This window comes from Tamandua tetradactyla, chromosome 14 (assembly GCF_023851605.1).
Source record: "Tamandua tetradactyla isolate mTamTet1 chromosome 14, mTamTet1.pri, whole genome shotgun sequence".
Lineage (NCBI taxonomy): Eukaryota > Metazoa > Chordata > Mammalia > Pilosa > Myrmecophagidae > Tamandua > Tamandua tetradactyla.
In genome coordinates, this window is record NC_135340.1 from 83,857,302 (window position 1) to 84,789,684 (window position 932,383).

Genomic DNA, 932,383 nt, shown 5'->3' on the forward strand with positions numbered 1-932,383 from the left:
ACACACACACACAGTAGAAGGAATAAATTGAAAAAAGGGAGAAAGGCCATGTGTTTGCCCCAAGGCTGAAGAAGGTTCTGTTGGTCCTTCCTGTGGGTGGCTGTGGAGTGCCCCCAGGGGCAGGAAATAAAGTGCCTCTGGTCTGGAGGGGGAGGCACGGCCACTGGTCACGGGCCCCGAGCCGTGCAGAGAGCTGGAGGGAAGACACTGTTTCTCACCGCTTTGGAGAAGGGGTCTGAGTAAGAGAGACTGAGAGGGTGAGTCTCGGTCCCACCTATCCCCCGTAGGACCCCTCTGAGCCCCAGGGTGAGGCTCCTCTCTGCACCTAACAGCCCCTCCCCCTCCTCTTCCCCCCAGGTAGCTTGGAACCCAGCCCCGTGGGGTGGTACTCCATGCTCAGCCCAGGCGGGAAGGGGAGTGATGCGGGCGATTTATTTCTACCGTATGAAAGGGAGACGTTGAAAATCTGAAGGGTAAATGACTAGCGCATGAGATGAAATTAAGATTAGAAGTTACATTGTAGGACCAGAACTGTATCACAAGTAATTCCTCAGAATTATCTCAAAAGAGACTTCCTTGGCAAATACATGGTCTATCAAATACGTTCGCCTATGAAACGCCCTGGGAAGTCTGGCGTGTAATCCTTTGCGGCAGAACAGATTATCCCCAAACTTGCAACAGAAACATCTTACACGGTGTCCAAGGCACCTTAGCTGAGCTCTGGCCCCGAGTCTCTGGCGACGTTGCATCCAGCTCCCGGCCAGGCTGCAGCCACCGCAGGCTCTCTGGGGCCGGAGGACGCGCTTCCGGTCTCCCTCGCGTGGCTGCTGGCAGGAGGCTGTCCTGCTCCCCGCGTGGGGCTCCCCCCTGGGCTGCTCACAACATGGCTTCCCCAGAGCAAGTGATCCAGGAGCAACACCGCAGTTTTGGTGTCACCTTATCTCCGAAGCAACACGCCATCACGCCCGCCAAGTTCCATCGATCACGCAAACCACCCCTGCTGCGGTGTGGGAGGGAACCCCACAACGATGGGCGTGCCAGGAGGCGGGATGACGGCTGCCCTGGCCTCCAAGGAGTGAACCCCCTGGCTTTGTTGGCACGGCCTCGTTTCCCAGTTACTTGCCACAAGACCTTCCCTGCCCCCTGTAATCCTGTCTCCATACCACGGTGCATGACTGCCTCTGGGCTGCTGCCAGCTGCTGACTCAGCAGCAATCCGCCCTCCCCCTTCTGGTGTGTGCACAAGGCTCGGTGGTAGTGAACCAGGTCCCCAGGCAAAATGAAATAAGGACCCAGTTCCACTGAAGGGCCAAGGAGAGAAGGGTCATGAGACGTCATGCTGGAACTCTGGTCCCCACAGGACAGAGGAGTGGCAAGCTGACAAGCAAGGGGTGCTAGGACAGGGACCAAGAGGCACCCAGTGAGGACAACACCTGGGAAGCCAGAGGGAAATCTCCAGATGCTCAGCCTCTGGAGCCTGGCTGCCTGGGTCCAGTTCCCAACTCTTACAGAGTGACTTCTGTTATGTCTTAATGTGCCCAGTTTTATCACCTCTAAGATGGCGCTAAAAATTGTTCCCACCTCAGAAGTAGGTTCAAATTGAAAGAATCGAGCATGACAATACCTGGTTCATCATCAGAATGTGTGAGCTGTTAATAACACAGGCAGGGTTGCAAAGGCAGTGAGGGGTGGGGGCCTGGAATGCCAGGATGAGGCTCTAGGGTGACACTGGGGAGGCTGTGGGGACGGCGGGCTGGGTTTGGATGGACTTGGTTGGTGATCAGAGCTGGGCTCTAAGACACCCCCTGTAGGAGCATCCCAGGAGAGCCAGGCTGACAGCAGGAATGGGTGGGCTTCCCTCCCGATGAGGAAGCAGCCAGACACCCGACGACGCCTGGACATGGAATGATGATCACAGGCCCCCATTGTCAGGGAGCGAGAGGGATAGGAATCGACGCCCCCACTTTATAGATAAGGAAACTGAGGCCTAGAGCAGGGAAGTGCTTACCTCAAGCCCGTAATCATGTCATGCTGGGTGGGATACAACCCAAGTCTCTTGCCTCCCAGCTGGGAGTCTACTCCACGCAGACTAAATGGTGACATCCTTTCCCTGACTCCCAGATTCCTAGAGGAAAATGACATAGAGTCTTCCTAGAAGCTTCACTGGCCACACTGACCTTCCAGGAAAACTCCTCTGGGTGTCCTGCCAGCCCAGACTATTCCACCCTTTCACGCTGACACCTCCGGACCTAAATGGAGCACAGGGTCCCTGGGCCTCTGCCACCCTACACTGCCTGCCTAGGCTGCAGTCCACTTCTCTGAGCACTGAGCAGACTTGTTCTGAGTGCTCAGGATGGGCTGGAATCGTTGCTGCTTTGTCTTTAAGCCATAACTTATAATACAGCTTGTCGTCTGGGAGCCCTTGCGATGTGCTGAGTGCCTTTTGGGCATCAGCTCATCAAATCCTCACAAGAATCTCTGCATTGGTTGGGTGTTCTCAGTTATTCCCTTTTTACAGATGGAAAAACTGGCACTTGCTTACATTTATGATACTGTTTGCCCAAACTCCCTGGAGTTGAGAATGGGCCTCGCTGCACCCACACGGCCAGGTGACAAGCTTTGTCTCAGATGCCAGCCTGGGGGCTTGCCTAGGTGCCAATTGTGATTGGACTTGCTAGAACAGGTCTGGGGGAGCCTGAGGGGCCAACCTCAAAGCCGCCTTGCTGTGAGCCCCCTGTTTGGGCATTTCAGCGGCCACCCCCTCCCCAAGCTGGACCTGGCCAGCCTGCCCTGACCTGAGGCTGAGAACATCCCAGAGGCCCTTGGGTGGCCACATACATCAGGGAACGGCCCTGTGGCTGGGCATCTCAGGTGCCCCAGATCCCGCTTCTCCGCTCACAGGTGGGGGAAACCAAGCCCCAGACAGGTAAGGCTGACTTGTTGAGGTCACAGCCAACACAGGACCTGCCATCCTACCTAGTCCCCGAGTCATGGTGCTCACCTGTAACCCGGCTTGCAGATCACTACCGATTGGGTCACTCAAGCTCTGAAGGAGGCACTTCCTTCTTTTTTTATTGACAAACAAAAACAACATACAAACACGAACACTCTTAGCATACAAACATTCCATACATGGTGTACAATCAGTGGCTCACAATATCATCGCATAGTAGTATATTCATTACCATGATCATTTTTTAGAACATTTGCATCACTCCAGAAAAGAAATGAAAAGAAAAAACTCACACGTATCATACCCTTACTCCTCTCTCTCATTGACCACTAGTATTTCCATCTACCCAATATATTTTAACCTTTGTTCCCCCTACTTTTTTCTATACCCCTTAACACTTCCTTTCATTGATCACTAGTATTTCAATCTATGAAGGAGGCGCTTTCTAAACAAGGCCTTGGTCTCTGGGAAGTCAGGGGAGAGCTGGGGTCCTGGGGAAGTGAGGTGGGCGGGGCTTACTGCCCCCAAACCCAAGCTCAGAGTGGACGGTTCCCTGGGGGGCTTTCCTACAGCTGACTACGTTTTCAGAGAGGAGTTAGTCTCTCCAGTGTCTCCCCTCCTCTCCATTTTACTCCCCACCCCACCTCCAACCCCTCTTCTGCCTTAGACTCTCTCGGTATGTATATGTGTGTGTGGCAGTGGGAAAGGTCAGGAGGGGGTTGTTCTAGCAATGAGAGAAGCAGAACTGGGAGAGAGACGGGGGTGGGGGTGGGGTGGAGGTGAAAATCTTGTGTTCATACTTCAGATGAGAAAACCTGAGGCACAGAGAGGGTGTCTGAGTAGTCCAAGGTCACACAGCAGGTTCAGGGCAGAGTTGAACCTAAAACCCATGTCTCAGGGCTCCTGGTCTGGCCACTTCCTCTGTGTGCAATCACAAATTCCACAAGTACTCAGTGTGTACACTATTCATCTCTGGGGACCTCTGGTGTACCACACCTCCATGATCCCAGAGTCCCTGGCCCCCAACCCTCCTGCCCTGGAAGCTCCCGTTGCACACATTGCAGGGGACTTGAAATTTCCAGCTCCTTCTGGCTCCATCTGCCTTGTTTTGATCACAACTGTGCCATTTACCAGCTATGTGACCTTGGGCAAGTTATAACCCCTCTGTGTCTCAGTTTCCTCATCTGTACAAGTAAATAATAAGAGTACCTGTCTTTTAGGTTCTCGGGAGGATTAAATGAGTTATTTAAGAGTACTAAGTGCTCAGCCAGCGTTCGCTAGTATTATTATGGGTCCTGGAAGGCAGCTCCGGGAGGTGAGAAAAGTTTCGATTGGGGACTCAGCAAGTATTAGAGCTCATATCCAGACCCCTTAACTTGCTGTGACTTCGGGAAATCACCTGATTTGTCCAACCCCCCATTTCCTCACCAGGAAAGTGGGAGTCAGTAATCGATAGCTATACCCCTAGTGCGAGACATCTCTCCTGGACGGCTGCTATGGATTCCTTAACAGGGCTGCTCACCTCACTCTCACCCCACCCCCACCCCCACCAATCCATTCTCCACTAGCAGCATGAACGGTGGCCTGCACCCAAATCTGAGGGTGCCCCTCCTCTGTGTGAACCCCATTTGGCTACCTGTGCTCCCAGGAGAAAGAATCACCTCTTACCCGTGGCCTGGGAGGCCCTGTGTGAATCTGACTCTGCCCCACCTCTCCCTGGCCAACCACTTTCAAATTCTACACCCTAAGACCTCTGTCTCTCTCTCTCTCTCCCGGGCCTTTGCCTAAACTGTCCCCCCACCTCTGGCCACCCCTCAGCCTGCCACCCCATCCAAGTTCTGAGCACGCTACTGCCCCCTCCCCTGCCTGGAGTCTCCTGGGGGTCAGTCCCATGTGTCCCGTGGCTCAGTCCAGCCCCGTGCCAGGCACGGAAGACGTTTGTAGAGTGAAGGGGTCACAGAGGTCAGGGATGTGGGTGGATTTTATAAACTCTAGAGGATCAAGCAGGCATCCAGAAGGGGTGTGTTTATTAGTATCATGTGTCTCCATGACAATCCCCAGCTGGTTTCCCTCTACAAGTCCCTAAGAACCCTCACCCTCTTTCTCAGGTCCAAGGTTCTAGGGCTTACAGCTTGCAGCCTTATTCCAGCTTCTTGGCAATGAGGTAGCAGGAATTCTTGGTTTGGGGGGGATCCCCTGGATGACTTGGAACACACACTCAGGGAATATCCAAACTAGGAGAGCCCTCAGAGTGTTCCCAGTTTCAACACTACCACAGGACCGAGGACCAGAGAAGGCAGGACACTAACCAGGGTCACATAGTAAGGCAGGAACAGATTGGGGCTGAATCCAGGATTTGAGCTCCTTCTAGAGCCAGCTTTCCCAGCAACTCTGCAAAGGCTTCTGGGAAGCTAGTGTCAGTCTGAGCAAAACAGAAATGAGCCAAGAAAGTCGGGGCACAGGTCATGCTTCTTAATAAAAGGTAAATGCAAAGTTTAAAATTTCCTCACCCTGTGAGTTTGAGCCCTTTCCTGACTTCCAGCAGCTCTGAGAACCCAGAGGAGCCTGTGTTTGGCTTGACCCAGTTAGGGGGACCAGAGGAGTATGTTGAAGAAGTATGCTGAGCACTTAATGCTAGTATGGGGCTTGGTCTAAGCTGACCATCACTCAGGACATGGGCTCAAATAGCTTTTCTGAATGAATTTTGAAGCAAGTAACTGTGATGCTAGTGGGGTGTAGGTAAAGTGCCCAGAATTTCTGAACCTGAGACTGGGAGCCCACAATCTGGGCAGAGAAAAGAGAGAGTTTTCAGTTTCACCCCCTTGGACACCCAGGGCACCAGGGGAGACCTGACTGAGTGATGCTAAGAGAGTTCCCTTCCTCTCTGGGCCTCTGTTTCCCCTTGAAAATGAAAAGTCAGAGCCAGTTGACTCAGTGGTGGCTTCTGGGGGAGACCGTGGGCCTCAGAGAGCCCCTGCCCTTCACCCTAATTTTTTTTGCCAGAGAGAGGCAGCTTAGGATGGACTGTCATGTCGAGCCTGCTGAGAGGAGCTGGGATAGCTAGTTCCAGAACTCTTGTTTTGTTTGTTTAGTAATAACAATAACAGTTGTCATTTACTGAGAAGCTTGTTATGTACTAGGCTCTTTATAGCATCTCATTAATCCTTACCCCTATTTTATTGTTTAGGCTCAGAGAAGTTAAGCAAGTCACCCAAGGTCACACAGCCAATAAGTGTCAGAGCTAGGATTCATACCCAGATCTCTCTGGCTCCAGAGCTGGTGCTCTTATCCCCCACTATGCTGGTGGAGGCACTTCTTAACTTGACTTTCCATAGCTGCATACAGGCTTTGGCTGTTCCTCAAGCGAAGTGACCTTCAGCAAGTTACTTGAGATTTCTGTGCCTCAGTTTCCTCATCTGTTAAAATGGGCATAAGAGGGTAGGCCACAGTGGCTCAGCAGGCAGAGTTCTCACTTGACATGCCGGAGACCCAAGTTCAATTCCCAGTGCCTGCCCATGCAAGAAATAAATAAAAAATAAAATAAAATGGGCATAAGAATAGTAACTACCCCAAAGGGTGGTTTGGGTGATTGAATGACTTAATATTTGTGAAACAGTTAGAACATGGCCTAGCTCATAGTGAGTGGCATTTAAGTATTTGGTGTATTTTTAAAAAGATTATGTTTGTTGCCACTTTTTCTTTTTGTCAGTTCTGTTTGAACCAGTCAATTCATTGGAAATGTTTATTTTTTTGTAGTTTTGCTTTCCATCTCTCATCGTTGAGCAATGGATAAAATGAAGCTTTTGGAATGCCTAGAGAAACAGACATGCAAGCACCACGGCACACACGCAGGCAGCCCTGGATGTGCTTTCATTAACATTTCAACGGGGAACACAGCTATTCATGAGTTTTTGTAGAGGATAAGGAAAAAAAAATCTCTTCAAGCCAAATAGGCCATTCAATGTTGGCCAAGTTCCTGACGTTGCCTAAAATGGGCAGCATTTTAGAGTTTTCTGAGTATGTGTATTAAAAGCAGATCCTTTGGAAGTAGCAACCCCCTCACCCGCATCCCCGTTCCTGGTTCCTTCTTTCCTTTTCTCCTCTATTCACGGAGCGAGGATGCTTGTCATTCCTGGCCCTGATGGATGACTATTTTGATTCTTTAAGAACCCCCTGCTTTGTGCTGTCCAAAATATAATGTCAATGAACATCAAAAACCACATCAGATCCCCCAGAAAGCTGAGTGGCGCCGGCTCTGCCTTGGTGGTGGGGCCTCTGCCGGCTCCTGGGCTCTCTGCACGCTGGAGTTCAGGGGGGCTGAGGTCTGACCCCTGAAGGCCGCTTGGCCCAATCTGTGCCCACAGCCAGTACCCTGCCACGGAACGCTGCGGGGTTCCCCTGCCCCCCAGCAGAGTTGGCAGGAAAGAGCTGGCTTTGGGCTGCACTGGCTTTTAAATTGAGGAACTGCCAGTCCATATGTTTAGGAGACCTCACTTTGTCTGAGTTTGAAGCTGGTAATTCCCAGTAGTTCTCTGCTAAGAAGGGTTGTGGCTGGTCTGGCCTCAGCCTTAGCAGGTGATGCCATCAAATGTCTTCTGTGACAGTTTTTAGGCCTTGGAATAGGCTCCCAGTTGACCAGGAGATACCTTTGAGGAGCGTCGATTCTTAAATGCTCCATGATTTGGGAGAGGCGATGCTGGGGAACTGAAATCTGCAGAGCCCCTGAAAACCACCTTTGAACTGAGGAATTTCCCATTTCGTCCATCGAGCCTTACACACCTGAGCTGTTGCTGACAAGGGTGGAAGCCGGCTTTGGAGAGGAGTCAAGCCTATGGACGGACATAGGTTTGATTCTGGTGCTACCATTTTCCAGTTTGCCTGAACTTGGGCATTTTGGATATTTCCTCTGGGGTTTGGTTTTGTCATATATGAAATGCAGATCATACCCTCTAAACCATATAGGGGTCAAATGAGAAAGCAGGTGCTGTTGGGAGACAATTATCCAAATATCGGTCCTCACATTTCTGCTTGTCTTGCAAGCAGAGGCACTGACTGCTTTTGTTCTCTTTTCAAGGATATTTGCATAGTTACCAGTTGCAGAAAATAAAAATAGTGTTTCCCTCCAGAGCAAAGGACAGGTTTGTGTATAGCTTTGGATGATACAGCAGAAAGGGTAGGCATGCTTGCTTACTACCCATTATAAAAGATTTGGTTTCCTTAAACTCACGGTTCCTCTCCTATAAAGCATCTTATGTGTGTGTAGGTGCTACCTGGCTTTCTTTGCATTACAAGGGAAACTGGTGCCAACGTGATACTTATGCTCCCAGCTCTATCATCAGTAATAACAGTCCTTAGTCTCTGGCACAAAAGTCTCATGTCTTCTGCCAGGACCCACGAAACTGTGGCTAGGTAACTTGTCAGCTGGCAAATGGAGTAAACTCTCTGAGCCTTCACACTTCTTGACAGTTTCGGTGACGAGGCTAGGATGCTGACAGACACTTATTTTTCTGGGAGAGGAAAAACAGGCCTCACAGACCAATTAATGGGGTTTGAGGCAAGTCCATCGGAATTGGTAGGAATCATGTTGACCAAATTGTATGGCCAACCGGGCAATCGATGACCTCTATTTGATCGCCTGTTAATGAAGAGGAATTCGGGAGGTAGTTGCAGGCTGAGAAGTGGGAAGAAGGTTCAAAGACAGCTGAGGGAACAGTGCTGTGTTTGTTACTCTCTTCTGAGTGGGGCTTTGCTCACCAGTCCAGTGGCCAACCTCAACGCCTCTCCTTTGACAAGCGGACAAGATTTTTTTCTGTTTGGGTGGCAGGTGCTGTTCAGAGAGCAGTGACAGAGATGGGTGCCTACCTACACTGAGAGTGAAAGGAGGGAAATTCTGCTATGGGCAAATGGATCTTTAGAACTTCGGCTGATCCACTTGGGAGATGAGGAGTGGGGCACGTAATGCTTGTTAGGAAAGCGTGATACTAACTCGGATGCTCCTGCAGTCTATCATACCAACAGTACAGCCATTCAGAGATGGCAGTAAAGGGTCTCGGAGGCTTTAAAATTTTTTTTTTTTTTTACAATGGCTCCTGTCTGCTATAAGGGAATTTTGACCCTCTTGGGAAGATTTCCCTGAGACAGATAAACTCCCACGGGAAGCCATAAACGAAGTATTGGGTAACATTTGGGCTTATAATGACAGTGGTGATCCACTGGAGAATGAGAAGCTGACCCAGAGAAATCTACGTCAATTCTTGCAGTCAGTTCCAGCACCCTGGAAAACTCTCCTAGCCCTTATGTTGAAACCAGACAAGAGCTTAAGAGATACTATCTTGGTATTGAGCTGCAGATACCCTGAATTGAGTTCCTGCTATGTGAGTCAAACCCAAGTCAGCCAAAGGGCACAAATCCGTGGCTCCAGCCAGAAAGCAATGTGGCTGTGGCTGCTAAGTCAAGGTATCCTTAAAGCCGAAATAGATGGTATCAATAATGATGGCTTTGTTGCCTGATAGTGACTATTGGTTAAGCCATAAGCAGTCACCATGCCACTCAAACCCAAAAGTAAATGTGCCTTGCTTGCTGGCATGGAAGAGCCCTCTCCTTCTATACTCTCTTATCCTTCCCTTCCCGTTTACCTCCTCAACATCAATTGCTTTAAGGAGAAAGATATAAGGAGTGGGGCCAAAATTCTTCCTGTCCACATGAAAACTGATGGTCATATGTTCCCATTCAAATATGCTTGAGACTTTTGTGGAAGAAGGCACTGTTTGGGTTCACTAATATTGCCAGAATGCAATATACCAAAAGTGAGTTGGCTTCTAAAAAGGGAATTTATTAAGTTATAAGTTTACAGTTCTAATGCCATAAAAATGTCCAAACTAAGTCATCCAGGGAAAAATACCTCAACTCAAGAGAGGCTGATGGGTCCAGAACACCTCCGTCAGCTGGGAGGGCACGTGGCTGGCATCTCCTGGTCCTTTGGCTTCTGGTCTCAAGCAACTTCCCTGGAGGAGATATCTTGCTGCATCACCAAATGTCTGGGTCTCATGATGGCTCTAAAACAACTGTTTTCCAGGTATTGGAGCTTTCTCCAAAATGCTTCGCCTTTTAAAGGACTCCAGTAAACTAATCAAGGCTCACCTTGAATGGGTGGGTCACATCTCCATGGAAACAATCCAATCAAGGTTTCCAGCCCACAATATTGAATCAAGATTAAAAGACATATGGCTGCCCCCACAAGATTGGATCAGGAAAAAGGACATGGCTTTTCTGGGGTACATAACTGCTTCAACTGCCCAGAGACTCAAACGTGTAGAGCTCAGGCAGCCAAACTTTTAGATATAGGCAGCCAAATCACCATCCTACCTAGGGTGGGAGGGAGCCCAAAATTCAGCTAATGGGGTTTGGACAGAGTTCACATTGGGGAAGAGAAGCTTGCATAATCCTTTGGGCCAAGTCTGTATACTGCTGCTGTTGCTTCTACTCTTTAAATGAACAATGAGAATTGATATATTATATGCTTGTACTTTCCCATCTCATAAGTGCCAAAGGGAGATTCTCATTGGGAAAAAGCTACGCATAGGGAAGTTCTGGTACCTATGGGGCCCCACAACCCTAATGACCCCTTTGACTACAAGTCTCTGGGATTGATGACTTTGCGAATTGAAGCCTCTGGCAGAAGAAAGCTGCCTTCAGCTTTATGCACTCCTTGGGATTTTGGACTTATCTCCTTCTTGGCACAACCACCAAGTACACCCATTTTTACAACAACTATTTGTTTGCTACTAGATGCTTAGTGAAGTTGAACGCCTAATTGACAGAATCCTGATATTCTCATTTGGGGTCAACTCAGACTCAACATCTAACAGGGTGGGGAGGGCTCAAGAAGCCTCACTTGCCAAATGGAAATGGCATATTCAAGAACATAGGTGGTCTGGCCCCAGTGGCATCTCAATTTTATATCCCTTTGGGGAGAACTTCAGCCCACACTTCATCTCCTAAAGCCAAGTTGCTGGCTCAGAGAGGCCCTTGGTTCGCAGAAGTTCCATTAAGTGCCTTGACCTGGTTTGCTGTTGGTTCAGGAAAGCTGAAACCCAGTGGTGTTTGCTGGACTGCAGCAGCTGTTCAACCTCAGGGGTAGCTCTGCAGACCCCAAAATGGGCTGGTCACTCCACTCAAGGGGCAGAATTCAAGGCTGTTCTCATAGCTCAGGCCAACACTCCCCGTGATGAAGCTTGTTATATTTTTACTGAATCTTGGGTTGTAGCCAATGGCCTAGCTGTTTGGTCTGCCACTTGGAAAACTACAGACTGCTAGAGTACAGACACCGCTTTTGGGGGTCACAACTGTGGAAACTGAACTGACTGGATCATTCCTGCAGACGCCTACAGTAAAGGTCTGTTGTCTGATGAGACCGACGGGCATCCCTTCACGGCCCAGGCTGCACCATGGCTGCCTGCGTCCATCGTTGAACCGGACACGGCAACACATCTCCCATCACAGACTGGTGCAAAGTAAAGGACTCCCTGTTTCTGGTGAACAGGCTACCACTGCATGCCAGCCTTGTGACTCCTGCCAAAAGTTGGCCTTGTTGTCTCACAGTGGGCATGGCCCCTGCCCACTTAGGGCAGATTGACATGAGGTCTTTGATTCCATCTTGCCACTATTGGTGGGTGCCTCACTGCTGTTGACACTTTTTCAGGATATGGTGGTGGTATTCCAATTTGATCAGCCAATTCAAGCCCCATTTCGTGGTCTTTGAAACTAATCTGTGACATGTTTTCAGCTTCCTGGACAACTTAGAGTCTGACAATGGTATGCCTGATATTGCAAAAGACATTCAACTGTGGGCTGACATAGTCAAGACATTTGATGACCTTCCATGCTCCTTGCCATCCACAGGCATTGGGTATTGGTGATTGTTGGAACAGCCTTTCCAAAGATTGAGTCAAAGATTTCCAGCCCTATCTCCATCACCTCCTCCCGGTCCATGTACTTGAGTAAGGTGGCATGTTCATTGGTTGTAGCTGTTCCCAGAAAGTGATCACTGTTCCTGGCCCTCTCCTCAGTGATGATCAAGTTGAAAGGAGTGGAGGGTTATATAGACCTATTTTGAAAATTCAAAATTCTGTCCAGACCATTTCTGGGCATGATAATTTTTATTTTCCCCCAGCAGCAACCCCTGACCAAGCCTGTTTGGTTTAACCTATGGTTGGCAGTCTGACCAAAAGAGGGTGTAGGGTATTCAAGCTGAATTCCGGCAAAGTTTTTAAAAAAATGTCCTTGGCCCTCCTGTACTTGACTCTTCTGAAAGAAAGGTCTGGCTTTGAGTAAGGGGTGACCGGAAAAAAGGCGAAGTCATAGCTGTGGAATAGACCACATTGATTTTATGGCAATAGAAGGAAAGCAACGACCCAGCACCTGGGAAGGGAACACCTTAGAATCCAGGGGCCTCCCGTACAAAGGAAAACACTCTGGTGTAACTCTCCCAAACTGTGGCAAGAGTCTTAAGTTTAAGTTACTGCTGTGTTAACAATCCCCTGCAAGACCAAAAAAAAAAAAGCCAAGACGTCTAGGGCAAACAGCATGAGATAGCCCTAGCACCTGTACCTCCCAGGTGCAGGGCGCCTGTCAACACCTGTGGACATCTGCTTCATCTCCACTCCCATCACTCAGTCAGTCCATGGCACTGCTGACTGCCACCCAGCTGGGAGTGGGGACAAAGAGGACATGTTGGACTGCTCTTAGGCAGTCCCTCCAAAAACAAGATAATTATTACTCAGCAACAGATTCCTAATGCACCATCAATCCTCTTATACCATGCCCTCAGCAATGCTTCATCATCTGTGGGATGACGCCTGCTTTACAGATGAGAAACAAAAACTCAGAGCCACCAAGTGATCTGGCTACAGAGTCTCCTTTGGACTCCTTGGAGTAAATGTTTTTTTTTTATATATATACCCTTGACTCTTACACCCAGAGAAGCCGGATCTGGGGCTTGGGCAGAGGAAACCCAAAACCCTTCCACGTGGGTGGTAGCCCAGAGTGACATAAACCATGTGTCCCCAGGAGGGTTTCAAGCCACAGGGGGCACCCTGGACTTCCATATCATAGTTGGTGACACTGCCACAGCTGCCTCGTGTTGGCTCCCTCCACCTTCCTCCAGGGGCACCTTTTACTCTACTGTCTGTACTGCAGCCATTTGGATCTTCTTAAATGCGATTCTGGGTAAGTCATTCTCCTGCATGAAGCCATCTGATGGCTCCCCATAGAAGTCCAAGTCCCTTATACTGTACCCTGCAACACACACTCTCCCCAGGCTGAACCAGTAATGTTCCCTAGACAGGCCACACTGGTTTGTGACTCCAAGCCTCGGCTTATACTATTCCCTCTTCCTAGAATGACCTTCACCCACACCATTGCTAACTTGTCAAACTCCTCTCTATTCATTTAAAAACAGTGATTCTTATTGAATGTATAATGTATTTATTAGCTGGGAGATACATGCTTACGGGACAAAATTACTGTGCTGGTTCGGAATGATGTATATACCCTAGAAAAGCCATGTTTTAATCCTAATCCTGTTTTATAAAGGCAGCCCTTTCTTCTAATCCCTATTCAGTATTGTATGTTTGAAACTGTAATTAGATCATCTCCCTGGAGATGTGATTTAATCAAGAGTGGTTGTTAAACTGGATTAGGTAGAGGCGTGTCTCCACCCATTTGAGTGGGTCTTGATTAGTTTCTGAAGTCCTATAAAAGAGGAAACATTTTGGAGAATGAGAGATTCAGAGAGAGCAGAGCAGAACGACATAGCCACGAGAAACAGAGTCCATCAACCAGTGAGCTTTGGAAATGAAGAAGGAAAATGCCTCCTGGGGAGCTTCATGAAACAGGAAGCCAGGAGAGAAAGCTAGCAGATGACGCCGTGCTCACCATGTGCCCTTCCAGATGAGAGAGAAGCTCTGACTGTGTTCACTGTGGGGCTTCTCACTTGAGAGAGAAGCCCTGAGCTTCATCAACCTTCTTGAACCAAGGTATCTTTCCCTGGATGCCTTTGATTGTACATTTCTATAGACTTGTTTTAATTGAGCTATTTTCTCAGCCTTAGAACTATAAACTAGCAACTTATTAAATTCTCCCTTTTAAAAGCCACTCCATTTCTGGTATATTGTATTCCAGCAGCTAGTGAACTAGAACAACTACATCTACTGAAAATTGTCCCCTTCCACTCAGATCCCCTGGGTTATCTGCTTGTTGTGTGCCTTTTTATCTTTTAATATGCTTGCTTCTCAGTGCTCCAGCTCAGCTGTCCCTTCTTCTGGGACCCATTGCCTAATGACTCTCCCTTCACCTGGCACAGGTAACTCTTGCCTGCTGAGTCCTCCCTGGGTGTTCCTAGGACATCCCTCCTCCTTCAGGTCTGCAACACATTTTATCGCGATTGGCTCTTGATGGGTCTATTTCTCCCAAGTCACGGCACTTCTTGAGGGTGGTACCTGTGCCGCGTTGTTTCCCATGTTCCCCGAGGGTGGCAGAGGGCCCCGGCACATAGTGGGTGGTCAGTAAATGTGGGCTGAAGGTGCGGCTGGAGGCAGCAGGGCCAGGGCGCTGCTGCACCTCACAAAGCACCCGGGAAGGGAAAGTTTGTTCAATAAGTGGTTGTTTTAATTTCCTGGCTGCTCAAACAAATAGCATGCAGCGGATTGGCTTGAACAACGGGAATTTATTGGCCCATGGTTTTGAGGCTAGAAGTCCATCATGGAGGTGTCAGCAAGGTGATGCTTCCTCTGGGAAGACGGTGGCCTTCTGGGGCTGGCCGCTGGCGAGCCTTGGCACTTGGCTTTTCTGAACGTGGCGGTGTCTTCTCCTTTCTCATCTGAGGTCTGTTGGCTTCTAGCTTCTTCTATTTCCCATGGCTTGTTGCTTCTCTCGTGGCTTCTCCTTCTGTGTCCAATTTCCTTTTTGCTTATAGAGATTTTGGACATACTGGACCGAGGCCACCCTCCTTCAGTCTGGGCACACCTTAACTAATAACGTCTTCAAAAGCACTGTTTACAAATGGGTTCACACCCCAGGACCAGGGGTTGGGATCTGAACATGCCTTTTGTGGGGGACATGATTTGGTCCCCAACAGTGGTGCTGGGGAAACTGGTGAAACGTTGGTTGGAGGGTGGGGTGGGATGGAGAACAGAAAAGCCAAAGCCTCGCCTCACTTTATAGACCAGAATAAATTCCAGATGGATGAGACTTCAAAATGTGAAAACAATGAAATTATAAAATAACTAGAATAAAATGTTCATGATTTTGATCTTTGGATGGGAAGACCCACTCTAAGCACAACAATAATGGAAGAAATTAGAAAGAAAGAGATTTATATATCTGTATACATAAAATCGGAAAGTTCTGTCCATCAAAACACACCATAAACAATATTAAAATAAGATGAAAACACATATGTAAAGAGCACTTACAAATCAAAAAGAAAAAAAATCTAGACCCTCAGTAGAAAAACATGAGCAGTGGACGTGAAAAGAAAGGCAAAATTTAATTGACTAATAAACATTGGGAAAAATGTTTAAGCTCAGAAAGCAAAATGATGCAAGTTAAAAAAAAAGAAAGAGGTCATTTTGCGCTTATTACTTTGGTCTAACTAAAATAAAAAATAAAATAAGGAAAAGATCATGCTCAATCTGACTGAGATACAGCGAAATGAGCATCCCTTTTCTATGCTGACAGGAGCACAAATGGGGGCAGTTTTCAGGAAATCAGCTTTGGAAATATCTATGCCCATTGCTCCAGAATTCTGTTTTGGGGGATCTTTCCTGAAAAATATTCTAATTTTTTATAACAGCCAAATTCTGAAACAGCCTAACTGTCCTGTAATAGGGGATTTCTTATAGAGATGGTGGCACATTTATATGACAGAATATTATGCAGCCAATAAAAATCATGTCTGATTGTTATTAGCAATTGCCTATAGAGAATGGTGGAGGGATCAGGATTTACCTGGGTTCTTTCCCTTTCCACTTTCTATTTTCCTGCACTATCTAAATACCTTACAGTAGGCATAAGTTATTTTTATCAAGAAAAAGACACTTATCCTGGAGGTTATTCTTACGCATTAAGTAGATATCACCTTGTTGTTCAAGATGTAGTGGAGAGGCTGGAGGGAATTGCCTGAAAATGTAGTGCTGTGTTCCAGTAGCCATGTTTCTTGATGATGATTGAACAATGATATAGCTTTCACAATGAGACTCTGTGAATGTGAAAACCTTGTGTCTGATGCTCCTTTTAGCTACTACATCAACAGAAGAGTAGAACATATGGAATAAAAATAAATAATAGGGGGAACAAATGTTAAAATAAATTCAGTTTGAAATAGTGGTAAATGAAAACGAGGGGTAAGGGATATGGTACATATAGTTTTTTTTTCTCTATTATCATTTTATTTCTTTTTCTGTTGTCTTTTTATTTCTTTTTCTAAATCGATGCAAATGTACTAAGAAATGATGAATATGCAACTATGTGATGATATTAAGAATTACTGATTATATATGTAGAATGGAATGATTTCTAAATGTTTTGTTTGTTAATTTTTTTAAATAATAAAAAAAGTTAAAAAAAAAGACACTGTTTTAGAATATTATTAATTGCATGGAAAAAGTATCATTGTAGAGAGGGATGGAAAGATCACAGGTGATGGTGGAGTTATACAGAGAAGATTTAACAAATGAACATGATTGTTGAATCATTAAATCGATATCTCTTTTAGTCTTCAGTATCTTAGAGCAGCTAGAAGTAAAAACCTAAAATTGTGGAATTGTAACCCATGTCAAACTTTGAAATATGTTCTATAACCAATTGTGGTGCTGTGCTTTGAAATTTATAGCTTTTTTGTATACATGCTATTTTTTGGAAAAAAAGTCAATTGTGATGACAAAAAAATATTTAAACCCTCTTGTTTCCTATATTCTGGAGCAGCTAGAAGGAAAAATCTGAGAGGATTGTATGGTAGCCCATGACAAACTCTAGAATCTGTCCTGTAGCTCCTTGTTGAAGAGTGCTTGGAAAACTATTGCTTTCTATTTCTTTGCTTTGTATATATATTATACAATAAAAAAAGTTAGAAATAAGGAAAAGTGTCATTGTATGATGCTTGTGCTGATTTGAAACTGTTATGCACCCCAGAAAAGCCATATTATTCTAATCCAATCTTGTGGTGCAGGCATATTATGGGCGGGAACTTTTGATTAGATTGTTTCCATGGAGATGTGACCCACCCAATTCAAAATGGGTCTTAATCCTTTTACTGTAGCCCTGTATGAAGAAAACAAAAGGCAGAAAACTTAGAGCTCAGAGCTGACACAGAGAGCAGAAAGATGAAACCAAGATGCAGACATCTGGAGATGCAGACGGAGTCGAGAGAGCCGTTTGAACCCAGAAGCAGGGAGAGGACAGCAGATGTCACATGTGCCTTCTCCTGTGAAAGAGGAACCCTGGACATGATCAGCCTTTCTTGAGAGAAAGCATCCTCTTGTTGGGTTGTAATTTGGACATTTTCACGGCCTTAGAATTGTAACTTGTAACTTAATAAATCCCCTTTATGAAAGCCAATCCATTTCTAGTGTATTTTATTCCAGCAGCTTTAGCAAACCGAAACAATGCTGAAGGGAAAAGAAGTAGGTAATAAAACAACATGTATGTAATGTGATATTTCATTTATAATACACACATAAACATGCAGTCAAGCCCTGAATTAGGTTCCTGACTAACAGGCTTGCCCCACAAACCTGCTCTTCTCAACCCACCGGTGGATTTGGCAATGAGGTGGCATTTCCTTAGAAGAACAAAAGAGAAGACCATATTCTGTGAATGTTTTAAGAGGAGCTGCTTTTGGTTCTTTCAGCCACTGGATTCTGTGTGGTTTGTTGCTGGGGTGGTCAGGGGACAAAACTTTCTCTGAGCTCCGGTTCAGAAACCCCTGTTCATACATAGACTAAGAAATACTTTATGGGGAAGAAGTGAAGCATGGTTGTGGAGGCAGGATTGCAGCAGGCATGTCAGCAGTACACATGGATGCCAGGGCATAGAAGAGGGTTTAGAGGGAGAATAATAATAATATTATTAAATTAATTATCATTTGAGCAACTACTGTGCGCCATCTGTTATCTCATTCAACCTTGCATCCTCCCTGTGAAGTAGATGATATTACGCTCACTTGATGGATGTTGAAACTGACTCTCCGAGAGCTCTAGCCATGGCGGGGAAATGGCAGAGATGGAATTCAAATCCAAGTTATTTTCCCTCCTAAAATACTATTCTAAAACGCACCTGGCACATGATATGCTCGATGGGGGTTGCTTGAAATAGATGGATTAAATGAGCACCTACTGAATGCCAAGCCCTGGCATTTGATCTTCCAACTAGCCTTTCTGGGGTATGTTTAATTATTCTCATTTTACAAATGAGAAAATATTTTACAAACGAGGCTCAGAGTTTTGCCCAAGGTCACACTGAGCCAAAGAAAGGCATTTTAGGAAAGCACTAGTGGGGAAAATGAATCAAGAGCAACCTGAACCCAGGGGTTGGGGGCTGAGAGCCAGAGAGGAACAGGGAATGGGGTGGGGGTGGATATTGTTTCCAACATCGGGCAGCGAAGGACAAGGGGCTGACTGTGATTTTGGACATATCATTACCCAAGTCCCAATTTCCTCATCTGAGAAATGGGACCATTGATAACTATTTCACTGGGTGGTCATGAGCATTAAATGAGATAAGAAACATGACCTGTTTAAAGCAATAGCCAGGTCACAGAGGGCGCCTGGTAAATGTGAGGCTGTCTATCCTATTTTACTGGTCTCTGTCAGTTGGTCAACTAGATTCCACTCCTCGGAGGGTCTGTAAAAGCAGCCTGACACTCCTGTGCCCACTCCCCACCGCCCCCCACCCGCCGCCATTACCTAGCACTGGTACACAGTAGGGCTTTATGGAATGAGAAGAAACACTGGAGAGAGCCTGCTGAGTTGCTTCCTGCTGTTGGACCTTGCATGACTCACTCACCCTCTCTGGGCCTCCGTGTGCCTGAACTGCCAGAGAGAACTGGGGGCAGGGTGGGGCAGGACTGCACACACAACCCGAGTGAGCCCCTCATCCTAAGCTCTCATTGCCTGGCCTGTCCCCAGAGCCTGAACACATTCTGCACACAGGAGCCCTGGGGAACGGAGGAGCTGCCCAGTGCCCCAGAGATGGTTCCAGAAGGCTTCTTCCAAGGGATTCCTCCCCAGCATACTCCAGATGACAAACCTATCCTTCTTTCTGCCCACAGCCCCTCCCACCCCAGCAGGGGACAGGAAAGTGACTCAGCCCTCACGGCCCCCTCCTCAGACTCACGCAGCCGCAGCCTTGCTTTGGAAAAAGGGTGTTTTTCATTTCTTTTTCTCTCTTTCCCTCAAGCGCTGTTGCTCACTCTGTCCCTGGGCCTTCTTTCCCATGAGCCTCTGTGATCTGGACCAGGGTCTGCTGCCAGCCCATCTCCATCCTCTCCTGGTGGAGGATCCAGCCATCAGGGCGGGCTCTGTGGCCCTACTGTGCGCGGTGGGAACGAGGTCAGCCTCTGGAGGCCCCAGCTGGCCCCCTATTATATTGGCTTCTTTTAAATCGAAGCGCATAGCACATCTATTACACAATAAACCGCAGCTATTTCATGGATCAAATTAAGTTTTATTTGGGCAAATTACAACCTTTCCTACAGTCGTGCCTTTGTGAGGCCATTCCTTTTTAATAAAAGCAAGCATTTCAGGGGCTGGCACTGCTAGACCAAGGCTCCGTGGTGGGTTGGGGGCTCAGACAGGGGCTGGCAAGAGGGTGGGAGTGTTTGTGTGTGATGGGAATTCTTGGGGCCCCTCTTGGGAATAGATTTGGCCCCAGGGGCTGCCCTCCTTCCTCCCCCTGCCTCCTCATCCCCAGGTTGCCATGGAAATCTGAAGAGAACTTCTCATTAAACAAGAAAGGAGCAGCAGCAGCAGGAGAGGCAGCGGGGAGGCATTTCCCAGAATCCGGGAGGAAGCCTGAGTCACGCAGCCTGCTAAATGCGCCCTGCGTGGCCACAGCGGCCACAGCCTAGAAGGATGGAGTGCGAGACCGGCCTTCAGGACAGGGCCTGGCCCGCTGGCCGTGGAGACACGCCCGCTGTGGGGCTGACGCAGGCTCCAGGAATGCAAACAAAAGCTGGGCGGAGGGGCCTGCCCGCCTGGAGGAGGCCTGCGGACGAGGCCACCCGGTGTCCTTGGGAGGCAAGAAAGGCTCCTAAAGTCCTGGGGTGGCCAGGCCTCGTGCTGCCCGCTGTGGCTTCAGGAGCTGCCCCTATGTCACAGGTTCTCAAAGTTGGCCCCTGGACCAGCAGCATTAGCATGACCTGGGAGTTTGTCAGAAATGCAGATTCCTGGCCCCCAATCCCAGACCTCCTAAATCTGAAGCTCTGGGGCAGGTGGCCCAGCGATCTGTGGTTTAACCAGCCCTCCAGGTGATTCTGATACACGCTCAACTGAAGGATCTGCCAGTGAGCTTCAAACCCACCACTGATTGGCTTCTAAGTCAACAGAGCGAGGGCTGATGGTGCTTAGGTGGTACCTCCCGTGTGCCCATGCCTGGCTAACTGCTTCACAGGTATCAACTCATTTCATCCTCATATTAACCCGTAAGTGTGGGTTCTGATCATTTCTCCATTACAGGTGACATCGGTGCTGCTTTCTGACCAGAACCTGAGTTCCAGGTGCTGGGAGGTGACAGGAGGTGCTGGGCTAGGCTCTTATATTTGGCCCGTACTGGTCAGCAGGTTTCTGGGGCTGGCTGACCTTTCCCTTTTAAAAAATGGCCTTCAGAGTCCACCCCACCACTTAAAAGGGGGCTGGGTGGGAAGAACTCTCACTCCCAAACTAAGAAACACAGAGGCATCAGGCAGGTGGAGAGAGAGAAGCAGGATGAGACCCCAAAGACGTGGAGCCAGATAGAGGCAGAGTCCCACGGAGTCTGGCTACTGCAGATGTGGTCCACGGAGAGGCAGTATCCACGATATCTGGGAGCTTGCCAGCAATGCAGAATCTGGGGACCCAGCCCAGATTTATTCATCCAAATTTGCATTTTAACAAGATCCCCAGGTGATTTGATGCACAGTAAAGCTCCAGGAGCCCTGAGGTGGAGGCACACATGATGCTCTTTGAGCCCCTTCCTGCCCCAGGCAGAGGGAGCAGGATATTGGCATGGTATCAGCTCCAGGCACAGCCCAGCTCCCGTGGGGGCTCTGGCTCCCTCCTGAGCCCAGGCATCCCCTCAGTAAGCCTTGGAACCCAAGAGGGAGCCTCCAGCCAGAGAAGTCCCCACACCCAAACATAGGGTTGGATGCAATTCACACCCTGATGAGTGGTCTCTTCTCCAGGCGAGAGTTTTCACTTCCTTTCCACATCTCCAGGACATGAGCTCTGGATTTAAACCCAGGCTCCACCACTTATTAGCTGTAATCCTTGTTGCTAAACTTTTCTGTGCCATAGTTTTCCTTTCTTGCAAAATAGGGATAATAAGATTTCCTAGATCACATTTTTTTTAAAATATGGATCAAATCAATAAATACATATAAAGCACGTTGAACAGTGCCTGGCACAAAACTCAATTAAAATTAGTTACTTCTGTTCAGTTTTTCCTCCTTTCTCTCCTCTGAGCAACTGTTGGGTTGGCGACTGGAGTGGGATGAGATGGAAGGGAGGTGGTGCTGACCTGGGGTGGGGGTGGACAGCAGCACCAGGATAGGGGTCCTGGGTTGGATCCCAGAGGCAACAGGAGCTCCCCATTGGGGAAAGAAGGAAATGTCTTTGTATGATACCCATGATGTGCCAGCCTCAGTGCCAGGCGTCTTCCTCTTTTCCACAGTCAAACCAGGAAGGGGCCATTCGTTTTCAAGCTTACACAGGAGGACTGAGGGCTCAGTGCAGGGACTGGCCCAAGGGTAAGGGGTGCAGCTGGTGTGGGTGGGGTCCTCACCAGCTGAACTCAGCAGCAGCAGCCGTGCCCCCCACACCCACTTCCCCTGACTCCAGGCTTCTTCCTGCACTAAGCCCATTCCAGCCCCCCAGGGGTAGCAGGATCCGGAGGGCCAGGGCTGCCAGGGCAGGCTAGATGGAGAGAGAGAATGACATGGCAAATATGTCAGTACTAGAGTTAGATGATGCTGGGCATTTGGGTGAGGGGATAGGTTGGAGTTCTCAGTATGGGTTTTATATTATTTTTGCAAGATTCTCATAGATTTGAAACTATTTCAAAATAAAAAATTTGTTAAAAAAAATCATTGGATACTGCAAAAGAAGTGATTAGGGGGGAAATTTATAACCATGGATGCATATATTAGAAAAGGAGAAAGATCTAAAAGAAATATTCTAAGCTTCTACCTTAGGAAACTAGAGAAAGAAGAGGAAGGCAAGCCTAAAGCAATTAGAAGAAATAATAACAATTAGAGCAGAAATAAATGAAATTCAAAGGAATAAATCAATAGGGAAAATCAATGAAACCAAAAGCTGGTTCTTTGAAGGAGTTACAAAATTGATAAACCTTTAGCCAGGCTAACCGAAGAAAAAAAGAAGACACAAATAACCCATATCAGAAGTGAAAAACAGGTCAACCCTACTGATGCCATGGGCATTAAAGAATTAATAAGGGAATATTATGAATAAGTACTCTGTGCCTGCAAAGTGATAACTTAGTGAAATGGACCAATTCTTTGAAAGATACAAACTACCAAAATTCACACTGGGAGAAACAGATCATCTGAGTAGGTCTATACTACCAAGGAATTTTAATCAATAATTAATAATCTTCAAAAAAAGAAAGCATCAGGCCCAGAGGTTTCATTGAATTCTACCAAACGTTTTGGAAGAAATGATACAAATTCCTCTACATTCTCTTCTAGAAAATAGAAGCAGAGGTAAAACTTCTTAGCACATTCTATGAAGCCAGCATCATTCTAATAACAAAATCAGATAAAGATATTACAGAAAAGGAAAATCGCTGGCCAATACCTTTCATAAACATAAATGTAAAAACCTTCAAGGAAATATCAGGAAATTAAATCCAAGAAGGTATAAAAAGAATGATACACCATGATCGAGCAGGATTTATTCCAGCTATGCAAGGCTGGTTCAACATTTAGAACTCAGTGAATGTGATCCATCATATCAACAGGCTAAAAGGAGAATTATGTGGTCATATCAATAGGTGAAGAAAAGAATTAGACAAAATACAACACCTATTTATGATAAATACTCTCAACACACTAAAAACAGAGGGAGCGCTTCCTCAATTGGATAAAACACATCTCTAAAGACCCTACTGTTTTCCTACTTAATGGAAGAAATTTGATGTTTTCTCTCTTAGATCATGAACAAGACAAGGATATCCCTTCTCACTACTGCTAATAATATTGTACTGGAAGTCCTAACTAATGCAATAAAATAGGAAAGGAAATTAAAGATATATAGATTGGGAAGGAAGAAATTAAACTAGCTTTGTCCACTGATGACATGAATGTTTATGTAGAAAACCCCAAAGAATCAACAAGAAAATTCTTTGAACTAGTAAGAAATTATAACAAGGTTGCAGAATACAATGCTAATATATAAAAGTCTTTTTTTTCCCTACATACCAGCTATAATTTATACAGTAGGAATTTGAAATGGAAAACAATACCATTTACATTAGCACCAGAAAAAAAATGAGATGATTAGCTATAAACCTAACAAAATGTGTACAGGATTTAGATGAGGAAAACTACAAAATTCCAGTGAAAAAAAAATCAAAGGTCTAAACAGATGGAGAGACATCCATGTTCATGGATAGAGGACATTATTGCTAATATTGTTGATACGTTGATTCTTCCTGACTTGATTTATAGATTCAGTGCAATCCAAATCAAATAAAAACCTCAGCTGGTTGTTTTGTAGATAATGACAAATTGACTCGAACAAGTATTTGGAAAGGCAAAAGACCAGAATAGCCACTGCAATGCTGAAGAAGCATAAAAGCAGACTTGAAGACTTACTATAAATCTGCATTCATCATAACAGTGTGGCATGGTAAAAATATAGACAAATTGATCAGTGGAACAGAATAAAGAGCAAAGAAATAGACCCACACAAATATAGTCAACTAATTTCTGACAAAAGAGCAAAGGCAATTCAGTGGAGAAAGGGTAGTCTTTTTAGTTTAGTTGTTTTGGGATGGGCAGGCACCAGGATTCGAACCCGGATCTCCGGTATGGAGGCGAGAACTCCGCCTGCTGAGCCACCGTGGCCCGCCCTGGTAGTTTTTCTAACAATGGTGCTGAAACAACTGACCATCTACGAAAAAAATGAAAACGCTCAGAAATCTTACATCATTCACAAAAATGAACTCAAAATAGATAAAGGCCTAAATGTAAAATAGAAAATCATAATAACTCTAGACAATAACATAGGAGGAAATGTAAGTAACGTTGGGTTTGGTGATGAGTTTTTAGATACAGCACCAAAAGCAGTCCATGAAAGAAAAAAAGGACAACTTGGATTTTATTAGAATTAAAAACTTCTGTTCTGTTAAAGACACTGTTAAGAGAATGAAAAGACAAGCCACAGCCTGGGAGAAAATATTTCCAAACCCATATCTGATAAAGGACTCATATCCAAAATATACAAAGAATTATTAAAACTCCATAATAAGCAAACAGCCCAATTTTAAAACAACATGGCAAAAGATCTGAACAGACACCTCACCAGAGATACACAGATGGAAATACAGCACAGGAGAAAGATACTTAACGTCATTTGTCATTAGGGGATTGCAAGTTAAAACAACAATGAGATACCATACATACCTTTTAGAATGGCTAAAATCCAAAAAATGATTGATACTGTATGCTGACAAGGACCTGAAATAACTCTAATTCTCCTTCTTTGCTGGTGGGAATGCAAAATGATAGAACTACTTTGGAAGGAGGTTTGAACACTCTCTTACAAAGCTAAACATAGCCTTATCAGATAATCCAGCAATCACACTCCAAGGTTTCACCGAATTGAGTTGAAAACTTATGCACACACAAAAACCTGTGCGTGCATGTTCTTTAAAACACATTTTTAATCTGTTTTGTTTTTGGCATGGGCAGGCTCTAGGAATCGAACCCTGGTCTCTGGTAAAATACATTTATTTTTTCTTTTTTCTTTATTTTTTAAAATTAATTTTTAAATTAAAAAATATATATAACAACAAACAAACACAAAACAAACATTCTTAACATGTGATCATTCCGTTCTACATATATAATCAGTTATTCACATCATCACATAATTGCATATTCATCATCATGATCATTTCTTAGAACATTTGCATCAATTCAGAAAAAGAAATAAAAAGACAACAGAAAAAAATTCATATATACTGTTCTAGTTTGCTAGCTGCCAGAATGCAATATACCAGAAATGGAATGGCTTTTAAAAAGGGGAATTTAATGTGTTGCTAGTTTACAGTTCTAAGGCTGAGAAAATGTTCCAATTACAAGTCTATAGAAATGTCCAATCAAAGGCATCCAGGCAAAGATACCTTGGTTCAAGAAGGTCAATGAACTTCAGAGTTTCTCTCTCAAGTGAGAAGGCACATGGCGAACACAGTCAGGGCTTCTCCCTCATCTGGAAGGGCACATGATGAACACGGTGTCATCTGCTAGCTTCCTCCCCTGGCTTCCGGTTTCATGAAGCTCTCCTGGGGGTGTTTTCCTTCTTCATCTCCAAAGGTCGCTGGCTCGTGGACTCTGCTTTGTGGCACTGCAGCATTCTCTGCTCTCTGAATCTCCATTCTCCAAAATGTTTCCTCTTTTATAGGACTCCAGAAACTTATCAAGACCCACCCAAATGGGTGGAGACATGTCATCACCTAATCCAGCTTAAAAACCACTCTTGATTAAATCACATCTCCAGGGAAATGATCTGATTACAGTTTCAAACATACAGTATTGAATAAGGATTAGTCTGCCTTTATGAAATGGGATTTAGATTAAAACATGGCTTTTCTAGGGGACATACATCCTTTCAAACCAGCATACACACCATACCCCTTACCCCTACCTTTCATTGATCACTAGTATTTCAATCTACTAAATTTATTTTAACAATAAAATACATTTTTAACCTTTTTTTTTTTCACATAGGCAGGCATCAGGAATCAAACCCAGGTCTCCGCCATGGCAGATGAAAATTCTGTCACTGAGCCACCATTGCACTGCCCAGTAAAACACATTTTTAATTGTGAAATATAACATATATACAAAAAAGCATTAAATTTCAAGGCACATTGTAACAAGTAGTTATAGAACAGATTTCAGAGTTTGGTATGGGTTACAGCGCCACAATTTTAGCTTTCTCCTTCTAGCTGCTTGGAGACACAGAAACTAAAAGAAATATCAATATAATGATTCAGCAGTCACACTCATGTGTTAAATCCTATTTTCTCTACTATAACTCCTCCTTTTCCTTGATCCTTCTCCCACGCATTAGGGGTATTTGGGCTCTGCCCACTCTAACTTTTCATGTTGGAAAGAGATGTCGATACTATGGACTAGGAGGCTAGGATTAATTGAAGTTCTTAGAGAGACTGGCCCCTCTGGGTTTCAGGACTTATCTGGCCTAGGAGCCATCTAGAGGTTGTAAGTTTCTGGAAATTAATCCTAGCACGTGAAGCTTTTGTAGAATCTCAGCTAGAGCCCTAGGTTTTCTTTAGGGTTAAAAGGAATGGTTTTGGATGGGGATTGGTAAACCATGGTAATTAGAAATATCTAGCTGAAGCTGTCATAAGAGTAGCCTCTAGAATAGCCTCTCAACTTCTATTTGAACTCTCAGCTACTGATACCTTATTTTCTTACATTTCTTACCCCCCTTTCGGTCAGGAAGGCATTGTCGATCCTACAGTGCCAGGGCCAGGTTCATCTCTGGGAGTCATGTCCCATGCTGCCAGGAAGACTTTCACCCCTGGCTGTCATGTCCCACGTAGGTGGGAGGGTAATGATTTTCCTTGCAGAGTTAGGCTTAGAGAGAGAAAGAGAGGCCACATCTGAGCAACAAAAGAGATTTTCTGGAAGTAACTGTTCAGCATAACTATCCATAGGTTTAGTTTTTCTGCTACAAAAATAAGCTTCATAAGTGGAAGCCTCTAGATCAAGAGCTTGGCCTATTGACGTGGGAATCCCTAAAGTTTGAGACGGCATCAGGGATTTCCCTAGTGGTAAAGCTTTACAGTTCCATATTTTTCTCCTGTCCCTCAAGGGATTTTGCCAATATTTATTAATTATCTGCCCAACATACTCTGGGATATATCCAGGTATTACATTAAATTATACAGAATTGCAAGCCCTCATTTGGCCCTCTGTGTTTGGGTTGTTAACAGATCTATATGGACAGATTGAGTTAGACTATGTGCTACAGAAAATTTAGGTTTTATGCCAAAATAAACCTCTCTTCCTTTGGTTTCATACAGTGGGTGAAGTTCTAAAATACAGACAATGTCATACTTACCTTTGTATTCTGATTTACCTTAGTTCTGAACCGATCAGCTTCATTCTTGTTTCTAATTGAAGACTGATCTCTTTTTCTGTTTCTTTAAGAGTTGTTGCATGGAGCAATACTAACTATCAGAGCTGCAGAACTCCAGCTCTGAGTGTTAGGTGTCAGCAGGTAGCCAAAGTTCCAGAGAGATATCAGGTTAGCACATATAGCACAGCAAAATCTAGAAATAACACTCACAGCTCTGGACTAAATGTGACTGTGATAAGAGCTTAGAATCTAGGCTCCAATTTTCTTCTAAGTATTTTTTAAAAGAGACCATACAATATTTGTTCTTTTGTTTCTGGCTTATTTTGCTCACGACTTCGTCCCTTTCTGTTGCTGCATGATATTCCATCATATGTATACACCATAGTTTCACCATTCTACTTTTCAGTCAATATATCCTTCAGCCAACCCCATCCGTTGGATAATGTCCAAAGTAAACAATCCATGTCTCACATTATCCTCACTTAGCTGGGAAGGCACATGGCAGCGTCTGCTAGCTTTCTCTCCTGGCTTCTCATTTCAAAATGGCCTCCCCAGGGACATTTACTTTCTGAATAATTTTCATTTATTTCATTTTACATCTCCAAACGTCTCACTCTGTTGGCTCTAAAGATTTCTCCAAAGTGGTTCTCTATTAAAGGACTCCAGTAAGGGACTTCCGGAGAAGATGGCGGCTTAGTAAGGCGCGCGGGTCTTAGTTCCTCCTCCAGAACAACTACTAAAGAACTAGACACAGTACAGAACAGCTCCCGGAGCCACGACAGACACCAGACACACAGCGTACCCCATTCCGGACCGGCTGGACCGGCTAAGAAACTCCGCTGCGGTGAGGTCCCCGAGAGGCACGCGCTTCCCCAGGCTGAAGCAGCTGGTCGCCGGAGCCCCTCCGTCCCTCCTTCCTGGGCCGGCTGGGAGCTTTGGATCGGGTTCCCCAAGCCACGGCGACCAGAGCCCCTTCCACACACGCGGCTTCCCGGGCCGGCTGGGAACATTGGACCGACAATTCCCCAAGCCGCGGCGGCGTTCCCACACGTGGCTTCCCGGGCCGACTGGGAGCTTTGGAGCGGTGGTTCCCCAAGCCGCAGTGGCCGGCGACCCTCCCACACGTGCGGCTTCCCAGGCCAGCTGGTAGCCTCAGAACAGCGGTCCCCCAAGCCGCGATTTCTGGCGACCACAGCCGCTTCCACACATGCGGCTTCCTGGGCCGGCTGGGAGCATCGGATCAGCAGTTCCCCAAGCCGCAGGGGCTGGCGACCCTCCCCCACAGGCGACTTCCCAGAGGGAAAGGAAAGAGTCTCCAACAGTAGTAGAGACTGAGCCCAACCTAACACCAACAGTGGCATTAAGGAACAACTTCTGACTGCTAAAAATAGGCCCTCAGCTCAGGCGAAACTGATCAAGGTGGAAGTCGCCGATTGGGCTAACTGAAAAAGAGGAAAGGGGACGAAAAGAGCCTTCTGCAGGTGTTTCTACGGAGGCTTCGTTGCCTCTGGGCTCAGCACTGGGATTACATAAGTTACAACTGCCCCAAACGCAGAAACAGGCTGCTTTTAGGGCTCTCTACCACCTGAACCTTCCCCGTGGGAAGGGTGAAACACAATTCAGGTGGAATCCCTCTCTCAAGGAATTCAGATCCCAGGACTTTACAATTTGAAGTCATTAAAACCAACCTACAACCTTTCCTCTGTCTCCACCACACACCCAGCAGTGAGAGTCTTCCAAAGTTAAAGGAGCCACAACATCTTTTGCTGGTGGGACCCGCAGATAGACAAGCACCACATACTGGGCAGGATAAGAAAAACAGAGCCCAGAGACTTCACAGGAAACTCTTTCAACCTGCTGGGTCCCACACTCAGGGAAATCTGATTAAATGCCCAGATGCCAGCAAAAAATAATAAATCACACCAGGAAAATTGAAGATATGACCCAGTCAAAGGAACAAACCAATAGCTCAAATGAGATACAGAAGCTGAGACAACTAATTCTGAATATACAAACAGAAACAGAAAACCTCTTCAAAAACCAAATCGATAAATTGAGGGAGGACATGAAGAAGGCATGGGATCAACAAAAAGAAGAAATGGAAAGTCTGAAAAAACAAATCACAGAACTTATGGGATTGAAAAACACAGTAGAAGAGGTGAAAAAACCAATGGAAACCTACAATGGTAGATTTAAAGAGACAGAGGATAGAATTACTGATCTGGAGGATGGAACATCTGAAATCTAAAAAGAAACAGAAACTATAGGGAAAAGAATGGAAAAATTTGAGCAGGGGCTCAGGGAATTGAACGATAATATGAAGCACACAAATATACGTGTTGTGGGTGTCCCAGAAGGAGAAGAGAAGGGAAAAGGAGGAGAAAAACTAATGGAAGAAATTATCACTGAAAATTTCCCAACTCTTATGAAAGACCTAAAACTCAGATCCAAGAAGTGCAGTGCACCCCAAAGAGAATAGACCCAAATAGGCGTTCTCCAAGACACTTACTAGTTAGAATGTCAGAGGTCAAAGAGAAAGAGAGGATCTTGAAAGCAGCAAGAGAAAAACAATCCATCACATACAAGGGAAACCCAATAAGACTATGTGTAGATTTCTCAGCAGAAACCATGGAAGCTAGAAGACAATGGGATGATATATTTAAATTACTAAAAGAGAAAAACTGCCCACCAAGACTTCTATATCCAGCAAAATTGTCCTTCAAAAATGAGGGAGAAATTAAAACATTCTCAGACAAAAAGTCACTGAGAGAATTTGTGACCAAGAGACCAGCTCTGCAAGAAATACTAAAGGGAGCACTAGAGTCAGATACGAAAAGACAGAAGAGAGAGGTATGGAGAAGAGTGTAGAAAGAAGGAAAATCAGATATGATATATATAATACAAAAGGCAAAATGGTAGAGGAAAGTATTACCCAAACAGTAATAACACTAAATGTTAATGGACTGAATTCCCCAATCAAAAGACATAGACTGGCAGAATGGATTAAAAAACAGGATCCTTCTATATGCTGTCTACAGGAAACACATCTTAGACCCAAAGATAAACATAGGTTGAAAGTGAAAGGTTGGGAAAAGATATTTCATGCAAATAACAACCAGAAAAGAGCAAGAGTAGCTATACTAATATCCAACAAATTAGACTTCAAATGTAAAACAGTTAAAAGAGACAAAGAAGGATACTATCTACTAATAAAAGGAACAATTAAACAAGAAGACATAACAATCATAAATATTTATGCACCGAATCAAAATGCCCCAAAATACATGAGGAATACACTGCAATCACTGAAAAGGGAAATAGACACGTCTACCATAATAGTTGGAAACTTCAATTCACCACTCTCATCAATAGACAGAACATCTAGACAGAGGATCAATAAAGAAATAGAGAATCTGAATATAACTATAAATGAGCTAGACTTAACAGACATTTATAGGACATTACACCCCACAATAGCAGGATACACCTTTTTCTCAAGTGCTCATGGATCATTCTCAAAGATAGATCATATGCTGGGTCACAAAGCAAACTCAACAAATTTAAAAAGATTGAAATCATACACAACACTTTCTTGGATCATAAAGGAATGAAGTTGGAAATCAATAATAGGCAGAGTGCCAGAAAATCCACAAATACGTGGAGGCTCAACAACACACTCTTAAACAACGAGTGGGTCAAGGAAGAAATTACAAGAGAAATTAGTAAATATCTCAAGGCAAATGAAAATGAAAACACAACATATCAAAACCTATGGGACGCAGCAAAGGCAGTGCTAAGAGGAAAATTTATTGCCCTAAATGCCTATATCAGAAAAGAAGAAAAGGCAAAAATGCAGGAATTAACTGTCCACTTGGAAGAACTGGAGAAAGAACAGAAAACTGACCCCAAAGCAAGCAAAAGGAAAGAAATAACAAAGATTAGAGCAGAAATAAATGAAATTGAGAACATGAAAACAATAGAGAAAATCAATAAGACCAGAAGTTGATTCTATGAGAAAATCAATAAAATTGATGGGCCCTTAGCAAGATTGACAAAAAGAAGAAGAGAGAGGATGCAAATAAATAAGATCAGAAATGGAAGAGGAGACATAACCACTGACCTCACAGAAATAAAGGAGGTAATAACAGGATACTATGAACAACTTTACGCTAATAAATACAACAATGTAGATGAAATGGACAAGTTCCTAGAAAGGCATGAACAACCTACTTTGACTCAAGAAGAAATAGATGACCTCAAAAAACCAATCACAAGTTAAGAAATTGAATCAGTCATTCAAAAGCTTCCCAAAAAGAAAAGTCCAGGACCAGATGGCTTCACATGTGAATTCAATCTAACATTCCAGAAAGAATTAGTACAAACTCTGCTCAAACTCTTCAAAAAAATTGAAGTGGAGGGAAAGCTACCTAATTCATTCTATGAAGCCAACATCACCCTCATACCAAAACCAGGCAAAGATATTACAAAAAAAGAAAACTACAGACCAATCTCTCTAATGAATATAGATGCAAAAATCCTCAACAAAATTCTAGCAAATTGAATCCAGCAACACCTTAAAAGAATTATACATCATGACTAAGTAGGATACATCCCAGGCATGCAAGGATGGTTCAACATAAGAAAATCAATTAATGTAATACACCATATCAACAAATCAAAGCAGAAAAACCACATGATCATCTCAATTGATGCAGAGAAGGCATTTGACAAGATTCAACATCCTTTCCTGTTGAAAACACTTCAAAGGATAGGAATACAAGGGAACTTCTTTAAAATGATAGAGGGAATATATGAAAAACCCACAGCTAATATCATCCTCAATGGGGAAAAACTGAAAACTTTCCCCCTAAGATCAGGAACAAGACAAGGATGTCCATTATCACCACTATTATTCAACAGCATGTTGGAGGTTCTAGCCAGAGCAATTAGACAAGAAAAAGAAATACAAGGCATCAAAATTGGAAAGGAAGAAGTAAAACTATCACTGTTTGCAGACGATATGATACTATACGTCGAAAACCCGGAAAAATCCACAACAAAACTACTAGAGCTAATAATGTGTACAGCAAAGTAGCAGGTTACAAGATCAACATTCAAAACTCTGTAGCGTTTCTATACACTAGCAATGAACAAGCGGAGGGGGAAATAAAGAAACGAATTCCATTTACAGTTGCAACTAAAAGAATAAAGTACTTAGGAATAAATTTAACTAAAGAGACAAAAGACCTATACAAAGAAAACTACAAAAAACTGTTAAAAGAAATCACAGAAGACCTAAATAGATGGAACGGCATACCATGTTCATGGATTGGAAGACTAAATATAGTTAAGATGTCAATTCTACCTAAATTGATTTACAGATTCAATGCAATACCAATCAAAATCCCAACAACTTATTTTTCAGAAATAGAAAAACCAATAAGCAAATTTATCTGGAAGGGCAGGGTGCCCCAAATTGCTAAAAGTATCTTGAGGAAAAAAAACGAAGCTGGAGGTCTCAAGCTGCCAGACTTTAAGGTGTATTATGAAGCCACAGTGGTCAAAACAACATGGTACTGGCATAAAGATAGATATATCGACCAATGGAATCGAATAGAGTGCTCAGATATAGACCCTCTCATCTATGGACAATTGATCTTTAATAAGGCAATCAAGCCAACTCACCTGGGACAGAACAGGCTCTTTAATAAATGGTGCCTAGAGAACTGGATATCCATATGCAAAAGAATGAAAGAAGACCCGTTTCTCACACCCTATACAAAAGTTAACTCAAAATGGATCAAAGATCTAAACATTAGGTCTAAGACCATAAAACAGTTAGAGGAAAATGTAGGGAGATATCTTATGAAACTTACAATTGGAGGCAGTTTTATGGACCTTAAACCTAAAGCAAGAGCACTGAAGAAAGAAATAAATAAATGGGAGCTCCTCAAAATTAAACACTTTTGTGCATCAAAGAACTTCATCAAGAAAGTAGAAAGACAGCCTACACAATGGGAGACAATATTTGGAAACAACATATCAGATAAAGGTCTAGTATCCAGAATTTATAAAGAGATTGTTCAACTCAACAACAAAAAGACAGCCAACCCAATTACAAAATGGGAAAAATACTTGAACAGACACCTCTCAGAAGAGGAAATACAAATGGCCAAAAGGCACATGAAGAGATGCTCAATGTCCCTGGCCATTAGAGAAATGCAAATCAAAACCACAATGAGATATCATCTCACACCCACCAGAATGGCCATTATCAACAAAACAGAAAATGACAAGTGCTGGAGAGGATGCAGAGAAAGAGGCACACTTATCCACTGTTGGTGGGAATGTCAAATGGTGCAACCACTGTGGAAGGCAGTTTGGCGGTTCCTCAAAAAACTGAATATAGAATTGCCATACGACCCAGCAATACCATTGCTAGGTATCTTCTCAAAGGACTTAAGGGCAAAGACACAAACGGACATTTGCACACCAATGTTTATAGCAGCATTATTTACAATTGCAAAGAGATGGAAACAGCCAAAATGTCCATCAACAGACGAGTGGCTAAACAAACTGTGGTATATACATACGATGGAATATTATGCAGCTTTAAGACAGAATAAACTTATGAAGCATGTAATAACATGGATGGACCTAGAGAACATTATGCTGAGTGAGACTAGCCAAAAACTAAAGGACAAATACTGTATGGTCCCACTGATGTGAACCGACATTCGAGAATAAACTTGGAATATGTCATTGGTAACAGAGACCAGCAGGAGTTAGAAACAGGGTAAGATAATGGGTAACAGGAGCTGAAGGGATACAGACTGTGCAACAAGACTAGATACAAAAACTCAAAAATGGACAGCACAATACTACCTAATTGTAATGTAATTATGTTAAAACACTGAATGAAGCTGCATCTGAGCTATAGTTTTTTTTTTGTTTGTTTGTTTGTTTGGTTTTTTCTAATATGTATTTTTTGTGTTTTGTATTTTTATTTTTTCTCTATATTGTCATTTTATTTCTTTTTCTGTTGTCTTGCTATTTCTTTTTCTGAATCGATGCAAATGTACTAAGAAATGATGATCATACATCTATGTGATGATATTAAGAATTACTGATTGCATATGTAGAATGGAATGATTTCTAAATGTTGTGTTAGTTAATTTTTTTTAATTAATAAAAAAATATATATATATCAGAAGGAGGTGCAAAAAAAAAAAAAAAAAAAGGACTCCAGTAAGGGGGTTGCGTTCACCCCTGCTCCAAGGAGAACTAGAGAAGGGACAGAAAGACCAGAAGAGCATTCCAGGGTCTAGGTGATCTGAGCGGGTCTTCTGCACCACGTGGGAAGGCCCTGATGGATGAAGGTGAGACCGGCCAGCTAGTGCAGACCTGGCATGTCCATTTCCAAACGAAGGCCAGGAGTGCACAGATCGGGAGGCAGGGACAAGGAAGTAAGCCAAGCTTCCTTGAAAGCGCTATTCTCACCCCGCCAGCCTCGCCCCGAGACCAGCGACACCCCCCACACCCCACGTATCTGAAACCCGACATCCACCCCCCACCTCCACTGCACTCCAAGAACCCTGGCCCTGAACCCCCTCCCCGCACATGCGGGTAAACCTGTCCCTGCCCAACCAATCTCTCCCGTGCAAAGCACACAATCTTGTCCCACCCCTCCCGAAAGCCGCTTGCCCTTGGCCAGAGCCTCGACCCCCACTTCCCTCTCCTTGCCTCTGCAGGTGGTCACCTGTGCCACCGGGCTGCAGGCATTCACCTTCATACCCAGGCCACACCTACACCCATCCCACAGAATCGCTCAACCTCTCCTGCCCCTCTCCCCAACGAGCTTTGCATAGGCACACATAAGCCTCCGGCCCCCAGATGTGTGCACACGCAGCTGTCCACTCATGTCATGCACCCTCAGCTCTGAGCAAGCACTGACCTGTGCATCTGGGCCACCCCACCCCCAACCCACGCAGGCACAATCCCACCCGCTGCCCCTGAGCTCTGCACACATACACACCAGGGCCCTGCCCTTCAGATACATGCACACCAGGGCCCTGCCCCCCAGATCCATGCACTGTCATGGCCACATCCTTCCTGCCAGGCACAAACATATCTGTGCACAGATCTCTTGACCCTGCCCTTCCCCTGCCCCACTGCTCCACACACGTCACACCCCTGCCTCACTCCAGAGCACAAGCCCCCTTCTCCCACACCTGGCAAGTGCTCTTGGCACATCTGTGCCACAAAGCCTTCTCCCTGCACAAGTGGGCACCCCTACCTCCCTTCTACACCCACAACCACACCAGGGCCCGGCCTACCCATCATCAGCCACCCCTGTCACACGTCTCACAACCTCTGTGATCTGTGCCCCACCCTACACACTCGCGCATCTGCAGCCGGGTCCCCTCTGGATCCTTCCCCCTGCTCAAGGACACATCTGCACCCTGCCCTCCCTATGCCCGACTTCTGTACCCTGTACTCCACCCCCTGACACCCACGCCCCATATGGGTCATGCACCCACCGGCATCCTCCCCACATACGAGCCTCAGCAGATCCGCTCAGCACCCCCATCCGACTCCCTCCAGGCCCTACCTCTGTGTCCCCACACCACACTCTGTGCCTGTGCTCCAAGCCTGCCTCAGCTGCACCTGGCCCCCATGGCCCCTGCCCCGCATGCTCACAGGCACCAGCGGGGAGCCCCTGACCTGTGCAGACACCTGCGCTGCAACCCTTACCGTACTGCTGTGCCCGGCCCCCCATGCCCCGCCTCCTGCTCCACACCTCTCCCACAAACACAAAGCTTTAGACTACTGAAGGACATCAACTTCCAGAGTAACCCCATCAAGGGGTTTACATGCCTCAAAGACAACAGACAATCACTAAGCATATGTAGATGCAGACAGATACAGCCCAGCCTAATGACCAAATGAAAACACTGGAGGAGGCACAGACTTTGGAACAACTAATCAAAGATGTTCATATAATGCTACTAAATAAAATCAGTGGGACAGCTAATGACATAAAAGAGACAAAGAAGACACTAGAAGAGCATAAAAAGGAATTTGAAAGAATAAATGGAAAAATAGCAGATATCACAGAGATTAAAGATACTGTAGACCAAATAAAAAATATACTAGAGACATGCAACAGCAGATTTGAAGAGACAGAAGAAAGAATAAGCAATATAGAGGGCAGAGCAACTGATTTTTAAACACACAGAAGAGCAAATGACAGAGAAGATGGAAAATTTTGAATTGGATCTCAGAGAAATGATGAACAAAACAAAGCACACAAATGTAAGAATCATTGGTGTCCCAGAAGGAGAAGAGAAGAGTTAAGGGCTAGGAAGCTTGTTTGAGGATATAATGGGGGGAAACTTCCCAACCCTTAATAAAGGATATAATTTGTAAATCAAAGAATCCCAATGAAGTCCAAAGGGAATAAATCCAAATAGGCCTACCCCAGACACATACTAATCAGTCTGTTAAATGTTGAAGAGAAGCAGAAAATCCTGAAAGTGGCAAGAGAAAAGCAATCTACTACGTACAAGGGAAACCACATAAGGCTGAGTTCAGACTACTCAATTGGCACTATGGAGGTGAGAAAGAAGTAGCATGATATATCTAAGATCCTGAAAGGCAAAGGCTTCCAGCCAAGAATTCTGTACCCAGGCAAATTGTCCTTCAAACTGAGGAAGAGATTAAAATTTTCACAGACAAAAAAAAAAAAAAAAAGAAAAGAAAAGAAAAGAAAAATGCTGAGCCAGTACGTCAGCAAAAAACCAGCTCTACAAGAAATACAAAAGGGAGTTCTTCTGGCTGAAAAAAAAGACAGGAGAGGGAGGCCTGGAGGAGGGCACAGAATTGAAGAGTACCAGAAAGGGTAACATAAAGGATAAAAGAGAAGGAAGGGAAAGAACACATAGATCTGACAAATAAAATTGAAAGGATAAGGTGGTGGATTCAAGAAATCCCTTTACAGTAATAACTTTGAATGTTAATGGATTAAACTTACCAATTAAAAGACAAAGATTGGCAGAATGGTTAAAAAGTATGATCCATCTATATGCTGCTTATAAGAGACTCATCTTAGACACAAGGATACAAATAGATTGAAAGTGAAAGGATGGAAAAAGTTGTTCCACACAGCTGTAAACAAAAGAAAGCAGGAGTAGCTATAGTACTATCAGACAAAATAGACTTTAAATGTAGACATCATAAGAGACAAAGAGGGACATTATATATTAGCAGAAAAGGACAATTATCCAATAAGAACCGTTAAAAATGTCTATGCTCCCAATCAAGAAACTCTAAAGTACATGAGACAGATATCGGCAAAACTGAAGGGTGTGATAGACATTTCAACAATAATAGTAGGAGTCTCCGATAGACCACTCTCCTCTACAGACAAAATAACCAGACAGAGGATCAACAAGAAAATACGGAACTTAAAAATTTTGATAAGGGCGGGCCACGGTGACTCAGCAGGTAAGAGTGCTTGCCTGCCATGCCCGAGGACCCGGGTTCGATTCCTGGTGCCTGCCCATGAAAAAAAAAAAATTTGATAAATGAATTAGCCCTAACAGACATGTATAGATCATTACACCCTAAGATGCCAATATATACATACTTCTCTGGTGCTCATGGAACGTTCTCCAGGATAGATCATCTGCTAGGGTATGAAACAGGTCTTTATAAATTTAAAAACATTGAAATTATTCAAAGTACTTTCTCTGGTCACAATAGAGGGAAGCTAGAAATGAATAACCACAAAAGAACAGAGACTTTCACAAATATGGGGAGATTAAATAACATACTCTTAAACAATGAGTAGGTCAAAGAAGAAATTACTAGAGAAATCAGTAGCTATCTGGAGATGAATGAAAATGAGAATACAACATATCAGAACTTTGGGATGCATCAAAGGCTGTGCTGCACGGGAAACTTATTGCATTAAATGCCTATATTTAAAAAGGAGAAAGAGCAATAATTGAGGACTTAACTGCTCACCTGGAGAAACTTGAGAAAGAACAGCAAACTAACCACAAAGCAAATAGAAAAAGAGAGATAACAAAGATTAAAGCCAAGTTAAATGAAAGGGAGAAACAATAGAAAGAAGCAATAAAACCAAAAGTTGGTTCTTTGAGAAAATCAATAAAATTGATGGGCCACTAATAAGGCTGACAAAGAAAAAAAGAGAGGGGATGCGAAAGAACAAAATCAGAAATGAGAAAAGGGTAATTTCTACAGACCCTGAAAAAATAAAAAATATTATAAGAGGCTACTATGAACAACTGTATGCCAACAAACTAGACAACTTAAATGGAATGAACAGATTCCTGGTAACACACAAACAAGCTACTCTGACTCAGGAAGAAATAGATCTCAACAAACCAACCACAAGTAAAGAGATCAAACAGTCATAAAAAATATTCCTACAAAGAAAAGCCCAGGGCCAGATGGCTTCACAGGGGAATTTTATCAAACATTCCAAAAAACTAAGACCAATCCTGCTTAAACTCTTCCCAAAAATTGAGGAAAAAAGAACACTACCTAACTCATTTTATGAAGCTAACATCACTTTAATACCAAAACAGGGTAAACATGCTACAAGAAAGGTAAACTACAGGCAATTTCCCTAATGAACATAGATACAAAAATTCTGATCAAATTATTAGCAATCAAATCCAACAGCACATTAAAAGAATTATACACCACAACCGTGCTAGTTTGAAAGGATGTGTGTACCCTAGAAAAGCCATGTTTTAATCCTAATCCCGTTTTGTAAAGGCAGCCGTTTCTTCTAATCCCTATTCAGTACTGTATGTTTGAATCTATAATTAGATAATCTCCCTGGAGATGTGACTCAATCAAGGAGTAAACTGATCAAGACCCACCCAAATCCAAGAGATGTTAAACTGGATTTGGGTGGGTCTTGATCAGTTTACTGGAAGCCTATAAAAGAGGAAACATTTTCGAGAATTTGAGAGATTCTGAGAGAGCAGAGAATGACACAGCCACAAGAAGCAGAGAGACCGCCAGTCAGCAACCTTTGGAGATAAAGAAGGGAAATGCCTCCCAGGGAGCTTCATGAAACAGGAAGCCAGGAGAGAAACCTAGCAGATGATGCTGTGTTCACCATGTGCCTTCTCACTTGAGAGAAAGACCCTGAACTTCAATGACCTCCTTGAACCAAGGTATCTTACCCTGGATGCCTTAGATTGTAAATTTCTATAGACTTGTTTTAATTGGGACATTTTCTTGGCCTTAGAACTGTAAACTAGCAACTTATTAAATTCCCCCTTTTAAAAGCCATTCCATTTCTGGTATGTTGCATTCTGGCAGCTCCAAACTAGAACAACAACCAAGTGGAGGTTATACCTGGAATGCAAGGATGGTTCAACACAAGAAAATCAGTTAATGTAATACAGCACATTAACAAATAGAAAGGGAAAAATCATATAATCATCTCGACCAATGCTGAAAAAGCATTTGACATAACTCAACATCCTTCTCTGATAAAAACACTTCAAAACGTGTGAATCAAAGGTAACTTCCTCAACATGATAAAAGACATATATGAAAAACCCATAGCCAGCATTGTACTCATTAGTGAGAGGCTGAAAGCTTTTCCCCTAAGATCAGAAATAGACAAGGATGCCCTCTGTCACCACTACTATTCAACATTGTACTAGAAGTTCTAGCGATAGCAATCAGGCAGAAAAATAAATAAATAAATAAAAGCCATCCAAATTGGAAAGGAAGAAGTAAAACGTTCATTATTTGCAGATGACATGGTACAATATTTGGAAAATCCTGAGAAATCTACAAAAAAGTTACTTAAGCTAATAAACAAATTCTGCAAGGTGGCAGGTTATAAAATTAGTGTGCAAAACTCAATAATGTTTCTATACCCAAGTAATGACCTGAGACATCATTTGAAGAAAAAATTCCCCTCAAAATAGCAACTAAAAGGATCAAGTATCTAGGAATGAACTTAACTAAGGATGCAAAGGTACATGGAAAACTACATAATATTGTTTAAAAAAATCAATGAAAATCTAAATAAGTGGAAAGGATAGGAAGGATAGGAAGTTTAAATTTAGTTCTACCCAAATTGATCTGCAGATTCAACACAGTACCAAACAAAATTCCAACAACTTACTTTGGGGATTTGAAAAAGCTAGTTACCAAATTCACCTGGCAGGGAAAGAGACCCTGACTAGCTAAAATCATCCTAAAAAAGAGGAATGAAGTACGAGGATTAACATTACTCAATTCTAAAACTTATTATAAAGCCACAACAGTCAAAACAGCATGGTACTGTCACAAAGACAGAAGCATTGACCAATGGTATCAAATTGAGAGTTCAGAAATAGACCATCAAATCTATGGTCAACTGATTTTTGACAAGGTCTCCAAATCCAGTCAACTGGGACAAAATAGTCTTTTCAATAAATGGTCATGGAAGAACTGGATATCGATAGTCAAAAGGATGACAGAGGAACCCTACCTTACACCCTAAACACAAATTAACTCAAATTGGTTCACACACCTAAATTTAGGAACCAGTACCATAAAGCTCCTAGAAGAAAATATAGGAAAACATCTTTAAGACGTAGTAATAGGAGGGAGCTTCCTAAACTTTACACCCAAAGCACAAGCAACAAAAGAAAAGAATAGATAATGGGACCTCCTCAAAATCAAATGCTTTTATACCTCAAAAGACTGCCAAAAGGTGAAGGGGCAGCCATCTCAGTGGGAGAAAATATTTGGAAATCACACATCAGATAAAGGTTTGATACCTTGTATACATAAAGAAATCACACAACCTAACAAAAAAAAGTACAAGCAACCTAATTTTAATGTGGACTAAAGATATGAGTATGGATTTTTCTGAAGAGCAAATACAGATGGCTAAAAAGCACATGAAGAGATGCTCATTCTCTTTAGCTCTAAGGTAAATTCAAATCAAGACTACAATGAGATACCACCTCACACCTATAAGAATGGCTGCTATTAAACAAACAGGAAACTACAAATGTTGGAGAGGATGTGGAGAAACTGGGGCACTTATGCACTGATGGTGGGAATGTACAATGGTGCAGCCACTATGGAAGACTCTTTGGTGGTTCCTCAGAAAACTAAACATCGAGTTGCCCTATGACCTGGAAATACCACTACTCAGTATATATCCAGAAGAGCTGAAAGCAGTGACACAAACAGACACTTGCACACCAATATTCATAGCAGCACTATTCACAATCACCAAAAGATGGAAACAATCCAAGTGCCCATCAATAGACGAGTGTATTAACAAAATGTCGTATATACATACGATGGAAGATTATGCACAATAAGATGAAATGGCATTCTGAACCACGTGATAAGATGGGTGAACCTTGAGGATATAATGCTGAGTGAATAAGCCACACACAAAAGGACAGATACTGTATGATTCCACTTTTTTGACCATGGTAAAGATAAAATCAGAGGCTTATAATACAGAATATAGGGGACCTAGAGATATATAGAAGCTTGAGATGGGTGAACAGTTTGCTATTGAGGTTGTACTCAATTGTAAGGGAACAGATAGAAGTGAAGGCAGTTCACTGTAGGTCTATAAATAGTATTACTATATTGAAGGTGAACATGATTGAAAAGGGTTGTATAGACTCATGTGTCCCTCTGATTAACACTACAAATATCAATGAGCTCTTGCATGAAGTACTTACTGCAAAGGTATGACTCTTGTACAAGGAGTGTATAATTTTTTTTTGTTTGTTTGTTTTAAAAATTTTTTATTGTAAACCTTAATAAACAAACATTCTTGACATACACGGTGTACAATCAGTAGCTAACAATATCATTACATGGTTGTGTATTCATCACCATGATCATTTTTTTTTGAAATTTGCATCTCTCCAGCAAAAGTCATAGAAAAGAAAAAAGAAAAATTCATACATTCCATACCGCTTACCCCTCCTTCTCATTGATCACTAGTATTTCAATCTACTCAATTTATTTTAATCTTTGTTCCCCCTATTATTTATTTTCTAGCCATATTTTTACTCATCTGTCCACACTATAGATTAAAGGAGCATCAGATACAAGGTTTTCACAATCACACCATCACACTGTAAATGCTATATCATTATACAATCATCTTCAAGAGACATGGCTACTGGAACACAGCTCTACAGTTTCAGGTACTTCCCTCTAGCCACTCTAGTACACAATAAACTAAAAAGGGGGTATCTATATGATGCATAAGAATAACCTCCAGGATAACCTCTCAAAACAAGTTTGAGAGCACTGAATGTTTTCAGGCAGCTATCTTGGGAAGCTAGATTTCTCCATTGGGAGACTGTGCCCAAAAATCTGAACAGGAAAAGATGGGTGAGATGGGTGAGAACCTCTCTGAGCAATAAAAATTTCAACCATAAATTCATGATCATAGCACCCAAGATCGTAAGCTCTTTTCACATATTTTACAAAAACATTCCACATCAGGTGGGTTTGTAAATACAGTAATCCATGACAGCAACAAGTGACAAATAACTAATTGGATATAAAATACACACATTCACAACAGCCTAAAATTGTGATAAGTATTCAACAGGTAGTTTAAACTAAAAAGAAAAAGGAGAAACAAAACTACAAAGATAAAAACTGAGTCTTCGGGAGATATACTTTTGTTTGTTTAAAATCTCTCCACATTTTATTAAACTAAATACAGTATGACTTCCAAATAGTCTTTGGGTCTTGGCTGGTTCATTCTCAGGGACAGCACCAATGATTTGTTTCATTCAGGTCTTGGTTACCATGCATCAGAAACTTCAATGAGCTTGGCAGAGCTGACGAAGAAGCTTCTAAAGTCTGCAGGTGGTCTTCAGCAGCATTGGTGAACTGTATACATGCCATCTGTGGAGACCCAGGGCCCAGGCTCCTCCTCCATATTGAGAGTAAGTTGCTGCACATAGCCACCTCTGTGCCTCCAAACCTCTCTGCAGATTCTTCTCGATAGGTGTTTAAGTACCCATCCACCAGGGTGGTTAGGTCAGACATCATCTCATCAAGGAGTACCAAGCAAAGGGGCAGCAGATAGGTTGCTTCCAGGGCCAAAATTTTCAGCAAAGTAGGTGAAAGAGGTCGTGTGAACCATACTTCTGGATTTTCCCCTTTTGGTTGAGAAGGTTTTCTCAATCTCTTGATGCTAAGTCTCAGCTCATTCTAGGGTTTTTCTCAATCCCTTGATGCTGAGTCTCAGCTCATTCTAGGATTTCTGTCCCACGTTGCCAGGAAGGTCCACACCCCTGGGAGTCATGTCCCACGTAGACAGGAGGAGAATGGTGAGACTGCTTGTTGTGTTGGCCAAATCAGTTTTTGTCTCTCTTCTAGAAAGGAGATACATTTAGGGGCTACTTTAAGGTGTCTGACTAAACTCTCCTGCAAAGTACTGATGCAGTTTGGAAGAAAGCCACCTGTTTCCATGGAAAATTGAAGGACATCTGCAACCTGTGTGTCAAAGACATCATTCAGCAAAACCCCATACTGATGAGAGAGGCAATCAGAAAGCCAATGACAATCATGAATAACCTTCAAAATTCTCTTATCTGCTAATATCATCTGAAGTCCATTGTTGAAAGCATGACTTCCCAGAAGGAAAATGTCAAATAAGTAAATGCAACTATTTGTGGCCACCTGAAGCCAACACAATTTCCCATGACGACACACATTAGCTCCTTCTGCCGCCACACTCAGAACACTCTGCTTCTTGATGTGGAGCATTGCAGCACCAAACTTCTGCTGGAACTGATCGATGACTGTATATGTCACTTCCTCTTCTTCGGATGGGTTATACTTGAAGTCATTCAGCGGAGAGATGGTAGGTGCCTCAAGTGCTGGAGAAGCAGGCTTATTATGTACATTTAGATCATCGTCTTTCATTTTATCCATCCTGGTTCTTTCTGTTTTCAGGCTAACAGAAGATGCCTTTTCTTTCATTGCACCTTGCTCCACTTCATCTAGTAGTTTCACTTTTTAAGTCTGAAATGAGGTATTTGATATTTCCTTGCTTTCCTGGCAGAAGTAATGTGGCTGAAAAGTTTTGCAAATAGAGATGTCCGTTTATATGTTCTCTCTGCCACATGCATCATAAAAAAAAAACATCAAAGTAAGACACAATCATTCAAGAAAATTAATTATAAACAAAATAATGACAGGTGTAACAGGTGGTGTTCCACAAAAGAGAGTCAAGATCTCCTTGGCTGAAATGGACTTCAGTTATTCAAGATTCTCCTCATGGAAAAGTCAATATAAAAAAAGGAAAAAATATTAATCCAATGGTGACAACACTTTCCAGCATCTGATACCCTACACTCTGCTGACATGCGTTAACTCTACTCATGATGATACCACTTATTTCCAATACTGACATATCCATCTTTCTGCATTCATTCACCTCCCGTATTATTGCACTAACTCGAATAGAGGCAGGACTTGAGTTCTGAAGCCAAAATAAATGATTCTGCTGAGAAACATCCTCTTTGGGGTCATGGTTGGTCCCTGAGTGAAGGGTATTCACATGAACCCCTTCATTGTCACTGGTGACAGACAACCAGCACTTGGGGCCATTCAGCAGTTCGTCCCATATCTTCAGTCTTTCAGTCATGGCAGGTGCTTTCTGTATCTCTTCTTGCATGTTGAGGTTTCAAGAGTCACCAATCATGCCACACCATGCAAGCACCCCAGAGGCCAGGCCCTCTCGCTTCCCACCCCCAGTCCTATGGGGCATCTGGATCACCTTGCTGGCCAGGCGACAATCACAAAGGCAGTGGATCGGTTGACGTCTGGATGGTATGGACCCTGGGATGCTTCAGTTCGACTGTCTGTCAGTTTGCCAGGCTCCAATTTTGGTTTGCCTTGGCGTGCCCTGGGTTCACCAAGGGGCTCAATGCACCAGATGCACCAGGCATGAAGCCCTGGCTGAAGGCTGCTGATTCAAATTCTGATTCAGCCAGACTATCTGAATCCCACAGAATAAAAGACCACTTTTGGAGTGTTTTTCTTTACCTGAGAGTTTGGATGCTTTGAAAGTATTGATTTTGTCCTTAATTTCACAACCATTGTCACCTGAGGCCCCGTCCACACTTCTACGCAATAATATCATCTGCATCCATGCTTCACCATCTTCCTCACTTGACAGATCTGCAATCCCATTACCCAAACACCTAAAAGCCTCCCTATGGCACTTTTCTCCAACTGAAAATTTTGCTTTCTCTCGTTTGCCATTTTTGACCTCTGATTTGACATTGTCTCTTCTTAATCATAGGATGCAGACAACTTGATTCATTTTCAATTTCAGTCCCTTTGTCAGATATTACTTTTACTCTTTTAGTCCTGTTGCCAAAGACAGTCCCCCAAAAACCACCAATAAAGGGTATAGATTCCAAAGTTTCTACTCCTCTGACTTTATCACAGGAGTTATTATTCCATTTTCTTAGGTCCCATCACCATTTACAGTTTTTCATAATTTTCTTCTCTCCAATTTCCACTGTTTCCTGAGGGTTTTGTTATTTAAGTAGACACAATTCGGCTGTAGACAGTTCCCATAAGTAGCATAAGGCACAAGGGTCCAGGTACTTCACTTATATTCACAATAGACATCATAAAATATAATATGATTGCTATAACTAGCATGAAGCAAAGCAAAAGCAGTCAAACGAAGATTCTTTGACAGGTAACCTGAATCCACCATTTGCTGAACAATGGAAAAAATAAAACGCAAACAAGCCCCTTCCGAGTTAGAGATGTCCATGGAATTTCAGGTTTGGCTTTGGCAAATGTTGAGTCTCTGATTAAGTCAACATCAGTCATGCCTGGCTTTATGTGACCCATCTTTTTTGTTTTTTGTTTTTTTTTATTAATTAAAGAAAAAAAGAAATTAACACAACATTTAGAAATCATTCCATTCTACATATGCAATCAGTAATTCTTAACATCATCACATAGATGCATGATCATCATTTCTTAGTACATTTGCATCGATTTAGGAAAAGAACTAGCAAAACAACATAAAAAGATATAGAATGTTAATATAGAGAAAAGAATAAAAATAATAATAATAGTGAAAAAAAAGAGACACAAACAAACAAACAAACAGACAAACAAAAAAAACCCTATAGCTCAGATGCAGCTTCATTCAGTGTTTTAACATGATTACTTTACAATTAGGTATTATTGTGCTGTCCATTTTTGAGTTTTTGTGTCTAGTCCTGTTGCACAGTCTGTATCCCTTCAGCTCCAATTACCCATTATCTTACCCTGTGTCTAACTCCTGCTGGTCTCTGTTACCAATGACATATTCCAAGTTTATTCTCGAATGTCGGTTCACATCAGTGGGACCATACAGTATTTGTCCTTTAGTTTTTGGCTAGTCTCACTCAGCATAATGTTCTCTAGGTCCATCCATGTTATTACATGCTTCATAAGTTTATTCTGTCTTAAAGCTGCATAATATTCCATCGTATGTACATACCACAGTTTGTTTAGCCACTCGTCTGTTGATGGACATTTTGGCTGTTTCCATCTCTTTGCAATTGTAAATAATGCTGCTATAAACACTGGTGTGCAAATGTCCGTTTGCGTCTTTGCCCTTAAGTCCTTTGAGCAGATACCTAGCAATGGTATTGCTGGGTCGTATGGCAATTCTATATTCAGTTTTTTGAGGAACCGCCAAACTGCCTTCCACTGGTTGCACCATTTGACATTCCCACCAACAGTGGATAAGTGTGCCTCTTTCTCCGCATCCTCTCCAGCACTTGTCATCTTCTGTTTTGTTGATAATGGCCATTCTGGTGGGTGTGAGATGATATCTCATTGTGGTTTTGATTTGCATTTCTCTAATGGCTAGGGACATTGAGCATCTCTTCATGTGCCTTTTGGCCATTTGTATTTCCTCTTCTGAGAGGTATCTGTTCAAGTATTTTACCCATTTTGTAATTGGGTTGCTGTCTTTTTGTTGTTGAGTTGAACAATCTCTTTATAAATTCTGGATACTAGACCTTTATCTGATATGTCGGTTCCAAATATTGTCTCCCATTGTGTAGGCTGTCTTTCTACTTTCTTGATGAAGTTCTTTGATGCACAAAAGTGTTTAATTTTGAGGAGCTCCCATTTATTTCTTTCTTTCTTCAGTGCTCTTGCTTTAGGTTTAAGGTCCATAAAACCGCCTCCAATTGTAAGTTTCATAAGATATCTCCCTACATTTTCCTCTAACTGTTTTATGGTCTTAGACCTAATGTTTAGATCTTTGATCCATTTTGAGTTAACTTTTGTATAGGGTGTGAAATACGGGTCCTCTTTCATTCTTTTGCATATGGATATCCAGTTCTCTAGGCACCATTTATTGAAGAGACTGTTCTGTCCCAGGTGAGTTGGCTTGACTGCCTTATCAAAGATCAAATGTCCATAGATGAGAGGGTCTATATCTGAACACTCTATTTGATTCCATTGGTCGATATATCTATCTTTATGCCAGTACCATGCTGTTTTGACCACTGTGGCTTCATAATATGCCTTAAAGTCAGGCAGCGCGAGACCTCCAGCTTCGTTTTTTTTCCTCAAGATACTTTTAGCAATTCGGGGCACCCTGCCCTTCCAGATAAATTTGCTTATTGGTTTTTCTATTTCCGAAAAATAAGTTGTTGGAATTTTGATTGGTATTTCATTGAATCTATAAATCAATTTAGGTAGGATTGACATCTTAACTATATTTAGTCTTCCAATCCATGAACACGGTATGCCCTTCCATCTATTTAGGTCTTCTGTGATTTCTTTTAACAGTTTTTTGTAGTTTTCTTTGTATAGGTCTTTTGTCTCTTTAGTTAAATTTATTCCTAGGTATTTTATTCTTTTAGTTGCAATTGTAAATGGGATTCGTTTCTTTATTTCCCCCTCAGCTTGTTCATTGCTAGTGTATAGAAACGCTACAGATTTTTGAATGTTGATCTTGTAACCTGCTACTTTGCTGTACACATTTATTAGCTCTAGTAGTTTTGTTGTGGATTTTTCCAGGTTTTCGATGTATAGTATCATATCATCTGCAAACAGTGATATTTTACTTCTTCCTTTCCAATTTTGATGCCTTGTATTTCTTTTTCTTGTCTAATTGCTCTGGCTAGAACCTCCAACACGCTGTTGAATAATAGTGGTGATAATGGACATCCTTGTCTTGTTCCTGATCTTAGGGGAAAGTTTTCAATTTTTCCCCATTGAGGATGATATTAGCTGTGGGTTTTTCATATATTCCCTCTATCATTTTAAAGAAGTTCCCTTGTATTCCTATCCTTTGAAGTGTTTTCAACAGGAAAGGATGTTGAATCTTGTCAAATGCCTTCTCTGCATCAATTGAGATGATCATGTGATTTTTCTGCTTTGATTTGTTGATATGGTGTATTACATTAATTGATTTTTTTATGTTGAACCATCCTTGCATACCTGGGATGAATCCTACTTGGTCATGATGTATAATTCTTTTAATGTGTTGCTGGATTCGATTTGCTAGAATTTTGTTGAGGATTTTTGCATCTATATTCATTAGAGAGATTGGTCTGTAGTTTTCTTTTTTTGTAATATCTTTGCCTGGTTTTGGTATGAGGGTGATGTTGGCTTCATAGAATGAATTAGGTAGCTTTCCCTCCACTTCAATTTTTTTGAAGAGTTTGAGGAGAGTTGATACTAATTCTTTCTGGAATGTTAGATAGAATTCACATGTGAAGCCGTCTGGTCCTGGATTTTTCTTTTTGGGAAGCTTTTGAATGAATGATTCAATTTCTTTACTTGTGATTGGTTTGTTGAGGTCATCTATTTCTTCTTGAGTCAAAGTTGGTTGTTCATGTCTTTCCAGGAACCCGTCCATTTCATCTAAATTGTTGTATTTATTAGCATAAAGTTGTTCATAGTATCCTGTCCATTGATGAGAGTGGTGAATTGAAGTCTCCAACTATTATGGTAGACATGTCTATTTCCCTTTTCAGTGATTGCAGTGTATTCCTCATGTATTTTGGGGCATTTTGATTCAGTGCATAAATATTTATGATTGTTATGTCTTCTTGTTTAATTGTTCTTTTTATTAGTAGATAGTATACTTCTTTGTCTCTTTTAACTGTTTTACATTTGAAGTCTAATTTGTTGGATATTAGTATAGCTACTCCTGCTCTTTTCTGGTTGTTATTTGCATGAAATATCTTTTCCCAACCTTTCACTTTCAACCTATGTTTATCTTTGGGTCTAAGATGTGTTTCCTGTAGACAGCATATAGAAGGATCCTGTTTTTTAATCCATTCTGCCAATCTATGTCTTTTGATTGGGGAATTCAGTCCATTGACATTCAGTGTTATTACTGTTTGGATAATATTTTCCTCTACCATTTTGCCTTTTGTATTATATATATCATATCTGATTTTCCTTCTTTCTACACTCTTCTCCATACCTCTCTCTTCTGTCTTTTCGTATCTGACTCTAGTGCTCCCTTTAGTATTTCTTGCAGAGCTGGTCTCTTGGTCACAAATTCTCTCAGTGACTTTTTGTCTGAGAATGTTTTAATTTCTCCCTCATTTTTGAAGGACAATTTTGCTGGATATAGAAGTCTTGGTGGGCAATTTTTCTCTTTTAGTAATTTAAATATATCATCCCACTGTCTTCTAGCTTCCATGGTTTCTGCTGAGAAATCTACACATAGTCTTATTGGGTTTCCCTTGTATGTGATGGATTGTTTTTCTCTTGCTGCTTTCAAGATCCTCTCTTTCTCTTTGACCTCTGACATTCTAACTAGTAAGTGTCTTGGAGAACACCTATTTGGGTCTATTCTCTTTGGGGTCGCTGCACTTCTTGGATCTGTAATTTTAGGTCTTTCATAAGAGTTGGGAAATTTTCAGTGATAATTTCTTCCATTAGTTTTTCTCCTCCTTTTCCCTTCTCTTCTCCTTCTGGGACACCCACAACACGTATATTTGTGCGCTTCATATTGTCATTCAGTTCCCTGATCCCTTGTTCAAATTTTTCCATTCTTTTCCCAATAGTTTCTGTTTCTTTTTGGAATTCAGATGTTCCATCCTCCAATTCACTAATTCTAGCTTCTGCCTCTTTAAATATACCATTGTAGGTATCCATTGTTTTTTCCAGCTTTTCTACTTTGTCCTTCACTCCCATAAGTTCTGTGATTTGTTTTTTCAGTTTTTCTATTTCTTCTTTTTGTTCAACCCATGTCTTCTTCATGTCCTCCTTCAATTTATCAATTTGGCTTTTGAAGAGGTTTTCCATTTCCGTTCGTATATTCAGCATTAGTTGTCTCAGCTCCTGTATCTCATTTGAAGTATTGGTTTGTTCCTTTCACTGGGCCATATCTTCAATTTTCTGAGCGTGATCCATTATCTTCTGGCGTCTGGACATTTAATCAGATTTCCCAGGGTGTGAGACCCAGCAGGTCGAAAGATTTTTCTGTGAAATCTCTGGGCTCTGTTTTTCTTATCCTGCCCAGTAGGTGGCATTCGTGGCGCTCATCTCTCTGCGGGTCCCACCAGTAAAAGATGCTGTGGCTCCTTTAACTTTGGAAAACTCTTGCTGTAGGGGGGGGGTCGCCAGCCGAAGCGACTTGAGGGAGTGCCAAGCCAAATCTCACAGCCAGCCCGGGGATCCGTGCGCGGGGAGGGTCGCCGGCCTCCGCGGCTTTGGGGAGCGCCTGTCCAAATTTCCCAGCCGGCCCGGGGTGCCAAGCGTGGTTGGGGCACCGGCCTCCACGGCTTGGGGGAGTGCCTATCCACCATTCCCAGCCGGACCGGGAAGCCACATGTTTGGAAGGGACCCTGTTCGCCGTTCTCTGCGGCTTGGGGATCTCCGATCCAATTCTCCCAGCTGGTCCGGGGGGCCGTGTGTGTGTGGGGCACCACCCGCTGCGGCTTGAGGGGACCGCCTGTCCAATTCTCCCAGCCGGCCCAGGAAGGAGGGAGGGAGGGACTCTAGCCGCCTGCCACCCCGGCCCGGGGAAGCCCATGCCCCTCGGCGATCTCACCGGAGTGGGTTCTCCCAGCCAGTCAGCCGTTCCAGAATGGGGTACGCTGTCTTCTTGGTCTCTGTCGTGGCTCTGGGAGCTGTTCTGTATCGTTTCTACTTCCCAGTAGCTGTTCTGGAGGAGGAACTAAGACCCGTGCGTCTTACTAAGCCGCCATCTTCTCCGGAAGTCAGGAGTGTATAATTTGAGATATAGGGGTGAAAATGCTATTGCATGCTATGGGCTATGTTTAACAGGAAGACATCAGCAGCACCACAGCAATACCAAGGGTACACAATGGGGGGAGGGACAAGAGTTAGGAGGAGGTTTGGATTTTCTATTTGGTAAAGGTGTGTTTATTGGCTATCTGTCTCTTGGGAACAATGAAAATATCCAAAACTGAGAGTGTTGACGGGCTGTTGACTTTGATTGTTATACATGAGGCCCAGTGGATGGAGGTGGCTGAAAGACTCACTGGCTGAGAAGTAGATTAGCGAATGATGGTGTAAACATATCATCAAACATGGTGCTGCTACAAAAAGGAACAAAGTTGTGAGGCATGCAACAATGTGAATGAATCTGTGGGACATTTGGTGAGGCAGAATAAGCCAGTAGGAAAAGAGCAAATATTGTATATCTCATTTAGAAAATATTTATAAGAAAACAGGGGCCTAGAATGTAAGCTTTTATAGCAGTCACATTTAGTCTGGAATGGTGATTGTTATTTCTGTTTTCTGAGGGGCTGTTTTATAATGTATAACCTGGTATTTAGAGATAAGGATGAACCCAATCAGGTTGGGATTAAGGTAATTCAGTATACAGGACTAAGGAAGACATTGCCTGTATTTTAGAACTTCAACTACTCTTTCAGACCAAAGGAAGTAAGTTTTATTATGTCCAGAACCTAAATTTTCTGTAGCACATAATCTAACTCAGCCTGTCTGAATAGATCATTTAAATAATCCAAACACAGCGAACCCAGAATAAGAATGAGGGCCTTTAATCCTGTATATCTTAATGCAATGTCTGGATACACCCTAGAATATATTGAGCAGATAATCAAAAAGTACTGGCAAAATCCCTTGAGGGATGGGAGAAAAATTATGGAACTATTAAACTTTACCACCAGGGAAATCCTGGGTATTATGCCAAACATTAGGGACACCCAAATCAATAGGCCAAGCCCTTGATCTTGAGGCTTGCCTTTGTGAAGCTTCTGTATATAGTGGAGAAGCTTAGCCTACCTATAGGTATGCGTAAGGGTCACCTCCAGAGGACCTCTTTTGTTGCTCAGATGTGGCCTCAGCCTAAGCCCAACTCTGCAAGTGACACCATTGCCCTTCCCCTTACATGGAACATGCATCCACGAATGAAAGTCTCCCTGGTGGCATGGGAGATGACTCCCAAGGATGAGTCCAGCCCTGACACTGTGGGATCAACAATGCCACCCTGACCAAAAGGGGGAAAAGATGTGTAACAATTAAGGTATCAGTGCCTGAGAGAGTTCAAATAGCATCAAGAGGCTACAGTGGAGTTCACTCTTACGCATACTTCAGTTAGACACTGCTACCTATCATAACTTGCCAAGCCCCACCCCCTCAAAACCATTCCTGCTAATCCTAAAGAACACGTAGGGCAATATATAAAATTCTACAAAAGTTCCATGCATCAGGATAACTTTCCAAAACTACTACCTCCAAATGAGTCTTTGGACCAGATAAGTCCTGAAATCTAGAGAGGCCAGCCCTTCCAGAACATCAGCTAGTTCCATCCCCCTGTCCCATACAATTGACAGCCCCTTCCAACATGCAAATGTTAGAATGGGCATAGCCCAAAAACCCCTACAGATTGGGAGAAAGATCAAAAGTGATGGTGGAGTTATACAGAGAAGGTTGGGTTTAAGAAATGAGTATGAGTGCTGAACGATTATACTGTTATTTCTTTTAGCCTCTAGTACCTTAGAGCAGCTAGAAATAAAAACCTGAAATTGTGGAATTGTGACCCATACCAAACTCTGAAATTTGTTCTACAATGAGTTTTTGTGATGTACTTTGAAATGTATTGCTTTTGAGTATATGTTATTTAAAGAGAAGGAGGAGTATAACACAGAAGATAGGATTTAACAAATGAGCATGACTGCTGAATCACTGTATTAATATTCTGTTGGTCTCCAATGCCTTGGAGCAGCTAGAGTTAAAAACAAAACATCATGGAACTATAACCCATATCAAATGTGCTGGATGAAATGATATATGTACCCTAGAAAAGCCATGTTTTAATCCTAATCCTATTTTGTAAAGGAGGCTGTTTCTTCTAATCCCTATTCAGAATTGCATGTTTGAAACTGTAATTAGATCATCTCCCTGGAAATATGATTTAATCAAGAGTGGTTGTTAGGCTGGATTAGGTGGAGATGTGTCTCCACACATTTGGGTGGGTCTTGATTAGTTTACTGGAGTCCCATAAGAGAGGAAACATTTTGGAGAAAGAGATTCAGAGAGAGCAGAGCAAAACGACATAGCCACGAGAAGCAGAGCCCACCAGCCAGAGATCTTTGGAGACGAAGAAGGAAAATGCCTCCCAAGGAGCTTCATGAAACAGGAAGCCAGGAGAAGAAACTAGCAGATGAGGCCGTGCTCGCCATGTGCCCTTCCAGATGAGAGAGGAACCCTGACCGTGTTCACCATGTGCCCTTCCACTTGAGAAAGAAACCCTGAACTTCATCAGCCTTCTTGAACCAAGGTATCTTTCCCTGGATGCCTTAGGTTGGACATTTCTATAGATTTGTTTTAATTGGAACATTTTCTCAGCCTTAGAACTGTAAACTAGCAATTTATTAAATTCCCCTTTTTAAAAGCTATTCCATTTCTGGTATATTGCATTCTGGCAGATACCAAACTGGAATACCAAACTATAAAATTTGTCCTATCACTACTTGTTAAAATGTACTTAGAAATTTATTTCTTTTTTGTATGTATGTTATATTTCACACACAAAAATGAAAACATGAAAATAAAAGGACTCCAATATGTAGCAACCCACCTTGAATGGGTGGAGACACATGTCCATGGAACCACCTAATCAAAAAGATCCCACACAGAAATATTGAATCAGGATTAAAGAACTTGGCTTTTCTGTGGTTCACAACAGTTTCAGACAGGCCCAGGGCATAAGGTAATGGTCTTCTTTTATTCTTTTGGCTGTTGATATCTAGTTCTCCCACGGTCGTTTATTGAAAAGACTATTCTGTCCCAGTTCAGTGGATTTGGGAGCCTTGTCAAAGATCAGTTGACCACAGATTTTGACCACACTCTCTATTTGATTCCATTGGTCAATACATCTTTGTGTCAGTACCATGCTGTTTTGACCACCGTGGCTTTGTAATAAGTTTTAAAATTAGGAAATGTTTATCATCCCACTTCATTCTTCTTTTCAAGATATTTTTAAGTATTCAAGGTCCCTTTCCCTCCCAAATGAACTTAATAACTAGCTTCTGAAAAGTTGGTGGTTGGAATTTTGATTGGTATTATGTTGAATCTGCTGATCAATTTGGGTAGAGTTGACATATTTGAAAATATATATTTTTTTATTGAAAAGCATCCATACATATACAGTCCAAGCATATTATACAATCAGTGACTCACAATAGCATCACATAGTTGTGTATTCTTCACCATATCATTTTTAGAACATTGGCATCACTCCAGAAAAAATATAAAAAGAAAAAAAGAAAAAAGTCATATATCCCATAACACTTACCCCTCCCTCTCGTTGACCGCTAGCATTACCATCTACCCAGTTCATTTTAATCATTGTCCCCCTATTGTTTGTTTTTTTCTCATATTTTTTACTCATCTGTCCATACCCTAGACAAAAGGAGCATCAGACACAAAGTTTTCACACTCACACAGTCACGTTGTCAAAGCTATATCATTCTACAATCATATTCAAGAAACACGGCTACTGGACCACAACTCTACAGTTTTTGGTACCCCCTCTAGCCTCACCAACACACCATAAACTAAACCATAGAGATATCTATATAATGCACAAGAGTAACCTCTAAGATAACCTCTTGAATCTGTTTGAAATCTCTCAGCCACTGAGACTTTATTTTGTCTCATTTCTCTCTTCCCTCTTTTGGTTATGAAGGCTTTCTCAATCCCAGGATGCTGGGTCCTGGCTTGTCCCTGGAGTCCGGTCCCAGATTGCCAGAGAGATTTACATCCCTGGGAGTCACGTTCCATGTAAGGGGGAGGGCAGTGAGTTCACCTGTCAAGTTGGCTTAGGGAGAGAAGCCACATCTGAGTGAAAAGAGAATCTCTGAAGGTGGATCTTAGGCATATTTATCAGTAGGCTTAGCTTCTCTTTTGCAGGCATAAGTTTCATAGGGGCAAGCCCCAATATCAAGGGCTCAGCCTATTGAGTGGGTTGTCCCCACTGCTTGTAAGAACATCAGGAATTCCCCGGATGGGGAAGTTGAATATTTCCTCCTTTCTCCCCAGTTACCCTGAGGACTTTGCAAGTACTTTTTAATTCTCTGCCCAAATTACTCTGAGGTATATTGGGGCATCACACTAACCTGTACAAACCAACAAGATCTCACGCCCTGTTCAAGATTCCATGTAATTATTGTGTTCAAGTAAGCTAACCATACAGGTTAAACTAGATAATGTGCTACCAAAAATATAAATTCTGCACCAAATAAACATCTCTCCCTTTGGTCTCTCACAGAGGTTGAAGTTTGAAATTATGGACTATATCATCCTTTACCCAGTATTTTGATTTACCTTAGTCCTATCGAGATCAGCTTCATTCACATATCTAAATGAAGCTCGATCACTTTCTCACCTTTTAAACAATTGCTGAGTGGGGTAATGCTGACTTTCATAGCTTCAGCACTCTAACTGTGAGTCTCAGGTGTCACATAAATACCTTCAGTTTCAGGGAATGACCAAGCTATATACAAAAAGCTTAATATCTCAGAATTTAGAAATATCATTTACAACTCCTAAACACATGCAACTGCTGTAAGAGCTTACAATCTAGGAAGCTTTGCAATTGGCCACAACCTGATGAACAGTGCTCTCGAGTTCAATTCTCTGAGGTTGTATATTATAGTTAATCCATATGAATGAGACATGATAATACTTGTTTTTGTTTGTTTGTTTCTGACCTTTTATTCAACATATTGTCCTTTAGGTTCATTCACATAGTTGTATGCTTTACAACTTCATTCTTTTGTATGTAAATATCACAATTCCCCCTTAGGCCACCTCCATCCATTAGGAATCACAAACACTGTGGCCTTAAACACCAATGTGCGCATGTTTATTCGTGTCCCCACACTTTGCTTCTCCAGGTATATACTGAGCAATGGGATTTCAGGATCATTGGGCAGCCCCACCCCTAGCCTCCTGTGGAAACACCACACTGCCCTCCAGAGGGACTGCACCTCTCAGCTTTCCCACTGACAGTGAATAGGTATACATCTTTCTCCACATTTTTTCTAGCACTTTTTTTCTCTCTGTTCATTTTTAACCAATTTTATTTGCACATCATACAATCCAACCTAAGTTGAATAAACATGCCCTCTCACCATACTCTATATGAAGACAATTCCTTTTCTTCTCTGTAGAATCCGTACCCCTCCCACATGTCCCCTGCTTGTTGGCATTTAGTTCTGGCATAATGTCTTGTTACATTCAGTGGAAGGATATTACAGTGTTTACAATGTTACTGTTGACTATAGACCCTAGCTAACATTGATTGCATGTTTTCCTGTATGCCATCCATTTTCAACACCTTATAATGCTGACATTCATTTGTTCTCCCTCATGCAAAAACATATAATCACCATCATTGTCCACTGTAGGCACCTAAGTTATACAATCTCAGTCTTTATCCTCTATCTTTCCTTCTGATTTCATATGTGCCCGCAGCCCTTCTCCCTCAATCATACTCACATTCAGCTTCATTCAGTGTACTTATATTATTGTGCTGCCATCAGGTACTATTGTACTATTCATTTCTGAATTTTTACAGTCAGTCCTGTTGCACAGCCTGTATTCTTTCAGAACCAAATGCCCAATCTTGACTCTCTTTCTTTCTCCTGATAACCTGTGTTTTTAACTTTAACTCTCAAAATTCACTCATTAATATCAGTTCATATTAGTGAGACTATATAGTATTTGTCCTTTTGTTTCTGCCTAATTTCTTTCAGCACAATGTCCTCAAGGTCCATCCATGTTGTTACATGCTTCATGACTTTATTCTGTCTTACAGCTGTATAATATTCCATCGCATGTATATACCACAGCTTCTTTAGCCACTCATCCATTGATGGACATTTGGGCTGTCTCCATCTCTTGATAATTGTAACTAATGCTGCTATAAACATTGGTGTACAAATGTCCATTTGTGTCTTCGCCCCATGTCCTCTGAATATACGCCTAGTAATGGGATTGCTGGATCACATGGCAATTCTATACTTAGCTTCCTGAGGAACCGCCAAACTGGTTTCCAGAGCAGCTGTACCATTTTACTTTCCCACCAACAGTGGATAAGTGTGACATTTTTCTCCTTATCTCTCCAGCACTTGTCATTTTCTGTGTTTTTTTTTTTCCTTGATATGGCCATTCTACTGGGTGTGAGACGATATCTCATTGTGGATTTGATTTGCATTTCCATAATAGCCAGTGAAGTTGAGCATCTTTTCATGTGCATTTTAGACATTTGTATTTCCTCTTCTGAAAAGTATCTGTTCATGTCTTTTGCCCATTTTTAAATTGGGTTGTTTGTCTTTTTGTTATTGAGTTGAAGAGTCTCTTTATATATTCTGGATACTAAACCTTTATCTGATATATGGTTTCCAAATACTGTCTCTCATTGCATAGGCTGCCTTTTTTACTTTCCTGACAAAGTTCTTTGATGCACAAAAGTGTTTAATTTTCAGGTAATCTCATTTATCTATCTTGCTTTTCCATGCTTGTGCTTTGGGTGTAAGGCCTAGGAAACCACCTCCTATTACAAGATTCATAGGATATTTCCCTACGTTTTCTTATAACAGTTTTATGGTCTTAGCTCTGATGTTTAGGTCTTTGATCCATTTTGACTTAATTTTTGCATAAGGTGTGAGATATGGATCATCTTTCATTCTTGTGCATATGGATATCCAGTTCTCCAAACACCATTTATTGAAGAGGCTGCTCTGTTCCAGGTGAGTGACTTCATCGCTTTATCAAAAATCAGTTGTCCTTGATGACAGGGTCTATTTCTGAACACTGAATTCAATTCCATTAGACAGTATATCTATTTTTATGCCAATACCATGCTTTTTCATTACTGTAGCTTCATAACATGCTTTAAAGTCAGGTAAAGTCTGGTAGAGACCTCCTAGTTCATTTTTCTTTCTCAAGAAATTTTTAGCTATTTGGGGCACTCTGCCTTTCCAAATAAATTTGATTATTGGTTTTTCTATTTCTGCAAAATGAGTTGTTGGGATTTTAATTGGCATTGCATAGAATCTGTATGCATTTATTAGCTCGACTAGCTTTGCTGTAGATTTTACAGATTTTTCACATATAGTATCATGTCATCTGAAAACAGTGAGTAATTTACTTCCAATTTGGAAGCCTTTTATTTCTTTTTCTTGTCTAATTGCTCTGACGAGAACTTCCATCACAATGTTGAATAACAATGGTGATGGTGGGCATCCTTTTCTTGTTCCTGATCTTAAAGGAAAAGCTTTCAGTCTTCCACCACAAAGAATAATGTTAGCTGTGGGTTTTTCATATATTCCCTTCATCATGTTGAGGTAGTTCCCTTCTATTCCTATCCTTTGAAGTGTTTTCATCAAGAAAGGATATTGAATTTTGTCAAATGACTTTTCTGCATCAATTGTGATTATCATGCGGTTTTTCCTCTTTGATTTGTTGATATAGTGTTTTACATTAATTGACTTTCTTGCACTGAACCAGACGTGCATACCTGGAATAAATCCCACTTGGTCATGGTGTATAATTCTTTTGATGTGCTGCTGTATTCAATTTGAAAGCATTTTTTTGGAGGATATTTGCATTTATATTCACTAAAGAGATTGGTTATTAATTTTATTTTCTTGTAGTGTCTTTGTCTGGCTTTGGTATTAGGGTGATGTTGGCTTCATAGAATGAGTTTGTAGCTTTCCTTCTTCAATTTTTTTGAAGAGTTTTAGTGGGATTGGTAATAATTCTTTCTTGAATGTTTGGTAGAATTCACACGTGAAGCCAGTTCTGGAGTTTTCTTTTTGGGGAGCTTCTTGATGACTGATTCAATCTCTTTTCTTGTGATTGGTTATTGAGGTCGTCTATTTTTTCTCAAGTCAATATTGGTTGTTCATGCCTTTCTAGGAAGTTGTCCATTTTATCTATGTTGTCTAGTTTATTAGCATATAGTTGCTAATAGTGTCCTCTCATTACCTTCTTTACTTCTGTGGGGTCAGTGGTTATGTCCCTTCTTCCATTTCTGATTTTATTTATTTGCATCTTCTCTCTTTCTCTTTTTCTTTGTCAGCCTAGCTAAGGGTCCATCAATTTTACTGATTTTCTCAAAGAACAAACATTAGTTTTGCTAATTTTCTGGATTGTTTTCATATTCTCTATTTCATTTATTTGTGCTGTCATCTTCATAATTTCTTTCCTATTTATTTATTTTGCTTTGGGGTTAGTTTGCTGTTCTTTCTCTAGTTCTTCCAAGTAAACTGTTAATTCCTAAATTTTGTTCTTTCTTCTTTTAAAACATAGGTATTTAAGGCAATAAACTTCCCTTTCTGCATTGCCTTTGCTGCATCCCATAAGTTTTGATATGTTGTGTTTTCATTTTCACTTGCCTTGAGATATTTGCCAATTTATCTTGTAATTTCTTCCTTCATCCACTGGTTGTTTAAGAGTGTGTTATTTGGCCTCCATATATTTGTGAATTTCTGGCCCTCTGTCTATTATTGATTTCCAACTTCATTTCATTATGATCCAAGAAAGTGTTTTGTATATAATTTCAATATTTTAAAATTTATTGAGGCTTGTTTTGTGATCCAGCATATGGTCTGTCCTTGGGAATGCTCCATGAGCACTTGAGAAAAATGTGTATCCTGCTGTTTTGAAGTGTAATGTTCTGTAAATGTCTGTAAGAATAGTTCATTTATCATATTATTCAAAATTTCTTATTGACCCCTGTCCAGATGTTCTATCTATTGATGGCAGCAGGGAATTGAATGTCCAACTGTTATGGCAGTCTACTTCTTCCTTCAGTGTTGTCAGTGTTTGCCACAAGTACTTTGAAAAAAAGCTCTCTGGTTTGGATCATGAATATATATGACTATTACGTTGTCTTGTTGAATTTTGCCTTTTCTTAATACATAGTGTCCCTCTTTGTCTCTTTTAATTGTTTTACATTTGAATTCTATCTTGTCTGATATTAGTATAGCTGCCCCTGCTCTTTTCTGGTTGTTGTTTGAATAAAGTATCTTTTCCCAACCTTTCACTTTCAACCTAATTTGTCCTTGAGTCTAAAATTAGTCTCCTGTGGACAGCATATAGTTGGGTCCTGTTTTTTAATCCATTCTGCCAGTCTATGTCTTTTGATTGGTGAGTTTAATCCATTAACATTTAAAAAATTTTTTATTAATAAAATCAATCAACATACAGTATGAACATTTTTTATCACATAGTTGTATATTCATCATCATGATCATTTCTTAGAACATTTGCATCAATTCAGAAAAAGGAATAAAAAGAAAACAGAAAAAAATTTATACATACCATAAGCTTTACCCATCCCTTTCATTGATGACTAGCATTTCAATCTACTAAATTTATTTTAACATTTGTTCCCCATATTATTTATTTATTTTTGATCCATATGTTTTACTCATTTGTCCATAAGGTAGATAAAAGAAGCATCAGATACAAGGTTTTCACAATCACACAGTCACATTGCAAAAACTATATCATTATACAATCCTCTTCAAGAACATGGCTACTGGAACACAGCTCTACATTTTCAGGCAATTCCTTCCAGCCTCTCTGTTACACCTTAACTAAAAAGGTGATATCTATTTAATGCATAAGAATAACCTCCAGGATAACCTCTTGACTATGTTTGTAATCTCTCAGCCATTGACACTTTATTTTGTCTCATTTCTCTCTTCCTCCTTTCGGTCGCGAAGGTTTTCTCAATCCCTTGGTGCTGAGTCTCAGCTTATTCTAGGATTCTGTCCCACATTGCCAGGAAGGTCCATACCCCTGGGAGTCACATCTCATGTAGAGAGGGAGAGGGCAGTGAGTTTGCTTGTCATGTTGGCTGAGAGAGAGAGGCCACATCTGAGCAACAAAAGAGGTTCTCTTGGGGGTGACTCTTAGGCCTAATTTTAAGTAGGCTTAGCCTATCCTTTGCAGGTTAAGTTTCATATTAATTGATGAACATTTAATGTTATTACTGTAAAGGCAACATTTTCTTCTACCATTTTGTCTTTTGGATTCTGTATGTCATATCTAAATTTTTTTTCTCTTTTTGCCTTTACTGATAGTCTTCATTTCTACACTCTTCATTTCCAGTCCTCTCCCTCCTGCCTTTTCTTATCTGCCTGCAGTGCTCCCTTTAGTATTTCTTGAAGAACTGGTCTCTTAGTCACAAGTTCTCTCAGTGATTGTTTGTCTGAAAATATTTTAAGTAGTCCCTCATTTTTGAAGGACAGTTTTGCTGGGTACAGAGTTCTTGGCTGGTAATTTTTCTTATTCAGAACCTTAAATGAATCATACCATTGCCTCCTCACCTCCATGGTTTCTGCTGAGAAATCCATACATAGTCTTATTGAGTTTCCTTCATATGGACTGGATTGCTTTCCTCTTGCTGCTTTCAAAATTCTCTGTCTTTGACGTTTGACAATCTGATTAGTGAGTGTCTTGGAGTATGTCTATTTGGATCTATTCTGTTTGGGATACAATGCACTTCTTGGATCTGCAGTGTTATGTCTTTCATAAAAGATGGGAAACTTTCAGCGATTATTTCTTCCATTAGTCTTTCACCTCCTTTTTACTTCTCTTCTCCTTCTAGGACATCCACAACACATATATTTGCGCACTTCATGTTGTTATTCAATTCCCTCAAGCCCTGCTTCTGTTTTTCCATTCTTTTCCCTATATTTTCTTTTATGTAGTGGATTTCAGATGTCCAGTCTTCTAGTTCACTAATCCTTTCTTCTGTCTCTTTAAATCTATTGTTGTAGGTTTCCATTGTTTTATCCTTTCTTCTATTGTGCCTTTTATTATGTGATTTGTTTTTTCAAACTTTCAAGTTCTTTATGTTCACCCAACATCCTCTTTATATCCTTCCTTAATTCATTGATTTGATTTTTGATGCAATTTTGCATGTCTATTTGAACACCCTGAATTAGTGTTTCAACTCCTGTATGTCATTGGAAGTGTTGGTTTGTTCCTTTGACAGGGCCATATCTTCAGTTTTCCTAGTATGACTTGTTATTTTTTTGCTGGCATCTAGGCATTTGGTTTCCTTAATTAGTTTATTCTGGAGATTGTTTTCACTCTTTCACCTAGGTTTTCTTGCTGGATAGCTTTGTTCTCTATCTGTAAGTTGACATTCAGTTCAACTTATTGTAGACCTCTAGCATAGTTTCTGTTTAACTGATCAGAATTTTTCAGCTCTTGTTTTTTTTGTTTCTTGCCCCACCTATAAGGAGCCTTTTGTTTGTTTGTTTGAGGGGAGTCTCCTCAGATATTATAGACCTCAGTCAGATTTTCCCAAACCAGGCAGTCCCACATCTCAGGAGGAGAGAGTAGTCTGCACCAGTTTTCCCTGAGGGTGACACCCAGCAAGTTGTCATATTTTCTTATGAAGCCTCTAGGCTCTGTGCTTTTCCCATCCTGCCCAGCTTGTGGTATTTGTCTGCCCATGGCTTCCCATCACATTAAAGTGATGTGGTGCCTTTAATTTCAGCAGACTTTCCCTGCCAGGGGCATGGTTTAGACAGAGGTAAGGCAGTTGGTGGGTTTTGATTGGTTCTGTTTTTCAGCCTCTGGGGCCTGAATTCCTTGAAGGAGGGATTCCACTTGAGCAGGGCACCACACCATTTTTCTTTGGGAAGATCTGCCTTTAGAGAATTAACCCCTTTCACCTGACTAGTTATTTTGTCTAGCAGACATGCCTTAGTTCTGCGGTTGTCTGGGGCAGTGCTGTTTCCTGAGAGTACTTGAAGTTCTATCTAATGAGCAGTTAAAAAGTTAAAAAAAAAAAATCAAAAAAACCTTTTCAGAGCTGGAACCCTGCTCCTTGTATTTGCCAATCAAGAACTTTAATTGGTACGTGCTCTAAGTATCTCCTAGCTCTACATGCCTTCTTTTCTTGGGGTCCAGCCCTTTTCCAGTATTTTGTGCTATCCAGCTCAAAAAGCCTCTTTCTTTTTTTCCATTAATCCCACCCCCTTTCTGCTGGGGTGAATATTCCTAGTTCTTTTAGTGCTTATTCCAGGTTTATCTGTCCTGGGAGCTTATTTTCAGTAGTCAAAACTTGTTAATTAATTCTGCAATTGGTTGAGATATGCCCTTGCTAATAGTAAAGTCTGTCTCCTTTTGCCTTGGAGAACCAGCCTGCTGTGCTCATAGGGAAGGGGCATTGGCCTCTGCAACTTGGGGGAACTTACAGTTCTGTATGAGGTCTCAGCTATTCCACCTTTTCCAGGCTGGCATACACTGTGTGTCCAGTCACCGATGATCCCTCAGCAGTTGTTATGAAAGGTCTTAATGGTTTTATTCCTAATACATTTAGATAGGGACAATAGGAAATGTGCCTGCCCATGGTGTAGGGGTCCTGGCACCTCAGCCTGCCTGCTATGACTGCCAAGGGAGTGGGGGGCCACCCAGGCTCTGCTCTGCCACAGTTGCCACTGCCACTGATTTCCTGGTGAAAACCAAACTCTGGTCATGTTTTACTTCTCAACCATCCTAGAACTGACATCTTAACTACATTTAACCTTCCTATCATGAGCAGGGAATGTCTTTTCACCTATTTAAATCTTATTTGATAGCTTTTAGCAATTTTATGTAGTTTTCTGTGTACAGGTCCTTTAAATCTCTGGTTAAATTTGTTCCAAGGTACTTGGTTCTTTTGGTTGCTAATTTGAATGGAATTTTTTCAATTGTCTACTCATTCAGGCCATTGCTTGTGTATAGAAATGTTACTGATTTTTCCAATTACTCTTATATCTTGCTACTTTGTCGAATTTTTTTATTACCTCAAGAAGCTTTGTCATGGATTTCTCAAGATTTTCCAAGTATAGTTTCATGTGCTCTGCAAATAATGAGAGTTTTATTTCTTCCTTTCCAATTTTGATGCCTTTTACTACTTTTCCCTGCCTGATTACTCTAGCTGGAACTTCTAGTACAATGTTGAATAATAGTGGTGATAGAGGAAATTCTTGTTTCATTCCCATTCTCAGGGGGAGGGCTTTCAGTCTCTCATGATTGAGTATGATATGGGTTTTTCTTATATGCCGTTTATCATATTGAGGAAATTTACTTACATTCTTACTTGTTGAAGTGCTTTTATGAGAAAAGGATGCTGAATTTTGTCAAATGTTTTTTCAGCATCAATTGAGATGGCCATGTGGTTTTTTCCCTTTCAATTTGTTAACATGATGTATTGCATTGACTGATTTTCTCATGTTGAACCATCTTTGCATTCCTGGTATAAACCCTACTTGGTCATGGTGTATAATTCTTTTAATGTGTTGTTGGATTTGATTTGCTAGTATTTTTTGAGAATTTTTGCATCTATATTCATTAGGAAGATTGGCCTATAGTTTTCCTTTCTGGTAGCGTCCTTACATAGTTTTGATATTAGAATGATGTTAGCTTAATATAATGAGTTAGGCTGTGTTCTTTTTCCTTAATTTTTTTGGAAAAGTTTTAGTAGGGTTCTAGTTTGCTAGCTGCCAGAATGCAGTATACCAGAAATGGAATGGCTTTTTAAAAGGGGAATCTAACAAGTTGCTAGCTTACAGTTCTAAGGCTGAGGAAATGTCCCAATTAAAGCAAATCTATAGAAATGTCCAAAAAAGGCATCCATGGAAAGATGCCTTGGTTCAAGAAGGCCGATAAAGTTCAGGGTCTCTCTCTCTCTCAAGTAAGAAGGCATCTGGTGAACACGGTCAGGGTTCCTCTCTCCTCTGGAAGGGCACGTGGTGAATACAGCATCATCTGCTAGCTTCTTCTTCTGGCTTCCTCTTTCATGAAGCTCCCCAGGGGGCATTTTCCTTCTTCATCTCCAAAGGTCTCTGGCTGGTGGACTCTGCTTCTCGTGGCTATATCATTCTGCTGAGCTCTCTCTGAATATCCCATTCTCCAAAACGTTTCCTCTTTTATAGGACTCAAATAAGCCAATCAAGACCCAGCCAAATGGGTGGAGACATGTTGTCACCTAATCCAGTTTAACAACCACTCTTGACTAAATTACATCATCCAGGGAGATGATCTGATTACAGTTCCAAACATACAGTATTGAATAGGGATTATTCTACCATTATGAAATGGGATTTTGATTAAAACATGGCTTTTCTAGGGGGCGTACATCCTTTTAAACCAGCACAAGCAGGATTGGTGTTAGTTCTTTTTGGAATGTTTGATAATATTCTCCTATGAAGCCATCTGGCCCTTGGCTTTTCTTTGTAGGAAGATTTTTGATGGCTGATTGAATGTCTTTACTTGTGATTGTTTTGTTGAGATTTTCTATTTCTTTCTGAGTGAGTATAGCTTGTTTGTGTGTTTCTAGGAATTTGTCTATTTCAATTAAGTTGTCTAGTTTGTTGGTGTATAGTTATTCATAGTATCCTCTTATATTTTTTAAAATTTCTTCAGTGTTCATTGTAATGATCCCCCTCTCATTTCTGATTTTGTTTATTTGCACCCTCTCTCTTTTTTTGCGTTGTCAACCCAGGTAGGGGTCCATCTATTTCACTGATTTTCACAAAGAACCAACTTTTAAAAAAAATTTATTTATTTATTAATTTAAAAAATTATGAACAAAAACATTAACATATCATTCTATTCTACATATATAATCAGTAATTCTCAATATCATCACATAGTTGCATATTCATCATTTCTTAGAACATTTGCATCAATTCAGAAAAAGAAATAAAAAAACAACAGAAAAAGAAATAAAATGATAACAGAGAAAAAAAAGAAAAGATTATACATACCATACCCCTTATCCTTCGCTTTCATTTATCACTAGCATTTCAAACTAAATTTATTTTAACATTTGTTCCTCTATTACTTATTTTTATCCCATATGTTCTACTCATCTGTTGACATGGTAGATAAAAGGAGCATCAGACAAAGGTTTTCACAATCACACAGTCACCTTGTGAAAGCTATATCATTATTCAATCATCATCAAGAAACATGGCTACTGGAACACAGCTCTACATTTTCAGGCAAATCAAAGTGTCTCATTTCACTCTTCCTTTTGGTTGAGAAGGTTTTCTCAATCCCTTGATGCTGAGTCTCAGCTCATTCCAGAATAAGAACCAACTTTCGGTTTTGTTGAGTCTTTCCTTTTTTTGGTTCTCCAATTCCTATATTTCTGCTTAATCTTTTGTTATTTCTGTTTTTCTGTTTGTTTTGGGGTTAGTTGCTGTTCTTTTTCTAGTTCCTCCAGGTGAGCAGTTAAGTTCTCAATTTTTTGCTCTTTCTTCTTTTTTAATATAGGTATTTAGGGCAATAAATTTCCCTCTCAGCACAGCCTTTGCCACATGCCATGAGTTCTGAAATGTTGTATTCTCATTTTCACTTGTCTCCAGTTATTTACCCATTTCTGTAGCAATTTCTTCTTTCTCCTACTAATTGTTTAAGAGTGTGTTATTTAATGTCCATATGCTTGTAAAAATTCTGGTTCTTTGATAGTTATTGATTTCCAGCTTCATTCCATTGTGATCAGAGAAAGTGCTTTGAATTATTTCAATCTTTTTTAAATTTATAAAGACCTGTTTTGTGCCCCAGTATGTGATCTATCTTGCAGAATGTTCCATGAGCACTAGAGAGGAATATATATCTTGGTGTTTTGGGGTGTAACTCTCTAGGTATGCGTTAGGTCCAATTCATTTTTCAAATTGTTTAAGTTCTCTATTTCCTTGTTGATCCTCTGTCTGGTTGTTGTATCTATAAAGGAGGGTGGTGTATTGAAGTCTCCCACTATTATTGATGAAACCTCTATTACTCCCTTTGGTTTTGCCAAGGTTTGCCTCATGCACTTTGGAGCTCCTTGATCAGAAGCATAGACATTTATGATAATTTCTTCTTGGTGAATTGCCCCTTTTATTAATATGTAGAGTCCTTTCTTGTCTCTTATGATGTATTTGAACTTGAAGTCTATTTTGCCTGCTATTATTATTGCTACTCCTACTTTCTTTTGTTTACAGCTTGTGTGGAACATCTTCTTCCATACTGTCACTTTCAATCTATTTGTATCCTTGGGTCTAAGATGAATCTCTTGTAAGCAGCATATAGACGGATCATACTTCTTAATCCATCTGCCAATCTGCATTTCTCAATTGGTGAATTTAGTCCACTGCATCTTTTAATTGGTGAGTTTAGTTCATTAGCATTCAAAGTCATTATTGTAAAAGCATTTCTTGGATCCACCATCTTATTCTTTGGTTTCTATTTGTCACATCTATATAGTCTTTTCCATCTTTCCCTTTTTATCCTGTAAGTTGCCCTTACTCATACTCTTCAATTCTGTGCCCTCCTCCAGACCTCCTTCTCATGTCTTTTTTTGTTCATTTTCAACTGACAGAACTCCCTTTAGATTTTCTTGTAGGGTTTGTCTCTTGTTGACAAAATTTTTTCAGCCTTTGTCTGTCTGTGACCATTTTAATCTCTTTCCTTCTTAGGCTGGAAGTCTGTCTTTCAGGATCTTAAATATTTGTACCACTGCCTTCTCACCTCCATAATGCCAGTTGAGTAGTCCAAGCTCAGTCTTATGTGGTTTCCCTTATAGGTGGTGAGATGCCTTTCTCTTGCCACTTTCAGTACTTTCTGCTTCCTTCAACATTTGACAAACTGATTAGTATGTATCTTGGATTGGCCTATTTGGATTTATTCTATTTGAGGTTCGTTTGGCTTCTTTGATTTGCATATTTTTATCTTTTATAAGGGTTGGGAAGTTTCCCCCATTATCTCCTCACCACATCTTCCTTGCCCATTACTCCTCTGCTCTCCTTCTAGGACACCAGTGATTCTTATATTTGAGTGCTTCATATCGTTCTTTATTTCCCTGAGAGCCAATTCAAATTTTTCCATCTTTTTCTGCCATTTGCTCTGTTGTGCACTTGAATTCAATTGTCCTATCCTCCAGTTCACTTATCCTTTCTTCTGTTTCTTCAAATCTGTTATTGTGTGTCTCTAATATATATTTGATCTACAATATCTTTCCTCTCTGTGATACCTTTTATTTTTCTACTTACTCACTCAAATTATTTTTTATGCTCTTCTAGTGTCTTCTTTATATTCTTTATGTCATTAGCCAACCCACTGAATTTATATAGGAGTGTTGTATGAACATCTTTGATTAGTTGTTCCAAAATCTGTGTTTCCTCTGCTGTTTTAATTTGGTTGTTTGGCTTGGCTATATCTTCCTGCATCCTCATATGTTTTTTATTTTCTGTCGGCTTTGAGGCTTTTTATTATCTTGATAGGGTTATTTTGGAAGGTATTTCTTTCAGGTGCCTAAGGTTTTGTATTTGCTCGGATTTGCATTGAATGTCTCCCCTTCCATTTGGCTCATCAGTAATTCCCTGCCAAACCAGTTAGGCAGTTTGCCAGACTACACTTTCTGTTTCTTCCCAGCATATGGCATTCTTGGGCCTCTTCTTTCCCTCAGACCTGCCTCTTCCTGGCTGTGACAGCTGAATGAGCTGGATGGAGACCTGGTGCAATTCCAGCAGGTCTGCAGGTACTGGTGTGTGCTGAAAGCTACCACACCTGGGGCTAGGGCTGGGCAGCGTGCATCTCAGTGGAGATTCTGCTTGTGTCCCCAATGGGACTGGTTGCCCCCAGGCTCCCTCTTGGAATGATCTTAGGTTGTGGGAGTGGGTATTCCAGCTGCCTCTGTGCAGAGCTAATGTGGAAATGCCTGCTAGATAGGTGTGACACCACCAATGTGGTGTGGGGCACTATGTGAGGCCTCAGAAGCATGGTGGGGTGCATCACAGCATCAGGTAATGGGAGGCCATGTGGTGGTGTAGGGCACAGGGGTTGGGTGGTATTGTGTGAGGGCAGAACACATATGCCTGCGTGCGTGTGTGTGGTGGTTGCAGGGTGCAGGGTGCAGCATAGCTTGCTTCCTTGTCCCCACTGCCCTGTCTGTGCACTCCTAGGGCTCCAGACCTCCGTATGGAAAAGGGAGCAGTAAGCCCTGTGCACTAGCTGGACGGTCTCTATGAGCAGGGAAAGCACATTTACTGGTTTCTGGTTTCCCCCAAGGGAACTCTGGGCTGTATTGCTGAGGGGGCAGATATCCCAAGCTAGCTGTATGGTCAGGCACTTTCCTAGTCAGGGCCTGTTTTCCCTGGTGGAGTCCCCATGGAGCCCATTCACCCCCTTCTCTGCATCTCAATCCCTCAGTTTTTTTAATCCAGGACCTCCTTATACAGTATACAAGACCCTCTCAGGTCACTCACAGCCTGGATCTGCTGTGCCAGCCGTTTTTCTGTCACTTCTCTAGTGGTTCCTTGGAGCAGAGGTGAACTCAGCCTATCCTGTCCCACCACCTTCCCAGAAGTCCCCATGTGAATGTTTTTAGCAGCTTCTTTCATAGTTGCCCATTCTGAAGCAACAAGAAAGTCCTTCAGTAGGTAAGTGGATGGACTGTGGTACATGCATACAATGGAATATTATTCAGTGATAAAAAGAAGCAAGCTATCAAGTCATGAAAAGACATGGAGGAAATTTAAATTCATATTGCTAAGGGAAAGAAGCCAGTTTGTAAAGGACATATACTATATGGTTCTGACTGTACGACATACTGCTCAAGGCAGAAATGTAGAGACAGTAAAAAGATCAATGAGTGCCAAGGTATTGCAAGGATGAATAGGTTAAGAATAGGGGATTTTTAAGGAGTTGAACCTAAATTGTATGATATGTAACACATGGCATTATACATTTGTCAAAACCCATAGATTAGTTGTACAAGAGAATTAACCTAGATGTAAATTATGGACGTTAGTTAATAAAAATGTATTCATTCATTAATTGCAACAAATTCAGTATTCATTCATTAATTGTAACAAATGAATGCAAGATGTTAATAATAGGAGAAACTGCGGGGGCAGTGGCAGGAGGGAGGGAGCATATGTGTGGCAACACTGTACTCTCTCTTCAATTTTTCTGTAAATCTAAAACCATTCTAAAAATTTAAATCTGTTCATTTAAAAAGCTGATAACAAACAGCAAAGCAGTTCTCCAGAGCTCAGTGACCTTTAACTGTGCCCAGAGGTCACACTTGACTTTTGGGTAACATCTAGAGGATGGTCATTTGGCATCTGTTTCCCGAAAGACTGAGGCATCGTTTAGGGAACTGGGCCTCTGAAGCTTGAGGGAACTGAGATAAAATTCAGGCTCTATCACTCACAGGCTGTGTGACCCAAGGGCAGTCATTTAATCCTTCTGAGCCTTAGGTTCCTTATCTTTAGAATGGGGGCAATAAAAGAAACTAGCTCATGGGTATAAGGTATTGCAAAGATGCTATAAGCATTCCATAGAAAATGCTTTAAACACTTCCCAGTTGAGGTAAGACCTCAGTAAACGTACCCTGTTGGTGGTATCAGTAGCCAAGAAGGAACACAATACTGAGAAGTTGCTGTGTACCAGCCCCTTCTGGCAACTCAGACTCACAACACTCAAACACAGCTTTCCCTCCTGGGATGCCTGAAGCTTACAAGCACATGGGGTAGGAGCCCCAGGCTCCCTGTAGATGGGAGTGCCATGCAAAGCAGAGGCATTAGAGGGAGGCACCAAAAGACGGGGATCCGTTCCAAGCCAGTACAGACTGAGCAAGGCTTGATGGGTAAACAAAGCTTGGCAAGCTCCAAGTCTGGTGAGGAGTCTGGCGTGGTTCACTGACCTCAGAGAGGAGCAGGGCTGGAAGGGTCAGGGTGCACAGAGGCCACTTGGGCCCATCATCTCGCTTTGGAGACAAGCAAACCAGGCCAGAGTATAAGGAAGAGGCATCCCAGTTGTCACACTGTCAGATTTGTCTTCATCTGAGGACCTAACTGAACCTGGAGAACGAGTGTTTTAATTAGAGAAGGGTAATGCAGCGATGATGAGGATGATAATGACACTGGTGATGATAGCTTATATCTATTTATTTCTTAATATGTTCTGGTCACTATTCTAAGGGCTTTATAGGGGTTATTTTATTCTTAAGAATAATTCTATCAGGTGGGTACTATTATTCCCATTTCGTAGTTAAAGAGACTGAGGCAGAGAGGTTAAGTACTGACTTTCCAGGATTTTAGCAGACACTGCTCACTGCCTCTTCCCTGCCCGCCCTGCATTTCTCCTTTACTGGCAGAGTAGTGACGCTGTTCCTTTATCCCCCTTCTCCTGCACACCTGGGAGCTTCAGCAGGGGCTAGCTCCAGACCTCACCATTCTCAGCCAATCATGACAGTCCATTCCTTTTGACAGACGTTGGTTCAGCCACGGACACAGGATGCCTCCTGGCCTGTTGAAAGTGGAGGACAGCTGGAGGATTCTGAAAGGGTTTCCTTGATTGTAAAGAAAAGAGAGACAGAAAGAGATTCAAGGAAGAAATGGCCCCTCTTCCACCTCTGGAAGTTGTAGGTTTGCACCTATTGCCAGAACTATGGCAGTCAGTCACCTTAGGTCTTCAAGGGGATAAGTCAGATAATAGGTTGACACACTGAAGATGGGGGAGTGGACGTAGGGAATTAACTGGGTGCTTGAAGAAGTGGTTAAGCTGCTGAATTATCCAACCCAGGATGCCCCTCCTAGGGACTCTCTGACAGATGAGATCTTACATATCTTATTTGCTAAGTCAATTGCATCAGGGTTTTTGTTCTTTGCAACTGAAAGCAATCTTGCTGATGGAAGGATGAACTCCAAAATTCCCTGTGTGGATTCTAGGTAAGCCCCCTGCATCCCTGTTTCTTGTCAGCTGCCTCTGCTCTAGCCAGAGTTGAAAGCGCCCTATCCCAGGGATGGGCCTTGTTCTTTGCATTTCCTGTTTCCTCTGCCTGAAGTGCCCTCCAGCTTATGTTTGTTTTACACACTCCCCCTCTTCTATCCTGAGCCGGCTGCTCTATCACCTTCTTTTCAGAACCATCCTGAATCTTTCATGCCCTTGAGCTGCTCCCTGACTGTGAGTCACCTTGGCTAGTTTATGGTGTCCAGTTCTTTGATCAAATACTAGTCTAGCGGTTGCTGTGCAGATATTTTGTAGACAGGATTAGTATCTGCAATAACTGACTCTAAATTAAGGAGATTACCCTTGATAATGTGGGTGGGCCTCATCCAATCAGTTGGAGGTCTCGAGAGCTAAAACTGAGAGTTCTAGGGATCAGAAGGAATTCTGCCTTAAGACTACACCCTCCACGCATTCCAAGTTTCTAACCTAAGGAATTCAGATTCAAAACTTCAATAGCACTTATAAGAATTTCAGCCTCCGGCCTGCCCTACAGAATTTGGACTAGCTGGCTCCCATGATCACATGAGCCAATTCCTCATACATCGCTCGCTGTATGTATGTGCGTGCACACTTGTGTATGCATATATCCTGTGGGTTCACTAAAACACTGATAAACTGGCTCCAAGGCCCCATGGCACCCTCCCGTGTGTCACCCAAATTCTCGCTTGTGGGTTTATATATCCTCACCTTTGTCACCCAAATTCTCCCTGGTGGGTTTATATATCTGCTTCCTTTCCTGGACTGAGAGCTCTGAGCTGAGGGCAGACTTGGTCAGTCACTTCTGCACCCTTGCCCCCCAGCACGGAGCTCAGTCCATGGCACACTGCCTAGGTGGCTGGGGAGAGGACACAGGCGTGGGGCCACCTGGGTCCCTGGGGCTCACAGGGTCTGGGGAAGGCAACAGTGACAACAGCAGTTACCTGAATTACTCACTCACTATGGGTCAGACGCTTGCCACACATGATCTCACATACTCTTTATCATTCAACTATTATCTCATTTTATAGGTGAGGAAACTGAGGCACAGAAGGATGAGACAACTTGCCTAGGACTGGGTTTTAAACCTAGGTTTGTGGGTTGGTTGCTTGCTAGGTGAAAAAAAAAAACCCTACTGAACTGTTTACTGTATTATATGATTGAGTGTATTTGCATTTGATTACAACATGATAGTAGAATATTAGCAATGTACTTTTGCAGTTTTTTTTTTCAAATTTTGTATCAGAAGCATACTAGAGAAAGTTAAGAATCTATAGTGAAAGGTTTCGAGAATTAACATGAGGCTGGGGCATGTGTCCTGCAGATTTCACTTTCTTAATGGCTCCTATAGTGGGGAGATGGGGACAGAAATAATTCTGTTTTTCCAAGATGTAACCTGAATAGCAAATGTTGACATTTCCTGATGCTCTTAATTTCTATTCTCTGCTATCGTGAGTTTGGGGGAAGTTTCCATTTGTTTTTGGTTTTTCTTTCCCTTCCTTTCTTCCTTGCTTCCTCCCTCCCTCCTACCCTCCCTCTCCCACCCCCCATGCCTCACCTCTCTCTCTTTTTTTTGCTAGAAAGTAAGACTAATGAATGAGCACTGCTTAAATTTTTTGTAGCTCAAGGTGAAATCATGAGATTGTTGGGGTGTGGGGGGGGATGTGGGAGAAGATTCATCTTCAAAAATATACCCCCTTTCTTACATGGAACTTTGTTCTGAAGGCTTCCTGGGGGGCAAAAAACAAAAAACAAACAAAAAAACCCACAAGCCGGCCACAGCCTTCTTCTCTCAGCCCATCCCCCAACTCAACCCTTGGTGGAGCCCCAAGACAAAGGTCTTGGGGGACACCAGGAAGCTGGGCCAGATCCAAGGAGGGGGCCACCCGGGTCCTGGCTTAGATGTCCGCAGAAGCAATTGGAGTGGGTGGCCCCGGTCCCCTCATCTGTGACGCGCTGGGAGGAGCCCCTGGGATGAGCCAGCGGGAGGGAGGGGCCGGCTGGGGCAGGGGCTCAGCAAGCGTGGGCTGAAACCAGTCCTCCAAGAAGGACCTGGGCGGAGGGGGACGGACCTTCTGCTTCCCCCGCGGCTGGTCTCCAGCAGCCAGGCGGTCCCCTCCACGTGGGCGCCACCAGGCCCCCTGGCGCGCAGGGCAGGCCCGGCCGGCGTTTCCGAGGCTGTGAGCACCTGCGGTGCGGTGGCGGTGTCCGAACCCGCAAGTCCTCCTGGTGTCGCGGGGAAACTGCGCAGCGTCGGGCTTCAGTCTCCCGCGCCCAGAAACGGGGCGTTTGGACTAAATATCTTTGAAGTAAGGGCCTCACAGCTTTACAGCCCCAAAGCGCCTGCTCCCTCCGGAGCCCCGTGATCCCGGCCCCTCTCCCGGCCAGGGTTCCACGTTCCGGCAGCTACCGCTTAACCCCGGCCGGATGCGGCCCTTTCCCAGGACGCCCTCGGCAGCCTTCCTCCTTGCAGGCTTTCGGGATATATATATATATACTGGTTTTTTAATTTAATTTTTTAAATACCAAAAAAACCCTAACAAACCAAACATTCCTATTTTGATCATTCCATTCTACATATATAATCAGCAATTCACAATATCATCACATAGTTGCATATTCATCATCATGATCATTTCTTAGAACATTTGCATCTATTTCAGAAAAAGAAATAAAACAAACACAGAAAAAAAAATTATGCACACCATACCCTTTACCCCTCCCTTTCACTGATCACTAGCATTTCCAACTAAATTTATTTTAACATTTGTTCCCCTTATTATTTATTTTTATTCCATATGTTCTACTCCTCTGTTGACAAGGTAGATAAAAGGAGCATCAGACACAAGGTTTTCCCAATCACACAGTCACACTGTGAAAGCTATATCATTATACAATCATCTTCAAGAAACGTGGCTAATGGAACACAGTTCTGCATTTTCAGGCAGTTCCCTCCAGCCGCTCTGTTACGCCTTAACTAACAAGGTGATATCTATTTAATGTGTAAGAATAACCTCCAGGATAACCTCTCGGCTCTGTTTGGAATCTCTCAGCCACTGAAATTTTATTTTGTCTCATTTCACTCTTCCCCCTTTTTGTGGAGAAGGTTTTCTCAATCCCTTGATGCTGAGTCTCAGCTCATTCTAGGGTTTCTGTCCCACGTTGCCAGGAAGGTCCACACCAGGCTTTGGGGATATTTGAAACTCCAGAGTTTGGCGCCAGGGCCGGAGTGGAAACCAGAGCTCCGTGACGCGAGCACACGCGCTTCCCCTGGGAGGAGAGGGCCAATGGCCGCAGAAATGAGAGGGGAGCCCGAGGCCGCTGGTTTTGGGGGGTACACCTTTGTCTTCCCACCTGGGAGGGTGTGTGGGAGCTTCAGGGAGACAAGTCCCGCCCGCTCGGCCAGAATGGAGGGACTGAGCTCGGTTGCCTGTGACCAGAGAGCAGGCAAGGGACGGGAGCCCCGGCAGCAGCTGCTCTGGGGGGACGGGAGCCTGATGGGAGGGCTGGAAATTACCCAGGAACCGGCTTCTTCACCAATGCACTACATCTGCCAGACAAAAACCCTTGAAGAAGAAAAATTCCATTGAAAGGAAAGGACCCCTCAGGCAGACTGAGCAAATTAAGTTGCACAAATGAATGGAAAATGGCCCTAGAGTCACTGTCTGTAAGACACCCCAGCTTCTTTCACTGCATTGAGTAACTCTGGGCCAACCCTGCCATGTCCCCAGCCTCAGATGTCCCATTCACCAAATGGAAATAAGGATCCTCCCCTCCTGGGGCTCAAAGATGCGCATAAAAAGGAGCAGAGCAGATTCAGGAAAGGTAAGTCAGTGTCACTCCGAAATGACAATAGACTACATCCTCATTTCCCATTTTGGAATAATCCAAGACCATCATAACCGCCCATCAGCGCTTGTGGTCAGCAAAAATGACCAAGACCAGCCCCGCCCACAGCCCTGGGCTGAGGCGGCGAGCAGGGCCAGCTTCACAATTAGGAGCGTGTCTGCGCTCCAGCGGTAGTTGGGATGGGGGCCTGAAAGCTGCAGACCCGCGGGGCCCCAGCCTGATCCGAGGGCAGGACAAGCCATTTCTGCCGCTCCTTCCAGGCTGGAGGCTCAGGCAGGGCGTGAGCGTCCACACCTGGGGATGCTCTGGGCTGCTTGCTTGGCTGACTTGCTTGGCAGTTTCGCAGCCTCAGTTTCCCCATATTGTTGTTATGGGGGAGGTAGGGGGAGGAATGACCAGCCAGCTTTGTTTTGTTTTAACCTTCTTTTTATTGTATAATATAACATATATACTAAGCAAAGAAGGAAAAATAGCAATAGTTTCAAATAGTTTTCAAAGCACTCTTCAGCAGGACAGATCCCAAAGTCTGTCATGGACTGCCATACAATCCTCTCAGATTTTTCCTTCTAGCTGCTCCAAAATTGAGGAGGCTAGAAGGAATAAATATTTTTTTTATCATCACAATTGACTTTTTTTTTTCTTTTTTGTGTAAAATAACGTATATGCAAAAAAGCAATAAATTCAAAGCACAGCACAGCAATTAGTTTGTAGAACATATTTCAAAGCTTGGTATGGGTTATAATCCCACAATATTAGTTTGTTACTTCTAGCTGCTTTAAGACACTGGAGACTAAAAGAAATATCAGTATACTGACTCAGCACTCATATTCGTTAAACCTACCCTCTCAGTATAACTCTATCATCAGTTTGATCTTTCTCTCACTCTTTAGGGGTGTCTGGGCTATGGCCATTCTAACTTTTTCATTTTGAAAGGGGCTGTCACTAATATGGGATAGGGAGATGGAACTATCTGATGTTCTGGAGAGGCTGGGCCCTCTAGGTTTCAGGACTTATCTAGTCTATGTGCCCATCTGGAGGTTGTAGGTTTCTGGAAAATTATCCTAGTGCATGGAACCTTTATGGGATCTTGTATGTTGCCCTAGGTGTTCTTTAGGATTGGCTGGAATGGTTTTGGTTGGGGGTTGGCAAGTTATGATAGGTAGCAAGGTCTACATGAAGCTTGCATTAAGAGTGACCTCCAGAGTAGCCTCTCGACTCTATTTGATCTCTCTCTGCCACTGACAGTTTATTAGTTACACTTCTTTTCCCCCTTTTGGTCAGGATGGCATTGTTGATCCCTTGGTGCCAGGGCCAGGCTCACCCCTAGGAGTCATCTCCCATGCTGCCAAGGAGACTTTTACCCTGGATGTCATGTCCCATGTAGGGGGGAGGACAGTGATTTCACTTACAGAGATGGCCAGTTGGTTTTTGTGGAGGTAAGACCTCAGACTTCAGGGAGCCAAAGAACTGGAGTGCAGAGTGACTAGTACCCAGGGAGATCACCTCCTAGGAGAAGGTGCACATCTGTTCTCCGCTGGGTGCTTCATGTCCCCTGGCACAAGGCTGCAGGAAGAGAGCAGGTTCTCGGTAAATTTAAGGTTTGAAGTTGGAAAGGGATTTGAGTTGGTAATTGACCTTGTAATAGTTGAGCCACCCTGGCCAAAGCTAATGAGGCCTCTTCTTCCTCTGCCACCCCACACAGGACCTCCACCACCCTTCTAGGGGACACACGTCCTTTCAAACCAGCACATTCACCCTCTGGACCCTGAAAAAGACATGTTTTCCCAATATACAAAATTCACTCATTCCATAACAACATCAGAGAACCTTAAATCATTTCAGTAGCAATGTACGTGAAATACAGAGTTAGAAACATACAAACTCCTATCAAAGTTAGTTACAGGCGTGGCCTGTTCTAAGGCAAAATTATCCTCTGGCTTTGGACCTTTGAAAACTCCTAACAAGTTATTTGCTGCCAACGTACAAAGGAGGAACAGTCATAGGATACATACACACGTTTCCATAGGGAGGAAGGAACACAGGGGTCACTGGACCCATAGTTTTGAAAACGCACAGGGCAGAGTCCATTAAATTTCGAAGTCTGAAAATCATTTAATCTTCTGGGCTTTAGAAAGCAACAGTCCCACCCTTTCCAAGGGCCTACACAGAGGCCTGCCTTTCTCCTAATGCAACCTTGGGGGATATTGGGGAGACCAACTTTTTCTTGGCTCCACCCTCTCCAAGCATTGGGTTGCACCAGGCTCTCAGCCATCTCCGGGGCACACGCTCAACCCCACCACGTGGTGGCAGCCAGGCTCTCCCCAAACCCCAAGGAACGTGCTTTACTCTCTCCAAGGCCTGAGGTGGAATGACTCTTCCACTGCAACGAGGCGGAAGGCCCATCCTCTGCCTTCGGGGCAAACTCATCTTCTTCACTGTCTTGGGTGGGTCTGCTCTCCTGGCCGGAGGCTTCTCGACTTCAGACCTCAGCCTCCATGGTTTTGCCTCTGAAGTTGTATTTCCTCCAATGTGTCCCTTCTCTGAACCCCCCAGTCCAGACTGACAGCAGCTCTGTTTATACAGGTCCCACAGCACTCTCGTTGGCTTTCTATGCAGTAGCCTTGGATCATGCTTATCAGACATAAGGAGTTCCTTATCCTTATGTTCCTTATCCACAAATCCTTCCTGGATATCTCCATGCCCAAGCCTGGCTTTCTCTGAAATGGCTGACTGGCTCCACATTTGGCCAAATCCTCATGTGGGGCACTGTTCTCTGGAATCTCCCTTCCAGGAAGCCCAGAATTCTCCAGAACATCAACTTCTGGTTTCTTTGTACCCAAGAGTTCAGTTCTCAGTTTATCTCTTTCCTGTCGCATTTTGCTATAAGCTGAGAGGAGAAACCAGGCTACAATTTCCACATTTAATTTGGAGATCTCTTCTGCTAAATATCCAAGGTCATGGCTTTTAAAATCTGCCTTCCAGCCAAAGCCATTAGTCAATTTTGCCAGATTATTTGCAATTTTAAAACAAGGCTCAGTTTCCTTCCAGTCTATAATAACACGTGCCTCATTTCTGTCTAAGGCTTTATCTGAAGTACCCTTAGGGTCCACATTTCTACCAACAGTCTCTTCAAAGCATTCTAGGCCTTCTCTATCAAGCTTCTCCAACTCTTCCAGATTCTTTCCCTTATCCATACAAAAAGTCGTTCCAACATGTTTGGTATCTGCAAACCGCAGCAGAGCCCCACTCTCCAGTACCAAAATCTATTCTAGTTTGCTAGCTGTCAGAATGCAATATACCAGAAACAGAATGGCTTTTAAAAAAGGGAATTTAATAAGTTGCTAGTTTACAGTCCTAAGGCCGAGAAGCTGTCCCAATTACAAGTCTACAGAAATGTCCAATCAAAGGTATCCAGGGAAAGATACCTTGGTTCAAGAAGGCTGATGAAGTTCACAGTTTCTCTCTCAAGTGAGAAGGCACACGGCGAACACAGTCAGGGCTTCTCTCATCTGGAAGGACACAAGGTGAACACAGTCAGGGTTTCTCTCTCATCTGGAAGGGCACATGGCGAACACAGCATCATCTGCTAGCTTTCTCTCCTGGCTTCCTGTTTCATGAAGCTCCCCGGGAGGCATTTTCCTTCTTCATCTCCAAAAGTCGCTGGCTGGTGGACTCTCTGCTTTGTGGTACTGTAGCATTCTCTGCTCTCCGAATCTCTCCCTCCAAAATGTTTCCTCTTTTATAGGACTCCAGTAAACCAATCAAGAGCCACCCAAATGGGTGGAGATACGTCATCACCTAATCCAGTCTAACAACCACTCTTGACTAAATCACATCATCCAGGGAGACTATCCGATCACGGTTTCAAACATTACAGTATTGAACAGGAATTATTCTAACTTTATGAAATGGGATTTTGATTAAAACATGGCTTTTCTAGGGGGTGTACTTTCTTTCAAACCAGCACAACTAAGGACTGACTTCGTGAAGACCACTCCTTACTATTGAAATTAACTCATGGGATCCTCACCATGTCCCTGTGGAGTTGGTACCATTGATAGTTCCATTCTACAGAAAATATTTCCGTATTTCAGATGCACAGCTAGGAGGGTGGAGCTGCAGTGTGTGAATACAGGAGTGGGGCTCAGCTCTTTGCCCCAACCTTTAAGCCTCCACCTCACTATGCCAGGGAGAGGGACCTCAGGAGAGGTACTTCCAGGAATTGGCTTTTCAACTGAGACCTGGTCAGATGAGGTAAATAGGACAAAGGAAGCGTAGAAAGAAGAGACTTTGGGCGTGAGCTGTCTAGGCTGGAAAGAAAGGCAGGGAGGAAATGAATGGAGAGAGTGAGAGAAAGGGAGAATTGAGGAGAGGTGCTCAGCGAGGGCTACAGCATGGTGGCTTCATGGGCCAGAGGGAATCTGTGTCCCTCCTGAGTGGGACTGGAGACGAGTTTGGGGTGAGAGCCTGGACTGCTGATGAATGGCTAACTATACAGTGGCACGCATCCCAGGAACTATTAAGGCATTTCCTTTAGGGCAGGCTTCTCCCTTTCTCCCGTTTTCCTCACAAATGAGGAAACTGAGGCTCTGAGAGGAAGTCAAATATTTTTCTCAAGGTCACAGAGATAGGAATGGCTGTGTTCCCTGCCTCTTCTTCATCCACCAGAATCCAACAGCGTGAGATAGAATTTTTAGCCCAGTGAAGAAAACTCAGTTCTCGAGGAATGAATACAAATTCCAAGGGGGATGACAGACATTGTGGTAGATCAGTTCCATTCATGGCCGCAATCTTCGTCCTGCCTAATCACCTCCTTCGCCAAGTTACCCTGCAATGCCCCTCTTACACTGGCTGGAATGTTCTCCCAGCCCTTGACTCTGGGCTCAGCCCCATGACTTGCTTTGCCTGATGGGACATTAGCGAACTTGACACAAGCCAATCCCTTAAAAAAGCATTTGCACATTTCCCTTTTGCTCTTCTCTTCTGTGATGGTTCTGCGAACCTGCCAGGCTTGCTTTGCTGAAGGACTAGACATGTAACACAGACTCAAGTGGCTCCTGCCATTCCAGCTGAAGCCATTATAGATTAGTTCACCGACCCTCATTTGTGAGCAACCCCAGCCCAGAACAGCTGAACTCATGAGCTAAATTCATGAGCTAAATAAATATTTGCCACTGCAATTGTGGGGTTGTTTGTATTACAGCAATATTATGGCAATTGAGGATGCATGTAAATTCATATACAGCGAATTTGAATGCAGATTACACGTGGAAGTCTGCACAAAGCAGGGGAGGAACAATTAATTCTGAGCCAAGAGGTCTGGGAATGCTTCTCAGAACAGATAACTCGAGGGTGAAATCTCAAAAAATTAGAAGGCATCCCTGATAGATGAAATAGGTAAACGCGTGAGAGTGTACAATTGAAAAGGTCAAGGAATGCAAGTCACCCCCTATGGCTGGTTCATGGAGTTTTAGTTTTAGTTTGCTAAGAATGTTTTAGTTTGCTAAGGCTGCCCAAATGCAGTATACCAGAGATGGACTGGCTTTTATAAAGGGAATTTATTTAGCTACTTACTAAAGTTTACTGATTTGGGAAGTTTACTGATTTGGGAAGGCACATGGCAATGTCTGCTAGCCTTCCCTCCAAGCCTCTGGGTTCAAACAGCTTTCTCCTGCATCTCCAAATATCTGAGTCTGAACTCCACTGAGCTATACAGAGCTGCAGTGTGCTGAACTCCTCTGAGTTGTGCTGAGCTGTTTCTCTCTCTTCTGATTTCTGCTTTTAAGTCTCACTCCTTGCAGAAGGCACTCCCCTTAGCTGACTGCAGACGTAATCTGCCACAGATGAAATTCACAAGCTGATAACTGAAGTCTATAGCAACGGAACAACTGGGCACCATCACCTAGCCAAGTTGACACCCGAACCTAACTGCTACAGAGGGCAATGTGGGAAATGAGGCTGGACTGCCCAGTAAAGGAGCCTGATCATGGAGAAACAGATGCTGGGCTCAGGAGCTTGGGATCTCTTCCATGGGTGATGGTGAGACATTGAAGCCTGCCAAGCAGCAGGTCAGGCTGTTTTTTTTTTTTATTTTGTTCATCTAAAATCAGGTTCCAAAGTCCTGCGTACTTGGTCCGTCTTCTGTGCTCCAACCCCACCTTCCTGTCCTAGTTCTCATCGTCATCATTTCTCACAAAGGCTCCTGCTCGGTTTCCAGCCAGAACTCTAGAGCTGCCCAACAGCCCTTCTCCCAAATAAGGATAATTACCACTTATGTATCCTAGGAACCTATTTCCGGAGTTCCTCCAGGTCAAGACTTTTCAGCTGGGGACACCGTGACCTTTGAGGCTGGGTTCAAAGCTGCATCACCACTTATTGGGGTTGTGACCTGGGGGAGCTATTCCCCTCTCTGAGCCTTAATTTCCTCATCGGTTAAACGGAGTCAAGAACACTTGACTCTTTAGTGCTAATGGCTGATTAAGTTGAGTATCTGGGTTGGGGAAGGGGTATGTTTGAGGTCTATGTATTGTTTCTGTATTATTTTTGCAACTTTTTCTGTAGGTTTAAATTATTTCTATATCAAAAGTTAAACCACACACACACACGAATACTTGACTCTTAGAGCTGTGGTGAGGGTAACAGGAGATGGGAATATGTGGGACCTTGATGAGTGGTGGTTTTCCTTCTGGAATGAGAATGAAAGATGACTCACTTGCCAGCAGGAGCTTATGGTGAATTCTCCCCATCAGAAGTTCCCTCATTAGTTTGTATGGCTTTGGAGGTGCCTACCGGGACAGGGTTGTCTAGTGGATCTGATTAGGGGGTTGTGGCTATTTTTTTTTTTTTTGCCAAAAAACTCCACGAGAAAGTGGTTTATTGCTTTTAGAACAAAATAAGATGCTCTCAGAACTTTCTTCAGTGAAGAGAATACTTTTAGAACTTTTTAGAACTTTTCTCAAACACTATCCTGTCAACTGATGAAGCAGGCACTTCAATATGGAAAATTTCCCACAGGAGAACGCCTGGACTGGATGGGAGTTTGCAACTGTGTGGACCCGAGCTGCCCTATGGACACAGTGATGCCTCAGAAGCAGGGCTTGTGCGTGTGGCCGGTGTATTGGGCGTCAGACCTGACCTGCTTGCCCTGACATCTACGTCACTCCTTCTTCTCCAGGACCCAGTCACGGCTCTTTCTCATCACTGCGCACCTCGCAATCTTGTACGGAACCCTTTCATTAGTGAACGTGGATCCCCTCTCCTTGCCTCCATCCGGACACTCATTCGGTCCCTTTGGCAGAATGCTCGAAGGTGTGGCTATTTTTATAAAAAGCACAACCAAATCCTTTCTCCCTTCTTGCCAGAGCAGAGTGCTCAGCCTAAGTGGCTGATGGGCTCAGATGCTGCCAGGCTCAGGGGCTGCCACACTCCAGGGAGGGTCTCCCCCTGCCTGCTGGTCCCACCACAACCCGCTGGCCCAAGGAAGGTGGGATCCAGGCACTGGGTTAGATACTCTCCTACACTCACTGCTTTGCCTCACTCCACTCTTTGAAACTGGTACCCTTGAACCTCAAAAGCTCAAGACTAGATTGTGTCCCAGGCAGGACAGGGCCATTCCGTACCAATCTGCCCAGTTGCCACATCCTTCTCAGACTTCGTAAAATCTGTGGGGTGCAACAAAAGAAAAAATAGATAAATGGAACCTCATTGGAATTACAAAACCTCTGTGCCTCAAAAGACATTATCATGAAAAAAATGACAACTTACACAATGGGAGAAAATATTTGGAAACCACATACCTGATAAAGGATTAATATCCAGATTATATTAAGAAATCCTCCAGCTTAACAACGAAAAGACAAACAACCCAACTGAAAAATGGATAAAATACTTGAATAGACATCTCTCCAGAGAAGATGAACAAATGGCCAGAAAACATACGAGAAGATTCTCAACATCATTAGTCACTATGGAAATGCAATTCAAAACCACAATGAGATAGCATTTCACACCCATCAGAATGGCTACTGTTAAAAAATGGAAAATTACCAATATTGGAGAGAAAGTGGAGAATAGGGGCACTCATTTATTGCTGGTGGGCAATGTGAAATGGTGCAGCCACTGTGGAAGACAGTGTGGCGGTCCCTCAGGAAGGTAAGTATAGGGTGACCATAAGACCAGCAATCCCACGACAGAGTATATATCCAAAAGGATTGACAACAAGGTCTTGGCCAGATCTTTGTACTCAGATGTTCATAGTGGCATTATTCACAATTACCAAAAGAAGGAAGCAAACTAAGTTGTCCATCAACCAATGAATAGATAAACAAAATGTGATATATAGATACAATGAGATATTATTCAGCCATAAAAAAAGGAATGATGTCCTCATGTGTGTGACAATATGGAGGAACCTTGAAGACATTAGGCTGAGTAAAATCAGGCAGACACAAAAGGACAGATATTGTATGACCTCACTGATACGAACTAATTAGAATAAGCAAACTCATAGAGTCAGAATCTAGAATAGAGGTTACCAAGGGACGGGGGGGGGGGAACAGGGAATGGGAAGTTAAGGCTTAAAAATGTTCTATTTGGAGTGATGGAAAAGTTTTGGTAATGAATGGTGGTGATAGTAGCACAACATTGTGCATTTAATTAACAGTAGTGAAGTATATATATCTGAATGTGGTTAAAGGAGAAATGTTAGGTTGTACATATGGTAATAGTATAAAAATTTTTAAAAATCCATGGAACTGCACTACACAGTGAGCTCTAAGTTAAACCATGGCCTATAGTTAATAGTACAATTATAAAAATGTGCTTTCAAATAAAAATAATCTTGTGGGGTGGAGTGGTAGTGCTTTAGTTTGTTAAAGCTGCTGGAATGCAATATACCAAAAATGGAATGGTTTTTAAAAGGGGGTATTTATTAAGTTGCAAGTTTGTAGTTCTAAGGCTGTGAAATTGTCCAAATTAAGGCACCGACAAGAGGTTACCTACACTTAAGAAAGGCTGATCCCATCTGGAATACCTCTGTCAGCTGGGAAGGCACATGGTGACATCTGCTAGCTTTCTCTCCTGTCTTCTTCTTTCATTAGGATTCCCCTGGGGGTGTTTTCCTTCTGCATTTCCAAAGATCTCTGACTTTGTGGACTCTTTCAGCACTGAAGCTTTTTTCCAAAATAATTCCCTCTTAAAGGGCTCTAGTAAGCAACCCCACCTTGAAGGGTGGAGACACATCTCCATGGAAACCATTAATCACCAGTTACCACCCAAAATTGGGTGGGTCACATCTCCATGGAAGCAATAAAAAGAATCCCACCCAGCAATATTGAATGAGGAATAAAGAACATGTCTTTTCTGGGGTACACAACAGTTTCAACTGGCACATTCCATCCTCTGGACCCTAAAAAAAACACATTCTTTCCATAAGCAAAAGACATTCATTCCATTACAATATCATAAAGCCTTGAACCATTTCAGTATCAATACAAATACAACACAAAGTCACAAACAGTACAAAATCTCATGAAAGTCAGTTGCAGGCATGATCTGTCCTAAGGCAAAATTCTCGGGCTGTTGACCTGTGAAACTCAGAACAAGTTATCTGCTGCCACCAGACAAAGGAGGAACAGTCATAGGATAAATGTTTCCATTTCCACAGGAAGAAATTGGAAGGAACACAGGAGTAGTTGGACTCAAACCATTCTGGAAACCTGCAGGGCAAATGCCATTAGATTTCAAAGTCTGAGATTCATTTATCCTCCGGGCTTTAGAAAGCAACAGTCCCGTCCTTTCCAAGGGCTTAAGCAGCAGCCCGTTCTCTCCAAATTCTGGGGTGAGAACTGCAACCTTGAAGAACACTGAAGAGACCACCTTTTCCTCAGCTCCACCCTCTCCAAGCACTGGGGTAACACCCGGGCTCTTTGCCATCTCCAGTGCACACGCTCAGCCCCCTCAGAACAATGAGATATCAGCAAGGCTCTCCCCAGTCCCCAAGAAATGTGCTCCACACTCTCCAGGGTCCGGAGCACTGAAACTCCTGCCATTTCCCTTCAGGGCAAACTCATCCTCTCCAAGTGCATGGGTGGGTCCTCTCTTCTGGCCCGAGGTTTCTTGGCTTCAGACCTTAGCTTTCATGGTTCTACCTTTGAAGTCATTTTTCCTTCAATGTGTCCCTTTTCTGTCCCTTTTTGTCCAGGCTGGCAGTGATTCCACATATAAAGATCCCACAACACTCTTGTTGTTTTCCTAGGCAGTACACTGGGATCATATTCATCTGACAATAGGATTTTCCGCATACCTCTTCTGGAGAGCTCCGTCTCCAATCCTGGCTATTTTTGAAATGGCTGACTGGTTCCATGTTTGCTTAAACCCTGATATGGGACCCTATTCACTGCGCTCTCACTTTCTGGAAGCCTAGAATTTTCCAGACCATCAATTTCTGTTTTCCTTGTACTCAAGAGTTCAGTTCTCAGCTTATCTCTTCCCTGTCACATTTCTGTATATAAATGCAAGCACATAAACTATAAACTGCAAGCATAAACCAGGCCACACTTTCCACATTTAGTCTGGAAGTCTCTTCATCTAAGTATCCCAGTTTGTGGCTTTTAAAATTTGCCTTCCATCCAAAACCAGTAGTCAATTTTGCCAGATTATCTTCCATTTTAAAACAAAGGTTGCCTTCCTTCCAGTCTGCAATAACGCATTCCTCGTTTCTGTCTAAAGCACCTCATGAAAGCATTCTAGGCCTTCTCTATCAAGATCCTCACAATTCTTCCAGAATCTTCCTCTTACCCATTGAAAAAGCCATCCCAACATGTTTGACATTTGCAGACTGCAGCAGCATCCCACTCTGCCTGTACCAAAATCCGTTTTAGTTTGCTAAAGCTGCCAGATTGCAATATACCAGAAATGGAATGGCTTTTGAAAAGGGGAACTTACTAAGTTACAAATTTACAGTTCTAAGGCTGTGAAAGTGTCCAAATTAAAGCACCAAGAAGAGGTTACTTGCACACAAGAAAGATGGATCCTATCTGGAATACCACTGTCAACTAGGAAGGCAAGTGGCTGGTGTCTGCTGGGGTCTTTGGCTTCTGGACACCTCTGTCAGCTGGGAAGGCACATAGTGATGCCTGCTAGCTTTCTCTCCAGGCTTCTCACTTCATAAAGATTCCCTGGGGGTATTTTCCTTCTGCAACTCCAAAGGTTTATGGCTTTGTGGACTGTATCGGCACTGAAGCTTTTACCAAAATGGTTCCCTCTTAAAGGGCTCCAGTAAGCAACCCCACCTTGAATGGTGGAGACACATCTCCATGGAAACCACCTAATCACAAGTTACCACCTACAACTGGTGGGTCACATCTCCTTGGAAACAGTAGAAAAGATCCCACCCAGCAATATTGAATGAGGATTAAAGAACACGGTTTTTTCTGGGGTACACAACAGTTTCAACTGGTGCAGTTTTATTTCTTGTAAATATAACCAGGGCCCTGAGGACTGGCTCCTATGGTTTCCAGATAACTGGCAAGGAGTGTCCTTCTGTTTTTTTTCTTGCTGAAGAGAAGGGAATTGGGTGGTTTCCCACATCCCATTTGCTGAAGGATCTAGGACAAGAATGACAGACAAAGAACTTGGGCTCTGGGATCAGATTCTTAGAATTTAAGTCTCAGCTCTGCCAATTTCTACCAGTGTGACCTTGGGCAAGGTGTTGAATCTTTCTTGCCTCAGTTTCCTCATTTGTAAAATGAGGATAATGCTTATGCCTATTTCATAAAGTTCCTGTGAGAATTAGATGAGGATACATATGCTTTATATATACCATATGAAAACTCTGGATGGCTGACACAAACAGGTAAGTTGCAATACAGAAGGATAAAAATAAAAATAGGAGAATGGTCAAGTCTTAGAGGGTTTATTCTATTCAAGAGTTAGGAAGGCTTTTTGGAAGAGGTGACAACTGAGCTAGGTTTTGAAGACTAACCAGGAGTTGACTGACTTTATCAGTTAAGTTTAGGTTTGTCTCTGAGTAAAAGCAATGACTCTTACTGCCAAAGACCTGAAAATATAAATCACAAAAATAACAGTACCTTAAACAAAATAGAAGGTTATTTCATTCATTTTTTAAAAATTTTATATTCCTTTTATTTTGATCCAAGACCTGGGAAATTGATCTTAGAAACTGAACTTGCTCATGTACTCAATGTGTATGATTGTATGAATTATAATTATACAAAGTTAGTAACATTCTAAAATAAATATTTTTAATATTCTCTCTATATATTTTCACTACTAATAGCAAATACTCAATGATGTTTAAATATAATACTTTATTATGATGATAATGAAAACTGGCTTATATCTTTGTATCAAATTTCTTTTCAGAATGAAGTTCGATTATTTCACTTCACTATCTAAACTGTACGCTTTTACTTTTTCAATATTTTTAATTGTGAAATATAACATATATACAAAAGAGCATTAAATATCAAAGTACATTGTAACAAGTAGTTATAGAACAAATTTCACAGTCTGGTATGGGTTACAGTTCCACAATTTTAGGTTTCACCTTCTAGCTGCTTCAAGATACTGGAGACTAAAAGAAATGTCAGTATAATGATTCAACAGTCATACTCATTTGTTAAATCCCGTCTTCTCTGTTTTAACTCCTCCTTCTCCTTTGATCCTTTCCCCAGTCTTTAGGAGTATTTGGGCTATTCCCATTCTAACTTTTTCATCTTGGAAAGGGTGTAATAATATGGAATGGGGGATGGAACTAGCTGATGTTTTGGAGAGGCTGGCCCCTCTGGGTTTCAGGACTTATCTGGCCTAGGAACCCATCTGGAGGTTGTAGGTTTCTGGAAATTAATCTTGTGCGTGAAAACTTTTGTAGAATCTCAGATAGAACCCTAGGCATTCTTTAGGATTGACAGGAATGATTTTGGCTGGGGTTTAGCCAAGAATGCGAAACAGTAATATCTAGCTGAAGCTAGCGGAGAGAAGCCTCCAGAATAGCCTCTCAACTCAATTTGAACTCTCTTAGCTACCGATACGTTATTTTGATACATTTCTTTTCCCCCTTTTGGTCAGGAAGGCATTGTTGATCCCATGGTGCCAGGGCCAGGCTCATCCTTGGGACTCATGTCCCATGATGCCAGGGAGACTTTCACTCCTGGATGTCATATCCTGTGTAAGGGGGAGGGCAATGATTTCATTTGCAGAAAAGAGAGTGAGGCCACATCTGAGCAACAGAAGAGGTTTTGGGGAAGTAACTCTTAGGCATAACTATAGGTAGGCTTAGCTTTTCTGTTACAGAAATAAGCTTCACAAGAGCAAGCCTCAAGATCCAGGAGTTGGCCTATTGACTTGGGAGTCTCTAATGTTTGAGACAGTATCCCTAGTGGTAAAGCTTAATTGATCCATATTTTTTCTCCTGTTCCTCAAGGGACTTTGCCAATATTTATCAATTATCTGCTCAATATACTCCGGGATGTATCTGGGTATTACTTTAAGCTATACAGAATTACAAGCCCTCATTCCCAATCCAGGCTCCATGTCTTTGGGTTGTTTAAATGATCTATCCAGCTATGTTGAGTTAGATTATGTGCTGCAGAAAATTTAGGTTTTGGACAAAATAAGCCTCTCTTCCTTTGGTCTCATATTGCAGGTGAAGTTCTGAAATACAGACAATGCCATTTTTACCCCTGTATTCTGATTTACTTTAGTCTTAAACTGATCAGCTTCATTCTTATTCCTAATTGAAGGCTGATCTTTTTTCCGTTTCTTTAACAGTTGTTGGTTGTCACAGTGCTGATTTTCAGAGCTGCAGAACTCCAACTCTGGGTCTTAGGTGTCCCAGAGGTAGCCAAAGTTCCAGGGAGCTACCAGTTAGCATATACAGCACAGCATCTCAAAATCTAGAAATAACATTTACAGCTCCCGACTAAATGTGACTGCTGTAAAAATTTTCAATCTAGGCCCAAATTTTCTCATCTTTAAAAAGAGACCATGCAATATTTGTTCATTTGATTGGGGCTTCTTCTGCATCACATAATGTCCCCCCAGATTCTTTCACCTCATTGCATGCCTCACGACTTCATTCCTTTCTGTAGCCTCACAATGTTGCATCATATATATACACGACAGGTCACCATTCTACTTCTCAGTCAACGTATCCTTCAGCCACCTCCAGCCATTGGCATCATGGATAATCCCCAAAGGCAACAATCCATGTCTCACATTTTCCCAACTTAGTCGTACGATCATCAGCAGTCTCAATTTTAGACAATTTTCATTGCTCCGATGAGAAAAATAACTGATAATCACACCCTCACCAAATAGAAAATCCAAACCTCCTCTTAATTCTTGTCCTTACCCTCCCCCCACCCAATTTTTTATCCCTGGTATTGCTGCAGTACTGTTATCGTCTTCCTGTTAAATATAGACCATGGTATGCAGTAGTAATTTTCCCTCTAAACCCCTCTATTATGGGCTTTTTGCACAAGTTGCATAGTTATGTCTTGTATAAGGTTTGGGAAGTTTTCCCCCATTATCTCCTTAATTAATCTTCTTAGCCTTTTACTCTTTTCTTCTCCTTCTGGGACACCAATGATTCTTATATTTGTGTGCTTCATGTTGTCCATCATTTCCCTGGAGACCTGCTTCAAACTTTTTCATATTTTTTTTGCCATTTATTCTTTTGTACATTTGAACTCAATTGTCTTGTCTTCTAGTTCACTTATTCTTCCTTCTGCCTTTTCAAATCTTCCGTTGTGTGTCTCTAGGTTATTTTTAATTTGGTCTGCAGTTTCTTTTTTTTTTTATTAATTAAAAAAAATAACTAACACAACATTTAGAAATCATTCCATTCTACACATACAATCAGTAATTCTTAATATCATCACATAGATGCATATTCATCATTTCTTAGTACATTTATATCGATTTAGAAAAAGAAATAGAAAGACAACAGAAAAAGAAATAAAACGATAATAGAGAGAAAAAAATTTTTTAAAAATTAAAAATATATAATAATAATAATAATAATAATAATAATAAACTGTACCTCAGATGCAGCTTCATTCAGTGTTTTAACATAATTACATTACAATTAGGTATTATTGTGCTGTCCATTTTTGAGTTTTTGTATCTAGTCCTGTTGCACAGTCTGTATCCCTTCAGCTCCAATTACCCATTATCTTACCCTATTTCTATCTCCTGATGGTCTCTGTTACCAATGATATATTCCAAGTTTATTCTCTAATGTCACTTCACATCAGTTGGACCATACAGTATTTGTCCTTTAGTTTTTGGCTAGTCTCACTCAGCATAATGTTCTCTAGGTCCATCCATGTTATTACATGCATCATAAATTTATTCTGTCTTAAAGCTGCATAATATTCCATCGTATGTATGTACCACAGTTTGTTTAGCCACTCGTCTGTTGATGGACATTTTGGCTGTTTCCATCTCTTTGCAATTGTAAATAACGCTGCTACAGACATTGGTGTGCAAATGTCCGTTTGTGTCTTTGCCCTTAAGTCCTCTGAGTAGATACCTAGCAATGGTATTGCTGGGTCGTATGGCAATTCTATTGTTCCTCAAAAAGCTGAATATAGAATTGTAGTTTCTTTCTTCACTGTGATATTTGTACCAAATTTTCTACTTGTTCTTTCAAATTCTTCTTTATGCTCTTCTAGTGTCTTCTTGATATCCTTTTTATCATTAGCCAAGCCATTGAATTTATTTAGGAGAGTTGCATGAACATCTTTGATTAGTTGTTCCAAAATCTGTGTCTTCTCTGGTGTTTTAATTTGGTCAATTGGCTAGGCTATATCTGCCTGCATCTTCGTATACTTTGTGATTTTCTGTTGGCTTTGAGGCATTTGATTATCTTTTTATTTTTAACTTTTTTAAATTTTTATAGTATTCCGTGTATACAAAGCAAAGAAATAAAAAAGCAATAGTTTTCAAAGCACTCTTCAACAAGTTATTACAGGACAGATCCCAGAGTTTGTCATGGGCTACCATATGATCCTCTCAGATTTTTCTTTTTAGCTGCTCCAGAGTATAGGAGGCTAGAAAGCTTAACTATTTTTTTTATCACCACAATCGAGGTTTTTTCTTTCTTTTCTTTTTTTTGTGAAAAATAACATGTATGCCAAAAAGCAATAAATTTCAAAGCACAGGACCACAATTAGTTGTAGAACATATTTCAGAGTTTGAGATGGGTTATAATTCCACAATTTTAGATTTTTTCTTCTAGCTGCTCTAAGATACTGGAGACTAAAAGAGATATCAATTTAATGATTCCGCAATCATATTCATTTGTTAAATCCTATCTTCTCTGTGTAACTCCACCATCACCTTTGATCTTTCTATTCCTCTCTTTAGGGGTGTTTGGGCTATGGCCAATCTAACTTTTTTATGTTGGAAGGGACTTTCAATAATATGGTTTAGGGAGCTGAACTATCTGATGTTCTGGAGAGGCTGGGCCCTCTAGGTTTCAAGACTTATCTGGTCTCAGGACCCATCTGGAGGTTGTAGGTTTCTGGAAAGTTACACTACTGCATGGAACCCTTGTGGAATCATATATATTGCCCCAGGTGTTCTTTAGGATTGGCTGGAATAGTCCTGGTTGATTATCTTAATAGGGTTTTTTTTTCTTATTTTTTTTAAACATAACAACACACAAACATGAACATTCTTACCATATGGTCATTCCATTCTTGGTACATAAACAATAACTCACAATATCATCACATAGTTGTATATTCATCACCACGATCACCTCTCAGAACGTTTGCATCAATCCAGAAAAATAAATAAAAAGAAAAAAGGAAAAAATTTGTACATTCCGTGCTCCCCTCCCCCTTACCAATCACGAACATTTCAATCTACTAAATTTATTTTGACATTTGTTCCCCCATTATTTATTTATTTTTAATCCATATGTTCTACTCGTCTGTCAACAAGGTAGATAAAAGGAGCATCAGACACAAGGTTTTCACAATCACCCAGTCACATTGTGAAAGCTATAGCATTATGCAATCATCATCAAGAAACATGGCTACTGGAACACAGCTCTACATTTTCAGGCAGTTTCCTCCAGACTCTCCATTACACCTTAACTAAAAAGGTGATATCTATATAATGCGTAAGAATAACTTCCAGGATAACCTCTTGACTCTGTTTGGAATCTCTTAGCCATTGACACTTTATTTTGTTTCATTTCTCTCTTTCCCTTTTTGGTCTTGAAAATTTCTTCAATCCTTTGATGCTGAGTCCCAGCTCATTCTAAGATTTCTGTCCCACATTGCCAGGAAGGTTTATACCCACGTAGAGAGGGGGAGGGAAGAGTCATGTCCCACGTAGAGAGGGGGAGGGAAGTGAGTTTGCTTGCCATTTTGGTTGAGAGGCCATATCTGAGCAACAAAAGAGGTTCTCTGGAGGTGACTCTTAGGCCTAATGTTAAGTAGGCTTAGTCTATCCTTTGTGGGGTTAAGTTTCATATGAACAAACCCCAAGATTGAGGACTTGGCCTATTGCTTTGGTTGTCTCCACTTCTTGTGAGAATATCAGGAATTCTCCACATGGGGACGTTGAATTTTCCCCTTTCTTGCCATTCCCACAAAGGGACTTTGCAAATACTTTTTTGTTCACTGTTCAAATCACTCTGGGATTTATTGGGGCATCACTCTGGACAAACCTACAAAATCTCATGCCCTACTCAAGGTTCCATGTACTTATGGTGTTCAATTAAGCTGTCCACATAAGTTATATTAGGAAATGCCCTAGTCAAAATATAAATTTTGTACCAAATAAACACTTTTTGCTTTAGTCTCAGACATAAGTTAAAGTTTTAAAATATGGCTTACCATCTATTTTCAACACCCTGCAGTATTGACATTCCTTTGTTCTTCCTCATGCAAAAACATTTTAAAATCTGTACGTTTAGTCACTATCATTATACACTCTAGGCATTCCTAGATTATGCCATCTCAGTCTTTATTGTCTATCTTTTCTTCTGATTTCATTTGTGCCCCCAGGCCTCCTCCCTCTATCATTCTCACATTCAACTTCATTCAGTGTTCTAACATTATTGTATTACAGTTACATAGTATTGTGCTATCCATTTCTGAACTTTTACAATCAGTCCTGTCGCACAATCTGTATCCCTTCAGCTCCAATTGCTCAATATTTACCTTATTTCTATCTCCTGATGGTCTCTATTCTTAACTGAAATTCTCCAAGTTCATTCACTAATGTTAGTTCATATCAGTGAGACCATACAGTATTTGTCCTTTTGTTTCTGGCCAATCTCACTCAGCATAATGTCCTTAAGGTCCATCCATGTTGTTACATACTTCATAACTTTATTCTGTCTTACAGCTGCATCATATTCCATCATATGTATATACCACAGCTTGTTTAGCCACTCGTCTGTTGATGGACATTTGGGCTGTTTCCATCTCTTGGCAATTGTAACTAATGCTGCTATAAACATTGGTGTGCAAATGTCCGTTCGTGTCCTTGCCCTCATGTCCGCTGATTAGATACCTAGCAATTGTATTGCCTGATCATATGGCAATTCTATACGTAGCTTCCTGAGGAACCACCTGTTCTAGTTTGCTAGCTGCCAGAATGCAATATACTAGAAATGGAACGGCTTTTAAAAGGGGGAATTTAATAAATTGCTAGTTTACAGTTCTAAGGCTGAGAAAATGTCCCAATTAAAGCTAGTCTATAGAAATGTCCAATCTAAGGCATCTAGGGAAAGAGACCTTGGTTCAAGAAGGCCGATGAAGTTCAGGGTTTCTTTCTCAAGTGAGAAGGTACACGGCGAACACAGTCAGTTTCTCTCTCATCTGGAAGGGCACATGGTGAACACGGTCAGGGTTCCTCTCTCATCTGGAAGGGCACGTGGCGGGCACAGCATCATCTGCTAGCTTATTCTCCTGGCTTCCTGTTTCATGAAGCTCCCCAGGAGGCATTTTCCTTCTTCATCTCCAGTGGTTGCTGGCTGGTGGACTCTGCTTCACATGGCTATGTCGTTCTGCTCTGCTCTCTCCAAATCTTTATTCTCCAAAATGTTTCCTCTTCTATAGGACTTCAGAAACTTATCAAGACCCACCCAAATGAGTGGAGACATGCTTCTACCTAATCCAGTTTAACAACCACTCTTGATTAAATCACATTTCTGGGTAGATGATCTAATTACAGTTTCAATGATACAATATGGAATAGGGATTAGAAGAAACAGCTGCCTTTACAAAATAAGATTAGGATTAAAACATGACTTTTCTAGGGTCCATGCATCATTTCAAACCAGCACTCTGCCAAACTGCCTTCCATAGTGGTTGTACCATTTGACATTCCCACCAAGAGTGGGTAAGTGTGCCTCTTTCTCCACATTCTCTCCAGCACTTGTCGTTTTCTGTTTTATCGATAATGGCCCTTCTGGTGGGTGTGAGATGATATCTCATTGTGGTTTTGATTTGTATTTCCCTAATAGCCTGGGAAGTTGAGCATCTTTTCATGTGCCCTTTGGCTATTTGTATTTCCTCTTCTGAGAAGTGTCTGTTCATGTCTTTTGCCCATTTTGTAATTGGTTCGTCTGTCTTTTTGCTGTTGAGTTGAACAATCTCTTTATGTATGCTGGATGCTAGACCTTTATCTGATACATCCTTTCCAAATATTGTCTCCCATTTTGTAGGCTGCCTTTTTACTTTCTTGACGAAGTTCTTTGATGCACAAAAGTGTTTCATTTTGAGGCGTTCTTGATGGGGCTATTTTGGAAGTTGATTTCCTTCAGTCATCTAAGATTTTGTATTTGCTTGGGTTTGCATTGAAGGTCTCCTTTTGCACTTGGCTTGTCAGTAATTCCTTGCCAAATTAAGACCTGGACCTCATGCAACACTACTTGAGGATCTGTTTGAAGCTAGACAGATAGAAAGTTTGGCAGATGACACTTTCCCTTTTTTTCCCCAGAAGATCATGCTCCTGGCCCTCCTGTCCCCCTCAGGCCTCTCTCTTTGGCAGCCAGGTCCACTGGTCCCAGTGTGCACTGAAAACCGACTGACCTGGACCCCATTCTCTGCATCCCAATTCCCCAGCTTTTTCATCCAGGACCTCCCTGTATAGTGTAGAAGACCCTCTCAGGTCACTTACACCCTGGACCTGATGTCCTGATCATTTTTTCAGTCACTCTTCTAGTTGCTCTTTGGAGTAGGGGTAAACTCAGCCTATCCTATGATACCTATCTTCGGAAGCTTGTTTTTGACTCATGTAGAAATCTCGTTGTGGAAGGACCACTTCTCATTGGTTGCTCCAAGGTAACAGGCACCCAGATGCCTATTGTCATGCTTATCTTGCATAGTCTCCATTCCCTGGTCTCCTCCTCATCCAGTGGAGTGACTGTCACATCTCCAGCAACCCTGTCCCTTTAAAGATACTCCTGGAAGCTGTATACTCTACTTATAAGCTATTGACCAAGACTTTATTATATGACCAATCCAGGTGCAAGGAGGCTGAGAAACTTTCTTTTTTCTTGGTGGCTATATGCCCAGCTAAGAAAGGGGTTTCCATTACTAAGGAGAACTTGGGGAACAGATATATTGGAGGTCACAACTGGTCAAATGTACCATACTGAGAAAAAATGATTGGGAAGGAATTCCCCATTGATGGAACAGCAAGTGCAAAGGGCTGGAGGATTGGCATTGTGTATTTTAAACATTTGGAATGGCTGCTCCTATCTCCACAGGGTTTTAAAAGATTTTCATTCCATTTCTCCTGAGACCTTCTCTTCAACTTGACTACTTCTATGGATTTGCCTGTAGACCAAGCCAGGTAAGTATGTTCTATTCTCAGCTCTCCTGTTGCTCTGGACTCCCTCCTAGAAAGTGTTTTTCCCACAGGAGAAACTGAGAAGTTAGGGAACAGGTCCTTGCCCTTGAGATGCTTGTGGTCACCATGTAGATGGAGGAGTTACAGAGAGAAGAGTCAGAGCTCTTTTCACACTTCTTACCTTGGGCCTAGACAGCTGGTGGTGGGAGCCCAAGAAAGGCTCCATATCAGGGGAATGCTACAAGTACAGACCAGGAGATGGGACTCAGGCCACTTTGGGGACTTTGAGGAGAGTTGTCCTGCTAATGGTGGGGGCTGAGGCCTGATGGGTGGGACGCTTGACAGGTGGGAACCCATGTACCTTATAGATCACAGCACATGGATATGCTAGTCGTGGCTGTGACCACAAGGTCAATGCTGTCCAGGGAGGAAAGGGAGCCACAGGGAGGCTGGATCTTGGAGTGAGCAATGGAAATTACACCTTTCATTCTGAACTTGGTGACAGAGAGTGAGGATTTACTGGCACATGGTCTTAGCTTGGAATTCCAGTTCTACCTTGGATAGGCTGAGCAACTTTAAGCCTCAGTTTTCTCATCTGTAAAGTGGCAGTCTGCTTCTCAAGAATGGAATGAGGGAGGAAGATCACAGGAGTGAAAGGACTTTATAAGAGCTTGAGCGCTGTGCCTAGGTGTGGTACTGTGGAGAATTCTGAAAGAAGGAACTCCCATAGGGCCACACCTCCTTGGACTCCTCATGGATCTGGGTTTTCAGCCTACAAGGCCCACATGAGGCCTTGGCTTCTTGGGGACCCATCCCTGACCACCCATGCACCCAGCTCCCAGAGCAGTTCTGCAGCCTCTGATAGCCCTTGGCTCTGGAAAGTGAGATCCAGTAGTCTCAGCCCTCTGGTCAGAGCTCCTAATATGGGCTCCAGTTGGCAGTCTGAACTCCATCACCAGGACTGCACCCCATGAGCCTGGAGATTTGGGCTGGGATGGCCTGGATGGCTAAGAGGCCCAAGTGCTAGTGGAAATACTCACCTAAGCAGAAGCCACCTGCCCACAGGGCCTAGGTGGGTAGGAAGTGAAGTCAGAAAAGAAGTGTAGTATGCACCTGTTCTAGTTTGCTAGCTGCCAGAATGCAATATACCAGAAATGGAATGGCTTTTAATAGGGGGAATTTATAAAGTTGCTAGTTTACAGTTCTAAGGCTGTGAAAATGTCCACATTAAAGCAAGTCTATGAAAATGTCCAAATTAAGGCACCAACAAGAGATTACCTTCAGTCAAGAAAGCCCGATGAAGTTCAGGGTTTCTCTCTCAACTGGAAGATGAGAACACCATGTCGAACATGGTGACATCTGCTAACTTTCTCTCCAGGCTTCTTGTTTCATGAAGCGCCCACAGAGATGTGTTCTTTCTTCATCTGCAAAGGTCTCTGCCTGCATGGACTCTGTGATTTTCATGTCTCCCTGGTGGTTCTTCTTCTCTTTCCAAAATGCTTCTTCTTTTAAAGGATTCCAGTAAAGTCATCAAGACCCACCTGGAATGGGTGAATTCACATCTCCGTCTAATCAAGGTTAATACCCACAACTGGGCAGATCATATCGCTGTGGAGATAATGTAATCAAGTTTCCAACTTATAGTGCTGAATAGGAATTAAAACAAACGTTGCTCCCACGAGATTGGAACAGGATTAAAACACGGCTTTTGTAGGGAACATGAATTCTTTCAAACCAGCACACCACTCAACTAAAATGAAATGCTTTTATACACTGTAATCAAAGCACCATACTGAAAAACAGAACAACAGGTTAGAGACTTCTTGTTTTTCGCAATCACAAATGTCTGCTCTGTATGTGCTGGAGGGGGAGGGGATATCTTAAATCAAGGGAATAAAATCAGCCAGCCAGGAAAGGAGAAGAAGTGTGATGGAGGGTGGGGTGGGGATTAGGGTATAATGGTTATCACTGGGTGGGCAGAACCCAGTGGGTACAGGAAACACCTATTGCTTTGCTTGCCCAGTGCACTCCCTTTGCTCAGAACTTTCCATCACTCATCAGCCACAGCATTTGCCACGTGTGTGACCACTTCTCCCCAGGTGATTGGTCCAGGCCTGAGTCCATGACCCATACTGAGCCAGTCAGTGTCTTCCCAAAGAATGTAGACTTAGAACCAAAAGACCACAGCTCAGTCTGGCTGTCCTCATATCTGGAGCCGTGACAACTTAGGAAATATTGACAACATGCTTTCTACTGCTGACTGGAGGAGTTGGCAGAGCCATGCCTCGGTGAGGAGAGAAGGAAGAGACAACAGAAAGAAGGTGGGTGAGAAGGCAGGGCGTCCAGCCCTGATTCTATCCCTTCCTGAGCCAGCTGGCATCCTTGTCTGGGGCCCTGGTCCTTTGATAACTTTTCCCCGCCACCGGATATTTTTTTCTTGCTAAAGCTAGTTTAGATGAGCTTCTGTTGCATGCAACTAAAATAATCCCAGCTGGTAGGTGAAGACAAGCACAGCGAGATCTAGCTTCATAGGCTACCATTCATTGAAACAACTGCTTCACCTGTGTTATTTCATTGAATCTTTATGATGACTCTGTGAAGAAGGTTTGCTATTATTTCCATTTGACAGATGAGAAAACTGAGGCCCTGAAGGGTTTGAAGCAACCTGCCCAAAGCCATGCAACTGATAAGGAATTTGAGTCTGGGATGGTTGATCTTAGAAGCCAAGAGTTTAACTTCTCAGATACGCTTTTCCACTCTGCTGTAGAGATTCGCATAGAAAAATAATTGGCCTAGGGCATCTTTCAGGCTTTACAGAGTCCTTGATTCTCTGTGTTCATTTGACTCTGTTCTACTACATAGAGTTGTACATCTTGAGAAAGAGCCAAGCTAGTCGGGCTTTAAGTTTTCAGGGCTGGGCCGGAGACAGGCCTCCTTGGAGAGCCCAGCCAAGCCCTGGCCGAGCCCCCAGACCAGGCTGGCCTGGACGAGGCTGACATCATGTCCTGCCACAACTCTAAACCTGCCTGTGAGTCATGGGCAAGGACAAGGCTGAGGCAGAAATGGTCCTTCCCCAACCACCAAGCCTGGGTCTAAGGCACCCTCCAGAGGCCTTTCAGGGCGCCGGTGGCTGTGATCTGCCTTGTTTTGACCTCGCTGACACTTGCTTTTACCATGGCCACATCTGAGGACCCTGGATCTCTGGGTTCTCCTGGTTAGAGAGCCATGCAGGACAAAACTGAGACTTGGGGTGAGGCTTGGCCACTATTCCCTCCAGGGGTGGGTGATTATCTTTGGGGTGTCAAATGGAGAGCTGAGCCAGTGGGAATCCACGGGGTCCAAGGAGGAATAGCAGGGGTCCCATGACTCCGGGAGGCTAGAATACTCTCAGGTATAGACAATGTGGTGTGCAAGTGAGCTCCAAAGACAGGCCAGCCACCCTCCTCTAAGACTTTAAAATACATCTTGGTGCATTCATTCCATAGAATACTATGCAGCTATTAAAAGAATGACATGGAATTATTGGTGTGCAATAATCCAAGATATATGAGATAAAGCAAGCTGCACCATGGTGGATGCAGTAAGCTACAGTCTGTGTAAGGACAAAAAGCATATACTTGTATGTACTAACAAAGGTTGCTTTGGGTGGGTGGGGAAATGGGAAGGGAGCAAGGGATTTTGCCTTTGTGCCATGTGTATGGGATCCTACTTAATGAACTACATAATTTATGTTTGTTATAAATAGAGCACAAAGTTCTTGGGGAGGCTGAGGGAACCCCAGGATTTGGACGCTGAAGAAAGAGGGTAGATGTGAGCGAGCATCGTCTCAGGGAGAGAGGAAGCCTGGGTTGCCTGCCTGTGGCTTTCACTGGGGGCCCCGGAATCCTCAGCACCCCAGACACCTCCTACCCGTGGGCTTTTCCTCCAGGCCCTGCCACCCCTCATGCCTTCTCCAGGGTTGTGCTTTCTGCTGAAAAGGCCTCCCTCCATGTTTCACCTAAGGTCCTACTTGGCTTGGAAGGCCCAGCACAATTTCCATTTCCTCCCCATTGGTGCTTCAAGTCAGAGGCCTCCCTTAGGCCACAGCATCTCCTCCGCCCAGGATCCTCCCTCTCCTGCAGCGGCAGGACTGTCCCTCTGCCTGCCCGGATGCGGAGGGCCATGTGCGAGTGTGTGCGTGTACATGTGAGTGTGAGTGTGAGGGCTGTGCGTGCATGCACAAGGGTGCATGGGTGTGTGCTTAAGCATGGCTCAGTGTGTAAATGGGAGAGCGCGTGAGTCTGTGTCCTTAGAGAACTGCCTCTCCCCAACTCGATTAGGCGCCCTGAGGTCCGAGGCAGGGCTCCCGGAGGTCAAGAGGCCTCAGGCCCCTTTGCTTTCCTTTTGAGAGTCCCTGTATTTTTTTTTTAATGAAGAAATGCTAAAACAAAAGGCAAAATGACTATTTATAATATTTTTAAACTTTTCCTTCTGAAACTATTTCAAACTTGCAGAAAAGTTACAAAAATAATAGAGAGAACTCCTGTATAGTCTTTACTCAAATTCCCCAATGTTAGCTGATCACATATTTTGTTTTATCACATTCTCTCCTCTCTCTCTCCCTATATATATATACACACAAAAGTATATCTGTGTATGTATGAGTATGTCTGTATATAAAATACACATAATAATATATAACATATTATTTTTTTCTATACGATTTGAGAGTAAGTCAAAGACGTCATGCCTCTTTACACCTAAATGCTTCATTGTGCATTTCCTAAGAACTAGCACATTCTCTCACATAACAGTACAATTATCAAAATCAGGAACTTTAACAATGATACCGTAAATATTATCTAGTGCAGGGGTCAGCAAACTTTTTCTATGAAGGGCTGGATTGTGAGTATTTTCAGCTTGTGGGCTGCAGGGTTTCAATGGCAAATGCCTAGCCCTGCCCCTGTCCCGCAGAGGCAGCACGCGCACGGTGGAGCTGAATGGCTCGCCTGTGTTCCGAGAAAACTTTACTGACAAGAACATGCTGCAGGAGAGCTGTTGTTTAAGGGGAGGGGACAGACGGTTCACATTCGGATTGGCCCGATTGATCCAATAATGTCCTTTTAGAGGAATATTTTTTCCTGATCTCTGTACAACGATTTTATCAAGAATGTATAGATTTTAAATGTTTGCTTTCAATACACTTATGCTCTTAATCTCCTAAAATATGATGGAAAATGATTGCACTATTCACAAAGCTATCACAGAGTTTGCAAATGTCTGAATTCATGATGCAACCCTGGAGACAGAGTCCTTGAAGGTCACAGGTTTCATGTTGTGTGTCATTGCCTTCATCTATTTTTTTTCAACTTTTTATTTTGAAATAATTTCAAACTTACGTGACAGCTGCAAAGACAATACAGAGAACTCTGACACATCCCAACCCCCAGATACCCAGATGTAGCAATTTTAATATTTTGACACCTATACCTTGTCATTCTACCTATCTGTCCATCTTTCCATCCATCCATCAATCCGTCCATCCATTTCCTGAACATTTGAGAACAGGTTGCATACATCATACTCCTTGAACACATAATATGGCTATGCACATTTCCTAAGAACAAGGATATTCACTTATGTATGCATCTTAAGTGTGGATATCAAGTTCAAGAAATTTAACGTTGATATAAAGCTTACAGTTTATATTCCATTTTTTTAATATCCCAATAATGGCCTTTTGAGCCTTTTCTCCTCCATTCTTAGATCTCTTCCAAGATCATGTAATATATTTAATTACCATCATCTCTTTAGTTTCACTAAATAAATTTTCTTTAATTGTGGAAACACACATACAACATAAATCATCCCGTCCCTCATTGCTGGCAACCTGTGCTGTTACTTTCTGTCTCTGAGTTTGCATATTCTCTGATATTTTCTTCGTTGTTATCATAGGGTTTAAACATAACATCCTAAACCTATAAAATCTCAATTGGTTTGGTATCAATTTACCTTCAATAGCATAGTATAAACTATATTCTTATACCTCTCCATCCCCCACTTTTATCTAGTTCTTGTCACAAATCACATATTTATACACTGAGTCCAAATCCATTGGTTTATCATTGCATCCTTTTGGTTTTAAGGATACTGGCATTTACTATTGGCTATGTTTAACAGGAGGACATCTGCAGTACTGCAGCAACACCAGGGGTAAATAATGGGGGGAGGGACAAGAGTTAAGGGGAGGTTTGGATTTTCTGTTTGGTGAGGGAGTGTTTATTGGTTATCTTTCTCTTGGGAACAATGAAATTATCTAAAATTGAGAGTGTTGACAGACTGTGGACTTTGGACATTATACATGATACCTAATGAATGCAGGTGGCCAAAGGATACACTGACTGAGAAGTAGATTGGCGAATGATGGTGTACACATATGATCGAATATTGTGCTGCTACAAAAAGGAATGAAGTCGTGAGGCATGCAACGTTGTGAATGAAACTGTGGGACATTTGGTGAGGTAAAATAAACCAGAAACAAAAGAGCAAATATTGTACGGTCTCACTTAGAAAATACTTATAAGAAAACAGGGGCCTTGATTGTAAGCAGTCACATTTAGTCCAGAACGGTCATTGTTATTTCTGGGTTTTGAGATGCTGCTTTATATACGAAAAACCTGCTATTTAGAGATGAGAATGAAGCTGATCAGGCCGGGACTAAGGTAGCTCAGAATACAGGGGTAAGGAAGACATTGCCTATATTTTAGAACCTCATCTATTCTTTGAGACCAAGGGAAGAAAGGTTTATTTTGTCTGGAACCTAAATTTTCTATAGCACATAACCTAGCTCAACCTGTGTGGATAGATCATTTAAACAACCCAAACACCGGGAGCCTGAGAGTTCCAATAGAGTTGAGAGGCTACTCTGAAGGTCACTCTTTCATAAGCTTCAGTTAGACATTGCTACCTATCATAACCAGCCAAACCCCAACCAAAACCATTCCTGCCAATCCTAAAGAACACCTAGGGCATCATATAAGATTCTACAAAGGTTCCATGCGCTAGGGTAACTTTCCAGAAACCTACAACCTACAGATGGGTCCCTGGACCAGATAAGTCCTGAATCCCAGAGGGGCCAGCCTCTCCAGAACATCAATTATCCCATATTATCGACAGCCACTTCCAACATGAAAAAGTTAGAATGGGCATAGCCCAAATACCCCTAAAGAGTGGGAGAAAGATCAAAGGGGATGGTGGAGTTATACAGAGAAGGTACAGGGTTTAACGAATGAGTATGATTGCTGAATCATTATACTGGTATTTCTTTTAGTCTCCTGTATTTTAGATCAGCTAAAAGTAAAAACCTAAAATTGTGGAATTGTAACCCATTCCAAACTCTGACATCTGTTCTACAACTAATTCTTGTGCTGTGCTTTGAAATTTGTTGCTTTTTGTAAATATGTTATTTTTCACAAAAAGAAAACTACAGTTGATTGTGATGATAAATGTACAGCTATATGGTGGCATTGTGAACCATTGATTGTATACTTTCGACGATTACATGGTATATGAATATATAATATACATCAATAGAATAAATTTTAAAATACTGGCATTTATACACCAGCATAGGTGATCTCACAAATATAATGCTGAGTAAAAAAAAAAGAGCAGAATGAAAACAATATGCCATTAATATAATGTTAAAAAACACACGGGTAGATCAGTAGTAGGATGCTTGCATTTCATGTGGGAGGCCGGGGTTCAATTCCCAGGCCATGCACCCCATCCCCCTCAAACAGCCCACAAAACCAAACAAAACATTCATAGGTTAGTTCTGAAAGGTGGGAAAAGAGAGAGGTATCAAATGGTATATTTTTCAAGCTGGATGGTGAGTACATAAATGTTTATTATTTTTTATATATGAATGTTCATATGTGCACATTAACATATTATATGTTCTTTTGCTCCTATGAGGAATTTCACAATAAGGATATTTAATCTAAAAAAAGAATATGGATTTACAGTTTGTCATATGTGATTTTGGTATTCCAGAAACATCTCAACTATTTGGACTTCTTTAATTTCACAGACAGCTGTTTTTGTAAAAGCTTTAATGGAGTCTCTCTACATATGTCTTAACCTCACCATCTGACAGGAGGTATTACTGACAGTGTGTTTTAGTTTGCTAAAGCTGCTAGAGTGCAACATACCGGAAATGGATCTGCTTTTATACAGGGGAGTTATTAAGTTACGAGTTTATAGCTCTAAGCCTTAAAAATGTCCAAACTGAGGCATCCAGAGAAAAATACCTTGACCTGGAAGAAAGACTGATGTCTGCCCCATGGGAAGGCACGTGGCTGGCATCTGCAGGTCCTTGTCCCTGGTTCCGTTGCTTTCAGCTTCAGATTCCAGTGGCTTTCTCTCCAAGCATCTGTGGGCCCTCACTTAGTTTCCCCGGGGCAAAGCTCTGGGCTTCATCTCTCAGCATCTCCAAATGTCTATGGCTTGATTTCATTTCTCTGTCCTCTGTCAGTGATCCAAGCATCTCTGTCGGCACTCCAAGCATCTCGATGTGCATATTGGTTCTGACTCTTTCTCTCTCTGTGAGCTCTCTTAAAAACTCCAGGAAACTAATAAAGACCCACCCTGAGTGGGGCAGAGTCGCATCCCCATCTAAGCAAAATGTCACACCCTGCAATATTGAATTAGGACTGAAAGAACATGGCTTTTCTGGGGTATACAACAGTTTCAAACCAGCATGCAGCACATTTGAATTTATTCCAAAATTCATCTATGCTTTTATCAAATTGTGCCACGTTATCCTCTATCATTATGTAAGACAATGCTCCGTCACTTTCTGGGCAGGCCTGAGCATCTACCTTCCTCACACCAGACTTTTACCTCCTTTGGTAAACACCTGGTCTCTAGGCCCTTCCCTTTCAATCTGCAGAACTCCTTTTAGCATTTCCTGTAGGGCAGATCTAGTGGTGATGAACTCCCTTAGATTTTATTTATCTGGTGATGTCATAATGTTTCCCTCATTCTTTTTTTTTATTTTAACATTTGTTCCCCCTATTATTTATTTTTATTCCATATGTTCTACTCATCTGTTGACAAGGTAGATAAAAGGAGCATCAGACACAAGGTTTTCACAATCACACGGTCACATTGTGAAAGCTGTATCATTATTCAATCATCATCAAGAAACATGGCTACTGGAACACAGCTCTACAGTTTCAGGCAGTTCCCTCTAGCTTCTCCATTACATCTTGGATAACAAGGTGATATTTATTTAATGTGTAAGAATAACCTCCAGGATAACCTCTCAACTCTGTTTGGAATCTCTCAGCCATTGACACTTTGTCTCTTTTCACTCTTCCCCCTTTTGGTCGAGAAGGTTTTCTCAATCCCTTGATGCTAAGTCTCAGCTCATTCTGGGAATTCTGTCCCACGTTGCCAGGAAGGTCCACACCCTTGGGAGTCATGTCCCATGTAGACAGGGGGAGGGTGGTGAGTTTGCTTGTTGTGTTGACTGGGAGAGAGAGGCCACATCTGAGCAACAAAAGAGGCTCTCTTGGGGGTGACTCTTAGGCCTAAATTTTAAGTAGACTTGACCTATCCTTTGTGGGGTTAAGCTTCATATGAACAAATCCCAAGACTGGGGACTCTGCCTACAGCTTTGGTTGTCCACACTGCTTGTGAGAATATCAAGAATTTAACTTGGGGGCGTTGAATTTCTCCCCACTCTCACCATTCCCCAAAGGGGGCTTGCAAATACTTTTCCACTCACTGATCAAATCACTCTGGGATTCATCAGGGCATCACTCTGGACAAACCAACAAAATTTCATGTCCTACCCGAGATTCCAAGTACTTATGGTGTTCAATCAAGCTATCTACATAAGTTATATTAGGAAATGCACTAGTCAAAATATAAATTTTGTACCAAATAAACATTTTTTGCTTTAGTCTCACACGTAAGGTGAAATTTTAAAATATTAATTACTATCTATTTTCAGCATCCTGCAGTTAATGACATTCCTTTGTTCTTCCTCATGCACAAATATTTTTTAAACTTGTACATTTAGTCACTATCATTATACACTCTAGGCATTCCTAGATTATACCATCTCAATCTTTAATGTCTATCTTTCTTTCTGATTTCATTTATGCCCCCAGCCCTCCTCCCTCTTTCATTCTCACATGCAGCTTCATTCAGTGTTTTAACATAATTGTATTACAGTTAGTTAGTATTGCGCTGTCCATTTCTGAGTTTTTATATTCAGTCCTGTTGCACAGTCTGTATCACTTCAACTCCAATTACCTAATATCTTACCCTATTTTTATCTCCTGGTGGTCTCTGTTACCAATGAAATATTCCAAGTTTATTCATTAATGTCAGTTCATATCAGTGAGACCATACAGTAGTTGTCCTTTTCTTTTTTGCTAATCTCACTCAGCATAATGTCCTCAAGGTCCATCCATGTTGTTACATACTTCATAACTTTATTCTGTCTTAAAGCTGCATAATATTCCATCGTATGTACATACCACAGTTTGTTTAGCCACTCGTCTGTTGATGGACATTTTGGCTGTTTCCATCTCTTTGCAATTGTAAATAATGCTGCTATAAACATTGGTGTGCAAATGTCCGTTTGTGTCTTTGCCCTTATGTCCTTTGAGTAGATACTTAGCAATGGTATTGCTGGGTCATATGGCAATTCTATATTCAGCTTTTTGAGGAACCGCCAAACTGCCTTCCACAGCGGTTGCACCATATGACATTCCCACTAACAGTGAATAAGTGTGCCTCTTTCTCCACATTCTCTCCAGCACTTGTCATTTTTCTGTTTTATTGATAATGGCCATTCTGGTGGGTGTGAGATGATATCTCATTGTGGTTTTGATTTGCATTTCTCTAATGGCCAGGGACGTTGAGCATCTCTTCATGTGCCTTTTGGCCATTTGTATTTCCTCTTCTGAGAGTTGTCTGTTCAAGTCTTTTTCCCATTTTGTAATTGGATTGGCTGTCTTTTTGTTGTCGAGTTGAACAATCCCTTTATAAATTCTGGATACTAGACCTTTATCTGATATGTTGTTTCCAAATATTGTCTCCCATTGTGTAGGCTGTCTTTCTACTTTCTTGATGAAGTTCTTTGATGTGCAAAAGTGTTTAATTTTGAGGAGTTCCTATTTCTTTCTTTCTTTCTTCAGTGCTCTTGCTTTGGGTGTAAGTTCTATAAAACCACCTTCAAGTATAAGATTTATAAGATATTTCCCTACATTTTCTTCTGTTTTATGGTCTTAGACCTAATGTTTAGGTCTTTGATCCATTTTAAGTTAACTTTTGTATAGGGTGTGAGATATGGGTCCTCTTTCATTCTTTTGCATATGGATATCCAGTTCTCTAGGCACCATTTATTGAAGAGACTGTTCTGTCCCAGGTGAGTTGGTTTGACTGCCTTATCAAAGATCAATTGTCCATAGATGAGAGGGTCTATATCTGAACTACTCTATTCGATTCCATTGGTCAATATATCTATCTTTATGCCAGTACCATGCTGTTTTGACCACTGTAGCTTCATAATATGCCTTAAAGTCAGGCAGCATGAGACCTCCGACTTCATTTTTTTCCCTCAGGATACTTTTAGCTATTCGGGGCACCCTAACTTCCAGATAAATTTGCTTATTGCTTTTCCTATTTCTGAAAAGTAAGTTGTTGGGATTTTGATTGGTATTGTGTTGAATTTGTAAATCAATTTAGGTAGAATTGACATCTTAACTATATTTAGTCTCCATCAACACAGTATGCTCTTCCATCTATTTAGGTCTTCTGTGATTTCTTTTAACAATTTCTTGTAGTTTTCTTTGTATAGGCCTTTTGTCTCTTTAGTTAAATTTATTCCTAAATATTTTATTCTTTTGGTTGCAACTGTAAATAGAATTCGTTTCTTGATTCCCCCTCAGATTGTTCATTACTAGTGTATAGAAACACTACAGATTTTTGAATGTTGATCTTGTACCCTGCCACTTTGCTGTACTTGTTTATTAGCTCTAGTAGTTTTGCTGTGGATTTTTCAGGGTTTTCAACATATAATATCATATCATCTGTAAACAGTGAGAGTTTTACTTGTTCCTTTCCAATTTTGATGCCTTGTATTTCTTTTTCTTGTCTAATTGCTCTGGCTAGAACTTCCAACACAATGTTGAATAACAGTGGTGATAATGGACATCCTTGTCTTCTTGTTCCTGATCTTAGGGGGAAAGTTTCCAATTTTTCCCCATTGAGGATGATATTAGCTGTGGGTTTTTCATATATTCCCTTTTTCATTTTAAGGAAGTTCCCTTGTATTCTTATCCTTTGAAGTGTTCTCAATAGGAAAGGATGTTGAATTTTGTCAAATGCCTTTTCTGCATTAATCGAGATGATCATGTGGTTTTTCTGCTTTAATTTGTTGATATGGTGTATTACATTAATTGATTTTCTTATGTTGAACCATCTTTGCATACCTGGGATGAATCCTACTTGGTCATGATATATAATTCTTTTAATGTGTTGCTGGATTCAATTTCCTAGAATTTTGTTGAGGATTTTTGCATCTATAATCATTAGAGAGATTGGTCTGTAGTTTTCTTTTTTTGTAATATCTTTATTTGGCTTTGGCATGAGGGTGATGTTGGCTTCGTAGAATTAATTAGGTAGCTTTCCCTCCTCTTCAATTTTTGGAAGAGTTTGAGCAGGATTGGTACTAATTATTTCTGGAATGTTTGGTAGAATTCACATGTGAACCCATCTGGTCCTGGACTTTTCTTTTTGAGGCGCTTCTTAATGACTGATTCAATTTCTTTACTTGTGATTGGTTTGTTGAGGTCGTCTATTTCTTCTCGAGTCAAAGTTGGTTGTTCATGCCTTTCTAGGAAGTTGTCCATTTCATCTACATTGTTGTATTTATTAGCATAAAGTTGTTCATAGTATCCTGTCATTATTTCCTTTATTTCTGTGGGGTCAGTGGTTATGTCTCCTCTTCCATTTCTGATCTTATTTATTTGCATCCTCTCCTTCTTTTTGTCACCCTTGCTAAGGGTCCATCAATCTTATTGATTTTCTCATAGAATCAGCTTCTGGTTTTGTTGATTTTCTCAATTGTTTTCATGTTCTCAATTTCATTTATTTCTGCTCTAATCTTTGTTATTTCTTTCCTTTTGCTTGCTTTGGGGTTAGTTTGCTGTTCTTTCTCTACTTTTCCCAAGTGGACTGTTATTTCCTCTATTTTTGCCCTTTCTTCTTTTTTGATATAGGCATTTAGGGCAATAAATTTCCCTCTTAGCACTGCCTTTGCTGCATCTCATTAGTTTTGATATGTTGTGTTTTCATTTTCATTTGCCTCGAGATATTTACCAATTTCTCTTGTAATTTCTTCCTTGACCCACTGGTTGTTTAAAAGTGTGTTGTTGAGTCTCCACATATTTGTGAATTTTCTGGCACTCTGCCTATTATTGATTTCTGACTTCATTCCTTTATGATCTGAGAAAGTGTTGTGTATTGAGACTTGCTTTGTGACCCAGCATATGGTCTATCTTTGAGAATGATCCATGAGCACTTGAGAAAAAGGTGTATCCTGCTGTTGTGGGGTGTAATGTTCTATAAATGTCTGTTAAGTCTAGCTCATTTATTGTATTATTCAAATTCTCTGTTTCTTTATTGATCCTCTGTCTAGATGTTCTGTCCATTGATGAGAGTGGGGAATTGAAGTCTCCAGCTATTAATGTAGATGTGTCTATTTCTCTTTTCAGTGTTTGCCACATGTATTTTGGAGCATTCTGGTTTGGTGCATAAATATTTATGATTGTTATGTCTTCGTGCTGAATTGTTCCTTTCATTAGTATATAGTATCCTTCTTTGTCTCTTTTAACTGTTTTATATTTGAAGTCTAATTTGTTGGATATTAGTATAGCTACTACTGCTCTTTTCTGGTTGTTATTTGCATGAAATATGTTTTCCTAACCTTTCACTTTCAACCTATGTTTATCTTTGGGTCTAAGATGTGTTTCCTGTAGACAGCATATAGATGGGTCCTGTTTTTAAATCCATTCTGCCAGTCTAAGTCTTTTGATTGGGGAGTTTAATCCATTAACATTTAGTGTTATTACTGTATGGGTAGTACTTCCTTCTACCATTTTGCCTTTTGGATTTTATATGTCATATCTAATTTTCCTTCTTTTTACCTCTTACTCATAGTCTTCCTTTGTACACTCTACTCCACACCTCTCTCTTTTGTCTTTTCGCATCTGTCTCTAGTGCTCCCTTTAGTATTTCTTGTACAGCTGGTCTCTGTGTCACAAATTCTCTCAGTGACTTTTTTGTCTGAAGATGCTTTAATTTCTCCCTCATTTCTGAAGGGCAATTTTGCTGGATATAGAATTCTTGGTTGGCATTTTTTCTCTTTTAGTAATTTAAATATATCATCCCACTGTCTTTTCACTTCCATGGTTTCTGCTGAGAAATTTCCCTTGTATATGATGGATTGCTTTTCTCTTGCTGCTTTCAAGATTCTCTCTTTCTCTTTGACATCTGACATTCTGATTAGTAAGTGTCTTGGAGTACGTCTATTTGGATCTATTCTCTTTGGGGTACGCTGCCCTTCTTGGATGTGTAATTTTAAGTCTTTCATAAGAGTTGGGAAATTTTCAGTAACAATTTCCTCCATTAGTTTTTCTCCTCCTTTTCCCTTCTCTTCTCCTTCTGGGACACCCACAACATGTATATTCATGTGCTTCATATTGTCATTCAATTCCCTGAGTCCCTGATCATATTTTTCCATTTTTTCCCCTATAGTTTCTGTTTCTTGTCAGATTTCAGATGTTCCATCCTCCAGTTCACTAATCCTATCTCCTGCCTCTCAAAATCTACCATTGTAGGTTTCCATTGTTTTTTCATCTCTTCTACCGTGCCTTTCATTCCCATAAGTTCTGTGATTTGTTTCTTCAGATTTTCCATTTCTTCTTTTTGTTCACTCCTTACCTTCTTTATATCCTCCTTCAGTTCATTGATTTGGTTTTTGATGAGCTTTTCCATGTCTGTTCATATATTCTGAATTAATTGTTTCAGCTCCTATATCTCATTTGAATTGTTTGTTTATTCCTTTGACTGGGCCATATCTTCAATTTTCCTGGTGTGATTTGTTATTTTTTGCTGGTGTCTAGACATTTAATTACCTTAACTAGTTTATTCTGGAGATTGCTTTCACTTCTTTTACCTAGGTTTTTTTGGCTGGATGAATTTGTTGTCTATCTGTTCTTTGACATTCAGTTCAGCTTTTTCTGGACCTCTAGCTTAGGTTTTGTTTAACAGAGGAGAAATTTTCAGTTCTTGTTTTCTTGCTTCTTGCCCTGCTTCTATGGTGCCTTTACCCCCCACACACACACCCTTAGGAGGGTCTGCGTAGGTATTATAGACCCCAGCCAGATTTTCCCAGACCAAACTGGCCTCCTATCGGGGGAAAGAGTCACCTGCGATGGTTTTTCCTGACGGTGAGACCCAGCAGGTTGAAAGACTTTCCTGTGAAGTCTCTGGATTCTGTTTTTCTTATCCTGATCAGTATGTGGCACTTGTCTGCCTGCAGGTCCCACCAGTATAAGATGATGCGGTCCTTTTAACTTTGGCAGACTCTCCCTTCTGTGGCCGTGGTGGAGACAGAGGAGAGGTTGTAGGCTGGTTTTAATGGCTTCAAATTACCAAGCTTTGGTGTCTGAATTCCTTGAGGGAGGGATTCCTCCTGAATTGGGCTTCACCCCTTCCCTGGGGAAGGCACAGGCCCCAGATAAGCCCTCAAATGGCCTTGTTTCTGCCTATACCTGGGGCAGTTCAGCCTGAGAATTCCTGCCGCTGTATCCAAATGCAGTCAAGCCTTTGTAGAAATACAGCCATAAAAACCTCTGTTTCTTTGCTTTTTTTCTTTTTCTGTCATCCCAATGAGTGACCTCCGCTTTGACCAGGTTCACCTGAGCTGGGGGCCTATTTTTAGTTGTCAGAATTTGTTACTTAATGCCACATTGGTGTTTGTCTGGTTCAGCCCCTGCTGCTGTTAAAGTCTCTTTCCTTTCCCCTCTGGAAAGCAACCTGTGGGGGAGGGGCACTGGCCACAGCAGCGTGGGGAACTCATGGTTCTGGAGAGACTTGCAGCTGATCCAGCTGGTCCAGACTGGGGTATGCTGTGTGTCTGGTCACTGATGTGGTCCCAGGAGAAGTTCTGTACTGTTTCTGGTTATTTAGCAGTTGTTGTGGAGGACGAACTGAAACACACACATTGCTAAGCCACCCTCTTGGCCCCTCCTCCTCCCTCATTCTTGAAAGACAGTTTTGCTGGATATAAAATTCTTGGTTGGATGTTTTTGGCTCTTGGCACTGCTTTATTGCCTTCTTACCTCCATGATTTTCTGGTGAGAAGTCAGCATTTATTCTTTTTGAGGTTACTTGTACATGACATGTTGCTTCTCTCTTGTGGCTTTCAAAATTTTGTCTTTATTTTTTGACAGTTTGATTATAACCTGCTGTGGTGTGGTTCCATTTGGGTTTATTCTGTTTGTAATTTGTTGAGTATCTTGAGTATGTATATTCATGTCTTTCTTAAGTTTGTGAAGTTTTCAGCCATTATTTCTTTAAATATTCTCTCTACCCCTTTCTCTCTTTCTTCTCCTTCTGGGATTCTGATGAAGTGTGTATTGAGATGCTGGATGTGTTCCATGGGGCCCTTAGGCTCTGTTCATTTTTCTTCAGTCTTTCTTCCTTCTTTTCCTCAGACTGGATTATTTCAGTTGCCTTATCTTCAAATTCACAGATTCTTTCTTTTGCCAGATCCAATCTGCTCTTGAATCCCTCTAGGGAATTTTATATTTCTATTACTGTGGTCTTCAACTCCATTTGGTTTCTTTTCATAATTTCCATCTCTCTATTGCCTTTCTTTTTGTGTTCATCTATTGATTTTCTTTAGTTCTTTGTCCATGTATTACTTTATCTCCTTTAGCATATTTAGGGCCATTTTGTCTCTTTTTTTCTTAGTGTAAAATATATGTATTTACCAAAAAAAAGCAATAAATTTTAAAGTACATTGTAACAAATAGTTATAGAACAGATTTCAGAGTTTGGTATGGGTCATAGTTCCACAATTTTAGGTTTTCCCTTCTAGCTGCTCCAAGACACTGGAAACTAAAAGAAATATCAATATAATGATTCAGAAGTCATGCTCATTTATTAAATCCTAACTTTTCTGTTATAACTCCTCCTTATCCTTCGACCTTTCTCCCAATCTTTAGGATTATTTGGGTTATTCCCATTCTGACTTTTTCATGTTGGAAAGTGCTGTCCATAATATGGGATAGGGGGATGGAATTATCTGATGTTCTGGAGAGTCTCACACCTCTGGGTTTGAGGACTTATCTGGCCTAGGAACCCATCTGGAGGTTGTAGGTTTCTGGAAAGTTACCCTAGTGCATGGAACCTTTGTAGAATCTCAGATAGAGCCTTAGGTATTCTCTAGGGTTCACAGGAAAGGTTTTGGTTGGGGTTTGGTAAACAACGGTAAATAACAAAACCTAGCTGAAGCTAGTATAAGGGTAGACTCCAGAATAGCCTCTAGACTCTATTTGAACTCTCTCAGCCACTGATACCTTATTTTGTTACAATTGTCCCCCCTTTTAGTCAGGCAGGCATTGTTGATCCCACAGTGCCAGGGCCAGGCTCATCCCTGGAATTCATATCTTAGGGCCATTTTTAAAAGTCTTTGCCTGGTATGTACCAGGTCTGGTCCTCCTCACTGGTGGTTTCTAATGCTTTAGTTTCCTCCTTTATCTGGGCCATCACTTTCCACTTCTTTGTATGTTTGTAATTTTTGGTTGAAACCCAGACATTTTGATATTTTAATGTGTTATCACTGGATTTTGGACTTGATGGCTGCCTGTTCCTTAAGCTTGACTCCAACTAGTGTTTTGACAGAACTTTCCTTGAATACCAGGAGCTTAAAAAAGAGGGGGCAGGTTCCCGGCCTGCAACGCCGGTGTCGGAGCCGCAGCCGCTGCAGCCTTTCCTCGTTTGCCCAGAGGCTGAGACGCCGCATCCACTTGTGCGGTCCTGGCCGTGGGGGTGGTCAAGGGACCCGCGTTGGATCGTGGAGGAGCTGGAGGTTCAGTGAAAGGATCTGTACAAAGCACAAGGGATTGATTGAAAGAAGAAGATGAAGAAGATCTGAAGAAGATGAAGTAGATGACACTGAGGTTTCTGGTGGACAAATGAAATTACAGTTGGACGGTAAAGGAGTTCCAATCTGTAAAGAAGAGAACCTGAAATTCTGTTGGCAGAAGCAGCATTTTGAAGAAATGAAAGGTTTGCTACAGATAATCACATCAAATGGTTGACTTAGGTTTTATAAGAGCATTTTTGTAAGAAGGAAAAAAATTCAAGTTTACCTCTTCCCTATCTTTCCTTTAAAAAAAAAAACAATTGACTTCTGGAGAAGATGGCGGCTTAGTAAGACACATGGGTCTCAGTTCCTCCTCCACAACAGCAACTAAAGAAACAGAAACGATACAAAACAGCTCCCGGAGCCACGACAGAGGCCAAAAAGACAGCGTACCCCATTCTGGAATGGCTGAACAGGCAGGGAGAATCCGCTGCGGTGAGATCACCGAGGGGCGCGCGCTTCCCCGGGCCAGCTGGCGACTGGGGTCCCCTCCACACACGTGACTTCCCGGTCCGACTGGGAACGTTGGATAGCAGGGCCCTCCCGCCATGCTTGGAGTCTCGGGCCGACTGGGCAATTTGGACCGGCACTCCCCCAAGCCACGGTGGCTGGCGCCCCCGACTCCACGCGCGGTTTCCTGGGCCAACTGCGAGGCTCGGATTGGCATTCCCCAAGCTGCTTCGGCTGGAGACCCGCCCCCCCAGCGAGAGTTTTCCAAAGTTAAAGGAGCCACGGCAGCCTTTACTGGTGGGCCCCGCAGACAGACGAGTGCCACGAGCGCCACCTACTGGGCAGGATAAGAAAAACAGAGCCCAGAGATTTCACAGAAAAATCTTTCAACCAGCTGTGTTCCACACCCAGGGAAATCTGATTAAATGCCCAGACACCAGCAGAAAATAACGGATCACGCTCGGAAAACTGAAGATATGGCCCAGTCAAAAGAACAAACCAATAGGTCAAATGAGATACAGGAGCTGAGACAACTAATGCTGAATATACGAGCAGAAATGGAAAACCTCTTCAAAAACCAAATCAGTAAATTGAGGGAGGACATGAAGAAGACATGGGCTGAACAAAAAGAAGAAATAGAAAATCTGAAAAAACAAATCACAGAACTTATGGGAGTGAAGGACAAAGCAGAAAAGATAGAAAAAGCAATGGATAACTACAATGGTAGATTTAAAGAGACAGAAGCTACAATTAGTGAACTGGAGGATGGAACATCTGAATTCCAAAAAGAAACAGAAACTATAAGGAAAAGAATGGAAAAACTTGAGCAGGGGATCAGGGAACTGAATGACAACATGAAGTGCACAAATATACGTGTTGTGGGTGTCCCAGAAGAGGAAGAGAAGGGAAAAGGAGGAGAAAAACTAATGGAAGAAATTATCACTGAAAATTTCCCAACTCTTATGAAAGACCTAAAATTACAGATCCAAGAAGTGCAGCGCACCCCAAAGAGAATAGACCCAAATAGGCATTCTCCAAGACACTTACTAGTTAGAATGTCAAGAGGTCAAAGAGAAAGAGAGGATCTTGAAAGCAGCAAGAGAAAAATAATCCATCACATACAAGGGAAACCCAATAAGACTATGTGTAGATTTCTCAGCAGAAACCATGGAAGCTAGAAGACAGTGGGATGATATATTTAAATTACTAGAAGAGAAAAACTGCCAACCAAGACTTCTATATCCAGCAAAATTGTCCTTCAAAAATGAAGGAGAAATTAAAACATTCTCAGACAAAAAGTCACTGAGAGAATTTGTGACCAAGAGACCAGCTCTGCAAGAAATACTAAAGGGAGCACTAGAGTCAGATACGAAAAGACAGAAGAGAGAGGTATGGAGAAAAGTGTAGAAAGAAGGAAAATCAGATATGATATATATAATACAAAAGGCAAAATGGTAGAGGAAAATATTATCCAAACAGTAATAACACTAAAAGTTAATGGACTGAATTTCCCAATCAAAAGACATAGACTGGCAGAATGGATTACGACCCAGCAATACCACTGCTAGGTATCTACTCAAAGGACTTAAGGGCAAAGACACAAATGGACATTTGCACACCAATGTTTATAGCAGCATTATTTACAATTGCAAAGAGATGGAAACAGCCAAAATGTCCATCAACAGACAAGTGGTTAAACAAACTGTGGTATATACCTATGATGGAATATTATGCAGCCTTAAGACAGAATAAACTTATGAAGCATGTAATAACATGGATGGACCTAGAGAACATTATGCTGAGTGAGTCTAGCCAAAAACTAAATGACAAATACTGTATGGTCCCACTGATGTGAACCGACATTCGAGAATCAGCTTGGAATATATCATTGGTAACAGAGACCAGCAGGAGTTAGAAACAGGGTAAGATAATGGGTAATTGGAGCTGAAGGGATACAGACTGTGCAACAAGATTGGATACAAAAACTCAGAAATGGACAGCACAATACTACCTAATTGTAATGTAACTATGTTAAAACACTGAATGAAGCTGCATCTGAACTACAGTTTTTTGTTGTTGTTGTTGTTGTTTGTTTGTATCTTTTGTTTTTGTTTTTTTCTTTTTCCTTTTTATATATATATATTTATTATTATTATTATTATTGTAATTTTCTTCTCTATATTAACATTCTATATCTTTTTCTGTTGTTTTGCTAGTTCTTTTCCTAAATCAATGCAAATGTACTAAGAAAGGATGATCATACATCTATGTGATGATATTAAGAATTACTGAGTGCATATGTAGAATGGAATGATTTCTAAATGTTGTATTAATTTCTTTTCTTTTTTTAATTAATAAAAAAATTAAAATAAAAAAAAGAGGGGGCAGAGGCAGGGAGAGAAAGAAAGAAGAAGAAGGAGAAAGAGGAAGAATAAAATAAAACACTTTTCCTAGTCTTTGCAGATTGACCTGTGCCAGTGCTTTCCTTCAGGGCTTATCTATACAATGAGTTTAGAGAATAGCTCCAGGACAAAGTAGGGGCCTCCCTGACCCTTTCTGCACATGCATCTTGTTTTGGGAATGCAGAACTCTGGAGTTTCCCTGTTAACCAGAAGTGAATGTGCCCTCTTCCTTAGGAAACAAGTTTCCTGTTCCTAGGCCCACCCCCCCCACCCCCCATCCCACCCACCGCACTGTGTGTCCTACAGCAAGCAATCTCTTTCCCCAGGCAGCCACAACTTGACTGCTCTCTCATAGTGCTCTGTAGGAGTGCTCTGTGAGCTCCCTTCTACATGCAGAGCAAGTGCTGAGATGCAAGCCCTTGAGGAGTGTTATGGGTTGGTCCTTCAGCCCACCGACAGAGAGATTAGCCAGAAATCCATGCTCCCAGTATGTGCATAAAGGTTACTTGCCTTCCTCTGGAACCGGGACCAGAGCTATACATCCAGCTGATGAGGGGATGCTGGTGGGGCCAGCCAGGCTACCGGAAGATCCGACTGCAATTTTTTTTTTTGAGGGGGGTGTATGGTCCAGGAATTAAACCCGGGTCTCCCGCATGAAAGGTAGGCATTCTACCACTGAACCACATCCTACTGTCTTTTTTTTTTTTCACACAGGCAGGCACCAGGAAGCGAACCTGGGTCTCTGGCATGGCAGACGAGAACTCTGCCTGCTGAGCCACCCTGGCCCACCCCCCCGATTGCTTTTAAGTTGCCTTTTTCTTTTCTTTTTTCTAACTTTTCCACTGTATAATATAGCATATACACAAAGCAAAGAAACAAAAAAGCAACAGTTTTCAAAGCGCTCTTCAACTAGTAGTTACAGGACAGATCCCAGAGATTGTCACAGGCTACCACACAATCCTCTCAGAATTTTTTGCTTTTAGCTGCTCCAGAATACAGGAGGCTAGAAGGCTAAGTATTTTTTATCACCACAATCAGCTTCTTTTCTTTCTTTTTTTGTGAAGAATAACATATATACAAAAAAAACAATAAGTTTTCAAAGCATAGCACCACAATTAGTTGTAGAACATATTTCAGAGTTTGACGTGGGTTACAATTCCACAAGTTTAGGTTTTTACTTCTAGCTGCTATAAAATACCAGAGACTAAAAGATATATCAATTTAATGATTCAGCATTCATATTCATTTGTTAAATCCTATCTTCTCTGTATAACTCCGCCATTACCTTTGATCTTTCCATCCCTCTCTTTAGGGGTGTTAGGGCTATGGCCATTTTAACTTTTTCATGTTGGAAGGATCTGTCATGAATATGGGGTAGGGAGATAAACTATCTGATGTTCTGGAGAGGCTGGGCCCTCTAGGTTTCAGGATTTATCTGGACCAGGGACCCATCTGGATGTTGCAGGTTTCTGGAAAGTTACTCTAGTGCATGGAACCCTTGTGGAATCTTATATATTGCCCTAGGTGTTCTTTAGCATTGGCTGGAATGGTCCTGGTTGGCAGGTTATGATAGGTAGCAAGGTCTACCTGAAGCTTGCGTAAGAGCAACCTCCAGAGTAACCTCTCACTGTATTTGAACTCTCTCTGCCACTGATACTTTACGAGTTACATTTCTTTTCCCCGTTTTGGTCAAGATGAAATTATTGATCCCATGGTGCCAGGGCCAGATTCATCCCTGGGAGTCGAGATTTGCATCACTTTTTAAAAATCAGTCAGGAAACTTTTTGAAGGGAGAATGACTAGAGGTGGATCTTGAAAGAAAATGCAAGTTTTGCAGAGAAAGAGGAAGAGAATTGATGGGGTTACAATTATAGCTCCTATGCACAGAGGAATCTAAGATTCACAGAGGTAAAGTGAATTGCCCAAGATCACACAGCTAGTAGTGGTTTAGTGATGGATGAAATTTAAACCGACATAAATGCAATTCCAAGCCCATATGTAGTCACTTATGCACCACCTCTGCCTTTTTCTTGATCCAGCATTCGCTCTGTTACTGAAATCCTTTTACTGTTTTCTGCAGCTTTGAGAGAGATGTTTCTGCCAGTTCTTGCTGGTTGTTCAAAGCTCCAATGGGGGGATAGAATTGAAGCTTCTTACTCAGGCTTCATTGGGATGGGCCTTTATCTCTTAAATGCTCATTTAAAGGTTACAGCAAAAGCCTAAATTGGAAGTCCTTTGTGGAGGTGACTCCTGCACCAAATGGGTCCCCTGGCGTTACCTGTGACCCTAGACCCCTCCCCAAGGACAGGGACCAGGTCTGCTCCCTCACAGAGTCTTGATCTAAGATCTGGTCACTTGGGACAGATACACCCGGGTCTAACTCACTGTGGCAAATCGTTTCTCCTCACTGGGTGTCTCGTCCCTCTTGTTTGTGAGGCTCTTACACCCTGGGACATAGCAGTAGAGATAAAAAAAAAAAAAAAATCCACACAGAACCAGGCGGCAGAGCCAGTTGAGTCAAGGGCCACATGACAGTTTGCTACAAAAGCCTCAGAAGCTGAGCAGATCCAGCTATGAGAGCTGGAGAAGGCGGGAACTACAGACCAAGAATTTCAGGCTCCCCCTCCCCCAGCCTTTCTCAGGCCAAAGGCCTCCCTGCTGCCCAAGACTTGCTTTTTCTCTCCTTGTGTGGGGACAAAGGGCCGCCGGCCACAAATATGCACTCCTCTAACCACCTCTGAGAGAGCCCCACAAGTAACAACGGGATTGTTATGCCTCCAGGGACCCTTTTGCTGGGGAAGGGATTGGGTTATATATATTAGGATGCACGTTATGGATCTTGGGAAAATTCCTCTTTTTGTACCAATAAGGAAATGGAGGCTCAGAGATGTAGTCACTTGCCTAAATCTTAATCTATTTATTCTGCTTTGCCCCCAGGCTGCCCATCCCCAAGAACCTAGCCATAGCTGCCCACAAGCTATGGATAAAAGGACCCGGGCTCCAGCCTCGACTTTTCTACCGACTCATTGCTCTGTGATCTGGCTAAGTCTGGCCTTACCTCTGAGTCTCTCAAGGGATCCTCTGGCCAGTCCATGGGGGCTCAGGGCTCAGCTGGGTGGTCCAGGCCTGGGACTGCAAGGCAATAATTAGCTGAGAGCAGACCAAGCTCTTCTGGAATGTTAAGTACCCAGCGTTGGAATGCAGCTCTTGTGGGCTGCAAATTCCCTTGCCATCAAACAGACCCTGCAGTGGAGATAAAGATCAGCCAGGGTGGGCAGGCTCTGGAGGCCTTGTCTTAGGAGTCTGCCACCACGCAACGCATTTATCTGACCTTTCCCCAGAGCCTCCCTGTTTCCCTCTGTGCGAGCTTACAGCTTTTCTCAGAATGAGGCTTGGCTCATGTGCCAAGGAGCTTCTAAGATGGTTTCCAAGGACCCTGCCTCGTGGTATTAAAATGCCTTCAAGGAAGCCCCTTCCCTGAGTGTGGACTGACTTAGCCACTCACTTCTAACATCTGAATACAGCAAAGGTGATGGATGTCACTTCTTATAGTAGGTTACAAAAATACTGGGGCTTCCACCTTGGCCGCCCTCCCTTGCTCTCCCTGAGAAACCGGCTGCCATATGAGCTGTCCTATGGAGAGTTCCATGTGGCAAGGAGCTGAGGGCAGCCTGTGAGGCCCCCAGTCCCACAGCCCACAAGGAACTGAATCCTGCCAGGAACCAGGCAAGGGAGCTTGGAAGCCATTCAACCCCAGTCCAGCAGTCAGATACCGAGAGTCCTGGCCTGTGAAAGATGCTGAGACAGAGAGCCTAGCGAAGCCATGCCTGGATTCCTGACCCACAGAAATGGTGCAATAATAAATGTTTGTTGTTTTAAGCTGCTGACGTTGGGGGTTATTCGCTAGGCAACAATAGATCGCTAATACAGCATCTGTCAATCAAGGGCCTACAGTGCCCCTGACACTTTCCCATCATTTTTACCCCTGCCATCCCTGGGAGGTCAGTCCACTTCATAGACATGGAAAGTGAGACTCAGGAGGCTCTGTGACCTGCCTGAAGTTATATAGCTGGAGAACAGTGAAGCCAGAATATAAATCCAGGCCCAGGCTTTTTTTTTTTTTTTAAAGGAAAGACAGAGAGAAGGAAGGAAGGAAGGAAGAAAGGGAAACATCTTTAAACATTTTCTTGTTTTATTGTATTCTGTTTCTCCGTTTTTGTTACATGGGCTGGGGCCGGGAATCGAACCGAGGTCCTCCGGCATAGCAGGCAAGCACTTTGCCCGCTGAGCCACCGCGGCCCGCCAGGCCCAGGCTTTTTAACTTCAACCTCTTTGGGAGACTTGAACTTCAACCTCCTCGGGATATCTTATTTCAAACTTGGCAAAGCATTTTAACCTGCCTCAGTCCCCTTGAGCTTCTAAAGTTAGGCAGATGTTTGATCCCATTGGCCAGATGAGGAAAGTGAGGCCCAGAGAAGGAACTGACTTGTCCAAAATCTTACTGAATGTTAACTACAAAGCTGTGGCTGGAACCTGGGGTCCTGAGTTCAGGACTCACACATGGTTGTCTCCCCAGTCCAGATCTGCTGAGACACAAGTCTGTGGATTGCAGATGAAAAGAAGGGAAATCTGTGATTCCGAGATCCACTGTCTAGTTTCTTTAGGGCTTAAACCGGGGAAGCACCCATAGGGAGGGCACAGGTTTTGTCTAATGCCTGTTCTTTGGGGTCTGAGACCCAGAGCCTGGGCCCAGCCCCTATAGAAGCCTAAACAGTTTCAGGGTCAAGAGAGGGAGGTTGTGACTCCTGTTGATCCCGGCTAGCTGAGCCTCGCGATCCTGAGGCCCTCATCCTCAGACCAGAGGAGGACGCACCCTGACTGTTCTCACATATTCCAGATGGAGAGCAGGAGTCCTGGCCAGGACGAGATGGCAGAGAGTTTCCCTTACCTAGTGGGTCAGAACAGATCTGGTGTCTTGCTGTCTCTATCCCCAGGGAGTGGGCCCAGGACTGACATATCTGGGGGGCTCGGCAGAAAGGCAGAAACATGGATGATGCCATCAGCCTCATAGGAAACCCGCCAGACAGAAACACAAACAGATTCAGGTGTGCACGTGTCCCAGATGGGTACCAAGACGCCTCTATCCTTCTTCTCAGTCATACAGCATCCTTGTAAGGACAAGACTGCATGATTCCTGCTGGGGGGAGCGAGAGTTCCTGTCCTTGCCCAAGGCTGATACACTTAAGAAGACCCCAATGTAACCCCACTTTCCACATTCCAGTCTCTGGAATGCCTTGGAGTAAGAGACTCTCCCTCCAAAAAGGGCACCCTTCCCCGCTTTGAGGCTCAGTCCTTCTGGCCCTTTCCTGACCCAACAGACAGGTCAAGAGACCACTGAGTCTCCGAGCGGGGAACGACCCTGAGGGCCATCTGGCCCCCACACAAGCTCCCAGTCTTTACCCCACCGTTTTACAATGAAACACACAGAGGCCCAAGGAGGGCAGTTCCCCAAGGAGCGCGGACTCGCCCGAGGTCACAAAGCCTGTGAGTGCCAGGTCCAGAGTTAGAACCAAGGTTTTCTGACTCCTCATCCAATGTCCGGTGCCCTAGACTAGTGGCTCTCAAACTTCAGCTTGCATGGGAATCATCCGATGGGCTTGGTAAAGCACTGACGTTCTGGACTCACACTCACGCTCCTGTTTCTGTCGTTTGCATTTTTGACAGTTTCCAGGGTGCTGCTGATGCTATTGGCCAAGAACCACATTTTGAGAAGGACTGCCCTGGACTCTCTGTCTCCCAAATCTCAATCCTGATGGTGTCCAAAGCACAGCCCAAGGGAAGTCTGCAGGGTTCCAACGTGCCTGTCTTGACATCAGCTCTTTTGAAGAAGTGGAGCGTGGTTGAGGAGGCATTGCAGACACTGTATCTTATTCATCTGTGACCCCACTGAATGCCTAGTGCAGTGCCCTGCACACAGTAGGTGCAGCATGCCCGCACGGAGGAAGCAGGAGGTTGGAATGGAGGGAGTGAAATGCTCAGGGGAAAGGAAAGTGGTGGCAAGCAATACCAGAGAGTTCCCTAAAAGATCCAGCCCAGCCCACCTCCTCTGGAAGCCTTCCCAGACCTTCCCCAGCTCCCAGGGGAAGGGCTCTTGTTTTAGAATCTCTAACTGCTTGCTCATTTGGAACCAGCGTGTGCTACTTCAGTTTGTTTCGATTCAGCAATTACTTACCAAACAGCTGCCATATTTGCTCACCCATATGACCTCCTAAATCAGACACCCTAATATAAGGAAACGTATTTTTTAAATTCATTTAATTTCTTTTTTTCATAATCAAAAATGAAAGTAAGTTAACAGTATGTTTGTAGGTGAAATATTTTATTTTGTTCAGGTAAACTGAGTATAATACGCAGTAATATGTGTGGCTCCGTCTGCATAGACGTAGATGCAGCTGCAGATGTGGATGCTGATAGAAAATAGATGTAGATACAGATACAGAGCGGCTGCGTGATTTGGGAGTGGGGGGGATGCCTCTTTCATGTTAGCATTTATGGCACTTCTTCCCTCAGGGTTTCATGCTATTCACAGGAAGAGGCATGGCCCTGCCCCCTTCCCTCCAAGAACTTATAAATCCGGCAAAGAGTAGGTGGAGAGAGGCCACCGACCCAAGCCCCCCAAGGGTGGGGGGGTCTCCACTATAAGCTTAGTACCAAGAGCTCCGGATAGGGCGAGATGGGTGTTGACTAAGAGGACCGTGGCCAGCTTCTTGCAAGAAGGGAACCATATGAAACGATCAGAATGAATTTCAGAGACCCCAGCTCTGATTGCATCATCCCCCATCTCTCCTGTGCCTATAGAAAATAAAAAGTCTGCAGCCTGCAAAGCCTAAAATATTCACCATCTAGCCCCTTACAGAAAAAGTGTGTTGATAACACTGTTCTACAGTGTTAGAGGGTTTTGTTCTGTTTTGTTTTTCTCCTCGTATGGGCTGTCTATGCAAAGACTACATTCCCCACCCCCCCTTGCTCCTAACTGGGCCACGCGATGGAGCTATGCCAACGGGTGTGACCAGAAGGGAGGGTCCGACCAGAAGGGAGGGTCCCCAAGGAGAGAGGACAGCCTCACATCTCTCTTTCCCTCTGCCCAGAGTGTGGATATGGAGGCAAGCCAAACTCAATACTCCAAGATGGCAGAGCAACAAGATGGAAGGAGCCTGGGTGATGGACAGTCTCGTGGACAATCTACCTCTGGTTCATCATATAAGAGAGAAGTAAATGCCACTGTAATATGGCTTCAATTAAGGCATCACACATGGGCACACACACACACACACACACACACACACACACACACACACACACACACATACACACATCTTCCCCAAGGGAAACCTCCTTTCCCTACCCCACCCCCTGCCTGCTCTCACTGGAGTTCCCAGGGTAGGAGCACTTGAAATCTGGCTCTGCTCCCTATTGCCCTAATACATGGTGGCTCATATCAGCTATTAATTTTCCGAAATCTAATTGTGTCACCTCCCATCCTGCTGATAACCATTTAGTAGCTCCAGGTTTCCCTCCCGATAAACTCTAAACCTCCAACCGTGAGCTGCGAGACCCTTCTATGCACCAGCCCCTACCCACCTCCCCAGCCTCATCCTTCATACTCTGAACCACGAAGACAGACGAAGTTGCCCTGGCATCCCGTTTTTCACCAGGGTTGTCCTGAGAGCAGAGTGCAAAGTGAGAAATGCGCTGAGACCAAATGACGCCTGGAAATGACTCCAATCGCCCATACCCAGTGCCTCTCAGTAAGGCCGCCACAGTTTTCCAAGTGCAATTCCCCTGCCCCAGCATTAGCACAGAATTTGGCACCCACAAGGCGATGGATGCTTGTGGAACGAATGGTCCAAGGAGTAGATGGTGCAAATGGCCAGTGATGCCTTTGCTTGGCCAGCGGGTCCCCTGGCAGGGAGGTGGGCCCAACACTGCAGGCGCCTCCCAGACCCTTTCCCTACCCAACAGGGCGCCACTGGCCTGTCCCACACCCTCTCCGCCGCCTGCCCAGTGACCTAATTATTGTTTTTTCTTCCAGCCCCGCGGAGGGGAAAACAGAAATTCCTGGTGGATGACACAGGCTCGGCGGCGGGCCTGAGAGCTGAGCACGGGACCGGCTGGGCCGCCCTGAACCCGCCGCCCGCCCGGCCATTAGGGCCGCGGGAACCGGTCATCAGGCTAAGTACAGGGCGGGCGGCCCGGGGAAATTGCCGGGTCCCGCTGACCCCGCGGGGCCTGCGGGCGCCTCGGGTCTGGGGGCGCGGGCCAGGGCGGCCCGGGGGCTGGGGGAGCCTGGGGGGGGGGCGCGGGTCGTTAACACTGGGCCGGGCTGCGCGGGGGAAGCGGCCCTTGGCAGCGGCGAGCCGGCTCGCGGGCAGTCGGGGGCGGGGGCCCGGCGGGGAGGCGCCAGGCCCGCGGGGGTGGGGAGGGAAGGAATTCCGACCGGCTCGGCCGAGGGTGTGGCCCGCGCGGGGGAGGCCCGGCCTGGGGCCCAGCGCAGCGTGTGCCCAAAGGGCTCGGGGTGCTGGCGGAACTGGGGACTCCCCCTTAACCATTCTGAGCCCTTATAAAGAGCACCGGGCCTGGAGGAGGACGGCCCTGGGGTCTGCCCGCTGCAGTTCCCCATCCCCGGGTGAATTGCTCACCCTGCTTCTTCGCACCGTGGACCCTCAGTTTCCCCGTCAATGAAATGGGCAGACTACAGCTGCGGGCGCAAGGAGATGTGCATGGTCGACCTTCTCCGCTAGGCCTAGGGGGTCCCAGATGCTCCATTTTCTTCCACTTAGTAGGGGAAAAGGCAGCGTTTGTTCATGCCTTTAGTCAACAAATACTTTCCATGTACCAGACATGGCACTAGGTCCTGGGTTACATTCTTGCAGAGGGAGACAAACAACATACAAATAAATACAGTGATTCCCATAGTGGTAGATCATGCGGGGGAAATTAAAAGGGGAAGAGGGAAAATTGGGGGTGGGGGTTGGCTGGGGGGTTCTAGTTAGATGTGGTGGTCCTGGAATAGAAGCCCCTGGAGGTAAGTGCACTCTAAGCCGGGACTGGAGCGAAGTGTAGGGGGCAGCAAGGAGATGATTAGGGGAAGGTGCTTTGGATAACACAAACAGAAGGTGCAAAGGCCCTGGCTCCCCGTTCCTGCCCCTTTCCGGCAGAATTAATTTCTCAGGCTCTGGGCTCCGACCACAGGTGGCTCCCCTTTCTCTGCCCACCCCACAGGAAGGAAGTAGGCAAAGCACTAAGTAGCAGATCTGGAGTCAGACAGGCCTGGTTTTAAATCCTGGCCCTGCTACACACTAGCCATGTGACCATGCACAAGTCCCTTCCTTTCTTCAAATCAGAGAATGATGGCATGTTCCTTACAGGTTGGTTTGAGGATGAAATAAGGTAACAGCGACATGTCACAAGCACATACCTGGGCACATTGTATGGGCTTAAAGGAATGTGGAGTCCCTAAGAAGACCTCAGTTTCTTCATCTGAAAATTGGGTCTCTCTGAGTCTGAGTGGAACCAGGACCTCTTGTTCTCCCGTCCTGGTGCTGATGGGGAGACAGGTGGGCGTGGAACTGGGAGCAGCAGGCAAACTCTGGAAGAGGAGTCCCAGCTGGGGTCTAGTGTCCGTCAGCCTCTGGAGCTCAGAGCCTGCTTACAGCCCCTGCCTTGCCACCTGCTGACTCTCCAAGGTCCCGGCCAGGCATTCAGCGGGTCAGAGAGGAAACCTCCAGTGGGCCCAGGTCAGGGCAAAACTGCGACACTGGTGAAGTTTGTCTTCCATGTCCTTGCCGTCTTCGCTCTGCTCCCTCTCCCCTGGCTAAACATGCCCTTTCTTGGGAAAGGACAGGAGGTCAGTCACTCACCCCTGAGGGAGAATTCCTGTGGGAGAGAATTTCAGCCCTTGGATATCATCCTGCCATACTCCTTTATTTGACACAGGGGGAATCTGAAGCCCACAAAGGGGCAGGGCTTTGCCAGAAGCCCCGCAGCTTTCTTGGGGCCTGAAAATTCATGCCAGCACACCCTTCATCTATGCCCATTTCTCCTCTGTACTTCATGGCCACATTCCACCCATTTTACAGAAGGAAGAAACTGAGGCCCATAGCTGTCAGTGACTTAGCAAAGGCTTCCCAGGCCTGCAAGTGGCAGTGGGGAATGAGGAATTGTCTTAGGCAAGGGGGAGGGGGAGGTAGTTACCTTCCTGGACCCCTAAAAGAATTCTTAGTCCCTCTTGAAGATGAGCCCCGACTGTGGGAAATGTATTTGGGGAGCTGTGTGCTCATTGGTTCCCCTTCCTCACCCGGGAATTTCCAGTTCCCCCATCCTGCCTGGTGCCTTTTGTCTGTCTGGCTCCCATGAAAGCCAGTGATTATTGCCCAGCTGTGGCAGTGCCCAGAGGCCACCAGGGTCAGCCTGGTACCGTCTCACCCGCCTGGGCCAATGCCCTGATTGGAGCTTTGTCTTGGAACTTGGACATAACAGCCGGGTCTGGCACCGAAAGCCTCTCCGCAACCTGCTCCAAGGGGTTGGTCCTCATATATTCATTCATTTATTCAACAAATATTTCTGGAGAGCCTGCTAGGTGCCAGGCACTGTCCCACACATTGGTTATGGTGCAGCAAATAAGGCAGGTGAGGCCCACTCCCCGGAGATCACTTTCTGGGCAGTAAACACACATGCACAGCGTGTAAGTTCACAGGGAGGTACGTGCCGTGAAGAACATCTTAGTAAAGTGAGGGGAGAGTGCAAGATACGGAGAGGGCTGTTTCAATTAGGTGATGGAGCAGAGGCCACAATCAAGTGGCAGATGTGTCATGTGAATGTCTGGGGCAGGAGACGTTCAGAAAGAGAGAACTGCAGGTGCACAGGCAGTGAGGCAGGGAGAGTGCTTTGCAGGGTGGGAGGGTGAGGAAGGCAGTGTGGCTGAGGGGAGGGATGGGGAGAGGGTCAGACATGAGACTGGAGAGTGGGGGGTCCAGACTGTGGTCCTTACAGTTCAGCTCTGCCTTCCCCAGCAGCCTGGGCATGCCTGAGAAGCAGATCACAGAGTCGGGTCACCCCTTTGCTTCTCTCTTCTGGCTCTCTCCACCCTGACATCCTCTTTGCCTGCTCTAAATAAAGCAGGGTTTAAAAGAGCAACGAGGAAGGTTGAGGGCCCTGAAAAGACTTTGGAAGCAGAAATCCCTGAATTCTAGATCAGCCTCCACTATTTTGCAGCTGTATGAGTTTGGGTGAGCTATTTAAACTCTCCAAGCCTCTGTTTTCATATCTGTAAAATGGGGCTAACCATGCCTACTGCCTAAATACCTACGAAGGCTAAGCATGCGCCCATCTCTGATGCGCCACACTCCTAGATGACACTCAAGAGAAACAAATGCAGTTGTCCAAAAGACACGGACGGTGGTGTTCAAGGGGACCGTTTATAATGGCCCCAAACAGATCAACGCAAATGTCCATCATCAGAAGAATAACTCAGTGAGTGAAGGCATATAGCCATGCAATGGAATATTGCACACGCACAGCACAGATGCATGCATAACACAGATGAATGCCTCATTTGAGAGAGTGGAAGAAGCTAGAAACAAAAGAGTAGGCACGTGTGATGAAGTTCAAAAGCAGGTAAAGTCAAACCCTGGTGAGAGAGGACAGGATAGTGGTCATCCTTGGGGGGTGGGCTCCCAATTGGGAGGAGGCTTGAGGGAGCCTTCTGGGCTGTTGGAATGTTTTATATATTGATCTGGGTGGTGTCACATTCTTACACTTTATATTTCAATAAAAAGGTAAAAAAAAAAAAAAAAGCCTACTGTCGAGAGAGTTGATGAAGAGTCAAAGAGATCCAGGATATAGATGTGCCTGCCTCGGGGTTGGCTCTGGAGAATGTCCCCTGCCTTCCCATCACCATCAGCATCCAGGCCCTTGTCCAGCCTTGTCCTTCCATCGCCCAGCATCACTTGAGCACCAGCTAGGGCCAAAGGAGTCTGTCAGAACTGAGTAGTGGGGTGGGCTGGGGGTTTTTGCTTTTGGGTTTATTTGTTTCATTTGCTTTGCTTCGTGATGAGAAAATTATAGTCCTTTACCATCATTTAAGGTGGCAACTCTCTGGCGCTTGGGTCCTCAGCCTGGTGTGTGGTGGAGACCCATGGAGTGGGGTCTGGGACCCGTGGAAGTAGCACTGGTGTGCCCCTCTCCCTTTGCATTTGGGCGGGAGTCCCTGAAGAGGAGGCCAGAGGGCCTCCAGCTCACCCACCTCCCTCTGGCCTGCATCCAGCATCTCCCCAGGATCCGCTGAGCCCGGGAGAAGCGCTCTGCCTTCACCCCTCCACCGGCCCCGGAGTCACCTCCCCAAGCCCAGCAAAGCAGAGTGCCAGCCAAGCGCCTACCTCGTGCTCGTGGGGGCAAGCCCATTCCTGGGCAGAGGCCACGCGTCTCTGCTCCCCTCCTGCTCGGAAGAGAGAAGACACCTCTGAGGGGAGAGGGCTTTTCTCATCAGCTTTGGCACGGGGAGTGGGCTTCTCCGCCAGGCACTGTGCAGTCCAGCCCCGTCGCCTTAGCCCCCCTGCCGTGGGATCACAGTCTAGGGTGGGCCTCCTCTTCCTGCCACTCCTTTTCTTGCCCCCAGCAGAAATATCTCAGACTGTCCCTGTTTTCAACCTGGGTGATCTCATTTAAATACACCTGTCAGAGTGCTAGGTATGAGGTGGGGGTGGCCTGGGGGAGGGATCCAGAAGTATGACTAAGTTCAGGAATTGAATAAGAACTGGGTACAGATATTTCTACAGGAGTTAGCCATCCCCCCCTTCACCTGCCCCCTTCAGGGCTCAGCTTCAGTGACACCTCAGAAACGTCTCCTCTGGCTGCCCTTCCCTTACCCATCCCGGGATTCCCTCCCATCGCCTGCTGTGGCTCAGCATCACCCTTGCGCTCATTTGTGGCTATCTGTTATTAGTGCCGTCCTTTGTTACGTCTGCATTTCCCCGCGAGACGGTAAGCCCGTGCAGGCAGGGGCTGTGGCTCTGTCCCTCGCCGCGGGATCCCTGCTACACAATAGCTGTTTGAGGAATGAACAAATGAATGAATGGGTAAGAACCACTCTGATGTGGAACGGGGTGAGGGGGTGCCGAGAAGGAGAGGTTGGTTCTGGGGACCTATGTGGAGGACCAGTGGGCTGAGGCTGCCTGGTGGAGGAGGCTTCGGAGGTCGCTGGCTGGGTACGGTCTGCAGGGGAGGGCAGGAAAGCCTGGAGGCCGCCTGGTGAAACCCGAACACCTGGGGACCCCAGGCCCGCCCTCTATCAGCCAGAGGCCCGAGACTGTGCGGGCTCCCGTGTGAGGGAAATGGCAGCTCCGGTGCCCACAGATGCAGGAAACCTGGGTCTCCGCTCTCCACCCTCCATGGGACCTGAGCCAGGGAGACATTCTCCTTGGGGAGGGGAAACAGCCCAAGCCTTCTCCTCCAGGCACATCCCCTCCACCCCCACCTCAGGATTCCCCCTGGGACATCTACCCCCAGCATGCCCCAGAGATCCTCTAGCCCAGCCCTCAGAGAGGGCCAGCAGCCTGCCTGGGTCACACAGCAAGGGAGAGGCAGAGCTGGGATTTACCCCAGGCCGGGCACCTCCTGCTCCCCACCCCCCACCTGCTATGTGGAGGGCCACAGAGCAGGCAGCCCAGACTCTGGATCCCACTCTCTTTGTGGGTAAACTGGCAGGGGGCATCCTCCCCCTTCCTCGTGCACCTTCTGTGTCAGGCAGGGTCACTCTGTAGGGGGAATCTTCCAGCCCCCTCCCCAAGGCTCGTCCCCCCACCTGCCCGGGGTCTCGTGGTTATGATCCACGCCTCGTTTATCCGGTGTCCCCTGCTCCTATCCTGGAGGTCGGCACAGAGTGGGCTCTTGTGACGTGAAGGAGATGTGCAGAAGGCGTCTCGGGGTGTCATAGGAGGGACCCCAGAGAGAAGCTCCAGGCCACCCAAACACCTCACCCCCCCCCCATCCCTTACCGTCCCCAACTCCCCAGGAGCCACAGCCTGGAATTCCACTGAGAGAGACACATTCCTTTATATTTTCTTCCTGGAAATAAGTCAAAGGATTAGTTGATTCCACTCTAGGGCCCAGAGGTCTTAGGAAGATATGGGGTGGGGGTGGGGTGCTGCCGGCCCGGGGCCTGCCAGCCTGTTCCTCGGGCTTGGACAGGACAGGGCCGAGGCCCACCCCCGCCCCCGCCTCCCAGGGAGGGGCTGAGCTCCGGAGACAGGCCTGGGCGGCAGAGGCCCCTGGGACCGGTGGGAACAGAGGGGCCCGTCTGGGAGGGAGCCTCTGAGATCCGCTTTATCAGGCTCTGTCGCCCGTGTTATCTGTGGCTTCTCAGTACTCCGCCGCCCGCCCGGAGCCCGCCAGGCCGGGAACCAAGCTGCAGCGTCAGCTGGTGGCCCCCCGGCGGCCTCGTGGCCCACGCAGGGTGGGCAGGGGGGGCAGCCGGCCTGGCGGCGGCGGGCAAGGACTCGGGGGCGGGGGGCGTCCCAGCAGACAGACGGGCCGTCGCCGGGACCCCCCCCTCCCGGGCCTGTATTCAGGATGGGGACCGGGCACGGAGTCACACGGGCCCCTCCAGGCCCAGCTGAAATGTCAGCCACAAAGGACGGGGACACAGAGGGGTCTGTCCGGGAACAAGGGCCAAGTGTTGGCGTGGGACGAGGGCTGGGGCTGGGCTGGTCAAATGTTTACTCGGAATGGTTCGATTGTGCACCCTCAGGCCACGGGGGCAACTGGCGCCTGGCACGGGGCCCCTCCGCCCACCGCCGCGGGGCTCGGTGACGTTCCGGGACCCTGCACATTGGGCCGGAATGCACGGGCACTCCGGGGGGCTGCCCGCCCAGACCCTGGCGCCCCCGTGCACTTCCAGACCTGCCCACGTAGGAGCCCGCGGGCTGGGGGGGAGCCAGGAGGGCTGACCCGGCCCCCCTTGTTCAGGAAGCATCTGTTTCTTTGGGGTCCTGCGGGGATGCCGGGATGGCTGGGCAGGTTGCATACTACGAAACGGCACCTGGTCACTGAGGCAGCCGGGCAGGGGGCTGCATCAGGCCAGGCAGGGCGTTTTCCATCTGTGGGTGGAAAATCGGGCACACGAAGGTGACGACAGGGTCCTTTCTGTAGGGGCTCACAGCCTGTTTGGGGTAGGGTCGCCAGATAAAATACAGGATGTCCAGTTGAACTGCAGATGAACAACCCGTCGGTTTTTTATGAATACGTCCCATGCGATCTTGCAGTGTCTGAAGTGTCATGTGTCAGGGCGTCAACACGCAGGGCCGTGAGGTCATGGAGGAGATGGACAAGACCGCAGAACAGGCAGGCTGGTGTGGCCGGAGAGGGGCAGCAGGGGTAATCGTGCCGTGGCGCAAGTCTGGGAGGTGGCGGTCAGGGCCCTGGCCGGTACACTGAGTGAGGTTTGAGCAGGGGGACTCACGTGGTCACAGGCTCCCTCTGGCGGCCGTGTTGGGAACAGGCAGGAGGGGGCAGGGGCAGAAGTGGGAGCCCCGGGGAGGCTGTAGCAGAGAGAGCCAGGTGACAGGGGCTGGTGGCAGGGAAGGGTGGTGAGCATGGCACAGAGAGAAATGGCTGATTCTGGACATATACACTTTTTTTTTTTTAATTTTTTTATTAATCAAAAAAAAGAAAAGAAATTAACACAACATTTAGAAATCATTCCATTCTACAAATGCACTCAGTAATTCTTAGTATCATCACATAGATGTATGATCATCATTTCTTAGTACATTTGCATCGATTTAGGAAAAGAACTAGCAAAACAGCAGAAAAAAATATAGAATGTTAATATAGAGAAGAGAATTAAAATAATAATGCTAATAATATATATATATATATAAAGGAAAAAGAAAAAAAACAAAAACAAAAGATACAAACACACAAACAAACAAACAAAAAACCATATTTCAGGTGCAGCTTCATTCAGTGTTCCAACATAGTTACATTACACTTAGGTATTATTGTGCTGTCCATTTTTGAGTTTTTGTATCTAGTCCTGTTGCACAGTCTGTATCCCTTCAGCTCCAATTACCCATTATTTTACCCTGTTTCTAACTCCTGCTGGTCTCTGTTACCAATGATATATTCCAAGCTGATTCTCAAATGTCGGTTCACATCAGTGGGACCTTACAGTATTTGTCCTTTAGTTTTGGGCTAGACTCACTCAGCATAATGTTCTCTAGGTCCATCCATGTTATTACATGCTTCATAAGTTTAGTCTGTCTTAAAGCTGCACAATATTCCATCGTAGGTATACGCCACAGTTTGTTTAGCCACTCGTCTGTTGATGAACATTTTGGCTGTTTCCATCTCTTTGCAATTGAAGATAATGCTGCTATAAACACTGGTGTGCAAATGTCCGTCTGTGTCTTTGCCCTTAAGTCCCTTGAGTAGATACCTAGCAGTGGTATTGCTGGGTCGTAATCCATTCTGCCATTCTATGTCTTTTGATTGGGAAATTCAGTCCATTAACTTTCAGTATTATTACTGTTTGGATAATATTTTCCTCTACCATTTTGGCTTTTGTATTATATATATCATATCTGATTTTCCTTCTTTCTACACTTTACTCCATACCTCTCTCTTCTGTCTTTTCGTATCTGACTCTAGTGCTCCCTTTAGTATTTCTTGCAGAGCTGGTCTCTTGGTCACAAATTCTCTCAGTGACTTTTTGTCTATAAATGTTTTAATTTCTCCTTCATTTTTGAAGGACAATTTTGCTGGATATAGGAGTCTTGGTTGGCAGTTTTTCTCTTTTAGTAATTTAAATATACCATCCCACTGTCTTCTAGCTTCCATGGTTTCTGCTGAGAAATCTACACATAGTCTTATTGGGTTTCCCTTGTATGTGACAGATTGTTTTTCTCTTGCTGCTTTCAAGATCCTCTCTTTCTCTTTGACCTCTGAAATTCTAACTAGTAAGTGTCTTGGAGAACGCCTATTTGGGTCTATTCTCTTTGGGGTGCGCTGCACTTCTTGGATCTGTAAATTTAGGTCTTTCATAAGAGTTGGGAAATTTTCAGTGATAATTTCTTCCATTAGTTTTTCTCCTCCTTTTCCCTTTTCTTCTCCTTCTGGGACACCCACAACACGTATATTTGTGCGCTTCATATTGTCATTCAGTTCCCTGATCCCCTGCTCAAGTTTTTCCATTCTTTTCCCTATAGTTTCTGTTTCTTTTTGGAATTCAGATGTTCCATCCTCCAGTTCACTAATTGTAGCTTCTGTCTCTTTAGATCTACCATTGTAGGTATCCATTGTTTTTTCCATTTTTTCTTCTTTGTCCTTCACTCCCATAAGTTCTGTGATTTGTTTTCTCAGATTTTCTATTTCTTCTTTTTGTTCAGCCCATGTCTTCTTCATGTCCTCCCTCAATTTATTGATTTGGTTTTTGAAGAATTTTTCCATTTCTGTTCGTATATTCAGCATTAGTTGTCTCAGCTCCTGTATCTCATTTGAACTATTGGTTTGTTCCTTTGACTGGGCCATATCTTCAATTTTCCGAGCGCCATCCATTATTTTCTGCTGGTGTCTGGGCATTTGATCAGATTTCCCTGGGTGTGGGACCCAGCTGGTTGAAAGGTTTTTCTGTGAAATCTCTGGGCTCTGTTTTTCTTTTCCTGCCCAGTAGGTGGCGCTCGTGGCGCTCGTCTGTCTGCACGGCAGTCGGCCTGGGAAACCGCGCATGGAGGTGGGGGTTGCTGGCCGCCGCAGCTTGGGAGAGTGCCGGTCCTAATTGCCCAGCTGGCCGGAAACGCCAAGCGTGACGGGAGGGCCCCGCTATCCAACGTTCCCAGTCAGACCGGGGAACCACGTGTGTGGAGGGGACCCCAGTCACCAGCCGCCCCGGCCGGGAAAACGCGCGCCCCTCGGGTATCTCACCACAGCAGATTCTCCCTGCCCATTCAGCTGTTCCAGAATGGGGTACGCTGTCTTTTTGGTCTCTGTCGTGACTCCGGGAGCTGTTTCGTATTGTTTCTGTTTCTTTAGTTGCTTTTCTGGAGGAGGAACTAAGACCTGCGCGTCTTACTAAGCCGCCATCTTCTCCCCATATACACTTTTTTGTTTTAATTAGAGAAGCTGTGGGTTTACAGAAAAATCATGCATCAAATACGGGGTTTCCATACACCACCTTGCTTTGGTGTGGGGCAATTGTTATAATTGCTGAAAGCACATTTTTATAATTGTACATTCAATCATAGTCCATGATTTAACTTAGGGTTTGCTGTTTGAATTGTGCATTTCCATGGATTTGTAAAAATATTTTATTCTTTTATCATATATACAACCTAAAATGTCCCGCTTTGAAGCACATTCAAATATATAATTGAGTGCTGCTAATTATGTGCACAGTTTTTTAATGGAATGGAAGATGTCAGACATGTACTCGAGTAGAATAGTACAAAGAACTCCCATGTCCCCATTACCCACTTCAACAAGCATCAATTCATGGCCAATTTTATTTCATTTAAATCCCTCAACCCTCCTTGCAACTGGATTATTTTGAAGCCAGTCCCAGACATCATATTATTTCCCCCGTAAATACGTCAGTATGTAGCACTGAAAGATAAGGCCTGGGTTTATTTTGAAGCTGGAGCCGCCAGGAATTTGCTCAAAGATCCCCAGCAGCTATTAAGAAGGAGCCCTGCAGAGCCTGGTTCCCTAGGCTTAGGACTATCTCTCCTGAAGCTTTCCAGTTTTTCCCTTCCCTGGGACGAAGCCCTAGGACTCCATGTCCTCTCGCCCTCCCCTCATCTGTGCACACTGGGAAGCAGCAGGCTCACTCCTAGCCTGTGGTTTTGGGCTTCGCTGAAAGCTGCTCCCTTCCCCTAGGAGCTCACAGCTCCTCTTCCCCCGCCCTCTATAACAGGCTTGTCCAATACCTGCCACGAAGGCTCCCCCAGCCTTCAGAGAAAAGCCAGAAAATGCAGGGGCTCCCGTGGACTGTAAGGGAAGCACACGGGAAGTCACAGAATGAGGTACCAGGACACAGATTCAGACATAAAAACCCTAATAAGTGCAGGATTAGCTGCTTGCTTTCCAGAAGGCCACGTCCTCCAGGAAGCAACCTAACTCAGCCCCTCATTTGCTGTGAGACTTTGGATAGGTCATTTCCCCTCTATGGGCTGAGAAAGGGTAAAGGCCAGGCAGGGCTTCCTCTCAGAGTCCCTCCTGCCCGATGGGCCATTGCAGGTTCATGATTTGCCTCCACCTGAGGGATTCTCAGGGGCCACCAGTCCCATTCCAGGCGTGACCAGGAAACAGACTCCCATTGCCTCTTCTCTCGGCTTTAGTTCAGGTTTGGCAAGCATTCTTCTTCACCTCTCCTCCTTGCCACTATTTCCCATGTCCAACCCAGGTCCAGAGGTTTTTTTTTTCTGGGTTGCTGGGTCATGGAGACAAGATGCTGATGAGAGCAAGTATTACTCAGCTGCACACTGGCTTTTGCAGGGGCTGTGCTGATAAGTGTAACCTCCAGGACCCCCAGGTCTGTATGATCCCGGCTTACAGAATCACAGGCAAAGAAGCTCAGTCCGCAATCCAAGATAATAACTTTAAGAAATGTACATACAGTAAAACTCACTTTTTTGGGTAGACATATGTAAATTTTGACATATGCAAAGAGTTGTGCAACTAGCAGTGCAATTAGAATACAGAACGGTTCCCTCACTGCAAAAAAATTTCCTCTTGCTGCTGCTTTGCAGTCAGACTCTCTCCTCATCCGTCATCATTTATACTGCTGTATAAATGAAATTATACAGTATGTAGCCTTTTGAGTCTGGCTTCTTTCATGTAACATAATGTTTTTGAGATTCACCCTTATCGTTGAATGTTTCAGTAGTTTGTTCATTTTTATTGCTGAGCAGTAACCATTTTTACAGATCCTGGAGTTTCTTTATCCACTGAAGGACGTCTGGCTTGTTTTCAGTTTTTGATATGATGAATAAAGTCACTAGAAACACTTATGGACAGGTTTCTATGGGCCCATACATTCTCAACTGGATCATAGGGCAAGTGCATGTTAAACTTTATAGGAATCTGCCAAACTGTTATCCCAAATGGTGACACCATTTCTGAAGTCATAATAACCATTTTTAAAGTCTAAACTTTAATCTGAGTGTCTTGACAAACGCCAGGAGGAATCCCGTTCCTAAGTGGAAGCATCACTCCTGCTACTTGCTGACCTTCCTGGTTCTCAGCCTTCAAGCCTCTCTCTCCTCCTCCCCTGCCCTCCCTCCCCCCCTTACCAGTTCACCCAGCGGGGCGCCTGGCTTCACTGATTCTTCTCTGATTTTGCATCTCCAAAGTCCCCGGGATGGGAGGGGCCGAGGGGTAAAGCCTGGGGCAAGGCTACTAGGCACCCATCAACTTCTGACCCAGTCACACCCACTAAATCCGCGGTGCACTTTGTAGGAGAGGAAAGCCAGGTCCGAAGAAGGAAAGGAATTCGTCTAGGGTTTTGCAGACAGGGTATTCAGGACGTGAACCCACGGCCAAACGGCTCTAGGGTGAAGTGCCTCCCAGGTCTTCGAGGCCCCACCCCCGGGGCAGGACCCACCTCGGGAGGCGCCTTGTATGTAGCTCCGCGGCCGAGGCGCCTGGCGCTCCTCCCAGCCTCCTCCCGCAGCCCTGCGAGGCCGGCTCACCTTCCTAGTCCTTTAACCTTCACGCTCCGAGCCCCTCCCGTTAATCGAGTGACATGTTACTCCCATTTTACGGATGTGAAAACTGAAACTCAGAGAGGTGCAGGGACCTACGCAAAGCCACAGATCTGCAGGAGAGGAGACGGGATCGAAACCTGAGTCCTCTGATTCCAGGCGCTCTTTCCACCTCTTTCCAAGGACTGGCTCAGCACAGTAACAATCCGATGCCATCTGCCTGCCCGGCTTCGGGCACACCTGTTGCAAATGACTCTCTTGCCTTGTTTCGCTTACACGATCACACTTGATCTTTCTAACAGCCACGGGAGGCAGTTACGACGATGGCTCGGCCTGTACAGGTGAAGGGCACACGTGCCGCGCCCGGAGGAGACCGTGTTTTGAAACTTCCCGCAGCCTTTCCAGTCTTTTCCCCGGGCTGCCGGTCGCCCGCGGCCGCTCACGTTCCTCTGGCGCCCCCTGCAGGCGCTACGTCGCGCTGCTGGGTGATCTGGAAAGGTTTCCGCGAGCCCCTCTCCCCCTCCCCGCCCCCACTCCACCCCCGCCCCGGCCGCCGCCCTCCACGCGCTCTCTGCCTGCCGCGGGGGGTGGGACGCCCCGAGCCCCTCGGGGTGCGAGCCGTGGGCTCCCTCTGCACAGACAGCCCTGCTCGGAGCCCAGGGGAGCCCCGGGGAGACTGGACCCGGGCAGCTGGGAGCTTGAGCCCTCCCGACGGTGGGGTGAGACCCCAGGAAGCGGGAGCCTGGGACTGGACATTCACGGTGTGGGAGCGGTACAGGGGAGGGGGAGGGGAGGAGAGGAGGCCAAATGACGTCAAAGGCCCTGTGGTCTCCTCGTCTCCACCCTGGGGGTCCCGTGGTCCACGGGCCACGGCCTCCGGGTTCCTTCCCTCCGTTTATCCATTCATCCAGCGTTCAACTGAGCACTTACAATGAGCCAGATTTTTTTTTGTTTGAGGTATAATTTACAAATTATAAAATTCAAACCTTTTTAGTGTAAAGTGATATGAAGTTTGACAAATGCACGCAGTTGGTTGGGTAAGAACCACCAGAATCAAGATAGGGAATGTTTTTATTGACTCAGAAAATTCCTTCCTGCGCCTTGGTGGTCAGCTATTCCTTCCACCTCCTGCTCCTGACAACATCTGATCAAATTTTTAATTTTTTGTCTCTATCATTTTGCCTTTTCCAAAATGTCGTATAAATGGAACATGCAGTATGTTACCCTTTTTTTTTCTTATTGAGAAAAAACCTTCACATACATACTTTCTGTACACGGTGCACTATCAATGGCTCACAGTATCATCACATAGTTGTGTATTCATCCGTGATCATTTTTTAGAACATTTGCATCACTCCAGAAAAAAGAAATGAAAAGAAAAAACAAAAAACCCATACATACCCCTTACCCCTCACTTTCATTGACCACTAGTATTTCCATCTACCCAATTTATTTTACCCTTTCTCCCCCTATTATTTATTTATTTATACCCCTATTTTCACTCATCTGTCCATACCCTGGATATAAGGAGTGTCAGGCACAAGGTTTTCACAATCACACAGTCACATTGTAAACGTTCTATCTTTAGTATGTAACCTTTTGAGTCTGGCTTCTTTCACCCAACACAAATGCTATTGAGGGTTACAGCCTGTAGTACTAGTTTGTTCCTTGTGATTGTGTTCCATCGTGTGGTTATATCACATGTATGTATTTATTCACTGGTTGATGGATATCTGGGTTATCTCTGCTTTAGAGCAATTATGAATAATGCCATTGCAAACATTTGTGTGTAAGTTTTTGTGCAAGCCTGAGTTTTAATTTCTTTGCAGGATATATCTAGGAATGGGATGGGTCACAGAGAAATGTATGTTTAACTTAATAGGAATCTGCCACACTATTATCCAAGCTGACGGTACCATTTCCAAAGTAATAATAACCTTTTAAAATCAAACTTTAATTTGAGTGTCTTAGCAAACACCAAGAGGAATCCTTTTCCTAACTGCAAGTATCACTTTTTGTGCAAGCATAAATTTTCATTTCTCTGGGGTAGGATTTAGAAGTGGGATTCCTGGGGCGAGGGCTAAGTGTATGTTTAACTTTATACAAAGCTGCCAAACTGTTTGCCAAAGGGGCTATACCTTTTCACATCCCCACCAGTTATGTATGAGTTTAAATTGTTCCACGTCCTAGCCAAGTGTCAGTGTTTTTTTTTTGCTGTTGTTGTTTGTTTGTTTTTTAATGAAATTTTCAAACATCTACAAAAGTAGAAAGAATAGTGTGCTAGATTGAATTATGACTCTCAGTTTAGACATGTGATTAATTTTGATCCACACTCCTGTGGGTATGGACTCATTGTAAATACAATCACTTGAAGGTGTTATTTTAAATGAAGGTCAGGCTCACCTGAATATAATTAGGTCTTAATCTGGATTATCAAAGGCCTTATAAAGAGAAAGAAACCTGGAAGAGAAAGGAGAGGACCTCACCTTGTGAAGTGAAAGCCAAGGAACTCCAAGCATTGCCTGCTGCTAGTACCGGGAGAAGGCAGTCCTTACCAATAGCTGGAGCTTGGACTTCTGCTAGTCTCAGGACTGCGAGTCAATACATTCTTGTGGTTTAAGCCAAACTACTGTGTGGGATTTGTCATAACAGCCTGGAAAACTAAGACAGCATAATGAACTTCCATGCCCTCATCACTGGCTGCGGCGATGACTGACTCACATTTATCTCATTTCATCCCCCGCATCCCTCCCCTTTCACAATGGCCAAATTATTTTTGAAGGAAGTCCCAGATGTCACAGTATTTCATTTGCGCGTATTTCAACGTTATCTCTAAAAGATAAGGATCTTAAAAAAAAGTTACCATTATCATACCTAAAATTTGTATCACAATCATACTTAATATCATCAAATATCCAGTCTGTGCTCACACTTCCCTGATGGCCTCCTAAATGTCAAAATTGTGCATGTGTGTGTCACACGCATTTTTTACAACGTTGTTTGAATGAGGATCCAAATAAGCTCCACACATTGTGATTGATTGATGTGTCTTTGCTTTATCGTACTTGAAAGTCATTTGGAATCGTTCTCTTTGTGGTTATACTATTAATTCTGTGTACACATTTATTTGCTTCGATTTGCTTTGGAGTTTTAGGAATTTTAAGAATATAAAATTTTATTTATGCTTTCAAAATAAGGTACATTCAGAAAGATCTAATTTTTATTTGTATCCCCTTCACCAATTATCTACCTGCCACAGATAACTATGCTTAAAATTTTATGGTGTATCCTTACGTTTATATGTGTAGGTACTTATCCCTTCCCTATGTTCTTAGAAGATAGGAACATACAATCCCACTTCCCTCTGCCTTGCCTTTTTCTTGCACACCCCAGCTCAGCCACTTCTCTAGAGCATAATATCACTCTTTCCCTGCTTCCTTTTACAGCTGCAGAGTTCTCCATTAAGTGGAAGGGACCTGATGACCCAGTCCCTTCTGATAGATATTTGCCCTATTTCCAGTCTTTTGCCATTCCAAATAGATTTTCAATGAAAAGCCTTGGGTCTACTTCCTGGGGCATTTTTGTTCATGTGTCTTTGGCGTAGATTCCAGCAGCGGGATTCCTGAGTCGAAGGTTGAACACGAAGGCAGTTTTGCCAGCTGCTGCCACATTCCCCTGCAAAGGGCTCCACCATTTTGCATTCCCCTTGGCAATGTAGGCAGGGACCTGCTTCCCCAAGCTTCCCCAGCAGGGTGTGCTGTCAAACTTTTGGATTTTTGCCAATCACATAGGTGGGAAGTGGTATCTCCCTGCAGTTATTAATTTGCATTTCTTTGGTTTGAGTGATCTCAATCATCTTTTCAAATGATTACGGGCCATCTGCTTTTTTTTTTTTTTCCTGTGAATCATCTGTTAATATTTTCCACCCCTTTTTCTATGAGATTGTTGGGTTTTCCCTTCTCTATTTTTAGGGATATTAATTCTTTGTCTGTGATATAGACTGCAGTTATTTTTCCCAGTTTGTCATTTGCCCTTTTTATTTGTTTGTTTATTCATTCATTCATTTATTCACCACTCTTTAGCCGCTGGGCACTGGGGATCCAGCTGTAAGCAGGGTGGCCCTGAACTTGGACTGGTCCCCCCCACTCCTCATTCCACCTTTTCCCCTGCCATCCTTTCTGACCCTCTCCTGTCACCCAGTGACTGCCTTTCCCACATCCTGCCCTGTTCAGGCCCTCAGCAGCTCCCAGTCTGAGCTCAGTGAGACCCAGAAACCAGCCTGCTTATCTCTGCATCCCATGATGTGCCCAGAATCTGGTACTGACCACTGAGGTGTGACTCAGTGGAGGAGTGAAGGAGTGAATGAATGAATGTCGTGAGGGAATACAGCCTCTCAGCCCAGGAAGCCAAGTCAGAGCCGCTGGAGCCCAGTCAAGGTTTCCTTACCCCTCTCAACCTCTTTCAAACCTAAGTGGGAGCTGGCGGCGGGGCAGGGAGTGGCGTGGAACAGCTCCTGGGGCCACGACAGGGAATGGACACACAGCGTACCCCAGTCTGGACTGGCTAGTCTGACTGCGAGACTCGGCTGCGGTGAGATCCCTGAGGGCGCGCGATTTCCCGAGCAGCGGCAGCTGTGGCGGCCGGAGCTTCTCCCTCCCTCCTTCCCGGGCCGGCTGAGAGTCTCGGAGAGGCAAGTTTCGGCGCCCCTCTTTTGCGGGCGGCTTCCTGGTCCGGCTACGAATCTCGGATCAGAGGGCTACCCAAGCCGCGGTGACCCTCCCCCGCGGGCGGCTTCCTGGTCCGGTGGCGAATTCCCCGGGCCCGCTGCGGCCGGTGACCGACGCCTCTCCCCCGCGGGCGACTTCCTGGTCCGGTGGCGAATTCCCCGGGCCCGCTGCGGCCGGCGACCAGCCACAGGGTCCCCTCAAGCTGGGGCGGCTGACGCCCCCACCACGCGTGGCCCCCCGAACCAACGGAGAGAATTGGATCAGAAACCCCCAGGCCGTGGAGATCGGTGACCTGGGGGATCCCTTCCAAACACGTGAGACAAACGTGTGCCACGAGCGCCACCTACTGGGCAGGATAAGAAAAACAGAACCCAGAGATTTCACAGAAAAATCTTTCAACCTTGTTGGGTCTGACACCCAGGGAAATCTGACTAAATGCCCAGACGCCAGCAGCAGAAGATAACGGTCCACGCTCAGAAGATTGAGAATATGGCCCAGTCAAAGGAACAAACCAATAGTTCAAATGAGATACAGGAGCTGAAACAACTAATGCTGAATATACGAACAGGAATGGAAAACCTCTTCAAAAATGAAATTGATAAATTGAGGGAGGACATGAAGAGGACATGGGCTGAACATAAAGAAGAAATAGAAAAACTGAAAAAACAAATCACAGAACTTATGGAAGTGAAGGATAAAGTAGAAAAGATGGAAAAAACAATGGATACCTACAATGATAGATTTAAAGAGACAGAGATAGAATTAGTGATTTGGAGGATGGAACATCTGAATTCCAAAAAGAAACAGAAACTATCGGGAAAAGAATGGAAAAATTTGAACAGGGTATCAGGGAACTCAAGGACAATATGAACCGCACAAATATACGTGTTGTGGGTGTCCCAGAAGGAGAAGAGAAGGGAAAAGGAGGAGAAAAACTAATGGAAGAAATTATCACTGAAAATTTCCCAACTCTTATGAAAGACCTAAAATTACAGATCCAAGAAGTGCCCCAAAGAGATTAGACCCAAATAGGCGTTCCCCAAGACACTTACTAGTTAGAATGTCAGAGGTCAAAGAGAAAGAGAGGATCTTGAAAGCAGCAAGAGAAAAATAATCCATCACATACAAGGGAAACCCAATAAGACTATGTGTAGATTTCTCAGCAGAAACCATGGAAGCTAGAAGACAGTGGGATGATATATTTAAATTACTAAAAGAGAAAAACTGCCAACCAAGACTCCTATATCCAGCAAAATTATCCTTCAAAAATGAGGGAGAAATTAAAACATTCTCAGACAAAAAGTCACTGAGAGAATTTGTGACCAAGAGACCAGCTCTGCAAGAAATACTAAAGGGAGCACTAGAGTCAGATACAAAAAGACAGAAGAGAGAGGTATGGAGAAGAGTGTAGAAAGAAGGAAAAGCAGATATGATATATATAATATAAAAGGCAAAATGGTAGAGGAAAATATTATCCAAACAGTAATAACACTAAATGTTAATGGACTGAATTCCCCAATCAAAAGGCATAGACTGGCAGAATGGATTAAAAAACAGGATCCTTCTATATGCTGTCTACAGGAAACACATCTTAGACCCAAAGATAAACATAGGTTGAAAGTGAAAGGTTGGGAAAAGATATTTCATGCAAATAACAACCAGAAAAGAGCAGGAGTGGCTATACTAATATCCAACAAATTAGACTTCAAATGTAAAACAGTTAAAAGAGACAAAGAAGGACACTATATACTAATAAAAGGAACAATTAAACAAGAAGACATAACAATCATAAATATTTACGCACCGAACCAGAATGCCCCAAAATACATGAGGAATACACTGCAAACACTGAAAAGGGAAATAGACTCATATACCATAATAGTTGGAGACTTCAATTCACCACTCTCATCAATGGACAGAACATCTAGACAGAGGATCAATAAAGAAATAGAGAATCTGAATATTACTATAAATGAGCTAGACTTAACAGACATTTATAGGACATTACATCCCACAACAGCAGGATACACCTTTTTCTCAAGTGCTCATGGATCATTCTCAAAGATAGACCATATGCTGGGTCACAAAGCAAGTCTTAACAAATTTAAAAAGATTGAAATCATACACAACACTTTCTCGGATCATAAAGGAATGAAGTTGGAAATCAATAATAGGCGGAGTGTCAGAAAATTCACAAATACGTGGAGGCTCAACAACACACTCCTAAACAACGACTGGGTCAAAGAAGAAATTGCTAGAGAAATTAGCAAATACCTAGAGGCGAATGAAAATGAAAACACAACATATCAAAACTTATGGGATGCAGCAAAGGCAGTGCTAAGAGGGAAATTTATTGCCCTAAATGCCTATATCAAAAAAGAAGAAAAGGCAAAAATGCAGGAATTAACTGTCCACTTGGAAGAACTGGAGAAAGAACAGCAAACTAATCCCAAAGCAAGCAAAAGGAAAGCAATAACAAAGATTAGAGCAGAAATAAATGAAATTGAAAACATGAAAACAATAGAGAAAATCAATAAGGCCAGAAGTTGGTTCTATGAGAAAATCAATAAGATTGATGGGCCCTTAGCAAGATTGACAAAAAGAAGAAGAGAGAGGATGCAAATAAATAAGATCAGAAATGGAAGAGGAGACATAACTACTGACCTCACAGAAATAAAGGAGGTAATAACAGGATACTATGAACAACTTTACGCTAATAAATACAACAATTTAGATGAAATGGACGGGTTCCTGGAAAGACATGAACAACCAACTTTGACTCAAGAAGAAATAGATAACCTCAACAAACCAATCACAAGTAAAGAAATTGAATTAGTCATTCAAAAGCTTCCTAAAAAGAAAAGTCCAGGACCAGACGGCTTCACATGTGAATTCTATCAAACATTCCAGAAAGAATTAGTACCAACTCTCCTCAAACTCTTCAAAAAAATCGAAGCGGAGGGAAAACTACCTAATTCATTCTATGAAGCCAACATCACCTTCATACCAAAACCAGGCAAAGATATTACAAAAAAAGAAAACTACAGGCCAATCTCTCTAATGAATATAGATGCAAAAATCCTCAATAAAATTCTAGCAAATCGTATCCAACAACACATTAAAAGAATTATACATCATGACCAAGTAGGATTCATCCCAGGTATGCAAGGATGGTTCAACATAAGAAAATCAATTAATGTAATACACCATATCAACAAATCAAAGCAGAAAAATCACATGATCATCTCAATTGATGCAGAGAAGGCATTTGACAAGATTCAACATCCTTTCCTGTTGAAAACACTTCAAGGGATAGGAATACAAGGGAACTTCCTTAAAATGATAGAGGGAATATATGAAAAACCCACAGCTAATATCATCCTCGATGGGGAAAAATTGAAAACTTTCCCCCTAAGATCAGGAACAAGACAAGGATGTCCACTATCACCACTATTATTCAACATTGTGTTGGAGGTTCTAGCCAGAGCAATTAGACAAGAAAAAGAAATACAAGGCATCAAATTTGGAAAGGAAGAAGTAAAACTATCACTGTTTGCAGACGATATGATACTATACGTCGAAAACCTGGAAAAATCCACAACAAAACTACTAGAACTAATAAATGAGTACAGCAAAGTAGCAGGTTACAAGATCAACATTCAAAAATCTGTAGCATTTCTATACACTAGCAATGAACAAGCCGAGGGGGAAATCAAGAAACGAATCCCATTTACAATTGCAACTAAAAGAATAAAATACCTAGGAATAAATTTAACTAAAGAGACAAAAAACTGTTAAAAGAAATCACAGAAGACCTAAATAGATGGAAGGGCATACCGTGTTCATGGATTGGAAGACTAAATATAGTTAAGATGTCAATCCTACCTAAACTGATTTACAGATTCAATGCAATACCAATCAAAATCCCAACAACTTATTTTTCAGAATTAGAAAAACCAATAAGCAAATTTATCTGGAAGGGCAGGGTGCCCCGAATTGCTAAAAACATCTTGAGGAAAAAAAACGAAGCTGGAGGTCTCGCGCTGCCAGACTTTAAGGCATATTATGAAGCCACAGTGGTCAAAACAGCATGGTATTGGCATAAAGATAGATATATCGACCAATGGAATCGAATAGAGTGCTCAGATATAGACCCTCTCATCTACGGACATTTGATCTTTGATAAGGCAGTCAAGCCAACTCACCTGGGACAGAACAGTCTCTTCAATAAATGGTGCCTAGAGAACTGGATAGCCATATGCAAAAGAATGAAAGAAGACCCATCTCTCACACCCTACACAAAAGTTAACTCAAAATGGATCAAAGATCTAAACATTAGGTCTAAGACCATAAAACAGTTAGAGGAAAATGTAGGGAGATATCTTATGAATCTTACAATTGGAGGCAGTTTTATGGACCTTAAACCTAAAGCAAGAGCACTGAAGAAGGAAATAAATAAATGGGAACTCCTCAAAATTAAACACTTTTGTGCATCAAAGAACTTCATCAAGAAAGTAGAAAGACAGCCTACACAATGGGAAACAATATTTGGAAACGACATATCAGATAAAGGTCTAGTATCCAGAATTTATAAAGAGATTGTTCAACTCAACAACAAAAAGACAGCCAACCCAATTACAAAATTGGGAAAAGACTTGAATAGACACCTCTCAGAGGAGGAAATACAAATGGCCAAAAGGCACATGAAGAGATGCTCAATGTCCCTGGCCATTAGAGAAATGCAAATCAAAACCACAATGAGATATCATCTCACACCCACCAGAATGGCCATTATCAACAAAACAGAAAATGACAAGTGCTGGAGAGGATGCGGTGAAAGAGGCACACTTATCCACTGTTGGTGGGAATGTCAAAGGGTGCAATCACTGTGGAAGGCAGTTTGGCAGTTCCTCAAAAAGCTGAATATAGAATTGCCATACGACCCAGCAATACCATTGCTGGGAATCTACTCAAAGGAATTAAGGGCAAAAACTCAAACGGACATTTGCACACCAATGTTTATAGCAGCGTTATTTACAATTGCAAAGAGATGGAAACAGCCAAAATGTCCATCAACAGACGAGTGGCTAAACAAACTGTGGTATATACATACGATGGAATATTATGCAGCTTTAAGACAGGATAAACTTATGAAGCATGTAATAACATGGATGGACCTAGAGAACATTATGCTGAGTGAGTCTAGCCAAAAACTAAAAGACAAATACTGTATGGTCCCAATGATGTGAATCGACATTTGAGAATAAACTTGGAATATGTCATTGGTAACAGAGTTCAGCAGGAGTTAGAAACAGGGTAAGATAATGGGTAATTGGAGCTGATGGGATACAGACTGTGCAACAGGACTATATACAAAAATTAAAAAATGGACAGCACAATAATACCTAATTGTAAAGTAATCATGTTAAAACACTGAATGAAGCTGCATCCGTGCTATAGGTTTTTGTTTTGTTCTTACTATTATTACTTTTATTTTTTTTCTCTATATTAACATTCTATATCTTTTTCGCTTGTGTTGCTAGTTCTTCTAAACCGATGCAAATGTACTAAGAAACGATGATCATGCATCTATGTGATGATGTTAAGAATTACTGATTGCATATGTAGAATGGTATGATTTCTAAATGTTGGGTTAATTTCTCTTTTTTCCGTTAATTAATTAAAAAAAAGAGAGAGAGAAAACCGGAAAACAAAAAAAACCAAAAACCTAAGTGGGTCTGAATTCTTACTCTCAAATTGTTTGCAGACAACGTGTGACAATCTGGTCTTTTCACGATGTAAAAGAATGCCTGCTTATTGAAGAAAATGCAGAAAATACAGAGAAGTGCAATGAAGAACATAGAAAATATCCATTAATCCATTACCTAGAGAAAACTATTGTGGGCATTTGTTTTGTATTTTCATTCTATTTTTTTCTGTATATATATTCAGCTTCCCCCAACCCCACCCCACCCCATACTCATTTCCCCACAGCATTAAACTTTTACATCATTGTAATTTTAAATGGTTGTGTAATATGCCATGAAATGAAAGTATCATATCCTAACCCTACCACTGGACCTCTCTCTGCCTCAGTTTCCTCCTCTGTAAAGTGGGGACAAAACTAGCTCCCCTATCCTAAGTTTGTTGTGAGAGTTAGAAGTGATGATGTGCATAAAGCACAATGCATTGTAAGCACTCAGTGAGTATTAGCCATGGTTATTGTTGGTATTACTACCGCTACTCCTGGTTTCTAATTGATGATATGTAAATTCCAATTTTATGCTATCGCAAATAACACTGTAATGAACCTTCTGCTCAGGGGAGTTTTGTGGGGGATTAGAGAGGAATGCCGGACAGCCCCAGGAGTTCTCGGAGAAATCAAGACCTCAACCAAGAGCTGGTGCCGAAAGGATTCTCGATGCAGTCGCAGGAAAGAATTCAAGGACCGATCAGTGTGTTCAGCCAAACCGTTCATGCATCCTGAGGCCGGACAGCCCCAGGAATTCTCGGAGAAGTCGAGACCTCAACCAAGGAATGACACCGTGCAGGTACTTGACTCAGCTGCAGAAAAGAACTCAAGGATTAGTCAGCGTGTCCAGTCAAAGAATCCAAGGACTAGCCAGGTGTACGGCCCTAAACTTGAATGCACAATGCAAGTACATGCTTGGAGAGGGTGAGTGCCGGCGTTCTTCCAGGGAGGAGACGCCCTCTGAGGTCGGGATCCTTGCATTATAAGGATCCCCTTGCCCCTCTGGTTATGCTCATGAGGAATCAATGAGCTGCACTTTTTAATGGTGCTTCTCCAGTGCTGACCTGAGTGAGGGGCTAAGTGTGCGGGCACCAAGAGGAACTTTTTGGTGTGGGTCTTAGGGTCACCTCCCCCTTTCCTTCCCCATCTAACCTGCCTCGATTGGGTGCTCCACTGCTCCCCCAAATTAAGCACAACCATGAGGAAGGTATTCTGGGGTTAGGTGGCTGGTGTGCACCCCTGGGAGCCCAGGGAAAGGGCAGTGCAGGAAAGGGGAACAGCATTCGCAAAGGCCTGGAGGCTTGAAAGAGCAGGGTGAGTTTGAACGGGGCTGGTAAAACAGGGCGCTCTAGTCTCTATCTTACCAGTGGGGTAGATGAGGCCCAGGGAAGGGAAGCGACTTGGCTGATGACAGGGGTGGGAACCAGCTTGAGCCTCCAGATTCCCCACCCAGAGCTCCCCACGTGCCCACGGGCTGTTCTACCCTCCCACAAAATAACCAGTGTGCTTGCTGGGAGGACGAGAAGGAGTTTGGGGCTGGGGGAGCCTGCATGCCTGTGTGCGCCCCACCCGCCCAGTAGAGGCCCAGCTGTCCCCCAGGGCAACTGAATAGGGCCTGAGAGGGTGAGACCCGCCGTAGCTCTGCTTGCCTCCCAATCTTCACTCTGACACCTTCCCAAACTCAGACCCCCCCCAGCTGGGGCCTGGCAGGTCTCTGGAGGCCCCACCCTCAGCTCTCACCCATTCAACCCAGGGGCTAGATTGCAGCCCTGTCAAGTTTCCACGCCCAGCACATCATTAAGTTGTCCTGTGGTTGTTTAGAGGAGGAGTGTGACCATGGCATCCAGTGCTTCTGCCAAGAGAGAGGTGCCTGAGAGGGCCCGAAAGGTCTGCAGGCGCGCATGGCACCGGGTTCAGGTTCTTACAGGTCGGGTCAGCCTGAGGCACAGGCACTGACAAAAGAAGTTTGAGGGTTCTCCAAAATTGTTCCTTGCTGCCTGTTACAATTCAGGGTCCACCGTTAGAACTGATTCTGCAGAATCTCAAAGAAATGCAAACTTACACTTCTTGGAAGGAGTACCTCGACTATTTATGGTCTGAATCCCAGAGCATTGTCTGCTATCGCAGCCTCATTGCTGCACTCGTCCAGGCATCTCTGTGTAGCTCTTTCTCGTCCACTTACTGAGGAGCTCCTGCCCGCTGCTCTTTACAGGGGATGGCAGTCCCACCGTGGCGAAGCACCACGCTCCAGGCATTTGGAATTTATCTACCAAGAGAATCTGCCGTTTCTGAACAACTGTTATGCGCGAAACTTAAGACTGAAGGTAGGAGTGGGAAGGATTGGCGCCTACACCACTCCGCGTAGGGAGATCTCAGAGAGGGAAAGGGACTTGGCCACGTCAGTTGGTGGCAGAGCTGGGCTAGATCATAGGTTTCCTGATTTCAGACCCAACTCCCTGGGCGGCACCTGCTGTGTGCCAGGCTCTGAGCTGGGCTCTACAGTGTGACCATGGAGAGCTCCTAGAAGCCAAGGCCGAGGACAGAGAGCCATGTGAATCCGCATGTGTAGAGGGCCAGCGGGGGTGATCCAGAAAGCTGCAGAGAGACACCTGGAGAATTCCCAGAAGGAGTTAGCATGAGAGGTTGAAGAATGAGCAGGACTTCTTTTCCAGGAGAGCAAGGAAGAGGCGTCCCAGGAAGAGGAAAGAGCAGGGGCAAAGGCAGAGGAGAAGGGGGCTGGTATTTCTGCTCCCAGGTTGCCAGGAATCCCCTGGGGGTTGAAACCAGGATTCCCAGTGGCCGCCTCTGGGTCCAAGGGTGCCCTATAACCCTTACGGGCACATGTATTTAAAACGAGGTTGGTTGGAGGTGGTGTATGTTAATCCACAGGAGAGACTCACCCAGGCATGGTGACAAATGGTGAGGAATTGCAGCTCAAGAGCCATCTGCTCATGTCTTACTGTTGACATGGGGCCACTCCCTCCTTCACTCACCTTTTCTGAGACTCAGTTTCCCCACATATAAAACGAGACAGGTGGACTAGTTTGTCTTTAGGGTCCCTTCTGCCTGGGATTGGTTTAAAAGCCCAGAGTCTCAGGCTCTCCTTAGGCTGTGGTGTGGGCATCGCCCTCTGGTGGCCAAAATTGACCGCGCAGCCTGGGAACGGGCTCCCTGCTTTGCCTCTGAGAATTTGTGAACACGTGTGTGCACGCTTGCGCGCGCGTGTGTATGTGTGTGTTTGTGTATTGGAAGTGATTACACGGGAGCAGGGCACACAGAATGCAGAGATTCCCTATCTCTCAAACCCTGATGAAAATCAGAGAGAGAGGTGCGAGGATATTTACAACAAAAACAAAAGCTGGCAAAATCTCCTTTCTGGGGTCTGCCCAGGACACCAACGACTGCAAAATGCTCTGGGCCACCCATCTTGCTAATATAATATACTTTGAGAGTGTCACTCCTGTGCTCAAAATCTTACCCCATCGCCCCTCTACTGAACAGGATAAGCATCAAACTCCTGGCTGTGGTGTTTAGGGTACTCCAGAAGCTGAGCCCTGCTTGGTAACCCCTGTGACATTGGTTCTCACTCTTCTTCTTTCCTTTTCCACTCCAGGTGAAACATCCCATGCTTTCACATCTTCAGGCCTCAGCCCATGCTGCTTCTTTTCCCCAGAGTGCCTCCTCTCCTTTAGCCCTCAGAGCATCCTTCAGGGCTTGGCTAAAATGCCACCACCTCCAAGAAGCCTCCTAGATTTTTCCAGTCGAGTATAAGCTTCCCTTTCTCTGTACACCCTAACCCTTTGTCTACATCTTTCTCCTGGGACATAAAGGATTTAGCACTTACCTAGGCACCTCAGGTCAAAGATGTGCTGTGCCCCCTCCCTGAAGACTGGCTCCATGCCTGTTTCATATGTAGGACCTTCGCCAAACCCTGAGCCTCCCCCCTGGCATCCAGGCTGCCCTCTGCAAGATCCTGTCCTGCACTCCTCCCCTCTACTTGCTCTGTGTCATAGACATCAGCCACAGGGGCTGCTCTCATGGAAGGGGATTGTGGAATAGAGGAGAAAGCCATGAGCCTTGGACCAAACTCCTATTGGACCCTGCTCTTAAGCAGACAATGGCTGCCCAGAGCCCAGGCCCCTTCTGCTCAGCTGTATATGGGAAACTGGTCTCCAGGTACCCAGAATACAGGGACAGACCCAGGTCACTGCTTGGCTCCTTCCTTCAAGGTTGGAACTACTAACTAAAGTCCTGGTAGTAATAAGCCTGGCTATTTGTAGAAGACTGCTAGTGCCAGCTCATTGTGCCATACACAATGAATTCCTCACAAACCCATTTATAGATGTGGGAACAGAGCTCAGAGAGGCTGAATAACTCACTGAATATCACCCAGCTCTGAATGTGAGTGCTCAAACTCAGTCCTTGCTTTCCAGCTGTCTCCGCACCCTGTGCAGTTCCTGGAATGCCCTGGTGTCACTGTGTCGTGAACATCGAAGGTGCTTGATGAGTTCCTGGCTAATAAAGGGCAGACATAAATGAAGACTTAGCTGTCTCTTTCTGCTGGAAATGCTAGACTTCCAGCCTACCTCAGGGTCACATGCCACCTCTGCATGTGGCAGGAGTCCCAGGGAAGGGATTAAGAGGGGAACAGCTCTGGCCATGGAAGGGGGAAGGTGCCAGCTGGGTCCCAGAAGGGGTGAAATTGCGTCTGGGTGTTGGGAGGTGATGGGCTCTGGGCGTGGCAAGGACCTGCAACCACTGGTGCACCGTCCCACCCCCGGAGGTCGTGTCTGTGGTGCTGGGGTCTGTGGACACGGCACTAGCAGTGTGTAACGTTAGGTGGCACCCTCTTGCCAAGCGGGTCTTCTGAGTGGGACACCCGGAGGCTCCACGAAGCCAGGAGCTGGTCTCCTGCGTATCTCGGTGCTCAGGGCATTCCACCGCCTTGGCCTGCCCTGCTGCTGCCCACGCAAGAGGCTGACCCCTGCTGGCCAGGACAGGCACTGCGCCCACTCAGTGGCTGCCACCCCAGGGCAGGAACTTGGGGATCTGTCTCCCCCATGAGAGCCCCACGAACAGCCCGGACTCTTGTCTTGGGTTTGGGTGTGGCCTTCTACTAATTTGAGTAATTCTCTTCCCTCCTTGGGCCTCAGTTTCCTCATCTGTCAAATGGGATCATCGCACTGAGCTGGAGGGGGAGCATGACGTGGGGAGATATGGGGCTCACCTGTGGAGCTGCGGGGAACTCCAGCTTCTCCAGGTGCTCACTTTGTGACCCTGGGAAAGTTACTCAACTTCTCAAAGCCTCTTTCATCATGTAGAAGATGAATCATGGGAATGAAGAAGAATCTTTCTTTTTTTCCCCCAAAAGCTAAAACGTGAGGATTAAATGACAGAATGCAGGAAAAAGCGTGCGTCTCTACAGCACCTGGCACATCGTGGCGATGTGGTTATGCGACATGCGGGGGCTACACTCGTCCACCTTCGTCCTTCACTTGTCCCCAGCCCCCACGCTCACCTCGCCCTGGCTGTGGGCCCAGCAGTGAACCGTGTCTGCTCACAGTAGCTCCTCAACCACGCATGGAAACTGGAATCGCACTGCACATCTCCTGCCCCGGTGACCCTTACCTCATTCATTCCACAGTTATTGAGCACATTTCAGCACCAGGGCGGGTGCGTCCTGCTGTGGAGATCCTGGCTTGAGAGGATGTCTGGACACCTAGATTTCAACCCATCTTTGCATGCAAAGACAATAAAATATTTGAGGAAATAATACCAATAGAATCGGAATTAGACGAGACATCTCCAGGTAGGGGATTTAAAAGAAACTAGGATGTAAGAGATGACTCCCAGGGATGAGCCTGGCCCTGGCGCTGGGATCAACAATGCCATCCTGACCAAAAGGGGGAAAAGAAGTGTAACTAATAGAGTATCAGTGGCTGAGAGAGTTCAAATGGAGTTGAGAGGCTGCTCTGGAGGTCACTCTTATGCAAGCTTCAGTTAGACATTGCTACCTGTAATAACTTGCCAAACCTCAACCAAAACCATTCCAGCCAATCTTAAAGAACACCTAGGGTAATATATAAGATTCTACAAGGGTTCCATGCAGTAGAGTAACTTTCCAGAAACCTACAAACGCCAGATGGGTCCCTGGACCCATTTTAGGACCAGGTAAGTCCTAAAACCTAGAGGGGCCAGACTCTCCAGAACATCAGTTAGTTCCATCCTCCATCCTATATTATCGACAGATAATATAGGAAATCGACATCCTATATTATCGATTTCATGGATATCGATTATCCATGAAAATGTTGGAATGGGCATAGGCCAAATAGCCCAAAAGAGTGGGAGAAAGATCAAAGATGATGGAGAAGTTATACGGAGAAGGTGGGGTTTAACAAATGAGTATGATTGCTGAATTATTATATTGATATTTCTTTTAGTCTCCAGTATCTTAGAGAAGCTAAGAAGGAAAACCTAAAATTGTGGAATCGTAACCCATACCAAACTCTGAAATCTGTTTTACAACAAATTGTCGTGATGCTCTTTGAAATTTATTGCTTTTTTATATACATTGTTTTTCACAAAAATAGCACATCGATGAAAAAAAGAAAAAGAACCCAGGAAAATGTAGGAGGGAATGGATATATATATAAGGTTAAATCTCAATGAAGGACCACAGTGTGATGAATAATTTGTGACTGTGCTGGTTTCAAACTATTATGTACCCCAGAAAAGCCATGCTCCTTTAATCCAATCTTATGGGGCAGACCTGTCGTTGGGTGGGACCTTTTGATGAAGTTGTTTCCATGGAGATGTATCTCTACCCACTCAAGGTGGGTCTTAATCCACTTACTGGAGGCTTTAAGAGGGAAACATTTTGGAAAAAGCACAGATGTTCAGAGACAGAATTGTCTCGGGAGATGCCAAACAAGGATCCACAGAATCTCAGAGAGAGAGCTGCTGGAATCAGAAGCTGAAAACAACACAGCCCTAGAATGAAGGATAAGGAAATGCCAGCCATGTGCTTTCCCAGCTGACAGACGTGTTCCAGATGCCAGCAGCCTTTTCTTCAGAGTCCAGGTATCACCCTGCTGATGCCTTACATTCAGACATTTCATGGCCTTAGAATTGTACATTTTTAACCTAATAAACTGCCTTTATAAAAGCCAATCAATTGCCAGAAACCGGGGTTTGATTCCTGGTAACTGCCCATGCAAAAAAAAAAACAAACAAAAAAAGAAGCCAGTCAAGGGTGCATGGATGGTCCAGTGGTAGAATGGTCACTTTCCACGTGGGAGACCTGGCTTCCATTCCTGGTCCATGCACGCCCCTTCACACACAAATCCAATTAATTTCTGGTGTGCTGCATTTTGGCATTTTTTTAGCAAACTGAAACAGTGATTTTAAGAGGTATTCTTGAAATAAAGAAAGCCACACTGTAAGAGAAACCTCTTAATAGTCAGAAATGAAATAATCTAAATCTATACTGTCCATTATGGTAGCTCGTAGCCATATATGACTATTTCATTTTAACTAATTAAAACGACATAAAATGTAAAATCCACTTCGTCAGCTGCACCAACCACATTTCAAGTGCTTGGTGGCCACGTGTTGGTGGTGGCTCCTGTACTGGACAGAGAAGACAGAGAACACTTCCCCCACTGCAGACAGTTGAGTGTTGGTTTAAAACCTAGTTCTTTTGCTGTGGACATGAGCCGATGGCATGTGAACCTCATCTGTCATTGATTATATCTGCAGTCGGCTAGGAGGCTGCCTGCTGCGATGAATGATGTTGGATTTAATTGGCTGGTGCTTAAATGAGAGAGCTCAACATAGCGCAGCCCAAGCAACTCAGCATACTTCATCTCAGCACTTGCAGCTCAGCCCAGGCCTTTGGAGATTCAGAAAAGAATCACCTTGGGGAAAGTTGTTGGAACCCAGAGGCCTGGAGAGAAGGCCAGCAGAGATTACCCTGAGCCTTCCCACGTAAGAAAGAACCTCAGATGAAAGTTAGCTACCTTTCCTCTGAAGAACTATACATTTTTTAACTAAATAAATCCCCTTTTATTAAAAGGCAATCCATCTCTGGTGTGTTGCATTCTGGCAGCTTTGGCAGACTAGAACAAGTACTCTAAAGTTCTTCGGAAAGGAGAGGTGAGAAGTGAGCCTGCAAAACCAGCAGCAAAACTGAAAAGCAGAGTATAACGTCTAAATAAACATGGGGTGATGGGGTGGTGAGATTTGAAATTAGGAGTAAAGAGAAACTTGGCTAAGCCAGAAAGAGGGAGAAAGAAATAAAATAAACAATAAATGTGAAATCAGATGGGAGGAAAAAACTACACTTATCAATTACCACAATGACTGTTATTAGGACAAACTCCCCTATCAAAAGTCAAAGATGCAATTTCCAAGGACATGGTGGAATGGATCTGTAGAGAAACCTCCCCTAAGGCAGAACACCTAAAAATGTTGGATAATGTATTTTTTAATTCTTTTAAAAATATAAGCTGAGATGACAGAAAAGTTACGTGTTCAGAAGCATCAAGAAAATCATGAGCCCACAGAGGCAAATGCATTTTTAGAGCCAGGCATACCTTATGGGCAGGTGATGGTTTGAGGCTGTATTTACCCTGGAAAGGATCATCTTCTTAAAGCTAATCCATTCCTGTGGTGTAGGCCTATTACGGGTGAAGCCTTTTGATTAGGTTATTTCAGGGGAGGCATGCCCAAGGTGGGTCCTAGCCCTCTTATACTGGAGTCCTTTACAAGAGGATGGAATTCAGAGGAATATACAGATGCTGGGAAAGACAGGTGCAGATGGAAAAGCCAGAAGCTGAAAGCAATGAAACCTGGGAGAGGAGGGAGAGACCAGCGGCCCACCATGTGCCTTGGTATGTGGCGGAGGAGCTGATGGTCACCTGCAGCCTGTCTTCAGAGACCAGGTATTGTCCTGATGATGCCTTGAAGTGAACCTTCTCACAGCCGCAGAACTGTAAGCTGGTACGTTAATAAATCTCCTAATAAAAGCCAACCCACTTCTGGTATATTGGCTTTCACCAAATTTAACAAACCGAAACAGGGCACCTGCCCATCTCTGTGGCCCAAAGTCTGGATTTTAACAGTCCCCAAGCTCGTGGTACAGGAGATAAGGCCTGGGACCCTGGCAAGGTGGGCGATGAATATAGGACCCCTGCATAAAGTGGGGGTCCCAAAAGGCTATGCTTTCAGTTGGTAAACTGGAAAAAGAAAACACCCACAGAAGAAGATTTGTCTGCTTCAGTCTTGACTGTTGTTGGAGCAGAGAAAAGAAAGGTCTTTCCTGACAATTTCTTAGACACACTCAGTCTCAAATGGATGTGGGGCCAGATGCATGCTGCCTGCATTGCTGTGCCTTCTCCAAAAGTGTTCCCCAGATGCCTGATGAAGGAACCGCATACCATCCCTGGAGGAACACACTTTAAACAGAGGCTTCAAAGTATTTTCACAGATAAATATCCAAGGACTTGGGGCGGGGGGGTCACATTAAAAAGTGCATGTATATTTCAACACAAGAGTTTATTTCACAAGTAAGCTATGCGAAATGAGTCAGCAGCACCAGCAGTGCTGAATCAGACCTACAGCAATGGAAGGTATTGGAATGATCTGTTATAGAACATATAATAATTATGTTTGTTTTATAAAAAATTTAAAGAGGTGATTGAATATGTGACAAAAGAATGAGAGACCATCAAAACTGAGCAGGTGACTTTTAAAAAGAACCAAGTAGAATTTCTAGAAATGAAAGATATCATTGAAATTAAAATCCAGTGGATGAGGGGTTGGTTCTGAGAAAGCATGAGTCAGCACACCCTATCTTGTATCCTACTAAATGCATTTATAAAACTTGGACTCACACTACCCAATTTTAATATTTACTATAAAGCTACAGTTATCAAGACAGTGTGGTATTAGCAAAGGAATATGCACAATGATTATTGAATGAAATAGAGTTCAAAAATGGTTGCAGAGATTAACAAATGACATTGAACACTGGACATCATTTACAAAAAAGCATGAACTGCAACCTAAACCTCGCATTTTATATAAAAACTCAAAATGGACCATAGATTTATATATAAATGGAGAACTATAGAACTTTTAGCAGAAAACTCAGGAGAACATCTTTATAACCAGAGATTAGGCAGAGTACCTATATCTGATCTCAAAAGCTTAATAAAAGAAAATTGATAAACTGAGCTTCATCAAAATAAAAAACTACTGTTTTGTGAAAGACATTGTTAAAGAAATGAAATGACACGCTGCAGACTGGAAGAAAATATTTGAAAATCTATATCCAATAAAATATTTGTATTCAGAAAACAATAAAAACCCAAACTCTTAAAACTCAATAGTAACAAAACCCAATTCTAAAAACAGGTAAAAAGACTTGAATATATACTTCAGCAAAGAGGACAGATCGATGGCAAATAAGCATATGGAAAGATGCTCAACATCATTAGCCATTAGGGAACTGCAAAGTTAAAACCACCTTTTGGAAGGGCTAAAAAAAAATACTGACAATTCCAAGTGCTGCCGATAATATGAAGCAACTGGAATGCTCATCTGTTGCTGGTGGGAATGCAAACCATTTGGCAGTTTTTGACCAACTTAAATATATACTAGATACATGACCCAGAAATCTCACTCCTAGATATTTACCTTAGAGAAATGAAAATTTACATTCACGAAAAACCTGCACATGAATTTTCATAGCAGCTCTATTTGTAATTGCCCAAACCTGAAAACTACCTGGATGTCCTTTAATGGGTGAAGAGATAAACAAAATATGGTCCAGTCACACAAAGCAATAAAAAGAAGCCAACTGCTGATACATGTAACAACCTGGATGAATGCCAAAGACATTAAACAGAGTGAACGAAGATAGTTTCAAAAGCTTATACAGTATGAGGTTGAGTCCAAATATACATTCTTGCAATGGTAAAACTATAGCGACTCAGAGCAGTTCAATACATTGCCAGTGATCAGGGGTAGGAGTTAGGTGTGACTCCAAAGGGCAACACAAGGGAGTTTTCTGTGGATGATTGAATTGTTCTGAATTCTGATTGTGGTGGTGCTTGCACAAATCTGTTAAAACTCATAAAACCGTACACAAAAAGGAATCAATCTTTCAGTACTGAGTCTTGAAAAGTTTTATTGTATTTTCTCCTGAGACGACAGAGTGGCAGTGAACTTAAGAATGAAATCAAATGAGCTAATTTGTTCCACAACTATCCGACAACTTTGTGAACTCAAAGCACCCGAGGAAACAATCCTATAGCAGGGATACTAGGACAGGGGCAGCGGGCAGGGTGTGTGCCGCCCTTCTCACAGCTTGGCTCAAAGGGAATGCTAACAGTTACAAGTTCTTTTCCTCAGGTAGCAGGCTGCGGGTCCTTCTCTACTCCTCAGTGGAAGCCAGGTGCCTGCTTCCAATAGTCCCGTCACCTGATAGTACAAGGCAAAGAAGTCAAGTAGATAAGTAGAGGAAAACTTTCCATCTTTTCTAAAATTAATCTAGATTCGCGTGGGTCATCTGAATTGAGGAATCTAAAAGAAAAGTAACACTGTGTCCAAGCAGTTCAAAGTGGCAAACACCTTCTTAAAGTAGAAGGAAACCACAACTTTTAGAGCAGAAATGAGGATGGTTATGGGATGCCAGGACGAGGCTCTGTCCACATGCTATGATGAGAATGCTATACATTCTCAATCCTGGGAAAACATCCCTGGTGTTGCCAAGTATGCATGTGCGAATATTTATGGCTCTATTTTCAGAGCTCAGATGGTCACTTCTATGCAATGAGGCAAGTTCAGGAAACCCCTCCCCCCAAGGGAAAAGCAATATACTTTGTAGCTACAGTGGGCTTTAGAAGCAGGAGACCTAAAGCCCTCTCTAGGCATCTTGATCTGCAATAATAAATAAATAAATAAACACAACTTATAGAAGCTGAAGTTCATTTTGCAGCACTCTTATTTCCATTTTCTGTTTAGGAGCCTGTGGAAGAGCAGTTTTAGGACCACTTGGCGGTTCTCCTGCCCACTCAGGGTCCGAGCAGTGGGAGCGGCAGAGAGCCTTCCAGTGGTCAGCCCTTCCAACAGCTCCCTTGTTGGAATGGGTGCGTGCCTCCAGCAGCAGTTGAGTAGCAGTAAATTCAGGAGCTGGAGCAGCCAATTCACCCTGAGATTTTTCCTTAGTCACAGCCTGGCCAGCAGGGGCCTGCTTTTCCTTTTCAATCTCTTCAGCATCTCTGTAGAAGAAGACATCTCCGTGGTGGCCCATGGAAGATGGCGCGATGGAAGCACAGAACTTCCCAGGCCAGCATCCACTATATCAGACCCCGTGTGAGCTCCCTTGTTCTTGCATGGAATGGCGATGTCCACACAGTGCAGAGGGGAATCTGTGTTACAGAGAATTGTTGGCAGGTGTTCTAGTTTGCTAGCTGCCAGAATGCAATATCCCAGAAACGGAATGGCTTTTAAAAAGGGGAATTTAATGAGTTGCTAGTTTACAGTTCTAAGGTCAAGAAAATGTTCCAATTAAAACAAGTCTATAGAAATGTCCAGTCAAAGGCATCCAGGGAAAGATACCTTGGTTCAAGAAGGCCAATGAAGTTCACAGTTTCTCTCTCAAGCAAAAAGGCACATGGTGAACACAGTCAGGGTTTCTCTCTCATCTGGAAGGGCGCATGGCGAGCACGGCGTCCTCTGCTAGTTTTCTCTCCTGGCTTCCTGTTTCATGAGGCTCCCCGGGAGGCGTTTTCCTTCTTCTTCTCCAAAGTTCACTGGCTAGTGGACTCTCTGCTTCGTGGTGCTGCAGCATTCTCTGCTCTCTCCAAATCTCTTTCTCCAAAATGTTTCCTCTTTTATAGGACTCCAGTAAACCAATCAAGACCCACCCAAATGGGTGGAGACGTGTCATCACCTAATCCAGCTTATCATCCACTCTTGACTAAATCACATCATCCAGGGAGACGATCCAGTCACAGTGTCAAACATACAGTATTGAACAGGGATTATTCTACCTTTATGAAATGGGATTTAGATTAAAAGCTGGCTTTTCTAGGGGGCATACCTCCTTTCAGACCAGCACAGCAGGTTAACATGTGACTCCCCTACGAGAGGCTGGTGATTCGTCCGAGCATTAGCCACCACCACACACGCAGCTCCTGGAATCTGGTTAGCGAAGGTTCTAGAAGGGACGTGCCCCGCAATAGGAGTAGCTCCGGTGGCTCCAGCAAATTTCAGCGCAGCCCAGCAGCCTGTATTCCCAGAGGATATGTCACAAACATCAGTTGGGTTTTCAGTAGCAACAATGGCACAAGTTGCCAGCAGAAGCTTCTTCCAGGGGCTTTTCAGATTTATGATGTAGATGCCACCACTTTTCCTTTTGTAGATGTGCTATTCAATTTGGAAGTCAAGGTTGGAGCCGCCAGAGTGGGTTCCTGCTGCAAGGCACTTGAAGACATCCTCCTTCTTAATCTGCAGGACGTCAGGGCTTCAGACATTGATTAAGTTTCTCTTTAAGTTGTGACAGGAACCCAGGATAATGCCGTATGGACCCCCCAATGGGTAGTGCAGAAAGGCAGGAATCAGTTTTAATGTACATTAGTTGTTTTAAAAAATTTATTTATTAATTAAAAAAATTAACAACAAACGAACCAAAACATTAACATGTGATCATCCCGTTCTACATATATAATCAGTAATTCACAGTATCATCACTTAGTTGCATATTCATCATTTCTTAGAACATTTGCATCAATTCAGAAAAAGAAAAAAAAGACAACAGAAAAAGAAATAAAACGAAAACAGAAAGAAAAAAAAAGATTATACATTCCATACCCCTTACCCCTCACTTTCATTGATAACCAGCATTTCAAACTAAATTTATTTTAACATTTGTTCCCCCTATTATTTATTTTTATACCATATGTTCTATTCGTCTGTTGACAAGGTAGATAAAAGGAGCATCAGACACAAGGTTTTCACAATCACACGGTCACATTGTGAAAGCTATATCATTATTCAATCATCATCAAGAAACATGGCTACTGGAACACAGCTCTACATTTTCAGGCAGTTCCCTCTAGTCTCTCCATTACATCTTGGATAACAAGGTGATAACTATTTAATGCGTAAGAATAACCTCCAGGATAACCTCTCGACTCTGGAATCTCTCAGCCATTGACATTTTATTTTGTCTCATTTCACTCTTCCCCCTTTTGGTCGAGAAGGTTTTCTCAATCCCTTGATGCTGAGTCTCAGCTCATTCTAGGATTTCTGTCCCACGTTGCCAGGAAGGTCCACACCCCTGGGAGTCATGTCCCACATAGACAGGGGGAGGGTGGTGAGTTTGCTTGTTGTGATGGCTGGAGAGAGAGGCCACATCTGAGCAACAAAAGAGGCTCTCTTGGGGGTGACTATTAGGCCTAAAGTTTAAGTAGACTTGACCTATCCTTTGTGGTGTTAAGTTTCATATGAACAAACCCCAAGGCTGGGGGCTCAGCCTATAGCTTTGGTTGTCCACACTGCTTGTGAGAATATCAAGAATTCAACTTGGGGAAGTTGAATTTCTCCCCGTTCTCACCATTCCCGGAGGGGGGCTTTGTACGTTAGTTTTGAAAATTAAAAAAAAAAAAGAAAGAAAAATGCAATGGATGGGTTGAATAGCATATCAGAGGGAGCCAAAAAGAGGAATAGTGGGTTAGAAGATGAATTTGAAGATATTACCCAGAACGCCAAAATAAGAAATTGAGAAATAGGGAAGAACAAGTAAGATATGTCTCCTTGGAATTTTGGAAGGTGAAAATAGAATAGTGTAGAGACAAAATTCAAAGCAAAATAACTGAGATCTTTCAGAACTGTGGAGAAATTCCAAGCCTCAGTTTCAAGGCACTCCATGAATTTCAAATACGAAAATAAAATAAATGTACAACCAGACATATGAAATAAAAAACAGCATAACTCCCAAGATAAATAAATGCTCTTTTCAGCAACGAGAAAAAAGAGAGTGCTGCCTACAAAATGTGATATAAGACTGGACGTTGATTTCCCCAATAGGAATTAAGGAGACAGGAGAGCAGAAAAGCATCACCAGGGTACCGAGAGGAAAAAAAGGTCAACCCAGTCTTGTGGTCCCAGTGAAATTATTTTTGAAAGATGTGGGCGTAATAGAGACTTCTCCACACAATCAAAACCGGAGGGAGTACATTCCCAAGAGATCCTCACTAAATTAACTTCTAAGAGATACAGTTCAGAAAGAAGAAAAGTGGCCCTAGAAAGAAAATTTAATATATGAGCAGGGATAGAGTGCACAATAGAAAGCTTGTGGATAAATATAAATCAACATCGAGAGCGTAAAACAATAACAATAGAAGATAATTACTGTGGTTAAAACGAAACTAAAATTCTAGACAGAAACATCATGTAAGAAAGTAGGGAAGTATTTAGAGATTCAAAATCTTTAGAGGTCTTAGTATTATTTAGGACAAGGCTAAGATGAAGACAATTTAAACTTTGTACAAGATACATATTTGTTAAAGTTTGTAGGCTAGAACTGAAAGCACAGAAGTAGAGTTATAGGAAAAAAGAGGAATGAGAAAAAAAGAAACTCAAGCATTCTAAAAGAAGGCAAAAATTGTGAAAATAATATTAATACAAAGAAAAAATGGACAAAAAACAGAAAAACTAAGAGGCTAAACATAAAACCAAAACATATCAGTATTCACAGACAATAAAAATTGTCTAGTAGGAGACAAAGATTTTCAGACTGGATTTAAAAACCCAACCCAGCTGCATGTTGTTTAAAAGAGATTTACCTAAAACATAAGGACACAGAAAGGTGGAAAATAAAAGGATGGAAAAAGATATATTGGGCAAATACTAACCAAAGAAAGGCTGATAGAGCCGTATTATTGTCAGACCAAACAGGCTTTAAGGTGAAGACATTACTAGTAATACATTTTTTCACTACATATTGTTAAAAGATTTGTTATATACTTAATAGCATAAAATCAAACTATATAAAACAAACACTAATAAAACACACGGAGAAACTGACAAGTCTACCTTCATGGAAAGAGACTTTAATAAATCTCCATCCTTAATTGATAGATCAAGCAGACATAAAATACTAAAAATCCAGAAGATTTGAACAACAATGAACAAAGTTAATCTAAATAACATTTCTAGAAAATTGGATCCATTACTGGAGGGCCATATGTTTATTAAATCACACAGAGAACATTTGGAAGATACGACCTCATTATAGGGCATAAATGAAGTCCCAATGCATTTCAGATATTTTGTATCATGCAGAAAACATTTCCTGCACATAATGTAAATTAAATTAGAAATCAATAACAAAAATAACTTTGAAATCAAAACATTTGGAAATTAATAAGTTCGCTTCCAGATTGTGCCTGTTTGAAACAATGTAGAAAAGTCATGTCTTAATACTAATCAATCTTATGGGAGCAACAGTTTCTTCTACTCCCAATTCAGTACTATAGGTTGGAAACTTGATTGGGTTACCTCTATGGAAATGTGACTCAATCAATTGTGGGTATTAAACCTGATTAGATGGAGGTGTGTCTCCACGTCAATCTACACGGGTCTTGATTAGTTTACTGGAATCCTGTAAAAGAAAAAGCATTTTGGAGAAAGCTTCAGAAAGCCGCAGAACCACGAAGCAGAGAGTTCTTTTTGAGAATGAGGAGAAAGCAGGCAGATGCCACCATGTTCGCCATGTGCCCTTCCAGCTGAGAGAGAAATCCTGAATGTCGTCAGCCTTCTTGAACCTAGGTATCTTTTCCTGGATGCCTTAGATTGGACATTTCTATAGACTTGTTTTAATTGGAACGTTTTCTGGGCCTTAGAACTGTAAACTAGCAACTTATTAAATTCCCCATTTAAAAAAGCCATTCCATTTCTGGTATATTGCATTCCGGCAGCTAGCAAACTAGAACATAAATAACTCATGGTCAAAGAAAAAACATCATGGAAATTAGGAAATGCTTAGAACTGAAGGTAAATATAAATACTACCTATCAAAATGTGTCAGATGCAAAATAACAAAAAGAAAAACAAAACAAAATGTGTGGGATGCAACTAAAGGGATACTTAGAAGGAAAATTGTAAACTTAAATGTTCATTTTAGAAACTAAGAAAAGCTGAATGCTATGAGCTAAGTATCAAATGCAAGAAGTTAGAGAAAGAACAACAGAATAAATATAAAGCAAATATAAAGAAATATTAAAGCAAAAATTAATGAAATAGGAAATAATCTAATAAAGAGGACTGACCAGCCAAAAGTAAATAGTTCTTTTTCTTTTTTAATGACTAATATAATTGGTAAACTTTGTTCCTGGAGGATAATGGCAAGGACTTAAATCCAAATCTCTCCATATAGCATCCAAAAAACATACATATTTTCAAGAACAAATAAAATGATCTTGCACCATAACTAACTCCACTATATATTAGAGTAGGGACACAAACATTTGAAACCAGCAGAGCCAGCTCCAGAGACCATGGCAAACCAATCAGGTGGAGACTGCTGCTCCTGAAAGTAGGGGGAGGATTGAAGTAGGGGGTCCAATGGTGGTGGGGTCCAAATAAGGTCACTCCAGAATGTAGGAGTCTTACCTTTAGTGGGGAAATATTGGTGGATCAGAGCATTGTCTACTGAGGAATTGAAGAAAAGGGCTTGAGAGTGTGTTGGGTTAGAAGTTGGCAGTCTTGTAAGGAATCATTTGTGTGTGTGTGCAAGAGATGACTTGGAGAGGGGGAAATTCCTGGGATATTGATGGAGAAGGAAAATAAGGGAGCAAGTGGTAAAAATTAAGGGTCCTACATAAACAAAATAAACTTTCAATTAAAACAACTTCACTTCACTATGCCAACAGAAGAGGACACTATTAAACTAAGAAACTTACTGAAACGTCCAAATCCTGTACTCTTGCCCACATAGAGTCACCTGTAATTGCTTGTTTAGAAAAATATAAGATATTAAAAATAAATGGAAAATGGCAGACAGCATCTACATTGTTCTAGTTTGCTAGCTGCCGGAATGCAATATACCAGAAACGGAATGGCTTTTAACAAGGGGAATTTAATGAGTTGCTAGTTTACAGTTCTAAGGCTGAGAAAATGTCCCAATTAAAACAAGTCTAAAGAAATGTCCAATCAAAGGCATCTAGGGAAAGATACCTTGGTTCAAGAAGGCTGATGAAGTTCAGGGTTTCTCTCTCAAGTGAGAAGGCACATGGCGAACACAGTCAGGGCTTCTCTCTCTCAGCTGGAAGGGCACATGGCGAACACGGCATCATCTGCTAGCTTTCTCTCCTGGCTTCCTATTTCATGAAGCTCCCCGGGAGGTGTCTTCCTTCTTCATCTCCAAAGGTCGCTGGCTGGTGGACTCTCTGCTTTGTAGTGTTGATCTCTCTGAATCTCTTTCTCCAAAATCTTTCTTCTTTTATAGGACTCCAGTAAACCAATCAAGACCCACTCAAATGGGTGGAGACATGTCATCCCCCAATCCAGTTTAACAACCATTCTTCACTAAATCACATCAACCAGGGAGATGATCTCATTACAGTTTCAAATATACAGTTTTGAGTAGGGATTATTCTACCTTTATGAAATGGGATTTATATTAAAACATGGCTTTTCTTAGGGGGCATACTTCCTTTTAAACCAGCACATACATGAACTCACTATAAAAAGAAAACAGAAAATTAGAATTGAAGTATTTCAGCTGATAAAATTCTCTGTCCAACCCAATGATGATCTCATATCTCCCTCCCAGTAATGGTGTTCAGAGGTAAACCAAGGGGAGCACAAGACAGAAATTGAGTCACTGAATCTCTCAGGATTCTCTTTCCAATTCTGTTTGACAAATAGCACAGGAGGCTTTTCAGGTCATCAGATATGATGAGGAGGCTATTGGACATGTCAACATCCAAGGTCATATTCATTTGCAACTTCAGTATCCTTGGGTTCATTTCTAGAATAGCTCCTAGCTGGGGCTCCAGTACCTTGATCTTGGAAACCAGTTTCCCCAGTTGGCAATTTGTACTGATGTTATTCTTCTGAGAGACCACAGGGCAAAAGGGGCACAACAAACCCTCCCCTTGGGGCTCCTACTGCAGTGATTTGATGCAGTTGAATCAGCAGACATGTCCACATTTCAGAGCCATGAGGTTTTCAAGATAAGCCAGACAGTGTCCAGACACAGCCACTGTCTCTACAAGATCCTTCTCTTCCCTCCACTCTTTCCAAAGGTAGTTCAATTCTACGGGCTCAGTTTTTATCACAGTTACTGTGCTGGTTTGAAAGGAAGTGCGCCCCTAGAAAAGCCATGTTTTAATCAAAATCCCATTTCATAAAGATGGAATAATCCCTATTCAGTACTGTATGTTTGAAACCGTAATCAGATCGTCTCCCTGGACGATGTGAGTTAGTCAAGAGTGGTTGTTAAACTGGGTTAGGTGATGACATGTCTCCACCCATTTGAGTGGGTCTTGATTGGTTTATTGGAGTCCTACAAAAGAGGAAACATTTTGGAGAATGAGAGATTCAGAGAGAGCAGAACGACATAGCCATGAGAAGCAGAGTTACCAGCCAGCTACCTTTGGAGATGAAGAAGGAACATGCCTCCTGGGGAGCGTCATGAAACAGGAAACCAGGAGAAGCAGCTAGCAGGTGATGCCATGTTCATCATGAGCCCTTCCAGATGAGAGAGAAACCCTGACTGTGTTTGCCATGTGCCCTTCCACTTGAGAAAGAAACCCTGAACTTCATCGGCCTTCTTGAATCAAGGTATCTTTCCCTGGATGCCTTAGATTGGACATTTCTATAGACTTGTTTTAATTGGGACATTTTCTTGGCCTTAGAACTGTAAACTAGCAACTCATTAAATTCCTCTTTTTAAAAGCCATTCTGTTTCTGGTGTATTGCATTCTGGCAGCTAGCAAACTAGAACAGTTACCAACTCAGAGTTGAATCCCAGTGGCCTTTTTGCCTCCATGGTTTCCAATAAGAAATTAGCACTTAATCTTATTGAGGCTCCTTGTACATGGCATATTGCTTTTCTCTTGTGGCTGTCAGAAGTCTTACTTTATCTTTCAACAGTTTGATTATAATATGCTGTGGTGGAGTTTATTTGGGCTTATCCTGTTTGTAGCTCCTTGAGCATCCTGAATGTATATATTTATGTCTTCCATTAAATTGGGGAAGTTTTCAGTGATTACTTCTTTGTATTTTCTCTCTGTGTCTTTCTCTTTCTTCTTTTTCTGGGATTCCTCAATGCTCATATTGGTACACTCAATGTGTCTCACAGGTTCCTCAGGCTCTATTCACCTTTCTTCACCTTTTCTTCCTTCTGCTCCTAAGACTGGATTATTTCAGTTGTCTTGTCTTCAAGTTCATGGATTCCTTTTTCTGCCAGCTCTAATCTGCTGTTGAATCTCCCTAGGGAATTTTAAATTTCTGTTACTGTGATCTTCAGCTCTTTTTAGTTTCTTTTCATAATTTCCATTTCTCTATTGATAGTCTCTTTGTGTTCATCTCCAGTTTTTAAAAAATTTCCTTTAATTCTTTGTCCATGTTGTCCTTTAGCTCTTTGAGCATGTTTAGGATCATTTTTTTTTTTTTAGTCTTTGTCCTGTATATCTCAGGTCTGTCCTTCTCATTGATGGTTTCTAATGCTTTAATTTTCTCTTTTGCCTGGACTGTCACTTCCTACTTCTATGCTTTGTTAACTTTTGGTTGAAGCCTGAACATTTGTTATTTTAATGTGTTATCTCTGGAATTTAGGCTCTGAGTCCTCTATTCCTTAAGCTTGTATCCAACCAGTGTTACCACAGAACTTTCCTTGAATGCCAAGAGCTAACAAAAAAAAAAGAAAAAAAGGAAAAGAAAACACTTTTCCCATTTTTTTTTCAGATTAACCTGTGTGAAGGCTCTCCTTCAGAATTATCCATACAATGAGATTGGAGAATAGCTTGAAGCCCACACAGAGGGACCACCCTTTCTGCATATCTTTCCTATTTTGGGCATAGGAAAGATGTGTGTGTTATGGCCCTAGTTGTTACCCCTTTTACACAGTTCCAAATAGCATCTCTTCCCTCGGAAACAGTCGCCTCATCGTCCCAGGCACGGCAGTACATGTCTGACAGCCAGCAACCTCTTTCCCCAGCAGCCACTTGACTACTCTCCCACAGCTCTTTGTAGGAGAGCTTGGTGAATTGCCTTTTACATGCAGGACAAGTTCTGGGACAGCGAGTCCCTCAGGCCACTACCACACAGATTGGGTCACAGATGTACACTCCCAATATGCATATGAGGGTCACTCTGCTTCCTCAGGAGTCAGGGCTAGGATCCACGCCAGGGGTGCAGGTGTCGGCTCAGCACCAAGCTGAAGGGGGGTGCAGGACAAGGGGTCAGCCAGGGCACCAGGAGATCTTACCATTTTTAAGTAGTATTTTCCTTGATTCAAAGCTCACCTTGTTACTGCAGTCTTCTGTCTTCTGGAGCTTTGAGAATCATGTTTGTGCCATTTCTTGTGGGTTCTTTTCATAGAAAGTTTTTTTTCCTTCTATGAAAGGATGGAGCCCTGATGCATCTCGGCTCTATTTGAACTCTCTCTGCCACTGATACTTCATTAATTAAATCTCTTTTCCCCCTTTTGGTCAGGATGGAATTGTTGATCCCATGGTGCCAGGTCTGGATTCATCCCTGGGAGTCCTCTCCCACGTCGCCAGGGAGAATTTCACCCCTGGACGTCATGTCCCACGTGGGGGGAGGACAATGATTTCACCTGCAGAGTTGGGCGTAGAGAGACTGAGGCCACATCTGAGCAACAACAGAGGTTCTCCAGAAGTAACTCTTAGGCATGCCTATAGGTAGTCTAAGCTTCTCCGCTACATACATAAGCTTCACAAGAGTAAGCCTCATGATTGAGGGCATGGCCTACTGATATAGACATCCCTAAAGTTTGACACAGTATCAGGGGATCCCCTGATGGTAAGGTTTAATAGTTCCATATTTTTCTCCCTTCCCACAGCGAACTTTGCCAATACTTTTTGATTATCTGTTTAATATACTCTAGGATGTACCAGGCATTACAATAATCTATACAAGATTAAAGGACCTCTTTCTTATTCTGTGCCCCTGTGTTTCAGTTGTTCAAATGAGCTATACACATAAGTTGAATTAGATTATGCACTACAGAAAATTTCAGTTCCAGACCAAATAAAACTTTTTCCATTGGTCTCAAAGAGTATGTATGGTTCTAAAATATAGACACTGTCTTCCTTACTCCTATGTTCTGAATTACTTTAACCCCACCCTGTTTGACTTCATTTTTATCTCTAAATATCAGGTTTTACATATATATATATATATATATATATATATATATATATATATATATATATATCAGCCTCTCAAAATCCAGAAATAATAATCACCACTCTGGACTTAATGTGTCTGCTCTAAAAGCTTACAATCTAGGCCCCTGTTGATTTATAAGCATTTTCTAAAGGTGACCATACCATTGTTCTTTTGTTTCTGGCTTATTTTGTCTCACCAAATGTCCCACATGTTCATTCACAGCGTTCCTTTTTGTAGCAGCACAAAGTTCCTCACGACTTTGTTCCTTTTTGTAGCAGCACAACCTTTGTTCATAAGTATACACCATCATATGCCAATCTACTTCTCCATCAGTGCATCCTTCAGCCACCTGCATTCATCGGGCATCATGCAGAAGGCTCAAAGTCCACAGTCCATCAACGCTCTCAATTTTAGATAATTTCATTGTTCTCAAGAGAAAGAAAACCAGTAAAAGCACCCTCACCAAACAGAAAATCTAAACCTCCTCTAAACTCTTGTCCCTCCTCACATTATTTACCTCTACTGTTGCTATGGTAGTGCTGATGGTTTCCTTTTGAACCTAGCTCATCGCATGCAATTGCAGTTTCCCCCTGTGCCCTGGATTTAAATACTCTTTATACAAGAATCACATCTTTGAAGTAATTCTTGCAAAAATTCATATATCTAGTGTTAATCAGTGGGACACATACGTCTATACAACCCCTTTCAATCTTGTTCCTCTTCAATATGGTAATATTACTTACAGACCCACTAGAGAACCACCTTTACTGATGTTCTTTGGTGGTTTTTGAGATCCAGCTTCATTCTATTGTGATCAGAGAAAGTGCTTTGAATAATTTCAGTGTTTTAAAATTTATAAAGACCTGTTTTGTGCCCCAGTATGTGATCTATCCTGGAGAATGTTCCGTGAGCACTAGAGAAGAATATATATCCTTGTGCTTTGGGGTGCAATGACCTATATATGTCTGTTAGGTCTCATTCACTTATCAAGCTATTTAACTTCTCTATTTCCTTGTTGATCTTCTGTCTGGTTGTTCTATCTACAGAGGAGAGTGGTGTATTGAAGTCTCCTACTATTATTGTTGAAATATCTATCACTCCTTTCAGTTTTGCCGTTGTCTGTCTCATGTACTTTGGAGTTCCTTGATTGGGAGCATAAACATTTATGATTGTTATATCTTCTTGGTGAATTGGCCCTTTAATTAGTATATAGTGTCCTTCTTTGTCTCTTATGATGTCTTTACGTTTAAAGTCTATTTTGTCCAATATTAGTATAGCTACTCCTGCTTTCTTTTGGTTACAACTTGCATGGAAAATCTTTTTCCATCCTTTCACTTTCAATCTACTTGTATCCTTGTGTCTGAGTCTCTTGTAAGCAGCACATAGCTGGATTATGCTTCTTAATCCATTCTGCCAATCTGTATTTGTTAATTGGTAAATTTAGTACATTAACATTCAAAGTTATTACTAAAAAGGTGTTTCTTGATTCCATCATCTTATCTTTTTAATTTTATTTGTCAGATCTATATATTCTTTTCCCTCTTTCTCTTTGTATTCTTTAAATTTCCCTTAGTGGTACTCTTCAATTCTGTGCCCTCCTTCAGACCTCCCTCTCCTGTCTTTTTTTTTCAGCCGGCAGAACTCCTTTTAGTATTTTTATAGGGACAGTCTCTTGTTGACAAACTCTTCCAGGACTTCTTTGTGAAAACCTTAATCTCTCAATTTTTAAAAAAATTTTTAAATTGTATAGTATAACATATGTACAAAGCAAAGAAATAAAAAAGCAATAGTTTTCAAAGCACTCTTCAACATGTAGTTACAGGACAGATCCCAGAGTTTGTCCTGGGCTACCATACAATCTTCTCATATTTTTCCTCTGAAACATAGGAGGCTAGAGGGCTTAAATATTTTTTTATCATCACAATCAACTTTTTTTCCCTTCTTTTAGGTGAAAAATAACATATATACAAAAAAGCTATAAATTTCAAAGCACAGCACCACAATTAGTTGTAGAATATATTTCAGAGTTTGACATGGGTTACAATTTCACAATTTTAGGCTTTTACTTCCAGCTGCTCTAAAATACTGAAGACTAAAAGAGATATCAATTTAATGATTCAGCATTCATATTCATTTATTAAATCCCATCTTCTCTGTATCACTCCACCATCACCTTTGATCTTTCCATTCCCTCAATTTTGAAGGACAATTTGGCTGGGTACAGAATTCTTGGCTGAAAGTCTTTCTCTCTCAGGATCTTGAAAATATCATACCACTGCCTTCTTACCTCCAGGGTGCTAGTTGAGTAGTCTGAACTCAGTCTTATTTGGTTTCCCTTGTATGTAGTAGATTGTTTTTTTCTTGCCACTTTCAGGATTTTCTGCTTCTTTTCAACATTTATTCTGTTTGGAGTTCATTGGGTTTCTTAGATTTGTATGTTTATGTCCTTTATGAGGGTTGGGAAGTTTTCCCACATTATATCCTCACTACTCTTTCTAGCCTTTTACTCTTCTCCTCTCCTTCTGGGACACCAATGATTCTTATATTTGTGTGCTTTGCTTTGTCTATCATTTCCCTGAGTTTCAGTTCAATTTTTTCCATCTTTTCTTTGCCATTTGCTGTTTTGAGTCTTTGAAGTCAATTATCCTGTCCTCTATATCACTTACTCTTTCTTCTGTCTCTTCATATCTGGTGTTGTGTGCCTCTAGTGTGTTTTCTATTTGGTCAACAGAATCTTTAATCTCTGTGCTATCTGCTATTTTTCTATTTATTCTTTCAAATTCCTCTATATGCTCTTATATTTTCTTTTGATCATCTTTATGTCATTTGTTATCCTACTTATTTTATGAAAGAGAGTTGTGTGAACATCTTTTTTTAAATTAATTTTTAAATTTTTAAAAAATATAACAACAAACACAAATATTCTTAACTATGATCATTCCGTTCTACATATATAATCAGCAATTCACAATATCATCACATAGTTGTATATTCATCATCATGATCATTTCTTAGAACATTTGCATCAATTCAGAAAAAGAAATAAAAAGAAAACAGAAAAAAGTTCATACATGCCATACCCCTTACCCCTCCCTTTCATTGATCAATAGTATTTCAATCTACTAAATTTATTTTAACATTTATTCCCCCTATTATTTATTCTTATTCCATATGTTTTACTTGTCTGTCAATGAGGTAGATGAAAGGAGCATCAGACACAAGGTTTTCACAATCACACAGTTACATCATGAAAGCTATATCATTATACAATCATCTTCAAGAAACGTGGCTACTGGAACACAGCTCTACATTTTCAGGCAGTTCCCTCCAGCCTCTCCATTATATCTTAACTAACAAGGTGATATCTATTTAATGCGTAAGAATAACCTCCAGGATAACCTCTCAACTCTGGAATCTCTCAACCATTGACACTTTATTTTCTCTCATTTCATTCTTCCATCTTTTGGTCAAGGTTTTCTCAATCCCTTGATGCTGAATTCCAGCTCATTCTAGAATTTCTGTCCCATGTTGTCAGGAAGGTCCATACCCCTGGGAGTCATGTCCCACGTAGAGATGGGGAGGGCAGTGAGTTTGCTTGTTGTGTTGACTGAGAGAGAGAGGCCACATCTGAGCAACAAAAGAGGTTCTCTTGGGGGTGACACTTAGGCCTAATTTTAAGTAGGCTTAGTCTATCCTTTGTGGGGTTAAGTTTCATATGAACAAACTCCAGGATTGGACTTAGCCACTGCTTGTGAGGATATCAAGAATTCTCCACTTGGGGAAGTTGAATTTTCCCCTTTTCTCACCATTCCCCTAAGGGGACTTTGCAAATACTTTTTTATTCACTGTTGTATGAACATCTTTGATTAGTTGTTCCAACATCTGTGGCTCCTCTGGTGTTTTAATTCGGTTATTAGGCAGGGCTTTATCTGTCTTCATTGTGATATGCTTAGTGATCTTCTGCTGTCTCCTGGCATGTAAATATCTTGATTGATTTACTTTGGGAGTTGATTTCTTTGAGTAGTCTAAGGCCTTGTGTTTGCAGGATGGTTGTACAGCAGGGAGCAGGGCACAGGGTGGAGCACTCAGCACGGTGATTTGTTTCAGGGCAGATATGGGCACAGATTGGGGATGTTACACTGATGCTTGTGAACATGGATGCCCAGCAGCTAGGGAGGATGTAGCTGTGTGGATACATGGGTCTGGGGGGCATAACTCTGGTGTGCACTTGTCTAAAGCACGGGGCCCTTTGTGCTCATGCATAGAGCTGTGGCAGCAGGTCAGCATTACATCTTCATGGATTGGGGACAGATGTGACCTGTTGCATGGGTTGGCACTTTCTTAGAGCTGGGAAGTGAGACTGAGGGCTGTGTGCATGCACAGTTCTAGGGCTGCTGTAAAGTGCAGTTCCCAGAACTGAATAATGTGACTGGGGGCCCGTGCACATGCAGGGGCCTGGGAGTGCCTTAAACGGATGCGCTGAGCTCAGGGAGGGCAGGGTGTGGCTGTGCGGCACTAGGGGTAGGGGGGAGTATCCTAAGTATGGAGGTTAGTGCCTGCAGCCTTTATGCACTGGCGACAGCCTGCAGGGAACGGGGAGGGGGAGGTAGTGCTCGGGAGGGGTGCAGGAGAGGTGGGTTGGGCTGTACTTGGGGTGGGGGTGGGGGGCGGGTATGCACGCCAGGGGCTGGAGGTGTGGGGGCAACTGGAGCACGGGGAATGGGAGCAGGTAACGGGGTTCAGGTGTGTGGGGTGTGGGGTGAATCGCCAGTCATGGGACTATGCTGGTGAGGGTACCGCACCCAAGGAACGTAGCCTGGCTTACTTCCTAGTCCTGTGCTCCTGTCCATACTCTCCCTCGGGCTGTGCACCTCCACTCCAGGCTCCAGCTTTCTGCCTCTCAGTCCCTCGGTCTCTGCAACCAGGGCTCCCCTGTGTGATGCAGAAGGCTCTCCCAGGTCAGCCGCACTCCTGAATTGCTGCCCCAGTTGCCTTCCTGTGCCTTCTCTAACTTTTCCGTGGAGCAGGGCTAATCTCAAGCTACTTTAGTCAGCTGTCTCCCCAGAAGATTTGGTGACATGGAGTAGAAAGAGCAGGATCCTCTGGTAAGATGGACTTTGGTTCAAATTCTCACTCTGGCCCATTCACCCGTCTGTCCATTCATCTACCTATACCCTCATCAAATATTTGAGACCACCCTACATGTCAGGCACTGTGCTAAGCTCTGTGGACATAGTGGTGAACTGCACAGACCCAGGGTCTACCCTCAGGGGGCTGATGTTCTAGCAGGGAAGAGAGACATTCAACTAATAATCACCCAAATGTATTATTACAAACTGTGGTAAGGACTGTGAGGAAACATGCTAGATGCTGTCAGTGTGGACTGAGGTTGAGAATGGGAGAAGCCAGGGAAGGCTTCCTGGAGAAGGTGACATTTAGGCTGACAATGGAAGGATGGGAGGAAGTAACCAGGGGAAGGGTTGGAGTGGGCATTCTTGGCAGAGGGGATAGTATGGGCCAAGGAATTTGTGGTCAGAGGAAGTACAAACCTTTGAGAGCAATATGGCAGGAGCTAGAGGCCAAGTGATGTGAGAATGTAGGGGCTAGGTCCCATCATCAGGACTCCTTCTTTCTCTAACAGCAGCAGGAACACATTGAAGAGTTTGGGCCTTCTGTTCCCCAGCCCACTTTAGGAGTGGCTATGATGGGACTGGAGTGTAAACTTGGGTTTTGGTGTGGCAAAATCAGGCTCTAGATTAGAAATGCACGTGGGGAGAGTAGCGGTCCACATATGGGATAGGAGTGGGACCCCCGGGATATGCCCCCATCCCCATTGGCCGAGCAGTGTTTTTTTTTTTTTTACGTGGGCAGGCACCGGGAAACGAACCCGGGTCCTCGGGCATGGCAGGCAAGCACTCTTACCTGCTGAGCCACCATGGCCCGCCCACCGAGCAGTGTTTTTGAGGCTCAAAGCTGTTCAGATCTCTTAGAAGATAACAAAAATGAAAACTTTATCTTCAGGACTGTTATTTCCGAGGGAAGTAATAGGTCATTTACAACAGGGATCCTTCTCTCTCTTTCGCTCTTTTTACCGCATCATGCTTTTTCAGGAACATCAAATTTATTCCAAGCTCGAACTCATTGAGCCCCAAGGCAGTTAGAACCAGCTTTAAAAATCCAACCCCATCCCCTCCCACCCCCACCATCTACTCACATTGTAGGAGAACGACAATTGCAACAACCATTGCTCGCATGCAAATGATCTGCATGAGAATCTTACATGGGCTGAGAGTTTCACAAGCCTATCTTTTTTCCCCTTTTAACTGAGGTTTAATATACATATGGTCAGGTGTAACATGTGCTATAACCTTATGTGCACAGCTCAATGACATTTTACAAATGTAACTACCACCCTAATCAAAATCTAGAATGTCTGCAGCACTCTAGTTTTCCTGTGTCCGCTTCCCAGTCAGTACCACCCCTGCCCCAGAAGTTACGTCTAATTTGACTTCTATCACCATTGATTAGCTTTGTCTGTTCTTGAATTTCAGATAAAGAGAATCTACAGTATGTGCTCTTTGGTGTTTTGCTTCTTTTGCTAATCTAACGTCTGTGATATTCAATCATATTGTAAAATGTTGTCGTAGTTTTTCTTCATTGTTATTTAGCATTCCAGGGTATGGATATACCTCAATTTATTTATCCATCATCCTGTTGGTGGATGTGTGGGTTGTTTTCAGTTGGGGGGTGTGCTGATTTGAAACTGTTATGTACCCCAGAAAAGCCTACGTTCTTTTAACCCATCCCTGTGGGGGCAAACGTACTGTTGAACCTTTTAATTAGGTTGTTTCCACGAACATGTGACCCAGCCCATTCAAGGTGGGTCTTAGTTTGTTTGCTGGAGTCTTTTAAGGGAGAAACATCTTGTTCTCAGACTAAGAGAGCTTAGAGAAGTAAAGAAAGTAAAATCCCCAGGAGAAGCCAGGACCCACAGAAGCTGAGTGCCCTTCTGAAACCAACCCAGGAATAAGGGCTAGCAGACATTGCCATGCGCCTTCCCAGATGACAGAGGAACCTCAGATGCCATCAGTCTTTCTTCAGAGTCAATGTATCTTTCTCTGGATGCCTTAATTTGGACATTTTCATGACCTTAGAACTGTAAACTTGTAACTTAATAAATACCCTTTGTAAAAGTCAATCCATTTCTGGTATATTGCATTCCAGCAGCATTAGCAAACTGAAAGAGTGGCTGTTAGAAATAGTGCTCTACTAATACTCTCTGTCACATGCCTATAGGTGTAATACATGTACTTATTTCTATTGGGCAAATACCCAGGAATAGAATTGCTGGATCATAGGGTAGGCTTTTGTTCAGCTTTAATAGACGCTGCTGAACAGTTTTGCAAAGTGGTTGGACTAGATTGTATTCCCACCAGCAACTAAGTGACAAAATACAGTTCAAACAAGCTCAATCAAAAACTGTATAGGCTCACACAACCAGACCTGGGGCAATGGAGGGCGCAGCTGCCTCAGGTTCTCTCTGCTTCTCCGTGCACATCGGCACCAATCTCTCTGACTGAAAGCTGGCTTCCTCCATGTACCACCCTGGCATCATATCTCACAGTTCTGCTATCATAAAGCTATACCTCCTCCTCTTTTAATGTCATAAAAGTTCCAGGGAAGGCCATTGGTTGGCCGAACCAGGGTTCAAGCTAACCCTCGAGGACCTGTGATTGGCATCCCCATTACAACCCCATTGTTAGAGCAGGGAGAAGCAATTCCCCAAAGACAGGGAATTCTGTCCCCACAATAGGTGGAACTATCTACCGTAAAGGGGGAAGTGCAGTTCAGTGGTGGAGCCAGATGTCCGAGCTTGGCCCCTGCTCAGCAGCATCTTCCTCTTAGGTGAGTGATCCTGGGAAAGTCACTTAGCCCATCTGATTTTAATGGGTTCCTAATGGGTAAAATGGGACAAGTACTACCTCACAAGGCTCTTTGTATATTAAATAAGTCATAGTACCTGGAGCTCATGACCATAGCAGATGCTTAATAAACTTCCCTCCCATGCCTGCTGCTCCATTAGAATAGGAGTTCTAAATTCACAAATCTTAGAGCCGTGCTCTGTACCTAACAGCTGCTCCTCCCAGCTGGCTGAGAAAACAAATGATTGTAGATAAAGGGTCATCACCCTGGGCTACAGAGGTGCCTCCCGGTGGCTCCCTCAGGCTGGTCTGCACCGGATTCAGAGAGGAAAGAGGTTCAGATGCTGAATCAGGTAGGAATAACGTTCCTGATGATCCCCCAGCAGCGATTTATTTTTTAAAATATTTTTATTAGAAACAATGAGCAAACATACAAACATTCTTTTTTCAAAAAACATTTTTATCGAGAAAACAAATATAAAAATTCTTAACATGAACATTCCATACTTGGTGTCCAATCAGTGGCTCACAATACCATCACATAGTTGTATACTCATCACCATGATCATTTTTTTGAACATTTGCATCTCTCCAGGAATAGGAAGAAAAAAGGAAAAACTCATATATGCCATACCTCTTACCACTCCCTTTCATTGACCACTAGTATTTCAATCTACTCAATTTATTTTAACCTTTGTTCCCCCTATTTTTTGCCAAATAGTGATTTTAAAAGAGGATTTCTTTTTCCTTTCTTTGATATAAAAGAGAGCTGGAGCTAGGCAACCCAGTTCTGGGACAGTGGTCCTTGCTGCCAGCAGGGGCTGTGACAGTTTGGAGCTGTAGGTACTCCCAGGAAAACACTGGAGGTGAGGTCAAGACCAAGTCAGCAGAGGTTGGCAGTGTCCTCAGGGTAATTTTGGGAATGTCGTCTCAGGGTGGAGAAAAGCTGATTACTGTGCAGAACACATTTTCCCTTCCTGGAGGTCTGGCTAAATGGACACACAGAGCAGCTTGCAGTAACAAAGCTGATGGTGTCAAGGTTAGATAGGCAATCAGTAGAGAGAAAAGCCACCTGGAGGGAGAGTCACTGACCGGTCCGGGGCCCCAGGCAGTACCCAGGGAGACCACACCCAGGCCCCTTCTAAGGGAAATGCCCATATGCTGTAGATGGCCAGATCTGTCCCAAGTAATCCTGTGTCACCCCTTTCCCCTTGGTCTTAGCTGAGTGGATTAAAGAAAGGCACCTAACCTACTGGGCAGCCAGACCACAGGCTGGCCAGCCACCCAGGCCCTGGCTGAAAAAGTCTTCTAGGATAGTCACATTGCCAGTTGCAGGAACTTGATCTGGCATTGTGGAAAAGATTTTGCAGGTGGGAGCAGAACCAAAGGAAGCAGACACCCGGGGAGTGCTCTGCCACTTGATGCCTGGGCTGGGCTTAGATTCTGTGCTGTCTCTGAGTAGCCCAGCTCATGGGGGCTCCAGGAGCTTTTCTCCTAGCTACCAAGGGAGCCAGTCCCTGCACACACTCCCCCGGCTTGGGCAGGTATGAGGGCCTCCGTTCCCTGCAGCCAGCATGCCGACCCACGGGGCAGTTTTAAATCAAGGTCATCATCACTGCTGCTTGGCCTTCCGGCTGAGATCAAGTGTAGGATCTGTTGTTACCAGTTGCTTCAGACAGAAAATCAGCTCATTCCAATAGTGGAATTAAAGTCAAGCTTTTGGAAGTTCATCCTGATGAGGGTGAAACATCTGACATTATTGCGAATGCTCTTGTAGATTCAGTTAAAAAGTTCAACATTGAAGAAAGATTATTTGCATTTGCAGAGAAATTATGAATGTGAATTTTTGTAGAATGCAGCAGCGTGGTAAAATAATATTCATAACCAATTAGGAAATCAATGGAGCAGAAACATACTTGGAATTGGTGTGCACATATAATTCACAACTGTGATAAACAAGCTGTGATGGTATATCAGTTGAGATAGAAATAATAGTTGCCAAAATATAGAGACATACAGAATAACTGTATTATGATATTTTTGTAACTGAGCTGATGTCAAATATAAAACATATTTTGATGTGGCTGTAGGGCAAAAAAAGGGTGAGGAGAGTGAGGCACTTGTTCCAGGAACAAAATTTAAAGGGTACCTAGGTAACTTTCCAGAAGCCTGCAACGTCCGGATAGGTCCCTGGACCAGATAAGTCCTGAAATGCAGAAGAACCAGCCTTTCCAGAACATCAGCTAGTTCCATCTCCCTATCCCATATTATTGACAGCCCCTTCCAACAAGAAAAAGTTAGAATGGACATAACCCAAATACCCCTAAAGAGTAGGAGAAAGATCAAAGGTGATGGTGGAGTTATACAGAGAAGGTCGGGTTTAACAAATGAGTATGATTACTGAATCATTATGCTATTTCTTTTAGTCTCCAGTATCTTAGAGCAGCTAGAAGTAAAAACCTAAAATTGTGGAATTGTAACCCATACTAAACTCTGAAATCTGTTCTACAATTAATTGTTGCAAGGGGCTCTGAAATTTATTGTTTTTCTGTATATATGGTATTTTTCACAAAAAAGTCGATTGTGATGAAAATGCACAGCTATATGATGATATTGTGAACCATTGTACACTTTGGATGATTACATGATGTGTGAATATATAATACATATCAATAAAAATTTTAAAAAGTAAAAAAAATTTTAAGGGGTGCCAAAAACTACAGTAATCAAGATAAACAATATTTTACTGCAATATTTAATAGAAATAAAAATTAATGAAAAAAAGCCATGGCTAACAAAATATCAAATTTCCCAATAAAGATATCAGTATTATGGATATTTCCTTTTCCCTCATGCTTCAGTTCTGCTCAGCAGAACACTGCATGACAGTACACATTTTCTCTCTTTGCTATCTGTCATCAGTTGAATTTTTAAAATGTTTGACTCTTTGAAGAATTCCTTTGTACATCATTTTAAATGTCTATATTTTAAGTGGCATGAACGTTTTGCAAATGAGTCCTTTAAATTTCATACAAAAGCAATTGAAAAACCTTTATGGTGTTCAACAAATTTGCCAAAAAATTAACTTTTGAAGCTTTCATATAATTTCAGGTGTTGAAAACAAAGCTTTTCGGAGCTTGCAGTTTATCGAACACCGGAAAATAATTAGAGGCATTTTTTCAAAAGCAAGGAGAAGTTGAACAAATTAAGTAACATGATTTATCAGTGTGATATTGACCTTGACACCTGGCTGAGGTAGCACAGCATTTGTCAGGTTTCACCACTGGAAAGATACTCTTTATTTTCCCCCATTGCATGCTATACTCTTCTGGAAGTCATTATGTGCAGCCCAAACTTAAGGAGTGGACAGCTGTGCTTCACCTCCTTGAGGACAAAGTTTCTACATAAATTATTTGTAATTCTTCTGCATGGGAGATTTGTCTTTTCTCCACCATTTACTTATTTACTCAATCATTTATCCATATTAGTTCTCATGGATATTTATTTTATACTGTGGGTTATAATCTTAAACTACCTTATTTATTTTGTTGTTCTGTCTGTTCCAGGTTTGGCCACTGAGAAGGCATTCAGTGGGCTCCTGTGCCCCTTTGACATATCCCCTTCATTGTGGCACTTATCTTGGTTTTGTTGTGTGTGTTTTCTTTTTTGAGCACTTCCGTCCTCCCTGGCACTATAAGATGCTCTGGGTTCATCTTGTATATTTCCCGACTCAGTCCTAGATTCAGTAATTTCTCCAAGGAACCCTGGTTCCTTTCATTGGAAAATGGTATTAGAAACCAAGATCTGGGTTCTCAGTGTGTCCGTTGTTCTGAGATGTCACTGCTTGTAGGCGCTCTCAGCGGACAGAGCAGGGAAATACATGTGTGTGTATACTAACCTGTGTATATATACCTCGCTATAAATATTTCTATGGTAACTGTATAGATAGTAAACTAAACATGAGTTCTTACTGATAACTCCAACTCTAATATATTACACATGGATCATTCTGGCTTCCTCCCCTTTGTTTATCTGTAAATTTCCACTCAACAGTGAGAAATCTGAGTCCCACCATCTGGCATACATTTACTCAATTGTTCCATTTCAGTATATATGTATCACAGTATCAGATTTGTCAGCCCAGACCACTATGGAAAACCTTATCAATTAGAGTACAAGCTACGTGCAGTTCCTTTACAGTTAGTCTTACAGATTCCACTCAGTTCCAAAGTTACTTAGGTCAGCACCAGTTTTTCCTGCCTCCATCAGTGGCTGTTTCATCCATTTTTGATGCAGTTATATTCTTTCATCAAGCTGCAGTCCATCCTGGAATCCCCTGATCTCCTAAGTGTTTTTGTTTTTTTTAAATTTACATACATTAAGATTCATTTTCTGTGCTACAAAGGTCTATTTTAGGTTTACAGAAAAAAATGGAAGTGCGCATAAGAGAAATAAGCAAGGGCTCTGATCATAGGAAACCTAGACCTGACACATAGTAGGTCCTCAAAAATAATTTGTGGGGCTGGATCATTGCTCCCTCATCTTTTTTTTTCACATGGGCAGGCACCAGGAATCGAACCTGGGTCTCTGTCATGGCAGGTGAGAACTCTGCCTGCTGAGCCACTGTGGCCTTCCCTGCCCCCTCATCTTAGAACACCTCTCCCCGCCACATACATATCCACATTGCCAGGCATTCAACACTCCCTTTCTGTCCAGGGTCTGCTAAATTGCCACCTCCTTCATGAAGCCTTCCCTGATAACTATAGTCTATTTGTTTCTCCTCAGGTTTACACTTACCCATGTTCATGGCTTGCCTTGTCTACTAGGCTGCGAGCTTCTTACTTATGATAGATTCATCTGGGCCTGACTTATTTCCAGCTCTGAATCCTAGATCTGCACATGGTAGGGCCTTAGTTAATATTTGTTACACGAATAGAGTAAATGATGCTTTTCCTGGCCAGGCCCACGTGGTTGGGACCACCCACCCCTTTCTCCTGGGGCTGCAGTGTTCAGCAAGGCCAACCAACTTCCACACCGGAGTCTCATCAGACTGCTGCAGGTGACTCTGAATCCTGGAAGATGAGAAGGTCTTTGGCCCTGGGAAACTTCAGCTGACCCCCATGTGGTAACCAACAAGAACACAGATGGGCAAGATGACAAGGGTGGACAACAGATGTTTGGAGTCATAACTGTGAAGGACAGGACCTTTCAATAATATCCCTGGAGAGAAAGAAGCTGTGGGCAAGTTGAGCAGCTGTGTCGGTGGCCATTCACATCTTCGACATCCTCTCACCTTGACTCTGTTCCCCTGTTCCTATCTGCACCCCTATTCTTTGCTGTGGCTTGTGGCTCTGCCCCCACGTGGTTCCCAGCAGCTTGTCATTGCTTCCTAGTATCTTCTTGGCCATCCTTCCAATGCAGCCTCTGACCTCATACCCTGAACTCATCGATCCATTTATTGTCCATCTACAATTCTCCAGTTCCAACTCTAAGCCCCAATCCCAGTGCTCTGCTGCGACCTGAAACAAGTTAATGCTGATGCAGTAAAAATCTGGTTGAAGAAACAAGGCATACACAGGTGAAAACTGAGTCAGTGCCACCAGGCTAGTTGAATATAGAGTAGGCACCATTAGATGATCCATGTACCCCCACCCCATGACCCCCAGGGATCACCCCTTGCCTGGAAAGTGCTTCCCAGGGCCACTTGGAGGGCGAAGGGGCCACACTGTGTTAGTGACCTCATTGCTGGCCATAGGTAACGGACCTGCAGTGGACGTGTAACTTCGGATGGGTTATCAGATTCCTTCCCAGGGATGACACGCTGTGGCACAGATCCCTTGGGGGCCGCACTGGTGGCACATAGATTTGGGGACACAGGGTGGCTGAGAGCTCCTGAGTTTTACCTCCTGGGGCTTCAACCATTGGAGGAAAACTGATCCTCTCGGTCTAATCCGAAAACTTCTGTTAAGGACTGTGATTGGCCCAGCTGGGGTCCGCGGGCCAGCCTTGGCTCAGTCGCCCCAGGCCAGAGTTGGGTCACGTGTGAGCGCTGGCAGCTGCTGTGCGTTTGATATCAGCCAGTGAGCACACCTGCCCTTTGCTGGGGAGGATGTTACCTCATCCCTCAAGCTTGTCCACTCCCACACCACCTGGAGAAATGGCTTGGACAAAGAGTGGCTGGGACCTTGCATTCTTGGTCTACCCTGTGAGAACACACAGTGCCGCTCAGGTTCCAGCAAACTTCCTGTGTAGTAAAGAATTTGGCCCTGCCCAAAGAGAGGTCTGGCTTTTACCCTTGGCTTCTGGGAGGGGATGCCTGTCACTTCTGACCGGAATGGCGCTGTTTGGAGTGCGGGGTGACCACAGAACCTTGAAATCCTCCCAGACTCTGCCCCATGTGTGTCTTCCTTTGGCCGATTTTAATTTGTGTCCTTTCACCGTAATAAAGTATAACCATGAACCATAGTTGCTTCCAGTGTGTTCTATGGGGGCTTCAAGGGAATTATCAAAACTGAGAGTGGCCCTGGGGACCCCCAAACTTGCATTTGGTGCCAGAAGAGAGGACGGGCTTGTGGAGGATGAGGCCCACACACAGTTTGCAGTTTGGCTACCTCAGGACACCTCCCAACAACCTCAGGAGGTAGGGATTCTTCTCCCAGCCATGTTTCAGAACAGGCAGCCGAGGCTCAGAGCGGTTACGTGACTTGCCTGAGTGTCCTCATCGCTGCTGAGTGGCTCACTCCCTGTTGGGGACGCTGAGGCAAGAGGACTGGACACCACTGAATTCTGTGACAAGGTCCTGGATTGACTATTCTGGAGGACCAAAGAAAGGCCACTGACAACTTCAGCTCAAAACAATGGAAGTCATTGCTAACAAACTACTTAAAATCTCCTCTTCTTATTATAAAAGTAACATGCTCATGGTGACAAGCTCAGGCAGAACCACAAGGCCTACTCTATCAGACCCCCTTCCAGCTTCCCTCCCCAGGGATCACCACTGTCTGGGTCCAGTGAGGTCTGCTAAAGAATTTGAAAAGACTTTAAGCAAGTGGAAATCGTAGTCCTTGTTTCAGACAAAATATCGGCAAGAATGTGGGAGCATTTGGACTGCAGCATTTTTAGACAGCTCAGAAATTGCATTTGATACTCTCATTTATTTGTTGATTTGTTTTTTGGGGGGTGGGGTAGGGGGAGGTGCATGGTCCAGGAATCGAACCTGGGTCTCCCGCACGGAAGGCGAGCATTCTACCACTGAACCACCCATGCACCTGCCATTTATTTGTTTTTAAGGAAAGAAAATTAGGTGTAAAAAGTCTCTGGCTTGAGAATACTGTTTATCCTTGAAAGTTGCCCAGAGACCAATCCCTCGGGCCGAGACCCTCCTCAGAGAGTTGAAGGGACAGGAGTGGCCTCCCCAGTAGGCCTCGCTGGCCACAGCCCTGGCCAGAGCCCTGCACAGTTGGCCCAGGAAGGCCCCAAGAGCCCAGCGAGTCCAGCTCCCCCACTTTAGAGTGAAGGGCTGAGGTCCAGAGGGGAAAGCTCCTTCCTCAGGGTCGCCCGGCTCAGTGCCCGGCACCCAGCCAGGGCTTCCCCCAGCCAACAGCTATGTTGAAAACTTAACACTGACACTGAAAGACACGCAGGCCCTGTTCCAAGCCAGGCAGTGCTTGTCCCTCCTCTAGTGCAAGGGCATGTTTTAGAGGAGAGCTCCCAGAGGAAACCAGGCTGGCACTAGGAGAATGGATCCATATCGTGGGGAGCCCACTACTCAGGAGGTCTCCTCTCAGACCTGTGCCTGGGGGCAGTGTGGGGTGCTGGAGGCTTCTGAGGCCAGCCAGTTCTGCTCACTCACTGGTCCCCAGGACACTCACTGCAGGACTTTGGACAAGGCCCCCAATCTCACTGCACCTCAAAGTCTTAATCTGTGAAATGGGGAGAGTCAGAATCCCTCCCTCGTGAATTTGGTATGAACATTAGAAGAGAGAATGTGTGCAAAGGGGCTGTTTTGGTTTGCTAAAGCTGTTGGAATTCAACATACCAGAAATGGATTGGCTTTTTTTTTTTTTTTGGCATACTGTATGGCATGTCACATTTCATTATTTTTCTATCTGAGTTTCCCATTACTGCAGAGCCATTTTTTGAATTTTTGTTTGTTTGGTTTTTGTTTGTTTGGCTCGTTTGTTTTTTTCAGGAAGTGCATGGACCAGGAACCGAACCCGGGTCTCCTGCTTGGCAGGTGAGAATTCTACCACTGAACTACCCTTGCACCCCCCTGAATTGGCTTTTATAAAGGGGATTTATTAAGTTACAAGTTTATAGTTCTAAGACCATAAAAACATCCAAACTAAGGCATTCAGAGAAAGATACCTTAACTCCAAAGAAAGTGCAGGATTTCTCTGTGAGCTGGGAAGGCACATGGCTGGCGTCTGAGTCTTTGTTTCCAGTTCGCTGCTTTGCGTTTCTGATTCCAGTGGCTTCCTCTCCAAGCATCTGTGGGCCCTCACTTAGCTTCTATGACGCAAAACTTGGGCTTCTGGCTTGCCATGACAATGTCTACTGGCTCCTCTCCCCAATTCTGGTTTCAAATGGCTCTCACAGATCCTGTGGGTCCTTCTGGCATTTTTCTCTGCATCTCCGAAGGCCTGTGTCTCTATCGGCTCTCCACATTCTTTCCCTGAGCTTTCTCCAAAATGTTGCCCCTTTTAAAAGGACTCCAGTAAACTAATGAAAACCCACCTTAAATGGGCAGAGTCACATCTCCATCTAATCAAAAGGTCACACCCACAATTGGGGGTGCCACATCTCCACTGAAACAACCTAATCAAGAAGTCCCACCCTGCAATATTGGATCAGGATTAAGAGAACATGGTTTTACTGGGGAACGTGACAATTTCACAGCAGCACAAGGGTTTAGCCTGGTGACATGGTAGTTAAGAGGTACAGGCAATAGTTTGTTGCTACCGTGTTTTATTATTACTAACAAACTAAGGTGCACCTCAGTTTCAAAAATAAGTGATGTAATCATAAAGGCAGATGGATTTGCAATTTTTAAATCTGGCCGAATCAGGATAGAGAAAGGTTGGTGGTGCCCAGAAATGAGGCCAAATGGCTCCTTGTGAATGCCTGACGCACCTGCCTTAGCATTACTTGCTGGGAGAGTCCATTAAGGAGCAATTGGACGAATGATCATCAAGGGTGAGCCGGGGCCGCCTCTTGGCACCCAGGCCATCCATCTCTCCAGGAAGGGCCCTGGGCACTGCCAGTGCCAGCACCTGGCCCCAGCAGGGAGGGAGCAGGCGACCTGGCTGGCTGCAGCTGGGCTGTAAAGGGACAGTCGCAGATGGCAGCCACCTGCTCGGCCGTGCCAGAATGCTGTGAGCAAGGAGGAGCTTTAGTTACCAATGCACGTGCATTCAAACACACACTCTCTCATCCACGAGCCTCCGTGCACTCACTATCACACTGTGCTGGACAGAAGAATGGCCCGTCAAAAACAGTCCACATCCTAACCCCCAGAACCTGTGAATGTGTCGTCTTAGTTGGCAAAAGGGGCTTTGCAGGTGCGATGAAAGATTTTCAGGCGAGGAAAGTATCCTGAATTTATCCAGGTGGGCCCAGTGTAATCGTGAGGGTCCTTATAAGGAAAAGAGGGAGGCAGGAGAAAGAAAGAAAAGAGCTGCAGATGCTATGCTGCTGGCTTTGAGGATAGAGGAAGGGGTGGTGAGCCAAGGACCTGGGTAGTGGAAAATGGAAAAGGTGAGGAAGCAGATTCTCTCCCAGAGCCTCTGGAAGAGCACAGCTCTGCCAACCCATTTTGGACTTCTGACCCCCAGACTGTGAGATACTACATTTCTGTTGTTTTAAGCCACTAAACTTGTGATAATTTGTTACAGGAGCCACAGGAACCGAACACACACGTGTAGTCCTGGCAGCAGGCTCTCAAACCCTGCACACAGGTTTGCAAACTCACATCCAAGCACCGGTCTACACACCCTCCCCAAGAAACGTGGGATTGTGTGCACATAAGACTGTTCACATGTGCAATGGCACACATGCCCACACCTCCTCACACAAGCAAGTACACACACCTATTCCAGTGTGTTTACATTCTCCCTTCAAGTCATACAGGCATACACACTCCTTAAAGGAAGCCTCACCCGCTTGCTAGCCAAGCCGAAAAGCCCCATCATTATTCATATCACGTGCTGGCACTTCATGGGGGACAAATGCTTGCAGGTAGCTGCTGAGCGGAAAAGAAGGGGCTCCTCTTCTGAGTGAAGCGGCTGTTTCTGCCAAACCCCTCTGTCCCCCAAAGCATTTGCTAATCGTGATTTCAAAATAAGCGCTGGAGCTGTTGGAAGCTGACCCCGCAAAGAACAGAAAAGGGAGGTGTGCTTCAGTTGCAGCAGGAGGGATTATGGTTAGACTCTAAGTGTCTTCCTGACAGGTTGGCTAGCAAGCCCAGAAGCTATGGTGTCTTGGAGCATCCTGGAGGAGCGGCGAGCCTCTCTCCTATCCTCAGATGTTTGGCATGTTTTGGGGGTTTTTAAAAATATTTTTATTAACAATAAACAAACATTCTTGTTTGTTACAGTGGTTCACAATATCATCACATAGGTGTGTATTCATCACCATGATCACTCTTTTTTTGGACATTTGCATCTCTCCAGCAAAAGAAAGAAAAAAGTAAAACCTCATTCATGTTTGGCATGTTTTTGAGGAGTTGTTTCTAAAGATGCCAAAATGGCAATAATGCTTGTTTAGGATTCTCTCCAGGCTTCACCCCCAGTCAGCCAGGACAGGTGGCCTGGGGAAGTCGGGCTAGATCTCTCCAGGTGAGAGGAGCTGACCTGGATTCTCTGGAGACCGAGGCTGGGGTGCGGGTGGGGAGTTGGGGTGGGCCCGGGGAACCACTCTCCTGACTTCCAGCACCATAGTTTAGTTTTGCCTATTTTTGAGCTCTTTAAAATGAAATCATGGAGTGTTGTACTCTTGGGTCTGGCTTCTTTCACTCAGCATAACGTTCGTGAGAATCATCCACACTGCTGCATGCAGTTGTAGATAATTGCTTCTCATTGCTGGGTAGTCCTTTGTGTAAATGTACCGCAAAGCATCTATTCCTTTGTTGGTGGCCATTCTGATGCCAGTTTGGGGTTATTACAAATGGCGCTGCTGTGAACATTCTAGTACATGGGGTTTAGTAAACCCAAGTATGCATTTCTGTTGGATATCTACCTAGGGGTGAAATTTCAACATCAGAAGGCAGGTAGATTTCAGCTTTAATAAATACTGTCACATAATTCTCCAAAGGGACTGTATCATTTTGTGTTCCCACCAATATGAGATTCCCAGGTGCTCTGTTTCCGTGGCAATACTTGATACTATCAACTATTTTGTCATTTTAGCCATTCTGGTGGATATGTTGTGGCATCCCATTAGGGTTTTTATTGTGCATTTTCTTGATGAGCATGATTTTGGCATTTTTTCATATGCTGATTGGCTTTTTGGATGGCTTTTTTCATGAAGTGTCTGTTCCAACCATTTGCCCCCTTTTTTGTTATATTGGTGTTTAGATTTGCTAAAGCTGCCAGAATGCAATATACCAGAAATGGATTGGCTCTTACAAAGAGGATTTATTACGTTACAGATTTACAGCTCTAAGGCCACCATGAAAATGTCCAAATGAAGGCATCAACGGAAAGACACCTTCACTGAAGAAAAGCCGATCACATCCAGGGCTTCTCTGTCATTTAGGAAGGCACATGGTGACATCTCCTGGTCCTTTTCTCCTGGGTGGTTTCAAAATGGCTCTCTCTGCTCATGTGGGTCCTACCTGATCACTTTCCAGGGTCTCCAAGCATCCAAACATCTGTGCTTTCTCTAAAATGTCTCCCTTTTAAATGACTCCAGTAAGCAGATTATGACCTGCCTTGAATGGGCAGGGTCACATCTCCATGGAAACACCTTAATCGAGAGGGCCCCCCCAACAGTAGGTCTGCCCCCACAAGAATGGATTAGAAGAACATGGCTTTTCCGGGCTGCATAGCAGTTGCAAACCAGCACAATTGGGCAATCTGGTTCTTTTTTCTTAATACTTTGTAGGAGTTCATGAAATATTCCGGACATGAGTCTTTTGTTAGATATACATTAAAACTTTCTTCTCCCACTCCATGGGTTGCCTTTTTACTCTCCTAGTGGTGTCTTTTGATGAAAAAATGTTCTAAATGTACTATAGTCCAATTTATCATTTTTCCCTTTTGTGATGTATTACTTTCCTATTGTGGCCATAACAAATTACCACAAATTTAGTGGATTAAAACAACAGAAATTTATCATCCTAGAGATCCGGAGGTCTTAAGTTCCCAAAGTGAGTCTCCTATAGTCAAGGCGTTAGTGGGTCCACGTTCCTTCTGGAAGCTCTAAGGAAGGATTTGTTCCCTTGCCTTTTCAAGCTTGCAGAGGTGGCCAGCATTCCTGGCTCATGCCTCTTCTACTCCATCTTCAAAGCCAGCAGCTGTGGGCTGAGTCCTCATGCCACCATCTCTCTGATCACCTCTCATCTGCCATTTATAAGGACCTCTTCCATTTACATGGACCTTTGTGATTACATTGGCCCCACCTGAATAATCCAGAATAATATCCCCATCTCAAGGTCAGCAATTAATTCCGTCTGCAACTTTAATTCCACTTTGCCATGTAACCTAACATATTCACAGGTTCCGGGCGTTAAGATGGAAACACCTTTAGGGGGCCATTATTCTGCCTATATCATATGGTTAGCACATTTCTGTCCTACCAGAAGAAATCTTTGCCTTCTCTGAGGTCATGAAGGTATTCTTCTAGGTCACCTGTGAATATCTTTACCGTTTACCTTTTGCATTTAGAGAAATTGTTCAGCATTTTAACAACCAGCATGGCTGTACCAGGGTGTACTGACTGAGTAGCAGCCTGAAGACCCCACTTTAGTCAGTCAGCAAATAGCATGTGTTTAGCTTGAGTATGTGGTGCCAGGAGTGGAAGGGACGGAGATGGGGCCAGGCAATGCAAAGTCTGGGACATTGGAACTTTACTGAGGAAGCAATAGGGAGCCATTGAAGGTTTGGGGGTTAGACAGCAATACTAGACTTCTGGTGCAGCATTGTCGAGCAGGGAAGAGATTAGCCTAAGCCAGCCAAGATGGAGAGATCACTTAAAGGCTACATTGGCCATTCTGATAAGGGACCCAGGCTGATTGGCAGCATGACACAGACATGACCAGGGAGCATTATTAAACTGCCTGAGATGAAGGAGCCTTCAAGATCAACTTGCCCAACACTTTAGTTTCAATGAAGGTTCAGAGAGGGAGAGTACATGTCTAGAGTCAAACAGCAAGTGTGGGGCTAAGCCAAGACTCTCAGGCCACCTGTCTAAACCACAGAGGTGCTTCCCAGAGCACAGTGGAACTGACCCACCAGGGGACCACCTCCTGCTGACATAGCAAGAAGAGCAGAACTAAGGTCCAAGAACCCTTTGCCATTGCTGAGACCAGGGATGAGGACACTGAGGTCAGAAAGATGGCGCCGTTGCAACTGCCACTCAAAATCCACAGGCTGGTGATGGACGCTAGAAAAGTGCTAGAAAATCCTAGTTCTGGAAACTTTTTAGCTACAGAGCTTGGGGTGGGCATAGATGACAGCTTTCTCTCCCATCTCCTTTCAATGGGCCTTCCTGCAACACAGCAGCTGGACAGCAGTTTGAATACCCTGGGAGAAGTTTCCCAAACTCACCTAACACCTCCTGATTTTTGCCTCTTCTGCATACATGCCATCTTCAGGATTTTGCCGATGGATATTTGCTTAATTTATTTGCTTACCATTTTTCTAAAAATATTTACACCTTTACTTTACTATACTTACTTTTAAATAAATCTTCTACCACTTCTAAAATTGAAAAACCATCATTATGAATCATAAATAGAAGACAAGTACAAAAATAAGTACAATGCGCTGCTACAAAAAGGAACAAAGTCGTGAGGCATGTAATGATGTGAATGAATGTGTGGGACATGTGGTGAGGCAAAATAAGCCAGAAACGAAAGAACAATTATTGTATGGTCTCCTTTAGAAAAGGCTTATAAGAAAATAGGGGCCTAGATTGTAAGCTCTTACAGCAGACACACTTAGTCCACAGTGGTAATTATTATTTTTGGATTTTGAGAGGCTGTTTTATATATATATATATAACCTGGTATTTAGAGCTAAGAATGAAGTCGATCAGGTGGGATTAAGGTAATTCAGAACACAGGGATAAGGAAGACATTGTCTATATTTTAGAACTTCATCTACTCTTTGAGATCAAAGGAAGAAAGGTTTATTTTGTCCGGAACCTAAATTTTCTGTAGCACATAAGCTAACTCAACCTGTCTGGACAGATCCTTTAAACGACAGAAACACAGGGAGCCCAGAATAAGAATGAGGGCTTTTAATCCTGTATAGCTTAATGTAATGCTTGGATACATCCTAAAATATTTTAAGCAGATAATCAAAAAGTATTTGCAAAGTCCTTTGAGGGATAGGAGAAAAAATATGGAATTATTAAATTTTATCACTGGGGAAACCCCTGATACTGTGTCAAACTTTAGGGACACCCCAGTCAATAAGCCAAGCCCTTGATCTTGAGGCATGTTCTTGTGAAGTTTGTGTATGTAGCAGAGAAGCTTAGCCTACCTGTATGTATGCGTAAGAGTTACTCTGGCGAACCTCTGTTGTTGCTCAGATGTGGCCTCACTCTCTCTAAGCCCAACCCCTCAAGTGAAATCGTTGCCTTCCCCACTACGTGGGACATGACATCCAGGGGTGAAAGTCTCCCTGGCAGCGTGGGAGATGAACCCCAGGGATGAGTCTAGCCCTGGCACTGTGGGATCAACAATGCCATCCCGATCAAAACAGGGAAAAGAAGTGTAACAAATAAGGTATCAGTGGCTGGGAGAGTTAAAATAGAGACAAGAGGCTACCCTGGAGGTCACTCTTACACAGCTTCAGTTAGACATTGCTATCCATCTGTGTTAGTTAGGGTTCTCTAGAGACACAGAGTAACAGGAAATATCTGTAAATATAAAATTTATAAAGGTGTCTCATGTAACCACAGAAATGTAGAGAACAAAATCCGCCCAGCAGGCTGTGAAGCTGATGATTCTGATGGAGGGTCTGGACGAACTCCACAGGAGAGGCTCGCTAGCTGAAGCAGGAAGAGAGCTTGTCTCTTCTGAATCCTCCTTAAAAGGCTTCCAGTGATTAGACTGAGCATCACTCTTAGCAGAAGACACTCCCCTTGGCTGATGACAAATGGAATAAACTGTGGATGCAGCTGATGTGATCATGATCTAATTCTATGAATTGTCCTCATTGCAACAGACAGGCCAGCACTAGCCCAACCAAACAGGTACCACCACCTGGCCGAGCTGACACAGGAACCTGACCATGACACTATCATAACCTGTCAAACCTCAACCAAAACCATTCCTGCCAATCCTAAAGAACACCTAGGGCATTATATAAGATTCTAAAAATCCTCCATGCACTAGGGTAACTTTCCAGAACCCTACAACTTCCAGATGGGTCTCTGGACCAGGTAAGTCCTGAAACCTAGAGGGACCAGCCTCTCCAGAACATCAGCTAGTTCCATTTCCCTACCCCATATTATTGACAGCCCCTTCCAACATGAAAAATTTAGAATAGGCACAGCCCAAATACCCCTGAAGAGAGGGAGAGAAAGATCAAAGGTGATGGTGGAGTTATATAGAAAAGGTAGGGTGTAACGAACAAGTATGATTGCTAAATAATTAAACTGATATTTCTTTTAGTCTCCAGTATCTTAGAGCAGTTAGAAGTAAAAACCTAAAATTGTGGAATTGTAACTCATACCAAACTCTGAAATCTGTTTTACAACTAATTCTTGTGCTGTGCTTTGAAATTTATTGCTTTTTGTATATAGGCTATTTTTCACAAAAAAGAAAAAAATGTCGATTGTGATAAAAAAATTATTCCTTCTAGCCTCCTACATTCTGGAGCAGCTAGAAGGAAAAATCTGAGAGGATGGGTAGCCCATGACGAACTCTGGGATCTGTCCTGTAACTACTTGTTGAAGAGTGCTTTGAAAACTATTGCTTTTTTCTTCTTTGTTTTATATATATGTTATATTATATAATAACAAAAAATATGTACAAGGAAAAAAAAACTGCTACTGAGTTCCAGCGAGGTCATTCCAGCCATTGGAGACTCTGAACTTGAGGGCCTCTTTATTAAAAGATTAGCAAGTGTCTGAGAGGTTTTAAACACTTGCTAGCACCAAGCCCAGGCTTCCTCTTGTTTCTAATCATAAGGATTGAAAGATAAATGGGAAAAGATATAACTTCAAATAACTCTATTTAATGCCAAGTCTGCATACCCCTTACACTTGTCTCCTGGACCACCAACATTTATGCTCTTGAAAAAGTGCAGGCTTTGTCTGCTTTCTCTCAGAATGACCCACAACTCACTAGCTGTGTGAGTTCAGGTGGGCGACTTAACCTCTCTGAGCCTTAGTTTCTTCATTGGCAAAGGGAGGAAAACAGTACCTCCCTTTCAGGGTTATTGTGAATGTTAACAAGGTCCTAGGTGCAAACCCTTTTGGTACAGCTTGGCCCGTGGGAAGCCCTCTGTCAATGGCTGTTGTTTTTGCTATGAGCTGCTTCTGCAGGTCAGATTCAAAGCGGTGAGGTTATTGCTTTCAGAACAAGGTGCTAGGAGGCCAAGTGACTGGATGAGTGTGGAAGTGTCCAGCACCAAGTTGGTGCTCCGTGCCTTTGTCGAATTTGAGTCAAATTTTCTGCAGCACCTTTAATTCAGTCCTAAGAAGCCCATGCATGTGTCCGGTCCTGTGCCAGGGATGGTGGAAGATCCTGAGATAGGAGGGCAGAGGGGAAGCTGGTGGGCCAGAGAGTCATGTGCTCCCTGCAGTTATCAGGTGCAGAGCCTGAGAGCACTGCCTCCTTGTGCGATGCGTCCGAGGCACTCCTGTTGCCTCACCCTGACCCTGGCCCTGGCACCCACCTCATGGCTACTCTGGAAATTCAGGCTGAGTAGAGAAAAGCTGGGCACAGTAGTTGGATTTTGTTTGGAGCAGAAGTTTGTGGAGTGTGACTGTGTTGAGAGCGGAGAGGGTTTGGGGACAGCAGCTCTGGAGATTGCATGGAGGAGGTCGGTTAGAAACAAGGCAGAATGCTGTGAGGAGCCTGCGTGGTGGGTAGAGAGGGTCAGGAGAAGGCAGCTGCTCAGGTCACCCAGGCCTTGCAAAGTTGTATGTTTCTCCTTGTTCGGTGGCTGTGGAGCCCCTGACTCAGGCGGGAGCAGACAATGCAGTGGGCACTGCTCCCGCCCCTGGGGCTTCACCTGCCAAAGCTGCAAAGCATGCAGGGCTCCTCAGCTCTCACCAGCCATTCCTCTGTTCACTAAATTTTTCATTAAGGAAAATGGTCACCAAAGAGTGGCAGCTGGGTAAAGTTTGACCAGCTCTCACATGGGAGATTTAAAAACCAGACACAGAAGTGGGATGGTGCCTGCCTCCCTCCTCCGTCTCTCCTGACTGCTGGTGCACTGCCCCCACCTCCAGGCGTGCAGGAGAACACCCCTGAGGACACACTCATGTCCACAGGCACACATGGAAGTGCACAGTTATGCCAGCACCGTTGGATGGATGCATGGCATGTAACACACAGGTATGCAGTGTACCAACCCGCAGGTGTACAGAGGACACAGTGTAACTCAGGGTGAGGTGCATGGGCTTTGGGAGTCCTGCAGCCTGGGTTTGCATCCCAGCTCTGCAACTTACTAGGCAAGTTGATAAGCCTTCCCCAGCCTCAGTTTTCTGGGGATTATAATAGACCCTCCCTCATGGGGCTATTGGAAGGTATGCTATTTTGAAACTGGGTTGTACCCCAGAAAAGCCATGTTCTTTTCCTAATCCAATCTTGACGGAGCAGACCTAGGGCTGGGTGGAAATTTTGATTAGATTGTTTCCATGGAGATATGACACACCCAATTGTGGGTGTGACCTTTTGATTAAATGAAGATGTGACTCCACCCATTCAAGGTTGGTCTATTTGTTTACTGGGGTTCTTTAAAAGGGGAAACAGTTTGAAGTTGCTTTAAAGCCGAAACAGACAGAGACATTTGGAGAGGATACCATTGACCTTTTTTAAGTCCAGGTATCCTCTGGATGCCTTAGTTTGGACATTTTTTATAGTTTTAGAACTGTACACTTGTAACTTAATAAATCCCCTTTATAAAAGCCAACCCATTTCTGGTGTATTGCATTCCAGCAGCTTTAGCAAACTAACACAAGAGGGTCGAATGAGGCCCTCCATATACAGTGCCCACCATGGGGCCTGCGCCACGGGCAGCACTCCATCAGCGTGTGCTGTCATCACCTCTCACTGAGCACGCAGACAGACACCACGGAGATATGCCCCAAGAGATCCTCCTTCTCAAACGCTTGAATCTCTTACTCACACCCCCTTCACTGCCTTTATGTGGTTGAGCACCTGCGCTGGTTTGAAAAGGTTTATGTAATCCTGAGAAGCTGTATTTTAATCCTAATCCATTTTGTGGGAGCAACAGTTTCATCTAATCCCTATTCAGTAGGTTGGAAACTTGATTAGGTCATCTCCATGGACATGTGACTCAATCAATTGGGGATATTAAACTTGATTAGATGGAGATGTGTCTCCACTCATTCTAAGTAGGTCTTGATTAGTTTACTGGAATCCGATAAAAGAAGAAGGATTTGGGAGAAAGCTTCAGGTCACCTCAGAACCATGAAGCAGAGAGTCTACCAGCCAGTGACCTTTGGAGATGAAGAAGGAAAACGCCTCCCTGGGAGCTTCATGAAACAAGAGGCTTGGAGAGAAAGCTAACAGATGCCACCATGTTTGCCATGCGTCCTTCCAGATGAGAGAGAAACCCTGACTGTGTTCGCCATGTGCCTTCTCACTTGAGAGAGAAACCCCGAACGTCATCGGCCTTCTTGAACCAAGGTATCTTTCCCTGGATGCTTTAGATTGGACATTTCTATAGTTTTGTTTTAATCGGGACATTTTCTCGGCCTTACAGCTGTAAACTGGCAACTTATTAAATTCCCCATTTAAAAAGTTATTTCCTTACTGGTATATTGCATTCAGGTGGCTAGCAAACTAAAACAGCACCTTAAGGCCATCTGAGCAGTTTTTGACCACTTCCTCTGAAATTGTGCTGTATGGGCTGTTAATTTTTCACTTTGGTAAGGGTGTATCTATCATCTTAGGGTCTCAGCAAAAACGTCTACATTACAATCCTACAGAGAGAGGAGAAGGAAGCAGGGGGCAGAGATGAAGGGGAAGGTGTCCCGTTCTGGTGCCAGCCCTGCCTGAGGTCCAGCTGCTTCTCCTCCTTGACCCCTCCTCCTCAGCCACATTCATGGCCTTCCGGCAGCTTCCCCCTTTTGATTAAGTTGGCTCTAAAAGTTGGTTTCTGTTACTTGCAGCCAAAACCAAGTCAGAGCCAGGGGGAACAAGATGTGATTCCTCCCTTCCTGGAACTCAGCCCAGTGCAGGGGCCAGGCAGGCGAGCGGGCCCTGGCAGTCCCGTGGGGGAGGTGCAGGCGTGGGGGGTGGGCAGAGCCCAGGGCTGCAGAGCCAAGCTCGGGTGGAGGGGAGAGGGATTTCTCCGAGGCAAGGATGCTCTGAAGCAGGATGGGAAGGGGAGGAGCTGATAGCCACAGCAGGGGAAACAGCTCCTGCAAACACACCGGCACCAAAGGCCCCTGGTGGATTTGATGCATCAGCAACAACAGCTACAGTCCGTTCAGCAGGCAGAATGTCACAGTCCTGTGCTGCCTTTGTCTCCGTGCCCATGGGTGGGGAGAGTGTGATCCCCCCAGTCCCAGGCTCAGGCAGCTCTGCCTTTTCCCTCCAGGAGATCCCAGGAAGTACTGAGAACCTCGAGCCCCAGGCTGAGGCTCCTGGAACACCCATCTTTGAGGTCATGGAGAGAGGGGGAGAGGGAAGCACCTGTATCCTCCACAGGGATAGTAAGGACCGAGGGGGTCCCCGTTCTGGAGAGGGAGGATGGGGTAGGGGAAGTGGGGAGCAGGCAGCGAGTGGAGGGCAGAGCTGGGGCTGTACTGCATGCATGGCAGCAGAGTGGGGACAGCTAGGGGGGGCACCCCCGGGCACTGTGGGCCTCTGGTCTGATACACCACACTGGGAGGTGCAAACAAGGAACTCCGATGGCCTTTTGCACTCACCCAAATCTGTACAGCTGACCCTAATGTAAAATGACTTGTATTCACATCCCGAGAGAGAGAGTGACAGAGACAAAGAGGGCAAAGGTGAGCTGTGACTCTGTGCCAGGCACTTCCTAGGTCCATGGTGCTATCTCATTTCATTGTTTCCCCCAGTCTGGGGGCAGGGGGGGATTGGGATTCGTATGCTCATTTCTTGGGGCAGTGGGCCGCATGCCCAAGGTCGCACAACTTTGTTGGCAGAGTCCCCGTGTTATGGTAAAGACATTCCAGTCCACCGTCTCCTTGCCAGCAGATGCACTGTCTGGGGCCCAGCCTTGTTGCAGAAGGAAGCAAGCACCTCCGCCAGCAGCCAGGAGATGTCATGCACCCGTCTCTTAACAGCAGCTCCTGGGCTTCACCTCCCGGCTCATCCTTGCAGCGACCCTGAAGTATTATCCTAACTCTTCCCCTCCTTTCCTAGACACTCCACCCCCACCCATTTTATCCACTCTTAGTTTACGTGGGTTTCTAATAAGTGGTATGGTTTAAAGAGCGCCAATGGGTCAGAAATCCTAAGGCAGATCTATTGGCATGTCTCTGTTTCTCTGCCTCTACCCGGAAAATTGAGATTAAAAACAGGTGTTTCAGGACTGAGGCTGTCCCAGAGCAAAGAATCTTAAAATCATTATGTAATTGATTCCAAAAGACAAAAAAGAAAAGAAGAGCAATTTTATGGAAGAAAATATGACTACATATTGTATCTGCAAGATACTGCATTTTAAAAATAATACACATAGAATTTAAAATCAAGGAAACGCCTCCCTTTAATGTTTTCTCCGTGAACCGGGGAAGCCTGTGTGTACAACAGGAGGGCACACGGGCCAGCTCGTTGCGCAGGTGCTGAGTTTGGAAACGGCTGGCCTGGAGATGGGAGACCGGTGCCACCTCCCTCCAAGCCACCACCCTACTGGGACATTGGACACGTCCCCACCCTGTTCTGGGCTTCCGTGTCTCCCCAGGTGCATTGAGGGGATGGGGGTGGACCAGAGAACATCTGAGGTCCTTTTCAGCTCCAGCCTTCAAGGATGGCTCAACTCCTGCATCTCAATGTCACGGTCAGGACCCCCGGGCCAAGGTCAGATGTGACATCACCCCTCTCTCCAGTTCCCCATCTGTGCCCACACCCCCGCCCCATGGGAAACCGCGGGTGGGAATTCTTAGCCAAGAAAACGCTTCTCCTTCCTCTCACAGGGGACCCCCATCTTTCTCTGGCTCCCAGGCCTCAGCCTCAAGCCCCCAAACATTTGTCTGAGGGGGATCCAGGCTATTAAAGTAATTTACATAGTAATTAACAAGGTTCCATTAGCTGCCTCTTGGAGCCAGAACACTCTGCCTCTATTTCCCTTTAGGGGTCCACCAGCCCGGGCTGGGACTGCAGTTTGGCTGTTGGAGCGGCGAGGGGAGGATTCTTCCCTGTTCACGTGTCCCGGCTCCACGGCCAAGGACGAGAAACAATGACGGCAGAGGGCCCCAGCTGGCTGGGTAATGAGGTCTGAGGCCGGGAGGCGCCGTGCGAGCACTTGGGCCTGAAACCCCACGAAGAAAGGCAGAGGCGAGTGTCACAGCCGCGTGTCTGTTCAGCAGGCCTGACCCTCGTGCCTCCACGAACTCCTCTTTCGAGATGACACAAAATTTCTCATGTCTTCCTTGCCCGTCTAACAATAAATTATGTGTGACTGTGATAGGGTGCAAAACTATCCGGGTTACTACTTTGACTTTCTCAGCAGCCCTGGGAAGGAGATATTATTTTCTTGGAACAGAGGCGGAAATTGAAGCCCAGAGAGGTGAAGTGACTTGCCCAGGGTCACACAGCCTGGAAGTAGGAGAGTGGAACTAGAGTCTGGGTCCTCAGACACTATCTAATTTCTCCCCACTGGGTCAGTGGTTTTAAAACATCTTTGTGAAGTCCCCCGGGACTCTAGGTAGGGCTTTCCTCAAGGATAAGGGATTATTGGGAGAACTGGCAACCCTTCCCCCATACATACAACCTCGATTTCAACCAGAGCCAGAAACCAGCATTTAAGTGCAAGTAGTTCATTTGGGAGGTGATCCCAGGGAGCACCCATAGGAAAGTGGGGTAGTGAGACAGGGAAGGAAGGGAAACCGCCCAGGAAGTGTTGCAGGGCACTGCTGTGGCGACTGGGGCTGGGCCTCTCTGGGGACCGCCGGGAGGCTGGGTGAAACGCCTTCAGAGCCACCCATTCAAGGAGGGAAGAAGTGGGGTCTTCATCCCCCACCTCCTATCTGTCTTCTGTGGAGGGCTGCTTGTGGGGGTATAAAGTCCCTGGCGTTTCCACCCTGCCCCCATGTCCAAGTAGCATCTCCCTGCAGCCAGGGATGTCTGCAGGATGAGAGTGGCAGGGTCTTGTGGTAAGAAGCCACTGGTATGTAGGCAACAGTGAGTGCACAAGGATGGGTTCTGCCAAAGGGTTGGTGACATCCATACTGCATGCTTCAAATACCCTATTTCTGGGTGTTTCCGAAGTGACTCTCCCTGGCACACGCCATGAGTCAGCAACAGCCTGAATTGAGAGGCCAGGTCTCCTGACTTGTTGACCAGCACTCTTTCTGCCCTCACACCCCTCCCAGCCCCTGACCCTACCCCTCACAGCCCCCCACTGTGTGGTCCCGTCTCACAATCGTCCCCACCCCGCCTCCCTCACGGTGATTCGGCAAGGCCTTGTCAGAAGCAAACCTGAATGTGTCTTGGAAAACACTAAATGGTGCAAATTTACAAGACTGAGCCTTTCATGAAAGAAACTCAGTACCCAGCACACAGTAGGTCCTCAACACACCAAAGATGACCTGGGATTTTGGCTTTTCGCTGTCTGATATGGGGCAATCCCTACCCCTTTTTGGATCTCAGTTTCTGCATTTGAAACTAATGCTCTGCCCACTTCTTTGGGCTTTTTGTATATTAGGCGTGGTGTATGGCACCTACTAGGTGCTCAACAAAACCTGCACCTATGAAGAACATTTGGGAAACTGCCCAGGGCTCTCACCCCAGAGGGAGCGGGTGGCCCCATGGCGAGCTGGCAAGAATGCATTGTGAGTCAAAGGAATCCAGCTACCCCCCAACCCCGCGTCCGCCTCGGGTTTCGTCTCACCCCCCCGAGCATTCCCGTGCCCCTGAAGTTCATGAGTCAGGTTTTCCGGCTCCTGCTATTTCTCAGCTCCCTGCCAGCCAAACTGTTTTGCAGACCCAAGTCAATAATGACAGATTCTTCCCTCCTGGCCCTCCACTGGCGAAACCGCGGAAAGTATGTGCAGCATGCAGCCCGGGAATGTGCAAGCTTCCATTCGCTTGGCTTGGCAGGGGCCAGCGGTTTCTCAGCCAGAGCTTTTGACTAAGGCTTCTGCAGCTCCGGTTTCCAATGAGCTTGTCGGTCAGCTCAGTTTTCTGACAACGTTCATACCTTTTTTTGCACCCCTTTGGAAAACCCTGAAGCAGGCTCTGAGTCATACCATCGCCTGGAGCAGGGCTCTCTCTCGGTTGGAGACGTGGTTGCAGATGCACTTCAGGAGAACTGGCCTTGGCCTGGGAGGGGTCTGCTGCCCACCAGAGGCCCCAGTGGAGTGAATTCAGAGGATTCTTTGCTGAAAGGGACACCCAGAGTTCTTCCAGTCCACCTTCTGCCTCCAAAAGGAACTGATTAACCCATTCCTGGCCTCTGAAACTGTGTTTTTTTTAGGGGAGGGGCAGGGTGGTGGTGCATGGTCTGGGAAATGAACCCGGGTCTCCCACATGAAAGGCGGGCATTCTAACCACTGAGCCACCGATGAAACTCTGTTTTAAAAATAAATGGAATGAGGGATGAAAGACTCCCAGGGATGTGGGAGACGACTCCCGGGGATGAGTCTGGCCCTGGCACCATGGGATCAACAATTCCAACCTGACCAAAAGGGAAAGAAGAAGTATAACAAGTACGGCATCAGAGGCAGAGAGAGTTCAAGTAGAGTCGAGAGGCTACTCTGGAGGTCACTTTTATGCAAGCTTCAGTTAGACATTGCTACCATCATAACCTGCCAACCCCCAACCAAAACTATTCCTGCTAATCCTAAAGAACACCTGGGACAATATATAAGATTCTACAAAGGTTCCACGCACTAGGGTAACTTTCCGGAAACCTACAACCTCCAGATGGGTCCCTGAACCAGGTAAGTCCTGAAACCGAGAGGGCCCAGCCTCGCCATAACATTAACTAGTTCCATCTTCTTACCCCTTATTATTGACAGCCCCTTCCAACATGAAAAAGCCAGAATGGGCATCGCCCCAATACCCCTAAAGAGTGGGAGAAAAAGATCAAAGGTGATGGTGGAGTTATACAGAGAAGGTACGGTTGAACAAACGAGTATGATTGCAGAATCATTATACTGATATTCAATAGCTTAGAGCAGCTAGGAGTAAAAATCTAAAATTGTGGAATTGTAACCCACGCCAAACTGTTCTACAACTAATTGTGCTATGCTTTGAAATTTATGGCTTTTTTGTCTATAAGTTAGCTTTCACAAAAAAGAAAAAAAAAGTTGATTGTGATGATAAAAAATATATAACATATATACAAAGCAAAGAGGAAAAAATTTATTCCTTCTAGCCTCCTATATTCTGGAGCAGCTGGAGGGAAAAATCTGAGAGGATGGTATGGTGGCCCATGACAAACTCTGGGATCTGTCCTGTAACTACTTGTTGAAGAGTGCTTTGAAAACTATTACTTTTTTCCTCTTTGCTTTGTATATATGTTATATTTTACAGTAAAAAAAATAAATGGGATGGAGGGAAAGAGGGAGGATAGGAAGACTGTGAATTCCACCTAGATGTCAATTGTACATCTGCTCTGACTCAATTTCCTGCTATTATTGTAAAATAGCAATAATGATGCTTGCTTCCAGGTTGCTGTGAGTTTCAAGTGGCAACACATGAAAGTACTAGTACAGTTCTTGCACACAGTACATGCACAATACTTTTTCCTCTTTCTTATTTCTTTTTTTAAAATTCTTTTTAAAAAGCAGTTTTATTGAGATATATTCACATACCATACAATCCATTCAAAGTATGCAATCAATGGTTTTTATTATTGTTCTAGTTGCTAGATGCTGGGATGCAATATACTGGAAATGGAATGGCTTTAAAAAAGGGAATTTAATAAGTTACCAGTTTACAGTTCTAAGGCCGTGAAAATCTCCAAACTAAAGTAAGTCTATAAAAATGTCCAAACCAGGGTACCATCAAGAGGTTACCTTCACTCAAGAAAGGCTGATGAGTTCAGCGTTTCTTTTTCAACTGGGAAGGCACATGGGGGACCCGGGGGCATCTGCTAGCTTTCTCTCTCAGCTTCTTGCTTCATGAAGCTCCCTGGGAGGTGTTTTCTTTCTTCAGCTCCAAAGGTTGCTGGCTGGTGGACTCTGCTTCTCATAGCTATGTTGTTCTGAAACTTTCTCCAAAATGCTTCTTCTTTTAAAGGATTCCAGTAAACTTATCAAGACCCACATAGAATGGGTGGAGACACGTCTCCATCTAATCAAGTTTAATACTCACAATTGATTGAGTCACATCTCTGTGGAGATGACCTAATCAAGCTTACAACCTACAGTACTGAACAGGGATTAGAAGAAACCATTGCTCCCACAAGATTGCTTAGGATTAAAACATGGCTTTTCTAGGGTACATATATTCCACAATTTTAGGGTACATAAATCCTTTCAAACCAGCACAAATACATTCACAAAATTGTGCAGTTATCACCACAATCAATTTTAGAATGTTTTCATTACTTCAAAAAAATAAGCCACATTAAGAGCCCCTTAGCAGCCACCTCTCAATCCCTCTATGCTTCCCCAGCCTTACACGACCACTAATCTATTTCTGTCTCTGTACATTTATTTATATTTACATTTTATATGAATAGAATCATACAATAGGTAGTACATTGTGTTTGGTTTCTTTCAGTATAATGTTTTTTTTGTTTGTTTTTTTAAATAATTATTATTTTTTGAATTAAACAAGTTGTAGGTTTACAGAAAACTCCTGTGAAAAATACAGGGTTTCCATACACCTCCCTATTGTTGACACTTTGCGTTAGTGTGGTTACTGTTGTTATAAATTGATGAAATAATATTAAAATAGGACTATTCTCTATAGTCTGTAGTTACATTAGGTTTATTTTTCCTCATATACCTCCTGTTCTAGTTTGCTAGCTGCTGGAATGCGATAAATCAGAAATGAAAACAGCTTTTGAAAAGGGGAATTTATTAAGTTGCAAGTTTATAGTTCTAAGGCCGTGAAAACATCCAATATTAAAGCAAAGTTATAGAAATGTCCAATCTAAGGCATCCAGGCAAAGATACCTTGGTTCAAGAAGGCCAATGACGTTCAGGGTTTCTCTCTCAACTGCAAGGGCACATGGCGAACATGGCAACATCTGCTAGCTTTCTCTCTAGACTTTTTGTTTCATGATACTTCCCCAGGGGTGTTTTCCTTCTTCATCTCCAAAGGTCTCTGGCTTCATGGGCTCTGCAGTTCTCCTGGCTCCCTCCAAAATGCTTCCTCTTTTAAAGGATTCCAGTAAACTAATCAAGACCCACCTGGAATGGGTGGAGTTGCGTCTCCTCTTATGAAAGGTTAATGCCCACAATAGGGCATGTCATATCTCCATGGAGATGATCTAGTCACACACCTACAGTCCTGAATAGGGATTAAAAGAAATGACTGTTCTCACAGGATGAATCAGGATTAAAACATGGATTTTCTAGGGTATATAATCCTTTCAAACTGGCACACCACCCTATTATCAACACCTTGTATTCGGGTTGTACATCTGTTATAATTCATGAAAGAACATTCTTATACTTGTAGTATTAGCCCCAGTCCGTCATCCACAACAGGATTCACTGTGTTATACAGTCCCATATTGTAACTTTTAACTTCCATTCCAGTAACATATTCAACCCTAAATTTCCCCTGTCGGCCATATTCACACACAGAATTAATTACACTCACAAAAACGTGTTACCATCACCACCATCCATTCCCAAGTCTTTACAGTCAGTCTAAATAGAAATTCTGCACAAATTAAGCATCAGCTCCCTATTTTCTACCTTCAATCTATCCCCTAGCAACCTATATTGCAGATTCTAAACCTCTCTCTCTATATGTCTACATATCAGTGAGATCACACAATAATTGTACTTTGCCTCTGGCTTATCTCACGCCACATAATATCCTCAAGGTTCATCCATGTTGTCACATGCATCAGAACTTCCCTCCTTTTGACAGCTGAATAATATTCCATGGTGTGTGTGGACCACAGTTTGTTTATCCATTCATCAGCAGAAGGACAATTGGGCTGCTTCAAATCTTTTGGAAATTGTGAACAATGCCTCTATGAACGTCGGTGTGCAAATATCTGTGCCCATCCTTGCTTTCGTGGGTATATATCTAGCGGCAGCATGGCCAGGTTATTTAGTAATTCTCTATCTGGCTTCCTAAGGAACTGCCAAACCTGCTTCCACAGTGGCTGTACCATTTTACATTCCTGCCAGCAATGAATGAGCGTTTCTATTTCTCCACATCCTCTCCAAAACTTCTAATTTTCTGTTTCTTCTTGAATAGTAGACATTCTAATGGATGTGAAATGCTATTTCATGGTTTTGATTTGTATTTCCTTAATAGCTAGTGATGCTGAGCATCTTTTCATGTGCTTTTTTAGCCATTTGTATTTTCTCTTTGGAGAATATCTATTCAGGTCTTTGCCCATTTTAAAATTGTTTTGTCTTTTTGTTGTTGAGTTATGGGATTTCTTTATATATTCTGGATCTTAAACCCTTATCGGCTTGTATTCCAAATGTTTTCTCCCATTGAGTAGGCTGTTTTTTCAATTTTGTGACAAAGTCTTTTAAAGATGCACAATTTTTAAAAAATATGTTTATTGATAAAACTGAACATGCAAACAGTCCGTACATGGTGTACAATGAATGGCTCACAATATCATCACATGGTTGTGTATTCATTGCCATGATCATTTTTTTTTTTTGAACATTTGCTTCACTTCAGAAAAGGAAAGAAAACAGAAGGACTCATATATAAAATACTCCTTGCCCTTCCCTCTCATTGACCACTAGTATTTCAATCTACCCAATTTATTTTAACCTTTGTCTCCTCTGTTATTTGTTTATTTTTATCTATTTTTTTACTCATCTGTCCATACCCTAGATAAAAGGAGCATCAGACACAAGGTTTTCACAATGACACAGTCACATTGTAAAAGCTGTATCATTATACAATCGTCTTCAAGAAACAAGGATGCTCTTTGTCCGCCGGCCCGGCGCGGCGCTCATGCCCTGCCAGCCAGCCGCCCTCCTCTCCCTCTTCCCCCTTCTGCTCCGGTGGCACTCCATCCGCCATCTTATCCTTCCCTTCCTCCTCCTGCTCCGGCGGCTCTCCAACCACCACCGTGCCCTCTTCCGCCATCACCGGCTCCTCTGCCACCAGCCTCGACACCCTTGCCACCCTCACCTTTCCTCCTCCAGAACAGCTACTGGGGGAGTGGAGACAATACAGAGCAGCTCCCGGAGCCATGACGGAGATCAAAGGGATGGCGTACCCCATCCTGGAACGGCTGACTGTCTGGGAGAACCAGCTCCGATGAGATCGCTGAGGGGCGCGGGCTTTCCCGGGCGGGATGGCAAGCGGCCGGAGTCCCTCCCTTCCTCCTTCCCAGGCTAGCTGGCAGAATTAGGCAGGCGGTCCCCTCGGGCCGCGGTGACTGGCGCCCCACCACGCGAGGCCCCCCGGATCAACTGAGAGAGTTGGGTCGGAAATCCCCAGACTGCGGAGAACGGTGACCGGGGGGTCCCTTCCAAACATGTGACTCCCCGGTCCGGCTGGGAACAGTGCACTCTCCCGGGCTGCAGCAGCTGGCGCCCTCCCACCACGCTTGGCGCCCTGGGCTGACTAGGAAATTCGGTCGGGCGCTCTCCCGGGCTGTGGCGGCCGGCAACCCTCCCCGTGTTTGGACCCCCGGGCCTGCTGGCACTCTTCCAAGCCGCTTCGGCTGCCGAACCTCCCCCACGGCGAGAGTTTTCCAAAGTTAAAGGACCTACAGCAACTTTTACTGGTGGAACCCTCAGACAAACGTGTGCCACGAGCGCCACCTACTGGGCAGGATAAGAAAAACAGAACCCAGAGATTTCACAGAAAAATCTTTCAACCTGTGGGGTCCAACACCCAGGGAAATCTGACTAAATGCCCAGATACCAGCAGAAGATAACGGATCACGCTCAGAAAATTGAAAATATGGCCCAGTCAAAGGAACAAACCAATAGTTCAAATGAGATACAGGAGCTGAAACAACTAATGCTGAATATACGAACAGAAATGGAAAACCTCTTCAAAAACGAAATTGATAAATTGAGGGAGGACATGAAGAAGACATGGGCTGAACAAAAGGAAGAAATAGAAAAACTGAAAAAAACAAATCACAGAGCTTATGGAAGTGAAGGATAAAGTAGAAAAGATGGAAAAAACAATGGATACCTACAATGATAGATTTAAAGACACAGAAGATAGAATTAGTGATTTGGAGGATGGAACATCTGAATTCCAAAAAGAAACAGAAACTATCTGGAAAAGAATGGAAAAATTTGAACAGGATATCAGGGAACTCAAGGACAATATGAACCGCACAAATATAGTGTTGTGGGTGTCCCAGAAGGAGAAGAGAAGGGAAAAGGAGGAGAAAAACTAATGGAAGAAATTATCACTGAAAATTTCCCAACTCTTATGAAAGACCTAAAATTACAGATCCAAGAAGTGCAGTGCACCCCCAAAGACATTAGACCCAAATAGGCGTTCTCCAAGACACTTACTAGTTAGAATGTCAGAGGTCAAAGAGAAAGAGAGGATCTTGAAAGCAGCGAGAGAGAAGCAATTCATCACATACAAGGGAAACCCAATAAGACTATGTGTAGATTTCTCAGCTGAAACCATGGAAGCTAGAATACAGTGGGATGATATATTTAAGTTGCTAAAAGAGAAAAATTGCCAACCAAGACTCCTATATCCAGCAAAATTGTCCTTCAAAAATGAGGGAGAAATTAAAACATTCTCAGACAAAAAGTCACTGAGAGAATTTGTGACCAAGAGACCAGTTCTGCAAGAAATACTAAAGGGAGCACTAGAGTCAGATACAAAAAGACAGAACACAGAGGTATGGAGAAGAGTGTAGAAGAAGGAAAGTCAGATATGATATATATAATACAAAAGGCAAAATGGTAGAGGAAAATATTATCCAAACAGTAATAACTCTAAATGTTAATGGACTGAATTCCCCAATCAAAAGACATAGACTGGCAGAATGGATTAAAAAACAGGATCCTTCTATATGCTGTCTACAGGAAACACATCTTAGACCCAAAGATAAACATAGGTTGAAAGTGAAAGGTTGGGAAAAGATATTTCATGCAAATAACAACCAGAAAAGAGCAGGAGTAGCTATACTAATATCCAACAAATTAGACTTCAAATGTAAAACAGTTAAAAGAGACAAAGAAGGACACTATATACTAATAAAAGGAACAATTAAACAAGAAGACATAACAATCAAAAATATTTACGCACCGAACCAAAATGCCCCAAAATACGTAAGGAATACACTGCAAACACTGAAAAAGGAAATAGACTCATATACCATAATAGTTGGAGACTTCAATTTACCACTCTCATCAATGGACAGAACATCTAGACAGAGGATCAATAAAGAAATAGAGAATCTGAATATTACTATAAATGAGCTAGACTTAACAGACATTTATAGGACATTACATCCCACAACAGCAGGATACACCTTTTTTTCAAGTGCTCATGGATCATTCTCAAAGATAGACCATATGCTGGGTCACAAAGCAAGTCTTAACAAATTTAAAAAGATTGAAATCATACACAACACTTTCTCGGATCATAAAGGAATGAAGTTGGAAATCAATAATAGGTGGAGTGCCAGAAAATTCACAAATACATGGAGGCTCAACAACACACTCTTAAACAACAAGTGGGTCAAAGAAGAAATTGCAAGAAAAATTAGTTAATACCTAGAGGCGAATGAAAATGAAAACACAACATATCAAAACTTATGGGACGCAGCAAAGGCAGTGCTAAGAAGGAAATTTATTGCCCTAAATGCCTTTATCAGAAAAGAAGAAAAGGCAAAAATGCAGGAATTAACTGTCCACTTGGAAGAACTGGAGAAAGAACAGCAAACTAATCCCAAAGCAAGCAAAAGGAAAGAAATAACAAAGATTAGAGCAGAAATAAATGAAATTGAAAACAATAGAGAAAATCAATAAGACCAGAAGTTGGCTCTATGAGAAAATCAATAAGATTGATGGGCCCTTAGCAAGATTGACAAAAAGAAGAAGAGAGAGGATGCAAATAAATAAGATCAGAAATGGAAGAGGAGACATAACTACTGACCTCACAGAAATAAAGGAGGTAATAACAGGATACTATGAACAACTTTACGCTAATAAATACAACAAGTTAGATGAAATGGACGGGTTCCTGGAAAGACATGAACAACCAACTTTGACTCGAGAAGAAATAGATTACCTCAACAAACCAATCACAAATAAAGAAATTGAATTAGTCATTCAAAAGCTTCCTAAAAAGAAAAGTCCAGGACCAAACGGCTTCATATGTGAATTCTATCAAACATTCCAGAAAGAATTAGTACCAACTCTCTTCAAACTCTTCAAAAAAATCGAAGTGGAGGGAAAACTACCTAATTCATTTTACGAAGCCAACATCACCCTCATACCAAAACCAGGCAAAGATATTACAAAAAAAGAAAACTACAGACCAATCTCTCTAATGAATATAGATGCAAAAATCCTCAATAAAATTCTAGCAAATTGTATCCAACAACACATTAAAAGAATTATACATCATGACCAAGTAGGATTCATCCCAGGTATGCAAGCATGGTTCAACATAAGAAAATCAATTAATGTAATACACCATATCAACAAATCAAAGCAGAAAAATCACATGATCATCTCAATTGATGCAGAGAAGGCATTTGACAAGATTCAACATCCTTTCCTGTTGAAAACACTTCAAAGGATAGGAATACAAGGGAACTTCTTTAAAATGATAGAGGGAATATATGAAAAACCCACAGCTAATATCATCCTCAATGGGGAAAAATTGAAAACTTTCCCCCTAAGGTCAGGAACAAGACAAGGATGTCCACTATCACCACTATTATTCAACATTGTGTTGGAGGTTCTAGCCAGAGCAATTAGACAAGAAAAAGAAATACAAGGCATCAAAATTGGAAAGGAAGAAGTAAAATTATCACTGTTTGCAGATGATATGATACTATACATCGAAAACCCGGAAAAATCCACAACAAAACTACTAGAGCTAATAAATGTGTACAGCAAAGTAGCAGGTTACAAGATCAACATTCAAAAATCAAAAATCTGTAGCATTTCTATACACTAGTAATGAACAAGCCGAGGGGGAAATCAAGAAACGAATCCCATTTACAATTGCAACTAAAAGAATAAAATACCTAGGAATAAATTTAACCAAAGAGACAAAAAACCTATATAAAGAAGACTACAAAAAAAATGCTAAAAGAAATCACAGAAGACCTAAATAGATGGAAGGGCATACAGTGTTCATGGATTGGAAGACTAAATATAGTTAAGATGTCAATCCTACCTAAATTGATTTACAGATTCAATGCAATACCAATCAAAATCCCAACAACTTATTTTTCAGAAATAGAAAAACCAATAAGCAAATTTATCTGGAAGGGCAGGGTGCCCCGAATTGCAAAAAACATCTTGAGGAAAAAAAACGAAGCTGGAGGTCTCGCGCTGCCGGACTTTAAGGCATATTATGAAGCCACAGTGGTCAAAACAGCATGGTATTGGCATAAAGATAGATATATCGACCAATGGAATCAAATAGAGTGCTCAGATATAGACCCTCTCATCTATGGACATTTGATCTTTGATAAGGCAGTCAAGCCAACTCACCTGGGACAGAACAGTCTCTTCAATAAATGGTGCCTAGAGAACTGGATATCCATATGCAAAAGAATGAAAGAAGACCCATATCTCACACCCTATACAAAAGTTAATTCAAAATGGATCAAAGATCTAAACATTAGGTCTAAGACCATAAAACAGTTAGAGGAAAATGTAGGGAGATATCTTACGAAACTTACAATTGGAGGCGGTTTTATGGACCTTAAACCTAAAGCGAGAGAACTGAAGAAGGAAATGAATAAATGGGAGCTCCTCAAAATTAAACACTTTTGTGCATCAAAGAACTTCATCAAGAAAGTAGAAAGACAGCCTACACAATGGGAGATAATATTTGGAAATGACATATCAGATAAAGGTCTAGTATCCAGAATTTATGAAGAGATTGTTCAACTCAACAACAAAAAGACAGCCAACCCAATTACAAAATGGGAAAAAGACTTGAACAGACACCTACCAGAAGAGAAATACAAATGGCCAAAAGGCACATGAAGAGATGCCCAATGTCCCTGGCCATTAGAGAAATGCAAATCAAAACCACAATGAGATATCATCTCACACCCACCAGAATGGCCATTATCAACAAAACAGAAAATGACAAGTGCTGGAGAGGATGCGGAGAAAGAGGCACATTAATCCACTGTTGGTGGGAATGTCAAATGTTGCAACCACTGTGGAAAACAGTTTGGCGGTTTCTCAAAAAGCTGAATATAGAATTGCCATATGACCCAGCAATACCATTGCTAGGTATCTACTCAAAGGACTTAAGGGCAAAGACACAAATGGACATTTGCACACCAATGTTTATAGCAGCATTATTTACAATTGCAAAGAGATAGAAACAGCCAAAATGTCCATCAACAGAAGAATGGCTAAACAAACTGTGGTATATACATACGATGGAATATTATGCAGCTTTAAGACAGGATAAACTTATGAAGCATGTAATAACATGGATGGACCTAGAGAACATTATGCTGAGTGAGTCCAGCCAAAAACTAAAGGACAAATACTGTATGGTCCCACTGATGTGAACGGACATTCGAGAATAAACTTGGAATATGTCATTGGTAACAGAGTCCAGCAGGAGGTAGAAACAGGGTAAGATAATGGGTAATTGGAGCTGAAGAGATACAGACTGTGAAACAGGACTAGATACAAAAACTCAAAAATGGACAGCACAATAATACCTAATTGTAAAGTAATCATGTTAAAACACTGAATGAAGCTGCATCTGAGCTATAGGTTTAGTTAGTTAGTTTGTTTGTTTTTGTTTGTTTGTTTTTGTTTTTTTGTGTTTTTTTTTACTATTATTATTACTTTTATTTCTTTTCTCTACATTAACATTCTATATCTTTGTCTGGTGTGTCGCTAGTTCTTCTAAACCGATGCAAATGTACTAAGAAATGATGATCATGCATTTATGTGATGATGTTAAGAATTACTGATTGCATATGTAGAATGGTATGATTTCTAAATGTTGGGTTAATTTCTTTTTTTTTCCATTAATTAATAAAAAAAAAAAGAAACAAGGATGCACAAAAGTTTTTAATTTTGATGAGGTCTCATCTATTTTTTCTTTTGTTGCTTGTGCTTTGGGTATAAAGTCTAAGATACCATTGCCTAGCACAGAATCTGGAAGATGCTTCCCTACATTTTCTTCCAGGAGTTTTACCGTCCTGGTTCTTATATTTAGGTCTTTTTGCCACTTTGAGTTAACTTTTGTATACAGTATGAAATAGGGGTGCTCTTTCATTCTTTTGCATAAGTATGTCCAGTTCTTCCAGCACCATTTGCTGAACAGACTATCCTTTCCCAATTGTGTGGCCTTGGCAGCCTTGTCAAAAATAAATTGAAAAAAATAAAAAAATAAAAAAATAAATTGGCCATAGGTGTGAGGGTATATTTCTGAACTCTCGATTAAATCCTATTTGTCAATATATCTATCCTTGAGCCAGTACTAGGCTTTTTTGACCACAGTAGCTTTGTAATATGCATTAACATCAGGAAGGAAGAAATTTGTTCTTTTTCGAGATGTTTTTGGCTATTTGGGCCCCTTACCCTTCCAAATAAATTTGATAATTAGCATTTCCATTTCTGTAACATAGGCTGTTGGAATTGTGTTTGGGATTGCATTGAATCTGTAAATCATTTTGGGTAGAATTATCAGCTTAATGATATTTAGTCTTCCAATCTATGAACATAGAATGTCCTTCCATTTATTTAAATCTTCTTTGATTTCGTTTAGCAATGTTTTGGAGCTTTCTGTGTATAAGTCCTTTACATCCTTGATTAAATTTATCCCTAGTTATTGATTCTCTTAGTTGCTCTTGTAAATGGATTTTTTTTCTTGATTTCCTGTTCAGAATGCTTATTACTAGCACATAGAAACAATACTGATTTTTGAGTGCTGTTCTTGTACCCTGCCACTTTGCTGAAATTGTTAATTAGCTCTAGTAGCTTTGTTGTCAATTCTTTGGGACTTTCTATATGTAGGATCATGCCATTTGCAATTAGTGAAAGTTTTATGTCTTCCTTTTGAGTTTAGATGTCTTTAATTTCTTTTTCTTTTCTAATTGCTCTGGTTAGAACTTCCAGTACAGTGTCGATAGCAATAGTGTCGATGGGCTTTCTTGATCTTAGAGGGAAAGTTTTTAGCCTTTTATCATGTTGAGGAAATTTCCTTCTATTCCTAGCTTTTTGAGTGTTTTATCAAGAAGGATGCTGAATGTTGTCAAATGCCTTTTCTGCATCAATTGAGATGATTATGTGTTTGTTCCCTCCCTTTTATTTTGTTGATGTGGTGTATTACATTAATTGATTTTCTTATGTTTCATATCTGGGATAAAACTCACTTGATCATGGTGTATAATTCTGTGCCATAGTATTCAATTTTCAAACATTTTGTAAGGATTTTTGCAACTATATTCATAAGAGGAATTGGTCTGTAATTTCCTTTTTTTTCAGTGTCTTTATCTGGCTTTGGTATGAGGATGAGGTTAGCCTCATAGAATGAGTGAGGTAATGTTCCCTCCTTTGAAATTTTTTGGAAGAGTTTGAGCAGGATTGGTTTTCATTCTTGGAATGATTGGTAGAATTCACCTGTGAAACCATCAGGTCCTGGGCTTTTCTTTGTTGCCAGGTTTTGATGTCTGATTCAATCTCTTCTAATTGGTCTGTTGAGTTCTTTTATATCTTCTGGGGTCAGTGTAGGTTGTTCATGTGATTCTAGGAATTTGTCCATTTAATCTATTTGCATTTTCTCTTTCTTTTTTCTTTGTCTAGGTAAAGTTTTGTCAATTTGATCTTTTCAATGAACCAAATTTTGGTTTTGTTAATTTTGTCTATTATCTTTTTTAAATTTCTATTTCATTTATTTCTGCTCTAATCTTTGTTAGTTCTTTCCTTCTGCTTGCTTTTGGGTTAGTTTGCTATTCTTTTTCTAGTTCCTCCAAGTGTGCAGTTACATCTTTGATTTTAGCTCTACTGTCTTTTTTAAGATAAGCATTTAAGTCTATTAATTTCTCTTTCAGCACTATCTTCACTGCATCCCATATGTTTGATATGTTGTGTTCTTCTTTGCATTCGTATCAAGATATTTACTGACCTCTCTTGAAGTTTCTTCTTTGACCCAAGGATTGTTTAAGAGAGTGTTATTTTGCCTCCATATATTTATGGATTTTCTTTTCTCCACCTGTTATTGATTTCCAGCTTCATTCCATTATGGTCAGAAAAGATGCTTTATATGATGTCAATCTTTTGAAATTCATTAAGATTTGTTTTATGACATAACTGTGGTCTTTCCTGGAGAATGATCCATGTGCACTTGAGAAGAACATATATTCTGCTGTTTTGGGGTGAGCTGTTCTGTAAATGTCTTTTAGATCTAGTTCATTGATCATATGATTCAAATTCTCTGTTATATTATTGATTTACTGTCTTGACATTTGATCTCTTGATGATAGCAGTATACTGAAGATTCCAACTATTACTGTTGAGGAGTTTATTTCTCCCTTCAGTTTTGTTGTGTTTGCCGCATATATTTTAGCGTCCTTTGATTAAGTTCATAAATACGTATTGTTGTTATTTTTTCTTGGTAGATTGCCTCTTTTATTACTATGTAATATCCTTCTCTGTCCTTTATAACAGCTATTGGCTTAAAGTCTATTTTCAGGTATTGGTAGAGCTACCACAGCCCATTTTGGTTACTATGTGCGTGGAATATCTTTTTCCAACATTTTACTTTCAACCCGCTTGTGACTTTGGATCTAAGGTGAGTCTCTTGTAAACAAGATATAGTTGGGTCATGCTTTTTTATCCGTTTTGCCAACCACATCTTTTGATTGGGGAGTTTAATTCATTAACATTTAGTATTGTTACTGTAATGGCAGTACTTACTTAAGCCATTTTGTCCTTTGGTTTTATATGTCAATTTTTGTGTCTCTCTTTTACTTTATTGCAACCTCTTTTTCTGTATAGTTGATATTTTATGATGTATCCAACTGATACTTTTTTCATTTCTATTTATTTATATATATAAATTTTTTTTTAATCTTCTTTTTTTCTCTCTTTGTATACTGTATGGCAGGGGTCTTACTTCATTCTTTTTCCATGTGCGTATCCCTTCATTGCAGCACCATTTGTTGAATTTTTGCTTGGTTTGGTTTTTTGTTTGTTTGTTTAGGAAGTGCATGGGCCAGGAATTGAACCCGGGTCTCCTGCAGAGCAGGTGAGAATTCTACCACTGAACTGCCCTTGCACCCCCAGTTTCTATATATTTCTAAAGTACTTTCTTTGTGGCTACCCTGGGGCAACCTACATATATAACCTACTACTTTGAAAAGATAACAACTTAGGTTCAATAGCATACACATTCTCTGCTCCCACATCTTGTTTCCTTTCTTTATGTTGTTTTTGTCCCACTTTAACATTTTATATTTTACACATCTGTTATCAGGAAATATGCCTTTCTCTTGTTCAATTATATTCTGATTCTTATATGAAGTAAAGAGTAGAGTTGTATATTGAATGTACAGGACTATTGAGTTTTGTATTTACCCTTCTAGTCATGTTACTGACTGTGCTGGTTATAAGCTGGTATGTACCTCAGAAAAGCCATGTCCTTTTTCCTGATCCAACCTTGTGGGAGCAGCCATATTTCCTTTAGTCTGATTCAATATTGTGGGGTGGAAACTTCAGATTGTTTCCATGGAGTCGTGACATACCCAGTTGTGGGTGTGATCTTTTGATTAGATGGAGATGTGACTCCACATATTTAGGTGGGACTTCATTCGTTTTCTTTAAAAGAGGAAACATTTAGGAGTTGGTTGAGAGCCCACAGAGACGCAGACATTTGGAGATGCTTGGAGTGCCTACAGAAAGAGCAGACACCTAGACACAGGTATTTGGAGATGCAGAGCCCAGCAGACATTGCCAGGTGCCTTCCCATGAGATGCTAAGCAAACCAGAACCCAGAGTTGTGTCCCAGAAGAGCTTAGTGAAGGTCCATAGATGCTTAGAGCAGAAACCACTGGCATCAGAAGCTGGAAGCAAAGGAACTGAGTACAAGGACCAGCAGACGCCAGCCACATGCTTCCCATGTGACAGATATTGGCCTTTGTTGAGTCAAGGTATCATTCTCTGGATGCGTTAGTTTGGACGTTTTTATGGCCTTAGGACTGTAAGCATGTAACTTTATAAATTTCCTTTTTAAAAGCTGTTCTATTTCTGGTATATTACATTCTGGTAGCATTAATAAATTAAAACACCAATGATCTTTTTTTTTCACACCACTCCAAGCCACTCTCTCCCATCTTTTCCTTTCAACCTGCAGAACTCCCTTTAGTAATTCTTGTGGGGCAGATATTTTGTTGATGAACTTTCTCATTTTCTGTTTATCTGTGAATGTTTCAAAATTTCCCTCATTTTTGAAAGACAGTTTTGCTGGATAGAGAATTTTTGGCTGGCAGTACCTTAAATATATCATGCCACTGCCTTCTCACCTCCATGGTTTCTGATGAGATATTGGCACCAAGTCTTATTGAGGATCCCTCATTTGTGACAAATTGCTTTTCCCTTGCTGCTTTCAAAACTCTCTTTTATCTTCTGCATTTGACATTTTGATTAGAATGCATCATGGAGTAGGTCTATTAGGATTTATTCTGTTTGGAATACATTGCACTTCTTGTACATGTATATTTATGTCTTTCATAAAAATTGGGAAAATTTCAGCCATTATTTCCTCAAATATTCTTTCTGCCCCTTTTCCATTCTCTTCCCCTTCTGGTACACCTATGACATGTATGTTCGTTCACTTCATGATATCACTCAAGTCCCTGAGCTACTGCTCAATTTTTAAAATTCTTTTCTATCTGTTCTTTGGCTGTTATGATTTTGATTGTCCTGTCTTCTAGTTCACTGACTCTATCTTCTTCCTGTTCAAAAATGATATTGTATGTGACTCGTCTATTTTTAACCACTGCTATTGTGCCTTTCATCCCCATAATTTGTTGTTTCTTTTTATACTTTTTGATCACACATTGTCTTCTTAATGTCCTTTATCTCTTTATGCATATTTCCTTCATCTCCTTGAATTGATTTAGGAGATTTGTTTGAACATCTTTACTTAGTTGTTTCAACTTCTGAGTCTCCTCTCAAGTTTTAATTTTTTCCCTTGACTGAGCCATATTTTCCTATTTCTAAGTATGGCTTGTAATTTTTTGCTGATATCTATGCATCTGTGATTAACTTAATAAGTTAACTCTGGATGTATGTTTCTGACTTTTGTCTAGGATTTTATTGTTGATTGACTTTGAGTTAAGGCTCTTAATTGATGCTTGGTCTAACTTATTCTAGACCTTTAGAATAGTCTGTGCTTAACAGTTCAGACTTCTTCAGCTCTTCATCTGATTCTTGTTCTGGATTTGTAGTGTAATTTTTAAGATTGTCCTTTTTGTGCAGTTGTTTGACCTCTAGTTGAGAGCTTCCTTTCTTCTATTCCTTTTCTAGGAATCTTGATCTGCTCTGTTTGTTTTCATGCAGATTTTTCTTCCCAGCTTCTAAGATTTGTTTAAATTCTCTCCCTCACTCAGTGCCCTGCTTTCTTTTGCTTTTCAGTTCTGGAAACTGTCCTATCTTGCAGCAGTGCAGTTTAACTCCACTTCCATTTTTTTCCCATGAGGTTTTCTGCCTCCAGTTTCTCCCCTGCTGTGGTATCCCACCCCAAGGAGCCAGATGGGACAATCCACAAAGATGGATCACTTCAGAAAAGTCCATTTTGACTTTCGGTTGTCCAGCTGACTGAAACTGGGTTGAGTGAGGGCACAACAACTCTTACCACCATTTCTATTGCATCCCTCTCTCTTTTTCCTCCCTGGGGGCCCTTTTGTACGCAGTACTCCCCAGCATCTTGTGCTCTGCCTTGGTCTCTGCAGACTTATGTCCCTGTGCCTGGATATGTGTGGAATTCTAACTCGCTGCTGTGAGTCACTCTACAGCCTCTGTCCCCATGGGAGGCACCCAGGCAGTGCTGCCTCAGTGGGACCTCAAAGTCACACAGGACTGAGCCAGGCAGAGGGAAATGGGAATAGACCGGTGGACCAAGATGGAATTTTCCTACTTAACATTTTTTGTTTCTTTGATTCAGTGTTTGTGGACTCCTTCTCCAGTCTTTACCATCCTCCAGAGTTCTAAGTAAGTAGGATTTGTTCTTTTATTTGCTAAACCTCTGGGGAGGCTTTTTTCAGGGAATTTCTTATATTGCCATGTTGATGATGTCACTCTCTTCCTCATTTCTTGGTCACTGATTCCCCTGTCTCATTATAAAACTGCTTGGTGAATGAACAAATGAATGAATGAGTGATTTTCTAAATACCTTCTGCTCTTCATAACCTCTTCCTCCCTCCTCAAGTCCACAGTCCAAAGCCGTGGAACAAATATTCACTGAGCATCGATTCTGTGCGTCATGCCGCGCTAGGCCCCCTGGAGCCACATTTCCTGTTATACGGGACTTTCTGGTACCATGGGGAAAATGACAGGGTGGAGAAAACATCAACTGGAGATATGCTCAGAATCACCCCTCAACAGCTCACACATTCGCTCATTCCTGCAAAAATAAAGTTTTGTGGCAGGGGGAGGATCCATCACCCCTCATCCTTGTGGCAGTTTCAGGGGCTCTCAGAGCAAGACCCTCAGTTTTACATCCTTGGTTCTATTTGTTGCCAAGTGACATGTGAGAGTGCTTTGGAAATTAAAGAGCACATGATACTCTCTGCCTAGAACACCCTTCCTACCTCATCCACTTGAGATCTCAGGACTCAGTGTGGGCTCCCCTTTTCTTAGACATCCTCCTTAACCCCCAGAAGCATATTTAGCTCCTTCCTCTCTGGGCCCCACCACGCTTTGATCCCAGGGTGGATACACACCCTCACCTGACCTGACTGTGTCCATGCCTGCCAGTCCCATCCCCAGACAGGGACCTCCTCAGTGCCTGGCATGTGGTGAGCACTCACATGGACTTCCCACAGGGTGGTTCTCCATCCATCCACCCATCCATCCATCCAACCAACACAGACGCTTCACGTGTCCACACATGCCAAGCCCTGCATGAGGCACCGCCAGCGTGGCAGGGACGAGGCAAACGCGGTCCCTGTCCTCCTGAGGCTTATAGTCTAATGGGATCTTGATAAATATCTGTGAAATTAAATGGAAGTGCTTATTTTTTCATTCTGGTTCCTGGGCTGCTGGGCGTCACCGTCATCGAGGCTTCCTGCCTCTCTCTCCCAAGGCCCCCAGCGTGTTCTTCACCTTCTTGGAGACATATTTGGCCATGGGCCACCTTTCTGCTTTTCCTATAATATTTTGGGGTCTTGGGGCTCTGAATGTGGTTATAGGTTCAGGAAGAAGGAAGAAATCAGAGCTGAGAGAGACGAGGCATCAATGAGCTGTTCTCATTGTCTCCCAGGAGCAGGGGTGGTGAAGTCTGCTCTGGCCAGATCCCTCTGAGTCAAGTGGCACAAAGAGAGCAGAGGAATTAATTTCCTTATTTTGGGGTTACTGAACCCTTCCCGAGGTAAGCTTTTACAATAACTTGTGGGGGAAAGTGCCATTGTTATTATCTCAAACTTAACAGGTGAGGAACTGAAGCTAAACGTGAGACGATGGCTCAATTGGCAGAGTCAGGTCTTAGACTCGTGAATTCCAACACCCTGTCCGCACCCTTCCCGCCGTCTCCCTGCCCCCCAGCGCAGATGCTTCTCAAGCCTGGGACTGTGACTAACCCTCCCTTACCTGTGCAGGCAGCTCCCACAAATGTCCCATGCCAAGGGTCTCTGCCCACCTCTCCCTGCCCTGCCAACTTCAGCCACATCTTGGTGCAGAATCCTGCTGCTTTAGATCCCCACAAAGTCTGCATTTTCATCTTCCAGCTGGAGGAGGGTCTCCTCTGCCCTGTCCCATGCCATTTTGAAACCAAAAGGGCAGCTTAGTGTCAGAATGAATCCCAGCTTCAGCCTGATCCCACGGGGAGCACGCCCCTTCCATCAAGTGCACAGTGTACCCCACTGCTGTTTAGGCTGCTGGCCGAGGGGGCAGGTGGGGATAACCTCCCTTCTGGGCGAGCGGCTGTGAGCTTTAGCGGCCAGCTCTCCCAGCAGACAGGAGGGTGCCCTGGCCACGTGTGGGGGGGTCTGGGTGGGGCACCCACAACACCCTCTGCAGGGAGCAAGGGAGGATCAAGAAGGACAGCCAGGACTTTCCCCAGGCCTTTTCCAAGTTGCTGCGCAGTGCTCTGCGGCTCTGTACTCCATCTTTCCATGGGGAAGGGGCAGAGAAGATCAGCAGAAGCGACCTGCCTGTGAGTGGGGGCAAGACTGGGTCCCAGGTGGGTCTGAGCAGACCTTGATGACAGGGTAAAGGCCTGGAGGGGCTGCAGGGAGAGAAAGGGTTCTGCTTCTCACCACTCAGCCCTCAACCTTCCAGGCCCCCTGTTCTGCAAAGCACTCGTGGCCTCTCTCCCCCACCTAGGCCCAGCGACCCCTCCCTACCTCTGAGTGCCCTCTGCACTTTGAACCCACAGGTTAACCAGAGTGTCAAGGTCTGCTTGCCACCCCGTGAGCTCTCATAAGCGAGGGCTTCACGTCATTTTGGTTTTCCAAGTGCCTTGGCATTTAATAGGTGTTCAATAAATATCATGCAGCAATAGATTCCTTAATTTATTAACGAAGTGGGGGAAAGGGTCAAGACCCCCTTTGATTTTCCCCCTTCACCGAGGGCTGCACAGGTGCACGGGGGGGGGGGCCTGCTGGCCGTGCCCCCTCCCACCCCGGCACCCCCAGCCCCTGCAGGCGAGGTGGCCAGTGGGACGCGGCAGGGACTTGGGCCCCCGCTGGCCTGCTGCCCCGGCTCCTCGGCCTTAATTTATATGAAATGTGACTACATCACTCAAAGCCTCGCGCCTGGCCTCGGTCGGCACAGGTAATGATGATATAGGCTCATTTATGCAAGATTATCCTTTTATCACATTTCCAGACTCATTTATGAGGCTCATGTTTCCCCCCGAGGGCGTCATCAAGCAAGTTAAGTTGTACTATTTCCCTCCCGCGGTGAACTGGCGGGAGCCTCCCTCGTTGACGGATGAGGCCCGCTGCCTTTGCCAAATAGTGTCGGCGTGATGGATCTCTTACTTGTGAATATTATAGCTGGAAATTAGCATGTTTATTGAGGTAGAATGTGTTTGTTTACATTCCACTACCCATGGCATTACCTCTTATGACCTGACTTATTTAGTTGAGGATAAGCACAAAGGATCCGCGTTTTGGCACCCGCAAAAAAATTAATGAACTTCCAGAGATAGAAAAATCCAGGCTTAAGTAAACGGGCCGGCGAGGTGGGGTGGGGGACAGCGGGGCCCCGGCAGGGCTCTGGGGGTTGGGGTGCAGAGGGAAGTAGACCCGTGGCCGGTGCTTTGGCACTCACCTGGGAGGGGCAGGAGGTCAGGGGACGGAAGAAGGACCCGGGCTCCCCGTGCAGGACGCAGGGCCAGCCCCCAGCGGGTTTCTGGAGGTTTCTGGCCCAATGGAGAAGCAGGGAGAGAGGTCGAGGATGAGGACTGTGAACCACTTTCCGGGGATTCTCCTGGCCTTACCTCTGCATGGCGGACACGTGGGTGAAGCAGCCGGGTCAGGTTTACGGGCACAGGCGGCCAGGGAGGCTGTTCGTGCAGGTGAAGGGATGGTAGCACCAGCGAGGGGTGATGGGGCCCCAAGAGGCCAAGTTGTCGCCTCCAGGCTGCTCGGTCTCCTGAGCCCTCTCCCCCACTCCCCACTTGCTAGCAGGCAGCGTGGGCTTGGGTGAAACACCGGCTAACCCAGCATCCTCTTGTTTTAGAGGAAGAAACTTAGGTCCAGAGGAGTGGAGGGAGTTGGCCAGGGTCGTGGAGGCAGAGGCAGGGCCGGAACCCAGGGCCCTGGACACCCTGACTGCTTTCCTGGTGGCTTTACACCCGAGGCCTGTCTTCTAAGAAGGGGTGGGGGAAGGACCCGCTAGGATGCTGCTTCAGGGACCCGGGAAAGCCTTGTTCCTAGGCCCGGCCAGCCGAGGCCTGAAATTCCCTCTGTAAAACATGATGCCTTTGTAGTTAATCACCTTTAAAGAGCAGAGTCCCTTGGAGAGGCCTTAGTTTTTCGTTATTGCTCCCTCAGTGTGCAGAAGTGGCCTGGGAAGGTCTCAGGGAAGCAGGAGAGATCAAGGCTGAGGGTCAGAGCCCCAGAATAGCATGACTGGAGCCCCAGGGACAAACTTGTCCCCCGGGATTACTTTTCCAAGTCAACAAACCCGTTCTCATTGTTCCCTGTTCTGAGCCCCTGAAACGGAGATGGGAAATGCACTGTGGACCTCAAAATCAGACCTGGGCTCCGATTTCACTTCCTAACTCTGTGACCACTGCCACCTCGGACAAGTCATTTAAACCCTGGGATCTGCATTTGCCCGGCAAGGAGACGGGGGTGGGGGACACTGCGACACCTGCCATCCAGGTTGTGGTTAGGTTGAAAGAGGCCGGCATGTAACATGGTCAGCACGGGAGCAGCCCCTGGTAACTGCCCATGAACTAGTGGTCATTTTATTGTCACCATTTTTCCTTCCCAAATGCTACAATGTATCCCAACGCTGAGACAAGTAGGGATTGGTGGAGGGAAGTGAAAGGGATAGAGAGAGAAGGGGACCAGCTGGTACCTCCGTGCTCCCCATCTGGCTGCATTGGGAACCTCGATTTGTCTCTGAGTTAGCAGTGGGCCAGCATGATGTCAGGCAGACACGAGGCGCTCGACGCTGGCTGGCTGATGGACACATAGATTGGTTGCTACAGATCTGTGGTCTCCAAACTTTTTCTGTAAAGGCTCAGACAGTAAATATTTTGAGCTTTGTGGGCTACCTGGTTGCTGATGCAACCACTCAACTCTGCCGCTGTAGTGCAAAAGCAGCTATAGACGGGGCATAAATGAATAAGTGTGGCTGTGGTCCAATAAGACTACTTTGATGGGGCAGGTCATGGTGGCTCAGTGGCAGCATTCTCGCTTGACATGCCAGAGACCCAGGTTCGGTTCCCGGTACCTGCCCATGCAAAAAAAAAACCTTTAATGATGAAAATCAGGAGGCAGTTGGATTCGGCCCACAGACCCTAGTTTCTGGGCCCGTGATACGTTTGAGTATTCTGAAGTTTTGGCTAGGGTCCTCAAAGCAGGAGTCACAGCAACTCATCTCTGGGAAGTGAGGCCATGGTGGGCTCTGGAATCAGGTAGCAGGGCACAAATCACAGCTCTTCCACTCTTTAGCTGTGTGGCATCGGACAAATGTCTTAACCTCTCTGAGCCTCCATATCCTCATCAGTAAAATGGGGTGATACTAATAGTGCCTGTTTCTTCGGATGCTGGTGGGGATGAAGAAAGGCAGTGCTCATGAAGAACTTAGCACAAAGCCAGGTACATAGTTAATGCTGGCTATTATTATTTTCAGCAACATAGACCCTGCATATAGTAGGAGCTCAGAATATGTTCAAGGAGGAGAGGAAGAAGACGAAGCAGAGGAAGCAAATGGTGAGTAGAACAAAGACAGGATCAGAAAACAACATAGATACATGGGTCAAGAGAGTGGATGTAAAACACAAAATTGGAAAGCATGTGCATTTGGGCCTCTCCCCCAGCACAGCTCTACTCAGACACCCCTTCCTTACACACACACACACACACACACACACACACACACACCCCTACCCATGCATTCCTGCCCACTGCAGTGCAGGGGCTTTGGTGGAATTCTTCTGGAAGCACTGTCTCCGTGACAAGTAAAATTGCTTTGGGGTCCTGAGCACACCTTGCACAGCTCCTTCCTCACGCTCTGTCTGGGGGAGGCAAGGAGGAAACTCAGATCGCTGCAGAAAGTTTTTTCTCCTACCCCCCCCCCCCCCACACCAGTTCTAAAGCCTTGGGCGGGGAGCTGACTTAGATTCCGGGCTTTGCGGAGAATCTTTTTCTGCTCTGTAGGGCAGAAACTGAAAACATAAGTCAGTTTAGCCAATTAGGAAGCACCAGCTGTATGGACTATTCCATAGTTTAGAATCGCTTTACTCCAGCTCCTTGAAGGTGGGGACAGTGCCTTCTCCTCTTCTGGCTTCCCTTCCCCGTCTTGGCTCAGAGAAGGGGCTCAAGAAAGACTGGAACACCTGCTCAAAAGTAGTCTCTGGCAATTTAACATCTCCTGACGACTGTACCATGCTTTTTAAAAAAAATTTTATTAATAAAATCAATCGACATACACACGAACATTCTTTTTTTAAATTTTTATTAATAAAACCAATGAACATACAAACATGAACATTCTTAATGTATGAACATTCCATACGTGGTGTGCAATCAGTGGCTCACAATATCATCACATAGTTGTGTATTCATCACCATGATCATTTCTCAGAACATTTACATCACTCCAGAAAAATAAATAAAAAGAAAAAAGAAAAAACTCACACATATCACATACCCCTTACCTCTCCCTCTCATGGACCACTAGTATTTCCCTCTACCCAATTTATTTTAACATTTGTTCCCCCTATTATTTGTTTACTTTTAATCCATATTTTTTACTCATCTGTCCATACCGTAAATAAAAGGATCATCAGACACAAGGTTTTCACAATCACAGTCACTTGCGAAAGCTGTATCATTATACAATTATCGTCAAGAAACGTGGCTACTGGAACACAGCTCTACATTTTCAGTCAGTTCCCTTCAGCCTCTCCATTACACCTTAAACTGCAAAGGGGTTATCTATATAATGCATAAGAATATCCTCCAGGATAACCTCTCGACTCTATTTGAAACTGTTAGCCATTGATGCTTTATTTTGTCTCATTTCTCTCTTCTCCCTTTCAGTTGAGAAGGTTTTCTCAATCCCTTGATGCTGAGTCCCAGCTCATTCCAGGATTTCTATCCCATGTGGTCAGAAAGGTCCACACCCCTGGGAGTCATGTTCCACGTAGAGAGGGAAGGGCAGTGACTTTGCTTGCCATGTTGGCTGAGAGAGGCCACATCTGAGCAACAAAAGGGTTCTCTGGGGGTGACTCTTAGGCCTAATTTTAAGTAGGCTTTGCCTATCCTTTGTGGGGATAATTTCATATGAACAAACCCCAAGATTGAGGGTTCAGCCTATTGATTTTGTTGTCCTCACTGCTTGCAAGAATATCAGGACTTCTCCATATGGGAAAGTTGAAATTTTCCTCTTTCTCACCATTCCCCCAAGGGGACTTTGCAAATACTTTTTTATTCACTGTTCAAATCACTCTGGGATTTATCAGGGCATCACTTTGGATAAACCTACAAAAAATCCCTACTCAAGTTTCCATGTACTTATGGTGTTCACTTAAACTGTCCATATATGTTATATTAGGAGATGCATTAGTCAAAATACAAATTTTTGTACCATGTTTTTTGATAATACAATGCATTTCACCACCTCTTTCAAGCCTCACTCCTCCTACAGAGTGGGGAGAGGGTCATTATTATACAAATCCTACAGAGGAGAAAACCAAGGTCCAGAGAGATTTCGAGACTTTCCTAATATCACACAATCAGTAAGGAACAGAACAGGGATTAAAATCAGCAATTTCAGCAACAAAGCATCAGATCTGTCATGAATAAACCTACCTCCCAGCCTGTCTGTCCCAACCATAGGCAATCAGCAAACAGAATTGCTGTAAGGGCCCCTGGGAAGTAGGCGGGCCAGAAACCCGATCTCTCAGAGAGAAGGGGCTACTTTTTGTCCTTTCAAGTTTTGAGACTTACAGTCCAGAAACATGGGGGTCTTGGATCTGTCAGTGAAGACCCTAAGCTGAGTGAGTAGATTGGGGCTGGGGTTGGGGGTGACATTGCTGTAGATTGTGGTCACCCCAAGGGATCCCTCCTGGCCAGAAAGGGATGGGTGGGCCATTATGACCAGCTCAGAGATCGAGCTTTCTATATTCTGATAATGCAGGAAGCCCTGAACCAGTTAGGAATAGCATTTGGCTGCAAGTAACCAAGACTTGAAAGCCAAGGCTTAAAAACAAAAACCAAAAAACAGAACACACAAAAGACGGGACCTATTTTCCCCTCATGTACCATGAGATCAAGGGGTGAGCAGGGCTGGTAGAATGAGGCCAAGATGTCATCAAAGATTCTGGAAACTTCTAACTTTCTGGTATGCCATCCTTGGTAAGTGCTTCTATCCTCAAGGTCACGTCATGATCACAAGATAGCTGCTGGAGCGCCAACCATCAGGATCACATTTTAGGCAGGATAAAAGAGGAAAAGGGAAGGTAAGAGAGGGAGCCATAGAGTCAGCTCCGTTTGAAAGGAGGATTTTGGGAACCCACCCAAGAAGGGTACAACTGCAGCTTTCAAGTCATTGACCAGAGTTGTTCATGTAGCCAGCCCTACCTATAAGGAGGATTAGGATATATATGTATATATTAACAAAACAAGCTTGGGAAGCCTTTATCACAGTACCTGGCGCACTGTTAATGCCAGCCCTGATACACACACGCACAGGTATTTTTTTTTTAAGCTGATACATTGCTGCCTCAATCAGGGTTATGTCAATAAGGAAGAAGGGGAGATTGGATATAAGGTAGGTAAACTTCAGTCTCTGCCTCTGTTCCCTGATTTGCTAGGTGAATACACTAGCGCCCAGAGAGGGATAAGTAACTTGCCCAAGGTTGCACAGCTAGTTAGAAGTATACCTGAGACCAGACCCTAAAGTTTCTGACTCTGAGACTGGTTTTTCTTCCATTGTACTATACCCATTCACTCCACAGTCACAAATTTAACCCCACATAATATCATTATTATGTATTAAGCATTAACTACGGGCCAGGTACTGTGATAAAGGCTTCCCAAGCTTGTTCCGTTAATTGAACAGCAACCATTTGAGGTAGGCATTTCTGTTGCATCCATTTTACAAAGGAAGAAACTGAGGCTCAGCTAAGTTAAGTAACTGCTGAAGGTCACAGATAAGTAAGTGCTGGAGTGGGCTTCAGATCCAGGTCTCCAGCCCAGGAGCAGTTGGGGACTCAGGGACATCCTCAGCAAGTCGCCGAGTCGAGGTGACCCTGGGAACTTCTGGGAATGCCTTCAGACCGCCCCAGACAGACAGCAGCCAGCCTTCCCCCAGCCAGGGGGCTCCCGCTCCCCACCCCACCCACCTGGCCAGCCTTCCTCTCTGTGCCTCCTCATTCCAGCCAATTACTCCTAATGGAGTGATATGAAATGTAACTAACTTGGGGAAATATCTGTGTACTTTAATTAAATCAGTTCGCAATTAGCCATCTGAGTAATGAGGCTAAGGTGTTTTATCTCCCTGTGAGCCAGCGGGCGAGGGGAACCAAAGGCAGAGGGATTTTGTGCAAATGATGTGGCCCCAGCATCGAACTTCCTCAGGGATATGGCAGCAGGTGCTGGAAGCCCCAGGAGAGGGTTTGGCCCAAATTTACCATGATTAAATAAACATGGCACTCCGAGAGGAGCTACTAATTTGTAGAACTGAATTTTTAATGGCTACAACATGCTTTTCTTATTAAAGAAATACCAGGGCTTTTAAACCAAACACCTCATGGCAAAAGGCTAAAAATTACATGTGTCCACTCTGAGCCCCCCGAGACTGCAGTCACGCAGGTCGGGACTAGGGTGAGAAAAGTGAGGCATGTGCCTCAGCTGCAAAATGTAAGTGGGTGTCCAAACTCGGTGATAAAATCACATTTTAATGCAACATTTTCTTTGATTCTTCTTTTCTTTTCTTTTTTTTCATGGGCAGGCGCTGGGACTCGAACCCCGGTCTCCAGCATGGCAGGCTAGAAGTCTACCTGCTGAGCCACCGTGGCCCGCCCTATCGTTTTTTTTAAATGCAACATTTTAAAAAAATCAAAATCAGTGCAAAAAATCCACAATGAACAAAATTTCAAAGTTTTAAACAAAGTCAGGATTGGTAACAGTGCAATGCTGGGCCTCGTTGGAGCCTAAGGCAAAAGGAAAAATCAGTTATATTGATCTTGTCTTTATGTGAGTTTTTGGTCTTTTGTTCAGCATGGAATTTTTGCATTAATTTTAATAAATATATTGTATTAAAATGTTATTATAAAATATTTTTAATTTTAAAAAATATTGTATTAAAAATGTTTAAATATTATATTAAAATTGCTACTGAACTTTTTGGTGTCACCTTGAATGGTACGCCCGAGGCAAGGGCATCTCTCCCTTCCTCCTGGTCCCAGCTCTTGCCCCCTGGTTGAGCCTCAGAGTTTACGTCTCCTTTGGTAAAATGATCATCTTGTGTGTCCCCTAGGGGCTCTGAGTGGCAGACTTCCCCATGGCTGACAACTTGGGACCCTTGACTGGGAAAGCAGGAATCGACATTATGATTGCTCCAGCAAGACTCAGAGACAAGAAGCAACTGGCCTGAGCTCACACAGCTGCAGATGGCAGAGCTAGAGCTAGGACTACGATCTCTTGAGTCCCAACAGGGCTATTTCTTTTTAGAGGAAAGACTCAGGGTGTAAGCCTCCACAGAGCGGCTGTCCACGCTAGGAGGCCCTAGTAAAATGATTCAGGGCAGATGATATGGCCAGGCTGACCCAGCTCCCTCCCCAAATCCCTTCTACCTGGCTGGCTTCCTGTGACAGGTGCAGAGGGGACCACATGACCCAGTTCTGGCCATGGAGACATAAGTGGAAGTCATGGGATGGGGCTAATGGGAACAGGCTCAGCTGACTTCTTTCATCTTGGGGCATTTCCTCTTTCTGCCCTGGACTTGCTGTCCATGCCTGGAAGCGAGCAGCAGCCTCCTGGCCATTAGGATTCCCATAATCCCTCTGTTCAAGCCCTGACTGCCTACCCTGACTTCTTTTCCAGCGAGTTAAATGAATGCTTGCTGTACAAGTCACAGGTAGCTGGATTTTCTGATGCTCACAGCTTGACTGCAATCCCACAGCTCCATCACCCCGAGTGAAAAGGGCAGGTTTTGGTGAAATTCATTTGATAGGCACATGACTCAGTCCCTGCTTTATTCGGGTGTTTGCTCTTTGCCACCTTCTCAGGGAAGCCTTCCCTGACTACACTATCTAAATTGGCAACTCCCATCACATTGTCCCTTTATCCTGTTTTTTTTTTTAATGGCCTGTATCAATCATTACCTGACCTTATGTGATTCTTCGTTTATTTGCTTTCCCCACTGGAATCGCTTTTTGCAGGTGGGGCTTTTTTGTCTTGTTCCATGAGTGTACTCCCCTGGGCTGAAAACAGCGTGGCACATAGTAGGTCCTCAATACACATGCTTTGAACAAATGAGCAAACTCTGAGTCATTCGGTCACTGAGCCTGCACTTCTGCCTCTGACTCCTGCCAGCCCTCTCCTAATTCATCCCTGGAATTAAGATTTCCCTTCTAGCACAGGCTGTTAGTACCTAATGAATTCCATTATTGATCCTTTTCTCCCCTGCACTGGACCCAAACGGACACCCAGATCCCAGCCGGCTTGCCCATGGGCTCTGCCCCTCCCAGCTCTGTCTCACTGGGCATCCATCTCCCACCACTCCCAGCGCAAGTGATTGCTGGACGCCCCTCAGTCGGGGACCCCCCTTCCTGTTTCTTCTTTGTCCTCATTCCCCATGTCATCATCACTAGGGGATCCCAGGCTGGGGAGACGCGGTGTGAGGACCCCCCAGCTTTCCCACGGACAGTTCCTCAAAAGCCATGATCTGCTGGTTCTGATTTCCAACATGGAGCACGCCTCTAAGAAAACAAAACAAATGGGTTTGGTGTGCCAGACTCCATTAACTGGCTACCCGAACTAATCAACGCAGGAATTCAAGGAAATTGCTGGAGCAAATTGAGAAGCCAAATGATTTGGGTTTCTTGATTGAGACTGGAAGAATAATTGTTTGAGGGTTCCATTGAATAAACTCTGTTTCCTAACCCCAGATCCTGTTTTGATATTTCTGCCTCTATTAGTGGTGTGACGCCACTAAAATATATCATTCTGATGGGATCGCTGATAGGAACATCAGCACTCATCTACCCCAAACCTTTCATTTTATAGATGGAGAAAATGAGGCCCAGAGAGGGAAAGGAACTCCTCCAAGACCCACAGGGATTAGATTTTCATCCAGGATGCTTCCACTTCTGAGAAAGCTGGTGGGAGAGTCGTGTTCAGAAGGTGTCCTTCTGAGATGGGATCTTTGAGACATTCCAGTTGCCTAAAGCAGTTGGCTCCTCACCAGGAAAACTTCAAGCAGATATGATGGAAGGGGATCTTCTTTGCAATGCAAAGATGGCTGCACCATAGATGCCCCTTCTGCTGAGACCCCGGTCTTTATCTTGTGATTATGACAATGTCACAGAGCCAGAGGGTTCCACAGTATCACCAGGTGTAAGGGATGGACTAGACACCCTACTGTGGGCTGGAGAGGAAGCAGGGACTGTTCAGGCGCTCAGCAGCCAGGTCTAAACTCCGGGTTTCCAGAGTCCCCACTCAAGTGCTGTTCCCTAACCCACAGCATCCTTCCCCCAGCATCAGGCCGTGGGGCTGGGAACCAGCAGGGTAAGTCCCTGACAGCCGTCCTTAGCAGATGCCCCTCTGGCTCTCCAGGGGAACTGGGAAAAGGGGCATGGAACAGTGGGTGAACTGGGGAACCAGAAGAGGCTGGGGCATCATGGTGGTATGTGGCCAGGGAGGTGTTGAGATGGAAAAGGAGAGGCGAGTGCACTTGAAGAGAGAGTAGAATCCAGTGCACAGAGAGATATTTGTGATCAGGGAACCTGAATGGAACCAAGGTGCATGAGAGATGTTCAGAGGAAATTCATTCATTCTACACATTTTGTTGAGCCTTCATCATATGCCACTTCTACTCCTAAGAACTGCCCTAGGAAGGAGACAGTAGGTTTTTTTCCATTTGGTAGTTAAAGAAAGAGGTTCAGAGAAGTCAGCAGTTTGCCTAATGTCACACAGGAAGTGGTAGAGAAAGGATTTGCCCCCGGTAGTGGAGGTCTCGTTCCACTATAGGACATGTAAACTACTGCTATCTGAGTCCCACGAATGGGCTCTCACGGAAAGGCACTTGGATGGGCTCACAGGAAAGGGGGCTCAGCATGCCAAAGACACCTGTGCCCCCATCTCAGCTGGGTCCTGGCTCCATATTTCAAGTGGAAGTCTTTCTAGTATTCAAAGAAAGCCTCCTGACCCCTCCAATCAATTACGCTTTCATTCTCTCCACAAACATAATCGATAGCATCTCTAAATCAGGTGCTAGAGTAGACGGCGGTGATACAGGGAGCAAATGGGATGTGGTCCTTTCCCCCAAGGAATTCAGTCTAGATCTGTGTCTGTTCTTCTCTAGCTCAAGCATCACTCATACGAATCGACTGCATCATCCCTGGCCGTGTGGGCCGCTTGCCCCCGGCCTCTGGGCTGCAGTGCCCCTACCCCAGCTGTGGTTTGGCAGGCGCTGTTGGCCATGAGTCTATTGCCACCTTCCCTCTGTTCTTCTAATAATGCAATTAATGGAATCCAAGCTGGCACTAGTTCTTTTAGCAGCCACATCACATCTTTGGTTAGGAATTAGTTTGTGGATTAATAAGAACCTGCTGTCAAGCCCAGTATCCCCCATCCTATGCTCAGGCAAATGTGAAATGGGGAACTTTACATTTTTCTGTCGTTAAAGTTCACCTTATTGCATTCAGCCTATTTTTTTGTAGCCTATTAAACACTTTCCAATCCAGATTTTGCCACTCAAGTACGGCTGCCATGCCTGGAAATGCAAAAAGAATCTGTTCCTAAAGTTTTCATTTGAGGCAATAAAATGCAGAAGAGTACAGAGATAAAGATGGGCCCTTTAATGTTTCACCAGAGGCCTCCTTCCACTCAATTGCTCCATATTCTTTGTGTGGGGTTGATTAACCAGCTGTGATTCTGTGAATCTGAACTCTCGTCTTGCCCTGTCTCTGTATTTTGTTCACGAGGCTAACAAGAAAGACTTACAAAATGCTTTGCGGAAATCAAAATGCATTGTCTAAAACACCCCACCCGAAGGGAAGTGAGGTGAGTTTGGCATGAGTTTTCTCCATGAATCTCTACTAATTCCTAGTGGTCACCACTTCTTTATTTCTTTTTCTTTTCCTTTCTTTCTTCTTTCTCTCTTTCTTTTCCTTCCTTCCTTCCTTCCTTCCTTCCTTCCTTCCTTCCTTCCTTCCTTCCTTCCTTCCTTCCTTCCTTCCTTCCTTCCTTCCTTCCTTCCTTCCTTCCTTCCTTCCTTCCTTCCTTCCTTCCTTCCTTCCTTCCTTCCTTCCTTCCTTCCTTCCTTCCTTCCTTCCTTCCTTCCTTCCTTCCTTCCTTCCTTCCTTCCTTCCTTCCTTCCTTCCTTCCTTCCTTCCTTCTTTCCTTTCTCTCTCTCTCTCCCTCCCTCCCTTTCTTTCTTCCTTCCTCTCTTTTTCTTAATTATTAATAAACTTGGAGGAAAATACTAGTTGCAAAAGAAAGTTCTGTAAAACGAGGCAACAACTTTACAGGTCAAGGATGACATGATTCCCTGGCGGCAGGAGACTCAGCTTCCCCCTCTAACAGCAGGAGGAGATGCAAACACGGGAGAAACTAACAAGAAAGCTGCCTCAGAGAGGACATGCTAGGAACAAGGCCGCAAGAGGTTTCCCATGAGAGAACAATTTAGAAGCTGAATCTGGAAAAGATGGTAGAGGCATTATTTGGTCTGGCCCTGGAATTGAGGCCACAGCAGAGAATGGCCCATGGTGGACTGCTAGAGCTGAAGGCTGCACGCAGCCTGGGACTGGAGGCAGATTCTGTATAAGACATAGTGCACCATTTGTTCTTCTGGGAGCTGAAGGTACGAGAGGGAGCTGTGGCAGCAAGCAGAGCTGTGGGACATCTCCAGGAGCCCTTACTCTTGCTGTCACTGAAAGGACTGGCTTTTTAAGACAGGTGTGGCCCTTAAATCCTGGTTAATTGCCCTTAGGTGTCCTGCCTGCAAGTCTCACTGCAGCCACCAGAGGTGTTCATCATTGAAATAGATTGGGTTTTCCAAAGCCTGCCACCTGATGGCTGCTATTGTAATCACAGGACCAACGTGCTGGGAGCAGCTTTGGGTAGGAGAACCAGGCAACGGTAAGGCTCTGAACAAATCGTTCAATCTGCAAGTGAGTGTGCTGATTTGTTTTAGCATTTTTTAAAGTCGCAGGAGCCAGAAACAATTGAAGGCGGTGAGGAAAACACTGAGGGAGGGGAAACAAAGAAGAAAGGCCAAAGGAAAGAGATTTAATAGGAGTACTTGAGTGTTGGGGATAGATGGAGGGAATATGTCCAGACAAGATGGAAGACAGAAATTTAGAAGAAAATGACATTACCTTGATGAAATGGAGGCGTACCTGACCGGTGCCTTAGACCTCAGCACTCTCACACACTTCTCTGGCTTAACCACTTAATTTGATTCAACCAGCCTCTGCTGAAGACAGAAGTGCTGGAAGAGAGGTAGCCGGGCCTGAGCAAGCAGGAGCAGCTTTCTTGCCTCTTCATCTAGCTGTCCAGAGAGTCTGGCTCCTGAATTCTGCAGCACACTTGGGGCCTCAGGGAAGATGTCTTTCTGCCTCATGCATTCTTGTGAGGACACACCATCCCTACTTAAGGCAAACACAAAGGCCTCCAAGGAATGAGCACTGGAAAGTTCCCAAGGAGTGTCCCCAGGTGGCCAGAAGGGCTTGGATTTTCCCAATTTGATGTTTTGCCTATCTCCCTCACAGCTTCTACCACGAATGTGATAGCAACCAAATACTTCAGCGAAATTCCTCTCTTCCAAGTCTAGCGCAGACAAGAGCCTAAGTTTCCTCCGTAGCAAGAATCAAAGGAGGCGAGGGCCAAGGAGTAAGTTGGGGAGCACTGCTCTCTGTCCCCAAGAAGCCGAGTCCTCTTCCATGGGGGACTTGGGGTCCTCATGGAAGACTGATCTGATATGCAGAGAGATGTTGAAGGAAAGGCTCACAAAACCATACTCTCCTTCTTCCTGACATCCTCTGCCTTGCTAGAAAAAGGACAACACGTCTTGGAGCAAAAAGGACACTAGAACCCAATTTTGTCACTACTCCATGCCACCTGCAGGGGGCATCCTGGCACAGAGGAAAGTACAGCTTTGAAATCACAGAGCCCAGGGTTGAAATAATCCTTTCTCGGATGCTTCCTGGCCAGAAGACCTTGGATGTGTCCCGTGACTTCTTTAAGACTTACTTCAAAGTCCACAACCAACCCGGAGCCTGTAGCCTTTTCCACTTATTGTGTAAGGATCACATGATATGGGAGATGCAGACGCCAAACACGGGACCAGAACTGGGGGGAATCTTCTTCCTGATTCTTCAATCCTTTCTGTAATATGGACTTTGATCATATATCCCCCTTCCCTCTCTCAACCCCAGAGTTTCCACCTCTCCAGGCTGTCAGGTCCAGTCTTGGGGGGCTGTTCTTACCAACAGTGTCTCCACCTTTGATTATTTTAAGTGGGAATCTTGGTCACCAGACTTAGCTCAGGCAAGACTTCCTTGGGAGACCACCCTCTATTGGAGCAGATTTCGAGGCAAGGTCAGTGCTTTTTGCTCCTTCGTCTCTCCTGATTGCAGACCCTGCGTGAGGGGGGGGGGGGGGCCAGCCAGCCCTGCCTTGCCCGGCTTTTGTTAGATTTTGTTACAACCTTAGCGTTACTTAACTGTAGAGGACTTTGGAATGTGTGTGTTCGTGTGTTAATAGCAATTTGTGATAGATGCCTTTGGCGCCCACACATTCAATAACACCCACACTCACCAAAAAAAAAAAAAAAAAAGAAGAAGAAGAAGAAGGGGGGAGGGGAGGCGCTTTTATGGGAGATAACATAACTGCTTGCAATTTGGCTATTCATTGTATCTTTGGCATTTTATGTACTGCATTAGCAGAGGCAATTTCATGCATATGGATATAATGCATTAAGTGGAGGCATTTAAATATAGTGAAACTAATTTTATGATGATTAGTTGAAGGAAAACATTGCATTCGTATCATCTATATAGAAGCCAATTTGCATGAAAATGCCCAAAGTTGCTATGCCAACATTTTCTGTGCTGCTGGTCGGGGTCGTCTCCGAGTCAAGACTTTGTATTAAAAATCGGTCTCCAGTGCCCATGTCTTTTAATTCATTGCAAGCTGTAGGCCATTTGCTCACAAAGCGCTCGCAGTAAAACAAATGAATAGCTAAAATACTCATTTGCATGATTCCCATTTGAAAACGATTCCCCTGAAATTAAAAAAGCGTGTTCCTCGGTTGTGAAGATGGATGGGCCAGGGAGGCGGGCAATTAATATTTTCGGCGTTCTCTTTAAAGCCCTCCCAAGACTGAGAGCAGCACATGCCAGACAAATTGGGCCCCACAACAGTTTCAGAGCCTCGGCAGCAGCAGCTTGCTTCCACTGTCTCCCCTTTATTGTCTCACTTACATTATGCAGTAATTAAAACTATTTACCATTCCTACTTATCCGCCATCTGCTACCATGGAAGGTTCCTCTCCTTTAGAAAGCCTTCTTAGAGAGCAGCAAGGAGAGAGAAGCAGGCCTGGTGCCGGCCGAGGCGGGGGCTTTGCGGGGAGGGCTTCCCCTCCCCCTGCCGCGTCCGCCTGTCGTTCCACGAAAGGAGCTATGGAGGAAGGCACCGGGTGTCAAGTTGAGTTTCTGAGCGAGTTGGTTGTATACAGGGTGGAGGGATGGAGAACAGCTTCCTTCATCTTTTGGGAGGCGTCTTGGCTTAGATCTGTGGTGATCCATGTGTCTTATGGGTGCCTGGGCCTGGATCCACCTGGACGGGGTGTGGGGGGCTTTGGGCAGGTTGCTGGGGTCTGAGGCAGAGCCGCCAAGGGTGGTTGTGCACGATTGTGCACGCTGCCCGCTGCACAAGTGGGCCCAGGGCAGGGGGCCCTGTGGAGGCTGAAGCCCATCCGCCTGCGTGAGGTCCTGCAGGGGCTGTGTGCACCCCACGAGGACATCTTTTTTCTAATTCACACAAAGGCACCCCATGGCCTCAGGGAGGTCTTGGCCGAAGGAAGCCATTTTGAAAGCCACCGAGTTGCTACCCCTTTTCTAGAGCAACTTCAGACTGGATATGCGGAGGGACAGGCCTTGTGCAGGCTTAGCGTCTCGTCTGCCTGCAGACACTGCGCTAGGATGTCCAAAGAGCAGGCTCCTCTGTGAATAGTTTCACTGCCTCCTGGGCCCAGCACCCAAAGCCAGCACAGACCCGAGGAAAAAGAAGCCACACTCGGCGGGAAATGGGCACTGCCTCTCTCCCCAGGGCAAGGGTGGGCCGCAGACGCGTGGCAGACAGAAGGCTCTGTCAAATTTAATTGACAGTTGATGCTCAGCCTGGATATCACTGCCCAGCCCTGATGCCTCCCTGGAAACTTCACTCACTCACCGGTGCCTTCTCATTTTAATTGTCTTTTCCTGGTTCAGAGCCAGAGGGTCGGTGTTAGCCTAGAGCTGAGCCCTTTAGCCAGGACTCTCTCCCGAGGCCCCAGGCCATGCACGGCTGTGCACTATGTCTGCCGAGGCCTGGAATTCTCCTGCCCTGAGTCCTCGTGTCCTCTACCTCTCCACCTCTGAGGAGGTGGCTCCTTGCTTGCTCCAGTCCACAGAGACGCCCCCTTGGCCTTACCTGCCTTGTCTGGGTGTGCCTTGGCGCCTGGTACGACGATGGCACCCTCTCCCTCAGCAGGTGGCCTTGTCCTCCCAGCGGCCGGCAGAGCAGAGAGGATGCGGGGCGGCTCAGGATGAAGTGACAGGGCTTATTCCTTGAGCCATGGAGATGTTAAAGGGAAGGTGTCAGTCCAATACGAGGGAAGATGCATTTCAAACTGGAGCTTTGCCCAACAATGGCACGGACTGTCTCCGGAGGTGGCGAGTCCTGCATCGTCGCAGCAAAGACGCGGTGGCACGTGGGAATCACACAGCAGAGTCTCTACCCCTAACACACAGGTCCCGTCCAGGAACCGAGAGCCCTCCTGCCGCCTAGGCTACCCAGAAACTGACTCCCACTAGAGGGACAGAGAAGGAGCACTCATGTGCTGTGGGGACCGCGTAATTAAAACACAGACTCACGTGGGCTAAAGCTACACTCAGCCTAGAGGACAGCTCTAAGGTCCAGCCACGGTCCGGAGGGACGTGATGCAGTGGCCTCTCCAATGCTCCCGCAGAGACAGCTGCTCACACGGCGTCCAGGAAACAGGCTGCCCACCCACGCCTCGGCCACATGCTCCCTGGAACCCTTCAACCAGCCAGGCTGCCAGGGGCGGCCCGTGCCCTGGAAAGGACACTGACCTCAGAGTCCGTAGCCCTGGGTTGGACTCTCTCCTCTGCCTTTGACCATCTGTTTCCCCCTAGGTCAGTTAAAAGACTCTCTCCTCCCTAGCCTTAGTTGTCCCATCCATTTAATGGGCTCATGCCTGCCTGTGCTTCAGGCTTGTCATGAGTCCTTTAGTTAATAAACAGTATTTCTGTGGCCCACTCTGTATCCCCAGAGCAAGCTGTGCCCTCCAAAACAGAGGGAGGCCTCTTTGTACACTGCGAGGAGCTCTGAAGCTATAAGACCGCACCCAGGCAAAGCCCGGTCTGCAATTGAGAGTCGGGTGCTTGAAAAAGTGGGGCGCGCTCATTCCCCTTGCTGATGAAGGGGAATGATTGCGCCCATACCCAGCACTGCCCAGGGCCTCCCTACGCCCAGCCCTGTAATGCGGCACCTCCCCTCACCCCAGCACCCATTCTCTGAGGTGGGTGTTATTATCCTCGCTCCCGGGTGGAAAATTCGGGGTCTGGAGGGTGTGGGTTCAGTCCCAGAGTCCAGCGCTCTTTGCCTCACTCGCTGTGTGAGCCAGGGTAAGTCCCTTGCTCTCTCTGAGCCTCCAGCGCCTCCTTTTCACCCCACGTCCCCGGCAGTTCTCCATCCCGCCGTGCCTTTCAAATCCTCTCCTGACTGCTAAGCCTGCATCTCTTGGCAAATCACTATTATGATGATAAAGCTATATTATTAAGATTTGAGTGAGGGAGTGTTATTCCCAACTGCTGAGGAAGAGATTAATAAAAGCAAACCAGGAAGGGAGGGGAAAAAAAAAAAAGACAGGAAATGCAAAATCAACCCCATGGAAACCTTCACCTGCTTTGTGTTGGAAGCGACTGGCAAGAGGAGACGGGAAAGCCACCTCACTGCTTAGCAACCACCAGCAAAGTCCGATACTGGGCCAAAATAGAATCCCATGCAGGAACCCACCCATGCTTCACAGCCCTGGAAAAAAAAATTTTTTTTAGCATAGAGAAGCCATTTAAAGCAGAAAAATATTTGTATGTAAAAGGAAATATTTTCGGTAGGAGTTGAATACCAAATGATTTTGGGTCTCTGTGGGGAGTAATGAGGCATAGCAAACACACAATTCTATATGCATGTAATATTATCATCCCACGCCTCGGAAAGCTTTTAAATCACAGAAATGCAGTTAGGGACCATTGTACAAAATAAACATCCCACTTGGTGTCTTGCCTGCCCTAAGTTCCTTGATCTAAAGCAGCACTGCCAGATTTTTACAGCCCCGTAAATTAACGTGGTGCTGATTTGATTGAGCTAAATTAATAAGACTTGTGCTTTGTTGCAAAATAACTATTACAGTATGTTGTGGGGACACACTGCCGATAAGGAAATTGCAGCCTTTAACAATCCCACTGAAGTTTCATGGAGGATTTCAAAACCGATTTTAATTAAAACAAAAGCTGATGTGTGGCAATAATGTGGGTGTTAAGGGGAGAAAATGCAAAATGTCTTTTTAAATCCATTTTAATATGTCTTAAGGACTGGATGATGAATGGGGTAAGAGCCGGCGGCTGACACGGCGCCGGGAGGCTGCCTGTGCTCCCTGCTTTAGCATCCTTGGCACCTCGGGCCCACCCTGCAGGTTATCTCGACTTCTGGGTAAGGGGTTATCTCCCGGCTTAGGGACCCAGGGGCAGGGGAGCTTTTCGGGGCCTTTCTCAGGGCCAGGAATTGTGGCAGAAGCCGAGTGCCGTTGTCCCAGCCCCTCGGGTTGGAGCAGAGGCCGGCAGTGCCTGCTTGGGGCCTGGAGACCTGGCTGATCCCTGCTTCCCCCACTCACCTGTGATCAGCTCCCTGGCTGCGGCCAGCTTTCCAGACACCAGGTGCCTCTAGGCACTCTGGGGGTCAGGAGTTTTAATAAGCAGCAGCTGGAGTGTAGTGGTACCTCAAGGAAACTGAGGCAGAACAGCCACGCCTGTTGGCCCTGGGGATTCAAACTGGAATAACAGGGTGCCCCCCAGATCAGAGCAGGGCAAGCATTGGTGTGGGGTTGTCTGGACGGCCCTCAAGACCGCCCCTAAGTCTCTGTCCTAGTTTGCTAACTACTGGAATGCGACACACCAGAAATGGAACGGCCTTTTAAAAGGGGGAATTTAATAAGTTGCAAGTTTACGGTTCTAAGGCAATGAAAATGTCCCAGTTAAAGCAAGGCTCTAGAAATGTCCGATCTAAGGCATCCAGGGACACACACCCTGGTTCAAGAAGGCTGATGATGTTCAAGGTTTCCGTCTCAACTGGAAGGGCACATGGTGAACGCGGCGACATCTGCTAGCTTTCTCTCCAGGCTCCTTGTTTCATGATGCTCCCCCAGGGGCGTTTTCCCTCTTCATCAACTAAGGTCTCCGGCTGCCTGGTCTCTTGTGGTTTCCATGGCTCTGAAGCTTTTTTCCAAAAACACTTCCTGTTTTTAAGGATTCCAGTAAACTAATCAAGGCCCACCTGGAATGGGTGGAGCCACATCTCCCTCTAATCGAAGATGAACACCCACAACTGGGGGCGCCACATGTCCGTGGAGATGACCTTATCAGGCTTCCAACCTACCGTCCTGAATAGGGATTAGAAGAAACGGGCGCTCCCACAGGACTGGTTAGGATTAAGCCAGGGCTCGTCTAGGGCATATAATCCTTTCAAACCAGCACAGTCTTCATCTCCCATTACCTCAGTTTCCCCTAAAAAGCTGTAAAATGGGAACGATGATGGAATTTATCTCCCAGCTGGTGTGACAATTAACTATGGTTAGGGCCTGGTGCGTAAGTACCTAAAAATGTTGGTGACTGTTAAAGACAATACCAGTGACAACATCTTCCCTTTCACTTGTCATGTCTGTAATCAGAGACACTTAGTCCTTCCTGAGGTTCTGCTAGATAATATGAAAAATAATAATATGGCTAGGTACCAATATCTTGCTTGCATTTCTGCGATGTGCCCAGGCCTGTCCCGAACAGCTCGGCCTGTGCAGGGTCTTATCGGTTCTCACCGCAGCCCATGAGGCCCTGAGGCCGTCTCACCTGTAACTCTGGGCTGTGTAATTGTGCCCAGGGTTACACAGCGTCAGTAGCCCTGGGATCCGGCCGAGACTTGTAACTCCAAAGCTCTGCTCTCCCAGGTCAATGGCCTTCAAACGTCTTTGAACGTGGTCACAATGGAAAAATACATTTTTCCATATGACCCGGTGTGGCAACTATATATATATACACACACATATGTACACACATACACAGAAACTTATAACTAAAGTAGAAGTTTCACGAAACAATACTCACCTGCATTACATATGGTACACTCTGATGTTTTTATTCCATTCTATTTCCTTTTTAAGAGATATTGCTCATGACCCCTTAAATTATTTGCGACCCATTCCTGCATCCCTCTCAAGCCTGTTTGAAGAACGCTGCACATACACACCACCCCGAGCTGTCTAATTCAATCATCTCAGCTGCCCCCCGAGGTTGGCAGCGGTGAGTGCACTTTTTTTTTTTCCAGACAGGGGGAGGGTGGTGAGATTGCTTGTTGTGTTGGCTGGAGAGAGAGGCCACATCTGAGCAACAAAAGAGGCTCTCTTGGGGGTGACTCTTAGGCCTGAATTTTAAGTAGGCTTGACCTATCCTTTGTGGGGTTAAGTTTCATATGAACAAACCCCAAGACTGGGGGCTCAACCTATAGCTTTGGTTGTCCACACTGCTTGTGAGAATATCAAGAATTCAACTTGGAGAAGTTGAATTTTCCTCCTTTCCTTTCTCACCACTCCCCGAAGGGGACCCGCAAATACTTTTCCACAGTGAGTGCACTTTATAGGCGAGGAACTGAGACTCAGGAAGGGTCATTTCCCCTAAATCCCCACCCTGGTGCGGACTTCACTAGCTGCGGTTGCCGGGTGTCTTGTCTGCCCCTCCACCCCCACCCCAATAACCACAGAAGGCAGTTCTCGGCCCATCGTCTCCACCAGCCCGGGAGCGGGCTGAGCTCGGGCACCAGAATGCGGGCGTTCTGTAGCCCTGGTTGAAGCCTGAGGGCTGACGCTGGGATGGGGGTGGGGGGCGGGAACAGGTGCTTGGACTGGACACCCCGAGCCACGGGGGGGCCGTCTGAAGGCGCTGAGCGGTGGGAGACGGCATCAGAGCAGTGTCTTAGAATGTCCTGGGAAGGAAGACAGCAAGGAGGATGGATTAAAAGGGATGGGACTCCTTAGGAGGCTGTCCAGTCCTACAGAACCGAGGCTCCCTTCCCACAGGGAAATTTCCACCTCCCTCTGCCACGGAGTCCAGTCCCTTGGCTGTTCCTTCCTCGGGTTTTATCCCAAAGGGGCTGCTCTGCCCTGTGGTGGAAGATTCCATTTGCCCCATGCAGAGGAGACTGCAAAGGGACTAGGCGGCACCTGGGACAGCTGCACACACATACCCCACCCCCCGGTAATAAGGTCTGGCCGCCCTGTCCATGCCCTTGCACACTTAGCTGCCTCGTTCTGTGTACCCAAACACACCTACACCAGCGGGGGTACAGGGCAAGCATCACTCCCACCGAGACGCCCACAGCAGAGCCGTGAACCCCACGAGTTTGGAGTCAGACAGCATGGGTTCAAATGCCAGCTCTGCAGCTCGTGCAAGGTGACCTTGGGCAAGTCATTTCAGTCCTCTGAGCCAGTCTATAAAATGGAGACAATAATAGTACTTGCCTTATGGGGCAATTGTGAGGATTAACTGAACCCATTGCAGAATAAGTGACGGCAGCTGGTAAGCATTTGACAAGAGGTGGCATTACTACGTATGCACTAAGCAGTGTCTCAGCAAGGCCCGCGCTGGGGTGTGGGCGTGGGGGGCTGGGACAAAAACCCACTTTAGTCAAGGACCTGCCTTCAAGATGCTGAGGGTCCAGGAAGGCAGACAGACAGCGGAGAGCTGGAGAAAGCCCTACTTGCAGACGTGTGCTCATGCCGCAGTGTGTGGCTGGGTTTCTTCCCAGGTGGTCACCACAGACATTGATGGTCTGGAGACATCACGCACAAACACACCCACACACACAAACACGTGCACACACCCCACCCTGCTGAGCGGCTCTCATTTTCTGCTTGCCTCTGTGTTCTCAAGTCTCAGAGATTGGAACCCAGCTCTTGGGCCTCCAAGTTCGCTGCTTCCCCAAAAAGCTACAAAGCAAAGCTCCCCATTCTCCTACTTGCCTCTGATACCCTCGTGTCCCAGAACATCAGAGCAGAAGGAACCCTGAGCCTATCAACTGGCTCCACTCACTTTACAGATGAAGCGGAGGTCTGATCAGGGCAGGGCTGGCTTGAATCCCGCAGGGATGCAGTCGGGTCAGCTGGGACCCAGGGATCTCGATTTCCAGAGCAGGACTCCCTTTACCACCTCTCAGCAGACACCATGTGCCCCTTCTCTGCTTGCTGCAGCCAGGAGGGCCCAGAGTGGAGAGAGAAAGGGGGTTCCTGCCCAGGCAGATGCCTCTACTCAGGAGCTCTTAGGGCCCATATTGCTAGCCTGAAATTAAATGGATTTTTAAATTTTTGTTCCCTAATTTCATCTTTAAATCACCCTCTTCCCCCCCTCTCATATATAGGTTTTTATCATGAACCTCACCTTATCTCACATCCCTTTTTTACCCCCTTCATCAACCTTCCAATTTTTTTCATTTAAAAAAATTAGTATTAGTACAAGTATAAAAAATGTTCTTTCATGAGTTGTAACAAATGTACCACACTAGAAAAGAATTATCAGTTTTATTTTTTAAATTGGAACAGCTCTTAGTTTCTCCAAATGAATGCCTCTTACTCATATATTTTCAGATTTTTATTTCATGGGTTCTAATATTTTATTTTTAAAATCCAATTGATTTCATTATCTGCAAACTCATTAGTGTTGACTCGAATTCTTTTTAAATTTTGCTGTTTGAAAATTTTCTCATCTTTCATTTTTAATTTTGATCTTTTATGATTCTTCTATCCTGCCTTTTTTTATCTGACTCTAATCTTCTTTACTTTCTGGGGGAAAAGGATGAATAGGGGAGTCATAATGAAGAAGGGCCCCGTCCACCCCAGGGATGGTGAGCACTTTGCCCGCCCCCCCCCCCCCCCGCTGTCTCAGTGGGGGTCAATCTGGCATGGCCATTTAAGGAAGGGGCTTCAAGTCACTCACCCAGGGAATCTCACAATCAGCTCTTTCCAGGACGCAATTCTCAGTGTTGTCGTGGGACTTATTCATTGGAAACAAGTTGACTTCTGGCCATTCAGTCAACTGGGCCTTAAGAGAGAAGTTGCACTTTCTAAAAGCCACAGTCTTCAGTGTACCAAGTTCATGGACGTGGGATAACCAAGTCGGTAGCATGACACTTGTTGATGTTGCCTCCTAAATTCACTCAGACTGTCCACCTCTTTCCCTCTCAATGATGCCAGTCCAAGCCAACATCGTCTCTCACCCTGATCTCTGCAAAAGCCTCTTTACTGTTCCATCCAAACCTGCTGTGACCATCTCCAATCCTTCTTCAGCAGCAGCCAAGGCTGTCTTTCTTGGAGTGACATCTGTTCGTGTCATCCTGTGACTTAGAAGCCTCCATGGGTGTCAGCTTTAGTCTCCCTCTTTCCACTTTTGTGCTGTTTTCTCCTACTATGTCTCCTGAAGTTTCCCTCTCAGGACCCCGGGAGTGTCTGGCCTTGGGTTAGGTGCAGAAAATGCAGTAAACATTCAAGGAGCCTCTGCTCAGAGAAAGGCCCTGAGTTGAACACTACAGTAACTGGGAAGGATCAGACTTGGGCCAGACCCTCAAGGGGGTTCACAGTCCCATAGTCCCAAGAGCAGACATACCCTTCTCCATAGCCCTCAGGAGCAATGGAAGAGCGGAGAGACTTCCTGATGTCAAGTGGCAGCTCCATGGAATCCCAAGGTGTTAAAGACCAAAGCAATAAGTGTTAAGGGACATGTACCAGCAGGAGAAACCTAGCCAGAGATGGAGACCTGAGGGCAAGCAGGCACTGGATGTGGATGTCAGAGTATATAGGGCAGGGACTGGGACCAGGAAGAGGAACTAAGATAGAACAGAAGGATGTCACCAATTTGAGTGAGGCCAGGCAACAGTGGGAGGTCAGAAATATCAGGACCATCTTCCCTCAAGATCGCTGACAAATCACTCAGGGGCCTGGGCAGGGCTCATGTCCAGTGGATAAGGAACCCCCCCATCCTCAGCAGGATTTTTTGCCCAATAGCCACCACTCTATTACCCTCACCATCCACTGGACTGAACTATCCCACCTCCCTCTTTGGTTTCTCCAATTGAGGGGGGAAAAAAACCCCACGAATCTGTGGTTGTGAAAAAAACCCAGAGCAGACTTCCACTTCCAATAGCATGACAAGTTGGGTTATTCACATCAACCCTCATGGTAGAAGCAGTGGGAAATGCTGGATAAAATTTAAAATATCTTCTTAAAAGTATTAAAAATCTGAAAAGACAGTAAGAAGTTACTAGGCCAAATGAAGTGAAAGCAAGAACACGGCCACATGTGCCATGTGGGCATTTGCTCAACCAGCAAGCTTGAGCTTTAGTTTGACATCAGTGGGGGAGTTGAGGGACAGAAAAATAAAGTCCAGGGCCCAACAAAGATGGGTGTCTAATAGGAAATCCTCTGTCATAAAGATGGGGCCCCAAAAAACAAACCCTCAGGGTGAGCGCAAACCAGAAGGAAAACGATTTCACTCTTTCTACCCCCAGGGACTGCAGGAAAGTTGTCTTGTCATTGCACAGAACAGAAGGGAAAAGAGTCATTCATGAAAGATGGATTTGTACTCCAAATTCACATCACCAGAATGGTCAAAATAAGCTTAACCTTTAACCTTAAGGTCAAAATTTAAAGTAGTCTTGGATTGGTAATGCCTTGAGGTACCTGGCAGAAGCAAACAGAGATCTTTTTATCCTATACCTCAAATAATTATCAAAAATAATTTTCCAGGGAAAACGAACAACTCCCAGACAAAAAATAATTAAATAGTCAAGGAAATAAGGTACCAAGAATGAGAAACAACAGCCAGCAGAAACAGATCTTCAAGATTTTAGTTATTGGAATTATCAGATACAGAAGATAAAACAATGAATGTTTTTATTTGAAAGGAGAAAAAAGACAAGATTGATAATATCTACAGGAAACAGGAAATGTAAAATGTAAAAAACAAAAAAAGCATATTTTAAAAGAACATATTACATCTGGAAACTTAAAATATACTAATTGATGTAAAAACTCAGTGGCTGTGCATAACAGCAGATTAAATATAGTTGAAGAGAGAACTATTGAACTAGATAAAAGCAGTCAGAGAGAAATAGAGATGGGGAATATGAAAGAGTGGTTAAGAGATATGGGGGAATCCAAGGAAGAGATTTAATATACATTAACTTAGAGTTCTAGAAGAAGAGAGAGAGATAATTGGACCGAGGCAATAATCCAGGCAATAATGACTAAAATTTTCCAGACCCAAAGAAAGATGCCAATCCATAGTTTCAAGAAGCTCAACAAATCCTCTGATGATTAAAGAAGATGACATTCACACATAGATTCATTGTAGTGAAACTGAAGCACACTAAGATCATAGAAAAGCTTTTTAAAGTTTCCAAAAATGGGGGAGGGGGGATTACAATCTATTCAAAGTAAAAAAAGTTAGATTAGCAGTAGACTTAAAAAAAAATTTTTTTATTGTATAAAATAACATATATATAAAGCAAAGAAAGAAAAAAGCAATAATATCAGAGCACTCTTCAACAACTAGTTACAGGACAGATCCCAGAGTTTGTCATGGGCCACCATACCATCCTTTCAAATTTTTCCTCCTAGCTACTCCAGAATATAGGAGGCTAGAAGGAATAAATACATTTTTATCATCATAATCAATTTTTTGTTCTTTTTTGTGAAAAATAACATATATAACAAAAAAGCATTACATTTCAAAGCACAGTACAACAATTAGTTGTAGAACAGATTTCAGAGTTTGGTATGGGTTGCAATTCCACAATTTTAGGCTTTTACTTCTAGCTGCTCTGAGATAACTGGAGACTAAAAGAAATATCGATTTAATGATTCACAATCATATTCATATGTTAAACCCTACCTTCTCTTATATCTCCACCATCACCTTTGATAGTGGTAGACTTTTTAACAGCAACAATGGAATCCAGAAGATAGTAGAATATGTTTACCTTGTACTAAGTAAAAATAATCACTGACCTAGAATTTTATAGCTAGTGAAAATGTCTTTCAAAAATGAAGGTAAAAATTAAGACCTTTCAAACAAAAGAAAGAGAGAGAGGAAAGGAGAGAGAGAGGGAAAGAAAGAGAGGAAGAAAGAAAGAAAGAAGAAAGAAGGAAAGAAAGAAGGAAAGAAGAAAGGTAGGTGAGGGGAAGGAAGGAGAGAAGAAACAAAGAAAAATTTCCATAAGCAGTGCCTCACTGAAGTCAATGTCTAAAATTGTACTAAAGGGAGAAGAAAAGTTATCCCAGGATGAAGAGTCAAAATGCATAACAAATAAAGAATGCAAAAAACTGGTAACAATATAGGTAAGACAAATTAAACATTAACTGCTTTAAAGAATACTAATAATGTGTGGGATTAAAAGAAAAGGTGAAATCTGAAATATGGAGACAGCAACATATAAGTCAGGTGTTAAATGATTTAAAGCACTCTGAAGTCCTTGATTAGTCCAGGAGGAGGGTAAAGATATTGATTAACATTAGCCATTAATACATTTTTAATACATGTTTTAATTTCTAGGTTATTTATTTAAAAATTGAAAAAGAGGGATAAATTTTGAATGGTCAATAATATTCTACTAATTCCTAAAGAGGCAAGAAAGTATAGTAAAAGAAAAATAGAAAAGGTGGGGCAAATGGAAAGTTCAAAATAACATAATAGTATATCAGAAATTATATTAAATATAAATGGAGTAAATGCTCCAGTTAAAAAATGAAGATTATCAGTCTGGATTTTTTAAAAAGATAAACGTGAGGATACATACTAGCGGATGAAAAAAGGCATATGTGCAAATAGTTACTGAAAGAAAATTGATATATCTATATTAATATTGGGCAGACTAGACTAAGTCAAAAATAATTATTAGAGAGAGAGGGCTGCCATTATACAACAATGAAAACGAACATAATACAGCTACATGCAAAAACATAGATGAAAATGACGCACAAATGAAGAGTAAAAGAAGCAAGGCACTGAAGAAGATATCAGAATGATTCCATTCATATTAAGTTCAAAAAACAGGCAAAACTAGACTATATTGTTTAGGGATTCACAACTGGTGGAATAAAATAAAAATCACAGAAGGCAGGATAGTGGTTACATCTTAGGGAGGAAAAGGAGTTATGACCAGCAAAAGGCACACAGGAGTTTCTAGTTCTAGACCTGGGTAATGATTCTGTTTATAATTATACTTTATATAGTATGTGTATATTTAATGCATGTTTATGCATTTATTATCTATTTCACAGTTAAAAAAATTAAGATCACAAGGCAATGAGCTGAATAATCTTAGTTCTAGACCCTTATTCATCATGTGGTGTCTGTAAATTCTCTGATACTCTTCCTTCCAAGAAGTGGAGCCTAACCCCCCTCCCCTGGAACATGAGCTGGACTTGACTTGACTAAATCCACATGGGCAAGACTTGGCCACATGAAACTGTCAGAGAACATTTCAAGCCCACACATATGCACCATGCCTAATAGTTTATGGAATGACTGCATATACCCCAATAGCTCTCAAATTGTGGTCCCTAGACCAATATCACTGGAACTTGTCAGAAATGCAAATTCGCACACCCCAACCAAGACCTATTGAATCAAACGCCCTAGGAATGTGGCCCTGGAATCTGCATTTTAATAAATCTTCCAGATGATACTGGTGTACGCTCAAGTTTGAGAACTGCTGCTGTAGGAATGTCTGAAATTTGAGCTGAATTGTAAAGAACGACTGGAATCTGGAGAGGCAGAAGAAAGGACAAAAGTGGTTTCACATAAGGGCAATGGTATGAGCAAAGGAAGAGAGAAGAACCGCTTGGCATGTGCTGGGGATGGTGAGGAAACAAGCTGGATGGAATGGAAGTCCAGTGTTGGGAAGGGGCAGGAGCTAGGGTTCCATCAACAGGGCCTCCAATGCCAGGCAAGGAGCTTGGCCTTTGCAGAATAGGCCACCAGGAGCCATGGCAGGTGTTTGAGTGGGAGAGTATCAATAATCTGGCATATCCTTTAGACCCAGCAACCAGAGTTCTTTTTCTCTGGGCTTTAACTCAGCCGAATGCCTTCACTCACTCATCCTTCAAAGCTGCGAGACCCTGCTATGAGGCGAGAAGGGGACGAGTTGCAGCAGCTTCACGGGCCTGTCTCCTGCAGAGGACCTCTGAAGCCCCCACCCGACATACGCTGGAGCTGCCCCAGCAAGCACAGGCCTTGCACAGGTATTGAATTATGGATGGATGGAGCCCAGAAATAATTGCAAACATTATTGCCCCCCACACGTGTGTAATCCGCAGGGCTGCAGCAATAGCTTTTGTTGCTTTAACTCTCCAGGGTCATTATAAATTAGAGCTATCATGTTAACAGTGGGGCAGGAGACATGGGGAGAGGAAATCCTGTTTGAAGGCCCAAAAAGAGATGGACCCCTCAACTGTGCGCGTTGGTTACCCTCAAGTTTTCCTTTCGTTTGATCTATTCCCCCCATCCCTTTTAAATAACTAATTATTTAACATCTTTTAAAGCTTTGTTATATATTAGAACAGGCAGGACACAAATGAGTGCTTTTAATAATATAAAAGCCCATTAGCTTCATTTACTGTTAATGTTAAAATAAACATGAGGCAATTTAGATCTACTATTCCAATTTCACGGAAACTTTGATGTTTTTCTTCTCTAGTCACATAATTAAGGGAAAAACTACTAATGATATTAAGTTTGTACAGTGTTAATGACAGAATCAGGCACAAGCTGAAATTGCAGCCATTAATATGAAAAAAATAAAATATTTAACAGGGGAGATAGATGAGTGCAATTTTAATAAACCAAAATGAAGAAAATTAATTTTAGAAAGTTCCACAGTCTTTCACATGCTACCATTGCACAACCTGTCTAATGTATTATTTTTGTGGTCTGGATTATTTATTGATGGTCCAGAGGAATGGCCTGGTTTTTGCGTATTGCTTTGTGGATGATGATTTTGCCTTTATTTTTTCCCCCCTTTTCTCTTCTGTCCACCTCCAGCCCCCAAAGGGAAACGGCTTTATTTATAACATGGGATTTGACAGACGGTCCTTCCAGCAGGGTGTAGGTGAGGTACAAGGGATCGGGTATAGTAACCTACTGAGGAAATCCAGCTGTAGCCACTGGCCACCAGCAGCTAAGTGGTCACGGGAGCTGAGATGGTGGGGTGGTCTTGGAGGGGACAGCTGGCCCCAGAAGGAAGAAGCTGTCTCGGTGGTGACAGCTACCACTCTGGATCATCAAAGAGTTTCCTGGAAGACAGAGTCTCGTTTCTTAGCTTGCCGCACGGTAAGTTGAATAGTGTTGCCCCCAAATTCACCCAAAACCTCAGAATGTGACCTTATTAGGAAACAGAGTCCTTGCTGGTGTCATTAAGGTAAGGGTGAGATGAGATCATACTGGATTCAGGGTGTGCCCGAAATCCCATGAGTATGTCCTTATAAGAGACAGAAACAGACACCCAGGGACAGAGAGAAGGAGATGTGAAGATAGAGGTGGGTTGCAGTTGTGCTGCCACAACCCAAGCAACGCCTGTGGCCACAAGAAGCAGGAAGGGGCAAGGAAGGAATCTTTCCCAGAGCCTTCCCAGGGAGCACGGCCCAACCCACACCTTGACTTCAGATTCCGAGGCTCCATTACTGTGAGAGATCGCGTTCCTGTTGTTTTAAGCCACCCATCTTGGGATACGTTGTTATGGCAGCCGTGGGATACTAAGGCACCCCTGAAGACCAGTAAGGTGGAAATGAACCTCCCCGACCCACCACTCGGAAAGGCCATGAGAAGGTTCGGGACCCGGGAGCAGCCCGGGCTGCAGGGAAGGGAGCAGCGTGTGGGAGCAGGGCCTGACCCCGCCGTAGAGAAAGAGGTGTGGGTGGGGAGGGCCCGGGCACCTGCAGCACGCAGAGCTCACGGCAATGGAGGACGGGCGGGGCAACAGGAGGGCGTGCAGATGGCTCACGCCAAGGAACAGGAAGGGGGCACCCTGGGGGCCGGGAGGAGGTACTAGACAGGCTACTGAGCCCAGGGAGCTAAGCTGGGGCCAGTGAAACAAGCGCAGGGTGGAGCTGGGTTCTCGGGAGCCAAGCCAAAGTCCATTTATCAGAACAGCAGCGTGTGAACTGATGACCCGATAACAAGCGCTAAAGGCGTGCTGGCTCCGCGTGGGGCACTCCACGGGGACCTTCTCCCCTAACCCTCACCACAGTCCAGCGAGCTAGGTGCTTATACGTCCCCATTTCATAGAGGAGGAAAAGGGAGGTTTAGAAAGGTGAGAACTAGCCTGAAACGCCACCCCTAGGGAGCGAGCAGGACTGACAAGCTGGCCGCTGGCCACCGCGCTCGCTGCAGGGGGAGGGAGGATGGGGGCGTCACCTGGCAGCCCCATCCTCAGGCCTGCAGGGAAAACAGAGCCGGACAAGACAAGGCCGTGTGCATAGGGGCAATAGGGTAGGAACAGAAAAGCAGACCAGGAGTCACGTACACACTAGGGACATTTATTTTCTCTCATAACAAGAAGTTTAAGGTGGGAAAGCTCCATGCATTTGTATTTCAGCTGCTCAGAGACGGCTTCCAGGATTCAGGAGCTCTCCACCTGTGTCAATTATCAGGCTAGCCTCTCCGCTCCAAGCACACCCTTCTAAATTCCGCATTGATACCCAGGGCGTAGGACCCCAGGAACCGCTTGTCTGCTTTGCCAGCTGCTACCAGCTAAGCTCCACCAACAGGGGGCTGTGGATCCCTCCTGCAAGGCCGGAGGAGGGCTTCTTGCTCCCCGACAGCCTCACTCCAGCAAAGCTCCTTCAGGCGGCAGAGGCAGCGCCTGCCAGTAGCGCAGCTGAATCCAACTTGCTGCTTTTCCACACTCACAGATCCAGCCTCCTGACACCCCCTCCTTGGAATCTGATTCCCGGGCCCACAGGGCTCAGCCTCCAAACCGTCAGCTCCAGACCCCTTCTCAGAAGTCTGCATTTCAGCTCCAGGGAATGTCTCCTCTAAGTGAGTGTTGATCCTTCCAGCCTCTTTCCTTTGTTCCCCCAGCCCTAAAAAGGGTGATATTAGTGTTCTCTTTTTACCCATCCCATGACCTTGTAACCATCCTTTATGCATAGTTAGCAAATCTTCGTAATGTAGTCTTCTTGTTAACACAGCTGATACGGTCCTTGACTCCTGCTGGGACTCTCCTTGATAACACAGCTTTGGCCCCGTCATCTTAAACAAGTCGGGGATGTTATTTCTCAAGGTCAAAAAGCCACTGCAACGATTCCAGCGGACAAATGCTGATGACCAGACCCACAGGAAGAAAGGGATCGCTTCCCTTTTTGTCCCTGGCCCGTGTCTTTTTAAGCACAAAGAAACTTTATTGGCATATTTCCCATCTCATTTCATTGGCCAACATTAGGTCACATGCCTCCTCCTCAGCCAATACCTGAGGGGATATGGAATGGAGAATGGGATACTGTGACTGACTTAGACAAATTAGGGCTGGGCCCCTGCCACGCCCCTGGCCAGACAGAAGAAAATCAACTGAATGAAAGAGGCTCTGCAAGCAGGGGGGATGGAAGGGGAGTGGGTCCCCGCGGTGGTGCTGCCCCACCATCCCACCCTCTAGCGGGAGACGGAGGCAGTTACAGATGGGTGCGTCAGGGCTGTGATGGGGAAGGCAGCGCAGGGCGGAGGGAGCGGGAAGCCCTGCAGAGATGAGGGAGGCCTACAGAACAGGTGAGGTGGGCTGAGACTGGGAAGATGAAGCAATGGGCAAGGCAGGCCCTTCTGGACAAAAGATGTGGCCCCGGCTAAGGTCAGAGGATGGTGAGAATATGGCACAGCTGGGGAACCGGAAATTGTCAAGTGTGATTTGAGCAGAAGAGTACACATAGGGGAGTGGCGAGCTGTTTTAGTTTGCTAAAGCTGCGGGAATGCAATATACCAGAAACAGAAAGGCTTTTAGGAAGGGGAATTAATTAAGTTGCAAGTTACAGTTCTAAGGCTGTGAAAATATCCAAATCAAGGCATCCGGAGAAAGACACTTTGATTCAAGAAAGGCTGATGGGTCCAGGACACTTCTGTCAGCCGGGAATGCACGCAGCAATGTCTGCTAGCTTTCTCTCCTCATTTCATAAGGCTTCCCTGGGAGTGTTCTCCTTCTGCCTCTCCAAAAGTCTCTGGCTGTGTTGGCACTAAAGCTTTTTCCAAAATGGTTCCCTCTTAAGAGGATGCTAGTAAGCAACCCCACCTTGAATGGGTGGAGATGCCTCTCCATGGAAACAATCAAAACTGAACCCACCCAGCAATAATGAATGAGTATTAAAGAGCATGGCTCCTCTGGGGTACATGACAGTTTCAAACCAGCACACGAGCGATGTGTGGCCTTTAAGGGCAGCAGGATGTGCAGGGAAGACCTGCGAGGGCTCCCTGAGGCCGGGGCGGTGTGGCTTCAGTGCCTGCTTCAGCTCCATGGGGCAGGGAGCCGGGCTGTGGCCTGGAGAGGTGAGCGCCAAGGCAACAGGGAACCAGGAAGAGCTCCTGCCCCCACCTCTGTCCTAGTGGGCCCTCCCTTCCGCCCTCCTCTGCTTTCCTCACAAGCACTACCCTTTATAATATCACTGAACAGAAACCTAAGACGTAGGAAAATGCAGTCCTGGTCTTGCCCACAAGGAACACACAGCTTAGGTTCTGAGTCCAGGCAGACCCATGTGAAAATGAACCAATAACAGCAGCTGAAATAACATCAAAAACCAGGGGGCAGGGGCAGGGGCCAAGCAGACTGTTAAAAAGAGAGCTATGATCAGCAGCCCAAATGCTGTTATTGGAACTTGGTTTCTTTCCATCTCTCAGCTCTGCCCTCACTGTGTTGGCTTAATTTTCATTCTCCACTTGGCAGTTCTCTAGGCTTGCATTCTCCCAAGTTGTATTTAGAGTAAAGAGCACATTTTCCCAATACTTCCTAAATATGTCCCTGGATTTGTATTGATTGAATCAGTTTGGGTCACCTCTCCACCCCTGATCAGCCAGACGTTAGTCATATGAACCACCTCTGGGGAAAGGAATGGACCCCACCCAATCCACAGTCCAGATGGGTTGAATTGGGGAGTAAAGGTTCCTCCAGGGAAATTCAGGGTCCTCTGACACAGAAGAAATGCGAATGTATAATGGGTGACCAAAACAGTAAATGTTGCCTACAGATGTTTAAACTAAAACTGAATTAACTTTCAGCTTCAATATTTGAGAGCTGGATTCAAGCAAGGGTAGTTGTGGCATCAAACCCTTCAGGGTAGTTGTGGCATCAAAGCCTTCCTCCCTGGAAAGCAAGGGAGGGTCCTAGAGCTCTGGCCAAGGAAGATGCTCCAGGAGCTGTGGAAAAGAGTACTACCTCCCTGGTTCCTTCCAGAAAACATCCTAAAACTCCTTTAGTATCAGTTACCCCTCTGTGTTCAGAAATTTCACTATTAGTGTAATTGTCAGAGCTGCCCTGTTGTCAGCCCCAGCATCTGTGTCTGGCTTGATGGCCTCAACTTTCACTGAACTGGCCCTTGCTACTTTCAAATTAGTTCACTGATGTGTTTATTTTTGTATAACCAGCAGGACCCAGGAAAGCCTATATTTATGAAATGTTCATATTTTTGTTTTAAACACATCTTGAAGTGAACAGTAAATCAATTTTAGAAAATTTGAAAAAAAAAAGGGAGAACTGTGTGAGGCTTGTGGGCAGCTGAGAGGTGGGCACCTCAGGTGCAGGAGGGCCTGGGAAGGGAAAGGTACCCAGAGAAAGCGTGCCTCGTTACCACCGCTGGAGGGGACTGGTGGCAGGTTGTGAGTGTCTTTTGAGGCAGGGAAGGAGGCCATGACTTCATAGGCAGAGCCTGGCTCCTGGGGCTTTGTCCCCAGGCAGTGTCCCCACCTGCCCTGCCACCCACCCCCCAACCCCTTCTCCACTTAAATTCTCTATGCCTGGCTCAGAATCTGGTGTTTATCAGAACCTTAATGTATGTTTGTCAAACAAAGGATGGAGGGATAGGTGTTAGCTCCCCCTTTTACAGATAAGGAGATTTGGAGTGGTGGGGGGGGGGGGGGACTGTGGGATCGTATTCCAAGGAATTGCCAGCCAGGCCTGGGTTTTTCGATGCTGAGTGAGTGCTGAGCCTCTCCACCGCCCCCTCATTTCTTTGCTGCACCAATTCTGCAGAGCTCCTGGGAGCAGCCTAAACCACCCTGCTTCCTCCCTCTGCCCACTCCCTCAGCAGGCTGAGCAAAGCACCTGTGCCGGTTTCCCCACGCCCACGCAGAGAGTTACAGGAAATAATTAGGCAAACCACTTTCACTTGCACGCAACTACTTGTTTGGGGGTCTCGGCATTTGAGAGGGTTCGAGAGCGTGGAGGCCCCCAGCAGCTCCGGTGTGGGCACAGACAGAGGCACCCATTTTCTCCCTTTTCCTGCCTGTGAGCGGAGCCTTTACCTGGCAGGGCTGGCGGTGTCGCCGAGGCATTTAAGCTGTAATGTATGACAGGGCATGCTGGCGCCGCCAGCCCACAGCCACAGAGATGGATCCGCAAACCAAAGGGAAATGCATTAACCAATTTAACTGTCCGGAAATCCTGCATAATGAACATCCAAAGGTGTCTTATTACTAGCGCACTGTTGCTTGCCTTTATTTATTTGTTAGCATTTAAATTTTTCTTAAATTAATTCTTGGGTAGGAATGTCTCCACAAATGCAGGGCTGGGAAAAGGACTCAGAGTCTCTCTCAGTGAAGGACTCCAAGTCTAGCAGAGTTGAACCATTTTTTGCAAAACCAGTTGTTTGCAAAAGCAGTCACCCCCGTCAGACTGTTCTTATCACTCCCTGTGGGGAGGTGGGGGCATTTTGAGACCTAACAGGGGGCTGGGGGACTGTGAGGGGCGTGTGGAGAAAGAACTGTTGATTGCTTTTCAGGCTATGGTGCTAACTCTTGGGGTGACCCAGGCAAAGTGGCTTCACCTGCTTTGGGGCTTGGTTTCCGTGGCAGGCGCTCTCAGCACCCCACCCACACCTCCTGGAAGTACTGCTCCCTGGTTTGCCCACTGCAGGAGGTGTTTCCCCTTGGCACTGCTGACATTTAGGGCCGGAAACTCTTTCTTGTGGGGCTGTCCTTTGCACTGCAAGATGTTTAGCAGCTTCCCTGGCCTTTACCCCCTAGATGCCAGCAGCACTGTCCCCCACTCCCAACTGTGATGACAAAAATATCTCCTGACATTACTAAATGTCACCTGGGGGCAAAATCCCCCCACCCCCGCCCAAGTGTGAGAACCTCTGCTCTGGGTCTGATCCCTGATCCACGGGCATGTAAAGCCAACCCTGACATTAGGTTCACTTCTTTGCATTGAGGCACTCAGAGCCCCAGTTAGAATTCAAGACTGTGATCTGGAAGTCACGGGCAATAGGCTGTTGTCACCCATGAATACCCTGGTCCGAGCAGGTCTGGGGGATGGCTCCTGTCACCTGCTGGCATCCTTCCAGGCTTAGCGGAATGGCATCCTCCACCATGAGTGTCCCCGGAGGGTTTAGTGTGATGGCTCCCCTTCTCACCTCTTAGAGCCTAGAGGGAGTGAAACCTGTAAGTTAGGGTGTGCGTGGCTGGCTGTAAGGCAAGACCTGTAGCATTTACAGTGCTTGGAAGGTGTAGCCCAGTGGGACTGTGCCCTGGGGACTGAGTCCTGAGCAGCTTGGGCGTGCACAGTCTGGCATTGATCCTGAGGGTACCCAGTGGGTGTGCTCGATCCAACCATCATTACTCAAAGCGCAACTGTTAGTTCTAAATTCTGAGATACTGAGCTGCTTGTTTATAACCTGGTCATTCCCAGAAACTTCGGGATTTTTATGTGACACCTGAGACTCAGATTAGGGCTCTGAAGCTATGAAAGTCAGCAGTACCCCATACAGGAACTGTTTAAAAAGTTGGAAAAGGGATCTGACTTCAAGTAGAGATATGAAGGAAGCTGATCTGGATGGGACTAAGGTAAATCACAACACAGGGTGAAGGGTGATATTGTCCATATTTTAGAACTTCAACTTCTGGGTGAGACCAAAGGGGGAGATGTTTAGTTGGTGCAAAATTTATATTTGGGTAGTGCATTTCCTAATTTAACTTGTATGGTCAGTTTAGTTGAACATCATAAGTAGATGGAATTTTGAATAGGGCATGAGACATTGTTGGTTTGTCCACCTTAGTATGATGCCCCGATATATCCCAGAGTAATTTGGGCAGTGAATAAAGTATTTGCAAGTTTCCCTTGGAGGAGTGGGGAGAAAGGAGAAAATATTCAACTTCCCCATTTGGTGAATTTCTGATATTCTCGCAAGCAGTAAGAATAAGCCAACCCTCAATCTTGCGGTCCGTCCCTATGAAACTTATTCCTGCAAAGAATAGGCTAAGCCTACTTAAAATTAGGCCTAAGAGTCACACCCAGAGAACCGCTTTTGTTGCTCAGATGTGGCCTCTCTCTCTAAGTCAACTTGGCAGGTGAACTCACTGCCCTCCCTCCTATATGGGACATGACCCCCAGGGCTGTACCTCTACCTGGCAATATGGGACAGAGCTCCTACGTTGAACTGGGTCCTGGCATCACGGAATTGAGAAAGCCTTCTTGACCAAAAGGGGGAAGAGAGAAATGAGACAAAATAAAGTTTCAGGGGCTGACAGATTTCAAATAGAGTGGAGAGGTTATCCTGGAGGTTATTCTCATGTATTCTATAGCTATCCCTTTTTAGTTTATGGTATATTGGAGTGGCTGGAGGGAAGTACCTGAAACTGTTGAGCTGTGTTCCAGTAGCCTCAATTCTTGAAGATGACTGTATAACAATATAACTTTTACAATGTGACTGTGTGATTGTAAAAACCTTGTGTCTGATGCTTCTTTTATCTAGGGTATGGACAGATGAGTAAAAAATATAGATAAAAAGTAAGCAGATAATAGGGGGGACAAAGGTTAAAATAAACTGGGTTGATGGAAATACTAGTGGTCAATGAGAGGGAGAGGTAAAGGGTATGGTATGTATGAATTTTTTCTTTTTTCTTTGTATTTCTTTTTCTGGAGTGATCAAATGTTCTAAAAAATGATAGTGGTTATGAATACACAACTATGTGTTGACATTGTGAGCCAATGATTGTACACCATGTATAGAATGTTTGTATAGGGTTTATCAATAAAAATATATTTAAAAAAAATAGCCTAGGAACCAGTAGCATCAGCCTCACCTGGGAGCTGGTTAGAAATGCAGGCTCAGGCCCAATGCCAGCTGTATTTAATCCAAATTTCCCCAAGAAAATCTTAAACAAGATCCCCAAGGATTCATGTGCATTATAAGGTTTGAGAAGCACAGTTTTAGAAAACAAGAAATGTATATTTATTTAGGAAGGCCTGTGCTGGTCCTTGAAGAGGATACGAAGTGGGGCAGGTGCATCTCCCCATTGGTGAGGAGATGAATCCCATGGCCCCCTCCTCCAGCAGGGTCCAAACTCCTTTGTCACTACTAGCACTAGACAGTCAAAGCCTCCTCTCTCGTTCCAGACCCTTCTTCCACAGTTCCCTTGCCGGAATGAACAAGCACTTTCCCCAGCATACTCTCTGCCTTCCAGATCCCGACTCTCTTGGTTGTTGAAGTGGTCCCCTCAGCCTGCACAGAACCTTCCTGAACAACCAGGGGTGAAAGTCTCCCTGGCGGCGTGGGAGATGACTCCCAGCGATGAGTCTGTCCCTGGCATCATGGGATCAACAATTCCATCCTGACCAAATGGGGGGAAAGAAGTGTAACAAATAAGGTTTCCGTGGCTGAGAGAGTTCAAATAGAGTCAAGAGGCTACTCTGGAGGTCACTCTTATGCCAGCTTCAGTTAGACATTGCTACCTACCATAACTTGCCAAACCCCAACCAAAACCATTCCAGCCAATCTGAAAGAACAGCTAGGGCAATATATAAGATTCTACAAAGGTTCCATGCACTAGGGTAACTTTCCAGAAACCTACAACCTCCAGATGGGTCCCTGGACCAGATAAGTCCTGAAACCTAGCCCAGTCTCTCTAGAACATCAGCTAGTTCCATCTCCCTACCCCATATTATTGACAGCCCCTTCCAACGTGAAAAAGTTAGAATGGGCATAGCCCAAATACCCCTAAAGAGTGAGATGGAAAGATCAAAGTTGATGGAATTATACAGAAAAGGTAGGGCTTTACAAATAAATATGATTGCTGAATCACTAAATTGATATTTCTTTTAATCTCCAATATCTAAGAGCAGCTAGAAGTAAAAACCTAAAATTGTGGATTTGTAACCCATACCAAACTCTGAACTCTGTTCTACAACTAATTGTTGTGCTGTGCTTTGAAATTTATTACTTTATGTATGTATATTATTTTTCACAAAGGGAAAAAAAAGTCGATGTGATGATCAAAAAATATTTATTCCTTTTAGCCTCCTATATCCTAGAGCGGCGAGAAGGAAAAATCTGAGAGGATGGTATAGTAGCCCATAACAAACTCTGGGTTTTGTCCTATAACTACTTATTGCAGAGCGCTTTGAAAACTACTTTTTTCTTACTTTGCTTTATATATATTATACAATTTAAAAAGTTATTAAAAAAAATAAAAACCTTCCTGAGTCTAAGTCTTCAAGGATCACCTCCTCCTAGAAGCCTCTCCTTGCACTGCAGCAAAAGCGAGCCTTTCCCGTGTGACCTCTTTCTAGCCCCTTGCCTCCTCCTGTCTTAAGGACAGCATTCTCTCTCCCCTGGACTTAGCCATGTCCACAGTTCAGATCGTGGCAAGACAGAAACCTCCTTGAGAGCAGGAGTCAAGTGCAATCATTCCCAGGTTATACGGCACAGAGGGGAAGCTGTGAAGGTTTGGTCACTGCCCAGCAGACTGACCACGGGCGGCAACCCACAGAGGCAGGGGGGGCCCATGGGCAGAGGAGAAAAGAGGATGGAAACTGACGTTAACTATGTGTTAAGCGTGTAAATATATTATCCGTGTTCATCCTCATGGTAATTCTTTGGGGCCTGCTATCATCTCTGATAGAAAAGCAGTGTAGTTTCAGAGATATTAAGTAACTTACCTGAGGTCAGGCAAATAGGAAGAGATGGGGATGGGATTCAAACCTCAACCTCTCTGGTTCCAAAGTCCATGTAAAACTGTGCGATGAACTGGTTTCAGAAAATCCACAGTTCTCCTTGCTAGCATGTAAGTCATTGGAAAACTAAAGTTTATGGGGCAAAAGATAACTTTAAGGTCATCTGGTCCAGCCACTCATTTTTACTGAAGGTAAACCAGGACCCAGAGCAGGGAAATAGCTTGCCCAAGGATGAGGTAGGGCCAGGACCAGGTCCAAGGTCTAGTGACACCAAAGCCTAATCCCTTTGCTCTGTACCAGGTTTTGGGGAGTGGAGGAGCTCATCACCTCAGGCAATCAGGGAAGCCATCCTGGAAGAGGAGCCCTACGACCAGGGTCTTAAGAGGGAAAGGATTCAGTCAAGCTATCAAGAGGGGCAAGGACCCAGCAGATAGGAGAAGGACTTGATAAAGGCCTGGAGATGGGCCTGCATCTCCATGGACTCCCTGGGAGACGATGAAATCAGTCTGTGTGAGAACACAAGGAAAAGCAGAGGCCCCGCTGCAAAAGTTAGGTGCTGATTTGCACCTAAGTTGCATATTTGCCAAATCCCTTCCCTGCATTCTACTCACCTCACTTTCCCCCCAAGGACAAGGACAAGGGAAGGGGACTTTTACTGGGTTTCCATTTCATGCCAGGCAATAAATATTATAAACATAAACACATGCCATCTCATTTAATCCTCACAACAACACTTTGGACCAGCTCCATTTCACAATGTTAGGAAAAACCACCGGATTTCTTGAATAACGCACCTTTTCTGGGGTATCTGTGCCTTTCGTTAGCTTTGAACTACTTTACAATTCTATCTTAGAAAACTGATAGGAATGCAAATAATGCTTGTCCATAGAAATGCAAATAAATTTTGTCTGTTGGCATGCAATTAGTTATTATTTTTGTTGTTTTTTGCTTTTAATATAATTTTTTTACTAGACAAGTTATGAGTTTCCAGAAAAAGCATGCAAAAAATGTAGAGCTCCCATATTGGCCCCCCATTATTAACACCTTGCATTAGTGTGCTACCTTTGTTACAATTGATGAAAGAATATGATTATAACTGTACTATTAGCTATAGTCCATGGTTACATTAGGGTTCACTGTGTTGTACGGTTCTATGTTTGTTTGTTTTTTATTTTTATTGTAGTAACATATAAACAGCCTGAAATTCCTCCTTTAAACATATATTTGAATTTAAATACATTCAAATATATAATTCAGTACTGGTGATTATGGTCATAACGCTACATCACCACCATCCATTACAAAACTTTCGGGTTTTTTTGAGTGATGTTCTTTTTATTTAAATTTTTATTGACCAAACAAAACAACACACAAACATGAACATTCTTAACATATGAACATTCCATACATGGTTACAATCCACGGCTCACAATATCATCACATAGTTGTATATTCATCACTATGATCATTTTTTAGAACATTTGCATCACTCCAGAAAAAGAAATAAAAAGAAAAAACTCACACATACCATACCCCTTACCCCTCCCTCTCATGGACCACTAGTATCTCCATCTATCCAATATATTTTAATCTTTGTTCTGTCCATTTTTTTCTATACCCCTTACCCTCCCTTTCATTGATTACTAGCATTTCAATCTACTCAATTTATTTTAACATTTGTTCCCCCTATTAATTATTTATTTTTAATCCATATTTTTTACTTATCTATCCATACTAAAGATAAAAGGAGCATCAGACACAAGGTTTTCACAATCACACGGTCATGTTGTGAAAGCTATATCATTATACAATCATCTTCAAGAAACAAGGCTACTGGAACACAGCTCTACCGTTTCAGGCACTTTCCTCTAGCCTCTCCAATACACCTTAAACTGAAAAAGGGATATCTATATAATGCTTAAGAATAACCTCCAGGATAACCTCTAGACACTGTTTGAAACCTCTCAGCCACTGACCCTTTGTCTCATTTCTCTCTTCCCCCTTTCGGTTGAGAAGGTTTTCTCAATCCCTTGATGCTGAGTCCCAGCTCATTCTAGGATTTCTGTCCCACCTTGCCAGGAAGGTCCACACCCCTGGGAGTCATGTCCCACTTAGACAGGGGGAGGGCAGTGAGTTTGCTTGCCGTCCATTACTAAAACTTTTCCATGACCCCAAAAAGAAACCCTGTACCAATTAAGCATTAACCGCCCATTCCTTACCCCCCACCCCCCAGCCCCTGGTAATCTGTATTCTACTTTATGACTCTATGAATTTACTCAAATTTTTTCACATCCATAAGATCATATAGTATTTGCCCTTTAGTGTCTGGCTTATTTCACTCAACATGGTATCTTCAAGGTTCCTCATGCTGTTACATGTATCAGAACTTAATTCCTCTTTATGGTTGAACAATGTTCCACGGTGGGAATATACATTTTGTTTATCCATTCATTGATTGATAGACATTTTGGGTTGCTTCCATCTTTTGGTAATTGTGAACAACGCCACTATAAGCGTCGGTGAAAATATCTGGTGAAATCCCTGTGTCAATTCTTTTGGGAATATACCGAGAATTAAGATTCCTGGGCCATATGGTAATTCTATACCTAACTCCCTCAGGAAACACCAAACTGTTTTCCACAGTGGCTGCACCATTTTACAATCCCAACCAACAATGAACGTGTGTTCCTATTTCTCCATGTCCTCACCAATACTTGTAATTTTCTGTTTTTCAAATAGTAGCCATTCTAGTGGGTGTCAAATGGTATCTCATTGTGGCTTGCATTTCCCTAGTGGCTAATGATGTTGAGCATCTTTTCATATGCTTTGTGGCCATGTGTCTCCTCTTTGGGGAGATGTCTATTCAAGTCTTTTGCTCATTTTTTTAATTGGGATGTTTGCTTTTTGTTGTTATTGTTGAGCTGTGGAATGCAATTGATTATTACCTTGTAAATATTGATCAGTTTTAATACTATTTGTAAATCAACCTCAGATTGTCTATATATAATATGTGTGTGTGCTTTCATTCGCCTTTGTATAGGTTTTTAACACTCTACTGTTTTCCTCGTTAATTGGGTTAAATAAAATATTTGATACTTAGTCATTCTTATATTTGATATGAAATTGATTATTAACTTAAAAAAATCTATTCACATAGATGATGAAACAGAAACTCATACAATTTAAGTACCTTGCCCAGGTCACATTTTGTAAGAGCCATAGTCTAATTCCAAACTTTGTGTTCTTTCTACTCCCCACCCTTGGGCCCAGCTTTACCTCCTTCTTCTTATAGCTTTCCATTTTCTAGGAATATGGCTGTGCAGTTGTTTTAACCTCTTTGAGCCCTGGTTTCCTCAATTATCAATGGGGTATGTAAAACCTCCCTGCTCACCTCAGTTATTCAGATGGAATCATGCATGTAGAAGCACCTTGAGAAGGCTGAAAGCCTCTGCACCTCACCCCTCATGAGTGAGTGCATTAGAATAAAGAGGGAGGGCCCTGGCCTGTGGACTTAGGTCTGAGCGCAAGTTCTGGCTCCACCACTCACAGCTTGTGACCTTCTTCAAGCCAATCAATCCCATCTTGCCCGCCCCCAGCCCATGTTAAAAAAAAAAAAAAAAAAACAGCTTGCTGGCCTCACCCTTTGAGATTGTGATTGAGAGGGCCTGGGTTCTCAAGTCTAGATTTTTAAAAGCTCCCTAGGTGATTCTGATACCTAGCAGCTGGGTTTGGAGCCCCCTGAATTTGATCATCTCTGACTGCCCTTGACCCTGAAGTTGCACCGCCAAACGAGGTTGCCCATTTTTCAGCTCCTGGCTCCATCACAGGGTATTCTGAGATAATGGGTGTACATGTGTGTTGTAGACTGTAAAGTGCCATATGGAAGCCTGGATTATTGTCATCGCTCCAACGACTGTATGGGGAGGTGTAGGGAAATTCGAATGCAGGAGCTCCTGGCCCCTCTCCCCTGGCCTCCTCCTCCAGAGACAGATCTGGGCTGTTAGGAGCAGGGGCTCTCACGGGAACTATCTTCTCCCCTGTCCTCCTCTCCACATCCCTCAGCCAAGCTGGAGTGGGAGCGAAGCCACTGTCAAGTCCCCTTCATCTGGAAGCACTGTGCCAATGAGAGGTGGGTGGGGCACGTTTCCCCAGGCTCCCAGACACTCTTCTCAACCAGTGCAGATGCTCCATGATAGGTTCAATGAAAAAACCCTGGCATCAGTTCACATCCACCCCACAGTTTACTCCTGATGATTCTGGAGTCCCGTACACTTGGACATTTCCTGAGGCAACATTTCACCAGGTACAACTGACTTAAGCTCAGCCAGCTAAGCGGGTGAGGACTTCCTACCTCGTACTCATTTGAAGAATGGAAGGAAAGTCTGGTCTCCTACTCTTTCCCTCCACCAGAAGAAAGTATCGTGCAACTTCAGGGTCAAGGGCAGTCAGAGATGATCAAATTCAGGGGGTCCAAACCCAGCTGCTAGGTATCAGAATCACCTAGGGAGCTTTTAAAAATCTAGACTTGAGAACCCAGGCCCTCTCAATCACAATCTCAAAGGGTGAGGCCAGCAAGCTGTATTTTTTTTTTTTTAAAAAAAACATGGGCAGGGACCGGGAATCGAACCCGGGTTCTCTGGCATGGCAGGCAAGCGTTCTTGCCTGCTGAGCCACCATGCCCCGCCCCAGCAAGCTGTATTTTTAAAATCTCTGTAGGGCTTCTGATGCCCAAGAGCCCAGCCTGGAAACCACTCTTCCAAAACAACCTTTTTACTATCAGCAAAGAGGAGCCCAGGGGTGCACAGATGGGTCAAGGTCACTCAGGTCAGCCTACTGCACATTTAGATGCATTGTACCAAAAGGATGGGGTTTTAGAGGGTCAGCATTACCTTGGAGGGAAGCTGCTTACAGGAGCTGCGCAGGGGGGTAGAGGAGTGGGAAAGGAGCTCTTTGCTGCATTCCAGAACAGATCAGGCTGTGAGCAAACGAGAAGGAGCTTTAGTAAGCTGAGCTGAATGCATAATTAAACAGATAGCAAAATGGAGTGCAGTTCCACACACCTCCCGGGAGCCGGCTGGGGGAGATAATATGCTTTCCTGTCGTCAGAAGGCACAGGAGGAAAAACAACTGGGCCTGGCCGTTGGCCATTTAACAATATTGCTTTTGTAAACAAGTTGAAAAATCCAATAACTGTAAAACTTATGGCATGTCCTTAAAAGCCTATCGCTGTTTTCCCCATAAATGGATGAGCATTTCCGACTGAAGGTGTTCTAATTAAACAGTCGCATCCCCGGGGGCTGCGAGGTCGTCCTCGGGGAGGAAGGGTCTGACATCTCCTGGTGGCCTCAGGGTCAGGCATGGGGGGGCGGTGGGCACAGCTGGGGGGTAGCCACAGCAGTTTTTTTTTTATTTGTTTTGTCAGTAACCGTGTTATATTCAGCTCCACAACTCTCCTCCTTCTTCCTGTGGTCTTCAACTATCAGTACCCCCAAGAAAAGAACCATCTAGCAGAAACTGTAAGATGGACCCAGAGAAGTGAGGACCCAGTAGCGGCCTGCTGCCCTTCGTGCTGGGAAGAAAGAAAAGGCTGTTTCTTTCTTTGTGGCTGTTTCGTCCACAAAGAAACCCTTCAGTGGTAGAAGCCACGAAATAGTAGAAGGTCTGGTTCCCAGCCTGGAGGAACTCACAATCCTGATAGGAAGAAGATGAAAAGAGACCTGAAGGGAGGAAGCCAAGTACCTAGTGGAAAATGCAGGAGGGTCTGTGCCTGCTGTAGTGGTGGGGAGTGGTGAGGAGGGGGGAGGTGCTCTGAGAGCTGAGGGTAGGGGTCTTCATGGAGAAATCACAGAAACTTACATCTGGGCAAGATTCCAAAAGCCATTTGGTCCACCTCCCCATTTAAACTTGAGTTCCTGCCATAGCCTTCTCACCAGCCTCTGCTTTCACACCTCTAGCAATGGGGCACTCACTACCCACCAAAGCATCTTTGGAAGATTCTGGCTTTTCACAATCCTCACAACCGTCACAGACATGTAATGAATGTCACAGTGCGCCGAGTGCTACACCTGTTGAGCTCATTTACTAAGAGCAGCAGTCCTATGACGGTGGCACCAGTGGGCAGCAGGTGGTGTGCGGGCAAGGAAGCCAGAGAGGGAGGAGCCCAAAGAGGCCTGTGGGGCTGTCTCCACCACCCAGCCCACTCCCCCCATGGGGCTTGGGGCTGCCCTTATGGGCTAGTTATCTAAGCCTTTGTCCTTCCTCAGGAATGCCACCTCCTCCTCATCCCCATGGTGCAAATGGGGAAACTGAGGCATGAAGCAGTTAAGTCCTTTTCTCAAAGATACATAGCTAGGAAGTAGCAAAGGGGGCATTTGAACCCAGGGTCCCTGACTCCAGAACACAGGCTTTAACCACTGGGTGTTACTGCGCCTGCACCCCACTCCCATCCGCTCTACACAGAGGGCAGCGTTCCTTGTGAGAAGCAGTCGGTCTTCCTGAGCCTCCAGAGTGACCCTGAGCAGGCGGCTGCTTCTTCCCCCTGGTAAGAAATGTGAAGCCCCCTCTGGGGTCCCTCCCAGGCACATGTGGCCCCGGTCGTGTCATGCCCCTTCTTCATGGGGGACAGCGGCCCTTCCCCACCGTGCTCTCCTCCTCTGCTGCTCACAGAGTGGAGAGGCCACTCTGGGCTGGCTGGAACCGAGAGGGAGCCCCTGCCTTCTGCCTCCTGCCTCCTGCCTCCATGGGGATCCTTTGGTGGGAGTGCACTGCCGAAGGTGGGTGCGCTGGGGATGGAAGGGGGAAGAGGGAGGTGGCTTCCTACGGGAAGGACAAGGGCCCTGAGAAACAGCACCCAGCGGTGGGTGGAGCCAGCCCCACGGGCCTCTCTGGGCTCCTCCCTTCCTGACTTTCTCCTCCCCACCCCTGGGGCCCACTGGTGACTCTAGAAAACATGCCCCTCCTACTCCTTTCCCACCCCAGAATCCCAGCCAACTCCCACTTCCTGCCTCCCCTTTCCCCGTCTAAGCATTCCTGCCCTGATCTCCTGCTCCCAAGGGCCTTCCTCGGAGACCACTCACCTGATCACTAGGGAGCACCCAGGGGACCTGGTTTGGGGCCTGGACCCTTCACTGAGCTCCATGCGGCCTTGGGCAAGTCACCTAACTGCTCTCCAGGGCACGAATGTTTATCTGTTCCCTGATGAATCTCCAGGAACAGTCCCTGGCCGGGAGGTGCACCCCTGTTCCTCCAGCATCACCCAGCTCAGTGCAGCCAGGTGTTCAGGGAAGGGACTCCACCCTGATTGGTTTGAGCCAATCAGGGTAAGCCTCGCCTCCTTTGCCAGCAATTGGTTAAGGGAGGGACATGTGACCCCCCCTCCTGACCAATGAGATGTGAGAGGAGGGAATGCCTTGCTGCTGAAAGGGATGCGTGGGCACAGACAGCTTCGCACCTTTGCAGATGGGCTCAGCTGTGCGGTCCCCCTGCAGGGCGTGGGGAGGGAGCCGGCGGGCTGCGGTTGGCCGGAGCCAAAGGAGAAAGGGAAATCCGTGTCTCCCTGAAGGCGTTTTCCAGCGGCTGATTCACCAGCCCTGGAGCTGTCCCATCCCTGGACTTTTTTAATGGTGATAATAAATTCCTTTTAGTGGGCCTGTTGGGTCAGGGTTTTCTGCTCCTTGTAGCCAAAGCATCTTCACGCAGGGGTTTTCAAACGTTTTCAACCAAACCCCATAGTAAAAAACATTTTACATCGGAACCCAGTACTCACGTTCTTACGGATAACGCAAAGAATTCACAAAACAGTAGTGCCTGGGACACGTTCTAATATTTTCTATTCTATTCTAGTTTTTTTTAATTGTTCGTCACAAGTCAGTAAATTGATTACATGGTCCCCCAATGGTCATAACGCACAATTTGAGAAATACTGTTCCCCCACCTCCCCCCCAAAAACCACACACACACAGAAATACAGATGCCAGTTAGCGAGAGAACAGAGAATGAATTAGAAGACAAGAATCAAGCGAACCCAAAATAAGAAAACTCACACTCAACACTGAGATGTATGGCAGTGAGCCCAAAAGAGAGGGAGGGGGACACGGGGGAGGGGTCAGAGGCAGAGGGAGGGGGATGGACGGGAAGAGCCAAACACAGATGCTGACATGTCACCCCGAGAAGGCCAGAGAAGGAGACAGGGGAAATCAGGTGGAAAGCACAGGGGCCCAGGGACAGGGATTGGAGAGAAAGAGACATAGGGAATTAAAAATGAGCTGCAGAGGCAGAAACACAGACAGACTAGGAAATGGAGATGGTAAGATTGAAAGCCAAAGGAGGCACGCCCCAGGCTGAGCCGAAGGAAAAGGAGGGAGACAGTGTCTGGACAAAAAGCACTGTTTGAGTAATTGGCTGTGTGGTCTTGGCCGAGTCACTTCACCTCTCTTGGCCTCTTCTTCCTTTTTTGAAAATTGGGGCTAATAATCAATCCCTCCTTCACCTGAATGTGGAGAAACTTGTGCTGGGCGCCCTAAAACGTCACAATCTCCACAGTGCTGTGCTCCCAGACCCTCCCTGTACCTGGGCAGAGGGTCTTTACCTCCCCCCTCCCAGCCAAGACAGGCCCACTGCCCCGTCCACAGCAGTTCCCTCCTCCCACTCCTCTGCCCAAAGGAGGGAAACCCATTTCCCTGGGAACAGCTGTGTTTCCTCAACAAACAAATGTTCCCTTAAAACGTTTCAGAGGAAGAGCGGGTGGTAATGAGTGAGCATCTGGCTGATCGGCCCACTTTCTTTTTTGGCAGCTCTGGAGCCCGCCAAGTGACTATTCCCTAATGTTCACCGCATCCCAGCACCTGCTATTCCCAATCAGGCTTGTACCACTACGCCTCAATTAAGAGCAGATGCGGGAAAACAAACACCTTCCCCTAGAACCCTCCGTACTGCTCAAAATCCAGAGAACCAGTAAAAGTACCAGCTTCCGCCTTGGCATAGCATTCGCCCATTCGCTCACCCAGCTACCTGGGCCACGGCACTGGGGACACAGGCCTGAGCAGCCCATCCCCGCCCTCACATTGTCCTCACTCTCCCAGACAGACGCGCTTCCTCCTTAAAATGCAGGGCCTGACAAACTTTTTCGGTAAAGGGCCAGATAGTAAATATCTGGCTTTGCAGGCCATTCGGTCTCTGCTGCAACCACTCAGCTCTGCCGTTGCAGCATGAAAGCAGCTGCGGATGATCACAAATGGATGAGCCTAGCTATGTTCCCATAACATGGTATTAACAAAAGCTGGTGGCCGGCTGGATTTAGCCCACAGGTCGTAGTTTGCTGATCCCTGCTATATTGTAACAGCCTGGTCACATCTTGGGGTTTCTGTCTTAACTGTCCCTCCAGCCCATGGCACTGCATGAGCCCTAAACCCCTGCTCCTGAGCCACCACCCCCCCCGCCCCCCACTCCCTCCTTACACTGTTGGATGGGCCAAGGTAACACCTGACCCACGCTGGGCAGTCAGCATCTCTCCCTGGACTGAAGAATTGTCCTAGGAGGTTTGGGGTTGAGTCTGGAACTGATGCGCTCTGAGAGCACTTCCGGGGCAGAGAAGCCAAGAAAGGTGGATGCAGAGCATGCAGGGTGCAGGAGCCCGTGTGGGGAGAGGCTGTCTGCGAGCCCAGGGCCCTTCTGGTCTCTTCTACCGCTTCCTGAGCCCTGCTACCCCCAAGCCCTGAGCTCCCTGAGCTCCCCCTGGATCCTTATTTTAAAATGTGCTTTTCAGTTTATTCCGACTCAAGTTGTTACCTGTTTCAGTAACCAAGAGAGGCGTCGGAGAGCCGCCCTCTGCCTCTGGGCCCCATTCAGTTATCTAGCATTTGCGCCAGGCCTCGTCCCACGGGAGATACAGATGCCAGTGAGACGTGACCGTCCCCTCCAGCCCCTGCAGGTCACTTGGCAGGGGAGACGCACGGACGCCTGTGTGCCTGCCTCTGACAGGACCTGCTGTGCGCTGATAAGGGTGAGGGGTGGAGAGCGGGAGGTGGGGAAATCTGGGAGGGCTTGGCAGAGTTTCATTGGGCAGAAAAACAAGGAGCGGTGGCATGAGTGCAAAGCAGCATCTCCCAAACCCGGTTCATAAAACACCGATCCCCAGAGGGGCGACGGTGGCTCAGTGGCAGAGTTCTCACCTGCCATGCCGGAGACCCGGGTTCGATTCCCAGTGGCTGCCCATGCAAAAGAAAAGGAAAGAAGCCACTGATCCTAGGAGGGGTTTGCGGGAGATGTCCATCCCTTCCTCCCATGCAATGTCCATTGTCTCCTTACCACAGACCCCTGATTCCAACCAGGTGATAATGTGCCCCTTAAAAATACTCAGTCTCCCAGGCTACTCTGCAGCCAGCGTGGTCCTGTGGCAGTTCTGGCCGAGGAGATGTGATCAGGTCTGCTGAGTGGAGCATCCAGGATAAAACAGTTGACACTCAGCTGGACCTCGGCTCTGCTGTTTGCCTTTTTTCCTTCTTCCTGCTTGGAAGTGCTCAAAATGGCCACAGTCATTTCGCAGCCACGACAACAGCATCTCCGAGCCACCACATCAGTCCTGGACTGATTTCTGTCCTTCTGGATTCCTGGCTACTATTGGGGAGGATGGGTCTGTGAGTTGCAGCCAAGCATATTTCTGACTAATGCACTGTCACACGAGGATACTGTGGATCAAATAAGTTTGGGCATATCAATTCCCACTCTTAGAAAGTCACAAAACATATTAGATTGTTACAGATTCTGAGGAATCAAAGTAAAAAGAACTCTTTAACTCAGTGTTTCCCCAAATCTTTGCCCACCTGCTACCCTCCCCTCTTTTTCCCAGGACACCAATGGACATCATGCGAAACACACTGTTGGAAAGAAGGAAGATCTGGTTTGGAAAGCTGTGTGGCCTTGGGCATGTCACTTAACCTCTCTGAACTTGAATTTCCTACTCCATAAAATGAGGGAGGGTCATATAGATAAAGACAATCCAGGTAGAGTACCTGACACTGTACCCATTCCTGGTCGGCCACCAATTAATTTTCATTAGCTACTAGGATCATGTTTCAGAAATAATGTGGCATTAGAGAAAGAAGACCCTGGCTGGAGCTCTGACTCTACCACTTTCTTCCTGTATGACCCTGGGTGAGCCACTTTACTTCTCAATGCCTCCATTTTCTGAACTGCAGAGCAGAGATTACGACAGTCACTTGGAAGGCAGACTTGGGCAAGGCGAGGTATGTGAAAAAGCTGGGCACAGAGAAACTGCTCTCCCAGTGTCCATGGCTCTCTCTCTGAGCCCAGAGCTCTGTCCACCAGACCCTGTCATCACAGGCCAGATCATACCTCCTGAGAAAAACCTAACACCCGAGCATTTTATTTAGCACGGAGAGCTGGGCAGGATCCGCTTCCATGTTTTATTTCGTCAGGTATGTCTTCCCTCCCAATTCTTCTTTCCACCTTCCCTCGGGGATCGCTCCTGGGACTCCCCAGTGCAGAGTGTCCACTCCAGCCAAGCCTGTCACCCTCACACCCGAACTGCAGAGCTCCACGCGGCCTCCTGGGCTTCGCTTATGCGGGGCTCCCCACCCAGCGCAGCAGCCAAACCACGAGGTTCCAAAAAGAGCAGAGACGTGTGCTCTGAAGACCCAGGCTGGAGCCTTGGCGCTGCCCGCCTCTGGGGCCTGGGGAAAGCGCCTCCACTGTGAGCCTCAGTCTCTTCCTCTGTTGAAGGAGGGGATGACAACATACAGTCTCAAAAAATAAGAGTGAGGAGATGGTGTGGCTTGTTCAGGGGAAGATTAAGGGCAGAGAATATATAGATGTGTTTATAAGTGACCTGTGATGTTCACTGGTTATTATTTATCTTTTGTCTTCCCAGCTTCACTTTTGAAAGGTCACTAAGGACATTTCATTGTCCTCTCCCCTTTCAGAGCCCAGAACTTTCCTTCTTTTGTAACATGTATTAAGCGTTAACTTATGTGCCGGGCACCCTACTTGTACTAAATCATTTCATCCTCCCCCAAATTATATGAAGTAAATTCTCTCTTTTTTTTTTTAATTCTCTTTTTATTCCAGTTTTCCAGATGACCACACTGAGTCTCAGAGAAGCTAAGTCCCTGGTCCAAGGACAAATGGTAGATCTGTTATTCCAACCCACATATTCTGATGTTAAAGCTTGTGCTTTTCATAAACGCAATTTAAAAAATATATATTTTTGTTGAGAAATCTTCACACTCAGTCCATACATGGTGTGCGATCAATGGCTCACAATGTTATCACATAGTTGTGTATTCATCACCATGATAATTTTTAGAACATTTGCATCACTCCAGAAAAAATAAATTAAAAAAAGAAATAACTCATATATCCCATACCCCTTACCCTCCTCTCTCATTGACCACTAGTATTTCAAGGATATTTTTATCCTTATTTTTTTAACTCATCTGTCCATACACTAGATAAAAAGAGCATCAGACACAAAGTGTTCACAGTCACACAGTCACGCTGTAAAAGCTGTATAGTTATACAACCATCTCCAAGGATCAAGGCTACTGGAACACAGTTCAGCCGTTGCAGATACTTCCTTCTGGCCACTCCAAAATACCATAAACTAAAAAGGGATATCTGTATAATGTGCATAAGAACAACCTCCAGGATCACCTCTTGACTCTGTTTGAAGTCTCTCAACCACTGAAACTTTATTTTGTCTCATTTCTCTTTCTCAATTCCATGATGCCACTTCATCCTGGGAGCTCTGTCCCACGTTCCCAGGGAGATTTACACTCCTGGGGGTCATGTCCCATGTAGCGGGGGAGGGCAGTGAGTTCACCTGCCGAATTGGCTTAGAGAGAGAGAGGCCACATCTGAGCAACAAAAGAGGTTCCCTGGGGGCGACTCTTGAACATAATTATAAGTAGGCTTAGCTTCTCCTTTGCAGGAATAAGTTTCCTAGGGGTGAACTCCAAGTTTGAGGGCTCAGCCTATTGAATTGGTAGTCCCTACTGCTTACAAGAATATCAGGAATTCCCCAGATGGAGAAGCTTACTATTTCCTCCTTCCTCCCCGGTCCCTCAAGGGGACTTTGCAAATACTTTTTATTCTCTGCCCAAATTACTCTGGGATATATCAGGGCATCACACTAACCTGTCAAACCAACAAGATCTTAAGATTCCATGTAATTATGCCATAAACACAATTTTTATTGTAGTAATACATACACCACAAAATTACCCTTTTATAACTACTTTCATGCACCTATTCAATGATATTTATTACATTCATAATATCATGCTGCCGTCACTCCTGCCCATTACCAAAACCTTTTGATCAGCCGAAACAGAAACTGTACCTATTTAAGCAATAATTCCCCATCTCAATTTACTCCTCGACCCCACAAATCCCCTCCCCCAGTCCCTGGGAATCTGTAATCTGCTTTCTATCTCTGTGAATTTGCTTGTTCTGGGTATTTCATATAAGTGTAATCGTAAAATTGCCATTTTGTGTCTGGTTTATTTCTCTCAGTATGATGTCTTCGAGGTTTCGTCCATGTTGTGGCCTGTATCAGAACTGCACTCCTTTTCAGGACTGAGTGATATTCCTTTGTAGGCTTACACAACATTTGGTTTATCCATTCATCCGCTGATGGACGCTAAGGTTGCGTCCATCTTTTAGCAGTTGTGAATAATGCTTCTATGACCATTAGTGATACAAATATCTATTCACGTCCCTGTTCTCAGTCCTTTTGGGTATATACCTAAGAGTGGCATTGCTGGGTCATGACTGTTCTTTGTTTAACTCTCTGAGAAACCGCCTGTCATGGTCAGGTTCATGTGTCAACTTGGCCAAGTGGTGGTACCTGTTTGTCTGGTTGGGCAAGTGCTGGCCTGTCTGTTGCAATGAGGACATTTCATAGAATTAGATCATGAGCACGTCAGCTGCATCCACAGCTGAATCCATTTGTAATCAGCCAAGGGGCATGTCTTCTGCAATGAGTGATGCTTAATCTAATCACTGGAAGCCTTTTAAGGAGGAGTCAGAAGAGACAGGCTCTCTTCCTGCTTCGACTGGTGAGCCTCTCCTGTGGAGTTCATCCAGACCCTCCATCGGAGTCGGCTTCACATGCTGCCCTGCGGATTTTGGACTCCGCATTCCCACGTCACGTGAGACACTTTTATAAATTTTATATTTGCGAGTGTTCCCTGTTGATTCTGTTTCTCTAGAGAACCCTAACTGATACACCGCCTAAATGTTCTCCACAGCAGTTGCTCTATTTTACATTCATACCAGCAATGTATACGGGTTCCTATTTCTCCACATCCTCATCAGCACTGATTTCCTGTTTTGTTTTGCTTTTCCCCCCCCAATACTGGTCATCCTAGTGGATTTGAAGTGATATCTCATCGTGGCTTTGATTTTTATTTCCCTAAAAGCTAATGATGTTGAATGTGCTTTCATGTGTTTAGTAGCTATTCATGTATCTTCTTTTGAGAAATGTCTAGTCAAGACTTTTGTCAATTTTAAAATTGGGGTTGTTTGTCTTTTTGTTGTTGAGTTGTAGGAGATCTTATTATATATTCTGGATAGTAACCTCTTATCAGATATATGATTTCCAAATATTTGTTCCTTTCTGTATGTTGTCTTTCATTTCTTGATAATGCTTTTTAATGTACAAAAGTTTTTTATTTTGATGGGGCCCAGTTTATCTGTTTTCTTTGCTCTTTTTAAAATCCATTTTTGCTTTCTGTTTTGTTGTTGCAGTTGTTGCCCAGGCTTTTGGTGTCACGGCTAAGAATAAAGGTCCCGCAGACTTTCCCCCATGTTTTCTTCTAGGAGCTTTATGGTTTTAACACTTACATTTAGGTCCTCGATCCGCTTGGGGTTAATTTTTGTATATGGTGTGACGTAGGGGTCCAATTTCATTCCTTTCACATGGATATCCAGTATTCCCAACACCATTTGTTGAAGAAACTATTCTTTCCCCATCAAAAATTAATTGGCCAGAGGGCAGTGTGATGGTGGCTCAGTGGCAGAAATCTTGCCTGCCATGCCAGAGACACGGGTTCGATTCCTGGTGCCTGCCCATGCAAAAAAAACAAAAAACAAAAAAACAATTAATTGGTCATAGATGTGTGAGTTTATTTCTGAACTTTCAATTCTGTTCCATTGATCTATTTGTCCATCCTTATGCCGGCACCATTGCTATGGCTTTGTAGTAAGTTTTGAAATTGGAAAGTGTGAGACCTCTAATTTAGCTCCTCTTTTTCAAGATGGTTTTGTCTCTTCAGGTCCCCTTGCCATTCCGTATGAATTTGATCATTTGCTTTTCCACTCCTGCAAGAGGACAGCTGGAATTTTTTTCAGAATTGAGTTGAATTTGTATATAAATTTGGGCAATATCAACATCTGAACCATATTAAGTCTTACAAACCATGAACACGGAGTGCCTTTCTATTTATTTAGGTCTTTAATATCTTCATCAATGTTTTGAAAGTGTGCAAAGGCTTTTACAGCTTTGGGTACATTTATTCCTAGGAATTTTGTTCATTTAGATACTATTGTAAATGGGACAGTTATCTTGATTTCCATTTTGGATTTTTCATTACTGGTATATGGATTATTGTGTGTTGATCTTGTATCTTGCGACTTTGATTAACTAGAACTTGTGCTTTTAACTATGATAGTATCTTACTAAACTGTCATCTATCAAAATCTGTCTTCAGGGACAGCTCTTATGCCTAGCATTTATTTGCATGTCAGTATAAACTGGTGCCTACTTTCTGAAATTCTTCCCTGACCCATCTCAGGCAGAGGTGTTTGCTGCCTCCTCTCTGCTTGCATTGTCCTTTTTTTTTCACAATATTTTATTGCATACCTCTGTGTACCCGGCCTAGGCTGAGGATTCTTCTCATTTCATCTGTCCTGTCCACAGGCTGGCAAAGCAGATGCCATCCTGCTCATGTTGGGCAGAAACTCAAGTCTGAAGCCTGGAAAGAAACTTGCTGCAAGGCTCACAGCCACCCAGGGGTCGAGCCTGCACTCAGACTTGGTTTGTGTCTCTGGGCCTTGTGCTCCAGGCTGCCTCTCTGCAGGCCATTGTGGGAAAGCATTTTTTTCTAATTGGCTAACTCCATGGGGAAATTTGGGAGGGGGGTGTTTTGGGGCAAGTAGGTTCTGCTGCAGGAGAGGGGTGGTGGACTTGACTCCATCAAGGGGACCCAAGGCCAGGACCCCCCGTGATGCTGCCTCCCAGGAAGAGGCAGCAGAGGCTGTGGTTAGCAGGCGTGGCTCCCTGAAAGCAGGTGTGGAGGCTCCAGTGAGGCGGGCTGAGGTCTCCGGTCTCTGTCCCATCGTCCTGCTTATCCCCCCATCATCCACATCCTCAGGCTAGGGCTGGGGCTGTGGAGAAAGGAGGGTTCCTGACCTGTGGAGCCCTGGAGGCTCCTTGGGGTTTGGGCAGAGTTGAGCAGAGGAGAGAGAATGAAGGGGGCCCAAGAGGGAAGGAAACCTGTCCATAGCGATGCCCTGTGGTCCCCCACCTCCCCAGGCCATCTCCCCGTTCTGGTCTCTTCTTTGCCCTGAATGGTGATGACCCATATCTGTCATCACCACTTACCCCCAGGCCATTTGCTTTGGTTCCGGCCTTAGATGGGAGGGGCCAGCCAAGCCCTGCCAGGCCTGTGTCCAGTGCATGTGAGGACGGATGGGGGACAGAGGGCCAAGAAGACATGGTCGCTGGAGACAGGCAGCTGCCGACATAGCTTCCCCACCTCAGCTTCCCAAAGAGCCTCAAACTGCGAGGTGAGTGCAGATCCATTTGGGTGGGATGCTGAAGCTTCCTGTTAAGATGCAGCGGCTGCCTTGTTACAAGAGGGAGGAAGCCTCTCAGTCAACAGTGTCCTCACTTTTTCTCTTTAAACTATTTTATTTAAAATAACATCCTTATGTTCTGATTGCACTCGTATCTACTGGGCACCCACCAGCTGTCAGGCTTCTTGTACACTGCAATGCTTAGTCTTCCTGAAGGGCTGGGCAGTGAGGCCCCCCGAGGTGGGGGGTGCCCCAGGGTCACCCCAGAGTCACTGCTCTGTACTGCGGTGTGGACTTGGCACCTCCACTACCCATTCATGCTCAGGAAGTGGCCTTCTCTGTAGAGTTCAAGATGCAAGATCTGCAAGAGGAAAACGAAGTAAAGGGCCTGGGGACAGGCCGGTGGCAAACACACTCAGCCTGTCCTCACCCGGTCCTGTTCTGTGTCCAGCTCGCCATCCTGACTTTGGCCTGCTGACCCCAGTCCGGGTCACCGCAGTAGACTCCCCACACCTCTCTGAACTCTTCCTCGGAGGTCCCATGTGACAGCCTGGCGTGCAAAGCTCCTCGGGTTCCCCACAGTGCAGACCCACAGACACTCAGTGGGACGTGGCTCCTCCCAGAGAGGCCGGGGTGCGGGAGCCGGAGCAGACAGCAGATTCTAGCCCCGATACTGCCACCTGCAGGAGCTCAGGTGAATCACACCCATCTCACACACACCCACTGAGAGCCTCAGTTTCCCCATCTGGAAGTTTCTGAGGATAGTCATTCTCTATAGGATGGTCGTGAGGGTTTGAGATCATGTCTTCCAGCACCCCACCATGGAGAGCGCAAATCTGGGTATGTGATGGCAGCTGAGTCCAGCTTAGGTGGCTGGGTGCTGGGCTGGTAGAGACTCAACTCTTTCTCCAGAAGCCCAGGATCCCGGGCAGGTAGTTTGGGTGCCAGGGTGACTTGCTGAAAAAACTATTTATTATTGCATTTTAATGGTGGAGGGAGACAAAAGAATCTCTCTCCACCCTCTATCTGGAAAGGGAGCCCAGGCCTTGCCTTCCTCGGTTCCGTGATAACGGCCTGGGAGGTGAGGGAAAGGTGGGTGGGGTGACAGCGCTTGTATGTTTCAGGGGCTGTCACTCAGGTTTGGTGCATCTTGGGGGTGCATCTGGCTTTTCCCAGCAGGGAGGACTGGGGGCTTGGTGTCTTGAGGATCAGAAAGGGATAATGTGGTGCCTGGAAGATGGTGGGTGCCCCCCAATGCCCCAGTGGGAGGACGGAGAGGGGTTTGTGAGCTCTGAGGTGGGGTCCTGTGCCTGCTCCCTACGTGGTAGGGCCTTGATGGGCCGGTGGGGGGCTCAGGAGCTGAGACAAAGGGTGTGAGGCGGCTCTGGGTGCAGCCAACAGAGTGGGGAGTCTCAGCAGCCAGCACCACACAGCAGGGGCTGGAGGAGAAGGACCAGCCGACAGGAGATGGGGACGAAATGGTGGAAGGGCTGCGGCAGCGTCAAAGGCTGGGCTGGATTGGAGCTGTTATGTACCCCATGAAAGGCCATGTTTTGGTTTTGTTTGTTTGTTTTTTGCATGAGCAGGCACCGGGAACCAAACCCAGGTCTCCGGGATGGCAGGCCACAACTCTGCCACTGAGCCACCATTGCACCGTCAAGGCCATGGTCTTTTAACCCGTCCCTGTGGGCTGTTATGTCTTGAGCCTCAGTTTCCTCATCTGTAAAATGGGGAAGGGGCTCTCTGCCAAGGTGAAGAATGGAAGGTGATGCAGGACGCCTCAGAGACGCCCCCTGCTTTGTCCTTCCTGGTGCTTCCTGCAGCCTCGCGTGCTGGAGGGCCGTTGACATGGGGCCTCTGCTTGTGTCAAGTCTCTCTTTGGTTTTTTTATTTTTTCTTTGCTTGAGATTTTTAAATTAATTTTTTATTTTTTAGAGCAGTTGTAGATTTGTAGAAAAATCATGCAGAAAGTAGAGAATTCCCATGTACCGCCCTGACACATGCAGTTTCCGCTTTATTAGCACTTTTAATTCGTGTGGTATGTCTGTTTCAATTGGAAAACCGATATTATTATACTTATATTGTTAACTAAAGGCCATAGTTTACATTGCAGTTCACTCTTTGTCAAGTCTCTTTTGATGGCAAATGGCAGACCCCCGAGAGCCTAAAGGGGAGATTGGAGGACCGACACCCAAAGGACACACGTCTGTCCTTTCCCTACGCATCCCCTCTGCCCTTCTCTGCCTGCTCTGCTCTTCCTTGATGCTCAACTGGCAGGGACCATCGTCACCCAGGCCCAGAGTCACCCTGTCCCAGATCTAGGATCTGAGCAGGTGGAGGGGCTTTTCAGCCCCAGCATCAGTGGGTGGCAATGCCAGGGAAGAGCCCTCGTTGGTCTAGAAGGGTCCCGAGTGTGAGTCATTTTCCTTCCCTGGAACCAAAGGGCCGGGACCCTGGGATGCGCAGCTGCTCTGAGACCACGTGGCAAGGCTGTGGTCACTTTAAGAAAGCGGGGTGATGGGCGGACAGCTGTGGGCTGCTTTGCCCTGGACTGATGTGCTAAGGGTGACACTGCGATGAGTTTGTACTCACTACACCCGCAAGCATCACGTCCAAAGTGGGAGGGTAGGAAAAAACCACAGAGGCTCGGAGTCCTAAGGACCTTCAAACATCCGCTGGGAAGTGAGGCACAGTAAGCAGACGGCCCGTATAATTTATTACTACTTCGCAGTAAGTCATGATATTCTTTGGTAAGGAACAGAATGATTCATCATCTAAACTGGGACCCTCCTGATAGAGGTGGGGGAGGGTCCTTAATAACCAGGCCAGGCAGGGGGTGCAAAGCAGGCTTCCCCAGGCCACCCTGGGCCCACAGTCACCCCCTTAATTGGGAACTGGGATCAGCTTTTTAAAACATTTTTTTGACGAAAATATAGCATCTATGCAAAGCAAGAAATAAAAAAGGTTAATTTTCAAAGCACACTTTGACAAGTAGTTACAGATCAGATTCCAGTGTCCGTCATGGGCTACCATTCCACCATCTCAGATTTTTCCTTCTAGATGTTCCAAAGCACCGGAAGCTGGAATGAATATAGTGATTCAGCAGCCATATTTCTCTGTTGAATCCTTTTTTCTCTGTTTTGCCTCCTCCTTCTTCTTTGATCCTTCTCCCATTCTATAGGGATCTTTAGGCAATACCTGCTCCAACTTTTTCATGTTGAGAAGGGGTGCCCACACTGAAGGAGAGGGGGATGGAATTAAGTGATAATCTTGGAGAGGCTGGTCCCCTGGGTTTCAGGACTGATCTGACCCAGGAAGCCCCTGGGAAAGATAGGTTCCAGGAAAGCAAACTTAGTGCATGAAGTATTTATAGAGTCTCGGTTCGAGCCCTAGGTGTACCCAAGAGTCAACAGGAGCGATGTTGGTTGGGGTTTAGCAAACCGTGGCAATCAGCACTCTCTGACCGAAGCTTGCATAAGAGCAGCGTCCAGAATAGTCTCTCGACTCTGTCTCTCATAACCACTGATGCCTTGTTTTATTACACTTCTTTCCCGCCTTTTGGTCCAGAAGGCATTCTCGATCCCACAGTGCCAGGTCCAGACTCACCCCTGGGAGTCACGCCCCACGCCCCCAGGGAGACTTTCACCCCTGACCTATGTAGGAATGTCATGTCCCACATAGAGGGGAGGGGAATGATTTTCCTTATAGAGTTGGGCTTGGCTTAGAGAGAGAATGAGGCCACATCTGAGCAACACAAGAGGTTTCCTGGAAGCACCTCCTGGGCCACGTTATAGATACTCTTAGCTTCTCCACTATAGAAATAAAGTTTCATAAGGACAAGCCTCAAAATCAAGGCCTCAGGGCAGGCGATGGTGGCTCAGTGGCAGAGTTCCCGCCTCCCATGCCAGAGACCCAGGTTCGATTCCTGTTACCTGCCATGCAAAAAAAAAATCAAGGGCTTCGCCTATTTTCATGGGAGCCCCCAGTGGTTGAGGGCACTCGGGGTTTCACAGATGGGAAAGCTTAATAGTTCCATATATGAGATGTTTAGATACAGAATTAAAAGGCCTCGTTCCTGTTCTGGACCCCAGGAATTTGGGTTGCTTAAATGAGCTATCCAGATAGGTTGATTTAGATTATGTGTAACAAAAAACTTAGGTTCTAGCCATAATAAACCTCTCTGCCTTTTGTCTCATACAGCAGCTGAAGGTCTAGAGTGCAGACACTGTCATCTTTTACCCTGTATTCTGGTTTATCTTAGACCCAGCCAGACTGGCTTCCTTTTTAACTTTAATTAAGGCCTGATCTCTTTTTTGGTTACTTTAGCTGTTATGGTATGGAGCAGGGCTAACTTTCAGGGCTGCAGTGCACCGTTTCTGGATCTCAGGTGTCACAGAGTTACTCAAAGCCCCAGGGAAATACCAGCTGCTATTCATATAATTCAGTGTCTCAGAATCCAGAAATACACTTACAACTTCGGTCTAAGAGTAGCTGCTGCAAGGGCTTGCAATCTAGACTCCAATTTTCTTATAAGCATTTTCTAAGTGATCTTAGCATATTTGTTCTTTGGTTTCTGGCTTATTTTGCACTACACATTTCCCCAGGGTTTATTCGGTTCATTGCATGCCTCTCGCTGTCCTTCCTTTTTTGTAGCTGCACCATGTTCCATCATATAAATGTATCACAGTTCGCCATTCTGCTTCTGTCATTGTACCCTTCAGCTCCTTCCCTCTATTTGGCTCTTACGACTCTGGTAAAGATAATCCAGAGGTTACTCTGTAGAATATAGCAGACCTAGGGGTACACAGCTGCTAAAGACAAAGGAGAGGCCACCCAAAGAGGTTGAACGGATAGAAGTGATGGTAACTAAATAGCGAGGTTATAAGTAACAATGCCACTTTGAAGGTGAATATGACTGAAAGGGGATGTGCTGTGCCATGTAGCCCACTGATTACATCTATAATTATAAATAAGTTCTCCCATGAACTACTTCAAAAGTTGAATACTGGACAAAAAGTCAATAGGAGAGGGGTATGGGGGGAAACCAGCAGTTTTCAGCAGTGCCACAGCACTACCAGGGCAACTAACTGGGGGCCGGGTGATGAGTGAAAAGGGGCAGTTTTGACTTTGATAGTTGGTGACACTGTGTTTGTCGGTTCTTTGTCGTTATGGACCAATGACAATTGTCTAAAATTGAGAGTGCTGCTGATTTTACAACCGAGCGAGGACACTGCAAGACGTGGCTTGTTTATTTGGGACATTATCCAGGATGTACTATTTTTTATCTCATTAGCTTCAGTGAAAGTCCAGCAAGTTGCATCAGCTCCTATCTGCAGATGAAGAGATTGGGGGTGAGAGCGGGGAGGCATCTTGTCCAAGGCCAGGCAGTGGTGAGAGGCAGCCTCTGCTTCCTCTCAGGCTCCAGCCTCTGCCACCTCTGCCGCTGGCCCATCGCAGCTCACCTGTTTGTCCAGGGATCCAACAAGGGACTCAGTCTTCAGGAATCTCTGAGGGTCAGGACCAGAAAGGAACATTTCTGGAACTCTGAAGGCAGAGGAGAGGGCTGTCTTTATGATTTGGGTGAGAAAAGCCCTGGTCCGAGGCAGGGGGCTGGATGAGTTGACCTCTGAGGACACCTACGGCTGTGGAGGGTTATGAAGTCCCAGGCACCGCCGAGTACTGCATTGTGCTTTGGCAACCACAAGAGGGCGCCCTCGCACCAACAAAGACAGACGCCTTGACACGTTCTCCAAAAGCTGGAGCCAAGAAAGGGCTTTCACTTTCGTTACTTGCTGTTTGTTTTCGTTTTACATATTCTTTATCATTTTGAAACAGTTACATACTTTCAGAAAACTTGCAAGTGCAGTACGAGCAGTTTTTTCTTCTGGACCATTCAAAGTAAGTTGCTGAAAAGATTCCCTGACTCCACCCAAGTCTTTACAAACGAGGACACAATCTAACCAGACCACACCACAGCCATCACCATCAGGAAATTAACGCTGAAACAGCACTGCCACTTAGCCTTCAGACCCCATTCAGGCTTGGCCAGTTTTCCTCATAAGGTTCTTTGTAGCCTCAGTACCCAGACGAGAGTCACGCTTGCGTAGAGTTGTCAGTTCTCTTTAGTATCCTTCCAATCTAGAGCAATTCCTTCGTCGCTCTTTGATTTTCATGACCCTCGGGCTTTTGCAGACTGTCCCTCGATATGGGATTGTCTGGTGTTTCTCATGACTGGATTCCGGTCTCGCATCTCTGCCAGGACTGTTCCAGAAATGAGGCTGAGTTCTCGATGCGTCGTTATCACACGCTGCATGATTTGGGTTTGACCTGCCCCGGATGGTGTGGGCTTTGATCACTCAACTAAGGTGTGCGGGGGAGACTTCTCCACCGTCGCCATCCATTTGCCCTCTGTGATTGTTAAGTGTTCTGTGGGAGGTACTTTAACATCATGTAACTCTCCCGCTCAGTTTATTATTTAATTAAGTATGGATTCACGGTTTCTTATTGAGTCAATGGGCTATAATCCGTTGCTGACATTATATGTTTTGGCACTCGAATGGTACCATACTTCCCCAATGGGAGCCCCTTCAGCGCGGCACCTATGTCATTTTGACATGTTCCCCCCACTCTTTGAGCACTTCCTTGTATTCTGCTACCACAAGATGTGCCAGGCTCATCTCGTACTTCTCCCTGCACCAGCTGGGAATCAGCCAAATCACTTCTCCAAGGAGCCCTGGTTCCCAGAGTGGAGAAAGGTATTTAGAAGCCAAGGTCTGGGCACTAGGTGTGCTCATTGCATATGGGGGGTCACTGCTCCCAGACCCTCAGTGGACAGAGCTAGGAATTGTATTAATATAAAAATACATGCACACACATATGTGTTTACATCTACGTCTATCTATCTATCTATCATCTATCTATCTATCCAATCTCATGTATTGCAGATCATGAGTTTAATCTGAAACTTCTAATTCCAGTCCAACATCACAGTTCAAGCTAATTCTTTTCCTTTCCATATTTGTAATTCCCTTCTCTGACAGTAAGAAATCTGGCTCCTATTATCTCTATCATGCTTTTCATTTCATTTATTTATTTATCATGGTCATTATTTACTTTCTTGGTCAGTCCTGTTCATAACCAAGCCCCCATCTCTCCCACACCCCTGACCCTGGGGATGCTTTCCCCAGCCCACAGGGGCTCTGACTCCACCACAGCTGCCCTCCTCCCCAGGGAGGCAGCCTCCCTGCTCAGCCCCCGCGCCAAGCTGCCCTGCAGCGGGCAGGCCTGCCTCACCCCACCCGGGCTGGGATGCCCCCTGCACCCTCAACCCCCTCTCTGCCCCCCATCCCAGACCCCACCCCAAGAGGGCATCTTTGTTGTGCAGCCCCACGAATGGCTTCTGAGCTGCTCAGGAAGGGAGGGGCACTGGAGGGTAAAGAGGAAGAGCTGTTCTAATTAGAAATAAACAAAACAGGAAAGCCACCTTTTGCTGGTCCTGCATCTCCCCATGTGCCTCCTCATGCATTTCACAGGCTGTTCAGAGGAGTCACGTTTCCCAGTCCCAGGGGGTCCTGGAAGTCGGACAAAGGAGACTCAGAGTTGGTTGAGGCCGATGCCTTCATTGGACAGAGGGGGGACCCAGGCCCAAGGAGGAGAGGGATTTGCTGAAGGGCCCACACAAACCCAAACTCAAAAGGCCAGAGCCTAGTGCTCTGTCCACTCCCTGCACCACCCATCCCAGCAGGCCTTGCTCTCAGGGCTCCTCCAGCTCAGTGCAGCCATGCGAACCATGAGCTAACCTGAGATGGCCCCTCTGCCTGCTCCCCGCATCTGCGTTGTTGACACTTCTGCTGCCACAAGGCTGAGCACAGGCCCTGGGCCCACAGTAGCTGCTCAGGAAATGCCTGCAGAGTGGATGTGGGGACTCCTGGGCACCCCACAAGGCGACTGGGCTGGCGCCCTGACGGTCCCTGTTTGCACGGCCACCTTACCCTTTGTGAGCCTGCCTCTCTCTTCCTCCCCAGCCCTCTTCACCACCATCCCCACCACGAGCCGGCTCCACGCCTTCTCCCAACAGACCTCTGTGCCCGGCCCTCCCTCGGGCCACCTCCACTGCCCCGCTGACCTCCCCAGACCTGTGACCCACGTCCCCTGTCCACTCCAGTGTTTTCTTTTCCTCTTATTGGAGCAGTCACAGGTTTACAGGAAAGTCGTGGGGAAAGCACAAAATTCCCATGTATCCTCGCACACGCGGGCAGCTTCCACTACAATGGTTCGCATTAATGTGGTATCTCTGTTACAGTGGAGAAAATGTGTTATTGTAATTATACTAGTTACCTACAGCCCAGAGTTGATGTCACGGTTCACTGTTTGTGTTGTACAGTCCTATGGTTTTCAAGGCTTTTTCTTTTCATCCTCTATAAGAGCACATGGTTTAGAGTGACATCAGTGTCGAGGGCTTGCTCTGGCCTCTGCCCTCCCGTCCCCTCTGTTTATCCCATGACCTGCTTGAACTGTGACTTCTTGACTTTTCCCATTAGGCCTTATCTGTTGGTTTGGCCTTGGGGAATTCCGAGGCGGACTGGGCTCCCTGGGTAGCAGAGTGACATTGTTATGACTATGTAAATGCTTATTCACCGCCTGGCCGTACAGTAAGCCGTGAGTACTTTTCCTTCCTGCACACCTTTTGGCTTTTCCTGGAGTTAATCATTGTTTGGGGTTTGTTTTCCTTTGCTTGGTTGTCTATGTCGCCACATAAAAAGGTCCCACAGCTTAGTGGTTAAACAAGGGGACTCAGGAGCCGGCTGCCTGGAAACCCGGGCTCTGCAGCTCCCAGCTGTGCGACCCTCTGTGAGCTTCAGTTCCCTCAACTGTAAAGTGACATGACAACACCTACCCGAGGGTGCTTTGGAGGCTCAGGACACACGTACATATAGTGCTTACTATTACTCTCTCCATTCAACCCCAGACTCGTTGCCATCATCTAAATCTCCCATCCAGGCTGTCCGAAGGTATTTCCCCACTTCATCTTCTCCAAGTAGTCTCTCCCAGGAGCTCCGCTCTGGTTGCCCTTTCCACCTGGGACACAGCTTGCATCTTCCTTCAGTCACCACCAGAGCAGGGTCACAGCTCCCCTCTGTCCATGAGAGGTCACATCTTTCCCATGTGCTGGGCTTTCCCTGCATTTGGTTGACTCTTATTTTGGTGGAGGGCTCCTCCAATGGCTCCTTTTTTTGGGAGGGTGATGCATGGACCAGGAATCGAACCTGGGTCTCCCATACGGCAGGTGAGAATTCTACCACTGGACCATGCTTGCACCCCTCCAGTGGCTTCTAGAGAAAGGGTCCAGGGCAGATATATTTTTGAGATCTTGAAAGTGCCTTTATTCTATCCATACATTTGATTGACAATTTGTCTGGAGGTAGAAATCTGTGTTGAAAATCATTTTCCTTCAGAATTTTGAAGGCCTTTTCAGTGTCCTCTTGAAGTTTAAAGTTGCTCAGATCTTGACTGTGTTTTTACAGCCTGGGTGCTTGTGGCATCTTCTCTTTGTCCCCATTTTAATTTTACAATGATATGCCTTGAGGTAGGTCTAGTTTTACCTACAATGATGATGTGAAAAAGAAGTCTGCAAAGATAAGTGAGGGACAGACCTTGTGTAGGCTATGGAAATGTAAGGGTCTCTTTGTTACTGCAGCATAACCTAGACTCCCTAACTGATACAACTACATAGAGTTGTGAGAATTCAGTGGCAACATATGTGAATGTGCACAGGGCTCTGCCTGGCACACAGTAGGTCTCAATATGTGTAATCTCTTATAAGTAAGAGCACAGAGATGGGACCTAGTGTGGGTGAGAGTGGGCATGGAAGGACACAGAGACAGACTATGGGGACTGGAGGGTTTGGGGTAAAGAGGATGGGCAAATGTCCACAGCAGAAGGGCAGGGACCTGAGAAAGTTTGGGTGTGTAGCAGGTCTCACTTGAGGGAAGAACATTCTTCTTGGCTCCTGACCTGGACCTCTCAGGCCAAGCATCTCTACCACTCCCTCCCTCCAAGGGACATGGGCAACTTGCTCCCTTTTTATTCCATTTTATGTTTGCATGACCTGGTTCACTTTGCAACGCTCCTTCCCATCTGCAATGGATGCAATCTCTCTTCTTCTTGGCTTCATCATATGAAGAACACAGAGGACCTGGAATTTAAGCCCAGGCTCCACCACTAACTGGCCATGTGACCCTGGGCCTCAGTGCCCTCATCTATAAAATGGGGATAGTACAAACAATGTGCTGCCTATACCACAGGGCATCTCTCAGATGGGAGAATATGAATGGAAGGGCTTAAAAAACTTGGCAGTCCTTTAAAAATGTAAGTTTATTTCTTATAGTTAAATCTTACCCTTCCCAGGAAGCTAGGCAGAGCAGATAATTCTATCCCTACTTTAGAGACTAGGAAACTGAGGCACAGAAAGGTAGATGACTTATCCAAAGATCCCAAAGCCAGTAAGTGGCAGAGTTGGGGTCAACATCCAGGTACCATGAGCCTGAGCCTGGTCTCTGCCTCACCAAGTCACTTCCCTACAAAACCTGCATGGAAAGAAAAATCCTCTGGGAGCCGATACCCTGGAGTCAATGCTTTGAGAGTAAATAAGCAGGTAAAGTGCTGTCAACAGCAAATACAAGCAAGAGGATATGCCTCTATCCAGCCTGATATGTTTGAGTTCAGGGAACTGAGTAAAGCCAATGAGGAGACCACGGCTGGAACCAGGTGAGATGTGGCAGAGCCAGTTAACTCAGCTGAACCTTCTAGCAGGGTGAGGCCCTTTCAGTTCATGAGACAGGGTTTCCCATGCCAAGGGGCCAGGTGAGTCACGGAGCCCTGGGCCTGCAGTTATGAAATATGACACCTCTGCATTTGCTCCCCAAACTCGGGCCCTGTGCACCCACCTGTGACTAAACCCGCCTTCGGTTGACAGCAAGTTGCCACACTGGGCGGGGGGGCGGGGGGGGGGTGGGGGGGTGGGGGGGGGCGACTGGATGGGTGGAAGCCATCAAGGATGTTGGGGGCTGTGCTTTCCTGGCACTGAGAGCAGGATGACTAACAGAGGCATGGCTAACCATGGGAACCGTTCCTCCTACGTGTGCTGCCTGGATTATCTTCAAAACACTTCTGTCCACGTGATCATGTTGATCCCCGCAGCTATTTAGACAAAATCCGGGAAGGCAGAACCATGAACCCTAGGGCACAGAGAGGCTTAAGAGTGTAGAGGTGGCCAGCACACGGCATTCAGGCAACTCTTCCACTCCCCCTGCTCATGGCAGACATCACAAATCAATCGTACATTTCTTCCACCTCATCTGCGGTGAGGTGTAGGAATCTGTCTCAGGCAGCCACTACCGATCTACTGGGGCTCTCCATCCCTGGTGTAGTGGAAGCAATTACCTGCCCAGGTGGGCGACTGTGGGCAATTCTGGTCATATGGCAGCCTTTCCCCATCTGAAAGCAGGTAGATGGACCGGAAGTCCAGTGTTTCTGTGCAATGGTCTACTGACAAGTCCTGCCTCATGCTTCTCTGCGTCCTCTGACACCACCATATCTCAGCCTCTTATTACCTCCACGGTGACTTTGTTAAGAGCTGAGCTGGGCTCCCAGGGATGAAAGGTAGACAGTTAAGACAACAATCGAGTCAAAACGCAAATAATAGAGAAGCTTTGACCCCTTACTGTGGTGGTATAAGTAAGAGGTTAACCTGGGGAAACCCCTCCTTCTTCAAGTGTTCCCCCTTGGTACGGCACCACCAGGTGAGGGCTGGATGGAGCAGCACAGACAAGGGACCGTCCGTCTACCAAGGGAGGCCCCAACAAAGGCTCCTGTTCTTTTATGGATCCAGGGGTTGGGGGCCGATCTAGGGAGCTGGGAGTAGAAAAGTGCTGGGAGAGCGGAGAAGAATATCTTCCACGTCTCCCCAGCAAGGAGGAATTGGAAGAGTTTCCTGAGGAAGGCCCCAGGTTAAGAAGGCAGATCGGGTAAGACCATGGACCACCACGGCCTGCCCCCACCTGCCACCCCCCACAACGAGGCTAGGGCAGGGGAAGTACTCTTGTCTGCCGAAGCTGCCGGAATGCAATATACCAGAAATGGATTGACTTTTGCAATGGGGATTTACGAGCTTACAAATTAAAATGCCAAGGCCATAAAAATGTCCAAATTAAAGCATCAACAGAAGGATACCTTCACTCAAGAAAGGCTGATCACATCCAGGGTTTCTCTGTCAGTTGAGCAAGCACGTGGCTGGCATCTCCCAGCGCTTTGCTCCTGGGCTGCATTGCTTTCAGCTTCTGATTCCAGTTACCTTCTATAAGGCTCTCCAAGCATCTCCAAATGTCTGTGTCTGGGGTATCTGCCGTCTGCCAGCTCTGAGCGTCCTATTTTCTGCCTTTTTTTCTCTTCATATAGGGCTCAAGTAAAAGGATTAAGAACCACCTTGAATGGATGGGGTCACATCTCCATCTGATCAAAAGGGTGGGCAGCATCTCCATGGAAATAACCTAGTCAAAAGGTTCTACCCAAATAATAGGTCTGCCCCCCACAAGCCTGGATCAAAAGAATATGGCTTTTCTTGGCTGCATAACGGTCTCAAACCAGCACATGGTGCCTTTGTGTTACCTGTGGCCAGGTCTGAGAAACCACACATGGGGTTTTGGCGGGTCCCTGACTCCTCAGGCCTCCTCTCTGGGCTCCCGTGCATTGTGGGAACGATTGCTCACGTGCTCTCCCTTAGGGTCTCAGCTAAGAGCTCTCCAGCACTCTTCATGGCCTCCCCTAAGAAGGACAATACAGAGCAGCCCTAATTTGGCCTTTCCCCTCATCTCCAAACTCAACTCCCAGCCTCCTCTTCACCCATGTGTGTTTTGGCCAAAGTGAGCCCTTCTTTGTCCTGTGCACAGGCCACATCTCCCCGTCTCTGGGCCTTTGTCCACGCTGGCCCCATGCCTGGAGTGCTTGCTATCACCATCATTCTCCCGTTCACTTCTCCTAACCTTCCCCATCCTCTAGCCCATTCTTTCCAGATGCTACCCGCCCTTGACATCTTTCACAGAATCCCCACAGGAGGAGGCATCTCCCTCCATCCTAAACGATGATTAGTGCATCATTTTTCTTTCTTCCTTTCCACGTGTTTGTCTCTACTCCTCCCCCAACCTTCTGAGTTACTCAGGAAATTCCAGGTGACTCAACCCCAGCAATCTGCACAACAAGCCGGGGCATCACCGGGTCCCTTAGTCTTTACCCCCTCCCCGTCAAATAGAGGTCACGATGGAGGCATTTGCTGAGAGACGCTAGGTGTGGGGGGCTCAGGGGCCTCCTGGAAGGTGCTCTTGCCACTGCCCCTACGGCCCCCTCCCCACTCAGGAGTTCCTTCCCCCTAGAGAGAGGTGCAGTGTCAGAGCGCTGGCTTCTGTTCCAAAAAGGGAAAGCTGCCTGTGAAGGGATGGGCCCCGTGGTGGCCCAGAAGACAGCTAAGGCAATCAAGAGACACAGCTTCTCCTTTCTCTCTCTTCCCCACATTACTCATACGCACTCACTGAGCCCTTATTGGAGACACAGTGTAGACCTGGTTCCTGCCCTACATATGGGGCCAAGACTAACAGACACTTGTCTGCCTCTGCGCCTGTGCCCCGCTGTTTCCACCATTTGGGTTCCACTTCTGCTCCCAGCTCCCAGTGCCGTCTAGATCCCTCAGCTCAGTGCTACCCCTTCCTCCAGGAAGGCCTCCTGGTCACCCCCTACCCCCAGATCACCCCACTCTGCCTGACAACTCCCTCTGCCCTTTAACTGTACCTTGGTTGGAGTATGCAGCAAGCCCTGCCTCCCACTGTGGTCTCTCCCAGTTTATTGGGACCTGTGGGGCCAGGGTCTGATTCTAACTCCCCTGGGGCTCAACATGTTGCCACATTGGGCCTACCCACAAATATCTGTGCATGGAGTGAGTAAGTATCAGTCATTAAGTGAGGACTCAAGAGAATAAGTCATAGGATGCCTTCTTCCAACAGGTGTCTACTCCTTACCCCACCCCCAAAGGATGAAAGAGGCTGGTAAAGCAAGCTGGACCCCAGCGAAAAGGCAAGAGAGATTTTGGCACTCTCTCTCCTGCCCCCACTGGTTGAATACCTTCATGCCAGATTCAAGGGTGTGATAATAAAAAACAAAACTCCCTTGAGTTATTTCTAGGCCCAGAGCCAGGAGCCAGCTGGCTTCCCCCATACCTGCCTTCTCACCTGTGACACTGAGGGCCTCAGGGAGTTTTGCCTCCGGTACATATGACTCATGAAGGTGCCAGATAAATCAAATCGGAAGGGCTGTGAGGTCCCTTTGGGGGAAAAAGGGAACCCTGGATTCAAATCTTGGCTGTGACACTAGCCAGTGATGGTAGGCAGGTGGCCCACTCTGAGCCTCAGTATCCTCTTCTTTAAAACAGAGCTAGTCACAGTTCCTACCTCATAGATTTGTGTGAGAATTAAATGAAATGATCCTCTCAATTGTCCAGTGTCTGGATTGGAGAGGACCCTTAATGAATACTGTCCTTCTTTCTCCCTGTCCTTTTCCCTAAGAAAGGCGCATTGGTTCCTATGCATGGAGCTGCAGTGAGTGTTAGAATAATGCTCTAGCCACACTGCGAGCTGCTCCAGGAAGAAGGGTTGCAGTGGACGGCAATGAGCCCTACAGAGGACCGAGGCGGTGTGAGCAGAGGCTGGTGCAGCCCCATGCTGCGGTGCCCGTGGCCTCTGACTTAGTTTTTCAACCAAGGATTTTGGCATTTCTCTTATTTTTTCACTGTTTTTTTTTCATACTTAAAGTTTTAATTAGAGAAGTTGTAAGTTTATGGAAAAGTCATGCAGGAAATATATATTCCCATATAAATCCCCTCATGTGCACACCGTTTACCCTAATATTAACAATTTGCATAAATGTGATAACTTTGTTTTAGTAGATGAAACCATATTATTATAATTAGACTATTAACTAGAGGCCAGAGTTTACATTAGGGATCACCGTTTGTATTGCGTAATTTGTTTATTTTAATTTTTATTCTAGCAACATATATACAGCCTAAAGTTTCCCCTTTTAACCACATTCAATATATAATCCAGTGCTGCTCATTGCACTCGCAGTGCTGTGCTACCATCACCACCGTCTATTTCCAAAATATTTTAATCACCCCATCTAGAAAATCTGTACCAATGAAGCATTAATTCCCCATTTGCTACTTTCACCCCAGCCCCTGGAAAACTGTATTCTAGTTTCTAATTCTATGATTTTGCTTTTTCTAATAATTTCATATCAGTGAGATCATATAATTATTGTCCTTTTGCATCTGACTTATTTTATACAACATAATGTCTTCAAGATTAATCCGTGTAATAGCAGGTATTAGAACTTCATTCCTTTTATGGCTGAATAATATTTCATTGTGTGTGTATATATCACATTTTATTTATCCATTCACCTGTTAATGGACACTTGGGTTACTTCCATCTTTTGGCAACTGTGAATAAAGCCACTATGAGCATCAATGTGAAAATGTCTGAATATTTTTATTCGTTTTATTTTAAAACTGAATCCCGGTTTTAAATTCTCTTGGATATATACCTAGAAGTTGGAATGCCAGGTCATATGGTAGTTTCATACTTAACTTTCTGAACAACTGCCAAACTGACTTTCACAGTGGCTGCCCCAGTTTACATTGCCACCAGCAATGAACGAGTGTCCCTATTTCTCCACATCCTCGCCAACATTTGTAACTTTCCTTGTTTTTAATAGTAGCCATTCTAGTGGGTGTGAAAAGATATCTCATTGCGCCTTTGATTTGCATTTCCCTGACGGCTAATGATGTTGAGTATCTTTTCATGTGCTTTGTGAACTATTTGTATATCTTTTCTGGAGAAATGTCTATTCAAGTCTTTTGTCCATTTTTAAATGGGGTTGTTTGTCTTTTTGTGCTTGTGTTGTGGGATGTCTTAACCTAGTCTGTATATTAAACCTTTATGGGACATGTAGTTTCCAAATGTTTATTATCTTTTTATTTTCATTATGAAGTCCTTTGATGCACCAAAGATTTAAATTTTGATGAGGTCTCATTTATCTATTTTTTCTTTTGTTACTCATGCTTTGGGTATAAAATATAAGAAAATATGGAGTAATACAAGGTCATGAACATGCTTCCCTATGTTTTCTACTAGCAGTTTTATAGTTCTGGTTCTTATGTTTAGGTATGTGATCCGTTTTGAATTGATTTTCATATATGGTGTGAGGTATGAGTCTTCCCTCAATCTTTTGCATATGGACACCCAGTTTTCCCAGCATCACTGTTGCAGAAACTATTTTTTCCCAATGGAGTAGACTTTGCACCCTTATCAAAAATCAGTTTGCCATAAATATGAGGGTTGACTTCTGCACTCTCAGTTCAATTCCACTGGTTTATATGTTTGTCCTTGTACCAGTATAGTGCTGATTTGATTATCGTGGCTTTGTAATAAGTTTTGATATTGAGAAATATGAGATTCCACCAATTTTGTTCTTCTGTTTCATGATGACTTTTGCTATTCAGGACCCCTTACCCTTCCATATAAATTTTATGGTTGGTTTTTCCATTTCTGCTAAAATGGCTGTTGGAATTTTGATTGAGATTGTGTTGAATCCATAAATTGCTTTGGGCAGAATTGACATCTTATCAATATTCAGTCTTTCAATCCTTGAACACAGAATATCCTTCTATTATTTAGGTCTTCTTAGATTTCTTTTAGCAATATTTTGCAGTTTTCTATGTGTAATTCCTTGGTTAGATTTATTACTAGATATTCAATTATCTTAGCTGCTATTGTAAATGATATATTTTCTTGATTTTTTTTTTCTTCAGACTGTTCAATACCAGTGTACAGGAATGCTACTGACTTGGAGGTATTGATCTTTTACCTGCTGCTTTGCTGAATTCATTCATTAGTTGTTGTGTGGCTTTTTCAGGATTTTCTGCATACAGAATTGTTCTAGTTTGCTAGCTACCAGAATGCAACACACCAGAGACGGATTGGCTTTTAATAAAAGGGAATTTATTTTGTTAGTCCTTCAGAGGAAAGGCAGCTAACTTTCCACTGAAGTTCTTTCTTACGTGGGAAGGCACAGGATGGTCTCTGCTGGTCTTCTCTCCAGGCCCCTGGGTTCTGACAACTCTCCCCAGGGTGATTTCTTTCTGCATCTCCAAAGGCCTGGGTTGAGCTGTGAGTGCTGAGATGAAGAATGCGAAGCTGCTTAGGCTGTGCTACATTGCGTTCTCTCATTTAAGCACCAGCCAATTAGTCAAACATCATTCATTGCAGCAGACACGCCTCCTAGCTGACTGCAGATGTAATTAGCAATAAATGAGGTTCACGTACTGTTGGCTCATGTCCGCAGCAACAAGACTAGGTATGCTCACCTGGCCAAGTTGACAACTGAATCTAACTAACACAAGAATCATGTCAACCTCCAATAGGAAAAGTTTCACTTCTTCCTTTCCAATTTGAATGCTTTTTATTTCTTTCTCTTCCCTAGTTGATTTAGCTAGAACTTCCAGCACAATGTTAAATCACAGAGGTGACAGTGGACATCCTTGTCTCGTTCCTGATCTGAGGGGGAAAGCTTTCATTCTTTCACCACTGAGTATGATGTCATATGTGCTTTTTATCATGTTGGGGAAGTTGCCTTCTCATCCTAGTTTTCTAAGTTCTTTTTGTGTGTGTGTCAGAAAGGATGCCCTTTCTGCATCAGTTGAGATGATCATGTGTTTTTTTCACTCTTCACTCTATTAATGTGGTATATTACCTTAACTGATTTTCTTATGTTGAACCACCTTTGCATACCTGGGATAAATCCCTCTTGGTCATGGTGTATAATTCTTTTTAATGTGCTGTTGAAAAAATTCAATTTGCTAGTATTTTATTGAGAATTTATGCATCTATACTCATAAGGGATATTGGTCTTTAATTTTCTTTTCTTGTGCTATCTTTACCTGGCTTTGGTATGAGGGTGATGTTGGCCTCATAGAATGAGTTATGAAATGTTCTCTCCTCTTCAGTTATTTGGGAGACTTTGGGAAGGATTGGTGTTCATTTTTGAAATGTTGGTAAAATTCACCAGTGAAGATATCTGGTCATGAGTTTTTCCTTGTTGGAAGGTTTTTGATGACTAATTTAATCTCTTTACTTGTTATTGGTGTGTAAAATCTTCTCTTTCTTCTTGAGTCAGCATAGGTAGTTTGTGTGTTTCTAGGAATTTGTCCATTTCATCTAGGCTATCTAATTTGTTGGTATGTAATTGTTCATCATATCCTCTTATAGAAATTTTTATTTCTGTGGGGTCAGTAGTAATGTCTTCCCCTTCATTTCTGATTTTTATTATTTGCCCTCTCTCTTTTCTCTTTTGTCAGTCTAGTTAAAGTTTTGTTTATTTAATTGATCTTTTCAAAGAGCCAACTTTCGGTTTCAGTAATTCTCTCTTTTTTTTCTCTTCTCCATTTCATTTATTCTGTTGTAATGTTTATTATTGCCTTCTTCCTGCTCATTTCTGTTTGGTTTACACTTCTTTTCCTAGATCCTCCAGTTGTGAGACTCAGTGTCTGATTTGAGATCTAAAGCCCTTAGAGCTTTAGATTTCCCCCTCAGAACTCCCTTCACTACATCCCGTAGGTTCTGGTGTGTTGCATTTTTTTTTTCATTTACCGCAAGATGTTTCCTAATTTCCCTTATGATTTCTTCTTTGACCCATTGTTTTTTTTGTTTGTTTCATACATTGTGAATTTTCCAGTTTTCCTGTTTTGTTTTGTTTTAATTATTTCTCTCATCATTTCCTTTGGTCAGAGAAAATACATTGCATGATTTCAATATTTTTACATTTATTTAGATTTGTCTCGTGACCTAACATCTATCCTGGGGAATGATCCATTTGCACAAGTGAAGAATGTGTATTCTGCTACTGTTGGGAAACTGTTCTATATATGCTTATTAGTTCTAGCTGATTTATGGTCTCATTCAAGTCTTCTATTTCCTTATTGATCTTATGTCTTTTTTTTTTTACATGGGCAGGCACCAGGAATTGAACCCGGGTGGTCCTCCAGCATGGCAGGCAAGCATTCTTGCCTGTTGAGCCACCGCGGCCCGCCCTGATCTTATGTCTTATGTTCTATCCATTATTGGAATTGGTGTACTGAAGTCTCCTGTCGTTATTGTGGAGCCATCTGTATCTCCCCTCAAACCTGCCAATCTTTACTTCATACATTTTGGGGCTCTACAGTTAGGTGCATATATATTTATAATGGTTAATTTTTCTTGCTGAATTGATCCCTGTATCAGTTATATAATGACATTCTTTGTCCCTTGTAACAATTTTTGTTTTAAAGTCTATTTTATCAAGTTTCAGTATAGTTACCCCAGATCTCTTTTCAGTTACTATTTGGAAAGTGTATTTCTTCTGTTCTTTCATCTCCAACCTACTTGTATCTTTGAATTTAAGATCAGTCTCTTATAAATAGAATATAATTGTTTCAAGCCTTCTATCCATTCTGCCAATCTTTCCCTTTCGACTTGTGAATTGAATCCATTTACATTTAAAGTAACTACTGCTATGCAAGATTTTCTTCCACCATTTTTTTAGATTTGTTTCGTGTCCTAACATCTATCCTGGGAAATGATCCGTTTGCACAAGTGAAGAAGGTGTATTCTGCTACTGTTGGGAAACTGATCTATATATGCTTGTTAGTTCTAGCTGATTTATGGTCTCATTCAAGTCTTCTATTTCCTTATTGATCTTATGTCTTTGTGGAGCCATCTGTATATGGTCTTTCTTACTCACATCCTCTTGTCCCTTTTTGACTTCTGTTAGTGCTTAATTTGATATTTATTTGATTTTTTGTGTGATATCATTTTGAGTCCCTTCTCATTTCATTTTACATGTACTTTTTATATATTGTCTTTGTGATTATCATGGGGCTTAAATTTAACATTATAAATCAATGACAATCATGTTTACTTGATATAACTGAATTTCAATAGCATACACTGTTTCTATACCCTTTTATCCCCCCAACCATTTTTTGTACTTGTTACAAATGAAATCATTATACAGTGTATGTTAAAATAAAACTGTAGATTTATGATTACTTTTTATAAACTTACATTTTTGTATCTGTAAGAAGTAAAAGTGAAGCGACATGCTGTTTTAGTTTGCTAGAGCTGCCAAAATGCCAAATACCAGAAATGGATCGGCTTTTATAAAGGGGATTTATTATGTTACAAGTTTACAGTTCTAAGGCCATCAAAATATCCAAACGAAGGCATCCAGAGAAAGACACCTTGACTCCAAAGAAAGGCCAATTGGTGTCCAGTTGTTCTCTGTCGTAGGGGAAGGTATGTGGCCAGTATCTGCTGGTCCTTTCTTCACTTCTCCAGGGCAATTCTGGATTTCTTCTCTTAGCTTGCCTTGGCTCTCTCCATGTTTGTGGCTCATGGAAAGCACATGGTGACATCTACTGGGTCTGGTTCCTGTCTCCCTTCTGTTGTTTCTCTCAGCCCCTGGCGTCTTGTGGGGCTTCTACATTTCCAAACATCTGCGTCTCTATCAGCTCCGACCTGTCTTCCTTTCTCTAGTAAACTAATTAAGAGGAGCCACACCTCCATCTAATCAAAAGGTCACACCTACGATTGGGTGTGTCACCTCTCCACGGAAACAATCTAATCAAAGGTTCTACACTATACCATTGGGTCAGGATTAGAGGAATCTGGCTTTTCTAGGGGTACATAACAGTTTCAAACCAGCGCACATGCCACAAACAATATAACAGAGCTGGCATTTGTATTACCCACATTGTCACCCCCGATGACAAATGCAAAGGGTCTTTATTTCTTTGCATTCCTTTGACCCACTCTCCACTGCTCTTTCCTTTCATTCTGAAGAACTCCTGTTAACATTGTTTGTTTAGTAGGGATGAATTCCTTCAGCTTTTTGTTTTTCTGGGAATGTCTTAACCTCTCCCCCATTTTTGAAAGACAGCTTTGCTGAATATAAAATTCTTGACTGGCAAATGTTATCACATTACCTGCTTGCCTACATGGTTTGTGATGACAGATTGGCACTTAGTCTCTTTAATCTACCTTGTACAAAACACATTGCTTTTCTTTGCAGTTTTTAGTACTCGCTCCTTGTCCTTGTCATTTGACAGTTGACTACTACGTGTCTAGTATGGTTCTTTTCTAGTTTATCTTGTTTGAAGTTTGTTAGGATTTTTAAATGTGCATATTCATGTCTTTCATTAAATTTAGGACGTTCTCTGCCATTATTTCTTTAAATATTCCTTCTGCCCCTTTGTCTCTTTCTTTTCCTTTTTGAACTCTCATGGTACATGTATGGGGATGCTTGAAGGTGTCCTGCAGGGCTCTGAGACTCGGGTCACTGTTTCTTTTCTTTCTGCTCCTCAGCCTGAATCATTGCGATTGTCTTGCCTTCAAGTCACCAATTCTTTCTTCTGCCAATCCGTCTGTTGTTGAAACCTCCTAGAGAATTTTTATTTTCAATTATTGTGGTCTTCATCTCCATATTTCTGTGTAGTTCCTTTTTAAACTGTCTATCTCTTTATTGAGGTTCTCATATTATTCATTGTTTTCCTGTTATCCTTTAGATCTTTTCTGTATTTTCCTTTATTTCCCTGATCATACTGAGGATCATTTTTTTTCCATCTACCCAGATTATTTTACCCTTTGTCCCCCTTATTATTTATTTATTATCCATATGTTTTTTACTCATCTGTCTATACCTTGGATACAAGCAGCATCAGACACAAGGTTTCCACAATCACACAGTCACACTGTAAAAGCTCTATCATTATACAATCATTGTCAAGGATCAAGGCTACTGCAACACAGCTCGACAGTTTCAGGTACTTCACTCCAGCCACTCCCCTCCACGATAAACTAAAAAGGGATATCTATGTAATGCATGAGATAACCTCCAGGATAACCTCTCAACTCTGTTTGAAATCTCTCAACCACTGAAACTTTATTTGGTCTTATTTCTTTCTCCCACCTTTTGGTCAAGAAGGCTTTCTTAATCCCTTGATGCTGGGTCCTGGCTCATCCCGGGAGTTCTGTCCCACATTACCAGGGAGATTTACACCCCTGGGAGTCATGTCCCACGTAGGAGGGAGGACAGTGAGTTCACCTGCTGAGTTGGTTTAGAGAGAGAGGCCACATCTGAGCAACAAAAGAGGTTCTCTGGGGGTGACTCTTAGGCCTAATTTTAAGTAGGCTTAATCTATCCTTTGTAACAATAAGTTTCATAGGGGCAAACCTCAAGACTGAGGATTTGGCTTATTGATTTGGTTGTCCCGCTGCTTGTGAGAATATCAGAAATTCTCCAAATGGGGAAGTTGAATATTTCCTTCTTTCTCCCCAGTCCCCCAAAGTTATTTTACAAATACTTTGTTATTAGCTACCCAAATTATTCTGAGATACAGCAGGGCATCACACTAACCTGGACAAACCAACAAAATCTCATGCCCTATTCAAGATTTCATATGCTTATGGTAGTCAACTAAATTGACCATACACAGTAAATTAGGAAGTGTACTACCCAAAATATAAATTTTTGCACCAACTAAACATCTCTCCCTTTGATCTCACACAGAAGTTGTAGTTTTAACATACTGTTGATATCATCCTTTACCTTATATTTAGATCAGTTTCATTAATATCTCTACTTGAAGTCTGACCACTTTTTCAACTTTTTAAACAGTTCCTGTGTGGGATACTGCTGACTTTCATAGCTTCAGAGCTCTAACTCTGAGTCTCAGGGGTCACATAAATACCTGAAGTTTCTGGGAGTGATCAGGTTATATACAAACAGCTCATCTCAGAATCTAGAATCAACAGTCACACCTCCTGCATATATGTGACTGCTGTAAGAGCTTACAATCTAGGGTCCTTTACAATAGGCCCCAACCAGATAACCCATGTTCTTGACTTCAGTTCGCTGAGATTTTATATTATAGCTAGTCCATATGATTGAGGCATGATGATATTTGTCTTTTTGTTCCTGACATTTCATTCAACATACAGCTCTTAAGGTTCATTCATCCAGTTGCATTCATTCCTTCTTGCTGTTGTTCAGTAGTCTGGTATGTGTATACACCGTAATTCCCCCTTCCATTCCTCAGTCATTGTACCCTTAGGCCACCTCCATTCATTGTGGACCACAAACACTGCTGCCATGAACACCAGTGTGCAAATGTTCATTCCTGTCCCCACACTCAGTTCCTCCAGGTATACACTGAGCAACAGGGTTTCAGGATCATATGGCAAACCCACCGCTATCCTCCTCTGGAACCACCACACTGCCCCCCAAGGAACTACACCTCTAGTTTCCTTACTGACAGTGAATAGGTACATCTCTTTCTCTGCATTTTACTCTAGCACTTGTATCTCTCTGTTCATTTTCAAAAATTCTATTTGCACATCATAAAATCCAACCTTAGTATATAGACATTCACCACCATAATCTAGCTGAAGACATTTCCTTTTCTTCCACAAAGTGTCCATACCCCTCCTCCATGCCCCCTGATCTGTTAATATTTAGTTCTGGCATATTGCCTTTGTTACATTCAGTGGAAGCATATTACAATAGTACTGTTTACTGTAGACCTTAGCTTGCATTGATTGTACTTTTCCCATATACCATTTGTTCTAGTTTGCTAGCTGCTGAAATGCAACATACCAGAGACAGATTGGCTTTCAATAAAAGGGGATTTATTTAGTTAACGTATAGTTCTTCAGAGGAAAGGCGGCCAACTTTCCACTGAGGTTCTTTCTTACATGGGAAGGCACAGGATGATCTCTGCTGGCCTTCTCTCCAGGCCTCTGGGTTCCAACAGCTTTCCCCAGGGTGATTCCTTTCTGCATCTCCAAAGGCCTGAGCTGAGCTGTGAGTGCTGAGACAAGGTATGCTGAGCTGCTTGGGCTGTGCTACTTTGCACTCTTTCAATTAAGCACCAGCCAATTAAATCCAACGTCATTCATTGCAGCAAGCGTACCTCCTAGCCGACTGCAGATGTAATCAGGAACAGCCGAGGTTCACATACCATTGGCTCCTGTCCACAGCAATAGAACTAGTCACCTTCACCTGGCCAAGTTGACACCTAAACCTAACTACCACACCTTCTATTTTCAACACCCTGCAATATTGACATTCATTTGTTTTCCCTCATGAAAAACATTTTTTTATTTGTACATTTAATCACCATCATTGTCCACTCTAGGCATTCCTAAACTACACCATCTCAGTCTTTATCCTCTATCTTTCTTTCTGGTTTCATACAGGCCCTCACCCCTCCTCCCTCAACCATGCTCACATTCAGTGCACTTACATTATTGTGCTACAATCATGTAGTATTGTTCTATCTATTTCTGAATTTTTACAATCAGTCCTGCTGCACAATCTGTATTCTTTCAGCACCAGTTGCCCAATCTCTACCCTATTTCTATCTCTTGATAATCTGTGTTCTTAACTTCAGTTCTCCAAGTTCATTCATTCATGTAAGTTCATATTAGTGAGACCATATAGTATTTGTCCTTTTGTTTCTGGCTTATCTCACTCAGCATAATGTCTTCAAGGTTCGTTCACGTTATTACATGCTTCATGACTTTACTCTGTCTTTCAGCTATGTAATATTCCATTGTATATATGTACCACAGCTTGTTTAGTCACTCGTCCATAGTTGGACATGTAGGCTGTTTTCATCTCTTGGAGATTGTAAAAAATGCAGCTATAAGCATTGGTGTACAGTGTACATTTGCGTCCTTACCCTCAGGTCCTCTGAATATTACTTAGTAATGGAATTGCTGGATCATATGGCAATTCCAAATGAGGAGCATTTTTTAAAAAGTCTTTTTCCAGTATGTCCAAAATCTGATCTTTATTGATGGTTTCTAGATTTTTATATCATTCCTTTGGATGGGTCATCATTTCCTGTTGTAATCTTTTGTTGCACACTTTGATAATTTGTTATACTTTAATATTTTAATGTGTTGACTCTGGGATTTAGTCCCTGGGCTGTCTGTTCCTTAAGTATGTACCCAGCTAATGATATGACAGATTTTATTCAGTGCGAGGCGCTAACAAAAACAAACTAATGCAAAAAAACACCACTCAAAGTCTTTGTAAATTGACTCTATGTAGGATGGGTCTCCCCTCAGAGTTTAGACTTCCTATCAAGGAGATCAGCCTCAGGCAAATGTGAAGTGTAGAGTCCCCTCCTTTTCTGAACCTATGTCTTGGACTTGTGCTTGCTCACAGCCTTAGGAATTCCCCTGCTTACAGAAATTTGAATGCCCCATCTATTTCCTAGGAAAGAGATTTTCTCCCTTCCTGGGTGCTCTCTTGTATGATGCAAACCGGGTAACCTTTTGTCCTGGGCTGCTTTGACTTAATTGTTCTTACTTACACTGATTTAGGTGTCTGAAAATTCCCTGCCTGCAGGGCAAGCTTTAGAGGGCGAGCCCAAGAGGAATTTCTTGGTTCAGTCTTTTGGGCTGCCACCATATAGATTGGTGCCAATAAATAGGCACCCCAGTATTTACACTGGGTTTCCTCTGCTCCCTCCAGAATTAGACCAGAGACCCACAACAGGAGCTCAGGATAGCTGCACATGGTGCCTAAGGGGGTAGGGGACGAGATAGCAAGAGCAAATTAAGCTTCAACTCCTACCATTTAAAAAAAAATTGTGTGTGTGTGCCGGATGGCGGGCTCACATTTCCTTAATTTTCCATGTGCATATCCTGTTATTGCAGCATCATTTGTTGAATTTTTGTTTGCTTGTGTGCTTGTTTGTTTGTTTTGGGGGGAAGTGCATGGACCGGGAATCAAACCTGGGTCTCCTGCATGGCAGGCGAGAATTCTACCACTGAACTACCCTTGCACCACTTACCATTTTTTTAATGTTATTTTTATTATAGTAGATCCACAGTTAAAATCATTACACATCAAAATTATAACTTTTTGCTTTGCATATGTAAATGAATGTGTTTATCTCTGTGTAAACCTGTATATCCCAGTTTTAAAAAAAATAATCATTTTAAAAGGGCAAAAACCATGAACAGAGACTGACGGGAATAACATTTAATCTTCAATTCTGTGATGAAGGCTCTAGATTCCATATCACTCGTTTGTCAAGTCACTTTTAAAACTTCATTTTCATTGTTATTAGATAAATTTTTATTTCCTATCCTGATATTATTTGCGCTGATACTTTAAGAAACAAAGACAGTCAACATAATTGTTTATCAGCCACAGCAATAGCGTTTTAGATTAGAATTTATAGAATACTGAGAAGAGAAATAGATCACTCCTACCATGTTTCATTTGTTTATTATTAGGGAAGTTGTAAGTTTACCAAAAAATCATGCAGAAAATACAGAGTTTCCTTACAAAACTACATTAACACCTTGCATTAGTGGGTTACATTTGTTACAACTGATGCAAGAATATTTTTATACTCTTATCTTATTATATATACTAGTATACTTTTTTTATTAATTAAAAAAATTAACTAACACAACATTTAGAAATCATTCCATTCTACATATGCAATCAGTAATTCTTAATATCATCACATAGATGTATGATCATCATTTCGTAGTACATATGCATCGATTTAGAAAAAGAAACAGCAAGACAACAGAAAAAGAAATAAAATGATAATATAGAGAAAAAATAAAAATAAAAATAAAACATACAAAAATATATAAGAAAAAAAACAACTATAGCTCAGATGCAGCTTCATTCAGTGTTTTAACATAATTACATTACAATTAGGTAGTATTGTGCTGTCCATTTTTTTTTTTTTTTAGAAATCATACCATGCTACATATGCAATCAGTAATTCTTAACATCATCACATAGATGCATGATCATCGTTTCTTAGTACATTTGCATCGGTTTAGAAGAACTAGCAATATAACCGAAAAAGATATAGAATGTTAATATAGAGAAAAAAAATAAAAGTAATAATAGTAAGAACAAAACAAAACAAAACAAAAACCTATAGCTCGGATGCAGCTTCATGCAGTGTTTTAACATGATTACTTTACAATTAGGTATTATTGTGCTGTCCATTTTTGAGTAGTATACATGTTTTGCATTAAGGTTCACTGTTTGTGTTGAACAGTCCAATGGTTTTTAAAAAATTAATTTGAAAATTACCATTTCTAAAGCAGTGCTTTCTTGATTTGGCACTTGCCCAGATACTGAATCCCTTCGACTGTTTCCCAGAGTTTTGAGGAAGTTCGCTCTGCCCGTTTTCACTAGTTGTTCAAAGATTCTGTTGGGAAACCACACTTCCGATTGTCTTATGCTAGGCCGAGTGGCCTCTGGGTGGTTTCTCACCTGCCCTTGTCCCTCCACCATCCTGCTCACACCTGGGCACCTGCCCCCCCCCCCCCCAGCCCGCCTCCCCACCACGTGTCCTGAGCCCCTACCACGCGCCTCCCCAGGCCACACTGCCCAGTGGGGCTGGGCCCCCACCTCCCAGGAGCTCCTGGCCTGGTCGAGGGGAGCAAGGGAGGAAATGAGAAGAGAAACAGTGACGACAGATGACAAGCTACCACATTTAGCACAGCTCAGGCACCGGGGAGGCCCCGGGATGGGGGGCAGGCTAGGGAGAGGAGGAGCAAGATCAAAAGGAGAGTGGGTGGTGAGGGGCGAAGGTGAGGCAGGGATTGGGCAGCCACGGTCCCTTCTCTGAGCCTGTTGGCTGCTCTGACAGATGATAACATCTCCTCTTTCAGGGGATGTTAGGATTGTAAATGACATAATGCAACAATGTGCCTGGGACACAGAGGACCCTTAATGAATGGCAATTTATATAGTTTATTAGTTTTTGAGTGTTCAGTAGTGTGTGTGTGATTTGTGCAGTACGAGAGCATGTCCAGTGCCCACCTCCCTCCCTCGGGGTGCTGACATCCTCCCTGGGGTGAGGCATCTTGCAAATTCTGTTCTCCCACTGCCTCCCCCAACCCTGTCCTTTCCCTTGGCCAGAGCAGACACAGCCAGGTCGAGAACCTACAGACCCAGGGCCCCAGAAGCCCTGTGGTGCCCCCCCGGAGTTCCCAGCCCTTAGCTGGCCTCCCTTCTTGGACAGTGGCCTGGGGAAAGGGTGGGCGGTACGTGGAGTCGCCAGGACCCTGACTCTTCAGCCCCGGCCTCTTTCCTCAACCTGAGAAAAGCCCCTCTGCCCACTCCCCACGCAGTGTCCTGGCTCGGTTCCCCCTGCCGCCCAATGTGGCTGGCAAGCTTGCTCCAATTCCCGTCCCCAGGGAATTCACTCAACTCTAGGAAGTTCTCAGGAAAGAGGAAGCCTCTGATGGTTGTCAGAAAGCGCTTTAGACGTGATCACTTCCCAGGCGCAGGCATTGGCGTTCCCTGGAAGCCAACGCAGCGAGCGCTGACGTCACCAGTTCTCGTCTGGCTCCCTGTGAGCCTTCCAGAAGGGGAAGCCCAGAGGCTCGGCCCAGGGCGGGCAAAGGTTCCAGTGAGCTGGGGAGGCAGGACAAGTCCCAGAAGCTTCCCATCTGCACGAGGACAGCGATAATCATAACAACCGTGCAGTAACCACAACTGCAATCATAAGGAAAAAGAACTGACGTGTGTGCCTCCACTGTGAGTCAGAAAACTGTTCGAAGAGCATTTCCAATAGATGCTGCTTTTATCCCCATTTTACAGAGGAGGAAACTGAAGCTTGGAGAAGGGAAACCAGAGCCTCATAGCTGGCGATTCAAGAGCTGGGATTCACATGCAAGTGGATAGGGCCCCCATGAGCCAGCACGTGCAAAGGCACTGCGCAACCATAAATAGGAATAATTAATAAAAAATGAGTCTCCCTCCCCAGATTACCTCAGAAGCAAACAAAACGAAACATTGTTTTCTTCCAGAATAGTCAGCAAGGTCAAACCTCCCCAGAAGGAGGCCAGGAGAAGGATAGTTTTGGTGGGAACTGTTTCAGAGGTGTGGAAGGAGCAGGCAAGACAGAACCGGCCAGGATGCATTTAAACCAGTCGGCCTTGCCTTCTTCTGGACAAGACTGGTTTATTCCAGTTAAGCCTAAGCCAGAACCAGTCGCAATCATCCCGAATCGATTTTAAAAGGTCTAAGGTGGCGTGATCCGGTCAGCTCATATTAGAACCAGTTTGCATCCTGGTCTGGTCAGAAACAAAATCAGTTAGAAATACTGGGAGTAGTTAGAAGTGGTTTGAGCCGGTTGTGACTGGTTTGAAGCAGCCCAAACCTGTGTGCCATGGTCATAACCACTGGCTCTGGTTTTATAAGAGAAATTTCGATAAAGTATTAAAGGCTAGAGTGCAGTGACCTCCAGTGTCACACAATACATAACGCTGCAGAGGGCTGCACAGGCCACAGGCCTGTAAATCAATTAGCCACTCACCCAGCAATTAAGGGGAGAGAAGCTTTCAGCTCTTGTTCCGGGTAAATTATTGCATATGGAAGCATACCTTTGATTTTATGAGCTCTTGCTGGAGCATGAAATTTCCTGGAGGAACGTGGAGCCCCCACCTTCCCTCTCCCTCGCTCACACACCCCACTCCCTGCTTCCACCTCGCCTGTCCCCTCCCCCATCCCACCGTCTCCCCCCACCCCCCATGCCTTGTCTTTCCTGGAATCTCTAATCGACCTTCCCAGGCTGATGGGCTCTCCAGGGCTCAGGGAAGCAGTGGTGCCTGCCCACCTTCTGTCCCTGGGAGGGTTCTGTAGACCACAGGTGCGATGGAGAAAGGAGAGAAGGCACGGGACACAGGCTCCTTATCACTGTCCAGGATGAGAGATAATCTCCCAAGGGCAGCGAGGGGCCAGGTCACTCCAGGGGCTTCCCTCAGAGGCTGACCTGCAAAGCCGTGAGTGGCTCCAGATAAGAGTTCAAGGTGGAAGCCCAGACAGTTTGAAATTCTCTGGAAGAGCCTTCAGAGGGCAGCTAGACCAGACTCTGCTTTTCCCCAGAGTCCCTGAGCGGGGAAGGTGGGCTCTAGGTCCCAGGGCCAGGCTGCCCTAGTGCCAGGGCAAGACGCTGCCCAACCCCAGTCCACAGCTTGGCCTCTTGGGAGGAGGTGTCTGCCTTGAGGGTCCCACAGCTGGACCAGCCTGACCCTCTCAGAGCCCGGTGTAGGCTCAGACCACCAGTGTGTTCAAGGGGACAGTCCCTGCAGGCACAGAGCCAGACGAAGGGTTTGTGACCCTGCTTCACCAGCCGCATGACCTCAGGCAAGAGTCTTCACCTCTCTGAGCCTCAGTGCACTTGTCTGCAGCATGGGCTAACACCGGAAGCCAGCTCACAGGTTGCCAGGGAGTTTAAATGAAATGATAATGCAAAGTTCATATACGGTACCTGATCATCACCCACTGTTCGAAAGAATAATACTTATTGTTAGCATTCACGATTTACTAATGATTATTGTCATCGTCAAGCCCTCGGCCGTGATCGTGAAGACGCTAGATAAAGACTCTGAGGTCCTAGGTAGAATCCCTGCTCAGCCACTGACGCATTCACTGTGCGCCCTCAGTCTCCCCATTTGTATGGTGGGAGTAAGTACCTCTGCCCTGCTTGTCTCCTAGGGTAGGTGTGAGTATCCATAGATGTGAAAGTGACTTGGAAAATGAAGAGTGTCAAACCACTCAAAGTGCTCTGGTGGGCCTGGAGACCACCGTCCCCATCCACTTCCCAGGATGTCCTCTCTGCTTAGAGCACGGCCACAGCTGTCAGCTCCTTCCGGGTCCACCCCGGCCAGAGGCAGCCACAGCCAGGGGCTGAGCAAGGCCGGACTCACCGTGGGACTTCCTGAGGAGCATTACTAGCCCCCAAGTTCCCTGCAGGTTGCCCAGGAATCAGCCTTCAGCTTGTCCCTTTACCCATCCCTCCTTCCTCCATTCCCTCCAACGGGCACTGATCCCTCATTAACATCTGGAAGCTTTAACTTCACCTCAGCATCTGCTTTCACAGAACCCAACCTGCAAAAGCTATATAAGAAAAAGGTCTATAACTAGCCACATCACATAGAGAAGACAGCCTCCAGGGCCTGAGCCAACCCATCCCTTTAACACCTGGCTCAAACTCTTAAAAATCTGGAAATACAGTTGACAGGGGCTAGTTCAGTTTGGATGGAGTTTCTCCAAGTAAGTTTTGTTCGAGTTGCAGGGAAAGATTAAATGCAGGATGGAAGGCCAGGAGAGCTACATACCTGAACTCTCAGTTCTTTCTAGAAGGCCCCTAAGGAGGGCACCACCATTGTGAGAGCTTTAGCACAGTGATGACCTAATACTTGGTGGTCCACTAAGACCAAAGGCTCTCAAACACACATCTTCACTTTTGCTAGAGGGCAGCCAAGTTTTCACAGTTCACAGTAAAACAAGAAACATTAGGATTACAGAGTGAATTTTAGGGAAGTGATGCTGCTTGTCAGAATTGTTTGCTTTTAAGATGACTGCATAATGCTGATTATAGAGGGTAGGTACTTTTTTCTTTTGAATGTCCTTCATTGGCAAAAGAACAAACCAAAAAACTCTGTACTCTGGTATCCGGGCCTGGGGATCCCTGACAGCTTTCACTATGCACCCAGTGGATAGTTCTGATGCAGGTGGGGTCTCATGCCCCTCCCTACCCTGTGCCTGGCCTTGGCCCAGCTGGCCAGCTAGTCCCTCAGGGCCCGTGGACATTCCTGGCACAGCTGTCAGCACGCTAACTGTACTTCTCAGGCCTCAGCCCCTCTGTGGGTTGGGCTGGAGGCAGAGGTAACCTTAGCCACCTGTCTGACTCTAAGGTACCCATGGTGACGTTCTCAGCTCTTTACAAGGAGGAGAGGCTAGTAAAAGCAAGCAGCTCCCAGCTCCTTCCTCGGGTCCCACCAGAGAAGGTAATAAGGGCCCGCGTGGGCCAACAGCACCACCACCCCCCACCCTAAGATAAGCTATGGGCCCCGTTGTCACTCCTGAGCTAATCGCCACCCACCTGCCAGGTGCCACCATGTGTCTGCAGCTCTGGGGCCACCATTAACCGACATTTGCAGCAGTTTTACAGTGCGTGGCTCACAACAATTTTACACCTCATTTGATTTATGTTTCTGGCTTCGCTCCTCTCTGAGAGGCTCCCTCCCTCTGGAGAGACAGCTTAAGCCAGCCACCCTGGTTCCCTGTGCTCCCAACAGAGCCAGGGCTCTGGACTGGGAAGGGCTGGCCTCGGACAGGCTGTAGGTCCTGCCTGCAAACAGCACCCAGTTCTGGCCCTGCCTCCCAGCCTTTCTCTCAAGGAGGGTTCCCTGAGCTAGGAAGTCTGGGACTGAGGCTTCCGCAGATGGGCTCAGTGATGACCTGGAGATTCCTAAGGCAGGGAAATCCCTTGGAGATTGGTCACCACCACCACCACCACCCCCATTTTACAGATGGAGAAACTGAGGATTGGAGAGAGGCCTTGGGACCCTAAAGATCTTTCCAAAGGTCACACAGCCAGTCTGGGGTGGATGCCTGTCTCCCATCTCAGTAGCAGAGAGGGCAGAGGTCTGCACTGTCCTTGCTAGGCCAGCCTCCCAGGACCTGCTGGAGTAGACCCTTTGTTAGGGCAGTGACCTTGACTTAGGCTGAGGAAGGGCCAAGCTAAATGACACTTTGGCCCACCTGCCTTATGGTAAAGGGAGAGAATGGAGGTTCAGAGAAAGGAAATGATTAGCCTGAAGGCACACAGTCAACTGGATGCAGAGAACCCCAGGATTTTATCATGGTCTCCTAAGTAGGAAAGTCATTTCCTTGAACAGATCCTCTCACTCATCTATTTATTGGATGCCTCCCAGGAGCCAGGCTTGGTGTTGGGTTTGGAGGATATGACAGTGAACCAGAAAGGCTCAGGCACTGCTCTCACAGGGTCACAGCTCTGTCCCGAGGTCCAGTACGCATCTGGCTATAATGGTCCAGGGCGATGAGGTCATGAAGGCAAGTGCTGGCCCCGGCTACCACCCCCTTCCCATGTTTGGGAAACTCCCTCCCCCCTCTTATGAATCTTGGTTGAAGGCCAAACTCACGTCCCACTACAGAAGCTGGAAAGGCCAGATGCTCCCTCTGGCATGGGACCTAGATTTGGCCATCAGATGCATCCATCCCCAGTTTAGACCCTTGAGGATAGGCCACCAGGGCCTTCCCCGTGGCCGCAGGGTGGGAGCAATTGCAGTGAGGTTGTGTGCCCAGGGTCAGAGGCAGCGCCCGTGGCATCAGGGGTGCAGGCCACACAGCCCAGTGCTCAGCACTTGCCTCAAGATGTCCTCCCAGACCGGTTCTGGAGCTTGGGTGGGGGGATGCTTCTGGCTGTGTCCCTCAGGGGCAATGCCCCAGCCTTCTGGGGGGGTCTGCGAGGTTCTCAATATCTTTAAAACAAACAACCTTTTTATTCTGGAGACTTTCCAACATATGCCAAAGCGGAGGATGCCAAGCGCTCCTACGTACCCCTCATCGGGCCTCAGCAATCATCAGCGTCCCGTCGCTCTCCTTCCTCTTCCTTTTACCCATCCCCCACATGCATTTTTTTCCTCAAGTGTTTTTTTTTAATTAATAGACTTCATATTTCAGAACAGTTTTAGCTTTACAGAAAATTTGGCAGGTAGACAGAGAGTTCCCTTACCACCCCTGTATTAGTGTCTCCCATTAGAAAGTTAGGTTTGTTACGATTAATCGCCAGTATCGGTAGAGTAGCATTATCTGAAGTCCATGTTTCATTCAGATTTCCTTAGTTATTACCTAATGTCCTTCCTCCGTTCCAGGACACCACATGACATTTAATCATCGTGTCACCCCAGGACTCCTTTATGTCATGCTGGTCTTTCAGACTTTCCTGAATTCTATGCCCTTGACAACTTTGAGGAGTCCCGGAGTGCTTAGTTAGACCTGAGAAAATTGGGACTGTGCCACATTAACCAAAATAACCCTTTACACGAGGTTAGTTGAGTTTTGGTCCCTCCCTAGTCATAGGGCTTGCTTTGCTTACACGTTTTTGCCCTACAGAGAAAAATGCGCGAAGAGGAATCCAGGCCTCATGTCAAGTGTCCTGGATGTTAGAAGCTGGACATCACCAGGACCGGGAGGTGGACTTGTCCATGCTGACTACAGGGAACTCCTCTAGTGGCAAAAGAGCTCACTCTTAGATATAAGGGGTCAGTAGTCATGGTTTCTGCCTTGGGACCACTGATGGCCCAGTGTCTGAGTCATTGAGTGGCTATTCTCAATAGGAATTCTGAGATATTTAGGCATATTCCTTTAAAAGAGTACTGCAGCATTACAATTGCCATTAGGGAGCTCATTAGGAACCCCACAATAAGGCTATGTGGGGAGAGATCCACCTGTGAGGGACTTAAGAGCTATGCTAAGACTAGTGGGAGACTCGATGACTATTTCTGGCAGAAGCTGTCCACTCGGGGTGTCCCTGGAGGACAGTGGTGAAGGGAAATCCTCCCAGTGGGCAGAATTTTGAGCAGGTCACATGGTTGCCTTTTTGCCTGGAAGGAAAGATGGCCAGAGGTTCAGGATCTGTGCTTGATTCATGGGCAGTGGCTAATGGTTTGTTCAGGAACACAATTGGAAATTTGATGACAAGGAGATCTGGGGAAAAGATATGTAGACTTTTGCAAGAAGTGAAGACATTTGTGTTCCAACTGAATGCTCTTTAAAGAGAAATCTCTGCAGAGCATGACCTTAATAAGCAGATGGCCAAGATGACCCATTCTGTGTACGCTGATGGATTCATAAACGAAGTAGCCATGACAGCAAGAGTAGAGGTTTTGCATGGGCCCAACAACATGGATTTCCACTCCCCAAACCAGTATGGATACAGCCACTGCTGAATGCCCAACCTACCTACCAACACTTGAGCTCCCAATAGGGTGCCACTCTCCGGGGGGGGGGGGGGTCAACCTGGTGGCAGGCTGATTACTTTGGACCACTTCCATTTTGGAAGCAGTAGCCCTTTTTTTCACTGGAACAGGTACATATTCTGGATATGGTTTTGTCTTTCCTGTCTGTAATACTTCTGCCCGTTTACCATTCATGGATTTGCAGAATGTCTTATTTACTGTCGTGGTATTGCACACAGCATTACTTCTGACCAGGGAACTCATTTCACAGTAAATGAACTGCAGCGATAAGCCTGTGCTCATGCAAGTCACTGGGCTTACCATGTTTTCTATCACTTAAAAGCATCGATCTAATAGAATGGGGGGGAATGGCCATTTGAAGCCTCAGTTATGGGGTCAGCCAGGTAGAATTCTTTGCAGGGATTGGGTAATATCCTTTGGAATACAATATATGCTCTGAATAAGTGTCTAAAAGATAGTGTAATTTCTTCTGTGTCCAATATTCATAAGGTCCAGATATTTCAAAGTTGAACTGGTAATGACTTCTCTCATACCACTTCTAGCAATCCACAGGAGACATTTTTGTCTCCTGTCCCTGCAGCTCTTGGCTCTCCTGATTTAGAGGGCCTAGTTCCCATGGAATTCACAAATGAAGAAATATAAATGGCTAAATACATGTGAATAAATGATCAAATCACCAGAAATCAAATAAATGCAAGCTAAAGCAACAAACATAATTTTAAATGATAGTAATACCTATTGCTGATAATGGTGGGGAGAAACCATTTGTCTTATATACTCTTTCCAGAGGAAAATATCTTACAAAGCCCTTAAAATGTGTATGTCCTTGATCAAGTAATTATCCTTTGGGAATCTAGTTTAATGGGTCCAGCCTGGTTTAAAGCCCAGGACTTACCACAGGTAGATGTGGATGTGCCTTTGACCCATTTATCTTGTACCTTTAGGAAGCTGGATCTCTGTTTCCAGAGAGAGCTCACAGTCAAAAAGTGGTAGCTATTCATTCCCAGAGACTTAAACTTTAGGGTGTTCATCAGAGTGTTATTTTTAGTAGTGAAAAATTGGAAGCTACCTAAATATCCATTAATTGAGAATTGTCTAAAATTATGATGCATCCATTCCATAGATTACAGTATATCCTTTAAAATGCAATAGAAAAGTATTTAATGAAATGGAAAGATATTTGTGACACTGTTAGCTGAAAAAAGCAAGTTATGAAATAGTATATGCTTATGATGTCATTTTTGGTTTTTTTTTTAGATATAGGTCACACATAGAACTAATAATTAAATGATATGAAGTATCTTTATTTTCTCTCAGAAAAGGGAAATTGGGTGATTTTCATTTTCTCCTTTTTGCTTACCCATATTTTCCAAATTTGTCTTAGTGGATAAATATTGTATTTGTAACAACAACAAAAAAATACCCAAAACCCAATGTTTTTTATATAAAATGGCAGAGAGGGGAGCCAGACGAGCATGCGATACACCATCTCAGGCAGGCTTCTCCTGCCTCTGGGAGGAGGCTGGCTGGCTGGAAGGAGACTTCAGCCACATCCTTTCTGTTACCTCCAAGTTATGACTGCTCCTTGGCAGGACCTCATGCCCTGCCCCGACCCCTCACCCCCCAGGACTCCCATTATTTTCATTGAACTGGAACACCAGGGCTGCAACCCAGGGAAAGCCAAGTGCACCCAGCAGTTGGGAAAATCCAGTGGATGTAGCTCAATCCCCAAATTGATGCTGGGGCTGTAATGGCAGGGAGAGAATTCCCTGACCTTCCCTACGAATGGATGGGGAGAATGTCACCACAGCCTCCGTGTCTGAGGCCAGGCTGGCCACGTCCAGGGCACCCGATGGGAATGTGGCTGCTTGGGAGAGACGGTCCTGGCCCTGCCCCTGGACCTGCATGTATTGGCTGACCTTCACAAAGATACCGGACGTTACTCCAGCAGACTGAAAATATTTTTCAGTGGAGCACCAGTATTTGACTGGAGAAGCAATACTATTCCTTCTCTGGATGTCAAACATCCGGATAAACAGAAGCCTTTTTTTCCACCCTCTCTCTCTTGCCCTTGCATTACAAAGGATGCTCTGACATAGGTTTTTGGAGGAAACTCACCGGCCTTGGTGAAGGCCAGCTTGTGCCACAGGAAGTGCTTATTTTTGAAAGGAGGGGGAAATATGTGCAGGTTTGCTCAAAGGGCCTGGCTTCCTCAGGAGCGAGGGTGTGAGCTAGTGCAATCTGCCTTCTCCAGCCGGGAAGACCCAGAGCAGTGCAGAGGGTGGCCGCAGCCGTCTGGCTTGGACCTCCATGCCTCTCCCATGGCAGGCAGTTGGGGTAGACAGGGCTGGGGCGGAGCTTGGTGGGGAGAACATATCTCACCCAGAGCTACGGTCTCGGGTGCGGCCAGACTCAACGAGCATGTCGGGTCAGGAGTAGAGAGGGAGATAGAAGGCAGACATTAATTCAAGGACTCCCATTATTTCCAATACTCCCATTATTTTCATCGAACTGGAACACCAGGAGTGCAACCCATGGAAAGCCAATCGCACCCAGCAGCTGGGAAAATCCAGTGGATGTAGCTTAATCCCCAAATTAAACAAATTCATTCCTAGCAATTCCCTATGCCTCACTAAATCTTACTGTCATTCGGGGGAGCTGCTGGAGAAATTTCTGGGAAAGAAGGTGGAGGGGAAAATGACTCAAAATGAACCATAAAAATCTTCCTCATTCCTTGGGCTCCTTTGACCAGTTCATCCAATGACCTCTAGGCCATACCACTCTCCACATCAAGGGAACATGTGTACCCTGCTCGGCTATCAGGGTCCCTCTCCCAGAGCAGGGCAAAACACACACTTTCTCCTGGTCTGCTTCATCCTGACCCAACTGGCCACACTTTTCCTTTGATGAGACACAGTGGCCTGACCCATCTCACTATAAAACCCCCATAACAGTCTAAAACTCTCCAACAGTCGGGCAGGCCACGGTGGCTCAGCAAGCAAGAATGCTCGCCTGCTATGCCAGAGAACCCGGGTTTGATTCCCAGTGCCTGCCCATGTTTAAAAATTCAGCTCTCCCTAGAGAATTCTATCTTAGATGCTCACAATGAAGACTTCACTGATTTGACTTGATAGGGTCAACTTGAGCCTCTTGCCAGAAGTTCCTGGAAAATCCAGTAAAGTGTCCTGTTCATACAAGCTGGATTTAGTCCAAACCTCAGCAATATACAGAAATCTCGACGACTCTGCAAAGACTCCATCACTAAGCCTTATTGATTCTACTGCCAAATGTCATCACCAATCCGTCCCTTGCTCTCCACCCTCACTGCCTCCCTTGCTTCAAGTCACCTTTATCTCTTTGGCTGAATCTTTGCTTCCACTCTGGTCTGTATCCTCTTCCTTCACTACAGAAGAGCAGGTGTAGATTTTTCACGTGTAAATCAAATCACATAGATCCCCTGCTTAAAACTCTCCCCTGATCTACCATCGCCCTCCCCAAACAGTCGATATTCTTCACCAACCGCCCTGCAATCTGCCCATATCTTGTAGCTTGTCTTTATCCATAGCCCCTGTGCATCCCTGCTCCAGCCGCACTGGACTTCTTTCTTTCTTTCTTTTTTAACACATTGATAGCTTTTTATTTAAACAGAAAAATCAAAACTTTAAAGTTGTACTTTAAAAATCATCATTCATGGGGCGGGCCGCGGTGGCTCAGCGGGCAAGAGTGCTTGCCTGCCATGCCGGAGGACCCCGGTTCGATTCCCGGCCCCAGCCCATGTAAAAAACAAACAAACAAACAAAATATAATAAAATAAGAAAATGTTTAAAGATGTTTCCCTTTCTTCCTCCTTTCCTTCCTTCTATCCTTCCTTCCTTCTCTGTCTTTCTTTAAAAAAAAAAAAAAAAAATCATCATTCATGGAAATAATTAAAGCAATGTTTCACAGATTCCAAATTCTTTTGTGGAACACCACTAGTATTTCTGCCACTGTCATATGCATGTGCTAAAGATTTTACCACTGACTTCCAGGTCAGGTGTTCCACATGATTACACACTGGACTTCTTTCTGTTCCTCTATGTGCCAAGAACTTTCTTGCCTCAGACCTACTCCAACACTGTTCCCTCTATCTGGAACACCCTTTCTGCACTAGGCTGGGTCTTTCTTAGCCTTTATCCTTCAGGTTGCAGCTTCAAAGAGGCTTCCTCTGACTGTCCAGGCCAAGAAAGTCCTCCATGACATTCTGCTCTTTCTCCTTATTGGAACTCACCACACTTTAGCGTGTCCGTGTGTGACATCTGCACTGCTCATCTCTTTGTGGCATCATCCACACAACAGATACACAAAAATAAATTCCTAAGTGAGTAGGTAAATGAAAGAGACTGGGGTGCAGCAGGCAAAGGGCCCCCGGAAGCAGCATGATTTAAAAACAAGAGGGTAGGCGGCCCACGGTGGCTCAGCAGGCAGAGTTCTCACCTGCCTTGCTGGAGACCCGGGTTCAATTCCCGGTGCCTGCCCATAAAAAACAAAGCAAGAGGGTGCACCTTGGAGTCAGACAGTCCTTGACTAGCTTTTTGGCTCAACCACATTCTAGCTGTGTGACCTTGGGCAAATTACTTAACTTTGCTGAGCCTCAGTTTCCTCATCTATAAAAAAATGATTATAATACTTTCCTCACTAGATGTTTTGAAAATTAAAGGTAACGTATTTAGGGTGTCTGACCCAATGGCTGGCACCAAATCGTTTCACCCGTTTAGCCAAAAAACACATACAGTGTGCCAGACCTGTGCTGGAGGCCAAGGGCTACACAGACCCTGCATTCAAAGGGGCACCGTTTAGAGGCTCTATAAATTGCAGCTATTCACAGTAATAACACTATTACTACTACTAATAAACAAAATGTTAGGAAATTCTCTAGCCGGAGTGAATAAGCCAAGCCACGTGGAAGCCCGCCTGGGAAAACCAAGGAGATGAGAGAAGGGAACAGGGTGTGAAGGAAAAATACAGGAGCGAGTATGTGGTTTCCTATAAATTGTCCTTTGATCTTTCTTTCATGGTTGGCTTAGATCTTCCATTTAATTGAATTCAAGAATTTTCTGACTAAAAAGGTATTCATTCAAAGAATGGGTATTTCTGTGTAGGGTGCTTTCAGGTGGGAGAAGTTGAGAGGGGAATTTGACATGGTCTCTGCCCTTGAGGCATACAGGCTGATAGGAGAACAAGATGTGTACACACACACACACACACACACAAACACACACACAGTTTTCCTGGGAAATTTGACAGCCCTGGGACCATGAAACACCTCTTGAAGTTTTGGTGCACGTCACAGCAAATTCCTCCTCTCCACTATCCTCCCTTTGCAGTGGGAAGGAAGATTTCCTAGACCTGAGGGCAAGTGGCTAGTGATGGCGGTGGGTGACAGTGGTGTGGCTATGGTATGACATCCTGCCTGGTTCACTGCTCCACACCCCTCCCCTCCACCCAACCCATCTGAGATAGACCCGGCACTTCCCGAAGTCCCAGCCAAGGGAATTTCAGGAGCCCTAAGCTGGGAACCAAGAACCAGCATGGGCCAGATTTCCAGATACCAGTGGGCAATGAATGACAGGCATGGAAGAAACTGGCTTGCTGATCTCATAACCCATTCCTTCTCCTTCCTGGGCACACAGCTGTGTTACATGGACCAGCCTCCTTGCGAATAGACCTAATCAGTGAAATATGAGAGGTGTGTACTCTTTCCAGGTCTGACCAATAAAACCCTCCCATGCGCTTTCTCCTACTCTCCTACTGTTAAACTGAGACAGTGATCACCAGCATGACTTTGGAAGCCATTTTAAAGATGGTATAGCTACATTTAGCCAAGTTCTCTGAGAGACTGCATGGAAGACGATACCCCCACATTCCCCACACCCGACCCCTAGCCTAGAGCTACTCTATACTGTTGCATGGGCAAGAAATAAATTTCCATTATGTTTATCCATTATAAGTTACATTATAGCAGCAATACCTAACTGATACATCAGAGTAGTGGTATCTTACCTGACAGGGACCAAAGCAGGAAGGGCCAAAGGAACAGTTCTCAATCAGCATCGTTAGAGAATGCAAGATGTTGTAACCAAGATGTGTAAATACCAAACACAGTATCTATAGGTTGTAAATAGAGGTAAGGGTTAGATCTTACAACAAGGTGAGGTCAGAAATAAAGGCAGATGGGCCACAGGTGGCTGTTGGGTATAGTGCCATTGGGCCCAGCCTTTTCTTGTGGGTCTTGCTGATTTGAAGGTTGGAGCTGATACTCTTGTAGTTGGCACTGCCTCATACTTGGGATTTTACCTCCTGCCCTATATCCAACCCCTGCTTCTAACCCCAGGCCCAGTAATGGGGACCCCATGCCATCCCTGAGAGCCTGAGCCCTGACTTATCTCTGATGCTGAGCCCATGGCCCAACACTGCTTTACAGATGAAGAAAATCAGATTCAGAAAAAAATGAAGGGACTAATTCATAAAGCCCAGATTGATCTTTCCACCTGGTCTTGGCCAAGGGAGCACAACTTCCAGCAAAATCCTGCCTCTTTCATGCCCTGGCCAGAGATTCTCCAAAAGGACCGCTTCTCTCTCTTCCCTCCCTTTCCCCTGGCAAGCTAGTTTCCAAGTCTGTCCATTGAGAATTAAAAGGAACTGGTTTCTTCTGGTCCCAAAGAAAAACAAGCCTGGTTAATTTTCTGTCCATCCCAAGGTAGGTCTTCGCTGTCCTGGAGCCAAAGAGACACTGGCCAGTCAGTGCAGCACCCGCCACGCAGTGATGACTTCTCGGAGGACGCTGGCCTCGGCTCAGACCACTCTTCCCAGGCTGGCGAGGAGAGGAAGCCGAGGAGAAAACTGTGCTTCTCGTAAAGGTCTCTTTCTAAAAATACAGAGTTACCTAGTGAGTGTCTGCAGGGATGCTTGTCTGAGAAGAGAAGGAATGGAGCAATTCAGAGGTTCCTAAGAAGGGCAGTCAGGCTAAGAAAAGAGAGCAGAGTGAGACTTCTCCCAAGAGCTGTCCTCAAACAAGATCAAAGATTTTCAGTTTCTGAAAAATCTGTTAGGATAAAGAAGGTTCCAAGACACTGAAAACTAGTCTCAAGTCGAGTTAAACAATTCAAATAATTTTTTGGATCTTGAACCTGAACATTTCAGAAGTGTGAACTTCAGGCGAGGCTTGCTCCAGTGTCTCACGTATGTTACCAAGAACTCAGTCTCTTTCTGTCCCTCCTCTCCAGAATTATTGGAATTATTGGAGTGCCAGATTTAGCAAGAAAAAAAAGTGGTGTCTAGTTAAATCTGAATTTCAAATAAGCAACAAATCGTGTTTGTAGTTTTTAGTATGTCCCATGCAATATGGTGTCCTGTATTTTATCTTATAACTTTATTGTAAGATTACTTTAATGCATTGTTACAGGACAACTCCCAACTGAAGCTCTATGCGTCCTCACACTTGTCCTGCAAGAAAGAGAATGTATCTCTTTATTGCTTCTTCTTTTTTTTTTTTTTTTTTTGGCAGAAGAGAGAGAACAGTTATTTCTCAGAACCTCGAAAAAGTATTTCCTTCCATCTTCTTGGCCTGAGATGCCTATTCTGGAACCAATTTTTATGGCCAGGGGATAAGATGCAGTGATTGTCTTGGTCAGGAGGCCAAAGGCCTTCAAGGAAAGGAGAAGGGAGAGAATGGATGAGCGGCAGGGGTGGGTGAGCGCCCGGAAGATCTCTATGACCCAGTATCGGTCACGGAATCCTAGCTCCTCATGATCTGATGAGACCCTAGAGATTGCTCAGCCCAGTTTGCCCTATGATGCTTGAGCCTCCCTTATAATCTCCCAGTCTTTGTTTTCACATCTCCCCTGACGGCGAACTCACTCCCTTCCAACTCGCATTCCATTTTTGCTCAGCCCTGACTGCTGGAAGATCCGGGCTGAGCTGTTTCTTCCTTTTGTCTTTCACTCACTGGTTCCAGTGCGAACCCGAGGGGTCCACAGGGCAATTTCCTAAACCAACTCCAGATGAGTGAGTGTCAAGTCTCTGACAGGCACTGGGCTACTGAGAAGCGTGGAGGCTGAGGAGAGAGAGGGTCTCCAAGCCTGAGGAGGTGGGAGGGGCTCGTGGCCCAGCGGGGGGAACAGGTGGGATCAGTAATTACAGTGGCAGGTGACAGGGGCTGAGAGTCTGCTGGGGGGACGGGGAAAGGCCAGGGAGCAAGGGCAGCTGTCAGCAGGAGGAACAACCCAGAGAGGTAAGTCCTGGCGTTCGGATGGTAGAGGATTAACTGAGAATCTAGTCGTACTTGGTTAAAAGACTGCACACATGCAACGGCAGCATTATTCTCGCTGGCCGGCATTGCTGACCGCACCGGGAGGCTCTGCGTTTCCTTCCTGAAATGCTCTCCATCCATTGCAACAGTTTGAGGATTCATTCCTGCAGAGGAAACAGGGTTTGGGCATTTGAGAACCTCCTCAACCAGCAAAGGACGCAGGCAGTTCACACAAAGGGAAACGTGGTGAATAAACAAACTTGAGGAGACTTGGTCAGCCTAGCAGTTTAATCAAAGAAATGCAAATTAATACAATGAGGCACATATTTCCACCTATGAAACCGACAGCTGCAGCCAAAAGGTTTTAATGATGATGTTCAATGCTGGTGAGGTCTGAGGGAAAGTCATAGCTCTGGTTGTTGTCAGCGGCAGGACTGGCTCCATTACTCTGACACCCTAGTACGAAATGAAAACAGGAGTGCCTTGTTAAAATATTATTAGGAGTTGGGTGGTGCTATGGTGGCACGGTGGCAGAATTCTCGCCTGCCATGCCGGAGACCTGGGTTTGAAAAAAAAACATATATATATGTTGTTAAGAGCTGCAAAATGGTGACAGCAGAGCATTAAACCAAATGCTGGGCCCTTCTGAGCCCTGACTGGAGGTCGTATGAATGGGTGCAGACCGGTTACAGGAGAGGAGAGGGTTGTCTTCTCGCCAAAGTCATCCCCTTCACCTGTCTTCAGACTGCATCTCCTCCGGCCTTCTCAGGGGCCTCATTATCATCATCCATTGTCGCTTCTCTCTTGACATTCACGCCCCTCCTCTGGGACGCAAGCCTTCCTGTCAGCCTTCAAGATATGTACAAGTCCTCCTTTCTGAAAAGGCAAAAAAAAAAAAAAGAAACCAAAAAACCTCTCTCTCCCAAGCCCTCACCTCACCTTCTCCAGCTATCCTCCCAATCGTCCTTCTCAGCCGTGCTTCTGGGAATTGCTGCATAAGCTTGCCATTCCTTATCCCTCACTCATTTCCCCACCTTGCCTGGCTCTCCATCCTTCAAGTTCTCGCCAAGGTCACTATTGATCTGAATCCATTTTGCCGGTACGTCTCGGCAGTGTCCGACCCTGATGACCGCGCTCTCCTTACCCATACTTCCCTTGGCTTCTGAGCCCTCGTGTTGTCCTGGCTTTTCCTCCCACATCTCTCTCAGGCTCCTTGGCCACCTGTCTTCCCCTGCTTGGCTGTGAAAGTGGCAGTTCCTCTCTTTCCTGGTCTGGACCCCGTCACCCCAACCTCTCTCCCTAGACCAGCTCCCCCATGCCTGTGGCATTAGTCGCCATCTGCATGCTGGAACTGACCCGCAAGTCCACGGCTCCAAGTCTCAAACTCTCCTCTGAGCTCCAGGCCCACACCGATTGCTCACCTGGCCACTCCTTTTACCTACCTCAAAGATGCCTCAGATTCCTTTTGCACAAAATTGCCCTACTCCTGGCGCTCGTCCACTGTCCCCTCTCTGTGGCTGTGGATGGCCCCACTTTCACCTGCCTCTTATGTCAAAAGTCTAGGCATCATCTTCACATTCTCTTCTCCTCCCATGTCCCCATCCATTGAAATCAAATCTGCTACCCAAGCCTTGTCAGTCTGACCTCTTTAATATTTCCTAAATGGGGTTAACTCCATCTCCATCCCCTAGCATAGCCTAGGCTACCCTCATCTTTCATCTGGACTGCAATAGCCCCCCAGCCCCACCCCACCAATGGCTACATCTTCTCCATGCTCAAGCCCTTCCCCTACATAGTACAGCCAAAGTGGAGGTTTCAATACCCGGGTCCAGTTCAATAGGTCACACTGCTCTCAGGATAAAGACCAAAACTCTCACCATCCCCTGGGGGGGTCTTGCCCCATGCTTCCCCAGTTCTTGTGCCCCAGCTGTCATGGTCTTCTTGCAGGTCTGTGGACTCTGCCAAAAGATTTGGCACATGCTACTGCCCCTGTATGGAATGCTGTTCCTTCCCTCCCACACTTGGCCTGGTTAGCTCCTGCTCACCCTTAAGCTCCTATCTCAATCATGTTTTTGCTTAGGAAGGTCTTCCATTAACCATGAAAGTGGAATTCTGCCATTAAATACTCTTTTTTTTTGCATGGGTAGGCACCGGGAATTGAACCCGGGTCTCCGACATGGCAGGCGAGAACTCTGCCTGCTCACCCACCATGGCCCGCCTGCCATTAAATACTTTTATAGCTCCATGTCTTTCTCTTTAGTGACACTTCCCATGGCTATAATTCTAGCCATCTGCATGATGACCTGATTAAGTCTGTCTCTCTGTCTACACCGTGGGACCCATGAATGTAGACTGTGTTTTGTCCTCACCACTAAAACACCAACACTTAATCAGTGTCTGCAAGGAGAAAGTTCTCAATATGTATTTGGTGAATGAATGGATGGAAATCTGCTGACAATATATATTGAGAGCTATAGAAGTGTTCGTATGTTTTGATTCAAAAGTTCCACTCCTAGGAATTTATTGGTGATGAAAACACAACTATGTGACGATATTGTGAGCCACTGATTATATACCATGTATGGACTATATGGATATGAAGATGTGTCAATAAAATTTTTTTTAAAACATTTAATTGTACGCTTCAGTGGGTGAATTTTTATGGTATATGCATTTTATCTCAATAAAGCTGCTACCAAAAATGTGGTTATTTATTAGTTAGGGGTCTCTAGAGAAACAGAATCAACAGGGAACACTTGCAAATATAAAATTTATGAAAGTGTCTCATGTGACTGCAGGAACGCAGAGTCCAAAATCCATAGGGCAGGCTGCAAAGCCGACGACTCCAATGGATGGCCTGGATGAACTCCACAGGAGAGGCTCACCAGCCAAAGCAGGAATGGAACCTGTCTCCTCTGAGTCCTCCTTAAAAGGCTTCCCATGATTAGATTTAGCATCACTAATTGCAAGACACTCCCCTTTGGCTGATTACAAATGGAATCAGCTGTGGGTACAGCTGACGTGATCATGACCTAATCCTATGAAATGTCCTCATTGCAACAGACAGGCCAGCGCTTGCCCAATCAGATAAACAGGTACCACAACTTGGCCAAGTTGACACGTGTCCCTAACCATGACAGTTATTAATAGGTTCTACCTCTCAGTTTTTTAGTGAGGGTCAATGAGATAAAGCACTGCATCTAGTAAAAAAAAAAAAAAAAAAAGAAAAGAAAGAAAAAAATTGTTCATGAACCTAAATGTAGGATCTAAAACTATAAAACTTATATAATAAAACAGAGAAAAATCTCTGTGGCCTTGGATTAAGGAAAGCGCAAACTATAAAAGCAAAATCTGGTGCATTGCATTTCATCAAGAATTTTCAAATTTCTTTAAAAGACCATCTTATGTAAGGAAAGTGAAAAGCCAAACTACGAACTAGGAGAAAATATTTGAAAACATCTGATAAGGGACATATCAGAATATGTAAATATCTCTTATAACTCAATATTAAAAAAAAACTCAGTTTAAAAATGGGCAAAAGATTTGAACATACACTTCACCAAAGATTATAGACAGATATAAAACAAGCCCATGAAAAGTCTTGGCCTTATTAGTTATTAGAGAAATTCAAATTCAAATAAAAATGAGATATGACTACATGTCCATTAAATTGTCTAAAATTAAAATGACTGATCATACTACAGGCTGGCAAAAGGTAAAGCACTTACACGCCACCAGCATTTATACACTGCTGGAGGAAATGTAAAATGGTACACACGCTTTGGAAAACAGTTTGACAGTTACTTAAAAAAGTTAAAAATACAACTATCACATCATCCGGCCATTCCATTCCGAGATATTTACCCAAGGAAAATGAAAACATATGTCCGCCACAGACATATACGCGGATGTTCATCAAACACCATTTAAATATAGGGTATAATTATCATGAGATCTATTTTAAAAGCGGTTAATAAGGGCATTCTAAAATAGCATTATTTATTAGGCATTTGTAACTCCACTGTACAGGAAATCAAACATAACTAGTGTACTTTGATGGACCCTTAGCTTAACATGGCTGTTTTATTTGACCCACAATTGCTAGATGAAACTCACAGACTACATTAAAGTATTATTTGTGCAAAACCAGTATTATAACTACACTAAGAGAAATAAAAGTGAAATGGAAAATTCAACCGTGGCCTACTTTTTAGACAAATCAACATGTATTTTTCCTTGTTCCCATCTGGTACTTGCGTGCATGCATAAAATGTTTTTACATAGTTATAAAAATTCAATTTTGCATTCAGCTTTAGAAAACCAAGTATAATATTTTAAACTGTTTTCCATATTGTTACTTAGTCTACATAATTATTTTTAATGACCACATCATTTTACTTTGTGGATCTGCCATTTTTTAACATTTCCCCTATTGCTGGACCTGAATTTTTTTTTTAACATGTCTATTAGAAAAATACTAGTTTATATCTTCCACGGACAAAACATTTTCTTTCTTTTGGATTACAGCCTGCCCTATGGATTTTGGACTCTGCGTTCCTGCAGTCACATGAGACACTTTCATAAATTTTATATTTGCAAGTGTTCCCTGTTGATTCTGTTTCTCTAGAGACCCCTAACTAATAAATAACCACATTTTTGGTAGCAGCTTTATTGAGATAAAATGCATATACCATAAAAATTCACCCACTGAAGCGTACAATTAAATGTTTTTAAAAAAATTTTATTGACACATCTTCATACCCATATGGTCCATACATGGTATATAATCAGTGGCTCACAATATCGTCACATAGTTGTGTATTCATCACCATGATCATTTTTAGGATATTTGCATCATTCCAGAAAAAGAAATAAAAAGAAAAAATTCATATATCCTATACCCCTTACACCTCCCTCTCATTGACCACTAGCATTTCAATCTACTCAATTTATTTTACTCCTTATCCCCCTACAATTTGTTTATTATCCATATTAGTTTACTCTTCTGTCCATACTCTAGATAAAAGGAGGATCAGACACAAGGTTTTCACAATCACACAGTCACATCGTAAAAGCTATATCATTATACATTAATCTTCAAGAATCAAGGCTACTGGAACACAGCCCTATAGTTTCAGGTACTTCCCTCCAGCCACTCCAATACCATAAACTAAAATGGGATATCTCTATAAAACATAAGAATAACCTCTAGAATAAATTCTCGACTCTATTTGAAATCTGTCAGCCACTGAAACTTTATTTTGTATCATTTCTCTCTTTCCCCCTTTGGTCAAGAAGGCTTTCTCAATCCCATGATGCTGGGTCCTGGCTCATCCCTGGAGTTCTGTCCCATGTTGCCAGGGAGATTTAAACCCCTGTGTTCTAGTTTGCCAGCTGCCAGAATGCAACACACCAGAGACAGATCGGCTTTCAATAAAAGGGGATTTATTTAGTTGACATATAGGTCTTCAGAGGAAAGGCAGTTAACTTTCAACTGACGTTCTTTCTTACATGGGAAGGCACAGGATGGTCTCTGCTGGCCTTCTCTCCAGGCCTCTGGGTTCTAACAGCTTTTCCCAGGGTGATTTCTTTCTGCATCTCCAAAGGCCTGGGCTGAGCTGAGAGTGCTGAGAGGAGGTATGCTGAGCTGTTTGGGCTGTGCTACGTTGAGCTCTCATTTAAGCACCAGCCAATTAAATCAAACATCATTCATTGCAGCAGGCACACTTCTTAGCCAACTGCAGATGTAATCAGGAACAGATGAGGTTCACATGCCATTGGTTCATATCCACAGCAAGAGAACTAGGAACCTTCACCTGGCCAATTGACACCTGAATCTAACTACCACATGCTGGGAGTCATGCCCCATATAGGAGGGAGGGCAGTAAGTTCATCTGCCAAGTCAGCTTCGAGAGAGAGAAGCCACAACTGAGCAACAAAAGAGGTTCTCTGGGAGTGACTCTTAGGCCTAATTTCAAGTAGGCTTAGCCTATCTTTTGCAGAAATATTTCATAGGGGCAAACCCAAGATCGAGGACTCGGCCTTTGATTTAGTTGTCCCCACTGCTTGTGAGAATGTCAGAAATTCTCCAACTGGTTAAGTTAAATATTTCTTCCTTTCTCCCCAGTTCTACAAGGGCATTTTGCAAACACTTCTTTCTTCACTTTCCAAATTACTCTGAATATAAGGGGCCATCACACTAACCTGGGCAAACCAACAAAATCTCTCACCCTATTCAAAATTCCATGTTCTTATGGTGTTCAACTAAACTGATCACACAAGTTAAATCAGGTAATATGCTACCCAAAATATAAATTTTGCACCAACTAAACATCTCCCGCTTTGGTCTCACACAGAAGTTGACATTTTAAAATATGGACAATATCTTCCTTTACCCTGTATTCTGATGTACCCTAGTCCTATTCAGATCAGCTTCATTCATCTCTCTAGTCATGACCCATTTTTGAGTCAGTTTTGTATTTGGTTTGAAGTAAGGGTCAAAGTCTCTTTTTCCTTCAAGATATCCAACTTATTTGTTGAAAATATGATCCTTTCTTCATTGAATTATATATTAGTCAAGGTACTCCAGGGAAACATGTAAATATTATGAGATTTATTATAGAAATTATAATAAATTTCTATACACAACGATGGGGATTGGCAAGTCTGAATTCTACGGGGTAAGTTGCCAGGTGGGAACATCGATGAAGGAGTCAATGAATTCCCCAGAAGAAATTCATGTAGCGGTAGAGATAGAACTTCTTCTTTCAGTGCTGACATCATCAATTCTCCCTTATAGGTCTGAACTGGGTAAGACTTGTCTCATTGTTGAAGGCAATCTCCTTTGTTGATTGTAGATGTAATCAACCATAGATGCAGTCAACTGACTAATGACTTAAACCCACAAAATATTCTCACAGTAACCATCAGGCCAGCGGTCATTTGATTAAACAACTGTACACCATAACCTAGCCAAGTTGATGCTGAACTTAATAAATTGCTTTGGAATCTTTGTCAAAAATCAGTTGACATGGGCAAAGAATCGTTTTATTAAAAAAATGGCACTGGAACAACTAGATATCTATGTGCAAAAGAATGAATTTGGAACCCTGCCTCACAACACACAAAAAATAACTCAAAATTGATCGTAAATATATTGATCATGGTCTAGAGATGAAGCTGTAAGAACGAAAACTATTAAACTCTTAGAAGAAAACAGAGGAGTGACTCTTCATGACCTTGGCCTAGGAAACAATGTCTTAGATATGAAATCTAAAGCATAAGCACAAAAGAAAAAAATAGATATATTGGACCACATTAAAATTTAAAAAGCTTTGTGCTGCAAATGAGGGTACCAAGAAATTAAAGTGATAACCCACAGAATAGGAGTCTTATATCTGATAAGGACTACCACAATTCAATAATAGAAAAAGCCTAATTTAAAAAGCAGACAAAGGACTTGAATAGACATATCTCCAAAGAAAATAAGCAAATGGTCAATAGGCACATGAAAATATGCTCAACAGCATGTGCTTTAAGCTACTAAATGTCAAGGTAATTAGTTACAAAGAGATAGTTAACAAGTACAGATTTTGGTATCTAGCAGTGGGATGCTGCTATAACAAAAAAACAAAATTTGGGAATGGTTTTGGAATTGAAGAATGGGCAGGAGATGAAAAGACTTTGACAAGACTGTAGATGAGGACTTAAAGGGAGAGTGAAGAAAACATTAGAAACTGGAGAAAAGGAGATTCTTGTTATGCAGTTGGAGAAAGTTTAGTAACACTGTCACTTGCACTTACATGGAAATGCACCTATTAAACTGGACTAATGGGCTTTAGAGATTTCCACCCCGATTACTGAACATGCTTTCTGGTTTTTTACTAGCTAGAGTAAAATGCTAAAGAAGAGAGTTAAGCTTAAGGAAAGACTGCTCATATTTTTAAAAAGAGACACATCTTGCTGTTCATGAATATTCCCCTCTATCCAGATAACAAAAATGACTGAAATTAAGAAATGGCTCTCAACAAGATAAAATCCAAGGCCCTCTCGGGAAATCGTGGTCTAGAGATGAAGCTGAGGGCGAGTATGATTGCAAAATGCTTTGCTGACACCAAGACAGATCAAAGACGATGCCACAGAGTAATATTCAGTCAGACTATACCTCTAAAGATTTTAAGGGTGTGAATTACTAGAAATGAGCAACTAAATGAGGCAAGATTCTAGAGCCAGACAGCTAGATGATGTGGCAAGTGACACCAAGGGAGATGTGTGGAACAGGCAAACATTTCCAGGGACTGACAATAGAGTGGAGTGGTGTGCCCGGGAATATAAACTCTGGTTCAAGCCCAGTTCTGCCATTTATTGGCTGTGTGACCTTGGATAAGATACTTTGTCCCCCAGTTTCATCAGCAGTAAAATAGGGATCATATTACATGTTTATAGAGTCATGTCCTACATAGCGGGGAGCAGCAGTGATTTCACCTGCAGAGTTGGTTTAGAGAGAGAGGCCACATCTGAGCAACAAAAGAGGTTCTCTGGGGATGATTCTTAAGCATAGTTATAAGTAGGCTTAGCTTCTCCTTTGCAGGAATGTTTCATAAGGGCAAACCTTAAGATCGAGGGCTTGGCCTATTAAATTGGTAGTACCCAATGCTTGAGAGAATATCAGGAATTCCCCAGGTGGGGAAGTTTATTAGTTCTACATTTTCCCCCAGTCCCTCAAGGGGGCTTTGTAAATATTTTTATTCTCTGCCCTGATTACTCTTGGCTGTATCAGGGCATCACAGTAACCTGTACAAACAAATAATATCTCACTCCCTGTTCAAGGTGCCATGCAATTATGGTGTTTGGATAAAGTGACCAAATAAATTAAAATTGGATAGTGTGCTACAGAAATATAAATTCTGCATTAAATAAACATTTTTTCCTTTGGTCTCACACAGAAGTTCAGTTTTAAAACACAGTCAACCAGGTTTGATTTCTGGAGCCTACACAAGCCAAATAATAATAATAATAATAATAATAACAACCTTCTTTTAAGAGATAACAAATTAAAAATAAATAAAAATAAATTTTTAAAAAAACAGGAAAAACAAACACAGTCAAGGGGGTGCAAGGGTAGTTCAGTGCTAGAATTCTCCCCTGCCATGTGGGAGACTTGGGTTCGATTTCCAACCCATGCAGCCCCCCCAAAAATTTCAACAAATGGTACTGCAATAATGGGTAGTCACATGGAAAAAGAATGAAATGTGACCCCCCACCATACAGCATACAAAAAAAAAAACCCACAGTCAATGTCATCCTTTACGCTGTATTCTGATTTACCTTAGTCCTAACCAGATCTGCTTCATTCATATCTTTTATTGAAGTCTGATCTCTTTTTCAGCTTTTTGCTGTGTGGGGTGATTCTGACTCTCATAGCTGCAGAACTCTAGCTCTGAGACTCAGTGTCACACAGGTAACCAAAGCTCCAGGCAATGAGCCGGTTATACACACAGGATCTCAGCATCGCAGAACTTAGAAATTTGCATTACATCTCAAGAACAGATGTGACTGCTGTAAGAATTTAGAATCTAGGAATCCTCACAATAAGCCTTCCCCTGATAACCTATGCTCTCGCATTCAATTCTCAGAGTTTGCATATTAAAGTCAGCCTGTATTAGTGAGGCATTATGCATGTATTTTATTTTCTGGTTTGTTTCACTCAACATACTGTCAGGATCCATTCACCTAGCATGCCTCACAACTGCATTCCTTCTTGCAGCCACTCCATATTCTATTGTATTTATAGACCACAGTTCACCCTTCAGTTCATTAGGTGATGTACCCTTAGGCTCACCTCTATCCACTGCAAATCGTGTCACAGGCTCTTGAGGTCAAGTCATTTGGTAGTAACAATGTGACAAATGTAAGACTAGGCCCCAGGGCTTTTTACCCTAAGTTTTTATTTAGAAATCATTTCAAACTTACAGGACAGTTGCAAAAATAATTCAAAACCAATACAGAGAATTCCAGTATAACCCTACTCAGATACACAGATTTATCAACTTTTTACGTTGTGCCTTATTTGTTATATGATTCTCTACCTTCTCTCTTTTCTAAATATTTGAGAGTAAGTTGACTACCCCTTGAAAACTTAATACTTTCACTCTATTTCCCAAGAACAAGGATATCTACTTACATAGCCTCATTAAGTATAATTACCAAGTTCAAAACATTTAAAGCTGACACAAAGTATATAATACTTTGTATATTCCTTTTTATTTTTAGTTCTCAATAATATCTTTTTGAGAATTTTCTCCTCCATCATTAGATACAGTCCAGGATCATGTATTGAATTTAATTACCATTGTTTCATTAGTCTCTCTCTTTCTTTTATTGTGGAAGCATATATACAACATAAAATTTCCTATCATAACAATGCCCAAGAATAAAATTCAATGGGATCAGTCATATTTACCATGCAGTTCTCCTTTCACTACCATCACTATTAAAACTTTTACTAAATCCCCACTTCCCCTTCTGCCTTACTCCTGGTAATCTGTCATCTACCTTGCATCTCTATAAATTTGCTTATTTTAGGTATTTCATATAAGTCAAATTATACAATATCAATCCTTTTGTGTCTGGCTTATTTAACTCAGCATGGTGTCTTGAAGGTTTATGCATGTTGTAGCATGTGTCAGAACTTTGCTCCTTTTTACAGCTGAATAATATTCTCTTGTATGTGTATACCATATTTTGTTTATCCATTCATCTGTTGGTGGACATTGGGATTACTTCCACCTTGAGGCTATTGTAAGTAATAACGCTATGAATATTACTGTACAGTTATCTGTTTAAGTCTCTGTGTCCAGTTCCACGCATGAGATTTCTGGCTGACATGGTGGTTCAATGCTTAATATTTCTAGGAACTACTAAGCTGTTTTCCACAGGGGCTGTACCATTTTCAGTCCCCACCACCAATGTACTAGGGTTCCAATTTCTCCACATCCTTGTCGGCACTTGACAAAAACTGAAAATTGTTCATATTTTAAATAATAGCCATTCTAGCAGGTGGAGGGTGGTTATCTCATCATAGTTTTGGTTTGCATTTCTCTAATGGCTAATGATGCTAAGCAGGTTTTCATGTGCATATTGGCCATTTGTATACCTTCTGTTGAGAAATGTCTATTCAAGTCCTTTGCCCATTTTTAAATTGGGTCCTTTGTCTTTCCATTGTTGAATTATAGGAGTTCTTTTGTATATTCTGAATATTAATTCCTTATCAGACATATGATTTCCAAATGTTTTCTCCTATTCTGTTGATTGGCTTTGCACTGTCTTGATAGTGTCCTTTGATATACAAATGTTTTACATTTTGATGAACGTTTATTTATTTTTAATTTTGTTGCTTTTGGTGTAAAGTATAATAATCCATTGCCTAATGCAATGTCCTGAAGCTATTTCCCCATGTTTTCTTCTAAGAGTTTTATATTTTTACCTGTTCTTTAGAGAACGTTGATCCATTTTTAGTTGATTTTTTATGTATGGTGTGAGATATAAATATCCATTCCCTTGCATTTAAGTTCAACCTGACTGGGTAGCATTTCCCCATCTCTAGCTTCTCTGTTTCTCTAGGTCTCCTACATTCTACAGTACGATCTCAAAGACCACCTTTACTGGAGTCATAATAGCAAAATCATACAGTATCTGTCATTTTGTGTCTGACTTATTTCACTCAACATTCTGTCCTCAAGTTTCATCCACTAATTTTAGTATTTTTTAACAGTAGTTTGCATTTGTTACAAGTGATGAAAGATTATTAAGTTAGTACTTAACTATTGTCCATGGTTTATGTAGGGGTATTTCCCCCATATTCCCAACCTATTTTTTTTTTTCATGCATGTCTTTGTTTTATTACTCATCTACCCATACTGGATAAAGGGAGTGTCAGTCACAAGGGTTTTACAATCACATGGTCAAACGATAAAAACTATATAGCTATACAATCATTATCAAGGATCAAGGCTACTGAATTACAGGTCAACAATTTCAGGTATTTCCTTCTGGCAATTCTAATACACTAGAAACTAAAAAGAACTATCTACAGAATGACTCAGTAGTCATAATCCTTTGTTAAATCCTAACTTCACAGTCACATCTCCTCCCTGTCATTCAATCATTCTCTCCATCTTAAAGGATATTTGGGCAATGACCATTCTGACTTCTTGCTGGAAAGTGGTATTGATTTTATGGGGTAGAAGAAGGAAACTGGTTGATGTTCTTGGAGAGACTGGTACCTCTGGGTTTCAAGGCTTATCTAGCCTAGGATCAATCTGGAGGCCTTAAGTTTCTGAAAAAATTAACTTACTAAGTAAAACTTGTATAGAATCTTAGCTAGAGCCTGGGGTATTCTTTAGGGTTTTCAGGAATACTGTTGGTTGGGGCTTGACGTGTTATGGCAATGTGTGATATCTGGCTGAAGCTCACATAAGAATAATCTCCAGAATGACTTCTTGACTCTGTTTGAAATCTCTTAGCCACTGAAATTTTTTTTTTCATGGGCAGTCACCAGGAACTGAACCTGGGTCTCAGGCATGGCAGATGAAGCTTTATTTTGTTTCATTTCCTTCCCCCCTTTTGGTCAAGAAGGCATTCTCAATGCTATGATGCTAGAGCCAAACTCATCCCTGAGAGTCATGTCCCACATTGCTGGGGAGACTTATATATGCCTGGGAGTCATGCCCCACATAGGGGGAAGGGTAGAGAGTTTATTTGCAGGGTTTGGCTTAGAGAGATAAAGACCACATCTGAGCAACAAAAGAGGTTCTCTGGGGTGACTCTTAGGCAGAATTATAAGTAGCCTTTGCTGTTGCAGAAGTAAGTTTCATAAGGGCAAGCCTCAAGATTGAGGGCTTGGCTTATTAAATTGGTATTCTCTAATGCTTGAGAGAATATCAGGAATTCTCCAGGTAGGGAAGTTTAATAGTTCCATGTTTTTTCCCCAGTCCCTCAAGGGGACTTTTCTGCCATGTTTTACTAGTTGTTCAGAGCTTCTGTGGGGGATGGATTCCTGAAGGTCCTCACTGCACCGTCTTGATTGTGGTGGGGCCAAACAGTGTTTGATTGGAAGTTTTTTATTATTGATTCAACCCGTTTACTTGTTATTGGTCTGTTGAGATCTTATGTATCTTTTTGAGTCAGTTTAGGTAATTTGTGCATTTCAATGAATTTGTCCATATCCTCTCAATTATCTAGTTTGTGGGTGTGCAATTATTTGCAGTAGCCTCCTATAATCCTTTTTAATTCTGTAAGGTTGGTAGTGATGTCCCTCTTTCATTTCTGATTTTTATTTGTGTTCTCTCTTTTTTTTTTTCTTTTTTGGTCTAGCTAAATATTTATCAAGTTTACTGATCTCTTCAAAGAACCAACTTTGGGTTTCACTGATCCTCTCTACTGTTTTTCTATTCTCTATTTCATTTAAATCTGTTCTAATTTTTATTATTTCCTCCCTTCTCCTCACTTTGGGTTTAGTTGCTCTTCTTTATCTAGTTCCTTGAGATGTGAGTTTAGGTTATCGATTTGAGATTGTTTTTCTTATTTATTTATTTATTTATTTTCGCATGGACAGGCACCAGGAATCAAACCTGGGGCTCTAGCATGGCAGGGGAGAATTCTGCCACTTAGCCACCGTCACACCTCTTTCTTCTTTTTAAAGGTAAGCATTACAGCTATAAATGTAAATTTCCCTTTGTGCGCTTCCTTTGCTACATGCATCCCGTATGTTTTGTTTCCATTTTCATTTGTTTCAAGATATTATCTCATTTTTCTTGTAACTTCTTCTTTGGCCCATTGGTTGTTTAAGAGTGTATTGTTTTCCTTAAAGAGTGGGAGAAAGATCAAAGGTGATGGTGGAGTTATACAGGGAAGGTCAGGTTTAATAAACGAGTATGAGTGCTGAATCATTATACTGATATTTCTTAGTCTCCAGTATCGTAGAGCAGCTAGAAGTAAAAACCAAAATTGTGGAATTGTAACCCATACCAAACTCTGAAATCTGTTCTACAACTGATTGTTACATTATGCTTTGAAATTTATTGCCTTTTTGTATATATGTTATTTTTCACACACAAAAAATAAAATCAATGGTGATAAATGCACAGCTATATGATGATATTTTGACTCATTGATTGTCTACTTTGGATGATTACATGGTACGTGAATATATAATATTATATCAATAAAAAAATGAAAAAGAGTGTAGTGGTTTTATTTCCATTTATCTCTGATAAATTATATTTTATAATTATAAATTATAAATTATAATTTACAAGTGGCCAATGAATAACACCAACAAAGAGTTGAGGAGTGAAAAGGACAGAGAGGTTTCTGTGGTCTGAAAACACTTAGATCATCAGAGCTGGAAGGGATTTTTGAAGGCTTCTCCAACCTCTTCATTCTTTTGTCAGATAAGGACAGAAGCTTGGTGGGGAAGCAACACAGCTAATAGTGACAGGGCTGGGTTGAGCACTAAACAGCTTCCTGTTTCCTGGTGCCTGCAGTATATAGAAGTGGGCCCTGGCTCCAACTCCTCTCTGTACAACCAGTCTGGGGAAGGCCTGTCAAAAATGACTGGTTCTCCCTTGAGTTTGTCTTAGAGAAACCTTATCTTTTGAAAGTTATATCAAGTTTACCAACATAATTTCAATTCACTTTTTTATAATTTTTTTATTATATAATATAACATATATACAAAGCAAAGAAAGAAAAAAGCAATAGTTTTCCAAGCACCCTTCAACAAGAGTTACAGGACAGATCCCAGATTCTGTCATGGGCTACCATACCATCCTCTCAGATTTTTCCTTCTAGCTGCTCCAGAATATAGGAGGTGAGAAGGCATAAATATTTTTTATCATCACAATCAACGTTTGTGTGTGTGTGTGTGTGAAAAATAACATACATACAAAAAAGCAATAAATTTCAAAGCACAGCACAACAGTTAGTTGTAGAACAGATTTCAGAGTTTGGCATGAGTTACAATTCCACACTTTTAGGTTTTTACTTCTAGCTGCTGTAAGTCAATTCACTTTTTTTTTTTTTAACTTTTATTGCATAGTATAACATATATATAAAGCAAAGAAAAAGAAAAACAATAGTTTTCAAAGCACTCTTCAATAAGCAGTGACAGGACAGATCCCAGAATTTTTCATGGGCTACAATACCATCCTCTCAGACTTTTTTTTTTTTTTTTTTATAGCTCAGATGCAGCTTCATTCAGTGTTTTAACATGATTACTTTACAATTAGGTATTACTGTAATGCTTTACCATTTTTGAGTTTTTGTATCTAGTCCTGTTGCACAGTCTGTATCCCTTCAGCTCCAATTACCCATTATCTTACCCTGTTTCTAACTCCTGCTGGACTCTGTTACCAATGACATATTCCAAGTTTATTCTCGAATGTCAATTCACATCATTGGGACCATACAGTATTTGTCTTTTAGTTTTTGGCTAGACTCACTCAGCATAATGTTCTCTAGGTCCATCCATGTTATTACATGCTTCATAAGTTTATCCTGTCTTAAAGCTGCATAATATTCCATCGTATGTATATACCACAGTTTGTTTAGCCACTTGTCTGTTGATGGATATTTTGGCTGTTTCCATCTCTTTGCAATTGTAAATAACGCTGCTATAAACATTGGTGTGCAAATGTCCGTTTGTGTCTTTGCCCTTAAGTCCTTTGAGTAGATTCCCAGCAATGGTATTGCTGGGTCGTATGGCAATTCTATATTCAGCTTTTTGAGGAACCGCCAAACTGCCTTCCACAGTGGTTGCACCATTTGACATTCCCACCAACAGTGGATAAGTGTGCCTCTTTCACCGCATCCTCTCCAGCACTTGTCATTTTCTGTTTTGTTGATAATGGCCATTCTGGTGGGTGTGAGATGATATCTCATTGTGGTTTTGATTTGCATTTCTCTAATGGCCAAGTCAATTCACTTTTAATAAGATGCTTTGTATTCTAGCATATGCATATGACAATGTCAATGTAAATACTCCATGCAGTTGAATTGTAATATGAATATATTAACATTATGGAATAAAAAAAATCTGTTCCTCACTGTCAGAGAAGGGCTGAAATAACAAGAAATGTTAATGTAATGTTTTCTACTTTTAACTAGCATTTATTAAGATGTTATTATGTGCTAGTCACAATTGTAATTAGAATGACCCATTTTTGACCTATAAAAATGACAATTTCTGATAGACCAATCTAATATATTAATCATGATAAAACTCTATGATATATATACTATTATTATCCATTTTCCAGATGAGGAAACTGAAACACAGTGAGGTTAGGTGACTTATCCAAGGTCACACCACACAGTGGTAGCATCGGTTTGTGGATCCAGGGGCTCTATCTCTAGAGCCCATGCTTGTGAGCCTGTCCTCACAACCTTTGGGGGCTGGACCTGGAACCTACTCCCCACCCCACCTCCACCCCTGGAATCAGATAATCAGCTTCTCTTAGGGAATCAGATCATCCCCAAACCTCCTGGGACCTTATCACAAACAGTACATGCTGGACCAGCCCTGTGATCTCATGCTGATGGGGCTGCAAAACAATGGAACAACTTATGAGCACCAGACATCACAGTGGAGGCAATGTGCTTCTCCAAACATCAGCCAGCAGAATAACAAACACCGCTGACATCCACAGCACCAAAGTCTAAATATTGAAGTGGAGCATCTGTACCTCGCCACGTGTAGTGATATTTTAGTGGAAAAAGCCAGCAGTTGCTATTGTCTGGATTCCCCAGAGGGACTCTCTGGGATGTTTCCCTAGTTCTGCAAGATTTCTGCAGCCTCCCCAGGCCCCAGCCTGAAAGAGGGCTTATTTGATGTGAGTCAGACTGGGGACCCAAACACCCTACAGTGATCTTCACTAGTCTATAGAAACCAAGAGGATAAGTAGGTGGAGAGTTGTTCCTAAAGCTAACTTTATCCCATTTGAAGAATCCTATTTATGAAGCATAGGATTCCTTTCTTGTGGCTCCTCCCTTACTCTCTCTGAGAGTTGGATCCATCCTCCCCTCTGTACTTGGCAGCATCCTCTTCTAATGCATGCTCTTTGCACATGGCTCTGGTAGCTTCTCCAATCCCAACTCTGCTTTCTGGCCTTTCAATTTCAATTTCTGCTCTTTGCCTCATTCTCTCAAATTTCTTTGCTCACATTCCCCTGAGATAAGCTATCTAAATGCCTCTTATTACACAAGGTCACGCTATATCCAGCTGCTGGCAAGGCCATAGGACCCAAAACATGGCTGCCCTTTGAGCACATGGCAAGAGTGGGCCAGGGCCTCTGAGAAAGGACTTAAAAAGCAGGTACTAAGATTGATATGGCTGGCATACAATTCCAATTCTGAGATTTTTGTACCAAAATTGCATTTCTCAGCCCATGAAGGTGTCAGAGTCAGGAAGGTCCACCTGAGATACACAAGGGATATTCGTTATTTCTCCCTCTGCAGAGAGAGGAAGCCAAGGGTCAGGCTCACACTAAAAGGGCAGGGTTTAGTGGTTACTGAGACAGAGAGAAAGTCACAGATTCAGACATATTTAGGAAGTAAGACCAGTAGACCTTGGTGAATAACTGGATATGAGGGATGAACAAGAGGAAGGATAGATGGTGGCACCACTCACTGAGGAAAAACACAGGAGAAGAGCAGGCTTGGTGAATGAAGGAGAAAAGGTAAGTTCCTTTCTAGCATGTTGAGACATGAGACATCCTACTAGCTTAACCAAGCGGAAGTTGGCTATGTAAGTGTGATGTTTAGAAAAGAAGTCTGGGCTGGGATGTAGATGTGAGAGTCTCTCACATGGAGGCAGTTGAAATAACATAGCGGATGGCTTCTTCCTGCCAGAAGCAGAGTGCTTAATTGACACTTGATAAACACTTGTCGGATGAATGAGTGAATGAATGAACAAATGAATGAGTGACCTGTCAAGACTTGGGCTTTGCTTGTGTTTCATTCCTTCCTAGGTGATGAAACCACTCACTGACACCCCGTGGTCTGAAACAGCTGAAAGTAGAAAGAACATGGACTTTGGAAGCGATACTGAGTTCAATCACAAGGTTGGAAACTTAATAGCTGTGTGCCTTTGAACTTTGTCCTTAGCTCTTGCAGCCTTGGTTACCTTGTCTCAAAACGGGTGTGATGATATTTAACTCACCAGGCTGTGGCAAGCACTAAACAAGGTAGCAAGAATAGAGTTCCAAGCACAGGGCTTGGCATGCGTAGTGGGAATTTAACAGATGTCGTCAATTCCTGCCTTCCTCTGAACAAAGCTTCGAAACCCTGGAGAGCATTTTGGGTAGGAGCATTATGGATATTCTGGGAATGCCAGAACCTTAGCCAGTGGCCTCTCAGGTGGACCCACTGCATGTGTAAATAATCCCAACTGGAGATAATGTCAAGAGTCTAAATTTGAGACCTGGGCCAAGCAACCCTCTGCCTCTGTCCCCCTACACTCCCTGCAAGGGCCCTCTGTGACAGGCCGTGGTGATTCACTTCCCGTGGGTGCCTTTCTCTTGTAGGACTCCTACAGTTTCCAAGGATCTGCTCACCTCCAAACCCCATCTCCCAGGGACCCTTCCTCCATCTGCTGTGCCTATCTAGGCACCTGCCACTCTCCAAGGTGGGTGTCCAACTTCCCAGTCTTTGACCCTTCCAGCTGCCCATGAGCCACGCGCTCCCATCAAAACGCACATCCCAGTGCCAGACAGATGGACAATACAGCTGGAGAGGAGGTTATCTTCTCCTAATGATACACGTTAACTACTTGCGCATTAGTCTATTTCAAGTTATAAGATTTATTCAAAGAAGATCATAGAACCCTATTGGGAAAAGTAAAGGTAGATGACAATAATTGGAGAACACACCCACTCTAAGCTGAAAGACTAGAGACAGAAAAGGCAGCAATTTTCCTTGCGTTTCTATGTAGATTTAGTGCACTACCTATTAAGACTCCTAAGGAATACTTCGTGAGAGCTTGACAGATGAATAATGATGCTCAGTCACCAGATTAAATGGGTAAAAGCATTGAAGTTTGCTTTTAAAGGATATGGTTGTAAATTTAGCCCACCAGATTTCATAGCATATTATAAAATGACAATGATCCAAACCGTGTGGTAACAATGAAAAAAAAAGATGAGTGGAAGAGATTAGACAATCCAAAATCAATTCATTATGTAATAAAACCAGAAATAATCCAACAACAAGGAAAGTAATTACTATATAATATTTTAAAGGGAACTATAATTAATGTGGAGAAGAATTATACCATCCACTATTTACTGCAATAAATTCCAGATGAGATTTTGTACGTGTCTGAAAAACAAACCATAAAAAAGACGAGAAAGCACAATTCCACATTTATTGTGTTGGAAGAGAGTCCAACATCAGAGACAAAAAATATTTTCTAATGAAAACGTAGGAACCCTTTGTTGAATAAACTAGAGAAAAATCACAAGAGGGAAACAACCGCCTGGAAGAAACAATAAATCACTGGTACATCTAAAACATACCATTTGTGATACCAAAAAAAGTGAAAACCAATGCTCATACTCCACTCAATAAACACCAAAGGAGATGCACAGTTTATAGAGAAAGTACAGATGGCAAATCAAAACATGAAAAAGCACATAACTCTACCAGAAAATGAAAGAAATGCAAACAAACTGGCTCTGAGGAATCAGCACACACTTATCGAACTAGTCAAAATAAACTAAAATGATAAAACTCTATTGGTAGAGCTGTGGGAAACAGACAGGAGAGAGAAGTTCAAAGCACGGACTCTGGAGCCAGATTGCAGGACTCAATACTGGCCCTACCATGTGCTATTTCTAAGATTCTGAACTAGTTCCTTAATCTCTGTGCTGTTTTTCTCATCTGTTAAAGGAGGTTTAAGTGAGTTAACATATGTAAAGAGCTTTGAACAGTGTCTAACACATGTTGAGTGCTATATACATATTAGCTATTATTATTTTGGGGCGGCAGGGTGTCTTCTTCACCATCTTCTCTCAATTAAATAGAAAGGATCTGAACTAGAAGCCACAAGATCATTTATTCAACAGCTATTTACTGAATGCCTGATCTAGGTACAAATCCATTAATTATTAGTGAGGCAACTTTAGAAAAATTGCTTATGATCCTGAATCTCAGTTTCCTTCATCTGTAAAAGGGATAATAGATTCCATTGCTTAGTCTTGTTGGGAGGTGCAATGAGATATTGCCTCTATATGGGGACTGGCTTGTGGGAGGTCTTTAATGAATATGTGATTCCTGATTCCTTCTCCGGGAACTTCAACCCCACCGAGTATCCTTCTTATCTCTCCGGGGTCATGGGGTTTGCTCTCAGCTGGCTGTCAGCTTGACCCCTACTGGGATTTTTAGACACCCCCCCCCCCCAAGTCCTGAAGCCCACTTACTATGTGATTTGGGCTTAACTTCTCCAAACCTCTACCTTTCATTAATCCAGCAACAATTTACTGGGCATTATTCAAATGTTTTATTGTTGTAATATCTATACAACTCAGAATTTCCCACTTGAACCCTTTGCAAGTATACAGTTCAGTGGTATTAATTACATCCACAAGATTGCGCTACCAGCATCACCACCCATTACCCAAACCTTCTCATCCCTTTCTGAGTATTTTGTATGTCCCAGATTTACCTCTCTAGACCTCGAGTCTCCCCACTGGCAAACGGATATGGCTGTCATCGTGATGCCTGCCCGGCTCTACCCTTGTGAAAGGACTGAATGAGGTCAGAGAGGAGAAAGGACTTTGACGAGGCCTGGCCTCAGCTTTTCCCCTGCATCCACTGGGGAATCTGGGTCCTGCTGGGCAGGCCTCGGGGCCCCGAGGGGAAGACAAAGCGGAGCTTCGCCCAGCTGCTCCGCGCCCTTGGGAGCCCCTCCGCCACTGGCCCATAACCGATGACTTCACCGGCTGTGTGGTTGAAATCCGAGCTGCTAGCTCCCTGGCGTGGGGCTGAGCAGGAAGTTTTTTTCCTGCGGTGGAAGCTTTTGTTCTCAAAGCCTCGGTCGGTCGGTCGTGGGGCAGAGGAATTTCCAGCCAGCTGACATCAGCCTGGACTCGAGCCCAAGTCCATCGGAACTGCAGGGGCACCTGAGGGCGGGCTGCTTGCAGGACAGAAGGTGCAGGCAGGAGGCTATCCCGTGCCCCTCCTCTCCCTGCTTTAAAGCCCTTCCTCCCCCAGGATCGGCTCCCCTCCGTGCACTCAGGAGGAAAGCCCTGGAGAAGCTCAGTCACCCTGAATGAAACTACAGAGGTGGGTAGAAAGTGGTTCCAAATTCTGGTCCAGCCACATATTTTTAGCCTAGTGCCTTGGGCCAGGAACTTAGCCTCACTGGACTCAGTTTCCTCATTTGTAAAATGGGAATAATAGTAGTACCCGCTTTGTACCTCCTGGAAGTGGATATTAAATGTAAAGCACCAAAAACTGCCTGGTACATAGAAAATGTTCAGTAAATATTAGCCACACGTTTTGGCTGGGCCCAGGAAAGGGTCCAGCTCCAGATCAAATGCTCCAGGAAGATCAGTCCCCACCTCAGTTCCCCCTTCACATACCCTTCTGCTACTGGAATCCAGCTGTGCTATTCCTCCCAGAAACACAGACGGTCATCCCCAAAGACAACCTAGGGGAGGAGGCAATGCTTGACTGAAAAGCGCATTTCGAGTCTTCGGACACCAGAATGAGAAGACAAATTGGAGTAGAAAAACCTTCTTGAGCCTGCCAGATCCTCCCACGGGGGCAGCTGCTTGGGCTAGCAACCGTGTCCAGTCCTAACAACACCAGAACCTAGCTGTGGAGCCCAAATGGTTGCATTACTTATTTCCCACTCTAAATCCCCTGTTCTCCATTCCACATTTCATCTGCCAAACTCTGGTGTGAAATCTGAGATATCCCAATAAAGCTATGCCATCCTCCACTCCCTTGGCAGTAGAATGGGGTAGAAGGAGCACAGGGTAAGGAGTGCACTGATCTAGAGTTGTAGTTTGTTCACTTGCTGTGTGACCTTGGGCATATGACCTCCCTCTCTGTGTCTCAGTCTCCTCAACTGTAAAATGTGAGTATATACCTGTGTAGGGGGAGGATGCAGGAGAAGAGTCGGGCTCTGCCGCTCCAACTGGAATGGAAAGGGCCTCTGGACAAAGCTGGCACGTCTTCCTGAATGTCCGTTGCACATGAAGCAAAACGATTTAGAACATAATTTAAACAAACAAACAAACAAAAACCAGATGAGTACATCACAAAGTGAAATGCAAAATTGCCCGAATTTTTAAGCGAAAAGGAAACATGAGGCCTTAGAGAACCACTGGGCTTCCAGTGGTTGTTCCGTACTCGACCCGGGCCCCTGATCCCTGGGGCGTGGGCTCTTTCCTGTGCGCCAATAGGGCGTTTTCACTGGAAAGACTTGAAATGCTTTGGACTAGTGTTCACTTAGACCCTCCAGTTGAGATTCCAGAGAGCTTTGGATTCCGAGCTCCGCCCAGCACGGTGAGACTCCCAGGCCACTACCATCCATCGCCGAGTTAGAACCACCTCTTCACTGCACAGGCGATCGCCAACACAGGGCAGGAGGTCTGCCCCCGGCAGAGAAGCCGCGCTGGGAGAGGAGGCGTGCAGAGGGTGGGCTGGTGGCGAAGGAAGCGGGACTGACCGCTGGAGGAAGCAGTCTCCGGCCGCTTTGTGGGGGAATTATCTCGGGGCTTCCCCCAACTTCCACTTCCCCTGCTGGTCAAAATGGCAGGAATTTGAAAGTGAGAGCCTGTCTTTCCCTCAAACTCCAGCCCCCTGTTCTCTGGAAGTGCTGACACTGCTCCCCTCCCACTCCCGGCTGTACCTGCGCCATTCTGGCTTCTGCCCCCAGCACCCCCTGAACTTGTGCTCCTGCTGAGGCCCCCAGTGCTCACTCCCCAATTCTCCGCAGACACTGGCTCTCCTGCTGCGGCTTTGGGGGTACAGCCTGCCCTTAGCTTTCCTCCTCTCAGGCCTCCCTGCAGCTTCTTTCTCTGGCTGCTCCCGTCTCCTGACCCCGGAGCTCAGTCCTTGGCCCTTCCTCCTCTTGCACACGCCCCCTGCGCTCCCACCTGCTCCCACAGCTCCAAGCACACCCTTTACCATCACGGTCTCCGTTCTGTCTCCACCTCAGACCCCAGAGTTCTGCCACCTGGCTTCCCCCAAACGCCTCGTGGGCCTCTCAAACTCAGCAGGGGTCAAAGGGAGCCATTGCCTTCCGCAGAGCGCTGTCCTTCCACGTGTCTTCAAGGCACCGACACCAACTCACAAGCTTTCCGTGGCTTCTCCTTCCCCTCCCTCTGCCTCTCATTTTGTGCACAGATGAATTGACTAGCTTCAGCCTCATGCCCTTACCTAGATTCTCACCGCCCTGAGGTCACAGCTTGTGAATGGCCCCTCTCGACATCGCCCCCTGAGCCTGGCACAAAGTTGGGTGCACAGTGAGAGCTTCATGGGTGCGCGTGGCTTGCTCCAGAATGACTGCGTTGGGGCCAGGTTCTGCAGAATCTTTTCTTCCACATTCTGGGAAGAACCGCGAACAGGAAGGAGGTAGAGTGCGGTGATCCAGGGCCCTGGGGGTGGGGGCGGGGTCTTGCTTCTGCCTCTAATCATCTGTAGGATTCTGGAAAAGCCGAGGCCTGTCCCTCTGCCTGTTTCCAAAACAGTAACGTGGAGAAGGAGGAGGGGATTCCTTCTCAATGAGGGAAGCACAGAGGGCTGCAGGGGCTGGAGCCACACCGCCCGAAGTGGGAACACACGGTCCTGCTTTGCCCTGAGCCAAACGGGCCTCCAACTCACGTCAGTCCATGGGCAGCAGGAGGAATCATTTAAAAATACAAATCTCAACAGGATGCCTCTGCTAAGACTCCCCCAAGGGTCTTGTCTCCAGAATGAAATCTGAAGCTTGGCAAGGTCTGAAGAGCTTTCACCGTCTCCATGACCCACCCTCTCTGTCTTGGCATTGCCAGTCACGGTCCCCACAGCCCCCTGCCCTCCAGCTGCTCCTCCGAATTCTACAGACTCATCTTTGCGCTGCTGTTTCTTTGTCCGGGGATGCCCACCCCTGAGGCACATCCTTTGAACAAACTTCACGCTTGCTGGCCCAGAGACTTTGCACACAGGGAAGACACACCAAGCGGGGCAGGATAAGTCAAGGGCCGTCGATCTAGATCTGACTGAGAAAAACCAGCCAGTAGCCCAGGACTTAGGTCTAAAAACCCCCACCTCATCCGCAGTCTCCCAGCTCCCTGCTCCTCTAGACTTTGGTCACCTGACCGCCAGGCAGACAATCCACCTCCACCCCTCCCCTGCAATAAATAAGCAGGCACTGGCTTTATCAAACCGGCCTGAAGCTGGGCTGGGAGCCGTTTGTTCCCTGGGTCTGATTACTTCTCGATGACCTAATGAATGGGATTTTTAAGCCTGCAAAGCCGAGCCCCTTGTGAAGAGCCCCTTGTGGCACCCCTTTGTGAGCGCTGTGGGGTCTGCTGTGTGCAGCCACCTTGAGTCTCCCTCTGGGATGTGTCTCTAGTGCCACACGTGGCACCATCTGTTTCAGCTCTGCTAGGCAGGGCTTAGCACTTAAAAGCGCTGGCTGTAGAGCAGGGGTGCTTAACTGGGGGTGATTTTGACCCCGGGGCTGGGGAATATCTGGCAAGGTCTGAAGACATTTTGGGATGTTACATCTTGCGGGGGCTGGGGGCGGGCACTGGCTGCTAGCACGCCACTTCCTGCAGTGCCCAAGAGAGCCCTCCCCAGCGAAGAGCCGTCCGAATCCGCTGCCCCCACGTGTGGGTAGCGCTCAGGTTGAGAAACCCTCCAGCAGAGTCAGTCTGCAGGGCTCTGTATCCCAGCTCCACCTGGGGCGACTCGTGTACCTTCCATGTGCTTCCGTTTCCTCAGCTTGTAAGTGGGTGTGGTATTTATAGCTACCCATAGGGCTGTCCTAAAGAAGAAATGAGATACCATATGTAAAGCACTTGGAACTGAGCTTGGCATACAATGAGCACTCAAGAAAGTATTATTATTGCGGCTATTATTATTATTTGTGGGACATGTGGGTCTTAACTGGATGCTTTCCAAGGCAGCTTGGATGCTAGTCCACTCAGATTAGTACCGTTTGCATCCTGCCACCACACTTGTCAGACTCCGGTCGTTCCCATGTCACTGTAGGGTCTTGGCCCCTGACAGACAATGGTGCTTCCCTGGGTTGTTCTGCTCACTGGGCCATGGCCCTGAAACCTAGAGAGGCAAGGCTGACAGCCCTCCCCCACCCGGCGGGCCTGGGCAGCTCCTCCTGCGGCTCCCCGGGCTTGTCCTCCTTGTCTCCACACTCGGACCCCGATGCTGCCCCAGACTCTATGCTTTGGCTCTCCCCACCCCAGCAGCTGAGTCCCAGGCTGCTCCGAGGAGCCCACTGGCTGGCTGGCACCCTGGCCTTAGCTTCCCCCAGTGGGGTGCTGACTGCTTGCCTGAGTGACCTCAGTAGGCTTTCTACCCAGCGAGGGCCTGAGCAAGCAATGGGGAGCAGTATGTTTCTATTTTCTAGTTTTCAGTTATATCTGACCTATAAGACTTGGGATTCTTCAAAATGCTCGACAACGAAAGATAGCAGTGGTGGAAAAGTTGTGAAAATGAAAGGAGAGGTAAGAGGAGCATTTTAAATTTCCTGAACTGTGAATATATATACACCTTACTCACATCAAAGTATATTATTTATTCCCTGAAACAAGCTTTAATTATTTAGGGAGTGGGGTTGGTAGGGGAGGCAGGGGAAAGAAGGGGAATATTAAAAATTCTAGAATTGGTATAAAAGGAAAACCAGCACTTGCATGGGAAAAGAGAGAGAGGGAAAAAACATAGCTTGTCTTTCCTTTTAAGGAGAAAGGTATGTCTTTCAAACGAAGAGATTAAAATGTGCTGTCACTTAGGGAGCAATTAGCTTTAAAACAGGTCCCACAGGAACTCACTCCTGGGACTGCTGCGGTCAGGGGGGTTGGGCCGGCCCTGCCCTGGCAGGCTGCCGCCACTGAACAGCTCGGCAGTAAATTTGAAGGAGAGATGCACAGTCCTGCTCCAAACCTGCTCCTTCTTTCGCCAGGACAGATGGGCAGGTTTGCTGCCGCTGCTGGTTGTAAAAGGCTGGTCTTTTTCTTCCAAACTGACAGTTCCTCTCTTTAGGAAATGGAGCCTTTATTGGAAGAGGCTTCTCTCACCCCATTTGAATCTGAAGACAGGCTAAGTGCCCATTTTGTCCCTAGCAAGCCTGTTAGCATGATGCTCAAAACGTAATCATCCGCAGCGTGACAGACTGACGCTCTGCTTTGTCAGACTGGGGTTGAAGAATAGCTGTGGGAGGGATGAAGAGACAGCTTTCCCTGTGAGGTCATGGAGTAGAAGGCCCCAAGGCCTTGGCCTTAAAGGGGTTGGAGTCCTGGAACTGGGGCCAGCTTTTTCAACTCCAGGATAATGGGACTAAATCCTCCTCCTTCAGGTACAACTTCCTTCATTCAGCAAATATTTATTGATTCTCCACGATGAGTCCCAGGCAGTATTCTGGGCTCTGGGGATATAGCAGAGAACTTAACAGTATGCCCCATGCAAAAATAAAGTAAAACAGCATACCCTCGTGGAGCTGACATTCTACTGGGAGGGAGACAATGATAAATAAAATAAGTGAGAGATATAATCTGTCAGGTGATGGCGAGAGCTGGGGAGAAAAATAAGGTAGGGGAGAAGAAGTGGTGCCATTCCAGAGAGTTCTAGGAAGAACTCACTGAGATGCTGATGGTTGAATAAAGACCTGAGGTTTAGGGGTGTGGAATGGTCGTGTCACGCAAATACCTGGGGAGAGAGTACTCCAGGCGGAGGGGACGGCCAGTGCAAAGGCCCTGAAGTAGGAGTGAGCCTTCTGGAACAGAGTGCGCAGGGCAGAGGGGGTGTCAGATCAGAAGAGTAGGGGGGGGGTGGGGGGCAGCTCCAGCAGGGCCTCAGGGGCCATTGCAAGCCCTTTGGACTTTCCTCCATCTGAGCTTAGAAGCCATTGGGGGATGTTAAGCAGATGAGCGACCCACATTTTTATAAACCGCAATGAACTCATCCTCTCAATTGCATTAGTATGTTACGCCCATCCTAAAGGTGGGCAAACTGAGGCTCACAAAAGTTCGAGGAATTGCCCGCAGGCACACAGTGTGAGTGGCCAGGACTCTAAATCTGACTTTTCTCCCTTCTAATCCAGGGCTCTTTCCACTCACGTGTGTAGTTTCCAAATCTGCTGACTTCTTCTCCCGTCTTGAAGCAGAGGCCAGAGCCTTGGAGCCAGAAAAGGGGCAGGCAGGCTGGCTGTTTTTGAAATGCTGGGCTCATTTGAGAGTGCTCTGAAAATTTTCATATGGTGCAGAGAAGAGTGTTATAAGAGATTATTAAGAAGCTCCCCATTACTTCTCCCAAGTCCCCTGTGTCAAACAGTTCTTCACTTGAGCTCTGTTAGTAGCTGCTTTCCTCCAGGAGGCCCTCCGTGCCAGCTCCTGCTGCTACCTTCCCTACTTCCCACATGCGGCCCACTGGTTTCCCCTGCAGGCCCAACCTCACCTGGCTTCACAGCTGGAGGCAAGAAGACTTTAGCTGGATAGCAATCACCCTTGCTATTAGGCTGCCCAGCACTGTACCTGGCGCACAGCAGGTGCCACACAGTCCCACTGGGCACTGGGCCTTGCCCCCCTGTGTGGCCCACAGCTGTCGGCTCCTGCAGCCTGGTCAGCCTTGCTTATCCTGTGGGGGCTGGGACTGGCCCTTGAGCTGCCCTTGCCCAAGGCCTTTGGGTCCTGCTGTAAGGAAACATCCCAGCCCCATTCTGCCTGTATCCTAGCAGGCCAAGGGTTCTGGGTGGGGGTGCGGGCGGGGGTTGGCAGCAGCTGGCCCAGCAGAGGGAAATGCTCCATCTGCCCTGAAAAGAGTGCCCACCTCGCCTGGTGGGTCAGTTCCTCCCAAAATCATTGCCAAAGGGTTTTCTTCCCTGTGTGGATTCCATAGAGGATTGCATCTGCCAACCGAGGGCGGCCAGAGCTTTGAAGGCCTTGAATACCCTCTAACCCATCGCCTCAAAGTAAAAGAGGAAGAGAGTGAGAGAAGCAAAAAATAGAAGAAAAGAAAGACTGTAAAAGTTAAACAAAACCACCCACAAATAGCCTGGAAAAAAAAAAAAGACTACCATATCATAGCAATTGTGGACAGTTTGGCAGCTGAGCCAGCAATGACTCATTCCTAGGCTCTGGTTGCATAATCCTCCCCAGCCCAGGCAAGAGAATGAAACTAGGAAACTAAATGCAGTGACATTTAGTAGCAGAAAGGAAGCCCACACAACATTTGTGCAAGGCCATCCAAAAATAGCCGGCTCCTCGATGCTCGGGTTTGGAAACTATGCATTTCACTTAAAATGCCTGACTTGTGGCATATTTTTCTAGGGCCGTCCACACCCTAATTCAGTTCATTTCAACTGAACAAACATTTACTGAAGGCCTACTGCGTGCCAGGCTCTATGCTAATCATTTGGGAATGGGAGATACAGGGATATGGGAGATAACTACGAGGGAAAAAATATGGAGGGAAGAATGAAGGGGGTTGGGAGCCAGAAAGTGATGGAGTCAAACCTCAGCTTGTTCCCTTACCCACTCTGAACCTCAGTTTTCTTGGCTGGGAAATGGGGACAGCAGTGCTCACCTCATTCAATTGTGTGAAGGTTAAATGAGATGCAGTCTATAAATCCCCAGCACACGCTGATTGGCATACTGCAGGTCTTCTCCATATGGCCCCTATTCCTGCCACCCTGGAAATGTTCTCAGCTAAAGTGTGTGTGTGTGTGTGTGTGCGCGCGCGCGCATGTGTGGTGTTCAAACACTGATGGACTACTACTGAAGGAGGCCATAAAGGGGCTCAATGAAAGATCTAGTCCAAGCAGTCTGGAGGTCCAGCCTGGAGGAGGAGTCCTTTGAAATGAGCCTTGAAAGTGGCAAGTATTTCTTCAATGCCAACTGGGTATCAGGCCTGGTGCCAGGCCCTGGGGATACAAGAACAAAGGAGATAAACTCACTACCAATTAGCAATAATTATAACAAAAAGATAATTATATAGAGAAGCAGTTTGGCATAATGGTTGTTTGTACTGGTTCCCTGTGTACAAATCCCAGCTCTTCTGCTCACAGCTATGAGGCTTGGGCAAGTTATTTAACCATTCTACACCTTAGTTTACTCATCTGTAAAATGGGGGTAAAAAAGTAGGATCTTCCTCCTAAGGTTGTTAATTGAAATAATGCTTGTAAGGCATTCAGCATAGTGTGTGGCACAAAAGAAGTGGTCAATAAAGGTGAGCTACCACCATTTTCATCACCATCATCATCATCACACATCACTGAAGAGAGGACAGTGTTCTCTGGGAGCAGCGAAAAAAACGGAGAGTCAGGGTATGCCTCAGAAATGAATGGTTAGTCTTGAGATGAGTTTGTTCCCCAACTTTCTAATTTAAAAGATTTTTTTTTTATTAGAGAAGTTATAGATTTACAGAAAAATCATGCAGCAAATACAGAGTTCCCATATACTCCACCCCCCCATACATATAGTTTCCCCTGTTGGTAACTCTGTACAATATTACTATAATTGTACTATTACAATTACATTTGTAATCCAGGGATTATATTAGGGTTCAGTATTGCTTTGCATAGCTCGTTGTTGTTTTTAAATTTTTATTCTAGTAGCATATCTACAACCTGAAATTTCCCCTTTTAAAGACATGCAAATATGTAATTCAGGACTGTTGATGACATTGGCAATGTTCTGCTTATCATCACCACCATCCATTACCATAATTTTGTCACCACTCCAAACAAATCCTATACTAATTAAGCATGAATTCCCCATTCCTTATCCCCCCCTTAGCCCCTGGTAACCTGTATTCTAGGTTCTGACTCTATAAATTTGCTTATTCTAATTATTTCATATCATTGAGATCATACAATACTTGGCTTTTTGCATCTAATTTCACTTAATGTGATGTCTTCAAGGTTCACCCATGTTGTGTATGCATCAGAACTTCATTCCTTTTTACAGCTCAGTAATATTCCATCCAAAAAGATACCACATTTTGTTTATCCATTGTATCCATGGAAGGACACTGGGTTGCTTCCAACTTTTGGCAACTCTGCGTAATGCAGCAATGAACATCAGTGTGCAAATAACTGTTCAAGTCTCTGCTTTCAATTTTGGGGGGTATATACCTAGTAGTAAGATTGCTGGGTTGTATGGTAATTCCATACTTAACTTTCTGAGGAACCACCAAACTGTTTTCCATTGCAGCTACACCATTTTACCTTTCCACTAACAACAAGAAGTGTTCCCATTTCTCCACATCCTCTCCAACATTTGTTATTTTCTGTTTTTTTTTTTAATAGTTGCCATTCCATTGAATGTGAAATAGTAACTCACTGTGGTTTTGATTTGCATTTCCCTAATGGCTAATAATGTTAAAAACAACTTTTCATGTGCTTTTTAGCCATTTGTATATCTTCTTTGGAGAAGAGTCTATTCAAGTCTTTTGCCCATTTTTTAATTGGGTTGTTCATCTTTTTGTTGTTCAGTTGTAGGATTTCTTTATATATTCTGGATATTTTGGATTTATATTCTGGAGGGACGTGTAGTAGCTTGCCGGGAGAAATGTGGAAGGAAAAGACATTCCAGGCAAGGGGATGATCTGAGAAAAAAATCATGAAAGCGCAGGAGATAAATGTTCAGGAAGCAGGAAATGGTTCTGGCCGAAAGCCACGCTGAGACGCTGACCTGTACGGAGGGAGAGGGCAAGCAGGAAGGGAGTAAAAACCCTTCCTTTCTCGGCTTTTTCCAAGCATTCTCCTGGCACACATCAGGGAGTCAGGAAGTTCCAGGCCTGGACGTAAGCATGGCTCCTCAGAGAGCCCTTTGCTCGCTCTTGGCTTCTTTCCAGGGGAAGGTAAGAAGCAGCCTTATGGAGAATGCAGCCATGGTTTTTGTCACATTTTTACTTAAAACACCATCCTTTTTGTTGCTCAGAGCTCTTCGTGTAAGGACCCTCAAGATAAATTCATTTTAGAATTCAGCCAGAAAAAAAATCTTTTGATAAAAACCATCTCTAATATATACTATGTGCCAGATTCGGTTTTAAGTGCTTTACATGTGTTAGCTTATTTAATTCTCATAACAATTCTATGAAATGAGCATTATTATTTTCCCTGTTTTACAAATAGAGAAGCTGAATCACAGAAAGATTAATTAATTTGCCAAAGCTACATAGCTAGTAAGTAGCAGAGCAGGGACTCAAATCCTGTGAGTCTGGCTCCAGAGGATGTGCTCCTATCTCCTTTGTGATAGGGAAAACGGTTCCTGTTTGTGTTTCTCTTTTCGCCTTGACTACCAGGAAGCTCAGCTAAGTTTTGTAGTAAAGCTCATTAACTTTTTTTAGCCCAGCTTGTCTGGCATGACTATTTTTTTTCTTTAAGGTCCTCCAGTCTCCAGATCCAAAAGCAATCCAGTTTTTCTTTCCACTCCATTCCTCTTTGTAATTTGGGTTCCAGATGGATTCCTCACCTTTTCCATCTTGCTTTGCATCATCATCTCTCCATGCTTTGTTTATGCCAGTCCTCCCACCTGGGATGACTTTCTACTCTCATTCTCTGCTTAGCCAAACACTAGATCTTTCCAGGAATAGAGCAATTCCCACCTTCTGCTTAAAGCTTTCCGTGCCCCCAACCTAATGCCTGGGCAGAAATGATGGCCCCTTCCACTCCACCTCCTCACCACAGGGGCTTCTGTGTGTCACTAATATCATTGTGTTGTAGAGGCCAAGTGAGCAATCTTTAGGACCTTCGCATTCCATGTTGACACTTGCTAGCAGTATAACCTGTGGCAAGTCACTTAAACCTATCTGTGTGGAAAACGGAGATTATTTCCCTTTCACAGAGGAGGAAACAAAAGCCTACAAAGGTTAAGAAGCTGACATGAGATCCCAAATCTGGTAAGTGGCAGAGCACATTTAAAGCAGCAGTATGACCCTAGAATGCACAGGCTTAACCACTGTACCATGCTGTCTCCCTAAATAGTAACCACCACTACTATTTACTGATCACTGATTGTGTAACAGGCTCTAAGATAGGCACTTGATGTGAAAACCCATTTAATCTTCATAATGAGCCCCATAAGAAAGTTTATTATTATCCCATTTCACAGATGCAGAAACTGAGGTCCGGAGAGATGAAGTCATTTGCCTAAGTCCCTCAGCAGAGCCAGGATTTGGTGACTCTAAAGAGTGCCTTCTTATTCACTACGTTAGGCAAAATTGTTTAATTTTTCAAGTTTATTGTTAAGGGCTAGAAAGGTGAGTGCAAACAGTACTTATGACAGAAAAGAACAAGGCTTTAAGAGTTCAAAGAAGGGGATGCAGCAAGGACTCGAGAGTACGGAGAAATCTCCACAGAAGAGGTGAGGCTGCATGAGCCCTTAAGAATGGCAGTGGGGGGGCCTTGTCCTACCCTGGCCCAGCAGTTAGAGTTGGAGAGTGGCGGGGGGCTCCCTCCTGTAAACTGTCAGCTCTGAGGTAAGAGTTGTAAAGCTGAAATGGGGCCTCGGTCTACTGCCCAGGAGAGCGGGCATAAGGCCAAAGCTTAGGCAGAGATGGCCAGTGTTAAAAAGGCGCTCCATCCTGGAGATGCCAAATCAGAGTCAGAGGCCAGAGGCACATCCCGATGTCTGACCAGGCGGCAGGGGTGGGAGGTGGAGGGCGTCAAGGAACGCTCAGTGGGCCTCCCTGCTGGGATCACAAGGCCTCGCTCCTGAAAGCCTAAAGCCCCTGCCTCTGTGGGTGCCCTGGCGGTAGCTTTAGTGGCAACTCCAACCGGTGAGATAAAGGGACGCATTCCAGGAAGACAAAGGCTAAGGGGTGAGCAAAGGCTGTGATGTGGAAAGAGTGCGAGGCCAAGAGAGAGGGGAGGAAAGCGGCTGAGCGCACAGAGGAGGGATGGAAAAGCAGTTGTTTATTTACAGGAAGTCCGCGTCACCTCTTCCTAAAGCAGCTTCCCCGCTCCTGCTCATCGACGCTTTGCCGGTCTGGTTCGGATTGTGGCTTGAAAGTAACGTCGCTGCCTTTCTGAGGAAATGTTTAGTAACTCGGGCCCCCTGCATAAGACAGCCTGGCCTTCCCATCCTCCTGTTCCGTCTTTCCAACCCCCAGGGTTTTCCTGGGGTTGGCACTCGGTGAGCACTCACTATGTCATGTGTTTCACAAGAGATCTCTACAACTAAGCACTGGGATTTTGTGGGTTTTGGGGTTTTTTTTTTTTCCATAGAGAAGAGGAATGATCACGAATAACAGCATTTACTTCTACTATTTTTTAAGCCGTTCCCTAATCCAGGACTGGCCACAATCCTCACAAAACCCCATGAAGGAGGTACGATGATTAATTCATTTTACAGTTAAGAATTGGCTAAGCTGGGATTTCAGCCCAAAACTTCACTCCCAAATCCCTGGGGTCTGGGCAGGGAGTGGGATGAGCGTTGTCTTTACCGATGAAATCCTCAACTTCTACTCATGATGTATCCCATCATTCCACTTGTACTTTACGCCAGGAATTTTACTAAGTCCTGGAGATGGAGAGAAGCTAAAAAATAGACAAACATAAACTGTGGTGACAGGGTGCTATGGCAGCTCCAAGGGTTACTCGGTCCGGGCTGAGGGGAGGACTTTACAGGCTCCTTCGAGAATGGAACAACTAAGCTGGAACTTGAAGGATAACCAAGAGTTCATCACGTAAAGAAAGTGAAAAAGGTATTTAGGCAGAGAGAACAGTTTGTGCAAAGTAAAGGTGTGGGATGCTGGGACTTGTTCAGGGACATGCCAGTGATTTGGTAACGGTTGGAACTGGTGAGAGCTGCAGTTGGTGAAAGCAACATGGATTTATCTGTCCTTCTAAGGAATCTGAACTCACTGTGACGCGGTGATAGGGAACAATTGAAGGATTTCAAAAAAGGAAAATGACAAGTTCAGAATCTTGTCTGAGTTGAGCACTGCTCTTACAGAAAAAACAGTAATTTTCAAAGCACACTTCAACGAGTACTTATAGAACAGACCCCAGAGTCTCAGATTTGCTACCATTCCACCATCTCAGATTTTTCCTTCTAGCTGCTCCAAAACACTGGTGCTCTCCTCACTTTCAAAAAGGCAGCTGTGACATTGTAGACAATGCATGGATAAGCCACAGATGCCCTGAAGCTTGATACCAAATGTGACCTCGGGCAAATCCCTTCCACTCTTGGGATTCAGATTCCCCGTTTGTAAAAAACTGAAGAGGTAGACCAGATGGCTACAAGGACCCCTTCCATCATTCATATATAAAAACAACTCTTCCTGGAGAGGCAATCAGATCACCAGATCTCCTTCCAGATTTCAGATTCCTCTAGCATCTCCTACAGAACCCAGAAGGCTGTTGGATACAGGATATTGGAGCTCTGGAGAGAAATCTGATTGAACAGAGAAATTTGGGAGCTCTCCAATATAGATATTTAAGGCCATGGGACTGAAGTACCAAGGGAGTGAGTGTTGTCACTTTACAAATACTCTCTGAAGTGGGGTCACAAGAGAACCCTCCTCCTAGGGTTGTTGTGGGGAAGAAACAGGCTGATGCAGGGGTGGAAGGCAATAAGCTCTGCGGGAAGAGCCAAAGGAAGCACGTCAGGCAGGGAAAGAGAAACCGCCAGTGCTGAAGAGCCACAGAACACTGGAATGTAGCTGGGACAAGGTAAGCATGAGCAAGCAGGATCTGGATTTTGCTCTGTTAGGGCTGGGATGTCTAGGCCTCTCTCTAGCTGAGTTCTGGCTGCATGGAGTATTTGATTAAAAAAAAAAAAAGCCTGAATTAAAAGATCAAGGCCCACAGTGCCCCTGGGAATTATATCTCTACAGAGAAGGTGACTCCATTCAAAGAGGAGCAGTGGGTAGGTTTTGCCAATTGACACTCTATGTTGTAAAATCTCCCCTTCTCAAGGTCTCTACAGCTGCCCGCAGACACCCTTCCTTCCTGAGCCTCCCCTGTGCCCACTGTAATAACTAAATTTTAGATACCAGGCACCTAAGTTCTGCCAGGCTAAGGACCTAACATTCACTGTCCATTCCATCCCCACAACAGCCCTACGTGGATGATTCTCATAACCCCACTTCAGAGAGGAGGGGTGGAGTGACAACATCTGTTGCCTTGGCCACCTCATTCAGTCCCATGGCTTTAAGTATTATCTACACCGAGGGCTCTCAAGTATCTCTCTCTAAGCAGATCTTTTTTCTGAACTCCAAATTCACATATCCACCTGCCTTCTGAACATTCCTACTTTGATGAACAATAGACACAACAAACTAAATGTGTCCAAAATGAAAATTCCGATCTCTCTATCCCCCATACCAATCTGCATTACTCTAGTCTTGCCCCATCTTAATTAATGGTAACCCCATCTTTCTAAAGCTGTTTAGGTGAAAAATCTAAGCATCTAGATTTTTAGATCTAGAAAAATCTAACCTTGACTTTATACTGTAGCTGTCATATTCCATATCCAATCCAACCTGAAATATATAAAAAATGTCTCTATCACTGCCACCTGGTTTGAACGACTACCATCTCTTACTGAATTAGTGCAATCACCTCCTGACCCCATCCTTGCTCTATCATGGTCTATTCTCAACACTGCTTTTTATAATATAAGCCAGGTATATCACCCCTCTGCTCAAGACCCTCCAATGGCTTTCCTTCTCATTCAGAATAAAATCCAAAGCCTTTAGCCTGACCTACAGGGCCCTCTATATTCTGCACCCCCCACTTCCTCTCTGATCTCATCTCTTAAGACTGTCCCATCATCTTCCTTCAGGCACCCCTCTCTGAACTCCTGCCTCAGGATCTCTGCGCTTGCTGCTCTCTCTGCCTGGAATACTCTTACCAGGTAACTATGCTGTTTGCTCCCTAACTCCTCTTGGGTCTTGGCTAAATGTCAGCTTCTCCAAAAGGCCTTCCCTGATTGCCCTAAAATAGCACTCCCCCACCATTCTTTTCTGTCCCTTTGCTCTGCTACATTCTTCATCTTAACATTTATCCCCATCTGATGACCGTGTTTATTTACTGTCTATTTCCCCATCTAGAGTATCAGTTCTATCACTCCATGGACCCTGTCTTTTTGCTCACCATTTTGCTTCCAATGCCAAGAACATGGTAGGTTCTCAGGAGGAAGTGTTTTCCTATGGATCAAGCAAACTTGCCCAAGGTCACATGTCTAGAAAGTGCAGCCCACAGATCTGAGCCCAGAACCATCTGCTCAAAGGCTGCTGCTGAAGCACCACGCGCTCATCGGCTTGAGCGGGCGGCGCCAGCTCTTGATTCCTATAGTTAGAAAACAAGGGGCTGGGGCGTGAGGGCAGGAAGACAAGGTCCCCAGTGTGACTTCCCAGGCCCTCCCTCTGCTCTTCGTGGGGTGTGCTTGGTTTTAATGGTGGCGGCCACGGGGTCATGGGAGGGGGGGGCAGCAACCTTGCGGGAAGATAGGGAGAAACAAAATCAAACGGAGAATGGGCAGCGGTAAATATGAAGGGACTTTCCTGTTCCCTGGGCCCCGCGGAAGTCACAGGCTACCGTGCGGGAAAGGCACGGTGGGGTGGGGCGGGGGTCGCCAGCCCCCTTCCCGGAGAAAATTCCAAGCCGGGAATCTGGGCAGAAGAGCCCTAATGGGGGTACTCCTGGGGGGGGGGGGAACCAATGAGAAATGATATAAAGAAACGACGCGAGAGGAGAAGGCTGGGCCCCTGCACGTGTCCTCCGTGGAGGGAGCGCACACTGGCGGCCTGGGCCTGGGCGGGGCGCCCGGGAGGGAGCGGGTCTGCCCCCCGGGACCGAGCCCCGAACCAGGCGTCCCCCGGCCCGGGCTTGTGCAGGGTACGCTTTCTCGCGGTAGCTGTCGTCCCTTCCTCAGCGCCTGAGGGTCGTAAGGACGAGCCGGCTCTTGCTGCTAGAACCGGCCTCGGCACCCGCGGGCCTCCGCAGCGCGCTCTACTGGGCATGCGCGCCGGGCCCCACCCCACACCCGGCTCCCGCCTGCACGGGTGCTACCTGCGCTGCAGCTAGGGGAGCTGACGGGCCCTGTGCGCAGTGGAAACTGTGACTCTGGCCTGGTGCGTCGTAGAGCACCCACGAAGCCAAGATTCCATTACTCTGGGGTCTCCTCTTTGGCTGTAGTTGTCAGGTGACCTTTGCAACCTTGATAAAAGGTCGTGCCCTCTGCCCTTTTGGCAGGAGAGGGTGCTTCTCTCTGTCCTAGGAAATCAGAAGGGCAGAGGGCCTGCTTTCTTTACCCCTGGGTGAGGAAGTAGGTGCGTGTGGAGCTGGGAAAGGCTCAGTCTGGAAGTTGGGCACCTGGGATTCCTGTCCCAAACCTGCCTCTCACTTACTGTGTGACCTTGGGTAAATTACTCACCATCTCAGATTTCCTAACTTTAAAGCAGGGATGTAGATGAGATGATCTCTGGTTGGGTTCGTGTATTATTTATTGTTTCTCATGGCCCCTGAATTGAGAGATGGGAGAGTACATTCAGTTTAAGGGTGATTGTCTCGACTGTAACATATTCCTGTTGGGATGTGTGTGTGTGTGTGTGTGTGTGTGTGTGTGTGTGTGTGTGTGTGTTATTTGAACCAGATGTTCTCATTCCATGTGCAAAGTTATAAATGGCCCCCATTGTCCTGCAGCTGGGGACACAGAGCAGAGATTTCACACAGATGCCAAATGCATCTTAAGGTTCAGTTAAACCCCAAGCTCGAGGGGCCAAACCACAGCCTTCTTGGCCAAAATAAAGCTCCCTTCATGTCCTACTTACTGCAAACTTCCCTGCACCTTTGAGGTGAAATGATACACCAGAGTTTGGATCTGCCCCACCCCCTCGTGAGAACATAAGGGACGAACCTCAAGGTTAAAGGGAGGGGGAGTGAAGAGCAGGCTGTGTGGGAGTCGGGGTGGACTTGAATGAAGCCCAGATTCTCAAGACAGAGTCTGCATAGTGGGGAGTGCAGGGGATGTAGGTTTTCACAACTCTTGATGGAAGCCATCTAGAAAGCAGTGCACTTCACATCTTCAGCTGCAGCTGGCATTTGTAAGGACCCCTCCAGTGCCGGGATGTCCAATATGTCCAATATAAGGCTGTACTGTTAAAGTCATCTGCTGTGGGCAAAAGGCAGGCTCAACTCAGCTGGACCCCCCTGAGAAGTATAGATAAGGCCTCCCAGATTCCTTTGAAACTGAAGTTCAGAGAAGTTAAATAATTTGCCCAGTGTCACACAGCTGATGAGTGAGTTATCGACCCGGCATGGATTAGAACCCTCTGTCTTCAGAGCCCATGTTCTCTCCACATTACTATGGACCATGTGTCTAGTTAGGGCTCTAATTAGCCCAGGACTTTGGGTCCATCACCTAACCTCTTTGTGGCGGCAGCTCAGTCTCTCATCTGAGCGGGAATGAAGATCTCTGTTTGCTTCACTGCCAGGGGTGTCCGGAAGAGCCAGAGGGAAAAATTACAGGAGGTGTGATTCTTCAGGGGTGCTCACTGAGTGAGGGGAGGGAAGGGTTATCCTGATGGTTGCAGAGACAGAGAGAAGTGTAGAGCCTGCCTGAAAGGAGACCGGGAGGCCAGACTACCCACCTACCCCAACCCTTCGCCACCCCCCCTGCCACATGTCTCCCCAGGCCCCCTTCCCCCAAGTCTGATTACACCAACACCTGGTTTGCATCATGTAGTTCCTGACTGCTGGGGGGATCCTCTCATAGACACCTTCCCCTCCCAATCACACAGGGCTTTGTACCCTGCCAAGCTTTCCCAATCATTTTTTATTTTGATCCTCCCACACCTTGAGGTGAGCAGGAAAGGTCCCTACGTATCGCAGCCCAGCCCCCTCTCTTTGTAGAGGACGACAGTGAGGCCCAGAGTGAAGGCCCTCGGCCAGGGACACACAAGTCATGAACAGCAGAGCCGGGACAAGAAATCAACTCTTCCACCTCACAGGTTCTTGCCGATATGGTTTGATCCAGGTGTGCGGAGCTCTGGGCCCTCCTTGGAAGTTGCTATTTAAAACCAATCCCCTTAATGGTATTTCCCCCAACATCTGTCTTTTTCTCATGAAAGTCAGGCGTTTAGGCAAGAAAATAGATTGTACCACGATTCTGAGCCTCTCCCTGCACTGGGTGGTGTGAGGGGGAGGGGCAGGTAGGGGGTGAGGGAGAGGTGTGGTAGCAGCCTGCCCCCATGGGTGCCCTGCGGCCACGTGGCTGTGGTGGATGCGTGTCCTTCCCCTTTTCCATCCCCTCCTGCAGTCTCGGCCTGTGGTTATTGGTGCCCACAGTACTCCTGTGTGGTCTGCAAGAACCCTATTTGGCAAGGACCCATTTAATCACAATTGGAGGGCAGAAAAAGCAGACTCAGACATTTTTTTAATAAGCAGCAGCCACAAAGAGGACTGAAACAAATTGAGTTTTATCAACAGAAACTTCCATTACCCAGAAAATTTCATTACCCTGCGTCTCCCACTCAGTGAGCTTTCTGCTTAATGGAGGATTGACTGAAACATGCATTTCCAAAGTCTGGTCTCAGAGGAGTAGAAAGGGAAAAACCCAAATAATTCAGAAATGCAGAAACTTCTTGCTTTCTTTTGCTTGCTGAAGTTTTACTCCCTCTGATAGGTTTTGGAGGGATCCTGGAAAAACAAATCAGTTAAGCAAGTAAAAGGCTGAGCGCCAGTCTGAAGCAAAAATGTTGTGGCTGAGCTATAAAAATGTGAAGTGTTTAAGGGTTTATCATGGAAAACCCAGTGGAGTTTCAACTACCAGCTCAAACAGGGGCTGCTACAGTTCCATGGTTCTCTCCAGACCTGGCCAGCTGCTGGGTCTTGATTCCCAGCCGGAAGAGTGTGTCCTCACGCTCTGATCCAATTGAGAAATTCCTCTCCCATGTTGTAATTAGAAATCCTTAAAAACTCATCCCTTCCTCTCATTATCCATGTGTGAGAATGGACTCACAACTGACTCATCATATCCACACTATCATAGTAAGAATGTTAATTACTGCCCTTTGGGGTAACCAGGCAACCATCTTGAGCTCAGTTTTCCTCCCCCGTATGATCCTGAGTATTCAATGGCTCCCCATTGCCTTTAGGAAAAAGCTTACATTCGTTTTATTTTTTTTTTAGAGAAGTTGTAAGTTTACAGAAAAACCATGAATAAAAAATGCAGTTCCCATATACTCCCACCTACTATTAACACTTTGCGTTCATATGATGTGTTACAATTGATGAAAGGGTATTATTATAATTGCACAATTAACTATAGTCCATAGTTTACATTAAGGTTCATTGCTTTGTAGTTCAGTCCTATAGTGTCGCTTTTTTTTTTAAATTTTTATTCTAGTAACATATGTATAACCTAAAATTTCCCCCTTTAGCCACTTTCAAATATATAATTCAGGGTTGTTAATTACATTCACAATATTGTGCTACCCTCACCACCATCCATTACCAAAACTTTTACATCACCCAAATAGGAACTCGGTATAGTTTATTCCCTCCCCTGGCCTTTGGTAACCTGGATTCTGGATTCTGACTCTGAATCTGGAAAACGTAGACTTCTTAGCGTGGCATCTGGGATCCTCCCAAATTAGGACCCAAGTTTCCAGCCTCATCTCCGCCAACTCCATGTCACATTCAAGGTGCTAAGTCTTCCTCGTCTCTATTCAGATAGGGCCAGAGGGCCCCAGGAAAAAGCACTCAGTCTCGGTGAATCCTTCCCTTTCCTTCCCCAGTTCACAGTACCTGCAACACTGATGCTACAGGTGTGACCAATTTAATCCATCATCTGTGTATGTCCGATGTCTCCAGTCGGATAGTGAAAATACTGAACTGGCTGAATGAATGGACGCGTGAATGAATTTGTAAGTGAATGAATTTGCCCTTCACGAACACTCCATGGCACGTCAGGGTCTGCAGTGCAGTGTTCCACACACAAGAAGGCAAACTGTCTTAACAATCTATTAGTAGCCTAGAGGTTAGCTCATTTAACTGGCCAGCTCCATTACGGGTTGTTAGCACATCAAAGCAGCGTTTATTGAGCCTGGCAAAGTGTCAAATCGTGCTTGTATTCCTCAAACTTCTCCAGAGCTAGGTGATAACATCTGCTTGCTTTTCAGGGTAAAAATAGTTTCCTTTCCCTGAATACGCAATATCTTTGTTCCCTCTGTTGACTAAGATGTCAAGCTGCCTTGAGTTATTTAAAGAGAAAGAAAATGTGCTTGTTCCTCGGTGATGCTCCTTTTCGATTCCTTTCACTGATGAATGACAAACATCTCCCCCGCTATAAGAAGTATTTGCTTGCTTTTAAAAGGACACCACTCTATCCATCTAAGCTCCATTTTCTGGTTGCCATTTTTGCTTGGGATTGCTGTGGCTCCCTTAAAGATGTGTCTGTGTCTGTTATACTTCTCCTTGGATGTCGATAGCGGAAGACACCAAGCTTATGTCCCTTTCCCTGAGAAAAACCACTCTCCTCTTTTTAAGGGCTAATAACTCCATTTCGCAAACATGCCATTTAAGACTCAGCCATTGGAAACCAAAAAGATGCGGCTGCTTTGCTAAAATCAGATAAATGGTGGCTTCCCCGGTTACTGCGGAGACAGAAGCACAATTCACCCGATAATGAAGGCCACATTTGGGAGCCTCGGATCCTTGACTCCTCCCCTTGCTGGGAGCCTCTTGTTTTCTGTTCAAACAGGAGTGGAGAAAGAATAGCAAATGGCAGATTTCTAATTTTGTGGAGGCTCAGTGGGGGATACGAGGGGATGGAGCATTCATCTGAGATACGTCTGGTCTATCGTGGGTTGGGGCCTGGGGGCCCGGGCGCTCAGCCTGGCTCAGCCTGGTTGGGTGACCGTGAGCAGATTGCCTCAGTTTCCCCAGCTGTACAGCGAGAAGGTTCATTAACTACTCAGTGTGGGTTTCCCCCGAAGCTGGTGTTGAGTCAAAGATGCAAATATAAGTAGTGTATTTGGGAGGTGGTCCCTGGAAACCCGGGTCAAGGGGTATGGAAGTGAGACAGAGAAGGGAAGGAAGCCCACATCAGGCGTGGCACGGAGTAGGTCACCACAGGGGGCCCGGGAGCCCGGTCACACTGGGTGACTCTGGGAGACAGTATGTAGAGAGCACACCTCAGGGTGTGAGGAAGCTGAGGGTGAATTCTTGGTCACTTTGGGCTCTGCCCATACTGCCCACGGGCAGCCTCCAGGGTGCAGGCGAGTGCTGAGGGGCAGCTCCAGGCCGTTTCTGCTCCACTGTGACCTCTAAATTCCCTCCAGCTCCCCAAAGCTGTGGTGTACACTGGGGCAAAGTCAGTGGGTTGGGAGCCTTGGCGTGAAATGCAGAGTGAAAGGACGGCATCCTCTGTAGTCAGTGACCGCCTCCTACCTCCTTCCCCAGGATTCAGGGTCTCTGCGCTGTTCCCAGGGGCTCATACCAGAGTTCACCTCTAACTACTCTCAATCGTGCGTTCACCCACGGGCCAGGGAGAAGGTTCTTAAAAGTTCCATCCCACCGTCCTCTCCTACCGCACCCGGCATGATGATACATCTCCAAGCCTGGCTTCCAAAGCTTTTCAGAGTCTGGTTCTGAGATACCTTTCCAGCCTTACTTTGTTTGGCTTCCAACACAAACCACTCATTACCATCGGATACCCCAGAGTATCTTCCATCTTACTGGCCAGTCAAAATTCTAAACATTCTTCAAGGCCCAACCCAAATTTCTCCTCCTCCAGGAAGTTCTCCATCCTAGGGTTGGACATATCCTCTTCTTGAGCATCTGCTGCCTGTGCCACTCCCCTAGACCTTATCAAAGAAGACTCCAGCATTTCTCAGAGACATACCTAGACTGTCTCAAAGGCAGGGCAATCTCCTTTTTACCACTTAGATGTCTGTCTTTCCAGACCCAGCAGGTGTCTTGGAGAAAAGGGGAATTAAGAGAAACAATGCACCGATTAATTTGGTTCAGCAAGGACTTATTGAGTGCCTGAGTTTATAGAGGCTGTACCAGGAGAAATGAGGTAACTCAAATAAGCAATGAGGTAACTCAATGTGGACTTCAAGGATTACAGAGTCAAAGTTGTCCTAAGTAAGAGAAAATCAGAATTGGAAAAGATGGCCTTTGGAATCACCAGTTCCAAATCTCACCCTTCACACATGGGGAATCACAGAAAAGATATGACTTCCCTAAGCTCACACAGCTAGTAAATAGTTTCACAGTTATTTATGAACTATTAATAGAGGGTCCAAGACTTTCTTTCCCATCATTTGTGCAAATTTAGAGACCATTTTCTTTTCCTTGGTCTTTTTTTCCCCCATTTTGAAGGAAAATCAAATTTAACTGCTATCTTCCTGAAGGGCAAGGAATAAAAATACCCAGTTACATAATCGTCATTTGCCTTAGTCACGCGGCCCTGCCAGAATGCCATTGGAACAGAGAGTTTAAGTGAAACCCTGCATATTTATTCCCTTGTGGTCACCCTAATTGGTTCTGCTGCTATAAGTGACAGGTTATTTTCATTCAGAATGAGCTGCGATTCTCTGCTGGCTGGTAGAGGTGATGTTGTTCCCAGAGCCCAGGCTGGCAATTGTCCAGATGCCACAGATGCGGGTTGGTGCCCTCTCGAGGATGAGAGATGGGCACCCAGCTTAGCTGGGGGGAAACTGGGTTTGCAGTGTGAGGCTGTGTGAGCCTGGGCGTGTGCGCTTAGGGCCTCGGGGGGTGGGGTGGAGAGGACAGAGGAGAGGGAAGCTCGGTGTACTGTTTCAGAGGGAGCTGGTTGGGGAGGAGCTAGGGAAAATTTTCACCTAAAATAATCCTAAATTAAGGAATTTATCCTGAGGCCAGAAAGAGCCTTGAATGGCTTGGAGCAGAGCACTGGAGACCATGTGGGGAGAACTTTTTGCCTAGAGAGCCATCTGTACTTTTTGTCTATTCCAGGTAGCCACCTCTTCCCACCGCTGCAAACTGCTCTCCAGAGTAGGAAGAACATAGAACCAGCGTTCTTTAGTAAACTGCGGCCCCCGCCACCTACACACATCCTTCTTCATCTTTGCACACAGCTCAGCGCCTCCCCCTGTATGCGTGCTACGGGGAGGGGAAGGTGTGGGCAAATGCTCAGAAACCCAGGGGATGTCTCCCGAAGTGGGCGGGGGCGATGCCGACGCCCTGCGGTGACCGCATGTGTGACCTTGGAGATCATCTAACCTTTGAACCTCAGAGTCCTATCGTCTATATGTCAACATGGGGTGACCATCATCTCTGCCTGCCCCTCATGAGCTTGTGATAAGAATAATCTCAAGGAATAATAACTGAGCACATACAATTTACTGAATTCTGGATTTAATGCTCTCTGTGCCTGAGCACATGTCATCTTTACAGTACTATGGAGAGAGCACTGTTAGTATCACCCATCCCTTACAGACAAGGAAACTGAGGCTCAGAGAAGTTAAATCATTGTTCTAAGGGCACCCAGCTCATAAACGCTGCAACTCAGCAGGCTGACTCCAGCCTTTGTCTCTTAGTATTAAAATAACACAGCAGAAAGAACATGTTGAAAACACATTTGCTAGTTATTTAACCTCTGACATCATCCTTCTCATCTGTAAAATGGGAATAATATCCATCTCGTGCGGTTGTTCTCAGGAATCAGTAAAGCACCTAGCACAGGGCCTGGTCTACAGTAGGCATTCAATAAATGTCAGCTCCTTCCTTCCCTTTTACTTATCCAGAAAACTCAGCCAACTCTCCTGGAATGGGAAATTTCCTCTATGGGTTAATCTCTGAATAAAGAGACGCAGGGCATTGAACTCAAAGCAGGGAGTGGCTGATGGCGGTGGCCTAAGCAGGCCCCCCTCAGCAGCCCAGGTCGAGAGCGAGAGCCCAGCAGAGTCCAGCTGCTGCCCTCCTTCCCGCCGAGCACTCGGGGTGGGGGGGCCGAGGAGGCCGGCGCTGGGGCCGGCTGAGGAAGTGAGGTCAGAGCTTCTGACGGCAGTTCAGAAGTTGGGAGAGGCCTGCCAGCCCCTGCCAGTCGCGGGGCCTTCCCAGAGCAGTTGTTTCCTACAGTTCGCCTGGAATTTCAGGCAGGAATGTTCAGCAGACGGCAGCGGGGCAAGTGTAAATTCCGGAGGCTGAAGAGACGTTTTGCAGAGGCGTTTTCTCCCTGTGGAGTGGGAAGTGCCCGGAGCTTTGGAGCGGGGCCAGGAGTGCTTGGGAAGCCGCTTCTCCCGTGGCCCAGGGGAAACGATAGGTGCACCTACTGTGTGCCAGGCCCCTTTACACAGATGTGACCGACTCACGTTCCAGCTGGACCAAACAGCATGCAAACAGAGGTCAGCTTCACTTTTTGTGTGTCCTTTTGAAGCTGCTCTCTGGACTCATTTCCCCACCAATCCCCTCCCCCCACCCTCCCAATAGAATGCCAAGCAGGTATTGTAGCTTTTCTGGGCCCTTTCCATCTCCAAGACAGTCTCAGTTCAATAAATAGGAAATCTAATCTTGTTTCGTATCAAAACTCCAAGCTCTTATTCAATGAAAGCTTCTCTTCTCCTCTATCTTGGGCCAGCTCTAGGCCTATGTCCTAGCAGAGGGGGCCATGGCAGCTATTTTGCTTTCTTCGCACCACCTCTGCCCGGCTGGTCTCTGTTTCCCTGCAGGAAACACAGCACAGAGGTGGAGGAGAGGCGAGGGACAGCAGCGGTGTCCTGTGCCCGGTCGGGTGGCCCTGTGGATTGTAACTGACTTCCTGATACGGGTCCTTTTGTGGCCCCGACGGAGGGGTCCCTGCTCCGTGTGGTCCATGCCCCACTCCCAGCAGCTGCTGACCGCCTCCCTCAGCCCTGGGCCTTCAGCCGAACACTAGCCCTGTTGGAGTCCCCACCCCGGGTCCAGGCATCTTCTGCAATGAATCCAGTTTGGGAGACCCCAGCATCTGCCCTTGACCGACCACACTGCGGGGCCCCTGCTCTTGCCTGTCCAACCAGCTTCCTGCCTCTAGATTTCTCAAACTCTGCCGGACACCTATATCCTGTGTCCCTTAAACTCTGGGGTGGATATCAAGTCTCCAAGTGGCCTCTTGCAGCACCTCCTCCTCTTCCTTGTATGGGGAGCTTATGACACACTTGCAACTCTCATCAAAGAATTTCTTACAACTGTCCTCTTTCACTTGCACCCTGTTAGTCTGGAGATGCTGGCAGAATGTTCCACAATCTATTAGCATGTCCTACGCAGATGGGCCAGTCCCTGGCTTTATGATGTGGGGGTTCTTGACACTTGTATTATTCTGGGGCCTTGGGAATGTCAGCTAAGATACAAGCATCCCATTGTAGCATGTGGTTGCTAGAGTTCCCTAAAGTAATTATCACGATGAGGGGGCACTCATGCTTCTTGAGTTCAATGTTATATATGACAGCCACTACAAAAGGAAGTTCAGATGCATTATTTTAGAGCAATCACCATTTTACAGAAGGGAAAACTTAGACTCTGAGAGGTTAAATGACTATCCCTAAGACTACAGAGCTAGTTGGGAGTAGAGTTAGATGGACCTAATCCCATGTCCAACTTTTTCCACCTCATCACTGACATTCCTCTCCCTTCCACCCTTAACTGACATGAATCCTCTGTTCCAGCCACAACCTCTTTCTCTCTTTGTCCCCTGAGCACTACTTCTGCTTTCTCATTGTCCACTCTGTGCTCCTAGAATGATCTCCCTCCAAAACATGTATTCCTTACCGTCCAGTTAAAAACCCACCTTCTCTATGAAGCTTAAGATCATCTCCTTACAAGGCAATTCCTCCCTTCCTGCATAACAAGCATTCCTGAATTTAGTCATTATCCTGAACTTAGTAATTTTCATTCTCATGCACATGTTACAGTTTTGTAGTTTTCAAATCAATATATCACTTGCACTGCATGGGACATGATGTCCGGGGTTGATGGTCTCCCTGGCGGCGTGGGAGATGACTTCCAGGGACGAGTCTCGCCCTGGCATTGTGGGATCAACAATTCCATCCTGACCAAAGGGGGAAAAGAAGTATAACTAATAAGGTATCAGTGGCTGAGAGAGTTTAAATAAAGTCAAGAGGCTACTCTGGAGGTCACTCTTATGCAAGCTTCAGTTAGACGTTGCTACCTATCATAGCTTGCCAAACCCCAACCAAAACCAATCCAGCCGATCCTAAAGAACAACTAGGGCAATATATGAGATTCTACAAAGGTTCCATGCACTAGGGTAACTTTTCAGAAACCTATAACCTCCGCATGGGTCCCTGGACCAGATAAGCCCTGAAATCCAGAGGGGCCAGCCCTTCCAGAACATCAACTAATTCCATCTCCCTACCCCATATTATTGACAGCCCCTTCCAACATGAAAAAGTTAGAATGGCCATAGCCCAAATACACGTAAAGAGAGGGACAGAAAGATCAAAGATGATGGTGGAGTTATACAGAGAAGGTAGGTTTTAACAAATGAATATGATTGTTAAATCATTAAATTGATATTTTTTAGTTTCCAGTAGCTTAGAGCAGCTAGAAGTAAAAACCTAAAATTGTAACCCATACCAAACTCTGAATTCTGTTCTACAACTAATTGTAGTGCTGTGCTTTGAAATTTATTGCTTTTTTGTACATATGTTATTTTTCATAAAAAAGAAAAAGAAGAAGTTGATTGGGTTAAAAAAATATGTTTATTCCTTCTAGCCTCCAATGTCCTGGAGCAGCTAGAAGGAAAAATCTGAGAGGATGGTATGGTAGCCCATGACAAACTCTGGAATATGTGCTGTAACTACTTGTTGAAGAGTGCTTCGAAAACTATTGCTTTTTTCTTTCTTTGTTTAGTATATATATTATGTTATACAATAAAAAAGTTAATAATAAAAAAATACATTATGCCCCCCTGTGCTGGTTTGAAAGGAAGTATGCCCCCTAAGAAAAGCCATGTTTTAATATAAATTCCATTTCTTAAAGGTAGAATAATCCCTATTCAATATTGTATATTTGAAACTGTAATGAGATCATCTCCCTGGTGATTTAGTTAAGAATGGTTGTTAAACTGGATTAGGGGATGACATGTCTCCACCCATTTGAGTGGGTCTTGATTAGTTTCTGAAGTCCTATAAAAGGAGAATGAGAGATTCAGAGAGAGCAGAGAATGCTGCAGCACCACGAAACAGAGAGTCCACCAGCCAGCGACCTTTGGAGATGAAGAAGGAAAACGCCTCCCGGGGAGCTTCATGAAACAGGAAGCCAGGAGACAAAGCTAGCAGATGACACCGTATTCGCCATGTGCCCTTCCAGCCGAGAGAGAAGCCCTGACTGTGTTCGCCATGTGCCATCTCACTTGAGAGAGAGACCCTGAACTTCATCGGCCTTCTTGAACCAAGGTATCTTTCCCTAGATGCCTTTGATTGGACATTTCTTTAGACTTGTTTTAATTGGGACATTTTCTCGGCCTTAGAACTGTAAACTTGCAACTTATTAAATTTCCCTTGTTAAAAGCCATTCCGGTTTTGGTATATTGCATTCCGGCAGCTAGCAAACTAGAACACCCCCAAATTTAAAAATATAAATAAACAAATGATAATAATAATTATAAAAGAAGAAAAGATATCACTTGCATAAAGTAAAGTGCACAAATCTTAAGTATACAGCTTGATGAATTTTGTAAATGAATCCACCGAATTAACCACTACTGGATATTTCCGGAAATCTCAAAGCATCCATCATGCTCCTTCTCAGTCAGTACCACCCCAAAGTATCACTGCAGATTAGTTTTGCTGGCTTTTGACCTTCATGTGAATGAAATCATACAATGTTTCCTCTTCCGTATCTGGCTTCTTTCACCTATATGATGTATAGCAGTAGGTCATCTTTTTTCATTGCTGTGTAATATTCCATTGTGTGACTATGTCATAATTTATCCACTCTACTGATGAGGGACATTTTTGTCATTTCCAGTTTAAGGATATTATGAATAAATGAATATATAGACAATCTCATGTAAGTATTCTGGTAGACTTAATGCCTCATTTCTGTCCAATATATACCTGGGAGAAGAATTTCTGGGTGGTGTTTACATATGTTCAGTAGCAGCTGCAGTCAGTTTTCCAAAGTGCTTGTATCGATTTACATTCCCACAAGCAAAATATGGGAGCTCTGGTTGAGCCACATACTTGGTCGTACCTGATGTTGTCAGCCTTTTAAATTTTAGTTATTCAGTGAGTGTGTAATAGCATAGCATTATGTTTTATTTTAATTTGGTCGATAATTAGTGATGTTGAACACCTTTTTACATGCTTATAGGTCTTTGGATATCCTCTTTTTAAAAATGCCATTCAAATGTTTTGCCCATTTTTAAAACTCAAATTGTCCTTTTTCTCACTGATTTGTAGAAGTTCCTTTTATATGCTGGATATAATATAGGTCCTCAGTTGGATATGTGTGTTTCAAATATCCTTTCCCACTCTTTGTCTTGATTTTTATCTCTCTTCACAGTCTTTTCTTTTCTTCATACACAGTTCTTAATTTTAATGAGGTCCAATTTATCACTCTTTTCTTTTGTGATTAGTTCTTTTTGTGCTGTTTAAGTAATCTTTACCTACTCCAAGGTCGTGAAGATATTCTCCTTTGGTCTTTTCTAGAAGCTTTACTATTTTCCATGCACACCTTCATAGTCTATGTATGTGTATCAGTTCTGTATATTTTAAGTCTTATATAATACCATGTAGTACATATCCAACTTGCTTTTTGCACTCAATATTACATGAGATTAATGTTTGCTGAGATGTATAGTTCTCTCTCATTCACTTTCACTTTAATAGTTAATCACAGTATATAAATATATCACCATTTATTTACCCTTTCTCCAGCTGATGGACATTTAGGTTCTTTCCAGTTTTCATCATTGTAAACAGTGCTCTGTAAACACGTGTGCATGTGCCTCCTTGCGTGAGGGCCTCTCCGGGGCGTATACCGCTGTGGTTTTAGAACTTTAGAAATCAGGGCTCTGAACATGTGCCTTGGGGGCTGCTGAGGAAGAGCGGGGAGAAATGGAGAGAAAGCCTGGGGCACGCTGTCATCCTGGCTGGAGGGGGGGAGGACACTTCTGTCTCAGCCAAAGCAGATTTGCTTTCATGTTTTATGGCCTGGGGCTTGGTTTAGCTCTTTGTTTGAAAACTGGATTCCGCTTTAGAAAACGAAAATGGTTTGAAAGCAAGTAAGTGGCTTAAGGCATCGTTCTCACAGTGTTAGAGTTAAGATAGGACTCTGCGAGGTTGTCCTGAGATAGGATTGGGAAGCCTGAGCCAGTCACGCTTCAGCCCTCAGTCTGCTCAGCTCCACTACTTCACTAACTCACCCGCTTGTCCTTTTGTGCAGCTTCCGTCCCCTTTCTTCCCAGCTAGACTTTATTCCCATATCAACTGTCCAGCTCAATAAGCATTGGTTGATGGGTTGATTGAAGAATAACCTTTGGAATAACTTTGTCATCTCACGTTTGTACGTTTTACCATCCACAAATTGCTTTCATATCTATCCTACCCTGAAAGTCAGCCGGTAAGGAGCCTTGAGGATTAGGCAGCGGAGGGAATTACTCTCCCACCTCACAGAGAAGAATCCTGAGGCTCAGAAAGGTGAACCGACTCGAGGCCATATGAACTAGTAGATGTCAGAACTGGGACTTTGAACCCGGGCCTTTAAATCCTGGCATTATGCTGATTCCACTTCCACATGGCCTGAAAACAGGGCTCCAACCCAGATCCGGTTGTTAATTAAATTTAACTGCTATTAATTAATTAATAGGAATATTAATTTAATTAAATGAATTTGCAGGTTACAAAATGCTTTCCCTTACATCATCTCTTTTAAGCTTCGCAAGCCCTCTGGAGGGTGGATCTCATATCATCGTCACACCCCTTCTCACAGAGGGGAAAGCTAGTGCTCAGAGGGTTGAAATGTCTTATCCAAGGTCTTGCAACTAGCGAGCGGCAGGGCTGCCCCCTACCCAGCTCCCTGCTTTCTCATCCCACTGTCCTCTGCTCCTTCCCTCGCCTGTCCTCCCCTGGGACAGGCTGACCCTGAGACAGCCAGGGCCAGGTGGGTAGTGACCCTCCAAGTCCACGGGCCGTCAGCCTGAAAGTCCGGCACTTCTGGGCAGGCCCAGGAAATGGTGTTGGCTCTGTGACACTGAGCAGCCCCTCCCATGAGGCCTGGGGTTGTTTCTTATCTAAACAAACGCTGCACAAACATGGCCATATTACTCATGTACAAGTTATTTGCGATAGTGTAGCCCAGAGAGGGGGAAATTAGTCCACACTCAACTGTGTCCCTCAACTCGGTAAAATGAATGGGGAAATGGAGTTTTAGACCAAAGTAGGCAAAATTCAGAACCTACTTTGCTTGCACGGCTCCCTGTCCCTTCAGTCTCAAGCCCAGGGGACACTTCTGCTCCTTGTCACACCCCCCTGTGGGCCCCACTGGAGGAAAGGCAGACTCCACCTGGCCTGGGGAAGAGGGGTGAGTACTCCCCAAGGGGCAGGGCCTCACTTCTTCGCTCGGTCTTCGCTCGTTCTCACTGGCACACTTACAGAAAGAAGGAAGACAGACCCACCAGAGCAAGGCAGTTCTGCTTTACTCTTTTTTTCTTTTTTACATGGGCAGGCACCAGGAAACGAACCCGGGTCCTCTGGCATGGCAGGCAAGCATTCTTGCCAGCTGAGCCACCGTGGCCCGCCCTCTGCTTTACTCTTGACTCAGGTTTTTTACAAAACAAGTGCTGAAATCCATGCCTGGTTCTTCTCCTCACATTTAGCCCAATTCCTTCCACTTCTGGAGCTGGATCTTCAAGGCCGTGGGATTGGGCGGAGGGTGGGGTGGGGGGATGGGGGTGGTTTGAGGAGATATTATGTAAATGAGGATGTGTATAACTTAGCTCAGTGCTTGGCATATTATCGTTGTCAGAATTATAGTTGAAGAGGTAGGTGGATGGGTGTGTGATAAAAAACAAAAACAGAAACAAATTCTGCCAAGAGCAGTTTATCTTGACCAACCATCACATACATTTTCAAAGGCTTTCACATCTACTCTTTCAGGTGTGTTTATCGCCCTAGTTGACAGGTGAGGGCCTGACTCAGAGAAGTTCTACGCTGCACTGGAGACGCAGTCAGTCTACTATAAACTACAGAAAGTGGGGTTTGGGTTTGCAAAGGAATCAGATGTAAGATCTTGATGGAAGTCCTGGCAGAGCTGGGAAAAGAGCCTTGGTCCCCTGACTCTTAGATCAGTAGATTCTGATTTCAACAGGGTATTTCCCGGATGCCCAATTGTAGTCCCTGAACGCATTCACTTAGGTGCCAAGGAGCCCAGGTGCTACCTAAGGCTGGTGTCCCAGGGTTCTGGAATGCCCAGAGATTACTTGTTTGGTCTAAAGATTGCTTTAGACCAACAGAATTGAGATTAGAGAGGCTGGCGTTACTGTCCTGCGTGGGTCTTGCTTTGGAGACCTCGTCTGATTCAACTGGGCGCCGCCCCAGGGTCTGCCACCGGGACAGGGCTTGGCTGAGACTTTAGATGTCCTTAATCCTAAAAGATAGAGCCTCCCACATGGGAAATTCAAACAAAAACAGTTCTAACTCTGAAACAGTTCTAACTCACGCGTGCTGAACTCAAAATAGAAATTCTGATTGCAAAAGCCTGGATGAATGCATTGAAGCAGAACTTTTCTCCTTAGGCTGCCTGTGGGGCAAGAGGAGAGCGGTCTTGCCATTGGTCTAAGCACCACTTTGCTAGGCTTCCTGGATCACCCAGTCTGCCAAGGCGGCCTTGCAGATCTAGGGTGCCTAGCCCAGGTCTTCTAATTGAAGGAGGTGTGCCCACTTCCCAGACGAGGACTTAATCCAGTGCAAGCACGACGGTATTGGGGTGGGGTGGGGAGTCTGAGCCAGCAGAGAGAAAGGAAAGAGGGAATGCATGTGGGTTCAGCAACCCTCCTTAATCCCAGAGCAAAGGGACAACAGGAGAAAAACGTGTTGGTCCTGCCATAACTGGTGCATTTGGACTTCCCACATCTGGCCAGGCCTCTCTCCCAGGGCTGGCAGGTCCTTTGTGGATGAGGTCCCCACAGAAGGATCAGCGACTAAGCTCGAATCGAACGTCTGGAATGCTGGGCCTGGAACCCCAATTTCCACAGAAGATGCAATTTCACAAATGAATTTTAGAATTTCCTGGTGCAGCCCCTATCAAATGTCTTTGTATGGGTTTTGCATTCACACTCACTAGATCTGCTTAACAAATAATAACAACGGCAAAATTCATCCATTAATGAATGTGTAACACACTGCAAAACCTCAGAAAGTGGGGTTTGGGTTTGAGAGGGAGAGTATAATTGTGTGTGTTTTAGACATTAAGTTAAGGTAACCTGGCCTCCCTTGGAAAAATCTGGAGGGGAGGAAGGAGGGAATTGTGAAATATGGGTTCCAGGCTGGCTGGAAACACAATGCCACGCTACCCAGCTAAGCAGAAAGGATGGAGAGTGTTTGTTTATTGGTGTATAGAGACATTTGCTTTCCACTCATTCATTCAAATATCTATTGAGACATGCTTCGAGCTGGGCACTGTTCTGGACATTCGGCAACCCAGACATTATTTAGTTAGATCTGAGTTTCCCACTGCATCTACTCAAGTCAGTGGGAACAGAATTTGTATTTTCTGCCTCCTGCACTAAACTATATGCTACCCAAGAGCAGGAGGCCAGACTATGCCCTTGTAACATTTCTTCTACAAAGTGCCCTGAACTAGTGAATCTGTGGTGGATGATCCGGCAACCATCCAGTGGGCTCACAGATGAAAGTGAAATCATGTGTCCTGACATCATGGTGGCAGCTGGGCTTTCTTTTTTTCTACCACCTCCTTTACTACACTTCTCTCCTGGGCCTCCTGCTGGCTCTGGTGGGATCAGGCCCTGGGATTTGGGCTGTTGATTAAAGCTGACAAGACCTGGAGTTCTTATTCTCCTGCAAATGTTTGTATCTACACCGGGTGGTAGTGGTGGTGGGGGGGTGTCCTAGAGGCCAGAGGAATGTGGCTCTATCAGTGGAATGAGAAAGTCAGAAAATCAGCACTAGAAGAGTCTCAAAGACAAACTGATTTCAGCTAAAAGAATTCTAGCTCAGTGGCAGAGTTTCAAAGAGGGTTCCAAGACAGGCAAGAATGCAGTAATCGATTAATAATGTCTGCTGTGGGTGCTGCATGGGAGGGTAGTGGTACTTGAGTTACGAGCTTACAGTAACCAAGGCCAGTCCATTCCTTCAATTTGACAGATAGAGAACAGACTTAGATGTAAATAGCGTGCAAATTGGGAGCAGGTTCGTTAATAGAACCAGACCATCCAGAACTCCCAGGCCCTCCAGTTAATTAATTCTCCTGCTGCTTAATCAGGCCTCAAACACTTCAGACACTTTGCAGGTGAAAGGCATTCTTTGCCAGCTCTCAGCCACCCTCTTCATCTGTGAGGAAGGTCAGCCCTGATGGAGAGCTGTGTGTCATCCTGCACCATGCGCCTGTGTTTATTTTGGTCTCTCGTTTCCTAGTAATTATTTGAAGGCAGTAAAATATGCAACTGATGCTGCATCCACAACAAAAATAGCAGGACCGGGATCCAGGTTATCTGGATTTTAGCAACTGCCACCTCAAACCAATCATCACTTAAATCCTCCGTGCACACCCTGCTGTTTAGGCTTTCTGACATTCCCTGACCCAGTGGGCCCAATGAGCACTGGACTGAGAGCCTGGAATGTAAGTCGGGATGCCATACTTTAGTTATGACACTTTGTACAAGTCCCTTCACCTCTCTGGGCCTCAGTTTCCTAATTATTCTTACATTCACCCACCAAACATTTCTCAAGCACCGCCAATATGCTCAGGCATGCAGCGAGTGTGGGGTATAGAAAAAACACAAAGTCCCTGATCTTAAGGGGCTCAGAGTCTAGTAATGGATCAGTGAAGTCAACAGGTAAATGCACTGATGGGTCTGAACAGGATGGAGAGGGAGCTGGTTCCAGTGTGGGAATCAAGGAAGAAGGATTTCATGAATGGGCTGGTGCTTCAGCCTCATGTTGAATGGAGAGTTGGTGTTCACCCCACTGAAGAGGTGGAGTGTGGGGATAAAGGATGGAAGAGGCATGAAAGGCAAGAGGGAGTGGCATGAACAGAAGCACCGCGGCATGAAAGAATCAGGAATATTCCCGATTTGGCTGGAGCAGAAGGTGTGATGCAGGCACAGTGAGAGAGAGATGAGGCCAGACACAGGACAGGTCACGTCACTTAGTGACTTCTATTCCACATTAAGAACTTTGGACTCTCTTCTATAGACTGCCCTGCCTGCCCACTGTCCGTGGTAGCCACTAGCCATGTGAATTGAGACACCGTGCAAAATACGCACCGGATTTCAAAGGCTTTGTACAAAAAAAGAGAATGTAAGATATCGATCATTTTAAAATATTGATTGCATGCTGAAATGACAATGTACTGGATATATTGGGTTAAATAAAATATTTCATTAAAATGAACTTCACCTGTTCCTGTTTCCTTTTTTCAAACGTGGCCTCTAAAGAAATTAAAATTACATTTATGGTTCACCTTACATTTCCCTTCGATGCCATTGCTGTAGTCAATGGCAAACCACTAAAATTTTTTTTTTTTTTTAAAAAACAGGGGTTGCGGATTAGATTTGTACTTTAGAACGTTTGCATTGGCAGCAAATAATGATAAAGTTATTGTAATAATCGGTGGTAAGTGATGACATGGGCCTGAATTAGAGGCTGGAATATTGGGGAGGTAGATACCACCGGGTTCAGTGGCTTAGGAGATGTGGGCATGAGGGAAGGAAGAGGTCTCTAGGCTGCTGGCTGGGGTGACTGTGGACGGGGCGATGTCCCTGGAGGACAGAGGACAAAGGAGGAGGTTCACGGGGAAAGCTTGTGAGTTCACACCTGAACACGGATCCTGAGTGCCTGTGGGGTCCTGTGGGGCGGATCTGCTGGCAGGAGGACGTGTGACACTGAGCTCTGGAGAAAGGTTTGGGCTGGATCTGTAGATTCAGGAGTCAGTTTACAAAGGTTAGGAGAGACTCAAGGGTGAATAAAATCACCCAGGGAAAGTCACTGAGCCTGGGGAATACCTTCACCTGTGGGAAGGCAGGGGAAGAGGTCTAAAAAAATATAGCCCAGGCTTGCTGCCAACAGGGACGGCCTATGGCGCCTCAGCAGAAGGCAGGCAGCTCTCTGTTGCATGCTGACAGGTCTTTCAGCAGAAACACTTTTTCATTTGTTTGTTTCAGAAGAAGATGTAAAAAGTCACAACGGACGCTGAAGCCCGTCATGTTGGACGGAGCTAGGAGGACTGAGACGTGCCATCTCACTAATAAACCTGGTGAGGAAAGGATAAGCTTTTCAGGGCCAATTTGGTAATGGATTCAAAAATAGTAATGCTCTTTCTAGAAACTTAGTCTAAGAAAATAATCCGAGATATACACAAATGCATATATACGAGAATGTTTTAGGCAGTACTTTTTTAAAAGTATCAGATAAAACCGGAAGCGATGAAATGTCCAGTCGTGGGAAACTGGTGTAATAAATTACGGTCAATCCATGCAACAGCATCCTGTACAGTCATGAAAAATCATGTAGTGAAAGTATGTTTATTGACATGAATGTTCACAAAATGGTAAAAGTAAAAGCTGGTGACTACGGTGTGACTGCACCCAGTTAGTGGTTGGTATGTGACCTCATTGTTGTTGAAAGCAGGAGATGTTTGGCAGGCCATGTGGATTGTCTGCACAGAGCCACGCGCGGACTTCACGCCATGGCTCCGTGTCCTTTGCCGTGAAGCGGGGATGACAGTTACATCTGCTGCAGACAGCTGTAAAAGCTAAATGAGTTCATCTACTCCACGTAAAGTGCGTAGAACATGGCCGGGGGAACGCTCTGGAAGACTGCAATACATGTCAGCTTTTATGATCATTTATAAAAACAACTTTATTGAGATATAATTCACATACTGTCTCAGTTTCCTAGGACTGCAGTGACAAAGGACCACAAACATGGAAGGTTGAAACAACAAAGTTATTGTTTCTCAGCTCTGGAGGCTAAAAATCCCAAATCAAGGAGTCAGCAGGGCCATCCCCTTTCTGAAATGTGTAGGGGAGAAATCTTTTTTTTTTTTTTTTTTTTGCCTCTTTCTGGTTTCTGGTGGGTTTCCAGCATTGCTTGGTGCACCTCGGTTTGCAGCTGTGACACTTCAGTCTCTGCCTCCATCATCACATGGCCTTCCCTCTGTGTCTGCCTGTCTCTAGGTCCAAATTCTCCCTTCTTATAAGGACACCGGTCATATTGGTTTAGGGTCCACTCTAGTCCAGTTTGGCCTCATCTTAACTAGTCACATTTTCTAAAACCCCAATTTCCAAACAAGGTCACATTCGAGGGGCCGGTAGTTAGGACTTGAACATATCTTTTTGGGGGATACAATCAAACTCAGAACACATGCCATACAATTCACCTTTCAAAGTGTACAATCCAGTGGGTTTACTATACACAAAAGATATGTAACCATCAGTGCAATCAATTTTAGAACATTTTCATCACCCTAGAAAGAAATCCCATGCCTGTTAGAAGAAGGCATTTCCTGTCTTTCATTCCCCAAATTCCTGGTAACCACTAATTTTACTTTCTGTCTCTAAGGCCTTACCTATTCTGGACATTTTATAGAAATGGAATCATACAATATAAGTCTTTAGTTTCTGGGTTCTTTCACTTAGCACAATGTTTGCAAGGGTCATCCCTGCCATAGCATGTATCAGCGCTTCATTTCCTTTTATTGCCAATGCCTTTATTATTGATAGCATTATAAAATTTTCAAAATTTCCCCCAAATGAAAACATTTTGCTTTGATCACAATAGCTACTGTCACCACATTTATCTATCTTTAGACGCGTGTCCCTCCTCTGGGTTAGGTTGAGTGGTTGGGGAAAGGAATGGCTTTCCCTTGTTTCCTTAATTTTTATTTCCTTCCCTCAAAGTCTGAGTCAACACAAGGTGTTTCCATGGGCAGTAGATGCTGGAATATGTAGAAGATGCAAAATATTCTATAGCTGCTTGCTATTTTCAGGGATGAGGACTCCACTCCTTCTGTCACACACCCAGTGCCTCACTACACAAAGGTAATAACAGGTCTCCCTTTGAGGGTCAGCAACCACCCAGACCTGCCACACTGTCCTTCTCACCATTGCCTTGTTCCCTTCCACTCTCTGCAGTCCAGATTCCCCACGTTGGAGAGACCCAACTCCACTTTCACCTGGAGAGACCCAACTCCACTTTCACCTGGAGAGACCCAACTCCACTTTCACCTGGAGAGACCCAACTCCACTTTCACCCAACACATTGTTTTCTTTCTTTCTTTACAATCTATTTTTAAAATAAGGTATAATTATATAGAGCATGCTGAATTCATTTTTTAACATTTTATCTTGTAAAATATAACATTCATGCAAAAAAAGCAACACATTTCAAAGTACATTGTAATAAGTTGATATAGAACAGATTTCAGAACTTGGTATGGGTTACAGTTTCACAATTTTAAGTTTTTCCTTCTGGCTGCTCCAAGACTTTGAAGACTGAAAGAAATGTCAATATAATGATTCAGCAGTCGTACTCATTTGTTAAATCCTATCTTCTCTGTTATAACTTGTCCTCCTTTGATCCTTCTCTTAATCTTGAGGGATATTTGGGCTATGCCTATTCTAACTTTTTTAATATTGGAAAGGGGTGTCCATAATATGGAATGGAGGATGGAACCAGTTGATGTTCTTGGAGAGGCTGACCCCTCTGGATTTTAGGACTCATCTGACCTAGGAACCCACTCGGAGGTTGTAGGTTTCTGGAACATAATCTTAGTGTGTGAAACTTTTGTAGAATCTCAGCCCCAGGGGTTCTTTAGGGTTGGGTGAATGGTTTTGGTTGGGGGTTGGCAAGTTATGGTAGGTTGCAATGTCTAACCAAAGCTTGCGTAAGAGTGACCTTCAGAATAGCCTCTCAACTCTATTTGAACTCTCTCTGCCACTAACACTTTATTAGTTACACTTTATGGTCAGGATGGAATTGTTGATCCCACCGTGCCACGTAGGCTCCTGTTTTCTTATAAGCATTTTCTAAAGGAGACCGTACATTAATTATTCTTTCATTCTGGCTTACTTTGTCCCACCACATGTCCCACAGGTTCATTCACATCGTTGCATGCCTCACGATTTCATTCCTTTTTATAGCAGCACAATGTTCGATCATATGTATCCTCCAACGTTTGCCAATCTACTTCTCAGTCAGTGCGTCCTTCAGCCGCCTTTACCATGGTCATAAAAGTGGAATCATATAGTATCTATCCTGTTGTGTCTGGCTTATTTCACTCAGCATTATGTCCTCAAGGCTCATCTATCTTGTCATGTGCTTCAGGATGTCATTTCGTCTTACTGCTGCATAATATTCCATCATTTGTACATACCACATTTTGTTAATCCACTCGTCTGTTGATGGGCATTTGGGTTGTTTTCATCTTTTGGCTATTGTGAATAATGCTGCTATGAACATTGGTGTGCAAATGTCTGTTTGTGTCATTGCTTTCAGCTCTTCTGAGTATATACCAAGTAGTGCTATTGCTGGGTCACAGGGCAACTCAATATTTAGTTTCCTAAGAAACCATCAAGCTGTCTTCCATAGCAACTGTAGCATTATACATTCCCACCAGCAGTGCATAAGTGTCCCAATTTCTCCACATCCTCTCCAACATTTATAGTTTCCTGTTTGTTTAATAGCAGCCATTCTTATAGGTGTGAGGTGGTATCTCATTGTAGTCTTGATCTGCATTTCCCTTATAACTAATGAAAACGAGCATCTCTTCATGTGCTTTTGAGCCATCTGCGTCTGCTCTTCAGAAAAATGCCTATTCATCTTTATCCCATTTTATAATTGGGTTGTTTGTTCTTTTGTTGAGTTGTATGATTTCTTTATGTATACAGGATATCAAACCTTTGTCTCATGTGTGATTTCCAAGTATTTTCTCCCATCGAATTGGCTGCCTGTTCACCTTTTTGACAAAGTCTTTTGAGGTGCAGAAGCATTTGATTTTGAGGAGTTCCCATTTATCTATTTTTTCTTTTGTTCCTTGTGCTTTGGGTATAAAGTTTAGGAAGCTACCTCCTATTACTTGGTCGTGAAGATGTTTCCCTGCATTTTCTTCTAGAAACTTTATGGTGCTAGTTCATATATTTAGGTGTCTGATCCATTTTGAGTTAATTTTTGTATAGGGTGTAAGAGTCCTCCTTCATTCTTTTGGCTATTGATATCCAGTTCTCCCAATGCCCATTTATTGAAAAGACTATTTTGGTCCAGTTCAGTGGATTTGGGGGCCTTGTCAAAAATCAGTTGACTATAGACTTGGTGGTCTATTTCTGCATTTCGATTTGATTCCATTGGTCAATACTTCTGTCTCTGTGCCAGTACCATCCTGTTTTGACCACTGTGGCTTTAAAATAAGTTTTAAAGTGAGGAAGCGTTAGCCCTCCACTTTGTTCTTCTTTTTTAGGATGCTTTTATTATTGAGGGTCTCTTTCCCTTCCAGATGAATTTGGTAACTAGCTTTTCCAAGTCTTCAAAGTAGGTTTTGGAATTTTGATTGGTACTGAATTGAATCTGCAGATCAATTTGGGGAGAATTGACATCTTAACTATATTTAGCCTTCCTGTCCATGAGCAGGGAATGTCTTTCCACCTATCTAGATCTCCTTTGATTTCTTTTAGCAATGTTATGTAGTTTTCTGTCCTTTATGTCCCTAGTTAAGTTCATTCCTAAGTACTTGATTCTTTTAGTTGCTATTTTGAATGGAATTTTTTCCTTACCTAACTCCTCAGCTAGATCATTGCTGTGTATAGAAACGTTACTGATTTTTGCACATTAATTTTATATCCCGCCACCTTACTGAATTTGTTTATTAGCTCAAGTAACTTTGTTGTAGATTTCTCAGGATCTTCCAATCATAGTATCACGTCATCTGCAAATGATGAAAGGTTTACTTCTTCCTTTCCAATTTGGATGCCTTTTATTTCTTTGTCCTGCCTGATTGCTCTAGCTAGAACTTCTAGCACAATGTTGAATAACAGTGGTGACAGTGGGCATCCTTGTCTTGTTCCTGATCTTAGGGGGAAAGTTTTCAGTCTCTCTCCATTGAGTACGATGCTGGCTATCTGTCTTTAATATATGCCCTTTATCATATGGAGGAAATTACCTCTGATATCTATCTTTTGAAGGGTTTTATCAGAAAAGGATGTTGGATTTTGTCGAATACTTTTTCAGCATCAGTTGAGATGATCATGTGATTTTTTTCCTTTTCAATTTGTTAATGTGTTATATTACATTAATTGATTTTCTTGCATTGAACCATCCTTTCATTCCTGGTATAAACCCCACTTGGTCGTGGTATATAATTCTTTTAATGTGTTGTTGGGTTTGATTTGCTAATATTTTGCTGAGAATTTTTGCATCTATGTTCATTAGGGAGATTGGCCTGTAGTCTTCTTTTCTTATAGCATCTTTACCCGGTTTTGGTATTAAAATGATATTAGCTTCATAAAATGAGTTAGGTCATGTCCCTTTTTCCTCAATTTTTTGGAGAAGTTTGAGCATCATTGGTGTTGATTCTTTTTGGAATGTCTGATACAATTCTGCTGTGAAGCCATCTGGCCCTGGGCTTTTCTTCGTAGAAGGATTTTTGAAAACTGATTGAATCTCTTTACTTGTGATTGGTTTGTTGAGATCTTCTATTTCTTCCTGAGTCAGTGTAGTTTGTTTGTGTGTTTCCAGGAATTTTCCCATTTCATCTAGGTTGCCTATTTTATTGGCATATAGTTGTTCATAGTATTCTCTTATGATTTCTTTTATTTTGTCTGGGTCTGTGGTAACACACCCCTTCTCATTTCTGATATTGCATCCACTCTCTCTTTTTCTTTGTCAGTCTTGCTAGTGGCCCATCAATGTTATTGATTTTCTCAAAGAACCAACTTTTGGTTTTATTGATTCTTTCTATTGTTCTTTTATTCTCCCATTCATTTAACTCTGCTTTAATCTTTGTTATTTCTCTTCTTTTATTTGCTTTGGCGTTAGTTTGCTGTTCTTTCTCAAGGTGAGCAGTTAAGTCCTCAATTTTTGCTCTTTTTTGTTTTTTAATATAAGCATTTAGGGCAATAAATTTCCCGCTCAGCATAATCTTTGCTGCATCCCATAAGTTCTGATATGTTGTATTCTAATTTTCATTTGTCTCTAGATAGCTACTGATTTCTCTAGCAATTTCTTCTTTGACCCACTGGTTGTTTAAGAGTTTGTTATTTAATCTGTATTTGTGAATGTTCTCATTCTTTGGTGGTTATTGAGATCCAGCTTCATCCCATTGTGATCAGAGAAAGTGCTTTGAATAATTTCAACGTTTTTAAATTTATAAAGACCTGCTTTGTGTCCCAGCATATGATCTATCCTGGCAAATGTTCCACGAGTACTAGAGAAGAATGCATATCCTGGTGTTTTGGGGTGTAATGACCTATATATGTCTGTTAGGTCTAATTAATTTATCAAGTTGCTTAACTTCTCTATTTCTTTGTTGATCTTCTATCTGGTTGATCTACCTGTATAGGAGAGTAGTGTATTGAAGTCTCTTACTATTATTGTTGAAACATCTATCACTCCTTTCAGTTTTGCCAATGGCTGTCTTATGTAATTTGAGCTCCTTGATTGGGAGCATAAACATTTATGATTGCTATTTCTTCTTGATGAATTGTTCCTTTGATTAATATATAGTGTCCTTCTATGTCTCTTATGATGTCTTTACATTTAAAGTCTATTTTGTCTGATATTAGTATAGCTACTCCTGCTTTCTTTTGATTACAACTTGCATGGAACATCTTTTCCCATTGTTTCACTTTCAATCTATTTGTATTTTTGTGTCTAAGATAGGTCTCTTGTAAACAGCATATAGCTGGATTATATTTCGTAACCCATTCTGCCAATCTGTACCTTCCAATTGTAAGTTTAGTGCATTAACACTCACAGTTATTACTGTAAAGGCATTTCTTGAATCCACCGCCTTATGTTTTGAGTTTGTTGAGCTTCTTTGACTTGCATATTTATATCCTTCATATGGGTTGGGAAGTTTTCCCCCATTATATCCTCAAACAATCTTCCTAGCCCATTACTCTTCTCTTCTCCTTCTGGGACACCAATGATTCTTATATTTGTGCGCTTTGTTTTGTCCATCATTTCCCTGAGATCCAATTCAAATTTTTCCATCTCTCTTGCCATTTGCTGTTTTGAGTATCCCAAATCAGTTGTCCTGTCCTCTAGCTTGCTTATTCGTTCTTCTGCCTCTTCAAATTTGCTGTCGTATGTCTCTAGGATATTTTTTTATTTGGTCTACAGCATTTTTAATCTCTGTGATATCTGTTATTTTTCTATTTATTATTTCAAATTCCTCTTTATGCTCTTCTAGTGTCTTCTTGATCTCCTTTATGCCATTAGCCATCCCATTTATTTTATTAAGTAGAGTTGTATGAACATCTTTGATTAGTTGTTCCAATGTCTGTGTCTCCTCTGGTGTTTTAATTTGGTCATTAGGCTGGCCTATATCTGTCTGCATTGTGATATGCTTAGTAATCTTCTGTTGCTTTTACAGAACTCAAAATCTTGATTGGTTTACTTTGGAAGTTGCTTTCCTTCCATAGTCTAAAGCCTTATATTTGCGGGATGGATGTGTAGCACAGTGCAGGGCGCAGGGCAGGGCACAATAGTGTGGCGATGCGTTGCAGCAGGTATAGGCGCAGGTTGGGGATGCTACGCTGGGTGCTTGTGAGTGCCGGCGCCTAGCAGCGAAGTAGGATGTGGCTTTGCAGGTGCATGGGTCTGGGAGGTGGGCCCTTTTGTGTGCTGGTCTAGGGCACAGGGCCCTTTGTGCACATGTGCAGAGCTAGGGCAGCGGGCTGCGTTACCCCTACATGGGCTGGGGCGGATGTGACCTGGTTGCGCAGGTCAGCGCTTGCCCAGTGCTGGGGAGTGTGACCGGGGGCCGTGCGCATGCGTGGATCTGAGCACCGCAACCAGATATACCCGTGTGCAGAGCTCGGAGGGGGTGGGGTGGGGCTCCATGACTGGGGGAGGGGGTAGCCTGGGTATGGGGGTAAGTGCCTGCAGCCTTTCTGCCCTGGCGACAGCCTGCATGGGGCAGGGACTGTGAGGCAGGGCTTGGGAGGGGTGGGACAAGACTGTGCTGGCGCCGGAGAGGTGGGTTGGGCTGCGTTTGGGATGGGGTTGTGGGCTGGGTACACAGGCGAGGGGTTGGCGGGCTGGGGGCACTTGGAGTACGGGGAGTGGGGGCAGGTGACAGGGGTCGGGTGCGTGGGGTATGGGGTGAATCGCGGGTCGCAGGACTGCGCTGGTGAGGGTATCATTCAAGGAACACGGTTGGCTTATTCCTAGTCCTGGTCTCCCCATCCGTGCACTCCTAAGGGCTCCGGGCTTCCTCTTAGGCTGTTTGCACCAGCTGGATGGTCTCCGGTTCTCTGCGTCTCAGTTCCTCCGCTTTTACAACCAGGGCTGCCCTATGTGGTACAGAAGACTCTCCCAGGTCACTCACACCCTGGAATTGCCATCTCAGTCACCCTTCCGTCCCTTCTCTATCTGTTCCTTGGAGCAGGGGTGAACTCAATATATCCTATTCCACCACCTTCCCAGAACTCCCTCATAATGCATGGGTCTTAAAAATAAATGCAATGAGTGGGAGAAAGACCAAAGATGATGGTGGAGTTATACAGAGAAGGTGGGCTTAACAAATGAGTGTAAGCGCTGAATCACTATATTGATATTTTTTTAATCTCCAATACCTTAGAGCAGCTAGAAGTAAAAAGCTAAAATAGTGTAATTGTAACGTATACCAAACTCTGAAATCTGTTCTACAGCTAATTGTTGTGATGTACTTTGACATTTATTGCTCTTCTGTTCATGTTATTTTTCACAAGAGAAGGAGGAGTATAAGAGAGAAGATAGGATTTAACAAATGAGTGTGACTGTTGAATCACTTTATTGATATTTCTGTTGGTCTCCAGTGTCTTGGAGCAGCTAGAAGGAAAAACAAAAAATTGTGGAACTATAACCCATATCAAACTTTAAAATCTGTTCTATAACTACTTGTTAAAATGTACTTGGAAATTTATTGCTTTTTTGTATATATGCTATATTTCACAAGAAAAAAAAGTTAAAAAAAATAAATGCAATGATAATGACCAATAGTTTTCCAACTATTATATTTTAGGTCTGCATTGCAAACTGAACTCTGGACTGAAGGAGGTTCTGGGCCGGAGCCATGGATGCATTTGTGACTCGTGTTACTCCAGAAAATGGGCAAGGGAAAACACAATGATCTCTACAAACAGACATACATAAAACATGCAAAGACAAGAACACGTGGACCCCTTTCACTTCAATAAGTAGTTCCGGGCTCAGTGAAAGAACAAGATTTGAACAAGAGAGATCTCAGAACTGTGGCCAGACAAAAACATCTCACACACAGATAGAATATAGGCAGAGAACACACACCTGATCCCAACAACACCCTCGTATACGAGAGAGTGACTAACACATCAGAACACATACAGATGGTAAAATCACACACACACACACACACACACACACGCACACACACACACACACACACACAGTGGGATCCCCTCCTAGCTCCCGACTTCCAGACTTGCAATTCCTGGAGGCTGAGAAGGAGCTCCTGCAGGAGAACTCACCACAGCCCTGTGAGCCCTGTCCTGGGCCCATCTTGCCCCCTTCTGCTGTCCTGGCCTCACCCCGTGGGTGGCTGTGCTGAGCTCCCAAACCAATCTCCTGCCACAAATCCTCTTTCTGAGTCGGTCCTGGCTCCCTCTCAGTACCTTCCTTGGATAGTGTCTATACCCTATGCCTTGGCCCTTGCCAGAGGCCCATGCTGGGGTGGCAGTCCATGAAAGTAAGTAGGGATCCTTACTTTCATTTCCACATTCCAGAACTGAGTAGAAGGACTGTAACACTGAGGGGCCAAATAAATGCTTATCTAACTGAACTGGACTCCCTCATCCACACCATTCTGAAGGCGTTTGCAAAGGCCCCAAGATGTCAGTTCTACTCCTTTCTGACACTTGACCCTTTGCAATTTACATTAGATTCCCACAACCTTCCTAGGAGGTTGAGCGGAAAGCTATTTCTAATCCCATTTTGTAGGTAAGCAAATATTTCTTGCGGTGTCACAACAGTGCACCTGTGTAAAGGACTTTTGTTTTGCAAAGAGCTCTATCAATGATGTCGCTTTCTTCCACCACTCTGCAAGGCAGCTAAAGAATGCGGACTGAGGCCTCACAAAGCCTGGCTTCAAATCCCAGCTCTGTAGTTTGGAACCCTGTGCAAGCATTGTCATCTCTCTGTGCTTCCAGTTCTGGAAGCCAGTCCAGGTTTGCCCACAGCAGCTGAACTCTGTATCTCTGGTTCCTCCTCTATGAAACGACAGTAGGAACAACCATCTTGCGGGACCTGTGCAAACTTTAACCAAGATCAATTCCCTGGAATCCGTGGCCTGGAGGCTGGCATAGAGCAGACCCACGGGCAGTGCTAGTGTCCTGCCCCTCAGTGCCCTAAGCTTTCAGGTGGGGCAGCACCAAAGCCTATATAAGTGTAGGGGCTGCGAGGGGCAGGCATTTTTAATACCTTCTACTGGTTCCTCTACATACAAGATATCATCATCATTGGCTGTCAACTGCTGGAAGTTAAAGGTTCTGTCTTTTGAACAAACTAGGAAAACTGATATAATGATTGACATGTATTGAGCACTTTTTAGCTTTTTAGTACTGCTGTTTTAAAGCAGAGGGTTAAGTTCATCATACACATCGGTACACAGCGCATCATCATTACAGATGTACGAATTCATTTATTTTCCCCTTTGAACCTCGCCTGCCATTCCCAGATACCCCCCTGCAAACACCTATTGTGTTCAATGTGTATTGTTTTGCTTGTATGCGTTCTTTCAAAATGTATACTGTGCTTTCCTGGGTGTATGTATACATACATACATATATATATATATTTTACGTAAGTAGCACTGTTATTTAATTGTGTCTTATTTATTCCCCTTAGAACAGTTTTTAAGATCCATTCATTTGCTTTGGGTACGCTAAATCCATTGCTTCTAACTTCTGCATTGTATTCCACAACAGGCATCAACCACATCTATGTATATGAGAACCGACGATATGCTTCGTGCCAAGCTCTCTACGTGGGTTATCTCGTGGACTTCTTACAGCAGTCCTCAGAGGTAGGTGTTATTATTGCCATTTTATGGAGGAAGAAACAGAGACATAAAGAGTTAAGAACAAGCCCCAAATCACAGAGCTAGAAGGGACAGAGCTAGAAGTGTATGTAATACACATCTGTTTGGGGCCCTAGGAGAGCTCACAAAGTGCTACAGTGGGCTGTAGAGAGAGGTCAGGCTGCAGACAGAGGCTTTCTTAGGTGAGGTCCTAGCAGCCTGATGAAAGTTCTACTCCTGAGCTGGCTACTCACCTCCATAGAGCAAATCATCTCTCTTCACCAGATGTCACTTTCCATCTGTGTAAAAGGAGGGGCTTGCACTGGAGGAGAGTGATTCTAATGCTCTTTCTAGATTCATAATCTGTTGATAAATACCCTTTGGCTAATGGAAAAAATAATCAGAATCGAAGTCAGTTTTTCTTTCCAGTGTTCCACCTGGGAGCCACTCCAAATACATGAAAACCTTTTGGCACGTCTACTTATGAAGTTCCTCCCTGATAGGACTAACCATTCCCAGGGAAACAGAGTCGCTGCCTCCACCCCCATCCCACCTCTCTTGAACTTTGCACTGACCATGATGAAAAATTAACTGGGCTAATGTTTCTCTTCCAAGGATGACCTTTGCAAAAGCAGGCCTGGCTGGGCCCCTGGAGTCCAGGCGCCAGAACGGAGTTCCCAACCGTCCAGAGCCACCCACCCATCCCCACCAAAAGCAAAGAGAGCACGCAAGGTCCTCTTCATACTAGGGGGAATCAATTCTTAACCCCTGCTCAGCACCAGGTGAAACCGGACTTATTCTCCCAACTCTGAGAACCTGAGGCCAGGGCAGAAAGAACGAGCCCAGAAGCCTCACTTGGACTCACACAGTCCAGGACTGTTTTTCTGCATGCACAGCAGCTGTCCCTGTCATACGGATGCCGGCATGTTGAGGGAGGAAGCACAGGGAAGCATGCACGGTTCAGCCACACTAACTAGCTATCCAGTAGTTTTTTCCTCCTCTCAGGAAAATGAAAAAATGGCTGAACGAGGGCCCCTTCTGATGCTGTGATTTTAGAGGGAGCTCCCAGAAGGGGTAGGTTCATGTCAGGCCCTTCTACCATGTTCAGATCCTCTGCACAGCAAGTACTGTTTGCTCCATTCTTACAGCTCAGAGAACGGACACTCAGTAAAGGGAGAGAGAGAGAGCCAGGATCCAAAACCAGGTTAGTGGATGATGGAGCCTCAGCTCCTTTCACTTTACCTGGCTGCCTCTCAATAGTCAGACCTGTTTGATTTGATGCCAGGTTAAAATGAACATTTTCCTGGGAGATGGTTATTGCAAAGGCCTCCCTTTTGCCCATCCTTGCCAACTAAGGAACTCCTCACTCCTCATGCTTCTCTAGACCATGAGCTCCCTGAAGTTAGGGACCCTTACTTTCATTTCCACATTTCAGAACTGAGTAGAAGGACTGCAACACTGAGGGGCCAAATAAATGCTTATCTTACTGAACTGGACTCCCTCATCCACACCATTCTGAAGGCGTTCGCAAAGGCCCCAAGATGTCAGTTCTACTCCTTTATGACACTTGACCCTTTGCAATTTACATTAGATTCCCACAACCTTCCTAGGAGGTTGAGCGGAAAGCTATTTCTAATCCCATTTTGTAGGTAAGCAAATATTTCTTGCGGTGTCACAACAGTGCACCTGTGTAAAGGACTTTTGTTTTGCAAAGAGCTCTATCAATGATGTCGCTTTCTTCCACCACTCTGCAAGGCAGCTAAAGAATGCGGACTGAGGCCTCACAAAGCCTGGGCTTCAAATCCCAGCTCTGTAGTTTGGAACCCTGTGCAAGCATTGTCATCTCTCTGTGCTTCCAGTTCTGGTTCTGTAAATTGTGAAGATTATTAAATCAGAGGGTAGCTCTTGAGTCACCTGGAATGAAGAAAGCAATCAGTAAAGGCTGATTGCCTTCCTTCTCTTTTTGTATGGGGAAACTGAGGGCTGAGAACGAGGGAGTGGAACCTAAGAGGACAGTGATTGTCACAGGGTTAGCAGGAGGGCCAGCCAGCAATGTGAACCAGGCTGCAAAGCCTCAGTTGGGAGCTCAGGGCTTCTCCAAGCAGGTGGGGAGTAGGGAGGAGGGGGGGCAAGAGTGTAGAGCTCAGGAGCAGCTGCTGACCGGCTTGCGGAACCCGCAGCTCTTGGGCTGACTTTGAGGATTCGGCCACACCTCGCTGGGCTTTGTAACTCCCCACCTGCTTGAGGGTTTGCCGCTAACTTTTTTTTTTCTCACCACGGGGGTTTCCTGCTGTTAAAAACAAACAAAGGCTATGAGCCTGATAGGGGAAGCACAGAAGGAGATAGCCTTGGGGAACCGGGGTAACTCCTGAAAGCAGCTGAGGGGTCTGTGGTCAGAGGCCCCTGAATTCTGCTGGTGAGGAGAAAAACCCCAGGTCTCTCCAATACCTCCGGTATTTCTCTGCTTTCCACTAAGGCTAACTCTGAACACATAAACTTCTGGAGTACTCCCCATTTGCCCCACTTCTTATGACTTCAGGCTTTGGAAACAAAGCTCTTTCACCCTCTATTTATTGGGTGTCGAATTTCAGATCTTTTTTTTTTCTCTATCATAAGAGCTCACAACGACCTGTAATGTGTACTTTTTTTTTTTTTATATCAAAACTAAATTTCAAAGCGCCCCCATTCACTCCTTCATGTACTCGATACATGTCTTTGAAACCCATTTTCTGTCTGGCACTTGGTTCACAGGGTGCAAGGAATCCCTGGCTCCTGATAGAGCCTAGGGAGTCACTGGGTTCCCCAAATCTCCACTTGCAAGAGTCATCTTCTACCCCCCTCAACTACCGCCTCCGCACACAGGCTTAGGGCTCTCACCCGGGGTGACCGAACCCGTGAGTGAATTTTAGAAGTTCCCAGCCTGCCTGCGAGGCCCCCGACCGTGGTCAGCCTGGCTGGCCTAGTGCACGTCCTGACTTCGCCGGCCTCAGCCTTAAGTGCGCCCCCTCTCGGGCCCGGGTCTCCAGGGGTGCATCGCCAGCCCCGGGCCAGACGGCGCTAACTTGAAGCGGGTCTACTCCTCCCCCGGCCGCAACTTCATTTGAGCTTCCCGGGAGAGGGTTCCAAGAGCGGACGCCACGGCCCTCCCGCCTAGGGCCCCCTCTTGTTCCTTTCCCACGACTTCCTACCCGCGCCCGCCCGACCTCGGGTCGGGGCCGCGCGGACTGCCGCGCGCTCCAGCCCCGGGCCGCCGCGGTCCCCGGCCGCCCACGTGGGCCTGCTCGGCGCGGGGCGGGGGCAGGCCGGCAGCCCTCCCCGAGCCAGGGGCGGGCAGGGCGCCCGGGGGAGAAGGCGGCGGGGCGCGGAGAAGGAGGCGGGGAGCCCCAGCGGCGAGGGGGCGGTGACAGCGTTTGGAAAGGAGGCTGCACGCGGATTTGCATGAAACACAGACTGGGAGCGGGCGGGAGCGGGAGCGCGGCGCACGCACCGGGCCGGCCCAGCGAGCGAGCGAGCGAACGAGCGAGCAGGGAGGAGGAGGGAAACTGGGGAGGCGAGGCGCGAGAGACCGAGGGATTTGCGCGTCAGAGCCGGCGAGGAGAGCAAAGTTTGGCTCAGGGGTCGGACTTTTCCTTCCCGGAGGCGGCACCCAAACAGCCACCCCGTGCGGAAACCCAAACTTTTTTCAGCCACTCGAGTCTCCAGGCCGATTCCTCCGCCCGGCGTTCGGGGCCTGCCCGACCCGGCGCCGCTGCCGTCCTCCTGCCCGCCTCCTTCCCCTTCTGCCAGCCGTGGGAGCCGCTTGGGGCGCACGCCGAGTCCCGCCGGCTGCAGCGCCGCGCGGCCCAGCCCGGCGCACCAGAAAGTTCGCCCGGAGTTGAGGAGAAGTTTGGGCGGCCGCGGCCGGCCGGGCAGAGCTCCCCTCTGCGCCCCCGGCGTCCCGCCGCGCCCAGCCCCGCCGGGGGCGCCCCTCGCCGCCCGCGCCCTGACCCCCACCCAGCCTCCCCTCAGCCATGTCGTCCATCCTGCCCTTCACCCCCCCGATCGTGAAGCGCCTGCTGGGCTGGAAGAAGGGCGAGCAGAACGGGCAGGAGGAGAAGTGGTGCGAGAAGGCGGTCAAGAGCCTCGTCAAGAAGCTCAAGAAGACGGGGCAGCTGGACGAGCTGGAGAAGGCCATCACCACGCAGAGCGTCAACACCAAGTGCATCACCATCCCCAGGTGGGGGCTTGGGGGGCCTGGGGGGCGCGCCGGGCCCAGCCCCCTGGCGCGGAGAGGCCGGCTCTGTGGGTTTGGAGAGGCATGGTGTGTGTGTGTGTGTGTGTGTGTGTGTGTGTGTGTGTGTGTGTGTGTGTATGTGTGTGTATGTGTGTGTGGGGGGGGGGAGCGAGAGCGCGGACAGGAGGGGGGTGGGATGGGGGACCCCCAAGCAAAACCCTCTCTGAATTTGCAGTTATTCAGAAATGCTTTCAAACGGCACTCTCGCTTCCAGACTTCACGTGCGCTTTTCGCCGCTCAGAAAGTAGGGGTTGGGGTGGGGGTGGGGCTGCTGGCGTTGACCGCCCCCACCCCGGATTGCTGCGGGCTGGAAGTTGAGGCCCGCTTTGTTCGGCTCGGCGGGCCCGAGCCCCTCCTCCGCCGCCACCGCCGCCGCCTCCCGCCCCGCGGCCCGCGCTCGTGGAGGTGGTGGTGTCTCTCCCTTTCTTCCCCTCAGTCCTGTGCCCCCTCTTCTTTCCTGCTTAACAGGAATGTAGTCCGTACAGCTGGGGCTGTGGGTGAGGAGCGGGAGCCTCGTGATTGACAGATTCCTTCTTCGTTCTCTCTTTGCCTTCGGGATTAGCATTTTTATCGAGTATTTTTAGACTCGGTTGTGCCAGCCTCCCGCCCCCTCCGCAAGCATGCACTTTTAAGTTGCAGTGCAGTGCTCTGACTTTCAAATGGGAGAGACAAGTGGCAGAGAGTAGGGGCTTCCTGTCCTACCCTCTCCCATCCCGGACTGCTTTTGCTCTCCTTTTCAGTCTGAGATTGCGGGGTGAAGCAGAACACAGAGCGGGCTAGAGCCGGTCAGATAACAGAACGCAACCCGAAGTGGGCCTCCATCGGCCCTCGCATTCCTGCAGAGCCCTCCTTCCCAAAGCGCTTTGCCATCTGTTTGGACCTCCTTTATCCCCCGCATCGGGCAAGCTGGGTCGGGCGGGAGCTCACAGATGGCTGATAGAAAGGGGTCAGTGACTTCTCTCCTCTCCCCACGACCTTCCCTTTATCTATGCTAGGCTGGGAATTGGGATGGGGTGCTGGGGGCCACCTTGGCCTCCTGTCTCTCCCTCCCAGACCCCTTTGAAATCTTATTCTGAACCAAGGCCAAGGGAGTGGAGTGCAGAGGAACAAGTTGAGGAGCCCCAGGGCCTGATTCTGGGAGGGATTTTCATCCTTGCTCCTGGGCCTGGAGTGGACTCCATCCTTGGCCACCTGCTTGGGGCAGCTGTGCAGGGGCTGCCAGCCGGGTCAGGCAGGCACAAAGCAACATCTGTCCAAGGGAACCCAGGACAGGCCTCCTTTGGAAATAAATGCCACATATGGTGGGAGTGCTGACTTTAAAAATAATAATTTTTTTAAAAAAACTGGGTGGATCCAGTCAGTAAAGGGGGAGGGAAGGCGGTGTGCTGTCTGGAAGTGCGCTCTGGGTGTGTGATTGGAAGTTAGAATTGACTTCAGAGGAGGTGGTGTGATGTGATGATCAGAGCCACCTGGGTTCTGGCCTCAGCTCTGGTTTTTTAATTCCTCTTTATTCCTCTGATGGGATTAGATATCATCCTTCCCCGACCTAGAGAGGGGTCTGCAAAACCTGCTTTCTCCTTACTTGTGGAGGTACATCAAGGACAAATGCTTTATGGGCTACAGCAGAGAAATGATGTCAGTTGTAACAACAAGCAGCTATATAAAGTGTTTCACAATTTACAAAGCACTTTCACATGGTTTTATGAGGTTCTCGGAGAAAGAACCCTCTGGAAAATAGATAAAGCAGTTATGCTTAAGATTCTCATTTTTAAAGTTGAGAAAACTTTGGAGGAGAAAGGTGAAAAGGTTTGACATAGTGGGCAAAGATATCTGGTGCTCTTTTGCTGCCTTGTACTCTGAAGGTTCTGAATAAATTATTTGCAGAATGCTTAAATCACTGTTATGCGTGTACGTGGGGGGTGGGGGGACTGAAGGGGGGTTGGTGCTTCCTTTAATAAGGGTGCTCGTGTTTAATCTTCGGGCAGGTTGCAGTTTGGAGAAGCAGCCTGGCTTTCTCTTGCCTTGGTGAGAGTTTGTCCTCTGGAGAGGCATAGCTCTGGCCTGCCTTTTCTTTTTCCAAAGCCCTCCAAAGCTGAGCCGTGTCAACACTTGGTAGTTCGGGCTAACCTGCTCCTGAGCTTTTTCCTTCTTAAGGACTGGGGCACCTTTTACCTGCCTGGCAAGGATCTATTGCTAAGGTACTTTTTTATTTTATTTTTTTTTTATTTTTATTGTTTATCCTTTCCCAGTTAGGGAAGCCCAGTTTCTTGGTTGGATCCAGACAGAATGGATTTCCATCCGCGGATTTCATGCCCGCGTCTCTGGGTCACCTTGTTTCCCTTGGCAACAGCTACTGCTGTTTTGGTCGTGGGCAGAAAACTAAAGGCCACGTCTTGGGTAGGTGGCTGGCGGCCTCGTGCTAGTGATACTGGAGTGTCTGCTAAGCCCCTTAGACGGTGGAGCTGCTTGTCAACTTGTCTGCGTTTTTCACGTAGCCTCTTCAAACTCGGGCTTTGGAAAGTAGACAAGGGGAACTGTTTAACCTGGTCATCCCGCTTGTGGGGGCACACTCTGCCATCTGGGCCCGGGGTTGAAGGAGCCCTCAGACCAAGGGGATTATGACAAGCATACTTTGGCTAATGTGTAATCGCGAGCAGCCACAGCGTTTGGCAATTATAGCCGTATGCTAGAGGCTTCCAGAACACATGCTCCTTTCTCTGTTACTGCAGCTCTCACCTGTTTCAATTATCAGGAGAGCTGGAGTGATACAGGCTTACTAGATGTCAGGAATATAAAAGGAAGCCGTGCCAAGGAAGTGGTAAGAGCTCAATCTGGATGTACCGACAAAGGGGTTATCAGGAGACCCTGTGGCCTGGCAGGAGGGGCTGAACTTGGACAAGTTTTATAACCACCACTCACCCCTCACCTGTTTGAGGACCGGTGTAAAGCAGCAGGTATCTTCATTTCCACTTTATAAGAATGGGGTTGTAGCATTTGCGGATGAAAGGAAGAGAGATGTATGCAGGTTATATCAGTAATAAGATGCCAAGCCCACCTAAAAGTGACTTAACTGGTATCCCATTGACGGGATCCATGGGTGGGCCCTGTTGTGGGTAGCTGGGCAAAGGCTAAGGCCTGGTTTGTTTGGAAGGGAATGTGGGCGCTCTCATGTCCAAGCGCCAAGTCCAGGGGAAAATTGGGCCAAACACCAGGAATGAGCACAGCATCTCCTTGTTTTCCATGCAATTCTGTATTAAGCATTTAGTATAGCTTTCTCCTGTTGTTCATTTGAACTTGGCCAGGCTACCCTCACCCCAAGAAGAAAGGGAAAAGATCCTTATCTTCAGCATTCCTTTCTCAGACTTCTAGGGATAGACCTGTTACCAAGGCTGCAGGAGTGGCCCCTACTCCCTGTTTGGGCACCTCTCTTTGCTGCTCAGAGCACCATTCTGATGTGGCTCCTTGGAATCAAGCCCACTTCCGCTGCCGGGGGTGGGGGCGGGGGGGGGGGGTGGCCTTTCCTCTTTCCGCTCCTGCTGACCTTGATGAGGTGAGTTCCACCCAAGGACGGAGGAGGGGGCTTCCTGCAGGCAATCGGTAGCTGTTTAGGGGGCAGGCTCAGCGCTGTGGCTGAAACCAGGAGCCACTTGACAATCCTTGACATTCGGAACCAAGGGCCATTTGCTGTTTCTACCCAAGAGTTGATTGTTTGGGCTGCTGCGTTTTGTAGGCAGTTCTGTGTCATGTTTCTCAGACAGAGCTGGATTATGTTCGTTCAACATATTTATTGGGCCCATCCCATGTGTGAGTCCCTAGGCCGGGCACTATCAGAGGGATGCAGAGATAAATCAGAGATGACCCTTGCCTGTGAGGAGCTTACACCCCGGTCAGGAAACAAGAGAAGTGCATTGTTTGAGCATCTAACTGTTATGTCTTTCTGATTCCCAGCCGTTAGAAGAAATATGAGATCTAGTGTGGTGTGACTTTTTTTGTCTTTTTTTTTTTTTTTAAGGGATTCTGCCATTTTACTGCCTGGATGGATTTGAGGGGGGGGGTTTCCTTAATGTCTCAGAGCCTTCATGTGTGCACCTGTGAAACTGGAATAAGGAAGAACTGTGCAAGTGCTTTGTGAGCCTGCGTGCTTAACAGATCTAAGTGTGTATCCTCTGCTGCCTTCATTCTTTCATTACTGGGTTGTCCAACTATTTATTGATGACCAAGATGAAGAAGGGTGCTTATATTCAGTGAACTCACCATCTGGAGTAGGTGACAGACTTGCACACAGGCACAGGGCATGGGCTGCAGCGAGGGATGTATAGGGTGCTCAGGGACAAAGGGGGTGCACAGTTGGTTCGGTGGGAGGAGCTAGGGAGAAGATGGGGTCAGTGTGAGGTGGAAAACTAATGCCGGCACAGGAGTTGTCATCTGAAGGAGGTTTGGGGACTGCAAAATGAGTGTGGGAACTTTATGGTATAAGCTGATAGCTGCCTGCAAGAATGAGGACATCTTTATCATCTGCCTCTTTCAAATCCAGGTGCGGCTGTGAATTTGTCATCTTACAGTTTGCACGGAAAGGGCTAGTAACCTGTGTAGTGTTTTTCTCCACTGTAAAATGTTGTCTTTGGAGTAAAAAGTGATTTGGTGCTGCAAATCTGAAGTTCAGGTTTCCTCAGTAGAAACAGGACTTTAGAAATATTAGCTCAGAATATGATAGAGTATTGATAAAAAGTGGACAGTTTGGAAATGATTGTTGATGCTTAGAATGTCAGGGTTTTGGTGTGACTTAACTTTTCATTTCTCTGGTTAACTTGTTCCTGCAAACTTGGATTCTTGAATGGACAGCAGAGCTTTTAGTAATTTTTAAAAAATTCTTTGCAAGGACATCAACTTTTTAGTGGCAGTTTTAACAGCAGGAGAAAAAGTCAGTGAATACGGTAGTCATTTAGTTTTGATGAGAAATGCCAAGAAGTTGATGAAATCAAGAGTATTTGGTTCAAGCTTATCACATCAGAAATCCAATTAAAATGAGTTTTTAAAAAATAAATATTGGTTTAATAATGTAACCTTGTGATGGCTATATTATTATAATGGAAATAAGATTAACAAGGTGTAATGGACTGAGCGACACTTAATTTTTACTTTTTAATATATTAGGAGATATTAATACCATTTGATGTACTCTACAGCCATTATTCTACATAAGCCCGTTTATGTAATAAATAGATCCAAGCGGATGTGATTTAAATTGAAATCAGATTTTATTCCTGTTACCTTATTCTTACTCCTCTTTTGTCCAGTCCTGCCCCCGTTCCTCCAACCTCCTTATAAGTTCAGTTAAGTTCTCTGAGGTTGAAATGCAACTTTCTCAATCAACAAGGCTCATGAATAGTCCTCATTAACTTTTGTCCTTGTCTCCTTTGATATTCTGCCCTGTTTTTTAAAAAAAGAAAAATCCACTCTGTCCCCTTTCCCAAATCCACATCTGAAGGTGTTGGTTGGCTGGGAGGGGAACTGCCTAAAAAGGCTGCTGTGGAGGCAGCCACTGGGCTGGGCATGCAGTGGGACTGGGAGCGGCGGGGTTGGGGAGGGGGTGTAGCATGGTGGGGGGGCGGTGTTACCAGCCTTTTGCAGAAGAGAGTGCTTGGTACAATGTTGGATGGGGCTAATGCCTCCCTAGGGAGGACCTGGAATATTCTTTTGGCTGTTGGCAGGTTCCTGGGCCATGGAACTTTCTGTCTTCCTGTCTTGAAGCCTAATGGTTTCTGCAAACAGTTGGAAGCTGATATACGAACCCTACCCTGAAGAAGTTGGGTTTCTAATTTTATTCTATTCCAAGGTTTAGAACAAAGACGATCCCGAGAAAATTTGTGCAATTCATTTTCTGCTTTTCTTCAATGCACCTCTCAGTTGTGAAGCCCTGAGCTAATAACAGGGACAAAATAGTGAACCGGGCAGACCTACACAGGCCCTGCCCTTCTGTGGCTTCTAGTCTGCTGGCTGCTGAACTGGGTTTCTTTAGAGTAATAATGATAGTATCTGTATTCACTCTTTAGCTGATTTGTAAATACTACTTCTTGGTGCTAGAAAACTAAATCCTCCAAATTCTGTAGTTGATTGATTCCTGCCAAGGGTAACATTTGCGTGTGTGTGTGTGCGCGCACATAGCATTATTCTTTGTTTTGAGTTAATCAACTGTTTTAGAAATAACTAATCTATGGCACAGTTCACCCTATCCACTGTTGATTATCTGAGGTCCCTGCTGTAAACAGTAGCCTCCAAAAGTGGCACATTGATGCAGAATGTTTTGACAGTGAACCTCAGTTTGAAATAAAAACACAGTAGAAGCCTATTAATTAAGAAGCTTGGCTAATTCTGGACTAGGCTGAAGTTTTCTTAGCAAGCTATTTCCCTCCATTAATACTGTCAAAGGAAAAATGAGTAATAAACAGGTCTGTGGTGGAAGGACATTTTGGAAGTAGGAAGCAGCAGTCCAGGGTAGATTTTGGACCTAGCTCTGTTTCAGATTAGCTGTGTGACTCGGGCAAGTCGCCCAACCTGTCTGGGTCTTAGATATTCTCAAGTGAAAAATGGGCTCCCATTTGTGTGCATCCAGTTAATCAATGAATCACCGATCTTCCTTAATCATTAATTTCCTGGTGCCAATTAATTTCTATGAGTGAAAGTAATAAAGCTACTACAAATCCAGTCTTTAATTTTGATTATCTTCCTCTTCTCTCCTCCCTGCACCCCCTCCCCCCCACACTGTGAGTCTAAATCATTGAAGTTTAACTACAAAGGAATATAAAAATAACTGAATACTAGGATAAAGACTCTGAGGCTGTGTGTCTTGATGCAGTGAACAAGTTTTCTTCTTTTGTTGCTGTTTTTGGCTATTCTTAGAGCAGGAAGTTTACTTCAGCTAATGACCACAAAGCCCTAAAAATGGTTAAATGTAAGAGGTAGGCATTATAGAGGATACCTGTGGAAAATGTTTGCTCATATGTCAAAGTTTACCCAGAAAGCTTCCTTTATTTATTTTCAAGCATCTATATAAAGAAAGACTGCACTTGATTGCGTAAGTATGAGCCTTTTGTTAGGCAGTGTGGAGGTTACAAGTTTAAACCTCAGCTGGGAAATGAAAAGTGAGTTTCCCCCAAAATAGTACTTCTGTATCACATGGCTTTCCTTGCTTACATATGGCAGGTTTTTCTCCTGAGCGCTCTGCAGGAAGTTCAGTACTAGAGTATTGTTTAAGAAACACTGTATAAAGGCTTGCCTTTGAAACCTACAGAGTTGTAAATCGGTTTGCTTTTGCTGCTACATATTGCATCACAAATTGCCAAGCCAAGTTGTAGCTTTGAGATGTCACCATTTTTTTTTTTTCCTCCAAACTGGACTTTCGAAAATAGTAATGCATTTCGGGTGTGTGTTTTTTTAAAAGTCTGTTTTTACGCTGTCACAGCTCAAAAATGCCAAAAGGCATTTTTTCCTTAAAAAATCACCTCTGGGCTAAGTCCAAATGTGGAGTAATGGGTCCAGAGAGGATTTTTTGAGTAGTTACAAGTGGCTGAAAGCAGGCACAGATGATGGAAAATGGGATTTTCCTTTTGCTTCAAATCTTCCCTGTTGTAAACTTGCTCTTACCTTCGTTGAGTTGTCAGACTTAAGGTATGCCTTGTTTCTGTGTGTTCATGGAAGGGGGGAAGGGATACGATTTTAAAAACATTGTTTGCATGTAGCCATTTATCTCTGCCCAAATAGATTCTCGAAGTATTATCTGGGGAGGTGGAGTGCACTGTGAACGGAAAAGAGCAAAGGACCTTGCCATCTGAGAGATCTGGGTTCAAGTCTAACACTTACTAGCCACGTAACAACCCTTGGGTCCATTTGCTTCAACTTAGCTCCTGTTTCCACATCTGAAAAATTGGGGCTGGAACCACTTCCTTAACTCGTATTAATCAGTCTGTATGAGAAGACGTGGATCAAGGACTCGGCCGATATCTGGAGTTCACGGCACACAGTGGGTGCTTGGTAAATTCTCATTTTCCTTTTCAAGGGGGAAGTTTCACCGGGGGTGGCAGAGGCTTCCAGTAGAGGCACCCCTTCCTCAGCCCTCCCTGTCCGAGCTCAGCGTTTGGAGAGCCTCGGTTCACGTGGTGGCAGGACCTCCTGCCAGTGGTGCCCACGGAGGGCATGTGACCATCCCACCTGTTGGTTTAGGGCTGGGCGGGCTGTTGAAAGAGACACAATTCATATTCTTAGACCGGCCTGTCCCACCCCACCCCCACCTTCTCAGTGGTCATTATTTTAAATTGTTTGGCCAACTAAAAATAATAGTATTGAAAAACAAACTTTGATGAATCAGTGCTCGTGGGGTGGGAGGGGGGTGAGATCCTGGAGAAGAAACACCGTGACTCACGTCCCTGTCACTGATAGTCTTGTGGGGGGGCACGGACCTGTGTAATGTTTATGGTTGCTGGTGTGTTTTGAGGCCCTGCTGGAAGGTACCTCGGCTTACCATGAAGCACCCCTCATGGGTTGACTCAAGTGAGAATGATCGACTCCAGAAATGACCTGGAGACGGGCTGTGATATCCTGTGCTGCCCTTAGACATGAGTGAGAGGGGCCCATGCTTAGAGGACCCTGCTTTGGCCCTCCTCTGGCTGTACCTCTCCTCCTGGAAGTCTCTGAGGCCGAGGGACAGGCCCACGCAGAGTCTACACCTACCCCTTCCGGGCCATGCTCTGTGTCCCCAAACCTGCAGTTCCCGGTCCCTGCAGACCCGTAGCCTCCTTCCAAGGCCTGCATGGGTCTGTTCCTTGTGTCCCTCTGCCTGTGGGCCGGCTGCACTGGCGCTGGACAGTGGGCCTGAGGGCTGCATAAGGGGTGCAGTGGGACCCAGGACCCGGAGGGAGCTTGGGCTCGTGCCTGAGGTGCCCACCTGGCTGTGCATGGGGCCCCTCATAGAGGGGGATGGTGCTGGGGGCAGGAGCGGGGAGGGGGTGGGCCCTGGGCCTCTGCAAACCAGCGTGAAACCAAGTTTGTTTTAAAGTATTTGTCAAGGGCAGTGCACCAGTGGCTCAGTGGCAGAGTTCTCACCCGCCATGCCGGAGACCCGGGTTCGATTTCCGGTGCCTGCCCACGCAAAAAAAAAAAAAAAAGTATTTGTCAAGGTAGGAGGATAGAACACATTCTCTTTAACAGTTTATTACCTTGATTTCTGCCTTTTAAATATGGCATGTGTGTGGCCCTTCATAAGTACTTTATGTGTAATCCAAATGTTAGGAGTAGAACTATTTTTAGCAACATCCTCCCAGTGTCCACAACTTGAGGCTCAACTCAGAGGAGGGGGGCTGGCATCATTATATGGACAGGATTGTGAGGACTTTCACCGGAATTGACTTCTCTCACCCCGAGCTGAGGTCAGAGTAGATTACATGCAGATCACGGAGAAGGTGATAGATATTGCAGCTGCCTCTGCAGAAAAATGGAGCACAGAGCTGGAGAGCTGAATAGTGCATTTGTTTGTTGGACAAATTTATTGAGCACTGACTTTGTGCTGGGCATCACGGATATAGACGTGAAATCCTGTCTCTGAACAGCTTGGGGTCAAAAAGGGAACGCAAGTAACCACAGTTACCATGGGTTCCTGGGAGAGACACTAACCAAGGTTGAATACATGTTTGGGAGCCCAGAGGAAGAGCAGTGCTCTTTCTGGGGGAGTCGGAAGGCTTGGTGGAGGAGGTGATGCCCGAGCGGGACCCTGAAGGATGATGGCAGTGTGGGAGTGGGGTGGGAGGCTGCCTGGAGGACGTGGGTTCTCAGCAGGCGGTGCGGTGCTGGGCAGACAGAGCGTGGAAGAGGGGAGTAGCCAGAGAGGCAAGTTGCCAAGGGCTATGGTAGGCCAGGCTTGGCTTTCAGACTTGGGGCTTAGTGGGTGTCCACGGGATTTTTCAGTAGGGGAGGGACATGACTAAAGACGCCATTCATATTTCATTTCCTTCCCCCAGCCCGTGGCCGGTAACAGCAGGTTTTCTGCCTGAATTATCCAGGTCAGAGACATAATCCCTTATACTACCATGTGGGCAGCTTTAGGCGCTGTCTGCACCGGGTGAAAATGGTGTTTTGTTCACTGGCAGGGGAGAAGATGGGTTGTAAGCCAGGAGGGCTCTGGGAGCCCGCGTGTTCAGGTAATTAGCCAGTGAGTCATGGCAGCCTCCACTCGGATTCCTCTGGAAATGAAGCGGAGTGTTGCTGGGCTCCAACGAAGAGGCCCAGACACCCAGGCCGAGCCCTCACGCTAGGTCTCCGCGGCTGTCTGGGTCTTTGCTGGGCCTAGCTCGGTGCCTCTGTTCTTGTGTCTTTGGTCAGTGGTTGTCACTTCTTCACTGATGGCAATTCCAGTCCTGCCGCCAGAGGGATTCCCAGTTCCCCTCCACAGACTATAGAATGTTTCAGGCGAGTTAAAGACGCTCTAGTCCTAACTTTACTCTCTTAGAAAAAATGGGAGTAAAATAGTTTGTGGAAACCAGTCTTGTTCATTTATTTTAATCACTGAAATCAAACAAAAAGCGTGTTGACCATTTAGAGATGCACCTTATCTGTTTAGTCAGGATTTGTTGTTAATATAAGTTTATAAATTTTTAAAAGATAAAGTTGTGTGTCCATGGACTGATTCGAGTACACACATCTTTTTTTAATCTTTGCTTTCAAGAATCTCTCTGTTTTAAACAGCTTTATTGAGATACAGTTCTATACAATTTGCCCATTTAAAGGATACAATTCAGTGGTTTTGGGTATATTCACAGATTATGCAACTGTCCCCACAGTCAATTTCAGGACATTTTCAAAATCTGAAAAAAAAAAAAAAATCCCAGTGGGAGATGACTCCCAGGGATGAGTCTGGTCCTGGCACTATGGGATCAGCAATGCCATCCTGACCAAAAAGGGGAAAAGAAGTGTAACAAATAAGGCATCAGTGGCTAAGAGAGTTCAGATGGAGTCGAGAGGCTACTCTGGAGGTTCCTCTTATGCCAGCTTCAGTTAGACATTGCTACCTGTCATAACCTTCCAACCCCTAACCAAAACAATTCCATCCAATCCTAAAGAACACCTAGAGCAATACATAAGATTCTACAAAGGTTCCATGCACTTGGGTAACTTTCCAGAAACCTACAACCTCCAGATGGGTCTCTGGACCAGAGAAGTCCTGAAACCTAGAGGGCCCAGCCTCTCCAGAACATCAGCTAGTTCCTTCTCCCTACCCCGTGTTATTGACAGCCCCTTCCAACATGAAAAAGTTAGAGAGGCCATAGCCCATATCCCGCTGGTATAGATTGGGAGAAGGATCAAAGGAGAAGGAAGAGTTATGACAGCGAAGTTAGGATTTAACAAATGAGTATGCCTGCTGAATCATTATATTGATGTTTCTTTTAGTCTCCGGTATCTTAGAGCAGCTAGAAGTAAAATCCTAAAATTGCGAAATTATCACCCATACTAAACTCTGAAATCTGTTCTACAACTAGTTGTTGAGCTGTTTGTTGAAATGTATTGCTTTTTTGTGTATATGTTATTTTTCACACAAAAAAAAAAACCCAGAAAAAAAGGGATGATTAAAAAAATATATTGCTTCTAGCCTCCAGTGTTCTGGAGCAGCTAGAAGGAAAAATCTGAGAGGATGATATGGTAGCCCATGACAAACTCTGGGATCTGTCCTGTAACTACTTGTTGAAGAGTGCTTTGAAAACTATTGCTTTTTTCTTTCTTTGCTTTGTATATATGTTAGATTATACAATTAAAAAAGTTAAAAGAAAAAGAAATCCCATACCCTTCAGCTATTACTCTTCATCTCCCTGTCCCAGCCCTAAGCAATCACTAATGTACTTTCTGTCTATAGATTTCCCTTTTCCTGGACTTTCATATGAATGGAACCATTTAATATATATTGTGACTGGCTTCTCTCACTTAATATAATGTTTTCAAGATTCTTCCAAGTTGTAGCACGTCGGTACTTCTTTCCTTTTTATGGCCGAATAATATCACAGATCATTTTTTAAAACACTGATAGAGACCTGATGCTGAAGATGAGACAGAGGGGCTCATGCTGCAATGGAGAGCCCTGGGGTTACATTTGGGAGCCCTGGGTTCAGGTGCCTGCTCCCACACTTCCTGGCTGGGTGACCTTGGGCAATTCTTTGAGCCTCCCTTTCTTCACCAGAAAATGGAAAAAATAGTACCTCCCTCAGTAATACAGACCGTCTTTATTTAGATGAACTATGCATTAAAATCACTTTGCAAACTATATAAAGTTACTCACTGTGATCTACAGTTTCTTGAGAAGCAAAACTATACCGTATTGCTAAAATCCTTTTCCTACAGAGATGTAGTTAAGTCTTCCAAATTCACACCCAGATTTTCATCATAAATAATGTGCATAATTCACTAGGAACATGACTTCAGGCGCTTACAGCGAGAGAACCTCTGATGCCTCATCCTGGAAACTGAGGTGAGCTGGTGCTCTTGGCTTTGGCTAAGGTTTGGAAGGCAGCTGATGGTTGAAAGTCATCTGCGGGATCCTCATGGGGTGGGGGTCACCTAAGCCCTGTCACATGGGGGCTGACCCTGGTACCTGCTGGATGGACAGAGTGCTGACTCTATGCCGGATACTGGGGTGCATAGTTTAGGACTTACCTTTGTTATCTGCCTCCAACACTCTGACAAGGATGAGCTGTCCACATTTACAGGAGCAGAGGCTGAAGCTTTGAGGAAACAGCAGCAGGAATCTGAACTCAGGTCTCTGACTCAAGTTCTCTGCGTTCTGCCCTAATGTCCCCCCAAGAAAGGGCTACTATCCTCATCCTCATAAGAAAATCCACGAAATTGGTATTATTATACTTGTCTTAAAAGTGAGAAAAACAGAGTTCAGTTTACTTAGGCAAGTTGCTTTAGGTCTCATCAAAGGAGGTGGGTCTAGATTTGCCTCCAAAGCGCTACCTCTTCTGTAATCTAGGGTGAGTAGATAATTTATTGAACAAACCAGGATATTCTGAGAATGAAAAAGGGTAGCTCGAGCAATAATCATTATGCTCAGACAATGGGCATAAGTCTGGACTATCCAAGCAAGTCGAGGTAGATGGTCACCCTAAGTTGCACGGCCTCGGAACCAAGGGTGGCAATCCCTGAGCTACTGATGTGTGTAAGTGTAAGGGACTGTCTGAATTACTCCTGTTCTAAGAAAGTGACTTATGTAAAGTCGTTCAGCAAGTTGGCAGCATGGTATCTTTAAAACTGAGTGGGGTTTAGAGATAACCTAACATGGTAAAGTCAGTACTTTGAGCACTAGAGCTTAATTAACTGGATTTGAAGTTAGGGAGCATTTAGCTGTGCTGATGGCTTCTCTGAAGAGAGGGACAGAGAAGGTGGTGGAGGTGGAGTGTGTTTGGGGAGGTGTAGGAGTGGGGTTAGTGGGGCCATCCAGGATGTCTGGCTCTAGAATGTCTGCATTCTCACCAGGCCGTGTCTCTCTGAAGCCCAGGAGATGCCACCACACTCTTCTAGGCCCTGTGCAACTAGGGTGACTCTTGATGGCCAGGAGCAGAGACTTCTTTTGCGAGCTGACCTCCCCTGCACCTGTGCTCCATTTTAGCCGAGGCCTCAAAGATTCTACTGGCTAGGAGCTGGTGAAGGTTTAGTGGATAATCCTTCTGCTGAAGAATTTAGAAGGCATTGAGGAAGGAATAAATATAACAGTGGGCATGCCTTCTCTCTCTCTATGATTGGGGTACGTGAATGGAATGTGCTGGGGTCACTGTGGCCCCTAATAACTCTCTGCTAATTGCATTCTGTAGACAACAGGTAAAGACTTTGAAGTGTTTCACTCCTGCTCAGTGCTTTCAGGATTTGTCTTTGTGATCGTCTGCGCCTCATCCTTCCTTCTTCACTTGCCCCAGATAATTTATTGGGAGTCTGGGGAGGGACTTGGATTCTCTAACTTCTCCAGCCAAACTGTTGCCATGGGCGAGGCCCTGTCTGATGAGCTCCAAGGAGAGTAACTGGAGTGACAGAAAGGAGGCTGAGAAAGCGAAATTGTAAATTCAAGCCCTCTTGGAGAACTTCAGATGGTACTCTGGTGTTCCAGTCCTCAGGTTTTGTGGCTCTGCTGCATTTTCTAAATAGAGCAAGATGCATTTCCCATCTTTTTATTAACTCATAGACACAAGTAGGCATGTGTGGGTGAGTGGGTAGGTACGGGCAGGGAGTATTAATTATTTATGCTTCAGTTCATCTGACAGTCATCGTGGGAACTGAGCCCCGGGCTTCTCGGAGATGACTGGGCCATCTGTGGGTAAGACTGGAATCCCTTTTGTGCCTCTTGAATTCCATTGCTACCCTCTCCTCCATGGCCAAGACCCTCGGTCCCTCCTGCCTGGATTACTCAGCCAACTAGTTGGCCCATCCCTGTCTGATCCATCTCACCCTCTGTATTGGGCCAAGCTGGCTGTATCAGGATGTTTTTGGCTGCAGGTGACCTGAAACCCAACTAACAGCTTCAACAGTATAAGAGGTTTAGAGGCAGGGAGGTTTCTGGCATCAGTAAGGACTTGGAAGCCCTCCATCTTTGTGCCTTGCCTTCTTCAGTCTGATGGCCTTTTGTCTCCAAGCTTGTTCCCACACGCTCCAGAGATGGCCACAGCCGCTCCAGGCAGTTCTTCATACAGTTGCATCCGAAGCAGAGAATGGTCGTTTCTCCTAGGAGGTCTCTTTATCAAGGAAGAAAACCTTCTCCTTGAGGCCTCCTGGTATGTCATTGGGCAATGATGTGTCACAGGCTCACAGCTAAAGCAGCTGATGGAGAGATAAGTGATTATAATTCGCCTTTTGAGGTCACGGCTCCAAGGCTATTTCTTTGACTCGGTATGGCGCTTAGTAGAAGCCCTTGGTAAATTTGAATAAACACTTGTTGGCTGCTGTTTTCCCTCCTCTTTTTCTGGGTGAGACTCCTGAACGCTTACCATATATGCCTTGCTGATTTTTAGAATATGGTGGTAAACCAATCAGAGACCTGTTCCTGCCCTCAGAGAGCTTATAGTCTAGGCATAGAGATAATTACGTAGTTATAGTTGGAACATCTAAAGCGGGGAGATTGTGGCAGTCTGCCATGGAGCAGCTTTGGGACAAGTGTCAAAGTAGGGCTCAGATGGAAATGACAGAACAGAGCAGAGATTCTTAAGTCCTCTAACTATGCTGCCTGAGGATAATTTATATCTTGTGACCCAAGCTGGGTTGTTTTGAGCAGTTCGCATTTCTGTCTCCACTCCTCTGCCGGTTTTGTTTTCCTGTTCATAAAATGAAGATTAAAAACTTGCCCTTGAGTATAGTGTGGGGGCAGGAGGCAGGGCTAAGAGCCTCCTCCCCCTAGGGGAAATTTTCTAAAGGTCCTTGTGGTATTCTAGTTTCAAAACCATAAGCAATTTAATGGTATGTTGAGTGTCTTTTTGTGTCTCGCTCTTTTTGAATCTGCTGGAAACTTTCTCTGAAAGCATACAGCTGAAGAAATAAGAATTCTATAAATGTATTGGTTAAAAACAAAGTGCTGGCTGATTTATGTAACTTTTGGTCATTTTTCTGGTGGCCCTTTCTGCAGACATGGAATACCCTCGAGTCGTCCTGTAACCCTGAGCTCATCACTGCCTTCAGGTCTGCACATACTTTTTTCCTACCATTCAGAGAACTAACGGAGCCTGTCCCAAGGCCTCATGTTTTATTTTGCTATTGATCTAGGAACTGGGGTTTAACTTGGGCCTCCAAGGAACATCTCAAAGCTAATTAAAGATGTTTGTTTGAGGTTTGCCTGTTTGTCCTGCTTGCTTGAAATAGTTGCAGTTCATGCTTTGTTGACAAAAACATCCATCCCCACAACCAATGGGGTGGAGGGTAGGGAGGGATTGCAGGCTTCAGTAAACATACACTGTTGTGGCCCAGTACCGAGAGGGACCTTTGAGCACTGGGCCTGGACCCAAAGCAGCTGCTTTCCTTGAAAATTCTTGAGTTTCCAGGAGTCGTGGCCAGTGAAACCCAACCAAGTTTTCCCAGTATGAGGCTGGTTCTCTTTGGTCAGCTTCGGTTCTGAAGTTCGCGGGCAGGTTCTCCACTCCTAGAGGGGGAGTCCACCTGTGGGGAGAGGGGGCCCCCCGCAGCCATTCCAGGATGCCCCCAGCCCTTTGTTCAACCACAGCTGTGGACCAGTGGTCTCGGATGTTTACCTTCGCCTGTTTATAAGAGGGAAGTGTGGTCATATTTCTGTCTCTCTTGTGAGCTGCACGCTGCCTTCCTGGGGCTCATGTGGGCAGCGGTTGCCATTAGGAGGAGGATGAAATAACAGGCCTCCCAGAGGGGCTTTGATCCAAGGAGCTTTGTCAATGTCACCTCTAAAAAAAAAACTGTCTACTTCTTGCCTATCCGCCTTAACTTCGGTGAAGAGAAAACTGAAGCTTCTTCTGCTGGACATCATTCTGCCCAGTGGGGCTGAGTCAGAATCACAGTTCAGACTTCTTCTCCTCTCGCTGGGTCTCATAGATGACCATTGAGGGGTGGGGCAGCTTCCAGATCTGTAGTTCTCCAGAGCTGGAGGCCCTTGGCTCCAGCTGCTCTCTGGACATCCGTCTTCCCAGCAACACCTCACATTCTGCATCTGACACTCAGGTTGCGTCTTTCTTCCTTTTCCAGCTTGCTCTAGTCTTCGTCTTCTTCATCCCTGGAATGTTCAAGTCCATTAAAATGTAGCATCAGGGAACCAGCAAACCCATGAACACATGAAAACTGAGATTTAGCTTCCTGTTTTTCTGATGTGGCTGGAACCCCTTGACCTCACTCTCACTGGTGGAGAGATTGGCTTTGTGGACTTTGGGAAAATCACCTTGGCTTTTCTGGTCATCGGTCTTCTCATCGACAGTGAGACATGCGAAGAAAGAAATCTCAGAGGTCTCTGTCAGCTCTTATGGTTCATGCACCTCTCTGTCCCCTCCTCCTTTGTCCAGTTCTTGCCTTTTTGTTGTTTTCTCAGTGCAACCGAATCGAGACAAACCTAAATGTTGTGGAGCAAATCTAAATTTTCACCCTCGGAGGTGGCCCTTTCCTTTATGGCCTTACATCGTTCCATTATAGTCACTGTTGAATTCTGCAGGTCTTTCCTGAGCATCCTTAATTGCTGTCGATGATGGTGCTGCCAGGTTCTGTGCTCCAGGGGCTGCAGGTGTCCTAGTGATTTGAACAGTTGCAGCCCTGCTCTCACGGAGCTGACGGGCTCCCATTGAAATGGGGGCCTCGTCTGAGAACCTGTTCCCTAGGACAGGGGATATCACTCTGCAGACAAAGAGGAATCCTCACTGGGCCCAAAGCGCAGACTTCCTGTGCTTCCACGCTCCAGCTGTGGTGCCAACGGTGGTGCCGTAAAAATAGGGGAAGGAAGCGAAACGTGTTCACAGGTTGGTTAGAGATTTTGAAACCAACAATCAGCTCTCTCTCATCCACAAGAAACTAGAATCCACTGCCGACTTTCCGTCTCTCGGACCTGCCGTGCACACAGAGTGCCCTTTCAAAGCGGGGTTAGACTCTCTGTGCTAATGGCTTTTTCCGTGAACCCCACACAGCCAGCAAGTGTATTCTTTGATGGTTGCAACTGGACCAGTGCATTCAGGAATCTTTAAAGAGAAGCACCATCTTTGCCCTCAGTTGTTGGACTTTCAGAGCTGGAGCAATTAGATGGCCTCTGAAAGCATTCAGATAAGTCAGCAACTGGCCATTCCTTTCATGCTGCTTTTTTGTGTGTGTGTGGGCAGTTGGTCACCAGCGGGGGTCCTCTGTGATGTGGAGGAGAGGGAAGTTGAGGCAGAGTTCTAGGCTTGGCTCGTTGTGCATCAGCTTTGTGACCTTGGGTGTGAGTCAGTTTGCTATTCTGGCCCCTGGTTTTCCTTCTCTTAACCAAAGAGGTTGGCTTAGCAAGATTTTCAGGTTTCTTCTACCTTAAAAATTCTACTCCCTGCACTTGCATTCAAAGAAATGACTGTGTTACTCATTCGGATAGTTTCAGAATCACTGTATGATCACTTTGGGGGCTAGAAATTGGGGCCTGCAGTTGAGGGCGGGATGGAAAGAGGTTTGGGGTTCAAGGTAAGCTGTGGTAGCTGAGAATCCTGCTTCCTCATGATTCACATTTGGTTGGGGTCATCAGAGAAGAATGTTAATGCTGATGCCCGGACCACACCTGAGACCAATTAATTCAGAACTTCCACAGGCCTCGCCCAGGGTGTCGGTATTTTTAAAGTACTCCAGGCGATTCTCGTGTGCAGCCAGGGTTGAGAATCACAGCCGCAGATGCTTAAGTAAAGCTGTGGTTCAGTGTATGGCATCTGTTGTGATGGAAAGTGATAGTGGTTGGTTTAAACACACACACACACACACACACACACACACACACTCATGCATACAGAAATAACAAGTTCTAGATTCTAAAAGTGTGATGATTTGGTAATCACAGCTGCCGTTGGGGAATAGACGCCCTGAGGTCTGGAGCCCCAGTTCTCTCATATCTCTCGGTCAGTGGTTTTTCAACATCTTTGAAGTAGTGGAACCATCTGTAGTTGGTTATTCCTGCCCAGGAAACTCAGAGTACTAAGTGAGGGGTGGAGCTGGGGTTTGGGGTGGAGCAGGCGTGGATTCAAACAGACCATTATGTACACCCACGCTTTTTCATAAAACCAAGAAAGAGGCCTTGGTCGGTGATGCTGGCAACACCTTAGCCTTGACAAGGCCCCCCCCCCCTCCCCGGTGGATTCTCGGGGCCGGAAAAGGGGGTGGGAGGATGTGTTGTGCCCTGGGCTTTGGCAAAAGCGTTCCTACCTTTGGCTGAGAGCATCTTGCCACTTCATCAGCTGCAACATCTAAACCCTCCTGGTTGTGCCTCGGCTGTCATGTTCCCCTGCAGGCAATCAGTTCCTAAAGCTGTGAAGTCCATGGGGCACAGCTGTCCCTACCAAAACAGGGATGGAAATGGCCAAACTGGGAAAGGGCTGCAAAATTGGGTATCTCATTCAGGTGGTGAGTGGGCAGGTTTCAGTGGTTAAGAGTGCAAAGGGGGAATACTTAAATGGTGTGAAGTGAACATTAGAAGTGTAAAGAACTTGTCAGTTCTGATCAGCCCAGAAGGGTTTCACGGTGAAGGGGGCTTTGAGGAGCTTTGTAAGCCACAGGGTTTGGAACGCACTGGTCAGACCAGTGATAAGGGGCTGACCAAGGCACTGAGAGAATTGGAAGATCTGGCCCCTGCCCTCAGAGAGCTGACGGTCTTCCTGGGGAGCCATAGCATTGAAGTCTGTCCTTCTGTGCCACACTCACTGGTGAGTGCCACAGGGCTGCCGAAGTGGGGGGTATTGGAAGGTGGAAGGGAACGAATGCTTCCAGGATCTGGAGCTGAGCCAGCGAGAGGGAGACTCGCTGGGGCCCGCCGGCACCACCCCCTTCCTTCCAGCATGAAGTGGGTCGTGTCTGTGAAGCAGCCCTGACGGGCAGCGCGTTGCTGGCGGGGCCGGCTTTAGGACCTTGCCCTCTGCTTGCAGGAGTACGTTTTCCGTAGCTGTGTTTTCTTTTCCTGCAGGGGTGGGGGGTAGTCTTTGCCCAGTCCCTGCTTTGATAACTGGCGTCTGCCCATCTTCATTTCCTGCATCGTTTCCCTCGGATGGGCTTTTCTTTCTGGGTCCCCAAGTCCCGTGTACTGTGGCTGTTCTTGGTTTCACGAGCCACGTGGCACCCTCTCAGTGGCTGCGTTCAGGTATGGGTGGGAGCGATTATCTCTACTTCAGAGAATTCGAGATTGTCCTGTGCCGGAGATGTGGGATCCTCAGCAAATGCAGGACCTTGGCTGTCATTTCTCTGTGGGTGATTATTCCAGATTGCAGGGTCACGAGCTGGGCATAATCAGGGGCAGATAAGAAAGCCGTATATAGAGCAAAGTACATACTTCTGAAGGTGGCTGGCGGAGGCATTGTATATATATATAGAACACGTGTGTGCTTGTGTGTACATGTTTAAAAAAAGACCTGTATTTTCTGGGCAGCGGGCCTGAAGTTTCCAGTAAACATCGCCTCCCTCTTTACTTTTTAATTTTGTGTTTATGGTCTCTGTGCTTTGAAATTGTTTTGCTGTCACTCCAGCTCTGCCTGAAACAGGCGGGATAAGCCAAGCCCTTTGAAAGCCATGGTTTAAATCAGTTCTTCGAATTACTCTGGCCTGGCTGATTCCATGGCTCAGACATGATTACTCAAGCTCATCTAGAAGAATAAAAATAGAAACCTTGTGCATGAGGGTCGTGGGAATATGCAATTATGCGTTTATCCTCCACTTTGATGGCTGGAGGAGCCTCCTGCTGTGTGAAGGGTGGGGTGTGCCGACTCTGCTCTCCCTTTTGCCTGTTTTGAGGTCTCTGCTCTGGGGAGCAGGACTGCCCTGGAGCCCCCAACCTGAGAGTAAGTCTTCGGAGTTTGTGGCTCGGAGGATGCACACACTAAGTTTAGGCATTGCTAAGTGCAAACGGCTTCTCCTAATAGAATCAGTGCATGACCCTGTCGTTCTTGGCTTCCCTTGTTGGGTTGGGGGGCGGAGGGGAGGAATAGGGGAGCGGCTGGGGAAGCCCACCGTGGAAGCACTGGGGCGGGGCGGGGTTAGGGGTGGGCTCTGACCGAGTCCAGGTGGATCACCTCGGTGAGTGTGAAAACGGGGGTGAGAGAGAGAAGGTGGAGAGCAGGAGGAAGCTTGGGGAGGAGAAGCCACAAAAGCCGCAAAGCTGGCCAGGGCCCGTGCGGTGGGGGCGGTGGCAGAGGAAACACGGGCTGTGTTTTTCTTCTTTTTTCACTGCCACTTTTAGTCCCACACTGCTAGGAAGGCTATTTTGGAATCCTCTCATTGACCAGGAGCAGCTGTTGTGGAGTAATGAGAGAAGGGCATCCTGTAGCTGCTCTGCCTGGAGCCTCTCAGTGCCAGGGGCATGCGTGGGGGAGGGCTGACCTCATACCTTTGTCAGGGCGACCTTTCTCTAGACAAAGAGACCAGTGACCCAGAAGGGAGGGGCCCTTCCAGAGGGGTCCAGGGCACTCTGACCCGCAGAGTTCCCCAGAAGCCACAGATAAAACTTCTGACAGAGGGCAAACAACCCTGAGTGTGAGCACTGCATGCAGCTTTTCTCTTGCAAATTCAGGGAGCTGGCGGGGGGGGGGGATGTGCAACAGCTTCAGATGACTGATTCTGAAGAAGCCAGGGTAGGAGACCCCAGAGGGATGACAGAGACACCCTAAACCTGCATTCGCCCTATCCCACCTCCAACCTGGTCTGCAGGGCATTGCTGCCTTGCCGTTACCTTAACAAAACTTTTCTTTTTTTTTTTTCCCTCATTTAATCTCTTGGTGATTTTGAATATGAGGAAAATAAACCAGATTTCCTTCTACCTGTGATATTCTTCAGCCTCACGGTGGGATGATGTGTAGCCTGGTTTATAGTTTGCGGCTTTCCCGTTATTTTGTCTTTATAGCGGCCCTGGCTGGAGATAGGCCACGTGGTCTTATCCCTTATTTGTAGGTGACACATGCAGGGACAATTCATATGCTAGTGTGAAAACAGGGAGTGAGACTTGTCCCCCAGGTCTTTGAGTGCTTTACCATGCTGTAGTGCCTCACTTGGGATGGTTTGTAGGGTGTCTGAATATATCTTTAAAAAATAGCATTAAAAAAAGTCAATTGCATAGTGTGTATGTATACACATGCACATTTTATGGCACGTTCTCTATGCTTTAGAAAATGATGGTTTTTTTTCCGACTGCTTGTCTTTGAGAACCACTGTGACCTTTCCTATGTACAACAGTTTACAGAGCACTTTTGTGAAAGGGATTTCATTTCATCTCTGTGACAACCCTGCAGGTAGGGGTTAAGTGTGGGCCCTGAGGGCTGCATGGGGATGGCTGGAATCGGGGTGCACTCTACTCAGGGTGGAGCCTTCCTATTTCGCATATACCTTGGAAGGCACGGCTGAGACTCGGGGCCCCTCTCCTGGAGCAGAAGGAAGATCGGGGCGTCTGGAGTTGAAAATTCCAACTTTGCCCCTCATAGCTCTGGGGTCTTGGCGCAACCATTCCAACTCGCTGAGCCTCGACTTCGGGGTACGAGTCTTTCCATCAGAAGCTGTGAAACGGCACCCTTTCACCCCGGGTGGATTGTATAATAGTTACTCACCTGTTTGGAAGTGACTTGAAATTATCTAGTTCAGCCTCCCCACTCCCCACAGATGGGGAAACTGAGACCTGGGGAGGTGCCGTGACTTGCCCAAGATCCCACAGTGAACTGGCAGCAAAGCTGGATCTCTTCATCCGACTCCTGGGTTTTTGTTTGCTTGTGCTTTGCCTGATTTGGGGGTACTTGTTCTTGTTAGTTCACAGCCTGGCAAATAGCCATTCCCCTACTGTGGTTAATTGTTTTCAGGAGTGAAGTCAGCTAGCGCCCAGGGATGAAAGTGTGAGGCCGCAGATGTAAACTTCCTGGGGAAAGGAGAACTGAGAGAAGAATGGGCCAGGGCAGTAAACACTTTCTGAAGCTTGCTCACAAAGCCTGATGTAGACCGATGCAGGCTGAATCAGTTTTCCATGTGCCTGATGATAAGTGTGCTTTGCATGCTGAGACATTCCACTCGAGACTTTGGAAAGTAGGCTGCCTGTTTTCCCTGAAGCCCCCGGTGCTTTTCTCCGCCCCACCCCCATTTCTCTAGGGCTTTAAATCATCTTTGGCTGGGGTTTGAAAGCAACCCACCACAGGGTTTGTGCAGTGTAATCAGGCTAAAACATTATAAACAGACCACCAAACCATCGTTGGTCTGAGGCCAAGAACCTTTCTAACATTTGATTATCTGCCCACAGTATTCAGTCTTGAGTTCAGTGGAGGAGACACTTTATTTCAGGGTTGCTAGAGATCAAGTGCAGGAATCTGGTATAATTTGTCTTGTTACCGTCTGGTTTCATGGAATCAGTTTCTTTTGGCTTTCACTGGGCTCCTTGGGAGAGGAAAACCCTCGAAATGGTGGAAAAAGAAGACACACCATCTCCGCCTCCCTGCTTCCCCGAGGGGCGTGCATTTGGCTCCGCAGCGTGCAAGTGGCTGAGCAAAGTTCTTTCCTTCGAACACCCTCAATTGCTAATCCTGCCCCGACAATCTCCGAGTCCCTGTCTCTACTCATGGGTTTCCCAGATGGGTTCCAGGCCAGAGGCTGACAGGAGAAATGGCCGCTGTCCCCAAAGTAACGTGGGACTGGAGGTGGTTTGGAGAGTTGCCTGGCAACCTGCCCCTCCCCGATGGCCGATGACCCAGGATAGTGGTGATCCTCAAGTGACCTCTTCAACAAGTGAGTCACTCACCCCCAGATAACCACCCAGTACTTTCAAGGGAACTGCTCGTGTCATTGTGGCCGTGGCCACGGGTTTCCGTGAAAATGAAAGTAGAGGGGTTGGTTGCCTTAGCGTTTTTTTTTTTTTTGTCATGGATTCATGACTCCCCAGTGTTTTCCTCATAAAGGCTTCCTTTGATTTCCCTTACAACTTATGCTTGGCATCAGTTTTATCTGTTTATAACAATAAATAATTGACATTCTTCTAACGTCTTTGGCAAAAAAGGAAAACCTGTCCTGATTTTTTAATTTTTCCATAATACTTTCTAGGATTGTCTGTGGGCATACATATTTTTCTATAGTGGTCATCAGAATGTACCAGTGAGAGTCTGAACAGGAAAATGGACTATCTTTAATACAGGACCTTAGTTACACTGGCGATAAAGGAGCCGTGAAGCCAGCCGTGGAAAGGTGAGGCTTCCCAGAGCTTAACAGCAGGAAGCTGCTGTCACTATTAGGAAATAGGTGGTATCTCCAAGCCCGGATCGGGGTCACTGGAGGAGGTGCAGCTGCCAGAAGGCCCACCCAAGATAGAAAGGGGCAGGGACGAAACACCTGGTCCCCACTTCCTCCCTCCTGTGCTACCCCGGGAGTGCTCCCAGTTGCCTGAACCCTACCTGATGTCACCTGCCTCGGGGCCTGGAGAGTCAGGGGCCAACCCTGGGGCATCCAGAGCAGAGACTGACAGATCCAGGAGTGGACCTGGGGGCAAGCAGGACTGGGCCAGCTCCGCGGATGAGCCTTGCACTTTAAACTGATACTATCATAAGCCTTTCCTGTGTTTTCCCATGCTTTTCATAGTTGTGCATGATACTTCATCAAGTGGCTTGTGAACCTAACCGTTGGCCAGCAGTGGAGTGAGTGCTTTAAATGATTATAAATCTGCAGTTCTCAAAGTGTGAACCCCAGCTCGGCAGCATCCTCAGGGAACTTGCTGGAAGGGCAGAGCTTTGAGGCCTCTTCCCAGATCTTCTGAGTCAGAAACCCTGGGGTGGGGCCTGGGCAATCTGTGATTTAACAGGCCCCCCAGGGGATGCTGATACACGCTCAAGGTGGAATAGCACTGTTACAGGGGGTGCTGCTCTTTTCATGGGAGGGTGAGCGGGGGTGCAGAGGGGCTCCTAAGAGCTGGAGGGCTTCCAGAGCAGTGCTGTGGCAGGGAAGGCACAGGACTCCAGCACTTCACACTGCTGGGGTCAAGTCTTGCCTTTTCTCCTAGTCTCCTTGGGGGCTTTTCCTTCCTCTTTTGTTAAACAATTAAAAATGTCCAACCTTGGGACTATATAAGGATTAAATGAGATAACATGCATGGAGCTTTCGGGGAGGAAATGCACCTCTGGGCCATGGGGAATGGATGCCCGTGCTCATACCTGAGGTGTGTGGTCTGAAAATCAGTGGCACCTGCGTTGGAGGCCCCCAGGCATGCTTTTAAGTCCATAGGAATATTGGCCTGAGAGTTTGCTATCTAGAGCCAAGCTTCCCCAGCCCCCAGCCCCGCTTTTATGAATGGGACTAACCTCACCCTGTGATTGATTATCATATCCTTGTTTGGCCAGTTGGATAAGGGGAAGGAACTCCAGATTGAGATCCGGGACCATGGGCTTCCCACACCACCTTTGTGCCCCTCCCTGGGCATGACACAGCTTTTCTGGGCTTTCCCTTGATTGTCTGTAAGACCTTCTTTGCCTCCCTTGCTGAACGTTATTGCAAATTAGATGGGGTGATGGACGTGAAAACTACAAAGCCAGTAGGGTCCACGCTTCTGCCACAGCCCACTTGCCTCCTGTGTAAGCCTCTCATCTTCCTGCTAGCCCAGGAGCTGCTTGATTTTCACATTTGTCAGTGCAGACAGGGATGGTGGGATGGCTGTCGGCCTGATAGTGACCTGTGCAGCAGACACCAAACCAGGGGCCATATACATATTTTACTCCTTTTTTTTTTCTTGTATGCTGGATGGCAGGTGTTCTAGTTTGCTAGCTGTTGGAATGCAACACACCAGAGATGGACTGGCTTTTAATAAAAGGGGATTTATTTCATTAGTTCTTCAGAGGAAAGGCAGCTAACTTTCATCTGAGATTTTTTCTTACATGGGAAGGCACAGGGTGGTCTCTGCTGGCTTTCTCTCCAGGCCTCTGGCTTCCAACAACTTTGTCCGGGATGATTCCTTTTTGCACCTCCAATGGCCTGGGCTGAGCTGCGAGTGCTGAGATGAGGTATGCTGAGCTGCCTGGCCTTTCCTACATTGAGCTCTCTCATTTAAGCAACAGCCAATTAAGTCAAACGTCATTCATTGTAGCAGGCACGCCTCCTAGCCAACTGCAGATGTAATCAGCAACAAACAAGGTTCCCGTACCATTGGCTCATGTTTGCAGCCAAACTAGGTGCCTTCACCTGGCCAAGTTGACAGTTGAATCTAACTACCACAGCAGGATCACATTTCATTATTTTTCCATCTGAGTATCCTGTTATTGCAGCACCATTTGTTGAATTTTTTCTTTGTTTTGTGTTTGTTTTGCTTGTTTGTTTTTTGGGAAGTGCGTAAACTGGGAATCGAACCTGGGTCTCCCGCATGGCAGGTGAGAATTCTGCTGCACTACCCTTGCACCTCCACATTTTCCTCTTTTAATCCTTCCAACTACCCTATCGAGTAGGGAGTCTTACAAGATATAACCAGGGCTCAGATAGCTTAGGAGGAAGGGTGTGAGCCAACCTGTTCCTGAAGGGGCAGGCGGAGCCTGGTTTGCTCTGAGCCGCCCGGAGTTGTTGCTGCTAACAAGGGAAAGAAAACTGGGTAAAATGTTCTTGCTGACTTGCCAGGCTAGGTTGGGTCTGTGAGTATTATCATGGGTGGAATTAAACATCCCTGGAGGGCTCACCGGGACACTGCTTACCGGAAAGAAACAAAGGCAATCATTTGTTCCATCTTCCTGTCTTTGTGGACCAGCTACCACCCCACTGTAGATGTCTTTGAAGTTGACAAAGTGTCTTCACTTACCTCATTTCATGCTTCCCCATTTAATGGGTGAGGAAATTGAGGCTCAGAGAAATCAAATGGCTTGCCTGGGGTTACACAGCAAGGAATTTGAACCCAGATCTCATTCTTGCTCTCCAGGGCTCTTCCCTGACCAAGGCATGGGCTGCCCTTGCACTTTTCCCGTTCCTCCTGGGGAGGGGTCTGCAGGGTGGTCTGTCATGTGATGAGTTCGGAGAAGACAGCCTGAATCTTGGGCAGGTCAGAAGATGTCCTCATTCTCCAACCGACACACATTACCGAAACATTTGGGTTGCAACTAGAGCTGACATTTAGGTGGGAGGCATAGCCTCTGGGATGGAGAACTGGCCTCTCCGTTCATCCTGTATTTATCCTGTATTTGGGCGTCAGGGGATGGGGTCCCACCCAGTGGCTGCTCCTGGGCAGGGCTAGGGGCGTTCACCTGGCCTCCCTCTAAGGCAGACTCGCAGAAAACAGTCTTATCTTCAAGCTCTACTCAAAATTGCTACCCTGAAGAGAAGGCTATGGCGAGGCTGGGTGTGATCGCTGAAGCTCAGGGCCTGCCTGGGCAGGTCCTAATGACTGTAAATAACTGTGTGAGGCGGGACCTACCCCGAGCCTTCAACTTAATAAATATACGTGATTTCTAGTGTAGCCAGGGAAGGTCTGAGGATCCTAATTACCAGAGATCTGCTTTACAAGCATATAGGACAATGTGGGCTGCCCCACCTAATGGAAGTGTAGGGCCATGTCCATTTAACAGGTGTCACAAAGAAGCTTTGTTCCAATTACTTATTAAGAAGTTATTTAATTATTTAATCTAGTTGCACCTGATTTGCCAAAGTGACTGACTTGATGTGTCAGGACTTTTGGAATCCTCGCTTTTTCCTTTCCTTTCCTGGATTTAAATGCCCTTGAATCTTAACCCAGCTCCATACCACTTGGCCCCTGGGAAGGCTGCAGGGCTGCAGGAGGGGGCTGCATGGGGAGGTGTGTGGTGTGATAAGTCCAGAAAAGTCGGCCTGAGCTGGCTGGGCAGGTCTCGGTCAAGTCACTTCACTTCTCTGAGCTTCAATTTTTACATCAATAAAATGGGGCTAATGATACCCATCTCTTAGGGTTGTTGTAAGATGGAGTTAATGTGCTTACAAAGCTGAGCCCAGTGTTTGTCAGCTTGATGAGAGCTGCTAAATAGTTGGTTGATGCCTTCTCTCTCTTGGTTCCTACCCTTCTTTTCTTCTCTTGGTGTTAGCCTGCTACAGGATAGCTGATTGCTCACCTAACTTGCTTTACTCCATTGACAAATGAGCTATTACGTACTAAGGCAGCCTCAGAAAGGTTTAAAAATGCCAGTGAAGTCTTGTAGTCCATTAGGTGCTAAGGTAGGTCCTTTGTTGTGTTTCAGGATTGAAGGCTCTAGGCTATAATTCCTGGTCCCAGGACCTGTGAGTTTTAAGTCCGGAGATCATTTGGCTTCAGACTGACTAGCCAGCAAAGGAGAGGGCAGCTCTGGGAGCATGTCTTCTTTCTGTCCTGGACACAGGTGTGGCTGGCATCAGGGCTGGCTCCCTGGCATGGGGCACATACAGTCACACAGGGGCCCATGTCTTTGAACTTGTGTTTTATAAGTAAAATCCGATGGGGATTGGAGCCTTTGTGTGGGCAGAGGAGAGACATGCCGTGTCCATGTTCCCTGCTGCCCCATTCGCATAGAGCATTTGCTACACCATGGGCACTGGATTCCGGTGGACCCATGATGTGTGGGAGTTGAGTGAGAGTCAAAGTACGTCCAAGATAAGCATGTTGTATCTACAGTTGAGTAAGTGGGTGGGTGTGGGCTGACAGTCCCGAGAGGTCACACTTTCCATTTGAACCAGGGCCTGTTTTGAATGCAGAAGGAAGGTGGTGGTGTTCCAAGAAAAGTGAAAGACCAAGGAACCCCATCATTCCCTTGCTTACTCATGGTCCTTCCCTGTTTTAGCCAAGCCCTTATGTCAAAAATGATGACACAGAGGAAAGGGAAAGGTCGGTCAATCCATAGTTTCTTTTCCTTTCGGTCCTTCCTTCCTCATCCATAAGCAGATAGTCGAGAGTGTTGGTAGAAATGTGTACATAGAAAGAAGTGAGGTAAAAACAGTTGAACTATTTTTATGCAGCATTTCTACTATTTTGGTAAGAACGAAATACATAGGCATGTAAAAGCTATGAAATACAAGTTGTAATTATAATGACTCTAAATACTAGTTGCATACTTTTATGTTTATGATTAAAACTGGCATTGCATGATACAACAATGAAAAGTAAACTCCATGCTGATAATTTAAATTTCTGTTGTTTCTTAGAATGATATTAAATAGCAAATAGGAGCCACCATACAAGTCAAGAGAAAAATGGGTAGGGGGGAGCTTTATATTTTAGTACTGTAATGGTTTTTTTTTTTTTTTATCTTTTTGAACATAGGGCCTCATATTTTCATTTTGCTCTGGGACCCACAAGTAATGTAGCTGGCCCTGGTTTGCATCCTGGGGTTGGAGGTCTCAGGCCAAACCCATTTTTCTCACACTGCCCTCTGGGTTGCAAAGCCAAAAAAATAGCCCATAGGCAAGTGAGCTGGGGTGCTTGCTTTGAAGGTTCCAGGCTGTCACAGCTGATGATGGGTCTGTCAATAGAGGTCACAGTTGAGGAATTTCAGAAACTACAAAAATACCCTCGTTGGGGGTGGTTTTTTCTCTGAATGCTTGGGTCGAATTTCATCTCTACCTCTTAACTCCTTGAGTGACTTGAGCAAGTAGTTCAAGCCTCTTAAAGCCTCAGTTTCCCCATCTGTATGTGGGGATAGTGGTAACCACCTTATATGGTGGTCGCGAGGATTAAATGGTACAGAGGAAGCAGTTAACATTGGGTCTTGTTACATGGTGTTGAATAAATGCAGTGGTCCTGATGGTGAAGAAGGGAAGGAGGGAAAAACAATTCTTGAAGGTGAAAGGACCAAGCTAATATCATCTGGGGACCCAGCTTTTCACTGCTAACTTGAGAGCTTCTATGACGACAAGGGTCCAGGGAGCCTCTGCCTTAGATTTCTGAGCTCCTCTTCATAATGTTTTAGTAGTTCCAGAAGGAAAAAAAAAGTTTAGTTTGGAGTTTGCAGAGTTGTCTGTACCCTCTGCTGCTTGCAGGTCCTGTGACCTTGACAGTCCCTTCCCTGCCACACCTCGGTGTCGTCAGCAGGGAGTGGTAATGGGTCTGCCTGCTTTATAGGGTGAGGCTGAATGGAGAGGACATACTGTAGAAATCTTTTATAAACTTGAACACAGGTTGCTAGTGTTAGGACTCGATGGTGAATCTTCAGTATTGACTTCACTCCTGCCGTGGAGTCTGTCCAGAGAGGCCTTAAGAAGCTGTTACTTTGTTTGGGCCTCAGTTCCTCATCGGTGAGATGAGAGGCCAGGACTTTGATCTCCAGAACTGCTATCGGCCCTGATGTACCATAAACTAGCCCCTAGCAGGTTAAGGGGTGGGGGCCGAGAGAAAGCAAACCAGCAGAGTTTGGAATTGCTCCCTAACTGGGCCACAATGGCAGGTTTCAGGGACTCAGGAAGGGGTGCAGCCCAGCCTTGTGGTCTGAGAAACATCAGATGATGGGAAGAGAAAGGTCCATGTGAATGTAACAGGGTTTCTCTCTACCCCCTGCCTCCCAAACCCCGGTGGCTTGTTACTCTCCAGCTAACAGCTTGGCAGCACAGAGGCAAACCACAAAGTACATTTGAGGCCCGGATCTACTCATTTGGAGGGTGGGGCCGCGTTTCTCTCCCGCCACAGTGAGCTAATTAAAGAAAACAAGCTTCTGGGGTTGGGAGAGAATGGGCTGCAGGGCGCTTGGGGAGGACTGCTTTTGGTTGTGGAGGCCTCCAGAGCTGGGTGGGTGGGAGTGGGTCCAGGGCCGCCCCCCCCCCCCCCCAACCCAGCGCTTCCCCAGTGTAGCTCCCCAGGAGGTGCTTTGTTCCAAGATCTGGGTGAGGCTGAGGGCAGGGTGGTCCCCATGTGTAAAGGGACCCATGTGGCTGAAGATGGGGAAGGTGTTTTTGAAATGCTTCCCAGGTGTGACCTTTGGCCCCATATTGTGGACAGAGCCGGTGTCCTGAGAGCCAGCCCTGTGAGTAGCCGGACAGTCCCTCTCTCTGTGGCATTGTCCTTTGGATTCACACACCAGCTTCAGTGGAGGTGGGTGTGACTTCTGTATTCCCTGAGAGTAAAGCGACCCTCAGAGTAGCTGTTTTTGTTCCAAGTCACAGGACTGGAAAGTGAGAGAAGCACTCAGGACTTCAGCCTCCGATCGAGTGCGCTAATTGTGTGGGGCAAAGCAGACCCCGATATCAAACCCTACTGTCTTGTAACCATCGTGGCTGTCCAGAATTAGAGCCCAACTCACAGCTGCATACTGTTTTATGGAGAAGACAGATTGCTGAAACATGGATTGTGCAAATTGAATTATGTTTTAAGCGTATCGGAAAACCCATTTAAAGGAATCCTGTTGTGATTCATCTTGAAAAATGAAGAATCATATTGCCTCCCTGACAGTTTTCTATTTTTGTAGATTTCATGTGGCAAGACCACTTTCAAAAGGTCCCCCAGTGTTTTGCTAGCTTATGATTGTCCCCCCATGAGGATGGTTTACTACTCAGGTGCTCAGAAGCTGGGGTTCACATCTGCTGGGGAGCCCAAGGAATATGCAGGACCGGGGCAGATGCATTTTAATTCGTGTATTCAAAGAAGTCCGGAGCCCGCTGCAGCCTCGGGGGTCGCTCAGGCCAGGTGTCGTGACGTGCCATGAGGGAGGAATTTTTGTTATCGATGGTGGTGGTGACAGTGGAACTGTTGCTGACTGGGCCGTGTGCCCACCGCCTCACATAGATTATCTTGTTTAATTATTGTGACTAATAATTAATGGCGATGAAGTTCGTGACTGATTTACCTATACTAACTCATACAAACGTCTGTTCCTCGAATGGCCCCCTCTCACCAACTCGGGTTCTGATGTGCTTTGCTGTGCGGGCGGGAGGGAGAAGTGTTATTTATCTGTGCACTGAGGCGAAAACAAGGTTGGCACTTTCTTTTCCAGGCCCTCCCCTTCATGAGAAACCAGAGACCCAGGGATGGGTGGTGACAGCTCAGGGACGTGGAGCAAGGCGGGGATTTTGAGTCCAGCCTCCTCACTTTCTTTCCATTAGGAAAATCACAGTGGGAAGAGTGGGTTTTTTTTTTTTGTAACTTTTTAAATTGTGTAGTATAACATATATACAAAGCAAAGAAAGAAAAAAGCAATAGTCTTCAGAGCACTCTTCAACAAGCGGTCAAGAGTGGTGTTTATAGCCCTTTCTTGTTGCTGTGTAAATTCCAGGTTGCTGGGGTTCAGCCATGTCCCGCCTGGCGTTTTGTACCTCCCTTGGGTGCCTGGGGAAGCTGTCTGTCCCGTGCTGGGTGGGTAGCTGTCTGTCTGTCTGTCCCGTGCTGGGTGGGTAGCTGTCTGTCTGTCCCGTGCTGGTGGAACAGCCGCTCAGGGTTTACTGCACCATCAGGAGGCCCTGGGGCCGTGGAGTAGAAGCAGGCGAAGGCCTCTGCTGGGTCCCCATGTGTCTAGAATAACTCCATTGGCCCTTTTAGCAAAAGGAGCCAATTATGGGTAAGTGTATGCATTTGGTGTTTGAGACGCATACCAAGTGATGCTGCTGCCGCTTTTCTTTTCTTTTGACTGTGAACCTCTGACACTGTAGGAAATAAGAAACTTTCCCGTACTTAATTTATGCTTACTCTGCTTTCGAACCCTCTTGGCCCCAGCACAGGGTAAATGAAACTGAAGCTTATATTAATATTTATGTTTGGGAGTCAATGACCTGTTTAAATGCTTGGATGTCAGAAAGAAGTTTCCAGTTGAGCCAGTCCCCTGCCTCTCCCACCCTCTGCTTAGGCAGTCGGTGGGCCTGCACACTGGCCTAGATGGTGCCCAGAGAGTAGTGGCGATGTGGAGGCTGAGCTGTAATTGAATTACATGCATTTCTGCTCCTTAGGAGAAGCCAGGTAAAGTTTCTGGATCTTGGAAGGGTAGTTAATATTCTTGATAACTAAGTTAAAAGATCCAGGGGGAAGGAATTTCAAGACTGGAATGTATCATTTGCTGTGCATCCTTGGGAAAGGGGCCTCCCTCCTCTGAGCCTTGACTTCCTCATCTTTAATTGAGAATAACATCCCCGACCCCTTGTAGCTCATGGAGTGGGTGTGGATATTAAAGTGCTTTGTTAGCTGCCGAGGCTCTCGCCGAGGTGATTTCTGACACTGAGGGATGGGCAGGACAGAGGGGGGTAATGAAGAAAGCACGCAGGCTGGTGTGTGCTGGGAGTTGTCTTTGTGGAATAGATACTCGACTTCATTTTCAGGGGCGCCTCAGCTGTGGGGAGCAGGAATTGGAGTACACGGATATTTATTCCTGCCATCAAGCCAGCAGGGTTATGAGGCACCTGCTCTGTTTAAGACCCTGTGAGTAAAATCCCAGTTTCTGCCCTCCAGGAGTTCACGGTTTAATTGTGTTTTCATGGGTCACCTGTAAGGCAAGCATGTTGAGAGTGAGAGGAATTGACCCAAAGAATCCTCCAGGGCCCCAGGCTCTCTGCGCTATTTAAATGCGGGAGAGATGTGGCTTGTCTGTGTGTATGTGTGTGCGTGCGTGCGTGTGCATTTCACAAGGGCAGAATTTTTATAGTGACTTATATTAAGTTATTTATATTAAGGATGCGTATGAGTTTGTGTTGAGAGGGAGGGAAAAAAAGCCAGGCTTGTAAAGATGAGTCAGATCGAACCACTGTTTTTTCCCTTTTGAAACTCGTTAGGTTTGCACACACACAGCAGTCATGCACTTGCTCAGAAATGTGTGAAAACCACTTAAAATGTGTGAGATGTGGCCCTTTTGAAAGTATGCCTTACGTTCACATTCCCTTGAGCAGTGGGATGGATTTACGGATGTTCAGACAGATCTGTCTTCATCTGCAGGAATTTTGGGGTCCACCCAAGTTGACTCTGGATGTGTGTGTAGGTTCTACTGCATGAGATGCGCTTGGCCCCCAGGACAGTCTGCTAGCCAGGGGAGCTCTGAGCTCCTCTGGGTCCTGGTTGGTCAGTAGGCGGGAGTGATCCAGGAGGCTGAGAAGAGGTGGGCACACTGTATTTCTGGAGGCAGGATATGGATGTTCAGGCCCCTCAGGCTGACATCTAAAGGCCTCCAGAGCTGACCCCTTTCTGGATTTACCTTCCCTTTGAACCTTCTCCATCTGTAAGGTGAAGTTCACCTGCTCTTTCCACTACCACTGCCATGCTGTTTCCTGGGATGTCTTCCCGGATTCTTTATCTTACTGTGTCTAAAACCCATAGTAAGTCCCATTTCTTTTGTCCCTTTGTTCTTGACTATTCACTGTGAACCCTCCCCCATTTTACTGAGTGGTCCGTTGAATCACTTCCTGGGTCTGGCACACAATTCATGCTCAATAACTATTTCTCAATGTATTAATTTGGCCCATCTCTGTGAAGGTCACTCATCTGTATATCATTCATCCTCTTAAATTTGATTGTCGGCTTTCTAGTGCAGGGGCTATGTCTTATGCTTGATTTTCAACTCCCCTTGTCCCACCATCGTAGGGGAAGAGCAGTAGATATGGCCTCTCAAGCCTGGGCATTGATCCCCGTTTCATGTGGCTTCAGACAAGGCACACTGACTCCCCTGGATTCGGGACTTGTTTAGCATCACATGAAATGGGATATTAAGACCCACTCTGCCGACACCAGAAAGAGTTTTGGAAAGCAGCAAAGCACTGTGTGTACATCAGTTACTAAAGGTCTCGTGCATAGATTGTCAGTACCTGTGACCCCACCCAAATGCTGGCCCGGCTTGGGATGGCAGGCCTGCCTAGGTGGAGAACTGCTGTGTGTGAAACTCTGAGTTGCAGCTGCCCTCCCTGGCCTCCGTGTCCTCCCGCTCCACTGCCCCTTCCAGCACTGACAGTGGTGGTCATGCAGCTATAGGGCCAGGTGTGAACTCCCCACACCTGTGTCACTCTCTTAAGTCCCGCTCAGCAGGGAGCTGGGACTTGGCTACAGTTGGGAGGGTTTCCTTCAGTTGTTAGTGTTCCATGGTTGACCTTTCAGCTGTGACATTGCCTTGAGTGACCATCCCTTAGGTGGCCACGCTGGGCTCTTTCTTTGCTGGATCTCCATAAACACTTGCTTTGATTGGAGAGTGTTTGTACTGTGTCGGGTGGCAAAATTATCTCACCTTTTCCAGAGATGTTGACATTTAAGATTAATTGGGCTGTACTGAAGGGAGGCAGGAAATCTGAAGGAAGGAAAGGGGCCTGTAGCTGGGAAAGGTGAATTACAACAGGCCCCGACTTTAAAAAATATCTGCCCCCTCTGATTTGTCATGGTGGTGTCCAAAGGCTGGAGGAGAGAGAAGATAAGATTTCAGGTTACTTACACCCCCCAACCCTGGATCCTGGTTTTTGATGGCTGAGAGCTTTTCCAGGGCAGATAGGGTAGGGACAAGGTATTTCTCAACTTTTGTAACCCCCATGTCTAGCATAGTGCTTTTGTATTTCACAGGTGCTTGATGAATGAATGAATGGTTTTCCAGTTCTTGTCAAAGTAGCAGGGTGTCCGTGTATACATAAAGTCATGGTCAGAAAAGGTTTGTTGGGTTAAAAAAATACTAATCAACGTGTCTGATGCTATTAGCAGATGGAGCTTCTAGGAAGAAAGCATTGCACGGTGTTCTTCGAAGTGACCCTCTCTGTGTCCCATCGTTCTGTGTTTTGCTTTCGCTCTTCATTATTCCCAAGTTCAGGAACATCTGTGAAAGGCCCTCCTTTTCCTCTGTTCCCAAAAGGGACTTTACTGTGCTCTGCACACAGTAAGTCATAAATATTCATCCTAATTGTGGGCAATGTCCTTTTTCCAGCTGGTTTCCCATTAATCCCCTCCACTCTGGCAGGTGGCTGAAGGCAGATGACTTGGGCAAGAGGCTTGGCACAAACGGCAAAGTTTACGTTGGATCGCCGTGTTCTGTGCCATCGTGTTATCTCATTTCCTCGATGGTCATTGTCACACAAGAAAGTGCTTTCTCTGCAGGTTTTGCCCAGCCCTCTTTCCCTTTATGGAGACGATTGGGCATAGATACATCCATAAACTGCATTGCACGAACAAAACCACTTCTCTTAAAAGCTGAGTCTGGCTTAATTAAAGATCCTTCTCTGAGAAGCTCCCAGTTTCCCAGGAATCTCTGGCCTGCCTCCTGGGGCTCAGTTCTCCTTCCACTGTTCCTGCTGATGCGTGCTTCCCATGTGAGAGTGATCTGGGGAGAGCCGACTTGCACCCCAGGTGCATCGTCTTTGAGGGTTTGATCTTAGGGGTGTTTCGGTGCCACCTCTCTTGACCTGGCTCCCCGTCTTCTCCCGGGGGCCCCCTCAGTGTCAGCATGCCCAAGGGTCCCTCTTGCCCACCTGGGTGGCTGGCACCTTTGGTGAGGATGCTCTGCCGCCTTTAAGCCTGTAGTCAGGACCCCAGGGAGAACCCTTGATTGGAGCTTTTATCTCCGCTCTGCTGTATGACGTCAGGCGTTTCGCTTGATCTGCCTGTCGGAAGATGAGAAGGTTGGACAAGGCGCTCGCTGCAGGTCCTGCGGCCCGTGTTGGCTTTGGGACCAGCCCATGGAGGGTCCTGAAGGCCGCAGTGGAGACTCTGAACCCTGACCCGAGAGAGCAAGTCCAGGATGCCGCGGGCACGTCGAGTGGGCAGAGCCCCGCGGGAAGAGGTGTGTTATTCCGCTCCCGGGAATGCCGAGGCGTGCCTGAGCTTGGGCAGGGCTGCCGAAGGCTTGCGGCTCTCTCCCTGGGCAGGATTTCATAGCCCTGAAGACTGGCTCCTGCGTATACCAGTGATAAGTATTAGTCACCCGGGCAGAAGGAGTTTCCTGTGCTGGATTTTGGCACTCGTAGAATAGGTGCGATCCGCCGATCGGCACTTCTGGACAGGGTCCAGGCGGAAGAAACGGGAATGTATCCCTGGGGGGTCCTGTACCAAGAAGTGCTTTTACCCCGGTGCCCTGGCCGGAGGCCTCACAGGGTCGCCAACCGCTGGGGCCACTCATGGGCTGCAGATGCACAGGGCAGGTGTGATGCCTCCTGTTGCTGTGGGGTGAGGTCAGGGCCTGGGAGGTGAGGGTCCACTGTTTACATCTCTGGTGGAGGCCCTGTTTGAGTATGTACTAAATTAAGCCTTGCTCTGCCTTCCCTACTGCCTGCCTGTCCTTCTCTGTCTGCGTCTTCTCAAGGAGAGCCACCACTGTCCGCTCAGGAAGTCATCCTTGTCACCTTCTGCCCCCACCCTTAATCCAGCTCATCCCATGCCCAAGTCCCATCAGCTCTGCCTCCTGAATATCCAAGTCTGTCTCCCCTGCTGCTTCCCTCATCTAAACCCACTCTCTCTCACCCCCTCCTAACTGGTTTATGTGCCTCTCTACCTCTGAAAAAGGTACATCCTGTCATGTGGCTCATCTGCTCAGAACCATTCAGAGGCTTCCACTTACTTGAAGGTGAGGTTCCAGATCCCGTAACACAGCTGTGGGGCCTGACTTCTAGCTGGCCCCCCAGCCCCGTTCCGACTTCCTTCCTTTTCCTTCCTCAGGGCTGTCGTACATGCTGTTCCTTCTCTCTGGAGTGCTCTTCCCCACAATTTGCGAGTTGGGTCTCAGCCTAAATTATCATCTCTAAGAGGGTCTTCCCGGATTCTCCCCTCCATGTAATCTTATCCCCTGATATATTCTGTCATGGTACCAAGTACTTTTCCTTCAGAGACCTTAACTCAACTTATAGTTATAAATCCTAGTGCTTGTTTGTTTACTGCCTGTTTTCCCTTCGAGAGCAGGCACCCTCCCTTTCGTTCTCTATTATGCCCAGTGCCCTGGACCGAATTGATGAGTAAATATTTGAAGGTGTAAATTATCTGTGGACACGGTACCTACCTGTGCTGCCATCGCCCTGGCGCCTCGTCCAGGCGGGCTCTGTCCTCGCCGAGTGGCCTCTAAGCACCAGCTCTTCCTGGCTTCGTTCCTTGGCATCCAAACTTATCAGTCCCACATCCCGGCCTTTTGCAAGGTGACACTTCATCTGATTACCAAATTCACACTAAGGTGTTAATGGTCCTAATGGCAGAGTGTTTATTACCCTAGGGGATGCAGAATGCTGGTATCAAAACCTACCCTTCTCGGGTGGTTTAAAACCCTTTGATAACTTCCCAGTACAGCCAGGGTAGAGCCCAGCTCCTTACCTGGGCTTCCATGGTGTGTGCACAGTTGGGCTTCTTTCTCTTTCTCCGGCCTCAGCATCCCAGGCCTCTGGCATCCTCCTCTCCCACCCAGTGCCTCAGTAAATGTTTATTAAGATTTTAATGAATCTTAAATAATTTAAGAGTTTAATGACTAATGTTTTGATTGAGGCTTTGAATGCGGTTCATCAGTCTTTGGGCCTGGGATGCCAGATGAGTGACACATGGTGGGAGTTTCAGGCACAGTGACCCTGGTAGCACCTGCACACCAGAAGAGAGGTGGCTTTACTTGGCTGTCTCCCCACTTACCACGTGCATCACACCACAAAAGCAACTTGTCATTCTGTCCAGGATGAGGCTTATCAATTCTTTGCCTTTTGAGGTGCTGGAAAGTGGAGAGAGTCTTGTCTCTGTGTCCTCCCACTCGCCTGATGCAGTTTTGTGTTATCTGTAGGGTGAGGCAGGTGAGGCAGCAAAGGGACAGAATTAATCCCTGAAAGGTAAGCACCCCTTCCCCAAGCTGTCCCAGTCACTGCCTTGGCTGTTTTGCTCAAGTACCTATCTGTCTGTGGGATGGCACGGGCAGGGACTCTGTCCCTCCCCTGCACCCCTCTCCCCACCCCCTCTCTCCCTCCCCCTTTTCTACCTCCTGTGGGTGTGGGGTGGCCAGGGCCAGGCAGAGAAAGGAGGAGCCAGTCGGTTTTGTTTGCAGAAAACCCTCCTTTTCAAAAATATGTTTTTGTGTTGAGAGCAAAGAGGGTGGCAACTGTTGTTGAAAATGGGTGGGTTTAGGGTTTAGTACTTGGAAAGGAGGATTATCTGGGGCGCAAGGCTTCTGTGATACCCACCATCTGGTAAGGAAAGTCTCCCTCACCTGGATGGCCCAGCCCCCCCTCCGGCCTGCCTTGCATCTACTCTCCCCACGTGCTGGAGCAATCTTCCTAAAACACCGGTACTGCCAGGCCCTGCTTAGAACCTGTCAGTGGCTCCCAGTGAATCTCTTCTTTGATCCTCTTTCCCCCACCCCCACCCCCTAGCCTCCAGCCCCTGTGAAGTCTTGCATGCACCTCTATACCTAAATCTTCTCTATCTGGGTGTGTCTTCTTGGTCCCCAGCAGTGAGCCCCTGGAGGGCAGGGTCCCCGGGGACTGATATCTGGGTCGGAGGCTGGCAGGGTGCTGGCACCTGGGTCACTCATTGCATGTCTCTTGGCCACAGGGTGGCCCCTGCTTTGTTGAGACGTAAGCTCCATTCTCTCCACTACCACGGCTCTAAAACTCAGCATCTGGGCCCTGCATCCTGCCTGTGGTCTGTGACAGTAGATTGAAAAAGACAGTTGTGCTTCATCTTCCTTTGGGGAAACAAAACAAATAGTGGAAAGCTGGAAAGTTCACTGATTTGAAGGTTGCAATAAAATCATGAAGATCAAAGAAGGCTTATTTCCATGGGTGGTCTGTTTCTCACTACAGGGTTCTACAGTGCTTCACCTCTGTGTGTCCAGAGCCTAGCACAGCGTCCGATAGAGTGTGGTCACTTAAATACTTTTTGAATGAAGGCGTGGGATGAATATGCATGTTGGTATTTTTAATGCGTGGTGATTAGAAAATTCCCATGGCTTGTTAATTTGTAAGACATGATTTCCATTGTAAATTCTTTGTCTGTGTGGGAATGCTTTTCGTATGGAATGCTTGCCTGGACTGAAAAATGTTTGTGGTAGCAGTTTTGAAAAATTGAGTCATTTTGCCCTGATGGGAGCTGTGACTTTGTGCAAGCCAGTGTAGCATCATCTGAAAAAAATGGGTGAGGGTGAAGGTGGACCGGGCGACTGCTGAGAGCCTCCCACTCTGATGCGGTGATTCTCACGTCCTCCTCTTTGGTGATTGGACACCGGCACTTTCCCCAAGGGTGCATGCACGGAGCTGGAGTTATTTGACTGCTCTCCAGTGGGGAGAATGCCTTGTTTCTCAGTAGCAGTGAGAAATGTTAACGCAGGGTTATGAAAGCGAGCCAAGGGCCGCTGGATAATTAAAACACACACGCACACACAGAGGTGGGGGGGGGGGCGCGGGGAACAGCGCTTAATGGACAGGGGATGAGTAAAACCCAATGGTCTGAGAACACCCCAGAGTTGAACTTAGCATGACCCCGCGTGCTGCCTGCAGTCCTCGCACCCTCGTGCCCTCCCGCGTGCCCCCTGCACGCCCCGCTGGAAGCAGGGGCTGCCGCCTGCCTCTTCCACGGCCCAGCTCCCACCCGCCCATGTCCCCAGATTACAGGAAGCCATGGCTCCCAGGCTAGTGGAAACCAATGCAGTGCTTTTCCAAAAGCAAAACCCTGATCCATTAGTGATGCAGAGGCAGGGAAGAGTTGACCAGGAAGAATTTTTGCTGCCTGAAATCGGCGTGTTTCCTTTTAAGGGTGGTACGAACTCGTCGTTTCTTAATTTCTCTAGGTCCTCAGTTAATGAGCTAATTGATTAGCTCATTCATTGCTCTAGTGTATATTTAAGACCTTTAAGATCCTGCGGGTATAGGAATAAATGGGATACGGGCTGGGCCATGGGAGCTCCCTGCTAGTTGGAGAAGAGAGGCACAGTAAAGGCTCAGACCAAGGAGTGTGCAGGAGCCGCGGCACACTTGAGCCTAAAGCCAAGACTCCCCCCTTCCCCAATCTAGTTTTCCGAACAACCGCCCCCCGCACCCCCCCCCCCCCCCCCCCCGTACGCTGGAGGATCTGGATTTAGAAGGCGGTGGGTTCGGCAGAGCAGAGCGCATGCGTACAGATGGCGCCACGTGGAGCGGCACCACCTGTGCCCCTTCCCCTGGGCGACAGCACCCAGCTCACAGCGTCCCCGCGAGACTCGGATTGGGAGAGAGGAAGGAGGTCAGCGCTGCGCGGGTCCACGTGTTACTCCTTGTGGGTGCAGCCCGTGGGGAGCGCCAGGGATCGCGTACCTGGTGGCTGTGCTGCTGTGGTGTGTCCCGCCTGCCTCTGAGCAGCTGAAGGTCCCGCAAGGGGAGGTAAACTGTAGTGGTGTAAGCCTAGTTAAGTAATTATGTGATGGCTCTGCGATAAACTTTTTCTTTAAATAAACTTTTTAATTTAGAATAAGTTTAGATTTACAATGACTGTAGATCCCTCACCCAGATTTCCCTAATGTGCCAGGGTGCACTTGTCAAAATGAAGAAACCAACTTTGGTATGTTAATATTAACACAACACTCCAGATTTTATATAATCAGCTGTTTTTTTAAAAAGAGCCCTATTAGTGTATCATTCACCTACCATAAAATTTACCTTTTTAAAGTATATAATTCACTGATATTTAACAAGTTTATAGAGTATGTAGCCATCACCAATAATTTTAGAGTATTGTTGTTGCCCCAAAAAGAAACCTCAGGTGGGGCAGTGTGATGGTGGCTCAGTGCAGAATTCTTGCCTTCCATGCTGGAGACCCGGGTTCGATCCCTGCCCATGATAAAAATGAACAAAAATAAAACCTAAAAAACCCTACCTCAGGTCTGTTAGTAGTCATTCCCCACTTTCTCCTCACTCTAGCCCCTGGCAACCTCTGATTTACTTTTCGTCTCTGTGATTTCACCTATTTTGGACATTATTAATATCAGTGGACTCATGTGGCCCCTTGAGTCTTTCACCTTTTTCACTTGGTATAATGTCTTCAAGCTTCATCCAAGTTGCATTTATCAGTATTTCATTCCTTTTTATGGCTTAATCCTGTTCCATTTTGTTCATTCCTTAGTTGATGGACATTTGGGTTGTTCCTCCTTTTTGATTATTATGAACAGGCATCTCTGAACTTTCATGTACAAGTTTTTGGGTGAAAATGTACTTTCCACCTAGGATGGGAGCTGCGGTGTAATATAACTCCGTGTTTAACGTTTTAGAAATTGCTCAACTGTTTCCAAAGTGGCTGCACCATTCGTCATCCCACCAGCAGTATCTGAGGGTTCCAGTTTCAACACATCCTCACCAGCACTTTTTATTGTCTTTTATTTTATATATTTTTTATCCATAGCCCTCCTGAGTGTGAAGTGTTATCTCATTGTGGTTTTGATGTGCATTTTCCTGAAGGCTAATGATGTTGCCCATTAGTATTTTGTCCATATCATTTTCATATTCTTATTGGTCACTTGTATGTATCTTCTTTGGAGCTCTGTCTACCAATTCTTTGCCCATTTTCAATTTCTGTCTTTTCCTGTCTTTTTATTGTTGATTTGTAAGTTTTCTTACGTATTCTAGGTACTAGACTTTTGTGTAGTATTTTATCCCATTCCACAGATTGTCTTCACTTTCTTGATGGTATCCCTTACGGCACAACATTTTAAATTTTTATGTGGACCATTTTACGTATTTTCTTTTTTCAGTTGTGCTTTTGTGAATGTTAACAAAAAATCCATTGTCCAACCCAGAACCATGAAGATTTAACTCCTGTGTTTTCTTCAGCTTTTTTTTAATAATAGTTTCAGCCCTTTTTGTTGTTATTGGAAGCACATTTTTATAATGCTGCTATTAACTATAGTTCATGGTTTAACTTAGGGTTTACTGTTGGTGTTGTGCAATTCCATGGAGTAAAATTTTTTTTTCCAGTAACATATATACAACTTAAAATTTCCCCTTCTAACCACACTCAAATATATTCAGTGCTGTCAGTTGCACTCACAATGTTGTGCTACCATCGCCACCACCCTTTACCAAAACTTCTCCATTGTCCCAAGTAGAAACTCTGTGCATTTTAAGTCTCCCATCTCCCTCTCTTTTGAAAAATTGCTTTAGCTTTTACATTTGTTGGTGAGCCATTTTTAGATAATTTTTGTGTATGGTGTGAGGTAGGGGCTCCAACGTCATTATTTTACATGTGTATAACCAGTTCTCCCAGCTCTATTTGTTGAAGGGACTCTTCTTTCCCTGTTGAATGGTCTTAGAACCTTTATTGAAAACCTGCTTACTATATATGAATACATTTATTTTGGACTTTCAGTTCTATTCCATTGATCTACATGTCTGTCCTCATGAGAGTACCACACTGTCTTGATTTCTTTTGCTTTGTAGTATTTAATCAACTTTTTATTTTATTTTTTAAGTTTTTTTTTTGCATGGGCAGGCACCAGGAATCGAACCCGGGTCTCTGGCATGGCAGGCAGAGTTAGCCACCATGGCCCACCCTTAATCAACTTTTTAAATGCATTTATCTTAAACTGTCTTGTTCCCCCATCCCTCCCTTGCAAAAAAAAAAAAAAAGAAAAAAAGATTTGCCAAAACTCTCAGAAATACAGTGAATAAAAATAGCTAAGGAAATTAGAGGAGAGGACAAAAAGGTAGGAAATAAGATGTGGCCAGAGGTAACATTAATGCATAATACTGCATAATATAAAGTTTTGTGAGCTTGTTAAACGTGGCCTGAAAATTTGGCCCTGAGCTTCCTTGGAGCCAAAAGAAAAAGGGAAATATGACTTCTGATAGATTAACATGTGTCCATAAGTTTATTGGGAGAAATCCAGTCTTTTCAGTGGTTACAACATGAGAAATATTCGTGTGGGTCCTTAGAACAGGAGTTTCTTCAGCACATAATTGTTTCATTCATCTTAATTCTGTCCCTTTCGACTGATAGCTATTTGAAGGCAAGAACTGAGTGTTATTTCCCTCATATATCTCCAGAGTGCCTAGGACAGTGCATGGGAGGTGCTTCAAAACTCTTGATTTAATTCTTTATAAAATTCTGAATGTTTATGATGTGCTTTGCCAACATTTCTGCCACCAGATTGAGGTTAATTGGAACCAATTTGGAGGTAGGGAAGTGGCAATGACTGCCTTTCTGGCTGTGTTTTAGAAGTTCCTTCTCATGTTCAGCTTCTTGAGCACCCACTAAGAAGTGGTAAACATCAGGCAGTGTGGGCCTTTGCTCTGAGCGATGGCAGTGACTTTGGAGAGATGGAAAGCGGGGGTGCTTCATGTACCTTGGAGCCCACCCACCTCTCCATCCTCATGTTGCTGGAGGGTCCTCTCTCTTGCTCACTTTCTCTGACATGCCTTCCAGCTTCCCTGCTTAATGGAAAAAACCAGCCTGCGAGAGGGAGGTCCTGGTCCAGAATGGACAGCTTCTCGTGGAATCGGGGCCACTGCCACCTGTGGTTGTGCTTGGCGCAGGGTGGCCGCTCGGCAAAGAGGCCACCCAGATGGGCTCCCTCACCGGGGAAAGGACAAGCCTCCTTTACTTGACTACATATGTCTTGCTGGGTGGCCCTCCTTGTCTCACCCCCAATAAAAGGCGGCAGTACTTGCGGGCAGCATTTTTTTTTTTCCAATTAGATTTGGATACCAACCCAGAGGGGAGGTTATCATTACTTCCCGATTTATAGAAATGGAATCTCAGAGTGGTTAAGCCACGTGTTTCAAGTCACAGGCCTCGTGAAATGCAAAGACTTGACTCCAGCCCAGAGAATCCTAATGGTGGCCTCGTCCTGTCCCTCTTCCACCTGCTGGCTTCCAGCCTTTATCTAATTTAGAGGGGGTGAGGGGCCAGCGTTCTTTCTGTCTTGGGCCCCTTTGGGCAGGGATGTGCAGTTTCCTTTACAGTTACATTTGCCCCCGTGGGGTGGGCTGTCCACTAACAGCCTCTTGGGGAGCACCTTCTCCATCGTGGGTCGTGCCAGGGCTGTGGGTTTACAGGAGAGCCGCACTGATGACCCCGGGTATCCCATCACTCATCTCACACCTGCTCTCTCACTGGAGGCTGGCCACAGCCCTGAGAGGAAGGCAGGGCAGGTGCTGTCATCCCCGTTGTCCCGTAGTGACACTGATGTGCCCAAGGACACCCTGTTGGTTGGGGCCAGGCCAAGGCAGGGCCCTGACTCCTGGTCCTGGGCTCTGCCCCAGCCCTCCGAGCATGTGCTTATCACATTGCCCAGACAACCTGGAATTCCTGGAACTCAAGCGGCCCCCAGTGCTTGCATTTCCTAGATGATGAGACATTAGGAAAGTCTTCTTTCCTCCCACGAAAGTGAAGCCTCACCCACATCCTCAGCTTTCTTTGTGTCCTCCAGCACCTTAGCGGTATTCTTGGAAAACAGCCGTAGAAAGAATTAAATTGCAAATGGAGCATGGAATGGAAATGTGACTCTAAACTAAAAAGAAGCCCCCAAACAAGTTATTTTGGCATGACCTCTGAGGTCATTTGGTTGCTGTTTCCATCTACTTGGGTATCCAAATCAGTCAACATCTGGGGAATTTTTGCTGTGTTCTTCGTACTGTGCTAGAAGCAGAAGAGTCCAACAAGAAGCCATGGCCCCCCTGTCATGGCCTTGACCATGTCCCTGACCCCCGGTGAGAGACCTGTGCCTCCTGAGCTGCATCTTCCTCATCAGTAGAGTGGGGATGATAATGTCTGTTTGGCCTCCCTCGTGGAATGATGATAAAGCGGAACTAGGATTTAATGGCTTCAACTCATTCATTCATTCATTCATCCAGCAACATGCCAGCCTCCAGGTCTAGTGGTGAGCAGAGATATAGTGCCCGCCTTGAGGCGCTTGCAGCCTGGGGAACCCACTAATCCCAGATGTGGTATTACAGACTATGGGAGTTGTGAATAAGAAGTTTAGGGCCCCTGGGAGCTGCAGCCAGAGAGACCTGATTCTGTTTAAGGAGGGCTTTCCCAAGGAGGTGACATTGGAGTTGAATTCAGAAGGGTGAGTAGGAGTTCACCTGGAGAAGTGGGTAGGGAGTACCTGGGCAGAGGAGACAGCAGGTGCAGAAGTCCTGAGGTGAGAAGAAGTGGACACATTTAACAGAGAGGGGAAATCCACCTCATAGGACTTTACATGTCTCTCTCTAGCATCTTCTGTTCAACTCCACTCCATTCAGCCTTTCTTGAGCATCGTTAGGTGCCAAGTGCATCACGAGGAGCTGGGGGCATGGAGCTGGCAGCGCTCACAAGCAGCTCCCCAGTAAATCAGGCGATGATAGTTGATGGGCTGCTTCCAGCTAGAGAGGTTGGCCCTCGGGGGTGCAGCCTTCCTGTCCTCTCCTCCACGGCCACCGGGGGTGCAGCCTTCCTGTCCTCCCCTCCACGGCCACAGTGCCTGCCACACGACGGCCGGAAGGATTGGACGTTGTGGCCATAGGATGCAGAGCCATACCTAACCTGGAACACGTCCTGGCCATCAGAAGGAGCTTAGAAATCTTCCCTGCAGACTAATCGTGTGGCTGGTGCAGTGGGGGAGAACAGAAGCACCCACCTCTGGGGGTTCTGCGGGCCTGTTTGTGATAACAGCTGTGACTTGCTGAGCCGTTGCCTGGCTGGAGCACCGCGGGAGAGGGAGCTGCTGAGCGCTACTGTTGTGACTCCTTGCAGTCCTGTGATCACTCTTGAGAGCGAGTTCCCCAGGCCCTGTGAGATCTAGGTGGGCAGAGAAGGGGGAGTGTTCTGGCTGGAGGTGGTAACCATGCCCCAGGAAGCCAGGAAGACCCTCTGCAGTGGAGACACCTGTCCGTCATGTAGAAAATGTCTGTGTGCTCAGTGTGCTTGGCCGGATGGTTCTCAGCCTTTGGGAACTACCCAGCCAGCTCTCTGCTTCCTGATCTAGTGACTGGAGACAGGGGCATGCCACATTTGTCAGGCAAGGATCGGGAGGTGAGAAAATGGGTAAATGCAATGCGTATCTGGAGAAAAAAATTGGGAACTACTTGGAAATCCCCACACTCTCCTTCTTCCAGAAAGCCTTCTGGACGAGCCCACGTGCTGTCATCCTTCCCAGCACTTGCATGCACATAGACTCAAGCACTTGTCCAAATGTCATTTATCTCCTTGTCTCCTCTGTTGGAGGGTGGGCTTCTCGAGGTCTGGGACTGGTCTGCCTAGCAGAATAAATGGGGATGGTTATGCTCCATTCTGAATGTATTATCCCCGGAGATGGATGAATAGACAAAGTTTGTGGAGATCTCACAGGTCGGAAATACTAATTAGGACGTAGATGCAGGACGCTAACTGCAAACCCAGGTGTTTCCCCAGCATCCTGCCCTTACTCAGGGTGGCGACCCTGACTTATGCCAACAGAGAACTGGCTGGCATGGTTTGTTCGGTCAGGCTGGGAAGGTAGAAGAGAGCTGAACGGCCTCGGAGCTCCAGCTCCTTCATTTTGCATAGGAGGAAACCACAGACCCCACAGCAGAAGTGGTGGGGCCAGCCTGGGTTCGGATACTCTGAGCCCCACCTGGTGTGGCCCCTGCCCTGAGGCCTGGCTGGTTGCTTTTGGCCGGAGGAAATCACCAGGTCCCCCCCCCCCCCCAAGCCCGGGGTGGGGGTGGGGGTGGGGGGTTGAGCAGGTGGCGCTGAGCGTGAGACTCTCGTGGGAGGATGTTTCCCTTCCTGCTGGGAATCCCTCCAAATGCGTGCGAGAGGCAGTCGATCTCCAAACTCTGTGGAGAGAGCTATCTTTAACTAGAAAAGGTCCAGAAAAGTGATCGAGTGGTGATGATTTAATGATAACATAGAAAGCAAGTCATACTTATAGATGCTGATTTATAGTTGAGGAGTCTTGAGTCATTCATTCAGCATGCTTCTGTTGGGAGCTGGCCACGGGCCTGGTGTCGTGCTGGGGTCTGAAAGCGAGCAGCCTGTGCCCTCTGACTCAGAGGAGCGGGGGAAGGCGGTAATTGTGGTGGGAGATGTACTCGGGGCATCCGATAACCCCATGAGGGGCTGACCGGCCTGACTGAGAGGGGGTCAAGGAAATAGGAGGAAAGGACAGAGCTCCTCTCTTCAGAGCTTTCAGGGGTTAGGGCAAAGCAGATCCAAATGTATTTTCAGCCAGTAAATGGCAGTTCCCATTTTGTTTGAGTTCGGATACCTTTGATAGTTGCTCAAAAGATAATACCCCATCACTGAGTGAGGGTGGACCTCGGGTCAGCAGACTTAGCAGAGAGGTGTGTCATCTTTGTACCAGAACTAGAATTTTGGAGGGAAACGATCAATTTTGTCTCAAAAAGTACCTAAAATAGTGCTCTACATAGGAAATTCCTTTCTCCAAGGGTTTTTCTCCAACATGGGATGCAAAACACCAGTTGTTTTGCAGGTGTGGCTTTGGGCTCTCCCAACATGATGTGGAGAGCTGAGTCACGAATACCCCGTGGGATACAAGTGCTGGTTTTCTGAACTTTCTTGCAAAATACAACTCAAATACCACTTTCCTGGTGGTGCTTCCCTTGGGAGCACCAGACAAAGGTGGGCCTTTCTCTGAAATTCCATAGCATTTTATCCTCGCGTCTCCCCTGTGAGTGCAGGGACCTGCGTCTCCTGTAGTGTCCAGTCCAGAGCCAGGCACGGAAGTAGGTCTTGTTAAGTGCTGGTGGGTGACAGCAAACAGTGATGTGTTCCCGTTATGTGCAACATAAACCAGGCAGCTGGAGAGATGCGTTTGGAATTCTGGGGAGAGGTCTGAGCTGAGCTATGCGTTTGAGTCATCATCTTGTACATGAGGCCAGGGTTGGGGAGAAGAGAGTTTTCTAGACTGGCCCATGAGAAGCTGCCACATTGAAGGGATGGAAAGGAAGATTGGAGAAGCAAGATGGTACATGGTGACACTGAAGCCCAGGGCGATGAGACCCCTGTGGTAAGAGGGAGTAAGCAGCAAATGCTAAGTGTCAGTGAGAATCACGGATGTTACGGCCAGAAGAGCGTCCATTTTGGGTTTTGTAGCTTGTAGGCCACTGGTGACCTTTGTGAGGGCAGGTGCAGAAGACACTGGGGCTGGAGCCCATTGCAGTGGGTGACATGGTGAATGGGAGGTGAGGAGGTAGAAACAGGGTGTAGGTCACTCCTGCCACAGCCCATTTGTGCTGGGAAGAGAGGCACGTGTGGGAGTCAGAGAGGGAGCTGGATATGGGTGACTGAGTGTGGGGGGTAGGGTGGGGAGAGGCTCAAGAGCTGTCCTAGGCAACTGGGATTGTTTGTTAGATAGATGGATGGACCCCAGCTGAGTTGCATTTCAGACTTGCCAGAGACATGCATAAAATTCAGATCTGTTCAAAGGGGGAAACAGGGCAAACGGATATATTTTGTAAGATGCTTGCCATCCAAAAGTAAAATGGCTGAAGAGAACTCGAATGAAAAAAAAAAAGTCGAGGCAAGTTTGTTTTTAAAGTGGATTACATGAATTGGATTTAGTAAGCCTCTTGCATCTCACTAGGAATGGGCTTCAAGGATGTTCTCCCCACCCTCCCCCTCCCCCTTTTCTCTGCAGCTTGCCTTTTGCTTCATACTTATCCACGAGCCCCCTGGAGTACACAGGGTGCTTTAGGCCTATTTATATATGTCCCCACGCTGCTTAATGTGGCAGCTCTGAACAACCTGCCCTGACTTGGAGTTGGAGGCAGGGAGACAGGACAAGGACAGTATGTCTTATAAGCATTCTGGGCCTCTCATCCTGGGCACCCCCTTATCTTACAGGTCAAGGGAGGGTACAGGAATTTCTGGAACTCGGTGACAGTTCCAGGACTTGAACTCAGACCTTCCTTCTCTAAGAACATGCATTTTGTTATTGTAAGAGGGACCTTGGGTCCCCACCTGTTGGGATTTGCATGCTTTCAGGAGGGCACGATTGTATCTGTCACACAATTCATCATCTTTAAGAGCTTGCCTGTCTTAGTCTGTGCAGAGAGATCGGCGGCCTCTGCTTCCTGTGCTGGCCCCGCTGTGTCCTGGCCCAGGGGGTGTGAGGGCTGCTCTCTGGCCAGCCCTGCTGAGTCACACCCCGGCTTGGAGCCCAGCGGGGATTTCCACGCGGCCCCAGCATTGCCTTCTCCCCGTTTCCTGTTGGGCTCGGCCGCAGGCGGGTGCTGGTGGGTGCGCCCGACCCGGGCCTCTGCCAGCCTGCCTGCCTGGAGAATCCCAAGGGCACGGGGTGGGGGCTGCTCTTGCCCCACAGCTGAAGTGCCCCCGCAGGGTGTGTCCTGCTGCCTCTGTGGGGCCGGGCCCCTGGGGAGTGCTGCAGATGGGCCGTTGGCGGCCACTGCACTGGGAGGAAGGTTTTGTTAGGAAGCGAGGGTTTGCTCATGGGCTGTGCAGTCTCCACTGGGCATTCAAGGTTATAAAAACCTATGCTGGCCTCAAATGACACTCTTTATCTAGTGCCAGAACATTTGGGAAGAGAAAAGACAGCAGCCTTTCAGCCATTCAGTTTACATACTTAAGGGAACAATTTCAACGGTATACCTAATTGCCTTAGGTCGTTCCAAAATAGTCTCGTCTCTGTCTCTCTGCAGGCTTCTAAATGCCTCCATTTCTCAATACTTGGTTTTGATTTTTATATCTCAACTGATAGGAACATGGCACATGCATGCATTTTTTTTCCTCCAGAACTTAACTGCGCCCTAGGCACTGCACAAGGCAATTTGCAAATGTTGGTTTATTTCATTCTTACCACAGCAATCTATAGTTGCGTTGTGTAAATACAGTAGCCACTACCATGTGTGGCTATTTAAATTTCAGGTAATTAAAAATGAAATAAAGTTCAAAATCCAGTTCCTTAGTCATACCAGCCACATCTCAAGTGCTCAGTAACCAGCTCTGTGTGGTTCATGGCATCACATTGGGCAGCACAGAGCAGGACGTTTTTGTCATCACAGGTCATGTCGGACAGCACAAGTTCAGAGTGTGGATTTACATCCCCATTTTATAGATGAAGAAACTGAGTCCAACAGAGCTTGTGTTGACTTGACCACTTACAGCCTATAAGTGGCAGAGCTAGAATTTTAATACAGTTGTGCCTCATTCTAAAGCCTCTACACCTACTTTTTTTTCCCCAAATAAATTTAATGGGTAAAGTATATATTGAAATACCCCATAAGAAATTAAGTTACACTTCAAAGAGTCTACACCTACTTAAAAAAAAAAAAAAAAAAAGCAAGATAGCATGATCCCAGTAACACTTTAGTGGATTTGCATACCAGGCCTTTGAGCAAATGAAAATTGCATTTTACAAATGAGGAAACTGAAGCTTATGCCCTTTTTAACTTCTTCACACAAGAAACATCGAGTAGGTTTCAAAGACTGTGCAGTTATGCTGGGGTGTGGTGAGGCCAGCTCCTCTACCCTTCCCCCTGGGCCCATCAGCTGTGGGTGGCAGGTTTCTGTTGGTTTCCTTGCCAGAGTCTGGGAGCGAGCCCAGGAGGGCTGCCTCCCTGCAGTATCTCCTCTGCTTGTTGCTATCTGATGATTTATGAGCGTTGGTGACCTCTTTTCTGGATGTTGGTGACCTCCTGGGTTTTTTGTTTTTTTTGGCTTTTTGCTAGAGCTAAAAGGGGCCTCAGAAAATACATACTAATTTCATAGCCAAGAACACTGCTGAGCCCTCTCACTCTATTTGAACTCTCCTACCCATTGATACCTTATTTTGTTACATTTCCCCCCCCACTTTTGATCAGGAAGACATTGTATCCCATGGTACAAGGGGCAGGCTCTCCCCTAGGCATCATGTCCCATGTAGCGGGGAGGGCAGTTACTTTTCTTGCCCAGTTGGGCTTGGAGACAGAAATGTTAACTGCTTTGTTTTCAAGATTAAATGTAACATGGAAGAGATTTAACGCAACTCCTGGCATGGTGTAAATGCTCATTAAATGGTAGCTATCAATATTATGATGGAAACCTCACCCTTCCCAGTCCTCTGATTTTGTAGCACATAGTAGGCGCTTAGATATATCTGATGTCCAAAGTTATGAAACATAGGAAAAACCTACTTAGAAGACAGTCTTTTACTTATACATTTCTAAACAATAGGCTTAGCATTTTTCTGCAACCCTTGGACTCCTTTTCGGGTGATGGGCCTCTCGATTTAGAGCAAGGGACCTAACTGCTAACCTGAAAATGTATAATAAATATATTCCAGACCATCCAGAAAATCTAGTAACAGAAAGTCATGTATCCTGTTTTTTAACTCTTTAGATACCCTGTAGTATAAGACTGAAACATCACAGGAAAATAAACCGCGATCGATTTTATTTTAAGACTTGTTCCTTTGCAACAAGGCATTGCTGGCGATTGTTCTGGGGTGTCTCAGGGCTGCGTGCCTTCCACCTCTGCAGCTCCCACAGTCTGTTCATCTCGGCAGGAGGACTCACCTTATAATCCTGGCCTCGGGCTGGAAGGATCCTCAGTCTTTAGAAAAAGAATCTATTATACTTTGAAAAAAAATAAAAATAAAAAACGAACTTGTTGAGGCAGAAACGTGGATAGATTCTTCCTGGAAATATTTTCAACAGGAATTGTTGGGGGACTGGAGAGGAGGTTTCTGGTTATCCTTTAGTTAACTAGAACATTCGTAAGTCAGAGTTGCCTCCTTCCTTCCCTCAAATCACAGTTGATCAAGACCTCAGCTGTTGCCAGGTTGGAATAGAAATTGTTATTATTTATTTATTTTTGCATAAAGGGGAATCGAACCCTAGTCTCTGGCATGGCAAGTGAGAACTCTGCCTGCTAGAGCCACTGTGGCCAATCCTTTTTTATCTTTTCTTTTTTTTTGGAATAGAAATTAAACAGGGCTGAAGGTAAAATTTCAGGTTTTAATTTCAGGTTTCTAAGTTGTACCCAGGGGTGACCTTGAGGGCACCTCGAAAAGCCTTGCAGCACTGTGCCCAAACGAGCGGGCATCTGGAGGAATTTTGGAAGGAAAGATTTGACCTAGGGACAGCCAGGGAAAGGCTTGTGCCTAGAAGGCCTCAGTAGGTGGCTCTGACTTGGTGAATTTACCTGGGACCTGGGCCTGGCCTTGGAGACACAGAAAGTTTGTTTTGTCAGCCTTAGGGTCAGGATGGCTGACTGCCACAAACTAGCAAGAGGCTAAAGCACAAACTGAGCCACTAGTTTATTCATGTATATTAAGAAGTATAACTACTGTGAGGTCATATTCAGGGCAGTCCATACACATGGGCACCCCACCCAGGAAGCCAAAGGGTCAATGGGTGGGTCAGAATTAGGGGAGAATGGAGCCCCAGCAAGCAAGTGTGTTGCGTGGCAGCGGGCCCTGAGGACTGGGTGCACCCCTGCGTGTGCCGGCCCCCCTGCCGCTGGGCACTGCTGGCACGGACACGGCTTCTATCTGCTGCTGTAGCTTTCTCTCTTCCAGCTTCTGTTGCTGACCACCTCCTGCCCAGCGGATACCTTCTTTCTTTAGAGATAAAGAGCTGCACAGACTGTGTATGGTGTGGCTGGCCCAGGAGCCTGTTTGATATGACCTTGCGACCCTCTGCCTGGGTCCCTGGTGGTGTTGGTAGCTTTAACTCTGAGGACACTGCCATTTTCTTCCATTGGAAGCAGGGGTTGGGGATTACACTACCCTGCGAGGAATTGGCTTTTCCCCTTCCTGGGTTCCCATGAATGTATGAACCCCTCATCCCATTGCTACTGGCCACCTCGGGTATCAGTCCCGTGACAGCCTCAGGCTCACTCTGTTTTTTTTTTTCTTTTAACAGCTTTATTGAGGTCTAATTGATGTAAAAATAAACCAAATCTATTTAGAGTTTGCAATATGAAACATTTTATACGATCTAAGTTCCCACCAGAGAAACCAACTCCAAAATCAAGATATTGAATATACCTATCACCCCAAAATTACCTCGTAATCCTTTGTAATTGTTCCCTCTGCCCCTTCCCCAGCATCCCTTGCCCATACCCAGGCAATGACTGATCTGCTTTATATTACTATAAATTCGTTTGCATTTTCTAGAACTTTATATAAAGGGAATCTTACGGTATGCAGTCTTTTTCATGTCTTGCTGTTTTTAGTTGGCATACTTATTTGATTCCCTTTTCTTCTTCATTGCCCCTCCAACTCCCCCACATTCATTCTTTCATCAAGTTCTATAACATCTACCTTGGAATCCATCTACTTTTCTCTATCACTGGTATCATGCTACTCCACACTACCATCATCCCTTCCTGGACAAACATGAATTGACCACTTTTTAGGCCTCCCTGGGCCTTTTCCTTTCAATAGCACAACAGAGACATCTGTGCTGGCTTCCATCCAGAGTGTGTGGTATTTATTTTTGATTTGAAATATGAAAAGCACTTTTTTTTTTTTTTTAAACAACAACTGACTCCTCTGAGTCATGCCCGGGGGAGCAAACAGCCTGAAATGTGAGCTTATACTTGCCGGAGAGGATAACAGAGGAGGCTGCTGCTGACTTAACTAGCGCAGGGGTTAGGTCACTGCTGGGATGAAATGCCCTGACCATAAGAGCAATATGTGGGCAAAAGCCGCTGGCCGGGGAGTCGTTCGTTGCAGCCACTCTGCTTAACCAGGAACCCCACAGGCAGGGAAGGTGTGCCCCTGTGAGCGCAGTTCCCACAGGAGGGGATGGCTGCAGGGAAACCCACACACTGCCCCGCGTGACACAGCGCGCTTGAGTAAGAGTTATCTTATTGGGCAGGGCGGGTTTGCCATCAAAAAAACGTGTGTTGGACTGACAGCCCCTGGATCCCTTGTAGTTGCTTTTTCCCTTCTTTTTTTCCTAGGTCTACTCTTACCACAACCTGGTTTAAGAAAGTACATAACTCACATTGCTTGGTCCAGCCCTTGACAGTTTACTTCCATAGTGTCCTTGAGTCTCACAGCCACCCTGTGAGGGAAGTCATCATGCTTAGCTTGTAGTGGAGGAAGTTGAGGCACGAGCTGTGGCACTTGTCCAGTCTTGCTTGGGGAGTGCTGGGGCGAGACCCCACAGCACTGTGCCTGGACCCCCTGGCTGCCCGCAGCTCTGGACCGCCTTCCTCCTACCGCCTGGCCTGCTACTAAAGATGCAGGCTGCTTGGCCTCGCTCTGTAATGTCTGATGGGATTCCTGGGCTGCAGTCTGGGGAATGGGCAATTTAGACATTCTGTTCAGTAATTCTCATGGACCCCCAAGTTAAAGTGACCCAGTGCCTGGCCCTGCTAAAACCTCTCCCATCAGACACGAGACCTGTGTGCCGTTTTATTACTTACCACCAAATGAAATTACCTTAACGTTTTCCTTCTCTATTTAAGGCCCGTCTTGCTCATGGAGTGGCAGCTCTCCGAGGGCAGGGACCGTCCTCCTGCTGGCCTCAGCTTTATCCCAGGTGCCTCGGACAGTGCCTGGTCCCCACTGTAAATGCGTATTGAATGAGCAAGCACTTCCCCCAACTCCATGGTGTACAGGGGAGAGCTCAGACCACAAAGCCTGACCGGCCTGGTTCTGGTTTCCCTCCTGCATTACCTGGAGTCAGTGGTGTGACCTTGCTGTGGTTTTGCTCAGTTTCCCGTAGGTGTAGCGGAGGCCGGGTGCCTCCCTCGGGGCAGCACGCCCACACGGCTGGCCGGGCCAGCACACGGCGGGCGGGCGGGCGAGGAAGCACCGCTGCACCGCCCGGTGTCTGGGCATGCGCGGCAGGGTCACCGTGGCCGTCAGTTTTTCCATTGCCATCAAACGGGACCCATTTAGCTCGCAGACAGACAAGGTGCAGGACTGGACTCTGTGCCTCGAGTCCAAACCAGACACCCGCGTAAACCCAGGTGACCCCAGTGGAGGGCGCTCCCCGAGCCAGGCTCATGAATGGACGAGTCAATATTTACCCTGTCTGAGGTTAAATGTGAGCCGTCTAAGCGGGCGGGCGTTTTGTTTTCCTCTGTCTCCTCCCTCTCTGCCTGGCGCCCCTCCCCCTTTCAGTAAAGGGAAAACCAGAGGTCGAGAGGTTAAGTGACGAACTGGACACAGCCGCCCATCGGAATGTCCCTCCAGCCGCGACTGCTCCCCCTTCAGAGGTGTCCTCGCTGGAGCCTTCCCGAGTGGCCGGGCCCACCTGGACCTTTCCCTGCCCCGTGCTCCAGTCTGCTTAGACCCACAAACTCACACGGGTTAGATAAAAGGGAAAATTGTTGGCTCATCCTCTCCTTGACGGATCATACTCATTTGGCACTTAGCTGTTTGCAGCATTTCTTGCACTGTCTTTCCATGTCTCATGTCCTTTTGTGCCCTGTCTTGGGAGTTCCTTAAGACTCAGGGCTGTATCTTATGCACCTTTAAAATTGTCCCCGTATTGGCTGGTTGGACGGTTGGTTCATCATCTACCCCCTCACCCATCCAACAGTATCTATTTATGACCAATATGGGCTGTGCCGGGCTCGGGGCCTTCTCCTGGAAGATTCCAGACCAATGCGTGTCTGAGGCCAGAGTGAAAGGCTAGAGCCTGGAGGAGGGCTTTGGGTGTGTGTTGGGGTGGGGGGGGGGCAGGGGCGGAAGGTGACCGGGAGGCTGTTTTTTAATGGAATCGGCAAGAGTTGAGCTTCTGTGACTTGGAAATACTCGGCCTTCTTAATGAGTTCCTCCTGAAAAAATACCTTTATCTGGCCCTCTGCTGCTCACCAGTTCTTTATTTCCTAATTCCCTCCTGCAGCCTGGCCATGAAGTTCATAGGCAACAAAATAAAATTCACCTTCCCTATCACTCACCCCTTTTAAAATGTGACTAATTCTGAGCTAACCAAACCTTGGCCAGACATGAATATGGTTATGCCTGGGCTCTGTTTTGTGGTTTGCATTTCTTACTTGCTGGGAAATTCTTTGGCTGTATTGGTGGGGGTGGGGGTGGGGGTGGGAATGAGCAGCAGAGGCTCTCTGGGGCTGGCGTTCTTCTAGGATGTTTACAATTTAGAGGGCTCCATGCAGACAAGGAGTGTGAGCTGCAAAGTTTTCTCATGCGCAGTGGAGAAGAGCCTGGGCTTGGAGTCACGGGGTCCTGGGTTTGAACCCCAGCCATTGCTACTGACCATCGAACACCTTGGGCAAGTGGTTCACTCTTTCTGAGCCCCCATTTCCTTATCTGTTAAATGTGAGTAATTAAAGTTACCTCCCAGGTTCTTGCAGGGATTTAATGATGGCACACCGGCACAGTTCCTGGCACACGGTGAATGCTGGTAAACTTCTAAACCCTTAAGATTCTATTGATAGGATTCCTAAGAATAGTTTGCCGTGTGCTTTCCATTATGTGCTATGGGAAGAATAAAGTAGGAGCTAGCAGGAGTCAGGAAGGGAGTTGCAGGCAGCTGGGGTGGGAATTATGGCCACAGCAATAACTGGCATTTGTTTTAGTGTTCTAGAGCAGTGCCGACTGATAGAAATAAATGTGAGCTATGTTTATAATTTAAAATTCTCTAACTATGTTTAAAAAAAAAGATAAAATGTATCCTTTAAAATTTTATATTTTAATACATCTAAAAATATTTCAGCATGTGATCAATATAAAAAATTATTGAGGTGTTTACATTCTCCTTATCATACTCATTGTTTGAAATCAATGTGTACTTTACACTTGCAGCCGAGCTCCAATTGGACTGGCCACATTTCAAGTGCTCAATATCCACATGTGGCTGGTGGCTATCAGTTGGATAGTTTAGCTCTAGGATTTCCTTGTTAGATCAGCTGATGTTATCTGCATTTTGGAGGGGGCTAAGTGCTCACCGAGGCTGTAATTTGCTTGGGTTGCACAGCCAGTAGAGCTTGGTCAAGAGCTTGAAGCTTCTTTTCACCAAGCAGTAAGGCGAGGTGGTATTGCTGGTGTCTGCTGAGTCCCAGGGTCTACACTAGACACTTCTTTTTAATCCGTTTAATTCTCAGAGCAGCCTTATGGAGTTATTGAGGTCATGTACATTTTACCTATGAGGAACTCGGGATTCCGAGAGACCAAGCAACTTACCCAAGGCCTTGCAGGCAGAGATGGAGTTGGAATCTGGAGCAGGGCCTGCTGACCGCAGAGCCAGGCTTCCATTACCCCTGTCCTCTTTACCCTACGCACGGGGGAGGGAATTCCTTCCCAGCAGCATTGGTCGAGTACTTGAGGAAAGTTCCAGGGGACTGCAGGGGCACTGTGAGCTGTTGAGCCTGTTCAACAAGGGCTTTGGGGTCACCTGCTCAGAGGTCTGGGCCTGCTTTGATTGAGGTGGTGTGTGTGTGTGTAAGTGTGTAAGTAAGTGTGTAAAAACAGCCTTCCATCTAATCACAGGTTCTGTCGGAATGGCAAATGAGTTACACCATTGGGGCAGAGAGGCTGATGATAGCTAGTTGGGAGTGAGTGGGGGAGAGGGCCATAGGCAACAATTATACAGGCCAGAGAGCTGGGCCCTGCTCCCCCCTGCTGCCTGGAAACTTGGGGCATCTCACGAGCCTCCACGCAGCTGAAATTTTCTGCTTGGGGAACCCCCAGGAATTCAGGGAGGCTGGGGTTGAGCAAGTTCTTGAATGTATACATGCATTTATGCAGTTACTCGCTCAGCCAACAAATATTTATTGAATACGAGCTCTGGGAGAGAATTATTGCTTTTAAAAATAGTGTCCTTCGTGACATTGCCTTTACTTCTGAGGATGCTTGCCATTTCCCACTTGCTAGTACAGTAAACCTCACCCCCACTCTTTGAAGACTCAGCATTCTGAGTGCTGGAAGCTGAGACTCAGTTGAGATCCCCTGTGGGAGGTCAAATGGCTACTTGCTGGCAGATATAGGGCCTCAGAACTAAGGGTTTTGACTCATTCGTCCATCTGTCAATTTGTCCAGCCATCCAGCCAGCAGATAGTCATTGCCTTCTATTTGCCAGGCATTGTGTTTGTTTAGTTTTATTTTTAATGGCAATCACAGTGCTGCCGGATGTTGGATAGTAGCTGATGTTTATTGCATGCCAGGTGCCGGGGCAGAGGCGGGGTGGATGGTTGCTGGTTACAGTCTCCTTCAGGGGTTCTTTCAAGTCCTGGCATGTTGCTTTCTGAATGCACAACTCAGGTAGAGCCCAGGCATTGGGCCCAGCCTGTATCTTCCAGAGCCTCGACTTAGCCATGACATCTTGCTGCCTTTCTCGGGCCTGGGTGGGGCACTGGTCCTGGAATAGGCCCAGCCTTGCCAGAACTTCTTTATGAGGGCCTGGACAGAGCTAGTCTCTCATCTGTTCTTCACTGTTTCTGCTGCAATATGGGAACAGGGGTAGATTTTTCTACCTTCTACTGTAGAAATCAGACTACCTAAGAGATGAAGCTTCTTTAGGATACTGCTGGGCTAGAGTACTTTATTAACAGGAGAAAGGGAGAGGGAGCCCCTTAGGCCTTCTCTTTGTTCCTTTGATTTATCCCTCTTCCCCTATCAGTACAAGGCAAGCTCATCCCCCCTCGGTGGGGATGACCCTTGAGTGGCCATCTTCTGTGGAACTGACTGCCTTAGCAGACGCAGACTTGGAGAACCCAGTCCAAGCTGATGGCCGCCCAAGAGGGCCTACCCTTCAGAGACCCGAGATCTCATATCAAGAAGGGACTCGAGAGAAGATTAGAAACCATTCACTCTAGAGAGTTGGAAAAGCCATGTCCTAGAGAGATTGACCGGATAGACTTTGCATTGTAGATTCTTGCGTCTTGGGTCTTAGCTCCCTATCTGAACAGTAAGCTCCAGTGCTGTGAACCTTGCCCTACCCTTCCAGTACTTTATGGGAAGTGGATGTTGAGAAATAAACACTTGGGAATGAGCAACCCTGGCCCCTCTTCCCATTGCCCCTTTGAAAGGAACCACTCACTTTGCCATTTTCTTAGATGGAAAATCAAGGAACATTCCCAACACATGGTGCTAGGTCCCAACGGGAATCTGCGTGCCCTTCCCCTAAGCGAGGTCAGGATGGACAGCTTGTGTTTCTTGCCAAGGGGTAGATAGAACTTGCAGTGCCAACCCTCTGATCCAAGAGGTGGTAATTCCAAGGCTCTGGGATAATTGGGCAAAAAGCACTGGGCAGAGGTCCGGGTTGACCACTAAGTCTCATGTCCATTGGGACGTTTTGCCCTGTGCACTCTTCCTTGCGAAGCAGCGACAGTTTTCTATCTGTTCCTTCTTTGACCCATGTTTTGCATCCCCTCACCTTCCTGGTCACTCCCCTGTAAGCATTTGTCCAGCTTATTGATCGCTCATCCAGTGTTATACTCAGGACAGATGCAGCAGCCCAGCCATGACCCCCCCGGCACGGGGTCTATGCCTCTTCTGCAGGCAGCCACTAGGACAGTCTGACTCTATGGAAGGATCGACTTGATGACATTTGCTGAGCTGATGGGGGAAATGGAAAAAGCCCGTTTGGACCACTCATCTCTTCTCTTGCCAGAGGAAAGCTGTGTCCCATTCTGCCCATTTGCACACTTTCATCCTTATAGCCATAATCCTTCACGCTGTAACATAAGTTTGCCCCAGATGCCAATATTGTATTGCCATTTTTTCTGAAAAACTTAATTGGAATTTTTAATGATTTTAGGGGGATGGGCTGTATTTCCATTTATCTCTATAAAAACAATCAGAAGGAAAACAAAGTGATCTTATTGCCAGAAATTATGGAGCCAAATCTGAAATTAATTTACAAAGTCATTAGTATTTTCCATTTGTGAACCCAAAAATGAATGTAAGTGCAGTTCCTTGTAATTAACTACAAATTAGAAAAGAGTTGGGAGAACATTTTAGGGACCAGCACACAAAACTCCAGCAGTAGCAGATAAGAAGGGGGCACCCAGGAGTTGCTTTGGTTTTCATTCAAGTCTGTGACTTTGGGACAATAAGACTGATGCAGATATTCCCCCAGAAAAGAGCACTTTTCTAGCAATTTAAAAACTGGCAGCGATCTTAGGAATGATCTGTTCCAGCCCCCTTGTTTTATGAATGAGGCAATCGAGAGATTCAGGGAGGGTAAGCAACTTGCCTAAGGTCACACAGCCAGCAGGGTCAGAACTGGGACGCGAGCCCAGGCTTCTTACTACACCACCTGCGTTCCAGGTGCTCATCTGCTGTGCCTGTCATGGTTAGCACTGGAAATGTGCTCAGAGGATTCTGGATGCTCGTATCTAAGGTAGTACAGCTTTTTTGAGTAGAAGAAGTAGAACGATTTGCTTAAAAGTCACCCTTGTCTGTGCATCAGGGGTTCAGAGGTGCTGGTGTGTGTGTGTGCTGCATGTCATGCTGGGTAAAGAGAAAACAGAAATTTCTCCCTTCCTTTGAGTAGTAGCCTGGTTGTTTCTAAAGGTCAGCCCCCCCAAGCCAAGTGTCCCCTCCCCCTTCACCCCCAACCCCTCCCCACTGAACGCTGAGGCTGCTGTTCTGTGAGTGGAGTCAAATTGGCCTGTGGTCAACTAGCAGTGCGTTGTGTCACTGTCCCAAAGTTTGCAGTGTGAGCTTACTCTGTGATTCCCTAAGCTCAGATGAGCTGGGGCTTTAAGATGCCATTGTGTTCTCACAGACAGGCAGAGAAGACCTTTTGAAATGCTGTTTCCCTGGCCCATGCGGGGTGTAGACCTGTGATGTCATTTCCCCGGGGTGTGTCTGTGTGTACCTTTGTGATAGACATGGACCCCAAGTTGGCAGAGCATGGCTAAGAAAAGCCATCGCCGAGAGGTCAGACCTTTCCTTACTGACAGAAGTCTTCGGGGACTCTGAGGAGCCCTGCCTTCAAGTTCTGCCCTCTTCTTTCCTTGGTAATACTGGAGACCCACACTGACCCTCGGGCTTGCTTTCTTCCACATCTGACACCAGATGCTGTGAGGGTTGAGAAATTAGTAAAGGCACAATTCCTGCTCTCGAAGAATCTTAGGTCTAGTTACTGGGGGGAAAAAGCCCTGTAGAACATGGAGCTGTGAAGGACCATTATACTGGTGATGAATATTTGCAAGCAACTCCGTGCCAGGCCCTCTCTGAGAGCTTTATGTGTCTCATCTCATTAGTACTCGGTGTAACCATGTGAGACGGAGAGGTAATCTTTATTTTATAGGCAAGGAAACTGGGGTTTGAAGAGGTGAAGCTTGGAGAGCCGGTGAGGGGCATGGGCGGGATTGGAACGGAGGCGGGCTGCCCTTCAGGACCTCCTGGTGTCCTGCCAGGGGGACATGTGTGTCCCGGGCAGACACTTGTTCTAGGAGAGCGGAGGTCGGTGGGGCTGCAGGGCCGGGTGAGCTATGGAAGCGGGGGAGGTGCTGCGGGTGGAGCTGGCCTGGTTGTGGAGTGGCAGGAGAGGAGACGGCATGGAAGGGCTGTGTTTTGGGAAGTCTCCTTGTCTGTCCTAGGCAGCGGCCATCTGGGGCTCTGGCACCGTGGGGGTGAAAGGTGGGTTTGTAGAGAGCAGAGGTGACCCCACAGAGGGTAAGAAGGATTGGCCCCAGTGAGTCCCTCTCCCCCCTAGACCCCCCTTTAAGCCAGAACACAGCCGTTCCCGGCAAAGCCCGTGGCTTCAACCCCACCCAGGGGCTGGTGGGCCGACAGGTGGGCTTTCCTAGCCCCTCTGACCCTTGCTGGTTGTGTGACCTTGGGCCCTGTGGCTTTGCCCTTTGGAGGCTCAGTTTCCTCACCTGGGAGAGGAAGGGGTCATGACACCCTCATGCCAATTACACCCTTGTCGTTAGTGCTGGATGAGCTGATACCCGCCAACTTCCCTGGGACCACGTAGGCTGCTCTCTAAATGGAAATTTTCATTTTCCCTTCTGCTGACTTGTTTTAAAATTAACTCCTTTTTCTCTGTTATAACAATTTTAGAAGACAGAGACAAGCTAAGGTGTTGGTGCATATACTCTCAGGCCAAGAATTTCCCAAGTCTTTGCATACCAAAGTACTTTGACTTTCTTAGCTGGCTTGATGCTGGTTCAGACACTTGCTCCAAGGCATCAGAAGCGCTCCTCTGCCTCAGCCCATTGTTACTGGGGCTGCACATGTGTGTTTTCAGCCATATCGTAACAAAAAAAAAAAAAAAAAAGAAAGAGTAGAACCTACAAGTTATAGGTAAATTATGACAGCCACATACCTTCCGCCCAGGGTTAACAGATGTTAATATTTCTCCATGTTTGCTTCAGATATTTGTGATGTTTTATTTCCTTACTTAAAAAAAGTTTCTGCTGAAGGCCTCTTTGTTCTCCATCCCCTTCCCACAAGTATTGACTCTGTTGAAATTACTGTGTCCTTCCCAGCCAGGTTTTTTGTAATGTATTGTTTGTAAAGCCAGATAACCCCATTGGAATGTGTTTAAACCACCAAAACAAATGATCAGCCTTGCAGAGAAACAGCCTGGATATCCAAGGCCAGCAGAGTGACTTCAGATAGCACAATGGGTCTACCGACCCCCAAGTTGAAATTCCAAAATTATACGTGTATTGTCTTGAACGTAAAACGTCCCCGAGCTGAAGTAAATTCGAGATTGTGCCCTCTTGAGTTTCCAGTGTCATCTGGACCTTTTGTGAGTCATTTATCGTAGGGTTCCTCCTTAGAACAAGACCTCTGGCTTTTTCTTTCATTCTGTTTCTCCTTGATCACAATTTAATATATGCTTACTACAGACAATTTTGAACATGAAGAGACGTAAAGACTAAAATCCCCCCCCACCTTCTGTTCCAGGGCAGAGGACTGGGGGTTCTTGGGTCCTGGGATGGGGGGAGGGGACACCATGGTCTCTTAGGGTCTCCGAGGAGGCCCGGCCCCAAGGTGGAAGAGGTAGCACCGGTCGGTGGTCCGGGCTGGGTGCAGAAGGCTAGTCTCCTGGCCTCTGAAGGTCTTTGCCCACCATGTGTGGTCAGCAGCTGGGGCCTCTGCAGGTGCCTCTTCCTGATCTAGGCTTGGCGACAGTGGGTCAGGTGCCCTTTTATTTGCTGCTTGCTTTTGATACTGATTTTTACTTCTGCCAGTTTGGAATTTTTTTCTTTTGTGCCATTATTTCTACCAAGTCTAACTTTCCTGGGTAAAAAAAATTCCCTACCTGAGCTTTTCAGTCGAGACTTTTACTCTCTGAAGTTTTAGCCATTTGGTTTTATTTTGTTGATATTTTCTATGAAGTTATTTTTTTTTTTCCTGGACGACTCTTAGTTTTTTTTTTTTTTTTTAGTATTGCCAAAAGATGTGATTCTTCAGTTCGCTTTTAATCTTCAACAAAAAGTTTATGTGGTGTTATTTCAGCTGTTACTAGTTGTTTGGGGTTGATTTTTTTTTTTTTTTCCTTGCAAGTCTCAGTTTTTCCCCTAGTAATTGGGTCAGAATTGCATATCAAAATGTCCTACTGCCTGAACCATCCCTTTGCGTTTCTCCTTTCCTGTGTTGCCAGGGCTTCCTCCCGGGTGGCAGAGAAAATGGGAGGTATAAGGGATCAGGCCTGTCCTAGGAACTTATCAGATTCCCTCCCTTCTGCCCTGTGACCTCCCAAAGTCACACTTAACACTTGAACTCTGAGCAAACATCAGGAGGGGCCGCTCCAGTGGGTACCTGGGGCGGCCACCAGGACACAGGACTTAGGGTCCCCACTGTTGATAGGTTTTCTTTGGCCAGTTTCCCCAGAGGGCCGTTAACATCTGGCCTCAGCATTCTTTCGGGCAGGTGAGGACCTTGGGAGGTGAGGAAGCCACTATCCCTGTAGTACCCCCCCACCATGTGGGTGAAGCCTAAGTGTTACTCATGGCCCTTTGCTCGGGTCCAAGTCCCCAGCATCCTGTCCCTCACAGGACATCAGGGCCCAGGCTGCCTCTGCTGCAGAGGCATGCAAGGGTCCGCGATACGTGGTGAGAGGCGGCTGGCACGGGGAGCTGTTCTTTCCAATCATCACTGCCCAGAGTGGTTCCCTGGGACAACTGAACCCCGGGGAACTGAACTCATCTGTGTAAGTAAACATCCATCCCCCTTAAAGGAAGAGCCGCTGCCCAGCCTCGTGGGTGGCTGGAAGGCTACTCTGGGCTTTTTTTTTTTTTTTTTGTCCCTCTGTTCTTTCTTCCTTTGATTTTTTTCCAGTCTCCTTCAATTAGGCTTACAACAGCTTTCAGATAGCTATTTGTATATACAAGCCATGCCAGGCATCGTGATTTGTGTTCGTCTAGATCAATAAAAGCAGCCCTTGGCCACAGTCCAGCTGAGAATTGATAAATAACTGCCAATGACACCCCTCCCCAAAAGATGTTAAAACTCGATGCCTTTAGCCCTGCAAACCTAAAGCTGTTGACTCGATAAGGGAAGAGAGAAAAATATAATTTCTTTTAATGTGTTTTCTCTTTCTCCTTTTTGTGGAATTTGATCAGTGTTTAAGCAACTGTAGCTGATTCCCAACCCACTTCAAAGCAAAAAGCCCTTCTCTGCGCCTATTTACAAAATTACCTTTGAGAGATTGAAGCGTTGGAAACACATTTAGACACAGATTGTGCCTTATATTAGCTCTCCGTTGCCCAATAAAACGGGCTTGGCGTATCTGAGGCAGCTACCAAAGGAAACTTAAAAAGAAATTCCGGCTGAGGCAATTCTTGTATGATAGTCTTGTTTTGGTTTAAAAAAAAAAAAAAAAGAGAGGGCTAGGGATTTAAGTTTGCATGGACCGTAATGATTTTAAGAAGTAGACTTTCCTCTTTTGTTGTCATTAGGGTTAAAAAATAAACGTCAGATACCCGGTGATATCCAGTTCCATCAGGTTCTCTTATAAAATGTCAAGACGGCAGTAGTTGACTTCCTGTCTTGCCTTTCTCCACTCCCATACTCTCTGTTTTTGCCAGCGTCTTTATTAGGGGGAGGGGTCCTTCTGCTGTCCTCTTCCCTCAGTAAGAATCATTCCTTCTCTGGTCTTTAACCCTTTAAAGACTGAGAAGGGAGTAATTTGATTTTAGAGTTAACTCTAAACCTTCTCTATTGACCTAGGACAGATGAAGGTGTATTACTAGGAAACACTTAAGACTGCAGCATCTCCTGTGTGTTCTGGAGCTGGCTGGTATTATGTGTTCGGTATGAAAAGCAGCTCGTGTTACCTGCTCCCCTTCTCGGGCTGTATCACCACACACCCCTCTAAAGCTAGATGGTGCCCGGCTATGTTAAAAGGCCAGGGGAATGGTAACTGATTAAAAATGTTGGGTAACTAGATTTTGTTTCCCCTACAACCCATGCTTTATTTTATTTTATTTTATATTTGTATTGGGATGTCTTTATGGATTATACAGTCCATCCAAAGTAATACAATCAGTGGTTCACAATATCATCCCATAGTTGTGTACCCATCATCATGACCATTTTTAGAACATTTTATCATTCTTTTTCAGAAGAAGAAATAAAAATAAAGGAGAAAAACCCCATACATCCCATATCCCTTCCCCTTCCCTCTCATTGACCCATAGTATTGTAATCTACCCAATTACTTTTTACTTTTTATCTTAAACTATTATCTATTTTTGTCCTTAATTTTTTTTACTCATCTGTCCATACCCTGGATAAAGGGAGTGTTAGCCACAAGATTTTCATGATCACATGGTCATACTGTAAAAGCTGTGTAGTTATACTGTCATCTTCAAGAATCAAGTCTACTGGAATACAGTTCAAGTTTCAGGTATTTCCTTCTAGCTATTCTAATGCACTAAAAACTAACAAAGGATGTCTATATAATGCATAAGAATTATCTGTAGGATAACCTTTTGACTCTATTTGAAATCTCTCAGCCACTGAAACTATAAATAAAGTTTAGTGAGACAAAATAATGTCTCATTTCTCTCTTTCCCCTTTTGGTTGAGAGGGCTTTCTCAATCCCATGATGCCAGGAGTTATCCCCAGGAGTCATGTCCCACATTGTTAGGGAGATTTACACTCCTGGGAGGTGGGGGGGGGGGGGAGAGGCAGTGAGTTCACCTGCGGAGTTGGCATAGAGAGAGAGGCCACATCTGAGCAACAAAAGAGGTTCTCTGAGAGGGGCTCTTAGGCATAATTATAAATAGGCTTAGCTTCTCCTTTGTGGAGTAATTTTCATAGGGTTTAACCCCCAAATCAAGGGCTTGACCTATTAAATTGGTTGTCCCCAATACTTGTGAGACTATCAGGAATTCCCCAGGTGGGAAAGTTTAATAAGTTCCTTTCTTCCCAGTCCCTCATGGTAACTTTGAAAATGCAATTTTATTCTCTGCCCAAATTACTCTGGGATGTACTGGGGTGTCATATTAACCTGTACAAACCAACAAAATCTCACTATCTATTCAAGATTCCCTACAATTCTGGTGTTCAGCTGAACTGACCATACAGATTAAATTAGATAATGTATTACCCAAAAAATAAACTTTGCACCAAATAAATAGCTCTTCCTTTGGTCTCACATAGAAGTTGAAGTTTTAAAATATAGACAATATCATCCCTTACTCTGTATTTTGATTTACCTTAGTCCTATACAGATTAGTGTCATTCATTTCTCGAGTTGAAGTCTGATCACTTTTTCAACTTTTTAAATAGTTGATGAATGGGATACTGCTGACTTTCATAGCATCAGTACTCTAACTCTGAGTCTCAGGTATCACACAAATACCCGAAGTTAAAGGAACTGTCAGGTTATACACAAATAGCTCAGCATCTTGGAATTTAGAAATAAGTTACAGTTCTGCAATATATGTGACTGCTGTAAGAGCGTATAACCTAGGACCCTTTTACGACAGGCCTTAACCTGATAACCCATGCTCTCGAACTCAGTTCTCTGAGTTTTTATATTATAGTTAGTCCATATGATTGAGGCATGATAATTGTCTTTTTGTTCCTGACATTTCATTCAACGTACAGTCCTTAAGATTAGTTCATCCAGTTATAAGTCTCACAACTTCATTCCTTCTTGCTGCAGCTCAGTAGAGTCCACTGTATGTATACACCATAGTTCCCTCTTCCGTTCCTCAGTAGTTGAACCATTAGGTCACTTCCATTCATTATGGATCAGGCATACTGCCACAAGAAACACCAGTGTGCAAATGTCCATTCCTGTCCCCAAACTCAGCTCCTTCATGTATATACTGAGCAACAGGGTTTCAGGATCACCTGGCAACCCCACTCGTAGCCTCCTGTGGAACCACCACCCTGCCCTCCAAGGGACTGCACCTCTCAGCTTCCCTACCAACAGTGGATAGGTACCTCTCTCTCTCCGCATTTTCTCTAGCACTTGTATCTCTGTTCATTTTTAAACTTTTTTTATTATGAAATATAACATATATACAAAAAAGCAATAAATTTTCCAAGCACATTTTAACAAGTAGTTATAGAACAGATTTTAAAATTTGGTATGGGTTACAGTTTCACGATTTTTTATTTTTTCTTCTAGCTACACCAAGACACTAGAGACCAAAAGAAATATCAATATAATGACTCAGCAATCATAGTCACTCGTTAAATCCTGTCTTCTCTGTTATATTCTTCCTTCTTTCTCTGTTTTTTTTCTTTTTACTTTTTTGTAAAAAACTTATACAAAGAAGCAATACATTTCAAAGTACATTTCAATAATTAGTTGAACAGATTTCAGTGTTTGGTATGGGTCACAATTTCACAATTTTAGGTTTTTACTTCTAGCTGCTCTAAGGTACTGGAGACTCAAAGAAATATCAATATAATGATTCAGAAATCATATTCGTATGTTAAACCCTACCTTTTCTGTATAACTCCACTGTCACCTTTGATCTTTCTCCCACTCTTTAAGGGTATTTGGGCTATGCCCATTCTAGCTTTTTCAAGTTGGAAGGGGCTCTCTGTTCAATTTTAAACAGTTTCATTCACGTATCATACAGTTCAACCTAATTTAAAAAATCAGTGGTTTCTGTATAATCCCATAGCCATGCCTTTACCACCACACTTTGTATGAGGACATTTCCTTTTCTTCTGCAAAGAACCCCGTGCCCCACCCCATACCCCCTGCTTACTGATACTTAGTTGTGGCATATTTCCTTTGTTACATTCAGTAGAAGCATATTACAATGTTACTGTCAAAGGTAGATCCTAGTTTGTGTTGATTGTATTTTTTTCCTGTATAGCATCCCATTTTCAACACCTAGCAATGATGACATTCATTTGTTCTCCCTCATGCCAGAGCATTCTTATATTTGTACATTTAATCACCATCGCTGTGCACTCTAGGCATTCCTAAATTATATCGTCTCAGTCTTTAATCCTGTCTTTCCTTCTGGTGTCATCCATGCCCTCAGCCCACGTCCCTCAACTATAGTCACACTCAGCTTCGTTCAGTGTACTTGTATTATTGTGCTACCATCAGATAGTATTGTGCTATCCATTTCTGAATTGTGACAGTCCTGTTGCATATTCTATATACTCCTTCAGTACCAAATGCCCAATCTCTGTCCTCTTTCTGTCTCCTTATAGGCTGTGTTCTTAACTTTGACTCTCAGAGTTCACTCATTAGTGTTCATATTAGTGAGACAATACAGTATTTGTCCTTTTGTTACAGGCTGATTTCACACAGCATAATGTCCTCAAGGTCCATCCGTGTTAGTACATGCTTCATCACTTTATTGTTACAGCTGTGTAATATTCCATCATATACATAGACCACAGCTTGCTTAGCCACTCGTCTGTTGATGGACATTTGAGCTGTTTCTGTCTCTTGGCAAGTGTATTGCTGCCATAAACATCGGTGTTCTAATGTCTATTTGTGTTCTTATCTTCAGGTGCTCTGAATATAGACCTAGTAATGGGATTGGATCATACGGCAGTTCTGTACTTAGCTTCCTGAGGAACCACCCAGCTGCCCTCCAGAGTGCCCATAACCCATCTTTAATCAGTTAAATTTTGACAAATTTGTCACCAGGCAAGGGGCAGGGATGGGTGGAAGCTGTGCCCCTCGCTATGATAAGTGAACATGTTTGACTCAAGAAGGCAGAGCCTTCTAGAGGAGACCCCTTTGTCCTTCCCCAGTAGGTACTGAGTGATGACTTGCCTTCCCACAGAAGTCACCGTCCTATCTTATCTGTGGGTTTTCCTTTATCCCCACTGAAATCCATGGAGGCCTGTGTTCTCTCCTTGGACCTCAAACAAGAGGAATGATGCTGGATAGACAGGACTGATAATTCAGGAGACCCCTTTTCACACATACTCTCTCTCTACTTCTGTCTCTACCTCTCTTTCTCTCTTTACTTCTACCTACCCCCAAATATACTGTATAATCCTGCCCCTCCCTCCTTTCCTGGACACTCAAGGCTGTAGACCCTTTGGGACTGGCCACTGCCATGGCCTGGAGAGACCACTGAGGCTCCATTTGAACTGTGCAGGCTATGTAAAGGTGTTCTTTGTGGAGCGGAGTGCAGGAAGTTTGGAATCTTCAGGTTGAGAAATTAGGCAGAGAGCAAATGGCCTTCTGAGGACTTGAGTGCAGAAGCCTTGGTGTGAGCCAGGCTTGCTGGGTCTAGGGTTGGTCGAAGTTCAGGGTGGCCACACAATTTATCACCTAAACTGGGACCCTGGGAGTGAAAGGGATGCCATTCATACATAATCACACCAGGACAACAGGTGTGAATCAGACTGTCCCAGCAGACCAGGGACAGGCCTTTGTAGGGCCCTGGTTTCTTTGTAGGAAGCCTGAGGTTAAAGCACAACTAAGTAAACAAAGGGCCCAGGTATATATTGCCCCAGTAGATCGTGTCAAAGGTGTTGTCCTCTGCTCAGCAAATTCTAAAAAAAAAAAAAAAAAAGCCAATATTTAAACATTAACGTGCTATCTTCACATGTTGTTTAAAAAGCGTGACAAACACACCGCAGATTTCACTGAAAAGGTAGTTATGGCATATCTTCTACATTAATGTCTTGGTTATTTTATGTTTTATGCAAAAAAATAAAGACAAATTTGATATCTGATGACTTGAAAAGAGCCGTTGGTTTGTAAACTGTCCAGGTTTACAAAGCAAACCAGGGCCCTACCAAGGCCTGTCCCTGGTCTGTTGGGTTCCATTTTGTGTTTGTAAGAACTGCACCTTCCCCGTTGAAAGCCTAGGCCGAGGCTGCAAGTTCAAATGCCCCCTACAGGGCCCTGCAGAGCTGGAGTCTGGCCTAAAGAGAAAGAGCAGAACTGAAGGTTCCTTCCCCATCTAAGGAACCTTGGCGACTTGGCACCCACCAGGGGCCGAGCGTTGCCAGATCTGAAATTTTTTTATTTTCAAGAGAAGCCAAAACTCTAGATTTACTTATGAACGCTCAGCTTTTAAAAGCTGGTGCCTAATTTGAAATTTTAAAAAACACTAGAATGGCCAAGCACAACATCTGTGTTTGAACCTCTGGCACGGACCCATTAATTGGTGGCCGTCTTTTGTGTCTCCAGGTTCCGGCAACGGGAAGTTTCTTGAGGAAGTTGCCCTGATTGACCACTGGAGCGATGGGGACTAGGAGAGAGAAGCTTGACTTGGCTTCAGTTGATCATTCATTCGTTCAATAAATGTGCATTGAGCGACTGCTACGTTCAGAGCACTTTCTCTGTGTGCTGAACTTTCTGTTTAATGTTTTGGTATGAGCTGTCTTATTCTGTGCCAGACATGCACTGCTGTGGTTCTGTGCCTCTCTCCTGGGATTCGAACCAGAGCAGGTGCTGGGGGTGAGGTGGGGAGAGCAGCTCAAGAGCAGACGAGGGGAGGGAGGACCCGGGGCCCAGTTCTCAGACCCCTAAAAGTGCATTGATGTTAGCTTGGCACTGCAGGAGTCTGCAGGAGAAGGTCATCACCTGAGGAAAGAGCCTGGAGTGGAGGGGCCCCCATTAAAAGGACTCTTGTCCTGCCTGGTCTCTGCTGTTGATCCTAGGACCAGCAGGTGGAAGTCACTGAGAACAGACTGCGTTCAGCCCCATACGTGGTGGGAATTTTTAATTGAACGTTGTACACTGGGGTGGTTGGATTAGAGGACCTTTAGATTGATCTTTCATTGCCTGGACGGTCTGATACCTCGAGGCTGCCACCTGCATATCCAACGTAGCCTTGGGCCTTAAACCCTCTCTGGTTCATGGATCTGATTTCGAAAGGGCTCCCCAGTAGGTGCTGGCTTCTTTGTGCCCTTCTGCAGCTGAATTTAGGTGCCCCCCAGAAGTCAGGAAAACACTGATCATAGCAGACTCAGTTGCCTGGGTGGGATGGAGTGGGCTGGGGGAGAGAGCCTCTCTCGTAGAGGCTGCTCTGGATGGTATGGAATGCCATTTACCTGATCTGATGCACCATGAATTTTAAATTGAGACTAATAATTCTTATCTCACAGGATTGTTTCAGGCAGCTGAGGCACAGAGAGCTTAAGTAACTTGCTCAAAGCTACACAGCTAGGTAACCAAGAGCTGGGTCCTGGACTAGGAAGCATGGCTTCCACTGCTCTATTCTAAACTGTTGGGTTTTTTTCTCCTTGTTTTGTCCCCTTTATTGTTTCCCTGTACAATTGGCCAGAAGTAGGAATTCATCACCATCTGCGAAGGTTTACTGACCTTCCATGGTTTATGTGGAATTATATGAGAAACACTTGACCCTGGGGCTGCCTTGGCGACAAACTAGGTCTTTCTGCAGAACTTTTGAGGACAAATCACCAACGGGTCGGGAAGAATTTCCTTCAGGAATGGCGGCACTTGATTTTTCACCTTGTTAATGCTGTTCCCCACCTTTGTTTTCCCCCCCTAGTGTCAATTTTAAGTGTGTTAAGTGCTTTTTCTGTTCAGTGTCCTAGATAGGAAGTTTCCAAATGATTGTCCCCCAATCTGTACCCTCCCCCATCTCTGGCTTCTTGACGGAGAGGGGGTCAGCCTCTGCTCTGTTCTGGAATGAGCAGCTGGAATAGGGGAGTCCAGAGGCATGAGTGACTGCAGAGGCTGCCAGCATTGCAAGATGTCTGAAAACCACTCCGCTAAATAACTGGGAAGCCGTAGTGACCTCAGAATTCCCAGGAGAGGAGCTTCCACAGTGGATTTGTCATGGTCGAAGGGGCCGGGGCAGCTCACGGGGGGAGGGTACCACATTGATCGGAAGCAGGGGGTGAGCCCATGTGTGGGGGAGGGCTTGGCGCCTGGCACACATCCATCAACTCAGGGTTGGGGACCTTGCTTGCCACTCCGGGGTTTGCACACCCTCCTTGTTTTCTCTGGCACATCCTTTTGCTCGATGGATCATTCTAAGTCAGGCCAGACATCTGTGTGGGAGAAGCCAGTTCCCTGGGCACTGTTCCTGAGACCACTGAGGAAGGGGTGGCATTCCTGTGTGCAGCTTATTTTCTAGTGCCGATTTGAAATTTGGTGACCCACTTTGGGTCCTTTGGGGCATTTCATTGATGAACAGTCATTTTAAGCAGTGTCAGCCCAGAGTGGCTCTTTTCAAGTCATCAGATATTGAATCTGTCTTTATTTTTGCATAAAACATTAAATAGCCAAGACATTAATGTAGGAGATATGCCATAACTACCTTTTCAGTGAAATCTTCGATGTATTTATTTGTCACGCTTTTTAAACAACATATGAAGATAGCGTGTTAATCTTTAAATATTGGCTCTTTTTTTAGAATTTGCTGAGCAGAGGACAACACCTTTGACATGATCTGTTGGGGCAATATATACCTGGGCCCTTTGTTTACTTAGTTGTGCTTTAAACTCAGGCTTCCGATAACCTGCTCTCAGATTTTTAAGGAGGAGTTTTTTTATAAAAACATTTTTTATTAAGGTGTGATTGAAATACAATGACCTGCACATATTTAAGGTGTGTGGTTTGACGTGTACATCCGTATGTATGCACCATCACCACTGTCCAGGTAATGAAAATGCAGACACCCCCAAAAGCTTCCTTGTGACCCTTGGTTATCTCCACCCCCCACCTTTGTTGCTCACCCCACTTCCCGAGTCCCCAGGCATCCACTGACCTGTTTTCTGTCACTGTGCATTCGCTTACATTTCCTAAAATTTTATATAAATTGAATCGTGCAATAGGTTCACTCTTCTTGTCCTGTTCTTCCACCAGCGTAATTATTTTGAGATTCATCTGTGTTTTTGCATGTTTCAATGCTCCTTTTCATTGCTGGGTAACATTTCATCGTATGGATATAAAGAGAGGGAGTTTTGAGCTTCAGGTTTTAAGCCAAGAGCTTTAGATAAAAACATTAGAAAAAGGTGATCTATTTAAAATAGTATATAAACAGGGTTCTTGTATACTTGTGAGGTTTTTTTTTTGGCTTTTTATTTCTATTTTTAAAGTTTCTTAAGGAAGAGCATATTTTGGAAATGTGCTTTAAAAGAGCAAATATTTGCTTAAAACACATTTTGCCGTACATTTCCACAATTAATTAAATCAGTAAATATTTAATGAATGTCTACTATGCGTCAGGCATGGGTGTACTTGTGGGAAGTAGAGAGAAGAAAAGATTTGACATCCCAGCCAGGAGGTGATTTGCTTATGAGGTTTTACCAGTAGGTATAGTGGTACCACATCCTACATGGGATAGAGTTGCATTTTTAGACACACATCCTTTGCACAGATGTTGAGATCTGGCCTTCCATAATATCCTCATGTAAAGACACTATTTTCTGATTGTGCACAACGTCACGGCAAATATCCCTTCCCTATCCCTGCATTCTTTCATGGCCCAGAATGGAGTCTCAGAGCTGCAGTTTCTGGGGTTCTCTGATTCCTGCCCTTGGGGACAGCTGAGTTGCAAAGCCTTGGGGGTAGGGGTGGAGTGTAGGCAGGAAGTCAGCCTCCCGAATTCCCTCATCCTCACAAAACCACACAAAAGGGGGTGGGTCACCACGGGAGTGGTGTTCCTTGCGTTTGGAAGGCCTCCAGGGAGCGCAGGACTGCTGGGGTTGCCAGGGAGTTGGAGATGTGTTTCCTCTCCCATTGTTCAGTGACGCGCTCCTGGAGGGAGTCTCCCGTGTGTGAGAAGTTCAGCCAGTGAGCCTGTGATTAACAGTCACCAAATGTCAGAGAAGGGACCTCGGACATATCCGGTCCAGCCTGCCCATTTTATAGATGGAGAAAGCTGAGGCTGAGAAGGCAGAAGTGGCTTGCACGTAGTCACTGATAGCCGAACTGGGACTTGGGAAGCGCAGGCACTGCTCGAGACGGCCGCTCTCGCAGTCTGTGAGGGTGGGAGTTTCAAGGCTCGGTGAAATCTGGTGAGCCTGGGAAGGGTTTGTTCATCTCTCAGCTTGTGCTTAAAGCTGCTTGTTCTATGAAAAATTAAAAAGGTATCATATAAATTGTCCCCAGATGATGTATCTAGAATGTTCTCACGTTTCACAGTCTCCCGATCTTGCCACTAACTAACCTGTGGCGGGAATAACTTCAAAATTCAGGGGTGGATGGTCAGCAGCCCTCTTGGGCAGACTTTTCTGGCACAGCAGCACCTTACATCCGTGTAGTGCTTCTCAGTTTGTGAAGGGCCTCCATGTGCTGTGTCTCATGTGAACCCCTCAGTTGTCTGCCCAGATAGCCTCTTTGGAAACTGGCCCCTGAGATGGGAGACCGTGAGGCAGGACATGGAGCCAGTTTTGGAATCCAGGTCCCAGTTCCAAGTATCATGTTGTTTCCACCCTGTCCCCTCACGGGGCAGGTGGCGTGTGCAGGGCAGCAGCACGACATAGTGGGAAGAGACTGGACTTCTGTATTTGGAGTTCAGAGCTTCTCTCTTCTCTCCTTCCGGCTGTGTGACCTTGTGGGAGACCCTTAACCTCTCTGAGCTTCATTGTTATCCTTTGGGAAAACTGGGGACTTGTCTTACAGAATTAAAGTCTACATATATAGAGTACTTAGCCCAGAACTTGCTCAAAGAACGCAATTAGTAACTGTTACTGCTTTGCAAAGGTGGGGCAAGTGTGGGGAAAGAGGCTTGAAGGGGAATTTGTAAAACAGAAATGAGGACAGACATGTACATCCCCATGGGGTGCCCTTGGCCCCGCACTTCTTGCACACAGAATCATAAATGTTTCTTGGCTTGGTCCATTAACCTTTGCTGCCTTAATTTTTGATTCCTTGTAAAGGAATTCAAGAAGGCCACAGCACTTGCGCATGGAAGGCCTCACATAGATGGATGCTGGCTGATCACACATCCTCCCAGCTGATGGTTGCTTGGAGCAGCAGAGTTCACATACCTGTGCAGACACAGACACACACACACACACACACAAAATAAAATAGGACAAATTCCTTCCTGGCAGAGACCAGATTGTGAAGGTGGTAGATATTCAGACACAGGGCAGGTGGCCGGGGCAGCCCCCTCTGCCTGGGGGGAGGGTGTGGGGTCTGCAGGAAGGGGAGCGGCCCTCAGGTTAGAGGCAGCTGTACTGCAGCCACCTCTTCTCAGGCTGAGGTGGGGCCTTTCTTTCGGACAGGAAGATGGAATCCCATCACCTGTGCCTAGCCAGCTTCCTCTGGGTTTTGCATTTTTCTTGGAGGACATCACTGGCACAGTTGGTGCTCTAAGGGGACAGAGGGGAAACTGAGCCCGCTCCCTCTGCAGGGAGAGCCAGCAGCCTCCTTGTCTCAGGTTCAAACTTTGTAAGGGGTTGGGAGAAAGTTGGGTGAGCGTTCAGAGAGGGGCTCCTCCACGCCTCTCTCTGCCTTATAGTGGGAGCAGAGAGTACCAGGGTAACTCAGGAAAGAGCCGGTGTGATTCAGCAGTTAGATAACTCCTGACTCATGAAGGTGCTACCTGGTCGCAGAGGCGGAGTTGAAGGGCACCCGCTTTGGGAGTGAGAAGTGGACACTGGTGCGAGTTTCACATACGCACCGGGCCACGGGGGCTCAGAGCCCCCAAGCTCCCCGTGCACGCCCGATCTCTCTGCAGCCCCTCCCGCCTCTTCTAGCAACTTCCAAGGAGCCTGAGCCCGTGATTCACTTCCCGTCTTCAGCCTTTGTTGACTGGTCCCCTTCATTGTCACCAAGCAGTCCAGCCCCGGTGGTGTGCGGGAGGGCGGGGAGGCGGCCGCAGCTGTGTTCAGAGCACTGGGGACGCGTCCCGGCTGGAAAGACCCGCCGAGACTGTGCGCGCGTGCCGGCAGCCGGGCGGCCCGGGGCTGGGAGACGTGGCCTTCGCAGGCGCCGCTCTGCCCTCCCCGCCCCTGCCTGGGTCGCGGTCTGAGCCTCTTTGTTCCGTGATGCCGGCAGCTGAGCTTTCCGGCGTGGGTCACAGATAGCATCGAGGCCATGGACTCCTGGAGGAGGAAATAGAACACTCAGGTTCCCGCAGGAGGATCCTGGGAAGGGGGTGCGCACAGAACGGCTGATGTTTAGAGGCCCCTCCCACCCCGCCCCTTCCCCCCAGCTCCAAAGACCTGTGATTCCCGATCCTGAAATGTACCACCGAGGGTCATTTGTGTTCACTCCTGGTGTCCGGATGAATTGCACCAAAGCCAGCCGGGCACGTGGGCCGGACCGTGACCTGTCTCCTTCCTTCCATTATCTCTGATTTTTTTTGAGGTCATCAATTCCACAGCCTCCCTCACCTTTCTGGGTTGAAACAACTTTCTCTTTCAGGAAGATGTTTGATGTCGTTTGTTTGTTTGTTTGTTTGTTTTGTTTTGTACAGGCAGGCATCGGGAACTGAACCCGGGTCTCCTGCATGGCAGGTGAGAACTCTGCCGCTGAGCCACCATCGCGCTGCCCTATATCATTTAAATTCTTCTATAGCACATTACAGCTGTGATTGCTACGGTTTTGCTGATGTTGATGTGGGTTTGTGGTTGTTTTTGTTTTTGTTCTTTTGCAGCTAACCGGTAGAAAAGGTCTGAAGTTTTCTCTCTTACTGTGTTTGTTGTTCCATTTATGGTACAGGAGAAAGGAATTTTTGTCAGTAGTCAACATTCTTGATCGTTTATTTGCTCTGCTCTTAATGATTCAGGTTTGTTTTCTCGAAGCCCTGCAGGCAGTAGGCATGGCAAGTGTAGACATGGATGACTTTAAGCCACTTCCCTCCCTGGGTGATTACACAGGTATATGGAATGTCACTGCTAGAAGGCAAGGAGACACTAGACACCAGGTTGAACCCATCTTCTTTAGAGGGGATGACCCACACCTAGAGAACCTCTGTTTGTCAGAGTGAGGACCACATCCCCAGTCTCCTAAGCAGTGCCCCGGTGCCTCAGTCTACCCCCCAGGACAGTCCAGATGGCTGCATGCCTTCTCTTCTGGGAAAGCCAGCCTTGATAAATATCATCTCCATTCAACAAATATTCATCAGACACATTTGTTGCAAAGCCCTCCATCTAATATCACCCTGCAACTGTAGCCACGCATGGCTTTGTTCTCTCTGGTATGACAAGTGAAGTGGGCAGAACTTCCTCATTCAAAAACACTTCGGCTTCATGCACTTCCCCGCTGGCTACTTTAGCATTACTAACCGGTACCTGTGGCTCAGCATCACCCCCCTGCTGTTTTTAATTGTGCCTCTTAAGACCAGATGATTGCTTAAAGAAAACTTCTGGTCTTGGGTCTCTGGCAGTCACGTGTGCATCTGTGAATTCCTGCCTGCCCTTTGCTACCAGCCATGACTTCTTGATTGGGTTCAGAAAGCTGTGGTGCAGCATGAGGTTTTTGTTTATTTCCTACATCTGTTGATAGATGCTGCGGCATTTAGCCAGTTGTTAAGGCACAGAGCAATGATTTCCTTATCATCACCTACTTCTGAGCAAATGAAACATGCAAGCCCCATGCTCCGTCTGGGATGCAGGAAAAGTTAAGTTGGGTTTCTTGGCCCTCAAGGAGTAAGTTGGCCTTGTTGGGAAGGGAAGCCAAGCCAGAAACACAGGAAAGTTACTTAACTGTTCCCAACCTTTGGTGCTGAATGCTGATGAGTTTGCGTGTAGGAAGGTCAGGACTGTAAGACTTCAGGGAAGAGGAAAGAGGAGGGCTCATTCTAACCAGAAAGGGCCATAGAACAGGATCTTTTTTGGGGGAGGGTGGGGGGAGAAACATGGTCTGGGAATCGAACCCAGGTCTCCCACATGGAAGGCGAGCATTCTACCCCCAAACAGAATAGGATCATTTTTGAGCTGGAGGAATAAATTGGCCTTTGTCATAGAGCTGGAGAGGGCCTTGGTAACCACACATCAGCTCGGCATGCTGCTATCAGAGGACCTCTGGCTTGGGCTCTGGAACCTACCTGGGTTCAGATGTCAACACTGACTTGGGTGGGTTTAAGCGTTTTGAGCTTCAGTGTCTGTTCACTGGGCCTCATGACATGTGTCCACCATCTTGAAAGTGGGGACCCATTGAGTGGTTGGATGGACAGGTTCTGAGAAAATCACGGCTTGGGGCTGGTGGGCTGGAGATGGGAGAGTTGTAGGCATTCAGGACCCCGGGGGAGGGATCCCTACCTGGAAGCCTTTGTGCAATCCTGCTTGTAGCTTTTTTTTGGGGGTGGGTGGGGGGGGATGTAGCTGTAGCCACAAGCCCAGTTAGTTGATGAGACCAGCTTAAGCCCCTGAGGCCTGTTGCCACCCTACCATTGTGAGTACTGGCTTGTCTCATGTTCTCCCTTCTTGTTTATTTGGAATTCCTACCTTCCTGCCCACAGGGGTTCTTGGCTGTCTTAGGTGAAATTGTCCCCAGTGAACCAGAACCTTTTGTTTAGGTACAATAGGAAGTCTGTACCTTAGACAGGAAGGAATGCTAACTGGCTGCAGGACACCCACTCCTTCTTACCATTTTGATAGAAATTGCTTATGTGAGCTTGCAGAGCTTTAGTCTAGAAATAAGCAGAGTGTTTGTGGAATACTAGTGATTGGTAGCCTGAAAATGCTGCATTTTCTGTGTGCAAAGGTAAGTATTTAACATCACGGTCCTTAACCTGACTTCTAGAAACGTAGTTGTTTCCTATCCTTCCGTTACTTCCAGCTCCTCAACTTTCACCTAGCAGTGGCTGAACTGAAAGCTTTGAGAATTCCGAAGACTTTGGGGGCTCTTTTACAAAGCAGGGGAAGAATTGTAAATGTGGTAAGAGCAAAATGCAGGCATATAAAATGTACCTTTCTCAACCCACATTCTATAGTATTTTGCTAGAAATTGTTGTAAAATATGAAGTTGTGTGAACTCTTGCCTGGAAGCCTTGCCTCTCAGTTCCAGTGTTGCTAACTTGCCCAGTTCACCCTTTTCCTTTTCTGTAGCACTTTTGACGTTACTTTATCTCTCTGGCCAGTGACTCATAATTAAGGAAGTCAAAACTGTGCAATTAACACGAAACTTCCTCCTTTGCCCTCTTCACCTCTCCCCCCCGCACCCCCAACTCCCCTGGTCACGAATGCTTGCCTGACATTTTTCTTAAATCTTTGGAAACTTAAAGATTTGTTTTGATAGAACAAGGCGATGGGGTTATCATTGCCTGATTCCACTTGTTTAACCCCAAAGGTCTGTGAGGAGCTTCTCCTAAGAAAAATAAAAGAAGACAGAAAATCCCACCCCCAAACGTGCAGTCAGCCCATAGGAAGTGATTCATGGTGTGCAGATTCATGCAAGCCTGGTGGGGGCAGGAGATGTGGGAGGCTCGGAACTGGGGCTGGGAAAAGAGAGCCAAGCCTGGATACTGAGACCTTAATGGTTTCTGCTTTGTGGAAGAAAGTGAAAAACAGAGTGACTAAGAGTCCTGTAATAAGAATTGTTTGTTTAGTGAAGGGAGCAAATATTGAAGTTCACCGGTAGATAAGACAGGAGAAATTGCAGTTGTTGGGAAGGTGACTTTTGGGTGCCCTGGCCCTTTTGTGTTATGAGGGAGTGCAAAGATATTTCTCAGTTCTGAGGCATTTCTTGGTAGATGGTCGAGATCTGTATTTTGATCCCACCCTGCCCCCTCTCAGCCTCAGTTTTTTCTTATGCACAGAAGGAGGTCTAAGATGAGATAACTGTCTAACAGTCTTCAATGCCTCTTTTCTCCTCCTTTTTACCTTCCCCTCTAAAGCCAGACTTTTAAGGTTGACAAAGAGCTTTCCCTAAATGCTCAATTTTGTTTCTCTACGTGGCGCATCACGTTGTCATGGAGAGAAGGAATCCTTCTTATGTGCTGCTACATAATCAGGTAACCCATTTCTCTAAAGCAGTCTGTAAACAGAGAATCTTTAAGTGCTGCGGAGCTGCCCCCGGTGAGGCGTGGGCTGCCCAGCCCGGTGAGAAGAGCCCTGGGAAATGAACTTTTACCTTCAGCTCATCAGAGCATTGTCAAGGGCTGTCGACATTCTAAATATTCCAAGAGTGAACCCTTAAAAAATAAACAATCCTCAGCACCTCGGCATTATCTTCTCTCCGAGGCAATGTTAACCAGCAGCTTTCCAGCAGAATGAAACGGCCATCTGAAGGTTCTGCAAAATTCTGGCAACTTTTCCCTTCTTCCAATAACTGGAGGCCAACCCAGAGTGCTGTAGCATTTTCCCTTTGCAGCTTGGAGACTCTTATGGTCCTGCTGATACTCGAGGAAAAGCATTCCCTGTCAACTTGATGCTTTGGGGTGGGGTGGGGGGGCGGGAAATGTTGTGAAAACCAAATTTGTTAAATCTCCCCCTGCCCCCTCCCTCCCTCCCTCCGTCTCCCCTCCCCCTTCTCCCCCTCTCCCTTTTTTAATTGAATCAACCTTCTTTGCAAGGGGGAAGAGAGGAGAGAAGGACAGTGGTCTCACCAGAGCTGGGAGTGGGGAAACGGGTCGGGGACTCTGCTGGTTCAAGCACATTGTGTGTTTTGCAGTCAGAGCTGGGTCAGGAATGCAATGCCAGGGTCAAGGCCTGGCCGTGTTTCCTGCTGCTCTGGGTCGCTTCAACATCATCTGGACGTTTCATCTGTTAAATGGGCATAATGAGACCCACCTCACGGGATTGCTGTGTCCAGTGAGATAATGAGTGACATGCTCTGTAGGTGTAAGTTGCTTCTGTTTTCTTCCTTCTGTGCCTGCTCCCGAGTAGTTCCCTTAGTCAGTGTTTCCCAGGGAAGAGGGGAGGATAGCGAGGAGTGAATTTGTCCTCTGTGGGACATTTGGCAGTGCCCAGGCTACCACGGTTTTAGCAGTCACAACTGGGATTGGGGACGCTAATGGCACCTGGCGGGTAGAGGTCAGAGACGCTGATAAAAGTCCTGTAATGCAAAGAATACCCCTCTACTCCCCAACACAAACCCCAGAGAATTATCTGGCCCCAAATGTCAGTAGTCGCAAGATTGAGAAACCCTGGGTCTTGCCTTACTTGAAGTCTGACATTGAAAAGTTCCCAGTGTGCTTTTACAAAGGATTGTAATCAAGTCGAACTTTCTCCATAAATCTGCCTCCCCCGTTTCCAAAAAAATACATCCTCTGAGCTCACTCCAGCCCTTAGGAGATGGGATGCCCCGAGAATCAGGCATTCACCCTGCTTCATGCGGGGTCCGGCTCCCCAGGGAGGCAGGATGAGGTGTTTACCTGCCTTTCTCCTCCAAGGGTTCACCCAGGAGGTTCCTGCAACCCCTGGGGCCTGTGCCTTATACTCTGCCTGCCTGAGCAGACTCTCTGGGAGAAACAGCCGGGGAGACCTGAGCGCCTGGGAAGAGTGAGGAAGAGACTAGCCTGGCTGCTGGCCTGGAGGTCAGCTCAGGGGGCTTCAGCCTGGCGTTTTATTTGGTTTTCCCCCACGTGGGCAGTGCTAAGGCCTGAGGCCCTGGGCTTGGTCTCTGCAGGTTCAGGTGGAAGTTGAGTTGCTCGTGGTTCAGTAACTGGTTTCAGGGCTTATGAAATTCTGTTTTCCGAGTCTGACAGGCCAACCTGAACTGGAGCCTTGGAAACATGCTTAGCGTACTTACAGAACTTATTGGGAACACTTAGGAAACTGGGGTGAAGGACTTGGACACCATGGGAGAACTCGGTGGGACCTGTGATCCACAGCCCAACCACAGGCATCACCTAGCTGAGGCTCTTCTTGGGGACACGAAGTGAGCAGAACAGGCTGATGCTGGAAATAGAGTTAAAAAAAAAAAAAAAAAAACCACTTTGAGAGTTTCTGGGAATCGTATGTTCAGGTACATTCCAATTTCTTTTTTTTTATGACTTTTATTTTAATATAATTTCAGACCTCAGAAAGTTGCAATTATAGGACTAGGGACCACAGTATATATCCTTAACCCAGAGTCAACAGTTGCTCAGTCCCATTTATTTAAACAGCTGTTGTCCCGAAGAGTGAGACTTTCAGACAACTTAAGATTCAGTATAACGAAGAAAAAGTTGTTTCGTTGTACTTCACGTATCAAGGCAGAAAAGTGGGCTCATGGACCTTTTAGAGACGCTCTCAGCATGGTTCTAGGGACGCAGGACTCAAGACCCTGGCGTTCGTTTTGTTGGTACAAGTTGCTCAGTGTATCGGCGTCTTTTTCCTGAACCACCAAATGAAGAGGACGCACCAGGTGCTCTCAAAGTTTCCCTACATTCCAACTGTCTGCGCTTCTACAAAGTGGCTTGTTGGGAGGGCACTTAGCTTCCGCTGACCAGGACATTTTGTTCCCTGAATGCTGGGCCACTGTGGGTCACCGCCTACAGCCAGGGAGAACCTGTGCCCAGAACGAAGGATGCTTTGGATTTGACTGTGTTTATCAAAAGGAATTGGATGCTGGATGAACTCTCAACTCAAATGTCACTCTTGGCAGGTAACATTTTCAGGGCTTTCATATTTGCTATTCTATTGAGTAGACGTCCTGGGGCTGTGCATTGCATGGAAGAAATAAAGGCATGTTCTCATATTTGCGTATTAAGGAGCAGCAGAAAGAGATTTCAGTGTGGACCACGGTAGCTCAAAGGCCAAACAGAACAAATGTAAGGGACCTTTTCAAGTCTCTAGCAGATTTTTTTTCTGTCTTCCTAGAAGAGCTGATAACTGAGAACCCAACCCAAACTTGATGTCACTTAGGCCTTTCTTTCATTTTAGACCACAAAAAACAAAAAACAAAAACAAAACACAAAATTTGAAGAAGAGAGGAGTATAAAGATACCATTGTAGGTGAGGGAAAACAGTGTAATTGGATTGTTGTCAGAGGGAGAAGTGAGGACTCTACTAACGTGAGCGGGGAGACGGGCGAAGCTGTACCATGTGGGTTTGGGGCAGTATGTGGACGTGGGTGTGTTTGTGGCATTGATCGTCAACCCCCTGTTTCTCATGCTAAAACATAGCAGATGTCAGACAAAATGTAAAGATACGAAATAAAATGAGATGAAATGGATGCCAGAGCTTTTTTAAAAACATTTTTTATTGTGAAATCTATATACATAAAAGCAATAAACTTTGAAGTACATTGTAATAAGCAGTTGTAGAACAGATTTCAGAGTTTGGTATGGGTTACAGTTCTATAAGTTCAGGTTTTTCCTTCTAGCTGCTCTAAGATACCGGAGACTAAAAAGAAATATCAATATAATGATTTAGCATCATACTCATTTGTTAAATCCTATCTTCTTTTTGATCCTTCTCCCAATCTTTAGAGGTATTTGGGCTATGTCCATTCTGACTTTTTTCAAGTTGAAAAGGGGTATCAACAATGTAGGATAGGAAGATGGGACTAACTGAGGTTCTTGGAGAGGCTGGCCCCTCTGGGTTTCCGGACTTACCTGGCCTACGAAACATCTGGAGTTTGTGGGTTTCTGGAAAGTAACCTTGATGTGTGAAACTTTTGTAGCATCTCAGATGGAACTCCAGGTGTTCTTTAGTGTTGACAGGAATGATATTGGTTGGGGTTTGGCAAACTGTGGTAATTAGCAATATCTAGCTGAAGCTTGCATAGGAGTAGCCTCCAGAGTAACTTCTCCACTCTGTTTGAACTCTCTTAGCCACTGATACCCTATTTTGTTACATTTCTTTATCCCCCTTTTGGTTAGGAAGGCATTGTCAGTCCTGCAGTGCCAGGGTCAGGCTCATTGCTGGCAGTCATGTCCCACATTGCCAGGGAGACTTTGACCCCTGGATGTCCATGTCCCATATAGGGGGAAAGGGTAATGATTTTCCTTGCAGAGTTGGGCTTAGAGAGAGAGAGAGAAGCCACATCTGAGCAACAAAAGAGGCTTTCTGGAATTAACTCTTAAGCATAACCATAAGTAGGCTTAGCTTCTCTGCTACAGAAATAAGTTTCCTAAGAGCAAGCCTCAAGATAAGGGCTTGGCCTATTGACTTGGAGTCCCAGTGTTTGAGACAGTATCAGGGGTTTCCCTGGTGGGAAAGGTTAATAGCTTCATTTTTTTTCTCCAGTGTTTCAAGGGACACAGGTTTGTTTTTTGAATTAATTGCTGCTTGGACTCCTTAAAAAACTGGGTATGTGTTGAATTTTGCACAAGTCCATATTTTACCCAACTTGACTCTGAAAGCCTACAGATAGATATATTGTTCCCCTTAAACAAAAACTAAGCCCCTCTGGAATAGTTAGGTCTTATCTTGAAGGTCAGGAAATAATGGTATATATCCCATTTAGAGTTAAAGAAGAGAGTGTGACTCACAGCTAGGCTCACATCCTGCCTTCACTTAATACAAACTCTGGGGCCTTGGGAAAGTTGGGTAACCTCTCAGACACTCAATTTTTCCATCAGCGTATGAAGATACTGATACTTACTAGTTTATTGGGAAGGCTGGTGTTGCAAGTCAGTGTATCAGTTAGCTACTGCTGAGTAAGAAAACATCCCCAAAGCTCATCAGCTTAGAACAGCCGTTGTTTATACTTACTCATGTATATGTGGCTTACCTTTAACTTGGCTCTTTGCTGCAAGTTTGGCTCAGGTCTGCTCTGTGTGTATTCATTCTGAGGCCCAGGCTCAGGGGCAGCGGTAGGAACTCTTGTGGCCGTAACAGAGGTGCAGTGAGCAAACAAATACATGGTGGTGCTCTATCCCTTCCGTCCACATTCCACTAGCCAAAGCAAGTCAGTGGTCTTACCCAAATCAGGGGACTGGAAAGCACACTACACCCACTGTGAGACGAATGGCAAAGCAGTATGGCAGAGGACATGGGCATGGCAGGAAGGACATGGGTATGGCGGGAATGTGTATATGTGTGACAAATTGAGGCCACTCATTTAATCTGTCACAGTTATAAAGGGACTGACACTGCTTGTACATCATGGTGGTGATTTCTGCCATTGTTATTACTACTACTCAACAGGCAAGCCCTCCCTGAAAGAGGACAGAAAGTTTAGTATTGAATACATGTGTATTAACTAAAATTGGTTTCAACTGAAATATGTCAGTGCTAACAAATCTACTTCTTTGTCCCTGGAAACTGGCCTGGTGCTTGGGGTGTGCTAGGTGTCCAGTAACTATTGGACGATCGATAAAAGGCCAGTTTCCCTGCTTGTGATGCAGCATGGGATAACAGAAAAAGCCCTGTCCGCTCTGTTTCACCCCCAACCCCTCCCCATTTTTCAGCACTCAGCTAAATTTGAGTTTTGGCTTTACCTTTTATAGGTTGTATGACCTTGGACAAGTCCCTTTAGTTCTCTGAGCTAGACGAGTGTGGGGTCTACTGGGGTTTTGTTCCTTTCTGCAGGCTCACATGGCAGCCGTGTGCCTGGCATGGGCTTGTGCTGAATAGGTCCCGATGTCTTTCTGGAGTGTATCTGCTCTGCTCTCATGTCCAACCCCCATGTCCAAACTCACTGGTATTTTGTGTCCCCGGATGACTGTGGGTGGCTGATATTGGTAACAGAGGGAGTGAGTGGCATTGGGTATGACATGTGCCCCAGAACCCCTCCCCTCCTCCTAGGGAGTCTCTGGCAGGCGCCACCTTCACCATTGGCTTTGGCCTCTGGCACGTCTTTATTCGTGGTCATGGCTCCCACCACCAGTTGGGATACTTTTTGGGTCCCGCTTGGAGCTAGTGGGAGGAAACTTAATTCCTTCACCACAGGAAATGGTCCTGCTGGTGAAGAACACATCTGATTAAAGCCTTCTGTCAGAGGAGCTCGAGGGCACTTCTGGAGAAGGACTTTTGGGGGTCTCTGACCAGGAAGCCACTGGGTGTGGGGAGACATCTCAGTCCTAAATGGGGAGGAGGCCCAAAGGCAGCAGGTTCTTTGGACTGAACTCTTAGCCCCAGCAGCTGGTCTTGGGCTAGGAGAAAGGGCTGGGTTGGGGAGAAGAGTGGGTCATAGATGGACCCTCTTCTGCAGCCCAGCATGTTTATGGTAACATCAGCCTAGAATTAAACTTATTTATTGGATTTACTTAAAATGGGCCTGGTGCCCTGCAGGCTTGGGAGGGTGTGTCCCAAACACATCAGCTAAATTGAGTCCAACAGCCAAAACTCCCAATTCACTATTATTTTGGTAAGCATTGGAGAGTATTTTGAGTGAGACAGGGAAAAAGAAGGAATAAGACCAGGGCTGGCTCTGGGCAGCCCAGAGTCTGAACAAAGAGGAGTAATTACTGACATGTAGGGAGAAGCAGATGAGATGCTCTCCCTCTCGTGAGTTGGGGAATCATGCAGCCCACAAGCCATACATGGGCCGGATGAAACACCAAGCCAGATGGTGGTCACGTGCTCGTGGGCAGCAGGGCGGGCGCATGCCAGTGTCCCTGCGGTCATCACCCAGCCCTGCTGGGCTCTAACTGCAGCCCTGCTGCATGCTGCCGTGTGATCCTGCCATGTGAGCTTGGCCTCTCGGGCCTCCTGGGTCCCCAGCAGTGAGAGGAGGTATCACAAGGCTTGTGTTATTAGCCACACAGCACCATGATGGGCATGGTCTGAGATGAGGGCCACAAAAGCCTTGCAAGAATTAAAAGCACCGGGCAGACATAAGGCCTCATTGTGACCTGCCCAACTGTGTACCCAGATCACCGAAGCAGGGAGGGACTGGTACTTTTTATTTATTTATTTATTAAACATAGCATACAAACACCAACATTCTTACATTCTTACCATATGATCCTTTCTTGACATATAATCAGTAACTCACAATATCATCACATAGTTGTATTTTCATCATCACGATCATTTCTTAGAACGTTTGCATCGATTTAGAAAAAGAAATAAAAAGAAAACAGAGAAAAACTCATGCATACCATACCTCTTGCCCTGCCTTTCATTGATCACTAGCATTTCAATCTACTAAATTTATTTTAACATTTGTTCCCCCTATTATTTATTAATTTTTGGTCCATACGTTTGGGACTGGTACTTTTGAGGTCCTACTGTGTGCCTGATTTTGCTGGGTACCGTCATAGGAATGGAAGTAGAAGGAGAGACCCAACAGTAATGACAATAGATTGCTGCCATTTTCTATTGAGTTCCTCACTATATACCAAGGGCTTGTGGCACGGACTATCATTTAGTCCTCCCAGCTGCCCAATAATGGGGCTTCTGTTTCAGATGAAAAAAAAATTGAGACTGAGCTATGCGATTTGCTCAGGGTTGTACAGTTAGCACACACAGTCGGGATTTGAATCTGGATTTATCCAAGCCCAAAGCCCTTCCCCTTTCTTTCTTTCTTTTAAATTTTTTTTATTGTTAAACATAACATATATACAAAGAAAATAAAAAGCAATGGTTTTCAAAGTACATTTCAACAAGTAAGCACAGAACAGATTTCAGAGTTTGTTATGGGTTCCCATTCCGCTATTTCAGATTTTTTTCCTTCTGGCTGCTCCAAAACGCTGGAGGCTAGAAGAAATTTTTTTTTTCCTTTTTGTGAAAAATAACATATATACAAAACAAGAAATTTCAAAGCACATCGTAACAATTAGTTGTAGAACAGGTTTCAGAGTTTAGTATGGGTTATAATTCACAATTTTAGGTTTTTTCTTCTAGCTGCTCTAAGATACTGGAGACTAGAATAAATATAAATTAAATGATTCAGCACTCATACTCATACCCCGACCTTCTCTGTATAACTCCACCATCACCTTTGATCCTTCGTCCACTCTTTAGGGGTATTTGGGCTATGCCCATTCCAACTTTTATATGTTGGAAGGAGCTGTGAATAATATGGGATACCTGCCCCCCCTTTTAATTAAGGTATAACTTACATGCAATAAACTGTCCATATTTTTAAAATTTTTTAATATTTAAAAGTTTAGTATATGTAGACACTTGTAAAACTACTACTGCAGTCAGAATGTTACACATCTGTTACCCCCCAAAGTTTCCTTGTGCCCCTTGATAATCCCTCACATCCACCCTTCCCCCACCACCTCCATCTCTAGGCAACTACTGATGATCAGCTTTGGGTCATCATAGATTAGTTTGTATTTCTTTACTTTAAATTACTTTCTAACTTTACATAAATGGAATCATACAGTGGGCATTCTCTTTTTGGTCTGTTGTTTTTCCACTCATAATTATTTTGAGATTCATCTATATTGGTTTCCTGTATCAATAGTTCATTTTTTCTGTTGCTGAGTAGGAGTCCATTGCCTAGATATACCACAGGTTACCATTCAGCTGTTCATGAACACTGAGTTATTTACAGTTTTGGGGTATTACATATAAAGCTCCTATGAATGTTTGTGCCCAAGTCTTTGTGTGGCCATGTACTTTTGTTTCTCTTGGTTACATACTTAGGAGTGGGATGGCTGCTAGATCCTATGGTAAGTATAAGTTTAACTTTTTAAGAAACTGGCAAACTATTTTCCAAACTGGTGCTACCAGCAGTGTGTGAGAGTTCTAGTTGCTCCACATTCTTGTCAACATGTGGTATAGCCAGTCTTTTAAATTTTAGCCTTTCTAATATTTGTGTAGTGGTAGCTCATAGTTTTAATTTGCATTTCCCTAATGACTAATGATATTGAGCAGTTTTTCATATGCTTATCTGCAGTCTGTATAACTTTTTTGTGTAGCATTTGTTTAAATAATTTGCCTGTTTTTTAAAAAAATTCTTTTGTTTCTTTTCTTAATATTGAGTTTTGGGAGTTAAAGAACAGATTCTGGAAGCAGATCCTTTATCAGATGCATGCTTTCATAATATTTTCTCCCAGTGTATGGTTTATCTTTTCATTCTCTTTCAAAGAAAAGAATTAAATTGCATTAAACTCTCATGCAATCCAATTTGCTATTTTTTCTCCTATGGATTTTACTTTTAGTGTGGTATCTAAGAAATCTTTGTATACACCAAGGCCATGAAGATTTTCTCCTGTCCTTTCTTCTAGGAGTTTTATAGTGTAAGGTTTTACACTTAGTCCATGATTCATTTTCAACTCATTTTGTATATGTATAGACTAAATTTCATTTTTTTTGCATATGAATACACAATTGCTCTAGCACCATTTGTTGGAAAGATTATCCTTTCTTTACTAAACTGTCTTTGCACCTTTGTTGAAAATCAGTCACCCATTTATGTGTGGGTCTGTTTCTGGACTCTCTTGTTCCACTGATCAGCTTGTCAATTTTTATGCCATTACCACACTGCCTTGATAACTGTAATTTCCTTACTTGAAAAAAAAAACTTTTATCAAAAGTATTCATGTGCATAGTCCTTGATTTTGATTCTTGAACTTATACGACCTTACTTTTAATTTCCAATATATCTTTTTTCCCACTGCTCCCTGCATTGTCTCATACTTGCTCTTTGCCATGTGCTGGGTCTCTGTTCTCCTGTTAGAGGTTTTCCTTCCTATAAGCAGCTGGGGGTTCTTGCCTGTGCATTCATCTTTGAGAGCCAGGTGGTAAAAGGTTGCTCGGATGCTCTGTGTGTGGGGAGTGCAGGAATGGGGGTGGGGGGAGCTTTTGTAGGGGATCCCCCAGAGGTCACTGCTGCAGGGCTTTTCTCCAGGGCTGGGCTGTTTCCTTTCTCCACAGAAGACAAGAGGAGGCGAGGGCTGTTCCTGGGCGCCACTGTCCTGGGCGCTGCGCGAGTGAGGGAGGAGTGTCACGGACTCCTGTTTCAGCTCTTGTCTGTGCTGGAATCTTCCTGTCTGTGCCCTGCGATGCCTGCCAGGGCTGCTCTCTGGTTCATTTTCTGTTGAGAACACGGGTTTGGGGAGGTCGTCTTTGAGGGGGGGGGGGAGGAGCTGAAGGAGGGCATCTGGGACATGATGGCCTCTTATCTAGACATTCAACCGGGTCTCCAGTTGTCAGCCTTTTCTCAAAGTGTGGGGTACCCCAGTTCCGAGTCTGAGGCTCCGAGACACAAGTGGAATGATTTTTGTTGGCCTCCGACAGGCAGTTGGTTTCAGCGCATTCCCCTCTGCTAAATCTGTCCCCGGTGGGCCATCTGCTTTCTCTTTTCCAGTGCTAGGTTGACATCTTTTGTCTGCTTTTTTCCTCTTTTCTCCATGTCTTTTTTTTTTTTTTTAAAGCCTTTGGTTTTATTCCTTTTTATTCTTTTCCTAACATTTTAGTGGTTTTGGGAGGGAAGGAGATAAATGCATCTGTTCAGTTTGTTGTGTTTGACTGGACATTTCCTGCCTCCCTCTGCCTCTTCTGCTGAGTCCCCTGGCCCTGCTTTTCTCCCTCCCCCTTCCCCTCCCCTCTTCTTTTGCTGTGGTTTCTAAGAATCTTTGCCTACCCCGGGGTCACAAAGACTTTCTCCTGTGTTTTTTCCAGAAGCTCTCTGCTTTTAGGTTTTACATTTAGTTCTAGGACCTCGTTTCAATTAATTTTCAATCCCTCTCTTTTTCCCTCCCCACCCCACCACGGCCCTTTTGTCTGTCCTTTCCCTCCTCCTCTGCCTGGCCCTTTCTGCCTCCCATCGTTCTTCCTTTGACAGCCCAGCACCTCAGGCTCCAAGAGGAAATAGCTCCCGTAACCCAGAAGGGGTTGGATGAGGAACCTAGAGGCTGAGGTTCTTGGCCATGAGGTGGGAAACCTCCTGTCCTTCCTTGCCGCCTCCTTAGTTCCCCCTCCCCCGACTCCTACCCGGGTCGCGCCTAGCGTGGGGCTGTGTGAGTGGTGGGAGACAGACCCCACGGTTATACTGGCTGCGTGTAACCGGCACACGGGGGGGAGTGGAAACATGGGGCTGCAGAATGAAGCTTCTTAGACCTTTCAGAGGCTTCTTAGACCTTTGAGAGAAAAGGCAGAAATCTTCCTGCTGGCATCCAAGGCTCTGCAGGCTCAGCCCTGCCTGCCACTGGGGCCTCTTCCACCTGGCCCTTTCCCTCTGTGCCCCAGCCCCTCTGGCCTTCCTTCAGTTCCTCCAACCTTATGGTGTTCCTTGACCTCCCCAGAATGCCCTTCTCCCGCACCCTTTGCCTAGTTAGTCCTTCCTTATCTTCAGACCTTCAGATCAGCCATCACCTCCTCAGAGATGCCTTGTCTGACCCCCCCAGCCAAGTGAGGCCATGGTCACTGCTTCCCTGAACTCTTCCTTCAGAACACTTTTTGCCATCTGTAATTGTAGATTATTTGATTCATATCAGGCTTGTTCCAAGGGATCAGGGGCCCAGTCTGTTTCTTTTACCACTGTATCCTTTGCCCAGCACACAGTTGATGCTCCCCAAATATTTGCTCCATCATTTAACAAACTCCTGAGACTCTGGGTGGGTGGAATCGCCTCCCCTGTCTAAAACTGAAATCATCTTAAATTTCTTATCCTTCTAGAAGCCTCCCTACCTCCCTACCTTACTGTTAGCTGATTATGCTTTCTGCCACTCCTGAGCTCCTCAGATGTTATGGTCTGGAGAGGCGATTAAACTTTATTGGCATGCAAATCACCCAGGCATCTTATAGAATGAAGATTCTGATTTAGTAGGTTGGGGTTTCTCTGAGAGTCTACATTTTTACAAGCTTTCAGGTGCTGCCCATGCTGCTAGTCTAGTCTACATATGTGGAGCGACACAAGTCTCTCTTTTCATGGTCCTCATATTTATTAGAGAGATCGTATACTAGGTGGGAAGGAAACCAGACTATACGTGTCAAAAAACCTGTGTCTCCCATTAGCTCAGCCACTTAGAACTCAGTGATCTTGGCCAAGACAGGAACCCCCTCTGCTCTGGAGCCTCAAATAGGGAGACTCAGGGTGGAGAAGCTTGTGCTTCCTCACAACATGGCCACTGGGTTCAAGAGGGACCATCGCGAAGAGAGCAAGGTGGAGGTACAGAGCATTTTTATGATCTTGCCTTAGAAATCCCACGCATTATTTTCTCCATTCTTTGTTGTCAAGGTCCACCGAGACTCGGGGAGATTATGAGCTGGATCTGCCACCCAGGACGGGGGGAGTGTCAGGGGTGCAGCGTAGGAGGAGCGAATGGGACGGGAGAAAGTGTTGCGAGGATCTTTGGAAAATACAGTCCAACACTACGGTTTAGTATGGGATGGAAACATTGTGGCCGCCACATGGTTTAGTGACATAGATAATAATTATTTTTCTGGACTAAAAAAGTTGCCTTTTGCCTGTATATACATGTAATATTACATGTATAGATTGTGGATATATAAAATATAAAACTATATGCTAGCTTTCACCTTTGGGTCACACACTTTATCGAAGCGTCAGTGACGGGGTGACCCTGCAGGGTAACTCAGTGGGGAAAGCACTAGGCCAGCACTTGCGGTTCTCTTTTATGTAGCCTCCAGAAACGAACTCAGAGCCCTTGATTGGCCCTTTTCATCTACTGCTTTACAGCTTTTACATACAAGTTACTGGGCCTAATAACTCCTTCATCTTCAAAATAAGCCTTATTCATTAAATGAGACGATATGGGGTAGATGCAGTAACTGGTACCTAATAGACTCTCAAGAGATGGAAGTTTCTCCCTCTTCGGCCTCTGAAGGAAGCCTCCTTGGTGGGCTCGAGTTCTCATGTCTGGGAGGGACAGGTGGCCTTCTCCAGACTTCGCCAGCTGCTGAGTGGCCCTGGGTCACCTCTGGGTCCAGCAATGCTTTGGTGATGGGATTTTGATGTTTGGACAACTTTTAGCTTTTACAGTGAGAGTGGGGTCTCTCTTGGTCTTGCTTTAGAGCTGCAGCCTCACAACCTGTGTTATCTATGTGTGTGTGTGCGTGCATGTGTGTGTGTTGGGAGCCATCCTGGCAGCTCACGTGGCCTGGCCTGAGAGATGAGCATCAGGTCACAGCTGCTTGGAAGCCTCATGGCCACAGAGAGGACGTTGCTTGCATGAGAACAGGCACCGGGTAGCTGTGGGAGTGCTTGGCCCCAGGCGCGGCTGCAAAATGAAGCCTGGCATGGAGCCCGCCGCTCTCTTCTGCCCACTGAATGCACCTTTCCCAAGTCCCTACACTCGAGAGTCTCCAAATTATGTGATGGTGTGGGTGGTGATACCTGGGCCAACCTGCAAACAACTGTTCTAATGAAAGGAACTCTGCAGCCTAGGCTTTTACCACTTTAAATCCCCTAAACGTTCCTCTTTCCCTCTCCGCTTTGCCTAAAATAACAACTAAAAAGGAGGGCTTCTCCTCTTGTTCTGTACCGTGGAGGCTTCAGGAGGGAGCACCGGGTTGGGTGCCCATGAGCGTGCTCGAGGGGGCCCCTGTGCCCACCGCATACTTTGTCCTTCTTAGTGTCGCTGTGGTCCTCGCCAGTGTGCGTGAAGAACTCGCATTTTCTTGCCACCATCCTGTCACCCTGTACACCTCCTTCTGGGTTGGGACCAGACCAGCGCCTCCTGGATGCTTTCCGTGTCCCTTCCTATGGAGCGGTGCTCCCTTTGGAGCAGGGGCTGGTCTGGAGCCCTGCTTCACCGGAGACCTTCCGAGCTCCCCGGCCTTCCCTGGTGGGCCTCCCCTTCCTGCCTGCAGCCCCCTTCCAGCCACCCCCAGTTAGTAGTGACTCTCTGCTCTCCCCCTGTTCCCTATCTGAGCGAAATGAGGGGCTCTGAGAGGGGAGCTCTCTGAACCTCTGCCTGGGGAGGCTGGGAGCCCGCTGAGGCCGGACCTTGGAGAAGAGCCTGATCCACGTTGCTCTTTTTGCCCCTCCTGGCGGGACAGGTCCCTGGATGGCCGGCTGCAGGTGTCGCATCGGAAGGGTCTGCCCCATGTCATCTACTGCCGCCTGTGGCGATGGCCGGACCTGCACAGCCACCACGAGCTGCGGGCCATGGAGCTGTGCGAATTTGCCTTCAATATGAAGAAGGACGAGGTCTGTGTGAACCCCTACCACTATCAGAGGGTAGAGACCCCAGGTATGCGCCCGGCAGGTGGGCGGGCGGGGGGCGGGGGCCGGGGGCCGGGCGGGGGCGGCGCTGACCCGCCTCCGCTCTGTCTCCTCTGGGCAGTTCTACCCCCTGTGTTGGTGCCGCGCCACACAGAGATCCCGGCCGAGTTCCCCCCGCTGGACGACTACAGCCATTCCATCCCCGAGAACACTAACTTCCCCGCGGGCATCGAGCCCCAGAGCAATATTCCAGGTACGCGCTGTGCGCGGGGCACCCCCTCCCCCACGGCCACCGCGGTCACCCCATCTCTGCACGCTGCTGCAGCCCGCGGGGGCCCCTGACTCAGAGCCGCAGCCCTGTTGGGAGAGGACTCGTGGCCTCAGCTCCCCGCGCACTAATGATGCTTTCCTTGGCTCCGAGGAGCGGCGTGACCCTTCCGCCCGCCCGCCTCGGTGCAGTCATTTATTTTGGAAGCGGAAATAGCAGCGCTGTGTTTCTCCCGCCGCCCTCGCAGGTCTGGTGCTGGGCTCAGGCAGGATCCCCGACGGTCTCGGGGCCTGCAGGGGTGGCCGTGAGCCCGCAGAGGCAGTGGGGGGACCCGGGGTCCTGGCAGCACCTAGCCCTGTGAGCAAGGCCTCTGGCCCTTTTGCCTGGCTGCTTGCCTTACCACTGTTCCCTAGGGGGAAGGGTGATCCACTCGCAGAACAAATGTTTTTAGAAGCCTCTCATTTACATGCAAATAACGCGTGAATCACCAGCACTCTCCCTAGGCCCGGGGAACTGGGCTTTAGCAGCATGTGGGCTGCAGCCTTACTTTCAGAGCGTTCCCACTGAGACCTGCCTTTCACCCTGAATTAGTTTAGGGGGATGAGGTTGGGCTTAAAGCCTGAGGCCTGTCCTTGGGTCACAGCCCTTTTGGGATCCTTGGCACAGGTCGCCCTGATCCCTGGGGATAAGCCACCCACGCCTGTGCTCATTCAGCCAGCCAGCCCGAGCGCTCAGTCACCCTGGGGGGGTGGGGTCAGGGGAGTAGATGGCAGGATCCATGCCAGCCTTGAACTTGCAGCCTAATTGGGAAGCTAAGCTACATCCCCTAAAAGACAACAAATAATAAGAACAACAGATCCGCATAGGAGCTGACGGGGGTCTGTTGCTTCTCAGAGACAAAGATGAGTGAGGGCTGAGGCAAACCCCCACCCTCCCTGGAGCTGTTGGGGCTTTAAACTTGACCTTAAAGGATGGAAGAAGTCAGCCCGGCAGAGGTTCTGGGAACAGGCATTTGAGACTTGGGGGTCAGGGAGGGTGCATCCTAAGGGGTCTGTGGTCCAGGGCGGGGGGCCGGGAGATGAGACGGGAACGGGACCAGCAGAATCCGGGTGCTGGTGCCTGGGCTGGGGGGCACCGCCGCTGTGCCTCCCCCCGCCTGGAGTCCCCCCCATGCTCCGTGCTGTCGTAGAGGTGTAGGTGTGCCGTGAGACCCCACAAGGGAGTTCAGGACCCTAAACCATGGAGCTATTTAATGAACCACTTTCTTCTGATTCCCAGAAACCCCACCCCCTGGTTATCTGAGTGAGGATGGAGAAACCAGCGATCACCAGATGAACCACAGCATGGACGCAGGTGAGCAGCAGGCAGTGATGCATGCTGACCCTTAACTGAGTGGCTTGCCCTCCCTCCCTCCCTCCTTCCCTCTTGTCTCTCTAGCCAATGTTTAGGGCCACCACTATGTGCCAGGTGCTGGGGATAGATAGGGAGCCGGAGCTGATCACAGCTTCTGGGGGAAACTGACAAGATAACCAGGAGTTACCCTGTCGTTTCATATAGTCCCCGATGGAAGACAGCATATGGCATCAGGGGCACGAAGCAGGGACACCTAGTCCAGCCTGGCGAGGAGGTATTGGGAGCAGGGCAGAGCCTTGCATCGTAGGATTTTCCTGAGCTGTATCTTGAAGATACGCAGGCAGTGACCAAGCTGTCAGGGCGGCCAGAGGGTGTGTCAGGCAGAGTGGGGTGTAAGCAGGAGAGCCAGGTGCCTCCCGGGAATGGTGTGAGCTTGGTCTGGAGCCCAGAGACTATACATCCCACGCGCTTGGTGTGTGGCTGGTCTCCAGAGGAGAGATGAAGCAGCCTGTCAGACAGGGCTCAGGAGCCCTGTGGCTGGTGGGGTACTGCTGCAGGATTTAACCAGACCTGAGCCTTTGTAAGATGTTGCTGGCAGCAGGGTGGAGCGTGGGCTGCTGGGGCAGTGAAATAGTTGAGGGGAGAGAAAAGGAGGACCTGAGTGGAGGCAAGGTCTTTGCCAATGGCCAGTGAAGACCCCTGAAGCAGCTCTCTGGTGACCAAATGTGATCCACGTGCTCCTGCCACGAGGGACCCGGCCCATTCTCTCCAGCCGTGTCTCCAGATGTCCCCACGTAGTGCGCAGTGGGACCACATTTGCTCCAAATCAGCAGCTTCTTGAATTGAACCGCAGCTGCCACATAGAGTGTTCACTGCCCTGTATGTAGTTGGCCGAGGAGGAAGGGAGAAGGCCATGCACGTGTTCCATCCCTGCCCCTGCACACAGCCCAAAAGAGATTGTGCAATCCCTGAAAAACGATTCAGAGAGACTTGCATCTGTCTTGTAAAGGCGGTTGGATGAAATCTAACATGGGCATTGTAGTGCTTTGGTTTTTTGCACCTCCCCCCTGCCCCCTGACACACACATGCTCTCTGAGTGGCTGGCAGAGGGAACCCATATGGAATGCATCGAAGACCTTCCTGTATCTGATGCCAAGTGACCACTGCAAACTTGCAGCTCTGAAATGCTGGCATGGGAAGCGGGCCAGCTAAGCAGCATTTCTCCAGATGCTGTGTTTCTTCTCACCCTCCTTTCTCTCTTCCCTCTTGGCTGCTCTTCATATTTGTGGAATGATTGCTGTTATAAAAGTAAACATGCCAAAGGAGAGGGTCTGTATTTGGACAGAGTGGTCACGTGTTCAGCCTCTCGGTGCTCATTTCTTCTTCCCCCTTTTCCTTCTTTCTCTGTCCCTCTCCCTTCCCCCCACGCCTCCCATAAGTGGACCAGCCGGGCCCTGCTGTGAGTGTGAGCAATTGATCTCAAACGGAGATGGGGTTCCATGGATCTAGCCAGCCCCGGGGGGAGGTGGTCTCCTGTTTATTTTCTGTTTTCCACTCAAAGTTGCCCATTTGGAAAGCAATCCAGTTGTTCCATGGCTTGGTTGCCCTCCAGCCGAGCACGGCTGTGCCCCTGTCATGGCTAGAGGATCACCTTATCCGTCCTGTATCTCCCATGACACCGCTGAATAGGAAACAAGTGCTTTATTGAATGCCAACTCTGTCCTAGCCAGGGGGTGAGCGTTTTTATATGCATGATCTCACTTAATTTTCACATAATATTGTGTAATAGATTGTTATAATCCACATTTTATATCTGAGGGGAAAAAATGGAGGCACAGAAGTTAAACGATGGCCAGAGCCACACAACTGATGAGTGGTGGCATGTCTAGAACCATGACTGGTTCCGAAGATGTATTCCTTCCAGTGATTATCCCACACCCCTCCTGGATTAGGTGCTTTGGGGGAGCATAAATAGTCCGCGACTCATCGCTTGCCCTCAAGGAGGTTACAGTTGAGTTGGGAAGGAGAGCTCAAAGTGCATATGCTTTTGAGGCCAGAGGCAGGGCCCAGCCAGCAAGGACTGGTGATACAGGTCCATTTCAGGGGGTGGGCTCTGAGAGCTGGTGGAGTTGGGTGGCCTGGTAGGGCCAGCACCACCAGGCTGTTTGTAAATGAATAACTCTCCATAGCCATGTGGATACCAAGAATAAATGAATGAGGGGAGCTGTGCATTTGAGGAGGAGGAGGGGGAAAGTTGGCTGATGCCATGCAGGTATTTTCCTTTTGTTTCTGGGGTGTGGGGTGGAGAGAGGGTTATAGAGGAAGAAGAATTGGTAGTTTGGGGCTTTTCCACACATATAAATACCTGTCTTACGTGACGTCAGCCTGGGTGCTGAGTTGCGAGATTTCTGGGGTAGGTTTGTGAGCATCCTGAGACCTGAGGAGAGGGCTGGAAATCCGTATTTCCAGGTGCTGCTTCATTGGCTTGAGAGAGAGAGAGAGCGCGCACAGGGGCCGGTGTGTCTGGGGGGGCCTCAAGCCCCACCCGTCTGGAAGGGCCAGCTTGCCGCTGCCCGGGTGTTTGAGCAGCTGGGAACAGGGGCTTCCCAGTCCCCTTCACTGTCCTAGAGGCATGAGAGCAGGGCAGCGTCCCCCATCTTAGTTGGGAGCTCAGCAGCCTCATGGTGTGGGTCTATGGTTAAGATGAAAAAAATCCAAGTTGTGGAGAAGGGCTCCGAGGTCAAGCCCCCAATCCATTCATTTTAGAGGAAGAAACTGGGCGTCGGGGAGGGAAAGCACAGGCAGGGTTCTGGGGGCTGGCCTTCTCCCGGGACGTGGCGTTTCGGTTCAGAGTCTCTTCCTGCCGAGCCGAGCTGCCCTGTCCTGATGTAAGGGTTCAGTAATTTGACTCTCCAGGCCAAGAATCTTTTATGAAGTCTCATGACGCTGTCTCGCCTCGCAGGTTCTCCAAACCTGTCCCCGAATCCGATGTCCCCAGCACACAATAACCTGGGTAAGTATCTCGTGATCCAGATGACTGGAGCCCCCTTTAGTTGCAGCCCTGGCTGGTGGCCAGCGGTGTGTGGGGGGGGCGCTCTAAAGGGGGGCTCCCCCCGCCCCCATCGGCTCGGCTCGGGCCCGCGGTTTCTGGTTACAGTGATCCTGGGGTCACCCACCGAACGGGAAACCTGAGAACCGCGGCGGCAGGAAAGGCAACCTTACACCCGGTTTATATCCCTCCTGGGTGGTGGTGAGACGTGAGTGGCTGAAAATCCCCCAAACCTGGTGCCCAGGAGACGGAGGCTGTGGTCAGCCGGGCGGATGTGTGCGGTTCCAGACGAGTCCAGGAGCCGCCGGGCAGCCCCCGCCCCCCGGGTTTCGTCCCCGTGTGCCAGATATACTTATTTGGACTTTTATCTGAGCCCTCCATCGAACAATTAATTATGTTAGTCTTTATTCAAACAGTAACATCTGAGGAGTTTAAAAAGCAGATAAGCCCATAATCCCATCGATTTAACACAACTCTTTTCGTTTTATCATGTTCCTTCTTTTTCTTTGTGTGTGGAATAGGCATATATAGCCACACCTCACCCCTGCAGCCACTGTGTGCATCCAGTTTTCGTTTTTTTTCTCTTTGTACGATTTCGGGAACACATTTCCCTGTCCCAGTTATCATTCTGAGTTACTGTATAATGTTTTTGAGCAGTCGTTAGACCATCATTTCCACCATCGCCTTTCAGATGTTGGACTTCAGGGTCAGTGTTTTAGAGATTCGTTTTTATAATCCAGGCATGTCCTTCAGCTTGCTGGCGTGGGAGGGTCTCGTTCCTTTGTGGCATTGGCATTGAGCCTGCCAAAAAGGGCTTTAAAAACACATGAAATATCTGTCCAGTTTTTATTAAGGAGAATTTTTTTTATGTTGTAGTCTGGTCGTGTTAGAAAATGTAAGTTTGATTTTGGTTTGGCCTTTACTGCTGACACTTAATTTATGGCTCTGGAACAGTGACGGTTACTGTTTGAGCTCGGTGAATAAGAGTGGACGGACTGGCTTTTGTTCCCCGTTTGTTTCTAGCCCTTGACTGATAGCATTTGATGAAGAAAATCGTCATTGGAAATATCGGGGGATGCTTGAAAACCCTTTAAAAGAGGCTGTCAAGTGGAGAGTGTGAAATGCGAGTTTGGAGCTCTGTATTAGCTTCTTTGTAAAATATTATCACAGTGAGTGTTGGGTTTTTCAGAGGGAAGGTCAAGTTCTCAATGTGAAAGGACTGTCTGATTATTAAAACACAAACTCTGTAGGGTGGAAGCTATGTTAACAGTTGAGAAATTAAAGGTCATGATTATGAACTTGACTCGAAGCTTTTAGCTTTTGAGATTGACTGCTGAGAATCTATTTCTGTGCTGTTTTACCTGCCGCTGGCCCAGGCAGCACTTTTGGTGGACAGACTTTGGAGCAGGCACTAGGCTTTGAACCCCTGAGCAGCTCACGAGTCAGCGTGGGGGTGGCTTTCGCCTTGACTCAGTGGCTCACATGGAGTTGTCCCAGGGAGAGGCGTGCTGTGACTTCCCTTCTAGACCGTGTGAATGGGGATGACAGGATGGGTTCTCGAGCTTGGACTGGAGGCAGAGTTGCCTGTTGACACAACTCTCCATCCCTACTGCTTGCCCAAGAGATGAGAATACTCAGGTCATTTCTTCCAAAGGAGGGAACAGTCCCCGGGCCTGGCAGAGAGCGGGTGCCACTTCACACTGGTCCCCTTACACCTCTGCCGGGAGCTCTGAATCAGAGGACGAGTCAGTGGTCAGGGTAGGGCTAGGACTCCTGGTGAGACTCTGGTGCCCGCAGGTCTGGCTTCCTCTCTGCTTGATGAGCCCTGACATTCCCACTTCCCACCCTTTCAAAATCTTTCAGCTTCATCCCTCCTCCCAAATCTCAGATAGATTCCTGGGGTTATAGTTGGCAGGGAATGAGGTGGTGGTGCTGCTGATGGCAAATGTTAGTAAAAATTTATACTTACTGAGTATTATTCACAGTGTTCCATGAATGTTAACAATCTTTCTGAACAGCCTTATAAGGTAGTAACATTATAATTTTTCATTTTATAGATTGGGAAACCAAGAGACAGGTTAATTAACCCATTCCAGGTCACACAGCCAGTAAATGACGGGGCCAGCTTTGGGATCCCGAGCACGTGCTCCCATCCACAGCACATTGCCTTGCTGGAGCATTTAGACCAGCCTGCCCCCCACCCCCTTTTACTTATTCAGATTAACAAGGCTCAGAGATGGACATTTATTAACTTCCAGTTAGGGACAAATATCAAATTGTTGCCCCTTGTGTCCCTTGTAGCTCCTGGGCAGGGGCCATTCCTGCTTGTCTGTCTGCTCCTCATTCATTCATTCCACAGGCACTTCTGGTCCAGTCACTATATGCCAGTCCAGGCTGGGGGGGGGGACTTGAAGAAGAAGCACAGACCCTGCCATCAAGAGGCTTATGGCCTTTTTGGGATAAATACAGCAGGATTATAAATAATCATAAAAGTAGTACAGATTAAGTATGCTTGCTGATTGTTCAAACAGTATTTCAACTGGGACATGCATCTGGGCTGTCACTCATTTACGTAGGCGGCATTGGTTGAGTTCCTAGTATGTGTGATGCTGAGGGTACAGATCTGGGGAGAACATGTAGACGTTTGCTCGAGGTGTCCGTGTCCACCTGTGATGCCAAGGAAGCAAGTGTAGAGGAGGGAGCGGTTGCATGTGCCAAAGAGGAATGTTCTGGTTGGAGTGGGGAATATTGCAGAGAGGTTGTGACTTGTATGAGCTGGAACTCAAAGGACCAGGTGGGATATTGAGAAGCAGAGGAGGAGGGAAGGACATTGCAGATGGAAGGAGTGGCCTGAAAGGGTAGGTGTGCTCTGAGTACAGCTGGCCTTGTGGTTGGCTGGTGTCTGGAGATGACACTGGGGAAGGTGAGGCTGGAAGGGCCGGTGGGGTGTGGAGTGAAAGCCTTGAATGTCATGTCTTGTCCCCCTCTTGCCTACAGAATAAAGTTGTTGGTGGATTTTGAGTGTATGTGTGACAGGGTGGGGGTAGGTGTCTTGTGATTGCTTCGTAAAGATTAAGCTGGCCACTGTGTGGAATCTAAATTCAAGGGGGGAAATTCCTGGAGATAAAACAAAACAAAAATCTTGTAGGAAGCTGTCATAATGAAGAAGGCTGAGGTGAGTGCTTTAGAGAAATGGTAGCAGTGCTGGGTGAGGGCATCTGAGAGATGTTCATGGGCCTGAATCAGTAGGATTTATGGACCCATTGGGAACATGTTGAAGGAGGAATCTTCTGCTTTAACTGGGAAAATGGTGTGGCCAGGACACCCAGTAGTTGGATGATGATGGTGAGTTGCCTATGTTTAGATGTGTCCAGGAAGCAGCCAGGAAGTCAGGAAAGATACTGGGGTGGAGTACAGATTTGGAAGCCAATTACCATGTATGCCTCTGTTCCCGAAGAGGGAGAAGATAAAAAGAGTTTTTGATCAGTTGACTTTGGAAAGCCTGTATCGTATATTGTCCTCTTGGAGCCCTCAGGACACTCGCAATTAAAGTCTGAGAAGTCTAGTGAAAGGAAACCTGCTTTATCCAGCATTTCTCCCACCATGGAACATTTCTCTTGTAATCCCATTGGCCAACCCATAGATCTCTCTTTGGGAGACACTGATAAAAGGTTCACCTGCGGTTGTGACTGGATGAATTCAGCAGAGACGGAGACCCAGATCAAGAAGGAAAGAGAGCCAAAGACAGATCCATGGGGCTCCCATGGGGAAGGAGTGAGCGGGGGAAGAGGCTGAGGGCCAGGTGGAGAACTGGGAGCCACAGCAGACAGAGGGGAGGGAAGCTCCAAAGACCGTGGTCAGCCAGCAGTTTCTGCAGAAATGGAAAACGAGATGCAAGAAGAGGTCCTTGGGTTTGATATTGAGGAGCTCAAGGGCAGGCTTCAGAGAGCAGCTTGCAAAAAGCGGTGGAGGCTGAAGCTGGTCAGCAGCAGGCTGAAGGGCTGAAGGGTGGGGGAGCAGGAGGCGGCTTTTGTATTTCTTCTCCAGGGCCAGCCTTGTTCCATACTGGTGGGGTGGAGACCAGTCCAGGGAGCACGTCCTAGAAAAAGACAGGGGCTTTGCTTCAGGACATCTGATTATTTCTTTAAAAGAAATTATTATGAAATTTTTATATGAAAAGAAAGCATAAGACATCTGTCTCCTTCTCTCATTTCCTTCCCATTCCAGGCATTAGGCTCAGGGCTCAGGAAGGTAGAGACTCCTGCCGCTGTAAAGCCTCTTCTCAGAAAGAGTGGTGACTCGGGAGCCAGTGACTGAGACCCAGGTCAGCATCTGGCCCCAGGCAGGCTCTCGGGAGACCCTCGGGGCTTGGCTTTGCAGGGCAGGGGATGTGAGCAGGTGATGTTCCTGTTATTACACGTCGCGCTGGGTGAGTCACCTGGAATTTCCTAAGCATTTAAGTCAGAGAATTGGGCAAATGGAGGAGAAGGAGGTAGAGAGAGAGAGGCAAAACAGATAACGAGCTGGGTCCTGCCGGGTGAGTAAGTCGTTGCCTGCTTTCAAGTGAGACATTTGGGTGGGGCCTTGACTGAGGACAGTAAGGTAGCAGGGGGTACCCTGGAGCAGTGGGTGAGGTGGCATTTAAGGAGGGGGAACATTTCCCAGAGTGCCGCGGGGCCCGGCGGAGCTCCCCCCCTGCCGGGAGAGACGGGCAGAGGCTGCGGGACGGGGGTCCGGCTCCCAGGTCCATCCCGGTTCAGGGATCTCCATGCTGCTGCCCAAGGCTTTTCCCCAAGGCCACCCCCCTCCTAAAGTCCCTAAGCCTGTGAAATCGCAGGCAGATTAGTGACAGCAAGTCAGCCATGGGCTGTGCTCGCACACTCCCAAGGGGCCAGCTCTTAGGGTTCATCCCTTAACTGGTCCTGTACAAAAGGAGTAAGGGGCTCTTTCTGTGCATAGTCATGGTTTATTGCTTTAGTCCTTAGAGAGGTTGGAATTAGTCCTGGGATGAGGGATGCAGAGCTGGGCCAGGACACATGGGGAATTAACCCTCTCGCACAGGAAGGGCAGGTACCCAGCTGGCACCGACACAGAGGCTAATTCCGCTGGAGGATGTGGGGGGATGTTTCACAGACCCATGAACTGGGCTTTAAAGGTTGAGAAAGCACCATACGCGAGGGGGAAAGACCTTCTAGGAGGAGGGAACCCCAAGGCAAAGACGCGGCCGCAGCATGAGCCGGCAGAGGGCCTGGAGTGTGGCTTCTCCCAGGCGAGATGGCCCAGATCAAGCCCATGCATGTATGTTCTGACCTTTGGCCTCACAGTGTCAGCGCTGCTGGCGTTTGCCTGTTCCCTGCTTTCGGTTTATAGTAGAAAGTTAGTTCTCCCCTCTTCCCTCCCCGCCCTCCTTTTCGCTTTACCAGATTTGGATCTCTTGCACATGTTTTTAATAGGCGTCCCTTAATCCAAGTGTTGCCTTCTGGGTTTTATTCTGTTTTCTTTCCCTTAAACAAAACACAAAGTCGATGCCAGCTTGGAACGGGGCTCAAAACTGAAGCCAGCCAATGCATGATGCTGGCCTGGGGCCAGTAACGAATTAAGTGCCTATGCCACTTGAGAAGTCTGGCTGACACCACGTCCGTCCGGGCAGGGGCCTGGAATGCTAAAGCCTGGAGGCTTCTGCATCTCAAACAACTCTGCTTGAGGGAGAGAGATTAGCAAAGACTCAGGAGTCTGGTTGGAGAAGGGCTCTTTAAAGGGCAGGCTCTGGGTCCTAGCCCTGGGGAGCTAGCCCCCTCTCTCTCCACTGGGGCTGTGCTACCTTAACCCTTCCAGAGCTGACTTCCATAGGGGCTTCTCAATTCTGTGTCTTCAGTTCCATCTCAAGAAGCAGCCATGTAAAATTGCTTCTGCATTTGTTGGAAAACCACATACTGGCAACTACTACTTGAGAGATGTCTTTTATGATTTACTGTCAGGACAAGCTTTGTTTCCCCTGGAGAACTAAGAACCATTGTCCAACCCACCTACAAAGATCATGTAGCATTTTATGATAGCTTTTCGCCTTGTCTGCTAGGAAGCTCAGAGCCAAGCTGGGTGCGCTTTCAATAGTTATAACTTTAAGGTTATTCTCTTTACAGCCTTCTCTTTCTAACGGTGTCCTGATTTTTTATTTCTCTTGTTCTGATCATGGTATGGATAAGTCCTTTGATGCAAAATAAATGAAGGCTTATATACAGTTTTTAAAAAAGAAAAGTCCCATTTCAGGAAGAACCCAGGCTGTACTTTTTGGTCTTTGAATCCTCTCATAGAAGTGCCTTGAGGTGGCGGCTGAGAGCTGATGGGAGGGAGGGGGATGGCAGGGAAAGGTGGGGCTTTTTGGTTGCTTGTAGAGAAGAGTGGATGCATGGCTGGGGTGCAGCACCAGCTCGTTCATTTCTCTGAACGCAGGTCAGCGCGTCTAGCATCACTCTCTGAGATGGCAGTCTTCTGATGCTGCCTTTGACTTGACTACACAACTCCCCCAAACTGGTCTCCTCCTAATTATGTGTCAGGCTCCTGCATCCAGTGCTTTCCGGGACATGGCAAAACACTGTCCAGGGCATCTCTGCGAGTTCCAGGGATGTTTGGATAAGGGCTCAGCTCTCTGCCTGGGAGGGCCTCTCTCATACTAGGACCCTAAGCCTGTCTCTGTCCTGAGACTCCTTAAACATGGTTCTGGTACCACATTGCCCAACAGGTGGCCTGCTGGCATTTCTTATTTTCATGGATGTGCCATGTCGGTGTTTCTAGGAGTTCAGTGCACTCTCTCTTTTTTGTTCTCTCTCTGCTGCTTGGACTAAACCCAGGGGATGCTGGACAGGGCTTTATAATTTGGGGGTAAGAATCTTTGTTGTTGTAGACTTTGCTGAGTAAACCAGGAACAGCCCAGATCAGCCAAAACTGCCTCTTCAGACTGCCCGGTGCCAGGAGCACAGTGGCCTCGGTCTTCTGCTTCTGATGTCTCCGCGTGTGCTGCAGTCATTGTGCCGGCGTGGGAGCTCAGCCCAGAGTGGTCATTTCCCCAGGGTCACACAGCAGCATCCGCTGACGTCCACTTTGAGTACTTGGATTGCATTTAGATTTCTTGGATTTTTTTTTTTTTTTTAAGTTTCAAAGCCACACAGCTCGCATGCTGGTGACCACATTCTTTAGAATATAGCTTATCTCCTCTGAACGGTGATGCGCCGTGCAGCGCCGGCGCCGCGTGCGGTTGAGAGGCCCAGCCCACCCTTGGGGTCCAGGGCACAGGCCACAGCTGCTCCTGGCCCTGGGGACGTGACCCTCGGTCAGATTCCTGCTCTTGTCGTTGCTTCTTTTACCGTTAAGTAGCTGCGATTCCCTGCCTTTGTCATCTTTCCTTGTTCTACCCGAAAAGAAGATTGCGGCAAAGAGGTACTGCCCCTGTTGAGTTAGAGATGGAAACAGGAACAGGATGTTCTCAGGTTCCTGTGATCAAGGTTGTAATTACTGACACCATTTGTTGAGGGCTTGATGTGTGTCCTGCATTGTCCTACGTACTTTCTGTGAGTTGTCTGTCTGTCCACAGACAGCCCCAGGTGGTAAGGAGGATTCCCCGTATGGGTGGCTGCAGGAGGGCATGTGAAAGCTGATGCTTTCTGTTCGCAGTTACACAGCTCGTCCGTGCCTAGCAGAAGTTGATCTCGGCCCTGCCTCACTTTAAAGCTGGTGTTCCATGTTGTGGGTAAACATCCAGGGCAGTGGTTTTCAACTAGGGACGGTTTTGCCCCCCGCCAGGGGCCATCTGGCAACTCTTGCAGACTTTTTTGGTTGTCAGAACTTGGCGTGGGGGCAGACAGGAAGGGGTACTTCTAGGATTAGTGGGTAGAGTCCCAGGATGCTGCTAAAATGCGAGGGACAGCCCTGACAGCAAAGAATTCTCCAGCCCCAATGTCAGTTGTGGTGAGATTGAGCCACCTGATTTAGGGTGTCCTCACTCCCCAGCTGACAATTTTCTGGGTGTGTCACGTGCGGGGATGGTCCTGGTCCGCGTCTCCTACGTGATAAGGTTCTCTTTACCCTTAGAAGGGACCCTGTGCAGGACATCAGGGCTGCTGTGCTCTGCCTGGGGGCATCCAGGCCTCTCTCTGGGGGGTCGGACAGCTTCTGAGTTTTCTCTCTGGGGCTCACATGTACCTTAAAGGTCTGGGGAAGAGGCCTCTGGTAGGTTTTTGTCCCCAGGGGTCGGCTGGCATGCAGTGACCTGGGAAAGCTGAGAGGGGGGCCAAAGGCAGGGGTAGGGTTTTCAGGGTGGTCCCGAGACTTGGGCTAGCAAGGCATTCCTGTCCCTCTCCCATTCAGAGCTCTGTGCTGAGGGTTGAAGTGAGAGGGGAGATGTCATTCTGGCCCCCTTGGGCAGTCAGGACCTCCACAGAGACACACCCAAGGTAACCACATAGCTCCAGATATATTCAGGGGCCAGAGTGAGGGGTCCAGGCTGAAGGTAAGAGTGGAGGGGTGTAAGGTAAGAGAGACTCCCTGATTTTTCAACAGATGGGTGGGATTCGGATAGGTGGAAAGCCGGGTTTGGCAGGACGAGGCCCGGCTGGGGTAGGATCAGGGTGAGGGAGGTGTGCTGGTGGCCGTTCAGGCAGGTGTGGAGCCCCGAGGTGAGAGGGGGGCATGCGGGTCACAGGTAATCAAAGTGGAAGGCGAGGTGGGATCATGAGAGGGGGGCATCTCTATATTAGGGGTTCCCAACTCTTCTAAGAAAGATCCAACCCCTCACCACATGGCAGTCTTACTTTGGGAATTCCTTGATTGAGACTACAGACTGAGAACTGTGAACAACTCAAAATTTCTTTTAGGTGATTTTGTGTCTGAGCCACCCCAGTGGCATCTAAAAACACTTGGAACATCGTTTCTGTAGTAAGAGCTGTTAACACAGGTTCATGTGCAAACCATGCGGGCCATACATACGGGTTCGCAGACCCTAAACAGTTTGGAACCCAGTGGGTTGGTGCAGCATTTTCATCTTACAGGATTGGAAACTGCGACTTAGCCAGCCAAGGGATTTGCCCAAGGCCATATACGGCCAAAAGCCTAGAGCCCTTTTGGGGGCAGAGATGAGTAGGGTTGCTTTGGTGCTGGGAGGTGGCCTGCATAGGTGGCATGGCCCACCTACAGTGAGAGTGTGCCGCACCTGCCTGGCACACTGGCGTTTGGCAGGTCTGGCTTGGCCCCCCTTGCACACTACTGCAACCCAAGATAAGGCCAAGGTGGGTGGGGCAGTGCCTTTGTGAATCAAAACAAATTCATATCAGTGGCTCCTTGAAACACACAAAGTGGCAAGATGGATGGAATGCTCCTCCAGTCACTTATGCATCTTTTCGCATTGGATCCTGTAAGTTTTGCACAATAAAAAGGCTTGGGGGTAGAGATATTAATCACTGCAGAGAGGTGGGGAATCTGCGTCTTCTGAAGCATCCAAGGGCTTCTCCAGGCAGTGGGGGCCAGGCTGACCCCCTGACCCAGAACCTCACCTACCTTTGCAGACCTGCAGCCAGTTACCTATTGCGAGCCTGCTTTCTGGTGCTCCATCTCCTACTACGAGTTGAACCAGCGTGTGGGGGAGACATTCCATGCCTCACAGCCATCCATGACGGTGGACGGCTTCACCGACCCCTCCAACTCGGAGCGCTTCTGCCTCGGGCTGCTCTCCAATGTCAACAGGAATGCTGCCGTGGAGCTCACCCGGAGGCACATCGGTAACCAAAAGACAAATCCCCGTCTGGACCCTCCCACTCTGTCCCCATGTCCAGCCCCATGCAGCCTCCCCAGTGAGCCTCCAGCTCTGGCTGTGCTGTACTGTCTGGGGGCTGGGGGCCAGGCTCGCTCCCTTGTCCTTGCTCTCGGGTTCCTTGCTGCTCTGTTGAAGGCCAGAGTTAAAGTTACTTGATCATTCTCACTCGAAGAGATAGTCTCTGCAAAATTGGAAACCACAGAGGAAAAGACTTCATTAGGGGGCAACAAAGGGAACCCCATGAGAAGACAATATATGCAGTTCTCTTAAAAATATCTTTAAGTACATGGATTAATAGATAATCGTTCATGCGTGTCTGTTGATTTGGACAAGAGTGGCTGGATACCAGTGTTGGCTTCTGCCTGCTAATGTGCAGAACTTAAGTAGAAAAATCACTCCCGGAAGATGAAACTGTTACAGAGCACTTGGTTTGCTCACAAAATCATCATGTTAAGGATGTTCATACTTTTATGATATGGAATTGTAGAATGTGGGAACTTAAAAAGGCTGAAGCGATAAGGAGGTAGGGTGGTCTCGACCATCAGCCTGGTGCTTGGACACCCCTGCACTCCCCCACCCCGGATGGAGCTGGGGGCAAGGGCAGGAGCTGGGCAGGGCAGCAAGAGGGGGTCCGCCCCACTTGAGCCCGAGCCCCTCTGCTCTCGATTGTTTTATGTTAGGCTTTCCATAGATTTTATTTGAAGAGAGGATTTTATAGTTTTAAAAAAAGTAAGTTTGGAAACCTCTTGTCCAGGTCAGTGCCCTCATTTTCCAGGAAATAATCAGATGCTGATGGGCCTGTACAGTTTAGCTCAGTTGCCCTGCCCTCTGCCCTCTTCCCCGGGAGGAGGAAGGGGCTGTTCCCCACGCAGGAGAAGGACACTTCCCATGGCTGAGCAGAGAGCTCATTGTGAGAGCATTTACGTAACTTTTGATTACAAAGTTAATTTAAAAATAAATTCATCCCTAACAGACAAATTAAGAGATGAATTAAAAATAAATGGTATACACTTACGGAATTTTTAGAAAGATGCATTGAGGGGAGAAAGGCACAGGGGATGGCATGAAACCATCCCTGTCGTGAAGGGCTGCTGGGGCCTGCTGCCCCGGGAGGAGCCCTGCGGTTTACTGAAAGAATCTCTGAATCTTGGAGACAGAAGGAACCAAGTAGTAATAGGAGTAATGGCAGCTAAGCTCATCAGGTCCTCACTTTGTGTCTCACAGCCACCCTAAGAGGGAGGTACTCTTCTCTCCATCCACAGAAGGGAAGCTGCAGCGCAGAGATTGAATAACTTGCCTGAGGCCCGAGGCTAGTCCATAGCAGAGGGTCTCTTCCCTTCTCATCTGCCGTCTCCAGCTGTGGGAACCCAGCCTTGTCCGTCATTTTCCTTCTGGGGTATAAGTTATGAGTTCTGGGTCCTGTTTGCCTGGTGAAGCTGGCAGACTGCCAGTCCCGAGGCCCAGCCACTGAGGCTCTGCCTCCCTCTGCTAGCCTCGGCTGGGCCCAGGGCCAGTGGGTGAGGGTGGGGGTGCCCTGGCCCAGCCTAACCCAACTCTCTCCAGGGAGAGGCGTGCGGCTCTACTACATCGGAGGCGAGGTCTTTGCAGAGTGCCTCAGTGACAGTGCCATTTTTGTCCAGTCTCCCAACTGTAACCAGCGCTATGGTTGGCACCCTGCCACCGTCTGCAAGATCCCGCCAGGTAACAACCTCCACCCTCCCCACCGCGCACGCCTGGGACGCTGGAGAGGTTTCACCTTGCTTACCTTTTTCTCCCCCTCAGTATTTGCGTTGTCAGCTTGGAGCTGACTTTGCTCTCCCTGTGCCTTACTCTCTTTCTGTGCCTTCCCTGAACCACCAGGGAGCAGCTGCAGCGTCTAGCAGACCTGCCTTGTACTCCGGGGTAACAACTTGCCCTGTGCGAATGAGGCAGCATGCCTCCTTCCTCCCACCCTTCATTCCACAAGGATTCCCAGCCCATGGCAGCGCCAGGCCAGGTGCTGTGGGGAGAGGGAGAGGTGGATGAGGCGCTGATCCTTCCTGCACACAGCTGTGGTGTGTATAAGACAAAGAAACAAAGTTGAACACAAGGGAGAGTGCCAGGCAACAAGTGAATTGAGCAGCAGAGGGAAAACGCGCTGGGGTTCAGGAGAGAGCACATTAAACTGTAGGGACGGATCAGGGATGGCTTGGTGAAGGCATTTGGGCCTTGAAAGCTGGGTAGGTGTCAGGCACAGGGTGATGGGGGTGGGGTGGGGTGGATGGTGAAGACCTTCCAGGTCGAGGGAACAGCATGGGCAGAGGCCCAGAGGTGTTATGTGGGCAACAGTGAGCAGCTCACTCAGGCAGGAAGAGGGGATGTGTAAAAGAGAATAAAGGGAAATGTTCAAAAAGCATGACGGGAGCAGGCCATGGCAGAGCTGATGAAGCCGACGGGTCCGCCAGGGTGTGCTGGCCCTCCCAGAGGGTGGTTTGGACAGAGCCGGCAGTAAGACTAAGCAGGAGGCTGATCCCGTCTAAGGTCTCTTTCTTTAGAAAACCCAAGCAAAAGGCCCAGCCAAAGTCTGCCTCTCCCCCAGCACAAAGACACTGAGGATGCAGCCTGCAGAACACGGTCTGTGATGGCTGGGACAGCAGGTGGCCAGAGGCCAGGCTGTCATCTTCAGCACGCATGTGTTGTAACTTTCCTGTTCGTTGAGTAGCAGATGGTAGAGGCTTGGTGGGCCATGGGCAGGGTAAACTCAAGAATGCAGCAAGTTGGAAATAACGGTGCTCCAAGTCCCCTGGGCACTGGCTGTGTGGCTGCATTTACACACTGCATTTTATATCTTTATAGCTACATTCATATCTTTTATATTAGATCTCATCTAGTCCTCTCTAGGTATTCTGGTTCTGTAAGGGAGGAAACAGCTTCAGAGAGGTTAAGTCACATGTCCAAGGACACACAGTAAGTGGCTGAGCCAGGATGGAGCCTGGGACTCACTTCCGGCTCTAGTATTCTTTTACCTCTTGGCTCTACTGGGTGTGGGAGCATGGTTTCGGCCCTGCTCGACCATACTGCCCCTGGGAGAAAGTGAGAAGTGATCTGGGCGTTCTGGGCATCCTGCCCACACCCAACCCAAACCCCAACCCCAACCCCACTCCCACCCACCTCTCTTGGTGAGGGCTGCGTTGGTTCAGGTGTGGTTTGTGAACTCACAGAATGTCAGAGGTGGGAGGTCCTCTGAGGCCAGCCCCTTGTTTTACAGAGACACAGGCGCAGGAAGAGAAAGCGACCAGCCCAGAGTCACACAGAGTAAGACCAGGACCCCAGGGGTGGCCCATTAATAGGCATCACCTCAGCTGACCTTGTAGGCATTTCTGGCATGTGCCTTTGTCATTCTTTTTTTCTGGTTGAAACATTCCTGGCACTCAGAGAAAACACAAGAGGTTTTCTTTTAAACTTTGTGCTTGTCTTTGGTTTTACTGTCTAGAGAAACAGACATACACCTTCACTATGCTGTGTCTCCCAGAGCCGGCCTCGTGCCCAGAGGTCAAAATGTAGTCCAGAATGTTTGCTTCCTCTTGGACTCACAGGAAGAGTAGCCTTTTAGCCGCCACTCCCTCTATCCATGGCAAGGGGATTGGCCATCCTTGCCCAGTCTCCTTGTCTCTCTGGTCCCTGGAGACCTGCTTTGGCTCCTCTGACCCGAGGCAAAGCCCCCCTCCTCAAACCATCTCTCATTCTCACAGCCTGCCTTCTGCCTTCCTCCTCGGCGGTGTCACAGCTCTACGAATGGGTGCCACAGGCCTCATCCTCCACTAACCTGCATCTCCCCAGTGAGGTGGTGAAGGAGTCAAGGGACCGAATTGGCCCGTCCTGAGCATAGGGCCTTGAACAGTCACATGCCATGGCAGCCCTGTGCAGGAGGCTGTTCTGGGTAACCCAGGGATGATGTCAGTAAGAACAGACGCGTCAGCCCCACCGTCCCCACACGTTCTGTTTGCTTTGTCGGCAGGATGCAACCTGAAGATCTTCAACAACCAGGAGTTTGCTGCCCTCCTGGCTCAGTCTGTCAACCAGGGCTTCGAGGCTGTCTACCAGCTGACGCGGATGTGTACCATCCGCATGAGTTTCGTCAAAGGCTGGGGAGCGGAATACAGGTCAGGTCTGCATGCTGCGTGCACTAGGGCGTCCTCTCCGGTGACACCGAGCAGAGTGGGGCTCCTCGGAGCTGGGCGCAGCCAGCCCTCATGGTGCACAGCAGACAGGCTAGGGGTCAGAGAGGTCGTGGCAGGCAGGAAAAGCAGAACAGTGTTCACCTAGCACTTAAAGCTTTAAACACACATTCCATTTTATCCTCAGCCCAGCCCTGGGAGGGGATGTTGGTATCATCCCCATTGTACAGATGAAGGAACTTGTTTTAGTTTGCTAAGGCTGCCAGAATGCAGTACACCTGAGATGGACTGGCTTTTATAAAGGCGATTTATTTAGTTACAAATCACTAATTTGTGAAGGTACATGGCAACTTCTGCTGGGCTTCTCCCAGCTTTTGGGTTCAAACAGCTTTCCCCTGGAGCAGTTCCCTTATCTCTGAGTCGGCTCTGAGCTGTGTTGTGTTGGGCTGTGCTGGGCTGGGCTCCTTTTCTCTCTTCTGACCTCTCCTTGAGCAGGGCACTCCCCTTGACTGACCACAGATGCAATTAGCCATAGACAAAATTCACATGCTGATGATTTAAGTCCACAGCAGCAGAACAGTCGGGCACCATCACCTGGCCAGGTTGACACCTGAACCTAATTACTACAAAACTAAAGTCCAGAGAGGGAAAATGACTTGTCTCAAATCACATCATCAGTGGAGAAGCTGAGCCTGGTAATGTGCCCTTTTGGCTTCTTCCTCATTATTCGTTTTGAGCAGACGGTTTTGGAGTGAACCTCTCCAGGAACTGAAATCTTCAGCTCATTGTTTCTTCCCTTCTCAGACTCAGGGACTGTGATGATCCTACGCATCGAGTATATGAAAACTGGGAAGCAGGGGAAGGGAGGAGATTTGGGCAGTCCTAAAGGCACAAGGGAAATACGTTTACTTGCTCAGAAAAAAAATGTTTTGTTTTTTTTCCAGACTTACAGGGCCTAATTTTAATACAATACTGCTAACAGTCAGGGGTGCACCTGGTTGAGGCTCGTACAGTTCTGGTTTTGGTTTGAAGGATCCAGTCCTTTTCTTTGCACACAGACAGGAGGTTCCCAAGAGGCAGAGCTGTGCCCCCTCCTTCTGGGCCCACAATTCCCTGCCTGCCCAGCTCCCATCTCCCGTGGCAAACGTAGGGGTGCCCACACACCAGCTGGAGCCAGCACCTTCAAGTTCCTCTCCCCTTCTCTTCATTTTTCCAGATGTTTGGAATCCATTTTGTTTTGCAGTCATTCTGCACCCAGGCCAAACCCATTTCAATATTGGCTCTGGGCCACCATTTATAATGAAATCCAGATGAGCATGAGCGTGACTTATGGAAAGTCAGATCCTCATTAGAGGATTTCGGTCCGTAAAATCCCCCTCCCATTTACCGTATTTTAGCTGTTCTTCCTCTACGTTTGTCCTGTGCTGCCAGGGAACATAGTACCTTGGTCTCTGGGGTCTTTTTGAAATCTAGGATGAGTGACCAATTGAGTAAACAAAGTGGTCAAACCTCATGAGAACTTCCAACCCAGTTATAATGGCCTGAAGAGATTAGCTCCGGCCCAAAGGTACAGCCAGTGAAATGTTTTAGTAGCCAGTTTTTAGCCGCGGCTTAGATCACTTCCGGAACAAGAGTGAAAGGTTAGAAAATTAGTATTTTTTTTTTTCATGGGGTGGGAAGTATTGAAAGATGGACATAAATAGAAAAGAGAAAAGGTGAGGTCCGTTTATCCCTCTTACATCTGGACTGCACGGGACCAGTCTCTGTCCTGTACGCACTCCATTAGCAGGGAAGCAGCCCAGGGCCAGGTGAGTAGATCCATTCCTCAACACCCCCCACTCAGACAAAGTGTAGGTTAAGCAAGGAGGGCAGTGCTCTCAAGGCAGTGGCACTGGACGTGGTGCAGCAACATGGCCTTCCAGCTCTGCGTCCTGGGAGGCAGCTCCTTGAGGGTGGAAGACATTTCCCAGGGGCACTGTATCACCATGCAGGAAATGCTGCCAGCACACCCAGTCCTGTGCAGGCCACTGCATCATTGTCACCTGGCAGAGCTGCACTGTGGCCTCATTGGCGGGTACAGCCCCTTCCCAGAAGTCTTGCCCTCCTCCTGCTTCCTGGGCCAAGAAGAGTAAGGTTTCAGCCCTTCTCTCTGAGGTGGCCGAAAGCAGATGCCTCTCACCTCCAGCTGGCACCAGTGATTCCGGCCTCAGCAGATAGCCTTTGCTCAGTGGAAGTCTCTGGGAGTTTGCCTGTGGGCTGCGTCATCAACCAGCCTGAGTTTAGACAAAGTGCTTTGGGAAAAGAAACGTGTGGCGCGCCTTGGTTTTTTCCAGTAATTGTTCCATGGCTCGTTCTGCTAGTAAGATTTTCCAAAATAAGGCCATAGATGGGAATTATATCAGTACATTGGGAACCAATGGCATGTGGACTTTGCTTTGTAAAACACCCTCCTCGGTCAGACCCACGTCATCGCGGCCTGCTGGGGCTCAGTCCATGTCTGGAGATGAGGGGGCTGCAGGTGCCCATTTGTCTAGATGGAGCCAGGGAGGCTGTTACTCATGCTGGAGGTTTTGGGTACCTTCGAATCTGCCTTCCATGTTTAATTAATTCTATGTCATACTTTTCTTTCACTCAGTCTTGGGCTGGGAGAATTGGCCTGTTAGTTTTAGCAAGGGCAGGGTCCAGCCAGATGGGATATTACATCTAGGTTTAGAAGCAGCAAAAGGTGCTCTGCCTAGTATGCATGTTCCTCTGGACATTTTAAAGCTGCCCCAGCCTGACCCCTTCTGCTGTTTCTTGTAGGAGACAGACGGTGACCAGTACCCCCTGCTGGATCGAGCTGCACCTGAATGGTCCTTTGCAGTGGCTCGACAAAGTCCTCACCCAGATGGGCTCCCCAAGCATCCGCTGCTCCAGCGTGTCTTAGAGACATCAAGTGTGAAGGGGTAGGAGAGGGAGGGTGGGCTGGGGGAAAATGGCCGTAAAGGAGGTGGATAAAATTGGAACTCTGCTCAGTCCGCTATTGTCAAGGAATTAAACGTTCCCCCACCCAAAGTGGCACCAACCTGTTTTCTAAAACACAAAGGCAAACCCAGAGATGGATTTTATGGACAGCTGTCTGCTGAACAGATTTGCCCTTTGGACCCTGGTTTGAACAGCAAGAAATGATTTCTGCTCTGGTGGCTTGAGTGACCAGGTAATACTTCAGTTCCTGCCCTCTCCCCCCTGTCCCCTTCTGTGTAATGACAGCAATCTGGGTTGTCACTGTCCATTAGGAAGTGCTCCGCTGGCTAGGACTGGAACGTGGAATCTACCTTAGAAGGGTATCCTTGGGGGGAGAGAGCCTGCCATGGACACAAGCAAACCTTGTGACCCAGCTCTCCAGCCCTTTTAACAAAGGCCACTTGGAGGGGGCATTCCTGAGCCCACCACCCTGGCAGACTGTGTGCCTTATGAGCTGGACTGACGGAGGGGTAGGGGCAGCCTGTTTCCTGCCCCTCATAACCTCATTGGCATTAGTATTTCAGCAGAACATGCACAAGGGGACAGGGGAAAAGTTGGTGACAGCCTCCTCTTCTTTAACAACTCTTAAATTTGTCCTTTCTCACTTTGAAAAGTTGGAAGGATCGGTTGATGCTTGGTGTGTATGCAATGTATAGTTTATATTATCACATTAATCTCAAAGAGATTTGAATCACATGAAGTATTTACATAAAGCAAGGGGCGGTGGTCATGTGACGGTGTTCGGGCTAAGGCAGCACCGTGTCCAGTGGACCTCCGGCCCTCTGTAAGTGCTCACTCAGATGCCGATGCATATGGCTATATTGTTTTATGTAGTCAGCTGCATTAATTAAATGGACTTTATCATATGCTTTTTACAATGTTTGTTTTATATATAAAAAAAAATATATATATATGTATGTATACATACCGGGCTGGCGCAGTGAATGGGAAAGCAGAGTGGGGCCTGGCCCACACTTGGCGCCCTTCTCTCTCCTGAGGTGAAGCTTTTGTAAATTGTTTGAGGAGACACCTGCCAAGTTTGGGAACTGAGATTAACAGAAGCAAATTCAACAGAAGGGAAAATGTCAGGCCAACATGAGCAAATGAAAAGGGCTATTAAGAATTTATTTTACACCTTTGAAAACTGCAAGCTTGGTGCAAAGAGGTCTGGCGTCCCTCCCCTGGGAGCTAAAGTTATCTCGCTCCCAGCGGAGATGATCAGTGGTAACAACCGCAGTTATACTGTACAGTAAGTACTGCTCCCAGTGGCAATTAGTGAGAAAACTATTATAAATTATTTCAACTGGAAAAAGAAAAAAGACACCCCCCCCCCCCCCTTTTAAACTCATGTTTTGCAGACTACAGCAGACAGAATCACCACCTGCAATCTGGTACTTTACATTTTGCTGCTGATTTTGTCTGAAATGACTTATCCTGTTTTTTGCATGGACTTATACCAGGAGAAAGAAAGGAGTTTCCTATGGAAATCCTGTCTTATTCCAGGTGAAGGGGAAAAAGTGTTTATTTCTAGCAGGTATAAACTTCAAATGTGATGAAACTTCTGATGCCACATGAAGATGCTGGGGCTTCCTGGGGCTTTGCCTGCAGGATCCCGTGCAGCTGAAGCTCCAGCCTTGAGCTTTCCAGGGAGAAAAGCTGCTCCTTTAGCCTCCTGAGCACAAGGAAGAGACTGGAGAAGCACCTCACTGGACTTGTCTGAGTCTCCTTGCAGGTGTGTTCACGCAGAACCTCTCACTCCACCCAAGTGCAGGCCTGAAGTCTGTGTCTGGTGTGAGATGACCTGTGGGCGGCTTGAAAATCCAGGAAGCCCCTGAACCTCCATACCTCAGTCATGGTCTGCTGAGGAACGAATATTCCATTGTGGCTTCTGCTGGAGCAACTGTGGTACATCTCCTAAAAGCCACAGACAACGGTTTCTGAGGGTCTGCAAAGCTCTCCTTGTTGTACTATCCCATGGGGGTCTCCTGTGGCACACAGCTGTTCTCCAGGTACTTGGGAAATGTCTTCAGGTACAGACTAATTTTGGTGATCCAGGGGGTCACGTTTGCTGCATTTGAATGGTGTCCTAGAACCCTCAACGTTCAGATTTGAAGGCTACTTCTAGGAGGATGAAGTTTTAGTCTTTTTTCCAAAGGCTACTTGACCCATTTTCTTTATAGAATAGACTGTGCAGGAGGATGGGTGAGGAAATTGTAGGTAACCCTACCTTTGGCATCACTGAAAATAAATACAGTTTCCCTTAGAGGTTAGGAAATGGTGCCGTTTGCATCAGAGCACTATGTAGGTGCTCTGGGGAATGTGTATTAGTGTCCTTTCTCCAAGCCACTAAACCAGATTTCTAGTCTTAAAATCTTGCTATATGAATGGTATTCATGCACTTAAAAAAAATCTTTTTAGAGGACAGTTGAAAGAAGCAAGAGGAAATGAGAGCCATTCTAGAGCTGTGACTCTGGCAGTTAGACTGCAGTTTTAAGTGGAATTTGTCCTGGTACCATGATAGGTATGTTGTCCCCTGCCCCAGCCTCCCCATGTGGGACCATCTGGCTTGTGCTAACACTGACCCGAGTAGCTAGCACTGGGGTATCTATCCTCCCTGAGGGGCAGACTTTTATTCTTTTTCCTCGCCTGCTCCTCCTCCTTCCCAACTTTTAGTAATTTAGATCCTTCCAGTGCAAATGTAGGTAGCTACCCCAGCCGGTTTAGATTACAGGCCTGTGCTAGATCATCTCAGTTGGCCACCTTCCTGGCAGGCTGTATAAGAAATGGCATTTTAAGACAACCCTAGAGTCAGGAGCAGGGACTTTGACTCTTACACACGAGGGCAAGGCTGCTGGCAGACTTTTCCACTGTCTGTACATTCTGTTTTTTTTTTTTTTTGACTGGTGATTTTTTTTTAGAAAATCTTTAATGTATTGAAATGAGCTGCAGCACATACGTTTATTTTGTTTGTCTCCATCTTCTGTTGGCTTAAGAGTTTGGACATACTCCAGGGCTAAATGCTTTTAATCAAACCACAGAAAAAGGTTTTCTTTAAGTAGTTATACATGTCATACATGTGTGCACAGTCTGGGAGAAGGCAAATATCTGATTTCAGGCTTAGCCCCAAGCTGCCATTTCCAGGGCGTTCTCTGCAGGACTAATGCACATGCTCATTTTTCAAAGGAGAGGTGGTGAAAGGAGGGCACAGACTGCTCAAGGCACTATTTACGGGAGGGTTATCCATAGCAAGAGAGGGCACAAGTTAACTGGACTCTATTTCTTACTGTGTAACTGTTAAGTGGCAGAGTTGGGAGTTTTCCAAGAATATAGATGAGTCCTCATTTTAGTAGAGGGAAACCTAAATTAACACAAATAAATGGTACCATTTTTCTTTGTATGGCATAAATGTCCCCTTGTAGGACCTTTTGAAAGTAACAGACTTCACAATGTTCCTCACTCTTTAAGGGAAGAGTGGGTAAAACAGAACAATTTAAATAAGAGATTACAGCTGCAAAAATGAAGATAGTATATCTCTGAGGAGAGGGTGTAAAGCAGTAGCAAACTGATGTACAGACAACTTAAAAAAAAACATCTATCACATAAACTCACCTATTGTGTAAACTGGATTGTGAAATTCTCAATGATTCTGTAACTGATTTTCCTTTGTTATGCTGAGGTAATGTATACTCTAGCATCCTGGTGTTTTTATATTTATATAATAGTTTCTTAAACAATGCAGACAGATAACTATTTAATTTTTTGAAGAAAGCTGGAAAGGTCTCTCCCCCCAAGGACAGTGGCTGAGAAGAGTCGGGGGCACAGCCAATGCTGAATGTTGCTTGAGGGTATAGTGACTTTTTTGGCTCAGCATCCAGAAACACCATGCCAGGCTGGCGAAAAAAGCAGCACCATGTAAAAAACAGCAGTTCTTCAACAGGGGACCTCTGAACCAAGCCCCCCACCTCACCCCACCCCCTTCTAGGGGTGAAAATTTACACACGGATGGAGCCACCTTTGTCCAGGAAGCTGTTCCTCACCCTCACTGCTGCTACTGCAACCGGGCTGTTGGTGACTCTTGTTTTGGCGCTTAGGGGAAGCAGGCTGTGGAGGATGTTGAGTATACCTTCACTTCTCAGCCAGTGTGACCTTTTAATACCTTTGTAAAAAGCATGTATGTATTTAGAATGTTTTAGATTTTTCTAACTTTTGTACTTGCAGAGCACCTGTTTAACATTGTACCCCTACTGTTAAAGATCTGTGTTCTCTCTTCCCTTCTCTCCCCTTGTAAGTGCCCTTCTAATAAACTTCTCATGTAAAAGCTCCTGTGCCAGGAGCTCAGTTTGATTCTTGCTGCCATCTCTGGCTGGAGAAAAAAATTTTAAAAGGGAGCCCACCATGGGTCCCAGGGGCTTCAGGGGAAAATGTCTACAAGCCCAAATGTACTTTAGGCCAGGCCACATTCGGTCATGGTCTTCACGTAGTATCCCACCCCCTCATTCACTCACGAAGGGCAATATGCAATACCAGGTAATCCTTCAATAATAGCAGAAGCAAAGGTCAAAAGTTTCATAGTTGGTACATTTCCCCTGCTCACCACATTGAAGCACTGTACAAGTTCCATAGATGCTATCTTAGCAATACCATTTTGCATTATTTCCCCCTGTACCGGAGGCCTTTGGCAAATGACTGACTACCACCACCACCCCCTCACTTCAAGCCCTGCTACTTTTTGCTTCTGGCTTGTCCTCCCCAAGCTCAGTCTCTTCCATGCTGTTGCTGTGTCCTAAACGGTACCAGGTTAATTTTCCCACAGGCATGGAAATAGATTTTCAGATTTGTAAGTACTAGGTTTCCATACCTTACAGCTCAGAAAACCTCCTCTATTATTAGTTCCTGAGAAAGTTAATTTTGAAATAAAAAAACTATCAAGGAGAAAGGGACTTCAGAATTGCTTCACTGGCTGAATCTTACACTGACCCAACAATGTGGAAGAGTTTGAATAAAGAGAATTTGGAGGATTAAATGGAGGCCACAAGAATCCTTTAACACGGGCCACTTCTACAGTATTCCTTCTGAGGACCTCACCTGAGTCCAAATACCTCCCCTCCAGGAGAGGGCAGAGTTCACAATAAGGCCTTCAGATTTGGCCTCCAAGAACTGTTCCTTATTTTATTTGGTTATTCTACCCTCTTACCTCTAAATGACTCTCAAATCAGTACCTCCAACCCTACCTATTCCTTGTACTTTACACCTTTAAATTCCAACTGCCTGTTAGACATGCTCCAAAATGTAACACCCTCCAAAATGAATCATGTCCCCCACCTGACTCCTGTACCAGTTTCCTTTATTGACTCAATTTTTATGACTAGCCCCACCATTCTCCAAGCCTGAGCTGTTAGATGCATTTCTTTTCCTTGCTCTCTTTTACTAGAATTGCTCTTGCCATTCTAGTAACAGTGCAAAAGCCCTCATAGTTGCAGCTGCCCCTCTTGATCAACACCCATTCCCACTCCCGCCTTTTGGAAAGGCCCTGCTCCTTTAGATAGGACCCAGTTCTCCTTGGCCTCCTTGTATTTTTCTTGGATCAGTTCCTCCTCTTCTGCCTACTTCTTCAGTGTTGGTGTTTTCAGACCCCTGTATGTACACTTGACATTCTTCCGAGTGATCTCATCTGCCCTCATGATTTCAAACCATATATATGCTAATGATAACCCAAATGGGTATTTACAGCTGAGACCTCATGCCTAAACTTCAGACGCATGCCACAGCCTGCTGGATACTTGTTCATGGAAGTACCACAAGTACCTCAAACTCAATTTAAAAATCAAAATTCATCATTTCCCTTATTAAATAAACCATCTCCCTTTCCTCTGCCCTTTAACTCTGTATTTTGAAATTACTTATTTACACAGCCTACATCCAGGGAATTCATATTCCTACTCGATTTCCTCGTTCCCCACAGCCAGTCTCTCTACTCCAGATCCACTTTTACTGCCCTAGTTCAGCATGCATCAGAATCATCTTCCTAACCAGTCTCCTACTAATGCTCAACCTTCTTTCCTTTAAATGCATCACCCACTCTGCCCCCAAAGACCTAACAGACAGTACATAGCACAGATTCAAAGGTCTTTCACATAGAACATTTGATCATTATAATTTGGCCCCCATTCAGCATTCATGGCTCCCTGCCTTATACTTTGCAACCTAGGACCTTGTAGTTCCTTATGAACCATACTTGCCCATGACTGCTCATGGTTCTTTCTGCTTGGAATGTCAACCTTTTCTCCAATCTACAACACTCCCCTCAGCCCACCCTCAAAGGGTTTCTGATACATGACACCAATTCACCTGGCCAACTTTTACTAATGCTTTGAAACTTTGTTCACACATTTCCTGCCTTTTGTGTAAATATCAATAGCCACAGTCTCTTCAACTGTTAACTGTACCTGTCTCCTTCTCTAGGCTGTGAGTACCTTAAGAGCCAGGTTTACGCGTATTCTTGTATCACTGGCTTCTTTTATCTGTCACATATTTTTGCTGAATAAATGAGTCAATTAGTAGCCATATCTAGTAGATTCTACGTAGGTATCTTTTGCATCCATTTCCACTGTGCTATCTTATAGTAAATCTTTATATATGATTGAACAAATGCTGATTACTGCTTATCACAGCAATTCCAGTAGTCTCCTAATTTCTCTTTTTCTAGACCAGGGATAGCAAATTTGTGACAAAATTACCACCATTTTCTACTTCTCTGTCCACAGCAAAGCCACTAATCACAGTGATAGATCCATTCTCAGCCTCAATCCTTAACAGCTCCCCAGATATTTACAATTAGTGTTGGCTAATATTGCTGCCAGGTTTTCCTGGAATGCAATTATGGTTAGATGCCTTTTCTGCTCAAAAACCTTTAGCTCCTCAATTACCTACAGAGTCGGTACAGACTCCACAAGGTAGTATTTCAGGGTTCCCTATACCACCACTCCGTTCTCATCCACCACCATTTCTCTAATTGAACTACTTCGGCTTTTCCCCCAGCACAATCCCTTTCCTTCTTATCTCCATACCTCTGTTCACACCCTAACTTCCACTAAAACTTTTCTGCCTTCCCCCACATATCTGTCCAAATTCCTATCTTTGTAGGTTCAACCAGAGCATCACTTTCTCTAAGTCAGTGGTACTCCAAGGGTGATCACTGGAAAAATTAGTATCAGTGTCACCTGCGATGTTAGAAATGTAAATTCTTAAGCCCCACCCCAGACCTACTGAAGTAGAAACACTGGGATGGGGTCTTCCACGTGATTCTGATGCATGCTTAAATTTGTGACCCATTGCCCTAAGATGTACCTTATGCTCTCCCCAAGCATAAGGTTCTGTTCCTTCCTACAGCAGTAAGACTGCTCCCAGGCCTTCTCATACTCTTCCTAGCATTTTATCTTTTGTAACCCTGCCTTGCTAAACCTACTTCTACCTGAGTTGGACTATGAGCATACAGAGAAGAGAAACTGAGTCCTTACTCAACGCTATATCCTCTGCCAACCTTGCTCAGGGTGGGCTGAACCCAGAATCCTTGTTTTAGCTCTACTAGGATACAAGGAACAAAAGTTTCTTTTTCTCAACGAAGTTAGAGGACTTCTAACCTTATCACCTCTTTAGTGGGAAAGGCAGGACTGGTGCAGACCATGTCTTTGGGCTTCAGATGAAAAGAATCTTCTCTCTCCTAAACTATGCTGTCTTTACCATCAAGTTCCTACCCTCGGCCTTATTTGGCCCAGATTTTTTGTAGCATTAAAGCCAGATGGTTGATAACAGAGAAGGGGCAGCAGCAATGACTGGTCACTACCTTCACAGGAGAGAACCAGAAGTGGCTTCCTCGTCAGTAAGCTGGGCTTAAATGGCTTTGGGCCTATTAACAGATCATACGAAAGGATTTAAGAAGAATTTAGAGCTTTTTCCTTTCTGTTTTTAACCAAGTCTGTGATCCAAAGATGCAGTAATAACCATTAGGGCCAGGTTTTGAATCAATACTTTTCCAGCAGGAAACAGGGTGGAACTGTAAACCATTAAGAGCTGGATGGGGCTAAGTAGTGGTCCAATAAAAGGCCCATGCTGCTACTTTTACCTTTCTTGTTACTTCTTTCCACAAATCAGAGAAACACTTCAGAATCAAGCAAGATACATCCTTTACTAGTGACTTAATATGCACATTAACTCTGAGTAAAGGTATCTACATTAAAAGCAAGACTTGTGATGTTCACGTTGGGCATAGGGAATGCCCAAATCAGAAACTTAAAGAATTTCTAAGCCTTTTCTATAAGCCCTTACATGCCAAAATACAAGGATGGGCCAATAAACTAACCCCCAACTGGAATCTAAAGGAAGAACAGGAATTCTGCCCTGCAGGTTCAGCATTCTACTTTTATGAAATATACAAGTCATGGGAAAGTTAATAGCTAGGGTGTTGCTTTTAAACAGACCCTGTACTAGGGCAGTACTAGGGTCAATACGCTTGACCAGGTATTTCACACTTTCTCCACAGAGTCCTCTAGTAAGAAAGAACTGGTATTCAAAGATACAGTGCGGTATCTAAAATGTCATGTTAAAATTTATGGGGGGAGAAGGGGAAGAGCAGGGGGCCAATCTACCTCTTAAAGCATTTGTTGGAACTCTGTCTCCATCAATCAGAATGTTCAATGAATCAGAACCTCTGACCATACCAGACACATGTTTGCTAAATTTAGCTTTGCATCAGCAAACACTCAAGCTCAGAATAGTTCATGGGGCTCTCATCTTACCCTTAGACAGTGATTCTACTAAGATTGTTTTTCCACAGCACGCCAAGACAGGGCAGGGGGCACTCCACGTGCTCTCTCAATAACCATAGTTAAAGAGATTGGCCCAAGGTGAAAGGAATCCAACCATAGCAAAAATGTTTATCCATACCACTCTGCAGTGAGAGCACGAAATGAGCCATAAATCACATTTTACATGTTAAAAGTAGGTTGCAGGAATGGCCTGGCTTGCTCTATGGTCCTTGAACCATATCCCGTATTACTCAGCCATCTAAGTCTAGATTCCCTGAATCTCTAGGTTCTCTGAATCAGATGTGGCCAAGTTCTATAAATAGAGAGCAAGCAAACTGGTTCTGTCAATCTTCTCATACTCTGGCAGGGTAGCAGACTTTAAAATTATAAAAATATCTATGTCTTCATCATTTTAAAATGATTACATAATAAAGCTTACACAGAGAAAGAAGTTTATTCTTCTCACTTCCTACCTTATGACACTTACGATCCTTAAACTCTGTGATCATATTCATCAAACTATCAAATAAGGGGCCTACTGTGTGCCAGACACTGTGTTAAGCAAATAGAGAAATGCTGAAGAACTAAAAGTAAAGTCTCTTTTATTATTTTAAATCCTAGACGGATGGTCCATAACAATTTGTGCTGCTACATACACAGGCCACCTTATATAGACTGCCAACTTTTATTGCAGTATTAGCTGATAATCACTCCTCTTAACATTCAGTAAATACACCATTAGATACCTTATTCCATGTGTCCTCTAAAAGGGTGTCAATCTCTTCTGACAGCTGGGGTCTTGAAAATGTGAGTTGACATTATACACATTTATTGTGGATACCAAAACAGTCTGGCAAATTCTTAGACTATTCAGTATTCCATTCACACTACCTACTACTAAAAACAAACCAATAAAAACAAAATCGGAATAATACAACTTAGAAGGCTTTATAAATAAATCACATTTTAATCACCTGGCTTTGTTCAAGCCACAAAATCAGTTCACAGTTTTTCTAATCTGTCTTCCTCAACCATGTGGCCTAATGTATTTTCTAAAGCCTTCCATGTTCCACCTTTCATTTTGCAACCCCAGAGCTAACTTCCCTTACATTCCTCATTAATGGCTAATGCAGTCACCTCAAAGAAACAGTGTTGGAGCAGTGATGAACTATAGCTACCAACACCTTCAGAACAATAAAAAAAAGAAAAACAAAAAGTCACCAAGCAAGTTAGCGTCCAGAGCCCCTAGAATGCCTCTTCCTGAATGTTCCAATCAACAAAACTTTGCCTCTCTGTGGTTACTATGGTCCTGTACTTGTAGCATTCCATTTCTTCTGCCATTCAGGGGCTACCAAGTTCATAAGGTGGTCCTCAGAGGGAGTATGAAATGTTTTTATCCTTAGGACCTAAACTGTGTTTCTTTCACACTGGGTGAGTGAGTAAGTATCCACATTAGCCCAGAACGTGTCCTCACCCTGTGTTCTGGCACCATCCACACTGCTCTGGTGCCAGTTTAGAGCCTTGGCATTAACCATAAGGGAAGGTTAATGACATGCACTAAAAAAGTGTCATCATAAAAAAACAGAAGTAAGGATTTTTATTTGCTGAACTTTCTGCTCTTCCTTTGGAAATGTTCTCTTTGGTGATCAGTTCCCCCAAGGTTGACCCCCTCAGGCTTGCCCTCTCAAAGGATAAGGAACAAAGGCTCCTGCCTTGGGACTGCACCCCCGGGAGGTCGGAGAGGAGCAATTAACCACCAAGATGCCCAGGAATTCATTATCCAACATCTCACATCCTTCCCCACCTCTCCCACTCCTTAGTGTCACTTCCTTGGCAGTGACCTCTGTTTGGCTTACAAAGAGAAAGAGGGGAAATCAGTTTGAGGGTATACTTTGTGACAGCACAGCTCTGACATCTCAAGAAGCAGGGGAGAACTCTAAGGGAGAAGAGTTTTTTCATGATAATGCTACTATAAAAATCTTGCTGTATGATCACATACTGTTTCCATGGCCCATATATGAATTTTTTAAAGTTCTCTCTCTCTCTTTTCCACACACACACACCACAACTCAGTAGAGGGGTTTGTTTTATCCCTACCAGAGAAAGATTCACACTGGTTTCAATACTTTCTAGCATAAGCTCAGACACTGTACCTCAAATGAAAAGCCTAGAAACATTTTTGTTGTTGTTACAGACTAACCTGTGGGCCACCGACTTTGATCCCACCTATGCTATGCAGCAAATCAAATCTGTATTGCCTTCTTTCCTCTCATCAAAAGCATCATAAGTCAGAAAAGCGTGCTCCTTGAAAGCAGTAAAGCAACAGTGCAACCAGAAAATCCAAAACATTCAGGAAGAGTGGCACAAGCTCCAGTTCTGCAATATCCCAGTTTGAATCCAGGGAATACTATTTAAAAGGCTGACTGGGAATGGCTTAGTGGTCTTTTTCTTCTTTAACTTGACAAATCATACAGACCTGAGTCTCATTCTACTCCCATTCCTAGAACAAAAATGTGTATCTGAAAAACTGTCACTCCTTATTGTCATTTTACTCCCTAGTCCATTGTAATATACTCAGAAAAGATTTAAATCTCTACTACAATCTAAAATTAAGGAAACCCTATAAACAAGTCAGATGGTTAACATGATGATGGGAATTTCAGCAAAATGTAACTGGGGTGAGTAGGGAAGTATCCTCTGAACCCAGGTAAAGGGGGTTACCATTTTGTTTAGTCAAACCCCAGAATGAATAATTCAGTTTTCTTCATCAGACGAAAGGCCTTCAATTTCATCTCTGTCTCCCCCAATTGCCATCCAGAATGCTTTGGCCACCTGTGGACAGAAGCATGCAACAAGTTTTAGGCAACAGCTATCCTTCTGCTCATGCCACATGTCACACTTGGAATTGATTAAGTAAGAACTAAGACAATACACCTTGCCCTCCAGCTATATATATTTATAGATAGATAGATAGATATCAAAAGCCTTGAATACCTCTTGACCCAGTACTTCTACTTCTAGGAATTTATCCCAAGGACTGTAATCAAAGATGTGCACAAAGGTGATATGTTTAACATTATTTATAAAACAAACAAAAAAAATGCATACGGCCTAAAGTGTACAAAAGGGAACTAGACAATTATGATACATTCATAGAATGAAATACTATAAACCATAGAGTTTCCTGCCAAGAACATGTGTTGTATTGGTTAACAACTAAACAAAACAACTAAAGTTTCCCAGCAAACATGAAAGGCAAACATCCCGAGACCCAGTGAAAGTTCTATGTCACTCAACATACATTAGAAAAATCTTGGTTTAACTGCAGCAACTAAATTACTATTATATAAATATTCAATTAGTTATTTTAATATATAATGGAAAGCTCACATTAAGACCCTTTAGGAGTAAACAAATGTGCTATATAATCTTAATAGCACTGGACCTTTTGTTGGTACTGAATAAAATACCTGGCTGATGATCTCACCTTTTCTGCATGCAACTTTCTCTGCTCATGAGGAAGCGTCGCAGCCTTGTCTAGGGGGAAAATATATTTTAAGAAATTCACCTAAAAGCACAGGAAAATCTGGAGAGTATGAATGTTCTAACACTAGAAGATGGGAGATGGGTTACAAAGACACATGTTTATGGTGTAATCATCACAGCTATTAGGAAGTTTAAGTCTTCTAAATATTCCAGATGGTTACTGATGTGAGTAAACTGGTAGGGATCCTACTGATTCCATGCTAATGAGACACACTGAGAGAAACAGAGCTAGGCAAGAGAAGAAGGAAGAGCAAGAAGAAAGAGAATGAAGGAAAGGAAAATTTTCCCCGGGGAACTTTTGTCTAGGATGTCAGAGTCCCCTGAATAGTTAAAGTTTCTCAAGATAGCTGAGATCAGAGTAATTCAGTAGTTATGAAATAAAATCCTACTACAGAAGACAGATGAGTATCAGTATGGGAAAATGTTAAGCCGCAAGGGATCTGATTACCTTTCATTTCTTTTAACTTTGAAAACAGTCTTTCAAAATTCTCCATATCTCCTCCTCCAGTAGTAAGACTGGCTAATTCTTGAATATCCAGGTCTAACATGGGATCTGAAATAAGCATTTGCCACATTATTTATATATGTGCTAAATACACAGACTCCTGAGGCAATCACTACTAGCTTTAATGCAAGTGACCACTGATTGAGTGCCTAATGTGCACCAGCCTCCTAACTCAAGGGCATCACCGTGCCAGCCTCCTAGTGGGTTCTCACAAATAAACAGTCATTTACATTGCACTTATGACACTGCAGTGAGGTAAGTTATTTCCCATTTAGAGATGAGGAAACTGAAGTTCAGATTTGCTCAAAGTGGAGCTGTCTTCAGACTCAGGCATTTCCAACTCCGAAGTCCACACACTTCCCATTAAGTTACACTGATTCAACAATCAACGATTAAAATGTATGCCATATTTTACTGTACAGCAAATATTTTTATGTCTATTAGTGACAACAACCATATAAGGTGATTAGGACAGATATCACATTTTACAGATGAAGAGACCTGGGCTTAGAAATGAATTCATTTAGGGTGCACAGGTGGTTCAGTAGTAGAACGCTCGCCTTCCATATGGGAGACGCAGGTATGATTCCCAGACTATGCACGCGCACGTGCGCGCACATACACGCACAATGAATTCATCTAAAATTTCAGTTATTCAGAAGTAGCACACACCTAATTCCTATTTTTATATTGTAAATCCTATATTAGCATGTTGCCTCCTTTTCAAAGTTTGTTTTCAATTAGAATTTTTATTAACTCTCCACTCCAGGACCACCACCTCTAAGACGTATCCCTGACCCTCCCAGTTCCTCAGAATTCTTCCCACACTTGCAACTTACTGAACTGTCTTCGTATTTGTGTATGCAACTTTGTATTCTAACATTTCTTCACCACTACCATATAACAAATTCTGTTATAGTAAGAGAGTTTATTTTGTACAACACCACTAAGAATTTTAACTTACCTGATTCCATTTCATCTTTGCAATAGTCCTATGGAGAAAGATTTGCTATCCCTATCTTACAAAAAAGGAAACCAAGACCCAGAGGTTAAATTATACATTCAAATTCATATCACTACCAGTGCTAGAGCCAAAACCCAGGAGCAGAGGACTCCAAAGCCCAGGAGCTTAACCATTACATCAAGACTCCTGTCTCTACATTGTACTGTAGGCTCCCTGAGGACAAGAATGATGACTTAAAATTCTTTGCATCTACCACAATGCCATAACAGATAATTTGGTGTTAAAAATGCAGTTTATTTAATGAGTTTGCTTTAGTAGGCAGTTGATATATAGGGCTGGAGATAAAATTCTGTGATTTATCTGTGTTTCAGTGGTAAGTGAATTGTGGCTGTGGACAGAATTCCTTATTGCTCAGACACAGATTTAGAAGAGGAATTTAGACAGAGCCCAAAGAATGGTAATATACAAAGGTGGGGAAAGGAGAGTACTCCACCCAAGAAAGAGGAGTAATAATCAGAGAGACAGCAGGAAAACCAGGAGATGTCTTGGGTGAGTTAAATGAAGATAATGTTGCACGGGGAATAATCAATGATATTGAATGCTGCCAAGAGGTCAACTTAAGACAACACTAGTTAAATTCTGACTAGCCTTAGTGGGGTGAAGGTTGGTGATGGCCTTAACTAAGGGCTGTTTTGATGGGGGTAATGAAGACAAAAGCCAGATGTGAAGGAGAAGAGCACCAAAAGGGAGGTGAGGAATAGACTTAAGTTTAACTAAGGTTAAGGAGGGAGACAAGGAGTTGAGGAAATTATTTAGCTTGGGTTTGTATTTCACTTTTTATTTAGAAATAATTTTAGTCTTACCAAAGAGTTGCTGAAGTACTACAGAGAGTTCCCATATGCCATTTACTCACCTATCTCTTGTGTTAACATCTCATATTAACATGGTACAATGATAAAAACCAAGAACTTAATGTTGGAACAATGCTCTTAACTAAGCCACAGATTTTATTCAGACTTCACTAGTTCTCCCACTAAAGTTCTTTTTCTGTCCCGGGAAATAATGCAGGATCCTGTGCAGAATCTATCAAATCTCCTTACATTCTTCCAATTTGTGGAGTCCTAGTCTATACTTGTCTTTTATGATCCCGACACTTTTGCAGAGTACTGGTCAGTTATTTTATATAATGGGATTGTTTTATGTTTTCTTATTAGCAGAGTGAGGTCATGTACTTTTGACAAGGATACTACAGAGGTGATGTGCCCTTCTCAGTGCATCATATCAGGGGGCAGGGGAGGATAATCCCTCTTTCCTGGTGATATTAACCTGGATCACTTGGTTAGAGTGGTGTCTGCTGGTTTTTCCCATGTAAAGTCATTATTTTTCCTTTGTAATAAATAAATATTTGGGGGGAGAAACTTTTAGATTATACAAATATTCTGCTTCTCCTCAAATTTTTGCACACTTATTTTAGCAGCCATCAGTGGTTCCTTGCCTGCAGCAATCTTTTTATTATGGTATTTGCCTAATGGTGTTTTCCATTTTCTTCATTCCTTCTATATTTATTAATTGGAATCCTGCAGGAAAGAACAGTCTTTTCTCTTACATTTATTTATATATTCAATTATTTATATTAGTATGGAGTCATGGATAGTTTATTTTATGGATTATAATCTAATATAAAGTATAATTTATTCTGTCAAATTGACCCTGCTATGGCCACTGGAAGCTCTTTCAGGTTAGTCCCTGTGTCCTTTCAATATGACCCCATTCTTTATGGATTCTTTTAATACTTTAAGTACCACAAAATCCTGTAAGCTCATCTTTCACTTTTCCTCCCAGCCTTGGAACCAATCATCTTTCTAAGGAGCCTTGGTTTCTTTTATTGGAGAATGGTAATTAGAAGCCAAGATGTGAGAGCTAGTTGCATCCATTACTACTGGGGTGTTGTTGCTTTTAGATCCTTTCAGTGGAAAAAGTGAGGAAATATATGTGTGTGAACTATCAACACATGCATCCACATACGTCTATATTTATTTTTCTATCATTCTAACTGTAAGACTATTTAAAAATCCATGAATTTGCATTGGTACTTTCCATTTATTAAGTAGAATTTAGTAATTATGTTGTTCTTGCTGTCTTTAGTTTATAGTACCCAGTCAGAATACTGTTTTCCAAATTTACTTAGATTAGTTCTTGTCTTTTCTACTCCTTTCAGTGTGGTTAATGGTTTGTTTTAATGGCAGAGACTTTAGCAGTTTTAGCAGGTTTAAAAGCCAATAGGAAGGATCCAATTGAGAGGACAAGGTTGAACAGACTGAATAGAATAGGGACTTCATAGAACTTTTTCTCCTTTATATGTTTCTATAATAACTTAAGTTTTCTACATGTATTTTATAATCAGAAAAAAGGAGCTTAAACATTTATTATTACTTATTGCACATGTACCCTATAAAGAGAAAGCAGGGATATCAGCAGCTCCCCAGAAGAAGTACACATTTACATCTACTGTCAGCTAAACTTTGTGGCTTTCTAGTTGTTCAACAGAATGGATTCTAGTTTTGATTCCAGGACTTTCTTGCTACACGCCCTTGGACAAGTTATTTAAATGCTCTGGGTTTCAACTTCATCTCCATAAAGTAACTTCCCTGCCAAACTTCATTTCCAAGGGAGAAAGTGGACATAAAATAGCTTTAAAAGTATGCAAAGGAGATTAAAATATAAGTTGCACTATTCTTATCACCATCAATTCTGACTACTGTTAAATACTATTAAAAAACTGCATAATATGAAGATAAAAAGCTGTTTCACCACCTGGTTCCATCTATCTTAGCTAAAATGATCTGAATCAAGATCCTGTCAAAAGAAACACAAGAGAAAATGATGTGTATGCATTTGTTATGTATTTATTCTTCCTCCTTTTCCCAAAAGAAATCTGTAAGGTTCATACTCTTTTGGGGGTGCACTATTAAGTTTCTTACCTTCTCCACGTGTAGTCAACTTTCCACTAATGATTTATGCCCAGATACCTATTCTACGTCCCAAAGAGCAGTAGCCAAACAAAGAACTTACCTGCAGTACTATCACCTTGGGCGTCTGCTGTGTTAGATGCACCACCCTGATGATCCAAGAGGGATTCAGTCCTATCTGCTGCTGGTAAATGGGGCTGCTGTTGAGGAAAATATGCACAGGTAATAACTTAATAATAGGCTTCTGCAGAGCTAAATCCAAAAGCGCATAAATTTTCACTTCCTGGTTGGCTTTATAGAAAGGGAAATAGGAGTTAAAGGCAAGGAGAAGAAGAGGGATTAATACCACATTAAGAAATAAAAGAAATAATCTTCTTCTAGTTAATCAAGATGGTAGTAAAGATGCTCCAGGATGCCATTCCCCCACAGAATCTTTGAACAACTAGTGAAAATGGGAAGGCCATCTTTCTCACAACTCCAAAAGGAAGTTAAAGGGCTGCAGTGACTGGGGAAGGGCTGCATCAAGAAAACACAGCACTCTCCCAGCACACTGTGGAACTACCCTGTGCTCCTACTGTGGACTCCCAGCCTGGTTCTGGAGAGGGCAGAGTAATCACTATGCACATACTAGGATGCTTAAAAGGCCATAACAATCTGTCCAGTGGCAGCCTGAAAATCTAGATGAGGAAATTCTTCTTCAACGTGTCCTCCCTGGAGGCAGAAGCAGCTTTCAGACAGCTGAGGAAGTGTAAGAAATAATTAAGTCTAAGTGGCCTGGGGAATAGGATTATCAGCTTTAAGACAAATAATTGAGCACCTAATAAGTGGGGAGAGTCTGTCATAAGGAATGGAGGGGATATTCAATTTCCTGTAGAGTAGGGAATTCCTAAGGCCAAAGTGAGCACCAGCCCAGGACAAGACAGAGAACCTTGCACGTCACATTCACCTCAGACTAATCTTGATAGGAAGGCTAAACTCTGAAGATCATCAGGCAACAAAGAGCCAATTTGCAAAGACTGTGAGAGGTGTTTTTTTGTGTTGGTTGGTTGTTACCTCCTGCCACTCGAGGAAATCTCTATCACTAGCTGGATGCAAATTTAAGGAATAGAAAGAGCTTAGGGAAAAAAATCAGAGTTAACACTAAAATATTAAAATGTACAGTCATGACAATATATTATAAGACAAAGAATAGGAAATAATGGCTTTGTCAAAGAACAAGATACAAATCTAGAAATCATCAATGAAAAAGACCAGAATTTGGATATACCATAAGACTTTTAAAAAATGATACTAACATACTCAAGGAGATGAAGGAAAACACAGAGAAAGAATTTAAAGACAAAAAAAATTGAACAATATGAGAATCTCAATATAGAAAGTTTAAAACGAAGCCAAATAGAAATCTTGGAGTCTGAAAACTACAATAACTCAAATGAAAAATTTCCTAGAGTTTCAACAGCAGACTGGAGCTGGTAGAAGAAAAAATCACCGAACTTGAAGATAAGACACTTGAAATGAGTCAGCCTGAGGAACAATAAAGACTTAGAATGAAAAGAAATAAACAGAGTCTAAGAGATCTGTGGGACACCATCAAGCATACCAATATATACAAAACGGCAGTGCCAAAAGAAAGGAAGAAAGGGGCAGAAGAGATAGTCAAAGAAATAACAGCAGGAAACTCCCTAAATGAAATGAAAGACATGGATACACACAATCAAGAAGTGCAAGGAACCTCAAACAGGATTAACTTGAAGAGAACCACACCCAGACATAGAACACAGTCAAACTGTTCAACGCCAAGGACAAGGAAAGAGTCTGAAAGCTGCAAGAGAAAAGCCACATGTTATATACAAGAAAGCCCATTAAGATAACTAGCTCATTTCTCATCAGAAACCATAGAGGTAAGAAGGTAGTGGGATAAATTACTTAAAATGGTGAAAGGAAACAACTTCCAGCCAAGAAATTCATATCTGGTGAAAGTGTCTTTCAAAAATGGGGTGAGGGGAGGGCAGCAGGGAATGAGGGAGAGAGTAAGACATTCTCAAATGAAAAAAAAAGCTGAGAGAGTTTGTCACCATTAATCCTGCCAAACAAATAATGCTAAAGGGAGGTCTTCGTTTTGAAAAGAAAGGCACTAGGTAGTATATCGAAGAAGCATAAAAAAATAAAGACCTGGGCTAAAGATAACCAAATGGATTATTATAAATCCAAGTACTATTGCATTATATTGTTTGGTATGTGTGCTGGTTTGAGATTGTTGTGTATCCCAGAAAAGCCATGCTCTTTCAATCCTAATTCACATTTGTGGGGGCAGACCTATTGTTCAGGATGGAATCTTTTAGATGAAGTTGTTTCCATGGAGATGTGACCTACTCAATTGAGGGTGGAGCCTTTTTTTTTTTTACATTAAAAGATGCTTAATTTTATTAACTATTAGAGAAATGCAAATTAAAACCATAATGAAAAAGAGAAAACAAAAGAAAAAAACCATAATGAGATACAACTACGTACCTATTAAAATGGCTAAAATTTAAGACTGACCACACCAATTATTGACAAGGATGTGGAGAAACATATACTGCTGGTGGGAATATAAGATGGTACAGGCACTGTGGAAATTAGTTTTGTTTTTTTCTTATAAATGTAAACATATACCTCCCATAACACTTAGCCATTCCATACGCAGTTATTTATCACAGAGAAATGACAGCATACAAATGCCAATATAAAGACACGAATGTTCATAGCTGTTTTATTTGTAATAACCTCAACATAAATGTCCATCAACTGTGGTATGCATATGATGGAATACTACTCAGCAATAAAAACGAATGAAGTAGGTACACGACATTACAACATAGAATATAAAAAAAAAAAACTGCTAAATGAAAGAAGCCAGATTAAAAAAAGAGAGAGAGAGGGTACATATTGTGTGATCTAATTCATCTAAAAGTCTTGAAAATGCAAATTAATATATAGTGACAGAGAGCAGATGAATGATTGTCTGGGGACAGAAGGGTAAGGAGAAAATACAAAGGGACACAAGAAAACTTTTGGGGGTGATGAATATGTTCACTATTCTGTGAGGGTGGAGCCTTTTGATTAGTGATTTCCATGGAGATGTGTCTCTGCCCATTTAAGGTGGGTCTTAATCTGTTTACTAGAGTCCTTTAAAAGAGAACCATTTTGGAAAAGGCTCAGAGCCAGCACAGACAGAAACATTTGGAGATACAGAAACAAAATGCCCCCAGGGAAGTTCTTTGAAACCAGTAGCCAAAGGACCACAAGATGACAGCCACATACCTTCCCATTTGACAGAGGTGTTCCGGACACCATCAGGTTTTCTTGAGTCAAGGTATCGTTCTCTGGATGCCTTAGTTTGGATGTTTTTATGGCCTCAGAACTATAAACTTGTAACTTAATAAATTCCCTTTATAAAAGCCAACCCATTTCTGATACATTGCATTTCTGGCAACATTAACAAAATAGCAGTATATGACTTCACTTCTTACCTCATACAGGTTTTAAAATGCAAATGTATACAAAGTAATGATAAATCTAAGCTTTTGGACATATAATATTTAAAAATATAATTTGTACAAAGTAAAACAGAAGGTAGAGGTACAAACAGGCATAGACAGAGTGCATACATATATGTGATTGAAGTTAAGCTGCTATAGATTTAAGATGTTAAAATTTAGCTTTATGGTAACCACACAAAATATGAAAAATATAAACAGAGGGAAATGAGAAGGAACTCAAAATAGCATACTACAATAAATAAATAAATAAAATAAATACGAGAATAGGCATTAACAGAAGAACTGAGGGACAATAAAAGATATAAGACCAGAAAGACCAAACAGCATATTGGTAGGAGAAAGTCTTGAATTATTAGTAGTTATTTTAAATGTAAATAGATTGAACACTAAAGTCAAAAGGCAGAGATTGGCAGAATGAACAAAAAAGAATAGCCCATCTACATGCTGTCTATAAGATACTCACCTTAAATTCAAAGACATAAATAGGGTGGGAATGAAAGGTTGAAAAAAAAACATACCATGCAAACAGTAATCAAAGAGCTGGGGTAGCTATACTAATAATAGATAAAATAAATTTTAAGTCAAAAACAGTTACAAGAGACAAAGAAGGTCACTAAATATTGATAAAGGGATCAATTAAATAGGAACATATAACAATATAAATATATATATGCACCTTGCAGCTGAGCCCAAAAATACTGAAGCAAATATTGACAGATTTGAAGGGAGAAACAGACGGTTCTACATTAATGATAGGAGACTTCAATATACTACTTCCCATAATGGACAGAACATCTAGACAGAAGATCAATAAGGAATCAGAAGATCTGAACAATACTATAAACCAACTAAGCCATATATAGAACACTTCACCCAACATCAGGGAATACATATTCTCTAGTGCATATGGTACAGGTCCAGGATGGACCATATATTAGATCACAAAACAAGTCTTGATAAATTAAAAACGATGAAATCATACAATGTAACAATAACAGCAGGAGAACTGAGAAATTCACAAAAAAGTGGGAACTACAGACTCCTAAACTACCAACATGTCAAAGAAGAAATCACAAGAGAAATTAAAAAATAGTTTGAGGGAAATACTAATGAAACCACAGCATACCAAAACTTATGAGATGCAGAAAAAGCAGCACTGAGGGGAATTTATAGCTCTAAATACTTTACTTACATTAAAAAAGAAGAAAAATCTCACATCAGAGATCTAATATCACAATGGAAGGCTCTAGAAAAAGACAAGCAAGCTAAACATAAAGTAAGCAGAAGAAAGAAATAAAAATTAGAATGGAGATAAAAGAAATGGAAAATTTAAAACAAAAGAGAAAAATCAATAAAAAACAAAAGTTGGCTCTTGAAAATATCAGTAAAACTGACAAATCAATTTTGCTAGACTCTCAAAGAAAAAGAGAACACATAACTAAAATCAGAAATGAAAAAGGGCATGTTACTACTACCCTCTCAGTTATAAAAAGGATTAAAAAAGGATACTATGAACAACTGTACACCAACAGATTAGATAATTTACACGAAATGGACAAATTCCTGGAAACAAACCACCTGTACTGACTCAAGAAGAAACAGATCTCAATAGAACAATAGTAAGAGATTAAAAAAGTAATAAAATTCCTCCCAATATCGAAAAGGCCAGGACCAGATGGCTTCACAAAACATTCTAAGAAGAACTAACCACCAGCCCTGCTCAAGCTCTTCCAAAAAACTGGAGAGGAGGGAACACACCCTAATTCATTCTATGACGTCAACATACCCTAAAACCAAAGCAGATAAAGATACCCCAAGAAAAGAAAATTACCGGCCAATATGTCTTATGAATATCGAAATAAACATTCTCAATAAAATACTAGCAAACCTAATCTAATACTATATTAAAATAACGACATACCATGATCAAGTGTGATTTATCCTAGGTATGCAAGATTGGTTCAACACAAGAAAATCAATTACTGTAATATGCTACATCAATAGAAAGAAGGACAAAAATCACATTTCTCTCAATTGACGCTAAAAAGGCACTTGACAAAATCCAGCACCCTATCTTGATTTTTTTTAAAAAAGGTAGAAAACTAGGAATACAAAATCAACATGTAAAAAAATGAGAAGTGTTTCTATACACTAATTGTGCTGGTTTGAAATGATGGATGTACCCTAGAAAAGCTATGTTTTAATCTTAATCCCATTTTGTAAAGGCAGCCGTTTGTTCTAATCTCTATTTAGTATGTATGTTCGAAACTGTAATTAGATCATCTCCCTGGAGATATAATTTGGTCAAGAGTGGTTGTTAAGCTGGATTAAGGGGAGGCATGTCTCCACCCATTTGGGCAGGTCTTGAATGGTTTACTGGAGTCCTATAAAAGAGGAAACATTTTGGACAATAGGATATTCAGAGAGAGCAAAGCAGAACAACATAGCCACAAGAAGCAGAGTCCACCAGCCAGCAACTTTTGGAGGTGAAGAAGGATAATGCCTCCTGGGGAGCTTCATGAAACAGGAAGCCAGGAGAAGAAGCTAGCAGATGCCACCATGTTCACCATGTGCCCTTCCAGATGACAGAGAAACTCTGACTGTGTTCACCATGTGCCCTTCCACTTGAGAAAGAAACCCTGAACTTCAGTGGCCTTCTTGAGTCAAGGTACCTTTCCCTGGATGCCTTGGATTGGACATTTCTACAGACTTGCTTTAATTGGGACATTTCTGCAGTCTTGGAACTGTAAACTAGCAACTTATTAAATTCCACTTTTCAAAACCCATTCTGTTTCTGGTATATTACATTCTGGCAGCGAGTAAACTAGACTATCTGGGGAGCTTCATGAAAGGAAGCGAGGAGAGAAAGCTAGCAGATGACGCCATGTTCGCCACATGCATTTCCAGATGAGAGAGAAACCTTGACCCTGTTTGTTATGTGCCTTCTTACTTGAGAGAGAGATCCTGAACTTCAGCGGCCTTCTTGAACCAGTATACCTTTCCATGGATGCCTTAGATTGGACATTTCTATAGACTTGTTAACTGGGACATTATCTTGGCCTTGGAACTATAAATTAGCAACTTATTAAATTCCCCTATTTAAAAGCCATTCCATTTATGGTATATTGCATTCCAGCTAGCAAACTAGAACACTAGTAACAATCTGAAGAAATCAAGAAAAAAATCCATTTACAACAGCAACTAAAAGGCTCAGATATCTAGAAATAAATATAATCAAGAATATAAACGGATTGGACAAGGAAAACCAGAAAATGCCACTGAAAGAAATAAAAGACCTAAATAAATGGATGGACACTCTGTGTTCATAGATTGGAAAAGCTAAATATTGCTAAGATATCAATTTTACCCAAAGCAATTTACAGATCTGATGTAATCCCAATTAAAATTCAAAAAGTCCAAAAATAAAGAAATAAATTCCCAAAACCTTCTTTGCAGAGGAGCCAAGATGGGGGCTTTGCGAAGTGTAGGATTCAGTTAGTCTTCCAGAGCAGCTAGGAAATAACCAGGAACAGTACAGAACAACTGCTGAGGCCATGTCAGTGACCGGACACACAGCGTAGCCCAGTCTGGACCAGCTGTGAGTCCACCCAGAACTGTGAGTTCTTGAAGCCACCATGGCCAGCACCCCTCCCCCACACGCTGCTTCCCAGAGGAGAAAGGAAAGAGACTTTACCAGCAGTAAGGGCTGAGCACAATCAAATGCCAATTGTGGAATTAACAAATTCTGATAACTAAAAATAGGCCCCCAGCTCAGCTGAACCTTGAGTAAAAAGGGAGGTCACTGGTTTTTGTCCCAGTGCAGAGAGGGAAGGGTTGACAGAAAAAGAGAAAAAAAAACAGGTTTTCTGGATCTGAAAAGGTCTGGGCCCTGCAGGAAAGGAGGGGGCACAAAGAAACTGGAGATACAACATACCAACTTAAGCTCTTGATTGGCAAACCTGAGAAACGGGGTCCTGCTCTGAAAAGGATTTTTCTTTTTCTCTTTTGGGGCTGTGTTTTTATGGATTGATTACTCTTTGGATACAACTGGGAGGCTTTTCAGGCTCCACTGCCCCAGGCATAGGCAGAAACAGGCTTGTCTGAGATATTCTATGGAGCCTGTACCTTCCCCAGGTGAGGGGTGGGGCCTAGTTCAGATGATTCCCTCCCTCAAGGAATTCAGACCTCAGGGTTTGGAAAAGGGAAGCAATTAAAGCCAGCTTACAACCTCTCCTCTGTCTCCACCATGCCCCAGCAGGGAGAGTTGGCTGAAGTCAGAGGTACTATATCACCTTATGCTGGTGGGACCTGCAGGCAGAAAAGCGCCACACACGGGGCAGGAAAGGAAAAATGGAGAGTCCAGAGACTTCAAAGGAAAGCCTTTCAATCTGCTGGGTCTCACCCTCAGAGAAAACTGACACAGTTGACTCTTTCCTCCTGAGAGGAGACCAGTTTGGTCTGGGGAAATCTTACTGGGGTCTATAATACTTAAGAAGACCCTCCTAAGGGGTGGGGAAAAGACACCATACAGGCAGGGCAAGAATCAAAAAAACAAGAACTGAAAAATTCTGATCTACTAAACAAAACCTAAGCTAGAGGACTACAGTAAGCTGAATTGAATGTCAAAGAACAGATAGACAACAAAGTCATCCAGCAAGAAATTCCTAGGGAAAAAAAAAAGCCAAAACAATCTCCAGAAAAAACTAATTAAGGTAATTAAATGCGTAGACGCCAGCAAAAAATAAGGAATCACACTAGGAAAATTGAAGAAATGGCCCACTCAAAGGAACACATCAACAATTCAAATGAGATATAGGAGTTGAAACAATTAATTCAGAATGTTCCAACAGACATGGAAAACCTCATCAGAAATCAAACCAATGAATTGAGGGAGGATATAAAGAAGGCAAGGAGTGAACAAAAAGAAGAAATCAAAAGTCTGAAAAAACAAATCACAGAACTGATGGGAATGAAAGGCACAGTAGAAGAGATGAAAAAAACAATGGGAATCGGCTCGATGAGCCGGGAGAACAGCTGCGGCAGAGCCGCCGTCGCCGGGTCCCTGCCTACGGTGTCCCCCCTCTCTCTGCCTTCCCCTAGGGTTTAAAGACCAGTATCCTGTCCGCTCAGTGCTGTCCGCCCTGGAGAGCTGCCCGGATCACCCCAGGACCAGCAGGTGGTGAATTACTTATTCTGCTGGGAAGTAAAAGAATAGCCTGTGAGTAAAAAGTATGCCTCCCAAGTTCAAGCGCCATCTCAATGATGATGATGATGTCACTGGTTCTGTGAAAAGTGAGAGGAGGAATCTTTTGGAAGATGATTCGGATGAGGAAGAAGACTTTTTTCTAAGGGGACCTTCTGGGCCAAGATTTGGACCTAGAAATGATAAAATTAAGCATGTTCAGAATCAGGTGGATGAAGTTATTGATGTCATGCAAGAAAATATTACAACGGTAATTGAAAGAGGGGAGAGACTAGATGAACTACAGGACAAATCAGAAAGCTTATCGGATAATGCAACTGCTTTTAGCAACAGATCCAAACAGCTTCGAAGGCAAATGTGGTGGCGTGGATGCAAAATAAAAGCCATAATGGCGTTGGTTGCTGTTATCCTTTCGTTAGTGATTATCATTCTTAGAGTTGTGAAATACCATACTTAATTTGATGGCAGAGATCTTCATTAAACAAGATCTGGGACAATAATAATAATAAAAGATTGCTGCATAATTTAAATGAAACCTATGTATATAACTTTCAGAACTTCTTTTTCAAGAAACTAAGAGGCAAGTTTCATTTCAAACTGGAGCATTGAGAATGTCCAATTGTCTTCTTCGCTTTGAACAAAACCTGCTTTTAATAATTTATGTTTAAGGCAAAAATAACCAGCCTCTATTTTGCCATATTCCAAGGATCTAATTTGGAACTAGATACTTGCCATTTAATTATTTATGTATATAGTTAAAAACTGATGATAATATTTCATACTATTATTGTAATGGCATAAGGGTTTAAATTACTGCATCAGGCTGGGGGTGTCATGGTGGTGGTGAAAGAATCTATGTAGAGCACTGAATCCTTATGCTAAAAGAGATATGCAGCTATTCAGTCAACATTTGAAAGGATATCATTCTTACATTACAGTTACTCTGCAAGCAATCTCCATGTGTTTATAAGTTGTAACAAAAACTAAATGTAAATGTTGCTGACTTCAGCTATAACATTCCAGTAATCCTGTTTTTGGCTGTACAAGGAAATGTGTAATTTTTGGCATTTGGATTATGGAAATGGTGAATATGATGAACACTGTGGAAAATACAGTATGCCACTATAAAACTGAAGATAATGAAATTAATAAATAATGTCATTGGAAAGGTTGAAAATGACCCATATATAGCTACAAATAATAATCCAGACTGTTTTCAGTTAACCTCCAATAAGGAGGGACCAGTGATAATGTGAGAAAATGAAATCCACAGGTAACTTAATTCCCTAATTTTATTTTGATTAATAGCTTTCCTCTTTAACTTCAGCTTGCCCTTTCACCAGAAGTGCTGAATGTAACAAAATCATCTGGTTAGAATGGTATACTTTCGTCTCGCCTTGATCATCCTCTGGGAGGTGCATATTGTGTCAAATCAGTCAAGCTAATGAGAAATCAAAAGTCAGGAACCTAGATAAATCTAATAATGGCATTCAGTAAGTAAGTAACCAAATACTAGGTGGTCATGTTCATCTCAGCCTCTTTTTATAACTGTAAGATGTGCCACCTGTCTTGTGTTGTTTAAGCAAGTCAGAGTGAAAATACATAGTTCACTATTGAATGTGGGAAGGAAGCTTTATAATAAAATTGGAAATTCTGCAGAAGCTTGTGTATGTGGACATCTTTAGAAAATACATAACTCCCTACATTTGAAATAAGGTTAGTAGAAAATAGCAGTATTTAAATAGAAACAAAAAAAGATCCTGTATAGGTTTTATTTCTTTGGTCATTTGAATTCAAAATGTTTGAAATTAGAATCTTTTTTTTTTTTTTTAATTCTATAGGAGTAGTACTAAGAATCAAAAATGTTCTGTTTAGAATGGGAAGAAACTTAAAGGGAGAAAGCCAGTTAAAAAGATGCTCAAGACACCTGCAAATTATGAAGATCTAAATATAATCATTAAATTTTATGGTTTGTTGAGAGCATTAAAAATAGTCTCTTCACTCTTATAGATATCAATTAATATAAACAACTTCTGGGCTACTAATAAATTCTTGACAAAATAGGATTAAAACCCAGGAAAATGAGTATTTTTAGAATTTCAGTAGCTGAAGTTGAACAACAGCAGAGATGTTTTAAGTAATTAGAATCAATACTAGTGTATGTATGTATGTCCTTTATTTGATATTGCAACTAGACCTATAAATGGTTAATTTTCTATTAATTGGCGTGAAAATCAAGTTTCTCCCTAATATATATTAGTGAAGATTAAGAATATTTCGCAAAAACAGTTTCAGCCAGAATCCACATTTCTAGTTTCTTTGAATAAAGAAAATATATCACTTTTAAAGAAATAACTATAAAAAAATGAAAGAAATTATAAAATTTCTTTATAATTTTAATCATAAAAATAAAGGAAATTTTTATATGAAAAAAAACAATGGAAACCTACAATGTCAGATTTCAAGAGGCAGAAGACAGGATTAGTGAACTGGAGGATGGGACATCTGAAATCTGACAAGCACAAGAATGTATAGGGAAAAGAATGGAAAAATAAGAGCAGGGAATCAGGGAACTGAATGACAACATGAAATGCACAAATATACGTGTTGTGGGTGTCCCAGAAGGAGAAGTGAAGGGAAAAGGAGGAGAAAAACTAATGGAGGAAATGATCACTGAAAATTTCCCAATTCTTATGAGACTTAAAATTATAGATCCAAGAAGTGCAGTGAACCCCAAACAGAACTGATCCAAACAGACATACTCCAAGACACGTACTAATCAGAATGTCAGGTGTCAAAGAGAAACAGAGACTCTTGAAAGCAGCAAGAGAAAAACAATCCATCACGTACAAGGGAAGCCCAAAAAGACTATGTGTAGATTTCTCAGCAGAAACTATGGAGGCGAGAATATTTAAGATACTAAAAGAGAAAAACAGCCAACCAAGAATTCTCTATCCAGGAAAACTGTCCTTCAAATGTGAGGGGTAAATTAAAACATCTGCAGACAAAAATTCACTGAGAGAATTTGTGACCAAGAGGCAGGCTCTGCAAGAAATACTAAAGGGAGCACTAGACACAGATAAGAAAAGACAGGAGAGAGAGGTGTGGAGAAGAATACAGAAATGAAGACTATTAGTAAATGTAAAAAGAAGAAAAATTAAATATGACACAAAAAATCCAAAAGGTAAAACAGTAGAAGAAAGTACTGCCCGTACAGTAATAATGCTAAATGTTAATGGATTAAAGTCCCCAATCAAAAGACATAGCCTGGCAGAATGGATTAAAAAACAGGACCCATCTATATGCTGTCTACAAGAAACACATCTTAGACCCAGGGATAAACACAGGGTGAAAGTGAAAGGTTGGGAAAAGATACTCCATGCAAATAAGAATCAGAAAAGAGCAGTAGTAGCTATACTAATATCCAACAAATTAGACTTCAAATGTAAAACAGTTAAAAGAGACAAAGAAGGACACTATGTATTAATAAAATGAACAATTCAACAAGAAGACATAACAATCATAAATATTTATGCACTGAGCCAGAATGCTCCAAAATACATGAGGCAAACACTGAAAAGAGAAACAGAAACATCTATCATAATAGTTGGAGGCTTCAATTCCCCACTCTCATCAATGGACAGAACATCTAGACGGAGGATCAATAAAAAACCGAGAATTTGAATAATACTATAATTGAGCTAGACTTAACAGACATATATAGAACATTATACCCCACAACAGAAAACTTTCTTCTCAAGTGCGCATGGATCATTCTCAAGGATAGACCATATGCTGGGTCACAAAGCAGGTCTCAATAAATTTAAAAAGATTGAAAACATACAAAACACTTTCTCAGATCGTAAAGGAATGAAGCTGGAAAACAGTAATAGGCAGAGTACCAGAAAATTCACAAATATGTGGAGGCTCAACAACACACTCTTAAGCAACAGTTAGGAAGAAATTACAAGAGAAATCAGTAAATATCTTGAGGCAAATGAAAATGAAGACACAACATATCAAAATTTATGGGATGCAGCAAAGGCAGTGCTAAGAGGGAAACTTATTGCCCTAAATGCCTATATCAAAAAAGAAGGGCAAAAATAGAGGAATTAACCGTCCATTTGGAAGAACTAGAGAAAGAACAGCAAAATAACCCCAAAGCAAACAAAAGGAAAAAAATAATGAAGATTGGAGCAGAAATAAATGAAATTGAGAACATGAAAACAATCGATAAAATCAACAAAACCAGAAGTTGGTTCTATGAGAAAATTAATAAGATTGATGGACCCTTAGCAAGGTTGACAAAAAGAAAAGGACACAAATAAACAAAATCAGAAATGGAAGAGGAGACATAACCACTTGACCCCACAGAAATAAAGGAAGTAATGAAGAATACTATGAATGACTTTATGCTAATAAATACAACAATGTAGATGAAATGGACAACTTCGTAGAAAGAGATGAACAACCGACATTGGCTTGAGAAGAAACAGACGACCTCAACAAGCCAATCACAAGTGAAGAAACTGAATCAATGAGTAAGAAGCTCCCCCAAAAGAAAAGTCCAGTACCAGATGGCTTCACGTGTGAATTCTACCAAACATTCAAGAAAGAATTAATACCAATCCTGCTCAAACTCTTCAAAAAAATTGAAGAGGAGGGAAAGCTACCTAATTCATTCTACGAAGCCAATATCACCCTCATACCAAAGCCAGACAAAAACATTACAAGAAAAGAAAACTACAGACCAATCTCTCTAATGAGTATAGATGCAAAAATCCTCAACAAAAATCTCACAAATAAAATCCAGCAGCACATTAAAAAATTATACACTATGATCAAGGGAGGATTCACTGCAGGTGTGTAAGGATGGTTCAACATAAGAAAATCAATTAATGTAATATCCCATATCAACAAATCAAAGCAGAAAAATCACATGATCATCTCGATTGATGCAGAAAAGGCATCTGACAAAATTCAACATCCTTGCCTGTTGAAAACACTTCAAAAGATAGGAATAGAAGGGAACTTCCTCAACATAATAAAGGGAATATATGAAAAGCCCACAGCTAACATTATCCTCAACGGGGAAAAACTGAAAACTTTCCCCCTAAGATCAGGAACAAGACAAGGATGTCCACTATCACCATTGTTACTCAACATTGCGCTGGAAGCTCTAGCCAGAGCAATTAGACAAGAAAAAGAAATACAAGGCATCAAAATTGGAAAGGAAGAAGTAAATCTCCACTGTTTGCAGATGATATGATACTATATGTCAAAACCCCAAAAAATCCACAGCAAAACTACTAGAGCTAATAAATGAGTACAGCAAAGTGGCAGGTTACAAGATCAACACTCAAAACTTTGTACTGTTTCTATACACTAGTAATGAACAATCTGAGGGGGAAATCAAGAAAAAAATTCCATTTACAACTGCAACCAAAAGAATTCAATATTTAGGAACAAACTTAATTAAAGATACAAAAGACCTATACAAAGAAACTACAAGAAATTGTCAAAAGAAATCATGGAAGACCTAAATAAATGAATGGCATACCATGTTCATGGACTGGAAGACTAAATATAATTAAGATGTCAATTCTACCTAAATTGATCTACAGATTCAATGCAATACCAATTAAAATTCCAAAAACTTACTTTTCAGAAATAGAAAAACCAATAACCAAATTTATCTGGAGGGGCAGGGTGCCCTGAATAGCTAAAAATATCCTGAGAAAGAAAAATAAAGTTGGAGGTCTACCTGATTTTAAGGCGTATTATGAAGCTACAGTGATCAAAACAGCATGGTACTGGCATAAAGACAGAAATACTGACCAATGGAATTGAACAGAGTGTTCAGATATAGACCCTCTCATCTACAGACAACTGATCTTGGATAAGGCAGTCAAGGCAACTCACCTGGGACAGAACAGTCTCTTCAATAAATGGTGCCTAGGGAACTGAATATCCATATGCAAAAGAATGAAAGAGGATCCATATCTCACACCCTATACAAAAATTAACTCAAAATGGATCAAAGACCTGAACATTAGCTCTAAGACCATAAAACTGTTAGAAGAAAATGTAGGGAGATATCTTATAAATCTTATAATGGGAGGCAGTTTCTAGACCTTACACCCAAAGCTCACGTACTGAATAAATAAATAAATGGGAACTCCTCAAAATTAAACACTATTGTGCATCAAGGAACTTCATGAAGAAAGTAAAAAGGCAGCCTACACAATGGGAGACAATATTTGGAAACAATATATGAGATAAAGGTCTAGTATCCAGAATATATAAAGAGATTGTTCAACTCAACAACAAAAAGACAAACAATGCAATTACAAAATTGGCTAAAGACTTGAACAGACACTTCTCAGAAGAGGAAATACAAACGGCCAAAAAGCACATGAAAAGATGCTCAACTTCCCTGGCTATTAGGTAAATGCAAATCAAAACCACAACGAGATATCATCTCATGCCCATCAGAATGGCCATTATCAATAAAACAGAAAACGACAAGTGCGGGAGACAAGGTGGAGAAAGAGGCACACTTATCCATTGTTGGTGGGAATGTCAAATGGTACAACTGCTGTGGAAGGCAGTTTGGTGGTTCCTCAGGAAGCTAAATATAGAATTGACATATGACCCAGGAACACCACTGTCAGGTATCCACTCAAAGGACATGAGGGCAAGGACACAAACGGACATTTGCACACCAATGTTTATAGCAGTATTATTTACAATTGTGAAGAGATGGGAACAGCCAAAATGTCCATCAACAGAAGAGTGGCTAAACAAACTGTTGTATATACATATGATGGAATATTATGCAGCTGTAAGACAGAATAAAGTTATAGAGTATGTAACAACATGGATAGACCTTAAGGACATTATGCTGAGTGAGATTTGTTTGGAGAATTTCATTGGTAACAGAGACCATCAGGAGACAGAAATAGGGTAAGATATTGTGCAATTGGAGGTGAAGGGATACAGACTGTGCAACAGGACTGAATAAAAAAACTCAGAAATGGACAGCACAATACTACCTAACTGTAATACAATTATTTTAAAACACTGAATGAAGCTGAATGTGAGAACGATAGGGGGAGGAGGGCTGAGGGCACAAATGAAATCAGAAAGAAAGACAATAAAGATTGAGATGGTATAATCTAGGAATGCCTAGAGTGTATGATGATAGAGACTAAATGTAAAAATTTTAAAAATTGTTTTTGCATGAGGAAGAACATAGGAATGTCATTACTGCAGGGTGTTGAAAATTGATAGTAATTAATATTTAAAAATTTTAACTTACATGTGAGACTAAAGCAAAAAATGTTTATTTGGTATAAAATTTATATTTTGACTAGTGCATTTTCTAATGTAACTTATGTAGACAGCTTAATTGAACACCATAAGTACATGGAACCTTGAGTAGGGCATGCAATTTTGTTGGTTTGTCCGGATTGATGTCCTGATAAATCCCAGAGTGATTTGAACAATGAATAAAAAGAATTTGCAAAGCCCCCTTTGGGGAATGGTGAGAAAGGGGGGAAAATTCAACCTCCCCAAGTTGAATTCTTGATATTCTCACAAGCAGTGCAGACAACCAAAGCAATAGGCTGAGCCCCCAATATTGGGGTTTGTTCATATGAAACTTAATCCCACAAAGGATAGGTCAAGCCTACTTAAAATTAGGCCTAAGAGTCACCTCCAAGAGAACCTCTTTTGTTGCTCAGATGTGGCCTCTCTCTCCAGCCAACACAACAAGCAAACTCACTGCCCTCCCCCTGTCTACGTGGGACATGACTCCCAGGGGTGTGGACCTTCCTGGCAACATGGGACAGAATCAGAAATGAGCTGAGACTCAGCCTCAAGGGATTGAGAAAACCCCTAGAATGAGCATTAAGGAACTGAGAAAACCTTCTCAACCAAAAGGGGGAAGAGCAAAATGAGACAAAATAAAGTGTCAATGGCTGAGAGATTCCAAACAGTGTCGAGAGGTTATCCTGGAGGTTATTCTTACGCATTAAGTAGATATCACCTTGTTAGTCAAGATGTAATGGAGAGGCTGGAGGGAACTGCCTGAAAATGTGTAGCTGTGTTTCAGTAACCATGTTTCTTGAAGATGACTGTATAATGATATAGCTTTCAAAATTTGACTGTGTGATTGTGAAAACCTTGTGTCTGATGATCCTTTTATCTACCTTATCAACAGATGACTAAAACATATGGAAGAAAAATAAACAATAGGGGAACAAATGTTAAAATAAACTTATATTGAATGATCTAAGTGATCAATGAAAGGGAGGGGTAAGGGGTATGGTATGTATGATTTTTTTCTGTTGTCTTTTTATTTCTTTTTCTGAATTGATGCAAATGTTCTAAGAAATGATCATGATGATGAATATGCAACTATGTGATCATGTTGTGAATTACTGATTATTCATGTAGAACAGAATGATTACATGTTAACAATCTTTGTTTTTATTGTCATATATTTTTAATTTAAAAATTAATTAAAATTTTAATTTAAAAATTAATAAAAAAATTTGTTTTACATCTTCTCTGCTGAATGGAAATTCACTCATCAAATTTCCATGAAAGGATAAGATGCTCTCAATAGCCAAAAACATCTTGAAAAAGAAGAACAAAGAAGATTCACAATTTCCGATATAAAAACTTATTATAAGCCTCTGTAATCAAAATAGCATGGTACTTATGAGCAAAAAACATGGATAAAAAATAAATAATAGCAGGGACAAAGGTTAAAATAATTGAGTAAATGGAAATACTAGTGGTCAACGAGACGGAAGGGTAAGGAATATGGTATGTATGAGTTTTTTCTTTTTTCTTTCTTTTTCTGGAGTGATGCAAATGTTCTAAAAAAATGATCATGGTGATGAATATACAACTATGTGATGATATTGTGAGCCACTGATTATACGCTATGAATGGAATGTTTGTATGTTAGGAAAGGTTTGCTTGTTAAGATGTATCAATAAAAATAGGAAAAAAACAGCATGGTACAGGCACAAGGACATATAGTCCAATGTAACAAAACCGACAGTTCAGAACTCAAACCTCATATTTATGGCCAACTGATTTTTGATATTGGTGTCAAGTCCACTCAATCGGGAAAAAATAGTCTCTTTAACAAATGGTGCTGGCAAAAGAATAAAGGTGGACCCCTATCTCACACCATATATAAAAATTAACTTAAAATGGTTCAAAGACCTGAATACAAAAGCGAGAAGTATCAACCCCCTAGAAGAAAGCATATTGAAGCATCTTCAAGACCCTGTGTTAGGTAATGGTTTCTTAGATTTTCTACCGAAAGCACAAGCAACAAAAGAAAAAACAGATACATGGAACCTCAAAGGACTTTATAATGAAAGTAAAATTAAGACTCACACAATGGGAGAAAATATTTGGAAACCACATATCTGATAAGGGTTTACTATCCAGGATATACAGAGAAATCGACAACTCAATAACAAGATGACAAACAACACAATTTAAAGATGAACAAAAGACCTGAATAGACATTTCTCCAAAGAAGATATATGAATGGACAAAAAAAAGCATGAAAAAATGTTCAACATCATTAGCCATTAGGAAAATGCAAATCAAAATCACAATGAGGGAGCAAGAGTAACATGAGATGGTGATCACCACAGGTTCAGGAGTAAAAGTAGCTCAGAAATTCTGGCTGCTGGAAGAACCCAAAGAAAGCCAGAAAGGAGTAGAGGTAGCACAGTCAGTTGGGGTCGAGAAGATGACGAAGATTTAACACTTAAAAGATGGACACAGATGATAATAGGCCTTCAAGAACAATATATGAAAACCCAATATACAGCCTTAAAACAGAATGTGGGAAATGGAAAACCTGAAGGATAAAATGGTTGCAGTAAGTACTACCTTTACAGTAATCACACTGAATATTAATGGTTTAACCTTCCCAATCAAAAGACAAAGATTGGCAGAAAGGATAAAAAAGCTTAACCCGAAGATATGTTGTTTTACAGGAGACTCACCCTAGAACCAAAGACACATATAGGCTGAAAGTGAAAGACTGAAAAAAGTTATTCCACTAAAAGAAGTGACCAAAAAAGAGTTGGGGTAGCTATATTAATATCAGACAAAACAGACTTTAAATAAAAAATGTCATAAGAGACAAAGAAGGACATTCTATATTAATAAGAGGGGCAATCCACCAAGAAAAAATAGCAATCATAAATATTTATACACCTAACAAAGGTGTTTCAAATACAAGAGGCAAACACTGGCAACACTGAAGGGATAAAGACATCTCTACAATAATACTGGAGACTTCAATATACCACTTTTATGAAAAGCAAGAATATCTAATCAAAGGAGCAAAAAGAAAAGAGAATTTGAATAATATGATAAATGAAGCAGAGACCTTTACAGAACAGCACACCCCCAAACAACAGGATACATATTCTTTTCAAGTGCTCATGGATAATTCTCCAGGACAGACCACATGTTGGACCACAAAAAAGGATTCAATAAATTTTAAAAAGGTTGAAATTATACAAAGCTTTTTCTCTGATAATAAAGTGAAGCTAGAAATCAATATATTAGACAACTAGAAAATTTTACAAACATAGTGAGGTTAAACAATACACTTAAATGATCAGTGAGTCAAAGAAGAAATTACAAGAGAAATCAGTAAATAACTTGAGACAAAGTAAAATGAGAACACAACACATCAAAACGTATGGGATGCTACAAAGACAGCACTATGAGGGAAATGCCTACATTAAAAAAGAAGAAAGAGCTAAAAACGAAGATCTAACCGCATACCTGGAGAACCTACAAGAACAGCAAACTAACCCCAAAGCAAAAAGGAGAGAGAAAACAAAAATTAGAGCAGAAATACATGAAATTGAGAATATGAAAACAATAGAGAGAATCAATAAAACCAAAAATTGGTTCTTCCCAGTTTTGACAGCTGATCAAATGGTATCTAAGTTAGTGTTTTAATACTTAGAATTTAAGAACTTTACTATCTGAATTTGTAGATTTCTTTTCCGTTTTTTTTTTTGCACGGGCAGGCACTGGGAATCAAAGCCAGGTCTCCCCATGGCAGGCGAGAATTCTGTCACTGAGCCACCATCGCACCACCCTGTTGCTTTAATTTTAAATCGGTTTATGAAACTTGCTGCACAAACACAGGCTTTTACAATGATTATATGGTACTTTATCTAAATATGCCCATGGTTAAGCTAACTAAGATATCCATTTTTGGAGGTTCTAAGTATATTGTTTGTTTTCTTAAATAAAATTTTTTTTTAAAGTTGGTTCTTAGTGAAAATCAATAAAATTGACAAACACTTACCCAGACTGACAAGGAAAAAAAAAAGAAAGAAGATGCAAATAAATAAAGTCAGAAATGAGAGGTGGGACATGACTACTGACCCCACAGAAATAAAAAGATCATCAGAGGATACCATGAACAACTGTTTGCTAACAAATGAGGCAATTTAGATGAAATGGATAATTTCCTAGAAACACATGAACAGTGACTTTAGGAAAAAAACAAAACAGAAAACCTCAACAAACCAATGCCAGTAAAGAGACTGAAATGGTAATAAGAAACCTCCCCTAAAAGAAAAGTCCAGGACCAGATGGCTTCACAGAGAATTCTACCAAACATTTCAAGAAGAATTAATATCAATCTTGCTCAAACTCTTCCAAAAATTGGAGAGGAGGGAACACTTCTAACTTATTCTGTGAAGCTAGCACTGCCCTAATACCAAAGCCAGATAAATACTACCAGAAAAGAAAATTACACACCAATTTTGCCAACGAATATTAGATACAAAAATCCTTAACAAAATCCTAGCAAACAGAATCCAACAGGACATTAAAAGAATTATATATCATGATCAAATGAGATTTATCCCAGGTATATGCAAGAGTGCCTCAACATAAGAAAATCAATTAATGCAATACACTGCATTAACAGAACAAAGGGGAAAAAATGACATGATCATCTCAAATGACAAAGTCATCTGACAAAATCAAGCAACTCCTCTTGTTAAAAACTAGGAATAGAAGAAAAATTCCGCAACATGATAAAGGGCATATATGAAAAACCCACAGCTAACATCATACTTAATGGTGAAAGTCTGAAGTTTCCCTCTAATATCAGAAACAAGAGAAAAATATCCATTGTCACCACTGTTATTCAACATTTTACTGGGAGTTCTAACCAGGCAGCTAAGCAAGAAAAAGAAACAAAAGGCATCCAATTTGGAAAGGAAGAAGTAAAATTTTCACTGCTTGTAGACAACATGATCCTATATATAGAAAGTTCCAAAAAAATTTACAAGAAGGCTACTACGGCTGAAAAAACAATTCACCAAAGTGCTGGGTACAAGATCAACACACAAAAATGAGCAGTGTTAATTCCCCACTCTCATCAATGGACAGAACATCTAGACAGAGGATCAATAAAGAAACAGAGAATTTGAATATTACAATAAATGAGCTAGACTTAACAGACATTTATAGGACATTACACCCCACAACAGCAGTATACACCTTTTTCTCAAGTGCTCATGCATCATTCTCAAAGATAGACCATATGCTGGATCACAAAGCAAGTCTCAACAAATTTAAAAAGATTGAAATCATACACAACACTTGTTCGGATCATAAAGGAATGAAGTTGGAAATCAATAATAGGCAGAGTGCCAGAAAATTCACAAATACGTGGAGGCTCAACAACACACTCTTAAACAACGAGTGGGTCAAGGAAGAAATTACAAGAGAAATTAGTAAATATCTCGAGGCAAATGAAAATGAAAACACAACATATCAAAACCTATGGGACGCAGCAAAGGCAGTGCTAAGAGGGAAATTTATTGCCCTAAATGCCTGTATCAGAAAAGAAGAAAGGGCAAAAATTCGGGAATTAACTGTCCACTTGGAAGAACTGGAGAAAGAACAGCAAACTAACCCCAAAGCAAGCAAAAGGAAAGAAATGACAAAGATTAGAGCAGAAATAAGTGAAATTGAGAACATGAAAACAATAGAGAAAATCAATAAGACCAGAAGTTGGTTCTATGAGAAAATCAACAAGATTGATGGGCCCTTAGCAAGATTGACAAAAAGAAGAAGAGAGAGGACGCAAATAAATAAGATCAGAAATGGAAGAGGAGACATAACCACTGACCCCACAGAAATAAAGGAGGTAATAACAGGATACTATGAACAACTTTACGCTAATAAATACAACAATGTAGATGAAATGGGCAAGTTCCTAGAAAGGTATAAACAACCAACTTTGACGCAAGAAGAAATAGATGACCTCAACAAACCAATCACAAGTAAAGAAATTGAATCAGTCATTCAAAAGCTTCCCCAAAAGAAAAGTCCAGGACCAGACGGCTTCACATGTGAATTCTATCAAACATTCCAGAAAGAATTAGTACCAACTCTCCTCAAACTCTTCAAAAAAACTGAAGTGGAGGGAAAGCTACCTAATTCATTCTATGAAGCCAACATCACCCTCATACCAAAACCAGGCAAAGATATTACAAAAAAAGAAAACTACAGACCAATCTCTCTAATGAATATAGATGCAAAAATCCTCAACAAAATTCTAGCAAATCGAATCCAGCAACACATTAAAAGAATTATACATCATGACCAAGTAGGATTCATTCCAGGTATGCAAGGATGGTTCAACATAAGAAAATCAATTAATGTAACACACCATATCAACAAATCAAAGCAGAAAAATCACATGATCATCTCAATTGATGCAGAAAAGGCATTTGACAAGATTCAACATCCTTTCCTGTTGAAAACACTTCAAAAGATAGGAATACAAGGGAACCTCCTTAAAATGATAGAGGGAATATATGAAAAACCCACAGCTAATATCATCCTCAATGGGGAAAAACTGAAAACTTTCCCCCTAAGATCAGGAACAAGACAAGGATGTCCATTATCACCACTATTATTCAATGTCGTGTTGGAGGTTCTAGCCAGAGCAATTAGACAAGAAAAAGAAATACAAGGCATCAAAATTGGAAAGGAAGAAGTAAAACTATCACTGTTTGCAGACGATATGATACTACATGTCGAAAACCCACAAAAATCCACAACAAAACTACTAGAGCTAATAAATGAGTACAGCAAAGTAGCAGGTTACAAGATCAACATTCAAAAATCTGTAGTGTTTCTATACACTAGTAATGAACAAGCTGAGGGGGAAATCAAGAAACCAATTCCATTTACAATTGCAACTAAAAGAATAAAATACTTAGGAATAAATTTAACTAAAGAGACAAAAGACCTATACAAAGAAAACTACAAAAAACTGTTAGAAGAAATCACAGAAGACCTAAATAGATGGAAGGGCATACCGTGTTCATGGATTGGAAGACTAAATATAGTTAAGATGTCAATTCTACCTAAATTGATTTACAGATTCAATGCAATACCAATCAAAATCCCAACAACTTATTTTTCAGAAATAGAAAAACCAATAAGCAAATTTATCTGGAAAGGCAGGGTGCCCCGAATTGCTAAAAGTATCTTGAGGAAAAAAAACGAAGCTGGAGGTCTCACACTGCCGGATTTTAAGGCATATTATGAAGCCACAGTGGTCATAACAGCATGGTACTGGCATAAAGATAGATGTATCGACCAATGGAATCAAATAGAGTGCTCAGATATAGACCCTCTCATCTATGGACATTTGTTCTTTGATAAGGCAGTCAAGCCAACTCACCTGGGACAGAACAGTCTCTTCAATAAATGGTGCCTAGAGAACTGGATATCCATATGCAAAAGAATGAAAGAGGACCCGTATCTCACACCCTATACAAAAGTTAACTCAAAATGGATCAAAGATCTAAACATTAGGTCTAAGACCATAAAACAAGTAGAGGAAAATGTAGGGAGATATCTTATGAATCTTACAATTGGAGGTGGTTTTATGGACCTTAAACCTAAAGCAAGAGCATTGAAGAAAGAAAGAAATAAATGGGAGCTCCTCAAAATTAAACACTTTTGTGCATCAAAGAACTTCATCAAGAAAGTAGAAAGACAGCCTACACAATGGGAGACGATATTTGGAAACGACATATCAGATAAAGGTCTAGTATCCAGAATTTATAAAGAGATTGTTCAACTCAACAACAAAAAGATAGCCAACCCAATTACAAAATGGGAAAAAGACTTGAACAGACACCTACCAGAAGAGGAAATACAAATGGCCAAAAGGCACATGAAGAGATGCTCAATGTCCCTGGCCATTAGAGAAATGCAAATCAAAACCACAATGAGATATCATCTCACACCCACCAGAATGGCCATTATCAACAAAACAAAAAATGACAAGTGCTGGAGAGGATGTGGAGAAAGAGGCACACTTATCCACTGTTGGTGGGAATGTCAAATGGTGCACCCACTGTGGAAGGCAGTTTGGCGATTCCTCAAAAAGCTGAATATAGAATTGCCATATGACCCAGCAATACCATTCCTAGGTATCTACTCAAAGGACTTAAGGGCAAAGACACAAATGGACATTTGCACACCAGTGTTTATAGCAGCATTATTTACAATTGCAAAGAGATGGAAACAGCCAAAATGTCCATCAACAGACGAGTGGCTAAACAAACTGTGGTATATACATACGATGGAATATTATGCCGCTTTAAGAGAGAATAAACTTATGAAGCATGTAATAACATGGATGGACCTAGAGAACATTATGCTGAGTGAGACTAGCCAAAAACTAAAGGACAAATACTGTATGGTCCCACTGATGTGAACCGACATTCGAGAATAAACTTGGAATATGTCATTGGTAACAGAGACCATCAGGAGTTAGAAATAGGGTAAGATAATGGGTAATTGGAGCTGAAGGGATACAGACTGCAACAGGACTGGATGCAAAAACTCAAAAATGGACAGCACAATACTACCTAATTGTAATGTAATTATGTTAAAACACTGAATGAAGCTGCATCTGAGCTATAGTTTATTTTATTTTTTTATTTTTATTTTTTCTATTATCATTTTATTTCTTTTTCTGTTGTCTTGCTATTTCTTTTTCTAAATCGATGTAAATGTACTAAGAAATGATGATCATACATCTATGTGATGATATTAAGAATTACTGATTGTATATGTAGAATGGAATGATTTCTAAATGTTTTGTTAGTTAATTTTTTTAATTAATAAAAAAAAAAGAGCAGTGTTTCCAAAAGGACAAATATTTTATGATCTCACTGATATGAAATAATTATAATATATAAACTCATACACATAAAATATAGAATTTAGGTTACCAGGCTATAGTATGAGGCTAAAGAAAGGGAAGCAGTAGCTTAATATGTGCAGAATATCTAATGAGGGTGAACTTAAAAACGTTTGGAAATCGACAGAGGTGATGGTAGCATGTTTTAGTGAGAATAACTAACAGTGCTGGTGAGTGAATGTGGTGGACAGCGGAAGGTTAGAATCACGCATATCAGCAGAAGGAAAGGTGGAGGTTAAAACATGGGAATGCATAAGACGGGGAATGTTGTGGTAGAAAATGTCCATGAGTAACTGTACAAATTAAAAATAAAAAGTTCTTTCATGAACTACAGCGGACAGACAACACTGTTATAACGAGTTAATAATAGAGGGGTATATGGGAAAAACGTTATTTTCTGGAGTAATGAAACTGTTCTAAATTTAATCATGGGGCTATATGCACAACCATGTGATGATACTGTGAACCAATCATGCTGTGTGAATGTCAATAAAATTGCATTTAAAAAAATCAGCAGTCGTTCTATAAACTAGTAAAGAGCAATCTGAGGAGGAAATCAAGAAAAAAAATCCATTTACAATAGCAACTAAAAGAAATATCCAGGAATAAATTCAATCAAGGCTATAAAGGACTTTTACACAGAAAACTATAAAACATTGCTAAAAGAAAGCAAAGAAGACCTAAATGAATGGAGAGACATTCTGTGTTCGTGGATTAGAAGACTAAATACAGTTAAGATGTCAATTCTACCAAAACTGAGTTGCAGATTTAACCCCATCCCTATAAAAATTCCAACAGCCTACTTCGCAGAAATGGCAAAGCCAATCATCAAATTTATTTGGAAGGGTAAGTGGTCCCAAAAAGCAAATATTTTGAGAAAGAAGGATAAAGTTGGAGGGCTCATGCTTCTATTTTCTAAAAAAACTTTTTATTGACAAATCTTTACACACATACATTCCATACATGGTGTACAATCAATGGCTCACAATATCATCACATGATCATCTGCATCACTCGAGAAAAAGAAATAAAAAGAAAAATCTCATACATACCATACCCCTTTACCCCTCCCTCTCATTGACTGCTAGTATTTCCATCTACCCAATTTCATGCTTCTATTTTAAAGCACATTACAAAGCTACAGTGATCACCAACAGCATGGTATTGGCATAAATATAGATATATTAATCAATGGAATTGAACTGAGAGTTCAGAAATTGACCCTCACATCTATGGTTATTTTGACAAGCCTGTAAAATCCACTCAGTTGGGACAGAACAGTCTCTTCAACAAATGGTGCTGGGAGAACTGGATACCCATATCCAAAAAATGAAAGAGAACCCCTATCTCACACCCTCTACAAAAACTAACTCAAAATGGATTAAAGATCTCAATATAAGAGGGACCATAAAACTCCTAGAGAAAAGGTAGGGAAGCATCTTCAAGATCTTGTGTTAGGAGGTAGTTTCTTAGACTATACACCCAACGCAGAAGCAACAAAAGAAAAAATAAATACATGGACCTCCTCAAAAGTAAATGCTTTTGTGCGTCATTCAAGGACTTCACCAAGAAAATGAGACGGCAGCCTAGTCAATGGGAGAAAATATTTGGAAATCACGTATCCGTTACGGGTTTAATATCAAGAATATATAAAGAAATCCTACAACCCAGCAATAAAAAGACAAACAACTCGATTAAAAACTGGGCAAAAGGCTTGAATAGACAATTTTCCAAAAAGTAAATACAAATGACTAATAAACACATGAAAAGATGCTCAACATTACCAGCTATTTAGGGAAATGCAAATCAAAACCACAATGAGATATCATTTCACACCTAACAGAATGACCACTACAAAAAAAAGAAAACCGCAAGTGTTAGAGAGGACGTGGAGAAATAGGAACATTAATTCACTGCTTGTGGGAATGTAGGACAAATATTGTACGGTCTCACTAATTATAATGAGCAAATCTTGGAGTTAAAATTTGACATTGTATAAGTTATCAGGAGACAGAATGAGGGCAGAGAATAGGGAGCTGATGCTTAATTTGTACAGAACTTTTAATAAGATTAATTGTAAATGTTTAGAAATAGACAGTGGTGATGGTAGCATATTACTGCAAGTGTAATTAACAGCATTGAATTATATGTGGGATTATGGTTAAAAGGGGAAATTTAAGATTGTGTATGTCACTAGAAGGAAAGCTAGACGATAAACATGAGATTGTATAAATGGTGAACCCTGTGGTGGACCATGACTGTGGTTAACTGTATAAATATAAGAATGTACTTCCATGAGCTAGAACAAATGTAGGAAACTATTGCAAGGTATTAGTAACAGGGTGATATATGAGAAAAAAATACAACCAATGCAAACAATGGACTATGGTTAGCAGTAACACTGTAATATTCTTTCATCAAATGTAACAAGGGTACTACACCAATGTCAATAATAGAGAAGTTTAAGGGGTATGGGATTTTTCTTTTGGGATCAATAAGAATGTTCTCAAACTGACTGTGGTGATGAATATACAACTTTGATTATACCAAGAACCAATGATGTGCATTTAGATGTTTTAAAAAAAACAATGTGGACCTAAACACCCAGAAGCATCCCTTTTGTAAGATTTGTAACAAAAATTAATATAAATGGAGTTCATAGTTATAATGGAGTTATGGACCCAAGAGCCCTACCAGTGCTAGCACAATTGCAGAATTCATATGGCATCAAAGATGTCCTGTAAGAGCTTCGGCGCCTAATGATGCCTAAAGAAAATACAAAACTCCCTCAGCTGTCTAAAGGACGATGTTACAGCAACTAATCAAAAAGAAAACCCATAGACCCTGCCTCCACCCCGACTCGATTCAAGAAGTCTTCATTTTTCATACTAGTAAATTTTCTAGATATGTCTTGTGGACTTCAAAGTACTGGAAAGGAAGCTACATTCAAAGGCATTTTATCTTAAGATACTGTAAATGATTCTAATTTTTTGTCCATTTGAAATATGTAAGTTGTGTGATAACAAATCATAGAGTCTAATATAATCAATGTCCACATAGTTGAACTTCTGGGATCAAGAAAGTATACTTAGGGCGGTGCAATGGTGGCTCAAGGGCAGAAATCTCACCAGCCAAGCCAGAGACCTGAGTTTGATTCCCGGTGCCTGTCTATGTAAAAAGTAAATAAATAAAGTGTATTTAAACTGGTTCCCATCATAACCGATGAGGCACTCCTAACTCAAATGTGAAAAAACACATCAGACAATCACCTTGCTGCTGCGTACATGGCCTGGGGTTTCTGCCTTCTCCCCGTCCCCTTCCCCTTGCTTTCTTTCTTCCTTCTCTCCCTGCAACAGCCTTCCAGTTGGGGTGGCTTATTAGAACAGATGTGAAGGTTTCAGGCTGCAGTCTGTGAAACTACTACTGGGTATGTGTGTGTGCTTCATCTGTACCTCCCAGTATTTTTTTTTTTAACTTTTTTTTAATTGTATAGTATAACATATATACAAAACAAAGAAACAAAAAAGCAATAATTTTCAAAGCACTCTTCAACAAGTAGTTACAGGACAGATTCCAGAGTTTGTCATGGGCTACCATATGATTCTCTCACATTTTCCCTTGTAGCTGTTCCAGAAAATAGGACCAGAGGCTAGAGGACTTGAATATTTTTTATCATCACAATCGACTTTTTTTCCTTCTTTTTTTTTTGTGAAAAATAACATATATACAAAAAAGCTAGAAATTTCAAAGCACAGCACCACAATTAGATATAGAACATATTTCAGAGTTTGACATGGGTTTCAATTCCACAATTTTAGGTTTTTACTTCTAGCTGCTCTAAGATACTAGAGACTAAAAGAGATACCAATTTAATGATTCAGCAATCATATTCATCTGTTAAATCCTATCTTCTCTTTATTCCACCATCACTTTTGATCTTTCCATCCCTCTCTTTAGGGGTGTTTGGGCTGTGGAATTCTAAATTGCACCCCCCAGTTTCTTTAAGTCTGAAATACTGCTCCCTTCCAAGCCACTGATCCTTGCCCACTCTCCACTACCACCCTTGGCCAAAGAACAGACTGTCACCCTGAAACCGGCCTTTGGTGAGGAGTTCTTTCAGGTTTTCTTTACCCTTACTGCTCCCTCAACCCACCCCTTAGTGAGGGGTACTACTTTTTCCTCCTTGCTCCTGAAGTCCCTTCCTGCATCATCATCACCCAACACTTTCCATGATACTTCCCTGCTTCGATGAGAAGCCATCAGGTAAGGCTGTCATCTCTGACATCCCTCATTTACTTTTAGAAACACATTTCTTTACTCTCTACCAGTCTGGGAAATGAAAATTGGGTCCTCAGTCCTGCCACCCTATGTTTTCATCATCAACTAATGCATTTTTGGCAAGGTTGATATGGTGAAAAGAACAGTCACCAAGGTTACTGAGACATGTCAGCTCTCAAAGTCCTTGATGTTTAAACTTGGAAAAGGCCACAGGAAGACACTTGTAAACACACATAACCCCTCTGTATGAATTGTTTTCTTTTCTTGTAATTGCTTTTGCTTTTAAAAATCAAAGAAGATTTAAATGTACAAGCAAACAGAAACCTGCAATATGACACCATATCATGTGCAATAGAAGGGCAAGTTTTTAAAAAACAGGAAATTACAAGTGTTGGTGAGGATATAGAGAAACAGGAACACTTGCTCATTGCTGGTGGCAATGTAAAGTGGTGCAGACATTGTGGAAGAGAGTTTGGCAGTTCGTCATCAAGTAAAGTATAGAATACCATATCACCCAGTAATCCCACTTCCAGGTATATACCCCAAAGAATTGAAAGCAGGAACTCAACAAGATGTTTGTACACCGATGTTCATAGTGGCATTATTCACAATTGTCAAGAGATGGAAGCAACCCAAGTGTCCACAATAGATGAATGGATAAACAAAATGTGGTCTATACATATAATGGACTATTATTCAGTTGTAAAAAGGATGGTGTTCTAATATGTGACAACACGGATGAACCTTGAAGACATCATGTGGAATGAAGTCAGACAAAAGGACAAATACTGTATGATTTCACTGATAGGAAACAATTACAATAAGCAAATTTATAGATTCAAAAACTAGAATACAGTATACCAGGGGCAGGGGAGGAGGGTGGGAATGGGGAGTTAAAGCTTAAACAGTACAGAATTTCTGTTTTGGGTGACAGAGAAGAGTTGGTAATGGATTGTGGTGATGGCAGCATATGATTGTGGATGCAATTAACTCTAATGAACTATATATTAGAATACAGTTAAAGGGAAAATTTTAGGTTGCATATATGTTACTAGAACACATTTTTTAAAAACCATAAGACAGTACAACACAGTGAATCCTAATGTAAATTATAGACTACAGTTAATAGTATAATTATAATAATACTGTTTTATCAAGTTTACCACAGGTACCACACTTATACAAAATGTTAATAATAAGGAAGACCGTGGGGGAGAGGACAGGGGGTGTTATGTGGGAACTCTGTACTTTCAGCATGATTTTTTCTGTAAACTTACAATCTTTCTAAAGAAAATTTTTTAAAAAAACAGCTTAAAATTTACTAACCCAATTTTTCCCTATAAGAAAAACTGGACAAAATTATAATTTTTCTAAAGACTATTAAAATGTTTTTGTTTTAAGATCCACGTTGTATTTAAAAGGTGAAAATGCATCAAGAGGCTGATGGAAAGTTCCCTGTAAAGATAAGTTTCTTTTTGGTTCCAGCATGCTGTTCAAAGTAAACCTGAACTAAAGTCCTAGAAGACAGAGGGTTGAAACAGACTGTAAGTTCACTGAGGGCAGGGACCTTGCCTCAGATTTGAGCACAGGGCCATATTCATAGGAAGTACTAAAAAAAGAACCATCCTTTTTTTTCTTTTGGTACGCTGTATGGCACAGTCACATTTCATTATTTTTCCATGTGAGTATCCTATTATTGCAGCACCATTTGTTGAATTTTTTTCTGTTTGCTTGGTTTTTTGGGGGAAGTGCCTGGGCGGGGAATCGAACCTGGGTGTCTTGCATGGCAGGCTAGAATTCTGCCACTGAACTACTCTGGCAATCCCCCCCCCAATCCATTTTATTTTATATTTTAAAAAGTTCTAGAGGAAAACTGATGCCTCAAGCAAATCCCAGCATATTTTAAAAGCCCTCTAGCAAATGAAAACATCTTTAAGGGAGCTTACTGCTTTAACAAGGGCTGAACTAGCCTTCTCTCAGCAGTTACCAAGCACAAAAGGGCTGTTTTAGATTCTCCTTTTATCTACTATTTTCCATATTCTTTGCTTCCCATTAAATGGAAAGAAAAAATTATAAATGATGTACAGATTCAAAATGACAAGGAGAAATTAAAACCAAAGAGGAGAAAAAAGATCCAAGAAAAATCTTTACCTCTGAATGACAGATCTCTGCTGACCCAATGGTATGGTTTGCTCCAGCCAATGAGCTAAGAAGGCTAAAGCCTTGGTTCCTATCTGAAAAGAAGAAATAGTCACTGATATTATTTCATTTACATTTTAAACTGTTATAAAATGACTGATGATGAGATAATAGATATTTCCTTATTATCTAAGTTCCAACTATTAAAGTTTGTTACTACCATTTAATTACCACCATATACTCTCAATATGAATTTTTAAAAATCACAGAATATTAGCATAGGTCAAATATAATGGCAGATACATGGGACGTGATTTTCAGGGATGTAAGTCTCCATGGCAACATGGGACATGACTCCCAAGGCTGAGTCTAGCCCTGGCACCACAGGATTGAGAATGCCTTCTTGACCAAAAGGAGGAAAAAAAAATGAAACAAAATAAAGTTTCAGCGATACCCCTTTTCAACATGAAGAAGTTAGAGTGAACATTGCCCAAATATCCCTGATGACTAAGAGAATGATCAAATGAGAGGGAGGAGTTGTAACAGGATTGGATAGATGATTATCTGTACTGAATCATCATATGGATATTTGTTTTTAATTTCTAGTGTATTAGAACAGGCAGAAGGAAATTTCTGAAATTTTTCTGTAACCAAAACTATACCTTGAAATTTTCTCTATAATTACTTGTTAAATAGAATTCTGAAATTTATCATTTTTCTGTATATATGCTGTATTTCACAACAAAAAGTTTTTTAAAAAAATAAAAAATATAATGGCAACAAAACAAAAAAATGACTCGTAAATAGTGATTCTGTGTGTGAAGACTGAAAAAAAGCACAGATGTTTTAATAGTCATTATGTACTAATATTCCAATGTTTTAAACCATCAACGCATTATCATCAGGTGAGACAGAGCCTGCATACATTTTGAAATAAAGCATTGTTTGATACATTGATCAATCACTATAAATGGCCCATTTTGCAGTTAAGGCTCCTAATACTCTAGATGTCTGTGTTTACAATAAAGGACAAATCTGCAGTAGAACTTCTAGAACTGATAAAAGTATAAATACCATCCCTGTTCTAGAGGATCACAAGGGGCATATATTAAAACTACACCAATGACCCTACCTCAAACTCACTGAATCAGAATCTCTAGGACAGAGAGGCCAAGGAATTTGAACTGATAGCAAGTACTCCAGGAGCCTTGGGATCGGGGAGGTTTGAAAAACACAGCTTTAGATTTGAACACAAAGCCCACAATCCAACACTTGAACAGCACAGAAACTAAACGACTTCTCTCTGAAAAAGACAACTTCCTCTCACCTTGCCTCTTCTCTCTTCACCTCCTCCCTGAACCCATTCTTCTCTCTAGTTCTCTAAACCACTTACAGGCTTCCTGCATCTTTTCCCCTGCCAGGTAAATCCTGTTGTCACAGTCACATGGAGGTGATCAAGAAAAAAGCAAAGTCTGCAGTTTCCCCTTCCTTCATTTCACTTGGGGAGATTTGCCTTTTAAACAAGATGAAGCTCCAACCTTAGAATACTGGGTTTTAGACTGCAGCTTTTTTTTTTTTTTTTTTAACCTTTTGGCAAATGCTTTTATTTTCTTACTAATTAGGTGAGAATTGAAAAGAAAGTAGGTTAATTTGGATACTATGAGAGACATGTAATTTACAAGTACAAGATTAACGCCTTTATAAAAGAAGAAATTTACAGAAAACACAAATCAGCAAGATCAGTAATCCCATTTCAATATCACTTTTTTTTTCCAAGCTCTAAAACCTTATTCATTTATTCAACTTCTATCAGGCATTTACAACTCATTCAGTCATTCCACAAACACTAAGCACATTAAATTCTTTCATTTACTCAATAAACTTCATAAGTACCAACAATGTCTCACTGTTCCAGGAGCTGAAGATTCACTCCGAGGACAGTCCACACCCACTATCAGGAACTTACTTCCAGAAGAGGAAAGATGGAAATAACTAAACAAAGAAACAAGGTAACTTTGAAAGGTGGAATAAAACACTACTGGGTCAGGGACTACTCTAGATGGGAGGGGGTACTGTCTGATGGGCTCTGCATGAAGAAAGCGCACCTGCCATGGGAGACTTAGCAGCCTCCAGGCCCCTGGCACCAGGTGTGATGACGAGCCAGGCTGACATGCCTAGCAGGAAAGCAGGGATTTGCCAGTGGGCAAGGAGGAATCTGCTCTTATAGGCTTTACGAGCTTGTCCAAGACAGTGGTTCTCTCCCCATACTGCACATTAGAATCACCTGGGGAGCTTTTTTTAAAATTTTTTTTATTAATCAAAAAAAAAGAAAAGAAATTAACACAACATTTAGAAATCATTCCATGCTACACATGCACTCAGTAATTCTTAGTATCATCACATAGATGTATGATCATCATTTCTTAGTACATTTGCATTGATTTAGGAAAAGAACTAGCAAAACAGCAGAAAAAGATATAGAATGTTAATACAGAGAAGAGAATTAAAATAATAATACTAATAAAAATATATATATATAAAAAAGGAAAAAGAAAAAAACCAAAAACAAAAGATACAAACAAACAAACAAACAAACGAAAAACTATATTTCAGGTGCAGCTTCATTCAGTGTTCCAACATAGTTACATTACACTTAGGTATTATTGTGCTGTCCATTTTTGAGTTTTTGTATCTAGTCCTGTTGCACAGTCTGTATCCCTTCAGCTCCAATTACCCATTATCTTACCCTGTTTCTAACTCCTGCTGGTCTCTGTTACCAATGATATATTCCAAGCTGATTCTCGAATGTCAGTTCACATCAGTGGGACCATACAGTATTTGTCCTTTAGTTTTTGGCTAGACTCACTCAGAATAATGTTCTCTAGGTCCATCCATGTTATTACATGCTTCATAAGTTTAGTCTGTCTTAAAGCTGCATAATATTCCATCGTAGGTTTACGCCACAGTTTGTTTAGCCACTTGTCTGTTGATGGACATTTTGGCTGTTTCCATCTCTTTGCAATTGTAGATAATGCTGCTATAAACACTGGTGTGCAAATGTCCGTCTGTGTCTTTGCCCTTAAGTCCTTTGCGTAGATACCTAGCAGTGGTATTGCTGGGTCGTAATCCATTCTGCCATTCTATGTGTTTTGATTGGGAAATTCAGTCCATTAACTTTTAGTATTATTACTGTTTGGATAATATTTTCCTCTACCCTTTTGGCTTTTGTATTATATATATCATATCTGATTTTCCTTCTTTCTACACTTTACTCCATACCTCTCTCTTCTGTCTTTTCGTATCTGACTCTAGTGCTCCCTTTAGTATTTCTTGCAGAGCTGGTCTCTTGGTCACAAATTCTCTCAGTGACTTTTTGTCTATAAATGTTTTAATTTCTCCTTCATTTTTGAAGGACAATTTTGCTGGATATAGGAGTCTTGGTTGGCAGTTTTTCTCTTTTAGTAATTTAAATATATCATCCCACTGTCTTCTAGCTTCCATGGTTTCTGCTGAGAAATCTACACATAGTCTTATTGGGTTTCCCTTGTATGTGACAGATTGTTTTTCTCTTGCTGCTTTCAAGATCCTCTCTTTCTCTTTGACCTCTGACATTCTAACTAGTAAGTGTCTTGGAGAATGCCTATTTGGGTCTATTCTCTTTGGGGTGCGCTGCACTTCTTGGATCTGCAAATTTAGGTCTCTCATAAGAGTTGGGAAATTTTCAGTGATAATTTCTTCCATTAGTTTTTCTCCTCCTTTTCCCTTCTCTTCTCCTTCTGGGACACCCACAACACGTATATTTGTGCGCTTCATATTGTCATTCAGTTCCCTGATCCCCTGCTCAAGTTTTTCCATTCTTTTCCCTATAGTTTCTGTTTCTTTTTGGAATTCAGATGTTCCATCCTCCAGTTCACTAATTGTAGCTTCTGTCTCTTTAGATCTACCATTGTAGGTATCCATTGTTTTTTCCATTTTTTCTTCTTTGTCCTTCACTCCCATAAGTTCTGTGATTTGCTTTTTCAGATTTTCTATTTCTTCTTTTTGTTCAGCCCATGTCTTCTTCATGTCCTCCCTCAATTTATTGATTTGGTTTTTGAAGAGTTTTTCCATTTCTGTTCGTATATTCAGCATTAGTTGTCTCAGCTCCTGTATCTCATTTGAACTATTGGTTTGTTCCTTTGACTGGGCCATATCTTCAATTTTCCGAGCGTCATCCATTATTTTCTGCTGGTGTCTGGGCATTTGATCAGATTTCCCTGGGTGTGGGACCCGGCTGGTTGAAAGGTTTTTCTGTGAAATCTCTGGGCTTTGTTTTTCTTTTTCTGCCCAGTAGGTGGCGCTCGTGGCGCTCATCTGTCTGCGGGTCCCACCAGTAAAAGATGCTGTGGCTCCTTTAACTTGCCAATCCGAATCTCGCAGTCGGCCCGGGAAACCGCGTGTGTGGGGGGGGTGGTCGCCGGCCACCGCGGCTTGGGGGAGTGCCGGTCCAAATTGCCCAGCTGGCCCGAGACGCCAAGCGTGGCGGGAGGGCCCTGCTATCCAACGTTCCCAGTCAGACCGGGGAGCCACGTGCGTGGAGGGGACCCCAGTCGCCAGTCGCCCCAGCCGGGAAAAAGCACGCCCCTTGGGTATCTCACCGCAGCGGATTCTCCCTGCCCGTTCAGCCGTTCCAGAATGGGGTACGCTGTCTTTTTGGTCTCTGTCGTGGCTCCGGGAGCTGTTTCTTATTGTTTCTGTTTCTTTAGTTGTTGTTCTGGAGGAGGAACTAAGACCCGCACGTCTTACTAAGCCGCCATCTTCTCCGGAAGACAGACTGCAGCTTTTTGTGCCCAACCTCTCATCATGGAGACAGGAGCCTAGACCACCCACTGCAACAGTATCAGCCCACAACCTGTGTTTTTAGGGCCTCAAAGGCAGCACTAAAGAACCTGCTGCTGCCCTACTGCCCTTTTCACTCCCAACGTCCACACTGACAGCATGGCCAAAGGTGCACAAGAAATCCTGGAATCCCCTTTCACTTACTAATTCAACTTGCTCACTCTCAGAGGAGCTCTCCAGGCCAAATGTTTGTGTGTGCCCATATCACAGACAGGCCACCAATGCTTTAGCAAGGTAGGATGGGGAGGCTCACAGGCCAGAGAAAAGCATATCTGTGCAGTGACAGATTGCTTCACAGAGCCTGAGGATGTTTATTCAAATGTCAACATAATTCTTTCCTTTTGGCCAATTTGCTATTAATTTTAGAACAGTTGTAAGCATCATGCAATACTGAGGGATTTTAACATGGCATTAGGATACAAGAGAGCTCTTATAATATCCTTGCAGGCTACTTGTACAAAATTATCTTAGCAATAGAGTAATGCTGCTAGAGAGTCCTTACTTCTATTAGTGGAAATAACTTGGGTTTTGGGTAATTTTCCAGTCCAATTAAAAAACCTCTCCATATTCCAATTCCATGGTTTACTTTTTTCCTGTTAGGCATTAACTAAACTTGGCAGGCCAGATTGTAATTTATGAAGAATAATGCAAAACAGTATCAGTTTATGCATGTTATTAGACTAAAACAGTCTATTTAAAATGCCACATTCTTCACAATGGCTGCCTCCAAAGAGGGGAACTAGGACGGACAGGAGCTAGTCTTCTCACTGCATACTTTAAATCTTTTTGTGCCTTTTGGTTTTGTTCCATGTTCATGTACTAACGATTTAATGAGATTTTAAAAAATTTAATGTCTCAGTTCTAATAAAGTATAAAATTATGAAATAGGCAGAATGGTGGGAAGAGAACTAAGCTAGTGGTCAGAAAATCTGGACTTCGCTCCTAGCTCCGCCTTCCTGTGTGATTTTGTATAGAATCATTCAATCTCTGTGCCTCAATTTTCTGATCTATAAAATGAGATGATTGCTATAACTGGTTGTTAAGGTCACTTCTCTAGAAGTTCATGATTTTGTGAATTCAATAGGCATTCTATAGCTCTCTTGATAGTAATTTGGAATTAGCTAGGTTTACCTTTTTTTTTAATTACATAACAGAAAATTAAGAACCTGAAATTTCAGAATCTTTTTAAGGTACACAGATGACTATGAGTTTATAATGGGTTTCAGGCTAATTATAATAAGCCAGAAAGCCTTTTGCTCAGTATTTTCTTATAAACAATGGAAACTGTAGTCAACTAACAAATAGTTCATACTGCTTACATTTTAAGGAATCTAGACACTTACACATTTACACAACTAGAGAAATAATTCCTTTTGATTTATTCAAAGCAGACTGTTTGCACATTAATGTTGCTCAAAAAACCGTGGATGAAATTTAACATATCTATGGCTTGAAAGAAACTCTGTTTTGATTGGTTCAATGTTTATCAAAATGCTGCCCATGTGCACCAATGTGAAACTATTCTTCTTATGGTATAGAATTACATACATCTTTTCCAGTTTGCTAGATTTTTCTCTCTAGCATTGAGAAGTGGAAATGTCACCCTATTAAGAAGGATTTATTTCTTTAGCAGGCAGTTGCTGAAGTTAGTTCCAACATTTATGGTTTTATTGATGTCAAAAAATCCTAACCTAGGAAGGAACAAATGAACCCACCTACTCAACTGGTTCTTCTAGAACTTCAGGGTTGCAGAAAGAAGAGGGTGTTTAGTGATATAAAATAAGTTATTCTGGAAGGCATAGTAAGTATATTAAATTCTTGTCCTAAACACATCTAATTTAGTTTCAGTAGAGTAGTAAGTTGGCACCAGTAGAATGATAGAGAAAAATGATAATATAATGGGAAAAAGTAGTGGTGTTGGTCTCCTAGTTCTTTCTGAGAAGAGAAAAAACCAAAACTATAGCCTGTAGAATAAAGATTTAAAATGAGAAATTCTCAGGTCTGTAGAGCTTTTTTTTCTTAGAAGTTTCAAGAAAAGTTGGAATATGTGAAATTGTGTTATCTTTGTAGATATCTCTTTATAAATACACACACAGTTACTTTAGAAACATAAAATGTACTTCACATAGTAATTTTGACTAATATTACAATGAGACTAAATTTAGAGACTTAAAAACCTAGGCAAAAAAAGGAAATTTATTATGGGTAATGGAAAAGAGTAGTTAAAAAAAAAAGTATCTTTTCCTTTTAATTCTTCTGCTCTTCTCCCACTCCTTCTATACTACTTTATCAAGGCAATATGATAAGCATGTGAATTTGAAGATAAAGTCCCAGATTTGAATCCTAATTCTACTAGTGGTTTTATATAAGCTATGCCCTTCAGTACCCTAGTTTCTATGTTTATACAATGGAGATAACTGTTACCATGTTTATATGTAAGGGTTAACAATAATAATAGCTAACATTTACTGAGTGCTAAGTGCAAGGTAATGTTCTAAGTACTGAGCATACAATACCTCTTTAACTCTCACAACTTAATGGGGTAGGCACTTGAATTATCTTCTTTACTGAGTAAACTAAAACTCAGAAGAGGTTAAGTAACTTACCCAAAGCAGCAAAACTGGAACTAGAACTTGAAATCCAGGTCTCTCTCTCTTTCTCTAAATTCCAAACCTTTACATTAAGCCAAGAGCATTTGGTAATATGTAAAGAGTTAAGATGGTCAATGCTTGTTGTCAAATACTGGATATAGCACAAACTTGAATCAAGTACAAAAAAAAAAGTTTTCATTCATAATTAGTTCTCTTTTGTCAATAATTCATTATGTCCCACTTTTAGATTATGATTTTAACAGAATTAAGCTAAACTGCTCAAACCTGAATAATTAATGCTACTTCAATGCTCCTCATTAAATAATCCTAGCCCAGCCTCACAACTCCCACAGGCCTTGGTCATGGAAAGGCGGTCAGATGGACAGGTGTTTGGGCCCCACTGTGCCTCTACTGTTCTTCAAGGACACCTAAAACCAGTGTTTCTCAATCAACCTTTGGGCTAGACTATTCTTTGTTGTGGGCACTGCCTTTCGCATTGTGGAATGTTAGCACCATCCCCAGCTTCAACCCACACGATGCCTACAGCACTGCCAAGTGTCCCATGAGGCACATTCACACAGGTTAAGAAGCACCGATACGAAACTACTAATTAGGGTAAGAAATATTTTAGCAAATTTCTCAGGTTTTAAGTCATTTTTTAAAAAAAATTTAAATTTCAAAAAAATTTCCAATGAAGAAAAGAGAATATAGACTCAATTTTTACCTTGTCATGATTAGAAATATCCTCTCCCTACTCTGGGAAACTATACTAGTCAGGGTTCTTTAGGGAAACAGAACCGACAGGAGATATCTGTCACTTCTCCTTTTAAAGCCTTCGACTAGAAGAGAGGTCTCTCACTATTGAAGGCAGCCTCCTCAGTTGGCTGCAGATATAATCAGCCAGAGATGTAATCAACTTAATGATTTAAGTCCACAAAATGTCCTCCACTAATAAGGCTTGCTTGACCAAAGAATTAGACACAATTACCTGGCCAAGCTGACACATGAACTTAACCTTGACAGAAACTTCTCTAGATGATTTTAGCTCTCTAGATGATTTTCTCTCCCTCAGTGCCATTTTTCTTTGTTGTCCTTAGTATTCAGTTGGCCATTTAGATAATATGCTAGTATAAATACCTATTTTGGGTGTATCTGCCACCCTCAACTATGGTATAAGCTCCTTGCAGACAGGAACAATAGCTAATGATTCTTCAACACTCCACAGGTTCTGGCATAGTGCTGAGAATGCATATGGGGATGCTGTAATATCAGCTGAGAGCCTGATATGACTGTCAGGCAAATTCTGCAAACATTGGCTAAATTATAGAAACCAGAGAAGTTTTCACTTCAAATTTATAAATATTACTCAAATATCAGGAATTTCTATGACCACACCCCTAAAATGCCTTAAGTGACCTGTTACATATTTTCTGTGTTATTTTAATTTTTATTTCTTCAAATGATCAATTATTTGGCATTATCTTGAGAAAAAGTTTTTTCCATATTTTAGTTTTCTCCACATTCCCCGCCCCTCCTCAGGATATATTCTTTTTTTATTATCAGTATGCTCTTTTCCAGACATGTAATAAGCATGAATAAATTTGCTATAGCCAAAACTGAGATATTTCAATTTACACAGTTAAACTGTACCTATTTTTGCATGACATTCTTCAATCACACCACATCATTTGGGCAGAAATTATCTGAAGAAAGCACTTCATCAAAAATGATTCACTAGTATTATGGAAAGAAACCTACACTTTCATGTTAACATTTCATTTCACTTCTGCCTGGTAAAAATGAAAGAGTTTTTTAAATCACGAACTGATTTGCTCTCTTTCACTAAATACTGCTTTAAAAGGCAAAAAATTGAAATATGTTATTGAAAACAATACTTATTTAAAGAAATAGGCTTAACACCGTATCTGGCTCTACCCACACTGCCTTTGGATTCAGAAAAGGGAATCTCTGGATTTCCTTTGGCAATGTAACATCTATCTGCTCAAGGGTCAAGAAGTGTTTCTAATACTTGAAAATATAATGAACACAGCCAGGAAAATAATCACAGTATATTTCTCCTCCTCTCCTGGTTATAAACCGCACGTCCATTGTTGAACATCTGGAAATAGATAAGCGTACAGAGAAGAATATTAAATCACTAAACAAGGTTGCCAATTAACACCTCGGTATATTTTCTCTAATCATATTTTTTTCCTTTGTGCACATAAATTCTTAATGAACTTAACCAGACATTGGAATGAGTATCACATTTTCCAAAGTTGTAATGGACACTAATTCCAAAAACAATTCCACTGTAAGGTCCTATCTTCAGAGCCTAAAACACACTCTTTGGAAAATCCTTAAAGGAATGTTTTGAATCAAGTAAAAAATGATTCAGTGTCCATATTTCAAAACCTCAATTTCTGTGTGAGACTAAAGGGAGAGATGTTTATTTGGCGCAAAATTTATAGCACATTACCTAATTTAACTTGTATGGTCAGTTTAGTTGAACACTGTAAGTAATGGAACCTTGAATAGGGCCTGAGATCTTGTTGGTTTATTTATACAGGTTAGTGTGATGCCTCGATATATCCCAGAGCAATGGACAGTGAATAAAAAAGTATTTGCAAAATCCCCTTGGGGGACTGGGGAGAAAGGAGGAAATATTCAACTTCTCCATTTGGAGAATTCCTGATAGGCTTGCAAGTAGTGGGTACAACCAAATCAAATCATTGCAGTTTGCCCCTATGAAACTTACTCCTGCAAAGGATAAACTAAGCCTACTTATAATTGTGTCTAAGAGCCACTTCCAGAGAATCTCTTTTGTTACTCAGGTGAGGCCTCTCTCTCTAATCCAGCTCGGCAGGTGAACTTACTGTCCTCCCCTATGTGAGACCTGACTCCCAGGGGTGTACATCTCCCTGGCAATGTAGGGCAGAACTCCCATGATGAGACAGGACCCAGTATTAAGGGATTAAGAAAGCCTTCTTGATTAAAAGGAGGAAAGAGAAATGAGATAAAATAAAGTTTCAATGGCTGTGAGATTTCGAACAGAGTTGAGAGAGGTTATCCTGGAGGTTATTCTTATACATTATATAGTAACTCATTTTTAGTTTATGGTGTATTAGAGAGGCTGAAGGGAATTACCTGAAATTATTTTGAGCTATGTTCCAGTAGACTTTATTCTTGAATAATGATGTAATGATGTAACTTTTACAATGTGATTGTGTCATTGTGAAAACCTTGTGTCTGATACTCCTTTTATTCAGAGTATGGACAGATGAGTAAAAAAAATAGATAAAAAATAAATAAATAACGGGGTATAAAGGGTAAAATAAATTGGGTATACATATACTAGCGGTCAAAGAGAGGGAGGGATAAGGAGTATGGGATGTATGAGTTTTTATTTTTTCTTTTTCTGGAGTGATGCAAATGTTCTAAAAATGATTGTGGTGATACCTACACAACGTTGTGATGACATAGTGAGCCACTGATTTTTTGTACATCATGTATGGGCGGTTAGATGTGTGAAGATTTGTCAATAAAAATATTTTTTTAAAAATCATTCAGCCTGATGCTGTCTTCATTAATTATTCTTCCTTTCACCAATTTGATGCCATTTTATTTTTTTTATAAAATGACACATTATTTTATATTTTATAACATAACATTTTAATAACAAGTTAGATTCAAGCTTTCATTTAACCACTAACTTTTAGTTAAAAATTTTATACTAAAGAGCAATAGCCATCTACTTTCTCAGATGCATATCTCTGGTATTTCAAGTAGGCCTCCTATTTTTGGTACTCATCTCTTACTACTGCTTTGAATATCAGTTACAAATGATCCCTTGAACTAGAATCTAAGATTTCTGCCACAATATTTTGTTATCAAGTAACATTTAGGGAGATACATATTAATAGATGATCAATTCTTTATATTCATAATGGGAAAACACAGAAAACTGACAAGTAAAAGAATTGTTTCTATTATTAAAATCCCACTCAATCCTCACCTATCTAAAGCTATAAAAGATAAGATGAGAGTAAATCCAAGGCTTTTGAATTCTGTCTTTGTAATTATGGCTCATCACTAGGGGATCAAAGTCACAACTTTGTAACACTTGTTTAGTCTAATCCTTTCTTTACTGATTAGAAACAGCAAAAGATTATGAGGTGTCCCTTCCTTGCCCCTCACTGTGGTGATAACTTGGTTAAAGCCCCACCCAAGAGCCATGGGTGCAGACTAAACCTTCTGTGGCACTCAAAAGGCCTTGGGGTAACGTGCAACTGATATTTTAAACAAGGACACTATATAATGCTACCTACCTCCCTATGTGCAATAGCAAAGTGACAATTCTGTCTGGGGGAAAAAAGTCACCAGGCTTCTAACCATCTTTTTCTCCTTGTCCTTAAAATGGACTATTATTTACTGAGTGCCTCCCAGTGCAAGGCACAGTACCAAGCATCATGCCTAGATCCACTAATTGGGTAACAAAGTGCTTTCAATCATGATAATGATAATAAGGGGATATTATCAAAATATAATAGGCAGGCCCAAATGGTTAGTTTCCACACCATAAACCAGGCTCTGACAGAGACCTGTGGGTAACTCAACCAGGAAGCTGAGATTTTATATACATTCTTTCCTTGAACTACAGGTCAAGGAAATTAAAGGCAAAAGCTGTATGGGAAAGGTTATACAATAAGCAAGTTGCTGTAGAATGAGATATTTAGAAAGCACAACCCAACTGTAAAGGCAGTCCTACCCACTACATTTTCTGGGCCATTTGAAATCATGTCTTTAATGCAGAGTGAAACTGTAACTTTCCTAGAAGTTTGACTTTATAACCAACGCAATGGTATCTGGGGATTTCTTCTAGGGAAGAACTTAGTATATACAAGTGAATCCTTTAGTTCCATGTTTCTCAATCTTTTTTTCCATTAGTGCCCTCCCTAAGGAGTCATTTAGATATATTTTTCCTAATTGCAATGGCTTTGAGTTAAAATTTTAATATACAGAAGCACTACACATATATTTATATACTTTATGTATATCTGCGCTTTAGACATATAAAGAGTAAGCTTTTTTGCCCCTCCCCAACAAAGTTTAATCCTCTTGGGAAAGATAACACCTTCATTAAGAATGAATCATTTAGTTTATGAAACAAGAAACTGGTAGAGCCAAGGATATAAAACTAAGTTATGATAAGTTAAGAGGAAAGTTATGTCTCTATATCAAGAGATTTATAATATCCCTCTAGAATAATAATAATGTGTCTACAACTGTTGTATTCTAATTTATCCTGTATACTCTTCCAATCCAAATTTAAGTAACGAAAATATATTAACTGAGCATCAACTATGTACAAGTAAGAGTCATAAGTCAACCTAAAGAGAATAATAAATTTGCTGTGGTGCCAATTACAATAAAGAAAATTAAATATAAACTAAACTTCAACTCACAAATAAGGCGTAAGTATTTATTATGCTACCTATCAAAGACCCTTAACAGTAGTTCAGATTAAGTACAGAGACAATGGGATAGAATTAATATCAACACCATATTAGAAAGTCTTTTTTGAAGGATTATTGAAAGGAAACAAGCAAGGGCTTCTGGTTGACTAAGATGGTGGTAGAAGATGCTCTAAGTGCAGTTATCTCACAGAATTTTAGAACAACTAGCAAAAACTGGCAGGACTGGGGGTGCAAGGATAGTTCAGTGGTATAATTCTCAGCTACCATGTGGGACATCCAGGTTCAATTCCTGGTCCATGCACTTCCCAAACAAAACAAGCAAACAAGCAAAACAAACAAACAAATCAACAAAAACAAAAATTCAACAAATGGTGCTGCAATAATGGGATACTCACATGGAAAATTAATGAAATGTGACCTAGCCATACAGCATACAGAAACAAAAAACTGAAAGGACCATCTTCCTCCAACTCCAAAATACAATTAAAGGGTTGTAGTGACTACATTGCAGTGACTACGAGTGGTGAATCAAGAAAATGCATCTTAAAACATGGTAGGCGACATCAGGGAATGCACTGATACTGTGTCAAACTTTAGGGATATCCAAATCAATAGGCCATGCCCTCGATCAGGAGGCTTACTCTTGTGAAGCTTATATAGGTAGTGGAAAAGCTTAGACTACCCATAAGTATGCCTAAGAGTTACTTCTGGAGGACCTCTGTTGTTGCTCAGATGTGGCCTCAGTCTCTCTAAGCCCAACTCTGCAAGTGAAATCATTGTCCTCCCCCCTACGTGGGACAAGACATCTAGGGGTGAAAGTCTCCCTGGCAGTGTGGCAGAGGACTCCCAGGGATGAATCCAGCCCTGGCACCGTGGGATCAACAATTCCATCCTGACCAAAAAGGGGGAAAAGAAGTATAATTAATAAAGTATCAGGAGCAGAAAGAGCTCAAATAGAGTCGACCTTGCTACCTATTATAACCTGCCAACCCCCCACCAGGACCATTCCAGCCAATTCTAAAGAACACCTAGAGCAATATATAAGATTCCACAAGGGTACCAGGTACTAGATTAAGTTTTCAGAAACCTACAATCTCCAGATGGGTCCCTGGTCCATGTAAGTCCTGAAACGTAGCCCAGCCTCTCCAGAACATCAGATAGTTCCATCTCCCCACCCCATATTAGTGACAGACCTTTTCATTATCAAAGATTTAGAATTGCCATAGCCCAAACAACGCCAAAGAGACATATGGAAAGATCAAAGGTGATGGTGGAATTATACATAGAAGATATGACTTAACAAATGAATATGAACACTGAATCATTAAATTGATATCTCTTTTAGTCTCCAGTATTTTAGAGCAGCTGGAAGTAAAAACCTAAAATTGTGAAATTGTAACCCATGTCAAAGTCTATAACATGTTCTACAACTAATTGTGGTGCTTGCGCTTTGAAATTCAAAGCTTTTTTGTATATATGTTATTGTTCACAAAAAAAGAAGGAAAAAAAGTTGATTGTGATGATAAAAAAGTATTTAAGCCCCCTAGCCTCCTATATTCTAGAGCAGCTAGAAGGGAAAATATGAGAGGATCATATGATAGCCCATGACAAACTCTGGGATCTGTCCTGTAGCCACCTGTTGAGGAGTGCTTTGAAAAATATTGCTTTTTACTTCTTTGCTTTGTATATATGTATAATATACAATAAAAAAGTTGGGGGAAAAAAAACATGGTAGGAGAAGCAAGTGGAATCCTTTCTGGTTCATCCCTACCCCCACAATTCATGGTGTGGAACCAATCTGTGCTCCCATTTTTGGTCTCTGGCTCTGATCAGGAGGGAACAGAGGTATCCCTACATGCACACACACACTGGGGTGACTGTGTGTCCATGCCAAAATGAACACAGAAAATCTCTTCTACAATGCCCTCCCAGAACTTGCCTTGCAGGCAGAAGCAACTTACAGAAGCAATGAAAGATATATGAGATATATACCAATGGGTATACCAGAAAAAGACTAAAAAATGATACTCAATGAGATGAAGGAAAACAAAGAGAAAGACCTAAAGAATATAAGGAAAGCAATATAAGAAGTTCAATAAGGAGGGAGAAATTTTAAATAGGAACCATAAAGAAATATGGGAGTTGATGACCACAACAGTTGGAATGGGAAATTCCCTAGAGGGTTTCAACAGTGGAATGGAGATGGCAGAAGAAAGAATCAGTGAACTTGAAGCAAGGACAACCGAAATGATTCAGGCTAAAGAGCAGAAAGAAAAAATGATGAAAAAAGTGAACAGAGCCTACGAGACCTGTGGGACACCATACCACTATACACATTATGGGAGCCCCAGAAAGAGAAGAAAAAGGGGTGAGAGAATATTCAAAGAAATAATGGCAGAAAACTTCCCATATTTAGGGAAAGACATGAATATGCACATTTAAATAAGTTCAACCAACTCCAAAGAGCATAAACTTGAAGAGAATCATGTCCAGACACATGGTAGACCAACATTCAAATGCCAAGGACAAGGAGAGAGATTGGAAAACTGCAAGAAAAAAGCAATGTTTAGGTACAAGGGAGTCCCAGTAAGATTAAATGCCAATTTCTCATCAAAAACCATGGAGACAAGAAAGCAATGAGATGAGTTATTTTAATGCTGAAAGAAAACAAATGCCAACCAAAAATTTATATCCAGCAAGAATGTCTTTCAAAAATGAGTGAAAAATTAAAGACAGTCCCAGATCTAGGATTTAACAAATGAGTATGACTGCTGAATCATTATATTGATATTTATTTCAGTCTCTAGTGGTTTAGAGCAGATAGAAGGAAAAACCTAATTGTGGAACTGTAGCCCATACCAAACTCTGAAATCTATAATTAATTGCTACAATGTACGTTGAAATGCATTGCTTTTTTGGTATATATGCTATATTTCTCTATAAAAAAAAGATAGTCCCAGATAAACAAAGCCAAGGGAGTTTATCACCACACGATCTGCCCTACAAGCAATGCTAAAGTTCTTCAGACTGAAGGGAAACAAACAGTAGAAATCAAAGAGTCATTAAAAAAAAAAAAAAAAAGATCTCCGGTAATTATAAATGCAAGAACTGCCATACTGTGTTGTTTTTGGTATGCGACACCACTTTTTATTTCTAACAGATTCTAAAAAGCAAATGAATATTTAGTAATGACATATCTAAGGTTTGGGATGTAGACTGTATAAAAATAGAATTTGTAACAAGAACAAAAAGATGAGGAGGGAGTGAAGGGGTGAAGAAACAGTGCATGCGTATGCTATCAAAGTTAAGTTGGTATCATACGAAATATGATTGTTACAGATTTTAGAATGTTAAATTTTAGTCCCATGGTAACCACTACGGAAACATAAAAAATATATACAAAGAGAAATATGAAGGAGCTAAAAATGGTACACTACAAAAAAAAATTAAATTTGAAAATAGGTATTAACGGAAGAATTAAAGGACTAAAAAGGCATACAACTTACAAAGACCAAATAGAAAATGGCAAAAGAAAGTCTTGCACTATCAGTAGTAAGGCAAATGGATTAAACTCTCTGGTTAAAGGAAGAGATTGGCAGAATGGATTAAAAAAAAAAACAGCATGACCGATGGTATACTGTCTACAAGAGACTCACCTTAAATTCAAAGATCCATGTAGGTTGAAAGTGAAAGGATGGAAAAAATATACCGTGCAAATAGTATCCAAAAGAGAGCAGGGGCATCTATACTGATAGGAGATTAAAATATACCTTAAGACAAACTGTTATGAAGAACTAAGAAGGTTACTATATACTGATAAAGGTGTCAATTCAACAAGAACACATAGCAATTATAAACATATATGCACCTAATAGCAAGGGTCCCAAATTCTATGAAGCTAATATTGACAGATTTGAAGGGAAAAACAGTTCTACTTTAATAGCAGGATACATTAATACAGCCCGTTTCAATAACGAATAAAACATCTAGTCAGATGATCAATATGGAAGTACAGGACTTGGGTGACACACTAAACCAAGCAGACCTAACAGACACCTATGTAACACTGTACCCGATACAAACAAAATACACATTCTTCTAGACTGCACATGGATCATAATCCAGGATAAGCCATATGAGTCACAAAATAAGTCTTAATAAATTAAAAAATACTGAAATCATACAATGTATATCCTCTGGCCACAATGGAATGAAGCTAGGAATCAATATAACAGAAGGAAAATGGAAAACTCACAAATATGTGGAAATTAAAAACATACTCTTAAACAACCAAAGGGTTAAAGAGGAAATCAGAAGCAAAATTAGGAAATATTTTGAGGTGAATGAAAATGAAAATAGCAGAACTTATGGGATGCAGCAAACGCAGGGCTGAGAGGGAAATTAATAGCTCTAAATGTTTATGGTAAAAAAGAAGAGAGGACGTGCCACAGTGGCTCAGCAGGCACAGTTCTCACCTGCCATGCCGGAGACCTGGGTTCGATCTCTGGTGCCTGCCCATGCAAAAAGAAAAAGAAGTGAGATTTCAAATCAGAGACCTATCTTCAAAACTAGAGGATCTAGAAAAAGGGCAATCTAAACCCAAAGTAAACAAAAGGAAAGAAATAAAGATGAGACTGAAGATAAATAAAATAGAAAACAAAAGAATAGAGACAATCAATAAAACCAAAAGTTGGTCCTTTGAAAAGATCAATAAAACTGATAAACCTTTAGTTAGTGTGCTGGTTTGAAAGGAAGTATGCCCCCTAAGAAAAGCCATGTTTTAATATAAATCCCATTTCATAAAGGTAGAATAATCCCTATTCAATACTGCATATTTGAAACTGTAATGAGATCATCTCCCTGGTTGATGTGATTTAATCAAGAGTGGTTGTTAAATTGGATTAGGTGATGACATGTCTCCACCCATTTGGGTGGGTCTTGATTGGTTTATTGGAGTCCTATAAAAGAGGAAATATTTTGGAGAATGAGAGATTCAGAGAGAGCAGAGAATGCCGCAGCACCACAAAGCAGAGAGTCCACCAGCCAGCGACCTTTGAAGATGAAGAAGGAAAACACCTCCTGGGGAGCGTCATGAAACCGGAAGCCAGGAGAGAAAGCTAGCACATGATGCAGTATTTGCCATGTGCCCTTCCAGCTGAGAGAGAAGCCCTAACTGTGTTTGCCATGCGCCTTCCCACTTGAGAGAGAAACCCTGAACTACATCGGCCTTCTTGAACCAAGATATCTTCCCTGGATGCCTTTGATTGGACATTTCTATAGACTTGTTTTAATTGGGACATTTTCTCTGCCTTAGAACTGTAAACCAGCAACTCATTAAATTCTTCCTTTTAAAAGCCATTCCGTTTCTGGTATATTGCATTCCAGCAGCTAGCAAACTAGAACAGTTAGAATGACAAAGACAAACAGGAGAATACAAATAACTAAAACTAGAAATGAAAAGGTAGATATTACTACAGTCCTATTGAAATTAAAAGGACTATAACAGGTTACTATGAACAACTGTATGCCAATAAATTATATAACCAGATGCAATGGACAAATTCTTAGAAACACAGAAACTACCTACAATGAATAAGTCATTGTATAAGTCATCAAAAGCCTCCCAATAAAGAAAAGCCCATGATCAGATCATGTCACAGGTGAATTCTACCAAACATTCCAAGAAGACATAACTCCAGTTCTGTTCAAACTCTACCAGAAAACTGAAGAAGAGAGAATACTCCCTAACTCATTCTACTGGGCCAACATCACCCTCATACCAAAGCCAGCTAAAGCTATCACAAGAAAAGAATATTACAGAACAATATCTCAAGAATATAAATGCAAAAATCCTCAACAAAATACTTGCAAACTGAATCCAATGGCACATTAAAAGAATTATACACCATGATCAAGTGAGTTTTATCCCAGGCATCCAAGGGCATTTCAACATAAGAAAATCAATTAATTTAATATCTCACATTAACAGAATGAAGTGGAAAAAGCCACATGATCATCTCAATTGATACAAAAAAAAGGTATTTGACAAAATATAGCACAGTTTTTAGATTAAAAAATATATAAATAAAAAGGAATAAATGGAAACTTCCTGGATACAATAAAAAGTATGTATGAAAAGTCCACAGCTAACATCCTACTTAATGGTGAAAGATGGAAAAGCTTTTCCTCTAAGATCTGGAACAAGATAAAGATGCCCAATGCATAACTGTTATTTAACATTGAACTGGAAGTTCCTGTCAGAGCAATGAAGCAAGAAAAAAAATTAGGCATCTAAATTAGAAAGGAAAATATAAAATTTTTCCTATTTGTAGATGACATGATCCTATACACAGAAAATCCTAACAAATCCACAACCAAGGTGCCAGAGCTGATAAATGAGTTCAGCAAAGTGGCAGGGTACAAGTTCAACACTCCCAAATCAATAATGTTTCTATAAGTAAGCAATGAACAATCGGAAAAAGAAATCCAGAAAAAATTCCATTTGCAATAGCAACTAAAAGAATCAAATATCTACGAGTAACACTAACCAAGGATGTACAGGGCTTGTATACAGAAAACTACAAAACACTGCTGAAAGAAATTAAAGACCCAAATAAATGGAAAGGACGTTTTGTGTTCATATATTAGAAGACAATTATTAAGATGTCAATACTACACAAAGCAATTTATAAATTCAATGAAATCCCAATAAAAATTTCAACAACCTTCTTTGCAGAAATAAAAGAGCCAATAATCAAATTTAAATGGAAGGGTAATGAGCCCCAAATAGCTAAAACCATCTTGAAAAAGAATTAAGTTGGAAGATTCACACCTAGTGATCTTAAAACTTATTACAAAGCTACAGTAATCAAAATAATCAAAATACCATGGTACTGGCTGATGTTAAGACATACAGACCAATGGAATTTAACTGAGAGCTCAGAAATCAACCCTCACTATACAGCCAATAGATTTTGAATAGGTAGCAAACATCACCTGATTGGGAAATACAGTCTCTTCAACAAATGGTGGTGGGAAAACTGGATCTTCATTTGCCAAAAAAAGAGATCCCCTACCTCACACTAAATACGAAAATCAATTCAAAATGGATCAAAGACCTAAATATAAGAGCCAAAACTATCACCTCCTAGAAAAAAACACAGGGAAGCACTTTCAGAACCTTGTGTTAGGCAATCATTTCTTAGTCTTTATACCCAAAGTACAAACCACAAAAGAAAAATAGATAAATGTGACCTCATCAAAATTAAAAAATTCGGGGCCTAAAAGGATTTTGTCATGAAAGTTGAATGACAACCTACACAACGGGAGAAAATATTTGGATATCACATATCTAATAAAGGTCTAATATCCAGAATAAATAGAGAAATCCTTCAACTTAAAACAGACAAATATTCCAATTAAAAAATGGCCTAAAGACTTTATAAAATAGATATCTCTCCACAGAAGACATACACATGGCCAGAAAGCACATGAAAAGATGCTCAACATTCATTAGCCATCAGGAACCACAACTTCAAACCAGAGCGAAATACCATTTCACACCCATCAGAATGGCTGCTCCTAAAAATAAAAGCAGAAAATAACAAGTGTGAGAAAGGATGCAGAGTAACAGGAATACTCATTCATTGCTCATGGCAATGTAATATGGTACAGCTGCTGTGGAAGACAGTTTGGCAGTACCTCAGAAAGCTAAGTATAGTACTACCATATGACCTGGCAATCCCACTACTGGGAATATACCCAAAATAAGTGAAAGCAGATATATTCACACCAATGTTCACAGTGGTATTATTCACAATTGGCAAGAGATGGAGACAATCCAAATGTTCATCAGCCAATGAATGGTAAACAAAATGTATTATATACTGTACTGGTTGGAAATGATGTATGTACCCTAGGAAAGCCATGTTTTAATCCTAATCCCATTTTGTAAAAGCAGCAGTTTCTTCTAATTCATATTCAGCATTGTATGTTTGAAACTGTAATTAGATCAACTCCTTGGAGATGTGATTTAACAAGAGAGGTTGGTAAACTGGATTAGCTGGAGGCATGTCTCCACCTATTTGGGTGGGTCTTGATTAGTTTCTGAAGTCCTATAAAAGAGAAAGAAGGAGATTCAGAGAGAGCAAAGCAGAACGACACAGCCATGAAAAGCAGAGTCCACCAGCCAGCGACCTTTGGAGATGAAGAAGGAAAATGCCTCCTGGGGAGCTTCATGAAACAGGAAGCCAGGAGAAGAAGCTAGCAGATGATATCGTGTTGGCCATGTGCCCTTCCAGATGTGAGAGGAACCCTGACCATGTTCACCATGTTCCTTTCTGGATGAGAGAGAAACTCTGTGTTCGCCATGTGCCCTTCCACTTGAGAGAGAAACCCTGAACTTCATCAGCCTTCTTAAACCAACGTATCTTTCCCTAGAAGCCTTAGATTGGACATTTCTATAGACTTGTTTTAATTGGGACATTTTCTCAGCCTTAGAACTGTAAACTAGCAACTTAATAAATTTCCCTTTTTAAAAGCCATTCTGTTTCTGGTATATTGCATTTTGGCAGCTAGCAAACTAGAACACATACAGACAAAAATATCACTTAGCCACAAAAAGGAATGAAGTCCTGATACATGTGCCAACATGGATGAACCCTGAAATCATGTTAAGTGAAATAAATCACACACAAAAGGACAAATACTGTATGATCTCACTGATTTGAAACAATTAGCATAAGCAAACTAATATAGTCAGAATGAAGAATATAGGCTACCAGGTATTCTAGTTTGCTAGAATGCAATATATCAGAAACAGAATGGCTTTCAAAAAGGGGAATTTATTAGGTTGCAAATTTACAATTCTAAGGCTGGGAAATTGTCTAAATTAAAACAAGTCTATAGAAATGTCCAATCTAAGGCATCCAGGAAAGATACCTTGGTTCAAGAAGGTCGATGACATTCAGGGTTTCTCTCTCAACTGGAAGGGCACATGGCAAACATGGCAGTGTATGCTAGCTTTTTCTCCAGGCTTCTTGTTTCATGAAGCTCCCCCAGGGGTGTTTTCCTTCTTCATCTCCAAAGGTCTCTGGCTGTGTAGGCTCTGTCATGGCTCTAAAACGAACCAGCAAAATGTTTCCTCTTTTAAAGGATTCTAGTCAAGGCCCACCTGATGGGTGGAGTTACCTCTCCCTCTAATCAAAAGTCAATACCTGCAATTGGGTGAGTCACATCTCCAAGGGAAGAATCAAAAAGCTACCAGCCAGCAATATCAAATGAGGATTAAAGGACATAGCTTTTGTGGGGTCCACCACAGATTCAAACCAGTACACTGGGGGATGAGGTAGAGACAGAGAATGGGAAGTTAAGGAGGCTTAAAATGTACAGGGTTCTGTGCCGGTTTGAATTTGCTGTGTACTCCAGAAAAGCCATGTCCTTTAATCCTGATTCAATATTGCTGGGTGGGATCTTTTTCATTATTTCCATAGAGATGTGACCCACTCAATTTTGGGTGGTACTGTTTGATTAGATGGTTTCCATGGAGATGTGTCTCCACCCATTCAAGGTGGAGTTGTTCACTGGAGACCTTTAAGAGGGAACCACTATGGAAGAACTTCCGGGAAGATGGCCAAATAGACCAGCTTGAGCTTAGCCCTGCTCTTAGTCTGAGAAGTGACAGGAGGGCAACTGAGGTGGTGATTTGGGAATGCGGCTGACCTGGGAGAGCCTTCTACACCACATGCAGTAGCCCTAGTTGCAGAGGCCAAGGAACTGAGAGGCAGAAAGCTGGAGCCTGGCACAGAGCCACAGAGTCCACGGGAGTGTGCAGACGGACGGGAGCCTGGGACTAGGACGTAAGCCAGGCCACATTCCTTGGGCGTACTACCTCACCAGCGCAGCCCTGTGACCGATGCACCCTGCACCCAAACCCCATCACCCATTCCCATTCTCCATGCTCCAGGCACCCCCACCCCACTAGCTCCCAGTGAATGTAACTGCCCCACATCTCCAACCCAAGTGCAGCCCAACCCACCTCTCTTGCATACCTCCCAAGCAACACCACCCCCTCACTGTTCCCTATAGGCTGCTGCCAGTGCATAAAGGCTGCGGGCACTAACCTCCATACCTACGCTACCTCTGCACACACACCCCCCTTCCCTGACCACCATAGTGTTGCTCAGCCTCATTCCAACCTGCCTAAGCTTTGTGCATCTGTTTACGGCACTTCCAGGCCCATGCACACGCACGGGCCCCCAATTGCATCACTCAGTTCTGGGAAATGCACTTTACAGCAATCCTAGAACCGCGCATGTGTGTGGCCCTCAGCCACTCTTCCCGGCTCTGAGAAAGTGCTGACCTACACAGCTGAGTCACATCTGCCCACAATCCACAAAGGTATAACACCGACCACTGCCACAGCTCTGCGCCTGTGCACAAAAGACCGTGTGCCTTAGACCAGCACACACCAGGTTTAAGCCCCCCAGATCGACACACCTGCACAGCTACATCGTCCCTGGCCATAGAGTATGCACATTCACAAGCATCAGTGTAACATCCCCAACCTACGCCTATACCTGCTGGGCTGGTTTGAAAGGAAGTATGCCCCCTAGAAAATCCACGTTTTAATCAAAATCCCATTTCATAAAGGTAGAATAATCCCTATTCAATACTGTATGTTTGAAACTGTAATCAGATCATCTCCCTGGATGATGTGATTTAGTCAAAAGTGGTTGTTAAACTGGATTAGGTGACAACATGTCTCCACCCATTTGGGTGGGTCTTGATGGTTTACTGGAGTCCTATAAAAGAGGAAACATTTGGAGATGAGATTCAGAGAGAGCAGAGCAGAATAACATAGTCACGAAGCAGAGAGTTCATGAGTCAGCGACCTTTGGTGATGAAGAAGGAAAATGCCTCCCAGGGAGTTTCATGAAAATGGAAGCCAGGAGAGAAAGCCAGCAGATGATGCTGTGTTCGCCATGTGTCCTTCCAGCTTAGAGAGAAGCCCTGACTGTGTTCGCCATGTGTCTTCTCAGCTGAGAGAGAAACCCTGAACTTCATCGGCCTTCTTGAACCAAGTTATCTTTCCCTAGATGCCTGTGATTGAACATTTCTATAGACTTGTCTAATTGGGACATCTCAGCCTTAGAACTATAAACTAGCAACTCATTAAATTCCCCCTTTTAAAAGCCATTCCATTTCTGGTATATTACTTTACAGCAGCTAACAAACTAGAACACCTGCCCTGAAACAAATCACCACACTGAGTACCCACCCCATGCCCTGCTCCTTGCTGTACAACCATCCTGCAAACAGAAGGCCTTAGACTACTGAAAGAAATCAACACTCAAAGTAAATCAATCAAGATATTTACATGCCATGAAGACAGCAGAAGAACACTAAGCATATCACAATGCAGACAGATAGAGCCCTGCTTAATGATCAAATTAAAACACCAGAGGAGACACAGATGCTGGAACAACTAACCAAAGATGTTCATACAATTCTACTTAATAAAATAAGTGAGCTAGCAAATGACATAAAGGAGATCAAGAAGACAGTAGAAGAGCATAAAAGAGGAAATTGAAAGAATAAATAGAAAAATAGCAGATATCACAGAGATTAAAGACTCTGTTGACTGAATAAGAAACACACTAGAGGCACACAACACCAGATTTAAAGAGACAGAAGAAAGGATAAGTGATATAGAGGACAGGATAATTGACTTCAAAGACCCAAAAAAGATGGAAAAAACTGAATGGAACTCAGAGAAATGATAGACAAAACAAAGCACGCAAATATAAGAATCACTGGTGTCCCAGAAGGAGAAGAGAGGAATAAAGGGGTAAGAAGAGTTGAGGATATAATGGGGGAAAACTCATCAACCCTCATAAAGAACATAAATATACAAGTCAAAGAAGCCCAAAGAACTCCAAACAGAATAAATCCAAATAGGCCTTCCCCAAGGCACAAACTAAACAGTCTGTCAAATGCTGAAGATAAGCAGAAAATCCTGAAAGCAGTGAGAGAAAAACAATCTACTACATACAAGGGAACTCAAATAAGACTGAGTTCAGACTACTCAACCAGCCATCCCGGAGGCAAGAAGGCAGTGATATGATAGATTCGAGATTCTGAAAGAAAGACTTCCAGCCAAGAATTCTATACCCAGCCAAATTGCCCTTCAAAATTGAGGGGGAGATTAAAATTTACATGAAATGGACAAATTCTTAGAGACACACAAACAAGCTACACTGACTCAGAAAGAAATAGAAGATCTCAGCAAACCAATCTCAGGTAAAGAGATTCAATCAGTAATTAAAAATCTTCCTACAAAAAAAGACCAGGGCCAGATGGCACGACAGGGGAATTTTATTAAACACTGTGTAAAGAACTAACACCAATCCTGTTCAAACTTTTCAAAAAAATTGAGGAAAAAGGAACTCTACCTAACCCATTTTATGAAGCTAATATCATTCTAATACCAAAACCGGGTAAAGCTGCTATAAGAAAGAAAAACTACAGGCCAATCTTCCTAATGAATATAGATGCAAAAATTCTCAATAAAATATTAACAAATTGAATCCAACAGCACTTGAAAAGAATTATACACCATGACCAAGTGGGGTTTATACCAGTAATGCAAGGATGGTTCAACACAAGAAAATCAATTAATGTAATATAGCATATAAACAAATCAAAAGGGGAAAACCAAATGATCATCTCAACTGATGCTGAAAAAGCATTTGACAAACTTCAGCATCCTTTTCTGATAAAAACACTCCAAAAAAAAGGAATCAAAGGTAACTACCTCAATATGATAAAGGGAGTACATAAAAACCGATAGCCAGCATCATACTCAATGGAGAGAGACTGAAAGCTTTCTCCCTATGATCAGGTACAAGACAAGGATGTCCGCTGTCACCAACATTGTGCTAGAAGTTCTAGCCAGAGCAATCAGCCAGGACAAAGAAATAAAAGGCATCCAAATTGGAAAGGAAGAAGTTAAACTCATTATTTGCAGATGATATGATACTATACTTGGAAGATCCTGAGAAATCTACAGCAAAGTTACTTCAGCTAATAAACAAATTCAGCAAGGTGGCAGGATATAAAATTGATGTGCAAAAATCATTAACATTTCAATACACAGGCAATGACCTAGCTGAGGAGTCAGTTAAGGGAAAAATTCCATTCAAAATAGCAACTAAAAGCATCAAATACTTAGGAATGAACTTAACTAGGGACATAACGGACTTGTACACAGAAAACGTCATAACACTGCTAAAGGAAATCAAAGGAGATCTAGATAGGTGGAAAGATATTCCCTGCTCATGGATAGGAAGGCTAAATATAGTTAAGATGTCAATTCTCCCCAAATTAGGGATCTACAGATTCAACACAGTACCAATCTAAATTCCAACAACCTACTTTGAAGATTTGGAAAAGCTAACTACCAAATTCACTTGGAAGGGAAAGAGACCCCGAATAGCTAAAAGCATCCTAAAAAAGAAGAACAAAGTAGGAGGAATAACACTCCCTGACTTTAAAATCTATTTTAAAGCTATAGTGGTCAAAACAGCATGGTACTGGCACAAAGACAGATGAATAAACCAATGAAATGGAATCAAGAGTGCAGAAAAAGACTACCAAATCTACGGTCAACTGATTTTTGACAAGACCCCCAAATCCTCTGAACTGGGACAAAATAGTCTTTTCAATAATTGGGCATGGAAGAACTGGATATCAATAGCCAAGAGAATGAAAGAGGACCCCTATCTTACACCCTACACAAAAATTAACTCAAAGTGGATCAAACACCTAAATATGAGAACTAGCACCATAAAGCTTCTTGAAGAAAATGTAGGGAAACACCTTCAAGACCTAGTGTGTTAGTTAGATTCAGTTGTCAACTTGGCCAGGTGAGCATACCTAGTCTTGTTGCTGCAGACATAAGCCAGCGGTACGTGAACCTCATCTGTTGCCAATTACATCTGCAGTCAGCTAGGAGGCGGGTCTGCTGCAATGAGTGATGTTTGATTTAATTGGCTGGTGCTTAAATGAGAGATTGCAACATAGCACTGCTAAGCAGCTCAGCATTCCTCATCTCAGCACTAGCAGCTCAGCCCAGGCCTTTGGAGATGGAGAAAGAAATCACCCCGGGGAAAGTTGTTGGAACCCAGGGGCCTGGAGAGAAGACCAGCAGATACCACCCTGTGCCTTCCACTCCTAGTAATAAAAAAAATTACTAGCTTAGCTTCTTAAACTTTACACACAAAACACAAGCAACAAAAGAAAAAGTAGATAAATGGGAACCCCTCAAAATCAAATGCTTCTGTACCTCAAAAGAGTTTGACAAAAATGTAAAGAGGCCGCCAACTCAATGGGATAAAATATTTGGAAATCACATATTGGAGAAAGGTTCAAGTTCCTGTATACATAAAGAAATCATACAACTCAACAACAAAAGAACAAACAACGTAGTTATAAAATGGGCTAAAGATATGAATAGGCATTTTTCTGAAGAGTAAATACAGATGGCTCAAAAGCACATGAAGAGATGCTCATTTTCACTGGCTATAAGGGAAATACAGATCAAGACCTCAATGAGATACTACCTTACACCTATTAGAATGGCTACTAACAAACAAACAGGAAACTATAAATGTTGGAGAGGATGTGGAGAAACTGGGACACTTATGCACTGCTGGTGGGAATGTATAATGGTGCAGCCACTATGGAAGACTGTTTCATGGTTCCTTAGGAAACTAAATATCAAGTTGCCCTACGACCCAGCAATAGCGCTACATGGTATATACCCAGAAGAGCTGAAAGCAAAGACACAGACAGACATTTTCACACCAATGTTCATAGCAGCATTATTCACAATCGCCAAAAGATGGAAACAAACCAAATAGACATCAGGAGACGAGCGGATCAACAAAATGTGGTATATACATACAATGGAATATTACGCAGCAGTAAGACAAAATGACGTCCTGAAGCACATGACAAGATGGATGAGCCTTGAGGACATAATGCTGAGTGAAATTAGCCAGATACAAAAGGACAGATACTGTATGATTCCACTTTTATGACCAGTATAAAGGTATAATTATAGGCTTACAATACAGAATACAGGGAACCTGGAACTTAGAGATACACAGAAACTAGAGATGGGTGAACCGTTACCTAAGGAGGTTGAACTCCAATGTGAGGGAATAGATAGGAGCAAAGGTGATTCTCTAGTGGGTCTAGAAGTAACATTACTATATTGAAGATGAACAAGACTGAAAGGAGTTGTATAGGCCTACATGTCCCATTGATTCACACTAGAAATATGAATTAGTTCTCCTAAGAATTACTTCAAAGATGTGATTCTTGTATAAAGAGTGTTTAAGTCCAGGGTACAGGCGGAAAACTGCTACCGTATGCCATGAACGATGTTCAAAAGGAAACCATCAGCACTACTACAGCCACAGCAGAAGGAAATAATGGGGTGAAGGACAAGAGTTAAGAGGAGGTTTAGATTTCTTATTTGGCGAGGGTGGGTTTCTTGGTTTTCTTTCTCTTGGAAATAATGAAATATCTAAAATTGAAAATGCTGATGGACTGTGGACTTTGGGTCTTCTAAGTGATGCCCAATGAACATAGGTGGCTGAAGGATGCACTGACTGAGAAACGATGGTGTGTAGTTACGAATGAAAGTTGTGCTGCTACGAAAAGGAAAAGTCTTGAGGCATGCAGTGATGTGAATGAACATGTGGGACATTTGGTGAGACAAAATAAGCCAGAAACAAAAGAACAATAATGGTATGGTCACCTTTAGAAAGTGCTTATAAGAAAACAGGAGCCTAGACTGTAAGCTTTTAGAGCAAGACACATTAAGTCTAGAGTGGTGATTAATATTTCTGGATTTTGAGAGGCTGTTTTATATATATAACCTGATATTTGTAGATAAGAATGAAACCGATCAGGTCGGGTTTCAAGTAATTAAGAACATAGGAGTAAGGAAGAAAGTGTCTATATTTTAGAACCACACATACTCTCTGAGACCAATGGAAGAAAGGTTTATTTGATCTGGAACTGAAATTTTCTGTAGTGCATAATCTAATTCAACCTATCTGTACTGCTCATTTGAACAACTGAATAAGAAAGAGGTACTTTAATCTTGTAGAGATTATTATAATGCCTGGAAACATCCTAGAGTATATTAAGCAGATAATCAAAAATTATTGGCAACGTACCCTGAAGGAGGAGAGAAAGAATATGAACCTATTAAACCTTACCATCAGAGAATCCCCTGATACTGCGTTAAACTCTAGGGATACCCAATCAATGACCATGCCCTCAATCATGAGGGTTACTCTTGTGAAGCTTATGTAGGTAGTGGAGAAGCTTAGACTACCTATAGGCATGCTGAAGACTTACTTCTGAAGGACCTCTGTTGTTGCTCAGATGTGGCCTCAGTCTCTCTAAGACCAACTCTGCAACTGATATCATTGTCCTACCCCCTTCATGGGACATGACCAGGGGTGAACATCTCCCTGGCAACATAGGAGATGACTCCAGACCTGGCACTGTGGGATCAACAATTCCATCCAGACCAAAAGGGAGAAAAGTATAATTAATAAAGTATCAATGGTAGAGAGAGTTCAAACAGAGTCGAGAGGCTACTCTGGAGGTTGCTCTTATGCAAGCTTCAGGAAGACTTTGCTACTTATCATAACCTGCCAACCCCCAACCAGCACCATTCAAGTCAATCCTAAAGAACACCTAGGGCAATATATAAGATTCCACAAGGCTTCCATGCAGTAGAGTAACTTTCCAGAAACCTACAACCTTCAGATGGGTCCCTGGTCCAGAGAATTCCTGAAACCTAGCCCGGCCTCTCTAGAACATCAGACAGTTTCATCTCCCCACCCCATATTAGTGATAGATCCTTTCAATACGAGAAATTTCGAATGGCCATAGCCCAAACAACCCCAAAGAAAGTATGGAAAGATCAAAGGTGATGGTGGAGTTATACAGAGATCGTAGGATTTAACAAATAAATATGAATGCTGAATCATTACACTGATATCCTTTAGGCTCCAGTATTTTAGAGCAGTTGGAAGTAAAAACCTAGAATTGTGAAATTGTAACCCATGTCAAAGTCTGAATATATGCTCTACAACTAATTATGGTGCTGTGCTTTGAAATTTACAGCTTTTTCGTGTATGTTATTTTTCACAAAAAAAAAAAGAAGGAAAAAGTTGATTGTGATGATAAAACAATATTTAAGCCTTCTAGCCTCCTATATTCTGGAGCAGCTAGAAAGAAAAATATGAGATGATCATATGGTAGACTATGACAAACTCTGGGATCTGTCCTGTAACCACTTGTTGAAGAGTGCTTTGAAAATTTGCTTTTTTATTTCTTTGCTTTGTATATATGTTATACTATACAATAAAAAGTTTAAAAAAAAAAAAAAAAAAGGAGGGAATCATTTTGGAAAGATCCACCAGAGCCAACATAGCCAGAGACCTTTGGAGATACAGGAGGAAAACGCTCCTGGGGGAGTCTTATGAAATGAGGAGAGAAAGATAGCAGACATCGTCATGTGTCTTTCCAGCTGACAGAGGTGTTCTGGACCCACTGGCCTTTCTTGAATCAAGATATCTTTCCCTGGATGCCTTAGTGTGGACATTTTCACAACCTGGGAACTGTAAACTTGCAACTTAATAAATTTCCCTTTTTAAAAAGCCATTCCATTTCTGGAATATTGCATTCAGGCAGTTTTTACAAACTAAAACAGTTCCTATCTGGAATGATGGAAATGTTTTCGTAACGGATGGTAGTGACAGTAGCACAAAACTGTGAATGCAGTTAACAGCACTGAAATATATATCTGAATATGATTAAAAGGAGAAATGCTAGATTGTATATATGGTAACAGAATAAAATTTAAAAAAAAATCCATGGAACTTGGGGGTGCAAGGGTAGTTCAGTGGTAGAATTCTCACCCACCATGCGGGAGACACAAGTTGGATTTCCAGCCCATGCCCATTCAAAAAAAACCTTCAACAAATGGTGCTCCAGTAACAGGATAGTCACATGGAAAAAGAATGAAACAGCATGCCAAAAAAAAAAAATCCATGGAACTACCCTATACAAATAGTAAACCTAAGTTCAATTATGGGCTTTAATTAATCGTACAATTATAAAAATGTGCTACCATCACTTGTAACAAATGTCCCACATCAAAGGAAAGTGTTAACAATAGGGTGGTGTATGGGAATCCTGTATTTTATGGATGATTGCTCTGTAAACCCATAACTTTTCTAATAAAGAACAAAAAAATTGAAGAAAAAATAATAAATCAGGGACTATGCAGAGTTAGACAAACAGCAGAGCACAGATTACCAGTGATGAGGAGCAAGGGAATGGGGAGTTAAAGCAAAATGATTGTGAAGGAAAAACAGGGTGAAGGGAAAGTTCTAGTAATGGATGATCATTAGGGTCCTGCAACACTGACTGTGCTTAATTCCACTGAAGAGTATGCTTGGAAGGGTTTGGATAGGAAGATTTTATACATGATCCCACAATAAAAAAGAAAGAAAGAGATTAAATGACAATTAAATACAATATATGACACTAGATGGGATCTAAGAATGGAGAAAAGTCTCAAAAGGACATTACTGAGATATAAAATACTGGAATTTAGAGTGAAACTTTATATCAACCTTAAATTTCTGAAACTTAAAGTGATTACACAAGTGAGTATCCTTTTTACATACGTAATGTACATAGAAACATGAGTTAAAGGAATATGATGTGTACAACCTGCTCTCAAGTATTCACAAAATAGATGATTGATAGAATCATATAGCAAAGGTGACAAAATGTTAAAATTGGTGGATTTAGGTATCTCAGGAGATTAGCAGGAATATGATGGGATTTTCTGTATGTGGAATGCATTATTTTTGCAACAGTCCTGTAAGTTTGAAAACATTTCAAAATAAAGTCATCGCTGTTTTGTAAAAAGGGCAATAAGCAAGCAAGCCCAATATCTCAGATATAATCATTACTTCCAGTCAGTCCCATTAAATTCTCACTCATGCCAGAAGCACTTAGGCTGGGAAGGTTCCAAAGCCAATGAATTCATCCAGCTCTGCCACTGATTTCCAGTGCAACCTGGGTGAATTATTTAATAGCTCTGTGCTCAACTCTCTAACTAGCCAATAATGTAAGTCAACACCATAATGGAAAAACACACAATCCCCACAGTCAAGAGAACAGCCCTCTGGCCCCACCTCACTGTGTAAATACAGGCAAGTCAATCATCTCTTCTCTCTGGAGCCTAATTTTCCTCATCTGTACAACAAAGAAGCTATACCAGATTCATGCACACAGATCCTATGTTCACATATCATGTATGCAGGGCTCTTTACATAGCCAAATGTGGCAAGGACGAGTGACAACACAGATGTATGAAAGAAAAATGTATTAGTACTTACAGGTCCTGGAACAAAGAGGGGCAGCACACCTTGCAGGATCACAAAGGGAAACAAAGCAGGAATGTAGGCTCAACTAAGCAGACGAGGAGGAAAAGTTCCAGTGGACCTGGGGACTACACCTTTATATTGCTACATGGGTGGAACAGAAGCAGTTGGTCAAGCAAGAATGGGGTGGGGGAGGGGGGTGTTATACTTGATTTTTGGCAATACAAGCCCAGGTAGGACATGGAGAAGAGAGGAAGAAGCTTTTTATCTTGTATAAGCAGGTGTCAGGGTGGTCACTAAAAGAACCTGAAAATAGTCTCACATGAGGAAACATTATAATAATGCAAAGCCCCTCATGGTACTAACAATCGTGGAAATGCCAGGACAGGACATTGGTGTGGAAAAAGTCCCTGCTTTATTTTAATTCACTGTACTCAGCTAACACTTTCCAGTTCTGCTAGAACTTTTAGTAAGAGGACAGAAACAGGGGAAAATAAAGCATTGCAGACAGTTTTCACCACTGTTCTCAGCTCTATGACACAAAGTAAAATAACCATCCTTTTCCCAAACTACCAGCATAAAAAAATACTTATTGACTGACAATTAATAGGACATTTCTTTGTATTTTCTATGCAACTAAGTGCTTCTCAGCCTGCTTCACAAGGTATGGAGCTACTGTGATTTGAAGCATTTAACCAAAAAGAGCAGATGATCATCTGGCAAGGATGTTATAGAAGCCATTCCTATAGACTAGCTCAATGAATTAATTAATTCATTGCAGTTGAGAGATAATGATATCCTGATATCCTTTCAACCAAATTGGCATACTGGCTTACTAATTAAGTGATTCTCAATGGGAACCAGGCAAATCAACATCTTGAGAGGATATGTGTAGCATCTGATAGGTACTCCTCTACCAACAGTGGCTCTTGGTTGAGAATCATTGGATTAAATTAACCTAAAATCTCCTCTATAAGGTCTACTGATATTCTCTCAAAGATTAATTTTACTCAAAGGCAAGTGTCTAGGATATTTTGCTAGTCACCTAAAAGTTCTCCTAGTCATTCCCCCTCATTGTGTCACAATTTTAGCTACCAGTTCACTGTCATTTTTCTCCAGTACTACTCCTGCCTTAATTCTTGATAAGTTCAATATACATGTAGACGATCCTTCTAACAATCTGAATCACTGTTGACTGAACTTATCAACAGTGATAAGTTTCACTGCCCCCACTTTTAGCCATGCATTCCCATGGTCAAATTAAGACCTTATTAGTACCAATAACTACTATGCCTCCATAATCACAATTTCACGCATCCCACTCTCTGAACACCACCCATCTCTCCAGTTCACTCCTTCCTTCTAGTATCTCATCCTAACTATTCCACTCCACTGGGACCTCAAAACTACCACCTTTTCATTCACCCTCTCCCCATTGATTTCCTCTCTCCTTTCTTACCCAAGTTAAATTCCATGGTCATTATAATTATTCTCCTGGGTATTATCAAATCCCTTGCCTCTCCCTTGCTATGATTCACTCACTTGGTAAAAACCACAACTGATTAAATCTAACTGACTAGTACAGGCTTACCCCCATGCAACTTAAGGTGGCTGTGGAAAACATGCTCACACACACACAACCATGCTGCCTGGTTTCACTGTGAATTTATAACCTCAAATTTTCAGTGGGCTCCTTAATGCTGACCAGCAATCCTACTGTATATCCCTATGTTCACTAACTCTCCTAGATGACAATTTCACATTTTCTCCTCTCGTCAAACCCTAACATTACTTCATTATTCTGTCCTCTCAGTTAATAACCTGACTTTCTACTTCTCTCAGAAAATTGAAACGATGAGAAGAAACTTCCAGATTCCCATATCACATTTTACCACACGGCGACATTTGCACCCACGAGCTCCTTTTTTGTCTTTTAGCACAGATTGACTTTCCTCTTTCTAACCAAAGCCAATCCCTGCACATGCACACTAGATCCAATGTTCTCACACCCACTCAAAGACCTCATTCCAGCAATTCTACCCTCTTTCCTACTTCAACAGTTTTTCAATTTCTACCAGCTCTTTCCCATCAACCAAAAAATATGCTGCTAGTGTTCTCATCTTAAAAACAAACACCTTTTGGGTGGTGCGATGGTGGCTCATGGCAGAATTCTTACCTGCCATGCCAGAGACGTGGGTTCAATTCCTGGAGCCTGCCAATGCAAAAAAATAAAAATAAATACCTTTCAACCTTCTCAAGAAACAGGCAGCTCCTACCTATTTCTCTGCTCCTCTCTGCTGTAAGGATTTTCAAAAGAGTGCTTCATACTTGCTGTCTGCAATTTGCCTCCTCTCAATCTCTCAAACCTACTTCACCAAAACTGCTCCCTTCAGTCACTAATAACCTCTACACTGCTAAATCCAGAGATTCTCAGTTCTCATTTTACTTGACCCTTTAGTGTCATCTGGCAAAACTATTACTCTTTCCACCTTGAAACACTAATTTCAAGACTCTATATTCTCTTGATTTTCCAAACTCAAGAAGAGTCTCGCTTGCTGGGCTCTGTTCTTCTCCCTATCCTCTTGATGTGGGAATGTCCCAGGGCTCAAAGCACTTGGTTCTCTTCCTTAACTACTATACTTACTCCCTTGGTGATCTCATCCAGGGTCAGGACTTTAAACACCACATATGTGCCTCACTACCCAAACTCCACACCTACATTCAACTGCATAATTCCACATACAAGTCGAATAGCCATCACAAATTTAACATGTCCAGATGTGTATTCGTGTTAAGCCACCTCCCCTGCCTCCAAATTTGCTTCATCTATAACTTCTTCATTTCACTTGATGACAAATTACCCTTCAAGTTGTTCAGGTCCAAATTCTGTAGTCACCCTTGACTCTCTCCTCTCACATCTCACATCCAAACCATGATGGCTCCACCTCAAAATTATCTAGAATTTGACTGTGTCTTTGCCTGCTGCTGCTAAAACCCTGATCTGACCCACCACTATCTCTTACCTGGAGTACTGCAATAACCTCCTAAGAGGTCTCCTTGGTTCTTCTTTACCCCCACTGTTTATTCTCTATGTAGCAGGTAGAGTGAAATTTTTAACCTTAAGTCAGATCACACCAATCTTCTATTCAAAGCCCTGCAATAGCTCCCTAGTTTATTCTGAGTAAATACGAAAGATACTATAGTGGCCTATAAGGCCTAAATGATCTGCTCTTCCATTCTCTAGTTGCCCTCCTCTCCTTCTCAGCCAGTGAGTGCTTTGATAATCTCTGAACACTTCAGGCATGCTCCCACCTAAGGTTCTTTGCTCTAATTATTCCTTATGTTAGGTACACTCATCTCCTAGATACCCATGTGGCTAAATAGCTTATCTCCTTGCTCAAATCTCAGGCTCTCAAGGAGACTTCCCCTGACTACCCTATATAATATTGCTATCTATCCAGTACTCTCAATGGCCTTAATCTTGCTTTATTGCAGGCCTACCTCATTTTATTGTGCTTCACTTTATTGCATTTCACACATACTGTATTTTTTACAAATTGAAAGGTGTAGCAACCCAGAATCAAGCAAGTCTATGGCGCCATTTTTCCAACACTATGTGCTCACTTTGTGTCTCTGTGACACATTCTGGTAATTCTCACAATTTCAAACTTTTTCATTATTATATTTGTTACAGTTATCTGTGCTCAGTGATCTTTGATGTTACTATTGTAGTTGTTTGTACTATAAATAAACTGTACCCATATAAGGGGCAAACAATCTATAAATATTTTGTGTTCTGACTGCTTCACCAACTGGCTATTTCTCCCACCTCTCTCCCACTCCTCAGGCCTCCTTATTCCCCGAGATACAATGAGACTGAAATCAGGCAAATTAATAACCCTACAATGGCCTCTTAAGTTGTTCAAGTGAAAGAGAAAGCCCCACATCTCTTACTTTAAATCAAAAGCTAGAAATAACTAAGCTTAGTGAGGAAGGCATGTTGAAAGCTGAGATAGGCTGAAAGCTAGACCACTTGTGCCAAAAGTCCAGTTGAGATTGCAAAGGAAAAATTCTTGAAAGAAATTAAAAGTACTGCTCCAATGAACACACAAATGATAAGAAACTGAAAGAGCCTTATTGCTAATCAGGAAAAAGTTACAGTGGCTTGAACAGATCAAACCAAATACAACATTCCTTTAAGCCAAAGGCTAACCCAGAATAAATCTATGAAAACTGAGAGAGGTGAGAAAGCTGCAGAAGAAAAGTTTGAAGACAGCAGAGGTTGGTTCATGAAGACCGAGGAAAGAAGTTGTCTCCGTAAAATAAAAGTGCAAGGTGAAGCAGCAAGTGCTAAGGCAGAGGCTGCAGCAAGTTATCCAGAAGATCAAGCTAAAATAACCGATGAAGGTGGGTACACAAACACATATTTTTCAATGTAGAAAAAAAATTCTCTTGGAAGAGGATGCCATCTAGGACTTTTAAAGCAAGAGAGAAGTCAATGCCTGGCTTGTAAGTGTCAAAGGACAGGCTGACTCTCTTGCTAGGAGCTAATGCTGGTGAAATGCAGTTGAAGCCAGTGCTCATTTACCATTCCAAAAATTCTACAACCCTTGAGAATTATACTAAATCTATTCTGCCTGTGCCCTATAAATGAAACAACAAAGCCTGGGTGATTGCTTATCTGTTTCCCTCTATTGAGACCAATTGCTCAGGAAAAAAAGGGCAAAGTAAATTGAAAATTTTCTGGAAAGGATTCAACATTCTTGAGGCCATTAAGAACATTCCTGATTCACGGGAGGAGTTCAAAATATCAACATTAACGCAAGTTTGGAAGAAGTTGATTCCAACCCTCATAGATGATTTTGAAGATTCAAACTTCAGTGAAAGAAGTAACTTCAGATATGGTGGAAACAGCAAGATGTGTCTGAACTGCTACAATTTCATGATAAAATTTGAATTTGCTTCTTATGGTTGAACAAATAAGTGGCTTCTTGAGATGCAATCTATTCCTGATGAAGATGTTGTGAACATGGTTGAAATGACAAAGGATTTACAATATTAAATAAATTTAGCTGATAAAGCAGCATTAGAGTTCGAGAGGATTAACTCCAATTCTGAAAAAAGTTCTACTATAATTAAAATGCTATCAAACAGCACTGCACGTTACAGAGAAATCTTTTATGAAAGGAAGAGTCAATTGAGGCGATAGGCTTCACTAATTTAAAAAAATTGCCACAGGGACCTGAACCTTCAGCAACTACCACTCTGATCAGTCAACAGTGATCAACACAAACCAAGACTGTCCACCAGCAAAAAGATGATGACTCTGAAGGCTCAGATGATGGTTAACATTTTTGACAATAAAGTTTGTTTGTTTCTTTTATATATGCTGTATGGCAGGGTCACATTTCATTATTTTTTCACATGGGTATCCCATTATCGCAGCATCATTTGTGGAATTTTTGTTTGTTTGACTTGCTTGTTTGTTTTTTGAGAAGTATATGGACCAGGAACCAAACCCAGGCCTCCTGCATGGCCAGTGAGAATTCTATCACTGAACTACCCTTGCACGCCCAGCAATAAAGTATGTTTAAATTAAGGCATGACACTGTTTTTAAGACATAATGCTATGTACCCTTAATAGACTATGGTATAGTGCACACAAAAGTTTCATATGCACTGGACACCAAAAACTTCAGGTGAGTCCTTTATTGCAATATTCGTTTTATTTTGGTGGTCTGGAGCCAGACTCGCATTGTCTCCAAATTCTGCCTGTATCTTTTTTCCATATCACTTGTCATCTTCTAACATAATGTGTAACTTAGCAATTACTTGTATTGAATACCAACTCCAACTTCTCACTAGAATGAAAGCTCTACGAGGACATTCATTGTGCTCACTGATATATCCCAAGCAAACAAACCAACACCTGCACACAGTGAGAGCTCAATAAGTATTTTCTGAATGAATGAAAAAACACTTGAAACTGGAACCTAAATTATGGACCAGAAAGAGATCTGAGACCCACAGAAAAAAATTCAAATAGTCTGATACTCCCAGAGACTAGACTGTGTGACAACTAGCCACTTATGAAGGCTATATTATTTCTTTCAGATCTTGTAGAGAATTATTTAATACAAGCATTAATGACCTTTTCATGATGCTAGACCATACTAGAAATGGGTACAAAGGAAGCATGGAGGACAGTGCCCACAATTTTCACCTCTGCTTTTTAGTGACTCTATGTTGGGCACAGCTTTGTCTCCTTCCTCTCATTTTGGAAGTCACGGGGCTCAAAGATAATATATGATTTAGAAAAAAAGAAAAAGCAGGTCAGTCAAGCAGCTAATGCAGCTTTCAAAACACCTAATTTACTTCCATGGATTAAACATAATTTTTTTTTTTTTTTTTTTTTTTGCATGGCCAGGCACTAGGAACCAAACCTGGATCTCCAGCATGGCAGGTGAGAATTCTGCCACTGAGCCACTGTCGCCCCATCAAAGCATAGAATTTTATAAGTTAGAAGTAGATGACTATCATTTATGTCTGGTTTCAGCCATGGCCACATATTGGAATCCCTGAGGCACTTGAAAAATATTGCAGCCACTCCTTTCTAATGTAAATGGACTGGGTAAGGCCCAGATAGTACAGTTTTCAAAAGTTCACCAGGTGATTTGAAGACGCAGCCTGGGCTGAGAGCCACTGATGGAGATCAACTACATTTTACAGATTAAAATAAAATCTAAAGAGTTTGAGATCTACCTAAAGTCATATAACTAACTGAGTGGCAGAGATGGAACTGAAAGCCATCTCTTGATTCTTTGAAGAAAGAGCAATAAATGCGGGAACTTTATTATAGTATCATAATTTATAAGGCTTTGTGTTACAATAGCTAAATGTATAGGTTTCAAAACCAAACATCTAAGTTCAAACTGGAGCTCTGGTAGTCAAAAGTTCTTATTAGTTAGTTCATCAACTAACTTTCCCTTTTAAAAAACTTTTGGTTTAAAAAAAAAAAACTAGGAGAGAAAAGGAAAGAGAGAGAAAGGGTGAAAAATAAAAAGTAGTAGAGAAATGACACCTCCAAAACAAACTAGTCTAAGCCTCTGCTGGCAGACAAAATTCAAATATTTAAGAAAAGCCTATTGAAGGTTCAGTTCATAGGGACGCCGAGAGGCCACCAGCAAAGCAAGGCTCTGCAAAGGACACAGGAGGCAGGTCACCCTGAAAGAGTAATACACCCACCATATGTTCACACAAAGCTTCGTCTGTAATGCATGATGGGGCTGTACATGAAGAATGTCCTTCATGTTTCCTAAGACCTGTGTTGCATCCAAACATCACTATATTTCCTCATTTTCTTCCTGGAGAGGAGATAGTTTTTTTCATATCATATAGGCCAGGATCTTTTGAACCATGGAATTAAACTAATGACAATATTTTGGTTAATGGTAAACCAATAAACCAATATACCAGTACTGTATAGAGAAAAGAAGAAAGGAAAAACATTTCAGGGCAAAGAACCATGAAAGATCCATAATATGCCTTTTTGCTTTGCAGCTCTTCTGTGAATATTATTTTGTGTCTAAAACAAGTAGAATGGCATTTTTTCAGAAAACTCCTGATACTTCCAAAGTATTAAAATATTTCCAGTCCAACTTCTAAATTTATAGTCATATAAATTACAAGGCAGTACTTCTTTGATGTATAAACTGGAGGGGTGGAATTTTTCAAAAGCTGGTAGAAGCCAAAGAAACATTTCTAAAAATACTTCTCACAAATATAGCAAGCACAACTGAATATAATTTTATTCTAATTCAATTCAATTTATATACCATATCTTAAGCTTATTTTTCTAGTTTAGACAGTCTAGAACAATGCCTTACTATGGAAAATGTGCAACAAGGATTTACTGAATGAATGAATAAGAAAGAACTGAGACTTAATCTGAGTTTGTTTTGGTAATAGGGTATTGACAACATGGACAACATGACAACAATTCCCTGATTCCTCCTAGATCTATTAGAGCCTTATTCTGATTGCTACAGCAGAAGAATAAAATCAAATATCTTTGCAATTCAATATAACAAATTGCATTTCCCTTAGAATGAAAGAAGGGAGAAGGAGGAAGGAGATAATAAGGGGGAGAAGAGGTAACTTACTGTGCTAGAAGGAGCTTCTCCTAAAGACAACAAGGGTTAGGTAAGACCTCAGGCAAGCTAAAAGGACCTCAGTCTTACTTAACTCTCAAGAGTCTGCCAAAAATTGAGATGAAATATTTTACTTCTTCAAATCTGATCTTTCACTTGCCCCTGCATCTCAAGGAGAATGGGGTGAGCTCACTGTAAAGGAAGACTCTTTTTCATTCCCTTGTGTAGTGTTTCACCTAGCACAGCATATTTGATGAGGCAGCCAAGTGCTGCAAGAGGGAAAAAACCACCATGTAGAAACCAATTCCTAAAGGACTGTAATAGGCCAGCATACCCCAACTAGGCTACCCACTTCAGACTGCATTTATATCCAGCCTTCCACCCCATGGCCACAGCCACCACATTAGCCCAGGTCCCAGTATCTTACTCCTGAGCTGCTATAACAGCTGCCTGGTCTCCCCAGTTTCAGACTCTGCTTCGACCTGCTTCAAATGCCAAACAACCCTGCAACCCCACCATCACATTAACCTTTCAAAGGTGCCAATTTCTTTCCATCACTCCCTTTAAAAAATCTCCAGTGACTCATCGATTCCTATACGAAAAAGCCCAGATTCTCCCAGCCAGTATCCAGATCGCTCAGCTAGCTCCAACTGCTAGGCAAGATTCTCCTAGTGACGTTAGAACATATGGCCATGATTCTTGATGCCAAGTTTCCTCCCTGCTTATATTCTCCCCTTCATCAGCCCAAATATTGTCCAACCTGAGAAGACTATCATCAAGGCCCACTTTCTCTTTTAACCTCTCTCTAGACTCAAGCCGACAGCAACAGCCATTTCTCTGACCTCTGTGCAACTAAGCTTCTATCAGTCATCCTGCATTCATCACAGGCTGCCTTGAAAAGTTATCTGGCATTTTAAAAGTACATGGTTGATTCCACATCTAGACTATATATTCCATGTCTTTCAATTGTGGAGGTATTTCTCAAAGCCAAAGACAATGCTGGCACATTACAGGCATGCAATAAATTCTTACTGAATTAACTATAAAACATTTGGCTCTTCCTTCAACTGAGGTGTCAAGAACTGGAAAAAAATCTACAGATTTCACATAATCCTAATGGTTCCACATATATAAGAAAAATTTAAAACTTACAAGACTAGGGAAAAAAAAAACAACTTTTAGTCCCAAATCACTCACCATTCTTCATCACTACATTGGACCAGACATTGGCATTCAAGGCTTGTACAATTCGCTTTACTCCTGTAGATTCTGGGAAGTCATCTAATCAAGGAGAGGAAATAAATATATTTATACACACATCATACATACATATATATATATATATATATATATATATATATATATATATATATACTCATACATGTGTATATATATTCACCAAGACATATTTTCAAATAACAATCGCTTAATTTTCTCGTTTGTTTAGTTGTTAATCTCATACTATAGTTTATATAATGAGGAAATGAGTAAAGCTTACAGCTCTGGATAAGAATATTTTAGAAACTAAAACAATAAAGAGTTTGTATAATAAAGCCATCCCCATTATCTCACAAACGGAATCTACTCACATTCTCCTGAAAAAGTAAGTTTCTATTCATTACATAATCCTGAGATAGTCAGAGATACCTATTATTGGTTATTTATAGAGAGTGAGTTTCCCAAAGACAGAAATGGTCCTCTTAGTATGTTATAAAATGCTGTTAATTCCCCATCTTTTGTTGGGAAGCATACAGTAAAAATTATTATTTATGACAGATGTCCAGAGAGCTTCTTGGTCAGAGAAAGACAGGTTAAAGTGGGAAGTGAAATTACTATAACCGTTAAGTATAAGAGACAGGGATAAGTTTATTTAAAAAAACAAAACACTAAACTAAATATTAGTACTATCTGCTTCTGGAATTTGACTGATACTACCAAAAATAACAGGGCAATAATCCCAATTAACATGGCAATAATAAGGAGGTATACTTAGCTACAACACAGGTATGACTATGTACAAAAGAAATGGAAATCCTTCAGGTATTGAGGATTATAAGATGTGTATGGAAAGTAACAGCAGGAAAACAGAACACAGTCTACCCCACAGATCCAGTCTCTATTAGACAAGCCACCAATATCACCATGCTGTGCAAACCTCTCCTAAGGGAAAGATGCTTCTGAACTGGGAATCTGCTGTAAAACTCTTCTGTCTAGACTAGAAACTACTTGAGGGCAGGAATCATGACTTTTACTTGAGTTCATTATTCCCAGTGCCTACCACAGTGTTTGAAAAACAGCAGACACTCAGCAACTGTTTGATGGATTGATGATTTAAAGAATACCATCCTAACAGAAATATGGTGAGGATTAAACTGAAAATAATCTACAGAGTTGAGTTAATCATCATCAATATTTGGATGAAGACATAAAAAACAAGTCCATCATAATTATGAAAAACTCAATTATTGAAAGAATAGCCAATACTTTAGGTGAAATAATCAGGAATGAAATATATGGACTGAAATGTAGAGCTAAATCCAACAAGATGAAATTTAATACAAACAAGCATAACAGCCTATAATTTATGTTCAAATAATACATACAAATAAAGAATGAGAGAATATGGTGTGGGAATAGTTTCTACTAAAAAAAATTCTAGGAAAGTTTTTTACCTTATCTAAAATATTTCAAAATAAAATCCATCTCAAAATTCAGTCGAATTAATACAAGAACATTATTCACACAGGAAGCAAAAAATGTAGGTAATATGAAGGAGCAGAGATTACAAACTTAACAGACTTAAATGACACAAATATTGATTACCAAGGACAATACGAAGAAAATAAAAATTCTAGTGTCAGAAATAAGCCATTACACATATGCTCACATCCATAAAAGGGACCTTGAAAACCATGGAAAGGGAAGCTGCATTTGCTAATTGTTGGTATTCTTAGAAATCTAAAGGGAGAAAAATTAGTCCTTTTATTTCATTTTTGTTCTCTTCCTCCCTGGTAGGGTTTCATTCCTGAAGGTAATAGCAATTTGGAAAAATTCTAACATATATTCATGGTGATGACTCCTTACGTATTTTGTACTTTTTTTTTTCTGGGCGCATGAATCGGAAACCAAACCTGAGTGTCCCATATGGTAGGTGACATTCTACCACTGAAATACCCATAAACCCACTTTTCTATGTACTTTTATTCATACTGGTTGCCCCTGCCCAGTACACTTTAGGAAAAGCCGGCATCTTCCCAATGCCACGTCCCCACCAGTCCTCTAACTACAAGTCTAGTGCCCTTTCCTCTTCTTCCTCATGGAGTGGCTGACATGTGAAGAGTTAATGGTCCTAATGCATTCCCTAAACTTCTAAACAGAAATAATCTCTCCTGTCTTGACATACTTACGACACTTAGGATATTGCACGTGGTAAATGAATTATTTGTACACATGTTTTATCTCTTGTACCAGATTATGAGCTTTTGGCAGGCCAGAACCCATAGATCCTACGGCAGCTACTGTGGGTATACTTGGCAGGAAAATAAACTAAGGAAAATGGAGAAGAGGGAAAGAGGAGGAGTAAAAAGAGAGGGTTTGTAAAGTAGTGGAAGCCAGTTTAGGGCAGAGTTACCCCAAGGAGCCATTCTGAGTCTATTTGTGGTTTCAAATGTCCCAAAGACACAAATAGGTCTGACATAGCCCTAGAGTTCCTGGGAATTCAGCCTTGGGTTACTATGGATTCAAAATAAGGAACATAAACCTGTCTAAGAAAATAGGACTATTTTTTAAAAATTGTCCTTTCTTGGTAGTGTGGAAAGACAAAGGATTGGGGAAATGACAATGATTTAAACTAGATATCCTCTACCTTTATCCATAAGAAAACAAAGAACATCTTAAAAAGTACTAAAATGGGGGCTGAAACTAAATAAATAAAGGGACTTTTAAACTAACTGTAAGATCACACCATTGAACTATGCTTTTACTTTTTCATATAACGGGGGAAAAATAATGTGTTTCAATTTCACTGTGATCCTTCTTCCTCACTGGTTTCTACTGAAATAAAAATACATACCATCCTCCTCAGGCAACTCCTCTGGACTAAGTTCTACCAATTCAAAACCATGCTTAATGCACCATTCTTGAGCTTTTTGCCGGTTTACACCTAAAACAATACGCAAGAATCTTTATAAATAAAAATAAAATACAACATGCATACCCTGCCATACGCTCCACAAATCTCAATTTATTTCCCTTAATGTCAATGCTATTCAAAGGCCTCTAAAATAAAGTGACATAGTAGAAATGATTTCTCAAGCCCAAAGTGTCCATTCTTAAGAAAAAAAAAGCAAATACTAGAAGATTCCAAAGAGAAATAATGGGAAATATTTTGGTACACTAACAGTCTTTAGCACATGATACGTATTCTAAGGAAATAAATATACTCTGCTTTCCAAGGAATGGCAAACATACATATCAACTATCGTTCTACCTGAGTGCCTTACCATTTTCTGACACTCTATCACAGACCAAGATCATCACCTCAGGTAACCATGCTTCTGCCAGTGGAAGCCATGAGGAGACACTATCAAGACCAGATTTCTAGAGGGGGAAAAAAAACCAAACATACGAACAAACAAAAACAGAAAAAAGAAAAGACATTAAGAAGAGAACCCACAGGAAATGCGAGTAGGGGGAGGAGGTAGGAAAGCACAAGATAACTTCTTATTTAAGGATCCATGAAAAAAAAGTCTTACCTGTGTGCTGTCAAAGTATATCACAAATGCTTGGACAGACTCTGCAATCTCTGCAGTGATGAGAAATTTGTTTGGTACCACACATAGATTGATATCTGCTGAATAGTATTTATTATCAATAGTCCAGGGATAAAATCTCACGGCATCACTGGAAGTCACTTCTGCAATAAGATCTTCCGTTCCAAGGATATCTAAATAAATGACACAAAATTACCATGAAAAGTGCAGAACCAATATACTTTGGTTAATTTTTCCATTATGTTACTAGATTAATTTGGTACTTTGGCTGCTCCCCTTTATGCAAGGACTTTAAAGAGCCTTTCATTTATTAGGGTATTTTCTTCTCTGATCATTTGATTATAAGAATAAAGGTAAGATATTTAAGTCATTGGCTTTTTTCTTTAAAGACACAACATTTATTGTGGCTAGAGCACATAGTAGTAGAGAATAAAACAGTCATTTAACCAAATACATAGAAAAGAAGAAATAGGAGAGAAAGAATGACAGCTATATTTATTTTAATGCTTACATATTTTATGGAAAATGGAAGATTATAATAAACTTCAAGAATTTGTAACTATTTTGTACTTACTGCAAGCTAAAAGATTACATTAATGAAATAAAGAAGCCATATATATATTCCTTGGGTCAAATGCTTAGACATTAATTAAACTAACGAAATGAAAGAGCAGATACTGGGTGGGCAACAGTTGCTCAGTGGCAGAGTTCTCGCCTGCCATATTGGAGACCTGGGTTCGATTCCCGGAGCCTGCCCATGTGAAAAAAAAGAACAGATACTGATAAATGTCCCAATTCCACCTTATATTCCAACTTGCTTTCATTCCCTGAAAGCCAACACAAATTCTTGTTTGACGAAGGCACCTTTGGCAAATTTTAAATGTATAATAGCCATTCAAGCAAAAAAATTTAGTTAGAACATAACTAAATTTTCTTTCAGAATTCCACATACAGCAGGAGTATAATAGGTAATCCCTTATAATAAAAGTCAAGTCAATGAAAAAAACAAATAAAAAAGCGGTCACGGTACCATGGAAACATTTTGCTTCCACAATATCATATGATATTTAGAACAGGAAGAGACATTAGAACTTTTTCTAACTCAAACTCCACCTCTTACACCCATATACCCCACAACCTCCATTTTACAAAGATATGGAAAATGAGCTCAGAGAAGTAAAATGATATGACAATTATTTAGTAAGAATATTAGAAATACCCCAAAATGGCCACAAACTCCCTTACTATGCATACTGACATGAACATATAAAATATTCCTCAAACTTACAATTAGCAGAACACTATCAACTAGAGTTAAAAGGTAAACTCCACATCTAAGATTAAACATTTGGAAAAGTGCCAGTTTTTTGCTCAACATAAATATATAGGGAAGTAGGTGCAAGGGTAGATCAGTGGTAGAATTCTCACCTGCCATGCAGGAGACCCGAGGTTGATTCTCAGCCCATGCACTCCCCAAAATACAAACAAGCAAGCAAAACAAACAAACAAACAAGCAAAACAAACAAGCAAGCAAAACAAAAACAAATAAACAAAAATTCAACAAAATGGTGCTGCAGTAACAGGATACGCACGTGGAAAAATAATGAAATGTGACCCCAGCCATACAGCATACAAAAAAAAAAAAAAATATATATATATATATATATGTACATATAGGGAAATTATTTGACCCAGAAGACTGCTAGGAATAATGTAAAACAATATACAAAGTGTGTGTGTGCACCTTTATGCATGCACATTTGTATTTTTTTCGTTAGTAAAGTTTTCTTATGTAGTTATTAAGAAGGATTGGTCTTCTGAAAAATGAAAAGCTCTTTTTAATGAAAAATATAAAATTTAGAATAAACTTAAGTCTTTACCTTTGATTTGAGATGCAAAATGAAACCTTTTAAAAATTTTTTACCAAAACCAGAATCGTTTCTCAAATTATTAAGAGAATGTCTGCAATAATATTTTAAAAATTGAGTCATTCCCATTTCTTTAAGAAATCAACAGTTCTGTCCGCTTAATTTCCACCTGAGGTCATAATGTTTTAGAGTCAATCAATTCCACAGCAACCAGCTGCAAGGTCCGTCATGGAGTATTATGAGAAAGTGAGAAATAAGCAGAAAGAATAGAGGAGTTATTAAAATCAAAGATTCTATTTTCATGTAAATTTCTCAGGGAAAAAAAATCCTAGATCAAAGTCTATGTTGCATTCAAAGCAAATTTTCCAAACTTTGAGCAAGTGGCATAGCAATAATTATAGCTATGTTTCTAAGAACCAAATACTGTACAGCCAGCATACATACACAATATACCAATAAAAACACATATGGAAGAAGGCAAACTAAACCGAGGAGAGCAGCAAAAAATTATTTTTTAAAGGATGGGAGGAGTCACGACATGGAAGCAGTCTTCACTTATAGGTAATTTTTTAAAATAATGAATTCACTTTTTTTTAAAGGGGAAGTACAAAGAGTAAAATAATGAATTCACTATTTTTAAAGGGACAAAGTACAAGGAGCATGAGACTAATACTTCCATTCACATTCAGTTTTTAAACAAGAACCAAATCTGGGTTATGCTGGAGTTATACAGAGAAGGAAGGGTTTAATTAACAAGTATGATCGTTGAATCACTAAATTGATATTTTTCAGTCTCCAGTATCTTAGAGCGGTTAGAAGTAAAAACCCAAAAGTGTGGAATTGTAACCCATACCAAACTCTGAAATATGTTCTAATAGTTGTGATATGGTTTGAAATTTTTGGTTTTTTGTACACATTATTTTTCACAAAAAAGAAAAAAAAAGTCGTTGTGATGATAAAAAAAAAAATTTATTCCTTCTAGCCTTCTATATTCTGGAGCAGCTAGAAGGAAAAATCTGAGATGATGGTATGGTAACCCATGGCAAACTCTGGAATCTGTCTTGTAACTACTTGTTGAAGAGTGCTTTGAAAACTATTGCTTTTTTCTTTCTTCACTTTGTATATATATTTTTATTAAACAATAAAAAAAGTTAAAAAAAATCTTAGGTTATGTTTATTTCAAATTAGTGTCCTTTACTAACATAAAAAAAGAAGTCAATTAAAATGTCATACACTTACCAAATGCAATTTAAAATATTTAGATACATTAAGAATAGTTCATTTTATTAATCACCGTTTAGAATACAAGAGAACAAACCAATCTTTGTTACTCAGAGCTCTTAAAACTTCAATTTTATGCTGTTCTTGATACTTAAATAATTAGAATATTTACTTAACACAGAGAGAAACAATTTTTCTCTTTTTTCTATAGCTAGATGAGAATAAAATCAATAAATCTGGAAAATGAGTTTCACATTTCAATTGCTTTTAATAGCTACTGTTTTTTTTCTTCTCCATGCTGCCTAAAATAAGCTGCTACCTCAATTTACTTAACAGATTTCTTGTTTTAACATTTTATGTCTAATCAGACACTTTGAGCAAAGCTGCATATGGATTTTACCATCACATCTGTTGCGTATTAGAATTAGGGAGAGAATAGTGAAGATCGTCTAATTCTAGTTCTTATCAATATTATAAAAATGTAAATGTCTACATTAAATATAGCTTTCCTCCTTTATCTTAACATCAAATTTATTCTTTTCCAAATTAAAAAAAGGTCACTCAAACATTGGTACATATGGCTAAGAGTTGCCTGAGATCAATTAGTACAATTCATTTATTCCACAGATGAAAAAAAGTGAGAGCCAGAACAAAGAAGCCATTTGCCTAACAGTAGCAGACCCTGAAATGGAATTCAGGTTACTAGCTTTCCCCTTACATGTTACAGTTTGCAGCATCTGAGCTAAATCAGTCAAATGTCACGGTTATTAAGCCAAAACTGAACTATGGGTCTAAAGTATCCTTGGCCCTTTTATGAATACCAAAAAATATAGCCAGAATCAGGGTACAAGATATGAACCAGCAGCACAATTACCCACCAAAAAACTGTCTTTGGGGTGGGGTATTGATATTTTACAAGTAAGTCACAGTGACCATGAGGGGGTTTTGCCAGACATTCTAGAAAAATATAGAATAGTCTCCCTTCCTTGCCCTTCAGGAAACCAACTTTTGATGTGGTCCACCCTGATATGCACAGGAAAGGTCAGGAGCAGCTCCACTGTCCTGGTGGATGCCAGCCTGTCTCATTCACATTGCTGGCAGCCATCTGAGGGAGCTGAACACATCATCTTTAAAGAGACAGAATTAGGTGAGCAATTGCCAGGTTTGTTACTACAAACTTGATTTCATAGATTAAAATAGTTCATTTATAGTGCTTTCAGGTGAGAAGCTAGATATTAACCTAGTTCCAGTAGCACGTATAAACATTTTCCATTTAAGGAGAAGTTGTTTAACAGAGTGATCAATTATCCAGCAATTCCTATTTACTTTCTCATTTCCTTAGTGAAATATTTTCCCTGTTTGATTACACGAATAGGGAAAATATTGAAGAACTACTGAAGAAGAAAAAAAAGGATCAAGAGAACTGAAGAAAGCTGTACGTAAAGGAAGCAAGTCAGTTTAGTAACCCAACTCTTCATCCTGCCTGCTTTATATTGCTCCCTGGTATTCTAATGCTCCTCTTCACCCAGAGAAAGTATAAATTAGGTAAGCAATCAAGTGAAAGAAAGACACCTAGTTTTCTATGGGTCATAATCAACAACAGGTGATTTCATTTAGCATGATTAAGAAGCAGTCATTTTCATTCATAAATGTCCATTTTCTCACAAATACACACATCTTTTTTGGATGGGGTGGACAGCTGAGAAGGTAAGGCTAATGTTATGGGTATGTACCCACAACAATATGTGTATATAAATGTATATAATAATTACTGTATTAATTTAAATTTATTCCACTTATCCACTCTTGCCAAATATACTGTTTGGATTACTCATATCTCCTTCAGTAGTGGGATAATTAAGGATACTTAACACCAATAGAATTAATGCATATTTAACTAATCCTGACATTCTTTGTGAAGATAAGTTGTTCCATGGTTAAATCATATTATCCATGCCCTGAGGGAAGTGACAGCTGCCACCTCAAATCAAGATGATCCTTCCAGAAACTAGCACTCTTTGCAGAACACAGTTGGTTTTATTCTTGCTCACAGAAATGAAACTACCCTTCACAGCCAGCATCATAACCTCCCACCTCAGATACCAATGGCTTTCAGTTATCCACTCTACTGGGGACCCAAAGTTCCTCTCCCTCGCCTTTGTGATGGCAGCACACACCAGAACGGAAAAGACAAATTACAGGACCAGCACAGACCTGGGGTCAAACAGATCTCCATCCGGATGCTGGCCTCTGTGAGAACTTGGGCCTATTAAACGCTATGTGTCTCATCTGCCACACCTGAAATGGGGACAAAAAAACTCCAACGTTTTCTTGAAGAGTAAATGAAAGGGCATACAAGAAAGCCCATAGGAGGCCCTAGGCAGATGTGCATTCCCTTCTTCACAGCTCAGTTTTGTGCACATGTCGCGGTGCCCCTGACTAGAGGTAGTGAAGGAAACACTGAGTAGCATTAGTAAGATACAGCACAGCCAAGGAATAATAACCACCTCCTTTAATTTGCTCTGGTGCCTCCCCTCTATCCCTACCCACCCCCGAAATATGCCTTCTCAATTTTTTCTTTTCCACTGTCGAGGCAAATACTGAAGAGAAAGAAATTATGAAAATTAAAGGTGGCAGGATCTAATATCAGCTGAAGGGGAAAGTAGCTAATATGAAGGAAGAGAAGTGAACAAAATGTGATTTGGGGAAAAATACAAAACCTAGAGCTTTCATTAACCAGCAAAGATAGGCAAAAAGGACCTTTAAAAATCTTAATGGGTCCATCTAATTGCAACCACTTACAATTCCACAGCCACAGGTGCATGAGTATATTACCCAGGTGCTACCCTGTCAAATACTCTGTAGTAGTTACTCCCAAGGACTAGGAACAGCTCATTTGCTGCAATGTAAAGAGCCTTAGTAGACTGCGTGGCATTTAAAGGTTAAAACTGTGCAGTGTATAGTTGGGACTTTACATATAAATACTGGGAAATTCATATCTGTGATTCCCTGAGTAACAACAATCCAGCTCCTGGGGCAATTACATGCAATATTTGTTTCAGTGTATATGATAGATCAATCATTAGAACAGTATTAATTTGTCAAGGGAAATATAATCAGACTGAGTTAAAGCAACAGAGATTCTAGCTTGCTTTTAGAACACTTAATTACCCTTCCCTCACACCCCTCTCCATAGTCACACTCTAAATTCATATTTTCCCATGTTCACGGGCTTTTTATATCAGAGTGGAAAACTTTTAAAAGTTGATGCAGAGGATCCAACTCAATCCTTCTCCTTTTTCTCAAGTTTACTTTCTCCCAATAGCCATCTGAAATTGTTCATCACAGCTCAGTCTTAAAATAACTGGGCCAGGGGGCTGTAAGGGGGTGGGAGTGGGTGGGTGGTATAAGGAGTGGAAGGATGGTTTCTGCCTGTCCTTAGAAAACCTCACAAAGCAGTGAAAGACAAACATGATACAAGAACATAAAGAAGCTGGAGAAAGGGGACAAATTTGGAGGAGTGCTTAACGAGGGCCACACAGGAACACCACCTCTAAGATCAATGGGTTGCACACTAAGACCTCTTTACAACCCCACAGGCACGGATGATGGACAATTACTACCCATGTTTTTTGGGGAAAGGCAACTTTTGACATCTATTACAATTAATCATTTATTCAAAATCACAATTCAAGTTATGTACCTAAAGCAGTTCTCTACAGGGAGGTAATTTTGTCCCCCAGGGGATATTTGTCAATATGTAAAGGCATTTTTAGCTATCACAAATGGGGCAGTGATACTGACATCTAGTAGGTAAAGGCCAAGGATGCTGCTGAATTTCCTACAATATTGTGGGACAGCCCTACACAACAAGGAAGTATCTGTCCCAAAATGTCAACAGTGGCAAGGGTGAAAAACCCTGATCAAAGCAAAAGAATCTGGTGGAATTGACTTATCTGTATTCACGAAACAAAATTAAAGCTCTGGAATGAACACTCTGGTAATATTTATCTCGCGTGACCTCCGATTATTTTAACCATAAAAACATTTGTCAATTAATCTTAGATGTTTTGAAAATAATTGATGAATGATGGTTTCTGGAAGAAAGACTGCAAAAATGTGTCAATTTGAAATTGTTGTATGCCCCAGAAGAGCCATGTTCTTTAATCTTCATTCAAATATTGCTGGCTAGGATCTTTTTGATTAGGTTGTTTCCATGGAGATGTGACCACCCAATTATGGGTGGAACCTTTTAATTAGGTGGTTTCCACGGATATGTATCTCCATCAATTCAAGGTGGGGTAGCTTACTGGAATCCTTTAAGAGAGAACCATTCTAGAAAAAGCTGCAGAGCTGACACAGACAGAGAAGTTTGGAGATACAGAAAGAAAATGCCCCTGGGGAAGCTGTCTGAAGAAACCAGGAGAGAAAGCTAGCAGACACTGCCATGTGCCTTCCCAGCTGACAGAGAAATCCTGAACCCATAGGTCTTTCTTGAGTCAAAGTATCTTTCTCTGGATGCCTTAGTTTGGACATTTTTATGGCCTTAGAACTGTAAACTTGCAACTTAATAAATTCCTCCTTTAAAAACCAATCCATTTCTGGTACGTTGCATTCCAGCAGCTTTACCAAACCAACACAATAAGTGTAAACAGGACAATCATGAGGTAAAAATAATTTTCACATTCAAATGGTAATCTTTAGTAAACAAATTAGCACCCATAATTACAAGAATTGTCAGCCTCTGCTCAGAATGATAATAAGTACATGTTAAATAAGTACATGTAAGTACATGTTATTTTCCAAAACAGAGTAAGTTTAATGAAGGATATTTACTCTGTAGTTCCTATGTACAAATACTGAAAATAAGGCTATTTCATTGGAAAGCTTCATAAAGCTTAGCATGCAAAAGATAAAATCACCATTGGGTAACACACAGTCAAAAGATCACAGAAAAAGAAAATAATTTATAAATCGGACTTCATTAAAAGTAAAAATTTCTGCACTTCAAGAGACACCATTAAGAAAGCTAAAAGACAAGACACAGAATGGGAGAAAATACTTGCAAATTAGATATCTGATAAGGGATTTGTATCCAGAATAAAGTACTCTTACAAACCAAAAAAAAGGCAAATAACCCAATTTTTGAATGGTCAAAATATTTGAATAAACATTTCACCAAAGATATATAAATGGCCAATATTCACATGAAAAGATTCTCAGCATTATTAATCAATGGGGGTATGAAAATCAAAACCACCAGACACTACTTCACACCCACTAGAATGGCTATAATAATTGTTTTTAAAAGACAATAAAAAGTATTGTCAAAGACGTGGAGAGGAGACTTCCTGGAAGATGGCGGCTTAGTAAGACGCGCGGATCTTAGTTTCTTCTCCAGGACACCTACTAGGGGAGTAGAAACGATACAGAAAGCGCCCAAAGCCACAACAGAGATAAAAAAGACAGCGTACCCCATCCTGGAACGGCTGGCTGGCTGAGAGAAGCAGCTCGGGTGAGATCGCCGAGGCGCGCGGGCCTTACCGGGCGGGGTGGCAAGCGGCCGGAGTTACTCCCTTCCCCCTTCCCGGGCCGGCTGGGAGAATTGGAGAGGCGGTCCCCTGAAACAAAGACGGCTGGCGCCCACACCACGCGCAGCCCCCGGACCAACTGAGAGAATTGGATCGGAAACCCCCAGGCCGCGGAGAACGGTGACGGGTGGGGGAGGCCCCTTCCAAACCCGTGACTCCCGGGGAACGTGCACTCTCTCGGGCGGGCCGCTGCCGCTGGCGCCCTCCCGCCACGCTTGTTGCCCAGGGCCGACTAGGAAATTCGGACGGGCTCTTTCCCTGGCTGCGGCGACCAGCAACCCTCCCTGCGTTCGGACCGAGGGCCGGCTCAAGCCGCTTCGGCTAGCGAACCCCCAGGACGGCGAGAGTTTTCCAAAGTTTAAGGTCCCACAGCACCTTTTACTAGTGGGACCCGCAGACAAACGTTTGCCACGAGCGCCACCTACTGGGCAGGATAAGAAAAACAGAACCCAGAGATTTCACAGAAAAATATTACAACCTTGCTGGGTCCAACACCAAGAGAAATCTGAATAAATGCCCAGACGCCAGCAGCAGAAGATAACTGTCCACGCTCAAAAGATTGAGAATATGGCTCAGTCAAAGGAACAAACCAATAGCTCAAATGAGACACAAGAGCTGAGACAACTAATGCTGAATATACGAACAGAAATGGAAAACCTCTTCAAAAATGAAATCGATAAATTGAGGGAGGACATGAAGAGGACATGGGCTGAACATAAAGAAGAAATAGAAAAACTGAAAAAACAAATCGCAGAACTTATGGAAGTGAAGGATAAAGTAGCAAACATAGAAAAAATAATGGATAGCTACAATGATAGATTTAAAGAGACAGAAGATAGAATTAGTGATTTGGAGGATGGAACATCTGAATTCCAAAAAGAAACAGAAACTATAGGGAAAAGAATGGAAAAATTTGAACAGGGTATCAGGGAACTCAAGGACAATATGAACCGCACAAATATACGTGTTGTGGGTGTCCCAGAAGGAGAAGAGAAGGGAAAAGGAGGAGAAAAACTAATGGAAGAAATTTTCACTGAAAATTTCCCAACTCTTATGAAAGACCTAAAATTACAGATCCAAGAAGTGCAGTGCACCCCAAAGAGATTAGACCCAAATAGGCGTTCTCCAAGACACCTACTAGTTAGAATGTCAGAGGTCAAAGAGAAAGAGAAGATCTTGAAAGCAGCAAGAGAAAAACAATCCATTACATACAAGGGAAACCCAATAAGACTTTGTGTAGATTTCTCAGCAGAAACCATGGAAGCTAGAAGACAGTGGGATGATATATTTAAAATACTAAAAGAGAAAAACTGCCAACCAAGACTCCTATATCCAGCAAAATTATCCTTCAAAAATGAGGGAGAAATTAAAACATTCTCAGACAAAAAGTCACTGAAAGAATTTGTGACCAAGAGACCAGCTCTGCAAGAAATACTAAAGGGAGCACTAGAGTCAGATACAAAAAGACAGAAGAGAGAGATATGGAAAAGAGTGTAGAAAGAAGGAAAATCAGATATGATATATATAATACAAAAGGCAAAATGTTAGAGGAAAATATTATCCAAACAGTAATAACACTAAATGTCAATGGACTGAATTCCCCAATCAAAAGACATAGATTGGCAGAATGGATTAAAAAACAGGATCCTTCGATATGCTGTCTACAGGAAACACATCTTAGACCCAAAGATAAACATAGGTTGAAAGTGAAAGGTTGGGAAAAGATATTTCATGCAAATAACAACCAGAAAAGAGCAGGAGTGGCTATACTAATATCCAACAAATTAGACTTCAAATGTAAAACAGTTAAAAGAGACAAAGAAGGACACTATATACTAATAAAAGGAACAATTAAACAAGAAGACATAACAATCATAAATATTTACGCACCGAATCAGAATGCCCCAAAATACGTGAGGAATATACTGCAAACACTGAAAAGGGAAATAGACTCATATACCATAATAGTTGGAGACTTCAACTCACCACTCTCATCAAGGGACAGAACATCTAGACAGAGGATCAACAAAGAAATAGAGAATCTGAATATTACTATAAATGAACTAGACTTAATAGACATTTATAGGACATTACATCCCACAACAGCAGGATACACCTTTTTCTCAAGTGCTCATGGATCATTCTCAAAGATAGACCATATGCTGGGTCACAAAGCAAGTCTTAACAAATTTAAAAAGATTGAAATCTTACACAACACTTTCTCGGACCATAAAGGAATGATGTTGGAAATCAATAATAGGCAGAGTGCCAGAAAATTCACAAATACGTGGAGGCTCAACAACACACTCCTAAACAACGACTGGGTCAAAGAAGAAATTGCAAGAGAAATTAGCAAATACCTCGAGGCGAATGAAAATGAAAACACAACATATCAAAACTTATGGGACGCAGCAAAGGCAGTGCTAAGAGGGAAATTTATTGCTCTAAATGCCTATATCAGAAAAGAAGAAAAGGCAAAAATTCAGGAATTAACTATCCATTTGGAAAAACTGGAGAAAGAACAGCAAGCTAACCCCAAAGCAAGCAAAAGGAAAGAAATAACAAAGATTAGAGCACAAATAAATGAAATTGAAAACATGAAAACAATAGAGAAAATCAATAAGGCCAGAAGTTGGTTCTATGAGAAAATCAATAAGATTGATGGGCCCTTAGCAAGATTGACAAAAAGAAGAAGAGAGAGGATGCAAATAAATAAGATCAGAAATGGAAGAGGAGACATAACTACTGACCTCACAGAAATAAAGGAGGTAATAACAGGATACTATGAACAACTTTACGCTAATAAATACAACAATTTAGAGGAAATGGACGGGTTCCTGGAAAGACATGAACAACCAACTTTGACTCAAGAAGACATAGATGACCTCAACAAACCAATCACAAGTAAAGAAATTGAATTAGTCATTCAAAAGCTTCCTAAAAAGAAAAGTCCAGGACCAGATGGCTTCACATGTGAATTCTACCAAACGTTCCAGAAAGAATTAGTACCAATTCTCTTCAAACTCTTCAAAAAAATCGAAGTGGAGGGAAAACTACCTAATTCATTCTATGAAGCCAACATCACCCTCATACCAAAACCAGGCAAAGATATTACAAAAAAAGAAAACTACAGACCAATCTCTCTAATGAATACAGATGCAAAAATCCTCAATAAAATTCTAGCAAATCGTATCCAACAACACATTAAAAGAATTATACATCATGACCAAGTAGGATTCATCCCAGGTATGCAAGGATGGTTCAACATAAGAAAATCAATTAATGTAATACACCATATCAACAAATCAAAGCAGAAAAATCACATGATCATCTCAATTGATGCAGAGAAGGCATTCGACAAGATTCAACATCCTTTCCTGTTGAAAACACTTCAAAAGATAGGAATACAAGGGAACTTCCTTAAAATGATAGAGGGAATATATGAAAAACCCACAGCTAATATCATCCTCAATGGGGAAAAATTGAAAACTTTCCCCCTAAGATCAGGAACAAGACAAGGATGTCCACTATCACCACTATTATTCAACATTGTGTTGGAGGTTCTAGCCAGAGCAATTAGGCAAGAAAAAGAAATACAAGGCATCAAAATTGGAAAGGAAGAAGTAAAACTATCACTGTTTGCAGACGATATGATACTATACGTCGAAAACCCGGAAAAATCCACAACAAAACTACTAGAGCTAATAAATGAGTACAGCAAAGTAGCAGGTTACAAGATCAACATTCAAAAATCTGTAGCATTTCTATACACTAGTAAGGAACAAGCTGAGGGGGAAATCAAGAAACGAATCCCATTCACAATTGCAACTAAAAGAATAAAATACCTAGGAATAAATTTAACTAAAGAGACAAAAAACCTATATAAAGAAAACTACAAAAACTGCTAAAAGAAATCACAGAAGACCTAAATAGATGGAAGGGCATACCGTGTTCATGGATTGGAAGACTAAATATAGTTAAGATGTCAATCCTACCTAAATTGATTTACAGATTCAATGCAATACCAATCAAAATCCCAACAACTTATTTTTCAGAAATAGAAAAACCAATAAGCAAATTTATCTGGAAGGGCAGGGTGCCCCGAATTGCTAAAAACATCTTGAGGAAAAAAAACGAAGCTGGAGGTCTCGCGCTGCCTGACTTTAAGGCATATTATGAAGCCACAGTGGTCAAAACAGCATGGTATTGGCATAAAGATAGATACATCGACCAATGGAATCGAATAGAGTGCTCAGATATAGACCCTCTCATCTATGGACATTTGATCTTTGATAAGGCAGTCAAGCCAACTCACCTGGGACAGAGCAGTCTCTTCAATAAATGGTGCCTAGAGAACTGGATATCCATATGCAAAAGAATGAAAGAAGACCCATCTCTCACACCCTATACAAAAGTTAACTCAAAATGGATCAAAGATCTAAACATTAGGTCTAAGACCATAAAACAGTTAGAGGAAAATGTTGGGAGATATCTTATGGATCTTACAACTGGAGGCGGTTTTATGGACCTTAAACCTAAAGCAAGAGCACTGAAGAAGGAAATAAATAAATGGGAACTCCTCAAAATTAAACACTTTTGTGCATCAAAGAACTTCATCAAGAAAGTAGAAAGACAGCCTTCACAATGGGAGACAATATTTGGAAATGATATATCAGATAAAGGTCTAGTATCCAGAATTTATAAAGAGATTATTCATCTCAACAACAAAAAGACAGCCAACCCAATTACAAAATGGGAAAAAGACTTGAACAGACACCTCTCAGAAGAGGAAATACGGATGGCCAAGAGGCACATGAAGAGATGCTCAATGTCCCTGGCCATTAGAGAAATGCAAATCAAAACCACAATGAGATATCATCTCACACCCACCAGAATGGCCATTATCAACAAAACAGAAAATGACAAGTGCTGGAGAGGATGCGGAGAAAGAGGCACACTTATCCACTGTTGGTGGGAATGTCAAAGGGTGCAACCACTGTGGAAGGCAGTTTGGCGGTTCCTCAAAAAGCTGAATATAGAATTGCCATACGACCCAGCAATACCATTGCTAGGTATCTACTCAAAGGACTTAAGGGCAAAGACACAAACGGACATTTGCACACCAATGTTTATAGCAGCATTATTTACAATTGCAAAGAGATGGAAACAGCCAAAATCTCCATCAACAGAAGAGTGGCTAAACAAACTGTGGTATATACATACGATGGAATATTATGCAGCTTTAAGACAAGATAAACTTATGAACCATGTAATAACATGGATGGACCTAGAGAATATTATGCTGAGTGAATCCAGCTAAAAACTAAAGGACAAATACTGTATGGTCCCACTGATGTGAACGGACATTCGAGAATAAACTTGAAATATGTCATTGGTAACAGAGTTCAGCAGGAGTTAGAAACAGGGTAAGACAATGGGTAATTGAAGCTGAAGGGATACAGACTGTGCAACAGGACTAGATACAAAAACTCAAAAATGGACAGCACAATAATACCTAATTGTAAAGTAATCATGTTAAAACACTGAATGAAGCTGCATCTGAGCTATAGGTTTTTGTTTTGTTTTGTGTTGTTTTGTTTTGATTTTACTATTATTACTTTTATTTTTTTCTCTATATTAACATTCTATATCTTTTTCGGTTATGTTGCTAGTTCTTCTAAACCAATGCAAATGTACTAAGAAATGATGATCATGCATCTATGTGATGATGTTAAGAATTAATGATTGCATGTGTAGAATGGTATGATCTCTAAATGTTGGGTTAATTTCTTTTTTTCCGTTAATTAAAAAAAAAAAAAAAAAAAAGAGAAGGGATAATTGGAGATGAAGGGATACAGACTGTACAACGGGACTGGATATAAAAACTCAGAAATGGACAGCACAATACTACCCAATTGTAATACAATTATGTTAAAACACTGAATGAAGCTGCATGTGAGGTATAGGTTTTTTGTTTTTGTTTTTTTTGTTTTTTTTTCTTTCTATTATTGTTTTAATTCTTATTCTGTTGTCTTTTTATTTCTTTTTCTAAATCGATGCAAATGTACTAAGAAATGATGAATATGCAACTATGTGATGTTATTAAGAATTACTGATTGTACATGTAGATTGAAATGATCTCTAATTGTTTTGTTAATTCTTTTTTTAATTAATAAAAAAAAAAAAAAAAGACGTGGAGAAACTGGAACTCTCAAACACTGTCATCTCCTAAGTGTGGCCACTTAGGAAAACAGTTCGGTAATTTTTTAAGTATTAAACATACATTTACAGTATGACCAAGCAATTCCACTACTAGGTATCTACCCAAGAAAAATGAAAATATATCCATACAAAAACTTGTGCAAGAATGTTCACAGTAAGTAATGTTATTGACAAGAACCACAACATAGAAATAACTTAAATGTCCATCAACTAATGAATGGACAAATAAAATATAGTATATACATACAATGGAATACAAAGTGTTGATACATATTACAACATGGATGAACCTTAAAAGATACTACGCTAAATGACAGAAGCTAGAACAAAAGACCACATACTATATTATTCTATTTATGGAATGTCCAGAAAAGGCAAATCTATAGAAACAGAAAACATTTGTGGTTGTCTAAAACTGAGGATGGGAATGGGAAATGACTGCAAATAGGCACTAAATTTCCTTCTGTGGTGATGGAAACATTCTAAAATCAGATTGTAGTGCTGGTTATACAAGTAAGTAAATATATTAAAAACAATTGAAATGTATGTACACTTAAAATCAGTAGATTTTTGGTATTTAAATTATACCTCAATAAAGCTGCTACCAAAACAATCATGGAAGCTGGAACAAAATCCCTTTTACTCGAGAGGTAAGTGACTGAGACACATGATGTTTTAGGTACTTAGAGCAATGGATGGCACATATTAAGATGCTTAGTAAATATGGAATGAAAGTTAACTTGCTCAAAGTCAGATCGCTAGGAAGAGTGTATAATTCAGTGCTGAATATACAAAACATTTCCCCCCACAAAAATCCCAAACAACCCTCGTAGAATTCAGACAGAAACATCAACTCTCTTCTGTCAGCATCTCAGTGCTGTTTGTTACCAAATGATCACGTTTTCCTATCCTGTGCGTACTGATTCTGATCCAAGCACGACACTATTTTTCTCCACCTCTGTGCAGAACCAGCCTTCAGGTCTGTGTGGAAAATTAAACCCTAAAGAAGTTATTTGTTACTGAACCTAAGGCATCATAAAGGCTCTTTAAGAGTTTCACAACTGTCTCATCTGTCTTAACTTACATCAGTCTTGCTTCCTGGATAAGTGATTATTAGAGATGTGTTTGTGGCAGCTGTGGGCACTGGCTCCAACATAAATACTATATCATATACAGATTATCGTTTTTGCCAGGAAAATTTAAAACAACTTTCATACTTCAACCTTTTAAACAAGTTATTTCATATCAGATTTCATTATTTATTGAGTGCCATTATTTGCTGAGGAATTATACAAGGCAAAAGGTGGCAAGTTGTTTAAACTAAATAACCACTGCATACTTTCTAGATGTTTTACTTTTTGCCACACAAAATCAGGCAGTTAAAAGGCCCAGAAATAAAGGTCTGTGTCTAGACACACGCTCAGTGCCTTCCAAGATAATATAATACTCTCCGTATCATAAATGGCTTTATGTAATATAATGCATAACACTGTTCTCCACAGTGTTTCTCTTCCTATTCCCCAAATACCAAGAAGAAAACCATTTATTGGAAAGACAAACATCTTATGATTGTTATTAATCAGTAATATTAAAAGAATAGTTTACAATTTCACACAAAAACTCAAATTCTCTACTCCATAAGTAAGGAAACAAATTAGGGACTGTTTGAGTCACCTTCATTTATTATTTAACTTAACATAGTTCAGTTATTAAGGCTCTAACTACCGTGAAACATATTTTGAGCCCTAAAATTTCTCACTTTAGCAAAAAATCTACTGTAATCTCTCTCCTATCCCTACCTTCACCTTGAATACTTACAGTTCTGAATACCAAGAAGTTCACTATATTTCACAGGTACAAAAAGACTAGAACTGAATTTTGGCTCCCTAACTGTTATGACCCAAGTAACCTTGGGAAATCATAACTTCTCTGAGCTTTAACTTTTCTCCCCCACTCCCACCCCTGCCCTCTCTCTCTCTCTCACACACACACTCCAAACATGTACTGGAACATAAAATGGACATGTTTTGCCCCTTGGGTCTGGAGAGAATATAAGCTTGTATTTAAACACTCCCTCCTTAGGTCTTCAACATCCTGTTCCAGCCTACCACAGCCCCGAGACCAAAGAACACGCTAAAAAGATTACCCATGAGTTGAACGAGGGGCTTACAGACAGGAGGCACATTTTCCCTTGGCGGCCAGTTAGGAGATGAAAGTCTTGTCCAAAGCCAAAAGAGGAAAAGGAGAGAAAAGGGGACATGCCTGGGAATGGCTTATAAAGTTTAATAGTCTCGTGAGATTTAACTATTAGGGAAGGGGGTTTTACATTCTTTGAACTTTAAGGTCTCTCCAGGTCACATAGGTGGCTGACTTGCTCTCAAAAGGGAGGAGGGGACAGGGCCCAGGTCTTGGGTCCTTACACATCCCTTTTTTAATGAACAACAACAACAAAAATCTTAAGCCCTCTTAAGGTTAATTAAAAATTGAAAAATTTATTAAGATTCAAGATTGACATCTTGTATGATAGCTTGAGGAGCTCCACTGACCCATGCTCTAGTGAAAACTATATTAAAAAAAAAAAACATTAAAGCCTCTGGAAATGATCCAAAAGGGCAAACAGCAAATAAAGAAACATCTATTCAAGAAAATCTATGAAAACGTAGTAAGAAAAGTGAGAATCTGTGGTATTTAAACCAAAATCACTCCTTCCTTTCCCCCTCCACTTCAGGCTCTTGTAGCTAAGAATACAGGGAGAACCTCGACTCCCAGCCAGAGGACTTTCCTCCTGGGAGGAGCAGCTCATCCTACCCCCTAGCTGCCTTCTGGTAGAGGCTAAGTCCTGGGCAAGTGTGGTGTCTCTACCTTGGGCATGGCACACTGAGAATACTGGATCGAGAGCCCTGCCCCCAGCTCATGAGGGGTGAAACAGTGGTTCCATGGCAGAACAGACAACCCAAAAAGACCCTCGGCTGCTACCCCTCTCCTCCACTGAACACTCAGCTCTTATGACAGGGGTGTTACTCAGAGAAATATACATTGTCCCCACCCCCAAACTCCAGAGCCCCTGGCTCAGAGATTTTGTCTGAGAAGAGAAGCAAGGCCATGAAAGAGATAATATCTAATTTCCTCCCAAAGGAAATGACTTCATAGAGTATGGAGAAGTTTAAAACTCAAGATGCGCTGAAGAATTTGGATGCTGTGGTGAAATGCAATTGATAGGTTTGTGGAGCTAATGAAGATTCACCCTAGACTGTAGGCTGCCTAATTTGCAGGAGAAAATCAGAGGAATAAGATAGCTAGGAGGAGTCCTTCTAGCTTCAGAACTAATATCCAACACTTTGACCTCAGAAATTAAGGGTGGAAAGAGTCATATACTTTGATTGAATTAGTTTGTTGGGGAATTTATGACCCCAACATTGTGGAAAACAATAGAGCAATTAGGGGATGATTAGCAGAGTTTAGCAGTGTGGTATGGTCAGGAAAAGAGTGGATAACAGCCCTGCAGTACTATGGTCATCCCAGGGTGACTGTGGGCATCCCTGCAGCCCACATCAAGGACTTAACACTGCAGGAGAGAAGCAGACTCAAAAAAAATCAATGTTACCCCACCCTCACTACCAGTCGAAATCACTGATTTAGTCTGCCCACCCTACCGAATCATTCTGTGATGACAACCATAGGCCCTTGCGGTAGATTTTGCTAGCCTGATCTTTCCTTTGAAGAAAATAAAGACTTGGAAATATGGAATCCAATCAAAGGCAGAGTCCTCCTACCACAACAAAATAAGCAACTTTGCTTAAGCAAAAAGTATTATTTCTTCCCAGAGCAAACAAAAAAGGCTACACTTAGAATACCTCAAGCAGCTGCAAAAAATGCAAATTAAAAGACCAAAGTTTTTTCCCCTATTCTGTTGCTAAACAAAATTGACTAAGCTGTACAACATCCTCTACCATGTAAATAAGAATTTTTCTCCTTGGTAAATGACTTGGAAATCCTTTTGTAAGTATAGGAATCCAAGAGACCTAAAAACAACTGTCAGTTTTAAAGAAGAATGCATTTTTGCCCAAGAAACAATTTATAAATGGTGGCTGACTTTAATTCCCCAAAGCCTAGTTTACCTATCACATAACTGAGCTATCCAGTTCTACAGTTTTAGAAACCTAATGGCTGAAGGGCTATTTCTATACATAAATACACTCGAATTCCAGATATAGTAAGTTAAACTCTCTACTCCACAATTGGTTGTCTACTACAATTAAACACTTGTAGACAGAGGCTGTATTCTTCAGTATTAAAAAAAATAGTGTGTGACATCAAGATGGCAGGGTAAGACACGCTGTTGAATATCCCCCATCCCCACCCTACCCCACTAGAAAGAGCAAAAAAAGTTAGAATAAACTTTCTCAAAATTCTGGATGACGACTGAGACTAGAGAACTCAACAAAAAACTGAATCAAAACAAAACTAAACACGTAAAAACAGTAGGAGAGTGACGGAACAAATTTACTAGTCCAGGCCTCTCCCCCACTCTTAGCTCGGTGCAGCAGTTTGTATAACTCATGGTAATGGCTTGGTAACGTACATACATTCAAGCTGGGTTCCTGACGCCCAATTCACCCACAGCAATAGTTTGGTGGCCCACTCGCATTCCTAGCACAGGTTCCTGGGGCTTGATTACTGATGCACCCAAACAAAAATATCAGGTGTCTTTGTCACTAGACCCCAACTTGGCTCCATGGAAGACAGACTCAAGGTATGGGTCTGAGTCCCTTAATTCTAAAGTCACAGGGGACAGAAAAGGGGGCACAGAAAGGGGGAGCTAAGCTATAGAGACGCAGAGCAGACCCAGTACTGAAAGCTGGAGTAAAAGCACAGACCAGATGTGAGAGTAGAGCTATGGTGACTGCAGCTGCCAGGGAGATCAACTGCAATAAAAACAATAAGCACACCCCAGCACTCTTGGAGGAAAACCTTTCTTGGAAGGGAAACAGTCTGACGCTTCTTGAAAGTTACTACACATGCCCAGGGCAAGACACAGGCTCAGAGAGACCTGAGAAGAACCAATCAGTTAATCATGTGCTATTTCTACAGGTTCACTATAAACTGGACTATGTACTGAAGACGACTCTCAAGCTATACTAAAACCTTCAGTAAGCCTAAAAATCTGACCTAGAGAGTTAGCATATCAAAATACTCAAATGCCCAGACTTCAACAAAAGATCATAAGACATACAAAGAAACAGGAAGAACTGGCCCATTCAAAGGGACATAATAAAACAACAGCAGAAGCATAGACACTGAAACAACTAATCAAAGACCTGCTAAATACGTTCAATGAGCTAAAGGAAAACATGATCATAGAACCTAAGAAAAGCAAGATGATGATCCATGAACAAAAAGAGGAATTACAAGTTCTACAAAGGAATCAAACAGAACTTCTGGGGATGAAAAACAGAATAACAGAGGTTTAAAATACACCAGAGGCATTCAAAAGCAGATCTGAACAAGGAGAATAAGCAAACTAGAAAAAAGAGATCAATGAAATCATCCAATCTGAAGAGCAGATACAAAAAACAATGAACAAACTCAGCAGTGACTAAAGCATCGTGGTACAATATGAAGCATACCACATTCACTTTATGGGAGTCCCAGAAACAGAAAAGAGCAGAAAGAATATCTGAATAAATAATGGCTGAAAACTTCCCAAAATTGAGAGAAGACATGAATATACATGCGAAACAGGATAAACCCTAATAGATATACTCAAAGATAATACCACAATCAAAATTTCAAATCCCAAAGATAAAGGGAGAATTCTGAAAGCAGCAAAGAAGAGCAACTCATCACATACAAGGGAACCTCAATAAGACTACTGATTTCTCATCAAAAAATATGGAAGCAAGAAGACAGTGAGAACATTTTTAAAGTACTGAAAAAAACATGTTCTTAAATGTAATCCATTCCTGTGAGTGTGGGCCCATTGCAAATAGGACCTTTTGATGAGGTTACTTCAGTTAAGGTGTGATCCACCCCTATCAGAATGGGTCTTAATCTTACTGGAGTCATTTATAAGAGAATGAAATTGAGATCAAGAAAGAAAAATCCCTGGAAGTAAGAAGCTGAACCCAAAAAAACCTGGAAGAGATGAGAGAGACCACCAGATGCCACCATGTGCCTTGTCATGTGGCAGAAGAACCAAGAATCACTCACAGCCATTGTTGAAGAAAGCATTGCCTTGATGATGCCTTGATTTGGACTTTTCCAGGCCTTAAAACTATAAATTAGTAAATTCCCATTGTTTAAGCCAAGCCTCTTCATATTATTTGGTGGAGCAGCCCAGGGAACTAAGATACTCTCCAATCAAAAGACACAGATTCGTAGAATGGTTAAAAACCATGATCCAAATACACACTATTTACAAAAAAACTCACCTTAGACCCAAAGGAACAAAATGGTTGAAGATAAAAGGAAGTAAAAAAAAAATATATATATATATATATATAGACTTCCGGAGAAGATGGCGGCTTAGTAAGACGCACGGGTCTTAGTTCCTCCTCCAGAAAAGCAACTAAAGAAACAGAAACAATAAGAAACAGCTCCCGGAGTCACGACAGAGACCAAAAAGACAGCGTACCCCATTCTGGAACGGCTGAACGGGCAGGGAGAATCCGCTGCAGTGAAATACCCAAGGGGCGCACGTTTTCCTGGCCGGGGTGGCTGGCGACTGGGGTCCCCTCCACGCACGTGGCTCCCCAGTCTGACTGGGAACATTGGATAGCGGGGCCCTCCTGTCACGCTTGGCGTCTTGGGCCAGCTGGGCAATTTGGACCAGCACTCCCCCAAGCCGCGGCCAGCGACCCCCGCCTCCACACACGGTTTCCCGGGCCGACTGCCCCGCAGACAGACGAGCACCACGAGCGCCACCTACTGGGCAGGAAAAGAAAAACAGAGCCCAGAGATTTCACAGAAAAAACTTTCAACCAGCTGGGTCCCACACCCAGGGAAATCTGATCAAATGCCCAGACACCAGCAGAAAATAATGGATGACGCTCGGAAAATTGAAGATATGGCCCAGTCAAAGGAACAAACAAATAGTTCAAATGAGATACAGGAGCTGAGACAACTAATGCTGAATATACGAACAGAAATGGAAAAACTCTTCAAAAACCAAATCAATAAATTGAGGGAGGACATGAAGAAGACATGGGCTGAACAAAAAGAAGAAATAGAAAATCTGAAAAAACAAATCACAGAACTTATGGGAGTGAAGGACAAAGAAGAAAAAATGGAAAAAACAATGGATACCTACAATGGTAGATCTAAGGAGACAGAAGCTACAATTAGTGAACTGGAGGATGGAACATCTGAATTCCAAAAAGAAACAGAAACTATAGGGAAAAGAATGGAAAAACTTGAGCAGGGGATCAGGGAACTGAATGACAATATGAAGCGCACAAATATACGTGTTGTGGGTGTCCCAGAAGGAGAAGAGAAGGGAAAAGGAGGAGAAAAACTAATGGAAGAAATTATCACTGAAAATTTCCCAACTCTTATGAAAGACCTAAATTTACAGATCCAAGAACTGCAGTGCACCCCAAAGAGAATAGACCCAAATAGGCGTTCTCCAAGACATTTACTAGTTAGAATGTCAGAGGTCAAAGAGAAAGAGAGGATCTTGAAAGCAGCAAGAGAAAAACAATCTGTCACATACAAGGGAAACCCAATAAGACTATGTGTAGATTTCTCAGCAGAAACCATGGAAGCTAGAAGACAGTGGGATGATATATTTAAATTACTAAAAGAGAAAAACTGCCAACCAAGACTCCTATATCCAGCAAAATTGTCCTTCAAAAATGAAGGAGAAATTAAAACATTTATAGACAAAAAGTCACTGAGAGAATTTGTGACCAAGAGACCAGCTCTGCAAGAAATACTAAAGGGAGCACTAGAGTCAGATACGAAAAGACAGAAGAGAGAGGTATGGAGTAAAGTGTAGAAAGAAGGAAAATCAGATATGATATATATAATACAAAAGCCAAAAGGGTAGAGGAAAATATTATCCAAACAGTAATAACACTAAAAGTTAATGGACTGAATTTCCCAATCAAAGACATAGAATGGCAGAATGGATTACGACCCAGCAATACCACTGCTAGGTATCTACTCAAAGGACTTAAGGGCAAAGACACAGACGGACATTTGCACACCAGTGTTTATAGCAGCATTATCTACAATTGCAAAGAGATGGAAACAGCCAAAATGTCCATCAACAGACGAGTGGCTAAACAAACTGTGGCATATACCTACGATGGAATATTATGCAGCTTTAAGACAGACTAAACTTATGAAGCATGTAATAACATGGATGGACCTAGAGAACATTATGCTGAGTGAGTCTAGCCCAAAACTAAAGGACAAATACTGTATGTTCCAACTGATGTGAACCGACATTCGAGAATCAGCTTGGAATATATCATTGGTAACAGAGACCAGCAGGAGTTAGAAACAGGGTAAGATAATGGGTAATTGGAGCTGAAGGGATACAGACTGTGCAACAGGACTAGATACAAAAACTCAAAAATGGACAGCACAATAATACCTAAGTGTAATGTAACTAGGTTGGAACACTGAATGAAGCTCCACCTGAAATATGGTTTTTTGTTTGTTTGTTTGTGTGTTTGTATCTTTTGTTTTTGTTTTTTTATTTTTCCTTTTTATATATATATATACTTTTTTATTAGTATTATTATTTTAATTCTCTTCTCTATATTAACATTCTATATCTTTTTCTGCTGTTTTGCTAGTTCTTTTCCTAAATCGATGCAAATGTACTAAGAAATGATGATCATACATCTATGTGATGATACTAAGAATTACTGAGTGCATGTGTAGAATGGAATGATTTCTAAATGTTGTATTAATTTCTTTTCTTTTTTTTGATTAATAAAAAAAATTAAAAAAAAAAAGTAAAAAAAAAATATATATATATATATATATATTCCCAACAGATGGGAGCTGGGGTTAGGTACACTAATATCAGACAAAATAGACATTAAGTTAAAAGATATAACAAGAAACAAAGAAGGGCTTATATATTAATAAAAGGGTGAATCCACCATAGAGATATAACAATTGTAATTGCACCTAATCACAGAGCCCCAAATATATGAAGAAAACATTGACAAAACTGAGAAACAGTTCTATAATAATAGCTGGAGAATTCAATATACCACTTTCAATAATGGATAGAACATCTAGACAGAAGACCAATAATGAAACAGAAGACTTGAACAATATTATAAATGAAGTAGACCTAACAGACACATACAGAATACATTACACCCAATGATAGCAGAATACACATTTTTCTCAATTGCACATGAATCATTCTCCAGGATATACCACGTTAGGTCACAAACGTCTCAAAAATTTTTTAAAAGACTTAAATTATACAAAACATCTTCTCTGATCACAATGCAATAAATAAATCAATAACAGAAGAAAACTGGAAGATTCACAGATACGTGGCTATTAAACAACATACTCAAACAACCAATGGGTAAGAGAAGAATTTACAAAGGAAATGAGGAAATATATGGAAACAAGTGAAAACGAAAACAAGACATACCAAAACTTATGAGATGCAGGGAAGTCAGTGCTCAGAGAAAAAGGCATACTTATGAAAGTCTCTGTTTAAGAAGAAGGGGGTTACAAGGGTAGTTCAGTGGTAGAATTCTCACCTGCCATGCAGGAGACCCAGGTTCAATTCCCAAACCATGTAATTCCCAAAAACCAAACAAACAAAAATTCAACAAATGCTGCTGCAACAAAAGGATACTCACATGGAGAAAGAAAAAATGTGACCCCCACCATACAGCATGCAAAAAAAAAAAAAAAAGGAGAAATAGCAAATCAATAATCTAACTTTACATTAGAAGGAACCAGAAAAAGAAGATCAACCAAACCTGAAGTGAGTAGAAGAAAAAATAATAAAGATTAGAGGAGAGATAAATGAAATGAAGAAAAACAAACTGAGAAAAACAGTTTAGAGAATCAACAAAACCACAAGAATCAATAAAACTGACAAATCTTTAGACTGACCAAGAAAAAAAGAAGACAATTAAAATCCAAAAGAAAGTGGGACTATTACCACAAACCTTCTAGAAATTAAGATTATAAGAGAATCTATGAACAAACGTATGCCAACAAACTAAATAATCTAGAGAAAATGGACAAATTTCTAGAAATGCACAAATTACTTAAATTGACTTAAGTAAAAGCAGACCTACAACAAGTAGAAACTGAATCACTAAACAAAAACTTCCCAACAAAGGACAGCCCAGGATCAGACAGCTTTCACTGGTGAAGGCTACCAAACATGCCAAGAAGAATCAACATCAATCCTTTTCAAACTCTTCCAACACATCGAAGAGGAGGAAACTCTTGCTAAACCATTCTATGAGACCAATATGACCCTAATACAAAAGCCAGATAACTATATCGCAAGAACAGAAAACTACAGAACAATTTCCCTTATGAATAATGAAGCAAAAATCCTCAAAAAAAATGCTAGCAAATCAAATTCAGTAGCATATTAAAATTACACACCAAAACCAAGTAGGAATTGTTCTGGCTATGTAAGAAAGATTCAGTGTAAGAAAAATCAATGCATATATCACATTAACAAAATAAAGAAGGAAAAATCACATGACCATTTCAATCACACAGAAAAGTCTTTTGACAAAATCCTATACCCTTTCATGATAAAAACGCTCAAAAAACATGAACAGAAGGTAACTTCCTCAATATGATAAAAGGCATGTATGAAAAACCCAGAGCTAACGTTCTGCTCAATACTAAAATACTGAAAGCCTTCCACCTGATGTCAGGCCAATTTCATTACTACTACATACAGCATTGTAATGGAAGTATTTGTCAGAGCAATTAGGCAAGAAAAAGAAACAAAAGGCATCCAAATTGGAAGGGAGGAAGTAAATTTGCCTCTATAAGCAGATGGCATGATCCTTTATATAGAAAATACCAAAAACTCCATAAGAAAACTACTAGAATTGATAAACAAATTCAAGAAAATTGCATGTACAAGATTAACATGAAAAAAATCAATTATGCTTCTATACATCAGCAAAGAATATTCTGAAATGGAAATTAAGAAAAAAAAAAACTTGTTCCATTCACAATAGTTCATAAAAGAATAAAATACCTGATAATAAACTTAACCAAGGAGATGAAGGATGGGTACACTGAAGACTACAAAACACTGCTTAAAGAAATTGAAGGCCTAAATAAATGGCAAGACATCCTGTACTCATAGATAGGAAGATCTAATATTATTAAAATGTCAGTATCACACAAATCTACATATTCTACGCAACACCTATCAAAACCCCACTAGTGAAGAGAGTCCAAGATGGTGGCTCAGTGAGGTGTGGGATTTAGCTCCACCTGCAGAGAAGCTAGTAAATAGCTAGGAACAGTACAGAACAACTGCTAGAGTCACATCAGTGACTGGACACAGCATACACCAGTCTGGACAAGCTGGACCAGCTGCCATCCCACCCAGAACCATGAGTCCCCCAAGCCGTGGAGGCTGGCGCCCCTCCCCAACAGGCTGGTTCCCAGAGGGGAAAGGAAAGAGACTTTACTAGCAGCAAGGCGCTGAATTCAACCAAGTTCCAATTGTGGAATTAATTAACAAATTCTGACTACTAAAAATAGGCTCCCCACTCAGCAGAATCTCCAGTAAAAGCTGAGGTTGCTGGCTTTGCCCCTGTGCAGAGGGGAAAGGGCTGATGGAAAAAGAAAAAATAAATAAAAAAGAGGTTTTTTTTTTTGTGGGGGGGGAAATGAGGGGCACATAGGACCTAGAGATACACAGAGCAATGTACCAATTTAAGCTCTTGATTGGCAAACCTGAGGAACGGGGGTCCTGCTCTGAAAAGGATTTTTTCTTTTTTTTGTGGCTGCGTTTCTACGGCTTGACTGCTCTTTGGATACAAGTGCAAGGCTTCTCAGGCTCCAACTGCCCCAGGCAAGGGCGGGATAAGGCTTGTCTGAGAACTCGTCAGAGGGTGTGCCTTCCCCAGGAGTAGGGTGGGGCTCAGCTCAGGTGGAATCCCTCCCTCAAGGAATTCAGACACCAGGGTCTGGAAAACTAAAGCCATTAAAGCCAGCCTACAACCTCTATTCTGTCTTAACCACGCCTCCAGCAGGGAGAGTCTGCTGAAGTTAAAGGAACCACATTACTTCATGCTGGGGGGACCTGCAGGCAGACAAAGGTATATACTGAGCAGGACAGGAAAAACAAAGTCTAGAGGTCTTTCAACCTGCTGGGTCTCACCCTCAGGGAAAACTGACTCAGGTGACTCTTTCCTCCTGAGAGGAGGCCAGTTTGGTTTGGGAAAATCTGACTGGGGTCTATAATACCTAAGTATACCCTCCTAAGGGGGCAAAAAAAAAAAGGCACCATATAGGCAGGGAAAGAAACAAGAAAATAAGAACTGAAAAATTCTTATCTGTTAAACAAAACCTAAGCTAGAGGTCTAGTATAAGCTGAACTAAACAGATAGACAACAAACTCATTCAGCAAGAAAATCCCAGGTAAAAAAAAGTGAAAACAATCTCCAGAATAAATGAATTAAGAAAATTAAATGCTACACACCAGCAAAAAATAATGAATCATACTAGGAAAACTGAAGATATAGCCCAGTCAAAGGAACAAACCAACAATTCAAATGAGATAAAGAAGTTGAAACAATTAATTCAGGAAGTTTGAACAGACATGGAAAACTTCATACAAAATCAAATCAATGAATTGAAGGAGGATATAAAGAAGGCAAGGGATGCACAAAAAGAAGAAACTGAAAATCTGAAAAAACAAATCACAGAATTTATGGGAACGAAAGGCACACGAGAAGAGATGAAAATCAAAATGGAAATCTACAATGTTAGATTTCAAGAGGTAAAAGATAGGATTAGTGAACTGGAGGATGGGACATCTGAAATTGGACAAGTAAAAGAAAATATAGGGAAAAGAATGGAAAAATATGAACAGGGATTCAGGGAACTGAATGATAACATGAAGCACATAAATATACATGTTGTGGGTGGCCCAGAAGGAGAAAAGGAGGGAAAAGGAGGAGAAAAACTAATGGAAATTATCACTGAAAAATTCCCAACTCTTATGAAAGACTTAAAATTGCAGATCCAAGAAGCACAGCATACTCCAAACAGAATACATCCAAGTAGACATACTTCAAGACACTTACTAATCAGAATGTTAGATGTCAAAAAAAAAAAAGAGAGAATTCTGAAAGCAGCAAGAGAAAAGCAATCCATCACATACAAGGGAAGCCCAATAAGACTATGCAAAGATTTCTCAGCAGAAACCATGGAGGAGAGAAGACATTGGTAAGAAATATTTAAGACACTAAAAGAGAAAACTGCCAATCAAGAATTCTATATCCAGCAAAACTGTCCTTCAAAAAAAGGGGGAAATTGAGTGCACAGGTAGTTCAGTGGTTAGAATGCCTGCCTTCCATGCAGGAGACCCGGGTTTGATTCCCAGACCATGCACCGCACCCCTCCCCCCCAAAAAAGTGGGGAGAAATTTAAAAATATTTTCAGTCAAAAAATCACTGGGAGAATGTGTGACCAAGAGATGGCTCTGCAAGAAATACTGAAGGGAGCACTAGACACAGGTAGGAAAAGACAGGCGAGAGAAGTGTGTAGAGGAGTGTAGAAATAAAGACTATCAGTAAAGGTAAAAAGAAGAAAAATTAGATATGACATATAAAATCCAAAAGGCAAAATGGTAGAAGAAAGTACTGCCCTTACAGTAATAGCTCTAAATGTTAAGGGATTAAACTCGCCAATCAAAAGACACAGACTGGCAGAATGGATTAAAAACAGGAGGAGACACATTTTAGACCCAAGGATAAACACAGGTAGAAAGTGAAATGCTGGAGAAAGATATTTCATGCAAACAACAATCACAAAAGAGAAGGAGTAGCTATACTAATATTCAACAAATTAGACTTCAAAAGTAAAACAAAAGAGACAAAGAATGACACTATGTATTAATAAAAGGAACAATTCAACAAGAAGACATAACAATCATAAATATTTATGCACCAAGCCAGAGTGCTCCAAATACATGAGGCAAACACTGAAAAGAAAAATAGGCACATCTACCATAATAGCTGGAGACTTAAATTCCCCGTTCTCATCAATGACAAAACATCTAGACAGAGGATCAATAAAGAAAGGGAGAATTTGAATAATACAATAAACAAACTAGACTTAACAGACATTTAGAGAACACTACACCCCACAACAGCAGAATACACCTTTTTCACAAGGGCTCATGGATCATTCTCAAGGATAGACTATATGCTAGGTGACAAACCAAGTCTCAATAAATTTGAAAAGATTGAAATTATACAAAACACTTTCTCAGATCATAAAGGAATGATGTTGGAAATCAGTAATAGGCAGAGTGCCAGAAAATTCACAAATATATGGAGGCTCAACAACACACTCTTAAACAACCAGTGGGTCAAGGAAGAAATTACAAAAGAAATCAGTAAATATCTCAAGGCAAATGAAAATGAAAACGCAACTTATGAAAATTTATGGGATGCAGCAATTGCAGTGCTAAGAGGGAAATTTACTGCCCTAAATGCCTAGACCAAAAAAGAAGAGCAAATTTGAGGACTTAAATGCTCACTTGGAATAGGTAGAGGAAGAACAGCAAATAAGCCCTAAGGAAGTAAAAGGAAAGAAATAACAAAGATTACAGCAGAAATAAATGAAACTGAGAACATGAAAACAATCGAGAAAATCAACAAAACCAGAAGATGGTTCTATGAGAAAATCAATAAGAATGATGGACCCTTAGCAAGGCTGACAAAAAGAAGAAGAGAGAAGATGCAAATAAATAATATCAGAAATGGAAGCGGAGACACAACCTGCAGAAATAGAGGTGATAATGAGAGGATACCATGAACAACTTTATGCTAATAAACCAGACAATGCAGATGAAATGCACAACTTCCTAGAAAGGCAAGAATAACCAACATTGACTTGAGAAGAAATAGACGACCTCAACAAACCAATCACAAGTAAAGAAACTGAATCAGTCATTAAGAAGCTCCCCAAACAGAAAAGCCTAGGACCAGATGGCTTCACGTGTGAATTCTACCAAACATTCGTGAAAGAATTAGTATCAATCCTGCTCAAACTCTTCAAAAAAAACTGAAGAGGAGGAAAGGCTACCTAATTCATTCTATGAAGCCAACATCAACTTCATACCAAAGCCAGACAAAGATACTACAAGAAAAGAAAATTGCAGACCAATCTCACTAATGAATATAGATGCAAAAATCCTCAACAAAAGTCTAGCAAAATGAATCCAGCAGCACATTAAAAGAATTACACACCATGACCAAGTAGGATTCACCCCAGGTATGCAAGGACGGTTCAACATATGAAAATCAATGTAACACCCCATATCAACAAATCAAAGCAGAAAAACCACATGATCATCTCAATTGATGCAGAAAATGCAACTGACAAAATTCAACAGTCTTCCTTGTTGAAAACACTTCAAAGGATAGGAATACAAGGGAACTTCCTCAACATGATAAAGGGAATATATGAAAACTCCACAGCTAACAACATCCTCAATAGGGAAAAACTGAAAACTTCCCCGTAAGATCAGGAACAAGACAAGGATGTCCACTATCACCATTGTTATTCAACACTGTGTTGGAACTTCTAGTCAGAGCAATTAGACAAGAAAAAGAAGTACAAGGCATCAAAAGTGGAAAAGAAGAAGTAAAACTCTCACTGTTTGCAGATGATATACTATATGTTGAAAACCCCGAAAAATCCACAGCAAAACTACTAGAACTAATAAATGAGTACAGCAAAGTGGTAGGTTACAAGAGCAACACTCAAAAATCTGTAGTGTTTCTATATACTAGTAATGAGCAACCTGTGAGGGAAATCAAGAAAAAAATTCCATTTATGATTGCAAAGAAAAGAATAAAATATTTAGGAATAAATTTAACTAAGATTACAAAAGACCTATACAAAGAAAACTATAAGACATTGCTAAAAGAAATCACAGAAGACCCTAACAAATGGAAGATTGATGGACCCTTATCAAGGCTGACAAAAAAGAAGAGAGAAGATGCAAAATCATTTTAGGTAGAACTGACATACCATGTTCATGGATTGGAAGACTAAATATAGTAAAGATGTCAATTCTACCTAAAATGATTTATAGACTCAATACAATACCAAATTAAATGCCTAAAACTTACTTTTCAGAAATAGAAAAAATAATAACCAGATTAATCTGGAAGGGCAGGGTGCCCGAATAGCTAAAAATATCCTGAGAAAGAAAAATGAAGTTGGACATCTCACACTACCTAACTTTAAGGCATATTACGGAGCTACAGTGGTCAAAACAGCATGGTACTGGCATAAAGATAGATATACTGACCAATGGAATCAAATAATCTATTCAGATAAATCCTCTCATCTATGGACAACTGATCTTGATAAGGCAGTCAAACCAACTCACCTGGGACAGAAAAGTTTCTTCAATAAATGGTACTGGAAAAACTGGATATCCACATGCAAAAGAATGAAAGAGGATCCATATCTCAACAGCCTATACAAAAATTAACTCAAAATAGATAAAAGACCTAAGCATTAGATCTAAGACCATAAAACTCTTAGAAAGAAATGTAGGGAAATATCTTATAAATCTAATAAGAAGAAGTGGTTTCCGAGATCTTATATCCAAAACACGAGCACTGAAAAAAGAAATAGATAAATGGGAACTCCTCAAAATTAAACACTTTTGTGCATTAAAGAACTTTGCTAAGAAAGTAAAAAGACAGCCTACACAATGGGAGACAATATTTGGAAACAATATATCAAATAAAGGTCTAGATTCCAGAATATAAAGAGATTGTTCAACTCAACAACAAAAAGACAAACAACCCAATTACAAAATGGGAAAAAGACTTGAACAGACACTTCTCAGAAGAGGAAATACAAATGGCTAAAAGGCACATGAAAAGATGCTCAATTTCCCTGGCTATTAGGGAAATGCAAATCAAAACCACAATGAGATATCATCTCACACCCACCAGAATGGCCATTATCAATAAAACAGAAATGACAGGTGCTGGAGAGGATGTGGAGAAAAAGGCACACTTATCCACTGTTGGTGGGAACCTAAACTGGTACAACCACTGTGGAAGACACTTTGGTGTTTCCTCAGGAAGCTAAGTATAGAACTGACTTGATCAGACAATACCATTTCTAGGCATCTACTCAGAAGACATGAGGGCAAGGACAGAAATGGACATTTGCACACCAAGGTTTATACAGCATTATTTGTAACTGCCAAGAGATGGATACAGCCCAAATGTCCATCAACAAAAAGCTAAACAGGCTGTGGTATATACATACAATGGAATATTATGCAGCTGTATGACAGAATAAAGTTATGAAGTAAGTAATAACATGGATGGACCTTGAGGGCATTACGCTGAATGAAATTAGCCAGAAACAAAAGGACAAATACTGTACAGTTTCACTGATATGAACTAACATTAACAAATGAACTTGGAGAACTAGCATTAATGAATGAACCTGGAGAATTTCAGTTAAGAACAGAGGCCATCTCTCTCTCCAGCCAACACAACAAGCAAACTCACCACCCTCCCCCTGTCTATGTGGGACATGACTCCCAGGGGTGTGGACCTTCCTAGCAACGAGGGACAGAAATCCTGGAATGAGCTGGGACTCAGCATCAAGGGACTGAGAAAACCTTCTCAACCAAAAGGGGGAAGAGAGAAATGAGACAAAAGAAAGTGTCAATGGCTGAGAGATTCCAGACAGAGTTGAGAGGTTATCCTGTAGGTTATTCTTATGCATTAAATAGGTATCACCTTTTTAGTTAAGGCGTAACAGAGAGGCTGGAGGGAACTGCCTGAAAATGTAGAGCTGTGTTCCAGTAGCCATGTTTCTTGAAGATGATTGTATAATGATATAGCTTTCACAATGTGACTGTGATTGTGAAAATCTTGTGTCTGATGCTCCTTTTATCTACCTTATCAACAGATGAGCAAAACATATGGAATAAAGATGAATAATAGGGGGAACAAATGTTAAAATAAATTTAGAGTAAAATGCCGGTGATCAGTGAGGGGGAGGGGTGGGGGTATGATATGTATGAACTTTTTTCTGTTTTCTTTTTATTTCTTTTTCTGAATATATGCAAATGTTCCAAGACATGATCATGATGATAACATGCAACTATGCGATGATATTGTGAATTACTTATTATATATGTAGAATGGAATGATAAAAAATTATGAATGTTTGCTTTTGTTTGGTGTTTTTTGGAATTTTTTTTTTAATTTTAAAATTAAAAAGAACAGAGGCCATCAGGAGACAGAAATACGGTAGATATTGGATAACTGGAGTCAAAGGGATACAGACTGTGCAACAGGACTGCTTGTAAAAAATTCAGAAATAGCACAATAATACCTAATTGTACTACAAAAACAGTACACTGAATGAAGCTGAATGTGAGAATGATAGAGGGAGGAGGGCTGGGGGCACAAATGAAATGAGAAAGAAAGATAGACGATAAAGACTGAGATGGTATAATCTAGGAGTGGGTAGAGTATATAATGATAGTGACTAAACATACAAATTTAAAAATGTTTTTGCATGAGAAAGAATAAAGGAATTCAATATTGCAGGGTGTTGAAAACAGATGGTAATTCATATTTTAAAACTTGAACTTAGGTGTGAGACTAAAGCAAAAAATGTTTTGGTACAAAATTTATATTTTGACTAGTGTGTCTCCTAATATAACTTACATGGACAGCTTAACTGAGTACCATAAATACATGGAACCTTGAGTAGGACATGAGATTTTGTAGGTTTGTCCAGAGTGATACCCCGATAAATCCCAGAGTGATTTGAACAGTGAATAAAAAAGTATTTGCAAAGTTTCCTTGGAGTAATGGTGAGAAAGGGGAAAAATTCAACTTTCCCATATTATACAGCTGTAAGAAAGAATAAAGTTATGAAGTATGTAAAAACATGGATGGACCCTGAGTGAGATTAGCCAGAAACAAAAGGACAAATACTGTATGGTCTCACTGATATGTACTGACCTTAGTGAATGAACTTGGAGAATTTCAGAAGGGGACAGAGACTATCAGCAGATAGAAATAGGGTAGATATTGGGTAATTGGAGCTGAAGGGATACAGATTGTGCAACAGGACTGATTGTAAAAACTCACAAATGGATAGGAGAGTACTACCTAACTGTACTATAATAATGTTAGAAAACTCAATGAAGCTGAATGTGAGAATGATAGAGGGAGGAGGCCTGGGGGCACAAATGAAATCAGAAGGAAAGACAGATGATAAAGCCTGAGATGGTATAATCTAGGAATGCCTAGAGTATATAATGATAGTGACTAAATGTACAAATTAAAAAATGCTTTTGTATGAGAAAGAACAAAGTAATGTCAATCCTGCAGTGTGCTGAAAATAGATGGTAATTAATATTTTAAAACTTTAACTTAGGTGTGAGAATAAAGCAAAAAATGTTCATTTGGTACAAAATTTATCATTTGACTAGTGCATTTCCTAATATAACTTATGTAGACAGCTTAATTGAACACCATAAGTACAAGCAACCTTGAGCAAGACATGAGATTGTGTAGGTTTGTCCAGAGTCATGCTCTGATAAATCCCAGAGTGATTTGAACAGTGAATAAAAAAGTATTTGCAAAGTCGCCCTAGGGAAATGGTGAGAAAGGGGGAAAATTCAACTTCCCCAAGTAGAGAATTCTTGATATTCTCACAAGCAGTGGGGTCAACCAAAGCAATAGGCTGAGCCCTCTATCTTGGGGTTTGTTTGGATGAAACTTAACCCCACAAAGGATAGGCTAAGCCTACTTAAAATTAGGTCTAAGAATCACCCCCCAGGGAACCTCTTTTGTTACTCAGATGTGGCCTCTCTCTCTCAGCCAACACAACAAGCAAACTCACTGCCCTCCCCCCTCTACGTGCGACATGATTCCCAGGGGTGTGGACCTTCCTGGCAATGTGGAACAGAAATCCTAGAATGAGTTGGGACTCAGCATCAAGGGACTCAGAAAACCTTCTCGACCAGAAGCGGGAAGAGCAAAATGAGACAAAATAAAGTGTCAATGGCTGACAGATTCCAAACAGAGTTGAAAAGTTATCCTGCAGGTTATTCTTACGCATTATATAGATATCATCATTTTAGTTAAGGTATAATGGAGAGGCTGGAGGGAACTGCCTGAAAATGTAGAGCTGTGTCCCAGTAGCCATGTTTCTTGAAGATGATTGTATAATGATATAGCTTTCGCAGTGTGACTGTGTGATTGTGAAAACCATGTGTCTGATGTTCCTTTTATCTACCTTATCGACAGACAAGTAAAACATATGAATTAAAAATAAATAATAGGGGGAACAAATGTTAAAATAAATTTAGTAGATTGAAACGCTAGCGATCAATGAAAGGGAAGGGTAAGGGGTATGTTACATATGAATTTTTTTCTGTTTTCCTTTTATTTCTTTTTCTGAATTGTTGTGAATGTTCTAAGAAATGATTATGATGATGAATATACAGCTATGTGATGATATTGTGAGTTATTGATTATATATCAAAAATGGAATGAACATATGGTCAGAATATTTGTTTGTATGATATGCTTAATTAATTAATTAACTAAAAAATAAATTCAATTTCCCCATTTGGAGTAGGTCTGATATTCTCACAAGCAGTGAGGACAACAAAATCAATAAGCTGAACTCTCAATCTTGGGTCTGTTCATATGAAACTTATTCCCACAAAGGATAGGCTGAGCCTACTTAAAATTAGGCCTAAGAGTCAGAGAACTTCTTTTGTTGCTCAGATGTGGCCTCTCTCTCACCCAACACGGTAAGCACACTCATTGCCCTCCCCCCCACCCCACGTGGGACATGACTCCCAAGGGTGTGGACCTCCCTGGCAATGTGGGACAGAAATCCTAGAATGAACTGGGACTCAGCATCAAGGGATTGAGAAAAACTTCTCCACTGAAAGGGGGAAGAGAGAAATGATACAAAATAAAGTGTCAGTGGCTGAGAGATTTCAAACAGAGTAGAGAGGTCATCCTGGAGGTTATTCTTACACATTACATAGATAACTCCTTTTTAGTTTTTTAGAGAGGCTAGAGAGAAGTGCCTAAAACTGTAGAGCTGTGTTCCAGTAGCCATGTTTCTTTAGGATGATTGATACAGCTTTTTCAAAGTGACTGTGTGATTGCAAAAACTTTGTTCCGATATTCCTTTTATCTATGGTTTGGACATACAAATAAAAAATATGGATTAAAACAAATAAATAATAGCGGGAACCAAATGTTAAAATAAATTGGGTAGAGGAAATACTAGTGGCCAAAGAGAGGGAGGGGTAAGGAGTATGGTACGTATGAGGTTTTTTTTTCTTTTTATTTCTTCTTATTTCTTTTTCTGGAGTGATGTAAATGTTCTGAGAAATGATCGTGGTGATGAACACACAACTCTATGATGATATTGTGAGCCACTGACTGCACACCTGGTATGGAACATTCATGCATTAAGAATGTTTGTGTTTGTATGTTGATTGGTTTTATTAATAAAAATTTTTCAAAAAATCCCACTAGTCTTTTTGAAGAAATGGAAAAGGTGATCCTCAAATTCATCTGAAATTAGAACGTGCCCCAAATAGCCCAATCAATTTCTCAAAGGAGAAACAAAAAGTTGGAAGTCTCACATGTCCTGATTTCAAAACTTCCTGCAAAGCCACAGTAAACAGTGTGATATATGCATAAAAATAGATATATCAATCGATGAAGTAGAATTGAGAGTTCAGAAATAAACCTACACATGTATGACCATATGATTTTTGACAGGTAATTGGAGAGAGATTAGTGTGTTCAACAAATGGTACTAGGAAAACTGTATAACCACTTACAAAAGAATGAAATTGGCCCCCTCCTCATATCATATACAAAAATTTACTCTAAATCAGTCAAGGACCTAAACATAACAGCTAGAATCATAAAACTCTGAGAAGAAAACATAGGTGTGTGTGTGGGGGGGGAGGGGGTTAGGAACCTTCATAACCTGCCCCAGCTGCTGGATGGGGAAACCTTCCTGTAGTTGACATTGCCCACTGGGAGCCCGTAGGTAGACTGCATCACCCACCACAGGGGGCTAGAGATAGCCGGCCTCACAGGCATAGTGACTGGCGGGCCACCAGGTGCTAAGGTCGATTGAGTGCTAAGGGTCAATTGATACCCCAGGCACTGATTGGTTCCCCTGTCCTGAGGGCTGGGTCCTGCCACTGGCTGCTGCAGGCCAGGACCAGCACCCCACTGCCTCTGTGCTTGTGGTCTTTGAACCACTGTCGTCCAGGAGGGGCAGGCCTGAGGGAGGAGGAGTCGCAGGTCCACCACCTGCCAGCGGGAAGTGCTAAGTGCAAGCCTGCTGCTTAGTGGGGGAGGGGGGAGCCTGAGGTGAGGAAGTGCCTCGGGATCACCACCTGCTGGGGAGAAGCGCTAAGTACAAGCAAACTAATTCCCTAGATGCCTAGGTTTGATTTTGTTTTGTTTTTTGTTAATACTCTTTTCTCTTTTTCCCTTTTCTTAAATACCTTTTCCTACATATTTTTTTACTAGTAGTATAATGGTTTTTTATTTTTATTGATATATTTATAATTCTATTTTTATAATTTTTATTATTCTATTTTACTGCATTTATTTTTATTATTATTTGTTTTGGTTTTTTTTTTTACATTTTCTCTTCCTTTGGTGGACACCACTCTCATTTCACTCCCAATATATCTTGGGCTGCCTCCTTCTAACTATGGGGCCTACTATATGTTGAGGCATGTTTTGTTGTTGTTCTTTTTGTTTTTTCATATTTTTACTATATAGTTATTTTTTAAATTATTTTTGGGGGGAGAATACATGGGCCGAGAGTCAAGCATGAGTCTCCTGTGTGGTGTTCAACCATTGAACTACCTGTGCACCCCAGCCCAACTTTAAATAGACCCTCAAGTTGAAAAGTATCCCCTACATAAGATCCAAACCTTGGTTTGGTGGGGAATAACTGACAAACCAAGTGCAAATGCAAACCTTCAAAGCCCAGCTCTGCAAGTGAAATTACTGCCTTCCCCCTATGTGGGGCATGACATACAGGGGTGAATGTCTCCCTGTCAGTGTGAGAGATGATTTCCAGGGATGAGCCCAGCCCTGGCACCATGGGAGCAACAATGCCATCCTGACATAAAGGGGAAAAAGAAGTGTAAAAAAATAAGTGGCTGAAAGAGTTCAAATAGAGACAAGAGGCTACTATGGAGGTCACTCTTATACAAGCTTCAGTTAGACACTGCTACCTATCATAGCTTGCCAAACCTGAACCAAAACCATTCCTGCCAATCCTAAAGAACACCTAGGGCATCATGTAAGATTCTACAAAGGTTCTACGCACTAGGGTAACTTTCCAGAAACCTACAACCTCCAGCTGGGTCCTTGGGCCAGATAAGTCATGAAAGGCAGAGGGGCAAGCTTCTTCAGAACAGCAACTAGTTCCATCCCCCTATCCCATAGTACTGACGGCCCCTTTCAACATGAAAAGTTAGAATGGTATAGCCCAAATACCCCTAAAGAGTGGGACAGAAAGATCAAAGGTTATGGTGGAGTTATACAGAGAAGGTAGGGTTTAACAAATGCATATGATTGCTGAATCATTACACTGATATTTCTTTTAGTCTCCAGTGTCTTGTAGCAGCTAGTGGTAAAAACCTAGAATTGTGGAATTGTAACCCATTCCAAACTCTGAAATCTGCTCTACAACTAACTGTTGCGATGTGCTTTGAAATTTATTGCTTTTTTGTATATATGTTATTTTTCAGGGAAAAAAAAAGATTTTAAAAAGTCAATTGTAATGATAAATTCATAGCTATATGATAATATTGTGAATGGCTGACTGTATATTTTGGATGACTACATGGCATATGAACATACTATATATCAATAAAATCAAATTTAAAAAAAGGAATGCTTCAACACAAAACCAAATAATACTAAACTTTAGAGGAGTTAAGGAAACCAACTTGCAAAATAACCTTATTAAGATCAAATGCCCCGAACACCAAAGAAAAGCACATGAAGCTCCAAGCAGAAATTGCCCAGTCAAATAACCAAATGAAAATTCCAGAGGGGACACAGAATAAGGAATGTATAGATCTGACAAATAAAAACAAAAGGATAAGACAAGAGTCAAGAACTACTTTTACAATAATAACTTTGAACGTTAACAGACTAAACTCACCAGTTAAAACATACAGACTGGCAGAAAAGATTTTAAAACATTATCTTTGCTTACAAAAGACACATCTTAGACTTAAGGACACATTTGGATTGAAAGTGAAAGGATGGAAAAAGATCTTCTATACAAGATGTATTAGTTAGGGTTCTTAGAGAAACAGAATCAACAGGGAATACTCACAAATATAAAATTTATAAAAGTATCTCACGTGACTGCAGGAACGCAGAGTCCAAAATCCACAGGGCAGGCTGTGAAGCCGACGACTCCCATAGAGTGTCTGGACGAACTCCACAGGAGAGGTTCACCAACTGAAGCAGGAAGAGAGCCTGTCTCTTCTGAATCCTCCTTAAAAGGCTTCCAGTGATTAGACTGAGCATCACTCATTGCAGAAGACACTCCCCTTGGCTGATTACAACTGGAATCAGCTGTGGATACAGCTGACGTGATCATGATCTAATTCTATGAAACGTCCTCATTGCAACAGACAGGCCAGCACTTGCCCAACCAGACAAACAGGTACCACCACTTGGCCAAGTTGACACATGAACCTGACCATGACAGTCCATCCCTTGTCAACTTGGCAGCTATATGTATCACCTTAAACCATATCTAATTTCTAAATAAAAAACATTAAAACACACATTTTTTTTCTTTCACCTAACAATACTCAACTGTCCTGCATATACCTGGAAACACAGCAACTCTCTCCAGAATAGGGTACAAGTCCTTGGGTAATATTCATTCTTAAACTTGATATCTTACAACTTAAATAGTATAACAGGAACAAAACAGCATCACAGTCCTCGTTTCTGTAACTGATCACGTGGTCATAGTTTATATTTATCACGACCTTCTTCCACTACCCGTTCCATGTTCCCTTTACCCTCAGCAAACATTTCAGCTGGCCGTGGTTCTTTGCCTGGTGGAGTGACCCAAACCTTCATTCCTGAAGTTTCAGAGCCATCGGTAGTCCATTTATTTTAATCACAAGGCATGGTAGTACTAAAAAACTTGGAAAGAAGTACTATCCTAGGGGATTTCCTATATTCCTAAACTCCAAGAAAACTCTTCTTTACCTCCATTGTATAGTTGCAGTCCTACTTCCCCCTGATAGTCAGGGCCAATCACCACAGACAATAATGCAATCCCCTTCTTGGCTTGTTGAAGCCCAAAGTGACCAGGTGGCAGTCTTAGATTCCAGTTCAATGGAATCATTGTTTCTCCTGGTGGAAGCACTCCCCCTTTTGGAACTAAAACCTGTAGATCAGCAGAACTCAGGGTCGCAGGGACAGGGAGGAAAAATTTTCCTAATGGATCACTAGAGGTAATAGTGAGTGGCACCACTCCCATTTCCACCCTTGGTTCCTGGACCCATGGATCCCGACTATCAGAGAAACAGCACCATACAGCGTATGCTGATTCAGAACATATACAGCTTCCTGGAGAACACTACTGCGGCTTTTCAAGGTATTGCCACCTAGTAGGCACCATAACTGAGTTTTCAAAAGGCCATTCCACCATTCTATCAATCCAGCTGCTTCTGGATGATGGGGAACATGGTGAGACCGGAGAATTCCATGAGCATGTGCCCATTCCCGCATTTCGTGTGCTGTGAAGTGTTTTCCTTGATCAGAAGCAATGCTGTGTGGAATACCATGACTATGGATAAGGCATTCTGTAAGCCCATGGATGGTAGTCTTGGCAGAAGCACTGTGTGCAGGGAAAGCAAACCCATATCTAGAGTATGTGTCTATTTCAGTTAGAAAAAATCGCTGCCCCTTCCATGAAGGGAGTGGGCCAATGTAATCAACCTGCCACTATGTAGCTGGCTGGTCACCTTGGGGAATGGTGCCATATCAGGGGCTGAGTGTAGGTCTCTGTTGCTGGCAGACTGGGCACTCAGCAGTGGCTGTAGCCAAGTCAGCCTTGGTGAGTGGAAGTCCATGCTGCTGAGCCCATGCATAACCTCCGTCCCTACCACCATGACTACTTTGTTCATAAGCCCATTGGGCAATGACAGGAGTTGCAGGGGAAAGAGACTGACTGGTATCCACAGAACTGGTCATCTTATCCATTTGATTATTAAAACCTTCCTCTGCTGAAGTCACCCTCTGGTGTGCATTCACATGGGACACAAATACGTTCATGTTTTTAGCTCACTCAGAAAGGTCTATACACATACTTCTTCCCCAGACCTCTTTGTCACCAATTTTCCAATTATGGTCTTTCCAAGTCCCTGACCATCCAGCCAAACTATTAGCAACAGCCCATGAGTCAGTATACAAACACACCTCTGGCCCGTTTTCCTTCCAAGCAAAATGAACAACCAGGTGCACTGCTCGAAGTTCTGCCCACTGGAAAGATTTCCCCTCACCACTGTCCTTCGAGGACATCCCAGAAAGGGGTTGTAGTGCTGCAGCTGTCCACTTTCGAGGGGTACCTGCATATCGTGCTGAACCATCTGTAAACCAGGGCAGAGTTTTCTCTTCCTCAGTCAATTCACTGTAAGGAACTCCCCAGGAGGCCATAGCTCTGGTCTGGGAAAGAGAAGGTAATATGGCAGGAGTGGAGACCATGGGCATTTGGGCCACATCCTCATGTAACTTACTTGTGCCTTCAAGACCTGCTCTGGCCCTATCTCATATATACCATTTCAATTTTACAATAGAGTGCTGCTGTGCACGCCCAACTTTATGGCTTAATGGGTCAGATAACACCCAGCTCATGATAGGCAACTCAGGTCTCATGGTAACTTGATGGCCCATGGTTAAGCGTTCAGTCTCTACTAAGGCCCAGTAGCAGACCAAAACCTATTTCTCAAAAGGAGAGTAGTTATCTGCAGCAAATGGTAAGGCTTTGCTCCAAAATCCTAAGGGTCTGCATTGTGATTCTCCTGTAGGGGCCTGCCAAAGGCTCCAGACAGCATCTCTATTTGCCACTGACACTTCCAGCACCATTGGATCTGCTGGATCATACGGCCCAAGTAGCAGAGCAGCTTGAACAGCAGCCTGGACCTGTCCCAGAGCCTCATTGTTCAGGTCCCCAGTCAAAATTAGCAAAATACATGTGGTAGTTAGATTCAGTTGTCAACTTGGCCAGGTGAAGGCACCTAGTTCTGTTGCTGTGGATATGAGCAAATGGTACATGAACCTCATCTGGGGCTGATTACATCTGCAGTCGGCTAGGAGGGGTGCCTGCTGCAATGAATGATGTTTGATTTAATTGGCTGGTGCTTAAATGAGAGAGCGCAACGTAGCACAGCCCAAGCAACTCAGCATACCTCATCTCAGCACTCGCAGCTCATGCCAGGCCTTTGGAGGTGCAGAAAGAAATCACCCCGGGGAAAGTTGTTGGAACCCAGAGGCCTGGAGAAAAGGCTAGTAGAGACTACCCTGTGCCTTCCCACATAAGAAAGAACCTCAGTTGAAAAGTGAGCTGCCTGAAGAACTAACGAAATAAATCCCCTTTTATCAAAAGCCCATCTGTCTTTGGTGTGTTGCATTCCGGCAGCTAGCAAACTAGAACACAAGCTACAACCAAAAGAAAGCAGGAATAGCTATACTATTATTAGATAAAATAACCTTTAATGAAAAATATCATTAGAGACAAAGAAGGACACTTCATATTAATAAAAGGGACAGTTCACCATAGGAAATAATCATAAATGTTTACACTTCCAATCAAGGAGCCCCAAAGTACATGAGGCAAACATTAGCAAAACTAAAGGGAACTATAGATCTAATGGGAGACTTCAATACACAACACTTCACTGTAGGTAGACCACCCAGAGAGAGGATCAAGAAGGAAATTAGAGAACCTAAACAATGGGATAAATGAATTACACCTAACAGACATATATATATAGACCATTATACCCCAAAACACCAGGAAATACGTTCTCCTCTAGCACACTTTTTTTTATCCAAAGAGAAGATTTTAACTGTGATTGACAATATTATATAAAGCGGTCAGAAGAACTACAAAAAATAATACTTTGAATAATATTTTGCTCATATGGTTAAATTTAGAATTGGTTTACAGTGTAGTTTTTTAAAAATATTTTTATTGATAAAATCTAAGACATAAACATACAAATATTCTTAACATACAAACATTCTATACATAGCATACAATCAATGGCTCACAAAATCACATAGTTGTGTATGCATTACCATGACAATTTTTCTGAACATCTGGATCATTCCAGGAAAAGAAAAAAGAAAACACTCATACATACCATACATCCCTTACACATCCCTCTCATTGACCACTAGTATTTTCAGCTACCCAACTTATTTTAACCTTTGTTCCCCCTATTATTTGCTTATTTTTTATTCATATCTTTTACTCATCTGTCCATACCCTAGATAAAAGAAGCATCAAACACAAAGTTTACACAATCACACTGTAAATGCTACATCATTTTACAATTATCTCAAGAAACAAGGTTACTGCATGCCCTAGATCCTGAGGCTTAACTCTTGTGAAGCTTATGCAGGTAGCAGAGAAGCTTAGATTACCTACTGGCATGCCTAAGAGTTACTTCTGGAGGACCTCTGTTGTTGCTCAGATGTGGCCTCAGTCTCTCTAAGCCCAATTGTGCAAGCGAAATCATTACCCTCTCCCTTCGTGGGACATGACATCCAGGAGTGAAAGTCTCCCTGGCAACCTGGGAGATGCCTTCCTAGAAACACACGAATTACCTATACTGACTCGAGAAGAAATAGATCTCAACAAACCAATCACAAATAAAGAGATCCAAATAGTGTTCAAAAATCTTCCCACACAAAAAGAAACCCAAGACCTGATGGCTTCACAGGAAAATTTTATCAAACTTTTAAAAAAGAACTGACACCAATCCTGCTCAAACTCTTCCAAAAAATTGAAGAAAAAGGAACACTACCTAACTCATTTTATGGGGCTAACATCACCCTAATACCAAAATCGGGTAAAGATGATACAAGAAAATAAAAGTACACACCAATCTCCCTAATGAGCATAGATGTGAAAATTCTTAATAAAATACTAGCAAATTGTATCCAATGCCACATTAAAACAATTATACATCATGACCAAGTGGGGTTCATACCAGGAATGCAAGGGTGGTTCAAGATAAGAAAATCAATCAACATAATACAGCACATTAACAAATTGAAAGGGAAAAATCACATGATCATATCGACTGATACTAAAAAAACCTTCCACAAAATCCAGCAACCTTTCCTGATAAGAACACTTCAGAAGTTAGGCATTGAAGGAAACTCTCTCAACATCATAAAGGGCATATATGAAAAACCCATAGCCAGCATCATACTTAGCGGTGAGAAATTGAAAGCATGCCCCTTGAGATTGGGGACAAGACAAGGATGCCTATTGTCACCAATATTATTCAACACTATTAGAAGTACTAGCTGGAGCAATTAGACAGTAGAAAAAAAATAAAAGGCACCCATAAAAGAAGGGAAGGAGTAAAACTTTCATTATTTGCAGATGACATGATCCTATACTTAGAAAATAATGAGAAATCTACCATAAAACTACCTGAGCTAATAAATTCAGCAAAGTGGCAGGTTACAGCATTAATGTACAAAAGTCAGTATTGTCTATACACAAACAATGACCTATTTGACGTTAACAACTAAGGAAAAAATTCCATTCAGAATTACGACCTGAATAATTAGGTATCTAGGAACAAGTCTAACCAAGGATGTTAGAACTTATACACTGAAAATTATAAAAAATTGCTAAAAGAAATAAAAAGTGACCTAAATAGATGGAAAGTAATTTCATACTCATGGAGAGTGAGTGTTCTAGTTTGCTAGCTGCCAGAATGCTACATACCAGAGACGAATTGGCTTTTAATAAAAGGGGATTTATTTCATTAGTTCTTCAGAAGAAAGGAAGCTAACTTTCAACTGAGGTTCTTGTTTATGTGGAAAGGCACAGGGTGATCTCTACTGGCCTTCTTTCCAGGCCTCTGTGTTCCAACAACTTTTCCCAGGGTCATTTCTTTCTACATTGTCAAAGGCCTGTGCTGAGCTACAAGTGCTGAGATGAGGTATGCTGAGCTGCTTGGGCTGTGCTACATTAAGTTCTCTCATTTAAGCACCAGTCAATTAAATCAAACATCACTCACAGCAGCAGATACACCTCCTAGCCGACTGTAGATGTAATCAGCAACAGATGAGGTACACACGCATTGGCTTATGTCCACAGCAATAGATCTAGGCACCTTCACCTGGCCAAGTTAACAAATGAATCTAACTACCACAGACAGGAAGGTTAAATATCATCAAGATGTCAATCCTACCCAAATTAACCTACAGATTCAATGCAGTACTAATAAAAATCCCAACAACCTACTTTGAAGACTTGAAAAAACTGGTTATCAAATTTATTTGGGAAGCAAAGAGACCTCTAATAGCTAAAGATATCCTAAAAAAGAAGAGTGAATGGGGAGGTCTATCACTTCCTGACTTTAAAGCTTACTATACAGCCACAGTGGTCAAAACAGCATGGTACTGACACAAAGACAGAAGGACTGATAAGTGGAATAGAATCAAGAGTGCCAAGATTGACCACTAAATTTATGGACATTTTATCTTCAGTAAGGCCCACAAATCCACTAAATTGGGACAGAATAGTCTTTTCAATAAATGGACATGGGAGAATTGGATTTCAATACCCAAAAGAATGAAGAAGGACCCCACCTTACACCCTATAAAAAAATTAATTCAAAATGGATCAAAGACCTAAATGTAAGACCAGTACCATAAAACTTCTTGAAACAAATGTAGGGAAACATCTTCAAGATCTAGTAACAGGAGGTAGCTTCTTAAACTTTATATCTAAAGCACAAGCTGTGAAAGAAAAAATAAACAAACGGGAACTCCTTAAGATTAAGAGCTTCTGTGCCTCAAAGGAGTTTGTTAAAAAGGTGAAAAGGTAGCCAACTCAATGGGAGAAAATATTTGGAAATCACATATCAGATAAAGGCTTGATATCCTTGTACATAAAGAAATTATACAGCTCACCAACAAAAGAACAAACAACCCAATCATAAAATGGGCAGAGGAAATGAATAGGTACTTTTCTGAAGAGCAAATACAGATGGCTAAAAAGGACATGAAGAATTGCTCATCTTTATAGGCTATAAGGGAAATGCAAATTAAGATGACAATGAAATATCAACTCACACCTATAAGAATGGCTGCCATTAAACAACAGGAAACTATAAATATTGGAGAGGATGCAGAGAAATTGGAACACTTATTCACTGATGGTGGGAATGTAAAATGGTTCAGCTGCTGTGGAAATCAGTTTGGCAATTCCTCAGAAAACTAAATACTGAGTTGCCCTATGACCTGGCAATACCAATACTTGGTCTATACCCAGAAGAGCTGAGGGCAGTGACACAAATAGATGTTTGCACACCGATAGTCACAATGGCAGCATTCACAACTGCCAAGGGATGGAAACAATCCAGATGCCCATCAACAGGTGAGGAGAGAAACAAAACATTGTAGAGACATAATAATGAAATATTATGCAGCATTTAGACAAAATGATGTCCCAAAGCATAAAACAAAGTGAATGAACCTTGAGGACATAATGATGAGTGAAATAAGCCAGATTTCAGACAAAAGGACAGATACTGTATGATTCCATTATTATGACTCTGATAAAGCTACAAGTGTTTTTGGAGCAGCTAGAAGGAAAAAGCTGAGTTGAAGGCATAGTAGTCTATGACAAACTCTGGGAACTGTTTTGTAGCTGCTTGTTGAAGTTACTTTGAAAATTATTGCTTTTTTTTCTTTGTTTTTATTGTATATATACATTATGTTTTACAACTAAAAAACAGTTTAAAAAAAACAAACTATAGGAAGTTACAGTAATATTAGATAAAATAAATTCCTGAAAACAAAATTTGAAAGTATTAGTAACATAGTTCACTACTATAGCAAAGTTGATATTTGTAATAGCTTTTTACTTGATATTTTGAGAATGCACACAGTTTTGATAGTCAATCTAATGGTATGTAAGATACTGTTCAATATTTAGAATTGAAGTAACTCTGATATCTGTATTTATAGACTTTTTTCCTTTCTTTAATTCTAAATTGGTCTATGAAACATATCATATAAACAGGCTTTATGAAAAATACTTAGGTAGACTTTTTTAATATACCTATGGATAAGTTAATTTAGATATCCATTTTAGGTGGTAAAGATTTCTATATGTTAACTGTAAAAATATTCATATCTTCACATTTTCATGAAATCAGGAAAACATTTAATACATAGGTCATTAACTATAGCAATGCAGATATTTGTAAGAACTATCCACTTGACATTTCGAGAACGTTCACAGTTTTGACGTGTGATCAAATGGTATCTAAGTTAGTGTTTAATACTTAGAATTTAAGAACTCTGCTATCTGAATACATAGATTATTTTCCTTGTTGTCTTAATTTTAAATTGGTTTATGAAATTTACTGCGCAAACACAGGCTTTACAATGATTATATGGATACTTAATTTAAATATATCTATGGTTAAGCTAAGATTTCCTTTTGTTGGTGGTTCTAAGTGTACTGTTTGCTTTCTTAAAAAAATTAATAAAAAATTTTAAAGTATTGGCAAAGTCCCTTGAGGGATGGCAGAAATAACATGGAACTATTAAACTTTACCATGGGGAAACCCCAGAAATTGTGCCCAATATTAGGGATACCTAAATCAAGAGACCAAGACCTTGATCTTGAGGCTTGCTCTTGAGAAGCTTATGTATATAGTGGAGAAGCTTAGCCTACCTGTAGGTATGCCTAAGAGTCACCTCCAGAGGACCTCTTCTGTTGCTCAGATGTGGGGTCAACTCTCTCTAAGGCCAACCATAAAAGTGAAATCATTGCCTTCCTTGCTACATGGGACATGACATCCAGGGGTGAAAGTTTCCCTGGTAACATGGGAGATGACTCCCAGTGATGAGCCTGGCCCTGGCACCATGGGATCAACAATGTAATCCTGACAGAAAGGGGGAAAAGAAGTGTAACAAATAGGATATCAGTGGCTGAGCAAGTTCAAATAGAGTGAGAGGCTACACTGGTGGTCACTCTTAAGCATGCTTCAGTTAGACACTGCTACCTATCATAACTTGCCAAACCCCAACCAAAACTATTCCTGCCAATCCTAAAGAATACCGAGGGGATTATATAATATTCTGCAACGATTCCACGCACTAGAGTAACTTTCCAGAAACCTACAACCTCCAGATGGGTCCCTGGACCAGACAATATGCAGAGGAGCCAGCCTTTCTAGAACATCAACTAGTTCCATCCCCCTATTCCATACTATTGACAGCCCCTTCCAATGTGAAAAAGTTAGAATGGTCATAGCCCAAACACCCTTAAAGAGTGAAAGAAAGATCAAAGGGGATGGTGGAGTTGTACAGAGAAGGTCTGGTTTAACAAATGAGTATGAATGCTCAATCAGTGTACTGATATTTCTTTAGCCTCCAGTGCCTTACAGCAGTTAGAAATAAAAACCTAAAATTACGGAACTATAACCCATACCAAACTCTGAAACCTGTTCTACAACTAATTGTTGTGTATGATAAGCTTTAAAATTTATTGCTTTCCTGTATATGTATTATTTTTCACATAAAAAAGAAAAAAAAAAAAAGAGGAGAGAGTGCAAGATTGGCAGCTTAGTAAGGTGTGGGATTTAGTTTGTCCTCCAGAACAGCTACTAAATAGCCAGGAACAGTACAAAACAACTGCGGTGGCCACATCCGTGATGGACACACAGCGTACCCCAGTCTGGACCAGCTGTGAGCCCCCCCAGCACCGTGAGCTCCCCTAGCCACAGTGGCTGGCGATCCTCCCCCACAGGCTGCTTCCCAGAGGGGAAAGGAAAGAGACTTTACCAGCAGCAGGGGCTGAACACAACTAAGCTTCAAATGTGGAATTAATTCACAAATTCTGACTACTAAAAATAGGCCCCCAGCTCAGCTGAACCTGGTCAAAGTGGAGGTTGCTGATTTCTGCCCCAGTGCCAACCACGCAGGGCTGACAAAAAAAAAAAAAAAAAAAAGTAGAAAGAAAAAAAAAGAAAACGGTTTTCTGGATTGGATAGCACATAATACTTGAAAGGGTCTGGGCCCTGAAGGAAAGGAGTGGGCACATAGGATCTGAAAGGACACAAAGCAACGTACCAACTTATGCTCTTGACTGGCAAACCTGAGGAACTGGGGTTCTGCTCTGAGAAGGATTTTTCTTTCTTTCCTGTGGCTGTGTTTCTACAAAGGCTTGACTACTCTTTGGATACAGTGGCAGGGCTGCAACTGCCCCAGGTATAGGCAGAAACAAGTTTGTTTGACAGCTTGTCTGGAGCCTGTGCCTTCTCCAGGAGAGGGGTGGGGCCCAGCTCAGGTGGAATCCCTCCCTCAAGGAATTCAGACCCCAGGGTTTGGAAATTTGAAGCGATTAAAGCCAGCCCACAACCTCTGCTCTGTCTCCATCCCACACCAGCAGGGAGAGTCGGCCAAAGTTAAAGGTACCGCATCATCTTATGCTGGTGGGACCCACAGGCAGACAAGCACCACATACTGGGCAGGATAAGAAAAACAGAGTTCAGAGACTTCACAGGAAAGTCTTTCAACCTGCTGGATCTCATCCTCAGGGAAAACAGACGCAGATGACTCTCCTCCTGACAGGAGACCAGTTTGGTCTGGGAAAGTCTGGCTGGGTTCTATAATACCTAAGTAGACATTCTGAAGAGTTGGGGGAGGGGGAAGGCACCATACAGCCAGGGCAAGAAACAAGAAAACAAGAACTGAAAGATTCTGCTCTGTTAAACAAAACCTAAGCCAGTGTTCAGGAATAATCTGAACTGAATGTCAAAGAACAGAAAGACGACAAAGTCATCCAGTAAGAAAACCCTAGGTAAAAGAAGTGAAAACAATCTCCAGAATAAACTAATTAAGGTAATCAAATGCCTAGACGCCATCAAAAAATAATGACTCACATTAGGAAAATTGAACATATGGCCCAGTCAAAGGAACAAACCAACAATTCAAATGAGATACAGGAGCTGAAACAATAATAATTCAAAATAATTTAAAATGTTTGAAAAGAAATGGAAAACCTCATCAAAAATCAAATCAATGAATTGAGGAAGGATATAAAGAAGGCAAGGAATGAAAAAAAACAAATCAAAAGTCTGAAAAAACAAATCACAGAACTTAAGGGAATAAAAGGCAAAGCAGAAGTGATGAAAAAACAACAGAAATCTACAATGTTAGATTTCGAGGGGCAGATGATAGGATTAGTGAACTGGAGGGCAGAACATCTGAAATTGGACAAGCAAAAGAAAATATAAAGAAAAGAATGGAAAAATATGAGCAGGGACTCAGGGAATTGAATGACACCATGCAGCACATGAAGTTACCAGAAGGAAAGAGAAGGGAAAAGGAGGAGAAAAACTAATGGAGGAAATTATCACTGAAAATTTCCCAACTCTTATGAAAGACTTAAAATTGCAGATTCAAGAAGTGCAGCGTACCCCAAACAGAATTGATCCAAATAGATGTACTCCAAGACACTTACTAATCAGAATATCAGAGGTCAAAGAGAAAGAGAGAATCTTGAAAGCAGCAAGAGAAAAGCAATCCATCACATACAAGGGAAGCCAAACCAGACTATGCATAGATTTCTCAGCAGAAACCATGGAGGCGAGAAGACAGTCGGATGATATATATAAAAAGAGAAAAACTGCCAACCAAGAATTCTATATCCAGCAAAACTGACCTTCAAAAACGAGGGAGAACTTAAAACATTTTCAGACAAAAAAATCACTGAGAGAATTTGTGACCAGGAGACCAGCTCTGCAAGAAATACTAAAGGGAGCACTAGAGACTGATACGAAAAGACAAAAGAGAGAGGTGTGGAGAAGTGTGTAAGAGTAAAGGTAAAAAGAAAAAAAATTAGATATGACATATAAAACCCAAAAGGCAAAATGGTAGAAGAAAGTACTACCCATACAGTAATAACATTAAATGTTAATGGATTGAACTCCCCAATCAAAAGACAGACTGGCAGAATGATTAAAAAACAGAACCCATCTATATGCTGTCTACAGGAAACATCTTAGACCCAAAGATAAACATAGGTCGAAAGTGAAAGGTTGGGAAAAGATATTTCATGCAAATAACAACCAGAAAAGAGCAGGAGTAGCTATACTAATATTCAACAAATTAGACTTCAAATGTAAAACAGCTAAAAGAGACAGAGAAGGATAATACGTACTAATAAAAGGAACAATTCAGCATGAAGACATAACAATCATAAGTATTTATGCACTGAACCAGAATACTCCAAAATACATGTGGCAAACACTGAAAAAAGAAATAGACACATCTACCATAATAGTTGAGAGACTTCAATTCTCGACTCTCACCAATGGACAGAACATCGAGACACAGGATCAATAAAGAAACAGAGAATTTGAATATTACAATAAATGAGCTAGACTTCACAGACATTTATAGAACATTACACCCCACAACAGCAGGATACACCTTTTTCTCAAGTGCTCATGGGTCATTCTCAAGGATACACCATATGCTGGGTCACAAAGCAGTCTCAATAAATTTAAAAAGATTGAAATCATTCAAAACACTTTCTCAGATCACAAAGGAATGAGCTTGGAAATCAATAATAGGCAGAGTGCCAGAAAACACACAAATATGTGGAGGCTCAACCACACACTCTTAAACAACCAGTGGGTCAAGGAAGAAATTACAAGAGAAATCAGTAAATATCTTGAGGCAAATGAAAATGAAAACACAACATATCAAAACTTACGGACACAGCAAAGGCAGTGCTAAGAGGGAAATTTATTGCCCTAAATGCCTATATCAAAAAATAAGAAAGGGCAAAAATTGAGGAATTAACTATCCACTTGGAAGAACTAAAGAAAGAACAGAAAACTAACCCCAAAGCAAGCAAAAGGAAAGAAATAACCAAGATTAGAGCAGAAATAAATGAAATTGAGAACATAAACACAACTGAGAAAATCAATAAAACCAGAAGTTGGTTCTATGAGAAAATCAGTAAGATTGATGGACCCTTAGCAAGACTGACAAAAAGAAGAAGAGAAAGGATGCAAATAAATAAGATCAGAAATGGAAGAGGAGACATAACCACTGACTCCACAAAAATAAAGGAAGTAATGACAGGATACTATGAACAACTTTATGCTAATAAATACAACAATGTAGATGAAATGGACAACTTCCTAGAAAGGCATGAACAACCAACTTTGACTTGAGAAGAAAAAGACAACCTCAACAAACCAATCACAAGTAAAGAAATTGAATCAGTTATTAAAAAACTTTCCAAAAAGAACAGTCCAGGACAAGACGGCTTCACATGTGAATTCTACCAAACATTCCAGAAAGAAATAGTACCAACCCTGCTCAAACTCTTCAAAAAAACTGAAGAGGAGGGAAAGCTACCAAATTCATTCTACGAAGCCAAAATCATCCTCATACCAAAGCCAGACGAAGATATTACAAAAAAAGAAAACTACAGACCAATCTCTCTAGTGAATATAGATGCAAAAATCCTCAACAAAATTCTAGCAAATCAAATCCAGCAACACATTAAAAGAATTTTATATCATGGCCAAGTAAGATTCATCCCAGGTATGCAAGAATGGTTCAACATAAGAAAGTCAATTAATGTAATACACCACATCAACAAATCAAGGCAGAAAAACCGCATGATCATCTCGATAGATGCAGAAAAGGCATTTGAAAAAATCAACATCCTTTCCTGTTGAAAACACTTCAAAGGATAGGAATAGAAGGGAACCTTCCTTAAAATGATAAAGGGAATATATGAAAAACCCACAGCTAATATCATCCTCAATGGGGAAAAACTGAAAACTTTCCCCCTAAGATCAGGAACAAGACAAGGATGTCCACTATCACCACTACTATTCAACATTGTGTTGGAAGTTCTAGCCAGAGCAATTAGACAAGAAAAAGAAATACAAGGCATCAAAATTGGAAAAGAAGAAGTAAAACTCTCACTGTTTGCAGATGATATGACACTATATGTCAAATACCCTGAAAAATCCACAGCAAAACTACTAGAGCTAATAAACGAGTACAGCAAAGTGGCAGGTTACAAGATCAACACTCAAAAATCTGTAGTGTTTCTATACACTAGTAATGAACAATCTGAGGGGGAAAACAAGAAACGAATTCCATTTACAATCGCAACCAAAAGAATATTTAGGAATAAATTTAACTAAAGCGACAAAAGACCTATACAAAGAAAACTACAAGAAATAGTTAAAAGAAATCACAGAGGACCTAAATAGACAGAAGGGCATACCGTATTCATGGATTGGAAGACAAAATATAGTTAAGATGTCAATTCTACCTAAATTGATTTACAGATTCAATGCAATACCAATCAAAATTCCAACAACTTAGTTTTCAGAAATAGAAAAACCAATAAGCAAATTTATCTGGAAGGGCACGGTGACCCGAATTGCTAAAAGTATCCTGAGGAAAAAAAATGATGCCAGAGGTCTCATGCTGCCTGACTTTAAGGCATATTATGAAGCTACAGTGGTCAAAATAGCATGGTACTGGCACAAATATAGACATACTGACCAATGGAATCAAACAGAGTGTTCAGATATAGACCCTCTCATCTACAGATAACTGATCTTTGATAAGGCAGTCAAGCCAACTTACCTGGGACAGAACAGTTTCTTCAATAATATTTAGAATATTTAGAAACGACATATCAGATAAAGGTCTAGTATCCAGAATTTATAAAGAGATTGTTCAACTCAACAACAAAAAGACAGCCAATCCAATTACAAAATGGGAAAAGACTTGAACAGACGCTTCTCAGAAGAGGAAATACAAATGGCCAAAAGGCCCATGAAGAGATGCTCAACATCCCTGGCCATTACAGAAATGCAAATCAAAACCACAATGAGATATCATCTCACACTCACCAGAACGGCCATTATCAACAAAGCAGAAAATGACAAGTGCTGGAGAGGATGTGGAGAAAGGCACGCTTATTCACTGTTGGTGGGAATGTCAAATGGTGCAACCACCGTGGAAGGCAGTTTGGCATTTCCTCAAAAAGCTGAATATAGAATTGCCATATGACCCAGCAATACCATTACTAGGTATCTACTCAAAGGACATAAGGGCAAAGACGCAAACATATTTGCACACCAATGTTTATAGCAGCATTATTTACAATTGCAAAGAAATGGCAACAGCCAAAATGTCCATCAACAGATAAGTGGCTAAACAAACTGTGGTATATACATACAGTGGAATATTATGCCGCTTTAAGACAGAATAAAGTTATGAAGTATGTAACAACATGGATGGACCTTGAGGACATTATGCTGAGTGAGATTAGCCAGAAACAAAAGGACAAATACTGTATGGTCTCACTGATATGAACTGACATTAGTGAATAAACTTGGAGGATTTCATTGGTAACAGAAATCATCAGGAGATAGAAATAGGGAAAGATATTGGGTAACTGGAGCTGAAGGGAAACAGATTGTGCAACAGGACTGATTGTAAAAACTCAGAAATGGGTAGCACAATACTACCTAACTGTAATACAATTATGTTAAAACACTGAATGAAGCTGCATGTGAGAATGAAAGAGGGAGGAGGACTGGGGGCACAAATGAAATGAGAAAGAAAGATAGACGATAAAGACTGAGATGGTATAATCTAGGAATGCCTAGAGTGTATAATGATACTGACTAAATGTACAAATTCTAAAAAGTTTTTGCATGAGGAAGAACAAAGGAATGTCATCACTACAGGGTGTTGAAAATAGATGGTAATTAATATTTAAAAATTTAAACTTATGTGTGAGACTAAAGCAAAAAATGTTTATTTGGTACAAAATTTATAGTTTGATTAGTGCATTCTGTAATATAACTTATATAGACAGCCAAATTGAACACCATAAGTACATGGAACCTTGAGTAGGGCATGCGATTTTGTTGGTTTGTCCAGAGTGATGCCCTGATAAATCCCAGAGTGATTTGAACAGTGAATAAAAAAGTATTTGCAAAGTCCCCTTTGGGGAATGGTGAGAAAGGGGGAAAATTCAACTTCCCCAAGTTGAATTCTTGATATTCTCACAAGCAGTGCAGACAACCAAAGCAATAGGCTGAGCCCCCAATCTTGGGGTCTGTACATTTGAGACTTAACCCCAGAAAGGATAGGTCAAGCCTACTTAAAATTAGGCCTAAGAGTCACCCCCAAGAGAAACTCTTTTGTTGCTCAGATGTGGCCTCTCTCTCCAGCCAACACAACAAGCAAACTCATTGCCCTGCCCCTGTCTATGTGGGACATGACTCCCAGGGGTGTGGACCTTCCTGGCAATGTGGGACAGAAATCCTGGAATGAGCTGACATTCAGCATCAAGGGACTGAGAAAACCTTCTCGACCAAAAGGGGGAAGAGTGAAATGAGACAAAATGTCAATGGCTGAGAGATTCCAAACAGAGTCGAGAGGTTATCCTGGAGGTTACTCTTACGCATTAAGTAGATACCACCTTATTCAAGATGTAGTGGAGAGGCTGGAGGGAACTGCCTGAAAACGTAGAGCTGTGTTCTAGTAGCCATGTTTCTTGAAGATGATTGTATAATGATATAGCTATCACAATGTGACTGTGTGATTACGAAAACCTTGTGTCTGATGCTCCTTTTATCTACCTTATCAACAGATAAGTAAAACATATGGGATAAAAATAAATAATAGTGGGAACAAATGTTAAAATAAATTTAGATTGAAATGCTAGTGACCAATGAAAGGGAGAGGTAAGGGGTATGGACATGCAAATGTTCTAAGAAATGATCATGATGATGAATATGCAACTATGTGATGATATTGTAAATTACTGATTATATATGTAGAACGGAATGATCATAAGTTAAGAATGTTTGCATTTGTTTGTTATATTTTTTAATTAAAAAATTAATAAAAAAGAAAAAAGAAGGAAGATACAATAGAAAAGATGGGATTTAACAAATGAGAATGACTGCTGAATCAATATACTGATATTTCTTTTGGTCTCCAGTGTTTTGGAACAGCTAGAAGAAAAAATGAAAAATAGTGGAACGGTAACCCATAACAAACCTTAAAATCTGTTGTATAACTACTTGCTAAAATGTACTTGAAAATTTATTCCTTTTTTGTATATATGTTATACTTCACAATAAAAAAAAGTTTTTGAAAAAAATGAGGCTATTCTGAAGACTGTTTCTATGCAAGCTTCAGTTAGATATTGCTAATTGCCATGGTTTGCTAAACCCCAATCAACATTACTCCTGTTGACTTTTAAAAATGCCTAGGGCTCAAACTGAAACCCTATAAAGGTTTCATGGACTAAATTTGCCTTCCTGGAACATATAATTCCTGAAGGGTTCCTAGTTCAGATAAATTCCAAATCTCAGAGAGACCAGCCTCTCCAGGATGATCAGTTAATTACATCCCTTTGTCCTTTATTTTGGACACCCCTCCTCAACTGAAAAACTTAGAACAGGCATTGCCCGAAACCCCTACAGATTAGGAGAATGAGGTATGACAAAGAAAACAGGATTTAACAAACAAGTATGGCTGCTGAATCACTATATTAATATTCCTTCTAGTCTCCAGTGTTTTAGAGGAGATAGAAGGGAAAATCTGAGAAGATAGAATGGTAGCCCATGACAAACTTGGGATCCATTGTGCACTACTTGTTGAACTGTGCTTTGAAAATTATTGCTTTTTTTCTCTCTTTGCTTTGTATGTATGCTATATTTTACAATTTAAAAAGTTTAAAAAAATACATCCTACAGAATGGGAGAAAATAACTGCGGATCACATATCTGTTAAGGGTTTACTATGCAGTGTATATAAAGAACTCTTAAAATTCAACAACAAAAAGACAAATCACCCAATTTAAAATAGGCAAAAAGATTTGATTTCTCTAAAGAAGATATACAAATGGACAACAAGCACATGAAAAAATGCTCAACATCACTAGTCATGAGGGAAATGCAGATCAAAATCATGAGATACCACTTCATACCCACTAGGATGGTTAGTATTTAGAAAGCAGAAAATAATAAGCATTGGTGAAAATATGAGAGAAATAGGAAGTTTTACACATTGCTGGTGGCACTGTAGGATGGTGTAACCATAGTAGAAATCAGTTTGGTGATTGTTTAGAAAATTGAAAATAAAATTACCACATGCCCTGGAAAGAAGTATATACAAGAATATATACTTCTTGTATATATCCAAAGGAAGTGAAAGCAAGGACTTGAACAGATACTTGTATATCAATGTTTATAGTAGCATTATTCACAACAGCCAAAAGGTAGATACAGCTAAGTGCCCATTAATGGAGGAATGGATAAACAAAACGTTTTATCTTCACACAATGTGTGCTGGTTTGAAAGGATGTATATCCTCTAGAAAAGCCATGTTTTTAATCTAAATCCCATTTCACAAAGGCAGAATAATCTCTATTCAATACTATATGCTTGAAACTAATTAGATCATCTCCCTGGAGATGTGATTTAATCAAGAGTGGTTGTTAAGCTGGATTAGGTGATGACATGTCTCCACCCATTTGGGTGGGTCTTGATAAATTTCCGGAGTCCTATAAAAGAGGAAACATTGTGGAGAACGAGAGAGATTCAGAGAGAACCAGAGAAGAACGACATAGCCACGAGAAGCAGAGAGCCCACTAGCCAGCAGACTTCTGACATGAAGAAGGAAAATGCCTCCCAGGGAGCTTCATGAAACAGGAAGCCAGGAAAAGAAGCTAGCAGATGACGCCGTGCTTGCCATGTGCCCTTCCAGCTGAAAGAGAAATCGTGACTGTGTTCACCATGTGCCACAGTCACTTGAGAGGGAAACCCTGAACTTCATCGGCCTTCTTGAACCAAGGTATCTTCCCCTGGATGGTTTTTGATTGGACATTTCTACAGACTTGCTTTAATTGGGGCATTTTCTCAGCCTTAGAACTGTAAACTAACAACCTATTAAATTCCCCTTTTTAAAAGCCATTCCATTTCTGGTATACTGCATTCCGGCAGCTAGCAAACTAGAACATAATGGAATATTATTTAGCCACAAAAATGAAGTTCTGATGCATGCTACAACATGGATGAACCTTGCAGACATCACATTGAGTGAAATAAGCAGACACATAAAGATAAATACTATGTGATCTCATTTATATGAAACACCGAGAAGAAGTAAATTTCACAGAGTCAAACAGTAGATTATAAATTACCAGTGGGAGAGGGTGGGGGAAGAAGTTATTCTTAATGGATGCAGTCTCTGTTTGAAGTAGTGAAAACTTTGTGGTAATGAATACTGGTGATGGCAGCATAATATTGTGAATGTAAATACTACTACTGAATTACACTTAAAAGTGGTTAAAATGGGAAATTTTGAGTTGCATGTGTCACAAAACAAAGTTAAAAAATAAAATAAGTTTTTAAAAAATTAAGAATGCCACGGTAAAGTTAAGAAGCATTATATAACATAATAAGTAATTAACACTATAATTCAGAATTTTAGATCTGGAAGGGATGTTGGAAAGGATGTATTTTTTCCTTTGGTTACAGCAGTCAAAACATTAATAATACAGAGTAGGAGTGACTAATAATATCTCTATGTTGAGGGCACTCAATTGAGAAAATAAAAATCCAAACATTGTTAAATACTATCAGGTATGCATAATGCTCTTTTATAAATACAGGTTCTATAACCAAAAGAGGGAAAACAAACATAACAAAATAAGGTATCAGTGGCTAAGAGATATCAAATAGAGTTAAGAGGCTATTCTGGAGTCTATTCACATGGAAGCTTCAGCTAGATATTGCTAAATTGCCATGGTTTGCCAAACCCCAACCAATATCATTCCTGTTCCTAAAGAACTCCCAGGGCTCTATCTGCAATTCTACAAAAGTTGCAAACACTAATTTTACTTTTCAGAGACCTAAAACTTTGAGATGGTTCCAAGGCCAGAAAAGTTCTGAAACACAGAGGTGCCATTCTCTCCAAGAACATCAAGCTGTTCCATCCCCCTACCCCATACTGTCAATACCCCTTTTCAACACAAAGTTAGAATGGGCATAACCCAAATAGTCCTAGAGACTGGGAAAAGAATCAAAGGAGAAAGAGGCGTTACAACAGAGAAGTTGGGATTTAACATGTAAGTATGACTGCTGAATCATTACATTGATATTTTTTAGTCTCCAGTGCCTTGGAGCAGCTAGAAGGAAAAACCTGGAATTATGGAACTGTAACCCATAACAAACTTTGAAATCTGTTCTATAACTACTTATTAAAACATACTTTGAAATGTACTGCTTTTTTGTTATACATGTTCTATTCCACAATAAAAAATGTTAAAAAAAAATGCAGGTTCTCTGGGCTGAACTTTTTTCTCTCCAATCAGAATTAAGATTTTAATCATTCTGAAAAGGATATGAAGTGGGCATATTTTAAAACCTTCTTTTAGGGGTTAATCTTTTCATTTTCCTTTGAAAGTCTACATTATAAGTTAATAATGTTCCTTTTATCTAATGTCAGACATCCAACCAGAATACTGCAAACAAGGTCTTTGAGTGGGGCCTTCTTTTTTTCCCCTAAAGAGAATAAAAAGGTTTCTCACAAAGTCCATGTAGGCACTTTATCCTTAGATAGCAATCTACTGATTTTTATTTTACACATATATTTCTAACGAACTTGGTTATCTGATTGTGCAATATTTCCCATTATTGGGAAATTAAAAGCAGCAAAATATATCAGGCATTAGAAGAAAATAGAAACTGGAGGAACCCTGAAGGTTCCTCTTCCTGCTGTATGGAAAGAAACCAAACCTATTCAAAAAGGTAGATATGATTCAACCCAAACCCATACTATGACTTACTATAACTAAATACTTGAAAAAAAGCATTCATTATGGTCTTCTTGCCAAAGAAAAAACTGAACTGGACACTGAAACAGTCATGGATGACTTGATTCATAGTTACTATGGTAGGGGAGAATGGAACTCAACTGCTGAATCAAAGGATGGCACGTTCCTAAAGGGCAGGGAATGGGTTGGTGGATGGAAGTGAGAGAGAGGGGTAAGTGATTTATTGAGGGTTCAATTAGGACCACATAGCTTAGAATGTTTTCTTTTGTAATAATTAGGCCACCTGGAGAAGAGAACGCATGATGGGGAAGTGGGGGGAAGCAACTAAAGTTGATAACTATGAAATAGCTAGCATCTGACTTGTTTTTTCCCTTTTATTTACCCCCACCCCTCCCGGTGTCCCAGAGCTGCAATATTAGTTTCAAGGGAGACAGGGCCAGGGAGGGAGTGGATAGGGGCATGCAAGGAGAAGGGCCATAGCCTGGTGGAGCGATAGAAGTCTTTGTCAGTCTAAACCTTTTATCCCAAAATGAGATTCAAATGAGTGATCTAACTCAATCTTTAATGATGGTAACATAGAGTGAATGCTCAACAAATACTTCGTTCTAATGCTTTCCACCTCTACCCTATTCTTTAACCTTGGAAGAAATGGTAAAGCTCTTTTTTTTTTGAAGGGGGGGCGGGGGTGCATGGGCCAGCGTCTCCCATGTGGCAGGTGAGCATTCTACCACATAAAGCCCTCTTTCAAAGTTCACTTTTTCTTACTCAAGTAATCTGCTCACTAATTGCTCTATTTTTTTTTTTTTTACCATGGAGCACTAACACAATAGCAAAGCAAAAATCACCTAAGTTTAACCTGAGTTGGCTTTCAAGTTATCTAAGAAAGACAAAAATAAAGTGGATTATCTTACAGTTTTAATTGTACCTCTAATGATTCTAATATACTTTAGAGATGTATAATGTTTCTATTCATCAAATGCAGATAATGAGCACCTTCAAGGCAGTGACCATATCTGCCAGTTCTCCTAAAAGTATATGATCTAATACCATGGTCATCATGCTTCTGAGATTGACATTGACAGGATTTTCATATAGCATATGGGAACTTAATGGAAATAAGTGTTTTGGAGATATAAATATATAAAGAGTTTTAAGACTCTTCAACAAATTCAGGTATGTTCACTAGGTGTAATTTATGATAGAAACTAACTTTATGATGTAATGCTCAGTGAGAAAATCAAGAAAAAACTGTAAATGAAAAGCAACTGCAATTTTTTTAAAAAAACTATACATTAGGAAAACTATGCATTAGGAAGGAAATGCACGAAAATGTCAACAGTATTTATTCTTGAGCAATGAGACTAAAAGTAATGAGACTACAATTTCTTTTCTCCACGTGAAACTTTATCTATCATTTTACAATGAAACACTAGTGTTTTAAAAAGGGGGGAGGGGAGAGAAAAAGAAATAGAAGCACCGTTCAGAGGTAAGGAAATCTACAATTAGAGTGGTTAGTTAACAGTAAGTACTGTAATTAAATTTTTACCCTAGCAAGGAACTTTCTAAGTGATCACAAATGATAACTAAGTCACAGAATATTTGTGCTGGAGGGACATCATGTCTAATTCTGTCATTTGATGAGTGCAGAAAAAATATATAGCTGTATGATGCTCTACAGTTTAAAAAGGGCTTCCAAAAAATATTGCATCACCTACTAAGGATCAGAGAGGGAATGTGCTATAATAGACTTACCATTAATCAAATGCTTACCATGTGCCAGCCACTGGATTAATTATTCCCATTTTACAGTTAAGAAAACTGAAAGGCCTATAGAGGTTAAGGACTTGCCCAGTATCACACAGCTAAGAGCCAGTGCTCTAAAACAAAGCCATATGCGTAAAACAGGTGTCTTCAGTTATAATCAACTTCACAAAGCTCTTTAATGGCAGAATCGAGCTTGTGACCCAGGCCCATGCTCTCTCTACAACTGTCTCCTCGTCTAGAGTTTCTTTTAAAGGTTACTGAGTTTGACAGTCACTGTGATGGTCCAGAAGCAAAGGACTTAGGCTCAGGCATACAAAAAATTGAAAAAATACTGGCAGTGAGCCTATGCCTCAAAAGGAAGGTAAAGCAGAGAATAACTACCGAGAAGAGAGGACAAAACTCACAAGTCTTATATACATCAAATGGTAGCCAAGTAATTTAACATACATGAAATTCAGAGAAAACATACTCTATCTCAAGAATAGGAACATCAGTCAAAATTACAGTATCAAAATTCCTGCACCTCATACTCGCTCAAGTACAGCTTCCAGGGTGCCTTTCGGTTATCTCACTAGATCTTTGTATCAACCGGTGGGGTGAGGTGGAGAGGACTGGGCGGGGATTAGTTCCACTTTACAGAAGAAACTGGAAGTAATACAGTAGTGGGCCGGACGGGCAGAAAAGCAACCAGCTTAAGAGTTAATGTGGGGCGGCGGGTGGCTGGGGGCCTCGACCCGGGAAGCGTCGGGCCAGCACTGGGTGGAGAAAGGGCCCAAGGCCCGTGGAGGGGCAAGGCCCAGGCAGAGGCCGGGTCCTGGGACTTTCGCCCGCCGAGGCTCAGGAACCTTGGGGATGGGTCCGACTCCCTTGCTACTCACGTTGAACCAGACGGTCCCCAGTGAAGGTGGAGGAGCAGCTGGTGACAAGCGCACAGGGGACGCCCGCAGCCATCGCCGCGCTTTGCAAGCCGGTTCCGTCTGGGAGCCGCTTCCGCCTTGGACTGCACCACGGCCGCCACTGCGCGGGGGAGACACGCCAGCTAGAGCGCATTCTCGGAATTCACCGGCTGCCCAGACTCCCCCCTCCTCCCTCTCTTCCGCTCCCGGCGTGGTATAGGCCAGGCTGCGCTTGGTGTTGCCATGGGGATGAGCATCCCTAGTACAAGGTGCAGTGCCTGAAGACTGCGCCTCCGCGAGAAGGGTAATCCTCTCCAGCCTTAGCCATGGCAGAGGAGACTGAAAATTACGACCCCATCGGATCCATCTTAATCCAGGTGGGAAACCGGCCTCCTTCAGCGCTGCCCAGTTAAACACTTACGAGCGACGCCCAGCAGCGCCGATTCACTCGCTCAAGCCCATTTCGGGGCCCGCACTGAGACTGCCTTCCACCAAATGAGGGACTCCACCCCTCAGAGAACTGCGAAACAGGCTCACCCAGATCTCGCTCAGGACCCAACACTCGCCACAGCCGTCCCTCTCCCTTCCCCACCCACCTCCCCACACACTTTCACTGCCCTGCCTTAACCTGGAGGTTGCGCTCCACAGAGCACGACAGTTCAGGCTCTGGTAAAACTCGTAAGACCTAACACACGTTTCATCGCCCTCACTTGGGAAATTTTACTTCAGAAAAGTCTATTTTGCTCTGCGGTACCATTTAAAAATGTTATGTTCTGAAAAATTTGCACCCATGACGTCGGGGGTGGAGGACACAAATCCGGCAGCTTGGGGATCTGGAGGGAGTCCCATGCCTGGGAATACACACTTAGGAGAATACGTTAAAGATAACTTGCGTTGAAAATCAAGCTAACGTTTTCAATATAGAAATGTGATAAATTTTAAAACTCAGGGAAATTTTTTTTCTAAACTGAGGGGGAAATATCAAGAAAGTCCTGAATTCTCCAGTGTAACCCAATTTTGCAACATTTTCTGAAATATACCTGTTTTCCCAGGTATATATCATAATTACAAAATTGTTAAACGTATTATCACTTTTAACTCATATTTAGCTCTATTTGCCTAAGGCTTGATGTGATTTGCCTAATGTCACTTTATCAGGACAGTCACCCAGATCGTCGATGGTCTAATTGATCTTCATGTCAGGATTTTGGTCTCTTACCTTCCATTTAGCAGAAACTTTCCTAAACTCACCTTTTCCAAAACACAAGCCCCAAAACTCAACCATTTTAACCCCATTATGAATCATACCTACATCTTATCTCATCCTTTTTCATCCTTTCTTTCACTCCCCACCCTCTAAATCTAGGGCCCGTCTTTACAAACGCAGAACAGTTGAGACATTAATGGCAACTCCTACCCAGAAAGAACAGTTCTTCCCCTACAGTATGCCTCATACTGTCTACAGAAACACATTTCTCCTTAGTTTCCTATGTTTCTCCAGACCTATGAGATCTCCAAAAACTGTTCAGAATCTGGGGAGAATCTTCCTAAAGCCTCCTTGTGCCGAATTATCACCTACTCTTGATAATTCTATATCCCAAAACTGTTCCCATTGTGATTTGGTATAGTGTAGAACAGAATGTTAACTGAAAAGCCAAAAAGAAGCCTTTTAACCTCGAAGTGGGATCCAGAGGGAATCATTTAATCAGCCTGCTAATTTGAGTTGACACTGAATTGAACAATGAATCAGAAGAGCTAAGAATAATCAAGGTTCTTGCTAGTCAGCAGTCCCGCTTGCTAGTTAGAGAAAGGGAGCCTATATGTTAACATGATTGAGGCTTACTGTGCATATAATATAAAATTCTCCTTGTTAATATGTATAATATTTATAATGAGGAAATTTGTAAGGCAGATAACTTTCAACTAAGGTTCTTTCTTACGTGGGAAGGCTCAGGATAATCTCTGCTGGCCTTCTCTCCAGGCCTCTGGGTTTCAACAACTTTCCCCAGGGTGATTTCTTTCTGCATCTCCAAAGGCCTGGGCTGAGCTGCAAGTGCTGAGATGAGGTATGCTGAGCTGCTTGGGCTGTGCTACGTTGAGCTCTCTCATTTAAGCACCAGCCAATTAAGTCAAACTCATTCATTGCAGCAGGCACGCCTCCTAGCCGACTGCAGATATAATCAGCAACAGATGAGGTTCACGTACCATTGGCTCATGTCCGCAACAACGGAACTAGGTGCCTTCACCTGGCCAAGTTGACAACTGAATCTAACCACCACACCCTGGCTCTAATATTCCCCCAGGTGGATAACTTTGGGCTAGTCACTTCACCTCTCTGGGCCTCAGTTTCCTCTTCTGTAGAATACATAGCTTGGATTAGTTCCATTTCTGACTAAATTGACCCAGTTTCCTCAAAGCTACATGATTCCTCTTTATTGTAAAGTACACTCTCTTTATTGTTAGCTTAGGCAATCAAATTGTTTCTGGCAATTATGTGTGCATAATTATATATACATGATTGCGTATAAATATGTGTGGAAATGTTGCATATATATATATGTATACATATACATGATTGCCTATAAAGCAAAAAATACTCTGTCACCATTTGTTTCACCCTAATGTGGTATATTAGGTCTGTGTTTCATCATAGACAGTAAGTAACTCTTTAGACCAGTGGTTCTCAAAGAGGTCCCTAGGCCAGCATCATAAGTACCATCTGGGAACTTGTGAGAAGTATAAGTTCTCAGGCCCCAACCCAGACCTACTGAATCAGAAACTTCAAGGGTGAGCCCAGCAAACTTTTTTTATAAACACTTCAGTTAATTCTGCAGCATGCTCAAGTTTGAGAGCCATTACTTCAAATTGTAAAATATAATCCACAATACAATTTCAAAGAAACGTAATAATAAAGCTAACATAGCATTTACTATGTATCATGCACTACCCTAAGTGCTATATATATTTTGGGGGGTGGGGGTGGGGGTGCATGGTCTGGGAATGGAACCTGGATCTCCCACATGAAAGACAAGCATTCTAACACTGGACCACCCATGCACCCCTAAGTGCTATATGTCTTTAAACTCATTTAACCCTTACAACAAGATTCCTAAGTAAGAAATATTATTATCCCCATGTTATGGAAGGGAAACTGACCAGAGATATTAAGTTACTTATTCAGGGTAACCCAGTAAATGGTAGACCAAGGAGCCGACCCAAGGCAGAAGGCTCTAGACTCTGTGCTTTCATCCACTGCCTTTCATGAGTATTGTGAGTAGGCCAATGTACATAGAAAATGCAAGCATTCTTCTCAACCCTTTTCAATTCATCATTCTGGTATAAAAAGAAAATTTCCTCTTGCAGCTTTGCACTACACTGAATATCTAAACCCTGCCTTTTCCACTAAACTTTCACCAATTTAACTTTATATATGAGGTGCTTATTAGCATAATACGTCTTTATTCTGAGAAAGAACATAATGGTTAAGCATGAAGGTACTAGAGTCAGACTACCTGAATTTGGATAGTTCTACCAAGTAGCCAAATATGTTAACTTGCACTTAACCCCTTTAAACCTTAGGTTCCCTCAAGTATAAATGAAGATAATAATATTAAATCTCTCATAGGAATCTTGTAAAGATTAAGATGTAGGCTAACATATACAGTATAATGCTCAATAAATGTTAACTGTGAGGTCTGGTCTCTTGCCCTTTTATGTTATGTAGTTCTCTGTCTTTTTTAGGTTAGGGCTGCATTTTACTCCTAAATTTCTGGGAGATGAGGAAAAATTGATTTCTACTTGTCTTTTTTAACTAGAATTACTCCATTCTTAAGTGGAACTTTATTTGTAGGTGTTATTTAGCAACAAGGTGTGCCTTATTTCCTTCTTAATTACAAGCTGGATTTTTGGATATCCCATTATTCCAGCACAGGATTAGGCAATAGATAATGGATAGTTGAATAATGACCTACTCATTAATTCAGTCTTCAATAATTTATGTTAGGTTCAAAAATGAATGGAGCTATGCTGATATTTACCATTATCTAGAAAACCTTTTTTTTCATAGATGGTACAAATTAACTGTAAAAGCAATGTTTTGAGAAAATATCTAAAATACTTGAGAGAAAATCTTTAAATACAAATAATCAGTATTCTGATTATAAACTCTTTTTTGTGACTTATGAAAATATGTTCCTTATGTTTGGATTTTCCAGGATAGTTCTGATTGTGTATATTTTGTCTCATTGTCAGATAGTGTATCACAGTGCATGTTTTCATTTTTGGTTCAGAAAATGTGATCACCCTATTTATATAGAGTTCTACTAGGCAGCATTCTGTTAACTACTTAACTTCTATCACTTTCAAGTCTATAAATCAGACTTTTTACAATTTTAGCCAGCTCTTTTCTCTACTAATTAGAAAGAGTGAGGTTTTATTATAGTTATAATCATCATAATTAAAATAGTAGCCAACATTTATTAGGAGCCAGACACTGTGCGGAGAGCTTTAGATTGTCTCGTTAAATCCTAACAACAATCCTATCATGCAGAAATTATTTTTAGCTCTATATATAGAAAAAAAAACTAAGGTGCAAAGAAGAGGTAAAGTAACTTGCCCAAGGTCATACAACCACTGTGTGTTGATCCTTAATAGGTTATGGCATGTATGTAAAACAATCTTGAAGAAACGTGATAGTAGTCCCAGGGAGGTTTCCTAGGTGCTTTCTTTTATTAGTGGCTCTTAGAGGCTTTGTGTTTATTCTTCATTAGTAATAATATGGTATCTTTTTTAATATAACTTTACAAATGCTTGCTTGTCCCAACTATTAAACATATTTTGGTGCAACAAGAAGTACCTAGTCTTGCAATCAAAATTAGCTTATTGATTAGTTTGGAAATCTTATTTAAAAAATCCAGGTAATAGGTTCATACCAACCGTGGAAATACTGGATCTCATTGACAATTTAATTTGATATCAGTCCCTCTGCCTGGTTTGCCTGGAACATACAATATAAAAACGAATGAAGCTAAAAATAATTAGAAGTGATGAAAATGACTCAACCAAACTCTATATTTAGCAGAAAAGAATAAAATGAAATTATGAGGCTGCTTCTAATAATAAGGAGCCTGTTTTCATGGTGCTTTTGAATTCTAGAGCATATCTTCGCTGCATTAAATCTTTCAATTCTTTATTAAGCAGCCCTGTCCCCAAACTGTCAAATAATCTTCCTCCAAGTAGGAAATATACGGAAAGCCATGTGTTTAATGATCACGGAGATGATGGGTAATGTGTAAAATTTCAATATGATAGATTGAATCTATTTGAAGAAAGAACAGTGATTTAGAATTTAAGATCTCTTCTGCTACCCAAAATTTGTGAAACATCTTCTACAGTACTTGCCTTTATTGCAATTATACAGGCAGGCACATGGGTGGTTATTAAGGGGGGAGAAGGAAATATTTGGCAAGTAAAGTAAAAAGTTCTTCAGTAAGATTAAAGAAGCAGTTCAGTGAACACTTTACTGAGCACCAGTTTTGTGCAAGAAGGTTCACTGGGTTTACAATTCAGGAGAGACTTAATATTTATGGAGTGCCCTCCTAGTACTGTATAAGCATTTTACATACTCTAACTCATTTTATTCTTACCACCATACTGAGGTAGATATCAATAAAACCTCATTTTCAGATGAGATAGCTAAGCCTCTAAGAGACTAAGTAACTGGTTTAGTTCCTTAGGCTGCTCAAGCAAATACCAGGAAATGGGTCAGGTTAAACACTGGGAATTTATTTGCCCATGGATTTGAAGCTAAATCAAAGTCTAAATTGAGATGTCATCAAGGGGAGGCTCTTTTCCCAAAGACTGGGTTCTGGTGCTGACTGCTGGTAATCATTAGTCCTTGTCTCTTCTGTCACATGACAATGCATATGGTGGCCTCTCCTGGCCTCTCTGTTCTCTTCCAGGTTCCATTGAATTCTAGCTTCTTGCTTCTGTGGCTTGCTCTCTCTGTCTGAATTTCATTCTGCTTATAAAGGGCTCCATTAATAGGATTAAGACCCACCCTGATTGGGCTGGGCCACACCTCAATTGAAGTAACCTCATCAAAAGGTCCTGTTTATAGTGGGTACACACCCACAGGAATGGATTAAATTTAAGAACATGGGGCGGGGGGCGGGGGGCCCTACGTACAGCTCCAAACCATCACAGTAAACTTTCTCAAGATCATTTAGTAAAGAAGGAAGTAGGATACCAGTTAATATTTGCCTGATTCCAAAGCCTGTATTCATTCATTTTCACATGCACTACCTCATTTTCATTCGTCAGTTCTAAGAGGTAGAGTAATTATTTTGGTTTTTATCCTTGATGAAGAAATTAAAGGTTCAGAAAATTTGGATACCATTCATGGAGATCATGTGACTCATAAGTAGTAGAGCTAGGAGTTCTTTTTAGCTGCCTTTTATTCAGCTGGTACTATGTATATCATCATCACAAAGCTCTATACAGAAGTATTATTTTCGCACAAGGCAGATGAAGAAACCAAATCTTTGTTTCTCTGATGAGCGCTGTTTTCACTCCCCCAGAAGGTGACAGACATAATTGTAGAATAACACACAGAGCTACAAATACTAGAAAAGGGAAATTCACTGCATTTGAAGGAGGAACCAAATTATGGACCTGGAAGTGGGACTTGCCCTGGAACTGTCTCTTTGTACTTTCCAAATGTCTTTAGATAATAAATGGTAAATCAGCTTGCAGCAGTAATTTGGACAAATTAATGGAAAGAAGTACATCTTCATCCTTGGTGCCTACAAGAAAGCAGTAGGTATGTTCAGATTTCAATCTGTGAGCCCTGAAGGCCTTACATGACAATTTGTGCAACGTACAAATGACCAGATGTGTCTGCTAGTCTGTAATGCCCATTGGTGAAAAGATGCAAATTCTGTCTTTTGAGTACTTGACTCTGTGGCAACATTCTAGAGTAATCAATAACGTAGTTTGGATCAATGTGTGGGGCCAGCTATACTAAGAGAGAAAAGGTAACTATTTCAAAATGCCTTTAGCAACCCAGTCTGCAGATTGTTATTGGTGTGACTATTGCTGAAACAGGTGTTGGGTTCATAAATTTGCATAACAAAATGTTTTTCTTGTGGCAGCAGCCCATACAATAATTGGTGCCATCTGTATTTATCTGTTGAAATTTATTTCCCAATATGAATATAGAAACCCTTACACTGTCTAATTTCATAAGGCCCATTTTATTCTGAGGGTGCTTGATGTTTAAGAGATGTTCATCTCTATCTGAGAAAAATAAAAATTGAAGGAAAATGTTAAAGTAATAACATATGTTGCTTTTTCTTCATGGATTATTTTCATTTGTGACTACATAAAACAATAATAAAGCCACAGCATCCAGCAGGAAGTAAGCAGGGAAGATAGAGCTAGGATGGAAACCAACAGGTCCTATCAGCATATTTAGAATATTCTTTTGTAAGCCACTACTTCCACTACAGACTCCCTTTGCTGGAAGTTTTCTGTTTCCTTACCTTTTAGAACCAAAAAGACAGTCCTTTTCAATGAATGCCATAAAATCAACTTTATCTCTAACAGTTCAAATATGCTGCAAACCTTTAAAGTAAGTAACTATTATAGGTGGCTATTTATATATGTATTTTCTCAATATTTTATATTTTTATACCTACAGGTCCATGAAGACCTTTATCAGTTAAAGGAGAAATTAACAAAATTCCCACTCTCAGAAAAAGGAGACACACTAGACATTCAGAATCTTGAAACAGCAATCAAAAGGACTGAAATGGGATTAAAAGTAAGTAGAACTTTAGGTATTAAATAATATATTGGGAGGAGACAAAGATTCCTCTAAAAGAGAATAATTTTGGTTCTCATAAGACCCTGTGTCATTATATAACTGAGATGGACTTAGGATAGTCATTAACATTCTCTTTCTTTTCCTTTTTAAATAATGATGATTATTACTGATTGATTGATTTACATCCTGTCACAGCCTATAAAGAATTTAAGTAGATGTTGATAATGTAAATTTATGCACTGACAATCCCTAACATGTAGTTTGATGAAAAGTCTTAGAATTTTTTTTTCCATTGCTTAATCTTTTTTTTTTATTATTAATTAACGGAAAAAAAGAAATTAACCCAACATTTAGAAATCATACCATTCTACATATGCAATCAGTAATTCTTAACATCATCACATAGATGCATGATCATCGTTTCTTAGTACATTTGCATCGCTTTAGAGGAACTAGCAACACAACAGAAAAAGATATAGAATGATAATATAGAGAAAATAAATAAAAGTAATAATAATAGTAAAAAAAAAAAACCTATACCTCAGATGCAGCTTCATTCAGTGTTTTAACATGATTACTTTACACTTAGGTATTATTGTGCTGTCCATTTTTGAGTTTTTGTATCTAGTCCTGTTGCACAGTCTGTATCCCTTCAGCTCCAATTACCCATTATCTTACCCTGTTTCTAACTCCTGCTGGACTCTGTTACCAATGACATATTCCAAGTTTATTCTCGAATGTCCGTTCACATCAGTGGGACCATACAGTATTTGTCCTTTAGTTTTTGGCTGGACTCACTCAGCATAATGTTCTTTAGGTCCATCCATGTTATTACATGCTTCATAAGTTTATCTTGTCTTAAAGCTGCATAATATTCCATCGTATGTATATACCACAGTTTGTTTAGCCATTCTTCTGTTGATGGACATTTTGGCTGTTTCCATCTCTTTGCAATTGTAAATAACGCTGCTATAAACATTGGTGTGCAAATGTCCGTTTGTGTCTTTGCCCTTAAGTCCTTTGTGTAGATACCTAGCAATGGTATTGCTGGGTCGTATGGCAATTCTATATTCAGCTTTTTGAGGAACCGCCAAACTGCCTTCCACAGTGGTTGCACCATTTGACATTCCCACCAACAGTGGATAAGTGTGCCTCTTTCTCTGCATCCTCTCCAGCACTTGTCATTTTCTGTTTTGTTGATAATGGCCATTCTGGTGGGTGTGAGATGATATCTCATTGTGGTTTTGATTTGCATTTCTCTAATGGCCAGGGACATTGAGCATCTCTTCATGTGCCTCTTGGCCATCCATATTTCCTCTTCTGGTAAGTGTCTGTTCAAGTCTTTTTCCCATTTTGTAATTGGGTTGGCTGTCTTTTTGTTGTTGAGTTGAACAATCTCTTTATAGATTCTGGATACTAGACCTTTATCTGATATGTCGTTTCCAAATATCGTCTCCCATTGTGTAGGCTGTCTTTCTACTTTCTTGATGAAGTTCTTTGATGCACAAAAGTGTTTAATTTTGAGGAGCTCCCATTTATTTCTTTCTTTCTTCAATGCTCTTGCTTTAGGTTTAAGGTCCATAAAACCGCCTCCAATTGTAAGTTTCCGTAAGATATCTCCCTACATTTTCCTCTAACTGTTTTATGGTCTTAGACCTAATGTTTAGATCTTTGATCCATTTTGAGTTAACTTTTGTATAAGGTGTGAGAGATGGGTCTTCTTTCATTCTTTTGCATATGGATATCCAGTTCTCTAGGCACCATTTATTGAAGAGACTGTTCTGTCCCAGGTGAGTTGGCTTGACTGCCTTATCAAAGATCAAATGTCCATAGATGAGAGGGTCTATATCTGAGCACTCTATTCGATTTCATTGGTCGATATATCTATCTTTATGCCAATACCATGCTGTTTTGACCACTGTGGCTTCATAATATGCCTTAAAGTCCGGCAGCGCGAGACCTCCAGCTTCGTTTTTTTTCCTCAAGATGTTTTTAGCAATTCAGGGCACCCTGCCCTTCCAGATAAATTTGCTTATTGGTTTTTCTATTTCTGAAAAATAAGTTGTTGGGATTTTGATTGGTATTGCATTGAATCTGTAGATCAATTTAGGTAGGATTGACATCTGAATTATATTCAGTCTTCCAAACCATGAACACGGTATGCCCTTCCATCTATTTAGGTCTTCTGTGATTTCTTTTAGCAGTTTTTTGTAGTTTTCTTTATATAGGTTTTTTGTCTCTTTAGTTAAATTTATTCCTAGGTATTTTATTCTTTTAGTTGCGATTGTAAATGGGATTCGTTTCTTGATTTCCCCCTCAGCTTGTTCATTACTAGTGTATAGAAATGCTACAGATTTTTGAATGTTGATCTTGTAACTTGCTACTTTGCTGTACTCATTTATTAGCTCTAGTAGTTTTGTTGTGGATTTTTCCGGGTTTTCGACGTATAGTATCATATTGTCTGCAAACAGTGATAGTTTTACTTCTTCCTTTCCAATTTTGATGCCTTGTATTTCTTTTTCTTGTCTAATTGCTCTGGCTAGAACCTCCAACACAATGTTGAATAATAGTGGTGATAGTGGACATCCTTGTCTTGTTCCTGATCTTAGGGGGAAAGTTTTCAATTTTTCCCCATTGAGGATGATATTAGCTGTGGGTTTTTCATACATTCCGTCTATCATTTTAAGGAAGTTCCCTTGTATTCCTATCTTTTGAAGTGTTTTCAACAGGAAAGGATGTTGAATCTTGTCAAATGCCTTCTCTGCATCAATTGAGATGATCATGTGATTTTTCTGCTTTGATTTGTTGATATGGTGTATTACATTAATTGATTTTCTTATGTTGAACCATCCTTGCATACCTGGGATGAATCCTACTTGGTCATGATGTATAATTCTTTTAATGTGTTGCTGGATTCGATTTGCTAGAATTTTGTTGAGGATTTTTGCATCTATATTCATTAGAGAGATTGGTCTGTAGTTTTCTTTTTTTGTAATATCTTTGCCTGGTTTTGGTATGAGGTTGATGTTGGTGTCACAGAATGAATTAGGTAGTTTTCCCTCCACTTTGATTTTTTTGAAGAGTTTGAGGAGAGTTGGTACTAATTCTTTCTGGAATGTTTGATAGAATTCACATGTGAAGCCGTCTGGTCCTGGACTTTTCTTTTTAGGAAGCTTTTGAATGACTAATTCAATTTCTTTACTTGTGATTGGTTTGTTGAGGTCATCTATTTCTTCTTGAGTCAAAGTTGGTTGTTCATGTCTTTCCAGGAACCCATCCATTTCATCTAAATTGTTGTATTTATTAGCGTAAAGTTGTTCAGAGTCTTAGAATTAACAAGTAATTACTATCTGTCCAACAATATACCTAACCGAAAAGGATTCATACCAATACATTGCAGTGGGCATCTACCAGATTCACCTGGATGTTAAAAATATAAAAGTTTTCTTTTCCCTAATAGCTTAAATATTCTGAGATTATTCATTCTTATAATATTGTAATCCAGTGGGTAAAACTAAATAAGTACACCAATTTTGAAATTGAAAAACAAGTAGATAGAAACTTCATCATTGTAGTTGGATCTCTAAGGGTAGGGAGAATCCAGTCTTCACACTGGAATAATATTCGCTTATGAAATAAGGATACATTAGCTAATGAGGTCCACCTGCATAGGCCTCTTACTGTCAACTGTCCCTGCTCTTGCTTGCTTCAGACTTCCAGTCTACTGTGCTATCAGCTTCACTTCTTCACTCCTGAGGCTGTGAGAAGTGTGAGGTATTTTGTAGTCTCATCAGGTCAGCATATCATTGCCCTATATTATCTGATAGTGAGAGGACTGGACTCAGTTGGAGTCTTTGGATTGGCCATTTTAAAGAATCTCTTACCTAAAGGCCAAATTCTTTCTTCGGATGCTTACTTGAAGTCCCTGTAAGAGTAAGACATTGTTCCATGTCTGTATCGCCTAGTAAATTTACCTGAATAAGCAATTTACTGACTATTATATACAGTGTCATTTGTGAAGAGTGCTACAGGTCACTTAAGCTTTGAGTCTTAGTTGTTTATTATGTTTTTTTGGATAGTTAATTTGGCCTTCAGATGCTTAATGAGACCTTAGGCATGTAATAAACACATAGCATGTTGTGTCTTTTGGCTTAATTACACGATTCAGAGTGTTAACCTAATGAAATGGAATAGATTAGCTGAGTATCTTAAGTCCACCATAATGGCCTAAACTTTGACTTTTCTGTAACAGATTCACATCGAAAAGTATTTAAGTGTTGTAAACCATCATGTGCTAACGACTCCTGTTAATGATGAGACCTTATTTTCTCCTCGGGCTTCCAAATGGTAAGTAAAATAGCCGTTTTAGAGCCCAAAGTAAATACTATAAAAAATAACTTTTCTCACTCAGGTGAAGTGACTGTAAGGGCAAAATTCTCTTTGCTTTGTTCACATGCATTCTACTAATTTCAGTGGAAGTTTCACATAAGAAGTTAATGACTGAATTTGGACTTTAATGAAGTTTATTCTAGTGAGTTCTAATATATAACAATTATTTCTGGGACTTGAGTTTAATGTTACTTTTCTTTTTAGTTAAAAGTATTTAAAATTAGACTCCTAAAGAAAATATTTTAGTGTACATCAATGTATGCTACTTCATTTCTAATTTTTGGAATGTCTTATGTGTGTTATTGTAAGAGATTGTTTATTAAAATTAGAATTTGAATTAAAAAGAAATAACCTCTTACCTCACTTTGGAACTTCTTATATAGGCCTCCTAAATTTGAGTGAATATGTTAAGCTAATGTATTAAACCTAAAAATCTTGTGACCCTTATTTGTATTTTATATACAAATATATATATCCAGCATTAGTGAATAATATCAGGCAGTGAAGTCACGTTTCAGAAATAATATACAAGGAATCCTGGAAAGCTAAAGACTCAGCCAAGTCCCTCTCAGTAGCAGGAGGCAGAGTCTTGTGCTTACATTGTACCTGCCTCTCTTTCCCCCACCTAAAGATAGTGCCACAGGCATCCATCATCCCTTGTTATTGGCAACCTGTCCTGGTCTCTACACTTCTGCCTGGACTTTTTGCAAACATAAAGCTCTGTCATCTCAGGCTCCTCTATTCATCACATTTCTATCACTACTGCCTAGAAGGCATTTGTATTAGTTATCTATTGCTGCATAATAGGTCATCTAAAACGTAATAGCGTAAAACAACAGATACTTAATATTTCATAGTTTCAGTGGGTCAGGGATCTGGACACAGCTTACCTAAGTTCCTCTGGCTCAATCTCTCACAAGGCTGAAAATAAGTGTGTTGGCAGGGATGGTCTTATCTGAAAGCTCAGTTGGAGAAAGGGAGTGCAATAGAGTTCTGCTTGCCAGCCCACTCACATTTTCACTGGCTGGTCTTGCTTCCTTGCCATATAAATCTCTCTTAGGCCACCTGAGTATCTTCAAAATATGGCAGCTGATGATCTGAGAGAGGCCCGGAGAGTGAAAAAGAGCTCCCCAGATGGGAAATCAGTCTTTTTGTAATGTGATCTCAGGAGTTATAGTTTATCTGTTCTGTTCATTAGAAGTGAGTCACTAGTTCTAACTCACGTTCAATGGGTAGGCACTATACAAGGGCTTAAATACCAAGGGTTGGGGCTTATTGGGGCCCATCTTGGAGACTTCTAAGTCTTCTCCTTATCTTCATGGTTCAGCTGGGGTCCTTCTTCTCTATTATACTTTTCCTCAGTTCCTTAAGCTATTTCTCAATTTTCATAGCATTGATTATCTATAAAACTTATTTGGCATAATCATTTACTGCCTTATACTGGTGATTACTTTTTCAGTGTCCTAAATAGGCATACCTTTAGGTAATCCCAGTTTACCATAATGTCTTACACATAGTAAGACCTCCACAAATGTTTGTTTTTGATGATAATATTTTATCCTTTACACATATGATATCTGAAGCAGATTTATATATACTATCTCATTTGATCCTTAAAATAACCATCTCATATTCTTGATGAGTATTATCCCTATTTTATTTTATAAAGCTATAAAATGAGGTCATAGAGTTGAAAGGACTTGACCAAAATCTTAAAGTTGATGAATAGAACCAATACTAGACTCCAGATCCCTCAACTCCCAATGTTGTTTTTACTAATTGAAATCTTCTTTGTACATATTAGAATAATTAGCCAAAGTCGATGAATTTAAACCTGTGTCCTGTATGTGACACTCAGAAGGTAGGAATGGGCTTTGTGTGACTTAATACCCTTGTCTCTCTTAGAAAGCTGGGAAGTATTTTAGAAAGCTGAGAAGAATTAGAAATAACTAACCTCTACCTTCCTTGGAAATTATTAGCATATGATTAGAGGAAATTCACTACTTGGGGAATGGGAGAAAAGTCACTCCAGAATGCCAATCTTGAGCTGGAAACCTGGAGAAGCAGGAATACTATCTGTCATCATTATTTCTTTTTTGGCGTCAGCACACTGACTCTCCAGAGCTCTATCAAATTCTGGGAGTATATAAGTCTGAAACCTATCCTCTTACCTTCCCGTTTGTTCCCTACTTTAGCATCCTGAATTAGACCACCTTTTCAGCCCATATTTAATTCAAACCAGAAAGTATTAAATGAATTTGTACTATGTGCTAGTACCATGGCTGGTATGATACAGAATTCAAAAGAAGCTCCCTTCCTCGAGGATCTTACAGTCTAGTCAGACAAACTTACTCTATGCATACAGATGAGCCAAATTCCATTGCATGGTGGCATATGATTAAAAGGTGATTGATCAGAGCATTGAAAGATTCATTTGGGCTGCTATAGCCTGAAAGGACATTAAGGGAAAAATTGCACATTTTTACATGCTTAGGCATGTAAAAGAAAAGGAAGAGCTTTCTAAGAAGGAAAAAAATAGCACGAATGAAGAATCACATAAGAAATAAACAAGGCATGTTTTTTGAACTGTGAAGGCCATTGTGCCTGGATGAGAGAAATAAGGGGAAATGCAATATTTTAAGTGGGAACATAGTGAGCTAGATTTTACTCTAGATAGTACAGTTTAAATTTATCTTCAAAGGACTTAGGTAGTCATAGAAGGTTTTTATGTGAAGTTGTGACATGATGAGAGTAAAATTTTATAAAGATTAATCTGGAAATATTGTATAGAGTGCATTAGAAAGAATATAGTGTAAACGTAGGAAACCAGTGGATAAAATTACCGCAATTATCCAAGTATTCATGTATTCATTTATTTATCATTTACTTAACAAACATGTTTTGAACAGCTTCTCTTTACCAAGCACTGTGCTAGATACAGGGGAATTTAGTCACTAGCCTTAACTTTGCAACTAAAAGTCTGGCCTGAGGTACATAGACCTGGCCGAAGTTGACGGCAGAGGGAGTAAAAGGAAAAGATAGCTTTGAGATATTTGAAAAGACTCTCAATGAAAATGAGATTGGATATAAATAGAATGATTGAGACTCACAAATGTCCCCAAGATTGGGCACTGATCTAAAATAACTAAGAGGGGAAGTGATCTTAAGGAGAAAAGAGCTAATTTTGGTTTTGGCTTTGTATTTGAGTTTACCTGGAAATTTCTAATGGAGATGGGAATGGGTTTTGGGTAAGACTGACTGAGCAGGAGATAACGGGCTTTTATTGAAGTTTTTTTTTTCTTTCTTTTTTTAAATTTGTGGTAAAATATAAATTATGTAAAATTAAACATTTTAACCATTTTTAAATGTACAGTTCAATGGCATTAAGTACTTTCACAATGTTGTATGACCTTTACCGTTATTTATTTCCAGAACATTTTCATCATCTCAAACAGGATCTCTAGACTCATTAAGTAGTAACTCCCCATTCCCACTCCCTAGTCCCTGGTAACCTCTAACCTACTTTCTGTCTATATGAATTTCTTATTCTAGATATCTCATATAAGTGGAATCATACAATATTTGTGCTTTTCTGTCTGGCTTCTTTCACTTAGCATAATGTTTTCATGGCTTATCCATGTTGTAGCCTGTACAGAATTTCATACCTTTTTATGGATGGATAATATGTTTATACTGCATTTTATTTGTTATTTTATCTGTCAATGGATACTTGGGTGCTTTCTGCCTTTTGACTATTGTAAATAATACCGCTATGAACTTTGGCATACAAGTATCTGTTTGAATCCTGCTGTCAATTCTTTTGGGTATATACCTAGGAATGTAATTGCTGATATATATTATAAATCTATGTTTAACTTTTTAAAGTAACCCCAAACTACAATGGCTGCATCATCTTACATCCTCATCAGCAATGTGTAAGAGTTCTGATTTCTCCACATCCTCACCAACACTAGTTATTTTCCTTTTAAAAAAATTAATAATACCTATCCAGTGGATGTGAAGTGATTTTGATTTGAATTTCCCTAGTGACTAATGATGTTGAACATCTTCTTATGTGATTATTGGCCATCTGTATATTTTCTTTGGAGAAAAGTCTATTCAAGTCCAAAGTCATAAAGACTACAGAAACAAGTCATAAAGACTACAGAAACTTCTAGTCTTTCTCTTCTTGACCAACTTCTATATGTCTTACTAATAGAAGATGGTCTTTCCAAGTTCTGTTAGTATTTCAAAATTCTTTTTAAAAATCATGATCACTGTATAAAATTTTTAAAATTTGCTCTTGACTTGACTTAAAAATTCAATGATATAAAAGATGCTAGCCATACTGATTAAATGTTCTGGTTTATTCATTTGTATATTTGATTTTTAAATTTAGGAACAAAATATGACTTGCAAATAGGTTAATATACATAACTTAAAAACAAGTAATCTGTAGGGAAAGTATGAAAGGAATTCTTGGAGAAGAAAATATTGGAGGTAAGCAAACAAACTTATTTTGACTCTTCATATATATATATACATATATATATATATATTTTTTTTTTTAACATGGGCAGGCACCAGGAATCGAACCCAGGTGTCTGGTATGGCAGGTGAGAACTGTGACTGCTGAGCTACTGTGGCCTGCCCTATTGATTCTTAATTAGAAATCAGAAGAGCCCAGCAGGGCAAAATGGGGGACCTTTATGGATGGCAACCAGATCTGTGGTAGTTGGAGAAACTGTGATTAAAAGATCAAGAATATAAGCAGCAAGTAAGAAAACCTCAGAGTGGAAGGGGTGGGGAAGAGGAAACAGAAGAATTGTCTGTTTCAAACTGTAATTAAAGAACTCAATTCTTAGGTTCTTCTGTTTCCCATCTCTAGCTTTCTCTTTGCCCTCTCACCTTGACAAAAGGTAGGGAGTTTGGCCTATAGGTTTACAGGGGATGAAATCTGAGGAGCTAACTAGGTAGCAAATTATAGCTACAAAGATAAAAACAGTTTCTGGTGGAGATCTTTTCTGGTACAGTTCTTCTGCCTTACAAAAAAAGTGACCATGTGCTTTTTTAGGAGTCTGCAAGAGTGAAGGAAGACATTGATTGGGACACTGAGTTGGCTCACAAGAGTGGTTCTTGAAGCATATTTTTCTGAGTCAATACAATAGTATAATCATTGGAAGCTTGCCAAGTTTGTATGGGTCCTGCATGTAGGTAGTAGGACCATCCCTCAGTCATAGCTGTGGATGTGTGGTGCTAAAGAGACATGGAAGTTGAAAATGAAATGTGATAGCCCAAGTCAGAAAACTGGAGAAAAGCCCAATCAAGGCCTTCAAATTAAGGAAGCCTACAGCAGTTCCTGGGAGCCAAAGCATAAGTCACAGAGAATGGCTCAAGGAGAAAGAAGCATCAGAAGTCAATGAAAATGGAAAATAGGAGAATCCAGGAAATCAGAGACTGTTGCCCGTGCCTATCATTTTCTCTGCATCCAATAATCACTCCTGGCCCTGTACTTGCAGGGATGCCCCAAGTACTGACTTGGCTTCAGAGTCTGGCATGTCCTGGGAAATTATGAATAAACTGAGCCCAGAACTTCTTCAGATTCTTATGCCTAGAAAGAGAGGGATTGGCCAATTCATTGCATTTTTCTTCTGAGGTTCCATGATGAAGTCCTTATACAACCCAACTACAAAGGTGTTTTTTCATTTACAGATGGCATAACTCTCCAAGAAACAGGTTGTTTAGTCACAACATTGGTCCAGAAGTTAGAATGGAGTCTTAAGTTCATGAAAGTTCTGATCCAGGTCAGAAGTTGGATATGGTCTTTAATCACACACAGATGTCAGTCAAAGAATTTGGACATGCACCCTTTCTATGTGTATTTTAATTTATTAAAAAGTTGTGTATCTCGTATTACTGTACTAATATAGTGAATACATTATAAAAATAGACCAACATGGGAAATTTAGTGACATGAAGATGAAGTATTTTTTTAATTTATTAATAACACAAAACTTTTTACTCCTGCTAAAGATATTATTAATTATGATGTTATGGTTGTTAATCATATTAATCATGGTGGCTTTGTACTAGCCATAATATCCAAGACGTATACTCTTCACTTATGTGAGATTCATCATTGGTAAGAGTCAGATATAAGTCCATATTTCAGTTGGTCTTCTGGATAGTTTTTAAGTTTGGAGTACTTTTCTTTTTGCATTTTCTAGGGCTGAGTTTCTGTATGTTCATTTGGCTCATCTTTTTTTTAAAAAAGCTTGTTTTTCTTTTTTTAACAATGTTATTGCAAAAGTTTACAGAAAAGTCATGCAGATGTTACAGAATTCTCATATATACCTCCTTTTACAGAAAAACCATGTAGATGATACAGAATTCTTATATATACCTCCTTACACATGCATTTTCCCCTATTATTAATACTTTGCGTTAGTGGGATATCTTTGTTTCAATTGATGAAACATTATTATTATGGTTATACAATTAAACATAGGCCATAGTTTGCATTGTGACTCACTGTTTGTGTTGTACCGTCCTATGCTTTTTTTTTTTTTTTTAAGTATTCTGGTAATATATATACAACCTAAAATTTTCCCTTTAAGCACATTCTGATATATGGTTCATTGAAGTTAATTACATTCTCAATGTTGTACTACTGTCACCATCATCCATTAGCAACACTTTTCATCACCCCAAACAAAAATTTTTCTGTACTAATTAAGCATCAACTCCCATTCCCTACCTGACACTAGCCTCTGTTGTACTGTTTTCTAGTTTCTGACTCTATGAATTTACCTACTATAATTATTTCATATCATCCTTTTGTGTCTGGCTTATTTCACTAAACATAATATCTTCAAGTTTCATCCATGTAGTCACATGTATCAGACCTTTATTCCTTTTTATGGCTGGTAATATTCCACTACATGTATGTACAGCATTTTGTTTATCCCTTCATCTGTTGATAGGCACTTGGATTACTTCCATCTTTTAGCAATTGTGAATAAATGCTGCTACGAATACTGGTTTGCAAATATGTGTTCAAGTCCCTGCTTTCAATTCTTTAGTGTATATTTCTGGAAGTAGGGTTGCCAGCTCATATGATAATTCTATATTTAATGTTCTGAGAAACTGCCAAACTGTTTTCCAGAGTGGCTGAACCATTTTGCATTCCCACCACAAATGAATGAGTGTTCTGTTTTCCATATTCTTTCCGACATTCGTTATTTTCTGTTTTTTAAAAGTTGCTATTCTATTAGATGTGAAATGGTATCTCACTGAGGTTATGATTTGTATTTCCTTAATAGCTAATGATTTCATCATTTTTTCCTGTACTTAATTGCCATTTGTGTATCTTTGGAAAAATGACTGCTCAAATCTTTTGTACATTTTTTTAATTGCAAAATCTTCGCAACCATACATTCTATACATGGTGTACAATTGATGGCTCACAATATCATCACATAGTTGTTTTTCCATTACCATGATCATTTTTTAGAACATTTGCATCACCCTAGAAAAATAAATCATAAAAAAGAAAAAACACATACATACCATACACCTTACCTCTCCCATGCATTGACCACTAGTGTTTCCATCTATCCAATTTATTTTATCCTTTATCCCCCCGTTATTTATTTATTTTTTATCCATATTTTTTACTCATCTGTCCATACCCTGGATATAAGGAGGATTAGACACAAGGCTTTCACAATCACACAGTCACACTGTAAACATTTTATCTTTATACATTCATCTTCAAGAATCTAGGCTACTAGAACACAGCTCAACAGTTTCAGGTACTTCCCTCTAGCTACTGCAATATACCACAAACTAAAAAGGGATATCTATATAATGCATAAAAATAACCTCTAGGATAACCTCTCAACTCTGATATCTCACAGCCACTGAAACTTTATTTTGTCTCATTTTTTCCCTCTTTTGGTCAGGAAGGCTTTTTCAATCTCTTATTGCCAGGTCTCAGCTCATCCCAGGAGTCCTGTCCTACATTGCCAGGGAGTCATGTCCAAATTAGGGGGGAGGTAAGTGAGTTTACCTGCCGAGTTGGCTGAGAGAGGCCACATCTGAGCAACAAAAGAGACTCTCTGGATGTGACTCTTAGGCCTAATTTTAAGTAGGTTTAATCTATTCTTTGCAGGAATAAATTTCACGGGGTCAAATCCCAAGATCAAGGGCTCAGCCTATTGATTTGGTTATCACCCCTGCTTTTTGCAAGAATATCAGAAATTCTCCAAATAGAGAAGTTGAATATTTTCTCCTTTCTCCCCATTATCCCAAGGGAACTTTGTAAATATTTCTTTATGCATTGCCCAAATCACTCTGGGATTTATCAGGGAATCACACTAACCTGGACAAACCAACAAAATCTCACACCCTATTGAAGATTCCATGTACTTAACGGTGTTCAACTTAAATGACCATGAAAGTAGAGTAGGAAGGACAGTACCCAAAATATACATTTTACACCAAAAAAAAACTCTTCCTTTAGTCTCACACAGAAGTTGAAGTTTTAAAATGTGGACGAAATCATCCTTTACAGTCTTAGCATGGTATGGCATCCTATACCAGTCTTCTGATATACCTTAATTCTATTCAGATCAGCTTCATTCATATCTCTACACGATGTCTGATCACTTTTTCAACTTTTTACACAGTTCCTGTATGGGGTACTGCTGACTTTCATAGCTTCAGAGCTCTGACTCTGAGTCTCAGGGGTCACATATACACCCAAATTTTCTGCGAAAGACCATGTAATATACAAACAGCTCAGTATCTCAAAATTTAGAATTAACAGTTATACCTCCTGAATATATGTGACTGCTGTAAGAGCTTACAATCTAAAACCCTTTACAATAAGCCCCAACCTGATAACCAATGCTCTTGACTTTAGTTCACCAAAGTTTTATATTATAGGTAGTCCATATGATTGAGGCATGATAAGATTTGTCTTTTTGTTCCCGACTTTTGTACATGTTTAATTGTGTTGTTTATCTTTTGTTATCAAGCTGTAAGATTCCATTTTATCCTGCATATTGAGCCCTTATTGGATATTTGGTTTCCAAATATTTTCTCCCATTCTGTAGGTTGTCTTTTTACTTTCATGATGAAGTTCTTTGATATACAAATGGTTTTAATTTTGAAGAAGTCCCATTTATCTATTTTTTCTTTTGTTGCTCATATTTTTGGTGTAAAGTCTAAGAAACCATTGCCTGACACCAGGTCCTGATGATTTCTTCTATGAGTTTTATAGTTTGGTTCTTATATTTAGGTCTTTGAGTCACCTTCATTCTTTTGCATATGGGCATCTAGTTTTCCCAGCACCATTTGTTAAATAAACTCTTCTTTCCTTTTGAATAGACTTGGTCCCTTTGTATACAACCAGTTGGCCATAGTTATGAGGGTTTATTTTTGAGTTTTCAATTCAATTGTCTATATCTCTGTTCTTGTGCTGGTACCCTTCTGTTTTGATTACTGTAACTTCGTAAATATATGTGTTTCGTTTTTTTTTTTTTGCATGCTATATGGTGGGGGTCACGTTTCATTCTTTTTCCATGTGAGTATCCTGTTATTGCAGCACCATGTGTTGAATTTTTTGTTTGTTTGTTTCTTTTCTTCTTTGTTTGCTTGGGGAAGTGTATGGGCTGGGAATCAGACCTGCATCTCTGGCATGGCAGGCAAGAATTCTACCACTGAACTACCCTTGCGCTCCTTGTAAATATGTTTTATATTGGGTCGAGTGTCCTCCAACTTCATTCTTTGTTTTCAAGATAATTTTGCCTATTCAGGGCAACTTATCCTTCCATATAAATGGGATAACTGACTTTTCCACTATGCAAAAAAGGCTATTGGAATATGATTAGGAATGCAAGGAATATGTAAATCACCTTAGGTAGAATTGATATCTTAACAATATTTATTCTAACAATCTATGAACATGGTGTGTTATTTTGTTTAATTCGTTCTTCTTTTATTTCTTTTAGCAATGTTTTATAGTTTTCTCCATCATTTTGAAAGATACCCTCACCAGATTTAAATTCTTGGCTAGCAGTTGTTTTCTTTCTCTTTGAATAATTTGTCTCACTCCTTCTTGCCTCCATGGTTTCTAATCAGAAATCAGGTTTCATCCTGTTTTGTTTTGTTTTTTCTTTTTTGGTATTTCATCTTTTCAAGACTCTCTTGTAGATAACACATTGCTTTTCTCTTGCAACTTCTAGAACTCTTTCCTTGTCCTTTTATTTCAGCAGTTTAATTACTAGTATATGTCTGGATGTGGTTCTCTTTGAGTGTATCCTGTTTGTGGTTCGTTAGTATTCTTGAGTATGTATGTTCATGTCTTCATTAAATTTAGTAAGTTTTCTGCCATTATTCCTTTGTATTCTCTCTGTCCCTTTCTCTCTTACTTCTCCTTCTGAGACTGCCATAATGTGTGTAGTGGTATGTTTGTTGGTATCCCACAGGTCTCAGGCTCCATTCTGTTTTTTGCATTTTTTTGTCTGTATGCTCCTCAGCTTAAGTCATTTGAATTGTCTTGTCTTTTTTTTTTTTTTTTTGCATGGGCAGGCACCAGAAATTGAATCCGGGTCTCCAGCATGGCAGGCGAGAATCCTGCCTTCTGAGCCACCAGGGCCCGCCCTGAATTGTCTTGTCCTTTAAGTTCACTGATTCTTTCATCTACCATCTCCAATCTGCTGTTGAAACCTTATAGGGAATTTTTCATTTCAGTTATTGTGGCCTTCACCTCCAATATTTTTGCATGGTTCCTTCTTAAAATGTCTATTTCTTTTCTAAGACTCTCATATTCCTCATTCATCATTTTCTGGATATCCTTTAGTTCCTTCTCTGTGTTGTTTTTCCTCCTGAGCATATTGATGATCTTTTTTTTTTTTTTAAGTCTTTGTCTGGCATGTCCAAAGTCTTGTATTCTTCATTGATGGTTTAGGGATTTTTATCTTGTTCCTTAATGGACCATCAATATATCCTTTGAAAAGTGTATGAGTGGGAGAAAGAATAAAAATTTAACTCTTGAAGGTTCCAAGGGTTGGCCCAAATTAATAAATCAAAAAAGAAACCAAAAATTACATACCCACCTGTTCTAGTTTGCTAGCTGCCAGAATTCAATATACCAGAAACTGAATAGCTTTTAAAAGGGGGAATTTAATGAGTTGCTGGTTTACAGTTCTAAGGCCGAGAAAATGTCCCAATTAAAACAAGTCTATAGAAATGTCCAATCTAAGGCATCTGTCCAGGGAAAGATACCTTGGCTCAAGAAGGCCGATGAAGTTCAGGGTCTCTCTCTCAAGTGAGAAGGCACATGGTGAACACAGTCAAGGTTTCTCTTTCAGCTGGAAGGGCACATGGCGAGCATGGCATCATCTGCTAGCTATGTCTATCTTGTGTAGAATGGATAAATAATTCATGGTATAGCCATATAATATATTATCCACAGCAGTGAATCTGAACAAGTTTCACACAGTAACATGGATGAATCTCCTAAATATAATGCTGAGTGAAAGATATAAGAAATGAAAGAATGTAAATTTATCGCATTTTAAAATTCACACAGAATTGAAAAAAACAGACAAAACTGTATTTTCCAGGGAAGAATAAACAAGAACATTATTATCAAAAAAGTTAGGGTATTTTTAGAAACTCTGGCAGGGAGAGGGGGCTTGATATCAGCAAGGAAAACATGGCAGGGGTGCTTCTAGGGTACTGGACATGTTCTGCTCCTTGACTTGAGTGGTGGTTACAAGGGTGTGCACTCTATTATTATTCAAAATATGGATATAGACCTTATGCACTGTTTGTCCTGAAAAAGGCTGACTGGCATTTCTGTTTTCCAGCCAATGGGATGTCACCATGTGGACAATATTATTAGAAAAAATATTTGCAAATTGCTTAGTCTGCCAGCTTTAAAATTAAGTGGGTTTGGCAAATTTTTAAGTTATGGAAAGTTCACATTATTTCACATTTTGTGCATTATAAATATTCAAATCTATAAATTTGCATAATTCAAATTGACAAATTATAACTCTTCAGTAATTGTATTTGCACAGCAAAGCATCAGTAATAGTAATAGCGATTGTGTCTGAGTGGTGGATGTAGAGATGATGTTCTTCTTTAGAATTTTCTATTTCTTAAAGTTTTTACAGAATAAATATACTACTTTTATGATCAAAGGGTACTATTAAAAGTTAGCTAGGTAGTTGATAACTAGTTAATAGTTAGAAAGATGAAAATAGCCATATTTCATGAAACGCTAAACCAGAGCATTGGACATCGGATGATGTGGCACATGCACACATGTTGGATGTGGCCATCAGAGTAGAATCAAGGGATCAAGTTATTGGTGGTTGAGTTTTATTAACTGTAATTCTATAGACCATTTTAAAGAACTAGAACCTGCTTCCAAATTAGTTTTTGTATATATAATGTTGTACACATATACTAATTCTTCCAACTTTATTTTGTTTTACACTGCTCTCCCCATGAAACTGTCCACTGCTCAGTAAGGAATATTTTTAACTACCTTTAATCCTGAAGTCTTTTCAATTATATAAAAGAGCAAAGGTTTAAATAATCTTAAGTAGAATTGTTTAGGGACCATCATTTTGAATATACTTAACATTTGCCATCCTGTGATTTGATTTTTGTTAAACCAAATATAGCATTATATATTATTCTTTACCAAGAAATTTTTAATAGTACATTAATCCTGTCAATTGATAGTCATATAAACTCAGCCAGAGATAGAGCTTAATATTCATGCTATAATGGTCTTATCAGACCTGGAAGTTCTTATGCATAGTAGAACAATTGTAGTTTTATAGCAGTAAAAAAGGTTGGAGATTTGTCTAAGTTATTGTAATTACCAACAGAATATTTCCTATAAAGCATGATCTTAATTTGGAAGCATTGTTTTAAAATTACAATTTGAGAAGCTTTTAAGATAGCGAATTTGTATTTGAAATTCTATTTCTTTTTACTTAGGTTACTTCCAACTGTAATTGATCAGAAATCTTTTATTTTCCCTCTGGAATCTGGAGATAAATTTTGGCGACCCCAAAGGCAGAGCAGTTCATTTCCACATTCCATTCCAAGAGTAAAGGTAGGAATAGCAAAATCTATTAAAGTAGAAAGTGGGTTCGTAATTGCCAAGGTTTGGAAGGATGGGAGAATGGAAATATCTCCTAGCTGATATGAGGTTTCTTTTAGGGGATGATGAAAATGTTCTAAAATTAGATAGTGGGATGATGTACAACTCTGATTATACTAAAAAACACTGAATTATATACTTTAAAAGGGTGAATTTTATGGTATGCAGTTATTATATCTCAGTAAAGCTGTTATAAAAATGTTTAATAGTAAATGTAGAAAATTTACTTTGTCTTCTAAGTTTGAAAATGGATATAGATATATAGGTCTTTTTCTACAATTTTATGAAATTGTTGGGTCAGAGGTGCTCATGGTATGGTCAGTTTCTATCGCAGAGCTTTCCTCAAAAAGCAAAAACTAAAAAAAACCCTAATGCCTTCACAATTTTTTTTTAACAAAGCCCTAGAAGAAAAATTTCCAAGTGGCAAGGAATATTTCATCTCTATTTGGGATTTTCTCAATTTGATTCCTATTTCTTCCCTGACTCTCCAGTAGTAATAATAGCTCACCTCTTTTGGGTACCAGGTACTGTTGTCAGTGTTTGGGGACTATTAATCTATCTAACCTTCAGAATAACCCTAGAAGGAAACATTATCTTCATTTTATTACTGTAAAAAATCAAGGTACAGGGATGTCAAATAAATACTCCAAGGGAATGAGACTAGCAAATGTCAGAGCCGGAATTACAAACCAGAAACTAGAGGAACAGAGCTGGACTGTTCAACAGTTTGCTACCCATTTTTAAATAATGGCTTTATTGAAATATAACTTGTATACCATAAAATTCACCCTTTTAAAGTGTTCAATTCAGTGGTTTAGTCTATTGACAAAGTTTTGAAAACCACATGGTCCCCTCCCCTTTTTTTAGTAGTTAGTATATGCTTTTTTTTTTTGACATGGGCAGGCTCTGGGAATCAAAACTGGGTCTCCGGCATGGCAGGCGAGAACTCTGCCACTGAGCCACCGTTGCACGCCCAGTATATGCATTTTTAAACATTTTTAAATTAGAGAAGTTGTAGGTTTACAGAAAAATCATGTAAAAAATAAAGTGTTCCCTCCTACTCCTCCCCCACCCCAGTTATAAACATTTCCATCAGTGTTGGTATCTTGGTTACAACTAATGAAAGGATATTGTAATTGTGCTATTAATTGTAATTCATAGTTTACATTAAGGTATATGTTCCCCCATATACCACCCATTTATTAAGATCCTGCATTAGTGCAGTACATTGCCACAGTTCATGAAAGAACATTTTTATAATTGTACTATTAACTATAGTCCGCTGCTTACAATAGGATTCAGTGTATTGTACAGTCCTACGGTTTATCGTTTTATTTTTTCTAGTAACATATATACACGACCTAAAATTGTCCCTTTTAAATACTCATGTATGTATTTATATATGTATTTCAATATATATGTATTTCAGTGCAGTTTCACGCACAATATTGTGCTACTATCACCACCATCCATTTTCAAAACTATACAATCAACCCAAATAGAAATTCTATGCATATGGTGTGAGATAGGGTTCCTTTTTCATTCACATGGAGTTAGGTCTTTGATTTTAGTGCTTCTTTTTAAATGTAACTATTTAGGGCATATACTTCCTTCTCACCACTGCCCTTGCTGCATCCCATAAGTTTTGATATGTTGTGTTCTTATTTTTATTCATTTTTGAATTTGCTGATTTCCCTTCTAATTTCTTCTTTGATCAATTGATTATATTAAGACTGTGTTATTTATCTTCCATACATTTGCAGATTTTACAATTCTCTACCTGTTATTGATTTCTGGTTTCTTTCCATTATGGTCAGAGATGATGCTTTGTATAGTTTCACTCTTTTTAAGTTGATTAAGATTTATTTTGTGACTCCACATATGGTCTGCCCTGGAGAATGATCCATGTGTAGTTGAGAAAAATGTCTATCCTGCTGTTTGAGAGTGCAATGTTCTGTATATATCTAGCACATTTATCATATTATTATAGTTCTCTGTCTCCTTATTGATTCTCTGTTGAGATGTTTTATCTATTGTTGAGAGTGGCATATTGAAGTCTACAACTGTTATTGTAGATATACCTATTTCTCCCTTCAGTATTGCCAGTGTATGCCTTATGTATTTTTTACCACCCTAGTTAGGTGTGCAAATATTTATGATTGCTATTTCTTCGAAGTTGATTGCCACTTTTATTAATATATAATGCCCTTCTTTGTCTCTTTTAAGATTTTTGCATTTAAAATCTGTTTTTTCCAATATTAGTATAGCTACCTCAGCTCTTTTTTTATTACTATTTTCATGGAATATCTATTTCTAATCTTTCACTTTCAACCTATTTGTGTCTTTGGGTCTAAGGTGAGTCTCTTGTAAACAACATCATTGAGTCATGCTTTTTTACCCATTATGCCAATCTGTGTCTTTTGATTGGAGAGTTTAAACCATTAATATTCAGTGTCTTACTGTAAAGGAGGTACTTATTTCAGCCATTTTGTCCTTTGGTTTTCAAATGGCATATCTTTTTTTTTTTTTTTTTTTTTGCCTCTTTTCCTTTATTGTACCCTCTGCTTAATATAGTTGATCTTTTGCTATGTATCAGGCTGATTTATTCTCACTTCTGTTTCTGTATATATTTTTAGATATTTATTTGTGGTTACCCTGGGGTTTGTATTATACAACCTACATTTATAATCTACTCATTTGAAAAGATAACAACTTAGCTTCAGTAGCATACATGTTCTCTGCTCCCATATCCCTTTTTCCCCCTCTTTAAATAGTTTTTGTCCTACATCACCCCCTTTATGTTCTGTGTGTCCATTATCAGGAAGTATGCCTTTTTCTCATTCCATTGTATTCTGACTCTTATAGAAATTAAAGGGTAGGGTTGTGTTTTAAGGATACAGTACTATTGGGTTTTGCATTTACCCTTTTGGTTACCTTTACTGAAGGTCTTCATTTCTTCACTCTACTCCAAGCCACTCTCTCCTGTCCTTTCCTGTTAACCTTCAGAACTCCCAAGTAATTCTTGATTAACTCATTCCACTTCTGTTTGTGTATGAACATTTTAAACTCTCCTCATTTCTGAAGGACAGTTTTGCTGGGTAAAGAATCTTTGACTGGCAGTTTGTCTCTTTCATTACCTTAAATATACCACTGCTTTCTCACCTCTGTGGTTTCTGATGAGAAATTGCACCTTAATTTTATTGAGGAGTCCTTGTATGTGGCAAATCACTTTTCTCTTGCCGCTTTCAGAATTCTCTTTTTATCTTTGGTATTTGATGTTTTGATCAATATGTGTCTTGGAGTGTGTTGTGCTTTTGTACAGCTATATTCATATTTTTCATAAGAGTTGGGAAATTTTAGGTCATTATTTCCTCAAATATGTCTGTCCCCTTTCCTTTTCTTGTCCTTCTGGGACACCCATGCTGCATATGTTTGCTTTATGCGCTCCTTCAAACCCCTGACATACTGCTCATTTTTTTCCTATTCTTTTTCTCTATTTATTCTTCTGACTGTATGATTTTGATTATCCTGATTCTTTCTTCTGTCTGTTTCAAATCTGCTGTTTGGATGCTTCTGGAATATTTTTAATCTCCATTATTGTAACTTTCATCCCCATAATTTCTGTTATGGTTCTTTTTTAAACTTTCAAATTCTTCTTTATGCTCACTTACTGTCTTCTACTGCCTTTTAGGTCTATATCTATATTTTCCTTCATCTTCTTGAATTGATTTAGTAGATTTGTTTGAATTTCTTTGATTAGTTGTTCCAAATCATATGTCTTTGAAGCTTTAATCTGTTCCCTTGACTAAGCCATATCTTCCTATTTCTTTATATGGCTTGTAATTTTTTACTGAATCTGGGCATCAGATTATTTTGATGAGTCAACTCTGAAGATCAGTTTCTCCCTCTTGTCTAGGGTTTTATTATTGACTGACTTTGTGTTAAGGCTCTTCTTTGATTCTTGGTCCAATTTATTCTAGAATTTTTGAGAAGCCCAAGTTTAACTGTTCAGATTTTCTCAGTTCTTCCTTATCTGGTTCTTGCCCTGGATATGCATCACACTTTTTAAGAGCGTATTTTTTGTGCAATTGTTTCACACTTTTAGGAGAAGCTTCCTTTCTTCTGTTTCTTCTCCAGAAATCTTGGTCTGTTCCATTTATTTTTGTGCAGAATTTTCTTCCAGCTCCAGTCATTTGTTTAAATTTTCTTCCTCACTCAATGCCCATTTTCCTTACACTTTCAGGTTCTGGGACCTCTCCTATCTTACAGCAGCCCAGTTCCCATTGTTAAATTGTGAGGGTTTTTTGCCTCTGGTTTCGTCCCAATTAGGATGTTCTGCCCCAGGACCAAGATGGGGTCAATCCAGAAAGGTGGGTCAATCCAGGAAAGTCCGTTTTGTGTTTAAGTGGTCCCATCAACAGAGATTGGATTGAATTCTGCTGTGGTCTCTCTCTTTTTCTTCCAGGGACCCTTTTGTATATGGCACTCCTCAGTGCTTATGCTCTGCCCTGGTTCTCTGTGGACTTGGATCGCTGTGCTTGGCTATGCATAGGGTTCTAACTTGCTTCTGTGAATGGCTCTATAGTTTGTATCCACAGCAGGAGGGGCCTGGGCCATGCTGTCTCTTTGTGACTCCCAAGCTACACAGGACCAAGTGAGGGAGAAGGGTCCAGACTGGGGAGTCTGAGAAGAAAATCTCCTACCTGATCTTGGAGATTGTTTTACTTTTTCTTCAATTCAGTATTTCTCCAGTCTTTATCATCCTCCAGAGTTTCAAGCAAGAGGAATTTGTCCTTTTATTAATAAATTCTGAGGGACCAGAGGGTGTCTTATGTCATCATGTTGATGACATCACTTTACCCAGTTCTGTGGTACCCTTTTTATAATTGTTTCTACTTCTCTATATTTTTCCTTCATCACAATTGACAGTTTATAATTAAATATTGAATTATATGTGGTGATTTTTGTTGTTGTTGTTGTTTGGTACGTGGGCTGGGAATTGAAACTATATGATCTTTTTAAAATATCTGTCTTCCCACTAGATTGTAAGCTTACTGAGGTATCCATATCAGTTTATTCATTGCTATTTAATGTCAGGGGACCCTCAATAAATATTTGTTCAATGAATAAATGAAAACTGCCAGTTACTGCTAATGTTGTTTGCCCTCATGTGAAATATCAGTCCAGTTTTCTCTACACTCTTAAAGCAGCCTGCCCCTGGCTCTGCCGTTGTACATTTTATATTGGATTCCTCCATCCATAATCTGTCCAGTCCTTCTTATGTGCCAAGGATGGTTGAGTCACCTTGGGATGAACAAGACAGACAGGGTCGTCTAGACTAACAATCAATAAGAAAATACCAAGTAATAATAAAGGCCCCAATTGAAATAAAGTAGAATGCTGTGATAAAAGGATATAAAACTTCTTATCTTGCTTACTATTAAGTACCTTCTTCAGTTAAATTTAAATTTTTTATTTTTTTACCAAGAATCTCAGGAGGGCCACAGTTGCTCAACAAATAGAAGATTGGAGGTCTTTCATTTTTAAGGAAAACAAAATAAAATATCTAAGATTAGGACTACTGAAGAATATATAGTTGCTATTATTGTTCCAGAGAAAAAAAATAAAACTATGGTTAGAAATGTATTTACCCAAAAAAGTTTTGAATCCTGGCAAATGATCATAAAGATAAGGAATCTTCTATACTAATTATAACCCCCCTGTTCTTTTAAATGCTGTAAGCCTGGGCAAGCTTCATTTAGAAAGGGGCATGGACTATTTCCCTCCCTGACTTTACCTCTGGGGCCTGGATCCCTATTGTTGTTTTATCGCTGATATCAGTGACACCTGCTTAAAAATGCATATCCACTGACACAAAAGATAGCTCTAATTTTGCATTATAAAGTCCATGACAAACAGTGCTGTTTTGCCAGCTGTTCGACATACCTAGTACATCAACATAAAAGCTTGTATTATTAAGTAGTTGTGAAATCCAACTGGGATATTACTACCTTTAATTGCATACTTACAACCTTTTAAACTAGGTAAACCCCAGTTGCTTCTTTAAACTCTCTTTCCCCAAAAGTAGATGGCTGTTTTTTTGGATTCTGTTTCACACCAAAAAGCTTAAATGTCAAACAATAAGGAGTTGCTCAATTGTAATTAAGAATTGCAATTAAGAATTGATTATTAAGCTTCTTTTACAATTGGAAAAGCACACCCAAAAACATTTATAATTTAAAAAATAAAGTTTGCACTAATCTCACTTTTTTAGGGTTTCCTTTAAAAAGAAGTAGAATTGTGGTAAAATATGTTGGAATAAAAATGTTATTTTCAGTACTTGCAGATAACTATGAAGAATACCAATATAGATTCCATTTTTGCATTTAGAAATATTCATTTGCTTTTTTCTCCATTTTTTTTTTTTAGCATGTTCTCTATTCAAGTCTCTACTGGCTCTTTTTTTATTATTAATTAAAGAAAAAAAAGAAATTAACACAACATTTAGAAATCATTCCATTCTACATATGCACTCAGTAATTCTTAACATCATCACATAGATGCATGATCATCATTTCTTAGTACATCATTTCTTAGTATTTCTTTGTTGGTAATACATATATAGAATGATCACGTATGCAGATGTATAGGAGTCAGGTTGATTTGTAAATGTTTTTGTTTTTACTAAAACAGGTTTCATTACAACAAACTCCTCAGCTAATCCATTGGGGATCTCTGGAGTTGGGATGGCCCTTAAGGTCATCCCAAATTGAGACAAGAGACTAGGCTTTGTTCTCTGCAGCAACCAGTCATCAGATGCGCCCGCCCCTGGGGGGAAGGGTAATCTTGAGCTGGGCAGCCCCCTTTGGCACAGGGCCTGGCTACCAGCTAACACTCCTGGCAGTTGGAGGAATGAGTGCTTCAGTCTTAAAGGAGGGATCTGAGCAGCACACTACAGCGTCCTACTGCACCGCTCCCTCACCTTCACTCTTTAGAGCTAGAGTTTATTGTGTGTCCTGTTATTCTGGTGTCAAGGGTTCTGTACTGTCTCTTATTTTCCTACGTCCTGCTCTCAGCCTGGGAAATAATTCTATTATGAAATTCTCCTCGAATAACCTAATTTGAATCATTTGCTTCCTGCTCAAACCCTAATACCCTATGCAATTAATGGTCCAGTTTTAATTGTTTCTGTGAAAAACTAATTTCCCCAAACTTGTATGATTTCTTATAGCAGTAACCCCAAATAGAAACAAAAGTTTGTGAATCTTTTTTTCCCCTATTTTAGTGAGCCACACATACTTCTAGTTACTTGAGTCATAATTTAAACCTTATCCTTGACTTTTCTCTCTCGTTATCCTCAGATACTATTGATGCTACCTCCTAAATCTCTCTCCATCCCCTCACCAGAAAACTCATTTGTCTCACGTTCCCCAGCAGATGTAGGCATTAGCTGTGCAGGGGATGTGGGGATGAGTGTGACAGCTCCCCTGTCCTCTGGAAGCTTTCAGTCAGCAAAGAACCGGGTAAAGAAAGAAAAGTTTATGGGGAGGAGGCAGAACTCCAGAATAGTGAAGCAAGCTGCCCAGGATCAAGCCGCTACTAGATGGCAGATGGAGGTCTTGGTTGCAAAAGCTGAAGAATTGAGACAGAGAACCTGAGACCATCCAGCCAGTATAAACAGCCTGACGTTTCCCTTTTCAAAGGGAAGCCAGGAGCCCTTAGGAGTGTACAGACAGAGAGACAGGGACTAGGATATAAGCCAAGCCATGTTCTTTGAATGCGCTACCCTTGCGAGCCACCCCCACCCTGGCATACATCAGTGGGGGAGGCATCTGCATATGTGTGCACTTGGCCTCACCCCCAACTCTGGGCAAGTGCATCCAGGCCACACCTGTCCACAGCCCACATAGATGCAACTCTGGCTAATTGCATCTGAGCTCTGCACATGTGCACATCAGGGCCCCACCCCCCAGACTCAGGCTTGCTCCCAGGCACATCCTCCCCGCTGGGCGCCCACACATCCATTCACCAACCTCTTTACCCCTGCACCCCAAAACCCTGTCTGCACACTTGCACACCCTTGCCTCAGCCCTGGCACAAGCACCCTGCTCCCACACCTGGTAGGTGCTCACGTGCACATTTATGCTACATAGACCCCACCCTGCACATGCATACACCCCTGCCCCAAGCTCCCCACCCCCCGCACCGGCGTACCAGTGCCAGTGCCCTACCCACCCTGACATTACCTGCCCTGACTCATGTCCTATAACCCCTGAGATCTGTGCCCTACTGCTACACACTGGTATATCCCCATCACGGTCCTACTGAACTACTCTGCCCCATGCAAGGACACACCCATGCCCTGCCCTCCCTGTGCCTTGACTTCTGCACCCCGTACCCCACACCTTGATACTCATGACCCCCACGCTCCACACACCCACCCACATCCTGCCTGTGCACCAGCCCCATGTGTCTTCCTCTTCACATACCACTGCACCCTACCTCTGTGTCCCCCATGCTGCACCCTGCTCCTGTGCTCCAAGGCCTTCCTAAGCTGCACCCCACCCCCACAGCCCTGGCACCGCACCCCCACAACCCTGTACCTCACTCCCCATGCTCACAGGCACCAAAGTAGCCTCCCTGATCCATGCTTACACCTACACCTCAACCCGTCGCAGCGCTATTGTGCCCTGTCTCACGCCCTGCATCCTGTTCCACAGCCAAATGCAAAGCTTTGGATTAGTGAAGGAAATCAACTTCCTTCACTATCAAGTATTTACATACCGCGAAGGCAACAGAAGATCGCTAAGCATACCAAGATGCAGACAGATATAGCCCAGCCTAATAACCAAATTAAAACACCAGACAACACACAGACTTTGGAACAACTGATCAAAGATGTTCATATAACTACTAAATAAAATCAATGTGATGGCTGATGACATAAAGGAGATAAAAAAGACAGAGGAAGAGCATTAGGAGGAATTTGAAAAAATAAATAGAAAAACTAGCAGGTATCACAGAAATTAAAGATGTTGTAGACCAAATCAGAAATATACAAGAGACACATAGTAGCAGATTTGAAGTGGCAGAAGAAAGAATAAGCCTACTAGAGGATAGGGTAACTGATTTCTAACACACCAAGGAGCAAATGGCAAAAAGGATGGAAAAATTTTCATTGGATCTCAGGGAAATGATGGACAAAACAAAGTGCACCAAATATAAGAATCATTGATGTCCCAGAAGGAAAAGAGAAGGTTAAAGGGCTAGGAAGATTAGTTGAGGATATAATGGGGGAAAACTTCCCAACCCTTATAAAGGAATAAGCCAGACACAAAAGGATAAATATGGTCTAATTCCACTTTTATGACCATGGTAAAAGTAAAAGTAGAGGCTTATAATACAGAATATAGGAGACCTAGAGATACATGGAAACTAGAGATGGGTGAAGAGTTAGCTAATGAGGTCGAACTTAAATGTGAGGGAATAGATAGAAGTGAAGGCAGTTCACTAGTGGGTCTATAAGTAATATTACCATATTGAAAATGAACATGATTGGAAGGGGTTGTATAGATCCATGTGTCCCACTAATTAACACTACAAATATAAATAAGTTATTGCATGAACTACTGCAAAGGTATGAATCTTGTACAAAGAGTATATAAGTTTGGGGCATAGGAAGAAAACTGCTATTGCGTGCCATGGGCTATGTTTAACAGGAAAACATAACAGTGCCCCAGCAACACCAAGGGTAAATAATAGGGGGAGGGATGAGAGTTAAGGGAGGTTTGGGTTTTCTATTTGATGTGGGTGTGTTTATTGGTTATCTTGCTTTTGGAAACAATGAAATGGTCTGAAATTGAGAGTGTTGATGGACTGTTGTCTTTGGACATTATACATGATGCCCAGTGGATGCAGGTGGCTGAAGAATGCACTGACTGGAAAGTAGATTGACAAATGATGGTGTATACAAATGATCAAATATTGTGCTACTACAAAAAATAAACAATGTTGTGAGGCATGCAGCTTTGTGAATGAACTTGTGGGACGTTTGGTGAGTCTCATTTAGAAAATACGTGTAACAAAACAGGGGCCTAGATTGTAAACTCTTATAGCACTCACATTTAATCTGGAGTGATAATTGTTATTTCTGGATTTTGACATGCTATTTTAGATATGTACAACTGATGTTTAGAGTTAAAAATGAAGCCAATCAGGTTGGGATTACGGTAATTCAGAACATAGGTATAAGGAAAACATTGTCTATATTTTAGAACCTTATCTACTTTTTGAGACCAAAGAAGAAGGATTTATTTTGTCCAGAACCTAAATTTTTCAGTAGCACACAATCTTAACTTGTCTGGATAGATCATTTAAACAATCCAATCACAGGGAGCCCAGAATAAGAATGAGGGGCTTTAGTTCCATATAGCTTAATGTAATGCCTGGACACATCCCAGAATATATTAGGCAGATAATCAAAAAGTATTGGCAAAGTCACTTGAGGGATGGGAGAAAAAATATGGAACTATTAAATTTTACCAATGGGAAAGCCCCTGATATTGTGTCAAACATTAGGGACTCCCAAGTCAATAGGCCAAGCCCTTGATCTTAGGCTTGCTCTTCTGAGGCTTATGTAAGTAGTGGAGAAGCTTAGCCTACCTATAGGTATGCCTAAAAGTTACTTCCAGAGGACCTCTTTTGTTGCTCAGATGTGGCCCCTCTCTCTCTCTCCTCTCTCTCCCCCTCCCTCCCTCCCTCTCTTACCCCAGCTCTGCAAGTGAAACCATTGCCCTCTTCTGTATGTGGGACATGACATCCAGGGGTGAAAGTTCCCTGGTGGCATGGGAGATGACTCCCAGGAATGAGCCTGGCCTTGTCACTGTGGGATCAACAATGCCATCCTGACCAAAAAGGGGAAAGGAAGTTGAACAAATAAGGTATCAGTGGCAGGGAGAGTTCAAATAGAGTTGAGAGATTATTCTGAAGGTCACTCTTATGCAAGCTTCAGTTAGACATTGCTACCCTCCATAACTTGCCAAATCCCAACCAAAGCCATTCCAGCCAATCCTAAAGAAGACATAGAGCATTATATAGGATTCTACAAAGGTTTCATGCACTAGGATAACTTTCCAGAAGCCTACAACCTCAATGTGGGTCCTTAGACCAGATAAGTCCTGAAATGCAAAGGGGCCAGCCTCTCCATAACATCAACTAGTTCCATTTTCCTATCCCACATTATCGACAACCCCTTCCGACATGAAAAAATTAGAATGGGCATAGCCCAAATACCCCTAAAGAGAAGGAGAAAGATCAAAGGAAGTAGTGGAGTTATACAGAGAAGGTAGGGTTTAACAAATGAGTATGATTGCTGAATCATTATATTGATATTTCTTTTAGTCTCCAGTATCTTGGTGCAGCTAGAAGCAAAAACCTAAAATTGTCTAATTATCACTCATACCAAACTGAAATCTCTTCTACAGCTAATCATTGTGATGTGCTTTGAAATTTATTGTTTTTTTTGTATATGTTATTTTTACACACAAAAAAAGAAAGTCAATTGTGATGATAAATGCACAGCTGTATGATGATATTGTTAACCATTGATTGTATACTTTGGATGATTCCATGGTATGTGAATATATAATATATATCAAGAAAAATTTTTTTAAAACTCATGGATTTTTATATATTTGAAGTGTTTCAATCCATTTCAGCCATTATTTTTTGGCTTGCAGTTGCCCCTTCAAATTAAGTTTATAATTTGCAAGATACTGTTACATTTGTCATTTAAACCTAACCTCCAACCCTGTCAGGGTAGGTATTATTATTCAGTTTTATAAATGAAAAATCTGAAGCCTTAAGGGTGAAATGACTCAACCAAGATCATATGGCTTGAAAGTGGAGAACAAGGACTTGATATCCATTGTTCTTTCCATTAAATATAATAATGGTTGAGGGGATCAGAGTGTTAAAAGTGACAAGATTTTTTTCCCTCTGTTTTTGAGATTAAACAGCAGGTATCTTTAACCAGTGGGAATATGATATTAAGCAATATCCACTTTGGAAGGCATTACTTGTAGCAAACACTGTTGAGAATAATGTCATGTTGATAATACTGTAACTTAGTAAATAGCCTGCCTCAACTTTGTTTGTGAAGCATTTCAATTTTGATTACTCTGTGTGGGATCTACTGCTCATATGTGTATCATTTTATGGTCTGCCCATGTCTGGGGAGTTAGCACTATATGTTGCCTAGTGTTTTTAATTCAGAACTTCTACTAAAAGAAACCTTAGCCTCTTATATTCAAACCGTAGTTTTAATAGCACAAGCTATTTCCTTCTTATGTAGCTTTGTGGGCATAGTGATAAAATAAATACCACAAAATCACTGATGAGATGAAAATTGAGCTCCCTGCTTCTGTGCAGCCATGTAGGTAAAACAGTAATTGGTTCTGATAATAACTTTTGTTCTTACAAACCAAAGTCTAAATGAGAGTCACATTTGATATATCTGCTTGTAATTACTATCAAAAGGAGAGAATACAAAGTTTGGATTCTTTAGTGACTCAAGACAGATTAAATAAAATACTTTCTTTGACCAATTTAGGAAAAATTTCTGAAATTATTTCTGATATTTACCTTACTTTTGGTAAAAAAAATGACCATCCTCTAGAGCATACTTTTCTGCTTAATGGAATGATTAATTTTGTTTTTGTATTTAAATCTATCATTGTTTTTCTTGAGAAATCCTCTTACTGAATCTGTTAATATAGCTTATGCTTATAAATATTTTTCTGTTCATCTATAGAAATTTAAGTTTTGAATGTATTTGGTTGTCAATTTCAGTGAAACTATTTGGCATATTAATATTATTCAAATTTAGAAGCCTTTCATGTTTTTCTTTTCTTTCTCTGTGTCTTTTTAAAGGTGAAATTAAATCATGTTTTCTAAATATTATTATTTTGGTATACACATGCTTTGATGCCAAAATAGTAAATATTAGAAAATTAATAATTTTAAAAACCTTTCCCATTGTTTTAGAAGCCAACAGTAAAGAATTTATATTATCAGCCATCATTTCTGTTGGATTTCTATTTACATACTGATTTCTTTTTTAAAATATCTGTATCCAGTGTCGCAGAAATGTAAAAGTGGGCAGAAAATGACTGAATTCTAATTCCAGTTTTAACAAGGATACTATATCTGATCATTTCCTCCCTGTACCAGTCCTATAGCCACACAAAGTTGATGGTGTATAATAAAACTAAGGAAACTACTGTGGTCCACTGAGCCAATGATCCCAGAATTAAAAAATTTCTAACAAAGCTTAGACATGATAGATAGAGCTATTACTATCAGTTGTATCCAGAATGCAATTAAAAAAAAACACCCTAATTACAGGAGCTAAATCCAGTCACCATAATACATATCAGCAATTTCCCGATCCTTGGTAGAATGAAATTATTCTGGAAGTTTAATTAAGAAAGAAAAAATTATGTTCAGGTATTAATTTCAATAAAAGTAGCACTCAGCTTCCATTCAGAAAACCCAGAGTAGTGCTGTGAGTGTGGTTTACCCACGGAAGTCAAGCCATTTTTAATTGGGCCCTACATTATTTTTGTCACTGCATGTACTTCAAGGAAAAGGGAATAGACATGCCATATTTGCAACCTGTGTGCCTGCATGAGTTAAATAAAATGGATAGTTGAGGACAGTTACTTGGAGATTTGGTTAAAAAAAACTGAACTGCTATTAAAAAATAAAAAGTAGGTTTGGAGCTTGTGTTAAGATATAGCTTATCAGCATAGCATACATTCCTCAGATATTTTTGTAGCATCCCCTTCACTTTGATCTTAGGCATAGGCCATTTATGAATGGTTATTATAAAAGAAATATCTGGTTCCTATAGCCATTTTAACAGTTGCTTCAGATCACCATCAAAACTAAGACGCTTAATTTAAAGGAAATAAGTCTTTGAAATTGCTTGCAACACCCCCAAGCTCCCAAAAATAAGTCACAGAGGCCACATATTATATGATTCATTTATGTGGAATATCAAAAATAGGCCCAAACCATAGGCGCTGGGGAGATTGGGGAATTGAGAATGACTGCTAATGGGTATGTGCATTCTTTTGAGGGTAATGAAAGTGTTCTGGAATTACACAGTGGTGATGGTTGCATAACTTTGTGAATATACTAAAACTCACTCACTGAATTGCTCACTTTAAAAGGGCAAATTTTATGGTATGCTAATTATATATCAGTAAGCAATAGTCACAGAAGGCTTTAGAAGCTCTTGGTAATACTATATTCCTTAAGTGCCAACTTAGTTTTAGTTTCAAATCCTAGACTGTCAAAGCTCGGGGATAAGTTCTCAAGAGGCCATCAGGTCTAACTTCTGCTTTTAGCAAATAAGAAAATTGATTTCCAAAGAAATGACCTACCCAACATCACACGCAGGTGGTCCAGGGTAGAGCAAGAGCTCATGATGCCCACCCAGGGCCCCTTTCTTACCTTCACTGTGGTGCCTGCTCTGGTTGTTCATTTTTAAGCATTTCAGCAGCTTCTAATTTGAATCATTTAAGATGAGAATTAATGGTTCAAACTAAATGTTTTTATTTTTTTCGATCAAAGCTTAAGTTACTCTTAAAAATAGCAAAATCTTTGTGAAGGAGTACATACATTTGTTGTGAATTTACCGAGTCCAAACTGATATTTACCTGTAAATGTCCCCTGCGAAAGCTGGCCATATTAACAGACCAAGGGGGCCCCCTACCTGTGTGTTTGCAGAATAGATTACATTACAAAATCTTTGACCTGGAACGCTAAATAAGTCAAGACCATCTATTCTAGGCCTTTATCCACCTCTGTTGGCTTCTAGCATTATTTCTTAGAAGAGGAATTGTCTCTGAGGATGCATTTGTGTGAATAGCGTGACACATGGAGGAAGATCTGTGGAAAGTTCCTTTTCTGTGAATAAAGTGACCAATTAACAACCTAAATAAAAGATCCAGATATATGTTTTATTAGTGAGAATTACATTAAAATAATCATTTTCAGAAAACTTTGTACTCCTTTGAGGGTAGAGAATATTAGTAAGCATTTTTGTTCATCCAGCATGAAAGTTTCATTGTTTCTTTGTTTCAGCAAAAGATAGGATTGAATGTAAAAATCATGCAGGATCCTGAAAACACCCACCACAGAGCTGCTGTAAATGCAAACTATGGAATCAGTTTGCCATATATTAATCAGAGAAAAACATGTGTAAGTAATGACTGCTTTAATGAGCTCTTAATTTTTTTTAAGAATTAAAAATCATTTATTTAGTAGTGTAAGATTAATATAGATTTTAAGAAAAGATGTGATCCTTTTGTCCTTGGAATTTTGGGGGGTGATAAAAAATGGAGTGGCTTTTATTCTGTTAATAATTAGAAATGATTACTAAAACTTAAACCTATTTTAAAAGATTTTTAGCATATTTGAATTTCTCTCTATTTATTGATATTCTTAAAGAATCTAGTACCATAATTTTAACCAGGAGGAATAATTTAACAACAAAAACAATTAACAGAGAAATTTTAAATGTTTTCTTTCTTTGATAGTAGGCTTACCACTAGAAATATCAAAAGAAAACTATGGTACAGCATTAGCTGTAAGGATGTATATTTACACAATGTGTAAAAATTTAGGAAAATTGTTCTAAATCTGCAGCAAGCAGGGATTACTAATCCTTCATGTCAATAAAATGATGAGAGGGGAAAAATAATCAAATGGAGACTGACATTCAGAGATCTCAGAGTCTGTGCCTATTTTTGCCATTGACTTGCTGCTAAAGTCCAAAGCAAAGATTTTGTTCCCTCAATGTTGTGTGATTTTCATAGGAGAATTAAGAGTGGTCTCCAGTTCAGTTGGGAAACTATTTTATTTGAGTTCATTTCTAATACTGAAAATACACATACTTTAAATTACTGAGGTCACATGTATACATTTTTAAACTTTGGCTTCTCTCAACAGCTTAAATTTATTCTTCAGTGAAATCAAATTTAATTCTACGATTAAATTGCAAAGCCATTTCTAACCAGCTTAATAGTCTTTTAGATTAATCTTCCAAATTTCCTACATGGGAATTTTCAACTGCTTACTTGCTTCATGTCACCCTGAAATACATTTTTGATTTCTTTGTGTATATTACGTTATTCTAGCAGGTTTGGTTTAAGAACACTTTATCACAGAAATACTTTTACAGCCTAACAAATAACCAGAAAGTTAGATATTTTTATTCCTGCTGAAACTTTATTTAAAATGTTACTGTAAATAATGTGAAAGTGTTTTTATCTGTTTCCCATGAGCGTGAAGCCCTTGAAATAAAAATATTATTTCTCTGGCTGTAAAGACAGAAGCAGATTTCTCCTTTGTCATTGTTGGTTTTCCCCTTCAATCTAGAATTAATATTGGCTTAGCTGGTGGAGTGCAGAGGCTTCGTAGCCTAAGGCAATTGCTGTATTTCATACAAACTTTTTCTGATGAGTATTGAAGTTTTAAAAGGCATGCCTTTAGATTTAGACAGGATTATGCTTTGCTTTAATGAATCCAAGTGACGATTCAGATATAGAGAATTCAAAATTATATCCATATTTGCCATTTATTATGTTTATTATATTTTTTCTAATTCCCAAATAGAATGAGTGCCTTGAAACTGTGCTCATGTATTTTAAGTACAGAGGATTTGGGAAAGCACTTTGCCTTATATGACATAAAGATAATGAATATCTCATTTACTTTAATAAAGATTCTTTTTAAAAACAAAATTTGACTCCGTAAAATCTACATGAGAGCACTTTAAAATTATGTCCATGATGTCCATTTTGCTGAAACTGACTCTTGGCATTTCATTCAAAATGGCTGACCTATCATTTTATGTTGATATCGATATATATTAGAACTAACAGAAAATGGTATTTTCCTTTTGGATTTATAAAATAGAAGAATAGTGCAAAAAGTCCTATGAAAGAAATATTTGGGTGTTGGTCTTTAACAGTCGTGTAGAGTGTTTCTGAGTAAATATTTGTGACTTACTACCTATAAAAATTGTCTTCTAAGCACTTACCCAAACTGAAGCCATGAGTCTAGCCTTGTGATATATAGTCAATTAGAAGAGGAGCATCAATGCTAATCATTTCTTAGAATCACTCTAAACCCTCAAAAGCGATTATAATTTGATGGATGAGGGTCATGTGTTTCCTTTCTTCTTATGAAACTTGCAAAGTTTGTCAAAAGCCTGTAAATAGTCCTAGACATTTTGTGACAAAGCAAATTTGAACATGTAGTCACCTTATATTATTACCTCTTAGAAGTTGGTATTTTCTCCATGTCTCTTAATAATGAGAGGCGGATACAGGGATTTTTATGCACTGAAAACACCTATGCCCCATATATACACATACACATATAAAACACTCAAATCACAAAATTGCATTCAGAAATTTATATCTTGTAACTCTTGTGTAAAATAAATTTACAGAAAAATATTAAAAGTGAAACCTCACTAATAATTTCTTGAAATATCTTAAATCTGCCAACTAAAAAACCAACAGCCTTCTAACATGTTTTTGAGCAGGTCTTTATAAGCATGAAGAGACAAGAAGAAATCTCTGATATTGTTCATACCTGCCCACTGACATTTAGTTCCAGTTAGACTGTGTAATGCAACACAGTGAAAGATCTATAGAAAATTTGACTTTGATTTATTTTTGTTAAATAAAAAAAGTCTCTTAAAAGGCTTGAAACATGTATCTGTTAATATGAATTTTAAAAGAAAGATTATGAATGCATTAACAAAACAGCCAAGCAAAACATTGCTTGGAGCTGCTGCACAAATAACTCTGATTATAACTGTTATGACCTAGAAAAGAATCATAAAAACATTTTTCTTTTTGGCAAGATATGAGTTGCTGTAGAATTATACCAGTTCTTTGGTCCCACTTTCCAAATAAATAAATATATAATGTAATGTAAACTTAGAATCTTTTATTTATTCATGAGGTTGGATTTAATACTATTATGATTTCTAGGTTTTATGAGTCATATGTTATGCCGTGTTTTTCACTAACTTAGTTGGGTAGCAACCACACTTCACAAATCATAGTTTCGTTCTTCACTGTTTCACTTGCAGTGTACATAGTAATCTCTCTCTCACTGAAAGCACATTCATTTCTCAAATGATAAAGTAATGGAAAGTGAGGCAATTGTGTTAATGTCAAATGATTAGAAGATGCACCAGAAGTAAGAGGTGGGGGCAGGGAAGGGAGAGATAGAAGGACAATTTCAAAACATGATTGTGTTTTAAGCCCATGCATATGGCCACAATTACAGTCACAACATAATTTGGCAACGGTAGCAGAATTAGATTTAAACAAATTGATGTTACACTGCAGTAATTCAGAATGAGCTTGTTGCATTTATAAACCATAACAAGAAGCAGAATGAATTAATAAACCCTTCTTGTCACTAAAAATAAAAAAGGGAATAATTGCTGAGATGGAGTTAACTTAACAGATGACTATAGTCAGCATCCTTTCAGCCTAGATATGGGAAAGTGAAGGTCACCCCCATCTCAGATGACAAAGAGGGAACATTTTGTTGGTAAACAAATTAATCTTTTGAAAGGTCGCCATTTGTTTTAGGTTTTTATCCAGTTCTTGTCATCTGGAATCAGAGATTGACTGTCACTTCACTAGGCAGGGGTGCAGTCGAAGCAGACAAAGCTGCTTCTGTACATATCAGCATTCCTTGACAAAACTCAGTGCCTGATTGTGATGCTATGGGCTGCTGGTTTACAGCTGTCTCCGGACAAGAATGGAGGCCCACCCCTGAATTCCAATAAGATGGGCCTGTATATTCCTCCTGCTGTAAGCTGGCCCTCTGCCCACAAGTAAAATGTATTGTAGTTCAAGCCAGCAATTATCTCTTTTACTTCCTTCTGTGCTGCTTCTGTTCTCTTTTTCCAAAAAACAGATGTGGGTATTCATTCAAGTTCTGCATCTATTCTTTCTCACACCTGCTGGGGCAGAATTTTGACAGAGGTAGAGTTTGGGGAAGCCAGCAGACGACAATCACATGTAATTTCTTTGAGAGCAGCTAAAAAAAAATGTTGATTTTTCAGGATGTGTGGAGTCAGCATCTTGGTCCCCCCCCTTTCTCAGGAGCATTTGGTAAATTAAATTAATTGAACAAAAGCAAATAGCTTTAAGGACATTCTGAAATGCCAGATCCTATTTATGACACACAGTCATTACCCAAGGACTGCGATGACATGTACAACATCCCTGCTTCCTTCATTGAAAGAGAGCTTTCTCTTCAGGTTACTTAGAAAGGGTTTTCAAGAAAAAAAGCGATGACTTCATGTTCCTCCCGATTGACAGACTTTTATAAAAAGCATTCCACCAATATGGTGGTGTATTGCATTTGTATGTTGTTGATGTTCAGAATTTTAATTCTTTATTGTTTTGGAGCAATGGAAATGCTGAAGAGAGTGAGTGATGTTATCATTGGCTGGTGTGTAGTTCTCTCACAAAAACCAGTTATTATGCAGTTTTAAGACAGAATAAACTTGTGAAGTATGTAACAACATGGATGGACCTAGAGAACATTACGCTGAGTGAGACTAGCCAAAAACTAAAGGACAAATACTGTACAGTCTCACTGATATTAACTGACATTAGTGAATAAACTTGGAATATTTCGTTGATAGCAGAGGCCATCAGGAGATAGAAATAGGGTAAGATATTGGGTAACTGGAGCTGAAGGGATACAGACTGTGCAACAGGACTGGATACATAAGCTCAGAAATGGACAGCACAATACTACTTAACTGTAATACAATTATGTTGAAACACTGAATGAAGCTGCATGTGAGAATGATAGAGGCAGGAGGGCTGGGGACATAAATGAAATCAGAAAGAAAGATAGATGTTAAAGATTGAGATGGTATAATCTAGGAATGCCTAGAGTGTACAATATAGTGAAATGTACAATGTACAAATTTTAAAAATGTTTTTGCATGAGGAAGAACAAAGGAATGTCATTATTGCAGGGTGCTGAAAATAAATGGTAATTAATATTTTAAAATGTCACCTTATGTGTGAGACTAAAGCAAAAATTGTTTGTTTGTTACAAAATTTATATTTTGACTAGTGCATTTCCTAATATAACTTATGTAGATAGTTTGATTGAACACCATAAGTACTTGGAATCTCAGGTAGGACATGAGATTTTGTTGGCTTGTCCAGAGTGATGCCCCGATGAATCCCAGAGTGATTTGATCAGTGAGTGGAATAGTATTTGCAAAGCCCGCTTTGGGGAATGGTGAGAACGGGAAGAAATTCAACTTCCCCAAGTTGAATTCTTGATATTCTCACAAGCAGAGTGGACAATCGAAGCTATAGGCTGAGCCCCCAGGATAGGTCAAGTCTACTTAAAATCTGGGCCTGGGAGTCACCCCCAAGAGAGCCTCTTTTGTTGCTCAGATGTGGCCTCTCTCTCCAGCCAACACAACGAGCGGTCTCACCACCCTCCCCCTCTCTGTGTGGGACATGACTCCCAGGGGTGTGGACCTTCCTGGCAACGTGGGACAGAGATCCTGGAATGAGCTGAGACTCAGCATCAAGGGATTGAGAAAAACCCTAGAATGAGCTGAGAATTAACATCAAGGGATTGAGAGAACCTTCTCGACCAAAAGGGGGAAGAGTGAAATGAGACTAAGTGTCAATGGCTGAGAGATTCCAAACAGAGTGGAGAGGTTATCCTGGAGGTTATTCTTACGCATTAAGTAGATATCACCTTGTTGTTCAAGATGTAGTGGAGAGGCTGGAGGGAACTGCCTGAAAATGTAGAGCTGTGTTCCAGTAGCCATGTTTCTTGATGATGATTGAAAAATGACATAGCTTTCACAATGTGACTGTGTGATTGTGAAAACCTTGTGTCTGATGCTCCTTTTATCCACCATATCAACAGACGAGTAGAACATATGGAATAAAAATGAATAATAGGGGGAACAAATGTTAAAATAAATTTAGTTTGAAATGCTAGTGATAAATGAAAGCGAGGGGCAAGGGGTATGGTATGTATAATCTTTTTTTTTTTCTGTTGTCGTTTTATTTCTTTTTCTGTTGTCTTTTTATTTCTTTTTCTGAATCGATGCAAATGTTCTAAGAAATGATGAATATGCAGCTATGTGATGATATTGAGAATTGCTGATTATATATGTAGAATGGAATATGTTAATATTTTTGTTTGTTTGTTGTTAATTTTTTTAATTAATAAAAAAAATGAAAAAAAGAACCCAGTTACTCTAGGAGTGGACAGGGTCAATTAATGTTCATATTAAAAATCTAGCTGTAGTGAGTTCCCCAACTTCTTTAGAATGCCATTATTTCTTTGGCTTCTCTGCTGACATCCTATATGCATTCCCACACCAATCCTATGCTGAACTCAAAAGCACTTTTTAGCTCTTAGTATAACAATTCTGGGTCAGTCTGTGTATTGCAGATTCTTAGTAGACCTCCTAGAAAAAGTCTCCGTTGCTTCATGTGTAAAATAGTGATCATCGTATCTCAAAGGATTTAATGAGATTTAAATGAGATCACACAAAGCAGTCTGTAAAGGTCCAGGTACTTAGGAAGTGCTCTGCAAATGTCACTTAATAATATTCACATATTGTGCCATGCCGTGTTTTATATCGTCTTTAAAACTTACATTGTAGTAGGAGTCAGGGGAGAGAAACAAAATATTGCTGAGCTCTCTTCCGAGGATTCTATTTAATAATAATTCATATGATTATGCCTTCTTTCTCACACAGATATGAAACCAGAGACCTTGCTGTCTATTCTGTTTGTTTCAAATCTCCCACCATAACACACAGTGTTTTGCGCATAATAGGTAATCAGGAGAACACTGATTTGTCCAGTCTCTGCATTGAAGCTATATAGCCTGATTCTGTTTAGAAGTGAAGATTTTTTGCCGGCTCTCCAGTAGGTTCGGTTGCACTGGGTTCATCTAACAGGATTTACCTGGTGAAATATCCTGGCTCCTGGTTTCTTGTTACAATTCTGTCACTAGCTAGCTGTTTCCAGGAGCAAATTACTCTATCCCACTGATTCTCATTTTCCTGGTTTATAAAATGGGGAGAGTCTAAATGGGAGACAGTCTAGTGTGGTGGGCGGTTTGGAACTGAGTAAATTAGAATTTGGGTCTTATCTCCGCCATTGCAAGCTGTTAACCCTAGGTGAGTAAAGGAAGGTCTGGGGTCCTCAGTTTCCTCTTCTATGAAATCAGGATGTGCCTCCTAGGCAAAGGCGTTAAGAGAATTTCTGATAATATATTAACATTTCTGGTCTATAGGACGTGTTTAATAAGGTTCTTGGTTTTCTGAAAAGTGAGTTAATATTAAAAATCCCAGACTTCCTTCTCCATTCTTCATCCCAGGCTTTCAGAAAAGGATCTAATTTGGCCCCTTTTTTACTCCAGTATAATTGAGCAATAGTGCTTAATGCTGTGGTTTTTTAATTGAGCCAGAGAATCCCAGATGAGCTTCAGGGGTTTTGCAAGCATTTAACTAAAATTTCATTTTTTTAATTTCATTTTTATTATATACATTTAAACTATTTTAAAATGTAACGAAGGACAGTACATACATACTTAAGTTAGACACCAAATTTTAATGCACTGGATACCATGAATGGATTAATTTGTTCTCTCAGATTAACTCTATTATATGTGTGTGTGTACTTTTGAATTTCTTTTAAAGATGGTTTTAATTAGATAGGATGTAGCTTTGTACTACTCATATTTTGAAATTCATGTAAGCTCACATGCACTCTCCTAAAAATTGTACAAGGAAATAAGTGAAGATTAAATGAGCTAATACAAGTAAAGTGTTTAAAACAGTGCCTGGCCCCCTAGTAAGCACTCTATAAATGTGTTACAACATGTGTACTACCAGCAAAAGCAAGTTCCCTGGTGCATACTTTTGTCATAGCATAATAGACAACTGTACAATAACAATAATACATGTCACACCGTGATGATATAACATTATAGATAGTTTCAGATCTCATTTTAAGTTTGGCTTGGTTCTACCTGATTTGAAAGGAACTCCACAATCTCCATTTGGCAATGCACAGTTGCAGTGTTACTTTGTTTAACCTGGAGATAAAAGGTCAGCAATAATGCATGATGTTGAAATTTGGACTCAACACGCAAAACAAAATTAGACTGAAAGAGAAGAGTGTTGGAATATTTCAAAAGAAATTTAAATAGGACGTGATTGAACATCTTAAAATGTCACATGACATATTTGAAAACTACTGTTGACATTCACCCTTCATTAATAATAGCATTTATTAAGTAATCAGATACTATTCTAAGTGCTTGATGTATGTTACCTTATTTTACCCTTAAACCTATAATGTGGGTGTCATTACTACCATCATTTACAGATGAAGAAACTGAAATTAAGATTAAGCTACTTGCCTAAGATTATGCAGTCAGTAGGGGGGATAGGAGTCAAATTAATTATGATGTCTACTTGTCAAATTCCCTCAAATTGAGTACTGACAAATTAATCCATAAGTATTAAGGAACATGAGCTGTCGTTGGATATTATTAGTGATTCTATTTTGAAACAAAAAAATTCCTTACTACCTCAATTTTTTTTTTGTATGCAGTATGGCAGAAATCGTATTTCATTATTTTATCATGTGAGTATCCTGTTATTGCAGCACTATTTGTTGAATTTTTGTTTGTTTGTTTGTTTTTTGGAAAATGCATGGACCGGAAATCGAACCCAGGTCTCCCACTTGGCAGGCAAGAATTCTACCAGTGAACTACCCTTGCTCCCCCTACCTTAAATTTTAATTGAAGAAATCCTAAAATGGCATGTGATGTAAGGAATTGTTATCTATTTGAAATTATTTATCTGATTCCATGGGGATTTTCTGCATCTTGTGCAGACAAAATAAAATGTAGAAATAAATTGTATGTTGTGATGGACATAAGGCCACATTTATTATCTATAACTCTTGATTTCATAATGTGCTTCATCAAAACAGCCTCATTGTTTCCAGTGTTGAATTTGTTATATATAAAATTGAACATATAAAAATTATACTAAATTCCTATAAAAACTTGTATTTAGGTATCAGCTTTCTATTTAAGCCTGAATTTGGAAAAAAGGTTCTATTGCTGAAGAGAAATTTCAAAATCTTTGGCATAGAGCATTACCTCTCCCACTGGTATTTGCTTTTTAACAAGAGCAAATCTTCTATTTAATTAAACCAAAGGAGTTAAGCTCTAATAAGGGATTTCAAGCTTGAGTGGACACGAAGAAGAGAGATTTGGGGAAATCCAAGAACAGAATCTTTGCACTGCCCTGACATCATCCCAGGTCAGCGTTTACCTGCTAACAGGTCTAGCTCTGCTCCCTTTTATGATTCCGTTGCTGTTCACTTTGTGACTTGAGTTTTGTGTTATGCATTTTTAAAAATGTCATTCTGAAAAGGGTCCTTAGATTTCACCAGACTATCAAAAAGGGCCATAGTACCCCTTTTTGCCCACCTTCCTCCAAAAATTAGAACTCTCTATGATAGGAGATCTTTTCTTCTATCCAGTGTGGGGGAAAATATGTATCAGGACAGAGAAGTACCCTAAAAACCCTCCTGTATTCTTTATGGATGAAATAGTTGCTTCTCTTAGTTGGTGATATAGAAAACCTACCCAAAAATGGACAATATCTAAACTGCTGCCCCAGATTTTCATAAGAATTCCATCTCCATGAGTGAAAATATAAACACCATGCTTTCACCTAAATACTGTTGCTTTTTTATTGCAAGGAGGAAAATGGAGCAGCTACAAAAATAGTAATGCTTGCAACTTTATATTAAGTGTTTTGTTTAAAACGAAGTAAAAGAAAAATACTATCACAGATAGCACAAAATCATTACCCACAAGAGAAGTGGACCTAATAGAATTGTTTTTATCATAGCCCAGGTTAATTATCTACTGAGAAGTACTTGAGATGAATAAATACTATTGCTGTGTTCTCCAGTATGCTAACCCATTGTACCTTAAACTGTACTTGAATTCAAGTGTACATTCCTAGCCTTTTAAAACCTCTTTGGTAGAGTGAAGTACCCATAGACTAGAGAAACTTATCCCACACTTTCTTTAAAAGCATAGTCTCTGAACAGAATGTGTAATGTAAACCCACAAGGGGTTATTTGGAGAATATCCTTCTTATTAAGCTGTAAAGTTGGGACAAATTGCCCCCCAAATTCAAACTCATAGAGTCTTCTGATTTCCACCTCTGATTTCAATGATGGCCTGAATAAATCTTACAGTTGGCAATGACAGGGTCTGAGAGCAGCCATGTACACTCTACTGGGAAGAGCCATAGATGAGAGGCCGAGGACTTAGGTTTCAATCCTGCCTTTGCCTCTGCTATAGCCAAGTTATCTTAGTTATGTCACTTAATCTCATTATTTTCAATAAAGTCTGAAATTTTTCATTTGTATGCTAAGGAGATTAGTTGGCTTGCCCAAGGCCAGAGCCCTGATCATCATCCAGATCAATGCTGTTCTGGTGCCTTTCAGTGAGACAAAGTAGTGATCAGTGTAACCGAGGGATGGAGGCAGGTCGTAAGGTAGGCCTTAGTGAAAGTGATGGACGTGGCTAAAGTAGAAGGCACTAGACGCAATATAAGCAAAGGCAGAGGCAGAGAATGATGAGAGTAAGGAGGATGACTTGGGGCTTTGCCTAATCATCTTGATTTTTTACAAAGGAAAAAAATACAAGAGATGTGGTTGGATGTGAAGAGCCAATTGATGGATGACCTTGAATGGGTGACTGAAATCTAATTGTATGATCTCAGTCTGGATCATAAAAGGAAGGGCTTAAAACAGACAGCTTCTGAAATTCAAATTTAGAATTCTTCTGAACTATCTCTGTCCCTGGATGTGTTCATTGGTTATTAAATTTTATTTCCTTTTGCTTTGGCTATAAATTGATAGTCCTTTTCTGAATATCTCCTGAACTTGTTAGATGTCCTCTTCACTGCCTAATTGTAGTTCTACAGGCAGCACCTCTCCCTGATCATTTACATACTACTCTCTGTCCTTTTCCTATGAATGGCCACTGTGTTGGATTAAATAATGTTCCCCAATTTAGACACGTTCTTGATCTTTACCCTCATTCCTTTGGGTATGAACCCACTGTAAATAGGATCTCTTGAGGATGTCGTTTTAGTTAAGGCGTGGCCAACCTGAATGATGGTGGACTTTAATCTGTGTTACTGGAGTCCTTTATAAGCAGAAGAAATTCAGACATAGAGAAAGCCACAGGGAGTAGCTAGAGGTCAGAAGTTAATGGAACCCAGAAGAGAAAACAGATATCATCATGTGACAGCCGGAATCAGAGGTACAAGCCAAGGAACCCGAGGATCACTGTCCAGCCATAATGCTTCCGACCCCAGGAGAAAGCAAGCATTCTAGTCACCAACTTGATTTGGACTTCTGGCATCTGAAACTGTTTGAGCCAATAAATTCCCATAGTTTAAGCCAAGCTGGTGTGTGGTATTTGTCGTAGCAGCCTGGAAAACTAAAACGGCCACTGAGAACTAATGAGCTGGATAGCTGGGATTTCCTCTAAACCCTCTTTCTATCCTAATGCTGAATAACCAGGACACTACCTGTGACTTATCCCTAACCCCCACGCCATACCCCTCTCTTCATATCAATCAAAAGCGGGGCTTGTTGGGCCGAGAGTAGTGGTAGCAACAGAGAAATAGGAGTAAATCGTAGCAAATAGGAGTGATTGGCTCTTCCCTCAAAAATACTTTCTGCCCTCTACATCTCCATTGCCAACTCCCTAACTTCAGCTCTAGAAATATGAGTCCTCTCCCCCAATCTCATCCCTTTCCACTTCCTGTCATCTCATCTGCTTATGCAAAGATTTTGTTTGGACACCCAGAGTTGATCAGTGTCTTGGATGCATCTGAACTCACAAGAGACTAATGTATAAACTGAAATGCCATTTTATTTATTCTAAGGAGAGTTCTAATGGTAAAGCAGACCTGAATGTTCAAATCAGCCTGGTGAGCATATTGTATCCCTATCAGAAAGCTACATGGAAAGCCCAGTTAGAAGGCTTTTTAGTAGACAAGGAACTAAGGATAATTAGTTGGATGATCTTCATGGTGTGTAACTCCACACATTTATCATCTGATGCATCCATCTGTGAAGCTGTATCTGCCAAAAAAAAAAAAAAAAAAAAGAAATACAATGAGGAGAAAGAGAAGTAAAAGAAAAGAGGTGAGAGGGAACGTGTACTAATGAGAAGTATTCTTGGGGAATTTTTTGTCAAGATACCCTGTTTTCCTTATCTCCCTGTGTTCCCCAAGTGACTAGTAGCCACTTAGAGCAAAATAATTTCTTTTTTTCCATGTCTGGTTGGTGAGAGCCTCCAATATACTCAATGGTTAGGTTCAGTTATATTAATATCTCACATTAGCTTTCCCTGGAGGCCTAACCACTTTCTTTAATACTGTTCTTAAAAAAAAAGATTTTCCTGGGTTGAGCTGGAATCTGGCATCCAAGGATTGAGAAAGCCTTCTTTACCAAAAGGTAGAAGAGAGAAATGAGACAAAATAAAGTGTCAGTGGCTGAGAGATTTCAAATGAAGTTGAGAGGTTATCCTGGAGGTTATTCTTACACATTATATAGATTTTCCCTTTTTAGTTTATGGTATATTGGAATATTTGGAGGAAAGTACCTGAAACTGTAGAGCTGTGTTCCAGTAGCGTTGTTTCTTGAAGATGATTGTATAATGACATAGCTTTTACATTTTGACTATGGTGATTGTGAAAACCTTGTGTCTGATGCTCTTTTTATCTAGAGTATGGACAGATGAGTAAAAAATATGGATAAAAAATAAACAAATAATGGGGGAACAAAGGTTAAGATAATTGGGTAGATGAAAATACTAGTGGTCAATGAGAGGTAGGGGTAAGTGGTATGGTATGTATAGGTTTTTTATTTCTTTTGCTGGAGTGATGCAAATATTTAAAAAATTGATCACTGTGATGAATACACAACTATTTGATGATATTGTGAGCCATTGATTGTACACCATGTATAGACTGTTTGTATGTCAAGAATGTTTGTATGTTTGTTAAGGTTTTACAATTAAAATATTTTTTAAAAATTTAAAAAAAGGTTTTCTGAGATCCAAAATGCTCTTTTCCATTTCTAACCTAAAAAGGGTTATCAGATGGCTATCAGAAGTTTTAAAGTGAAAACTGGCACTCACCCATGAAAGATAATCAATGACCAAGAAAAACATCGTCCTAACATCCTAGTCTCCAGTCATTTAAAGATGTGAATTCTATCTAATATTCAGTTACTTTAACATGACTATTTTAAGGGGATGGAGGATTGACCTTTTGAGCAATGGATTTTCAAAGCTATAACCCTTTTGCTGATGCAATTATTGCTCCAGTTAAACATTGAAACCCTGAGGGATGGCACCATCTTTCCATAGTGTTGATTTTATCATTCCATTTACCCATAGTTTTAAGTCTGGAATCGAGTCTTTAAGAGAAGGAAATGTAATTCTTCTGCAACCTCCATTTCCTAGTCTTGAACAATTGCAGAACACCTTTCTGTACTTCTGCTCCAGGTCTCACTTTAAAGCTGAAATGTCACGTCACTCATAGCATATCAGGAGAAGTAAGTGGAATATTTTCATTATACTTCCCTGGGAATGTATTTGTGCACAGATGTATCTGGGAATATTTTTTGATAGCCAGGTGAGGTAATTAGCCTTCCAGTGGAGTTGGCATACACCATAGATGAGGAAAGGAAATATAGTCACATTTTAGGATAGGTAGATGAAACTTCAGGATGAATTAGTGAAGGGTGGGGAGTGGAATGAGAAGAGGTTTGAACACTGTAGATCAGATGGAAGCCATCTTGGGGGAAGTGGCCAAGGCCATTACTGTTCAGGAAATACTGCATACGTGTGAAATCATAACTAACATCTCTGAGTGCTTCTCTGTGTTGGGCATGGTGTTAAGCATTCTTTACATGCATTATTTCAAGTATTCTTCACAATAGCCCTATGAGATAGGCACTGTTGCAACTTTCATATAAGGTAGATATATATAAGATAAATTGTAGAAACTGAGGCACAGAGAGGTTAAATAACTTGCCCAAAATTGAAGGGTCTTAATTCAGTCAGTCTGGCTTCCCAGTAGGCATTCTTTTTTGTTTGTTTGTTTTACCCTTTATCTCCCCCTATTATTTATTTATTTTTATCCTTGTTTTTATTTATTTATTATTATTTTTTTTTACTCATCTTTCCATACCCTGGATAAAAGGAGCATCAGACAAAAGTTTTTACAAGCACACAGTCACGTTGGAAAAGCTATATTCTTATACAGTCTTCTTCAAGAATCAAGGCTACTGGAACACAGTTCAACAGCTTCAAGTACTTCCCTCCAGCTACTCCAATACACCATAAACTGAAAAGGGATATTTATATAATGCATAAGAATAACTTCCAGGATAACCTCTCAACCCTGTTTGAAATCTTTAAGCCACTTAAACTTCATTTTGTCTCATTTCTCTCTTCCGCCTTTTGGTCAAGAAGGCTTTCTCAAAACCATGATGCCAGGTAATGGCTCATCTGTGGGAGTCCTGTCCCACATTGCCAGGGAGATTTACACCCCTGGGTGTCATGTCCCATGTAGGGAGGAGGACAGTGAGTTCACCTGCCAAGTTGTCTTAGAGAGAGAGGCCACATCTGAGCAACAAAAGAGGCTCTCTAGGAGTGATTCTTATTCCTCTGCAGGAACAAATTTCATAGGGGCAAGCCCCAAGATTGAGGACTCGGCCTATTTAATTGGTTGTCCCCACTGCTTGCAATACTATCAGGAATTCAAGTGGAGAGGTTGAATATTTCCTCCTTTCTCCCAAGTGTCCCAAGAGGACTTTGCAAATAGTTTTTTATTCTCTTCCCAAATTGCTCTTGAATACATTGGGGTATCACACTAACCTTTACAAACCAACAAGATCTCACGCCCTATTCAGGATTCCATGTAATTATGGTGTTCAAGTAAACTGACCACACAAGTTGAATTAGATGATGTGCTACCCAAAATATAAATTTTGCACCAAATTAACCTCTCTCCCTTTGGTCTCAGACAGAGGTTGAAGTTTGAAAATATGGGCTATATCGTCCTTTACCCCAGTATTCTGATTTACCTTAGGCCTATCCAGATCAATTTCATTCATATCTCTAGAGGAAGTCTGGTCACTTTTTAAAAACTGTTGCTGCATGGGGTAATGCTGAGTTTCATAGCTTCAGCACCTTAATTCTGAATCATAGGTGTCACATAAATACCTGAAGTTTCAGGGAATGACCAGGTTATATACAAATAGCTCAGTATTTCAGAATTTAGAAATATCAGTTACAACTCCTAAGTATATGTGACTACTGTAAGAGTGTATAATCTAAAAACCTTTACAATAGGCCCCAACCTGATAACCCATGCTCTCAACTTCAGTTCTCTGAGTTTGTAAATTTTTGTTAATCCATATGAGTGAGGCATGATAATTTTTGTCTTTTATTTTCTGACAGTTTATTCAACATACTGTCCTTAAGGCACATTCACCTGGTGGCATGCCTCACAACTTCATTCTTTATTGTAGCTGCTTAGTAGTCCATTGTATATAAACACCACACATCTCCCTTCTGCTCCTCAGTCATTATACCCTTAGGCCACCTCCATCCATTAATTACGAACACTGCCGTCATAAACACCACTGTGCAGCCATCCATTTGTCCATTCCTCAGTTCCTCCAGGTACATACCTAGCAAAGGGGTTGCAAGATCATATGGCAACCCCACCCTAGCCTCCTGTGGAACCCCTACATTGCCCTCCGAGGGGCTGCGCCTCTCAGCTTCCCTACTGACAGTGAATAGGTACATCTCTTTCTCCACATTTTCTCTAGCACTTGTTTTCTCTCTGTTCGTTTTTAAATAATTTTATTCACACATCATACAATCAATTCTAAGTAAATAGACGTGACTTTGCCACCCTAATCTGTATGAAGACATTTCCTTTTCTTCTGCATAAAATCCATACCATTCCCCGATGCCGCACCCTCCCTTGTTGACTTTTAATTTTGGCATAATGCCTTTGTTAGATTCAGTAGAAGCATATTACAGTGTTACCGTTGACTATAGAGCCTAGCTTACCTTGATTGTGCCTTTTACTGCATACCATCCATTTGCAGCACCTTGCAGTATTGACATTCATTTGTTCTCCCTCATGCAAAAACTTTTTTAATTTATACATTTAATCACCATCATTGTCCACTCTAGGCATTCCTGAGTTATATCGTCTCAGTCTTTATCCTCTGTCTTTCCTTCTGGTTTCATAGGTTCCCTCTGCCCTTCTCCCTCAACATTCATCTTCATTCAGTGTCCTTACACTACTGTGCTACCGTCAGGTAGGATCGTGCTATCCATTTCTGAATTTTTATAGTCATTCCTGCTGCACAGTCTGTATTCCTTCACTACCATATGTCCAGTAGACATTATTTTATTTTCTTTTTAATTTTTATTGATACAACAACATACAAGCACATACATTCTTAACATACAAACATTCCATACATGGTGTACGATCAATGGCTCACAATATCATCACATAGTTGTATATTCATCACCATGATCACTTTTTAGAACATTTGCATCACTCCAGAAAAAGGAATAAAAAGAAAAAATTCATACATACCATACCCTGTCTTCCTTCCTCTCATTGACCTAGTATTTCCATCTATCCAATATATATATTTTTTAATTTTAACATTTGTTCCCCCTATTAATTATTTTTAATCCATATTTTTTACACAACTGTCAATACTATAGATAAAAGGAGCATCAGACATAAGGTTTTCATAATCACACAGTCACATTGCAAAAACTGTATCATTATACAATCATCTTCAAGAAGCATGACTACTGGAACACAGCTCTACAGTTTCAGACACTTCCCTCTAGCCTAATATACCTTAATCTAAAAAGGGGATATCTATATAATGCATAAGAATAACCTCCAGGATAACCTCTCAACTCTGTTTGAAATCTCTCAGCCACTGACACTTTATTTTGTCTCACTTCCCTCTTCCCTGTTTCAGTCGAGAAGGCTTTCTCAACCCCTTGATGCTGAGTCCCAGCTCATTCTAGGATTTCTGTTCCACGTTGTTGGAGAGGTTTACACCCCTGGGAGTCATGTCCCACATAGAGAGGGGGAGGGGGGTAAGTTTGCTTGCCTGGTTGGCTGAGAGAGAGATACGTCCCAGTAGGCATTCTTAATCCTTATTCTATACTACCTCTCAGGTAGTTTGAAGTCAAGAATTGTGACCTGTGTCTGAGGGGTAGACCTGGGACTCTGAGCCAGAAATTGCTTTCTCACTGACCAAGGAATTTGTTGGAGAAATTTCTGTGTCCTGGTCTGGGAACAGAAGGAAAAGATCAGACTACTTAGTAAGAGGCTGCTGAGTAACCCAAGGACTAGAAGAATAGAAGCTGGTGGCTTTAAGATGGAAACTTCCTTCATCTAGATTGTAAACCCCTTTGAGGGCAGGAATCACATCTCTATTGCCAGGCATTGTGCTGGACCTGGTCAGAATCCAATATCAAATTATGGTGTGAATGTGGTTAATGACTTTGAATAACAACGTATTAAGGAGCTGTGTAATTGAGTTAGGCTGTGTTAAGTAATAAAATATGTACCTCTAATTTGCCTACATTTGTGGAATATTCCTTATTTTGGTCATAAAAACATCTTTGTAGAGGAGGATTGTGGGAAGATGGTAGAGTAGGGGACTCCAGGACTCAGGATTTCCACTTAAACAGCTATTAAACAGGCAGCAACTGTCTGAATCAATTATTTTGAAACTCCAGAGGCCAGGAGAACATACAAGGAGGAGTGGGAGGAAGAGCCTGATAAATTATGGGAGAGAACAGAAAATTGCTCCCTCTGTGAGACTGTTATTTGTGCCCATCTCCCCCTCTTGTGGCAGGCTGCCATAGGTCCGAGCCCCTTGGCTACTTGCTGGTGACAGAGGGACATAAATATCCTTTACACCAAGAACAGGGGTAGGCATGGTGGATCACTGGTCATTGCTTTCAGATAGTGAATTTGGATCACTGGGAGTCCAGCTCTGAGGACAGCCATTGTTTCAACTTGGCCTGGACAAAGATGGTGGCAGCCATTGTTTCAACTTTCCTTGGACAAGAGTCAGCAGCAGAGGAGACTTAAAGACACTGTGCTTCCTCAGTGCTGAGGCAGACGGGGGTTGAAGGGCAGCATTTGCTGGAGACGCTGGGAAAGCTCATCTTTGGGAGCCATGAGAGAAGCTCTAGAAACTCTTATTGATCACCTCCCCAGAACACTTTGGAGCTGTTCTGTGCTCCCTTTGTGGGTCCCTGGTCCTGTTTTTTTTCTGGGAAACATAAATTTATCATTGTGTTTAATGATAACTTTCCCATAACTTGGGAAAGTTGTCTCCATTGTGCCCCTCCTCCCAAGATTTGCTCTCCAGGCAAAGGCAGCTTGAGGCAATGAAAGCAGTGTAAGAAACCATAGAGGGGGACAGTCTGGGGCAAAAACTTGTTGGCTTCAAATACCCAGGAGAGGGAGCTCGGTCTTCTGGGAAACCAAGAGGACAACCAAACTCCTGTAAACAGGGAAATCCAAAACAACTAACCAGCAAATGCCCCAGGAAAAGACTGGGAAAACCTGCACACTGCATTCACCTTGGGCAAACCTTCCTGGTAGAATGGCAGAAGCTCAAAAATCTCTGTCTTATTACCAACTGGGTACAACATCAAGAAACAGACATCACAGGGAATAAAATAAAATATTTTAAAATATTAAAATGTATAGTACAAAAAAATGTATAGTGCACAGCAAAAGATTACAAGACAAACAAGTAGGAAATGATGCCTCATCCAAAGGAAAGGATAAAAATACAGAAAACACAATGAAGAAGATAAGGATGTGAACATCCTGAACAAATCCTTTAAAAAATAATCTTAAAAATACTCAAGGAGACAAAGGAAATGCAGAGAAAGAACTAAAAGGTATCAGGAAAAGAATGAATGGGCAATATGAGAGTCTTAGTAAAGAGATAGAAATTTTAAAAAGGAACCAAACAGAGCTACTGGAGTTGAAGACCACAATAACTGAAATGAAAACTGCACAGGGGGTTTCAAGAGCAGATTGAAGCTGGCAGAAGAAAAAATCAGTGAACTTGAAGACACTTGAAATGAGTCAGACTATGAAGCAGAAAAAAAAGAATGCTTAAAAGCAAAAATACCCTAAGACAGATCTTCAAGTGCACCAAATACACTTTATGGGAGTCCCCAGAAGGAAAAGAAAGAGAGAAAGGGGCAGAAGTTTTATTCAAAGAAATAATGACAGAGAACTTCCCAAAAGTAGCAAAAGACATAAATATGCACATCCAAGAAGCCCAGAGAACATCAAGCAAGATAAACATGAAGAAAAATACACACACATCAAATGCAAAGGACAAGGAGAGTGTTCTGAAAGTTGCAAGAGAAAAGTAATATGTTAAGTACAAGGAAGACCCAATTAGATTGTGTGCTGGTTTCTGATCAGAAACCACGGAGACAAGAAGGCAATGGGTTGAAATAGTTAAAGTGCTGAAAGAAAACAACTGCTAGCAAAGAATTATATACCTGGCGAGACTTTCTTTCAAAACTGAGGGAGGGGGGTGCAAGGGTAGTTCAGTGGTAGAATTCTTACTTGCCATGTGGGAGAACCGGGTTCAATTCCCAGTCCATGCACTTCCCACAAAACAAACAAGCAAAAAACAAACAAAACAAAACAATTCAACAAATGATGCTGCAGTAACAGGATACTCACATAGAAAAATATTGAAATGTGATCCCACCATACAGCATACAAAAAAAAAAAAATGAGGGAGAGATGAAGACATTCTCAGATAAATAAAAGCTGAGGGAGTTCATTGCCACTAGACCTGCCCTAAAGACAATGCTAAAGGGAGTTCTTCAAACTGAAAGGAAAGGGCACAAGATAGTGTATCAAAGATGCATAAATAAATAAAGATTTGTGTTAAAGGTAATCATTTGCGTAATTATAAATGCCAGTATTATTGTAATGTATTGTTTAGTATGTAACTCCACTTATTATTTCCTATGGGTGCTAAGATACAAATGTACAAAATGTAATGATAAATCTATATTTTGGGACATACAGTGTACAAAGATACAAGTGGCTACAAGTACAAAAAATGAAGGGACCGAGGGTGTAGGAAAAGCATATGTGCATGCTATTAAAGTTAAGTTGATATCAAACCATATATGATTGCTGCATATTTAGTATGTTAAATTTTAGCCCTTGGTAACTACAAGAATAGATTAAAAATGTATCCAGATTGAAAAGAGAAGGCATTCAACACAAAAAAAATCAACTAAATATAGAAGTAGGCATTAATGGAAATGAGGGACAAAAGGTATAAGACTTACAAAGACTAAATAGCAAAATGGCAGATTAAACTCCTGTATTAATAGTAGTGACTTTATATTAAATAGATTAAACTATGCAATCAAAAAGCAGAGATTGACAGAATGGATAAAAAAAGCATGATCCAACTATATACTGTCTGCAAGAGATTCACCTTAAATTTGAAGATACAAGTTGGTTGAGGATGAAAGGATGAAAAAATATACCATGCAAGTAGTGAGAGCTGGGTGGCTATACTAATAGTGGATAAAATAGACTTGAAGTAAAAAACAGTATGAGTGACAAAGATGATCATCTACTGATAAAGGGAACAATTCAGGAATATGTAGCAATTATAAATATAAATGCACCTAACGGCAGAGCCCCAAAATATATTAAACAAATATTGACAGATTTGAAGGGACAAATTGATGGCTCTACATTAAGAGGAGGAGACTTCAAGACACTACTCCCAATAATGGATGGACCATCTAGTCAGATGATCAGTAAGGAAATACAGTGCTTAAATGATACTCTAAACCAACTAGAGCTTAATAGATATATTTAGAACACTTCACCAACAAAATAAGAATACATATTCTTCTCAAGTTCATATAGCTCATTCTCTAGATTGGCTGTATGGTTAGTCTCAAAAAGGTCTCAATAAATGCAAAAATATTGAAATCATATAATGCATAGTCTTCACCCACAACAGAATGAAGCTAGAAATTAGTAACAGAGGGAAAAACGGAAAATTTACAAATATGTGGAAATTAACAATATATTCTTAAGCAACCAATGGGTTAAAGCGGAAATCAGAAACAAAATTAGAAAATACGTTGAGGCGAATGAAAATGAAAATATAACATACCAAAACTTATGGGATGCAGCGAAGGTAATGCTGAGAGGGAGATTTATAGCTCTTAAATGAATACATTAAAAATGAAGAAAGAGCTAAAATCAAAGACCTAACCTCAAAATTGGAAAAACTAGAAAAAGAAGAGTAAACTAAGCCTAGAGCAAGTAGAAGGAAGGAAAAAACAAAGATTAGAGATAAATGAAAAAGAAAACAAAAAACAATAGAATCACCAAAACCAAAAATTGATCATTTGAAAAGATCAATAAAGTTGACAAATGTTTAGCTAGAATGACAAAGAAAAGAAAAGAGAGAGAGGATACAAATAACTAAAACCGGAAATGAAAAGGGGAACATTACTACCAACTCCACTGAAATAAAAAGGACTACAAGAGAAAACTATGAACAACTGTATACCAATAAATTAGATAACCTAGATGAAATGGACAAATTCTTAGAAACACACAAACTACCTACATTGACTCAAGAGGAAATAGAAGATTCAACAAACCAATTACTAGTAAAGAGATTGAATCAGTAATCAAAAACTTCCCAATAAAGAAAATCCCAGGACCAGGTGGCTTCACAGGGGAATTCTACCAAATATTCCAAGACTTAACTCCAATTCCGCTCAAACTCTTCCAAAAAAATTGAGTTCATTATATGGGGCCAACATCACCCTCATACCAAAGCCAGATAAAGATACTACAAGAAAAGAAAATGATAGACCAATATCTCTTATGAATATAGATGCAAAAATCCTCAACAAAATATTAGCAAACCACATCCAACAGCATATTAAAAGAATTATATACCATGATCAAGTGAGATTTACCCCTGGTATGCAAGGGTGGTTGAACATAAGAAAATCAATTAATGATTTAACAGCACATTAATGCAATGAAAGAAAAAAACAAATGATCATTTCAATTGTTGTTGAAAACACATTTGACAACATCCAGCACCCCTTTATTGATAAAAACACTTAGAAGATTAGGAATAGAAGGAAACTTCCTCGACATGATAAAAGGCATATTTGAAAAGCCCACAGCTAACATCCTACTTAACAGTGAAAGACTAAAAGCTTTTCCTCTAAGATCAGGAACAAGCCCACTGTCACCACTGTTATACAACATTGCTTAGAAGTTCTTGCCAGAGGAATTAGGTAAGAAAAAGAAAAAAAGCCATCGAAATTAGAAAGAAAGAAAGAAAACTTTTCCTGTTTGCAGTGGACATGATCCTAAATTCAAAAAATCCTGAAAAATCCACAACAAAGTTCCTGTAGCTAATAAATTAATTCTTCAAAGTAGTGAAATACAAGATCAATACCCAAAAATCAATACACACAAACAATGAACAATCAAAAGAAATCAAGAAAAAATTCCACTCACAATAGCAACTAAAAGAATCAAATACCTAGGAATAAATCTAGCACAGAAATAAATCTAATACAGAAAACTACAAAACATTGCAGCTTTAGTTTGCTCATGCTGCTGGAATGTAATATAGCAGAAATGGAATGGCTTTTATAAGGGGGATTTAGTAAATTACAAGATTACAGTTCTAAGGCCATAAAAATGTCCAACTTAGGCATCCAGAGAAAGATAGCTGAATTCAAGAAGGATCAATCTAAGAAGACACATGGCTGGCGTCTGCTGGCCTTTTGGCTTCTGGTTTCACACAGTTTCCTTGGGGGCATTTTTTTCCTGCCTCTCCAAACGTCTCTGTGTCAGCTCTGAAGCTTTTTTCCAAAATGGTTTTCTCTTAAAGAACCCCAGTAAGTGACTCAACTTGAATGGGTGGAGACACATCTTCATGGAAGCCACCTAATCAAAAGGTCCCACCCACAATTGGGTAGGTCACATCTTTATGGAAACAACCTATCAAAAATATCCCAGTCAAGAATATTGAATCAAGATTAAAGAACATGGCTTTTCTGGGTGCATAACAGTTTCAAACCAGCGCAATTACTAAAAAAAATCAAAGAAGATCTAAATAAATGGAAGAGCATTCCATGTTCATGGATTGGAATATTGTTAAGATGTCAAACCCCAAATGGAAGGGCAAAGGGCCCCAAATAGTTAAAGCCATCTTGAAAAAGAAAAATGAAGTTGGAAGACTCACACTTCCCAATCGTAAAACTTACTGTTACAAGGACAGATATATATATATATATATGCTCTTAAATTTATAGCCAACTGATTTTTAACAGGTGCCAAGTCTACTCAATTGAGAAAGAAGAGTATCTTCAACAAATAGTGCTGGGGAAAGTGGGTCTCCGTATGCTAAAAAATAGGACCGTTATCACACAGCATATACAAAAATCAACTCAAAATGGATCAAAGGCCTAAATATAAGAACTAGAACTATCAAACTCCTAGAAGAAAATGTAAGGAAGCCTCTTCAGGACCTTGTGTTAGGCAATGATTTCTTATACCTAACACCCAAAGTACAAGTAACAAAAGAAAAAAATAGATAAATGGGACTTCATCAGAATTAAAAACTTTTGAGTCTCAGAGGAGTTTATTGTGAAAGTAAGACAACCTACACAATGGAATAAATGATATGGAAACTATATATCTGATAAATGTTTACTATCCAAAATATATAAAGAAATCCTTCAACTTAACAACAAAAAGACAAACAGCCCAAATAAAAAATAGACAAAAGACTTGTTCAGATATACAAATGGCCAGAAAGCACATGAGAAGATGTTAATAATGTGGTTTGGAAGTACCAAACCACAGTGAAATACCATTTCATACCCATTAGAATTGCTGCTATATACAAAATGGAAACCAGCAAGTACTGGAGAAGATGCGAAGAAATAGGAATACTTATTCACCACTACATTGCTGGTGGCAACGTAAAATGGTGCAGCCACTGTGGAAGACAATTTGGAGGTTCCTCAGAAAGCTACAAGTATATATTTGAAGTATATATTTTATTGTGATTAAATAGGTGAAATATTAGTTTGTATATGTGGTGGTAACAGAATAAATTTTTTTAAAAAAATCCATGGAACTACACTACGCGAACACTAAACCCTAAATTGGTGATAATGTGGTGCATGGGAATCCTGTATTTTTTTGTATGATTGTCCTGTAGACCCACAAATTCTCTAATAAAGAAAAACAAAAGAGAAAAAAGTCTTCTCAGATATTTTCAGACAGAATTCGTTTTTCTTTCCCTAGATCATCAGAGCATGCTTTTAAAGAACTGGCATGCTCTGCCTTGAATTGGAAGGGATTTTGTTTGTATCCATTGCTAGAGCTCCTCTGTGGTACCTAACAAATGCCTCATGCACAGCAAGTGCTTAATACATGATTAATTTAATATAATCTAATGAAATGAAGAGGAAGATTTCTGAAGAGAAGTGAAAAGGTCTGGGAGAGTCTAGTCCCTTGGACATGATTTTGAGAATTACTTTCCCGCTCCCTTCCCAGGAGGTAATCATGTTTTTCATTTTCCATTTATGCATTTAACACAGCATTCATTGAGTGCTTATTAAGTACCAGATCCTGTCCTACTCATTTTTCCTTATTACTACGTTTAATACTCAGAGCATGTCAGAGATATTGCTGCCAACCAGATCATATAATTAATATGTGGCTCTATAAGAATTGAGATCTATTTTTTCTTTTGAAAATCTGATTTGGAATCAAAGAAAGTTATTCCAAGAGAAATTGTGTTAAAAAATCAAACTCTTCTACACACACACACACCTGTTATCAGATTATCTAATACTCCCTGTGTTCTAGTTTGCTAGCTGCCAGCATGCGATACACCAGAAACAGAACAGCTTTTAAAAGAGGGAATTTATTAAGTTGCAAATTTACAGTTCTAAGGCCATGAAAATGTCCCAATTAAAGTAAGTCTATAAAAATGTCCAAATTAAGGCGCCAACAAGAGGTTTCCTTCACTCAAGAGAGGCCAATGATGTTCAGAGTTTCTCTCTCAACTGGAAAGGCACATAGGAAACATGACAAGACTAGTTTTCTCTCCAGGCTTCTTGTTTCTTAAAGCTCCCCCCGTGAACATTTTTCCTTCTTCATCTCCAAAGGTCTCTGGCTGCGTGGGTTCTTGGCCTCGTGGCTCTTGTGGTTCTGAACCTTTTTCCAAAATGTCTACTCTTTTAAAAGATTCCAGTAAACTAATCAAGACCCAGCAGGAATGGGTGGAGTCACATCTCCCTCTAATCAAAGGTTAATGCCCACAATTGGGTGCATCACATTGTCACAGAGATACTCTAATCAAGTTTCCAACCTGCAGTGCTGAATAGGGATTAAAAGAAACAGCTGCCTCCACAAGATTGAATCAAGACTAAAACATGGCCTTTATAGGGTACATAATCCTTTCAAATCAGCACACCCTACAAATCACTTTCTTTATTAAATGAGTTAATATTGTATTAAAAAAATTTTTGTTATGGTGATATATATATATATATATATATATATATATATATATATATATATACATATATACAACATAAAATGTGCCATTTTGATCACTTTTAAGTATACAATTCAGTGGTATCAACTACATTCACAATTTTGTACTACTATCGCCACCCCATTCATTACCAAAATTCTAAGTGTATTTTTTAAATGGACTTAGTTTGTGTTTGGGGCCGATTGCTTCACTGACTTAAGCAAAAATACCTGAACTGTAAGCACTCCTAGCTTTCCTTCAGGTTTTCTTAGGCATCTCTTTCACAGACTTTACTGATGCAGCATAGAAATTATGGCAAAACCCACGGGAGTCATTGAAGTAAAAGTCTCAATACTGCTCAGGAAGGGATGCCAAATTAAATAAAAAGAGCCCCAGCCGTTCTGTAGCTGCGTGCCAAGTCAACTGCTAGTATGAGGTAAATGAAGACCAAACTTCATTTCACTGATGACCCCAGCCGGTATTTAAACAAAACTGCCTGGAGACTGGCATACAGTTCTAGGGTAAAAATAGCAATAGCAAAAATAAGTATAATAAATGACAAAATAAGCTCATTTACAAAGTCTTCTTTAGTTCTCAACTGAAAAGCCTACCATTTCAGTTCATTTCTATTCATGTGGTCCCTAATAAAGGTTGACACAGTAGATTCTGTATCAGAATCAATTTGTAATATGTTGCCTTAAGTTTACAACTGTCTAAGAAAAATTATATAGTTAGAAGAGGTTACCTCAGTTGTTCATCTCCTTTCCATATCTTGTGACAGTGTTTGAGTGGGGATGTATTATGCTATTGATGACATGTCAAAATCACAAGTAAAAGCAATATGGTCATTCTATTTCTTTTGTTAGATGTAATAGTTATGTAAGTTAAATAGCCAGTACTTTATTATTCTCTAGTGATTACTTTTCCAGATTAAAAATTCTATTGACATGCCGCAACTACATGTTATTCAATATAGGGAGAAATAATAGCAACAGAAATCATTAAAGTTTTATTTCTCAGTCTGAATCCACTAGAAAAGTCCAGTGTGTTCCAAGCTCCTTTGAAAAATGGTATTAATACGTTAAATCAAGGTATCACATATCCTTTAATTTTAAAGAATTGTCTAATATTTATAAATCCTTTTTTTTTTTCCAAAATGCATTCCAAAGAATACTGGTTCCTTGGAATGCAAATATATTCCATGAAAGGAGAGTTTTGTGGTCCCATAAAATCAGGAAATACAAGGTTAAAGAGACTCAGAGTGATTTTTGTAGTGTCAGGTCACCTGGACTCACTAATAGGCAGAGATGTGTATTATTAATTTTTAGGAGAAAGGGGGTACAGTTAGTATGTATTATTTTCTGAACTTCCCCAGAACCCTTTCCTGCAGAGTGGCTCACAGAACTATATTCTGAGGAACACATTTTGGGAAATTTTGCTTAAGTGCTGGATTTTATTTGAACTATTTTTAATGGAAAAATTTCTAGACTATATTACATACTTTCCTTTCTTAGTCATATTTTACTGGAATTTAATATTTTCTTGTAGACTTGGAGGCATCAAAACAAGCACCACTTTTTTTTGAATGATGTGCTGTACCAGGCCTGTTGAGGTGTGCAGATGCATACATCTCAGACTATTATGTGTTCAAAATGGTATGCCTTCTGAAATCCCCTTCATTACCATGTCTCTATTCAATACATTCTTTGAGTCTCTGTTCACAATCTCCATTGCCATTTCTCCCTTTAAGTATCCATTTCTAATTCTAAGACCCCATCAAACTCTAAAAACTATGCTCCCCCCATGTGACTTTTTGAGGAAGAAGGGTGATCTTTTCTCTTTCCCTGAAGCCCTTTCTGCCCTCTAGACCTTGACAACAGTGTAATTTGACTTTTATTAGAAACAGACATTGGAATTTCTGTTTTCTCCAGGTGTTGAAATCAACCAATCCCATTTCACGGAGTTCTCATTTCTATTCACTCATAGAAGAAGTTCCATATTCATATTTATTCTGTACAGTTAGGAGCACCGAATATCTGAAAACTGAATAACTAGAGCATTTCTGTATTATAGTTTTCCAGTCTTGCCTTTTGAATTTATTTTTCTATGTAATGAGATTCCCAAAGGTTTACATTTGCCTTTCTTTTTTGAAATCTATTTCTGTTTTTATTTATAGTACCACATATTTATTGATTTCTGCATAATTTTCCTTTATGCAATACCATGCTACTTAAGCAGTCTAGGGCTATTCACATTTACTTTTTCACCATCTCTCAGTTTTAGCAGTTGTATGTGTTTCAATTTGCCTGTGTCGTCTAATTTGTTGAATGTATTGACATACAAGTTGTCAAAATACTCCCTTTTTATCCTTTTGTCTGTGAAAAACATAAGTACTAGCCCTCTTTTTTCTTTTTTCTGGATCACTCTTGCTAGAGTTTACCCATTTTATTAATCTTTTCTGGAAACCAACTTTTGGCATAATTAATTTTACCTATTATTTGTTTTCTAGGTCACTGAATTTCTCTTCTTGTCTTTTTTATTCCCTTTCTTCTACTTGTTTTGTACTTATTTTTTAAACCTTTTTTCTCATGTAAGTAATGAAACCTATTAAATTTCCCCATCAACAGTGTTTTAGCTGCATCCTACAAATTCTGATATGCTGCATCTTCATTATCATTCAGTTCAAGGTTCCCCTTGGCTTTTTTCTCCACAGTTGTATATGGAAGTATTATTACTCTTCCTACAATGATGAAATTTTTCATATTTGCCATTTTTTAACTTTTTTATTGTGAAATATAACATATATACCAAAAAAAAAAACATATTTCAAAGTACATTGTAGCAAGTGATTATAGAACAAATTTCAGAGTTTGACCTGGGTTACAGTTCCACAACTTTAGATTTTTCTTTCTAGCTGCTCCAAACACTGGAGACTGAAAGAAATGCCAGTATAATGATTCAGCAGTCATACTCATTTGTTAAATCCTTTCTTCTTTGTTGTAATATCTCCTTCTCCTTTGATCCTTCTCCCAGTCTTTAGGGGTATTTGGGCTATGCTCATTTTCATGTTGAAAAGGGCTGTCAATAGTATGGGATGGGGGGACGGAACTAGTTGATGTTCTGGAAAGGCTGGCCCCTCTGGATTTCAGGGCTTATCTGACCTAAGAACCCATCTGGAGGTTGTAGGTTTCTGGAAAGTAATCTTAGTGCATGAAATTTTTGACTCTTTCTTTTTAATTATACTTTGCATTATTTTTAGAAGTCACTCTAGAGATTATAATTTACATCTTTAACTTAAAATATCCTTGGAGTTATATTGTACCAGGACACATAATATGTAAAGAACTTGCAACTATAAAATTCCATTTACCTCCCCAATCCTTTGTACTATTCAATGCCATCATGATGTTCACATAATTATAAACTGTACAATGTGATGTAATTTTTTTTTTTGCTTTAAATAACTGGTTGTCTTCTAGAAGAATTAAAGCAAGAAAAAATATATATGGCCTTCTATGTTTACCATGTAGATAGATATGAGTCTCCATCTTATGTCATTTTCCATCATCCTGAAGAATTTCCTTTAAGCATTTCTCATAGCTCAGCTCTGCCGGTGACTCATTCAGTCTTTATTTTGCCTTCACTTTTTTTTTGGGGGGGGGGGGTCAATAGTCCGGGAACTATTTTGCCTTCACTTTTGAAAGATATTTTCATTGGATATAGAATTCTGGATTACCAAGAATTTTTCTTCTTCAATCTTTAAAGTTACATTGCTTATGATGATAAGTCAACCATCATTTGTATCATTGATCCCCTCTATGTAATGTCTTTTTTTTTTTTCTGGCTGCTATTCAAGATTTTCTCCTTGTCTTTAGCTTCCAGCCGTTTGATTATGATGTGCCTAGGAATGGTTGTCTTCTTGTTTATCCTTTGTGTTTATCCATTGAGCTTCCTAGATTTGTAAACTCATGTTTTTCACCAAACTGGGAAACATTTTGGCTACTATTTCCTTAAATATTATTTTCCACAATTTTGTCTCTCCTCTCCTTCTGGAACTTCAATTACATACAACTTATACAGCATAATATTGTCCCACAGACCACTCAGGATTTTTCAAAAAATTTTTTTCTTTCTGCCTTTCAGTTTGGGTAATATCTTTTGGTTGCTCTTCATGTTTACTAACTCTCTCTTCTGCCCACCCCAATCTGCTATAAAATATATACAGTGAATTTTTCATTACAGATATTTTACCTTTCAGTTCTAGGATTTCCATGTGGTTCTTTTAAATAGATATTTTACTTTTTAGTTCTAGGATTTCCATGTGGTTCTTTTTTATAGTCTTCACTTCTCTGCCAAGATTTTTCATCTAACTCATTGTGACAATATTTTCCTTTATGTTCTTATGCATATTTATAAGAGCATTCTTTAAAATCTTTATCTGCTAATTCCAATCCTGAACCATCTTGACTGCTTTATCTCTTTTAAAATGTTGTTTTTATTAGAGAGGTTGTAGGTTTACAGGAAAATCTTGCATAAAATACAGAACTCCTATATACCATCCTATTATTAACACCTTGCTTTAGTGTCGTATATTTGTTACAATAGATGAAACAATATTATAATTGTAGTATTAACTATAATCCATAGTTTACATTAGGGTTCACTGTGTGGCATAGTTCTTTTTAAAACTTTTTATTGCAGCAACATATATACAACCTAAAATTCCCACTTTGTAACACATTCAAATATATAATTCAGTGGTATTAATTACATTCACAATTTGTACTACCATCGCCATCATCCATTACCAACACTTTTCCATCACCCCAAATAGAAATTCTGTGCAATTTAAGCATTAACTCCCCATTTTCTATGCCCACCCTGACCTCTGGTAAATTATGTTCTAGTTTCTGGCTCTGTGAATTTGCTTATTCTAATTATTTCATATCGGTGAGATTATGCAATGTTTGTCCTTTTGTGTCTGGCTTATTTCACTCAACATAATGTCTTCAAGGTTCATCCATGTTGTCTAATGTATCAGGACTTCATCCCTTTTTAAGGCTGAATAATATTCCATTATATTTATATATTATAGTTTGTTTAGCCATTCATCAGTTGATGAGTACTTGGATTGCTTCTGTCTTTTGTCTATTGGTAATAATGCAGCTATGAACATTAGAGTGCAAAAATCTGCTAGAATCTCTGCTTTCAATTACTTGGAGTTTATATTGAGTAGAGGTATTGCTGGGCCATGTAGTAATTCTATACTTAGCTTTCTGAGGAACTGTCAAACTGTCTTCCACAGCAGCTGCACCATTTTACATTCCACCTACAATGAACAAGTGTTTTTATTTCTCCACATCCTCTCCAACACTTGTAATTTTCCATTTTTTAAATAGTAGCCAGTCTTGTGGGTATGAGGCAGTATCTCATTGTGGCTTTGATTTGCATTTTCCTAATGGCTAATAATGTTGAACATCTTTTATGAACTTTTTGGCCATTTGAATATCTTCTTTGGAGAAATGTATATCCAAGTCATTTGACCAATTTTTAAAATTGGTGTGTCTTTTTGTTGTTGAGTGTAGGTTTCTTTATATATTTTGGATATTAAACACTTATCGGATTGTGGTTTCCAAGTATTTTCTCCTATTGTATAAGTTGTCTTTTTACTTTCCTGATGAAGTCCTGTGATGCACAGACATTTTTCATTTTTATGGGGTTCTATTTATCTATTCTTTGTTGTTACTTGTGTTTTGGGTATAAAGTCTAAGAAACTATTGCCTGACTCAAGGGTCTGAGGACACTCCCCTATGTTTTCTCCCAGGAGTTTTATAGTTCTGATTCTTGTATTTAGGTCTTTAATCTATTTTGAGTTGATTTTTGTATATTGTGTGACATATGAGTCCACCTTCATTCTTTTGCATATGGACATCCAGTTTTCCCAGCACCATTTGTTGAAAAAACTATTCTTTCCCAATTGAATGTATTTGGTACCCATATCAAAAATCAGTTGGCCATGAATGGAAGAGTTGATTTCTGAACTCTCAGTTCAGTTCATTGGTCTATATATCCTTGTGCTAATACCATACTGTTTTGATTACTGAGGATTTTTAAATAAGTTTTAAGATCAGGGAATGTGAGTCCTCTGATTTTGTTCTTTTTCAAAATAGCTTGGGCTAGCATGAGTCCAGCCCTGGCACTGTGGCATCAACAATGACATCCTGACCAAAAGGCCAACAGAAAATGTAACTAATAAAGTAATCAGTAGCTGAAAGAATTCAGAGTTGAGAGGTTCTCTGGAGGTCACTCTTAACGCAAGCTTTAGTTAGACATTGCTACCTATCATAACTTGCTAACCCCCAACCAAAACCATTCCAGTCAACCCTATAGCACACCTAAGTTAATATATAAGATTCTAAAAGGTTCCATGCTCTAGGGTAACTTTCCAGAAACCTAAAACCTCCAGATGGGTCTCTGGACCAGATAAGCCTTGAAACCTAGAGGGGCCAGCCTCTCCTGAACATCAACTAGTTCCATCTCCCTACCCCATATTACTGTCAGCCCCTTCCAACATGAAAAAGTTAGAATGACCATCACCCAAATACCCCTAAAGAGTGAGCTAAGAAGATCAAAGGTGATGCTGGAGTTATACAGAGAAGGTAGGGTTTAACAAACAACTATGATTGCTGAATCATTAAATTGATATCTCTCTTCGTCTCCAGCATCTTAGAGCAGTTAGAAGTAACAACCTAACATTGTGGAATTGTAATCCATGCCAAAACTAATTGCTGTACTGTGCTTTGAAATTTATTGGTTTTTTTCGAGTCCCGGTGCCTGCCCATGCAAAAAAAAAAAAAAAAAAATTATTGCTTTTCGAAACATATTATTTTTCACAAAAAAGAAGAAAAAAAGGCTGATTGTGATGATAAAAAAATATTTATTCCTTCTAGCCTCCTATGCTCTGGAGCAGATAGAGGAAAAAATCTGAGAGGATGATATGGTAGCTCATGACAAACTCTGGGATGTGTCCTGTAACTACTTTTTGAAGAGTGCTTTGAAAACTATTGGTTTTTTTTCTTTGCTTTGTATATATGTTATATTATACAATTAAAAAAGTAGAAAAAAAATGGCTTGGGTTATCGAAAGCCCCTTACCTTTTCATATGAATTTGATGATTGGCTTTTCCATTTCTGCAAAGGAGGCTGCTGGAATTTTTATCGTGATCGTGTTGAATCTGTAAATTGCTTTGGGTAAAATTAACATCTTAACAATGTTTAGTCTTCCAATCCATGAACATGGAGTGTCCTTCCATTTCTTTAGATCTTTGATTTCTTTTAACAATGTTTTGTAGTTTTCTGTGTACAAATCTTTTAGATCCTTGGTTAGATTTATCCCTGGATATTTGATTATTTTAGTTGCTATTGTACATAGAATTTTTTGTCTTGATTTCTTCTTCAGATTGTTTAGTACTAAAGTATAAAAACAATATTAATTTTTGGGTCTTGATCTTGTACTCTGCCACTATGATGTGTTCATTTTTTAGTTCTCATAGCTTTGTTGTGGATTTTTAAGGATATTCTGTATATGGAATCATGTCATTTGCCAATAAAGAAAGTTTCACTTCTTCCTTTTCAATTTGGATACCTTTCTCTTGCTACTTGCTCTAGCTAGAACTTCCAGTACAATGTTGAAAACTGGTTTCTGTGGGCATCCTCAGGGAAGAAGTCCAAGGCTATCAGGGTCATTCAAGTTTTGGCTCCTTCTATCTTCCTGATCCATAATCTCCTCATTCCAGTGATTGGAGGACATTCTCATTGCAATAGTTGGAGCTGCTCCTCCCCATACCCACATTTCAGCCCACAGGAAGGATAAAGATTGCTCAGGATAAGCACTTTAAAGAGATGACCTAGACGTTCTTCTACTTGTAGCCAGTTGGCCTGAATTTGGATATGCGTACACATTTAGCCACAGGGAAGCTGAAAAATGTAGCCTGTAACTGGGTAGATATGTGCTCAGCTAAAACTCAGGGTGTTCTATTCTAAAAGGAACCAGGAGAGAATTTGTAGTTAGGAACCACAATATAAAAGCTAAAGATGAAACAACATTTAAGGACACTTGGTATCTGTAAAATAGAGAACACTGCAAATGGATGAGAAGATGTATTCAAACGATACATCTAAATGATACAAATAAAAAATTCCAATGTGAAGAAATAACTACATCTGCAGGTGGAAAGGAAATACTGAATCCTTGGAAAATTTTATTTAGCATATTTATTGTAGACGTATCTCCTAGTTAAATATCTGAACTTTAAAGACAAAAAAATTCAGACGTGGAGGCAGAAAGAAAGAAAATCACCTACAAGGGAGCAAAATCAGACTGGCTTCAGATTTCACAGAAATATTTATTATAGACAACAATGGTGCAGTGTCTGCAATGTTTTGAGGAAAAAAGGATGACCTCAGATGCAATCCAAGTATAATGGCATGAGGAAATTACCCATGAACACTTGCAGAAAAGAACTGCTTGATAATGAAAGTTGACCAATTAAGAGATCAATCAAAATACAGAATTCAAGTATTGGGTATACTATCCAAGATAAAATAACGTGGTAAAAAAAAAAAAGTAAATGTTTTTTCACAACCATATTTATTTAACTATAGAGCAGGGGTTGCAAACTACTACTTGAGGAGTGGCCACCTGTTTTTTGTTTGTTTGTTTGTTTGTTTGCAAGGGCAAGCACCAGGAATCAAACCTGGGTCTCCAGCATAGCAGGTGAGAATTCTGCCACTGAGCCACTGTCCCACTGCCCTGGCCACCTGTTTTTGTAATTAAAGTTTCATTGGAACACAGCTATAATCATTTGTTTACTTATTGTCTATGGTTGCTTTCATGCTACAATGACAGACTTGAACAGAGGCTGTAAAGTCTAAAATATTTACTGTCTGACGCTTTAAGAAAAATTTACCAATTCCTGCAGAGGAATCTTTTTTTAACTTATGATCTTGTGGTAAAATATTTATTTATTTATTTGAGGCTTAATAATGTGTTGGTTTTAATTCAACCTTTTCTCTCATTAAATTCTTGTAAAATTGCATGCAATAATGTAATATAAATTTTTTTCCATAAAATTATATATCAATCATTCCAAAGATATCAGGGATGATTCATCACCTGAAAATACTTGGCAGGATTTCTTAAACTTTCACCTTTGTGTTTTCTACCTTGCTTGAAATGTTGATAATGAGCACATATCATTTTTACTAAAATAAGGAATCTTTTTTCTATTTGAAAACACTCATGGTTAATTCTGTCTGATGAGAATATGATTACTGTTTTCTTCTTTAAGATTTTCTATATTTTTGAAATTGCCAAAAATTTTAAGCTATTTTAGAAGGTTTATGCATAAAATAAAGTTCTGAATTAGAGTTTAGTTTTGGAAATGTAATGAAGGACCAGATATAAGGGACATTGTTCTATTTATATATGATTTTATTATAATCTGATATTTAGTACTCCATTATACAAAGCAAAACATGGTTCCAATGCAAAATATGATATGAAGTATGACATAAAGGAGAAACCAGAAGCAGATGATATTAGAATTCTGTTATGCAATCAGCACATTCCTAAAGCTGACTTCTTTATTTGCATTAATCTCAACCTACCTTTCCAGCCTCATCCCCCAACCTACCCTACCCCATTCATATAGGACTATTCACCTTGGGTAAAATCTTCATGCATTTCTTTGACGCCACCATTCTTTTTACCTATAATTGCATCCTCTTCTGCATCTGATATAATTCAGTGCTTCCTTTAAAACACAATTCTACTGCAGACATCTCAATGTTGGCTGCACATTAGAATGCTCTGGGGAGCTTTATAAAAATCCTGAGGTCCAGGCCCCAGCCCAGCTATTCTGACTTAATTGCCAAGGTTGGAGCCCAGGCAGCGGTATTTTTATTAAGCTCCCTGAGTGATTTTAACATACAGACAGGGCTGAGAGTCACTGATCTATTGTAAAACCTCTTCAGTACCTGTAGACAGAGTTCATGACTCCCTCTTCTGTACTTTCATAGCTCAACTTTTTCATTGCTCATGAAATTTAATGCTCATTGTATTAAAGTTCATGTTATATAGTAAGTGCTCAGTAAATGCTGAAGGTTGTTAAATTCCCTTTCCTTTCAAACAAGCATGTGCAGAAGTGGCTGTCTTTACCATGGCAATGGAACAGCAGATTGGACTGATATTTATATCTAGTGACACTGTCTTTGGGCTTTTTTTCTGTAAGATCTTAAGGAGCTCACCTCCTGAGGATAACTCTCCTTTTTTGCCAGTACATACATGCGTATATGTGCGCGCGCACACACACATGCACACACACCATCACTCCCTTTGTGTTATGGTCCTTGGGTTTGGTTTTTACACTGTTGAGATTAATGCAAATTAAAGAAAGCAGCATTATGAATGTGCTAATTGCTTGACAGAATACAAATAATATTTGTATTATCTGCTTCTGGTTTCCCCTTTGTGTCATACCTTACATTATGTTTTATGTCGTTTCTGCTACTTTAGCTTTCAAGAGCAGGCTGTCAGGTGTACTTTGTCAAAGGCTTTTGGAAAATCCAGATAAGTTATTCTGTATGCCCTGAAACTGCTAAACTGGTATTTTATATCTTCACAGTACTTGACAATTTTATTTAAGTTGAACCTTTCTTACGTGCTCTGACTCACCTTTGCCTCACTCATCCTGACATAAAGCAGATAAGTGGAGACCCTGCATTTTTGATATGGGCTGTTCTCAGCTATGTATATGTCATCTCTGGAGTACAGTATGTTGGGGTGATTGCCTCAGCTTCCCTAATTAGTAGGAGATCCTGGAAGCTACTCAGTGTTTGGAGGTGAGGTAGGGGACAGGAAAGCAGCGGATGAGGGAAAGAGATCAAAGTAGATTAGCAAGACCTGAGTTTCATAATGATACCATCTGCATATGAATTCCTCACTATTATTTAAGGTATGACATGTAGCCTTTCTTCTTTCCCCTTTGACTCTCCTTGAAGATAACAAATTGCACTCACAGTCTACTCTTTCCTGTTAAAAATACTATTTGTGATTATTTCAAATAATTATCACCAATATTAGAGGGTTCAGTGTTCATGGGGTAGGGTGGTAGCTGTATTGTAGATTCCATTTTAAGTACTACATCCTGTCAGTGGGGAGCCTACCACTTTGTTCACACATATTTCTCAGCTAATACATACTTGTTTTGTAAAGTGACTTTCAACCCCTAATCTTGAAACTTTCTCCCTTCTTTTCTGTTAAAGTCACCATGACCTTAATGAGCAATTAAGTTTGGTACAATTGAGTACAGTTGCAAATTTCACTAATGTAAAGTCAGATGAATCTTAAAATTGAAACCCTGTGTATATTTACTATATTGTGTGGCCTGAAACAAATCTATTAACCTTTCTGTCTCAGTTTCTTTATTAGTTAAATAGCAAATTGTTACCTAATTCCCTTGGAAGTTATACAGATTAATTAATGTTCGGAAAATGTCTTGAAAATTTAAATCAGTCTATAAATACCAAACAGTAGCATCTTCCCTGCTGAGTGAGCCCAGGTAATTCATAGCCTCCTATAATAAAGGTAAAAATAGTATACTTGGACTATACAATTAAATGTGATTTATATGTAATACATATCATCTTTAAAATCTAAAAACTGTTTAATAGAAACAATTCATATTTCATAACTATAATAAGAGCATTGTATGACTTTAGTAAAACTAATCATCTACTGTGATGATCTAGGGCCTGTGTTTTTAGCCATTTCTAAGATCTTCAAAAGGGTCTGCCCAGAATTCATCTGCTGATTTATTTATCTTTAAATTCTCTTACAGCAAAGAAAGAGGGGTTTATTTTGTCCAAAACCTAAATTTTTTGTTGGTTTGTTTTATTCTCATTTTTTAATTGGGCCTCAAATTTCTCATCTGTCCTTTGACCAGGGTCACTATTATGTTAGGTTAAACTACAGACTTCAATCCAAAAACCCCCTTTATACCCCAACTATTGTCTCTTCAATGTAATTTTTAAAGAGACTGAAGTTGGGGTTATTTTGCAGGAATCAAACTTAGCATCTGGCTCAGGTACTGGTCCTTTTACTCGAGTGTAGTGGGTCCAGCCCTTCCCTGCTGTCTGGACGGCTGTCTAAGTTGTTACCAGAACTTGGTAGGGTCCTTCCCAGGATGTTGGGAGTTTGGACTTTTTTCACAATTTGATGAGGACCCAACTGCAGGGCTGGTGTTGATGGACAGAGGTGCAGCCTGGGCCAGCAAGCCACGGTGCCTATTTATTGAACATCTGCCTACTGTCCGGGAGGACCCATCTGCCATGACTGTCTGGGCTTGCTCCCAATTGTTCCAGTTCCTTTATTTCCTTCTCAGAGAATACAGGGACCTCAAATTCTCTTGGTCCATGCAAAGAGCTGCCTGGTCACTTCCTCTTTCTCATTCACAATCAGTGGATTCAAGTTTCTGATCTCTGGTCTCTCTGGCTGTGAGAAGCAGGCACCCAGCAGTAGAGTTTGAGACCACTTAATCAGTGGGGCGCGCCTTCCTGTTGTCCTCCCCTGGGGCCCTCCTCTGAAGCCTTGGACCCTGGACGAGCCCCCAAATTTGTTAGAAAGAAGGCCGTACCTGAAGGATAACAAATGCCTATCTGATTGTGGAGGAGAAAACAATTTATTCACGCTCTTGCAGGAATGGGTGTCTAGCCGAACACAAAATGGTGGTTGTCTGGCTGGCACCCCAAACCTAAGTTTTTTGTAGCACATAATCTAACTCAGCATGTCCAGAGAGCTCATTTCAACAACCCAACACATGAAGCCCAGAAAGGAAATGGGGGCTTGTAATTCTGTATAGCTAAATGTAATATTGGATACATGCCAGAGTATATTAGGCAGATATTGAAAAAGTATTGGCGAAGTCCCTTGAGGGACTGGAAAAAAATATGGAACTATTAAACTTTACCACCATGGGGATACCTCATATTGTCTCAAACATTAGAAACTCCCAAGTGCATAGGCAAAGTCCTTGATCTTGAGGTTTGCTGTTATGAAGCTTATTTCTGCAGTGGAGAAGCCAAGCCTCCCCATAGTTATGCCTAAGAATTACTTCGAAAAAACCTCTTTTGTTTCTCAGGTGTGGCCTCTCTCTCTATCTAAACCCAACTCTGCAAGGAAAATCTTTACCCTCCCTCCTATGTGGGACATAACAGCCAGGGTGAAAGTCTCCCTGGCAATGTGGGACATGACTCCCAGGGTAAGCCTGGCTCTGGCATCATGAGACCACCAACGCCTTTCTGACCAAAAGGAGGAAAAGAAGCGTAACAAAATAAGGTATCATGGCTAAGGGAGTTCAAATAGAGTCAAGAGGCAATTCTACAGGCTACTCTTACTCGAGCTTCAGCTAGATATTGCTATTTACCATGGTTTGCCAACCCCCAACCAAACCATTCCTGTTAACCCTAAAGAGCACCCAGGGCTCTGTCTGAGATGCTACAAAAGTTTTGTATACTATGATAACTTTCCAGAAACCTACAAATTCCAGATGGTTCCTAGGCCAGATAAGTCCTGAAACACAGAAGGGACATCTTCTCCAAGAACATCAACTAGTTCCATCCTCCTATCCCATATTATCAACAGTCCTTTCCAACATGGAATAGTTAGAATGGATATAACCCAGATACCCCTAATGGTTGGGAGAAGGATCAAAGGAGAAGGAGGAGTTATAATGAGAAGGTAGGATTTAACAAATGAGTATGACTATTGAATCATTATATTAATATTTCTTTTAGTCTCCGGTGTCTTGAATCATCTAGAAGGCAAAACCTGATGTGGAGCTACATGTAACCCACACGAAACTCTGAAATCTGTTTTATAACTACTTGTTACAATGTAATTTGAAATTTGTTGTTTTTTTGTACATATGTTCTATTTCATAATAAAAAATTTCTCCTAGTTGTTTTTTTACCACAAAACTCTAGTATTCATTTCCTAGAAAATTTGTTTGTACAAAACTTTGCAGTATTCAAAACCTCCTCTGTCAAGATTTAGCACTTTTATATTATAGTCATTAAAATTGAACAAAATCTTAATAGTTCTTTTATTAACTACTATACTGATTTTGCATAGTGGAAATCACAACATGTTAATTGGATTTAATTAACTATTTTAAATTACACTAACTCATGACAGTAGACAATAGCACAGGGTACTCATGAGCATGGAGCTGATATTGCTACTCTATTAAACCTTAATGAAACTATTCATAATCTTATTTATTCTTTACAAGAAGAAAACTGTGTTTATTATGAAAGCACAATTGTCTTCTGAAAACGAATTTTTGATCTTCTAGGTGAAGGTTCAGAAGGTAATAAAAGGGTCCACCATTTCCAACCTTACTGTTCTGCCACCTTCTCACCGCATGGATCCCTATTTCACCCCTATACCAGTCTTACAATCAGATGCCAGTAAAGGTTAGTGATTCAATTACTATTTTATGTGTTTAGGAATGTAAGGGAAATAGCATTAAGTTGGGATTCAGGGCCTGAGTTTGAATTTTGACTCAGCCACTAATTCTCCCGTGTGACTTCAGGCAAACAAATCACTCACCTGAGTTTCTTTTTTTATAAATCAGAAGGTTGGACTAGACATTGCTAGATTCCCTTCCACCTCTAAAATCCATCATTCTATGAATTAAATATTGATTTAGGTGTTGGTTTTATTAGGGATTAAAATTGTTGTCTTTATATGATATTAGACTTTATCAAGCACCTGAGCAGATAGTTTCTTATGCTATTCTGGTTGCATATTTTTAAAATTTTTAATGCAATTTTATTGATATATATTATTTATTCACATACGATGTAATCATCCAAAGTATACTATCAGTGGTTTACAGTATCATCATATAGCTGTGTGTTTATCATCACAACTGACTTTTAAAAACTTTTTTGTAAAAAATAACATATATGCAAAAAAACAATGACTATAAAAGCACACCACTACAGTTAGTTGTAGAACAGATTTCAGAGTTTGGCAGTGGTCACAATTCCACAATTCTGGATTTTTATTACTACTCCAAGACACTGGAGACTAAACGAAATATCAATATAATGATTCAGCAATCATACTCATTTGTTAAACCCTGCCTTCTTAGTATAACAGAAAGAATGACTAAGGACTGGATGTCATAAGTGTAATCCTCTCTATTTTTCCCTGCTACTTAATTTAATTATGGAAAGTCTTATAGAATACCTAAATGAGTCCCCTGTCCTATCTCAAATTTAATCATGTGAGTGGTCCTCTTATTCATATCTCACTATCTATCTGTATTTTGGATTATTTGGGGTCTAGGGTTGCATCCCATTGGGATTCTGGTACTTGGAGATTCAAAATCCCCCATCTTTTAATTACTGTATCCTCTCAGTGTCTGCTGAGCTGTTGGTAGAAGTATGGCAAAACTCAACAGAACCCAGGATCATTAATTTGTAAGCTTTGTAATTATTACCTTCCTACCATTATACAAAAATATTTGTAACATATACTTTATATTAAAAGACACATAAACACAGACTATAACTAGCAAAATAAATAATTTGTATTGCAATTTTTGCTAGTTTTGTTCATCTGCATAATATTTATTCTCTGGAAATACTGAATAACAGCATCAGTGTTTCTATTTCTTGTTTTAGTACCACCTTACATTCTTCCTGAATAGACTCGGGAAGAATGAATGAATCCAGAATCAATCAGTTACTTTCTCAGACACTAGGAACTCCCAAGTTAATAGGCCAAATCTCTGATCCTGGGGCTTGCTCTTCTTAAACTTATTTCTGCGGTGGAAAATCTAAGCTTACCTATAAATATGCCTAGAAGTAACTTCCAGAAAAATTCTTTTGTTGCTCAGATGTGGCCTCTCTCTCTCTCTAAGCGCAACTCTGCAAGGAATATCATCAACTTCCCCCCTATTTGGGACATGATGTCTAGGGGTATGAGTCTCCTTGGCAATGTGGGACATGACTTCCAGGGAAACCTGGCCCTGGCACAATGGGATCGATAATGCCTTCCTGACCAAAAAAGAAAAAAAAATGTACCAAAATAAGATATCGGTGGCTAAGAGAATCCAAATACAGTCAAGAGGCTATTCTGGAGGCTACTCTTATGCAAATGTGATGGTTGGTTTCAGGTGTCAACTTAGCCAAGTGTGGGTGTCCAGTTGTCTGGTCAGGCAAGCACTGGCCACTTACTACAACAATATTTTGTGGCTGCCTGACAAACCAGAAGGTTGGTTATTAAATCATCAGTTGATTGTATCTGTGACTAATTACACCTGCTATCAACTAAAAGTGTGTCTTCCACAAATGAGAGAATCCAGTCAGTTGGATTTGATCCAATCAGTTGACTTTTAAGGGAGAAGAGAATTTTCACTGCTTCTTCAGCCATCCGGTCTCTCTTGTGGAGTTCATCAGGATCCTTCATTGAAGTTGCCAGCCCTGTGGCCTGCCCTACAGATTTTGGAATCTTGCACCCCCATGGTTGCATGAGACACTTTTATAAATCTCATATTTATAGATATCTCCTGTTGGTTCTGTTTCTCTAGAGAACCCTAATACAGCAAGCTTCAGCAAGATATTGCTAATGGACACAGTTTGCCAAATCCCAACCAACGTCATTCTTCCTAACCCTAAAGGACACCCAGGGCTCTATCTGAGCTCCTACAAAAGTTGTATACAAGAAGTTTACTTTTCAGAAACCTGAAACTTTCAGATGGTTCCTAGGCCAGATAAGTCCTGAAACCCAGAAGTATCAGGCTCTCTAAGAACATCAGCCAATTCCATCTCCTTATCCCATAATGTCAACACCCCTTTTTAACACAAAAAAAAATTGGAATGGGCATAACCCAAATATTCCTAGAGATTGGGAGAAGGATCAAAGGAGATGGAGGAGTTAAAACAGGGATGTTAGGATTTAACAAGTGTGTATGACTGCTGAATCATTGTATTGATATTTCTTTTTAGTCTCCAGTGTCTTGGAGCAGCTAGAAGGAAAAACTTGGAATTTTGGAACTGTAACCCATGCCAAACTCTGAAGTCTGTTCTATAACTACTTGTTAAAATGTACTTCAAAGTACATTTATTGCTTTTTTGTATATATATTTCACAAAAAAAAAAAGAATCAATCAATCAATCCTTGCTTTAGCAGTAGACACAATAAAAAATTCCTACAAAGCAAAGATAAATCTAGGATCATGGCAACTTGACCCCTTACAAAAAAATCACATTTTCATCTTTAAATTATCTTACAGAGAACACATGGCCTATCATAATATTTGTAATTAATCAACCAATTAATCAACAAATAATTATTGAGTTCTTGCCATATGTCATAATATGAGTGTCAGGAAGGCATGAGCCATAGAATTGTAGACAGCTTCTAGAATTCTTTAGGTGTGCTCAATTCCCTTAAATGTGATTTAAGCCTCACCCCAAGTCTACAAAAGTCCAGCATGGAGTGAAAGATTAATAACCACCAGAAAAGACAATCATTTTAGAAAATGCAGGGTAACCTCTACTTTTTTGTGAATTCTCTGGCTAAATCCAAAAAAGGAAGCTTTTTAAGTTGTTTTTGCCCCCAAAATGCTGAAAAATGCAAGTTTCACAGTATACAGACCAAAGTTTAAATGCTGGTTCTGTATAACCTTGGCCAAGTTGCTCTCTGATCATGGAATAAATTCTAAACTCCATAAACACGGCACGCCAGACTTGACCTCAGCGTCATCATCATTCTCATCTCACACCGCTCTCCTTCTGACTCGACGCTCCAGCCACAAAGGTCTTCTTGTCAGACCACCCATGGCCTCACATCAAGTCCTTTCACCTTCTGCCTGTAGAAGTCACATCAAGTCCTTTCACCTTCTGCCTGTAAAAGTCACTTCTTCCAGAACCTGCTTTTTCCTTCATAGACGATCACGATCTGTAGGTACATATTCATATATGAGTTTATTTAATGTCTTCTCCGCCATTAGAGGTTTCCTAGGGTCTCTTTGGTTCACTACTGTATATACAGCCCCCAGAACAATTCATGGTATTAAAAAGGCACTAAACAAACATTTGTTGAATGAGTGACAGAATAAATGAGCTTCCATTTCCAAATAAGCCAACCTGATAAAATTATTAGGAGAAAGTAATGAGATAGTGGTATTAAAGCATAATTTTAAAAAAACAGGTAAGTCATGACTCTCATACGAATAAAATGAACAAATGTCAAAGATTTTATTCGACTCAATTAAATGCAGGAATTTGCAAGTTGTTATAACCAGTTCAAAGGACAATCCAAAGAACATATTTATAGGTAAGTACATTTTTAGATAAGGAATTTTGAAACAAATTATCAAATAGAAGCAAAATTGGCTTTTCTATGGAGAGGAGATTCCCTTTATCAGACAGAATTTATTCGCATATTTAAAGATAAGAATCATTTGCATTATCAGGTTTTTTTTACATATTAATCTTGATCTCTACAGAGTTATAAAATAGCCTACTTAAAGACCCTCCTTATAGGTGTTGCGCGAAAAGAGGGACAAGGCTTTAAACCTCCTGGAATATTATATAGAAATAAAATAAACCAAGTTGAGGCTCCAAAGTTTCAGGAAGTAGGTTTTATTTTCTGTGGCCATAGGGCACAGCTGAGTAGCCTCTGAAAGTCTGAGCCCCGAACAAAAGGCAACCTTAACTTTTATAGACTGTATTACATGCTAGAGGTAAGGTAAGCTTAATATGGCAACTGGCAATGTTAAAGGACAAAGAATTGGTCAGTTTAAGGAGCAAGCAGGTTACAGAAGCAAATGAGCTGTTAGGGGAGGGCTCCCATCCCAGGTGTCTTACCTCAGTTGCCTGCAGTTTTACCCATTCCTGAAGGTCAGGAGAGGGGGTTTGGGGCTTTTCCACAGAGAAGGCAGCTGAACCAGAAGAAAAAGGGAGGGGGGGGGGGGAGCAGCCTGCCTGCTTAAAAGCCTGCTTGCTACATTTCCCCCCTTTGATGCTTACCCCGACTTATAGGGACAGGTTATAGCATCTTTTATATTTCGTTCATTTTTTTTTTTTTTTTTTTGCTGGTATGTCCTGATCTGAGCTGGGCATGGCAAACAATGTAGCCATGCAGGGTTTAGGCCCCTTTAAAATTGGAGGCGGGGTGAGGGTTTGTGCCCCTAGTCTGTTGGCCTCAAGTTTTCTCCTGATGGCCCCTTTGCGACTGTGCCTGTCTTAGGTTGTTCCTTTCCTGAGGAACCTTACCTGTCTTTGGCTAACCAGCCATCTTCTGGGGCCAAGTAAGGTGATGTGAGGTGTGCAAGTGAAGGAGGGGCAGTGTCCCCTGAGAGGGTCCATTCTGTCTCTTTGACAGTTTATGCCCCTGGCCTCTATGCCCAACACCTGCTTTGGGATTCCTTCACCTGCTGGTGGAACATTAGCTTTGGTCAAATGTTTTCGGGAATGCAGGGTTTTTTTGTTTGTTTGTTTTTGTTTTAGTGAGGGATTAGCTCATAGCTTTGGGCAAGAGATAAAGTTAGCACCAGCTCCAGGAGGTCTTCACAGTTTTGTCATCCTAGAGTAGTGAAAACAGCATTATTGAACCTGGCAAGGTGGGATTATGGTATACTGGGGGAGCTTTCTTTAGGGTGCATACAGAATACTTCAAGTTTGAGAACTGCCCTGGCATGAATACTGGTTATAGTTTTTACCTTTTTCCAACATAGGTAGTCTTGAGGCATGCCTGGCATGCATTATTTCCCTTGGAAGTGCTTATGACTGTGCCAAGCAGAAATAGAGGAGTGAGGCAAATGGTGCTTGTTATGGGAAGTGCCACAACACGAATGTACAATTAGCCTCAGGGAAGGAATGGAGACACATACTCTGGGCAGCAGCTAGGAAGGGGGGAAGTTACCTGGGTAAGAGGGATTCCATCAAATTAGAGTAAAGTTGGTTTTTGGGAAGAATTCCAGGAGACCTGTTTCCAGGATGGCTGAAACTGCTAAACGAAAGACAAATGCAAAGAGCAAGAAAAGACAATCCATCCACAGACCTGGCAGGCCAGGATATCCATGGGTTGATTTTTTAAATTTTCGGCCGTGCTTCGATCAGTCAGCTGCCAGGTAACTGAGGCAGGGCTCTGAGGTCTCCCCAGGCTCCAGCCGTGCATTGACTAGCTGCTTCTGGTGAGCTAGAGCAGGGCAGTGATGGTCACTCCGGCCTCAGTCGTGGGCTGGTCAGCTGATCTCACCTGCAATGGAGAAGGGTGCAGTGGCTCTTAGAGGAGGATGCGTCTCGGGTGTTCAGGGTCAGGGGCGCACTCCCAGGAGTGGTCTGCAGTGGCCCTTTTGACCTGAGAGTGGTGAATTTGTAGGATGATCTTCACGGCTTTGACGGCTGTTGGGGTTACTAAAACAACATGGTAAGGACCTTTCTATTAAGACTGGAGGGAGCCTCTCTTTTTTTCTTCAGGTTTTTACCCATACCATGTTTCCTGGCTCAACCTCAGTAAGGGAGGGTAGATGCTAAAGAGTTTGGGTACCGTTTTTGATACCTTTCCTTTTAGTTCCTTTAAAACTTTTCTTAACTTTGACCATAATTTCCCCTCCTCAAACCTTTGATAACTTATTATATTCGTTCAGGCTTAATCCCACATTTTTCATTCTGCAACAGCCATTCATTTTATGTTAGGACAAAACTATTCTCTTTTTCCTCTCAGTGAAAATATATCCTTTATATCCTTCAAACTCAAGTCACCACCTCAACCAAACATTTCATCACACACAATTATTATCAAAATCAAATTTGTTAGAATAATATTCAATACCCAAAACACTCCAGTTAATGCACATCCAAAATTCCAATATACAAAATTTTTTTTGCTTTATTTTGGCTTTTCCTTTCCCTGTATTCCAGTCTCCCATGTTTTCCAGCTTTGCCATTTTATGAAGTGTACCAGAGTCAATTATTTTGTGGCCACATAGTGTCAGCAGGGCATTGCTTATTACACTTTTGTGCAACCAATGCCAGAAAGATAGAACTTTTTCCAGTTTGTTGATTATACTTTTAAAAAGCAGTCTATATGAAGGGGTTGATGCTAATTCTTATAAATTTCATGCAATCTGCATAGTCCAGCACCACTCCCCCAGCCCCTGAATCAGCAATTTTGACCATCCAGATAATTAATGGCAATTTTGACCATCTAGATAATTAATGGCTTACCAAGTTTTTTTTTCTGACAAACCTTTTAAAATATTTTCATTTTTTCCATTATCTGCTTTATTCTATACATTATCATCCCACTTATCAGGGTTTTGATCAGCAGTGGCAGTGGTCAATACCACATGTACTTTTCCTTTGTTTAGTTTACCTCATCTTTTTTATATTTATAGTGGGTTATACGGACTGTGGCCCTCTCAGCTATTGATTGATAATTAAATCAATTTCTTCAAAACAAAATTTTGATTCTGCAGTATGGACAGTTTTTCCTGTAATTCTGCCAATTCTTTTTCATAATTCAATTTTCTTTTTTCAGAGATTGCTCGATTTTTCTGTTCATATACATTTCTATATTATATTAACATAGCCTATCCTTTTTTTATACATTCCAGTTATTTTTTCCCTTTTTCTAATGGTATGCTTTCAAGACACAGAACAACCCAAATAGGCTTTTCCTGTTTAATTTTATTTTCCCAATTTTTACAAGGTCCTGTGCATTTTGCTCATTCCTCATTATCCCATCCTGGAATTTCTTGGTTCTTTATTTTGAGCTTAGAGGACCTTTTTTCCTAAAAAAAAAAAGACATTATTTCTTAATCTGTGTTTAAAGCTTATGGATTATTGTTAATTTACTTTAAGTAAATTTTGAAGAGGGGCTATTGACTTAAAAATTCCCAAATGTCTTAAAGCATTAGAAAGTATAACCCAGGAAGACAAAATATTTAAATTTAAAACATTCTGTATATAAAAAGATAAGAAACAGGCAACTTTAAATTTATCAAGAATGGTCCTAATTGTATTTAGAATAACATACTACACATTTTCTGCACAAATTTTTAAAGCATGTCTTGTTGACCTTTATCACTATGAAGCCATGCTGAAATGCGAATCCTGCCCCCAGTGCCAATTTTGTGCATAAAAGACAACGTGATATTTGAGGCCATTTAATTTATAGGTTCAGATTCGTGGACAACACTGACTTCAGTGATATAAAAACAGATTTTATCAGTAAAGTAATTAAAGAAAAGAAAAGATGGCCAGTAAAAGAGTCTTCAGAAATAGAGCATAGTTACATCACCAGATAAGATGGCATTACCACCTGAAGAGAAGTGCTGGAGAATTTCAGAAGCAGCATTTTAACTGTCAATAGTAAAAATCCGTAGCAATTTTGGGGACAGCATTCAGAGTCTCCTTAGTTAAGATACATAGCAGAGCATAAGATTTTTGATGCGGTGCTGTCCCTCTCTCATAAGACTTTTTTTCTCTTTCCTCTTTTTATCATATCTTCACATAATAATGGACATATTCCAATTAGCTTATGTGAATGGGCCCAGTTTGGTCCTCTGGGAACTGGCTAGGGACCAAGAGGAGCTTCCTGGGACCTAGATATTTTTTTTTAAGTACACCTCCTTCTGGGAGGATAGCCAGTCCTCCCAGCTAGGGTGCACATTTTAACTTTCGTTTGTTTGTTTTACCAAGGTCATGCAATGGCAACATTAATTGTACAGAACAGATTCTTTTCATGAGATCAATTTTAAAACCCTTATGCAGATGTTTTCCTCTTACTCTGAAACGTGAAAAATTTAATTTAAAAGACAGAGTAATGATAAGCTGTAATACAAGAAAATTTCTTCTTTTTATTCTTCCTAAAAGTGGTCCACTTTAATTCATACAGTTTCCTAAGTCAGTCAGGGATCGGCTTGATTCCCGTCGTTAGTAAGAGCTTTCTTAAAATTAGAAATCATGCACTGCAATGGTGTCTCACTGACTTCCCCTCTCACTTCTGTGGCACCAGTGATTAGTGGGAGGGCTTACATACAAACAGCAGAGGCTTTTGAATAAACTGTGGCTTCCTTCGTCCTGGCTGCTCCCCTATGGGGACATTGGGCACCTAAACCCCGGCCAGCCCCCCTTTTAGGATTGCTCACCCTGAGCCATATGAGGATTGCCACAAACTTGCAGAATCCAAACTCACTCGTGGCCTGGTGCACAGCCCAGGACTTCTTTTCATTCACACAATTCCACACACAAACACGACAACATCCCTCCTGCACCGCCCTTCCAGACCTGAACCTGAAGACTTCCGTTTTCCCTGGCCCTCCAACTGGAGAATGGTACTCGGAGAGTCTGTGGGAGTTCCACTCAGGCTCCCCCAGCCTTTTACGAGTGGGCTGAAACTGATACACGCGGGTGCTTACCAGTCAGATGGGCGGTGCTCCCAGAAACCTGGTTCCAGAAACTGTCCCGGATCCGTCGCCGCTCCGGTGGTGACAGGCACCCCTCCCGGGGATGCTAGGAATCCAAGAGACGGGGAAATGCCCCGCTGCTGGCACTGGATTCCGTCGGGTGTCCGGTCGAGGCGCTGCCACCGCTGTGGGTGAGGGAGGTGAGAATACACCCGCCTCATATCCTGGACGAGCCCCCAGAAATGTTGTGCGAAAAAAGGGACAAGGCTTTAAGCCTCCTGGAATATTATATAGAAATAAAATAAACCAGACTGAGGCTCCAAAGTTTCAGGAAGTAGGTTTTATTTTCTATGGCCATAGGGCTCAGCCGAGTAGCCTCTGAAAGTCTGAGCCCCAAACAAAAGGCAACCTTAGCTTTTATAGACTGTGTTACATGCTAGAGATAAGGTAAGCTTAATGTGGTGACCAGCAATGTTAAAGGACAGACAATTGGTCAGTTTAAGGAGCAAAGCAGATTACAGAAGCAGATGAGCTGTTAGGGCAGGGTCCCCATCCCTGGTGTCTTATCTCACTTGCCTGCAGTTTTACCCGTTCCTGAAGGTCGGGAGAGGGGGGTTGGGGATTTTCCACAGAGAAGGCAGCTGAACCAGAAGAAGAGGGGGGCGGGGGCGGCCTGCCTGCTTAAAAGCCTACTTGCTGCATAGGTTCAGATAATCAATGGAGACTCCAGCATTCCATTGAAAGGATATCCAGCAATCTCTCTTGCTTATTCCAGAGTCATAATTTTTTTCCTATAGTCCTCTCCCTTTTCATCAAAATAATTTAAAAAATATATTTTATTCTTAATCACAAAATAAAACTAGTCTCATTAGGTTTGCCTTGATTATTTATATAGGTACAGCAAGAATCTTAAGTTTGCTTTAACTTAAAGTGCTTATATGAATCTCAGACTAAACTTTTATAAACTTCTGTAATTTGCTATCCTGAGGCTAGGAAATTAAGCCAAAGAAACTGTCTCCACCAGGTTTCACCTGCAGTACCTAAAAATTTGGGTGAATTCCTCACTTCTTGAATGCCCCAAATATTCTAAGATTATTGGACTTGCCAGGAAATAGTTGTTTTTACTATGTGTAAGAATAAGAATTCTATAAACCATGTACCAGGCCAATTTTCCTGGGAGGGCTTTGTAAACATAAATCGCAAAATCAACTTTAGTTCCTTAAAAGTGACTTGTCAAACCTGATTAAATAAGTATTGTTCTCAAATATGACATTCCAGGCAAGGCCTTGGTTATATAACCTACTGTTGTAATTATACTGTGGTAAAAAAAAAGGAGAACAGATCCTTTTTGAACCTATGTAAATAACTATACTTCCATGAAAAGTAAGGAGACTCAATGAGAGTTTCTGAATTTGAGAGCTGATGGGAATACATTTAAAGTATTAAAAGTTCAATGCCCTATTTTCTGGGAATTTTAGGAGTATTGAATTTATATGTACCATAAATAAATTCATATTTATCTTTATAAACGATTCAGAATAGAGTTCTCTAATTTAAGAGAATTTACAGTTTAATTTAATACCATCTGGAGACAAAAATTACATGCCCGCAATAAAAGGTCAAGGCCTTTCTAAATTACAGATGCATAAATGTACAGATTCAGAAAAAGCATATAGTCTCAATTCTACAGTATCATTTAGAGGTCAAGAATAAACATAGAAACCCAAAAATTTACCTGTCCAGATATCAAAGAGCTGTTATCCTTCCTTGTGTACATAAAATCCCTAATTGAATTTGATCTCAAAAAATAGACAAATGGACAAACAAAAGATTAACCAATGAAATTCTCTATTTTCTCATCCATCAGAGATTAGATTGCTATAAACCATTAATCCATTAATAGAGATCACCAAATGGTTGGACTGTAAAACCAAATTTTCAATTAGCTGCCAACAAGGAATAAATTATTGGCCATAAATGAACCAAAATCAAAAGTAATAGAGTAAAATTAAACTTAGAAAAAACAGAGTCAGCAAAGTTCTGTTGTCACTTTGGATTCATCTGGGAGCCAAGAAAAGATGCTCTTGAGTTTAAGCTGTCTGTGAGTTGCTCCATTTCTGGTGATGAAGTTTATCCAACTCTGCCTGGTGAAGCCCCTGGAAATCATGGTGGGACCTCTAAAACTGTTAAGGAGTAATTTTTTTTTCAATAGTCATATAAAATGAACATGTCATAGAGCTCATTAATTAAATGAGGCAACAGATAAGATGGTTACAATTGCATTAAGGGATAATCCAAAGAACAGACACATTTATAAAAAAAAATGTTTGAAATAAATTTGGAAACAAATGCAAAGCCTGCTTTCTGGAGTTAGGGTGGAGTGGAGGAAGGGCTGCCCCTCCATTGTACAGAATTTCTTTGTACGTCTATAGACAAGAATGATTTGAATTGCTATCAGTTTTCTGTAATTAACCTTAATCTTTAAAGAGTTGTAAAGTAACCTAATCAGAGACAAAGTTTTATAGTCCTATAGCGTCAAATAATGCCCAAACGTTCCAGTATTCCAATGAAAAGATATCTAGTAATCTCTTTTGCTTATTTCAAAGTTTAAACTTTTTCCTTACAGTGGTAAATGCACACACAGGAGTATGTCTAAAATTAAACAAATATCTTCAATCAGTATGAAAGCAAGGATTTAAAAGGATGCTTGTATTCTGTAGAATTCTTAGACAATGAAATTGACCCTGGAAGTGGAAATATATTGAATTATAAGGAGACTATGGTTTTCAAATCTGCAAGACAGAGATATTTCTTAATATTTTAAAGTAGTTAAGTGTAGCAGGCTTGACCTGTTGTGTTCTGAATCAGTAGTTCTTAAATTTTAGTTGACCTGGACTACTTACTTAAAATACAGATTACTAGGCCCCACCTCTAAGGGTTCTTAAACTTGAATGCACATAAATAATGCAGGGAGCTTCAATAATGCAGATTCCCAGGCCTTGAGCTTAGGGGGTTGAAAGATCTGGGTAAGCCCAGGCATCCACATTTTTTAATAAGAAACTCTCCCCAAAATGATTTTGCAGTAGGTAAACTGCAGATCTCTGTTTGTAATCGTTTCACAAGTATTCTTCTGTTCTTCAGTCCCTCAGCGTTCATTCTTCTGAATTCCTGTAGCACTAGACTTTGGCATCCTTGGTAGCAACACGATATAGTCATAGTGGCCATAAGGCAAGTGGAAATAATATTGTGTACTCTTAGAATGTGTGCCAACATTTTCAACTTAGTCCAGCCTTAGTACACAGTTTTTATACTAGGATTTCCTAGAAACCCAGAATTTTTTCCCTGCTCTTACAATATATGGGAGCAACAAGAAGCTGAAGCCCTGTCACAAGTTTATTCCAAGTACTTCCCCAAATTTCAGGGTTTCTGGCTTTAACACAATAGATCTACCTTAATGAAAGTTTTGCCTTTAAAAGCAGGCTTTGTTAAATCATTCATTCATTCATTCATTTACTGATTGATTCATTATTTTATATATTTAATAATATCTCTTAATCCTTAAAGCATGTCACCATCATTCTGACACATGCATTCTAGCAATTATTAATTAGTTGTATTAATATAAACTATGTTGCCTAGTTATACAAAAATAATCTTTTTTGGGCAACACACATTTTTCAGTGATATGAAAAATGTTTAAAAATAATTCCTTCTTCTATATATAAAACATGAGAACTTATAACTCAGAAGTTATATAACATGAGGCATGGCTTCCAGTACACAAATTTTCTTTCTTTCGAAAAGAGGACCTCCTAATTATTACGAATACATATCTTATGTCTCTGAATTTGAAAAAGAATAACAATAGTATTAATTGAAAATGACATAAACATAAAGAAGTAGTTTGTCTTGAAATTATGCAATGCCATGTTTCCTTGGGTTAGAATACAAAGCTTAAATGAATACATGCTGTAGCTACTTTTTGTGCGTTCAAAAGATTAAAGGGACTATATGTAACCTCACAAATAAAGTGATGAATAGAGTAGGATATACTTGTGAAGTCTATATAGCTCAGATTTTGTGGAAATACTGGGAGTTAAACTCATTCTGTTAACCTTCCTTTTTAGGGATTTTAAGTATGATGGAACGAGGATTGATTCCACCAACAGCTAGGATTACCTTTCAGAATCCACCCATTAGACCCAGACCAGCTCCTCTACACAGTTTTAATGAAGCACATAAGATTTCAGCCTCAGGTAAGACACTCTTGTTTATAAGCTTAGTTGGTGATACACTTAACTAAGTAAACTAAATTATTGCACTCCTGAACCTAGCCTTCTAGTATCCAAATTTTATCTTCCGTAATAGGACAAAATGAAAGTTGTAATGATCCTGAGTTTGACTTCACTGAAAAAAGTAACTTTAGCCATCTTTGTAAAATATTTATTGAAGGTTTGTGCTCTGTGTGTTCTTAGAATATTGGTGTTTTCAAGGGGCTTACAGTTTGATTGGGCATCATGTCAGATATAATAAAGATACATAACAATACAAAGTAGCATAGAATAAAAGCAAAATGAATGTTAAAAGTCTAGTGCTAGTTGTTCAGAGGAATGGCTGCTGAAGGGGAAGATGGGAGACTTCAGAGAGGAGGCTGGATAAGATGGGGTGTGCTATATAGAAAAACCCTAGAATCTGTTAACTAGTTACAGAACCTCAGAGAAGCCTTTTACTTTCTCTGGACTAGCTTTCCCAGTTATGAAATGACAGGTTCAGGCTAAATTAAGTCATCAATTCAACAAATATTTGTTCAATGCTTGCTTTATCCAAGACACCATTTAGATGCTGGGGATCCAGAGAACAAGGCAGAAAACATTTCTGGTCTCATGGTGCTTATACTCTAGTGGGAGACATAGATAATAAGCAAGAATAATGAGAATTAAATAAATGAGAATTAAAGGTTACAAATGAAATAAAATGGGTTAGAGTCTGGAGGAGGGTCAGAGACTGTCTCAGAAGAGGTATGATGCTTAAGCTGAGATTCAATTAATGAGAAGTAGCTAGTCACATAAAGCTCCATGGAAGAGCATTCCAGATATAAGACAGTACCAGCACACAGACACTGAGGACTAAGGAGCAAGAAGGCCAGTGTGGCTGGAAGGCCATGAGCAAGGAAAGAGAGGGAGGAAATGAGGCTCAAGAAATAGAGGGATAGCATGACGTAAGCTGGAGCAGAGATTTGAGTTGCCTGCAATGTTTGTTCATCCCTATATACATAGAAATAGAGTTTTTGACAGGCACATGGCAACTCAGCTGAAGACATTTCCCAGACTTCTTTGCAGTTAGGTGTGGCACGTGACCAGGTTTGAGATGATAGGAACTTAAGCAGAAGTGGAGAGGGAAACTTCTGGGTTGGCCCGTTAAGAGATAAGGAGAATGGCCTCCCTTTTTTCTTTGCTCTCTCTGGCTAGCTGGGAAGCAGATGTGATGAGGAACTCTGGGGCAGTCACTTTGGGGCCAGAGATGGAACTCCACGTTGAGTCTGGCAGAGCTGTCCTGCCAATGCTAGCCTATTCCCTTTGGACTGTTGCACAAAAGAGAAATAGACTCTTAATTTATTTAAACCAATATATCTTAGGAACTTTCTTTTAAAATGTCTTAGACTATGCCAGAACCAGCATGACAACCTTTCAAATCATGGAAAAGTATTAGATTTTTTTATAACTACATAAAGAATTCACTGAAAAGTGAAACAAGAGGGTGAGGTGATCTGATTTATGCTTTAAAAAGACCATTCTGACTGCTTTGAAAATAATCAGCCATAGCGTAGCATGAGTGGAAACAGGAAGACTAGTTGAAAGTCTGTTGAAATAAACCAGGTGAGAAATGATGATAGATCTGAGAAAGATGGAGTCAGTGGAGATGAAGAACAGTGAACCAAATTCAGATTATGTTTTGGAGTGGAGCCATGAGGACTAGCTGATGCATAGGGAGTAAGGAAAAAAGAGGCATCAATGATGAGTATGTATGAATGTACAAATGGAGATGTATGAATAAGCCACAATTTTGTATCTATTCTACTGTTGATGGGAATTTCAGTGGTTTTTATTATGAAGCTATTATGAATAATACTGCTAAGAACATTCATTCTTATACATGTCTTTTAATACACGTATGTATGTGTTTCTCCTGAGTACATATCAAAAAGTAGATTTCTGGATCACAGGCTATAAATATGCTCAGGTTTAGTTGATACTGCCAAACAGTTCTGCAAAATAGTTATACCGATTTATGTTCCCACTAGATGCAATTTGAGAGTTCCAGAATGTGTTGACATCTTTGCCAACATTTAGTATTTCCATTTAAAAATTTTTAGCCATTCTGAAGAGTCTGTAGTGGTATCTCTTTGCGGGTTTAATTCCTATTTCCCTGATGATCAAAAGGTTGAACAGTTTTTTAGTATGTGTATTGGTCATTTGTGTGTCCTCTTTGGGAGAAATGATGTAAGAATTTAATATATATTTTTTTAAGTTGGATCGTCCATCCTTTTCTTAGCTATTTCTATATTCTGGATGCTAAGGTTTTATCAGCTTTGTGTATTGTAAATACTTTTTTCAACTCTGTCACTTGGCATTTCACTCTCTTAATGGTCTTTTTAAATGAAACCTTTTATTTTGAGATAATTGAAGATCCATATGCAGTTCTAAGAAATAATACAGAGATATCCTATGTGTTCATTATTCAGTTATCCCCAAGGGTAACATCAGGAAAAACTATATACAGTATCACAATGAGGATATAGATACAGTCAAGAAACAGAACATTTCTGTCACCACAAGGATCCCACATCTGCTTCCCTCACATCCCACACCCCTTTAACCTCTAATCAGTTCTCCACTTCTATAATTTCGTCATTTCAAGAATTTTATATAAGTGGAATCATGCAGTATTTAACCATTTGAGGTTGGCTTTTTTCACTTGGCATAATTCATTCAGGTAGTTTATCAATAGTTTGTTGCTTTTTATTGCTGAATAATATTACATGGTATGGATTACCACAGTTGTTTAACCTATTCCTCAGTTGAAGGGTATCTGGGATGTTTCAGTTTGGGGCTGTTATGAATAAAGCAGCATAAACAATTATGTACAAAGTTTTTATGTGAACGTTATATTTTCATTTCTCTAGGATAAATGCCTAAGAGTACAATTTCTGGGTCATATAATAGTAGCATGTTTTAGTTTCTCTTTAAGAAGCCACCATACTATTTTTAGAGTGGCAGTACCCTTTTTATATTCCCACCATCAATGTATAAGTGATCCAGTTTCTCTGCATCATTGCCAGCATTTCATATTGTCACTATTTTTTATTTTAGACATTCTGATAGGTTTATAGCAATATCTCATTGTGGTTTTAATTTGTATTTTTCTAATGGCTAATGATGTTGATCATCTTTTCTTGTGCTTATTTGCCATCTGTATATCCTCTGGTGAAATATTTCTTCATGTCTTTGCCCATTTTCTAATGGGACTGTTTATTTTTTACTGTTGTGTTTTGAGAGTTCTTTAAATGTTCTCGATACTAGTCATTTCTTGGATATATAGTTTACAGATATTTTCTTCCAGTCTGGATCTTGTATTTGATCCTTTTCAAAGAGTCTTCACAGAGCAGTAGTTTTTAATTCTCATGAAGGCCAATATATCACTTTTTCTTTTATGAATCATGCTTTTGGTGTCAAGCCTAAAAACTCTTTGCTTAGTCCTAGATCCCAAAGATTTTCTCCTATGCTTTCAAAAATAATAATTTTAAGAGCAGTTTGAGGTTTACAGAAAAATTGCACAGAAAGTACAGGAACGTTCCCTATACCTTCCACACATATATGGTGATTTAGTTTGCAAAAGCTGCTAGAGTGCAGTATACCAGAAATGGAACGACTTTTAAAAAGGGGCATTTATTAAGTTGCAAGTTTATAGTTCTAAAGCCTTGAAAATGTCCAAACTAAGGCATCTACGGAAAGGTAACTTGAGTCAAGAAAGGCTGATGGGTCCAGAACAGCTCTGTCAGCTGGAAATGCACATGGTAATGTCTGCTAGCTTTCTCTGCTGGCTTCTCATATCACAGGAATTCCTGGGGGGTCTTCTCCTTCTGCATCGTAAAGGATCTCTGGCTGTGTGGGCTCTGTTGGCTCTAAAGCTTTTTCCAAAACGGTTCCCTCTTAAAAGGCTCCAGTAAGCAACCCCACCTTGACGGCGTAGAGACACATTTCCATGAAAACTACCTTATCAAAGTAAACACACACAATTGGGTGTGTCACATCTCCATGGAAACAATAAAAAAGATCTTACCTGGCAATACTGAATGAATATTAAAGAACTTGGCTTTTCTGGGGTGTATAACAAATTCAAACTGGCACACATAGTTTCCCCTATTATTAACATCTCGCATTAGTGTAGTACATTTGTCATAATCAATGAACCAATACTGATACTCTATTATTAACTAAACTCTATAGTTTGCATTAGGATTCACTCTTTGTGTTGTACGGTTCTATTAGTTTTGACAAATGCATAATTTCCTGTATCTACTTTTACAGTATCAAACAGAATAGTTTTACTACCCTAAAAATGCCCTATACTCCATGTATTCATCACCATGCCCAGCCCCCCAAGCATGTGGCAACTATTGATCTTTTCACTGTCTCTATAGTTTTGCTTTTTCCAGAATATCATGTATTTGGAACACTATAGTATGTAGGCTTTTCAGACTGGTTTCTTTTACCTAGGAATGTGCACTTAAGGTTCCTTTGGGTCATTTAGTAATGTTTTGGGTTATTTCTTTTTATCACTGAAAAATATTCCATGATGTGAATGTGCTAGAACTTTTATACCTATTGAAAGGCATGTTGGCTGCTTCCAATTTTTAGTAATTATGAATATAGCTGCTATAAATGTCCATGTGTAGGTTCTTGTGTGTGAACATAATTTTTCAACTCCTTTGGATAAATACCTAGAAGTGCAGTTGCACTTACCATGTGGGAAGCCTATGTTTAGCTTTTAAGAAACTGCCAAAATCTCTTCCAAAGTTGCTTACCATTTTATATTCCCATCAGCAATGAATGAAAGTTCCTGTTACTTCCTATGCTTTTTCTAAACATTTTATTGTTTTATATTTTAAATTTAAACCATGATCATTTCGAGATAAGTTTTGCATAAGGTATGAAAGGTCAAGGTTCTTTTTTCAGAGTTCACTGTTGTGCTGGTATGAAAGGATTAGTGCACCATAGAAAAGCCATGCTGTAATCCTAATGCAATCTTGTGGGTACAACTGTTTCTCTTAAACCCTATTCAGCACTCTATGGTGGAAACTTGATTAGATTATCTCCACAAAGATGTGACTTGAGCAATTGTGGATATTAAGTTTTGGATAGAGAGAGATGTGACTTCACCCATTCCATGTGGGTCTTGATTAATTTACTGGAATCCTTTAAAAGAGGAAACATTTTAGAGAAGAGTCCTTTTTTTAGAATGATGAGAGTGCCATGAGGCCGAAAGCCCATGCAGCCAGAGACCTTTGGAGATGAAGAAGGAAAACGCCCCTGGGGGAACTTCATGAAACAAGAAGCCTGGAGAGAAAGCTAGCAGAAGTCGCCATGTTCACCATGTGCCTTTCCAGTTGAGAGAGAAACCCTGAACTTCATCAGCCTTTCTTGAGTGGTGCCTTAATTTGGACATTTTTATAGACATGATTTAATGGGGACATTTGTATGGCCTTAGAACTGTAAACTTGCAACTTATTAAATTCCCCTCTTGAAAGCCATTCTGGGATGGTGTGATGATGGTTCAGTGGCAGATTCTTGCCTGCCATGCCGGAGACCTGGGTTCAATTCCTGGTGCCTGCCCATGCAGAAAAAAAAAAGCCATTCCATTCCTGGTATATTGCATTCTGGCAGCTAGCCAACTAGAAAACGGTCCTGTTAATCTGTCCCTTTACCAATACCATAAGGTCTTGATTACTGTGGCTACATAATAAGTCTTGAAATTGGGCAGACTGATTTCTCCCACTTTATTTTGCTTTTTCAAAACTGTTTTAGATATTCTAGTTCCTTTGCCTTTCCATGTAAATTTCCATATAAATCTTGTCTATATGTACAAAAAATTTTGCCAGGATTTTAATAGCAATTATTTAAAATCTGTATGTCAATTTGGGAAGAAATGACATCTTTACTATCTGGAGTTGATCCTTAAGTATGGTATTTCTCTTCAATTATTTAGATATTCCTTGATTTCTATCAATAGCATTGTATAGTTTTGAACATAGAAGTCCTGAACATATTACATTTATCCCTATTTCATTATTTTGAGTGATTATAAATAATACTGTACATTTCATTTTGGTGCCCAAATGTTTGTCGCTAATATATAGACATACCATTGACTTTGTATGTTTATTTTTTATCATGTAACCTACTGAATTAACTTGTTAATTATAGCAGTTTTTGGTAGATTCTTTAGGATTGTCCACATAGACCATCATATCATCTGTAAATAAGGACAGTTTTATTTTTTCCTTTCAATATGGATGCCTCTAATTTCCTTTTTTTTTTTGCCTTGCTACACTGGCTAGAACATCCAGCAGTGTGTTGAATAAAAGTGGTGAAGGCAGACAACCTTGCCTTGTTCCTGATCTTATGGAGAAAGCATTCTGTTTTTCACCCTTGAATATAATATTATCTATAGTTTTTTCATAAATGGCCTTTATCAAGTTGAGGAAGTTCAGCTGCATCCCTATTTTTATGAAACATTTTATTATGAATGGATGTTGAATTTTGTCAAATATTTTTTCTGTATCAATTGAAATAGGCAATTTTTCTTAGACAGTTTGACTATAATGTGTCTTGGTATTGCTTGAAGTTCATTTAAATATATAGATTCACATCTTTCATCAAATTTGGGAAGTTTTTAGCCATTATATCTTTCTGTTCCCCCCTCTCTCTCTTCTCCTTCTCAGACATCCATAATGCATATATTGGTCTGCTCTCAGGTCCCTTATGCTCTGTTCACTTTTCTTTATTCTTTTTTGTTGTTGTGGTTCCTAAGACTGTATATTTTCAATTGTCCTATCTTCAAGTGCTCTGACTCTTTCGGCTGCTACCCAAATCTGGCTGTTGAACCCATCTAATGAATTTCTGTCATTTCAATTATTGTAATTTAACTCCAGAATTTCTATCTGATTTCTTTGTATAATTTCTATTTCTTTATTGATATTCTCATATTGTACATCCATCATTTTCCTGATTTCCTTTAGTTCTTTGTACATGGTTTCCTTTTGCTCTTTCAGAATTTTTAAAACAGTTGATCTAAAGTCTTTCTCTAGTTAAGTCCAGTGCTTCCTCAGGAATTATTTCTGTCCATTTTTTTTCCTTTCAATGTGTCTTACTTTCCTATTTCTTTGTATGCCTTGCGAATTTTTTCATTGAAACTAGACATTTAAATATTGCAATGTGGTAACTGGAAATCAAATTTTACCCATTCCTCAGTGTTTGCTGTACTTGATTGCTGAAGGCTTTTCTTGTGTTCAGCTAGTGTTTTGCAGAGATTTCCTTAAACATTGAGAACGTCACCTGTATTTCCTGCATGCTCTTAGCATAGAGATCAGCCACTGATGAAAGCTTAGGGTCTTCTCAGGACTTTTCTGAGCATGTATCCTACACTGAGAATGTATGTGGCCTTCTAAGTTCCCCAGTATACACAGGTTCTGTTGATTTCCCTAATGTCTAGAAGAGCTATCTCCCAAACTTTTCCTCCCAGGCCTTAGACAGTTTATTGTATGTCTCAGGTGGCTGTGAGTTTTTCATTTGCCTTATAAGGTTTTGAGCAATACCCACCACTTTTCCACTCAAAGTGGGTTCTGAATTAGGTGAAACCATTAGGATCACCTGTATCTGTCCTTAAGCTAACCCTCAGACCAATTACAATAGAGAAACACAATATTTTGCAAATAAGGTCTGCTCTTTTCCTTCTAGAACCGGGGATTAGAATTCCACACTGGGAATGCCAGTTACCATTTCAAGACTGCCAAAGAGCTGGGGAAAGGGTGGGGCAAGGAAAAGTAAAACTGCCAGTTTTCCTATAACTTTATTTTTAAACTTTTTAGATTGTAAAATATAACATAAATACAAAGCAAAGAAAGAAAAAAGCAATAATTTTCAAAGCACACTTCAACAAGTAGTTACAGAATGGATCCCAGAATTTGTCATGGGCTACCATTCTGTCATCTCAGATTTCTCCTTCTATCTGCTTCAAAATGCTGGAGGCTAGAAGGAATATTAATATAGTGATTCAGCAGCCATACTCATTTTCAAATCCCATTTTCTCTGATACACCTCCTCCTTTTCCTTTAATCATTCTCCCCTTTGGGCAATCCTATTATGACTTTTTCATGTTGAGAAGGAGTGTCCACAGTAGAGAACAGGGAGATGTAATTAACTGAAAAACCTGGAGAGGCTGGTCCCTCTGAGTTTCAGGATTTGTCTGACCTAGGAATCCTCTGGGAATTATATGTTCCAGGAAGGTAAACCTAGTGCATGAAACCTTTATAGAGTCTCAGTTCAAGCCCTAGACTCTTAAGAACTTAAGAGTCAATGGGAGTGCTGTTGATCGGGGTTAACAAACCATGGCAACTAGCAATATCTAACTGAAGACTGCATAAGAGCAGCCTTCAAAATAGCCTCTTGACTCCATTTGATCTCTCTTAGCCACTATGCCTTATTTTATTATACTTCTTTGTCCCCTTCTGGTCAGGAAAGCATTGTCAATCCCATAGTGCCAGGGCCAGACTCACCTCCAAGAATCATGCCCCACTTCACCTCTGAATGGCTTGTACCATATGGGGGGAGGGCAAAGATTTTCATTGCAGAGTTGGGCTTAGAGAGAGAGAGAGGCCACATCTGAGCAACAATGAAGCTTCCTGGAAGCAACTGTTAGGCCTCATTATGGCCTACCACTTAATTTTAACTTTTATTGTGGAATACATAACATAAAATGTATTTTATAAAATTATGAAATTTTGTAAAATTGGCCATTATAATCATTTTTAAATGTACAGTTCAGCATACTTTTACAATATTATGCTACCATCACCAATATCCATTACTAAATCTTTTCCCTCACCCCAAACACAAACTTGATACCTATTGAGCAACAACTCCTCGTTTCTTCCTTCTCCAGCCTGTAGTTACTTCTAATTTATTTTCTCTTTCTGTGAATCTGCACCTTCCATATATTTCCTATAAGTTGAATCATACAATATATGTCATTTTATGTCTGGCTTATTTAATTTAGCATAATGTTTTCAAAGTGCATCCATATTGTAGCACATGTCAGCATTTCATTCATTATTTATGGCTGAATAATATTCCACTTTATATATAGCCACATTTTGTTAATCCGTTCTTCTGTTGATGGGCAGTTGGATTGTTTTCATCTTTTGATTCCTGTGACTAATGCCTCTATGAACATTGCTGTACAAATACCTGTTTCAGATCCTGTTTTCAATTATTTTGGTTTTCCATAATTTTTAAGTTGTCTCTGTCTTTACTCAGTATTTGTTTAGTTGCTGTAAATCTTTGACTATCTTCTAGCATTCTAGAAAAGTTGGTTCTGTTAGTTTCTGCTTCTTTTTAGGTGTTTTTATGCAGGGATAGGAATTTGGAGCTGCCAACTCCACCATTTTGCTGACCTCTTTCTTTGTTATTATCCTTTTGATGTTGACAGGATCTGGAGCAATATCTTATTTCATTTCTATATTAGCAATTTGTGTCTCCTCTCTTTTTATTTGTCAGATTTACTAAAGGTTTGTAAATATTACTGATCATTAAAAAAAAAAACAGCTCCAGTGTATCATTGATTTTCCCTGTGTGATTCTATTTTTCAATTTCATTAATTTCTTCTCTTACCTTTATTATTTCCTTCATTATACTTACTTTGGATTTATCTTGCTTTTCATTGTCTAGGTTCTTGGGAAGATGCTTAGATTATTGATTTGGAACTTTTCCTCTTTTCTCATTTAGTATTATAAATGCCCTCTCTCGACACTGCTTTAGTGGTGTCCCATAAATTTGAATCTGTTGTTATAATGGTTTGAAACTGTTATTTACCCCAGAATACATGTTCTTAAAGCTAATCCATTCTTGTGGGTGTAAATCTATTGTAAGTAGGATCTTAAGATGAGGTTATATAGTTAAGGGGAAGCCCAGGGTAGGTCTTAATCCTTTTAATGGAGTCCTTTATAAATAGGATGAACAGAGAGGGGGGAGAGGGAGCCATAGTACCAAGAAGTTGAAATAAACAAAAACTGGAAGAGAAGGGAGAGACCAACAAATGCCACCCTGTGCTTTGCCATATGGCAGAGACACCTAGGATTGCCAGCAGCTAGTTGTCAAGAAGAAAGTGTCACCTCAATGCTGTCTTGATTTGGACATTTTCCCAGACTAACTGTAACTGAATAAATTCCCATTGTTCAAGCTGAACCATTTCATGGTATGCTACTTTCAGCAGCCTAGGAAACTAAAACAGATTTTGGTAACAGGTGGGGGTGTTGCTATGGCAAATACAAAAAAAAAAATGTGGAAATGACTTTCTAATTGGGCAATGGGTAGAGGCTGAAAGAATTGTGGGGTGCTTGATAGAAAAGACAGATTTCTTTGCAGAAACTGTTGGTATAAATATGGATGCTAAAATATTTCCAGTGAAATGATGAAGACATCATTGCAAACTGGAAGAAAGGCAACCCTTCTTTTAAAGTGGCAGAGAACTTGGCAAAATTGAGTCCTGATATCAAATGGAAGGCAGAATTGAAAGTGATGAGTTTGGATATTTAGCTGTGGAGATTTCCAAACTAAAGTGGAAACTGCAACTTGGTTTCTCTTTGTACTAATAGTAAAATGCAAGAGGAAAGGGATAAACTGAGAACTGAACTCCTGGGCACACAAACAAACAGAAATCGATGCTTTGGAAAATGCTGAGCTTCTGGAAAGCGAGTCCCCAGAGAATAGTGCTCCATATGAAGGTTTGACTGAACGTGGATCCAACCAGCCATTTCGGTGCAAGTCAGGGTCAGAAATGCAGTTACCCAGAAGGATCTGTGGAAAGTACTACTGTCCGATGGCTTAGACCCCTGTGTATACATGCAAACGAGCAAGTTTTTTATGAGAACTTTTTGAACTGAATCACTGCCAACCTGGACTAAGAGGGACAGATTGAAGAAAAAATTATTTCAAAAATAGAACCATGGAAGCTGAGATCTGGATAAAGACATCTCCTTGGTCTAAATGAGCAAGCCCACCCATGTGTGTGGAAAGGGTGAATATGCCCCAGTATTTGGAAAGGGTAAACCTTCCACCCTGTTGTTCAGAAGGAATGCTACTACCCCAGTTTTCTCAAATGCCACGGAGAATGCAGAGAGTCTAGCCACCACCCGTGTTTGATGAGGGTGGAGCCTGGAGTCTGGCCACTACTCTGAGCCTTGATAAGAGTGGGGCCTAGAGCCTGGTCACCATCCTGATAATGTAATCTTCACCCCAGTATTCAGGGAGAGCAATGTTGAATGAGCTAGAGATAACAGATAGTATCAACTCATTCCCAAACTTTCAAAATCACCCACTATTAGTGATGTTTACTGCTGGTTTTCTGTAGACTCACTCCAGCAGGTTGTTTTCTATTCCTAGTTCACTAAAAGATTTTCCTTTGTTTGTTGCATCTTGGTTTTAATTACAAATGAGCGTTGAGTTTTTCTAAATGCTTTTTTTTCACCTACTAAGATTATTGTATATCTTTTCTCTTTTAATTTGTTAATGAATAGAATAACACTGATTGATTTTTTCTTGTATAGATTGACATGTTTTTTTTTAACTTTTTAATATAATATGTATAATATAACATATATACAAAGCAAAGAAAGAAAAAAGCGATAGTTTTCAAAGTGCTCTTCAACAAGTAGTTACAGGACAGATCCCAGAGACTGTCATGGGCTACCATACAGTCCTCTCAGATTTTCCCTTCTAGCTGCTCCAGAATACAGGAGGGTAGAAGGAATAAATATTTATCATCACAATCGACTTTCTGCATGTGAAAAATAGCATCTATACAAAAAAGCAATAAATTTCCAAGCACAGCATAACAATTAGTTTTAGAACAGATTTCAGAGTTTGGTATACAATTCCACAATTTTAGGTTTTTGCTTCTACCTGCTCTAAGATACTGAAGACTAAAAGAAATATCAATTTAATGATTCAATAATCATATTAGTTTATTAAACCCTACCTTCTCTGTACAACTCCACCATCATCTTTGATCTTTCTATCCTACTCCTTAGGGGTATTTGGACTACACCCATTCTAACTTTTTCATGTTGGGAAGGGCAGTCGATAATATGGGATGGGGGATAGAACTAGCTGATGTTCTGACAAGGCTGGGCCCTCTAGGTTTCAGGACTTATTTGGTTCAGGGACCCATCTGAAGGTTGTAAGTTTCTGGAAAGTTACCCTAGTGCATAAAACTTTTGTAGAATCTTATATATTAGCCTAGGTGTGCTATAGGATTTGCTGGAATGGTTTTGGTAGGGGGTTGGCAAGTTATGATAGGTAACAATGTCTAACTGAAGCTTGCATAAGCGTGACCTCCAGAGTAGCCTCTCGACTCTATTTGAATTCTTTCAGCCACTGATAGTTTATTAGTTACACTTCTTTTCCCCCTTTTGGTCAGGATGGAATTGTTGATCCCACTGTGTCAGGGCTGGATTCATCGCTGGGAGTCATGTCCCACACCGCCAGGGAGACTTTCACCCCTGGATGTTATGTCTCATGTAGGGGGGAGGGCAATGGTTTCACTTACAGAGTTGGGCTTAGAGAGAGTGAGGCCACATCTGAGCAACAACAGAGGTCCTCCAGAAGTAATTGCTGGGCATACCTATAGGAGTCTAAGCTTCTCTGCTACCTGTATAAGCAGAGATTTCCCTGTAAAATGCCTAAGTTAGATTTACCTCAGTTTCTTCTGCTTAGGACTCTCACTGTGTTTCTTGAATCTGAGGCTTCAGATCTTTTGGTCATTGTGGAAAATTCTCCTCCATTATTTCTATTTCTTTGAATAATATATCTACCCTTTTGTCTCTATTCTTTCCTTCTGGAAATAGTATCAGAAATGTTATAGATCTTCTAATTCTGTCCTTTCATAGTTACCATTTCTTTATCTCTTTCTGTTTTCCCCTGAGTAATTTCCTCAGATTTATTTTCGGTTTCACAAATTTCCCATTAAGTTTTAAATTTTAATAACCGTATTTTCCATTTCTGGAAGTTCTGTTTGATTCTTTATTAAAGCAGCTTGTATTTTTCCATATTGTCTCTTCCTTTGTTATACTTTAAATAATTTTAAACATACCTATAATGTAGTTTCTTTGAGATAGCTGTTTTATCTCAAATTCTGGGATATATTTCTGCTCTTTGTTGTAGTCTCTGTTGACTTGTTCAAGGTAGATTGTCTCACCTTGAATTTTTTAATTCAATATTTATATAAATTTTAATACAATTAAATATTGAATTTTAATATTTATATAAATTCAATATATATTTTAAATATCTGAATTGTTGATCATCTTTGGTGTGAATTTCTTCCCTGATATGCCCTTGTGGTCTTGACTTTAAGGTAGGTGACTTTCCAATGTAGTTTTGCATTTGTTTCTGTTAGAGGCCCAGGATATCACCTTGGTTTAGGACAAATTTTCATGTCATTTTCTCAGCTTGGGGTTTCTGACACAGATGAGTAAGGTAAATTTTAACTTTAAACTGCATAAAGCACCACTCTAGAGTTTTGAATTCTTAAGAGATTTTACCACCGCAATAAAAATGGAGTCTGGCAAAGATTGACAAGCTTCCTTGTTATCCTCCTGAGCTACTGGGTAAAAGTCTTCCCAGGCCAATGTTCACTGGGAAAAGTCCCACTTTTTGCAGGGGTCCTAAGGTCTTATTTCATGTTCATTAGTGAACATTAAAACCCATATCTCTAGCTTAACAGAGACTGGCAATATCCCTAAGCTGGCCACAGAATCAGATCACGCGTTAAATTTCTACTTCATTTCTGGACCCAGGGATTTCCTTTTCATTCTTGTTTATATGGCCAGAACCACCACTGCAGCAACATTTCTAACAGTGAAAGTGGAAGAAAAATAAAAGCTAAATAAGGGAATGGATAAATGAAAACATGGTGTACTCATACCTTGGAATGTTGTATAGTAGTGAATTCACGTAGATCTGTAGATACTAAGATAGCTCTCAAAAACATTATTTTAAGGAAAAAGAGCAAGTTGCAAAATGTTCCACATAATATAACATTTAGTAAAAATTATAAAACTCACAATATTTGATATTAGGTTCTCAGGCTTAGAATATAAAACAACAATGTTATATATTTCAAAAAAATAAAGGAGACACTCAGAAATATGAGTCAAAGGCAAGAAAATTTGAAAAGGAACTAAAATGGCCTGTGAAATTGAAATGTAGAAATTGAAAATGTAATATACAGTTTACAGATACCTGTAAATGAAGCAAATATTAAAATAATGGATTGAAAGACTACCTTTCAAATTCATTATAATGGTTGCCTTTGGGGAGTTAGGACTGGGAGAAGACAAGTTTATTTGAAATGTTCTACAAATATTAACATTTGTTTGTCTGGGTTGGTAAGTATTTGCTTTATTGTTTTTGAAACTCTTTTATAGTTTCAACATTTAAAATCATATTGCGTAGTTCTTAGTCGAGATGATGGAACAAGCACACTAAACATTTCTCCCTCTTTTTAGACTCATAAAAATGTAAGACAAACTATTTTTATAAAAAACACAGAGTTCCTCAAAAATAAAAAGAAAATATCTATAGAGTAGAAAGTGATAAGAAATCCAGAACAAAGAGTGGGAGCTGAAGCTTGGGGGTTCATGGAATACAAGACAAGATCCCATTAGTGTACATGGAAGGTTTCAATGCTTGCTCCACAATAGGGCTCAGCTCACCCACTTATGGGAGGAAACCAGAATCAGGCTCCCTTGAAGACCAATACTCTTATCCCCTGAACATGAGTTGAAATAGTTCAGTCTAACCACCTGGGATTATGCTGATTATACATGGCTAGAGAAGGAGATAGAAGCAAGTGCCACAAGACACTGGAAACTGGCTAGTACCACACATAGGTGTGGCTTCTGGAATTGAATTAAATTTGTTGGTGAAGTGATCAGAACAGGTAACATAAGGTCTAGTTAAAGTTGTACATCCCTAAGAGCTAGGCTGAAGCAACTTCAAAATGAGTTAATTTATTGGGGAGTAGGACACTTAGAATAAATCCCTAAGCTATATATATATATATACTTTCAAACAAAATTACACACAGACATTTATGTGATAATTGATAGACTCAGTGGTTGGAGGTGGGGGAAATAGGAAAGTCACATCTGAGGAAATTATGATAACAGAGCAATCTAAAAAGGTCATTAAAATTAGTATTTTAAAACCCCCAAAGATATTTTTAAAAGGGACTAGCATCTATAAATCAAGACCAGTAGATTTTGAAACAAGAACCAAATATTAAAAAATAATAATACACAAATATTAGAAATAAAAAACCATTATTGAATAAGAATTCTTACCTGATAGATAGTTGATTGGAAATGCAGAAGAATTTATAAACTGAAATACTGAGAACCAGAAAAACAGATAAAGAAATGTAAAATATGAAAGATAAGTTAAGAGAGATGAAAAGTAGATCAAGAAATTCAGCATACATCTAAAAAGTTTCCAAAAGGAAAACCTAGACTGGATAATTGCTTACTGAGATAATTGCTTAGAATTTTACATAGATGAGAAAATTGGATTGAAAGCTAGTTTTAAAAATAAATTCACATCAAAGCACAATATACTGAAGCTACAGACATCAAACATAAAGAGAAAAGTCTATAAGATTAAACCAGAGAGAAAAGGCACCTTACCTACAAAGACAGTAAGATTTATAGCATTTTTATCAATAGCAACAAGAGATGTCAAAAACAGTTGTGGTTGGATTACATGGTATGTGCATATATCTCAATGAGAATTGCAGGGAAAAACCACTTGTTTGTTGGAGGGAAAATAACTGTAATCTTAGAATTTGGTTCTAGCTTAATTTGTCTTTCAAGGTTGAAAATTAAATAATGTTATTTCCAGGCATATAAAGACTAAAAAGTTTCATCTCCATTTACCCTTGCTGGAAGAATCCCTTCACCAAGAAGGAAAAAAATGTTTTAATAAATTTAAATAAGTATTGACTATGCATATGATAAAAATTGTATATTAAAAGAGCTGAAACCTAAATTCTAACAACAGCAGAGAAATTGGGAGGAGTTGTTCAAAGGAAACTTAGAATCCACCAATGTCTGTGACTTATCTAGACAAGGGTAGAGATACTAACTGTGCCAGTTGGAAACTCTTATGTACCTCAGAAAAGCCATGATTTAATCCTGATCCAATCTTGTGGGGTAGCCCTTTCTCTTAATCCTATTTTAATATTGTAGGCTGGGAACCCCTTTGATTAGATTATCTCCACAGAAATGTGATGCTCCCAGTTGTCAGCGTGGCCTTTTGATGAGATTATCTCCATGAAGATGTGGCATGCCCAACTGTGAGTGAGGCCTTTTGGTTATATGGAGATGCAACTTGATTAGTTTACTGGAATCCTTTAAAAGAGGGAACATTTTGGAGAAAGCTCAGAGCTGATGTTGACATTTGGGGATCGAGACAGAAATAGCTCAGATGCTAACTAAGCAAGGACTCAAAGAAATAGCCAGAACCTGAAGGGAAGAAATCTCCAGCCCTGGCAGATGCTAAGCTAAGAGATGAAATCCAGCGTTTTGCCTTTGAGCAGCTAAGTGAATGCCCATAGATGCTTAGAGAGGAAACCCTGGTATCAGAAGCGGGAAGCAATGTACCCAGGAATAAGGACTAGCAGACGCCAGTCATCTGCCTTCCCAGATCACCTTTCCTCAGGCCAAGGTATCTTTCTCTGGATGTCTTAGTTAGGACATGTTTATGTAACTAAATAAATCCCGCTTATAAAAGCTGATCCATTTCTGGTATATTGCAATCTGGCAACTTAACAAACTAATATACACTGACTAACCCTTGACTTGTCTAGAAAAATTTAAATTTAAAATGCATGCCAAACACTTAGGGGTAAAAAAAAAAAAAAGAAAAAAAGAAACAAACAGAAATTTAGCATGTAGCAGTAACCACCAAAAGAATAGAAATACAATGTATGCTTTCCAAGTTAATGAAGGGGAAAAGGAAGGATGGTTATACTAAAAAAACTGATCAATATAACACAAGGCAGAAATGGAGAAAATATACAAAATAAAAAACATGGCATATAGAAAATAAAATGATAGAGACAGATAGAAAGTTATCAGTTATTACAATAAATGCAAGTGGATTAACCTCATATATTAAAATACAGAGACTCACAGATTTCATTTTAAATCTAGTGATATGCTATTTAAAAGAAATACATCTAGGGTGCACGGGTAGTTTAGTGGTTAGAATGCCCACCTTTCATGTGGGAGACCCGTGTTTGATTCCCAGACCATGCACCCCCCCCAAAAAACCAAAGAAACACATGTAAAATAAAACAGCACAGAAAGGATAAAGAAAAGAGAAAGATGTACCAAACAAACACCAAACCAAAAGTTATGTAGTGTGAGAAATAATGATATCAATCTAATTAAATTCAAGATAAAAGCCTTACTAGGAGATATATTACATATTGATAAAAGAAATAATCCACAAGGGAGCTATCATAATTATAAATATGGTATATATCTAACAACAAAACTTCAAATTATATAAATACAAAACTGACTGAATTTCAAGGAACAATTAAAAAATCCTCAGTCATAGAAGGAACTTTCAACATACTTCTCTCAGAAGGTGATAGATCAAGGACCCAAACTGAGAAGAAGGACCTTCAAACACAACTGACAATCTTAATCTACTGGACTAGAAATAACTGCAATCAATAACAGTATACACTTTCTTTTCAAGCACACAAAGTATATTTACAAACGTCGTGGTTCAAAATCCCAAAGAATTCCCATACACAGACCATATTCTGTGACCACAGTAGAATTATCAATAGAAATGACTGTATACTGAAACTGAAAACCTCACTTTTTAAGTAATGTATGGGTTAGAGAAGAAGTCTAGAGGTGAAATTCTGAAGTGCTTTGAACCAAATTACAGCTAAAGTATTGCATATCAAAATTTGTGGTATGTTATTAAAGCAGAACTTAGAAAGAGACATACTTTTACATGCATTTAATAGGGAATAAGAAAAATTGAAACTGATTTAAGCTTAGCTAAAGTCAAAAAGCTAGAAAAGAAAAAGAGAGAACTGCAAAAAGTGAAAGAAAGGAATTAATGAAGATAAAAATAAACATTAAAAAAACAAAAGCAGTAAAATAGTCCCTCCAAGAGTGAAAGCCTTACAGCTGCTCAGAATAGGCTTTCAGTTAGTAGGTATCCATGGCCCAAATGGAGCAAACTAGGCAGGATTGTTCAAGGCTGTGTAATCATGCCTCCAAAATTCTCCTCGAAGGCAGCAACATGGGAAGGAAACTGGGATAACGTTGCTTCTGCCTACCTCCCTCCTCAGACACACATCTTATTTCCCAGTTGGGAAAATGACCCAGAATCTGCCCAGCACACTGTCTGTTGTATGGGCAGTCGGTGCCAATTTGCCCCCACCCTTACACAGAACTGCTTTCGGACATTCACGTTGTGCCATCACACAGCCCAGAGAGGAAAGGATCAACTTTTGTACTCAAGCTATGGAGTCGAAGTTCATTCCATTCTTGCCAGACTGTTGTAGAATGACATTAGATGACATTGACTTGTGCCATTCCTCACCAGGAACCACCAACACTAAATCCCTTCTCCTGGTGCTGCTGCCTCTACCTTGAGTCTCACCAAGCCCAAAGTCCAGGCCCAGGGACCTCATTTCCTACAAATTAAGATAACTCATGTCTTAGGCTTCTTTGTGGTCTCTTTTCCCATGCTGGGGGTGATTTCCATCTTTTGGATCTCAACTCTCCTGTCACTTGACTTTTGTCAGAGCAATCCTAATTTATCCTGCATTTTTTAAGAACATGAAACCTGAAAGGGGAGGCAGTTCTGCTGACTTGTATGTATAACAAAGTATTTAAAATAAGACCTCCCCTGTTTCCTGAGTGCTGGCTAAGGCTTTAGAGCTTAGAACAAAAGATTTTTGATGTCCAACTATGCTGAGGAGAGGTAACTTGCTGAAGGGATTACCGGAATTGGTGTGGTAGTCCTGTGCCTTTCACCCACATCTCAGGTATCTAAAAGAATCCTATGCATTGAAGAGGAAAGAAAGGATTTCCTCAAAGGGAATTTTTGGTTTGCAGAAATGTTTATTCTCCCCCTACCCATGCTTTCTCTTCATTTCAAGCATGTAGGAAGGGCTTTAGAGCTAACCTATGACCCTTGGGCTTTGGGGAGGATACTTAATGACACAAGACAGCACATTCATTATCTCACAGTTCTGTAGGTCAGAAGGACAGTTATCAAAAGTGTCGGCAGGGCTGTGTTCCCTTCTGGAAGCTCTAGGGAACAGTCTGTTTCCAGGTCATTCAGGTGGTTGTCAGAGTTCAGTTCCATTTGGGTGCTGGATGGAAGTCCCTGTTTCCTTGACAGTTGTCAACTGGGGGCTGTCTGTGGCACCTAGAGACCTCTCTCCAGCCCTTAAGAGTTCAGAATGGCAATGGTGCGTGAACTCCTTTTCAAGCTGCCACATTTCTTGGCTTCAGTGGGGAAATATTCTTCACTTTAAGGGCTGATGTGATTAAACTGGGCCCACCTGGATAATCCAGCGTAACCTCTCCATCTCAAGGTCCATGCCCTTAATTGCACCTGCACAGTTTATTTTGTTGTGTAAGATAAACTATGTTCAGATTTTAGGGGGTAGACATCTTTTGGGAGCCAATATTTATCCTAACACATAGAGACTGTGTGCTGGTTTAAAACTGTTGTGTACCCTATAAAAGGCTATGTTTTCTTAATCCATCCCTGTGGGGGCAGACCAATAGTTGGGTGGGAGCTTAAGATTAGGTTGTTTCCGAAGAGGTGTGACCCAGCCCATTCAAGAACTTCCCTTGTTGGAGTCCTCTATGAGAGAATAAAACTCAGAGAAACACACAGACATTTGGAGGCAGCCATTGAAACCAGAACCAGAAGAGAAGTACCAGCAGACATCGCCATGTGCCTTGTCATGTGATAGAGGAACATCAGATGCCAGCAGCCTTTTCTCAGAGAAGGAGGCATCTTCCTCTTGATGCTGTAATTTGGACATTTTCATGGTCTTAGAACTAAATTTGTAACCTAATAAAACCCCATTGAAAAAGCAAAAAAAATAATAATAATAATCCCTCAAAATAAGAAAAAGTAGTTTCTTGGAAATAATAATAAAATAGGCAAATGTCTGGCAATAGTGATGAAAACAGGAAGAGAGAAGGCAAAAAACAACCAATACTAAAATGAGAAAAGACATATAACTACAGATAAAGTCACATTTCAAAAAATATTTATGCCAATACATTTTTAATTAAAAATGTAGTTTTATTTTTATTTCCTTCTGATTCATTACATTGATTTCATACAATACAGGCACTTTTGTTGATCTCTGTATTCTCAGAAGCTCGGTGAATGTGTGAAGAATAAAGTGAATCAATGATTGATAATGTTCAAAATAATCCATGAAATTTTTTCCCATAAACCACACTATTTATTAACACCCTTTATTAGTGTCATACATTTGTTACAATTCATGAAAGAACACTTTTATAATTTTATTATTAACTATATAGCCCATCATTTACAATTGGGTTCACTATTTGTGTTATACAGCCTTATGCTGGTTTTTTTTTTTTGAGAAATCTTCACACACATACAGTCCATACATGGTATACAATCAGTGGCTCACAATATCATCACAAGTTGTATATTCATCGCCATGATCATTTTTAGAGCATTTGCATCACTCCAGAAAAAGAAATAAAAAGAAAAAAATTCATACATCCTATACCCCTTACCCCTCCCTCTCATTGGCCATTAGTATGTCAATCTACCTAATTTTTTACCCTTTGCCTCCCTATTATTTATTTATTTTTTATCCTTATTTTTTTATTCATCTGTCCTTACCCTGGATAAAAGAAGCATCAAACACAAGGTTTTCACAATCACAGTCACATTGTTAAAGCTATATCGTTATACAATCATCTTTAAGAATCAAGGCTACTGGAGCACAGCTCAACATTTTCAGGGACTTCCCTTCAGCCACTCCAATACATCACAAAATAAAAAAGGATATATATATATATATATATATATATATATATATATATGCATAAGCATAACCTCCAGGATAACCTGTCTACTGTTTGAAATCTCTCAGCCACTGAAACTTTGTCTCATTTCTCTCTTTCCCCTTTTGGTCATGAAGGTTTTCTCAATCCCATAATGCTGGGTCCTGGCTCATTCCAGGAGTCCTCTCCCACGTTGCCAGGGAGAATTATAACCCTGAGAGTAATGTCCCATATCGGGGGGGGAGGGCAGTGAGTTCACTTGCTGGTTTGGCTTAGAGGCAGAGGCCACATCTGAGTAACAAAAGAGGTTCTCTGGGCTAACTCTTAGGCACAATTATAAGTAAGCTTATCTTCTTTGCAGGAATAAGTTTCAAAGTGGCAAACCTCAAAATTGAGGACTCAGCATGTTGAATTAATTGTCCCCACTGCTTTATGTCAATACTTTCTTAACTAATAGATTTTATTTTTTAGAACACTTTTAGATTTATGGAAAAACTAAACAGATAGTACAGATAGTTCCCATATACCCTCTGAAGTAATACCCCCCTCCCATACACAGTGTTTTTTTTTTTTTTTGGTTGTTAATATCTTGCATTATTGTGGCACATTTGAGTTAATAGATGAACCAATATTGATACATTATTATTAACTAAAGTCTATAGTTTACATTAGGATTCATTGCTGGTGGTGTACAGTTCTTGGGTTTTGACAAATGTATGTTGTTTATGTACCATTACAGTATCATACAGAATAGCTTACCACCCTAAAAATCTCGTGTTCTACCTATTCATCCCTCTCTCTCTACCCTGAGCCCTTGGCTGCCACTGATCATTTTACTGCCTCTATAGTTTTACCTTTTCCAAAACATTATATAGTTGGAACCACACAGGATGTAGCCTTTTCGCACTGGCTTCTTTCTAGATCTTAGCAACATGCGTTTAAGTTTCCTCCATGTCTTTTTGAGGCTGAATAGCTTATTTCTTTTTATTGCTGAATAATATTCCATTGTATAGCTATTGCTAAAATATGCAATGAAAATTTTCCTGCAAAAGATCTATATTACCAAAATTAACTCAAAAAATAGAAAACTTAAAACAATACCATTAAACAATTTGAATTGAACACATATATACATATGTGCACACATAAACACACACAAACATATACCAGAGGAAAGAAGGCCTCAGGCCTTTCATAGGCTAGTTTTATGGACAAACTTTAAAGGGTCAATTAATTCTTATTTTATACTATTCCACAGAACAGGAAAAGAGGGAAAGCTTACCAACTGATTTTATGAAGCTAGTGTAACTTTGGTACCAAAACTGGAGAAGGTCAGTACAAGAAAAAATATACACAAAGCAATCTCACCTAGGGACATAGATACAAAGAGTCTAAATAAAAGTTAGCAGCATTTTTTAGTATTGATCATGATCAAAAAGGAATGTAAGGAAAATTCAACATTAGAAAAATCTGATGATATAATTCAACATATTAAAAGATTAAAGAACAGACTTCCGGAGAAGATGGCGGCTTAGTAAGACGCGCGGGTCTTAGTTCCTCCTCCAGAAAAGCAACTAAAGAAACAGAAACAATACGAAACAGCTCCCGGAGTCACGACAGAGACCAAAAAGACAGCGTACCCCATTCTGGAACAGCTGAACGGGCAGGGAGAATCTGCTGCGGTGAGCTACCCGAGGGGCGCGCGTTTTCCCGGCCGGGTCGGCTGGCGACTGGGGTCCCCTACACGCACGTGGCTCCCCGGTCTGACTGGGAACGTTGGATAGCGGGGCCCTCCCGTCACGCTTGGCGTTTCGGGCCAGCTGGGCAATTAGGACCGGCACTCTCCCAAGCCGTGGCGGCCAGCGACCCCCACCTCCACGCGCGGTTTCCTGGGCTGACTGCTGTGCAGACAGACGAGCGCCACGAGCGCCACCTACTGGGCAGGAAAAGAAAAACAGAGCCCAGAGATTTCACAGAAAAAGCTTTCAACCAGCTGGGTCCCACACCCAGGGAAATCTGATCAAATGCCCAGACACCAGCAGAAAATAATGGATGACGCTCGGAAAATTGAAGATATGGCCCAGTCAAAGGAACAAACCAATAGTTCAAATGAGATACAGGAGCTGAGACAACTAATGCTGAATATACGAACAGAAATGGAAAAATTCTTCAAAAACCAAATCAATAAATTGAGGGAGGACATGAAGAAGACATGGGCTGAACAAAAAGAAGAAATAGAAAATCTGAAAAAACAAATCACAGAACTTATGGGAGTGAAGAACAAAGAAGAAAAAATGGAAAAAACAATGGATACCTACAATGGTAGATCTAAAGAGACAGAAGCTACAATTAGTGAACTGGAGGATGGAACATCTGAATTCCAAAAAGAAACAGAAACTATAGGGAAAAGAATGGAAAAACTTGAGCAGGGGATCAGGGAACTGAATGACAATATGAAGCGCACAAATATACGTGTTGTGGGTGTCCCAGAAGGAGAAGAGAAGGGAAAAGGAGGAGAAAAACTAATGGAAGAAATTATCACTGAAAATTTCCCAACTCTTATGAAAGACCTAAATTTGCAGATCCAAGAAGTGCAGCGCACCCCAAAGAGAATAGACCCAAATAGGCGTTCTCCAAGACACTTACTAGTTAGAATGTCAGAGGTCAAAGAGAAAGAGAGGATCTTGAAAGCAGCAAGAGAAAAACAATCTGTCACATACAAGGGAAACCCAATAAGACTATGTGTAGATTTCTCAGCAGAAACCATGGAAGCTAGAAGACAGTGGGATGATATATTTAAATCACTAAAAGAGAAAAACTGCCAACCAAGACTCCTATATCCAGCAAAATTGTCCTTCAAAAATGAAGGAGAAATTAAAACATTTATAGACAAAAAGTCACTGAGAGAATTTGTGACCAGCTCTGCAAGAAATACTAAAGGGAGCACTAGAGTCAGATACGAAAAGACAGAAGAGAGAGGTATGGAGTAAAGTATAGAAAGAAGGAAAATCAGATATGATATATATAATACAAAAGCCAAAATGGTAGAGGAAAATATTATCCAAACAGTAATAATACTAAAAGTTAATGGACTGAATTTCCCAATCAAAAGACATAGAATGGCAGAATGGATTACGACCCAGCAATACCACTGCTAGGTATCTACTCAAAGGACTTAAGGGCAAAGACACAGACGGACATTTGCACACCAGTGTTTATAGCAGCATTATCTACAATTGCAAAGAGATGGAAACAGCCAAAATGCTCATCAACAGACGAGTGGCTAAACAAACTGTGGCGTATACCTACGATGGAATATTATGCAGCTTTAAGACAGACTAAACTTATGAAGCATGTAATAACATGGATGGACCTAGAGAACATTATGCTGAGTGAGTCTAGCCAAAAACTAAAAGACAAATACTGTATGGTCCCACTGATGTGAATCGACATTCGAGAATAAACTTGGAATATGTCATTGGTAACAGAGTTCAGCAGGAGTTAGAAACAGGGTAAGATAATGGGTAATTGGAGCTGAAGGGATACAGACTGTGCAACAGGACTAGATACAAAAACTCAAAAATGGACAGCACAATAATACCTAAGTGTAATGTAACTAGGTTGGAACACTGAATGAAGCTGCACCTGAAATATGGTTTTTTGTTTGTTTGTGTGTTTGTATCTTTTGTTTTTGTTTTTTTTTTCTTTTTCCTTTATATATATATATATATATATTATTAGTATTATTATTTTAATTCTCTTCTCTATATTAACATTCTATATTTTTTTCTGCTGTTTTGCTAGTTCTTTTCCTAAATCGATGCAAATGTACTAAGAAATGATGATCATACATCCATGTGATGATACTAAGAATTACTGAGTGCATTTGTAGAATGGAATGATTTCTAAATGTTGTGTTAATTTCTTTTCTTTTTTTTGATTAATAAAAAAATTAAAAAAAAAAAAAAAAAAAGATTAAAGAACAAAAACTCCACAATCTCAATATAGGCCCTAAAAATCGTTCAATACAAAACAACATTAATAAGAAAAACCCTCTGGGCAAAGTAGAACATTTTCTGAACTGATAATATCAATCCAAACCCCAGAGCAAACAATATTCTTAGTAGGGAAACTTTAGAAGCATTCCATTTCTCTATTAAAAGCAGGAACAATAATGGATGATCACTGTTGCCACCATTATTTGACATTGGATCTGAGGCCCTAACACAAAGGATGGAAAGAAGGAAAGTAGGGAGGGAAAAGGGAAGGGAGGAAGGGAGGGAATGAAAGAAGGAAGACCAGTCAGAAATGCATGTGGCTTCAAATATCTGGAAACCTAACTACTGTGGCCTAAACAATGAGGAATCTATTTGTCTTACTTGCAAGAAATCTAGATGTAGGGGTCTAGGGCTGGTGCTATTATGGAGGGTCATCAGGGAGCACTTTCAGCTTCCCTCTTTAGCTTTCCCTCATGTTTGCCTTCTTAAAAGGTGGCTCCTGCAGCCCTGGATCTTAGGTAAACATCACAGGCAAGAGGAGGGGGAAAGATATGTTGCCAGTTTCCTCCCATGGGTGGAATTCCCTTACGTCTCCCGGGTCACATGGCCAATGTTAGCTGTAAAGAAGAATGGGAAAGTGAATATGCAGATGTAGGTTTAGCGTTAGTACTAGGGACATACTCATACTAATACTTAGTAAGAGAAGTGATGCTTGATCTAAAACACTTTTGAAAATTCTGTTCCTCTTGCACATTATATAGATTTGATATTTGAGACATACTAAAGTAGTTATTTATTTGAAATTCAAATTTAAATGGGTGTCTTTAATTTATTTTTTATTTTATTTTATTTTTTTGCTAAATCTTGGAAACCTTAGGACCTAGGCATATGGTCACCCTGAAAAAATTGGAGTTTTATTAGCAAGAAAGAAAAGGGGATGGTTACTTGGCAGGCACGTATCGATAGTACCACAAGCAAACAAGTTGACCAGAAAGACAAGTTTTTTTTTCCCCTGACATTAATTCTGGCAAAATTTATCATAGATTTTTCCAGAAGGATAATCAGCTAGCAAAATAGGCAGTGCCTTAGAATACAGTTTTGTAAATGATGCAGTCATATTCTTTAAACGTATGTACACCGTAAAATTCAAGGCTACATGAAGGTATAATTTAGTGATAGTATTTCTGTAGGAAACTAAGAAAATATCATCCAATTATCTTACTTTATTAACTTTTTTCAAAGGTTAATAAGAGGTAATTAACTATGGATTATACATGTGAAATTACAAATCTTTGTGCTCTCTATCCTGTTACACCTTACTAAATTTATTAAATGTTATTAGAATTTTATTAAAAATCTTTAGAGTTTATTTCTACTTGAAAATTGTCATCTGCTATTTTGTTTCAACACAGGGATTTAACCATATATCTCACTTGTCTGTAGGAATCTGAAAGTTAAACAACAAACATACAAGGTCTGGGGACAATAGAAATAGGTTTTCCTGGTGAGTCTGTGGGTTCAAAGCATCCTGGATGCAGGATGTAGGCCAGTCCCCAGAAGAGAGAGAACGAAGTCCCAAATGGACAGCAGGGTTGGGCCACTTAGAAGTCAAGGCAAAAATGTCTAGGCTTAAAATTGGGTCTTCACCCACTATAGTAAACTGGCTGGACTTTGGGAGGGTGATATATGACAAGCCACAGGCAGTCTCAGTCAGGTGGTCAAACTTGATTGGTCAGATGCAACAGCTGACAACTGGTGGAGGTACTTCATTGATAAGACTCTGATATTTCTGATACTTCTAAAGAGGTGACTGAAAATATGCCTGCAGCCCATTTGAGGCACTCTGAGAGGGACTGAGTCCTCAAGGTGAGATTCGAAATTGTGTACTAATATCCTTTATAAACATCTGTCAGTTCTTTCTAGATTGTTAATATAGAACTGACAGAAAGGGGGTGTATAATTTGCCCCAAACCTAAGATTTTTTAGCTCTTGGGTAAGTGATTGTGTAACATTACTTCCATAGGCTATATGTAGATTATTCTAATTTACAAGGGGGTAAAAACAAAAGGGGAGTTTAAAGAAGGCTCACGTCTTTTATTGAATTAATTATAGTTTTTATACTCTTTCTTGGAAGAAGTAGTGTAATCATTCTTTTTCCCTTGGAATGTCAGTCTTTAGTTGATGCTGCCTCCCAAGTGTTGGCTAGCATTAGATCCACCCCTCTGTGGACTACGATATCCTCCAGAAGTTGCTGTTTATAGATTTAATTAATTTCGAAAATAATCTTTACAGTATTTTTCACTTGTGTCATTCCCCCAAGTCATTTAAATTCTTTAGAATTGTCTTTTAATCACTATACAATATATTTTTCATCATATATAGCTATATTAATTACCTTTTAAATGAACTTGGGTATCTATTTAAAGAAATCTTATAGCAAAACATTTTTTTTTTTTTTTTTTAAAGGAAAGACAGAGAGAAGGAAGGAAGGATAGAAGGAAGGAAGAAAGGGAAACATCTTTAAACATTTTCTTGTTTTATTGTATTCTGTTTCTCCGTTTTTGTTACATGGTCTGGGGCCGGGAATCGAACCGAGGTCCTCCGGCATAGCAGGCAAGCACCTTGCCCGCTGAGCCACCGCGGCCCGCCCAGCAAAACATTTTGTAAGACAAATATTACTCTCAAATTTGCCTACTTTAAAAATTTGCCTTTTCAGGTAGGCAATTTGCGTAAGGTAGGTTGACCTTATATTCTAATGGAACTGTTGCCCCCCGTGCTCTTGACCTAGAAATCCTTTCCTTCGGAAAGCAGTGATCACAGTTGTTTCATTGAATTGATACAGGAAAAACTAATAGTGAACTATCAGTTTGACAGATACCATTTGACAGAACCATTTGACTCTCAAGGTGTAAACCCAATAGTGGGTGGATCCCCCTGACTCAGCCTCTCTTGTTGAGAGAGGTAACGTTGCATCACCTCCATCCACAGCACCTTTTGTTACATCTCAGAAACCACCATCAGCAGAAGTGAAGAAGGGCCCTTCCAAGAAACGAAGACCAAAGGTATTCATATTTCTAGTGAAAGAAAATTGTTATTTACAATATTTTCAGTGAGATTTTTTGTAACACTCCCATATTATAGAGTTGTAATGTTCACGTAGAAATAAATAATATTTCAGCTGCCATTGGGATGCATTTGCTTTTTAAAGGGAGTTTGTTGTAAAAGTTAACTAATGACACCTTCATAACATCAGTGGGATCTAAAACAAATTGAATCATGTGGCATCATTGTGAGGTTAACGAAATGACTAGGCAAATCTAGCTAGTCAGGACTCCAGGATTTGGGGATGCAATAGCTATTTCTTTATATCCATATTTGTGTTATATAGGGTATGTGTTATAGTGAGGCTTTACAATATTTCATTTGTCTTTAAATCTAGGATAAAAGGGTAAGACCTCTAATATTGAACAGAATACCTTAATGAGAAAGAGAAGGAATTCTGAATTATCTAACATTAGGACTTCTCAGCGCAATATAATTTACTCTCATGGAGATTCCCCATTTAAAGCTAGCAGACTTGTGTAGCTTGGTGTTACTTTCTTGTGTTTATGGGCCATAGACAGACTTGTGATAATTGCAACTTTTCACCATAGAAAGGAGACAGCTGGCAGTGTCTTTTTCTGGGCTTACCCTGTGCAGACATCGTGTTTGCAGCTGCTCCCAAAAGAAAGAAATGTTGAAAAGTGGCACTGAAGAAATTAATGCTACTGTGTCTACATAAGTAGACTGTTACCTGGTCTTGCAGACCCTTGAGCTTTTAACGCCTCAGTCTTCCAAAAGATGTTTTCACTGCCTTTTCAGCACTGGTGGGCTGTTTCCCTTTAAGAGATTTTCCAGGCTGTTTATTTAGCAGCATGTCTTGTGACCCCCTCCAAGTTGCCATGGCAAATATTTGTGTTTCACGAAAATGTGGGTGAAAAAAAATCAATGTAAATGGCCAAATCCCAAGACAGACAGCCCTTCAGGCAAGTGTTTGGCCTACACCGTTCGTTATTGTTTCAAATCCAGCTGTTTAACAGGCTGTGAGAAGGCTATGTGCACAATGGGAGCAGTCCGAGGCACCTGTTTTGTTTCTCACTGTTCAGTGCTCTCAGGTCCTAAAGTTTTATAGATAACAGATCTATAGATAACACACATATTATGACTAAGTTTTAGCCAGTAAGTGGCCTACCTCAGAAAAAAAAAAATTTATTTTTTAAATAGTGACCTATTTTCTGAGGACGAATTAGCCCTGGCTTTAATTTCCTCTCTGTTGAGTTCACAAAGCTTTCCCCTACGCTACAAGCAGTGATATTTAAAGGCCATCTCTTGTGGTCCCCGATTGAAACAACATTTCTGAATTCATTCTTCAGTGGTAAATGTAATTATTCATATAGTTTTTGAAAACTATACTGGGCAGAGAAGTTAAAAGACCCAGAGACTGGCTGCAAAATGCCTACCCGCGTGATCCAACCAGTACAAACCTCAGTCAGTCTCCACCACCAGACTGTGTGGTGCCTCCAGAGAAGCCCTTTCTTGTTCATCCTTCTTCAAGTGTCCCCTAGAACTGTGACTTGGCATCCTATTATATTCATTTTGTAAATATTTTGTGACATTCCTTATTCAAAACAAACTGGACTGTTGACAAGCAGAATGTCATCGTCTGGGTGTGAGAAAGGTCTTTCTAATTATTAGCTCCTGTGTGCATGGAAGGAGGGAACAGGCTGACCCAGTGGGGGAAGCAAAGGAAAACTCGGCCCCTTCTATTTGTTTTGTAAATTTGCCCATGAGAGTCATTTTGATTTAAACTGTGTCTCCTTCTTCATTGTAGGGGAAAGGCAAAAGGTCAAGAGGACATCCTGATAGGAAGGTCTGTAATGTGTGTGACTAGTTGAAATTTGGGGTCTGTCACCTGATGTCCCTTCCTTTTTCTGCAGGGCAAAAGTATGGGAGGTGGGTTTGACAGCTGGAAACTGCAATGAAAGTTCTTTTGCTCTTCCTTTATAAAGGAAATTAGATCATGTTTTCAGAAAAAAAGTGAAAAAACATTTTTTTGCCCCCTGTTGGAAGTGAATTACTTCCCAGGCTTTGGTCCAAAAAGGTGACTTAATATCCTCGAAAATTGGCTGAATAACTTCAGCTTACACCCTCCATCTAAGATTTCCATCTTTTACAAGTATATTTAAAAAGAAATAGAATGTGGGGCAGTGCAACAGTGGCTCAGTGGCAGAACTCTTGCCTGCCATGCCAGAGATCTGGGTTCATTCCTGGAGCCTGCCCATGCAAAAAAACGAAAAGAAAAAGAAAAAGAAATAGAATGTGAAACATAAATTCTCTTGTCCCCCAGCATGTGCTTGTCTATGTGTGCACATACATGCACACACATGCACACATCAAATGTGGGATGTAGTAGATAAGGGTATGGGATTTGGAATGAAGTTGATCACAACAAATAAAGTAGCAAAAAAAGTTGGAAAAAATGAGATGGTCCCCACAATATGACAGAATCATGCCAGCAAGAAACATTCCGTAGGTCCATGTGCGGGTAATAAAAGCCCTGAACTTGAAGCAGGAATGCACTGAATTCTCCTCTAATTAGTACTTTGAGAAAGTCACTTAAATTCTCTGCACCTTAGTTTCCTCCGCTGACAAATAAGTATAATGTCTTTCTTCTCACAGGGCCGCTGTCAGGATTCAAAGAGTTAGTCTGTGTGAATGTACTGTGAGAACTAGAAAGCACTTGTTATTGTAACTCATCCATCATTTTTCAGAGCATTTTCTGGGCCTCCCTTTTTCAGTGGTCTTACCATAAGAATTTCAGAGGGTGCTTAACCACCCCCTTACAAGAAAAAATAGCCCACATTTTGCATTCCTTATACTTCCGCAGAGTTGTGCCTGCCATGCCTGTATATACAGCAATGATTGCGCACAGTCCTTCTGAACCTAGACAAATTGCTCTTTGTTAAAAACCCAGCAATGAAATTAGGTCCGTCCTCTCACATCCCTTTACTTGCTTACTGTGAGGAAATAGTGAGCTTGCTTCTGCATTTAAAAAACAGAATATGCTTTAAGAACCCTAGGTATTATTTATCTGGAATATTTATGGCAGCTTATATTGACTGAGCATATCCTGTGTGCATGGAACTGAGGACCTTCCATACCCACTGAACCCTCCCAACAGCCCCAGACCTCTGTACTGTTGTTGCCCCCGCAGTCCAGCAGGTAAATGGGTGGGGAGGATCCTGCTGGCCGAGTGGGACCCCAGAATCTGTGCCCTTTCCCACATACGAGCCCAGGAATTCTTCCACATGGACAAGTTTTCCAAACACTGCTATTACCACTACTGGCTAACATGTATTGAGTGCTTACTCTGTACTGGGTTCCTGTGCTTTAAGTATATTATCTCACCTCATCTTCACATCTCTATGTTGTATGTATTAGTATTATCCCCATTTTACCAGAGGAACTGGATACAGAGAGGCTAAGGTTATCCAACTAGTAAATGACAGAGCCAGAATACAAAACTAATCACATGACTACCAAAGCCCCAAAGCATTAGAAAATTTTTATAATCTCAATCATTTTTGATGGGGATCTTTTAAAAATATATTACCTCTCTGCCTTCCTAATGTAATTTAGAATTTTCTCTAATCATTATCATGTATAACATGCAATTTCTGTATCTTTTTGTTTATTTCCTTCAATATCAAGACATCACTTGGCACCTTTGCTTGTCTGGCATGTCTGCTTTAATTGGCTCTAACTCACTTCTAGATCAGTTAACCAAATAACCAAAGCTCCAGAAGTTAAGTTCAAATCAGTCAGGCTGTGCATAAGAGAAAAATAATAAACCAAAGTGAAGTTTATAGTAGATATTTCAGGAAATCTGAGACTTTTATCTTCAGGAATCTAGTTCAAAGTTTTGAAATTGGTAAAATTGCCTCCCTCAGCAAATAAATCTTATTATCACAAGACAGATATAATAACAACCATGTTAAGATCCACTTAAATATTTTTTTGCATGGGCAGGCCGGGAATCGAACCCGGGTCTCCAGCATGGCAGGTGAGAACTCTGCCTGCTGAGCCACTGTGGCCCACCTGATCCACTTAATATTTTGACAATAAAAAGCTATTTTCGTGGGTAAAACAAGAACTAAACAAATATTTATTGGACTATAAAGGTATAGATTAAATTCATAAGGGTGTTTGATTCTGAGAAGGGAGAGGACGAGAAATGGGGCTGAGAAGAAATGCAGAGAGGACTTCAATTTTACCTAATATGTAGTCTCTTTCCTTTAAAAAGCAAAAATCAGAAGCAAAGAAGAAAAGGTTGACGTGCCCATGGTAGCTTTTTATATTATTCTCTATGCTTTTTTGTGTTTTCAAATTTTTTCCAAATTAAAAAAGAAAAAACTCTCCCTATTAAAGAAGAAAAAAATTAAAAACCCTATTTTCTAAACCATACCTTTATTATAGACCTCCATTATAAAATTTTCTTTGGAATAGAAAGAATAGGTTTGGGTGATAACATTTTTTTATTATCATTATTTTATTTATTTATTTATTTATTTGGAGGTGATAACATTTTCATCTCAAATTTGGGGTCTCACTTCTCTTAGTCACTTTGGATGTTGTTACTTTCTTTAGTATTTTCCCAATATAAACTCTTGCTCCACTTCTTAGAAAACTGTGATTATTTTACAGGTGAATCAGCTGAAATACTTGAATCAAGTACCATGTATGGCATTGAGCAAATCACTGCCTCTATTTGGTCTCGTATCCCCCCATCTGTATAAGAAGGAGACTGAACCACAGGAGTGTTTGCAAGAAGCTTCCCTATCCCGACAATGCTCGTCCCAGCCCCCTACCCCATCCAGGGAAGAGAGAGAAGTGGGAGTTCCCAGCAGGTGGGGCTCTAGGCCCTTCACATGCAGAGAAGCTATGTTGTCTATTTTACCATCAGGTTACATTGTGTTTAAATAAAGTGTTCCATGCTTAAAAATAAAAACTTGGAAAAGCAATAGGTGATATCGAGCAGCAGTTTTGGCATTAACTTGTTACATCACATGGGGGAATGAGTTTGCTTTGTGAAGAATGCAAGCTGTCTCCCTGGTCGGCTTTGTGCTTTTAGTACACCTTTTTTGTCTTGTCCTAAAGGGTTAAAGAAAATGTGGGTCTTATTTTGACAAGAATTAGAGCTCTGCTACCTGGAGATACATGAGAAACAAAAAGCAATCTAAGGCTATTTTTTCCTCTCTTTTAGGCTTGTTTTCCTTCATGAAACTTCATTTGACTTACAATCTTTCCAAGCCTATCACATATGAAAGAATAATAGGTCAAGGCCAGCAGTTCTCAGTTGTAGTAGGCTATAATAAAGAAAGCTGAGCAAGGAGACAACGGCTTAATAAGGGGCTACGTAGGGAGTTCTGTGTAGATAGGGCTGTGGGCATTGGTGAGGCAGAGGTGGCACCAGGCAAGGTATAGAAAACAGCAAAAGGGAAGAGAAGGACCAGATAACAAAGACAAACTTCATCCAGTATACTTCTCCTCCTTCCCTTTAGTTGTATATAGATTTGGGATATTTGGAGGCAAGATTTTGTTTGATAGCAACAAAATTCTATAGTAGAAGTTAAGACCCATCAGTTAGCAGTTTGACCTTGGGCAAGTTGCCTAATTGCTCTGAGCCTCAGTTTCCTCATCTGTGGTAATCAGACCAACTAGGAGGCAGGCACTGAGAAAAGATCTTTACATGTGTTATCTTCAGTCTTCACAGCAACACTGCAGGGACTTCTCATTTTTACAGATGAGAAAATTTAGATTAAAAAAGAATGAGAATTTGCCCAAGAGTATGCAGTAAATAGTGCCAGCGCTTGGACTTGAACCCAGGTTAGTCAGACTTTAGAGCCAAGGCTTGTTTCTCTGGGCCAGTAACAGCCTATTGATGAAAAAGGCAAGGCCAAGTGTCCTGCAAGTTCCCTCATACTCTAAAATTCAGATCTGGATTATGCTGAATCCCTGAACCCCAATCAGGTTAGCTATTGTCTCTGAATATTGTATGGCTCTTTTGAACAATTCTAGCCAGCTGAGGTCCTGATGTCTAATCTGTACAAACCTCAACACATCAGGGACCTTCAAAAAATATTAAAACCAGGGTTAGACAAATGGTATCCCTTGTCTTCAGGGAATAATGAAGACTCCATCTCTGAAGGCAATCCATTTATATTCTGAATCTAAGCTCTCATTTAAAGTCAAAAGTAAGTTAAAGGAAATTACTCTTTTTTTCTTTTTTCAAATGAAATTTTCTGGGCTAATTACCAATGGATACATTTGGGTGTTTGAGAAACTGAATATCAGCTCATAGATTCTAAAGTAATTTAGTTTATACTTCTAGGCAGAGAATGGCTATCATTCTCTAATGATGATATCCATGTTGGATTATCCTAAGCAGGAGGATTATAATCCATTTACCACCAGGCATTCTTTATAAAAAAAAAAAATTTTTATAAAGACATTCAGCTTAAGGATAGTTTCTTTTTTTTTCCTGTTCTTTTTCTTTATGACAGTTATTTTGAAATTTTCGAATGTAATACTGGGGTCTTTTTTGCTTCATAACTATAATTTACTGACACATGTAATCATATGTTTTCCAGTTTTGTTTTGTTGTTGTTGTTATTGTTTTTTAGATTAAAAATTTCCCTAAATAACTGCTCCCATAACTCTCAAAGTTACCAAATTAGTGCTTATACTTTGCAAATGAAGGACATTCCCCAGCTAGTGGACTGAGCAAGATGCTGATAATTAATCTAGGGCCACAGGTTTGGGCCCTGTGTGGGCCAGTTAGTGAATACAGGCATTTCACAAAGTTGTGACCCTGGTCCCAAGAAGGACTAGATGAGAATGTGAATGTCTTAACACAGACCCATCCTTGCTCTAAGGAAACAATTTTGCTATCAAGTCAGTAACATCATATTGGGAGTGCAGCACATCTTAAGCAAGAAGGAAGAAAGAAAGCAGAGGGTAGGAGGAGACAGAGCGGGGGCAGACAGCAGTGAGGGGGGGGGGAAGAGAGAAGAGAGAGAAAGAAAAAAGGAAAGAAGAAAGAAGGAGAGAAAAGAAAGAAAACCAACAAGTAATAGTAGACAAGTTCATGGAGATAAATAGTAAAGGAATAAAAACAGAAGGAACCAAAACCTGAAGCATGGCGTGACCTTTAATCAGGACTCTTATTCCTAGCAGGCTGTGAAGCAGCTTTGTCTTTACCTGCTCAATGGATCTCACAATGCTGATGCACTGCTTTAATTTGGGAAGCCTTTCTCTTGAGAGGAATGTCTTTTCTTGCTCTAAGTCTAAAGTGCTCCCAAGTGTGGCATTCTTCGTGACAGATGTACTACAGTTATGCTTTAGCTGACTCCAAACCCATAGCTTCCCAGTGTCTGAGTGGTCTATTTGGTGTCCAAGAGTGTGTTTCCTTTGAGAGCAGGTCTTTACTGGAATATCATCCTAGAAGGTAAGAAGGTTCAATCCCTTTGTTCTAAATCAGCAACTGGTAAACTCTGTAACTTCACCCCCCACCCCAGGGATGTTCCCCCACCCGCTCCAAGATATAAAATGTATTTGCTGATTTACTCAAATACCCTAGACCTACCCATGGAAAGGCACTCGAGTCCTTTCTTTCTGAGCTCCTCCCAGGTTGCCCCATTTTCATAGATGGTCCCAATTCCACATAAGCCTCTGTAAAAATAAGGAATTTTTAAAATGTTTGAACATCTACAAAGGAGACCAGATTATCTGGCAAATCACCTTTCCATATCTTTGCTTCTTACAGAAGTTTCAGGGTCTTGTTGATAGGCTCAAACACGTGACTGGAAGGGCCAGCCAGCTCCATCCATCTCCATCTGTGATTATTTTGCGTGTCTGTTTCTCACTGATGAAGCGCTGCATTCTTCTCTGAATTCTAACCTTCCCACCATCAGAACCAACCCTTGAAAGGAGGCAAAATATAGCCATAGGCCTTTTTTGTTAGAAAATGTGCCACTTCTTTTCCACCAGGACTTGCAGCTCCTCCTGCCAGCATGATCTCTACTAAAGAAAGCTTTGCTTCTCTGACTCTGCTCTTGCCTGTCCAAGGAGAAGGAATTTATTTCCATCTTCCAAGCAGCTTGCATTCTCTTTGATTAGAATAGCAAGGCCTAGAGTCTTGGAGAAAAGACTCTTCCCATTGTTCTTATGCCTTACAACAGCTCTTAAAAGTAAAGAAAAGCTCACTGCTGTTTAAAATCTTCCTCTAAAGTTAAAGGAAATTCCTACTCTGGAGTTAACACTTCTTTTTCAGCATTTCTAATTGAGATGATAATCTAATTCTTTAATTTCACTGCCCAGAATCTTAGAAAAGAAAAGGAATATCAAGTGTCATCTTTTTTCCTTGTGTTTGCTTATTATTGCTTTTATTGTAAATATAACTCATGGATTACTTTTCTCTCAGGTAATTTTCTGCCTTGAATTTGTTAATGAATATCAGTTAACATGAGTTTAGTAAAGGAAAGACTAAGTATAAACAGTCTAATGTTGGAATACTCAACACAGTGCTGTGGCATAATAGTTACTGATAAATTTACTGGGTTGTTTGTTTTTCTCTGATTTTTTTGCTTTATGAAAATCTTCAATATGCAAAGAGCAGTATAATCCTACAATTTGGTAAAGATGGGCTTATACATCTGAAAACGTTGACATACTGGAAACAACCTGTTCCTTAATTCCCTAAGCAAGAAAGTGTAATCACGGAAGGTTGATACCTGGCTTACTTAGGAGAAGGTAGGGCCTGAAACATGTCTCTCCCCACGCCCCAGGTCGTGGAGACACAGACCAGGGGATAGTGTGCCTGTTTTTCAGGTGCAATAGGTTTCAATCACTGAAATACAGTAGTTTCACAGTGGACAAAAATGCAACAAAATTTCCTTTTTTTCTTAAAAGGGGGAGGGTATTATAAATTGCTGTTGTCATCCAAACCTCTTCTGATTTTATTTTTTTAAGTAGCATTTATTAATTTGTAATACTAAAATGTTAAAAAAAATTTTTTAATGTATAAAGAAGTGAACAAAAGCCCATTACCCCTCTTGACATTTAAAAATAAAAGTAGTATATTTTCATGACTTAAAAATTCAATTAATACAGGAACAAAATGAAAGGAAATGCTTACTTGGTTTTATTTTTTATGGCATTTCTGATTCTAACCTACTTGGGGTCAGTCTCAGATATGTCCCTAGGAAGACCTCAAACTTAAGAATAAAAGAACGCTTGTCAAAAGAAACCTAGAATATGAAAAAGATGATATCACACAACCTTGTCAATGTTGTAAAAATCACGCTCTGTATTTTAAAAAGTGGCAGAAGAATTCTAAAACTCTACAGAGAGATGACCTGTTAGGAAGTCAACTTAAATTGGCATATCTTAAGTTATCTTGAAGACTGCAGAGAAAGGCTTCACTCTGTTTATCTGTATTGGTGGATACATTATTAACAAGGAAGCAATGACACGTTTCTCTAAGACCACCTATACTTGTGTATAAAATAAATCATAGAGATTATGGGGTCAGCCGACCATATCAAAGTGAACTAAGTGCATAACTTTTATATGATCAGTTTCCTTGAACAATTAATAGTCTTTTATTAAAATGTTAATAGCTTTGAGTGACCCCTAAAGTATTCTTCTGGTAATGAGTTTTATGATATATACTGAACAGATTTTCTTAATGTATGTGTTAAAACAATAGGATCCATATCTTCTCAACATTAAGCAGTAAATGATAGTTTGCATCTTGACCACTCACTTGAAGGAGATCAAAATTATATTTCATTTCTGGCAACATTTTATTTCCACAGGCTGTGAAAGTTGCAACACCTTCTAGAGTTCTGAAAGCACCGTGGAATTATGACTTTTTTATTTATAATGGTATCATAGACAAGACAGCCCCAGACTTCTTAGCATTCAAGGAACATTTTAGCTTAGCATGGGGAAGTATTTTTTCTCTCTTGGAACACGTCGAGAAGTTTCTCAAGGACTATGCAATACCAGAAGTCAAAATAAAAGGAAATAATTTGGTGGCTCTCCTTCCAGACTTTGAGTTGACGAATAAACTTACCAGATACGACTTTCTCTCAGTGTTAGAGAACCCAGCTCCTGTCCACATGATGTTAAATCTTCCAGGTCAGAGGTACAAGGGCCAAGATGGAAGATTAGGGGCTGTCATCAAGATTCAAGCCACATGGAAATGCTACAGGGCAAGAAAATTCTTCCGCACATATCGCCGGCAGAAGTGGGCATCAGGTGTGATCGCCATTGCTTGGCTTTTACATTGCCATAAGACTCGACTGAAGATGATCCTAAAGGAATCACGTCAAAGACACCTGGAGAATTTCCGCATTCGAGCCAAGGTACACAAGGCTGCCAGCTGTTAAGGAAGACCTCTTTTTCTAAACATTTTTTGCTTGAGTGATTGCAATAAGTTGTCTCTTTATCTTCCCTTCCTCTCTCCAACTACCCTCCCTCTCAGCCTCTGTTGCCTTTCGCTCTCTTCCAATCATACATTTATCCGTGCCTTATATTTTAACCCTAATCAGGAATCTGGCTTTGTAGCTGCAAAAGCTGTTGCAATTTTTTCTAAAGAAAAAAGTCCCTTCACTTTGACTATGGTAGTTCAGTCAGAAAATCAATGTTTTTACTGCATTATGTTTTCTCCCTATATATACCTTCTGGCACTTTAATTTGCTAGGAAAAAAAATTCTCTCTTGTCTATGTCGCTGTCACCACTTTGTCAGAAAGTATTTAAGTTTGTAGACAGCCTTTTAATTAGTGCTCACAATTTCATTTATGTTTGCTTTCTCTTTTTTTCATTCATATTCTGTTAATTAAGTGAGCTGCCTCTAATCTTCCCCTGCCAGTAGCATCATGTAGCCACCTAATTAAATTAATTGGGGAAGATGTTTTAAGTATGTAATTAAATCAATTAATATAATTTATGCCTGGCTTAACTGTACAGTGGAAGAACAGCTGAAGTTTGACTAGATGAATCCACTACAGCTTCCTGTCACTGATCAATGCTCTTCTTGATTTTTAGCATCTGGCAGCCAACTGGAATCGCATCAGGACCTCCAGGAGGACTATTATCCATATCCCATCATTAGGTATAACACTTTTGCCTGCAAATCTATCAGCAACCTCTATTACCCACCACATTATGGCTCCTTGATTGAGTTCAAGGAAGGCCCCTTGTTTTATTCAAATTGGTCTCGGCAGGAAAATGTTCTCGACATGATGAGAGTAATAACACAGGGCCCTCGCTCGAAACGGCGTTTAATTTGGGGATTAAGCAAATAAAGTCATTATGTGGGGGCTGCTATTCAGTGGAGAGGTGATTTGCTGTAATTCGCTTTCATCTGTATGAAATGAACTAAAAAGTTGTATTTTTTCCCCCTGAAATAACAGATAATGTTTTCGATCTTCTTTAATGATAGAAGAACACAGGCTTGTGTGTGTTGTTGCTGTTACGCCAGTAAGCCAGGATATTGCTTGTACACTGTTTTTAATCAAATGTGCAGTCAAAATGATAAGCTACATTCTCTGAAATTATTTAGTTCTAATTACGAGCAGATGGGATGCTTTATTTGCACCTAGGGCGCCTGAGCAAAAGGAAATGCTGTGTGAACAAGAATAATTAAGAAGTTGAATAGTGTTTTTTGCGCTTAAATAATCTGCAGTTTCATGTTAATTAGCACTAATGTAATTATTTAATTACATTTATGAATTGGGGAACTTAAAAGCTGTTGTCTACAACACAGTGGTAAAATAGGTATACCAAAATGACATTGGGAATTTCAGAAATTTGCATCGGAAGTTCTTTTAAAACACGAGCTGCTGTCAAAATGTTTGAGATGTTTCTTTGCTTGCTTCCTTGTTTTGTTTTGCTTTGTTTTTTATCTACCTAGTGTGTTAATTTTCCTCCACAAATCCGAAGTTCCTAAGATTTGCTAGAATTTTGAAGAACAGCAAAACCCGTTGGATCTCCATATTATATATTATCCCCCTGAAAAGGCCTTTTAAATAGAGCAATGCATCAAATGATCTATTGTAATAGAATTCTGGAATGCAGTTTATTTGTGTCCATGTGTGAGTATATGTGTTTGTGTACTTATATGTAATATAGAAACATAACACATTTAAACAGCAATGTGAAAAGCAAAAAAACAAAAACAAAACATTGAAATTATGTAACTGTAATTAAGATTATTTTTAAAGTTAGTAAAATAGTAATAGTAACCAAGTAATTTCCATTTTCCTAGATTCTAGAGTACTTAGAATATAAGTACTTGTAGAAAAGTTAAGAAAATACTTGAGTTGCATAGAACCATTTAGTTTTAGTTTCTTTATGGCTCAAGGAGGAAATTAGTTCCTTCATAGAATGTTAAGTAAGGTAAGACAGATTTGAATTTCATTCTAACTTAGTTTTTTGTTTGGGTGGGCTACTTTTTTTTTTTTTTTTTTTTTAACATGGGCAGGCACTGGGAATCGAACCCAGGACTCCAGCATGGCAGGCGAGAACTCTGCCTGCTGAGCCACCGTGGCCTGCCCTGGGTGGGCTGCTTTTGCACACAAAATTAGTTCACACACAGAAATTGTACTTGTAATTGATTGCAACAAGAGAGGCTAATTGCAGACCCAATTAACTGACTCAAGTCCTTAGAATAAAGTGCCTTAGTATAAGAGCCTTTGCCTTTGCAGCTAATTGGGGATCTGGACTGATATTATGTGGAAAATTTTGTTGTGCTTTGTATCCATTATATTCAAAACAAGGAACAGAAATATAGCCCTCATATTGCAATCTCTGACTCTTGAGAACCCCTTATACAATCAGCCCCGCAGAGAAGCCCAATAGAAAGGAGCCTCCAAAAACTAAAATTTTTGGAAGTCATGGTCTGCAATTTAAAAGGGTAATAAAAAGTAATTTTAAATGAAAATGTCTTATTAATGAAATATAATAACAAAATAAAATCTAACATGATTCATGGCAGGAATAGAATTCTAGGTCTATTTTTCAATCTATGAGACAAATAAGAAAGAACTGCAATAAAGAATCCTAATTCCTTAGAAAAATCAGAGGTCTTTAAAAAAAAAAACACTAAAAACTAATTCTGCTTCCAGTTTCTTTAGCCAAGTTTATCCACCACTTTTAATTTAACCCCTGTGCTCCTTTATTATAGTGCGTCATTTGGTGCTGCACTTAAACTCAGTGGCATTTTTAAATATGTTGACATTAAGTATAAGGCTCTGATGCTGTGAGCAGGTATATGAACAGCTCCCAGCCAATTAAACCCCCAGTGATTAGTTTCCCCTCTCAATTTTCTTCTTCTTGTAAAATAAAAATAGGTGATATTGTTTTGAGGTGGGATGTTTTTTCTTGCCAATTGATTTAATGGCTAAAAGAAACATATATATGTATACTTAAGCTTCATTTTTTCCCCTTCTGCATCATTTCAGTTAATTAACCTTAGTGATAAAACAATTCGTGGTCTCCAATATATTCCATTCCATAAAATGTAGGATCCTATTATTGTGAGGTTCATGAAAAACATTTTCAGCTGGTCTGTACTGTCACAAAAGTCTAAAAGCAAAGATAGAAAAACTTACTTTTGTACACAGCTGACCATACAGAAAGCCCCAAAAGCTCACAAAGCAATTGTTTCCTAACCACACTCCCTTTTCCAGGAGATAGGAATTTGCACTCACCTCCATTTGTGAATGGAGGGCAGGGTGGAGGCCGGCAGCAAAGAGTGTTATATGTGAAATCACATTTTTACTGCAGTGCAAAGCACATTGGCACCTTTTTACTTTCGCATCTTTGAGATGACAATTCAAAGACAAGATAGATTCTGTTTCTTCTACTTCTGCCTGGGAAATCAGGACTTTCAATCGAATCTCTGCAGTGTTCATCTATTTTGGCAATTGGTATTATGGAATTATGGTGTCACACTAGATCTTTCGGATGGGTATACTGCCATGATCTCCCAGATAGCATTTCCCAGAAATATCTAGATCTTTGGGGAACAGAAACAATATTAGGGCATATTAGGGCTGTAAAGCCCAAACTAAAATTAAACATACTATATTCATCCAAGTAATCCAAATCAATGCACAGTCACTGGGTAGATCAGAGTTGGTAACTGTGACCCAGTGATATTAAATGATCCAGGTGGTCCTAAGCTATCTGATGCTGTACAATGCAAAACAGAAACAGCATTGAACTGGGTGTCAAGTGACACAAGATTATTGCCTTTTTGTGAAATGGATTAATATTAGGATATGCTGTAAAAAGATCCTAAAGATCTTACATTAACTGAGATAAAATTATAATATTTGTCATTTCCTTCCTTCTCATCAAAAAATATTAAAAGGTTTGTTCAGCAGTTCTCAAAGATTTTTGGTCTCAGGACTCCTTTACACTCTTAAAAAATTATTGAGGACCCTAAAGAGCTTTGGTTTAAGTGATTTGTATCTATTGATATTTACCACCCTAGAAATTAACACAGATTTTTTTTTTTACATGGGCAGGCACCGGGAATCGAACCTGGGTCCTCAGGCATGGCAGGCAAGCATTCTTACCTGCTGAGCCACCGTGGCCTGCCCCAACACTGAGATATTTTAAAATATATTTCTAAATTTAAAAAAATGATAAAACAATCAATGTCAATCTAAATAGCTTATTTTTATACAAATAACTATTTTCCAAAACAAAAAAATTGATAAAAAGAGTGACATTGTTTTATAGGTTTGCAAATCTCTTGATATCTGGCTTAATAGAACACAATTGGATTCTCATATCTGCTTCTGCATTCAATCTTGTTGTGATATGTTGTTTTGGTTAAAGCATACAAAGAAATTCCAACCCTACACAGGTAGGTAATTGGAAAAGGGAAACATATTTTATAGCCTTTATAGATTACTGTGCATATTCTTCTTTGATACTACAACAAAACTTGAAACTGGTAATTCTGAAGTATTAGTTGCCATATGGAATCTTAAATCAGATTTATTTCAATAAATGTTTTGTATTTTGTAACTTGTGTGATTGAATGTGAAATTTCAATAACATTGAAAAGGGCAAATAACATCTTAGTATTATCTTGAAAATAACTTTGACCTTCCTGACCCCCTGAAAAGGTCTCAGGGATCCCCCCAAGACCTCCAGACCCCAATTTAAGAATCACTGGACTTAGCTGAGTGCAATGCTGTGCCAGTCACTGACAAAGAGGTAGTCCTCACCCTTTTGAGAAGGGTTTCAGAACCATAATAGAATCCATTTTACCCCATTTGACTTGAGAAAATTTTCAAAACTCAACAAATGCTTGAACGTGTGCAATGTTTTCTATGTCATCATAAAATTCCCTAATCCCTCTCAGCAGCCCCTCAAAAACAACTATCAGTTTTATATTCATCAAATTGAATCTGGATATATTATATATAAACCAGAGAGACCCCTCTCATTCTGTCTTTTGCGTCCTACTCTCTTGCTCTCTCAGTATCTTGTGCTTTCACACATGCAGAAGTGATTAAAATCTGAGTATAGCATAATGTCTGGATCAAAGTTCTCTAGGTTATTACAATATGCTGATGTGCAATCTAAACTTTTAATATTAGAGAACAAGGCTTGCTAATAGTTAACTTTTTTTGTGAACTGGAGCAATTCAAGATTATGTCCCTCTAGTATCACTCTTGCTCAGCTTTCATCAAGTATGCTTCCTTGAGTAAAAGAGAAAGGGATATTGTTACAGCTACTGCTATTATAACCCTGCTTATGTCCCTGTCAGTTTTCAAGGCATTAGAACATTACCCATCATGTGTTTCAAAATGGGAAAAGGGTTTGAGAACTACTGCTCCAGGCCATCAAACTGAGACATGGAGGACTACCATCTCAGACCAAGGTGATGAGACGAATGGCAACTACTTGATAACCAGAAGTCTATTGTCAACACCTTCTCTGCCTTGAATATCATTGCCAAGGAATAGGACTTGGAGACAAAAGAAACCAGGAGTCAACCACAGTGTCATAAGCAGGATGTTCAAGAACCATGGTTCTCCTGCAAAAATGGGCACGCACCAGTTGCAAGGAAGCATTGCTTTGCTCCTGTTCTTGGATTTCTGTGGTTGCAGTGAAGGAAAAGCCAAACCCAGCAGAGCTAGATTACCAGATACAACGAGGCAATTAGCATCTCTGATTGGACTGTATATGGGAGTGGGGATAGGGATGGGAAAGGAGATAAAGGTAGAAATGAAGATGGAGAAATGATTGCCAGTAATCTTTAACGGACTTCACAGAGGCAGCTCTCAAGTACCCTTCTTTGATATATAGGGAATAATATTTTGCAACTACTCATTTAAGATAAGATGGAACTCTCTGTCAAATTATGAATATTTTGCAGGTGGGATGAGAATGGCCATAAGGAAAGAAGTTTTGTTCATGTTTAGAGTGATGAGGAAGAGCGCATTCCTTCAGGCCCGAGCTGTTTTATTCTATACTGATGAAGATCTGAGATGAGCTATAAATCCACTCACCATTCTCTGAATCTCCAGAAGCTCTCAGCATCAGAGAACCTAATTTTAGAAGAGTTGAAAAGGAGAGAATGATAAGAGCACATGGGGGGGAAGGGCTTAAGAATTTAAAAGACTGATTCTTTGAGTAGGGTCTTGTTCTAGTTTGCTAGCTGCCGGAGATGGACTGACCTTTAATAAAAGGGGATTTATTTAGTTAAAAACATATAGTTCTTCAGAGGAAGGCAGCTAACTTTCAGCTGAGGTTCTTTCTTACGTGGGAAGGCACAGGGCGATCTCTGCTGGCCTTCTCTCCAGGCCTCTGGATTCCAGCAACTTTCCCCAGCACGATTCCTTTCTGTATCTCCAAAGGCCTCGGCTGAGCTGTGAATGCTGAGATGAGGTATGCTGAGCTGCTTGGGCTGTGCTATGCTGAGCTCTCTCATTTAAGCACCAGCCAATTAAATCAAACATCATTCACTGCAGCAGGCACGCCTCCTAGCCGGCTGCAGATAGAATCAGCAACAGATGAGGTTCACATGCCATTGGCTCATGTCCACAGCCATAGAACTAGGCACCGTCACCTGGCCAAGTTGACACCTGAATCTAACTGCCACAGGTCTACAGACACGTTTCATTCACTTACTGAACTGGGAATATCAAACATTGCCTGCTGTAATGGAGCTTACAGTCAGTTCACAAGAGCCAGCGTGGTGCAAGAGACAGGAGAGACAGAAACAGGTAAGTAAACAAACAAGCAATCTGTAATGGCAAAGTGAGAAAAGCATAGTGAAGAAAGGGAGCGAAAGAACGACAGCGAGATGAGCTGAGGACCCTCTTAGGAAAGTCAGATCAGGAAACGCCTGGTGGTAGTGAGGGACTATTGTTTGCATAAACTAGAACTGTAGCATGATAGCTCAAATAGTTTTGTGCTTGTAATAATATTTTCCTTACATTTTAATGAAGTTCCTTTTGAAAATTTCAATCTAGCTCAGCTGAAGTTAGGGAATAAATAATAATAACAATAATAAAAACAGTACTAATAAACGCTTATCATGCATTCTTACTTCGTGCCAGGGATCCTGGCCCACCCCATCCTTCAGTCACAGGTGAGAGGGAAGCAGACTGTCTGAAGGGATGAGCTTAGTGGGGTGGGGGTGCTGAGGGGAGGGAAACAATTGTATTAGTTTTATATCTCAGCTGTAACAAATTACCTCAAAATTAATGGTTTAAAACAACCCAATTTTTTTCTTTTACAGTTGTGCAGTCCAGAACGCCTGGAAAATGGGCTAAAATTGAGGTGTTCACAGGGCTGTGTTCCTTTCTGGAGGATCTAGGGGAGAATCCTCTCCCTTGCCTTTCCCAGCTTCTATAGACAGCCTACATTCCTTGGCACACGGCCCCCTTCCTCCATCTCCAAGGCCAGCAACACTTCATCTACCTTTGCCTTTCTTCCATAGTCTCTTCTTTCTCTAACTCACTACTCTTCCGCTCCCCTTTTCCACTTTTCCTAATGATTATATTGGGTGCACCTGGCTAACCCTGGATAATTTCTTTATTTTAAGGTCAACTGATTAGCAACCCTAATTCCCTTTGCAATCTTATTTCCCCTTTGCTATATAACCTAACATATTCACAGGTTCTTGGGATTAGGTCATGGACAACTTTGGAGAGCCATTGTATCCCTACCACAACAATGAAATATAAATGTGAAAAAAGAGTAAAAGATTCTTTGTACGCTCAAGTTCTTCTCTGTTCACACTTGGAAAGTCTTTCCTTTCACTTAATTTACAAAACAAAATTTGTCACAAGAGCAGCTATGTAGTATCTGGACTATGTACTAACTTAAAGGTTTATGTGATTTTGCACAAGAAACAAGGCACTTATTCTAAGCTTCCTTGTCCATAACGCATTCCCCAAACGACTCCAGTGTTAAAAGTCTGACCTGTGAAGAGGTAGAGAAGTCCACAAAATTACACCAGTGTTAAAAATCTGACCTGTGGAGTATCCATGTCTTTGTAGATTATATTCCAAAGCAAGGTATCTCATTGCCACTGGGCATGTCTGCTGAACCTCCAAAGCTACGATATCCGTGCTCTTAGTTTCCTGGTTAATCAAATTTAATATATGCCACCAGCATGATGGCATCTTTTCACCAAGGGGTCAACACATATACCTGTTAGATGCACAAAACGTAAGAATAAATCAAACTTAAAAAACATTGACTCCCAGCTTCTGCTCAGCTGATGGTGACATATTGTAGCACATCGTGTCCATGTAGAACAGTCTGTTACTTGTCACAGAAATTGTTGTTTTCTGCTTTGGAAGTATACATACCTCATAACATTAAAATACCTTATGGTTATCAGCACTTTACAGTTTAGAAAATGTTTAAACCTCTGTTATTTCATATGATCCTCTGTTACAATGCTCTGAAGTGGTTAACCTTCAGTTCTTTAAAATGGGCATGTCTGTAGGGTTAACTCAATACCCCGGTCTATCATGATTCCAAGGAAACATTTTTATGCATCCTTGAACAATGGTAACAGAACTACCAAGAAATCTGTTGGAAAACGGACCTCAAGTTCTTAATTGAAACACAGACTTATTCACTCACATACTGCAAATGCGGCAACGAAGTGATCAGACGTCTTTTTTTAAATTTTAAATTGGATATCATCTTAATGAGATGTCTTACATCCTCTTATCTTTTTAATATATTTTATCTTTTGAAAGGAAATGTGTTCATGAATGCTCTCAAGCACTTTTTTAATCATACTTCATTCTTTAGACATTTTTCTGCCACCTTATATTCTTGATCTACAAGTTATTCACATACTTCTATCTTTCTAAATATTTCTCTGAATCCAGACAAGATTATATTTATGCAAGATCCCAAGAGTTATAATACTGCAATCATGCAGACAGACAGCATTGAAATTGTAGCTCTCCATTTTAGCTTTCATATGTAGAATGGTTCCTTAAATTATTTGAGAAATTAATATTTTTCAAAAATAATTCACACAACCCATTTATCCTTCTGCCTGTTTAGTTCTTAAGTTCATATGGATAAAGCAAAAGAGAGACTTTTAGATGGATTGTAAGCTCATTTAATTTCCAGACGTTGTCTGGTGTTTAAACACTGACATCAAAGCACAGAGCCAATTATCAGAGTTCATTTGATCTGAAGCCCTGTTGGCTGAATTGCTATAGTTTTCCTTATGCTGAAAAGGAAATCTGTGTCACATCTCGAAGATGTAGTATATAAAATCGCTTTATCCATAGCTCTATAGCAGTTTAACTTGAAACGTGGGCTCACTAACCACAAGGAAGCATTGAAGCATCTCTTCAAAATGTGAAAAGCAATTTTATTAAAAAAAAGAGTTGCACTTATAGTTGCTGTATTTCATATAAGCAATTATACCTGCTTGTAAAAATGCACGCCTTTTAAGTTCATGTTTTGATCTACTTTTTTTCTTTTTGAAAGACCAAAAATAACAGCAGAAAGTGTTGCTTATGTTGTTTCTCTTTTGGAAGATATTTGGACAATAGTAATTTGGAATTTTTCCTTCTGCTCTGTTTCCAGAAGAAACGAAGGCAAACTTCAGGGCTTTTATTAATACTGACAAAGTAACTGCATTAACCTTTCTTGTCCTTTGAAGGTTAAAACTTCTTTTGACTGTGAAAAGAAGCATATTTATTTAATATTCATATTCAGCATCATTTAAATACATACTCCTGACATCAGGGGGTTTATCTGAAATCTGCATGTCGGTTTAGAAAGATTCTGGGACATGTTTCAAAACACTGTCAAGGAAGTATAAGTATAAAAAGCCAAAACAATATTTTTTAACCTGTGCATGATTTTTTATGTGCCATTTTGAACATTCATGTTAAATGTCATAAATTTGCCCCATGTTTTAATAATCCTGATTCCCGGCAGTTTAGATTTGAAAAATATGAACCTCTCTGCTGCAGAATATGCTACTTAGCTTACCTTCCAGAATAATGCTCCTCTAAGAAGCAAGGATCTCATTCTCAGGAGTTGTATTGCTTCTGGAGAGTTCAGGTGAATATTCTTGTCTGGAAATGAGGCCTGTGATGCTTTGGAATTATAGTGTGTCATCTTGCTATATTGGCTTGTTCTTTCTGGGTTTTGATACCTTGTTTGTCTTTTAGGATATTCCCAGCCTGTGCGAAAATATATTGCTGATTTGAACACGCAACAGAACATGCAGCTCGGCAGGCTGTGTGACATTTTGGGTACAGTAGATACTTTTACACAAATGATTCTTTGTAAGTTTTATCAGTGGATGTTGATGAAATGTTTTTGTTTTTGTTTTTTTTTTTGCACTGAAAAATGCAATGCACAGACTAATTCTTTAATTTTTTCTCTACAAGGAAAAAGTTAGGATTTTATTTGCAGGGCACTGAATGTTTTGTTTTAAGGAACAGATGTACAGTAAAAGCAAACTTGTATTTTTAAAATGACGTTTTAACTATCTTACTTGGACAATTTTCTAAATTCTTTTTGCTGCAGATTTGGATAAGAATTGCTCTCCAAATCTTCTCAATTTATTGGATCTTGCCGTGAGCAAGGTTAAAATGTTATATCTGTGGGTTCATTTCCTGGACCATGCACCACCCCCCAAAAAATGTTTTATCTGTTCAATGTTGTCTACTACATCATCTTGGGGATGAGTGGAATTTTATATCAGAAATGAAGTATTGAAAAGGGATACTAAGAATTAAGAGGGAAAACAGATTTTTCAAAGAAAAATTTATTGAGATACACATCATCTAATTATGGAAAAACAAGAGGTGACTATGTAGGGGGATTTCCTAGAAATACAGACTTTGTCTGAATGATAGGTATCTCTTTGTAAAAAATCCAGCTCTGATGCTTGTTTGACAAAATCAGACACTAGTCTAGAGTTAGAATAGAAAGATACATAAATGTGGTAGCTGTGGTGATACTGTTTGAGGCCAGGGTTCAGGCTATGCTTAAAGAGTATAAATTGCAGAAGTTAAGCAATACCTTTGAGTATTTGGGGGATATTGGCCAAAAATCCAGTGTTAAATGAAAACTAGGCATTTATTAGTTATCGAATAAAGAACTTCTGTTTTGATAATTTATAATTGTTTTGGCCCTTATCTAAGCAAAACAAGAAAGAATTTTAAATTATCAATGATCAACCTAGCTAGCTTTCTGAAATGACATACTTTACATGATTCGTATATATTTCATCATCATTATTATTTCATAAATGCCATTTGGTAGAGAAAAATACATCAGTACTAGAAATTTACAGTGTCCTAAAATAAAAATAGTATAATTGCTTTAATCTATTACCAAGGCACTAATATTGTTTTTCTGTATTACTAAAAAAATGTTTTAATGACTTGAGATTGATTTGTTAGTGCTGAGCTCTTTCAACCAAGAACTTGACTGGGTAGAAACCACTGAAGGTGCAGCAGAGGGCAGACTTTGCTCTCGTTTATTTGAATTAACTTTTTTCTTCAGCTTTTTGTATAGCCTTCTATGTTTAGTACAAACCATTACCAAAGAATTTCTTTACAAAAGGCTCTCAATATTGGAAAAGACTTGAAAGTATTCAGCTTCTGTTTTAAATAAGTCAGTAATTCAGTCTATGTCTACCTGCAATGGAAAATTTTGCTAATATTTCTGGGATATGAACCCAATGTCTTTTCTTGGTATACTATCTTAATGACATAGGAAGGCAATCATAAAACCTCTTTCAGGGCAGACGGGTAGTTCAGTGGTTAAAATGCCCACCTTTCATGCGGGAGACCCAGGTTGGATTCTTGGACCATGCACCCAAAAAAAACAAACAACAAAACCCTAAGAGTAGTAGTGAAGGTTTAAAAATAGTAGTTAGAAGGAAGAAAACGGATTCAATTATGAAATAAAAATATGAAGAAAAAACAGAAAAATGAATAGGAATTTTGTGGAAGAACAGATTATTCTTTTAAAGTTTAATTTCTCAGAAAGGGTGCTGATTTTTCTGCTTATTCAGGGAAGCAGAGATAATCTAATTACATTGGTAGGCTTTATCATTCCAATATTGGTTTTGAAGTCAGGGGTCAATTGGAGACCTCAGTAGCAGGTGCTATCTATACCTAGATGAACCAAGCAAGAGAGTGACTCATTGACTATTGACTAACAATCAAAGCAAGTTTCATCCTCATATTTATTCCTTTTCAAAATTACCTGTCAATTAATTTTGAATATTTTGTACATCATGATCAAACCACACCAACACTGGGTACTAGTACTAGTTATGCATACTCCTTTGCCAGAAATGAATAAGGTGAAAATTAGCAAAATGTTATTATTTGTAACTATTTTAGTTTGCTAAGGCTGCCAGAATGCAGTACACCAGAAATAGAATGACTTTTATTAAAGAGATTTATTTAGTTACAAATTTACTGATTTGGGAAGGCATACAGGTTGTCTGCCAGGCTTCTTTCCTGACTCCTGGGTTCAAACAGCTTTCCCCAGGGCGTAGCTTTCCTGCATCTCCAAAACGTCTGAGTCTGAGCCAGCTCTGAGCCCTGAGCTGAGGTGTGGGGCTGCTGATCTGTACAACTCTCTTCTGACCTCTCTCTTTTAAGCCTCGAGCTAATTAAATTAAATGTCACTCATTGTAGAAGGCTCTTCCCTTAGCTGACCACACATGTAATCAGCTGTAGATGGAATTCACATGCTGATGATTTAAGTCCACAGCAACATAACAACTGGGCACCATCACTTGGCCAAGTTGAAACGTGAACCTAACTACTACAGTAATCTAGAAATTTCTTCCCAAGAAAAATCTGTTTTTCTTTTGCTACAGAATCTCTGTGTCTTTTTTTAGTGTCTGCTTTTTTTTTTTCCATTCTGTTCTTTAATACTTCTTTTTATAAAGCAAGTTTTGTTTAAGAAAAAAAAACACTTGTTTGGAAGGTGCTAGTCTCTTTTTAAAACACAGTATTTGGGATAACTAATTTGATTGTTCAGCAGTTGAATATGTTCTTTAACTACTGTCTCCTCTTTTAATGTATTTTGAGGTTTATGTGGCAATTAGGTTTCAAAATTAAATAGGAGCCACAGATACTCACCTCCAGAAGGTGAGATTTCTCCTGCATGCTATTGTGTCAGACTCTCCACTTTCTGATTCTCTCAAGTCCCCTAAATCTTTGGTTATCCCACAAATATCTATCAAGTGGTTCTTATGTGCCAGGGATTGGGGGAATATAGAAGAGTATGAAACTTGCTCCTTGCCTCTGAGGAGAGACAAGATCAATACATTTGAAGCAATAGGATGGAACAACAGAAGACAGTACTTAATCATGTTAAATCTTGGGGCACTTATTAAAATGTACACCACGGTGTGGGGCAGAATGAAGAGTCATCATTGTCTGGCCTAGGCCTGGCAGGCCATGAAACAAGTTCAGGCATCTGCACCATTTGTTGAGCGCCTACTTTGTGCCACATACTGCACCAGGTGCTTTATGTATATTCATTCATTTAATATTTTCTCAGATGCTATGCAGCAGGTAGTTTTATTCCAGTTTTATAGACAAAGAAACCAATGCTTAGAAAGGTCATAAAACACACCCACAGTCCGCGAGAAACTGAGACAAGATTTAACCAGTTTATGCCCTGTATACTCTGCCAAACTGAACCAAGGAGTCTTAAACTGCCCTCTCGGCCCTACCTGACAAGGAAACTTTTTACAGGACTCCCTTCTCTGAAATTCCGCAGGTACCTGTCTGCACATTTCATTGTACCCCACTGTTCTCTACCTCATTTTACAGTTGTTGTGTGTATGAAATTATTGCTCCTCAAGGGCAACTTCTCTGTCATTTTAATTGATGTATTTTCCTTTGTGCTTTGTCCCTACTGATCCATCAGCCATCATATGAATGAATGAATGAATAAATGAGTGAGTAAATGAATGACTCCAGCAGCTGCTGATTTCTTGTCCATATTCCTTAAAAGATTGGCAGCATGGAGTGGGTAATCTTTTGTCACTATTGCATTTGCATGAGATATTTAATTAGGATTTCTTTCGATGTACATAATAAGGAGCACATCTTAAAAAGAACAGTTAAATTAAGACAGGGTTTCCTTTAAGTGAAGAATCACTACATATACTATTTAAGTAATATACTCTTCTTTGGGAATGGAGCAGGCAAAAAGGTTGTTTCCTGAAATAATCATTGCTATGCTCATAATCAGACCATTTATTTAGACAGGACATTCCCTGAATTGACTCTGTCTAGTCCAGGCAGAATAAGAAATTGCAATTTCATCAACTTTCTAAAGTTAATAGCTCTTTTTCATAATTTATTTCTGAAGTTAACGGGATAAATTTTTAAAGCAGTATACAATTTCCATTGATGTTAATGGGAGTTGTGCAGCTAAATCCCTTTGTATTATTTGTAAGTGCACTTGCGTGGTACCTCACCACCCTCCTTCTGAAGAAATCATTGTGTGTATTTTGTTGGTAGTGTCATTTATCTTTTCTTTAGAGAAATGCTCAAGTGCAGAAAAGCCGGTTAAATTGCTAAGATTTGTACAAAAGCAATCTAAATTAACTTCAGTGTGGCCTTTGGATCTGCTCTTTATTTTAAACTGCTCAGCATCAATCCGATGCCAAAGTTCAAAATGTCATTTACCTTTTTCCCGGTAATTAACATTGTGCCTATTGTTTTTAGATGCCAATGTGAACGTCATCTACATCTGCTCCCATCAGATGGATGATGAGTTACTGCTGTATTACCATAAAATCCTGAGTCTACAGGCAGCTGTCAAATCAGGGAACCTTGAGGATATAAGTGACCTGCAGGATAGGTTCAAAATTATCACCCCTGAAGCTATAAACATCTTCACTGTGAGTTTGTCTTCTAATTACTACGGCTTCAGGGATGCAGTAAAATTAAATTGGAAATTTTATAACTTGCAATGCTCTGGTACACACCAGTGAAATATTATTGCAAGTTTAACAGCTTTACTGATTAGACTACTAGTTGGACTGTAGGAAATAAATATCTCAGTTTAACTTTCAGACTTAGTTGAGCTACTCCTGCCTAGTTTCTCTGTAGCTGAAAGCCTGATTGCAGTTATTCGGTGGCACCATGAAGTAGGTGGATTTATAACATGTAAGATTGCTTTTTCTTAATTTTATAAGGAAGACACCTAGACAGAGAAAAGCTAGACCTGCCCAAGGTCACAAAGCTAGTTAGGGACAGATTCTAGACCAGGACCCCTGTTTGCTGATTTCACTATTCCATGATTTTTTTCCTTAAAGGAATGTGGCCTGATTTACTAAATCACATGGTTTACAATCAAAGTTCAGGTTTAAAAAAAATTTTGAACTGATTTTTAATGGATGAAATGAATTCTTTTGTAATCCCATCCCCAGACAAGAGCCTTTGAAATACAAATAGGACCATGAGGGCAGCGTTCAAAAATAGGGCAGTGCAGAAGATGACTTGAAATAAATGTCTCTACCTTTTAACAAGAATTTACACATTCTGTTTTAAATGAGCAGCATATTTACTACCTAATGGACTAAGCAATTTTGAGAAGACTTTTTTGCATTTGTTTTATTTTAAGGTCTCTGAATTTGCTGATAAAGATAGCTTTTTCCCCTCACAAGTGGAATGCACGAAAGTCAGCTCTCTATCTCTATCCAGAGAAACTGATTGCAGGTTTCGTATAGGAAATATACGTGTTATACCCATTAACACCTCAGCTGCACTATGACTTGACAAAAAGGGGACTGGCCTAGTGCTGATCAAAGGTCTGCCAGGACTGGAGAAGAGTTGTTGACCTCATCTGTACTTTGTATACTCTGTGAATTGCCATAAGGTTTTGTTTTCCTTAACAAGATGAAGATTCCATTTTTCATAACTGGAACCTCAGTATTCCCCCCAAATTCCTCTGCTCTGTTTCAATGGCACCACTTGACTATGGAAGAAGAAGGCAGGAACAGGGGCAAAAGGGAAGCAAGAGAAAGAATGGGGATAAATCATCACTGCTTGCTTATATTCTTGGGAGCCTCTCAGTATCCACCACAAGGATAAATTCCCAGGCCCCGGTGGCACAGTTACTGTGGACACTAGGAAGCAAGGAAGAAAAAGAACTATTAGGGTTTAGTTAATTTCCTGATTTTAATAACGAGTTTATACACATCTAACAGGTCCCCATACGTTGAAAAGGCATGGAAGGGAGAAGGGGCCCTAGATTTTGGAGAAGGAAAGTGAGTGAACTAACATTTATCAAATGCCCTCTATATTAGATGCTAAGCATACATATTCTCATTTGACATCTGGAACAATACAACAAGGCAGGAATGATCAATCTCCTTTTATAGCTGAGGAAACCAAAACTCGTTTGCTAGTCAAGGTTACTAGTGAGACAGAGTATGAACCAAAACCTGTGTGGGCCCAGAAACACTGTCGTGAATTCAAATGACTGCTTTGCTCCTGGATGACCTTGTGGCCTTGGGCAAGTCCCTTTACCTCTCTGGTCCTCTAGTCTTCATCTACAAAATGAGGTGATGGATTAGATAATTTTAAAGTCCTTTCCAACTCTAATTCTATTACCTGAGAAATTTACCCTTTCCAGTCTTCTTTTCGACTTCTAAGTGGGCAACAGGTAGTTAGCATGCAGAGAGGCCCTGAGTTACATTCAGGGTTTAGGGTTGCATCTTTATGAGCAGAAACAGCTAGGGAATATCTTAAGTATGAATTACTTTTCCTCGTAGTCTAAGTTTAAATTATTTGAATAATTTGTCACTCACAGATGATTAACTTTTTAAAATCCAAAAATTAATACTCTCACTTTTAGTCAGTTCCTGGTCATTTAGTTATTCTTTTCATTATTATTATTATTCAAGAGACTGTGTCAGTGCTGATTTTCATTCGAATGGATGGCTTTGAGGGGATTTTTTTAAAGCATGTCAAAAACCTGTTTTTACATCTCTCGAAGTGACTGCACAATGCCTGAATTTGTAATAGTAATATGTGCTTCTATAAAGTCACCATGTCTATTTTTGAACATTTGAATGTTTATGAAAAGAAACTAAAGAAGTACCTTTTGTCTCAGGTAAAAAAAATCTCAGTGGTGATGAGATGCTATGTCATTTATCAAGAATATTTTAGAATTTGTCATCTGTGCTAATCCACTGCCTGGATCTAATGGTACTGATTTTCTCTAACTGGTCATACATGACATGTGGTCAGTAATGTGTTCTCTGTCAATGCTCAGTCACATTAAAATCTTTATTAAACACACCCTGAACACAATAGTAGGGTATCACCTTGCCTGAAGAATAAAAGGCATGCCCACAGATGACAATAACACAGAGTTGGGTAGAGGACTTGCCAACAGAAATAGGAAAACTTAGAGAAGACAGAAATCCATCTGCTGAAACTGTGCTCAGAACTTTAACATTAGGTTCTATTACTGCATCTGCCATCCCCTCATCACTCCCCATACACACACCAGACTATTACAATTCAATCTGTAACATGGGAGATTTTGTGGTAGCTGTGGCATGATAGGAAAAGTGCTTACCACAGGGTTCTAATTCTGCATTTGGTGTTAGCTGTGTAACTTTGGGTCAATTGCTTGAGCATCAATTTCTCGATCTCCAAAACAAAGACTGTTAATTGATATAATGATGGGTGGTTATAAACAGAGAATACATGTTAAAAGGCTTCTCATGTGAGAAGATTTCCACCTTTGAATGTTCTTCTGGGCACCTTGAATTGCCCACTACATACATATTGACTCAGGTCACCAGTACTCTCAGATATTTAATTTTGTTACATTTTCTCATTGGAATCATTTGTGGGAAAAGAGCAAAATACGCAAGGGGGAAAGGCAATGATCCACCAGATGGAAGACACAAATACGCTAGGTGCCTAAGAAGTACCAACTGCTTTGTTACTAGCCATCATCTGAAGAGACATAAGGTTTCCTAGAACTGCATGCTCAGAAGTAGGATTTGAAAATGGATTTAAATTGTGATAGAAATGGCAGAACATGTATAGGTCTAAGGAGCTTGGAACTGAACACTTAATCTGAAGGAAGGACCCAATAGGGCAAATCCTTTAAATCCTCTCCTTGGAGGAGCTCTGTTTATAAAGGGAATGTTATTTCAGAGCTGGAAGAAACTTTTGGGACTTCCAGTTCAACCCCTCGTGTGCATATGGGGAATAGAAGCTCCAGTCTTGGGGAGGTAGAATTTCTCTATCACCTAGCAAGTTACACGTTCAGGCAAGACTGAAATCCAGGGGCTCTCCCTCAGTCCAATTCTTTCTCCCATTCTCTGAAGTTATTAGACTCAACAACAGTCTACAAACTAATGCAGCTGATGTTTCTGGAAATGATTGTTTGGCATTTCTCCACATGTTTATTCAAGTTAAGTAGATAATTATGGCTAGAGTCAGGGGAGTAGGTACTAGTCTACAAAAATCTCTTGTACTCCCTTAAGACTCTGAACATCTTTGAGTATATTATTTCCTGACACTTTAATGACTTTATTTTCAAAAGGGGGGTTTCTCTGAAATAATCATTACTGCCATTTATTGAGTATTGACTCAGTGCCATGCATTATACTAGGTGTTTTACATTCATGATCTTATTTTATCCTTAAAGCAAATGGGTATTATATTTCCATTTAACAGATGGAGACACTTAGGCCTAAGGTGTCGAAGTCATTGCCAAAGTTCATCTAGCTTATAAATTATAGAACTGGATTCAAAATCAGATTGTATGATTTCAAAGCCCTAGAGCTTTCCAGTGTACCCCACTATAGTCTTCTCTGAAGTAAGTGAACACAGTATTGGGCTCTCATATTCCATTCTCTAGTAACTTCTTTCTCATGCCCAACTGCACCTGATAAGATTTTACCCATCCTTCAAAACTTACCTCAACCTTCATGTCTTTCATAATAATAATACTAGCTAACATGCATTGAGTGCTCATTGTATTCAAGGCACTATTATCTCATTTACATGTATCATCTCATTTATTCCCCACATCATCCCTATGAAATGAGTGTTATTATTATCTTCATTTTGCATATTAGGAAACTGAGGCCCAAGGAAAGTGAGTACCTGGCCTTTTCAACTTTCTCCACCAGCACTGAGCCTCCCTCCTCCATGCCTCAAAGTCACTCTGTGGCTCTTTTGGCCCTTACCTGCCTGATAATAGTTAGGCATTCACTGTGTTCTTATTTATGCCTCCAATCCTTGAAAGCAGAGACATGGCTGTATTAGTTTTGGCATGTGCAGACCTTGTCCTTTGCATATATTAGAAATGCCAGAATTCTTTATTTATTGAATGCAGCAGTTAAGTGTATTGCTAAGCTGGGTCTAAGTAGTCAGAAGTAAAATAAAAAGAGTTTTTCATTGGAAAATGAATTTGAGTCTTGCTGAAAAATTCAAAATATTTTCCATTTGTGAACCTTCTCCAGAGTTATTGGTTTGAACGCTGGTAATCATTGTAAAAGTGCATATTCCCTAAAACAGACTTTGTGGTAGATTTTTGGAAAGAGGGTAGCAAGTCACGTGCCTTTTTCCAACTGAATCCTCTATAGAGTTGCCAGATTAGGAGTCCTATATAGGACTTCGTTCTTCATTTTTTGTATTGATTTCCCAGATGCTTTAGTGTTAAACCAAGTCAAAAGTGTTGCAGAGATGAATCACTATTATCCAAAGGCCACCAGCCTCTTTTCCTTCTGACAGAAGGATAATTCCACATGGATCAAATAAATACAGATGTGTAGTAATTAGTTCTATTCCCAGTGAGACGATTTCCAGCACACTAAAGATGTGAGCGATTATGGAGTCTCACCCCAGCAGCTTTTATAAATTTAAACTGCTAAACGACAGTATAGGTCATAACCCAGCCTGCTATTAATAATGTATTTATTGTGTGTAACATTACAAATTAGGTGTGTGGACTAGAAAAATAACACCTTTTAACATGAATAATATGATCTTCCCCCAGAAGCATCATATGTGCCTGGCCACTCACCTGATGTACAGTCCCAAGGCAATCAAAAGAATAAAAAATCTCATCCAAGGAAAAGAGGCCTACATTGTCGGCGGGCTCCTCCACAGAGATGATTTAGCCGTAGCCGATATGTTAGACATACCCATCCTGGGCCCAGAGCCTAAACTAGCTCATCTTTATAGTACCAAGTCTGGAAGTAAACGGGTCTTTGACAGCGCCAATGTGCCAGTCCCTCCTGGAATAGATGGCATCTATAGTCAGCAACAGGTATGTAGGGCGGACAATGAAGGCTCCGTGCACATGCTTCACATCCTTTTGACCTCGTGGCACCTTCAGGTCTAATGGCGCCAACTTGTCCCAATGAAAAACATGTTTAACACTGTAGTTTCTTTGAGGGGATCTACTGTGGGCCTTCATGTTTCAAATCTTTTCCTATTGGCCTTGCAGAAATTGCAAGTATTCCCAAAATATTTACTCAGGCAGATTAAGACACTGAAGACCCTGTTAAAATATGTATGTCATTTGAGCTAATACACTAACCTATTAACAATATTTGTGCCTTAGCATGCATTGGTTCATCAGCTAGCCAGACATTCAGTAGCACCCTAAGAAATATGAGAGTTAGTTTTGACCAAAAGGAGCAGATTTGGAAAGCTCCAAGGAATGAACGAACCTCTCTGAAAGGCCAGAGAGCCATGGAAGCAGAGAGCTGTAGACATCCCTGGCTCCATAAAAAAAAGAAAAAAAAGAAAAAATCCCTTGGCTCTTCAGAAAGGGGCCATAAACAGAGGAGGGGAAAAAAAACAGAACGGGAAGTGAAGCAGCTCCAGGAATAAAACTATCTGCATCCAGATTTTGCCTTGGCTTAAGCTCTGTGGTTATGCATTCTTCTAGCACATAGTTAGGGTCCCAAATATCTGGAGAATTATAGTATTAGCCACAGAAATGGTATTCTCCATTTGAGTTAGTCCTGGCAGGTATTCTCCCATTCAACTGTCATCTGTTTTCATAATAAAGGAAAGAAAAGGACAAATGGCTGTCAACACTTCCTAACCTCCATTTCGGTACATCTTTTGACCCTTACTCTGAACCAATCACAAATTATCCAGCCACCCACTTCTTGGGAAAACAAAGAACCATACACAATTAGACAGTTTATGAGACCCCCTCGTGCTCAGCATGCTCTGTGCCTTGTTGCTGCTGAGCCCAAGAATCAAGCTTTTCAACAAATTATATTTTTCAGATACTAGTTTGAAGATACTATGGCTATTAAATAGCCACTCAGTCTTGCTAGAGTGTTCTTCCACAATCCACGAGCTTATGAAGTATATTGCTCTTAAAGGTAGCAAAGTCTGGGAAAGGCACAGGCAATTCTGGCCAGAGTAGCAGAGAGATCTCCCTGTGAACTGGTGCTTTCCTTCCATTGTTAGTGACCACCACTGGAATTTGAAGATAACAAGATAGATTTGCTTGACTCTGCTTCCTAGTAGGATATTTGGCTGGTGGTCATCATAGCAAGTGAAATCAAGCACATGCTTAAATAATACAATTACACACAACACACATTCCATTAAACAGTCTTCAAAACTTTAAAATGAATGTGCATTATTTATGTTGAGTCTTGCTTTCATCTTCACTGATGAGAACTCAGGCAATCTTTGCTCTGTAATATTTTAGAACTTTGTATGTTGATTTTGTTTAAAGATGCAGGCACATTTAATGCTGTTAAATTTCCCTCTAGTGCTGATATTTAGAAGTAGGATTAAAAACTTCCACACAGACAAATCAGATTTGAGGGATGTCGTTTCACCCATGCTATGTTCAAATTGGTATAGCAATAAACCAAGGAATAACTGAGTTCTGCTCTACTCATTTGGAAAATATATGTCTGAAGTCATCAAGATCTAAATAAAGGTCTCCAGTGAGACTTTTCTAGGCAGTGAGTAGCCTACCTAATCTATCTTAGGGCATTAGCATTTTGAATTTGCAGATGGTGATGAATCAATACCACTGGCTTTTTACCGATGTGCATCATAAACTTAAAGTCAGTGAAAGAAAGCTGTGATTATTTTAACTTAGGTTAATAAATATTCTTGACTATCAGTTGGATTTTAGCAGTAGTCATTTTTCTACTACTGCTCTTTACCAGGATGAAATGAGTGGCAATTAAAAAAAAAAAAGTATTACATCTTTGGAACAGATAGACTCAAACAGAAAATGATAAATGTTGAAATAGCATAAAGTCATTTGGTTTAAGATTTTTTTTTTCTACCATGAGCATAGTGAGCATTTCCTGTTTTGAGCCATAAAGTAACCATGCAAGTTCTGTTTCTGGCATGTGCTCCATATGAAATATTGACAGCTTTGGTTAAATAATCAAAAAATGGCGATGCTATTTTAAAGCACTGTTCAATTTTCTCTTAAAGATAGCACATAATTCTTTCCAGTAGTGCAGTCTTTACAATACTATTGATCCTTTTCATTACTGTAGGGGATCCAGCAACAGAAGCCCATTTATAGGAATCTCAGAAGCAACAAATAACAGGATTTGAAAGAAACAGATAATAATTCTGTTAGTAGTTGAAACCTCCAAACATACAATTTGGAATATTGCAGAGGCTATGCCAGAACACCTTTCCTTAGACTCTAGCAAAAGAATTTTATTGGATATGAATAGACCAAAAGACCATTTCTACTTCTACAAAGAATAATCATAATGCAGCAAAATGCAATTGAGTTTAGAACTATCTTCTTAATGCTGGAGAAGAAATGATGCAACTTTGGAAGGCATATTTGAAAACCTTCCTAGGTTGTGTTCATGGCCATATGGTGTGTAGACCAGAGTACTTGCCATTTAAACACCCAAATTATCCACAGACATTACTCGATAATTACAGAGCTAAGACAATCCCATTTTCACCCTAATTGTATACTCCATGGTACATCGGGGAGTTCTAGGGATCTCAGGTATGGCTATTTTGATATCACTTCCTTACTGCCTGGTGTGTTCTTCTCAACTGAAGAAAAGAAACTCTAGATAACAGACTTTGTCTTTAATCAAAATAATTTTAATACAGCTATAGACTTCAACAGGACTATAAAATCTTGAGTCCATTCACACTCTTTAGAAAAAATATATATATCTATATTTGTGGAACTTATCAAAAAAGAAGAGACTAAGAGTGTTGTAGAGACCATATGAAGTACAGGAGACCATACCCAAGAACAGCATGTGGTAGGCCCAGGAAAGAGAGTGCTTAGTATTATTTTGTTATTTTCTGGGAAGTATAGGCTGGAAAGTTTGATGAGAAGATAAGACTGAAAAAAATCATCTTGTGGGCTAATGAGTTACTTTTCTCCAAGAGGACGGTATAACTTATAATTAAGTGATCTTGCTACAGATTTTTGTCTGGCTCAAACTCACCACAAATGGTTTATTGACTTTAAGGAAAGTTGCTTTTCTTGCTCCTCTTCCAATTTCCACTCCATCTCTGCAGGTAGAGAGAGGGAGCATAGTGGAAAGGCAGTGAGCAGAGGTCTTGGAGTCAGAGCAGCCTGAGCTGAATCTCACCTCTGCCACTCACTGCTGAGTGATCTTGAGTAGGTTATTTACTTCCATGTGAATGAAGCTGATCATAGTTCTTACCTCATAGGTTATTGTGAGCATTAAATGAGAAAAGCCATTTAAAGAGCTTCGCTGAGGGCCTGTCTCTTTAGTGAGTGTTCAGTAATGGTAGCTACTGTTAATTATTTATGTTATTGCTACTATTATTTTTTGTCATTATTACTATTATCATTTTGATGTCAGAACTCGGACTTCTGTCCCTTAAATTTCCATATCTGAATCCAGTTCTTGAGGAAATGCTTTTTAAAATGAAATGTAGGGTAGATGTCTATTCCAAGCAAGTTGCTACCATGAGTTTTTTTTAATCTCCTTTATCTGTCTTGTGTATTATATGGTCAACTGGCAAGCCAAACAAATATATATATGTAATATATGTTAATTGAGAGAAAAATAACAATGTTTTCTAGGTTATAACATTTAAAATTTCAACAAAAAAATAAAAAACAAAACAAAACAAAAATTAAATTTTTTTTTTTAAAAAGGGTGGTGCAATGGTGGCTCAGTGGCAGAATTCTCACCTGCCGTGCCAGGTTTGATTCTTGGTACCTGCCCATGCAAAAAAAAAAAAAAAAAAAAAATTCAACAAAGCTCCAGACAGTTATAGTCATTTGAGGAATCAATAAGTAAACATAATTTTATGAAAAACAAAAAAAGAAAACAATACCAAGATCCAATTACAAATATTCAAAGTTTCTTTATTTTGCTTACACAAGCCAGCAAAATGATGATTTTAGAATTTCTCATAAATAAGACTGTACTTTTGAACATGTCTTTTGGTCCCTTTATATATATATGTCCCTTAAAACCTCTCCCAATCTATCTCAATAACTAAAAGATAACCATGTGAAGTAAAGACATATAAGAAGTACAACTATGTAAAAACATTAAAAATGGAATCCCAGGAAGCTAGCTATATTAAAAGCTACTGCATCCTTCACCCTACAGATGATAGAACAGCTGGGTCAGCTAGTCACCGATAACCTGGAAATCCAACGCTGGCTCTTTAAAATAGACGATGAGTTTGGAGGAAATGGGACAGCATTTTGTGACATTCCCTCTTACTTAATGTGCTTCAAGTGGATCCTAAAGGAGAGAAGCAGATATGGCCAAGAAGAATGGAGCAAGAAATGGGCACAAGTGAGTATTCAATGATGATTTATATCCACAGTATCTGTGAACAGTTAGGAGATGAGCAAAAGGCTCAGCGAGGAGATGAAAGAACTTTCTTCTAGACTCAACTCTGTCACCTACCTGCAGTGAGACCTTAGGCAAGTCAATTTGCCTCTCTCGGGCCTTACTTATATGCAAAATGATAGGGTTGATTAGATAATTTTGAATGCCCCACCTTTGGGCTCTTCATTCATGTTTTCAAATTGATTTGAAATTAGGAAGTTTGTTTTTTTTACCATAATCAGATGAGATTACAGATTTCATCATTTGCTCTGAGTCTTGATCATATTATTATTAAGCTAGCTGTATTTTATGAGAAATTCTATTAGTGAATAGTTATCATCTGGAAGCTAAGGTATAATAACATTCTGTCAGCATTCATGTTTTTGAAGACAGTTCAAGGAAATTTATGCAAGTCCTGGTGCCTGTCAGATACTGAGAAAATAGTATCTCAGCCAGATAATCTCCCAACAAAAGCTGAGCAAAAGGTAGAAAGTCTTAACTATATGAGTAGATATGTTAATATGTGTAGATTTTCCTTATACATTAATGGAAGGATGAATCGTACCCCTCTCAGACTGATCTACATTTACTTAATAGTTAAAATAATTTTATATGGTTTAATGTATGAATTAAAGCCGCTATTTTAAAAGCTGCCTCAGTTTGTGTCCAGAGGCCTACATTTGCCTGGCTTCTCTTTATCCCAAAATTCTGTTTTGGCTGACCTACTAGTTAAAGCAGAACTGACTGGGAAAGTACGGAGGCAACTTCCCTTAACTGGTTCCTTCCCTACCCATATATGTAGCGGTGAGCTATGCGTAGTGATTTGCATCTGCTTTGAGCATCCCACTGCAGAGGTATATGAATCAAGACACAAGTCATGGAAAAGGAAGAGTACACTAGAGGGAATCACATTATTCTTGTGAAAGTGAAATGATGAATAAATCTAGAGAACAGTCAGAAGAGAGAATTCCCTTTGACAAATGTTTCTCCTCTCTCTGTGATCTATTCAAGGCCTCCCCACCACCCCGCCATCAGTGAATGAACTAAATGCAGTACCTGTCACTGCCAGCTTTTTACATATTATTTAAAGGATACCAAATGAATTACTCTTCTAGAAAAAAATAAAACAAGGAAATGTATTTAATTTTGAGGCCCATAGAGAGTTCCCTTGTATTCTCTTTGATCTGAATTTTATTTCATATTGTCTAGAATTTTATTTTTAAGTGAAACTTTGATATTAAACCATGGAACTATGATTTTGTTTTAATTTAAAAACTTGAAATGTTACTGTGACGAGTGCTTGCTAGTCTCAGGGTTTCAAACAATAATTTTTAAAGGATTCTCCTGACAGCAGACTATTATAAATTTGAAATGTTTGACTTTAATTAAAAAAAAAATTAATACTGACATTTGACTGAATTGTACTTAGAAATCTGGCTGTACATTATCTAATTTCAATTATTATAAACTATACCATTTAAAATTATCACCAAGTACATTTGACATTATTAATGTTATTAAATGTGAAACTCTTGAATAATTAATAGTCTATCTAAATCATTTTTTGAAACTTAACAAGGGTAAAATAATTACTCGAGAATCCTTTTATACTCTGAGGCCTGTGCTTAGAGTGGTGAGAACCCGAAAATTAAAATAAAAAATCATTCTAAAAGCTTTTTTATTTTTATGTTTTTGTAGAAGATTATTGACTTTCTTTTGCCTTCAAAGTTAAATTGCTTTCAGAGTGGTAGAGAACTACAGTCCCCATTGAGTATAGCTTTTGAGAATTTAGGATTAGGATTCTCCTTTGTTCTAGAAGATCGCTGTAATGGTGTACATTTAGACATCAAAGCATTACTTTATGAGCACAGGCATGTTTTAATGTCCTATTACAGTTTGTAGACCTGTTTCTTTTGATAATGAAGATGTTGTGTCATCAAGCCTCGCCTGGCACATACAAAACATATGCTGGCAGGTTATTAAAAATTTCAGCTTCTTGATGAAAGACTATCCTGCAGGCTAAGAGTCCAGAGAAAGACTCCATTCCAGGAGAATTATTAGAAATGAGAATATGACTGTAAGCAGTAAATTATGTTAATACTTACAAATAGCATCATTTGCATAGCAGTTTATGACACGATACCATGAATTTTCTCATTGGTATGTTGTAGGCAACAGATTAAAAACAGTGCTGTTTATGTGAATTTGAACTGTTTTAAGACCTCTTGCATCTTATGCAGATATTGATTTTAGATGTAGGCATTATTCGGTGTAGACTCAAGTATCTAATATAAAGATTATCTCTTTTTGCACCTATCTATTTTAGAACCAGAGTTATTTGACTGTTTGCAGTTGAGACTTGAAGCAGGTCATGGAGTCAACAGAAGCTAAAATGCTGTAGTCATATTTGAAAAATCAGTATAGACATGTAGGTAATTTGAGGAAAAGCAGAATGTTACCTGATGACCACAGTGAAAACAAAGCATGACTCTCATTTTTTCTCGGTGGCTTTGTCCCTTGAGTTGATCAAAGTGGGAGTGCCCAGTTGATAGCATTGTCTCTCCTTGAAAATTCTCCAGATAGAACGAAGTCATGGAGTCAATCACCGTCAATGCCATTTTGCAATGAAGATAGGGCTATCCTTAGATTAAAAATTATACTTCCAGATCCTGCTCTGCCCCCTCTCCTTCCTGAACCCTTCTGCCTTTTGAGGAAAACACCCTCCATACATAGAGCCTTTGTGCTTCTTTCACTATACCAGCTAAAAAACCACCTTCCCACAAGAGGTTCCAGTAAGCTCATTCACTTAAGTACTCAATGCTTGTTGAGGTTTAATGAATCCACACACTTACACACTCTCCATTCTCCCCATTCCCCAACAAGTGGCATTTATTTTGATTGGGTAGGACTGAAGGTTTATGGGCTTCAGCATAGGAAGACAGTGCAGGAAGATCCAGGTAGACATTTGTTGGTGTACCAGTCCTTGTGGCTAGTTTTACCACAACCTCATCAGCATTGGCTATTATTAACTATTTATGCTTTTATTTTAGTGTGCAAATGCATCTTCTGGCTACTATTATTTGATTACTAGCAAGGGATATCCTTTTTTCATGTCCTTATTTACTACTTGTATTTTATATTGAAAACACAGCTTCTTGGTGGGGGCATCAAAAAAATCTAGGGTCACATTTTTCCTTATCATTAAACTATAAATATATATGATTACTTGTTTGTGTTTTTTTATTTGTTTATTTTTATGTCTTAAAATCTTGACATTCTTAAATTAATCTTTTTTAATTTAGTAGTTGCCAGAATACTGGCCTACACATTACATTAAACATTTTTATAGATTCATGGATCCACTGTGAGGACCTTGACATTTCCCTGTATTTCTCCCTATTAATAATAATGGTAATAATAATAATAACAACCACATCAGTTATAAACAGGGGAAATACCTATTAGGTGCCAGGCATTGTGTTAAGCACTGTACATTAATTTTCTCATTCAATCTCAGAAAACGCCTGAGATTTTTATTCATTTACTTCCACGTCAGTTTGATAAGGCAGGTATCATTATCCTATTTCCAGATGAAGAAATTGGTGCTCAGGAAGTTAAGTGCCTTGCCCAAGTTCATACAGCCCATAAATGATGGCACCTAACTTTGAAGCCACATCTTCTGACTCCTCCTAGCCCAGTGCTCTTGCCACACCAAGCTGATTCCATTTAGAAAAGACTCTTGTTTGAAAATCCCAGAGAAGATTACTCCCTTAGATCCCTGACTTCGAGACTCATACTGTGGGCCGCCTTTGTGGCAAACATCCCTCAATGCAGCAGCCATTGCTCTCAAATTTATCCCCTTTCCTGAATGACAGCGGAGCTAGCAAAGCAGCAAGTTTAGAGGAGGGCAGGGGGTTGGTCAATACACACAGCTCAGAGCTCAGAGGAAGAGAAGCCCTGTCTGGCGGTTCCTGGGATTCAGCTTTTGCAATCTACCTTCCTCACCTGCAGGAATTTTAGACATCACCCTTTTGTTTGCTCATGTGGTGAAGATTTCAATGCTTTCTCAATTTAATGCACTATCATCATGATCATTTTAGTGAGTCTGTTATTCCCAAAAAAGCTTTGTGTTACCTATCTTCACAATCAGACGTAGCATTAAAAATATGGTTAGCAATTAAAACCCCGTTCATTGGATAGGCAAGCAAATACTTTGGTTTTGTTTTTCAGTCTCCTGTTCCAGGTTGACTTGGTAAACTCCCTTTTAAGCTGAATGGGTATTGGAATAGGGTAACTGAATGTTCGACATAACTGAAAGGTCATCTGGCTTCCTGGTCAGAAGCTTGAACGGTAAAACCAGGCGCACCTAGGTTAGACTGCCAGACTCTCCAGGGGGAGCCATGGGCAAATCACTGCACCATTCTAAGTCCCCGTTTCCTCATTTGTAAAACAGGAATAATATTGGTACCTACCTCACAGGGTAGTAATGAGAATTAAATGAGATAATGCTTGTGAATTGGCTAGCAATGTACTTAAAAAGGCTTCAAGAAAGCTACCTGCCACTTATTATTAATATTAACCCCCCAAACTGTATTACAGTAAAATACAGGTAACACTGAACAAGTACATAACAAATTAACCTTTCTTTGGTGCTTGAGAAGATCCTTTTGGGTCTTCTAAGCTTCCAGGATATCGTTCAGTGCATCAATTATCATTATATAGGATGTAGTTGTTGAAAGTACAGAATGTTGATCCAACTGTGTATCTACCATATAATTTACCCAGATAATGCCTTAAAAAACAAAAGCAAGAAAAGAAAAAAAGAAAAACCTTGCTAGCAGCCTGTTTGTTATCATTTGAAAATAGAAAACAATTCCAGTTCTTTGAATTTTCTACGTGTTGAATAAAGAGGCATTGAATTGATAAAGGAGAAATTATTCTGACCAAAAGATTGAGACCCAGTTGCTTCATTTTCTGGTTCCAGTTGGTGTCTTTTCTAATTAGTGTAGCAGCACGTCACCACCGTCATTGGAAAGCCTTAATCATTTACATATTTTTCCTTATTTCTGAGAATGGCTTAGAATGTTTTCTTCCAGTTCAATGGTTATTTTCATGATGCTGCCAGGATTGAGTTTGAGGTGCTTCTCTGTGCCTGAGGAAGATGACAGAAGAACGAAAATTGCCTCCCTAAGTTAAATGAAAGCCAGGGTACCCTTCCGAGGACCTATAATAATCAGCTATACAAGCTGTTGGTTTGTGTGTCCTATTGATTTAATATGCTTCTAATCAGTACATAAAGCTATGGGCCTGCAGTGTTAATTTTTCATATGCTTACAAAGTACCCTTTGATTTTCTGTCACACGTTAATTACAGCGTTTTGCCATTAAATAGGAAGCTTTGTGTAAACTAATTACTAGGTAATCATTGTCTACTGCAAGCGTGCTGTTTGTACCTTTTATTTTATTCTAAAAATGCACAGATCTCACAGTCTGAAAACACTCTACCTTCCAGCCATTAGCTCTCACTAATTCATAGCATTATTGTGGTGAGAGTGTAGGAGTTGTAATTGTTGTGGTATCAGAGCTGTTAATTACCGGAGTAAACAGTTGAAATGGTGCCAAGGTCTATTGTACAAGGCAGAGAAAAGGAGGTTTAAATGGTACTCCCACCATCTGGGGACTGAAGGAGAGGCAAATGCTCGAAAACAGCAGTGAGGCGCTCTCGCCACTTCAGCTCCAGGGTTGGCGGCCATATGGATCCAGAATATTTTGAATCAATTGAATTTAACTGCCAGTTTTTCGCAATAACAGCATGGAAGGAAGGAATAAAGCAAAAGATGAGAGGAACGAGAATTCAGTTAGTGTTTTCACATCTAGGAAGTCCCCGTTGAGCTCTTTTGGAAATATGTGCTTTGCTAAAAGCCACAGAGCAGGCGTGTGTATTTGGAACAGATTCAAAATGAGTTTTATTCTCCTCTAACGGCGTCTGTGCCATTTGCTTCTGGTCATCTGTCCTCGGTGCCCCCTCGGTGAGAGAGGGATGCCCTTGAGAAGACGCAGCTTTCATGTAACTGTGCCAGATTTTTAAAAAATCCTCTTTCTTTGGAATTTATTGATTTATTATCCAGGTATTTTAATGCTCATTAATACTACCACAACATTTGCCTCAAGTATACATATATCTGTGGGTGTGGTGCAATCAAAGAAGGCACAGCCCTTTACTCTGGTTAGGAAAAGTTGCAGCTTGCACATTCCTTTTGTGTAAAATTATAATATAAATTCTCCTGATAGTCTTTCAACTCATCCCTCTCCTCCATCTCTTGAATGAAAAATCAAGTCCATAGTGCACATGTGTTTTCTTTTGTTTTTAATTTTCAATTAAAGAGCTTTAATCAGCATATGCAATTTTCTCTGATCAGCAGTGCTATTTCTTTAACTAGAAAGAAAGAAACCTATTAGTTGTATTAATGTATCATTACATTAAGTATGAAGTAGTATGGCTACTTCCACTTATGGCTGGTCTTAAAATTGTGTGGTTTCTGCTTTAAAATACTGCATGATACATGAATAAAATACATGAATATGTATTTATTCGATGTCATTCTTATATTTAATATAATTTCCTTTAACACCATTTTCCATTTTTAAAACATCAGCCACTTGCTGTTGTAACTACTTTTTAATAACATTCCAAAAACATGAACATATCCTTCTTTTTTTAAACCACCCTGGATTATTTATTTTTAATTGTTCTTTTAGCAGATGTTGAAATGATTCAGGGTGTAGTATAAACAACTCCTTTAAAAGAAAGATCAGAACAGCCACATGCACCTGGAACCAAGTGTGGTGTGTGGCGGGCTTTTATGATGGCAGTTTTGGCCTGGGGGGGAATTTTCCTGCTTTTGTGCATGTGCAAAGTTCAGTTAAGAATTTCAAGAAGCGCTTAATCTTTATCTATTGAAACCCCCAGCATGCAGCGCGACAGAAAGAAAACCATGGCCCCTGTGGTGAAGGGAAAAAAGAAACAGCAGTTTAAGTGCTGGAAAGTTGAAAAGGAATGAACCTTGTAGTGTTTCTGGTCGGGGGGCAAAGCAGTTGTTCTGAGCTTTGGAATGGAGGCACAACATATGTGCCTTGGTTGGACAAAACGCTTCTCAAGTCAAATCAACTGTGAGGCCTGCATGTTGGTGCAAGGTGGGGACCTAGATAATGAGGGACACACTCCTCGAGGAGCAGCGAGTGGATAATGCTACATAAGTAAGGAATTATATACCGCATTTTCACCATTCTGTTTAATGAGAGCTGCCACCGCAGCGAATCACTTGCCACACAGCCGAAATGGGCCATTAGCTATCAAGGGAAAATTGTCTTTGCCGCTTTCAGCAGATGGAGCAAATATTTTACAAAGCAATTTTACATACCAAAAACATTTGTGTGCCTTGGTAATGTTGGCTGTTTTACATTATGTTACCTTCTACAGCAGCATAATTTTCCATCTCATCGAAGGCAAAGTTGGCATTTTTGATTTTTAAATCTCAATTAACAATTAAACATGGATTATTAAAGCAGTCCTTAAACTTTAAGTAGGTGTGGAAAGTAGTTTATGACTTGCTGAAGACATTTTCATTTTTTCTTCATCCTCTCAGCATATTTTTGCACTCTAAAGAGGGACTATTTCTAATGATCTTAATGGAAAGGAATGAGTGAAAACATCACTGCTGATTGCAGAATAAGAATAACCGCTACGGAGAGTATTTTAGAGAATTTGTTGCTTAAAATGTCCATCATGGATTATGGGTACAAAGTTTGGCCCACTGATTTCTGTCAGTTTAAAACATTTAAGCTTCAAGTAACAGAAACCCAACTCGAAATGGCTTTTATTTATTTATTTTCTTGGCTAACTGAAAACCCAAAGATAGGTCTGGCCTCAGACAAGGCTTAATCCAGTGGCTCAAAGATTTCACTAAGGAGCCAGTTACCTTCCATCTATCCACTGAGTACTTCTCATAGTGTCTGCCCCACCCTAAAGGCTGACTGTCCTCATGGTTGCAAGATGGCTGCCAGCAACTCCTGGAGAACTTGTCCTTGGTCAAGGCAACAGGAAGAGAGAAACTCTCACTGGGTAGCATTCTCAGAAGAGCAGAAAGCTTCTTTCTCAGGAGGTCCCAGCAAATGTGATTGGCCTGAACTGTGTCTTCTGTCCATCCCTAAATGAATCATTGTGGCCAGAATATTGCTTTAATAATAATGGGCCCATCCTTGAAACTGAGGATAGTCACTCTCAGCCAACGTGAATGACCAAGAATGAGTTAGGGGCAGTTTCTGAAAGAAAGGATATCATTACCCTGAAAGAGGGGACATAGATGGGCAGCCAACAATAGATGTCCACGCTATCATTTTTTCATAAATTTGTCAGCACAGATTTAGCATTGCAAGTGAATGACTTAAATTAATCCCAATTAACTGTTCATGCCCATCAATGGCAATTAAAGAGACAGATTCCATTGCAGTATGGGATGCTGATAGCAACTGGAATTAAATCCCAGCTTTGCTACTTTGTGACTGTGTTGTGTCCCTACCTTTCCAATGGAGATGATAATACCTACTTCAGAGAGTACTGTGAAATAATAAATATTAAACCCCTGGCACGGTGCCTGACACATTGTCAGCTTTTTATAAATGGGAGCTATTTTGTCTGAAATATAACTGCAATGATAACATGTATCCTGTGTATAGCCAAATAGCCTTTTTAAATCCACCCTCAAATTTGGAATCCCTCTCAACTTTCCATCTCTGTACTACTAGGCAATTCAAATCCTAAGCACCTTTAATGGTGCCCCATGCTTTTCTATACCCTCATAGAGACAGCAGGGCTGGTGGAGGGCACTCACCCAACAGTCCGAAGGCAGCTGAGAGCCCCTGTGTTTTCCCTGGGTGACTGTAGAAGACCCCATTCCCTCTGCTGTTACATGAAGCATTTGTCCTAGATTGTCCATATGGCCCATTTAAATGATGAATCTTGTTCACTTCTTCAGGTCAGTATCTTGTCCTATTGACCTTATGTCACTTTCCATTTCTCCTTTGAGGGATATTGGAAGCCTCTATAAAACAAGACCACATAGGCATGCTTTTTTGGTGTTTTTTGTTTGTTTGCTTTTTAACGCCATCTAACAGCATCTTATGTGGGAAATTGAGGGTGATTAGCCAAAAAATTATTTTACTTAACTTGCCACTGCAGATTCATCAAAGAAAGTCCTAACATCCAGTATGCGTTTGGGTGGTATTGATATTTAGAGCATTCTAATTTGTATTCCTTCTTCCTCTTCTCCCATCCTCCCCAATGCACACATGTACAAACACATATATACTTGAAATTTATTTGACTGGGAAAGCTAACTCTCTGGAGTTTGAAGTAGTTTTAGTCATTGAGGGCAGTATTAAATTGGATATGTGAGTGGCTTCCCCTGAGACAGCCTGAATTTCCTTCAGTCAAATATTTCTTCCTTCAAATTTATACTTTCTTAATAGAAAAAGAGAGAGAGAGCTAAGAGGCAAGGTCCATGCTTGATAGACAACCCCAAGATGTGTTGGTCAAGCTGATGGAGACTCTATGCCTTCTGTAGAAGTCTCAAAAGCTTTTGGAAGCTTTCAAGGTCATGGCTGTTGTTGATACACTCTGAGGGGTAAGCGTAGGCTGTGGAAAAAGACTAAACAAGCATGTACAGTGGTGAAGATGGGGCTGACCTTTTTTTCTAGATGGGAATTACTCTGGACTATCAGCTTGTCAAAGGCCAGCAGCTAGTGTAATTGCTAAAGCCAGAGCAATTGTGATGGAATGAAAATCTGGAGTTTGATTTTCGTCAAAAAGTAAAGTGTATAGGGGTGCCCGGGTGGCTCAGTGGTAGAATGCTCGTCTTGTATGCAGGAGACCCAGGTTTGATTCTGGACCATGCAACCCTCCCCCCAAAAAGTAAAGTGTGTGTGCATATATATATATATATATATATATATTTACATATGTTTACCATTTGCAAGGTGTACATTTTCCCTTCCAGAGCTCCAGAGTCATTAGCGCTAAATGATCTGTGTAGTGTGGTTGATAGGATCTCTGAAGCACCTCTGTGTTAATCATCGAAGAGAAACTTTCTAACTATTACGTTCATCAGTTTTTAAGAAAGAGACGATGCCCCCCCAGGTACTGTTTCATAGCAGACTTTCATTATATTTATATACTTTGGGAGGGTAAAAAAGAAAGAAGAGAGCAAGCTAGCCAAGAGTTCTCCTAACGCCATCACTTTTTGCCTTCAATCATGTGTTGAAAATCACCCAATAAGAGAGCCCAATAACTCAGCAAATGATCTTAGACAAACCTCCTTACTCTAGGCTTCCCATTTGTAAAGAAGGACAGAGATGGGGAAGGTGGAATAATACTGTGCTTGCCTAACTGAGAATGTTGCTATAAGAGCCAAATATGTGAACCTGCTGTGACAAGATAAAGTATTTTGTAAATACTGTTGTAATGATTCACATGAATTTAAGGGTTTGTCTGGCATGATTTTATACGTGTGTGTTTGTGTAGTTCGTTTTGGATGAAATAAACATGAATAGCTATAAATCTTCCTTTATCACTATCTGCCCTTAAAGTTGTGGTAATTGTTTAATGTAAATGCAAAATAATAACAACTGCAGCACAGAATCTCCCCCAAACTGAGCCCTTGCCTCTGGCATCAGTAGCCCTTTGTGGCAGTTGGGAATTTGTTGCTTTTAAGAGAAGGCAGTGTTCTTAACTTGTATACCTCTGTTGTGATGGAATTCTTGGGTCCCAGATCTGAGCTGTGACCTAACTCACCAGTTCACAGGCAGGTTCTGAGTCCCCAGCAGAAACTGTTGAGGACTGTTGTTTTGTTGCTGTGGTGGTGGTTGTTGTTTGGGGGGAGGGTGCTAAAAATCAAGCTCTTATATAGAATGTTACTTTGCTGCCTATTCATGAATGTGCAGCCTGCAAGTCTCTCATGAGAAGATATGACTCATCCTCCAGATTCCTGCAGCACACTTTTCTCTAGAAAATTTTACCCTCGACTGTGGCTTTGTGCTTGGCAGAAATGCTAAGTGTCAAGGCAGAAGGGTTCGCTTTGCAAGCAGAGGCAGTGGCAGAAACCTGGCAGTGTCTGGATGCCTCATGCAAGCAGCATCCTTATGAGTTAATTCTTTGCCCTCTCATACCGTGTTGCATCAGAGGTGAGACTTCATAAATGTCACCTCATTAATCTTCTCAGTGCTCCTCAGAGGCAGGGGATACCATAAAATAAGCCCAGAAGAATTGGTGGTTCTTCAGTGGTCAAACCCCCAAGTGATTCCTGGGTAGCAGGAAGGGAGCCTGTAGAGAGTTTTCACATTTCTCTTATTCTGTGACTTCCACTGTTAAGGGTTCAGTCCTTGTGTTAATCACCATCATGATTCATTCCACAAACATTTAGTGTCCCTTGTGCCAGGCACTAGGGAGACTGGCCTCAAAGCTACTGTCCATGCCATTAAGGAGCCCTGAGGGAGCTGGAGAGCACTGAGGACACCTGACCAGGGTGGCACAAAAGGCTTCCTGGAGGGGGTGTTATTGGAACTAACTCATAAAGGATGAGGAGTCAACCAGAGGAGGAAGAGGAGGGAGTGGAGGAAGAAGACTGCTCAAGGGCAGTTTAGGAGAAAGCTGGAGCTGGAGAGGACAAAGCTGAGGCTACGTAAGGAGTCAGGGGCCAGCTCAGGAAGAACCTTCTCATGTGTCCTGCTGAGGAGTTTGGACTTGATTCTCAGTTGATGGAGATCTATTTCAGGATTTTGGTAGCAAAGCTTTTACTGGCTCCTTCACTGCTTTCTCTCCATCCCCACCCCCCAAAAGATATAAGCATTCTTTCCCCCTAAGACAGATACTTAAAAGACCTGATATTCTGTAATTTTAAAATACATGGATAAACAAATGAATAAATGAATGAATGATTTCTCTTTGGAGGGTCTTGATGTGAATGGCCATGTGGCAGGTAACTGAGTAGATGGTTTAGCATCTTTCAAAAGTAGGCAGGCGAAAGGCTCTTCAATGAAGGCAGAACAAAGAAGCAGCCTCCACTTTCCTGGGAGAGGCTAATCGGTAAGGCTTCCTTCCGCTGACACTCGGTTTTCCCAGAGAGGTGAGATGTCTAAGGCTGTGCTTCTTCATTCCAGTTTTGGGGCTCTCTTTATACTTGTCTTCTTTGATTGAGTAGGAAGGTTTTAACAGAAGTAAAGTTAAGACAAAAAGAAAGATGGGCTTGGAGGACAGTGCTCAAAGAAGGAACAAAGAGGAGAGGACCCAGGTGGTTGAGGCTCTGCCTTTCTTGGGCTTCTTTACGATTCTGATGCAGAGTTTTGGGGATATCAGGCAATTTACACTAAAGATGAGAAAAAGCAAGTACACTGTGTAGGATACGGAGTTTGGGAAAGGCCTATTGCTTTCCTGACCATCTTCCTCGCCTCCACGTCCCCAGCCCAGCTAGGCTCGCTCTACAGGAGCCTCTTCCATGCCCTTAACAGACCTCCTCCCACCCACAGTAAGTCAGCCCGAGCTGCCTGTGGGCCAGGACCTCATGGCATTTTCGTTTGATATGTCAGGCGTTTTCTAAGCTAACTAATAAGACTCTCCCGCTAGGATTTTCTGGATATCTCAGAAATTATTGAGATTATTTGAACCTGCCTAAAGCATACTCTCAGATGTTGCCTTTTATTAGATTTTCAGAGGGTGCTGGACTCAGAATGGACCAGATGTTCCAAGGAATGGGGGTGAGGAATCACTTTTTAATGTTAGGGAAATTGGAGATAAATGGGTATGCAGATGATTATGCAGATTCCTTCCAGCCCCATCCCCCAAAGCTGTTGCTTTTCCAATTCCTCCAATTACTAAGTGTTCACTCTTAGAGTCACAAGATCCCCTGAAACCCAAAGAAAGTCTGAGATTTTTTTTTGGCAGTGTCCTATATTTTCAATACGAATACTGCCCATGGTTTGGTCTCCAATGCCCTGCCCCACTTTTGGCAGAAATAAAATCTGAAGAGATGGCTTCTATTTGAACATTTTTATAGACTATCTAAGTACAAGAGCACTATAACCTGTGACATAAAAACAAAAACAAAAACAAAAAACTGTCCTGACAATCCAATGCCTTTTATAGCAAAAGGCCAAACTTCTTATTCCTTAAGAGTATTTCCTGTTTTTATTTTGACAAGAGACTCTGTAGGGCAGAGGTGAGAAATGGGGAGTAATGCTTCATTTTTATAAAGATTCTGTTTGGGGTGATGGAAAAGTTTTGGTAATGGATGGTGGAGATGGTAGCACATTATGAATGTAATTAATACCACTGAATTGTACACTTGAAAGTGGTTAATGGGGAATTTTATGTTGTATATATATGTTACCAAGATAAAAATTCAGAAAATAGAAAGAGAGAGAGAAAGACTCTGTAGTCTTTGGGTTGTTTTACTGATGATGTGGAACCAGACTTAAATCTGGACAGATGAGTCTGTGGCCTGGTGGGAGGATTTCAGGCAAAGTGAGGACCCAATTCCCCTCACCACCCCACTCTCGCTATGCCAGCTTTACAGCTTCCACCCACGGTGTAAGGCTTTGATACCAGGTTCTAGGATGCAGAGTTCCACCATCATGGCAGAGAGGGCCTAGATGAAAGAGATGGAGGTGCCAAAGAAAGACTGTGCCAACTCCATAATTTCTCCCAGGGTCAGCCCTGTTAGCATCATAAAATGAAAAACAAACAAAATGCTCAGATCTGAAGGATCTTAGGGATCTTAAAGACAGTTAACCCCACATTTTACATAAAGGGAAACTGAGGCCCAGAGTAGGGTGGCACACTGCCCAAGAATGCTCAGCTGGTCAGAGACTGCAATGGATCTGAATCCTGGATTTCTTAATGCCCAGATAGAAGGCTATCTTTCAGAGACAACAGGCACTATTAGAAATTTTGAGGGGGCCAAATCACTTTGAAATTAGAACACTGAAAATGGCTGGAAAAGTAGAGAAATTTTTCAAAATGGCTTTCTGACTCTGGGTAAACAGTAACCACATTTTTTTTGCCTGTTGGAGGCCTGGTTTTTAATCACTCCACAAGCAGTTTTCATTTCTGTAGTAAAATTGCTTGTGGTTCTATTTAATTTGTTTCTGCAGGAGCCAGCTTTGGTGAAGATCTCCCAGGAGCTGGCGGGCATTTTAGCACAGCACGCACAGCCAGTCAATGAGAAACGGTTCCCGACGTGGGGGAAATTCCTCCGAACATTTCTCAGTCAAGGTAAATAAGACTATAAAGTTTCTGTTGAGGATTAGTTGCTACACAACCTTGAATTCTAGTTTTGGGTCAACCTGGAGCCAATTTAAATACCTCTCGTCTCTTAATGTTGGTTTAGAAGAGTGTTCCTATGAGCAGACTTTTTCCTTTTGAAATGTTGCCTAAATATTTATCTTGCACCCAGCCTCTTAAGTAAGTAGGAACTGAGCATACCAAGCTTAGCTCAAAGTTCTGGGCCCCTTTTTTTTTTGTGTGCCCTAGACTTCTGAAACGTGGGCTTTGAAATCAGATGAGCTGAGTCTGGATCTCAGCCATGACCTTGAACAAGGTTCTTAAGCCATTGGAGGTCCAGTTTCCTCACTGACCTCATACCAACAGGGCTGTTGGGAGGATTCAATGAAATATAGATGTGAATATCTCTATCATAAAGCCTGATACAGAATAGGTCTTTAACAGATGTTAGTTCCTCTTCCATTTTCTAAGAGGGAGAAATGGTCTCATTTCCTGTTATGAAGGTAGAATTTCCAAATAAGGGTCCTCCACAGTCTAGAAACAAACCAGCCTCCAATCTTGTCATCATCATGCTCGCATCCTTGTTTTCTAATGACATTAGAACATCCACGAGTGGGCACTAAATGAAGTGAACGAATGTTTATTTACAGTCACAGAGATCCCCGTGTGAGTGCCACAGAGAAGCAAGCCTAAGCAGTACCCCCTCTCTCTTTAGGAAGTTGCAGGTTAGGCAGATATTCCTATCAAGAATGAGAAGAGAGGGATAAGAACACAAGGAGTTATCTTTCCACTCCATTCACTCCTGTCCACTGGCTCCACCTTTTCCAAACTGCTGACTCACTCAATATGCCTCCAGGAAGGTACAAGTAGGTTAAGGGGCTAAACCCTCTAAGGAGGAGTTCAGGAAACAGCATAAATGGCTTTGTTTTTTTTAATTAGAGAAGTTGTAGGTTTACAGAACAATCATACATAAAATACAGGATTCTCCTATACCACCATATTATTAACACCTTGCATTGGTGTGGTACATTTGTTACAACTGATCAAAGCACACTTTTTATAATTGTACTATTAGCTATAGTCCATGTTTTAAATTAGAGTTCATTGTTTGTTTTGTGCAGTTGCATGGATTTTTTAAATTTTCTTTTTATTTTAATAACACATATGTATAGCCTAAAATTTCCCCCTTTAACCACATTCAAATATATACATAATTGGCTTTTTAAATGACAGGGAAGATCCGATAGCAGCCTCTCAGGTTTAAATGAGCTGTTAAGTGATAATTAATACTAATAATAATAATAGAAGGGGAATTAAAGAGCTTTTAGATGAAAGCTACAGCAGCAACAACACAATGATGATGATAGTAGATAGCACTTATGTGTACCAGGCACTACTCTAAGGATACATATATTAACTTATTTAATCCTTCTAGCCATCCCATGCTATTACCCTCATTTTATAGAGTAAGAAACCAAGGTACAAAATATTAAGTAAGAGCTAATAAAGTCTACCTATAGTGTTGCTCCAGGAATCTTGGCCAGAGTCAGTGGGTGTATTTATCAAGGAACATATGTTAGCTCAGTGTATGCGTATTGGACAGGATAACTGTGTCAGTTGTAATACACTGGCATGGTTATGAGGGGAGTGGAAGAGTGTAGTGAAAACCTTATTAAATAATTATTTAAGCATGGATTGGATGACGAGAGTATTGTTGAAAAGGGACTCTTCATTGGGAGGGGGTCATGCTACATGACTTCCAATGCCCTCTGAATCCTAAAATTCTGTCGTTCTACAAATTTGTACATGAGTACCATTAGAAAATTAAGAGAGTCAATCCCATGCAAAAATGTAAAATAAGGTACCTACAACAAAAATTGGCCAAGAATAAGGGATTTTTTAAGATGAGAGGGAAGACCACAAAGATCTCCAGGTCCAAATGTTGGAAAGTTTCCAGATCTTACAAGCTAAGCCTGCAAAGCCTTCCTCTAAAATATTTATTTTCATATAAGTTTTGTGGATTAGAAAGGGTTTCCCTGCCACTATCTCACCTGAGCAGTATAACCACAGCCAAGGCTTCACCTCTGCCTCCTGTTCGTCTCTATCCTTTCTTCTCAGGCGTCTTGTTGATGTCATGCTTATTTATGGGAGGCAGTAAACAAGCCTTATTGACACAATTTCACAGATTGAGGAAATTTAGAGCTAGGAAGTGACTAGGGCAAAATCACACAACAAATACATGCTGAATGGGAAGTGCAAAGCTAGATCTTACAATTTTAGCATGCCTCCAACTTCGATTTCTGGTCAGTCCTGAGTTTGCAAAGCCTCTGCTGGTCCTGAGCCCAGCAAATCCATCAGGCCTTGCATGAGTGTTCACTGAATAAGCTGGGTCATCCCTCCGGGTTTCCTGACTCTAAAGCCACCATCTCCCACCATCTTCCACTGTTGCCTCGTTCATTCTATTTCCATGATCTCAAGTGTGCTGTGGCCACAAAATGTGCTACAGATTTGATTTCCACATCGCCATAGGATTATGTCAAAGGCCATACATTTTTTAAAAAGAGAAATAACCTCTTTGAAAGGAAAAGATTAATAGTGAAAAAAGGCTCTCACCATTATGCTGAGAATACAGTACAAATAAGATAGTTTGAAATAAATATCTAAAGTAATCTTGTAAGTCCTAAAGGATAATATATTTCCATATAAGTACTCTCTTTAAAAACATAGGTGATGTAAAACCCCCAAAGATAACTGAATCCAGAAGACTCACTAAGTTTTCCTGTTTGTTTTTTTTGGTAGATTTTCACTGTTATTTGTTTAGTTGTATTTACCTTGCTTTATTTACCTTAAATCTGTATTTAAGTACAGGACACAGTAGTAGGCCTCATGGGAAGAAAATCACATTTTGAATTAACCAAATAGATTAGGGTTGAAAATGTTCAATCCATTTTCTTTCTGAAACTCAGCTTTCTTTAGGGCCAGCAAAGACCAAATTCATAGACTTTTAAGGAAAGCACCTTTTGAATAAAGTGACAGATAGCTGCATTTGAGGATCTCAGGATTTACCCTTATATGTTGTTCAAGGCCTGTGGCTTACATTTGTGGGCAGAGATCACCCCCCAGTGAGGTTGTGAAATCCAGTCCTAGTTTATCTCGATACTATCAGACTCCAGAGGTTGCCCTGTCTAGGAAGCACTTAGTTGTTTTTGCTTTTAAACTAGCGTAACTAATTCTTTACCAAGAGAATTAAAGGGTTTGCCTTAGTTTGCCAGCGCTACAATAACAAAATACCACAAAGTGGCTGGCTCACAGTTTGGGCATGGCAGATCCAGAAGCTGAGCCCATCTGCCAAAACCTGTGCTCTTTCCTCCTCTTCTAAGTGGGCAAAATCCTGGTGAACACATCCTTTCATCTGCTCCACGCTTTTCCCACCAGGGGGCGTGATCGAAGCATTCCCACCTGCAGAAAGTATCACCAACCTGACGGTGGACATGCTCATAGAGCCCAATGGAGAAATCAGGCTGCTGTCAACCGGGGACCAGTTTCATGCAGACGGCCCCTTGATCTCCTCTGGTACCACCGTGCCTCAGACCTCCGTGGATCCCCAAGTGCTCAAGTCCTTGTGCCTCCAAATTGGAAATGCCTGCAAAATGAGAGATGTGGTTGGTTACTTCTCTATAGACCTGGTGACTTTTATAGATCCAGTCACCATGGAACAGCAGGTAAGTTAAATGGTGCCACATGAAATATCAAAATATATAAAGACTCCATACCTTCCATGCCCATGCAACAGGGTGTATGAGGGAGCTTCTAAATTCACTGCTTCTCTGATGGGCTAACTCTTTAAATTCAGCATTTACTCAGTTAATGCCAACCTATGTGAGACCAGACTTTATGTCTGGAAATACAGGGCCAGAATCATCTCATTCAGGTATAGTTGGAGTTGAAATGACATAAACACAGGTGGGCCATGGTGGCTCAGCAGGCTGAGTTCTCATCTGCCATGCCAAGGATGCGGGTTCAATTCCCGGTGCCTGCCCATGCAAAAAAAAAAGATAAAAATGATGTAAATGCATCCCACATAGCTCTGTCTATTGGGTCCTCAATTCTGGACATGAGTGCTATGCCTGTATCTTATCATGAAACTGTCTGTGTCACCCAGGGGTTTAACCTATCTGAAACCTGTGCTTAAACAGAAAATCAATCACAAGAAAGGAATTAAAGAGTCCTTGTTTCTGTTCCTAACCAGTAATTCACCAGGAACTTAGTTGTCAAATATTTCTTTTTAAAAATGTATTGGATCCAAAAGAACATTTGTATCTCAAACAAATAAAAATCTGGGTCCTTTGAAAAAAAAAGTATTGGAAAATATTTCAGAAATATAAAAAAGGTACAATAAAATATTGGATATTATGTGCCCTTACCCAGCTTAGGAAATAAAGTGGTGTCAACACCAGTTCCAGCCCTGTGTGCTCCTTCCCAGCTGAGGTAGCCCATGTCTCATATGTGAGATTTCAATTCACGTATCTTTACACTTTTACTACACATGGATGTAGTCATAAATAATGTATAGTTTCATTTTGTGTGTTTCACAACTTTTTGTAGCTTGTTAACACCCAGTATATTGTTATTATTCTACAGCTTGCTTTTATTTATTCAATATTATGTTGGTAAGATTCATCATGTGCATGTGTGTGGCTCTAATGTAAGAATATTCCAGATAAGTGATTTTAAACCTTGTTTGCTTTGACTTTTTCAAAATTATGATGTTTAAATTTGTTGCTACATCACAGGACTCATATTATTAAAATGTTCAGTTGCTACTCTTCTAGTGTTGGGAGACCAGACCTCCATCTAAAGAAAGCAACAGCTTCCTGCCCCCACCTCTCTCGATATCCTCTGACCTTCCAGCATTTTAAATATACTTTAGTTGTTTTATATTCATTATTCTCAGTTTTATGGTACTCCATTTCAGTCAACTAATGGTTTCAAAGTGAGAGTTTTTGTTTTTGGCAGTTTTCAGCTTGCTTGGTAATCATTTTTCTATTTGCCTTCCTGTGCCCTCCATGGTTTTTTCATTCTGTTCTCAACCCTGCACGTTAAGAGAGAAAAGGACAAATTGAAGGGTGTTCAGCAATCTCTCTGGGGTCAGGTGAGAACAGAAACAACACTTCCCTAGTGGAGGGAGCTGAGTAGCAGGGAAGCAGTAGAGAAAAGGCTGGTGGGGGCAGCCCTCCCCAAACATTTGTCATGAGAAAGAAGGATTAAATCTGTGGTTTCCTGGAGTTGGAAGGAGGATGGAACTACAGGGCCAATTGTAGTTCTTATTTAGGTTTAATATACGGAGAATCGCACACAGCAATGAGGGGAGGGGGTGGCTCCTCTTCAAACACAGACGTCCTGTCCCTGGTCTTCTAGGATAAAGTTCCCACCTTCACTTGGCTGGCCCCAACTACCTGTCAGCCTTGTCTCACCTCCCCTTCCCCTCTTTTTCTATCTTCTCCAGCCACACTGGCCTCTCTCAGTCTCTCTTACTCATGCTACCCCTCTGCCACAGGGACTTTACTACCCCCCCACCCCTCACCTACAATGTTCTCGCTTCTTCTTTCTACCTAGTAACTCCCTTCTCATCCCTGATATTTCAAGTCAAGCCACACTTTCTAAGCGGAGCCCTTCCTGGCCTCTCTGACAAAGTCAAATTTTCCTACTTTAGGTTCTCACCAAGAGTCTTCCTGGACTTCCCCTTGTCCATGCTTAAATACACCTTCTTCAGCAATGAGAAACCGGAGTCTGTTTATCCTCAATGTATTTATTTATTTGCTCAGAGAAACCAATCCCCCAACCATTCTGGTTGTCCCTCTTGCCTGCAATCTGTACCCTGTCCCCGCACCCATGTCCTGGAGTGTCATGTATGTTTTAACTTTGTTTGTAATACTCTTCATCACGCTTAAGTTTTGTATAGTCAAATCTAGCTCTGTTCTAAATTACTATCTCACTTTGAGCTTGTCACTTTCTTTGTATGCTCTTCAGTTTTTTTATCTATAAAATAAGCAGGTTAGCTTCTTTGACTTCAGAGGAACTTTCCAGTTAAAAAAATTATGTACTTCAAATACACTTTCATATTTATATTGCAGTATAATATTTTTATATTTATATTCAGTATCAGTGAATTAAAAATTCAATAATTATAATAAGAATCCACTTTAAAAATTTATCACAGGAAGTAATCACAAAAATTTATGTACGTATCTGCTAATCACAGTATTACTAAGATAGCAAAGAAATTCAAAAAGCCTTAAATTCCAATAATAGAAAATCTGTTAAATAAGAGAATTGATTACTATGAAAATATTAAAAGTCATGTTTTTTTGAAGACATGAGGAAACAATTCACAGAATCATGGAAGAGTGAAACAGAAATTACACAAACAATATATGCAATATGATAACAGTTGTATAAAAAGAAGAAAGCCGAAAGAAACTAAAGATGTGTACGAAGATCTAATAAGTCATTAATTCTGGATAGATAGAGAGTGTGGCAGGCAGAATAATGGCCCCCAAAGATGTCCACACCTTAGGCCCCGAAACCTGTGAACATGTTACCCCTTGGCAAAAGGGACCTTGAGATATGATTAAGTTAAAGATCTTAAAATGGGAAGTTTTTTCTGGATTATTCAGGTGGACCACTGTAATCATGAGGGTCCTGATAAGAAAGAGGCAGGAGTAGGAGAATCAGAGGGTTTTGAAAATGCTTTACCCTGATGTCTTTGAGGATGGAAGAAGGAAGTCACAAGACATAGGAAAAGGCAAGAAAACATATTCTGCTCCAAAGCCTCTAGAGGCTGACACCTTGATTTTGGCAGTCAGACTTCTGACCTACAGATCTGTAAGACAGTAAGTTTGAGTTGTTTTAAGCCTGTAAATTGGCGGCAGCTTGTTACAGCAACAGGAAATATACAGAAAGTGATTTCTATTTTGTTCTTTATGCTTTCTGTATTACATTTTCAAAAGTAAACATGTACTATATTTGTAGTCAGAAAAAATATATGAATAATGATTATCATAAAGTTGTATAGAATTTTATAGTTTGCAAAGCACTTTTACATACATCATCTTACATTCACATATGTCCTGAAGTAGACATGGGAGGCAGAAACCAGAGATGACTGCATCCATTTCAAATTTCTGTTCTCTGGCCCTAGCTAAACTCCGATAATTTATCGTGCAATGGTAGAAGCCAAGGGAACAGGGAGCTGAGGAAAGATAGATAAAATGACAGTGGTACCCCAAGAACAGGCCCACGATTATAAACCAACTCCAGATAAGAGTGTGAAAAGTCTCACCCAGACCTAAAGACATGTCAAGTTCTAGGGTAGCAGAATGGAGGCACAGTTTTGGAAATGTAGGATTTAAATATTGGGATATCAGAACAGCATTGTTCAGGCATGAAAGGAAGCCAGTCCTGGGAAATGGAGCTGATAGGAACATGGTACAAAACTGCTCCATCAGTGCACTAGGGACCAGATTCCAGTACCCGAGGAGTGGGGAAATTCAGGCTTTCAGTGACTCCATAGAGAATACATGGAGGAGTACATGGGCGGTTTGTGGTAGAATGTTTGCCTTCCATGCAGGACACCCAGGTTCAATTCCAGGACTGTGCAACCCCCCCAACCCCCCCCAAAAAGAGAATACATGAAGCTACAAAATACATGGGGCCACACAGTAGCCGTGTTACTGTCCTGGCCTTCAAGTGTGAGGAGAGGGGAGAGGCTCTGCCCCATATTACAGTGAAGGAATCTGACTCTTAAACAAAGAGCAGCAAAAACTAATTCCAAACCCTGATAGCTCCTGGAGCCTGATGGACAGGTATTTAGTGGGTTCCAAGAGGGGTCTGAAGCATCTACCAGAGGTTCACTACAAACAGTTGAAATGGGGCTTTGGATAGAGGAGGGACTGACACATTCATTTAGCAAATACCTTCCAAGGGCCTACGCTGCCCTATGCCTGGTGCTGAGGGGACAGAGATGAACAAGACATGTTCCCTGCCATCAGGAAGCTCATTTCTTATCCATCATCCGGTTTCAGTTGACACATATGCACACAATTGTATTGTACTCTTATTGGTTCTTTTGTTTTGTTTTTGTTTTGTTTACTTTTTCTCTTATTGGTTCTTAAGCATAAATATTGCCTGTATAAGATTTATTTTATTTTCGGGGGTGGGGAAGGAGTGCAGGCGCCGGGAATCAAACCTGGGTCTCCTGCATGGCAGGCAAGAATTCTACCACTGAACTACACTTGCAGCCCCCGCCTCTACAAGATTTTGAAATCCTTATGAAAATGCATTGAATTTTGTTCTTTTTACTTCTTCATGATGTCTGACCCAATGCTGGGCACATTACAGCCAGCCACCTAATCAATATTTATTGATTGATAGACTTTTAGAACTTTTAAAAGATCCAAATCGCTTGAGCTTATTTATTCACTTTTGGGAAATTCTAAGAGAAAGACAGGAGTTTATTGAGCTTCTATTATGTACAAGTCATGATACCAGTTGCTAGAGAGACTGCAAAATGCAAAAGACGTGGAGGTGCCTGCCCCTCCAGAGCCCTCAATCTAGTTGGGAGACAGGCTTGAAAAATGAATTACAAGAAAAGGCTTAAGTGACAAATACATAGAACAAAAAAAGAGACATCAAAAAAGTAATGTCAGTTAAACTTAACATTTAATGTCAAATGATTTGCTACATGAATTCAGAGAAGAAAAATATCCCTCCTATTTGAAGCAATTGAGAAGGGTTTTTATGCAGTTGATGGGATTTGAGCTGAAGGGTAATTAGTATTTGGAGGAGTAGAAGAAAGAGCGTATTACAAGAGAAGAAGATGGTATGAAGGGTGGTAGAAAAGCCTAAGGCACTGATGGGTGAAAACTGATCGAAGTCTCCAAAGTATCACATCTGACTTGCCTCGCATAAATATGCACTTATACATCCTTCTCTAAACAAATAGATTGGAAAAGAGGCAGTCTGTTGAAACCCTCAGATTAAAAACTTGTTTGCTTCTGGATAGTTGTTAACTTTTGAAACAACTATATCTGTTTAAGCATTGATAGTTACTACTTTTATCTAAAAATAAAAGAAATCCAATCTTTAAGAAAAGTTTAAGTGAAAAATAGCCGCAGGTGACTAGTATTAGCCCTTCCTAGATACACAAGGTAGCCGCCAAAGGAAATGAGGCCTGCTGTAAAGTTCAAATTGTTGGGTAAGACAAAAATGAGACTTTTCCGTATCTCAGAACGTATCCTGTATATCCTGAAAACTGTTTCTAAGAGCTTCTAAATACAGATATATCAGCCTTAGAGAAAAGAGACGTTTGAAAATATTATCATTGTGTGGGTGGTAGGTTCTGGTCCCAGCCTTTCCACTACCCAATTGTGAGACGTTCGACAACTCGCTTTACCTTCCTGAGTTGTGTTTTTTCATTAGCAAATGGTGAATTCCTGCCCTCCTTCGCAGAGGCTGTTCTGAGAGGCTGAGCAGATATAGGGTGCTGTTCTTATTAAATCAAACGGCATAACCACATGTAAAACTGTCACAGAAGCCCTCAGCAGGTTCCCAAACTGTGAGTCGAATCTGAATTGAATTAGCATTATTTTTAAAAGTCAGTGAACATTTTCATCATCTCAAAGTGATATATAAGCATCAAAAATGAATACAATTATTTCCAAGAATGGAAAAAAATCTACAGAAATATCATAATTCCATCTTGTTCACTGTTGTATCCCCAGCACCCAGCACCGTATCTAGTATATAATAGACACTCAATAAATATTTATTAAATGAATGAAGGAACACTTCTTCCTAGTCCCCCTGCAATACTCTCATTTGCAAGAGCTCCCTATCTCTATTTTCAAGATTTACAAGGTATTCACCAAGGGAGCTCAATGAGATTTACTTTTTCTTAGGGAAGTTATTTTATTTATATATAAAAAGGTTAGCAGTGTATATCTAAATTAAAATTTAATAGACCTTTGGTATAAACAGAAGTGTCTATTATAATTCAGTATTTTAAAATGCTATAATAGGCACATTGTTAATCATGAGTTAATACCTAGCGAAGGGAAAATAGATCCCAAAGGGTTTTGAAGCATTTAAGTAAAAGACCTGTCCCTTTAAGAGGTCTGGATCTTTGAGTCAGTGAGAGACCCGTAACATACAAGTAATAGCTATGATGATGATGATTGTGATGACTCTTTAATAAGCGCAACGATGCCAATAAACTTTACAGTGAAAATTGCGATTCTGTTTCTTATCACTGATAGAGCAGATAAACTAGTGGCCAACTTTGCCATACATAATATTACCATATGTGACTTTTCTTAAATGTTTGGTTAACCCCCTTACATTGTACACCTCTGTATTCAGGGAGATTGAACCTAAGCCTGATATCAACTCCTGGGTAGGACTTTGGTTGGTCCACATGATTTCTCTCCAGTTACCCCACTCATGATTCTTCAGATACCAATTCTTGTCGTGGAGATCTCTGTTTCCTTACAAATGAAATCCAGACACCTTTCTCTGGACTTTGAGGCCTTTAACCAACTTTAATCACCAGAACCATTGCGAAGGTAGGGAAAATCTGGGCACTCACACTGCATCCCGTGTGTGTCAGGTGCACCGTGGTTCTGCAGGACTCAGGAGGGCCGCAGGCAGGGGCGAAGGAAACGGCTCCCTGCTAATGCTAGAAGGACTGGGGTTACAGTCCTTCCAGTCCTCTCGCCTGCCGTGCGAGAGCCAGGTTCAGGTTGGTCCCAGCATCACAAAAACAAAGCTAAGAAGTCTTTTCCTACTTCCAGCTGTCACCCGCGGCCAGGACTTTTTGTGTGATAAATTTTCCCATGCAAAGTTGCCCTTAACATTCTTTTTAACTTAATTTTACCTGTATCATAATGTTGGGGTGACAAAGTGCAAAGCAAGTTGCTCTAGGCATTACCTATCTCTTAGAACAGCCCTGAACCACCGCCACCACCTCCCACCAAATGGCCCTCGTTTCTTTTCTCATGTGTCTCACCCACAGGATTCTCCAGGACAAGCAAGCAGACCTATTTTGTGGCTTCCACATTCAATAAGTGCATTCTCATCTCCAGGCTTTAAAATATATCACCTTCCTCCTCACAACTCACCTTTCCTTCCTTTTCTGTCAATATCCAACTTCCAAAAAAAATAGAAAGGCTGTATAACTATATAGCTTTTACAGTGTGACCATGTGATTGTGAAAACACTGTGCCTGATGCCCCTTTTATCCAGAATATAGACAGATGAGTAAAAAAAAACATAAGGATAAATAATAGGGGGTGATAAGGGGCAAAAGAAAATGGGTAGATGGAAACACTAGTGGTCAATGGGAAGGAGGAGTAAGGGGTATGGGATGTATGAGTTTTTTCTTTTTTCTTTTTATTTATTTTCTGGAGTGATGCAAATATTCTAAATATGATCATGGTGATGAATACACATTTATGTGATGATATGGTGAGCCACTGATTATATACTTTGGATGGACTGTATGTGTGTGAAGATATCTCAATAAAAACACATATTTTTTAAATCCAATTTCCCCTCCTTCGAAACATACATCAAAATCGGGGGAGGTGCCAGGGTAGCTCAGTGGTAGGATTCTCACCTGCCATGGGAGAGACCTGGGCTCGATTCCAGGCCCATGCACTTCCCCCAAACAAACAAACAAACAAAAATTCAACAAATGGTGCTGCAGTAATGGATACTCACATGAAAAAAAAAAAAAATGAAATGTGACCCCACAGTACAGCATACAAAAAAAAATTTCAAAATCCAACTCCTCAAGCAAACCCACTTTAATCCATTTTCAACCGCCTCGTCATCCACTAGCCTGTAAGAGCTGAGGTATGATTTTGAGGGTCAGAGGGATTATTAATGTTGATATTAACTATTTATTGAGTTTTTGCCGTGTATCCGTCACTTTGTTTTTTATATGAAGTCTCCGTAATCCTCCCATCCTGAGAGGTGGGAACTATCCCTAATTTACAGATGAGGACCCTGAACCTGGAGCGACTTGTTCAAGGTTACACAGCTACAAAGTGGCAAACCCAGGGCCCAGACCGTGACTCACCTGACCACGAGGCCCGCCTCCTTCTCTCACAGCAAGTGCTGACTGCCGGGCTGCACTGGGTACAGGGACTTCCTTTGTCAGTATCCCCCTCCTCCTACACAGGAAAATGCCTGCTTCTCTTGTATAGCCTCAATATGCTTGTTGAATTGAACATCTTAGAGCCAGAAAACACATCTCCTGTTTTTTCTTAATATATTCCGTCCTTGTGCTCGGCACATACGGTAATCGTTAAATGTTAATGACTAAGCGAAATGGAATAACATCGTTGTTGTGGTAGCCATTTGTAAGCTTTAAGAGTTGAAATGTGCAGCCCATACACAGCACCACAGCTGGGAGTGCCATATTGCCATTAAGCCAGAAGGTGGATTCACGGGACGGGAACATTGAAAACAGACATCACAGGGATGGTTAAGTCAGTTTTCCAAACCACTTTCTACAAGTAGGTACTGCTTTCTCCTCATAATAATTTCACAATGATTAGCCTGCTAGGTGAGAAATCCCAGGCAGAAATCTGAATGTCAGAGGAGTTTAAAACAACTCCTAAAGAATTGGGTCAGTATTTGAGGCGATGTGGACAACAGGTAGGGTCATTTCTATAGAGCTGGTCAGAAATGTAGGAGAACTACCGTCTAGATTTCTATTACGGCGTTATCTTTTAGGATAAATGCCCTTGTGCTTATAATTAGATTGATGAAAGGCAGTCTCATATTCCAACACTATGGATATCAAAATGTGTATTTGGTGAGGAATAGTGTCTTATTACCAAATTCTACTTCCTTTTGCTTTCTTTTCTCATAGCACATTTCCTACTTTTTGCCAAAATCACACTATGTCACTTTTTAACTTAATTAAATATATAGGCAATTACTGACACCATCTGTCTTCATAGGAAAAGAACAAGAAGTGACACAAAAGACTGGAATTCTGAAGGGAGATAGTTAGCAAACAAAATCTTCTAGCTCTAGTACAGTAGTGATGATTTTATAGGAGCCCTTCCGTTATCTTAAATCATAAGTTTTTTTTTTTAATAATGAATTTGAGCTATACTTAAAGTGTGGTAGTTTTTGGTATGATTTTTTAAAAAGAAAATATGAAGCAATCCATTGCTTTTTCAGTGAAGCAAAAACTTAAACATGTCATTGAACATCTGTTACTAGTACAGTCTAACACAGCACTTAAAATCCTTTAAAACCCTGAAAACCTTTATAAAGTTACATGAATCTTTTGCATAAATAGAATGGTTTCAACAATACATATATTCCTTTAAACATTTATTTTGCTTTCTTAAACATAATACTCTTTGTGTTCCTTGTGGTTCCTAACCCTAATGAAACAAATGGAATGGCTCTCCCCTCTGAAAGCTCCTCCCCTATCATGCCACGTTCCTAACCCATCTTAGCTATGTCTGTTTTGCTATGTCTATGTTTTTAGCCTCTTTAGATTTTTTCACAAATGTCTTAATATCAGAATGATATTAAACTTGAATCCGCTGAAACTTGATCAGGGTAAATAGGGACCAGTATAAAGTGCAAGTCCAAATAAACTAATGAAATTTACCCTGTATGGGGGAATGTAGGCAGGAAATACAAAGGAATTAGACAAAAGTCACACACGGCTACAAGAAGAGCATGGGATCCCCCTCACATTGGCAGCTGCCACCACAGAGGAGGACACTGCCTTCCCCTGCAACTCTCCCCTGGACTAGAAGGAGCACAAGTTGAACCCCACGTGGCAGCAACTGACTGTGCTACCCTGTGAGCAGGAGAGGTCTATAGGACCAGAAGCATCTCTAAGGAGGCTCAAAATAAAGACACTTTTTAAAAAAATTTATTTATTAATTTAAAAAAATTTAACAAACCAAATAAAACACCAACATATATAATCAGTAATTCACAATATCATCACTTAGTTGCATATTCATCATTTCTTAGAACATTTGCATTAATTCAGAAAAAGAAATAAGAAAAGAGAAAAAGAAATAAAACGAAACAGAAAAGAAAAAAAAAGTTTATACCTACCATACCCCTTACCCCTCGCTTTCATTGATCACTAGCATTTCAAACTAAATTTAAAATAAAGACACTTTTCAAAGGAATAGTGTGATAAAATGTCCATTCATATTAAAGACTCTATGGTATCCCAAAGAATTTGCTACTCCAAGTGTTTTTTGAGGAAACATCAATATACTTACTTTGAATTTCACATTTTTCTCCTTTTAACTTCACTTGTCGATGCAGGGAATATGAAGAAAGTAATTATTATGTTCTACAAATTGCCTTTACGACTCTGTGTAAAATGCTTAGCAGATTCAAATAAAAGGGGTAGAATGAAGAATTTGTACTTATCTGCTGTGGCTTTGGAGTCTTCTAGTACATACTCTTGAGAGGAAGCTGATGTTAAACACTGAATTGAAATTTAGATGAAAAGGAGGAGAAGGCGGAGGGAAAGGTGAAAGAAAGGGCAAAAATGTTGCCTTCTCTCTTAATGTTGTTTATTTCCTTTGCCAGCAGTTGAACGTAGGGAAAACTGGTATCAGAGACGGTAGGTCAGTTCAAAGCAATCTCTAGGATGGAGCTCAGCAGGACAGAGGCTGAAGCCAACAGCAGAGCCCAGCAGGTCAGTCAGGAGAGAAGGAAACTTACACAGGGGAAACTACAAGGGGATTTTCAGTCCGCAGTTACTCAGTTGAAATTGTCCACAGCACCCTAAAGTTTCACCCATGTATTTCTGGAAAGTGTCATCGCAGGTAGGAACCTTGGCTTTTTGCCTATGCTAAAGGACACTATTTCTTTGTTCTTACGCAGCTCTTTTGTTAAAGGCTCTCAAAGTGCTTTACGGACAAATAATGGGAAAAGTGAGGCAGAAAGATGATGTGACTTGCCCAAGGTCCCAAGGTAATTCACAGGCTTCCCCCTGGCTTCGGAATCATCTAGCGATACTTAGAGCTTCTTGGTGTGACTACCAGCCTCATGGTGACGCACTCACATTCCACCAAGCATCTGTTTCCCTTGCCGGATTGAAAATATTCTCCACAATATAGCACGGTAGAAGATACCTGGGTTTCAGAATTAAGCAAACCTGGATATTAATCCTAGCCCTGCCCTTAGCTGTGGAATTCAGGCATGTTTCTTCAGTTCTTTGAGTTTCCATTTCCACTCGTATAAAATGTTAATATTAATACCGACCTCACAAGGTTGTTGGGAGAATGACATGAAAAAACAGATAGGAAAATACTTTAGCACAGTGTAGTTCCTCTTCCTTTTTCCTTCCCCAAGTCTCCCTCCTAGATTATGTCCTGCATGCAGTTAAATAGGGATCTTTCTAAATATTGCACTACCATCAGAGTTGGCACATCGGCTAGCTAAGGCCCCAAATATTTCAAACAATAGTGTTTACAAAGGCAAAGTCATAGAATCCAGATTCATCTCTCAGATACCTGAATCCAAAAGGTTCCATTATGATGAACGTGTACTATCTGGGACTCAGCCTTACAATCACCATATTAGTCAGGACTGGCTTATTGGATTAGCAGAATGGGGCTGAGGAAGTGTCCCTGTGGGAGGCACAGGGCTTGTGGTGAGCCCCGGGCCACAGAAGGTAGGCTGAGGCACTGGGGCCCCCAGGGTGAGCTGCGAGAGGGGAGAAAGCAGATGGGGTGTCTAGGGCCAGCCTTTCCTGTGTCCCATGCCCGCTTGCCTGGGACCAGCCTTGCCTCTCTTCTGAACTTGACCATACCTAACCCCACGCAGTCCAGGGGCTGATAACAAAATAAAAGCCTGCGATGGGGAACAGGAGGAAGTGCACTGACTTTTAGGAAAGTGACACTGCAACCTCAGAGGGCAGTTTTTTGTGGCAAATGCTTCCAGCCTATGACTGTCTACTGAGCCCCAAGTATTCCCCCTTGCTGGACACTAGTTTGCTTTAGTGTATGTAGCAGGTCTTTTTTACCCACACATGGTAAATCTTTTTAAGGTCTAGACTTGAAGAATAAATTCAGAGGGCAGTTTGTGAGGTGATTGACCACATGTTTTCTGATTCAGTCAATATTTACACAGTCAACTAGATGCAGACAAGTAGCCATACAAGTTGTGTAGGCCTCTGTCCTAGAGTGGAATTCCTAGAGACTGGGTTGTATGTGAATGTGTGTGTGTGTTTAATAGCTTTGTGGAGATATAATTCGCATAGCATGAAGTGTACCCTTTTAAATGGTACACTATAGTAGCTTTTAGTATATTCACAGAGTTGTGGAAGCATCACCATTATCTAATTTTAAAATATTTTCCTCACCCCAAAAAGAAAGCCTCTAATGGTTATCAGTCTCTTCCCAATATCCCTTCCTCCAAGGCCCTAGAAACCATTTTCTGTCACTATGGATGTATCTGTTCTGGACATTTTATATGAATGGATTCATACAATATGTGACCTTCGGTGTCTGCCTTATTTCACTTGGCACAGTGTTTTTAAGGTTCATCCATACTGTAGCATGTGTCAGTGCTTCATTCCCTTTTATGGCTGCATGTTGTTCCACTGGATGGATATGCCGCATTTTGTTTATACATTCAGCAGTTGATGGACATTTGAATTGCTTCCGCTTTTAAGCTGTTATGAACATTAGTGTACAAGTTTTTATGTGGACTTGTGTTTTAAATTCTCTTGGTTATATATCTGGGAGTGGAATTGCTGGTTCATATGGTAACTCTATGTTTAACTTTTAGAGAAAATGCCAACCTATTTTCCAAAGTGGCTACACCATGTTACAGTCCCACCAACAATGTATGAGGGTTCCAGTTTCTCCACATTTTCACTAACACTTGTTACTGTCTCTCTTTTATATTATAGCCACCCTAGTGGGTGTGAAGTGGTATCTGGTTGTGCATGTTTTAAAGGAAGGTTTTTTCCTTTGTATTGTTTAATTGAAATACTAAACAAATACTTATTGATCTCTGCTTATCTCAGGAGTGCTGCATAGGATGATGATATGAAAAAGAGAAGTCCCTGTTCTTAACCTAACTCTCTCTAAGACTTTGCCAAGTGTGAAAAAAAAAAACAAAAACTTGCCTTGGAATTGAAATAAGAGATCTGAACTTGGGTCTAAACTCTGCTACCAATCGTGTCTCTTCCCATCTTGAAGCTTTGTGCCTCTTTTAGGGATTGAGGGGACTGGACTAGACCAACTTCATGGCCATAGTTCCAAAAGCCCAATTTTTTGATTACACATTTTGTAACAAAGATTGTTCTTTACAGAACATTCTGGATTACCAGAGTTGTCAAGGAAACAGGAAGGGGAGGCAAACTCTGCTGTCACACATTGCAGTGATGGAGCCGAGGCTGTGTGCTCATCCTCACTGAGGGAATGCATTGCTTTTTTATGACAGTGTTCCCTGTCCACAAGGATGACACACAGGAATTTTCCCCAGTAAGGAGGCTGTGAGCTGAATGGGTCCCAGTTTGGACAAGCTCTTGGTCTTGGTCTGCATCCTGGCAGGTGTGGACTCATTATAAAGAAGCTCTCTTCAAGATGTGACTTCAGTCACGGCGAAGCTCACCTAGATCAGGCTGGGCTTTCATCCAGCTTGCTGGTTACCTTCCTAAGCAGAGTAAAAGTCAGGTGGAGAGAGAAACCACAGGGAGCAGCTAAGAGAACCCAGAAGAGAAAGGCAAAGACGTCACCCTGTGATAAAGAAGCCAAGGACCAAGGACCACCAGCAGCCAGTTCCAGAAAGCCACAGTCTTCTGGGAGAAAGCATAGCCTTGTTTTCTCCTAGCCTCAAAACCAGGAGCCAGTAAATGCCTGATGTCTAAGACAACCCATTGTGTGATAATTGTTTCAGCAGCCAGGAAACTAAGAAAGAGATTACAGAACAAGACTCTTCTGCTTTGAAAACCCACACAAAAGCCTTTTAGATATCATTTATAGTACGAAAAAAAGAGTGCTTCTGAACTAAACAAATCATTCACCAGTCCTGACATTTACAGCATGGAAATTAAAGAAGAATGACTATATACAGTATCAGATTACTATATTGAATTGCCTGGGAAAAAGCATATATAATTACTTTAGTCCTGGAAACCTATAATAGGTTATAAAAATTGGGTTTTCATGTTTACTGTAGTTTGGTGCTTAATACCAAAATAAGAAATTGGCCTTCTAAAATTTCATAATAAAAAAGTAAGGAAGGAGCGGGCCACGGTGGCTCGGCAGGCAAGAATGCTTGCCTGCCATGCCAGAGGACCCGGGTTCGTTTCCAGGTGCCTGCCCATGTTAAAAAAAAAAAAGTAAGGAAGTACTTTTCTGAACTAAAAAGAAATAAGTATGAAATTCTGTAACTTTAAGAACATAAACAATATTATTTAGGCCATCAATCTTCAAGAGTAGTGGAGGGAGGATCAGAAATGTATAAAGGTAATGGAAACAACTTGGAAAAGGAAAGCCATAGTAAATTAAAAGATTTGTGATTTTTTTTAAACTTAAATGAAAACATATAAATACAGCTGCTGATTTTGGTTTAACTTTCAAGATTTTCCATTTTGGATCCCCAAATTAATTTTTAATATTGTTTCTGCGCATCCTGAAAGAATGTCCAAAGTTACAGAGTAGCTTTTGGCGCTATGAAGAAATTAGGCTCTTAATGCCAGTAATGAGATAGGAGCCGTGGAAACAGCTGAACTGGGAGACAGGAAACTTGGTTTTTGGTCTCAGCTATTCCCTTAATTGTGTGACCTGAACAAGTCATTTCACCTCTCAGATCCTCGTGCATAAAATGAGGAGGTGGGAATGATGGAAGTTGTTCTACGTCGACAAGGACAGGCTAAGACCTCTCTGGACCCTGGGTATTTTTAGTTTAGAAAGTCTTCCCACCCTGTGACGTGTCAAACCTACCGAGATGCACCCCCATCCCGCATAGGATGCGAGTTAGACATAAATGTATGAGTTGGGTTGCACTTGACTGACTTGTTCCATTTTGTGGACAGTTTCTCAACATGTGGTAATTATAATTTTGTGGTTTTCTTTTCATATTTGGGAGCCTGTAATACTTTTTTCAGAATCCAAATATTTTGGAGGCCGTTGAAAATCATGGTGGCCCCAGACATGGTCGCCTTCCTGGCGCTGCGTGCTCCTGGCCCCTCCAGAGGCCGTCTAAGGTGGGTGGTGCAGAGCGCGGAGCTGCAAGTTAAGCCATGCCCAGAAGGTTAAACAGGATCAGTAGAAACACAGGGGAAGGCCTCCGACTGTTGTGGATCAGGGCCCAGGGTGAGTGCCCAGACAGCCCTACTTCACCTCTCTAGGAGTCTGGGCCATCCCAGCAGTCCCCACTAGGTGGCACCACACCAGAGGCTGCAGCCTCCTCTATTGATTTTTTACGTAATGCAAACAACTTTCACCAAATAACATAGTCAAATAAATATGTTACTAATTGAAGCCTTTTATAGTGCAGTGCACCAACTTCTTTAAAACCAAGTATCAGGTATATTGTTTGCCACAGAGGGAGAGCTCAATGCTGCCTGGCTAGTCAGTGATCAAAAGAGGGAAAAAGATGTCATTTACTAACTGCCTATCAAAGTATGTTCTTTATAAGAAGCTGAGATTCTGGAGCCTGTTTGTAAACAGCACCTGAGCAGATGTAAATGTGCTCCCAGTGTCTGAGAAGCAGGCAAGACTACTGAAGACAAGAGCTAAGCAAGAGAGTTCCTACACCTGCTCCTGACTCTGCTCCTGGCAAAGAGGGAAGAAAAAGTCAGAGATTTGTTTCTGTCAGTCCCCAGCACTAACTGTCTTACACACCATTTCGTATAGTTACTGAATTCTTACAACAGCCCTCAAAGACAGCTACCACCAGGTCTGTGTTATAATAGACAAGGAAACAAGGCTCAGAGAAGGAAAGGAAATTGCTTAAGATCACACAGAGACAGCAAATTACAAGGGCAGCTAAGTCCTATAACTCTGGTCCAGTGCTTTTTCCATTCCAGGGAAGCCACTTGCCTCCCTCAAGGCACAGCCCTCTCTATTCCCCATTACCTTTGGGTTCTTCAGAGAAACAAAATGAACAGGTGTGTTTGTGTGTGGGGGTGGGGGGGAGAGAGATTTTAAGGAATTGGCTGACACAATTGTGGGGCTGGCAGGCTGTAAATAAATTCCAGTAAGAGTGATTTTGCACTTTTGAAATCGAAATCCATAAGGCAAAGCCGGCAGATTGGAAATTCCAGGGGAATTTGATGTTGCAGTCTTGAAGCTGAATTCCCTTCCCTTCTTAGAACCTTCAGTTCTTTGTCCTTAGATGATTCCAACTGATTGGAGGAGACCCACCCACCTTATCAAGGGTAATCTCCTTTACTTAAAGCAACTGATTGTAGATGCTAATTACTTCCTTGAAATACCTGCCCAACAACATTTGGGCCAGGCTAAACAACTGGATACCACGACCACCTCAGTGGACTCATGAAATTAACCATCACAAACCCCAACCTTTTCCTTTGCCAAGCTGCTCCTGTCCTTCTCAACCTTGTTTCATCTTGCCTTAAAAATGATGGAGGGCGGGCCGCGGTGGCTCAGCGGGCAAAGTGCTTGCCTGCTATGCCGGAGGACCTCGGTTCGATTCCCGGCCCCAGCCCATGTAACAAAAACGGAGAAACAGAATACAATAAAAACAAGAAAATGTTTAAAAATGTTTCCCTTTCTTCCTTCCTTCCTTCCTTCTATCCTTCCTTCCTTCTCTCTGTCTTTCCTTTAAAAAAAAAAAAAAAAATGATGGAAAGCAGAAACAGCTGCCCCTTCCTGTGCCTTCTAGGGAAGTTCTCAGGTCCTACAGACATCCTCTCTCCCCACCCAAAGACAGTCTTGAATCTGAAGCCCAAAAGTAGCAACAGGGAAAAAAAACGAAGCTGGAGGTCTTGCACTGCCTGACTTTAAGGCATATTATGAAGCCACAGTGGTCAAAACAGCATGGTATTGGCATAAAGATAAATATATCGACCAATGGAATCGAATAGAGTGCTCAGATATAGACCCTCTCATCTATGGACATTTGATCTTTGATAAGGCAGTCAAGCCAACTCACCTGGGACAGAACAGTCTCTTCAATAAATGGTGCCTAGAAAACTGGATATCCATATGCAAAAGAATGAAAGAAGACCCATATCTCACACCCTACACAAAAGTTAACTCAAAATGGATCAAAGATCTAAACATTAGGTCTAAAACCATAAAACAGAGGAAAATGTAGGGAGATAGCTTATGAATCTTACAATTGGAGGCGGTTTTATGGACCTTAAACCTAAAGCAAGAGCACTGAAGAAGGAAATAAATAAATGGGAGCTCCTCAAAATTAAACACTTTTGTGCATCAAAGAACTTCATCAAGAAAGTAGAAAGACAGCCTACACAATGGGAGACAATATTTGGAAATGACATATCAGATAAAGGTCTAGTATCCAGAATTTATAAAGAGATTGTTCAACTCAACAACAAAAAGACAGCCAACCCAATTACAATATGGGAAAAAGACTTGAACAGACACCTATCAGAAGAGGAAATACAAATGGCCAAAAGGCACACGAAGAGATGCTCAATGTCCCTGGCCATTAGAGAAATGCAAATCAAAACCACAATGAGATATCATCTCACACCCACCAGAATGGCCATTATCAACAAAACAAAAAATGATAAGTGCTGGAGAGGATGCGGTGAAAGAGGCACACTTATCCACTGTTGGTGGGAATGTCAAATGGTGCAACCACTGTGGAAGGCAGTTTGGCGGTTCCTCAAAAAGCTGAATATAGAATTGCCATACGACCCAGCAATACCATTGCTGGGAATCTACTCAAAGGAATTAAGGGCAAAAACTCAAACGGACATTTGCACACCAATGTTTATAGCAGCGTTATTTACAATTGCAAAGAGATGGAAACAGGCAAAATGTCCATCAACAGACGAGTGGCTAAACAAACTGTGGTATATACATACGATGGAATATTATGCAGCTTTAAGACAGGATAAACTTATGAAGCATGTAATAACATGGATGGACCTAGAGAACATTATGCTGAGTGAGTCTAGCCAAAAACTAAAGGACAAATACTGTATGGTCCCACTGATGTGAACCGACATTCGAGAATAAACTTGGAATATGTCATTGGTAACAGAGTCCAGCAGGAGTTAGAAACAGGGTAAGATAATGGGTAATTGGAGCTGATGGGACACAGACTGTGCAACAGGACTAGATACAAAAACTCAAAAATGGACAGCACAATAATACCTAATTGTAAAGTAATCATGTTAAAACACTGAATGAAGCTGCATCCGAGCTATAGGTTTTTGTTTTGTTTTGTTCTGTTTTGTTTTTACTATTATTACTTTTATTTTTTTCTCTATATTAACATTCTATATCTTTTTCGGTTGTGTTGCTAATTCTTCTAAACCGATGCAAAGGTACTAAGAAACGATGATCATGCATCTATGTGATGATGTTAAGAATTACTGATTGCATATGTAGAATGGTATGATTTCTAAATGTTGGGTTAATTTCTTTTTTTCCGTTAATTAATAAAAAACAATTTTTTTCACACACACACAAAAAAAGTAGCAACAGAAGGAAAGATACCTCCAATGAGAGACTGATTCTGTTTTATTCCTGCGACCCAGCCAAGCACATCCTCCATGAGAACAGTCGAGAAAGGAGAAACGTGTCTGAGGTCTAGTTCTCAGAGCTGCAAGTCTTAGAGTTGGCTTTGTTGGAGGATTTATCTTTTTAAAAAAAAATTCACCAAGTGGTAAATCTTCCAGGTTCTTGGTTAGCTTCATAGATACATCTGACCCTAGCTGAGGGAGGGTCCATCAGAACTATTATTCCCAAGAATTAGTCATGGGAAGTGTGGCCCAGAGAGGTGACCGCCTGGGATCGAGAGTGTCTCAGACCGTGGTACCAAGAGCTGGGGCTTTTAGCAAATCACTTAACCCTGGCGGGAGCCGTGTAGACCTCTCTTTACAAAAAAAAAAAATTAGAAGAAGAAAAACCTTGAGATGCATCTGCAAAACAGCTATGGTTTCCTACAGCTCTAAAATTCTTCAATTAACATTATTTAATCTTATAAATTAGTCTGTCCATCCTGTATCTACCTGATGATCAGCAGAGAAGATTGACAAGAACAAACCCTTTGCACCAGAAGTTTACTTGCCCTTGGAGATGGTCTCAGAGTCTAGGGCCAGAGCACATCTGCCCACATCTGCATGCTCTGTCACCCAGCCATGCCTGTCATGGGGCAGAGGCCAACGGTACAGGGAAGAGCAGGTGGCCTCCGTCTGTCTGCCTGGACCACCTGAGCAAAAAGGCTCAGTACTGGGCCTCTATCGCACCCCTCCCCACCCAGAAGCATGCAGTTGTCTTTCATCCCAAAGCTTGTGGCAAAACAGAATTGGGAACCTGGGAACACAGCAATTCTGGGCAAGCTCCCCTCTGCCTGATCCTGTTTCTGTATCGCACACGTTTGTTTAAATGTCGACGAGGTGTTCGTTTTCCCTGTGTTCTGCCCCAGGTCTCCCCACGAGCTTTGCTCTAAGCACAGTACCAGTCATGGCCATGGAAAGCTGGGTGCCCTGCAACACTTCCCCCACCCACCCCTACTAGCCCTACCCCTTTGCAGAAGTTGCAGTGAACTTCTTTGTAACCAATCCAACAGAAATATAATATAAGCCCCCAACACAAGCCGGCTTGTAATTTTTAATTTTCAAGTAACCTTTATTTGAAAAGGAAAAAGAAATGGGTAGAATGAAATTTTAATGATGTTTGTTTGGCCCAACATAACCATAATGTTATTTCAATGTGTAATCAATATAAAAATTATCAGTGCGATATTTTACGTTCCTTTTTATGTCCAGTCTTTGAAATCTGGTGTGTATCTTCATTTACATCTTGTCTCCATTCGAACCAGCCGCATTTCAAGTGCTCAACAGCTTCACGGGGCCAGTGGCTACCATGTTAGGTAGCGCGGATCTAGAATATATTTGCACGTCTGCGTATAATTGTACTTAATATAATTCTGCTAAGGTTAACTTTAGCATTTTGCTATATTCTCATCTGGTCTTTTCTATGTACAATATTATTTTTGCAAAGCTGAAGTCACATTGCTTATATAAATTTATAGCCTCCTTTTGCTATTTTATGCTTCTTCCTTCATCATCAAGAGTTATTCACAATAACCATCTGTAATGATAATATCATAGACCATCTCATCGCTTGGATGTATCATGATTTTTTTACCCACTCTCCAAATATTGGACAACTGCAGTTCATCAATATCAAGGATAATGCTCAGATGAATATTTTTGTGTTTCTTGAACTTTTTAAGGCCTTGATCTAAATCTCTCTAGTAATCTAACCGTTTTTAACAAATTGATTTTTGAATGCCATTAATCAAACTATCTACAAGTGACCTATGACCAGAAGCTGAGGCATCTTAGGTTCTTGTCCAGCCCCTCTGATTCGTGGTTCTGAAACCTAGGGCAACCACTTTTCATCTCACACCAGCGTTTGCTGCATTCAAACATTAAGCATTGTACTAGATGATTTTTAAGAGTCTTTGCAGCTCTAACCCTCCGTGATGTTTTCCCCTCACTTTCACATCTAATAAATTAACCTGTCAAGCGAGTCATTACAAGTCCTGCAAGTCATGTTATAGCCATCTCCTAAAGATTTTAAAATCCATCCACTTTTCTCCTTCCCCATTTGTCCTGTCTTTGTACCAGCCACCATCATTGCTTATCTAAATGGCGGTGGGAATATGCAGTGCAGAGAGAGATGAGATTAACATAGAAGACCAAAATCAAGAATAAGATTAAATGAGATAATATATGCAGAAGCATTGGGCTGGTCAGAGGAGGTGCTTAATGAATATTGGCTAGATTTGAATCTGAGACCAGCTCTAAGACCCCCACCTGACCCCGTTCCTGAAATGTTGCAGAGGAATTCACAGTCAAGCATTAGAGACATGCATCACCGATGTGCCCTGCTGCGTGCCAAGTCCTGCCCCAGACTTTAGGTGCTGCGGGAAGACAAAGACTCAGAAGCTTCCCTTAAAAGGCTGACAGTTTTGGGGGAGGGTGGGTGGGAGCCCCTTTACACAAAACAAGCGTGCCTCAGGCAGCATCTTCAATGGAAAAACCAGATGGAGAGCAGAACAATTATCTGAGCAATACAGACAAGCCTGCTGTTGTGAAAAAGGCTTAAGGAAATTTGTTCTACTGTTTCCTTTGTGAACCAAGGGGTTTGGACATCCTGGAGAAGCAAAAGTATTCCTGTTCTAGAAAAGATCAGCATTCTGGTATGTGCTCTCTGATCTCAGGCAAACCGTGAAGCCTATCTTTGCTCCTCGGTATCCTCGTGGGTAAAATGGGGATAGGACTCCAACCTAACCATTTACATTCATTGAGTTGTGAACCTGAACACAATGATGTATGGGGAAAACAGCCATTAAATGGAACAATCCAATATTCCACATAGACAGCTGAAAAATGTGCCTCCTAAGATTCTACTTCTCTAAAATGAAATGGTTAGTAATCATAAATAACATTCCTATTGAACTTTATTAGGCACTTTTATATGCACTTATTTTGTTTTCAAACCTGTGTGTAGTAGATATTATCATTTGTTCCTTTTACACGCAAGGAAACTGAGATTGAGACAAGAGTTTAAATAAATTGTTCAAGATTATACTGCTTGTAAGAGCCAGATTTAGGCATTCTTAACTCCTTGGTTCTTACTCTTTCCCCTTCACTGTGCAGCCTTTCTATTAAAATTCTTATCACCAAAACATTACTATTTATAAACATAAATATTTGTCACTTATATTTCACTTTTATCAGGGACACCGAAGTGTCAAAATAGAAGCTCTGAAAAAAAAAAAGCCTGGATTTGAATCTGACGTGAAAAAACAGCATGTTCACTTTCTCATTTTAAGGAAAAGAAGCTGTCCCCATCTGATTTGCATTTTATACCATACAGCAGGAAATATTTAAGTTGACAAATAGGATATTTACTACTGCAACAGACACTTGGCAGTTAGTTTTTAACAATTGTTGTAAATGTGATTTATTTGCTATTATAAAAGGGCATTACTGTGCGAATATGACTCCTGAAATTAGCTTCAGTTTAGCAAGGGGCCTTGACAACTTGACCCCTTAATATCCTTATAATGATGCCATTTACATTCAATGCTTACTCAAGTCACTCACTGCTAGATTTGTTTGAGCGGAGTCCACTCTAGGGCAGATGTATTATGTATTTTAACAAACCGAGTTGGTGTAGGGGGCACATGTAGGCCTTCTAAGAGGGAAAAGTGTTTAATCAAGTCTTCATGAAAATGTGTTAGTTTCCAACTTCCTACAGTGAAAAGGCATTACTGCTAATTACAGCATACTCCAGAAATACAATACTTCATGTATTCTCTGCATGACATTTCCATGGCATGGATTCTATTAAACAAGAACATGTTTTGGTTCTCCACATCTTTAACTTCTAATTCATGGGAAACTGAGACAGGGTGAGCATTGGCTGGGCCAGAATCAGCAACATCTCTTCCAGCAGAGAATGGGAAGAGGAGGGACTCCATCCATGGCCAGTAAGTCCCAGCACCCCCACTTCCTAGCTGTGTGGACTTGGGTAACTTTCTAAGCCTCTGTTTCTTCATCTGTTCCATGGAAATGATATTTTCTGGGTCATTATAAAAATCTGAGATGTTGTTGGTAAAGCACCTGACATAAGTAGGTAGTTGATAAATGAGAACCAGTTGTGTTTTGGTTGCACTAAATCTCAAATGTCACCTTCTCCATGATGTAGCCCTGACTGCACTATTGGGCCCAGTCTGTCCTTTGTTTCTGCCTCAGGAGTACTATGTTGCATTTCTTTATTATATTACATATTACATTGTATTCTAATTAATTGCATAGATATGTATTTTTTTTTCTCCTTCTCAATGGCAAGAACCATGTCATTTACCTAGTCAAATGTACTAGTACCTTGCATTTCAATACCTAGCCCAGGATATGCCTTCAGCACTGAACTGAGAAGGATTCTGGGGGTGCTACTGGGTTCAGTAGGGATGAGGGGACTTGACAAGGGAAATTAAGTACGTCTGCCACCGGAGGAGAAAGAGGTAGCACCTGACCCACTTTTACTGTTCTGATAGCACAGTGAATATTGGTCAGAGGAATGAATAGACATTACTTAGTTGTCTAGTAGTTTATAGTACCTTATAGCTTAATCTGGTTTTTGTTTGTTTGTTTGTTTTGTTTTTTGCATGGGCAAGCACCCGCAATCAAACCTGGGTCTCCGGCATGGCAGGCAAGAACTCTGCCACTGCGCCACCATTGCCTGCCCTTGATCTGTTTTTCAAAGCATTTTCATTTTTATTGCCTTGTTGTATTTTTTTAGTAACCCTATGCAGCTAGGGTAGAGGTTAACACGATTTAACAGTTGAGGATGCTGTAACATCATGATGGTGAAGTGACTTTCCTTTACGTTCATAGTAAAGTGGTGGTAGGACTAAGACTTACAGGCCAACTGTGGGTGGGTTTCCTTTAAGTATCACATTGAAATTCCCAAAAAGGCTGTCACTGCTTTTTCCGAATTAAGGCCATATTGCTCTTTCCTCTTACTTACTCACTCTTTCTATCATACTTAGCTCCCCTGCTTCCTATTCCACTTTAGTTCCCCATCCTCTGAAACTTGTGTTCAGATTCATTCTATTCAGTAGAAAACATTGCACTGATCACTTTAGAAACGCAAACAATGGACAGGAAGATCAAAGTCAACACAAACATTTTAGAACTGGGCATTTCCATTAGATTGTCTTGGCCAAATATTTTTTTTCTGTAACTTCCTACAAGTACCTAGAATCTTCTGCTTAGATCAGATTGGAGGCTGTATCCCTCAGATGAATGAGGCAGAAACAGAAGCAAAGATCTCAACTCCAGGAAGTCCCATGCTTACTGGTTTAGTGTGGTCTGATATGGTTCAGACTGGCTAGGGATAGTTTGAGGGCCTTCTCTTCCATTTGCTGATGTCACTGCACGGCTCCTGTTTTAATCAGGTGTGGGCAACAGACCTCGACCTCTGCTATAGTGACCAGCTGGCCCTGACTCAGCTCAGCTTATACCTGACGAACGGCCATCTGGATTGCAGTATGAGCACCTTTGAAGTGCCCCGCTTTGTTCCAAAGAAAGACAAGAGAGTGAGCCATCGTGAAGCCCTGCCGGTGCTGGTAAGCAACAGATGCTTCCTGATGGTCCCCTGTGTTAGCAACACGCCACGGCTGCTTACTGAGCTCTTGCTGTGTGCTGGGCTCTTTGAATGTAGAAAGAAGAAATCACCTTAGGCAAATCACTTAACCTCTCTGAAATGGGTTCCAGGAAGGTTTTATGGATGTATTGGTCAGAAAGAAGCAGCGCTATGTGGAAATGTGAAAGAGCATGGGCTCCACGGGAGTGGCTCTGGATATTCCCCCCAGCTCAACTCGGTTCCCTGGGCAAGTACAACTACACCTACTGCTTCAGTTCCAAGCCATTTCTGACAAAACCAGTATTTCTCTAGTCCAAATCTCTTTCTGAGCTTCAGACTCCCAGATCCAATATCCCACAGAACTTCTCTAGGTAGAGCCCCCAGAGCCAAATGACCCAAGCTGCATCTCTCCTCCCCACGTGGCTCCTCACCTATACTGCCTCTTGGAGAATCAGCCAGAGGCACATAGGATACTCCCTCGCTCCAAATTCAGTCAGCACCCTGGTCATTCTGGCCTTGAAATCTAGATTCTCCTGTCTCTCCACACTGATGCTGCCTTAGTTTCAGCTCCATCATCTCTCACACTGGGTGTTATAATAGCTCCTTACCAAGATTCCCTGCCTCTGGTCTCTCCCGTCACCCCAAACAAATGCCACAGCTAGGGTGGTTGAGATGAACAGCAAATCTAAACATGGTGCTCCCCTGCCTGTAGCTTTTCAGTGGCTCCCGTTGTCTTCAGGAGAATCCGAGCTCCCCTACATGGTTAAGAGGCTCTTCATGATCTGCCTCTGACCACTACCCCAGCTCCCACCTCACCTCCAGCCCCATCCTTGGGGTTGCTGCCTCAGCAGGGCCAGCAGTCCCGGGGCTGGTTGAAGCTTACCAACCTCAATAGCCCCAGTCTGGGTAACAAAGGGTAAATCTCCATGGAGCAATGGATGCTTGATTAAGCAGGCTAGGGAGTTATGGGGAAGGAAAATAAAGGATAAGAGGTCAAGGTGGACCTTAGTGGAGATAAGTGCTGAGAACAAAGTGGGGCTTTCTGGCAATATCTGCTGTTTTAGCAAATGAAACTTCTTGAAATCCTAATATGTCAGATGGTTAAAAGAGGAACTCTCGAGATTAATAGGACCCCAGCACAGGTGCCCAGAGTTCCCTTATCAGAGGCAGTATCTCCTGCCTGTCTGTTGAGCCTCTTTGGACCCAGGAGATGCCTCTGTGTTTAAATAACTCTTTTTCAACTCTCCCCAGGGAGCCCATGGTTGCCTTCCTTGGCAGAAGCTCAGTGGACACGCAGAAGGGTATCTTAGATGTCCTACAGGGATTTGACTGTGTCCCCTTTCTCCTTCTCAATCCACTAGTCCTGTGAAATAGCAGCAGGGGCATTGCCTGCAGTAATCCGCTTTGTTTCCTGTTTATTAAGAAGGAAAAGAAAGTTGGTCTGGGCAGGAGAAACAGACCCTTGTTAATTAGATCCCAAGACCTTGCTAAGAATATCCCAGGTCCAGCCCCATGTGTGGCCTTGCCATAGACCTCTGGGACCCCACGTTCAACATGAGAGGGAGGGACAGCAGAAAACCTTGAGTCCTTCTGTCTTGGTGAACTTAGCTCCATGTCATGTCTAAAAGGAAGCTGGAAGCTGAATTAGTATTCAGTTCAAGACTTCCCAAAACAATTTACTGCATCTACCTATGTTGCATCAGAAGGTTATAAGCAGAAGTTATGCTTTGAATGAGAAGCATTCTCCCATTTTCCCCAATTTTGCCAGTAGGTTTCATTTCTAGCTACAGGCAACACACAGGAATGCTCCTGTGATCAAGAGTCTTAAACACTTTAGAAACTGCTTGCACACAAGAGGGAAACATTATGATCTTCAATAATTCAAATGTCTCTACAATCACTGAAGAGAAGCTGTGCATGTTTTCTGATGTAGGGATAAATTGAAAGTGCTTTGGGTTTTAGAAAGATAAATGGATGCTCTTGCCCTGGTGCCTGTGTGTGCGCGCGCGTGTACACATGTGATAGAAGTGATAGGGTAATTTTTAAAAAGAAACACGACACATGCACACGCACTACTACTTACAACCAAACTGAAGCTTCCTGGACAAGTGTGAACAGGTTTAAGATCAGTTGACAGTCCCCTTGAAGACCAAAGAAAACACATGAAACTGCAATGATAATGAGCGTGTGTTCAGATCTAATGCCTACAAAATGCTCCCAGTTTAGGCCCATTCCTTTAATAATATACTATGCAAGGGAAAAGCAAAACTTCTCTGGATTCTAGAAAGAGCTGTTGTCCCATGTCAGAAACAGGTGGCAAAGAACTGTCATTTAGACCTGGGTGGAGGAACAGGCTTCTGATCAACTGTCCTCCACAAGGAGCACTTGACGGCATAAGAAAGAGCCAATAAGTCCCAGACATGCATGTTCTGTAAAAGAAAAGGAATCACTGAACTTTTTAACTTTTAATTAAAGTTTTGTCTGAATTGGCCTAAATGGTTACCCTTTTCCATCAGTTTTTATTCCTCTCTTCTCTTTCTGGACCCTTAATGCCATAGTCAGTGTGTGGCCGAAAAGTACTGCCTTTTCAAACATCTTAAAACAATCCAGGTCATTTATAAGCATTTTAACAGCACATGATCTGTAATGAATGATTAAGTAAAACCTTTTGTGTTAAATTATGATGTTAATAATGATTCTGTCTCCTATAATTTATTATGAATTCTCAAATGCTTCGGGTTTGATTTTGATAGAATGCAACAACAACAGAGTTTATGCAATGACTTTATTTTTAGAACTCCTTCTTTGAAGGCACACATTTCCCTGCGACTGCTGCTACTGTAATTATGTACAAAACCAATCACTCATTAGAGTTAGGATACATTATCTTCTAGACAGATGAGGCTAAATAAGCAACACATTAATAATGCAGAGAGCAGTTCATTATGCATGTGGATGCCTGCTTCATAACTGAAATAAGAACCTCATCAGCCTCTGCCAACCTTTAAACAATAGTTCTGTGTTATTGCAGCCACATTCAAGTTTACGCTTGTTAAACTGCTACTTGGATTATTTTATCAAACATTCATTTATTTCTGGTCCCTTACTGCCGAGAACAGATTTTGGAAGCTCCTTTTTTAAGTTAATGATTTGAGCAATGGGTGTTATTAATTCTCAGAATATTATAAACATGATTAATTTTCAGGCAGAGATTTATTACATAAGGATTTCAACTATGTCAACTGAAATGCATCACTGTCAAAACAAGTATCATGGCGAAAATAGAATATGCTCCACACTTCAAGTACTGCTGCTCACAAGTAAATCAATTTAAATCGTGGCTGAAGCAAAATTATATTCTCCAGTGAAAAGGAATATTTCAAGCTTCTTTTATTTGGCTTGAAGCATTCTTATTAGATTGTGATTTAGAAAGGTAGTTTAATAAGACTAGACTTCTACCAATAATATTTTGTCTTCTATTTTTTCCCTGTTTTTCTAGAAAAGGCTAACTTTTGAAATTCCCATCACATTCCAAATATAGCTCAGTGGAAATTTGCAGTGAAAAGCACTGGTCTGGGAGGACAGGAATCATGAATTCGGATCCTCTCTCTGGCCTCAGTTTCCTCATTTGTAAAATAAGGGAGGGCTAAATGATTCCCAGGGGTCTCCTAAGGGATGTGACTTTGGGGAGCCTGTAAAATGGGGTCAGGAAGCCTCACACGTGGTGGAGTGCTGCAGGGTTGAGTATTTCCTGTGCGAGGACACAGGTACGGCCCATCCCTCTGTACCGCATCTTTCCATGACAAGGTCGTTCTCTTCCAAAATCCTTTAGAAAAGAAGCAATATTGTTGTGACAGTTCACTTCCTTAGATCTTAAGTATTAAAGGTATTAAAAATGGATATTGAAAACACCTAAGATCTGGGTGGGCAATGGTGGCTCATTCTTGCCTGCTGTGCCGGAGACCTGGGTTCAATTCCCAGTGCCTGCTCAGGCTTAAAAAAAAAAAAAAAAAAAAAAACACCTATGATCTTAGAAGAATAAACTAGAAATAAATCAGCAGGTATTTTTCCTGTCCTCAAAGAGCTCCAAGTTTATCAGAGGACACAGATGGGTCAAGCAGATAACTGTAGTTCACATGATAATCACATCCAAATGTCCGTACCTTTACTCTATGCCAGGCACTTTGCTAAACACTATACACAGTGAATCTTTATGACAACCCAGTATATTATGCAGGTGCTGTTACTATGCCCAATTTTAGATAAGGAGATTGAAGTTCAGAGGTGTTAAACAATTTGCAGAAGGTCACTCAGGTATTAAATCCAGGGTTTAACCCCAGGCCCGTCGCATTCTAAAGCCTGTATGTTTGACCATTGTGCTGTCCAAAGTGCTTTGCATGGCCTGCAAGTCAATGATTTGGAATTAGAGTGGAGCTTACATCCATTCCTGAAGAGGCTTCACCTCCCTGTGTGATAAGGGTGTTTCCCGGCATATTGCCATTACCCACCGGCTTCTCACCTGCTGTGAGTTAGACTGAGACTCACTGAGCACTCAGTGGCCCACCGGATGGTCAGGGAGCAGTCAGGGATTTTTAGAAAAGGAAATATGGATGTCAATGGCACGGATTTCCTAGAGAACACAGATTTCCAAGTAAATAACGATAAATATAGAAAAGATCATATTACTTATGTTCTGAATCTTACATTTTACCTTAAGGAGCTTTCCATACCAGTTCGTTGAGAACACTCTCAAATGAATTCAACAAAGTTGTGGGCACAAGATCCACACAAAATAATAAGTTTTGTTTTTATACACCAATAATGAACATCTAAAAGAAAATCAATAAAACAATTCTATTTACAATAGTGTCTTAAAGAATAAAATATCTAGGAATAAATTTAATCAAGAATATGAAAGATTTGTACACTGAAAACTACAAAACATTGCCGAAAGAAAGTAAAGAAGACTTAAATAGATGGAAAAACATTCCATGGTTAAGGATTGAAAGATTTAATATTGTCAAGATGTCAGTACTACTCGAAGTGATCTTTCAGATTCAGTGCAATGCCAATCAAAATTCCAACAGCTGCTTTTGCAGAAATGGAAAAGCCAATCCTCAGATTCATATGGAATTGCGAAGTGCCTCAAATCTCCAAAACAATCTTGAAAAGAAGAACAAAATTGGGGGGGGTCTCACACTTCCCAATTTCAAAATTTGCTGCAAACCTACTGTAACCAAAACAGTATGGTATTGGTAGAAGTAATTTGAAAGTCCAGAGATAAACTTTCTCATTTATGGCTAACTGATATTTAACAAGGGTACCAAGTCCGTTCAGTGGAGAAAGAATAGTGTCTTCAACAAATGGTGTTGGAACAACTGCATATCCACAGACAAAAGAATGAAACTGGACCCCTACCTCACATTATATACAAAAATAGACTCAAAATGGATCAACAACCTAAATATAGGAGTTAAAACCATTAAACTCTTTGAAGTAAACATAGTGGGAAGTCTTCAACCCTTGTATTTAGCAGTGGATTCTTTGATATGACAATAAGCATGAATAACAAAATTCAAAATAGATAAATTGGGCTTCCTCAAGATGAAGAACTTCTGTGCTTCTAAAGACATTATCAAGAAAGTGAAAAGACAACCTACGAATGGGAGAAAATGTTTGGAAATCACATATCTGATAATGACTTAATATCCAGAATATATAAAGAACTCCTACAACTCAACAACAAAAAGACAGGCCAATGGTAAAAATGAGCCAAAGACTTGAATAGACATTTCTCAGAGGAAAAAAAAAAATATATATATATATATATACATAGAGAGAGAGATAGAACTGTCCAACAAGCACATGAAAAGATGCTCAACATCATTAGTCGTTAGGGACATGCGAATCAAAACTGTAGTGAGATACCATTTCACAGCCTCCAGGATTGCTGCTATTAAATAAACAAAGAATAATAAGTGTTGGTGAGAATATGGAGAAATTGCAACCCTCATGCGTTGCTGAGGAGAATGTAAAATAGTGCAGAGGCTGTGGAAAACAATTTGGCAGTGCCTCAAAGAGGTAAACATAGATGTACCATCTGACTAAGCAATTTCGCTCCTATATATATGCCAAAAGAGCTGAGAGCAGGGACTCAAACAGATTCTTGTACACTAAAGTTCGTAGCAGCACCAATATTCACAATATGGGCAGGCCACGGTGGCTCAGCAGGCAAAGTCTTTGCCTGCCATGCCGGAGACCCGGGTTTGATTCCCGGTGCCTGCCCATGCAAAAAAAAAAATTCGCAATAGCCAAAAGGGGAAAACAATCCAAGTGCCCATGAACAAATGAATGGATGAACAAAATGTGGTATATACGTACAATTGAACACTATTCAGCCATAAGAAGGAATGAAGTTCTAATACAAAAATAGATGAACCTTGAAAACCTTATGCTAAGTGAAATAAGACAAAGAGAAAAGAACAACTACTGTATGACTCCACTTACATGAAATATCTAAATAAGCACATTCATAGAGGTAAAAAGTCAAACTTTATCAAGGACGGGGGTAGGGAGAATGGTGAGTTATTGTCTTAATGGTAGAGTTTCTTTGTTTTGGGTGATAAAAAGTTTGATAATGGAAGGGGGTAATGGTAACACAACATTGTAAATGTAATTAATGCCACTGGGTTACACTTAAAATGGTTAAAATGGCAAATTTCATGTTATATATGTATATATATATATATATGTTGACACAATTTTGAAAAAAAAGATGTTGAAGCAATACACCTTGTAGGGGAGTAAGGAGAACTCTCACTTCTTTTCTAAAGCTGCATAATATTCCACTGCATGGATATGCCATAATTTTTTCACCCTTTCCTCTAATTGTGGACTTGGGGATTGTTTCCAGTTTTTCATATTACAAACAGTGCTGTAGTGAATAACTTTGTGTGTGTGTGTGTGTGCAATTTTTTGCATGTTTGAGGCATATCTTAGAATATATTCTCAAAAGTAGAACTGCTAGGTCAAAGAACATATTCATTTTCGATTCTGATAAATATTTCTAAATGGTAATTTCATTTTTGATCCTTGCCAAACTGAAATGAATTGTACAGCATCAGGAGAATAGATTTCACAAACAACCTTTAATAATGCTATCTCTGTTTGTATAATGCTTCGTAATTTAAATATGCATGTGCTTATTTGGTCTCCATAGTGACGCCAGGAAATAGGACAGGAATTACAACACCCATTTTACAGAATAGAAAACTGAGGCCAAGCAAAGTTAAGTGAGCTGCCCAAGTTCCTTAAGTTAGTAAGTAGCAAAGCTCAGGTTTTCTGATTCAATTCTCTTTCTAAAGTAAAATTTATTGCTTGGGTGATTGCTGGTTTTTTAAAAATAATATACCTTATTTGTGAGATTATTTCATTTAATAAGAGATAATAACTAACGTTTATTGGATGAACTTATGGGCCAGACGCTATTTCAGGTCTTTGCATTTCACCGAATCATTTCAACACTACTCCTCCCACCTGTGCTATCAGGGCTGGGTGAAAGACAAAACATTTGTCCCGGAATGCCGCCATTTTTTTTGCTGTAGAAACCATGGGAGTTTAAAAAGTAGGTGTATCCTGTAGGTTCATCTTTACTAGCAATATTATAACATATTTGTTAAACACCTACTAATATGTCATGAATTTGACCAGGAACATCAGGAACACAGACATTTGACAAAGGCCCTGTCCTTAAGGAGCTTAAGGAAAAAGGAGATATAGAGGAAAATGTATGTAAAAATACTTACCACAAGGCTGTTGAGTGACAGCCCCTCCACCTGTTGCTGGAGTTCTGAGGAGAAATGACTATGAGCTGATAGGGACTGGAGATGTTTCTCTAACAACACAGGATTTGGTCCAGTCTCAAGGCCGGGGCAGCCACTACGTGGTAAGAAGGGTAAAGAGAGCCCGAGGTCTGTTAGGAGAGGGCAGGTGAATTGGGTGGGCTGGAGCAGAGAATCAGAGAAGGGGGGGTGGGAGAAGTGGTTACAGCAGTACACTGAGTAATTTGGGGGAGGGCCGGCCTGCCAAGTGAGGTGTGTGGATTTCACCTTTTTTTTTTTTTGTGCCAGTTTTAGCAAAGGATTTTATTTGTTAATCCTCAAAACCAAATTCAGAAAATAGCCACCCACTGCAAGAACAGTTCTATAATAAAACATTTAAAATCATCCTTTCCTTTCTTCCAACGATGTGCTCTTATATGTATATCACATTTTATAGGAGAATGATGCACAGAAATACCGTGTGAAGAACACATGGCACTTATTATAGGAGCCCCCACTCTCGGGTGCACCTCTATTTCTGTAGCTCCCCATATGATAGAAATTTATTACAAAACTTTCATTTCTTTATAGCAAAATAGTTTTAAAACGCCTCCTCCCACTCTTCCCACTTGAGTTGGAAAAGTTCGGACTTGAAAAGTTTTTTGCCCCCAGCTGTGGTCAAAACATGGAATGTTGAAGAATATCTGGGTAAGTCTATGTTCTTGGGTTATATACTTAGGCATTTACAGAGAAAGTTGAATCTCAAGTTCTGTTACTCCTTAAAATGGCTAACAACAGAGACGATTTGATTAGGACAGCTGAAACGCTGAACCATTCTATGATGGAGCAAAACATGCCTTTTCAACCGTCACTGATACCTACATTTGTTGATCACAGACCCTGAAATGAGATGCCAGCCCCAAATAGAGAATATATTTCAGAGAGAGCCAGCAGAGTACTGTGATACAGGAACAGAAAAGAGAGCTGGTGAAGACACAGAGTTAAGAATCCCTAGAAATTTATAGTGCCATTTTCATTTAATAAGTCAGGAATATAGCAGCCTAAGGACTTTGGCTATGATCACACTAGGGTGTGTTTATGGGATTGTAACAGGAAAACATGATTGGCATGTGGCAAACTTGGGCTCGCTGTCTTAAGTGAGTCACTCCAGCATCAACTTCCCAGAGATACTTAAGGCTGGGGAGTGTAGTGAAGGTATTTCTTGCCAGATGGGAGCTCTTTGGTGAAGACTCCTTTAGGGAAAAGTTTTTGCTTCTTTTTCAGGGATGGTTGGAAGAACCATCACACTGTCTCCATCCTTTCAATCGACCGGGGTAGCAACCTTTTGTTTTGCTGTCAGCTGGAGAGAGATAACTATTCTGAGAATCTCATCGAAGTTCCTCCCGGTGGCAGCTAGATAGAGGATAGACAGCTTCAGTTTCTTTTCAGGACCCAAGATAAATGCCACATGAGCTATCACAGACATGCCCTTTTTGTCCTTTTCTGCTGGGTCCAGCATTCCCAACAGGATGGCAAGGTTCCAATTCCTATCATCGATGATGGAAAGAGGTAAGTTTCTGTGGGCTCACCACCATTGTACGCACTGATATCCTTCCTCCAGGCAAGATGGTCCTCAACACTGTTGATTGAAAGGGAATCATCTTAACATTCCTCTTGGAAAATTCTGGTGCCAGCTTTGCAGCTCTGCCAACCTCCATGGTGCACACTGGGGTAAAGTCCCAAGGGTGGGAGAAGAGAATGCCCCTTGAATCTCCCAGATAATCATGGAAACTGATGCCACCAATGGTGGTATTGGCCTCAAAATTGGGGGCCTCATCCCCAAGAAGCAGACCTCTAGGCATGGCAGCAGCAGTGATGCAGTAGGGTGAAGGGACGCAGCTGTCAAAGCCACCAGCTTGCTAGCTCTGGCAGAGAAGCTGGATTTCTTCTTGAAGGCAACAAGGAGACACTGAAGACTTCTGAGCTGGGGGATGACATTAACCAATCTGAGTTTGGGAAGATGAACCATCTGGTAGTAATGCTCAGAATCCCAAGAGAGAGGAGAGCAAGGGAAGAAGGAAAGCCTGGGAAAAGAGATTTATCATTTTCATTATCATAGTTCCAATATTCCAGGCCCTGGACATGCTTTCAAAGGAACAGCAACAAAAACAGTAGCTACCATTTATCAGGTGCCAGGCACTTGTGCAAGTTGCTTATTTAATTATCAGAAATCCGGAAAGTTAAATAATATATTTAAGTTTGCACAAATAGTAACTGGCCTAGTCCAAAGTCATATCTGTTCTTTCTACTACAGAGTTCAGCTTCCCCGTGTAAAAAGGAGCAGCAGCTCTACAGGAAACAAAAGTCTGTACAAGGATAGTGGAAGCAATGGGAAAGAAGAGGCACCTGGAAGACATGTTAACTACTCTGGCTCTCCTTTCAGATTCTTTATGACTCGCAGCCCCCAGGTCTGTGAAGAGGGAGAACTGCAGTCTGCCTCCATAAGAGAGGAAAAAACCTCAGGACAGCCCGTCTTTATCTGCTGCCCAGAATCATGTACTATTGGACAGTGAGTTCTTCCGCCATGCTTTGAAGCAGAGAACTGGATCCTGCAACCAGGTGCTGCTCTCCCATCCCCACTGACTTGGACCAGACCTTGGTTTTGCTAGTTTATATGTATGGCAGCATAAGACAAGTTTAGAAGACAAAAATAACCTTGGAATTATCTTGTGAATTCATGGTAATTGCCACGCAATTACATGCTCAGTAACCATAATGGAATTCCGGAGTATTTACAGTTCACTTCTGTGCTGTTTTGAAACTGTTATGTACCCCAGAAAAGCCATGTTCTTCTAATCCATTCTTGTGGATAAAGATCTATTGTGGGTGGGACATTTTTATTAGGTTGTTTCCATGGAAATGTGACCCACCCAATTCAAGGTGGGTCTTAATCATCTTTACTGAAGTCCTTTATGAGAGAATAAAAGGCAGAGACATTTTGGAGAGAGCTCGGAGACAAATGCACCAGGAGGAACAAGCAATGACTTGCTTCTGCCCCAAAGCACTCACTGACTGGAAGTCTTAAATTGTTCTTTGAAGAGTCTCTAAGCTTCTAAGGCAGAGGGAAGTGCTATCCACTTTTCTATGTCATATATTCATTCATTCTTTCATTCAGGAAACACTGACATGTGCCTAGCACTGGGAATTCAAAACCAAGCAGTGCCTACCCTGGGGGAACCACCAGCCGTGTAAGGGAGACAGTTAGAGGAACAACTTGTATAGCTCAGTGTGGTGACAAAGTATAGTTGTGAGGCATATCATGGTCAAATGGATTTTATTTTGTGATAAAAAGAAATCCCAGTGGCTGCAAATGAAATGACACTAATAGAGAAATGGAGGTGCACATGTCAAGATGCATGGGCCAGTGGGGTCCTAACATTTTTATAAAAGTGGATTCTGGTTAAATGTGTGAAGAGCAGCCTTAATTAATGGCAATGATATGACTATCAGTTATCATACTCAATGCAAATGTTGAAAGCAAGAGACATAATATGTGGGGGAAATAATGTCACAAAAAGTCAATATGAAATCTGAGTGTGTGTATATGTGTGTGAGAGAGAGGGCGGTAGAGAGAGATTTAGGAGGAGAAAGGGTGTTCATTCTTTGCTGGATATTCAATTGGCCCCAGTGACCCTATGTTATCTCAGATACAGAAACCGGGCCCGTGGTCAGATTATAGATGAGTACTGGGTCTTTCAGATCCCTTCCAACCTACTTTGGACCAGCAGCACCTCCTTTATCTTTTCTTGTTCGAAATCACTGTACAAGTTTATGCATCTGGTAGCCTAACACCTGAGGGTCTGCAAAGTCCAAGACCTGGGCCAGTCAACTTAATTTTCTATGCTCTAGGGTTGGCCACGGCCCTACATGCAGGTCTCCAAATTTTCGATTATCCATGGACGAACAAAGCTGATTGTCAAAGACAAATATATCTTACAAAGGGCACACTAGACTTCCTTGCCTCCTTTGCCAGGATCCACAGCTTTCTTGTGTGCACGTCATTTTGAAACATTTTTAGTTTAAAATACTAACATTTTAAAAACCTGTTAGCATTTAAACAAATACTTCGGGCCTTACCATAACAAGACTCCTTGGGAGAGTTCCCACTGATAGGCAAGCAAGATACACAAAGATCAGCAGTTTCCCACACAGAGGAAACAATTGAAATGAAAGAAGGTGAACCATAACACCCACTTCTTCTATGAAGGCCACACTTAGTGACTTGCTTCCAAAATGTCCATTTTGGAATGGGGGGTGGGGGGGGAATAGGAGTGGCTGTACGAAGGAGAAACCTGGCGAATACTGCCTTAGCTTCTCAATGAAGATTAACATCGTGAGCGTCATACTCACAGCACGTAGCCTTGATGTGATGTATTGAGAGCAGCCCCTCACCTCTCTGATCTTTTTCCCTGAAACCCACAGTCTAACTGTGAGAAAAACATCAGACAGACCCAAATTGAGGGACATTCTATCCAACCAGTACTCCTCAAAACTACCAGTGTCATCATAAACAAGGAAAGTTGGAGGAAAATGACACAGTCCAGAGGAGCCTAAGGAGACATAATGACTAAATGTGGTATCTAGGATGGAACACTAGAATAAGAAAAGGACATTAGGGGAAAACTAATGGAATATGAATAAAATATAGACTTTAGTTAATAGTAGTCTACCAATCTGGTTTCTTAGTTGTGACAAATGTACCGTGGCAATGTAAGATGTTAGCACAGGGAAACTGGATGTGGGGTATATGGGAACTCTCTGTATTATCTTTGCAACTTTTCTGTGAATCTAAAACTATTACAAAATCAAAAGTTTATTCAAGTATGTATTTTTGAATTCTGACACTCGGCCTTGGCCTTTTCCAGTCATCAACAGCCAGTCGCTATGCAGTTATGACCACCCGGCTGCGGCACAGCAACCTCTCCCTGATTTTCCACTATGTTTTCCTCCGGATGTGCAAAGCCCATGGCATCGGCTATGACATTCAGGTAGGAAGGGTTGCACTTGGCCAGGGCTGGGCCAAGTGTGGTGTGGGTGACCTAGGCAGCTAAAAATGTGGTGCCCCTGCGAATGGATATTCTTTAACTATTAGTCCAACATGTATTTAGAGGAAGACTGAGTACTTTCTAGGAAGGCAGCCCTAAGTGGTGGCACTTAGTCCTGGGAAGCTCAGCTCTGTCCCCAGACCTGTGAAACAAAAGCCGTTCAGCTCTCCAAACTTGGCATTTAGGGGACCATCTCTTGTTCCTAAAGCATGCCCTGAGCATCCTGATCTGACCCAAAGCTACTTATCAACTAATTATCTGCTTAAGAACATACAGTAGTTTCTTTCTGGGAGGATTTCTGGTAAAAAACGTTTCATCCATTTCTGATCAATTTCCAATGATATTGGTGGCTCCTGCAGAGCTGTTTTATCACTTATTCTAGCTCTGTAGCTGGATAGGAACAAACGAGAGGTGATGTCTCCTATCCAAACCAGAATTCCATTTTGTGCCTAGAGATTCATGTTACTCTGGAGCAATAGTTTCATGTTCTTCCACTTTGATACAGATTTTCAAATCTCTGATACCCAAGGCTCTTCCAGGACTGAGTGACCTTGTTCACGCTTCCCTGTGGAGGACCCATCCTAATCACGTCAAACATGAAACGCATTCACCTCCCACACGAAATATGCAATGACACAGGAATTGAGCAGTAACTAGTTGCTTGAATGTTTAGATTTGTAAATATTCAAATCTACAATATTAATTTTTATTTTTCATACTTGAGAACCAATAGAATTTTTCAGGGCTCAAATATTTTTATAGTTTCCTAAAAGCATAAGGACCTCAGACAGAGACGACAGGTGAGTAAATTGGCCTGGCTGACAGGTTTACTAGCTTCTGATCTATGCACTGTCAGAGGGTAGATAAAGCCATTGGTTAAATTGATTTGTGCTGTCTGCAAGTACACATAAGGTAGCCTATATTCCCTTGAAAATTACATTAAAATTTATAAAATACAGAAATATTAAAAAGGCCAGGTTGAACTGATTTACCTGAAATTAATTGTGCCTGATGCACACAATCCCTTTGTAATCAATTTGAGGCTAAAAAAATAGTTTTTAGCCTCAAACTGATGAGTCTGTTCTCACCTATGTACCAGAAGATGGCTAAATCTAATTCTAGGTATATCCAAATATCTATTTTTATTTTATTCTAAACTATCAAAGCAGAGCAAGCCCCATGAATGAGTATATTTGGCAGGGAAGGTCTCCTGCCCCAAGGAAAATGTGCTCTATCACTTTCTATTGCCTGAAATTATTATTAGAGATTTATTTCTTGTGGGTAGAAGCTTTGTTCCTGATTGAAGTTCTAGTACCTTTGGGAAAAGCAAAACACCAAACTTTATAAGTTACTTACACGTTTGTTGGTCTTAGTTAATCAGATCCATTTCTGAAAACAGATGTTAGTGGGGGACACATCCAGCTGAAGCACAGGGATCTGAAACAGTAGAACAGTACAGAAAAGGAGGTTCCACTGAAGGACAGAGAACTCACCAAGAAAAGGGAGGGTAGAGAACCAAAGACACGATGAGCATTGTTTCACAGACTCTGCCTCCAGTTTCCCTGTGCTAAACAATTTATAAATGATGAAAGACAACATGGGAAAGAAAGAGAAATATAGATTGGGGGTAATGGAGGGATGGAAAGACAAAGAAGAAAAAGGTTACAGAAGAAAAGGGAAGATAAGATCTATAGAGGCTGAAAGAATTCATGCTAAAAGGAGGAGGGGATAAACAGAAAGGAAAAGAGCAAATAATAAACAGAAGTTACAGAAGAAAGAAAGCGAAAAGAAAAAGAGCCATAAAAATCTGGGGTGGTAAGAAGTACTGGTGTGACTACTCAGAAAATTTGGAAATTCTTTAAGCAATAGCCTTGCTTTATTCTTCCTGAGGTGAGGCCTCATCATTCCAAAGCCTGGGGTCCATCCCTAACTGCGGACAGGACTCTCCACTGCTTTCTTATTTGTCTTTTTGGACAGAGGCAGGTGGAGAACAAACATTTACAACACCTATCCCTTGCCAGCCACTGAGTTAAGCATGTTTACTTCACTAACTTATTTCACCTTCATTCCTGTCTTGTAAGAAGGTATTATTTCTGCCATCTCACAGGTGAGGAATTTAGGCTTAACAAATGTAAGCACTTTCCCTAGATCACACAGCCAGGACTTTTGTGAAATTGAGATCTGAATCCATAACTGTCCATGAAGTCGAGTGTGGCGGGTTAAGAACAATAAAAAATGTGTTCTAAGTCGTGAGGCATGCACCGATGTGAATGAACGCGAGGGACATTTGATGAGGCAAAATAAGCCAGGGACAAATGAACAACAATGGTATGGTCACCTTTAGAAGGTGCTTATTAAAAAATAGGGGCCTAGATTGTGAGCTTTTAGAGGAGTCATATTAAGTCCGGAGTGGTGATTATTATTTCTGGATTTCAAGAGTCTGATTTGTATATATATATATATCCTGATATTTAGAGATAAGAATGAAGCCAATTAGGTTGGGGTTAAAGTAATTCAGAACACAGAGTTAAGGAAGACAGTGTCTATATTTTAGAACCACGCATACTCTTTGAGCCCAATGAAAGAAAGTTTTATTTGATCCAGAACTGAAATTTTCTGTAGTGCATAATCTAACTCAACCTATATGTATAGCTCATTTGAACGATTGAAACACAGGTTGCCCAGAATAAAAAAAAAGAGGCCCTTTAATCCCATATTAAAAAAAAAAAAATGTGTTCTTAAACTTAATCTCGTCCTGTGGGTATGAACCTATTGTAAGTAGGAATTTTTGTGAAGTTACTTCAGTTGAGGTGTGGTCTGCCTCAACCAGAATGGATCTTAATCCTATTATTGGGATCCTTTATAAGTGGAGTAAAATTTGGACACAGAGAGAAGACCACAAAGGAAATAGGCAGCAGCTGAAATCAATGGAAACTGGAAGAGAAGGGAGAGGCCGGGAGAGGCCACCATGTGCATTGCCATGTGACACAGGAGCTCAGAACCAGGAATCACCAGCAGCCAGCCCCGGAGCACCAGTCTTTGGAAAGAAAGCATCGCCTTCCTGACTGCTTGATTTGGACTTTCTCCCAGTGTCAAAACCATGAGCTAATAAGTTCCCATTGTTTTAACCAGCCCATTGCACGGTACTTGCTTGAGCAGAATTCTTATTCTCACACAAGGCGTCCCCTGTGTCCCTTTCTTGCCCCTAAGAGCTATGTCTCACTAACTGTATAGGTTTCTAAAATAATATTACCAACCAAATCCAACAATTTTAGATCCATTTCAAATGAAATACTCCTTCTTATATACATGTACCTAGCACAAACTTCTCAAAGCCCCTGAAAAAAAATGACGTTAGAACAATTAACTTCCCTAAAATTGTACTTCCCCTTTGGGTCATACTGAGACTAAAAATGAGATCACTTCCCCTAATTCCAAAGTACCCTCTGCTACCTTCTCCTAGTCTTGGTTGAATTTCTCTTTTGAGAAAAAGAATAACATTAACAATATATCAGTGTCAGTGCTACCAAAAGAATCTTTAAAAGTCCTTACTCTTGGCATTATGGTTTCTCTTTCCATTATTATTACAGAATTTCAAATGATCTTTCTTGTCCAGAAAAATAAATTTCAAATGATCTTTCTTGTCCAGAAAAATAAATTTCAAATGATCTTTTCTCAGGGAGAAAAGGGAAATGAGATCACCCTACGAGTTTATTTTTCCTTGCTGAATATTTGAAGGCAGCATTACTGAGTTAGGAAGCATCTTGGTGGGTCACATCCCTGGTATTTCTGTAACGCAGCAGAATGCCCCACTGATTTCCTAATGAAATGAAGTGGTAATGAAAGCCATATGGAGAACAGCGTCACGCTTACCTCCTGTGACAGTGTGGCGCAGGGCTGATCTCATACATACACAGGCAGTGTGCCGTGGTCCTGAGTATCTCCTCAACTGCCAACATCATTTCCTCGGACCAGGGTACTGCCATGGTGGCAATCATTAGGGCTGTTTGCAATATTCTGATTTTCCTCCTACAATGCACATAAACAGAATTACACTTCCTCAACTCTGCCCTGAAATGAGGCATGGCCATCTAGCTTGTTTTGGCTAGTGAAATATGAACAGAAGTGATATATATCCATTTTATGCAGAAACCTCTAAGAGCCACTGCATGAGTCACCATATCCCTTTTTCTGCCTTGGCAATTGAAGAAGTGCAGAGCCTGCTTCACATTGGGCCCCTGAGTGGGCCAGCTATATTGGAAATAGAGCGTAAGTAAAAGCTACACTTTTGTTGTTATAAATAACTAAGAATTATTGTTGTCATTTTTTAGTTAATGCGGCACAATTTAATCCACACGATTGATTCAGAAATTGGTAACAGGAAAAAGGTGTGCAAGAACAGAAAACTAAAATTTTAATGTTAACCTATTGTTCAAGCAATGAGAGGCAAGGAAACTGAATGGAGACTAGAGAGATGGGAATTTCATAATGGTGAAATGTTTGTTGAAACTGTCATCTATAATGACTTGGAAGGCAAGTAATGTAGATACCTATAGCTCCAGGAGGAGCAGTTAAAATATATAATGTTTATAGTATATGTTGGTCATTGTTGGCTGCATTTGACATGGTATTATAAAGGAATTATAAGCTTCTTTAAAGGAATTCACCTGTTTGCAAGCAAAAATTAAAGGGCATAGAGAAATTCCACAAATTTGAACTTTGACATTTTGGAGAAGTTGAATTTATTTTAAGCCTCAAAAGAAAGGATTAAAAAATTGAAAAAGTATTTACACAAGAAAGGTAAATTAAAATTTAAACTTGTAGTAAGGATCAGATTAAAGATATAGCTATGACCTACTATTAAAACCTCTGAACAAAGATCCAAGAAAGATTGTGGCATCCAGTAAATCTTTTCATTTGGACAGAATATCTCAAGGAACAGAGACAAAAAATACAGGTCTCCCACTGAAGCCTGATCCTTAAAATTAAGTTAAGAGAAAGAGAGAGGCATAGAAGCACAAAAGCAAAAGGGATATAGAAATTCTAAGAAGTATATCTAAAAAAGAACTGTGGATATAATTGTTGTCTGAGATCAAGTAGCCAATTAAGTTTTTGTGAGAGTTGAAATGGCAAGAGAAATATCAGTCTGGATTAAAAGAGACTGTCGCTGTTCAAGATTTAACACGTGACTTCAGTCTTTCTAAGCCCAACTCTGCAAGTGAAATCATCGCCCTCCCTGCTATGTGGGACATGTCATCCAGGGGTGAAAATCTCCCTGGCAACGTGGGAGATGACTCCCAGAGATGAATCCACACCTGGTACCATGGCATCAACAATTCCATCCTGACCAAAAAAGGGAAAAGAAGTGTAGTTAATAAAATATCAGTGGGAGAGAGAGTTCAAATAGAGTCTAGAAGCTACTCTGGAGGTTGCTCTTACACAAGCTTCAGGTAGACCTTGCTACCTATCATAACCTGCCAACCCCCAACCAGGACCATTCCGGCCAATCCTAAAGAACACCTAGGGCAATATATAAGATTCCACAAGGGTTCCATGCACTAGAGTAACTTGACAGAAACCTACAACCTCCAGATGGGTCCCTGGTCCAGATAAGTCCTGAAACCTAGCCCAGCCTCTCCAGAACATCAGATAATTCCATCGTCCTACCTCATATTAGTGACATACCCTTCCAATGTGAAAAATTTATAATTGCCATAGCCCAAACACCCCTAAAAAGGGTTATGGAAAGATCAAAGGTAATGGTGGAGTTATACAGAGAAGATAGGATTTAACAAATGAATATGAATGCTGAATCATTGAATTGATATATCTTTTAGTCTCAAGTATTTTAGAGCAACTAGAAGTAAAAATCCAAAATTGTGGAATTGTAACCCATGTCAAAGTCTGAAATATGTTCTACAACTAATTGTGGTGCAGTGCTTTGAAATTTATTGCTTTTTTGTATATATGTTATTTTTCGGAAAAAAAGAAGGAAAAAAAGATGATTGTGATGATAAAAAATTATTTAAGCCCTTTGGCCACCTATATTCTGGAGCAGCTAGAAGGAAAAATCTGAGATGATGGTATGGTAGCCCATGACAAACTCTGGGATCCATCCTGTAACTACTTGTTGAAAAGTGCTTTGAAAACTATTGCTTTTTTCTTTCTTTGCTTTGTATATATGTTTTACTATACAATAAAAAAAGTTAGAAAAAAGATTTAACACAAACCTTGGGCCCTCAATCTCTATAGTAAGGAAGTGGGCTGAGAAAGTTTTGAAGCTCCTAAAGAAGGTATAATCTCCAGTTCCCACTTCAAATGTGGCCAAGGAGGATTATGGGAAAGAAAGAAATTCCCATAGACAGAGCCAAGAGCCACAAAGAGCAGTGGCCAAAGCAGCCTTATCAAGGGAGTTGAATCAAACCTAATAAAGAATGCTTCTCACCCAAAAAATAAGGGCCTTCTAAATATCTGATGTATGTGTTTCAGGATTGCTGCAGACCACTGTCTTCTGTTTATCTCTCATTCATTCCCTTTCCAAATGGGAGTATTTATTGCAGATATCCTGTTCCTGTCGCACCAATGTTTGGGCAGTGAAGGGCAGAACAGATGATTTTTTTTTCCTTTTACTTTCTGGATCAAGACAGCCAGACCTGATCTAAAGATACCATGGTCATCAAATCATTAATAATAAATATGATAGCATTTTATATCTTACAAAATATTTAAAAATATTTTATCTCATTCTTACAATAACTTTGAACGGTAAATATTGTTCTGATTTTGAATATGTGGAAACTGAGGCATAGAAAGGTTGAGTCACTATGAAAGTTTACATGGCAAATAAAATTACTTACTAATGTGCTTCCAAATAACTAGCTTGAAAAGAAAAATTTTTTAATTTGTTAAAGAGGAGAAAGATGGATAAAAACAAACAGAAAGATCTGTAACCTAAGATGCTACCTGGGGAAAAAAGGCCTGAGCCTGTTAGTACAATCAGAAATCTGATCACCAGAGAGGACCACAAGGGAGCATACGGTCGAGGGACCTTTGAAATCACTGATGGTAGACATAGGTAGATAAAATTGCCTGAGGAAAATGCTGCCAACCTTGAGGTTTATCTTTAATGAACTGCTCAAGTGTAGATTCTTACATTTCTGACCTGTAAAATAAAATAATAAATTGTTTTATGGAGGTATCAAGGAAGGATGGTTTTGAGCAAGCCTTTTATTACTAACATTCCTTCTGGATGGAGGCTGAGAAGATTCCTGATCTCCTTTCTTGGGGAGTTATAAATGTCCTGCCAAATGCAGACTTCCCATTCTGGCCATGACAATGTAATTTCTAACTTATCTCCCTCACCACAAACCATTATTAAAGCTGGACAAAAATATATAAAACAACTGTTTGAAAGCATTGAGCAGTAACCCAAACAAGCAGTACTTGAGAAATTACAATCCTTAAGAAATGGATGAATTGAGGACATTTCCAAAGCACAATATCACCATGCTGAGGAGACAAAGAGCAGAGTTTGATAGAGTACTATCAAACTGGCTGGGATTTGAGGGGAAAAAATCCCAAGGCAAAGATAGTAAAAGAGAAGTGAACCCAAAAATCTGTGTACCAGTATGTTTCAGACAATTGGTGGACTCCTACCCTGCATGTGCACATATCAGACTCCAAGAAATCTAGCAGAAAAGAGAAGCTGGGAGGCCGAAGATCTGGAAAGTGATTTCAAAAACTATCTGATGCTGAGAAGAAAGGGATTGGAGTTCATGTCCTGCTAAGCTGGAAGAGTTTTAATAAACACACCAAGCTTTCAGTGGAAATTTCAAAAGGACCTAGGAATGGAACCCTTCCCTAGGAAAAGAGACCAAACTGAAGGAGGAAGGAGAAAACTTAAATAAGCCAAAAAAGTCTAAAATTAATCATTGAAAGATCAAGATGAGGTTGTAATACTCTATTTGCCTACCAAAAGAAACCTTAACCCTCATTGAAGAAAGATAACAGCATCTAGAAACTCTTACAACTTTCTTTTTGATGACCAGCATCCAGTAAAAAATTATAAGACACAATTAAAGACAGGAACTTTAAAATAACTGTGATTAATATGCTGAAGAAAACAGAGGAAAAGATGTGTAATTTCACCAGAGATCTAGAAAATACAGTTTCCTTAAAGAGTCAAGTGGAAATTCTAGAACTAAAAACAATTATAACCAAAATTAAGAGTTCAGTATATGAATTTAATAAGAGATTAGCAGAACAAACAGTTAATAAGCTGGAAGAAAGTTCAGACTTACACAAAAAGAGGGGAAAATGTTGGGAATTTAGAAAGTGGTTTAGAAGCTATGTGGGACATGGGGGGAAATGTCTAACATTCTTGTGATTAGTGCATCAGAAATAGAGAAGAGAGTGGTTTTAAGTAAGTACTGACTGAGAATTTTGCAATACTTGAGAAAGACATCAAACCACATATTCAAGAAACAGTACAATACTTTGAAATTTGTTTATACATATGTTATTTTTCACAGAAAAGAAAAAAGAGAAGGAAGAGTATACTAGAAAAGACAGGATTTAACAAATGATTATAATAACTGAATCAATATTTTGATATTTCTTTTGGTGTCCAGTGTCTTGGAGCAGCTAGAAGAAAAAATGAAAAATCGTAGAACTGTAACTCATAGCAAACTTTAAATCTGTTGGAAACTACTTGTTAAAATATACTTGGAAATTTATTGCTTTTTTGTATATATGTTATTTTTCACAATAAAAAATAGTTTAAAAACTTTAAATCTAAATTTAAAAAAGCAATACAAGGCAAGTTAAATACAAAGAAAATAATACCTGGGCATTTGTGCTGGTTTGAAAAGATGTATGTACCCTAGAAAAGCCATGTTTTAATCTTAATCCCATTTTGTAAAGGCAGCCTATTCAGTACTGTATGTTTGAAACTGTAATTAGATCATCTCCCTGGAGATGTAACTCAATCAAGAGTGGTTGTTAAACTGGATTAGTGTCTCCACCCATTCAGGTGGGTCTTGATTAGTTTACTGGAATCCTATAAAAGAGAAAACATTTTGGAGAATGAAGAGATTCAGAGAGAGCAGAGCAGAATGACATAGCCACGAGAAGCAGAGTCCACCAGCCAGTGACCTTTGGAGATGAAGAAGGAAAATGCCTCCCAGGGGAGCTTCATGAAACAGGAATCCAGGAGAAGTAGCTAGCAGATGACACTGTGTTCCCCATGTGCCCTTCCAGATGAGAGAGAAATCCTGACTGTGTTTGCCATGTGTCTTCTCACTTGAGAGAGAAATCCTGAACTTCATTGGCCTTCTTGAATCAAGGTGTCTTTCCCTGGATGCCTTTGATTGGACATTCTATAGACTTGCTTTAACTGGGACATTATCTCAGCCTTAAAACTGTAAACTAGCAACTTATTAAATTCCCCTTTTAAAACGTAATTACATTTCTGGTATATTGCATTCCAGCAGCAAGCAGACTAGAACAGCATATAAGAGTTAAACTGCTGAAATTAAATAGAAAGAGAAAATTCTTAAAAGTAGTTAGAAGAAAAAGACATAGTACAGGACTTTCCAAAGAGCAACAATAAGACTGACAGCTGACTTTTCACAGAATCTATGAAAGCCAGAAGATGATATGATCCTAACATTAAATTACTTAAAGAAAAAATCTTTGCAACCAAGAATTTTATACCCAAAGAGGAGAAATTCATTAAGTGTCCCACCAATCCCTGGGAATGAAATAACTATGTACATATGGGGATTATATGCCAGATTGTTAATGCTACTCCTCAACACAAAGCTACTTAAACCAAAGATATATGTAAAATTCTGAAATAGGAACCACTTATTCTAAGTGATTTGTTACATACATGTTAACATCAGAGCCCTGGAATAGCACTGAACAATGGAAACATAATGCAAGCCACAAATGTGAGCCACAATATCATTTAAATTCTTCTGGGGGGCATATTCTTTAGAAGTGGAAGAAACAGGTGAAGTTAATTTCAAAGATATATTTTACTTAGTTCAGCTGAGATATTATCATTCCAACATGCAATCAATATAAAATAATCAATGACCTCTTTTGCTATTTTTGCACTACATCTTTGAAGTCTGCAGCACATCTCAATCTGGACCATCCACATTTCATGTGCTCAGTAGCCCAGCGTGGCTAGTGCCTACCATATTGGACAGCACAGCAAAGATACAAGGGACCTTACAGGTCAACTAGTCACAGATTCTCAACCCTGGATGCCCATTAGAATGACCAGAAAAAAATGAGTTTTATAAATCACAGATGCCCAGCAGGGCTGGGATTAAGGTGAGGTGAGTGAAACACTTACCTCAGGCACAAAATTTAAGGCAATATTAAAAAAAAAGACTCAGTAATAAAGAGAAATGGCATTTTAATGTAATAGTTTTTAATCTAAATTAATGCAAAAAATATCCACAATGGACAAAATTTCAAAGTGTTAAGTAAAAACAGGGTATTACTGATATTTTCCTTTGTCTCAGCCTCCAATATGACTCAACATGGTAATGTGCCCAGCGCCCACTGCAGGCCAAATTTTTTTTTTTTTTAATTAAAAAAATTAACTAACACAACAATAGAAATCAATCCATTCTACATATGCAATCAGTAATTCTTAATATCATCACATAGGTGTATGGTCATCATTTCTCAGTACATATGCATCGATTTAGAGAAAGAAATAGCACTACAACAGAAAAAGAAATAAAGTGATAACACAGAGAGAAAACACAAATAAAAATAAAAAGTACAAAAATATATAAGAGAAAACAAACAAACAAACAAAAAAACTATAGATCAGATGCAGCTTCATTCAGCGTTCCAAGATAATTACATTACAATTAGGCAGTATTGTGCTGACCATTTTTTTTTTTTTTTAGACGTCATACCATTCTACATATGCAATCAGTAATTCTTAACATCATCACATAGATGCATGATCATCGTTTCTTAGTACATTTGCATCGGTTTAGAAGAACTAGCATTATAACAGAAAAAGATATAGAATGTTAATATAGAGAAAAAAATAAAAGTAATAATAATAAGAACAAAACAAACAAAACAAAACAAAACAAAAACCTATAGCTCGGATGCAGCTTCGTTCAGTATTTTAACATGATTACTTTACAATTAGGTATTATTGTGCTGTCCATTTTTGAGTTTTTGTATCTAGTCCTATTGCACCGTCTGTATTCCATCAGCTCCGATTACCCATTATCTTACCCTGTTTCTAACTCCTGCTGAACTCTGTTACCAATGACATATTCCAAGTTTATTCTCGAGTGTCGATTCACATCATTGGGACCATACAGTATTTGTCTTTTAGCTTTTGGCTAGACTCACTCAGCATAATGTTTTCTAGGTCCATCCATGTTATTACATGGTTCATAAGTTTATCCTGTCTTAACGCTGCATAATATTCCATCGTATGTACATACCACAGTTTGTTTAGCCACTCGTCTGTTGATGGACATTTTGGCTGTTTCCATCTCTTTGCAATTGTAAATAACGCTGCTATAAACATTGGTGTGCAAATGTCTGTTTGAGTTTTTGCCCTTAATTCCTTTGAGTAGATTCCCAGCAATGGTATTGCTGGATCGTATGGCAATTCTATATTCAGCTTTTTGAGGAACCGCCAAACTGCTTTCCACAGTGGTTGCACCATTTGACATTCCCACCAACAGTGGATAAGTGTGCCTCTTTCTCCGCATCCTCTCCAGCACTTGTCATTTTCTGTTTTGTTGATAATGGCCATTCTGGTGGGTGTGAGATGATATCTCATTGTGGTTTTGATTTGCATTTCTCTAATGGCCAGGGACATTGAGCATCTCTTCATGTGTCTTTTGGCCATTTGTATTTCCTCCTCTGAGAGGTGTCTATTCAAGTCTTTTTCCCATTTTGTAATTGGGTTGGCTATCTTTTTGTTGTTGAGTTGAACAATCTCATTATAAATTCTGGATACTAGACCTTTATCTGATATGTCGTTTCCAAATATTGATTCCCATTGTGTAGGCTGTCTTTCTACTTTCTTGATGAAGTTCTTTGATGCACAAAAGTGTTTAATTTTGAGGAGTTCCCATTTATTTATTTCCTTCTTCAGTGCTCTTGCTTTAGGTGTAAGGTCCATAAAACCGCCTCCAATTGTAAGATTCATAAGATATCTCCCTACATTTTCCTCTAACTGTTCTATGGTCTTAGACCTAATGTTTAGATCTTTGATCCATTTTGAGTTAACTTTTGTATAGGGTGTGAGATATGGGTCTTCTTTCATTCTTTTGCATATGGATATCCAGTTCTCTAGGCACCATTTATTGAAGAGACTGTTCTGTCCCATGTGAGTTGGCTTGACTCCCTTATCAAAGATCAAATGACCATAGATGAGAGGGTCTATATCTGAGCACTCTATTCGATTCCATTGGTCGATATATCTATCTTTATGCCAATACCATGCTGTTTTGACCACTGTGGCTTCATAATATGCCTTAAAGTCTGGCAGCGCAAGACCTCCAGCTTCGTTTTTTTTCCTCAAGATGTTTTTAGCAATTCGGGGCACCCTGCCCTTCCAGATAAATTTGCTTATTGGTTTTTCTACTTCTGAAAAATAAGTTGTTGGGATTTTGATTGGTATTGCATTGAATCTGTAAATCAATTTAGGTAGGATTGACATCTTAACTATATTTAGTCTTCCAATCCATGAACACGGTATGCCCTTCCATCTGTTTAGGTCTTCTGTGATTTCTTTTAGCAGTTTTTTGTAGTTTTCTTTGTATAGGTCTTTTGTCTCTTTAGTTAAATTTATTCCTAGGTATTTTATTCTTTTAGTTGCAATTGTAAATGGGATTCGTTTCTTGATTTCCCCCTCAGCTTGTTCATTACTAGTGTATAGAAATGCTACAGATTTTTGAATGTTGATCTTGTAACCTGCTACTTTGCTGTACTCATTTATTAGCTCTAGTAGTTTTGTTGTGGATTTTTCCGGGTTTTCGACGTATAGTATCATATCGTCTGCAAACAGTGATAGTTTTACTTCTTCCTTTCCAATTTTGATGCCTTGTATTTCTTTTTCTTGTCTAATTGCTCTGGCTAGAACCTCCAACACAATGTTGAATAATAGTGGTGATAGTGGACATCCTTGTCTTGTTCCTGATCTTAGGGGGAAAGTTTTCAATTTTTCCCCATTGAGGATGATATTAGCTGTGGGTTTTTCATATATTCCCTCTATCATTTTAAGGAAGTTCCCTTGTATTCCTATCCTTTGAAGTGTTTTCAACAGGAAAGGATGTTGAATCTTGTCGAATGCCTTCTCTGCATCAATTGAGATGATCATGTGATTTTTCTGCTTTGATTTGTTGATATGGTGTATTACATTAATTGATTTTCTTATGTTGAACCATCCTTGCATACCTAGGATGAATCCTACTTGGTCATGATGAATAATTCTTTTAATGTGTTGTTGGATACGATTTGCTAGAATTTTATTGAGGATTTTTGCATCAATATTCATTAGAGAGATCGGCCTGTAGTTTTCTTTTCTTGCAATATCTTTGCCTGGTTTTGGTATGAGGGTAATGTTGGGTTCATAGAATGAATTAGGTAGTTTTCCCTCCACTTCGATTTTTTTGAAGAGTTTGAGGAGAGTTGGTACTAATTCTTTCTGGAATGTTTGATAGAATTCACATGTGAAGCCGTCTGGTCCTGGACTTTTCTTTTTAGGAAGCTTTTGAATGACTGCTTCGATTTCTTTACTTGTGATTGGTTTGTTGAGATCATCTATCTCTTCTTGAGTCAAAGTTGGTTGTTCATGTCTTTCCAGGAACCCGTCCATTTCATCTAAATTGTTGTATTTATTAGCGTAAAGTTGTTCATAGTATCCTGTTATTACCTCCTTTATTTCTGTGAGGTCAGTAGTTATGTCTCCTCTTCCATTTCTGATCTTATTTATTTGCATCCTCTCTCTTCTTCTTTTTGTCAATCTTGCTAAGGGCCCATCAATCTTATTGATTTTCTCATAGAACCAACTTCTGCCCTTATTGATTTTCTCTATTGTTTTCATGTTTTGAATTTCATTTATTTGTGCTCTAATCTTTGTTATTTCTTTCCTTTTGCTTGCTTTGGGGTTAGCTTGCTGTTCTTTCTCCAGTTCTTCCAAATGGATAGTTAATTCCTGAATTTTTGCCTTTTCTTCTTTTCTGATATAGGCATTTAGAGCAATAAATTTCCCTCTTAGCACTGCCTTTGCTGCGTCCCATAAGTTTTGATATGTTGTGTTTTCATTTTCATTCGCCTCGAGGTATTTGCTAATTTCTCTAGCAATTTCTTCTTTGACCCACTCGTTGTTTAGGAGTGTGTTGTTGAGCCTCCACGTATTTGTGAGTTTTCTGGCACTCTGCCTATTATTGATTTCCAACATCATTCCTTTATGGTCCGAGAAAGTGTTGGGTAAGATTTCAATCTTTTTAAATTTGTTAAGACTTGCTTTGTGACCCAGCATATGGTCTATTTTTGAGAATGATCCATGAGCACTTGAGAAAAAGGTGTATCCTGCTGTTGTGGGATGTAATGTCCTATAAATGTCTATTAAGTCTAGTTCATTTATAGTAATATTCAGATTCTCTATTTCTTTGTTGATCTTCTGTCTAGATGTTCTGTCCCTTGATGAGAGTGGTGAGTTGAAGTCTCCAACTATTATAGTATATGAGTCTATTTCCCTTTTCAGTGTTTGCAGTGTATTCCTCACGTATTTTGGGGCATTCTGGTTCGGTGCGTAAATATTTATGATTGTTATGTCTTCTTGTTTAATTGTTCCTTTTAATAGTATATAGTGTCCTTCTTTGTCTCTTTTAACTGCTTTACATTTGAAGTCTAATTTGTTGGATATTAGTATAGCCACTCCTGCTCTTTTCTGGTTGTTATTTGCATGAAATATCTTTTCCCAACCTTTCACTTTCAACCTATGTTTATCTTTGGGTCTAAGATGTGTTTCCTGTAGACAGCATATAGAAGGATCCTATTTTTTAATCCATTCTGCCAATCTATGTCTTTTGATTGGGGAATTCAGTCCATTGACATTTAGTGTTATTACTCTTTGGATAATATTTTCCTCTAACATTTTGCCTTTTGTATTATATATATCATATCTGATTTTCCTTCTTTCTACACTCTTTTCCATATCTCTCTCTTCTGTCTTTTTGTATCTGACTCTAATGCTCCCTTTAGTATTTCTTGCAGAGCTGGTCTCTTGGTCACGAATTCTTTCAGTGACTTTTTGTCTGAGAATGTTTTAATTTCTCCCTCATTTTTGAAGGATAATTTTGCTGGATATAGGAGTCTTGGTTGGCAGTTTTTCTCTTTTAGTATTTTAAATATATCATCCCACTGTCTTCTAGCTTCCATGGTTTCTGCTGAGAAATCTACACATAGTCTTATTGGGTTTCCCTTGTATGTGATGGATTGTTTTTCTCTTGCTGCTTTCAAGATCCTCTCTTTCTCATTGACCTCTGACATTCTAACTAGTAAGTGTCTTGGAGAACACCTATTTGGGTCTAATCTCTTTGGGGTGCGCTGCACTTCTTGGATCTGTAATTTTAGGTCTTTCATAAGAGTTGGGAAATTTTCAGTGATAATTTCTTCCATTAGTTTTTCTCCTCCTTTTCCCTTCTCTTCTCCTTCTGGGACACCCACAACACGTATATTTGTGCGGTTCATATTGTCCTTGAGTTCCCTGATACCCTGTTCAAATTTCTCCATTCTTTTCCCTATAGTTTCTGTTTCTTTTTGGAATTCAGATGTTCCATCCTCCAAATCACTAATTCTATCTTCTGTCTCTTTAAATCTATCATTGTAACTATCCATTATTTTTTCTATGTTTGCTACTTTATCCTTCACTTCCATAAGTTCTGCGATTTGTTTTTTCAGTTTTTCTATTTCTTCTTTATGTTCAGCCCATGTCCTCTTCATGTCCTCCCTCAATTTATCGATTTCATTTTTGAAGAGGTTTTCCATTTCTGTTCGTATATTCAGGATTAGTTGTCTCAGCTCTTGTGTCTCATTTGAGCTATTGGTTTGTTCCTTTGACTGGGCCATATTCTCAATCTTTTGAGCATGGACAGTTATCTTCTGCTGCTGGCGTCTGGGCATTTATTCAGATTTCTCTGGGTGTTGGACCCAGCAAGGTTGTAAGATTTTTCTGTGAAATCTCTGGGATCTGTTTTTCTTATCTTGCCCAGTACGTGGCGCACGTGGCACACGTTTGTCTCAAGTGTTTGGAATGGGTCTCCCCCAGTCACCGTTCTCCGTGGCCTGGGGCTTTCGGATCCAAATCTCTCCATTGGTTCAGGGGTCGCGCATGGTGGGGGCGTCAGCTGCCGCGGCTTGAGGGGACCCTGTGGCTGGTTGCGGGCCGCAGCGGGCCTGGAGGATTCCCCACCGGACCAGGAAGCCTCCCGTGGGGGGGGGGCTTCCGCGGTTTGGATAGCCCTCCTATCTGAGACTCGTATCCGCGGACTTGAAGCAGAGACTCGAAGCCGCCCGCAAAAGAGGGGTGCCACCTGCCTCGGCTTGGGAAACTTGCTTCTCCAATACTCTCAGCCGGCCCGGAAAGGGGGGAGGGAGTAGCTCGGACCACCGCAGCTGCCGCTGATCGGGAGATCGCACGCCGCTCGGGGGTCTCACTGCAGCCAAGTCTCGCAGTCAGTCTAGCCAGCCCAGACTTTGGATAGCCCTCTGATCCGGGACTCGTAGCCGCGGACTTAAAGCCGAGACTCGAAGCCGCCCGCAAAAGAAGGGCGCCGCCTGCCTCGGCTTGGGGAACTTACTTCTCCGATACTCTCAGCCGGCCCGGGAAGGAGGGAGGGATTAGCTCAGACCGCCACAGCTGCGGCCGCTCGGGGGTCTCGCCGCAGCCAAGACTCGGAATCAGACTTGCCAGCCCAGACTTTGGATAGCCCTCTGATCCGAGACTTGTAGTCGCGGACTCGAAGCCGCCCACAAAAGTGTGGCGCCGGCCGCCTTGGCTGGGAAGCTTGTCTCTCCGAGTCTCTCAGTCAGCCCCGGAAGGAGGGAGGGATTAGCTCGGACCGCCGCAGCTGCGGCTGCTCGGGAAATCGCCCGCCGCTCGGGGATCTCACTCACCGCAGCTGAGTTTCGCAGTCAGACTAGCCAGCCCAGACTTGGTTACGCTGTGTGTCCATTCCCTGCTGTAGCCCCGGGAGTTGTTTTGTACTGTTTCTGTTCACCTATTAGTTGATTTGGAGTCGGAGGAACTAAGACGCATGTACCTTACTAAGACGCCATCTTGGATCCCTGCAGGCCAAATTTTAAATCAGTATTTCTGGAGGTGGGTCCCAGGCTTTATATTTTTTTAAAGTTCCCAGATCATTCTAATGTGCAGGCAGTATTGAGAACCAGTGTTCTAGTCCAATGTGTCTCTTAATGCTCAGATTTCCTGATAAAGTGGGCAGTCATCTTTGTGGCATATAATTTCTTTTACCAAATCCCCAAAATAAAGTCTTCTTTTTGTACTATCAGTGATAGAGAGTTCACAACTAAACTGGGCAGCCATTTCCACTATTGGAAACTCCAGCGTTACCTTTTATTTATTTGGGAACAAAACTGTTGAAAGATAATTTTTTAAAAAGGGGAGAATCACGTCTCTTACGATGTAAAACTAAACACACAATAAAGATTTTATATCTCAGAGGAAATCAGCAGATGTTACAACCAGTTCAAAAGAGAATTCAAAAAATAGACATCTTTGTAAATAAGGAATATTGAAATGAATATGTGGAGGAAGCAAAACTGGTTTTTCCACAAGGGGAGAGATGAAAGAAAATCAACTGAACCTCTACCAGCCTGGACAGAATTTGCTTACCTGTCAGTTACCTACAACTTACAGAGCTGTAAAATAACTACCATCGAATCAATCTGATAAGGCAGTAGGGTATGGTCTAGGCAACACATAATTTACCATTGAAGTATACATCATTTTCCACACAATTTGCCTCCCTGTGTTTTTTTTATTTGTTTGTTTGTTTATGGACAGGTTCCGGGAATCAAACCTAGGTCTCTGGCATGATAGGCGAGAACTCTGCCACTGAGCCACCGTGGCCTGCCCCTCCTGTATGTTTTTTTTACCCATTGCTCTCAGAGCAGTGTACTGGTTTGAAAGGATGTATGCCCCCTAGAAAAGCCATGTTTTAATAAAAATCCCATTTCATAAAGAAGAATAATCCCTATTCAATACTGTATGTTTGAAACTGTAATCAGATCATCTCCCTGGATGATGTGATTTAGTCAAGAGTGGTTGTTAAATTGGATTAGGTGATGACATGTCTCCACCCATTTGGGTGGGTCTTGATTGGTTTATTGGAGTCCTATAAAAGAGGAAACATTTTGGAGAATGAGAGATTCAGAGACAGCAGAGAATGCTGCAGCGCCACGAGAAGCAGAGTCCACCAGCCAGCGACCTTTGGAGATGAAGAAGGAAAACGCCTCCCGGGGAGCTTCATGAAACAGGAAGCCAGGAGAAGAAGCTAGCAGATGGCACCGTGTTCACCATGTGCCCTTCCAGATGAGAGAGAAACCATGACTCTGTTCGCCATGTGCCCTTCCACTTGAGAAGGAAACTCTGAACTTCACTGGCCTTCTTGAACCAAGGTATCTCTCCCTGGATGCCTTAGATTGGACATTTCTATAGACTTGCTTTAAGTGGGCCATTTTCTCGGCCTTAGAACTGTAAACTAGCAACTCATTAAATTCCTCTTTTTAAAAGTCATTCTGTTTCTGGTATATTGCTTTCCAGCAGCTAGCAAACCAGAACAAGCAGTGATTTCCATATTTTGATATGCACAAGAATCACCCAGGAAATGGGCAAAAAGGCAAATTCCCATCCAAAGATTCTGAGTTTTGTTGATGCCCCCATGAAAATGCCTTTTAAACAAGCATTACAGACATACTGATTCCAGTGATTTGAGAATCATACTTCAAAAACCATATTCTGGAGACAGCCTTTCCCATCTTTCCAACTGTGCTTCTCACAAGATTTGAAGGTAACTCTGGAATTCATTTCAAATCAGGATACTGATAGTCTTATTGGAGTATATTTACTTTGTTTCCAAGATAATATGCTATTTCTTTTTGCCCCACTTGAATTTTACAGGACAGACAAGGAACAGTTTTTATATTGTATGAGCACGTGAAAAGACACACGTTGGGAATGCTGTGAGTATGAAGTGTTTCTCTGTAGTGCATTTTAATCAGCGGGCTGGTTTATTGGAAGTCCATCGTATTTTATTTAGATCTACACATATTTCATAAAATGACTTGAAATGTGTGCTTGGAGGGTCCCAAATATAACTGATTGATTATCCCACATTGGTAGGCAACAGGTTACTTTTAACAACATGCTGCACTCAAATGAATACACATATAAGGCATAACAGATCTGTATGATGGGAATGTCCCAGTTGTGGAGGGGCGGTTGCAGTTCTGGCATGCTCAGAAATGTGTTCTAGTGACTTGGCAAGATGTCCCCAGAAGATGGGGTCTGAAGCCCCTTTTCAGATCCGGTTTCAGCCCTGAAGCAGTCTTCTGAGTATGTAGAGACGAATCCTGCCAGCAAAGGTCAGGAGGCTCCACTACTTCCCTATTACCTGAACAATTCTCTTCAGAGTATTTTGGAGAACTAGTGAAGTTGTTTCCTCATCCAGGACCCAGAATTTTAAGACTGCAACCTTGAATTATCTCCTTACTTGATATTTTAGAATATGGTTCTTTGGTCCCACTGAGCTATCCTAACTTATTGGAAAACTCTTCCTGCTCTATATTTCTCTCTCTCTTTCTTTTTCCCTACCATTTACAACAGTATAGACATCATAGCCTCATATACTAGATCTGGTCCCATAGAAACTAATAAAATAAAAGCCAATTCCCTTAGTAAGCATGATCCTAAGCTGCCTCAGTTTCCCCCAGGGAGTCAGTCTCCTGTAGGCTGATCCTTAGAGGTACAAACTAAAACAAAACAAGCCCGTGTTTGTTCTAGCAACATCAACACAGATGAGCACAGTTCAAAGGTTTTTTTGGAGCCCCTCTCCAAAGAAGAGAACTTTGTTTTACTGAAGCATTATCAGTTATAACAGGCCATCATCAATGCAGTGCTGTTCATCCTTGTCTATCCCGTTAGGCATATAAAAATACTTTGGTTCCTTCCACTTTAGAGCTAAATGTGGCTACAATGTATCTAGTTCTTATAGTCTCTAAGATTCTCATCACTGGGGAGGAGGAGAAACTAGCTGTCAAATCCTCCCCTCAAACCTAACCTTTTCCCAAGATCTTACAAACATGCAAAATCTACCGGGTCTTACTAATAGAGTCCCTTCATGTTCATTTTAGGTCCTCCACCCCATCCTTTTGTTACACAGCCATGATAGCAACAGAAATGAGACCTCAAGCCATAGTATCCCACCAAGCATGTTTTCATTTAATATACCCAGGTAGCAGGTCCAGAACGATAATAGAGCCAGGCAGACCCTGGCCATGTGCAGGGAAGGAGTTGCCCTTTACTTCCCAATGGGGTTCTATCCCCCAGCACCCTCCCTGCCCTGAACCCTACCTTTACCTATCAGAAAATTAGAAAGCCAGGCACAGTTCTAGGTGTTAGAGATGCAGCTGTGAACCAAACTGAAAAAGCCCTGCCGTCTAGAACAACATGCTGATGTTCTAGTTGGGTGGACAGGCAGTAAATAAATATGGTATAGTGTGAATAAAATATGGTTTAGTATGTCAACTGTGGACAAACAGGGAAAAGGAGAGCAGCAGTTTCATGATAGCCAGAACACCAGAGGTGAAAATTTCCTGTTCTGCTACCACCAAACTTGTCACTATGACATCAGGGCAGTAGCAGGACTTAGGCAGCTACTGGGACAAGAGAACCAGGCAGCTGACCAAATTTGGAGTTTACAAAGTAGGGAGTAAGAAATTTGTATCTCCCGAGGTCAAACCCATTCAAGAAGTTAGGAGTCTAAGCAGGAAAAGTGCAAGGTCCAAGTATATTTCTAAGCTCAGGAATCCAGACAAATGAGTTAGCTAAGTACAAGAACTAGGAATCAAACCATAGAGATATGAACTCTAGAGTATTGGGCACAGGTTGACATTGAAGGTGAACTAACAAGCGACTAGACAAACTCATATGCCTGTGGGATGTGGCTGAGAGAGGGGAGCTGCCTTCAGGTGACTGGAGCTGAGCAGCTGAGAAGCCACATCCAGGATCCCGGAGGTTCGGGTGCCTGGAGGTCACCCCAGGAAGCAGGCAGCATAACATCGGTGAGGTTCCACCTGCCAAGAGTTTGCCTCAGGATGTCCTGAGGGCAAAGTGGGCAGAGTGACATAGGAGCCCAAAGAGGACCAGGCCGGCAGGGGTGGCATTGAAGAAAATGTGTCAGCAGGGGACAGAGCCCAGCAAAAGCTGATAGGGGCAAGATTTATTGAAGGATGAGACAGGGAGTGTGTAACAGGGCAGGGGCAGAGTTCCCGGGGTATGGGCCACAAGTGGGCTTATTCAGTTGGGTACTCAGGCATAGGAAAACCAGGCAAGAGGAAACCATCACAGAATTTAGGGGTTAGAAGAAGAGATTGCTTAATGAACAAGGAGGCCCTCAGTCATCAAACCAACCTAGCAGCAAGGCTGACTTGATGGTGAGATATACAGAATGAACAATTAGACTGGTAATGTAGAGGAACTCCCCCAGCTGTTCCTACACCTGCGCCTGAGATTTCAGGCAGGAATGTATGACCCGCAGGTGAGCTTCAGCGGTAGCAGTAGTCCTTCTGGTTACCTCCTAGACGGATTCTCTACCCGCACGTGCTATAGAGAGCGCACTGTTGACATGGGCTCCGGAAAACCTAGAGCTTTGTCTCCTGTTGTCTGTCCCATCTTATTCTCATCCTTTACTGCACTGATAGATCCAGAGAATTTTAGAGCAGGGAAGGACCTTGGGGAGTGATCCACTCTCATTTTACAGATGGAGAAACTGAGGCTTAGAGAGAGGGTGGGATTTGTCTGGGTCGAACAGGCTGTCTGTCCCCTGTTCCTGAGCCAGTATTCTTTTCATTACACCACAAAGCCTACATTGAGCAGCTGCCTCGTACAGGGAACTCTATTATGTAACACAGAGATTCTCAGCTATTTTGAAGTACATCACTATTTATGCAAGTTTGTACAGAATTTACTGATTTACTTTACCTGACTATTAGATAGGACTCAAGATTATCCCTGTATTTCTCACTTGCATCTGGCTGTGCTTTCCTGAGCCTGCGATAAAAGAGTAGAATTACAGCTAGTGTATCAAGAATTGCACAGAGGCATGAACATGGGAAGCTAAGAAGAGCTGATTTAATAAACAATGGCCAGGAGACAATCTGTGTTCTCTGTAAGGAAAAATGAGCAAATATAAACTTTTCTTCTTTGCATTGCATAAATTTCTCTGGAGTTTTAATGGGAAGCTTTTCATGAGATGACAAGGTCTTGTTTTGCTTTATTACAATCAGATCAGGTCAGGTCAGGTGAAAAATATCAGTCAACCATCTCTTTAGGAAAGGGGAGGACTCCAAGAGGGCATGACCGTACAGACTAGAGCTGTGTGGTTTGGTTTTGCCAGAATAAGTTCATACTGAGTCCATTTATTCATGGATATTCAGGGGATAGGGGAATTCAAGGAGAAATGTCAAGGAAATGAAAATGAAGGAAATACTAGACATGAATTAGTTACTAGGGGAGGGGTCTTGGGGTCCATCCTGACCCTGGGACCATGGACTCCAGGAAGCTGAGGAGGGGCTGGCGAGAGGGACATGCAGCTGTGTGTGTACCTTTGTGCACCGTGTGTGTGTCCATGTGTGTGTGTGCATAGCTCTCTCTGTATATATATATATATACTTTTGTTAAAGCATAGATCTCAATCTTTAGTGTAGATAAACATACATAAGAATCCGCCTGGTGAGCTTGTTGAAAACTACACACCCTGGGACCTCAAGCCCATGGATTCTGATTGTGTTGATCTGGGGAGGAGCCCAAGAATTTGCTGTTTGAAGAAATACCCAGGGTCCAATAGATACTGATTCTGTGGCAACAAAATACAAATCGTTTAAAAGCATTACTGACTCTAGAGTCACCTCTGACCATTATCTGTTTTCTTAGAAGACGAAATACTAATGTTCAGCAGTTATAAGGGGGGTAGGGGAAGGAAGTTCCTTGAAGTTTGGAGATGTAACTCCAAGAGTTCAGAAGCACTGATGTCCAATTCCTTCACGTCAGAGAAAAGGAAGTGAAGGCGCAGAGAGCTTAAATCACTTCCCCAAGGGGACACAATTAGTCAGTGGCAGGATAAAGAAAGAGCCTTGCTCTCTGTTTGGGGCCTGAGAAGCCTTCCATTCCCACCCTGACCCAAAGGAAAGCCCTGCCAGGCTTGGGCAAACTTTCCAAAAGAGCCTCTTCCTTAGAGTCTAAGGTGATTTACGTCACAGATAACAACTGGGAAAGAACTCATTTCAGAGTTTTAGTCAGCTGCCTTAAGGCCGGAACAATTTTAAATTAATTCATTCATTTAATCTTTTCTCTTTTTATCTGATAAAGTTTGAAAAGTAGCTAGAAAAATGTTTGTTTTCAAGTTAAAACTTAAAACGATCTAGCTGTTTGGGAAAGTTCATCTACCACACTATAATTCTACAGGATGGTTTGCAGGTTGTCTCTGAAATGTTCTAGAAGTGGGTATTCAGGTTTACAAAGATGGCTGCTCATGAGTGGGGCACATTCTCCTCTGAACATGGGTGGGTCACTCTCATAAGCAGCAGGAATCACTTCTACACGTGAAACAAACAAAAAAAAACCCCAGACAGAAGTCACCAGAATATTAAGGGGCAGATGTCTCTCTAAACAGGAAACTGTTAGGCAGGAATTACACTTCGCAACAATTCTCTTCAACAAATTTAAAGTGTCCTAGCTCAGGAATCGCCTTTTCCTGGGAATGGCTGAACCTATTGCTGTATTCTGCTAAGTTGATTAATAAAAAATATTTATTACACAAATCCTTTTTGTTGACAAGTTAAAATGGAGCCTCATCTTTCATATCTCCCTGAAGATTGCCACCTTGTGAGATTGAAAATACTCATTAAATTCCATCACCAGACAGGCACAAATGAAAGGGTGATTGTTTTTAAGCATGTGAGGGGAATCGTTGGTAAACTCATTTGTTTGGATATCATTAACAGAACAATCGGCGAGGATCTCCAGGGGGTCCTCATGACCTTTGCTCGCAATCTCTTCATCATCCATCAAGAAATATCAGCACCTAATATGCAAGGCGAGACCAATTTTAAGGTGAGGTGTTAATTAACTAACGATCCTGGTTAATTTCTATACAAGGGCTGAAAATACCTCATGCTGTATTGTAAACAAGTGCTAAACCATCTTTTTTTTTTTAATTGTAAGCAGTACATATTTTACAACGTGTAGGGTCAATATTGTAAGGCTCCCACTGAACCTGTTAGTTAAATTTAATAGTTTGAAACTTTTTCTTTGAAATATAGTAGACTTCTTTTAACTTGCTGCCATTTCCAAATCCAAGCTCATGAGACAACAGAGCTTTCTGAAATGTCATGATGGAACCAAAGCAGAGGCTGTCACAATGAAAAACTGAATGCAACCTACCTATACTTCAGTTAATACAATGTCTGTCTAGGGATTCCTGGGGAGCCCCAGTTTCCAGAGTCAGAGAAGTTCTGAAACCCATGAAGGACAAATGTGTGGTAGTGAGAAGCTCTTTTGCCTATATGTGGCTCAATTGCCCCAACCCATTTCTCCAAAGTGGAGCAGACATTTCCTCACAAACTTTTTGAAGCTTCCAAATGGCCTTTCCTGATGCTGGCCAATGAAATCCAGTTGTGTGCCTTCTAGTTAGAGACTATAAATCTCTGATCTGTAGGAAACAGGAGCAAGGTCCATCCTGGAGTTTTTGAAACAGCAGCTGAACATGGGATGAAACTTGGTATTGTTTCATCAGAGTCTGTGCCTTTATCTAGGCCTTTATCACATTTGAATGGGTGAATTAACCTAAAGGACTCGATCAGAAACTGCATGTGAGTGTCTCATAAACAGGATGCCCAACAGAAGCTTGATAAGAAGTATAATTTTTGAATGCTTTTTTTTTGGGTTAGGGCCTGTTCCCTTTATAAACAATAATAGTGGTGACTCTGATTTGCTCTGTAAAGTGATTTTGTGACCTGGAAGAATGACCACTACTTTTCCCATGATGTGATTGAAAAAAAATTCAATAAAAAATGGGCCCAGTTTTGCATCAACTTTCATTGGTCCTGAAGGGTTTATGTTCATTGTTTATATCCTATGCCCTTGCCAGCTAGTATCCTTTTATCTGTTACTGCCATGTGCAAAATCTGAACCTGTCTGTATGTGATCAGTTTAGCCAAATACAGCTAGTAATCAAAATCTGATGCTTTATCCCCAAATCCATGTAGACTAAATAGACATTGAGCTTAGACTTGATGTTGACAAAACCAATCACCCTTGACAAAATGAAGATTATTTCTTTGCCCTTTCTCTCACTTTCGGAATCATCAAAAATCAGATATTCTCATGTGGCTCCTACACATCTCACATTCTAGCCTGGTTCTCAAATGAATCATTGTTATCTTGACTTTTACTCTCATTAGAAGTTCTACAAGGCAAAAACTTCAAACTTCACTAAAGAGGAATGATAACAATAACTTGAAAGGTTATTCTACTGAAAGGTAGAATAGTTTCACTGTTGGTAATATTTTCTATCTTCTACCTAGAGGCATTCTAATAGATATTTTGTTTGTAAGCAAGGATTTATCAGCAAGGACTCAATTTAAAATGGAAAGGTGTTACAAGAAAAAAAGAAGATTCTACAAAATGCAATACCTTTTCATACTAAAAATACTCAACAAACTAGGAATAGAAAGAAACTTCCTCACCTTAATAAGGATATCTGCAAAAACCCACTGCTAACATCATACTTAACGGTGATTTATTATCTCCCTAACTTTAATTTACCCTTGCTATTTCTAGTCATCATGGTACTAGAGGTTCTAGCCAGGGCGGTTAGGCAAGAAAAAGAAATAAAAGGCATCCTGATTGGAAAGGAAGAAATAAAACTACCTCTTTTTGCTGATGACATGATCTTATATAGAGAAAATCATAAGGAATTTCACATACAGAAAAACACAGTAGAGCTAATAAATGAGTTCAGCAAGGTTGCAGAACACCAGATCAATATACAAAAATCAATTGTATATCTCTGCATTAGCAATGCACAATCCAAAAATGGAACTAAGAAAACAATTCTGTTCACAATAGTATCAAAAATTAATACACTTAGGAATAAATTTAATAAAGGAATTGCAAGACTTGTAACACTGAAACTGTAAAACATTATTGAAAGACATTAAAGGACATCTATATAAATGGAAAAATAACCCATATTCATAGATTGGAAGACTTAATATTGTTAAAATAGAAATACTACCCAAACTGGTCTGTAGATTCAATGCAGTCCCTATCAAAAATCTCAGCAAAACTTTTTGCGAAATGGACAATTCATAAGTAAATACAAGGGACCCAGAATTGCTAAAATTACCTTGAAAGACTTGGAGTTTTCACACTTCTCAATTTTAAAACTTACTACAAAGCTACAGTAATCAAATCTGTATGGCACTGGTTTAAGAATAGACATATAGATCAATGGAATAGAATTAAGATTATCAATTGATTTTTACGAGGATGAAAAGATAATTCAATGGGGAAAGAATAGTCTCTTTAACAAATGGTACTGGGAAAACTGGATATACATATGCAAAAGAATCAAGTTGGAACCTTATCTTACACCATATACAAATTTTAACTTAAAACAGATCAAAATCTAAATGTAAGAACTAAAACCATACCTCTTCGAAGAAAACATGGGTGTAAATCTTTGTGACCTTGGATTTGGCAAAGGACCCTTAGATATGACACCAAAAGCACAAGGAACAAAAGAAAAAAAGGATCAATTGGACTTCATCAAAATTAAAAAGTTTTGTGTTGCAAAAGACACTGTTAAGAAAGTGAAAAGATCATCCACAGAATGGGAGAAAATATTTGGAAATCATATATCTGTTAAGGGTCAGTATCCAAAATACATAAAGAGTTCTTATAACTCAATGATCAAAAAAATAATCATGCAGAAGAGCCAGGTTCAATTTCCAGACCATGCACCCCCCCAAAAAAAAATAAATGAATGAATAACCCCATTTTAAAAATGAACAGAGGATTTGAATAGGTATTTCCTCAGAGAAGATATACAAATGGCCAATGAGCATATGAAAAGATGCTCAACATCATTATTTATTAGGGAAATGAAATCAAAACCACAATGAGAAACCATTTCATACCCACTAGGATGGCTATAATAAAAAAGACAGACAATAAATGTTGACAAAGATGTGGAGAAATGGGAACCCTCATACCTTGTTGATGGGTAGGTAAAATTGTGTAGTTGCTATTTAAAAGTTCACAGTTACTCAAAAAGTTAAACATAGAACTATCACATGACCCAACAATTCTATTCCTAGATATATGCCCAAGGGAATTGAAAACATATTTTCATGCAAGAAACTTTGTACACAAATGTTTGGAGAAATGTAATTTGATAATATACAAAATGTGGGAAGCAATCCATATGTCGCTCAACTGATGAATGGATAAACAGAATGTGGTGCATCCATACAGTGAAATATTATTCAGCCATTAAAGGAATGAATTATGATACATGCTACAACATAGATGAACCTTGAAAGGATTATACTAAGTAAAAGAAAGCAGATGCAAAAGGCCATGTATTATGTAATTCCATTTCTATGAATTGTCCAGAATAGGCAAATCCATCGGGACCGAATGTAGATTCGTGGTTGCCAGGGGCTGGGGAAAGGAAAGAACGGGGAATGACTGCTTATGGATATGGATTTCTCCTTGGGGTGATGAAAATGTTCTGGAAGTAGATAACGGTGATAGTCGAACAACTTCATAAATAAACTAAAACCAACTCATCAGACATAAAATTAATCAGACAAATTGCTATAAAATTTCTAAATTCTTTCTCTCACGTTTTTAATCATTTCATCGAGATTGGTAACCAACAATTTGTGGAGGGTGCCAGTTGGCATAAGACCCTTTGAGTAGAACTGGTCCAGATCATACTTAACCCCTGAAAGGAGCAGATGCTCGGTGGTCGGGGATGAGGAGGTTGTTGTAAGAAGTCTGTAACTGGTGAATATTATTTTTATTGTTCATTTACAGACCACCATTGATGATGTTGAAACCATTCTGGGAATAACAGAAGAAAACAAAATGAAATTTGAAGAAGAGCTACAGTCCAAAGATGATAAAAACCTCCCTAAGCCTTATAAATGATGCTAGAATACATTATCAATTTTAGAGTCCAGTCTGGGGCAAAAAAAAAAAAGACAGCAATAAAAGGGGAGAAAATAAGTTTGTTTTGTTTGTTAAGAGGTAAATCAGAATTCGGTGAGGTTAAAATGTAATGCTCTTCTTAAAAATTATTTGTTAAGTGTTCTTATTTTACTTATTAAACCAAAACCTATTTGTGTATTCACCTGAGAGTGTTGAACCATCCTCACTCTTCCACTATCCAGGGGAAAAGAAAATCTGATAAGAAAGTGTGAGTCCTACTGATATCACTTCTGCATCTACCTCTTTACAAGCTTCTGGATTATGGAGCTCTTATTGATTATGTTTTATAAAGTCTTCTCCTATTTCTGATAGTAATTTGTCTTCTGCATCTAAAACCCTGAATAACGGCTTAACCCCTGCTATTTGGCAAAACCCAAATGACTTTTTTTTCAAGAAAATTACTTTTATGTGAATCCTTTATTATTTATTGTTTTTTTTTTCTTTTCTTAAACGAAGCCGCAATTTGTTGTTGCTGCTGCCATTTTTCTAACACGAGGATAAAGCAACATCTAGTTAACAAAGCATCAGAATTTATCTAGGTGGCAGCATCTGCTCTAGTTTAAAATACCCTGCACTATGAGCTCTCTAGCTTGAATAAATATTTGTATTCTCTAGTTCTCTGTTAGAGCAGTAAGATTTTCACAAGCTTAATTCAACGGTACCTTTTAAAGGGCAAATTGCTAAAATTATGCAGTGCTGACAACAACTCTCAGTTGTTGTCTGAAAATATTTCTACCATAGCCAGCTTTACCGAAGGGTGAAATAAGCAAGTTGCAACTCCAAACTCACGGAGTTGTTAGAAAGAATGTCCTTTGTGTCTTGAAAACATTTGTGCATGTGAAGGGGGAGGGTACTTTTCACCTATGGAATTTCAATAATTTCTTCATCGTGCCTAAGCCACAGGCTAAGAGTGTCTTAAAATTAAGCCAACGTTTTGTGTGTGTGTGTGTCAGCTTTTGTTTTGCTATAGTTGGAAATACATTAATTAGCCAGATTTCCTGCCTGTGCTAGGTACAACGATGACCTCTTTTCCTTGCCAGATTGCTCTAACCCATATGAGCATCCGTTGTCCAGACACTTGACGGATAGGAAGTACTACATGCCCATTAGAGTCGCGCCTCAATTGAAGCCAGAGAAACATAAGGTCCAAGAGACTCATTAGTTCACTGGCACAATCGTGTCCTGAGAGTAAATGAAACCCTCTGTCTCCTTATGGCTGTCATCTGCTATGGACTTTAAAAGAAAACTGTCTCTGTTTTGTTCGGCACAGCAGTGAGTTCGTTGAGTTCATTTTCCTGTACCTTTTTTTCACCCACATGATTGGCTTCTCAAACAATGCCACTTTTCTTCTCTACTTCTGTCATTAGCATACACCGCAGATCGCTGATTTCCAAATTTAGATGTATTCAGATTCAGGTCTCACTAGAAAGTGATTGGAAGCATGCTTCTCTACCTAAAAACCTGCAGCTTCAAAATGAAAGGAGAAAAATTGGTATAATAAAACATTCGCTTCAAGTAATTAAATGGAGGAAGCCAGAGGACCGGATTAAATTAGTGAAATGTTTTAATTACAGAACATTTGAAAAGAAGCATAGTCCTTTATCTTTAAGCACATATATGTTACAGAGAGACTGTGCTCTTGGTAAACTAAGGTAAGTTTGAAAAAAATCATGTATGTGTGTATTATTTCTTGAGGATTTTAAGCATAAATTAATTTGTTGAGATGAATTACTGAGTTGTTACTCCTAAAGGAGAAATCAAAATCTTTGTTGGTAAGAGAGGGTTCTTTGAAAATGATGCGTCATTTGTCAAGAAGTTTTGGGAAGAAGCATATACTTAACAGTAGAGCGATCTCTGATGAGAAAGGATCCACAGTTTAGTATTGTGTGTTTTCAATGACTGAAGAAGCAAATTGTGCTAACCATTTAGGAATGCATTATGGATGGTAAGTATCTCCCTGTACATGTTACCCATTTTATACTGATTTTGAAAAATCAGATAGATGATGAAACCAAATACAGTCCTCCTGATAACCTATGCTGGCACCTACTTACCCACCTACTTATATTTACTATTTATTGAGCACTCACTATGAACTAGATATGTACTTTATTAGAAGCATTATACATCATTTCATCATCCCAACAACCCCTTGCAGATAGGTTACTGCTACTGTCCTCATTTTATATATTAGGAAATTAGGGTTTTAGGATGCTCTGTCACCACATGTTTTAGGTCTAAATGAAAAGAAATTTAGGATTCTTCTTCCTTTACCACAAATTCTAACATTTTGTATAAAGTAGGAAGGTTCAGTTTCACTTGCTCAAGGTCATGCAAGGGATTTGCACAAATTATAGTGAATTGCTTACAGCATAGAGGGACAGTTTAGCTTATAGACATATCCTAATAATGAAATAAACTTTAATTTAAATAAAACAATTGACAGTGTCGTAAGGGATCACGATGATGTGATCAAAGAAATCAGGAGAAGAGAGAGTGATGCTGGTAGAATTCTGCGGTGATGGGTCTGTAGGTCTTTGGTGGAGGGCTGATGGCAAGTTTGCAACTTCTCCGGAGAGTTTGGAAGCTGGGAAGTCACACCTGCACTTTTGTCTGAGAGATGGGTATGAGGTCAAGAAACCGCGACAGGGTTAAGAAGGAATTTCCATGAGGATGTAGAGTAACCTGGGAGAAATTTGAGGAACATTTGTTCATCTGTGTACTCCTAAGAATTGCAAATATCCTATTTTTCAAATATAAAAACATGTATTTTCTCATAAGTAATATATTAGTAACCATCCAATAACTTTAACAATTAATAATCATTTGTATTCATCTGGCACCTTTCTCCTAAAGAGCTCAAAGCACTTTACATTTGTTATCTCATTAATTCCCAACACTGTCCCTGTGGGGAAGGTAATAAGTATTTTAACATTTAAATGTTTATCTTTCAGGATTTCTCAAGCATACATTAATTATATTTCCAAAAATGTAAATGTTCATTAGTTTTATTTTACTGTTCCTCTGGCTTTAATGTGCGTAACAAATGTGCTCAACTCTTTAAGTGTACTAATCGTAGAGAATCTTATTTGGAAAACTATAAATTACGTTGCCAGGATAACGATGAAGGTGGAGGCTGAAAGGAGGAAGCATTAGACTTTGCTGTTCTCGTTGGGAGAAGTTTGGTCCAGTCCATTGCAAATGCAGATGAAATGCGTAATGGCTCTTCCATATCTTTTCTGCCTCCAAAAGATGTGCTACAGGAAGGAAAAGACCATATCCAAAAGCCTGAGGCTCATTGAGGTGCTATTTACAACTTTATCTTATTAATAATTTTGTCAACATGGGACAAAAATCCAATGTATTATATTCAGAGTTCTATCCCCCCCAAATCATAGAAATAAGAGCCAGAAACTTGTCCCCCAACCCTCCCTCTCTCTTGTTTGGTGCTACCTTCCTCAATTTCCTACTAGAAAAATGGCAGATAGTAATACCTGCTCTTGAGGGAAGCAGTAGAGATTGATTAGCCAATGTTGGGAGAGTGTTTCAAAGATGAAATGTTCTGCATAAATGTTAAGTATTATTATTACATTGCTACTCCAAATGGAAGTTCTAACTTTGAAATGTGATTATACACTTTCAAAAAAAAAAACCCTTCAGAACCACATATATAGGTTTATTTTTCACTCTAACAATCTAACTCATGGTTGTGAAACTTTATTGCACTTGATGGAGGGCCCCGGCTTTTATTAGTTTTAAACTGCTGGTTTCTGGGGTATTTATGTAAATGAGGGAAAGATACCAAAACAGTAAATAATAAGCATGTCCCTGCTGTTTAAAAATCTGTTGGTAAAAACAACTTTTGTTGTTATAAGGAGACCCTAAACATAGCACGGAAAAATATGGCATTGGCATTTATGCATAAAATAGGTGGGTTTTTAATGTTTTTCTCCCCAAGCATTTCTGTTTCATTTCCACAGCCATCTCTCTATATATATGTGTCACCGGAGAGAGCAAGAAAGAGAGAGAGGGAGAGAGAGGAAGAGACAAAGTGAGTCAGATGCTACATTTTAAGAATTTTTTTATTTAACAAACTGTTATAAAGTATAGCAGATGGCTAATTATAGCTCCCGGAAACAAAAGGCCACACCTAAGTTTATTGCAGTCTCTTGATAAGCAATGTTATGATGAAATCATGGCCCCATAAACTTGACAACAAAACAGCTACCCTTCCATTGGTTGCAAAATAAACTCTAAATTAAAATTAAAATTTTTCACTCAAAGATTCATACTGCTTTGATTTCCAACAGATGAAAAAGATTTTACTTTGCAACTACTGAAAAATTTGAAAATTACCCAGGAACACATTGTTTATTTCCAGGTTTCCTTTATAATGCTTTCCCACTCATTACATTTGTTTTCAGTCAAACATCTATCCACATCCCTAAGCCAAAATTACTGAATCATTTGCAACAGTAGTGAAAAATCAGAAAAGGTCTAAACATTCAGCAATAGGATATTGCTTACAAATTATGGACTAACTATAAAACGCCCTCTATACAGCCATTAAAAAATCCTATGTTACCACTCTTATCCTACGGTCCAGTCATTCTATTCGTTGGCATTTACTCAAGAGGAAAGGAACCGTGTGTCCACATGAAGACTGGTACCTGAACTTTCGTGGCAACTTTATCTGTAACCATGAAAAACTAGAAACAACCCAATTGTCCAAAAGGTGCATGGATAAACAAAATGTGGTGTATGCTTACAATGGAGAACTTCCCCGTAATGAAAAGGAATGAACTACTGATACACTCAACAACAAAGATGAATCTCAAAACAATTATGTGGACTGAAATAAGCCAGACAAGAAAGAGTACACATCCATTTATAAACATTCTAGAAAATGCAAACTATAGAGACAAGCAGATCAGTGGTTGCTGGGGGTGGGAAATGGGTTGCGGAGGGGGTAAGGAGGAGTAGGGGGATTACAAAGGGGCAGGAGGAAAATTCTGGGGGCAATGGATAGTTTCACTATTTTGAACATGAAAATGGTTTCTCGAGTGTAAACGGGTATCAAAATTTATCAAATTGTGCACTTTAAATATCATCTTGAATGTCAATCATACTTCAAAAAAGTTATTTTTTAACTGTACCAAGAGAATCTGTCATTATTGCAGAATGAAATAACACAGCTATTAAAGAAGCATTTTTTAGAAAACTAAAATGATGGTTTTTAATGGGAACCAGAGCTCTTGTTACAATTCCATTGTGTGACATGCAAAAAAGCTCCTGGCTGCATCAAGAGTTAGAAGTTTAGGGACTTCCTGGAAGATGGCGGCTTAGTAAGACGCGCGGATCTTAGTTTCTTCTCCAGGACACCTACTAGGGGAGTAGAAACGATACAGAAAGCGCCCAAAGCCACAACAGAGATAAAAAAGACAGCGTACCCCATCCTGGAACGGCTGGCTGGCTGAGAGAAGCAGCTCGGGTGAGATCGCCGAGGCGCGCGGGCCTTACCGGGCGGGGTGGCAAGCGGCCGGAGTTACTCCCTTCCCCCTTCCCGGGCCGGCTGGGAGAATTGGATCAGAAACCCCCAGGCCGCGGAGAACGGTGACGGGTGGGGGAGGCCCCTTCCAAACCCGTGACTCCCGGGGAACGTGCACTCTCTCGGGCGGGCCGCAGCCGCTGGCGCCCTCCCGCCACGCTTGTTGCCCAGGGCCGACTAGGAAATTCGGACGGGCTCTTTCCCTGGCTGCGGCGACCAGCAACCCTCCCTGCATTCGGACACCCTCCCTGTGTTCGGACCCCGGGCCGGCTCAAGCCGTTTCGGCTAGCGAACCCCCAGGACGGCGAGAGTTTTCCAAAGTTTAAGGTCCCACAGCACCTTTTACTGGTGGGACCCGCAGACAAACGGGTGCCACGAGCGCCACCTACTGGGCAGGATAAGAAAAACAGAACCCAGAGATTTCACAGAAAAATATTACAACCTTGCTGGGTCCAACACCAAGAGAAATCTGAATAAATGCCCAGACGCCAGCAGCAGAAGATAACTGTCCACGCTCAAAAGATTGAGAATATGGCTCAGTCAAAGGAACAAACCAATAGCTCAAATGAGACACAAGAGCTGAGACAACTAATGCTGAATATACGAACAGAAATGGAAAACCTCTTCAAAAATGAAATCGATAAATTGAGGGAGGACATGAAGAGGACATGGGCTGAACATAAAGAAGAAATAGAAAAACTGAAAAAACAAATCGCAGAACTTATGGAAGTGAAGGATAAAGTAGCAAACATAGAAAAAATAATGGATAGCTACAATGATAGATTTAAAGAGACAGAAGATAGAATTAGTGATTTGGAGGATGGAACATCTGAATTCCAAAAAGAAACAGAAACTATAGGGAAAAGAATGGAAAAATTTGAACAGGGTATCAGGGAACTCAAGGACAATATGAACCGCACAAATATACGTGTTGTGGGTGTCCCAGAAGGAGAAGAGAAGGGAAAAGGAGGAGAAAAACTAATGGAAGAAATTATCACTGAAAATTTCCCAACTCTTATGAAAGACCTAAAATTACAGATCCAAGAAGTGCAGCGCACCCCAAAGAGATTAGACCCAAATAGGCGTTCTCCAAGACACTTACTAGTTAGAATGTCAGAGGTCAAAGAGAAAGAGAAGATCTTGAAAGCAGCAAGAGAAAAACAATCCATTACATACAAGGGAAACCCAATAAGATTTTGTGTAGATTTCTCAGCAGAAACCATGGAAGCTAGAAGACAGTGGGATGATATATTTAAAATACTAAAAGAGAAAAACTGCCAACCAAGACTCCTATATCCAGCAAAATTATCCTTCAAAAATGAGGGAGAAATTAAAACATTCTCAGACAAAAAGTCACTGAAAGAATTTGTGACCAAGAGACCAGCTCTGCAAGAAATACTAAAGGGAGCACTAGAGTCAGATACAAAAAGACAGAAGAGAGAGATATGGAAAAGAGTGTAGAAAGAAGGAAAATCAGATATGATATATATAATACAAAAGGCAAAATGTTAGAGGAAAATATTATCCAAACAGTAATAACACTAAATGTCAATGGACTGAATTCCCCAATCAAAAGACATAGATTGGCAGAATGGATTAAAAAACAGGATCCTTCGATATGCTGTCTACAGGAAACACATCTTAGACCCAAAGATAAACATAGGTTGAAAGTGAAAGGTTGGGAAAAGATATTTCATGCAAATAACAACCAGAAAAGAGCAGGAGTGGCTATACTAATATCCAACAAATTAGACTTCAAATGTAAAACAGTTAAAAGAGACAAAGAAGGACACTATATACTAATAAAAGGAACAATTAAACAAGAAGACATAACAATCATAAATATTTACGCACCGAATCAGAATGCCCCAAAATACGTGAGGAATATACTGCAAACATTGAAAAGGGAAATAGACTCATATACCATAATAGTTGGAGACTTCAACTCACCACTCTCATCAAGGGACAGAACATCTAGACAGAGGATCAACAAAGAAATAGAGAATCTGAATATTACTATAAATGAACTAGACTTAACAGACATTTATAGGACATTACATCCCACAACAGCAGGATACACCTTTTTCTCAAGTGCTCATGGATCATTCTCAAAGATAGACCATATGCTGGGTCACAAAGCAAGTCTTAACAAATTTAAAAAGATTGAAATCTTACACAACACTTTCTTGGACCATAAAGGAATGATGTTGGAAATCAATAATAGGCAGAGTGCCAGAAAATTCACAAATACGTGGAGGCTCAACAACACACTCCTAAACAACGACTGGGTCAAAGAAGAAATTGCAAGGGAAATTAGCAAATACCTCGAGGCGAATGAAAATGAAAACACAACATATCAAAACTTATGGGACGCAGCAAAGGCAGTGCTAAGAGGGAAATTTATTGCTCTAAATGCCTATATCAGAAAAGAAGAAAAGGCAAAAATTCAGGAATTAACTATCCATTTGGAAGAACTGGAGAAAGAACAGCAAGCTAACCCCAAAGCAAGCAAAAGGAAAGAAATAACAAAGATTAGAGCACAAATAAATGAAATTGAAAACATGAAAACAATAGAGAAAATCAATAAGGCCAGAAGTTGGTTCTATGAGAAAATCAATAAGATTGATGGGCCCTTAGCAAGATTGACAAAAAGAAGAAGAGAGAGGATGCAAATAAATAAGATCAGAAATGGAAGAGGAGACATAACTACTGACCTCACAGAAATAAAGGAGGTAATAACAGGATACTATGAACAACTTTACGCTAATAAATACAACAATTTAGAGGAAATGGACGGGTTCCTGGAAAGACATGAACAACCAACTTTGACTCAAGAAGACATAGATGACCTCAACAAACCAATCACAAGTAAAGAAATTGAATTAGTCATTCAAAAGCTTCCTAAAAAGAAAAGTCCAGGACCAGACTTCACATGTGAATTCTACCAAACGTTCCAGAAAGAATTAGTACCAATTCTCTTCAAACTCTTCAAAAAAATCGAAGTGGAGGGAAAACTACCTAATTCATTCTATGAAGCCAACATCACCCTCATACCAAAACCAGGCAAAGATATTACAAAAAAAGAAAACTACAGACCAATCTCTCTAATGAATACAGATGCAAAAATCCTCAATAAAATTCTAGCAAATCGTATCCAACAGCACATTAAAAGAATTATACATCATGACCAAGTAGGATTCATCCCAGGTATGCAAGGATGGTTCAACATAAGAAAATCAATTAATGTAATACACCATATCAACAAATCAAAGCAGAAAAATCACATGATCATCTCAATTGATGCAGAGAAGGCATTCGACAAGATTCAACATCCTTTCCTGTTGAAAACACTTCAAAAGATAGGAATACAAGGGAACTTCCTTAAAATGATAGAGGGAATATATGAAAAACCCACAGCTAATATCATCCTCAATGGGGAAAAATTGAAAACTTTCCCCCTAAGATCAGGAACAAGACAAGGATGTCCACTATCACCACTATTATTCAACATTGTGTTGGAGGTTCTAGCCAGAGCAATTAGACAAGAAAAAGAAATACAAGGCATCAAAATTGGAAAGGAAGAAGTAAAACTATCACTGTTTGCAGACGATATGATACTATACGTCGAAAACCCGGAAAAATCCACAACAAAACTACTAGAGCTAATAAATGAGTACAGCAAAGTAGCAGGTTACAAGATCAACATTCAAAAATCTGTAGCATTTCTATACACTAGTAATGAACAAGCTGAGGGGGAAATCAAGAAACGAATCCCATTTACAATTGCAACTAAAAGAATAAAATACCTAGGAATAAAATTAACTAAAGAGACAAAAAACCTATATAAAGAAAACTACAAAAAACTGCTAAAAGAAATCACAGAAGACCTAAATAGATGGAAGGGCATACCGTGTTCATGGATTGGAAGACTAAATATAGTTAAGATGTCAATTCTACCTAAATTGATTTACAGATTCAATGCAATACCAATCAAAATCCCAACAACTTATTTTTCAGAAATAGAAAAACCAATAAGCAAATTTATCTGGAAGGGCAGGGTGCCCCGAATTGCTAAAAACATCTTGAGGAAAAAAAACGAAGCTGGAGGTCTCGCGCTGCCTGACTTTAAGGCATATTATGAAGCCACAGTGGTCAAAACAGCATGGTATTGGCATAAAGATAGATATATCGACCAATGGAATCGAATAGAGTGCTCAGATATAGACCCTCTCATCTATGGACATTTGATCTTTGATAAGGCAGTCAAGCCAACTCACCTGGGACAGAGCAGTCTCTTCAATAAATGGTGCCTAGAGAACTGGATATCCATATGCAAAAGAATGAAAGAAGACCCATCTCTCACACCCTATACAAAAGTTAACTCAAAATGGATCAAAGATCTAAACATTAGGTCTAAGACCATAAAACAGTTAGAGGAAAATGTTGGGAGATATCTTATGGATCTTACAACTGGAGGCGGTTTTATGGACCTTAAACCTAAAGCAAGAGCACTGAAGAAGGAAATAAATAAATGGGAACTCCTCAAAATTAAACACTTTTGTGCATCAAAGAACTTCATCAAGAAAGTAGAAAGACAGCCTTCACAATGGGAGACAATATTTGGAAATGATATATCAGATAAAGGTCTAGTATCCAGAATTTATAAAGAGATTGTTCATCTCAACAACAAAAAGACAGCCAACCCAATTACAAAATGGGAAAAAGACTTGAACAGACACCTCTCAGAAGAGGAAATACGGATGGCCAAGAGGCACATGAAGAGATGCTCAATGTCCCTGGCCATTAGAGAAATGCAAATCAAAACCACAATGAGATATCATCTCACACCCACCAGAATGGCCATTATCAACAAAACAGAAAATGACAAGTGCTGGAGAGGATGCGGAGAAAGAGGCACACTTATCCACTGTTGGTGGGAATGTCAAAGGGTGCAACCACTGTGGAAGGCAGTTTGGCGGTTCCTCAAAAAGCTGAATATAGAACTGCCATACGACCCAGCAATACCATTGCTAGGTATCTACTCAAAGGACTTAAGGGCAAAGACACAAACGGACATTTGCACACCAATGTTTATAGCAGCATTATTTACAATTGCAAAGAGATGGAAACAGCCAAAATCTCCATCAACAGAAGAGTGGCTAAACAAACTGTGGTATATACATACGATGGAATATTATGCAGCTTTAAGACAAGATAAACTTATGAACCATGTAATAACATGGATGGACCTAGAGAATATTATGCTGAGTGAATCCAGCCAAAAACTAAAGGACAAATACTGTATGGTCCCACTGATGTGAACGGACATTCGAGAATAAACTTGAAATATGTCATTGGTAACAGAGTTCAGCAGGAGTTAGAAACAGGGTAAGACAATGGGTAATTGAAGCTGAAGGGATACAGACTGTGCAACAGGACTAGATACAAAAACTCAAAAATGGACAGCACAATAATACCTAATTGTAAAGTAATCATGTTAAAACACTGAATGAAGCTGCATCTGAGCTATAGGTTTTTGTTTTGTTTTGTGTTGTTTTGTTTTGATTTTACTATTATTACTTTTATTTTTTTCTCTATATTAACATTCTATATCTTTTTCGGTTATGTTGCTAGTTCTTCTAAACCAATGCAAATGTACTAAGAAATGATGATCATGCATCTATGTGATGATGTTAAGAATTAATGATTGCATGTGTAGAATGGTATGATCTCTAAATGTTGGGTTAATTTCTTTTTTTCCGTTAATTAAAAAAAAAAAAAAAAGAGAAGGGATAATTGGAGATGAAGGGATACAGACTGTACAATGGGACTGGATATAAAAACTCAGAAATGGACAGCACAATACTACCCAATTGTAATGCAATTATGTTAAAACACTGAATGAAGCTGCATGTGAGGTATAGGTTTTTTGTTTTTGTTTTTTTTGTTTTTTTTCTTTCTATTATTGTTTTAATTCTTATTCTGTTGTCTTTTTATTTCTTTTTCTAAATCGATGCAAATGTACTAAGAAATGATGAATATGCAACTATGTGATGTTATTAAGAATTACTGATTGTACATGTAGATTGGAATGATTTCTAATTGTTTTGTTAATTCTTTTTTTAATTAATAAAAAAAATGTGAAAAAAAAAAAAAAAAGAGTTAGAAGTTTACAAAACAATGAAGGTAATGCTGGGTACAGGAAGAAAAGCTGTCCCAGGGGAGCCAAGCTACCTTGACCTCATCCCTAGAGTCCATGGTGGCAGGGCCAAAGCTACCTCTGTCCCCAGCCCCTTGGACGGCCTCCTGGTGGCCTTTCCGCTCATAGCTTCCTCGGTCACCGCAGCCATCATCTCCACAGTTGTCCCTAAGTGGGAGCCTCCCAGGTGCCCTCCTGGGCTTAGGGCCTTCCTGTTATGGCTGTAACACCACCACCAGCCCGGCAGCGGCCCCCATGGTCCTGCTGGCCTCCCTGATAGCCACTGCTGCCACCACTCTGGTCCAAGTGCCATCGCCGCCACCACCAGCACCTCCGCCCGTGGCTGAGTGATCTTGGCCGTCATTCCCTCCACGGCCCCCACTGCTGCCGATGCACCGGTCAGAGGAGCTCAGCTGCTGCCCACTGTGGCCAGCTTCACTGCCTGCTCTGGGGCTGGCTGTAACTGCTGCTCTGAGCACTGCTGCTGTAGCTTCCCCAGGTGCCACTGGGTGTGGGCTCTGGCCACAGTCAGCATGGGAGGACCACTGCCGGGAACTGATGGCAAGCTCTGGCTATGGCCATAGCCACCAGCTGAGCCACATCCCCCGGAGCTGACCGACGCCTCAGCCTATGCGCTGGGCCTGCCCATAAGAAGGGCTGGAGCAGCTCTGGCCACAGCGTGAAGTGTCCACTGAGTGCTGGAAGCCACTGTGACTCTGCGGTCCTTAGGGTCGCTTGCTCTGCTGGGAGTAGCTCTGCCCAGGCTGAGAGCAGTGGGCCCTGTCGCCTGGGGTTGCTTGTTGGGCGTAGTCACTTGCAGCTGTGACAGCACACACCCACAGGCCAACAAGGAAGAGCAGCCCACACTACAGGGCACTGACTCCTCAGGACCGAGCTAAAGAAGCACATTTTAAAACAGCACGAAAACTATGACTCTCCTTACGATGTTAAAAAAAATGTGTACACGTGTGTGCGCACACACGAACATGGTAAGGATAACCACCAAAATGTTACCAGGGATCACCTCTTGTTGATGGGATTTTCTTCTTTCCGTATATTTTATAATGAATCTGGTTTTAATTAATGGAGCAAGTGAACAAAAACCCTTTCAATTTTTTTTTTTTGGGGGGGGGGTTAGGGAGCAAAGGGCCAGGAGGAAAATAAATGAATGGCTTCATTGTAAGTTCCTAAATTCTACTATTCAAAATGATAATAAACTTTGAGACATGGCCTGGCAATGTCATAAACAAGCTCCTGGAGTTGCCACCAGAAAGTAGCGGCGTGTTCTCTAGCACTGTGGGGTGAAAGTTTTATCCTACCTCAATGCCCTTAGTCTGAATATTCTACAGCTCACACAACACCACAGCTGCAGTGCCATGCCTACACACTTAGATGGTGTGAGAAGGGTAAGCGTCTCTGCTCACTGGCAAATATTCAGAGGAACTAAATAGTGACTATATGGCATTTGCAGTTACTGTAAATGGGTGTGACATATATGTGACATCTGCTTTAGGTATAAATGTCTTAATGGATTCTAGTTCCAGCTTTTTCCTTAATAGACAAGTAATTTCTCCTCTCTTTTCCTCAATTTTCTCATATGCAAAATAAGAAAGTAGGGCTGATATTTAAGCTTCCTCCAAGCTCTAACATTCTATGTTCTATGCCACCATCATTAAAGTATTAAAAGGGCAAAGTTTTACATATCACACAAGGAAGGGTTGCTTCTAGCTTTCTTCCATTTATTGGAAACAATGGATGAAAATATTTCACAACTTTATACAGCTCTTTTTTTTTTTTTTAATATGAGCAGGCACCAGGAATGGAACCCGGGTCCTCGGGCTTGGTAGACAAGCATTCTTACCTGCTGAGCCACCGTGGCCCACCCTATACAGCTTCTTAAGCTCCCCATCTAGTATTCAAAATGGTTTGAAATTATTACAAAATATTTTATAATTTTAAAATAGTTCATTATGATGCAAACATTTTTCTCTTGGAAGAAATCTGTTTGGCTGAAGTTAGCAGCAAGCCATATCTATCTCTTAGAGTGAGAATATGTCTTTCATTCCTTGGGTTTTCACTCCCATGACAAACTCTTAGTTGTTCCTAATCAACTAAAACAGTAGAAACATTTGAAAGCATTTTTATTTGAACTGTTGTTATGTGTACTTTGTGCACCAGTGGGTCTTAGTGCAATTAGATGGAATAGAGGTGAGAATAAAAAGTTTGAACTGAGTTTTCGTTCATGCATACCAGAGCATATCTCCTCTTTATATGTGCTTTGCAGAGACAGCACAGGTAGCGGGACACTATCTCTGAGCCATAATTTATTCTGGGACACAAAAAAAGATGGGAAATTTGCTGCCAATATTCCCAACTACTTTATTTTGCTATACAGGAGATGTTCCTGATGAACTGCTTGACTGAGACATGACAAGACAGTGAATCTAGCTTTACCTGGCACCCTTAATTCCATCTTTTAAAGATTTCCTAAAATGCCACTGTGTTTCCTGGGCTACATTTACCAGCAGGCAGGAGCTGCCTTTCTAGGAAGTGCTCTGACATGCATGTAAGGAGGCTTGAATGATCCACTGTTCCCTGTAAGAACTGCCCTAGTTGCCATAACCAAATGCTATGACTAAAACACTGCTTGGAACTTCTTTGCCATGGCAGAAATTTCTCTTCTTCCTTCTTTCTCATTACTGACTCAGATTTTTGGCACTAAAGCCATGAAAAAAAAACAAAAAACAACAAAAAACCCACTTGTCAATGATGTAAGCTTTTTAAAACTACTTGTTCTAGTTTACTAACTGCCAGAATGCAATATACCAGAAACAGAACAGCTTTTATAAGGGGAAATTTATTAAGTTGCTACTTTACAGTTCTAAGGCCATAAAAATGTCCCAATTAAAGTAAGTCCAAATTAAAGCCCCAAGAGGTTACCTTCACTCAACAAAGGCCGATGACATTCAGGGTTTCTCTCTCAACTGGAAAGGCACATGGTGAACATGGCGACATCTGGTAGCTTCCTCTCCAGGCCTCTTGCTTCATGTAGCTCTCCTGGGAACATACTCCTTTTTTCACTCCAAAGATCTCTGGCTGCGTGGGCTGTCATGGTTCTTGTGGCTCTCTCTCAGGCTCTAAAAAGGGACTCTCTCCAAAATGCTTCCTCTTTTAAAGGATTCCAATAAAGTAATCAAGACACACCTGGGATGGGTACAGCCACATCTCCATGGAGATAATCTAATCAGGTTTCCAAAGGACAGTACTAAATAGGGTTTAAAAGAAATGGTTGCTCCCACAAGATTGTATCAAGATTAAAACATGGCTTTTCTAGGATACACAAATTCTTTCAAACCAGCACACTACTTGTGAGTGTTTTTCTTAAGATTATTTTGTCTTTCACTATACCTGTGTAGAGTTTAAAAATTTTTCTAATTACAGAAACATATGCTCATTACAAAAAACAAATAGGGTCACATGGCTTCTTCAAAAATCAAACAAAAAATTCAAAACCAAACACTTTGGAAAATAGGAAGGCACAGGGGAAACATCTTTTATTAAAAAATCAGCTATTATTCCTCCACTGTTTTGGTGGGTAGCTGATTGTCTTACTTTTCTGGGCTGCTATGACACAAATACCACAGGAATTTTTTGGCTCCTGGTTTCAGAGGCTGGAAGTCCAAACCAAGGTGTTGGCTGGAGGGCTACTTCCTCCCAGCCCTTGAGCGGTCAAGCTGGCTGTTGTCCTAATGTTCATTGGCCTCCCTGTCACGTGGCCACGTCCTCCCCTCTCTTTTCCAGGATCTGCTGACTTTCCCTCACCATGTCTGAACTCCTTCTGTTTAGAAAGGACTCCAGTAATGTGGATTGAGGGCTGGCCTCATTCGGTTGGGCCATCCCTTAATGAAAAATACCATCTTCAAAAGCTCCTACTGAGGGTGGGCCGCGGTGGCTCAGCAGGCAGAGTTCTCGCCTGCCATGCCGGAGACCCGGGTTCGATTCCTGGTGCCTGCCCATGCGGAGAATGCAGATGAAGACCAAGGACGAGCCTAATCTGGGGTACATAATTCAATCCACCACCTGGCTAATATTTCCACCTAGAACCTCTATGTATGTCATTCCTCCTGCCTGGCACCATCTGCCCGCAGCATTTACCTGCTCACCTCCTCACTGCATTCAGCTCAGCCATCACCCATCAGAGGGGCACTCCCTGCCCACCCTCACTCAAGTAGCACCAGGAGCGCTCCCTATGCTCTCGCTCTGCTTTATTCTTCTTCAAAACACTTAACACTCTGTGATCTTACATAATAGATTTGCTTATATTTATTATCTGTCTCACTCAATGACTTGTGAGCTTAATGGGAGCTCCCAGCTCCTAGAACAGCAGCTCTTGGTTGCGAAAGTTATTCTATTAACATATTTGCATTTGTTCTTTTATCAAACGTGTATTGAGTTCCTATTACATAGAGTCTTTCATCATTGCAAATCTAATTTTTTAATAGGAACATACCAGACATGGTTTTGCAGACTACGCTTTTCACTTAGCAATATTTTATGAAGACACGTTGGAAATTTTTACCCAATGAGATTTTAATAATGGCATTAAGGGTGCTGAAAATCCCCTATCGTTAGACTGGTATATGGCATTTTATTGTGCCCTTCAAATACATTATCATGTTAATATCAACTTGTTTAGGGAGTTCTTAGTAATATTAACAATGCTTTCTATCTATATGGCACTTTACAATTTACGAAGTATTTTCAGATCTCACTTGATCCTTCCAATAAACTCAAAAGGTGAACAGAGAAGAAACAGTCTCCATTTAAAGATAAGAAAAAAAACTCAGTGAGGTTAAATAATTTCCCCCAAATAATAAAGCCGGTAATAGGGAGTCCAGATTCAAATTTAAGTCTATCTGTCTCTGAAGCTTGGACTTTTTTCACTCCACTCATCATCCCTAGGAGACATCTTCATTTTACAAATGAGTGATCAGTGCTTAGAGAGGCGTCTTTGAAAAAGAGTATAGATAGGTTAGAACCCAGGATGCCTGACTCCTTCTCATATACCATGCTGGCTCCATAAATTAGAAAAAACATCCTAAATTGTTGCATAGTTAAAATGGCGACCAATGCATGCTGTTATACTTCTCTGAAGATTACGCAGTATATTTGCTTGGTGCTGCGAAGTGCCAACCTGATGACACTTGCAATCCTGAGCTTATTTGATGTGGTTGGGAAGCAAATGAGATTCCAGTGCCCCTGTTGCGCATAGGTGCTCAGTGAGCATTTCCTGCATGGTGGGGAGGTGCCCTATATTTACAGTATTTGATCCAGTTTAACAGCAAGATCTCCTGGTAAAATTAGCCTTGCAAAAGTTCTCACCCCAGTTCACACAAAAGCAATAGTCTAGGATTATGACTAGCAATTTTTCATGAGTTGATTTATCTGAATAAAACTTAGAAGGTTTTGAACCATTAAACATTCGATTAAGAAAGAAAAAAACTTGGTGCGCAGAAGAGTAAACTGAGAAATGGGACAGATTTGTTTCTTGTAATAATTATGAGCAATATCTCAAACTCAGCATCCTTGGACCATTGAGCTGTGTAGGATGAATGTGCTAATTAATCAATTACTACCCAACAATGTACCCTGTTTATTTACTGTAATGCACCAGAAATGTGTGCACAACCGGTAATTATTAATCATCTTCAGTAACAAATATGACTCAAGTTCACCTTCATATAATTAATAGAGCATGTAGTTAGTTTGAACATCTTGCTTTATTAAAAACAGCAATAAGGAATAAAAAGAAAGAGCTGAGCCACAAGTCGTGGGTCATTGAAATGCTCGCATGGACCGATGTGCACATCATCCAGAGCAGCAGAATTTCTCGTACCCATCCAAATTATCCACCCAGCTGCTCTCGCCATTAAAACCCACATTTTTTTTTTGTTTGTTTTTTGTTTTGGGGGGGCTACATGGTCCAGGAATTTAATCCAGGTCTCCCGCATGGAAGGCAAGCCTTCTACCACTGAACCACCCATGCACCCTAAAACCCATGTTTTAAAAACAAAACTATTTATTTCGCAGAATTTCAGACTTACAGAAAGGTTGTCAAATGACTTCCAAGAATTCCCATATACTCTTTACTTCTATTTCCCCAAATAAAACCCAGGTTTTAGGTCTTGATAACTTGCCTAGATTGGCAATCTGAGTTCGTGGCGTCTACCTCCTCAGCCTGTGGCTTTCAGTTTTCAAGATATTTTGAAGGTACTTTTCACTATATGTAGAGGTAGTTGTTTTATATCAAATTTTGAAAGTGACATATGTGTAGTTTTGAGAAATCATTCTTAAAAAAAAATATCATGGAAGGCAACCCTGTACAACCCAAAGTTCCCTTTAAACTAGATAGACTATTGAGTCGGTTTGGACTGTATTTTGAATCTAGAAGACTATTTCCCATGTCTTTATTAATTGTGCAACTTCTAGTGGATGCTAAGTGTCAGTTGCATTTACATCTGAGTCTGGCATCACCTGAGTCTTTCCAGCTGTGATCAAAGCATGGGGTTTTGAGTTCTGCCAATATAGGTTCAAATGCCAGCTCCATCCTCTACCTGCTCTGTGACTACAAGCCAATGTTTTAAGCTCTCTAACTTCTGACATCCAATTTCCTTACTTGGAGAGACTGAGGATATGGAACCCTGCTTTGGAGCATCGTTTAAATGAGATATTATTAAGTTGATACAATTATCCTCTGTGGTCACTTTTTAGCTTAAGAAACTGAAATGGGCACATTTGTGCACAAAAATAAAGCACTGTATACAGCTGTATCAGTAAATGTTGGCTAACATTTTGAAAGCTTTCTCTTTAAAGGAAAGATAAGAGCAAATTGCATTTACAGTACTTTAAAAACCTGTCCCATCTGAAAATACCAGTATAGCTTCACTTCAAAAACCTGAACTGACAATCATACATCAGTGGGTGGACTACTAGACTTCCATTATAAAATGACTTAAGTCCCCTTTAAATGGAGAGCCCCCTTAGGGCATCTCAGTATTTGTTTCTAGATCATTAATGACTTGGCCGTGAGACTGGAGAGGGGACAGAGAGATGTAAAGCTAAAGGGCTAAGTGCCACTATTGGTTGAGCATCAGCATCAAAGCCAAAACAACCTAGAATTCGGTATGAAAATATGATTTGTGCTACAAACATTTCACACGTCTTCCATGAACGTATCTATTGTGAAGACAAGTCTCGCTATGACCTGCATGGTGTGTGAATTTACTTGGCTATGTTTTCAAATGTTTCCTCAGACACAGACTGCATACTATGAAGATTTGTAATGCTGGAAACATGTCCATTAAATGTAACCTTGGAATCATGTCTACCAAATAGATAATGCTATCTCTCGGAATTAATCGTTACTTGGTTTCAGAAAGTCACAAATCGGTCTCTTTGCTACCGGATTCCAGAACACCAGCATCACAGCAGGAGAGGGGAAGTAGAAATGCTGCCTAATGAAAAGCTCACTGAAAACCAGGTAAGAATTTTTGTTCTTGGTTCTGTTATATGACCTTGGACAACTACATATTGTGATTTCCTTTCTTCAACATCCCTCAGGCAATCCCTACCTTATTTTTTCCCATTCATTCATTCAACAAATAGCATGCCTACTATAGATCAAGTACTGTCCAAGGTGCTGGGATTACAAATTATCCAAAATGGACATAAATCCCTGCCCTTATGAAGTTTACATTCCAATGGGGGGAGAGCATGAGCACAACTCAGAGATGGATTGTTTTGGATGAGGCTTCTGCCTGTATCCTCTGCTTTAACTTGCAAAATATTATCACAGAAGTCATTCTCGCCATTCTCACCGCTCTCTTCCTTGTAACGGCAGCTCCAGCTGCCAGCAACACTCCCGGGGGGGCTTTTGGAACATCAATCAGTTCCACTGAAGGACTCAAGAAGTCTAGATAAGAAGACAGCAGTTCCTTCCCTTCCTAGTGACTTCTGCCATAACTCGGTATTTCCATGAGGATAATTTTGCATAAAGTCAGTATATGTTGTCCTTGCCGGGGCAGACACGTGGATACAGGGACGGAAGTGGGGAGGATCAAGGAACATCCAGGCAATGGTGGGGGTCACTCTTGCCCCCCTCCTCTGGTGCAGAGTTTGGCTTAGAGGACACTGAGCCATTAAGTAGGTTTGGTTCCTAGGAAACCTGGGCCGAAGGCTCCTTTGCATGCCTGTTTTAAAATTCTAAAACATGCTGAACTATAAATCAGGACAGCAGCATCTGCAGCGTCCTTCTTTCCTTGACCCCAAAGTCCTTAAGCCCCAAACTGGAAACTTTTAATGAAATCCTAAAGGAAAATAATTCTATCTCTTTTTCCTAATTCCTTTCCCTTTTACCAGCACCCTGACATCTGCAGCCAGTGTTTTTCCTATAATTCTCCCTGTACGCATGACCGTGAATTGAACTACTCGTTTTAAATCACACTGTTAGAAAGATGTGAATATATCATGATTTCATAGTAAGGCAGTAAAAATAACATGAGTATAAATATTCGATAGATGTACAAGACCAGGTTAGGGTCACACGCTTGCAATGACATATTCTCTGTGGAGACAAACACTACAGATAGGATATATAGTACTTGTAGAAGCCATTTTTGTCTTTTTCAGATTTTTTATTGAAAAAATAAAATATACATATTGAACAGTGCACCTGTACATATTCAAGTCAAAGGATTTTCACAAACTGAAAACACCCATACGACTGGCCTTCCTTTGTATTTGGGAAGCAAACAACTTCTTCTGAGTTTCACAGGTCCACAGCCAGAGGAGAATTTTGCCTTAGGACAAATCATGCGTGTAAATGATTTTGATGAGACTTGGTGCTGTTTTTGGCTTTTGTATTGTTACTAAAATGGCTTAAGGCTTTTGTGATATTGTAATGGAATGAACGTATTTTGTATATAGAAAGAACATACCCGTTGGGGGTCCAGGGGGTGGAATGTGCTGGGTTGAAATTATGCACCCCTGGAAAGCTATGCTATTCTAAGCCAATCTTGTGGGGACAGACCTGTTGTGGGGTGGGACCTTTTGATGAGATTGTCTCCATGGAGATGTGGCCCCACCCATTCAAGGTGGGCCTTTACTCGCTCCCTCGGGTCCTTTAAGAGGGAGACATTTTGGAGAGGACACAGACGTCTGGAGATGCAGGAGGAAAATGCCCCCAGGAGATGCTAGAAGGACCCACAGGAGCTGACGGAGTCATCTAAAACCAGAAGCTGGAAGAGAAGGAAAGCAGGTGTCGTCACGTGCCCCCGTGACAGAGGAACCCGGGCACCAGCTGCCTTGCCTCTGAGAAGGCATCCTCTTGTTGGCGCCATCATTCGGACATTTTCACGGCCTTAGAATTGTAACTTGTAAGTTAATTGTATAAATCCCCTTTATAAGAGCCAGAAAACAAACAAACAAAACCAGAACCCAGATCGAGAAAGAGAATAATCCAGTCTCTCAGAGAAGCCCGCATGCTCCTTGTAGCCCTGGCTCCCCATCTCGTGCTAAGGGTTGTCACTATCCTGACTGCTGTAGCATGGATGAGCTTTTCCCTATTTTTATACTTTATATAGAGGGGATGATATGATAAACATTCTTTTGTGTCTTGCTTCTTTCCCAATACCACATGTTTATGTGATTCATGCATGTGGTGTGGATTGTAGATCATTCCTTCTCATTGCTGGGTAGTATTCCACCATGCAAAATATAGTATAATATATATACTACAATTTGTTTATCCATTTTACCATTGATAAGCATTTGGGTAATTTCCAGGCTTGAGTTTTATATATATGAATAATGCTGTCATGAATATTCCATTTGTGTCTTTTGGAGAACATACACATACAATCTCTGTTGGTCTCTTTCTAGGAGTGGAATGGCTGAGTCATAAGGTATGCATCTGTTCAGCTGGAATATATCATGCCAAAATTTTTCCTAAGCAGTTGCATTATTTACACTCCTACTAGCAACGTATGAGAATTTTAATGGCTCCACATCCTCGCCAACACTTAATATTTTCTGTCTTTTCTATTTTAGCCATTCTGCTTGATGTGCAGCAGTGCTGCATTGTGGTTTTAATTTCCATTTCTCATATGAGTATTGAAATTAAGCTCCTTTTCACATCTTTGTTCGACATCTGAATGTTCTCCTCTGTGAAGTGTCTATTCAAATCTCTTGTCCATTGTCCACTGAGTTGTGTTTTTCTTGCTGACTTGTGAGCATATATTCTAGAAACCAAGTGCTTTGTCAGATTATGTATTGTAAATACTTCTCCCTTTCTGTGGGTTACCTTTTCACTCTTTTTTTTTTTTAAAGTACTTTTTTTTATTAATTAAAAAAGAATTAACAAAACAATTAGAAATCATTCCATTCTACATGTACAATCAGTAATTCTTAATAACATCACATAGTTGCATATTCATCATTTCTTAGTACATTTGCATCGATTTAGAAAAAGAAATAAAAAGACAACAGAATAAGAATTAAAACAATAATAGAAAGAAAAAAAAAACCAAAAAACCTATACCTCACATGCAGCTTCATTCAGTGTTTTAACATAATTGCATTACAATTGGGTAGTATTGTGCTGTCCATTTCTGAGTTTTTATATCCAGTCCCGTTGTACAGTCTGTATCCCTTCAGCTCCAATTACCCCTTCTCTTTTTTTTTTTTTTAATAAACGGAAAAAAAGAAATTAACCCAACATTTAGAAATCATACCATTCTACATATGCAATCAGTAATTCTTAACATCCTCACATAGGTGCATGATCATCATTTCTTAGTACATTTGCATCGGTTTAGAAGAACTAGCAACATAACTGAAAAAGATATAGAATGTTAATATAGAGAAAAAAATAAAAGTAATAATAGTAAAATCAAAACAAAACAAAACAAAACAAAACAAAACA

General features: G+C 42.0%; 4 protein-coding genes, 1 long non-coding RNA gene, 1 other non-coding gene and 3 pseudogenes across 26 annotated transcripts; 3 read left to right on the plus strand and 6 right to left on the minus strand.

The window, feature by feature from the left end:
* Positions 1-20,101: 20,101 nt before the first annotated feature.
* LOC143655490 (piRNA biogenesis protein EXD1-like) lies at positions 20,102-44,607 on the minus strand. The gene is made up of 6 exons (XM_077126741.1): positions 44,274-44,607; positions 43,948-44,168; positions 43,557-43,752; positions 21,988-22,118; positions 21,724-21,761; positions 20,102-20,238 (listed from the first exon to the last, which is right to left on the minus strand). The coding sequence occupies exons 1-6, from the start codon at positions 44,574-44,576 to the stop codon at positions 20,102-20,104; spliced, it is 1,026 nt and encodes a 341-aa protein (XP_076982856.1). The 5' UTR covers positions 44,577-44,607.
* On the minus strand, positions 44,606-46,475 carry LOC143655491 (protein PHTF1 pseudogene; annotated as a pseudogene).
* Positions 46,476-187,408: 140,933 nt separating this feature from the next.
* Positions 187,409-187,479, minus strand: TRNAG-UCC (transfer RNA glycine (anticodon UCC)). The gene has a single exon. It is a non-coding gene; the product is annotated as a tRNA-Gly (tRNA).
* A 70,978-nt stretch (positions 187,480-258,457) lies between these two features.
* On the minus strand, positions 258,458-270,179 carry LOC143655210 (uncharacterized). Its single transcript, XR_013162109.1, has 3 exons — positions 269,972-270,179; positions 267,785-267,870; positions 258,458-259,366 (listed from the first exon to the last, which is right to left on the minus strand). It is a non-coding gene; the product is annotated as an uncharacterized LOC143655210 (long non-coding RNA).
* A 124,441-nt stretch (positions 270,180-394,620) lies between these two features.
* On the plus strand, positions 394,621-515,445 carry SMAD3 (SMAD family member 3). Of its 2 annotated transcripts, none has more exons than XM_077128287.1 (9): positions 394,621-394,855; positions 489,304-489,497; positions 489,591-489,722; positions 491,016-491,090; positions 494,053-494,103; positions 503,694-503,906; positions 505,505-505,642; positions 507,939-508,083; positions 510,901-515,445. In XM_077128287.1, exons 1-9 carry the CDS (start codon positions 394,650-394,652, stop codon positions 511,022-511,024), a joined length of 1,278 nt encoding a protein of 425 aa, XP_076984402.1. In that variant the 5' UTR covers positions 394,621-394,649; the 3' UTR covers positions 511,025-515,445. The 2 variants fall into 2 exon arrangements, with proteins under 2 accessions (XP_076984402.1, XP_076984403.1); XM_077128288.1 differs by lacking the exon at positions 394,621-394,855 and adding an exon at positions 425,373-427,454.
* A 5,407-nt stretch (positions 515,446-520,852) lies between these two features.
* AAGAB (alpha and gamma adaptin binding protein) lies at positions 520,853-667,805 on the minus strand. Its single transcript, XM_077128289.1, has 10 exons — positions 667,695-667,805; positions 604,701-604,891; positions 604,449-604,545; positions 604,019-604,108; positions 601,144-601,227; positions 559,376-559,458; positions 527,993-528,089; positions 523,900-524,004; positions 523,393-523,442; positions 520,853-522,737 (listed from the first exon to the last, which is right to left on the minus strand). The coding sequence occupies exons 1-10, from the start codon at positions 667,765-667,767 to the stop codon at positions 522,660-522,662; spliced, it is 948 nt and encodes a 315-aa protein (XP_076984404.1). The 5' UTR covers positions 667,768-667,805; the 3' UTR covers positions 520,853-522,659.
* LOC143656298 (vesicle-associated membrane protein 4 pseudogene) lies at positions 536,302-538,905 on the plus strand (annotated as a pseudogene).
* A 120-nt stretch (positions 667,806-667,925) lies between the features above and the next one.
* On the plus strand, positions 667,926-909,970 carry IQCH (IQ motif containing H). Of its 20 annotated transcripts, XM_077128290.1 has the most exons (22): positions 667,926-668,089; positions 675,412-675,534; positions 679,790-679,884; positions 692,953-693,070; positions 708,269-708,385; positions 748,436-748,556; positions 761,641-761,769; positions 789,941-790,014; positions 791,823-791,861; positions 799,870-800,421; positions 801,105-801,171; positions 810,749-810,832; positions 815,294-815,469; positions 820,602-820,874; positions 825,178-825,369; positions 839,607-839,727; positions 843,172-843,458; positions 867,955-868,125; positions 880,888-881,010; positions 900,278-900,339; positions 905,380-905,488; positions 909,482-909,962. In XM_077128290.1, exons 1-22 carry the CDS (start codon positions 668,039-668,041, stop codon positions 909,593-909,595), a joined length of 3,198 nt encoding a protein of 1,065 aa, XP_076984405.1. In that variant the 5' UTR covers positions 667,926-668,038; the 3' UTR covers positions 909,596-909,962. The 20 variants fall into 20 exon arrangements, with proteins under 20 accessions (XP_076984405.1, XP_076984407.1, XP_076984408.1 ...); XM_077128292.1 differs by lacking the exon at positions 708,269-708,385 and having other exon boundaries at positions 909,482-909,964; XM_077128293.1 differs by lacking the exon at positions 880,888-881,010 and having other exon boundaries at positions 909,482-909,963.
* LOC143656302 (peroxiredoxin-6 pseudogene) lies at positions 877,154-877,824 on the minus strand (annotated as a pseudogene).
* Positions 909,971-932,383: the final 22,413 nt, after the last annotated feature.

What these genes read in the sequence shown, in the direction of transcription:
- LOC143655490 (XM_077126741.1), bottom strand. Translation starts at nt 44,576, where the DNA reads ATGAAAGAAAAGGCATCTTCTGTTAGCCTGAAAACAGAAAGAACCAGG. An exon ending in GAAGAGAGACAAAAACTGAT is followed by an intron (nt 43,753 to 43,947) that starts TTGGCCAACACA and finishes TTCTCAACCAAA; the next exon opens with AGGGGAAAATCCAGAAGTAT. An exon ending in GCTGTCCACCCCCACCCCAG is followed by an intron (nt 20,239 to 21,723) that starts GTCAGCACCACC and finishes TTGCCTCCCAAG; the next exon opens with GACACCGGGTGGCCTCGTCC.
- SMAD3 (XM_077128287.1), top strand. Translation starts at nt 394,650, where the DNA reads ATGTCGTCCATCCTGCCCTTCACCCCCCCGATCGTGAAGCGCCTGCTG. An exon ending in GAACCACAGCATGGACGCAG is followed by an intron (nt 491,091 to 494,052) that starts GTGAGCAGCAGG and finishes CTCGCCTCGCAG; the next exon opens with GTTCTCCAAACCTGTCCCCG. An exon ending in CCCAGCACACAATAACCTGG is followed by an intron (nt 494,104 to 503,693) that starts GTAAGTATCTCG and finishes CTACCTTTGCAG; the next exon opens with ACCTGCAGCCAGTTACCTAT.
- AAGAB (XM_077128289.1), bottom strand. Translation starts at nt 667,767, where the DNA reads ATGGCTGCGGGCGTCCCCTGTGCGCTTGTCACCAGCTGCTCCTCCACC. An exon ending in TATACTTTGACAGCACACAG is followed by an intron (nt 604,546 to 604,700) that starts GTAAGACTTTTT and finishes TTCCCCCTCTAG; the next exon opens with AAATCTGGTCTTGATAGTGT. An exon ending in CAGAGATCTGTCATTCAGAG is followed by an intron (nt 528,090 to 559,375) that starts GTAAAGATTTTT and finishes TTTCCTCAACAG; the next exon opens with CAGCCCCATTTACCAGCAGC.
- IQCH (XM_077128290.1), top strand. Translation starts at nt 668,039, where the DNA reads ATGGCAGAGGAGACTGAAAATTACGACCCCATCGGATCCATCTTAATC. An exon ending in TCGGATCCATCTTAATCCAG is followed by an intron (nt 668,090 to 675,411) that starts GTGGGAAACCGG and finishes TTATACCTACAG; the next exon opens with GTCCATGAAGACCTTTATCA. An exon ending in GCATCTATAGTCAGCAACAG is followed by an intron (nt 820,875 to 825,177) that starts GTATGTAGGGCG and finishes TTCACCCTACAG; the next exon opens with ATGATAGAACAGCTGGGTCA.